This window comes from Balaenoptera borealis, assembly GCF_965194805.1.
Source record: "Balaenoptera borealis genome assembly, chromosome: 14".
Taxonomy (NCBI): Eukaryota; Metazoa; Chordata; class Mammalia; order Artiodactyla; family Balaenopteridae; genus Balaenoptera; species Balaenoptera borealis.
This window is the reverse complement of record NC_138875.1, coordinates 39585970-40723408: the sequence shown is the minus strand read 5'-3', so window position 1 is coordinate 40723408 and position 1137439 is coordinate 39585970. Positions and strand designations below refer to the sequence as shown.

The following is a 1137439-nucleotide window of genomic DNA, read 5'->3' as shown; positions in this document are numbered from 1 at the left end:
AAAAGAATGAAGGCAAAGATCGAGAAGATGCAAGAAATGTTTAACAAAGACCTAGAAGAATTAAAGAACAAAGAAACAGAGATGACCAATACAATAACTGAAATGAAAAATATACTAGAAGAAAACAGTACCAGAATAACTGAGGCAGAAGAACGGATAAGTGACCTGGAAGACAGAATGGTGGAATTCACTGCTGCAGGACAGAATAAACAAAAAAGAATGAAAAGAAAAGAAGACATCCTAAGAGACCTCTGGGACAACATCAAACGCAACAACATTCGCATTACAGGGGTCCCAGAAGGAGAAGAGAGAGAGAAAGGACACGAGAAAATATTTGAAGAGATTACAGTCGAAAACTTCCCTAACATGGGAAAGGAAAGAGCCACCCAAGTCCAGGAAGAGCAGCGAGTCCCATACAGGATAAACACAAGGAGAAACACGCTGAGACACATAGTAATCAAATTGGCAAAAACTAAACACAAAGAAAAATTATTGAAAGCAGCAAAGGAAAAACCACAAATAACATACAAGGGAACTCCCATAAGGTTAACAGCTGATTTCTCAGCAGAAACTCTACAAGCCAGAAGGGAGTGGCATGATATACTTAAAGTGATGACAGGGAAGAACCTACAACCTAGATTACTCTACCCGGCAAGGATCTCATTCAGATTTGATGGAGAAATCAAAAGCTTTACAGACAAGCAAAAGCTAAGAGAATTCAGCACCACCAAACCAGCTCTACAACAAATGCTAAAGGAACTTCTCTAAGTGGGAAACACAAGAGAAGAAAACGACCTACAAAAACAAACCCAAAACAATTAACAAAATGGTCATAGGAACATACATATCAATAATTAACTTAAACGTGAATGGATTAAATGCTCCAACCAAAAGACACAGGCTTGCTGAATGTATACAAAAAGAACCCATATATATGCTGTTGACAAGAGACCCACTTCAGACCTAGGGACACATGCAGACTGAAAGTGAGGTGATGGAAAAAGATATTCCATGCAAATGGAAATCAAAAGAAAGCTGGAGTAGCACTACTCATATCAGATAAAATAGACTTTAAAATAAAGAATGTTACAAGAGACAAGGAAGGACACTACATAATGATCAAGAGATCAATCCAAGAAGAAGATACAACAATTATAAATATATATGCAGCCAACATAGGAGCTCCTCAATACATAAGGCAACTGCTAACAACTATAAAAGAGGAAATTGACAGTAACACAATAATAGTGGGGAACTGTAACACCTCACTTACACCAATGGACAGATCATCCAAAATGAAGATAAATAAGGAAACAGAAGCTTTAAATGACACAATAGACCAGATAGATTTAACTGATATTTGTAGGACATTCCATCCAAAAACAGCACATTACACTTTCTTCTCATGTGCGCACAGAACATTCTCCAGGATAGATCACTTCTTTGGTCACAAATCAAGCCTCAGTAAATTTAAGAAAATTGAAATTATATCAAGCATCTTTTCTGACCACAACACTATGAGATTAGAAATGAATTACAGGGAAAAAAAACGTAAAAAACGCAAACACATGGAGGCTAAACAATACATTACTAAATAACCAAGAGATCACTGAAGAAATCAAAGAGGAAATCAAAAAATACCTAGAGACAAATGACAATGAAAACACGACGATCCAAAACCTATGGGATGCAGCAAAAGCAGTTCTAAGAGGGAAGTTTATAGCTATACAAGCCTACCTAAAGAAACAAGAAAAATCTCAAGTAAACAGTCTAACCTTACACCTAAAGGAACTAGAGAAAGAAGAGCAAACAAAACCCAAAGTTAGCAGAAGGAAAGAAATCATAAAGACCAGAGCAGAAATAAATGAAATAGAAACAAAGAAAACAATAACAAACATCAATAAAGCTAAAAGCTGGTTCTTTGAGAAGATAAACAAAATTGAGAAACCATTAGCTAGACTCATCAAGATAAAGAGGGAGAGGACTCAAATCAATAAAATTAGAAATGAAAAAGGAGAAGTTACACAGACACTGCAGAAATACAAAGCATCCTAAGAGACTACTGCAAGCAACTCTATGCCAATAAAATGGACAACCTGGAAGAAATGGACAAATTCTTACAAAGGTATAACCTTCCAAGACTGAACCAGGAAGAAACAGAAAATATGAACAGACCAATCACAAGTAATGATATTGAAACTGTGATTAAAAATCTTCCAACAAACAAAAGTCCAGGACCAGATGGCTTCACAGGTGAATTCTATCAAACATTTAGAGAAGAGCTAACACCCATCCTTCTCAAACTCTTCCAAAAAATTTCAGAGGAAGGAACACTCCCAAACTCATTCTATGAGGCCACCATCACCCTGATAGCAAAACCAGACAAAGATACTCCAAAAAAAGAAAATTACAGACCAATATCACGGATGAATATAGATGCAAAAATCCTCAACAAAATACTAGCAAACAGAATCCAACAACACATTAAAAGGATCATACACCACGATCAAGTGGGATTTATCCCAGGGATGCAAGGATTCTTCAATATACGCAAATCAATCAATGTGATACACCATATCAACAAATTGAAGAATAAAAACCATATGATCATCTCAATAGATGCAGAAAAACCATTTGACAAAATTCAACACCAATTTATGATAAAAACTCTCCAGAAAGTGGGCATAGGGGGAACCTATCTCAACATAATAAAAGCCATATATGACAAACCCACAGCAAACATCATTCTCAATGGTGAAAAACTGAAAGCATTTCCTCTAAGATCAGGAACGAGACAAGTATGTCCACTCTCACCACTATTATTCAACATAGTTTTGGAAGTCCTAGCCATGGCAATCAGAGAAGAAAAAGAAATAAAAGGAGGGCTTCCCTGGTGGTGCAGTGGTTGAGAATCTGCCTGCCAATGCAGGGGACACGGGTTCGAGCCCTGGTCTGGGAAGATCCCACATGCCACGGAGCAACTAGGCCCGTGCGCCACAACTACTGAGCCTGCGCATCTGGAGCCTGTGCTCCGCAACAGGAGAGGCCACCATAGTGAGAGGCCCATGCACCGCGATGAAGAGTGGCCCCCGCTTGCCGCAACTGGAGAAAGCCCTTGCACAGAAACGAAAACCCAACACAGCCAAAAATAAATAAATAAAGTTATTTAAAAAAAAAAAAAAGAAATAAAAGGAATACAAATTGGAAAAGAAGAAGTAAAACTTCACTGTTTGCAGATGACATGACACTATACATAGAGAATCCTAAAAATGCCACCAGAAAACTATTAGAGCTAATCAATGAATTTGGTAAAGTTGCAGGATACAAAATTAATGCACAGAAATATCTTGCATTCTTATACACTAATGATGAAAAACCTGAAAGAGAAATTATGGAAACACTCCCATTTACCATTGCAACAAAAAGAATAAAATACCTAGGAATAAACCTACCTAGGGAGACAAAAGACCTGTATGCAGAAAACTATAAGACACTGATGAAAGAAATTAAGGATGATACCAACAGATGGAGAGATATACAATGTTCTTGGATTGGAAGGATCAATATTGTGAATATGTCTATACTACCCAAAGCAATCTACAGATTCAATGCAATCCTGATCAAATTACCAATGGCATTTTGTACGGAACTAGAACAAAAAATCTTAAAATTTGTATGGAGACACAAACGACCCCGAATAACCAAAGCAGTCTTGACAGAAAAAAACGAAGCAGGAGGAATCAGACTCCCTGACTTCAGACTATACTATAAAGCTACAGTAATCAGGACAATATGGTACTGGCACAAAAACAGAAACATAGATCAATGGAACAAGATAGAAAGCCCAGAGATAAACCCACACACCTATGGTCAACTAATCTATGACAAAGGACACAAGGATATGCAATGGAGAAAAGACAGTCTCTTCAATAAGTGGTGCTGGGAAAACTGGACAGCTACATGTAAAAGAATGAAATTAGAACACTCTCTAACACCATACACAAAAATAAACTCAAAATGGGTTAGAGACCTAAATATAAGACTGGACACTATAAAACTCTTAGAGGAAAACTTAGGAAGAAAACTCTTTGACATAAATCACAGCAAGATCTTTTTTGATCCACCTCCTAGAGTAATGGAAATAAAACCAAAAATAAACAAATGGGACGTAATGAAACTTCAAAGCTTTTGCACAGCAAAGGAAACCATAAACAAGACGAAAAGACAACCCTCAGAATGGGAGAAAATATTTGCAAACGAATCAATGGACAAAGGATTAAGCTCCAAAATATTCAGACAGCTCATGCAGCTCAATATTAAAGAAACAAACAAACCAGTCCAAAAATGGGCAGAAGACCTAAATAGATATTTCTCCAAAGAAGACATACACATGGCCAAGAAGCACATGAAAAGCTGCTCAACATCACTAATTATTAGAGAAATGCAAATCACAACTACAATGAGGTATCACCTCACACCAGTTAGAATGGGTATCATCAGAATATGTAGAAACAATAAATGCTGGAGAGGGTGTGGAGAAAAGGGAACCCTCTTGCACTGTTGGTGGGAATGTAAATTGATACAGCCACTATGGAGAACAGTATGGAGGTTCCTTAAAAAACTAAAAATTGAATTACCATATGATCCAGCAATCCCACTACTGGGCATATACCCAGAGAAAACCATAATTCAAAAAGACACATGCACCCGAATGTTCATTGCAGCACTATTTACAATAGCCAGGTCATGGAAGCAACCTAAATGCCCATCAACAGACAAATGGATAAAGAAGAAGTGGTACATATATACAATGGAATATTACTCAGCCATAAAAAGGAATGAAATTGAGTCATTTGTTGAGATGTGGATGGATCTAGAGACTGTCATACAGAGTGAAGTAAGTCAGAAAGAGAAAAACAAATATCGTATATTAACGCATGTATGTGGAACCTAGAGAAATTGTACAGATGAACTGGTTTGCAGGGCAGAAGTTGAGACACAGATGTAGAGAACAAACGTATGGACACCAAGGGGGGAAAGCCGCAGTGGGGTGGGGATGGTGGTGCGCTGAATTGGGCAATTGGGATTGACATGTATACATTGATGTATATAAAATTGATGCCTAATAAGAACCTGCAGTATAAAAAAACAAACAAAAAACGAAACAAACAAAAAAAAAAAAAACAGGGAACTGAGCAAGTAAAAAGATAATCCTGGAAGCTGATAGCTAGTGTTGACTTAAAACTATAAAACATCCAGTTATTCTTAGTGGCAAAATGAGTTTATTTGGGAACAGCAGAGAAGTGCAATTCAGGACATGTGACTATGGCAAACCCCAGGCAAGCCCAATAAAACAAAAGAGAGAAAACTCTTTTATAGAGGAGAAGGAGAAGTTGGGAGGGGCTGTTAGAAACAAGAAGTCCATTGGAGGAAACTGAGAGTTTGAAGTATAGTGGCTTTTTCATTGGCTGGGCTGTTGCCAGGCAAGGAGAAATTATTTTTTTTTGCTGGTGGTAGTAGTGTCACTTCTGCTGGAGTGATAGGGTTTGTCTCTTCCTTTTGGGATCTGTATTGAGCTCTAGTGGTAAGTGTGTGAGAGCTCCCCCTTTTGACCTCCCGACTCCATTTTAGTGACTTTTCCCTTTATTAATTTTCATACTAAGCTGTAATGTTCCTAACAGAACACCAGCTAGGCCTCACAAGATATAAACAATAATCAGAAAAGGCTATTCTTAGACTGTCATGGAACAACACAGAGTTAAGGCCACCCTGTAACCATGAAAATGGCTAATATCTTTTTCTTATATTGTAAATACATAAATAATTACAGCTCCTTTACCAGTGATATCCCTAGCCCAATCTTAATCCTTTGGCATTTCAGATAAAAATTACCAAAGATCTACTCAGTCACCAAACTGCCCCTGCTTCCTGCAGCACCCAGTCCAGAACAGGATCCTGCTTTCCCTAAAACCTCCTTAAGATCAGCACAAGATCAAATCTTGTAATAAACCCTTCCTAATTCCTTTTTTTTTTTTTTTTTTGGCCATGCCACGAGGCTTGCAGGATCTTAGTTCCCAAACCAGGGATTGAACCCGGGCCCCACGGCAGTGAAACTGCCAGGGAATTCCCCCCAATTCCTTCTTAACGATCCATCCCCACAATTTCTCTGGTGTGTGCTCTTCCTTGCTGCAGCAAGCTAAATAAACCTAACTTTAACTTTAGGTGGTTCTTGTGGTCTTCAGCTGGTGAGTTTTGGTATGGAATATACATCAAGCTTTTAATAGTGGTTAGCTGTATGGGTAAGAAAATAGTGATTTCTTCTTTCCAATGTTTATATTTCAGTATGGTTTGAATTTTTGACCACAAGCGTGTATAAGTTGTATAATGAGAAAAAATAATAAATATATTTTGATTGGGGCAGGGGAGGGACCTCCATTGATTCTCCCTTGCCTATAAGAAAAAAGTCATAGCCTTAGTATGGCATACACGACTCATATTCACTCAGTTCTAGCATTCTCAGCAGCCCCATCAGCCACAGTTCCCCTCTCTGTGTTCTTGAGCCCCCAGCACTGACAAACTTCTCTATGTCCCCAATCCTATACAATTCCATTTTCCACTGCTTTTTAAAAAAATATTTATTTATTTTCTTTCCTTATTTACCTTAATTTTTTTTTTTGGCTGTGTCGGGTCTTAGGTGCAGCACGAGGGATCATCGTTGAGGCATGTGGGATCTTTCATTGCAGCACTCAGTCTTCTCTCTAGCTGTGGCATGTGGGTTTTCTTTCTCTAGTTGTAGTGAGTGGGCTCCAGGGCACGTGGGCTCTGTAGTTTGTGGCACATGAGCTCAGTAGTTGTGGGGCGCGGGCTTAGTTGCCCTGCGGCATGTGGGATCTTATTTCCCTGACCAGGGATCGAACCTGCGTCCCCTGCATTGGGAGGCAGATTCTTTAGCACTGGACCACCAGGGAAGTCCCTCCACTGCTTTCTATCCGTTTAAACATGCAAACAATATCCTTCCTGCAACCACCTGCCCCCACCTCCCCCAGATAAATAATTTCCTTTTAAAATTGGTTTGAATCAACAGATGAATGGACAAACAAAATGTAGTATATGCATACAATGTGATATTGTTCAGCCATAAAAGGGAATAAAATTCTGATACGTGTTACAACATGGGTAAACTTTGAAAACACGCTTAGTGAAATAAGCCTGACACAAAAGGACAAATATATGATTTCAACTATATGAAGTATCTAGAATAGGCAAATCCATAGAGACATAAAGTAGAACAGAGGTTACCGAAGTTGGGGGGGAGGAGGGAATGGGGAGTTATTGTTTAATGGGTACAGAATTTCTGTTTGGGACGGTGAGAAAGTTCTGGAAATAGATAGTGGTGATGGTTGTTCAACATTGTGAATGTATTTAGTGCCACTGAATTGTACACTAAAAAAAATGGTTCAAATGCTAAGCTAAATCTTATGCTATGTATATTTTACCACAATAAAAAAAGAAAAAATTTGATTGGAATTTTTGTTATGGAAAATTTCAAGAACATAAAAAAATGAAGAATATTATGAACCTCCACGTATCCATCAACAGTTTCAACAATTATCAACTCCTGGCCAAACTTCTACTCTTTCTCACACCACCCCTACACCCACACTAAATTATTTGCAGTGAATTCCGCTTTTTTTTTTTTTTTTTTTTTTTTTTTTTTTTGCCAAGCTGCTTGCAGGATCTTAGTTCCCCAACCAGGGATTGAACCCAGGCCCTTGGCAGTGAAAGTGTGGAGTCCTAACCACTGGACTGCCAAGGAATTCCCAGACATCATATCATTTATTGATAAATATTTCAGATTGTTTCTCTAAAATAATTAGGCACTTTTTTTTTTAACCAAGGAATTCCTATCCCATCTTCAAAACCCAGCTCAGATATGACCTCTTCTGTAAAACCTTTCCTTATGTTCCCTAGAGCTAGCATGACCCATTCCTCCCTCTATGTATCTTTCACTTTTTTCCCCTCCCTCTAGAACAGGGCTTCTCAACGCTGGCACTGTTGACATTCTGAGACGAATGACAGATCCTTTGATGTGGGGCTGACCTGTGCATTGTAGGATGCTTAGCAACGTCCATGGCGTCTACCAACTAGATGTAAGTAGTACTGCCCCACCCCCCCACCTTGGTGACAATCAGAAATGTCTCCAGACATTGCCAGATGTCCCATGGGGGGTGAAATTGCCTCCAGTGAGAACTATTCTTCAGAACTGCCCTTAAGAACTACACTGCAGATGTTTGCTTCCACGTCTGTCTCCACTTCTAGACTGTGAAATCCTAAAAGGCCCTAGACAGATTTTTCTTCATCTTAGTGGAGCCAGTGTCTGATTCTTACTGGGAACTCCATAAGAAGAATGCTGGAAGGCCAAGCAGGTTTTGGGAGATTGTCACAGAACTGCACAAAAATCTGAGGCTGTTAGTCTTAGACACATCTATAATACCCCAATCCATTAACTCTCCAGTCACCACTGAGAAGTCAAATCATTGGAATTCATCTTCCTGTTGAGGGACTCATTTTGTTAAAGCTTTTACGGTGAGTGGAAGCTTGCTCACTCTGTGACTTTCCCCATTGCCCCAACTCTACCCTCTGAATTCTTATAAAATGAGCCTATTTCATGGGACAGCCTTTCAGGTATATGAAGACCACCATTATATTCATTCATTAAATCATTAAAAAATATATACTTGAACAAGAGAAAAGCAACCACTGACTTTGGGAACTAGCCTGGTCCTATCAAGCAGGTCTAGGTGGCATTAGCCTCTGGCCTGGCATTCACAGATAGGCATGTATTTTCCCTAGTGGACATAAACAATTTCACAGAACACCTACATCAATCAAGACCACTCTATGACCTTGATAAAGTAGGATAAAACAAAGCAAAAAGAAGACCACTTCATAAATCTTATCTAAGCAGAGATAAAAAACGAGGTCACTGTGTAAACCACAAAAATACTGAACATCCCCTTCTCCCCGCTAATATAACTGCTGCTGCTTTACCAACAGTTTTTAGCCTTGCACTCTTCCCTCTATCCAGAAAATTCATTAAGATACCCAACCAGGGAATTATTACTGTTTCCTGGCAGCATCCAATCCAGAGCAAAGTCCCACTTCCTTGAAACCTCCCCCCAAATCACCTAATATTCACAAGCCTTACTGCTCTAAGTCAGTGCGAACATCTGCTGAGTCACTCCATGGTTCCCCTTGGTGTGCGTTCTCCCTCATTGCAACAAGCCAACAACCCAACTGTTCACCAGTGGGTGTGTGACTGGTGTTCTGGCTGGTGGATGTTGACATACTGAACACCTAATATGAGCCAGGCCCTAGGGATACAGTGATGAATAAAGCGGACAAAAATCCCTGCCCCTCATAGAACTTACAGAGAGGTGAAGAATGAATCATGTATGTAAATGTTATATGGTGTTAGGTTAAGTGCCATCGGGAAAAGTAAAGGGCGGGAGTGGGGGAGGTGATGTGACTTGGAAGTTTTAAATTGGTTAGCCAGGGAAAGCCTCACCGAGATGACTTTAGAATCTGAAGGAGGGGAAGCATGAGTCAAGCAGTTATTTCAGGGTGAACCGAGCAGAGGAAAGAGCAAATGCAAAGGTCCTAAGACAGGAGTGTGTCTGTTGTGGCTCAAGAAACAGCAAGGAGAACTCATGTGGCTGGAGTGGGGTGATCAGAGAGGGGAGAAATAGGAGACAGTCAGAGAGCAAGACAGGACCGGGGAGGGAAGAAGGATCATATAGAGCCTTACGGACCACTGCGAGGACTTGGGCTTGGCTTTTACTCTGAGATAGAAAGTTGTTGAGAGGTGTTGAACAGAAAAAGGACATGATCTTATTTACATTTTAATTTAAAAAGCAAACACTCTAACTGCCATGTTAAGAAAAGATTGAGGGAGCGCGGACAAAGGTGTTAGGAGGGAGACCAGGTACAGGTTTGCCCCGCTATCCGAAAGCAGAGCGATCCTATGAAACTTTTTCTAAGCCGAAATGGCAGAAGGCGAAAAAGCAATTGCCTTAGGACACATCTTGCTAACAGATGAACAAAATAAATCGAGATAAAGCGCAGATGCTCACAGACACAGTGCAAAGCTCTGGCGGCTTGATGCTGAGATGCTGAGTGTATTTCTGGGGGAAGGAGCTTGGCGGTGTCATACTCTGAGCTTCGGGTGCAGCCTCTATAACCAGCTAGCTGCAAAACAAACTTGAACACTATTTTCGCTTTTTTTGTGTGTGTGTGTGTGTGTGAAAGCGAAAATCCTCTTTGGATTTTTTTCAGTTAGCGAAAATAGGGACTAATGTAGGTTTTTCCAAGAAGTGAAGTGGCAAAACTTGAACTTTTTGAAAAGCAGAGGAAACCTGTACTTGTGATAACCCAGTAAGAGATGATGGTAATTTGAACTAGGCTGGAAATATCGAAGGTGAGAAGCTGGCAGATTCTGGATATATTTGGCAAGTACAACAGGCCAAATTTACTGGTAAGAAGGCAAGGGTGAAAGAGAAAAGTCTAGGAAGACATTAGGGTTTGCAGCCCGAGCTGAAACTGGAAGGCTGACAGTTGCCATTAACTGTGGGAGGACAGTGGGGAGGGCAGGTTTCTTAGGAGGAGAGAACAGAAATTCATATTAAATCTGCAATTACAAGTGGAGATATTGGGTAAGCAAATGAATAGCTTACAATTCAGAGGAGGGGTCTGGGCTGTAGTTATAATTTTGGAGTTTGGCAATATACAGTATTTAAATCATGGGACTGGATGAGATCACCAAGCAAGGGAGTGCAGACTGACAGAGAAGGTCTCAGGGCTACTATGTTTAGAGGTTGGGGAAATGAGAAGAAATTACCTAAAAACAGCCAAAGGATATTAGCCACTGAGATAGGAGGAAAGCAGCAGTGTGGAATCCTGGAACCCAGAATGCATTTGAAGAAGGGAATGATCAACTATGTCAAATGCTGCTAATTGACCAAGATGAGGATGAGAATTGACTAGCAATTTTATGTTATGTTGACTAGCAAGATTTAGCAACATTTTCCTTTGGCCTTTTCTTTTCAGGAGAAACATGTGATTCTGTAATCCTTTTTTTAAAATATCACTTTCCAATGCATGCCATAATTTACCTATTTATCTTATTGTCTGCCTATTCTTACTAGAATGAAAGCTCTATTAGGGCAGGGATTTTTGTCTGCTCTGATACTTAACAGAATATTACATAGAACAGTCATAGTAGGAGCTCAGTAAGTATTTGTTGACTGTATGGTTTTCCGATCCATAACTATGTTGGCCTGACATCTATGAACATGCCCATCTGGCAATGTTTCTCTAAAACTATTAGAGTATGTTCTAGCCAAGTCCTGGAATACTAGGATGGTGCCCCTTTGTTCAAAGCCTGGCATTTTATGGTGCAGCCCAGAAAGCTCAGCCTGTTTGGCAGGCAGCCACCCTGCTACATCACGCCTCCCCGTTCAACACCACATACTTTCCTGTGAACCGGGGAAAATAATCCACAACGAGCCAGCCCCGCAGAGCTCGGGATGTGAGCCACATCTCTAATGTGGAACCATGTGTTTCAAAGGAAATGGAGAAAAAGGACATCAGACAACAGATTGGGAAATCCCTTTTAAGGTGGGGTGCCCAGTGGGAACTCCCCAGTGTTTCAGCTTTGGAAACTGACAGGACTTTAAGCCCTTTCTGTGGCATGAAGTGGTGCTGAGACTTTTGTCACACCAATGAATTTTACTGAGCTTCATTTTCCTCATCTGCAATATGTAACTAATCAGGTCTATATTGCAAGGTTGTTATGAGGATTGAGAGAACTATGTTCAGGCCTACAAAAGACTTTAATAAATGCTATTATTCTTACTTCATAACTCCTTCCCATTTGCTAAATGTTTTCAGCTAAGATAGAGTGGAAGTAAAGAGCTTATTTATTTATTTTTAAAATTTTTATTTATTTATTTATTTTTGGCTGTGTTCCGTCTTCGTTGCTGCACGCGGGCTTTCTCTAGTTGCGGTGAGCGGGGGCTACTCTTCGTTGAGGTGCGCAGGCTTTTCATTGCGGTGGCTTCTCTTGTTGCGGAGCACGGGCTCTAGGCGTGTGGGCTTCAGTAGTTGTGGTTCGCGGGCTATAGAATGCAGGCTCAGTAGTTGTGGCGCACGGGATTAGTTGCTCCGCGGCATGTGGGATCCTCCCAGACCAGGGCTCGAACCCGTGTCCCCTGCATTGGCAGACGGAGTCTTAACCATTGCGCCCCCAGGGAAGCCCAAGAGCTTATTTTGTAATGGTAACTCCATACAATAACAAAGGACAAATACAATATTTGTCCTTTTGTGTCTGGCTTATTTCACTTTAGCATAATGTTTTCAAGATTCATACAAGTTGTAAACAATTTTATTTTTAAATTGCATTTTTTCTTAAGAGTGAGAAGTTTTGCAATATGCAATCTTTTACATGAGAAAAAGCGATTTGAATCTTTTTCCATGACCACTCAATGCATGTGTTTTGTGTATTCCTCCTAGACAAGAACATAAAATACCTTTACATTTATTCAAATATTTGTGTCCATTAGCAACACTTTAAGTTATCCTCATATAGATCTTGCATAGATATGTTAAATAAAACTGGTTCTTTAAAATGACGCTGGAAAAAAACCTAATGGTTGAACACAAGTGGCATCATTTCTAAATTACAGCCATCCTCTCAATTTGTAAAATTGGAAGTTGCATTAAAATTCCACAAGGTGGCAGACTGGTTCCATTAAATCAGGTTTACTGCACTGATTTAAATACAGTCTAGATATTTATACTTGGCATCCCCAAGTATAAAAAAACTTTCTAAGCCAACACAAGGAATCTATGAAGGCATTTTCTCCCAGAAACAACTTTACAAATGATGGTTAATTTTGTAAATCAGTTCACAAATCGTACTTACCATTAAATTAGTTGTAAAAGAATCACAGAATTTTAAACTTAAAAATAATTTAATTATATAATTCTTGCCCCAATGCAAATATACTTATTCTTGGCTTAAAAAAAAAACATGGCAGTTCTATTGTATAGCACAGGGAACTCCACTCAATATTCTGTAATAACCTAAATGGGAAAAGAATCTGAAAAAAGAATAGATACATGTTTATGTATAACTGAATCCCTTTGCTGTACACCTGAAACTAATGCAACATTGTAAATCAACTATACTCCAATATAAAAGTTTTAAAAAAAGGACCCTTAGATTTACCTTTCCTCTAAAAAAATAAAAAATAAAATAAAACCACACAAAGAAACATGGCATTGGAAGTTTAAAATTGTACGGTTTGCTGTGGAAAACGGTATAGCAGGTCCTCAAAATATTAAACATAATTATGATTCAGCAATTCCACTTCTGGGTATATACCCAAAAGAATGGAAGCAGAGACTCAAACAGATATCGATGTTTGTGCACCTATGTTCATAGCAGCATTGTTCACAATAGCCCAAATGTGGAAGCAATCCTACATCACTGGATGAATGGATAAATACAGTATGGTACATAGATATAGTGGATATTATTCAGCCTTAAAAAGGAAGGACATTCTGACACATGCTACAACATGGGTGAACCTTAAAACATTATACTAAGTAAAATAAGCCAGACTCAAAATGACAGATATTGTACGATTCCATTTATATGGTGTACCTAGAATAGTTAAATACATGGAAACAGAAAGTAGGACCATGGTTTCCAAGGGCTGGGGGTAGGGAGAATAGGGAATTATTCTTTAATGGATACAGAGTTCCCCAGAATAGGATGGTGAAAAGGTTCTGGAGATGGGTGGTGATGATGCTTTCACAACAATATAAATGTATTTAATGCCAGTGAACTGTCCACTTAAAAATGGTTGAACAGTACCATTTATGAGATGTATATTTCACCACAAAAAAAAGGCATGGTAAAGAAAATAAAATTCAAGTAGAGAAAATTTATAAAGAATACTAAATGGGAGTTCCCTGCGCAGGAATACTAAACTCCCCCACTTTACTGTATATACTTCCAAAATCTATAAGCACACATCCACACTCTTGCATAAATAAATAACTTGATATTATTCACTGTATAACTAAATCAACAAAAGTTTTACAGGAAAATTACTTTTTAAATTTTCAGTAGAGTTCTATAAGTTTTATTACATGTATAGATTTGTGTAATCGTCATCAGAATCAGGATACAGACTGGTTCCATCACCTCAAAAAAAAAAAACTCCGTGTGTTAACACTTTATGGTCACACCTTCCTCACAACACTAACCCTGGGAAACTACTGGTTCTCCCTCTGTTTTTTTTTTAAATTTTTATTTATTTATTTATTTTTGGCTGCATTTGGTCTTCGTTGCTGTGTGCAGGGTTTCTCTAGTTGCGGCGAGCGGGGGCTACTCCTCGTTGCAGTGCATGGGCTTCTCATTGAGGTGGCTTCTCTTGTTGCAGAGCTTGGGCTCTAGGTGCATGGGCTTCAGTAGTTGTGGCACGCGGGCTCAGTAGTTGTGGCACACGGGCTTAGTTGCTCCGCGGCATGTGGGATCTTCCCAGACCAGGGCTCTAACCCATGTTCCCTATATTGGCAGGCCGATTCTTAACCACTGCGCCACCAGGGAAGTCCCTCCCTCTCATATTATCTCCTCCAGAATGTCGTATAAATGGAAATATCTAATATGTAACCTTTTGTATCTCTTTTTCCACTTAGCACAATGCCTTTGATATTGATGGAAGTTGCTATATATATCAATTGTCCATTCCTTTTAATACTGAATAGTACTGCATTGAGCAAATACACCAGAGTATGATGTATCCATTCAACTGTTGAGGATATTTGGGTAGTTTCCAGTTTCTGGCAATTACATATAGAACTGTTATACAAGTTTTTGTGTAAATGTAAGTTTTAATTAGGGTACATACACAGAGAGGGGTTACTGGGTCATAATGTAGGTGTATGTTTACTTTTATAAGAAATTGCCAAATAGTTTTTCATAGTGGCTGTACCATTTTGCATACCTGCCAGCAGTGTATGAAAGTCCCAGTTGTTCTACATCCTTGCCATTAATTGGTATTGTCAGTGTTTTTTATTTTAGCCATTCTAGTAGGTGAGTAGTGATATCTTATCATGGTTTGAATTTGTATTTTCCTAATGGTTAATGACGTTGAACATCTTTTCATGTGCTTATTTACCACCATGTGCCCTATTTGGTGACATATCTATTCAAGTTTTTTGCCCATTTAAAAAAATTGGGTTGTTTTATTAGTGTTTGAGTTCTTTATATGTTCTAGATATAAGACCTTCGTTGAACATGTGATTTGCAAATATTTTTCTTCCAGTCTGTAGCATCTCTTGCATCCTCAAAGAACAAAATTTTTCAATTTTGATGAAGTTCAAATTATCAATTTGTTCTTTTATAGACTGTGTTTTTGGTGTCATGTCTAAAAACTCTTTGCCTAACTCCAGGTCCTGAAGATTTTCTCCTGTGTTTTTTTCCTAAAAGTTTTATGGTTTTACACTTACATTTATTATCTATTTTGGGTAAAATTTTGTACAAGTTGTAAGGTTTAGGTAGATAATGTTCAATTGTCCCTACACCATTTGCTGGAAACTACTGAGTTCTCCATTGAATTACCTTTTCACATTTGGAAAAAAATAAGTTAGCCAGGACTTCCCTGGTGGTCCAGTGGTTAAGAGTCCACACTCCCAATGCAGGGGGCGTGGGTTTGATCCCTGGTTGGGGAACTAAGATCCCACATGCAGTGCAGCCAAAAAAAAAAAAAAAAGAAAACAAAAGTTGGCCATATTTGTGTATATCTATTTCTGGACTCTCTGTTCTGCTCCATTTAATTTATATATTAATCCCTTGGCCAATACCACAGATTCTGGATTATAGTAGGTTTATAGTTAGCCTTAAAGTCAGATAGTATGATTCAATCAACTTTACTCATCTTCAAATTTGTTTTGGTTATTCTAGTTCCTTTGCCTTTCTATACAACTTTTATAATCAGTTTTTCTATCTAAAATGATCCTGCTGGGATTTTGATTGAAATGGACATATTTACTATATTGAGCTTTCCAATCCATGAACATGGTATGGCTCTCATTTAGCTTTCCTTCCTCCCTCCCTCCCTCCCTTCCTCCCTTCCTTCCTTCATTTCTATCAGCATTTTGTAACTTTCAGCATAAAAATTCTGTACATGTTTTGTTAGATTTATACCTAAAGGTTGCATTTTGGTGGGAGTTATTGTAAACAGAATTTTATTTTAAAATTTCAGTTTCCAATTGTCCACTGCCAAAAAATAGAATCACTATTGACTTGTGTTGTTGACATACACTGTAACCTTGCTAAAATCACTTATTAGTGCTAGGAGGGTTTTTTTTTGTAGATTCCTTGGGATTTTATATGTAGACAATCATGTCATATGTGATTAGGAACAATTTTATATTTTCTTTTCCAATCTTTATGCATTTTAATTAAGTTTTCTCCCCTTATTGTACTGGCTAGGATTTCCAGTAAGCTGTTGAAAATGAGTAGTAAGAGTGGAAATCCTTGCTTTATATCTGATTTTAGGGGAATGCATTTGGTCTTTCACCAGTAAGTATGATGTAAGGCATAGTCTGCTGAATTGTTTTTTCTTAATCATAAATGGCTAATATTTGTCAAATATTTTTTCTGCATCAATTGATATGATCATGTGATTTTTCTTGTACTGACCTTTTTTTTTTTTTTTTTTAACTTTGGCTGCACCACATGGTTTGTGGGATGGTAGTTCCCCAACCAGGGATTGAACCTGGGCCCACAGCACTGAAAGCACTGCGCCCTAACCACTGGACCACTAGGGAATTCCCTGACATGTCTGTTTGATATCAGTAATATTGGTCTCATAAAATGAGTTGGGAAGTGTTCCCTCCTATTTTCTAAGAGACATCATTTACTATTGGTATTATTCTTCTTTATATATTTGGTAGAATTCACCAATGAAACCATCTCAGCCTGTAAATCTCTTTTTCAGAAGGTTTTAACTACAAATTCAATTTCTTTAATCATTACAATACTATTTAGGTTGCTTATTTATCTTGGGTGAGTTTTGGTAATTTGTGGTTTTTGAGGAATTGATCCATTTGATCTAAGTTGCCAAATTTATGTCAGTATGGTATTCTTTTATCCTTTTATTTTTAATTGAAAAAAAATGAAAATGCAACATATCAAAATTTGTAGGATGCAGTTAAAGCAATATCTAGAGGGAAATTTATAGCATTAAATGCTTATATTAGAAAAGAAGAAAGATTTCAAATCAATGATCTAAGCTTGCACTTTAATAAGTTAGGAAACAAAAAACAAAATAAACTGGATACATGGAGAATGAAGGAAATAATAAAGTATAGAAATTAATGCAATTGAAAACAGATAAACAATAGAGAAAATCAATGAAACCAAAAGTTTATTTTTTGAGAAAATCACTAAGATTGACAAACGTGTAGTCTGACTGATCAAGAAAAAAGAAGACACACATTACCAATAGTAGGAATGATATCATTACAGACCTACTGTTGTTGTTAAGAGGATAAATGAATACTATAAACAACTTTATGTCTATAAATATGGCAACTTAGATAAAATGGACCAATTTCTTGAAAGACATAAATAAATTACCAAAACTCATTCAAGATGAAATAGATGACCTGAATATTCCTATATCTATTAAAGGAATTGAATAGATAGATTAAAAACCTTGAAAGAAAACTCGAGGCCCAGATTGTTTCAGTGGTGAGTTCTAACAAAAATTTAAGGAAGAAATAATACCAATTGTACACACAATCATTTCCAGAAAATAAAAAAGGAGGAAACACTTCCCTATTCATTTTATGCAGTCAGCATTATTCTGACACTAACATCAGACAAGGGCAGTGCAAAAAGCTGCAGACCAATATCCATCATGAACATAACAGAAACAAAAATACTCAACAAAATATTTGTACACTGAATCCAGCAATATACAAAAAGGATAACATATCATGTACAATGAGATTTATCCTCAGAAGGCAAGGTTAGTTCATCATTTGAAAATTAATTAATGTAGTCTACCATATTAGAACCACACAGATCATATTAATTGATACCAAGAAAGCATTTGACAAAATTCAACATTCATTCATGACAAAAATTCTCAGCAAACTATGAGTGGAAGAGAATTTCCTCAAGCTGATAAAAGGGATCTACAAAAAACTTACAGCTAACACTACCCAGTGGTGAAAAACTGACTGCCTCTCCTACTAAGATCAGAACAAAGCAAAGATGTCCACTTTCACCATTCCTATTCAACATCATACAGAAAGTCTTAGCCAGTGTAATAATAAAAGGAAAAGAAATAAAAGGCATAGAAGACAATACTACATAGAAAATCCCAAACTATCTACAAAAATCTCGTAGAATAAATGAGTTTAGGAAGGTTGTAGGATATAAGGTTAACACACAGAAATCAATTGCATTTCTACATACTAAAAAAGAAATTAGAAATTGAAACAAGAATGACTTATAATGGCACCAAAACCACGAAATACTTAAGTATAATTCCAACAAAATGTGTGCAGAATTTGCATGCTGAACACTATACACCAATGAAAGAAAATTGTAAAGAACTAAATAAATGGGCAGATATACTGTTGTTCATTGATCCGAAGAATAAATATTGCTAAGCTGTCAATTCTTCCCCAATTTATCTATATTTTTAACCTAATTCCAGTAAAAATCCAAGCACAATACTTTTGGAGATTGAAATACTGACTCTAAAATTTACATAGGAAAGGAAGGAAATAGTATAGCTTAAACATTTTTGAGGAAAAGTAAGCAAACTTGAAGAAGTCATAATTTCAAGATTTACTGATTTCAAGGATTATTATAAAGCTACAGTAATCAAGACAGAATAGAAACTTTAGTAGAATACTCAAATAAATATGGTCAGAAAGCTATAGTAATCAATAGTGTGACACTGGCCTTAGAACAGATACATAGACCAATGGAATAGAATAGAGAGCCCAGAAATAAACTCTTGCAAATATGGTTAAATGACTTTCAACAAGGGTGCCAAGACTATTCAGTGGAGGAAAGGATAACAACAAATGGTGCTGGGAAAACTGGATCCACATGCAAAAGAATGAAGTTGGACCCTTATGTAATACCATATGGAAAAATTAACTCAAAATGGATCAAAGAGCTAAAACCACAAGGCTCTTAGAAGAAAACATAGGGAAAAGTCTTCATGATATTGGATGTGGCAATGATTTCTTAGACATGACATCAAAGGTACAGGCAACTAAAGAAAAAATAGACAAACTGGACTTAAATTTTTTTGTGCACTGAAGGACAGTATGAACAGAGTAACTCACAAAAATGGGAGAAAATATTTGCAAATTACATATCTCATAAGGGATTAATATTCCAAATATGTAAAGAACTCCTACAACTCAACAACAAAAAACAACTCAGTTTAAGAATGGGCAAAGAATTTGAATAAATTCTCCAAAGAACATATACAAATGGCCAACAAGCACATGAAAATATTCTCAACATCATTAGTCACTATGGAAATGCAAATCAAAACCACAATAAGACATGACTTAACCCCCCCATAAGGATGGCTATTATCTAAAAGCAACAAACAAACAAAACAGAAAACAAATGTTGGTGAGGATGTGGAAAAATTGGAACCCTTGTGCTACTGGGAATGTGAAATTGTGCAGTCACTATGGGAAATGTTATGGCGGCTCTTCAAAAAATTAAACATAGAATTACCATATGATCCAGCAATTCCACTTCTGTGTATATACCTCCCAATGAACTGAAAGCAGGGAAACAGATATTTGTACTTATGTTCATAGTAGCGAATCTGCAACTAAAGCCAAATGCTTAGCCAGATGCTGTTCCATCTTCCCAGCATGGTTTTGTATCAAGATTACACTAACCGGGCTTCCCTGGTGGTGCAGTGGTTGAGAATCTGCCTGCCGATGCAGGGGACACGGGTTCGAGCCCTGGTCTGGGAAGATCCCACATGCCGCGGAGCAACTAGGCCCGTGAGCCACAACTACTGAGCCTGCGCGTCTGGAGCCTGTGCTCCGCAACAAGAGAGGCCACAATAGTGAGAGGCCCATGCACCGCGATGAAGAGTGGCCCCCGCTTGCCGCAACTGGAGAAAGCCCTCACACAGAAACGAAGACCCAACACAGCCAAAAATAAATAAATAAATAAATAATTAAAAAAAAAAAAAAGATTACACTAACCTCAATTAACATGATGAACATTCTTTTTTTCTTACCCCAGAATCTACTTGGATAAACGTGTTACTTGAAGTTTTGGTAAAACTCACAGCAAAAGGGTGTTATTTTGAGGGAGGTTGGAGACAACTGTGATGTGGTGAGCATTTTCTTTTAACAGTTACTGATTCTCAATTTTTCCTTGAGTGGACATTTATTTTTCCAGAAAAAATCCATAAAAATTTCAAATAGTTTGTTTTAATGATTTCTTGAATCTACCATATCTCTATTTATGTCTCCTTTTTCATTCAAGATATTATTTGTGTCTTTTCATTTTCTATCAGTCTGATAAGTTTCTTCCCCCGCAAAGGATCAGCCTTTGGTTCATATTCTACAGTTCCTGCATTTTCCTCTAATCTCCGTTCTCTCCCACAGGGAGCCATGGGAACCAACTACTTAAATCTTCTACATACTCACTAGTGAGCTCAAACTGGAGTGGGAAGTAAGGCTGCTATCATCCTGTTTTGTGGGCTGGTCCAGCACACCTTCCACCTTCAGAATCCGTGTGAAAGAAGTAGGTACAAGTCTGTGTTTCCAAAACTCCTGGAGGAACATTCCAATGATTCCAGAACTTCATCTTGCAGTGATCCAGCAGTGGCATAAGGGTAGGTCTGTGGGTTTCTGAAGCACAGTTATCATTCAGCCCAAGAAGGAGATGCCTCATCTCATCCTTTCAGGCACCCCTGAATCCAAGTAATTCTCATTGCTCATTCCTCTTTCACTTGGTTTGGGGAATAGAAATGCTGGTCCAATTGTCTTTCAGTAGGTGGGCTGTATGGTCTTGTCCAGTTGTTCTTGATTCTCCTTAGAATGTAGGGCGTTAGTGTGACTTTTCAAGCTTAGGCTCTGGCGTTTGTTTTTTGGTTTTTTTTTTTCAAGTTAGGGACAGCTTGGAACAAACTATGGACCAATATTTTCTGAAGTGCCCTTTGTGATAAACAATTTAAAAATTGAATAAGGCCACCCAATACAATAATATAAATGTGTTGATAAGTATATATAATCTGGATTATACTTAAGAAAATCAGACATCTCAAATTCATAGAAATAGAAAGTAGAATGGTGGTCACCAGGGGTTGTGGGGAGAAGGAAACAAAGAGTTGTTTAGTGGGTATAGTTTCAGTTTTGCAAGGTGAAGAAGTTTTGGAGATCAATTGCATAACAATGTGAATATATGTAAAATTATTGAGCTGTATGCTTAAAAATGGTTAAGATGGTAAAAAAAAAAGAAAATCAGATATCTGATATCAAGCTGACACAGGGAATTTATTTTGTAGAAAAGCAACATCTAGAGAATGCCATACAACCCTAGTACATCTAAAGTACTACACATAAAAATGACAATTGCTCATAACAACAACATTGAAGCACTGAAAGATACCAAAGTACTTTCTGAATCCAAGAAGTCAAATTATAACCAGTATGGTTTTAATGTCCTAATATATATCAAAATTCTAATATGCTGACATGTGGTAAACCAGATAACCAGAACATCCAGTAATGTAACTTGGGTGACACATAAGTTAACCTGGGATATCCAAGTCTTTTGACAATACATAAACTTGCTCATACTCATCTGGTGTACATCCACACAAATATTTTAAAATTCCAATTTCTTGGTCAAGTGATATATTTTGCTTGAGTTTATTAAATACATTTAGATGTCTTTATTATACAAAGTTAAATGTACAACTAAATTAGTAAAAAGTGCTGAGATTTTATGGGAACATTAATACTCTGACAAAAATGTTTATCAATGTACTCTATACTCAATATTGCTTTTTTTCATTTAAATCTAAATTTTTCCCTTCTATCTTTAAACCAGTTTTGTGATTTTTTTTAATATGAAACCTATGCCTTCTCAATTTATACAGTTTCTTCTCTTTTTTCCCTTATTTCTTAGCTTAAATTCAGTTTAAGTTTTATTGGTATCTTAGGCTTCATGTGTATTCTTACTCCTAAACACCAGCAGTTCTTCAGAGGCCTAAAATCCAGCATGGGAACTACTATATTAAATTAGTTCTAGAAAAAGTATTAAAGACATTTTTTTCTGAAATATACAGAACATGTCATGCCAAATCTCTTGTTTATACCATAAACCGGTAATATTGGTAAATTGCACATATAGCTTACATTCCCCAAATAGAATAACTTAAATATTAAACGTACCTTTATGTTACCACCATAACTGACCTTATAAGCATAACAAATGGCAATATTCAATACAAAAATCACAAAATCCACTAACCGTAAATGCTACATATCACAGCATAATAACTCATCTCCCTATGTCCTACTCAAACTATAGACAGCAAACTATAGCTTTAAGCTACTCTAGCATTTATACCCTAATTAGAAATTTATACGAAACACAATTTTATGTTCAAATATGGAAATAAGCAACATAATTCCAAATCCCAAAAGTATCCCAGCATTCTGTAAAAAGAAATATCCCCAGCGGCTACATCCATGGTCACTAGCATCATTGTGCAGCATCTCAGGTACCTTAAAAAAAAAAAGAGCAACCTTTAATAAGTTTCCAGAACCACAGATTAGTTTTTAGAAGAATTTGCAGGACAGCTTTAGCTGGATATGTAGCTGGATATATTATGAGTCAATTCTCTAAAACATGACCACATATACATACTGACTCTAGCTAATAATAATGTCACACAGCATTCTCTAACAGTTTAATTAACAATGATTATTCATGGTCTGCTCAGCAAGTCAAAAATTTTATTGGTCCAGTTTGCTCCACTGTAAAATGGAGAGCTACATTGATTATCCTGCTTACTGTCTGTATCTGTACATAACATGTGGCTCGCTTGAAATTCAGAGATATGGAAGCCTTACATCATATAAAATATAATTTTAGCAATAAGATTGGCTGAGATTGTTAGGTGGACTTTGGTGACAAAAAGATGACTCCTTTGTCCATTAATAAGAAACCTTTAAGCATTCTGAAGTATACACAGTTCGCCAACAGTATGTGGCTTGTGCTAGGTTTCCTACATGTCTATAGACAATTCAATGCCTAATTACTGAAACTCTCCTCTCAAAAAGACACATCAGAAGGGGGTAGATACTTTTGTGTATCCTGATACACATTAGGCAGGACAAAGATGTGCTTGTGAGCAACAATCCAAAAAGATAAAACCATCAAGGACTTATAGTTTATATGCTACTTTGTCGAGCATAGAATCACTTCTCACTGCAACCATATTTAACCTAAACCCTTTTAAAAATGGTTTCATTGAACATTTTCTCTACTGACTTCTTAAAAACTTACCATATCAACCAGAGCAACATACATGAATAAGCCTGCAGTAAGTGCAAATATCCACATAGAAACATTTTCAGCATAATGACCAATGAAAATTCCTGTTGCCATTCCGAGATACGCCAGCATGGCTGACAGAGCATTATAAAGAACAGCCTGCTTAACAGTCATGCCAGCCTTTAGTAACACAGCAAAGTCACCTTTAACAGAAAACAAAAAAAGGAGATAAGGTAATTAAAAAATCATTTTTAAGACACATACGCAAAATACCTTCCAGATTTAAGAAATTCTCCAGGGCTCCCCTGGTGGCGCAGTGGTTGAGAATCCGCCTCCCAACACAGGGGACATGGGTTCGATCCCTGGTCCGGGAAGATCTCACATGCTGCAGAGCAGCTAAGCCCATGTGCCACAACTACTGAGCCTGTGCTCCAGAGCCTGCAAGCCGCAACTACTGAGCCCATGTGCCACAACTACTGAGCCTGCGTGCTGCAACTACTGAAGTCTGTGTGCTTAGAGCCTGTGCTCCACAACAAGAGAAGCCACTGCAATGAGAAGCCCACGCACCACAACGAAGAGTAGCCCCCGCTCGCTGCAACTAGAGAAAGCCCGAGCACAGCAACGAATACCCAACACAGCCAAAAAAATCAATTAATTAATTAACTTAAAAAAAAAAAAAGTATTACTCAGGGCTAACAGTGTTAATCGGTGTAAATCACCCTAACAGCTTTATAAACTAAGATATCTTTTATCCAAAGTATTTCTTAAGGCTTCCACTTTGTCAATGAATGTCAATACTACAAATGTCAATAAGTACCAACTATTGTGCTCTTCCACTGTCTTCAAGGAGCTTTTAGCTGGCCACAAGGAGGAAGAGGGAGTAGAGAACACAAATGAAATGATCAGCAAATGATTAAGGAAATATATAATTAAGAGCTAAAGAGTCTAATGTTCTGGTTATAAAAGGAGAAAAAAAGGGCTTCCCTGGTGGCGCAGCGGTTGAGAATCTGCCTGCCAATGCAGGGGACATGGGTTCAAGCCCTGGTCTGGGAAGATCCCACATGCCGCGGAGCGACTAGGCCCGTGAGCCACAATTGCTGAGCCTGCGCGTCTGGAGCCTGTGCTCCGCAACAAGAGAGGCCACGATAGTGAGATGCCCGCACACTGAGATGAAGAGTGGCCCCCACTTGCCGCAACTAGAGGAAGCCCTCGCACAGAAACAAAGACCCAACACAGCCATAAATAAATAAATAAATAAAAAGGAGAAAAAAAGAAATTAAGATGAGAATAGCTGAGAGAGGCTTCATGGAGCATGAAGGATCTAGAATGTGGAACATAGGGAATTCCCTGGCAGTCCAGTGGTTAGGACTCTGCATTTCCACTGCAGGGGGCCCGGGTTCGATCCCTGGTCGGGGAACTAAGATCCCACAAGCCGCGTGGTGTGGCCAAAAATAAATAAATAAATAAATAAGTAAACAAAAATAAAAATAGAATGCATAACACAGACCAGATGTTGAGGATTACAAGTGTTGAGCATGAAGACAGGAGGCCGTCTAAATGGCAGAACACAGGCCAAGGAACAAAAGTGAAAATGGCATTACAGGTGTGTGTGAATATGCATCTATACGAAGAAAAACAAGGACACGAACTGGGAACCAGGACAACTCTGGGAAGGTTTTAAGTCCCAGTGACAGAGAAAAAGAATTCAAAACACTATTCATCAACTTCTCATTTCTTTAGCTCTAGTGAGTGAAATACTCTCTGTCAACTTCTGTCTGTTAATGGAAGATGATTTAGATTCCTGTGGTCTTATTCATATTGTGCATATGAAGAAAACGATCACTGATGTCAGCAGTATGCTGGTATAGGAAGATATCTGGTAGGGGAAGAGGAAAAGAGAGGGGACCCAGGTATCTCTTTGGCAACCCCACACAGGCAATTGTGTAATTGTAATCACAGGGTTAGAATTCTGGCTGGAAACAAACTTGTCCTCAGTAAGAAAGAAAGCTGGCTAGGTTAGTAGACTTAGGAGAAGGCATAAATGAGGAAGCTTGCTGGAATCTATCATTAGCAAAAGCCAGAGACACTAAGACACTTTACCCACCTGGAAAATACCATTTGTAGGGTTCTCTTACCTAATTCATGAGGCAACTCATGACAAAACACAGCAACAGAAGTACTTAAGCCACTCGATAAACCTTCAGTAAAAGCAGCACCTGTGTAAAAATCATTGCATTATTTTGTGGGTGTGTATTTTTAAAATCTTAACAGCATACACAATGAGGTAAAAGAAATAAAATATATTCTGGTTGTGAATAAACAGAACTTTTTCAACTGCACTCTGTACCTTCTTCATAAGTAATCTTAGATTACATTCAATTAGGTTTAAATTTCCCAAAGGAGCACAACGATTGAGAAGGGAAGGTTCCACTATGCCTTAGAGTGATTAAATGATCTTACACAAACCTGAGAAGTAAATTGCTACCACATAAAACACTTACTTAAAAATACGAAACAAACTGATTTAAAAGGTTTAGGGAAACACCCTCAGCAGTCAAGAGTACAAATATGTTTCCTGGCCTCAGAGGAACTCACTATACGATCAGACCACCATGTCCGAGCGTTTGCACATCCTCCTTTGTCGCTTATGCTGCGCACAGTGCAGAGAAGGTAGAGCACCAAGCTCCCAGGGAGCCAGGCTGGGCTACAAAACAACACTGCCTCCTTGGCAAGTGGTTCACCTTGCCAGGCCTGGGCTACCTAATCTGTACTTATTTCCACGGTTCCTCCCACCACTAAGTTACTACAATTTTTAAGTATTTCTATTACCTCTCAGTTGTAGCACAACAATTTAATAGCAAAAAAATCTATAATTCTTCTTTGGGTAGAGATTAGTAATTAAACTTATCAGATATATGAAGATTCCTTTAGCATAAAAGAAAAGATGGTGGAAGTATTTTACTTTAATAAATACTGTTTATATTGCAGATAAGGGAACTCAAATGTATTTGGGAAAGAAAAAAAAAAATCCTCACATGTGCTCCAAACACCTTAGAGCCTGAGCCTGCAAATTAAAACAACTTTTGGTAGTTACAATTTAGATAAAGGGCCAAGCACAGTTTCTAGCACTTAAACTAACATTTATCGAGTACTTCATTGTCAAAGCAGCCAAAAAATAAATAACAGTTTGATAATCTTAGAAGTCAATAGCCTTATCAAACCAACCTATTCCTTGTTAAAATAAGACTGGTACTTTCATGTGACATTTTCAGAGTCAACCAACAAGGGACAGATATGTAGATATATACCAATTGCTAGGCCATCGCTGAAATTGTGCAGGCCGTCCCCCATGATCACCATCCACGCCAGTGTGGCAATGCCGGCATCCTTCAGCTCCTCCCGAGAGTAGCGCTGACTGTGACTGTGTGGGTGGTGGTTTTGGTGGTGGTGGTGATGGAGAATATGATGGTAGTCATGATGGTGGTGAACGAGGTCATCTGACTGGCCAAGCGTATCATGGAAATGCGAATGGCATTTATTCTTGCACCCTCTGGGTACGTATTCATTGTAAACTTCCTGTGGATGAGCATGAGCTATCATGACTTCCTCTTCTTCCAAGATTGCTGGCTGTTGAGAATCAAAGTGGGAGGGCTCTTGTGAGTCAGCTCGCAAATAGCCTTCAGGCCCTAGGTGTAAACAGAAAGGACATTGGGACAAAGTCAAATGGCTTTGTTAATGTGCATGGACACATTTCAAATATCTCCACTGACAAAGTCAACAAAAGATCTTAAAGCATGGCAACTCTTTCACACAGACCTGGCAGAACTAGACATTAGAGTATTGTTGATGAAAAACATCAGTAGGTAAATGATCTCACGTACTAAGAATGGATTTTAAATGTTAACCTTCAGTAACTACCCCCAGATCCTCCCTTAATTTCTTCTGCCTCATGTTTTTAAAGATGATTTTTTTCCAATTATAAAAGAAGTACATGCTTACTTTATAAAAATATTTCATTTTTGATATTTAAAATATTTAAGAAAAATATTCCAGAAAAATACTGAAAATTGGAAATAAAAAACATGCATAATTCTGTCATCTGAGTTCCTCTCTTTCAAAATTCAAGGAAAAACAGAAGAGGGGAATTCCCTGGCAGTCCAGTAGTTAGAACTCGGTGCTTTCACTGCCGAGGGCCTGGGTTCAATACCTGGTCGGGGAACTAAGATCCCTGCAAGCCGCGTGGCATGGTCAAAAAAAAAAAAAAAAAAAAAAAGAAAACACAGAAGAATCTGAAATACCATCATCACCAAGAAACAGTTGTTACCTATCTGTGTAAGATAAATTGCAACAATAAGGTTTTGTGTTTTCTTTTTTATACACTGGTATCAACTTTCTTGGGAGCATTCCCGATACTGTGGCCCAATTCTAGAATAGCTGTTTCCTCTCATCATTATAAATTTCACTGGAGCCCATTACAAAGGTTGAAGACAGAATAGATGCAGGAAGACGAATGAGAGTATTCACCTGCTCTTTAGAGAAAAGCAATATGCTGGAAAATAAAGGGTGGACAGGAAATCTTACAAATAACTTGGTAGCAACAGTAAAGTTCTTCTTCCTCCTTAGTCAGCAACTATATATTGAGTATCTGCTCTGGGCCAGGCACCTGCCCAGATACTGGGACAAAGTAGGTCAGCACAAAGTCTCTGCCTTCGAGAAGCTTATGTTCTTGTGGGAAGATAGCCACTTAACAAAGAAATACATGTATAAATAAGGTAATCTAAGGCATTGGAACGCATGGGAAGAAAATAGAAAAGGGCAACCTGAAGGAGAGTGACTGGGAGACCTTTGTATTCAGGTGATCAGGGAAGACCTCTGAGGACGAGATGTCTGAGTTGAGATTGGAATGATAGGGGGAATTTATATGAAGACCTGGGAGAACAGTACTCCGAACTGAAGAAACACTGAGTGCCAGGCCCTGAGACAGACCTGGTGTGCTCACAGGATGAAAAGGAGGCCAGTGAAGCTGGACAGGACAAACCATCGGAGAGAGTGGAGGGCAGGGCAGGAGCTCGAAGGTCGTTGTAAAGCGTTTCGTTTAAAATTTTAATTTTAACTGAGTCTGTCCAACAAGAAATGCCAAGCTAACAAGTTACAGGAAACAGTAACTTTACAGTGGAGAAACATGGTAGACACAACGTTAGCCAAGTGATCAAAATTAACACCACCTGTGTGTGACAGAGAGGATCCTGTCGGGTGGCACACCATGTCACTGAAAAGGATGCAATACCACTTCGTGGTATTCCTGCCCAAACTGATCAGCCTAATGTGAAAACATTAGACAAACCCAAAATGAGGGGCAATGAGATGCAACATTTGATCCTGAATTGTACTCTGGGCCATTTCTTTTCCTTTTAGGGGTTGGGGGAGTATAAAGAAATTATTAAGACAATTGGAAAAACACGAAAAAGGTCTATAGACTAGAAAATGGCATTGTATCAGCTTTAATTTCCTGATTTTGATCACTGAACTGTGATTACAAGGGAATGAATGTCCTTTTTCTTAGGAAACATAAACTTAAGTATTTTGAGGTAAAGAAGCATCATGTTTGTAACTTATTCTCAAATGGTTTAGAAAAAAAATGTGTATGTATATATACAGAGAGAAAGAGAGAAAGAATGATAAATGTAGGTAAAATAACTGGGGAATATAAGAAAGGGGTACAGGAATTCTTTGTACTATTCTTGGAACATTTCTCTAAGTCTGAATTTACCTCAAAATAAAAAATTAGAGAAAAAGGAGGTGTAAATATATATAAAAATAACCAACTCACTGGCAATTAAAAGAAAGTATGAGTTTAAAAATAAAGAGCGGGTGGGGGGTGGTGGTGGTGGAGGAATTCCCTGGCGGTCCAGTGGTTAGGGCTCAGCACTTTCACTGCTGGGGCCTAGGTTCGATCCCTAGCCAGGGAACTAAGATCCCATAAGCCACGTGGTGCAGCCAAAAAAAAAAGGGGGTGGGGGTGGAATATGGTTCCCCCTCTTCCAGACAGTCCAGGTTGCCTGCAAATCACAGAGCACTGAATTCCCTCCAGCTCTCAGATTTATAAGGACTTACGATCATCTGCGTCTACTTTCTCCTCATTTGTTGACAGTTGAGATTCATACTGGGACAACTGCTTCTTAATCTCCACATCATCATCATTTTCAGGTTTTTTCTGATTCTACAATAGCAAGGAAAAGCAATACTTTAAAATAGGTGGTTTGCTTATACATACATCTTTAGGTAAACAGTTAAGCAAAAGATTTCATCGAAAAAGACAGCAGAGTAACAGACTTCTAATGGAATAAACCCCATCTAAAGGCAGGGCCTGTACTTAACTTGCATAGCACCTAGTAGTTTGTTTTAGGCATAAAAGGTTCGGAAAGGTAAAGAATTAATGCTTCAGTAATATGAAAGAAAAATTACACACTCATCTTTCTGAATGTCCCCCTAGGTCACACAGTCTAAATTTGGTCTTATGCAAACAGCACTGCATCCCCTGGGAGCTTGTTAGAAATGCACAGTCTCAGGCAACACCCCAGACCTAATGGATTAGAATGGGGATTTTAACTAGATCTCCAGGTGACTCATACACCCATTAAAGCTGAGCTCTGCCTCAGGCCATTGATTTAGAACCAGCTAGAGGCATGTCCTCCAGGAATTTAGTGATCTGCTAACCAATTGCTTAGTTTCCTCCAATGCCTCTTTTGGACACTGAAACCCCATACTTTCCATACTTTTTATAAATTAAAACTATACTGTGATATCGATATGTATTTGTTATAAAACTAAAATACTTTTCGGGTAGTAAAACACCATTAACAAGCTTTTCTCTTTTTAAACAAATCTCTATTAGTTAGCCTTGAATTTATCACTAGGTTTTTTAACCAACTGAATACTATACTTGAGATATTGTCCATATCTCAGAGCCCAAGAATAAAGGTCACTGTTTGAACAACGGTGCCTGTTTATTACTACTTACATAGAATATTGAAGATAATGAAAACTGTCACAAAAATAATAGATTTCTTATTTGCAGTATCTTTTGAATATGACTTAATAATCACCATACCTGAGATTTCATTCTAGCTCTAACAGTATATAAAATATCTGTACCTTCTTAGGTTATAAGTTTTTAAAGGGAAGCACAGACAAATCTTTATACCTACCTCTAGCAAAATGCCTCAAACACAGGGAAAGTACTTAAATATTTGTGAAAATAAGTGAATTCATGATATTTTAAATTACTTCAGTTGATGCTTTATTTGTTTGCCAATGATTATCTGTAGGACATAGACTTTTTAAGCAACTCTTTCATTCCCTAAGTATTAAGAGCCTGTAATGTTCCCTGCGCTGAATGGTGGCAATACATCAATATATCGTAAAACAAGATACACATAGTCCTTGTTCCCAAGGAAGCTTATCACCCACAGGGAGGGAGGCTTTACACAGGTAATGATTATACAATTCACTGACTGAAATTTTTGATATATTTTACAAAGGAAAAATATACAGTGTTATGAGAGCATATATATATAAGAGCATATAACAAACATTTAAACAAATCCCTCTGCCTGCTCTCCTCTGCATTAGGACAACAAACTAATGTAAACAGGCCAGTTAGGAGGCAACTACTATCACCCAGGGAAGTCTGGCATGGACCAGAATGACAGCAAGGAAGATGGAGAGAAATGAATAATTTCATTTCTGGATACATTTAATAAAACTAGGTTGGATATAAGGATGAGGGAGACAGAGATGATTCTCTGGTTTCCAGCAAGAGCAAGAAACCTGAGAATCCAGTAGAAAGAAAGTTTGACATGGAACTATTATAACCATCTAACTACACCAAGTATGCGATTTAACCCTAATCTGAATGTAGAGATTTCAGAGCGACATATATGGAAGGTAACCTAAAACTATGACATATAGAATTTTCCAGGAGTGCAGGATGGATGTCTTAAGGGAAATCTTAGGTAGAATGTTCTGTTATGGGTCTGAAGAGCTCCCAATACTTGCCATATAATGAATAGTTTTTTTCTTTTTGAGAGAACCAAATGAGATTAAAAGCTGTTATGTAAGTTCCACTAAGATCTGGATGCCCTTGAAAAAAGAGAAACTAAATATTTTCTAAAGAGGAAGAGGGGAGGAACCAAGATAGCAGAGAAGAAGGACGTGCTCTCACTCCCTCTTGTGAGAACACCAGAATAACTAGCTGCTGGACAATCATCAACAGGAAGACACTGGAACTCACCAAAATAGATAACCCACATCCAAAGACAAAGGAGATGCCACAATGAGACGGTAAGAGGGGTGCAATCACAGTAAACTCAACTCCCATAACTGCTGGGTGGGTGACTCACAGACTGGAGAACACTTGTACCATAGAAGTCCACTCACTGGAGTGAAGGTTCTGAGCCCCACATCAGGCTTCCCAACCTGGGGGTCCGGCAATGGGAGGAGGAATTCCTAGAGAATCAGACTTTGAAGCTTAGTGGGATTTGATTGCAGGACTTTGACAGGACTGGGGGAAACAGAGACTGCACTTTTGGAAGGCACACACAAAGTAGTGTGCACATCGGGACCAAGGGGAACGAGCAGTGACCTCATAGGAGACTGAACCAGACCTACCTGCTAGTGTTGGAGGGTCTCCTGCAGAGGCGGGGGGTGGCTGTGGCTCACCTTGGGGACAAGGACACTGGCAGCATAAGTTGTGGGAAATACTCCTTGGCGTGAGCCCTCCCAGAGTCTGTCATTAGCCCCACCAAAGAGCCCAGGCAGGCTACAGTGTTGGGTTGCCTCAGGCCAAACAACCAACAGGGAGGGAACCCAGCCCCACCCATCAGCAGTCAAGCTGATTAAAGTTTTACTGAGCTCTGCCCACCAGAGCAACAGTCAGCTCTACCCACCACCAGTCCCTCCCATCAGGAAACTTACACAAGCCTCTTAGATAGCCTCATCCACCAGAGGGCAGACAGCAGAAGCAAGAAGAACTACAATCCTGCAGCCTGTGGAACAAAAACCACATTCACAGAAAGATAGACAAGATGAAAACGCAGAGGGCTATGTACCAGATGAAGGAACAAGATAAAACCAAAGAAAAACAACTAAATGAAGTGGAGATAGGCAACCTTCCAGAAAAAGAATTCAGAATAATGAGAGTGAAGATGATCCAGGACCTGGGAAAAAGAATGGAGGCAAAGATCGAGAAGATGCAAGAAATGTTTAACAAAGACCTAGAAGAATTAAAGAACAAAGAAACAGAGATGAACAATACAATAACTGAAATGAAAACTACACAAGAAGGAATCAATAACAGAATAAATGAGGCAGAAGAACGGATAAGTGACCTGGAAGACAGAATGGTGGAATTCACTGCTGCAGGACAGAATAAACAAAAAAGAATGAAAAGAAATGAAGACAGCCTAAGAGACCACTGGGACAACATTAAACGCAACAACATTCACATTATAGGGGTCCCAGAAGGAGAAGAGAGAGAGAAAGGACCCGAAAAAATACTGAAGAGATTGTATTTGAAAACTTCCCTAACATGGGAAAGGAAAGAGCCACCCAAGTCCAGGAAGCGCAGCAACTCCCATACAGGATAAACCCAAGGAGAAACACGCTGAGACACACAGTAATCAAACTGGCAAAAACTAAACACAAAGAAAAATTATTGAAAGCAGCAAGGGAAAAACTACAAATAACATACAAGGGAACTCCCATAAGGTTAACAGCTGATTTCTCAGCAGAAACTCTACAAGCCAGAAGGGAGTGGCATGATATACTTAAAGTGATGACAGGGAAGAACCTACAACCAAGATTACTCTACCCGGCAAGGATCTCATTCAGATTTGATGGAGAAATCAAAAGCTTTACAGACAAGCAAAAGCTAAGAGAATTCAGCACCACCAAACCAGCTCTACAACAAATGCTAAAGGAACTTCTCTAAGTGGGAAACACAAGAGAAGAAAACGACCTACAAAAACAAACCCAAAACAATTAAGAAAATGGTCATAGGAACATACATATCGATAATTGCCTTAAACGTGAATGGATTAAATGCTCCAACCAAGCCTGTGCTTGCTGAATGGATACAAAAACAAGACCCATATATATGCTGTTGACAAGAGACCCACTTCAGACCTAGGGACACATACAGACTGAAAGTGAGAGAATGGAAAAAGATATTCCATGCAAATGGAAATCAAAAGAAAGCTGGAGTAGCAATACTCATATCAGATAAAATAAGACTTTAAAATAAAGAATGTTACAAGAGACAAGGAAGGACACTACATAATGATCAAGGGATCAATCCAAGGAGAAGATATAACAATCATAAATATATATGCACCCAACATAGGAGCACCTCAATATATAAGGCAACTTCTAACAGCTATAAAAGAGAAAATTGACAGTAACACAATAATAGTGGGGAACTGTAACACCTCACTTACACAAATGGACAGATCATCCAAAATGAAAATAAATAAGGAAACAGAAGCTTTAAATGACACAATAGACCAGATAGATTTAATTGATATTTATAGGACATTCCATCCAAAAACAGCACATTACACTTTCTTCTCAAGTGCACACAGAACATTCTCCAGGATAGATCACATCTTGGGTCACACATCAAGCCTCACTAAACTTAAGAAAACTGAAATCATATCAAGCATCTTTTCTGACCACAATGCTATGAGATTAGAAATGAATTGCAGGTAAAAAAACATAAAAAACACAAACACATGGAGGCTAAACAGTACGTTACTAAATAACCAAGAGTTCACTGAAGAAATCAAAGGGGAAATCAAAAAATACCTAGAGACAAATGACAATGAAAACACGACGATCCAAAACGTATGGGATGCAGCAAAAGTAGTTCTAAGAGGGAAGTTTATAGCTATACACGCCTACCTCAAGAAACAAGAAAAATCTCAAATAAACAATCTAACCTTACACCTAAAGGAACCACAGAAAGAAGAACAAACAAAACCCAAAGTTATCAGAAGGAAAGAATTCATAAAGATCAGAGCAGAAATAAATGAAATAGAAACAAAGAAAACAATAGCAAACATCAATAAAACTAAAAGCTGGTTCTTCGAGAAGATAAACAAAATGGATAAACCATTAGCCAGACTCATAAAGAAAAAGAGGGAGAGGACTCAAATCAATAAAATTAGAAATGAAAAAGGAGAAGTTACAACAGACACCACAGAAATACAAAGCATCCTAAGAGACTACTACAAGCAACTCTATACCAATAAAATGGACGACCTGGAAGAAATGGACAAATCCTTAGAAAGGTATAACCTTCCAAGACTGAACCAGGAAGAAACAGAAAATATGAACAGACCAATCACAAGTAATGAAATTGAAACTGTGATTAAAAATCTTCCAACAAACAAAAATCCAGGACCAGATGGCTTCACAGGTGAATTCTATCAAACATTTAGAGAAGAGCTAACACCCATCCTTCTCAAACTCTTCCAAAACATTGCAGAGGAAGGAACACTCCCAAACTCATTCTATGAGGCCACCATCACCCTGATACCAAAACCAGACAAAGATACTACAAAAAAAGAAAATTACAGACCAGTATCACGGATGAATATAGATGCAAAAATCCTCAACAAAACACTAGCAAACAGAATCCAACAACACATTAAAAGGATCATACACCGTGATCAAGTGGGATTTATCACAGGGATGCAAAGATTCTTCAATATATGCAAATCAATCAATGTGATACACCATATTAACAAACTGAAGAATAAAAACCATATGATGATCTCAATAGATGCAGAAAAAGCTTTTGACAGAATTCAACATCCATTTATGATAAAAACTCTCCAGAAAGTGGGCATAGGGGGAACCTACCTCAACATAATAAAGGCCATATATGACAAACCCACAGCAAACATCATTCTCAATGGTGAAAAACTGGAAGCATTTCCTCTAAGATCAGGAACGAGACAAGGATGTCCACTCTCACCACTATTATTCAACATAGTTTTGGAAGTCCTAGCCACAGCAATCAGAGAGGAAAAACAAATAAAAGGAATACAAATTGGAAAAGAAGAAGTAAAACTGTCACTGTTTGCAGATGACATGACACTATACATAGAGAATCCTAAAAATGCCACCAGAAAACTACTAGAGCTAATCAATGAATTTGGTAAAGTTGTAGGATACAAAATTAATGCACAGAAATCTCTTGCATTCCTATACACTAATGATGAAAAATCTGAAAGAGAAATTAAGGAAACACTCCCATTACCATTGCAACAAAAAGAATAAAATACCTAGGAATAAACCTACCTAGGGAGACAAAAGACCTGTATGCAGAAAACTATAAGACACTGATGAAAGAAATCAAAGATGATACCAACAGATGGAGAGATATACCATGTTCTTGGATTGGAAGAATCAATATTGTGAAAATGACTATACTACCCAAAGCAATCTACAGATTCAATGCAATCCCGATCAAATTACAAATGGCATTTTGTACGGAACTAGAACAAAAAATCTTAAAATTTGTATGGAGACACAAAAGACCCCGAATAGCCAAAGCAGTCTTGAGGGAAAAAAACGGAGCTGGAGGAATCAGACTCCCTGACTTCAGACTATACTACAAAGCTACAGTAATCAAGACAATATGGTACTGGCACAAAAACAGAAACATAGATCGATGGAACAAGATAGAAAGCCCAGAGATAAACCCACGACCCTATGGTCAACTAATCTATGACAAAGGAGGCAAGGATATACAATGGAGAAAAAGCAGTCTCTTCAATAAGTGGTGCTGGGAAAACTGGACAGCTATATGTAAAAGAATGAAATTAGAACACTCTCTAACACCACACACAAAAATAAACTCAAAATGGATTAGAGACCTAAATATAAGACTGGACACTATAAAACTCTTAGAGGAAAACATAGGAAGAACACTCTTTGACATTAATCACAGCAAGATCTTTTTTGATCCACCTCCTAGAGTAATGGAAATAAAACCAAAAATAAACAAATGGGACCTAATGAAACTTCAAAGCTTTTGCACAGCAAAGGAAACCATAAACAAGACGAAAAGACAACCCTCAGAATGGGAGAAAATATTTGCAAACGAATCAATGGACAAAGGATTAAGCTCCAAAATATATAGACAGCTCATGCAGCTCAATATTAAAGAAACAAACGACCCAATTGAAAAATGGGCAGAAGACCTAACTAGACATTTCTCCAAAGAAGACATACACATGGCCAAGAAGCACATGAAAAGCTGCTCAACATCACTAATTATTAGAGAAATGCAAATCACAACTACAATGAGGTATCACCCACCTTACACCAGTTAGAATGGACATCATCAGAAAATCTAGAAATAACAAATGCTGGAGAGGGTGTGGAGAAAAGGGAACCCTCTTGCACTGTTGGTGGGAATGTAAATTGATACAGCCACTATGGAGAACAGTATGGAGGTTCCTTAAAAAACTAAAAATAGAATTACCATATGACCCAGCAATCCAACCACTGGGCATATACCCAGAGAAAACCATAATTCAAAGACACATGCACCTCAGTGTTCATTGCAGCACTATTTACAATAGTCAGGTCATGGAAGCAACCTAAATGTCCATTGACAGACGAATGAAGAAAGAAGTTGTGGTACATATATACAATGGAATGTTACTAAGCCATAAAAAGGAATGAAATTGAGTCATTTGTTGAGACATGGATGGACCCAGAGACTGTCATATAGAGTGAAGTAAGTCAGAAAGAGAAAAACAAATATCGTATATTAACGCATGTATGTGGAACCTAGAAAAATGGTACAGATGAACCGGTTTGCAGGGCAGAAGTTGAGACACAGATGTAGATAACAAACGTATGGACACCAAGGGGGGAAAGCCGTGGGGGTGTGGGGGTGGTGGTGTGCTGAATTGGGCGATTGGGATTGACATGTATACACTGATGTGTATAAAATTGATGACTAATAAGAACCTGCTGTATAAAAAAATAAATAAAATTTAAAAATTAAAAAAATAAATAATTAAAAATTAAAAAAAATAAAAAGGAAGAGAACATGTAATGTTTGCAAAACTCCTGTGGGAAGTCTTTGTCTAGAAATTATGCTTATTTGCCATTTAATGTTTCTTATACATGTAACAAACATTTACCAATCATCTATTATGTGCCAGACACTATTCTAGGCACTGGAGATACAGCAGTAAAGAAGACAGAGAGGTCCTGGCTCTTAAGAACTTACATTTTAGTAGAAACTATTTTAGAACAGAGATTATCAAACTTCTTTGACTACAGTTCACAGTAATATATGTAATAAACACAGAGTAATATATGGAATATACTGTAACATCACGGTTGCATTTAAAAACATTGGTCGTGACACAAGATTTACTTCACAATTCACAAATGATTAATTTGAGTCTAAAAAATACTGTTCTGTATTAAACAACAGAGAGCCTACCTCTTAGAGTCCCATGTTAGAGTGCCAGATGAAAATAAGGCAACCTTTAGGTAAAACTTGAAAATTAAATTGAAATTAGAATGCTAAATAAATTATGGCATTTGAAATAGAAACACAATAACACAAATAAACACAAACAACCCCTCCCAAAAAAAACCCCTAAAAATGATCTTTTTTTTTTTTTTTAAGGTGAGAATAATCCCAGAGAATGCAAAGAAGTTTGGATATAGTCTCAAACCCATCCAAGTGAAGCAACAGGGACAACAGGAACACAGAAGATGACTTCCTGGATTAAGAACGAGTAAGCTATTGTTATTTCACTTCTTCCCTGTAAACTGAGGTTCAGTAAAGGTTCAAAATTTGCAATTTGAGATTTTAGTGAATGTAAAATCCATAAGGGCAAATATTCACAGGATGGAGGAGGCCACTCTTCTCTTCACACATGCACTTGATTCCCAAAGTGAGCTCTGTGCTCAGCAAGAATCAACTATGTTTGTTTTCAAGCGTCTTCATGCCAGCTATACCTGTTATTGCAATTGCACAATTTAATTACATATTACTCAAACTATGAAATGATGGTGAGAATAGTTACTTCCATGAAAACTTAAGTTGAAAGCTTCTGAAAGAGTCAAAGGCAAGTTGTTAAAAAAGAAAAAAAGGCTATTAAATTACATAAGGCACTAAAAACAGAATTACCATATGACCCAGCAATCCTATTCCTGGGCATATACCCAGAGAAAATCGTAATTCAAAAAGACATATGCACCCCAATGTTCACTGCAGCACTTCACAATAGCCAGGTCATGGAAGCAACCTAAATGCCCGTTGACAGACGAATGGATAAAGAAGATGTGGTACATATATACAATGGAATATTACTCAGCTGTAAAAAGGAACGAAACTGGGTCATCTGTAGAGGTGTGGATGGACCTAGAGACTGTCATACAGAGTGAAGAAAGTCAGAAAGAGAAAAACAAATATCATATATTAATGCCTATATGTGGAATCTAGCAAAATGGTACAGATGAACCAGTTAACAAGGCAGAAACAGAGACAGATGTAGAGAACAAACATATGGACAGTAAGGGGGGAAAGAGGGGGTGCGGGGGGGGGTGGGATGAACTGGGAGATTGGGCTTGACATATATACACTAATATGTATAAAATAGATAACTAATAAGAACGTGCTGTGTAAGAAAAATAAATAAAATTCCAAAAAAAATTACATAAGGCAATCACTGTATAAAATTTTTTATATTTCCAAAAATCTAGATTCTACACTTAAAATAGCTTTACAAGTATGTAACCTCTTGCTCAATTTTAGAGAAACCAAAATTGGAAATTTAGATGAAGCAGCATGGCGGTAGAGAAAAAAATGATCATACAGAACTCCAACTCAAAGAAAAGTTTGGTCAACATCAAATGACAAGAATATGAGTACACAAACATCCAAGATGTGTACATGTCATTTTTAAGAGTCCCCATGAGGACAGTCTTTTGACTCGTTTGCCCAGTCACATCAGATAGGAAGAGGCAGATAACCACAGGCAACTCCAAAGATATTTTTACCAGAAATAGAGAGCCTACTGTTCAGCTTCACACTGTCTTCTGGTGGCAATTTGCAAAGGGCAAGTCTGTGAAAGTCACATAGTCTTTCAAACAAAACATAATATTCAGCTACTGCATGAGTAATTTAAAAGTTAATCCATGATACTTTTTGCTTAAGCCACTTTATTGAGGTATAATTGACATATAGAAAGCTGTACATATTTAATGTATACGACTCAGTGAGTTTCGGGATAAGTATATACCCATGAAACCATCGCCACCATCAATGCCATAATCACGATGCTTCTCATCTTCAAGGCCCTGTGTGTGCCTTGTTTGGTGATTTGTATAGATATTTACCCTTGCCTTTCTTATGGTCTTGTGACTTTGAAGGGAGTACTGAAGATAGAGAACTCCAGGGTTATAAAGATACAGAACTGCTCTCCATGAGTGCTTCTGGGAACAAAAAGGTACTGAACCCCCTCACAAATGAAGATCATACACCCTGGACAAGCCCAGTTTAGTTCAAGTACTGCTCTAAATAAATGTCCAATGCATAGTAAGTATTCAGAATACTTTTACCTTTTTCTTCTTATCTTTAAATTGCTTGATCAACGTGAGGACATGTTCAACAAGAAACATGAAATACAAGCCTCCCAGAGCTGTCAGACCTTTCCATGTGGAATCAAAATAGGTACTTTCTTCTATGTTTTGAGAAGAGAGATGGCTGAAAAGCGGTCCTCTCTTCATTTCCATTGCTGGTTCTTCATGGCTGTGACTATGGTGATGACTTGCATGAGACTAAAGGCAAAATAATATGGATTTTATAAATTCAGTAGTTTCACACGTCAGAAAAATTGGCTAAGATAATTAACATCAAATTTGAAATTATTCAGAATTAGGCAATTAATGCGATACTTCGGAATGAGGGGAAGTTTAGGATATTAAAAATAAAATGACCAACAAGCAGCAGCGATCTAGAGCTTAAGGTATGTAATGTACGATGGCACTTAGTAGAGTGGATCTGTTCAATGTAAAGACAGACACATTCCCCAATGACCCTCATAACATACAGGTAGTGGGTATTTCCAGTGTTTTCCCATGGCCACAAATAAGAGGGAACTGCAAAACTTAATAGGCATATAGTGTCTATTGCTTATACTCCCAGCTGAAAAGCCCCTACCACAGTCGTCAGTGTGCTTATAAGAAGCCCAGTCTGGGTAATGGGCCCTGGCAGGTACCCGAGATCCAGGTGCACTGCCCCAGTGGCTTGCAGCTGAGTGCAATAGGAGCTTCTGCCACTGGGTGTGAGGGAACCAGGTGTGGCGCACACTAACAGAGGTGAGACGGGGCGGGGGGGGAAGCGGGGTCACAGGGTATGCCCCACGCACGTGCTCCTAGAAACCAAATTTCCAGCCTTTTATACATATCAATACAAAGCACAAACCAAAAGTACACACACACACACACACACACATATATATATACACACACATATATTTAATGTTGAATACACTAATGGGATAAATTACTGTACTTACATGTGGAAGAAGGTGTAAAAAAGCATCACCACTCAGTGTCCCCACAGCCAATGCCACAAGGAAACTCAGAAGAAACTTGAAAAACACCCGATTCATGAGAGGCACTAAGATAACACCCAGCAAAGACAGGAAACTGATGACAGAAATGGCTATAAAGCCACCAACCCAGGCTGTCAAACAAAACAGAGCAAAGGAAAAAGTAAACAATTGATAATCTTTAAAAGAGAGACTGTGGAGCGGCTTAAGGCAACTTGTAAAAGCAGGGGAGCTAAAAAAATACAAACTCAGTGGAATAGGACCGTGGTAACAGAGCAATAACCAAGAAATTCGATCAAATGAACAATGTGACTGAACCCTCCAGGTAAAGGGCATAAACCTAGTGGAAAATTCTTCAGCTAGGGGTGAAGGGAGGGGAAGACACGGTTACCAAGGATGAACTCTAGCTCACTTGGGAACTGAGCTTTCAGACTCCCATAACAGTTAAATTATGAGAGAGAAGAGGAAAAAGTTAAGAACGGAAGGAAGGAAGGAAAGAAGGAGGAAAGAAAGGAGTAAGAAAAGGAAACTGGGAATTCAATAATTTCCTCAGTGAACAAAGCAGTTAGCTCTTCATTATAGTTTCTGAGCAATGCAACTTACACTATAGCAGAGCGTATCCTGATTTCATCTATTAATAAGAATGTATGAGAATTAGGCTCCTAAACAGCAGAGATGAACTCTGAGCATCCTCCAAACAGTATGACAACATATAAAGATCCCAAATTTTGAATGACCCTGACATATCCTGTGGGAGGACCTCAGACAAGTTATGATCTAAATTTTATTTTCTCGTTTTTGTTTGTTTTGTTTGTTTTAAGGGTAAGGCTTACACACTTGCTTTCTTCACATTCAAGGCAGAGAACAGTTAAGATGATATATTTGGAATTACGCTGAAAAATGAATAGGTTGATGTAAATATAAGGAAAAGTACAACATAAATGTATCTATTGGAAATGATTTTTACACAAAAAAGGCAATTTTACCTATTTGTAAAGAATACGTCTTTGGAGGGATTTCAGCTTTCTTTTCACTCGCTGTATGAATCAGACATGATCTAGTATCAATCTGATTGATGATGGCTGGGCAGAGATAGTTGAACTCGGTGGCATTCAGTGGAACCTGGATGCCCATGCCATGAGATGTAAGCAGCTTTGATGCATTGAAACACTGAAGAAAAGGAAACAGCGAAATCACCAAAAGGTATTCCCATTAGAGAATCCAAAAAAGCTGTTTGATGACACAACACCCTTTTCTTACTGAAGGTACCTACTTCTTTATTTAAGTTAAGGTAAATCAAAATCAACTTTAGTTTTAAGTACTTTGGAACTTGCCTCAAGCTACCTGGAGATACTACGTCACAGGGGTGATTTCCCATCTCTTCCACCTATTTCTTCTTGGGAGAAGCAGTCACATCACCAATCACCTTGGGAGAAAGCCTCAAGGGGAAAAAACTTGAGGATAAATGGACATTCACAAGCCTGTTAACTCATTGTATAAACCTATTAAGGAAATGAGCTTTAATTTCGAGACAGGTTCACTAGAGATTGAGAAATATGTTGTTCTAGTACTAACGCTACCCTACCTGGTCTAAACAAGTCCAAGACATGTCACTCTTCCAACAACAGCTGTAATTGCAAAACTTAGCTCAGTTCTGTCTACATACTTGGCAAAGTAATGCTCCACAATGAGAGAATATTAAATTATGTCGATTACTCTTGCGAAGGACAAGGCTGGTTAATAAAATAAACCTGTACCGGAGGCTGTTGTTTCAAAAATTTAATTAGATGACAAGCTTAGTTTGAAGAGACTCTCCTCTGGGGAATGTAAGCTCCCCCTTCTCACCAAGAAAACTGGTGGTAGCACCTGTTTCTCATCTTCTCTAAAGGTATTTTAAACTCCCACAAATCTTGGCCAATACTACTCAGAACAAACTTTATCACTAGTGTCGCTATGGGAATGACCATTAGTAGGATTATCCCAGAATTAGTAAATCATGTGACGGTTTGAATGAAGTACTTAAGTTTTGCCTATTAATGTATACCAACTAACTCCTTGTTGTTGACATCTCTCAGCCAAAGCAAATTGTGTACAGTCTGGAAGTCTAGTCTAGGAAAAAAACACATGAACTCAGAAGGTCACTGCCCAGACTTCTCACGTGTCCAGCATATCGCTGCTATTCCAGTCACTCCACAGGTCACTGTGATCCCTCTGCCAAGGAGGCAAAGCTGCCCTTCCCGCATTCTTCAGCTCTTCCAACCACACCTTTCCCTAAAACAGGGATTCTAACTCCTGCTCTTTTGACCTTCTGGTTTCTGTGTTTTAATTAATAGGATTCTCCTTTAAGGATTTTCTCCAGATATAATTTTGATATCTGCTTTCTACACTTACTTTAAATTCTATATTAGAAAATGGTTTCAGCAGGCAGCACTATTCTTACCAAAGAACTACCCCCCCCCGCCGCCAAGTTTTGTATCAGGGATGTGTACAACATAGTAGGGACACTTTGAGCTAAGTGCCTTGCTGAGAGAGTAGAAATTCCCCTTTCAATGAACTCACCATTTTATTTTTATTTTAAACTCCTTACAACTGAGATAGAATGGCAATGACGGGACAGACAAGCAGGCATATCGATTAAAATAATGAACAGCACTCATCTTACCTCCTGAGTATTTTCATTTGTGCTTCTGGAATACATAAAGCCTTTTCTGGGCTCACTCACAGATTCATTTGTTTTCCTACTAGCCAGCCAGGTCGCCCAGCTCTTTTCTGTGACACTGGGTAGAGTGGAACTGCTCACACCTTTGGGGAGAAGTTTTCCATGTTTTGGAGTTTCTATGGTTTCTAGAAAGTGAGTTCCTTCAGAGACAGCATTATACACAGTTGAGGTCACTTCACTAGCACCAGCGCCATCCTTGATTAAAACATTCCTTCTACCATTGGCATGTTCTGATCGATGAGGTCCTTTCCCCTGGCTGTTTCTAGGCTCTTTACTTGAACTATCAGAGTCATGGTCTGGGCAAAGAGCTTTTCGATTTTTACTGGAAGCAGCATGACTATGGTGAGAGTGATGCTCGTGGTCATGGTGTATATGGATTCTCTTAATCTTATCTATGCCTATATTCTGAAGCAATTTTCTGAACCCTTCAATTGACAAGGAATTATTTTCTCCATAGCGATGGAAAAGCTGCTGTAGATGATGCTGCCGTGTGGTAACTGCCAAGTCAACATTAATGCCAGATTCCCAATTCGGAATAATTTTCTCAGTGGTCTGAGGGAAAGCAGTGGCTGGTCCTACTTCATGAAGGGGATTTGTGACTGACAGAACGAAGGTCAGGATCAAGATCACTGATAAATTCCTCGCCATTGCACCTTCCTAAAGAAGACAGAAAAAAAAAAAATCCTTGCCTTCACTTTCAAAACAATTTGAATTAAGAAATCCTGTGCTGAAAACTGATGTCTAATCAAATAATCAAGTTTTACAGAGCATCATCTAGTGTGATCAGTGTAGTAAAACAAAAGAAAAAAAGAACTGGAGTCCTAGGCTCTACCCCTGCATTGCTGAAGCATGGGAAACAACTGGAGAGCAGCTGAGTGCTAAGACTCTGTAATTAGCACTGTAAATGCAACAGTAATTCAGAGACTGGAGGGGTCCAGGTAGCCACAGCCACACTGGCAACTTCTTATTGCTTCGAACAACGATTTAAAACAAAAGAAAACCCAACTAACTACCTCCACCACCACCACCGTCATTTCATAGAACAATCTTTCATCATCAAAAAAAGCAGAAATGGCAATCTCAGAGTAAGTCGCATTTAAAATGTTTTTCTTAAACTATATGCAAATCACTTTAAGGCTTCTCTCCTGAAATCCCACTCTTCAAGGGCACCCAATTCTGCCAGTTTCTTGTGAATCCCTCATGCATACTCAGGCAGATGTGTGCCTTAACCACACAAACAGGATCTTTTTTTTCCCCCCCTCAACAAATGACATCTTTCCATGTCAGTACATATAAAGGGATCACATTCTTTTGAATGACTGCAGTTTTTAAGTAAATTAAACTTCATAAAAAACTATGTTGCTCTTATATTGCTATAAACCAGTGAAAATTTTGTCAGACTATTACTCATCCATACAACAGTGTTTGGAACCAAAGGCCTATGCTCCAAAGAGAAGTTAGGAATCCAGTTGAGCATTGAATTCAGTTAAGGAGAGGAAGGTATAGTCCAGATAAGCGGATAGGCTAATATCTCAGGACCCAGCCAGCAGATGTCCAGCACCAATGATGGGTAGTGATCATGACCAAATTCATCTGCCTCCAGTGAAAGACGCAGATGTCGGGCTCTGGAGTGAGACAGCAAGGGCGAGAGAGGCAACCTAGCTCTACCACTTTCAGCTGTTCTTCCTTGGACCCACTGGTAATACCCATTTTATAGGGTGACTGAGAAAACCACATGAATGGATGTATGTGGAAGTGCTCCAAACACTGTCAGCAGTGTTGCACAACTGCTGCTTACCATACTGTGGGAAATGGAAGTACGCACTACCACGGGGCTAGACTCCTGAAAGAACAATCCTTGGGGCCTGAAGTTTTAATAGGCAGAAGAGAACCATTAAGAAATCATTCGCCGAAGAGAGGAGAGGAGCGAGATGCGTGGGGACAACACAGACGAATGGCTCAAGGGCAGCCCCGTGCCTTTCTCCACGGAGGATGCTTAGGGCGGTCCCGGACCTGCCGGCGGATCTCCGTCCCCTCAAGTCCGCGGGTGTTGGAGAAAAGAAAGCAGAAGGAAAGGGCCTGGAGAAACGGGTGAGTGAAGAAAACGGGAAAGAGGACACAAAACTGTTTCTAAGGGCTATTTTTAAACACGACAGTACCTTTTTCGAAAATGAGATGAACAGGACAAACCGTTTCCTTACCGCGTTGGACCCCGAAGCCCATCTGTGGGATGGGAAGCCCAACTGGAAGTCCGGCCTCGTCGGCCCGCGGGGTACCCCTCTCCGCCCGCCTCTCCCGGACCTGCGGGACTCACCTCTCCGCGGCCTCGCCGTCCCACGGCCCGGTCCCGCGCGCCGCTTCAGTTCCCGCCGGCGGTCCGGAGGGCTCGGAACCGGCCCGTGCTTCTCTCCCTAAAAACCTCTACACGGCACGGAGAAGCGGCGGTCTCATCGGCCCGGCCGCCCCTCGGTCGGGGTACCGCCGCGCAGACACCGGGAAGCAGCGCCCCACGCGCCGTAGCCTCCCGGGAGCAGGAAGACAATTACTAATTACCGCCGCGCGCAGCGCGCGGCCGGGAACCACCGCCCCCGCCGGCCATGACTGCGGGGCATGCGCAGTGCGGCTCCACCCCGTCCCCGGCAGGCGAATCCGCGCGTCCGCCGGTTTGCCGGCTCCGTGGGGCTCGCAAGGGCGGGAGGGGGCGGAGACGCGGTCCGGGTGGGCTCTGAGCGCCGAGATCAGTCGGGTGCTCTTTCCTCGAGCCCCTCTGCGCCCTCGCCTCTCTGAGGCCGGAGACTCTCTCGCCAAGGCTCCCACCGAGCCAGCCTCGTCTGCTGCTGGGAGCCCGGCCGTGAGGGGCAGTGGGACGTTCCTACCGCCGCCCCGGCACACGAGCCCCGGGTCTTTCTCGAGGGTCCTGAGCTGTTCCGGTCGGGTCTTCCCTCCTGGGACGGAGGCCGTGCTCGTGCCCTGGGCCAAGACCCAGGAGACAGGCGCTGGTAGAGGCAACCGGGCACTGAGGACCACTGGCAGGGGAGGGGGTTGGGGTCGCCCCCGTCCCGCCCCCGGCCGCCTTGGAAACGCGGTGCGGATAACGCCAGCGGGAGACGCGGCGGCCGAGCAGTTCCGCTCCGAGGGCGGAAGTGCGTGCCCAGCTTTCGGCCGTTGACCAGGCAGCAACATGGTGGCACCCGTGCTGGAGACCTCTCACGTGTTTTGCTGCCCGAACCGGGTGCGGGGAGCCCTGAGCTGGAGCTCCGGGCCCGGAGGACTTCTGGCCTTCGGCACGTCCTGTTCCGTGGTGCTCTATGACCCTCAGGTAAGAGAAGTGGCCATACGCCCGACCCCGTGTGCTTCTGGGGCCAAATATGCTGGGTGCGCTTGGGGCGGACTGTAGACGCTGCTCCAGAGCGTGGAGACCGGGTGTGCTGTCCTGTCCGCTTCGGGGAGGGTGTCTGGGCGAGGAGTCTGGCTCTGGCGAGCGGGACTCGCCCCTCGCCCTCTCGTGCGCTGCGTCAGCCTGGGGTCACCATGCCCTACCAGTGGCCTGTTAGCCCCAGGTAGAGTCTCAAATGATGACAACCTTTTCCGAAGCTGCCTGTGGGAACTGTAGTACTATTAAAGAATCGGTTTGAGCTTTAAAAGATGTGCAACTTAGGTATGGGTTGAAGCCATCACACAGATGCTATCTCATTTCTATGTTTCCCTTAGTGTTATCTAATAAACTTTTGTTTTCTTGAATTTCAAAGACATATCACTTGTGTTTTAGTTTTGAGAATGGACATTTTAAAGAAAGTGCTGTTGGGGTAAAGGTCATAGGGGATGGGGACCCTAAGCACTAGGCGTAAGGCAGGACTTACCCGTTCCCTGAACTGCACCCTTGGCCCTTTCCCTGTCACACTTCTCAAGTGACTAGTTTGTGCATTCTTCCCAGAGTTCATCATGACCTCATTCCCCCTGGCTAATTTTGGACAATGCAGTTAGTGTTGCTTCTCAAAAGGAGCGTCAGTATAAAAAGTAAAGTGCTGGAAATTAAAATGCAGTGCAGGAGATATATATTTTTCTTATCTCACTGCTTTATTAATTTGATTAAAAATTCCATCATCCTAGACATACAGATGGCCACCAGGCACATGAAAAGATGCTCAACATCGCTAATTATTGGAGAAATGCAAATCAAAACTGCAATGAGGTTTCTCCTCACACAGGTCAGAATGACCATTATCAAAAAGTCTACAAACAATAAGTGCTGGAGAGGGTGTGGAGAAAAGGGAACCCTCCTCCTACAGTGTTGGGAGAAATGTAAATTGGTGTAGCCACTATGGAGAACAGTGTAGAGGTTCCTTAAAAACCTAAAAATAGAGTTACCGTATGATCCAGCAATCCCACTCCTGGGCATATATCTGGAAAAGACAAAAACTCTAATTCGAAAAGATATGTGCACCCCATTGTTCATAGCAGTGCTGTTTACAGTAGCCAGGACATGGAAGCAACGTAAGTTTCCATCAACAGATAAATGGATAAAGAAGACATGGTATATATATACAATGGAATATTACTCAGCCATAAAAAAGAACGAGGTAATGCCATTTGCAGCAACATGGATGGACCTAGAGATTATCATACTAAGTGAAGTAAATCAAAGACAAATATCGTATGGTATTGCTTATGGGTGGAATCTAAATTATGATACAAATGAACTTATTTACCAAACAGAAATAGACTCACAGACATAGAAAACAAACTTATGGTTACCAAAGGGGAAGAGGGGGAGGGATAAATTAGGAGTTTGGCATTAACAGATACACACTACTGTATATAAAATAGATAAACAACAAAGACCTACTGTATAGCACAGGGAACTATATTCAATATGTTGTAATAACCTACAATGGAAAAGAATCTGAAAAAGAAATATATATATATATATATATATATATATATATATATATATATATATATATAGATATGACTGAATCACTTTGTTGTGCACCTGAAATGTTGTAAATCAAGTATACTTCAATTAAAAAAAATTCTGTCATCCTCACATCCGTTGCAGATTTGAACTTATAAATGAAATAGTTGTATTCATTTTTCTTATCTTGCGCTTGCTCATCTCCTCCCAGTTTTTGTTTTGTTATTACCATGCACTGTTAACTGGCAAGATAAAGCACTTAGAACCAAGGGTAAACTTTACAGTGGCTATTAACCAAGGCTTTGGAAGCCTGTCTCTCTGCACCTGTTTAATGGGTTTGTGCCCCATGCCCTCTATCACATTTTTATTTTTAATGATAATCTGCTGGCCATGTTAGGGGATTTTAACATCAAAAAAAAGTGTATGGAGCCTAAAAAATACTTATTTTGTTTTGTTAAATATTTGTTGGCTGGGTATTTAATGAAATATAAGAATAAGAACACGTCAGATGCTAAAGTAAAGTTTTGGGGATGATGTTCATTCAACAAACTTTTGAAGACCCTTTATGGACTAACCTTGAACTGAGTGGTGATGACACAAAGATAATGGGTAATAACTCCTGCCCATCAAGGAATACTGATTCTAGTGAGAAAGACAATGAAATGCTTTAAATTGTTTCCTAACCTCAACCCATATGTGAAATATGTTATTTTATGCACATTTACCCCTGTAAACCTTTTTCTCAGCCATGAGAATTCCGGTTGACGTACAAGTAGGTATCAAGCCAGTGCTCTAGGCAATCAGTAGAGAAAGGGGCTATAAAGTGGAGGGTTCAGTAGGCATAGAGTCTTCAGCAGTGGGGGAAGAAAAGAAAGCCCAAGTGTGGAGTGACTTTGGTGAAAGCAGCAATCTGAGAGTCTTCAGGGAACCTGGCTGTAGGCCCTGAAGGGATCTGATGTTTGAGGACCTTAGTAGTTGTGGCCTGGTGACCTTGGGTCATTAAGGCCGAAGAACCCAACACCAGATCAGCCAAGGCATACAAAGTGAGCCACGAATTTGTATCCATTAATCACGAATTCCTCTCTTGAAGGGTTTTTTGGTCAACCAAATTCTCAAATTGGTGCGAGCTTGGTAGAAGTAGGCCCCTAAGACATGTGGGAACGCAGGTCCTTATCTGGTCTGGGATTTCAAGACAGGCTTCCCAGACAAGAAGAGGACAGAGGTGAGTGAATGTGGAGTGGGGAGAAAGGCAGGAATGAATTAAAAAGTGAATGGATGATTTAAGCCATGGTTAATAGTTCATAAGGGAAGGTGATTCTGTTTGAAGTAATACTGAACCTTTTATTAGCATCAAAAACACTGAAATCTGATTTTTATTAATTTATTAATTGCTCTGTAGGATAAATTCTAATTTACTAACAAGTGTTTTCTTCTCTAAAGAAAAGTGTTGTTATTACCAACCTGAATGGTCACACTGCTCGAGTCAACTGCATACAGTGGATTTGTAAACAGGATGGTTGTAAGTATTAATCTGACTTTTCTTAATTTAGCATTAGCTTATCTGATATTATGCAATTGGAAAATAGAAGAAAAATGGTATGCCCAGTGAACTGTCTGACCTGTACTTTTACTTTATAGCAATTGAAGCATGGATAACACAGCGGTGCTTAGGATCAAGGTAGAGGCGGCCCATTACTGAGGCAAGACCCCACCATTGCTTTTGATCCAAAGCCTGTAATCAGGGCCTGTGTTGAGGCCCAGGTTGGGATTCAAAAGATTTGGCTTGTAGGTCTTTTTCTACCACAGACAAGCTATTGTTTTTTTAGGCAGGGCATTGCATCTCTGTTGACCTCAGTTTCATCTTAGTAACATATGAAAAGTAAATGTTTGGACTGAATCAGGGGACCCTGAGTGATTCTTGACACCTGTGAGGTCAAAATTATTTTCAGAATAATAATAAGTTATTCGTAGTTTTCATTCTCATTCCGTCACAAGTATGCAGTGCCATTTTCCAGTGGCTGCATGGTGTGGGATATTACAACAGGTTAAATACAGAAGCAGATATGAAAATCCAGCTGTATTCTAATAAAGTCAGACATTAAAGAGATTTGCTGAAATATAAAACAGTGCCTTTCTTCTTATTAATTTTTTGTTTTGGAAAATACAAGGTTCCCCCCATAAAAATGTTATTTATGTTAATGGGGTTCATCGTTATTTTTTTTTTTTTAACTTTGGATTTATTTATTCATTTATTTATTTATTTATTTATTTATGGCTGTGTTGGGTCTTCGTTTCTGTGTGAGGGCTTTCTCTAGTTGTGGCAAGTGGGGGCCACTCTTCATTGCGGTGCACGGGCCTTTCATTATCGCGGCCTCTCTTGTTGCGGAGCACATGTTCCAGACGCGCAGGCTCAGTAGTTGTGGCTCACGGGCCTAGTTGCTCCGTGGCATGTGGGACCTTCCCAGACCAGGGCTCGAACCCGTGTCCCCTGCATTGGCAGGCAGATTCTCAACCACTGCGCCACCAGGGAAGCCCCGTTCATCGTTATTTTTAAGTAAACTAATAAGTATTTTTCATATTTCTCAGTTTTAATTTCTAATGTGGTTAATATTGGTACATATAGCCTATATAAACAAAAGGTCTTCGGGGTCCTGAAAAAATTTTAAGAGTGTAAAGGAATCCTGATATCAAAAAGTCTGAGAATTGCTGGACTAGATTATCTCCAGGTCTCTTCCATCTCTAAGATTCCATAGCTCCAGAATTTTTAATTAAGAATGCTTTTAGGTGGGCTTCTAAAATCCTATGGAATTTCCTCAGATGTCTTAAATATACCTCCAGTAGTATTCTTATGGATTCTCAATTAATTTTATTATTCCGTTTATTAAATATGTATTGAGAGCATTCTGAGCCAGGCACAAATGCAGCATTTCCTGAATTAGTGAGACTTGGCTATGATTTTTATCTGTGACATTAAAAACAATGTTTAATAAATTACTTACCTCAGTTGATGATGCAGTATTAGTCGCAGTAGGTCAGTAAAAACCATTAAATCTTAGAAAGAGTGGCTGTTAGCGCAGATACTAAAACACAGTTGTAATTATATTAATTGCCACCAGATGACATTAAAGACTACTTGAATCTCAGTATAGGGATTTGTTATAAAATATTAATTTGGGCTTGTATATTTTATTTTCCCTTTAAAAGTTAGGTTACATAAAATGAACTGCTTGTTGTATCACTGTAATCTCTATTATGATTGGTTTTCTCAGATTTGGCTCCACTGTCAGATAACTCATGTATTCTTTCTAACCCATGTATCAGTGACGTATAAAATTTTAATAATACCATTTCATATTTTTAAAGTGTCTGATTTTTAACACATTACCTTCATGTACCTTATAGTAATTATCAAAATCATATAGTTAAATAAATGGCTTAATTTCTGTGACACATGAAGAAATTAAAGTCCAAGATCACAGCTGGCTGGCAGCAGGGTTAGGACATGAACCTGGGACTTCTGAGTATAAATGTAATGTTCTTTAGACAATCCCCCAGCTTCTTAACCTAACTATCTAGACATAAGCCAGAAGAAACAAATGGATGCAAAATCCAAACCAAAATTGTGTTAGATTATTTCCCCCTTTTTTGGTTCTTACTCCCTTTTTTTTCTGTCTTCAACAAAAAGTTGTAAATGTTTAAAAGAGCTATTTTGAAATGTGTCTGATCTCAAAAATATGTCATGTACTACTTGATAGCAACAGCTGACTGTAATGTCTCATATATGTTATTTCTGCCAAAAGTGTTTAGCCTGAATCTTATGAGGAAACAACCAGACATATCCAGATTGAGGGACATTCTGCAAAACAACTGGCCTGGACTCTCACTGTCACAAAAAAGGAGGGAACTGGGAAACTATTCAAGAGTAAAGGAGACTAAAAAGATGTGACAACCAAACGCGCAATGTGTGGTCCTTAGATTCTAACTTAAAAAAAAAAAAGCTATAAAAGACATTACTGGGACAATTTGGGGAAATTTTAATATGGATTATGTATTACATAACAATATTGTATCAGTGTTAAAATTCTTGAATGTGATAATTGTATTGTGGTAATGCAGGAGAATGTTCCAGTTCTTGGGAAAAATGGTAAAATATTTAAGGATCAGAGGTCATCATGTCTCCAACTTATTTTTTTTTTTAATAATGTTGAACATCTTTTTTGTTTGTTTGTTTGTAAATTTATTTATTTTATCTATTTATTTTTGGCTGCATTGGGGTTTGGTTGCTGCACGCGGGCTTTCTCTAGTTGCGGCGAGCGGGGGCTACTCTTCGTTGCGGTGCGTGGGCTTCTCACTGTGGTGGCTTCTCTTGTCACGGAGCATGGGCTCCAGGCGCGTGGGCTTCAGTAGTTGTGGCATGCAGGCTTCAGTAGTTGTGGCACGTGGGCTCAGTAGTTGTGGCACGTGGGCTCAGTAGTTGTGGCTCACAGGCTCTAGAGCACAGGCTCAGTAGTTGTGGCTCGCAGGCTCTAGAGCACAAGCTCAGTAGTTGTGACGCACTGGCTTAGTTGCTCCGTGGCATGTGGGATCTTCCTGGACCAGGACTCGAACCCACGTCCCACGCATTGGCAGGCAGATTCTTAACCACTGCGCCACCAGGGAAGTCTCTCCAACTTATTTTTAAATCGTTTGTCAAAAACAAAAAAGGGTGTGTGTGTGTACATAGAGCAAGATAATTGAGCAAATATGGCAAAATCTAAACAGTTGGTGAAGCTAGGTAAAGGTATATGAGTTTTCTTTTGTCTTTTCTGTAGCTTTGAAATTTTTCAAAATAGCTGGAAAAGAATTAAAATGCTTACTGAGGTATGATTTTTTTTCAGCTCCTTCTACTGAATTAGTTTCTGGAGGATCTGATAATCAAGTGATTCACTGGGAAATAGAGAATAATCAGGTGGGTAGACATGTTTATGGTTATAAGAAATGACTGTTATATCTACATTTATTTTCAGTCTTTTCCCTCATTTCTGCTGTGTTCTTCCTTTATGAAGTTTCCTCATTCTTGCTTATCAGTAATCCAGATCCTGTATCTTCCATACTTCACAGGCCTTGTACCCTTCCCTGTAATCTGCTTCTGTATTCATATGCTGTCAGTCATTTCTGTGAATTTCTCATCATTTGGAATAATTTTCAAACTGCTCTTACAGGGGATGTTTGTCTTGTTTTCATTGGTAGCAAAAATTAATACTGCTCTGTGCATAGGACAGCAGTTATCACGTGGATATAGATTTACATAATTCTGAGTGATGTTATAATATGCAATACTGGGTGTGTATGGACCTCTACTGATAGACATTTAGGTTGTTTCTAGTCACAAGCAAAGATTAAAAATGTAAAGTTAGTGCATCAGATGTTTGAACATCTGCCATGCGGAAGGTATAGTAGATGAGGCAGAATCCTATTCATGAATCGTGTACATAGTTTTGAAGGCAAAATGTGCTTGAATAACTGAAGTACAAAGGTGGCTCTGTGGGTGCGTGATTTCACTTGCTGTACCACAACCATGCTGCTGTGGAAGTTCACTAGAGATTTAAGAGGCGGCCTTTGGGTTGCGTCTGATAGTGTGAGGTGATTTCCTTAGGAAACATTAAAGTGGTGAGGGTTCCAGGTAGGGAAAATGCATGAATCAAAGTGCAGGTAAGAAAGGAGACCATTTGCTCAGAAGTATCCAGTGTTAACCAAAGCCTAAGATGTTTTAAGGGCAGGGCTTTCCAGAGCTTGTTCAGGGAATTATTCATCTCTCAGTTATTGATTGTGGCCAGTCAAGTTTGGGAAACAATGCATATCATATACTTAGAGAATCACAGTGCCCGTGAGCATAGTGAAGACTCTGAAAAGTTCTGATATGGAAAAACCTGCTTATCTTTGTTTAACTACTATTTCCTAAACTTACTTCAAGTCTGATTTTTTTTTTTTTTTCCTTCAGATCTTTTAGTATCCCTTGTAACTTTGAGGAACACAGTTTTGGAAATGTTTCTAGACAACACTTATGTGCTGTAATACTAGAGAAGTAGAGAAGGAGAAGATCTCATGAGAATTTGAATACTTGCTTCAAGAGTTTGTTTTTTATTGGCAGGCATTTGGAAGTCATTGAGGATTTCTAACCAGTGGAGTATGAATACCAAAGAAGATGAATCTGACAGGAGCGTGCCAAATTAGGATAGGAAAAAAATACGAAGGAAGAGCTATGGGATATATTTTTGAAGGAAAATGATTTTGGTATTGACTAGATAGTTGTCAAAGGAGTAGGGAGCTATTGGGTAGAGGAGTGAGAAATCAAAAAGAGTGGGATTCTGGCTCGGGGCTCTGGAAGAAAGATACTTGTACAAAGCAAAATCGGCAAGTTAGAGGGAAGATGTGGAATTCAGTTGTTAATATGTTACTTGTATTGCCGGCCAGAGACGGGACAGGTGTGGAGGAGGGGATTGTGGAGTCACTTAGACTTGAATGAGAGTTCTAATGGTTGTGTAGCAAAGCAGCTCCTGTTTGGATTTACCTTGGCAGAGGAATCCAGAGAGAACCATTTGAGCACTCATTTTTGAGACCTTGAGTTGAGACTTGCAAGACTCTTTCCTCAGTGCTGCCCTACGCTTCTGTCAGTAGAGAGGATTGCAGGCTGAGTATCTGATGGCAGACAGCGAACTTAGAGACGGACCGGAAAGTAGAATGTGAGGCCAAACAAGGAGGAAGATGAAAGGCATAAAAGAGGGATGAAGGGAATAAGAGGACTTGGGGGAAGAAGTCACATATTATAACCATAGAGGCTTAAAGGTTCCTTCTGGTATGCATTTCCATGCACACAGGTGTTCACTACATCTTGACTTCTGATAAAAGGAAATAATTCTAAGCTGGTATAATGAGAGATTTGAGTCTCTGAACAGTGGGCATCATTTTTTTAAAAGCCGGTGAACTTAAGAGATTTGTTTTGTTTGAGGTTTTAAGGTTCTCTAATGGTTGAAATACAACCCTGCTTAAAAGATGTGAAGTGACATAGAAAACAAACTTATGGTTACTAAAGGGGAAAGGAGGTGGGAGTGGGGATAAATTAGGAGTTTGGGATTAGCAGATACAAACTACTATATATAAAACAGATAAACAACAACGTCCTACTGCGTAGCGCAGGGAACTATATTCAATATCCTGTAATAAACTATAATGAAAAAGAATACGTATGTGTGTATATACATATATATATGTATATATATTATAAAACTGTACACCAGAAACTAACACAATGCAACATTGTAAATCAACTATACTTCAATTTTTAAAAAAATAAAATAGAAAAAAAAAGGATGTAAAGTGAGTTTTTCCATAGATTTAATGTTTCAGGGGGTAATGATACAGACTCATGTAAAGTTTAAATACAGAAAAATAGGAAGGAGGAAAAAGATACAAAATTTCAACAGTTAACATTTTAATGAACATTGTGCCAGATCTCTGGTTATGTGTGTATAATTATACATGAAAGTGACTTTATTCTACTTGAGTTTTAAAAAGTGTTTTTTTCAGAGAAGCCAAAGGTTAATGATTACAGGAAGTTAGTGTACAGACCCTTATACATAACTATCAATTACCTTCTTGAGTGGCAGAATTCTGCTTAACTAAATGGGAAAATAATTGAGGAGACATTTAAGAGACACCTCTGTTTCAGCAGACAACAGTTTACAAAAGGTACCTCTCAAAGGAAGTGGTAGAATCTCACATATTTGGAACTCTAAAAAATAGATCCAAAATAGAAATGATGCCGCAGGGAATAATCTTGCGTGGCAAGCTAGAAGACTTGATAAACAGATGGGATTTCCCAGTTCTTTTTGTCATTTTTCCATTTTGTAACTCTGCTTGATACAGGTAAGTATTATGAGTGGATGCTAAAAATACTTGGTAAAAGTTTGATGGAAAATAGAGTATTTACTCCATCCCATAGTAAAATCTCACATATTACCACCAAAAAAAAAATTAATTTCACAGTGAAAAAACATGGCAGACACTACCTCTACTAAAATATCAGGGTTAATTTTACTAGAAGTGGGACAGACTGACATTGTGTGCCTCCTGATATGATGCACTTACGTAGTGGTGACTTCAAAATGTACACCCTGAGTCTGTTCGTGAGGAAATATCAGACTAATCCAAGAGGAGGGACAGTCCACAAAGCTGGCCTATATTCTTCAAAAATGTCAACGTCATGCATGTCTTTCCATGGTAATAAGCATGCATTATCCTTTTTGTTGGCTTAGAATATGTGTCTACAATTATTTAATCAGTTTCCTATTAATACTTATATGTTGATTGAAGTTTTCGTAAAGAGTGTGTGATGAATGTCCTTCTGCATTTGTCTTTTATTACTTGTTAAACTAGTACTGTTCTCTCAGAGTAGATTCTCAGATGTGAGATTGCTGTGTCAAAGGGTATGCACATTTTGTGTATAGTTAATATGATCAGGCAGAATTCTCACACGTTTACATTCTTCTCAGTTGAGAGGACTTATTTCTGGATCAGGCATTTTAACAGTACCTTTAATCCTCTGATTCTAGTTAAATGCAGGTTAAACTGATAATTCCTTTTTTATCATAATGTTTTTGTTATTCTTTGTGATTCAGCTTTTAAAAGCAGTCCACCTCCATGGCCATGAAGGACCTGTTTATGCAGTGCATGCTGTTTACCAGAGGAGGGCATCGGACGTTGCATTACATACACTGATAGTGTCCGCAGCTTCTGATTCTACTGTTCGAGTCTGGTCTAAACAGGGTTCTGAAGGTAAGTTTAGAGACATTGTGATCCAAACAAATGAAATTAAGTAATTTAATTATCAGATGAAGGACAACTTAGAAGAGCATTCATGTAATTTTTCAGTCTTTCAAGCTGTTTTAAAAATGTTAGAATTCTAATCTACATGTTTGTTTCTTTTGCACTTTTCCATAATTCCTCTTTACCAAACTGTTTGATAATGTAAATTCCTTCAAAGTCTTTTCATATAAGTCTTTTTGTTCTCTGTAACCTTGTTAGAAATTGGCCATTTAAATTCCCATCATCACTGGGGGCTCAGGACTGACTTCTCTCATCTCCCTGCTGACATCTGATGATGCTACCCAACCTCTAAGGTGGATACACTCAGAGTTAGTTGTTCATGATGTGTTTTATTATTTCTTAGTGACATGCCTTCAGACCTTGGACTTTGGAAATGGATTCACTCTGGCTCTCTGCTTGTCTTTTTTGCCTAATGCTGATGGTGAGTATCCTGCTAAGTGTATATTAAAAGAGGAATGTATTTTTATATCCCCATACAACCAGAACCTAAAAGAAACGTACTGGATCTCAATTTTGTGTCTAAATGTTTTCAGGAAACAAGTTGAGACATGGATAACATACTTTTGTTCTCAGTATTCAAATGATCTGTGTATAAAACATAAGATCAAGGGGGATTAAGGGGGATGGCTATTAGAAACTTTAGTAGCAGTTAAAAATTTAAGTGACTCAATATGTACTCAAGATTGGTACTGCTATTTATCAAATATACTGTTGATGTATATAGATGTAATTTGGGAAAATTACCTAGCTCTATAGAAGGTGAAGGTCTGGGATAAGTTGAGAAAGTACTGAACATGGATCATGTGAGTATTTCTCTCAAGGTGACAGCCCCTGCACCTGCATAATGACAGCATCCTTCATGATGACAGCACCCTGCGTGATGACAGTTTGCCTAAGACCACTTAAAATCGCCAAAGAAAAAATTCCCCTTTTGCTGTGAAACCCATCTGTACCTATCTTTGATTATCCTCCACAAAGATGATGGCCAGTGCAAGTCAGACAGTCTTGTGCCTCCTCAGTTACCTGGAGGACAGACCTGGTGGGGAGAGGCCGGGCCTGGAAGCCTCCAGGCTCTTTTGCCCTTTGCAGCAGGAGCTACGACTCTGTGGTCTCACGTGATGTTCCACTTTGTGCGAGGGCTCCCCAGGAGGAGGAACTACACACGTTCTGGTTTCATTACATAGATTTTGATTTCTTCGCATCTATGTTGAGGCCAAGTGACTGGAGTTTTTGGCTTTTTTTTTTTTTTTTTTTAAGTTGATTTAAAGAAAACTAATTTTACAGTCACACCTTTCATAACTTTTTAATCCACATAGTTAATTATATGCTCTTTTATTTTCTTTAATTACTTCATGGATTTTGTTTTACTATCAAATTCTCAAAATGTAGTGTCCTCAAAGTAACAAACATACCCTTAAATCTTTGTGCAGTAGCCCTGATGCTGGGCTCATAGTAGCTCTCCCGGAAATTTTATTATTCACTTGGGCTGACAACGTTTCCTGTTAGTCTTCTGGCTGACATAGTTAAATGCTCCCAGCTTGCTCTCGAGCGTCTCTTTTTACTGCTCCTTCTATTGTAAATGAAACAGAATAAAGGAAAGGATTCTCAGTTAATAGTCATTCTTTGCCGAGTAACCATTTAATGGAACATTTTAGAATATTCATTTTATTCCTAAAGACGTTTATTGAGTACTTTCAATTTATTTGTTCAGTGGTGTGGGAAGCAGAAGTCAGGATTCTTTACCTAGAGCTTAGGATCCAGCATAGGTGATAGTCATAACATAACGATGGAATACTTACAGCGATGCCTCTTTTCCCCCCACCAGTACCAATATTAGCATGCGGCGATGATGACTGCAAAATTCACTTATTTGTTCAACAAAACGATCAGGTAATTAATGATGTTTCTTAAGAGGCTAGAATTATGTTCTGTTTAATTACATATCTTAATACAGATTATTTCTAGATTATAGAATTTTGGGGATGTTCCAATCTAAATAATCCAATAGGAGAATCTTTTCTGGCAGTCTTCCATTAAACAGTTTTTCACTCTTTGAACACCAGGTATACTGCTGCTGCTTTGGCTATCAGGTCCAGAGTCGTTGGGGGAAACAGGTCGTTAGGTGGAGAAGAAGAGAAGGAAGATGCTGTAGTAGTGTTTTGTCCTCCCTAGCAGTGGTTATTTGTCCTTCTGGGCTTTACCTATTCTTTGAGTGGTTAAACTAGAGGGAAGTTTCAGAAAGAGGGTTGGTTAACTCTAGGCTCGTTTAGTTAATAACAGAGGTATTTGTTTCTTTGCATTTTATAAGAAAGTTAAAAATTACTGAATGTTCAACCACCCAGCTTTTTTCTATATTGTGTCCACAGCATATGTCATTTTACCTTGTGAATGTTGAGTGTATTTGAGAACTACAGATATTATCTGCTCAGGATTGCTCAGTTAAATTTGGATGATTATGAGATTTTTCATTCCCAAATGAGAGCTCTATCTGATGTCTGATCAGATAGTGTTCCCAGTAAAAAAAAAAAAGCAATGCAGTCAGACTGGCTGAGACCAAATGAAGTCACTGATATACATGAAAATATTAAATTCTTACATCAAGTCCTATGATTTTTGTTATCTTACTAGTTTCAGAAAGTGCTTTTTCTATCTGGACATGAGGATTGGATAAGAGGCGTGGAATGGGCAGCCTTTGGTCAGTATGAAATTTTGCTAAAGTACATATAATGGGGACAAGTATGTGTAATTTCAAAGCAGCCTCTTATTTTTTTTTTAATATTTATTTATTTATTTATTTGGTGGTGCTGGGTCTTAGTTGCAGCAGGCGAGCTCCTTAGTTGTGGCTTGCTGGCTCCTTAGTTGCGGCATGTGAACTCTTAGTTGTGGCATGCATGTGGGATCTAGTTCCCTGACAAGGGATTGAACCTGGGCCCCCTGCATTGGGAGCGTGGAGTCTTAACCACTGTACCACCAGGGAAGTCCCCCGTGTATGTTTTAATTTAAAATTTTCTTTGTATGTAACATTTTCCTATTGGCCCAGTTAGAAAAGAGGATACTTATCCCTTGTATTAACTATTAGTTGGGTTGGTAGAGGATGAAGCAAGTTGATATTTATAAGAGGACACTAGTTGTTACACATTCAGACATTCTTGAGAAGTTCTTTGTAGAAATTAGTAGATTGTATAGGAATACCACATATTATAACCATTTATTATCATTGTCTGTATATTTGTCAGTGTTATTGAAAATGAATATAGGTCAAATGAATGAAGGATAAGGAAGCAAAGTCTAATTTTTTCAGGAAATCGATAAATGTGTATATTGTAGAAGAAAAACTCTTATATTTAAATTTAAGAATAGGATGTTTTAAAAGTAATAAAATTTGTTTTTTTAATTAGGTAGAGATCTTTTGCTAGCAAGCTGTTCACAAGATTGCCTGATACGCATATGGAGGCTGTATATAAAATCGACATTTTTAGAAGCTCAGGAAGATGATAATATAAGACTGAAAGAAAATACTTTTAATATAGAAAGTGAAAGTGAGTAATAATGAAAATATTTGATTTAACAATACTCAGGTTTCCTAGCTGATTTACATATGTTTCACTACACACATATGTGAAGGTTAGGTTTTCAGAAGTATCAGATCCCTAGCTGAAACTGATATATGCATTTTTCCTTTTTTATTTTTATGTGAGGGTAAGTCATTTTTCATATATGAAACTTACTTTCTAAACCATGTTAGTGAGATTTTTTTAAATTGCTGGAAATAATGTTATTTTCTCAATAAATTAGTTTGTAAAATATTACTTAATTTGCAGTTTTAGCATAGGAAGATGTAAAGGGTTAATGTGAATTATTCATACCATTTTTGGAGGATATTCATCAGAGACAACTAAATCCCTACATTTGAGTAGTATATATAATTCTGATTTTCTTACTCTCTGGCATCGGAACAATAACCCTCCATGGTAGATCCTGTTGGAATGTTGTATTTGAAGGAGATATTTTTGGATGTGTATCTAAATTATAAAGTTAGTCCTCAGTAAACACTTCATCCAGGAATACTCTTCTTTGTTATTACTCTTCTTGGTTGTAAAGCCCATTGGAGTTGAGATTTGGTAACAGATTTATGAACCAAGAAATACTATAACCAGCATATTGTGAGTAGCTATTTCCAAATATGAACATTTTTGTGATATTTTCATTAATTATTTTGTTTGAAAGGTCACAGTACTGATTTGACTTCCTTTATTTCTGCATTTATCTTAGGTTTTTTTTTTTAATGGTACTTTATTACACAAAATGAGTGAGGATAGCAAGGAGGCTGGCATGTCTGTTTTTGTTTTTTTGAGTTTTTTTTTTTTTGGCCATACTGTGTGGCTTGCAGGATCTTAGCTTCCCAACCAGGAACTGAACCCGGGCCCTTGGCAGTGAAAGTGCGGAGTCCCACTGACTGGACCGCCAGGGAATTCCCTGTTTTTGTTTTTTAATTGCAGTGTAAGAGTAGCTATCCCTGAAAATTTTAAATAAAACATATTCCTTAATTTTTATTATGACTAGGTAGCGAAAATGTAAAAAAAATTTATATATCTTTAGAACTTTTTTCTCCTGTAGTTTTGAACAATGGGTAAAGTTAATGAAATTTAGAATGAACGCTTTTTGTTGAAAATAAATCATGTTCTGTTCAGTTTTTTTTTTTTTGGACATAATTGTACAACCGAGCTGGTTTTGAAAATGTTCTTTTTAGAAGAGCTTTGTGGAGAGAATCCTTTTTTTGTTGTTGCAGGTATTAAAATAGCATTTGCGGTTACTCTGGAGACTGTGCTGGCTGGTCACGAAAACTGGGTAAATGCAGTTCATTGGCAGCCTTCATTTTACAAAGGTAGGAAGAAAAACATACACAAAGCTGTCATTTCAGTACAATCTCACTTACAGAATTTTAAGCTGAACAAATGAAGTAGAGGATATTTTTTGAGTGTAATTAGAAATCTCAACTATAAGACAGTTTCAAGTTGGCAAAGTGTAATACTGCAGCCCTGTTCTGCTAGATACTCAATTCCATTGAAAATTGTATTTCTAAGAGGGGAAAAGTATGATTCCTGCCATGATGCCAAAACTGCCATATGCCTTTTAACTTTTTTTCTTTAAAGTTTTTACCTAGTCCTTATGGGATTTAAGAGAAGTTGACTTTCAAGCCAACTTCACTGGAACCTTTACCCTTGGAAATACAAAGTTGGTAATACCAAGATACATCATTTATGAAAAAGTAAAGACTTCCCACTCTTTCATTTGCCCTTAACTTCTGTTTATGGAGTGACGGCTGATGCTGGGGTGTAGAGGTGCGCACGGCGGCAGCCTCGTGTTCTTCCTCCAGCCCCTTCCCCAAGACGAGAATAGAGAATAGCAATAATTAATGCTCAGGTAACACCATCCAGCTTTTATTATATTATGCCATATTTGCTGCAGTTAAAAAAAGATAAATTAGATACTGTAGATACTGGGGATCCCTGTATAGTTTTTCCTGAACCTTTTCCCCTTCATCCTTCCCTTGAGGCTGAATTCAGTGTATATTATTCCCATGCATATTTTTATACTTTTACTGCACATTTATGTAACCATAAACAGTATTGTTTTACAGCTGTTAAAACTTGATCTCAATATGCATTTGTCCTCTTATGACCTGCCTTTTAAGCATAACATGGTTTGGATTAATGTAACTCTAATTTACTTATTTTTATTGCAATATAATATTTCATTGTCTAAATATTACCACAAGTTGTTTATCTGGTCTTCTACTGACAGACTTTTGTGTTGTTTCCAATGTTTTGCTATTGCAATGCAACAGTGAATGTTCTTATAGTACCCATGTTGTGTTTTTCTGGTAATCTACAAACAGGATGCCTGTTGATCACCTAAAGGCATTAGTTGTTTTGTTTTTCTTCTTTAGATGGTGTTCTGCAACAGCCAATGAGATTGTTGTCTGCCTCAATGGATAAAACCATGATTCTTTGGGCTCCAGATGAAGAGTCAGGAGTTTGGCTAGAACAGGTAAAATGTGAATACTTAAGGAACAGAAAACTGGGTTTATTAGACAATAAATCCCAAGTCTGTATTCCTAGAGCTGCAAATATTTGCCTTTGTGTACGTTAAATAAGTGAGAACATAATCTCTGGAATGAGTGATTTCTGTTTTGAGAAATTGGTTATGAATTGTTTTCCGTCTATTGTTGAATAGGTTCGAGTAGGAGAAGTAGGTGGCAATACCCTGGGATTTTATGATTGCCAGTTCAGTGAAGATGGCTCCATGATCATTGCTCATGCTTTCCACGGGGCACTGCACCTTTGGAAACAGAATGCCACTAACCCGGTAAGAAAAGTGCTTTTAAATCACTTCTGATTAGATAGAGTGAATTCTACATGAAACCTAGGAAAACTGTTGTTTTATGTATAACACTCTACAGAAACATAGTAGAGGCATTTAAGTTAAGATGACATCACTTCTTTATGTAGATTTATTCTGTAGTTATAATAGGTAAGACACTCATGCTTTTCTAAGAATAAAATTCAGTTGTCCAGCATTGTTGAGATATTGAAATTTGCATGTAGGTAAACTTACATAAGGGAAGTTTAAGCTGTATAAATTTTAAGCTCTCCCTTAAAGCTATATACATTTTGTGGTAGGAGTTTTTCCTAAAATGTATAATTTCTTTGTCTTTTTTTAAAATTAATTTTCTTTTTTCTTTTTTAATTAATTTATTTCTTTTTGGCTGCGTTGGGTCTTCATTGCTGCACGTGGGCTTTCTCTAGTTGTGGCGAGCGGGGGCTATTCTTCATTGCAGTGCACGGGCTTCTCATTGCGGTGGCTTCTGTTGTTGTGGAGCACGGGCTCTAGGTGCACTGGCTTCAGTAGTTGTGGCACGCGGGCTCAGTAGTTGTGGCTTACGGGCTCTAGAGTGCAGGCTCAGTAGTTGTGGCACACGTGCTTAGTTGCTCCGCGGCATGTGGGATCTTCCCGGACCAGGGCTCGAACCCTTGTCCCCTGCATTGGCAGGTAGATTCTTAACCACTGCACCACCCGGGAAGTCCCTCTTTGTCTTCTTAAAAATAACATAATTTGATATTTTCCTGTTGGATAGCTAGGTACTCCACTGATAATTATTGAATGAATGACTGATACAAGGGCATTAGAAGCACCTATTATTTTATGGCAGAATATATTAATTCTCTCAGGGGCTCTTGATATGTGTAATTCTAAATGGTCCTCCAAATATTGGGCTCTTCTAGATCTTTCTTATAGTTTTTAGTCTCTTCTCAGAGAGGGGTGATCTTCCTCTAATCATGTAGCTCCCTCTCAGCATTATTCCAATCTTTTCTTTCTAATTTGCTTCTGATCTGCTTTTTTGGGTTTGGGGAAATGAGATAGCAGGAAAAGTGCCTAGGAGCACACGGATCTTGGCCCCAGCACTTACTAGCTGTGTTTCTGAGGTCATTACTGAACTTTTGTCTCAGGTTCCTCATCAGTAAAATGTGGACAGTAATAGCACCTACTCAGAGGATTTTTATGATACTAAAATGAATTAATATTGGTGTAGTATGAGAAGTAGGGCCTGGTACATACTGGATACTATATATTTTAAATAAATAAATCAAAGAAGTCAGAACATAGAGCAAAATGTGAGTTAGCAGATTTTGAATGTGCATCTAATGGCTTCCCTTACAAAGTAAAAATTAATGGAGCCCCAGTGGTGCAATCAGTTAGTGTGTGGTACTTAAGTACAAATTCATGGATTTGCATGACCTTTAGTTTGTGGGCTTTGTAATAGTTGTGTCAGGTAGGAGGATATGAATTCTCAGTATATGGAGTGATTTACTTTTCCCTTGTATCTTCGATTTGGAGTTGATCTTTAAGATTGTTTTTACTGTTAAATGAACCAGGGAACCATTAGCTATGACACTTGTAAATAAGATATTTTTTAGGATAAATGTAATTTTGTTCTTTTCTTTTTTATTACTTTATTTTTGGCTGTGTTGGGTCTTCGTTGCTGCGTGCGGGCTTTCTCTAGTTGTGGCGAGCGGGGGCTACTCTTCATTGCAGTGTGCAGGCCTTCTCACTGCGGTGGCTTCTCTTGTTGCAGAACATGGGCCCTAGAGTGCAGGCTTCAGTAGTTGTGGCACGCGGGCTTAGTAGCTGTGGCTCGCGGGCTCTAGAGCGCAGGCTCAGTAGTTGTGGTGCACAGGCTTAGTTGCTCCGTGGCATGTGGGATCTTCCTGGACCAGGGTTCGAACCCATGTCCCCTGCATTGGGAGGCGGATTCTCAACCACTGCACCACCAGGGAAGTCCCTTAATTTTGTTCAGAGCTCCTTTGAGCCGTATTTCAGCTGGTCTTCAGAGGGCCTTCATAGAAAAAAGCATCAGTTGAGTAGGGAGAATCTCAAACCAGAGGACAGAATTTCACTGTACTTTTGCTTATAACTTGACTTCATATTTATAATAGCTATTTACCAAGTATTTAGGGTGATTTTTTTTATAGACTTTTATTTATTTTAAAGATTTTTTTTTTTTTGATGTGGACCGATTTTAAAGTCTTTTATTGAATTTGTTACAATACTGCTTCTGTTTTATGGTTTGGTTTTTTGGCTGAGAGGCATGTGGGATCTTAGCTCCCCGACCAGGGATCAAACCCGCACTCCCTGCATTGGAAGGTGAAGTCTTAACCACTGGACCTCCAGGGAAGTGCCTAGACTTTATTTTTTAGAGAAATTTTAGGTTTACAGAAAAATTGAGCAGAAAATACAGAGTTCCCATTTTCCCCTGCCCCCCCACACATGCACAGCCTCCTCCATTGTCAGCATCCCACACCAGAGTGGAAATTTATGACAATCAGGGGTGATTTCTAAAAACAAACACTGCCCTTGAGGACTGTACCCATAGTCCAAAGTGCTGCACTTTGTTCAGAACTTTCTGGAACCTCCCATTAGTGCTAACTTTAGAATCAATTTTTATGTCACAGAAGAAATTAACAGCATTTCTTTGTTCCAGCCTATTTATGTTTTTGACCAGAAAATAATATAGCTTAGCTGACCATATTCATCACACTTGGCTTTGAATGACCTTTTAGCTATTTATACAAATTTAACTTTCCTCTAAAGTTCAAGTTTTACCACCACTTGAGTTGTTGAAAAAGGTGCTCTGTGGACCAGGCATATGACGTTTTCTGCATTTCATTTCACTCTTTGTTTATGTGGTTGCTGATGCAGGTTCCCTCAGGAGGTGGACTAACTGTGTTTGATTTAACCTCTGTCCTCTACACCTGCAGCTCTTTTCACTTAATAAAGACAGTTGGTCAGGCACACAGAATCTACAGACTCACATTACACAGTGCTCTACTATTTAGTTTGACAGGTAAATACTCACATAGTATCTAGAATGGGCCAGCCTTGTACAAATATAGATTCATCTAATTCTTGTAACAAACATATGATGTAGGTAGCTCTTTTACAGAAGGGTTAATTGAGGCACAAAAAGGTTAGGCAGTGTTCTAGGAGGCAGTCATAAATGATGAATGGAGGGGACTTTCCCAAGGTTACTGCTTTAGAGGACACAACGCATGTTTGAATGTTTAAGTTCTAATATATTGATACTTGACTGGAAAACAGATCCTATTAAGTTCCCATCTTGTTTACTTAGCTCTTCACCTTCCTTGGGAGCTAAGGTCTTTCCCATATCAGACCTGAGGGATGAAGGCATTATCAGGTTTAATTTTGAGTGATGGTCTTTGATTATTTTGATGTGTCATGAGCACTTTCATTGCAGAGAGAGTGGACTCCAGAGATTGTTATTTCAGGACACTTTGATGGTGTCCAAGACCTAACATGGGATCCAGAAGGAGAATTTATCGTCACTGTTGGTACTGACCAGACAACTCGACTTTTTGCTCCATGGAAGAGAAAAGACCAATCACAGGTAAAATGTCTTCCTACTTGACTGATCACTTTACAAAGCATCCATGAGCACATGAAAAGTGGGGCAGCATCATTAGCCATTAGGGAAATGCAGATTAAAACCATGATGAGATGCCACTACACACTCTCTAGAATGGCTAAGGTATAAAATACAATAGCAAGTAGTTGTAAGGATGCCGAGTGACCAGATCTTTCTTACATTGCTAATGGGAATGCAAAATGGTATAGCCACTCTGGAAAACAGTTTCGTATTTTCTTAAAAACTGAAGCATTCTAAAGAAGACATACAGATGGCCAACAGACCCATGAAAAGATGCTCAGCATCACTAATCATCAGGGAAATGCAAATCAAAACCACAATGAGTTACCACCTCACACCTTTCAGAATGGCCATCATCAAATAGATAACAAATAATGAATGTTGGCCAGGAGGTGGAGGAGAGGAGCCCTCCTGCACTGTTGGTGGGAATGTAAGTTTGGTGCAGCCACTGTGGAAAGTGGTATTGAGGTTCCTCAGAATATTAAAAATAGAACCACCCCATGATCTAGCAGTCTCACTTCTGGGTATTTACTTGAAGAAAATAAAAACACTAATTCGAAAAGATGTATTCACCTCTATGTTTATTGAAGCATTATTTATAATAGCCAAGATACGGAAGCAGCTAAGTGTCCATTGATGAGTAGATAAAGAAGATGTGGTATATAGGCAATGGAATATTACTCAGCTGTTAAAAAAATGAAGTCTGAAATATATGCACAACTGAGTCACTTTGCTGTACAGCAGAAATTAACACAACATTGTAGATCAACTATATACTTCAATAAAGTTAAAAAAAAAATTTTTTAAAAAGGAAAAAAAATGAAGTCTTGCCATTTATCACAACATGGATCTAGAGGATTGTGTGCTGAGTGAAGTAAGTCAGAGAAAGACAAGTACCTTATGATCTCATATGTGGAATTTAAAAAACAAAACAAATGAACAAAGTGAAAACAGACTTATAGATACAAAGAAAAAAACGGGTGTTTGCCAGAGGTTTGAAGCCGGGTGAAATAGGTGAAGGGATTAAGAGGCACAAACTTCCAGTTATAAATAAGTCACAGGAGTGTGATATACAGCATAAGGAATATGGTCAATAATGCTGTAATAACTTTGTATGGGGACAGGTGGTTACTAGACTTACCATGGTGACAATTTTGTAATGTATTTAAATGTCGAGTCACTATGTTATACACCTGAAACTAACATAACATTACTTTTTTTTTTTTTTAATTTATTTTATTTATTTATTTATGGCTGTGTTGGGTCCTCGTTTCTGTGTGAGGGCTTTCTCTAGTTGTGGCAAGCGGGGCCACTCTTCATCGCGGTGTGCGGGCCTCTCACCACCGCGGCTTCACTTGTTGCGGAGCACAGGCTCCAGACGCGCAGGCTCAGTAACTGTGGCTCACGGGCCCAGCTGCTCTGCGGCACGCGGGATCTTCCCAGACCAGGGCTCGAACCCGTGTCCCCTGCATTGGCAGGCAGACTCTCAACCACGGCGCCACCAGGGAAGCCCATAACATTACATTTTATTTCAACTATATTTCAGTTAAAGGAAACTTAAGCATACACATATTCTTTATAATTCAAACAATTAAAATGTTAGTTGTCAAAATGTGTTTACTTCAGTTCCACATAAAAGTTCTCATAATACCTTGTAATTTTAGGTTTAATTCATTAGGAAACACTAACAAGGGAATTCCCTGACAGTCCAGTGGCTGAGACTCTGTGCTTTCGCTGCCGAGGGCTCGGGTTCGGTCCCTGGTCAAGGAGCTAGGATTCCACAGACAGCGTGGCGCAGCCAAAAAAAGAAAGAAACACTGTCAAGTCTGTAGTAAAAGCTAATTTCTAACATCATATAGTGTTACATAATAGTAGTCGAGGCCAGTTTTTGTTCAGGAAACTTTTCAGGCTTGGCCCTGAGCTTTAAAAAACTGCAATAAAACTTTACCACTGATAAACCATTGAACTGTATACTCAGAGAAAGTATAGTCAGCTTCAGTTTCTGATAAAAATTCATGGAACTGACTCTGGGTCAGTCCATGAAGCTAATGAAATTGGCCACTGACATTTCGGCGTCAGCAGCATGTGGTAGATTAAAATTGATAGAGTTGAGGACATTGGGAGCAACGCTATAGTCAAGTAAAAAAACAAGGCAGATAATTTTGGAGTGGTTTTCTGTGGCTCTTGGTAATTTGTTATCAGTATAACTCAGTTGTTTATTCATGATCCTTTTTAAAAAAATCAATAAATCAGAGTTAACTAAAATGTGAAATTCTACTCTTTGAAAGACATTGTCAGGAAAATGAAAAGTCACAAACTGGGAGAAAGTATTTACAAAACACATACCTGATAAAGATTTTTGTCTAGAGTATATAAAGAACTTTTTGGAACTCAGTAATAAGAAAACAATACATTTTTTTTAAAAAGGGGACAAAAGATGTTTATCCAAAGAAGATGTATGGATGGAAAATAAGAACAGGAAAAGATTCTCAACACCATTAGTCATTAGGGAAATGCAAATTAAAGCTACAATGAGATACCGTGACACCCCTATTAGAATGATTACAGTTGAAAGGCTGACTGCACAAGTGTTGATGAGGGAGGGTATGGGCAGGTGGATCTCTCATACACTGCTGGTGGAATTGTAAAATGTACAGCCACTTTGGGAAATCATTTGGCAGTTTCTTAAAAATTTAAATATACATCCACATCATCCAGTTATTATACCCATAGGTAGTATTTACCCAAGAGAAATGCATTCATGCAAAGACTTATACACAAAAATTTGTGACTGTTTTTCCAGTAAGACAAAAACTGGAAAACAACCCAAATGTCTATAAGTAGGTGAATAGATCAACAAGTTGTGGTATAGCCGTACAAGGGAATACTACTCAGCAATAAAAAGTATTGATCTGTTGATAAACAGAACAACATGGATGAATCTGCCCCATGGTCACATTTCCATGGCATAATGAATAATTTTGTGTCTGATATTTTGCTTGTTGGAAAGAATTCAGTTTTTGAAACACGTGATCATTTTTGTTTATCTTATTTTGATACCCAGGTGACCTGGCATGAAATTGCAAGGCCTCAGATACATGGATATGACCTGAAGTGTTTGGCAATGATCAGTAGGTTTCAGTTTGTATCTGGAGCGGATGAAAAAGTTCTTCGAGTATTTTCTGCACCTCGAAATTTTGTGGAAAATTTTTGTGCCATTACGGGCCAATCACTGAATCACGCGCTTTGTAATGTGAGTATTCCTCTAAATGTTTTAACTAGATCTAGCCACTTCATATAAAATTTTAGGAAGTTTCACTTAAGGCTGTAAATGGAGTATATGGGTAGAAAGAAAGTCAAATCATTTTATTATTGGCTTGACAAACTTTTGTGTGCACTGTGGCAGGCAGTAATTTAAATATTAATTTAAGAAATTTTGTAACAGTTAAGCCCAAGAGACTGTAAAGAATTAAAATGTTAAATTAAGGCACGAATACTATGCGTTTTCACTGTGCTTGGTAACTACGATAAAGCATAATAGATGGGTCATATTTTCAAGGAGATTACCATCTAGATGTAGATTAGGGGTAGTGAACAATGGAACTAATGTACCTGTAATTATTAGATGAAACCAGTTAATTGCTAAATCTTGTGGCTAAAGTAATTTTCATAGGAGGAAGTGGTAGCTGTAGTAGAGTAATGAGAAAATGGGGCTTCATTTGAGTTTTGAAAGGGTAAGTTTTTATTAATGTTTGTTTATACCTCCTTTCTACGAAAGATTTGAGCACTTACAAAAATACATAGATTGTAAACATTATAAAGTAACCAGTTTTGAAGGAAGGGAAAGTAAGTAGGAAGGTAGTTGTGTTACCCAGAAGTGCACGTCATACAGTCCGTTGCAGTACTTAGAGTTGGGTCATGAATTTGCTTCTGAGCTTGAAAAGGATGAGTACACTTTTGATAGGCAGATGGAAGGACAGAGAGCAGTGGGGTGGCCAGAGCTGCTTGAATGAAGAGTATATAGAGGGAAATGGAGGGGCTGGGGGAAAGTCAAATGGCAGAGGACCTTGGGAGGCAGGCATAGTTCAGACTCTGGTACCAGTGGAGGTCCCTAAACAAAGAAAGTGATGAAAAGCACTTTGGGGCGAAGAGTTCTGTGGGAGCAGGATACCTTTGAGCCCAGAGACTTTGAAGGCAGGGACACTAGCACCAGTCTGGGTAAGACTGGAGAAGAAAGTAAGAGTCATTTTAAAAGAAATGTCCAACTATGTTTTCTGGAGTGTATCATGGGCGCCTCAGGCCACAGGCTCTCTTGATTAGGTAAAGGAGATGAAAGATTCTGTTATGCTGTTTCTACTGCTAATGGACAGTGGAACAAGATCAAAAGGGAGGCCTTGACTGGTTATTATACCGAGCTAAGCATATGGTGGTGGAGGGCAAGTTGGTTTGAGGATCTGACAATTCTAGGGATTGAAATGTGGTTTTAGGATTCCATAAGAGGCTAATCCCAGGTGTATATTCAATTCTGTGTCCTAAGATACAGGAATCCTGTAGACCGCAAAGTCTCTTGCTGCTTTTTGGGTTTGTTCCCATACTAAATGTTGGGATATATAGGAGTGCCTCTTATTGCTCTTTTCCATGGTGTTTTATTTTTCCTGTTTTCTAAAATAAAGCATCCTGTGTCTCAGGTAGCTATTCTTGGTGATGGTTTAAATTCCCATTGCTCATGTTTGTGTTCAGTTCCAGCCCCTGTATTAAAATTTAAATTCTAAGAAATGCTCTTAGCTTATGGACATGTGCCAATTTTGATGGTTAACATTTGTTTCATATGTAATAATTTAATTGATATTGCAGGGTATAAGCAGATTATTGCCACTTCAAAGGGCACTCTGTTACAAGGTTTTAAAATATTCAAACTTTTAAATATGTTTAATGAAAATACTATGACTGTGCCTTCCTGGGAAACATGTGTGTTTGTATGAGCATCACCAGGGATGTGCCTGTGAGACTCTCTTGGAAATAAAGCTCCAGGCCTTCCGTTCTCAGCCCATTCTTTGCTAGAAGCCAGCACAGTGCTTTCCTTGTCACACCCTGAAACCCATTGAGCTGTCAGGGTTCGATGAGCTCATGGATGAGAGGATGCCCGACTTTATGGATTGGGTGGGGGCTGGGGATTAACTGGAGCCTGTCTGCTGGAGAGTGATTGCTTAGTATTGCATCTCTCGGTTCAGGAAATGGAAGTGTGGGCAGATATCTCACAAAATGGTGAAATGGTCTTTACACTGCTTCTCAGCATTTATGAGCATAACATTTTTTTTACAGTGCCTGAGGTAACAGTAACTTTTAGCATTTAAAAGTTGTATCATACTTTTTATTCCAGCAAGACAGTGATCTTCCAGAAGGAGCTACCGTCCCTGCTTTGGGATTATCAAATAAAGCTGTCTTTCAGGGTAAGGCTTTCGTCTCCAAAATTACTGAACCTATAGTGGTGCTTAAAACCTAGTTACACATTTGTATATTATGTACCTAATGTTCATTACAGGTGATTTATTATTTTTAAAAATCACAATACATGCATCTCTCTTCTATCAGCTATTTCATGGTAGCTACTCTTGTGTACACATGCAGACCCTGAAATAGGTGCTGCTTTTACAAAGTGTATTTCATGGAGCACTCACAACCACAGATGCTAATGTGGATAGCTTGAAAAATGTGTTCCACGGTTTAAAAAGTTTGGGAAACATTAGGTCAAAGGAAAAGGAAGGAATCTTTATGGAATTGACCAGTGCTCTAAGGAGCGCATTTGGAAAATACCGGAGTAGTGGAAATACCCTTGGCTTTGCCATCACACGGATGCAGCGTTCAATTACACTGCCTTCAGGTACCACTATTTTCTAACTAGTGGCCTTAATATTGGGACATGTGCAGGAGACATAAAGATAGTGACTACATTCATGCTGTTGTTGTTTGTTTTAAACTAGGAGATATAGCTTCTCAGCCTTCTGATGAAGAGGAGCTGTTGACTAGTACTGGTTTCGAATATCACCAGGTGGCCTTTCAACCCTCCATACTTACTGGTAAGAAAAGGCAAAAAGATGGTTCGCTAGAATCATTAGTACAGTACACATAGTATGGGGTCTGTCACCACTGACCTAAATAAGTGCTGCAGAATTCACTTGTTTATCTGCATGAAAGTGGAAAAATTAATTGCAATGCTATAAATTTATTGTAGAACCTCCCACTGAGGATCATCTTCTGCAAAATACTTTGTGGCCTGAAGTTCAAAAACTGTAAGTTAAATTGGACTTAGCTCTTTAGTCTGATTCGATCGTAACTTGTGATCCCCCCTTCCCAACCAATTTGATTTTCTCCTTTGCTTTCCTCTTACCTACATTTTCCCCCCTGCTGTAAACATCTCTTGATGGCCTTCATAAGGGGTCAGAATCAAACTTCACAAAGATATTTATATTGCTATGTATTATATTTACTAGATTTATTGGTCTTGATTTTTAAAGTAGAGAGGCATAACACTATTTTTTTTCCTTTTTAGAAAAGTTTTAAGTTTTGTTATTCTCTTGGTCTTTTTTTTCCTACAGTGTTTCCCTATCAGGACCTTTCTGTGGTTTGTTATTTATGGTACTGGCTGGCTGGGGGTGAAAACTTGTATTTTAATCTAGTTGTTTGAGTAAGTTTTATTACTACTAGGAAGTTGGCATTTTTCTCCAGTCTCTGCTTTTACCCCAAGTATTTGCCTAGACAAAAGTACAATGTTTCTTAAAAGAACTGTTAGCTGGAGAGATTGATTTCTTCTCTCATTTAAAAACTTTGCAGCACATTTAAAAATTTTGCAGCACAAGAATAGGTACATTTACTAATTACCTATTTACAGGGGTCATCCATTTTCTCTTTTTAAATTTTAGATACGGACATGGTTATGAAATATTTTGTGTTGCTTGTAGCAATTCAAAGACACTGCTTGCCTCAGCTTGTAAGGTAGGGCATTTTACTTTTTTATTCTACTTGGTCACAGGTTATTTGAGTCATCAGGCTCCTGCAAGCTTAGTAGTGATGGAGGCAGAATTTGACACGAAAGGCCACAGGTCCCTGATTTTTCTGAATCTTGCTTTCTCAGTCTCTTTTCCATTCTGTCCCATCAGAAGCTTGCAGTTGCCTTTTAAATCTGTTTCAGCTGCACATTTTTGTTCTTAAATACTTGGTTTGAGCTGATTTATGCCCCTACTCAGAAACTATTTAATCAGATACCTTAAAATGAGAGCTAAAAATGTGGTAACATCAATTTTTAGTAATGGGAGTCCTGGAGACACAGGGAAATGAGAAGGTGAAACCCCGCAACATGCACTCCATCTGACCATCTCTTGAGGACACTGTGGGTGCTGACCTAAGTGAGTAGAGTCCCTTGGCCCTTGCCACAGTGAATCAGGGTGGTGGCCAGCTCAGTGAGCCACCAGCACGTGACACTGCAGAATAGTGCATCTCAGACATCTGCCTGGGAGAATGATCTTGAACTTCCTATTCAGTATTTATCTATATACTGTGGAGGATTGTGTGAAAGGTCTGAGACCTACACATTCCCCTAAATTTCCTAAAATTTATTTACTTGTTTTAACCAAGAAGATTAATTTATTTATTTGTTTTAAGCATGATGAGAGTTGCCCACCTGGATGGGCACCTATGGGGTTTTTTGGTACGTTTGTTTTTTGTCCCTGCTCTTGCTGTGGTTTCTTGCTACTGGCCTGTATTGAGGGACACCCTAAGAAATAATTGTTGTGCTCCTTCTGCCCCACCCCCCTTGTTTGTTGTCCTCTTTGTGAGGGTGGTACTGAGAGGGTGGTACTTCCTTCTGTTAATGCAAGGGCCTTTGGAAAGAATAGGGTATAAATAGCAAGAATAACTGTGCTTCTACTGAGCAGCTAATTTGTGTCTTAGGGCACTGTCAATCACATAATTGATTACTTTCTCCTTTTCAAGTTGGCTCACTTGTAGCAAGTATGTGCGTTTCTTTTTTAAACTAACATTATTAGCTGCTTTATGTAGGTGTCATTAGCGTGCCGTCAACTGCATGTTGAAAGTGAACAATCTGATAAATTTTGACATATGTTTATACCTGTGAAATCATCACTACAATCAAGATAGTGAACATACCATCAGCCCCCCAGATTTCCTCTTCCCCATTCCTAGTAAACCACTAATCTGCTTTTTATCATGATAGAGTAGTTTACATTTTCTAAATTTTTGTATAAATGGAATCATATAGTATGCACTCTTTTTCATCTGGCTTTTTGCATTTAGCATAATAATTTGAGATTCATCTATGTTGTTGCATGTATCAGTTGCTCATTTTTTTTTCTGAATAGTCTTCCCTTTTACAGATATACTACAATTTGTTGATCCATTCACTTATTAATGGACATTTGGGTGATTTCCAGTTTTTGGCTTTTATTAATAAAGCAGTTATGAACATTTGTGTACAAGTCTTTGCATGGATATATGCTTTCATTTCTCTTGAGTAAATACATATGAGTGGAATTGCTGGGTATATGGTAGATGTATATTTAAATTTTTAAGAAATTGACAAACTATTTTCCAAAGTGGTTGTACCATTTTACAATCCCACTAGCAACATATGAGAGTTCCAGTTGCTCCACACCCTCACCAGTGTGTGGTATTGTCAATCTTTTTAACATTAGCCATTCTGATAGGTTTGTAATATCTCATTGTGCTTGTAATTTGCATTTCCCTAATGATTAATGATGTTGAACAACTTTTCATGTGCTAATTTTCCAACTGCATGTCTTCTTTGATGAAGTATCTGTTCAAATCTTTTGCCCAGTTCTTTATTGTATTGTTTTCTTACTACTGAATTTTGAAAAGTTCTTTATATACACTGGATACTACTTTATCAGATATATGCTATGTAGATAGTTTTCCCCAGTGACTTTTCCTTTCATTTTCCTAACAATGTTTTTCAAAGAGTATAAGTTGTATGTTTTGGTGAAGTCTAATTTATCAATTTTTTTCTGTATTGGGTTTGTGCTTCTAATGTAGTATCTAAGAAATCTTTGCCTGGGACTTCCCTGGTGGTCCAGTGGTTAAGACTCCACACTCCCACTGCAGGGAGCGCGGGTTCGATCCCTGGTCAGGGAACTAAGATCCCGCATGCTGTGCAGAGTGGCCGAAAAAGAAAAAGGAAAGAAAGAAATCTTTGCCTGACTCAAGATCTTCTGCTGCATTTTGTTCTAGGAGTTTTATAGATTTTAAGTTTTATATTTAGACCTATGATACATCTTTTATTAATTCTTCCTGTTGTATGGAGTATATATTACAGTTGATTTTTTTTGCATGTGGATATCCAGTTGTTCCATCATCATTTGTTGAAAAGACTATCCCTTCACCTCTTACCTTTTGCATCTTTGTCAAAATTAGCTGTCCATATATGTTTGGGTCTATTTCTAGACTTTATTTTGTCCTACTCATCTTTCTGTTTTCTTTCCTGTTTTGATGCCAATGCCACAGTCTCTTTAACAACTATAGCTTCTTATACTGTGTCTTGAAACCAGGAAGTAATTGTCTTTTCTCTTCTCACTTTTCAAATGTATTTTGGCTATTCTAGGTTCTTTACTTTTCCACATGAATTTTATAATCAGCTTGACAGTTTCTACAAAAGTATGTGCTGGAATTTTGATGGGGATTGCATTGAATCTATAGATTAATTGTGGAAGAATTTTAACAATATTGAGTCTTGACACATGAATGCAGTATGCCTCTCATTTATTTAGATCTTTAATTTCTCAGGGATTTTTTTTTTTTTTTAGTAAGCCTTTTATTTTGGAATAATTTTATATTTAACGAAAGTTGCAGAGATAGTACCTAGAATACCATTATACCTCCTACCCAATTTTCCCCAATGTTAACATCTTAGTATTATCCGGAATATTTTGTACTTTTCAGTGTCAGGTCTTACACATATTTTGTCAGATTTATCCTTATTTCATATATTTTATGTCTGATTGTTCATTGCTCACATAAGGAAATGCAGTTGCTTTTTGTATATCAGTCTTTTATCCTGCAACTTACTAAACTTATTACTTCTTATAGCTTTATGGTAGATACTGGATTTTCCACATAGATGCTTATGTTGCCTGTGAATAAAGAAAATTTTACTTCTTCCTTTCCCATATGGACGTCTTAATGTTGACTAGACGTTGTAACATCAGAAGTCCTCACCTTATTCCTCATCTCAGGAACAAAATATTTAGTTTTTGTCCATTAAGCATTATGTTTGCTGTGGATTTCTTTTTATGACTCTTCTTTATCAGGTTGCAAAATCTCCCTACGGTTCCGAGTTTGCAGAGAGTTTTTATCAGGAATGGATGTTAGATTTTGTCAGATGTTTTTTCTTTATCTCTTAACATGATCATATGTTTTTCCCATTTTAGTTTATTAATATGGTGAATTACATTGATTGATTTTTCAAATGATGAACCAACTTTGTATTCCTGGAACTAAACCCCAAATGCTTATATTATATGTATATATGTGTGTGTGTGTGTATATATATATATATTTTTTTCAGTTCTTTTTATTGAGGTGTAACTAACATATATAACATTATATTAGTTTCAGGTGTACAACCTAATGATTTGATATTTGTATACATTGTGAAGTGATCACCACAATAAGTCTAGCTAACATCCATCATCATACATAGTTACAAGAAATATTTTTTTCTTGTGCTGAGGACTTTTAAGATTTCAGCAACTTTCAGATATGCAGTGCAATATTAACTATAATCACCATGCTGTATGTTACATCCCCCTGACTTAGTTATTTATAGCTGGACGTTTGTACTTTTTGACTCCCTTCACCCATTTCACCTTACCCCCCAATGTTGGCTTCTGGCATCTCCCAATCCATTCTCTATATGTCTATGAGCTTGGTGGGTTTTTTTATTGTTGCTGTTTTTAGATTCTGCTTATAAGTGAGATCGTACAGTATTTGTCTTTGTCTGACTTATTTCACTTAGCATAATGCCCACAAGGTCTATCCATGTTGTCACAAATGGAAATATTTCATTCTTTTTTATGGCTGAATACTCTTCCACCATTGTGTGTGTGTCTGTCTGTTTTCTTTATCCATTGATCCATTTTCTTCATCCATTTGATGGACACTTAGGTTGTTTCCATATGTTGGCTATCATAAATAATGCTGCAGTGAACATGGGGGTACACGTATCTTTTCAAGTCAGTGTTTTTATTTTCTTTGGGTAAATACCCAGAAGTGGAATTGCTGGATCATATGTTAATTCCAGTTTTAATTTTTTGAGGAACCTCCATACTGTTTTTCATAGTGGCTGCACCAGTTTACATTTCCACCAGCAAGGCACAGGGTTCCCTTTTCCCCATATCCTCTCCAGCACTTATTCCTTGTCTTTTTGATGATAGCCATTCTAATGGGTGTAAGGTGATATCTCATTGTGGTTTTGATTTGCATTACCCTTATGATTAGTGATGTTGAGCATCTTTTCATGTTTCTGTTGGCCATGTATATATATCTTCTTTGGAAAAATGTCTATTCAGATCCTTTGCCTATTTTTTATTTATTTATTTAATTTTATTTTATATTTTGCTATTCAGATATATGTGTTCTTTATATATAGTTTTTATATTAACCCCTTATCAGATGATTTGCAAACATTTTCTCCCATTCAGTAGGTTGCCTTTTCATTTTGTTGATGATTTCTTGTATTTTTATATATTGGATTCAATTTGCTAAAATTTTGTTTAAAACTTTCATATATAGTGCGTGAGAGACATTGCTATGTAGTTTTCTTTCCTTGTAATGGCTTCATCTGGTTTTGGTATCACAGTAATACTAGCCTCATAGAAATATTTCCTCCTTTGCAATTTTCTGGAAGAGTTTGTGAAGAATTGGTATTTCCTTTTTTAAATATTTGGTAGTGTTTCCCAGTGAAGCAAACTGACCTTGATGAGTTATCTTTGTGGGAAGGTTTTTAACTGCCTATAATTTTTTAAGTAGATACAGGGCTGTTTCATTCAAGGTATCTAATTTTTCGTGGGTGTACTTTGATGGTTTGTGTCTTTCAGGAAATTTGTCCCTTTTATCTGATTTGTCATATTTATTGGCATAAAGTTGTTCATAGTATTCCCTTTTGATCCTTTTATTACCTGAAGAATCCCTAGTGATGTTACCTTTCTTATTCCTGCTATTGGCAATTTGTCTCTTCTCTCTCATACCCTCTATTTTTTTTTTTTTTTTGGTGGGAGAGAATTCTGGGAATTGACCAGGAAATTAATGAGTTTATGATTTTATTAATATTTTCAGAGAACAAACTTTTGGTTAATTTATTTTATTTATTTTGATTTACTTTTGGCTGCGTTGGGTCTTCGTTGCTGTGTGCAGGCTTTCTCTAGTTGCGACAAGCAGGAGCTACACTTCATTGTGGTGCACTGCCTTCTCACTGTGGTGGCTTCTCTTGTTGCAGGGCACAGGCTCTAGGTGCACAGGCTTCAGTAGTTGTGGCACGTGGGCTCAGTAGTTGTGGCTCACAGGCTGTAGAGCACAGGCTCAGTAGTTGTGGCACACGGTTTTAGTTGCTCCGCGGCATGTGGGATCTTCCCGGACCAGGGCTTGAACCGTGTCCCCTGCATTGGCAGGCAGACTCTTAACCACTGCACTACCAGGGAAGTCCTCATTTCTTTTTCTGTCTCTAATAAGGTTAAAACTGAGGTCATTGATTCTAGATCTTTCTTTCTAATATAGGTGTTAAGTGCTATAAGTTTTCCTCTAAGTATTGCTTCTGAGGCATTCTGCAAATTTTGGTATGTTGTGTTTTTATTTTCATTCAATTAAAAATACTTTCTAATTTCCCTTTGATTTTATTTTTTAACTTAGGTTATTTTGAAATGTATTAGTTTCCATATACTGAGTGTTTTTCAGATATCTTTCTGTTATTGATTTCTAATTTAATTTATTTTGTTCAGAAAACATAGTATGACTTCAATCCTTTGAAATTTAATCTTGGTAAATTTCCATGTTCTTTTGAGAAGAATTTGGATTCTGTTTCTTTTGGGTCGAGTGTTCTGAGAATATGAATTACATTGGTTGACAGTATTGTCTTCCTTATTCTTTTGGTTCTATCGTGAATGGCATTTTGAAATCTCTGACCATAATTGTGGACTTGTCTTTTAATCCTTATAGTTCCTTCAGTTTGTACTTTATGTATTTTGAAGTTCTGTTGTTAGATCCTAAACATTTATGATTGTTATTTTCTCTTGATTAACTGACTAGTTTATTATTATGCAATGAACCTCTTTACTTCTGATAATATTTTCTGCTCTTAAGTCTACTTTCTCTGATGTTAGTATAGCCACTCCAGCTTTCTTTTGAGTTGTGTTTGAATTGTGTCTCTTTTTCCATCATTTTACTTTAAGCTGTTTGTTTCCTTTTATTTCAAGTGGGTTTCTTGGAGACAGCATATAATTGGGTCTTGCTGATTTTCTCATCTTGATAATCTTTCATTTTAATAGGGTTGCTTATTAGATCATTTGCATTTGATGTAATAATTGATATGATAGATTAACTCCTATCGTCTTGCTATTTGTTTTCTATTTGATCTATCTGTTCTTTGATCCACTATACTTATTTTGGATTACGTGATTCCTTTTTATGATTCCATTTTATTTCTTTTGTTTTGTTTTGTTTAGTAGATATAACTCTTTGTTATTTTATTGGTTGTTTCACATTTTATACTATATATCTTTAATTTACCACAGTTTACCATCAAGTAATATTGCACTATTTGCATACGAGAACGTAAGTATACTTTCATTTCCTTCTACTTTGTGGTATTGTTTTTGTACATTTTACTTCTTCACAGAAATCCCACAATATTATTTATGCTTTAACAGTCAATTATCCCTAAAGAGATTTAAATAATAAAAAAATTTTTCCATCAGATATTATTTTCCTGCTGCCTACAGGATGTTCTTAACATTCCTCATAATGCAGTTCTGCTGGTCAGGAATTTTTTCACCTTTTGCCTGTCTGAAAAGGATCTATTTCCCTTCATTTTTTAACAGTATTACTGGTGGCTAAAGAATTGTTGGTTTTCCCTTAGGTACTTTAAAAATGTTGCTCCATTTTCCTCTGATTTGCATTGTTTTGGATGAGAGGCCCACTGTCATTTTTCTTTGTTACTTAGTAATGTTGTTTTTTCCTCCAACTGCAATTTTATATTTTTCACTGGTTTTAAACAATTTGATTACTGTTGGTATAGTTTTCTTCGTGTTTCTTGTGCTTGGGTTTTATTGAACGTCTTAGATCTGTAGGTTTATTGTTTTCATTGAATTTGGAAATTTTTTTGGCCATTATCTTTTTAAGTATTTTTTTCTTATCCTTTTGCAGACCATAGTTATACCTATATTTGGCTGCTTGACGTTGTCATAGAGTTCAGTGATTGTTTTTTTCTTTTTTCTTTTTCTTTTTTTCCTACTCTGTGATTCGTTTTGTCTTTTAGGTATCAGTGTTCTTTGTTGCCAGATATCTAATATTTTGGAGTGCCATTATTTCGTGTATTCTGTCTGATCTTTTAGTTTTTTTCACACAAGAGAGTAAATCTGGTCCCTGTTACTCCATATTGACCAGAAGTGAAAGTTTCTAAACTACTAATTACACAGTTAATACACAGATGTATTCTTCTTGTAAAATATTAAAGTAGTATGGAGGTTCCTCAAAAAATTAAAAATAGAACTATACCATATGAGCCAGCAATTCTTCTTTTGGCTATTTATCCAAAGGAAATGAAAACATTAATTTATAAAGATATATGTACCTCTATGTTCATTATAGCATTATTTACAATAGCCAAGATATGGAAGCAACCTAAGTGCCCATTGATAGAGGAATGGATAAGGAAGGGGTGGTGTGTGTGTGTGTGATGGAATATTACTCAGCCATAAAAAAAAAGAATGAAATCTTGCCATTTGTGGCAACATGGATGGACCTGGAGGGTATTATGCTAAGTGAAATGAGTAAATAAGTTAGAGAAAGACAAACACCAAATGATTTCATTTATATGTGGAATCTAAAAAACAAAACAAATGAACAAACAAAACAGAAACAGATTCATAGGTACAGGAAATAGATAGGGTGTTTTCGGTGGGGTGGAGGGATGACCGAAGTAGGGGTTTAAGAGGTATAAACTTTCAGTTATAAAATAAATAAGTCACAGGGACGTAAGGTACCCATAGGGGATATAGTCAATAATATGGTAACAACTTTGTATGATGATGGATAGTAACTAGACTTAATGTGGTGATCATTTCATAATGTATAAAAATATTGAACCTGAAATTTTGTCGTACACCTGAAACTAATATAATATTGTATGTTAAATATAACTCAATTTTTAAAATTCTGATTTCAGTGCCAGTCTCTAATTAGTCATCATTTCTAATTCCAGTCTGTCTCTTCTCAGAGGTTACACCTGGTTATAGTATTTTCTCAGAAGTTGTGTTTTTTTTTTTTTTTTTAACACGGATACATAAAAAATACCATAGAAACAATATATTATTTTGAAAAATGTTTTCAGTTTATTTCACTTTAATTGCTTTATTGTTTCATCTCTGTCCTATAGGCAGCTAAGAAAGAGCATGCAGCTATCATTCTTTGGAACACTGCATCTTGGAAACAGGTGCAGAATTTAATTTTCCACAGTTTGACTGTCACGCAGATGGCCTTCTCTCCTGATGACAAGTTCTTACTAGCTGTTTCCAGAGATCGGACCTGGTCACTGTGGAAAAGGCAGGACACAATCTCACCTGAGTTAGGTAAAACAGCTCCTGGTTGGGAAGATTATTAGTGAAACAGTTATGTCCATTTACCTACTTTGAGCAGCTATTGTGTAAAGAGAAATAGAAATGATAACAGGGTGAAGGGCAGAGTCTGGTTGTTGTGAGTCTTTCAAGTTTTGTGATAACTGAGGAAGACCTGACCTTCCTTGTAAGGATGATATGTATTCAGACATCTCAGATAAAGAAACATAAAAATCTACATGTAGAAAATTTGGATTTCGCAGATGGTTACAGAATGCCACCATAAAACCAAATGGATGATATATACTGAGGGTTTTATGGGACAGGAATAATGAATATACAGTTAAATTATGAAACTCAGAAGGACCATTGTCTTTACCGTTCACCTACCCACCTCTGTCACAGTGATAATTGGGAGGGGTGTTTTGGGCATCCATTTGTGAATAACATGACCCCTGGGCAAGATGTTAACACACCTACCTGCATTCTACTTTGGATCTGGCATAAATTGAAAAAAAAAAAAAAAGGAAAAGGAAAAAAGGCTTCGTGTGATTGCAGCAGTAGCCTATTCTTATTCTTCCAGTTTCACTGAGTAGGTAAAATCTAGAGAGCGTTTAAAGTACTTTGTGTTGTTTAATCCTGTTTTTAATTTTTCCATTGATAAAACCTACTGCAGTTTGATCTTATGATATTTTTAGTCCTTTGGGTTTTTTGTGTTTTAGAGAATACCAGGGACTATGACACATACTGAGCAGTATATGTTGTAACAGACTAATTTCATTTGCAACTACTGATTTCCTAACATGCAACTTTTCCTTTTTTAAAAAGTTAAAGTGATATTATACTAATAAATCCTTTAATTTGTTATATCTTTATGGATTGTGGATTAATAGATACATTAGTCTACCCTCTATACACAGTTATGTCTTTTAGGTTTAGTCCCTATGAGGGCTAGAAGTTAGTTACCCTACACTTAAAATATTGCAAGGGAAGAGTTTTTTTTAAGTTCATTTTTTTTTTTTTTTTACATTATTTAAGGGTTCATTAGTCTTTTTTTCCATAGCTTATTAATACACAGATCTGGCTACTTCCTGAGTAAGTTTAAATTTCATCAGACTTCTTCCATAAGCATAAATTGAACTTTTAGTTAAGTGTCCAGAAGATGTTTGTCATCAGTCACTAGAGAGTGACTAGTCAGTATAAAAGCATTTCCTACTAGAAAAATAACTGTATGCACATAGCCTTCTGGTGAGGGATCAGTTGCCTGGCCTTGGTCGGTTGCAAAAGTCTGTGTATATAAATTGATTGTTAAATTACATGTTGTATATGGCATTTAAACATAGCTTTCTACCAGGTAAAAAAACAGCTTTCTGCACTTTGTGACTAGTGCATATGTGTTTCTTTCAGACCCAGTTTTCAGTCTCTTTGCCTTCACTAACAAAATCACTGCTGTGCACAGTAGAATTATTTGGTCTTGTGATTGGAGTCCTGATGGCAAGTATTTCTTCACTGGAAGTCGGGACAAAAAGGTAATTTTTTTTAACTTAATATTTTTTCAAATGTAAAATAGTAATATTACAGGTGTGTAAAAAACACATAATCCTAATTTTCTGATACATCTTTTAAGAATCAGTTTATGTATTTCCTTCTGTGTTTTTCATATGCATACATAAAAAGGCTTTTCTTACTTGTTAAATTCTATAAATACATGTCTCTGAAATATCAAATAAGAGAGGAAGGCCCTTCAGACACATGACTATCAGATGGCCCCAGTAGGAGAAAAGTAGTAAATGAAATGGGTCAAGACTAAGAAAGTAGGAGAGCAGGAGTGGATGGAGGGACATAGGGAAAGACAGTTTCTGCTTTTCTTTTTCGTTCTTTTGTGAATTTAAAATTCTTTCTATAATGAATGATTATTACCTTTTCATTCAGCAGAGGAAGCGGGGTGTGTGCCTGTGTGTGTCACGAGCTGTGAATAAAATCAGAACAAGTTAGCTAGCAGTAGGTTCTTGACCATGACCCTCGCCCTTGTTCTCTGGGAAATGTTCCCCTGGCCTCTGGTCTTTCCTCTGTTTTCATGCTCTTTAAAGCATCCTTTCCTTTTTCTGCACTTCCTGCAGACCAGAGGTGCTGAGGCACTTGAGCGTTTCCTTTCCTCTCCTGCCCTCTCCAGTCACAGTCATGGTACAAGTTACAGAAGCAGAGGACTAACACAGCATGTTGTCACTCAGTGAAACACTGAAATGTTAGCCTCTGAAGTGCTTTCTCGCAGACCTTTACTTCTGTCATTTGCCTATTCATTTCTTCCCCGGCATTCGTCTTCCTGCTTTCTGCCAGCTGCTCAGGCAGCAGGACTGCTGCTGCCTTCCACAGTCAGGCCCGGTAGCAGATGGTCCAGCTGTGGCTGTCACAGTTCGGTCAAGGCTGAAACGGACAAAGCATCATCCACCATGCAGTCTCAGGAATGCACTCCTGCTTGCTTGGGCGGAGCCCTCTGCTCAGAATCTTGCTCTGGTCCTGCGTTTTCACTTCCCTCTCCATTTCTTTGTGACCATTCACACCCTTTTGAGGCATGAGCTTCCAGGAGAGCCTCATTTCTTATGCGGTGTATTATCAAGGTTAGGGCCTCCCGAGTGAGCTGAGCTGATTCCATGAGCAGTGGGTGGTGTGGAAGAAGAGCCAGGGACTTGGCTGGTTTCATGCATTTTGTGGTAATTTCTTGGGGTGGTGCACGAGCACCTTGAGGACGTGGTGGACAGTATCTCACTGGATCAGAGCTGGTTTCCTGAGTGTAAAGAGCAGGCTGAACACCCCTGGCCTCTGGGCGGGACAGTCATCTTTGGACCAGCGCAGTTGGATAGTTGAGGTCTCAGAGACATGTATCTGCCACATGGTGGCTTCTCTGTGATGCTTGAAATGCTCAGAAGTCCTGGAACACACATGAAAATGATGCATTGTTTTAAATGTCAGTGTCCTCTATGCCATTGAAACGCTCTAATGCATTGCTAGAAACCTTGCAAAGAGAAAGTTTTACAGAGTTTGATGTGTCTGTGTTAGGTGGTTGTCTGGGGTGAGTGCGACTCCAGCGAGGGCTCCACTGAGCACAGCATCGGCCCCTGCTCCTCCGTTCTGGACGTGGGCGGAGCTGCGACTGCCGTCAGTGTCTGCCCAGTGCTTAACCTTTCCCAACGGTCAGTCTCTGCGTGGGGCTTCATCTTATGTTTTCTTTAAGAAGACCACTTAGTTTCTCAATGTGTAGCCCTCTTATACTTTTATCTTTGGGTTCTCTTAAGTTCCAAGTTAACTATTTTTTTTTATAATGCTTATGTTTCTCATAGGATTTCTTTTTTGTTTTTAACACCATTTTATTTTATCTTATCTTTCTGATCAACCCCTATTTATTTATTTATTTGTTTGTTTGTTTGGCTGCGCCGCGTGGCTTGTGGGATCCTAGTTCCCAGACCAGGGATCGAACCCAGGCCCCCCGCAGTGGAAGCTCAGAGCCCCAAACACTGGACCACCAGGGAACTCCCCTCATAAGAATTGCTAAATTGATAGAGCTTGATGATATTCAGCGTGGTGAAATAGAGATTGGGAGTGTGGCTCAGAGGTTCTTGTTTCACCAAATTTAGGACTGTGGTGCTTTCTCTGTAACAAGTATCTTCGGTAGAACAAGGGTCTCTGCTGCCAGCCAGGGAAACACTGGCTCATAGGCCTTGCCAGCAGAGGGCAGAGGTAAAACTGTGAGCATCCTCGACGGAGAGGAGCCTCTGTGAGCGCACAGTAGAGCAGCGCACTGGATCCTGGGCCCGAATTTTAAACAGAGTCCTTTGTAAGCCAGAGACAGTGGGAGCACTGAAGAACGACTTTAGATTCGTGATGGAGATAACAGTAGTTCATGCTAAATTAATCACTGTCTTTCCCTTCCCTTAAAAACAGATATGTTGTTGCAGTAGGATTAGAGTGTGGAAAGATTTGTCTATATTCTTGGAAAAAGACTGATCAAGTTCCAGAAATAAATGACTGGATGCACTGTGTAGAAACAAGTCAAAGGTATTTCCTTCCTATTTTTGCTTCCATCAGATTAGATAGAAATCATGGAGTCTTTAGCAGCAAATCTTATGTCACATTTGCATGGAGAGAAACACAAATCTGTTCATGGTGCTTACTGCTAATTTGTACCTCTGTGTTTTGTGACAGTCTCTTGAAATTGATGTTTGTTACTATATTGCACTTGTTTTTTAAAAGTTTATTTGACCAAATTGCTTGTTTGCATGATACTGTGTTTACAGACAACGCATTGGAGATGAAAGTGATTTTCATAATGATGAGTTTCAGAATTTGACTAAGTAGAATCTTAGTAAAATTTAATTCAGAATGTTGGTGGTTTTTTGGAAATATTATAGATTGTGTTTGGTAGCCGAATCTCGTGTTTGAACACTTCAGCTCACATCCTGAAATGGAGTAAACCGTCAAGTGCCCCTCAAAGCCCTGTGACCAGCCTTCAGGCAGAGTAAGTGCTCCTGAGCCTTGTGCCCTGGGCATGGGCCTTTGCCACCTGAGCTGGCTCAGAGCACCTGCTGTTTACAGCCTCCTTCTCCTCCACCTGCTTAGACAGCAGGGAACACTTTTTAATCTGCTTCTTTACCCATTTCATTCATTAAAAATGACTAAACTTTCAAAAAGTCATTAATGTCATTCTGTGTTAGATTTTTTTAGGATTCTTCAACCTTCATATATTTAAACTATCCAAAATATAACTTCAAATACAATTCCAAACGACAGCATCATGAGGAAGGCCATTGGCTTGATGCCGAGAGATGGATTGTACAAGATATACCTTCCAGGGGAGTTTGTCTCCTTACCGGCAAAGCATGTTAATGCTCATGATAATTGTATTTATTTAAATGTATTTAAAATGAGATCTGCTTTATTACTGCTGTCCTCATGGGTTCTCTCCCACCTCTCTGATGCTGGGTTTAGCTGTTGAAACAGTTCATGCTGTTGGCTTACTGAAGAGAGAGGTATCCAATGAAATTCCATGTTTCAGGCATTTGAAATTTCCTCTCTTCCTGGCCTCCCCTCCCCTGCTTTTCCTTCCTTTCACTTTGCCCTACCCATGGTGCTTGCTCTGCCTCTGCCCAGTACCCAGACCACTTCTGTGGCCCGAATGTGGAACAGTGGCAAGAAGCCCCTCAGAAAGTATGGGCAGGGGACATGTACAGAATTTGAGTTTTTCATTTAAAATTTTTTTAGTCATTATGGTGACTTTGGATTTGCAAGAACTAATTCCTGGCTTACCTTATATTATTTGGATTGCTAATATTACACTTAACAGATTACAAATACTTTTCAAATGAAAGGTTTTGCTGATAATGAAATATAAACGAAGGTAATATAAGCAAACACTGCCTTCTAGGTTGGCTCCCCAAACTCCCTGTCTTCTAAATGTGATCTGTTAACACGCTGGATTTAAAGAACATTACCAAAAGAGAAAAGAAACGAAACATACCTTCTCAAAGCATATATAGCCAAATAAGTACTGTCCGTCAAAGTAACTTCTCTGGGATGCAAAGTACTATATATATACTAGTCTATATATATACTTGTTTCAGTGATGTCACTACTTCAAATCATTCTTTTAATGAAATGAGAGAACTTTAATATTAATCCAGAACAAATGAGATCCCAGTGATGTTGCTGTTACTTAAAATATTTTTGGAACTTCTCTTTAGGAACTGTGTTCAAAACTAGCTTACTAGTGATGCAAGAAAACCAATTATGATACCTTTTACATAAAGTTTTTCTCATTTTGACCATTCACTTTTTTTTTTTTTAGCTTAACCTTCATCTTATTTATAAGCTCCTATCCAGATGACTTTTGACTTCTTTCAGTAATCAAATTCATCCTCAAAGGAAGATGAGCTTTCATTGAGAATACTCAGGTCGTAGTCTGTGTGGAAGTATTTCCTTTAGGAGAATTTCAGGAAACACTGAGGCACAGCAGCATTGTTGGAATGTGTGGACCCTTCTAGAGTGGCCACTTGCAAGGGCTCACAGTCATTTGGTGACTTAGGTTCTGGTGTGCTGATTTTTTTAAATGTGTTTCATCACTTCGAGGCTGTGCTTCATTCTTTTGATCCTGAGAGTGCGTTGGCGACAGGGACTCTCAGAGTCTGCAAGTATGATTTGTGAGCTCAGGCATTATTTTCAGTGTTTACTGCTTTACAACTTGCTTAAGCTTTTCACCTTATTCCGTTTTGGTTTGGAGGACTAGTTTGCAGGTTAAATTTATAGAGGATATTGTATTTCATAGAGATTTATTAATAATCTATGTTTGGTGGCATCCTAGGTCAGCCATGGGGGCTGGGGGAGTGCGTTAATATGAACCTCTTGCCCAGGGTCGTGCAGTTACAGGTCACATTGGAGACCAAGGTTCTTTCACTGGGTAGTTTATTAAATCTTTCACTCTTTCCTTACCCAGCAGTAAATAATGAGAGTAAGCGTCCATTCAAGTTACAGGGATGTCAGAAGATCAAATAATGTAGAATATGTTGCAAAGTTGGAATTCTTTAGAAAAGGAACACATTTAGTAATGTTGCCTGAAAGACCGATTTTAATAGTTAAAATTGATGGTTAAAGCAAAATTTGACAGAAATGCATTGTCTATTTCTTGCTCTTTTTGGTGGGTCCTTGGTCAGTAAGTAAAATATTTTCAAGGCTAACATAAAATTGCTAAAATATTAGTGATGGTATTTTAAAACCTGTACTTTTTTTTTTTTTAAAAAGAGACAAAAACATGTTTATTTCATAAGTGCTTTAGACACATATTTTATACATATTTTGGATCATAAAGTATATCTAAACAAAATCAGTGGATGAGATTGTAAAGTATATATAGACAAAATTCAGGATATTTTCTGACTGTAGAAAAATAAATAACAAAAAGATAATTAGAAAGTCTCCAACTGTTAGAAATTAAGCAACATACTTTCAAACAACACATGGGTCAAAGAAAAAATTACAATAGAAATTAGAAGATATTTTAAACAGAAAGAAAATGAAGACACAGCATATGAACCTTTGTGGAAAATAGCGAAAACAATGCCTAGAGGGGAATTCATAGCCTTAACTAGATATATTAGAAAAGAACAAAGACTGAAAATCTATAATCTAAGCATCCATCCCAAGATGCTGGGAAATGTATAGTAAAGCATACAAAGTAAGTAGAAGAAAATAATTAAGATTAGAGAACTCAATGAAAGATAAATACACACAGAGGAATACATTAACACAAGAGGTGAAAACCTGTACATTTAGATGTTCAGGTTTTGACTTCTATTTATGTTAACAACACTAATAGGAAGAGCATACTAATTGAATTAATATGCAGGTGAGCACCAGAAAAATATTTCATAGTCATAGCATACATTCATTTCATGATTTCTCTGTCTTTGTTTTAGCCAAAGTCATACACTTGCTATCAAAAAATTATGCTGGAAGAACTGTAATGGGAAAACTGAACAGAATGAAGCAGAAGGCACTGAATGGTTACACTTTGCAAGTTGTGGTGAAGATCACACTGTGAAGATACACAGAGTTAACAGATGTGCACTGTAATGGACTTAATGACTGCAAGCATATACTTGTTGGTGTCTTAAAAATATTTATCATGTAAATAGATAACCTTTCTTTACCTCATAATTTCATTGCATTTCATGCTTAAGCTCTATGGCAGTAGTCCTTATGTGAGTCTCAGACCCTTTGAAATATGATGAAAGCTACAGACTCTTCTCTCAAAATGTTTATATACACACAGTCTCAGAACCTTGCCCATACTTTCAGGGATTCAGACCTGCATCTGTGTGTCCCAGATTGAGAGCCTCTATTCTTTCTTTCTTCATGACCAAATTTGCCTAATTTTGTGTCATTTCGGGCCTTCTCTTTTCAAATGTTTGGGACGTTTCATTATTTACTACCCTCCTCTGAGGGAGAGCCTAGAAAATAAAAAGAGATAAAACCCAGATTACTCAATTTTTATTTTAACAGTTTTTGTAAATAAGCAGACCACACAAAGTGTGGTCTTGACCCCTCCCTCCCGGTACACACCAGCCATTCTAGGAATTTGGCAGGTTGTGAGTTTGAACTGTAGTCGGTCTCTTCTCTTACTCTTTAAAAGTACATAGATGCTTCCTTCAGAGTTTGACTTAAAGTGCTTAAAGTAACTGAGAGACATAGGGGCTGGAAAGTATCATCCGAATCACCTGAATTTCTGTGAAGTTGCAAGGATGAGTCACAAGAGGAAGGATGAAGTCATGAGCGTGAAGGATGTCCCTCAGGGAGAGGGAGCGGTGGGAGCAGAGGGCAGAAGAACACACCAGAAAGAGTGCTGGGTGTGCCTGCTGAGGTTTGGGAGGCTGCCCGCCAGAGCTGAGCACTTGGGAGTTGGGTGGAGAGGGGTTAAGAGAGGGTGTGGGAGAGCCTGCGAAGACTGGTGGGAGAGCCAGGCCTCTCCTGACCCTGTGGGAACATGAGCCACCTGGCAGATTGCCACTTTGCACACTGTACGTAGTAAATAGCTGGAAGGAGGGAGGCGAGGATTTTCTTGCTGGGCGTTTATGCTATTATCTAACATGACATTTTACTTACAAAGAAGTTAAGTGATACTTAGTCCAAAGAAGTTAAGTGATACTTAGTCTAAATGAAGGTTTTTAGACCAGAACTATCCAGTATTTCTAGTCCAACAGAAATATAATGTGAGCTACCTATGTACTTTAAACTTTTCTGGTAGCCACATAAAGTAAAAAGAAAGAGGTGTAATTTATTTTAATGACACATTTGTTCAAACCCAGTATATCCCAAATAGTATCATTTTAATATAGTCAATATAAAAAATTATGGAGATATTTTACTCTTTCTTCTGTATGAAATCTTTGTACACTACAAATTGCATTTTACACTTAGAGCTCATCTCAATTCATAACTAGCCACATTTCAAATGCTCACTAGCCACCTGTGGCTAGTGGCTATATCCATATTTGGACAGTGCAGTTCTAGACCACTGAATCTGTATAAACTTGTCTTACACCCTTAGGGGTGTGTGTGTGCATGTGAGCATGCATGCACCAAGGCAGTGAGCACCTGAGCTTCTTAACCTCAGAAACCAGGATGCTCTGAAGGATGATTTCTTTGCTTATCTGCTGAAGGATCTGAATCTTCCCGTTGGCACACAGCAGTTTGTTCAGATCCTGCGCACATGGGGTTCCAGAGCAGACTCAGTGGACTAACAGTCCTTTAGAGCCTTTTCCAGCACGGAACTCAACCCCCTGAGGTCTCCTGAAAGCAGGCCTAGTCTTGGAGAGACCAAGTTCATGGTTAGTTGTTGTTTTGCCAGTTGTAAATAGACAGTTTTCCCAAGTTGTCCTGAAGCATCTTCCTCAGTAATCACCTGTGTAATTAATTCAGTTCAGTAAGTGTTTCCAGGACTTGGTGTACATTTGGGCAGTATAGTGAACTCCATACACATACATTGTACTTTTACCATGATAGTCTTCATCTGCTAAAGGAGAACACTTTGAACCATACTGTAGTAGTTCATAACATCTAAAGCAAAAAGGCAGTCTTGCAGCTTTGCTCTGGAGTTGCTGAGGAGTATTTCAGAATCCCTGACCTGCCCTTCCTTGTCTTCCCTGATAATTTCATTTTTCTGCCTGAGTCACAGCATCAAAGCTCAGACTGACGCCAAGTGCCAACCTAAGCAGTTGCTATCTTCTGACCTACATGACTTTCCTAGATGGAGGAGAGGTGATTGGGTTGTGTTCCCAGCACATGTTTACCTTGGGCAACAAGGAGCCAAATCACTATCTTCCCAGTAGCCTCAGGGGGAGCAGCCATGGTTATTGGTTCCAAAGAGAGACTGGGGGAATTTGAGGGAGACTGTGCCAATTCAGGAATAAAAGGAAAGCCAGAATCATTCCCTGTCTTAAGTTATCCTCGCCACCGTAGAAAATCTTGGGTTGTCTGTAAGAAAAATGCAAGGCCTTCTACACACTTCTGTACAAATCCTATGTACTTCTCAAGGCAATCTGGGTGAGGGTTGGAACCCCGATGTAAGGAATCAGAAGTGCGTTTGAATCCTGACTTACACTGGCTATACCTGGGTAAGCTTTCCCCCTCATCTCTGTAAATGGAGATAATATTAATGGATCAGTCTGACCTCGATTCAGCTCTGTGTGAAAGAAAATGCAAAATGTTCTTTCTGGCTTATTGCGAGAGAGAAGTTTTCTCTCTCAAAAGCAGTCAAGGTAGGCAGACCAGGTCGGGCAGGGAGCCTTCTCAACATGGTCAGGGGACCCAGGCTCTTTGCTACCATGCTCAGCGTGTGGCTTCCTCACTATCCAGGATGGCTGCTTGGCCTCCTGCCATGACCTTTGCATCCCAGCCAGGAGAAAGCAGGAAGGCATAAGAGGCTTGCCCCTAACTTTAAGAAAACTTGGAAGTCCATACCGTTGTGCTTAACCTCTGTGGCCTGAATTTTGTCTTGTAGCCGTACCTCAAGAGAGGCTGGGAAATGAAATCTTTATTGCAGGTGGTCATGTGCTTAGCTGGGAATTGAAGTGCTTTATTCTGGAAGAAAGAACAAATGTTAGTCTCATTTCATAAAAAATAACCACTTCATAGGGTTGTTCTGAGGATTAAATGAGCCAATGCATGAAAAATGCTAGCCCAAGGCCTGGATATAGTAAGACACCAATAATCGGTAACTGTTACAATTAAATAAAGCTCAGCTCATGTCACCTCCATAGAGCCTTTATTAATCCCCTTGTTTCAAGTATTCTTTCACTGAATTCATAGTATTTTCTTCTCATTTTCTTTTATGGCATTTGTTACTTCCTATGTTTTATTAATGTATGTCTTAAGCAGTATCAATTAGCTGCTTTCTATGGTGAGAAAAGTTTGTCTCAAAAAGATACAGGGAATTAATTAGCTCACATAACTGGAAACAGTCCAGTGGTAGGACAAAGCCCATGTATGGTTTGACCAGGACACTGTTTCCCTTTCTCTGATTCTCTCAGCTCTGCCCTCTCCATGTGTCAGTCGTCTTCTAAGGCTGTCCTTCCTCATGGCTATGAGATGGATGAAAGCAGCCCCTGAGGTTACAGATTCCCTTGCTCATTCATATCAAAAAGAATAAACTTTTGGGAGTTCCCTGGCGGTCCAGTGGTTAGGACTCAGCACTTTCACTGCCGTGGGCCCAGATTCGATCCCTTGTCGGGAAACTAATATCCTGCAAGCCGTGTGGTGAGGCCAAAAAAAAAAGAATTAACCTTTATACATGAAGTCCCTAGCTTTACTCTGAGTGGACCATCCTGAATTAATCACTGTGGTCAGAGGTAACCACACATTGAGTGGCTGGAGCCTGCCCATGTAGCAAGAGCATGAGATTACCTATTCTGGAGCTGGAGGCAGGGTCGGTCCCATTAAGACCGTGTGGTTGCTCTACATGGGGTGGTTTTCCAAAGCAAAATCGGAGGGGCAGTGGGTGCTGGATAGGTAACCAATGAAAGCCAAGCGTACAAGCCTACTAAAGCCTAAACATCAGGGCATCAGATTTGTTTTCTTGTTTTCCATAGCACCTAGCACAATGTAGCTGGCCCTGTGTACTGTCAAATATTTGCTGAATTCAAGAATAAGTTTGATCGCACAGATGGCTGGCTGGTGGAGGAAGCATTCTCCAGTGTAATCCACTGGTCAGTAAATAGGAAAATTAGCATCAGATCCTTTCCCTGTCTTGGTGGCATAAAGAGGTAGGGAACAAAGAGCAGGAAGGAGATGTCAACCCAGAAGGGAACAAGAAGGGCGTGGTTTGGCCCAGTCCACCCACCCTTGAATGAACAGGGAGAAGCTGGGCCCCGAGGAAAAGGGCCTCAGCTGTGGGTCCACCCACCCTCTCACTCCTGTGGTCTGCCTAGTACTCGGGGCGGAGGGCCGGGTGTTGTTTTGAACATGAGTCTGGATATAACGGAGCCTTGTTCCCAAACATGGTGATTTTGAGCTGCCCTTTTAGCTTCTGTTCACAAAAAAGTTCTCCTATCACTCCAGGGGAGGGAGCTTCCTGGGGTTTTCTGATCTTTTTTTCCACTGCTCTCAAGTTGTTTCTGCCAGAGCTTCCAACCTCCAGGCTCTAGAGAGAAACCTGCCTCCACTGCTGTCTCTCTTCCTGCTCTGCAGGCCTTCTGATTTCTCCGGTATCAGGATATCTAGGTCAGCAGGTTCTCATTGTTAGGGAGGTATGCATTTCACTTCTGGCAGGAAGCACCAATTTCATTATCCAAACTAAATTCAGCCTCCTCTGAAACACCGACCCCATCTCAACTACTTGGCAGAAAATATGATCCATCACAATTGGCAACTCCCAACTACCTCTATGATCAAGAGGCCTCGGGGGTTTTAGCCAGTGGAAAACCTCTACCCTTCCTTACCATTTAAGACTGGACCGTTATAATGGAGCTTCCATCCCCACCAGGATAACAGAAATGCTCACTTAGGTCACTGCATATCACCGAACCAAGCAAGTTGAATAATCTGATCAGTCCTTGTCCTAACTGGCTTTTCAGCCTTAGTTACCACCAAGGCGCTCTCCTCTAGCTCTCCTCCCATCTCTCTTGACTACCTTCTCATTAGTCAGTGGCATGGAGGCAGGTGATCCTTAAATGTCACTGGCCTCAGACACACCTCTTCCCGTCCCTCCTGGACCCCAGCCATGCTCCTCTGCACCATAGGGTCTGCCCCGCTCTCTTGCCTCAGTCCCCATCCCTACCCCTCATCCCCTACCACAGGCTGTGCTCCAGCCTCACTGAAGTTCCTGCTTTGGGAATTTTCTGAGCCTTTTGCACCTCCAGACCATTGTACATGGAATGCTACCGCCCCACCCAGGACCCTCTGGAGTCCTAGGTGGAGGAGGCTCAACCTTTTGAAGGAAGGCCCCTTCTTGGGCTCTGCAGCACGGAGAGGCGACCTGGCTGTAGAGCCATCTTCTTCACTGTCCTGGGGGCCTCTCAGCCCAGAGGCTGCCTCATGGACTGTTGTCTTCCCAGCGCCTACCATGTTCCTAGCAGGGAGCAGCTTCCCGATGAACATTGAATGAGTGTCCCTGCCAAAGCACGTTTTCATCTGCAGTGATTCAGCCTGGACAGTTCCAAGAGGTTGTAGCTGGTTTCCCTGCCCCCAGTTCCACCACCCCATCCAGCCTGGGCACAGTCATTAGACAGTTTGGTCGAAATCACCTCTTGGGGACACTTTCTTGCTCAAAAATCTTCAGAATGAAATTCTATTCCCTTAGACTGACTTAAACCTGCCTTTCAAAACCTGCCTCCAAACCTGCCCCACCTCCTTCCTCAATCCCCACAGACTCTAACTCTGAGAGGCACTCACTGAACTGTTGCCAAGTGAGTGAATGAATGAATAGTACATGAATGAATGTCTCCTGTATTGTGGAGATTCTCAAGAATGGAGTCCATTGCCAGGGAACACATCATCCTGAGTACAGAACCAGGCTGAGTGGGATGGCCCAGGGGCAGAGCCTCACCAAGGGGGAAAGATTTTAAGACAAAATTGGGGCTGTCTACCCAATCTGGCTATAGACATACTTTTCACAGTTCTTGGTGAGAGAGGGGTGTCCGGAGGAGCTGAAGGGCTGTTTCACTACAAAGCTATGAACTTTGGGTGCAGAGGCTGGTGGCTGCCTGGGACCTCAGCATGGACCAGCTCAGGCTATTCCAAGGTCCCAGGGCCAGCAGATGGACCAGGGGAGATGAAGCGGTGGTAGGCCTATAGCACAGGAGTTCACTGAACGATGAACACGTGTAAGACGTTCACTGATGGGGACTGGAGGTTCTGCTTCAGGCAGGGTAAGAGCGAGCGCTCCGATTTCTGACAGTCTCTTTCTGGCAGGAGAGGCCCAGGGAGTCTTGGTGAAATGCACTTGAAGGTGCCAATTAGAGACTGAGGCTCCCGACGTCCCCACCCACCCCACCCTCTCTTCTTTACTGTGGCCCAGACCACAGGCTTCCTCCTTTGGGGTGCCTTCCCTGGACTCCCTGGCGGGAAGGAGCTCCTTTCTCTCTTCTCTCCTGCCATTCCACACTTGCCTCCTGAAGCGGAGCCACAGGGCACTCAGCCCCCATTGTCTGTGTCATTTCCCTACGTGGATGTAGGCACAATATCTTCACATCCTCCTGAGCACACGGTCCCCTGGGCAGAGCCAGGGGCTTAAAGATACTTCTTGACTAAGTGGTAATTCAGTGGTTTTTAATGACCTTAAGGGTTCTGCACTGTACATCAAAGGACACAGTCAACAGAGTGAAAAGGCAACTACAGAATGGGAGAAAATATTGCAAATGATAGATCTGATGAAGGGTTAATATCCAGTCTATATAAAGAACTCCTACAACTCAACAATAAAAAAACAACCAAGTTGGGGGCAGAGCAGGGGGGAGCAAAGGACTTGAACAGACAATTCTCCAAAGATGATATATAAATGGCCAATAAGCACGTGAAAAGATACTCAACACCACTAATCATTAGGGAAATGCAAATCAACAACACAATGAGAGGCAACCTCACACCCAGTAGGATGGCTACTGTAACAATAACAAAAACCTAACCAAACAAAACAAAACCAGAAAATAACTATTGGTGAGAATATGGAGGAATTGGAGCCCTTGTGCACCATTGGTGAGAATGTAAAATGGTGTAGCCGCTATGGGCAACACTATGGCAATTCCTCAAAACTTAAAAATAGAACTACCATATGATCCAGCAATCCCACTTCTGACTATATATATCCAAAAGAATTGGAAGTAAATTCTCAAAGAGATACTCATACACCCATGTTCCTAGCATATTTGCAATAGCCAAGAGGTGGAAGTATTCCAAGTGTTCATCAATAGATGAATGGGTCAAAAAATATGGTATATACATACAGTGAAACATTATTCAGCCTTAAAAAGGAAGGAAATTCTGAACACATGCTGCCACATGGACATTATGCTGAGTGAAATAAGCTAGTCACAGAAAGACAAATACTATATGATTCCACTTATATGAGGTATCTAGAGTAACCAAATTTGTAGATACAGAAAATAGAATGGTGATTGCCAGAGGCTGGGGGAGGGGGAAAGGGGAGTTCTTATTTAATGGGTATAGAGTTTAAGTTCTGCAAGATGAAAAGAGTTCTGGAGATTGTTTGCACAACAAGGTGGATATACCTGATATTACTGAACTGTGCACTTAAAAATGGCTAAGGGGTAAATTTTATGTTATGTATATTTTAACACAATTTAAAAAAATGTTTTTTAAAGGAGTTCTGACTTGGCCCATTCAGATTGTTCCCTAGCAAGTTTGTCCTAATGTAACACCCTTGTGGATTTGTGATTTGTTACTTGGCCACATAACACCTTGAGGAGAGGTACTCCTTACATTCCCAGGGAAGTAACCTAGGCCCTCACTGCTCAGGGTGCCGTCCAAGGACTCCAGTGTCCGCATCGCCCAGGCGAATCAGAAACACAGAACCTTAACCACCATGCCCCCCAACTTAATCAGAATCTGCATTTTCATAGGCTTCCAGATGATTCTTGCAGGTTAATTCCTGAGAGGGCTGGCCTCAAGGAGATCCTCAGGGAGAAGTAGTGCATTAAAAGGAGGGGTGAGAGGAGCATCAACCCCCAGCACTCTCCCCAACTTAGAGGTGGGGAGGCGGAGGCCCTGAGGACCACCGTGGCTTACACCGGAGAGATTGTTGAACACATTTAACTGGTTGGGCTCTGGAGACTGACTTCCCAGGCGCTAGCTTGTCCACCTTCTTCTAGCTGTGTGCCCTTGAGCAAGTTACTCTACCTCTCTCTGCCACAGCCACCCAACCTGTAAGAGCCACCTCATGGATCTGTTTATTTAACTGTTGAATAATTAGTACAGATAAGAGTATACATGTGCCCAGTGCAGTGCCTGCTCCTGTTGGTACTGTTGCCAGAAGTCACATTTAGAGGTTAGAGTGCAATGGAGTGAGGCCAAGATGCCCAAGGTTCCTGCTCCAAGTATGGCCAACAGGTACGCTGCAGGGAGGTGGCTGGATGGTGACGCTAAGGAGCAAACTCGGGCATCCATCCATCGATACCATCCATTCCTTCCAGAGTAAGATCCTGGGGATAATTTTAAAAAAATATTTATTTATATATTTGGCTGCTCCGGGTCTTAGTTGCGGCATGCGGGATCGTTTTGCGTTGCAGCATGCAGAATCGGGGATCTTTAGTTGCGGCATGTGAACTCTTAGTTGCGGCATGCAGGATCTAGTTCCCTGACCAGGGATCAAACCCAGGCCCCTGCGTTGGGAGCGCGGAGTCTTAGCCACTGGACCACCAGGGAAGTCCTGGTCCTGGGAATTCTGCAGTGAGTGAGACTAGCCAGGGCGGTCTTCAGGCAGGGGCCACCTAGGCAAGGGGAAGCCTGGGCACCGGCTCTAGCACTGCAGCCCGGTACCCAATGGCTCTGGCCTGGGCCACAACCCGCCTCCCCCACCCCCAGGGTCTTTCTCAGACCTGGTATTGGGGGCTGAGCCAGGAGGGGCTGGTGGGCCACCAGGCAGCAGAACCCTTGCTTTTTATACAAGCAGAGGCTGGACCGGGGAGTCTGCTCCACGCATTGTCACGCATCCCAAGGTGCCTGCAGCGCACACACAGGGTGACTGAGGGCCTGGCTGCAGCACAGGCAGTGAACCTGTGGCCTGGGTGCCCTTCCCACCTTGTCCCACTGCAGCATGCTTTGAGAGCTGAGACAGAAAGGAAGGGGGCAGAGCGCAACCATTAAAGCAATGACACAACCATTAAGAAGAACAGGAAGTGACAAAAGCTGGTTAGAACCTACTAGGCCCAAGATGGCGGAAGATTCAACTTCCAGTAGGCCTTGAGCCTCATTATACTCTCATTGTAATACATTAGCATCTGCTAAAGGACACACCCGTGCCATGACAGTTCCATAAAAGACCAAAAGCGGGTGCTGCCCCAATTCCTGAAAATCCCTGCCCCTTCTCTAAGATAGCTAGAATATTCCTCCCACTCATTAGCCTATGAAATTACCCAGCCCATAAAAACTAAACACCCCATATTTCCCTGGCACCTCTCTCGCCTTCTGAGACCAACCACACTGTATACGGAGTGTGTATCTGTCTAAATAAACCTTTCACTTTACTATGGCTAGCGCTTGAATTCTTATCTGCACCGTCTGCCCCAGGAGTATGACTTGGGATATGACCAAGACCATCCTCTCACGCCCCATTTTTCCTACAACAGAGCCAGTGGTCCATTCCTGGGGCCCCACCTTGGGTCCCCAAGACCCGAATCTGAGTCCTCACTTAAGCCTCCAGACTTTGCCGCCCTCCGATGCGGGTTCTGCACAGCCCTCCTCTCACCTCGGGCACCTTTCCTGGGCCTCCAGTACCTTTCACTCCATCCCCGGAAGCCGGCCCCCACCTGCCCACCCGCTTCCACACTCACACTGGGCCCGGCAATTCCCGCCCGTGGGTTTGGCCCGCCTCTCCACACTTGAGGCAATTGTGTCCTGGGATGCAGGCCCCTGGCGGAGCGGAGGAGGTGCTTTTGCTTGGGTCGCACTGGAGCTACCGGGTCCCGACGGTGCCCACCTGCCGCGACCTTATTAACCAAACTCATCGGTCCCCAATCTTTTTCCTCTTCCATCTTTTGCTCAGCCACATTCTCAGAAACGCCGAGCACACGCCCCACTGGGGAACAGCACCTGGGGAAGTCTCCTTGCAAACGCCCCGCCCCGCACACTGGGGTTCCTCCACGGAGAGTGAGGCTCCCGGGCGCTGCGCTGGGCTCGGGCCAGGGAGAGTCGGCGGGGAGGATCGCCAGGTTCCAGGATGTCCAGCAGCAAAAAGCAATTCATTGCATCTTGCATCAGCCTCTCCGTGGTACCGTAAACGAGAACTTTGTGTTCCAAGGGTCTGGGGGCGTCTCCGTGGACTCCGTTGGAAAGCGGTTAAAAGAGACAACCACGGGCACTCCCTTGCCCCCAGGTGGGAAAAGGGTAGAAAGCAGTGAAACTCCGTGAGTCAGGGCGCCCGGGGCAAGCCCGGCCTGCCGGGAGAGGCGCCGCCCCTCGGCGGGGGCGCGGTGTCACTGGCTGGCCGGGAGGCGCGGCCGGGGCGCGGCGGGGCGGAGTCGCGGCGGGCGGGCCTCGGCGCTTCCCCGGCGCAGCCCGCTCGGACTGCGCGGCGCGCAGTCCTGGGTCATGGCCGGCGGCGCCGGGCAGTCGGGGGCCGAGCTGCTGGCCTTTGCGCAGTTCCTGGACTCGAGCCCGCAGCCTCTCGTCTACGGGTATGGCCGACGCAACCTGCACGAGCTCCGGGCGCGCGAGTTCGGCCGCCTGGCAGGTGAGACCGGCGGGGGTAGCTGCGCCGGGCCTGCCGGGAGGCTGTGGGGGACACGCGGTTTCTAGAACCGACGTGGAAGGAACTTTTGCTCCCGGCGGGAGCGGCGTTACCTCATTAGGGACCCATTTTGAATCGAAAGACCTGGAGGGATGTGTCCACGAGCTCTCTTCGTGGACGCGGCTCCCTGAGGTCCCATCTGCAACCCCAAGACTTCTTGCTCCTTAGACTTTCCAGGGATGTAGGACCAAAGTGGTCCTTTGCCACCTGTCTCCGCCCTCTGCGAATAGGGCTGAGGATTCTTTTTGCCTTCGCTTGCCACGAGACTCCCGGCTCTAAAGTTCCAACTGGAGCCGGGGTTGCAAAATGCAGGAATGCCCGGCGGCCGTGACTGTTCGGGTGATTGCCCGGGGACGGGAGCGGTGCACGGGCGGCCAGCGCGCGGGGTTGGGACCGCGACTCTGCGGGCGCGCGGGTTGGGGACCGAGGGGCTGCGGCCGCCGTGCAGGAGCTTCCCGAGGCTGCGCTCCAGACTCCGCTGGGATGGCTCCCAGCAGTTTGTATTTTCAAAGTCTCATTTTTCTCACTAGTGTAGGCAGAACAATGCCTCGGAAGTCCAGCTCGCTGGGGGACCTGAAGAATTAGCAAACCGTGCAATTCGAACTTTAAGTACAGGACGAGACAGTACATTGGACGTGAGGACCGGGATCTCATCGTGCCTTCGAGTTCCGCAAGGCGGAACAGGCAGGTTAAATTGGAAGACAAGCTTGATCTGTCCAGTGGTCCTCCCAGCCCACTGCTGCAGGGCGGGAGGACGTTCCGCACCGGGTCGGGACTCATCCTTTTCCAGCAACCTTCTGTGAGGGGCTTCACCAAGCCTTAGAAGGGCGTGCTGTTTGAACTGGGAGGGGTGCCGGGTAAGTGGGCAGGTCGTGGCGCCGGGCACTGGGATTTGAGGTGTATTTATTCTGTCGTGGTGAACAGTTGGTGCCACTTGCCCGCTTGTGGCAGAACAACAACCATGATTTATGTTTCAGTTATCAGGTAGCTGACTTCAGCTCTCTGGGTCATTTTCTCATGTTCCGGAACGTGATTGTTTTCCCGCCCCCCCCCCCCCCACTTTGGGAGCTTTAAGGGCTGTGCCCTCCTCCTTGAGTGGCCCCGTCTGTACTTAAGCAGGGAAGCTCAAAGGAGGAGACAGTGGCCCTCTGGCGGCCTCTCTTCACTCCCTCCCCGATCTTCCCAGTTGCCCATTCACCTGCTGGAGACAGTGCCTCTTCTCTCTCTCTCTCTCTTTCCTTTTCTCTCTGAACTTTTTTGGTTATAGAAACTTCCTACCCACAGAAATAGAGGCACCTATAGAATGAATACCCACAGGTGCAGAGGACTTGAGAAAGTCTCCCCATTCTTTTGAAGCAAATCCCAGAAGCTGTTATCGTACAGTAGGTAATTATTTCAGCATCACTCCTCCTTAATCCCCTAACCCCCTCCAGCTCTGATCCCTCACATCCATCACTGGATGACCTCTCCCCTCAACACTACCCTGGGAAAGTAGAAAGTAGATCCCTCCTTGTTTCATTCTTGTGTCTCAGAGAACAGCACCCTTTTCCTCAAATGTAAAGTTTAGATGTGATAGCCAGGATCCCAGGCTGGCCTTCAGTGCCCTTTTAACATCTACTGTAATTGTGATAGTGTTTTGTGATTATCTCTCTACCTACCTAACTATCTATCTATCTATCTAGTACAATTTCCCAGCATTTCCTCTATATTATGGTTGAAGCAGACTTTGTGGACTATAAACTCACCCTTCCCGCTGCTGGGAGTCTAGGAACATATCCCCCTCTTTTTTCACACAGAAACAAACGAACCAGAAAGAGGGCAGGGAAAAACAAGCAAACCAAACCACAATAGCGTAAGATTCACCTCCTCTTTCTATCCCTGACCCCTACCCACCCCCCCCAAAGTTTTCTTGCAGGTTTGAGAATTTGTCTGGTTAAGTGGTTGCTCTGGATAATTAAATGCTTAACCTTTAAGTGCTGAAATATTTTGCATAACCCATTGGATGGGAATGTCCTTGTTTTGGTGAAGGGAGCATATTGATTACACAGTTGTGGTTCAAGTGGTTCTTAAAGCCTCTGGGTGCTGACTGATGGTCACTCACCCTGCATGGAACCAAGAACTGAAGGTGCATGAGCCAGAAGAGACCCTGGAATTCCCTTTCTTGAAGACCTAATGCCGATTGGTTTGGGGGTCGTTTGCCTACTTCTTCTAATAATAGCGACAGGGCACTAATGCTCCCCATGAGCGTCTCCCTAATGCTGGGTGGACAAAAGCCTTTCTTTTGGTGCGGTACCTTTCTATTTCTGAATCTTTAGTAAATGAGAACATTATTTTAAAACTAATTTTTTTGGCTAGGTAATACATTTAACATGGTACCAAATTCAAAAGGTGTCAAAAGAGGATGAAGAATGGCCAGGGAGCACCCCCAACTCCAGTTGCCGCCACTGTGGCCACCCCGGAGTCAACTGCTGCCATTTGTGTCTTGTTTGCCTTTCCAGTGCTTGTCTATATTTATATGTGTGTGTACATGGGTTTTGTTTTTGTTTTTTACATAGTTGAGCCATAACATTTCTTACCACCTGACATAGTTTATATTTATTTGTTTATGGTCTTTCTCTGTCACTATCATACCAGCTTCTATTTTGTCTGCTGTTATGTCCCCAGCACTTAGAACAGTGCCTGGAACACAGTAAGTGCTCAGTAAATATTTCTTGAATATAAAAACACTCAATAAACTAGGAATAAAAGGAAATTTAATCAACCTGATAAAGGCCATCTACAAAAAAACCACAGCTAACATCATACTTAAAGGTGAAAGAATGAAAATTTTACCATTAAGATCAGGAACAAGGCAAGGACGTCTCTTCTCACCACTTCTATTCAGTATTGTGCTAGAAGTTCTAGCCAGGACAATTAGGCAAGAAAATGAAATAAAAGACATCCAGATTGGAAAGGAAGAAGTAAAACATCTCTACTTGCTGAGAGTATAATCTTGTATACAGAAGATCCTAAAAAATCCACACGCAAAGCTATTAGTACTAAAAAAACAAGTTCAGCAAAGTTGTAGGATAGACGGTCAGTATACAAACATCAATTCAATTTCTATACAGTATCAATGAACACTATGAAAGTGAAATAAAGGAAACAGTTCCCAAAGCATCAAAAAGAATAACATACACAGCAATAAATTTATCAAAAGAAGTACAAGACATACACTGAAAACTACAAAATATCATTGAAATAAAAGAAGACCTAAATAAATGGAAAGACATCCTGTATTCATGGATTGGAAGACTTAATATTGTTAAGATGGCAATACTCCCAAAACTACCTACAGATTCAATGCAATTCCTATCAAAATCCCAGGCAGTTTTTTGACAAGTTGATCCTAAAATTCATATAGAAATGCAAAGGATCCAGAATACCCAAAGCAATCTTGAAAAAGAACAAAGTTGAGGGACTTCCCTGGTGGCACAGTGGTTGGGAATCCGCCTGTCAATGCAGGGGACACGGGTTCGAGCCCTGGTCCAGGAAGATCCCACATGCCACGGAGCAACTAAGCCTGTGCGCCACAACTACTGAGCCTGTGCTCTAGAGCCTGCGAGTCACAACTATTGAGCCCGCATGCTGCAACTACTGAAGCCTGTGTGCCTAGAGCCGGTGCTCCGCAACAAGAGAAGCCACCGCAATGAGAAGCCCGTGCACCGCAACAAATAGTAGCCCCTGCTCACCGTAACTAGAGAAAGCCCGTGTGCAGCGACGAAGACCCAATGCAGCCAAAAAATAAAATTAAAAAAAAATTACTGAAAATAAAAGAGAACAAAGTGGAAGGACTTACACTGCCATAAAAGTAAAGGTAAGTAAGATTTACATAAAGTTATAGTAATCAAAACAATGAACAATGTGATATTGGCATAAGGATAGATACATAGACCAATGGAGTAGAGTTGTAAGACCAGAAATAAACCCATACATCTATGGTCAATTTATTTTCAACAGGATGCCAAGACTATTAAACAGGAGAAAGAATAGTCTCTTAAATGGTGTATCCACATGCCAAAGACTGAAGTTGGACCCCTCTTCAACACTGTATTAAAAAATTAACTCAAAATGGGCCAAAGACCTAAATATAAGAGCTAAAAGAATAAAACTCTTAGAAGAAAGCATAAGTATAAATCATCAGGACCTTGGATTAGGCAGTGGTTTCTTATGACACCAAAATTACAAGCAACAAAAATAGACAAATTGGACTTAATCAAAATTAAAAAAAAATTTTTTTTCAATGGCTATCATCAAGAAAGTGAAAGAACAACCAACCAAATGGGAGAAAACATATGTCCACACAAAAACTTGTACACAAAGATCCATAACAGCATTATTTATAATAGGCAAAATTGGAAACAACCCAAATATTCATCAGCAGATGAATAGATAAACAAAATATGTGGCATATCCGTACAATGGAATACTATTCAGTCACAAAAAAGGAATGAAGTTCTGATACATGCTACAGTATGGATGCACTTGAAATTATTATGCTAAGTGAAAGAAGCTAGACACAAAAGACCACATGTTGTATGATTCCATTTATATGCAATGTCCAGAGTAGACAGATCTATAGAGGCAGAAAATAGGTTGGTGATTGCCAGGGGCTAGGGCTGGGGGATCTGGGGAGTGAGTGGTAATGGGTATGGGGTCTCTTTTTGGGATGAATGAAGTGTTCTAAAATTAGATAGTGGCCATGGTTGCACAACTTTACGAATATACTAAAACCACTAAATCATACACTTTAAAAGGGCAAATTTTACGGTATGTGAATTAATCTCAATAAAGCTGTTATAAAATAAATGAAAAATCCATCCTGCACAAAACAAAAAATATTTGTTAAGTGCATGAAAGAATGAATGAATCTATTCACATTGTATGTTCTTGAAAACATATCTTGGAATTTGTTCCATGTCAGTACTAGATGGGTGTATTCAAATTCTTTATTTTAAATACATGTTGATAGATATTTAAGTCATTTCCAACCCTTTGCTCTTACAGACAGTTCTGCACTGAATGTCCTCACTGACAGGCCATTTCACAATTTATAAGATAGATTCCTGGAAGACAAATTGCTAGGTCAAGGGAGTTTGCATTTTTAAAGCATGAGGGATATTGCTAAATTTCTGTCCATAAAGAAGTTGCACCCATTTACCCTCCTACCAGCCATGTAACAGCGGGCCTGTTTCCCCACACCCTCACCCATACAGTGAGTTATCCTTTTGATCTGGGGCAATCTGATTGGTAACGCTTGGTATCTCACTGTCATCTAAATTTGCCTTTCTCTGTTTATGAGAGAGACTGGAAAGACCACAGCCATTCCCAGTCATCTCCGAAGCTGTCACAGCTGTTCTAGGGTTGAGGACTTTGGAACTCACTATGGGAACGTAGAATCAGGGCTTGACAGCCTGGGAAGCTGCGCGGAAACTCCAGAACAGGGTGTGTGTCATAACATGAAATAGCTTTGCCATCCTGAATCATGAACGTCCGCTGGGCTTCTCCTCTGTGTGAAATAATCCTCCTCTGTGAAATGAGTGGAATACCTCTGAAAAATAATCACAGCTTTATTTTGTATTTTCTTTCAGGAACTGTCTATCTTGACCATGCAGGAGCCACGTTGTTCCCCCAGAGCCAGCTTACAAGCTTCACTAAAGATCTCATGGAAAATGTTTATGGTAAAGAAAAACACAGCACAACTGATTTTTTACTGAACATTAGCCAACTACATTCAGCTAATATATCTATGCTTAATAAAATGTCACATTAACAGGCGGGACAGTGCTGAACACGCAAAGCTGAGTAAGCCCCGTGAGAGAGGGGGTCAGGCAAGCAAGCACCCAGTCCCTGTAGCACATGTGCTGCTGGGTGGGAGGGACTGCCTCAGGGACACACTTCCAGAAGAAGGGGTCAGTGTCAGGAAGGGCACGGGGTGCTGTGTTTGGTGGTGGGATGACCCTGCGGGACCAGCACAGTGCAGAGGGTGGGACAGCAGGAGGAACATTCATTCATTCATTCATTCATTCACTCTGTAAGTGTTGATTAAGCCACTCTGGTGTTGGGGGCATGGTGCTGTAATGGGAACAAAGTAAATACAGTCCCTGCCTTCATGGACTATGGTCTAGTAAAGACAAGACCTCAATCAAGTGATCTCCAAATAAATGTAAAAAAAAAAAAAAAAAGTAAAGTGGTGTAAAATGTAAATAAAGTAAATTATCAATTGAGCAAAGGGCTGTGACCAAAAGGCCCCGGGCGCTATGGGGGTCTGTATCTGCAGAGTGACGGTGAACTGGCAGCGTGAGTGTCACAGAAAGCTTCTACAGGAGTGGGGCGGATGCTAGAGGAGAAGGAGGAATTCACTCGGAAAAGAGGAGAGGGCATGTTAGGCAGAAGGAACAGCATGAGCCAAGACCCTGCGGTGGTTTCAGGAACCAGCCCAGAAACAGGGAGGGGAGGAGAGCGGTGGAGATGTGAAGGGAGAACTGGGTAGGGGCAGCATACAGTTAACTTCTTCCACCTGGTATGCGTTTTAGTATCTATAAAATAGCTCAAAGGATATGGCCCAGAATATTATCTATAGCCCTTGAGGAGGAACTAAATAAAGGTCCTTGACTTTGTTTAATGGCTAAACCATTATTATTTTGTCTTGCTTGACTTTTCCTTTCTTTCTGCATTTTCTCACTTCCCTGATTAAATTTACTGTTTGGAACTTGGGGAAGGCTGGGTCATATGATAACTTTTTTGCTTAAATTTTGAGAAACTGAGGGAGGGGATTTTGGAGGAACACAAAAGGAGAGACTATAAGTAGTGACCCAACGGTGTTGTCTTTGTAACCTGCCAGGTAATCCTCACAGCCAGAACATCAGCAGCAAGCTCACGCATGACACGGTGGAGCAGGTGCGCTACAGGTGAGCAGCAGGGGTGCCAACTTGTGTGGGCACCTGTGGGTGGATGGACTTCCTACCACCTACCCACATCCCACAGAGCTTCTGAGTTGGTTTCAGGAAGATCACGTTCAGCTAAATGGCCACACATGCACGCTGATAGCCATCAGGGTCAGAGGACAGGAAGGTGAGCTTGAGCAGGTGCAGAGCGGGGCCGACCAGAAGCACAGGTGGGCACCTCTGAGGTGCCCAAGCTATCATGTGCGGCTCTGGGCTGGTGCCAGAGTTCCTGGGGGCCAGAGTGACAAGGAGTGACCCAGGTTCCTAAGTCTTGTTTTCAGGGAGAAAAAAAATGCTTTCTCTGTTTTTTTTTCTTTTCGTATTTCAGATTTAGACATCTTGTTTTTTCAGTTTTCCCCCCTTTACTAATATTTGCACATAACAAATTAATTAGTTTTTGGCAAAATAATTTAGGTGGTACCTAAAGATATTTGAATCTATACAATTTCAAATTATTTCCAATTTGAAAATGATACTCTTTTGCTATAGGGTTGCCCGTATTAAAAGCAATGTTAAACAAGGTGATGATTGAAAACTTGTTATGATAGAGCCAGACAGTAGACCAAGAAGGGATGTTTTCAACTGAGTTTAAGGTAGTTGTGGATTTTGGTTTTTTTAATTAATTAATTTATTTATTTATATTTTTGGCTGTGTTGGGTCTTCGTTTCTGTGCAAGGGCTTTCTCTAGTTGCGGCAAGCAGGGGCCACTCTTCATCGCGGTGCACGGGCCTCTCACTATTGCGGCCTCTTTTGTTGCAGAGCACAGGCTCCAGACGCTCAGGCTCAGTAGTTGTGGCTCACAGGCCTAGTTGCTCCGCGGCATGTGGAATCTTCCCAGACCAGAGCTCGAACCCATGTCCCCTGCATTGGCAGGCAGATTCTCAACCACTGCGCCACCAGGGAAGCCTAGTTGTGGATTTTTGTCTTCTCCATTTGGGGGTGGGGATTTGGGAGGCTGGGTGATTTTGCCGGTTTGCACCCATTTGCCATCTCTTCCCACAACTTCCTCTGCCCCTGCCCTGACTTCACAACGTGGCAAAGCCTATCTGGCTTTTTCCTAGCTCTTAAGGTAGAGAGATGTCGTATTTAGTTGAAATACAACTAGCTCCAAACATGTAACACTGGAGGGAAACCAAGGAGTTCCCTGATGCTGTGCTTCTTCCAGGATCCTGGCACACTTCCACACCTCCCCAGAGGACTACACTGTGATTTTCACGGCCGGGAGCACAGCTGCTCTTAAACTGGTGGCAGAGGCTTTCCCGTGGGTGTCCCCAGGCCCAGAGAGCAGCGGGAGTCGCTTCTGTTACCTCACTGACAGCCACACATCTGTGGTGGGCATGAGGGAGGTCACCGCGGCCATGAACATCACTTCAATCTCAGTCAGGCCAGAGGACATGTGGCTGGCGGAAGAAGAGGATGTTGCCGCTGCCAGCGACCCCAATGGCCAGCCTCTGCATCTCTTCTGCTACCCAGCTCAGAGTAACTTTTCCGGGACCAGGTACCCCCTGTCCTGGATAGAAGAGGTCAAGTCCGGGCGGATGCGCCCCGTGAGTGGGCCTGGGAAGTGGTTCGTGCTGCTGGATGCGGCTGCCTACGTGGGCACCTCGCCTCTGGACCTATCGGTTCACCGGGCCGACTTTGTCCCCCTCTCCTTCTATAAGATCTTTGGCTTCCCCACCGGCCTGGGCGCCCTGCTGGTGAATAGCCGCTCAGCTCCTCTGCTGAGGAAAACCTACTTTGGAGGAGGCACGGCCGCTGCATACCTTGCAGAAGAAGACTTCTATATCCCCAGAGAGTCGGTGGCTGAAAGGTAACCCGGCGATGGGAGTGGCCGCTGGAGCTCAGCAAGGCTGGGGTCTGGCCTATGCCACCTGTAGGGTTGTGCAAGGGAGGTGCTGGGTGACAGGGCCCGGATCCAAGAGTCAGAGGTCAACTGGAGCTGCCACAGGGGGCTGTGAACTCTGGCCTGTGTGTGGGCTTCTCCACAGCTGTGGGAGGATGAGGGCCTGCAGGGAAGGGCTGCGAGCAGAAGAGATGAAGGCCTTCCAAGGAGTAAGGAGGATGGGCCCCAGGCCTTTGCCACAGCACTGACATGAGGGGGCAGCAATTGAAGCAGTGATTTAAAAGGATGGTGCCATTTGGAACAAGTGTGCATACATGTTGACAGCACAGCTGTATTTCAGCAGCTAGTATCAGCTCAGCTTGGTGTCTAGTCAGCAAGAAGAACCAGTTAAATCAGAGACCACCAGACTCGGGGGCACAGCTAACAGCAGCCTCTGTGAGCCTCCCGGGGGTTACCAAGGAAGTTTGAGGGCAGGCAGCTCCTTGCCTGGGTTTGCTGGTCTATGTGTCATTCTCAGGGTGCAGGGGCAGGCGGTGTGGCTCGTGCCCAGGAATCCCCCAGATGCCAATGGCTGGGGCCCATAAGGTTGAAGGTATAAGAGGGTGAAAATGGCAGCTGACCCAGTGTTCTGCTGGGTCCAACAGTGGGAGATACCATGAGGTGGGGGCCAGGAGCTGGTCACTCTGCTGTGCCTGAGAAGGCCCCGGGGCCTGGATGGGAAGGTGGCTCAGATCCCCCGCAGACCCGGGTGCAGACTCAAGGGTCCTGCAGGTGGGGTCATGGCCTCGGCAGTAGAGCCATAGTCCAGAGTGTAGGTTCTGGAGCTGGACCGCTGGGGAGTGAATCCGGGCTCCACTGCACACTGTGGGAATAGGAGCCTGTGACTTGATCTCTGCACCTCATGTTTTTCCTATAAAGTGCATCCCTAAAAGGATACAATTCTTTAGAGCTACTATAGGTGAAGCACCAAGGTTGAGTTGGCATCAGTACGCTATGAGGCTATCTGATGTCTCTTTCATTTAGGACTTCTCCATAATTGCGCGATTCTAAGACAGGAAAGCTAATGTAAAACCTTTTGAATCCAAGTGTGATAATGTAGCATATAATATAACCAAGTGAGAAAAGAATGACAGGCACAACATCATGTAAATTAAAGGCAGAACAAAATGACAACCCAAACTTTATTTAGTTAGAAGACCTAGAGGAGTGGGGCAGCTCATTACAGGCACGGCATGAGTGCGCTGGGCTGGACCAGACCTCTTGCCTTCAATTTGGGTGAATCGCCTTATAGCAGGTGCTGCACCAAGATTCCCAGAAAGCTGAATGTATTTATTTACCATTAGAAGCCTCATACTTTTCTTGTGATCCTAGGACTAGAGCTTGAGATTTAATACCCAACTCAAATGTTTCCTGAACGTGCATCTGGACCATGTTCTTAATCTTTTCTATTTTATAACCCAGTGAGAAACACCCCTGATGGAAACAAAAAAAACCTCCCTTTTCTCCTAAGAGTCTGTTAATTATTGATCAATCAATAATTATTTATTATTGATCAATTAGTAACAGAAGCCATTATTGCCTAATCATGTTTAATAAGGAGTCATTAGTTACTAACTTATTAATGGTCAATTAATTATCAATTGATTCATTATTATTTCTATATATCTATTAATTACCATTAGTTTTATAAGGATACTAACATTCTGCTAATGATATTTTGAGCAATCTTATCCCTAGAGTGTTAAAATACAAAACACGGTATTTCCATTGAAAGCTTCAACTTGCATAAGACTGCTGTTTGTCACCTCACTGTGCCCCAGGCTTCCCCCTCGGTAATGAAGCAGCCAGAGGCGTTTTATCAAAACCTAGGCCCCATCCCGTCATCACCCCTCTCTGCTCGGAGCCCTCCGGCCACTCGTCTCATCCAGGGTGAAGTCCTCTGACTTGCTCTCCTACCACCCTCCGCCTTGCTCTCTTGCACCTGGCCTCACTGACCTCCTTGCTGTTCTGGCTCCACCTGCTCAGGGCCTTTGCTGCACCCTCTCCCTGGAACTCTGTTTCCCTCCAAAACTGTTTCAAAAATGAGCAGTTTCCCTCGCTCCCTTAATTCCACTCAGTCTCTGCTCGAATGAGCTCCCTCAGAGAGGACTTCCCCTGACCATCTTGTCTAAAGCAGCCGCCAGCCCTCCTGCTTCGGCAACTTCATTGCACTCCCTGGCTTGATGCTTATTTGGCTTCCCTGCGTGTTTGCTGTTTGTTATTCCTTGTTTCTGTGCCCTGTGAAGGAAGGGATCCTACGTGTCACGTTAACTGCTGTATCCTTAGCACCTACAACGGTGCCCGGCATGCAGTACATGGATAATAAAGATTTGATGAGGATTTTGTCTAAATGAATAACTATAAAATGCAAATATAATTATAATGATGATCAGGAAGTTTATTGAGAGCCTTAGAATAGCTGTGGTCCTATAGACTTCGGAATCATAGACTCTTGTTAAGAACCTCATGGCTGCACAATTGATCTGACTGGATTGATGGCCTGTCAGTGGTGCTCTCTTGGGGTCAAGGGCAGCATTTCAAGAGCCCACAGCACTTGAGGTTTTGTCAAGTCCGAAGTCTTCCAAGGTGGTGACTGTCTTTCAGGGCCCTTTATCACCACTGCCAGCCCATCCCAAGTAAGCTGCAGACCAGGTCAGGGCCAGAGGCAGCCCGCATGTCTTGGTGTGCATGGCCCTCTGTCTTGAGGAGGAGAGGGGAGAGCAGCATTGTATAAGGCAGCAGAGGCAAGGTCTCCATAGATCACGGCTAAGGCTAGAGTCAAAGCCCCGTTGTCACATACACGAAATGCACACGGAGGAGCTAGCCACAGCTTGACCTCATCCCCCTCACCACCATTACAGGTTTGAAGATGGCACCATCTCCTTCCTTGACGTGATAGCGCTAAAACATGGATTCGATGTCTTAGAGCGCCTCACAGGTCAGTGGACCTCTTTATCTGTGTGGAATTTGCTTCCTGTTGCCCATGTCCTTGAGGGAGCCCTGGCCTGGGTGGGATTCAGATAAGGAGAGAGTCTGTGCAGGTGACCGGCACATGGCAGCTCTGCACTGATGCAGATGAAGCTGATTCTAAAGAACTTCCAGACATGACTTCTGAGGCAAGAGCAAGAAACTGGACCTTTTTTTGGTCAGTTAAAAGAACATTTTAACAAGTGAGAGACATTCCAAATCCAGAGATTAATAACCTCACAGACGCAGAGGAGCCCTCCTTGGTCCCTGCACTGGGAATGCTTACAGATCCTGAGACCTTATTTAGCTCTTACCTCGCTGGGTCTTCCCACAGGGGAGCTTTATGACGAGCCCACTTTGCCCACGAAGGAGCTTATGCTCAGAGAGGTTGGATGCCTTCCCCAGGACCAGGGAGCTTGAACCCGGGAGGGCTAGGGTTTAAACTCAGGCAATGTTTAACGCCTAACCCTGAGCTCCCAAACACTGTCTCTTCTGCTGGCCTTTGCAATGATACATGTTTTCTTTCCTGACAAGTGCTTGGGGTGTGTGAGCAGGTGGGGGACATTCCCCACAGGCTAACACACAGATGGATGCCACTTCCCATCTTATGGGGCTTGGCACAAGGCACAAGGCTGGAAGAACCTCTGTCTGGTGAGCCATGACTCCCCACTCCTGCTGCGCTCTGGGCGCTCCTTTCAGAGGCTAAGCTTCTAGAACGGGGTGACACTGCTTGTATCGTCCACATGGGTATGGGGTTATGGTGAACCAGGGACGCGGCTTAGCAGTTAGGCAGCCCTTCCTCTCTCTCTCTCTCTCTCTCTCTCTCTCGTCATAATAAGGAGACCCTTAGGTCCTCAGCCTAAGCCTAAAACTGCGGGCAGACAGAATTCATAGGAGGGCTGTCATGACAGTAATGCAGGGAGGTGAGTGGGCATCATCTAGCCAAAGAGGAGATAATCAAGATAGACATTGAGAAATGAGCACTTTCTCAAGGACAGATACTAGCAAGGTATCCAAACCACAAGTGAGAGGGTCTGACAGAGCCAGGGGCACCTCTGAAGGCAGATTGACAATATCAGCCCCACAGTAAGGCAAACCCTGATTTTTCCTACTTAATTAGGCTCTTTTTTAGAAAAAATTGTGGTGAAATCTATATAACATAAAATGTACCAGTTTAGCCATTTTTAAATATTCAATTCAGTGGCATTAAGTATATTCACATCGTTGAGCAACCATCGCCACTATCCTTCTCCAGGACTTTCATCATCCCAAACTGAAAAAACAGTAACTCCCCATTTCCCCTCCCCCAGCCCTTAGTAAACTCTATTCTCCTTTCTGTTTCTATGAATTTGCCTATTCTAGGCACCTTATGTAAGAGGAATAATACAATATTTGTCCTTTTGTGTCTGGCTTGTTTCACTTCGCATAATGTTTTCAGGGTTCATCCATGTTATAGCAAGTATCCTTAACTGCTTTGTATAATATTAAAATGATTTAGGGGACTTCCCTGGCGCTCCAGTGGTTGGGGCACCGAGCTTCCACTGCAGGGGGCGCAGGATCGATCCCTGGTCAGGGAACTAGGATCCCGCATGCTGTGCGGTGTGGCCAAGAAACTAAAAAAAAAAAAAAAAAAAAAAAAAAAAAAGATTTAAACATTAACGAAAACAAACAGCAACAGCAAAAAAGAGATACATGTAAAGACAAAATTGTACATTTTTGCAATGTTACCAAAGGGTCTAAATTATCTGAATGCTTAAGTAACATTTTTTTTTTTAAAAAGGAAGATGACTTCCCATTTATTGACTGCTATAGTCTTTCAATGATATAAGCAGTTATACGCATGGGATAAAATAATGTTGGGCCATTGTAAATTGAGATGAAGTAACCATTTCATCTCTTCTCCATGGTCTAGACATTGCTTCCATGTCTAAATGTCCTGTGTAAGCAGGATTTCATCAAGGCACTTAGAGTGAATTTCTGCATGGACTTATTAAAGCATTGATTTAAGAATTTCACTGTTTTTAAAATAGCACTAAGGCTCGTACCTCTGCGCCAGTCATCCTACGTGGGGCAAATGATTTCATGTGTGACGAGGTGGAGAGCTCTTTACATGATGCTCTTTGTGTAGTGAAGAGTTTTGGAGTCAAAATCTGTAGTTCCAGGTTGGGGTGCTGTATAAGCAGCCCTTTCTATACACCTCAAAAACTATGCACCAGCATGGGCTCCCGGGAACAGCTTGCTATTGCCAAGTTTGCAAGATCTCTTCTTGTTATTCCTAATACTCTTGCAGTTAATGCTGCCCAAGACTCCACAGATCTGGTTGCAAAATTAAGAGCTTTTCATAATGAGGTTCAAGTTAACCCAGAACGCAAAAATCTAAAATGGATTGGCCTTGACTTGGTCAATGGTAAACCCCGAGACAACAAACAAGCAGGGGTGTTTGAACCAACCATAGTTAAAGTTAAGAGTTTGAAAGTTGCAACTGAAGCTGCAATCACCATTCTTTGAACTGATGATCTTATTAAATTATACCCAGAAAGCAAAGACGATAAGCATGGAGGTTATGAAGATGCTGTTCACTCTGGAGCCCTTGATGACTGATCTGATTTCTTTGATTTATGACATTGTTAGATGCAGTTTTCTTGTACCTCGAGTATTACACATTAAAGTGCAAAAAGCTGGGAAAAAAAAAAAAAAAGAAAGATGACAACAACAATTCCTATGGAAAAATTCCACAGAGGCAGCAGTGGTAAACTGTCGTTCAGTACCAATGACCTAAACATTTATCGTGTGGGCAGTACCATGCACTATTTACAAGTATTTAAAATCATTAATATGAGGTCCAAGTTTGCCAGTTATAATGATCTCATTTTCTTAAAAATGAGATAGTGAATTTTACATTAAGTTCATGATCCCCTTTTGTTTTCGTAACTGTTTTGAGGTGGAATGGAGAACATCAGGCAGCACACCTTTACCCTGGCTCAGTACACCTACGCTGCCCTGTCCACCCTTCGGTACCCCAACGGAGCCCCTGTCGTGCAGATTTACAGCGACTCTGAGTTCAGCAGCCCAGAGGTTCAGGGTCCGGTCATCAGCTTCAACGTGCTCGATGACAATGGGAACATCATTGGTTACTCCCAGGTGGGTTTTCTTTTCATCTTGCTGACCTGTTCACAACAGAATCACTCTTGTCTGGAATTCTGAAGCCTTTCTGAGCCCTGAAATTTGCAGTCAAGGCCTCTGGGCCCTTGCAATAGCCATGATGAATCCTGTGCGCTGTTGGAGAGGCCACTGGTCCTTCCTTAGAGGCTCTTTACTCTTGTTCTAACAGGCACGGCTATTTAGTTCTTCAGGCCTCCTTATTTAGCCACAGGTGATCAATTTCAAATGGGAAGAGAGAGGTCGAGTCTCTGATGGCAGTGGGAGGGGACAGCTGAAGCTTGCCAGCAAGGGAAGACACCCTAATATAGTGTAGACAGAGCAGCCTGTCTGATGTCGTTTCATGTACAAACAGCTTGGTAGCCCCACTGATACATCAGACCATATCTAGTGTTACAGAAAATTCTGGGCCTCTTACCACCATTTGTTTGCATGTTGCTTGGAACTCATAACTCTTTTTTTTTTCAATGAAGTAGGAATGATGTCCTTAGTAGCACAAAAGCCCTTATGTCTACCATAGTTCATCCCTATTATGAGTTCAAAGGATTTGGTAGATTGGTTATAAAATAGTTTCTGTAGATATACCCTTTGTATGTATTTTCCCATGAAAACACTGCAGGTTTGGGAACTGCTTGGATCCTTACCACAGTTGAGTAAGCTGGTCACTGCCCAGTACATTAAAAAATCTAGAGTCACACTGAGCACTCAGACATGGCAGTAGGTGGTCAGCAGATGAGCTGTCACACACTGGGCATGCGGAGCCCAAGGCCCTTCTCAGAGCCCGGGTTTCTAGAACTGCTGTGAGGAGCAGATTTGATCATCACATAAGTTTGGAAGATAGTGGCTCGTCTTCCCTTGAAAGCCACTATCTCTGTACACTTTGTCAAACCCAGAATTTCTCAAACAAAATCCATTTCTCAAGGAATCCTGTCCCCCCTTCTGAATAGCCATAAACTTTCTGAGGAACCAACTTGAGAAATACTCTCTGGGGGAAATGTTGGTTCTCACTGGTGTCCAGGGGCCAACACTCTACAACCATAAGTTGTCTCTTGGGTGAGTTGACTGTGAAGACCCCAGCCCACACTGCCCCTCACTTACACAGCCCAGTGCCACTCAGAAGCAGGCAATTTTAAATGCTTCTGAGCGGTGGTGGAAAATGCATCGGGGCCAAAGGTTTGCCTTCTCAAATACGTTATTCTAGGTTATTGGTACAATAAGTTTCATTCTCGAACCTAAAATAAGTGTATTTTTTGAGGGGTGTGGAGGAGGGCAGACAAGCGACCATGAAGTGAGCTGTGGCAGGCATGTTACCGAACTCAGGTTGGGCTGCTCACCGCTCAAAAGCCAATAATCGAGGGGCAAGTGTCAGTAGAAAGGAAAGGTGCTTTATTCAGAAAAACTGGCAATCTGGGGAGAAAGTGGACTCATGTCCGGAGACCAACTCCGAAGGTTCTGCTCAGCCATGACAATTTTTAAAGGGAAAAAGGGGAAACAGTCTCAGTTAATCATTAAGGTAGGAGATCAGATTCTTCATCATTTTTCCATTGCGTGCAGGCCCACTGACTTCTGATCTTCGTTTGGTACTGTCTTGCCCTCATGGTCCACCTGCAATTGGATGTTCTCTTGCCCCTGTTGTCCACCTGCAAATTTGCTAACAGGGAAGCTGTTATTCTTTAACTACTTAATTCTTCATTCTTACTCCTTTTAATCCAGGAAAGGAATCAACCGGTTAAGCAAGGCATTGTGTACATTCAGTAGAGCAGAAGTCCGGAGTTAGGTTAAATGTTACCTAGTGATCTCATTTTTACAATTAAGGTCTGTCTGAGGAAAACAGAAATGAACAAACAGAAAAGGGGCAAAAGAGCTGCTTACAAATCCCCACTATCAGACATCATTACATTTCTATGGGAATAGGAGTGAAGGTCCATCTTCTGTAACTGCTTCATGCTGAGAGAGGGTGTCGAGATCTTAGAGTGAAAGATGTCGACATGGGTCTGTAGCTCTCTTTGCTGACAATTTTAGTTGCCTGCTCACATATATGGGCAGAGCAAGCTACAGTTATTTCTATGCTGACAAAGATATAGATTATTACGAGCAATAGCATTAATCCCATTCTTTCATCAGACACAGAGTCTGTGACTCTTGTGTCCTAATCATGAACTGCTCAAGCCTTTTCTTTTGTGACTCTGGGAGGCCTGGGAGACTTCAGCTTTTCTACAAATAAGAGGCAGCCTTTGTACTTGGCGGGGAGGTGGTTCTGCTTGGTCCAAGCAGCGGTGAAAGAACCACCCCCCCACCATTTGCCCAGAGAAGCCTCAAGAGGAAGAATCCCCCTCCCCCTCAGGGAGCGTATCTGGGTGCCTGGTTGACTTCACCAGGACCTTCATTCTCCGAGGCATCACACAGGATGAGTTTCTCCCTCTGTGCCTTTGTAGAGGAAGCTCATCCTATGAGTGGAGGCCGAGGCTGAGCCGTGGCCAGCTGTGCCGGCCCAGGAGAATCTTGGGTTTTCCTGGGCTCCTTCACATGTGGGAATTCCACAGGGATTTGGGGGGGCCTTTGGAAAGATCAGATGGCGTCATGGCTGGGTCTGGCTGTCTCTTTTTCAAGGGATGTGTGAAAGAATTGAGCCTTCTGTGAGAAGATTTTGGGTTCTTGTTTTTGACATCCGGGTCTCCGAATTTCATTCTCCCCTCTGTTGGAAGACAGTCTACCCAGTGGTTAAGAGGGTGGGTTCAGATTTGGACTGCCTCTTGCTGGCTCTGGGAGCTTGGGTGAGTTAATGTAAGCTCCCCAAGTCTCCGTGAAATGGAGATAACAATGTTCCCTGCTGATAGGTTGTCACGAGGATTAAATGAGTTACAATGCACAGCCCCTTAGCACTGAGCTGGTATGAAGCAAGTGCTCCATTGCACTGTGGTCAGGCCGCTTTCTCACCCTCCCAGGATGCAACGCTCATCCTGCCCCAGCAGCCAATTCCTTCACCAGGCTGGGCACTGGCCGAGCCTGTGTGGGATTCCAAAGGTCTCAGGGTGAGAGGAGATGAAGTTGTGATGAGAAATTAGTACAAAGGGTAAGCGTGGCCGAAACAGCCTCTTCCACCCACATGCTCTTCTAGGTGGGGTCCCTCTCTCTTCCCCTTAGAATCTTGGCAGGTCTGTGACGCACTCATAACCAACAGAATGCTACAGAAGGTGACACTGCTTGGCTTTGGAGGCTGGGTCAGAAAAGGCCACGCGACATCAGCATTGCTCCCCGGGGCATTCACTTTTGGAGCCTCGAGTTACTGTGTAAGGAGTTTTACACTGAGCGGCCATGCTGTGAGGAAGCCAAAAGCAGGCAGGATGGTGACTGTCTGCTTTGAGCCCTTCTGGCTTGGAGGCCAGACACATACATGAGAAACTGAGTCTCCAGGTGATTCCAACCCCAGACGTCGTGTCGCTCCCAGCCTTCTAGTCTTCCCAGCTCAGACACGCCATCTCCTCTGAGGCCTTTCTGAACTCCTGACAACCCTGTAGCCGTGAGCACAATAAAATGGTTATTGTTTTAGGCCGCCAAGTTTGGGTGGCTTGTTTTGTGGCTGTGGTAGCTGGAATAGTGGATACGGGGTGGGTGGGGGAGACTTCTCATTCAGCTTGGCGGGAGTTGGGGTCGGGGAGTGAGGGGCTTTCCTAGGGGCTGCCCCTTGAATGGAGACCACCTGATCCTGGCGGTGGAGTAGGCCAGACCTAGTGGTGCCGCCAGGTTCTCCAGGTCTCAGAGAGCAGGGAACTCCTGGATTTCACCAGCAGAGGTGGCTTCTTTTCACTCTGACCGTCCAGGGGAGACGGCTAAAGGGAAGACAGTGTGGTCCCCATAAGGGTGTGTGGGAGGTAACACCTCTGTGCCTGCCTAGCGGGGAGGCCAGGCTGACCACGCAGTGACCTGTGTCTGTGTCCCCCACCTGTACTTCCCAGGGAGAAAAGTTTCAAAGGCTTCTCTGACTGGGCAAGATGTGTTTGTTTCCTTGAATGCATTTAGGGCACTCCCCCAAGTTTAACCTGAGTCACCAGGGCTGAGGACCCTCACTGGGCCCCCAGGCCCTTGGGGGAATGGAGCTCTGGACCCACAAACAGAAGAGCTGGGATAAACATCCCTCGTGCCAGCTCACCTTTGAGCCTTGTGACTACGAATCACCTGTCTAGCTTCCAGGGGACAGGAAAGAGCCTGGGAACTTCTGGATTGAATAGCAGTTAGTTCTGTGATTCAACCCAAAGTCTGAGACATTATGAAAAGCAAATCGATAACACACAGTGTCAACACAGTAATGTTTGCAGCCTGGGCTGGGAGCTGAGGCAGAGCTGCTCTGACTGGTAGCTCTGCTAAGTCCTGCTCTGGGAATCTACCCGGTGGCAGAGGATGCCAAGGAGCTGCCCCACGTCCCAGCCGCCCTCAGATTTTATCTTTGTGAATCTCCCTTGAAACATGTGGGCTCTTTTTTCAAAGGTTAATTTATTTAAAAAAAATTTTAACAATTGAGATATAACTGATGTATAACATTGTATTAGTTTTAGGTGTACAGTGCAGTGATTCGATACATATGTATATTGCGAACTGATTACTACAGGTTTAGTTAACACCCATCACCACACATAGTTACAAATTCTTTTTCTTGTGATGACAACTTTCAGGACTTACTCTCTCAGCAACTGTTACATGTGCGATACAGTGTTATTACCTATAGTCACCATGCTGTACATTACATCCCCAGGACTTATTTATCTTATACCTAGAAGTTTGTATCTTTTGACCACCTTCACGACCCCCATCCCTTGCCTCTGGCAGTCACCAATCTGCTCTCAGTATCTATGAATTTTGATTTGATTCCACATGTAGGTGAGATCATACAGTATTTGTCTTTGTCTGACTTATTTCTTAGCAGTTTTCATTATGACTTAGCATATTTCATTATGACTTAGCATAATGCCCTCAAGGTCCATCCATGTTGTCACAAATGGCAGGTTTTCCTTTTTTATAGCTGAATAATAATATTTATAAATCACATATTTTTTATCCATTCATCCTTTGATGGATACTTAGGTTGTTTCCATGTCTTGGCTAGTGCAAATACTGTAATGAACATGGGGGTGCAGATATCTTTTCAAGACAGTGATTTCATTTCCTTCGGATAAATACCCAGAGGTAGAATTGCTGGATCAAAGTTCCAGCAATTAGTTCTATTTTAAATTTTTTAAGGAACCTCCATACTGTTTTCCATAGTTCCTCACCAGTTTACATTCCCACCAGCAGTGCACGAGGGTTCCCTTTTCTCCACATTCTCTCCACCTCCTGTTATTCGTTGTCTTTCTGATAATAGCTGTTCTAACAGCTGTGATATTAGATGCTAGCTATTAGATATTTGAGAGCTGATGTCATTGCGGTTTTGACTTACATTTTCCTAACAATTAGTGATGTTGAGTACCTTTTCATGTACCTGTTGGGCATTTGTATGTCTTCTTTGGAAAAATGTCTGCTCATTTAAGAAATCAGATTGCTTGTTTTACATGTGAGCTCTTAACTTGGAGTTTGGTGTGAATTTGATATCTTTCACTTTTATCAGGCATATGTTTATAACCCAACTGGATAAGATTTAATTATCAGTAACATTTTATAAAATGTGTTTAGTAAACCCACGATAGATCATGGCACTTTAGAGCAAAATTCCAAGCTCATATTTTCATTTTACTGTTAAGAAAGAGAGGTCCAAGTATGGATCTGAAACGCCTTCCCAGGCAATCAGAGTAAAACTGGACACTCCTAACACTGGTTCCATGTCATATATTAAACCCGCAGGTGGATAAAATGGCCAGTCTTCACAACATCCACGTGCGAACTGGCTGCTTCTGTAACACTGGGGCCTGCCAGAGGCACCTGGGGATAAGTGATGAGATGATCAAGAAGCATCTTCAGGTTGGTACTAGACCGTGTGGTCCAAACGCTGGCCAGCAAGCCCCAATGGCGGTGCCTCTAACTTCATTAGAGGCTGGTCGTGTGTCTGGGGTCGGGGCTGGATCTGCGAGCTCATTTCTCTGAGCCCACCCTGTGAATGTGTAAAGAAAAAGGGGTCAACAAAAATAGAAAACACTTCAAGATAGTACCTCTCTGGCAGTCATTTTTTAGTTTGAGGGCAACCATTTAGAGGCAGAAGAGGGTTTTTTTTTTTTTTTTTTTTCCCAGAAGAGGGCTTTTAACAGGGGGCAAGCAAATGTGAAAATGTGCTCGTACATGCAGAGGGCCCTTAGCTAGTTCAGTCCTGCCAGAGTGAAATCTCCAAGCAGAAGGTAGCTCATGTCTGGGTTGGGTGAGGAGAGGAACTCTTCTACGGGGCATTCTGCATTTCTCGGGTCCCCTCTCTTCCTGCCGCTCCTCTGGGCTGAGGTTTGTCACTTCAAGGTACGGCCTGTTTTGAACCATTTCATAAGAATGGTTTGAGTGGCAAAGAGCCCTTATTTATATCAGAATAGTTTCTAACTTAAGTTTCTTTTGGTTGCCACTAAATATTGAATATATTAAATCCCAACTAACTGTGAACAATGTTTTATTTAAAAAGGAGGGGGGGACTTCCCTGGTGGTCCCGTGGTAAAGAATCCACCTTACAATGCAGGGGACGCAGGTTCGATCCCTGGTCAGGAAACTAAGATCCCACGCGCTGCAGGGCAACTAAGCCCACACGCCACAACTACTGAGCTTGCGCGCCTCAACTAGAGCCCACGTGCTGCAAACTACAGAGCCCATACGCTCTGGAGCCCACACGCAACAACTAGAGAGAGAAAACCCGCACGCCACAACTAGAGAGAAGCCCACGTGCCACAATGAAAGATCCCGCATGCCTCAATGAAGATCCTGCGTGCCACAACTAAGACCTGATGCAGCCAAAAAAAAAAAAAAAGATAAATCTTTAAAAAAAAAGAGAGAGAAGGGGTAATTCCCTGGCGGTCCAGTGGTTAAGACTCGGTGCTTCCACTACACAGGGCGTGGGTTTGATGCCTGGTCGGGGAACTAAGATCCCTCACACAACATGGTGCGGTTAAAAAATAATAATAATAAAATAAAATAAATAGAAAGAGAGAGAAGGAGTCTCAGAACACAAACGAATGCAGTTCCAGATGTAATATTGATCGTGTGGAATGCCGTGGCCTCATCTCCTTGGGTGACTGACTTGGGTTCAGCTCTGGGGGAGGTAGGCAGCTGGAGCAATGCCCAACACCAGGCTGCCAGGCTTGGAGAGGCTTGGGGACGTTTTGCCTTTCTTTCACCACCTCCCGACCAGGCACTCATGCTGCCTTTGGCTTTCGTCCTGGCCTTGGGCGGGTTATTCATAGGGGCAGCACCTCTGTCTTGCCCTCTTGTCAAAGGGCAGCTGTCAGGGATGCAGACCTCCCTTTGGTTCTGAGAGAGGCTAAAAGGCATGGCCAGCAGGTGCTCCTCTCACTTAAGCCCTAGGTAGACCAAGGAGCTGACCCATCTGTGCTTCTGAAACTTTGGTCTGTCTTTTGATACCTCTGTGGGTGGGCACTGTGTGCGTGTTTCTGGTAAGTGCTTTCCATGAATGATTTCTTTTAAACTTTAAAAAAACACAATTATTTATTTATTTATTTTTATTGAAGTATAGTTGATTTACAATGTTGTGTCTTTTAAACTTTTTAGTGGCCCCCTGAGATTGCTATAGATCCCAATTCACAGTTGAGCAAAGAGTGACGTCCAGAGAGTGAGTCCCTGTGCTTCTGGAACTATGCCTCAGGCACACGACTCCTATTAGTGTTGCAGTTCTTTTTTCCTGGGTTAATTTTATCTTATAAAATTAACAAAACTTGTTTTACCAAATGGTTTCCACTTTATCCATGAGGAATGAGTCACTCTGGCTGACTTATTTCTTTATTCTAGGCTGGTCATGTCTGCGGTGATGATGTGGACCTCATAGATGGGCAGCCCACGGGATCTGTGAGGATTTCGTTTGGATACATGTCTACGCTTGAGGATGCCCAGGCCTTTCTCAGGTTCATCATAGCAACCCGACTGCGCCCGTCTCATGGCCAGCCTCTCCCTCTGGCCACTCCTGGGGAGGCTGGAGCCCTGCCAGCAGAGAGCAAGGCTCAGAACGCCGTGCCTGCCACCAGGGCCAGACGTAGTCCCTCACCTCAGGAAGATGCTTCCCCAGACTCCAGGGTTTGGGACAACTCACCCACCACTGTGGATGCTGTGAGTTTGCGCCCACCTCTGCTGGAGACCACCAGGACCCAGCAGACCCCTTCAGAGAAAGCTGCAGGCATCCCGGATGGGGGCCTTGGGTCACACATCGTCACCAACCTTTTCCTCTACCCAATCAAATCCTGTGCCGCATTTGAGGTAAGGGTTTTAGTGGCAGCTAAAGAGATTGCTTCTTTTTTGTTTACTTTATAATGTTGTTTGATAAAGCAAAGAAGAAAGTTCAGGAAGTGAAGGAAAGCATGCAGAAAATCAAAATCATAGTAGCCACTCTCATTCTGCCTTTCTTGGTTTGGGCTGACTTTTGACCACGGCTCTGCTTATGGGGACCCCTGAGAGGATCCTGTTTCTGGGTGTGACCACCTAGTTGCTGTTGATAGTTAAGGATGTAACTTTCACTGAATGCGTGTGTGCTGGCTCCCTGCTGAAGCATCGTACGTGCTTTGTTTCATTTGCTCCTCAAAACAATAATATGAGGTGCTGGGTAATATCATCCCCATTTTATAGATATGGAGCCTGGGGGCTATTGAGGTTAAGCACTTTGCCCAGGTCATGACCCCCTAAAAAATGATAGAGCAAGGATTTGAATCCAGGTCTGCTGACTCCTTGGGTCCCTGCTCTCATGCGTCTGTTCCGCTCAGCTCTCCCCGTGGAGGTGAACTACATAATGTCTGTAAACATCCTGGCCTGGTAGTCACCGGAGCTGGGAGCTGGAGACCAAGTCCCAGGGACACACATAGATCATAGAAAGACAGCCTCATAGAAAGTTCCCAGCCTCCTGAGCCTCTGAGGAGGTCCCAGCCTCCTGAGCCCCTGGGATGACAGGCTCCCTGGTTCCTGGTCGGACATACCGTGGTCAAGGCTGTTTGTCACCTGCATTTCGGGCTGATCACACAGGAGCCTGTCCTCCAATCTGAGACCATAAATAAGCAAGTTCACCTCCACTCCTGAATGGAGGCAGGTGAGGAGTGTCAGGACTCTATTTTCACAGATGAGTCATGTCCCATAGAAGAGCCGCGTTGCACAGATAGCGTAGCAGGAATTAGTGTTCCATTTTACAGACGAGGACACTGAAACTCAGTAGGTTTCCTTTTTTGCTAAAGGTCTTCTATCCATCTGCTCTTTCAGAAACTATACACTGAACACCTGCTACCTGCTGGGCCCTGGGCCTGCACTTGCTGTGCAGTGATGAGCAAAATGGAAATGGTTCCTTCTCTCAGGGTGTGCAGTATCTCAGAAGGGAAACAGACACTTTATGACACACACACACATATCTATGTATCTATCTATCTGTCATCTATCCATCCATCTCCATCATCTATCCATAGGCCATGATTTCGTACTAATACCTCCAATTCCAATCCAACACCACATAGTTTATTTAGCCGTCCCCCTTTCTGCACTTGTAAATCCTGTGAGAAACCTGGCTCCCACTGTCCTCACTGAATACTTATTTGCCCAACTCCTTCCATAACCCAAAGCCCAGCTGCACCAGCTGAAAGTTCACCCCTCACATGCCAGCACAGACACACTGGCTGAAAACTTGGCCCAGACAAAGAAGAAGAAGGAAGGAGGAAGCCAGTAAGTGATAGACATGTTCCAACAGATGGGTGTGAAGAACCGTGAAGGGTCTGAGAAACAGCCTGCCACAGTTCCATGGATGCTGACAGAAGACATGAGATTCCTGGGTCAGAGATAAAGGACTTAACTCACCACCCAGCACGCAGCATGAGCTTCATGGTGTGTTGTTCTCTTTGTCCCCCAGGTCCCAAGATAGGGTCCAGAGGGGCCCAGGTGGATGCTGTGCTCATGTTCAGGAACCTCTAACTCAGGAAACCTGACTCTTTCATAATAGGATGCCAGCCAACCTGTGTAGTCTTCGATCAGGGAGAAGCCATTACCTTTATAATATTGGACTGTGAACAAACCTGCCCTCTGCTCCAGAGGGTTGTAGAGCTGTTCACTATACAAGCATCCTTGAAAAGGTAGTCTGGAACAAAAGGGTGCTTCTGCCTGTTAAAACAAGCATGCAGAAATGAGAAATCCATGGAGAAATGCCTCCCAATAATAGACTGTCTTCTCAAAAGTTATTTGTAATTCAAAACATGTTCTCCTATAGAAATAATGATTTAATGGTGGTTTCTGGACCTAGCTACAATTATGTAGACTATAGTATTGCTGAACTTGAGTGCTGTACTAGCAGAAGCAGCCATAGTCTATGGGGAGAGGTCTGATACACAAGACAAGTGAAGGGCAGAGGTAAAGGGATTAACAGCTGTGGATCATCTGATATATTTCAGTTGCTTTACATTTTATACTTTGTTTTAGTTTTCACTTAGTCCTATGAGAAATGAGAATAATGTCCATTTTACACATGACAAAGCCAAGGTTCAGGAAGGTTAGTTGTCCAAAGCTAATAACTAGCTGAGGTGAGATTTAAGCCCAGGTTTGTCAGTCCTCAAAGTACCCTCCCCACTCCCACCCCACTGCACCACATTTCTGCGTCTTGGATACAGGGCTTACCTTGCTTGAGGTTCAGTTTGCCTTGACACTGTTTCTTCTTGAGTTCTGCACCCTCTCCCTGGGGCCCGCAGCTCCTCTCCTTCACTTTCCCTGATGCCTCAGTATTCCCTCAGGTCCCTCCCAGCAGGACCCACCCCAAAGTGCCCCTAGATTAAAAATTGCTTTCCTTTCTTCATTACCCCCAATTGAAGTTTTCAGATTCCTTTGAGAAGTTGATTTGAGTGCTCAGAGGAAAATGACGGGATGAAATTGATTCACAATTAGTGCGCGAATGTTGGTCTCTTAATCGTAATACTATTTCAAAAGCATTGCTTGACCTACACCCTTCTTTAACAGACAGCTGGCTCCAGAAGGGCCCTCATGCATGGAACTACTGCACCTGCCGCGCTGTAAGCAACTTGTGTAACTTGTGGACAAAACTCCTGCAAAGACCTGGTCCCGTGTTATTGAGATTTCATTAGTTTTCCCCTAATGTTCTTTCTCTGTTCCAGATCCCATCCAGGACACCATATGACATTTAGTTCTTGTGTCTCCTTAGGCTCCTCTGGGCTGCACCAGTCTCTCAGACTTTCCTTGTTTTTATAACCTTGATAGTTTTGAGGAGTATCCGTCAGGTATTTTTTAGAATATCCATCAGTTTGGGTTTGTCTGATGTCTTTCTGAGGATTAGACTGGAGTTATGGTTTGTTTTGGAAGTAGGACCACAGAAGTAAAGGGCTATTCTCATCATATCATATTAGGGTACTGTCAGCATGACTTACCACTATTGATGTTAACCTGGATCACCTGGTATTTGCCAGGTTTCTTTGTTGTAAAATTTCCCCTCCACTCTGTTCCCATACTGTTCTCTTTGGAAGCAAGTCACTAAGTGTAGCCCACACTTAAGGGGTAAGGAGTTTTATGCTCCACCTTCTTGAGGAGGGAACACCTACATCAATTATTTGGGATTCTTCTGTATGAGGGATTTGACTTTTTCTATTTATTTATTTATTTATTTATTTGGACTCATGGGTATTTATTTTATACTTTGGGTTATAATTCAGTACTACATTATTATTATTATTACTATTCAATATTTTCCAGTTTTGGCCATTGGGCATGCTTTCATGACTCCTGCGTCCCTTTGACATACCCCCATCAGTTTGTTTTTTGAGCACTTCCTTACTTTTCTAGCACTACAGGGTGCTCCTGGCTCATCTTGTATATTCCCTGACCCAGCCCTAGAATAGACCATTTCTCCAAGGAGTCCTGGTTCTTTTTATTGGAGAATGGTATTAAATGCAAGATCTGGGCACTGGGCATAAGTTGTATTTTAATTTTGTAGAAATATGAAGAATTGAGGAAAACTTACACACTTAAAGTGGATCAACTCAGGGACCATTCCAGTGTAGCCACAATTTGTGCAATAAGTCTGTAGTACCAGGATATGCCTGTTCAGGCATCCACCACTGTGGAAGGACGCACAGAAAGCAGGTGCAGTGGAGGCCTGTGGGGAGGGGAGTGGGACACAGGCTGGGGCGGAGACCTACTTTCAAGTACACTCTTGTGCTCCCAGAATGTTGTACTGTGCACGCGCATTACCTACTTAAAAAGCAGGTTGAAGTGGAGAAGGGTGCAAACTGGATCTGGAGGGTGAATGGAAGGTATCTCAATCCCAAAGTCTCCTTTGCATTGTCTTCTTTGTTTTACTTCCTTCTCTTCATCCCTTTTTTCCTTCAAGAGTCTGTGCTGAATTTCTGAAGTCCTCTGCTTTTGTACAGCCGCTGTGCAATAAACGCGAAGATGATTTTTGAGGAGCACTGGCTTAAAATACATTGACCTTTTTGTTCAGGTGACCAGGTGGCCTCTAGGAAATCAAGGGCTGCTGTATGACCGGAGCTGGATGGTTGTGAATCACAACGGTATTTGCCTGAGTCAGAAGCAGGAACCCCGGCTCTGCCTGATCCAGCCCTTCATTGACCTGCAGCAAAGGATCATGGTCATCAAAGCCCAAGGTCTGAAAACTGGGTTCATTTTTACAAAGCAGCTGTCAAGAGTAGCTTTTCTTCTCATAGGAAAGTAAAGTCATGTCTTTTCCTTTACCAAATATTAAAATAATCCAGAAGGAAGTGAAATGATGTCTAGAAGAGACAACGGAAAGTTTGTTCCTTTTGTGTTTTTGGGATTTCTTTGGGGGCAGATTTTTGGGAAGAGGTAAAGATCTGACAGTCCAATCAGAAAGTAAAGAGATATAGATATTGAAATTATATGTTGTCCTTTTACTTACATTCCTTTTAATTCCTTCACTCATCATATGTTCTGCAAGCTTTGATTCTTCCTTGTGGAGTTTTTTTTTTTTTTTGGCGGCGCGGCTTGCGGGGTCTTAGTTCCCAGACCAGGATCGAACCTGGGTGCTCAGCAATGAAAGCGTGGAGTCCTAACCACTGCACTGCCAGGGAATTCCCCCTTGTGGATTTTTATTAGGAACTAACACATATAAATTCATAGGCCAGCTCTGTCCAGTGGACCCTTATGTGATGATGGAAATGTTCAACATCTACATTGTCCAGTTTGGTAGCCACCAATCAGATGTGGCTACTGAGTGCATGAAATGTGACTAGCAGGACACTGGAACTACATTTTAATTTTATGTGAGTCTAATTAATTTAAATTACCATATGTGGCTAGTGGCTACAGTGTTGGACAGCACAAGTATAGAGAATACTATAATACGTACTTAGAGCATCCAGTTTTAACAAACCTTCACATTTGGCCACATTTGCTTCAATTTCTCCTCCTCCTCTCCCTACTCCTCCCCACTTCTCTTACCTCCTACTACCCCCCTCCTTTCTCCCTTCTCCGCTACCTCTTCCTCCTCCTCCTTCTTTTAAGACATAAAAACATTACAGATATAGCTGAAATTCCCTAGGTACTTCTCCTTGGTCTCATTCCTTCTCCTTCCACACTCCACCTACCATTTATAGAATATTCCAATTTCCCTCCTAACTTAGAGCTGTACTTTTGTGATATATCCCATTTCCATATATTCAATGATTATGTTTCTTGGCTGTAGGTGTTCTATTCTGTTCCAGTGGTTTATTTTTTCTTGAACCAATAAGCCAATGTTAATAACTATAGAATGAATTTTGATATCTGGTAGGGCATGTCCTTCTACCTCATGCTTCCAGATTGTCTTGGCTATTCTTGGCCTTTTGTTCCCTCTATGAATTTTAACACATGCACAGATTTGTGTAGTCACTCCCATCATCAAGGTACAAAACAGTTCCATCACCCCAGAAAACTCCCTCATGCTATCCCTTTATAGTCTCTCTTCTCCCCACCCTTAACACCTGGCAATCAGAGATCTGTTCTCTATCACTATAGTTTTATTTTTTTGAGAATGTTATATAAATAGAATATACAATATGTGACCTTCTGACATTGGCTTCTTTCACTCGGCATGATGCCTTTAAGTCCCATCTAAGTTACTGCATGAATCGGTAGTTTATTCTTTTTTTTATTGTTGAGTAGTATTCCATTGTATGGCTATACTAGGGTGTGTTCATCCATTCATCTGTTAAAGGACATTTGGATTGTTTCCAGTTTTGAGCAATTATGAATAGAGCTGCTCTAAACATTCATGTGCAGGTTTTTGGTTGATCACAAGTTTTCATTTCTCTAGAATAAATACTAGGCGTTGATTGCTGAGTCATATGGTAAGGATATGTTTACCTTTAAAAGAAACTGCCAAACCATTTTCTAGAATGACTGTATCTTTTTTCTTTCCCACCAGCAATGTATGAGAGTTCCAGTTGTTCCACATTCTGTCAGCTTTTGGTATTGTCAGTATTTTTTGTTTTATTTATTTTAATAGGTGTGTAATGTCATCTCATCATGATTTTTTTTTTTTTTTTTTGGCCATACCATGTGGCTCGCGGGATCTCAGTTCCTTAACCAGGGATTGAACCCAGGCCACAACAGTCAAAGCCTGGAATCCTAACTACTAGGCCACCAGGGAACTCCCATCTCGTCATGATTTTAATTTTCATTTCCCTACTGGCTAATGATATTAAGCATCTTTTTATGTCCTTACTTGTTCTCTTTATATTCATTTTGACCTGTGGATTACAGAAGTGTGTTAATTTCTATGTATTTGGAGATGTTTCTGTTTTCATTCTGCTATTGATTTTCAGTTTAATTCCATTAAACTCTCCAAAAGAGAGAACATACTTTATAGATTTTAAATTCATTAAAGTTTGTTAAGGTTTGGTTTATGACCAAGGATATGATTTATTGCCGTGAGTGTTCCATATACACTTGAAAAGAATGTGTATCCTGTTTTTGGGTGGAGTGTTCTATAGATGTCAGTTCTATACCAGTTGGTTGATGGTATTGCTGTTTTTCTCTATACTTGCTGAATTTTTATGTACTCGCTACCAGTTCTGTTGATTACTGAAAGAAGTGTGCTGAAGTCCCCAACTGTAATTGTGGATTTGTCTATTTTTCCCTTAGTTCTCTTAGTTTTTGCTTCACTTAGTATTATTATGTCTCCTTGGTGAATTGTTCCCTAAGTAATGCTCCTCTTTATACATGGTCATTTTCTTTGTTCCAAAGTATGAAGTGTGAAATTCTTTGTCTGATATGAGTATAGCCATTCAGCTCTCTTTTGGTTAGTGTTTGCATGGTGTATCATTTTCCACCTTTTTATTTATTTCTTCTAGCTTTATCGATATTTATGTAACATCCCATAAAATGTATTCATTTAAAGTGTACCATTCAATGATATTTTTGGTATATTCACAAGGTTGTACAACCATCACCACAATCAATTTTAGAACATTTTCATCACCCTCAAAGAGAAACCCCATACATATTAGCAGTCACTCCCCATTCCCAACCTTATCCCCGGCTTCTGGCAACCACTAATCTACTATCTGTTTCTATGGAGTTGCCTATTCTGGATGTTTCATATAAATGGAAACAATATATGACTGGCTTCTTTCACTTAGTGTAATGTTTTTAAGGGTCATCCATATTGTTGAATAATATTCCATTGTATAGATATACCATATTTTTTTTATCCAGTCATCAGTTGATGTATATTTGGATTGTTTCCATTTGTGGTTATTATGAATAACGTTGCTGTGAACATTTATGTATAAATTTTTGTGTGGACATATGTTTTCAATTCTGTTGGATATATACCTAGGAGTGGAATTGCTGGGTCATATGGTAACTCTGTGTTTAGCAATTCCAAAGTGACTCCATCACCATTTTACATTCCCACCAGCAACATATGAAGCTTCCAATTTCTCCACATCTTCCCCAACACTTGTTATTTTCTGTTGTTGTTGTTTTTTTTAATAGCCATCCTAATGGGTGTGTAGCAGTACCTCACATGGTTTTGATTTGCATTTCCCTAATGACTAATGATATTGACCATCTTTTCATGTGTTTATTGTCCATGTGTATATTTTCTTCAGAAAAATATCTATTTAAATTCTTTGCTTACTTATTTTTTAATTATTGAGTTGTAAGAATTCTTTATATATTTGAATATGTCACTTTTTAGATCAGATTTGCAAATATTTTCTCCCATTGTGTAGACTTCCTTTTCATTTTCTTTATGGCTCCATTTTACATTTAATCTGCCTATATCATATTTGAAGTGAGTTTCTTGTATCCAGCATACAGTTGGCTCATGCTTTTTATCCATTCTGACATTCTCTATTATTTTCATTGGTGTGTACTACTGGATTTTGATTGCAAAATTACATATTTTGTAAGCATATTTTGATTGCAATATCATAAATTAATTTCAGGAGAATTTATATCATATAATATTGAGTCCTCTATATATAAATAGTATCTCTCTCCATGAAGATTTCTTTACTCCAAAATTTTAATAGTATTTTCCAGAAAATTTTTGCACATTTTTTGTTATATAATTGTTTATTTGAGTATTTTGAGCACTATATTTTTTTTCTATTAAATGTTTTAATTGGTTATTTTTATAGTTTAGAAACACTATTGACTTTCATATATCAGTGTTTTACCCAGTACTTTTTCTGAATTCCTGTTAGTTTTATTAGTTGGTCTGAAGATTTTCTCGCATGTTCTATATAAATAGGCATATCATCTTCTAATAATGACAGTTTCATATCTTCCTTTTCAATTTTTATCCACTCCTTCTTTTTTCTCTTTTCTTATTGCATAGAGAAGTGATGGAAAATATCCTTTTTTTATTACTGACTTGAAAAAAATGCTTCTAAAGTTTCAAAAATAAGAGTTGTATTTACTGTACATTTTTAATAGATTTGTTTTACCAGGCTAAAGTAGTTTTTTTTAATTTAGCCAAAAGTTTTATCATGACTAATAGTTCTTACTAAATGCTCTTTCTGCATCTGTTGGTTATATTTTTTCCCTATAGTCTATTAGTGTGATGTCTTAACATTAGTAGATTGTCTAGTACGGAACTATCCTTGCATTCTTGGAGAAAAGAAAAACACTATTTGGCAATGATTTTTTGATACATTAATGGATTTAGTTTGCTAAAATTTTATTGGTATTTTTGTACCTATTCTTATTAGTGAGATTGAGAAGTTATCTTCTTTAAAAAAATTTTTTTTTATTGAAGTATAGTTGATTTACAATGTTGTTAGTTTCTGGTATAAGCAAAATGATTCAGTTATAAATATATATATATATATAGTATAGTATATATGTATAGTATATATATATATATACTTTTTCAGATTCTTTTCCATTATAGTTTGTTACAAGATACTGAATATAGTTCCCTATGCTATACAGTAGGACCTTGTTGTTTATGTATTTTATATATAATTGTTTGTATCTACTAATCTCAAACTCCTAATTTATCCCCCCCTTTAACCATAAGTTTGTTTTCTATGTCTGTGAGTCTGTTTCTGTTTTGTAAATAAGTTCATTTGTATCATTATTTAGATTCCACACATAAGTGATATTGTATGATATTTGTCTTTCTCTGTCTGACTTACTTCACTTAGTATGATAATCTCTAGGCCCATCCATGTTGCTGCAAATAGCATTATATCATTCTTTTTTTATGGCTGAGTAATATTGCATTGCATATATATACACCACATCTTCTTTATCCACTCATCTGTTGATGAACATTTAGGTTGCTTCCATGTCTTGGCTATTGTAAATAGTGCTGCAGTGAACGTTGGGGTGCATGTATCTTTTTGAATTATTGTTTTTTCTGGATATATTCCCAGGAGTGGGATTGCTGGATCATATGGTAATTCTATTTTTAGTTTTTTAAGGAACCTCCATAGTGGCTGCGCCAGTTTACATTCCCATCAACAGTGTAGGAGGTTTCCCTTTCCTCCACACCCTCTCCAGCATTTGTTATTTATAGATTTTTAAGTGATGGCCATTCTGACTGGTGTGAGGTGGTACCTCATTGTAGTTTTGATTTGCAATTCTCTAATAATTAATTGCTGTTGAGCATCTTTTCATGCACCTATTGCTGATCTGTGTGTCTTCTCTAGAGAAATGTCTATTTAGGTCTTCTGCCCATTTTTGACTGAGTTGTTTGCTTTTTTGTTATTGAGCTATATGAGCTGTTTGTATATTTTGGAAATGAAACCCTGTTGGTCACATCATTTGCAAATATTTTCTCCCAGTCTGTAGGTAGTTGTTTCATTTTGTTTATGGTTTCCTTTGCTGTGCAAAAGCTTGTAAGTTTGATTAGGTCCCATTTGTTTATTTTTGCTTTTATTTATATTGCCTTGGGAGACTGACTTATGAAAACATTGGTATGATTTATGTCAGAGAATGTTTTGCCTATGTTCTCTTCTAGGAGTTTTATGGTGTCATGTCTTATGCTTAAGTCTTTAAGCCATTTTGAGTTTATTTTTGTGTATGGTGTGAGGGTGTGTTCTAACATCATTAATTTACATGTGGCTGTCCAGCTTTCCCAACACCATTTGCTGAAGAGACTGTTTTTCTCCATTGTATATTCTTGCCTCCTTTGTTGAAGTTTAATTGACCGTAGGTGTGTGGGTTTACTTCTGGGCTCTTTATTCTGTTCCATTGATCCATATGTCTGTTTTGGTGTCAATGCCATGCTGTTTTGATTACTGTAGCTTTGTAGTATTGTCTGAAGTCTGGGAGGGTTATGTCTCCAGCTTTGTTCTTTTTTTAAAAAAATCAATTAATTAATTTATTTATTTATTTATTTATTTATTTTTGGCTGTGTTGGGTCTTTGTTGCTGTGCACAGGCTTTTCTCTAGTCGTAGCGAGCAGGGGCTACTCTTTGTTGCAGTGTGTGGGCCTCTCATTGCGGTGGCTTCTCTTGTTGTGGAGCACGGGCTCTAGGTGTGCGGGATTCAGTAGTTGTGGCACGCGGGCTCAGTAATTGTGGCTCACAGGCTCCAGAGTGCAGGCTCAGCAGCTGTGGCACATGGGCTCAGTTGCTCTGTGGCATGTGGCATCTTCCTGGACCAAGGATCAAACCCATGTCCCCTGCATTGGCAATGGGATTCCTAACCACTGCATCACAAGGGAAGTCCCTCCAGCTTTGTTCTTTTTCCTCAGAATTTCTTTGGCAATTCTGGGTCTTTTGTGGTTCCATATAAATTTTAGGATTATTTGTTCTAGTTTTGTGAAAAATGTCATGGGTAATTTGATGGGGATCGTATTACATCTTTAGATTACTTTGGGTAGTATGGCCATTTTAACAATATTAATTCTTCCAATTCAAGAGCATGGGATATCTTTCCATTTCTTTGAATTGAGATGTTACCCTCTTTTATTATACTTTTCTTGTTTAAGTTTGGATACCCAGGATATTAACATACAAAAAGAGTTGAATGGGTTACTCTTCTTTCTATTCTCTGAAGAATAAAAATGTATATCATGACTAAATAGGATTTATCCCAGAATATAAGGAATAAGAGAGAGAGAAAACAAATACCCACATATCTTCCACTCCAAATCAGCAGCACTTTGTGAGGTGGTGTGGTATATCAGATGTTCTGCTCACTTGTAGGAACTTCCAGCACTGTGGGTGGAGGAAGGGCATCCTTTGCAGGACATGTATGGTAGGACAAACTTTTGGCCCTAAATAATAAACATTAAAACAAAGCATTATAATTGTTTTATGTAAATGACTTGTCACTCCAAAAGATTTCAGGTATCTTGAGTCCAGAGGTTGGAATCTTTTATTTCTCTGTATCTCTGAGCTGTACGAGCACAGGGCTTAGTATATCCGGAATGAACTCAATCCCCATGAACTTTGTTGGGGGCGGCCCTTGAGCTCAATCCATATGGGGACCCCAGATTAGGTTGCCTGTTTAACAAGAGGCCTGCGATGACCTTTATAAGCCAGCTGAGCGCCATATTTATGATTATATATGATTTGTGCAGAGTCTTGGGTAAGGGTAGAAAGAGGCTGAGCGCAGGCCTCCTGCTGGCAGCCCGGGGGTGCATTTCCGCCGTGCACTTGTACACGTGCTGTCCCCCTGCTGTGGTTACTTCCTCATAACCAGTGTTCCAGGACTCACTTTACCGTTCTCCCCTGTGGGTGCACACCTGGTGCAATCCCATCCTCCCATGAACAGCCTTTTGACACAGCAGCATCTCTAATCACTCAGCACAGCACTCTCCAAACTTCTGGAGCTCTCTGGATGAGGCCTCTTCTGGCCTTCCCCACACAGGGACAGGAGTGTGGAACTGGTCGTGCTTGCATAAGATGGACAAGCAGGGGACAGAGCTGATGAAATACCTCTTACGCATATTGTTACTTCTCTGTCTTTGTTGTGGTGAAAGGCTTGTCGTGATTGGCGTGGGTCTGGGTAGCAGTCATGATCTGAAGCTCGTGAGTAGGAATGGATGTACCCGTTTGCTGTGCTGTGTGTGATGAAGCAGGACCAGCATGAGCAGGGATACAGGTGTGCTTGATGTGTGCTTGCTGGGGGCAGGTTGGGTCATGCCGGTGAGCAGTGTGACTGGCGGCCATGCTGAGAGGGTGCAGGGCGCGGGTGGGCCACACAGGAGGAGTCCACAGAGCAGGAGCCGCCACAAGTTCCGCTCAGGTGTCTTGGCTTCATGCAGTTCCCTATATTTTTAATGACTCATGAAGGATGAGAAGGAGTGCAGAGTGGCAGAGGCCCTCAGCCGTTCCAGCCTTTAGCAAAAAAGGTCTTTCACTCATCAGTGGCCATGGATCAGTTTCCTCTAGTTTCTTCCACATATTTTATTCTAAATCTATTGAAAGAATGAATACCACTTTAGCTGAGTGCTGGGTATATGAGTGTTTATTATTTTTTAGACCACTATGTATATATGTTAAACACTCCTTTGCATGTATGATGTATGTAACAATTTTTTAGAGAAGAATGGCTTCCCAACCCCACTGACATACTGACTTGGGTTTTTTTTTCTTGGTGATAATGGTGATTGATGCAGGAATCCAATCTGATGCTGATTCCTAGGGGCTACCGAGAATTGACACTATGCTGACATCCTTACGGAGTGAGCCTTCATGTCTGCCTGCCTATTTCTAAAGGATCTAAGGTAGCTTAGTGAGCAATGATGTCAGGATGTGGAGTCATGCAGAGGTAGAGAAAGCTTTCAGAGGAATTTGTAGTATTCCAGGGACTGTGGATGTGACTGCCCCAGTGCAGAGGCTTCCATGACAAAGCTGCTCAATGCACACGCTGTTGGTGGTACCAATAATGATGAAGAGAATCTCTGTGTTATAAAGAGCTTTCCAAGACTCAGCCACTTACTTGATTCAACCAATTTCCAGGGTCATTAAAATTCTTGTATATTTCAGGATAATGGACTTTTTTGGGACATACTTGGTTTTTTTTCCATGATGATAAATTTGTCTCTAACCTTTATTCGATAGGGATGGAGCCTATAGCGGTGCCACTTGAGGAGAACAGCAAACCGGCTCAGATTTGCCAAAGCAAGGTCTGTGCGGACAGGTGAGGCTGCAGCAGGTGAAACTCGCAGGTCTAGCTGCAGGGCGGCTCAGAGGGGGGGAGAGAGCAATGCCCTGTGCCATCAGTCCTCGGCTGCATCCTCTGTCCAGTCTGCTGCCGCTTCCCCCTCGCACACTCCACTCCCACCACGCTGGCTCCTAGCTCTTCTTCACACCTACTAAGCATGTTCCCTCCTTAGGACTTTGCACTTGCTGTTCCCTCTGCCTGGAATGCTCTTTCTCTGTTTACACCCCCGCAGGGTTCACTTCCTCACCTCCATGGGGTCTCTGCTGAAAAGCCTCCTTCTCAGAGGGGCCACCTGACCTCCCCTAGGAGCCAGCCCCTCCCTCTCCACTTGCTCTGCTGAATTCTTCTCCTTCTCATTAATCTTTTCCCCAACATATACGTGCAGTCCCTCCTGCTAGAATGCCGACCCCGAGAGAGCAGGACTGTCTGTGTTGCTTCCTGCAGACCCTGGAACAGTGTGGTGTGGAGGGAGGTGAGGTGAGGCAGGGGACAGTTTGGAGGAGGCATGGTGGAGCTCAGAGGGGTGGCCGCAGGGGAGTGGAGAGTCAAGGGACCCGATTCACAGCTTGAAAAGATTGGCTGGTGGGTGTAGAAACGTTGGAAGACGGTAAAGGTGCAAGTGGGAAGGCCAGCTGAGCATCTGTGTTAGTAACACACGTGAGATGAGATGGAGGCTTGGATCAGGGTCAGAGAGAAAATCAGGTGGGCGTCAGATATAATATATTCTGGGGGTAGAATAACCTGAACTCGCCGATGAATTGGATGTGGAAGCTGAGGGGGGTGTCAAGGTGTCCCTCAGGTTGTAGAACTTTCAGGTGATAATTCAACAATTATATTCCATATAGTTGTGGATTATTACCTACTCTGAGTTGTTGATGATAAATCATCTGCTAAATTCTAGGAAACGTAGAAAATGAGGTTGAGTGTTATAGGATTTCATTTTATTTCTTGATCGTAAATATTTACAAATCAATTTATTGAATACATCAAATTTCTGCATCCCTTTTAGCCTAAATCTAATTTCAACCTGAAAACATGTGGAATACAAATTTTCTGATTGTGGGCCTCTATCTGATGGGTTCCCAGCGCATCTAATACCCCAACTAGTTTACCCCCCCAAATACTAAAATGGTTAACTCTAACAGTTCAGTAGGGATTTATATACAGTAGAAGTCTTTTAAAATGCTAATTGCCTATTAGTTAACACAATAAAGTAGTTGGTGGGTATGTTTGTGCTCAGTAGTTGGTGATATGCATAATACTGGGTCAGAGTACATTTCCTTCTGCACTGCAAACAAGTAAGTCATGAAATGATATGTCAAATACTCAAGCTACATCCAAATTGGACTCAAGTTGTTAGTGCCCCAGGTCACGCTGGGAGGATGAAGGGCTATGTGCTCAGGAAAGGTGGGAAGGTGACAGTGTGAAGACCGTGCTCTATACAATTGAGCATCATGGGCCCTGGCCCGTCCTGGAGTCCAAGGGGTGAGCACACTCTGCATCCTCTTGCTAGTTCTTGTGCAGATTTAAACACTCATCATAGCACATTTTCAATTAGGGCAATGAATTTTGGGTAAACATTTCTGCATGTCACTATAACAAATCTTCTCACAGAGAGAAATATAGCCATCTAGGGGTACCTGCAATTATTTATCAGGCTCTTCCCTGGTTGTAGATTTCATTTAGCTGCATCTGAGAGGAATGGCGTTTTCTGGTTAATAAAGCTTTTCGATAGCTAGAGGTCAGGCTTCTTATACTCAGAACCACAAGTACTCAATATAATGAAAAATGGACTTAGGTGCATCTCTCAAATCACCAGAGAGAATGTCTACAAAGCAAGGTTTCATTCTTCCCTTTCCTTTCTAGATCCTCAAGGCAACTATTTTTCCCAGTAAAAATTAAGGATAAGTTTTCAATAATATCTATCTTGTAATCCCAATGTAAGTTATTAGCAATTTTGCATTATTAGTTCTGGTGATGTGTAGATTATAATTTTTTAAAAATTTAAAATTCTATTTAAAAATTCTAGAAGTTTGAAGAGTTTTAAAAAACCAGATCAAAAAATGTACTTATATCGGTGACTTATGGCCGTAGTGTTCTTTTCAGAAACCAAACACGTCAGTCCCTACAGCGTGGCCGTGAGAGAAGATATTCCAGTCAGGCCTATAGTAAAAAAACCAGGACACGGGTCTGGGTTCCAGAGCTTCTTAAAGCAAAATAATGCTCTGGAAGCTCTTAAATTCCAAGCTTTGTGGTTCTCAGTGGCTGTACATAATATAAACAAAGTCTTTCAAGAGAAATTTCTAAAGCTTTTAATTTGATCTGAAAGCTTTGCATAAGCTCCAGATCCCAGGCCTTCCCGTGCCTTGGAAATCTCATTGTGACTTCCTAAGCACACTTGTCACTTTAGATTTCTGTCTTGTTGGGGGCTTCATGTTTTTATATTATATATTATATTATATTATATTAATTATATAATATTATATTACATAACTTTTTGCTATTTCAATTATTTAAAGGAATACTATATAACATCTTTCCTTTTTTTTTTTTTCTGCCAGGGTAAATACTTATGATTGTGGAGAAAAAATTTCAAGCTGGTTGTCAAAGTTTTTTGGCCGTCCATGTCATTTGATCAAACAAAGTTCAGACTTTCAAAGAAATGCAAGGAAGAAACGAGGCAAAGGTATCACATTTCGGATTGCTTCTTAGGGGACAGGCACTTGGGTTTACCCTTGCAGACGCGAAAATAGGCCCACAAAATGGATTGACAGGGCAACGTGCTCACGAACAGAAAGTAGGGGTGGTCAGCCTCTGGCAGAAAGGTGCTGTGGTGGCCCCCAGGTCAGCAGGACCCATGTGTGGTCTCCAGGATGAGCCCGAGGAGGCCGAGGGGGCTTGCAGCCTCTGCTCAGGCTCTCTGCCTCAGTTTAGAAGCACAATTAAGTTTTGTTAAAGAAAAACATTGGTAGCTTGCTGTATCCTAAGAAAATCTGGATTTCTAGTCTTGGCCCTGACACCAAGTAGTTGTTGAGACCTTGGCAAATCCTTGAACCTCATGGTGTTGAACTTCTGTAGAACTCAACTACTTAGATTTAAGGGTTTTGACAGTTTTTCCTGCCATAAGCTGTTGTGAGTGTAAAATGAGACAGCAGAGAAGAAAGTACTTTGAGCTAACAGTACCATATAGGAAGATGGAGTTTTCAGGTGTCTGCTCAAATGTCGCCTTCTCGGGAGAGCCTTGCCTGGCTGCCCTCCTTAGAACCAGGGCCCCTACCTGAACCTTCAGCTCATTCCCTGTTTTATTTTTCTCTGTGGCACTTTTCACATCCTATAGGCCATGCATTTGACTCAGTTATCCTGTTTATGTTCTGTCTTCCCTCTGTTAGATCATAAGCTCTGTGAGGGAGGGATTTTTCTCTGCTTTGTTCAGGGTTTAGAACAGACCTGGCACATAGTAGTTGCTCAGTAAATACCAGATGAATAAATGAATGGACTGGAGAGTTGCCACATTACTGGTTTGTGCAGGAATGACCTGGCTTAGTCACTAGCTCCCTGGGAGACTGGCTTGTAAATCTACACCTGGAGTGAGTCATGGAGGGCTTCAGGGAAGAGATGAGTTTGAAGCTGCATCTTAACAGGAGAGTAGAAGTGTTCCAGGCAGAGAGAGGCAAGAAGATTACTGAGGAGCAGCATGGCAGAGCTTGGCATTTCATGGGTTCAGAGAAGGGTTTAGGAGGGTCAGACATGGGTAGGGGAGTGATGGGGCAGAGCTGGGGAGAAGAGATGAATGTGCTGCTGAGGAGTAAGTAAGCACTGTCTTCAGGTTGAAGAACTGACGAATTCTACCCTGGGGAGTTTCATGATGCAGCTTGCATTAGAAAGACACCCCTGGTGAGGTGTGGAGGCTGCAAGGGAGAGGGAAATGAAGGAAGCAAAGAGGCCAGGCAGGAGGCGGCAGTGACTGTCCTAGTGGGAGATGGGGCCTGGGTAGGCAAAGGTGGGAGCAGAGTGAATCTGTTGGCTGCTCGATACAGAATCAGGAGTGTCAGCTTGTGAATATTATACTTCAAGGTTGCCATTTATGGTGGAGAGGTCTCTGATGGTCTAGGTCTAGGCCTTTGAACATTTTTGTGTTGGTACACCTTAGAAGAAATTTTTTAAAGCTACACTACCTCTTTACGTTGTCACCTAAATTAAAAAAAAAAAAAAAGTTGCAAAGGATGTGATTTCCAGCATATTGCAAATATACAGGCTTACTTTGGAGATATTGAGGGTTCGGTTCCAGACCATTACAATCAAGCAAGTCACACAAATTTTTTGGTTTCCCAGTGCGTATAAAAGTTATGTTTACACTCTATTGTAATCTATTAAGTATGTAATAGCATTATGTCTAAAAATCAGTGTGCATAACTTAATTAAAAATACTTTCTTGCTAAAAAACTCTAACCATCATCTGAGCCTTTAGCAAGTCATAGTAACATCAAAGATCGCTGATCACAGATCACCATAACAAATATAATAATGAAAAAGTTTGAAATATTGTGAGAACTACCAAAATGCAACACAGAGATATGAAGTGAGCAAATGCAGTTGGAACAATGGTGCAATAGACTTGCTCAATGCAGGGTTGCCACAAACATTCAATTTGTAAAAATCTTAATACCGGTGAGGTAATACGTGCGAGGCACGATAAAGTGAAATGCAATAAAGCAACGTACACCTGTAGTCATTTAAAATTAAAACTTGTACATTGCCCTTTTAAATATAAGCCAGTGGAGTCTCGATACCATAGTGATTTGAGTCTTATGAGTATTAATTTAAAAATATGTGTATAAACAAACTGTTTTTTAATGTACAGAAATTTTCTTTCTTTCATTTTCTTTCTTCAACTTGTATTTCCATTCCACTTCCTTGAAGGAATTTTATCTTAGTGTTATATATTTTATGCTTGAAAATCTTTCCTTGATCACCCTATCATATTTATCTGAAACTAAAATTATATATAAATTGAAATGTATAAAAGTTTTTAAAGTTTCCTGTGATTGTAGAGTCTCAGTGTTAGGAAATTTTTCCTAGGTTGAGTTCTTATCATAGTTTTTAATAGTACACAGTTGATCAAAGCAACAAAAGTATATTATAAATTTCAAAAAATAGTTATTAAACATAAAGAGAAAAAAATAGTGGAAAAGGAATCTCTTAATGAGATGGCTGGCCACCTGTGATTAATTCCCATGTCCATGAATGACTGTCACCTATGATCAGAATAGCTGGTGTTCAGCACTGGTTCTCTTCTGAAGAATCTTATTTAAGTCAATAAAGAGCTGGGGATGAAGGTGTTGGTTAACGTGCTGTCACTCAAACCTTTCTTCTGAGGCACAGGGATCTAACATCAAGATGACTTTAATCATCTGTCACTTGACAACTTAATTAGTTCCGGCAGTTTTGTGGTTAGCAAAGAATTGGAACCCATCTGACCTACAGGAGGATCAGTCACCCAAGCCTGAGAGACTTTTATTTTCTCAGCACAGACCCCAGGGTTTTGAACTGGTCTTTTGTTTTCCACCCTGGAGATTTTTAGCCCCCAGGGGCAATGTGCCATAGGAGAAGTGTGGCCTTTGCCCTGTGAAGGGTGAGAAGGGCCTTTTGTGGAAGGGCCTGGGATTGCACCTCACTGCTCTGACAGAGCCATTTTAGCAAAGAAGACATGGAAGTAGAGAATCTGTAAGCGATTCTCTTGGAAGTGTTCATTCTCGGGTACTCTGGGGTCCACAGGCCTAGTTCAGAGACAGCTCACTAGGTTTAGGCCCGCCAAGCCTTTATTATCAACATCTTGTATAAAGACAGCTATGGCATGCCCAAAAAGTGGGAGCTGGAAGCTGGGTGATGGGCTGCAGTAGTTCTGGAGGCCCTTGATATTTTCTTCCACTCTTTTTTTTTTTTTTCTTTTCAGTAGTTTTAAAACTTGTATTATTTATTTCTAAAGTCAATATTACACACTTGCCCAAGGGCAGAACCCAGCTTCTCCCTGACTAGATTCACTGACCAGATTCAGAAGATCTCACCGGGCCTGTGACCCTCATCAAGGTCCTTCTTCTTGCTTGGGGAAGGGCCCCCCGCCCACTTCCCCACCTCCACCCTGCAGCCTCATCTCTCCTCCTCTAAGTGCTGCCTCCAAGTTTCCTTTGCTGGAACAATTTAACTTCAGCATTTTATTATTTTTTTCCAGATTATCAACACAATATTCTAGGAGCTTATGTTCTTTCTGTTTTTGAGAAGTTTGAGCCATGCTTAGAACATTTTTTATTTCCAGGGCACCATTTTCTTCCTTTTAGAAACAGTCCCTAATATTTAAAAATGCAAGTCTTCCATCCAAGTACTAACCAGGCCAGGAATTCTACTCAATATTCTGTAATAACCTATATGGGAAAAGAATCTGAAAGAGAATGAATATATGTATATGTATAGCTGAATCACTTTGCTTACACCTGAAACTAACACAACATTGTAAATCAACTACACTCTACTATAAGATAAAAATTAAATTAAAAAAATGCAAGTCAATGGAAGCGTGATTCATTTGCATTCCAAGAAAGCAACTCTTCTAAGTTATTTTATCTTAATTTTTAAATTTAGGTGTAATTGACATACAACATTATATTAGTTTCAGGCGTAAAACATAATAATTTGACATTTGTATATATTGCAAAATGATCATCACAATAAATCTAGTTAATATCCATCATCACACAGTTATAAATTTTTTTCTTATGATGAAAACTTTCAAATATGCAATACAGTATTATTAACTGTAGTCACCACACTAGACATTACATACCCAGGACTTATTTATTTTATAACTGGAAGTTCGTACCTTTTGACCTTCACCCATTTCGCCAATGCCTGCCCCCCGCCCCCCCCGCCCCCCACCTCCCGCGCCTCTGGCAACCACCAATCTGTTCTCTGGATCTATGAGCTTGTTTTGTTTTGTTTTAGATTCCGTATCTAAGTGAGATTATACAGTATATGTCTTTCTCCGTCTGGCTTTTCACTTAGCATAATATCCTCAAGGTCCATCCATCTTGTCGTTAAATGGCGAGATTTCATTTTTTATGGCTGAATAATATTCCACTGTGTATGTATACCACACTTCCTTACCCATTTATCTATCAGTGGACGCTTAGGTTGTTTCCCTCTCCAGCAACTCTCCTTTTAAATACTCCATCACTTTTAGATCAATCTGCTTGTACAACAGCCACCCTCTCTCTGGTGAATGAGGCACAGTATCTGCTGATAAACAGATCCAGTGTTTTGGAACTTCAGCGGCAATTAAGCACCAGGTAAGATCCCTGTACTATTTGCTATTTACCTTGGGAATAGCAGACAGGTGTAACTACTTGCCCCTGGGAGTGAGCTGGTCACCTCTTTGGAGAGAAAAGATCTGAGAATCATGAGTCCAGACCCTTCATTGAGAAACTGAGGCCCAGAGAAGTCACAAAACTTTTTAGGCCAGTTTTCCTTAATCGTTTAGAGGGTTCTCTTTTATCTTCCAATGTCCTTCTTGATGCCCTCAAGATGCTTAGTGGAGAATCCCAACTCTCATTTTTAATCATTTCAATTCTTAAACATTTAGTTGAATGTAATTGCCAGCAATTGGACCCACTTTTTTGCCCACTCTCCCACTGTCCCCTGGCCCCTAGGAGCCTTGCATTACTTCCACAGTCATTTTGAGTGAAAGGAAGAGTGGTTATGAAAGCTTTTAAAGTTGTAATTGTAGATACTATTTGTTTGTATCATCAGACAGAACTAGCACCCTTGCCTGCTCACTCCCACCCAGGGATCTCACAAGGGTCCTGGAAAGGTCAGCTCTAGAAAGGGTCTTGGTTGGTTCAAGCCCCCTCATTGTCCTTCAGAGGAAATTGAAGTCCCAAGGTAATCAGACAATTGGGGCAAAAAAGAAAAATCACCCAGCTCTTACGTAAGAGTTGGGACCGGCAGATCATTCGTGGTCCACACCTGTCAACACCATGAGCCGGGGCTCCTGTGACGCTCACATGCCCTGTGGTCCTGGGCACATGTGTGCACATGCACAAACATGTACACGTATAGCTTAATAAAAACTACAAAAATGGACTGTTTGTAGTAATTCCTGTTTATAGTCATTGGCAAAAACACACAACAGTGTTCCCTTGCCGAGGTCCAGGCTGCCCTCTTTAGGAGCTGAAGTGTGATGCCTGGTCCCTGAGGGTTCACTGAGTTTTCCCCGTACTGAGTGACCCGCTTGCTCAGGTACCCTGGGCCCTGGATGGAGCAGGTCTGCAGTTTTCTGGGATTCTTGGTGTGGAAAGAGAGGAGGTGGGGACAGGCTTGCTGCAGCCCTGGTTCCTGCAGTCCTGGTTTAGTGCAGGGCTGACAAGCAGGAGGTAGGAAGGCCAGGTGGTCAGAGGTAAGAGAAACAGCCTGTGGTTAGTACATAGTGAGCGTCCCTGGTTCTGTTTTCAAATTTGATGGATGATACTGTCTCCATGCTGGCCATGGTAGCTTTTGGACATAAAACTTTCCCTATTACAAAGCACAAAGGGAGTTTTTTTGTTTGTTTGTTTGTTTATAACCTGGAGGGTAAATCCAGAATCAAAGGATTTTAGGACTGGAAAGTGCTAACCCTCTCATTTCCCAAAAGGACCCTGCAGTCCTCATCGATTGTGGGTGTTGCACATAGTTAGCGGCAAAGCTGGACTTGGGTATCCTGGTCCCTGGCTTTTCACATGCCAGGGGCTTTGAGATACAGACATGGGACCCCTTACTCTCCCCCAGCGTCTTTCAGTTCTGTCTCCAGGGCAAATTCCAGTCATGCTCAAGGATTTCCCTCCCTCCAAACTCCAAAAATTTTTATTAAAGTACAACAAAGTGCAAAAATCATAAGTACATAGTTTAGTGAATGTCTACAGATGTATATACCCACGTAACCACCATCCAGATCAAGTAGAGAACATTTCTAGAACCCTAGACCCCTTCCTCATATCCCTTCTTAGTCAACCACACTGAAGGTTGCCACTATTATGCCTTCTTTCACCCTAGAGAGTTCACCTTTTCTTAAACTCAATTTAATGGGATCATACAGTGTGTTCCTCTGTTGAAGTTTTCAGATGCTTTTTCAGTGCTTTTTTACCTTAGGGGAGGGGGTGCATGGAGGTGCAAGGAGCTGTTTTATGGTAACTTGTGCTAATAAACAAAAATTTTAAACAAGAATTACAAAAATAACATATGCTTAGTTAAAACTGCAAACGGGATGGAAGCTAGGAAATAAAATTTTTAATCGAGGGGACTTCCCTGGTGGCGCAGTGGTTAAGAGTCCGCCTGGTGATGCAGTGGACACAGGTTTGAGCCCTGGTCCAGGAAGATCCCACATGCTGCAGAGCAACTAAGCCCGTGTGCCACAACTACTGAGCCTGCACTCTAGAGCCTGCGAGCCACAACTACTGAGCCCACGTGCTACAACTACTGAAGCCCTCGTGCCTAGAGCTCATGCTCTGCAGCAAGAGAAGCCACCACAATGAGAAGCCTGTGCACTGCAACGAAGAGTAGCCCCCGCTCACCGCAACTAGAGAAAGCCCGCGCGCAGCAATGAAGACCCAATGCAGCCAAACGTAAATAAATAAATAAATTTAAAAAAAAAAAGAATATAAGGCTTTAAAAAAAAAATTTTAATCGAGATACAATTGACATGCAACATTATATTAGTTTCAGGTGTACAACATGATTCTATATTTGTATATACTGAGAAATGATCACAGTAAGTCTAGTAAACATCTGTCATCACACATAGCTGGAAATTTTTTTTTTAAGATTGTTTATTTCTTTTTCTTTTTTTAATAAATTTATTTATTTATGTATTTATTTATTTTTGTCTGTGTTGGGTGTTCATTGCTATGCACAGGCTTTCTCTAGTTGCGGAGAGCGGGGGCTACTCTGTTATGGTGCTCAGGCTTCTCATTGCAGTGGCGTGTCTTTGTTGTGGAGCACGGGCTCTAGTCACGTGGGCTTCAGTAGTTGTGGCATGTGGGCTCAGTAGTTGTGACTCGCAGGCTCTAGAGTGCAGGCTCAGTAGTTGTGGCGCATGGGCTTAGTTGCTCCGTGGCATGTGGGATCTTCCTGGACCAGGGATTGAACCCGCGTCCCCCGCACTGGCAGGTGGATTCTTAACCACTGCACCACCAGGGAAGTCCCGCAAAATATTTTTCTTGTGATGAGTACTTAAGATTTATTCTCTTAGCACCTTTTAAATATGCAATACAGCAGTTTTTTAGACAATACAGTATTATTAACTATAGTTGCCATGCTATACATTACATCCCCATGACTTGTTTATTTTATAACTGGAAGATTGTACCTTTTGACCCCTTTCACCCATTTTGCCCACCCTTCCCCCAACCCCTGGCAACCACCAATCGGTTCTCTATAGGAAATAAATATTAAAACCTCCCATGTATACTCTATGTTGCTTTATGATGTTCTAATATCCAAAAATAGTGTGAGCTCTTGATACTTTTTAGGTCCTTGACAATTAAGCCTGTTGACGGTCTTTAAATGCCTTGTCCTGACTCTGTAGAATTGATATTTTCTCATAAGTTTATTCACTCGATCCCAGTTCACTTGGTTTCCAAAGTTCTTCATCTCTTCAGCAAAGATCTGCTCACCCATTGCACTGCCTCTTGTGGGCTTCTCCATGGAGATGGGACAATATTCCAGGGAGATCATGGAGGCCTGTCCAACAGATGTGTGTCTCTTGGCCTTGCACTCATGATAAAAGCTTGTTCTGATCATCTAGGCCTCAGGCCAGAGTACACTTGCTGAACTCAGGCATCGAGTGGTAGGAATGTTGAATTATTACAGTAGTGCAGTTATCCACCCTTCCCCACCGTTTCTCTCTTTGGTACGTCTTAAACAGTGATGAGAATGGAAAGGAAGAATTATTCCCAGTGAACAATCTCATCTCACGTTTCCGTGCCAATATTATTACCAATGGAACAAGGGCTTTTGAAGAAGAGAAATGGGATGAAATTTCAGTTGGTTCCTTGCATTTCCAGGTAAGTTCCCAGAAGTTCTATTATCCTTCCTCAAGGGTTGCCAGTGGGGATTGACCTCAGTCCTAGGCCGGGATGGTAGCAGGTAGCAGGGAATCCCATGCCCCATCACGTGCTCCCCCTCCCCCGCCAAGCGTTGACTCTTACCCACAAAATCTCAGCAGGAGGGTATGTAACATCTGCATCCTGGGGTGCCCCTTGGAATGATCCATCCCTCCTTCCTCCGAGGAGGGCAGCAGTTTCACGTGGGGAAGAGAGAACGTACAGGTGATGAAGGTACAGACCTTGTCGCCGTGTCTAGGCTTCAACTCTGTTTCTTGGAACGCTTGTGTCTATGAGAACGTCCTCCTCCTGAAACGTGCTGGATTTTCTCGCTGTCTGGAGCTTGTGGAGGAGGACCCAGATGCCTCATGGTCCCTCAGCGCCCGTGGTGGCTGTACCTTCTCCCCATGCTCTCTCGCTTCTGGCCTCACTGGCAGCTGGGGAGGAGCTTGCAGTTAGAGGCAAAGCCTCCAGGATGCCCTCCCTCCCCAGGCTTTGGGCTCCCCAAACCTGAAGTCTTCAGCTAACATCTACATTCCTCCTTAGGGCGGATAAGGCCCCTGAGACCTGACCCCCCGGCCTCTCCCATCTCCCCGAGCTCATCACCCCTCCCCCTCTGCCTGTCCTGCAGACCTTCCCTCCATTCCCTAAACAAGCCAAGCTTCCTGCCTTAGCACCTTAGCCCTGCTGTCCATTCCACCTGGAGCACTTTTCCTGCAGCTCCTACAGGGTCTCAGCTCAGATGTTACCTCCTTGGAAAGGCTGTTCCTGACCCACCACAAGGTCACACTCTGCACAGTGTCTCCTTATTTCTTCAGAGCATACGAGGGTGGGGACCAAGTCTGTTTAGTCCCTGCTGTTCCTCTGGGGTCTAGGACAGTCCTTACCCAGAATAAGTGCTCCAAACTGCTGATGGAATGAATGGGCAGGAAAGCTGTGGAATAGCTGGGGACAGAAGGATGGGTCATCTGCACAGAATGTGCCCAGTTCTTCAGTGGGGAATGAAATTATCTTAACAACAGTAATTAGCCAGTTGTATAAACTGATTGTAATAGGGCTACTGCACTCAAATGGAACATCACTCTAACTTCCAGGAAAGCAGTAAACAATAATTTAACCCTTAATGAAGGATTTCAGAGGTCTGGGGTTTGGGGTAGGGATAAACTGCGTGGCACCAAAAGAAAAAAAAAAATGTCCGAAAGATCTTTGTTATCCATTTAACTCTCCAAACTTCCTCTTATCCTGGAAGCTGCTCCCCCTTGAAAGAATTATCTCTTTTCTCTTCCACAGACCTCTCTGGCACCAGCCTTCTGTCGTTCCACTCATTCCTCCATCCCGGCTGACTCTTCATTTTCTGTTGCTGTGTCCCTGCCATGCTATAAAAGCACCTGCTCTTACACATCCTGCCTGGTACAGAGTAGGCACTAAATATATGATAGATGAAGAGAGAGAGGGAGAAATAAAGGAAGAAAAGAAGGAAAAGAGAAAGCACTACAACTAGACTAGGATCACTGTCAGAAACTTACCTTGTAACAAGTAAGTTGTAAGGTACCTGGGTACATGAATACAAGAAGGACTCTACAAAAACCTTTCTGAGATGCTTTGCTTTCTTCAGGTCATGACACTTAATAAACATCAATTAATGAAAGTTAAAATATGCATGCCCTTTGACCCAATAATTTCACTCATAGAAATCTATCCCATAAAAAATACTCTTACAAGTATGCAAAGATATATTACAAAATTACTCATTGCAATACTTTATAAATATGAAACATTGGAGAACATCCTAAATATCCATAAAAGGGAAGTTTTTTTAAATTAATTTTTATTGAAGTATAGTTGCTTTACAGTATTATGTTAGTTTCTACTGTACAGCAAAATGAATCAGCTATACATACACATATATCCCCCCTTTTTTGGATTTCCTTCCCATTTAGGTCACCACAGTGCATTAAGTCGAGTTCCCTGTGCTGTATAGTTCCCTGTGCTGTATGTTCTCATTAGTTATCTATTTTATACATAGTACCAATAGTGAATATAGGTCAATCCCAAACTCCCAATTCCTCCCACCCACCCCCTTCCCCCTTGGTATCCATATGTTTGTTTTCTACATCTGTGTCTCCATAAAAGGGAAGTTGATTAAATAAAGTACACTACATCCATACAATGTCGTCCTGTGCAGGCATTAAAAAGTATAAGCTATAGTTAATACTGTGCCTTTCAAAAAGTAAATGCTAAATTAGGAATCTGGGATTAATAGATACATGCTAATATATATAAAATAGATAAACAACAAGGACTTACTGTGTAGCACAGGGAACTATACTTGATATCTTGCAATAACCTATAATGGAAAAGAATCTGAAAAAAGAATATATTTATATTCTTATTATATTATATATAAATATATAACATAAATATTATATTTATATAAATTATAAATATATATTATATTATATAAATATAAATATTATATATATATTTATATAATTCATATTCTTTTTTCAGATCACTTTGCTGTGTACCTGAGACATTGTAAATCAACTATACTTCAATTAAAAATTTTTTTTTAAGTAAATGCTTAAGAGATGTTTGTTGGTGATAATACTCAGTGCTGAAGCAGTTGCAATGCAGAAAGATCTAACACATCTCTTTTGGAAAGCAATTTTTCACTGGATATCAAGTCATAAAAGGTTTATACCTGTTGACTTTATAATCTCCTTTTGGGAGATTTAGCCTGAAGAAAAATTCAAACAGGAAAGAGAGTTATGTGAATTAAGACCTTTATTGCAAAATTATTGATTACAGCAAAGCATTAGAAATTATGCACATGGCTTCAAAGGAGAAGAGCTAAGCGCATCAACCCATGGGAATGCCAGGCCTTGGTGAAAACTGCAGAATCCGGGGATGAGGTAGCTGTCTGTGAACGGACACCGAACAATGTCCGTTATGTATTGTGGAGTAATTAAAAAAGAGAAAGAAAGCCAGCGGCTTTCAGCTCTCAGCCAGTGTGTTTCACAGGGGCGCATGTGGTTGCGTGAGCTACTTGCTGCCGTCTCGCAGTCTCGAGCGATCTGTGGCCACGAAAGCAGCTCAGGGTGTGTGGCTGTTGATCTTCTCCCAGTATGCCCTCCAATCAGTTCTTTTCTTCCCTGGAGGAATCCCAGCATTCCCTGATAACCACCTGTGAGTCACAACCACTCTTCGTTTTCTTCAAAGCCCTGATGCAGTAGCCTTTAAGCTGATAAACGAATGTGGGTGATTCCCTAGTGGGCATTGGGAAGAGGTGGCACTTCCTGGCTCCTTGCAGTTTGAGTATTTCTCTGTGAGTCTGAAATTGGCTGTTTACAACGATTCCTCCTGGACCCAGATTCCTCCCTGCAGAGTGTGACAGTCTGGTCACTTTCATGGCAGCACTGTCTTTTCCCTTCTCACCTCCCAGGTTGTGGGACCTTGTCACAGATGCCAGATGATTTGCATCGATCAGCAAACTGGGCAGCGAAACCGAAATGTTTTCCAAAAGCTTTCTGAGAGGCGAGAGAGAAAGGTAAGCATGACTGCTAAAAATGACACCCCATTTTAAGTTCTTGATGCATTGTCTACACCAGAACTAATCCTTAATAGTGCTGAGTAATTTTTAGAAGTGGGAGAACATCGTAAGGCTGACGGGCTACCATCAAGGTTCAGACCTTATCGGCAACACTGTCTTATTTTTCCTTTCCATTCATTTCCTCACTATTTTTATTACATGTATTTTTGATGCTTTCAAATCTTGTTGAAGAGATATGGAGTATAGATAAGAAATAGTTAAAAAAAAAAGGGGGGGACGTCCCTGGGGGTCCAGTGGTTAAGACTCCATGCTTACACTGCAGGGGGCAGGGGTTCCACCCCTGGTCTACGAACTAAGATACTGCGTGCTGGGCGGTGCGGCCAAGGGAAAAAAAAAGAAATAGTAAATAAGTAAAGTAATTCTATTGTCTCAGTCATTATTTTCTTCGCCACAGAAATCTCATGAAGAATAAAAATGCCTTATGGTGAATAGGGTAGCTGCATAGAAAATAAATTTCGCTATACTAAGTTTGTAAGTCAAATTCTCGAGGGCTAAAATGACTAAGTGTTGTTGTGGATCCCAGGTTATAAAAGCTGAACTTCTAAGAGATTGATTCATTAGGAACATCCATTTATTTCCGGGCTTGCACTTTCTGTCAGGAATTTGGGTTTGCAAAGAATTCGAGGAAGCCAAATAAGCAATCAGGCTGCATGGAACAATTCTTGAAAATTAACAGAAATGATGCAAGCATTGCATCTCTTCCCAGTAATAGACCGGCAAGTTAACTCCTGGTAAAATGTTCTGCATTGTTTCCTGTGTTTCTCCGAAACCAGAGTTTTGTTTCACAGTATTTGATTGACAAAACTCTCCTTACGGATATGGATAGGTATGGTCTGCAGAGCTGTTGCGCTTGAGTATTATACCAACAAGTCTGTTTGCTCAGCTGTGGCAGGCCGTGCCAACTGGGGGAGTGGGGACCTGGATCCTGCCCCATGCAGGTTGCCAGGAGAGAGGATGTGTGGGCACAATACTATGGTACATGGAAGTGGTATTTCTCAGCATCACAATAATTCTTGTGCACAAATCTTTTTATTTTTTAAATTTGGAATAATTTTAGATTTACAGAAAAATTGCAAAGATAGTACAGAGAGTTCCTGTGTACTCTTCACCTATATGTACACAAATATTAAGGAATTAATTTATCCCCAGTCCCTAGCTTGGGGCCTGGAACGTGGTGGTGGCCAACTGATGTTATCACAGATCTGGGAGCACATCATATACTCCAAAGTGTTGTTACTGGCTCACTTGCATTGATGGCAAACATTTTTTTTTTAATTTAACTTTTATTTTATATTGGTGTAGAGTTGACTTACAATGTTGTGTTTGTTTGAGGTGGACAGCAACTTGATTCACTTATACATATCCATATATCTATTCTTTTTCTGATTCTTTCCCCATTTGGGTTATTACAGAGTGCCAAGTAGAGTTCCCTGTGCTGTAGAGCAGGTCCTTGCTGATGATCTGTTTTATACATATGTTAGTGTGTATATGTTAATCCCAACCTCCTAATTTATCCCTCCCCCCCGCTTCCCCCCACCCCAACCATAAGTTTCTTTTGTAAGTCTGCGAGTCTGTTTCTGTTTTGTCAAGTAGTTCATTTGTATCAATTTTTAGATTCCATCTATAAGTGATATCCTATGATATTTGTCTTTCCCTGTCTGACTTGGTTCAGTTAGTATGATCATCTCTAGGTCCGTCAGTGTTGCTGCAGGTGGCGTTATCTCATTCCTTTTTATGGCTGAGTAATACTCCATTGTCTATATGGACCACATCTCCTTTATCCATTCATGTGTTGATGGACATTTTGGTTGCTTCCATGTCTTGGCTATTGCAAATAGGGCTGCAATGAACCTTGGGGTGCATGTGTCCTTTTGAATCATGGCTTTCTCTGGATATACGCCCAGGAGTGGGACTGCTGGATCATACTGGTAGCTCTATTTTTAGTTTTTTAAGGAACCTCTATACTGTTCTCCACAGTGGCTATTATCAATTTCCATTCTCACCAACAGCATAGGAGGGTTCCCTTTCTCCACGCCCTCTCCAACTCTCACTGTTTGTAGGTTTTTTTTTTTTTTTGTAGGTTTTTTTTTTTTAATTAATTTCTTTTGGAGTATAGTTTCTTTACAATATTGTGTTAGTTTCTACTGTACAGCAAAATGAATCAGCTATACATATACATATATCCCCTATTTTTTGGATTTCCTTCGCATTTAGGTCACCACAGTGCATTAAGTAGAGTTCCCTGTGCTATACCGTATGTCCTCATTAGTTCTCTATTTTATACATAGTATCAATAGTATATATGTATCAATCGCAATCTCCCAATTCCTCCCACCCCACCCCCTTTCCCCCTTGGTATCCATACATTTATTTTCTACGTCTATGTCTCTCTCTCTGCTTTGCAAATAAGATCATTTATACCAGCAGTCCCCAACCTTTTTGGCACCAGGGGCCGGTTTCGTGGAAGACAGTTTTTCCATGGACGGGGATGGGAGGCGCTGAGATGGTTCAGGCAGTAATGCGAGCGGGAGCGATGGGGAGCGATGGGGAGTGGCAGATGCAGCTTTGCTCGCTCGCCCGCTGCTCACCTCCGGCTGTGCGGCCCTGTTCCTAACAGACCGCGGACTGCTAGTGGTCCGCGGCCCAGGGGTTGTGGACCTCTGATCTATACCATTTTTCTAGATTCCACATATATGTGTTCATATATGATATTTGTTTTTCTCTCTCTGATGATGGCAAACCTTGAGTAGACTTACACAACTCTTCATTTTCGACCTCCCATCCTTATTCTGGAGAATTTGGAGAACTTAGTTTACGTCACGCATTCTTATAGAAAATGCTGAGTTTTGCCCTTATTTTCACAAAATGGTTTTTACATCAGGGAACAGAGCAGAAATCGGCCTGACAGTGGTCAGAGGCCCAGAGGAGGAAGAAGCCCTCCTGTGGGAAACTCAGGGTATACAGGAAGGAGAAAATAATAGGTCCAGCAATAAAGAGGTATAGGCTGACTATTGGGAAAGAACACTTTAAAATGAGAATCTGTGTGGTCTAGGATATTAGGATTCTCCTTGTTTCTCACTACCTTCTACTAAATGGCAGATAGGACATATCAAGTCCCAGTACATGTTTTTAAAGATCTGACTTAATTTTAGTGGAACATTATTATTTACAAAATTATTTTAGCTGCTAAAATAACCTAACTTCTGTTGGTACTGTTTTGTTCACAGGTGAACTTTGGGCTGTACCTGATGCATACCTCTTTGGATTTATCTTCTCCATGTTACCTGTCTGTAGGATCTCAGGTGCTCCCTGTGTTGAAAGAAAACATAGAACACTATGATTTACCTGCTTCTGAGAAACATCAGGAAGTTATCTCCTAAAGTTTTTTTCAGGATATATTAAAATTTCTCTTTTACAACTATCTCCATTCTATTTTTTCTTCCAGTTTTGTTGAGATATAATTGACATGCAGCTCTGTGTAAGTTTAAGGTGTACAGCATAATGATTTGACTTATATACATCATGAAATGATTACCCTAGTAAGTTTAGTGAATCGTCTCAGATAGATATAAAATTAAAGAAATAGAAAACAATATATAATTTTTCCTTGTGAAGGGAACTCTTAGGATTTACTCTCCTAAATTTCATATATAACATACAGCAGTGTTCATTGTATTGATCATGTTGTACATTACATCCCTGCTACTTATTTATCTAATAACTGGAAGTTTGTACCTTTTGACTTCCTTCATCCAATCCCCCACCCACCTCCCCCCTCTGGTAACCACAAATCTGATCTCTTTTTCTATGAGTTTGTTTGTTTGTTCTGAAGTATAATTGACCTACAACATTATGTTAGCCCCTGGTACACAACATAGTGATTCAATATTTCTATACCTTTCAAAATGATCATCAGGATAAGTCTAGATATGATATGTCATCATACAAAGATATTACATAATTATTGACTATATTCCCCATGCTGTACATTTCATAACCTTGACTCATTTATTTTGCAACTGAAAGTTTGTACCTCTTAATTTCCCTCACCTGTTTCTCTCCTCCTCCCACCCCCGCCCCCACCCCCTTCTGGCAACTACCTGTTTGTTCTCTGTATCTATGACTCTGTTTCTGTTTAGTTATGTTTGCTCATTTGTTTTGTTTTTCAGATTCCACATATAAGTAAAATCATACAGTATTTGTCTTTCTCTGTCCGATTTACTTCACAATTACCATAATATCCTAAGTCCATCCATGTTGTCAAAAATGGCAAGATTTCATTCTTTTTTATGTCTGAGTAATATTCCATTGTATATATGTACCATATCTCTTTATCCATTCAACTTAGGTTGCTTCCATATCTTGGTTATTGTAAATACACTGCAATGAACATTGGGATACAAATATCTTTTTGAATTAGTGTTTTCATTTTCTTTAGATAACAACTCAGGAGTAGAATTGCTGGATCATATGGTAGTTCTATTTATAATTTTTTGAGGAACCTCTATATTGTTTTCCATTGTGGTTGCACCAATTTACATTCCCATCAACAGTGCACAAGGGTTGCCTTTTCTCCGCATCTTCATCAGCACTTGTAATTTGTTTGCGCTTTTGATGATAGCCATTCTGACAGGTATGAGGTGATATCTCATTGTGGTTTTGATTTGCATTTCCCTGATGATTAGTGATGTTGAGCATCTTTTCTTTTTTTCTCTTCTTTTTCTTTCTCTGTTTTCTTTTTTTGGCTTATAAACAACAGATATTTATTTCTCACAGTTCTGGAGACTGGGAGTCCAAGGTCAAGGTGCTTGCAGATTCAGTGTCTGGTCAGGCCCCTCTTCCTTGTTCACAGCCAGCTCCTTCTTCCTGTGTCCTCACCTAGTAGAAGGGGTGAGGGAGCTCTCTGAGGTCTCCTTTATAAGGGCACCAATTCCACTGATAGGGACAGAGCATCTTTTCATGTGCCTGTTGGCCATCTATGTCTTCTTTGGAAAAGCGTCTATTCAGGTGCTCTGCCCATTTTTTAATCAAGGGCTTTTGTTTGTTTGTTTGTTTATGTTACATTGTATGAATTCTTTGTATACTTTGGATGTTAACCCCTTATTGGATACATCATTTGCAAATATCCTCTCCCATTCAGTAGGTGTCCTATTTGTTGTTGATAGTTTCCTTTGTTGTGCAAAAGCTTTTTAGTTTGACATAGTCCCATTTGTTTATTTTTGCTTTTGCTTCCCTTGCCCTGAGGAGACATATCCAAAAAATATTGCTAAGAGTGATGTCAAAGAGACTACTGCCTATGTTTTCTTCTAGAAGTTTTATGGTTTCAGTCTTACATTTAAGTCTTTAATCCATTTTGAATTTATCTTTGTACATGATGTGAAAGAGTAGTCCATTTTGATTCTTTTGCATGTAACTATCCAGTTTTCCCAACATCATTTATTGAAGAAGTTGTCTTCTCCCCATTGTATATCTTGCTTCCTCTGTCATAGATTAATTGCCCAGGGACTTCCCTGTGGTCCAGTGGTTAAGACTCCGTGCTTCCACTGCAGGGGGCATGCGTTTGATCCCTGGTCAAGGAGCTAATATACTATATCCTGCATGCCACATAGTGTGGCCAAAATATATATATATGTATATACACACACACACATATATATACATATACATACATACATACATATATAAATTGCACATATAGGGACTTCCCTGGTGGCACAGTGGTTAAGAATCCACCTGCCAGTGCAGGGGACATGGGTTCAAGCCCTGGTCCAGGAAGATCCCACATGCCGCAGAGCAACTAAGCCCGTGCACCACAACTACTGAGCCTGTGCTCTAGAGCCCATGAACCACAACTACTGAAGCCTGCATGCCTAGAGCCCGTGCTCCACAACAAGAGAAGAGACCGCAATGAGAAGCCCGCGCACCGCAACGAAGAGTAGCCCCCGCTCGCTGCAACTAGAGAAAGCCTGTGCGCAGCAACAAAGACCCATAGGAATTCGTCCATTTCTTCTAGGTTGTTCGTTTTATTGGTGTAGAGTTGCAGTAATCTCTGATGATTTGTGTTTCATTGGTGTTGGTTGTAACTTCTCCTTTTTCTTTTCCAATTTTATTTCTTTGGGCCCTCTCAGTTTTTTTCCTTGAGGAGTCTGGCTAAAGGTTTATCAATTTTGTTCATTTTTTCAAAGATCCAGTTTAGTTTCATTGATATTTTCTATTGTTTTTTAGTCTCTATTTCATTTATTTCTGCTCTGATCTTTATTATTTCTTCCCTTCTACTAACTTTGGGTTTTGCTTGTTCAACTGTCTCTGCCCTCATTAAGATCAACAACGTGTTCAGTAGAACTTGGTCTTTTGAACACAGAGAGTTCTTTTCCTCTTGAAGGTAGAGAGTGCCTTCACTAGCTTCCTTCTTCCTCTAACTCCACACTCTCCTTGTGTGCACAGCCCCACTCAGGAGGGCAGTTCCGAGGCTTCTGTGCTTTCCATGAGGCAAATTTAGCACAAGTGCTGCATCCACACCCAGCAAGGCTCCCACATGTGTTAGAAGTATGATCATTTTTAATTAGATGAGATTTTTAGTGAATCTCACTGGAAATATTTAACCTCCTCTATTTTGCCATTTTACCATGCTCCGACTTTGCCTTTAGAAAGACACTTTAGGCTGTCTTCTTGCACTGAGGAAGGTAGTCTGTGCCCAGTGATCTTGAGGGAATGAGAATGTGCCTCCCTTCCCTCATGTACACAGAGGAGCTGGGTTTATGCTCAGGGCCTAGTGTGACTTGTGTCCACATTCCTTAGGAGAGGCTTGACCAGGACGTGTTGATCAAGGCATGGGCCAGCACCCCCCTTCCTCCTACTTCCTACTCCTGCCCATCATTCCTCTCCCCCTTTGAGTTACTGCCCTGTGGATTGCTAGCAAGCTTGAAGTCACACTCAGTGATTTGGTGTTATATGAGCAATTGTGCTCCCATCCACAAGCCCATCAGACAGTGTTGGTCCATCCACTCAGAGCCTCCAAATCCTAGTCAAGAGAGGAACTTTGGACTCGGAAATTTTTTCAAGATGGGGGAGTAGAAGGACATGCACTCACTCCCTCTTGCGAGAGCACCAGAATCACAACTAACTGCTGAACAGTCATCGACAGGAAGACACTGGAACTCACCAAAAAAGATACCCCACATCCAAAGACAAAGGAGAAACCACAATGAGATGGTAGGAGGGGCGCAATCACAATAAAATCAAATCCCATAAATGCTGGGTGGGTGACTCACAAACTGGAGAACACTTATACCACAGAAGTCCACCCACTGGAGTGAAGGTTCTGAGCCCCACGTCAGGCTTCCCAACCTGGCGGTCTGGCAACAGGAAGAGGAATTCCCAGAGAATCAGACTTTGAAGGCTAGTGGGATTTGATTGCAAGACTTTGACAGGACTGGGGGAAACAGAGACCACTCTTGGAGGGCACATGCAAAGTAGTGTGCGCATCAGGACCCAGGGGGAAGGAGAAGTGACCCCATAGGATACTGAACCAGACCTACCTGCTAGTGTTGGATGGTCTCCTGTAGAGGCGAGGGGTGGCTGTGGCTCACTGTGAGGACAAGGACACTGGCAGTAGAAGTTCTGGGAAGTACTCCTTGGCATGAGCCCTCCTGGAGTCTGCCACTAGCCCCACCAAAGAGGCTGGGTAGGCTCCAGTGCTGGGTTGCCTCAGGCCAAACAACAAACAGGGAGGGAACTCAGCCCCACCCATCAGCAGACAAGCAGATTAAGGTTTTACTGAGCTCTGCCCACCCGAGCAACACTCAGCTCTACCCACCACCAGTCCCTCCCATCAGGAAACTTGCACAAGCCTCTTAGATAGCCTCATCCACAAGAGGGCAGACAGCAGAAGCAAGAAGAACTACAATCCTGCAGCCTGTGGAATGAAAACCACATTCACAGATAGACAAAATGAAAAGGCAGAGGACTATGTACCAGTTGAAGGAACAAGATAAAACCCCAGAAAAACAACTAAATGAAGTGGAGATAGGCAACCTTCCAGAAAAAGAATTCAGAATAATGATAGTAAAGATGGTACAGGACCTCAGAAATAGAATGGAAGCAAAGATCGAGAAGATGCAAGAAATGTTTAACAAAGATCTAGAAGAATTAAAGAACAAACAAATAGAGATGAACAATACAATAACTGAAATGAAAAATACACTAGAAGGAATCAATAGCAGAATAACTGAGGCAGAAGAAGGGATAAGAGACCTGGAAGACAGAATGGTGGAATTCACTGCTGCAGAACAGAATAAAGAAAAAAGAATGAAAAGAAATGAAGACAGCCTAAGAGACCTCTGGAACAACATTAAATGCAATAACATTCGTGTTATAGGGGTCCCAGAAGGAGAAGAGAGAGAGAAAGGGCCTGAGAAAATATTTGAAGAGATTATAGTCAAAAACCTCCCTAACATGGGAAAGGAAATAGCCACCCAAGTCCAGGAAGCACAAAGAGTCCCATACAGGATAAACCCAAGGAGAAACAGGCCGAGACACACAGTAATCAAATTGGCAAAAATAAAAGACAAAGAAAAATTATTGAAAGCAGCAAGGGAAAAATGACAAATAACATACAAGAGAACTCCCAAAAGGTTAACTGCTGATTTCTCAGCAGAAACTCTACAAGCCAGAAGGGAGTGGCATGACATATTTAAAGTGCTGAAAGGGAAGAACCTACAACCAAGATTACCCGGCAAGGATCTCATTCAGATTCGATGGAGAAATCAAAAGCTTTACAGACAAGCAAAAGCTAAGAGAACTCAGCACTACCAAACCAGCTCTACAATAAATGCTAAAGGAACTTCTCTAAGTGGGAAACACAAGAGAAGAAAAGGACCTACAAAAACAAACCCAAAATAATTAAAATGGAAATAGGAACATACATATCGATAATTACCTTAAACGTGAATGGATTAAATGCTCCAAACAAAAGACACAGGCTCACTGAATGGATACAAAAAACAAGACCTACATATATGCTGTCTACAAGAGACCCATTTCAGACCTAGGGACACATACAGACTGAAAGTGAGGGGATGGAAAAAGATATTCCATGCAAATGGAAATCAAAAGAAAGCTGGAGTAGCTATACTCATATCAGATAAAATAGACTTTAAAATAAAGAATGTTACAGAAACAAGGAAGGGCACTACATAATGATCAAGGGATCAACCCAAGAAGAAGATATAACAATTATAAATATATATGTACCCAACATAGGAGCACCTCAATACATGAGGCAACTGCTAACAGCTATAAAAGAGGAAATCGACAGTAACACAATAATAGTGGGGGACTTTAACACCTTACTTACACCAATGGACAGATCATCCAGACAGAAAATTAATAAGGAAACACAAGCTTTAAATGACACAGTAGACCAGATAGATTTAATTGATATTTATAGGACATTCCATCCGAAAACAGCAGATTACACTTTCTTCTCAAGTGTTCACAGAACATTCTCCAGGATAGATCACATCTTGGGTCACAAATCAAGCCTCGGTAAATTGAAGAAAATTGAAATCATATCAAGCATCTTTTCCAACCACGACGCTATGAGACTACATATCAATTACAGGGAAAAAAACGTAAAAAACACAAACACATGAGCCCATGTGCCAAAAGTACTGAAGCCCATGCACCTAGAGCCCAAGCTCTGAAACAAGAGAAGCCACTGCAGTGAGAAACCCGTGCACTGCAACAAAGAGTAGCCCCCACTCGCAGCAACTAGAGAAAGACCGAGCGCAGCAATGAAGACCCAACAATGAAGGCCAGACACAGCCAAAAAAAAAAAACCCACTACAATCAAGTATCACCTCACACTGGTTAGAATGGGCATCATCAGAAATTCTACAAACAACAAATGCTGGAGAGGGTGTGGAGAAAAGGGAACCCTCCTGCACTGTTGGTGGGAATGTAAATTGATACAGCCACTATGGAGAACAGTATGGAGGTTCCTTAAAAAACTAAAAATAGATTTACCATATGATCCAGCAATCCCACTACTGGGCGTATACCCAGAGAAAACCATAATTCAAAAAACACATGCACCCCAATGTTCATTGCAGCACTATTTACAATAGCCGGGTCATGGAAGCAACCTTTAACAGACAAATGGATAAAGAAGTTGTGGTACATATATACAATGGAATATTACTCAGCCATAAAAAGGAACAAAACTGGGTCATTTGTAGAGATGTGGATGGACCTAGAGACTGTCATACAGAGCGAAGTAAGTCAGAAAGAGAAAAACAAATATAGTGTATTAATGCATATATGTGGAATCTCGAAAAATGGTACAGATGAACCGGTTTGCAGGGCAGAAATAGAGACACAGATGTAGAGAACAAACGTATGGACACCAAGGGGGGAAAGCGGGGGTGGTGGTGGTGGGATGAATTGGGAGATTAGTATTGACATGTATACACTAATATGTATAAAATAGATAACTAATAAGAACCTGCTGTATAAAAAAAATTTTTTTTAAAATAAAGGTTATACTCTATAGTTATTATAAAAAAAAAAAAAAAGAGAGGAACTTTGGAGGTTGAGGTATCCCATCTATACCCTCTCTGATGAGTCCTCTGGCAGCTTCCAGTTGAATATGTCCAGTGATGGAAAGCTCACTCTCTAAAGAAGTTATCCATTCCATTGAGTTGCTCAAAGGTTCCTTCCTGTACTGAGCTTATATCTGCCTCCTGTGATTTCCAGCCATGGGTCTTGCCCTGTCGTCTGCAGCACCCCAGATTATGTACCCTCTGCATCCATCCTGCCAAGTCCTTCTGAAGCATGGAGTCCACGTGGGAACCCCAGGTCATTGGCCAGACCTTCAGTACCTTCCACCTGGATTGCTCATTTGTCCAATCACTTCTTTTCCCTAAACCCCTGCCCACCACTGCCCACAGCAACTTCCTAAAGGCGGTCTTACCTACTGCTCAGTTGTTTAACACAGCAGGCTCAGGCTTCCCTGCCTGATCTAGTCAGAGGCCTTGGAAATAGGAGCCAATCTATTTCCTTACCTTATCTGTAGGACTTTGTGTTTTTCCCAGCATAATGTGGGATTTTAAAGATAAGGAATGCCTCTGTTGAGGTTGTCGAGATGGAATTTTGTGCTTGCACTTTTATTTGGTGGCAGGATTAAGTGTAAAAAGTGGCCTCTGATTCAGTAGTCTCTGAGGTGAGTGAAAGGGGAGGAAAATGAGGTAGATGGTTTATTATTTCAAACTATTTATTATAAATTCAGCCTCTTTGAAGAACCATCAATACTGTATTATGTATCTGGGCCTGTCCTCATCAGCTAACCAATGGGAGAAAAACGTACTCAGCTGATGGCCCTCATTCAGGCCAGTTCCATACATGAGGAAACTCTTCCCAGACAGCATGCTGAAGCATTTTCCAAGAATTTGCATTCCATCAAATATGACTGGAGCCAAGTAAGAAGGCATGTTCTTCAAGAATTTGGTCACCTATGTCATCAACATATTTTCAGATACAAAGGATGATTCATTTTGTTCTTATCCATACCCATGTCACTTTTTTTCAGTCAATAATTTTGGGAATGATTTCAGACATTTTAATGAACCAGTGTTTTATTAATTACTTATAATTGTTGATTTCACATCTATCTGTCTCCATCAGACTGTGAGCTCCATGAGGACAGGGCCTGTGCCTGTCTGGCTCACCGGTGTATTTCTAGTGCTGGCAGATAAGAGGTGCTCAATAAAATCTGTTGACTGACTGGCTTTATTAAAGCTGGTCCTGTTTTTAAAATTGATTGATTTCAAATGTAAATTGTCTTTTTGGCCTAATTTCAAGATTTCCCATATGCGATTTTAGCTATAAGTATATTTTGTAGACTCTGTGGAGTGGTTTCATATTCAGATTTCTTGGGCATTTATGATTCTTTGTCCCTTCCTTGGTTCCCACCTCCTGAACTTCAGCCCTATGTGCTTCTAGAAGAATATGAAAATCAAGGGCAATGTCACGTCCCTTGAATTTAATTCTAACACCAAATCTCAGAAAGTCACAGAAAGTCAAACTGTATTTTTTATATGTCCTGAGTATAGGCAACATCATGTGTTCCCTTCATGGTTCTTGTAGCCGGGGGAAAGGTTCTCTTCTACATGCTTTAGAGTGACTCCTTTGAGAAGGGAGGTGGTGCTGAATTCTTCCCACTGAGATGCATCCTCATCCCCTCCTCAACCTTATGGGACAGAAAAGGGAGCCAGTGATTCCGTCCTCTTACTGAAAGATGTCCATTCATTTGCTTTTCATTCAAAATGTGCTGAACAGGTTCTAGGGCTACAGAAATGAAAGAAACAGAATGTGCATTCAAAGATCTCACCATAGGGCTTCCCTGGTGGCGCAGTGGTTGAGAATCTGCCTGCCAATGCAGGGGACACGGGTTTGAGCCCTGGTCTGGGAAGATCCCACATGCCACGGAGCAATTAGGCCCGTGAGCCACAACTACTGAGCCTGCGCGTCTGGAGCCTGTGCTCCGCAACAAGAGAGGCCACGATAGTGAGAGGCCTGCACACCGCAATGAAGAGTGGCCCCCGCTTGCCGCAACTAGAGAAAGCCGTAGCACAGAAACGAAGACCCAACACAGACCCCCAAAATTAATTAATTAATTAATTAAAAAAAAAAAAGATCTCACCATAGAGACAACACCAAGAGAGGAAAGACAGACCAATAAATCATCAAGTATGATATGGAGTGCTTCAAAAATATGCTAAACTCCAATGCACTCATTTGTCATTTGGGATTTACTTAAAATGTCCAGATGTTCTTTGGTGAGAAAATTCTAGAGGGGTCAAAAATACAGTCAGATATTCCCGGATATTCGTCTCTGATGTTATGGTTTGACTTCTAGGCTGAGATAGATGAGCCTGCATTCCAGGTCACACAGGCAAAAAACTCATTTAAAACTTGGCCCTCCATACACATTCCATATTCTTATCTATGTGAAAACAGAATAGAGTGTTTATAACAGTATTTCTAATAGCCAGAGTTGGAAAGGACCTAAGTGTCTGTTAACAGGAGAATGGAAAAAAAGTGATAGTGAAAATGAAGGGACAAGAACACAATGTTGAGAGAAAGAAGCAAGTTTCAGAACACGTGCAGTAAGATTGCAAAAAAAAAATCAAACAAAACACTACCATGCATTGCTTTAGGGATACATACATAAGTAGTATGTAGTAAAAGAATAAAGAAATGGATGGAATGATAAGTTATACATTTTGGGGGTGGAGAACTAGAAACAGGGAGGGCACATGGGGCTTTGGCTCTATTGGGAATGTTTTATTCCTCTTAAGTTCTCTTTCTCTTGCTCAAAGAGCACAACATTGATCAAGAGAAGGTGCCCAGCCTGCTAAGGTGTCATATGTGTCCCTGAAACTAAGCCAAAGGCAGGTTCATGAAAGCAGGGACTTGCACTTAGGCTAATAGATTTGCTATGTTGGTAGCAGGTGGTAGCAGGTATATGAAACTTACGAATAGAATTTTTAAGAAAGATTTTATTTTACTGTGGTAAGAACTGTTAACATGGGATCTACCCTCTTAAATTTTTAAGTGTACATACATCATTGTTGACTATAGGTACAATGTTGTACAGCAGGTTTCTAGAGCGTATTCATCCTGTTTAACTGAAACTTTATGCCCTTTAATTAGTAACTCCTATTTCCTCCTTCCCCCAGCCCCTGGCAATCACCATTATACTCTCTGATTCTATGAATTTGACTATTTTAGATACCTCATGTAAGTGGGGTATCCTCATATAAGTGGAATCATACAGTATTTGTCTTCCTGTGACTGGCTTATATTTCATTTAGCATGAAGGTCCTCAAGGTTCATCCATGTTGTCACATGTTTTTCTTTCTCAGGATTCCTTCTTTTTTTAATTAAGGCTGAATAGTATTTCATTGCATGTATGTATCACATTTTTTAATCCATTCATTTGTCCATGGACATTTAGGTTGTTTCCACCTTTTGACTATTGCGTATAGTGCTGCAGTGAACATGAGAGTGCTACTATCTCTTCGAGGTCTTGATTTCAATTCTTTTGGATAAATACCTAGAAGTGGGATTGCTGGATCATATGGTAATTCTATCCTTAAGTTTTTGAGGAGTTTTCATACTGTTTTCCATAGTAGCTATACCATTTTGCATTCCTACCAGCAAGCATGCAAGCGTTCAATTTTCTCCACATCCTCACCAACACTTGCTGACTTTTGTCTTTTTTCATAATAGTGGATGTGAGATGATATCTCACTGTGGTTTTGATTCACATTTTCCTGATAATTAGTGACATTGAGCATTTCTTCATATACCTGTTGGCCATTTGTATGTCTTCTTTGGAGAAATGTCTATTCAATCACTAAGCCCATTTTTAAAAATTGGGTTATTTGTGCGTGTGTGTGTGTGTGTGTGTGTGTGCATGCATGCATGTGTGTGTTTTGCTATTGAGTTGTAGGAACTCCTTATATATTTTGGAGATTAACCCATGATCAAATATATGGTTTGCAACTATTTTCTCCTATTCAGTAGATTGCCTTTCACTCTGTTGATTGCTTCCTTTGCTGTTCAGAAGTTTTTTAGTTTGATGTAGTTTCACTTATTTACTTTTATTTTTGTTGCCTGCAGCTTTGATTTCATATCCATGAAATCATTGCCGGACGAGTGTCATGAGGCTTTTCCCCTATGCTTTCTTTTAGGAGTTTTACAGTTTCACGTGTTATGTTTAAGTCTTTAATCCATTTTGAGTTGATTTTTGTGTATGGTGTAAAATCAGGGTCCAATTTTATTCTTTTGCATTTGGATATCCAATTTTCTCAACATCATTTGTTGAAGAGACTATCCTTTCCCCGTTGTGTATTATTGGCACCCATGCTGAAGACCAGTTGATTGCATATGTGTGGGTTTATTTCTGTGCTCTCTGTTCTGTTGCATCAGCGCATATGTCTGTCTTTATTCCAGTGCCATATTGTTTTGATTACTATAGCTTTGTAATACATTTTGAAACAGAAAGTGTCATGCCTCCAGATTTGTTTTTCTTTCTCAGGATTGCTTTAGCTATTTGTAGTGTTTCATGATTCCATATGAATTGTAGAATTGTTTTTTTCTATTTCTATAAAAAATGCCATTGAGATTTGATAGGGTTTGCATTGACTCTGTAGATTGCTTTGGGTAGTTGGACATCTTAACAATAATTAAGTCTTCCAATCCATGAACATGGAATGTCTTTCCATTTTTTGATGTTTTCTTTAATTTCTTTCATCACACTGTACTTCCAGTACTATGTTGAATAGAAGTGGCAAGAATAGGCATCCTTGCCTTATTCCTGAACTTAGAGGAAAAGCTTTCAGTTTTTCCCCTTTGAGCATGATTTTAGGTGTGGGCTTTTCATATGTAGCCTTTATTATGTCTTCTATTCCTAGTTTGCTGAGAGAGTTTTTATCATGAAAGGGTGTTGAGTTTTGTCAAATATTTTATCTGCATCTATTTAGATGATAATGTGATTTTTATCCTTTATTCTGTTAATGTATCACATTAATTGATTTTCATATGTTGAACCATTCTTGCGTCCAAGGGATTCATCCCACCTGGTCAAGGTGTATGATTCTTTTAATGTGCTCTTGGATTTGTTTTGCTGGTATTTTGTTGAGGACTTTTGCACCTATATTCATCAGGGATATTGGCCTGTAGTTTTCTTTTCTTGTGGTGTCTTTGTCTAGCTTGGTAAGAGTAATACTGGCATCATAAAATGAGTTTGGAAGCATTCCCTCATCTTCATTTTTGGAGAATAGTTTGAGAAGGATTGGCTTTAATTCTTCTTTAAATGCTTCACCAGTGAAGCCATCTGATCCTGGGCTTTTCTTTGTTGGAAAATTTTTTGATTATTGATTTAATCTCCATACCTGTTGTAGGTCTGTTCAGACTTTCTATTTCTTCATGATTTATTCTTGATAGGTTGTAGGTTATTAGGAATTTATTTATTTATTTTTTTAAAAGATTATTCAGTTCATTGGAGTATAATTGTTTTTGTTTGTTTGTTTTGTTTTTTTGGGCTGTGCTGTGTGGCTTTCAGGATCTTAGTTCCCCAACCAGGGATTGAACCCATGCCCCCTGCAGTGGAAACGCAGAATCTTAACCACTGGACTGCCAGGCAAGTCCTTGTTCATAGTAGTCTCTTATGATCCTTTTTACTTCTGTGTCATCAGATTTGTAACATCTCTTCTTTCATTTCTGATTTTATTTATGAGTTCTCTCTTTTTTGTTCGTTTAGCTAAGGTTTGTAAATTTTATCTTTTCAAAAAACCCAACACAATTTTTGTTGATTTCTCCTATTGTTTTTCTGTTTTCTATTTTTCTTACTTCTGCTCTGATCTGTTATTTCCTTCCTTCTGCTAACTTTGGGTTTAGTTCATTCCTGTTTTTCCAGCTCCCTGTGGTGTAAAGTTAGGAAAGCCATATTGTTTATTAAACAAATTGCTTTGCTTTTGATTCAAGTAAAAACACTATGAAAATAAACATTGTTCAAAATCTGTGGTGGGTACTGTGTGCCTCCCATTGTACTGGATGGTGGTCTTGAGAAAACGAAAAGCCACAGTTTCTGTATTCGGTGAGCTTGGTGGCTCCTATCAGGCAATCACCAGACCATGGTGCTTTGATGGAGGTCCAGGGGGCAAGGGCATATCTAGGAGTGAGGAGGTTGGCCCTGGGGAGAGGAGGGGAAAGCCCTGCAAAGATGGTCAGTGCAGTGCCATCTTTTCTGCGTGACAGAAAGCTGTCCAAGCTAAAGCTGCCTGGTCCACTTCCACCCACAAATATCTCTGACCTCCAGGGTCTTCAGCGAGGGAAGAGGTGAAAATACCATTTAGGACTATGTCCCAAACTTCCAGCTGTGGTGAGAGAAGTTAAGCACTGCAAGGCCAGCTGCAGTGAGTAGCATTTGCTCTTTAGATTGACCCTGCCCTGATTAGAAGCCGCCACTGGGACCAAATGTTCCCCATCTTTCTCAGGTTCCTTTATCTAGCCAGTAAGCTGCCGAGGAGAGCACAGACTGCAGGGATCCAGTGGATCCAGAGATACACTGCTAGAACTGAATGCTGGCGGGCACTTGAGGAGTGTTCTGATTGATGCAAGTGGCCTGCCGGGGACCCTGACAGTGGATGAAAGCTTCACTGGATGGGCAGTGTTTGGAGCCCCTGATTTCTCCGAGAAAGGCTGAGGCTCATCTCACTGCAAGAAGAGTTCAGGGTGTAACTGGAAGCAGAAAGAAACCTAGGCTCCAGCTGACAGACACTTTCAGCCTGTTTTTTTCCAATTCTTTTTTTTGGGGGGCGGGGTGCTGACAGAATTAACTTCTATGTATCTCACTTTGCAGATCCCCAAATTAAAATCACGGCAAGCATAATCCCACGTGGGCAAGTTATTGAACATCTCTAAACCTCATTTGAAAAGTGAGAAAAACCACAGTACTTTCCTCATAAAATTGTTTGACAATTAAATGGGACATTTGTGTTTAGCACAGTACCGCAAAATAATTATGCCTGAGTAAGCCACGTCTGCCACCTGGTGGCAATATTAGGTAAGTGCAGATTTTGTTCCTTCAAGAAGCTGAAAAATTGTTCGGATTGCGTCAGCAAATCCTAAACAGAAGGAAGGCAAACATTACAGCACTTCTTTTTTTTTTTTTTTTCACACACACACACTGTATTTTATTTTTACAAGAGATAAATAGACTGACACCAAGCATTGTAAATGGATGATCACAACAAAAGCAACAATGATTGCAATTACCAAACACAAAACACACTCATACTATGTCATAATATTGACATTCAGTCCAGTAATCCTCCACTGTAACAGCTCCTTTACTTTGCAGTGAAAATTGATTTGTATATTCTTTGCCTCTGAGTCCTTGTGGGATTTTTTTTTTAATTCGAACAGAAAGTCACAAAAATTATAATCATCCTCATCAGTTCACTCAGTCCCATGTAATTAATTTTTTTTTAATCTGATCTTTTGTTAGCACTTTTAAGAGTTCATCAGTTTTTCGTTAGAGTTCTGAAAACGCTTTTTCATTCAGATCAGCAGTACAGTCAATTACCAGAAAGCTGTACTTGTCAGAGTCTTCACCATGAATTCCTTGAAGATGAAACCCATTTATAGGAACATATTTGCAAAAGCATCAGAGTACACCCAGAACTGTCTGTAAATGACAAAAGACTTAAAAATGACCACGGTTAAAGATTTTTTTTTTTAATATTTATTTATTTATTTATTTATGGCTGTGCTGGGTCTTCGTTTCTGTGCGAGGGCTTTCTCTAGTTGTGGCAAGAGGGGGCCACTCTTCATCGCGGTGCGCGGGCCTCTCACTATCGCGGCCTCTCTTGTTGCGGAGCACAGGCTCCAGACGCGCAGGCTCAGTAGTTGTGGCTCATGGGCCCAGCTGCTCTGTGGCATGTGGGATCTTCCCAGACCAGGGCTCGAGCCCGTGTCCCCTGCATTAGCAGGCAGATTCTCAACCACTGCGCCACCAGGGAAGCCCACGGTTAAAGATTTGATGAAAGTTCATAATAATGCAATTGACAAGGAAATTTAGTTATTTCTGAGATATACATTTTAAAGTAATAACTAGAATTATGACTAATAACATTATACCAGAACATATAAGATTTTTAGAAATTTCATGTAATGTCTGAAACATTTATATTAACATATTTCCATACAAATAACCCAATGAAAGTTTAGTATTAGTTGTTTTGTTTGTTTGTTTTTTTATACTGCAGGTTCTTATTAGGCATCAATTTTATACACATCAGTGTATACATGTCAATCCCAATCGCCCAATTCAGCACACCACCATCCCCACCCCACCGCAGTTTTCCCCCCTTGGTGTCCATATGTCTGTTCTCTACATCTGTGTCTCAACTTCTGCCCTGCAAACCGGTTCATCTGTACCATTTTTCTAGGTTCCACATACATGTGTTAATATACGATATTTGTTTTTCTCTTTCTGACTTACTTCACTCTGTATGATAGTCTCTAGGTCCATCCACGTCTCAACAAATGATTCAATTTCATTCCTTTTTTTTTTTTTTTTTAAATTAATGTATTTATTTATTTTGGCTGTGTTGGGTCTTCGTTTCTGTGCAAGGGCTTTCTCCAGTTGTGGAGAGCGGGGGCCACTCTTCATCGCGGTGCGCGGGCCTCTCACTGTTGTGGCCTCCCCGTTGCGGAGCACAGGCTCCAGACACGCAGGATCAGTAATTGTGGTTCACGGGCCTAGCCACTCCGCGGCATGTGGGATCTTCCCGGACCGGGGCACGAACCCGTGTCCCCTGCATTGGCAGGCGGATTCCTAACCACTGCGCCACCAGGGAAGCCCAATTTCGTTCCTTTTTATGGCTGAGTAATATTCCATTGTATATATGTACCACTTCTTCTTTATCCATTCGTCTGTCAATGGGCATTTAGGTTGCTTCCATGACCTGGCTATTGTAAATAGTGCTGCAATGAACATTGGGGTGCATGTGTCTTTTTCAATTATGGTTTTCTCTGGGTATATGTCCAGTAGTGGGATTGCTGGATCATATGGTAATTCTATTTTTAGTTTTTTAAGGAACCTCCATATTGTTCTCCATAGTGGCTGTATCAATTTACATTCCCACCAACAGTGCAAGAGGGTTCCCTTTTCTCCACACCCTCTCCAGCATTTGTTGTTTGGAGATTTTCTGATGATGCCCATTCTAACTGGTGTGAGGTGATACCTCATTGTAGTTGTGATTTGCATTTCTCTAATAATTAGTGATGTTGAGCATCTTTTCATGTGCTTCTTGGCCATCTGTATGTCTTCTTTGGAGAAATGTCTATTTAGGTCCTCTGCTCATTTTTGGATTGGGTTGTTTGTTTCTTTAATATTGAGCTGCATGAGCTGTTTATATATTTTGGAGATTAATCCCTTGTCCATTGATTTGTTTGCAAATATTTTCTCCCATTCTGAGGGTTGTCTTTTCGTCTTGTTTATGGTTTCCTTTGTTGTGCAAAAGCTTTGTAGTTTCATTAGGTCCCATTTGTTTATTTTTCTTTTTATTTCCATGACTCTAGGAGGTGGATCAAAAAACATCTTGCTGTGATTTATGTCAAAGAGTGTTCTTCCTATGTTTTCCTCTAAGAGTTTTATAGTGTCCGGTCTTACATTTAGGTCTCGAATCCATTTTGAGTTTATTTTTGTGTATTATGTTGGGGAGTGTTCTAATTTCATTCTTTTACATGTAGCTGTCCAGTTTTCCCAGCACCATTTATTGAAGTGACTGTCTTTTCCCCATTGTATATCTTTGCCTCCTTTGTCATAGATTAGTTGACCATAGGTGTGTGGGTTTATCTCTGGGCTTTCTATCTTGTTGAATTGATCTATGTTTCTGTTTTTGTGCCAGTACCATATTGTCTTGATTACTGTAGCTTTGTAGTATAGTCTGAAGTCAGGGAGTCTGATTCCTCCTGCTCCGTTTTTTTCCCTCAAGACTGCTTTGGCTATTCGGGGTCTTTTGTATCTCCACACAAATTTTAAGATGATTTGTTCTAGTTCTGTACAAAATGCCACTGGTAATTTGATAGGGATTGCATTGAATCTGTAGATTGCTTTGGGTAGTATAGTCATTTTCAAAATATTGATTCTTCCAATCCAAGAACATGGTATATCTCTCCATCTGTTGGTATCATCTTTAATTTCTTTCATCAGTGTCTTATAGTTTTCTGCATACAGGTCTTTTCTCTCCCTAGGTAGGTTTAATCCTAGGTATTTTATTCTTTTTGTTGCAATGGTAAATGGGAGTGTTTCCATAATTTCTCTTTCAGATTTTTCATCATTAGTTATAGGAATGCGAGAGATTTCTGTGCATTAATTTTGTATCCTGCAACTTTACCAAATTCATTGATTAACTCTAGTAGTTTTCTGGTGGCATCTTTAGGATTCTCTATGTATAATATCATGTCATCTGCAAACAGTGACAGTTTTACTTCTTCTTTTCCAATTTGTATTCCTTTTATTTCTTTTTCTTCTTTGACTGCCATGGCTAGGACTTCCAGAACTATGTTAAATAATAGTGGTGAGAGTGGACATCCTTGTCTCGTTCCTTATCTTAGAGAAAATGCTTCCAGTTTTTCACCATTGAGAATGATGTTTGCTGTGGGTTTGTCGTATATGGCCTTTATTATGTTGAGGCAGGTTCCCTCTATGCCCACTTTCTGGAGAGTTTTTATCAGAAATGGGTGTTGAATTTTGTCAAAAGCTTTTTCTGCATCTATTGAGATGATCATATGGTTTTTATTCTTCAATTTGTTAATATGGTGTATCACATTGATTGATTTGCGTATATTGAAGAATCCTTGCATCCCTGGGATAAATCCCACTTGATCGTGGTGTATGATCCTTTTAATATGTTGTTGGATTCTGTTTGCTAGTATTTTGTTGAGGATTTTTGCATCTATATTCATCTGTGATATTGGTCTGTAATTTTCTTTTTTTGTAGTATCTTTGTCTGGTTTTGGTATCAGGGTGATGTTGGCCTCATAGAATGAGTTTGGGAGTGTTCCTTCCTCTGCAATTTTTTGGAAGAGTTTGAGAAGGATGGGTGTTAGCTCTTCTCTAAATGTTTGATAGAATTCACCTGTGAAGCCATCTGGTCCTGGACTTTTCTCTGTTGGAAGATTTTTGATCACAGTTTCAATTTCATTACTTGTGATTGGTCTGTTCATATTTTCTGTTTATTCCTGGTTCAGTCTTGGAAGGTTATACCTTTGTAAGAATTTGTCCATTTCTTCCAGGTTGTCCATTTTATTGGCATAGAGTTGCTTGTAGTATTCTCTTAGGATGCTTTGTATTTCTGCGGTGTCTGTTGTAACTTCTCCTTTTTCATTTCTAATTTTATTGATTTGAGTCCTCTCCCTCTTTTTCTTGATGAGTCTGGCTAATGGCTTATCAAGTTTGTTTATCTTCTCAAAGAACCAGCTGTTAGTTTTATTGATATTTGCTATTGTTTTCTTTGTTTCTATTTCATTTATTTCTGCTCTGATCTTTATGATTTCTTTCCTTCTGCTAACTTTGGGTTTTGTTTGTTCTTCTTTCTCTAGTTCCTTTAGGTGTAAGGTTAGACTGTTTACTTGAGATTTTTCTTGTTTCTTTAGGTAGGCTTGTATAGCTATAAACTTCCCTCTTAGAATTGCTTTTGCTGCATCCCATAGGTTTTGGATCGTCATGTTTTCATTGTCATTTGTCTCTAGGTATTTTTGATTTCCCCTTTGATTTCTTCAGTGATCTTTTGGTTATTTAGTAACGTATTGTTTAGCCTCCATGTGTTTGTGTTTTTTACGTTTTTTTCCCTGTAATTCATTTCTAATCTCATAGCGTTGTGGTCAGAAAAGATGCTTGATATGATTTCAATTTTCTTAAATTTACTGAGGCTTGATGTGTGACCCAAGATGTGATCTATCCTGGAGAATGTTCTGTGCGCACTTGAGAAGAAAGTGTAATCTGCCGTTTTTGGATGTAATGTCCTATAAATATCAATTAAATCTATCTGGTCTATTGTGTCATTTAAAGCTTCTGTTTCCTTATTTATTTTCATTTTGGATGATCTGTCCATTGGTGTAAGTGAGGGGTTAAAGTCCCCCACTATTATTGTGTTACTGTCGATTTCCTCTTTTATAGCTGTTAGCAGTTGCCTTATGTATTGAGGTGCTCCTATGTTGGGTGCATATATATTTATAATTGTTTTATCTTCTTCTTGGATTGATCCCTTGATCATTATGTAGTGTCCTTCCTTGTCTCTTGTAACATTCTTTATTTTAAAGTCTATTTTATCTGATATGAGTATTGCTACTCCAGCTTTCTTTTGATTTCCATTTGCATGGAATATCTTTTTCCATCCTCTCACTTTCAGTCTGTATGTGTCCCTAGGTCTGAAGTGGGTCTCTTGTCAACAGCATATATATGGGTCTTGTTTTTGTATCCATTCAGCAAACCTGTGTCTTTTGGTTGGAGAATTTAATCCATTCACGTTTAAGATAATTATTGATATGTATGTTCCTATGACCATTTTCTTAATTGTTTTGGGTTTGGTTTTGTAGGTCCTTTTCTTCTCTTGTGTTTCCCACTTAGAGAAGTTCCTTTAGCATTTGTTGTAGAGCTGGTTTGGTGGTGCTGAGTTCTCTTAGCTTTTGCTTGTCTGTAAAGCTTTTGATTTCTCCATCGAATCTGAATGAGATCCTTGCCAGGTAGAGTAATCTCGGTTGTAGGTTCTTCCCTTTCATCACTTTAAGTATATCATGCCACTCCCTTCTGGCTTGTAGAGTTTCTGCTGAGAAATCAGCTGTTAACCTTATGGGAGTTCCCTTGTATGTTATTTGTCGTTTTTCCCTTGCTGCTTTCAATAATTTTTCTTTGTCTTTAATTTTTGCCAATTTGATTACTATGTGTCTCGGCATGTTTCTCCTTGGGTTTCTCCTGTATGGGACTCTCTGCGCTTCCTGGACTTGGGTGGCTATTTCCTTTCCCATGTTAGGGAAGTTTTCGGCTATAATCTCTTCAAATATTTTTTCGGGTCCTTTCTCTCTCTCTTCTCCTTCTGGGACCCCTATAATGTGAATGTTGTTGCGTTTAATGTTGTCCCAGAGGTCTCTTAGGCTGTCTTCATTTCTTTTCATTCTTTTTTCTTTAGTCTTTTCCGCAGCAGTGAATTCCACCATTCTGTCTTCCAGGTCACTTATCCGTTCTTCTGCCTCAGTTATTCTGGTACTGATTTCTTCTAGTATATTTTTCATTTCAGTTATTGTATTGTTCATCTCTGTTTGCTTGTTCTTTAATTCTTCTAGGTCTTTGCTAAACATTTCTTGCATCTTCCCGATCTTTGCCTCCATTCTTTTTCCGAGGTCCTGGATCACCTCCACTATAATTATTCTGAATTCTTTTTCTGGAAGGTTGCCTATCTCCAGTTCATTTAGTTGTTTTTCTTTGGTTTTATCTTGTTCCTTCATCTGATATATAGCCCTCTGCCTTTTCATCTTGTCTATCTTTCTGTGAATGTGGTTTTTGTTCCACAGGCTACAGGATTATAGTTTTTCTTGCCTCTGCTGTCTGCCCTATGGTGGTTGAGGCTATCCAAGAGGCTTGATGGGAGGTTCTGGTGGTGGGTAGAGCTGACTGTTGCTGTGGTGGTCAGAGCTCAGTCAAACTTTAATCCACTTGACTGTTGATGGGTGGGGCTGGGTTCCCTCCCTGTTGGTTGTTTTGCCTGAGGCAACCCAACACTGGAGCCTACCTGGGCTCTTTGGTGGGGCTAATGACAGAGTCTGTGAGGGCTTACGCCAAGGAGTACTTCCCAGAACTTCTTCTACCAGTGTCCTTGTCCCCACGGTGAAACAGAGCCACCCCCCACCTCTGCAGGAGACCTTCCAACACTAGCAGGTAGGTCTGGTTCAGCGTCCCTTTGGGTCACTGCTCCTTCCCCTGGGTCCCGATGTGCACACTATTTTGTGTGCACCCTCCAAGAGTGGGGTCTCTGTTTCCCACAGTCCTGTCAAAGTCCTGCAATCAATTCCCACTAGGCTTCAAAGTCTGATTCTCTATGAATTCTTCCTCCCGTTGCCGGACCCCCAGATTGGGAAGCCTGACGTGGGGCTCAGAACCTTCACTCCAGTGGGTGGACTTCTGTGGTATAAGTGTTCGCCAGTCTGTGAGTCACCCCCCCACCAGTTATGGGATTTGATTTTACTCTGATTGCACCCCTCCTACCATCTCACTGTGGCTTCTCCTTTGTCTTTGGATGTGGGGTACCTTTTTTGGTGAGTTCCAGTGTCTTCCTGTCGATGATTGTCCAGCAGCTAGTTGTGATTCTGGTGTTCTCACAAGAGGGAGTGAGAGCACGTCCTTCTACTCCGCCATCTTGGTTCCTCCTCTACCTTTCGGCACTTCTGACTCCCTGCCTGCCTTCCTTAATGGACCAGCTCTGAGAAAAATATCTATGCTGATGTTAGAGTCCTTTAAAAAGTTGGTTCTTAAAAAAAGTTGGTTCATGAATTATTTCTTGGTCAGATGAACTTTGAACCTATATTGCATAAACCATTTTTTTGAGGTTCCCTATTTTTCTTAGGATTTTAAAGGATGCTGATTTGAATTGGCAGTTCTATCCCTGTCTCTCTCTCTCCCTCCCCCTCTTTTTAATATATGGTACCTTCTGTCAGCAACAGATCCAGGTTTTGTGGTCCCGAAGTTTGTACAGTTTTAAAGTCATCTTGAAGGAAAAGGATACAAATAAAAATTGGGCACAGAAGCTAACCTTTACTTGCCTGAGAAAAGACGAGGCTTTGGAAGAGGTCTGTTCAAGTGAGCTGCCCTGAGCTTGAGCTTCATTACTTTTGCAATGACTTTACCTTTGCTTGGTTTTCTGGCTGCTCTTCTTTCCTGGTGCAACTAAGCACCACTCAACCCCTCAAGGATTACTTTGTTCTTTTGCAGTTTACAGAATAAACCACATTGTATTCACTTTCTAAGGTAAACAGCCACATGAAGACCTGTCCTGGTCTTTTCTCTCCCACCTGTGGGTGGAAAGTAATTTTTTTGTCGTCACTCTGAAATAGTGACTTATGCTGGACACTGCTTGCTCCAGTTGGGACTGAGACCTGAGATCTTGATGGGTATGTTAAATGAATGCATGGTTGTATTTACGTATTGTAAGTAATTAAAACATTCCCCTATGGACAGACATATAAGTTTCTAGTTTTAAATTTTATAAGTAAGGATGCAGTTAACCTTGCTTTTGAACATGGCTATTTATATATTTACTTATTCATTTATTTTTGCTTCTTTCAAATGATTTCCTAGGAACATGAGTGGGATTCCAGGATAATAGCTATGAGGGTATTGCTAGGTATTGTTATAATGTTTTCCAGTAGAAATGTACTGACTTATAACTGTAGTGTTTCAATAGCATGCTGGACCAGGCATTTCAGGTTCCCTGGACTGGGGGTCCTGGATGTATTGTAAGAAAAATACACTCCATTTCTTCCTTGGTTTAGCCCATTTTTTTGTGGCAGGCAACTTGTTAGTTCTAAGGGGGCAGCAGGCATAGTCTGAAGAAATGAGCCAGAGTGGCTTCAGGATTTGGAGAAGGTAGGAGTGTGCCTGGCAATGGGAGATGGGGGAGGGTAAGTGAAACTGCAGAGTGGATGGAGTGATCCCACCCCTCCCCCCGACCCAGTTCCAGTGAGGCTAATGAGGCCCCCTCCCAACATATGTGTGGCCCAAGGCAAAAGTTCAAATGGAGGCCCATATGCATACATCTAAATATATTTAAAATTCATAAATCAAACAAAATGTTAAGTGAAATGTGCTCTTCCTACGTTGACAAATATACCTTCATAACGACTTGGAAGGACAGACCTGAATTTAGAATTCTGACTCCTTGGCACTCCACACAGGGAAAGGATGGCATGAGGAGAGCTGGCCCAGCCCCTGGTTGCCGCCATAGCCTGTACCCTTTCTCCTCCCACCCCTGAGACATGAACTCCAGAAGTGTGGCCACCAGATCCTGCACGTGCAAACTCTGCCCATACCCCATTGCAAACAACCACTCCATAGCCTCTTCTTAGGCCAGGAAGCAGCAGGGGCCACCCTTAAAGGGATCACCCAGGGAAGAGACACACGTAGGCATTGGAAATATGTTCAAGGTCATTTGGGCAGAGGGTTCTGTGGTTCCAGGTACCTGGAGACCAATCTCAAGAGAGAGCAGCTTGGGTGCCAGGTGGGCATGAACACTTGGACCTATGGACTCCTTGCCCTTTAGGGAGGGGTGGGCAGAGTGAGGCTCTCTAATGCATGGAGCCTAAGGCAGGGGCCCCTCTTGCTCTGGGCTAAGAGAAGTACTGGTAAGAACTTTCCTGGATAAAGTAAATTACCCCAGAGAGAGGACCTAAAGATACTCAAGGAAAAAGCCATCTGTCCACCAGCTTGTCTGCAGTGAAGCCCACCAGGCAAAGTGCCTCTGTTATACCCCAAAGCTTCCAATCAGTTTTTAATATGAACTAACAGCCAAGGATCACAGGAATTTGAGGATAAATTCTACTATAAAAGAAAAAGGCTGAAGGAAAGAGAAGGGAAAAAACCCCTCAGAGAACATAGAAACAGTACAATGAAATGAAAACTTTAAAGAAAATGTAATCAATAATATCAGGGAAATCCTGAAAACAAGAATAACATACGGAAAATCAGAGAACAAGAAAAAAGTTCTTGAAAATTAAAAACGTGAATGCTGAAATTAAAAATTCAGGGGACTTCCCTGGTGGTCCAGTGGTTAAGACTCTGCGTTTTCAGTGCAGTGGGTGCGGGTTCCATCCCTGGTCAGGGAACTAAGATCCCACATGCCGTGTTATGCAGCCAAAAAAAAAAAAGTAAAAAAATAAAAATTCAGTAAAAGAGAAGGAACATATAGTTGAGAAAAATCTCACAAAAATTAGAACAAAATAATCAAAGAGATGAACAGGGTGGAAAAGTTAAGAAAATTAGAAGGTCTGTTTAGTGTCCGATATCCAAATAATAGGAGTTCCAGAAAGAGCAAGCAGAGAAAACTGTGGAGAGGAAATTATCAAAGACATGATACAAGTACATTCCCACAAATCAAAGAACAGGATCCCTAGGCTAGAAATAGCAATGGAGTCTCAATATGATGAATGAAAATGAACTCACTCCAGGGTAATTTATCATGCAATTTCAATATATTGGGAATAATGAAAAGGTTCAAAATATTCCAGAGAGAGGGAAAAGAAAATGTTACATATACAAAGTAGGTAATCACCAGACCACACATCTTCTCAATGGTAATAATGAAGCAATGCCTCAAAATTGAGTGAAAATCATTTTCAACCTAGAATTATGTGTTGCAAAGATGACTGCAAGAGTCACTCATATGTGGGTAGTGATGCCTTTTTGCAATGTGACTTTGTTTCTCCTCCCATCAGGGAGTGGACTCTATTTCCCTGCTCTTTGAATCTAGGCTGGCCTTGACTTACTTTGATTAAAAAAACAGTGGCAAATGTGACACAGCATAAACTCTGAGCTCAAGGTTCAAGAGACCCTGCAGGTTTTGCTGTTGAACTCTTAGCATGCTAGCCTAAGACTGCCAATGGGAAAAAGCCAGGTCTAACTTACTGGATGGAGGAGGAGAGATCTCCTTAGTCAAGTCTACAAGTTCATTAGATACATTTTCTATCTTCCAAATTACTGAGGGCAATTGTTTTCTCAATTGTTTTATTGCTACATAACACAGGTAACCATATTCCCAGTCTTCAGTAGTAATTTTCTTACCACTTTTCCTAGGACCTGGCTTATTCACATGGTAGTTTCAAGTCCATATGCCGAGACGGTGAGAGCAGATGCTGTAAGGATTCTTGCGGCCTAGTTTCAGAAGCCACACGATTCCACCTCCAACATATTCTGTCAAGGTAAGTCACACAGCCATCCCCATTCAAGCGGTGGGGAAATAGACTCCGCCTTTTGACGGGAAAAGTGGCAAAGTCATATTGCAAAATGGTGGGGGGAAAAGGGGTGGGAAGGGATGTGGCCATCTTTGCTAACAAAACAACCACACCAAGGCAAGACTGAGGATAGAGAATAAAAATACTTTCAGACATAAAATTTCTCAAAAACTTATGTTTTCTCAGGAAGTTACTGGACTATGTATTTACAAAAATTGAGAGTGTAAACCAAAAAACAATATGACATGTGACCTGGGAACCAGGGGTTCCCACAAAAGAGAGAGATGACAAGGAAATTTCGAGTAGGATAGGGCTGAGAGCCACATTCCAAATCAGAGCAGGAGGATGGAGGACTGCCAGAGGAATGCTTCTGGGAGGGATGTCTTAGGGGGAAAATATAGCATTGAGAAATTATTTGACATTATTAGAAGAGGTGTTTTCAGAGCTGTTGCAGGATATGAGATCTAACCATCTGCTCAAGAAAAAAATAAGCAACTGAAAAAAATTGAGGCAAATATTAACTTCAGATAAAAACAAAAAGTTGTACTAGAAAGGCCATGTAATCATGTGCACTACTTGACATAAAAGTGAGCAATAGTAACATAATCATGCGGAAGTGGTCTGTAATTTTAGCATGTAAGAAAGTCAGTGTATTCTCTAAAATTCCTTGATCAAAGTAGAGCAATGTCCTTATTATTTAGAAGTGAGTGCCTCTGGGAAGTGGGGTGGGATGTGGCTGGCGATTATAAAACAGGGGCTGATAGTTTTTGTTATAACTTTTTATTACTCTTGACCTTTTAAACTAAGAGAAAGTATTACATTACTAAAACAGAATGATTTCAAAAAATACGCTGAGAAAAAAATTGGCTGTTAATCAGAGGAAAAATTTATTGCTAGGAGCAGTTTCAAGGGAGTTGGCAGGGCAGAAATCCTCAAAAGAATTGAGGATGACCTATAAGATTAAATTTTTAAAAGGTTTCATTTTAGGTGCCAGTCACTATTTGAAGTTTTAAAACTAAAACTGAGTAAGACAAATTCCAATCCTAAAAGTCTTATGGTTTGGTAGAGTAGGCATATGGGTAAGCAAGTATTTTCAGTGCAACATGAAAAGAGCTACAATAGCGACATGTAGAAAGTAATCTGAGACCACAGAGGAGAGACCGTCCTTGTTTGGGGTGAAGTTGGAGATGGCTCTCTAGAAGAGCTGATCTTAGAAATGTGCATTGGAGGATAAGTGGATTCAGCTGGCCAACTAGATAGGCATCAATAAAAGCATTTCAGGTTGAGAAGCTCACCATGAAAAATCTCAGCATGTTTGGGAAAGGGTAATAAGTTCAACGTGGCCAGGATGTGAAGTGGGTACTGACCAGAGGTGAGCCTGGAGCCTAAGACTGGGGCAGATCTTAGATGGTCTTGTGGGTCACGCTAAGGGGTTTGGCATGTAAGGATTTTACCCTAAGATATGACACATCTAATGCACATTTAAGAATGATCACTGGCTCTGGGGAAACCAGTAGAAGAGCAAATGCAGGTTGCAAGACGGGGGAAGAGAGACTCATTAGAAGCCTAGCATAGGAAGTGAGGGCTAGACAGGGGGAGAGTTGAGAAATATTTCAAAAGCTGATTCAGTGACAGGTCATAGTGACCAACAGCAAGACCCAGCACGCAAGTTGACTCTGACGTTCACTCATTCATCAGACATTTACTGTGTTCCTTTTCTGTGCTACGCACTCTGCCAGGCACTGGGTGGGGGCGTTTAGGGTTGAATACCATATGGTCCCTGCCCTAGAGGAGCTTTCAGTTTAGTGGGAGCAGAGAGATGTATTAACAGTAACTGTAGCTGTGATGCTCTATTCTTAAGAGGAGAACAGAGCCCAGAGGGACTGAGAAGAAGCTGCCAAAGAGGGAGAAGGTAACCCAGAGTGGGTAGAACTAATGAAGCTGAGAGGAAGAGAGTTTGGGAAAGGAGTGGTCCATAGTGACAGATGCTGCCGAGAAGGTGGGTAGCAGGGCTGAGGTGTTCCCCAGACAAGGCAATTAGGATGGTATTGATGATCTCAGAACAGCAGGGAGGGTTGCCCTCCAGATGGTGAGATGGTGATCCTCACCAGCAAAGAGGTGGTGAGGATGCTGAGAAATGAATATAGCTCTTTCTTTCAGAAGCTGGTCAGGAAGTGAAGAAGAGATAAGCTACTGAGAGGCAAGCTTCATAAAGATGTAGCTTTTAAGATGGAAAACACTTGAGTCTTTATTCTCATCAGGACCAGTTACATGACTTGTGGATCCCAGTGCACAATGAAAATTCGGGTCCTCTTGTTAAATCATTAAGAATTTTAAGACAGCAACAGCAGAGTGTGAAACCAGTGTGGGGTTCTTCTAAGTGTGGGGATCTATGTGACTGCCCAGCTTTCATGCCAGGAAGCCAGTCCTGATTCTCAGGGGAAGGAGCCCAGGAAGGAAGGAAGAAGGAGGCTAGATCAATGACAGAGCAACTGGGAAGAGAGGGACTCAGTGTCCAGATGGAGGTAGAGCCTTGAGCAAGAGGAAAATCAGGGCTTTGGTCATCTTCTGAGATGGAGGAGGTGTAGGCTGGAGATGGAAGATGGAGAGGAGGGAGTGCTGGAAGGGCAGGACTTCACACTGGAGACATGATTTTCTTTACTGAATAATCTGTAGGTAGAGGAAAGTGGCAGAAGTTTGTGGCAGCCTGAGAGGAGTGGGAGGCCACACTGAGCAGTGCTGAGGAACCTGGGGTGTATAGGTCATTGAGAGTGGCCGCTGCCAGCAGGCACTTGGCGGATGGGGAGGGAGCAACCTAGGGACTGATAGGTGAGGCCAGGAAAGTGGTACAGTAAGGAGGCCTCTGAGCTGATGGGGTGGCATTCATGTTGGGACAGAGATGAGAAATGGGGCGGCCAGAAAGATTGGAGGGCTCCCTCACTGAGGAGGGGTGAACGTGGTGATGAAAATGGGAGGGTAGGAAGTGGGGGTCAAAGGAATGGGATTTTCAGGTTTAGTGTTCCGGCCAAGAGCCGATGGTGAAGTTGGTGTACTGGCCCGCCTAAAGGACTCATGCAGAGAGTTGATTAGCAAATGCAAGGAGAACTAGAAGGTCTGCTGGAATGAGCAGGTGTCATGGATCATTGTTATTTTAAGAACAGGCCTAAGCCTCACGAGTGACAAGTGAAGGGGAGGTTCCATAGAGAGAGAAGGTTAAAGGTGCGGGTGAAGAGGCTAAGTATGGGACGAGTGTTTCTTGCCTTGAAGCCAGAAGAAAAGGAGAGATACATGTTTTAGAGCCGCCTTGTGTGAAGACGCGGATGTGAGAGCGGTTGGGTATATTCCATAAGGCCTACTTAAGATACAGGGAGAACCGCGACCTTGGCCACAGCCTGGTAACGGAGAAAACCGGGAGTTCTTATTGGAAACGAAGGGGGTCACCCTCGAGCAGCGAGGAGTCTCGAGGCTCAGGCAGGCCAAGGCGGGCAGGCTGCAAACCTTCCCTGCAAGTCCCTCGGTTGCCAGCGGGTCCCTAGCTCTCTGCCGGCTCCGTGCAATTCGGTGACCTCGCCGGAAGCGCCCCCCGCGGCCCCACTAGCTCCGTTTAGGGCTTTCGGAGACCTAACTGGCTAAGAGGCCGCGGTCATAAAGAGGGTCAACCAGGGCGTCAGGCCTGGCGCTGGGGTGTCGGAGCGGAGCCTCGCAGTTCTCCAGGCCTCCCGCCTGGCGCCCCCGGGCTTGTCTCTTAAGAACAGCTACCAGGGTTCGCCGGTTCACCCTCCTTTGTAGCTTCCTTCTCCCCAAGGGAAACCTCCCCCGGAACCTCGCCAGGGCTCCAGGTGCCTGCCACCACCCCGCTTGCTTGCCGGGGGCCGGCTTCCTCGCCTCCTGGTGCCCAGCTGCGGTTTTCCGAGTCCAGGCAGCGGGAGCCCGGCCGCCGCCGCCTTCATCTGGAAAGAGTTAAGCCCTCTCCCAGATGGATAAGAAGCCAGGGGACGGCTATGCCCCCGCCCCGCCCCCATACCCCGGTTCCCCGAGCCCCGAGCGGTGCAGCTCGGCCGGGGCTCCCTCGGTCTCGGGGCGCACGTGCAGCCGGCGGCCCAGGCGGTGTCCGCGCTGCTGGGGTCTGCCCGCCGGGGGTCGGGGGGTTCTCCGCCCCGCCGCCGCCGCCAGCGGACTTGGCGCAGGGCAGCGGATACTGCACGAGCCGTTCTCCCTTTCCTGTTCCACGCGGCGGGTCGCGTGGGTAGCGGCGGCAGCCGGGCGGGCACAAGGGGGACGCCGGAGGGGAGGAGCCGGAGAGCTAGAGGAAGGAGGGGGCCCGCCGGCCCCGCCCCCGCCCCGCCCCCCGCGGCCGGAGCCTGTGAGCCCGCGAGCCAGCGAGCTGCGGCCGCGGCCTCCACTGCTCGCGGTGACCCCGGCGTCCCGGTCCGCGGCCCCGCAGATCCCGGGGCCCGCGCCCCCCCGGGGCAGGGATGCATCATGGCCACGCTGGCTTGCCGGGTGCAGTTCTTGGACGATACGGACCCTTTCAACAGCACCAACTTCCCCGAGCCCAGCCGGCCGCCGCTGTTCACGTTCCGCGAGGACCTCGCGCTCGGTACCCAGCTGGCCGGGGTCCACCGGCTGCTGAGGGCGCCACACAAGGTACGGCCCGGCGCGGGCGGGCTGGGCCCCCGGGACGCAGCCCCTGCTCCGGGGCGCGCCGGGGTAGGGGCGCCGCGGGCAAGCTGGGCTGGGCGCAGCCGGGAGACAAGCGCCCAAGGGCAGACCTCCCCCTTCCCCGTTAGGCAGAGGGGTCTGGGCGCCCGCCGGCTGGCTCGGGATCTCCTAGGCCAGCGAGGAGGACAGTCCCGCGTTCCGGCCCGGAGCGGGGGAGGGGGTGGGGGCGGACGGGGCCGAACAGGTGCGGCGCCGGCCGGAGGCGGGATGGAGAAGGTTCCCCGCGCCGCGCCGTTCGCTCGGCCGGGTGGGCGGGGTGGGGCTCGGAAGCCGGCAGTCGGTCCCCGCACCCGGGCGGGCGCCGAGCGGCGCGCGGAAAGAACCCGGGCCCCGGGGGGCTCTGGTCCTTCGCAGGGGAGACCCGAGCGACGTGCGGGACAAAACCTCTCAGGCCTCTGGGGCCGCTGCGGGCGGCCGCGCGACCCTCGCGACAAAGCACGCTTCCCGGGGACACTTCTCCTTCCTCCCCTGCGGGGCACCACGGAGGGCGCCGCCCGAGCGCTACGATAGTGCTCGGAGCAGCCCCTTTTCCTTAGAAGAAGCAGGTGGCCTGGGGGACCTTGGAGGAGCAGTGGCTGTGGGAGGAGGGGCGGGGGCGCGGAGGGGCGGCGCGCGCACAGAGCCCCAAATGAGTGTCCCCTGGGAAGAATGGCTTCTCAGTCCACCCCATAGTTTTTTTTTTTTTTTAACCCTTTTCAGGGCAGGCATCTTGCAAAGTGTGTGCTGCAAAGGGCTGGGCGTTGAAAGCCAAGCATTTAGTTACCCAGGAGAGCCCTTCCTCCCACTTAGTGACTGCACCTTGAAGAATTACTTCCCCGGTACATTTTTTTTTTTGGCTTAGGGTTCATATCAGAGCTTGTAGATGATTTATTCTTTGAGGATCAACACTGATAAATATTTGGAAGAGATAACCCTTGATGCCAAAAAGAACAAAATCGATTTAAAAAATTTTTTTTAGACTTCTGTATGATGTTCACCTGCCTTGGAAGTAGAGGGAGGTTGGTATGGATACTGGTGAACATTGGCAGTGGTGTCTGTTATATCATTGCTCCCCGCCCCCCCCCCCCCAAACGCCACCTCTTAATGAGTAACCTGTCTTCAGGAATGAGGAATGGGGCAGTTCTATCTCCTTTTCTCTGTGCTGGTGCAGGATGGATACAGTCACTGCTCCTGGGAACCTCTCTGGCCATAAAAGGTTGGATTGGATGTTGAAAGGTTGGAGAATGATGTTTTTATTGCGGATTCAGCTTATCAGAATCACTTTTGTCAGTTATTTGGTTCTTCTCAACCAGTGGATTCAGTTAAGAGTTTTCGAAGGGCTTCTACAGCATCATGGTTATTTCATTCATTATGGTCTCTGATTACAGTGATCTTTTGTTGAAACTACGGAAGACTCATAATTGTGGCCCTGTGACCTTGAAGTGCTTTCCTTGGATTTCAAGCCCTATGTACACCGGCTGACCTTTCAAGCTGGAAGCTGAAGTACATTTTTATGTTTCCATGGAATAGTCCCCTAGCCTTGATCCAGTGTTCCTGGTCTCATAGGAGATCCTGATGCTCCAGCACTATAGCACCCCCTCCACTCCCCCCGACCCCCTAGAAGCCACAGTACAGCAGTTGCACTGCCTCACAGGACTTTCTGAGATGACCCTTGTAGAATAAATGGAACCCGAATACGTCCCACAGAGACCCCTGACTCCTTGTCCTGGGGGGGTCCAGCCAGCCTCAGTCTGAGTCTTGCCTGCAGACCCCTGCAGTATAGTCAGATGTTTGGCATTGCTTTTCACATCTAGAGCCGACTGAGTGGCTGGTTCTATTAGCCAGGGTTCTTTAAAGCAGAATTCAGGGCATTTATGTGCCTAGGTGCACATTTATATTGTAAAATGCTAGTTAATTTCCAGCAGGGAATCTGCTGGATTGGATGATGCATCTGTGATAGAAAGAGCTGATGAGTTTTGAGCACTTGGTATGTAGGTTTGTACTCTATTAGGGATATCAATGCAGGATCTCATTTAATATTACACTCGTCTGTGAAGTGCAGACTTTTACTATACCTATTTTACAGATGAGGAAACTGAGGCAGAGAGCAATTAAATAACCTAGTTTCTCTGTTAGGAGTGGGGAGCTGAGATTCAAACCCTGTCTGTGCGGCTTGAGACTCCACTGCTGTTCTGCTCCCTGGACCAGCTGTTTGGCTGTGGGCAGAAGCCGCATCTCCTCGGGCTTCCATTCCGTTAACTTGGGGAGTTTCCTGAATCAGCTTCCTAGGCCAGGTACTTTTTGGCCTGGAGCAGGTGAATGTTACAAGCATGAGTAAGAGCCTTGAGACAGAATTCCAGCCTGGTAGAGTTCACAGTCAGAGGTGGGAACAAATAGTTACGAACCCTGCTGTGAATTAGCTAACAGTGAGGGAATGGGCAAGCCCCTGCCATGGATAAGGTTTCCACGTCCCATGGAGCCCAGCCTGGCAAGAGGAGGAGTTCCTGGGGCAGGGGGCGTTCTGGGTGGTGAGAGGGGAGAAGCGTGACTGTGAAACATGCAGACACCCTCAGCATCCTCAGCCATCCTGCCTGGGGGTGTAGACTTTTGCTTGAAGTGGATGGCACACCCAGCAAAGCGTGCAGGGCCTAAGTGAGCAGCTGGATGAATTTTCACTAAGTGAACACACCTGTGTAATAAGCCCCCTCAAAGGCCCCTGCAGAGGGTCTTAATTTGTAAAGCTCCCCTAGGGATTCTCCTGTGCTGGGAACCTTTGAACTGGTTAACCTCTTAGGTCCTTTCCAGCCCAAACTTGAGTCTATGCATCTTTTCCTAACCTAATGAAATATGTATACATTTATCTCATGTTTGCTGACTCCATTTGAAGTTAGTTGTTAATTTAAACCATTGTCTTGGACGAAAACAACATGTTGTGCTTATAATGCTTTATCTTTTTTTTCCCAAGCTTCTAGACTGAAAAATAAAAAACCACCCCAGCTTTTTATAGTAGTTTTAAGAGGATAATTAAATAAATGATTAGTCTGATAACAAAAAGGTCAGAACAGGTACCGTATTCTCACTGAGGGAGATGTTTATTTTGCTGGTTATATGTTTTATCTGGACTATGTGAGGCCTTTTGTTTTCAAATGCTGCATAAACAGGTGTTTATTTCTGGTTCAGTGTCTTAAGAAGAAAAATAATTGTAATTACAGGACTTATAATTTAGAAAAAACTGTGCAGTAGAATTAGTAGAATCCTAGACCTTTCAAAGCTTAGATGTCTTTGGATTGTTTGACACTAAAAGTGAAGGCTCCAAGGATTCTTGTTTCTTTTTGATAGGCAAAACTGGAATTGTAGAATGTTACAAAAAAGTGGTAACTAGCTTGCGTGTCAAAACAGCAATTATGACCTAGTAATTTAATTCAGGGAATGTTTCCGTGGCTGCTGCGGACCAGAGAGTAGAGTAATAACAGCTCCCAGGTCCTGGCCACGTGCCCAGGCCAAGCACGCATCATCTTGCCAAGCCCGCGGCCACCCCGTGGGTCAGCACTGGTACTGTTGCATCTCACAGCAGAAGAGCCCAAAGCATAAAAAAAAGTCAGTGGGCCATGTGAGTGGGACGTTCCAGAGTTGGCATTTGGCACCAGGTCTGAGCCCTTAGTGACTCTACTACTTTCGTGTCTTGAGTTTCTTCCCTCCAGGCAGCCTGCCCACGTTTCAGAGTTCCATGCTGTCATTGGACTAGCCTTGACCCTGCCCTGTTCATTCCTTTCTCACTACCTTTGTCTTTGTGGTTCCCTTGCTGCCTCAGCTATCCCACCTGTAAAATAGCCAGTTGCTGTGAGGATTAGAACCTTGGTCCTCTGAGTGTGGGCTGGGCATCACCTGGGCTCTTAGAAATGCACTCTCAGGCCTCCCCAGACCTGCTGAAGCAGAATGTGCATTTCCCCGAGATGCCTTGGTGATTCCTGTACACACTGCAGTCTGAGCAGCATGGATTAGAGGTCATTTAGGTCAGACTCAGTCCGGGGCTAGGAGGGTCCTCTCTCTCTCCCCTGTTCACAGATAACTTCCTTGAGGGTAAAGACCTGGGCTGTCCAGTTCTCCAGGGTTCTCCTGGAAGCTGAGCAGTGCTAAGATGGAGTGTGCACTAAGTTGATTGATGGGCGTTAGTTTTAGAACACAAATCCACTGGTATTATTGCTCTAATGAATTTCCACCTTAATCCTCTTAAGGGACACATCTGTTTGCTACATTACATTAAGATTTTTTAAAGATGAGGTCATTAGTAAAGTTGGTAAGTGTGTTGTGTCGCATAGCATCTTAGGACAAAACTGTTTAAGAATGTTGTATGAACAGCTAAGAGTGTCTCCGTGCAAGCTGCGTTGAATCCGACTCTACCGTAATTAGCTCAGTTGGTTGGAGCCGTGCTATTGAGATCAGGATCATGGGATTGAACCCTTTATGGGTCAGTTGGCTTTGCTTCATGCATGGCCACAGACCGCATCGGTAACGCAGCTAGACATCCAGCAGGTGCTGTCCTGGCTCCCTGCAAGGGTTTGGGTTGGGGTGGCCTGCTAGAAATCTTTGGGGGCAAAGGGCTAACATATAAGGAGCTTGTGCTGGGCACTGTACTGTGGGCCTCGGCGTATAACTTCATTGACCCTCACAAGAGTTCTAGCAGACAGACAGTGGTATCCCCAGTTAACAGATGAGGAAACTGAGGCACATGGAGGTTAGGCAGGTTATCTAAGGTCACACTGCTTTTAAGTGGAGGAGCTGGGATTTAAGGTCAAGTCTTTTTTTTACTCCAGGGCTTGTAGCCAACTGTGTCCCATTATTAGAAAACCAGCAGAGCACATGCTTTCTGTGCAGGGGGAGGGGTGGGGGGAGGGGGCTGACTGCCTTGCCTTTGCACGCGGCTGCCTGTCACAGTTTGTGACTTACATGGTTGTGCTCTGGTTGTCCTTCCAGTGTAGAAGCTCTGGGAGTCTGTGCCTCTTGTCCTCAGAGTCCAACCTGCTTCCCTCTGGAAAACAACAGGACTGCCTTTGCCCTCCTCTGGACTCTGAAATGTTAGTTTTGAGTGGTGGCAGATTTAAAACTGATTAACATGCTGAGGCCAACTCAGGAGCACCCCTCCCCCAGCCTCCTTTCCCCTCCATGGTTTATTTCTCTCTGAAGATGAAACTTCTGAACCTTGGAAACCTTTCTGTCCTCAGACAGAAAACAGTCACCATTCCTGCAGCCTCCACACTGTGTCACCTGCAGGTGATGCCCCTGTTGCCTGTGGCCAGCTCAGGAATGTCCCCGATTTAAACCTGGCTTTCTAATCCATGTAGCTGGTTCCGCGTCTGTGGGGCATTTTCAGTCTTGGGTTTGTCAGCATCTGGTCCTTTCCAGAGACAATCGGACTGCTTTTTGTTTTGTTTTGTTGTTTTAGCTATTTTATTGGGATGTGTTTCTGTGCCTTGTTCTGAACTAAGTAAGAAAGAATGGGGGAAATTAAGTTATAGTGAATGTTAAGCCTCACCACAGGGATGTAATCAGCAAAATTCAGATTGTGGGAAATTATAGTTTTACCAACAAATACATTGTAAAGGAAAAAAAGATGGAGATGGAAGGAAACCTTAGATTAAAAGAGATTTAAGAGATATATCAACCAATTGCAATGTGTGGCTCTAACTGGACACTGATTCAAACAAATACATTGTAGGGAATTCCCTGGTGGTCCAGTGGTTAGGACTCCGTGCTTTTGCTGCTGAGGGGGTGGGTTCAATCCCTGGTCGGGGATCCCTGTAAGCTGTGCGGCCAAAAAAAAAATTGTAAATAAATATGTGAGACCATTGGGGAAACCTGAATAGTGACTTTTTGTTGTTGTTGTTTGTTTGTTTGTTTTTTATACTGCAGGTTCTTATTAGTCATCAATTATATACACATCAGTGTATACATGTCAATCCCAATCGCCCAATTCAGCACACCACCATCCCCCCCCCACTGCGGTTTTCCCCCCTTGGTGTCCATACGTTTGTTCTCTACATCTGTGTCTGAACTTCTGCCCTGCAAACTGGTTCATCTGTACCATTTTTCTAGGTTCCACATACATGCATTAATATATGATATTTGTTTTTCTCTTTCTGACTTACTTCACTCTGTATGACAGTCTCTAGGTCCATCCACGTCTCAACAAATGACTCAATTTCGTTCCTTTTTATGGCTGAGTAATATTCCATTGTATATATGTACCACAAATTCTTTATCCATTTGTCTGTCGATGGGCATTTAGGTTGCTTCCATGACCTGGCTATTGTAAATAGTGCTGCAGTGAACATTGGGGTGCATGTGTCTTTTTCAATTATGGTTTTCTCTGGGTATATGCCCAGTAGTGGGATTGCTGGATCATATGGTAATTCAATTTTTAGTTTTTTAAGGAACCTCCATACTGTTCTCCATAGTGGCTGTATCAATTTACATTCCCACCAACAGTGCAAGAGGGTTCCCTTTTCTCCACACCCTCTCCAGCATTTGTTGTTTGTAGATTTTCTGATGATGGCCATTCTAACTGGTGTAAGGTGATACCTCATTGTAGTTTTGATTTGCATTTCTCTAATAATTAGTGATGTTGAGCAGCTTTTCATGTGCTTCTTGGCCATCTGTATGTCTTCTTTGGAGAAATGTCTATTTAGGTCTTCTGCCCATTTTTGGATTGGGTTGTTTGTTTCTTTAATATTGAGCTGCATGAGCTGTTTATATATTTTGGAGATTAATTTTTGATATTAAAATTGTTGAAGTTAAATTAATAAAAAAATAAAAAATTAAAACAAGATTAATAAAGATATTTAACATTAAAATTATTAAAGTGTGATAATACTACTGTGTTATGTTTAAGGAAAAGTCTGTATCTTTCAGAGATACATACTGAAATATTTACAGATGAAGTTATATAATGTCTAGAATTTGCTTCAAAATAATCTTGGTTGAGGGGCAAGTAAGTAGGTGGGTGAGTGTGTAGAGGGAACAAGATAGAATTTGAGTTAAAGCTGGATTATAGGTCTGTGGGGGAGTCATTATACTATTTTCTGTACTTTTGCATATGTTGAACTTTTTTTTTTTTAATAGAAGTGCTAAAAAAGTTAGGTTATGAGTTCTGATGTTCCCTTTGGGATCAACGTCCTTTCATTCAGTGTCACCGTGTGTCCTTAGTGTGTTTGCTGTGGCTGAGATGGCCAATCTGTAAATTTTTTGTAGTGCCTCCACTGTTACCTTCCTTCCCACCCTGATAGTCATGTTCTCCTTAGGATCTTTGAAAAACAAACGTAGGGCATCAGTCTTTTAGTGTTCAGAGTATCTTTCTCGGCTCAGTCAATTCCAATGATGAACTCAGTCATCAGTTACATAAACTGTTAGTTTAGTAAAGAAGTGTTAGGGTAGAGATATTATACATAGAGCACATGCATCTAAATTTTTATCACTAAACTGAGAAGTTGCTCAGGCTATAATTAACGATATCAATATAAAAGTGCTCAGTTTCCCAGTGGCTCTTGGAGGCTGTGACATGCTTGCTTGGCCACACCGGGGTCTTGCCCCATTCCTAGTGAGCCAGCTCGGCCTCCATCTTCAGTATGTCTCAAGAGAGTATCTCAGAAAGCAGTGAATGCAGTGATGCTGTAATGCATATGAAAATGTAAGTTGATTGTATACCTTGGCACTCAGCATCACGGACAACTATTGATTTCTTTTTTTTTTAATTTTTATTTATTTTATTTTATTTATTTATTTATGGCTGTGTTGGGTCTTTGTTGCTGTGCGAGGGCTTTCTCTAGTTGCGGCGAGCGGGGGCCACTCTTCATCGCGGTGCGCGGGCCTCTCACTATTGCGGCCTCTCTTCTTGCGGAGCACAGGCTCCAGACGCGCAGGCTCAGTAATTGTGGCTCACGGGCCTAGTTGCTCCGCGGCATGTGGGATCCTCCCAGACCAGGGCTCGAACCCGTGTGCCCTGCATTGGCAGGCAGATTCTCAACCACTGCGCCACCAGGGAAGCCCACAACTATTGATTTCTATGGACAGATTAACCCATTTGTGCATTAGCTTTTGGGGAGGGGGAAGATTTTAGCTCATTCAAAAAATTAAGTTACCACACATCAGCAAAATTATCTGTACACCCAGAAGTTTGTCTATTTTTAGACCCACCTAGTGACAAACAGAATCTGCACTGTATCTATATACAACTTGGAAACATACCTTCTCTTCTCCACTTAGATTTGGAACCTAGAAATTAAAAAGTTGGACTCCAAGGGAAAATGTTTAGAACTTAATGTTAGAAAAAAAGAAATCTCAAAATTGTTGATGACGTTGAGAAGAGGGAAAATGTTAAAGAACTTGCAATTCAATACAGACTAATACTCCTAGGTTTGGCAAGAATGACACAGAAAAATTAGTTTGTGGGTCACCTCATCAAATATTTTTAGCATTCTTGGAAAGAGGAAAACCCAGAAGAAGACGTTTTTGTTATTGATTAGGCTACTTGGACTCTTCATACACTGGTATTACAGCAGGGAATGAAATGCCAGGGTCTTAACCAGAGTGCACAGGACAAGCCAAAGATTACTGTGAAGTTCTCAGAATAGAAGGTAACTAACTGATGCATCCTCTGACTGGTTCGTCAGATCCCAAGAGTGGCTTGGGGTTCATAGCAAATGCAGATGGGCAAACACTCCTGAGTGGCCAGATGCTGACGTGTTTAGAGCAGGCTGGAGACAGAGCAGTGGGTCCTCAGAGAGGACATGAGAAGGAGGTCCTTCTGGCTCAACCAGGGTCACACACAGCGCTGCAGCCATTCACCGGGTTGCCTAAAACTGGCCACAGTTTTGACTAAAGAAGTTTATACCAATGACACTTTATACCACTTTAGGGGGAGTTTTGTTTTATCTGTGATTTGAAGTCACCTTCTCCGACCCTCCCCTGGTTATAATTGATTAATCCAGAGTTGATGGTAACATCCCTCACAACTCATGAAAGCATGAATGAGCGGTGATACTGGGGTTGAGACAGCTGGTTTAAGCAGTGCTTCCCCCCGCCCCCGTATCTGTAGTTTTGTTAAATGAAAACAAAATTTACTATTAATTGTGCTACAGCCTGGGAACCTAGCTTTTAACCCTTATGACCGTTGTGAGGGCACTTCCGTCTGGTCCTCTGATTTCATCATGGAGGCTGCAGGCAGCTGGGGGGGGGTGCAGGTGCCAGACCCCCGGGGAAGCAGCCGACTGAAGACTGGGTATTGAGTCACTCGGAGCACAGTCTCCACTGCCTCCCCGACTTCCGTTGCATCCACAGCCTCGAGGGGGTGTTTCTGGCCTCCCTGCTCCCCTATCTAGCAGTGTGTTCTTGGGCTAACCCCCCTCTCACTGTCTCACTGTAGTTTACAGCAAGTCTTGATGGGGCGGGGTGGAGGTTCCCTCCTTGCCTTGGAACATGGCCATTAATAGGAAAAAAGTAAAAGGTTAGAGATAGGGTGCATTCAGTGGGTTTTAATGTGAGGGAACAGCCTAGGGATCAGGCCTGTGTGATTGGCTAAAGAGGAAAGAGAGAGCATGTCACTCCTCTGCTCTAAAACCTCCCTCAGGGCCCCTGCCGTTCAGGGTTACTCTGAAGCCCTTGAGTGGCTGGCCTGGTGCTCCATGAGGGTTGGTTGCTTTGTTTGTTTTATGGTCTGATTGGTTTACTGGTGTAGCCCTAGAGCCTGGAACGGTGCTTGGTACGTCATGAGTATACAGTAAATAGGTGTTGAATGAGTGAGTTATCATACACTTTAGAGTTGGAGGGAAAAAAGAGCGATCTCCTTACCCCAGCTGTCTCCATGCAGAAGTCCCTTCTGTAAAGCCTCTGGTCAAACACATTCTAGCTGCTTCTTCATGTATGATAGAGAGCAGTTGGTCCCCTCCTTTCAAGTGTGGCGTTTCTCCATTTTTGAACTTTATTTGCTAGACCTTATTCTTTATTTGTCCCTGATTTTCACCTGGAAAGGTGAATCCTCATATCCCCACAGATGGGGATGGAAGTGGGTCTGGACCATCAGCTGGCTGACTGAGCCCAAGAGGATGGAAATAGGATGGATAAGCCAGAAGAGCCATGACCTCAGGGTTTGCTAAGTAGAGTGACCTGTGACCTGGGACCTGCAGATAGTGCCAGGAGGGAGTTGCAGGAAGTTTGTGTACTTTTCCCTGGGGTGGCAGAAGTAAAAAGCTGCTTTCTTTTCATGTTGAAGCTGAGTCATATGGATTGTTTCTATTACTCAAATCAGTGTATGTATCTTGATATGTTTATGTCTGGTACCCTAAGGCATCTTCACACTTGCAGTTCCATTTTACTGTGAACTTAAACTGTTTGTGTGGAATCAGGGAGACATTGCTGGGGAGAGATCACGGCTAACAAAACTAGGCTCAATGAGAGAAAGGCCAGGAAGCAAGGAGTCTACCCTTATAAAACAAACAAAGCATCTGTTCCCATCATAGAATGAGCATGTGTATAAATTTTGAGACTACAGAAAAGCACACTGAAGAAATAGAAATCATTTTCTTATTACCCAGAGGGAACCACTCTTAACACTTTTGTGTCTTACCAGAATTAAAATATATAATGTTTTTAAACATTTATAATGTTTTAAATGTTTGATAAAAATATAAATATCTGAATACTTTCCCGAGTCATTAAATATTCTTGGAGTGTATCATCTTTAACGGCAGCATGGTAATCCAGTCTGTGCATGTACCATGGCCCAGATGTAAGCATTGCTCCCATGCTCTGTGAGGGAAAGGGCTCTGTCTTCTTCAATGTTTATTTCTCCTGTGCTTGGTCCTTTTTTTTTTTTTTTTTAACATCTTTATTGGAGTATAATTGCTTTACAATGGTGTGTTCGTTTCTGCTTTATAACTAAGTGAATCAGCTATACGTATACATATATCTCCATATCTCTTCCCTCTTGCGTCTCCCTCCTTCCCACCCTTCCTATCTGTGGTTGGTCCTTAATAAATCTTCATTAAATGAATGTATGAATGAATGAGCCATTGGATGTTTAGGCAGTTGCCAATAAAAAAAATGCAGATAATGCTGTTTTATATATATACTTGCAGAAAAAATAATCTTTATGCTTTGATTGCTTCCTTAAGATGAATTCCTAGATGTTTAGTTGCTGAGTAGAAGGGTAAAGAATTCATCTTAGATGGGAGCAGTTTCCCCCTTTTTAAGCATTGGCGGTGGTTGGGAAGATGGTCCCTAAGTCCATATAGGGCTGTTGAAGACCTGGGCCAGGATGGGAAGCCCAGCTCCAGTCAGAACTCCTTCTTGCAGGTGCAGCTGGTGTCACAGCAGAGAGTGACATATGAATTCTGGGAAGATAACCCGGTGGTACTCAGAGAAGATTGTTAAAACCTTGAATAAATTATGTGTATGTATCCCATTGCCTCTCCCTATTTTGAGGGACAAAATCATGACCGTACTTTAATAGTCCATGCTAAAGTTAGATCGATTACATTTCATGAATTCAAGTATTCAATATTCAATGTTCAGTATAACAATATTATATTAGTAAGACAAAAATACATCTCATTAGTTGTTAATTCTTTGAGAAAACAGAGGCACTTATATCCTGTGGGTAGTGTAGTCAATGACTCTGCCTCTTTCTAGAGACTTGGCAATATACACAAGTCATAAAAATGATTGTTTTTGACCCAGTGACCCTACTTACAGGAATTATTTGAAGAGATATGTAAAAATGATGAAAGTACTATATGTATAAAGATATTTGAGGATCGTTTTAATAATGAAAAGCTAAAAAATGTCCAACAACAAGGGAGATGTTAAGTCACTATGTTTTATTATGGATAGAATATTGCGTAGCTATTAAAATAACTCATACCTTAGTCAGCTCAGGCTGCTGTAACAAAATACCATAGACTGGGGGGGCTTCAATGACAGACGTTTATTTCTCACAGTTCTGGAGGCTGGGATGTCCAAGGGTAAGCTGCTGGCAGATTTGGTTCTTGGTGAAGCCCTTCTTTCTGGCTTGCAAATGGCCACCTCCTTGCTGTGACCTCACATGGCAGAGAGGAAGCTCTGGTGTCTCTTATTTTTCTTATAAGGGCACTAATCCCGTCATGGAGGTCCTACCCTCATGATCTCATTTAAACCTAGTTACCGCTCAAAGGCCCCACCTCCTCATACCATCATATTGAGGGGTAGGGCCTCAACGTATGAATTTCGGGGAGACACATTCAATTCATAACACCCTACATGAGTCATAAAATTGTGCATGTGGACATGTAGGTAAGAAATGTTAAAGATGGGACCAGTAACTTCCTTCTCCCAGACCTGCTCACCACGCCCCTTCTGCATCTCATTCATTGGAAACACCATGAGAACGGCTTGTCAGCCTTGGTTCCTGTGCACCCATCCAGTCCCCACCCTTCCACTGCCGAGTCATCCGGGCTCACATTTGGACTCCCGGCTCCGGATAAAAGTGATCCATCCCCCAACCTTCTTTCCCTACCTCCTCCTCCTTTACTCTGGTGCTTCCCCGTTATTGACAGGGTAAAATCACAACTCATCATAAGGACACCCAGGGCTCTCTGGGACCTGGCCTCTTGTCTGCCACTCCCACGTTGCCCCGACTGTCCTTCCCCCCACCACGCCCCTCCCGAGCCCTGGCCGTGCTAAAATGCTTGCAGTTTCACTAAGAGGCTGCCCTGGATGGTAGTTTAAGGTCTTACCTCTCCCTGGACTGCCCCTCCATCCTCCAGCCTGGGGTGAGACCATGTCTGAGGCTCACCTCTGCGGGGCTTTGCCAGCCCTCCCCCTTGGTCTGTGCAGGCTGTGCTCCTAGCCCCCTCCCACTTGTGACACTCTGGTTCTTATTTCATCCCATGTCACCATCTTCCCACCAGCTGTAAACCCTCAGTAGCAGGAAGTGCATTTCAACTCACTGTTGAGTTGAGAGTTCCTAGAACAGTGCCTGATACACAATAAACCCTAATAAATGGTTTTTGACTATCTGAAAGAAGGTTAAGTGAAAAAAGTGAAGTATATATTTATATACATGATGATCGCAACACTATCAAAGGTAAAATCGATAGCTAGTGGGAAGCAGCCGCATAGCACAGGGAGATCAGCTCGTTGCTTTGTGACCACCTAGAGGGGTGGGATAGGGAGGGTGGGAGGGAGATGCAAGAGGGAGGAGATATGGGGATATATGTATATGTATAGCTGATTCACTTTGTTATAAAGCAGAAACTAACACAGCATTGTAAAGCAATTATACTCCAATAAAGATGTTAAAAAAAAAAAAAGAATAGATATCCTCAAACCTTTGTCAGATCCCTAATCCGTAAACATGATTTGCGTGTTATAATTTCCCTCACAAACTGCGGGTGAGTGAGGCATAACCAGCTCTTCAGAGTCTCAAATCCTTGTATTCTGGCCTCTTCCGTACTAGGCCCAGGCTAGGTCCTCGGACAGGAATCCTCAGGTTGGCAGAAGGAGGCCCGCCGTCCGTCAGGGTCATTTCCTGTTGCGTTTGGAGGGGCGGGCACGAGCCTGGGGCCCTCCTGGGTGGGGGCCATGAGGTCTGCTCCTTGGGGCCAGGCTTGAGGGCTGCAGTGCAAGATGGGGAGGCGCTGCCTTCTCCCACTTTCCTGGTCGTTCCTGAACCTTCCGCAGGCCTCCTCCACTGTTCCTGCCCAGGCTGAGCGTGGCAGTTACGTGGTGAAGAGAGTTGTGAGCTTGTGCGGGGGGCAGAGGTGGCCACAGCAGCTGTGAGCGGTGGGAAGTTCTGAGCAGGGGGTGGATCTGGGAGACTGGCGTGGTGCCCGCAGAGTCCAACCGCCCTTCTCTCCACTGGGGAGATTCAGCCCTTTGCCAACCTTGGAGGCTCTGGGGAGATTTTATTTCAGGTGATGGCACTCACCTAAGAGGGATCTGTTACCCCTTTGCTGTATCAGGTCCCAGCTGCAGGCCACAGGAGTGCTCGGGCTGGCTCCTGATCACAGCTTCCATAAATCACCAGCCCTCTGGCTTCTGCAGGACTTGGTAGGTCCCGAGTGGCTAGCGTCTGAAAGACCAGTGCCCGGAGGTAGAAGAGGCTGTCCAGTCTTCCTGGGGTCCTCCATTCAAGTTCAACAGTACCATGTGTCTGTCTGGGGGCAGGGAAAAGAGAGCTGTTGGTCATCCTGTCCAGAACAATAGTCAAGGATATGAGCGGTTTTTTGTTCCCAGAACTGGGTGCATTTTTGTGGACGGTGATTCATCACCGAATACGCCAGGAACAGAACCCCGGCGTGTCTGTGCAGTTCACGAGGCACTGGGACATAGGTTCGCCTGGCGGATCCTCACACAACCCTGCAGGAGAGGGAGATGGGGCATTTAGGCCCTGTCTCCAAGTTCAGAAAACGAAAATTATGTTGCTTTCAGGACTGAGGCACAAAGGTGGCAGGGCTAAAACTCAGGTACACATCTTCTGACCTCAGGCCCAACAGTCTCCCACAAGGACCCCCTGCCTCAGTCTGTCAGAGGTAAGTGTGAGGAACATATGTTGGCGCCCAGGGAAGTTTGTATTGCTAGATGAGCACAGTCGGGGAAATTTCACCTGAGTTCATACACATCACATGTAACCACCTGGTGATTATTTTTTACAAGGGAACAGGCTTGGCTAAATGGGAAGCTTTATTTCTGTCAATGCCAGTGATCCCAGGACATGATAATTAACTCTTTTATTGTCATGACTGGTTGGGGAAATAAGTCAGAAACATAACAGAAAGTAGAGTAACCTCTAAAAGCAGCATATGACTCATGTCTAAGTGTGATGTAAGCAGCCTGGGCTATGGAAATGTCAGAAGTGGAAGAAATCCACGTGGACTGCACAGTCCAGAAAGCCTCCTGGAGAGAGCGGGTGGGGTGTGAGTGGGTGAAAGGAAGGGGGACGGGTGTTCCATGCAGGTGAGAAGCAGATGGGATGGGCGTTGGGATCAGGTACGGATGACTCTGGGCGAGTGAGAGCGGCTGGCCGGAAGGCGGTGACCTACAGCTGTGGGCCACGGGGCTGGGCTGGTACAAACAGTGAGCACAAAACTGTTTCAGAAGTTACTTCCATTCCATGTAGTGGAAACAAAGGAGAAGGAAGGGAAGAGGAGATAAATAACAAATTTGGGAAGAAAATGATTACAGAGAAAAATCGAGGGAAGGAGAACCAGGGGAAAGAAGAGAGGAGAGGGATGGACAGTCAGTAACTGCAAAGCCACCTGTGACCAATGCGTGGGAGGAAGAAGAGCATCAGAAACAAGCCGCACGGGGGGGCCTGGCCTGGCCTGGGCCCGGGGGGCAGGCTGTCCCGAAGCCCAGGGCCCCGGTTGCTGCTGATTCCTGGTGGGCTGAGGTGTTAGCCAATGAGGGTTTAAGATGTGACCCTTTCTCCCTCCTTCCTCTCTTTCATGGGGTGTCTGCTCAGTGTCAGACTCTGTTAGGGCCAACACAGGAACCCAAATGAGTGAAACCGAGGGTGGGTGAAATGGGGTGGAGCCCCAGCCCCGGCCCAGCCCGCGCGCTCCGCACGCCCTCTCCTCAAAGCTTTGAACACAGCATCTCCCTTATGGGGCTGTCGGGGACGAAACCAAAAAAGGATCCTACTCTTGCATGTTGGCACCACTTGGCTTTCGCGGCCTCCAGTCCCGCTGCCCGGTGGGCACCGGCAGGCTGTGCTCCTGTTTCCCTGGACTCCCTCTCCCTGCCTTCCCCGCCACTGCAGAGACAAAGCAGAACCTTCAGACGCAGCTCCTGCCCCCACCTGCCTGTCTCTCTGCCCCCATGTGCCCGCCCTCCTTCCTAACAGGGGAGCTGTGTCCCCTCTCCTGGCCCGGCCAGGCCCCTTTCCGCTGGACCTTCAACCACGGCTTCCCTCTGGGATCCCTCGTTTAGCCTTCAGATAGGCTAATGCCTCCTTTATCCAGAAATCCCCTCCTCCCTGCATCTATCTTTCTTCTACGTTCACCCCTCTGCGCACCCCGAGTCTTAGACCTTGTCTGAGCCCTACTCTCTGCCTCACTTTCCCTCCTGCTGCATCCGGCACCCTCCCTGCCAGCACAGCGACACTGCTCTTGCTGAGGCACTTGTCATTCACGGCGTGGACACTTCCCAGTCTTTATCTTATTGAATCTCTTAACAACACTTGCCGTTTCTGGTCATCTCCTCCGAGGAATGCTCGCTGTTCTGTGTCTAATGGTGAGAGATCCACCTTCCCTCTGTTCCAGGACCAGGCCTTCTCCGCGCAGTCGAGCTCCTTTCCTGGGCGGCTTCCAGGGCTTTCTGACGACCCCCTGGTTGGCATCAGGGGCCCAGCGCTCTCTCTGGTCCTGAGGCCAACTATCCAGCTGCCCCCTGGACAGCTCCTCTTGGGGGTCCCGCAGATGCGGAAGGTGCACTGTGTCTAGATGGAAGGCATCGTGTTATCTTCCCGCAGACCCGTCCTGCCTCAGGGTGCAACGTCACCATCCAGCCAGCTGCCCAAACCAAGAATCACCCCCTGGCTTTGACCCCATCTCTCAGCCCTCACAGTCTGGTGATTCTGGCACTTCTCTCCCCATTCCATAGATAGTCCTTAGCATATAGAAAGTGCTTGGTAAATGATGAAATGAATGAAAAATAGACACGATAATATATGAGAAAGTGTCTGTCGCATGGCAGTTGCTCAAAAAATGTGCCTATATTAGTTATCCATGGCTGTGAACAAGTCACTCTAAAGCATAGTTGCTTAAAACATTTTTATTATCACTCACAGTTTCCTTGGGCCAGGAATTTGGGAGCATCTCTGAGCAGTTCTGGCTCAGAGTCTCTCTTGAGTTTGCAGCCAGATGATGGACTCAGAGGCTCTTCGGTCACAAGTCTGGTGTCTGGGCTGGGAAGTTGCAAGTAACTGGGAGCTCCTCGGGTGTCTCTCTTTATGTCTCTGTGGTCTCTACATCAGGACTCTAGCATGGTGGCTTCCGGGTAGCTAGGCTTCTTATGTGGCTGCTCAGGGCTCCAAAGAGTGAGGCCCAGGGCCGGGGGATGTCATATCACTTTTTTAAACCATCTCTCTCCTTGTATTGTACTCCTTAGAAGGGAGTCGCCAAGCCTGGCCCACATTCAAGGGCAGGGGAATTAGACACCATTGTTTCCTGGGAAAAGTGTCAAAGAATTTGTGAACTTTTAAAAAAGAAATCTAGGGACTTCCCTGGTGGTCCAGTGGTTAAGACTCTGTGCTTCCACTGCAGCAGGTGCGGGTTTGATCCGTGGTCAGGGAACTAAGGTCCCACATGCCACGCGATACAGCCAAAAAAAAAAAGTTAATAAAAAATAAATCTATATACGTAAAATTCACTTTTTTTTTTTGGTGTTCAATCCTTTGAGTTTTAACATATGTTTAGGCTTTTAAAAAATTGAAGTACAATTGACTTATAATATTATAATAGTTTCAGGAGTACAATATTGTGATTCGATATTTTGTAGATTATGTACCATTACATGCCTAGATTCTTGTAACTACCACAGGATGCAGAACAATTCCAGCAACCTGAAGAATTCTCTAGGGCTTCCCCTTTGTAGTTAGTCATCCCCTCACCCCAATCCCTGGCAACCACGAATCTGTTCTCTCTCCCTATAGCTTTGCTTTTTCCCAGAATGCCATCCATATAAATAGAACCATTTAGTTTGTAACCTTTAGAGACTTGCTTCTTTCACTCTGCGTAATGCCCCTGAGATCCATCTAAGGGTGCACCCATGGTTCATTCCTTTTTAATGCGGAGTGGTATTCCATTGTATGGATGTACCATTTTGTTTATTCATTCACTTGTTGAAGGGCATTTGTGTTGTTTCCAGTTTTCAGTGCTTACAAATAAAGCGGCTATAGACATTTGATCCGGAGGCTGATCTCTTTGCTACTAAGCCATACCACCTTTCCTGCTCTACACATTTGTGTAGAGATTTTATGGAACGTAAGTTTTCATTTTGCTAGAATAAATTCCTAGAAATGGGAAGGCTTTTTGGCAGAGGATTACGTGCCCCTCTCCTTAGCAGGACTGTCAGGAGGTTTTTACTTATTAGGCAAATTACCCTTTGTCACAAGAATTTGTTATTTGAGTCTTTGGACTTCAGAGTGTAATTACTTTTGAAAACACTGCCCACAGAAAGGACCATTCATTTAAAAGTCATTGTTTGTAGTTATTTGACTGTTCTTTATTCTCGAGCCTTCGAGGCTCTGTTGGGGAGGAATCCCGGTGTCCCCCCTCAGCCTCATCGCCCTGATGTCACCCAGCACTTGCTCCGTACTCTCATCTGGCAGCTTTACAAAGGGACGATGACCCCATGGAGCACAAATCACCAGAAATTCTACCAGTTGGCAAAATACCATAAATAAACGAAGAGCAGCCTTGGAGAATGTTAGCATATGAAAACTGCCCTTGGATAGTGGAGCATAGAGATGAAGTAAGCAGAAATCGGGGGGCGTAGAGGGCTAAGGATGTGGTTCTCTTCCTCTGCCAAGTCAGAGACCAGATCTGAAGTGAGGGAGACGGCAGGAACAATGGGAGGGGTGACATATTTAAGTTCTGGGGCTATAATATAAAAGGTCCAGTTCCTGAATAACTTCGACCTTTTTACCAAGGGAAAGCTCCATGTCCAGAAGGTTGCCAAGGCCTCAAGGTGGCCCTCAGTGGAGGACCCCATCCTTCATCTGGGCTTCCTACTCATCCCATTTGTGCTTGGCTGGATGAAACACCCTGCCTAGGGGCCTGCCTGAAATACACACACAGAGCCCCCCTTTCAGCTCCCTTTCCATTCTGCAGGGTTACCTGGGAATACCTACCTTCCTGAGGGTATTAGAGTACGTAAATTAGGTCAAGGACCTAACGAGGGGAGTTCTGTGCAATTCTCCAAGTACCTTTAGAAAGTGAAGATGTCACCACGTGCATCCTTTGGGAAAAGGAAGTTCAATATGAAATTGTGCCTGACCTGCGCGGGAGTCCTTCACTCACCCTGCGCAGATGGGAGTTCTTGTCCTTTGTCAGGTTCTCTGTGGTGCGCTTGGAAATCAAAGAAGAACAAAGCATGGGCCATGTTGCCAAGAACTCATAGGCCATGAGGGTGACCAGCTGGCCTGATATCCTAACCATAGGTATCACTTTATTCCTATGGAAAATGCGTTCAGAGCTCCGGACAGCCAAGCCATAGTGGACTTGTGAATGCCACCCTGGTGTAAGTTGGGGACCGTGCTTATGCAGGCAATTGTGATTGGCCTTTATTTAGGTGAGTTTCATTTGCCCTTTGGTTGTGCCAGGATGTTTGGGACAGCGCCTCTTAGCTGCGTCCCTGAGAAGTCAGCCCCCCTCTCTCTCCCCCTCCCTCCCGGGCTTTTCCTGGTCTCTGCCCACTTCCTTGGATACTCAAGAGCTCTGTATTCCAGATTCCGCCTCTCATGACCCAAGTCTTTCCCCTCTAACGCATCTTCCTAACCCCGAGCCTCTTGGTTCCCTCATTCACCCAGCGTGCAGAAACTTTCACCAGGTTCCCTTACAGATGAAAGTGGGGGGCTTCTTTGGAGGGGCTGTAGGGCTTAAGGTGGACCCGGGGGCCTCTGGCACATCCCGAGATTCTGAACTTTGCTTGTAACAGTAGAGTTTGTGAACAGCCTTTCGGTTAGAGGCCCGGCCTCGTGGCAGCAGTGCGGAGGTGGGGCACTGAGATGAAAACCCAAAACCTGCGGGTGCCCACACGTGCGTCTCATTAGTTCCTGCCCTGCGCCTGCCGGTGGGGAGGCCCCCCTGCTCTGCGCTCTCCCTGCGAACACCAGCAGTGCTCAGCCAGGCAAAGTCCCTGTCGCTTCTGTCATCACCGTGATTTTTGGAAGCATGATTTTGGTGTCCTGATTTGGTATGTATGTCCCCTGTCTTCCCCTTGGTGAGCTGCCCCCAGCGGCTGTGACCTGCCAGGCCAGGAAGTGGTAGCTCCCTGCCTGCCGTGGCTGTACATGCCGGATGCTGGTGAGACAGGAGTGAGATGAGAGCTAATCCCCTGGGCCGAGGAGCGGGAAGGCAGGGGAGGCTCTTTGTGTCTCGGGCTCTGGGGTGTGTAAGCTTCTTTTCTCCCCTAACCCTTTCTTGGAGAGCCGTTGCTTTCATTTCACCAAAGCTCCTCGGCCTGCCCGGTCCCTGAAGCGGAACATGCCAGCTCCATTAAGTCAATGTACCCAGTTCGGCAAAGTCTAAACAGTTTAAATTTCATTATTCTGGGCAGTGTTTTTCTGGTGACTAGAGTTCGCCAAAACAGGGGGAATCGGCGAGGGTCGAGGAGAGGTTTTATCCACCGCACACCCAGGACCCTGCTCTGCTTCTATCTTCTCGAGCGGGTGGGAGAGGATTGGGCTCTGCCACGTTTAAGTTGTTCTCGGGCAAAAATGGGATTGCTCTAATTCTACTGCCAGGGTCACTGGGGCTAAACATCCATCGGATGCGGGAGAGGCTCAGCTCTTTGACCTTATGGCGCTGTCTGTGCATATTCCACAGTGTATCTTGGTCACATGGATCAGTCATTGTTGATGGAAGGGCCTTAGGTGTCATTAGTGTCTTAATAATTTCCAATCACTTTCCAATCAGTGGATTGAGGGCTGAACCCTGACGGCAAACTGCACTGCCCGCCTGCGCCCCGCCTGCTGCAGCACCAGCCTTTTTAGGGCGTGGGCCTCACGCACGGTTTTAGGCGAGGCTACTGCTTATCCTGCCGGGATCGGTGCTAACTGGCAGCGTGTTGAGGAGCCTTGTGATGCCCTCACAGCACGGTGCTCGTGAACCCCGGTCATCACCGTGTTACTCACTTATCCCTTCACTCACCACATTTTTCTTGAACAAAAAATGTGCCAGGCTCCGTTTTAAACACTGGAGAAACAACAGTGGACAAAACAGGCATGAATCCTAATCTTCTTGGAGTTTGTATTCTAGGGGGAGAGATGCAGGGCGAGATAATAAAAAAAGCAAAATAGCAAGTTAACCAGGTGTTAGAAGGTGATCGGTGCAGGTCTGTAAAATAAGAAACGTGGGCCTCACCCCGGCGTTCCTCCCTGCCAGCCCTTCTCTAAGGTTCCTTACGTGTTTTCTGCATTGCTTCGCAAGGAGATCCAGCAGGATTTCTTACCCGCAGGTATTCTTCCTATAAACACAGAAGCGTTTCCAAAAGTGTCGTTGTTCCTTTGGGTGACACTGGGTGTGTGGCTCTCCAGGTGTCCAGTGGGGAGTGGTGAGACTCTGTCATCCCTGCAGGATGAGGCTAGAACCCACCCCTGCTACCGTGGGTTTCGCTGAGCCCCGTGCTCCCAGGTGTGGACTGTGGGAAGGCCTTCTGGTGAACAGGAATGGGCGCTCCCCTCCCTGGGGGTGTGTGGGGTGGCTGCAGAGGCCTGAGAGGATGGAGGGACCAGGTCTTCTCAGCTCAGCCTCCACAGCTGCTGGATGATGGGGCTGAGGAGTCATTTGTCTTTTCTCTCCTGGCTCAGGGCTTTCTGAGAATGGAACTGCTGCTGATCTTCATCAATAAGTATGGCACTTCTGGAATATATAGAACCGTTGCTTTCCCCTCAGTTTAAATCAAACAGTTATGGCCAGTCCCTGGGCCAGGCGCAAGGAGTGAGAAGGTGAGGAGTAGCCAGCACATCTTCGGGGGACGGCTGGGAGCCCAGGAAGGGAGTGAGTTTGCGTGGTTGGTAACCAGGACCCAGTGTGTGTGTGTGTGTCTCCTCCACTTCTTTCTTGCTGAGGAACCGGGTGCTAGGCCGTTGAGGTCGGGGGGAGGGGCAGGGCCGTCCAAGAGGGTGGCAGAAATTGGGGCGGAGGGTGCCAGGGCCCTGAGGTCAGGTATGAAAAGGGATGGTGGCACTGGGTGGCTCTGCCCTTGAAAGTGAAAGAGCAGTGGGTGACCGGAAACTGCCCACCTTCCAGTACAGTCCCAGGGTGTACTGGGCCAGGAGAATGGTCAAGGGGACACACTGCTTCCTCTTGAGAGGGTGACGGGAGGGGGGGCATCCTTGGGGAATCTCCAGGAGGGCAGATATTGTGTCTGTTCTCTTCACTGCTGAATCCCAGGTTGGCCCCCTTGCAGCTGGGTGGGGGATGGATGCAGGGGCAAGACGGGAGCAAAGGCACCCGAGGGAGCTGGGGCGGCCCTGGAGCCTGCGGAGCTGCAAGGAAGGGCAAGCTTCACGGGGCAGTTGGAAGGTTTGGTGTTGGGCACGTAGAGTTGGAACTGCGGGGTCCAGCCGGCCACCCCCTTTTGTTACGGCTCATCACTAACACCTGGAGGCCTGGGTGCTGCCTCCAGTGACCTGGCAGGGTCCCCGCTGTCCAGTCTTGTCCCTTTCCATTTTCCATCTCATGCTTTATGCTTCGGTAGCCCAACTGCCTTAGTTCCTCACCTTCCTCGCTGCTTCATGCTTACCTGCCCTTGCTTTGTGTTCCCTCGGGCTCCCGCCCCCTCCCCCTTCTCCTGGCTGGGTCATCCTCGTCTTCTTAAATAGACGGCTCTGGTACAAACTCCCTCATTCATTCCACGAACACTTATTGCTGCCTGTTAAGTGTCAGATGTGGCTGCTGGGTGCTGCCACCTGCCACCACCCCCCGCCCTCGAGGCCACGTGGGTGCCCCTTGTGAGGGCGCCTTTGGCCTTCTGTTTAGTCCAGCGTAATGGTTTAAAGCACAGGCCTTGTATCCCACAGACATGCTTCCCATCTCTCTGAGCTTCAATTTCTACATCTACAAAATGGGAACAATAGTAACTTCCTTAGAGGGTGGTTGCAAGCCTTAAATGGAATTGCACCTGGAAAGCATTTAGCACAGCGCTTGGCCCACTCAGAGAAAGGGGGGTGTCCTGAGGCTGCTTGTCTTTCTTGTATCATCACAGGGTTGGGATTCCCTGACTGGGTCCCTTCTCCTGTGGGAGTCAGACTGATGTAGTCCGGGGTGGCCTCAAGAAGGAGGTAGGATTTAGCCAAGTCTGGAGAGCAGAGGTGGCTTTAGGTGCATGGGAAAGGAGGGAGTGGGTTAGAGACTTGGAGAGCGGGGAATGTGAGGTGAGTAGAGGCCAGTTTATGAAGGGCCTGGGATGCCAGGCCCAAGTTTTGGCCTTTGTAACCAGGATTTGGTCCATCCATAGTGAGTCCTCATGACCAGCAGATCTGCGGTCAAGTTCCAAGGCTTTCAAGCAAATTGAAAAATGAAGCCAATGTATTGTGAGTGTCAGATATGGACTAAATATCCAGGGAGGTATTAGATAGTTCATATCTGCCAATTACTTATAATCTAGAAAAACAGTTAAACTGGCAATTAGGATCTTGTGTGATATTGTGATGATTGAGGGGTGAACGTATTTGGGGAGAAGTAGTTTTAGCACCCTCAGAATACTCCACCGAGAGGACCTGGGGCTGGGGTGGAGGGCAGAAGGGGTCCATCCAGGTGCCTCAGTGCTGGGAACCTGGATGCAGGTCCTCTGTTACAGGGATCAAAAGCTTCACTTTGCCTGGTCACAATGAAACTCTGGGGGTGCTAGAAGGCGCGGGTAGAGGCATTCTGATATGCCTGGGCTGTGACCCCCAAGCCAGCAAGGGCTGCATTTTATGACTAATAAAACATGCTAGTTGATGTCTCTCTTTATCTGCAATCTTGCCTCACAGACAATCCCATCCAGTGCAGTTTTTTAAAGTGTCTTCTTTGCCATAGTGTTATGTGGAAGAATTTGCTGGTGCGCCCCATTGCAGGACTTTGTGTTCTAAATTTTCCTTACCATCTGCTTTGCTTGCTCCTGCCAACTCCCCATCTTTTGTGGCCTGGGTGAATGGTGCCCAGAGAGAACTGTGTTGAGCTGAGTTGAGAGAAGAAAGATGGTTTGGTTAGAACAGTTTTGCTTTGGATCCTGTGGCCAGAAGCCAAAGTAATTTGATGTTCTTAATTTGATATTCATGGCTCACCACAACCTGAATTCAGCCTGTCTTTGTCCTACTATTCCCTGACACATTGATCACAAGCTGTTTCTTGCCCCTTTGCAGGCTGCCTCTTTCAATAACTATATTACTGCATAAGCGGAGGTCCCTGGCAGGAGAGAGGGAAGATCATTTTGGGACTTTGTGTCCTAGTGTGTTTTCCAGACTGTATACATTAGTGAAGGTAGGTTTGGGGATGCAGGAAATAACTTGGTTTCAGGCAGCTGCACCTCCCTCCTGAGTTGTTCTCTGACTGAGCCACACTCTACCCCCCCATACCAGTGATCAGCTACCCCAAAACCTTCCTATCTTTCAGGGTCTGGCTCTAACAGATGCTGTGGCCTCCATGGAGTCTGCTCTGCTGAGTCTGGCCAGAAGTAACCATCCTCCTGCTTGCCCTCCCAGTCTCCACCTTTTTCAGGTTTTCCTTACCCTTTAGATTATGATAATGTTTTTGAATTTCTTCTGCCTCGGGAGAGGAGGGATGCTCATTGGATAGGATCCTGCTCTCAATCATCTTTATATCCCCCAAAGTGATTGCCACTGCCTCCTCCAACACTTTCTCAGCCATTTATTTTCTTTCCTTCAGATTTATGGTATTAATTTTTAAATTTTTTTGGATGAGCTCTCCGTCCTGGTTCTAGGTTTCTGGTGTGTATTTTAGAAAGTGACTGAAGATGAAATCTGTAAAGATCAGTTCCATTTCAAATTTAATTCCTCATATGTTACTGGCTGGTCTCTAAGGTCTCCTATCCAAAAAAAAAAAAAAGTTGATTCTTAAGCAGCACAGGCTGAGAAGTTGAAAGGCTGAGTAGAACTACAAATAGTCTTATGATGCTTAGGAGATAAAAATGACAGGTAAGGGCTTACAAAGGTGGAGAGATCCTGGAAATACCTCATGCTTATAAATACCCTCTTGCTTCATTTAGGAGCCCTGAAAGACTGTATCCTAGAAGAACTGGCTTACTAAAAACAGGTCAACTTTATAAAGACTGAAACCCAATCTCAAATTAGCTGACCAGAATAGACCAAGTTTATAAAGAATGAAATGAAGCCTTGAATCAGCTCAACCCCTGATTGGATTAAGATAATCTGTTCCTGATCTAGTTGCCTGCCACAAACTAAAGAAAATCAGAAAATCATGTAACAACATCGAGATCCTTTGTAGTTTTAAATATATATATAAAACATCCATCATTCAGTTAAAGAAATGCCAGGCATATGAAGCGGCAGGATCAAGAGATGAAAAAGACACTCAAAACAGGCCCACAGGTGATACAGATACTGTAATTATCTGATAGACTTTAATATCAGTGATTAATAGGTTCAAGAACGGAAATGACAAGATGGAGAGTTTTACCAGAGAACTGGAATCTATTTATATACATAAAAAATAGAAATTCTAGAACTGAAATAGAATCAGTGACATTAATCGTAAGTAGGTGGATTTAACAGTGACTTAGACACAGCTGAAGAGAGATTTAGTGATCTAGAAGATAGGTGAGTAGAAATATCCTGCCTCAAACAGGGAGAGAAAAAAGATGAAAAATAAATAGTCACCAAAGATATACGATACATAATGAAAAGGTCTAATACACCTGCCATTGGAATCCCAGAAAAATAATGGAAGAAGCAATATTCCAAGAGATTCAGAGAATTTTCCAAAACCAATGAAATACACCAAGCCACAGACTAAAGAAGTACTATAAACACCAAGCAGGATAAAGAAAAACAGAGATATGTCAGTAATACTTCTGCAAACCAAAGACAAAAAGGAAATTTAAAAGCAGCCTGAGAAAAAAGACATATTACCTTCAAGGAAAGAACAGGAGGACTAATGACTGACTCCTCAACTGAAATGATGAAATCCACAAGACAATGAAATATATCTTTAAACTGTTGAAGAAAAATAATGCCAAAGTAGAATTTTATATCTAGATTTTCCTCAGAGGTAAAGATGAAATAAAATCGTTTCCAGACAAGTAAAGACTGAATTTATTGTCAGCAGACACACCCCAAAAATACTAACAGGAGTTCTTCAGAAAGAGGCATATGCTCCCAGATATAAGCATGGAAATGTAGAAGGGAATGAAGATCAATGGATAAGGTAAATATATGAGTAAATCTAAATGAACTACTGATTCTACAAATGTCTCATGGGATTAAAGTACGTGTAAAATTGAAATATACAACAAGGAACAGTACCAAAGAATAAGAGGGGTAAATAGGATTGAAGCCCTTTTATTTTCTGGAGAATGGAAAAGTGCTAGTCAATTGTAAGTCAAGGATGTTGTTTACGTGATAACCCTTAAAATAGTAGTAAAAGAATATATAATTAACAACCTAATAGAGAAGGGAATATTTTTAAATACATGATTAATCCAGAAGAAGGTGAAAATTGAGGTAATTGAGAGAAAAAGGAACATTGAACATGTAGGACAAATAGAAGACAAATAGAATGTAGATTTAAATCCAGATCTATCAGTAACTACATTAAATGAAAATGGGCTAAATATTCCAATTAAAACTCTGAAATTGTGAAATTTAATTAAAAAACCCCCTGCAAAATCCAATTAAATGCTGCTTACAAATATTTCCTAAATATAGGAACACAGGAAGACTGATAGTAAATGAATGCAAAAAAGATATACCAAGGACTTCCCTGGTGACACAGTGGTTAAGAATCCACCTGCCAATGTAGGGGACATGGGTTCGAGCCCTGGTCTGGGAAGGTCCCACATGTCACAGAGCAACTGAGTCCATGCACCACAACTACTGAGCCTGCGCTCTAGAGCCCGTGAGCCACAACTACTGAGCCCGCGCCCCTAGAACCTGTACTCCACAACAAGAGAAGCCACCGCAATGAGAAGCCCGTGCACCACAATGAAGAGTAGCCCCCGCTCGCCGCAACTAGAGAAAGCCTGCGCACAGCGACGAAGACCCAATGCAGCCAAAAAAATAAAAAATAAAAATAAATAAATAAAAATAACTTAAAAAAGAAAGATATACCAAGAAAATAAGGTGATATTGCAAATGAGACAAAGTAGACCTTAAGACAGAAAACACTGCTAGATACAAAGAGGGACAATTCGTCAGGGAGATACCAGAAACCCTAAATTTGTTTGCATCTAACAGAATGTATAAAACAAATTTTGACAGAATTGTAAGGAGAGATAAACAAATTTATAATGAAAGTGGGTTTTTAGGATACGTTTTTAGTAACTGATAGCAGAAGCGGACAGAAAATCTGTATGGCTACAGAAGATTTGAATACTAATAACCATATCCTAACTGACATATATAGACCACTATACCCAACAGTTGTGGAATACACATTCTTTACAAGTTCACATGGCACATTTACCAAAATTTAGCATATTCGGGTCTTAAAGAAATTGAATCTGTAAATAAAAACCTTCCTATAAAGAAATCTCAGGCTCACATGTCTTTACTAGTGAATTTGCCAAATATTTAGGGAAGAAATAGCACCAATCTTATACCAAATCCTCTAGAGAATGGAAGAAGAGTTGAACATTCTGCAGCTCATTTTATGAGGCTAGCATAACCTTGAACCCCAAACCTGACAAGGACATTACAAGAAAGGAAAACTGCCTAGGTCAATCTCTTTCATAAGTGAAGATATAAATCTAAACAAAATATTGGCAAAATAAGTTCAACAATGTATTCAAAGGATAGGACAGAGCACCAAGTTGGATTCATTCCAGAAATGAAAATTTGGTTTAATATTAAAAATTCAGTGTTACCCAATATACTAACAGGCTGAAAGAGAAAAATCGTATGTTCACAATACAGAAAAAGCATTTGCCAAAGTGTGTACCCATTTGTGATAAAAAAACAATCTTAGAAAACTTGGATCTCAGTGAACTGCAGATATTCTTTTAAAAAATAGAGCAAATATCATATTTCATTGTAAAATTTTGAAAGCCCTGAAACTGAGACAAGGAGGTCAGCTATAATCACTTCTTTTCAACATGTCGCAGGAAGTCCTGGCAGGTACAACAAGGCAAGGAAAAGAAATAAAAAGTCTAAGGATTTGAAAGAAAGAATGAAATTGTCATTTGTAGGCATCATGATTAAATACAGAGATTATTCAAAATGATCTATAGTTAAACAATTAGAATTAACAAACGAATTTAGCAAAGTCACTGGATACAAAGTCAGTATGCAAGAATAAAACTTTATTCTGTATCACAGTGACAAAAATTAGAAAATAAAAATGACAGGAGTCAAATCATCAGATATCTAGGAATACATTTGACCAAAGATATTCAAGACCTCTACTTAGATATGGTGGATATTTTAAAAAACTGAATTAAATGGAGAGATATAAAATGTTCATAAATTGGAACCCTCAATATTGTAAAGATGTCACTTGTCCCGAGTTGATGTATATAATCTCAGTTAAAAATCCCAGGAGATTTTTTTTGGTAGGAATTGACAAATGTGTTCTAAAATGTGTATGAAAATACAAAAAGGCCCCAAATGGCCAAGATAGTCTTGAAAAGAGCCAAGTTGGAGCACTTACACTACCAGAGATCAAGACTTCTTTTAAAGTTACAGTAAGTAAAACACTGTGGTATTGGTTCAGGGACGGATAACTAGAGTGTTGGAACAGCATAGAGTCCAGAAACATAGCCACACACTCATTGGTGATGACAGAGGTAATGCTGCAGTGTAGTGGGAAGAGTTTGTTCTTTGAGTAAACAGTGCTAGGTCAATTGGATATCCACATGGAAGCAAATGAATGTTGACCCTTACCTTGCACTGTATTCAAAATTCAATTCCAGTTGGATCACAGATCTATTGGTGAAAGGTATAACAATAAAGGCCTTAGAAAATAACAAAGAAAGATATATTCGCAACTTTGGGTAGGCAAAGATTTTTAGATAAGATAAAAAAGCACCAGCCATAAGGAATAAATGTGATAATTTGGAGTACATTAAAGTTAAGATCTTGTTCATTAAAAGACATCAATACACGTGAAAGGGCAAGTCACAAAATGGGAGGAGATAATTTTGTGCTCTCTATCTGTGTATATGTATGTATTCAACAAAGGACTCACATTCAAAACTTATAAAGAGCTTCTACTTTCACTAAATAAATAAGAAAAGACACAATCTAATAGAAGAATGGGCAGAAGTCTTAAACAGGCACTTCAAGGTGATATCCAAATGGCCCATAGACTTTGTTCATCAGGGAAATGCAAATTAAAACCAAGTTGCAGACTTCCCTGGTGGCACAGTGGTTAAGAATCCGCCTGCCAATGCAGGGGACACGGGTTCGAGCCGGGTCCGGGAAGATCCCACATGCCGCGGAGCAACTAAGCCCGTGCGCCACAACTATTGAGTCTGCGTTCTAGAGCCCGCGAGCCACAAGTACTGAGCCCTCGCACCACACTACTGAAGTCCGCACGCCTAGAGCCCGTGCTCCGCAACAAGAGAAGCCACCGCAATGAGAAGCCCGCACACCGCAACGAAGTAGCTCCCGCTCGCCGCAACTAGAGAAAACCCGTGCGCAGCAACCAAGACCCAATGCAGCCAAAATTAAATAAGTAAATAAATAAATTTACTAAAAAAAAAAAAAAACCAAGTTGCTACTGCACACCTACCAAAATGGTTAAAATTTAAAAGCATGATAATACTAATAGTTGGCAAAGATGTGGAATCAAAGGAACACTCACATACTGACTCTTCAATACTCTTTTATAGTTACAAAGCTGAATATCTGCATGCTGCATGACCCAGCAATTTCACTCCTAGAGGCCCAACAGATATGTATACATATATGTCCCAAAAGATATACAGATATATACACATGCATATGTATATATATGTATGTGTGTCTATATCTATATCTATCTAGCTAGCTATCTAGCTATCTATATATCTGAATGTCCACAGTAGCAATCTCTGTGGTAGCAAAACAGAACTGAAATAATGCAAAGTTTATCAACAGTGGAATGGATAATTATACTCATACAATAGAATACTAAACAGCACAAAAGATGTACTGTTATGTCCATGTAACAACATGGTTGAATCTCACAGACATATAGTTCAGTGAGAGAAGTAAAAGAAGACATAGGAGATTACCTACTGTAATTTATATCCAGTTCAAGTACAGGGAAACTAGTTCATGATTTTATAAGTTAAGAAAGCAGTTACCTTTGGTGATAAGGAGGTTTCAGTGGCTGGTTGGGCTCCTGGGGTACCAGTAACGTTCTGTTTTTTTTTATCCGAGTGTTGGTTACATGGGTGTGTTCACTGTGAAAATTCATTGATTTGTATCCTTTTCTAAATGTGATACTTACATAATAATTTTTAAAAACTTGCTTAAAAAAACACAGAGGATGGAAGAGGCTGGTATAGAATCTCTTGGCTTTTGCCATTTGAGGACTGGCTATCTGGAAAAGAGGGAGGCGATGATAAAGTTCCAGACTTCTGCTCATCCCTGAGCACAGTGAGTGCTTCAGCACTGTGGTCCCTGCGGAGCCTGAGGACCAGGAAGTAGTGAAGTATCCCATTTCTGTGGCCCTCTGTCTTCCTTGGAGACACTAGAGCTCCGTCATCTCCGCTTTATCCATAATAGATGGTGCTGGCAGTGTGTGGAGTGCAGTGTGCAGGAGGCAGGAAACCAGAGATGCCGGTTCCTCTCTCCTTCCCCTCCTCTCTCCCCACTCCCGCCCCCTCCTCTTCTCTTACTCTGCTGCAAAGAGTCAGGATTCTTCCCAGGGAGCCCACACCCACAGATGAAAGAGACAGAAGGACATTTATTTTGAAAAAGGACAGATGTAAATTAGTATTTTGTAGATGAGACACAAATGCTAAGACTTCAGAATGTGGTGGAACTTCGACCCAGTGGGCAGTAGAGAGAACCACTTTGAGAAGGCAAGAATTCCATTTTCAGAAGCTGAATGAAAAGATGTTAAACATTTTATTCGGAGAATGTTATGGGCTGAATGTTTTTGTCCCCTTCCCCCAATTCAGGACGAGGACCCTCACCAAGAACTGAATCTCCTAGATCATTTTTTTTTTTTTTACAAGCCAACCACAAAAAGACAAATACTATATGATCCCATTTAATTAATTAATTAATATTTATTTTTGGCTGTGTTGGGTCTTCGTTTCTGTGCGAGGGCTTTCTCCAGTTGCGGAGAGCGGGGGCCACTCTTCATCGCGGTGCGCGGGCCTCTCCCGTTGCGGAGCACAGGCTCCAGACGCGCAGGCACAGTAGTTGTGGCTCATGGGCTTTGTTGCTCCGCGGCATGTGGGATCTTCCGAGACCAGGGCTCGAACCCGTGTCCCCTGCATTGGCAGGAAGACTCTTAACCACTGCGCCACCAGGGAAGCCCTCTCCTAGATCATTAATCTTGGACTTCCTAGCCTCTGTGAGAAGTGAATTTCTGTTATTTAAGTCATGTAGTCTACGGTGTTTTGTTATAGCAGACCGAGTTGACTAAGACAGGGAAATAAAACTTAATTTGGTTTATCGGCTCTGATTCCTGCAAGCTGGGGCAGTTGCCTCTTCCCTGCGGATATTTATCTGCAGAGTAGTGTTGGCTGGGACCACTTGGCAGCCCAACCATGTCCATCTTTTGTGAGCATGGTGGTCACGTTGAAATAAAAAAATGCCCTTTGTAAGCACTAAGGTTTCCAGCCTGTCCCCATCTTGGTATTGAGAAAAGTCAAGGAAAGAAATGAGAAACAATTGAGTTTCTGGGAACAGAAAGATTCAAATATGCATGCCAGTACCATAATTAGGTTGACCTCCAAATCAGGGTTTCCCTTTAAATTTTGCTTGTTTTCAGTCTAACCAAATAAATTAAAACGTCTTATTTACTCCTAAACAAAGTGATCATAAAAGAATTTGCTCTCAGTCTTAATTAGTGCTGCTTCTCATATATCCAGTGGGAGTTGAAACTTCTTTTCTCTGATTTAACAGACAATGTGTTTCAATGGTGTAGAATTTTCTCCACAGATTTCACACTAATAATTGTAGTTTAAATTGCTCTACTTCTTCAGAAAATAATACTGAGCTTATTTGGTTTGTGAAAAAGTCAAAAGAACGTCAGTGGTTCAGGACACAGACTTAGCAGGAGCAGGTGCCTAGCTGAGTTGCCTTCACCACACCCCACCGTTTCTCTGTGCTGAGTCTGGCATTTTAATCCAGTGATTCAAGAGTCTGCAACCACCAGTTATCTGGACCAGCCAAAAATAGGCACAAAATCTGTTGCTTTGCGTGGTATCTCTGCAAAGTGCGTCACGAGGTTTCTTTGAATTGGGAGATTTTCCTGCTAATTTGGGAAGCAGCTGAGGAGACGGACAGAGGTTCCGAGTGTCCCTGGGATCCACACTGCTCCCCAAGGCAGCTCAGGTCTTTCCCTGGTTCCCCAGAGTCAGCCTTCTCCCACAACAATGCTGAAACCATGGACTTCATCACCTTTATTTACAAAAAGTTTTTAAAAAATTGTATTTGTCAAAGATAAGTAAAATCCACTGGGTGTTGGCATAGCCCAGTTAGATTTTTGTGAGGATTAGCTGTTGGTACATGTGTAGCATCTAGACTGTGCTTGGAATATAGTAAATTCTCAAAAAATCATTAGTCGTGTAGGTGTACCGTGTGCTAGCCACGGCTAGATGCTTTATCTTCAGAATCTCCACTCCTCACAATAGTTCTGCAAGATGGTTGGTAGTAGTTCTTATTTTATTGATAAGAAAGAAGAGCTTCAGAGCAGTTAAGTAATTTACATAAGGTCACACAGCTGCTGAGTGGCAGTGCTGGGGACTGAATCCAAGTCTGTCTTCTCTTCTTCCTTCACCACCACCACCACCACCACCACCACCACCACCATAGTCTCTCTAAAACTATTTCTCAATTGGGGTCTGGGCCTCCTGGAAGGTTTGTGGAAGTTTTCTTAGAAGGGTTGCCTATGAGTTTATAGTTTGAAAAACACTGCTTTGTGCAAGAGGTTGACAAGTGTTTTCTATAAAGAACCAGCTAGTATTTTATGCTTTTGAGGCCATACAGTCTGTGTTGCAACTACTTAATTCTTCTGCTGCAGCTTACAACATGGGCAATATTTAAACAAATGGGTATGTCTATGTTTGGATAAAACTTTATTTATGGACACAGGTGATGGGCTGGATTTGGCCTGCAGGCTGTTTTTTGCTGACCCCTGCTTTATCCCATGCTCCCTTCTGTTTTCTTCAAACCCTCACATCCTTGGGTGCTCCAGCTTCTCTGTCTGTCTTCTTGGAAGCTTCTACTCTATCTGCTCAGTTGTCAAAGTCCCACATTCTACAAAGTTCCTGACCTCATGGAACTGACAGTCTGGTGGGGAGACAGACAAATGTATGTCAGGTGGTGAAGGGTAAGAAGAAGAGGGCAAGGGGTTAGAGAGTGACAGGGCTACTGTTTTATATGGAACAGTGAAGGACGGACTCTGAAAAGGTGACACTGGAACAGAGGCCTACCGGAAGGGAGGCGTAAACTACGTGGCTGTCTTGGGAGGAGTGTTCCCGACAGAGAGAACAGCAAGTGCAAAGGTCCTGAAGCAGCAGTGTGCTTGGCATGTCTGAGAAACAACCGGGAATCCAGAGTAGCTGGTGTGCAGTGAATGAGGGGAAGAGTGGTGGGAGAGAGGCAGACAGATAAGGGGCAGTTCACGTAGGGCCTTGTAGGTCACAGCAGGGCTTTATAATGAGTGGCCCTTGCAGGGGGGCATTTGAGCAGCAGAGTGTCATGATCTGACTCATGGAACAGAGGATCCCTTGGAACTGCTGGGTGGAGAGAGTCTACAGGGTGAGAAGAGGTGGATCCTGGGAGCCATTTAGGAGGAGGATGGTGGGAGAAGCCCATAATTCTAAATATATTCTGAGGTCAGAGCCAATGCTCTCCCAACAGATTGAGTAGGATGTGGGAGGTACAGAGGGGTCGAGGCTGACTTGAGGTTTTGGCCAGAGCAGGTGGAAAGTCAGAGCTGCCCTTTGCTGAGATGGGAGGACTGTGGGAGCAGGTTTATGGGGAAGGTGAGGAGATCAGTTTGGATGTGTTAAGTTGGGGCTGTTAGTTCATACCCAAGTGCAGATGTCAAGTAGGCAATGGATTTGCAAGTTTGGAGTTTAAGCCGGGGCTCTGCAGAAGGGAGTCAGCAAAGGATGGGTGGTCTTCAAAGCCAGGGGTGGGCTGGAATTGCCTAGGGTGTGAGTGCAGAGAAACGGTGGACTAAGCTGGAGGCCATCGCCCCCTCCTGCCCCATCCCTGGCCCTTGCCAATTTCACACCTCAAGGCTCTTACCTAAAAGCACTTTGATAGCTTCCTTCCTAGTCTGTTATCTACGGCAGGGGTCCCCAACCCCTGGGCCACGGACCCCTACCAGTCCCTGGCCTGTTAGGAAGCGGGCCGCACAGCAGGAGGTGAGCGAGCAAAGCTTCATCTGTATTTACAGCCGCTCCCCGTCGCTCACATTACCACCTGAGCTCTGCCTCCTGTCAGCATTATGGTGAGTTGTATAATTCTTTCATTATATATTACAATGTAATAATAATAGAAATAAAGTGCACAATAAATGTAGTGTGCTTGAATCATCCTGAAAGCACCACCGCACCTTCCCCACTCCGCCCACCCTGGTCCATGGACAAATTGTCTTGCATGAAACAGGTCCCTGGTGCCAAAATGGCTGGGGACCGCTGATCTACGGAACTACCAAGGATTCCTGGAGCTCAACACCAGCCATATCCCTCCGCTCTGAAACCTTTGGTGTGTGTGTGTGTGCAGCTTGCAAGAGAGCGTGTGGGTGCCAGCCTCTCTGCTGTCCTCCCACACTATTGGCCCACAGTCTGCCTGTGGGCCAAGCAAAGTGAAGTCTGCTGCTGTCCTCACCTGTCCTCAGTCTCCATGTTTCTTCCCAGCAGGAAGTACAACACTCCCTTCCCCATCATTATTTCATAAATATATAGCCGTTGTGCTGAAGACATAAAAAGATTCTAGAGAGATGTAAATCATTGTGTGTGAAGACTGACATCTTTAAAAAATATTCCCTCGCGATGATGAAGAAGGTGTTGGAGATGTTTCCATATTAGGGAGACGTAGAAAGAGAGAGTGGATGAGTTGAGTTTTAGCCGTGAAGGAGGGGAATGGGCCTGAAGAAGGGGTGAGGCCAGCTGGCACTGTGGTCTTGTCCAAAGGTGAGCAGGTTCCCAGCAACGCTACAGATGTCTTGGGATGCCTGCAGGGACCCACGAGCCACATCCCAATCGGAGAGGGAATCCCAGGGAATAACTGAAGCAGGGAGCTCAGGGCGCTGCTGGGCCTGCCCCCAGCCGCCTGAGGCTGAGGAAGGGCAAATAGCTTTCTCTTGCTTCTGCCAAGTGACGTCAACTGATAATGCCTGCCTGGGGTGCAATCTTGAGGTCAGGTCTCAGGACGATGAATGTGGTGATTGATTAGTCATGTCTACCAGGAGTTCGTGGGGCTGCCTTTGCCTCTCTGGTCCTGAGGGTGTTTCTGAACTTGACAGAGCTGCCCTGAGTGCAGGAGTGCTGGCGCTCCCCCTCCACCTGTGGGGAATCATGCAGCGTGAACTGGGCACCCACCAAGTTAGATCTGGCTTGAAATTAACCAACTGAAGTGCAAAGTAACCAAATGTATTCGCTTTTAAAAAGTCATAGGTTTTCTCCTCATGCTTTGGAGGTGACCCTTAATGTTGTTGCGGTCTGTGTTTTACATCATGGAGTGAATTACACAGAAGCTTCTGAACAGGTGAAAACAAAGCATTTGAGAGAAAAAAAATATCTCAAGTAGCAGGAGATTTCCTTCACCAAAAGGAAATGACGTTTGTGAAGGTATTTCGAGCGCTGTAAAGTGCTCTATAAATGTAAGGATTTATTATTATGTGTTGCTGGAGGAAAACCAGCTAAGCCATGATGCTGACAATTATAGAACAGACTTCCTTATTACTCTTGCTTCCTACAATTAAGTTCCTCCTCTTGGAACTTGAAGAGAACCTCTGAGGATGGGCTTTGCCTGACTTGGATAAGGTCCTTGCTGGTGAGGGCAGGCTGAAGGTGGTGACCAGTGGCCCATTGGGGCTGGTGGTCCACCCTGTTGGTGGGCAGTTTGTCCAGTAGGGATCCAGCCTGCGAAAAGTTGGCTGTTGCCTCCAGTGCTTGTGTGAGCTGGCTTCATATGGGGAGGCAAGCTAGTCACTGAAAAATGACTGTCTGCTGGGAAGACTCTGGAGCTGGCCTGACGTTACCCCTGCTCTCAAGAGGAGATATTCCCTGCTCCCTCCTGAGCTGTTTCCCTGCCCTTTTAATACCTGTTACATCCAGATCACAAATTCTGAGTACTAATTTCTTTGTAAGACTCTGCTTCTTCTGATTTCCTCCAAAGAGGTGTATATCCAATTATTTCCCATTTTCTTTTGTAAAAGGGTGAAAAATTATAAACAATAAGGTACAAATGACTTTCCCTGCTGGTGTTTGATAGAAATAGGCTGCGAAATACCCTTTGTCAGTAAGCATCCAAGAAACTTTTGAATTGGTGGATAATTTAAGAATCTTCAAGAAGAGGGTCTGAGCCACTCTTATTGGCTTCCGTAGGTACTCAATTGACAAAGACACAGTACTGATTGTCACAAACTACACTAGCAGTTAGGCTCTCTCTAGGGGGGTCCCTTGTCCCTCTGAGTACATCGATGTCAGCAGATGAATGACGCAAGGTTTGCTGGCCTGGGTGATGCCCTCTATTACTGTATAGCTTCTGTGGGGTGTGTGTCAGGGACAGTTCTCCTGTTGTAGTGGTCTGGATCCAGTTAGGAGGTAGAAACCACACAGTGATTTAAACAGGGGAAGTTTAATACAAGGATTTGCTAAACTATGATGAAAGAGTAACTATAAGATAAATGAAAACTCTCTGTGGTACCCCAGGGCTGAGGGAGAGCATCCAAGGAAGGACAGATCTGGAAAGGGTTCAGACCTTGTTGGAGAAGGTGTAGTTGAGCACGCTGGATGGCAGACAAGTTCGCTGGTTTCACCGGTCTTCAGTCACTGGGCAAACAGGAAGCGAGCCTCCAGGGTTCAGGCAGGGTGGGCGAGCTGCTGTGGTGCTGGTGCGGGTGTGCAGTGGGAGGGGGCACTCAGTGCGGGAGGCCTGGAGCACAGGTGTCTGTCTGGAAGGCCATGTTGTCAGGAGGGCCACAGGAGATGAGACTGGGGGGACGCAACGAGTGAGCAGAGGGAATGAGGATGCTCGTGTGGGCAGGAGGCCTGGAGGGCCCGAGGCCTGTACTGGGAGGGCTGTGCAGGGGCTGTGAGGATGCTGGGAGACAGCACGTTTTGGCTAGGGGGCTGGGCAGAGCCTCACTGGCTGTCCTCATCCCCTTACCATCAACTCTCTCTCCCTGCAGCCCCTTCCTCCTGCAGCGTCCCTCCAGCGTCCCTCCAGCACCCTCTGCTGAGAAAGCTTACCATTGTGCTGCTGTAAAGGAGAAATGCTTGAAGGGAGTCCTTCCATTATTGCAGAGCAGGTATTGAAGGGTGAATCTGGAGCTGAGAGGGAAACACATGGATAACTGTCTTCCTTGGGTCCCCTTTCCTGCGGCACCTGTGGCCCCAAGACATCTGTGAGGATGTAGGGTACCCCTTCTTCTGGGCTCCCCCACTTCCTCCTCAAGACTGGCTCACACAGGGGCTGGCTCTGCTTATAAGACTGCAGCTTCTCCTCTGGCAGCTGGGGCAGCGGTAGGGGAGGATCATGACTGTCTCACAGGCCTGCGGCAGAGCTCGGGGTGAAAGGATGTGTGTGTGTCAGGAACCGAGCTGCTTCAGCCCAGCGCTCCTACCTGCTGGAGTGTGTGGTTTAGGACTTTAACTTGACCTTGTGGTTGGGGCAGTGGCGTCTCTGACAGCTCACAGAGGGCGTCTTCCTCCCCACCTCTGTCTTCAAGCCAACTGGAGGGGCAAAACACTTGAAGGATGTGTGTCTCTGCAGTCCTGGACCACCATTCCCATCATAGCTCGGGCAGTTCCTGGAAGGAATGTTCCTTTATTGGTGCAGGTCAGGCACGAGAGCATGTTCTGTGCCTGTCACCACGAGAGCTGGATCCAGCTCTTGGCCTGTGGGGTTAGGGGCCAGATTTAGGTTTGGAAGGGCTTAGGCCTTCAGTATCCCTCTGCCTGGGCCCCAGCTCCTGGAGATTCTGACTTCATTGATCTGAGGTGGGCCTCTGGCATTGTGACGCTTTAACAGCACCGCCAGCTCTGCCGTGTGGCTTGAAGGTGCAGCCAAGGAGAGGACCCTTGGTTTGAATCAGTCTCTGCCCCCTGGGCTCACGCTCTCCTCCATTTACTTGTTTGTGCGTCTCACTCAGCTGTTGCCTGGGAGCGTCTTGAAGGCAGAGGTTTGTCATCCCCTCTGTGCATCTGTCCCCCACTCTGTCCCTGGCCGGTGGCAGCCTCTGCCTGACTCACCCTGCACTGACCAGCCCTTGGTTCCCAGATGTCAGTGGAGTTGCCGATGCCCCCAGGTTTATCTCAGACTCAGCTCCAGAAGCTCACTGTCTCCACCTGTGAGATCTGACTTTTCTAGACTTTTTCAGGGTCCTATTTTTACTTGCTGAAGGAGGGACTGAGGAAATCACTCTTGGAGAGGATGGCTGTAGGGCCAAGACTGCTGCCACTGGCTGACGTGGTCTTGGAACACTTGACCTGCTGATGTGTAGGGGTGGTCATTTGTCAACCTGAATTCTTCTCCAGGAGTTCATTTACAGACAAAAGATTCCATGTAGTCCCCACTTAATTGGATGGGATGGATTAAAGCCAGTCCAGAGGAATGTACGATGTTGCCCTTTTGGGTTTATAGCCATTTTTGCCTTGGCAGCCTCTGACGTGAGCTGTCATGGTCATTCCCAGATATGAACAGTCCACCTCTTTTGGGCAATCCACTTGTCCTCCCTGGAATGTCTGGGGGTTGGGGTGGAGCATCTTTTTTTTTTTTTTAATTTTTGAATTTTATTTAATTTATTTTTTTATACAGCAGGTTCTTATTGGTCATCAATTTTATACACATCAGTGTATACATGTCAGTCCCAAAGGGCTGGAGCATCTTCTGTCTTTGTTTGACAAACCTCATCCTAGCAGTTCTCAAAGTGTGGTCCCTGGGCGGCAGCTTCAGTATCGCCTGGGTATTTGTTAGAAGTGCAAATCCCACCCCGCCATTGATCCTGGAACTTTGGGAGTGCGGCCTGCATTCTGTATTTTAAGAAGCCCCCAGATGACTGATACATGCTCATGTTTGGGAACTGCTGCCCTACCCAGTAGTCAGACTGGATGCCTTAGTGCACCACGAGTCCAGCAAGTACTTTCTCTTCTTTTCTTTCTTTTTGACTTCTGAGACTTTGTCCCTACCCATCCCTCCATTCTTCACAAGGGCCTTTTGAAATCACATCCATATTCCTGGCCAGAGTCAGGTGTCACTTTGTTCGTGAGGCCTTGCCTGACTCCCACTCTCGCAACAGGTGTGTGCTCGCTCTTCCTCCTCCCACCCCCACAGTCCCCTCCTGGCAACACCAGCGTCACTGGGCTCTCCTTAGAAATGCAGAATCCCGGCTCTGCCCCACTGACTGAGTCAGAAGCTGCATTGCACAAGATCTGCAGGCGATTCCGATCCGCTTTAAAGGCCAGGAAGCACGGATCAGACCACCCTGAGTGTACTAAAAGAAATAATTTTTTTTTTTTTTTTTTTTTTACTGATTACATTTTAATAATACTTATTCATCAAGGAAAAAAATGGGAAATATGGAAAGTCCAGAAATTGACACTTACATGAGTAGACTTTCAGGGGTCAGTATGAACGTCCCACCTTTGTTCTAGGAGGAACTATATTCAGATGACCTGTTTTAGAGACAGGAATCACGCTTTAAACAACAGCTAACACCATGTCTTGCATAAACCAGGTGTTCAATAACTCTTAAAAAACATAAAAGAGGGAATTTAAGAATTCTCTACCACTATAAAGGTATTGTCTCCTTTCTAGAAGTTGGAGTCCTCAGCCTATTAAAGAGGTAGATCAAGGCTGTTTTTGGCTGAGCGTTTGATGGCTGCTGTTAAATCCTGGTGCAGTGACCAGAATGTCTCATTCTGAAGCCTCCATGGCTGGCTTTCCTGAGGGACAGAGAAGCTTGGTGAAAGCTCTGCAGGCCGCTCTCAGTCATGGTTGGGATGCTCTGTACCAGGAAACCCACTTTCTGACTTGCCCTGAGAACTAAAACTGATAAGGCGATTGTACGTGTAACTAGAATTCTCCAGTGTGAATGGGGAGAGAGAGGGAATCGTCCTGCCTGCCACTCCGGCTCAGTCAGAGCTTCCGGGCTAATTTAATCAATCCTGTAAGGGGCCCGACAGCTGGGGAGAGGCTTTCTGAAGCATTCCAGAGTCACCTTCAGCACATTCAGCCCAGCATGCCTGGCCGTGTGCCCCTGTCTTTCAGTAGCTGTGCCTGAGGCCTGTCCCTACCGTCCTTGGCCTTGGGAGCAGCTGTGAGTCTCCAGGACCCCTTCTGGGCTCATGGGAGTCACCCAGCAGAAAAAGCTCTGAACTTGGAGTCCTCATGTCAAGGTTTCCAGCATTTCTCAGCTCTGAGCCCTTTGTCACTTTTGCTGCAGCCCTTTCCTGCCCGGGAAGAGCCAGAGTTGGCTGCCTCGGGGTGTGTGTGGTGTGCCCAGCTTGCTCCACGGGGATGTCGCTGCACACATCACTGTTCCCAGCCTCCAGGTGGGCAGAAACGTGGGTGCTCCTTGCAGGCCTCCGTTGCTAGGGAGCGGCGGCTCTGAAGGGTCAGTACAGGGCGCCTGAAGCACGAATGGCTCCCACCCGCTGGCCATTACCCTCCGTGAGGGTGCCTGAAGGTGTGTGAGAAGCAGGTGCGCCTGTGCACGTGACGGTGGTCTGGGCCTCTTGCTGCAAGAATAGCACGCGGGTTGGTGGCAAGCTTACAGGACGGAGGACGTGTTCATATACCAGACGCATCTGGTGCTGCAGTATCAGCCTGGCCAGAGTGTTCCTCTTAAACACCTGGGAACGATTACTCTCTGCCTAACCAAACCGTGTGGCGGCCACGAGCAACTCCATGTTTAGGTGAATTACAAAAACAAGCAGGCAGTCGTGTTCACGTGTGCGCCTCTGTGCAAGTGGCAGGTATGAATCGTTTTCCAGAAACACCTGCATCCTTTTACCTTGAGTGCCCAACCAGAAAGGGACCCGAGCCAAGGCCTGTCACAGACGTGCCACTGCTTCTGGCTGAAGCCGCTGCAACCACTTCTGGGACCTGAAGAAAATTTTGATTTTGACTTTTTAAAAAGCCAACGTTGGAGTATGCTTTTTAGCTGTAAAGTTTCTCTAGATCCCCAAAGATGACTGCTGAAGCCTGATTTGAATCTCACAGGCAATAGTCTATAAATTCAAAATTTCACACTGGATTTTCACTCACCGGAAAATGTGCTATGTTTAAAATTTTCATTGATTCCAAAACTTGATCATCAACAATCTTAGATTCAAAGTTATTTTTATATTGAAGGTCTGAGACTTTCAAATGAGCTCAGAACATACTGAGAGTCACAGGCAGTAGTCTATAAATTCAAAATTTCACACTGGATTTTCACTCACTGGAAAATGTGCTATGTTTAAAATTTTCATTGATTCCAAAACTTGATCATCAACAATCTTAGATTCAAAGTTATTTTTATATTGAAGGTCTGAGACTTTCAAATGAGCTCAGAACATACTGAGAGTCATGTGCTGATAATTTTGATTTTTGGTTCCAGATATGTGTATCCTGCATAATGAACGGGATCCCCGAATATTCCAGACCTGGTTATAGAGCTAGCTCTGCTCCTGCTGCTGTATAATGTGAATAACTTCAGAGGAGCTGATGACTTTTTCTCTTCAAACATTTATCGAACACTAATTAAAGATGACAATATGGAGGTTTCTCAGGGACTATTTACTTGGAGCATATGGCATCACAAATGGAAGTTTTCCACTTTTGCCGTCCCTTGCATGTGGCTGTTTGGAAGGTTGTCCATCAGTGCCTGGGAGCCCCAGGAGAGATCTGTCCAAGAGATGTGTGGTCTTCTGCTCAGGGCAGTGGGTTTTTTTTTTTTTTCAATTAAAAATGGACAAGTTGTAATGTAGAAAAACATGGATGCTTGCGGATTTTAAAATTGGATTTAAAAAATTGTGGCAAAGTGTACAGGCACCAGTCTTTAATTACAGCTCTCACCAGCCCTACACTTCATCATACCAGGTGTGGCGAGGCATCGCCGCTGAGCAAGGCCCCCCTAACCAGGGCTTCAGGCATCTTGATGGGGCTTTCTGTTTGCTATGGTGACAGGAAGGAGGAAACAGTGGGGCAATGGATGCTGACTTGGGTGCCTGGGTTGCTGAGGATCTTAAAGATGGCACAGACCTCAGTGAGCTACTAAGGAGTGGAGTGTTTGGATGAGGGGTTCCAGCTGATCGCTAAACTAGAGTTGTCTGGTCACCTCGTTAATGAATTACTAAGGGAATGAAGTAGGGTAAAATACCCTGCTGATTTCACGCTGCTGATTTTTGAAATTCTCTGGTTATTGAGAAGAACATTGGTGTTATGTATGGTTGAAACTAAATGAAGAAACTGGACATTTAATCCTAGAGTGTTTGAGGGTAAAGGCCTTTTGAGTCACCTGAGCCAGGGTTGTCCAGATGAGTAATGGAAATGAGCCAGGTGGGCAGGTGGCCCGGGGAACTGGGATGGCACTGCCCCAAATAAAGGGAGGGTGCCGCTTTAGCCCGGCTTCCCTGGGCCTGGAAGTGATGGCCCCCTGGTTTCCAGATCCTCCCATTGTTTAAGAGATGCTGGAAACCTGAATTTTATGTAAATCTCTTTTAACTATTGGCAACTAAACATATATACTTTAAAATGCCACGTGGGCCAAAATGAGCACAGCAGCGAGCTGCAGTTTGCACTCTTATGTCCCCGGTCTCCCTTGACAGATGCCATAACTGGCTGGCCCCATGTTCCACCGCTGGTTTGGTGGCAGCCCCAGGCCTGGAGACCCAGCCTTTTGTCTCTGAGGCTGATATTCTTTTCCCCCCAAGGCCGATTTCTGGGGACGCCCTGGAGTGATTAGGGCGTTCTGGCTTTCCTGGCTAGTGAGCAGCTCACCTCTAGTGTTCTTGAAATCTCTTCCTAGAAGTCCACAGTCATGGCCAGCTGGACTTCCCTGAGGTGTGGCTTCTGTTCCTGGGTGTTCATGTCACACATGCCAGATGGAGCTGGATTCTTGGCCCGTTTGTGTGTTTTCCTAGGATATTAGTCAGTGGACCTTCCCTGGGGCATTGGGTTAATACCCACACGCTTGGACCCCGAGACATACTTTTTCAGTATGAAGAACACTACACACAAATATGGCAGAGCAGGACTGGGGACTGGATGAAGAGAGAGAAGTTCCAAAGAGATCGGGACCACCCCCCGCCTCCACCCCCTTGCAGTTTCTGCTCTTGGTGCTGAACCTAATCTGAGACTTCTGCCCTCCCCCAGGGGAGCTAAAGTTAGGTGTCCTTGGCACCTGTTCTCGGAGTGGAGCCCCAGGCCCCTGCATCAGATCACCTGGGGATGGTGGGAAATGAGGAGTGTCCTGAGCCCTGTCCACCCGGACCCTCAGAATTAGAATATTGGGGCGTGACCTCGGAAGCTCCCTTACACACTGCCCCCCAGGAGGTTAGTGTGCACACAGAAGGTTAAGAACCGTTGTTCTAGGGACGGCAGAGGCACTGGGCAGTAGGGCTTGTGATTCCAAGTTATGTTCTAAGGCCCCACCACGCAGGGATCGCAGTAGATCAGAGGAGCAGGTGTTCAACTAGCCGGTTCTAGCTCACAACCTGGAACCCAGGGGGCAGTGGTAAGTGGTGACTTACTGAAACCCAGGACTGGTTTCACGGGTGTGTGACACTGTTGTCCGCACAGAGCCCTGCACTTGGGGTTTCATGCTCTACGGTCACAGTTTTGAAATTCTTAATTTTACTATTGATTTTGTGTCTTATAAGCAAAGTCTGATGGGACAAGGGAGCATGCGCTGGGGGCTTGAGGCCTCTGCTCATGCGCGGTTTTGCCTGCCTCTGCCTCCCCAGCACCTGGTCTCTGATGCGGGCTGCGCCATCTGCCCCCCACCCCCGCCCGGTGACTTCCGCTGGACTGTGCCCCAGCAGGGGCCTGGTGCAGGTGGGCACGTGCCTGCGTGCTGAGTTGTGCAGGTGGGTTGTGGGCACCGGTGAGGGTCTACACAAGCCCAGTGAATATCCCTGAGCTCAAGGAAGAACAGTAATAAATCGCAGGTTAAAATACCACCTCTACAGGTCGAAAGAGAGACTGCTGAGAAAGGAAAAAGAGTTTTTCCTGCTTTTTGAACATGGGGCCCTGCAGTTTGCATTGGGTCTTGCAAATTATATAGAGGGCATAGGTGACCCTGTGCATAAGTCCTATTCTTAGTGGGTCTATTTTATTAGTGGCTCATGTGAGTGAAGTAAGGTGCTCCTTCCCCTAGAGCTTCTCTTTCTCCCCGTTTCACCGACTCTTCGTTCTGGTCGTAATATACAAAGTCTTCATATGCTGACAACTTTATTTACATTTTCCATTGCAGTCTTTCTCTTTCAATGACTGTAAATAATGGGGATTTTTGAAGCAAGAAGCAATAATATAAATTCCCTTGTAAATTTTAGGTAAACGTTTTGAAGACTTTACAGAGCATCAGTGAGAGCTGTCACATTTGCATGGTTTCTCTAATTGTGAAGTGTTCCATTTTCAGTGAATGAATTTGCTTCTGTGGTTTAGCTCTCTAGGAGTGCTTTTGCCCAACCTCACCTTGGCAGGCCAGATGAGCAGGATACACTGGGGACACAGCATGTGATCTGTGACCATTTGCAGAAGGGTGGGATGTGAGGACTGGATATGCCAGTGTCTCTGCAAAGGGTTTAATTTTTGTTGTGTGAAGGCGTGAGCAGCTGATAACACTAGGCCCGGTTATTTTCAAATGATAATTGTAACAGTCTCAGTTTACCATGTTCTCCTTAGAATACTCTCCTCCCTCGGCTTATAGGACAGCCTTCTCTTGGTTTTCCTCTGGTCCCTCTGGCTGATCCTCTTCAGTTTCCTTTTCTTTGATGCAATCTCTAAATGTTTGAATTGCAGAGGGCTTACTTCTCTGCCTTTTCCCTCTTATTTGATATACTTTTGTAGCTAACAGCACAGTTTCAGGAGCCAGGTTGTCTGGGTTGAGTTGCTACTAATTGTGGTGATCTTTGGCAAGTTGTTTGGCCAATTACAGTTTTCTGTGAGTTTGTGCTCCACAGTTTTACATTGATTAGAAGAGGAGAATAATAGTAGTACCTTCCTTATACCTTGTGTGAGGATTAAATAATTAATGTTAATTCATGTCAAATGAATAGTAAATGTTTTTAGCTATTAAGTAGATGTTTGGGCTTCTTCTATTACCGATAGGAAGCTTGTGTGCCTGATGCACAGTGAGGCCAAACAAACTGAAATGTCGGAGTTTGGAGCAGAGAAAGGTTTATTGCTGGGCCAAGCAAGGAGAACGGCTGGCTCGTGCCCCCCAAACCTTGAAGTTCCTGAAGGGTTTCAGCAAAGCTTTTTTAAAGGCAAGGTGAGGGAGGTCGTCCCAGGATATGTGATCAGCTCATGCACAATTCTCTGTGATGCTGAGATAACAGGGCAGTGAACATTATCAATCCTTAGGTGCCAGGAGGTCTGGGGGTATGTGCTCATGATCATCAAGTAGTTAATTTCTTCCATTTTGTGGTGGTTTTTAGCATCTGAAAAACTCAGGAAATATGCATGAGATACTATTATCTGGGTACTTCAGAGAGGAGACACAGCAGAGGATATGTGGAAGGGGTCGGTCCCAGGAAGGCCCCATAGGGTCCTGCTTGGTTACACTTCTGGCTATAATGAACTAGCTTGTAGCAGACCAATACTTCTACCCAGAACACCCAGATAAGGTAGACAAAGGACCAAAAAACATCTCTTTGAAGGCACTAGAGAGCTCCCAGGCAGCCAGGACTTGGGAAGCCAAGATCCCAGAGTGGAGGGAGACTTATGGAGGTCATACTCAATGAGTCTGATATTCTTAGTTCTTTTCACCTTGATGCATATACCAGTTCATCAATGGCAGGTGCAGAGACTACGAAGGTAAGTAGAAAGTGACTGTGAGGAGGCTGAGAAGTTAAGCAAAGCTACTCTCAGTTTCATAGTGCTGGGGAGAAAAAAACAGAGATCAGAGCTCACCAAGATAGATGGATCCCAATAAACACTCCATGCATTCAGTTGGGACCCCCTAAAGCTTACACCCTAGAAGTCAGTGTTAACTGAAAACAGGCCAGGCATACAAAGACTGAAACCTAGTTTTGAATGAGCTCAGTCCTTAATTGGATAAAGGTGATCTACAGTTTGCTAGACGCTAAAGGAAAATCCTCTCTGGAAGGAAGCTATTACCCAGAGCCTTGAAAATTTTTCTTATAAGCAATGATTGTATTCAATAAAATGTGCCTGGTATATCCAGAGACATGACCAAGGATTGGGGGAAAGCATAGAAATATCTATAGGTGATCCAGATACTAGAGTTACCAGATATAATCTCTAAAACTGTTATGAGAAATACATTCAACAAAAAAGGCAAGATGGAGAATTTAAACAAAACAAAATAGGGATGGAGATATATATATAAATAAAATAAAGAAGCAAATGGAAATGTAGAAATGAAAAATACAAAAATTAAGAATGGAGTAGGTAGGTTCACTCTGAAGATTAGACACAGGAAGAGAAAATTAATGATGTGGAATGTAGGTCAGTAGAAGATATTAAGATATATAGAGAGTAAAAAAATGGAAAATGCAGAAAAGAGCATGATAGGCATATGGGTCATGGTCTAAAACATATGTATTGGAACCCTAGAATGGGAGAAAAAGGAGAATGGGGCAGAAGCAATATTTGAAGTGATAATGGCCAAGATTTTCTAAAATTAACAAATGACATCAGCCACAAGTTCAAGAAATGCTATAAACCCCAGGCAGGATAGATACAGGTAAACCACACATAAGCATTTCATAGTAAAACTGATGGAAATTAAAGACAAAATATTAAATGAAGCCTGAGAAAAATAGATTATCTTCAAAAGAACAATAATAATACTGGCAGCTGATGTTTCAGCTGAAATGATGTAGGCTAGAAGACAGTGGAGTTACAGTTCGTGAGTATAGGCATACATCATTTTTTTGCACTTCATCTTATTGTGCTTCACAGATACTGTGTTGGTTTTTTTTTTAATATTTATTTACTTTCCTCATTTTTCTTGTCTGTGTCGGGTCTTAGTTGTGGCACACGGGATCTTTGTTGAGGCATGAGGGATCTTTTCGTTATGGCGTGGTCTGCTTGGGTTTCTCTCTAATTGTGGCATGCAGGCTTCTCCAGTTGTGGCGTGTGGGTTTTCTCTCTCTAGTTGTGGCGCGCAGGCTCCAGGGCACGTGAGCTCTGTAGTTTGCGGCATGTGGGCTTTCTCGTTGAGACGTGCGAGCTCAGTAGTTGTGGCATTTGGGCTTAGTTCCCCCGTGGCATGTGGGATCTTAGTTCCCCGACCAGGGATCGAACCCGCATCCCCTACATTGGAAGGAGGATTCTTTACCACTGGACCACCGGTGAAGTCCCGATACTGTGGTTTTTTTACAAATTGAAGGTTTGTGACAACCTTGCATTGTCCCATGATCGTTAGTATTTTTTTAGCAATAAAGTATTTTTTAAATAAGGTGTGCACATTTTTTTTTCAGACGTAATGCTATTGCACACTTAATAGACTATGGTATAGTATAAACATAAGTTTTATATGCACTGAGAAACCAAAAAATTCATGTGGCTTACTTTATTGCAATATTCACTTTATTGTAGTGGTCTGGAACCTAACCTGCAATGTCTCTGAGGTATGCCTGTACTCCAAGCAAATAACTGCTAATTTAGAATTCTGTATCCTTCAAAAATATCCTTTAAAGTAAAGGGGATATGATACCGAAAGCACAAACAACAAAAGGAAAAATAGATAAATTGTACTTCATCAAAATTAAAAACTTTTGTGCTTCAAAGGACACCACTGAGAAAGTGAAAAGACAACTCATAGATTGGGAGAATATTTTTGCAAGTCATATAACCAATAAAGGGCTTGTATCTGCAATATGTAAGGGATTCTTATAACTCAACAACAAAATGACAAATCACCCAATTTAAAAACGGACACAGAATTTATGTAGCAATTTCTCCACAGAAGATACAGAAATGACCAATAAATATGTGAAAAGATGCTCACAATCATTAGCCATCAGGTAAATGCAAATTGAAACCATGAAATACCAACTCAAATTTATTAAGATGGCTATAATAAAAAAAAAAGAAACAAGCACTGGTGAAGTTTTGGAAAAATTGGAACCCTCATGCATTGCTGGTGGGAATGTAAAATGGTGTAGCCTCTTTGGAAAACAGTCTGGCAGTTTCTTAAAATATTAAATATAGAGGTCATGTGACCCAGCAGTTCTTCTCCTAGGTACACACCCAAGAGAAATGAAAATATATGTCTATGTAAAAACTTGTACACAAATGTTCATAGTAGTATTATTCATAATAGCCCCGAAGTGGAAGCAACCCAATGTCCCTCAGCTGATAAATGGATAAATCAATTGTGGTATATCCATGTAATGGAATATTATTTAGCAATAAAGGGAATGAAGTACTGGTAAATGCTATAGTATGGAAGAACCTTGACAACTTTATACTAAGTGAAAGAAGCTAGTCACAAAAGACTATTATGTGATTCCATTTATATAAAATGTTTTGAATAGGCAAATCTGTAGAGACAGAAAGTAGATTAGTGCTTTCTGGGTATAGAGGGGATGTGTTTGTGGGAATGAAGAGTTACTATCAATGGGTACATGGTTTCTTTTTGAGGTGGTGGAAAAATTCTAAAATTTATTGTGGTGATGGATGGGCAACTCTGAATATATAAGCTAGGGAATTGTACACTCTAAATGGGTGAATTATATGGTATGTGAATTATATCTCAATAAAGCTGTTACAAAAAAAAAAAAGGACGTGAAACAAACAAGTTTCTAGAAAATAGGAACTGAGGAAATTTGTTGCCAGTGGACTCTCGCTAAAGAAACACTAAAGAGAGTTCTTCAGGCAGAAGGAAATTATCACAGAAGCACAGAAACACAGGAAGGAATGAAGTACAGAGACCAAAGTAAATATGTGCGTAAATTTAAATGAATATTGACTGCCAGAACAATACTATGTCATAGGGTCCAGAATACATTTCTCAGTATGTCAAAAGGTATATAGGCCATATTAAAGTGGTCTAGTGCCCTTACCTTTTCTGGGAAGTGATAACATTCATTTGTAGTAGGTTCTGCTGAGTCAGGAAACCATGTGATTATCTCAAGGGTGAATTACTGAAAGAATTAATAAAAGAATATGTACTAGGAATAAATAGAATAACATAAAGAAATAGATAGGAAATATGGAATAATAAAGAATAGCAGATTAAACCAAAAGATGCCAAGAAAGGAGAAAAAAGGAAATTAGAATGTAGGTCAAATGTAGGTCAAATATTGAACATGTAGATTTGCACCCAAACAATAGCAATCACTTTAGAGTTAACAGACTTCGTTAAATACTTTTATTAAAAAACTAAGATTGTCAAGATTGGATAAAAAAACTAAATTCTAATTACAAGAGATACATCTTAAATATATGGGTACCAAATATTATAAGTAAAAGACTGGAAGAAGATAAGCCATGCAGCTCTAACCCAGTGGTGTGGCCATACTAGTAACAGATGACATAATCTTTAAGGCAAGAAACATTACTAGAGATAGGAAGAAATCCTGTGGTGCTAAAAGACTAGGAAATTATATTTTCAGTAAGAAGTATAAATCAATCAGTCAATCAAATATTGACAGAATTAAAAGGAAAAATAGAAAAATGTACAGTTGTAGTGGGAGATTAATATACTTCTCTATAGAATAAGCAGATTAAGAGCAATACGGATAGAGGAGATTTGAGAATCTCACTTAACAAACACTGAAGCTGTTGAGTACACATCCTTGGCATTTACTGGGCCATAAAATAAGTTTCAAGAAATTTCAAGTTCCTACTGTATAGCACAGGGAACTGTATTCAGTATCCTGTGATAAACCAAAATGGAAAAGACTATGAAAAGAATATATATATGTATAGCTGAGTCACTTTGCTGTACAGCAGAAAGTAAACACAACACTGTAAATCAATTATACTTCAAGAAAATTAAAAAAAGAAATTTTAAAGGACTGAAATCATACAGAGTATATTTTCTGACCATAGTGAAATTAAGCTAGAATTCAACATTAAAAAAGATGCTAGAAAATTCCTAAATATTTGGAAATTATGTAATACACTTGTAAATAACCCATGGGTCAAAGAAGAAATCCCAGTGGAATTTAGAAAATATTTTGGACTGAAGATAATGAAAATATGGCATATCAGATCTTGTGGTCTGTAGCTAAACCTTACTTAGAGGAAAATTATAGTCTTAAATGCACATGACTGAAAAGAAGAAAGACTAAAAATCTTAAGATTTTATACAGTAGAAGAAACCAGCATATTAAACACAAAGAATGTGGAAGGAAGGAAATAGCAAAGATAACAGAAACTAATGAGATAGAAAGCAAACTTAAAATAGTGGAAAAGCAATGCAATCAAAAGTTGGTTCTTTGAAAAGACTGATCAGTGAATAAAGGACCTCTATTAGAGAAAAAAAAAAGGGAAAGCACAAATTACCACTATTAGGAATGAAAAAGGGGGCACCACTACAGATCCTCAAGCCACAAAAAGTTAGCTGTTGTCTTTAGTTTCACCAGTGCACTTGTGGGACTTCAACCGCCATGTTTTTATTCATGCCCAAACCCCCAACTCTGTTTCTCTATTCAACACCTCCACTTGTTTTAGACATAACATCTTAAAAACAAAAATCCCAATTTTATCTTATCTCCCTGCCGCCAACAGCTTTTTGTATAATGTTTCCCATGTTGGTAAATGGTAGCACCATTTATTAATTTGCTCAAGCAAGACACTCTCAAGCAAGGATGCTTCCACATCTTATCAATCACCAAGTCATTCTGACTTTTCCTTCTTCCCTTCCCCTCTTTCCCTGTATTACCCCCTCTCTTCTTTTCTCTCCACTTCCACCGCTTCCACTATTGTCCAAGCCACCTTCAAATCGCCCCCCCCCCCCATTCTTGCAGTGGCCTCTTCATTTGTCTTCCCCCTTCTATCCTCATACTGCAAAGCTGATCCTGCATGCGTCTGTTTACAACCAATTTCACGACTTCTCGTTGCCTTAGAATCAAGTCTAAAATCTGCTGTGGCCAGGAAGACTCCCTCTCCGGAGCCCTTGCCCTGCCTTCTTTTAGTATCTCAACTACTCATACTCCTTCTGTGTCAGGGCTTTTATATCCATAATACTTCAGCTCCCCGATCCCTGCACTCCTTCCACAGTGAAAATAAGAACAGAAATAACAAAGGTGACTAACTCCTTGTCCTCCTTATTTCCCTGTTTGGTGGTTGGTCCTGTCCACAGCCCTGAAGCCTGGTCTGTCATGCTAGGACATAGCACAGTGCCTGGCACAGAGAAGGTGCACAGGAAAGCATTATTCATCTGAATGAGTGAATGATAATAGATTAATAATAACACTGAAACTTGGTGCTGACACTGTTTTTCAACTTGACTGAAAAGAAACAGAAAATGGAAAAAGGTACCTGTAAACGCAAGTAAATATAGTCCAGCCTTTTCAAGAGAGAAGTTTAATGCATTTTTGGTTATTTATTTAATGATAGAAAGGCCCTTTAAAATAATCCAAATATTTCCCAGATTATCACACCCACTCAGCTTAAGCTCTTAATGGGAGGAACCTTGCCTTTTGTCTTTCTTGTAGAATTTGGCAGAGGTCCTTGCCTTTGGTTGGTGAGCTGTGCAATTTTGTTGACTTAAATAGAAGTCTGGGGCTTGATTTGGAAACTGCCTAAATCAATTTCAGGACATTGCTTCTCTCACTGAGGTTGCTGGCCATAAACAACATAACTTGTTAAAGGTTCCTGAGGAAGTAAAATCCAACCGCTTTCAAAGTAAATACATTCATATTTTTTCATAACCCGTATATGCTAGATCTTCAAAAATATCCTTGTACTTGACCCTAAAACATTTATTAAGTACCCATGATATATTTGTTGTTCCGAAGAGGCTAAATGGGCCCCTAGAGATTTAGAAGTTTAAATATGATTTGTTGAGGTTAGCCAACAGGACCGATTTCTTCTGATATCATGTGAGTCAGTTTCATTCGGCCTTTTTCTTAAGAAAACTGACCAAGAGTTACTTTTATTTTTAAAATATGTAAAATCACACCTTTGTAAGAAACTGTTCATTTTCTATTGTGAAGTGCATTATACGTATGAAGGGGATGAATGTGGATGGTGTGTATAGTTTGAAGGATGATGAAATGAGCACCATGTCCTCACTGCCCATCTTAGGAAACGACAGAGGGCATCCCCGGCGTGTGCGCCCTCCACCTCGTCCCTTTGCAGTGGCACTTATGGGATAGGAGGCAACCGAAGCCCACAAAAGCTTGAATGGCTGAGCCAGGGTTTTGTGAAGGTTTTATTAAGAATTGTGAAAGGGACGTGCGGCCCTGCTTGTTGGAAAGCTCTCTTTCCTGACTCACTTTGCTTGTCAGCTAAGTCCAGTCTGTAGTCCTGCTGCCTTTAGAAGGAACCACCAAGTTGAGGGAAGCCATAAGCTTCATGACTGCCTGGCGACAGAGCACGATTGGAGGAGGATATGGTGTAGCTCTCTTAGAACTGACCGTCTGATGCGCCGATGGCCTGTGTGCTGCTCTGCAAGTGGGATGAGCCTGGATTGGGGGCGCTCAGGGTGCCCACAGTGAACCCGGCGCTGGAGGAAGATGGGGCCCACAGCAGGGCTTCACTTCTGAGCCAGGAGCGGGGCCAGTGCGGTCAGAAGGGCCCTGCACTTGCAGGTGCTATTTTGAAAGTCTTCATACTTTTTTAACCTGTGAATGTGCATTTTGTATGATGGGACAATGGAACATGCTCCGAGGGCTTGGAGCCACAACTCATGCGGGGTTTCGCCTCCTGCTGCCTCCTCGCCTCCCTGGGAGGGCTTTGCAGCTGACTGCTCCCCAACTCCCTGGGGCTCCAGGCCTTTCTACCCAGCAACTGCTGCTGGCCTCTGTCCCTGGTGGGGCTTGGGCTCTGGCAGGGCCAGGGCCAGGCATGTATGCTCTGTGGCGTCTGAGGGCTGGGCATGGTGCTGGCATTCCTGCCCTGAGCTGGCAGTGTCATAGTGTGTTCAGCGCCACCTTGGTGGGTGAGCCTCTCACCCACCGCTGATCCAGGCACGGAGCACTTTGAGTGTGAAATTGCAACCCCTGGGGGGCCGCCTGTCTGCTGTGGGTGGGGGAGGCAGGCTCAGGGGAAGTGGAGATTGACTTCAAGCACCAACCATGAAAAGTGGCCCACAAATCTGTGGGTCTGCTGGGCAGTTCTGCTTGGGGCCCATTTGGCCCATAACTGCTGGCTCCCTCCTGTGTCTGTCGTCAGCTGGTGGCTCATCTGGAGGCTTGGTGATCCACACTGGCCTCGCTCAGCGTGTGGCGGTTGGCAGGCTGTCGGCAGGGGCAGCGGGCGTGACCAGGTACCCCGGAGTCTGGCTAACCCAGGCTTCTTCGTGTGGTGACAGAGTTCCAAGAGCAACAGGAGAGCCCAGTCCTAGTGAGGAAGTGCCTCTCAAGTCTCTGCTGTGTCACATTTGCTACCATGTTGGCCAGAGCTAGACACAGGCCAGCCCAGATTCCAGGAGCAGAGAAAGAATCCACCTCTTGATGGAGGGAGCTGCAAAAATTACATGCAAGGGATGTGGATGGAGGGATGGAAGGAACCCATGAAATGACATAAGCAAATGGCATTTATTTTAGTTTTTTTCTTTTAAAAATCAGCATATATTTTCCCACTTCTGAACTCTTACCAAAATGAGCTTAACGGATAGACCTCATGTATATTTATAGAACAGTTCCATGCAAATCTATTTCAGAGTTCCACAGAACTTTATTGCCTAGACTAAGGATTACTTTAGACCTGCTGCCAAACCCAGATAATCATTAAACCACCCCAGTAACACGCCACTTCACTGGATTAAGGAAAGAAAAGAATGTATAAGTTGAGACGTGACATCAGCCTTGTTTTAGATATTTTTCCTCTCCAGGATGGTGAGTCTGCCATTTCCTTTTGAATGCACTGTCTTTGTAGGAACTGTCAGGAAAACGAGTGACCTTGTGCAGGCTGTCTGCAAGGAGTGGAGGGCTCTTTCCATGTCCCCAGAGATCGAGGGCCCGGTTAATGGTTTGTTTTGACCCGGAGGAGTGGCACAAAATAGCAGAGTATTTGGAAGGGTCCCTCATGTGGCTCTGTGACTGACCTCCTCCCCAGCACCCCCCCCACCTCCCCACCAGAGTCCTGGCTACAGGTTCAGAGCCTGCAACCTGGTCCTCCAGCCACACCACTCTCACTGCCCCTCACCTACCCTAACCGCTCTCCCGTGATCGCCCTGCCATGTTATCTTCCGCAGGGCTTCTGGCTTTGTCTTATGTCCTGAAGTGCCTGGCAATGTCCTGGCCACCGAACCGAGGGCCAAGAAAGGAGTGCAGGGGACATGCTCCCAGGGTATGAGGGTTGACACGAAAATCACTGGAGTCAGGAAATTCCAGGGCCCTTAAGTCATTCGGCAAGACATTTGACATGAAAGGCCCAGGGAGGGGATCAGGTTGCCTCCCTGTCCGTAGGAATTGAGGTTCCTGTCAGGAACTGGTCTGGCAGGGAGGCGTCTGAGTCCTTCACTCTGTAGGCGGAGTCTAGATAGTTCCGTCCAAACCTTTCTAATAAACAGATTGGAATGAACCGCCACTCGCTGCCTGTTCACATTGTTGTTGCGTTCTTTCATAACTGTTACTTAGTTGTCCCTGACAAGATTGAAGACTGCACTTGGCGTGTACCTATCAATTTGTTTCTAACAATGATACCTAAAGCCGAACCCCAAAGTGCTGAGGGAATTTTACGCTTTGTGTGTCAGTCCAGCCAAATAGCCCTGTATTCCTACCCTTTGGCTCATGTGATGGTTTAAATATTAATCGTGTTTGTCTGGGGTGTAACGATGGCAGGGCTCATGTTGTGGAACGGAGCGGGCAGTGTGTGTTTGTTCGTTTGGTGTCTTTACGGGCTGCCCGTGTTGCTGGGACCCCTTCGTGCCCACGTGCCCCGGCTCGCTAAGGGGGTCAGTGTCTGACCTTGCCCCCTTCCTATAGGCATACTGTGAGGATCCCCCCACACCTCCTGAGGGGTTAAAAGGCACAGAGTCATCGTTTCTCTTTTAGTTGAAGGACTTGTACAAATTGCCCAACTGTTAATTAGGGAGGTAGGGTTGTGACACCTGGCTTAGGAAGTCAGGGCAGCCTTTCTCCTGGCAGGAGAATGGGGCCGTTTTATGGAGGATGGTTGGGTCTCAGGAGGCTGTGGCTACTAATTGTAGCAGAAGGAATATAACTGAGGATGAACTTTCACACATTTTGACGGTTGGCTTAAATGACTTTTTATTCTCTTGTGTTCTATTGGTGTGTCATACTTCCCTGACAAAATGATCTTTGAGGGAAGGAAGCGTCTATGTGTTCCTTGGTGCCCAGCCCGGGCCTGACATATAATTTTGTTAAAATTGAACTATGGAAGTGGCATAGTTAATGATGCCCTGACTGTGAGGAGAGGGACGATGAGAACAGGCAGTTCTGCTAAGGTTTTGGGATTCTGTGGTCAGGAGGCTGGGGACACAGTAGGGCTTCTTGCTGTGATTTGGGGCCGCCGGTGGCATGTGGAGGCAGATGCTTGGTGCGCCAGGGTGAGCGGTGAGGCAAACCAGATATTCGCCCCAGCGGCTGGGGATCAAATCAGAAGGTATGGGTGGAGATGGTGTGGAAAATAAACACGGCTGCCAGTAAGGATGGGGCTGCATCTACTGGCCCCAGTGATCCACCTCTGCCCCAACTGAGGAGAAGAGCGTAGGGCAGGGGGGTGGCGAGGGCTGAAAGCCCGGGACAGGGTCACTCAGGCTTCCGTCTACTCCCTGCTAGTCTCCCCTTGAGGCGCCTCAAGTTCATGACCCAGGAGGGCCAGAAGCAGCGTGTGCTGGGGCTGGCCTGGGTGGCTCGAGAGGGCTGATCAATAAGTCTCAGGAATTTTGTTCAATATAGCCATTATTAAAAATTAAATTATCCTGTATAAATGTATAATGAATAAAAGTTACATTAGAAACAAAGGTAAAGGAGGTATATGTATATGTATAGCTGATTCACTTCGTTATACAGCAGAAACTAACACACCATTGTAAAGCACTTATACTCCAATAAAGATGTTAAAAAAACACAGATATTTATAAAAATAAATAATTAAAAATGAAAAAAACCCCAAAAACAGATGTTTATAAAAATAAACAGTTAAAAAAAAGAAACAAAGGTAAAAAATACTCAAATATATATACATATATATGTATAACTGAATCACTTTGCTCTACACCTGAAGCTAACACAACATTGTAAATCAGCGGTACTTCAATTAAAAAAAAATACTCAAAACATGTTACTGCCTAATTGTTTCATTACATTTTGCTGCTACCTATGCTTGGGAGGTTACTTACATCTCCTGGATCTGTATGATAAAATTTCTATATGCTGGTGAGCTGCTGTGTAACTTTTTTTAGCTCCACGCTCAGTGACTTCATGGTGGTAGCTTGAAACTGGCCATGGTGGAATATTTATACCACATACACATGCACATCCTGCCTCTCTACACCACAGCAGTACTTCCTCTCGGACTCGGTTCTCTGCCAGGCCTGAGTGTGGACCACAGCCTCAGAATGCCTTCGACCCCCTAGAGGGGAAGCAGAAACTTTTTATCCAAAAGCTTCTTTCTTTGGACTTTCTTTGGACTCACACATTTCCAGGGATGGAGACAAAAGAAATTGTCATGGCTTAAAGGGCTTTCATTATCCCCATCTGCTAGTCTGTTGATTATATGTGGGATTAAAAATGAGCAGAAGTGTTGATACTATCAACAGAACGGACCACGTAAGCTTTTTTAGTCGAAAATGTCAATAGGAGTTAAAAGCAAGAATGAACTGCAGTGATTACAGCTCTACTGACACGTGGTCCAGTGTACATGGTAACGGGTTCCGTTTCCAATGGAATTTTCCACCTAGGAATGATAAAAGTCTGATTTCAGTCCGCAGGAGACCCTTAGCCCAGGAGACGCCTTCTGCAGGAAATCCTTCCTGTCTGCTGCTTCCGCAGGCAGGGAAGCCAGCTCCCCCGTGTGTTCCCCCCAAACCCTGGGCACACCTCTGGTATCACAGCGCAGTGAGTTTGGCCAGTTTGGTCTCTGCTTTCTCAGATCGGATGATCCATCTGTAAAATGCCAGTCAAGAATGCTGACCCTCACCAGCATGCCTTTAATAGTTTATTAGAGAAATAAAACAGGTGAATCAAATAGGATTAACCCCTTCAAGTGATTTAACTATTTCTTACAAATAATAAAGAACAAATTCCTTTCATTCTGTTGAGGATAACCAGAAACACGGAACTGCGGGGTTCCTGCAAGAATTAGCAGCTTGTTATAGATGCTGATTCTGGACAAGTTGACAGTCTGCGTTTCTCTTGTTGAGGATAATAAGCAAAGCTTTTCTATCAAAGGAGACTAATTCCTTGTTTGAAATCTCACTTACACCAGGAGGATTATCAGGCCTTCACCTAGATGTTTTGAAGTAGCCACGTATTTGCCTCCACTTTTCCTCAATCTCCTGGCATTTTGGAATAAGAGCCTTAACTCACCCAAGTGGATGAATAATCAGAGCCATCCTTGCAGCCTGAGAAATGAAGCATGAAGTTATACACTTGGATTTCCTCCTAATGTTAATCTTTGGTACAATTACTTTCCTGTAGTTCTAAGTGTATTGGTTATTCTAAATGTCATGTAATGCCACAAAGGCTCGTGTCTTGCCCTTATGCCTGTCCAGGATGGGTCAGTGGAGGTGAGGCAACAGGATGCTCTCTTCCATGAGGTGATTCAGGAACCTGAGCTGTTTCTCTCCAGGGTCTGTCGGTTTCCAGACTTGAGAGTCTTCTCTGGCTCCTCTGCATCTAGCCACAGGCACGAGAAGAAAGGTGGATGGTTGTGCAGGGGTGTTATGGCCAGGCTGGTTGGGACCTTTCTTCCCTTTCACCGATATTCCAGTGGTCAGCACTCAGTTACATGGTAGTAGCCCAACTATAGGCCTGGGATATGTGGTCTCTGTTCCCAGGGGGAAAAGGGAACGGGGTTGGTAAATACGTGGCGTTACCTTGGCCACACCAGAACACTCAGATGACAGAAGTTGTGTTTTGCAATCACATTTTCAAGTCCTTAGAAGGTCTCTGGCCATAGAGAAGATGCAGAGCATAGTGGCCAAGAGCATGACCTGGACTCAAATCACCTCTATCCAGATCCCAGCTCCACCGTTTATCAGATGTGACATTGGGCAAGTAACTTAGTCTCTCTCTGTGCCTCAGTTTCCTCATTGTAAAATGGGGATAACAAAAGAAATGAATAGAGTTTGTGTGAGAATCAAACGATGTAACATACGTAAAGTGCTTAGAATTATGAATGGGATGTAATTAACAATATAAAAGTATTTGTTAAATAAGGTTTCAAAAAATGAGGCTAGTAACAAAGAGACCTAAGGTCCTCTTTGGTGTGTTGTAATTTGGATATATTGTCATTCAGATGGAGAATGTTTCTTTTTGTTCAATTGTAAAAATGTTTATTGAGCGACTATTAATTATAATGGCCCAGGTATGACCATAGGCGCTGAATAAGTAGGCTTCTCACTGAGTCAAAGGAAACAGCATGTTTTCTCCACCAGATTTGCCTTTTAAACTCTGTGTCTGTCAATCAGTGGTCCCATCGGCATCTTGGTTTCCACTCCCCAAATCCATGGCTTCCCCTGGGCCCCTCAGAGTGGAAAGTGGCATTAGCCCAGTGCCTGGTACTTCTCTTCCCTGCCCACGTATTGGGCGCCCTGTCAATATCACTCCCTTAGTAGGTGCCATTTCTGTCTACCTGTTATGCAGTTTGCTTCCAATCTATTTGTATGAACATGCTACTTCTTCCAGTTAGGATCCAAATTTCAGAATAATGCTGGATGTTAAAAAATACATGAGGGCAACCTGAAGTGATTTCCCTGTACAGATCCCCATCCCAGGAGCAGGCTGGGCATAACAGACTCTTTCTCTTGCAGCTGGATGACTGCACGCTGCAGCTCTCCCACAACGGCACCTACCTGGACTTGGAGGCCACCCTGGCCGAGCAACGGGACGAGCTAGAAGGCTTCCAGGATGACGCTGGGTAAGAGCGACAACTGTCCCTCCCAGCTGGTCCCAACTTTCCACGAAATGGGGGCTCATAGAGGCCTTAAAATATCTTGGAGAAACCACCATAGCTTTGACCTTGTCTTCACTCACAGTCACACAGAAAGAAGGGAGATGCAAGTGATTCACCAGTAGTAACTGCAGACCCTTTTGAATTTGAGTAGCTCTTCTTGATAAGGCTACTCAGGAGTAGGAAAATTTCTGGTGTAGTTTAATTAAGCACATGGTATTTAATAGTCTGGTTTTTTTTTAAACCAAATATACTTAAATTAGTACTTTCCAGATTTTAGTGGATTGACAGCTGTTTTATATATTGTTTTTAACAATAAATTACTGGATATTAAGTTTTCTTGGCAGATGCCTCTGCAGATCATTTTATACTGTATCATCTTTTGAACTCACTACTGTGGAGAAAATAATTCTTAATTATGTTAATTAACATCAAGTTACTTTTAGCTTACATATAGGATTGCTTAATATTTCTGATTGCTGTGAGTCTGAATAAAGCAGTCCACATAAAAAATCAGAGATGTGTACAGAAAGCAAAACCACTGTAGGAATATTGTCATACAATTAGCCATTCCCCTATTTATTAGATTATTTTTTCTAGTAATTGTTTTATCCTTTTCCAGATTTTTTAAACTTTTCATGTTGAAATGATTTTTAACTTCCAGAAGAGTTGAAAATAAAGCACTGATATTTCCCAAATACACTTTACCCAGCTTCCCATAATGTTAACATATTATATAACCATGGCAAACCAAGACATTAATATTTGTAAGATACTGTTATGTATTTACTAGATTATTGAAATACTGTTTGGATGGGGCCCCCCACCTCCCTTTCTATTCCTCATTCATCTAGAGCCAAGTTTATCTCTGATTTCATTGCCTTCCTCCTTAGAAACCTTCAGAGGCTCCCTGTTCTTTTCCAAATAATGCCCAGCCATCTTCATCGGTGTCCAAGGACCTCCCCAAAATTTGTTTTGAAGCTACCTTGCCTGACTTAAAAATATATTACAGTCAGATGAATATTATCTGAGAGTGCTGATTTTTCATGAATGGCTCAAAAAAATGAGGAAAAATGGGAAGCTTCTTAGTGTTTGTTTCCTACCTGACACCAGTGTGTACCGATGACTTCCTGAGTTTCCCCTGCTTTAACACCCATCACAACTTACGGTCCTTTCTCCCTTAATTGTCCCTCTTTTCCGCTGCTAAAACTCTGCTAGGTCAGAACTGTGCCTGTCTGAATATCCAGCCTAGTGTTTTCTCAGCATGTTATAGGCACTTAGTGAGCACTGGTGGCCGGGTGAATGGCAGGATCCCAGAATGTATTCCTGAATGGCATGAACTTGAGCACCAAGACCAGGGTCCTTGGTAGGAACTAGGCAGGTTCTCTGAGGATGCCCTTCCTGTCTCCTGAGTGGTTCCAAGGGCCCCAAAAGACCCTGGAAACTGCCATAGGCTGTACACACGTGAAGCGTATCATTATTAAGTCACATCAGATTCTACTCATCATCATTTAAAAAATTGACATTATAAGACTGATAGATTCGAGGAAATCCATTGCTGTAGTTTTTACAAAGTATTTGACAATGACATCCTTTTATTTAACATGTCAGCATTCAGGCTGGATGACAGTCTAATGGGATGACTTCATGTCTCATTGATCAAACAGATCCCAGGAGTGTTATGAGTAGATCACTGCCAATTTGAAAAATGTCTCTAGTGGTGTTGTGCTTGAAGACCGTGACCTGTTTGATATTTTTTCTTTCTTATCAAAACTTGACTGGTTTGGAGATGGCAGCTTGGAAAAAAGTGTTAATATATTAGATAACAATATCAAGAGTTAAGAGTGGAAGAAAATAAAGCTTTATGGAGCACCTGCTATGCCACCCACTGTGTTAGGCACCTTATTTCACAGTATGTTTGTTTAATAGTTCATTCTGTTAATATCACAAACATGGAATTGGATTTTATCGTCTCCATTTTTCATTTGAAACTACCGAGGGCCCGGAGTTAAATCGCATGTCCAGGGAGGCAGAGCCGGTAGATGGTGGAGCCGCGTTTGAACACAGATGTGACTGGTTCCCAAGTCTGTGATCCTCCTCCATCCCAAGAGCTTCTGGGAAATGGCATTTCAGGTTCTCCTGAAGATGTACAGTTGTACTGGTGGGGACATGCGGTTGGTTCCTGCAAGGACATCCTCAGTTCCGGGCTAACACACTGGCTGTAGCTGGAGCCACACCCACTGCAGGGTTGCTCCGTCACCTGGCCCTGACGCTACAGCTCGCACTGTCATCAACTCCAGTGTCCAGATGCTGGAAGTCCCTTTGCAGCCGTTCCTGAAGAGCCAGGGAGCCCGCTGCAAGCTCCCCGGAGTAGATCCTGGGGCATTCCTTCTCACTTTGTTCCCTTATGAACTGTCACCTGGCCATGGGTTCATCTGAAAGTTGCAGCCTTGACCACATTTCTGCACCACATTTCCAACAGCACAGGATGCTGGGGAAATGAATTACGGCAAAATGAGAAGGCAGGACTCACGATGTGGGAAACTGCAAACAGGGGAAGGTGACCCAAATGATGTCGGGTAGCCGCACATTTGACTGCTGTGTCCCAAACTCACCGCAGACTTTGAAATAGTCTTCATTTGTGGGACCCACCCTTTGTCGTCTGGAACGTACTCAGGGTGATATTCTTCTGTGTCCGGAAGAATGTGAAGACTCTACCTCTACTGAACTCTGGTGGGGAGATCCCCTGTCCCTGGCCTGGGTTGCAGAAGACATGCCAGGATGGTGCTGTCCCGGCATTGCCGGGTCACCCTCGCGATCCCCAGGTCATTTACCAGCACTGAGCACTGGTGGCACATGGCACGTTACTGGGAGCTGGCTGGAAGCAGCCTGCAGATGGAGGTTTCCTGCACAGGTGGCAGGTGTCTGGGCACATCTGCAGTGTCACTTGCACTGAGTGTCCCTCCTAGGTCCTCTCCTAGAAGCGTGGCACTTGGCACAGTCTGTGTGCTTGAGAACTCATGTCTCCCTCGAATGGGAGTTAAAATATAATTTCTTCCTAGTTAAGAATTGCCCTGTCAAGGAATGAAAAGGGCAAATGAAACCATTCTTTCTCTTGATGTTTTTGTGTAAATTATAGGAAAATACCTGCTCATGTTGTGGCTATCTCCTGAAGATGGGTTGCAGGCTGTATGGAGATGGTGGTGGTGTTGGTACAGTGTGTTCTGAGTCAGTTTTCCTTGTGGAGGAGTTGGTTTCTTTGTTCTTGTCCAATACACTGCTCCTTTATGCCGGACTAGAATTTAACTTACCCCTTGTTTAGCATGATCACTCAGACTATAGCTAGTTGGAGAAGAAGAGAAAGACCTTCAAAAGTAGAAGGACAAAGCAATTATTATGCTAGCAGAGTAGAGCCAGGTCTGTTTGTTGCCTTCCAACGCCAGCGAAGTTAGCAAGTGCAGCAGGGTACAGCCGAAGCCGAAGCCCCTGGGTTATTATTCCTGACCCTGCCATTGTGGGACATTGGGCAAGCCACTTCACCTCTGATGGGAGTTTATAAAATTTATTTATAAAATGAGGACAATATTAACCAATCCCATTTCCCTCCTTGTATGAGCAGGGATCCCAACAGGGTCTCTGTTGCCCAAGCAGAGCGTAGCAGAGAGCAACTGCACAGTGGTTAGGGACATGGGCTTTACAGTTAGTCTTATGGCTGTGCGACCACGGGGATGTTACTTCACCTCTCCAAACCTCAGTTTCCTTGTAAGTGGGGTAATATAATCATAATACTGCCTCCTTGGGTTGTTGCAAGGTAAAATGTGATGATTTTATCTAAATGTAAATAGGTAAAATGTATCTAAAACGTTGAGCTGGTTCCCAGCATGTAACACAAACCCCAAACTAGTAGCTCTTACTATAATTACGGTCAGAATTTGAGATGATACACTGAAATGGGAATCACCACATTTTAGACCTGGGATGGGGTCTATGCAGGTCCATCACTGGGAGATCTCATTGTTTTAGTTGAGAAAACCAAGGTTGGAGACTTACCCACAGGGCAGAACTGGGCCAGATTCCACCTCCCCAACCCCCCACCCCTGACCTTTTTGCTTAGTCCCACCCTCACTGCCTTTGAAAGGAAACCGACGCACAGGGAACTGTCACAGAGAAGTGGGGTTAGAGGTTAGCCCTGAAGGCGACATAGTGGAGCTTCGCAAAGGTAGCGAGGACAGTAGGTTGGGGCATGGTAGAGCTCAGAGTGGGCCTGAGAAGCACGGGGCTTCAGGGATGCTGTGGACCAGTGTGGTCGTTGGACGGACTGTACGCATCCCCAGGTGCCCCTGACCTGGAGTACCTCAGGGCGCTCACCTCTTCCTCGGCTTGACTCCCCTCGGGCCTGTGTGAGAGGGTCAGCGCTGAGACAGTGCTTATCTCTGATTTCCCTCATCCCGCCACCCCCATTCCTGTCCCCACTGCGTTATGTAGAGGTGGGGAAAGTCAGGTGAAAACCTGTGGAGTGGGGTGGGTGGAGCCACAGTGGGAGGCTTGTGGCTCAGGGATGAAGGATGTGAAGCCTGGACGTGGGAAGGGCTGTGAGGAAGCCCATTCGCAGGGGCAGGTGGGCCCCGACCCCGCCAGCCTTGCAGTGGATGTGCTTGGAGGGATGAAAGGGTTTCGGGAGAGCTCTGGTTTGATTCTTAGACACCTAACTTCTCAGCCTGCAGCTCATGAGCGCCAAGGATCCATGTGTGTGTGTCGGGGGGCAAGAACCCCTGAGATTTCTGCAGTTTGTGGGTATGCAGGGTTTTGGGGTGGAGAGGGGTTTCAGAGCCTTTCATCAGATTCTCAAAGAGTTCTCTACATTCCAGATGTCAAGTTTGAAGGAATAAGAAGTCGTTTTCCCTTCTTACTGTCTGATACAAAAGTTAACCTCATCCAGTCACATCTCTGTCTGGGTTTCCTCTGCATCTGGACCTGGTAGAATGGGAAATCACCTAAAATACATTTTAAACCTAAATCTAAAAACCAAGTGAACTCGAAAAACCAAACTGAACAACAAACAAAAAACCTCGACAAAAGAGAGATTCTGGTTAGGGTGTGGATGGGACGCAGGGAAGGGTTTCCCCCCACTTTTCCTCGTAAGTGATTATCTGCAGCTGAGAGCGCAGGTGTGTTGTTGTCTGAGGCTCTTTTGACAAATCATCGAAGGATTAAGGGTCTCCCATCTTCTCAGTGCAAGGCTCACACTGCCGACCACCAAGCCCTGCTCTGGTCACGGTGGATGAGAGAACTGGCCCTTTGCAGACAAAAGGTGCCCTGGGGGGCAGGGGGGTGGTTCAGTGCTGAGCTGAGCAGAGCAGCCCAGAGGCCCCTGCACACCTGCTCTGGGTCAGTGCTAGGCCACTGCCTTCAAATACCCTGGGGGAAAGCCGCTTAGGAATGCTTAGACAAGACAGATGAGCGTCCGTGCTGAGTGGACAGTGGAATTGGTGTGGCTCTAAGTTCCTTCAAATGCCAGATTGTATGACAGGACAAAGACGGAGTCAAGTAGGAGTGGTGGAGCCCACGTGGGTGCTGGGCTTTATGGTATGGGTAGGAGTCAGAAGAGGACTGGCCTGCAGAGAAGGAGCCCTCACAGAACCCCTTCAGCAACAGGGAGGGCGGGGTGAGGGGACAGAACCTTGAACAGGGAGGCTGCAGTCAGTGTGGCCCACTGTGATGGGGGAAGGGAGTGACCTAATGGGTCTGAACCTGGTGGCTGAGGAAGGTGGATGGACTGGGGCCTGGACCATTGGGGAAATTTGGAGATGTGATACTAGTTGAGCAGAGAGAAACAGGAGGATAAAATGGACACATGCCATTAGGTGGATAGTGTGTGGATGGTGGACTACTTAGAGAAGTAGTGAGGTTATGGGGGGCAGTTTGGGGAGGGGGAGAAGAGGTTTATACATGTTATTCTGAGGTTATGTCAAGCCACGCTCAAGGTGCAAGGTGGCCGGGTGAGAAATATGGGCCTGGCACTCAGGTGAGAAACATCAAGGACCAGAGAGACTGGAGGTGACCCCTTGGAGGAAGGGAGTTGAAAACCTAAAACTTCTCTGAAAAAATGAAGTCTATTTAAAAAAAGAGGTGGATAATTAGGCCGTTTTGAAGACAATATGTTGATTACAAGATGCTCTTAGGAACCCAGCCTTCTTTTACCTTTCTACTCTGCCATCCTGATGATGTAGCTTTCATCTTCCGTGCTTCATCATAGTTACAGTATGGCTGCTCTCCCTCCAGCATCTCATCAGGGCAGGAAGTCATGTGTTGGTTAGGGTATAGTTTTCTCTGATGTAAGTGATAGATTCCAAATTGTGGAGTTTAAATATAAAGGTAAAAATTTCTTTGTTGTGTAAGAGTCGAAATATAGACAGCTTTCCTTAGACTGGTAGAGCAGCCATACCGTTCTGCAAATGAGAATTCCATCTCTGTGTCCAGAGTGATTGCTTTACCTTTTCCCTTCTCATCTGCATCCCAGCTGCCAGGAAGAAGGAAGTGGACAGAGGGGGTGAATGTCCATTCTGTGTGCACATAGCTTTCAGTCACATGCCATTGCCCAGAACTTAGGTCCATGATTATACCATGAATTTTGGGCTTGTGTCCAGCCAACCCTCTACCTTTATTACTAAGGGTATGAAGTCCCTGCCTTAGACGGGAAGAGTGAAGAACAAATGTTGGTGCCAGCTGGGTCTGCCTCCTTTAGAGAGTTTTTCCAGAACCTCCACCAGCAATTTCCATCTGCTGTTCACTGAAGAGAACTGTGTCATGTGGCCACCCTTGGTAGCCGGGGAGACTGGAAAATATAGTTTTAGGTGGGTACACTGTCACCCCAAACAAAATCAGGTTCTCTTTATAAGACAAAAGGGGGAAATGCATATCGGGTGGGTAACTGGCAATGTCTGCCTCAGCAAGGAGAAAATTTCAAAGAAGGGGCAGTTAAGAACACTATGCCATGGAGAAATCAAGTTGTGACAGTACCCAGGCAAGGCCAGGGGTGTAGTAAGGAGGAGATTGTGGTGTCCTTGGGGAGAGAGGAAGCAGAAGAGTAGTGGGGTGGAGGCAGGTGGAGATAGGTCAAGGGGAGAATGTGGGGCTGAGGAGGAGAGACAGCAGGATTGCGTAGGAGCTGGGAGTTGTGAATGGGTTGAACAGAGGCTTCATTCCCACCAGGAGAGACCTGAGGGGGAAAAGCTAAAACTGTAAAACTCTTAGAAGAAAATAGGAGTAAGTCTTCGTTTCTTAGATATGACACCACAAGCATAATATTATCCTATGTTGCAGACAAGGAAGCTGAGGCTCATAGAGGCTAAGTAACTTGTCCAGGATCACATAGCTGGCTTCAGAGTTTAGCTTTTCACCACTACCATCTCCTAAGGGAGACCGGAATGCATCTGGAGACGAATATAGTGGCAACTAGCTCTCTTGGACTTTGAGCTTCTGAGCAAATTAATCTTCACTAGTACTCTCCTTTTACTAGCTGATGACTGGTCCAAATCCTCTTCATTCCTCAGGCAGAGCGTGGGCTGAGTCTCACAGTTTCAGAAGCTTACTAAGAGGAAGCTTATCCTGGGGCAGCTGCTGGGGGGGCCCTAATCTCTGCTTCTGCTGCATTGTCCAATGTATGTTTTCTACTCTTCACTGAAATCATAGTTTAGTTCTAATTTGAGTGGAGGAATATTTGGGGGCATCGATTCTGCTGTTGATTGCAAGAAAAAGTCTTCAAGCCTTTGGCTCCATGCCACTCAATAAAATAATGTAAGCACTTGGTCTTACATTACAAAGACTTTATACGTTATTTTTATAAAAAATTTTCTTGAGAGACAGGGATAGGACTGAAACACACGGGTTCAGAGCCAACAGACTTGGTTCTGTGGTATTTGGTTACACCACATCTTTTTCCCAAGGCCATAGACATTATTTCAGGAGAAGCTCAGGTATTCTGAGAAACCGGGAAGTTTCAGGAAATTCCTTCAGCGATAGTGCCATCAAGTCCCTGGCATGTGTGCCTCGGCTGGAGTCTCCTTGAATTGTGAGCATCTATTTTAGTTCTCTCATCACTTGGGTAGCATTGACCTTGGGTATGGGCAGCATTGACCTTGGGTATGGGCAGCCGGTTGGCTGTGGCTAGTCTCTGAGGCCTGTGATATTTTTCTGGCAGTGGCTGTGCTGATAAGAATGGAATGTGAATCTCCCTGGGGAGCTTTAGGTCAAACTAAACTGCCTTTGCCTCTGGGTCACCAGATTCTAGTAACTGATGCACCCCCATTTCACTCTGCTGCAAACAGGCAGACTTGGAAGGAGTGGCTGCTATGATACTGATACAGCAAGCCAATATCGGGGAGAAAAGGACCATTAAAGTGCTTATGGTGAACACACATTGACAGCCTCCCACTGGTTTCAGTTTTAGAACATGGACGCTCCATGAAGGCAAATATCAATGTTTGTATTAGGGTTCTTCAGAGAAATACAACCAATAAGATATGTCTTATCCATCTAGTCTAATCTAGTTTAATCTATCTAATCCATCTAGTCTGTCTAGAGAGACTTATTTCAAGCAACTGGCTCACACCATTTTGGGGGCTGGCAAGTCTGAAATCTGTAGACTGGACCAGCAGGCTGGAAATTCAGGTGAGAATTGATGTTGCAGTCTTCAGTCCAAAATCTGCCCGGCAGGCTAGCAGGTAGGATTTCTGGGTTGCTGTCTTGAGGCAGACGATCCTTTGTGGATCTGACATAGAGTCCAACACACACTAGTCACCAGTGAACATGTGTGGAATGAGGGAATGGATGAAGGGACACCCATCTGGGAGGCAGCTTCAGGGAGGTGCTAGGCGTACAGGCTCTGGGGTCAGACTGCCTGGCTTGGGTCCGAGCTCTGTCACTTTCTGTGTGACTTCAGCTACGTCACGTAACTCTTCTGGGCCTCAATTTCCTTACTTTAAAAATGGCAATAATATTACCTACTTCATAGGAGTTTTCTGAAGACTAAATCTGTATAAAGTACTTAGAACTTCATCTGGCACATGATAAGCATTCCATAAATGTTAACAACTATTATGATTATTATTTTCTGAACCCAGACTGACATAGTATCCCACTGGGGGCCGGGGAAAGTATATCCATGATTATTTAATTTTCCTCTGAAAGTTTTAGCCGGGAAACAGAAGACAAGGGCATATTTACTAGAAAAGTGGGGATAAAGTGATTATTTTAAAACGTATGAAATGATTATTTCCCTGAAAGAAGCCAAGAGAATCAGCCAAAAGATTTTTAGAATCCATAATAGCAGCAAGATGGCATATATAAAAGAAATACATAACAATCAGCATTACCCAATTACAAAATATTGTGGTGGAGGGAGGGAAGCTATCAAATTTAAAGGACCTTATGATGGGTGTCGTCTATACATTGATATTTGATATAGATAAATAAAACATGGACATCTTGTAATTCTTGAATTCTTAGAATAAACCTTATTTGGTCCTATTTTATTATATTCACATATTTCTTATTTTGGTTTGCTAATATTTTCTTAGATATTTTCATCTTAATTTTTTGTGTCCTTTTTTTGTTAGATTTTAGTATTGAGGTCAAATCAGTTCCTTAAAAAACCTGGGACACTTTTTATCCTTAGAAAGTGCTGGAGAAGGTGATATAGTGAGACACTTACACAGCAAAAGGCAGGATGGTGCGGGTGACAGTGGAGTCAGACACTCTGCTTTCAGCCCTGGTCTGTTTCCATCAGCTATGTGACTTTATGCAGGTTACGTCATTACTACAAGCTTTGCTTCCCTCATCTGCAAAGTGGGCACAACAGTGGTACCTGCGTCAAAGATGAGAGAAAGTAGGGGTTGCAGGGGGAGATGAAGGACAACTTCCGTGGACCTGGCAGCACTCACCACTCCCTGGTCTCTGCTTTGGAAGGCCCCCTCCTAAGCCAGGGACTCCAGGGCTCTGGACCCTCATCCCCTGTTGAGGGACTCCCACAGCCTTTGGTCCCCAATTCCACTCAGGTTTCTTTCATTGTAGGATTTTGTGTACAGGGGCAGGCAGGGAAGGAGGTGAATATATTGAAGCAGAGGAATTATAAGTGATAAAACTACTTAAAAATAGGCCTTTTTTGTTCTATGCTGTCTTAAATTCTATTAGGGTTTAACTTAACCAGTCTGATTGCCTGGTTTCTCAATGTACAAGCATTGAAAAATGCAGAAAAGATGATACCTCCAGAGTGGTGTGCTGATGGCTTCCTCAGAAACACTGTCCTAGTTCTCATGCAGGTGCCTGGATCCCTTGTGACCATGGGACTGGAGAATTCTGTGGGAAAACTGAAGCACTTCCTCAAAACGCAACTTTGCAGTTGTTTGAAGATAAAAGCGGGGGCTATCAATGGGCCCTTCTGAACTTCTCTAGAACTTCTGAGGTATTCTGAAATATTTTCTCCTGCCATCCCATGCTTCTTCCCCTCTGGGCATCTAAAGCATGTATTTTGTCTACTGTCCATTTGGTATCTATTTTTGATTCATAACTGCTGATAACATGAGTTACAAAAAAATCTTCCAGATTAAAGAACTTTGGGTTTGCTCTTTCTAATAGTTAGGGTCTGGCCATCATCAGGGGTTCACTGGTTTCTGCTCCCGGCTGAGCCCCTGGCTCAGCTCTGGGTGAGGCTGCAAGCCCCTGTTGGCTGCTGCCCCCACCCCAGAATACCTCTCCTGGGAATTCACACAAAAGGCTGTTCAGCAGCTCAGTTCAGTGCACTCATGGGAACTTTCTTCCTAGTAGGATCACAAGAATTGAAGGAATGTCAACATCAGGACCGTCTAGAGAAATTTAATCAAAATGAGATGGCAAAGGAATACGTCCCAGATGAAGGAACAAGGTAAAACCCCAGAAGAACAACCAAGTGAAGTGGAGGTAGGCAATCTACCTGAGAAAGAGTTCAGAGTAATGATCGTAAAGATGATCCAAGAACTCGGGAAGAGAATGGACGCACAGAGCGAGAAGTTACAAGAAGATTTTAACAGAGTTAGAAAATATAAAGAACAACCAAATAGAGTTGAAGAATACAATAACTGAAATGAAAAGTACACTAGAAGGAATCAATAGCAGAATAAATGAGGCCAAAAAAAAAAAAAAAAGAATAAATGAGGCAGAAGAACGAATCATTGAGCTGGAAGACAGAGTGGTGGAAGTCACTGCCACGGAACAGAATAAAGAATGAATAGAAATGAGGACAGTTTAAGAGACCTCTGGGACAACATCAAGTGCACCAACATTCACATTATAGGGGTCCCAGAAGGAGAAGAGAGAGAGACAAAGGGCCTGAGAAAATATTTGAAGAGATAATAGCTGAAAACTTCCCTAACATGGGAAAGGAAACAGTAACCCAACTTCTGGAGGCACAGAGATTCCCATACAGGGTTAACCCAAGGAGGAACATGCTGAGACACATAATAATCAAACTGACAAAAATTAAAGGTAAGGAGAAAATATTAAAGGCAACAAGGGAAAAGCAACAAATAACACACAAGGGAATCCCCATAAAGTTATCAGCTGACTTTTCAGCAGAAACTCTGCAGGCCAGAAGGGAGTGGCACAATATATTTAAAGTGATGAGAGGGAAAAACCTATAACCAAGAATACTCTACCCAGCAGGGTTCTCATTCAGATTTGATGGAGAAGTCAAAAGCTTTACAGACAAGCAAAAGCTAAAATGATTCAGCGCCACCAAACCAGCTTTACAACAAATGCTAAAGGAACTTCTCTAGACAGAAAAGAGAAGGCCACAACTAGAAACAAGAAAATTACAAAATGGGAAAGCTCACCTGTAAAGGACTGTCAAGAGAGAAAAAGATTTTTTCTGTGTGAGGAAGAAAGTTTTGAAGAAGTCTGTGTTTATAGGAATCTCAAACTTGTCTTCTGAAGATGGGTTGAGTGTTGTGTATTTGTGTAAACTTGAGGCTAGTACCTTGCACATAGCTTAACTAAGAAGGAGGGTCTTGGCGGCATTTGAAGGGACTGTGAATGCAGATTCTCTGCCCATAAGGAGCAGTCGGGTTGGAGGCTGCTGCATGTTTTTGTAGGACCATGCAAGTGGTTTTCTTTTCTCCTTTAAAAGAATCAAAAAAAATTTTTTTAAACCATACTTTCCCCTCTTATTTGGTCTCAAGAATAAAAAATATGATTGTTTCAGTACTATAATATAATTCCTGTGACTTCATATCACAATATTAAGTGTGCCCTGGTGAGATTTCTGTCCTCTTCTCCTCCAGCACAACCACAAAACCAGGAAGCGGGAAAGTACTGCGAGCCTGGTATACATGAAGCCCTGATGGGGAGGGAACTCAGCCACTGAGCTGGTTACCCGCTCCTGTGCTGGTTCCTGGCTCCATTTTACCTTTGTCCACTGGCTTCCCCCTTTCTCCAAACCTCAAAGCCTTTGCTACCCTAGGTAGCCAGGACTCACGTTCTCCCCATTTATCTTCTCTCATCTGCTCTGGGCTTCGGTCCTTCTCTGTAAAAGTGGGCTGAGCCCTTATGGGAGGAGAACTGGGGAGGGGGCCATCCTTTTCCTTTATAAGAAATGAAATGAAAGGAAGCAAAGATGAGACAAAGTGTGGTGTACCTTGACATTCTGATGACAAAGAGCCTACACGCCCCCTTTGCTGGACTCCCGTCTTCAGGGAAAAGCTATGTCTTGAATTGATAGACAGCAAAACAGCTCTTTCTGATTACCCCACTATGTGTGTCCCTTCCCGATATGCAAAAACATGTAAAAATAGCCATGGGAATGATCAAGCAGATTTGTGCTGTTACATTCCAGGGATTTCACTTCATGGGCACAGATTTTAAAAATTTCCCAACATGGTCAGGCATGAGTACACGGAACTCTGTGGAGTGGACCGGGTTTGGCAGTGAAATGTGTGTGCCAGTCCAACAGAGTCAGACTTCATTATTTTATTTCCCGTAAAGCCCTGTGACGTCACAGTGTTTCAGGACAGATTGTTGTTCTGTGTAGGTTCCTGCTTATCTAGAGCCTCTTCCAGGTGTGGGTGTCTGAAACGAACCGTCAAGTTGATTGCCAGCAGGTAGGGTCACCTTGTTGCCTCCTCTGATGCCCGTGAATGTTTTGTCTCCTGTCTCCGTTAGGCGGGGCAAGAAGCACAGCATCATCTTAAGGACACAGCTGTCCGTGAGGGTCCATGCCTGCATCGGTGAGTGACATCTGCCGAAGGGGATGCTTGCCATCTGCCCTCAGTGATTAAGCATGATGATTAATGCCACTTACGGGAATAAAATGCAATATTCACTATTATGCTATCTACGCTGGGGTTAACCCCTGTCATGTATTGTTAGAGCTTTTAGGGAAGCAATTTCTGGCAGTAGTTTTTGAAGCCCTGTTTCATTCTGGCTGCCTTTGCTGTTTGGTTCGTGAACAGAGCTCGAGGTAAGACAGACACATCGGTGCTGAGGTTCTTTCTGGCGATGCTGGGAGAGATGGGGTTCTTCCTGGGGCTGTGCCAGTGTGAACCTCCAGCCAGTTGAAGTGACCTTTTTTTTTTTTAATTTATTTTTTTATACAGCAGGTTCTTGTTAGTCATCCATTTTATACACATCAGTGTATACATGTCAATCCCAATCTGAAGTGACCTTTACGTGCCTTCTGGTGGCTCTCTGCAGCTCCCTGTGGGGAAGTGGGGCCTGAAGCTCCAGGCTGTGGTCTCAGGAGATTGAAGGGAAGTCTCAGGTCAGTGCAGGACAGGGCACACGTGGATACAGAGCAATACGGTGTTGAGCGGACGTATCTGTGGTTCAGATGGCTTGCCTGCGGTCACACAGGAAACCCCACTGACGCCCATTCCTGCAGCCATTGATTTTCCCGGACCCATTGCTTTCCCCAGTATACACGTGGGCTGAATGGCAACAAAAGCAGTAATTTATGCTAAGTAGACAGTCTCCATGGGAAGGTTTCCTCCTCGCATTCGGCCGAGTTGAGGCAAGTATGTAATATAAAAAGGAAAAAGAAAGGAACTAAGTTTCATTTTATGCATAGAAGTTTTCCATATCTGAGTCATTTTGTGTTTATTTAATATATGTTGTGGTCTTAATTCAGGTCTGTAATTAGCAGAGCATCAATCATCCTGTCGAGGCCCAGTCTGCACCTGGAGTGTGGTATGCATGGGTGGAGTGGAGAGAATCGTTTCTGGTTCCTCTTCTTTCTCCCTGCTTTCCTGTTGGAGACCCAGGGATGGGGTGAGGGAACAGCTGGATGTGGAGGGGAAGCTGTGTAATTTTACTTCATTTGGTGTGAAGTGGGTGAGGCTGCAGGTGTCCCGAGGGACAGTGTTTGTCTTGCTCTGTGGTTGGCGAGTAATTGTGTAGCCGACATGTAAACCTCGGGGGCTGGAGGGTCAGGGCGTCAGGAGGTTCGTGATCTTGTTGGAGACAAAGCGAGATCTGTAGGACCTTCATTACTGACCCTGTTCCTCAACTGCCTGTAGCACTGAGTGACCTTAAAATATGCACCAAAATAGGCTTTCTTTATTACTTGCTTTATATTTTTCAAATTATTTTATGTGTATAAATCATGTCTGCCTGAAGAAAAAGCCTGTGACCTATGACTTTAGTTAAATTCCCTTCTGACCCTCATCCTGGATCTAGGACAAATCCAGGCACATACTATGTGCTGAATACAACCAATACTGAATATTGGTTGAAATATAGCTGATAACCAGTTGAGATTTGGGACATGATATGAATTGGTATTTCCCAGGAACAGTAAGGCTGTGGAAAGCAGATTTACACGAAAACTGGCTAGATCAAAATCCTAATGAGCTAACTACCTTTTAACAAAATTCATTCTTTTGCAGTATACACTTAAAATGTTTCAAGTACAGGATTTTTCTAACCAGCTTCCACGTTATTGAATCACTGCATTAACTGGTGTATCGTTGTGTAGTCCCATGTCATACACATAAACACACATCTCGTCTCCATGGCACCTGAGCCCCAGCAGCCAGTCCAGCCCACTCTCTCTCAGGACGCCCAGGTCTTCCTATTTGAAGGGTTAAACTGGGTGCTGACAGGATCAGTGTGTTTATTCTCAAACCTGCTTATGCCAGTTGCACTTGCTATTGGAATTATGTAATTTAATGAAATGGGATGTGAACGTTTTATAAACTGATTAAATACAAGGATACAAAGTCATTGCTGTGAGTATATTGGAAAAGATTCAAAATTAGTTACTACAAAAGTATTTCTGTCAACATGAGTGGGTTGTGATAACTACAAAAGGTGGGGGAATGTTGTAAAAATCCGGAAGGATTCTAGTCTTTGTAAGTTCTTGCTTGACTTCAAAGACACTGAGATTGGGAATCATAGACTATATTATGTGAGTGGTTCATGAAAGGAGGTCCACGGGGAGTCCCATTAGACCTTTATTCAAAGAAAGGTCATGCCCCAAATGATGTGAGGGTGCATCTCCTGTGCTGTGTGCCTGGCAACCAACTGTGTCTGAGAAACAGGACGGTCAGTCACCATGGCTGCAAGTTAAAGTCTTAAGGTGTGTATGTGTCATTTTTAAAAGATTTCTGCTTTAATCAGTTTTCACCATTAATTACCTCAGGCCTGAGTGTGTTAGATGAGAGGGTTTGACTGTGTGAATTAACATCAGTGCCCAAGAAGGCAAAGTTCTTCCTTTGTATTAAAAAACCCTCTTTCCCCTTCCCTTTCCTGTTATTGGCAAGATCTGGAATAGATTTATTATACTAGCATTAAATATTATCCTTTGGTTTATGTGTAGACAAAGGAATGTATGCATCATATGTGTGATGTACCAGTCCCCGTTGTGACATATTCTTTCCCTTTCCAAATGGCAATATTAGATGAGATTTCTTTTTTTTTTTAAATTAATTAATTAATTTATTGGCTGTGTTGGGTTTCATTTTTGTGCGAGGGCTTTCTCCAGTTGCGGCGAGCAGGGGCCACTCTTCATCGCGGTGCGCGGGCCTCTCACTGTCGCGGCCTCTCTTGTTGCGGAGCACAGGCTCCAGACGCGCAGGCTCAGTAGTTGTGGCTCACGGGCCTAGCCGCTCTGCGGCATGTGGGATCTTCCCGGACCGGGGCATGAACCCGTGTCCCCTGCATTGGCAGGCGGATTCTTAACTACTGCGCCACCAGGGAAGCCCTAGATGAGATTTCTGTGGGATTTAAAAAAAAAAAAAAAACCAAACCGGGAACAATCTTCCGTTGAAATGGCAAAAGAAAGCATGACGGGGGGAGAAAACCTTTTTCACATCAGTTGGTTGGGTCCTTGTTTCCTTTCAAGATATTTCCCCTCTTCACCATCTAAGAAATGATTGAGTGATTATAGGCGTGGGACAGTGACTGCTGGCTTAGGCCTAGCACCGTACACAGCTCCCCCAAAGACCTACCTTCCCACTGCACGATTGGACCAGAAGGATCCAGGATCACCTTAGGCTCATGGGCTTAAAATGCTATCAAGTAAATTTCTCCAAAATAATGTTTTCTTCACCCTATATTCTCTTCTCCTTTGTCCCTGTTTTAATTAAGTATAGAATGTTTAGAATCCAGGACTGCGTGTTGATGAATTGGAGGAGACATGCCTTTGGAATTCTCCAGTGTTAACTTTGGAACTCTGTACCCATTGGGATGAGAGTGGAGTGGAGCCTTCATGGTTAGCAACCAAGCAAACCTCATGAGAAATGAAGGCCACGGGGCACTGCTTTGATGGTCCCAGCAAGCAGCTGAGACAGGTCTTTGCTGATAGTAGGAAGCTGGAATGATATTTTGGTACCGAGAGAGGCCCCAAGCTTTTTGTACCTCTGTGCTCCTCTCCACTGTATTACTTTGCACGTTTTTAGTATGACTACTTTTTTTTTTTAAACCTGATTTTTTTTTTTTTTAATTTTTTGGCTGTGTTGGGTCTTCATTGCTGTGTGCGGGCTTTCTCTAGTTGCGGCGAGTGGGGGCTACTCTTTGCTGCGGTGCATGGGCTTCTCATTGCGGTGGCTTCTCCTGTTGTGGAGCGTGGGCTCTAGGTATGCGGACTTCAGTAGTTGCAGCACTCGGGCTCAGTGGTTGCGGCACCTGGGCTCTAGGGTGCACGGGCTTCAGTAGTTGTGGCATACGGGCTCAGTAGTTGTGGCTCGTGGGCTCTAGAGCGCAGGCTCAGTAGTTGTGGTGCATGGGCTTAGTTGCTCTGCGGCATGTGGAATCTTCCCGGACCAGGGATCGAACCCGTGTCCCCTGCATTGGCAGGCAGATTCTTAACCGCTGCGTCACCAGGGAAGTCCCTAGTATGACCACTTGATGTAACATAAGGTAGCAAACAATGCATACCTTGCCTTCTTAATCTAGCTTCAGCCCCTCAAAAAAACAATGGTCATATTGTGGGCATGAACTTAACAGATATAAATAACAAAATCTATGCCCGGCATGTGAAGTTTGCATTTAATGAGGTTAGCTAGAGAAAATAAATTTTTTGGTGCTAGCAAGTGATCCTGTTGCCAGACACCAGAAATATGTTCAGAGGGCCAACTGGCTCTGATGACTAAGTCTCATAATGAAGAGAAAAGGAGTGGAAGAATTGTGGAGTAAGGAATGGAATTGAGAATTTAAAAAAAAATAAGGTTTGAAGTCATTAGAATCCTAAAATTAATATCTGAGTGTTTTCTACCAGCTGACTTCAAAGGCATTTCGTTCGGCTTAAAACCTCTGTGCTTCAGTTTTCTGAAGCAAACCCTGTCTTCTCATCAAGAAAATAAACCCTGTTGATTGATTCTCTGGGACTCATAACGCTGGCACTTTCAAGTATCCAGCATTGAGTTAAACAAAAGGATAAAAAATTGGCTGAAGATTCTGAAGTGTCATTGGTGCTTGTAGTCAGGAAGAACAGCCCAGGGCAAAGGGTCTTTAGACTTTTTAGAGGCATTTCCCCCAAACCTCTGAGATGACAAGGTCTGCCCGTAAGGTAGAGGTGAGCTCGGCAGAAGCTGGCAAGGTGGCCGAAGGGATTAAGCTCTCCACGAGATGAGTCTCATCTCTCGTTAAAGGTCAGATCACAGGGATAAAGACATTTTTAAAGGCAAGAAAACCACGTAGGAGAAGACTGCTTCATCCACTGATCAGAAACGTAGTCATTTTCCAGCAACAGAAACATCAACAGAGCGAGGCATCAATATATCATTTTTTTTTTTTTAAACTTTTGGGTTTATTTATTTATTTATTTATTTATTTATTTATTTATTTATTTGGCTGTGTTGGGTCTTCGTTTCTGTGCGAGGGCTTTCTCTAGTTGCGGCAAGTGGGGGCCACTCTTCATCACGGTGCGCGGGCCTCTCATTATCGCGGCCTCTCTTGTTGCGGAGCACAGGCTCCAGACGCGCAGGCTCAGTAATTGTGGCTCACGGGCCTAGTTGCTCCGCGGCATGTGGGATCCTCCCCGACCAGGGCTCGAACCCGTGTCCCCCGCACCGGCAGGCAGATTCTCAACCACTGTGCCACCAGGGAAGCCCTCAATATATCATTTGCAAAGCATTTTCCTCTCACGAGGAAAGTCATGCAGCTATGTGCTTTCCACTACTCTGTCACAGCAAAGAGCCGAATGACAAACAGTGGAGCATTTCTTCAAGAACCTTCTAGTACAAGAGTGACTGCAGGGATTCAGCTCGTGTGCCAGCCAGTGTAGAGAAGGTGGCTCCCTGGGCACAGTGTTGAGAAGGATCCTGAGGAGGCTATGTGTGGTCTAGTGGGGAAGGATCCTGTCTCAGTGCCGGCTTTCACTGGCGGTGATGGAGGTGGTGTGTGAGTGTGTGGGGTGCGGACAGCAGCTCAGGGGCTCCTGGTGAGGTACAGATTCTGTCCAGTGTCTGAACCCCCTCTAGCTATGGTGTAGAGGGCCCTGGGCTTCTGCGTGCAGAGGGTGGGGAATGGAGCCGTGATCCCTGAACCCTGCCACCGACGCCCCTTGTTCCCCAGTCCCTTTCTCAGGTTCTGCCTTTCTTCTTATGCCTGTGAATACGAGCAGGGCTTCTCCGTCCTCTCCACCTTGCTGAGCTTTCTGACTGACTGTCTTTCCCTCTCTGCTCAGTGCGAGCTGGGCCCTCCAGGCCCTGCAGGGAGGCTCCCCTCCAGCTACCTTTTCCTGTGTTACCCTCACCCCTCAGGCGGGTTGCTGAGTGTTACCTGGATTCCCATGTGGTCCTTACTGCTTCTTGATTTGGACTGTTTTGGGGCTCCCATGAAAACTAGGCCTTCTGGTAACATCAGAATGCCTTTTTGACGCTCTTGGGCCTAGTAGCACCCGGGTGGTGCTTCTGTATTAGCTAATGAAGACGAGGAGCCCCTGGTACCGTGGGTGCTGAGGCACCATGGCCTGTGCAGTGACACGCATTAGCTTGGATGACCAGCCCGTCTGGGTGCTGGGGTGGAGGCCCGCACAGGTGCTGCTGGCTCCCTGTTGTCCGAGGTGGCAGGGCCCCCACTGTCCACTGTGTATCTGCAGGAACAGAGTAGAACAGTCTGTTCTCTGACCGGGAGACACCTCTAGAGTCATTCCTTCCCCTCTTGGGCCCCCGGCCCGTCTCCCTCTGACTCTAGGTCTTGGACCTGGGCTTCTTGCCGACTCTGTCCCTCATCCCACAGGAGGCCGGTTCTGTTCTTGTCCTGCCTCTGCAGCCTTGGGTTAGGGGTGAGGTTCCCTCCTGCCCTGTTTGTGGATGTCACAGTGGCCAGACTCACAGTGTCCTGACCAAACTATTCCCTAGTGGGTTTAGGTGCAGTGGGTCACATTTCCTGTTTTCTGTCCTTTGATGTAGGAATCCAGTGATTCTCCATAAACCCTGGAGCCCATTCCCATTCCTGCTGTCTTTCTGTGGAGCCCTGAGTGGCTGTCTGTGGTCTTGGCACAAGACGGGCTTGGGTTTGAAATCCTGAGTCTGCCTTTGCAGAAGGAGACTGGTGCCTGTATTTTTTTTAAAAAATCTCCTCCCTTTTATACCCCAGCAAGTCTGTGACCCTATTTTGCCCAGAGTTCTGCACTCTAGGTAAAAACAAGCTGTCTGGATTAATCAGATTAAACACTTTTTATCATCTGTTTCCTATTAATCTGTCTCAGCTCCCAGATGACAGACCCCACAGGATGTCCATGTGTCTAGAAGGCTGTTGGGTCTGGGCTGGGGGAGGTCGGCTTCTCAGCCTCTCCCCACTCTGTGTGTGGGGTGGCTCCTCTAAGGTGCCTTACGGTCAAACAGTGATTGACAGATGTGCCCCCTCCCTGACAAAAAAGGAAGAAAGGATATGGGAAGGATGTAAAACATACCACTAGATTGTCAAACAACATATCTGTCACAAATGCTATAGAGTAGATAGATAGCTCAGGAAGGATTTGTTGCCAAAAATTAAAGAACAGCTGGAGAATGAATTTAAAGAATTGCTCTACCATCTGCAGACATGCAGGTAAACATAAATATGGGGGTGAATAAAGAAAAGGAGACACAAACGTATGAGAGAGCACGAGAATCTTCCAGGTACAGCTGGAAACTCAGGTCAGCTACGGAAATTAAGAGGCATCAATAAAAGGGAATATGGACACGAGCAAATGTGAGTTGCACAGGCAAGAAAAGCAGGTGTATCAGGGTCCCTTTCGGCAGGTTTATTTCGTGTTTGTGCTCTCCACCCCTGACCCAAGATTTTTACCTTATTTAAATGATTTATTCATTGTCCCTATAGGACTTTGTTACCTCTCCTCTCTAAGGATCTCTAGATGTTGAATGATAGAATTTGAATGTTGCCTTGGAACCATTATAATTGTGTTTGCTTTGCATTGTCCTAGTGAAATTCTAGCCAACAAAAAAATTGACACTGGAGAATGTAGTCGTATTGGTGGAGACACCTGTAGCAGATGTTATAAGACAAGTTTAAACCACGTGCTGGCAATTAGACTCCAAAGTTGCTGTCCAGCAGAACCTTAGTTCTATCTAGAAAACAACCCCTGGTAAAGAAACCACCATGCTTTCGATTTCTTCAAGAGTGTCCTGGGACTTCCCTGGTGGTACAGTGGTTAAGAATACGCCTACCAATGCAGGGGACACGGTTCGATCCCTGGTCTGGGAAGATCCCACATGTTACGGAGCAACTAAGCCGGTGAGCCACAACTACTGAACCTGTGCTCTAGAGCCCGCAAGCTACAACTACTGAGCCCGCGTGCCACAGCTACTGAAACCCACGTGCCTAGAGCCCATGCTCTGCAACAAGAGAAGCCACCACGATGAGAAGCTCACACACCACAACGAAGAATAGCCCCTGCTCGCCGCAACTAGAGAAAGCCCGCGTGCAGCAACGAAGACCCAACGTAGCCCAAAAATTAATTAATTAATTAATTATTAAAAAAAGAGTGTCTTTCCTATAATGCTTTCCACTCACAGGTCTGCCCCGCATGTGGGGTGCAGTGCAAGCTCTTGTGCCTGGCTCTCTGCGCTTGTGCCGATCCCCATGAAGAGACAGCCTCATTCTTATCACGGATCAATAAAAGTGTATGTCAGGAAACAAATGCTTTGTCTCATTACTAGAGACATTGATATCCAGAGGGCTTGGGAGCTGAAAATTAGGATGGATGGCTTGCAAACGTCCTGCTACATGGAGATTCTCCAAGGATTGGGTATACACTCATGTACTTTTCAGGTCTTTCTGAGACACTTGGAGAAAACAGATTTTTGGGGAGGCGGATTCTTTGGGCATTTTACCAATTTCTGTTGTGTTAGAAATACCTAATGGGAAGTATTTTAACTTGGAAAAAAACACATGGAAAGCATTAGTAGTTCAGCAAAACATGCAGCCAGTTGAAGATTTAATTTAAAGGAGAAAAAATGGTGTTGGAGGATTTGTTAAAGTGCTGTTGGTCTCCAGTTCACATAATAGAGTAATAGCGATGAAATGGCAAAGGAGAAAATTAAGGTTAGTATAATTGAAATCTTGTCAGCATCACTGAAAAGAACAAATTCTGTTGTTTATTATACCCAGAGGTGATATGATTTATCTGTATCCTAGTAACTGCACTGTGATGGTGTGGGCAGGAAGGGGGTCCACTTTACAAGGATGTAGGGGAATCTTTGTGGGACGAAGTATAGTGCTAGGTGTGCATTTAACACTTCAGTCATTTCCTAGTCTTTTAGAAAGGCTCCACTTTAGATTCAATGGTCAACTTAATAACAATCTTAAAATTAGATAATGTAGCTACCAGTATTTCAAAAGTTGTAAAATGCTAGAGATGATTAGTCTGAGAACTAACCCTAACCCTAAACTGTAGATTGTTTATGTCAGCCATTTAAAAAAGGTCATGTGAACCATGTTCACTGAATAACACCTTTGCAGTTTTTCCTTTCTCACCCACGTTTCACGGACCCTCACTACCCCTCCTGAGCCTCGGGAGGGGCTGAGAAAGGTGGGCATTTTCTCAAGGCCATGTGCTTGGGAGGTGCAGGGACTAAGGCTTGATGCTCTCGATTCCCTGACTGGTGGTCTTTGCCCTGGCCTGCTGCTTCTCTTTTTAGGCCATTTTATATAGTCTTTAGCCCTTTTCTAGCTATGTGATTGCAGATACCAATGCAACTTTCTGGTTTGAAAAGTCTGAGAAAGGCTGCCGAAACATCTAATATAACATTTTCCCTAAGTGAAGTTTCACCAGGCTTCAAAGGACGGTCTTCCAGTCGAGTTCCTGTGTGCTTCACAGATTGTCTTAGGGAAAAGGAAACAGCCAAGAGAAATGGATTTCACCCTTCAAGAGCTGACCACATTTAGTAATGCAGTTAAAATCCCTTCTTCTGAGCTGGGCTGCCGACTCCTGGAGATGGAGTTGGAGCTTCCGGGTCCCTTCCAGGCTACATCCTGACCCACTGGACACACGGCCTCTCGTTTTGGGCTTTGTGTTGGGAAGTCCCTGGAAATCGTTGCCTCTGGCTTTAGGAGCTGCCCAAAAGGAACAGAAGGGTTCTGGGCTGGAAGCCATGAGTCCTCCTGTTCCTGGTTTGGAGATCTGGTTCTTATCTGGGAAGATCTGTGAGGTAGGGATTCTGTGCCAGGTAGAGGCTACCTCTTGAGTATTGAAGGTGGACTGTTTTGTGTCCAGCCTACAGAAGCTGACCTCAAATTATTTGTTGAGTAAATAAAGCCTCTTGTGATATTGTGGTTTGTATTAAGAAATGTGTATTTGGTCTTCATCCTGTTTCTGGCACAGAGCTCCTAAAGCCCTTGGAATTTCCTAAGTGATGAGAGCAACAAAGGTGTTTTTTGTTATATTAACAAGGTGACTTTTGGACCCCCATCTAGGGATGGGGGCTGGTTTCCAGTGGAGCCAACCATGTGATTAGAGGGTTGGAACTTTCCGATTTACCCCCTGACCTTTGGGGAGATAAGAGAGGCTAGAGGTTGAATGAATCACCAGTGGGCAATGATCTAATCAGTCATGACCATATAATGAAGCCTCCATTAAAAACCCCAAAAGGATGGGGTTCAGAGAACTTCTGGGTTGGCGAACCCATGGAGATTCAGGGAGACTGGCAGGCGTGAAGAGGGCATGGAAGATCCTTGCCCTTTCTCTTTACTTTGCCCTGTGCATCTTTTCCATGTGGCTGTTCCTGAGTTACATCCTTCTATAATGAACTGGTGACCTAGTGAGTAAAATGTTTCTCTAAGTTCTGTGAGCCACTCTAGCAAATTAATCAAACCCAAGGAGGAGTTCATTGGAACCTCTGATCTATTGCTGGTTGATCAGAAGCATGGGTGACAACCTGGACCTGGGATTGGCCTCTGAAGCGGGGTGGGGGCAGTCTTGTGGGACCACATGTAGGACAACTACTGAGCCAGGTAGATAGTGTCAGCATTGAGGTGAATTGTAGGACACCCAGCTGGTGGGCTGAGGATTGCTTGCTTGTGTGGGGAACACACACACACACACACACACACACACATTGGAATTGGGTCCAGGAACCCAAAAGAGCCACTGAGAAGGCTGTGGAACTGACGTGTATTTAAGTTTAATTCGTTTGCTTCAGAAATGAATTTCTTTGGTATTTTCTCAGAAAGAAGAATAAAAGGCAGTAAATAGAACGTGAAAGTAAATAGAAAGTAACAAAGCTGTGAAAATGGGTAGAATGTCATTTAAAGAGTGTTTCCAGGAGGACTGTCAGTTCTGTGAGGTCTTGTGTGAAGCTGGAGAGACACAGTCCGTGGTTGCTCGTGGCCTGGGTGCCAGGCAGAGCGATGTGAGTGGGGCCTGGGGGGCCACTCGCTCCCTCTACCCTGGGTGGTCTGGGCCCCCCATGGAGCTGTGACCTTTAAATCTGGGTCCTGAGGTTGGAGGTAAGATGGTGATGATTTGGGCTAACGACCTGATATGAGACTGCTTTGCGGAACAGAACCTGCATCACTTCTTTTAAGGAATGGGGTGGGATGCTCCTGTCCCCAAATGTAACAAGTTGATGACAGACCATTGAAGAACAAATGAAGGAGACGGTGAAGCGTCATGAAGGGTGATTGTGGACGTTCCTATGACTGGTGGTCGTGCTGGTTCTGATTGTTCAGAGTGGGTGTAGCCAAGGCCTGGCGGGTGACCCGTGCAGGCGGCATATGACGACTTTTGAGAGCCCTTCTAGCCCGACTGTCCCCTGTTCTTTGGCAGTCTCCTTCCTGGGTGGGTGAGGTGTGTGCCCTAGATGTCACCTAGGGATGGATGGATGGATGGATGGATGGAAAGAGCACAGGGATTTAGGTCTGAATTTTGTCGGAAAGCAGATTCAATGTCATTATGAATCACGATGCTCTCCCTGCCACGGCGCCATTGTCCAGGGAAGGAGGACAAACGCTGGCTTCGCCTGGGGCGTTTTGGGGGGCATTGTGCTGCATCTGAGTCATCCCCAGGCCCTGTCAGCTGCCACTATTGAGCACCTGCTTTGTGCAGGGTGCTTGACATAGGTTATGCCATTTATCTTCCTGACACATTCGTTATCCTTACTTTACAGAAGAAGAAAGTGAGTTTCAGAGAGGTTTGGTAGCTTGCCCAGTGACAGAGAGCTGGACAGCAGAGCTGGATTCAAATCCACATCTGTCCACTGTTGAATGGAAAAGTACAGTTTTGTTACTTTTTACCAAGTTTTTCTTTTATAAAAGCAGAAAGGGCAATTTCCACTGCATTCCCTTCCCACCAGACACTGAGTGAAGTGCTCTGTAGAGATTATCTCCTTTAATCCTCACAACAACCTCTGAGGGGGATTACTGTTCCCATTTAACAGAGAAGGAGACTGAGGCACTCGTGGTCTGATTGCTTGGCCAAGGTCCTGAGGGGAGTGCATGGAAGAGCTGAGATACTCACCGGGTCTTCCTGACTCCAGGGGCTGCCCTCGCACTAGCTGGCCTTGACTGGGTGCTCACCATGCTCCAGGCCTCTGCTGAGCCCTTCGAGAGAACACAGGCTCTAGAGTCAGACCTGCCTCTCAGGAGCTGTGTGACCTTCAGCAAGTAACCTCACCTCTCTGAGCCTCCATGCCCTCATTTATCAAGAGGGAATGATACTATCTCCTTAAAGCATCATTATGAGGATTAAATATTTCATTGGTGCTGGATCCAGTTTTTAAAAACAAAGCTTATATCGCATGTTGATTTGTGGGCTCAGAGAACGGGTATGTGTTTTAGAATCAGACAAATTGGGGTTTGAATGCCAGCCCTGCCTCTGTGTGTCCATGAGCAAGTTACTCAACCCTTTGAGGTCTATCTGCTTATTTGTGACAGAGAGGACAAGGGGGTCCTGGTGCCTGCCCCCTGGCAGTGATGTAAATATTTATGGAGATAGTGTGTGTACAGGCCCAAGCATGGTTTCAAGCATGGTGCCTGACACATGCTACCTGGGGTAAATGGTGGTGAATATCATCATCATTTTCACAAAGTTTGTGTTTTGTTGCTTTACAGCTTGTTAGAGCAAAACTGAAATGTAATTATCCAGTGGTTCTTAAAGGAAATTACCTTTAGAGTGTCTGATTTATTCTCAGACAGAACTGACTTGTATGAAATGCATGTCTTCTCTCCAATTCTTGAATGACCCTATGTTCCTTATCCAGAACTGGATCTCAGGGTTGTATTAAATGTTAAACTGCAACAATGAATCGTAGAACTCTTAAATATGAAACGCAACTAATACCGAACTAATGTATTCAAAGTATGTTTTACCTGCTGCCCTTTGCTGATTGGCAGATTTGAGACTATAGGTCAGTAAATTTCCATTAACATTCTCTTTGATATTACACAATGGAGTTGGCCAACCCAAGAAATGAAGGGCCATTCTGAGTCTTATTTAGCTAGTGACATTGGGGTCATTTTTGTGGTTCTCTTCTCTTTAATTATCCTGGTTTTGATACATTTTAGAATGCTTCAGTCCTGGCAAACATCAAATAGCATGTTTACTGAAAAACTCTCACCTTCATTGAAATGAAGTGGGTTTTGTGTTAGTGAAGGCAGCTTTTCTCCCCCATTCTTTGTGTTCCCAGATCGTGTTCTCCAGAAGGGACTGCTGAAATGGAGGATAAAGCTTCTCAGAAACCAAACAAGACAGTCAAATGTATGAAAAGAAATAAAAACCCCATAACATAATGCCTAGTGCTAGTTACACTGTATCATAATTTTAGGGTTGAAAAATGATGCTCTAAGCACCATAAAAGTAGTAAAGAAAATTCTATATGAGTTGACATTTACAAAATGCTCAGAGACGAGCTGTTCCAATTGTATCTAAAAATACAATCAATATGTTTGTTAACAACTGTACTAGAGATGGTAAACTTTCAGTACACATATAACAGTAATATTGTCAACTGACTCAGTGTCCTGGGGATTTTTTTTTTAATTTTTTTAAAAATTAATTAATTAATTAATTAATTTATTTTTGGCTGTGTTGGGTCTTCGTTTCTGTGAAAGGGCTTTCTCTAGTTGGGGCAAGCGGGGGCCACTCTTCATCGCGGTGCACGGGCCTCTCACTATCGCGGCCTCTCTTGTTGCGGAGCACAGGCTCCAGACGCGCAGGCTCAGTAGTTGTGGCTCACGGGCCCAGCTGCTCCGCGGCATGTGGGATCTTCCCAGACCAGGGCTCGAACCCGTGTCCCCTTCGTTGGCAGGCAGATTCTCAACCGCTGCGCCACCAGGGAAGCCCGATCCTGGGGATTTTTAAAAAATGACTTGTTTGGCCAGGGTTCCTTAAACAGCTGTCCCATGATGTCATGTGCTGGCCTCTCCTGCCCCTAATTTCCCTGCAGTGAGCTGGTGGCTCAGGGCGCCTGGGTGTGGGGAATGGGTGCTGGGGTTGGTGAGGGTGATATGGGTGGCCTTTGTCCCCTTGTCCCCCTGTCCCCTTCACCAGGCGTTGGCTCCGAGGACTCCGAGGCCACCAGGAAGCAGTGCAGAGTACCACGGAGTGCTTTGCACTTCATCAGAAAGCCAGAAAAACAATTACCAGCCCATTAGGGACTCTACAGAGGAGCTCACAAAGCTGCCTGGCTAGGGGTTGCCAAGGCTGGGTGAATCACTGATGTAATTTGTGCTGTAGATTTTTTTTTTTGGATGGAAGATAGTGAAATCTTGAAGAGAAGTGTGTCTGTTGAGATGGCCTCCCAGAATGCCTGAAGCAGCTCCGGCCAGGCTTCTTGAGGGCAGAGTGCTGGTATGTGCCCACTGCAGGTATCTGGATGGTGGAACTCAGGGGCAGCTTGGCCTTGGGGTTCTAGTTGCAGCCCTGCCTCCCCTAGACTCTCCTCCAAGGTTTGGGGTTCAGTCCTATCCAGGGTCTGACTTGAGGCCTGGCCTTTGTCAGGACTCTTAGGGGGCTCCAGGCTGTGGCATCTTGCTTGGGGAGCTTAGGGAATGTGGGGTTCTCACTCATGGGCAGGGCAGTCGGGCCTTGTGGGAAGGACTTGTGATGTCACCTGCCTAGACTCCAAGATTAAATATTTAAAACATACCAGTTTTTATTTTATATAATCCTCCTTTGGCATGTCTTCATTTTTCTTAAACCAATGGCTTAGAAGACAAAATAAGAAATTAAAAAAAAAAACAAAAACAGGTGTCCTGGAGAGGTCCTGCTCAGGTCTGGGGGCCCAGACTGTAGCTGAGGGTGTTGGTCCCTCTTCAGGGGTGCCCTAGTTGAGGGGAGCTGGCAGGTAAGGGTGGAGCCCTGGGAGACACGATTCTGATTCCAGTTCCAGCATCGTCAGGCGGCCAGGCCCGGGACATGACACTGACTTCTTCAAAAATGGAGACCCTTGCGTTTCCCTTCAGAGCTGCTGAAAGGACTGCTGAGCCTGGAGGCTGTCTTAGCTCAAGAACCCGGCATCCAGCTGCCCTGCAGGATTTCCATGAACAGGAGCTTTGTTGCTGCTGCTGTCAAGATTAAACAGTAACTTATGGGTGGGATTTAAAATATCACTATCATTTATATTACTGTAATGTGAGAAATATTCAACTTTCCATCTGACTTAGAAAATAACTCATCAACATTTATGAAATGCTTCCTGGGGGCCACCACTGTGTGAAGTGCTATAAAGGAAATAAATAGGTACATAGTAAATGCAGTACAAATATGAACCAATTCCCTCTACTTTAAAAAAAATTTTTTTTAATTGAAGTATAGTTGATTTACATGTTGTGTGAGTTTCTGGTGTACAGCAAAGTGATTCAGCTATATCTATATCTATCTATCTATCTATCTATCTATACACACACACACACACACACACACACATATATATACACATGTGTGTGTGTGTATATATATATATATATATATATATTCTTTTTCAGATTCTTTTCCATTATAGTTTATTACGAGATATTGAATATAGTTCCCTGTGCTATACAGTAGGACCTTGTTGTTTATCTATTATTTATTTATTTTTTTAAAATTATTTATTTATTTATTTATTTTTGGCTGTGTTGGGTCTTTGTTTCTGTGCGAGGGCTTTCTCTAGTTGTGGCAAGCGGGGGCCACTCTTCATCGTGGTGCGTGGGCCTCTCACTATCGCGGCCTCTCTTGTTGCGGAGCACAGGCTCCAGACGCGCAGGCTCAGTAGTTGTGGCTCACGGGCCTAGTTGCTCCGTGGCATGTGGGATCTTCCCAGACCAGGGCTCGAACCCATGTCCCCTGCATTGGCAGGCAGATTCTCAACCACTGCGCCACCAGGGAAGCCCGTTTATCTATTTTATATGATAAAATAGTTTATACCTGCTCATCTCAAACTCCTAATTTATCCCTCCCACCTTTCCCCTTTGGTAACCGTAAGTTTGTTTTCTATGTCTGTGAGTCTGTTTCTGTTTTGTAAATAAGTTCATTTGTATCATTTTTAGATTCCACATATAAGTGATATATGATATTTATCTTTCTCTGTTTGACTTACTTTACTTAGTATGATAATCTCTAGTTCATATATATATACATACACCACATCTTTATCCATTCATCTATTGGTGGACATTTAGGTTGCTTCCATGTCTTGGCTGCTGTAAATAGTGCTGCTATGAACACTGGGATACATGTATCTTTTTGAATTAGTTTTCATCTTTTCTGGATATATGCCCAGGAGTGGGATTGCTGGATCATATGGTAGTTCTATTTTTAGTTTTTTAAGGAACCTCCATACTGTTCTCCATAGTGGCTGCACCAATTTACGTTCCCACCAACAGCGTTAGCAGGGTTCCCTTTTCTCTACACCCTCTCCAGCATTTATCATTTGCAGACTTTTTGATGATGGCCATTCTGACCGGCGTGAGGTGATACCTCATGGTAGTTTTGATTTGCATTTCTCTAACACTTAGCGATTTTGAGCATCTTTTCATGTGCCTATTGGCCATCTGTATGTCTTCTTTGAAGCATTGTCTATTTAGGTCTTCTGCCCAGTTTTTGACTGGGTTGTTTGTCTTTTTGTTATTGAGCTGTATGAGCTGTTTGTATATTGTAGAAATTAAGGCCTTATTTGTTGCATTGTTTGCAAATATTTTCTCCCAGTCTGTAGGTTGTCTTTTCATTTTGTTTATGGTTTCCTTTATAAGCTGTGCAAAAGCTTATAAGTTTGGTTAAGTCCCATTTGTTTATTTCTGCTTTTATTTCTATTGCCTTGGGAGACTGACCTAAGGAAACATTGGTACGATTTAGGTTAGAGAATGTTTTGGCTATGTTCTCTTCTAGGAGTTTTATGGTGTCATGTCTTATATTTAAGTCTGTAAGCCATTTTGAGTTTATTTTTGTATATGGTGTGAGGGAGTGTTCTAACTTCATTGATTTACATGCAGCTGTCCAGCTTTCCCAACATCACTTGCTTGAAGAGACTGTCTTTTATCCATTGTATATTCTTGCCTCCCTTGTCATAGATTAATTGGCCGTAGGTATGTGGGTTTATTTCTGGGCTCTCTAATCTGTTCCATTGATCCATATGTCTGTTTTTGTGCTGATACCATGTGCTGTTTTGATTACTGTACCTTAATAGTATTGTCTGAAGTCTGAGAGCAGTTCCCTCTACTCTTGATTCTACCTAGAAGCTGTGTGCTTGAAGTTTCCAACTCTTTCCTGAGTTCTGGATCTACTGTTGAGATGTGTGCTGTGTCCACTGGATACCTGAACTTCATCCCATGTCCGTCTCCCATCCCCCATTCGAAGGGCTCCAGCCCACCCACCTTCTTTCCCCGGTGCTTTCAGCACAGTACATTCACCATTCACCTCTTGCTTCTCCAGGTGTGTGATCTGTCCATGTCCTGTTTCCCCGCGATGCTGTGTGACCCTTAAGGGCAGGGATGGAGGATCTTCTTCTCTCTGGGGGCAGAGGAGTAAAGGGGCCTCGGAGGAGGAAGGAGTTTGGGGTTTCTAGAAGCCAATCATAGAACTGCCCTGAGCCTCAATTTTCCCACCTGAACTTGGGGACATGGTTCATTTAAATATTGGAAAATTCTCTGTATACATTTAAAAGGTATTTTGGGGGTTCTTTTTAATAGTTTGGTTACGTTGGGCTTTCTCTTAAATCTTTTGTCTTTTTGTTGTGTTTTTCTCCAAGGATATTTGCTCATAAAATTTTAATTATACTCTTCATTTCTCTGCTCCTGATTCTGTAGCATACCATGTCTTTCCGACTTTTCCGTGATTCTTCAACTAGACATGAGGCCCAACCTAAGCAGAGAAAACCAAATAAAACTTCTGGAGTCCCCACATGCCTTCCTTGGTCCGTTGTCTCCCAGATAGAAACAGAAAATGGACACAGTATGTTTTTGAGTCTGTAGCTCAGCTCCATGAAAGGCCCAGGACGTCAGATTGGGGCAGGCAGCCCTCTATTCCTACCTGATCCTGCAAGGTGCATTTCTTTTTTTCCTTCCTTATTCCTTAGGAGGGCAACACTCCCAGACCCAAGAATTGAAGAAATCACCTCCTTATTCCCAAGTGAACTTACCTAGTTACCGTTATTGCCCTTTCCTGGAGGATTGAATGCTAAAAATGTGCTCCCTATAAACATAGCCCCTAGGATGATGTGTTTTCATTTTCTTCTGATGTGAGTACGTCTCAGGGAAGCCTTATGTCCCACTCTTCCTACTTCTAGAGAGAGCAGGGAATTCTACTCCGCTTCCCAAGAGGACACTGTGGCCTCCCCTGGACCCCTTCACTCCTGCCCCAGGAGAGATGGGTGGGTATGGGAGAAAGCAGTGAGCGGGTGCGGCCCAGGCTCTCCCTCTTCTTCGTGTGTCCTGTTTTGAGGACCCTCAAGGTCTTTGCTCTGCCACGAGCGAGCAGCCTGCCCCTGTGGTGAGCCAGTGGTCATTCCCTGAGCTGCTAGGAAGCCCTGTGGCCCCAGGTGCAAGGCCAGTTCTCTTCTGAGCTGTGTCAGTGGTCTTCTGGCTCCGTTAGTCTGCCTGGTGTGCCTCTTTTCCCACGTGCTTCTGAATTCAGGAGGGAAAGTCCACAGTGTTAACCCTAGACCCCGTTAGCCCCACAGAGAAGGTCTCTGCAGACGGGGCTCAGGAGTTGGGGACGTGAGTACTTTTAGCTCTAGCCCTTCTCCTGATGGCATGGAGCTGCATCATCAAGCAGCTTAGAGAGATGAGCTGCGTACATGGAAGAAAGGGGTGATGTGTCCAGAGCTGGGATGACAGGCAGCTGCTCCTGCCTTTCTTTCCTCTGCAGGGATCGCGGCTTGGAGCAGGGTGTCTGTGCCAGGCTAAATTAAAACTGGAGATGCCCTGAGTTTTGTTCTTCTTAAGGCTAAAGTATTTGAGGTTAAAGGGAGGGAGTGAGTCTAAAATAAAATGTGACTCTGTCGGGGGCATGCAGCCAGATGTCCTCCTGGCGCTCGCTGCTGTACAGGAGGAGATGGAGCTTGTTCCAGGGCTGGGGTCCTGCTCTGTGTGCACCATGGCCACTGTGCCGAGTTCTGCCTGTTTTTATTTTCTGGGAGCACATCCTATACCCTTGATATTTTCAGTTAACGCTTGTCTGAATAATGTAAAAAAGCAGTTTAGCCCATCACACTCTGGCCTCTGCAGCTTGGCGTATCAAGGTATGAACAAGACGTGGTTTTGAGATTTGCAGCATACTTGCTTGAGAATAGTCCCTTTGTGAGTGACTGATGTAGCAGAGGACACACGTTCACTGGTGACAGTGGTTCTGTTACGCCTGGCATGACTCTCCACTCAGAGCATTCTGAGGCGGAAGAAGGAAGTTATTAAGCTAATAAACCCTGAGACCTGGAGTAATTGTGTAATAGAATTTATGGAGAGATTGCAAAATTTGGGGGGAAATAACCACTGGACCACATGGACCAATCATGTGTCATTCATGAATGAAACCAACGTGGAAAGATCAAGAGTCCACGTCTGTGGACAGGGAATGGCACTGCCTTAGCTTTCTTTCCTCTTGGGCATGAACGAAGGTCCGTGAATGTTCACCTGTAACTAATTGTTGCCTGTGCATTGGGAACTTAGGAATTTGAGGGCAGAGAGCCTGGAACTTGTAGTCATCAGTCAGGGCTCTGTTTCTGATGTCGGAGCATCTTTCCGTGAGCCTAAGGCCCGGTTTCACACGATGATGCCAGCACTTCCGGGAGGGGATGCTTCACTGTCTCCAGGTGTAGGCCTGCAGTGTGCCGAGGTTCAGGGCCTTTCTGTGGTGTAGGGTTTGAGGACCATAGAGGCACTGGGTACATGAGGGCAGCGTGTACCCACTTTTAAGGGGGAAGACTCATGGACAGGTGAAGAGAAGCCATTTGGCCAAAGATTGGGCCTCATCCTACACAATGGCTGCACCTGACGGAGTGCTCGTGGGTACCTGGGCATTATCCTGGAGTCCACATGGGGTTCCCTCAACCAGGTCAGGGTGGCCTTGCCCAGGAAGCTTCTTTACAACAGAAGGTTCTAAAGGAGGTGCTGTGGACACTGGCAAACTCAGGGAATTGGAGTTCAGGCAAGTTCAGGGCCTCAGCCACAGGGGAGTGCCCTGGGGTGGCCTGTCCTGGGTCTTCGGAAGTTCTGAGAGCAAGAGCTGTGGAGCAGACGTGCCCAGGTTGAGGCCTGGTTCCACCACTCAGCAGTGTGACCTTGGGCAGGTCATTTCAACTCCCCAGGCCTCAGGTGAGTGTCTTGTAGGGGGGTGGTCGTCCCTGCGTGCACCTACCTGTCAGGTGGGCTGGGGGTCTGGGCTCCGCAGGAGGACTGGCCGCGGGGCTTCCCAGGCAGGCCCTGTGGCCCACCACTCCAGGTCTGTGTCTGCCTTTGTTGATTCCTACTCAGACTTTCCGGCTCTGCTCACGTGTCCCGCCACAGGGAAGATGACGCTTGGCCCTCCGTGTCCCCGACAGGTGAGATGGGGCACGTCAGTACTGTCATGGCCCCTGACCTGTGGTGAGTGCTGATTGTCCTGCTGCGGGGATGCTGGACGCTGTGTGGGAGGGTGGACCTGCCCTAGTTCACCTGGTTCACTCCCTGGCTCCACCACTAAAAGGCTGTGTGACCTTGAACAAGTGACTTCTCTCTGCCCCTTTTCTCACCTGTTAAAAAGAGACCGTCATAGGGTTGTTGGCGGTTAGGCGAGTTGATCCACATCAGGGGTTTAGAACCCCATCTGGCACACAGTTGGCGCTTTGTCAGCACGACGGGGCAGCTGTGATCAGCTTCCCCAGCACAACGCACGCACGGCCGCAGGGCACACGGTGGTCTTCAGCTAGCCGTATGAATAATAAGGGAGTGGAGTCTGGGATCATGGTGAGAGTGCAGCTGAAATATCAGGCCATGGAGTCATCTGCCTTTTCTTTCCGAATCCCTCTGGAGTTTCCCTGAAGTGCTGATAAGATGCAGTGACCAGGCAGGATGCATCTCTTGCTTCTCTTTGTCTGGCTTTGTCTGCGTTTCATGCTCTGGCAGCTAATTTGTACCTCACTTTGAAGCCGATTCTTTCTCTTTTGGCTACTGTAATGGCAGATGGGAAGGGAGGTTTTAATGAATTACTGTTTCTTTTGGAGATTAAGCTTTCATTATAAATATAATTATGGACACATAGCTTTCTGGCACTTACGTATCATTTGCCAATTAGGATAGTGGACTAAAAAAAGTCCCTTGGAGAGTGACGGGGACAGAGTTAAGCCTGTAACTCAGCTCGGGGTGCTGGCAAATGAAGTGCTTTGCCAACTGGAAGCAGCATAGATCAAGTCTGCCCACAATATGCGTGTGCTAAGAGGTCCGAAAATATTCGTGACCTTTGAGAAAGAGAGATTAAAATTAGTAGGCGGAGATGCGGCAGGCAGCTCCTGTACTTTGTGATGTGGTCATTCTGGAGTGTCTGCCATGCCCACCACATGCTTCTGGGATGGCTGCAGGTCAGAAGACTGTGCTGCTTAATTTTAAATAATGCAAATGTCACGTTGAAAGCATTTATGATGGATCTGGATCTGGCAACTAATGTGATGTTTCCATCAGTTCTTCTAGAGGGCCTAGGTCTTTTGGCCACTTCCTCTTTCAATGTTTTGTTCCCTCTATAGCAGGATTTCTCCACCTCGGTAGTGTTGACATTTTGAGCCGGATACTTATTTGTTATGGGTCATCCTATGCGTTACAGGATGTTTACTGGTATCTCTGGCCTTTACCCAGTAGATGCCAGTAGCAACCCCCCTAGTTGTGACAGCAAAAAAATGACTGCAGACATTGCCAAATGTCCCTTGGGGGGGCAGACTTGGCTCCCATTGAGAACCACTGCTCAGGAGGCGCCCCCAGGAGAGCCACCGAGGGACTCAGCAGCCTCGGTCATGCCCACCGCAACTGGTGTTGAGAGGAGTCTGATTAGACTGATCCACGCCAGGACAATTCGTGACTCGTTCCTTCAGGAAGCTAGTAAGTCAGGAGCCCAAGTTCTGTGCCTGGTACTGTGTTAGACCCAGAGAATGCAAAGGTGAGTGAAGATGACCCTTGCTTTCTAAGAAGTTTCAGAAAAATGGGTGTGTTGATGGGGCCAGAAGGCTTCCTCTTAAATTGTACTAACTGGGCCTACTCCTCGCTCCCAACTGGGTTGATGTTATGGCCCCCACCATTGGGAAAATCTGGGTTCTGATGGTATCCCACGTGAGGGCAGAGAGCTAATCCATCCGGATTCACAGGCCTGGGGTCTACAGAGAAATTGGTCATAGGAGATTGGTCCTATGGTCCAGTTAGTCAAGTAATTGGTCTTGGGAGGTGAGTGGCTTGATCAACGCCTGGAAGGGTTTAAGTAGGTAACATGGAGGGGCTGAGGGAGCACCTGGAGAAAAGACACGCAGCTGGGCATGAGCAGGAGCAGAGTGAATTTGGCAGCAGAGAGAACCCTTACCTACCTGGACAGAAGACCAAGGCAGGAAACAACGTGGGTGTGGCTGTGGTGGGTATGAAATACCTGGGTTTTCTGAGCTGTCAACTAGGGAGGGTGCCACCTGCTTCATGGGTTCATTGTTAGTTTCAAACACGATGATAGCAATTTAAATATTGTGCTGCCCAGATAAAGATTATTAATAAAGTCTTTGTGTGGACAGTCTTTACAAAGAGACAATGAGATTTTTACTTTACTAAGTAGAAAATAAGAGAATCACTGAAATCACATTTTGAGCTGGGGAGTAATATGATGGGAATAGGATTTGAAGAAGAATATTCTGGAAATGGTACATAGGATGAATTGGATGGGGAGGAGCCAAGAGGTCAGGGTGGAGGAGAGGAGGCTGGTATCGCTGACCAGCTTCCCCCACTACCACAGCACTGGAGGGGGGCTTGGTGGTGGAGAGGGGCTCTGGGTTATAATTGTGTGTGAAGTGTGATTGGCGGAAGCAGTGGTTGGCCCTGACCCCATGATTAAGTGACTATCGTTGGACATTTTCCTGTTTCCCAAAATGATTGGAAGTGGCGTATAGTATTAAAACGACACAAAACAGTATATCAAATAAATATGGATCATGAAAGATTGTAAGGAACAAAGAAATAGATGGTCCCAGGCATCTGGGATGAGTTAGGTACTGCAGCTGGTCATTAAACCTCCTGGTGGTTTAGTTGTAAAGGGAGACCACTGCCTTAGAACCTAGATGTTTCTCTTTGTTTGGGGTATCCCTTTGAGATAGTCTGGAGGAAGAAACCAATATTTTGGCTCTGATTTCTTTAGATCGTCATACAAAGGCACAGAATATGTTTGTAGCTATAGGTTTTAAAAACCCACCCAAATTTTATTAAAATGGGTATTTCTTATGTTGAGCCTCCTTGGAAAAATGGAGGCCCCTTTTAAAATCCTGCCTCACTGATGCCTGAATGATATCATTTCTGTTTTTACCAAACCCTTTCTGAGGCTCAGCTGGTGCCCATGGAGCATGGCAGGTCTGGGTTCTGGTTTCTTCCAGGGTCCCTAAGAGCTGTAGGGGATATTATACTGGCACACGGATGTATTTCGGTGACGTTCATGTAGGCTGAATTCTGCAGAGAACCATGCTCACACTTTGGTTTGAAGAGACCCTAGCAGGGCTCAGAGAAGCAAGAGGAGGAGTGAATACATGTGACCAACTGTCCATCCGTCTCCGGCATGGGATATGGCAGGGGATTTTTATCAGGCGAGAATTACTGCCTTTCTGGGCAGGTGGCTGGCTTGGGGTTTTGATGAAGAGGAATCCATGTACTTTGTTTTTTCCAGCTACTAAAAGCTGGTTCTGTCTTTTAATTGGTTTGTATTTATAAACTGAGTTTCCCTAGAATTATCAACTAAGTCTTTATCTGTACAGGGTCATTCGCATTTAATAAATTGGCTTGATTTAGCAATTAAAGTGTAATTTTATCCTTTTGAATAGGTAATAAAACAATTTGAAAATTAAAAGGCACCAAGAGTGAACAGTCCCCTCCCAACCCTGCCTGGTCACCCTGGCTTGGCTTGTCAGTGTCATCAGTTTCTTGTATATCTTTCCAGGGATGGTCTAAGTGTGAGTGAGCAAGTATGAGCACACCTACAGAGGCACATGTAGTGCTCGACTGGTGATACAGTGATTTATTTAACTGGCCCCTCCCCAGTCCATGCACTGATAGTGAATTGTTGAGTGAGAGGACCCATAAACTTTGAATGGCTGTCTGAAGGTGGTTCAGACAATGTCTTTATGAGTATTTTTGCTGACCTGGAGAGAAAGCCAGTCAGGGGAAATCCAGCAGTTTCCAGCCCCGTACGGTGGGAGGACAACTAACCCTAAAAGAAATGTAGGAACTGGGAAGAGTGGCTGATTTGGAGAAATGGTCTGTGTATTCAGTTTTGGGCATGTTCAGACTAGAATAAGGACAAGATACCTTGCTTAGATAGAAGGTACTAGAGGCGTGTGAGATGGAAGAGTTGGGTTATGAGTGCAGGGTTGCCGCTGATGCTGCACTCAAACATAGGAGTGGATAGAATAGCCCGTTTTTACCCATTTACTTTATGTCACACTTGCATAAGTATCAGAATAACAAGACTCAGCCGTATAATTACTGAGAAGACTTAAGATTTTCTTTTTGCATTTGTTCTCTTCATTTTTTATATCAGTATCTAAAGTGTCAGAATGTTTAGCTCCCCTCTTCATTTCAGCCCTCGTTTACTCTACAGGTACCTTCATGTTTAAAGTTCACCATCAATCCTTATATTCATTTTGTGTCATTTTGTATGTTTGCAACTCATTCTCCAGTTAGGGAGTCCTTGAGGTCAAAATTGTTTTCATGATAATTCTAAGATGTTATTTCCCCCTTTTTCCACCACTCTCTGTCTCTCACGAGTGCAGAGTGGAGTTATCTAGAAGCTATGTGATTTGTGATATCATAACAGATTGAATGCATTAACAGACAGGTGAGTCAGGCCGTTTTGTATTAGGAGAGATAGTAAAGAGATTTACAAAAATGAAAACAATGCTACTCTTCTCTAAATTATTTTTATTTAGGAAGACAGTTATTTTTCCTAAAATATGTTATTTATGTTAGCATTTAGTGGGTTTGTTATTTTTGACTAATTAATAAAACCCTTAAAAATTTCTGTTTTAATTTCTAAAAGGTAAATTATGTGGCTATCACCCACATAAACAAAGCTCCTTGGGCGCCTCAATAATTTGAAGAGTGTAAGGAGTTGGAGATAAAAAATTTGAGGACTCTCATTCTAGTAGATTCTTTAGAAAAAGCTTTGGGGTTTTGCATGCTGTTAACAGTTTATTGGTTATTTATACTTAAATTTTTTGGTGTATATAATGTCCTCGGCTCACATTTTCTTTCCTTGTTACTCCATTTCCTTCTATATAAGGTGTTGCTTTTGAAAAGTCTGGTGATGATCCACTTTTCTTTCCCTTACATGTCACTTTTTTTGCTTAGACTCCCAAAGGATTTTTTTTCTTTCTTCGGTAAAGTTCAATAATTAGACTGTGTCTTGGGGTAGGTCATTCTGGGCTAGTATTCTCAGGTACATTGTGTGTTCTTTCAATATGTATTTCCAAATACATATACTTTTTTAATTTTAGGAAAGTTTTCTTGTATTATAGTTTTTAATATTAGTTCTGTTCCCTTGTTTTGCTTGTCTTCTTCAGGGACTCCTATTCTCTGTGTGTTAGAGCTTCTTTGCCTACCTTTAGTCATTTACTTTCTTTTGAATCATTTTCTTCTTTTCTTCTTGAATTAAAAAAATCTCCATTTAACTTTCCACATATCTTAAAGGATTAGCTGTTGTATTTATTTGCTCTTGTGTTTCTTCTAGTTTAATAGCCATTTCTGAATATTAGTGATTTTCTTTTCTTTCAAGTACTTGAGTTCTATAATTTCATTTCTAAGTTTTCCTAATTCTGATTTATATTGTTCTTTCTTATCTTATATCATTTCTCTACATCTTTTATCCCATTTTTTAAGAAGTAGGTTACAACTTTGATTTGTTCTTTAGTTATGTCTTTCTGGCACGCTTTCATTGTCTATAAAGATGTTATTCAGCTCCTTATTCACTTTTTCCCTATAATAACTCTGCATGTAATTTGACCGTTATACATTTATGTTGCTCATTTTTATGTGAAATTAGTTTTCCTGAACTTTTAGAAGGAGGTTTGGTTCAGACGTGTTTTTCTAATTTCACAGAGCTTCCTCATCTATTTTAATATAGTGTTCAGAAACATGGCTGGTTACATTCTGAGATTTCTGGGCTCTGTTTCTATCTCTCATTTTTAATTGGACCATCACCTTCCTTTGTATTATTGTTCCTATCTTGCTCAGTTTTGATTCCACTCCCAGCAGTTACTCCTATCCTGGAAGGATGCCCTGGGGACCAATTTTAAGTGTTCGTAGGGACTAGACTGCTGCAGTCTCTGAGTCCAACAGTGGGCTCATGACTTGCCTTGGGTTGGATTGGTCAATAGCCCTCTCAGTTTCAGCTGCTGTTCTCAAATCAGCCTGCCATACTTTCCAGTGAATACCTGTTAGCTATTTTGGGTTCTTCTGATCTCACATCTGTTAGATGCCTCATCACTTCCCTCCATTTTCTGCCGAACAGATGACAATACCACGCAGTTGGTGGTTTGTCCTCATCCACCTATGTTTTAGTGTTTGTGCAATTTTTTCTCACCTAGTTGTACTTGACATTTGTTTTATTGTAAATGCTGTTTATGAGGTTTTTGTTTTGTTATCTGGTTGATTTTTTTTTAAGATAGTACTTAGAAATTAAAAATATTTTGAGAGAACTATAGATTCGCACGCAGTTATAAGGAGTCATACAGAGAGAGCCTATATATCCATAGCTTATTAGTTTCTCTATTTTTATGTGGGATTTTTGAAGATTCAAAAAGTACACCTCTGCTACTACCTCCATCTTCAGGGAATCCTCTCTCCATTGGTGATTTTTAAAAAAAAATTCCTTAAAATTGTTACTTAAAGTTCAGTTTTACGTTGTATAACCAACCCCCCAAAACAATAGTGAATGGTTTAAAGATAGCAGATCCTTTCCTATTGTATAAAAGAAGTCTGGGGGTTGCATTCCAGGGCTAGTATGGTAGTTCCAAGGTCATCAGGGATGTGGTTCCCTGTCTCTTGTTGCTGTGTCATTCTTAGCACATCCCCTCCTGTCCAGGATGACTGCTTGAGCTCTAGTCATCACTTCTGTATTCTAGGCAGCAGAGAGGAGGGAGTCTGAGGAGGTTTTTTGGAAGTTTCTGCTTACATTGGATTGCCCTGAATTTAGTTCTGTAGCTACAATAGCTGCTAAAGAGTCATGGAAATGAATTCTTTTAGCTGGTTGCAGGGCCACCCTAAGTAAAACTGGGGTTCTTTTCCTGAGAAAGAATGGGGAAGTGAATGGTGGGGTAGGCAACTCAGAAACAAATAGAGTTTTCCTTCTATTTGCTTGAACACAGACTTACAGAAAGTGAATAAATATGTCAGAAGTTAAAAGGACATTTTGAGTGCGATTTTAATCCTCACATATTTTTTGGATTAAATTTATGCTGTTTTGCAAATTAAAACAATTCAGTGCTATGAATTGAACTTTTTGCACAAATCTCAGGGTGCTAATGGACTGTCAGTCAGTGCAGATCTTTCATCTCTTGGCAGCCGTGGTGGGAGGGGAGAGATGGCTCCCCTTTCTGCCTTTCTGGCCGTACTTCCTGAGTCACTGTCTTTTTTTTTTTAATTCCATTTTTAAAACAAATTTTCATAATTCCATCTTCCCAAAACTTTTTTATCTTTTTGAGTAAAGAACTGTTCCAGGTGCCTTTTAGAGTTCACTGTCTTTTAAATGTGGTAATAATGCTGACCCCTGAGAATATCCAAGCTGTGATGACTGTGGATTTAAAGGGTTCCTTGGCTTCCTAACTTTGTCTATTTAGACTGGTAAACATCCATATAGCCTTTAAAACATAAGTACCATGGGGAGAAGTGAGGGACGACTTTTCCATTTTCATACTGAAGCTGGGATGTCCTCATGGGAGTTTTTGAAGTTCGCTGACGTACTGGAGTCAAAGAATTTGACAGAACCCAAGTCTGATGTTGAGTTGGGAAAAGTTGTATCGGGCTCACTGTGTACGAAGTGTGACGAGCCAACATGGTCTCTGGTGACTTGGGTAATAAACAGGCTCACCTTCTCATTGCTATCATGTGTGTGTTGGCTGTTGTGAATAACGCTACTGTGAACATTGGTGAACACATATGTCTTTGAGATCCCGCTTTCGGTCGTTCTGGTTATATATTCAGAAGTGTTGTCGCTGGATCATATGGTACTTCTATTTTTAATTTCTTGAGGAAACACCATATTATTTTCCATTGTGGCTGCACCACTTTACATTCTCACCAACAGTGCATGAGGTTCCAATTTCTCTAGATCCTCACCAACAATTATTATTTTTTATTTTGGTTTGACAGCAGTAACTCCAGTGGGTACGAGGTGATATCTCTTGGAGGTTTTGATTTGAATTTCCGCCATTGTATTTTTGAATCCTTACTTTCATTATCTTTAAATGGAGAAATCCTAGGATATTCTTTATGTGTTAAACGGGTATTTGTTTTGGAGTCAGATTTCCATGTGGTCCAGGTGCTGCCACGTGGGCTGAAAGAAGCCTCCTCTGCACTTCATGGAGTTGTGTGTCCACCTCCTGTAATGGAACTGTTACCTCCTTGTAGTTGTGCTGCGGGGCCATATGCCTTTTGCACAAAGAAAGTAAAGTGAAGTCACTGAGGCTAAAGTTAATTGCCTTTTAGTAAAATCTTCAGACTCATAGGAGACATTTTTTGGTTTCTTACTTTATTTTTGAAGCAGGTCTTGTCATTGCTTGTTTCAAAATTATTTGCTGCTTTCCAAAAGGTTATAAAAATAAACGTTCTGCTTAATTGGGAGAGATGCTAAGCTCTGAATACTGTCATTACTCATATCTGATTTTCTCCCAGCTAAAGCTGCGCTGTAACTAAGGTCCTGTTAACATTTGAGCAGGGGGCCTTTATTCAGGCCCTTCAGTGGCAACACGAAGCCCTTTGGTCAGAAACACCCAGAATCTTCAAGAGAAAATTTGGCGTTTTTTTTTCTTAAGAAGACAACTTACCTCTAATAAAATAATACATCATCTTGGCTCTCAGTTTCTCCATTGTTTCTGCTGTTTTGTCATTTTCCCTTGTGCCCTGTCTTTCCTCCTCTTTCCCTTCGCTTGTTCAGAATTTCAGTATTTTGAAATACCACCCTCCACTTCAAGCCATGCTTGTTTGCAAGCTGGTTTCAAGTCGCACATGTTTGCAAGCAAGTTATTGACTCTTTCTCCCTTTAATCACTGCTTTTTAAAAAAACTGTGGCAAAATACACCCACATAAGATTTACCATCTTGACCATTTTTAAGTGTACAGTTCAGTGGTATTAGATACATTCACATTGTTGTGCACCTATCACCACCATCCATCCTTAGAACGATTCTCACCTTGCAAATCTGAAGCCGCATACAAATGAAACAATAAATCCCCATTTCTCCCTCCCCTCCCCCCAGTCCCTGGAAACCATCATTATCCTTTCTTTTTTTTTTAATAGAAGACTAATTTTTATTTTATTTTATTTTTTTAACATCTTTATTGGAGTATAATTGCTTTACCATGGTGTGTTAGTTTCTGTTTTATAACAAAGTGAATCCGTTATATATCCTTTCTGTCTCTATGAATTTGATGACTCTTAGGTTTCTCATAGAAGTGGAATTATACAAAGAAGAGATAGAAACTCAGTTCCTGCCCACTTCCCTTCTAAATGGGAGGGACAATTTTCTTTTAAATCCGGTTGGTTGCTTTCTCTCTCCTCCAGCCCCAATTCTTTAGTGGGGACCCCAGGACCTTGCTACTCAAAGTGTGGTCTCCGGGCCGGCAGCATCAGTGTCACGTGGTTAGAATGCAGCATCTCAGGCCCCACCCAGATCGCTGGGAGAAGTGTCGCTCTGGCTGATTTGAGAGGGAGGCCTCTGTGAGACTGAGGCAGCGGGCCTGCAGCCTGGGGAAGCGGCAGGCATGGGGAGGTGCTCTTCTCACCCAGTTCGTCCACAGAGATGAGAACAGCACCGGCCCTGGGACAGCGAGGGTGGCTGGGCGGCAGAGGATTCACCAGATGTGCCCAAGAAGTGGGTGCCTACAGCCATCTCTTTTGAGGTGGAGTCCTTCTTTTTTCTTCATGGACAGAGGAGGAGAGGACAGAGCCCAGAAGCAGACGGCCAGAAAAGAACAGGGATTGTGAAGACGTTTTAGGGAGGAAAGCCAGAGGGAACTGTCAGGGCCACAAGCTTCCGTCTCTGTGTCTCAGATGTGAAGGTGGCAGTTTGGCTGGCCTCTTGCTCTGGGGGGACAGCTGGGTGACTCTTCACTCCAGAGGTGAGCCACTGAGTACTAGTTATGGAAACAGGACGTTTCGGACGATGTGATGCACGGTTTTTCTCAACGTGGGAAGGAGGGGCAGGCAGGTGTCTTCAAGAGAGCGTGGGACCAGGAGCTGGATGCCATGTTCTTGCCCTGGGCACTGTTTCCTACTAGTGTGTGACTTTGGTTGGGTCACTGCATCTCTCTGATTCCCGGTTTCATAGTCTATAAAATGGACACAACAACATCCCATGCTCTCTGGGCTTTTGTGAGGATCAGATGCAATTAAGGAAGTAAAAGTACTGGAAACCTGTGAGCGCGGAGCTTTACCTGGCCTCAACTTTTATGCATGAGGCATCTGTGCAGGAAACCTCACCTGGGGTGCACCACGGGTTGGCCATAGTTGGCTAAACAAACCTGAACGCCCATTTTGCCAGTTCATTGATTTACATGTAGAAATGTGTTAGTCACCCAGGAGAGGATGGTCACAGAGATGTGGCCGGCTTCTCTCCCCTCACAGGTCTGCTGGCTGGGAGCTGGGGTGCAGATGGGTGTGAGGAGGGAGGTTCATTAGCTACACGACTCAGGTGTTTGATGGCTTTGGCTCGGGGAGCCCAGTGTGATCAGCCTGTCTCATAGGGACTGGGGGCTGTGGGACAGGGCAGGTTTCCCTCAGTGATGCTACCAGCAGACTCGTGAAGATTTTTACACGAGCATCCCACATAACTAGGTACATATGTTCGATGTTTTACAAGTTTATTGAGATATAATACACATACCATAAAACTCCCCCCTCCTGTAAAAAGCATTTAGTATTCTCCCTGTTTTTTCAGTATATTCACAGAATTGTGCAACCATCACCACTATCTAATTCCAGAACATTTTTATCAACTCCCTAAATACCCAATAGCAGTTACTCTCCATTCCCCTCTTTGGGTCCTTGGCAACCACTAACCTACTTGTTGTCTCTAGGATTTGCCGCTTCTGGAAATTTCATATAAATGGAATCATATGATATGTGGCCTTTTGTGTCTGGTTTCTTCCATTTAGCATACTGTTTTCAAGCTTCATCCACGCTATAGCATGGATCAGTACTTGATTTCTTTTTGTGGTTGAACACTATTCCGTTGTCTGGATCTAGCACATTTTGCTTATCTATCCCTCAGTTGATGGACATTTGAGTTGTTTCTACCTTTGTGGTTATTAGGACTAATGCTGCTATGAACATTCATGTACAGGTGTTTAGGTGAACATACATATGTTTTCAATTCTCTTGGATATATTCTTTTAACATTCATTAAAAAAAATCTATTGGTTTCTTTACATGGGAATCTTTTACATGGTGCTTTTGAAGTTGTGATTGTTCATTTTAGCTCTGAGAAGAGGAGAAGATGACAGGGACCAGGGGCCTCTGGGGCAGGCACAGGGTAGGAGAAAAGAACCGAGTTGGCAGGGCTTTGCCTTTTAGTTTTTCAAAGCAGAAAACCTGACAGAGCTCCAGGGGTGAAGAAGGCCAGTCATCTCTTGCTCTTCCTTTCACCATGGCGGCCAAGAGGCCTTTCTGAGTAAAGATCCATAAAATTTGATGATGGCAAAGAACCTGAGTGCTCCTCTTGATCATATATGAAAGTACCCCAGAGAGGAGGGGTGACTTGTCCAGGGTCACACAGCTAGCAACCAGCAAGACCTAGACTAGAGTCCACTTTTCTGTAACTTTGATCCATCCTCTTTCCCTGACATTCACTGCTTCTCCTTTGAGGTGACATTATGAAACGCCTTCCTTTATGTCTGAAGGGGAAATGGCTTTGTGCAGAGTGGAATTTCATATCTCTCTGAATTTTAAGGCCTTACCAAATATATTCCACTTTTCGGAGTATCTAAACTGGAACCACAGTGAGTTTTCATCAGCTGCAGAAAACCCACCATTTACACATGGCAGCGTCTTTTGTTTCACATCTGCTGAGAGGCATGTTGGCCTGGCCTGAAGCTGTGGCCAATAGTGACGCAAGTCAGAAACTCAAGCTGGCAAGGCGGTAGGAAAGTTCTCCTTGGTTAGACTTTGCTAAGTCATGACAGTGAAGTGAAAATCTGTGAGGACAGTTTTGTTGGGAAGGGGCTGTGGTGGTGCAGAGTGCAGGCTCCTGAGTTCCTCACAAACTGCTGGGTGATGCCCTCCAAGGCCAGAGCTGGAGCAGGCCAGTGGAAAGCCCTGGGCAGGTGGAGGGTGCTGGGAGCCATCTCTGCGACTGCCCTCCTCCTGTTTCCTCTGGGGGCTGGCCAGGGTTGTGTTCTGTCCTCCGCAGCCTCTCTGCAACCCACCCTTTGGAACAAGACAGGCAGAATAGAGTAAGACATCACTGAAGGTAACACTTACCCAAGAGTGTGTCAGTGTAGAAAGAAGAATCCTGATTCATTCACGAAACCCCCTGATTCTCTTCCCACCTTAAAAAAAGACATCTCAGGTCATCTACAAGATGAGTGACACATCTTCCTTTTGTGCTGCCTACTGAGATTGGAACATTAGAAGCCCTCATGTGTGCCAGGGCATTTTTACAAATTCATGCTCTCAGAGGGGGAATTATCGTTCATGGGCCTTACTATTCATCTTTATAATAAAAGATACACCCCAGAGTTTTCACACTTAGTTATATAAAACACTGGAGCGTTTAGTAAAAAACACAAAAATAATAAATCATAATAAGATATTAGCAAAATAATCACAGATTTCATTAAAATAATTCACTTCGTAAATTGTTCCAGAGTTTTCCCAGTGTCTGTCTGTCAGACACTTCAATTTAAGGTAGGGATAGTCACTGGATTGGGATACCCGAGCAATTTCTAGAAAGAACTGGTGCCTGGACCTTACTGCAGGCCAGTGGGGTCTGACTTCCTGGGGCTCAGTCTGGGCTTCGGTGTCCCTTAAAAGCTTCCCCAGGTGATTCTCAGTGCCCTCCGGGTAACTGCAGGCGAACCCTTGCCCTGTGTTCCACCTGCACTAAGTGCTTGACTTATGGGATCACATTTCTGCCTCATTAGAGGGAGGTTTCATTATCCCCTCCGTACAGAGGCAGAAACTGAGCTTCCCTGGGTTAAGTAACTTAAGGCTCCCAACCTCCAGGCTGTCTCTTGAAAGTTTGGGCAGTGCTGGACCCCAGCCCAGGCCTCCCTCACCTCCTGAGCTGTCCTGTATCCCGCTGAACCCTCTGGAGAGCCAGCTCCAAGTCAGGCAGGTGCTAAGGGGTTGTCTGCTGGGAGTGTTGGTGACATACCTCCTGGAATGGAAGCAGCAGGCTCTGGGGCTGACGTTGGTTCATGGCCCTGGCTTCTTGCTGCTCTGTGACCTCACTTAACCTCTCCAGGTCTCCACTTCCTCATCTGTAAATCAGGGATCATAGTGCCCACCTTATAGCGTGGATGGGGGGATTAAATGCGATAGAAGCGTGAAGGACTTGGCAAGGCAGCTGACACGTCAAAAGGACGAGGGTTGTGTATAATGTGGCCCTACGCCCCCAGGTCCCAAATGCCTGAGGGGCAGTTTCTCAGCCTTCAGTGTGCTTGTGCATCACCCTGGGACATGGATTTGGTAGGCCTGGGGTGGAGCCTGAGATCCAGCATCTCTGCCAAGTTTCTAGGTGATGCCAAGGCCTAAGTCATCAGCTCCTGGGATTCTCATGCACCCGTCACAATAGCCAGCAGGGTGCTGATGGCGTGACCACAGGACGAGCTGAGTCCTTGATGTCTTCACAGTGCTGTCCCTTCCATTCCCAGACCTGAGGGTGCCATCCTTGCTGTTCTAGTGTGGCTATGAGTGCTTCTAGCTTTTGTGTAGAATTTCTTTGGTCCTTCCAGTTACCAATCACTAGAAGAATTGTAAAAGCAATTATATATTAATACTGTGATGTGAAATCAATGCACTATTGAATGATAATGCATTGATACTCTTTTTCATTTTCTTGCTTTTGTGAAGTCATTGCTGTTTATTATTTATAACATATCAGCTCCCATCGAGTAGATCAAGAAGTGGACATGGGGTTGGAAGTTTAGGGTTTAATTCCTGACGCTCCCATTTAGTAGCTGTTTCTCCAGCCCTTCATTTGTGCATCTGTGAAATGGGCCGAACAGTACCCGCAGCACTGGGTTGTTAAATGGAAATGATCCAGAGGCTCAGATTCCACCATTTTGTCTAATTATATTTTAAGGAAAAAAGTTTTAATTTGCAGAGGAATTTAGTTCAAAGATCAAAACATATTTTTAAAGCTCTGGAGACGTTCCTCTCTCTTGCCCTCTCTGCTTGCTTTGGTGGTGGTGCTGGTGGGGTGTGATGCTAGGAGCAAAATTGATAAGCGTGACATTCAGGGCTCCCAGGATGCCGTTTAAATTTTAAAGTTTTAATTGTTTTGCCTACATTATTTGGATGTGTGACATCTTAATTATGTATTTTTTGAATATATAAAATGCAGGTGAAAATAGGATAGTCAAAACCCAAAGAGGAATAAAGGCCAGGACCAATATTTATAGAACTCAGGATGAGCACAGATTACATCTTCGTAAGGTTCCCAAGGAGCCAGCTGTGAGGACATTTTTATACGACTGTGAACGTGTCAAAATACGGAACAGATGTGCTTCTCCACATGGAGGAATAACTCCTGTTGTGGCTGTAAGGTTCATGGATGCTGGGAATTGCATAATAATTATTTTCCCTTTTCTCCCCCCTTTGTTGGTTAAATGAAGTGAGGCTATTTCAAACATGGTGTGTCAGATTTGCCTGTGGGTTCCTGAAGTTGAATCAGCTGTGCAGGGGTCTGTGCCCAGCATCGCTAACTAAGCGCATAGTAGGTTCTTGATAATGGCCAGATGGCAAATTCATTTCAGAAGTGGGGACTTTGATGGACTTTGATCTGCTCTAAGTTCATATTGTGGCCTCTTGTGTGGATTTTAAAGCAAGATGGCACCTGCAAACACATTTAGAGGCAATGTGAAAGGAATGCTGCCTTCCATGGAATGCTTATGGGCTGGTGCAGGGTCACACGTCCTCTGTACGTGGCATTTAGTGGGCGTCAGCACTGTAGATGGACTTGCTGGCAGGTGGCCTTCTGCGGAGATGCGGTTTTAGGCTCTCTTAGTGGGGCAGCTCACAAACCCACCAGTCCTGCTGCCTCGTTTATTATTCCCATTTTTTGGAGAGCTAAACGTTACACCTTTGTAGGGGTTTTCCTTTCAGAGAGTTCCTACATGTGCCTGAAAACACAGCCTTGGACACGTGTGAGGATGAGAGTGACGTGTCTGTGTCGGGACCCTCGGGCATAGGATTCGGAGTGGGTGGGAGGTAAGAGAAGGATACAGATACCTCTTACATGTGACGTTGAGAGGAGGTACATTCAGATTAGCAAACTCTTCTTTTTGAAAGTCTGCCCTGTCTAGTCTATCAGTCATTCTCACCGTGGAATGAATGAGTTTGATCTGATTATCTTTGACCTGAGATCGGCTGCCCACTGGGACTGGGTGCTCTTATTTTTGGAGTGATATTAAGGAATTTTGGAGTTCATGATGCGTATTCTGGCTGGGAGCTCAAAAGTCTGAATAGTCTCTAAATCACTTTCGTGGGTTCATAAAAAGGAAGGGCTGTTGGCAGGAGGCTGTATGTTAATGGTGGTCCCCCCAGAGCCCTCACTGGGTGTGCTCAGACCACCCGCGGGTTCTCATCCGGGTTTGTCACATCATCCACGCATCTACCCACCACCCACTCACCTGTAAACATTTACTAAGCACACGTGCTTCTGTCCTGCTGAGGGATGAGGTCACGTATGAGTCCAGGGCTTTGCACATAGTGGGGCCTCAAGGGGCATTGATATGAATGTAAATGCCTGGTCTGACTGCATCACACAGCAATAAGGATAGTCTGCTGTCCTCTGGTTTCCCTCCCCCTCTCTACCCATCCCTCGTCTTCCTCCTCCCAGGGCTGTTCTTGTTCCCCTTTCCCGATTGTGCAGGAGCGTGGTCCAGAGTCACCTGTGGAGGCTTTTGAAAAAGCAGATGTAGGGCAGGCCTGAGGTGCTTTTGTACGGCTTTCTGGGTGATTCCAGTGTGTAGCCAAATTAAGAATTACTGCTTTACAGATTCTCCTTTTGCTCCAAATCTCTACCAGTTCATTGATCCTCCCTAATTCTGCATTTCCCCACTACTGTTCTCTCTGTTGTCTGAGCTCATGAGCGATACTGATGCTTTAGTCACACATCTGCACTGTGTTAGGAACCTCACGCTCATTATTTCAGCCTAATTCAAGTCTATCAGGCTTGCAAAATAGGTGTTATCAGCCTCATTTTACACATAAGAAAACTGAGGCTTAAAAAGATTCATGGACTGCCAAAGACACGGGTGTAAGTGGGAGAGCAGGAATTTGAATCGAGGTCTGTTGGACTCCAAAGGCATGTTTTTTCCATCAGTTAGGCTGCTTCACTAAATTCTGCTTTGAGCTTTGCAGACACCCTACATTAATTCACATCCAATGAAGAATAGGATTCAGAGCGTGGACTCTGCAGTCAAATGGGCTGGATTTGAAACCTCGCTCTGCCACTTTTTGGCTGGGAGCTTGAACATCCTACTTACCTTCTGTCCCTCAGCGTCCTCATCTGCAAACTGGTGATAATAGTACTTATCTTGTAGGGTTGTTGCATGCTGAGTGGAAGCTGGTATATGATCAGTGATTGTCAAATATACATTTTTTTATTGAAGTATAGTTGATTTACAATGTTGTGTTAGTGTCAGGTGTACAGCAAAGTGATTCAGTTATTTTTATGTATAGGGCTGGCCAAAAAGTTCGTTTGGGTTTTCCCGTAAGTTGTGGAAAAACCCGAACGAACTTTTTGGCCAACCCAATCTATTCTTTTTCAGATTCTTTTCCATTATAGGTTATTACAAGATACTGAGTATAGTTCCCTGTGCTATATAAGTCAGCCCTTGTTGTTTATCTATTTTATATATAGTACAGAGTGTGTATCTGTTAATCCCAAACTCCTAATTTTTTCCCTTGATGTAAATTTACTCCCTTCCCCTTTGGTTTCTATGTCTATGAGTCTATTTTTGTTTTGTAAATAAGTTCCTTTGTGTCATTTTTTTAGATCCCACATTTAAGTGATATCGTATGATATTTGTCTTTCTCTGTCTGACTTCACGTAGGTCAGTATATTTTTAAGCAGCACAGTCCTGTCTCTAGATATCTTATTAGGGAACAAAGACGTAAGGCAGATGATGTTGGGACTGGAGAAGGGTGGGCAGCTTGAGGCCTTGGCTGCTGGTATTCCTGTGGAGAGGGGCCCCTGTGGCCCTGAGGACTGCCTTTTGTGGAGCCCTTGGGGCTGCACTCGATGACCCCTTCTCCAGTGTGATTCTCTGCCCTGTCCATTTACTAACCTTTAAAATCAATAACAGGGGGACTTCCCTGGCGGTCCAGTGGTTAAGACTCCGCACTCCCCATGCGGGGGACCTGGGTTCCATCCCTGGTTGGGGAACTAAGAACCCACATACCACAACTAAGCCCGCGCGCCGCAACTACTGAGCCTGCGCTCTAGAGCCCGCATGCCGCAACTAGAGAAGCCCGCATGCCACAGTGAAGACCCAGCCCAGCCAAAATAAATAAATAAGTAAAAATTAAAAAAAAAATCAATAACAGGGAATTTACTTGTTTATTATTATGGTCCTCTGTAGAGGAGAAGAAAAAGCTGAATGGTGTACAAAAATTGGGGCATGTAAATGTGGCATCTTAAAGATGGTCTTGATCACTAAGAAGAATGTCCACATCAGCCTGGTGAAACTCAGTCTCCGTTGGCAGGATGTGCAGGGCAGAACGTGCACCAGTGGGTGGTCCTGCATGCCCAAAGAAGGTTGTTTGAGAAGGTAAGAGCCTAATGCTTCTAGGTGGGAGTGCTGTGGGCAGGGCTGACAGGTGTTACAAGGCAGCTGAGAGTTGCTGAGAAAGAGGAGTGAAGGGCATAAAGGGCACCGGGCAAGGGAGCTCTGTTGACATCGAGTGGGAAGATACCTTCCAGAGACTTCTTGGCAGACAGAGGTGGCGGCATCACCAGGGAATGGAGCTCAAGACCAACACGAGTTGTCTCACCCAGGATACAGTGCCAGTGTTTACCTGGAGTGAGGGCTGGATAGCCAGGGATGGGCACCAACACAGCCAAGGAGTTGTCAGGAAGGAGCCAAGGGTAGAGATATAGTGATCTGGCCGGGGCTGGGCTTGTCCATCATGAGGAAGACCGAGGCCGTCCAGAGCCCAGGAGCCAAGCCCACAGTGTGTGGTGGATCATGTCTTTGGAAAGGACAGGCTGCCGTTAAAGGGACTCACTAATCGGCTGTCTAAGTAAAAAGGGTACAAGACATGACTGATGCAAGTGGTCACAAGGCAGGTAAGTTGACCGGTCACTGTTGTTGCTGGGAGGGGCTCCTGGGCAGCCAGGTCAGAGCTTCAGGGACGGAGCAACCTCTCCTCGAGTGTGGCTGAGGGGTAAGCTCATCTCCTTGAGCCCCTGCTTTCTAAGGCGTGGAGGACTGAAGTCTGAAGGATGCAGGCTTGATATGCTAGACAGGCAGGAGGAGTGCCGACAACACAGGTTACAAACCCTCTTCATCTGTGCCATTGGCATCACGTCTGCTCCCCTCCTTCCTCAGTGGTTCGCTGCAGTTGTCTTCCACTGTTCAGCTCAGTGCTTGCTCATCCAGCAGACCTTCTTCATTTCGTCTGTCTGGTCTGGGTGCCCCACGTGTGTGTCCCAGCTACCCTCATGTGTTATTCTGGACTTGCTTTCTCTTCTGCTGGGCTCAGTGCTCCTTGAACTTGTCTTTCACCTTTGCGCTCTTAATGCCAAGCACTGTGTCCATTTCAGGGCCCAGTATGCAGTAGGTGCTCAATAAATGTTGATTGAGTGACTGATTAAAGATGACATAGTTTGTATTCAGTCTCCAGCATTGACTGTTAAACATAGACTTTTGGCCGCTGGAAAAAGCCAAAACTTTGGTATTTGTCCCAGAGCTCTGCTGGTGTGGCCAGCTGGGGCTGCTCCAGCAGTTGTGGTGGCAGCTTGAGGAAGAGGCACCACTCACCACTTGGAAGGTGGATCATCCCATTCTTACCCAAACTTCAAAATGAAATGCCCTGTCTGCCCACAAGGCCTCTGTCAGTTCAACTCGTTGCTGTTGGAGAAAGCAGTCAGAGCAACAAAGCTCAAGAGAAAAGGCACCGTCAGAGGGAAGGGACATTACCCAGGGGGCTGCACCCCCTACCACCCCGGCCATGGTGCTGTGAACCTACCAGAAGTATGACCTCTTACATTCTTTTTTAAAAAAGGGGCTTATGAGCTATAACCCACATACTATACAATTCACTCAAAGTGTCTCAGTAGTTTTTAGTTACAGTGACAGATTGTGCAACCATTACCACAATTTAACGACATTTCATCACCAAAAGAGACTTCACACCCATTAATAGTCCCCCTCCATTTCCCCCCAACCTCCCCAGCCCTGGCAACCAATCATCTACTTTCTGTCTTGATGGATTTGCCTATTCTAGTGACTTCATTATAAATAGAATCGTACAATATGTGGCCTTTGTATCTGGTTTCTTTCACTTAGCATAATGCTTTCAAGGTTTATTCAGCACTTCGTTCCTTTTTGTGGTTGACTAATTTTCCATTGTACAGTTATACTACATTTTGTTTATCCATTCTTCAGCTGATGTACATTTGAGCTGTTTCCACTTTTTGGCTCTTATGAATAATGCTGCTATGAACATTCATGTACAGGTTTTTGTGTGGACATGTGTTTTCATTTCTCATGGGTATATATCCAGACTGGAATTGTTAGATCATATGGTAAGTCCATGTTTAACATTTTAAGAAACTGCCAGACTGTTTTCCGAAGCAGCTGTACCATTTTACATTCCCACCAGCAATGTGTGAGGGTTGCAGTTTTTCCACATTCTTGTTAACATTTGTTATTGTCTGTCTCTGATTATAGCCATTTTAGCGGTGTGAATGATACCTCGTTGTGATTTTGATTTGTATTTCCCTTGTGGTTAATAATGTTGAGCATCTGTTCATGTGCCTATTGGACATTATTGTTTTTGAAGAAAAGTTTTTCAAATCCATAGCCATTTAAAAAATTGGGTTATTTGGCTTTTTTATCCTTGTATTGTAAGAGTTCTTTATATAACCTGGATACAAGTCCCTTATCAGTTATGATTTGCAAATATTTCCCTCTCTGTGGGTTGCCTTTTCACTTTCTTGATGATCATTTAAGTACCACATTTCAAGTTTTAATGAAGACCAATTTACCTGTTTTTTTTTTTTTTCCTTGTGATTTTGGTGTCATATGTAAGGTATCATTGCCTAAACCCAAACTCATGAAGGTTTACACCTAGGTTTTCCTCTGCGAGTTTTATCATTCTACCTCTCGTATTTAGGTCTTTGATCCATTTTTGAGTTAGTCTTTGTATATGGTGTGTGGTAGGGGTTCAGCTTGATTTTTTTGTTTGTTGATATGCAGTTACAGCACCATGTCCTCATACATTTCGATGAATTAATATGTTTTAAATTTCACTTCTGTATCTTAAGTGCTTTTGATAATTTGGGATCTGTTTTAAAGGAAGTTATTAAAATAATGTAATTCATCAAAGTGCAACATTTACTTATTGTTACGTGATCCTGAGTGAGGAATCAATTGATTTCATATCTCTGTATATTTGAAACTAACCTAAACGATATTTAATCACTGAATTCTAGTTCTTAAAACACACCAAGATCTTGCCTTCTTGTTCTTATTTTTCAGTGGTTTTTCATCTTATTCCCTGTTTGTTTCCTATATTTATTTGGTTTTTTTTTTTTTTTAAATGCTTTTTTTTTTTTTTTTTTTTTTGGCTGTATTGGGTCTTTGTTTCCGTGCGAGGGCTTTCTCTAGTTGTGGCAAGTGGGGGCCACTCTTCATCGCGGTGCGCGGGCCTCTCATTATCGCGGCCTCTCTTGTTGCAGCGCACAGGCTCCAGACGCGCACGCTCAGTAGTTGTGGCTCACGGGCCTAGTTGCTCCGCGGCATGTGGGATCTTCCCAGACCAGGGCTTGAACCCGTGTCCTCTGCATTGGCAGGCAGATTCTCAACCACTGCACCACCAGGGAAGCCCCTTATTTGCTTTTTTTGCTTTTGCTTTTTATGGTATGATATAGAGTGCCTACAGTTAAAAATGTTTGGAGCATAAAATAGAGTAGTTATCCCTGTGGATTTATCTTCATAACCTGGCCTGAGTGGCCCAGTAGAATGCTGCAGTTGTTAGTTTTTAAAAGGAGAAAGGAACCAAGATTTTGGTTCCTCTTCTCAAAATGAGAGCGCGCTTATTCCAATGCTATTTGGCACTCTCCTCCCTCTGATCCTAAAAACATGGCCACCATTTTGGGCCTGGAAGTTTGGCCTGCCTGCTGACCTTCTCCCTTTGAGTAGCCCCTGCTCCAGGCAGTGGCTGCTCCTTTGTCCTCTCCTCTCTCACCCCCATCTACAAACTCCTAAAATAGAGACTTCCCTGGTGAGCCATCTGCAGGGCGACCAGTGGATCACTGGAGCTTGTGGAGTAGGAATTGAGTCCTTTGTATAAAGTGTCCTCTGTGCCTGCCTAATTATAACCAGGACAGTCCTGCCACCCCTACCTTACGTGTGTGGCAAGGGGGTATTATTAGTAGTGCTTAGAGCCACTGCCTAAGGGGGATGGTGGGGGAGGGGCAGAAAAGCTATTCCAACCCAGTGGCCTTTCTTTAGTACTTTTAGAACAACTGTGATAAGGGAATCTGTACAAGGGCAAGGGCTTTATCTTCATAACCTGGCCTGAGTGGTCCAGTAGAATGCTGCAGTTGTTAGTTTTTAAAAGGAGAAAGGAACCAAGGGCTGTACAAGGGCAAGGGCTTTCGTGTGTATGTTCACATATACATTGAAGAGCAATGTGAGATAAAGCTACTTACCAAGAAATGAAAAACTACTTTAGTTCTAGTATTTAAAATTAAACTCGAATTTATAGAAATACGGCTAAAGGGAAAGGGTGATACCATTCTTAAAACAAAAACAAAAATGTTGCTTAAATGCACATAATTTAAACTCAGGGTGATTGACAGGTGACAAGGAGTAAAATCAGACATATTCTTAAGCAGCTGGGAAAGCTATCAATATGTCTTAGGTTATCATGACATTTTCCCCATGTGAAAGTCAGTGTGATTGTGGAGAAGAGTTACCCAGGTGAATTTATTCCCCCTATAGCAAGACTTAAGGTAGAGAGAAGAATTTGCACTTAAAATAGTTTTATGAAAGTCAGAATACCTTTTGCCACAATCATTTCGGATTTTTTGTTTTGATTAGAAAAAAATCACTTGTATAACATTAGGGTTAAAAAATATTGGTGAAGTTCAGAAGTCTGTGAAGAGATCGTAGAAAGCTAATATGTAAAAAAGAAAGTGTGATATGAGCATTTTCTCATCTTCCTGGTGGCACATCGTCATGGGATGCGTGTCCCAGACGTGTCACTGGTGAGGTGTTACTGGAGCCTGGCCGGGCCGCTGCCTATCCTGGGCACGTGGTGAACCTTGTTCAGTGAGATGCACGATGGACGAGCCAGCAACGGGCAGGGCTGGAGCCAGAGGCCTGCACGTCTCCTAGAAACACAGTCACATAACTTAGACACCCTAGTTTTCAGCAGTATTCATCAGAAACTTGTCAAAAAGGCTGACTCTTCTCATGTTTTCTAACATAAGTCAAAAGTTGTCATCAAGTTGTGTTTGGAGAAGGAGACCTTAAGAAAAGGTGTCGGTGTCTTGGGGATGAGTGGCCTGCGATGTCCTACCCGCCCAGAGGGAAGGGTGCTGATTTCCCAGGACCACACATGTTCAGATCCACCGCTGGAGCACATGCTCGGAGACCCTGTGAGACGGTGGTCCCTCTAGAAGCTTCTTTAATGTCTCCCCTGACAAAACCAGTAGAAAGTGTGACTCATTCTAACTGGGAACCACAGAACCTGGCCCCAGGTGTTCTGTGGGCTGTGCTCTGAGGCCAGGCCTGCTGACCAGAGCCTCGAGCCCTTACGCTTGGCTCTGGGATGACCAGGGCTGCTTTCCTTGGGGATGGTGAGTTGATTTTGGAGTCAAGTCCTACACCAGCCCTTCATCTGTCAAGCAGAGCCACACCCATAACGTTAGGCAGCTGGATTTATATATTTTATCCATGGCCAAGATATATGCTCCCTTCTCCAGAGCTCACCACATCCTACATATAATTAAAATTTTTTACTGTGGTAAAATACATATAACATAAAATTTACCATTTTAACCATTTGAAGTGTACAATTCGGAAGCAGTAGTTACCTTCAAAATTTGGGGCAACCACCACTGCTACTTCCAAAACTTTTTCATCTTTCCAAACAGAGACTCTGAAACCATGAAGCAATGCCTTCCCATTCTCCCCTTCACCTCGAATCTTCTTTTCTGTCTCTATGAATTTGCTTATATCATTTTAAGATTTAATTTTAAAAAATTATCTTAAACTGGTCTGAGAAGCAAAGTTTAGAGAAGAGTTCGAAGTTTCAAAAGAGTGCTTCAGGTTTTATAGTTTTTTAGTGGAGCAAAACCAGCAGGTCTGCTTCACTTTGCACGTAGTTGCTGGGAGAGACAGACAGGAGATGGGAGCAGGGTGACTGAGTCCTTGAGGAGTTTTCGTAGGTCGCGCACAGGAGTAGCTGCACGGAGGTCCACGATCTCAGCAGCTGCACACGGTGGCCTAAGTGAGACAGCCATTCCTGTTTCAAGACAAAGAAAGTGCTTTTCATTGAGAAACTGACATACAAGTTGTGTTACTAGTGGAGATTGAAAACCAAATCCTTCTGATCTCAAGACGCCCATCTCTTTCTATTACTCTCCTCTGTCTTCTGGAGTGTGCAAAGGGCATTCTGTAAGGGTGGGACCATGCATTTCTAAATATTATTATATTTAGCTGAGTGAGTTTCAGAGCCAAAGGTGGAAGCAGTACCGACAAGGGGTAAAGCCACACCAGGAAAGTGCGAGGGGAGCCCCTCCTTACCTGAAGCCACCAAACACTTGTCTACCCACGTCAACTCATCCCCAGTCAGTCACTGGTGCCAGCCACATGCTGGGCTGTGGGGGGATGAGCCAGGGGCCCCAGCTGGCTGCCCGTGATGATGACAACGAGGGTGACAGTAGCCGCCCCGCCTACCCCTGATGTTTATTGAGCACATACTATAGGCTGGGCTTGGGTGGGGTGTTCTTGAGCATTCTCTTTAGCTCGCACACTCCACCAGAGAGGTGGGTTTAGCATGGGAAGAAGGAAGCTCCCAGAGGTCAAGTTGAAGCTTTCAGGAGAGCACTTGGCTGGCGGTGGCAGCACCGGGCTTGGAGGACCGTGTTGGGGGGCTGCCTGACTTCTGGGCAGTGCAGTCCTGCCTCATGCTCTGGAGGGGATGGGGCAGGGAGCCTACTCCCAGGCCGCTCCCCTGGGCAAGACAGAAGCCTGCGTAGCCAAGGGACCTGGGCATCAGGAGAGGGGAGTTGGGGGCCCGGGGAGCAGGGACTACAGGGGAGGAATGTTGAGGGTCTCCATTTCTGGGCCTCCTGGCTGGGAGATCTTCACAGTGTTTCAGGGAGGTGCGGGGCCTCTCCTGAGTGTGGCCTCTCTCATGTGAGCACAGGTGGAGGTGGGGACAGGCCCTGATGACCAGGGCAATCGGAGAATAAAAGTCAGCTGTTGAAATTCTGTGTGTTAGTGCTAATTCACTTTCACAGAGGAAAGGCCCTCACGTGGGACTTGTTTATTCTTATTTTGCCTATACAGTTGACCCTTGAACAACGTGGGGATTAAGGGGCACCAGTCCTCTGCTTAGTCGGAAATCCGAGTGTCATTTATAGTCGGCCTTCTGTGTCCTTGATTCCTCCGTTTCCAAGGTGGTTCTGCATCAGTGGATTCAACCAACGGTGAACCGTGTAGTACCGTAGGGTTTACTGTTGACAAAAATCTACGTATAAGTGGACCTTCACAGTTCAAACTTGTGAGGTTCCAGGGTCAGTTGTATTTCTGTCAGCTTTATGACCTCATTCCTTAGTTCTCAACAAATCAGCAAAGTCAAATCAGAAGGGAGCAGTGAGGCTCCTTTGATACACAGGCACGGCAGCAAGAAGTGCAGCGTAGGATGAGAACTCGTTCAGCAAGTGAAAGAGGAAGAAAAGATTAAGAAGAAAAGTTGACCTTTAACAATCTTCTTGGTGTGCTAGGATTTATTCATATACCATTAAAACTTATGATTCAGTCTGTCACTGAGGACAAGTGGTTCCTTTTAGGCTTCATTTCATTTGAACTGTTTTATCCAGGCAATAAATATTTAATTGGTTGATGTTTTAAAAGTTTACCAGGCTGCAGTATATCTATATTTAGCATAAGCCCCAGTAACATTGTAAGTCATTTCCAACAGGATTAAAATGATCAGCATGCTTCTTCAGTCCTAAAAGAAATACGAAGCTCTGGGGCACATTCAGTTGTACATTCTTAATTTCAGATGGATGTTCTTGTCTCACTAACAAGTTTTTCCAAGACTGCATAATAAGGCTGGTCTTTCTCCTTTCCGTGTCATAGCATCCCCACAAGAGAAAGAGAAAGGGATCTGGTCTCTTTGAAGTTTGATCCAACCAAACGATCATCAAGTGATCTCTTTGCTTCTATACTGTTTTACTTGGAAATAAATTTGCTTTTCAAACAGATCTCAAACACATAAATATCTGAGTGTCATATATATAGGTTGATACCATCTGTCATTACTCTGAAACATGAAAAGGTGGGTTGGATGTCACTTAGGAAGCGTGACGAGTCCTTGACCCCTGTCCTGGGCATTTTCGTCTACATCTTTGGTCACCTGACACAGGTGACTGAGTGAGCTGTAATTTACTCATTAATACACCCTCCTTGCACAACTATTTGGTCAATGGCACTTATTTTGTTTGATCTTTAATTTCTACTTATTAAGAATATATAATTTTGGGGACGTCCCTGGTGTTCCAGTGGTTAAGACTCTGTGCTTCCATTGCAGGGGGCACGGGTTCAATTCCTGGTCAGGGAACTAAGATCCCGCATGCTGCGTAGTGTGGCCAAAAGAAAAAAAAAAAAGAATATGTAATTTTGATTTGTAAAGTTGTCCCCATGAGCCCTCTCTCTCCACTCCATAGCACCATAATTTGGGGTTCTCGACACCTCTGTTTTGCATGGTTGTGGCACTCTCCCTGGGGTCCCTCTCCTCCAGTGGGATTCTCTGCCAGCCCTTCACACACTTTGCAGGGTGATCTCCCTGAAATGCAGCCCTGACCAGGACATTCTGCTGCTTAAAGCCTTTCTAAGTGAACCCCTCAGCCTTACCTTCAGGCCACCTCTGTGCCCTCAGACTGGTGTACAGTACAGGCTCATTCTCTTGCCGGCCAGGGTCCTCGCTCCACTCCCCCTGCCCTTCCCTCTGCCTGCAGTGGCCACTCCACCTCCTGTCTCCTGTGCTGCCCAGGTTTCTCACCTCTGTCAAGAAGCAGTTCAAAACGGAGAGGTCTACTTCTTTAACTCTATTTCAGTTTCTCCCCCCTTGGGTGAGAGGTACTGGAGGAACCAGAATATATATACACACGCCTTTGTTTCCTGAGATTATATACCTTAGAAACCTCTTTCCATAACCACATGCTTTGTCTTTTATTGCTGTTGTGTATATTTCTGAGCCAGCAAGGGATTGTCGAGAGAGGAAGAAGACAAATATGAAACTTCCAGTGACATTCCCTCCCCAGATATTTGGAAAAATATAAAGTCACTCAGCAAATGAACTGCCTTAGAGAAGATTATAATGTTGGCCTTAACTTCTTTTACCAACTTTCCATTTCCTTGACATGCATCCAATCAACTGCTATTAACTGTCTTGGAAAATTTTTTTGTTTGCAGAGCTTTTTAAAAAAAAATAAAAATTACCACCAAATTGAAGAAATTTAGGCTGAAAAATGTTACTTTTAACGAAAAAGGAAAAGCATTGGGCATATTGACACATATAATTATATGAATTGTAAGATGCGATCATTTTCTTTGGCTTTCCCACCAAAAATGAGACTCCTTAGTTTTCACCTCAGTGACACTTTGGAGGTGGGTGGTCATTTGGTATTTGGAAATGCCGCACCTTCAATCCATTTAGACAAATGTACCCATTTCTGATGAGGCTCAGAGTGGTGGTGGCTTTCTCAAGAGTTTAGATGTTCACAACGGCTCCACATTTTCATGTATTCTGAAGAGGAATTGCACAGAGATTAACATTCAGAATGTTTGTCTAAGTCCAAGTAAAGACTTTTGGGGTAGAAAGATTGAATAAAGTGCTTTATCCTCTGCTGCAGTTTTTTAGAAAGCATCCATGTTGCTTTTGTAAAAGCAATTTAAAGATATTCCATGTGAGTTCGGATGCTTTGTCCTCAAGAACTAGACACTTTGGGGCTTGGGAGTATTACTGCGGACCTGAATTGACAGGAGAGTTTACGTTTATGACGAAAAAAGTGTGCAGGAAAGGCATGTGACGTGTTTACTTCTGCTGCCTGGCTCTTACGGTGTGACACAAGTCAGACCCTTTTGTCAGAATCCACATACTCTTGCTAAATGGGAATTTCATTTTGATAAAGAGGCCTGAAACAGTGGTCTGGGAAGTAATTCTCAGTGTCAGAGGGAGGAGAATGGTAGAAAAAGTATAGAGCTGGAGGAAGAACTTATAATGTTAAAATTACGGTTTATCCGTTTTACAATAGGTCTGGCCATAAACATATTAAATTCTTACCAGTATCAAATTCAAGGGAAATGTTGCGTAACAGCACTGGATGCAGTAAAAGGAATTTTAAAATAATTATCCTTTGCTGTCTTCTCCGTAGTCAACAGGACTTTGGACTCTGGCTCTCTGGCTGTGCAGTCATCAGAAACTCTTACTCTTTTCTCTGTGTATTTGGCTGTGCTCTGTTGTTGACTGTCTCCCGTTCGGTTCAAGTGGAGGCCTCCTGGGCAGTTGGTGGCCAGGGCAGCTGTGGTGGCCCGAGTCAAGGGTGCCCCTCCCGTGGATGCGGCTCCCAATTTAGCTGTTGGGTTTGTGCATAAAATGCCACAGTCCGGCAATCTGAGCTCTTGCTTTCTGTTTAAATAAAAAGGCAGATGCTTCACACATGTTTTCCTGAATTGACATAAACCGTGGAAGGACAGAATGCTGATATTCCATAGTTACCCTGTAGCAGCTCGTTACTTTTAATGTTTAGGTTTCCTGTAAGAGCACAGGCTAAAGGCAAAGCAGCATCTGTGCTGCCCCCGGATTAGGAGTCATATGCTCTTTTAAGTGCCTGAGTAACGGGTGAACGGGGCGGCTGTAAATAGCCAGTTGGTGCGTTTGATGGACGTCAGCGTCGGGAGGGCTTCCTTGGGCCAGCGCTGTCCTGGGTGGCCAGGGAGGAACACAGCCGAGGGGAGGAAGGCTCATTCTGTCTTGCCTTCCTTTCCATATCAAGAAGAGCAGATGCTCGACTCACAGAATTAGCCTGCTCGGGCAGTGTTCGCTCTGGAGCACAGGCTACTGGGAAGGTCTAAAAATAGGACTGAGAAAGGGTTTGCCCCTTTTCTTGAAGAAGACATTGGCCTACGTGACTTTCGGAGGCGTCAGACGGCTCCCAGCAGACTCTCGTGTCAAGTTACACTTGGTTCACTCTTCTGTCTCTTCCGGGGCTCAGCTCTTACTGAGGCTGGTCCTGCAGAGGCTGGGAAGGGAGGATGTGGCCCTGGACATTCCTTACAGTTGTTGTGGGTTTATACTGATCTGTCCGCACCCCCTCGGTCCGCCACTGCGGTGCCAGGCTCACGTCAGAGCTGAATTAATTGACGGTGCATACTTGAAAGCAGACGGGCCGCAATTTGGGGGTGTCTGTGGCCGTCAAGTACAGTCAGGTGTCACGCAGACTGAGCCTTACGGCCTGTGAATCATGGACCAGCTGCAAACACTCAGGGAATGTCGTGCGCCCACCTGGGATCGCATCTCCCGCTGGCCACCTGGGCAGTGTTGCCCCCTCCAGCGTGACCTCACTCTTGTAAATGCCTCTCTGCCCACACGTGGCGGAGGCCAGTGCCTGTGTGTGCCGCCCCAGGACGGTGGCCCTGAGGGATCTGAGGTGGGCCTGGGAACGGGTCTGTTAAATAAAGAAGCTCAGAGACAGTTTTACCTGTGGCGGACCCTCGTGAGCGCGGGACAGCTGGTTTTATCAACGAGACTTTAGATAACCACAGAATTTGGTGTTAAATATTTCTCCCCCCCGCACACTTAGGGTTTTTTAAACGCAGTGTTGGCCTAAAGTAAGAACCAGCTTCTGGGAACGGGTCAGGCAGGAGCCCTAGTATTTGGCTAGTGTCCTTTAGCTTATCTGTGATTAGCTGAGATGCTTGATAAATTCTTTTCCCATTCCAGCAGCTTTATGACTGTCGGGGTCTGAGGTCTGGTGGCAGTTCAGGACAGTATGTAGTTGGCGTGGTATAAATAGTAAGTGGGGACATGTCTTACTAGCCTTTCATTTCAGCTGATGACGCCAGTAGTGCTGGAGTTTTGATGTTTATCACTGTCTCTTTCACCCCCATCCTTTTCTTACCCAGAAGACAAATGGTGAGGTTAAATATGGCCATGACTCAGCCACAGCTCAGCCCCAGCCCAGTAGTGGCCTTCAGGAGTGTCACCATCACAGGTTCTGCTGGAACTGGCATGCAGGCCTTTCAACCGTCTTAGTTTTCACTAAGGTTTAATAACTTATTATCAAAATGTATTCTGATAATAAGCTAATAAAGTATTCCTGAGCATGTTTCAAAAACTAAAACAGTTTTTTAAAATGAAAATATAGATTAGGTTGATTTGCCAAGTGACATTCGTGTGTGAGGAAATGCACACAATTCAACTAAATCTAACTTTTATGCTTAGATAACAAAAGAGAGATGCCTTCAAATTTTCAAATATCAATACTTATTCAACAGTACATGATGAGGAAGTTGGATAGCTTCTTTTGTGAGACTTTTCTCATTTTGATAAAGTTAGTTGGCCCTGAAAACTTAACTTCAGTTGAACCAAGAGTTTGTGGAGCTAACCTTGTAAGGATCTTAAAGCCTAAAACAAGACCGAGATTGTATATCATGAATTCTTTGTATGGGTTAAATGTTAGAACGGAGAACAGAAGTGGAGTGGTGACTGGCTTCAGTGTTTTCCCTTGAGAAGATGTTTCAGGGCAATAAAGGTGATATGTACTGTTGAGCACACGAGTGTGGGTCTGAGTCCAGTGGGAGTTGCTGGCGGATTTTCTGGAATAATTTTCCAGAATCAGTAGTCAACAAGAAGACAGTAGTGACATGCAACATTGATATCTGGCCAGGGCTGCTGTGAATGTTGATGGTGGTTTGGGGCCACGTGCCAGTTCTAGGGGACAGCCGGGCCATGCTGGTTTCTGGGTGGCAGTACCTGTGCGGATAAGCACGGAGTGGGCGGGTAACAGGAGGAGGGAGTGTGCTACCTGAAGAAGGAGAACTCTGAAGGGGTCAGCATAGGAATCGGTGGGGAGACCGTGGGCCAGGGTAGAGCCAGGAAGAGAAGAGCAGGGCTCTCATGGATCCCAGGACACCCCAAGCCTCACTCCTAGATCAGTGTACAGCTGTCAGCTTTGGAGCGGGGTGGCATTTCAACAAGGTGTGGGATTTTTATTTTAATTTTTAAAAGTTCTTTAATTAAACTCTAAATTTAACTTTTTGGGAAAAACTGGCACACGTCAACATGGCTGCACCTTTGAAAAGTATAGAATGATGTGTAATAAAATATCCTGCCCTCTTACTCCAGCCATGTCCTCTACTCCCACTCCCAAAGCTCACCAATTTGCCACCTCATGTAGTCAGTGTTATTAATTCCCTGTGTTTTTAATGCATGAATGAAAAATACATAATTTATCCCCCTTTTTAAAATAAAAAAGGTAACATGTCATATGCATTTTTTTTCACTTAGTATTTTTTGAGGGTCTTATCCTGCTAGTAAATAAAGAGCTGCCCATTTCTTTTTTGACAGCTGCATAATATTCCATTACATGTATGTAGGAACCTTTATTTAATCCATCTCCTTGGTTTGTTGCCTATTCTTGGCCATAAGAAGCAATGCTGCAGTAAATAACTGTATGTGTGCCATTTTGCACATGTACAAGTTTATCTGTCGGATAAATTCCAGGAGGTGGGATTGCTGGGTCAGATGGTTTGTGCACTTATAATTTTGATAGATTTTGCCCAGTTGCCTTCCACAGGACTTGTTCTCATTTCCCACCAACCATTTGAGGTTTTGAGGTTGGTCAATTCAAATGTGTTGGAATATGTCTTCATGCATCAAATAGTGATGCAAAAAACATATTCTGTGTGTGGGTCTGAAAGCACCATCAGAAATGTGACAGCAGTGCTTCCCAAGAGTGCAGGGGACCCGCTGAGTCCTGGTTTCCTGTAAGACAGCCCCGCCCCCTGGCAGCAGTGCTTGTAGATCCTGCCCAATGGCGTGTGATTGGCCTGGGATCCAGGTTGCCCTCCAGGCTGCCCAGAGGGGTGCATTGCTTTAATCCCCCAGCAGCAGCCCTGGCTGAAAAAGCCTTTTGAGAAACAAAGAGGATCCAATTCAAATTAGAAAACATAGAATCCCTGAGTAAGCCCTTGGTGAATTAGATCTGATTACATTAAACACTGACGGAAGCTGTCTTTATCAGACGTGTAGGAAGGATGTATCAGGGAGTTGAGCAATCAGCTTACATCTTTTAGTATTTTTAACACTGAACAGAGAAGAATGAACATTGCCCTCATTTTAACATGAGACACGAAACCACCAAGCTGGGGTTGGTAGGTTGGTAAATCAGCCCAGGGAGCCTTCCTGGGTCTCCCACTGCCCCAGCTTCCCTGCCATTCCCAGCCTCCTGGGGGTTTACAGTGCATCTCTGCCCCCCAGGCCCACCCCTCTGCCTGCTTCTTCACCTCCTGAAGCGTGGTGTCCAAATCCCCATTCTGCTATGAACTTTAAAATTTAAGTAATGAAATTTTTTTTTCTAGTAGTAAGAGCAATTCACATTGATGATAGAAAATTTGCAATATTTATGACTTAAAGCTGTGATTCCAGTTTTGGAATTTGTTAGAGATTAGATTGGGTTAGAAAGAAGGAATGAGCAGGCATGGGAAAGGAGGTTGGAAATGGGCTGAGTTCAATTTGGGTGAAGTTCTCAAAGTATGTGGAGTAGCTGAAATCATCTCACCACATTTTTGACCACTGGGAAAGTGTAAAGAAAAGGCAGCATAACAGCATTTTGCCAGGGTGAATCTGATGAGAATCCCTGAACACACAGTGAGAATTAGAATGATGATGGATGCAAAGAATGTATTCGGGGTCACTAATCACACAGAGGGGCTGATTTGGAAATACTCTGCTGTCTTTTCAATGCATTGAATCATATTGCTTTATAATAGTGAATAATAGTAGAAAGTTCTTCGAGACCCCATAGAAGGGCTTTAGGCGGTGGGCACAGTGTCTGAGGCCGTGTGACAAAAGCATGTGCTTCTGAAGGTAGAAGTAGTGCCAGAATGATCACAGGCTCACGTATAAATGCAGTGCACATGCGTTTTTTATGAACAGTTGGTATAGAATGAATACAGTGGTATTGAATAATACAGCAAAAATTTAAACAACATCCCCACTCTGAGTTTCCCTTATCCTGCTGTAGTTTTTCACAGCAATTATCTCTTTATGTTATACACTCAGTTCTGTATAACACTTGTTTTTAAAACATACATTTGTTCTAACATGATTGACATATTAGGGAATAATTTGAGTGTAATGTGAGTTTCAAATTTGCTTATGTGAAATTTTCTTTGCAAAAGCACCAGATAAGCTCAGAAAACTGCACTGAGCTGAGCCAAGCCACATGGGAATACACAAAATGCACACATGCACACGCCTCAGACATCTCCCAGCTGTCTCAGTTCATGTCCTGTTGTCTGAGGCACACTCTGCCTACATGTGGTTACAGCTTTCGTCTGATTTCTGATCTTCTTCCTTGACACCCCACAATGACTTCCGAGCTGCAGCCCCTCTGGTGCCCACTTCCACCAGCACCCTTCAGATTTTTTCCCTCAGTAAAATGCCACAGTGATTGTAGTGCTTATGTATTTCTTAGCCATTCAGCATGTATAAAATTGTGCTACAGCGTTTATTAGGTTCCTGTCTTTTTCCCCCCTTATGTCCTTTGGTTTTTGGTAAGTGATCTTTGCATAGCATGGTGATTTGCAGGAACGCCTGTGTGGTGTTATAGCAGAACTGACAGCATGAGTACCGTGACCTTACTGTGTTTGTTGTCTATTGTCTTGTGTCTCCATGCACCTCCCCCCCATATCAGTTCATGGGGGGCAGGGCCTTCTGATCATTTGCTCACTCTTGCATCCCCAGCATCTTCTCAGTGTCTGGCACAGAGCAGGAGCTCAACAAATATTTGTTGAATGAATGAATCACCAGATTTTTTTTTTTTTTACTGCAAATGGCATACTCTGTTGCAAATGAATGGTTCTGTTAAAAAAGAGATTATTAAAGTTAAGGGATAGAGTATTGCATTTGAGTTTGGCAAACACATCTGGCTCTTTGGCTGACATAGCTGATCAAGGGAGGCAGGGATGGAAATTTGGGGTAAAGGTCACAGAGCTTTTTAAAATTTGGATTCGAGAAGAAACATTCTAATAATGTATTCAAAGTCAATTAAAGTAAGAACAATCAGGATAATAGCCAAAGTGGTCAGACCTACAAAAGGGTTATGTTCATTTAGTAAAAATAGTGAAAAAGAAGAGATCCTAATGATGGTGTTTGACTCCAAAATAATTTAATAAATGAAAAAGAAACTTTTTTTTTTAATCCAGAAAGATATTTTCGATCAGTTGTTAAGAAGGACCCAAGTTTTTTTTTTTTAAACTGAAATTTCGAAGTCAGTGCATCATTGCTTCAGCACCTGTCATGTATGTTTAAAATATGTATATGGTTAGTACTCAGTAAATGAAGGCATGGATTGAGTATGCATGTAAAACTCTTAGCTAGAACTATAGATATAGACGTATGTGTGTGTACACACATATCCATATACATGGAACTTTGTGATGCAATCATGGGAAGCAGTTTATGCATATTATTTCATTTCATCCCGACAACAACCCTATAGGGTAGGAGCTATTACTCTCAACTTTCGGATGAAGAAACTAAGGCCCCGAGAGGGTAACTTCGTGACAGTTGTGCAGCTGGTGAGTGGCAGACCTCAGATTTTGGAGCCAAAGCCCATGCTTCCGTGCATTGAGAGCATTACGCTAGGTTCTGGTGATTCCAATGAAGAAAACTTGTCTCCTGCCCTTCAGGAGGGGGTGATGGAGATGTAAGGAAGAAAGAACAGTGCGGTTGGCACCCAGGTGAGGAGAGCGTGAGGAACTGTGGTGGAGCAGGTGCTTGACTGCTTCATGTAGTGGGCTCCTCAGCCATCGGCTAGGCCCTTTGGAAGGTGCCTTCTACATCTAAAGGAGACCACACACCCAAAGAAGCAGAAAGCATAGACACTGCGTGAAGGAACGAACTACCATTTATTCAATTCTTAACTTCATTCTAAGTGCTGGACCAAAAGCTTTTTATACATTGTACTGGTAACTAATGATTTTGGATCTGGGCTTTGTGGTAAGTGCTTTTACTTGTTCTGTCTCATTTAATCTTTACAGTACCCCTGAGGTTGGTTCTCATATTACCTTCCTTTTCCATAAAACTCAAAGAATGTGCACGCAAAGTCACACAGTCAGTAAGTGGCTTTGTTTAGTCCTCACCCACCAACCAATGGTGGGAATTATTTTTAGAATGAGGAGACACAGCGAGGAAGTAGCGAAGTTAGGATCTGAACTCAGATCTGTCTTCACAGTCTTTGCTTTTCCCATTATAAATAAGGCACATGTTGAGGTGTGCTTCTAGAAAAAATATGGGAGGAGATTTGAGACCGAAATATTTAAGTTCCTACAAAGCTTAATAAAAATAAATGTGTACTTAGAATCATGGAGATCTTCTACTTAGAAAAAAAAACAATTATCAAGTTGCCACAATTTACAGAGACATGATTTAAAATATAACTGTGAGACAAGGGCGATCACATCGCCAGCAGAGGGATTTTTCTCAAAACCAGATCTGATCCTGTCTCTGTTCCACCAAAAAATAATCCTTCCTGATTCCTGTTGTCTGCAGAGTATGATCCTTGGCATGTCTGCTGTTGTGGTCAGTCTCCTGCCACCTCCACAGGCAACTCAACAAGAGCTTCTCTCTCCAACACTGTATACCCCTTGTGTTTTCATATAATAATGCAGTTAATGCTCTTCTCTCTTCCCAAAGGCACCACCCCTTTCTTTCTTGCAAAATCTAGTTCAGTCTTATTACCTTGGGGAAGACTTCTCCAAATCCCTCAGGCAAAATTTAGTTGTCTCATTTTCTGTTACCCAGATCTTTGCTGATCTTACTCTCATGAATTCAGTACGCTGGTTCGCAACCATTGGCAGACTGTCCACATAGTTCAAGGATTGTCATGGGTTGAGGCTATCCTTTCTCCACATTCATGCTCCTGGTGCCTGGCCCAGAGTCTGGTACACTCAGTCAAGTGTTTGTGCAACGGGTAGGTGGATGGATGGATGAATGAATGGATAAAATGTTTGAATTATCCCATAAAAATATGATACATGGTTAATAAGTTATTCTAAATTATTGCAGCCACAGTCACTGGATGAATTGTTTATCCACAGTGAATGTAATTACTAATTTTTTCATTGTTTCTGAAAAGTAATCGTTTTCAGATATTAGGACGCAAAATAGGTGTTGAACAAGAGATGTTACAGGTATGTATCTTCCAGTGGATCACAATTAGGGAGTGTGCAATTTTGCGCATTTGCTTTCCTGCCTCTCCAAAACCTAGTCATCCGTCTTGGTCCCAGATGAACTGTCAACCTGTGAGCAACTCCCCGCTCACCTGCTCTGGACCCTCTTGACAAGCCTCTTCAGGGAGCATCCATAGCTGTGGTTGTCAGTTATTCTGAAATTCATTTCTAAGGTATATATCATGACTTTATTTTTCATTAATTCTGTCTTGGGTTACTATTGGTTGCCCAACCAGATGATAAATAGTTAGGGGGCAGGGGTCACATTTATCCTTTCCCCCCGCCCCTCAGCATGTGTAAAGGGGTAAGCATGTCTGTGTAGTGAGCATGGAGGAAATTTTTGTTGAGTCCATCACTCTCTTTCTTTGTCTTGGCAAGTTGAAAATGCCCTTCTTCTGTTCTTGGCTCACACTTGTGAGGAACAGAGCCCCACTCAGGGCTGCTTCCGTAGAGGGGGTTTGCTGTGAGGGTGCAGGGGTGTCTCATGGAACAGAAGAGCCGGGCACTCGTGGGAGAGGGTGTGGCAATGGGACATCCTCGGCTAACAGGTCTGTCTGCCTGTCTTGTCAGATGGTCTCTCGTCCCTCCTTCTCCTGGGGCCAGTGCCCCACCCTAGTTGTCTCTGTCGACTGGACCTGTTTGCTCTTTGAACATGGCATCAGAATGGCCACTCAGGGAACCATACTACACTTTCTGACTCTCAATAAGAAATCTTCACACTTTCTGACTTTCAGAATCAATTTTTAGGAGGAGGAACATGACTGGTTCCCTTAGGTCAGGTGTTCTTCCCTGGTCCTGTCAGCTGTGGCCAGATAGATGGGGTCACCAGGTGTCAACATTTTCAAGCAAGGTAGTGAGATTACATCATCAAAAGATGGTGTGGTCTGAGTAGGCATCCCAAGCTTGTCTAGTGAAATTTAAAATATGTTTCAGCAGGAGTCAGTTGAGATGAGAATGTTAAATTAATTAAGGGGCCAAGTGCCAACGTTGCTTGGAATAAAGAGAGAGACATGCCATGCTGCTGCATGAAGGTTTGGCCTAGGAAGTGGCGCCTCATGAAGGGTTTTGAGGTCCAATTAGAAATTAGAGATTGTTTTTCCCAGAAGCCCCTGCCACCAGGAACTCTGACGAAGTAGCATGGCAAGCAGTGGCTGGAGTGTCATGTAGAAGCTTATTCTGCTGTGAGAAGCAGTGCTGTGAGGCGTAGGCTTTTCAGGGTGTTATGTGCACCTGTTGTGTCTGTTTAGAGGAGGTGGGTGGGAGTGACACCTTGCACAGTACTAATTGCTACCAATCTGAAAAAATTAGCAAACTTCAGGGGGAAATAGGAGCTGAAGAACCAGATAGATGTATACCTAATGAGATTCAGAGCCCCAGCCAAAATGGGTGAAGAAAATACCCAGTTTTGTATGGCAGGTCCCAGCAGGAGCCACACAGGATGCACTTCTTACAAGCAACCAAAATACTGCGGAGGGGCCTCCATATTTATTGCCTTTGTGCTTTGAAAGCAGCATCAGTTACATCTGTTACAGATGAAGCTCATTCCTTTGCTATGGGGAAGGAGAATGGCTTTCAAGAATGTCTCTCTGCTTTTTGCCTTTTTTCCTTAACACAGATTAAGGAATTCTTAGGATTGGAGAAATAATCAGGAGTCAACGTGAAAAGGAGTCTGAGGCTCTGACAGGAGACAAACACCATGCAGGGCAAGAAGGGGGCCATGCACAATAGAACTGAGGGCGGAGCTGCAGGAAGAAATGAGGGGCTTCTTAGGGGAGAGGCCTCCCCTGTTCCCTGGAGCATCCAGAAGGTAGCATGCCATTGCCAGCACTGGAGAGGAACCTTGTTGCTTAGCAGCAAGAAAAGTAGAGAAGCAGCCATCTGAAGAGCTGACCTGCTGGCAGACCTGTGTATCTTCCTCTGGGGCTTGTTCTCATGATGGAGCAGAGCCTGACCAGACCTCAGAGCTACCAAAGAGCTTGCTGATGCCAATGGGTGCTGTTGCCTTGTGTAGGCCCTAAACCTCAGGGTCCAGAGACCTTGAGATTCTGGGTGTGAAGGTGAAAGACCTTAGGACACAGGAGAAGCTTTCGTCTCTTTTTACTACTGAAGGATCTTGATTTGAAAGAGAACAAAGATACAGCACTTTGACTGCTCATTGGTGTTGATCTAAATTACAGGTTATTTCATTGTGCATGATCTCCATTTGCCAGAAGAGTAGGGTTGGGCAAATAAGCCAGTTTCTGAAAATAGAAAATAAGCAAGTTTATTTTAATCATAGAAGCTTGACAGTAATCTCTAGTGAAGTCTATTCCACCCAGTACATGGTTGATAATCAGTAGCTTTATTTTTTTATTAAATCAGAAGTGAAAATGGGGGGCAAGTTGATAAGCATATTGTTAGAATTTCTAAATGACTGCAGAATTACAAGGAACCAATGTCATGGGTTAGCTAAGAGTGAATGGAGGTGACATTGGGCTGGTAGACCTTATTTTAGGAATACACCCGATAGGGATTCTTATAATGTCCTTGTGGGCTAGATGTTAGTAAGATGAACTCACCATTTATTTAAAAACAATCTGGTTGATGTTTTTGCTTTGAGTCATCAGAAAGGGACAGGCAGACTCGCTGGATGTCATAATGCTGTCATGTCTTCACCTAAAAAAAAAAAAGATCGGTGTCCTGTATCTGGGAGGGCTTCCTCAAAACAACTGAAAGTGACAGAAAGCTGATAGGAATACCTAACGTTACATGACAAAGTTGAGATGTTAATAGGTTGGAACCAACTAAAAAGAGGAAACATAATTGAAATAAATGTCCTACCTCTTGGGTAAAATTTTATTACATGAGTATAGGAAGATACTGGAAAAACAGCATTTTTATAAAAGATGACCTGTATGTTTTACTCGACTACATTTACAGAAAATAAAGCTATATGGATGAGATGGCCTGTAAAGCTTTATATTCTTTCAAAGGGATATAAAGGCTTTGGCTGCAGTGCTCTGTGAGCAGTATCTTAGGAGGGCCCATGACTCTTTGAAGGGTGTCCTGAACAGCGTGCAGGAGAATTTGGGGCGGCCAGAGGGCTTAGGGAGGCCTGGTGTAGAAACCTGGCAGGGTTGTGAAGAGCCTCTTCCTAATTTTCATGACTGTCTTAGGGAAGGAGCGGGCCTGTTCTGGGTGGCTCCCTGGGGTAGCACTACCTCTGTGGGTAGAGGTTACTGGTGGACAGACTGGGATCAGGTTTGAACAAGCCTAAAGGCTGAGTCAGGGTGCGTCTTCAGTGGGTGGAGAGTAGAATTTGGTGCCCTCTGAGGTCCCTTCCAAATCTTAGATTCTGCAGTACTGGACAATCTACATTTTGTTTTAATTTCAGAGTCACTAACATATGGTTTAGAGATGAGTTTATCATTATAATTTGGATTGTGTAATACTATAAAAGGAAACTGTGATAGGACTGTCCTTTAAGTGGGAAGGCCCAAGGAAGTTTCCAGAGAAGCAAGAGAAACCAGGACCGTTTTGCAGAGGGTGAGTTTTGTTGAATGTAATTGTGATAATAAAATAAGCTTGTTATTTGAAAAACATGCAGTAACTTCAGGGAGTGCCTAGGAAATGTGTGGCATGGGGAACGTGTCCCCAAAATGCGTTTTGCCTTTAGTCACTAGAGGTTGACTCCATTTGGTAAATCTGAAGATTGAAAAAAATCTTTTTTTCCTTTGGTGATTCTTTTTGAGCATTTCTGCTTTCCAGTAATCATAGCTTTGTTTTACCAAGAAAGCTGTGCCTCTCAGGGAGCTGTGATTTTCAGAGCAATTACAGCTGGCATGGGCGGCCGAAGCCCGTCAGGACCATGGTTGTCCTGGAGATTTTCTTCAGAAAGAGACCCTGATTACTCTTTATTTTTGCTCCTGTTGTTTTACTCTAATTTGTAATTTAAAATCCACTATACAAAGAGTCTACAGAGCGCCAGCTGGTTGCTAGTTTAAAGACTTTCTTTTCTTTCTCTATTTTTTAAATTTTAAATTGGACTGTCAATTTTGGTGGTTGGTGTTTTGAAATCGGTGCAATGTATCTTTCTGTTTCCTTAACTTCAGTGGATGGGGAGGTTGAAAACAAAATCACCAGTTTAAGATTTACGTTAAACGTCTTTTCCTAGAAGAGGGGGTAGGGCTGCTTCCTTCAGCTTCATCTTCTGTAGATGAGGGAAGGAACGGTGGGTCCCTGGAATTAGTTCTCTGATTACAACCTGGGAAGTTGTCATCTCGGGAGACCTTTGAGTGTGTGCTGTGTGCCCTGCTCTACTGGTCCTTTTCTGGGCAAGTCGGGATCACACGTGGAAGGGAGGAAGGCAGGCAGGTGGGACCGACCAAGACGGTACTTTCACTCGTGGGTCGTGGTCAACCGCAGAGGGCAGTAAATGGCACCTTCTTGTTGCTTTTGAAAAGCAAATGCTTAACTCCTATTTAATAATGGCTGTGTCTTGACTTTTGCTCAGTGTTCTTTATCATATGTTTAGACTGTATTTTTTGGAGGGAATGGCTTTTCTTTTTGGTACTATGATTCTCTGCCTTTGCAGTTTAGATTAAAGCCTTATCTTTGTTTTCTTTTCCCGTTAATTGTTCACATGTCTTAATGTCTTAGGCTTACACATTGACTCTTTTTTTTTTAATAAATTTATAAATTTATTTATTTATATTTGGCTGTGTTGGGTCTTCGTTTCTGTGCGAGGGCTTTCTCTAGTTGTGGCGAGCGAGGGCCACTCTTCATCGCGGTGTGCAGGCCTTTCACTGTCGCGGCCTCTCTTGTTGCAGGGCACAGGCTCCAGACGTGCAGGCTCAGTAATTGTGCCTCACGGGCCCAGTTGCTCCGCCGCATGTGGGATCTTCCCAGACCAGGGCTCGAACCCGTGTCCCAGGCATTGGCAGGCAGATTCTCAACCACTGCGCCACCAGGGAAGCCCCACATTGACTCTTGAATGAAATCACTCATATAACCCAAACTTAATAGGACACTGTGAAGTGGACGTTCTTAAACTGCTCTTGCTTTGGAAGTACAGTCCTTTGGGAAAGCAATTAAGCAACATGTATTTAGCTATTACTTTTATTATTATTAGGAAAGACCTTTACAAATTTATTCTCTTTGTCCCAGTAATTAAATTTCTAGGACTCAATCCTAAGGAAGTCTTATGAAATACAAAACATAGACATAAAACGTTATTTATAAGAATGAATTCTAATAATAAATATTGTAAACAAACTATATGTCTAATAGTAGCAAGATTGGTGTTGTTTCTTCTTTAATTATCTGCATTTTCAGCACCTTTTAAAAGTGTGTTCATTTGACTTGTTCCAGCAGCTAGTAGGTCACACCTTTTATGGGTGAGAGGCTAGACTAAATGGAATTTATTTTTCTTGCATAGCTAGTGTAAGGGAAAAAAAATGCTTGGTTTAGGATATCTCATACTTATTGACTGTACACCCTGGGACTTCTGTTCCTGGAAGTATGGTAGATGAAATATCTTGAAAACCCTGCTCTTACAGAACGCTTGGTACTGCTGGCTGTAAAACATTGATGTTTTAAATGCATGGCAGAGATGACAAGAAATCATAGGATATCCAATGTCCAAAAACCTTTTCATGAGTGAGAACTGTGTGAGCTGATGCTAGAGCAGCCTCGGGAAAGTGGGCCAGTCTTGGTGACCGCAGGGCACTTAGGGGGCTGTGGAGGTAGATGATGAGACCTTAGGTCCGAGGAGGGTGGGGATTCCTGTTTAAAGCCAGGCTGCTCAGGACCATATTCTTGGTGAAAGAATAGACCACAGAAAATATGCCCACCAGACTGGGGAGATTAGCAGGAAGTTTACCCCCTCTGGCTTGGGGCTGGGTGTGGTGGGATTTGTAATCTCAGGTGTACCCTTACTTGGGTTTGGGGTTTGAATGATATTATTTGTGTAAGAATCCTCACTCTGATTAATTAGCATAAGAGGGGTCCCAAGGTGGTGATGCTTTTCTTGAGGGACACACTATACTCAGGCTGCACAGAATTCCCACATATCAAGTATTTCTGAAGATGGGCTCACAATCCGAAATTAAAGACCCCCTGAGGGAACCATCTACCACACCCGAAGCTTAGTACACATGGCCAGCAGTGGGATTAGACTGCTATAAAGTTATATAAGAGACTGCTGGATGGAGAATATTAAATAAGTATGTTTCAAACTATTGGAGACATGAAAGAAGGTATTTAAAGCATAAGAATAAAAAGATGTTATGAAAAAAGAAAAGGCAGACTTAAATCAAAACCAAAGTAATGGGCTTCCCTGGTGGCGCGGTGGTTGAGAATCTGCCTGCCAATGCAGGGGACATGGGTTCGAGCCCTGGTCTGGGAGGATCCCACATGCCACGGAGCAACTAGGCCCGTGAGCCACAACTACTGAGCCTGCGCGTCTGGAGCCTGTGCTCCGCAACAAGAGAGGCCGCTATAGTGAGATGCCCGCGCACCGCGATGAAGAGTGGCCCCTGCTCGCTGCAACTGGAGAAAGCCCTCGCACAGAAGTGAAGACCCAGCACAGCCATAAGTAAATGGATAAATAAATAAAATAATAATAATAATAATTAAAAAAAAAAAAAAAACCAAAGTAATTAATTTAAATACTCAGTGTACAAGTTAAAATTGAAGAAAAACTTATGTATTGGAAGATGGATGAAAGAAATCTACTGAAATTGTACAGCGCTGCATATTTCATTTAGAATATATATTGGGAATTTTGGAAGAACACAGAAACCAGGGCCCAAAAGATAACCCGCAAATTATAGAAGCTAATAAGTATTGTCTAGCAGCGTATAGCTTTAATGTGTAGTTGGATTGTGTTTCCAAATATATTTTATGAGACATTGACAAATTGGGTGAGACTAGTCATTGCTGCTATTTTGAGCACTTGCCATGTGTAAAGTCTTGTTTTCATGCATTCCATTCCATGAGGAGGTGTGGGGGCGTCTGCTGTTTCCACCTGTCCAGTTCTTTTCCCACCTTCTCTGGTAGCAGCACTTGCTTCTCCTTTGGGGGACCACCCTTCCCCCAGGGCGTGCTGTTGTGGGGTGGTCCTGGTGGAGGCTTGCCTGTGAATCAAGTTACACCAGACCTCCCTGGCTCTGGGTCCCCGCTGGGCATCTCCCTCCTTGGAATCCTGATCTTGAGGGGAGTGCCGCAAGGATGGAGCCGATTCAGTGCAACAGCAGCAGCCCCTGAAAAGACTGTTTATAATTTGTTACCCACATCCCCAGGGCTGTTCTGCTTCCAGCCCTTCCCAAGGCCCAGCCATTAGCTTTTCTTTGGATTCTGAGAGCTGCTCTTATACTATTAATGCATTTTTCTTTCTTTCTTTCTTTTTTAAGCCAGTTACTTTCTGGCTTGCAGTCACAGAAACTTAACTGATTTAGTAGGTATTTAACTTTTCTGTCTTTCAGATGCTAAAAATGAGGTGTAGAAAAATTACATTATTTCCCACAGGTCATAGGGTCAATAAGGAGTAGAGGCTGAATTTGAAACCAGATCTGGTCTGTTCCAGAGACTCCTCTCACCCTGTTTCCAAAGGGGCTCTAAAGGGGCTCTTCTATCTATTGAGAAAAATTTTTCCAGGTCACATCTGCTTTCCTTTCAGGACAATATCTCCATACAGTTGCATGTCATTGGGGTGGAACCTTGTCAAAAGTTGACTGTATGTACAGATAAACTCTATTTTTGGATTCTGCCTTTATTAGTTTTCTATCATTGCACAGTAAATTACCACAGACTTAGGCCTTAAAACAATGCTTATTTTTAACAACTTATTTTTAACACTTAAATCAACAACTTATTTTCTCACAGTTTACACAGATCCCAGCTTTGCTTACATGGGTCCTCTGCTCAGGGTCTCACTAGGCTGAAATAAAAGTGTCAGCGGGGCTGTGTTCTCATCTAGGCTTAGGTTCTTCTTCTAAGCTCGCTGGTTGTTGGCAGGATTTAAGTCCTTGAGGTTGTAGGACTGAGGTCCTCAGCTTCTACAGGCTGCCTGCCCTTCCCTGTCATGTGGTCTTCTCTTCAACATGGCAGTTGCTAATTCAAGGTCAACAGAAAAGCTCCTCTGCAGCTACTTACCTCTTACCTCTAGACCCTTTTAAAGGGCTTGCCTGATTAGGTCAGGCCTCCCTAGGAAATCTCCCCTTTGATGAACTCAAACCGATATGGGACTTTAATAACATCTGCAAAATTCTGCCATCTTTGTCATATAGTGTATCTAATCATGGCAGGGATAGCCTATCATATTCACTGGTCTCACCCACATTCAAGGGAAGGGGATTATACAGACTTTGTGTAACAGGAAAGGGAATCTTGGCGCCATCTCAGAATTCTGTCCATTACACTCCTCTAAACATTTGTTCACTTAAGCCTCAAAGAATTGCACAAGATTAGTAACAATTTTTCCTTACATTCCTTTCCTCCTCAAGTTCACTCATTAGTAATTTATTATGAATTTCACCAAACTCCCTGTATGGGAATGAGCTCCAGTACTACTTTTAGCATAAGTGAAGAGGTTAGGAAATTTACTCAGCCTTAGAGTAGGTTGGAATTTTACTGAATCTAGAATATTCTGGGCATGTGATTTAGTACAAGGCCACTCAGCGTGTCATCTATAGATTACGGCTAGTTTGTGAACTGTTTGTTTGTTATCAGTTCACGGTGAGTTAAGTACAGGACCTAAGAGTAAGCATTTAGAAACATTTATAATAATTTAACATTGTTAGAGTATCCAAGCAAGTGATCAGTAGACAAACCGTGTTGACCAGAGTATAGAACAGGTTGGGTGTTGTTGGACTCACGTGGTAAGTTACGTATGGCATAGGTGGTGTGTCAGTCATGTGTTTTAGAACTATGTTGTAAGGTGTGATTTTGTTTTTAATCAACTTTATTGAGTTATACCTTACATTTCAGAAAAATGTACCCATTTAAGTGACAATCTGATAAGTTTTGACAAATGTATACATCCATGTAATGGCCACTAGCACAGTCAAGCTATAGAACATGACTATGTTCCTAAAAAGCTTTCTTGTGCCCCTTCTCAGTCATTCTATGCTTTGTCCCCTTTCCACCCTTTACCTTCAAGCCACTGGTAATCACTGATGCGCTTTTTGTCACTATGGATTAAGTTTGTCTTTTCTAGAGCTTCACAAAAATGGACTTACTTATTCACTATGTACTTTTTTTGTCTGGCTTCTTTTATTCACCATAATGATGTTGTTGTGTGTTATTGATAGTATATTACATTTTATTGCTGATGACTAATCCATTGTATGGATGTACCACAGTTTGTTTATCTATTTATCAAATGTCAAATATTGATTGACACTTGGGTTGTTTCCAATTTTGGTCATTATGAATAGAGCTGCTGTAAACATTCATGTACAAGCTTTATATATTTTTCATTTTTCTTGTGTAAATATCTAGAAGTGGAATTGATGAGTAATATGGTAAGTGTATGTTTAACTTAATGGAAAACTGACAAAGTTTTTTCCAAAATGATTATGCTATTTTACATTAATACCAGCAGTGCATGAGAGTTCCAGTTGCTCCATATCCTTGCGAACACTTGGTATTCCAGTCTTTTAAGTATTAGCCATTCTAATAGGTTTGTCATTGTATCTCATTTGGGATTTGATTTGTTTTTCTCTGATGACAAATTGTGTTGAACGTCATTTCATGTGCTTATTGGCTATCCAAATATCTTCTTTGAGAAGTATCTGTCCAAAGCCTTGCGCGTTCTTTTTTATTGAATTGTTTGTCTTTTTTGAGTTATGAGTTCTTCACGTGTTCAGTTTCTTCATAGCTTAATATTATTAGCTAAATGTTATTTGTCAGTAAATGTATATTAATTATTCTTAACCTTAATTTAATACTGGCAAAACAAATGTCACTGGACGTTTTTTCTTTTTGTCAAGAAAAGACTTCTTTTCTCAATGCACAGTAGTAGTAAACTAAAAGGTGACAATGGAAGTCACTTCAAAGCAAAAGATTTGATATTAGTTTTAGTTAACTGTATGAACCTTCATACATTCAGTTCAGTTTTGCAACCATAAGTAGCCAAATAAACTGCTAAACACAGTGTGCTATTTTCTGAGGAAGTACTGGCTGATGAAGAGATAAGACCATCAATTCTTAAAAAGCATTTACAGATAAACTAAAGAAATACAGTGAAAAACAAAAAGAATTCTTTGAAAGAAAGTATTCAATTAAAAGAGCTGACAGATGCAAGTGTTCACTGTTTCATATATCAACATGAGTATTCTGTTGCCTTCTTATTAAATAACAATTTGATTTACTAGGAATAAAAAGACAATATATATTTGTCCAGACAGTGGTGAAGGACTGCATCAAAAATGCTGATGTGGAAATGTTCAGTGACTCTATGGCCAAGAAGATGGCTCAAGTACCACTTTCTAATGATGTATTCAGAAACTGGCTATTGATATAGAAAGCCAAGGCACAGAACAAGTAGTAGAGAATTTTTCATTATAGTTTAAAGAATGCACAGATTTACTAATTGGCAATTCTAGTAAATGTATAATTTGAATATGATGTTGATATAGGAAGAATTCTTTTTAGCTTCATTGCTGATAAACACAACTAACTCTGAACTACTATATAAAACTATGAAAAATTACACTGTCAACAAGTTTAGTTTGAAATTTGAGTTTTGCATAAGGGAGTGTGTTCTGACAGCACAGGAGAATATTCTAGAACAGCCACATGGATTAAGGAGCTTGCATCAGTGTAAATCAGTCCACTCCTTCCTCCATTAAAGAAGTTGTGGTTCAGAAAAATGTCATCTGAACTAAACAGTGTGCTTAGTGATGATGTAAAATTGTAAATTATATAAAGGCAAAGGCATTAAAGATTATCCTCCCTTATATGTGATAATATGGAAGCTAATTGTTACAAACTGTTATTGCATCCTGAGGTATCGTGGTTGTCTATGGAAAATGAACTGTAAAATAAGCTGTCGTATTTCTTGAAGACAGGAAACCAGCTTGTTCTCAATTCTTTAAAGATATGAGTTAGCCAGACTTGCTTAGTTGTTTGACATCTTAGGTATTAAAACTTCCATGCAACAAAGGAATGCAACATATTTTTAAATGACAGATAAAATCAAAGGGCAAAAACAAAAGTTAGAAGTTTGGAAGAACAGAGTTTGCAGATTACTCTGTTACGTTCCATGATTTAGCTACAGCTATCAGTGAAGCGGGTAATGATCTTCACATTGAACCCCTAGGAAACATTATCACTGAATACTTTATGATTTTATAGAGCATTTTGAATTTTATTTTCTATCAAAAAAAAGCCAAGCTTGGGAAATTTATGGATCTCATTTCTACTTATTTCATTGAAAGATAATTTAATTTTAACAGTAACTGCACAGGATAGATTGGGGAATTGGCAACTACTGAAGGACTGAAGATGCGTTTTGAAAATACAGCATCATTTGCTTTCATTTTGGATAAAAGTTAAAAATTAATGTTCTGAGCTTGTCAAAATTATGCTAAAATCTCTTCCCCCATTTCCATCAACATACCTCTGCAAGACTGGTTTCTATGATGAGTGTTATTAAAACAAAATAGAGAAACAACTTAGCTATATATTATTCCCTGAGAGTAGCTTGGTAGATCTGTCCTAGAATAGATAAGTTAACAAGCAAAAACTAGAGTAGTTTTCTCATTTAAAGACTTAGAATACAGATAACACGTCGCTTTTATTCATTGTGTGTGTATTAGGTTTTAGTATGGCAAATCAATTTCACTTGCAACTTTTTTTTTTTTTTAATTTAATTTATTTATTTATTTTTATTTATGGCTGTGTTGGGTCTTCGTTTCTGTGCGAGGGCTTTCTCCAGTTGCAGCAAGCGGGGGCCACTCTTCATCGCGATGCGCGGGCCTCTCACTATCGCGGCCTCTCTTGTTGCGGAGCACAGGCTCCAGACGCGCAGGCTCAGTATTTGTGGCTCACGGGCCCATTTGCTCTGCGGCATGTGGGATCTTCCCAGACCAGGGCTCGAACCCGTGTCCCCTGCATTGGCAGGCAGATTCTCAACCACTGCGTCACCAGGGAAACCCTCACTTGCAACTTTTTGTTTGCACTACAACAAAGTTGTGAGAGTGATTGTAACTTTCTATATTAATTGCCTGTATGTTTTCTTTTATATGCTATATTGTGTAACTCTTCTCTTTTTCTGAGTTACGTTTTTTTAGATTATATTAAGACAGAATTTTGTGTATTGAGTGTAATGATAAAGTATTTGGCATGTATTTGTATGTCCTGTTTTATGTCCTTTAGTAGTTGTTCATTTTTGTTGTAATTTACCAAGGCATTGGTCAACAATGGATTGGAAATTGCAACCTGACAAACTATTCCGTCAACCTGGGTAGTTTGAGAAGCACTGAAGTTAATGTTTGGTTTCTCCTCGGGAGCATTTATTTTCGGTGGCATCTCCCCTGGGCTGCCCTCCGCCTCCCACCTCTGCAGAGGTGGCTTGGATGGCCTCTTACAAGCAGTTTCCACCACAGGGCTGTGGGGAGCCTTGGTGAAGACCTTAAGTAGCTCCACAAGGAAAATTTGACAGTAGAAGGCATTATCCGGAAATATTATTTATCTTAGGTTTATCAAGCAGACCAGCATGGCAGGTGTTGTCAGCAACTGCTGTTGCCTCAGCTCTGAGGACACGCCAGCCCCCCAGCCCTCTGTCTGCGTTTCCTCACTGATGCCATCAGCCAGGGAATGTGTTTCCAGGTCACCAGTGATTTAGGACCTTTTATCTTTGGTCCTCCCCTTCTCCCAAGCACTGGAAGCTATCTGCCATCTGTGATTTTTAAATTGTCCTCTCTCACTGGCTCCGCTGACAACAGGCTGCCCTGCTTTCTCCCTCTTTCTTTCTGGCAGCATCTCTGAGTCCTTTTCTGGCTCCTGGTATGACATCCCCCTTTGACCCTTTCCTCTGGTCTCACTCTGTCCGCTCTCCTCCAGCTGTGGCTTCAGTAGCCTTTCTGCACAAACCCCAGCTCCTCCCCTCTGACCTGCACCTCTGTCAGTTCGTGGGATGTCACGCAGCCCCTCAGACTCAGCGTATTCACCATTCAGTATTCACCATTCAGTAGATATCTTATCTGCTGACGGCCCCCAACCCTGAGGCCCAGCCAGCTCCCTCCCGCTGCCCACTCACCTGGGCTTAGAGACCTTGCCTGGCATCCACTGCCTGAAACCTTCCAGCCTCACCCTCTGCACTCCATCCTCTCTCTGCCTTGGCTCAGGCCCTCACTCTCATCTGCTCCACATTCTTGCCTCCAGGCTCTCTCCTCCAGCTTCTCCCCCACACGGGGATCTGAGTTTTCTCTTAAAAACCTTGTTCTGATCCTGATCTGACCTCTCTGTGGGCTCGGGGTGAGGCCCGGATCCTTTGCAGCCTGGCCTGAGTGTGTCTGGGCTCACCTTGGACCACTATGTTCACCTTGAACTCCAAGTCATGCTGAACACAGTCAATGCTGATGCAGGCTGTTTAGGATCAGTGTTATCTGCAACACAACAAAGTTAATCTACTAGCATCTCACAGAAATTGTGGGCAAGAGAGAATGTGAAAGCTTCTAGCCAGCAGAGGATGCAAAGTGGAAAGCAACAGTACAGCACCTTACTGATGGAAGTTGTATAAAAGGCCCTTGATGGTTTTTTATCAAGGGTGCTCTTTCATTGTATTTAATGTATAAGTTTTCTAAAGACTTTTATTGATCCATCCCAAACCTTGAACTCTCTGGCTTCTTTCTCAAAAGATCTTAAGTGGTTCAGCCATGGATTTCCTCTCCCTGGGGCTGCAGAAGGGCAGCTGCATCACCCACTCACCTGGCTCTCTCTCCTGCTGGACTTTGTGGGTGCCTTGTCAGATCTTTGGATCTGCCCAGGATTTAGCAGAGAAGTCAGTGAATGTTTGAGGAATGAGTAAATGAATCCTCCTGCGCTCTAGGACTGAATCAGTGCTTCTCAGACCTTAATGTGCATGTGACTATTTTGGGGATCTTTAGTAAAGTCGCAGGATATAAAATTAATACACAGAAATCTCTTGCATTCCTATACACTAACAACGAAAGATCAGAAAGAGAAATTAAGGAAACAGTTCCATTTACCATTGCAACAGAAAGAATAAAATATCTAGGAATAAATCTACCTAAGGAGGCAAAAGACCCATAGGCAGAAAACTATCAGATACTGTTGAAAGAAATCAAAGATGACACAAACAGAAGGAGAGATATACCATGTTCTTGGATTGGAAGAATCAGTATTGTGAAAATGACTACACTACCCAAAGCAATCTACAGATTCAGTGCAATCCCTATCAAATTACCAATGGCAGTTTTCACAGAACTAGAACAAAAAATTTTACAATTTGTATGGAAACACAAAAGACCTCGAATAGCAAAAACAATCTTGAGAAACAAAAATGGAGCTGGAGGAATCAGTCTCCCTGACTTCAGACTCTACTACAAAGCTACAGTAATCAAAACAGTATGGTACTGGCACAAAAACAGAAATACAGATCAATAGAACAGGATAGAGAGCCCAGGGATAAACCCATGCACCCATGGTCACCTAATCTATGACAAAGGAGGCCAGAATATACAATGGAACAAAGATACCCTCTTCAGTAAGTGGTGCTGGGAAAACTGCACCACTTACTGAAAACTGTTCTAATTTCATTCTTTTCCAGCTACATGTAAAAGAATGAAATTAGAACACTCCCTAACACCATACTCAAAAATAAACTCAAAATAGATTAAAGACCTAAATGTAAGGCCAGACACTATAAAACTTTTAGAGGAAAACATGGGCAGAACACTCTTTGACATGAATCGCAGCAAGATCTTTTTTGACCCACTTCCTAAAGTAATGAGAATAAAAACAGAAATAAACAAATGGGACCTAATGAAACTTAAAAGCTTTTGCACAGCAAAGGGAACCATAAACAAGACGAGAAGACAACCCTCAGAATGAGAGAAAATATTTGCAAATGAAGCAACAGACAAAGGATTCATCTCCAAAATATACAAACAGCTCATGCAACTCAATATCAAAAAAACAAACAACCCAATCCAAAAACAGGCAGAAGACCTAAATAGACATTTCTCCAAAGAAGACATACAGATGGCCAAGAAACACATGAAAAGCTGCTCAACATCACTAATTATTAGAGAAATGCAAATCAAAACTACAACGAGATATCACTTCACACCAGTAAAAATAGCCATCATCAAAAAATCTACAAACGATAAATGCTGGAGAGAGTGTGGAGAAAAGGGAACCCTCATGCATTGTTGGTGGGAATGTAAATTGATACAACCACTGTGGAGGATGGTAAGGAGATTCCTTAAAAAACTAAAAATAGAACTACCATATGGCCCAGCAATCCCACTACCAGGCATATACCCAGGGAAAACCATAATTCAAAAAGATACATGCACCCCAGTGTTTATTGCAGCACTCTTTGCTATAGCCAGGACATGGAAGCAACCTAAATGTCCATCAACAGAGGAATGGATAAGGAAGATGTGGTACATATATACAATGGAATATTACTGAGCCATAAAAAGGAACAAAATTGGGTCATTTGTAGAGACATGGATGGATCTAGAGACTGTCATACAGAGTGAAGTAAGTCAGAAAGAGAAAAATATCGTATATTAACGCATATATGTGTAATCTGAAAAAATTGGTATAGATGATCTTATTTATAAAGCACAAATAGAGACACAGATGTAGAGAACAAATGTATGGATACCAAGGGGGGGGGTGGGATGAATTGGGTGATTGGGATTGACATATATACACTATTGATACTATGTATAAAATAGATAACTACTGAGAACCTACTGTATAGCACAGGGAACTCTACTCAGTTCTCTGTGGTGATCTAAATGAGAAGGAAATCCAAAAAAGAGGGGATGTATGTATGTGTATAGCTGATTCACTTTGCCGTACAGTATAAACTAACACAATATCGTAAAGCAACTGTATGCCAATAAAATAATAAATAAATAAAAAATAGAGAAAAAATGCAGATGATGTTTCAGTAGGTCTGGGTGGGACCAAGGTTCTGTGTTTCTAACAAGCTCCCAGGTGGGACTTCCCTGGTGGTGCAGTGGTTAAGAATCCGCCTGCCAATGCAGGGGACACGGGTTCGATCCCTGGTCCGGGAAGATCCCACATGCCACGGAGCAACTAACCCCGTACGCCACAACTACTGAGCCCGCATGCCACAATTACTGAAGCCTGTGTGCCTAGAGCCCGTGCTCCACAACAAGAGAAGCCACTGCAGTGAGAAGCCTGTACACTGCAATGAGGAGTAGCCCCCGCTCTCTGCAACTAGAGAAAGCCCGTGAGCATCAACGAAGACCCAACACAGCCATGAATAAATAAATAAATAAATAAATTTATTAAAAAAGGAAAACAAAAACACAAGCTCCCGGGTGATGCTGGTGCTGCTGGTCCAGACTATGCTTTCAATAGCTAAGGATTGAACCCCTTACCTTTAAAAAATGTAGGGTTCATTCAGGTTCAGCTAGCCACCTGCTGTGAGGACTGGCCAGCTGTCATTTTCCGTAGTAAGAGCAAGCTCCAGGGTATTTCAGGAAGCCTTTCCACATCCGCCTGGGAGAAAGCCTTTTCTTCCTGACGCAGGATGTGGTTACTCGCCTGATCTCCAGCCTCCCTTCCTTATTTGAGGAGCCCCTTGAAAGCACCGCACGTGGGATGGGAGGGGAGTGAAGCACTTTCCCAGGTGGGCGCTCTGACCAGCTGACTCTGAGTCTGCATCTGGAAAATGACGGCTCCACTGGAGGACCTCCCCAGCCCTCCTGGTGCTCCTGTTCTGCCCCAAGACCTTGAGGGCCCCCAGAGTGTAGAGATTATCTTGACAGGATTGGCTGAGGCTGAGTTCCAAAATTTTTGTTAATGAACCTAAGCACCTTTACGGTTGAAAAAAATCCAATCCATAATAAACTCTATTAATATCTTCCCGCATATCAACATAGTTCACATACTTGTCATTTTTAAATGGCTCAGTAGTTGCATTCCCTCAGGTTGCCTGGGTAAGGCCGTGTGTAGCCGTTCCCTTGAGGCTGGCAGCTGGCTCATCTCCAGGATTTTTCCTCGAATTTTAAATAGTGAAGTTGTGACTGTCTGCTGAGTTTATTCCCCTCTCCCCTGCCCCCATCCTCCCCAACCTCCATTATTGCCTTGGGTAAGCTTTTAAAACTCATACCTCATGTGGTCAGGTTATCTAGTTACATGATCTTATAGCCCTGCTATACTTTTGCTTTTTGACTGTGTTTTTCCCAATTGTAATTACATAATTATTTGCATGGCTGTGTGTTTAAAGTCAGTCTCCTCCACTCGATTCTCAATTCCAGAGGCTGGCCCCTCCTCCACCTTTGCCATCCCAGTGTTCTCACCAGCTAGAACACGGCTGGCTTGCAGGGGTCCGTGAAGTAAGTTACGTGAATAACCACGTGCTGCGTGGCTGGACTGCATGTACATCAGGCGTGCCTTACACACGTGCCACCTGCCTGCCAGCACGTGTCAGGTGCCTGTATGGGCCAAGCATTGTGTCAGACGCTGGGGATGTACCGAAGGGTGTGCGTGGACCCTGCCTTCAGGTAGCTGAAATCCAGCTGGGAGAGAGGGAAGGAAAATGGCCAATTATACTTCATTGTTTGAAGTTCCAGCAAGTATGGAAGCACAGGGTTCTTTGGAGACATAGAGGAAGAGGACCAGACTGAGGCTGGGGTCTAAAGAAAGTCCACCTGGAGACAGGGAGGCCTGAATTGGGGTCCAGAAGGCTTCAACACGTGTCTGACAGCTATGCTGCAGGCTGGATGTCTGACGGCTGATGTAGTGGGTGGAGCCCTGGCTGGCAGGATCCTTCTAGGCTTTGTGTTTGGTGGTGGCTCTTTTATTTTGATTTCTAAGGTCATTGTAGAGATGTTACATTGGAGAACCACACGTTACAGGGGAAGCATGACTCAAACAGCTGGGCTGTGCAGTTGGCTTTATGTGCCTTAGTTATAGACAGCACAGTCAAGTGGCCTCTCTCCAACACATTTTAGATGAAGTGCCTGCCTGTGGAACAAAATGTACCTACTCATAGAGTCGTGGACTCACTGAATTTGTTTGGTAGCTCTAGAAGGGACCTTGATTAACTAACAGTGACACACTGCATGTTGGGAAATAAAGTGTCCCCTCCCCCCCCATCAGAAAGGCCAAGTTAGGTTCCGCTAAGTGAGGATTTTTCACTTCGGTTCGTGAAAGTCAGTGAGTAAAGCTGAGGAATAGAATAATAAATTACTGATTACAGAGTGTTTCCTCTGTGAGTCATGGTGTGTTAATGTCATTATTTTTCACAATTTAGAAATGTCATTGCCAGCAACTGGAATACTCAGAAACTTCCAGACACTGGACGTCTCATGTGTTCTTGAAACACCCCCTTCCTGATCCCATTCTCCGCCCAGCTCCCTTCCTCTTTGTGCTGTTTCATGTAATATGTTTGCATGATTGTGGTTCAAACAGTCCTCTGAGTATGTGGCATTTTTCGAGCAGAAAGTAGTCTGCGGAGGCCAACAGTTTTTTTTCTTTTCTTTTCTTTGAAGGTGTATTCATGATATTATGTTTATCATACACACAAATGTATTTCCACATATAGCTCAAAAGTAGTGAATTCTATTCCCCAGGTCTTTATAAATGGATTTCCTCTACTGGGGTTTTTTTATCATGTGACTTTCTTACATTGGCATGTGGACTTCGTACACGGATCTGCTTATTTTTCATTCCGTCTGTTTCCTTGTCTCACCTTATGTGGTTGCATAGGAAAAAGGCAACTTCCCAAGAAATGAGAATTTGATGGAAAATTTTGTTTTTTACATTTACTTTTATATTTTAACTTTTCATCTGAAATAATTGCAGACCTCCTCCCCACTCCCCAAATTACAAAAATAATACATAGCTACACAGACTTTTTGTCTGTGCTTCCCCCAGCTTCCCCAGATACTATCATCTGACAAACCATAGTACAGACATAAAAACCAGGAAATTAATATTGCTACGATACTATTAACTCTTCTAAGATGCCCTGTTCAAATTTTGTCAGTTGTCCCACTGTTGCCTTTTTTACAGTTCCAGCGTCTAATTTGGCATCCAATTTAGGATCACACATTTCATTTTAGTTGTCATGTCTCCTTAGTATCTTCTGGTTTGTGGCCATTCCTCAGTCTCTTTCTTTCACAACCTTGACACTTCTGAAGAGCACTGGCCAGTTATTTTGTAGACTGTCCCTCAAAATGGGTTTGTTTGATGCTTCCTCATGACTGAATTTAAGTTACGCATTTTTGAAAAAATACCACAGAAAGGTTGTGTCCGTCTCAGTTAATCATGTGAGGAGGTGCGTGATACTGATAGGTTTCATTGCTGCTGATGGTAACTTTGGTCACTTGGGTAGGGTGCTGTCTGTAAGCTTTCTCCACTAAAAAGTTACTGTTTCCCCCTTTGCAATTAGTAAACATCTTGTCAGGAAGTGCTTTGAGATTACATAAATATCTTGCTTCTCATCATACTTTGAAATCCCTTGATAATTCTTGCCTGTGATGATCATTACTATGATGCTTGCCAAATGGTAATTTTCTGTTTCTATCATCCCATATGCATTTGTGCATTGGAATTCTACTGTAAGAAACAGCTTCCCTTCTGTATTTATTTATTCATTTACTTGTTAATATCAGTATGGACTCAGGGATATTTGTTTTATTCCATTACTATCATCATTTATTTTGTTGCTCAAATTGTTCCAGATTTGACCATCAGGAGATCTTTCAAGTTGATTCCTGTGTTCTTTAGATAGTCCCACATCATATTTTTTTGGACTTTTTCATTTATGGTATCTCAAGATGTTTTTGCTCGTTTTGTACTTGCCCTGCCCAGTCCTGGAAGCAGTCATTTCTCTAAGGAGCTCTGTTTCCTTTAGTGGAGAATGGTGCTTAGAAACCAAGATTTTAGAGGCTAGACGTACTCATTCACACTGGGGTGTCATGAGTTTTATACCTTCTCAGAGCACATAGGTAGAAAAAGTATATATACACACACACTTCCCTCTATCTGACTATGTATCTATGTATCTGTCTATCAAAAATCTTTGAATTTCTACTGATATGACTGATTCTAAACTACCTGCACAGGGCTTATTTTAGTCGTCCTTTATACTCTAGTATCTAGTCAAGAAAGTAACTATTTTCCAAAGTTACTCCCTTTCTTTCCCCACCCCCTTCAGTGTTGTTATATTATTCATTTGTAGTACAGTTAGATTCATTTGTTTCTTTTTATACTCCATTTTGGGTTCCCGTCATATCCTGGTTGATTTTAGTTGTTTATTTTTGAATATGTCAGAAACATAAGCAAGATTTTAAAAATCAAAACAATTCAAAAAGTCTTGCTCAGAGAAGTGTTACTTCCTCCTTATCCTCCTCTCAATTTCCCATTTCCCTCTTCTTTCCACCTTGTTCCCACCCACCCCCTGTAGATAACCCATCTCCTTAGTTTCTTGTTTCTCGTACTGTATTTCTCATTGCACAAATGAGAAGATACATGAATATTTTATCTCCTCTTTCTTACGTGACAGGTAGTATGCTATAGATACTCTTTTGCATGTTGCGGTTTTTGCTTAACAGAATGTCCTGCAAGTCACTTCATATCAGTTCATAGAGATCTTCCTCAATTCTTTTTTGCAGCTGTGTTGTATTCCATTGTGTGGATGTACCATAGTTTATTCAACAATGCTCTGATGTGTAGGCATTTGGCTTGTTTTCAGTGTGTTGCAATTATGAACAATGCTGCAATAAATAGCCTCATGCATGTGTATTTTCACGTTGTGGGAGGTGTATTGTCAGGGTAAATCCCTAGAAATAAAAGATAAGTCAAAAGATAAAGTGCCTTGGGACTTCCCTGGTGATGCAGTGGTTAAGAATCCACCTGCCAGTGTAGGGGACACGGGTTCGAGCCCTGGTCCGGGAAGATCCCACATGCCATGGAGCAACTAAGCACGTGCACCACAACTACTGAAGCCCGCGCACCTAGAGCCCCTGCTCCACAACAAGAGAAGCCACTGCAATGAGAAACCCATGTACCACAACAAAAGAGTAGCCCCCGCTTGCTGCAACAAGAGAAAGCCCGTGCGCAGCAATGAAGACCCAATGCAGCCATAAGTAAATACATAAATAAATAAATAAGTAAATTAATTAATTAAAAATAAAAAGATAAAGTACCTCTACAGTTAGGATGTTTCCAAATTCCCCTTGAAAGATTGTGGTAGGATAATTTGAATAGGACAGGCTTATTAACAAACTGTATTTGCCAAAGGTGGCAGCTGTGATGGCATTTACTTGTTGTAGAGATGGGCACAAGTGGTTCCCTTGGAGGGTAGGAGCTTGACCCATTGCCCTGTTCCCTCATCCTGTCTTCTAGGGCAACAAGACAGTACAGTGGAAAGAGGGTAGAGGCCAGCTTGGGATTTAGATAATCCATGCTTTTCCAGGCTACCTGGGGGACATATGGGCTGCTGTTTATGGTGGTGAATGAAATGACCTTTATTTTAGGGAAGGAGCATGAGGTGGGGGTGGGAGGTGGGTTAAAGACTGCTGGATCTGAGTCCTGCCTTGAGTTTTAGTGGTATGACTCCTAAGCAGGCATTTTATTTAACTTCCCTGGAAAATTAGAATAATAAATACTAATGTATGGAAAGTACATTTCATGGCGTCTGGTAGGGTTGATATGGTTGGTCTGAAGAATAAATAAATCATCAATGGAGTGTCACACAGTGAACGTTACTTCCCCTCTCCACTTCCCAATCCTGTCCAATTTATTTGCAGTAAGAAGAGGGATTCTAAATTATTTCACTGACTGACAGTGAGACTGTTTAAAATCTCTATAAAAATAATCTTTGTTTTACTTCAGTATTTGACAGCCTGGCTAAGGGTGTGATTATGAAGGTTTGGGCCTCTGCCTCATCTCGGGTTTCCTCTTTCTGGTTGAGGATGCCCTGCTGGCGGGTTCCAGGAATAATGGGCGTTTCCAGACAGTACCACTGAGGCTTGATCTGGTTAGCCACAGCAATCATGATTGTAGTCTCCTGGATCTTAATACAAGTCAGGTTGAAAATGAAGTCACACATTTCTTCTAAGTCAATTAATGAAGAGTTCTTGACCCTCTTCCAGGGTTCTCCAGTGCTTTTTGTTGCATTCAAAGCAGTGAAGCCTTCCTCCAGGCTTCTGCTGATGAACTGATGCCCTGGCTCCTGTACTGGGTGAGGCTTCAAGGACTGGAACACATTGCTAGGACAACAGGTATTTTAAAGGGTTTAGAATTGCTGAAGAATCGTCAACAGTTAATTCTGCTGCAAATCCAGGACTGATCCATGTGGGGTAAGCAAAGTGTTTGAAAACCAGACTTCAGAATGTGATGTTGGACTTCCCTGGTGGCGCAGTGGTTGAGAATCTGCCTGCCAATGCAGGGGACATGGGTTCGATCCCTGGTCCGGGAAGATCCCACATGCTGCAAAGCAGCTAAGCCCATGTGCCACAACTACTGAGCCTGCGCTCTAGAGCCTGCGAGCCACAACTGCTGAGCCTGCATGCCACAACTGCTGAGACCTGTGCGCCTAGAGCCTGTGCTCCGCAGAGGGAGAGGCCACCGCGGTGAGAGGCCCACGCACTGCAACGAAGAGTAGCCCCTGCTCACCGCAACTAGAGAAAGCCCACGCGTAGCAACGAAGACCCAATGCAGCCAAAAATAAATAAATAAGAAATTAATTAATTAAAAAAAAATGTGATGTTGTCACCCAAGACTGGCACTTGGGGATCCAGAATTCTGGGGACCTAGTCTTCCTGCAGTGCAGAAGGGCCCTGGGGGTTTTCAGAATGATGGATCATTATTAGCAAAAGCCTGAAATCACCAGCAACACTAGAAGCCAGCAACAGAGTCAGGCTGTCTTTTAACAGCTTTAGACCTACGTATTGATTTCTCCTATTCAGCAGCATCAATGTCTGTGGGCATTTTCCTTTTCCAGCACGCTGTCTCATCAGCATTGGAGACTGCTCCCCCAGGGAGGTCAGGGGATAATTCCTCATTGGCAAGTTTCGTCTCACTTTAATCCACACGTCCCAGATTGAACCCTTTTGAATGGAAAGGCTTTGTAAGTCAGTAGGGATTTGCAAGTAAGTAGAGAGAATTGAGGTAGGCGCCCGGTTGGGGAGGTTATGAATTCACATCCTGTCCAAGGTCGGTCCTAAAGGAAAGCTGCCTGTGTGCCGTGGCCAGTTCATACACAAACTCAATTCACATTCCTGTTGCTCCGCCCCCCCCCCCCCCCCCCGCCTTGGTGTGAACTGGTGCTTAATAGTTGTTAATATATCTGTCTCCCTCCACAAGAGTAATTATTGAAAGGTGAACTGTTTTACTCCTCTGTTAATCTACTGTGTACCTGGCCTTAAGGCTTCCTCAATGAAAGCTTATCCAAATGAGTAAGAGAATGGCTGACGGGGTGGAGGCGTGGAGAAGAAAGCCTGCCGGGTCCTTCCCTTGCTGGGGAGATGGAGAGCGTGGCAGAAAGCCCCTGGGTCCTTGCCCTGTTCCTGCCTGATCACCTAAAAGGCCTTCCACACACCACCCATGGCAGCTCCTTTGCTTTTGGATTTGAGGTGAATTTCTATCAAAGCCCTCAGTGTCTTAAGGACCTGGAGGTCAGAGTAAGTGGTTTACACTTAGGGCAGCACTCCTCACACCAGAAGTTCAGGGTGGCCTGGGAGCAGCGCCTAAACTGCCTGCCTCTGCGAAAATGCTGTTGAGATCTTGTTATCTTAGCTTTATTTTAGAAACTCATTTAGACTGTGCCTTCCCCTTTCTAAGGATCATGATTAATATAAATGTAATAATACTTCATCTCCCAAACCTTTGGGTAAGAATGATGATGAGGATGGGGCACGTTAACCCTGTGGATTAACCCGTGTCACTGCGGATCCCGGGGTATGAGCACATGTTGGAGCAGTCCAGAGGATCTCTCAAGATACTGTCGTACACAGGCCTTTGTGCTTGGCGGTTTGGGGACACGGTGTTTGATTTGGCCGTCGTGTGTGATGCAGTGTCTGGGCGTTATCAGCTTGACCCCGCCCAGTTTGATAGGTTTAGTTTTTTCCACATGAGCTGGTCTTTTCCAGTAGGGCGGCAGGGCTGGTGTGGACTATGGACTCCAGAGCTTCATGTGGTGTGGACCACGTGCTTCTCTTTACCTTCAGTGCGACTATCAAAATGATTGGTGGAGATGGAGGGGGGGATGGACAGCTCCAGCCTCAGGAAAAAGTCCACAGTATGGCAAAAGCCAGGCAGTGTCCCCTGATGGCTACTGCAGCATTATTTATAATGAAAACCTGAGAGCAACCTTACTGTTTAATTACAACAGGTTAAGTGTAAGAACGTTATCGACGATGGAAAATCACGCAGTTATTAACATCATTTTTTGCGTAGCAACCTGGAACAGGGTTGTTAAGGTCGATAAAAGCAAGTTTCAGACTTGATTTAGAAACACATTAAATGCATATCTGAACAAGAAACTTGTTCCTTCGGCTGCCTTTGAGGAGGGGAATCAGGCAGATGGGGGGACAGGAGAGGGGAGAGGTTTTGTGCCTTTTGACTTTTATACGATGTGAATGTATTTCTTTTTCAAAAATAACAAAGAAGAGAGAAACGTGTAAAAACTGAAAGGAAATACAGCAAAAGGAGGATAGTAGCTGTGTTAGGTGGTGCCATAAAGAATATTTTCATTTCACTCCAGGCTTCTTAAAATAATAAGAAATAATGATAATATAATAATTATTATTATTATTATTATTTTGAATTAAAAGAGCAAGTGTGAAATATATGTGACAAAAAGAATCTCCCTGAAATTGCTCAGATGTTGAAGAAAGGACACAGGGTCCCCTCTAGATTTCCTGTGTTGGGGCACAAAGGATGGGGTACAAGCCATCTCATATAGTACAAAACAACAGGTATGTGACAATAATTTGATTAGAACTTTGGATTGAATTTTTAATTTGTTTCAGAGCCACACATACACTGTAATAATGAAGACCCATTTTCATCGTAATCAAGCCATCTTCTGCAGAGCCCTGGCGAGCCCTGCCAGCATCTCTTTCCTTGTGAACATGCGTCTGCCTGGGCTGGCTCGTGTTGAGGCCTGAAGGTGGACAGTGGTGAACCTTACCTTTTCCCACGTGGCTCATTGGGGCCAGGCTGACCTGCTTCCCTGCCTCTCCCTACACAAGGGAGTGTTTTCGTTAGACAGCCTCCTGCCCACCCAGCCCCAGGCCAGGGATAGGACCTAAACCACTGTCCCTCCCCCGGCTCTTGCTGGGCCCAGTCACGCTCCAGGCAGAGTGTGTGAGGTGACTCAGGATGGGGTACATGACAGAGTGACCTCTGGCTGTCCCTGGGGGCTGCCCATAGCTGGTCTTGCAGTTGGGAAATTTGGGTGCCTTTCCTTGCTGTGCTCCTGACCCCTCTGGGGTCTTATCCCCACTTACCTGCTTGCACTCTCTGTGACCAAACATGCAGTCTTTGTCTGTTCTCCTGTACTCAACCCAGGGCTCCCTCTTCTCTCCTGACTTTCCCACACCAGTTTGCCCTTTCAGGACAACCATTTCTCAGTGCTCTATTTTCTGGGAATGATGGGAAGAACTCCCTTCCTCTGAGGCCTCATGGGGGTATTCGCATTTAAAATATTCTTGAAGAGTACAGTGTTTTAATCAAAGCAATTAATCCCTAATGGTAGAATTTCAGGTTGCATTGCAAGGACATGCTGACCCTCAAATCACTTGGAAACTACCCACATTTCCTGTGTTTAAAGGCAGTTCTATCACTGGGCTTGACTGCTAGATAATTGAAAGGAAATGGTACATATATATATTTTAAATATTTATTGTGTTTATTAAGATAAAGCATACAGGGAAGGCACAAAATGTTAAGTATATAGCTTGAATACTTTTTAGTACTATTTAATTCTTTATTTTGTTTACATGTTCATTTTACATTTATACTGTATATGCCCTTGTTATCCTGATGTTACAGGTTATGGCTGATGTTATCGGGAGGAGACTCTGAGAGCTTAAGGCACCTGCCTACTGTCTCAGAGCCAGAAAGTAGGATTGGAACCCAAGTCTGTTCAACCCCAGAACTTCCGTCACTGTGTTAACTGTTTTTCTCACTTTTTTACTCCCTTCATCCCCAACTTGTTCCACAGAATTTTACTATAGGAGATAATTAAATGCATTCTAAAATAGCAACAAAATGTGAAACCTAAAAAAACTTTTAACATTTTATGCTTGGCTAGAATTCTTGGAATTTTAAAATGACATTTCTTTCCTTGTGTTCTAATATACATAATAGTTTGTTCAGTAAGTTTTTCTTGATACATGTAGCTTAAAGAACAAATTAGGGAAAAATTGCTTTCTAAGTCCAATTTCATTATTGATTCATTATTGAATAGGTGCCCAGGGTAGGTAAATAAACACTAAAGATTTTGTATGGTGATAATCATGATGAAATGACCATATTCCAGTTTGGGGGAATTTTTGGAGTCATGTTTTTATTATAGTTTGATAAAGGAAAAAAAATACACATTTGGTGAGCAGCCAGTGATAAATCTAGGAGAGAATTAATGTGAGAAGGAAGGCAACCAGTAGGGCTTCCTGGAGGGATGGAGAAGACTGAGAACTTCATGGGTCTCAGCTAAGATCATGTATGGTGTTTTGAGGTGAAGTGGTTAAAATAGGGGAGGGTTTGGACTAATATCATTCATAATTTTTTTTTTTAAAGAAAATTTCACTGTTTTAGAGAATATTTAGAAAATACACATTTATTTTCTAAAAAAATTTAATTAACTTCGGGTACGTGAAATAACTACTTAGTGGGCAGTGACCCCAGAAAAGCTGCACCTGGCTCCAGTCTCTGGGGTCTTAACAGAAGAATAACTTACCACTTTCATTCATTTACTTGCTCCTACTGCAATAGTCTTTCCATTTAGTTCCTTTTTACAAGCTAAACATACCCACATTTACATTATGAATTTTCTTAGCAAACCACTTTCATTTCTTTCGTGATTCCCAGAGGGGGAAAAATACCCAAATCACTTGAAAAACAAAGTATGTATAACCTCGTTATGACTTCCCAAATTAATCTAATGCATATCTCTTGGTCCTGTAGTGGTCATCATGAACTGAAATGTGATGGGTACAGGAAAGAGGAAACTAGTTTATACATAATGTTAAAATATGCAGCCAAGGTCACAGATCGCAGAGTTGGTGAACCAGTGTTGTGTGTCACCTCAGGAAGCCAGCACTCAGCAGATCTTGTCTTGGAGTGGAACCATGGTAAAGAGAGGATCTGGCAGCTGAAAGTCATTTCAACAGGGCTAAAATTGGTTCATGACTTTCTTCAAAGTGATTATAAGTCCCCTTTTCTCTCCTCTCCGTATGCATCAGAACTCAAAACTGCTTGGATGGAAAAGCCAAAAATCTTGTCCTTCCTCCCCACTGGCAACCATGGTGTCTCCATCTTTCCCCTCCACCCATTGGTACTGCAGAAAGTAGATCAATTTAGCCAGTCTGGTCATTCCTTAGACTTCTGCCTCCTTCCTTTCCTCCCCATGTCATGGAGGCTGCACGCCAATATTCAGAAAGCCACCCAGCAGGATCTTAGTCCTCCCCAAGGCAAAGTGCAGATTCTCTGTGGGAGTGGGGGTCAAGGGGAGGGGGGAGGAAAGCCAGAGGACTCACAGTTACCGCTAACCATTCTGTTGCATCCGCATGTAGGACCTGTTTGTCAGAGATGTCACGTGTACAGAATGAATGAGCCTGGGGCAGATTGAAATTTGCATTCTCAGGCCACCACAGTTGCTGGGCCCACCTCTGGCCTTGGTGTCAGCTCCCTTTCAGTCTCAAACCACCCTGCTCTCCCAGATCCGTACTTTCCTGCCCTTGATTCATTCTCCCAGATTTGCCCCTGTAAGTGTGTCTTCAGCCCCTCCCCAGTCAGCAGCCTCACTTGCCTGCGAGTTCCTTTGAGCCGGGCTGGGAGTGTGGATCCCACTTGCCCCGCTGAGTGACCGGCCACCTTGTGAACTGTCATTGCAGCTCGATGTCATCAGGGCTTATGAGAATTAGGAGAGGCCTGCTGGCATTTTTTGTGCCACAAATGCGGAGAACATTAAGACTTTAACCGTAAAGGCATCTCATGAGCCTTCTCAGTGCTTGTGTCCCCTTTCAGAGCTGCAGCGTCTAACAGTAGTTTTCCTTGAAGAATTAAGGAAGAGTCCACCTGCACAGCAGGCCTGTCAGGCTTGGAATCATTCACCGTTTGTTGTTCGTTGTCAGTGTGAGTCAAGAAGAGAAGCCCAAAGAATTCGAAAAGTCAGAAGAAAACCAGAGGTAGCTATTCCTGCATCTTAATGTTTACAGATTAATTTTTTAAATTTTTGTAGTAAGAACATTTATGAACTGACCCACTTCTTACTGCCCCACTTAGGCTTTGGCTTCCTCTAGTCTGCAGAGTCAGAACACATGCCCGTTTATCTCTGTTTGATCTTCAAACCCTCTAATGTGAGATCCACTTTCTGTGGAACAAAGGCCTAGACCCACAAGGACAAAGAAAACTGGAGAGGGAATGACAGCATCACAGGTGTGTCAGGAATATTTCTGAAACCAGACTGCATGTGTTCAAGCAGCTGGTTTAGCTGGAGGTCACTTCAGTTTCTTATTGATTCCCCAGTATAAGCCTTGAAGTGACTGTTCCAGAACCTTCCACCCTGTAGAGTTTCTGCCACAGTCTTCTCTCCCTGCTTCAGGCATGGAACCCACCTAAGGTGCTAGTTTACATCCAGCCTTATCAGCCTTGACCCTAGGAAGAGCCTGCTGTCAAGGATCATTTGGATTTGAGAACAAAAATTGTTAGGGAGGTATCTTGGGGTGGAGTGGGGAGAATGAGAAGGGGGAAGAATCCTCAGGGTTTCACTGTGGATCTTTTGTTTTGCTTTATCATATCTATATAGTGATAATGTATCTATCATAATTCTTTTAGGGGGAAACTTATAAGTAAAATTTTATTAAGGGAGATTTGTTTTTCATTTGGACAGGTGCTGGCAATATTTGTTAAACTTCAGTCTTTTATAACAATTGTCTAGGGATCACAGGAAAATGTATTTAATACAGAAAGAGCCAAGGAATTTAACAAAATAAAAATATAAACCATGCTGTGAGTACTGCCTTCCTCAGGCTCTGAGATGCGTCAGCAGGTATTGGAATGAACGTTTCCGTGAATACTGCGCACACTTTGATCCTGGCTTCCGCTACCATTTGGGGCAAATGTAGAAACAGACGGGGCTGCGGCCTTCAGGAGGGGATCAGACTCATCCCTTTCCGTCCGCGGTTTGGTTCTGCCCTCCCCTCCCCTCCCAGTCTCTCTCCTTGGGGTGTGTTAACAGCTGGAGCCACCTGCCAGACAAGAGTGGCTCCTGGGTGCTGCGCCCCAGTGCAGAAGCTCTGCATGTAAATGCTGCCAAGTGCTCGTGCGTCCGGGATATGCACTGGCATTTGGATCTGCCACCCCCCAGGGCCTGTACTTTTCCGATGTTTTCCAGGCCCCCCGTGGAGTTGATGGGGCTCTGTCCTGTTGAATGCCTTTTGTCCGGAGCAGTGAACAGTGAAAAGTGAGTCTGGCTCCTGGGCTCCTGGTGCAGTTAGCATTAACTATGAGCCTCAGACAGATCCTTTAGCTGTGCATGATTTTCCATCTCTGTGTGACCTTTGATGGTCTGTGATGCATCAACTTCTGACGGTGACGGGAAGTATTTAGTTTTCCGATACATGCGGAAGGCTGCCCTGAGGACTGGGGCTCAGGTGCAGACTTTATCAGCTGCACCAGCTCAGGAGGTCGTAGGTTGGATATCCTGATGGTTTTCTTTCTTGAGAGAGGGGAGAAAGGGTAGTTGATTGTAATGCATTAGAAGGTATTTTGAAAAGAGATGGTCATTTCTGGTAAAAACAAATGTGCGTTCTTAGGTCACAGGTAAGGATGGAATAGGAGGAGAAAGCAGTAGCCATCATCCAGCCTATAGTTTTCAAACTGCTTATCGAGGCTCTCAGGGTTCCTTAGGGGTGGCTGGAAGGGATAGGGAGGGGTTTCCAGCACATGGGCCCCCCAGGGGTGACAGTGTCAGTGTCAGTGATGGGGTCAGAGAGCGACCCACTTCTACCGCCTTCCTGCGTCGAGCTCTCTGGGCTGCACGACACTTCCTGAGAGAGGCCTGCTTGAAGCCCGGGCTTTGTACACACCTCGGCTCTTGCCTGTCCATGGGAAGCAGGGCCACAAAACTGTGACCACCACCCTCCCTGTGTCATGTGGTGACCTGTCACAGCCATTTAGTGCCGAGGAATATGAATGTGAGAAGGAAGACACTGGTGTGTAAATATTCTCCGGTAAGGGGATCTTCTTTTAAAGGCTCTCGTGCTTCCCTTTTTAGCACCTGCGTTTTTGCTTTTATGGCACAGAAAAGAGAAGAATTAGAAAACCTCTATGAGAGAGGTTAGATGGGGCATGGAGCTACAGGTTATATCCAGCCTGTGGGGAAGTGGGAAGTGAGACAAGGGGTCAGAATGTTTTGGGAGGAGAGAGGTTTTAAGGGAACAGCTGCCAAGATGCACGTGACTTGTGTGAGAGAGACAGGTGAAGAAAACCTTGAGGATGTTTGGCTGTGTGTTGATGCCTGTTCAAGAGATTTCACTATGGACTTACAAATCCGTTGAGGATTCATCTGATGTTGGACTTCGTTTTTTTTTTTTTTTTTTTTTAATGAATGCAGTGTCATGCTGGGCACAGCTGTGGCAGTTACTCATCTTGGTCTGGGTCTTCCTGTGATGGGTCATCATGTGGACCTCCTGGTGAAAGTTGTAGCCCTCAGCATTGTGGATTGTCCGCTGGGAAGAGCATCTTCAGATGCGGTAGAAAGCTCTGTATTAAGCATAAGCTTCTGTATAGAACATCTGGTTTTTGCAAGAATTTTGGCTTAAATTCAAATACTAATGGTGTCTGAATCCAGCAGTAAAAAGGCAGAGTATTCAAAAAGAAAAAGAAAGAGACAGGTTTTGTAATTTGCCTTTATTGGTAAAGTTCGTAGAGCTGAAACTGATTCCATAGAGGTTGACAGTCTTGTATGATAGGATGAGAATAAAGAAAACCACAGCGGCTGCTGCAGCAGGTGGAAAGTGATGTGTTTACTCTTGAACTGTTTTTTCTCTGAATCAGTTCCTGCCTTTTTTTTTGGCAGGGCAGGGGAGATTTCTTTCTTTTTTTTTTTGTAATTTTATTCATTTTTGGCAGCGTTGGGTCTTCGTTGCTGTGCGTGGGCTTTCTCTAGTTGTGGCGATCGGGGTCTACTCTTCGTTGCGGTGTGCTGGCTTCTCATTGCAGTGGCTTCTCTTGTTGTGGAGCATGGGCTCTAGGTGCACGGGCTTCAGTAGTTGTGGCACACGGGCTCAGTAGTTATGGCTCGCAGGCCCTAGAGTGCACAGGCTTCACTAGTTGCAGTGCATGGACTTAGTTGCTCCGCGGCATGTGGGATCTTCCCTGACCAGGGATTGAACCCGTGTCCCCTGCATTGGCAGGTGGATTCTTAACCACTGTGCCACCAGGGAAGTCCCTGGGGGAGATTTCTGAGTAAATTTTTTTTTAATTGAAGTATAGCTGATTTACAATGTTGTGTTAATTTCTGCTGTACAGCAAAGTGACTCAGTTATACATATATATGCATCCTTTTTTATATTCTTTTCCATTATGGTTTATCCCAGGATATTGAATATAGTTCCCTGTGCTATACAGTAGGACTTTTTTGTCCATCCACTCTATATGTAATAGTTTGCATCTATTAACCCCAAATTCCCAGTCTATCCCTCCCCCATGCCACTCCCTTGGCAACCACAAGTCTGTTCTCTATGTTATATTTTAGATTCCACATATAAGTGATATCATATGGTATTTGTCTTTCTCTTTCTGACTTATTTCACTTAGTATGATTATCTCTAGTTGCATCCATGTTGCTGCAGATGGCATTATTTCATTCTTTTTCTTGGCTCAGTACTGTTCCATTGTATGTATATACCACATCTTCTTTATCCATTCATCTGTTGATGGACATTTAGGTTGTTTCCATGTCTTGGCTACTGTGAATAGTGCTGGTTCCTGCTTTTTCTTGATTTCTTTTAGAAAGATCTCCAGAGCCTAGTACAGTTAACTTAGCTCAGGACATCACAGCCTGGAAATAATAAAATAATTTTGTTTCTGCTTAATCATAGGCCATGTAGTAAGCAAAGGTCTGAGGAGACAAATTACAGCCTCATAGTCAATCATGAGTTATTTCATTAACATCTTGACTTAATATTCAGCTAACATAGAAAGTCCTGAGCTTACTAAAGGCTAAGTTCTGGAGTCCCCAAGAAGGAGGAGAACACTTGAAAATCCTAAAAAAGAGGAAGGGAGAAACAAGAGGAGTGGATGGCCGCCTCCACCTCCTTTGATACACCTCTTCCCACACACTGTGTCAAAGGGCGCTCCATCTGCAGGAGGGGATTAAAGCAATTGTGCATGTGGCGTGCGTGATCAAATGACAGAATTCTCTCTGGGGGTATTTGGAGGTTCCAAGGAAATTTACAAACTCACAGGAATGACTCTTTGGTTGGTGGACTGAGAAAGAAAGATGGGCATGCAGACTTAGTAATTAGGTTTAGCAATGGAGGTGAGGAGGGTGGTCTTGGGAGCCCTTCTGGTTGCCTCTCAGGTGGCTGTTTCACCCTGTTGCTCCTTTATAATTCCGTGAGGACCGAAATAAAAGAGGACTGAACAGTTTTAAAAATGTTTTTTTTGGTGGCATGCAGCTTCCAGTCACCCACCTACCCCTCGTCACCTTTATGATGATATCCGCACACCAAGTGTTGCTGCAGAGAAGATGGAACAGCAGAATCAAGGCTGGGGTGTCTCTGAATTAAACTAGTGCTCGCCTCTGCTGAGGGCCTCCTTCCTGCCTCCATTGGCCTGTTGATCTTTTGCTGCCATGAGGGGAGGTGGGACAGTCCTCAAGCCTTTTAACAAAACACATTCCTTTGTCCTGGTTTGGTGGAAAATCAAACTTCCTCCCCATGAAATCCCCAGATGGCTCCATTGAACCATATGGATGACTTGACCAAACTGTTTTTCATGAGTCATTCTCGCCTCCTTTTTTTCCCCATAATCTTCAAAAGTATTTTAGTACTTTCTAACCTTAAAAAAAAAAAAAATCAGTCTCTACGGAACTTGACCTGTTCTGGAACTGCGTTATTATATCTACATGTATCTCTGATCACCTGGCCGAGGTCGTGTTTGTCAGGTTTCTCCACTGTGAGGTTACTCTTTCTCCCCTTTTCAAACTGGCCTCTTTGGAAGAAAGTCACTACATGTAGCCCCAACTCAGGGGGTGGGGAGGTACACTCCATCTATTTGTCTATTCTTCCCCTTGATTTATTTGGTCTTTTATTTATATCAGTATAGACTTGCGGAGATTTATTTTATATGTTGGATTATAATCCAGTACTACTTTTGAGCAGGGGTTTTGTAAACCACACATCATTATGCACATGTGAGACATTAATGTAATCATTGTGTTATATGCTAGCCTGGAGGTCGCTTTCCCAGGAGGCCTTGCCACGAGCCATTTCCTGAATAGGCCCAGCGGCCTGTGCAACACACAAGGTGGATGGTCAGAGCAGTAGCGCCTAAGTTGTGTGCAGCGGTGCATGGGAACGAGCGTTCAGAGGGCCAGCTGGGGGCAGTGGCACATGTCCCATATGGCCACACAGTTGTAGATTTGAGCCTCATTCCCCTTTGCTTGCTGTGTGATCTTGGGCAAGTCACTAAACCTCTCTGAACATCAATGTCTAACTTGTCGGATCAGGACATGAAGACCTGTGTCAGGATTGTTGTGGGAAGTGAACAAAGAGGTGCCTGTCCAGTGCCTGACGTGGGGAGGATGATTGTTAAATTCCCTACTCGCCCTTGCTCCACCCCCTCGCCTGCTAACCAGGGAGAGTCAAGTCTCCCCGGAGGCTGAGGTGCAGTTGGGGCCCCCTCGGTCACAGCAGAGGAGAGTCACTGGAAGTGAAGATGGGGTTGAGACCTTTGGGAGGTGCACAGGCTGGGGACGGAAGGGCTGGTGGCAGGGGCCTCCCTGTAGAGTAAAGGAGGGCAGGCTTGGGAGGTGTCTTTCTCCAAGTCCTCAGATGGTCCTCTGCTTCTGTCCCCGGCTCTGGGGCTGGCTGCCCATGTCCTTTTCCACTGGCACCATTCGTTGCTTCCAAGCAAGGCTTCTCTCCTTCCTCTGGGGCCCATAATCTTTTCACCATCCTCTCTCTTTGCTTGTTCCTGGAGGGAGAAGGGCTATTTGGATTTCTAACCCGCCAGTGTGGCAGGCACATACATGAAGAGTAAAAGGATTTCCTCATCCCATTCTCCTCTTTTTCCATTAGATTCTTACTGAGAAAATAAAGCCTATATCTCTCTGCTAAGGTTGGGTGAACCTGAACTTGAACTCAGGCTGGTCTCATTTCAAAGCCTTTGTACTTACCTACTTTGCCCTCACAGTTTGACAGTGACTGGCTTGTGAGTCATTGCTTGCCTGGCACTGGAACCTCAATTAGAGGTATTTGAGGACTTAAGGCATCTCAGAAGGCTCGAGGATTACTTGCTTCTGCTTCTCATAGCTTCTAAATTCGCTTTTGTGGACTAGCCTGGGAACTTTTCCAGCACAGGCAACGCTGCTTTCATAGGGAAATTTCTTTTTAATTTCAAGTAACTAACTTACCAATAAGTTCTTGGAACCTAGGTAGTTTGCCTTGCAGACTTGGGATTCTGCCTGTCTGTTGTGTAAGAAACAGCAGGATTCCAGCAAGGAAAGGGGGATGTAGTGGAAAGAGTGCTGCCCTGGGAGTTGGAAGACCTCTGCCTCAGTCATGGATCTGTCACAAATTACGGGGAACCTGAGCCAGTCCCTTCCAAGCTTGAGCTTTTCAATGTTTTTTCAATCAAATCAAGATGCCCTAAAAGATCTTGAAGATCCCTTTTAGATCTAAGAACTTATGTGCCACTGTAGAGTGATGTGCAAAAGTGAAAGCAGTTGTAGTAATTTTTAGATGAGTTTAGACAAACCTGTTTTTATTAAAATTACTTTATCATTATTTTTTCTTCCAGTGGAAAATGCTAGGCTGCCTTAACTATTCCTATACCCTGGCCCACATGCCCAGCGCTCACTAGTCAGATGCTATAGAAAATGGAGATGAACTTTCTTGTGGCTTTGGTGGAGTAGTTTGGGTGCAAGCAGGAAGATTTCCTTCCTTTTAGTTCTCTGGTCTTTGCTGTATTACATGGCCAAAAGTAATTTATATCAGATTACTTCAGATTATCTGTTACTGACCCTAGAAGGTTCCCAGTAGTTTAAAGACAGCAACAAATATGTGTCCATTATACAGCAACCCATTGCAACTCTGATTTGTATGTTTTTTTTTTTTTTAAAGATTGACAGGTTTGTTAATGGGAATATTTATCTCCAGAGATGAACTAATTTTTATCTCCAGAGTTAAACCATTTCAGCAAAATCCAAATTAGGCAACTGTCTTCCGTTTCCATGATCCCTGTACAGTCAGGGATCCTTTCTGATAGCCTTACAGTCTGTGACAAGTATTTAATCTAAGTGTCAACTTATCTGCAGAAAATATAAATGTTCTCAGTGCTTTCTTGGTGTGTTTAGGCTTAGGAGACACTGCAAGTTGGGGAAATTAAAATCCAGTAATTTCTTAAAAGTGCTTCATAGATGGATAGATTAACAATACAATTATGGTCTTCAAAAGAAGTTTTTTCTTTATTTGGGTCTCCGTTTACTGTAAAAATACTCAGAGACATAAAATTGACTCAGAAAAATAGGTTCTTAAGCTAAAAGGAAATCCATAACATTGATGGAAATGTTCTCACAATGATAGAGCAGGTAGTGTTTGCAATGAGATGAAACAGGAGAAGGCAACTGTCTCTAATTGTGTTTAATCAGAAGAGCCTTCTGTTTTCAGTAGCTGGCATTCGACTGGGACCATATCTGTGGCCAGGTTGATAATTCTCTTGGGAAGCATGCCACTGTACTTAAGGTTTCAGATGAGTGTGTCGATATTGACGTGTCGCAGAAATGAACTGTGTGCCTCTCTGATAAAAGATATCTGGGGAGAGGATTAGTAAAGGACAAGTCAGTTACAGAGCCATAAACATTCCTTTCATTAATAACATTCGAATGGTTCCTGAGGACATTCCGCTGCCCTTAAAATTCTTCCAGGAAAGGCTCTGAATGGCAGCAGCCTGCTTGCTGCTGTTTGAGATGTGCAGCCAGGCCAACATCTGGGTCCTTGTGCGGGCTCTGCACACGCTGTGTGTGTGATACTGTAGTGCAGCCTGGGCCCCCGCACCCAGGAGGCTCAGGCTGGGGGTGGACTGGCTCCTGCAGAGTGAGTCAGGCCCAGTCGGGGAAACTTGGGTCAGGAAGATAAAAATTCCTCAACTCACAGCTAAGAGACATTGCGTTTCTTTTCCTTTGGAGACTGCCAGTGTGATAACTTGCAGAAGTGGAAAGGATCTGTGTGCAAGTGGAGGAAGAGAATTCCAGAGATGTAGAGTCAGGGAGGGAGATGTGGATGGGTCCCCGGTTGTTGGGGGAGGAGGCCCGGGATGAGGCAGAGCAGGGGAGGGAGGCCCCAAGGAGTAGGTGGTAGTGGTTTGGCTTCAATGGAAGCAAGAACAAAGACCCTCAGCCCTCTTCTTTGTCTCTCTCTTCCCCTCCCTCTTTCTTTCTTTGGTACCATAGGTCCTGAACATACACAGGATAGCTGCCCTTCAGCATCTGCATGTGCATCTGTCTCTCTCTCTCTCATACACACACACACACACACACCCCCCCACACACACACAGAGGTAAACTATCATGGAATGTTTAAAACTTTTAAAATAAAAGTAAAGCAGAAATATATAGTAAAAAATGGTGTGACACTTGCAGGCAAAAATAGATAGACATGGATATCAGAACTTGAGAGTATCTCATGCAGTGATATTGGTGGCCACCTTCCTGAAACTGTGGGTCCAGAAGTGACCTAGGATAACCAGAGGCGTAGGCTGACTGGGGGTGAGACTGTGGCCTGGGCTTGCTTCTGCAGAGCATTGGGATGGGAACCAAGAGTTAGCACAGGAAGTGTGGCACCACCCTCCAGCTTTTGTGGAGGTCCTTCTCACTCATTATCCCAATGCTGACACTGTCATCCAGGGATACAGTGGGAGAAGGTTCGGCTGATGTCCTCCTATTATTTCTAGGTTCATCAAATATCTGTTAGAGATTGACCATCCACACATTGATTTAAACCAAGGATCCCTAAGTAGGTTTTATTTTAAGGGCAACACCTATTGATTGATACTGGACTCCCAAGATGCTGTGTTAAGAATGATTCTGAGGTTGTGTCTGGGCTTGGTGGGTTCATTTAAGTAGTACCTGCCATGAGGATAGTGGGAGAAAGAGGTTTTTTTTTCCTTCTCTAATCTAACTCCTTCTATATCACATTAAACTTAGATTTTCCTCCTTCTCTTTTCCACGCACTGGTACATTTTACCTGCTCAGACTGAGATTGACTCTGACCTCAATTCTAAAGCATAAAATTAGAGCAGGCCCTCAAAGTAGATAATACTTGTCAATTGCTTGTAGACGGTCTGGCTCTCTCACACTCTTGTATGTCCATTGTGCCTGCCTTCTCCCCGTCTCACATTAGGTACAAATCTTGTGTAATGATGACATTGCTGAGAAAACGAAGACTCTTCACCTCTCCCACAGAGAGCTGCCCTGCCCCTGGCTGAATTACTTCAGCACCTGTTCTCCCAGGGAGAGGGAGACCCTCAGGCCACCCTGCAGGGACATGGATCACTGAAAATGGGTGAATTTGCCCCTAAGCTTGGATGAGCCCTTATCTGGGGTTGGCCACCTGGTGTTCCCAGACCCCATCCCCTCCTGCTGACCAGCAAGTCCAGCTCTTTCAAGAAGGTGGAGAAGACATTGCATTCCAGGGGAGGGACTAGGAAGAGAAGAGTCCCATTTCCCATCCTCTCCTGGGCACCTCCCAACTTCACCTTTGTCTTAGGAGACAGAAGCGTCCTCCATGCTTTTTGTCTTGTTCCTCTGGTGATTGAGCAGTCCTGACAGACTGCCAACACTCCGCAGAATGGTTCTTCTTCTGGAGTGGTTGGAAGGTCATTGTGTGAAGAATGTGGTCAACATTTGAAGCTAGATAACACATATATATGAAATCTAAAAAAAAAAAAAAAAAGGGTTCTGAAGAACCTAGGGGCAGGACAGGAATAAAGACGCAGACGTAGAGAATGGACTTGAGGACACGGGGAGGGGGAAGGGTAAGCTGGGACGAAGTGAGAGAGTGGCATGGACATATATACACTCCCAAATGTAATATAGATAGCTAGTGGGAAGCAGCCGCATAGCACAGGGAGATCAGCTCGGTGCTTTGTGTCCACCTAGAGGAGTGGGATGGGGAGGGTGGGAGGGAGACGCAAGAGGGAGGGGATATGGGGATATATGTATATGTATAACTGATTCACTTTGTTATACAGCAGAAACTAACACAGCATTGTAAAGCAATTGTACTCCAATAAAGATGTTAAAAAACCCCCACAGAAAACAAAAAACATTTACAGCTAGAAATGCCCTTTCCCGTGTACCCTGAGTCCCTGAGAGCGGACCCCCCCGTGCAGGCGAGGGGGCAGTAGGCCACCCTGTGGCTGCCCCCTGGGGCTCTCCAGCCTGGGGTCCCTCTTCCTTCCCGTTCAGCGGCGTGAGGTGGTCTAGCCCGGCCCCTACGGTGCAGCTGGGAGGGAGCAAGGGGCCAAGGGCAGAGGCTTTTTCCGTTCGCTGACTTCGCATGTTGCCTGGCCAGCGCAGTGAAAGAAGCACCTTGCTCCCCGGGGATGAAACGCCACCAAGTTAGCCAGATTCCTTCTCAGCTCTGGAATGTCAGCTTATAGCTGGGGGAGGTCCCCTGACTTTCCTATTCTCAGTTTGTTCGTTTATAAAACTGAGAAAACCCTCCTCACAGGACTCAGAGCACGTGTAAAGCACTTGTTACACTGGCTTGCATCCTAGAAGTGCGCTGTGCTGGCCTTCGTGTTGCCGAATGAACAGCCTCCCTGCCCTCTTAACTTTCAACCCTCACCAGACATGGGTGCTTTCCTGCTTCGGGCAGGTGGGGAGATGACCCCAGGCATCGTCTGTAGCACAGGTGGCCGCACTGCAGACCTGGTGGAAATGGAGACACTCGTTAAAACAAATCCAAATGGCAAGAAACCTCGACAGATTTGCACAGTGTGAAGGCAGAGAGGAGGCCTGGCCCCTGACCCCGTACTCAGCTGGACAGTCAGGGGGGCCCCTGGGCTCCCGCATACCCCCCCTGCCCACTCCCCCTCTACACTGGCGTGAAGACAGATGCTCCTGTGTGAAGCTTCTGGGTGTGGGAGGAACAACAGGAGGAGAAGCAGCAAACATCAGCCTGCGAATGCTGACTCAGGAGTCGCTGTGCTCATCCCCTGCAGGGCCCCGGTCTGGCTGGATTGTCTCTGACGTGCCCTCCACCTTAAAGACCCTGCAGTACTGGAGCTGCGTGTGCGGTGGCGTCTCCACGCTCATCTGGGTAAAGCAGCAGGGAGGCCCAGGAGCAAGGAGGACGGGGCTCTAGGGGTGAATGTGGTACTAAGAATAGCCAGCGAGACATGGTGATAAGGGCCCAGATGGCCAGGGACATCAGTTGGGGACAGGGAAGGCGGAGGTGGTGGGGAAAGAACGGGGTGATAAGATAGGGGCTGCGACACAGGAATGCACAGCTGGGGCTCTGGAGACGGCTGTGGGAGCATGGTGTCAACAGGGCGCCCTGAAAACCGTGGGCGACAGAGCTGCCCAGAGGCCTGCCGGGTGTGCCTTGAGGGTGCGAGTCAGTGCAGAGGAAGGGCGAGCTGGCCATGAGTAGTCGTGCATTTGGGAGCCAGCTGGACTGTAGTGGTTTTATAGTCTCCCCACCAACCTCCATCCACGGTACTTTCTGTGCAAGAAATCTGTGGCTCAGAGACAGGAAGAGACCATTTCAAAGTTGGTGGCGGAGCTTAGTCCAACCCTAGCCCTTCTGGCTCCTCCCACCCCCAGGCCAGCCCCTCCTGTGGTTGTGACCTCTGCTCCACACGGGGAGCGCAGGGCACCCCCCCAGGTGGGGCTGGCCAGGGTGCGGGCATTACTAATCCCACCGAAGAGCCCCGGGCCCCTTCTAGGCCGCAGGTCTGGGCATTATCACTGCGGGTGTAATGGGAACTACAACAGAGAAGACCTGTGCCTTCCTGGCACTTGGGGAAGGAGAGAAGACAGACAGTAAACAAACAAATGTTGCTGCTGCTTTCGGACGATGCCAGGCAGGGAGCTGAGCCTCGTGGGGCTGCAGCTGTTCCCACCTCTGGACTTTGACGTTGTTGTGCTTGGGGGTCTTTCCTCTTAGAATGGTGACCACTAGGACACTTCCTGAGAATTGAGGTGAAATTTTCTGCTTTACATATGCCCCTGTCCCCCACCCCAGTTCAGGGCTGCACACAGTGAGTACTGACCCTCGAAGGGCTGGATAACTGCTTACTTGTCTTTGTGAAACTTGAGACATTTCCCCCAGGGTTAGGTCCTGTGGATTTGGGTGCAAATTAAGGGGCGTCACACTCAGAGATCCCTGGGTCTTGATGGCCAGACTGGCTGACCGAATTGTGGACAGCTCTCCCCCATCCCTCCCCGGTGCTACGACTGGGGGTGGGCAGCGGCTCTGGAGCATTTGATCCTCCCTGGCAGCACGCCTGCAGGCTGGCCAAGCTCCCCTCAAGGTGTCCATCACCTTGTCCTTCAGCAGCGGGAGTGCCAAGTGGCATGTTTAAGAAGACATAAAGCTCAAACTGCTTCAAAAGCTCCAAGAAATCAAACCCTGCCTACTCAGTGATCCTCCACCAGACAGGCAGCTGATGCGGCACGAAAATAACTTGGCAGGAATGTCAGGCTTCACAAGGGGTCGCGAGGCCTTGTCGCATTGGGTTGGATCATAACATGAAACCACTTGGTGCTCCCACCAGCTTTTAAGGGCATTTGAATGTTCCAGACTGTGGGCTCTAGCAGGCCCTGAGGGAGGGTGCTGGAGGTTCAGGGGGTGGTGGTGGCTCTGTGGGGACGCTCCAGGGCTCTGTGGCTAAGCTAGAAGAAGCATTATTATTTCCACAGATCAAGCCATTTTTGTGCACCGTTCCCCTGGTGTCCTGATCTGTGTAATTATGGAACGCGTATATGTGGGGAGGAGTCTTTGGAAAACGAGTCCCTGTTCTTTGTCAAGAGACTGACCTAAGACTTTAGGAAATTGTTTCATGAGGAAATTCTGGAGTGGAGAGCTGGCAGGAGTTCCAGACGGTAGGAGAAGGTGGGGCCTCCTCTGTGTTGCTTTGTCCCTCTAGACCCCGAAAAGGTCAAATGCAGAACACGATGAACAAAGAACAGATATGAACACGGGCAGCAGTTGGCATATGCTTTTATAGTCGGAAGACCCCTGGATGGGGTTTCTGTTCTGCCACTGAGCAGGAACTGCACCCTTTTGGGCCCACCACTGTTTCCTCAGTGCTTAACAGGCGCCCAACACACAGTAGATGCTCAATAAATATTAGTGATATGAACAATGATCCATAGTCTCTGCGGCCTCAGTTTCCTCAGGCATAACACGGAGGAACTGGATTAGCTCAGAGATGGCAAAGAATTTTGTCCTTCAAGTTGTGACAGTTGTCTAGTAGGACAGGAGAGCTTTATTGAGAGGTTTCTGAGGCACAGATTTGGCACGTAAGTAGGGGAGGGGGTGGCAGGGTATGTACTTCTCCCGTCCTGTGCTTTCTAAAACCTGTGTGGTTCTATAATTACATTATCATTGATATATTTAAAACTGATGAGACTTGTAACTGGGGTAGTGCTCGATGATCTGTATAGACCCTGGATACGTTCCCTGACTTCCCATGTCTCCTGGTGAGCGCAGTGAGAGAAGCACCTCTCCCCCGACCTGCACCGCCCAGCACCCCAAACCTGGATGAAATGCAACAAAGTTAGCCAGATTCCTGCTCTGCTCTGGGATGTCAGGCAGAGTGTTGAAGCCCCTGGACACTGATGTCCTCACTGGCAATAGCGATAAAAAGGCCAAGGTCACGGGGCTGGAAGTGAAGTCCCAGGTGAAGAGCTGTCAGGTGGTAAGCGTTTTGTGAGTGCTGAGTAGCTGGCAGCTTCTCCCCTGGGCTTCCTTCCCATAGAGAGGCCATGGCGTCTGGCATGGAAACCTACTTCCCCTCTCTGAGCGAGGACCGAGGGCTTTCGGTCCTGGCTCTCAATGCCCACGAGCGTTCCCCTGTGGCTCAGATACTGCAACATCCCAGAGTCAACAGTGTTCATGCATTTCTGCCATAGAAGGAGGGGCAGAGGATGTGTGCTTTTTTGAGTGGATGGACTTGAAAAGGTGAGGACGCCACCTCTGTTCCTCTGTCCTGCCCCAGGAGGTAGAGGAACACCAGTCCGTGCCGTGTGGGTGCTGCCAGGAGTGTCACGAGCTGTGAAAGCCTGGCTGCCTCCTGGGAACCCACAGTCTCACACCCAAGCCCCAGTGCTTGCTCCCACCTGACCCCAGCTGGCTTGTGTCCTGCTTCACGATGCACCCTCTCGGGGTTTCCTGTGGTTGCACCTTCTCCCCGAAGGCTACAAGGTTGTTATGGACAGAAGCCACCCCTGCTACTTCCCTTGGTCACCCTGTGTGCGTGGCGGGCGGTTGTCCTCAGCTGCCCTGCGCTAGTAGCTCCCGGTCTCCTCCTGAGCACTGGCCTCGTTCAAACAAAGAGTAGTCCGTGCATTTAGGATCTAAACGATGGTCTGTTCAGCACTTCTCCAAGTAAAGGCTCCTTTTGTCCAGACTGATGACTTTGAAAAGTTCTTCTTGAGGTTTTGCTGTAGGAAATTAGAATCACCAGGGCAAAGACAGTAAAAGAAAACCTCCTCTTGGGAAAATGTCCCTGTTTAAATGTAGCTGGTTTTCTGCTACTCTCACAATTGCTTGTCTGTGCATCCACAGTGTAAGGGATATTTTCTTTGCAGCACCTGGAAAGGTTATTTGTTTTAAGGGCTTAGCTTCCAAAGTGCAATTTTTTTTCCATCCCAGGGAGTTTTACATAAACTAGATGATATGAATAATGGTTTTCATAGCTTTTGTGGGCAGTAACACAATAGCTGTGAAAGAATCTGAACCAGGTGGAGAAACAATTGCTGTTTCCAATCATTTTAGTACCAGGGTTCTCAGGACCTCAGCAAATGTTAGTTGAGAGGATAAAATCGTCAAACTCAGGTAGTGATGTTGCTTGGGGCGGGAAAAAAGGAAGTCTCGAATGAAAATGAAGAGTGTTAAGTGCAAATCCCATTTCTCTATAGCGCATATTTTGTTACAATCTTAAACATATAAATTATATGGCCTGTGTGATTCCCATTAGAGCTGCAACCGTTATGAACTCTGAAGCCCAAATTAGTGTCTGGTAGTGTTTCTGACTAACCCGCTGAGGGCTTTGTGTGAGTGAGTTTGGGGTTTCTGGTGTTCGTATAACGACAGCCAGCTTCACAGCCATTCAGTGTGGGTTACTCTTACATCATCCCTGTTTCATGGATGAGAAAAAACTATTTAACTTGTCCAAGGTCACATATTTAGTAAGTGAACGAACCAGGATGTTTAAAAATAGCTTTATTGAGATATAATTGACACACCACAGAATACACCCTTTTAAAGTGTACCATTCAACGAGTTTGGGTATATCCACAAAGTTGTTCAACGATTACCAGTATCTAATTCCAGAACATTTCCATCACCCCAAAAGGAAACCTCATTCTGGTTAGCAGTCAATCCTCATTCTATCTTCCCCTGGTTGGCCCTAGGTAACCAGTAATCTGCTTTCTGTCTCTATGCATTTGCCTATTCTGGGCAATTCATACAAGAGAATCTCATAATATTCGGTCTTTCGTGACTGGCTGCTTTCACTTAGTATGATGTTTTTGAGTTTTATCTGTGTATCAGTACGCCATTATTTTTTATTGCTGAATAATATTCCCTTGCATGTATATACCACATTTCATTTATCCATTGATCAGTTGGTGGACATTTTGCATTATATCCACTTTTTGGCTATTCTAAACAACACTGCTGTGACCATTGTGTACGCAAAAGGAGCTAGAATTTGAACCTGTCTCTTAACAACCCTGCTATCTGCATGTGATTGTCACTAATACACTGAATCCGCTCCAAAGAAAAGTAGGATTTTACAGCAAGCGGAGTCCTTAGAGATTTGTTTTCAAATCCAACTGAGCTTCCTTCATTTGAAGGCAGGACACCAGCCCGGTGAAATGCAATGAGGTACTCTAACCTTGGCTACTCAAAGTGTGGTCCTTGGACCAGCAGCACCAGCTTCTTCTGGGAGCTTGTTAGAAATGCAGAATCTCAGATCCCACCCAGAGCTGCTAAATCAGAACCTGCGTTTCCACACGATCCCTGAATAATATGTAGGCTCATTAAAGTTTGAGAAGCACTTCTGAGTCATACAGCAGGGGCTAGAGCCGTGATTTCCTAATTTCTAGTCTAGGGGGATTTTTTTCTCTTCCATATTACGTCCAGACATTTTCTGAATGCATTGATGGTCTATAAAAGATTTAATAACTTCCTTGCTGACTCAAAGTGAGACATGGTGAAACCAATACCCTCTCTGCATTGAGTCAGTGGAATAGATAAAACTAAAAGGAAGGGCTTCCCTGGTGGCGCAGTGGTTGAGAATCTGCCTGCCAATGCAGGGGACACGGGTTCGAGCCCTGGTCTGGGAAAATCCCACATGCCGCGGAGCAACTGGGCCCGTGAGCCACAATTACTGAGCCTGCGCTTCTGGAGCCTGTGCTCTGCAACAAGAGAGGCTGCGATAGCGAGAAGCCCTCGCACCGCGATGAGGAGTGGCCCGCGCACCGCGATGAGGAGTGGCCCCCGCTTGCCGCAACTAGAGAAAGCCCTCGCACAGAAACGAAGACCCAACACAGCCATAAATAAATAAATAAATAAAATTAAAAAAAAAAAAAAAGCAGGATACAAAACTGTATATGCAATATAAACTTAAAAAAAAAAACTAAAAGGAAGATATTTTAGCATCACTCTTCATCATTTTCAGAGTGTGTTGCTAATCCCTCCTAGGCCAGCTGTGTCTAACCTCCCTCTGCAAAATTTCCATTCCCCTGGAATGTATCCATGGCTCTGAGAATACCTTGGGAAAGAGAGCTCTTTATTCCAGAATACATATTTTGAGAAGCATCCTCAGATATTAATAACACTTGTGTATTAGTCAGGGTTCTCTAGAGAAACAAAACCAATAGGATACCTATATAGAAGCTGAGACTTATTATAGGAATTGGCTCATACAATAATGGAGGCCAAGAAGTCCCACTGTCTGCCATCTGCAAACTGAAGAGCCAGGAAAGCTGGTGATGTGGTTCATTCTGAGTCTGAAGGTCCAAGAACCAGGAGTGCTGATATCTGAGGGCGGGAGAAGATGGATGTTCCAGCTTAAGCATAAAAAGAGCAAATTTGCTCCATTTCCATTTTGTTCTATCCTGAGGCCTGTGGATTGGCTGATACCACCTGAGTTGGTGAGGGTGATCTTTACTCCTTCTGCCAATTCAAATGCTAATCTCTTCCAGAAACACCCTCACAGACACACCCAGAAATAATGTTTTACCGGTTATCTGGGCATCCCTCGGCCCAAACTGACACATAAAATTGACCATCATAACTTAGAGCCCATTTTGGGAAACAAATCTGATCCCAGTGTTGTAGATCCCACATCCTACCCATATGTTATGGTCATGTGGCAGGGACATCCAAGTTCTCTATTTAATATTTGGTTCCTTTACTTCTGACTTTCTTCTTCCATTGACCCTAGCAGTTAAAGATGGAGTTTAGGAAACCACATTTTTTTTCTAATATTTATGCAACATAGCACAGTTAAAAGACCTTGGAAGGGACTTAGAGATCCCTAAAGAGGCATCTTGATTTTTGGTTGATCTTGTAAAACAAGAATGACTGTACTCCAGAAGATATACCTGTTTGTCTGTTTCACTGACTCCACCATATCTGCAGGAACATGGTTTTCCTTTGTATTGTCTCATAAGTTAGTTCAGTTCCTACAGGAGGGGTGCACCCACGAGGCACTGAGAGTGATGGGGATGTAGACTGAGAGGAGGGGAATTAGGATTGAGACATCGATATTACTTCCACAGGTTTTGGCAAATTCTCTTAAAGAGAATTCTTGTCCTGTCCCATCCATCATTTGGGCCGTGCCCTTATAATTAGGACGCTGAGCTTTAAGAGTAGGAGGCAGCCTGCAAACTGAGTGCTGGAGCTGTCTCCCTGCAGCTGGCAGCTGACAGCCTGACACTCCCTGGAAGGCGAGGAGGACTCAGAAAGGCTAAAACCCAAGAAGGCAGGTGCCTGAGGAGAGTGGGGCAGAGAATGGGGTTAGGGATGGAGGGGAGCCCTGGGAACGCCAGGGAAGAACCCTGAGCCGGCTGAGGTCTACCTAGGTTGGCTCAGTGGCCTCTGCCTCTGACTCGGCCTGAGCCCTCTCCTAGCCCAGAGTAGACCCCTGAGGCCTCTGGCAGGCTGGGCCCCTGGACTTCTGAAAGTGTGGCCAGTTTCCCTTCAAGCTGAGGCCTAAGCTGCTTGGAGCTGCAGGCCGTTCTTGGCTGGTTTGGGGCTCAGCTCTGTCTTCAGGGTCTTTTGAGGAGGTTGAATATCCTGAGGCTCTAAGGAGGATAGGGTTAGTTCTGGAATGTTCCAGGGGTCAAGGTCTTCTGGGCATTTCACATCCTCTGCATTTTGTGAAATGTCAGGGTCTTATGTGCTGTGGCCACCGATCATGAAAACACTCTGTGTTGGTAGGGAGGGGACTACTGAGATTTGCTGGAAAAAAGTCATTCATCAAAAACCAGGGTTACATAAGCATGGAGTTACCATGTGACCCAGCAGTTCTACCCCTAGGTTACAACCAGGAGAATTAAAAACGTATGCCCACACAAAAAGTTATACACCGATGTTCATAAGAGCACTATTCACAAGAGCCAAAGGTGGAAACAACTCACACCTCCATCAACTGATGAATGGATAAACAAATGTGGTATATCCATCCATACACAGGAATATCATTCAGCCATAAGAAGTACTGATATACTGGTACATGCTATAACATTGAAAACATTAGGTTAAGTGAAAGAAGCCAAACATAAAAGGCCACATATTGTATGATTCTGTTGATATGAATTTTCCAGGATAGGCAAATCCATAAGATAAAAAGTAGATGAGTGGTTGCTTACAGCTGGGGGGGGGAAGGGCGAGTGGGGAGGGACTACTAATAGGTATGGGGGTTCTTTCTGGTGTGATGAAAATGTAATTAGAAAGTGGGATGAGTGCCCAACTTTGAAAAATATACTAAAAATCATTTAATTGTACAGTTTAAAAACATGAATTTTATGATATATAAAGTAAAGTATATCTCAATAAAACAAGCCAAAAAACCAAGGTTGATGCCTTGTACTTGGAGAACAGAAAGCCTTGGGACTATTTCGTTATTCACTTATTTAATCTATAAAGGGTTTTTGCTTGCAGTGTGGGTGGGAGATTGTGCCTTTCATGGCACACCTTGGCCCCCGGGTGGTTCATCTTCTCTCTTGGCCCATGTGTGGCTGTGACCCCATTTTTTTTTTTTTTTTAATTTTTACACTTTATTTATTTATTTTTGTCTGTGTTGGGTCTTCGTTTCTGTGCGAGGGCTTTCTCTAGTTGCGGCAAGTGGGGGCCACTCTTCATTGCGGTGCGTGGGCCTCTCACTATCGCGGCCTCTCTTGTTGCGGAGCACAGGCTCCAGACACGCAGGCTCAGTAATTATGGCACACGGGCCCAGTTGCTCCGCGGCATGTGGGATCTTCCCAGACCAGGTCTCGAACCTGTGTCCCCTGCATTGGCAGGCAGATTCTCAACCACTGCGCCACCAGGGAAGCCCAACCCCATTTTTTGATGGACGTGGGTGCTCACCTGTCCTTGGAGCCTTTAGCAGCTTGGTGCTGCCCCTGGGCTAAGTCATGTGCAAGGATGGTGCCCGCGGGGCCCTGGCAGCTCAGCTGGCTGGCATTCTCAGCCACCCTGTGGTCCATGCAGAGGCCCAGCCATGGGGTGAGGAAGGCTGTGGCTGATACTCTTCATTGACTGCCATGAGGATGTTTTAAACAGTCAACTCAAGCAGTTGAAATCTCATAGAGGGGTGAAGAAACACAAAGGGAATTGAGAATTCTAATGGGAAGAACCTGCCATTGAAATAAAGACTGACAAAATGATTTCTGAGAAACTTTCCCTACCATAATTAGGTGCAGTAACTAGTAAAAACACTGCTTAGTTTAAATGTATATATGATGTTAATCTATTAATTTAACAAGTCTGGAAGACTATATACCAAAATCTATAGGGGTGGGATTATAGGAGGCTTTTACTTCATATACAGATATGTAATTATAGTGTTTTTAAATTTTTTCTGTATAATAATAGCATTTTCCCCCAGTGGGAATGTATTACTTTTATAATCAGAGAAAATAAACACATTAAAAAATAATTGTGGCCTAGATAACATTATCTAAAACCTATGAGTTAAAAAATGTGATTGTCAGAACTTCCAATTCACTAGGTATGTTAGGAAAAGCATGATCCAAAGATTGGTCTAGAGAAATTTATTTTTAAAAGCATTTCACTAATAAAGTGATTTATAGTTTACAAAGTTTGTTCTTTCATTCACTCATTTGGTCCATCCATCAACCCATCAGTCTTTCATTGAACCGTGTTACTTGTCACAGCACTGAGTGTGCCTGAGGATGCTGAGGTACCCCGGCCATGGTGCCTGACCTCCCAGACTTACATGGGTTTGCTGACTTCGACAGCGCCGTTTCCCCTGGGTCCTGCTGTAAGGAGTGTCTGCACAGGCTGATGAGGGCCTGAAAGCCATGCTCACCTCTGCCAGGGGTGGGAAAGGTGATGCCATCAGATGGGCAGGAAGGAATCTCCGTCTCTTGTCCACGGATGTCGCTGTTGGTCACAGGGTTCGGGACTGTGGGCGGAGCCTGTTACTCCACACAGGGCAAACGGCAGGCAGCACAGCAAGACTGAGAGAGAGGAGAGCACGGGCCGTGTGAATGAGGGAGCGGGTCATTCTGTAGCTATCCTCATGGTAAACTGGGCCTGGTTCTGGGGCGAGCAGAGCCCATGAAGCTGGAGTCATCCAAGGAGGGATCCAGGGAAGGGGTCGCCTTTGTAAGGGCTGGATTGGGGGACCTTGACCCCGTGGGAGGTGAGATTGGTGGGGGCTTTTGCTTTCTCTCCCGGTGCCCCTCACACTTTCTCTGTCCCCAATTCTCTTCTGTTTACATTGAATCCCCCCTTTGCTTGGCCCTGGTTGTCATAATATTGAAATAATCATGTCTTATTATTTGCCATATTTATTTGAATAATTGGAAGGCTCTTATTCTTGATTAAAAATACAGATGTGCTGTATGCTTTTTCTTTTTCCGTCTGAAAAATTCCTCATTATGGGAAAGACATCAGTTTTTCCTTTACCATTGTGTTTGTTTTTATGGGTTAATGACCTTCAGGTGAAAAAAAGACTCATAAGGACTTTTGGACCAGAATAAGTGGTCTAGTTATCAAGCGGTGATATCTAAATTCCCTGGGTGTTCAGATCAAGGTTGTGTGGCTTTTCTCCTGACTGAGCCTCTGAACTGAGGAGTTAGTGAAGCCTGGGTGTTTTATGAGCCGCGGTGAAGATGGGACACGGTGAAGACCAAGCCATTGATGGGGTGTGAAGGAGTGAGCTGGGAGGCCAGGGTAGGCGCCCCAGCGTGGACCCCTTTCCCACAGCTCTGAGATCTAGGGGCGTGTGGCAAGGGGATGTGGCCTCGGATTCTGCTCTACCTGCCTAGAGTGACGGCAGAGATGCCCAGAAACAGCAGTTTCTTAAGGATGGTCCAATAGTGTTTTGTTCCTTCCGTGCCCTCTTCTGTAAGCCATCTTCAGATGAAAGCATCACTCTTCGAGATGTTGCTGCGGGCAGGGTCTCTGCCTTTTGCCCCCTGTAGCTAGGAAAGGGCTGCAGAATACTTGGCACTTTTATGTTTAAGTCAGATCTTAAGCCAGTTTGAGTCACTGAATCCCCACGATCAAAGGCAGTAATTTCACATCTTTTAGCCACTTCAAAGCAAGTTGTGGAAAAAATTAGGAATCTGGAAGCAAATTGAATTATACATCAAAGAAAAACAATCTCTTGACCTTTTTTCCTTCCAAAACCAACTGTTCCTAAGTGTAAAGATCCAGACTGGATGCAGACTATTCAGCGTTGGGGGGATGGAGGTCCAGTTAAACCAAAGGGCTTGTTGAACACTTTCTTTACCAAGGAATGTTCTCGGAGCTGCCAGAATGTGGAAGAAGCACAGGATGAGGGTTTTGTCAGAAAAATACTCATCGTTAGTTGGGGAAGCAAGAATGGCACACAACACAACTGCCATGCAGGGTCAAAATTCAGTGGTGAATTGGGTGATACAAAGTGATGTGCGGTGAGACTTCAAAGGGGAGAAAGCAGTAGTGGAGCTGTGGGTGAGGATGGATTTCACAGCAGGTCGTAGAATCTGGTGACAGGAGAAAGATGGGCTTGAGAAGAAGGAGAGGAAGGAGGGTGGGGGGTGGAGCATGGGGTGTGCATGAGGGAAGTCAGATCCGTCCTCTCAGTTGAGGTGGAGAAGGAGGGTGGGTGGCGAGGGGGGAGTGGCCCCACGAAAGATGGTTCCTAAGGCTGGACGGAATGTCAGAGATACACAAAGCCAGACACTGGTTAAAGTGGCGAGGGCAGATTTAATCAGTAATACACTGTCGTAATAGGGAGAAGAGGCCAGCGTGAACTGAACCCAACTTTGATTTGTAGGGTGGTGACTGGGCTGTTTAAGGAGAGTAAGGGGCTAGGGAAGGGCTGAGCCAGGCTCTGTCGAGTGAGGGAGGTGAAACATTACAAAAAGCGAGAAGGGAGGTTGGTCCATGTGAAATCCATCTGGGTTTTCAAACTGGCACTTATTGGGGAATTCCCTGGCGGTCCAGTGGTTAGGACTCGACACTTTCACTGCCGAGGGCCTGGGTTCAGTCCCTGGTCGGGGAACTTAGATCCTGCAAGCTGTGCGGTGTGGCCAAGAAGACAAAACAAAACCAAAAAACAAAACCAAACTGGCACTTATTCAACTTAGGTTCCTGCCCTCCCACAGAGGCTGGAGACGGGGGCCCTATCTTCAGGTGTTGGCTGGAACAAACAGTAAATTCTTTTGGCAGCCTTGAGTTTTCTCAATTCGGCACTTTAAGGGGGGTATGAGTCATCCTCGGGATGTGGCCTTGAGCTGTTAGAAACTATGTTAGTGTTTGTTCAAGTCTTTATAGGCCAAGGTTAAGGCCTGGCCAGGAAGCGGGCTCAGAGGAGCCTGGCTCAGAGTCCGGTAAGGCGAGAATCTTCGTCAGGAGACATTTGCTTTGAGGCAGGAAGTGTAATTAATGATAGTTTTCAAAGTGGGAATAACTTGGTGAAACGGATAGTAAAGGAGATTAGATTGGCTTTGAATATTAATCACTTTTCACTGAATCTTAGGGCCACAAATGGCCAAAGAGAGCATTTAACTGTATTTACTGAGGAGGTAACTGGGATCTAAGAGATCAAGTGATTTTTATCTTGTGACATGAAAGTAGTCAGAATGTGTGCTTGTTCCCAGTCCTGTGTGTGTGTCGCCTACCAGGAAGGTCCTAGGTACTGTGCTAGGTACTGGGGGAGGTGCACACGTCTGTGCTAATCCCTGGGGGCCCCGAGATGCTCACAGTCTGGTGGAAAGTCACACACGTGTGGAGAGTCGGCAGCCCACTTAGACACGATGGGCTCACATGGCAGGAAGTGAGGGCAGAGACAGGAGAGTCCCTGGACTGTAATGGTCCAGGAAGACAAAGACCCATGGGACGCCAGAGCTGAATGGACTGCAGGGGTGCTCTGGTCCAGCAAACTCACTACATGGATCTTGACACGTGGGCAGGATTTTGACAAACGAAAGAAGGGCAGAGGCTCTGGAAAGGGAGGAGGGAGACCCCGGGATGATGTAGGAGGATGCAGAATCTGTTCCGGTGGCAGTGAGTGGGCAGGGGTTGTTGAGCAGAAGTTTCTGGAAGGTGAGTAGTAATTGGTCACCTGTAATGCTGGTGTGTTAATGAAAGATACAAAGGTTTTTATTGTGACTTTTCTTGGTCCACCTGCCCCCTGTAATGTTGGCAAACTACCTTAATCCCGGCCATTGTTACCTCGTTTTTCAATGGATGGAGTGTCTTCTTAACAGATTTCCCCCTTCCTTTGTCCACTCAACAAATATTTATCAAGTCCCTTGGATCCCTCCAAATGGTTTTTCGCAGTGAATGTAGTCAGAACGATCTCTCTGAGACGCATTGGATTGTGTCTCTCTTCTCCACCTAAAGCTGCTCGGTGGCTTTCTGTAACATTTATCTTCTCTTCTCCTTAATATCATCCGTTAGTCCCGGCTGTGATAATCCTGATAACCTCCCACCCTTAACTCTCACTCCTCCCCCAACCCCTCCACTCCTTCAAACTATTGATACTTTGCTCCTTTGATCTTCTGGACTAGGACTTGAGCTTTTATTTTGTATTTTTTTTCTTCTCCAGTAGACATATCAAAGGGAGAATTCTAATTATAACTTATATTGCATGACTTTTATCAACTTTAGATAGTCAATGAAGCTCAAATAATGATGCCAGCATCTTTTGTATCTTTTCATGTCCTGTGCACCACCCACCCCCTCCTTGGTGGCCATTCCTATATATCTTCATTGTGTTCCGTTGTTTGCACATGTTACAGATATAGTGGGTGATCTCTGTTTTACAGAGATGGGAGTGAGCTGTATACATAATATAATCTTCAAGAAAACGAAAGATTATCCCTTAAATAGCAAAATTTTAAAGAAGTTTATCTGATTTTGGTGTAAGTCTAACAGGTACTATACATTTCCTTGTTTATGCCTTTGTTTGTTAAATAAAGAACACTAAACCTACTCACAGTTTGACCCTTTCTTTGTCATTATAATGAACTTCAGGTTCTTTTTGGTCCTTTTTGTCTAGAGAATAGTTTTCCAGATATATTTGTTTCCTCAATATTTGTTAAGTTTTTACCCACTTGTGTTGGTACTGTCATAAAGTTTGTAGCTTCTGAAAATTTCTCACATTTTAGTCTGCTTTCATTTGTCCCAATAACAGCATTTTAAGGAATATTCAGTTGGTCACATCATAAAAGGTCATTTTCGAAATATGTAATTTTTGGAATGTATTTGATGAAAATGAATATTCATTTTTCTTAGACATATATTCCTAAGAACTTTTTTTACTGTGTTGAATGAATATATTAGATATTTCTTTATTTGTAGAAAGTTTAAATCAGGAGGCAATGCCTGTAATCAAAGGACTGGATGCATAAGTGTAAAATGCACTACCCCCCCACTTTCCACTCCTGCCTCCCCCTCCATCGACTGCTGCCCAGTTAGGCAGTGTCCACGCTTCCGCTTCGTTCCCCCAACTCTCCCCACAGCTCTTCCCAGCTGTACCTGCAGGGGGTTGGGTCATAAACAAATTAACCATTCCTAAAACCAGTCATCCAGAAGTAGGCAGAATTAGCTGTTAGAACCATCACATCTAACCAAATTGCTAAAATTTCATACATAATGAAGAGAAACAAGTATATTCTGCAAGTTGGGTTTAGGCAAGTGGACATTCTGCAGATTGGCCTGCTTCCATGTGGTGGCACCTTGATGGCCCCATGGAAGATGGTTTTCCTCTCAGCCTTGGGCAGTGCCAAGGTCCAGTGGCCAGGTGCCTTTTCTTCCCCCGTGCTGCTCCAGATACCCCTAGCTTCCCAAACCATACCTCACTTTATGTACTGCTTCTCACTTGCTGTGTTCAAACATCAGGTCACCCAGCACATGAGAGCCACGGACAAAATTTGATTTAATTCTGTAGAGAAATATTTGCACACATGCATGGAGATGTTCATTGTCCAGTGTCCATCAAAGGGTTTCCATAGTGGAAAACTGGGGGGGGAGCTGAAATGTCCACTCAGGACAGTGGATGCTCAAGGAACATACAGCATGAGGCTGTTGCCTATGGCTCCAAAGACATTATCACTGTTGACAAATATTTCAGTTATTCAGAGGCCTTTCCTGCTTATTTTTTCTGGAGTTTTTCAGTTTCACTCTCTAGAGTTTTCAGACTCTAGAAAAGTGGGAGAGTGACATTCATCATTTTGTGACCAGATGTTGTGTACAAATAAGTCGTAGCAGGCAAGCAGCATTTGGTCCTTAATTTATATCTTGGTAGCAACCAGGTTCAGTAGAACAGACCAACTTCAATATGAGTGAATGACTTGCATTTCATATGAGTAAGTAGACATTACTAATGATCTCATTTAAGGATCATCGCAGTGAGTGCCGTGAATTGCCCCCATTTACCTAGTCTGCTTTTTTCTCCAAGTTGAGATCCCAGCAGTTTTTCTCTCCTGTATTGAACCCTTCCTCCCTTGTGGCACTAGGAGAGCATTCAGACGTCTCTGGAAACTCAAGTCATTTCTAACTATAGTTTTCTTGTGGTGTACTGGGCTGAAGGCATTGGTAGTCTTTTTGCTTTTGAAGAGCATAATTCCTTTTTTTTTTTTAAAGCTTTTAAAGTTTTATTCAGCTGGTGTTGGAAATAAACCTTAATTTCCTTCAGCTTTTTTCTTTCACTGAAGGAGAAAAGCAACAGGACTTGAAGGAAGAGGGCAGTGGGGGAAAATCATTGTTGCTTTCCGTGTTTGTGCCCTGCATCTCTTTTCTTAGTAAATTGCCTCAGGAATTTCTGCAGTCAGCTCTAATCTGCTCTTGAAAGGCCTTCTTTTGGACCAAGCTCTTCAAGTGAGCCAAAACTCTCTCTAGGACTACAGGGTTTGGGAGGAGACAATGAAAAGAAAGGGAGTATTAACATGTGGCCTTCTATTGAGATTGTGAAATTTCCTTAAGTTGTTGTAAAGGAGGCTGGGAAAAAAGCGGAAAACTCTGCTTTTTTGGGAGGCAGAGTTTACCACCCTCCTCTCTTCCCTCTCTTTTTTCTTTTGCCCCTTCCCACCCAAGTTGGTTGCAACAGAGAGCTTTTTACATGTTTCTGAAAACAGGGGCATTTGCATTCTACTGGTACCATGGACAGATACCAAACATATTTTTATCTTGGTATTTTGAATTAGCATCTCACCTCAAAATAAACAGAAAATGTAAATGATAAAAATTTGACTTTTATCAGGTTATTATTGCTTCCAAAGTCAATTAAACGTGGGAATTTTGAAAATAGGTTGAACACAATTATTATATAAATCACCAAAGACAAAGGTATTTTTATCTGATGGCTGGCGTTTTTAAACGGCATTCCTTCCCCTCCTATCCACTAAGGAAAAAGTCCTCACGCTACCAAATCAGAGGCAGTGTTTCTGGACCTGAGACTTCTGCCATTGATTTAGTTGAAAGTGAGAACAAATTAATTCATGTTTCCTTAATTCGAAACAAGGATGTGAAGCAAGCTTGTGACTATTTTATGCCCAGACCTGGGTTGGAGTCTTAAGGAATTAGGCAGAAGGTGGGTGGGTGTGTGTGACACTTAATCTGTCTTAAAGATCCTGAAAGTTATTCCTAGCTCTTGGAAATTATGAAAAAGAATGGGGTGGAAAAGGAGTTCAAACACTCTATTCATAGGATAAGAGGAAAAGGAGGAAGGGAGGGAACCGACTTTCATTCACTTCACAGAAATGTACTCTGTACCTGTTATGTGCCAGTTACTGTTTAAGGTCCTGGGCTACAGTAATGCATAAAGCAGACAAAAATCCCTGCTCCTGTGGACCTTCCATTGCAGTGGGGGTGGGGAGAGACAGACAATAAGCAAGCTACATACATAAATATAGAGTGTGACAGTGATCAAGGCTGTGAGAAGAAAAACAGGCATGTGGTTCTGAAATGTGTGTATTTGAGTGCATGTTGGAGATTTAAAAATAGGGAGCTGGGGGGAGATCTCACCCAGAAGGGGTTGATTTCATGAGATGGGAGGCATGTAAGGGGGAAGCAGGGTGAGCAGGTAGGAGGCCACTGCACGACCCAGGTGAGGGATGACTGCTTTAGGCCAGAGGTGTAGCAGGTCAGTGGTGAGAAAGGTTGGATGTGGAATTCCTTGCCAAATGAGCTCAGGGGTATAGGAGAGAGAAACAGGAAGCCTGGCTTCAGGGTTCTAGCCCGAGCATCTGATGCAGACCCCATGGTCCCTCTGCTGTGACCTCTGAAGCTGTCACCTAAGATTTTCAGTCTGTGCTGTATTCTACTTTGTGTAATTGTTTCCACGCTAGGTTATCATCTCCCTAAGAGCCAGCCTAGTTCCTTTCTGTCTTTCTTTCACACCTCAAAGAGTCCAGTGAATGTTTGTTGACTTGAACTGAATTGACTAGTCCAAGGTCAGCACTTTAGAAACACAGAACATTGCCGAATACCTACCAGGACTAGAATGCATGGCTCATCTGAGGTCAAAATGATAGCCACGGGCCACGATGAGCTCTCCTCTGAGACAACCAGATGCGCTCATGAACTCAGAACACCAGGAGGAGGGGTGGGGCCTCCTTCATATGCAGCCCCTCAGGCTCCCCATCCTGGCTCCAGAGCCACCGGAATGGTCCTGCTTTGGGAGGGGGGCCCTGGAAGAATTTGGGATTTTGCCGGGTGGTGTGTCCTCTGGTTGGAAGGCCAGTCACTGAAAATGACCCAGGGTTTTTTAGTGTGTCCCGAACCCAGGACAAGCCAGCAGGGCAGTGCGGTTGCTGGAGGGGCAGGAGCGGCTTTGGGTGGGCACTGCCGGCCACGACCCAGCTCAGCTCGCTGCTCCACTTGACACAGCCAATCAGTGTCTCCGAGCCGAGGGGGTGAGGAGAGACGGCAGTCACGTCGCACCTGCCCTCTCCTCTTCCTCCCCTGTCATTTTGTGTGTGTTTTGCTGTGGTTCATTTGTTGAATGTGAGAATCACGTATGTGTCGGAGGAGTCCACTCCCCACTGGCCCTTTTTGTTTCATTCCCAGGTGGAAAAGGTCATAATTCATGCCAGTAAAATACCTCCCCAAGTATTTTCACAGGAGCAGGTGCGTTCTATGTTGCTCCCATTTTCCGATGAAGGGCTGGCTCAGAGGTTATCCATGGGTAAAGGGTGGAGTGACTTTCTTAGTCAGTGACATATCTTGAATACCGTTCCTTTCACCACTGAAGTCTTGTATCATCTGTGATGCTGGTTACTGCGCCCTGGGGAGCAGGTCTGGCAGGATTAGAGCCCCTTGTGGTAGCCACCCTCGGTGTGGACCCCTTCAGATTCTAACTGGTCACCCCTGGTGGTAGGGGTGGGGACTCTCCTAGCAATTCAGGTGTTAACCTGCCCCCCAGGGTCGGTGCTTCTCCCAGTGTGGTCCTGGGCCCTGTGAGTTTGGTCGAAATGCAGAATCTCAGGCCTACCCCAGATGGACTGAATCCACGTCTGCACTGTGCAAGCTCCCCAGGTGATCTCTGTGCACATTCAAGCGTGAGAAGATTAAGGGTACCACGCATCAGCTGGTCTATTTTAAAATAAATCACATCAGTCACGTGACAACCCCAACTGTGGCTAGTTCTCCATCAGGAAGGCTGCTCTCCTACGGGCAACCACGCCTCTCATTGCTTCCCTTTTGTTGCTGATTCCTTGAAACTTTTTTCTCCTCACTTGTCTCATTCCTTCAACATATGCCTCAGAAAATGTGCAGCCCGAGTTTCTGATGATTTGCTCTGCAACTGAAGGTAGGCATGGCTGTGCCCTCTCTGTGTCCCTCACGTGCCATGTATGGGCCTGGACAGGGAAGGGTTGCTTTTTAAATTCTGACTTGACTCATGGAGATGCTAAAAGTGCTTCCCCGACTTAAGGCTGACTTGGCTTCTCTATCCTCTAAATACAGGTATGAAAGGGTGGAATGAGGCTAAAATTGTCTTAGGTCCCAATGAGAATATAAAAAAACAGGCCTCATAATTTTCAGACTAGGAGAAAAATGAAACAAATCCCTGCTTCCCTGCAAGGCAAAGCAACAGTTTGGGCGCTTGGTTTTGTTCTAATGGCACCTTTATCTGCAGTCAGTGTTTGAGGGAGCCTCTAAGTGTGGTATAATGACGGGTATTCATGTCTCTTTCCTGAGTAAAGAGCTCCAGCCCCTCAGGGGGTGTGGTGAAGTCTGGGGCCCTGCTGTCCGACCACAAAGATTACTGAGGACATTTTCCATGCCTGTGGCTCTGGTCTGTGTGGAGTCGGGGCAGAGCCCAAGGGAGACCACACGGAGGGCACCGAAGAAAGCCACCCCCGCCTGCTTCCCATTCCTGGTTCTGTCGCCACCCACCCTCCCAGCCTTGCACCTGGCATTGCCACCTGGATAATGGTTCAGACAGAGGGTGTGGCTGAGCCCCGTATCCCATTATCCCATTCTTACTCCTGGAAATACTGTCCGCCCTTGGGAAGGGAAGGGGGCCGCCATCTGCGTCTAGGGGTGAGTGTGTATGGAACCTGGGCATTAGGGCCGGTGGGTGGTAGATTGCCGGGAGCCAAAGAGACTGTCACCTATTGCACAGGTACTTTAAGCCCCCCTCCCTTCCCCACTCCCACGCCCTGACTATTGTCATGTACAGTCAGAAGTTGACTCACTTTCCCTGCCTGAAATAATCCAACCCGTGTGAGGCCTGCCCTGAGTCACGGTGACTTGACGACTGCATTGTGGTGTCGGAAGGGCATGCCCTTCTGCTTGCCTTTCCCTTCGGTGGCCTGTGGTTGTGACTCTTTCTTTTAAAGGCCCCCTTGGCTCGGAGCCCAGTGTCAATGGGTGGTGGAGTCACTGAGGGTGAGCGCCCGACCATGGAGCGCATCCTGGCCCGAAGTCTCCTCTTTAGCTGCTCCCCACCCTCACTCTCCGCCGCTCCTTGAAGATCCAGGGCTCCCCAGTGCTTTCCCTTTGAATGGCACCAGGTGAATCAGGTGGGCCCCCGCTTGGAGCTGTTCCTCCGGAGGCCGAGGCTCTGGAGGGGCAAGGAGGTCAGGGTCAGAGGCAGCCAGATCCAGGAAGTGGGCCTTCTAGGCTGAGGAGCTGGGGGTCAGGAGAGAGCACAGCTGGAGCACTTTAACTGGCTGACCCACGGCACCACCATGGCAGGTCACCATGCACACTGAGTGAGCCTGAAACCATGAGCCTGGTACACACATAGTGACATAGCGTTGGTTGAATGAATGCCAGAAAAGCCTTGCTCAGCCAGCCGGTCACGAGCATGATGGTGATCGGTTCAGGACTCAGCCCGTGTCTAACCCAGAGAAATGGGATTGGTGCTGCGCATTCGTGGCTCCGCCCCTTGGCATCACAGGACTGCAAAGCTGCCCCAGTAACACCAGGCTCTGTCATTTCTTGGGGTCTCTCACACCTGGCCCCTCAGCCTGGAAAGCTGTGCCTGCCTTTGCTCACCTGACTCATTTTCCCAGAGTTTACCTGGCCTGAACGTATCTAACCGTGGGTCTCTCTCTCCCGTTAGACTCGAAGTTCCTCCCGGGATCACTGTGTAGTGTTCATCTTTGAGGCTAGGATGCAGTGCCCTCCCCCCACCCCCCGAAGTGACTCCCTGTGAGTGGCTCAGAGTCACAAGCCCCCTCTCTATATGGGTCACTGTGCGGCTCCTTTACTCCATGGGAGAAGCTGCACCTAGGCCGCTAGCTGATTTCATTAGAAAATGCCTACTGATCAAGTATCAGGTCTGGAAATACTGATTCCACTGAGGCGCCCAACCCTAGCTGTTCTGGTCCTCTTCTCTGTGATGGAGTCTGCCGGCGGCTGCGTCCACGTTGTTTCCTAAGTAAGTTCTCCGGTACGTTGGGCTCACCTAGGCGTTACCACCAAGACCACGAGCAGCCACACTTGGCTCATTTCGAGTTTTCACTACGTCTACTTGCCGCAGCTGTCGGGCACCCTCGGCTCAGCTGTCCTGGGCCCAGGACCTTGGCACGGCCTAGAAATAAACCCAGACGGAGTGTCAGGAGGTCAGGGAGGATTGGGAGGCAGCTTGTCCTTTTGATGTGTAGAAACATTCAGTTCAGACATGTGTTTGCTCCATGACATAACCAGTACTTAAGGTCTGCTGCACTTAATTGTAAAAATGCAACACGACGTTCTTTTACTGTGGTTCCTCCTCCCCCTTGGTCAGTGAATAAACTCTATTCAAAACAGTTGTTTTAAAAACCCTTTTCTCTGCTGCAGTTTGGTTTGCGTTCTGTGATGCTCGCTGTAGATTAATGGCTATTTCCATCTTGAAGAATCTTTAAAGGAAGAGCCTGGCCCCATGGGGTGGGTCAGGTGAACTACTGAGTCTTGCCATCTCTGTTTGGTGACATGATTGATGCCAGACTGTTCCCTTTTGACCCCAGCTAATGATCCTTATCTTCTCTCTGAGGATTAGACATTCACTTCTTTTTCTCAGAGTGTTTAGGGCAGGGATGGTGAACATTTTTCCTGTCAAAAGCTATCGACCCCAGGAAGGAAGAGACCATCTCTTCGCAGGAGTGATGGTGCCTTGGAGAGGCACCCCTGGGGCCCAGCCTGGGTTGTCTGAGCTCAGGCGACCTTCTCAGCACAGTAAGAAGGACCTGACAGATGACAGGAGGTGCCTTGCCAGCCCAGAGTGAAAGGGCTGACTAAGTCACTCTGTGGAGGGTCTTGGGTATGTTTTAGAAATATCATTGAAGCCTTTGGGGCTGGCGAGAGAAGGAAAAGTAATCTTTACTGAGCGCTAAAGTGTGCCAGGTGCTTTGCCAACGTTATTGTGTTCTTTATCACATTGCTTTAGAATGTTGGAATGTGTGTTTTTTAATCCTGTTTTACTGATATTGAGAACCAAGGCACAGAGAGGAATGTCTTCCGAAATGCAAACATCGATTTAGTAGTCTGGATGGCAGTAGAGTTGTGCGGAAGCCATGTGCAAACCAGAGCAGTGCATGGTGCAGCCTGGCGAGGGCCTTGCCAGCTGGGAGTGCAGGAGAGGGCAGGGGAAGTGGGCACTGTTCCCCCAATGGTGGGCACGAGAGGAAGTTGGGGGACACTGGTGGTAGGTTCTGTGAGCTGAGCCTGGGAATAACAGGGTGCTTCACTAAGGCCAAGACTGGGACAGTCCTGGCTGCAGTCGGTGCCTGGGTAAGAGGTTGAGTAGTTTTGATGTGTGTCCTCTGGGGCTGCTTGGGGTTGTGGTATGTGGTTTTGGGCCACTGTGCTGGGATGGTTCTCTTCTCTTAAATTTTTTCCCCCTGAGAGTAAAAGCCAAGTTGGGCCTCATACCCAGTTGAGAGGGATGGTCTCCTGTGGACACCGCCAAGGACTCTGGATGCTTCCAGAAGCACAGAGAGAAAATGGACTTGTTTGATCAGGAAACGTCTCTTCCCTTTGTGCCCTGCCAGTGGGGGTGAGAAGCGCCGAGCTGCAGTCAGTGACTGCCGCTGTGCTGTGGCCATCTCAGGGGCAAAACACCCCACATTCAAGCAAAACCACTTGGCAGTGCAGTTTCTCTGTGGTTGTTAGAACTAGGAAGAGAAATATATGTCATTTTGGGGAAAAAAACAAACAAAACACATACATCTAAAAGTTTCAACTTAATTCTAAAATAAAGGGAATGATAAAAGCCCATAAATAAAGTAACTGTTTTGAGGTTCTCCAGGCTCCTAATTTGAGAAGAGAGCAAAGGAAGAAGGAAATGTAGAAGGAGAGAAGGAGAGGGGAAAGGCAGGAGGGCAGGGGCCAAGCCGTGGCAGGAGAGAGAGACAGGCGTGTAGATGGAGGGAGGGGAGGAGTCCTGAAGTGAAAGGTCTCCCTCACCTGTTTTTCACACCACTCATTGCCTCAGGGTGTTTCTGCCGCTTTCAGATGCTAATGATCGGATTACTCTGGGTCAACAGCCTTTTTAGCGGGTGGTGTCAATGTGCAGACCCTCTGGGCCCCTGCACAGGGTCCTGCGGCTGGGCAAGTGATCGCAGAGCTGGATGGTCTCTGAGGACCCTTCTCTATCTACCATTCTTTGATCCTGGGGAAAAATGAAGGCGTGTTTGAAACAGAATTCCAATTCATTAAGTGACCTGCACTAGCTGACCCCGGCCTTTTTGCCTCTGAGAAGAGACACTTTTGTTCAAGCAGAGATGGGAGCAGACGGAAGTACCCTTGTGCCCTTTGCTGGGGCCCAAAGCTAGCTGGTGCCCTAAGTTCAGAGGGAAAAATCCTTTCCTACTCTTGCCAAAATCTCAGCCTCTGTGCACCGGTGCCGAATCAAATCTTGGAGACAAGAGTTTTGGATGAAGTAGAAAAGAATAGCTTTATTGCTTTGCCAGGCAAAGGGGGACACCGCGGGCTCGTGCCCCTGTAAAACTGTGTCCCCCAACCCAGGAGGATTTGGTGAGGAGTTTTATAGCAGTGGTTCAAGGGCGGGGTTGCTGATAAGGTTAGGGTGTGTGCCTGCACTTCTTTAATCTGGCCTGAGCCGGTCTCCTCCTCATGAGCTTCCCTGGTTCCTTTAATCTGGCCTCAGGTAGTCTTCTCTGGAATGAAGACTGCTAACACTTCCATTTGTTGGGGGGTTTTAGTTCTGTGAAGAGCTCAAAGATATTGTTACGTGTATCCCTTGAGGCGGAACCAGGACCTGCCTCAAAGCTGCTCTATTGTTTCTTAGCTGCTCCTCCCTTGTCTCTGCAACCCCTCCCTTCCCTAATTAGCAACTCTTCGAATCTGCCCTTTGGAACTCAGGGAAGATCATGGAGGCTGGAGTCTATTCCCTACAAACAAGAAACGGGACAGAAGGGCTTCCGTGCCCAGGAGTCCCATAGGGTCCCACTCGGTTTCACTACGAAGGGATTCAGAACCGGAGGTCCATGGCTCTGCCTGGGCTGAGTGAAGATGAGAAGGGTGGTGGTGTGGTTCCCAAGGTCACAGGCAGAAAGAACGTGGAGCTGGGTGGGGCTCGGCAGGGTGGTGATGACAGGCAAGCAACCAGGCACGTAATTGCATAATTTCAAGTCTGGTGCAGCTTTTTGGTCGACAGCTCCTTGGACACTGCTCGCCACTTGCAGGGGGGCCTCTTGTGTTCCTCTCTAGCACGGCGCCTGCGTCCCCGCTGTCTGCTGTTGACACGTCGTCTCCGCTGACTGCAAGCTTCATGAAGCCGGGTCGTGCCTTGTGCGTCTCTCTTATTCCCCCGCCTGGCACGGCCCTTGGAGCACAGTAAGTGGCCAGTGATTGTTTGAAGGAAGGAAAGCCTGCTGAGGGCTACAAAGAAGCATCCTGGGATGTCTAGGGTCCTAAAAGTTCTCTGTGCTCTGCCCTTCAGAAGTCAGGAAAGGCTACAAACCTGGGCTAAAAATGTATGCACAGATGTGCCTGAATCTCCTCTGTGGACCCTTTTTTAGGGATCCAAGGTCAACAGATTCCTGGCCTTAAGCAGTACAACATGTACATCTGTCCGTTAGCCATGTATTCTGAGCCCCGGCCCCTTGCCAGATGCTGCCAGGGCCCGGAGGGAAACTGACATGGACGCGAGTTGGTTCTGGAGTGGGGAGATCCACGTAAGTGTGAGTGGAAAGACCAGTAATGCTTTGTGGCAGAATATGTCGAGTCTCAGGCCTGTGGCCACACGTGCAGAGAGTGGTTGGAAAAAGCAGTGCCCTTCGTAACCTCCAAGCTTGTGGCCTTTCACTTCCTGTAGGCTCGCCTTTGGTTATGATTTCTTTTAATAGACACTATTTTTGGATGGAGCAGTTATAATTTTACAGACAAAATTGAGCAAGAAGTACAGAGAGTTCCCATATGCCCCTCCAGCCTCCCCCAATTTCCCCTATTATCAATATCTTGCATGAATGTGGTACATTGTTATAATTGATGAATAAATATTGCTGCATTAAAAAATTTTTTTTAATTTTGTGTTGGAGTATAGTTGATTAACAATGTTGTGTGTTAGTTTCAGCAACACAACAGCAATTAATGCATTTTTATTAACTGAAGTTCGTAGTTTACATTAAGGTTCATTCTTTGTGTTGTACATTCTATGGGTATGGACAAAAATATGTAATGACATGTAGCCACCATTATTGTGTCATGTAGAATAGTTTCACTGCCCTAAACATCCCCCGTGTTCTACCTATTCATTATTTTCTCTTTCCCTCTGAGTCCCTGGCAACCACTGATCTTTTTATTGTTGCCATGGTTTTGCCTTTCCAGACTGTCATATTGTAGGAATCATACAGTACGCAGCCTTTTCAGATTGGCTTCATTCACTTAGTAACATGCATTTAAGGTTCTGCCACGTCTTTTTGTGACTTGGTAGCTCATTTCTTTTTTCTTTTTTCTTTTTTTAAAATTAATTAATTAATTAATTTTTGGCTGTGTTGGGTCTTTGTTTCTGTGCAAGGGCTTTCTCTAGTTGCAGCAAGCGGGGGCCACTCTTCATCACGGTGCGCGGGCCTCTCACTATCGCGGCCTCTCTTACTGCGGAGCACAGGCTCCAGACGTTCAGGCTCAGTAGTTGTGGCTCACGGGCCTAGTTGCTCCGTGGCATGTGGGATCTTCCTGGACCAGGGCTCGAACCCGTGTCCCCTGCATTGGCAGGCAGATTCTCAACCACTGCGCCACTAGGGAAGCCCCAGCTCATTTCTTTTTATCAGTGAATAGTATTCCATTGCCTGATGTACCACATTTTGTTAGCCAGTCACCAACTGAAGGACCCTAAGGTTGCTTCCAAGTTTTGGCAATTATGATTGTGGATATGCTTTTCATGTCTTCGTAGGCCCTGTGGCCACAGGGACATGGCAGAGTGGGGTTGTGTCTTTGGGGGCTGGGCTCATTCACAGAAAGCAAGACTCCAGCATGTTCTTAGGTTGGTTGAACCTATAAAGCCATAACCAGGCCAGATGTTGGGGGTATTAGGAATGTGGATGGTGAGTGTTCCTCCTAGGTTCTTTTTCCAGCCCCAGAGTCAACTTGGTCAATCAATCATTTATTGAGATATTAGATCCTGGGGGTATAGAGGTAAGTTATTCATGGGCCCTGACATCAAGGTGCTCACAGTTTAGTGAGGGGGTAGAATTGCAAAAGAATCATTACATGTTGGGAATATTTAAACAAACACTGATTGTGAAAAATTAAGGACAATGGCCGATTTGTAGGGTTAAAAACCACCACCATCATCAGAACTCATTCCAGCCCGCGTGACAAGTGTGACAATGTGGGTGAATGCCAGGATTCACAGAGAGGGGCTGGGAAGGCGAAGGAGGGGTCTCCAGGAGGAGGTGACCTGGCACACAGGGAGGGGAGAGGCGGAGGAAGCAGGGAAGCCCTATTCCCTGTCGGAGCATGAAGGCTGGAGGGTGAGGCTTCTCCTGACCCTAGATCGTCTCCGAAAGAGTCAAGGATGGCATTTGGCTGTCTCGGGGTCCATTTCAAGGCAGGGGCACTGCTTGCTGGCAGTGAATGCCCAAGCTCCTCCAGTGTCCCATCTCTCAGGGAGTGTCCCCCCAAACCCCGCCACCGCCAGCTCAGTGGGCCAAGCCTGAAATCTGGGAGTCTTTCACCTGCTTGGTCCCACAGTCAGCTGTATCCCTAAAGCTCTCTCAAGTCGACCCCTCCTCTCCATCCCCGCTGTTCTCCTCCCGACCTATCGCATCTTGCTTGCATGATTCCAGAGGTCTCTTAACTGGTTTCCTGCTCCTACTCCCTTCAGTTTATCTGCCTTCGCTCACCGGACTGGCAGTGAACTTTGTACAACCCTGTCTCATTGGGTTCCTTCCTGCCTGAGAGACATGAAGCTGAAACTCCAGGGCACAGCAGCTCGGGCCCCGCCCGCGTGAACCCTCTGGGTATCGTCAGCCTGGTGCTCTCCCTGCACGACCTGCCCGTGTCCTGGCCCCACTGAAGTGTGGTCCACTTTGAACACACTTGGCAGCCGTGCAGGCTGCACAACTACTCTTCTCTTCCTCACGTTCGCCTTCTGCACAGCACTTCTCACACGGGTGGATTTTCACTCAAGCCTCCGAAGTCTGTTCCATGTCACCGCGTCTGAAGCTCCATCTCCAGCCCCAGCTTCACAGGGTTTTCTGCTCCTTCCTCTGCGGCCCTTTAGTGTCGTCGTGTCCTTCTCACGTGACAGTGGCATTATCTGGGGACATGTCTGTCCTCCCCAGTTGGCCATCAACTCTTGATGCCTGAGAGTGTCTTCATTTCCGTCCGTCGCCCGCCTGCTTAGGAGATAATCAAGAAAGGATTGTTAGAAGGATGATGTTACAACTATGTAAAGGGTGATTGCACTCTAAGGGAATTTGGGATTAAAGAAGGTCGTCTGAAGCAGCCTTGCCTCATCGGGTCTTGGGACCGTCTCATCATTCACATTTAGCCTCTCCACCCTCAGGCTGAGGAGGCTGCCCCTCGGCTAACTGGGGGGGCCCTCATGCATCCCGATTCACCATCATCACCACTGGCACTTGTCACGGTCGGTCCCCCAGAACAGAAGCCGTTGCTTTTATATGTGAGTGTTTTCTTCTGAATTTACGTGGTGACAGGAGTGTCATGGTTAGGATGTGAGCAAATGTCAGTGGCCCAGTTGTTTATTTTTATTGTACAAACAGAACATAAGGCCGTTTCCATTTCTGCTAGGCATTTTCCGTTACTCTCCTCCACTTCTGAGAACCCGTAATCCCAGCGCTGGGGCCAGCGATGATGTCGCTTCTCTGGCCTTGGTTCCTCCACCTGTGAAATGACGATGTTGGATTAGATCAAGGATTCTTACCTCTTGGTCCATAGAATCTCCTGAAGGCCCATGGGGAGCTTCTGGGTACCCATCCTCTCTGAAACTATTAACATTTTGTGTGTCTGAACATCTTTTTGTGACTTGTGTATGATTTTCAAAGAGTGTGACTCCAATCACTGGAAAAAATGGCTTCCAAAATCTGACCCAGCAGTTTTTTTTCACTGAGAAATAGTTTCTACTGTGCCACTTTTTTTTTCTTTAAAATATCAACTTACTATACTGAGTAACAGTTTCAGGTTGAAATGGGTTATACTTCCCAGTCATCAGTGTATCATGTGGCACATTTGAATTCATGGGAAGAATTTCCAGAGTTGAATTCTTTTGACTCACTCAGTGTTGACAGTAACTTGGGCTGTGGGCTCCTGGCTGGGGAGAGAAGCATAACCCAAGCTTGGCCACCGACCTTCAGGTTGTCTTTTGTCACAGTTTCCCAGTTCTAAGTGGGGAGTCTGAAGAGCAAATGTCACAGCTACATCCAGGCAAAGCAGGAGCTCATTTCTCATTGCTGCATCTGAAAAACCATGCTGGTTGCATTCTCTGTAGCTGGTGCAAACAGATTTTTAAATGCAGGCATGGTATTTAGCTGATGAATAAATCTCCTCTCTACGTGTGATGTCTTTCGTAGCAGCCCAAGGGTAGGAGGAAAGTTATTGTCTCCTCGTGCAGAAGAGGGACCCCTGTGTCTTGGTCCCAGTTCCCCATAGAGTGCTTGGTTACTGAGTTTGCCTCTTGGTGAGAAAAGGGTGTGCCGTAGTTATTAAAGTCAGTGATTTTTATGGGCCTGAAAGCATGATATTCTAGATGCATCTTTCACTAGCCCACTTCCCCAGACACACCCACAGATGCATTTGGTTCTTCCCCTCCACATTTCCACCGATGTAAGCTGGTTCTGTTTTTTTCACTGGTGCCTTCTCATGTTCTGGTCTTTCTTTCCCCTCACACTGAGATTTTCTCCATTGTGCTCTTGGCTGAGCAGGAAGCATGGGACCTCTGCGGTTGTGCTTTTCAGCACTGAGATTTTCGAGCCATGCAGGTTTCCTTCCTAAAGACAGAGCCGGAATGGTCTCTGATGGCCTTTATTTAATTTGCCCTCAACTCCTTGTTATTATAAGTTAGTTTATCATGTAATACACTAATTACATCTCTTAAAGGAACATATTTCATTTTAAATGGCAAGAACTGTGGAGAGAAAAGATGGGAGGGCTTATAAAGACTTTAACAAATGATGTTCTGATTACACCTCCTTTCCCCACCACCTGTAGGCTCCCAACTGCCCTTAATTGAAAGGCGAATGCCTGCACCCCAGGCAGATTCAGCCTGGAAGGGTGGGGAGAATGAATGTGCACATTCATTTACTGGCCAAGCACACTCTGTGTGCTTGACCTAAAAATAATGAATGTATAATTGCACGCACCTACAGCTTCTCCCCAGCTGCTGGGACCAGCACTGCCTCTTCCATGGGACCTTCTGCAGCCTGAGCTCTCCTGAGCTACAGGCCACCCTGGGCTGTGCTGGTGGGAGGGGACTTCTTTGCACACTTCCGACCTGGCAGTGTCAAAGCTTCGAGAGAATGGCAAACCTTTGAGAATCCAACCAGATCCCAGCCTTACATTTTACATATGAAGGTTCTGCTTTGAGTTTGACTGTTTGTGCTCTTTTGATGTTTGCCAAGAAGCGTCCCACATTTCACTACTTAGTCCCCCAGGCGCCTTTTTCCCTGATGCTCCGACTTGGGACTCTCAAGCCAAGTCTTGGTGGCAAGAACCATCTTTTTCCTTACACGCCCCCCCCCACCCCCGGGAGGGGCTGCACCCTCATCAGCATGCATTCACGACCGAGGTGTTCAAGGAGAAGGGAGCACCTCTGAGCTCCTGGGAGAAGTGTGAAGTTCACATACAGGTGGAGCCCCTGGAGCTGCCCTCTTGCTGACTTAGGCCGGGCTCCATGTCCCTCCCTGTGCTCAGCATTTGAGGTCTTTTTTTCTTCTGCATTGCCTGATTTTCAGGCAATGTGCACACATAGAATTCCCTCCCCTGGGACTTGGGACCCATGAGGACAGTCCACACAGTGTATGGGGTATAGTAGGAGGATCAGAGGAACTCCAAGCTCTGCTCCACCATCCACGGGCTGAAGCCAAGGGTGCATCCGCACCTATATACACAGACTCAGAGACACGCACGCGAGCCCCACCTACAGAGAAGAGAGCCTGCAGACACTGGTGGCAGACCAAGGGCGCACCAAGGTTATCAGTCCTACTCGCTGAGGAAGCCTTGGATTCACTAGGTAACCCAGGACTGAGAATCACACCCGAATAGACAGACTACTTCTAAAGGAGTGATTGATGTTCTGTTGGACATACATCCAGGAGAGACATCAAGCATACCCTTGGGAAGCTGGCAGGCCATCCTCTGTTCCTAGGTGAGCCCTTCACACTCTAGTCTAAGATGAAGAGGAAGCCAGCACAGCCATGGTGAGTCTGACTTTCTGTATGGTGAGGCCTGGATGAGATGTAAATGGAACACCCAATTCCTTGAACTCAGAAGGTCCCCCAGCAGTTAAAGCTCCAGACCACACCACCCGCAGCATGGCGAGCCCAGCAGCAAGGAAGCCAGGACCTGGGCTGTGGGAAGAAACACTTCTCCTTTGGCCTGTGTAACTCCTCTTATTGAAGGGCTGTCAGCAGTCTTTGGTTTGGGTGTGGTATCTGATGTGGTAGAACATCTGCTGGCTGCTCTTCTACCAGCAGGAATGGTACCTCTCATAAAATGACAAATTACATGTCATTTACAAACATCCTTGATCCCTAATCCTTCCTAACCTCTAGGTAAACAGTGGTGTCTCCTAAGACGTATATAAAGTATCAACAGAACAAGTCAGGTAGGGCATGGAGGCTTCTGGGTACCCTATGTTTTTAAGATGGATGGTAATTTTGAGTTTTAATTAAGCATTGTGATTTCATTTTACACCATGATGTTGGTTCTTTTTAGAGAGGTAATATCAATTGCCTTTTCCCAAAATATCAGTACTCTAGAGTAATATTTCTTTGAGTGAGTATTTGGTCATTTAAATTTCAACCAAAATGGTGAGGATTCCAGTATTGTTCTCATATAATATGGGGACCAACTCGTGATATTTATTAAAATGTTTATCGCACAGAAAATGGAAAGGTTTGCAGTACTTTGGGAGAGGGTATCTATGGCCATAAAAATGAAATTTCGCTGCCAATCACTTTTATGAAAGGTTAAAAAAAAAAGCTACAATTTAACAGATGCCAGATGGAAGGATTTCTGATTTAGACCTCACCTAATGCTTTATAGCTTATGGAATTAAAAAACAAAGTATTTTAAAGGACATTTCAGCCAAAATATGTAATATTCTTATATAGGTTAGGTGATCTTTTGAGCTTTGATATTAAAAAAACAAAACTACATTAAAACTCATAACTTGCTCTCTGAAGTGGTAGTGATAATTTTCTCACTTTAAAGAAAGAATTATTTGGAAACCATACTATTTTTTTTATTCAGCTTTGTTTGAAATATACGATTATTTAAATAGAATGTAAAACTAATTAAAAAAAATTAAAGACAATTGGGATGAAAAGTACTTACTCCTTGAATAGAAATTGTTGTTTGTTTTAATTAAGACACTTGGCAAAAAACGGAGAGGGAGAGACTTTTGGCACCACTCAAAGATATCTTTGGCATTTGTACAAGGATGTTTCTCATCAAAGGGTGAGGCCTCCCTGAGGTCTTCTATTCTCGTGCCACAGAGGAGGCATTTGTGATGTCCTAGAGGTTAAAAATACAGAGAATGCATACCAATTAAAAGATAGATTGGATGAAAACAAGTTGCAACTGTACCTACAAGAAACTCTATATAGACAGGTTAGAAATAGAAGGATGTAAAAAGATACACCATGCAAACACTAACCAAACACTGACTAACTGTATAAGTATTAGAAAAGTAGACTTTAAAAAGGAATATTGCCAGGGATGAAGAGAGACATTACAAATGATAAAAGGTCACTTAACCTAAAAGCCATAGCCATCCTAATTGTGAGTGTACCTAACAACTGACCTTCAAAGGACCTAAAGCAAAAACTCATAAAGCTGAAGGAAGGAATAGACAAATTCAGTATAATAGAGATTTCAATACTGCTCTCATAGTAAAATATAGAACAGATAAACAGAAACTTGGTAAGAGAAGAAGACCTGAACAGCACTATCATTCAACTTGACCTAGTGAATTTTTACGGAATGGTTCAGCCAATAACAGCAGAATACACATTCTTTTCATGTGTACATGAGGCAGTCATCAAGATAAACCATATTCTGGGCCATAAAATAAACCTTAATAAGTTTAAGATAATTGATATCATACAAAGTCTATGTTCTCACCATAAAGAAATTAAACTAGAAATTGGTAACAGAAAGATATCTGGAAAATCCTCAAATATTTGGAAGCTAAGCAGTGTACTTCTAAATAAACCAGAGGTTAACAACAACAACAAAAAACCCCACAGGATTAAGTTATTCCCTTTTGAAATGAAAGAAATGTTCAAGATTCATTCAATTTTGAATCGGACAAAAATAAAAACAATATATGTAAATTTGTAGAAGCAGCTGAAGTAGTGCTTAGAGATAAATTTTTAGCATCAAATACTTATATTTGATAAGAAGAAAGGTCTCACATTAGTTGTTAAGTTTTTACCGTCAGAAACTAGAAAAAAAGAGCAAATTAAGCCAAATGCAATCAATGAAATAGAAATCAGAAAAGCAATGAAAAAAGGAATGAAATCAAAGGCTGATTCTTTGAAAAGATCAATAAAATTTATACATCTTTAGCCTGACTGACCAAGCATAATGGAGAAAAGACAGATACCAATATCAAGGATAAAAGAGAGGAGGTTGCTCTAGTCAATAAAAGGATAAGGGAATATTATGAAGAACTTTATGTCCATATATTTAACAATTTAGATGCAATGGATAAATTTCTTTTTTAAAAAATAAATTTATTTATTTGTTTGTTTTTGGCTTCGTTGTGTCTTCGTTGCTGTGCGTGGGCTTTCTCTAGTTGCGGCAAGCAGAGGCTACTCTTCATTGTGGTGCACGGGCTTCTCATTGCGGTGGCTTCTCTTATTGCGGAGCACGAGCTCTAGGAGTGTGGTCTTCAGTAGTTGTGGCTCGTGGACTCTAGAGCGCAGGCTCAGTAATTGTGGTGCACGGGCTTAGTTGCTCCGTGGCATGTGGGATCTTCCTGGACCAGGGATCAAACCCGTGTCCCCTGCATTGGCAGGCAGATTCTTAACCACTGTGCCACCAGGGAAGTCCGAGAAATTTCTTGAAAGATACAAATTACCAAAGCTCATTCAAGAAGAAGTACATAATTAGAATAGCCCTATGTTAATTGAAGAAATTGAATCCATAGTTTAAAAACTTTTATTAAAGAGAACTCCAGGTGCAGGTAGCTTCACTGGAGAATTCTGCCAAACATTTAAGGAATAAGTAATACCAAGTTTACACAAACTTTTTCTTAAAGTAGAGGAGGAGGAAGTACTCTCAACTCATGAGGTCAGCATTGCCTCAATGTCAACAACATTACAAGAAACAAAAACTATAGATTAATGTTCCTCATGAATATGGATGTAAAAATCCTCAACAAAAAGTTGTCATTCTCAGCTGAATTTTTTTCTATTAATACTTAATCCCTATTTGAACCCTCCTACACTGTTGGTGGGAATGTAAATTGGTGCAGTCACTATGGAGAACCGTATGGAGGTTCCTCAAAAAACTGAAAATAGAGTTGCCATATGATCCAGCAATCCCACTCCTGGGCATGTATCTGGACAAAACTATAATTCAAAAAGATACATGCACCCCTATGTTCATAGAAGCACTGTTTGCAATAACCAATACATGGAAGCGACCTAAGTGTCCATCCACAGATGAATGGATAAAGAAGCTGTGGTACATATATACACTGAAATATTACTCAGCCCTAAAAAAGAGTGAAAAAATGCCATTTGAAGAATGCTTAATCCTTGTTTAAAAAATGATTATTTTGATTATAGCACCAAGTAGTAAAACCGTAGCAGTCAGAACACAACAAACCATAATTCTCATTCGCATGAATTGGAAGCCGTGACAAATCGCTGATAACTAAAAGAGACTCTAACTGGGATATTGTGAATCTATGTAAGACATATTTCTGCCTGTCGTCTGATAATGTATAAGCAAGAAAGTAATGCAAGCCTTATTACCTTATAAAGAAGTACCTGGAATTGACTCTGTCCTCTACTGACGCTCTTCCCGGATAAGCTAAACCTGCCCTTGTTCTTCAGGGTATATGTAACCCCATGCTTGCACCTGAGAGCTTTATTCTTATTAGAAGTGGTACTGGCTAAAACCAAAGTCTGTTCCTCTGGGATTTGAGAATTCTGAGACATTAGCTGTAGAAACTGGAGGAAGAAGTGATCTCCCCAGGGACCTGGGTTCCACTGCAGGGTGATGCAGTTCACTCTATTTATTACTCATGTCCTTTGAGGCCACGCATATACTTTAGAGGTCAGCTTGTGAGTCATCGGGCCTCAATTTTTAGGGTCTGTGATGAATTAGACGTTCAGTTTGGGGATGGTGGATTCCTTTGGAGTCTTCCCGGCTCCTTTTGTTCAGGAAGGTGACGGGTTCTCTCTTAATCGAAACTCTTCATAATTAACAAGTGACTGTGGACTGCATATTGGATTTACAGGTGGGAGATTCCATGGTGGGCAAACAACTAGGAGGCCTTGGGGACAGACACCACCCCCCAGACCCCAACCCCATAGCATCCTGCCTCTGCCCCTTAAGCTGTGTGTATAGGTTGTGAGTCTGGAGGAGGCTCGCCGCCTCAGGAGCGAGAGACCAGCGTGTCTGCAGCACAGAGAGGGAGGGGTGCCAGGGCTGTGTGACCAAGGCCTTGACAGGCCACTTAAAGGATTTTGGATTTCCTGCTCAGTGCAGCAGGCAGCCACTGAAGGGTTTAAATGGGGGCAGTGATGTCGTCAGGTGGTCATCTTCACCCAGTCTTTCTGGCCTTGGTCTGGAGGGTGGATGGGAAGAGGGGAAGCGGGCAGGATGTCCGTAGGGAGGCCTTCGAGGAAACTACTGCCATTCACATGCTGAGCCTCTCCGCTCTGTCATTTTAAGTGTCTCTCAGATGGAAGCCTGTTCACTTCTCGAGCCATAGTGCAAAGCGGGCGTGTCCTTCTCACAACCAGACTTCTGCTAAGTCATTTAGATCTGTGTGTTCCATCCCCTTCCACTCAAGTCCATGCCACTCACACAAGAGGAGAATGTGGCTCTGTCCATTACCCCATCCCCTAGTCCCCCCCCACCCCACATAGGCTGTCATTGAAGCCCAGGGTTGCTGGCCATGCATGTGACATTGTTTTGAACTCTATTATTCTCAATATTTTAAATAATTTTGCATTCTACTCCATCATATCAGTGCTTGATTGAATGCAAAACCATTTTCCTCTAAATCTATTATTGTCCGTTCCCATTTTACGGATAAGGAATCCAAGGCCAAGAGAGATGAAATACTGTGCCCAAGGTCACATAGCCATGGGTGGTGACACCAGGTTTGAAATGCAGGCTGTCTGATTGCTTAGTCTATGCTGTAAGTTCACTCTTCACTACTGTACCCTCAGTGCCTGGCAGGTGCTCAGTAAATATGTGCTGGATGATTTACCTTGGGGCGGTCTGGCGTGAAGTGTTAGGAACCCAACCCCTGGCACCTGAGCCACCTGGGTCAGGGCCAAGCTTGGGTTCTGGGAAGCTGAGTGGAATCCATGCTCCTGGGAGTATGCATACACCAGAAGAATGTGACGCTCCTTCAGGGCATTGCAGTGCCACCCCCCTGACCAGTGAGGAATTGTGCCATACTCATCTGCCTCTCCTGCTGCACTATGACCTCTGGAGGGTGGGTCCTGGATCAAGCTCCCCTCCTTATGCATGAGGCCTGGCCTAACTAGTACATGTTAAATGTGACCAATTGTAGAAGTTGGTCTGAGTGTCGAGCCCCAGGGTACTGACAGGGGCTCCTCCATCTGCCTTGCTCTGGGCCAGGACCCATCCTTGAACCCATCTCAGATGAGTGAGAGCCTGGGTGCAGGCAGAGCTAAGGCTGGGTTCCTGCTGGAAGGGCCGTCACCAAGGGAGCTGGTCAGTCCTTAGAGCCACTCTGCTGCTCTTGGATCATTGGATCACAGGGAAAAGGAGGCAACTTGAAGCTTTCTGAGCCCAACTGCAGAAAGCATGGTGGTGCAGGGGCTGTGAGGCAAGGAAGGAGGTTCTGTTTTGGCTGTGTTAACTTTCCAGATATAGTTGGCTACCAAGTATAGTAGTCTGTAAACAGCTGGAAATAGAGCTCTGGAGAGAGGGAGGTGAGGACTGAGGGTGCAGTTCAGGGCATCTTTCCCACAACTTAAAGTCTCTTCTTCCTGCGTCCTGCAACAGCTGGAGTGTCCTTTGCACCACTGGGGGTAAGGTCGATATCCTGCATGAAATGAATTTGTTTTACTCACCTTTCCAGTGGAAATTCATTAATTGTTCATATCCTCTCTGTTTTTGCCATCTGTCAAGTCAGTTTAATTAATCGTATATGTTATATTCTTTATTTCAGAAAAACTGTACAACTCCAGTGGACGAGATTTACGAAGGGCCCTTTTCTCCCTGAAGCAGATATTTCAGGTAAAAAAAAAAGAAAAAAGTACTCTCGGGTTCTGTTTTTGCATTGCTTGTGGAATTAGATGCAGACAAGTTTATACCTTTTACTGATTACAAAAAGTCTCTTTAGAGTACAATGTAAATTCTTTCAGAATATCAGTTGAGTATTTTTACCATACCAATTATTTCAAGCATAATAAGTAAAAAAAAAAGTTATCAAATCACAATATTTTTCCATATTTACTTCAGATTAAAAAAAAATTCCTACTATGGATGTAACTGAAGTCTTGTGTTCTGCTCAATACCAACCACTGTCTTCCTACCCCACCCCGGGTCCCCTCTCTACTGAATGTCACATATAGTGTTTATCATGCAAATGCACGTTTCCATACTAATGGTGAATATTCACCAATAATATGTGATATTCTTTTCTATGAACTGTACATGCATGTTATCATGCTGTGTGTATCATGCTGCGCCTTACTTAGTGAGAGCGGGATAGGTGTGGGCGTGACCAAGGTAACTCTGAGTGAGTAACCATTGTATGGAGGAAGCACAAGTTGCCCTGTTCATCTTCTATTGGCAGACAGTTGGGTTCGTTTCCAGGGTTCTGCCGTTACAAACCGTGCTGTTAGGGACAAGCCCCCTTGTGCACGTGTGCAAGCATCTTTGTTGGGTTCTGTCTTATCCTTCTCTCTTAAACCTTCCCTCTGCTTCTCCCCTGGGCAAGTCACAAGCTTAGTGAAGAGGGCTAGGACAGGAGTGCAGGCAAACTCCAAGCTGTCACCCACAGGGAAGAGGGACAGAGAGTCAGGGGAGGAGGGTGAGACCGCTGTGCCAGGCGGGGCAGGGTCAGGAGAAGCAGGATGAGGCTTCATGGAGATGATGGAGCCTGCATTGAGCTTGTGTCTCTGTAGGTTCATCGTTCTTTCTGGCATGGTTTTAGACTCTAGGGTGCGGTCAATATCTCTTCAGTTCCCGTCTCCTTCACATACTTAAAGGATTTTCTGTCTGTGATAGTTCTAGCCGAGTGGCCGTCCCCTTCATGGGTGCCTTTCTGTCTGAGGGGGATTGGCAGAAAGGCAGGCCAACAATCCATCCCACCTGCACGTTCTTCTCTCATTTTCAAACTTGTTCAACCATGCACGCCCTCATCTTTTTCCCAGAGCAGAGCCCTTCTCAGTGACAGCGTTTCTGGAGATGAGTCCTCATTTCTCATCTTCCCACAGCTACAGGCATGACTCTCAGTCACCACTGCTGCCTCATGTCGCATGTCTCAGAAGTGCCTTGGGGTTTGGGGTTGGCCTTGATACAGGCCGTTTCTTCTGGAAAATTGTAACAGCTGTCATGGGCACCACCTGCTGCTTGGTCCATCCTCTAGCTTCCCACCAGAGGGGCTGACCAAGTCCTTCTCATTGCTGGTTCTGTGTAGCCGTCTGAGTTACGTCTGAATCTCTCAGTATAACGTTGAGGCCCTTCTGGACCTGGCCTCTGCGGCCCACCTCCCTGTCCTTGGCTGCAGCTGTCTCCCCCGTGATTGTGTCCTGGGGACAAGTCTCTTCTGCACCTTTGCCCCTGGACCTATTGCTTCTATCTCAGGATGCGTTGTCACCCCACATCCACTCCCCATGTCTCTGTTTCCCATCTGGTGTCTCCTCCTGCCAGGGAGATCCTCCAGATGAACCCTCACTGCGGTCAAGGGCTCTCCTCTATGAAGTTCTCTGGGCTCACCTCTGGAATGGAATCTAAGATACCGCAGGGCGCGTGTCTGAGTCCAGTCATCTGTGAACTCCCTGGATTCCGTCACTGGGTCTTTGGGGCCTCACGCAGTGGCCAATGCCACTGAAGCAATAGATGAACGAATTGGGCGAACGGACTACTCCTCTCACAGGTGTCTGTCTTCAGTCTTTCCTGGCTCTAATTGAGTAAATGCTTCTCTAATTACTTGCCCCAAAGCTTCACTTCCCACGTGTCCATCTGTGTCTCCCTGCTTCTTAGCTGAACAAAACAGAACTTCTTCACCCTCCGTTAACCTCCTCCTCTCGAACTCAGATCCCTGACTGCACTTGGGCTGGACTCTCACTGTGCCACCGGAGGACCACACTCCTGCCACCCCTCACACTAGCTCGTGCAGCCCCTCAGCCTGCCTGCTGCTTCCGTTGTTCAGCTTTGACTTCTTTTGAAACCTGTGTTCACCTCATTGAGTTGGTGGCAGAACCACACAGAGAAGAGCCATTCCAAGTGACTTTAAAACACTGCAGTTTGTGTACCCTGGGTAGGATATACTCTAAGAAGAAACAGAACCACACACATACGAAAATCAACTGTTTATAATAATCATATTGCTGGTGGTCGTATTGGTATTGCTCTTCTGATACTTGTGTGTGTGTGTGTGTGTTCTAATTTTGTCATTCTTAGAGTTCTTAAGGATTTGGATTCTTGGTGTGTGGAAGAAAGTTGATAGAAAGATAGAAGGTTTAGGTTAAAAAACTCTGGATTCCTGAATTTAATTGGAAGTATCAAAATGAACCCAGGGTGTTTATTATCTTAACAAACTTGCAACAAAGCATATTTCTAGCACTAAGTTTATTGAAGAGGAGTAGAAGCAATGACCAACCCATTAGCAAAATGCACCACTAGCACAGAGACTGTGGTCTTAAAATACAGAAAGGAACCAGAGCTCCCTGGGGAAATAGCTGACTCCAAGTCTAGCTTAGGAAATGGGTAAAATAAACCTGGAACATATTATTATGCAGATAGCAAGGAAGCTATCAAATACTACTAGGATTATTGCCAGAGGAACTCGGGAGCACATTGAAGGGTCTCTCCCTGGCTGGCTGAAGATGGACAATTAAGCATCAATAAGGATGATAATTACAGTGGATTAAAACACATCAGGTTAATCTGCATTGATGAGTGCATAATAATACTAAAGAATAACAGTGAATTGGTCACCAGTGGAAGGAAGATGGTGGTGAACCAGCACGTTATTTTGAAAAATGGGTAAAATTTTAGAATCAGACATTTATCTTACTTTTTCCTGAATGAACTTTAGGATAATCAAAAGTTTAGTTGAGGGGAAGTTTTGCTTTTAAAAATATTCTAGCTAGCAAGTAAGAAGGAGTGATATAATTAGAGTATCAATTAGAATGTCAGAATTTTGCAACCCTGAATGAATGAATGGATCTAGGTATCAAGCATCAGGATCTGCTGACATGATGGAAGTGAGATACAATCAGATATTACATGCCTTCTCATGGAAACTTGCACTGCCGTTGAGGATGTGGTCAAGCCAAAGAAATCAGCTCTGGATCTGATCCTGCCTTTCTGTGCAGTAACCAATTTACAAATGATCTAGGACAGAGGCACATGTTAAACCACACAGCAGGCATGTAATCAACAAAATCCAGAATGTAGACTACTCTGTAGGACAAATGATCTAGTTTCTTCAACACACAAATTTCAAGGGAAAAAAAGAGATGAATTAAAAGACATTTAAAAGTTATATCAGGGCTTCCCTGGTGGCGCAGTGGTTGAGAATCTGCCTGCCAATGCAGGGGACACGAGTTCGAGCCCTGGTCTGGGAAGATCCCACATGCCGCAGAGCAACTAGGCCCGTGAGCCACAACTACTGAGCCTGCGCGTCTGGAGCCTGTGCTCCACAACAAGAGAGGCCACGATAGTGAGAGGCCCGCGCACCGCGATGAAGAGGGGCCCCTGCTTGCCGCAACTAGAGAAAGCCCTCGCACAGAAACGAAGACCCAACGCAGCCATAAAAATAAATAAATAAATAAATAAAAGTTATATCAGCTAATTGCCACATGTGGCTCCTATCTGGATCCTAGTACAAAATTTAAAACACTATTTTTGAGACAGTTGGAATTGGTCACCGACTGGACTTTTGATAATATTAAGAAAGTATTAATTTTTTATTATGAGTACATAATTTTAAAAAGACTTTCTGTCCTTTGAGGTACATATTGGAATATTTATGGATTAGATGATGTGATGTCTGGGATTTGCTTCAAATTAATATGGCAGCAGACAGGGTGGGGTGATAGATGGAACAGGATTGATATGAGTTGATTGGCACCTGGGGTTCACTAAATTGTTCTGTCTTCTTTTGTATATGTTTCAAGTTTTCCATGGTGACAAAGTTAAAAGATAAAATAAACACATGTCGGTCTTGTTTCACATCCCCTCACCATGCTTGTTCTGTAGTGTTGTCTCTCTGAATTCTCAGGGATGCTGTTTCTACCACTTATTCAGCAAACAAATATTCTTGAGCAGCCTTTGTTGGCATTATGTAGGCAAGGAAGAAGCCATTTGCTACCAAAAGTTTAATCTGTTTGGAAGACCACAGACCTGTGCACAAAGCAGCTCTAACACACAGGGGAGGGTTGCTTTGGGTATTGGGTGGATTCCACAGGCTGCAGTCTGTCTGGGGCTTAGATTACCTTCTCCCACACCCACCAGTCTGCACCTCCATCATATCTTATGTTTTCTGGATGTGGAGGTTCTTCTTGGAACTAGAGTGTAAGGGTGTAAAAACAGAACCATTGGTCATTTGGATTGAGTTGAATATTCGTTGACTAATAGGCATTTTAAAAAAATGATCACAGGTTAAAATATGGCTATTATAGAGAATTCTGAAATTCAAGGATAATCTCATATCAGTTAGTGTTAACATGTTGACTTCATTCTAGTTAGAAACCAGTGTTTTAAAAATCACTTATTAATGCCTGTGTACTTCAAGATGTGTGTTCAAAATCTTGTACATTGCCAATTTGGAAGATATTTTCTACATTAATCATCCATATACTTTTATTTTCTAAGTGCCTTATCTACATATGTGCATAAATATTAGGGTTCTGAATTATTTTTATAAACAATGTCCAGTGCTTTTTTCCAAGTGCCATTTCCAGACAGTGAGCTCTCTGCTATATTAATATTAGTGATTAGCTTGAGTGGTTTCTTGAGAGCTTGTTCTCACTTTTTCACCATGAAGTCATGTGTGAATCTAGTTTTAAAGTAATAAACATTTGTTACATGCTTGGAAAAACTTTCTGACTAGACATGAGCTCATCTAAATGTTCACTTTTCACATATGCTGGTGGAAAAGAATATGGATGGAGGGAGAATTATTTTTATTTCCTTTATACATATGAGTGTAAAGTAATTTTCCAAAAACTCATGATATTGTCCCATTTTCTCTTGCTTCCAACGCCATGATTAGCTTAAAGTCTGAGTTAACACAGCTGTCTTTCATTACCTTCGGGGCACAGCAGTGCTCCCCCCTCCCCCCAGTGCCCTCTGAATTTTGAGTGTGTTCTTGGTTCAAAGGGAGCATTTGCCTGGCCTGCCCCCTGCTTCCCTCTCCCCATCTCCCCGTTAGCTCACGTCCTCCTTCCATATAATTGGAAAATGCCATAAAATTAAAATGAGGGGCTGATTTCAATGTGGAGACGGGAGAATTATGCCAGTTTGTCTAAATTATTTTTTCTTTTTTGGAGATAAACCATGGTTGCTGACCATTCCTATAATAATAACCTTTCATTATTCCATTAAGCTTTCTACTATTTACATCACTGAGGTTTTTTATTTTTGCTCTGTTGTTATAATTGAAGATGAACGTATCCTAGCTGTGTTTGAGACAAGGCAGTGTCCAATTGAGGAAATCTCCTGAAACAGTAGTGGAAAAATCCCTCTCATAGAGCTCCATGGAACTTGGTACTCCAGGCAAAGGACTGGATTTGGGGGCTGGCTGGACCATAGTGAGGTCATCTTGGCCAAAGTTTTGCCCCTCTTAAGTCTTCATCTGTAAAGGGAAGGTAGGATTAGATCAGTGGTTCTTGAACTGGCTGCCCTTTAGGATTTCCTTGGGAATTTAATAGCAGAGCCTGGGCCCCACCCCAGAAATTCAGATCAAACCCATCTGGGCAGGGACCTGCTTCCTGTTCCTTTTTAAAGCTCTGCAGATGATCCTGATGTGAGGGAGTCAGAGGTGAGAAGGATCTGAGCACCTCTGAATCCCCTACAGGGCTTTTTAAGCACAGGTTGCTGGGCTCCACAGTGGAGTTTCCTATCCAGTAAGTCAGGGTGGGGCTGGGTATTTTGCATTTCTAACAAGTTTCCAGGTGATGCTCAGGTGCTTGTGGGTCTGGAGACCTCTCTTTGAGAACCACCAGATTAGATGACTTCTGCGATTCCTTCCAGGTCTTGCCTTCTGTGATCCGGTCTTCAGGCTGACCGCCGTGGCTCTTTTGAGCGACAGTGTAGCTGCTCCAGACACACGGCCGGTTCTGTGCTCTGCCTCCTTGCTTGTCCTGCAAGCTGCACAACTTGGGAGGTGGAGAAACTGCTCCCCTACTTTCTCAGATACCATTTGCAAGACGCTCGGAACCATCTTTAGGGACTGTCTTTTGAAACACATGAGTTGCTTTGAATCCTTTACATGATGGTCTGTGCTGCAGCCCAGTGTTTCCTGTGTTGAAACCCAGCAGGCTTCATGTGGCTGGTCCCTCGGGACCTGTGGGGATACGAGCCTGGTGATTTCTAAAGAATGAAAAACAGATCACTATAAGTATTCCTGACAGTCGGGGGATTCATTTGCTTTATCTTTATTAGATTGCCCAGAAGGCAATAATTGGTCTTTGGCAAACAACAATGTGAAGACTGGCTGTAAAATTCCTCTGGCAGCAGTTAAGATGCCTCATTTGAATAGAGCAGAACAATCTTCAGAGGTCGCGGTCTGGCGTCAAAGGCTTGTACATAGTTTTCACAGCCCAGCCTGGATGGAGGATGGACCGGGACAGTATTTGAAGTCTTTTTTTTTTTTCTTCTCTCTCTTTCCCTGTTTCCTGCCAGGATGACAAGGATTTGGTGCATGAATTTGTAGTGGCTGAAGGTCTGACGTGTTTGATCAAGGTGGGAGCTGAGGCAGATCAAAACTATCAGAACTACATTCTGAGGGGTAAGTGACGCCGGGCATGGGGCGGCCAGCCCCTGCTGCAAGGAGGGTCTGGGGTCACCTCCAGGAACTTCGATACTGAGAGCTTTTTGAAAGGTTTGGTTACGGAGTAAGGAGATGAAGACATCCTGTAGCAAAAGAAAACCCCTTCAGGTTTTACCGATTCCTCGTAACTAATCAGTGACTGAGTTCATTTTACTGCCTTTACCTGTAGTCTCTTCCTAGTTATTAAGAAAAGAACATTCTGCACACTAGGTTCTTTATAATCTCTTTTATTTGGTGAGGAAAGGTACACACCAAGTGGGCTTGGGTAAGGCCTGCATTTGAACAGAAAGCCCCTCAAAACCGAAGAGGCCATTTATTTACTGGGAAAAATATTGTCACCGACTTGGGTTATCACCGGGAGTTCCTGTAGGAAGCGCACATTCCTCACCAGGTCCTCCTATTTCTGACTTGGTAGGTCTGGGGTGGGCCCAGAATTTGCATTTTAAAGAAGGATGCTGAAAGCTACCTCCGTAATTTCATTTTTTACAAAGTGGTACGTGTGTGGTGTTTGAAGCACTGATTACCATTCCAGTTCATAAAATTAATGCTCTTTTCAGAGTTCGAGTATTTTTGTGCACCTTCATATAAATAATTTTATTTGATTCCGTAAAATCTGTGAATAGGCAGGGCAGGAATTATTAGGTTGGACCATATGACATAGCTGTTATCAACCGTTTTGACTTACCAAAGGAAAAATTTAATATAGTTCAATATTATCTTCATTTTGCAGTTGAAAAATCTGAGTCTCAAAGAGGTTGAGTGTTTGCCTAAAAAATCACTTCCTCTAGTGTGAAGTCGAGCAAGGACTGTGGCTAGGCACTGGGGCACATCACGACTGATCAAGGTTCTGCTCCCCCTTCTGCATCTATGCCTGTAACTCCGCAACTCCGTGTTCATATAAGGAAAAAAAAATACCTCCTTTTCTTTCCCTTGGATGAAGGAAAAATACACGAAACGTGTGATTTAATATTAAATGTCCTTGGTTAAAGTTGAATGAGGCAGGCAAAATGAAACAGTCGCCTGCAGTTTCCTGTTGTGTTTTACCCTGAGAAGGTTCCTTACGTTCTGAGTTGTGACCCAGCGCTTCGAACTCTCTGAATCCTTCCCCATTTTCTCTGCTCCTGGACAGCCACTGCAACAAGGGCAAAAGCAAAAGGGAAAACTGAGGGCTCATTAAAAAAAATTTTTAGGGACGTATTTTTAAGTCAGTATTAATTGTTTCTGTTCATTTTGATAAATGCCAAGTGTATGTGTGAGAGAGGGTTCCTCATCCTCAGTTTCTCAGCTCCATGGTATTTGTGAGGCTGGGGAGGCACCTCCTTTTGTCTACCTTCCATCTTTCCCTGGGTATGTGGTAGGTCCTCATTATAAGCTGTCGGCAGAGATGCTTTATGGATGAATTTTATGATTTCTAGTCTCAGTATGATTAAAACATTTATATGGAAGCTTTTATGGTATGTGTACCAAGTTAACCATAAACTTTGTCCTGCTGTGTTGCCTCCGAATGCAGCTGTCCTTCTGTGTCTGAAGAAATGCATACAAGCCTTGATTCTCATCCTTACATTTCCATCCACACTGGCCCAACACCTGGAAGAGGGGACGGCACAGGAATAAGGGTGGGAGCAATTCCTCTATTTTATTTTCCAGGTTACTTATACCATGGATGCTCATAAGTTGAACCACATGGAAGGAAATACACCTAAAATGGCCTAATTCTGAATAATGGGTCCAAACTGTCAGCGTAGTTTTTGCGAGGTTTAAAGTATGCATCATTTTAACTTACAAAAAAAAAAAGTCTTCCCCAGTGGGTGCTGGTATGAGTGCACAGACCTACACACACCTGTATGGAACTAATAACCATCTACATGTTTATCTTTATTCTTCTGACCCTTACCTAGGAGTGTATATGTGCATTTTTATAGAGCCATCATCAGTGTAAGCATCTTTGTTCATCTGCGTGCAAGGCTGTGGCGAGGAGGGTGGCTCTGCCAGCGGTGGTCAGCCCCCTCTTATCAGGAAAGCAAAATTCTCATCAGGAGCCCCCCGCAGACCTCCCATGGATTAGAACTGGGTTGCATGGCCGCCTGTACCTGCTAGGGAGGCTGGCACAGTGGGTGTTTGGCTTCCTGGACTCTAAGGGGACGTAGCAAGAGAGAAAGGCCTGCCTTTGTGCCTGCAGGTTACTCGTGCCTGCCACATTGAGGGACTTGGGAAGGAAAAACTCAGCCCAGCGGAGAAAGGCTTCCAGTAAGCAGCCCGGTGGTGGCCTGGCTGGAGGGAGAGAGGGCCTCCCTGCCACTGAGTGCATCATCGTATAGGGGCAGGGTAAGCTCAATGGTTGTGCAAGGTCCCAAATGGTGAATTGTGCCAATGGTACTTGCCAGTAATGAAAGATGGTGTTGACACAGATACTTCAGCTAGGCTCTCCGCCCCAGTGTGTGCAGTGGTTTATTAATCTGCAGTGTTCTGATCTGCCCTGGAAAGGTACCAAAAGCAGGTAACGATGCTTGAGAATCAGAATTCCCAAGCACAGCCAAGGGAGAACCCTGCCAGCCACCTGCTGCTTCTCTGTCCCTGAAGAAAATGCCACCGAGGTAAGACCCTTACTTGCCTCTGAGTTTCCATTGCCACCACCAAGGCCTTGCCTTCTGATTTTGATTTTCCAGTTATGTCTATTTATTGGAGGCCAGACGGCTACCATCTGTTACCTGGGAAACGAGCGAGCACTCCCTCCCTTTCAGGTTATTACAAGACGTCCTGCTTTCCATGCAGCCGAGGGGCCTTTGCATGCCCACCCCACTTCCGCTGAGTCTCAGGAGACTCGGGGTAACCAGGGCACTGTGTGCACACACATCAGCACATTTGGACGTATCTGACTGAAGCCCGTGCCAGGAAAGTGTACTTCTGAGGGATGTAAAGGACAGATTTCTTAGGCTGTGACTTTGGTGTTTTGATACAAGGAAACTATCGTTTTTCCCAGCCCACATGTTGAGTTACCCCTTCCTGACCTTGAAGGCATGTAGGCTTTTTTAGGTTGTGATCAGCTGCCGGCAGCCACCAGACATTTGCAATCAAGGACAACCTTTGAATTGCCTCTTTGTCCCACCTCATTTTAACCAAATTACCTTGGGTGAAGGATGGTGAGGCCTGTTGCAGATCAAGAGAGAGAAATTGGGAAGTGGTTTTTAGTTTTGTTAACTCACCGTTCCCCGGGGAGAACACATCATGCCCGCTCTGGGCCACCCGGGGGAAGCAGAGTGGAGGGCGAGGGCGGGCACCTCTGTTGTGGTTTCCACACAAGGTGGGGTGAGCAGGTTTAAGATTGGCCAGTTTGCATTATGTCAGTGGGCCCCGGGGCTCTGGCGTGTGAGAAGCCCACATGGCTGCGGGTTGGGAGTGTGGACTTGGGCTGCTGGAGAAGGGGACTGGCTGACTTCTAACCAGAGCCTCAAAACTGGGTCCAGACAGTGTTGAAAAACTCTCTTACAAGCCGTAAGGTGGGCCGGTTGTCACAGTGCTGTGGGGGAGCATATGCCCTTCATGAAGTTTCCTCGGTTTCTATGGGACCATGTGTGAGGCCCCCGGATGCAAAGGAAACAAGAGCATTTGGAGGACCCAGTCCTTTCCACATATGTTTTTAGGACTCATTTACATGATCTTTATTTTTGCACTCAGCCCTCTGTCAGCTCTTTTTTTTTAAGGCGCAGGAATCTGTTGCTCTGCGTTGAGGATGTATCTGCTGAGAGGTAAAGATAGGTTTTGAGTTATGGTGTAGCCTAGCGCTCTCCAGAAATGTGAGCCGGCTGCTGGGAAGAGGTCTTAAATGCACCACATGTAGAAATAATATTTATCCGACATTATTTTTGGATGGCTATAGCTAATGATCTAAAGGGTTTGTGTGTGTGTGATCACCAGTATTTAATATATATCTATAGTGGAATTTTATATCTCACAATTATTCTTATTGAAGTAGGACCTTGAGAGCTATATTCCTGGGAACTTAAACTTTCCGCACACATGCTGAGCCTTCACGATGGGCCCTTTCAGTCCCTGGGAATGAGCCGATAAAACCAGGATACAGCTCTGCCCTGGAGAAGCTCCCTGGGAGGTGCTGCCTCTGAACCACTGTATGCTGTATCGAAAATGTCGTACGTGTTTAGAAATTGCATATAGGTGATCCGCTTTGGGGAAGGAAAGAGAAAGAGATAAGTAGGATCAGTGAGACCAGTTGCCTTTTCTGGCTATACCTCCAGGGAAGCTGCCTTTTAAGGGCTAGTTTTACATGGAAAAATTAGATTTGATCATTTCACCTAAAGCAAAGTACCCATTAATCCTAAAGCACCTTAGTCATTATCAGAGCTGGATAAGATCTTAGAGCTCCTTTAGCTCAACCCTTGCATTTTAGGAGAAATCTGCAGATATTTTGTTTGCTCCTGTGTTTTTAAAAAACGTTTTAATGGTTGTCAACATTTAAAAATTGGGAGATTTGACATAAAAAATCCAGATTTCAGGTGTCTTTGGAAAAACCGGAACCAGAGAATTTCAGTGCCTTGCCAAATATCACTTAAACTAATAAGGGGGAAATGCCTTGTGTATTAGGGGGTCTGTTAATGAGGATCAGGACTTGTGGTCAGATAGCTTTTGTTGGCATCTACATCACCAGGAACCAGGCAGTGATACAAAATGATCAGGTGGTAATCAAATGATGATTAAACTAACATCCTCCATCCCAGGAAAACTTAAAAGTTTATCTTTTGACATTTTAGAGCAAAAGAGGAGAGCAGAGGTTGGGTTCAGACTATATATGGGGAGGGTAGGGAGGGGCCCAAACTGGCACCAAGGTGAGGAGGTGAGCACAGAAGGGGGAGAGCTGCTTACTTCCTGAATCAAGCATCCCTTGGCTGCTGTGTTTTCTACCCTCCAGCCTGGCCTGACTCTCCTCCACCCCCTTACCCTAGTCCTGAGGTGCACCGGACTGTCTCGGAGGGAACTTCCTCTTTCTTACCTCTTGCTGGGTCAAGACTTCAGGAATCAATCATGGCAGCCACATGGCCAGTTGTGTGGATGACACAACAGCACAAGTGTCCTAGCAGTGTTTGTCACCAGCCCCCCGGTGAGGGGGAAGTTGAGACCAGTGTCAAGGGCAGAATCTTCCTTCACTTGATGTTTCTCCTCATGGTCAGTCAATGTGACGGGCCGTTTTCAGTAAGGAGTCACGTTGGCTGGCACAAATTAGCAACCCATTGGGCCAAATAGAACCTGCAGAGATGAGCGTGTCAGAGCATCAAGGCCAGTGACATAAAGGTGGCCAAAGATGGGCATGGCCAACAAGAAAACTTTGTAAAAACTGAGTGATGTAGATATTTTTCTTAAAACAGAAATAGCTTTTATAACTTTTTATTGTATAATTTGTTAGCACACAATTGTCTGAAAAGCAAACAGCATAAAAAGGAAAAACATGAAAATCACCCATAATCCCACAAACCAAAGACCATATTCTACCCACCCATGTACATACTTGCTTTGCACATGCCTTTTACAAAAATGAAGCATCCTGTACATATGTTGTCAAACACGTCTCCTGGAAGGGAGCGGTGGACCTTGGCAGCTGGCTTTGTGATGGCTCCTAGACCTTGGCACAATTCTGTAACTTCTTTAAACCGCTGCTCCCTCACCTGTAAAAGGGAGATAATTAATACCTTCTTTATAGGAGTGTTGTGAAGCTTAAAGAGCTCATAGAAAGGTCTAAGTAAAAGACTGAATTGTAGGTATGACAGTTGTTATCAATAATAATCAATGATATTAATGCAGTAACTACCTGTAATGGGCTGAATTATGCACCCCTCAAATTCATATGTTGACATCAGACCCCCCAATACCTCAGAACATGACTGTATTTGAAAATAGAGCCTTTAAAGAGGTAATTAAGTTAAAATGAGATCATTGGGCCCTGATCCAGTATGACTGGTATCCTTATAAGAAGAAGAGATTGAGACACAGATCTGTCCAGGGGGAGATGATGTGAAGACACGGGGAGAAGACGGCCATCTACAAGTCAAGGAGAGAGGCCTCAGGAGAAACCAACTCTGTGGACAGTTTGAGCTTGGACATTCAGCCTCCAGAACTGTGAGAAGTAAATATCTGTTGCTTAGAGTTGTTGGGTTCAAAGGTATGTACATTTTTGTGTTGCTTTTGCTTGAATATTTGCCATCCAGGGATGTGTGAATTTATGTTTCCACCAGTGATCTCCATTTCTGCTTATTTACCCCAGGCCGGGGATGATCATTTTTTTGTAATCTTTGTCATTCCTGGTGATTAGGGTGCACTTATTCCTACGGACAATTTTATAGTCATTTTTATAAAGTGGCTTGTAAATTTTAGTTGTCATTGTGTTAATTTTGTCCATTAATTTGGGAAGAATTGACATCCTTATTTAAAAATTCAAAACTATTGCCTGCATGCTCTTTCATGGCCCGGTACAAATCCTTTGCAAGTTCTCCATCTAACTCTTGTGTGCAATGTGCATTTCCTTCTTGTTTGTTACAGAATTTTATGCATATCCCCCCAGGTGTGTTTGTATTTTTTTTTTTCTTATTTATTCATTTTTGAATTGGGTCTGGTATTTACCACATGAAAGGATGAAAGGATTCTCTTGGGTCTTTTCCTGTTTATTTTGTAAACTTGGTTTGGGAACGTCATCTAAGAAAGGTCTCTCTTGCCCTCCTCGTTTTGTTTCAATCAGGGAACACTCTGTGTCTTGGGGCCTGGGTTCCTCAGCTGTGGCAACCGCTTGGTTAAGGCAGTCAGGCTCATGGGTGAGGTCCTTCTCCCTGAGGGAGAGTTTGCTTCCTCTTCCTCTGTGTTTGCATGTCGAAACTCTTCCTTTGAGGACTTAGATGAGTAGCATGCCTGCTGGACACTTGGTCTGTCAGTTCTGGGCGTTCACCAACTGTGGCGTGTGGGCTGGGGATGGCTGGAGAAGCTGGGCCACTCATAGCTGTGGGACGTGGTCTCCACATTTTGTTTGTTTATTTGTTTTTCTTCTCCGCTGTAGATTTTGAGACCTCTGCGTTTGGTGTCTCATGTTCTTTGTGCCCTGGTGTATCTCACCTCGGCCTGACCTTTCTGCTCACACACCTGGCACGCTGTTGGGGACATGGCCTCCGGGTTGAACCAGCCACAAACCTGCTGTGAGGGGTTTGGTCAGGGCAGGAAAGCCACAGCCCGCCCTGCCTGGGGGGGGGAGGCTGAGTCACTCCTGCCGCTGCTGTTGGTGTGTGGTGACAGAAGGGTCACCCCGAGTGCTCTGAGTGTCCCATCTATGGCCCCTCTTGCCACCCTTGCCGTCCTCACCCTGTGTCAGGCCTGCACCCCTCTTAAAGAAATGGGTCAGAGAATAGTCTAGAGCTGCACTTATGTCTTTCCTCTCCCAGCCTGTTCAGGCACAGGGGCCAAAAATGGACTCATGCTGGGGTACTGTATGTCTTTCCTGTGGCCCGCATGACCATGGGATACTGTGGACTTGCCCAGCTTTTCTCCAGGACTTTCTCCCAGGAGAGGGAGCTGGTTGCTGGACATACCATTCCCCACGGCCAGCTGCATGCAGTCTCTGGTGTATCTAGATGGACCCCTCAAAGGCCATGGTGTGTGGTTGTTACCCCAGTCTCAGGGCTCGTGGAATCTCTTCTTCACTTGTGCTTCTCATCGGTCATTTGGGTAGGTTGGTAAGAAGGGGGTTTGGAGGCTTCTGGTTGTGCTGCTATTTTTCTGGAAGTGCGAACTCATCAGAATCATCATCATTTATGCTCTGGGCCCTGCCAGGCCCTCAGTCTGCAGCACTGCTTGCAGGAACGTGGGGTCAGGTGGGTGAGGGAGCGAGGGAAGACCAGAGCTGGGTCCTGAACTTCGATGGGACAAAGTGCCCTTTGTTTTTCCTCTGGGTTCTCAGGTAAGAGAGGCAGGTGCTGGGTTAGACCGCAGGTGAGGCAGGCAACATGCATGACCCTGAGCCCTTCGCCACACTGGGCAGCAAGCAGGGTATCTGCTTTTAGCATCTAACTCTAGATGAGTACCTCCAGCTTTAAACATGATTTTGGCTATCCTCTTCACTCCCTTGCAAGGTATTTTTTCCCTATAATTAGATGACACTTATATTGGTAAGTTTACCTTAGAACGAATAAGGCTTTTCTTTCAAGTTTTAATTTTTCTGAAGTAAAAATCAATGATTAATTCTGTTCAATTCTGTTAAGTAGTACAGAAGCACTTCACAGGATGGTCTTTATGAAGCAATACACGGCTAGGTCTACCTGGTCAACATTATCCCCGACCTGGAGCATCATTAGGCCAAATCATGTGAAATTGCTGATATGTGACCATTTAAAAAAAAATTTTTTTTTAAATTTATTTTTGGCTGCGTTGGGTCTTGGTTGCTTTGTGCGGGCTTTCTCTAGTTGTGGTGAGTCGGGGCTACTCTTTGTTGCGGTGCGCGGGCTCTCATTGCAGTGGCTTCTCGTTGCGGAGCACGGGCTCTAGGCACGCAGGCTCAGTAGTTGTGGCTTGCAGGCTCTAGAGCACAGGCTTCTGTAGTTGTGGCGCACGGACTTAGTTGCTCCGCGGCATGGGGGATCTTTCTGGACCAGGGCTCGAACCCGTGTCATTGGCAGGCGGATTCTCAACCACTGGACCACCAGGGAAGTCCATGACCATTTTTTTGTTACCATAGAAATGGCAAAGCTGAATGGTTTAACTTAATATTATTATCATAATTTAAGCTTGACTTGTTCCTGGATTGATAAGATGCTTCTTTAAAATTCACCTCGCGTTCTGTGTAGAGTCACAGCCCTCCAGAAATTCAGGCCGGTTTGCAGATCAAGGTAAAAAAAACCCAAAACCCAACCCCCTTGCCAAAAACCCCCTAAAAGCCCTTGCTATTTTGTGCACTCGTGCATTCGAGCACTTCACCCTGTCATAGTCTCAGCCAAAGAGATTTCTCCAGAATTTTCCTCTCCATTAGCAGCCCCCATCTTCTTCTTTTATCTGAGATGAGAAGGAAAAAAGAAAAACAGAGCTATTTGGCCATTCCTATGTGTGGAATTTTCCGCGACTGAATCTCGTTGCTCTGTGTTCATCAGGAATTTTTCCACTTTATTTACACCGAAGATGTGCCTCTGCACTCCATTCTTCTCTCCTTGTTCAGTGGACTTTTCCAGAGGAACTGCTGGCGAGGTGTACCTTGAATCACAATTGTTATTTCCTTGGCTATAACCTTATCTCACATATGGTCCTTTATACGGTTTCTACTTACAAATCCAGGCTTACGATAGAATAGAATGTCTTAAGCAAATTTTAAACCTAGCCTCAAACATGGATTAAAGTTATTTTCCTGGCTGGGATTTCCTGGGGAAATGTCAGTTTCTGTGTTCATAGATTCTTGCCTTTTGGAGTTTTGAGGGCTCTTGGTAGATTGGACCAGCCTCCTGCAGGGTACCGCTCTTTCTCTGGGCACTGTGACTCCCCCAGCCGCTGATGTGTACAAGGTCCCCAAGCCCAGGTCACTCTGCAGCACCTCAGATCTGCGGAGCTGGCGTGTCCTGGGTGTCCCCAGTGCACCATGTCCAAACCCCAACCCGACAGCTTCACCCCCCGGCCAGCACCCCATGGCTCTATCCAGCATATGGATGAAGAGTACAGTCATCCATCATATTCAAGTACTACGGGGGGCCTCCCAGACCCCTCTCTCTCACTCACTCTCTGTAATCATCAACCATCAAATTTGGGCTCTTCTACCCTTCACCCCCTTTCAAGTCCTTGCATCTCTTTTCATTCCCAGTTTTAGAGTCTGAGGTTAGACCATCATTTTTTTTCCTTCCTGATCTGCTCTCCTAGCCCGCTAACTAGTCTCTCTGCTAGAGAGAGACTAGTCCTAGTCTCTCTGCTTTCAACCCTGCCTTCCATGGTCCATTTTGCCCCCTGTTGCCTGGTTGACCTTCTACAGTGCCCAGCTTGTCTCCTCGGTCCTTGGCGTACATGGCTAGTGGCTTCTCTCATCCTCAGATGAAGTCCTGGCCCTCCCATGTGGGTAGCGCCCATCTTGGTCCTACCCTTGTGTACCTGTTCAGCCCTCTCCCTGGCCTCAGCCTCACCCCTCCTCACCTGGTTCGCGCTTTATCCCTTGCTTCCTGCTTGTCCTCAGGATGAGGCTCAGATACAGTATTCTGCAGGAGACCTTCCATTGCCCCTCTGGTATTTTGGCGCTCTCTGCATACCCTGATCTTTTTTTTTTTTTTAACATCTTTATTGGAGTATAATTGCTTTACAATGGTGTATACCCTGATCTTGACACTCACCTCACTGACAATAAATATTTGTTGAGTATAGACTATAGCCCAGAGACCCTAGGCTAATTCCCTGCACCATACTTGGCTGCCTTCATGCCAGTTCCCATCCTTGATGCCAGGCACATTTTAGGAGCTCAGTGAAAAGTGGCTGAAGGAGAGAGTAGATGAATGATAGAATGTCTGCAGGGAAGAGAACTCACAACTCTTGAGGAAGCTGCTTGTTTGTACTAAGAATTCGACAGCCTGGACTTGCTAATCTGAAGCTTTAGCTCACCAGATCTTCTTGTTTTGGAAACAATACAGCACACGTTGATTTGTTTTTGGTACTTAGAAAAAAATGCCAAATTATTGAATTTTTCTTTTTAATAAGCTTACTAGTTCAGTTCATCAATATAGTGAATATCTTGATATTTTTACCATTTTCTTTATTGAAGTATAGTTAATTTACAATGTTGTATTGGTTTCAGGTGTACAGCAAAGTGATTCAGTTATATATATGTGTGTATATATATTCTTTTTCAGATTCAGTATATATCTTGATTTTAAATTTGTCATGATTTCCTAAGGTAAAATACGCACAAAAATGGGTTATACTTCATAACTGGTTTTGGTTCTCAAGGAATTATATACCTGCCACCAAAATAGATATGTTATGAGTTCCTTGGTGTCAGGAGCTCACAAACTTTGTGGCCCCAGCTCCAGCCTGCTCTTTGGTGTCATGTAGATCTTCAACAGATATTTGATGAAAAAAGAAAGAAAGAAAGAGAGAGAGAGAGAAAGAAAGAAAGAGAGAGAGAGAGAAAGGGGAGTCCCCAGAGACATGACACAGAGCTCTATTTGATGAAAAAAGAAAGAAAGAAAGAAAGAAGAAAGAGAGAGAGAGAGAAAGAAGAGAGAGAGAGAGAAAGAAAGGGGAGTCCTCAGAGACATGACACAGAGCTCTGTCTATTTGATGAAGAAAGAAAGAAAGGAAGAAAGAAAGAAAGGAAAGAAGGAAGAAAGAAAGAAAAAGAGAGAGAGAGAAAGAAAGAAAGAAAGAGAGAGAGAGAGAGAGAGAGAGAGAGAAAGGGGAGTCCCCAGAGACATGACACAGAGCTCTGTCTTGTTTTCTGAGTGATTGTGGATAAGTGTGCAGAAGATGTAAAATGGGGGGACAGCAGTCATATGCTAAATGATGAAGTGTGATTTGGAGGGTTTTCCTCTGAGTCGGTTTTTGGTACCCTTGTTACGTCAACCGTTTTATCCCTTGCTTCCTTCCCCCTGCCTCTTCTTTCCCCAGCTCCTGAAAGCCAGGCTCTGCCAAAGCCACTCCAGTGCTAAGCTGGCCTGACTCATTTCTGGAGTCAGTTCCCGCAGGCAGAACGGTGCTCCGTGGCCCACACCGCACACACTCATCTCTGCCCCCAGGGCCTTCTTGGCTCCAGGGTTTCCTGAAACACTATGAGGGCACCTGACTGTCCCAGAATTACAGCTCGACTCCTTTCTCTCCCAGGTAACCCTGTCCTTGGAGCTGGCCTTGATCCTGCAAGGGTTTAAGTAGGGAATAAGTTTAGATGTAGTTAGATAAGTAAGGGTTGGTTTTGGAGGAAGGGACAAAATTGTTGCTTTTAAAGGCAGATTAGGAGCAATGAGTAGGAGTTACAGGAAAGTGGTTTTTGACTGAAGACGAGCTCCAAGAAGAGAGTTGGAAAATGAGTTGATTTCTCTTGCCAATGTAAACTGATCAGTGGTGACTTTCTGGAGCATTCTGTTGAGAATTCTGAAGCCACATCCAGCATCAGCAGGAAAGAGTGCCATGACTGATTAGTGATGTCTGTCAACAGCTTGAGAGGTGGGGAGTGAGAGCAGGATACCAAATATGGTATTTGCTTATTCTGGGGAACACTAGACATTTTCGGAATGTTTGTTGAGTTGATTTCAGACAGGTGTGTGGGACAATTAGTTTTCCCACCACAGAACACACTGCTTTGCATTGGAAATGTCCCACCAGAGCCCAGGTTGATGGCCTGTTAGGGCTGCTAGGGTTGGTAGGGTGCTTCTGGGTGATCTCATCGATCCCTTCCAGCTCTGAGATTTCTGTGATTCTAAGTAAAACATAAAAAGCAGAAGGGATGGAAGCAGAGCCATTTGACTCTCCCTCTTCTGCATGTTCTGTAGCAGTCGTTATAGGATTCCCTAGGCCACCACCAAGCCTATGTTGTCCTTTTTCAGAAAATTTCAAAGAAGACCATCTGGTTACATGGCATAGATTCCAGCCAAGTCATTGAATAGAAAGATAAACTGCCCTTAGTCATTTCGGGGCCAGCATTCAAATTTATCTGCAAGAGTTTGAAGAATTAGCAGGGTGAGTGTTGGTTTCTATCCAGGAATTCATCTGTACATGGTGAGGTCAGGAGCACAGGGGACAGTGGTGGGCTTGCTCTGTCTCCAGAGCCTGAGGACTGGGAGCTCAGAGAACTCACAGAAACATCGTGGGTTGGACTCACTACTTAAACATGGCTGGGCTGGAGAAGTGGGTTGGGAGCTATGAGGAGAGGCCCACAACAGGGTCACCTTCTTGGCTGCTTTCTTGACTTCCCTGGTGTCTCTCCATACCACCACCCTCGTCCAAATAGTTTCTCTCCCTGTGTGCACCTAGCTGCCTTGCACCCTTCGTTCCAGATGCTCTTCCTGTCTTTTCCACCAGGTCTTAACTGGAGGGTTGCAAGAAGATTGACCTCCTCCCAATTTTATATTTCGTTGCTTTTTGTTAGTTTGTGGCTCTAATTTGTCTCTGGTTGGAGGCCTCAGTAAATGAAGTTGGGCTGGTTCATTCATTCGTCAGTGAGTGTGACCTGATTACCTTACCTGAGTTAGTCACTTTGGGGCCTGAGTATAGACAAGCAGAGAACGATACAAACTAAATAATTACAAGTTGTGCTGTTAAGTCCAAGAATAAGGTGCTAAGGAGAGTAAGCTTAAATTTAGTTGGGAAAGTGACAGGCATACTGTGGTCAAGTCAGTGTTCTAAGATGGCCCAAAAGATTCCTTCCCCCTGGTCTATGCCCTGTATAATCCTCTCCCCTTGAGTGTGGACAAGACCTGTGATTATGATGGATGTGTGACTATCACAAAACCATGATTAGATTGCATTATATGGTAAAGGCGAAAGGGTTTTACAGGTGTAATTAAGGTCCCAAATCAGTTGAATTTGAACCCGTTAAAAGGAAGCTCATTCCGCATGGGACACGCTCTTCTGTTGACCTTGAACAAGCAAGTTGCCGTGAGTTCTACAGCTGCAAGGAGACTAATGCCGCCAACAACCACATAAGCTTGGAAGGCGAGCCCAAGCCTCAGATGGGACCACAGCCCCAGATGACACCTTGATTGCAGCCTTGAGACACCCTGAGCAGAGGACCCAGTTAAGCTGTGCCTGGACTCCTGCCCCATGGAAATTGTGAGATAATCAATATGTGTTGTTTTAGGCTGCTAAGCTTGTTATATAGCTAATCTGTTATATAGCAAAAGGAAGTGAATACAGTTACATACAAACAATTGCCATACAAAGCCATCTGGATGGACTGAAATTGGTACAAAATACCATGTGACCTCACAAGAGGCCGACATCTTGGGGAGCCATTAGGAGAAGGCTTCATGAGGACAATGACTTTGTATTTTCTTCTTGGGCCTTACAGGCAACCACATGCCTGCCGCCCATTCCAGCGGAGCCCCCCGCGGTGCCCTGCTGCTGGAGTCATCGTCTCTCACGCTTTCCTGAGACCCCTCACTAGGGTAGTGGCTGCTCCCTGGGACCTCTCAACTACTGGTGGAGTCCAGGCCCGTGCAGTTAAAGGGCTCTGTGCTGCACACCAATGGGCAACTAAAGGAGAAGGTGATCCAGAAGGAAGTTCAGTGTTTCCAGTATGCCAGCATCAGGAGAGGACATGGAGGTCTGAAAAAGATTGGGCTGAGTTTTATTTTTCTTTTTTTAAATAGTTATTTATTTGGCTGCATCACGTCTTTTATTATTATTATTATTATTTTTTAACATCTTTACATGTTAAAAAAAACATGAGTTTTTTTTCTTTAACATCTTTATTGGAGTATAATTGCTTAATGGTGTGTTAGTTTCTGCTGTATAACAAAGTGAATCAGCTATATGTATACATATATCCCCATATCCCCTCCCTCTTGCGTCTCCCTCCCACCCTCCCTATCCCACCCCTCTAGGTGGACACAAAGCACAGAGCTGATCTCCCTGTGCTATGCGGCTGCTTCCCACTAGCTGTCTATTTTACATTTGGTAGCGTACATATGTCCATGCCACTGTCTCACTTCGTCCCAGCCCACCATTCCCCCTCCCCGTGTCCTCAAGTCCATTCTCTACGTCTGCATCTTTATTCCTGTCCTGCTCCTAGGTTCTTCAGAACCATTTCTTTTTTTTTTTTTTTTTAGATTCCATATATATGTGTTAGCATACGGTATTTGTTTTTCTCTTTCTGACTTATTTCACTCTGTATGCCAGACTCTAGGTTCATCCACCTCACTACAAATAACTCAATTTCGTTTCTTTTTATGGCTAATATTCCATTGTATATATGTGCCACATCTTCTTTATCCATTCATCTGTCGATGGACACTTAGGTTGCTTCCATGTCCTGGCTATTGCAATAGTGCTGCAATGAACATTGTGGTACATGATGCACCTGGTCTTCGTTGTGGCACGCAGGATCTTCATTGCGGCACGCAGGATCTTTGTTGCGGCATGTGGGATCTTAGTTCCCTGACCAGGGATCGAACCCGGGCCGCCTGCATTGGGAGCATGAAGTCTTAGCCACTGGAGCACCGGGGAAGTCCCTGGGCTGAGTTTTAGGAAGAAAAGGGAAGTTGGTAAGCAATCACATGGGTCATCTTGCCCATGAATTAGAGATGGTTGACCGGGCACAGGGGCTCTGGGGCAAGTCTTCAGAAGTGGTTTTTGCTCATCTTCCTCCACATCCACACCGTTCACTCCTTCACATGTTCACGCATCCGGCCCTTGCCCTGTGCAGAGAGCAGCGGTGGGAGGGGGAGGGCTCCAGCTGAGGCCCCTCGCCGCAAGGAACTTGGCAGTGCTCTGAGGATAGGAGCCATCAAGTGAGGATGGATATACACAAAAACACTGTATTAAGTTGGGCTTTGGATGAAAATCCCGAAATCCTGTTTTTTCTCTCAACTTTGCTTGCATCAGCATTATGTTTCCAAAGGTGGTTGATAAATTTTAAGTACTTCAATCCTATAGAATCCATTTCAAAGACACAGAAAACTGTTTTTCGGTTATTCTTTGCTCAGTCGTTCAAGATGTTTGCTTTTCAAAATTCAGCTTTTCTTTTTTTTAAAAAGAATCAGCTCAATGTATCATGTTTCATGGGAATTTCATAAAACATGAAATGTGGTACTTGAATCAATTATTCATCTTCGTGTAGGCAAAACACAGCACAAAGGTTTCTAGGCATTATCAGGCTTGAAAATAAAGGAAATATGTAATTTTAGGGTTTGTTTCTAAATTCCATATGGATTACAAAATACCTCTGCTATCAATTGAAGTTCTAATGTGAATGGTGCTTGGAACCAAGAATGGCTGACCTTTTTGTAAATTACAGTTGAGATAGTAGGAACCTTCCAGACCTACTAAGAAGCACGATTCGTTCCCCACCTGCTTGGGCAAGCAGATATTCCGTGGAGGCTTCATCTGGACGCCTTGGCACCGAGGATGGGAACAATGGCTGATGCTCTTCGGTACCTGCAGAGGGCTCCAGGGAGCGGGATCCCATCTAAGACCTTTCCGGCTGTTCCCCTGGCGAGCTGTGCTCAGTGAGTGTTGAGCAGGGTAGTTGCTGTTGGACTGTAAGTCAAAAGGCAGAGGCATATTGTCATCTGAATCATCTGGTCTAAATTAGATTTTCTGACTAGTCATGCACTGAGAAATAAGTATAATTTCTCATAAAAAGGGATTTCTTTAGAATATACGGCAAGTACCCTGTGAGCGTTCCTCTCATCTGCTGAACCTTGGGAAATGGTAGCAGTGCCGCCTGTCTTGTAACCTGATGGACTTCTTGAACAGTGGCTAGTGCTTCTTCGCCCTTTGCCTTTGCAGGTTTGTTGGTCACAGGACACAGCAGAGGGCAGTGGTTTGGGGCCTTCTCTCCGTATGCTGCTGACAGCAAGGATTGTGGGCATACAAGAGCTTCCCAAGCCTGCTGGCTCTGTCAGCTTCTGGGTCTTCCATCATCTGAGTGCAGTGTTGTCTCTTGAAAGCCACCATTAAGAGCACCTTTGGGCCACAGTCTATGTTCCAGCCATGGGACCCGTTCACTTGCTTGGCTTATGGCCGTGGAAGTGAGAAGATAAATATTTATCTTGCCAAGGGGGTAAAACGGCCTCCACTCTGGCTCTGTGTTGGGAGGTACAGGAGGTTGAGCTGCGTGCAAGTATCTGCATCTACTGTGTACTTGACCTCTTCGTGCACGCTGACCCTTCTCCTCCTCCTCTTTGTCTTACTGCAGGGTTTCTCTTTACCCTTTGTGACACCTTTCCCCTGACACCCTTCCCATGATGCCTTCTTGGGGGACCCTCCCTAAAGCCCTCTTGGGATGTGGTCTTCCCACCTCACAGAATATTCGTAACCATTTGTCCCCTTGTCCTTCTCCCCGACTAGGTGGGGTCCTCCTTATGGACCAAACACCCCTATTTACACCTGGGTCCTCCATGTTGCACTCTGAGCAGGCAGCTCAGAAAGAGCGTAGTGCTTGCAACGCTTTTCAGTAAAGGAGTCAGCGAGTGACTGTTGTCCAGAGGATCTCAGGGAGAGAACAAATCCGTGCAACATGGATAAGGCAGAGAAGTCTTAGAATCAAAAGCTAGAAAAGCAGAGGGAAAGACCCAAAAGAGATGAACGTGATTATTGCCAAAGCCATGTCCACGCACATGTGGGCAGTTAGGTGGAACCTCGGCGTTCTTGGCTTGTCGCATTCAGGCTGCCATGTTAGACGATGGGAACCTGAGAAAATGAGCCCCGTCTTGGGCATTTGGAAGGCTTTGCTGGGAAGAGAGTGCTCTGCGTTCCCAATCTAGAGCCCTGTGTTTCTCAAGAATGAAGTCTGCCTTTTTGTTGCGTACTTCCCTTTTTCCTGTGCAAAGGGCACCGCTGAGAGAAGCAAAGGGCAATTGTGGAATGGTGCAGTGAGTGATTTCATTTGCTCAGTGTATGTGGAGCCTGGACTACATGCAAAGCTCAGCTGAATGCCACTGGCTTTCTTTGTTAGCTGGACTTCTCGTGGTATTGAAAGCGAACATGGCTGATTTGTCGGACTATGGCTGGAAGGTTTTGGGTGCCGAAAAAATTGACTTCATTGCATAGCTTCTGCCCTTTTAGAAACCTGGACTTGTGCACATTACCTCACCTATTTCCACCCCTGCTTGCATTGCCAGTGTGCTGTGCTGAATCACCATTCACCTCGCTTTGTGCACCCTCACGACCCTACTTAATGGGCTGGCGTCAGCTGGACAGAACGCTGTACGTCACAATTAGCTCCTCATACTTTCCAGAGGGGATTCTGACCCCAAGCAAACGTCACCATCATTTGCTCTAAAGAGGGTGTCTGGAGGCAGATTTCTTACTTGGAGTTTTATAAATAGACGTGGCTGTCGGTGATATTCAGGCCAGCCCTGGGTGTTGCTTCTGAATATCTTGTTGATTGGAAGTTCCTGTGGTTATTCTGGAAATGCAGCAGCATTCAAGGACAGATGGGTTTAAATTCAAATTCCTTATCACACTGATGGAATTTGACGTGTGATTTTGTCTGTTCTTTTTCTGTTCAGCTGACCGCTATGAGACAGTGAGGCAGTGGCCATGTCTTCTTCCAGTATGTTCATGGTTAAGATTTGGGAGCGGTCTACTTCAGCCACTTTATATTTCCAGGGGGAGAGGGCCTTCATTGAATAAATGTATCTTGCTTTCTGATCTTTCTTTTCAGTATTAGGGACTAAGGAGACATAGGGTTTGCGGGGAGTACTTTCATATCACATGTATTTAAAAGATGTAAGAAGGCTGAGGCAGTCTAAAGCCTGAAAAGCCGTGTAATTTGGAGTGGAAGCCTGTTGTCCGACATTGGAAGTCGGGTCTCTGACGAGGTTCCTTGCTGGGCTGGGTAGTAGCAGGCGCTATGAGGTTTGGCTGGATTCTGGGAGCATCGCTTTCGACCTTGAGAGCCTCTCCTTCTTGAGAGACACCAGCCTCCCTGGGTGGGAGGTTTGGTTCTCTGGGGGTGGAAGGCAGGAACGGTGGCCTGCCATGTCTGTGCTCACACCCACCAAAGGCAGGAAGGGAGCGGGTGGGGGAGGTGGGGGGAGAGGACAGACGGCCGGGATCAGGAGGATGGGATATATTTAAGTTTAAGGTAGAAGAATATACACTCATCTGTTCATTACTTCCCTTATCAGTCTTAATTGTAATTAAGATTATTTTGAAATACATCCAACAGATAAAGGCATAAGGAGTAATAGAAATGAACCCGTGTGCATGCATCACCCAGCTTAAGATAAGAAACATCACCAGTACGCGATGTGGCCTTTCCTGGCCACTGCATAAAATAGCACCTGCTCTTCCTTCCCTCATGCTTCTCTGCGGGACACCACGTAGTCTGTCGCACAACCTGTATTACTGGGTGGTGCTTTCTTTTCTCTGTCCACCCACTAGGGCAGGGACTTCATCCATTTTGTTCAATCAAGTGTCCTCCATGCCTAGACCAGCCTCGGCACAGAGTCTCGTGCTGTGAGTGCTTGGAAATTGAGTGAGCATAACTATGTGAGACACTTCCAAGCTGCGAATGTGCTCCTAGTCTGTCTGTTTCACTGCTGGGTGGTTTTCCACTGTGTGAATGGATTGCCACTATTTATCAGCTGTCCGATTGGTCCATGTTTAAGTGGTGTCTCGTTTTCTGGAATTGTAATCAAGGCTAGCACGCACGTTCTCGTTCTGTTTCCTTGTGCATGGGTGTGAGTTCCTGTAGGGTGTAAGTAGAGGAGTGGGATTGCTAGGTCGAGGGGTGTTCACGTTATTCTGTAACACGCTGTGTGAACTGCTGTGACTGAACCCAGGCGTCCTGCATCCACGTCCTTGCTTCTTGGCTTTTGTACTGAGTCTTGTTCTCCCCGAGGCCCCGGTGGTGAGTGACCATGTGACTGTAATGGCTGGTGAGCCTCATACTGGAGTCTTTGGTCTAGAAGAGACTTTTCCTTGGCCACTTTCCACTGGCCCCCAGGACCTTGCCCCTGTCACCATGCTGCCTAGCTCAGTGTTCCATCCAGTGGCCAGCCTGCCTGGACGAGGGATATTAGAACCAGAAGGTTCCTTAGAAGCTGCCTAGTTGGCCCTTCTCATTGCACCATAGAGAAAATGAGGTCTGGAGGGTGGAGGTGACTTGGCCATGGCCTCGGAGCTGTGGATGTCACAGACCAGGGTGCTTTCCAAAACACTAATGACAGCCCCGATGAGGACGGGCACCAAGAGCCTCTGTGTCCCTCTGTGCCTCCCTTGCACCTTCCACGTCTGTGGCCTGACCTCAGATAAGTGTGTGGCCCGGTGCACGCAGTCACCCCTCACTCCTTCCCCTTGGTGATGCTTTTCTCTTTGGTGACCTTGCTGTCACTGTCTGTCCCTTTGTTTTTCCTTTCAGCTGTGACTTGTTTCAGTGCTCACAGCCACTCTGGCTGTTCGGACCCTTCCCCCTTCCTGTATTCTCACCAGCTAGCCCCTAACCCCTTTTCGGTCTCTGAAAAGCACTTCTTGTGTCATCGGGAGGGACAGGATGTCTCCAGGATGTATTTGTAGCACCTCCGGTTACATGATCTCCTTGGTTTAAAAGGAGCCTCTTTGATATTTAAAAATTGTGCCTTCAAAAACAGACATATAGATCAATGGAATAGAATAGAGAGCCCAGAAATAAACCCATACACCTACAGTCAATTAATCTATGACAAAGGGGGCAAGAATATACGATGGAGAAAAGACAGTCTCTTCAAAAAGTGTTGCTGGGAAAACTGGACAGACTACATGTAAAAGAATAAAATTAGAACATTCTCTAACTTCATATACAAAAACTCAAAATGGATTACATTACCTAAATGTAAGACAATATACTCTAAAACTCCTAGAGGAAAACATAGGCAGAACACTTTTTGACATAATTGCAGCAATAATTTTTTGGATTCATCTTCTAGACCAATGGAAATAAAAGCAAAAATAAACAAATGCAACCTAATTAATCTTGAAAGCTTTTGTACAGCAAAGGAAATCATCAACAAAATGAAAAGACAGCCTACTTAATGGGAGAAAATATTTGCAAATGAGGTGACTGACAAGGGGTTAATATCTAAAATATACAAACAGCTCATACAATTCAATAACAAAAAAACAAACCAATCAAAAAAAGGGCAGAAGACGTAAACAGACATTTCTCCAAAGAAGACATCCAGATGGCCAGTAGGCACATGAAAAGATGCTCAACATTGCTAAATATCAGAGAAATGCAAATCAAAACCACAATGAGGTATCATCGCACACTGATCAGAATGGCTATCATTCAAAAAGTCTACAAGTAATAAATGCTAATGAGGGTGTGGAGAAAAGGGAACCCTTGTACACTATTGGTGGGAATGTAAATTGGTTCAGCCATTATGGAAAACAGTATGGAGTTTCCCTAAAAAAACTAAAAATAGAACTACCATATGATCCAAGAATTTCACTCCTGGGTATGTATCCAGAAAGAACAAAAACTCTGTTTCAAAAAGATACATGCATTCCAATGCTCATAGCAGCACTATTTACAATAGCCAAGACATGGAAACAGCCCAAGGGCCCATCAACAGATGATTGGCTTAAGAAGATGTGATATGTACATACACAATGGAATATTACTCAGCCATAAAAAAGAATGAAATAATTCCATATGCCGTAACATGGAACGACCTAGAGAATATTACACTGAATGAAATAAGTCAGAGGAAGACAAATATTATATGCTATCACTTACATGTGGAATCTAAAAAATAATACAAATGAATCTATATACAAAACAGAAACAGACTCACAGACATAGAAAACAAGCTTATAGTTACCAAAGGGGAGAGGGAGGCGGGTAGGGATAAATTTGGAGTATGGGATTAACAGATACAAACTACTACATGTAAAATAGATAAGCAACAAGGATTTACTGTATAGCACAGGGAATTATATTCAGTGTCTTATAATACTCTACAGTGGAAAATAATCTGAAAAAATATATAACTGAAAAAAAAATCCCAAAAAACAAAACAAAACAAAATTCTGCCTTGAATGTCCTGCTGATGCAACAAAACTTAGAGGAACAGGTTATAAGCTGATGTAAGTCAGGAAAATGTCTCCAAAATGAGAATCTCGGGTATGGCTCTTCATCCAGCTCCTCTCCCACCCTCAGCTGTCTACGGCCTACCATATGCTCAGTCAGATGCCCCAAATCAGAGTTGCTGCCCACGGCTCCTGGCTCCTCCCGGGTTTTCCCGTGTGTGCCCCGGGGTCCCCTGCCCTGCCTGGCTCCTCTGCGTTCCCTTTCTCCTTTCCCCACATCTCACACGTTCTTGCTGATGTAGGTCTGTCTCTGCCCCTTCCCCTCTGCTCTCACACCAACCCTTGACCTCGTTGCCTGCCTGCTTCTGTTCTCCGCCTCTGGGGAAATCTCCCTACCATGCTGCTTTTATGCATCATTGAAGGAAAATGCTGAGTTCCTCCCGTGCCCCAGATCGTGCCCCTAAATGTGTATTCTCCATAACTATAATTTGGGACATCAGCGAGCTCTGTAAATTTAATGCTTGAAGTATGCTAATGTTCGGAATGGCTCCTATTCAGCAGGCATTCCATGCACACAGAGCAGTGAGTGCCACGCTGCGGAAAATCTTTAGTCTTGGTCTGCACATTTGGGAAACTCCAGGACCCTCATTCCCCTCTTCCCCCACCCGCCCTCTCCGGTCCCAGCCTCCCTGGAAGAGAGAAGGCAGGAAGGGGAGACACTGCAGTGGCTTCTACAAGCTCCAGTGTGGGATTGACCAGCCGAGGCAATTCTGGGGATTCGTGGCTGGTGGAAGGAGCTGTTGCGCTGGGCTTGATCTCAGCTCAGTAGCGGGTGGGAGACTCGTGGTTCTCCTTCCCCGTCAGAAACACTTCTGAGAGTCTCACCTGCTCCGCTCTTAGTGGGAGACTGGAACCCAAAACTTTCCCAAGAATCTCTTCAGAGCCTCCCCCATTTCCACTTGTACGAGGAGCCAGGAGTTTCCATGTGTTATTCCACAAACCCTGGGCTCCCTTTGAGACCCCAGGGGACCCCACCCCAGCCAGGCCTTCACTCGGTCCATTTTATGTTTCAGGGTTACGCATAGAGTTCTTTTGGGAAAGATTTGGTTGTTAAAACATGTAAAGGTCAGAAGCTGTTGTTAGATGAGATGAAATGCAGTGTTTCATCCCGTCATTCAAGGCCGTCCGTAATGGGCCTCCATTACGATGCCTGCTTGGTGCCCTGTCCACCTGGGCTCCCCTTGGTGCTGGGGTCTCCCCCTGCCCACTCTGCGTGAAGCTGACCCACGTGTCCTCTGCACAGTGTTGTGTCTGCTGCCCAGGTATGTCCTTCAGGATCTAGGTCCGTGCCTGTGGGTCCAGGACAGGGTTCTGGAGCAGTCGCGATCCTCGCCCCGTTATGGATGTCTCCCACCCACTCCTTCATTTTAAGAGCCTAGACCCTGGCTCGAGGGTGGAGATGCTGTGCACATTCCCAAAGCTGCCCTCCTGGGAGTGGTCCCCCCTGCCACCATGTCACTGTAGCTGTCTGGAGCTGCCCAGGAGCCATGGGTGTTTAGTCTTATGCCCTCGTGCTCCCAGTGCGAGAGGAATAGGGAAAGACTGGGGAAAAGATGGCAAGAGAGAGAGGGAGAGAGGAAAGTAGTATTTTGAGTCCAAGTACGGGGTTCAGTTGTGTTGCTAGTTGTAGAGAAAGAAAGATACTCTTCTGTTGCCTCCTCTCAGTCAGGCTGCCATTGGTGCAAGTGTGTTGCGGCACTGTGAGCCGGGGGGGCGGGTCTCTGGACCAGGAGGCGGGCCAGGGTTCCAGGGGGGATGGGGTGGGTGGTGCAGTCGAAAAATCTCCGACCTAAGGCGACTGTGCAATGTGGAGGTTCTAGGTCAGGTGCTCCAGTGGTGAAGCCCATTCACACACCTTTATCTACAGCCTGCGGAGTGCGGGGCCTGGAAGTAAGTCAGATGAAGCCCCCGCCCGTGCTGTCCGGCTGGGGAAGCAGAGATGTCAGAAGTCCGCCACCTCATCCCCAGGTGGTCGGGGCCAGAACGGCAGAACCCCCTGGTGTCATAGGCCCCACGTGGCAGCCCTCCCAGCCGGGGATGAGGAGGGGGAGCAGGGAAGAGGGGGTAACTGAGTGAGTCTGGAGGAGCATGATTGGCAAGGGAATGAGGGGATAAAGGCACGAGGGGCAGCATGGTGCCTGCCAAAAGCTTCCGGCAGCTTCCAGCTGCTGGGTGGCCAGAGCAGGAGTGAGGAGCTCTGAGGTGGGGACGGAGCAGGCCCCGTGGGGCGGGTGTTGGGCATCCCATAGAAGAGCTTGGACTCGGATGCACAGCAGAGGGCAGGGCGGTCAGAGGGTCTGACTGGGAGGGGGCGTGGTCCGGGGTTGGTCTGGGAGGTCACCTTGGGCCTGCGGCAGCCAGAGCACAGGGAAGAGCAGGTGTGGAGGTGGTGAGGGTAGGATGGTCCTGACTGAAGGGGTGGGGTGAGGTCCGTGCAACTGCTTCCCACACGGAGGAGCTGGGAGCATGGTGTGTGCAGGGCTTGAGGGAGAGGGAGGCATCAGGTGACTAATCGGTTTCCGGCCGTAGTAATAAGGCAGCGGTGACATCACTGAGCGAGTGGAGAGGGCAGCAGGGGGAGCAGTGTGAGGGCTGTGTTTGAGCTGGAGCTGCTCGTGGACATGTAGGTGGAAATGTCAGCAGGCAGTTGGGCATCTGAGTCTAAGACTCAAGCGGGAGGTTGAAACAAGCCCTGTAGGTTTGGGTGTATCCTGAGGATTGACAGGGATAGCGGTGTGACCGATTTCACACGGGGCTGGCTGAAATCATCGTTGGGCCCGGGGGTGAGCAGGCTTCAGGAGTGGAATACTCTGGAGTGAGAAGCAGGGGCAGGGGCACAGCTGGCGACTCCAGCAGGCAGGGGGCACAAGAGGAAACCAGAGGCCATGAGGGAGCAGAAAGTAATGGTCAGAGAGGCGGGAGGAAACCCTGAGGATTGAGCTGTCCCAGCAAGCCGGGGGCCCCACGTTCTGAGCACTCAAGGTCACGGGCAAGGTGGGAATGCTGGTCCTTCATCAGTGGAAACCAATGAAAACTTCGGAGGACCTTAGAATGAGGGCTGGGTCACTCACAGAAGCTATATAGCCAGGGTTTAGCACCAGGAACTCGAAATTCTCAAGGCTTAGTTTCCTCATCTGTAAGTGGGATAAGACATGCGTCCCCTTAGAGGCTGCCGTAGGATTGAGTGAATGCGCGTGTGATGCACTTAGACTCCTCCCAGCACAGAGTAAGGGCTGTACAGACGCTCGCTCTACTCCTGGCACTTCTGGAAGAAGGGCCGGGGTGGAGGATGGGCCTCGGGCTGGGTCCTACAGGCCAGCCTGCCTCCTCGAGATTGACTGAGCATCTGCTCTCTTCAGGGCAGGCTGCTGGGTCAGCCCCGTGCAGAGTGCTGTCTTCCGAGTGGGCTGTTAGCTGTGCTCTGTGTGGGTGGCACAGGATGAGTTCAGGGGTACAAGCTGCTGGTCCACGCCCAGTGGTTCCTGTAAAGGTCTGAGGGCCTTATTGGTGGTCTCCAGGTGAGCTTCACAAGGTGAAGAAGAGGGGCTGGGTGATGGGTGGGTAGTTCTGACCACCTGATGGTGGCCGACCTCCTTGTGAAGGCCTCCTGGGAGATGGCTTAATGTCTTAGCTATTGAGGAAACCATGGCACAGCCTGGCCTGCCCTCCAGGGTTGCAGACAAATTGTGAGGTATGAAAACCTGACAGCCGAGTCTCCCTGAGGGTGTGTGTGTGTGTGTGTGTGTGTGTGTGTGTGTGTGTGTAGGACAGGAGTGGGGAAAGGGAAAACTGAACAGTGTGATCTGAGGTCTAAAATACCTGTATGTTGAGAAATACTTTCCCCATTAGTGTGAAGAATCTGAGAATGCCAGGATTACAGGGGCATCTGGACTGATTTCTCATTCATGGCTAGTGGGCCTCCTACCTCCAGTGAAAGGAGACTTCCCACCCCTGGAGTGGGGACTGTCCCCATTTTGGACCCTTCTGACTAATCAAAGTCCTTCCTTTCTGAAGTCTGCTCCGTTGTAACATCCTCCTCGTGGGCCTGGACGCACAGCAGCTCTAATCCCCACCCCAGTGACAGCGCTTCAGATGTCCAGAGACAAGGGTCACAGTCCTGCAGCCTCCTCTCCTCCGGGGCTAGGAGAAGATAGATCCACAGCTGAGTCAGGGTGTGGTCTTCCTGCCGGGCCCTCCTCAGCGCTGCACTGTTTCTCCAGTGGTGAGGAAGGAGGGCGGCCGCTCTCGGCCAGCTGTGTCTGGGGAGGGTGGGCGCATAGCACGGGCGATGTGGAGGAAGGATGCTCCTGCAGCTGGTCCTGGGAGGGGCCGTTCCCCACCAGGGTGACCGTCCGAGCTGGAATTTGATTAGTGTGGCTCATAGGTCCAGCGCCTGCCTATCTAGTTGCCCTGGGTTATTACTGTTGATTAGTACCTTCAAAAGATGTGGGGAAGCTGAGTCTAGCCTTCTCGTTTCACCTTTCCCCTGTTTTGCAAAGCTGTCCTGAAACAGTGGCTCCCAAGACAGCCCCTAGCACAAGAGAGGGCTTGTTTCCCTGGTGCTCACTTGCAAACCCCAGGTCTAGCTTTTACATGACTATATAAATTTACTGTCCTTGGAGGGCCACTCAAAATACTCAGGACCATCTGTGAAAGTTGACCCTCACCGTGGGGAGCAGAACAAGGTACAGAGACCCTGCTGGGCCACTTTGATGTCTTTATCATGTTTTTCTTCTTCTTGTGTTTCTTGCCCCATTTGTTCCTTCAAACTCCACTCCACTGCTACTGTAGGAAACCCACTTCTTCAGATTATAAAGTATCAGTGTTACAAACAAACAAACAAATTTAGCATACCAAAACAGTGTTGCCTGTGACATTGGGCTGTGAGCTAGTACGGCAAGACTCAATAGGTTGGTCAGTTGCTTAAATTAAAAGTGCAATTTTCACAATCCAGGAGTGAAAATTACATGCCCTAGACCGACGGCGTCATCCTAGATTGGAAGGTCCAGAATGGGTCCCTGCTTAGGGGTGCTCACCCTGCTTGCCTGGGGTAAGCAGCCCACTCTCCCGCTCCCTGCTGCCTGTTCCTCCCCGCATTTGCCCCTCTGCCCACCATGGTCCCTTCCTAGTTGCTTACAGGAGAAGTAAAGGGTGAATCTGAGGTCTGAACACTTGAAGTTCATGAAAAGTAAAAAGCTGGGTCACTGAGGGACACATTTATCAGGAATCCCTTTAATCAGGTCCCATGTTCCTTTCCTTTCCCTGCAAACAGAAGGCCCTTACAGGGAAAAAGTCTGAGTTAGAGAACAGTTTAAAATAAACGTGCCCGTCACTTTTAAGTTTTCCAGTTACAGAGGTAATTTGGGTGCTGCTTAATTGTGCTTTAATGAATAGGTAATTATGGAAACACATATTTTCTTCGGCAGCTTTAACAACATTTCAGAGAGAAAGTTTTTGGCCATTTTATTTATATTATTAATTTATGTCAGAGGTTAACAAACTTTTTCTGTAAAGGGCCAGAAAGTAAATATTTTAGGCATTTTGGGCCAAGAGGCAAGCCGAGGATAGTGAGTAGTTACTTCTGTGATAAGAGAGAAAGCGAATTTGCACAGACTTTTTATTAAGTTCAAAATGTAATAATAATCAAGTACTGTATTTTTATAACTCAGGTTTACTCATGATACAAATGGAATTTTGGTGGGGAGAAATAACATTTCACTTAACTGAGGCTCAAAATTAGTGTTTTCTATTGTCAAATTGACCACCAATGTTTATGTGTAAAAAACAGTTCTTAGCTGTACAAAAACAAGTGGTGAACCAGTTTTGGCCCGTGGGCTGTGGTTTGCCGACGCCTGGTTTACACAAATGGTTTGCTTAGAAAATTTGTCCTCCCTCCCCACGAATGGGGCCAAGATAACTGTCTGTCTGGTCTTACAAAATACAATTTTATCTAAACGTAATGGCCTCTGAATGTTTGTGAACTTTGTGACACTTCGATTTTAAACCATTGCTTTGTGTGTTCGTGTAGTTTTACAAATAAGTCTTGGTGACTTCCTGTCATTAACAAACATGGATTGGAGACAGGGAGTGTCCCGCTGCGCCCACTTAGGCCTTTTATAGTCTGCTGTGAACAGGGTCACTCACTGAGCTCGTCCTACTATGTGCACAGGTGGCTCCATGTGTGTTTTCCCCATCCAGGCCACCTGCCTGAGAGGCTGCCCTGGGCACAGACTCCCTGCCGGAGAGGTGATCCTCCCGGTGAGGATCAAAGCAGGGAGGAGGAGGAGGGAGGCTGTGTTCCCACACTCCTGTCCGCTTTTGCCACCAGGAGGCTCCGTCACAGCCAGTCGGGACCCACTAACTCGGCTGGCAATTCTGGCCCCGATACAAATGCTCGGGAGATATTCCCTTTCCCCCCTTAGTTCAGCTAAAATGCTATTATTTTTCAAATGGAAGCTTTTCTAGAAATAACAAGAAAAAAAGGAAAGAAAAACAACAGTAGAGAAAGGTAAAGTTACTGGATCAGAGTAGAGCTTGATTAGAACATTCTAACTTGAGTAAAATTTGACTTGGCCTTGGTTTCCCCTAAGTGGAGGCCCCCCACCCCTCCTCTCCCTGTCTTGCTTTGAAGCCAAGGCCTCTGCTTGCACTGCCTGCTGCATCAGGTCAAGCCTCCAGGCTGCAGCTCACGTGTAAGGCAGTCACACTGGCCGGTTTACACTGCAGACACATCACCCCCTCCCACAACATCACATTTGCACGTCAGGGTGGGGGCTGTGGCCTGGGAGGTCCTTGGAGATGCCCCATCATTCACACTCGCTGTGGGCGGAAGAACCCAAGCCCTCCAGCTTTCTTGGCCTCCCCATTTGTCACCATCACGTCAGGCTGCTTCTCTTGGTTCCTCCACTACCCCATCTGGTTTCCTCCTGACCTTTCTCTGTGCTGTTCTCAGATGGGGAGCTGGGACGATCATCCCTTTCTAACAGAAGGAGTCTCCCTACCCCCTCTCCTCGCCCAGGGAGTCAGTGGAGACTGCATGGGGAGTCTGGACAACCACCTCTCCCTGGGGGCAATGAGGTGCCCTTCCTCCTCCTTGCTGAGGTGGTGCCAGAGCAGGCCAAGTGGGCAGTCAGGACTTTTACTACTGCTCAGTTGAAACAAGGCAAAGAAAATTACCAGAGACTGAGAAGGACATTACATAATGATGAAAAGATCGGTCTACCAAGAAGGCATAGCAATTTAAATGTGTATGCACACAACAACGGAGCTGTAAAATATGTGAGGCAGGGCTTCCCTGGTGGCGCAGTGGTTAAGAATCCACCTGCCAATGCAGGGGACACGGGTTCAAGCCCTGGTCCGGGAGGATCCCACATGCTGCGGAGCAACTAAGCCTGTGCACCACAACTACTGAGACTGCACTCTAGAGCCCGTGAGCCACAACTGCTGAGGTCCGCGTGCCTGGAGCCCGTGCTCCGCAGCGAGGGAGGCCACCTCAGTGAGAAGCCCACGCACTGCAGCGAAGAGTAGCCCCCGCTTGCTGCAAGTAGAGAAAGCCTGAGCGCAGCAGCAAAGACCCAACACAGCCAAAAAAAAAAAAAAAAAAATATGTGAGGCAAAAACTGATAAAACTGAAGGGAGAAATAGACAAACCCATGGTTATAGCTTGAGACTTCAATACTCCTCTCTCAACAATTGATAGAACACAGTTAGACAGAAAATCAGCAAGGATATAGAACACTTTAATAACACCATCAGACATTTACAGAACAGTCCAACCAGTAAGAGTGAAATACATAATCTTTTCAAAGGCCCATGGAATATATACCAAGATGAACCAAAGGCCCATGGAATATATACCGAGACGGACCATATACTAATACATTTAAAAGGACTGATATCATATAGCATGTGTTCTCAAATCACGATGGAATTAAACTAGAAATCAATGACAGATAACAGGAAAATCTCCAAACCCCTGGAAACTAATGGTACCCTTCTAGATAATCCATGAATTGAAGTGAAAGTCTCAAGGGAAATTAAAAAAAAGTACTGAATCGAATGAAAATGAAAAACAACATATCAAAACTTGTATAATACAGTTAAAGCACTGTTGAGAGGGAAATTTTTAGAACTAAATGTTTGCATTAGAAAATAAGAATAGCCTCAAATGAATAATCTCAGTTTCTACTTCCAGAAAGTTGAGAAAGAACAAAACAAACCCAAAATAAGCAGAAGGAAGAAAATAATCAAGAACAGAAATCAGTGAAATTGAAACTAGAATGACAGTAGAGAAAATCAATAAAACAAAAAGTTGGTTATTTGAAAAGATCCATAAAAGTCATAAATCTCTAGGAGGAATGATGAAAGAAAGAGAGAAGAGACAAGTTACTAATGTCACGAATGAAAGAGGGGATAGATATCCTGACAGACTCTGCAGACATCAAGTGGATAATAAGGGAACACCACAAACAGCTTTACGCACACAAATTTGACACCTTCAGTTAAATGGAGCAATTGTCCCTCTCAGTGGGTGAAAGGTTAAACAAACTGATATGTCCTACCATGGAATACTACTCAGCAATAAAAACATAATGACTACTGGCACACACAACCTGGATGGATCTGCAGGGCATTATCCTGATTGTAAAAAGCCAGTCCCCAAAGGTCACATACTGTCTGATTCCGTTTATGTAATATTCTTGAAACAGCACTACTATAGAAATGAGAAACATGGGTTGCCGGGCTTAGAGATGGTGGTAGTGGGTTGGCGGGGTGGGGGGGTGGTGTGAGTGTGGCTATAAAGGGGTAGCACGTGGGAGATCTTTGTAGCGACAGAGTAGCTCTTGATGTTGACTATGATGGTGGTTACACAAATCTGCACATGTGATAAAACGATATGGAGCTATCCACACACCCAATACCAGGGTGAAGTTCTTGGTTTCGATATTGTACTATAGCTGTGTAGGATGTTACCATTGGGGGAAACTGGTGAAGAGTGCCTGGGACCTCTCTGCACTACCTGTATATTTGCCTGTGTATTTTTATTTCAAAATAAAAAGTTGAGAAAAGATCAGGGCATCATCTGTCACTCAGCTACTATAAAACCATGTCCGTTGTCCCCAGCAAAAAATATCCACAGTTAGCATGGGCTGTGTTAATGGATTTGTTGTATCTGATGAAGGGACCTCATGTCTTCATGTTGTCTATGCCGATTCTACACAGCTTGAGTCCATTCTGCACTTTAGACTGGGCTGACCTGGGTGGAATTCAGGACATGGGGTAGTTGAGGGAACCTGGGTAAGATTTGCCAGGGAGGGCAGGCTGTGACTTTAATTATTTGAATAGTTCAAATTATGCTGTGTCTAGGCCCCGAGGCCAAAACCAGGGCCAGTGGATGGAAGGTATCCGGAGTGAGATTGGGCCTCAGTGTAAGGAAATCCAGTCACTGTCTAGGGAGGTAAACGGGCTGCTGCTCTCTTGCTGCTGAAACCAGCTTGGAGTGGTGAGCTGAGACTCAGTGGACATCCACCAGGGATGCCGTCAGGGTGGTGACTGCAGTGGCAGAAATGGGGACTGCATGGCACCTTTCGACAGCACACCAAAGCCGCTGGTCAAGTTGTGATTACAGAAACCCCATCGCTGGGTGAATGGAATGAGGGGTGACAAAACCGTCAAATGGACCATTTATCAATCTTCACTATTTTGAGAAAATTAAAACCAAAGCATAATTTTCTGGGATTATTTTTGGTCCCATTAGAATACTAGTTCCAGAGTAGGGATGGCTCTGGGTTTGAGTAGGATTTGAGGGTGATGTGCTCGTTAAAGCCCCCCCAGAACGGAGAGCGTTCAGAGGAATTAGAACATGAGCATCTCGGGGAGAGGCCTAGTTCTGATTGTGGTGATGGGGGTACAGGTCCACACATCCCTGTGAAGCCTTGGACTCAAACAAAGAGAGGCCCTGCAGAACGTTCTCTGCTGCCTCTGGCTTCATGTAACCTGCTTTTAAGTAATAATCCCTTTCATTACGTTGCTCCAACAAGCATGCTCTCCACAGATCAGAGCAGATTCCTCGATGACACACACACAACTGCAGGCATGGAGTGGAGTTGCCGTGAAACGTTAAGCAGGTCTGTAGGGCCTTTAAGAAAGGAGGACATTCTGCATCTCAAGGATGTCCGATTGGGCCAGGTTCCAGTTATGGTGGTGAGGTTGAGTGCCAAGGCAGCGCTATCTAATTACTCACTTCATTTATACTCATCTGCATGCAGTATAGTTTCCATCAAACTTTCCTCTTCTTGGAATGACTCTCAGAACTGTCGTGGCTAAAAGTGTAGGTAATTGATAGAACAAAGAGCCCTACAGACAGAAATCATTCATAGCCATGTCAGGTACCCTCACGACCGGAATTTGGGGTCACCTGAGCTAAAACTTTAATAGACAGTTGGAAGGTGGGCTTGGGCAGAAGGGTGCTCATGGTGCCAAATGCAACTTAGAGACGTTGGGGATTTGCTGATTACATGAAGTTAATGCGTTTGAAGTAACATAATTGACAGTTGCTGCTGTATCCAGGCCATTCTTGTCTGACCAAGTTCTGTTTACTGAGTGATAGCCAATGATTTACACAGGCGTGGGGGAGAGGGTGGGATGGAAGAGTGTAGAAAGAGGAGGGAGAGTTCTCACAAAAGTGAGAACAGGAAGGGCTGGTTGCCTAGGAAGCAGTTTCCAGGGGAAGAACTGGAAGTAGCCCATCCTAATACCAGCGCTGTGGTCACTCAGTGTGGCATCCCTGCTTCCAGGCCCTGGTCAGTGGGGCAGAGGACACTTAACCCCATTCCCATTCACTTGGCCTCTCTTTTCCCTAACCCTCTTCTCTAGGCTGGCTTGCCCTCACCAAAAGGAAGTATTTGGTTCTGTTTTGTTTCTTTTCCTATTAATGTCGCTTTTCAAAGGGAGATTCTGAAAAGTAATGTTGCTATAAGTTTATTTTTTTGCTTTCAATTTTAGCAACCAGAAATCTGAAGCAAGACATAGAGGTATATGTGTGTTTACTCATTCCAAATAGAGTGGGGGGCTTCCCTGGTGGCGCAGTGGTTAAGAATCTGCCTGCCAATGCAGGGGACACGGGTTTGAGCCCTCGTCCAGGAAGATCCCACATGCCGCGGAGCAACTAAGCCCATGCGCCACAACTACTGAGCCTGTGCTCTAGAGCCCGTGAGCCACAACTACTGAGCCTGTGCTCTAGAGCCCGTGAGCCACAACTACTGAGCCTACAAGCCACAACTACTGAGCCCACACACCGCAACTGCTGAAGCTCACACGCCTAGAGCCGGTGCTCTGCAACAAGAGAAGCCACCGCAATGAGAAGCCCGTGCACCACAACGAAGAGTGGCCCTCTCTCGCCGCAACTAGAGAAAGCCCGCACGCAGCAATGAAGACCCAACGCAGCCAAAATGAATTAATTAAATTAAAATAAAAAAAAAATAAAACTAAAAAAAACAAATAGAGTGGGAAGTTAAGCAGGTAAAATGTAAAATGTAGAACTAGCTCTGGGACATTAGGATTACAGGAAAGTTGTTACATGGTTGAGAGTCTGGATCCATAGTTTCCCAAAATCTTTTTAAAGTTTAACCTTTTTCAAGTTGGCCTTTAATCTAATGTGTCTCTTTGTGGGACAGAATTGGAACTGAACCTCAAATTGAGCTGAGCTAAATCTCCAGGTCATCCCCCTTGAGAATTCTGAGAAATTAATGCCCTCTCTTTTATGTACTTAGAGATCTTCAGATAAGAATACTGAGTGCTTATAAAGTACCCTTTGCTCATATACTAGCTTGAAGGGGAGGTAGAAGATACATGCCAGCATCTACGGCTCCCAGGAACTACCCCTTGCCAGTCCAGTCCTCGCCAGCTCCACAACAAAGCTGTTTAACAAATGGGAACTTGGATCCCAGTTTTTAACACTGGAATTAAAAGGCTGACATATCAAGGATAGAGCTATTTATAATGAGGGTGATTTTAATGGGTTTCCCCACCGCTCTTTGTAGAGTTAGTACCATCCTTGTGTTTTTCTGATGACAGATGCCTTGTGAAAATTAGATCAGAACTGGAGCCCAAACAGGAAGTACAACGCATTATGATTTCCACAGTTAATGCACTTTTCATCTCATGGATCTCAAGGGGGGATAGGGTTGGAGGTGCCTTTATCTTTTTTATAGACTCAAGTCTCTTCAATTTACTTTTATATTTAAGGATTAAAAAATTAGCATCAGTTTTTGGTAAATTCTAAGAAAAATAATGGGCAACCATTTCAACTAATATTTTCTAAAACTAAAAACAAAGATGTTAAAGGAAAGGCCACTCTAGTTACATTGTGTATTCTGTATTCTTGGCTTTGGCCTTTATCCTTCCGCCTGACAGATATACATGGTGCACCTTGAATTTTCATCTTTTTCCCAGAATCAACTTGATGAAAAGGAATTATATTGGAAAAAATCCACTCTGTCTTAAAACACTTTTTCCATTTTCAAAAGTTTGATATTTTTTCTCCAAAAAATTTGACCTATTTAGAAAACAAATTTTTAAACTTGATATTTGTGTGACTTCCTTTGTAAAAGGGGTGAATTTGTAAGTTGTCAAAAAATGGTTTCTAAAGCCTCGAAGTTACTAGGGGCACCTGTATTGCTAAGGGACATGTTATTATATTTTAACAACATTTACTACATCTGGAAGCACAAAAAAAGTGAGGAGAGTGATTTGCTTCTACGGCTGGTGATTTTAATGTATTAGCTTGACAGGGCTACAGTGCCCAGATATGTGGTCCAAAATCATTCTGGATGTTTCTCTGAGGGATTTTGGATGAGATTCACATTTACGTGAGTGGATGTTGAGTAAAGCAGACTGCTTTCCATGATGATTTTGTGGCTGGGCCTCATCCGAGCAGTTGAAGGCCTGGATAGAACAAAAGACTAGCCTCCCTCAAGCAGGAGGAACTGCAGTAGACGGGCTTTGGATTTGAACTGTAACATCGGCTCTTCTTGGATCTCCAGGCTGCCAGCCCACCCTGTAGATTCTGGATTTGCCAGCTTCATTGAGCCAATTGCTTAAAATGAATCTCTGTATGTACGTATACATATATACATACATATTTGTGTGCGTGTGTATATATATATCTAATATATATGTGTGTGTGCATATGTATCTTTATATATATTTTTTATATATATTTATCTTCCACTGGTTCTGTTTCTTGGCAGAACACTGACTAAACACTCCGCCTTTGGAGACATCCACCAGCAGAGAAATCTGTAATCACAAATTTAACTGCATGGTATTTTCCTTGAGAGCCTGGTTGGACCAGGCACCATTACATAGGCACCCTTCCTGCTTGTATCCAGAGAGGAAAGTTCAGGGCACTCAGGGGAATAGCAGCCCATTGAGCCAAGAAGAAATTCTAATCATTCTGCCCAGGGTGAGCCAAAGAGAACATTTTTGAAGTTTCCAGATGCTGAAAAGCTTTTGAAGCCAAGCTGGGCTAAGGTTCTGAAGACTTAGGAGCCCTGCTGCCCACCAGGGACTCTGGTGGAAGTAAAGGAACAAGTCTGGCGTGTTGGCATTAAGGTGAGGTCCACGTGAGTGCTATGGGGAGGGGCACTAAAATGTCACAGCATGCTTATTCTCCCCAAAGCTTGCTCTCTGTCTACTTTAAATTAGTATTTGGTAATATCGCCAGCACTTAAACAGTTCTACTTCTTAAAATAAACGTGTTTATGGAAAAAGATCATGCTTCTAATCTCTTTCATTTATCTCTGTGATGGGGGGCCGGTCACTTTATGGCTACAATCCCAGAGGAATTGAATTGTCCAGGGCATGAGGAGGGGTTTGAATATAGCTTAGCTGAATCTTCATGCCAAACATAAAATAGTTTTAATGTCTTTTTATAGTCTTCTGGCACATAGTAGATGTTCATTAAATATGTCCTGTGAATGAGAAGTTCTCTGGCTGTTCCCTCGAGAGGTAGATCCATATCAATTTCGGTAGTGTGGTCTTTGACTATCAGAGCAGGCCGGGTGTTACACTTGAAGAGAGGCTCCAGACCAGACTCTTGCATAAGGTGAGAGAGGTGGGCTGTGGAATCGGTGCTGGAAGCTGGCACAGTCTCCCTGACCAGCGCCCTGACATGCCCCCCATCGCAGTGCTGCACTCAGCCCACTCAGGGCTTGTTCATGAGGAAGATCATATGCCACATGCTTATCATGTGCTGACTTTCCTTTTTACTTCTCCTTGTTTGTTCCCCATCTAATTGCATCCAGTCTGTGGGTAAATGCTCTATGAGGTGGGGCCAAAGCCCAGGCATCCTCTAAGCCTGATGAATCAGGTTCTGTCTTGAGTCAGCTCTCGCTGTCAGGTGCCTGGGCACCTGAGTCACTCAAAGGCTGGGTGGCAGCCGACGCTGCAGTGCCGGTTGTGGTCACGGCAATTGGCTACCCCAGCGCCTCTGGACTTGCAAAGGTTTTGGCAAGCTGAGAAGTTGACCAGAGACTGAAAAGAGCCAAGGAGAACCAACCAGGGTTGTGGTGCAGCAAATACGCGTCGGAGGAAACCTAAATCCAGGTGAGTGTTGGTGGACAAGTCAGGGCTTGACAGCCAAGTGCCGCTCCCCCCTTTTCCTGCTGCACCTCCTCCCGCAGTGTCTTCCCCAGGCATTTTCTTTGAACAGAGTGATGGGTACTTTTCCAGCTATCTATAAACCTCTAAACAGAGAAAATATGCAGCTGATTTTAACTTTAAAAATTAAACCAAAAACAGCCTATCTTCAGAAGTTGGGATTTCTTAAAGGGTTGGGCAAATAACTTAAACTTTCTCAATCTAGTTTTCTCATCTCGAAAATTAGGATGTTAGGGAATTCCCTGGAGGTCCAGTGGTTAGGACTCCGTGATCCCTGGTCAGGGAACTAAGATCCTGCAAGCCGTGTGGCATGGCCGAAAAATAAAATAAAATTGGGATGATAATATTATCTGCCTGTGTTGTCATGAGGATTCAAGGAAGCAATGCTTGTAGGTTATCTCAGTGTTGTAGATGCTAGCACAGTATTGGTGTTAGAAATGTCAACTCTTACTTAAGGTTTCAGAATTTAATGTTTATCCATGCTCCGCCTCTCTTCACCCCTCTCTGCCCTGCTTTGGTCAACAAAAACTCATTTTGTGACCAGTGAGCCAGGACCAGGGCATACAGTGGTGAACAAGACAGATACGGCCCTGCCTCATGGAACTTTCCATTCTGGCCAAGGCAGTGGACAGGAGTATGTAAAGGGTATATGTAATAATGGTAGGTGTGAAGAGAGAGAAAGCGAGACTTGGCGATGGAGGGTGGCGATGTGAGGTGGGCAGATTCTGTTTTATGTGGGGCGATGTTTCCTGAAACCTCAGCAACCAGTCATGCTACTGATAGCATATTAGCTCAGAGATGTTTCTCATGAAATGTTTTTAAGTTTGGGAAACAACGTCTGCGTCTCTGTGTATGTGTATGTGTGTGTACGTGTGTATGTTTGTTTTCGATGTGTGTGGCAAAGGTGCCTTTTCCTTGGCGTGGACTGTGTTTTATCTTTATGAAGACACTGTTGAAAGAAGAGAGAGAAATTCTGCATGATTTAGCAGAAGTTATGTAGAAGGTAGAGGATTTGGGTGATGCTAGTGTTTGTTACTCTTTCAAGTAGTGGTTGAAAGGAACTACTGAATTGTTGCTTCTTTAACGTGTGGAAATAGGTAAAAAATTTTCATGTCTCTGTCTTTTTTTAAAAAAAAATCTGCCACTTTGGTATAAAAAAAATGCTGTTTAAAACCAGCTTTATGCCCCTACAACTGTTAGCAAAGCAGGGTACAGAGGTGACTGCTTGTGAGGAGTTACTGAGGTCTGCCTTGGGCTCCTGTTTCCTGGAAGGACCCTTTGTGTGTACTGTAGGCTTGCCTTTTGGAACGCAACCAGTGTGATATCTGTGTGTCTCTGTCTGTGTGTGTGTGTGTGTGTGTGTGTGTGTGTGTGTGTGTGTGTCACATCAGGTTTTTCTTCCTGGAGAAATAAGAAGTGCTGGGGCTAAATGTGCTAGAAGCCCTTTTTTGTAGTTGTACAGGAAGAAGAAATCCCTCTCAGGCTGCATTTCCTTAGGCTGTCATTCCACTACGCTTCATCTCTAGATGTTTCTGGTAATCCGCTGCTTTCATTGTTGCTACAAATCAGGTTTGCTTACCCCCCACCTCCCTCCGCAGGATATACTTACTGCTAAGGGTCTTAGTGGAATTTGGGCTGTTTTTATTCCACATCGTGTATTACTCAGCAGTGTTCCGTTTCTTTGTACCAGTTCCTGTTGCTTATGCTTCTGAGTTTTGATATTTCATTGAAAAATTGACCCTGGGCAGCCTTAAAGCAACTTGGTGTGTGGTGGTTGGCGAGTTTCAGCCTTGGGGCATCAGCAGGGAATGGCGGTCCTAGGAGCCTAGTGATTTTTCAGATGTTGGTCTATCATTTTCTTCAGGGACAGTGGCATTCATGAGCAATGCTGGGAAGTTCCCTGTGTTCTGTCTCCAGCAACAGGAAGGGAGGGGGCAGACTGGAATGGTCACTACGAGACCAGTTTCTTCTCTTGCAAGATGAAGTGTGTTGTTTTTTAACGTGGACTTCAGGATCTCAAGTACATCAACAGGGATGGGTGTATTTGCTGGTGCACCGGCGTCCCCACTTCACACAGTGCATTTTGGTGTAATAATTATCAGGTGCCGTCAGGGACATCAGTTGGTATGGCATGAAGAGGTTAGCAATGACACTGGGTACTTACTTAATGCTTCCCTTTGAGTCTTAAATGCTGGCTTTCTCAAGCCTTTCCTTCTTATTTCATTTATGGGGAACTCAGTACAGAAGCTCAAAGCGAGAAATGTGCCAGGACCATAAGGTCAGTGCTGCTCAAGACGGGCAGACTCTTGACTGAAGTGTGGACTCCAGAGATGATCCTCCCTGCCCAGTCTCCTGGGGAGAGCTTTACCCCGACCCCTGGATCCTGGAGGCACACAATGACACTGAGGGGAGTGGTATCCTTGAGGGGCTGGAGGACACAGGAGAGTATGGGCGGGGAAGGGCGAAGCCCCTGGCAGCACAGGGCCGTCCATCCTGCAGGTGAAGTCCAAGGTCTGGTCCGCTGACTGGGGTGGGAGAGCCAGCTCCTTCCCTTTTCTCTCTCCAACATCATTGTTTCAAAGCACAACAGTCAAGCCTTACAGAACAACCAAAGGTAGAAAAGAATATCGTTTTGGTTGTTTTTTTTTTTTCCTTACTGTGAGGTAGATTTGTAACATGCTAAACCATCTAATTTTAAAAACCAGGACAAAGACCTTGAACACTTATCTCCACAGATACAATGAGACAAAAAAGGTGGGAGAAAGAACAAGGGATGGTGAAACCATAGAGAAATGCAGAAAAGGAAGTAACGTTTGTGGGAACTGGTCACCTGCTGATGGCTTTATACATTCTGTGACCTTTCTTCCTGTGGTGACTTGTCAGCCCCCAGCGTGAGCCCGATGTGAGGGCACCTGGTAGCCTTTTCCTTCATGAGGTAGGTAGTTTTGAACTTAGGCTTTAAAGCACACAAAAAGAGGATTAAAGCAGAAGAATGAAATTTGGGTTTGATGAGTAAAAACTAAAGTTTGTTCATTCACTGAGATGAGTGTATTTGTTATGCTGTTGTGTTCTTTCAGTTTTATAGAATATTCCTTTTTCTATTTCATTAGGTTCAACCACTGATATTTCAAAACCACTCTTGAGGTCAAATTGATATACAATAATCTGTACATGCTTAAAGTGTACAATCTGATACATTTTGACATATGTATACACAGATGAAACCATCACCACAATCAAGATAATGAAGGTATCCACCACCCCAAAAAGTTTCCTTGTGCCCCTTTATAGTTCTTCTCATCCACAACTCCACCCATCCCTTCCCCAGTCAACCACTGTTCTACTTTCTGTCACCATAGATTAGTTTGTATTTTCTCAGATTTTTATAAAGTTGAATCATATAGTATGCATTCTTTTATTGTCTGGCTTCTTTGATGCAGCATAATTATTTTGAAATTCACCCGTGTTGCATGTTATTAATACTCATTCTTTTTTATTGCTGAGTAGCGTTCTAGTGTATGGACATACCACAATTTGTTTATCTATTCACATGTTGATGGACATTTGGGTGTTTCTAGTTTTAGACTATTCAAAATAAAGCTGTTGTGAACATTTGTGTACAAGTGTTTTTGTAGACATAAGCTTTCATTTTTCTGTGGTAAATACCTAAGGGGAAATTTTTGAATCCTAAGATCACGGTATGTTTGACTTTGAAACACTGCCAAACTTATTCAAAGCGGTTATACAATTTTATATCCCCACCAGTACTGTATGAGAGTCCGGTTGATCCACATCCTTTCCAACACTTGGTATGGTTAGTCTGTTTAATTTTAGCCATTCTAATAGGTGAGTAGTGGTACCTTATCAGGGTTTTAATTTGCATTCACCCAGTGACTAATGACGAACATCTTTTTTAATGTGCTTATTTGCCATCCATCTATCTTCTTTGTGTGAAATGTTTGTTCAAATCTTCTGCCAATTTTTAAATGGGATTGTCTGTTTCTTATTATTTAATGTTTATTGTATGTGTAGTATTTATTTCTTACTATTTCTAATATTTTTTTGAGTTTTGAGTGTTCTTTATGTGTTCCAGATACAAGTCCTTAATTGGATATGTTATTTGCAGATATTTCCCCTAGTATGTGACTTGTCTTTTCATTTTCTTAATGGTGTCTTTGAAAGAGGAGACATTTTTAATTTCAAAGAAGTCTGATTTATCAGGTTTTTTTCTTTCATGGAATGTACATTTAGTGTCATATCTAAGAAATCTTTACCTAACTCAAGGTCACAAAGATTTACTCCCGTGTTTCCTTCTAGGTTTATAGTTTCAGATTCTAAATTTATACCTAAGGTCTATTTTGAGTTAATCTTTGCACATGGTGTGGAACAAGGTTCTTTTTTTTCCTCCTATGTATAAACACCTGTTCTACCACAATTTGTTGGGGAAAAAAATAGCAACTATGTTTTCTATATGGAATTATCTCTGAACCTTTGTTAAAAACCAGTTGTCCATATATATGTGGGTCTATTTCTGGACTTTCTATTCTCTTCCCTTGATTATTTGTCTGTTTTTTAGGGTTTTAAATTGAGGTATAATTGGCGTATAACATTATATTAGTTTCAGGTGTACAGCATAATTATTTGATATTTGTATATGTTGCAAAATGATCACCACAATAAGTCTAGTTAATACCTATCACCATACATAGTTACAAGATTTTTTTCTTATGACGTGAACTTTTAAGATATACTCTTCCAGAACTTTCCAATATACAATACAGTATTTATTTATCTAGATGCCAATACCACACTCTCTTGATTATTGTAGTTTTATAATAAGTCTTGAAGTCAGGTAGTGTAAGTCTTCCAATTTTGTTCTTTTCTTTCAAAGAAACTGTATTAGACCCTTTACATTTCCATATGAATTCTAGATTTGGTCTGTTAATTTCTAGAAAAAAAAATCCTGCTTAGATTTTGATTAGGAATGCATGAATCTTTAGATCAATTTTGGGGGAATTGACATCTTCAAAATATTGAGTCTTCTAATCCATGAGCATGGTATATCCCTTTATTTAGGATATTAATATCTTTCAGCAATCTTTTATAGTTTTCAGTATATAGGCATTACATATTTTTATGATGTTTATGCCTAGGCATTGCATATTTTTGATGTATTTTTAAAATTTCAATTTCTAATTTTTCCTTGGTAGTACATAGACATACAACTGAATTTTGTGTATTGATCTAGTATTCTGCAACCTTGTTAAAATCATTTATTTGTTCTCCTAGCTTTTCTGTGAATCCCATAGCATTTTCTACCTAGATGATCATGTTGTTTGTGAATAATGATAATTTAACTTTTTCCTTTCCAATCTAAATTACTTATTAATTTTTTTCTTATTGCACTGGACTTAAGGTTGAATAATGTTTTTTGTTTGTTTGTTTGTTTTCGGCCACACCGTGTGCCTTGTGGGGTCTTAGTTCCCCGACCAGGGATTGAACCCATGCCCTTGGCAGTGAAAGCGCAGAGTCCTAACCACTGGACCGCCAGGGAATTCCTTCGAATAATATTGAATGGAAGAGATAAGAGTGGACATTCTTATCTTGCTCCCCGTCTTAAGAGAAAAGTCTTTCACTATTAAGTATGATGTTATCTATAGGTTTTTTATAGATATCCTTTCTCAGGTTGAGGAAGTTCCCTTCTGTTCCTTGTTTGCTGAGAGTTTATAGCCGAAAAACACATTAGATTTTGTTAAATGATTTTTCTCCATCTGTGGTGATCATGTTTTTTGTTGTTGATATGGTGGGTTACATTGATTCATTTTTTGAATTGTTAAATTTTTTTGGCATAAACTTGTCCCTAATAGATTATTATCATTATCATTTTAATATCTGCAGAGTCAGTAGTGTTGTCATCTGTTTCCTTTCTGGTATTGTAATTTGTATCCTCTCTTTCTCTCACTTTCTGATTAGCCTGGTATATCAATTTTATTGACCTTTTCAAAAAATCAGATTGGTTTCTTTATTGTTTTCCTTTTTCATTTCATTGATTTCTCCTCTGATCTTTATTATACCTGTCTCATGCTTACTGTGGGCTTAACTAGCTCTTCTTTTTCTAGTTGCTAAAGGTGGAAGCTGAGGTCCTTGATTCAAGACCTTTCTTCTTTATAATACAGACTTTTAGTGCTGTAAATTTCCCTCTAAGTACTGCTGTTTAGCAGCATTCCATACATTTTGATATGCTGAGTTTTCATTTCATTCATTTTAGAATACTTTCTAATTTCCCTTTTGACTTCTTTAGCCCTTGAGTTACTTTAAAGTATGTTATTTATTATATAAATATTTGGGAATTTTCCAGAGATCTTTCTGTTATTGGTTAATTCTGTTGTGGTCAAAGAACATGCTTTGTATGACATGAGTCCCTTTAAATTTATTGAGACTATCTGTATAGGCTAGAATCCAGTCTGTCCTTGGGACTGAGTAGAACATGTATTCTATTGTTTGAGTAGAATATTCTATAAATGTCAATTAAGTCAAGTTGATGGATAGTTTTGTTTCAGTCATCTATATTCTTACTGATTTTCTGTGTACTTATTCTATAGAGTACTGTGAGAGTAGTATTGGAGTTTCCAACTATAATGGTGGATTTTTCTGTTTTTTCTTTCAGTTCTGTCAATTTTTGCTTCAGACACTTTGAAGCTCTGTGTTAATGTGCATAAACATTTAGGATTGTTATTTCCACTTGATAAATTGACCCCTTTGTTGTTTTGAAATGACATTCTTCATCCCTGGCAATATTCATTTATCTATCATAGATCTATCTTGTCTGATATATAGTCACTCCAGCTTTCTTTGGATTAGCATTAGCATGGTTTACCTTCTTTTTCCCATCCTTTCACTTTTAGCTTATTTTTGTCTTTATAGGAAAAGCTTGATTTTTGTAGGAAGCATTTTGGTCTTTTTTCTCTGTGTTTAATTTTGGATAGTTTCTATTGCCATGTCAGTTTCACAAATCTTTCCTTCTTCCTTGTTTAATCTGCCATTAATCACATCTGATGTAATTTTCATCTTGGAAATTGTGGTTCTCATCTAGAAGTTCAATTTACTCTTTAATATTTTCATATCCATACTTAACTTTTTGATTACGTGGAATACAGTTATAATACTCATTTTAATGTCCTTGTCTGATAATTCTACTATCTGTGTTAGTTCTGTTTCAGTTTTGAATTATTTTCTCCAAACTCAGAACATATTTTTCTGCTTCTTTGCATACCTAGTAATTTTTTAAATTGAATTCCAGACTGAATTTTACCTCATTGCATGCTGATATTTTTGTATTCCTATAAAATTTGTAATGTTTGTTCTGGGACACAGTTAAGTTATTTGGAAACAGTTTGATACTTTGGGTTTTGCTTTTAAGATTAGTTAGGTGGTATCAGAGAAGCATTTAGTATAGAGCTAATTATTCACCATGATTAAGACAAGATCCTTCTGAGCATTATGTCCCATGAATTATGAAATTCTAGTCTGGCCGGTGGGAGTAGCCCAGTATGAGCACTGGGTATTTTTCCCCCTAACCGTTTGGGTGGTTCTTTCCCTAGCCTCAGGTGCTTGCATGCACTGAGTACTCTGCTGAATACTCAAAGGGACCCTCTGTAGATTTCCAGGTACTTTCTCTGGGCCACACACTCGTGTTCGGCCCTGTGAACTCTACCTACCTTGCTCTCCCAGGTCTCCCAACTCAGGGCATCTGATGACTCCCTAGCTCTGCCTAGGATCCCTTTCCCTGTGTCATGGCCTGGGAATTTAGCAGTTAAGGCAGGGTTTTGTATGTCTTAAGCAGAAGGGGAAATGTGATGCATTTTCCTTAAACTTGGCCGAAAGCAGAAGTTTTGCAGCTATTAATATTAAAATGTGTTGATAATGTATAATGATTCACAAAAAAATGATCAGAGGTTTTGACCTAAAATCCTATCTCTGGGCACATAACTTAAGTAGCTCTAAAAAGGAAGGAGATATTATGCACACAAAAATAGTCTGTACAACATTATTTGTAATGGGAAGTTAGAAGAAATCTAAGAATAGGAGAGTGGTTAAAATTACAGCATATCTATGCACTGAAATATTAGGGGTTATTTTAAATGATAGTTTCAAAGATTTTCAATGTTAAAAATGCTTAATATTTAATATTAACTTCATTAATGATATGGTAATTAACATAGCACATTAATATCATCATTACAACCTTATAAAACATTCATATGGATAAAGACTCAAAGAGAATACACCAAATGACAGCATTTTAGGGAGACTGAATTGAGTATTTTTCTTCTACTTTAAAGAATATATTCATCATTGTATTAGAATCCATCAATTTGGAATTAATTTGAGAATTATTCTTTTAAATTTATTACAAAATATTTAAAGTATAAAAAGAGGTGTAAAGAAAAATAAGATACCTGTGGGCACACTATTAACCTTAAGAAATCAAAATTCACAGTGTTGTTGAAGCTGCCTTGCATAGCACCTGGCAGTTACATCTTTCTTCTCCCTCCAGAGGTGACCACTGTCCCAACTACTGCCCCTATTAATCTCTAATCCTTTTACAGTCCTGTGTGTATGTTTGCAAACTTTTTATAAATGTATTACATGTGTTCTGTGATTTAACAAGATGAAGACTCATCCTCGTGTATTTATTTGCATCATACAGTGGCATATTTGTGTACGGATACTCACAGTTTCATGAGCCATCTCCTGATGATGGACATTTAAGTTGCTTCAGTTATTCAATGTAACAAACACTGACGTTATAAAAATTCTTGCATGCATCTCCTTGTGCTCGTATATGAGAATTTCTCTAGGCTAGAGCATGTTGGTGTGACAGAAGTCATAGGCTTGTGAGGTTGATAATTACGTTTGATGGAGCTAGGTTTCATAACCTTTCTCGTTTTACCTGTTCTCTGGAAGAAGGGTTGCTTTATATCTCCCGGTATATATTAAAAAACATTTTAATTTGATTCTAAAAGAAAAGCACCATAAATTGCATTATTAATCAGATTTACTGAAATTTAAATGACAATCTGGAACCTTCCTGGTTAATCCATATTGCTATGCCTTAGTTATCTAGAATCAGGGGAGTCCCTTAAGAATTTCAGTATTGATTTTGGCACCATTGATAAATGATTCCTTATGCATAAACCACTCTGTAAGAGACTCCTGGGATTGTCCTGTTAGCCCACCTTTGGCGGAAGTCACCTCAGTGGCATCCCTGTGAGCTTCAGCACCTCCAGTCTGTGCCCACGTTCTCATCCAGACCCCTGTGCTCAGCTCAACCTTCAACCCTGGCTCCTCTGGCAACCTGTCCTGTGCCACCAATGTTTTCACGGGAGAGGAAGCATCACCTGTCTCCAGCCCCCTCCCTCATCTTCACCTGTTGTAAAGTACTGTCTTCTCTCTGCTGACCTTCTCTCTGGACCACAGCCAACCATCACTTCCTAATGTTCCTTGATGGTTTCAGGGAGGTGGATTCTTCTGGGGCTGGTTCAGCTTTTCAGGGCAGGATGATGTAGAACAGCCAGATTTCAAAGCCCTCCGCCTCTGATCACCTCAGTAATGCAAGACCACCTACCAGCTGATGACCCAATGGCATTGTTTCTCCTCCCAGAGCCTGTCCCTCTCCACTGAGTCTCTTGACTCAGCAGAGAGAGCAAGGAGAGAAACATGAGCAGCAGCATCTGCTGTGGCATCAATCCCCACCCCCCCGCACCCCTCAAGGAAGCTTTTAAAGTAAGACTAGCTGACTATTCTTTCCTCGTTGCTAATAGATTGCAATTTGCGTGCAATTATTATTTACTAATTGCATCCCATCCAGCTGCAGTCCCTACCAATACGCCCACCTCCTCTGTACCTGTTTAGCACTTTGCTTGGACAGAACACACTCATGTTTTAAACCGAGCCGCACAGTGAGTTTTCCTCCCTGTGTAAGGTTGGTGCTCCCTGAAGACGTGTCTGTTTTGGTCTTCATCACTGTCTTATTCTGAGCTCCTGTGTCCAACTTGCTTCCTCTATAGGCCTCTTTCTTCCTAGCAGTCCCTGACCTCCACCCCACACCCCAAAACGTCAAGGAGAGCTCTGTATGGGGGTGACTGAGGGCCACAGAAATGGTCAGGTGTCACTTCTTTATACAGTAGTAGGAGCATATGCAACGTTTGTCTGGCCTGAAGCTTATACGACTTGGGGTATAAAAGTGAATATTTTAGAATGAGAAGATGAATCACAACAAATTACAGATTATTAAAGGCTGACAGATACCATAGACATCTCAAAACCCCCCACAAAAATCTTAATATTCTTATTACTCATTACACTAACATGCCTCTATGATACAGTTTTTCCTGCATTTTTTGACTGAATGCTTTCTGTTCTCTTAATACTGCAGTGATTTTGTCGCATTTTCTATAGCAAAAGCAGGAAGATAACTCAGTCTTTGTTCTGGTATGACTGATTGAAATTTGTTTTATATTATTGATAGTTTAGAGTGAGGATCAGGAAACGTTTTCTGTAAAGGATCAGCTAATAAATGTTTTAGGGCTTGGGAGCCACATGGTCTCGGCAACAATTAATCAACTCTGTCTTTATGTGCAAAAGCAGTCCTGCGCGGTGTGTAAATGAATGGGCATGGCTGTATCTTAACAAAACTTTATTTATAAAAACAGGCAGTGGACCAGATTTGGCCATTGGGCTGTAATTTGTTGGACCATAGTTTGCCAACCCTTGCTTTAGACTGTTTCTTTCATCTTCACAGGTCATTTATGGTAATCTCTTGGAAATGTCTAGGATTTTTGCAAATGGGGGAGAACTTCTATTAGTTTTCTTTCATATAGGAGCTGTAGGAATTGGAAGTATATACCACAGACAAGCTTCCAGCTCTTTCCATCTGAAGTGCTGGTTTTCCTCCAATCACATACTTGAGGTACCTCACGCTTAGGTCACATTCATATTGCAGTCTGAGCCCTTGGCCTGCCCCTCAGGTCACACAATCCGCTGAGTTGCCACATTGGGTGGCAGGAGTATTGGGGGGAATTATTCCTTCATCAGGACAACTAACAGAAAGCTAAATGTACACCGAAGAAATGGTAAACCATGTAAATACATCCCACCAACCCCTTGCTTCACTTCCCTGAGCTAGAACCTCCAAATGCTCATGATAATTCTACCACCTGCCATGTGAGAAAGTGTGATGGAGGGAACCAGCATGGCTAGGGACCATGGTCTTAAGTGATTGTGTACCTTCCTTTTGCAAGTTACATGAAAATATAGCACCATCAGAACACATTGTTAGGGCCCCTCCCAAGGTCTGGGAAGGGGCTTGAGGGAGTGAGGGCTCTGGTGCTAATAACTTATGTCCCATAGCATGAATTCTATTAACTTCCTAGGGGATGGATGCTTGAACCTTACTTTTCTTTGTGGAAAGGAAACATGTGTCCACTGAAAAAGAAAGTTTTAGCAAGCTGGGGAGAGGCATACTTTGCAAAGGCCTCTTCCTTCTGGGGCTTCTGAACTCATACCCCATATGCAACAGACTTTTTCACCTGCTTATGAGTCTGAGCTTGTGGGAAGTGACACGTTTCAGTGTGTCCTTGGGCACCTGGAGTGAGTGTGTCTCATCTTGGCTAGATGAACTGGCGTGAAGAGGGATACACATTGCTGAAATTCTTCACTGACTTAGAAACCCAGCCTGCTGCTGCTCCTGTCTGCCCCTGCGACTTCGGGCTGGACTCTGCATGTCCCCTGCTAGAGCCCGTTCTCTTGTGAGCCGACCTTGAAGCCAGAGCTCGCCCCAAGAGGTAGTTGCAGGGCCCTAGCTGGAGTGGTGAGGGTGTTGTACACAGAATCTGCTTGTGGAAATCATGGCAGGTAGCTGTATACTTTCTTTTTTTTAAAGATGTTTTCTGGCTTTATTTATTTATTTTTGGCTGTGTTGGGTCTTCGTTTCTGTGCGAGGGCTTTCTCTAGTTGCGGCAAGCGGGGGCCACTCTTCATCGCGGTGCGCGGGCCTCTCACTATCGCGGCCTCTCTTGTTGCGGAGCACAGGCTCCAGACGCGCAAGCTCAGTAATTGTGGCTCACGGGCCCAGCTGCTCCGCGGCATGTGGGATCTTCCCAGACCAGGGCTCGAACCCATGTCCCCTGCATTGGCAGGCAGATTCTCAACCACTGTGCCACCAGGGAAGCCCAGCTGTATACTTTCTAATCGTCCTGTTATTTCACTTGGGAAGGCATTACCAGTAGTCACTCGAGCTTGCAAGAGCCAAATGTGTACTGCCATCTCTCACTTGGTTCTCACTGGATCCCCCTAAGAAACATCACGATCTCTTTTTCTCGGAGGAGGAATTTGAAGCACCAGAGGTGAAACCACTTGCACAAAGTTGCTTGTTTGGTAAGAGGCAGTGCCACCTGGCCTCAGACCCAGGTTTCTTGGCTTCAGGGCCCAGGCTAGCGACCACTTCCCTGGACTACCCCCGATTCTCTTTTTCCAAGGCTTATGTGGGGCAAGGGGTCCAAGCATTCTCCATTCCTGACAGCCGCGGGGCTCTGTCCATTTGGACGAGGTGGGTCCACCCAAATGGGCCTAGCAGGGTGCCTGGTGCTTAGCAGATGCTCGTGGTTGGCTGCTGGCATGAATGAATGCATATGGCAGTCCTGGGAAAAGCCAAGAGAGTTTGGGCCAAATGGAGGGCGGCACCCCTCACAGATCGCTGCACAATATGCTGCTAAGACTAGAGGGAGGCCTGCAATTAAAACTTTTCACAGTTCTTTTTTTTTTCAATTGTAAAGAGCAGTTGGTTTGCTTCTTTTTGGTTTAAGGAAAATCTTTAATCATAGGATATAAAGCAGTGTTTGTCAATTTTTAAAAATGATTGCCGCCCTCCCTGAGCCTTTTAATACATCTTTTCCTTAACTACCATCATTCCACCCCAGTGAAATTTTAATGCCACAGACATACTATATATCTGTTATGTGCCATGTCCTTGTAGAGGACCATAAACCATTGGAATATATATCTAAGGTATTTTTGCCCCCAAGAACCAATTTTCTTGGTTCTTGCTCCTGTTGAGAATGCATGGTCTAAAGTGTTTATTCAGTTTCAGTAGCTGGTGACATGTGAAATGCTCATATACTTATAGAAATGAAAACAAAGTACTTGCCAGTGACAGCCCCTAATGACTATTAGCATGGCAAAACAGTCAGCTCTAATGAACATGTGATCACAGCTGCCAGGAAATAGCTATTAAATAAATGTGAGTCTAATGTGTTGGCTACAGAGATGGGATGGGTGATGGTGAAGTTCACGGACGCATGGCCTTGTGGCCTCGTCAGCTCTGCAGAGGCTGCACTGGTCTTAGACCTGTTTGTGCTCAGGGAACTGCCCAGCACGGTTAGAGAACACATTTGGCCCCGGAGACATCGTCTTAGTTGCTTTGGGGATTTCTTGCTGTGGACATTAGGCCATTGGTTTTTAGTCAAGTAGTGTGTTGATATGATTTTATTTTTACTTATTTTATTGTAGTAAAATATAGACAACGTATAATTTGCCATTTTAACTGTCTTTAATTGTACAATTCAGTGACATTAATTACCTTCACAAGGTTGTACTGATATTACCACTATTTCCAAAACTTTTTCGTCATCTCAAACAAAATCTCTGTACCCGTTAAGCAATAACTCCCCACTCTGTCCTCCCGCACCCCCTTTTCTTGTCTCTATGAATTTGCCTATTCTAGATATTTCATGTAAATGCAGTCATCCAATATGTGTCCTTTTGTGACTGGCTAATCACACTCAGTATGATTTTTCTTTTCAAGGTTCACTCATGTTGTAGCATATATCTGATATGATTTTTAAATGTGTCTATATGTTAAATGTATTCACACATTTCAGTTTTTTGGATGCAGATAATAAGATAGACATGCACAACCAATGGAGAGATTTATTATTTATTTTTCTCTTATTAAAGGAAGCTTATTATTTTTTTCTCTCCTTTTCTTTGAACATCACCAACTTATAGCCAACAGGTGTGAATGAGTCACAATAGGAAGGTTTCTCATTCTTTGAGTACTATGCATATTTTGGTTTTGTTCTAGATCATAAAATACACATAAAATAATATAAAATACATTTGGCAAGCTTGTAATACTTCTAACGAATTCAGGTTTAAGTAAGTTGTAGGCAAGTGACTACTACCCAGGATCCACAGTTTAAAAAAGTCCTTGAAATCCCACTGTGGAGGTTCACAATCAAGTAACAGTCCTCTGAGAAGAAACGAAGGGATTGTCATATTTAAAAACATTTTCTTGTATTCCATGATGCTCTGATTTTAAAATAATGTTTAAAAGTGAAAATTTGAACCTGTGTCTATCAAACAGGCACCCGTGTAAAGCTTGGCAAACATGCGGAGACCCGGGAGACATTTCCAGCAATTTGGAGATTTGAGGGAAGCAGGCTGGGCTGGTGGGGACCAGCGCCACCTACCTGGTCCCTATCCGCATCACTGCCCCAGTGGAGAGCACGGAGACTGGCCATCAGGATGTGGGAAATTGGTTTTCCCTCTGTTTGCCTTTTAGTTTGATTGGAAGCAGGTGCTGATAGTAAGCTAGGAGAGAGCCCTACCTAACCAGGTACAACCCTTAGGTCGTGGTTTGGTTTAGCAATGACCAGTGGTTCCCATCTCTGGCTGTGCAGGAGAATTACCTGTGGAACTCTGATAAACACGTAGGCCAGGATCACGCCCACAACCAATTAAATCAGGTGCTGGAGGTGGGGCTGAAGAGGGGTGGGAGTTGTGGTTTAAGGCTTCCCAGGCAATGATTTTTTCCCTTAGAACACTGAGTAGGGTCAGTACCTTGGATGCTGGCAGCCAAGGTAATCGCAGGACTCAGGTCCTTTTCAGGGGGCAGCAGGACACCCTGGAAAGAGCCAGCACCCTGCAGGGGGGCCAGCAGCAAATCCTGTCTAGATGCGGATTCACTAGCAGTTGGTAGAATTTTAGTGAGCTAGGAAGTTGAGTAAGGTAGGTTATTTTAGGAAGTTAAAATTCTAAATATGTTGAAATCCTAAATAGAAAGAAATACAGAATTAATATACTGAAAAATACTCTGGTTGCTTTAAGTAGTGCCCCAAAGTGAATTTTTTTATGAAGTCCCATCTGGGATTCCAGGACTGCAGGTATAAACACCTATTAGAAGAGCGCCGCCTAGTGCCAGACACTTCATATTACATCCCCATGAAGCGCTTTAGAATAATGTTATAGAAGTATAGAACTTTGGAGCTGGGGGGCTTTGGAGGTTTTCAGGATAAACCCTATATCTCTCAGATGATGGAGTTGAGGTCTGGAGAGATTAATTAGCATAACATCATCAACAAGAACTGGCTGACCATCAGCTGTGTGTGCTAATATGTAATCTCATTTCATGCTGACAACATGGAATCCAGGTTGGATGCATCTTCCATTTTACAAATGTGTAAACTGAGGCCCAGGAAGCTACGTATCTTGCACTTTTTTAGAATTAGGAAATGGTGAAGGCAACACGAAAGCCAGCTTCTCCCTGGGTCCAAGTCCTGTGAGTTTTCCTTGATGCTGCTCTGTCCTGAAAGCAGAAATCAGCAGAACCATTGATGTACCTTTTCTCGTGCCCTGGGAGCTCATCTGTCTTCTCGAAGCTAAGTATGCGCCATCTTTTAAGGTATGGCTCTGTTGTCCTTGTCCGTGAAACCTTCTCTACTTACTCAGGCTCATACCAACCCCACCCTTCTCTGAATTTGGGTGTTTTATGAGCTCTATCCCACCCCGCTTGGGCTTAATTGCTCTCTCCAAGCTTCATACCTCTTGCCTCTGTCACAAAGGCTTATACAGGAAAGCCATTCAGGAGGCGATGCCCCATGTGTATGCCTCCTGTGTGTCCCCTCCCTAGGTTAGGGGAGGAGCTGCTTCCCCTAGGGTCCCTGTGAAGGGAGCTCTGGTTACTGACTCATGATGCCACCCCAGGTCCCTGTGGGAAAAGCAGGATTAGATTGAGTCCATGAGGTGAGCAGGACGGTCCAGTCACTGCTGAGACTGTGGAGTCCATTTCTGGTTCATTTCATCTCTGGCTCTGAGGTGCCTTGGGAAGGCTTTGTGCTTCCACTGGTATTTCATTGGATGTAAGTCCTGGAGATCATTATAGAACAGATGATTAAAATGACTGTTTTTCTTTTCATGGAGAAATTAGGAGTCTGCCAAATTTTTTAGAAGCTCAAAACCTGCTAATCTATTAAACCTTTCTTCATTCCTTTGGTTCCTCCTTACCTAAAAAAATGGGAGAATGTGGAATGAGAGAGATTGAGCATAGGTGTAATTGAGGCCACAAAGGTCCAGCAGTAATAAGGCTACTCCTGTATTGGTGGCTCATGAAGGCTTAGTTTCAAACCTTTAGTGTGGAAATCTGGAATGTAAACTTTGATGCTGGTGGAAAGGTGAAGGAATGGGGTAGAAACTTATCCGTCCTATGTGTGGCATTAGATGGGAGATGAGGATGCAGAGAGCTTGGCTACATAATGTCCTGGTGGGATGGTCCATCAGGAAGAACCACACAAAAGGTCCTGTTGTAAGGGCCCTGGGTGGAGGATCCTCCGTCCTCTGAGAGCTACTGTTTAGGCTTGCAAATGTTAAGAGAGGCCCTTAAGCCTGATTTACTTTAAAATTTATCTTAGGGACCTTTTTCACGGGTAGAGAGAGGTTAGTAATTATTCCAAGAATGGTTTTGAAAATTTGCATTGCAAATACTGCTGAATGTCAGCAGGGGACTCAAAACTTTGACACCTTGTTGGAGCTCCTTGTGCTGATTAAATTCTTGTCTCCAGTCTAGAATTGGCAGCTTATTCTCCTTAATTTTCATGCAGTAGTCACTGTTAAAAGACTATTTCTTTGACAGTTGCCCTTGGGTAAAACTAGGCCTGGGCTTGTTATTTAGGGCGGACAGTTGAGTGGAAGAGAATATTAATAAGGCAGACTCCAAGGTCTCCACTTACTTCCAAGAATGTCAACTTCATCAATCACTTTTCAATATTTACTGCGGGCTTTGGTGCATAATGGAAATTGGTGATTGGCAAATCCATTTCAGAGTTAAGAAGAGTAACTTTTAATGGTCTGATTAAAATAAGTTGAAATCCGTTTTTAAGATGAATTAGCTCTTCCCAGGAGATAAGGTTTTAGTGATAGTCATGGTTTTTTCCCTCTCGGGAGATAACTTTGATTCAAGAACTCGCACCCCAGATTGTCAGAGCCCCTGCTGTGTTCTGCTTTAAGAAAGTAGTGTCGATGATCTTGTGCTTCCATGGCCTCCAGGGGGTAGTGAATGTATCCAGCAACACAGCAAAATCCCTCTTCACTCCCAATGGGCAAGTCACAGGTCACCGTCCTCCAAAACAAAAAACAAAAAAGCAAAACCAAAAAAACCCCCAACCCGCCCCCCCCAAAAAAAACCCCAAACCCAAACCGACCCTAGTGACCACTGATAATGGTTGGTAGCAAAAAATTGCCCTTGTGGGTAAGGTAATTTTTCTTTAATTTTTCATACATCCAGTCTAGTTTTTCTGTACTTTTGGTTGAAATAAGTAGGCATTATTTGCAGTCACATTTTCAAATGGTAAAAATCTCTGATCTAATGGAATGGCTGTAGAATAGGCTTTCCTTCCTATTGCTTTTGTCAAAAGAAAACCAAGTCAAGAGTGGGAAAGTGCAGTTGAATAAGTCTAGAGATCTAATGTCCAGGCATGATGACTATAGTTAACAAAACTGTATTGAATTAGCGAAATTTGCTAAGAGAGTAGACATCACGCACACAAACTGTGACTCTGTGAGGAGCTGATATGTTAATTAGCTTGACTAAATAGTCATTTCACTGTGTATGTGTGTATCACATCATCATGACGTATACCTTAAATATACACAGTTTTTATTTAAAAAATATTTTTAAAAGTTCAGGAAGAGAGAATGATAAAATAAATGGTACATGATATAAACAATTAATGGATCTGGGTAAAATGTATATGGGTAAACAAGAGTTCCTTGCACTATTTCTGCAACTTTTTTGTAATTTTGAAATTGTATCAAAATTATCTATATCTATATATATCTATATCTATGGTGGGGAGGTGATGTACAAAGGTAAATTGAAATACTCAGACTTCAGTGGGAGAAATCTTTTGTTTCATGGTGGAACTCTAAGGTCAGATATGCAAGTGGATGCTTAGTTTGCAAGTGAAAGCCTTGTCCAGGACATAAAAAAAGGGCTAGTTTATAGTCAAATGTATGATATGCCTATAGTTATTTCAGTGCTTTTTAAAAAACCCAACAATATTGCATTAAAAACACTTCCGCCTAAACTGTGTAATTCCCTTAAGAAGGTAATGCAGCTCTGGAATCTCCGAGCCCATTTACAGAGTACATGTGACCTGTAATTTCACTGTAATATCTAGTGAAAGGAAAGAATGGATGAGGGGTTTATTAAAAGACTACTCAGGGCAGTAGTGTTTAAGAGCTCTTTGTTTAAAAAGTCAGATGACTCTGCCAGGAAGGAATTACCTTTCAACTTCTTCCATGGCATTTTTGGCATCTTTGGCCAAAGGAAAGGACATGAACAAGCAGGCAAATAACCTAAATGGGATTGTTTTCTTGGGGTGGTTGTCTCTGATGAGTAAGAACTTCTTTTTTAAAAAAATTACATCTAGCTCTGGTTTGTAGAATGAATATATATTTTATATGTAAGAACTTCTCTTTAAAAGCAAGGCACATGTAACTAAATCAAGATTGACAGTCTTAGGAAGCCCTTAATGGAAGCAGAAGGTTCAGAGACACAGGAGCCCAGATGGCGTGGATAGGGAGCTGAAAGGTGGGTGGGAGGCTGGGGATGGGAGGGAGCTGGGAGGTCTTCCAGCTTCAGCTGATACGGTTAGTGTTTTAGAAAATTCAGTGGTGACATCTTTCATGGATTAGAAAAAGAGTGGGAATCAGGCTGGGTCAGCAGTTGCTATAATCCGAGAGAGACAGTGGAAGCTGGACCTGAGGCAGTGATGGAGGGAAGAAAAGGTGAATTCGAGGCCTGTTTCAGAGGAAAATGGATGGAATTAGATGACTCACTGGAGGCGAAGGATAAGGGAAGGAAAGGAGTTTGGAATAATAGATTCCAAACTTCTGTGGCTGAAATCTATAGGAAAAGTTTTCATATTTATATAAAATAGAACACAAATAGAAACAGCCCTTACCTAAAATGGAATGCACTCTGTTTTCTATTCTGTTTTGTTGCTTGAAAAAATAAATTGCCGGTCTGGACTCACTAAATTGATTTCCTAACCCATTTGTGGTGTTTGCAAATGCAGTGTGCAGTGAGCTCCAGTGTGTAGCCTGGGTGATTGGATGCTTTTAACAGGCCCCATTGGGACTCACTGCAGTAGGCAGGGTGAGGAGTGTCAAGTGTTAATGGGGAAGCAGTTAAAACCCACCAGTCCTGCTTCTAGCAAAGCATCTGGGAATTATCTGTGGCGTATGTTATTGTTCCTTTTAGAAGATCCTTGGACTAAAAGACTTCCAGCTTCAAAAAAGAAAGGAAAATAAAAAGGAGGGAGGAAGGGAGAAGAGGAGAAAGGAAGAAGAGAAAAAGGATTGAAAAACCATGTGGTTAGACTGTTGAGGCAAAGTTCTGAGCAGACCCAGACACAGGACTTCACTCCAGGCCACCTTCCATGTTGCTGCTAGAGTTCTTATTCTAAAAGCAGAGAGGGAGGAGTTCTGCCTGAGAGGGCATAAGCACAATGGAACTATCTCTCCTATTAAATGCGACTGTAAACCTGGGAAAAAAATACGTAAAGCAACTATTTGAGGACTTTGAAGAGTAAACGGTAGTGGACAGATTGGGGAAGAAGACTAGAATTTGAAGATAGCATTGTGATGGTGCTTTTAACATTTTTCTTCTAGTATTTCCTGGTCTGGACTCAAATCAGCCACAAACCCAAAAGTGGCCATCAATGTATTTAGAGAGAGTTCCAGAAGAGGCCTTCTACTTCTGGCTTGAGTAGGAGGAAAAGGGACTCCAAACACTCAAGAGTGCAAAAGTCCCCCGGTGTTTCTTAGTCTTTTCTCTGTTATCTTGAACCCCTGCCCCCAGGTAATACCATGGTAAGAACAGCTGTGATAATAATGTGAGAACAGCAGGGGCCTGCAGGCACCTAAAACTCTGAGGGAAGGAGGCATAAACTTTTGCTTTGATTGAGAGGAGTTGTAGTCACAAGAGGGTTGGGGTGAATTCCATTTGTATTTTTCCCTCTCTGTTTTCCCACTGCTTGGCCCCAGATGTGAACACAGTCACAAAAAGTCAGTGGCAGAGCAGGATAAATAATGGCACAACTCTCTGGTTGAAAGACTAAGAAAGGGAGCCCCAGGGAATCTAAAAGTAAGTATCAGGGAGATAATGGAAAAAGAGGAGCTCAGGAAAGTGACCTGCACAGTTTTTGATGAGCCCCTGGGCTCACCACAAATTACACACATGAATCTGATGCTAATCCGTATACCAAAGACTTTGAGAACTGAACAACAAGGTAGACGACTGCCCAGGTTCCAGACTAGCCACTGGGTTGTAGACATGCAGGGCCAATCCAAATGGCACAGCAAAGGACTTTGAAAATTGAACTGGTATTGGAACCACAGCCCATAAAAGGCAGGTCAGAACTTGTGGCTTGAAGGGAACAGGTTAAATTGCCTGCTTAAACAAAAATGTCAACATTTTCTCTAATATTTAAACAAAATCCAGAGTCTTATAATTTTCAAAATGTCCAGGATATAAGCCAAAATTAGTTGACATACAATAAACTAGGAAAATTTCAACTTGCATAGGAAAAGACAAATCAGCAGACCCCAGTGTCAGGGTGACATTGACTGAATTTGTCAACTGCTTTAAAGCAGCTATGATAAAAAAAGGAAGTAAGGATGAACACTATTGAAGTGAATGGAAAGATAGAAAGTCTCAGAAAAGAAACAGAAGATATAAAGGAGAGCCAAATGAAAAATTTAGAAATGAAAAATACATTAATCAAAATAAAAATCTTACTAGATGGGCTCAGTAGCAGAATGGAAATGATAGACCTAAATTCAGATGTACCAATAATTATATTAAATGTAACTGGCCTGATCACAATGATTAAAAGACAGAGATTATCAGAATGGATACAAAAAACAAGACCCAACTAAATGCTGCCTATAAGAAACCCACCTTAATTATAATGCTATAGTTAGTTTAAAAGCAAAAGGATACAGAAATAAATATCATACAAACACTAATCAAAAGAAGGCCATATTAACATTAGAGAAAGTAGAGGCCAAAGTAAAGAAAATAGCAAGGGATAAAGAAGGACATTATAATGATAAAAGAGTTGATTCATCCAGAAATGGAAAACCTATAGAGCTTCAAAATACATGAAGCAAAAACTGAGAGAATTGAAATAAGAAATGGAAAATCCTCTGTTGTAGTTGAAGACTTCAGCATTCCTTTTTTTAGTAATCAATAGAACTGGTAGACTGAAAATCAGCAAAGCTATAGTGGAACTAAACAGCACCATCAACCAACTAGTTCTAATTGACATTTTTAGAGTACTCTACCCAACTATAGCAGAATACATATTCTTTTCAAGTACATATAAAACATTCACCAAGATAGGTAATATCCTGGGTCATAAAAATAACAAATTTAAAAGAATTGAAATCATATGACATATTTCCTGGCCATAATGGAGTTAAACTATAAATCAATTACAGAAGGGTAACAGGAATGTCTCCAAATTCTTGGAAATTAAACAACATGCTTTTAAATAATCCATATGTTGAAGAGGAATTCTCAAATGGAAATTAGAAAATATTTTGAACTAAATTAAAATGAAAAACAAATAAAAATCTGTGGGATGCAGTTGAAGCAATGCATGGAGAGAAATTTATAGTATTACACGTTTCTATTAGAAAAAAAGAAAATAATCCATAATATAAACACCTGCCTTAAGAAACTAGAATAAAAAAGGGAAAACAAACTCAATCAAGTAGAAGGAAAGAAATGATAAAGATAAGGGTAAAATCTAATGAAATTTAAAACAGAGAAATAACAGAGTCGATATTAGTGAAACAAAAGCTCATTCTTTGAAAAGGAAGATAATAAGCAACCATGACAAAGAAAAAGAAGAGACACTAATTGCCAACACCTGTAATGATAGAGGGGCTATCATGACAGACTCCACAGACATTAAATGAGTAATAAAAGAATACTATGAACAACTCTAGGTATATAAAATTGATACTTAGATGAAATGGGCAAGTTCCTTAAAAACCACAGACTACCAAAATTCACCCAAGATGAAATAGATAACCTGACTAGCCTTATTACTATAAATGTTATTAACTTTGACTATTAAAGAAATTTGATTTGTAGTTAACAACCTTCTGAAAAAGGAATCTCCAGGCTCAGATGGTTTCCTGGTAATTCTGCCAAACATTTAAACACAAAATAAAACCAATTTTACGTAATCTTTTCCAGAAAACATCAGAGGAGGGAATGCTTCCCAACTCATTTTATAGGACCAGCATTACCATGATATAAAACAAGACACAGACAGGATACTACAGACCAATATGTCTCATGGACAAAGATGCTAAAATCCTCAGCAAAATATCAACAAATCAAATTCAGCAATCTATAAAAAGAATAATGCACCATGGCCAAGAGGGAATGCAAGGCTGGTTCAGTATTTGAAATTCACTTTGTGTAACTCACCACATTATCAGTCTGAAGAAAAACCACTTGATAATATCAATTGATATAGAAAAAGCATTTGACAAAATTCAGCATACATGTATGATTAAAAAAAATTTCTTAACAAACTAGACATTGGGGGGGATCGTCTTCACCTTGATAAAGGGCAATGTGCAAAAACCTATAACTAACATCATAGTTAATGGTGAAAGACTTACATGCTTTCCCCCTAATACTGAGAAAAGGCAAAGTGGTCCACTCCTACCACCCCTATTGAAATACTTAACCAGTGCAATAAGGCAAAGAGGAGTAAAGGGTGGGTGGAGGGGGGGAATATAGGTTGGGAAGGAAGAAATAAAATTGTTCTAGGTCACAGACAACATTATTGGCTATGTAGAAAACCTCAGAGAATCTACAAAAACATAATCCCCCAAACCCCTAGAATTAATAAGTTTAACAAAGTTATAGAATATAAAGTCAAAACAAAAAAATTATTTTTATTTCTATATACTAATAATAAATAGTTGGGAATGGAGAAGTTTTAAAAATATTTCCAGTAGCTCCAAAAATATGAAATACTTATAAATTTAGCAAAAAGCCATATACAGAATCTTTAGTTAAAAACTACAAAACACTCATGAAAATAGAGAAGATCTAAATGATGACATAATAGGATCATGGGTTACAAGACTGAATGTAGTAAAGATGTCATTCTCCCAAAATTTATCTGTAGATTTAATGCATTTCTCATAATACTTCCTGAAAGATTTTTTGCAGATTTAGACAAACTGCTTCTAAAATTTACATGAAAAGGCCAAAAGACAAGAATAGCCAAAACAATTTTTAAAAGGAAGAATGAAATTGTAGGAGTCATACTACCTGATTTTAAGACTTCTTATGAAGCTACAATAATCAAGATACTGTGGTGTTGGCAAAAAGATAGATGCATAGATCAGTGGAACAGAATAGAGAATCCAGAAATAGACCCATGCAAACATAGCCAATGGATTTTTGGCAAATTTGCAAAAGCAAATAAAGATAGGATAGTCTCTTCAAACAACGGTATTAGATCCATTGGACATCTATGTGAAAAAAAAAAAGAATATCAATTTAAACCTCATAATTTATACAAAAAATATCTCAAAATGGAGCATATATCTAAATATAAAAAGTAAAACAAAAAATTTTTAGAAAAAAATAATTGTGACTGAGTTGGGCAGAGGGCTCTCCCCCACTGTGTGTCTTGGAGAGTCTTTCATTGCGTGCTTCTGTCCAGTAGATAATTGATGTGACTTCAGTGATGTACTTGATATGACTAACGTTTATTGAGCACCTACTCTGAGTCAGGCATTGCTCTAACTCAATCCCTACAACACCCGTGAAAAATAGGTACTACAGTCTTACTATCTTATTTTTGAGGTGAGGGAACTGAAGCACAGAAAATTAATAAAAATGCCTTGAGTAAATTCCATGAGCAGCATAACAACAAAGGCCCTGGTCTCTTTTTAGACCTGTGCTATTTTTACCCACCACTGTGTTCTGACATTCTGATCCTCCTCATCCTTCTTAGAAATGGAAATCACTAATTTTCGTGGTTCCTGTGACCTAGGCCATCTACTTTTCTTTTCTTTTCTTTCCTGGGTGAGTTTTATTCACAGGCCCTCATTTACATTGGTGGTATTTTGCTGTGGAAGCTTAGTGAGACATTAACCCACTTAAATCTATTTAGTGCCATCTTGTGTCTGCAGTGGGTTTTGCAGGATGGAGTGCTTTAGCTTTAGGGCTAGGGTGCAAAAGATCTAGCCTGAAAGCTTTTGATTGTCACAATATTCTGACAAATCAGTATGATCAGAAAGTTGAATTCCATTAGACATGGACTTTCTGGTGACTTTCTTCCTCCAAAGTGGGCAGTTAATAGAACCTTGAAGGGAAACATCATAGAGCGAAAACTTATAGAATTTCTTACTTTGACTCCCTTTTTGTAGTGGTGCCCTGGCTTGCTGGGCTTTCTGCAGTACCAGAGGCCCTGAGCAGTTAGGGAGGAGACATTCATTCCTGGCTTTTCAGCCTTGGGGAGAGGGTCTTCCCAAGGAATGTACCTTCCAGAGGCTGAACAGTCTACATTGACTCCCCTGTGCCATTAAGCTGATTTAGAAGATGCTAAATCTGCCTTGGATTTGCTTCCTCAACAGTGGAACTTGAATGGGAAAAGGACTGTGGTACAAAGTCCTCTTCCCTAGAGATTTGCCAGTTTGTTTTGGAAGGGAGAGGAGGAAAGAAGAAGGGAAAGGAAAAAATGGGCAGAATGTGCTGAATTCTCAGAACTCTTTCATGAAGTGGGGGCTGTATCTTTCTGAAGGAGGGAGGGGTATGCCAAGAGGGATGGGCTAGTAAAAAAATTCTAAAAACCAAGAAAAGCACCTAACACTTTATATTATACAGTCTTATTTGGTTCCTTTTTGTATATTTGTTTACTTTCCAATTATAAAATTAATAGATGCTCATAATGAAAATCAGGGAAAAGTAGAAAAAAAAATACATCCAAAGAACATATATCCGATCATAGTGCTTAATATATCATGAGTTTTCCTTTCCTTCTATGCTTGAGATTTTAGTGTTTTATTGAATTACATAATCATTATAAGTTTCTACTTTTTAATTATTTTATCAGAAACAGTTCATAGGTTAGGACATAGCTTTGATAAATTGCTGTGTATGCTGAGTTCTAGATCTGATCTATATTTAGATTTTAGTTGATATTTTGATGTTATAGATGACACTCCAGTGAGTGTCTTTGCTTCATCCTTTTTTTCCCCCTTTAACTTAGGGTTATTTCCTTAGGATAGATTCCTGAAATCACGCTGGCTTGGGAAGAGCTTAGAGAGGACTTCCAGGCTCTGAGTACAGACATGGAGGAGCCCGCCTGCCCCAGCTGGAGGTGGACTCCGCCACTTGGTAGTGATGGGATTTGGGGGCACATTCCTTTACTTTTCAGAGCTTCAGTTTTTTCCTCTGTCAGATGGGAGTTATAATACCTGCCTCACAGCAGGGCTGTTGTATTAATAACACGTACAAAGTCCCACCCTCAGACCTTGGGACATGGTAGACACTAAATGGTAACTATTTTTAAAACAATTATAGCACTAAATAGCCTTATTATAGGACTTGTACCAACTTGCCCCACCACCAGGAATGTATGAAGTTACTTGTTTAACCACTCCAGCAATTGATAACCTAATGATTTCTTTAAAAAATATCTTTCATGATTTAAGTGAAAATTCTACCTCATTATTGTTTTAATTTGCATTTTTATTATAGTAAGAATGAACAACTTTGTTACTGTAAACGAGCTTGTCATCTCTCTTATGAAATGCTTTTACTTTTTTTCTATTGGCATTTAGTATTTTCTTATCAACTTGTATGAATTGTTTATACAATAAATCATTTAAGCCTTTATCATATTTGCTGTCATATCATTTGTCTAGTATTATATTTTTATATCAAACTTTGATTTTCTTTGTATGTTACATACTTATTTCTCATTAAGATGAGAAAGTGGTTACAATTGTGATCTCTTCATTATAAATTCTGTAGATGAGTTTTTTTATTGGGTCTATAATATTTCTTGCAAATAATGACAGTATTATGTATTCATTTCTAAACATCATACCTTTAATTATTTTTCATGTCTTGTTAAATTTCCTTGAAACTCTGTAGCATGGTATTAAATAATCATGGGATTAATGGGCATCATTTTAAAATTATTTCTGATTTTAATAGGAGTATCTCCAGTGTTTCACCACTAAATAGAATATGAAACTGTTATTTTCAAAAAGGTACAGTTTATTGTGTCAAGGATATGCTCAATTAATTGTTTAAAATTTTGAGTTTTTACTTCCAAAATATAGCAGAGGGAGGAACACTCCCAAACTCATTCTACAAGGTCACCATCACCCTGATCCCCAAACCAGACAAAGATGTCACAAAAAAATGAAACTACAGACCAATATGACTGATTAACATAGATGCAAAAATCATCAACAAAATACTAGCAAATAGAATCCAACAGCACATTAAAAGGATCATACACCATGATCAAGTGGGCTTTATCCCAGGAATGCAAGGATTCTTCAGTATACACAAATCAATCAATGTGATAAACCATATTAACAAACTGAAGGAGAAGAACCATATGATCATCTCAATAGATGCAGAAAAAGCTTTTGACAAAATTCAACACCCATTTATGATAAAAACTCTCCAGAAAGTAGGCATAGAGGGAACTTACCCCAACATAGTAAAGGCCATATATGACAAACCCACAGCCAACATCATTTTCAATGGTGAAAAACTGAAACCATTTCCACTAAGATCAGGAACAAGACAAGGTTGCCCAATCTCACCACTATTATTCAACATAGTTTTGGAAGTTGTAGCCACAGTAATCAGAGAAGAAAAAGAAATAAAAGGAATCCAAATCAGAAAAGAAGAAGTAAAACTGTCACTGTTTGCAGATGACATGATACTATAAGTAGAGAATCCCAAAGATGCTACCAGAAAACTACTAGAGCTAATCAATGAATCTGGTAAAGTAGCAGGAAATAAAATTAATGCACAGAAATCTCTTGCATTCCTATACACTAATGATGGAAAATCTGAAAGAGAAATTAAGGAAACACTCCCATTTACCATTGCAACAAAAAGAATAAAATACTTAGGAATAAACCTACCTAAGGAGACAAAAGACCTGTATGCAGAAAACTATTAGACACTGATGAAAGAAATTAAAGATGATACCAACAGATGGAGAGATATACCATGTTCCTGGATTGGAAGAATCAACATTGTGAAAATGACTCTACTACCCAAAGCAATCTACAGATTCAATGCAATCCCTATCAAACTACCAATGGCATTTTCCACAGAACTAGAACAAAAAATTTCACAAATAGTATGGAAACGCAAAAGAACCCAAACAGCCAAAGCAATCTTGAGAAAGAAAAACAGAGCTGGAGGTATCAGGCTCCCTGACTTCAGACTATACTACAAAGCTACAGTAATCAAGACAGTATGGTACTGGCACAAAAACAGAAATATAGATCAATGGAACAGGATAGAAAGCCCAGAGATAAACCCACACACATATGGTCACCTTATCTTTGATAAAGGATGCAAGAATATACAGTGGAGAAAAGACAGCCTCTTCAATAAGTGGTGCTGGGAAAACTGGACAGCTACATGTAAAGAATGAAATTAGAAAACTCCCTAACACCATACACAAAAATAAACTCAAAATAGATTAAAGACCTAAATGTAAGGCCAGACACTATAAAAGTCTTAGAGGAAAACATAGGCAGAATACTCTATGACATAAGTCACAGCAAGATCCTTTTTGACCCACCTCCTAGAGAAATGGAAGTAAGAACAAAAATAAACAAATGGGACCTATTGAAACTTAAAAGCTTTGCACAGCAAAGGAAACCATAAACAAGACGAAAAGACAGCCCTCTGAATGGGAGAAAATATTTGCAAATGAAGCAACTGACAAAGGATTAATCTCCAAAATATACAGGCAGCTCATACAGCTCAATATCAAAAAAGCAACCCAATCCAAAAATGGGCAGAAGATCTAAACAGACAATTCTCCAAAGAAGATATGCAGATTGCCAACAGACAAATGAAAGGATGCTCAACATCACTAATCATTAGAGAAATGCAAATCAAAACTGTAATGAGGTATCACCTCTCACCAGTCAGAATGGCCATCATCAAAAAATCTACAAACAATACGTGCTGGAGAGGGTGTGGAGAAAAGGGAACCCTCTTGCACTGTTGGTGGGAATGTAAATTGATACAGCCGCTATGGAGAACAGTATGGAGGTTCCTTAAAAATAGAACTACCATACGACCTAGCAATCCCACTGCTGGGCATATACCCTGAGAAAACCATAATTCAAAAAGATGCATGTACCCTAATGTTCATTGCAGCACTATTTACAATAGCCAGGCCATGGAAGCAACCTAAATGTCCATCGAAACATGAATGGATAAAGAAGATGTGGCACATATATACAATGGAATATTACTCAGCCATAAAAAGAAACGAAATTGAGTTATTTGTAGTGAGGTGGATGGACCTAGAGACTGTCATACAGAGTGAAGTAAGTCAGAAAGAGAAAAACAAATACCGTATGCTAACACATATATATGGAATCTAAAAAAAAAAAAAGGTTCTGAAGAACCTAAGGGCAGGACAGGAATAAAGATGCAGTCATATCGAGAATGGACTTGAGGCCATGGGGAGGGGGAAGGGTAAGCTGGGACAAAGTGAGAGAGTGGCATGGACATATATACACTACCAAATGTAAAATAGATAGCTAGTGGGAAGCAGCCACATAGCACAGGGAGGTTGGCTCTGTGCTTTGTGTCCACCTAGAGGGGTGGGATAGGGAGGGTGGGAGGGAGACGCAAGAGAGAGGAGATACGGGGATATATGTTTATGTATAGCTGATTCACTTTGTTATACAGTAGAAACTAACACACCATTGTAAAGCAATTATACTCCAATAAAGATGTTAAAAAATAAATTAAATAAATACAAAAAAATTTTTGAGTTTTTACATATTTAGGAGCATACTTTTTCTCAGAATGATTATGTGGTTTTGTCATTTGATCTTTTGTTGGATAGTATAATAATGAGTTTTCTAACATAACACATATATTTGTATGCTTGGAATTAGTGTACACTCACTATTTTGTGCTTTGCTCTTTTCAATCATCACCATTTTATCTGGACTGTTCCTACAACCTATGTATAAAGTTGTGTGTATGTGTGTGTGTAAAGCATAAAAGAAAGAATGTAAGAAAACATATCAACATGTTAAGAATAATTCTTTAAATTATGAGATTATGATTATTTTCACTTTACACCTCTTGTTGTCAGTTTTCTAAAATAAGATATCCTAATATTACCAGAAAAAAAAGTGTTACCTAAAAATGCCAATGCCATGCCAATTAATTATGGCTGCAGTAAGATTTAGGAGGTCAGACCTGATTCAAGGAAGCCTATTTACTTAGAGTATGTAACTTCTGTTTATTCATATTCTAGAATCCAAATTATTTTGATACCAAGGGAACTGAAAAAATAGAGTTAATATTTGTTTTTTAAAAAAGTAATAACGTGGCTTGTTTTTTTTGTTTTGTTTTGTTTTGGGTTTTTTTGGTGAATAATGACAATCTGTGGTGACTATATTTTTCTTAACTAAGAATTTAGGACTTGATATCAACAATTTTTTTTATGATTTCTTTTTAAAAAAATTTTTTTTATTGCAGTAAAAGTCACATAATATAAAACATACTATTTTAACCATATTTAAATGTACTCAGTGGCACTAAGTACATTCACATTGTTGTTCAACTCTCACCATCATCCATCTCCAGAATTTTTCACCTTCCTAAGCTGAAACTCTGTCCCCATTAAACACTAATCTCCCCATTCCCCCTCCCCACCCCCACCCTCTTTTTTCATGATTTCTGACATTTTAAAACCTGAAAGTCTTTAAAAGGATTACAAATAATATTTAAATACATATTTATCCCTTATCATAAGGGTTCATATTGTATTGGCTCAAAATGGTTCCATAGCGTCTGGGACCTGCCTGACCATAGACTGGGGCACCAGACAAGTTGTCTTTAGGAACTTCACGCACCCTCTCGGCCCCAGCGGGAGGCCACGACCCAGACACCATCTCATGGATATCTCTGCCTCGTCTGGGACTACATACAGATATAGAAACGTAAAAACATGCATTTATACATCAAGGCACAGAGAAACAACAATCACTGGATTTGGTGCCTTAATTGCATCTTCCAGACTCCAAGATAACCCTTATTTCTTCTGGAGTGATCAACACTTTCTGCAACGAGATTGCGCTAATTTCAGAGCTCAGGGATTCTCTGCAGATTTGGTTCTTAACATACAGTGTACTTAAAGTGTGAAAATCTCACTTGACATTATGATCATTGGAGATTATATTTACATATAAACCATAACGTCTCCTTGCTTCTTTTTGTCTTCTCTTCTGTAGCTTTGGGCCAGATTATGTTGTATGTGGATGGGATGAATGGAGTAATAAACCACAATGAAACCATTCAGTGGCTGTACACGCTCATTGGGTCAAAGGTAAGAGAAGGTTATGATTGAACATTTTATTCAGTTTGCATATTATATGCCTATCTTTTTACCCTGTTACCCTCTCTGAGATGGTTTTGCAGAAAGAAGTCCTATTCAGCTTTGTTCCTGCCCTGTCACAGTACAAATAAGGACTACTGTTTTATAGATTAAAAAAAAAAAAAAAAACTCACTCAAATTGCAAAGAGCTTATGAATTTTTAATGTATTTTTATTTTTTCCTTTTAAGCGTTAATCAAATGCTTTTGGCACCTCTGGTTTTTAGTGTTTAATTAAAACATTATGCCATGGATAGAGTATTAATATTACCTGCTGTATTTCATGTTTAATACTTTCAGTTACTTAAGTACATACTTATAAGTTATACATATGTATATGCATATTCCTATATATAGATGAATGAATTTGAGATTGCCTTTCAACTCTGCCATCAATTATAAAAGTGACCAACATTTATTAACAATTTATCTAGGCACCAGGCACCATAGTAGGTGCTTTTCAAGCATTATTGCCTTTAATCCACATAAGACCACTCTAAGGTAAATAATGCTATCTCCATTTTGTAGTTGAGGAAATAGTGCTTGGTTATGAGAACCTATCTAATTTCCCCCCCGGATCTTGGCCCACGTCTGGCTGGCCGTGCCTTGGCTGTGAGTGCCCACACTCTGGGGGTGCTGCCTTAAGGAGGAAGATCCACCCTGGTACCCAAGGGGCGCTGGAAGCTGAGTGAAGCTCTGGTGTGGTCTTCTCTGGATTCAGGTGGGACCGGGAGGTAGCTGGCTGGGGGCGGGGCGGGGTGGATTTGGAGGAAGTAAGAAGGGATCCTGTCCTGAGCAGATGCTACTGAACCCAGGCTGAAGTATGGTCAGCTTGTGGGGTGAGGCACCATGGCAGAGACCACGGTGACTAGAGGAGGCAACGGGGTCAGGCAGGGAGGGCATCGAGGGCCTGGGTGGGGAATGTCAGCCTGGCTTAGGTCACAGAATCAACATAGCTTCCCAGGGGTCCCTGCAGAACCTGTGGTCATCCCAGGCTTCTCCATCCTTATGTTCACTACCACCCCAAGTTGGGCGAGCCTGCCAAGGCTGGCAGGCACCAGCGCCATGCTCTAAGCAATGAGTCACATCCCTTGGCTTCGCTTCTCAAAGTACCTGCTTCCTAAGGACCCTGCTGTATTTCAGGAGCACTCAGCCTTGATTTGACTTTATGACAAGAATAGGTCTAGTTGAGGTGGTATCTTCCTTCCAGACTTGGTGATGGTGCCCTTGTGTGTGTGGGAGGGCCTTTCCCCTCTGGATGGCTTTGGTGTGCAATACCCACTGGGTCCCCAGGTCCTTGGTTGCCCTTACATCTTCCTCTCAATTTTCCTTTTCCCAATATTATTGATGATAGAATCCCCCCCGTCCCATTTTATAATAGAAACAGCCATGGTTTCTCTTAGGAGACTGAAAATCTGTTCTTCTTGTTAAAAATTTGGCTCTGTTTTCTATGGAAAATGGATATGGCTCTATTTACAAACTGCTGTAGGTGACCTTACAAGCTGAGTGGAATGCTGGGCCTAATAGGCTGATTTAGCCAGGCTGAGGGAAGATGTATATCTCATATCCTGTTTCAGTGTTTTCTGATTTTTCTGTCCTTCTGCTGGGAGCCTTCCCTAACTTTCATGTTCATTTGGAAGCTGCTTCCTCCTCTGTGCTTTCTGCATGGTCTCGAGGACCCCAAAAGCTAGGGAGATGGGAGAGTTTGCAATGAAAACTGACTTTATTATGGTCATGATAAAACACCAACAAGCAGCCCTATTTCCAAAAGGGAATAAAACCTAGCAGCTATGCTTGTGATAGGAAAAGTGACAACCTTTTAGCTGATCACCAGGAAGGGAATAGAGGGAGGGCAAGGTCCCGGTGGTGGGAGTGGGAGGGGAGAGAGGATGGCAAAGGCAGGAAGAAGAGAAGAGAGAGAAGGGAAAGGGTGAGAGGAGAGACCATGGGCTGGGAAGAAAAAGAGGAGATGAGAAAAAGGAAGTGGGCCTAACAGAAGTGCCTCTGTCCGCTCAGTAGGTGGGAGGAAGGCTCAGAGCCTTCCGTGTTGCAACAGCATCCCGTCAGTTTTTCTTTGGAATCATCCTGCAAGGAGAAGGGATACACAGGGACATCCTTATTGACTTCTAAATACCACGGAGAAATCACAAAATTAAAAGTCCTCAAGAATGGGTTTGTAGGAATTATGCTTCCCCCACTTCTTTCCCTGTGTAGCACACACAGCGTTTGGGACCTTGGGCATTTCTGCTTGGGGCCTCTGTCTCCCCAGCCTCCTCCCCAGCCACTTGGGGCACCAGCCTCTTCCCCAGCCACTTGGGGAGTCAGCATCAAATCAGTGCTGGTTTCTTTCTCCATCTTTCATTTTCCAGAAGGAAGGTCCACAATAGTCTCCAGCGCTCTTGTGTTCAATACCAGGCTAGTCACCCTGAGGAAAGGAAAATAGAGTCAAGGGTCAACCTAAGCCTTGGAGCTTATGGCATTGTTAGAAAGGAGACCGTGGGTGATGCTCGCAGCCCGTGTCCACTCTGTGATGTCGGAGGAAGGTCTCGCCTGACCCTGCAGGGGGTGCTCGCGTCCAGGCTAGTGGCTGAAAGTCAGCAGGGGTAGCAGCTACCGAGTTTGTCTTCAGTGCAGTTCTAATGAGATCACTTGTCTTGACAAAACCAGTATGGTGGTCTCAACACTCCCCCTCACCCCCATGACTGGACAGTGAGGAATCTGCAAGGACGAATGGATGCACCAACATGAGACCCTTAGCTTTTGAGAAGGAAGCCTCGGGCCCCTCCTTCAACATTCAGATTGGTCAGTACAGCCACAGTGGTTTTCCTGGTTCAAATTAAATTAAGAAATCAGGAACGCCAGGAGTCCTAGGGTTTTCTTTTTTTTTTTAAATGACATTGGAGGAGGTCAGAAATGGAGTGACATCCTGCCGAAGTGTTTATTTATTTATTTTTGATTTATTTATGGCTGTGTTGGGTCTTCGTTTCTGTGTGAGGGCTTTCTCTAGTTGTGGCAAGCGGGGGCCACTCTTCATCGCGGTGCGCGGGCCTCTCACTATCGCGGCCTCTCTTGTTGCGGAGCACAGGCTCCAGACGCGCAGGCTCAGTAGTTGTGGCGCACGGGCCCAGCTGCTCCGCGGCACGTGGGATCTTCCCAGACCAGGGCTCGAACCCGTGTTCCCTGCGTTGCCAGGCAGATTCTCAACCACTGCACCACCAGGGAAGCCCCAGGGTTTTCTTTTGATGAAGATTTCTCGGAACCTAAAGAACAGGAACCATGAGGTCCTGTTGTTTTCACCTTAAACAGGCACAGAGTTGATGATGGAATCCTGGGTCAGAGAAACCTTGTCATTCTATTTTCCTAATTCTTCATTTTCCTTCCATGAAAGGCAACAAGATGTGAGTCTGCCAGAGGGCCATTATGCAATATTTGCAGATATTTGAGTCTTATAGACAGAGGAGAAAATGTTACATTTGCAGCCAAATAATTCCTTTTTAAAAGAAAGAAAAAGTGTTTTCAATAACATGTTTCATTCTATTTACAAAAATCCATCTTTAAACTTCCCAGTCAGAGGTAAGAAGCAGATGCTCACCCCATGGCTTTCCACACAGTATGGATTTTTTTTCTTTTAGTGTATCTGCAAGTCTCATTAATTGGGGTAAGGTGATTCAGCTTGTACAGCATACATAGCCTTTCGTCACCCTCACACAGAGAGTCTGCCTCTCTGTATCCGTATGGATCCCCTTCTGGCCATGGGGGAGGCCCCAGGGGTTGTCCACCTCCTTGTGGGTTTCATGACCTCCTGGTGTCATCATGATATCCACCCATTCTGTGTTGCTGTTTCTGCGTTTTTCTGTCTGCTCCACTGAAGCTCATTCTTCCAGCTGCGCCCGAGGTTGCTGGTCACAGATCTCCAGACTTTCTTTGTACTCTGTGGGGATGGCCCTGCGTCCCAACTCCCATGTAGCTTAGTTGCTAAACCTGAGACTAGGGGACCTCTGGCCACAGCCCCCTTTCACACACACACACTCTCTTACACACCTTAGAGAGCCATGCTTCCTCTTCTCCCTACCCCCCAAACACACACACACATACACACACACACACACACACACCCCACACACACTGGGAACACTGCTCAAAGTTTCGTTAGGATAGTAGAATGATGAGAAGTAATGTGCAGTGTGTAGGATGGAGGTGGGTGGGTTGGGGAGAAATTGACAGGGATGGGAAGCTGGGGGGCTTAGCACAGTATCAAATCTCTGAGGTGGTGAGGCCTGGCTAAGAATTACAACAGAAACGGAACGATGAAAATTTGGAGACATTTTGAGGAATAGCTTCCTAGGATTGGGTTTCTGCATGTAGAAAAACAAAATCAAGAATCAAAGCTAGGGTCATAGTTTTGAATCTGGGCAGCTAGAAATACATCATTGCCTCTGGCAGGAGTAGAAAAGTTGGATATTGGGGTTCATTCGCAGGAAAGCTTTGACATACTGGTTGTGAGATGAAGGCAGTGTCTCTCAGGAGAGCTAAGCAGGTGTGTCCAGGGTGCTAGGTGCTCCAGGAAGTGCTGGCTGGTTGTGGAGGAGAGGACCTTCCGTGAGCCCTTTGGTCGTGGTCATTGGCATGTTACTGCCGGTGTGTCCACTGAGATGATCTACATGTGGGTGAGATCTGAGGCGCTTTTTAATTTTTTTTTTTGGTTAAACTTTTTATTTTGAATAAAATAATTGATAATTGTAGATTCACATATAATTGTTAGAAATAATACATAGAGATCCTGTGTAATCTCCACCCAGTTTTCTCCAAAGGCCACATCATGCAATACTGTACTACAATATCGCAAACCAGGAGATTGAGATTTTGGTACAGTCAAGAGACAGAATATATCCATCACCAGCAGGAGCCCTAATATCACTTCCCTCCTATTCCCACCCCCACCTAAATCCCTGGCAACCATTAATCTGTTCTTCATTTCTACACTTTTGTGATTTCAAGAGTGTTATATAAATGGTAGTGTACACAGCATGTAACCTTTTGGAGCTGGCTTTTTTTCACTCAGCAGAATTATCTGAAGATTCACTGAAGTGCTTTTTGAGTTACATAATATAAAATAGAATCCTAGCCTTGAAGAGATGGCAAAGTCTTGTTCAAGGTGTTCCTGACATTCACCAGCCACATTCCTGATACTCTGGCAGAGAGAGTGCCATTTCCCCCCAACAGCCATTGCTAGACACTGGAATTGAGGGAAAGCCTTCCTTATTGGGAACCACCTCGGCCTCTCTGTAACTAACCAAATGCTGTGCACTGCTTTCTTGAACAGCACACACTCACTTCCCCATGGATGCTCTTTGAGTATTTAAAGGCAGTTATCATGCCACCCTGTCCAAACTAAACTCGATGGTTTCCACAGATAGTCTTTGGGCATGTAGTTTGCAATTCCTCATCATATGGGTTACTAATTTTTCTGTCTATCTAGTACAAAGAATAGTAACATGGTAGGCTCCTGGGATACAATGTCACCCTTCCACAAATCCTACCTCTGATTTCAGCAGCAGCCCTGGGTGCTGGCCCAAATCAAACTTGTAATTCAGTATACCTCCCAGATTTTTTTTGTTTTTGTTTTTTTTCCCCACTCATCCACATTTGCCAGTTTCTTCCATTCTGCATCTCTGTGATTGTTTTACACCTAAGTGCAGAACTTTGCATTTTTTCGCATTGATTTCAGGCCAGAGTTCCAGCCTCAATATACTTTTGAACTTTGCTTTGCCCATTCATCACGTTAACTCTTAATCTTAGTTTTATTTAACGTAAATTGAATAAGCAGAGTTTCTGTGTCATTGACCAAAATGTCGACAGAGGCAAGGAATGTGTAAGCCAGTGCTGCCTGCAGGTCAGCACTGATCAGTTAGGGCATTGGGGCCATTTTAGTGCAATTAGTGGGAAGGCACCTAACTCTATGATCATCCAGCCTCGTTTTTTCATTGAGTTCACAAGGTAGGCTGCATCTGGTGGTAAGGGTGGAGCTTTAGGGTCAGACAACCTGTGTGATCCTTTGCATAGATTATTTTTTTTTCTATAAAATGAAGATAATAATCTATAAAATGAGGATAATAATAATGAAGAATATGTAAAACACTGAGGATTGTACCTGCACCTAAGCACTCAGCGTTGTAAGCTAAAAACTCTTTTTCCACTTGTCCACCACCTCCTGTTTAAAAAAAAATGATGCACTCAGCTTGCCAGGACCTGTTCACCTGGAAACTGCTGGTCCCGGGTGTTTCCCTCTCTTTTCTAAGTGCTCATGATACATTCGTCCAAAATATGTCTTGCATGGGTAAAACTTCTATTCACTCTTTTTGCTTCTGTTTCATTTGGGCAATTTCTACTGACTTATCATCAAGGAAACTGATTCTGTGTTCCGCCGTGTTGAGTCTTCCTGATGAACTTCTGGACACATTCTTCATCTCCTTTAATGCTTTTAATTTCCAGCACTTCCATTTGAGTCTTTCTTATAGTTTCTCTCTGCTGAAATGTATCATCTGCTCATGCAAGTTGTGTACCTTTTCCACTAGTCTTCAACGTATTAATCATTGCGAATTTTATAGTTCCAGTGTTGAGTCAAGTCTAAGTCTGGTTCGGTTGATGGCTTCATTTCTTGACAGCAGGGGTGGGGAGTTGGGGCTTTCCTGATTTTTTGTACATCTTGTAATTTTTGGTTGAAAGCTTGGTATCATGTATAGGACAGTATAGACTGAGGTAGGTAGTATTTGTGCCTATAAATGGGCAAGTCTCTAACACTAGGCTATTAAAGAGGTTGTCAGTCTGCTCTCTAGGGGAGCAGGGTTTGGGTTTTGCTGTTGCTCTGGTATGTTCCTGCACCACCAGTTTTCAAGTTCCTTAAGGTATTATCTTGTGCTTGAGGTGAGGACTGGTTTGCCAAAGGGTTTTTCTCAAAGTTCCTTTTTCACTGTCAGCTTTAGACCTTTTTTATGCATCTGAGCCTCAGAGGGGGTCTCTCTCCATGCTCCTGTCCCTCCGCTAGCGATAAGCACCAGTGACACTTCCTGGACTGGGCTTTCTCCATCATCTTTGTTTTCGACGTTGGTCTTCAGAAGGGTCAATGTGTCTGGGTCTTGGGGGTGGGGCTATCTCAGTGATCCTGTACCTCCCTCGGTAGTAGGGGACCTCTAAAGTTCTGTGCTGAGGATGGTTTCCTGCCCCTGCCCCAGCAGCACAGAGTCTTATTCTTTTCCCTTCTCCTACGCCACCTGTGTGTCAGGGGCAACAAGATTTGCTGTCCTTCCCTGTGGCTTACGGCTTTTGTCTCACAGAGGAGAAGGCTCAGGGCGTAGTTTCCTGCCTGTCCAGGTGGTATGGTGGTTGCTCCCTCCTCCTGTGGGCTGATTGCTGCTGTTCCCGTTATCTGGTTGTGCATCCCCCAGCCTGCACCATGCGGAGACTTTCTTAGGTCTCCACCCCTGCCCTGATCTTCCTCGTGGTGCCGTGGAGGTCATTGGATAGCGGCTGTGAGTGGGTGCTGAATCCCTTTGTGTCTGTAGTTCCCAGGGGTACCCCATACTCTCATGATAGTCTATCCTTGGCCATTTGCTAAAACTATGATCTGAGTTTGACTTGCTGCTCGGTATGGTGGCTCCATCTTCCTTCTCTGCTCTACTTAGATGGGCCATTGCTGTGTCCCGCCTTTTCTTGGTGGAAGGAAAACTGTCCCTTTTTAGATTTCATGCTATGTGGTTGCCCTGAAATCCCATCTCTCTAGTGGATTCAAGAGAATTTGATTTTAATGATTATTTGGCCTTTTTTCTTGTTAGGTTTGGAGCAACACTCTTTGTAGCTTTCTGAGTAGAAGCCAGAGGTTCAATTTTGTATATTTAAAAACACGATAAATAAAATAGCATGAGATCTACTCAGGCAATGAATTCTATCAGATTTTTATGTTTAATCTTTCCAAATTACTTGAATTAATGTGTATTTTATTAATAGAAATTTGGATTAAAACTAATTTCATGATGCAGTTAATGATAACAGATTGAAGAAAAAACAGCTAAAGTTTATTGGTGTAATATGAAATCTTGATATTAAAAAATAACCTTTTAAAACTTTTACTGATTTTTTTATGATTGTAAGAGTAATATATTCTCTTTGTATAAAACTTTAGAAATACAAAAAATAAACTAAAAATCACCTGAAATGCTACTGTATAGATATAAAGATTGTTAACTTTGTATGTTTCTTTGTACTTTTTTTCTTTGAAATGTTCTAACGTAGTTAACTCTAAATATATTATAAGCATTTTCCTGTATTATTATGGCATTTCAAAAACATAACATTTAATGCCTATGTAATATTTAATCATACAAGTGTACTATAATTTATTTGATTTTTCTCATATTGTAAAATCAAATTGTTTCTAATTATGTACTATAGAGCTTCTTTGTTTCTTCATGAAGACATATTTAGTGAATGAGGTTATGTTTCAATTTTTTCCATGTTTATCAATACTTCATTAGGTAAGATTTTTTAAATTCCACAAGTTGTAATGGCAGGTTCAAGTAATATTTGTGTCAGAGATATTATGGGTGCAAAGAGCCAGCCTCTTCTTTATAGCTATTGCTCTTTTGCTGGTTATTTGGCTCCGTACACCTAGAAAACTAATTCTCACTGATTTGATCTCTTGGATGCCCCCATATGCGGATAATCTCAGTGGAAGGAAAAAAAAAGGAAGTTTTACTAGTCATTGTTTGGGAAGAGGGAGAGGCCAGAGGTTCAAGCCAGACCTTAAACGAGCCAGCAGGTTGAGGGGACCCCATGGTCCGGGATGGGTCTCCAGCCACAAAGCTGGAACAGCAGTTTCTTCAATCCACTCTGAGATGATCTAGTTCAGGGAGCTGATATGTGGAAGGAACCACAACTCTCCAGAGGCTTATCGATAAACCAGAACAGCAGCTTACTATTTTACTGGGAATAGCCCTACCAGCTCAGGTCTGCCTCTGCCAGCACCGCCAACCCGCATCCCTGCAGCCTCTCTCCACCTACCAGTACTCACCTGCCCACCCTTCTCCAGCCATCCAAGGAGATGTGAGCTGACTGCCGAACTCTTGCCAATAGCACATTCACCATTCCTGAGGCTTGCTTGTTGTCCACTGTCATGTTTCCAGAGCTGGCTATTTATATAAGAAAGTTCTTTAACTTTGGTTATTCCTTGGAGAAGGATATGTGTCACATTTCCCCAAGGCTTATGTTTTTGCACCAGAGGGAAAGATGGGGTTCCCTGTAGTATAGTAGAAAGAATCAGATAGGCCTGGTTTTTCTTTGATTTCCTCCAGAAATTAGCTACGTGACAAGTCACATAGCCTCCTAGACCAGGAGATTTTGCATCTGAAGATGGAGATATCACTCATGGGAAAAGTCCCCACCCTGGTTGATTCCCCCCTTCATTTTGCAGATACTCTCAAGGTGTTCCTTCAGGCAGTATTTCAGTGCGGGGTTTTCGGTAGTGCTTAGTTAACAACAGTGGGTTTATGTTACCTGTTATCAACTAACTCTTCATAGTTACATTGAGTATCCTAAGGGAAAGTTAGCACAGTGGATGTTTTCTGGTCTTGTCCACTTTTAGTCATTATTCTTTAAAGAAACCTCCAGCTAAATCCCAGAATTTTATCTCAATAGAACATGTTCATTTGTAGCATTATTTACCATCTTGACATTTATTTGAATTATTTTTGAATAGTCTTCTGTATTTTACATTCTGTAAGATTTCCTACCACTGACTAGTAAAAACTTAAGGGGTTACCAGCCTCACACTTGGTTACTCCGTTAATCACCAAGTTGGTTCCCTTTCTGCAAATTGCACTGGGTCATAAACAGGTCGGCCAACAGGGTTTGAGGCAGGTGACTTCCTGTCCTGGCAGATGTGCCAACCTTAGTGTGTTCACCCCTCCCCCACAGAAACCTGAAAGCTACAGCTCAGAATTCTGGACTCAGGGAATATATTTGGGCCCATACTTTATTTCTGATAAGATCCACCTCATTTTGCAGACAACATCACAGAAGGGGAAAGATTTGGAGTCCAAGGTATCTGTTTGATAACCAGTTACAAAAGCTTTCGGGCCCATTCTGAGCTTTTCGCTTAGGAATTCTGAGCTTAAGTATATGTTTAAGAGAAGTTCTTAAAGATAAGTATCTTAAGTCACTTGAATTTTTTGTTGTTGTTAAAATATTTAGTATATTCTTAGTTCTGGTAAGCTTGTAAACAATGTGGCAAAGCTTTGTGGATCCAGTTAACCTTACAATTTCTAATTCAGTTTTAATAACCAGCATCCCCTTCTATAACATATTTATTCTTTTTTAGTGGAAAATGAAACAAATAGAATGAAGCATGTCTTTCTAACCCCCTTTGTAATTTAAATCCTGAGATTTGGAAATTATTTTCTTTTTATGGTTGCTGAATTTTAGAAGAGGAGTAGGAATTTGGAGATTTTGGGGAATACTTTTATTTCTACCTAATAAGCAGCATATTTGACCTGCTAAGTGTAGTTGTTGGTTTTCTCTAAGTACAATAAAACATGAAGGGAGTTCCGGTTTGCTTTTAAGTGCAGAATTATTGAGAAGCTGCCTTTTATTCCTTTTCCATACATCTGGTGGTTACATTTTTTTTTTTTTAAAGATGTATTTATTTATTGATTGATTGATTCCTATGTTGGGTCTTCGTTTCTGTGCTAGGGCTTTCTCTAGTTGCGGCAAGCGGGGGCCACTCTTCATCACAGTGCGCGGGCCTCTCACCATCGCGGCCTCTCTTGTTGCGGAGCACAGGCTCCAGACGCGCAGGCTCAGTAATTGTGGCTCACGGGCCCAGTCGCTCCACGGCACGTGGGATCCTCCCAGACCAGGGCTCGAACCCATGTCCCCCGCATTAGCAGGCAGACTGTCAACCACTGCGCCACCAGGGAAGCCCTGGTGGTTACATTTTATCCAAAACCTAGACTCCCGGGTTCTGTACAGGCTGACTCCACGCCCTCCCTGTGGGTTGACCCGGAAAATTAAAAAAAAACCAAAGCCAAAAATCAGCCAAGTACTGTGCGGACACCATCCTCCTTCTCTCAGTCCCTGCCTCCCTGACACGGAGGTGACGCTGGAGTCCCGAGTTGTTCATGCAGTTGTTCATGGAAGCTCGGTCCCTGACTGAGGCTTGACCTGACAAGTGCTGCATCCCTGGGTCATCAGGCATCCTTGTTCCTCTGAAGCCTCATGGCCCCTATTTTACGCTGTGTAGGAGCAGAGAGTGAGAATGACAGCTGCAGCCAAGAGGAAGGCTCATACGTGTGAGAAGCACAGCTCAGTGCTGGCTGCATGTGCTTGTCCTTGTGCAAAGGGGTTGTCTCAGATTCCTGTTATATACTGTGATTTAGCTGCATGTTTTAAAGCAATATAAAGCATAATTTATTATAATGGACAGCGCTAAAATAGACTACAGTACTAGTTTTTCCTAGAATGTAATTATAGTTGACCTTTAAATTACACAGAGGTTAGGGACACAGACCCTCCCAGGAGTCAAAAATCCATATATGAATTACAGTCAGCTCTCCGTATTTGTGGTTCCTCTGTATCCTCGGTTCTGTAGCCATTGTTCTGCACCTGTGGATTCAACCAGCCGCGGATCATGTAATACTGTAGTACTTACTTTTGAAAAAAATCTGCATATAAGTGGACCTGTGCAGTTCAAAGGGTTATTCAAGGGTTGACTGTATATAAAAAGTAGGTAATGTGTAGCCCAAAGGCTGAATCTTGACCCCCAGTGTGTTTCCTCGAACCCTAAAAAAGAGGGCTTATTTGTGTTAGCAGGAACCCACAGGTTGTCACACGGCTCTTCTGCCCCATGGAAGCCCCGAAGGGCGGCTGGATCAGCCCTGAGCCTGTCCAACTGTCTCTTCTCCCCACTGCAAGGGCCCTGCTCTGGGAAGCGCTCCCTGTTCTCAGCAGCCTGGCTCCGAGGGCCCCTAACACGGTAACGCTCTCAGTTGTGTGGTATGGAGGTGTCCTGAGTCCTCTCTCCGCAGCAGGAGGACCATCTCCTTAAAGGCAGGGCTACAGCTTCCTGACTCCCTCAGGGAACTTCGCTGGGTGCTGGGCATCTGGAAGGCACTCAAGACATTGAAAGAAGAAGCAGAGCCTCTTGGGATTTGGAGGGACTTTAAATGGGCTCAGCCAGCTCACCCCCATCTGGGTTCTGACTTCCTTCTGCAATAGCCTTAGCAAGGGCCACTCAGAACCTCTGGATGTGGGGAACCTACTACCCCAGCATCTGGTTGGTCTTAGAGCCACTGCTTCTGAGGCTGACTCCGTGTTGCCATGTTTAACTGTTTTGTGACCAGTTGCTTTGTCTTCCCAAGCGATTGATGCTCCACAAGAATGAGAATCTATTCTTACTGATTTTCCCTCAGTGCTAGATGGATAGGCCGGTGTGTGAGCCTGTGAGTCATTGCAGTGAAACCCCTCATTAGAACATGAAGGAGCGCCAGGCAGAGATGAAAATGTCATGGGGGTGTCACTGCCCTTTGAGAAGCCTTCAGTGTCTGAGCCACGCAGTAGATTGTGTGCTGGCATCCGAGCCGCTTGCTCCCGCCCCCTCATTTGCGGTCCTTGCTTCTGCTGCCACAGTGGGCCTGCCTCTCCTTACCCATCACTGGCCTCTGGTTTGCCTCTTCTCAGCAGGTCGGGAAGCTCAGTGGCCACTCCTGTTAGCATGTGTCTTAGGGGAAGTGCTGTGGCACCAGGTGTGGATTATTAAGAGCTTTGAGATGAACAGCGTGTTTGGACTTGGAGGAGTGGCTGTGTGGCCTCCATTGTGGCTATTCCAAGGTTTTGGAGGGTTTTGATAGCTTTCCAGGTTCTGGAGGGCATCAAATTAAGTGAATTCTGGAAAAATAAGGGTTTGATGTAGAAATCTTTTGAAGTCAGGTACTTTTATTACTTTCAAGTCTGTGCAGTAATGTTAGTGAGGTATTTATCAGGAGGAGTCCTGCCGGATGTATTTTGATGGTTAGTTGGGACATGCTTGCAATTAGTACCATTCATTTCCATAAAATTAATGTGCTAATGCTCTTTCTCTAAAGTAGTTTAACTATCTAATATGTTTGTGATTAATTTCACATAGTAAGTCTTCCAAACATAAATAAACGTCCACTTAGACTCAGTAGAAGCCAAATTCGTAGAAACCTAAAATCATGAATCAGAAGAGTTTAGGGATTTTTAAAAAGTAAAATAACAGTGCCAAAAGATCTCTAAACAGAGCTTTCATTGCAAAGGAGAAGATGACATGAATAGGCATGTTGAGACTAATAGAGAAAGAAGGCTCCCTGAGAAAACAGTCAGTGGTTTCTTACTTAGAGAGCCTCATATGGGAGAGTGGGTCCCTGGGACCATGCCGGCCAAGGCCCCGTGACCACAGAGATGCCCAGAAGGGGGTCCTGCTGAGACCAGCTGATGGGGGAGGGGGCTGGGCAGCAACCAGCTTCTTTCCCACGAAGGCACTGAGGAGGCTGAAACCACATAATAATAGTGCACCCACTGAGGAGGGCGCCAAGCCTGGGCTTGCTGGGTTGTTTTATTTACTTGAAGAAATTTTTTTCAGCTCTCAACGTACAAAGATAGCACAGTTCATCATGCCATGCCTTCCCCTCCTGCCCCCAACCTTGTAGTTGCTGAGGAAAATACTCTGGAATTTAGTCTGTTCTCAGTCAGGGAGAGCAGAGAATGTGGGATTCAGGTTAGGAAGGTGAAAACGTTCTGAAGAGTTCAGAGCCCTCCCAAGAACTCAGGTCCCACTGCAATAAGGATGTCGCTGTGAGGACAGAAGCCCAGTAGGCTGGTTGTCCTCCGTGAAGTTGTCGGGGCGTGGAGTGGGGGGTACGAGGCTGGCTACACAAACATTAGCGGCTGGGTGTGCAGAGCAAACCGCGGTGAGAAGGGCGAGCCGGCCTGCCCTTCGTGTGCAATACCGACCCAGTAGTTCCTCGGGGCAGACGCTGTCTCCTGTGTGTCAAATAAAATAGCATCTCCGCCACCAGGTAGCTTCTGCTCTAGTCGGGGGCAACAGACGAATATCAGGTGACCAAACTTGTACGTAGCGATTTCAGGTCACGATAAAGGATGTGAAGAAAATAGAACAGGGTGATGTGAGCGACCAGGGGGCTCCTTTAGATGAAGTAGTCAGGAAGGCACTTCCCATGACGGGAAATTTCTCAGACCTGGAGGATAAGGAAAGGCCAGTCCTGTGGTGACTGGTTGGGAATAGCCAATGAGAAGACTGAGTCATGCACAAGCTTCAGTATGTGAAAAGCTCATGGTCATATGACTAAAGAAAGGTGGCTAGTGGAAGCTCCCTGGGCAGAGGGAGAGTGACAGGAGATGAGGTCAGGGAGCTTGGCAGAGACATAAAGCCCACAGGGGAGGATTCCACCCTGAATGTGACGCAGAGCGAGTAGAGGGTTGAGAGTACCCGGGTCACTCTGGCTGCAGTCTGGAGAATGGACTTCATGGCGACAAGCCCAGAAGTACTTCGGAGGCTCTCATGGTGGACAGGGAGATGGAGATGTGGATGGAGTCAGGCAAGGACAGCCGCTGACAGCCCTGGACGACGGCGTCATGGTAGGATTGGGTGGGAGAAGGGCAGGGTGACTCCCGCTTGCACTCAGTGGATGGCGGGGCCTCGTCCTGAGGTGGGGACTGTGGAAGGAACATGCTGGCAGTGGTTGGTGGGATGGAATGAGCATGAGTGCAAATCAGGAGTTCTCTTTGGGCCATATTGAATTTGAGGGCCGGTCAGCATTCGAGTGGCGATGTCAGGGGCCAGGCCTGGAGAGCACTGAGTCAGAGATGGGACTTAAAACTAAGAGCCTGGATCAACTCGCCTAGAGAGAGTGCACGGCAGGGAGCAGGGGGAGTCGTGAGCTCTGAGGCCTTCCCACACCTGGAGGTTGAGCTCTTCAGAAAGAGCCAGCAAAAGAGTAGCCATCCAGGTAGGAGACTGCGGTCGGCCATGGCGAGAGGAAATTGTTTCTGGAGGGAGCTGTTGATTGTGTCACGTGCTGCTGAGGGCTGAGCCAAAATGAGCACAGAAGAGTAACCAGTGACCAACACGGAGGTCATCGGCAACCTTGACAAGAGTAATTTAATCTGCGCGGTGGAGATCGAAATGCTGTCAGGTTGGATTGACGAGTCCATGGGAAGTGAGGAAGGGGAGCCAGGGAGGGTGGCAACTCTTTTGAAATGTTTTCCTATAAAGGGGAGCTGGGAACCACGGCACTGGCTGGAGAGAGATGTGGAATCAAGGAAAAGCCAGCTGGCTCACTAGGGAAGTATGACAGGAGAAGGGGCAAGGGGTAGAGGGAGGTGCATGTATTTGGAGAAATGACTGGGGGTGGGTGGTGGTTTTCCGCTGTTTCCTGCGGCGTGTGCAGGGCTCCAGTTCTCCCCTAATGCGTACACATGCCTCTAATAATTCGACGTGAGCTGATGCCTGCGGGGGCACTCGGCGTTTCTCCGCTGCAGAGTGAGTGGAGAGCCTGCAGCCGATTCAGGCCAGGGGGGTGGGGCGAGGGGACATGGGCTGATTGGCTGGTCCTTACCTGATCCGTTCATCCAGCGAGCAAACATGGCTGAGCCCATTCTGTGCCAGGTGTAGTTCCAGGCCCTTCAGACATGATGCAGATCGGCCCCTGTCCCCTAGAAAGCGCTTTCTGCTGGTGGGGGGCGGGGCACTGCCCAGCCACCTGCTGGGGGTGGGAGGAGCAGCCCCGAGGCAGATTTGCTGTTTCTTAGAAGCAAGATTTGAACCCATTTCCAGGAGGAAGTTGGTGTGTGAGTTCCTTGAGAAGGAGGTTGTGGAAGGAAGTGGGGTGCAGGAAAGGAGACTGTGGGTGAAGGTAGCAGCTGCAGCACCTGCGGGAACGGGCAGGGAGCTGAACTGGAACCCCTGGGCTGCCACAGTCCCCCAGCTGCTGAGCTGAGTTAGGGATCTGCGGCAGCATCAATTGGGAGGTTGAAGAATTTCTCTGGGTGAGTGACCCTCGGCCCGCGCGCGTGAAGGGGGGCCCCTGGGCTACGTGTGGCTCCTCGTGAGTGCAGTGCTCTGGGCCCAGGACTGTGGGGCGAGGCCCCAGGCAGCCCTCTCTGCAGGTTTAAGGACCAGGACTTGGTTCAGGTGACCTATTGTGACCCTGGACAAGTCATTTAACCTGCCGTGCCTGCTTCCTCACCAGAAAAATGAGAATCGATTGTTCTACTTCAGAATGATCTAGTCTGGATAAAATGAAATAACCAACCCAGCAGCTGTTACCTCATTTGTTGAGACACCATTGGTGTGAGCTCTGGGGCCAAAGACCTTGCGTTCAAATTCTGGTTCTATTTCTGGCTGTGCAATCTTGGGCAGGGGACTCTGTGCCTCAGTTTGCTGACCTGTGCAATGGAGACAATACTAACGCCTGCCTTCTGAGGCGTCCAGTGAAGGAATCTGTGTAATTGCTGAGAAGAGGGGCTGGGTGCCAGCTGCTGTTAGGACGAAGCTTTCAGACATCCCCGCCGTGTCTGCAGCTACACGATGGTTGTATCTTTTCTCTGCAGTTCCGCCTGGTGGTGAAGACAGCCCTGAAGCTGCTGCTGGTCTTTGTGGAGTACTCGGAGTCCAACGCACCTCTTCTGATTCAGGCCGTCTCTGCTGTGGACACAAAAAGGGGTGAGTGGTCCCTGCCTACTATGTCATCGAAGTACAAGTGCCTAATGTTAAGAAGGCTTCCACTTTTTACATGTTCAAAACAGAATTAAGAATGGACAGAATTCCCTTTGTGTGGACTTCCCACCGCAGGAAACATATATTTTAGGATAGTTAAGTGTACAAAGATTAGGTTAGGGAGGGAACGGTGAAAGGAAAGCACTCCTGGGCTAACCCAGGACAGGTCAGACCCCAGCTTATCTTTATGCTCTGTCTTCAGCCTCCACGACTGAACACACAGAACCAGTTCCTTATCCTCTTTTCCCATCCTGCTGGGATCACTCTCACTCCTTCCTCTCTTCCCCTCACACCTGCTTTGTTGGCTCTGACCCCTAGATGTTCCCTGAATGTTCTCCCTTCCCTGGCATGCCCACCCTCCCTTCTGCTATTGGAGGATTCTTCTGAAGCACAAATTTGGCCACATCGTTTTCCGTCTAAAGCCCGCCAGTGGCTTCCCGGTGCCCACAGGATTAGGACCTGACCCTTCGCCATCTAGCCCCTACCCACCCATCACCCCCGCCTCCTACCCGGCCTGCACCACACCCTCCCTATCTTGGATCAGACGGGCATATGCTCTCAAAGCCCTCACGCGTCCCTATTCTCTGCTGTGCTGTTGTCACTGCCCGTCTCCCATGAGTGTGTGCCCTGCTCAAGGGCAGGGTGTCTGTCTCTTCTTGGTGTCCCAGCACCTGGCTGGCCCACAGCAGGCAGGCCTGCTGTACACACTTGATGACGAACGAGCTTTGGATTTGGTTTACTGTAAAGCAGGCTGTGGCTCCTATAATACTGTGAAGCCTGAAGCTAAAATGGGGTTTTTTGTTTTGTTTTGTTCTTTTAAAAATATTTTAGTTTTGCTCCTCAGTAGGACATTTTTATTAACATTATCATCCCCACAAAGACTCTAATAAGAAGAAAAACGTGATAACGTTAACTTTTTTCTTTTTATAACAGTAACACTCTGTAGAAAATTTGGAAAAAACAATGTAAAAGAGACCGTAAAAAATCACCTCTAATCTCGCCAGAGAGAATTGTTGTTAACATATTGATGTATGGTTTTGTGTATGTGTGTGTGTGTGTCTCTGCATGTGCACACACATGTTTATGAACAAGTCAGCTGAGGGACAACTGTCAAAAAGGAATGAGAGGCCTAAATAGCCCTCTTTGATTCAAACCACTTGTGTCTCTGACTTAGCGTTGCTCAGAGACCCACATCCAGGGCTGAATCCAAAGATGAAAGAAAGCAGCTTACTAGTTACTTTGAAAGTTTGAATATAAGTTAATGAAAGCCATCCAGGACCATAAGCTGGGCTCCTGCACTTTCCCCACAAACACGCAGGCAGACCTCAGTCCCCAGCACGGTGGATTGCAGGCTGGAGGGGACTCCAGGCCCGTGTGTAGGTGTATCACAGAGGCAGTCCCTAGTGTGTGGTCGGGGGCTGTGAGTCTGGAAAGTGGATCCCAGACAGGGGCGGGTTTCTTTCTGCCACAGCCTGTTGCCATCTGAAGCACGAGCATGAAGACCCTCATGGCCTCAAGAGCAGATCAGTGGGACTCCCTGAGAATCCTAATGAGGGCTCTCAATGGCTCAGAAGCCAGGCCGGGCTTTCCCAGGGCCAGTCAATGAGGCCTAAGGCCAAAGGTGGGTATTTGGGGAGAGAGTGAGGCCAATCCTTTCATCTGTCCTTGGAAGATTCATACTCCATCCTCCAACCCTGGGGGTTGCTTTAGGACAATTAGCGGACTCTTCATTTTCCTGTCCTAAATTTCAGGTAACCCATGGGCCCTTGTCATGGGAGCCATGTTAGAAGGGACAACCTTCTTGTGACCTTGAGGTTCTCCTTTGGCTTCATTGGGTTGGGAGCTCATAGTTTCCTTCGTCGGATGGCACATTTCATGGAGGGCATGTTGTGGAGGTAGAGGAGTGATCCCGAGGGCACTCCACCCCCAGGACTCTACCTGCAGACCCAGTCAGAGGCTCTCAGCTATACTCTCTCCCCCAAGACAAAACAATGGCCATCTTCTCCCAATTTGTAAAAATATAAAATCAAAACGGCCAAGGGGTTGTTTTTTCGACGTCATGATTTTTGCCTATAAAATTTCTTAAGCTTCTGGCAAGTGCTGTCATCTGTCTGCTACTGAGCACTAGTGGCTGAGAACAGAAAGGAACCACACTGATGGAAAAACTCAGCCATAGCTTATCACGTGTGGTTCATTCCCATGTTTCTCTATGACATGTGTGGTCTTGGCCATGATTTTACAACATATACATATAACATCATCCTCTTTTACTGCTAGTAAAATTGTTCCTGAACCCTGTGCTGGAATTGGACATCTGAATATGTCATGCTCTTCTGCTGGGAGCAGCCTGACTCGCAGGTGTGTTTCCACCTGGCAAGGTTAGAAGCTGCTCTCGCTCTCCAGTCCCCTCTCAGCTGGACCAGCAAGTAGACAGACGTGCCAGAGGTGACTGAGGGCCAGCCGAGTACATCCATTTCCACACAAGTTTATAAATAAGCCATAAATTTGACTCCTCAAGGTGGCTTTAGACTCATTTTGGGGGGGATAGGGTGGAGAATGGGCATGTTATAGACTTTTTTAGTAGAAAGGAATTCATTTGGATGATGAAAACTGTTAAATTTAAAGAATCAGCAAAGAAAATCAACAAATGAGCTAAAAGGCCTCAAAAATTACTGCCACCTACAGCAAATGAAGTTGTCTGAGAACAAATTCCTCTGGTTGCTTTATAAACATCCCACATCCCACACGTGGGTTAACCAGAAGTGTTCATTTGTGAGCATGGATGGACAATTTGCTGTCAGGCCAAGAGTGGGCCCATTAGGGAGCAGCAATAAAAGCTGAGAGATCTAGGTGTTTCATAGAGACTAATAAATATGCATGAATTAATGAAAATTAAACGGGCCCTACTTGATCCCGGCTATTGCCACTTTGGTTCAGGGGCTAGAATGAAATGGTGGATTGGAGTTAGTCTCTAGGGCATGGCTCAGTGTCACACCTGTCTGCGCATACTGCAGGGGCAGACTTTTTTTTTTAAGATTTATTATTTATTTATTGATTGATTTTTGGCTGCATGGGGTCTTGGTTGTGGCATGCGGGATCTTCGTTGAGGCACGTGGGATCTTTCATTGCGGCACGCGGGCTTCTCTCTAATGGTGGCGTGCAGGTTTTTTTCTCTCTCTAGTTATGACGCTCAGGCTCCAGAGCGTGTGGGCTCTGTAGCTGTAGTGCACGGGTTCCAGAGCGTGTGGGCTCTGTAGTTTGCGGCACACGGTCTCTCTAGTTGAGGCGCGCAAGCTCAGTAGTTGTGGCGTGCGGGCTTAGTTGCCCTGCGACATGTGGGATCTTAGTTCCCTGCCCAGAGATCTAACCTGCGTCCCCTGCATTGGAAGGCGGATTCTTTACCACTGGACCAGCAGGGAAGTCCCAGGGGCAACTGTTTTGCGTGCATCTTCAAGTCAGTTTCTCTTCCTAGTGGATGGGGCCAGGCAGGAAGAGAGAAAGGCAGTAAGCACTCGTGGAAGCCCACGGGAGGGCCTTGCTTTGTCATTTTGCTATCATCTGAGACTTCCTTTCCTGGGGACCTTCGCTGTGGTGATCAACAGGAAACTGGTCGAGAACCCTCTGCTCCCCTGGGCGGGGTGTCCCTCCCTCTGACTGTATGAGTTTGCCTCTCAGACACAGGGGGCAGCACTTATTTTGTTCCCTACAGACTGGGTAACTTATTTTGAAATTTCAGTCATAAATCTTGAGTCCTGCTAATTTGGTTCAGCACTGCTTTTGAAGAAGTTCCATTTTTCATTTGAATGTGAGGTGATGAGATATGACATAATTTCTAAACATGTGTCTAACACATGATTAACAGGGGAAAAAGAATCCAGCCATCTTTTCAAGCGATCCCGTCTCTGACTTCTGCTCAAGGATACATTGCTCTGTGAAGAATGCACAGAGCATGGTGGAGGTTAGAGTGGACAGAACTCAAGCTCTGTTTCCATTGCTGCTTAGAGCAGAAGTATACCTGTTAAGGGTTCATTGGTCACGCTCAAAGGCTTGGAACATGCTGCTGGGACCTTGTATTTGAGTGTTAGACCAACTTGTGTACAAGGCATCGTGCAAAATAGCTTACTATTTTCTTTTGGGTTCAATACAGAGACTCGGGGGGAGAGTAAGAGGGAGAAGTACTGAGCGGTTTATTCTGTGCTTATTTACTCTGGGTTGAGGGAGGGGTGCTATGGTTTGGTGGGAGGAGGAGCCTGGCCTGGGAGCCTGTGTGGAAGGCCTGTGGGTCCGTGTGGGTGTCCTCCACCCACCACTGCAGTGGCAGCTACTGCTGTTCGAGTGCCTGCCATGCAACAGACACTGTTCTAAGCGTTCTTCATATACAACTCATTTGTTTGACAGATATTTAAGTGCCAACCATGTGCTTGCAAACATCAGAGAAAAACCAGGCTTTCATGGAACCTATACTCACTCCAGTGTTCGGGGTGGAGGAAGGGGAGGTGGAGTTGGAGGGAGACGGATGATAATGTTGAAGGAAATGACTGTCTCCTGATGTTCTCCATCAGTGCTCATGAGAATCGACAAAGTGCTCTACCTCCATGACACCTCACAGTGAGCCTCTAGGGTGGATCCGATCCCTCCAGGTTAGACGCGTCTCTCTGGCCTCTGTTCATTCCACTACTTTGGGGCTCGGTTTCGTTCTCTGTTATGTGAAGGGGGAAGATCGTGTGGCTTATGATTCTAACACAGGACCATCCCCTACCTACACGTACACACACGTAAACCCCAAATGGAGCAACAAAGGTGATGGTGGTGGGGGTGAACTGGACCATTTAGTTCTGACAGGTGGCAGCTCCTGGGACAGTTACGACTGCTGGTGCTTGACACAGGCCAGCTGGAGCCCTGCCAGGGCTATTTGTGTTGAACTAGAAGGTTTCTTCCCCTTCCCCTTCCCCTTCATTCTTCTAAAAATTTTCTATTTTCTGGTCCCCAGACAGTCAAAGGACAATAAACATTTATCCCAACAGTGTATGAATGCATGCAAATTTCCAGTCTTGAAATCCTTAAATGGTAAAAAGGGAATCAGATATTACAGCTGAAAAACACGGTTTTTAATTAAGCCAGTGTTTGAGTGTTTTCATTATAATGGATAAACTGGTGCACAGATATGTGTGTCTGCATGGGAAAGAGAGAGAGAGAGAGAGAGGAAGAGAGGAGATAGTCCATGAACATCCCTCTCTCTGGGATGCCTGCGGTTGCTCCTTGGCCTTTCCTTCCCCAGGCCCTGTTTGACATGTGTGGCTCCAAAGTAAGGAACCAGGAAGCAGTTCTGGGCCCCCGAGCCCCACTAAGAATCCTTCGCATTGATGCTGTCTCTCTTGCATAGGCTTTTCTTTACGCATACGTGGGGAACCCAGTAGAACTCGTGTTTTCGTGTTTTGTACTGAGGTTGGGTGTGAGTGTGAATGACGAAGTTGTCCTTGTTATGAACATGAGCAAAGGCACCTGGAATGCTTGACCTATACTTGGACAGTGAGACCCATGACCTACTGACCACACTGATTGTCTTGAGGGCAGAAACAGTTACTTTGCTGGGCTTTGAAGAACAGGTGTAGACTTCAAAATAGTTTGATGATAAAGATCAGTAAGAAGATAATTTTCAACAGTTAGCAGGCAAAGGATCATGCTTTTGTGTTCACAGTAACAAAGGGTCATAGAAGCTTAGTCCATAGGTTCATAGTTTGGACCAACTGGGCAGCTAGTCCAGAGGAAAAGGCTTTTGGTTCCCTTGCTGGGAGCACCAACACACCTGTACGTCAAACTACATCTGTGTCTTTCACATTGTATAGTAGGTGCCTATTCCTTTTTAAATTCTCCTGTCTTCTTTTCTTACTGTGTGCATTTAACCCTCTGGCTCTTTTAAAACTGCCCCAGTTTAACCCACCCATGCCCTCTCAGGGGTCTCCAGTCTCACTAGTCAGACATTTTATTGAGCACCTACTGTGTGCTGGGCACTCTGCCAAGGGCACAGAGATAAGACAGGACACATCACTGCCCTTGGGGAGCTTTTGTTCTCAAGGCCAGGAAATCAGCTCTGACATAACCCATCCATGAATCAGCATTTGGAACCCACTGGTTTTAGGTTATTTCAGACTTTACTTTTTCAGCAAAAATAAGCCATATGCCTTTGAGATCTTTATAGAGAAAGCAGGAAAGAGCTGCACGTTCCACACCGCCACGCCAAGGGCAAGGCAATACGTCACTGCAGATGTTTATCTCCAGCGTAGGAAATCACATCAGGGTGTTGTGTACCCTTTGTGGCCTTGGCCTTGGCTTGGCGATCCTGAATGTGGAGGGTTTCCCTGCCCTCCCTGGAGCCACGGGACAGCCTCCAGGAGCCTCCCCCCGGAGCCCCACTGAGGAGTCACCTCTTGCACCAAACCTTCCTCAACCATCGCACTGCAAGAGACAGACCTCCCTCGTTGAGTGACAGGCTTGGCTAAGCGCTTTGCCTTCTAAGTGCTTTTACCCTGTGCTGAGGTGTGTTCCTGTACTTATGCCTAACTGTTCCATTTGATTATAAGCCTCTTGATGACAGACTCCCAGAGACCCAGTTCCTTGGTACCTGGTTGATGCTTAAATAGTTATTTGTGCCTTGATTGAATAGAGATAATATACTTCTGTTCTTGAAATGTTTGCTAGATGGACGTTTCACAGTTATTGTTTGAAGTCCATTGCTAGAGTGACTGTAAAGCCCTCCTGCATCCCCTTTCCTTGCAGGAGATGGACATACAGAGAGTACTTACAAAGAATTTCCACACTTAGAGAGTAAAATGCATGGTCTAAAAAAGCTGCATATGAATGGATTTTTAAAAAATCACCTATTTAATATAAAGGGAACTTTTCAAACAAACTGATAGGCATCCTGACACTGAAGAGTATACATTTTCAAGTAGACAAGGATGACATGGTATATTGTCACCTAATTGGAAACATATTCAAGTGCATCCTAAGAATTGTGTCATGCTTTGAAATTTGGTGACTGAAAGGCACTGCCATCATTGGGTGATAAATCCCTGGGTAAACTGTGATGTGAATTGGACAAGGAGTGTTGAATTGCTCTTTCTAATGATTTTTTGCTTTATTCCTAGGAGTCAAACCTTGGTCAAATATCATGGAAATCCTGGAGGAAAAGGATGGGGTCGACACGGAGTTGCTGGTTTATGCAATGACTTTAGTGAACAAGGTCGGTTGATGTTTGTTATGGGTTGAACTGTGTCCCCCCACCCCAAAAGATGTTGAAGTCCTAACCCCTGGTACCTGTGAATGTGATCTTATTTGGAAATAGGATCTTTGCAGATGTAATCAGGTTAAGATGAGGTCATTAGGGTGGGCTCTAATCCAATAGGACTGGTGTCCTTATAAGAAGAGGAAGAGAGATACACATAGAGGGAAGACAAGGTAGACACGCATACATGAGGAAGACAGCCAGCGAAAGCAGGGGCAGAGATTGGAGTGATACATCTATAAGCTGAGGACCGCCAACGGATGCTAAGGATTGTCAGCAGCCAATCCCGGATGAAGCAAGGAAGGATCCTACCCTAGAGCCATCGGAGAGAGCACGGCCCTGCCGACACCTTGATATCAGACTTCTAGTCTCTTCACCTGGGAGAGAATAAATTTCTGGGTTTTTTTCTTCTTCAGAAAACCAGTTTTTTATTTTTAAAGCTCTGCCATGTTTCTAGTGGGTGCCGAGGGTCACCTGCCACACTCACACCAGGTGGTCCATGTAGCCAGCAAACAGTCTGGCCATCAGCAGACCAGGCCAGAGAGGTCCACTGGGGTGGTTCTGCCTTGCTGCTGGTCCTGATAACTTCTTGCTTCAATTCATCTACAGTAATTTTGCCCAGCAAGTCCCAGATCTTGATGCTGAGCCAGTGGCAGCACAGAGCCAGAAGCATCTGGGACTGAAGCACAGGGCGTTGATGAGGCTCCCACCATCTAGCGTGTGAAGGTGCTTGCCTTCGTTGAGGTCCCACAACTTGGCCTGGCCATCCTTGCCTCCAGAAGCACAGAGGGATCCATCTGGAGAGATGGTCACAGTGTTCAGGCAGCCTGTGTAGCAAATGTGATTGGTCTTCAGCTTACAGTTTACCAAGTTCCATACCTAATTTCTGTTGTTTTAAGCCTCTCAGTTTGTGGTACTTTGTTATGGCAGCCCTAGGGAACTAGTACATGTGAAAATCTAAAATTTGCCTTCTGAAGAAGAACCACATCGTGTGCACCCCCATGGCGGGAACACACTTCAGCATGCCTCTTTGCAAGAGAAAACCCTTTACACCCACACGTGGCATGTGTGCAATGTGTGCTGGTGCTCATACCTGTGAAGGCCTGAGAGTCTGCATGCTTTCTGTGCTTTGGTTCTTTCCAATAAAACCGGAAAGAGGGTAGCGAGAATTTTATGGCTACTCATCCTATCAAGATGTCCCCTTGAAAACATTTTTCCTTAAGAATATAGATGAGCAAGTTTTACTCTAAGGAAATCATTCACAATCAGACAGAAAAGCAAGCACTCTGTTCCACGGCTTATTGACTTCTGACTGCTGTGGGCGAGGTATGGATTCCTGAGGGCGGGTCCCGTCCTCCTCCTGTGATGGTGACCTCACCCTTGTGCTCCCTTTCCTCCCATTACGTCCTCCCTGGTCACCAGCTTGTGTCCATCCTGAGAGGTGCTCTGACAGTGGGTCCCATGCTGACCTGGGACAGCCCACTCTTAGGACTGGAGCTCCTTCATCCCGGTGCTCGGGCCCCTTCCTCATTAATAATTGAGGGAGGGTGGGGTTGTTTCTCTTCCCTGGACCCCAGACGCCACATCTGCTACCCCAAGATCCTCCCTTTTTGTGCCCCAGGCTGCCAGGTGCAAGCCTAAGGACCAACTGCAGTGATCATTAGTTCTTCAGAAAGGACCCAGAATCTCTTCCTGAAATGTAACTGGAGAATCATTTCCCCTGATGACTGAGGACAAATTAGTAGAAAGCAACATAATTATGAAAAGTAATTCTACTAGATATTAAAATGTTGTGCAAACTCTAAGGATTAAAACAATGTGGTCTTGACTCTTTCCTCAGCAGATGGCTGAAGCAGAGGGGCTCTGAAACAGACCTCAGTGCAGAGGATGACTCACCCTGTGATTGACATCCATAGGGATGGTCAGCTTTATTCATGACTGGGAGAGGTTTTGATAAATGGAAATAAACAAAAACATACTTTGACTGTACACCAAAATAAATTTCAGGTAGATTAAAGAGTTCAATGTAACATATCAAACTGTAGAAAACTGAGGAAAAACTAGAGGTGAAGATTAACTGGTCTCTAGTTGCCGAATAATAAAATAGTAAAACCAGTCAAAAAGGTTCCAAAGCAAAGGATTTAAATATTTCACTGTATAAAACTATAAACTATAAAACATCTTATTTGTAAAATGAAATCCAAAACAAAAACTAAAGGCAAGTGACAAACTGGGAAATTGTTTGCAAAAAATTGGGCAGAAAATGATACTATCCTAAATATATTAAGAACTCAGTTGGAAAATGAATGACATTAACCCTACTAAGATTAAAAGAAATATATAGTAAAACAACAAGCCATTTTCTCCGGGTCACGTGGGCAGTGATTGCTTTTTAATGAAATGCCGTTTGTTGATGAGGTCACAGGAAATTTCCTACAGTCCTGGTGGGGAATGGGCATCACTGTTCTGGAAGATAATCCTAAGAATTCGGTTTCTATCTTCAAAGCTCTTTGTGAGTTGATTTTACCATGCAATTTGAAAGCAATTTTCTGTTGGTTTTTGAAGATGAAGCTCACCTATTTCCTGTCATTTTCAGTCACTGCCATTGTTTTGGAAAACATTAAATTCAGCAAAAATGGCATTTTCACTGTTGCACAGTGTTTTCGTTGTAATGCTCTCCACCTCAGTGGTAGAGGCCATGCTCGGCTGTGTAACGATCCCAGCAGCAGCCGCATGGCGTGGGCATCCTGCTGCCATCACTGGCAAGGACCCAGCACGTGTCACACTCTCCTTGGCACCATAAGGCATCTAGCGTCCAGGAATTCCGCACTTACTCTTTCTCTTCTGGCAGTTCCGTCTCATCTTTTGTTAGTTCTGGCCCAGGGGAAGTCCAGGAAGGCCCTGAGGACATGATTCTAAGTGTCATCCTTTCCTCAAAAAGGTCAGCAGGCCGCTGGCACCCACACTGGGTTTGTTTTCTTTTGTTGAATTTTAGTCACGTTTATCGTTCCAGTGAGTAACATCTTCTGAGATCCCAAACATCATAACACATTGAAATGCTAATATGGGTCTGGAAAAAATTCAGACTCTGAAATGTGGGAAATTATATTGCTTTTCTAACTTTTCTTTCAACAAAATGGAAGCCGGCCTAATAACATGGAATTCAAAACATTAACATTTTTATGACGAAACAAGGGTATGAAATTCTAGCCTGCTCATGGTTCTGAAACTGAAGTCTGCTCCCTTTGTTAAACAGGGAGATTAATGAGGGGTTTCCAGGATCCAGACTAACCCCCCCTGAACTCTCCCCACCCCCCCAAACCATGTCTTCAGAAGATCTGAGGGGGCATCAGAAACGAGCCATTTCTCACCCTGCAAGCTGAAGTTGCATGCTGCCCTGTCCTGATCCAGCTGCAATCTCCTAGGTGGGATTCCCCGCTTTGGGGGCTCAGATATTGACCACCTTGTAGAATCAGATGAAGCAGGTGGTGGGGGAGGGGGGAATGAGTTACAAGAGACATTACCATGGGGCTGGCTTGGAGCCTTCAGGGAATGCGACCCCAGGGAGCCCTGGGGAGGGAAGCAGCTCTAGCGGAGCCAGGGGGTGAGTTACCTGATGGGATTCACACTGAGCATTTGTTTTCAGATTTGATTATATTGTTTTTTTAATTACCATATAGTAAAATTGACTTTTTTCTCTTGGTATTTAGCTGTGTAAGTTTTGACACATACATAGTTATGGATAACCTTCACAATTAGCATATAGAACGGCTCCATCTCCCCTCAAATCTCGCTCATGTTATCCTTTTATAATGACATCCTGATCACCTGTTCATGCCCCTGGCAACCACTGATTTATTCTCTATCACTATAGTCCTATTATTTCAAAAATGGGAATCATACAGGATGTGACCCTTTGAGGCTGGCTTCTCTCACCCAGCACAGTGCCTTAGAGATTCATCTATGTTACTACGCGTATTAATAGTTTGCTCCTTTCTGCTGCTGTATAGTGTGCCATTGTATAATATAAATATGCCACCATTTGCTATCTCTTCATCCACTGAAGGAGATTTGGGTGCTCACAGCTTTTGGCTTTCACAGATGCTTCTGCTTCTGCTGCTATGAACACTGTGTGTACAGGCTTTCACCACACTGGTTTTACCCCACAAGAAAGATTGGATGGGATCAGTGAAAACCCAGGGACTGGAAAATAAAATGTCCTTTAGGACAGAGATTTCTCCCTCTGAGAGAGGCTGTAAAGATTTACTTGTCACAAACCCTGGCAAGACAAGGTCTGAGAGAAACCAGGAAGGGGGTCCTGAGTGTCGTCTGAGAGTGAAGGCGTCAAGAGACATTTGCTCATAGACTTTTCTGGAGTAGCTGCCTCCTTTGCCAGAAATAGGCACCTTAGCAGTGAGTGTCAGCGTAGAAATGGGAGGACAGGGCCCAGGAGGGGTGGGAGTGTGGCAGAGTTTGCTGAACATGTCAGAGAATCAGCTGAAAAGATGTGAGTGTGTTTCTGGGCTGCACGGTCCCCTCCCCGTGCAGGCGGAGAGCGAAGCTGTCTTTGACAAGATCAAGCGCATTCAGGGTGGTATGGCCATGGACTAGAGAAGCTGTCTTTGATGGTGGTGGACGGCCAGCTCCCCTGCAGCCATCCGTGAGAGGTGGTGGGACGCGGGTGTGGCTCAAGCCCACATTTTCACCGTGGAAATGACAGATGTCCTCTCAGTCAATACCCTCAGATCTGGGCCTCTTATTGAGCAAGGGCTCTCTGATCTGTTTGGTTCTATAGACATAATTATTTAATAGAAATCTCCCCACCAACCCATCATGGTTGGGCTTGCTAAGGCAATGGGGATTAGGTCCAGGAATTTAACCTCCTGGAAACTTCTGGGAGAAGGAACCTCAGTTGACTCTCAGCAGGGAAAAAAGGGAAGAAGAAAGGAAGGGAACGGGGAGGTGAGGAGACTGCCAGAGGCCCCTCTCTGTGCCCATCCTATCCCCCCACACTGCCGTGTAGAAAGTTTTGAATCTAACCCTGAATGTCTACTCACCTGTGATTGGCAGGTCAGCAGTCAGTCAGGGCACCTCCGATCATTAGCCCTGCCCTGGCGTTTGTATCACCATTTCCCTCTCCTCATCTTTTAGCAAGTTCTGGAGTTTTCACTAAAACCAAAAGATGGACTTGTTCTGATGAGAGGGTGCTTTGGACAGGTGTGTACTTTTTCAGTTAACTCAGTGGACTGCTATCTGCTAATGCAGCAGTGACTGCCTTGCCCAGCATCTGCAGACACCTACGTGTGCTTCCACACTTGGCCACTTAAGTGTGAGCACCTGTTTATTTATTACAGCTGCTGACTGCTCACAGCCTCCTGTTCTGTGTCCTTGCTGGGGCCCCTGATGGATTAAGCTGTCGTATCCCAGTTATTTTTCTTCAGTGTCTGGTCTCAACAGCAGTGAGTTGTATCCTCTTTGTTCAGCATAGAAGGGAAACAGCTATTATTTGGGTTATGAGTAGAGACATTCTTTCCAATATTAATAGCCCCAAAATAGAAGTGTTAAAAGAAGTTGGTGCTGTGAGATGATCCTTAAGAAAGTATTGGTCTTTTTTCTTTCAAGGCAAGTCACCATGTTTAGAGTATTTTTGAAATGCAATAATAGTGAAATAAATAGGGAGTCAAGACCTTGAAATTTCAGGCCAGAGTAGTTTGTGTAGAAGGCACAGGTGTGTGAGGAAAGGAGACCAGAATAGCAGGTCTGAGCACAGGCTTTTATTAGTTATTATTTAGTAACTTCCTGTTACCTCAGGCGAATCCTTCCCTCCCCTGCCTTCATCTCCCTTGTTTATAAGATAAGGGACTTGGAGTAAATCACCTCAAGGGTCCTTCCAGTTCTCAGCAGAGGCCTGATCTGAGCTATCATCCTTCTTTTTTTTAATTTTATTTATTTGTTTATTTATTTATGGCTGTGTTGGGTCTTCGTTTCTGTGCGAGGGCTTTCTCTAGTTGCGGCAAGTGGGGGCCACTCTTCATCGCGGTGCGCGGGCCTCTCACTATCGCGGCCTCTCTTGTTGCGGAGCACAGGCTCCAGACGCGCAGGCTCAGTAATTGTGGCTCACGGGCCTAGTTGCTCCGCGGCATGTGGGATCTTCCCAGACCGGAGCTCGAACTCGTGTCCTCTGCATCGGCAGGCAGATTCTCAACCACTGCGCCACCAGGGAAGCCCAATCATCCTTCTTTTAAGAGAAGCAGAACTCAAAGAAAAGTCGGCCTTTTCTTTCTTGGGTTATCTTTTAGTCTCTTGGTTGCAGCTTCGAAATTTCTCATGTTTTCCTAAATGTCTTAGACCAAGGGGAAGGCCTGCCGAACAGAAAGAAAAGGGAATCATTCAATTGTTATGACTCCAGCTGTTGGTAGATCAATCTTAATGGGAGTTGTTCTGATCACTGAGTATGTTAGTTTTCAATTGCCATGTAACAAATTACCACAAATTTAGCAGCTTGAAACATCACAGGCTTATCATCTCACACCTCCCGTGGGGCAGGGTCCAGGCACCCCCTCACTGGGTCCTCTGCTCAGAGTCTCACAAGGCGGCAGTCAAGGTGTCAACCAGGGCTGGTGTCTCGTCTGAAGCTAGGGGTCCCCTTCCAAGCTTCTGTGGTTGTTAGCGGAGCTCATTTCCTTGCAGCTGTGGAACTCATGGCGGCTTGCTGCTTCTTCCGGGACAGCAGGATAATCTCTCTTCTACTCTCTGTGCTCAGAAAAGGCCTAAACCCACTTTTAAATGGCTCACGTGATTAGGTCAGGACCACCCGGCTACTCTCCCCTTTGATTAACTCAGGATCAACTGATTTGGGACCTTAATGACACCTGTAGAATGCTTTCACCTTTGCCATATAACGTCACCTAATCATGGGAGTGTCCTCCCTACCCTCAAGGGGAGGGAATTGTATAGCACCTGTGTCCCGGGGGGGTGGGATCTTGGGGTTCATTCTGCTTACCACACTGAAGAAGCTTTTTCTCAAATGAACTTAGCATCTGTTTGCTTTGCCCCCACATTGTTATACTCGTGGCCACTGGCTACCATGCAAAAAATGCCCTGAGAGCCTTGTCCCCTAAGACATGTCTGTGTCCTGTTCTTTCTCCATCCAGACCTTGTCAGGATTGCCAGACCAAGACACCTTCTACGATGTGGTGGACTGCCTGGAGGAGCTGGGCATTGCAGCTGTGTCCCAGCGGCACTTGACCAAGAAAGGGACTGACCTGGACTTAGTGGAGCAATTGAACATCTATGAGGTAACAGGATATGTGTATGCCTTTTGTAGGGCCTCATACAGCCTGGACAAATGTCAGAGGCTGAGGGAAACATACTCTAGACCAGTGGCTCTGAGTGTGATGTGGCAGCATCTGCAACACCTCGGTGCTGCCAAAATGCAGGTTCTCAGGCCCCGCCCCAGACCTGCTGAGTCAGAAACTCCAAGGGTGGGCCCAGATTGATTAACTGCTATTTTATTTTAAAGAACATTCATTCTGAATGAGGGGTGGTGGGGAAGGAGGCACGTAGATTGTGTTTCTTATCCTCGGACGGGGTGGAACTTCCGGCAGGGCTCTACATAATTTGTAGGGTCCACTGCAAAATGAAAATGCGGGGAAAAAGTGCTATTAAAGATACTAAACTTTTCACTTTCTTCTGCTTTCTCTCTTGCCTTGTCATGGTGTTTTTTTAAATTTGCTAAAAGTATGTACTCGTTGAAGAATATTTGGAAAATACCAAAAAGTGTAAGAGAAAGAAATCACCCATGATTTTATTACTAACCATGGTTAACATTTTGGTCTGTTTTTCTAGTCTTTTTTGTAAATGTATAGACTATTAACTCCGGAGATAATAGTCTATATACAGTGTTGTGTACTGAATCTTTATTAATAAATATTTTGGAACCATTTTCTTTTGTCATTGAATCGTCTTCAAGAATTTCGTTTTATTAGGAACATAATAGCCTGTCTGTATGCAAGTACCATAATACATATAACCAGTCCCTGTTTTCTCAGATTTAGATTGCTTCCAAGTTTTTGAAAATGATGAATGCTGTTATAATGAACAGCTTTATTCATAAATTTGTGTGCACAGCTAGAGTCCTAGGAGGGATATTTCCCAGCTAAATGGCTCCATTGTGATCTTCACTGGGTAGAAGTGGAGAAACTGACATGTAACTCATTACTTCCTTAAAGTTACTGTCATAATAAGTGACAAGCTGAGGAACAGAACAGAATTATCTTTGTATGATCTTAGGAAAAATCAGTGGAAACTGAGCCAGAGAGATCTGCTGTCAGAGCATAAAGCTTCCCACAGCTGGCCAGCTCTTTTGCCCCTGCTCTGGGCATCTTCTCCTCTAATGAAGCCTCACTTACCCAGTAATCTGCTCACATTTTCGTGTTTTATTATCAGTGGGTGGTGGAGGGTTATGTTCTCATGGCCCCTAAGAGACAGGATAAAGTAGGAATTAAGTAAGAATACTAAAGATGGAGAAGGAAGGGACTAACGACTGTTGGCTCACATCAAGGTAGAAGGACTTTTTCCAGTACATATACCTCCCTTTCTTTACCCCCTTCCCCCTGATCAGAACTCCAATCTCTGAGACTCTGCTCAACCAGGGGCTTATATTATCATAGCTTTGGATCCTATGTGGTCAGTGTGTATCAGAAGATAGCATAATGCAGGTGAATTTCCTACTAGTGAACAACTGGGAGAGCATTTTGAAAAGTAGCCTGGATACCTCCCCCAGAAGACTACTTCTGGTTTCAGGGCATAGTTTCTCTCCAGTCTACCTGACTCTCAAGCTACCTCCCCATCTTCCTCTTTCCATTCATGCCAAACGTTTTAAAAGATGTCCTGTGTTCACCGTCTTCCTTTTGTCAAATGGCATTTGCTTAATATTTTAACATTAAGTACATATCATTCACAAATGTAGATTATATGTTTCACTCAAAGAACAACAAAACAAACACCCATTGTGATAGTTAACTTTATGTGTCAGCTTGACTGGGCCACGGGGTGCCCAGATATTTGATCAAACATTATTCTGTGTCTGTGTAGGTATTTCTGGATGAGATTAACATTCACATTGGTAGACTGAGTAATGAAGATTGCCCTCCTCCACGTGGGTGGGCCTCATTCAGTCTACTGAAGCCCTGAATAGAACAAAAGGCTGAGCAAGAGAGAATTCACTGCTGATGGTAATGAGCTGGGACATAGTTTGCCTCTTACCTTTGACCTCCGGCTAGAACTAACACCATTGGCTCCCTTGGTTCCCAGGCATTTGGACCACAGATCTTGGGACTTCTCAGCTGCCATAATCATGTCAGCCAACTCCTTACACTAAATCTCCATATATATCCTATTTGTTCTGTTTCTTTGGAGAGCTCTAATACACTCATGTATTTAAGAAGTAGAATATTACCAGTAACTCGGAAGTGTCCTTGATGGCCCTTCCTGGTGTCATCCAACTAACTTCCAGCACTGTTCTCTTTTTTTTTTTTTTTTTTTTAATAATTTTATCTGAAAATAACTTATTCTGTGAGCTAACACAAAGGATCAGATTATCAAATAAGAGTTGACAGATCTGAGATCTTGCTACCTATAGCAGAGCTATACTAATCTATCTAGGGTAATAATTTCCAGAATACAGAGGTGCAGAGACCTGTGACTCCCAGGTCTTTTATTCATATATCAGACATGTGCTTTCTGACCCAGAACGATAGATGAGGTCTCCAAGTGTGGTTCATGCATCACCTCGCCCAGCAAGTAATTTGCTTCATAACTATGAAGGCTCTCTACTACATAGTCCAGAGAGTCATGGCGTGTAAATCCATAAGTTCTGTGTTTATTTAGTGTAGGTGATCCTTAGCCAATCCTAGCCTGCTAATTAAGGGCACTCCAGAAACGAGAACTCTCATTTTAGCAAATATCATCAGGCTGTTTGTTAGATAGTCTAGTTATTAGCATATTTACAAAAGATTAGATGGGGCCATTGTCTTCTTTCTTTCCCCAGAAGCATCACTACTACAAAAGGAGTGGAGGGGTCACAGGCCAGCTGTTTTAACTCCTTCCTCCCAGTCTGTATCCCTAAACAACGTATTAATTTTGTCTTTTTATAAATGGAACCATACCTTTTGTGTCCTCCTACAGTTTCTCTTTTTGCTTATTGTTTTTGAGACCTACCCATGTTGTTATGTGAAGTTCTAGTTTGTTCACTTTCACTGCTGATGAATATATCCCAATTTATTTATCTCCTCTTCTCTTGATGGATGTCAGCTGGTTACAGTTTTGTTGCCATGACAACGCTACCATGACCATTCTTTTCTGCGTGTGTGTGTGTGTGTGTGTGTGTGCGTGTGCGTGCCCAATACTCTTTATGTTTAGGTATCAATTCTATTCTTGCTTTGTAAAAATATTTAGAAGTTTTTCTTCTTTCTCTCTGCCTTTGTCTCTGGTCTTTGATTATTTAATAGAATTCCCTTGGGAAATTGTGTGGACCTGTGATGATGATGGGGCAGAGGAAGAGTGTGTATTTGTGTGTGTGTGTGTGTGTGTGTGTGTGTTGGAGGCAAGAGATCTTTGGTAACTGTTTTTTCTATGGGTATTGGTCTATTTAAGCTTCCTATCTTTATGGAGATCAGTTTTTCTGAATCATATTTTCCTAGGAAATTATCTACTTTATCTGGATTTTTAAACTGATTACTAAAGAGATATATAAATAGTCTCTTAGGAATGTTTTTAATTTCCTCTTGCTCTGAAGTTATTTTCCTTTGTTAATTTTTGTGTTTGTAATTTCTCCCTTTTTTTCCTCTGGGTTTACTAGTGGTTTGTCTATTTTGTCGTTGTTGTTAATTTTGACTTATGTATGATTTACAGTGCTCTTCTGTTTTGTAACTCAAAACGTTTTTATGTCTATAATTTCCTTCTTTAATTTTCTTTCAGTTTACTTTGTTGTTCTTTTTCTAGATTTTGAAGTTGTTTATTTACTTCATTTCCTTTTATCCTTTAACCATCCTCACATTCCTGGACTGTAGCCCACGTGGTCATGATGTGTTCTTTTTTAAAGTGTGCTGTTGGAATTCTGTTCGATACTAATTTATTTAGGATTTTTACGCAAATAGTCATAAGTAAGATTGGCCTCCCTCTCAGCCTCCCCCCTCTTCCTCTCTTCCTTTTCTGTATGCCGTCCCTAGCAGCTTGGGCACCACTGTTATGCTAGTATCATAAAAAGATGATGCTGGTGGTCATGAGACCACTTTTGTATGTTGCTCCTGTAGAATGCACTCCTGGTGACTATGTCTATGGATGTCTCCAGGGTACCTCTCTGATTGTTCCTCCTCGATGTCCTCCCGTGGATCTTTCTTCTCTGTCCCTTCCCTTTCAGTGTTGGGGTTTCCTTATCAGACCTCCTCTCTCAATACATGCAGCCTGCACTATGATTCACCCAGTGAGTTCAGCAGCTTTGGAGGCTGGTGGCTGATACCTTGACCCTGAGCTTTCTGCCAAGGCTCCTGGCTGCCTGCCCCTCTGCCTGCTTGTCTTTTTTTATTACATTCATTCATTCATTGAGGGTATGTCACATACTCTGCTGGGGCTGAAAATACAGAGCTAGAAGATCTGTCCTTTCCCCAAGCAACTTTCATTCTGTGGTCTCAGACAAGCAGGTGGCTGGTTCCCCCAGCAGCTAAATGTGATGGCACAAGAAAGGACATGGAACGTGCCAGAGGAGCTCAGATTATGTTAGTCACAGACACCTGGAGGCTGCACGTGACATGTATCCAGCCCTAACGAAACCTTTTATTTTTCTCCCATGACAAAAACTAAAACCCTGCACAATCTGTTCATTTCTTCACCTCTACAAGGAGCAGAGTCTCCCAAGTTACAAACCCGGAGCTGTCCTGGACTCCCTTCTCTCTCCTCTGTCCCCACGCTCGGAAGTCTGATTGCTGAAGACTGTGATTTCTTCTCCATTCCCCTAGGTCAGGCCCTCATCATTTCTTGCCTGGATTTTTGCAATATCTTCTCATTCATTTGTTCCTCTGTGAATCCATTCATTCAACAGAACTTTACTGAGTATGTACTATGTGCCAGGCACTATTCTAGGCCCCAGGACACAGCAGCAAACTAGGCAGACAAGGCCAGTGTCCTGAGGGGTTGCACATTCTCATGGGGTGCAGACAGTGATCAAAGTACGTGAGTAAGCTGAGGATCCAAGATTGCTGGCGTGTCTATGAAGAAAAGAGGCAGGATAAGGTAGAGGTGAGACACTGAGGCAGGGGGAGGAAGGCCCATCTGAGGTGGTGGCCTAAAGAAGGACAGTGACAGAGGGAAGAGTAGTGGAGGAGCTCAGGTTTGGCAGGTGTGAAGGGTTGAAAGGAGGTGTGATGACGGGCAGGGCCTGGAGAGGTTGGTATCTGCAGAGTGGCATCCCCCGGGGGCTTCTCTGCTTATTCCCTCTTCCTAACTTCCTGCAACTGAAAACAAAGGATCCTCCTGGAAGTCAGATCTGACTACGCCATTCCTCTATTTAAGAAAATAAACAGGAGTGAATGAATGAATGAATGAATGAAAAACCTTAAAACCTTTTTCACAGCCCGTGGGATGAAACTCAAACTCTTTGAGTTGGTACAAGAGCTAACACCGTCTGTGGCCTTCGTGCTTCTGTGGCCTGTCTCGGGTCATTCCTAAGATGTCTCTGAAGTTTCAGCCACACTCAACTTCTTCTGTTTCTTGGACGTGAAAGGCAGGTCATCAGGGAGCTTCCCTTTATCCATTCTCCTTGCTTTGCCTGGAGTGCTCTTCCTTCCCATTCTCAGGGAGTCATCTCAGACGTCGCCTCGTCCGCAAGGCCTCGTTGGCAAGGTAAAAGGAGTTCCTGCTACTTGTCGCCTGCACTTTGTTTATAACCCAGGAAGGAGCACTTGTCTGTGTCCACACCTCAGACTGAACAGTCCTCAGGTCACACTTGTCTATCAGTTTGCCTTTGTCATCTGTCTCATTCCCCTCTAACCCCTGTGCCCAGCAGCACACCTGCCCAGAGTAGAGGTTCAGTAAGCACTTGAATGAAGGTCTCTTTTAAATATCACACATTTTATTAACAGATGCTGGGTTGAAGGAAGGGCATGATTTAATCAGAAATCAGCTACCTTAAACGGGGGGAGATGCTTTGAGTAATCACTCAAGGTGATTACTGAATGCTTGGGTACTAAGTAGAGTCAGGATTTTTATTCCTTTCTGAAAATTAATGCAGTTTTAAAAATATTTAGTGCCACAGGACAACTAAGTTCATTATATGCAAGAGCAGCAAGGAAGCCTATAAGCAGTGTCAATATTTTCCTCACAATAGACTATGAATGTTTTCAAGCCATTGTAGAGACCTTGGTTGGGTTTCTAGAATTCTTCTTAATAGTGGAGGATGTCTGGTGACCATATGTCCTGGACTTTCTGGGGAATGCCCAATTCCATGTAATTTAATTCCATTTTAGAAAGGTGATTTAATCCATGTTTAATTAAATTCATTTGAATTTTTATAGCTTTGAATGATTTTTCAAATACATAAATTCACAAATCAAAATAAAAAGTCTTTTGTCAGATTGTGTTCTAACTTTTGATTCTGAAAATGTGGTCCTAGTAATGGCAGAGGCATCTTAGGGCTGAAGACTTTGGGGGTGAGGTGGTGACTGTTACTGTCAGGAATAAATAACTTATAGATCCAATCTCTTAAAATTCTTCCTTTGTCATAGGTGATTTTGAAAATGTGTATCAGTTAGCTCTTGCTGCATAACAAATATGCCAAAAAGAGCGGTCTTAAAACAGCAATTATTGCTCATGATTCTGTGGGTCAGAGATTTGGGCCTGGTTCACCTGAAATATTCTCAGGGAGCTACAGTTATCTGATGGCTTGACTGAGGCTGAATGGTCTAAGATGGTCTCATTCACCTGGTTTGGCATTTGGTGCTGCTGTTGGCTGGGCCATATGTCTTCAGCGGACTAGCCCGAACTTCTTCACATGTAGCAGCATTTCAGAAGGACAAGTCCCAAAGTGCAAACACTTTTGAGGCATCTATGTCTTCTGATGTCCCATTGGCCAAAGCAAGTCACATGGAAAATTGTTGACTCAATGTAGGAGAGGGCTACACAAGGATAAGGAAACAGAGAGGCATGATTCCCTGGGAGCCTAGTGCTATAATCATCTGCGCCACCTGTCATCAGCATAGTTTCTTCTTGAAATGGTACTAGAGCTGGCATCCACTTCACCTAAAAGCTGAATCAAGATGTATAGGTATGAATTAAAAAGAAAATGTGGGATAGCAATTTGGAAAATGATAACATCTGATGTGTAAAGATGGCTGCCTGTCATGGAGGTTAGTAGTAGTATAACAACGTAAACTCAAAGAAATGTTAATAGATTTTGACCTCCATTAAGCATGTTCAGATTGTTCAATGTTTGATAATATTAAGAAATTATTTTAAGCGGGACAGTGGTATGTGGTTATGGGTTTTAGAAATCCTTATCTTCTAGGGATATATACTGAAATATTGATGGGTGAAATTATATGATCTGGGATTTATCTCAAAAAAATCTGGCTGTGGGGTCTGTGGCAGGGAGTAAATGAGGCAAGATTGGCCAGGGTCGATAGTTGTTGAACTGTCATAGGTGATAAGCACAAAAGTCTTTGTATATGTTTGAAAATTTCCACAAAAATTTAAAAAGAATGTTTAGATCATTCAGTGGCCTCAAAGACTGGTGGAAGTTGCCGCAGATGCCACCTTAGTCCGCTCCTCACTGCTTTCTTGATAAGATGGGGTAGGATGTGCAAGCAATCAGTGCTGGATGAGGAACCTGCTTGCTCCTCATCTTGGTTTTATAGACAGTGTTCTACATTTGATTAAAAGAGTCAGAAGGTATCTGGCGAGGGGTCCAGCAAACAGAACACTCCATCATTTGGGTGAGATTAGAGATTGTTCAGGACATGGTTGATCTCACCCTTGGGTCCCATGGAGGACACTGCACTTGTAGTTAATTAGATCTGACACCACAGATTCTGAATAAGTCTCTTGATAAGTGCTGTTCTCTCCAGGTGTTTTCCAGCCGTTAGTGGTCTTGACTCTAATCCATAGTGCTCCCTAGAATCTGAAGAATTTGGAACTGCCATCGAGGCCCTGTATGTGAAAGTGCGTCTCTCTTCCTATCATCAGTGGACACTGGTGATTCTAAGATTTTTCTTGTGAAAACAAAACCAGGAGTGAAGACCAGCCCCAAATTTCATGTTACAGCATTCCTGACTGCCAAGCCCGAGACTGCCATTGGATTTCCTGGGATTCTGAGCCCCATTTACCCTCCACCCCCATGCACCCTTTTCTTTGTTTAAGGGGATGGATGTTTTGTTGAGGATCTGAACTTTAGACAGCCCTCATTGAATTCCCTTTTATGGTGTCATTTTGATAATCTTTCAGGACTTTTCATGTAAACTTTCTGATTGTCTCCATCTTCCTTGACAAAAGGCAGTTAAACTAGGTTTCACTTTGTGCACACTCTGTGTACTTCTCTGAAAGGCACTGTGAGTGGAATGCTATTTGATCCTTGCATCTCTGAGGTTAGACAAGGAATTAGAAATATCTGAACTCTACTTTATCCCCTAATCTTATCATTCCAAATGTGTGCTTAATTAGAAGCAGAATCAATACTTCAGGTCAGAGTAAGTTCAAATGGTCTAGAATTTGTACATCTAAAAATGAAGAAAAAATAATTGGCTAGTAATATTTTAAAATACTCTCCTTGGTTAGGTGTATAATCATTCTCAAACTTTCCCCAGAGAATGCCATTTAAAGTGCTAAAGTTGAGATGATAAAAGTGGTTAACCAAATACATAACTTCTTTCTTAGTTCTTGCAGTTATACCACAGATCTCCCTGTGCCCGCCCCCCCCCGCCCCCCCCGGAAACAGACTTTCCAGTGAGATTTTGTAACAATAGAGCTTTTTCTGAACTCTTATCAATTCTTACCTTAAACCTCCCCAAATTATGTCTGACTTGTAAATTCTAAGGGAACAGAATAGTCAAAATATTATTAAATTGTCTTCATCTATCTGGGAGTTTGTTATAGAATGTATCTGGCATGTAGATACAGGAGTTTTCACTAAATCAATCTCACCCAAAAGCTAGAACTGGAGGAAACTGGAGATGGAGCAGATCAAGGGAGGCTGCACCCCTGAGAAGCAGGCCGTGCATCTCAGGTGTCCATCCTTGTGAACAGGATGAGAGTGGCCAATCTGGCCTTGACTAAGCCAAGCTCACCTTGCTATGTGAACACAGTTGGCATCAACGCTTTGGACAGAGGAGACCACTGGTTTTGCAGTAGCCAGGTTTTAGGTAGACAGGTGATGTCAAAGCCAAATAGCATGGTTAGCCATCTAGGTCTTTATATTACTTCTCCATCCTCTCACTTGTCAGGACCACGTTGTGAAATGTGACCAAGAGCACACACAAGGCTGGAAAATATGCACCTTTGGGGACGGGGGACCATGTGGGTCCTTGGGTGCCAAATCAGAGAGACTGCTGGACTTGCTTTGGCCTGGCCCGTCTGTTCTGCGAGGTGGCCTGACCTGCCAGTTCTGTGTGATGGAGGAATCTGTGGGCATCCTAGGCCCTTTCATCCGAGGGCCTATGTTGGGGAAGAATGGTCATATTAATTGAGTACTAGCCACAGGGAAAGCCCTACCCTAGCCGCTTTACATATGTTAGATAAGTTTTCTTACCACAAACCTGAAAATGCAATCCTCTTAGCCTCATTTGCCGAGAGAGAGGCTCTCGGGCGAGCAATTTGCTGCAGGTCACCCTTGGTCCACTAGTGGAACAGGCAGCCACACAGAGGTCTAGTCAACGATAACTTGTGCTCGTCTGACCGTGTAGTTTTTGAGAAGGTAGGCGTAAAATTAATTAAAGAAGCTGGAGATACAGATAGGTGTAACCCATGGTTGAGAAGAGTGAGCTCCAATAAAGAGGAGTGCATGCATAGAGATGGTGGGTGTTACTGCGAGCTGAGAGGGCCAGGGAGCAGGATCCAGGATAGAGGAGATCAGGAGAGGGCCGAGCTGGGCCTTTGGACAGGGCACCACGCAACTAGGAGCAGGGCTCCTTTTAAGAGGAAATTTTTTTGAAAAACGGAATTCTAGAGGTCCAGTGTATTTCTGGTCCATATTTTTGCGACCGCAAGTGCAAGCAGGCTCCTGAGACCGGGCTGCAGAAGGTTGCCTGAGAGCCGCGGTGCGCGGGGATGATCTAAAGTCAGGCCTCTCAAAAGACCTTTAGGTGAGGCCGTTCAGCTCACCTAGTTTGTGGCTCCCGCCTTTCTCCTTGCTGTGCTCTTCTGAACAGCCTCGCTGGGACAGCGAGCTCCAAAACTATCAGGAACTCCGGGGCTTCCTGCTGCCGCTGGGCTTCAGGAGAGACTCCGCCTTCTGGTCCAGGGAAGAGCAAAGGCGGTGGGGGGCGGGGCACGAGAGATGACCTCGGAAAGGGCAGTGCTGGGCCGCAGGGTGAAGAGCCCATCTAATTACAAAATATTTCTCAGGTCTTCTCGTGACATCAGTTGACCTCTTTGTATCCGTTTGGGAAACTCACACAGTGGCGAGCATCTTTTGGTTTGCAGGCGGCGCTTTAGGATGCATGTGGTTGTGATGACCTTGTGGAGAAGCCGCAGCCACAGGGTGGGAAGAGACGGCGTAAAGTGCTCATTGGGGCGGGACTGTGAAAGGCTGTGAGGTCTGAGCTCGCGCTGGGTGCTCTCTGCTTTTCCAGGTGGCACTCAGGCTCGAGGATGGCGACGAGACGGCTGAACCACCCCCCAGCGGGTGCCGGGACCGGAGGAGGGCCAGCGTGTGTTCCGGCGCGAGCGGCGAGCACCAGGGCCTGGACCGCAGGCGGAGCCGCAGGCACTCGGTGCAGAGCATCAAGAGTCCTCTGTCGCCTCCGTCCAGCCCCTGCTCCCCGTTGGCTCCTGACTTCAAGGCCAGTCAAGTGCGAGATCTCCGTGAAAAGTAAGTATTAACCCAGTCGCGGAGAGGGGCGCAAGGATGCTGGAAAGAGGGGGAGAGGCCACAATCCCACGGGTGCCCTTGACCATCCCCACCTCTCCTCTACCATTAAACCATCACCCCCAATTCCCCCGGAACTTCCCAGGGCGAGGTGGCCCTGGTGACATGCGTAGACTTGGTCTTACTAACGCATGAACTCATCTTCACCCACTTGTGTTTTCATATTATTTAGCATCTCAGTTAATATCGGAGTAGAAATGCTGTGCTTTATCAACTAGAAAAGAATCCAAAACACAAAACTTTGGCCTAGAAATAAATGGTATGCCACCACACGAATGTGAGATCGATAGAGTCTGAGGTACTCATGACAATACATGGTTGAGGTTGAGTTAAATAGAACAAATATATGCTTTCATATAACTTCAGTAAATATTAATGCCATCATTTATTCAGTCAGTCATGCAGCATAATTTTTAAGTGTCTGTTATAGGCCAGGACTGTTTGAAACCGTGAAGACGTATAAATAGAAAAGGTATGATCTCCATTCCTGTGAACCTCCCACCTGGGCAGGGAGAAAGTAGGAATGAAGACAGGGACATAAAAAGAAATGGATTGACAATCCCATGAGAAATTATATATGTCCAAAATATAAAATTTGACAAAATCTATAGGAGCTCAGAAGTGGTTCCATAAAACAGAGGTGCAGCAAAAGGATGGCCATGCCGCTCTGGGGTCTGGGTCCAGTTATATCTTCCCAAATGGATGCTATCAGTTCACTAGGATGGTGGGATTCTGTGGGCCAGTCCATGCCAGCCAACTCCACTGAGGCTGACAGATACACTGGTTGCCAGTGCACCTCTTCCTGCTGCTGGCGGAAACCCTGCTCACATCACTTGACTGAAGCATTTTCCCCCCATCATGGAGATCCACCTGGGAGCCAAATGTAGGTCAGGAGGCTGCTTGGTGTAGAAGAATATAACTCAGAATAAGTGGTATGACCTTAAGATAGTGAGGTCTATCACTATCCACATATGTCCCTTCCTCTCTATCCCTAAGGGGACACCCACCCCATCCCCACCACTACCAAGAGGTGACTTGAGCAGTCTGGTACTCATGGGATCACTGGAACATGAACCGGTCCACGCCTTTGGGTGCCCCCTATTACAGAATGAGAAGGAGGGCATCGGTCTGCGAGTGATGTGCAAGGCATGGTCCATGTTGACACCCTTCTCCATCACCTAGCCCTCCATCTACAGGTTTTTCTGTCTCTAAGAGTCTGTGTATAGCAATCTCTCTTTTAGTGAAAAGAAGACCAAAACTTCTGAACAGACTGAGGAATGAGAACCTCTACTATGAACATTGTACTTTGTCATCTAAGACCTTCAAGAAACTCAGGCAGTGCTCAGAGGGCCCTGGAAGCTCTCTGTAGCGCTGCTTCTGGCTAATAGCTTGAGAAATTAACATGGAGAGAGTTGAGTTGAGGAAAGTGTACACAGTGGGCTGAAAAATTGGTTTAAAACCACCAAAGAGGCTGAAGGTAGGAGTTAGGAGGCCTTGTTAGCAGCATTTGGTGTTCTTTTGCTCTGTCTGACTTGTGTCATGTTTGTTTCTGTTCTGTTTCTTGTTTTTACACTTTTCAAAGGTCCCTGTGTTGTGAGTTCAGGTGACCACAGCTTGTGATATGTTGGCAAAGGTAACAGCAGTGGAGTGGACCATCCTGGGCACAGTTTTGAGGCTCTGGGCTTGGTGGGATCTGGAACGGCAGGCCACAGACGCTCCTCTGAATGTTCCTGCCTCAATGTTTTCAAATAGGACTGATTTTTCATTTTAATGAAATTATTGCTTTAATGTAAATTTCATAGCATTTGTTTAAGAAAAAGACACTTTCCAGCTTACCAAGAAAGATAAAGGTTTTCAGATTGATGATTATGAAGTGGCTTCATCCATGAAACCTGTTGGAGGGATTTTGCCCTGTGGCCCCAAAATGACACCGTAATTTTGGCAGAAGTGGGAGTAGGATAGAGGGAAAGTGTGGCGAGAAGCAAATTGGGAAGCAATCCCTGTGTGCATAGCTTAGTCACCTGCTCAGCATCTGTGCCTCAAAACATTACCTTAGAATCAAGAAGTTCATTGTGCTCTATTCCCCGTAGACCTTGAAAGACACAGACGCATGCCTGACCTAGATTACTCTTCATCTATGTGAACGTTCTGGCCCTGCTTACTGCTAACTTGTAGCAACATGCCTGCATATGTCACATATGAAGAATTTTAGGCTGAATTGTATTACTCTGTGTCCCAACTAATGCCAATACTTTTGAAAAGGAGGTAGAGCTATGGTTACAGGTTAGAGAGAGATTCATGTTGTCCTAAACTGTATATGGCACTCTCCACTCAGATGGTTCTTCTCTGTCACTTGAATTGGATTCTCATGATGATCCTCTGTAGGATCCAGGCAGGACAAGTATCATTATCCTCACATTACAGATGAGAAAACAGTCAGGGGCTTGGGCCTTGTGATGAGTCTCAGGACTAGGGAGCTAAGCCCTGGGTTAAATCTAAGTCTTTGACCTTTGCCGCTCAATGTTCGAATCGTATAGAACCACTTGCCACCCTACCATTCCTAAACATAGTCATTGAGTGAGATTTGTACTTCTGACATTTTAGACAGGGAATTTGATTTACATACCATGTATGTGTATTTTTATTCAGGTGAATATAAAAATCAAAGAGAGTCGAACAGGAGAAAATCCCCAAGTCTTCTTACAGACTTAGGCCTGCTAGGCTATGTGCTTTAATAAGGACGAATAAGCCTCAAAACTCACATTGCTCTGCTTTGGTTTCTGAAGAAATAGAAGTCCACAGTGAGCATGTACCAAATAAGGTATGAGTTTATTGGTCATCTGCCACCTAAAAGTACCTCTTGTGACTATGTGTGCCATAGTGAGTTTCACCTTTGCAATTAAATTTACAGATCTGATTGGAAGAAAAATGTTGGTGCTTTCATTTTTTTACCAAGAAAGTTATTTTTAGCATCTAATCATCAAAAGAGCCAGTGTCTCTGGTTTAAATTGTAATAGTATATAGTGTTAGGACTAAAAAGTCTTCAGGGTTGTCAAGCCCAGACCAGAAGCCCTTTCCGTGTACGCAGCCTCGGACATTCTCCTCCCTGAGGCACCCCATTCTATCCTTGAACTTTTTGGCTTGTTAGTAAAGTCACCTGGTCTAAATTTGCCCCATAATGTGGTAGCTCTGTTGCTGCTTAGCATTTCACTATATGGATAGAATTTCCCTATAATGTTTCCCTATTCATCCTGGTTCTTACCTCTGGCAACACACACTGGGTCTTCTTCCTGCTCTGTATATCCATCTTTCTGACAATGAACTTGGCATGGGACTTAATATATAAAGTTTAATTTCATCCTGTTGATTTCCACACAACATTCTAACCCGTAGAGGTAATTTTGAACTTCATTTAGTCATTCACGTTAGCAGTTGTGCCATCCAGCTTTCAGTCATGTGTATATTTTAATACACATGGAAGAGTGACCTGGCGGGTAGTGGATGGTGACAGCAGCTTGGAAGTAGATGGTACAGACGACTCCCACATTCCTCAAAGTCAAGGGTTGGAAATGTTCTCTGTCAAGGGCCAGGTAATAAATACGTTAAGCTTTGCAGCCCAGACAGTCTTTGTTGCAACTATGGCTGCTTTTATGCTTTTTTTGTAGCATAAAAGCAGCCATAGAAAACAGGTAAGAGAATGAGTGTGGCTTCCTTCCACTGAGACTTTATTTATGGACACTGAGATTTGAGTTTTACATGTCATGAAATATTCTTTAGATTTTTCCCCCCAACCATTAAAAAAACGTGAAAATCATTCTTAGCTGACAGACTGTACCAAAACAGGTGGTGGGCCACATTTGGCCCACAGGCTTGCCAACCCATATTCTAAGGGGCTGCGTTTCTTGAGGGAAGTTGCAGGGGAAGTGGTGTGGAGTTGGCAAAGAGGAGTATGCGGGTAAGAGAGAAGAACCCGTCATGCCGTAGGAGAAGTCTGTTAGGGGACAGCATCCTTAAGTCCAGGGTTAGAGCAAGGAATATTCCATGAAGGTGTGGAGGCTGTTTGCTGATGGCTGCTCATGCGTTCCCAGTGGGAGGTTGAGGGGGTTGGAGAGGGTGGAGAAGAGTCACACTAGGGGACATACAGAGCCAGTGGGGAGGAGGGCGTGCAGCAATGAGCCCAGAAAAGGATGCGCTGCTCAGGGATGTAGAGGCAGGCTGGGACCAGTCCCAGTGGCCCCGAAAGGCAGTGGTCTTCAACCGGAAGTGATTTTGTCCCTAGGGGACACGGGGCAATGCCTTGGCACTTTCTGGGTTATCATAGCTGGGGTGGGGAGTGCTGTTGGCATCCGGTGGGTGAGTCTAGGGACGCTGCTAAACATTCTACAGTGCAAGGACTGCCTCCCGCAACGAAGAATTATCTGTTCTACAATGTCAACCCTGCCTTAGGGGAAGGCACGTAATTAGTTGTGACTTTCACCTCCTTGGGACGATGCTGAGGCAGGGAGTCTTTTGACTGTTGGAAGCAGGGTAGCTTTCTTGAACTTTGTGGACCTAGCTTAAATGCTCATGTGCATGGGTCAAAATTGGCTTTTTTTTCAGAGAATATAATTCTTAAATTTGGGGGCTACTGTATAGATAGTACAGTAGAGTCCCTTTTTTGTTTTGTTTTGTTTTGGTTTTAACTCCGTTTAGCAAAGTTTTCTACTTCACATTCTCAGGGAATATGCTGAGCCCTCTTTGAGAACCAAAAGTTTGACTAAATGTCATGATTTTCTCAGTAGCTGAAATGCCCAGCATATCCAATTCTAATCAGCTGCACACCTATCACATTCCAAAAATATTGACGTGGTGGAATGTGACACCAGCATACAACAAAATGGCAAGACAGGAAAATGATGATATGACAGAAGGTGTGGTCTTCTGCAGCCAGACTCGGGAACCTGGTTGGAGGAAGAGGAACACAGGGGACAAGCTCACTAGAGCCACCTCTGTCCACGCAGTGTTCACAGGTGTTTAGGTGGAGTTGAGAACTCAGCTTGAGGAGGGGAGGTGGATGCCCTCCTCTCAACTGATGGTGTCATCAACTGAGGGTCAAGAAGTGAAAGAGTTAAATTCAAGAATTGAGATTTCATCCATGGAGGTTAGATTAGGGGTAAAAATAAGGAAAAAAAGGCTTAATATTTGTTGCACAAAACTACTCATTCTAATAAATTGAAGGTGATCAGGAAGTAGACAGACTGACCAGGAGTCAAGGGTTGTGGCTGGGCCTGGAGCTTGCAGTTGGGAAGGACTGGGTACAGCAGTTTGATCTACAGACATGCCTGACCCTCCAGCAGCACAGAGAGCTTGTGGCCTGGCCCCCTTGGTCCTGGAGAAGGGGAGACCAGGAGGGACCATGCCCACGTGGGCTACAGGCCACGGGTACTGACCGGGGGTAGCTAGCCCACCCATGCTGCAGCGAGGAGCCTGGCAGGGTGTGGTGTGGGGACAGACTATGGACACCAACACCTGCTGGTCCACACCTGCTGGTCGAGAACCGGTCCTGGATCCTAAGGAGCACAGGAGCACTCAGTCTGCACACATTCTCACCAGCATGGAATTTGGAATCACTGCTGTACAGGACATAGAATGGAGGTGCTTGGCTCTGCCACTACGAGCCCTGTATCCATTTAGACATGGCCCCTGGCACAGAGTGAGAACAGAATAAAGAACAACTCTTATATGTTTTCAAATAATGTACTGAGCGCTTAATTATCTGCCAGGCATTATGCTAAGAACTTTAGTGTACTACAGTTTTTCACTGTTACCCTATGAGGTATACGTACTGTTATTCTCTCTATGTGACAGGAGGAAAAACTGAGGCACAGAACATTGAAGTAACTTGTCCAGAGTCCCACAGCTAATCTATGTGGAGTTGCTTTTAGAGGTCAAGTGGTCTGGATCCGGAGTCTCTGCCCTTCACCATTTTATTAAACTACCCTTTTTTTCCCCCCTGTGATTCTATAGAAATAAAACAAATATACTGGGTACTTGGCAATTAGTAAGCAATTATCAAATGCATGTTGCCATTCTTCTGTATTATTAGTTCTAGTTTTTTGTCAGTACATTTAAAAAATTACTACACTACATTAAGCGTTTAGTGCTTAGTGTTTAGTGCTTAGTGTTCCATTGTAAGGATATACCATAATACTGTAATGCCTTCATTCATTTTGCTATGACTTGATTCCAGTTTTTTCCCTAATACCAAACTTTCTGTAATGAATGCACACACATGCACACACACACACACGTTTGCACATACATTAACATTCTTTCAGGAGAGATTCTTAGAAGTGAAATCCCCTAGATCCTGGGACACTTACATTTTATAATATTGTATTACATATTGGTGTCAACCATATTGCTCTCTAAAAGGCCATATCAATTTGCTGTTCTACCATAAGCATATAATTGACCATTTTCCCATACCATCACCAGCACTGGATGTTAAGAATTTTTCAGAAGTTTTATAATGCTGAAAAGTAAAATGTGGTGCTTCAGCATTTTAATTTGCATTTTTCTATTACTACTGAGGTTGTTCGTCTGTAACTGCTTCATTGGCTGTGGACATTTCCTTTTCTGAGTATTGTCTGTTTATATCCTTGGCTCATTTGTCTCCTGAATGGTTTAAGCATTTTAATTGGTGTACAGCCATTCTGTTTGTAATGGGGAAATTTTCAGATACAAAAGTAGAGAGAATGTAGTACTTTTAATACATTATAGATATTAACTTTTGGACAACTATGTCACACACATTTTCTCCCTATATTTTAACTATCTTTAAATTACTTTATGGCATCTCTTGATATATGCATAAAACATATTGTTATAGTATCCAATCTGTTAGTCTTTTCCTGTGTGGCTTTTAGGCGTCATGCTCACTCAGGGAACTGTGTCCTCTTTCTAACTGCAGCCTCTCTGTGTTGTCCTGGGAGAATGCTCTCTATTTTTCCTTCACTCCCTAGGAGGTGAGTAGTAGCAGCAGTGGTGATAGCAGGAACCACATTTATGGAGCACTTACTTTGTGCTGACTGTGGTGCTAAGCAATTTGACTTATGTTGTAAATTCCATGAAGCAGGTGGTAGTATTCTCCCCATTTTACAGATGAGGAAACTGAGGCACAGGGAGGTTAAAGAACTTGCCCCAGATCTCACAGGTGGTAAGTGGCACAGCTGGGTTTGAACCCAGACCAGACAGTCCTAGTCCAGAGTCTGCACTCAGAGCTAAACATCCCTGGAACTAGTCTCTGAATCTATAGAACGTGTTCTGTAGTAACAAGTTTTTCTCTTTTGAGGATGAGTTAGATTTGTTGAGAAAGCAAAAAATCATTCAGAGCAAATGTTTATTGGAACTTGGTCATCCCAAGAGCTGTGCTGTTTATAATCACTGTTAGATTTTGATCCTGAAATAATCATACTGGTTTGCTCGTTTTTCTCATAAATTGGCACTGAAGACAGTTCCTAACGAGGAGTTCTGAAAATGTTCAGAGCAATAACTGCAACACTGGAACAGCCTTCCCAGTTAATCATAACTAACCAGCCGTAATCTTGGTGATGGGAGCAGGAAAGAGGGTATAGAGAACAAAAGTTCATGGTTGAGAGGAAGCCACAGTTAACTATCAATTATCGGAGGCTAAAGCTGTCCTCACGTTTTGGGGGATCATACCTGATGTGCACCGGTTAGTGGCCCAGTGGGTGGTGGACAGAAGAGAGACAAGCCTTGGGGCTGAGCGTCCAGGGTGGGAGCTGGAGGGAGGCAGTTGGAGAGGGTGTGGTTTTCTATTTTCCTGCGGGAGTAGGAAAGGGTATTGGCACCTTTCTACCAGCCCCAGGAACCAGTGGGCAGATGGGAGAGCCTAACTCTGAAACTGTGCAGGGTTGGGGAGGCCATTTTCCTGCATTTTGTCAGGAAGGAGGCATATTTGGATGCTTAGTTCCAGGGCCGTGCCTTGCCCTCTGGTCTGTGTCGTGCCTTGTCCACAGGGCTTCATTGCCAGGGCTTACGGATCCCACTCCTCCTTTAGCTGCAGGATCTGCAGCAGAAATAGCAGAGTAGCCCTAGTTCTGTGTTTCTTGGAGGTAGTTGGCAGTGAACAGGTTGTTGAGGGCACAGGCATGGCCTTTCCAGCTACAGTTCCCACTTCCTCCCCAGGCTTGGCCTCGGTCTCCTCCACTGTAAACTCAGGGCGCTGATGCCGCTTTAATAGAGTGGCGGGGGAGTCAAGAGAGGCAGCACAAATGTGGGCTTAGCTCAGTGTTATTACTGTAGTCACTCCATGCCCTGGAGCTTTCCCGGATGTTGTGCTATTAAAGAAGGTCATCGTTAAATAAGTATGAACGTGAACTGGCGAGAAGATTCTGTGCACTGGCAAAACCGTGCTAGAGGATTTCACCACAACTAGATTAACAACCACTGGTACCATGAGCGGCAAGTAGCTACTCGGGAAGATTGATCTGACGGTAATGGTTCGTTACCAGTGGGATTCACCAGCAAGGGATGTGACCTCCTCAGGTAGGTATGATTAGAATACAGCCAGTGATTCAGATTCACCAGTTAATGTCCCGGAAGCCCTTCGTGGTTTCCTGAGTATTGAACAGCAAAGGGAGGATAGGAGGGGAGATGGCTGGGGGGTGGGGGGCTGGGCAGAGGACTGTGAACTTGGAACTGAGAGCACCTGCTCCAAGAGAGGACAGAAGCAAAAGGTATGAGGAAGAGGTCACTTTGCAAAGCTCCTTCTGATTTCTGGTGCAGGACTTCTGGTTTCTCAGAAGATTCACTGTGATCAGATTGCAGATTTCTTTGGGGGTTTGGACTTTGCTGAATTGAATTTGGGGGATTTTTCTAGATTCTGAAGAAAATGGCAAAACTTTAAAACTGAACAGAGGGGCTTCCCTGGTGGCGCAGTGGTTGAGAATCTGCCTGCCAATGCAGGGGACACGGGTTCGAGCCCTGGTCCGGGAAGATCCCACATGCCGCGGAGCGACTAGGCCCGTGTGCCACAGTTACTGAGCCTGCGCGTCTGGAGCCTGTGCTCCGCAACAAGAGAGGCCGCGATGGTGAGAGGCCCGCGCACCGCGATGAAGAGTGGCCCCCACTTGCTACAACTAGAGAAAGCCCTCGCACAGAAACTAAGACCCAACACAGCCATAAATAAATAAATAAATAAATAAAAATTAAAAAAAAAAAAGAATTAAAAAAAAATATATTAAAAAAAAAAAACTGAACAGAGCTACTGATGAATTTTAAGTGAAGAAGTGAGATCGGGGTGGTATTTCAGCAAGACCCCTGTGGGAACAGCACATGTGCATGGGAGGAGAGCAGACAGCAAACAGGGAGCCTGGTGAGGCCTGGGCCACAGTCTGGAGAGAGGTGGAGAGGCCCGACAGGCAGTGGCAGGGAGAATGGCAAGCAGGAGAAGGTGATGAGATACAGGATGGACGTCATTTGTGGGATGGTGACCGGACTGTATGGTGAGAAAGAGGAAGGAGTCTGGGGTGATCCCTAGGCAACCACTAACTTAGGGTCGTGAGATGGCTGTCAGGCCACTGAGTAAGCTGTGGGCATTTTCAATTTGAGGTATCTGGGTCACAGGTAGAACGTCCCATATGCAGTTGGATAGGTACCTCTGGAACTCAGGTACATTCAGGTGAGGCTTGAAGCTTGGGCTTAGATGCCATAACCCAGGGAAAACAAACCAAGTGAGCAGAGAAGTGAATGGATAAAGTGTAGAATTGTCATGAAATTCTGAAACCGAGAAGTTCACTCACTTCCCAAGTCAATGAACCTTGATATTGGTTGTCTTCAAGTGTGAATGCTTCTCAAGCTAGAGTGGCCTTACTTGGTGTGATGTTGCAGGAAGAGACAGCCCTTTACTGTGGGAGTGGTGAACACGCTTCAAAGAGAAGGAAAGGTTTTTGTTTCTAGTTACATCTTTGACTTGCTTTGGGTATTTTCGTTCAATGTCAAGCCTGCTTGCCCTTGACCTTGCAAACTCTCCATTTTCTGTAATACACCTCTTCCCATCCATGTCCTGACTGTTCACAGCCCTTTCTAGTAGAGCTGATTTTGTTGGCAGTTCATGCAGGTATGGCTGTGGGTGGTCCTTCTGGAGAGCAAGCATCTCTCTCTTTATATCCCTGGCAATTCCAGGATCCCTTTGGAGATGGAGCAGGGGCTTTCTAATGATTACTAAACTGAGTCGATTAAATCCAATCATGGAAGGAAGAATGAGATTGTCTCTTTTACAAGAGTCTGTGGAGGGAGCCTGGTAGTAACTCTTCAGTGATGAAGGTTGAACTAGCAGGGAAATAAAACCCTGAAAATGTAGGCTGAGGAGGTCAAATCTGACATGGCACAAAAGGTGTTTATAGTGGACCAAGGTGATGCTGGTGAAGCATTTTGCAAGGGACCCCTTTGGAATAGGCTTTGGAAATTGACGAGGAGAGACCCAAAGAAAGAGAGACCTGGCCTAATGTCATTCTTGTCTCACACATGTGTTCAGCGAGCTGACAGTGATCACAGAAGCATCATATTCTTGTAGAAAAAACATTGATTTCTAAGGGAGGTAATGTTGATGTTTCAGAGACTGATGAGGATTAACATGGGCTATAGTTGTGGTCCACGTTTGTCTATATCAAGGCATCACTGATGCTCCTCATGGTGGAATGGGGCCTCGGTGAGATGGGCAAAGGGTGAGAACTGGTAGACTCCCTATACACTTGAATACATGAAAAGAATCTGAAAGAAGGAACGATTCACAGCTTCTTCCAGTCCTTAAAGAGAAGAGGCATTTATTTCCAGCCACAAAGAAATGATCATAGTGGAGGCAGCAGAGCATCGTGGTCAGGAGCTTAGATGCTAGGGTTGGACTACCTGGGTTCAGATCCCGGCTTCTAGCTCTGTGACTCTGGGCAAGCTCCTTAACCTCTCTGGGCCTCAGCTCCTCAGCTGTGAATGGGGTAGTAATAGTACCACCTCAGCAGTTCCTGCGAGGAGTTCAGGGGTGAACCATGTAAAGTGCTTTGCGTGAGAGCGCCCGTCAGAGAGTTTGTTAAATAACTAGAATAAATGAGTGACTGCAGCCTCACCCCCACCCCCCCAGCCCAGTGAGAGTCTGATTTCCCTGGAGAGAAACAGGAGGCAGAGCCAAGCCAAGTAGAGGGAAGCCTACCCCTTGCCCTGGGAGAGTGGCCTGCAGAGCAGGGAAGCCTGGGCACATTTGGGACGGGTATCTGCAGCCTAAGTGCCATTTGAACATCCTGATAAAGCATGCTTCCCAAAGACACAATAACTCAGTGAGGAATCAGAGACAATTATATCACACTTCAGGAATACTCCATTACAGTAATCACGTTTGCCTCCAGAGAAATTATTTTAATTCCTGAGGTTTTTTTTTTTTTTTTTTCCCAGTCATGCAGTTCTGGTTTTATAAACATGAGTTTAAACATTGACTGGAGATGAGCCCCCGTGAAGAAGTGGCCAGTCGGGGCCTGCTGCGTGCGGGCCTTGGTCTCCTAGAGGTCTTGGGACAGAACAGGGCGAGCGGGTGTAGGGTATCAGGACTTCATGCCAGTGGCAGGCCTTCTGAAGTGAAACAAATACTTACTGGACTTGGGAAGATATTTTTCTTTGTTTATCTGTATTTTTTTCACTTATAACAAACTTTGCAAAATTGACTTTGAGTTAGAAGAGTAAATAATTTTGATCGTGGAAAGGGGAAAAAATCATGAAGCAGAGAAGAAGTGCTTTGGGACTTCCTTGGTGGTGCAGTGGTTAAGGATCCACCTGCCAATGCAGGGGACACGGGTTCGAGCCCTGGTCCGGGAAGATCCCACATGCCGCGGAGCAGCTAAGCCCGTGCACCACAACTACGGAGCCTGCGCTCTAGAGCCTGCGAGCCACAACTACTGAGCCCGCGTGCCACAACTACTGAAGTCCACGTGCCTAGAACCCGTGCTCTGCAACAAGAGAAGCCACCCAATGAGAAGCCCGCACACCGCAACGAAGAGCAGCCCCCAGCTCGCCACAACTAGAGAAAGCCCGCGCGCAGCAACGAAGACCCAACGCAACCAAAAATAAATAAAATAAAATAAATTTATAAAAAAAAAAAAGAAGTGACTTTGCGGTTGTTAAAACATTGCTGGGACTTGGGTCCACATCCATAATAGCTCACGCCCACAAGTAAACGAGCAAGCCACCAATTCTCTATAAGAGAAACCCCAACGCTGAGTATATTATTTCACAGTAACCATGCAGGGATAGACTTCTTAGTCAGTCCTGACATTTTATGAACTTTGATGTTATGATTACTGCCCTGAGTTTGTTGAGGCAGGAATAGTAGCTTATGAGCCAAAGGAGAACAAAATGATATTCTTTCATTCCTTCATTATTCACCAGCTTGTATTTTCCTGTACCTGCCAGATTTTCGGTTCTGAGGATACAGTGGTAAGCATGACCCTTATGACTCTTCCAGCCTCATAAGACAGGGTGCACATAAATATTGTAGTCAGCAAATGTGTGTAGCTTTGGAAGAGGGCTTTTGAAGGCTGCAAACAGGGCTGTGTGCAGGTAGCAGGGATGTAAGGATATGCACTTGGCAATAACATGCAGTTCACAAGGACATGTGCAGAGATTGTCATTACAGCGTCACTTGTAACAGCAACTTGGGGAGTGGCTAGATAAGGAAAACATGGCATAGCCACATGATGGGATGCAACTAGCAATTATAAGAAATGCGTCACACCAGAAGTACCAACATACTTGCCACATCAATTGCTGTATTAAAAGGACTGTAGAATAATATATGTTAAAACGTTCTTTTTTAATCTGGAAATTTACCCACCGAATTTATAACCGTGGTTACCTCTGGTCAAAGGGGACTTAATTTTTATCAGTAATATACTTTTTCAAAGGGAGTATGAATTCTTATAATTAAATATTAATTTAAAAGATTTTTTTAGAAAAGAGGATAGTGGGATGGGGCAGGGTGTGGGGGGTGGGGGTGGCCAAAAAGCCTCCTCAGGCATTTGGGCTGAGTCCTGAAGGATGATTGATCGTGGTGTGTTGAAGTCCAAAGCATGTGAAAAGGCAATTCGAGTTCTAGAATCAAACTGAGTCATGAGTTTGAAAGATGGTCCTACACACAGAACTCTGAAACGGGGTTGGCTTCCTCGTGGTGGTTACATTTGATATCTGCCTCTTAAAGACACACATATCATGTCTCTTTCTAACTTGGAGCCTTTCATTCTTTAGTATCATTGCCTTCCTGTTTGTGAAAACATGAGACAGAATGTGTGTAAGAAGTTCTGTTATTCGAAACATTTAAAAGTGAGCTTGGCTAGACAGCGCACTATTTGAGTAATAGTTGTACAACTTCTGGAGATGAGAGAACTTGTCTGATGTCCACACAATTTCATTTCGTCGGCTATCACAGACTACCAGAGATGAAGGCTCCTGTTCTGCTGTTGCACTTTATTTTACGGGTGACATAAGAGAGTCTCTGGGTCTCAGGATGGAACCAAGCCAGACGCAGGCAGGGCTGCTTTCGCCTCTGGAGGCTGCCATCTTGAAACCTCAGCCTGGGTCTGTGCTTGGCGTCCCTGCAGTTTCCAGAAGGTCACAGAGAATTCCAGTCTACCTTCATGCTAGTTTCTCGTCCGCTCTCTCAGGCCTCTAAGAGACACTTAAGGCAATTAGGTGGTCTCTCTGGCTTGGAATAAAGTCTTTTTTAAACATAAAATCAAAGTACCCACAAAAGAAAGTAGTGAGACACCTCATAGTCCGCAGTTATCACTGGATTGACTTGTTTGACTCCTAAATAAACCTGCAACCAGGCTACTAATTGTGTCTTTTTTTCCTATTGGTTTTAGGCTATGCAGACTGGAATTCCATTACATTAAACTGCTCCATGTTTTCCGCAGAAATAACGTGCTGGATCCAATAGTATTTTATTCTAAAACAAAATAGCAAAATAATGGCTCGTGCATTAAGGTTCTGGCCAGTTGTCCAGTTTCTGGGTATATTCAGTATCCGTGGCCGGTAAATAGGCTCCTTCTAAACTCTGAGTGTTACAGGGACAATAAATACTTTCCTAACTTTGGGTTCTCACCATGGAAACATCAGAGCAACAGCTGGGCTCTCTTAAACGTCTTTTCATTCTCTTAGTAGCTGGCAAAAATCTTTTAAGGGAAGCTGCTTCTTTTTTTTTTTTTTTTTGCTGAATAACAAAACTATTTTTGAATGAAATCACTGCTTCAGTTGGTCAGATATACGTCTTAACTGATTAAGATAACTAATTGGAAATTTTCAAATCCCTTCTTGGGGCCTTGGTAACCTAGAAACGGCCTTGAAGAGAGCAGAAAGTATGAGTCCCCGGGAGGCTAAGTTCAAACTCCAGTTGAAGTGTACTGTCTCACAGAGGGATGCAGTGTTTGCTCCATCTGAGGGATACAGATGGAGCCCAAGGGGGCACTTTGTCTGACAGAAATTTAACACACTATTTCTTCTGTTTGTTTTTGTGTTTGTGTTTGTTTGTTTAAATTGTATATTTTAAAAAATTTTTATTGTGGTAAAATATACATAACATAAAGTTTACCATTTTAACCATTTTTAATTGTACAATTTAGTGGCATTAATTATATTCACAGTAACACTATTTCTATGACATATTTTTTTCATCTAATTATAGTATGTCATATGCATTTTACAGAACTAAATGGGGCATTTAAAATGCCTGCATCTTATCTAAACCTTAATACAGAACTTACTAACTAGTTGCCACAAATGGGTCACACCTGTGTCAAGACACTGATTTTTTTTTTTTTTTTCCCCCCTCAGGGCAACCAGGCAGGTCCGGGGTGACTGGGGCACTGGGCGGGTCTCCTGTCCGTTACTCTGGAGGGCTGTGCAGATGTTCTTGTCTATGCCCTGTGCAGGGAGGATTGAGAAGCACCATCCAGGGTGCTATTGCTTAGAAGGAAATGTGCAGTGACGGTGGAGCAATGAAACCAGTTTAGATTCTGCTTCGGGTTCATGACGTCGCCAGTTCTTACTGGCAGGTTGTGTGATCTTGCCTTCTCTGGACCTCGTCTTTCTTATCTGCAACGTGGGGAGATCTCCAAGGTCATTTTTCCAGTTCTTGCCACTCTGTCTGTTGACCATCCATAGCGAGTATCTCCATGCTGAGCACCATGCGAGGTCCACTGGGCCAAAGATCTGCAACAGGCAGTGAGTACTTACTGGATGTCCCTGGCGGCTGGGTCCACTAGAGAAACAGAGCAGGAGTAACTCCAGGCAGGGAGAATGGCTCCTTTGAGGACCCCAAGCTGAAATGCCCTTGGTGTTGGGTGGACAGCTCAATAGACTGATTAAGACTAGGGTGGGGGAGTTGCTGAAGGGAGAGAGGGAGATGAAGTTGGCAAGATGATGGGGGTATTAGCTGAGCAAGTTGGACTTAATCCTGAGGTTAGCGTGTACGTGTTGGAGCAGGAGAGTGTCATGTGTAAAGTCCCATCTTGTCCTCTGGTCAATTCCTTCTTGGCCTCCTGAGTTTTGCCCCAACAGCACTGTGGAAATTTTTCTCACTTGAGTACTTCCTGGTACAATTAGATTAATGTCTTTCTCCCCCACAGACCTGTAAACATTAAGGGTGAGAACCTCTACTAACCACTGTACCCCTGCATCTTGCACATAATAAATGCTCAATAAATAATTGTTGGGTAAATGGAGAGAGAGCCCTTGCCCCATGGTTACACTTCTTCACTTCTAAAAAATGTTTGTATTGTTACTTATTATGGGAAATCTCTGCACCTTCTGCTCAATTTTGCTATGAAACTAAAACTGCTCTAAAAAGTAAAATCTATTAAAACAATTCTAATTGTCCAGAATTGAATTAATCATAATCCTTAGTTCATGATACACTGGCGTCATTGGTCCATGTGTGGCCCTCTCCTAGTTTATTTACTTTATATAAATATAAATATTATAAATATTAATATTATAAACATGATTAACATTATTAATATTAATTATTAATGGTATATAAATATTAATATAAAGAACATACATGAGACTACCATCTAGCTAGAAACCCAGAGCATTACCCTTAACTTACTATGAGCTTCCAACTTTCACATCTCTGAACCTGGGTAACCAGCACTCTTAAATATTGTTTAGTGTTGTCTTATGGGTTTGTTGTTATTTGATTTTAGTATTATCAGATATATATATATATTATATAACAATAGTATATTATATAATTTTGCCTTTTTGAACTTTATAAAAATATTAGAATATTGTAGTTTCTCTTTGCACTTGTCTTCACTCCACATCATGCTTCCAGGGTTCATCCATATTGTCATGTGATGCTGAAGGTCTTCCGTTTTCTCTGCTTGGAATATACCGCAATCTATTTATCCTTTTTCCCATTGGTGAGCATTTGGGTTGTTTCCATTTTTTGGTAATTACAGACAGTGCTGCTGAGGATATTCTCAGACTCATATCCCGGTGCACATGCTTTGGCATCCCTAGAGAGGGTTTCTCAACCTCAGCACTTTTAACATTTTGGACCAAAAGTATTCGGTGCAAATGTTGTTGTGGATGGCTGCTTCATGCATTGTAGGATGCAACATCTAAGACTAGATGTCTCCCGACATTGATAAATGTCCCTTAGGGGGCAGAATCACCTGGTTCAGAACCACTGCCCCAGGCTACAGCAATGCCACTTCTAGGTGATGTCAGTCATATTCACGATATGAATGCTTAACTTTATGAGATAGTGCCAATTATTTTGCCAGAGTCATTATGCTAATGCACACTCCTATCAGCAATATATGAGAGCCAGTTGATCTAAATGCTCTTCAGTGCTTAGTATTATCTTCAGACTTCTTAATTTTGCCAAGCAGATAAAAAATGGTATCTCATTGTAGTTTCAATTGAGTTCTATTAAACTCTGATTGATTTATACTTAAACTTCGGTTTTAAAATATCATTTCATATAAATGTATTGGCCATGATTGTGTATTTTGCTCACTTTTATAGCTGTGTTTTTACTGATTTTTAAAATATATTTTTTCATATTCCTGATTTGAGTTTATGTCTATTAGATGTGTTGAAATGTCTGCTCCAAATGTGTTGCTTAACTCTTCCTCATCCTGATTGCTTTGGTCCTAGAATATACTTTAATACTGTTTTAAATGTTTCTATTGTACTTTTAAAACATCTCAGCAACATCCATTTTCCTTCTTGTTTTTTGAAGCCTAAGAAATGTGACATCAGCCTGAGACCCGAATTTGAGAAAGTTAATTTGACTTTGAAGGAAACTGTGCCCTGCAGAATTTGTCAGGCGGTGGGCCTGTTGCTTTTCCAACGTGAAGAGGGTGGCCTCCAGTCTGGGACTGTTTGTGGTTAAAAGGAGACTACCTGATGGGTTCAGAACAGGCCTGTGCCCTAGAGTAACTCTTTATCAATTACAAACAAGCAGAATACCGCTAGAGGTATTTGAAAGCCAGAGGCCAAAGACCCAGAATGCCTTAGAACAAGTATAAACAAAATTAAGTTATACTTTAAGAGACAATTCAGCTAGGGAAAAAGCAAAATTGAACTAATTCTTCAATCTTAAATATGAGCAGCATAAAATATCATTCCATTTGACTAATTCTACTAGGATGAAACTAAATAAAATCAAGCATAGAAAGTCCTGTGCCCTACGAGAGGGTATTTCCTTCTTCATGCATTTGAGTTGTAGGGCAAGGCCAGTGCTTTGACCATGGGACTTCCTGGAAGTGGATTCCCTGAGTGAGTCATTGTGCTGCCTGCCCTTGGTCCTGCTCTGCCACTCATGATAGCAAAGCTATGACATACACAAGTCATCAGAAGATTTATTGCAGAGTCAGAGATGTTGAGCCCAAAGAGGAAGCAGGTTGGGATGTTGATCAGAATCACTGTCTTCATACATCTGGAGGACAGCTACATGCAAGAGAGGAGGATCAAAAATACACAGCTTACACAGGTGGAAGTTATAAAGGGGAAAGTGTTACTATCTGCCAGTGATTGGGAATGCTTTGCAGAGTACTATGTCCTCTTCCTTAGTGAATCAAGCAGAGTTCTGAGTATCCATTAGTGGGGGATGGTAGAGATTTCCTAAGAAGGCTCCAAAGCCAGTGACGATGATGGTGATGATGATGATGAGAGCTAATAGCTAAAACAAATTGATCTGCTCACTGTATGCTGCTCCTTTTCAAAGTGCTTTACATATTAACCCAGTCCTCCTAGAAGGTAGGTACTGTTGATATCCTAAATTGGGATGAGGAAGGTGGGGCCCAAGGTTACACAGCTGGTAAATTATGGAGCTGGAGTACAACCCAGGCAGTTGGCTCCGAGCCTCTCCAACTCCAGCAGACTTTGCTTCTAAATGGCTTTACCACCTGGGAGAACAAATGAAGTCAAGTCATTTTGGAGGATGGGGCTCCCTGTTTTGTGTTAAAGAGGAGAGACCCATTGGTTGGCAGGGTAGAGATCCGTGGGTTCTGGGCAGACCAGAAGTAATAACATTTGCAAATTCCTGATCAAGCTGAGGGAAGGTAGCCTCAGGCTGAAGGTTGAGGGTACAGTTTTTAAGTTGACTGCTGTTAGAGCAGAAAAGGACTGCCAAGAAAAAGGACTGTGGTGTGTGAGGGTGAGCTGTACCAGGCTCAGAAGGACAGATGGGGTGTGCTCGTTTGTGGCTTGTGGCATTACAGGAGGAATGCTGTCTTCACTGTTCCACTGGCTTCCTTGTTTCTGACAGAAGCACCCCTCAATCCAGGTATGGGGTATATAATCATGGGGTTGTACCAATACTTCTTTCTTCCTTTCCTGCCACATCTAACCAGTCACCAAATTCAGCCAAATCTGTTTTAATTTTTTTCGGATCCATCTCTTTTTCTTTAGCTCCACAGCTGTCACCTTCTCTGCCCTACCTCTTTATGAGGCTTGCATAACCTTTATTCCATAAAAGCTGATCAGCACATTTTAAGAAATAGGAATTATAGATCAATCTCTTTCCAGAAGATATACATAAAAAATTCTTAATAATATTATAATCAACTATACTTCAATTTAAAAAATTCTTAATATTAACAAATAGAACCCAGGTGTTTATAAAAAGGATAACATGGTATAACAAGGTGGGGTTTATGCTGGTATGCGAGGTTCGTTTAACCTTTTAAAAAGCAGTTTTGTAATTCATTACATTTACAGAAATAAAGGGGAAAATCATATGATTATCTTGATAAATGGAAAGAAAGCATTTGATAGATTTCAGCACTCATATATGGCAAAAACTCTTAGCAAACAAGGAAACTTCTTTGATCTGATAAAGAATAAAAAATCTGTGGCAAAGCTCATATTTCCTCTTGATATTTGGGACAATGAAAGGATGCTTACTGTCATCACTTCAGTTCAATGTAATATTGCAGTTCCTAGCCAGTGTAATAAGGCAAGAAAAAGAAAGGCATAAGAATTGGAGCAAAATAAATACAACCATCGTTACTTACAGACGGTATGAGTGTCTATATAGGAAATCTAAAGAAATCTATATAAAAAGTATTACAATTGATAAATTTGGAAAAGTTGCTGGATACAAGGTAAATTTACCCCCCAAATCAATTTTATTTCTATATATCATCAAATAAATAGAAAATTAAATTGGAAATTGATAACATGTACAGTAGCATTAAAATTTATATTCAGAAGTAAATTTAACAGAAAATATATAAGACCTCTACTGAAAATTTAAAGCTTTAAAAGAAATGAAAGAATATTGGAATAAGATTAGATCTAAATAAAGGATATACCACAGTCATGGATTGGAAGACTCAATACGTAAAATTGTCAGTTCTTTTTCTCATTTGTGTATAAATTCAATACAATCCCAACTAGTAGTCCAGCTAGATTTTGGTGAAGCTGATTGACAAGCTAATTCAAAAATTCTATGAAAGTATAAAGGGCAAAGGACTTACTTTGCAATGTCAAGGTCTATCATAAAACTGTAATAATTAAGATAGTATTCATGCAAAGATTCATGCAGAGTGTTCATGCAAGGATAGAAAAATTGACTAATGGTGAGAAAAAGTCCAGAAACCCACAGATATATACTTGATTTATGATAAAGATGATACTAACATGGGGAAAATATGGCCTTTTTACTAAATGGTTCTGGGCCAATTGTATGTCCATGTGGGGATAAAATGTATCTTAACCCCTATCTCACATGATACACTAAATAAATTATGGATGGACTGCAAATTTAAATGGGAAAGGTTATATAATAAAGCTTTTAGAGGGTCACATAAGAGAATGCCTTTAAGACCTTGGTGTAAGCAAAAAAAAAAAAAAAAAGAACAGGACAAAAAAGACACTAACCATCAAAGAAAAAAGATAAATAGGGTCCCATTAAGCTTAAGAACGTATGTTTATTAAAAGATACCATGAAGTGAATGCAAAGGCAACCCACAGGGAAAACATATTTGCAACACTAGAATATGACAAATTACTTGCGTCCAAATTATGTGAAGAATTTCTACAAATCAAAAATAAAAAGCGTTTTTTTTTTTTTTTTAGTTTATTTATTTATTTATTTATGGCTGCATTGAGTCTTCGTTGCTGCGCGTGGGCTTTCTCTAGTTGTGGCAAGTGGGCGCTACTCTTTGTTGTGATGCTCAGGCTTCTCATTGCGGTGGCTTCTCTTGTTGCGGAGCACAGGCTCTAGGCGCTCGTGCTTCAGTAGTTGTGGCTCGCGGGCTCTAGAGCGCAGGCTCAGTAGTTGTGGTGCGTGGGTTTACTTGGTCCACGGCACGTGGGAATCTTCCTGGACCAGGGATTGAATCTGTGTCCCCTGCATTGGCAGGCGGATTCTTAACCACTGCGCCACCAGGGAAGTCCGAGCCTTTTCTATTTTTTTTAAAGGCAAAGTACTTAGATACTTCAAAAAGAGGATATCTAAATAGACATTAAAAGTATGATAATGTGCCCATCTTCATTAGTCATCAGGGAAAGCAAAGTAAAAACCACAATGAGACATCATCACACACAGATTAGATGGCAAATGAAATAGACAAAAACATTAAATCTTGGCAAGGATGTGGAAGAACCAGAATGCTCATATACTATCTATGGGAATGTAAATTCATTCATTCATTTTAAAAAATTGTTTGACAGTTTCTAATAAAGATGAATTTAAGCATATCTTATGACCCAAAACACTAAAAAACATGTACTACAATATCTATAACAGCCCTATTCAAAATGACCCCAAACTGAAAAGTACCTGATTATCATCAACAGTAGAATGGATAACTAAATTATAGTATATTCATGTAAGAGAATACTATACAGCAATGAGAAAGAATGATCTTCAAGTACACATAACAGTATAGATGAATCTCACAAGTGTAATACTGAACAAAAGGAGCTGGATACAGTATGATTCCTTTTAGATGGAGAAGAAAATCAGGCAAAGCTGACCTGTGCTGTTTCAAGTAGGGGAGGGAAGCAGTTGGAAGGGAGCATTAAAGGAATGCTGATTATGTAGATGCATCTATTCTGTGAAACCTCAGTGATTCGTGTACTTTTCTGTATGTATTTTATATTTCAGTAAAAAGAAAAACTGTAACTGAAGGAGAGTGGGGCAAAAGAGTTACAGATTTTGGCAGAATGATGCCTACAGTGGGAAACGGTCGATTCATAAGGATTGAAGGCAAGAAGGAGCTGGTGGACGTTTAGGAAGTAGAGGAGGACACTGAGATTGCAGAAGAGTTATGGTGGGAGGAGAGGAATGAGAGATTTGGGGGAATGGGGGCTTGTGGTCGGGGCGCAGAAGTTTGGATGTAAGGTTTCCAAGGTGGGCTACTTAGGTGCGATGGTGAGGTCCAGCCTGTGAGGGCCTGAAGTGAACAAAGATGAAGGTCATTGGAGTTAAGGAGTTTTAATCCCTTTGGCAAGGGATTGAGAAGCTTGGGTAAGTGTTCCACATGGAACACTTACATCACATAAGTCACATGTTGATAGGATTTAGAGGCCAAAGGACGGTAATGATTCAGTTATCAAAGTCTGTACTTGTTTAGCTGCAAGGGCAAAACCCAAGTTAAACTACCTTAAGCAAAAATGAAAAGTTATTATCTTCTGTTAGTGAAAGGCCAGGGTGAAGCTTCAAAAGTATTAGGTGCAAGTGTTAAAATTGTCATGGAGACTGCTTTCCTCTCTCTCCACCTCCGTCCCTCTTTCTCCAACTCTGCTGTTCTTGGGCCGGGGTCACTCACAGGCAGCCTTCCTCCACTAGACTTAGGGTGTCCTTGTACCTTCTCATCCCTGAAGGCAGCAGGAGAAATCCCAGGGGTGGCCCAGATTGACTCCACCTGGACCATGTGTTAACCCTTGAAGTGGCGGGGGGGAGAATCAGCCCCCCACCCCCAAACACATTGACTGAGAATGAGGGAGTGACATGCAAAAACCATCCGTCCACCGTAGAGGGTGGTGCAGGAAGGAATGCAGTGAAGACATGAGGACTTCTCGCTGCAGGCGCTGGGCGGCCCTGAGAACAGCCACTGCACGACTCTGTATGCAGAAGGAGAACCACCTGGGACGCCTGCCCAAGGCCAGAAGCTCTTGTGAATCATGTGTGGTAGGGGGATGGGAGGAGCGGGGTCGGGGGATGCAGGCAGTAGCATCCAGCCAACTTGACAAAGAAATTTGGCTTGTGCTGGGTTATTGCATCTCCAGCCCACACTTAAATTTCCCCATCTCACAACTGTCTCCTCTTAAGTGTGCTCTTTTCATCTCAGCCAGCTGGAGTTTTTTTTGCTTCATCTTCCTGTTTGTCTGTAATGCTTATCTTGCTTTTCCATCTTGTCTCTGTGTGCATTTCTCTTTTCCTGGCCTTGCCTCAGGGTTGAGGAGGAGGAGGAGGAGGAAGAAGAGGAGCAGCCAGTCACGGAGCCCAATTCAGAGGAAGAGAAAGATGACGATGCCCCCTGTCCGGGCGAGGACAGGTACCGAGGGCTGGACACTCCCTGGCTCCCACCAAAAGCCTGGAGTCTCCTTCCTAAGGGATAGTTTGCAGCCAACCTTCAGTAGCCGCCTCCCTTCCTCACTAGCTCCCACTGGCAAACGTTTACACGGAGCCACAGAGTGACTAGTTTTATAGAAATAACTGAGCACGTTTTCCCTAGAGAACCGTGTTTTTTACTCAAACGCTGCCTTCCTAACCTTGCTTTATGGGAGACATGCCCAGGAGCTTTTCTCCCCACTGTCCCCTCCCTCGTTGAGTGCTTTGGCTCAGTCAGATTGACAGTACCTAACGGGATGTTCCTCTCTGCTCGGAAAACTTTAACCTTCTCTACACTGTAGGAAGAATAATTCCATGTGTCCCCTTCTTCCTACTAATTTTACCAGTACAGTGTTATCTATAATGTGTGGATGTCTGCTGTAGGAATAATGCATTTTGATTTTTATCCAAATGGACAGAAACACTTTTCACCCCATATAGCGTAGAAAAAATTCCCAGCATTTATTTGCATGCCTAGAACAACTACCATAGCTCTACAGCCCTTTGGGGGAGTTTTCTGTCCTCCACTCACCTCTCCAAGGTGCATCCTTTCTGTCTTCGGGCAATGTTAACAGACACAGGCACCTTGCAGAGATGTGTAAATTTTGTGGTATTTTCCCCAAATGATGTCTGTATGAAAAATAAAAATTGATCATGGGTAAGTTCATTTTCTGATATTCAAAAATAATTCTATAACTGAATGGTTCCTTCACTTGATTGATTACGCTGCAAACTGATATTGTTGCTGTTAGTTTTTCCACAAATAAGCAAAGTCAAAAGGATCTTGGATGAATTAGGGTAAAATCTTTCTCTTACCAAGTTCAAAGTTAATGTGATTCTTTGCTGCTGTGGCCTCATTCTCGGGGCCACCGGCACACATAAAAGTTCTCAGGCAGGCTCATTTGACGTGCTGAGATGTCCACCACTCCCAGGGGTCGTGGAATCCTCTCTGAACTGATTGCTTCCCCCCTTTGGAAATGTCCGGGAAGAAGCCAGCAGGATGTAGAGAGAGGAAAGGAATGACCTAGTGACAGAGAGTGAGGTACACATTCCAGAATGAGATGGGGAGAAAGGTCGGCATTAACCAAGGGCCCCCGCCCATGCCGAGTGCCATGCTTGGGGGTAGTGACTTTAGTTAGGGATGCTCTGGGAAGGGAGGAGGTTCAGTTGACAGTCCCACCTTAGGTCAGAAATGAGTCACAGAAAATTTTGTGGACCCTCAATAAATACATCGGTGTGGCTCCACACGTGCTTAAATGTGCATGGTATGTCCCACCCACAAACTTTTCACTCTCAGGGGCTCAAACAGTTCAGCAGCGCCTACAGACCAGATGGAAGAATCTGGCTGGAAAGAGCAGCCTCCAAAGGCGTCCCTACTGACTCGTGCTGTCTTTACATGGGATTGTTATTTACACAGGTAGATGGTGGTTTATCCTATCCTCTGCAGTGTCTTTGACTATATGACTGATTCTGGAGGGTGTCTTCATCAGAGACTATACAGTTAGACTTTTCAGTTTTAGGAAGCAAAGGTGTGCATATTAAACACCAGCGTTTGATCTTAACCACGGTGTTCATTAACATTGATCTGGATGTTGTTTCTTCCCTGATGTCAACCTACTAGACTTAAAAGTGGTGGGAAAGATTCTGCTTACTTCTGTGGGCTTGGTGTCTTCCACTGCTTCCCCTTCCTGCTGGCTGCTTCCTTGTGTTTGCCCGCCATGTGTGCCCACCACGTGTGCCCCCTGTCTGTGTGTACCACCTGTGCCAGGCCTGCCCTGGGCACTGCAGTGTGGTCTCATCCCATCTTCCCCTTGAGCCAGGGAAACCGGTATGTCCCTGCCCTTATATACAGATGGAGCTCTGGATTTGAGGTAGGAAAAAAAACAGCTCACATCCCGTTCCCAAGTGGGCATGGCTGGGGGTCAAGTTCTCTGGGAAAAGGACTATGGTTTTGAAAAATGCAGAGTTTAATGTAGATTCTCCTGTTACAAAGGTAGGCTTCAAAATGTCTAAGTGGTCTAAATCCAGTCCCCTGAAGATGGAAAGTCTTCATAACTGTATCTGTGGCAGAATGAGGCCTGCCTGCAGGAGTCTAGACATCTAGGGCTTAGTGGTAGAGGAGGCCCTGGGGGAAGTGTGAACCGGGCAAAATGTCTTCACTCTGCCGGCCCCTCATTTCCAGCTCTTTGCATTTCTTGCTGGCATCTTTTCTCCTTCTCCACACTTGCTTTCCAGAAAGGATCTGAAAGCACTGACTGTTAAGTATGGGGCTTGTGGGATACCTCGCCCTCAAGTTTGGGTGTTTCAGGAGGAGGGCAGATCCCCTGTTTGATCAAGACAAAGAAATGAAGTTCAAATTGTGGAAATTCCGGTGCCGACACAACCAGTGGGGAGAAACTTGGGGATTGAGGGGCAGGTGCAGAAGAGCCTTTGAGCTTCCACAAATCCCCACCTTGTATGCTCAGAGGCTAGGTGGGTCTTACCCCCCAGATTGGCAAGCCCAGGGCGCCAGGATTATTGGGAAAACCAGGGCTTCTGGCTTTTATGCTGCAGGTCAAGAAACACAGCTGGACTCTTAAGTGAGCGGCCCTAACAGTAGTGAGCTTTTACGTGTCTTTTTCTCTTTCCTAACTTTTGCTCCCTCTCTCCCAAATCTCTTTCCCTCCCCTTCCTTCCCCCTCCTCCTCTCCTCCCCTCCTCCCTGCTGACCCAGCGTCGAGGCCAGCCCTGCCTCGGAGCAGGTCCCCACCGGAAAGGATGCTGCGCCCGAGAGTCCGGCCCTCCCCGCGGCCTCCAGTGCCTCCTCACCGGGAAAGCAGCTCCCGGCCGGCAGTGCAGCGGGGACCGCCTTGCGCGGAGGGTCCTCAGGGCCTTTCCTGCGGGCGCCCTCCACGCCCTCCCCGGCTTCTCAGCCCTTCCGCGCCGCACCCGGCCCCGCGAAGGCGTCACCGACCGTAGAAAAGCTGCCCTATGTGCTTCACAGCCCCTTCCACCTCTTCTCCTATGACTTTGAGGATTCGCCCTTGTCCACCAAGGAAAAGGAAGCCGAATCCCAGCAGGAAAGCAGGTAGATCCGGCCCACGTGATGGCCTGTGCGAGGCTAACCCGGGGACGGTGACGCAGCGTGTTAGCTGCATCCTCTGGCTTGTCTTTCGTTCGCTGCGTTTGCGGAGATTCCAGTCAGAGCAGAGAGCAGTTGTGGTGTGAACTCCCTGAGCGCTCACTAATTACCAGTATGTAGGCAAAAGGCAGAAGAAAATTCCAGCTGCTTGAATTGAGGAGCTCTTGTGTCATAACGTAATTACTAAAAATGGATTTTTGAATTTAAGGTTTGTAAAAATATGCACAGTCTGTCAAAATCTACACATCTCATGCCCATCTCTCTGGCACGGGCTCTCTTTTGATCTGCAGAAGGCAGCCAGGTGCTTTGCCAGCTTTCCAGGCAGCGTTTTGAGTGGGGTTTTCCTTCCTTTAACAGTTCCTCTGATTCTCTCCATCCGAGCGCGTATTCTGCCTCCGAGCCTTACAACTTCCGGTCTTTCTCTTCCAATAGGTGGGTGTCTTTTCTTTATCTCCTTTCCCTTTTCTGTAGCTTTCTGTTTTTATTCTAATGTATGTGATTTTCTTTCAGACATTGCTCATAGCTTCCCATGAGATGGCAAACAATTGCAGTTTGAATCACTTCACAGGCATTAGTATAATTACATTATTTAAGTATGGACACCTCAATGATTCTTATGCAAACCGGAGATGAGGCAGAGGGAGGGAGGTGTGCAAATCAAAACGGCAGGGGGAATTTTCAGCAGGTGCTTGTCAGCTTGCCTGTGTGCCTGCCCTTCACTGATGCCTGGATCAGGACCTCTCTGCAGAGCGGGGAATGGGGAACAGAGGGTTTGCATATTTTAAACAATCAGTTGTCCAAAGTCAATAATAAAAGTCAGTATTGACTGATGGCCACTCCCATATTAAGAGTAATAATAATAATTGCTAACATTTATTGAGCATTTATTGAGAGCCAAGCCCTGTACTTTAAAGTATCACTTAACCCTGAAGAGGTAGGTTCTATTTCTAGCCCTTATATACAGTGAGGAAACTGAGGCACAGAGAGGTTGGGTACGTGGGGAATGGTGTCTACCAGAATGGCTTTGTATACCATCAGGAGTACGTGGCCTCCAGTTTGAACACCTCCAAACTACAAGTCCTCTACCAGTCTCTTTTAGGTCTAAAATTCTCAGTTATTGTGATCTTTCACACAGTTTTCATGAAATGCATCCAACATAGCTCTCACGTTCCCCAAGAACAGTATCCGTGTACAAGGTAGGAGCTGCACATTTGACCGGAAGAAAAAATATCTTGGCAACCTCATCTTCCCCAGCAGGGTGGTGTTAGCCCGGGATGGTGATGGTCTCACAGCTTCTGATGGGGCTTTCCTGGGACCCAGGTTCCTCTCACTTGGTCCCCAGGCTTCAGTACCACTGACAGTCCTGGGGGATGAGAGCAATAGAAACATGGAAATGGACAGAACAAATATACACATAAATTGAGAAAAGCAGCTGCATGCTTGTGAATGAAGATTGGCTTGGATTTCACTGAGAAAAGTTTACAATTTTTTAATCATTTGACAGGAATTTGAATATTGTATAAATATCGTGCGTACCAATTAATTTTCTGATGTTCACTCACTGTGGTTTTCAGAGGTCTGTATGGCCACAGATTTGACTGCTCAGTGGTTGACTGCAATTAAATGGGTTATAATAGAGACCAACCAGTTAGTCATTAAAAAGAATTTTTTAAAAATACAAACACTAACACACCATTGTAAAGCAATTATACTCCAATAAAGATGTTAAACAAACAAACAAACAAACAAACAAACAAACAAAACCAAAAAACGCCATGTAGTGAATTGAGTGAATTGTATGATCCAGTTAGTTTGGCTGAAATTCAGAAGCAAAATTAGACAGACCATGATGTCATTGAATTAATTGCTCAACCACTAGAAAAACCAAAAGAGGGAAAACGACATTATGCTTGTTTTATTTCCATTACATCATCGAAACATAATTTTAGTAAAGTAATGCTGTTAAAACATTCTCCGGGATGCCCACTTTTGGTTGGGAAGGGGATGGTTTTAGATGCTTGCGTAGAATAACAAGCTTAGTGTCCAGGCAGCTGGGTGACGCAGGGCTGAAGCTGGAGCCCAGGGCCTGTCTCTGAGGACTTGGAGGACCTGGGCAGCGTCCTTCCCTCCCAAGTGGGGCCCACTCTGCCTCCTGCTTCTCTCCCTCTGTTCCCTGCTGAGCTTGTGCTCCCCTCTCTGCTGCTTCCTTTCTTTTGTATATTCTCATCCTTTGCTTTTCCATCTTCCCTGTGGCCTATGGTTTTAGGGGCCCTCTTTTTAAATTTTTTTATTTAGGTGTAATTGACATAACTTTATATTGGTTTCAGGTGTACAGCATAGTGATTCAATATTTGTATAATTGGGGGCCCTCTTGAAAAATCAAGCCAATACTCACTTGGAGAAGCAGTAAACAACCTGTTGGACAGGTAGAGTGTTGGGACTTTAAGAGAGGAGAAGATGAGTGTCCAGAAACCAAGTCCCATGAAGGTGGTATGCTAACAGGGGAGGATGGTGGGGTAGTATTATGAGTCCCCATCTGCCTGCCAGAGTGCCTGGTACTTAGCACAGGCTGACACATGATACCAAATAAGCAAATTAGAAGAGCAACAGCCAACACACCAGACTTAGCAACACAGGGTAGATTTGGGATAATATAAGTATTTTATTTCCCATTATAATAATGTAATTTATTAAGGAAAACTGAAATTTCACCTCCGTATTCCACTTTTAAAAATAGATGGCCTGTTTTTTTACACTTTTTTCTACACGTGGTTTTTAACCTTTAAGAATATTTTTTACAATTGTGATCAAACTCAATGTGTAATATTATATCTTGATGTGACATGCAGTATGTGTGTGTGTGTATATTTATACACACACACACTCTCACGTACACGTACATTATAACCATTTGCCATGTTATCACTTATAAATTGGCAATCATTTTAATTGTTGTGTAATCTTCCATTGACGAATGTTACATCATACTTTCTTAGCCATTCTCACATTGTTACCTGGTTGGGTAGTTTCCAGTTTTTTGCCATGATCTCAATGAGGTTCCAGTGAGTATCTTCCTGTGTGATACTTTTAGTATATAAATAACCATAAAGTTATGTTAACGCCCCAAAAGTAGACCTACTTGGTCAAGGGTTATCCACATTTTGAGGTCAAATTGCTTCCTAGAATGGTTAGTTGGTGGGAGTTTATATTGGATTCACTGCATGGGGGAAGGTCTTTGTGCACTTATATCATAGTGACCCTTGGGGTCCCACACACTCCAGTACTGTGTCCTCACCAGTTTAGAAGAAGGAGTCGGCCCTACCTTGTAGCTGAGGACGTTGTGAGGCAAAGCTCTGATCACGATAGCTAAATACAAATAGATAGCTAAAGAACAGCTATTCTGAAAAACAAAGAAAACTCTAGAATTTTACAAATCCTGAAACTTGTTAGAGATGACTGGGAAATGATAAAAGCTCATTTAAACCTAGTGGCTATAATTTTGGTTCTAGGGAAATATTGGATGAAAACATCAAATACGTGCACCTCTAAGCATCAGGCCAGCCTAGAAGGTCTGGGGACAGTTTCTCCTTGATCGTTGGGCATGTGATGAGATTATAGCATTTAATGGATGAAATTGATTCAGAAACACCTAAAGGAGAATTTTTAATCCGATGTTTCTTTAGCTAATCATCTGGTATTTTCTGCAGACCTTTGATGCAATTAATGCTAATTGTGCCACCACGAGAGGCAAGAAAATCTTCAGATTCAATTGAAAGTAATTTGGATTCTTGATTTATGTTAGCAACTAGTTTTAATGTACACTTAAAAAGAAAGGAAATATGAGGGTTTTATTTAAACCCTTTGTCATAAATCCTGCTGCCTAATAGTTTTTGACTTTGGGAAATTTTTCTGATGAGAAATAAAACAAAGAAGTTACCAAGTTTCTTCAAGTTAGGGTAATCACTAACAGTGCTAGCATTTCCAGACCTGTTTTTCTTGCAAAAATTAACATAGTTTGCCAAGTGTTATTCATTTATTGACTTGTACTCATTTTTCTGTCCCTTCCTGCCCCACAACTTAAATCTCTGCACTCTCCAGATACAGCAACTTTGGCAACAACCCTCATCACTCCTCGAGACCTTCGTCTGGATCCAATGTGCCCATCACCCTCACGTCACCTCTTTCACCTCCACAGGAGGCCGGGCTGGAAAGGTGGGTTTTAGAAGAAGCATGGTGATGACTTCCCTGTTCTCAAGTGAAGGGAATCAGTTTGATTAAGAGGGCCCAAAGGAAAAGTATAAATGAAAAGAATAATCTGAAATATTTCCCTTTACAGAATATAGCCCAAAGGTAAGAATCTTTTCTGTCTCTTTCACACTGTGTACTAAGTAAATATTTTATTAGAGGTGATATTTTATTGGTAATACTGTCTTATCTCTCTACATACTACAGATAGGTATACCAGTTTGTTCTAAAATATTTAAATGTGAATGTTTCTATAAACCTCTTAAAAACTGTTCTAGATTTTGTGTAAACCGTGCAATTTGTCTTATACACATCAGTTTTCACCTTTGAATGATTCATTGTATGTAAATCAGGAGGTAGTGGGCCTGTTAAGGTGTTGTGTAATTAATCCAGGACCTGCCAGAAGAGAAACAAATTGTATGGGTCCATGGAAGGAATGTAACTTGGCAAGAGTATTAATTAGACCACCAGAAATGAACTGATTATTACTCCTAGAAGCGAATGATTGCACAGAATGTGTTTACAAGGGAAAGGTAAGACCTGTAATCTTAGAACAATTAAAAACAGGTACCCTTATATGGCAAGAGTGCTGAGTTAGAGAAGACAGGCTAGGGTTCCAGCTCACTCAGTGGGAAGTTATTTAATCCCTGAGGGTAGATGCCCCTTATGCCAACCCTTACCTTAGAGGGTGGTTTTGATGAGCAGATGAAAAAGTACACATGAAAGCCCTGTGTGAACCCCACCATGTGGGTCCAGTGGGAAGTGACAATGTATGATGATGAGATATAATTTCCAGCAGCTCATGATTGATCAGATATTGAGACATGAGTGATTCACAGAAGTCGGTTGCCTCAAATTCTGAATTTAAAACAAATTCTATCTGTATTCCAAATTCAAATCGTCTCCTGTGCATTCTGAAGTGTGTTTTGCTGAGCGCTGCTGGTGGTTGGGGGTTTGGTTGGGCTACAGAGCCCCAGGAGGAAGGGCTGTCCAATGGGGTTTACCTGGCCACACATCACCTGTAAGTTCTAAGATGGTGCATAAACCCCATGGTGTCAAAATCCCAGGTTCCACAGTCCAGTGTGGTCCTGCGCTGGGCATATTTGGGCTCAGTTTGGTCTTGGTAATAAGGTAACAAGTTGATTACCCTGAAGATACTCTCTGCCCTTTACCCCGGGGCACCTCTTCTGGGGATCAGCTGAGGTTGCCTGTGCTCCCAGAGAGGTCACCAGTAAAGAGAACCCTTGTCCTATTAGATGTGAGATTTGGGGCTGAAGTGAGGAATATGAGAGTCTGACTGATATTACATCACATACCTCGCACATGCTTGGCTGCCAGCTCCTCGGGAGCAGGAAACCAGGCTCCATTCATTGCCGTGTCCCCCATAGTACCTGGGGCTGCGCTGTGGCAGAGTTGAAGTATCCAGGTGAATTATCCACTCATTGGCTGGAAGACAGTTTGGAGGTCCCTGAAGTTGAGAAGTTATAAGGATAGAAGGTCTGCAGGTTTCCCAAGCCCCGGCCTTTGGGGGACATTGTTCCCGGGTCCTAACAGGGAAGCCCCAGCCTCAGCCTACTGGAAACCCAGGTCCAGTTTGGGCTGTTCCAGGAGTGCAGGCCCCTGAAGGACTCCTGTCTGTGTCTCCTTCCCTGCTTGGGCTGGCTGAGTGTCCCCTGGGGTTGCTGGGGGATTAAACGAGGGAGGAAGGGGCTGGTTTGCAGAGAGGATGGAGTGCCCTGGGGGGAGGCTGGTCTTCATCCTAAGGCCCTGGGGCTTTAGGGTTTTGAAGCAGCTGGTGATGCTCTCTAATTTGTCAACAATGCAGAAGGAGCCAGCGGGGCGAGGCTGCAGAGACAGGGACCGCCAGAAGCTGCCTCTGAGTCTGAGAGAGGTGACCATGGCCAAGAAGGGCAGAGGCCTTGGGGCTTGAGAGGAACAGCGGGTTGGGGCAGACTTGGCTGCTACCAGGAGGGTGGGAGCAGGGGAAGCAAAGTGAGGGTTCAGGCTTGCGGGAGCCTGTGGGTGTTAGAAACAAGGAACTGAGGTAGAAGATACTGGAAGAGAAGCAAATCGAGGATGGAGATGTTCATCTTGGGGCACGCAAGGCCTGAGGGGTCTGTCTGACACCCAGGGAGATGCTCCAGGCGCTGGGGAGGTGAGAACTCAGTGGTCCTCAGCTTGAAGAAGACACTGGGTTAAAATCCCTTAGAAGGAGCCTGCACGCTGAGACCCAGTCACTGGGGACAGCAGGGGCCCGTCCTGTTCTCTCTTACTGTGCACTTCCGCCATAGGAAATTCATTACATCCACTGTATCCACTAGCAAGGAAAGCTTCAAAGAGTTTCCTACTTCCTTTCCATTTGCATGATTTTTTTCAACTATCACCATCTGCGACTTTGAAAAACCATGTGATGGATCATTTGAAACATCAGATGTGCCATTTCATTAAGGCCAGGAAGCCACCAGGCCGGACTGCATCATCACTTCTTACTCTCACCTTGCTAGCTTATGTTTTGTGACTATTAAAAAAAAGAAAAAGAAAAATCAGAGGGGCCCCAACTCCAAATCATATTTGTATGCTACCGCCCAAGCATATTATGTCAGTTGTATTTATGATAATGTATATTTTCATACAGTGTATTTATTTTCTTTTTCCTATTTAATAACTGGATTCTTTGGATGTCACCCATAATCTATTTTTACATTTATAAATATTTTCTGCCTTATTAAGATACATGATTTTTTTTTTTAATTTATTTATTTATTTATTTTTGGATGTGTTGGGTCTTAGTTTCTGTGCAAGGGCTTTCTCCAGTTGCGGCGAGCGGGGGCCACTCTTCATCGCGGTGCACAGGCCTCTCACTGTCGCGGCCTCTCCCGTTGCGGAGCACAGGCTCCAGACGCGCAGGCTCAGTAGTTGTGGCTTACGGGCCTAGCCGCTCCGCGGCATGTGGGATCCTCCCGGACCGGGGCACGAACCCGTGTCCCCTGCATTGGCAGGCGGATTTCTAACCACTGTGCCACCAGGGAAGCCCCTACATGATTGTTTTTACCGAGGTATATACTTCAGTAGAGTTTGTAAGATTTATCATTGAGGTGTTTTATAATACCCATAATTATTGAAACCAAACAGAAAACTCTTAGGAAAAACATTGAGCTATTATGAACAGTTGCAAATTTGCAATGAGAACCCACGTGTTCTGTTAGAACACTCCTGACTAATAAACAGCATGACAGGGCCCCATGCAGTACCTGGCAGTTCTAGAAATCCTTTCCCTTGATTTGGAAGCAAGACTTACTTCTCTGAAGTCCTAGGAAAATCAGGCCAACTAAAACACCCCTTCAGGCAGGTCAGCCCGATTTGGGACTACAGCTGGGCATCATTGTGAGTTTGGAGTTTTCCATCTTTTTCCCAAGCATATTAGTGTGTTGGATGTTAATAAAACTCGGAATGATAAATCGACCTAGAAAGGAAGAACTGAAGAAACAATATATAAATTAAATCAAGGCAGGGGTATTAAAACGAATCCATCTCCACATCTCCTATTACAGCTTCATTTATAGGGCTCTTTTCGAAACAGAGAGTGTAGCATTGATTTTCATGAAATTGCAACTTGAGTGGTGCCCAAACAAAACAAAATAAGAAAACCAGAACTATTTGCAAAAGCCCTCAGGGATACAAGATGCAACTGTCTAATGAGAGCAGACTTTTAAAATGCTTCAATTTTGAAAATGTGCTTTTTGAGTGGAAATGTTCTAAATATTTTCTTTTTAAAAGAAAACAAAATTACAAGACTATTTGAACCATTCACGTTCAAATATTCAAATGAAACAAACAAGTAAACAATAATCACAGCACAGTCACTGCGGCTCTGGTCAGAGCTCATCCTCTCTCCATCCCTGCGGCACCATCCCCATCTGGTGGCCTTTTCAGAAGTGGCAGCTGGAGGCTTGTCTGGTGTTGTGACAGCAGTTACGGAGGCAGTTCAGGGGAATGGTGTCGGAGGTTGAAGGTGCTTTGAGGCGGGTCAGTCTTTGTGCTAGGGCTAGGAAGTAAGTGCTCTGGGAACAAGGCGCCCCCCTGCGCTGTGAGCTGGGGTGGGGGGGATGAGCAGGTGAAGATGCTGAGAGCTCAGTGGGTACACCTTGGAGATTTTAGGAGGCCAGGGAGGACTTCCCTGTAGACCTGTCAGTGTGCCATAAGCATTGACTCTGCTCTCTTTCCCCCTTAACGATAGTGCTGTTGTCTACTGTAAATGGCAATCACCTGCCTGTCTTACAGACTAATGTCAGGAGTCCTTAGAAGTTTGGGAATTGTGTACCTTGTATAGTCGTCCCAGTAGAGTTTTTCTGACTTCCTGGAAGACTATAAGCCCAGATATTAGTAGTGACACTTCCTTTGGGGATAAATGGATAATAAGGGATGAAAAAGGATGCAACTTTAAATTCTGTTGTATTACTGTTTATATGGGCTTAGCATGTATTGTATACACAGTATAACATTTGAAAGGTGTGAAGGGGTGCACAATGCAAGTGAAGCTTCCTCCTACCCAGAAGCAACCACTCCTAGCAATTTCTTATGTGTACTTCCAGAGATATTTTACATTAATATCAGCATATATGTGTTTAATATAGCTTTACACAAATAGTAACACACTACACAAACTACTCTGCATCTGGCTTTTTCACTTAAAAATATATCTAGGTTCTTTTTCCATAACAATACTTGTAGCTGTTGCATTCTTTTTAATACTTTGTTCTCTGGGTGCTTCTTCATATACCTAGTCCTGTAATGATGGGCCCTAATCTTTTGCTATTACAAATGATACTGCAGTGTAATTTTTGTCCATGTGTCTTTTTATCCATGTGTCTTTTTGTCCATGTGTCATTTTGCACATGGGTGATCATCTCTAGGATAAAAGCCCAGAAATAGATTTATTAAGTCAAGTTTTTGTATTTCTAAAATTTTGATTGCTTTTTGCCAAGTTTGCTCTTCGTGAAGATTGTACCAGTTTTGGTTCTCAACCACAGGTGTGTGAGAGAGCTTGTTTTCCCACACCTCTGCCAAAGAGGTGTCATTCAACTATTCAACCATTTTCCCCCAGTAGTGAAGAGTTGTGTGTCATTAACATTTAAATTTGCATTTCTTATTATGAATGTGATTGAGCATGATTTCATATGTCCAGGCACCTTTCCTTTTCTGTGAATTTTTGGTTCATGATCACTGTGTTCTTTTTCTTATTGAGGTATACAGGTTCTTTATAAACTGCAATAGGTGAAGCAATTATTTTCCTTAGTCGTTGGTCTTTTTACAACATTTATGGTGTTTTTACCACGCAGAACGGTTTAAATTTTGGAGTCAAGTTTATTCATCTTTTCTATCTTCTGGGTTTAGTGTTCCTCATGAGGACAGCCTTTTCTCTCATGGTTTCTTCTATTATTTCTATAGCTACAGTTTTCACATGGAAATATTTTATCTATCTGGAAGTTATTTTGGCATATGGTATGAGGCAGAGATCCAAGTTACATTTTTTCACTTGTTTGAGTACCATTTAGTGAACAATCCATCATTTCCCTATCGATTTGTCATATACCAACAGGAATATGGGCTCGTTTATGTGTCTGTGCAAGCTGTTCCCATAGGAGCATTTCCCATCTCCTCTGGTGCCCACCTTCTCGGATGGATCAACTGTTTGAGGCCATCAGGAGTCCCCCTTCCTCCCAGTTTTTGGAATATGACTATATCATATGCTACCTTGAAATAGTCCGTTATTTTTGTCATATGCTGTTGTGGGGTTTTGTATGGTGGTTGACTGTGCTGGAATAAAGAGAACGGGAACATCTGGGGAAGCTGGAACCAAGCAGCTAGGATGAGGAGAGTGGGAGCCTGCTGTACTGAGCTCAAGCCCCCCGCACTTCCTGTGACCCCCTAGGACACCTGTCCCTACCACTGATATGGTGACTCCTCCCTCTGAATGAAGGTCTCCGTTTCCATGCATTTCCTGCCTACTTTCAGTTACTTTCACTCTTGTAGTTCTTAGCTACTTGCAGGCCCAGTGACCATTGCCCCGAGTATAATTTGCTGCTACCTGTGTCTACCTCATCCCGATTTCCTCCTCCACGTGGACTGCTCTATATGGGTGTCTGGGTGCTTGTGTCTTTCTGTTCTAGTCTGCTTTGGCTTTTATTATTTCTGGCCTTTGCTAGTATCTACGTATGCCTTGAGGTTCTACTTGTCTGGTTTTCAAATCACTGCTTTTTCCAAATATATGATCCATGTATTTTTCTGGATCCCAAGCACTTGCTGGCTGTGTTCCATCTCTTGACCTACACAGTACTTTTTCAAACATTGTGTCAGTAGAGTTGAGAGCTCCATTGTCCAATGGGCTCTAGTTAAATTTTTATTTTTAATTTATTTTTTTGAATGTTTGAATTTTATTTTATTTTTTTATACAGAAGGTTCTTATTAGATTGGGATTGACATATATACACTAATATGTCTAAAATGGATAGCTAATTTAATTTTAATTTAAATTGCTCAAAGTAGATTTTAAAAAATATCAGGGTGGTGCGGTGGTTGAGAGTCTGCCTGACGATGCAGGGGACACGGGTTCGAGCCCTGGTCTGGGAGGATCCCAGGAGCAACTGAGCCCGTGAGCCACAATTAATTACTGAGCCTGCGCATCTGGAGCCTGTGCCCCTCAACAAGAGAGGCCGCGATAATGAGAGGCCCGCGCACCGCGATGAAGAGTGGCCCCCACTTGCCGCAACTAGAGAAAGCCCTCGCACAGAAACGAAGACCCAACACAGCCATAAATTAATTAATTAATTAATTAATTTTAAAAAAATATCAGAGAAAATCCTGATTAGCATGTAAAATGGGATAAAAGGCATTGCCTTTCTTTGTGATCACAGTTAACGGCATAGAGCCCACAACGGCCAACAGAAGGAAAAAGATACCAACAGGGACAGATTCCCTACGGTTCAAACCAAGAAGCTGTGTAGCTGTGTGCTCCTGGTGCAGTGCACCAAGTAAATTTCCTACTCACTGGCTGCTAGTTCCTGATAGCAATCTTGTTACAAACAATGAGTTCCTGGAAGGCACAATGTGGTCCTGATTAATCCATTGTGTTACATCCAAAGTGCACAAGAGGAGACGCACTTGTCCACTGACGGAGTGAGTTTACAGTAGGGTCTGGCTCCCTGATGGCAGCTTCATACAGTGACTGTGGGCATTAGGGGACCTGGGCTCTGCGGTAGCCCACGTGGGTTTTAGATCCGACTTCTTCTCACCGTTCCTGCTACCGTAGATTTAGTCCGAGATCTGTGTCATGCCTGGACTATGTAGTGCAGTGATGTATGTCTTCCATCCTTTCTGAAATACGGATCTGACATTTCCTGCTTAGAAAACTTGAGTGCCTCCCACTACCTGTCTGTGAACCTAACCTGATTAACATCATCTCTAGGATCTCTCGCGTTTGGGTCCTGCATGCACCTTGCAGCTTCATCAGCCATCAGCGTCCCCATCCTCACTGTACTGCAACCGCACAGAAGTGCTACCAGGCTCCCCTGAGGCCCCTTCCTTCATATTTGCTCTGTCCTCTGACCAGCTTCCTTCTCTCTTCATTCAGTCAATTCCTTCTTATCCTCCAAGATCCAAGTAGGTGACATCTGTCTGTAAAACTCCTCTGACTTCCTCAGGCAGAATGAATTGTGACATTCTTATGGGTTCATATACCTCAATTTCAGCTCTCAGCCCTTTGAATCATTATGTGTTTATCCTTCTGTTTCTAAAATAGGGGTCACAAATGTACAGTGGTCTGAGGTAGTGAACCTGGGTTCCACAAAGCCATGGGATAAAGATGGTTCACATTTCTGGACTGGCCAATTTTTAAAAGATTCAGGAATCCTTAAGACAAGCAGGACTGGAGAATCCACATGCATGTAAATTGTAAAGATAAAAGTGTTTGCTTTTGCAGGGAAGCACTTTCTGCTCGTCCCATGTTCCTTTTTTTTGTTTTTTTTTGTTTTGGAAAGTATATTTATTTTATATGTTAGCATGTAACAGGCTTATTTTTTTTAATAAATTAAGAAACAAGTTTTCTTGTTTTTTTTTTTTATGGCTGTGTTGGGTCTTCGCCTCTGTGCGAGGGCTTTCTCTAGTTGTGGCAAGCGGGGGCCACTCCCCATCGCGGTGCGCGGGCCTCTCACCATCGCGGCCTCTCCCGTTGCGGAGCACAGGCTCCAGACGCGCAGGCTCAGTAATTGTGGCTCACGGGCCCAGTCGCTCCGCGGCACGTGGGATCCTCCCAGACCAGGGCCCGAACCCGCGTCCCCCGCATCGGCAGGCAGACTCCCAACCACTGCGCCACCGGGGAAGCCCCAAGAAACAAGTTTTTTTATTGAAGTACAGTTGACTTACAATATTATATTAGTTTCAGGCATAAAACATAGTGATTCAATATTTTTATAGGTTATACTCCATTTAAAATTATTACAAAATAATGGCTATATTTCCCCGTGCTATACAATATATCCTTGTTGCTTATTTATTTTATACATAGTTTGTATCTCCTAATCCTATACCCCTATTTTGCCCCTCCCTCCTTCCTTCTCCCCACTAGTAACCAGTAGTTTGTTCTCTGTATCTGTGAGTCTGTTTCTGTTTTGTTATAAACATTCATTTGTTTTATTTTCTGGACTCCACACATCAGTGATGTAATACAGTATTTGTCTTTCTCTGTCTGACTTGTTTCACAAAGCATAATAACTTCTAGGTCCATCCATGTTGTTGCAAATGGCAGAATTTCATTCTTTTTACGGCAAAGCAGCCAAAAGGCTGACAAAAAGGAACATGGCATAAAAAGAATGAAATTCTGCCATGTTCCTTTTTGTCAGCCTTTTGGCTGCTTCGCTATTGGGCGTCTCGTCTCTACATCTCTCCAGCATGAGATTCCCTATTCCTCACTGCCCTGCCCCCTACCTCTTTGTCAAATAACCAGGCGAACAAATATATGAGCAGTTTTAACCTCTTCTAATCCTGTTTCCTTCCTTTGGAACATGGGGTTAGAATAGATTTTTTAACTTTTAATTTTATTTTTTTGGCCGCGCTGTGCAGCTCGCAAGATCTTAGTTTCCCGATCAGGGATCAAACCTGGGCCCCTGGCAGTGAAAGCTCCAGGCCCTAACCACTGGACTGCCAGGGAATTCCCAGGAATAGATTTTTTTCAATTAGACAATTCTCTCACCCTTGTTTACTTAAAGGGTATCTATAGCAACCTTAAGAGGTATATATTGTAATTCTGTTTGGAAGTGAGAACATTGTGTGTGTGTAAGAGAGGTAGGTGAGCTCTGTAACAAGGAAGTGCAAATATCACTCATCAAAATAGTGCAGATAGAACAGCTACACCACAGAGCTGGAGACACTTACAGTTGTTCCGCGCTATAAACTGAGCCCTGCGCCATCATCCCTGCTTGTGCACCTCTCCCAGTGGGACAGCCCCCGACGGCCAGGTTTCCAGTTGTCGTTGGCTACAGTGGTTTTGCACTGGCATTGTAAGAAGATCACAGAGAGAAAATGGGTAGGAAGGATGGGGAAGATTTCTCCTCCAGAAAATGTTACTGGGTCCCTGGTCCCATTTCCCTGCTCCTTCCCACAAAGCCAGGCCACGAGTGAGTAAGCTTTACTATTATAGTGGAAGAGACTGTTTTCTGGGTTGATTTTGGAAAGTGTGTGTGTACACACGCATATATAGATAGATATCTAGATAGATAAGAGATAGAAACACACACCCCTTCCTACCCTTTTTCACTCTCTAGTCTTTGTACAATGCTAGTGCAAAACCATGGTAGCCAGTGACAACTGGAAACCTGACTGTTAGGTGCTGTGAACGTGCATGCACGCACACACGCACGCACACACGCACGCACACGCACACATTACATACTCATCCATTTCATTCACTGAGTATTTATCAGGTGCTCACAGTGTGCCATGAGTGCTGGCCTGGGAATCCAACATTGATTGAATCAGACCCTGTCCCTGACTTCATCGAGCTTGCACTCTAGTGGCAGAAACAGAAGGTAAGCAAAGCATCAGCAAATAGTATTGTGAAGAAAATGAACCGTCATAGAAGAACTGGAGAAAGAGAGGCCATCAATGTGGGGAGCCTAGCACCGGTCCTCCATCCTCATGACTGACACCTCCAGTAAGAGGTCTGGGAAACTGAGTCACCAATATAAGGCAAATTGCACTTTGTCCCTAGGTTTGCCTGGTGGGAGGGCGGGGGTGGGGAGGGGAGGTAAAGAGGGAGATAAGAAAATAGAGTGATTCCACATCTTTCTTCAAGTCATGATCCTGAAGATCTGGAAGAGTTGGGAGATTGTGTTTGGAAGACATTTGGTGTTCAGAGGAGAGGCGGGCATGCAGGGGATGGGTAAGTTGGCCTGGAGTGGAGAGGAAGGGGGACGACTGGAAAGATGGGCTTCAGTTCAAGCCAACAAGGCCTGGAAACTGCAGGACATAGGAGGGGCTGGTGGCAATCAGTGCTTTTGGAAGCTGCCAGGAGAATGGGTTAATTATAAAGCCTAATCGAGGTGGACCTGTGACAGGAGAGGACCGACCTCCTGGCTGGAGGACTCACTTGGTCTTGGACAGTAGGGTGGGAAGTAAGAGGGAACCGGCAAGAACTGCTGTATGCTTGGGCTCAGGGCCTGCAGAAGGGGCAGCTGGACAGGCTGAAGCATGATGCCAGCCAGGCCTGGAGGATGGCTTCATGCTTTATGCACGAGCCAGCACAGTCCATGAGATAGCCCGTGGGACCAGTCTCTACGGCAGCTGCGGGAGCCCTGCTGTTGCCGGGAAGCTCAGACCTGCACCAAAGTGGTGTGTGACAGGCTGGAGAAGGAGAGCAGAGGAACCTTTAAATCCACATCCCCATCTTTGATGACAGCTGTCTCCAGGATTGTAGCAGTGACGATGAAGAAAAGTTGCCTGTTTCTTAAGGCTGCCTCTGGGGCTTGCTCATTTCATCCTGAAAGCTGGAATGTGACCCTGAAGGTGTGAAAAAGATTCTGCCATTTTCTTGTTTCAAGGCAAGCAAAATGCCTTTTATAACTGGGCACAACCCAGAGTTACCTCTTGTCCTGTGATCATTGGATTGGGTCACCCCAGTTTCATAGCCAGGTTGTAAAGACAGCCTCAGTTGCAGACAACCATTCTGCATCATTGAATTACCATTTTATTATTATTATTGACCTCTAAGTCTTCATATTAAATTACCTACTTGTGAATTAAGTGATACTTTCAAATATCAGTTTGTGAACTTAGTTTGGGTTTTGTTAATATTTAACCAGAGATTATAATTTTTTTAAATAAGAAATGTTGAAGATGTGCTCCTTTCACAAATAAGATTTTACTTAACTCAAACTTACCAAAGGAGCATTTATTTTTAAACAGCTTTTGCAGTATAATTGACATACAAAAAACTGCACATAAGTTTTGACATATGTTTTGCCAGTGAAACTATTACCACAATTGAGATAATGCACAAGTTCATTACTCTTAAGCATTTTCTTCATGTCCTTTTGTGATTATGGTTGCCCCTCCCTATCCCCAAGCAACCATGGGTCTGCCTTCTGTCATTATCGGTTGGTTTGCATTTATAAGAATTTCATGTAAATGTAATCGTGCAATAAGTACTCTTAGAGAGGGGTTGACTTCTTTCAATTAGTGTAATTGTTTTGAGACTCCTCTATTTTGTTGCATGTTTCAATAGTAAATGCCTTTTTATTACTGGGTAGTACTCAGTTGTATGAATATACTACAATTTATCTGTTTACCTGTTGATGGAGATTTGGGTTGCTTCCAGTTTTGGCTATGAATAGTTGTGTACAAGTCTTTGTATGGAAAGCTGCTTTCATTTCTTTTGGATAACTACCTAGAAATGAAATGGCTCAGTCATATGGTAGGTGCATGTTTAGCTTTGTAAGTAATTGTTAAGCTATCTTCCAAAATGGTTGCATACCAGAATAACGTGGGCCTCATAAAATGAGATGAAATATCTTTCCTTCCTCTTCAACTTTCTAGAAGAGTTTGCATAGCATTAGTGTTATTTATTCCTTAAATATTTCTTAGAATTCACCAGGGAAACTCTCTGGGAGTAGGGTTTTCTTCATAGGAAAGTTTTAAACTACAAATTCAGTATCTTTAATAGATGTTTATCTGATATCAATCCACATCAGGTCATCTATTTCTTCCTGAGTGACTGTTAGGAGTTTTTGTCTTTCAAGGAATTTTTCCATTTCATCTAAGTTGTCAAATTTATTGGCGTAAAATTGTTCAAAATATTCCCTTATTATTCTTTTAATATCTCTTTCAATCCTAAAGTTCATAATTTTTGTCTTCTCTCTTTTTTTCCTGATCAGTCTGGCTAGAGGTTTATCAATTTTATTGATTTTAAAGAATCAGTTTTTGGTTTCACTTAATTGTCTAATATTTTTGTTTTATGTTTCATTGATTTCTACTCTCTATATATCCTTTTTTTCTGCTTACTTTGGGTTAAATTTGCTCTTATTTTTCTAAGTTGGAAGATGATGCCATTGATTTGAGACTTATTGCCTTTTCTAATATAGGCATTTAGTGTTATAAATTTTCCTCTACATGTTGCTTTAGCTGCATCCCACAAATTTTTAACATGTTGTGTTCTTATTTTCACTTAGTTCAAAATGCTTTTTAATTTCCCTTTTGATTTCTCCTTTATCCATGGGTTATTTCAAAGTATTTATTTAGCTTATAAATATTTGTGGATTTTCCAGATCTTTCTGTTATGGATTTCTAATTTAATAAAACTGGGGACAGAGAACATATTTTGTATGGCTTGAATCCTTTTAAATTTATGGAGCTTTAATTTATAGCCCAGAATATGGTCTATTGTGGCAAATGTTCTGTGTGCATTTGAAAAGAATATGTATCCTGATATTATTGGGTAGAACATTTTATATGTTTTATATTTAAATTGGGTGGAATTAGTTGTATATTTAAAGTGGGTTTTGTTTTGTTTTTGTAGACAGCATATTGTTGAGTCTTGCTTTTTTATTGAATCTGACCATCTCTGCCTTTTAATTGGGGGTGTTTGAGCATTTATATGTAATGTGATTATCAATTTGTGATTGATATATTGTTATTATGCTTGCTTTAATCAATCTATTATCTTTTAAAGGTATTTAAATAATAATAAATATGCTTTGTATTTACCTATCTTATCTTTTCTATTGCTTTTAATTTCTTTGTGTAGATCCAGATGGCTATGTGGTATCATTTATCTTCTGCTTGAAGGATTTTCTTTAACACTTCTTGTAGTGCAGGTATACTGATGGTGAATTCTTTCCATTTTTATATGTCTGAAAAGGTCTTTATTTCACCTTCATTTTTTAAAAAAATTATTTATTTATTTATTTATTTGGCTGCACTGGGTCTTAGTTGCGGCAGGAGGGCTCCTTAGTTGTGGCATGCAAACTTTTAGTTGTGGCATGCATGTGGGATCTAGTTACCTGACCAGGGATTGAACCTGGGTCCCCTGCATTGGGAGCACAGAGTCTTATCCACTGCGCCACCAGGGAAGTCCCTCACCTTCATTTTTGAAAGATATTTTTGCTGGGTAGAGATTATAGATTGACAGGGTTTTTTTCTTTTAGTGGTTTAAAGATGTTGCTCTACTTTCTTCTATTTTACATTGTTTCCGACAGTAAACATTCTGTAATTTTTTTTGTACCTCTGCATGCAATGTGTCTTTTTTCCTCTGGTGGATAAAGAGATTCTCTCTTTATCATTGGTTTTAAAATTTTGATTTTGATATACCTCCATATAGTTTTCTTCATGTTTCTTGTGCTTGAGGCTTGTTAAGATTCTTGGGTCTATGGGTTATAGTTTTTATCAAAATGGGAAAATTTTCAGTGCTTATTTCTTCAAATTTTGGGGGTACTTTTCACCTCTCCTTTCTTTTGATGACTTCAATTGCATATATATTGAGCAACTTGAAGTTTTACCAAAGTTTATGGGTGCTCTATTGATTTTTTCCAGTCTTTTTTCGCAATATGTTTCATTTTGAATAGTTTCCATTTCTATGCCTTCAGGTTCACAATTTTTTTTTCTCAAGCGTCAGTCACCTTTACCACTGAATTCTTTTTTTAAATTGAAGTGTAACTGACATACAACATTATATTAGTTTCAGGTGTACAACATAATGATTCAACATTTGTGTACATTGCAGAAGGATCATACCATAAGTCTAGTTATGATCTGTCAACATACAAAGTTACAATTGTTTTCTCTTGTGATGAGAACTTTTAAGATTTACTCTCTTAACAACTTTCAAATATGAAGTACAGCATTATTGACTATAGTTACATTCCTGTGACTTATTTATTTTATATCTAGAAGTTTGTACCTCTTAATACCTTTCACCTATTTTGTCTAACTCCTGACACCCCCTTCTCTGACAACCACCAATATGTTTTCTGTATCTATGAGTTTGTTTTGTTTGTTCATTTGTTTTTTTTAAGATTCCACATATGAATGAAATTATGTGATATTTGTCTTTCTTTGTCTGACTTATTTCACAAGGTCCTTCTGTGTTATCACAAATGTCAAGATTTTATTCTTTTTTATGCCTGAATAATATTCCATTGTGTATATATACCACATCTTCTTTATCCATTCATCCATCAGTGGACATTTAGGTTTCCACATCTTGACTATTGTAAATAATGATGCAATTAATATAGGGATTCATATATCTTTTCAAATTAGTGTTTTTGTTTTCTTTGGACAAATACCGAGAAGTGGAATTTTTGGGTCATATGGTAGTTCTGTTTTTAATTTTTTGAGGAACCTCCATACTGTTTTCCATAATGGCTGCACCAATTTATATTCCTACCAACAGTGAACAAGGGTTCCCTTTTCTCCACATCCTTGCCAACACTTGTTATTTCTTGTCCTTTTGATAATAACCATTCTGACAGGTGTGAGGTGATATCTCACTGATGATTAGTGACATTGAGCATCTTTTCATGTGCCTCTTGGCCATCTTTATGCCTTCTTTGGAAAAATGTCTATTCAGATCATCTGAACTGGGCTCTTTTTTATACCTTTCATGTCTTAACATGTTCATAGTTTCTTTAACTTCTTGAATCTATGGACTATAGTCATAATAACTTTTAATGTTCTAGCCACCTAGTTCTATCATCTATGTCATTTCTGGATTGTTTTCAATTGATAGATTTTATTTCTTCTTTATGGGTTGTATTTTCTTCCTTGTTTGCCTGCCTGGTCATTTCTTAATGGATGCCACACCTTGTAAATTATCTTTTTTTTGGATTCCTATAAATATTCTTGAGCTTTGTTCTATGATGTGATTCATTCAGAAAGTTTGATCCTTGGACTTCCCTGGTGGTCCAGTGGTTAAGAATCCATGCTTCCAATGCAAGGGGTGCAGGTTCGATCCCTGGTCGGGGAACTAGGATCCCACATGCCATACAGTGTGGCCCCCCCAAAAAAATAAATAAATAAAATAAAATAAAAGTTTGATCCTTGCGGGCCTCATGTTTTTAGCTTTAGGCAGGACCAGAGCTATGTTTAGTCTAATAGTTTACTTCTTACAACTTTAACTGATGCCCCCTGACCCTTTGGCTTCTGCTTCTCCCAACTACATATTCTCTCCCCGCTTTCCAGTTCAAAGTCCTGGACACACGACTATGATTAGCTCGGCCTTCTACACCAGAAGCCTCACACACCGCTAGACGGCTTGCCTTTGGATGAGCTACCTTTGGGGCAGGAACCCACTCTGTGTTCACTTAGCTGTTGCCAGGGGCACAGGGTCCTATGCAAAAACATTATCTCAGCAGGTCTTCATCATGTGTCTTCCCTCAGAGAATGGGCTGGGGATGTAGACACATATAGACTAACATATACAGATTACTCTGACTTGATACATCCTCATTATTCAGTATCTAACTGATTCATCAGGTGACTAGTCATGCAGCTCTTCTAAGTGCCAGGATGCAGAGATGAATGAGAAAATAGGATCTGGCCCAGAAACTTAGACTGCAAGAGGAAATATAATAACATATATGGAAATGATGAAGGCCAAATTTAGGGTAGTGGTCATTTTTAGGAAAGAAATGAAAAAAAAATAAGTATTTAAGCTGAGACATGTACTGTGGCAAGTACTGCAGGAATGGTACTTTGCTAAGTACCCGTGGTGTGGGGACAGAAGGAATATAGGTCAATATGGGGGCTCTGGCCTGATAGGCCTGTTTAAAAGCTCAGCTCTGATACATCCTAAATTTAACTTCGCTGTGCCTCAATTTCCTCATCTATAAAGGAGATAATAATAGAACTTAGTACAAGAAGTTGTAGGGATTAAAAGAGCCATTTTGTGTAAAATAATTGGCACACTGTATTGTCTCCATAAATGTTAACTATTATTATCAACCATATTTCAGTGCAATCGAGTTCCTGTTCCAGACGTCCCAGCAAGGGAGGCTTGAACCAGATGGGATTTCTGGGGCAGTTCCTGGAGACTTTTACGGCCAAGGTTAAATACTGCAATTCCTCTCACTCAGAGTATATCATCCACTCCCTTGCAAAATCTCTCTGGCCTCTGGCCACCTGCATTCTTATGTGGCTTCATTTGGTTGCAGCTGCCTTGGGTGTAACTTAGATGACTTCAACTTTCCAGGTGCATTCCGGGTGGCACGCAGTCCTGATGATGGACCCAGCTTGTAGCCATGATGGGAAGGTTCAGATCAAACTCACAGCCCACTCTGGCCCCTGAGGCTGGGAACCTCAGGCTGGAGCTCCCCTGCATCTGTAGAGTTTAGACTCCCAACATAAAGTGATGTCTGTTCAGTGTCTACTGTGGCCCAGACGCTGTTCTAAGCAAACTCATGGGTACACTCTCATGTAAACCTAATAGTACTTCATGAGTTGGGAGTATTATTATCTCCATTTTACAAACCTGTAAGGTGAGGCTCAGAGAGGTAAAATGACTGGCCATACTCAGGTTTTCTCAATCCAAAGCCTTGTGCTTATTCCTTTACACCCTAGCTTGTCCCCAGACTGGCCAAGATTAAACAATGCAGCAACTTCCAATCACTACAGGCATTTTCCTGAAAGATTGAATATGAAAGATAAAAATCTGTTAAAGATGCCTTTATAAAGAGAAAAATTCACCATACTAGCTTGAATTTTCGTGTTTGGGTATTTTTTTTTTTTTTTTTTTTTTTTTTTTTTAGCAATGATTTGGGATATTCCCTTTGTATGGTTTGAATGCATTCCAGCATTGGTATTATAGGTAAGCTTATTTCCAGAAACAGGATTTATAGGGCCAGGGTTTATACTCTTACATGTTTGGCTTATCTAGGTAGAGGGAGATCTAGGGAAATTTAATTTATTAATATTATATGTATAACTCTTTGTTCCCAGTATGACCAAAATAGCTTATATGTTCATGAGGCCCTTTAATTGCCCTTTCCTGCTACAGGAATCTGTGTTAGGGCACCCAAGAGAATGGATCTTGAATTGTAGAAGGCATTGGCTGCATTTTAGGAAAAGAGGAACCAGTCTTCATTGCTTTGCATTAGCAGCTCACATCTCAGTTCTGAAAGGAAAGAGCCTCCACGTGTTGTTAACGCTGCCTGCCTGTGTGTTCACTGGTATACACTGGCCTCAGAGCCAACACGAGGTCTGCCTTTGCAGCGTCTCAGTGGACAAGGGATCATCTGCATTCCCCTTCCTTAGAGGCACCCAGGAAGGAATGACAGCATCCACTAGACAAGATTGAACACTTTTTACTTTCTCAAGTTCTAATACTATTCTAATTTTAAACAAGCTCCAATATTCTCATTTGAAACAAGGAAATGATATTAATGAATGATATAGAGAAGCTTCACTGTAACCTCATTAGTATAGCCACTAATGACCCATTATTAAGTTACCATGCATGAAGTTTTCTTGCAACAAGCTGATATATTTAGAAGAACAAATTAAAGTCAGAAGCGTAAGGGGAAATGGCAAGGTCCTTATTTTGCTCCTCACCCAAGAGCTTCTCTCCCCTCCCTCTGAAAAGAGAACTCAAGAGCTGAAGCTGCTGATTCTTACGAAGACCACCACACAGGGCAGGCTGGGAGCTGAGCTAGAATCAGATTCACCTAAAATAATTGTCCTCTGTAGGGTACCTTATTTTTTGTTTTGTTTTTTGTTTTTAAATTTTGTAATTGGACATAACTTTTAATGTTCAGCTAGCTTGGGGCTTCAAAGATATTTTATATTAACTATGAGCTATTTGTCTACCCAAGGACTTTTGATTATTAAAGAGAAGTGGAATGAATTTTAAAAATGTATTCCAGGCTTACAGAAAATTATAGATAATTACAGAAATTATAGAGCAATAAAGAACATTATATATAAAATTGAAGACTTCATCTCTTTTCTTCTTCCCTGGAGATGACCACTACCCTGAATTTGGTGTTTACCATTTCCATATATGTTTTTATATTTTTCTAAATATCATGTATCCTTAAATAGTGTGTGGTTTTGCTCTGCATGTATTTAAACTTCATAAAAATGATAGCATGTTGTTCATGTTCTTCAAACTACTTGTCACTATCAATATATTGTGCTTTTGAGAATCATCCAAGTTAGTCCGTATCACTCTATTTCATTCATTTTCTCAAGTATAGAGTATTCCATTTGTAGATATTTATGCTGTTTCTAATTATTAATCATTAGCAGTACAAAACGGTGTAATATATTGTATTCTTGTACATGTCTGTCATCTTTACACATGCAAAGGTTACTCTCTAGTATAAACCTGGAAGTGGAATTGCTGGGTTGCAGGATATGCACATCTTCAAATGTATTAAGTTTCTCCAAAATGATTTTATCAACTTAGACTCCCAGAAGCAATATATAGGAGTTCTTCTTGTCTTGTACTGTGGCAATGCTTAGTGTCATCAGGCACTAATATTTGTTGGTCTTCAACCTGAGAGGTGTGAAACAATATCTCACTATGGGTTTAGCTTACATTTCCTTTCCCTGATTTCTAGTGAAGATGAGTAGCATTCATATATTTATTGGTGATTTAATTTTCTTCTTCAGCGAAATGCTTTTGCTCATTATCTTTTGCTCATTTTTCCATTTCCCATTTTTCCACTGGGTAGTTTGTCTTTTTCATACTGATTTAGAGGGGTTCTCTTTGTATTGAGTTTACTAATACTTTATGGTTTATATGTGTTACAGTTAGCTTCTCCCAGGCTGTGGCTTTTCTTTATCCTTAGTCTTTCAATGTGTACAAATTTTAAATTTTAACATATGCATATGTATTAAATTTTCCCTTTTTGATTGCCCTTTTGGGTTTCTTGTCTAAAAAAATTCTTTCCTATCCTAATATCTAGAAGTTGTAAAGTTTTACTTTTTGCATTTTCACTTAAACTTCCTAGAATTTATTTTTGTGTCTGGTATGAGGAAGGGCTAACTGTATTTTGTCTTATATAGCTAATAGTTGTCTCAGCACCATTTGTTAAATAGTTCATTTCCTTCCTGCTGATAAGTAATGACACATCTATCATGAATCAAGATTCCGTATGTGTATGAGCCTGTGTCATTCCATGTTTCTGTTCTTGCACCAAGACCACATTCACATTTGATCATTGTGGTTTTAGAATGGGCTTGATATACAGTGGGACCAGTGATCCACTTTGTTCTTATTCAAAATTGTCTTGGTTATTCCTGGATCTCAGTTCCTCCATAAAAATTTTGGAGCCACCTTGTAACGTTCCATGGAAAATCCTTTTGGAATGTTGAATAAAATTGATTTGGAATTGTATTAGAATTGTATAAATTGAAAAAGAATTGGCATTGGCATCTCGACTGTATTGAATCTTTCTATATGTGAATGTGATATAGTTATCATTTATTTGGGTCTTTTAATAAAGTTTTATAAATGTCTTTCATATAATTAAGTAATTCATAGTTAACTTGTGGTTAACTTGGTAAATTGTTGCTGTTATATGAAAATACAATTGCTATTTGTACATTTTATATTGAGAAACCTTGCTAGACTCTTATTAATTCTAATAACTTGTAGGGGTTTTTTTGGATTCTCTAAAAGGATGATATTATCTGCAAATAATGACATTGTATTTCTTTCCCTTCCTTATGCTTTTATTTGCTTTACTTATCTTAGTGTACTGGCTAAGAATAACGTCAAATACAGGCAATTCTGGGGGTATCCTTGTATCACTTCTAATGTTAAACTGCTCTTAATGTTTCAGCATTAAGAATGGTGCTTACCATAGTTAAAAAAAAATTCTTTTTACTGAATACCCATTGTCAGGTTTAGAAAGCTCTCTTCTATTCCTAAGAATAATGAATTTATTACATTCTTGCTTTTCAAATTGTTGAGTTGACCACTCATTATGCTTTAGAAACATCCTAAAAATTTTGATATATAGTCTTTTCATTATAATACTCTTTGAATGTTTTCTAATTTTCTTCTTTGACCTGAGTTAATTAGAAAGGTTTTAAATTTTTCCAATTATATGGATTTTTCAGATGTATCTTCTTGTTATTTATTTTTAACTCAATTGCATTGTGGTTAGGAAGGTAGCCCACATGAAAACCAATTCTTGGTATTCATTCACAAGCTTGAACTTTGTCACAGGATTGACCGTCAGTTTTTGAATAGTTCCTGTGTATTTGAGAGGACTGCATTTTCTTTAATTTGGGGCACCAGGTTATATATGGTCATCTGCTAGGTTAAACTTATTAATCAAGTTAAACAAGTCTGTTACATTCATAACAATTTCTCTCAATCACTGTGTGAGGGGCACAGGAAACCCCTCCACTTTGACTGTGGATTAGATTTGGCTGTATAGAACAGAAAAATAAATAGGTAACAGTATCTTAAATAAGATAGAAGTTACACAAGCTAGTCTGGACTTTGTTTATATGAAAGATAAATAAAATTCTATCTATGCCTACGGGTCCAAGGTGCTATAGTAGCTGCCTAGTGAGCCCAGAATATAGGTGTTACTGAACTTAGGTCTGGCTGCGTTCTGCTCAAAAGTCAATACTCAAGATTCAAGTGCTTTAGCAAAGGAAACCATAAACAAGATGAAAAGACAACCCTCAGAATGGGAGAAAATATTTGCAAATGAAGCAACTGACAAGGGATTAATTGCCAAAATATACAAACAGCTCATGCAGCTCAATATCAAAAAAACAAACAACCCAATCAAAAACATGTGTGGAAGACCTAAATAGACATTTCTCCAAAGAAAAGATACAGATGGCCAACAAACACATGAAAAGATGCTCAACGTCACTAATCATTAGAGAAATGCAAATCACAACTACGATGAGGTATCACCTCACACCAGTCAGAATGGCCATCATCAAAAAATCTATAAACAATAAATGCTGGAGAGGGTGTGGAGAAAAGGGAACCCTCTTCCACTGTTGGTGGGAATGTAAATTGATACAGCCACTATGGAGAACAGTATGGAGGTTCCTTAAAAACCTAAAAATAGAACTACCATGTGACCCAACAATCCCACTCCTGGGCATATACCTGGAGAAAACCATAATTCAAAAATATACATGTACCCCAATGTTCATTGCAGCACTCTTTACAATAGCCAGGACATGGAAACAACCTAAATGTTCATCAATAGAAGAGTGGATAAAGAAGATGTGGTACATATATACAATGCAATAGTACTCAGCCATAAAAAGGAATGAAATTGTGCAATTTGCAGAAATGTGGATGGACCTAGAGCCTGTCATATAGAGTGAAGTAAGTCAGAAAGAGAAAAACAAATATCGTATAATATCGCTTACATGTAGAATCTAGAAAAACGATACAGATGAACTTATTTGCAAAGCAGAAACCGAGACACAAATGTAGAGAACAGATGTATGGATACTGGGTGGGGGGAGGGGGAAGGGGGAGGTGGGATGAATTGGGAGATTGGGATTGACATATGTACATTACTATGTATAAAATAGATAATTAATGAGAACTTGCTGTGTAGCACAGGGAACTCTACTAATTGCTCTGTGGTGACCTAAATGGGAAGGAAATCCAAAAAAGAGGGATATATGTATACGTATAGCTGACTCACTTTGCTGTACAGCAGAAACTAACACAGCATTGTAAAGCAACTATACTCCAATAAAAATTAATTTTAAAAAGTAAAATTAAATTAAAATTAAAAAGAAAAGATTCAAGTGCCGGTAGAAACAGAAAGGTTGCTTTAATCAAAAAACCGGCATCCTGGGGAGAAGGTGGACTCGTGTCCCAAAACCAACTCTGAAGATTTTGTTCAGCCATGAACATTTTTAAAGGGAAAAAGGGGGAGTAATCTCAATTAATCATTGAGATGGGGGTCAGCTTCATTGCCATATCCCATTGCATGCAGGCTTGTCAACTCCTTGTAATCTTTCTTTAGATGCTATCTTGTTCTCACAGTTTGTTCATAGGATTCCTGACAGGGAAGCTGGGGAAAAGATTTAGTCATCTGTTAATTACTTATTCTTCATTTTTACTTCTTTGATCTAAGGAAAGAACCAACAGGTTAAGCAAGGTATTGTGTGATCAAAAGGTTTAAAACGGAAAAAAAAAAAAAAAAAAAAAAAGGTTTAAAACGTATGCTTGGGCCGGAGATGAGTAGGGCATGGGGGCGCCTGGTTTAAGGTTAGTTACAATATAGCTTTGCTAAAGTGACAAGGCAAAAGGAGCTCTCTCCTGCAGAGAGCTCTTTCCTGCCAAAAGCTGCTTACATAGGATTTGGTTACTCCCTCCCTGTAGCTACTGGGGATGGTGGTTTCTTCCCTCTACTTCTCCTCCCACCTCTGATTGATATCCAGAGGTGACTCACCTTCTCTAGGGAGAGCAGCTGTGTGACTTATGGCAGAATGTGTGTGATGCAAGAGTCACATCTTTCTCCTGGGGGGACCTTGTGTTCCCCACCAGGCAGGTATATTTTCATCAAATTCAAGTAGGCTATTACCCAAGCTATATATTAGAAATATTTGTGTCTTAGTTTAGAAGTTTTTTTTTTTCCCCTCAATAAATGAAGGGCCAATTGTCTGTAACAGATTATGTTTATTATTCCCCAGGGGTCCAACAGACTCTTCTTCCCAGCTAACCCTCTTCTTTATTTTCCATGAATTTATCTAATTTTGCCTTCTCCTACCCATTCTCCTGACTTAACATTTCCTGTGATTCTTCACTGAGGCCGTCACACTGCTGACCTTCCCCGTCACAGTATCTTCAGTGAACAGTCCAGATATTTGTGTGGTATTACCAGAGTCAAGTGCCGTCCTCTGAATAAGCTGCATGTTCATGGATGCTTCTTGACATGGAATGAAATTTCCTTAATTGCATTCAGATTTCAGACCATTGCTGTCTCTTTCTCCTTATCTGTCACCCCAACATCTTGTTTTAAGATGACAGAACTATTTTGGGAGGTATATTGAGAAACTGGTGTATGGCAAAATATTTTTAGTACGTGTAAAATAGAAAACAGTTTTAGATTGAATGTTGATTCCAGCTCATCAAAGTCTTATCATAGACCAGTTTTAAAATGTGTGTGTGTGTGTGTGTGTGTGTGTGTGTGTGTGTGTGTGTGTGTGTGTGTATGGAGAGAGAGAATATGTATATATATTTTAAGTATATTCCTGGAATACTTGTCGATAATAATAGCACTCATTATTGATGACTGCTTGTATGCCAAGCATGTTGCTTGTTATTTTATATGCATTATCCCTTTTCTGTCCTCTGAGCACATGAAGCAGGTTATTTACCTCCATTTACAGATGAAGATCTTGAAACAGAAGACCTGAGACACTCAGTAATTTTCCCCATGTATTACCTAGGTACTAGCAGACCCTCAGTTCTAACCAAGGACGGACTGATTCCTGCATTAGTACTTTTAATCACTGGACAAGCCAATCAAACATTAACTCATTGTATCTTTAGGTCATCACTGAGTGGTCTTCTCACGTCATCCTTTAGGCAGCACCAAGAGTCCTTGGCGGCAGAGAGAGAGAGGCGGCGACAGGAGAGAGAAGAAAGGTTGCAGAGAATAGAACGGGAGGAAAGAAACAAATTCAGGTAAGACGGATTTTAAGATTTTTTAAAGAATGAACTGAAAGTTAAATCACATGCCTTCACCATTGCATATGGTTAATACTGGTGTTAAAGTGTTAGAAATTAATATGCTTGCTTCCTATGCTGTCTCTGTTTTCAGGGAAGAGCAAGACGATGCCTGAAACAGGCTCCATCTGGTTTGTTATGGCCTGTCTTCCTTGAACCTATGGCAGGAAGCACAGCCAGCCAGCCAAATACAATTAAGGACTTGTGTGTTCCTGGGTCCTTTGTTATCTAAAATGGTTTTATCCAGGCCTTCCTGAAGGCAGAGAACCTAATCGTCTTAATTAGCCATTTCCCCCTGAAGCTACTCATGTTTTATTCATATTCTATTGGATGCCTAAAAGAAAATGCTTTTCCCACTTTCTGGTTTGTTTCTTACTCCCAGTAGCAATATTTCATATTTTTTAAGCAATAATTTTTCCTTCTATGGGGGAGAAAGAGGCATTGTGCTGATTACTCCCAGCCCATTGTCCCCCTGATCTCTTTGGTCTCTATCCAGCTCCAAGGATGTGTTCTTTGGTGTGGCCTACTCCAGCTTCCATGTCTTGGCCTGTCTGCCCCGCTGAGTCCAGCGTCACTCCTTTTCTCCTTCAGCCAGATCAGCTGTCCCCATTGCCCCCATCCTCCTGGTCAACCTCCTAACACTCCCTTTGCCTGGGTTCAAGCTGGGCAGTGCTTTATAAAACGCCAGACACTTTTCTTACACATTTCATTCCTTCTACTATTCTTTTGTCCCCTTTATCTTTCCCCTACTTCCCTCTTGCTTTCCCCATCTCCTTCCTTCCCCCTCCTTCATCTTCCCATTCACCTCTCCCATAGCTTCCACACTCTTTCTTTTTTTTATTTCTCTCCCATCTCCACTTCCTTTTTCCTCAGTTCACTTTTTTGGGAAAAGTATTCCAATCGATTACTCCCAGTGAAATCTACAAAGAATGTAAAGCATTGTCAATGAGGATTTACAAGTTCAATAGTGTTTTTTTTCCAGCAGCCAGGAAGAGTATGTATAATTGTAGAAATGACCAAAACATGAGCAGAGTTGTGAACTTGCCTTGACCGTAACTCATGAAAAGAAGTATCCCAAGTCTGTGGGTGAAACACTAATCCTGACTTTTGTAAGATGGGGCTAATGGGCTGCATGAAGTAAACCAACATCATTCTCATACCATAATTGTGTGGTATACCTTGAGCTGTCAGATTTCTACCAAATGATATATGGAAAGACCAGACCTGTATGCACCATTTCTCATGAGGTAGCTCTGGAAGTTGTCACTTTTGGAAAGACCAGTTTGTAAAACCACTGGAACAGGTTAAATGCTTCCTGATTCAGTACCTTCTGAGAGATTCACATATTTCACCACCAAATAGCAGCAGAGAATCTGACTGAAACACATGGAAAATTCAGAGATTAGCTTACGCATCTAAAGATCGATTGAAAACCTCTTAAAACAGGGTACCAGTTCTGGGAAAGATGGAATCAGCACTCTCCCTCCTGTCTCTTCTACCACATCACTCAGTGCAACCATAAATCATGGACAGATTTAAAGCATGGAGCTCTGAGAACTCTGAACTGTAAAAGGGAGCAGGTGAATTGGAGACTAGCATTGAATTGGGGATGGAGACTAACATTCAAAGCTCCACCAAACCAGGGAGAGTTTACCATTTTTTCCCTCCAGTATCACATGGCATGTACTCACCAGCACTCCAAAACTCAGAATCACATACCAAGTGTGAACTGAAAGAGCTCTAAAAGAAGCCCTCTTTTTCTGGACTGGGGAGCTGCAAAAGGAATTCCTGAGGGTCAGAGAGTTGAGCAGTCTCCTGTTTTTTCTTATTTTTTTCTTCTCTCCTACCCCAGCCTCCAAGCAATATTGTTACAGAAGCACAGTGATGGCAGCAGTGTCCAGGCAGGCGCCTAAGACTCTGAGGGAGGGAACCCTTCCTGTGATCAGAAGAGCATGACTGCAAGAGCACTTTTCTTCCTCTCTGTGTCCTCCTGCTGCATTGCCCTGTATGCAGATAGAATTACTGAAAGTCTGCGGCAGAGCAGGGAAAATAAAGCCCAAGCTTTCTGGCTAGAGGACCAGGAAGGGAGACCCAGGGAATCCAGAAAATGATGGGAAAGTCACAAAGAGTAGAGAGATCAAGAGAGCAATCCTGAGATCATCTCTAGTTTTGTACACATGTGGCTCAGAACCTAAACAGCATACCACAGGCTTTGAGAACTAAGTACAGAGTGGAACACACTCAGGTCCCAGACTGGCCACTGGGTGGTGCATATAAGGGCCCTGATATGAATAGCACTAAAAATATTTGAAAACTGAGCTAATATTGGAACCAATATCAGAAGGCAGTCAGAACTTGCCAGCTGAGCTTGACTTAGTTGATTGCCTGCTAAAAGAAAACAATCAAGATTCTTCATAGAATTTAAATAAGACACAGAGTCTCATTACAAAATACTTAAAATGTACAGAATGCAATCCAAAACAACTTGTCATAGAAAAACAGGAAAAATCTTAAAGGAAAAGAGAATCAAAATATGCTAACCACAAATGGACATAGATGTTGTCATTATCAAAGACTTTAAAGCCGTTATTATAAACATATTCTAAGATATAAAGACAAATACTCTGGAAACAAATGAAAAGTCTCTGCAGAGAAATAGAAGATATAAAGAAGAACCAAATGGAAAAACTTGTAGAACTGAAAAATACAATAAGCAAAATTAAAAATTCATTGAATGCTTTCAACAGCAGAATAGAAATGAGAGAAGAAAGAGTCAGTGAATTTGATGTTAAAACAACAGAAATTCTCCAATCTGAAAGACAAAACAAAATATTGAAAAAAATGAACAGTGCCTCATGGACCTGTGAAACAATACATCTAGTATTTATATCTTTGAAGTCCCAGAAGAATAGGACAAGAGTGCATTGTAATATATATTCAGCACACATGTTGGCAGAGTGAGAATTAGACCCGGGCAACCTATCTTCAGAGATCACGTTCATAGCTATTCACTGTTTCCTCTTGGTCATAAAAGGATCTCACTCGTCATTTAAGAGCATAGAGAGACCCTGGCAAAATAATCCTTGTCCAGAAAGGAATGCTGATCATCAGTAAAGACTGCAGAGAACTATTAATTATGATGACTTCAGTTCCATTCTGAAAATCTGAGGATGTGAATGAAAAGAAATTCAAAGAAGGAAATAGGAAAAGCTTTATAGAGTAGTCCCTGGGATTACCCAAATGGCTGATCCTTTATCAGCCACTTCATTGATTTAAGTTAGTCATGATCCTTGTGCTTTTTTCTTTGCAAAGCATTCTTATCTGTTGTTATTTTTGTCGATTATGATCTTAAGTTTCCTGGGTTACAGGAAATATTATTTCTAGTGTGGTAAGTGATGAGAATGGATGTTTATAAGTGATAACAAATTTGTGTCTTTGTTGCTTTTTCTCCCCCTGCTAACCTGCTTTAGTTGCTCTGACTTACTACCCCTTTATATCCAGTTATCAGTGCACAGAGGGGTGGAGTACTTAAGCTACCTTGTGAGGTAGAAAACTGTGATGTCAGAATTCTCCAGGAAAACAAGTGGTTAACTGAGAAGTGACTGACCACACAGTCTTAAACTTAGATTCAAGTTGGAACCTCACCAGTAGGAACAGAAAAACAAACATTAAAATTAGACCAATTTGGACATCTTGTGGATAAAGACAAGAGAGAATGCACAAAGCAAGAGCTTCCAGTGATCCCTGCTTAGAAACCGAGAATGTGAGGGATGCGGAGAAAGAATCCTGGGCCCTGGAAGAAATGTGCAAACTGTAGAGTGCAACACAAAATGGCCAGAACACTTGGGCCCACTCAGATTTAATTCTTGAGATGAATGTTGGGGAGTTACCAGAGCTTGATTGTGTGTTAATCACTTCTGAAAGCTATTGCTTGCTTGTCATTGCCATATTTTATTTATGAATTGTTTTAACTTTTAAAAATGTTTTTATCTCCCCTCCCCTCATATACTTAGTCTTCTTTCTGAAGAGTAATTAGCAAAGTCTCTGAGTGAATCCAGTAATCCCATGTTTTCATCCCTGTGATTTTATAGAAAACTCATTATATTTAGTACTTTTAAAGTATAGCCTTTATATTTATTTTTTAAAAATTCAATGACAACCACTTTCCATTTCTGATATGATAGTGGGCTTTCATTATATACTCTGTTAATAATTTCTTGGCAATTTTATGAGCATCTAATTCTGTTCTTTTCCTTCCCCATTTTGTTTCTTCTGCATATTTCCATTAGCCGAGAATATTTAGACAAAAGAGAAGAGCAAAGACAAGCAAGAGAAGAAAGGTTTGTATATCTCTTCTTTCCCATTGTAACCAAATGGCACGTGACTTTGCACTCAACCAAGCATGCACAGGAGGCTGTGTTAATTCAAATATAATAGCTTCACCTAAGACACCTAAGACCTTGGGTACCTGGCATTTTGCAGAATAGAGTGTCCTGGTTGTCTCAATTTTCCAAGAAAGTACAGATTTATTACTTAGTGCCATCATGGTGTGAGATATGTGTCTGTTCCTCCAAAACTGTTCACCAAATAAGGATATTAGTTTGGCATATTGGCATATGGTATATATTTTAAATGCTTTGCACCACCACTGCTGAGCCTGGGTTAGGTGTCCCTCCTGTGTGTTTCCAAGTCACTTGTTCAGCATTTCTTCAACAAATACTTGAGCGCACACTATGCCATGCGCTGACTGGGGTACCACATCCTCCTGAGACTCTCCATGGAGGTGCATGGTCATTTGCCTGTCTTCCTACCGAACTGTACTCAGTTCCTGGATGGCAGGAACCATGCCTGATTTTCCTTGGTGTCCCAGTGCCCGCCACAGGGCTTGCACATAGCAGGCACTTAAGAAGGATGTATCGAATAAATGAGCAAAGGAGCCAACAGCTTTAAAATATTTAAGCTGTAAACCATTTCAATGTTCATTTCAATAGCAACATACTTTGAATCCCATTAAACCATGCCAAGTTAATGTATTCAGTGTCTGGTAAACTTAGATAAGCACAGGAAATTGTTTTTGGAAGTAGACCAGCAAAAGGCAAGTTTACCCCCTAGCACTGTACAGCCTGCAGTTATTCCCTCCACCACCAGATGGGGTTACTGCATGGAGAGCTGAAAGGCTGAGTTCATGCCAGAGCCAGTCAGGAACCTAACAGTCTCTGAATTATGCCAATAAAAAGTGGAATTGTGCTAATTTTTTTTTAGACACCATCAGCTAAATAGATCAGGACAGTCTGAGGCAGGGAAGAGTGGATGCTGCCTGTGTTCAATTTAAAAATTAGATGCTTACGTCAGCCTCATAAACAAAACCATGGCGTTGCTTTAATTCCGGCATTCTGTTAGATTATTGCCATCTTGGTAATCAGTTGTGGCCAGCAAGTTTAGAGTGAAAGATGCTGGCAAAGAAACAAAGAGACTTCTTTTTGTGTAATTAGTACCTGTTTTTGACATTGGGGGACATGACGTATACCCAAGTTTAAGAAATCGAATTTTATGTTTTAGATTCCCCACCAGATTCTGCACTTTTTTGAACTTTTGGACAACTTGACTGTCATGTTATGTCTGCACAGGCAAGTCCTCAAAGCTCCTGGAGAGATGACCAGGTGCTGTGTCCAGGTCTGAGCTGATTCAGACTGACCTTGAATTTTTCCCAAATCACTTAGGGCTACTACCTCTTTCCGAGTATTATTTACTGCTCTTTTCCCCAAAGTAGAGCAACACTTATACCTGGAAAATTCATGCAGAGGAGTTTTCCACTCCTCTTCTCTCCCTTCTTCTTCTGCTCTCCGTCCTCAGCCCCACACCACCCATCTACCTGGGCGTTCTTAGCTGGTGCAGGAGTGGGCTCTCCATGGCTCCACGGGGGATTCCTTCCTTACAGCCCACCTCTGTTTCCCCAGAGGTTTGGAGAAGCAGCCAAGCATTTTCCTTTGATTTGGACCAGCCACTTTTCCTGGTTAGTTGGCTGCTTGAATTACCTGGTAAAGGTGGAAGTGAGGGAGATATACTTTCATCCCTTGTTGGAAAGCAGTTGGGAGTTCCTGTTAAGCCAGGAAAAGATAAGATTTCCAAGTATAATGGAATTTGGAAATGGAAAACTAATGGAGATCAGAGGTGGAAAGAGACATGGAAGAGGACTCTTGTTTGGTCCCATGACTCTTACCCCTAATGCAAAGACTCAAAAAGACAGCAAGAGGCACAGCAGAGGGTTTTTGAGGTTCGTATCATCGAGTTTAACGAGATAAATGTCATTTTGCTATTTTGAGGGGTAATGGACTTAATTTTTAATTTTAAAATTTAATTTCATGTCATCTCATTCCATAATTTCAGGCAAAGTGTTTTACTGATAATGGTGCAGACCCAGAGTAAGTTTCTGTTAGGTCTATTTCTAATTTTTTAAAGTATTATAAGAGAGGATCTCTCTGATATTGATTGACTTGACATTCATGAATAATCCTTTTTTAGGAGTGGTAAGGAATGAGATGCAGGCTGGGAACTATTGGAGTGGGGTGGGGGTCAGGGTGGAGAGTAGTCTGAGGGAGACAGCGGGACATGGAGAGGAGGTACCTTATGGGAAACAGGTTCTGAGGACAGAGTGCAAGGGGGAAGTTGGGACTGGGCAAGGATTTGGGAAATTATGCATGAAAGTGATCATGAAGCAGTAAGAGAGGGTTCTGAGCACAGTCTGTGGACAGAGTAGAACTTAGGGGGAGCCAGGTTTTGATTTAATGTAAGGTAGAATTTCCGAGTAGTTGGGTGGCAGGACGAGTCATTAGTAAGTCGGTGTAGTTGAACGTCAAGCAGGGTTTCTATTGGACCCTGCGAAAAGAGATGATCATATGTTCCCTTGACGGCAGTACCAGCCCTGCCACCTGCAAAACCTGGTGGGTATTGAGCTCATGCCAAAGTTTGTTTCTGTACCTCCCCCTGAACTATGAGTGCCAAGAAGGTGGGGTTTTTCTTGTGTATTATTAAATCTCTAGTGCCTACCGCAGTTTTTAGCACGTGACAGGCACGCAACAGAATATTTAATAAATAACGAAAAGACAAAGCCATGGACAGAGGCAGGATAAGGAGACTGTTTCGACAAGGGTAGCAAAGGTGAAAAAGTCTTTTTGGGGGGCTGTGGTCTGTGGATAGAAAATCCAGTGCTTTGTACCTGGGAGGCTACATCAGAGTCTGTGGGTTGGGGGTGGTGTTGCTAGGTAGGCAACCAGAGATGTGACAGTCATCAAATGGGCTGGCGGGCTCCTAGATCAAGTACCACTTAGAGTCACTGTCTAAGGGAAGGTCGGGATATAGGTCCAGCTTCCTCCCCAGGTTCTGTGGGAGATAGCTCTCCACGCCGGGTAGGCTGGCTTTCCCCGTGCCCGCCCGTTTACCCTCACCACGCTGGCCCATCTCGGGGGAACACTGAAAGATTTAGTGGTTCTTGACATCTGGGCCTCCCCACCCCTGCCATTTTTTAAAGTTTTTAATTGTGGGAAAATACACATAACATAAAATTTGTTATTTTAACCATTTTTAAGTGTATAATTCAGTAGTGTTAAATACATTCACGTATTTGTGCAACCAGCCTCCAGAACTCTTTATCTGTAGAACTGAAAATTCCTACCCATTTAATAAGGCCCCGTGCCCCTTCCCCTGCCATTTTTGTTTACCATGTAGACATCCTCGGAATGATTCAGATTAAACCCCTGACTCTCCCCCTGTCTCAGGGATCCTCAAGGATGACATCTGTGAGCCGAGGGGAGCACGGGAGTAGTCTTCGAGTCATATCTACCCAGAATCGGGATGAGCCACCCCTGGGGTCCCCCGGAAAATGGGGTGAACCCTTTGGCTGCCAGTACATACCTGCTAGCTTGGCTGCCCACAGGGAGGGGAATGGAGAGGCCAGGTCCAGGGCCGGGCCAGCTGAATGGAGGTTAGTGATGGGCTGTCCTGCTGGCCTGAAGCCTTTTGTGCGAGGCTTTCTTACCTCTCTCCCTGGACCCTTCTGATTTTGTTAGGGCACTGTTTCCCTCCTCCAGGATTCCGATCTCCTGGACACGTGCAGGCCCCTTGGTTTGCACTTTTTTCCTTCCTGTCCCCCGTCCTGTCGCAGACGGCTTGGACTCCGTGTGGGGACACCTGTGCTCAGGAACTCCTCCTGGGCTCGCAGCATTCCTGGCCTTCCGTTTGCCCCCAGACCTTTTAAAATATGGGCTCTGACTCTTGCCCTCAAGACCACTTTCTTCCACGTTTCCTGTCACTTCCAGAGCCAGGTGGTTTTTTCCTTGCTGGTCTGAATCAAGTTCAGAAATATCTTCCTTTTGGTCCCTCTCGTGCTTTTCGAGAGGTGACCTTGTTGGCAAGGAAAGTCCAGAGTTTCTAAAGCTTTCTTTCTGGGTCTAGCTTCACCCGGTAAGGGTGACACAGATGTCTGTAAATGCAGATCCGTCCCACGTCTTCTATCAGAGATGGACCATGAAAGTACACTCACTCCCCAAGAAGGTGCAATCAGCTGGCTCTGCCCCCTGGTGCCCTGGGCTGCAGGGAGACGTGCAGGTGGGCTACTGCTTGGCAGGTCCCTCACTGTACACTTCGCCTGCTTCCCGTCAGCCAACGAATGCACAGTGCCGAAGGAAAGAGCAAAGGATGGTAATCTTCGTGGTCTCAAAAATCCTATTATCTGCTTGTTGAAAACAGACCTACACACGTGAAAGGATGACTACATATGCCAGGCAGTAAATGTAAAATGCCATCTGAGTTGAATGGACTACATATCCGACATGAGTTCAGAGGCAAGGCCAGGATCACTTCCAGCTGTAGTGGTCAAGGCAGGCCTGCCGGAGGGAGACGCGTGTGCGAGCCTGTCCTGAAGGGCAGACTGACTGCCTTGGGACAGGCAGAGAGAAGGGGTGATGACTACAGACGTGGGGGGCCACGCCCCCCGAAGGATGGACGAAGAAACGCGTGCTTTTTAAATGCATTCTTTTGAAAGGTTTTACATGTGCACTCTGCCTTTCTTATCAGGCTGAAGTAAAAGTGCGGTATGCAGTATCTGGGGGTGGGGGCTTGCCCATTGGAAGAAACTGAAGCAGTGAACCTGGATGGATGTGAGGGAGGGTCTGGAATAAGCTGTTTCAAAGTTTCATGGTGGGTACGATAGTCAGAAACCTGCTACAGCTGAGTTCATAAATTTATTCCTGAACAAATAATGGTGGGTAAAATTAGCAGACATCTGGAAGAGGCACATATTTCAAAGTTATTTTGGTCTGATCTATAAAGCACACTATGAGGAAGATGATTGGTAGCTGGTCTTAATAAACAGTTACTGGGTTCTGCCTGCCTGAAATGCAAAACAGATGTATCTTTGTTCTTTTAAACTGACTTTGATGAATAAACTATATGTGACGTCAGGTCCAAGCTATTGGATGTCTGAGTCCTACTCAGAAATATTTTAGAATATAAAAAACTTTCCATGGTCGACACTGAGAGAACAAAGTGAATTCCAGCCACATTGCTGTTAGCATTGAAGCAGGTTCAGAAATCCAGAGAGGGCTTCGTCCAACAACCTTTTGGTATTTTGGGGCATTGTTCCTCTCTGCCGCACCAAGGCACCCTCGCATTTCACAGCTTCGAGCTCTGAGGGAGTGCGGTTTTCAGCTGTCACTGCTGGGGCTTTTTGATGGTCATTATTGCTGTTTTGCTTGTTGGTACAAATGTTTCCTAAAAGAGCAAAATAGGATTCTGCAGCAGTGATCTAGTATCTGGAGACTGTGATGTTGCCACTTCCCCCTGTTTGTTTGGTTATGAATGATGCAGGATTTTTAATCATTAGCATCTTGGCTTTGCTGGGTGTTTTTGGCAGACGGGCCCTCCAGCCAGCCCTGCGCTGTGCTCTGTGCATCAGGAAACCAGCTCACTCTGCAGGTGTTTCATCCATAAACAAGCATCAGCCACGGGCTCCTCTTTCTTTTTACGGAAACCCTTTGGAATTTAACTTGCAGATACAAATACTTGGAGCAGTTGGCAGCTGAAGCGCATGAGAAGGAACTGAGAAGCCGGAGTGTGAGCCGGGGCAGAGCTGACCTCTCCTTGGACCTGACCTCACCAGCAGCCCCTGCCTCACCCACCCCCCTGAGCCGTTGCCCTTCATCTCTAGACTCGCAAGAGGCTCTCACGGTATCATCTTCCTCCCCAGGAACAGTTCAGCATCCCCAAGGTGAGTGCAGGGACAGTAGAGGGGAACTGATGAGTTAATTAACATCAGACAGGCTTCTTCTGGGCAGCGGTAACCATTCCTACGTGCAAACTCATACTGAGAGGCAACTAATGGGAGGCTTCGGGCGTGACTGTGACCCGAGCTGTCCCTAATAACTAGGGGCCTGCAGAGCCACTTACTAAAGCAAAAGTATTTATAGTAAAGATTGCAAAGGTATGATCATTGCAAAGGGAGAATGCCAAAAATCAGACTTACTTTGACATTTAATCCTAATTCACAGGGTAATAAGTTAGGATTAATTTATTACTCTGTAATTTGCATGTTATTTATCTATTGGATCTGCCGGATAAAGTGACCCCTTTTAAATGTTTCTCCCATAAGAATTATTGGTCTGGTGTAAGTTAAACTGATGGAGGATAAAATGAATCAAAGTGAGCAAAGAAATGTGGACCTCGTGAAAATAGAAGTTAAATATTGAAGAAGAAAAAAATAGAATATAGTAAAGATGATTGGCACATGGTGTGGGGTGGGTGTAGATGCCTGTGGGCAGTCGGACAGGCTCTCCCTGGAGAAAGTCCCTCTCGTCTTAGCTTATCTGGAGAAAAACAATGATACTGTACACTGCAGCCTTGGAGCATCAGCAGTTTTCCTGATGGCTCTGCGAATTGTGGGTCCGTTTCCTTTCACATTATCAGGGAGGATGGTTCTCGGCTACAGGCACCTAACACTGCGTGTTGACTAACCCTGCAGCCAGAACTGTTTGGTTTAATTGAGTGTTATGGCTTGCAGCCTGATGTAGACCTAGCCAACTGAAGACAACAGAGACACTAAACTTTTAACTCTATGAGGGTTGACTAAATATGGCGTGAAGTCTAATTTAAACAAGGCAGGACTCCATGACCTCAGCAGAACTGGATGTAATGGAATAGTCTTGTCTGTCCAATTCTTTGCTGGCTCGCTGAGCCTCAGGGCTCAATCTGCTTGAGCAGGCTGGTTCCACCCCAGCTTCCCATCACATCGAGTCACTCCTGGTCCCTGAGCCATGGAAGATTGTCCCGGGCAGATGGCTCAGTCGTAATGAGTAATGTCGGTCTTAAAATATTAAGACTCTGAGAATCAGGAAAACAGACTGCTCTGTAACAGCAATGTGCTTTCCCAACTCTGTCTGATATCACGGCTCTATCTAAATTGTGGTATTTCCAGAGGCAATATAAAAAATATTCCCCTGCAAAGCCGTGGTTCAGGATTTAATCTTGGGACTTTTAACTCTAAGAGTTGTATCTGCAGCACTTTACAGAATGGTTTTGTCCAAACTGTGAAGTACAGAATGGCCCCAAGCTGAGAAGGAATTGTCAGTATCTGTAAATATTGTTTGTCCTCAAGATTTTTAATCTGCTTGATGTTTGTGGCAAAAAGACAGTTCCTCAGGCATTTTGTACAGTTATAGTCAAACTTGAGGCCATCTTATCCCACTAAAAAGACAATATTTTAAACTTCAGTAAGAACACAGGAAATACTTATTTTGTGTATACATAATATGCATTTGGGGAAAATAAAGTTATTTCAGTACGCTTTCAGAGAGATAAATAGCAAATGTCATTTTCCTTTACAGAGAGGGGATTAATAGAGACTAAGAAAATGTTTGACTGAAATCACACCATAAGTGGTATCTGCATCAGAAAAAGGAATACTGGACTTCAATTTAGACATAATTACAGATTAATAAAATAGCATGGACGTTTGCTTTTTCCTTGGGGGGAAGGGGGAAGCAGTGGCTCTTGTAGAATCTAGAAGTGCTGTCCATCATATGTTAACTCATTATCATCCAAATCAGTTGGAACCAGCAAAGTATTCTAACACCTTGTCCTAACACATAACTGAATTATACAACTGGAAGTTCTAAGGGTAGAAGAAGATATGCTATAAGAGGATGCTGTCAAAGAGAACTGCTGAAGCCTCCTTCTGATTTGGAGCCTTTGCCCTTATGACAGAAGCCTTTCTGTATATATGACAGAAAGGTTTTTCTCAGCCTGGTTTGTTATCATTCTTGGAAGCATTCTGCCAGCTCCCAATTAATAGTCTAAACTTTTCACCAGGTCCCATTTTCAAAGCTCAAAGTAATTTTTTGCTGATCCCTAATATTTAGAATATATTAACAGCTGAAGGAAGAATACAGACTATAATCACACATCCAGATGTTTGTCCTGCACCAAACACCTGGCACGTGGTCCAAACGTGCCGGGCGTTGACTCGCTTTTTCACTCTTTATCCTTGTGGAGTCATATGCTAATAATTCATCTCACATTTCTGTAGTGCTCAGTGCCTTCCTTCCAAATGCTACTATTTAATACCTTGTGGTGCATCTCAGTAAGTAGGGGAAATGCTATTATCCGTGTTTTATTGAGGCTCAAATAGATGGAAGATGTGCTTCAGATCTTGTTGACGCCATGCTGAGAGTAGAACCACTGCTTTGACGTCCAACCGAGCCATTTATCAGGGCATCACGGTGCCATGACATTGGTGGTGGTGCTCCCATGCACGTCACGCCATCCCCTTGCTGACCCTCTCCCCAGTATCTGTAAAAATTGTGATCTGCATTTCAGAATTATATCTATTAAAAAAAAAAAAAAAAAAGGGAAAGCAGCTATTTGTTCCTGAATTATATATACCTCAGGGTTAAAGGTCACTTTGTGAGTGCTTACTTGGATTCTGGAGAACTTTTGATAGCAGAAGATATGGAAACATTAAAGCTTTCTTTACCTTTTCTCTTACAAAATATATTTATAAAGAGGGGAGGGCTAATGGTAAAATACCTGTAGCATTCTGTGCCATCTAGTGAGAGCTTTCAGCCAAAACCCTTCCCAGCTGTAACTTTTGTGTAAATCATGCCACTGCTCCCACCATCAAGTCAGCGTGTGCTTGAATTATTTTTCACCTGGCCCTCTTGTGGTTCACAGCAGGCGTTTGTCCCAGCGGTGCCTAAGCTTGGTGGTGATGGTCTGAATATTTTTCCTTTGTGTGAAACTATCAGGCCCAAGTGATGAACAAACATATACATGTGTTCTCATTTTCACTGTGCTCTAGTTAACCGAGACAGTTAGCCCCCATTTTAGGTAAACATGGAAGGGCCTCGCTCTTCAACCATTGCTTTAATGACCCTTTCCTTATTTTCACTGAGCCCTGGTGGTATCCGTCAGAATTTCTAGAATAAGTTTACTTCCTATTATTTTAAGAAACTTATAGATGACTCTGGAAACAAGTTATTCTCACTAGTTAGAGAAAAAGGCACAGTGTTCTTATTGGGCTAGAGTTCTTCGATGTGACTCTTGAGGAGGTTATTCTGAGGATTAAAGATAATGATAATCTCTGGACCCACATGATGTCAATACAGCAAGGTAACCTATCATGCCAGTGGGTGTCAGATCTAGGTAACCTATATTGTGGAAACAAAGTGGAGAAAACCAGTCATCTCAAAACCAGGTTGAAGGTGGTCCCTGCAGGGTGTCCCAAGGTTGAACTGCCTTCTGTGGAGGCTAGAAGTGTGTTCTTTCCAGGCTCCCTGGTTTGCATACCTGAGTCCCTCCTGAGGCTAAATGGAGAGAAATGACCATTTCCCAGTAAAAGGAAGCTGCTGCCAAGAGTTTACAAGGTGCTTTCACTCACTGATACAGCCATGAAAGCATAAATAATGGCTAGATTATTTTTAGCTCAATACTCTCTATTTTGCACACAGAAATAATATGTTAGAGATGCATTTAAACTTTTTACCATACTCTATTAATTTTATGTCAAGGATAAATATGGTCAACAGTGATTTTTTTCTACCTGTAATCAATTACTAGATATTTCCAAATATCTCATTGTTTGGCCCTGGAGATATAAAATATGGCTTATATGGCCATGGCCTACTCACCAGCACTCAGCTGGAGGCACTTACAGAAATTATGGACATGGTACACTAATATATTCTCTCACAGATCCAAACATTTAAAGTACTAGTAAATATGATAATTCCTCTAGCTTCCTGATCTTCACACCTGGAAATAAAATACAGACATATAGTTATCAGTTTATTTAAATGAATAATCATTTTTCATCATTTTCATTTATCATCACGACTGTTGTCATTGTTACCAGTCATTGACTGAGCATCTTTGTCACCTTCATTGTGTAACATGTTTTCAGTTTCCTTCAGGTATAGACACACTCTCCTAGGTTACCCAGTCCACATGGCAGAAATCAGAAACATCTGGCATCCTATTTCCAAAGGGCACGGTAGCGATGGAATATCATCAATCATCAGCCTAATGCATGCTGGTTCCCTTGCATAAAGCTTTTGGACACCTCCAGTCTAGTATTTCATGAATTGGCAGGAAACTAGATTCCTTGTGGTTCTATGACTCAGGGCTGCCCCAGCTCCCCATAACTCACCTGACTACTGCTACTTAATGCCATTTGGTCAGTGAGACAGAATCTCTTAGGAACTCAACCCAAGGCCAAGGCCGTGCCTGCGAAACCTGCTGTGGAACTCTTTTGAGAGCCTTCACGAATCATTGGGTTTTTCTGCTTGCCATTTCTCTGTCTCTAAGAAATGGAAAAAGGCAAAAACTTTCCCTTTTTTCCTCCTACAGAGAACGACAGTTGCCTGCAATGTGTTTTCTTGTACCAAATTTTAAAACATTAAATAGTCTTGAGTTTTTTTAAAGCAAAGTATAAATCGTACTGAAGTATACTTAAGTAAAGATAAGGCACAGAATGGCATTGGGAAAGTTTGTTTGTTTCTTTGTTTTAATTTTTGAATTTTATTTTATTTTATTTTTATACAGCAGGTTCTTATTAGTCATCCATTTTATACACATCAGTGTATACATGTCAGTCCCAATCACCCAATTCATCACACCACCACACCCACCCCCCTGCCACTTACCCCCCTTAGTGTCCATACGTTTGTTCTCTACATCTGTGTCTCAATTTCTGCCCTGCAAACCGGTTCATCTGTACCATTTTTCTAGGTTCCACATATATGCGTTAATATACAATATTTGTTTTTCTCTTTCTGACTTACTTCACTCTGTATGACAGTCTCTAGATCCATCCACGTCTCAACAAATGACCCAATTTCGTTCCTTTTTATGGCTGAGTAATATTCCATTATATATATGTACCACATCTTCTTGATCCATTCATCTGTCGATGGGCATTTAGGTTGCTTCCATGACCTGGCTATTGTAAATAGTGCTGCAATGAACATTGGGGTGCCTGTGTCTTTTTGAATTGTGGTTTTCTCTGGATATATGCCCAGTAGTGGGATTGCTGGATCATATGGTAATTCTATTTTTAGTTTTTTAAGGAACCTCTATACTGCTCTCCATAGTGGCTGTATCAATTTACATTCCCACCAACAGTGCAAGAGGGTTCCCTTTTCTCCACACCCTCTCCAGCATTTGTTGTTTGTAGATTTTCTGATGAAGCCCATTCTAATTGGTGTGAGGTGATACCTCATTGTAGTTTTGATTTGATTTCTCTAATAATTAGTGATATTGAGCAGCTTTTCATATGCTTCTTGGCCATCTGTATGTCTTCTTTGGAGAAATGTCTAGGTCTTCTGCCCAGTTTTGGATTGGGTTGTTTGTTTTTTTAATATTGAGCTGCATGAGCTGTTTATATATTTTAGAGATTAATCCTTTGTCCATTGATTCATTTGCAAATATTTTCTCCCATTCTGAGGGTTGTCTTTTCGTCTTGTTTATGGTTTCCTTTGCTGTGCAAAAGCTTTGAAGTTTCATTAGGTCCCATTTCTTTATTTTTGTTTTTATTTCCATTACTCTAGGAGGTGGATCAAAAAAGATCTTGCTGTGATTTATGTCAAACAGTGTTCTGCCTATGTTTTCCTCTAAGAGTTTTATAGTGTCCGGTCTTACATTTAGGTCTCTAATCCATTTTGAGTTTATTTTTGTGTATGGTGTTAGGAAGTGTTCTAATTTCATTCTTTTACATGTAGCTGTCCAGTTTTCCCAGCACCACTTATTGAAGAGACTGTCTTTTCTCCATTGTATATCCTTGCCTCCTTTGTCATAGATTAGTTGACCATAGGTGTGTGGGTTTACCTCTGGACTTTCTATCTTGTTCTGCTCATCTATGTTTCTGTTTTTGTGCCAGTACCATATTGTCTTGATTACTGTAGCTCTGTAGTATAGTCTGAAGTCAGGGAGTCTGATTTCTCCAGCTCTGTTTTTTTCCCTCAAGACTGCTTTGGCTATTCGGGGTCTTTTGTGTCTCCATACAAATTTTAAGATTTTTTGTTCTACTTCTGTGAAAAATGCCGTTGGTAATTTGATAGGGATTGCATTGAATCTGTAGATTGCTTTGGGTAGTATAGTCATTTTCACAATATTGATTCTTCCAATCCAAGAACATGGCATATCTCTCCATCTGTTGGTATCATCTTTAATTTCTTTCATCAGTGTCTTATAGTTTTCTGCATACAGGTCTTTTGTCTCCCTAGGAAGGTTTATTCCTAGGTATTTTATTCTTTTTGTTGCAATGGTAAATGGGAGTGTTTCCTTAATTTCTCTTTCAGATTTTTCATCATTAGTGTATAGGAATGAAAGAGATTTCTGTGCATTAATTTTGTATCCTGCAACTTTACCAAATTCATTGATTAACTCTAGTAGTTTTCTGGTGGCATCTTTAGGATTCTCTATGTATAGTATCATGTCATCTGCAAACAATGACAGTTTTACTTCTTCTTTTCCAATTTGTATTCCATTTATTTCTTTTTCTTCTGTGATTGCCATGGCTAGGACTTCCAAAACTATGTTAAATAATAGTGGTGAGAGTGGATATCCTCATCTTGTTCCTGATCTTAGAGGAAATGCTTTCAGTTTTTCACCATTGAGAATGATCTTTGCTGTGGGTTTGTCATATGTGGCCTTTATTATGTTGAAGTAGTTTCCCTCTCTGCCCACTTTCTGGAGAGTTTTTATCATAAATGGGTGTTGAAGTTTGTCAAAAGCTTTTTCTGCATCTATTGAGATGATTAGATGGTTTTTATTCTTCAGTTTGTTAATATGGTGTATCACATTGATTGATTTGCATATATTGAAGAATTCTTGCATACCCAGGATAAATCCTACTTGATCATGGTGTATGATCCTATTAATGTGTTGTTGGATTCTGTTTGCTAGTATTTTGTTGAGGATTTCTGCACCTATATTCATCAGTGATATTGGTCTGTAATTTTGGTTTTTTGTATTACCTTTGTCTGGTTTTGGTACCAGGGTGATGGTGGCCTCATAGAATGGGTTTGGGAGTGTTCCTTCTTCTGCAATATTTTGGAAGAGTTTGAGAAGGATGGGTGTTAGCTCTTCTCTAAATGTGTGATAGAATTCACCTGTGAAGCCATCTGGTTCTGGACTTTTGTTTGTTGGAAAATTTTTAATCACAGTTTCAATTTCATTACTTGTGATTGGTCTGTTCATATTTTCTACTTCTTCTTGGTTCAGTCTTGGAAGGTTATATCTTTCTAAGAATTTGTCCATTTCTTCCAGGTTGTCCATTTTATTGGCATAGAGTTGTTTGTAGTAGTCTCTTAGGATGCTTTGTATTTCTATGGTGTCTCTTGTAATATCTCCTTTTGCATTTCTAATTTAATTGATTTGAGTCCTCTCCCTCTTTTCTTGATGAGTCTGTCTAGTGGTTTATCAATTTTTTTAATCTTCTCAAAGAACCAGCTTTTAGTTTTATTGATCTTTGCTATTGTTTCCTTTGTGTCTATTTCATTTATTTCTGCTCTGATCTTTATGATTTCTTTCCTTCTGCTAACTTTGGGTTTTGTTTGTTCTTCTTTCTCTAGTTCCATTAGGTGTAAGGTTAGATTGTGTATTTGAGATTTTTCTTATTTCTTGAGGTAGACTTGTATTGCTGTAAACTTCCCTCTTAGAACTGCTTTTGCTGCATCCCATAGGTTTTGGATCATCGTGTTTTCATTGTCATTTGTCTCTAGGTATTTTTTGATTTCCTCTTTGATTTCTTCAGTGATCTCTTGGTTATTTAGTAATGTAGTGTTTAACCTCCATGTGTTTGTGTTTTTTACGTTTTTTCCCCTGTAATTCATTTCTAATCTCATAGAGTTGTGGGCAGAAAAGATGCTTGATATGATTTCAATTTTCTTAAATTTACTGAGGCTTGATTTGTGACCCAAGATGTGATCTATCCTGGAGAATGTTCCGTGTGCACTTGAGAAGAAAGTGTAATCTGCTGTTTTTGGATGGAATGTCCTATAAATATCAATTAACTCTATCTGGTTTATTGTGTCATTTAAAGCTTCTGTTTCCTTATTTAGTTTCATTTTGGATGATCTGTCCATTGGTGTAAGTGAGGTGTTAAAGTCCCCCACTATTATTGTGTTACTGTTGATTTCCTCTTTTATAGCTATCAGCAGTTGCCTTATGTATTGAGGTGCTCCTATGTTGGGTGCATATATATTTATAATTGTTATATCTTCTTCTTGGATTAATCCCTTGATCATTATGTAGTGTCCTTCCTTGTCTCTTGTAACATTCTTTATTTTAAAGTCTATTTTATCTGCTATGAGTATTGCTACTCCAGCTTCTTTTGATTTCCATTTGCATGGAATACCTTTTTCCATCCCCTCACTTTCAGTCTGTATGTGTCCCTAGGTCTGAAGTGGGTCTCTTGTAGACAGCATATATATGGGTCTTGTTTTTGTATCCATTCAGCAAGCCTGTGTCTTTTGGTTGGAGCATTTAATCCATTCACGTTTAAGGTAATTATCGATATGTATGTTCCTATGACCATTTTCTTAATTGTTTTGGGTTTGTTTTTGTAGGTCCTTTTCTTCTCTTGTGTTTCCCACTTAGAGAAGTTCCTTCAGCATTTGTTGTAGAGCTGGTTTGGTGGTGCTGAATTATCTTCGCTTTTGCTTGTCTGTAAAGCTTTTGATTTCTCCTTCGAATCTGAATGAGGTCCTTGCCGGGTAGAGTAATCTTGGTTGTAGGTTCTTCCCTTTCATCACTTTAAGTATATCATGCCACTCCCTTCTGGCTTGTAGAGTTTCTGCTGAGAAATCAGCTGTTAATGTTATGGGAGTTCTCTTGTATGTTATTTGTCGTTTTTCCCTTGCTGCTTTCAATAATTTTTCTTTGTCTTTCATTTTTGACAATTTGATTACGATGTGTCTCATTGTGTTTCTCCTTGGGTTTATCCTGTATGGGACTCTCTGTGCTTCCTGGACTTGGGTGGCTATTTCCTTTCTCCTGTTAGGGAAGTTTTTGACTGTAATCTCTGCAAATATTTTCTCAGGTCCTTTCTCTCTCTCTTCTCCTTCTGGGACCCCTATAATGCGAATGTTGTTGCGTTTAATGTTGTCCCAGAGGTCTCTTAGGCTGTCTTCATTTCTTTTCATTCTTTTTTCTTTATTCTGTTCCACAGCAGTGAATTCCACCATTCTGTCTTCCAGGTCACTTATCCGTTCTTCTGCCTCAGTTATTCTGCTATTGATTCCTTCTAGTGTAGTTTTCATTTCAGTTATTGTATTGTTCATGTCTGTTTGTTTGTTCTTTAATTCTTCTAGGTCTTTGTAAAACATTTCTTGCATCTTCTCAATCTTTGCCTCCATTCTTTTTCCTAGGTCCTGGATCATCTTCTGTATCATTATTCTGAATTCTTTTTCTGGAAGGTTGCCTATCTCCACTTCATTTAGTTGTTTTTCTTTGGTTTTATCTTGTTCCTTCATCTAGTACATAGCCCTCTGCCTTTTCATCTTGTCTGTCTTTCTGTGAATGTGGTTTTTGTTCCACAGGCTGCAGGACTGTAGTTCTTCTTATTGGGAAAGTTTTTAAAGAAGGAAATTATATGATCAGCATGATAATTTCATCGATGGCAAATAGGCATCAAAATCTGTGAAAGATCTGAGAGTTTACCATATTTATAAGCTAGTAAATTAGCCTGCTGTGACCTCATGGATGTTGGCAAGCGACACGAAACTCCTGGGTCAGAAACAAAGGACTTTATTACTCATAGCAGTAGTAGTAGCCAAAATATCAGCATTTGTGCCATTTCTCCAAGCCCTAGTTTCCAGAAGGTGATGTGAATAAGCCCAAGTGATACCTGCACACACACTGAGTGGAACCCTGAGTTTAAGGACCTCAAATCTTATATTGTGCAGTAAGTGTGTCTTCCCTTTGTCCCAGAGGGAAACATGATCTTGATCACAGTGCGCAATAAACCAGGCAGTACCTAGCTCCAGAGGGAGACTCTGTCTCTGTCTTGCAAGGCTATTTGCTATGCACACATCCTTAGAAAGATAGTCCAGAGCAAAGGTTTTCAGTGCGTCAGCTTGTAAGACCCCAGAAACATGAGAGACCATGGAGAATTATTTCCAAGCTTTGGGATATAATGGTTTTCAACCAACCTTTACAATCAGATTTTCATCCTAAGATCTGTTTAATGTAAACAAAAAGTTTAAGTTTTAAACAGCCATTACCTTGTTTGTTCTTATTTGACAAAAAGAAAGAGCATCAGGAGCTGTAAAACCCAGTCCGGAGCAGGCACTGTCTGCATCTGGAGGTGCTACCAGGGAATGTGGAAAGACATCAGTGCCTTTCATCCCAGGTAAAAGCCTTGGGTAAATGCTTCCAGGTATAGTCAGAAGGCCCTCCACAGGTAGGGACAGTGAACATTCTTAAGTCAGTGTGGTACTTCAAATTTCCAGAGTCAGTGACTGAGAGCTCGGAAATAGCAAAGAAGAATAACTCTCAGGTTTCTTCTAGCACCCTTATCTGTGCTCGACCTGTACTCCAGCATCTCCACCACTCCTCTTTTCCCCCCTGTACCTCTGCCTCCCCCACACCCCTGCCTTTCCCCCACCCACTCCCATAAAGCATTTGTACAGAATGATACAACGCCGGCAGTGTGGCAAGATAATCAAACATTGGTTTTCCAGTCCCTAAAAGTGTGCTTTTTCAAGAGAATTCCTGGGTTCAGTGAATCTTTAGAGCTTTCCAAAGCTGTAATGTCTTCTGAAGAAGCTGCCTCCACCAGATACTTTGGGAAGTTCCAGTAGCTTTTTGTTGACTTTCTAGATCCAGCAGCTCTGTATCCTTGTGTATCTTCTAGATAATCTCTAGACTCAACCTGTTATCGGGCTTTCATGTCTTCTACTTCTGTCATCATTCTTTTCCCATCATTTTGTCTCAACCTTTCTCAGCATTTTGTTTCAGTCTTCTCACTGACTCTTCTTCTAGCTGACCCCTAAGTGTCAGATTTTTCCAATATTCCTTCCCCAGCAACCCCCTATCTTCATGCCACACCCTCTGGCTGCACCTCCACATCCCCATCTGTGAATTTTTAACTACCTACCAAGTGCTGAAAACCGCCAGGTCTGCATCTCTAGCCGTGGCCTTCTTGAGCTCAGGACACATGTATCCAACCTCCTTAGGCATCACCATCTGAATGCTCCTTAGACAATTCAGACTTACCAAGTGCCAGTCAGGGGCTTTTTGATGGGAGATGTCACTCATCTCTCACCCATAAAACCCCTACTGCCAAACCTGCTCATACCTCCTAGTCCTCATCTGGTTAAGACCATTTCTCCTGGCCTAGTTATTTAAGTTGGAAGCAGACATGTAACTTTGCCTCCCCTCTCAATGCTCACCCCTACATCAAGTCAATCACCAAATGTTTATGTGCTCCTTTCTCTCAAATCAGCCCTCTCCCATGCCTCCCCATTGTCAATGCCTTAGTCCCGATCTTAACCATCTCTGATCCGGACCATTTCAGTAGCTTCTACTATATCTCACCTCTTCCAGGTTCTTCTTACAGCCCAGCCCAAAAAAAAAAAATCATGTCTATATCTTGTTTTTAAAATCCTCTAGTGGCTCTCCATCATCTACAATGTGAAGTTAAGATCTTGCATGGCACTCAAGACTCTTGGTTATCCAGTCCTACAGCCAGTCTCTTACCACCATAACCACCTCTACATGTTATTGTCCATCAGGACCAAACCACCCTCAGTCATGGAAAAGTGCCCTATTCTCTCAGGCGTGCCTCTGTACTTGAGTGCCTTCACCCATGGGGTGCCCACTGGACTTTTATCCATCTACTTGAAGCATCTTCTCTAAAGGCTCTTTGAGCCCTCTCTTGTGTTTTCCTTACATCTTGTGCATGCCTGGGATATAGGACTTATTTCACTGTATACACAACAAGTGGTCCTCTCTCCTTTGTGTGCTTCTCAGAGGAGGGCTAGTGCCTGTACTCACCTTTGTTATCTTCCAGTGCTTGAAGCAGAATAAGCCTTCAGGAAATGTTTTATGAGCTAATAAATGAAAAAAAGTAAGCAAGTACATTCATCTACAGAGATAGCTGTTTCCCCTGTACGCAGAAATTTATTGCACAGACCATGATGGAGGGCACATCTTCGACTATATAGACCCCTCTGTAAAGACTGAAGAAATGTTGGTGGCGTAATGTAGACAGGAAACTCGGGCAGAAAGTCAACATAATGTACATAGACCATTTCTTTCTCAGGATCTAACTTTAAAAGAGGGAGAAAATTCAGAGGATGACTCTTGACAAATTGACAGTTAAGATATTCCTTCAACTACCTTTAAAAATACTCCTTATTTTAAGTGAACTTTTCTCCATTTCTTTGTGAATAAATTTTCTAACAAGTGCAAATAAACTGAATTACTGGCTAAGTGGAAAGCCACATCCATTAGTGACTAGATGTAAGTGAGGAAGGGTCAACTTTTAGGGATGAGAATTTAGAAGTGGGATTTCTAGTCTTACCCCATTTGCAGGCCAGCTGGCTCTGCTTAGGCTTGGTCAGACTCTACTGGCAGGAAGAGCTAACATTTTCTTTAGATATTAATTGTTTTGATCTTATAATGTCTCTTGGATATTATCTAAGAGGCCACTTTAGCCTGAAAAATACTTTAGGGAAGATATTTTTTCACATCTGACTTCCTTGTGCCTAGCACAAGGGCTGACGCCTGGGAGGTCTCAGTAAGTATTTATTGGATGAATGAGTGTTGCTACTAATCACATTAGAACATCTCATTAAGAGTAGCTACATCCTGGTAAGCCTGAATTAGCCAAAAACCTCAAGTTTGATCACTCTTTTGCTAGCTGTTATTACTCAGGACCATCCATTTTAATGCTAGTGTATCTCTTCCAAAATAGCAGTTTGGGTTTTGATGTCACTGCTGTTTCTGTCTGGGACTTGACAGGAGCTAGGGGTGCTGTTGAAATGCATTGCCGGTTTGGAATTAGACAGTGTCTTCATCCTTGAGGAAGGGCTTGTCTTTCTATTTGCTCTTGTAAGGAAATGGGCATGTCATTAACCCAGGAGTTTCTCCAGCCCTACTGGGAATGGAATGATGAACGCATATTGGAGTCTATCCTTGTTTGACACTGAACCAAGACAAGACCTGTCTATCTGACTTTAGAAGAAGAATTTAAATAAGCTCAAAGGAAGTCTTTATAACCGTGGGTTGATGTTTGGGGTCATATGGTTTGAGTTCAAGGTAACGACAGAGCAATAAATGATATGGTCATCTTAAATTGCTTTTCATTTTCTGTTTCTAGTATGAAATAGAATCTATATATTAATCAATATTACAATAATTGGACCTGAAACTGGCTTCTTCTTTTTTTGTCCTGTATGATATTACAGTAGAGTTATATCATATACATGTTTAACCAAGTGAATTTAATCAGGAGCATAATCTGAGGGGCAAAAGGGGGGAGTGAACATTACAGTTTAAATAGTGCGTGTAATCCTGCTTAACATACAACTCAGGTGTGTGTCCCCAGGTGAGCACAACATGAGGGCCATGGGTCTGTTTTTTTCTTGAGCCATTCCTGACTCTCATGTGCCTCTTGTCATCTGAAAAACTTGCTACACCCAGTGTGATTTAAGAGTTTAAGGACCTGTATTTGGAGATAACATGGCCCATGACTCTAAGCCCAGGACTTCTTACACCGTCGCACTGAAGCTCAGTGAAAACCTGGATTGTCAGAACTCTGAGGGTGGGTGTGGGATCCTACAACGTGGCATCTTCCAAAAGGACTTTTGAAGGTAATTTTGACCATATATGGTTTTCATCTTAAGAGGTGGCTTAGGCCCGAACCTGTTTGGAAGGTCTAGCTCTAATTTTGAGGGCAAAGCTGGGCTTAATTTTAAAGGCATACAAATTCATTAGACCCATGAATCAGTATTTTGCAGGTAGTGTCTTTTTGGAAAGCTGAAGTAGGCTGAATTTGTGCCCATCCTAATGAAACTATTCCTGTAGAGCAATGATTCTCAACCAGGAGTGATTTTTTGCTCCCAAGGGACATTTGGTAGCATCTGAAGACATTTTCGGTTGTCACAACTGGGGAGGAAGCGGTATTGGCCTCCAGTGGGTGGAAGCCAGGAATGCTGCTAAATAGCCCATAATGCACAGGATAATAGGATACAGTGCCACCTACAACAAAGACTTATCTGACCCCAAATATCCAAAGTACTGAGTCTGAGAAATCCTGCTCTAGAGTGAATCTGAGTGAACAGCTTAGCAAGAATTAGCCCAACACCAAAAGCAAAATCTAAAGAATTTTCAAAGTTGTGAGCTTCATCTCATGGGACCTTTTTCACATTTATGTGATTAAACCACAAGTTTAAAGTCGATGGTGTTAGTTATTAGCTCTGAACGGGGGAGGTCCCTGGAATCTACACAGTTTGGAGCAACTGTTATAGAACTGGCTGGCCCAGCCCTCAGTTTCATAAGACCTGCCAGAAAGCCAAGTCCTGGCAAAGTCATCGAGACACCATCACAGACTGAAATCAATTGAAGCCACCCAAAGACTTATTAAGTTCAGATCTTTCTACCAGCAATTTATCTCTTCAAAGAAAAATTGCATGACAGGAGATTCCAGTTGGACACTCTGGACTCAGCTGTCAGGGACATTGATGAAAGCAGAGCTGGAACGTTTGTGCCCACTTTTTGTTTTGTGTTGTTTTGTTCTTTCAGGAATGATTATATACTTGTCCTTTGTGGCTTAAGTCACCCACCGCACAGTGTAACATCATGATTAACAGCCCAGGCTTTTCTATCAGGCCAATCCAAGTTCAAATCCCAGCTCTGCTCATCAGCAAGGTTCTGTTGGAAGTAGATGGCGCATGCTCAGGGGGTGCCTGCAGGCAGGCAGTGAAGGGACGGTTTGCAGAGGTGCGGAGAGGGTCGCGGGACCACCAGAGGGCAGGGAAGCACCCAGCGACTAGCAGCAGTGGGAAACTGCCAACACTGTTTCTGCCTCCAGGCCTGGAAAAACTTAGTGAACAGCTAGGACTTGGTAAGCGCTGTAGCCTTGGGAGGGAGCCCTGGGGACAGAAAAGCTGGCCTGACACCTTCTGCCAAAGTGGCCCCCCAGAAAGAGAGCAGGAACATAAATACGCCAGCCTCTCCTTCCTCCTAGCTTTGCAGGTACCTCCCAGTGCCGACCCGTCTGAAAGTGAGAGGGAATGCAAACTCTGCAGAGACCAGCCTCCCAGGGCACAAAGCAGCACAAAGAATGGGTCTAGAAGAACAGGCCGAGAGTATCCAGTATGCTGTGTAGCCCTGGACAAGTTACTTAACCTCTCTGAACATCATTCCTCATTTCTCACATGGGAACATTAATCTTCATATTGTTGGCATGAGAATTAAATAGGGTGACGGGTCTATAGTTCCTAGGACGGCACCAGTGTGTTGAAGGCACTCTGTAGACGGTAGCATTTATTTTTACTTCACTTAAGGCCAAACGGGGCTAGATGTCGAGTAAGATTTTGCGGATCAGGTGAGAAGTTGGTGCTGGGCTTTTAAAGGGACAAAGAACTAGCCAGTCGGAGTCAACGTCTGCCCCGGCTGCCTTGGAACAGGGGATGAGCTGAAATCCTCAAGGCCTGGTCTTTCCTCTTCTCACCCCAGTGTTGTGATCTGCATGAGGGACGTCCCAGTCATCAGACGGGGCACCCTTTCTTATTCTCTCAACAAACACACTTAGGTTTTCCCTCTTTCACTGTGGTTCTCACGTTGATGGGCTCCTACCCTGGCTCCCCAGCCTCTCTCTCCTGTAATGTCTATTTCCTTTGCATAAAGGATTCCCTTTAGTGGCCGTGTTCAGGTTATGGGTCCTTCCGCACAGGCTGGCAGCAACCAGGTTCCTTGTTACTTCCTTCTGAATATACCGTGGACCTCTTCCTTCCTGTTATATCTTCCACATTCCATGAGTTATCCCTTACCGTATCCTCTTATATAGTTTAATTTTGTTTTGTTGGGGTTTTTTTTTTTTTCTCCTCCCTTATACTCCCCCACCTCCAACCTTAAAATTTAGTTTAAAGTTCTCTGAATCAGGTCAGTGCAGGTTCCGGCCAAATACATTTTTCTGGCCTTTGCTAAGTATGTTCTCTCAATGCCAAGATCCCATCAGTCTGCTCTCTCAGGCTGTGGTCCAGCAAGACAGATCCCAGTTTTGGACGCCTTCTGTGTTGCCAGGCATTTCTTACCATGTCCTCATTTCACTTCCAAGCTCGCACCCACCGTGGGGAGAAGGGCTGCTGGGCACCTGGACCTGGGCCTTCGCTGTTCCCTCCCAGCCTCAGCTTTCTGAGGGCGGTAAGAGACCCCTCCCCACAGAGGGGTCTGAGGGTTTAGTAGAGAGTTGGTGCGCAGGGCTCGGGTGCGCAGCGCCCCAAAGGGGGCCACAGGCCTGCAGTACCCCTGCTCTCCTCGGATGCAAACACACTGCTTCCTCCAGGGGATCCTGGGATGGAAAACTTCTTCCCACTGTCCAGAATCTCTATCGCTTGCCCACGTGTTCTTCCACTGATGCCATTTATTCATTTTCTTCTTCTCTTGAGCCCCCCTGACTGGCATTCACCTCTTCGTCCTCAGTCTCTTTGTCTGCGGGGTCTGCTTCCCGAATGTTCACCCAACACTGACTAAGAGCCTCCTCTGAAGCTACAGGCCCACCTCAGCTGTCCCAGCCAGAAGTGTGGTTTGCCTGTGCTGTGGGTATAGTCAGGGGTCCTCTCAGACAAAGTGAAATGTGGCCTGTCTCTCCGTGAAGCCGCCATCACTGCCCTTCGTGTAAAGCCCCAGGTCCTTAACTCACCGTGTGTGGCCTGTTGCCCCAGCCACTGCCGCCAGACGGCTTTCATGCCTCCTGCTCACCCTGTGCTGCCGGCTGCATGTGCCCTTCCTTCCGCCCAGACCATTTGTGTCCAGTGTTCCCTCTTGAACTCCTTTTCATCCTTGGAGACTCTGCTTAAACGTCCTTCTGGCACAGAGACTCATGACCCGTCCTAGGCTTTGCAAAAACCCTTGCCAGACCTTCCCAGGGCAACATGAATTTGCTCTTAGAATATCCACCATGTTTATAAATATTTTTTTATTGTGTCTGGTGGGAGCTGAGGGGCTGGGATTTCCCTGTGTCCGTTGGTGTTAGGGTGTGCCCACCTTTGCCGTGCTGAGGCCACGGGTGACATGTAGGATCTCTTAGCATCCCTGTAACCTCCATGACAACAAGAGCTGGGTCTGTCTTGTGTGACCATGTGCCTCTCACCACTGGTACTGTTGTTGGGTATCAGTGAGAAGTTGTGAGCAATTTTCATCCCTCGGTATTGACAAATATCTTAGCTCCCTTGAGGACTTTTCCTGCAGACTTTCAAGGTCCCTCCTATTTCCAGGGGACTCGGCAAGGGTAGATGATACTTTTTTCCAGGTCTGCTGAGAGGGCAGCTGGTGTGGTTTAGGGCAATGACTCAGAAGGAATGGTTGTGAGTATGTGGAGGGGACTGCTGGTGACCGAGGTCCTGATGAAAGAGAATAGGAAGGCGGGCAGAAATGTTCGGGAATTCAGTGTGTAGTCTCACAGTGTTTCCTAAGTGTCCATGAGAACTTTGTGAGAAGATGCCGGCCCCAAGACCACACTGGGGGCCCTTGGACATGAGAGGAAGGCAGAGTCTTGGTCCCCAGAGAACTTGTGCCTTGTCATTCCTGTGTTTGATTAATACAGCTTGAGGAGGGCTCGGCCGTGGGTCCTTTCCAGGGACTCCCTGCTACTTGGTACCCAGGGCCCTCACTTGGGTGCCTGGCCGTATACCACCGTGACCCCCATTGATAGGATTTTATGTCCCGTGTCACTAGGCAAGTGGTGAGCCCTCTGAAAACAGGGGTGTGTGTTGTGCCCTTGACACGTGTGTCGCCTGGTGTATTCAGTGCAGAGGGTGTCAGGAATGAGCAGCCACGCGTGTTTGCTCTCTGTCAGCTCCATTCTCCATCTTTGGTGGCTTGGCTTGACTTGAATGTGTGTGAATTTTATTTAATTTGTTCATCATTAGAACAGCTTCACACACCGCAGATTTGCAGTGAGGCCTTGTGGACACTGAGCCTGCATTCTGGTCAGGAGGTAGTTTTGGAGATGATTTTCTCTCCAGCAGTGATGAAAGAGAGAAACTACCCCAGCGGTCGGATCACACATTTAAATGTCTGACTCCAGGCAGTAAGGCTCGAACGTAGGGGGATGAAATTACACTATTTATTCCCAAGAATGTGTGGCTTTCTAGAGCTTGCATGTCCATTGCCTCACTTGTCCCTGCAACCGCTGGCTGATCAGGGGCCAGAGTCTCTGCTGAAGTGGAAGGAAACACATATGTAGGCTGGATTCAAACAGCCATCAAATTGTGGACCCTTCCTGCTTTGTCTGCCAGTCTCCTGGGGATGATGAGTAGACTCAGGCTGATGGCAACCAACTGCACCCATCTCCCCGTCAGTGATAAAGCCCCACAGAGGCACCCTTGCCAGTTTTGCCATATGCTCACCAATTAAAACTTAAATGCACGCCACATGCTAGGCTGTTGGAAACACATTCTCGTTTTGATGTGGCTATTCTGAAGTAAATGTGTGCAAGAACATATGCTTTCTGTCAACCAAACGATGACACTGCTGTTGCTAAAACTATGCTTCTGCCGTGCTAGTAAAACGATGGGGTTCTGTTTCTCTTTGCTAAATGCTCTATTATCAAATGAAAAAGAAATACCATAAAAAGTCCTTCAGCACCAAAGGGAATTTTTCTCAAAGGTTTGTTCACTTTTTCCCTGTACCCAGCCTGGTTTTTGCTCTTAAGGAAGAATGCCTGGGGCTTCCCTGGTGGTGCAGTGGTTAAGAATCCACCTGCCAATGCAGGGGACACGGGTTTGAGACCTGGTCCGGGAAGATCCCACATGCCACGGAGCAACTAAGCCCGTGCGCCACAACCACTGAGCCCGTGTGCCACAACTACTAAAGGCCGCACGCCTAGAGCCCGAGCTCCGCAACAAGAGAAGCCACCGCATTGAGAAGCCCGCGCACCACAACGAAGAGTAGCTCCTGCTCGCTGCAACTAGAGGAAGCCCATGCGCAGCAACGAAGACCCAACGCAGCCTAAATAAATAAATGAAGGAAGGAAAGAAGGAAGGAAGGAAGAATGCCTGACACACCCATCTTGAGCACACGGGTTCACAGTCGTGTGCCCTTCGATTTCCTCCTGCTACTGCCAGCCAGTGCATCTCGGCCTGGAAACTTTGCTCTCTTATCATCAGTTCCAAAACCATCCCTCTTGGGGACACCCAGCAAGGGCACCCAGCAGACAGCAGAGGGCCTTTGCCACCCCATCCTCATTTCCCCCATTCTCCCCAGGAAGCAGGTGCCTGTACTAGGCTGGAGTCCCCAGCAGCCTGGGCGGGCAGAAGTCCCTCTGTCCTCTACACCCAGTTCCTACCTGAAGGGCACTGGGGCGGTTCCCACGGAGGAGGATTTCTTCCGTGTGGAGGTTGGAAGTTACCCAGGATGTAAGGAGAGGCTGGCATTTCATTCTCTACACTGCCTCCCTCTCTCCCCCCACAATTCCCATACTCATTCTCTGAGGAAGGCAGCCTGAGAGCAGGTGAGGGACGGGGGTTCTGGACCCAGTGCGTCCTGGCAGAATGACTTCTTGCTGGGATGCTGAGGGCAGCTGGGCCCCCTGCCCAGTGAAGCCTGAGCTTTGCTCTCCCATAGTAATGCCACTGCCTGGCCTGCTGGGGGACCTGCTGTGGGCGCCCCATTGCCAGCCATCCCTGCTCACCTGAGCTGGCAGGATATCTCCACAAAGAGAGAGCCCTCTGATCTGCCTGTTCTTATAGGGTCAGGGCAGGTCCCTTACATGCGCCGATCCTGCCTGAATCTCTATTGCTTCGAGCAGTATGTACGTAGGGCTGGAGCACATGCTCTTGGTGGCACTGCCAGGATTCCAGCAATGTGGCTCTGCCAAGCCATGAGGGTCAGACCCTCAGGAGTGACTCATCCTCCTCTGGCCTTCACAGATGACATTTTTTTTTTTTTAATTCCCAATCATTTTGCTACCCGTTCACAGCTCACACATGAGAGGGTTGCTCAGCAAAAACATGCATACGGCAGACTGTGCCATTTCCCTGCTTCCTAGGGGACACCCATGGAACCTGAGCAGCAAATCTCCAGCCTTGACAGGTTTACAAAGAATTCTGTGCCCGTGAGTGATTCTTCTAAGTAACTTTCAAGTGTATGGAATAACTTCACATTATGAGCAAACATAATTCAAACAAAGGGTGATGGACCTCACTGGTTTAGCCACTGATAGAACATCAGGCTGCTCTTTGCTTATCAGCTTGATTCACCATGGACTTTTTTCCTCTTTCCCTGAAGAGGCAAAAGGATCATGTATTAGTTTGCTACTGCTGTGTAACAAGTTACCACAAACATAGCTGTTCAAAACAGCATCCGTTTATATTATCTCACAGTTTCCATAGGTCAGAAGCCCAGAATGGCTAACTGGGGTCTCATCCAAGGGTATCACAAGGCCACAATCAAGGTTGTGGCTGGCTGGGCTCTTACCGGGAGGCCCTGGCAAGAGTCCACCTCCAGGTTCATTCGGGTCGTTGGCAGAATTCAGTTGCTTGTGCTTGCAGGACCGAGGTCCCTGTTCCTCGTTGGCTGTCGGCCAGGAGTCACTCTCAGCTTCTAGAGGCCACCACATTCCTCATCACATGGCCCCCTCCATCTTTAAAACCAGCACTGATAAATCAAATACTTTTTTAAAAAATAAATTTATTTATTTTAGTTATTTTTGGCTGCATTGGGTCTTCATTGCTGTGCACGGGCTTTCTCTAGTTGCAGCAGGTTGGGGCTACTCTTTGTTGCAATGAGCGTGCTTCTCATTGCGGTGGCTTCTCTTGTTGCAGAGCACACAGGCTCTAGGCACATGGGCTTTAGTAGTTGTGGTGCGAGGGCTCAGTAGTTGTGGCTCGTGGGCTCTAGAGCGCAGGCTCAGTAACTGTGGTGCACGGGCTTAGTTGCTCCACGGCATGTGGGATCTTCCCAGACCAGGGATCGAACCCGTGTCCCCTGCATTGGCAGGCAGATTCTTAACCACTACACCACCAGGGAAGTACCTCGTCCAATACTTCTTGTGCTTCTAATCTCTGACATCCTTTTCTGGTGCTAACCAGAAAACACTGTTTTTAAAAGGCTCACCAGGTTAGATCAGGCCTACCTGGATAATCTCCGTATCTTAAGGTCAAGAGACTTGAGACGTGAACACCAGCTGCACGGCCCCTTCCCTGCAGTGCCTCAGTCTGTGTTTGACTGAATAACCAGGGGATGGGAATCTCAGGGGCCAGTTTAGAATTCTGCCTGCCTCACACAGCAGGGAGAAATCAGCCTCATGTTCAGTCTCATCCTCACTCGACGCTTCCAAGAAATTCCTGTCCTGCTCATAATCTCCACTGTTATCTCCCCCAGCGAGCACCGGGGATCCTGAGCCCGAACCAGAGGCAGAAGCAGAGGCGGAGGCAGAGGTGGGACGGGTGGCCAATGAGGCCAGCCGGGAACTAGCCCCTGCGCACGCAGCAGCAGAGAGCGAGGTGGGGCGGGCCCTGGAGCCAGAGCCTGAAGAGCGAGCCTCCCTGAGCGAGAAGGAACAGCAGAACGAGGCAGTGAACGAGCGGGACAACTGCTCGGCCTCCAGCGTCTCGTCCTCCAGCAGCACGCTGGAGAGGGAAGACAAGGAGGACAAGCTCTCTCGGGACAGGGGGACCGGTAAGGAGGCCCCCTTTCCCCGTGAACACATCCCGGGGAGCCCCGGGGCAGGGGACCTGGTTTGCTGGCCTCTGAGCTGACTGGCTGGCCCGGCTCGCTCCCCAGACTGTCCCCCAGTGTCTGGAGGGGGGTGTGGCCCCACTCAGCCAGCCAGCAGCTTCCTGCCCTGCAGAAGGGCCCCGACCCTCTGCCACAAGGCTGCACCGTCACTTCTACAGCTGGGAAAAGGGCCTGATAATGAGGGCGACCAGGGGACTTTTCCGGAGGAATAAACCCCAGAAGAGAAATTCCTCTTGTCCTTCTAACTGTTTAATTGTGAGTAGTAAGTGTGGCTTTTTTCTGATTTAAATTTAGAGACATGTCATGTTGTTATCTACTCCCTTGAAAGAGTTTTTGCAAGGAAGTGTGTTAAGCCACTATGACTGAACATTTCAGACCAGAGCGGATTTGGTAAAATGAATCGTATGAGTACTTTCAAAAACTGCCAGTTCACAGCATGCAGGGATCAATTTGATGTGCTCAGCTGGAATGTATGTAATTTAAGTAATTTTCTGCAATATGCTCAGGACCACTCTTTTCTTCGATACTAAGTATGTGCTTTTTCTTACGGAATCATACCTTTTTGGTGTTATCCCTGATATTCATTCAGTTTCACCTGTTTAATAGTGACTTTATGTTTAGGGATCAAATGGAATGTTAGTCCTCACTAGGGACTTGCAGAGGGTGCCACAGAGGGTTCTAGAAATTGTAAACGATTCAAATAATCATTTGAATTATGATTCACATGCGACACCATGGAGTTGGTTTTCCTACCCGTGACCTGTGCACTGTCAGGGTGGCAGGAAGCCACCTCTTTCAACTGACGCACCTCACCAGTGAAGGCATGTCTTAAGGGCCAGGCTTCATTAAGCTACACAGTGACACAGACTCAAGGAACTTACATCGTAGGCCCAAACGGCAGCCGCAAAGGCCTGCCAATCAGTGGCATGACCCAGGCATGATATGTTAGTTCACAGATTAAGAATACATTGTCCCTGAAGCCTGGATGAGTGAACAAAGATTGAATGAATGAATGAAGCCATAATGTCTCCTAGGAGACCTGTCAATCAATGGCTTAGTCTAAATAGTTAATATTTGAGTTTTCACAGTTATATTATTAGATTTTATTCTATATATCACTGGTCACCATGATACAGTGAAAAAGGAGGACTGACTTAAAATACTTTATGTCTTAGGAATTATCACGTTGAAAATCTTGTGTCTGGTTGAAGATGTGTGTGCTAAAAGGATTACGTATTTTGATACTAAATTTCTTTCAAAGACAGATTACAGTTACACTCTCAAATTCTGATTGTTGTTATTCACATTTAATGTAATTATGGTCACAGTACAGGGTGTCGGGTAAGTCTTCTTGATCATTTGGCCTTAAATCATGTTTTATTCTATTATGAGTAGCTTTAAGTATTATTCATCATAACTAGGTTTAGCAGGCCTAAAACATAAACAAGTTGGATTAGTAAAAATAAGCCGGGAACAGAACTTTCTTGGATCAGATTGCCCAATATCCTTCCAAATAAGGACAACTTTCCAAAAATGGAGACTCTGCTCCCAGTGAAGAACCATTGACTTTCTACCAAAAGCTGGTGGTGTCCAGGAATTGGAGCTTTGCAGTGACTTTTCTGCTTCAGTCTGGTGCTGTTAGGAGATGTGACCATGTTTATTTGTTGTAGCTTATTGGTTCCTAAAAATTCCCACTGCTCATGGGCACATCAGCAGCTGTGGAGACAGAGAAGCTCTGTCACCATAGCTTTTGCTTTTCAGAATCTTCTCAATTAAATCACAAAGGCAATCAAAGTGATTCCCAGTCTTATTTCTAACGGTTGTACCTATTACTTGAGAATGAATTTGTAGGACTTGAAAGAGACCCAACTTATTGCAGATGTGTGGTTTTATTTTTCTTTGTTTTCATGTGTTCCACTCCCTGGCATTAGAGTGAGAGGCTTTACTGCAGCATTCATCACACTTTGTTGTAGTTACTGGTATAACTGTCCTTTGTCTCTATTTGAATGTAAGCTTTGTGAGGATGGGGATGTCTGTCTTATTCATTGTGAGTTCTTACTTCCTAGCTGGGTGCCCAGAACATAGTAGGGGCTCATAAAACCACTGATGAATAAATGAATGAATCTGGCTAAGATGGAGACGCCCCCATTGCTCCCAGGTCCTCCCTTTTACAACTAAAATACCAACACCCTGGATGTAACAGGACAACCAATCATAGGAGGACTCTGAAAGGTGGAAAGAAGGAAGCAGACTGCCTAGAAGCCTTTGGACTTGAATGACGTGGCAGTGAAGCTTCAAGGAAAGCTGATTCCCTTAGCCAAAGGATTAGGAAAGGCGTTGCCTAACAGAACAGAAAATCTTTTCTGCTGTTAATAAGTGCTCTATCCTAAATGAGATCTAATGGAAAATTTGCTACTGTCCCACCTCTCCCCCTAACCCAGTGGTTTCAGTGAGACTGAAGAAGAGGTGGTCTTCTATACAGCACCCCCATGGAAACAAGAGTGACAATTCTGCAGTTCCCTCCCCTCCTCAACCGTGTGGTGTCAGCGGGACTCAGAAGGGAGCCAGTCTTCTATCCCCTGCCCAGTAGAAGCAGGTAGTGCTCCAGTTCCCCTGCTGGGGTAGTGTTGGCCTAATGGGGAACTCAGTCTATCCCCTGAAGGGGAGAAGCAAGTGGATCCCAATTCCTCCAACAGGGTAGTGTCTGTGGGGTCCTGTGGGGACCTGAGCCTTCACCCCCACCCAGAAGGAACCAGACTTAATGAGGAGTGGAGAGGGGACTAATAGCATTCTCTGTCCCCACCACCACCCTCCTTGTCCCTGATGCTGATGGGGACACAGCGGAGAGCTGAGCTTCCATCCCCATCTGGTATAAACAAGGTAGAATGATGTGGTTGGAGGTGGGGCTAGTCTGCACTCTGTTCTCCCCAAGCCAGAATCAGTTGGGACTGGTGGGAAGCTGAGCCTTCACCTCACTTGGAGGCAATGAGCCAATGTGAGTTAGTGGTCCACCTCCACTGGGAAGATGCTGGTGGGGTCAAGGGGGTGCTGAACCTCCACCCTACCCATCTGCAGTGAGGGAGTGTGAGTCAGTCCTCTTCCTGGGTGGTGACAGTGGGACCCAGCAGGGAGCTGAACATCTACCTGCACCAAGCCCTGTATGCTACACCCCAAAAGGGTGACTACCTGCTAAAAGAGAAGATTAAATATTATCCAGAGTCTATCAGATGATACCGAAAATATCCAGAATACAATCGAAAATCACTCATCATATCAAGAAGTAGCGCAATCACATCTTGAATGGGAAAAGACCATCCACAGATGCCAACACTGAGATGAATCAGATGCTGGAATTATCTGTCAAAAATTTTAAAGCAGTCATCGTAATAATGCTTCAGTGGACAGTTACAAACACTCAGGGCTCAGGAAATACATGAAAAAAAATCTTAGCAAAGAAATAGGAGATATTAAAAAAGAACCCAAGGGAAATTATAGAACTGGAAAATGCAGTAACTGAAATAAAATATTTGACATGCTTTATAGTTGATTGGAGACAACAAAGAAAATAATTAGTATACTTGAAAACAGATCAGTAGATATTACCAAATCTGAATAACAGAGAAAAAAATAGACTAAAAAAAATGAACAGAGCCTCAGGGACCCATGGGATTATATCAATAAAACTAACATTCATTTCATCCGAGTCTGAGAATAAGAGGAGAGAGAGTGCAGTATGGAAAGATATTTGAGGAAATAATGGCTGAAAATTTCCCAAGTTTGGCAAAAGGTATAAATCTACAGATTTAAGAAGCTGAGCAAATCCTAACAAGGATAAATCCAAAGAAATCTGCACTGAGACAAATGACAAACTTCTGAAAACTAAAAACCAAAAAAACATTTTTTGGAAAGAAAGAAATGACGTGGTACCTATAGAGGAACAGCAATTCAAAGGATAGCAGGTTTCTCATCTGAAACATGGAGGCCAGCAGGAAGGGGCACAGCATCTATCAAGTGCTAAAAGACTAGAACTATCAACCATGAATTACATATACAGTAAAAGTAGCCTTTAACAATGCAGGGAAAATAAAGACATTCTCAGTTAAATAAAAACTAGGGGAATTTGTCACTAGCAGACCTACCCTTGAAGAATGGCTAAAGGAAGTTCTCCGAACAGAAAGGAAATGATGACAGAAGAAGGCTTGGGACTTCAGAAAGAAAAGAACAACAGAATGGGTAAAAATAAGCGTAAATTAAAAAATGCTGTCTTTTTACTCATGAGCTTCTTAAATCGTATTTGATGGTGGAAGCAAAAATTACATTTGATATATGGTGTTCAATATATGTAGAGGAAGTACTTAAGACAATTGTATTTTTATAAGTGGGAGGGTAATGGGATCGAAATGGAAGTAAGGTTTCTACACTTCAAAGTAGTAAAACATCAATACCAATAGACTAAATAATTTAGTGTATATATTGTAATACCTAGAGCAACCACTAAGAAAATTACATGAAACCATGTACTCAAAAACACTCTAAATGAATCATGTTGAAATTCTAAAAAATGTTCAAGTAATCCACCCAAGACCAAGAAAGGAGAAACAGACACTGAAACAAAGAGATCAAGCAAAACAAATGAAACAGCAGACTTAAGCCCTAACATATCAATTAAAAGGCAGAGATTTGCTGAGTGTATAAAAACACAACCCAACTACATGCTATCATATACAGCACTCATTTCAAACGTAATGACATGGGCAGATGGAAAGTTAAAAGTTGGGAAAAGATATCATGCCAACATTAATCAGAGAAAAGCTGGAGTGTCTATATAAATATCAGATAAAGTAGACTTCAGAGCAAAGGAAATTAGTAGGGACAAAGAAGCACCCTACATAATGATTTTAAAAAGACCTAAATGAATGAAGAATGTAAACGAGAAAACCAGCATTTAAAATGTTACCTGATTATGCTCTTTTCCCTGTTGCCAAAATAAGAAACTGCCAACATTTCCCAATAAATGGAGAGAGTGAGGCAGTCTGTTCAGAGAGACTCAGCCACTTTATCTGCCGCAGCCTCCTGGCATCAAAGCAGTCTCCCTATTTACTGGACTGTCTGACCAGCTGTAGAAGTTTTTCCATCGTGTCCTCAAATGCCACCTCCTCTCTCTTTGATGGTGGTTATCGCCTAAGTGTATTTTGTTTGTGAAACCAACCTACAAGAGGGCTTAAGAGCTCCTTGTTCTGGTGTTGGTCGCTTGGTGAGCTTAGGCCACTGTTGAGAAGAACATAGAGGACAAAGCTACACAGGAAAAAATGAAGCACCAGGGGGCCTCTGTGCTTCCCCAGCAAATACCTCCTCAAGATGAAGGCACAGCTATGTGGGAGAGACCAGTGTCCTCCCCCAGCCTGTTTGATCTGGCTCTTCTTTGGTAGAAAGAAAGCTCCTGATGTTCACGTCCATAACCTAGGTCTTCTGCCCCCTCCCCAAACAAGTATCCACACAGGCCCTAGATATCTGATGGAATTCACATCCTGAAATGCCCACTGCACAGCCCTGCTGGCCCTTAGGAAGCAAATTCAGAGGGATAACATTGGTGACCATTCATTCATTCATTCATCCTAGGTGCTGAGGATACAACAGGGAACAAAACAAACCCAAATCCCTGCTCTTGTAGAGTTTACATTTCAAGGAGGAACACAGCTTAGCAAGTAATGATAATCATTCCAGTGATGGGGCAAAGGCAACAGTAAAATCAAAAAGGGAAATGTGTGGAAGATTAGACAGTAAGAAGTGCTTGGGTAGAAAATAAAGCAGGAAAGGATGAAACTGTGGGGGAGAGGGAGGTTTGCACAATTTTAAATAAGGTGATCGGGGAAGATTTCACTGGGAAGATACTATTTGAGCAAAGACCTAAAGGAAGTTGAGAAGCAAATTGTGTGATTACCTGGGTTTGTCCCAGGAGGGGCAAAAATCCTGAGGCTGGATCACCTCACGCCTGGTGAGTTCTAGGAATGTCAAGGAGCTGCTGTAGCTGAAGAGGTTCATGTGTGTATATCTGGGGTGGTGGCAGTGGTAGAGGTGGTGGTAGGAGAGGAAAGAAAATTAAGGTGGGATCACACATGGCTTGGGAACATTGCCAGGTCATTGGCTTTTTGTCTCAGTGAAATGTGGCACTATTAGAAGACTTTAAGCAGAGAGATACGATCGGACATTGTAACACATCACGTGGCTGTGGTGTTGAGAACTGACTGCAGAGGGACAAGAGTGGAAGCTGAGACCAGCTAGGGGCTCCCCTGCAATACCGCCGGCAAGAAACCATGCTGGTTTGGACCGGGGTCATGGCAGGAGTGGTGACGAGAAAAGTGGTTGGATTCCGGATGTAACATGAAGATTTAGCTAACAGGATGCCCTGCTGTGTGGGGTGAAAGAACAGGATAAAAGTCAAGGATGACTCTGAGGCTTTTGGAATTGGCAGCAAGATGGGTGAAGTAGCCGTGTCTGAGGTAGGAAATGACTGCAGGAGAAGCAGTTTCAGTGAGTGGATGGGAGTGAGGGCAGAAGGTGGTATTTAAAGCCCTGAGACTGATTGAGATGATGACTAAGAAGGTGAGTGTAGATGGAGAGAAGAGGTCCAGGGACACTTAAATGTTAAAGACGAGGAGGAACCAACCCAGGAGACTGAGAAGGAGCAGCCAAAAAGAAGGAAGCAAAGCAAGTGAGTGCAATGTCTGGGAGGCCAAGTGAAGGACATAAGTCAAGGATGAGGGGGCGACAGCTGCGTCTAGTGCAACAGGAAGGTCATCGGTCACCCGGAAAGGAGCATCTTTGAAAGGGAGCAAAAACTTCACTAGACTGGGTTCAAGAGAGAATAAAGAAAGAAATTGGAGATAGCAAAACAACTCTTATAAGCAGCTTTCCTTTAAAAGAAAGGAGAAAATTTGGATTATAGGTGGAGGGATAAGTGGAATCAAGTGAGGTTTTCTGTTTTTGTTTAATGGGTAAAATTATACCATGTTTACATGCCAGTAGGAAGGCCTAGAGGGGGTAGCATGGGAGAGGCGGGATGGAGAATTGCTGGAGTGGCTTCCAAATGCACGAGTGGAGCGGTTGACCCCCGCTAAGAGGACGGTTTGTCAGTGTCACAGGACAGAGACCATGGTCAGGGTTCAGGTGCAGGTGGGTGGGTGGAGGCAGAATGGAGGCCCTGGAAGATCTCTGACTTTGTCTATTAAGTTTTTGAAACAGGAAACAGGGCCATGCTTGCAGAGGATGAGATGGGTGGGGGACGCTAGAGGAGAGTGGAGGTGTGTGAAAAGTCATCTAGGAGAGGTCATGGATGGGACCGCCAGGCAGCATCACCTGAAGACTGGTGGCCATGAACTTAAAGTGTGACCAATGGCACGGTCTGTGCATTTCTCCAGACACTTTGGCTGCCCTGGTGCAGAGGTGGAGTAGGAGGAGAAAGGGGGATAACTCTACAGCCTTTCCAACATCTGCCATGGGTGAGGGAGCATTTCCTTGCCTCCCTGTGTGTAGGGCAGAAGCCCCTTAGTGACCCTGGGTGGGTCCTGACCAGCTGTCACGGGTGGGCAGGAAAGGTGCAGAAAATTGTTCCCATGAGCCTAGGCCAGAGCCACAAGCAGTGTCATACCTACAAGAATCTTGGGTCCTAGAGTGGGTCATTGGCTCTTTGATGTAGCGTCTCTTTCTGATCAAGAGCATCTTGTCAGGCATGACCACCTTCCTCTCCAATTGCTTTATTTGTGTGCCTTCCTGAATCCCTCTGTGTGCAATGTCCACATGTTGCCTAGTTGCTTTTCTCATAGTATTGAGGCCCATGCCACGTTCTCATTTTTTTTTTTTCCTGTGAACTTTTCAGGTTTGTGGTCTGCAGGTGTTCAGGATGCCGGTGTAAATGAGCAGTGTGGCGACATCCTTACCAGCAAACGGTTCATGCTGGACATGCTGTATGCCCATAACAGAAAGCCCACGGATGATGAGGAGCAGGGGGAGGGCGAGACCACGAGGACCGCGCAGGGGGCGGAGGCCGTAGCCAGCCTGGCCAGCCGGATATCCACCCTGCAGGCCAACTCTCTGGCCCAGGATGAGAGCGTCAGGAGGGTGGACGTTGGCTGTCTGGACAATCGGGGCAGCGTGAAAGCCTTTGCTGAGAAATTCAACAGCGGGGACCTAGGGAGAGGGTCCATCTCCCCTGACGCCGAGCCCGATGACAAGGTCACGGAGAAGGTGTCGGCACAGCCCAAGACAGAATCTGACTACATCTGGGACCAGCTCATGGCCAATCCGCGGGAGCTCAGAATCCAAGACATGGATTTCACTGACCTGGGGGAGGAGGACGACATCGACGTCCTGGACGTGGACCTGGGTCACAGGGAGGCCCCGGGGCCGCCTCCCCCTCCCCCGCCCACCTTTCTAGGTTTGCCGCCCCCTCCCCCTCCGCCCCTGCTGGACGGCGTGCCTCCCCCTCCAGTCCCCGGTAATTTATTGGCTCCTCCTCCAGTATTCAGTGCTCCTCAGGGCTTAGGGTGGCCCCAGGTACCCAGGGGTCAGCCAGCATTCACCAAGAAAAAGAAGACCATCCGTCTGTTCTGGAATGAAGTGCGGCCTTTTGAGTGGCCGTGTAAGAACAACGGCCGCTGCAGAGAATTCCTGTGGTCGAAACTGGAACCTATTAAGGTGGACACTTCCAAGCTGGAGCACCTGTTTGAGTCTAAATCGAAGGAACTGGCCGTCTCCAAGGTACTGCTAGCATCCAGCATGCCTCTTGATTGGCAGAGTTACTTTCAGCTGTTGGGTAGAACGGAGAGGTTTGTTGTATATAAAATGCCCTTCACGTTGCTCTTGCTATTTGCTAAAAAAGGCAGTTGGTATAAAAATCTGATCTTTAATACAGTACTCTCAGTGCCACATGCTAGGTGTGAGCTAAATGCGTAAGGGACCCTTCGTTGCTAACATGGACAGCAGCTTACTAACACCAACAGGCGAAATAGCTTTCAAAGAACCCAGTAACCTCGAGGAAGAAACGAAAGGGTTACCCAGGGAATGTTAGTATGGCCCGACAGCAGATGTTGACATTCTCTAGAGGAAAGTAGGCTTGCTAATTAATCAAACATACCGACTTCGCCAGGGGATGTGTTTATTCACACTTAACCTTTGTTGTTTATGGTTGATAGTAGTAGTTTGAACCTCAGCTGTAACCACACAATGCTTTCACAAAGGCAGTAATCCGCGTGGCATTTCTTCAGATAATCCCCTGGCTGAGTCAGCGTGCTGCAACTATCTAGATATTTCCAAATAACTGGATAGTTAGCATCTGTAAACATTACACATGTATCTAGATTTCTTATTTTTCATAGTTGTTTGAGAACCCTGTAGGCATTGCTGCTGTGATATTTTTAACAGAGATATTCTGTCCACTTTTATAAATGGAAAGCTCTGTACATGAAGTTACTGGACATCAAAGGTAAAGTCATGGCTAATGAACACTGATGAAGAGGCTGCATGATACTGTCACAGATTTTATTTCTCATAATTCACTGCATTAATAGGGTCTCCTTTACATATCTTAAAGAACTGGTTTTTTAAAAACCTCTTGTGATTCTGGGTATATTACAGTTTTAAAACAGGTTTAAGACTATCTTCTCAGGAACTAGGGGTAAGAGAAAACACTTTGTATAGTTTAAACATGTAAGAACTTATTGTCGTGAATTAATTCCAGCTCCATGGGTTGCTTCATTTAGCATCATATTGAGTGAGTATAAAGATGCCTGAGTTGGGCTCCCTGACCTGCCAGTCGGGCACTGAGTTTGAATCAAGAAGTATATGCAGCATCCTCAGGACAGGAGTGTCCTTCAGACAAGGACCCGAGTGATGGAGTTAGCGCCTGTCACCACTGTGTGATGCTGAAAGGCTAGGGCGGGAGCTGTAAGTGGTCAACTTCCTGTTAAAACCTGTGCCTGGGGGTCTGGACCTACCTGCTGCTCTTCCTGAGTTGGCCTTTACCCTTGCAATGATTTCTGCCCAGTCCCAGCAAGCATGTGAATCTAAACCATTTCCAGCTGTACCCCACCCCACCCCCAAGTCAGAATTAAAGTTTTCTCCTGTTTACAAATCAAACTGCTAGAATCCAGTACAGAAAATCATGCCATCAGTCCTCTCCTCCAGCTGGAAGTAGACCCCCTCTTGTCCTCTCTAGAAAATGACACCAAGGGAAGTGACGTTGGGCACCTGCTCTCGGTGTCTCTGTGTCCTGACTTCCCAGGACTGATCACGTGTGGTGATGAGCCACCCTCATGCCCCCTTCAATTCTTACCGTCAGACCTGGCATCTGGGAGAAGGCTGGCCTGGCGGGGCTGAAACAGGAGACGTGGTGGCCAGGAGTTACCCAGGTTGTGCCCTCACTCCCTTCACGCTCCAACACGCTGATCTGGTTGGCCCGTCTCCATCATCCCGCGTGGCTCCTGCACCCTCTGGGCTTTCCCTGGTTACTCCTCAGCCTCGGAGGTTGCTGACGGGGAGGCTGGCTCTTGACTCAGTGTGGGAAGAATAAAAGAGTAACAGTTTGGCAGTGAAGGCACTTCTGACTTCATTTTTACAAAGGAAATGGCAAAGTTAAAAGCTTCCTTGAGAACACAGAAAATGGGTTCACCTCCCCCGCCTCCTTCTCTTGGTCCCACTGTGGTTGGTGATAAGAGCCTGGTTGGTGCCCTCTCAGTAGCCCAAAGTTCCAGTCTTGCTTGAAGTAGGTGGCAACCTCTTAAAATCCTTTATTTCCCAGCTTAAGGACAAATGTTCGCCTAGTTTTTATAAAGTGAGAGCATAAGAGGAAAGTAATATATTGAAAAATTTACCACACTGATTCCAGAATGTTCTACAATGGGACACAGGAGACCATCTTGGGAGGCTAGGAAATGTGAGTAGGGGTTAATTGATAAATGTTACAAAAGGTGAGAATGCAAACTGGAGCGTTGAACCTGTTATGTGTATGTTACCCATACAGGTACAACCAATTTTACTTCTGTTTCTAATCCTTGACTGTGATTTTCATAAAACTCAGCTGTAAACAGTCACTTCCAAATTCTGGCTCATGAGAAGTTCTTCATTAAACGCAATAGAGTGCATCAAAAATAAAACAGACTTCACAAGGCAGCACAGAGCAAAGGGAATCAGTTATAGTTTCCATCAGAAAACTTACACCAGACTAGAGTTACAGGGCATGGTTATGACCAACCGAGTTACCTCTAAAGATTGATGTGCCAGATCCAAGGCTGGGTGACCACTTAATGGAAATGATAAGGACAGAGAGATGTGCTTTTTGATTTCCTTTCCAAATAGTTTCTGGAACTGGATCTACTTTTATCTCTCAGCAGTAGATATATATATATTATATATGTATAATATATATAGTTCTTTTTTGAATCTTATTTTATTTATTTTTTTATATAGCAGGTTCTTATTAGTTATCCATTTTATACATATTAGTGTATATATGTCAATCCCAATCTCCCAATTCATCCCACCACCACCACCACCACCACCCCCTTTACCCCCTTGGAGTCCGTATGTTTGTTCTCTACATCTGTGTCTCAATTTCTGCCCTGCAAACTGGTGCATCTGTACTATTTTTCTAGGTTCCACATATATGAGTTAATATAAGGTATTTGTTTTTCTCTTTCTGACTTACTTCACTCTGTATGACAGTCTCTAGATCCATCCACGTCTCTACAAATGACCCAATTTTGCTCCTTTTTATGGCTGAGTAATATTCCATTGTATATATGTACCACATCTTCTTTATCCATTCGTCTGTCGATGGGCATTTAGGTTGCTTCCATGACCTGGCTATTGTAAATAGTGCTGCAATGAACATTGGGATGCATGTGTCTTTTTGAATTATGGTTTTCTTTGGGTATATGCCCAGTAGTGGGATTGCTGGGTCATATGGTAATTCTATTTTTAGTTTTTTAAGGAACCTCCATACTGTTCTCCATAGTGGCTGTATCAATTTACATTCCCACCAACAGTGCAAGAGGGTTCCCTTTTCTCCACACCCTCTCCAGCATTTGTTGTTTGTAGATTTTCTAATGATGCCCATTCTAACTGATGTGAGGTGATACCTCATTGTAGTTTTCATTTGCATTTCTCTAATAATTAGTGATGTTGAGCAGCTTTTCATGTGCTTCTTGGTCATCTGTATCTCTTCTTTGGAGAACTGTCTATTTAGGTCTTCTGCCCAGTTTTGGATTGGGTTGCTTTTTTAATATTGAGCTGCATGAGCTGTTTATATATTTTGGAGATTAATCCTTTAACCGTTGATTTGTTTGCAAATATTTTCTCCCATTCTGAGGGTTGCCTTTTTGTCTTGTTTGTAGCTTCCTTTGCTTTGCAAAAGCTTTTACGTTTCATTAGGTCCCATTTCTTTATTTTTGTTTTTATTTCCATTACTCGAGGAGGTGGATCAAAAAAGATCTTGCTGTGATTTATGTCAAAGAGTGTTCTGCCTATGTTTTCCTCTAAGAGTTTTATAGTGTCCAGTCTTACATTTAGGTCTCTAATCCATTTTGAGTTTATTTTTGTGTATGGTGTTAGGGAGTGTTCTAATTTCATTCTTTTACATGTAGCTGTCCAGTTTTCCCAGCACCACTTATTGAAGAGGCTGTCTTTTCTCCATTGTATATCCTTGCCTCCTTTGTCATAGATTAGTTGAGCATAGGTGAGTGGGTTTATCTCTGGGTTTTCTATCCTATTCCATTGATCTATATTTCTGTTTTTGTGCCAGTACCATATTGTCTTGATTACTGTAGCTTTGTAGTATAGTCTGAAGTCAGGGAGTCTGATTTCTCCAGCTCCATTTTTTTCCCTCAGGACTGCTTTGTCTACTTGGGGTCTTTTGTGTCTCCATACAGATTTTAAGATTTTTTGTTCTAGTTCTGTAAAAAAAATGCCATTGGTAATTTGATAGGGATTGCATTGACTCTGTAGATTGCTTTGGGTAGTATAATCATTTTCACAATATTGATTCTTCCAATCCAACAACATGGTATGTCTTTCCATCTGTTGGTATCATCTTTAATTTCTTTCATCAGTGTCTTATAGTTTTCTGCATGCAGGTCTTTTGTCTCCCTAGGTAGGTTTATTCCTAGGTATTTTATTCTTTTTGTTGCAATGGTAAATGGGAGTATTTCCTTAATTTCTCTTTCAGATATTTCATCATTAGTGTATAGGAATGCAAGAGATTTCTGTGCATTAATTTTGTATCCTGAAGCTTTACCAAATTCATTGATTAGCTCTAGTAGTTTTCTGGTGGCATCTTTAGGATTCTCTATGTAGAGTATCATGTCATCTGCAAACAGTGAGTTTTACTTCTTGTTTTCCAATTTGTATTCCTTTTATTTCTTTTTCTTCTCTGATCACCGTGGCTAGGACTTCCAAAACTATGTTGAATAATAGCAGTGAGAGTGGACATCCTTGTCTCATTCCTGATCTTAGAGGAAATGCTTTGTTTTTCACCATTGAGAATGATGTTTGCTGTGGGTTTGTCATATATGGCCTTTATTATGTTGAGGTAGGTTCCCTCTATGCCCACTTTATGGAGAGTTTTTATCATAAATGGGTGTTGAAGTTTGTCAACAGCTTTTTCTGCATCTATTGAGATGATCATACGGTTTTTATTCTTCTACTTGTTAGTATGGTGTATCACATTGATTGATTTGCATATATTGAAGAATCCTTGCATCCCTGGGATAAATCCCACTTGATCATGGTGTATGATCCTTTTAATGTGTTGTTGGATTCTGTTTGCTAGTATTTTGTTGAGGATTTTTGCATCTATATTCATCAGTGATATTGATCTGTAATTTTCTTTTTTTGTAGTATCTTTGTCTGGTTTTGGTATCAGGGAGATGGTGGCCTCATAGAATGAGTTTTGGAGTGTTCCTTCCTCTGCAATTTTTTGGAAGAGTTTGAGAAGGATGGGTGTTAACTGTTCTCTAAATGTTTCTTACAATTCATCTGTGAAGCCATCTGGTCCTGGACTTTTATTTGTTGGAAGATTTTTAATCACAGTTTCAATTTCATTACTTGTGATGGGTCTGTTCATATTTTCTATTTCTTCCTGGTTCAGTCTTGGAAGGTTATACCTCTCTAAGAATTTGTCCATTTCTTCCAGGTTGTCCATTTTATTGGCATAGAGTTGCTTGTAGTAGTCTCTTAGGATGCTTTGTATTTCTGCGGTGTCTGTTGTAACTTCTGCTTTTTCATTTCTAATTTTATTGATTTGAATCCTCTCCCTCTTTTTCTTGATGAGTGTGGCTAATGGCTTATCAATTTTGTTTATCTTCTTAAAGAACCAGCTTTTAGTTTTATTGATGTTTGCTATTGTTTTCTTTGTTTCTATTTCATTTGTTTCTGCTCTGATCTTTATGATTTCTTTCCTTCTATTAACTTTGGGCTTTGTTTGTTCTTCTTTCTCTTTGTAGTTCTTCTTGCTTTCTCCATTAGGCATAAGGTTAGATTGTTTATTTGAGATTTTTCGTCTTTCTCAAGGTAGGCTTGTATTGCTATAAACTTCCCTCTTAGAACTGCTTTTGTTGCATCCCGTAGGTTTTGGATTGTCGTGTATTCATTGTCATTTGTCTCTAGGTATTTTTTAATTTTCTCTTTGATTTCTTCAGTGATCTCTTTGTTATTTAGTAATGTATTGTTTAGCCTCCATGTGTTTGTGTTTTTTACGTTTCTTTCCCTGTAATTCATTTCTAATCTCATAGCGTTGTGGTCAGAAAAGATGCTTGATATGATTTTAATTTTCTTAAATTTACTGAGGCTTGACTTGTGACCCAAGATGTGATCTATCCTGGAGAATGTTCCCTGCGCACTTGAAAAGAAAGTGTAATCTGCTGTTTTCGGATGGAATGTCCTGTAAATATCAATTAAATATCTCTGCTCTATTGTGTCATTTAAAGCTTGTGTTTCCTTATTACTTTTCTATTGTATGATCTGTCCATTGGTGTAACTGAGGCCTTAAAGTTCCCCACTATTATTGTGTTACTGTCGATTTCCTCTTTTTTAGCTGTTAGCAGTTGCCTTATGTATTGAGGTGCTCCTATATTGGGTGCATATATATTTAAAATTGTTATACCTTCTCCTTGAATTGATCCCTTGATCATTATATAGTGTCCTTCCTTGTCTCTTGTAACATTCTTTATTTTAAAGTCTATTTTATCTGATATGAGTAGTGCTACTCCAGCTTTCTTTTGATTTCCATTTGCATGGAATATCTTTTTCCATCCCCTCACTTTCAGTCTGTATGTGTCCCTAGGTCTGAAGTGGGTCTCTTGTCAACAGCATATATATGGGTCTTGTTTTTGTATCCATTCAGCGAGCCTGTGTCTTTTGGTTGGAGCATTTAATCCATTCACGTTTAAGGTAATTATTAATATGTATGTTCCTATGACCATTTTCTTAATTGTTATTGGTTTGTTTTTGTAGGTCCTCTTCTTCTCTTGTGTTTCCCACTTAGAGAAGTTCCTTTAGCATTTGTTGTAGAGCTGGTTTGGTGGTGCTGAATTCTCTTCGCTTTTGCTTGTCTGTAAAGCTTTTGATTTCTCTGTCAAATCTGAATGAGATCCTTGCCGGGTAGAGTAATCTTGGCTGTAGGTTCTTCCCTTTCATCACTTTAAATATGTCATGCCACTCCCTTCTGGCTTGTAGAGTTTCTGCTGAGAAATCAGCTGTTAACCATATGGGAGTTCTCTTGTATGTTATTTGTCGTTTTTCCCTTGCTGCTTTCAATAATTTTTCTTTGTCTTTATAATTTTTGTCAGTTTGATTACTATGTGTCTTGGTGTGTTTCTCCTTGGGTTTAACCTGTATGGGACTCTCTGTGCTTCCTGGACTTGGCTGGCTATTTCCTTTCCCATGTTAGGGAAGTTTTCGACTATAATCTCTTCAAATATTTTCTCAGGTCGTTTCTCTCTCTCTTCTCATTCTGGAACCCCTATAATGCGAATGTTGTTGCATTTAATGTTGTCCCAGAGGTCTCTTAGACTCTCTTCGTTTCTTTGCATTATTTTTACTTTATTCTGTTCCACGGCAGTGAATTCCACCATTCTGTCTTCCAGGTCACTTATCCGTTCTTCTGCCTCAGTTATTCTGCTATTGATTCCTTCTAGTGTATTTTTCATTTCAGTTATTGTATTGTTCATCTCTGTTTGTTTATTCTTTAATTCTTCTAGGTCTTTTTTAAACATTTCTTACATATTCTTAATCTTTGCCTCCATTCTTTTTCCGGGATCCTGCATCATCTTCACTATCATTATTCTGAATTTTTTTTTGGAAGGTTGCCTATCTCCACTTCATTTAGTTGTTTTCCTGGGGTTTTATCTTGTTCCTTGATCTGGTACATAGCCTTCTGTCTTTTCATCTTGTTTATCTTTCTGTGAATGTGGTTTTTGTTCCACAGGCTGCAGGATTGTAGTTCTTCTTGCTTCTGCTGTCTGCCCTCTGGTGGGTGAGGCTATCTACAAGGCTTGTGCAAGTTTCCTGATGGGAGGGACTGGTGGTGGGTAGAGCTGGGTGTTGCTCTGGTGGGCAGAGCTCAGTAAAACTTTAATCCGCTTGTCTGCTCATGGGTGGGGCTGCCTTCCCTCCCTGTTGGTTGTTTGGCCTGAGGTGACCCAACACTGGAGCCTACCTGGGCTCTTTGGTGGGGTGGCAGACTCTGGGAGGGCTCACGCCAAGGAGTACTTCCCACAACTTCTGCTGCCAGTGTCCTTTTCCTCACAGTGAGCCACAGCGCCCCCCCACCCCCCGCCTCTGCAGGAGACCCTCCAACACTAGCAGGTAGGTCTGGTTCAGTCTCCTATGGGGTCACTGCTCCTTCCCCTGAGTCCCGTTGCACACACTGCTTTGTGTGTGCCCTCCAAGAGTGGAGTCTCTGTTTCCCCCAGTCCTGTCGAAGTCCTGTAATCAAATCCCTCTAGCCTTCAAAGTCTGATTCTCTAGGATTTCCTCCTCCTGTTGCCAGACCCCCTGGTTGGGAAGCCTGACGTGGGGCTGAGAACCTTCACTCCAGTGGGTCGACTTCTGTGGTATAAGTGTTCTCCGGTTTGTGGGTCACCCACCCAGCAGTTATGGGATTTGATTTTATTGTGATTTTGCCCCTCCTACCATCTCATTGTGACTTCTCCTTTGTCTTTGGATGTCTTTTTTTGTGCGTTCCAGTATCTTCCTGTCGATGATTGTTCAGCAATTAGTTGTGATTCTTTTGTTCTCGCAAGAGAGAGTAAGAGCACTTCCTTCTACGCCACCATCCTGAACCAATCTCTCTATATAGCTTTTTAGTAAGATGATTTTAATTATATTTTGAGGAAAAAGACATAAATCCTGCACTAAATTTCATCATGTTGTGTTTCTTCTGCTGGTCTACGATGTGGAGAATGGCATAAGAGGTGGTTAAAATGACCCTAGAGTAGGATGTCAGGGCAGAAAGCCCCTGGGGGGTGGGGAGGTACCCTCCATGGACTTGACATCACCCTGAGGAGCCCCAGGAAGTGGCCTTCCACCCCTGTGCCTAATCCAGGGCAGCCAATTCCCTCTTGCCCCCAAAGAGCAGCTGTTATACTCCCAGATCCAGAGAGACCACAAAAGGTATGGAGTGGAAGAGGGGCACAGAAGGAAGAAGGGACCTGATTTCCCCTTTGGGGACTCATTGCTGTCTTACTCACCTGGGTTCATTGCTTTATTAAGGGGAGGGGGCTCCGGAATGGATTTGGAGAAATTTGTTCAACTTTATTTACCTTGAAGTTTCAAAATATATCAGAAACTATTAGCAGTGACTCTTTAAGAAAATTCAGAGATGATGATTTATTGGTCTGAGGTAAGCCCTGGCCTGGGTTATTTTGAAAATCTCCCCCGGGTCCTCAGCCAAAGTTGGGAACCATTGATTTAAAGTGAAAAATTGAGGCACCATTGAGGGGGGCATTGTTCCCACCATCACTTTCCACATTGACTCCTTCACTGGCCCCCCACGTCCACCTCCATTTTATTCTCCTGAGAAGAGAGGAAAATCTTCCTACCTTATATTCAAGTTCAGGTCATAAGAAAGTATGTTATTTTATTGAACAGCACCCTCAGAAAACCTGAATTCTCCCTGGAAATTCCAAACCCAACTTTGGGGCTTATCTGGGGTGATCACACACCCTAGTGTATCCAGGATGATCCTGGTGTGTGTGGAGGTCCCAGCATAATTATTAAGAGTACTCCCTTCCCCTCTCAAAAGTGTCCTGGTTAGGGTACTAGATAAACTACATTAACATTGGAAATGCAACTGTTTTACAGTTGGCCTCTGCTGTAAAAGACTCTGAGAACAAATATGGGAAATTAAAATTAAACTTACCAATAAACAAGTCTATTCTGGCCAGGTCCTCAGAAACTCTATTCCTAACTAAAGGTTTTTCAGCTTTTATTTAGGTTTCTTTGGCTTTTGGATGTGGGGTATGTTTGGCTTTTGGATGTTGTTGTTGTCTTTTGCCTTAATGCTTTCCCATGTATATGGCCTTCTCCCGCGTTACAGGACTTAGGAAAATTCCATAGCAGTCACATCTTTATGACATCTGTATCGTGGCATCACTGTCATTGTCACTTTCTCAGTGGACAGTTTTGAAAATATCCTGTGGCGTCACTCTTTTGGCAGTTAGCGGGGAACGAGGAGGAATGATTTACCATTTCTAGAACTCATGCCTTGCTGAGCCAGCCCCAGGGTCTGTGACAGTGATGCTGACAAGCGTTTTGAGAGGTCAGTCGCCTTTCATGGAAATGCTCTCAAACTTAGCAGTTTTCTCCAAGACTCTGAGTTCTCTTAATAAATCATGTCCTTAGCTGAGTTTCTATTTTCAGTCACAGCACCCTCTGGGATGACAAGTTCTGTGCGCTGAATAACCACTTTTTAAAAACTGCATCCTTTGTGTCTAGTAAAATTACTCTTTAAAAATTCAAAGCAGTGATTCTCCATGTCAACATTTCAGAAAACTTTGGAAGGCAAAGCCCTATCCACTTGCCCAGACTGTGAGCCTCCACAGTCTTTGCTCGTGCTCCCCTCCCTACTCTGCTCATTTTGTCCTCTCCTCCCATGTGGAATTTTATGCCTTCACGGTGGCCCTTCTCTGGACCTTGGCCGTCTTTATCATGGTGTGCCACGGCTCATTTACTAGATCTACTTCCCACACCAGGCACTGTCCATGTGCCTGGGGGTCTGCACAGACTCTAATGAGCATCCATAAGCTCTTTTCATTCATTCAGGAAGCCCCAGGCAAGTTGCCCATGTCCCCGGGAAGCAGCTCTGCAGGCTAAATTGAGTATCAAGTCCCTGCACTGTCTCCTGCAACTATCACTATTCAGGGTGGGGACACTGGTCTGATCTGACACTCCTGTTTATGTAGGTGCCTTTGATCAGTGAGCGTGGTAGATGCATTAGTTATGAAAAATACACATTGGTAAACCATATATTTTTAAATACAATGTTATTAGGTTAAAATGATAAAAAAAAGGAGTCATTGGTAGTGAAAAAAGCTAAGAGCTAATTCTTAGAAAGCACTATTTTCCAGGTATTGTCCTGAATACATGTATCAATACCAGTAATACTCTTCTAATAGTCCCAGCAGACACTTCTGTTGTGCTTACCAGGGGCCAAGCCTTGTTCTCACTGATTTACATCCATTGTCTCCTTTCATCCTCACAACAAACCCTGTGAGATCGGGTCCCAGTGAGGACACGAGACACAGAGAGATTCAGTGACTTGGCAAGGTCTCCAGGCTGTGAATGGGTCAGACCCCAGCTGACCCACCTGGGTGACTTGATGCTCTGGATATCTGCAGTTACCCTTCAGGCCTCCTGAATCTGTTTGTGTCATCCTTGGATTCCGTTTTGTTTTGGCTACTTTCAAGCTCATGCTCTGAACACTTCCTCGTGCTCTTCCCTTGGGGATTTTTAAATCTTGTCACTTTAAAAAAAAAAAAAAAAACCTCTCTCTTTCTCCTCAATGATCTGTATGGTTTGCTACTGAAATTTTAAATTTCATTTGGTCTGGACTCTACCTCTAACTGTGTGACCTTGAGCAAGTCGGTCAACCTCTCTGAGCCTGTTTTTGATTATGGGGGGGAAAAAAGAAAGAAACCAGGCCTGATCCTGTGTGCCTGACCTCCCAGGGTTGTTCTGTAGACCCAGTGCAACAGGGGAGAATGTGCTTTTGTGCTGTGTTAACAGGTCAGTAATTTTTTGTGCTATTGATTGTCTTAGCCTTTGTCTCACGTGACTTTCCCGAGATTCCAATGTGAGATCTTAAATTAGCCTCTAAGCTTAATGACTACTATTTAGCATTAAAGTTTTCCTTTCCACTTTTTCCTAACTGCTGCCTGAATATTCACCCTTCTCTTTTCCAAAACTGAATGATTATGAGGGGGAGTAATGGTCTCGTCCTCAGGATATTGAATGCTATCAGGTTGTGGTCACTCTTACCTGGCGGTCACCCACCCCATAACCATTCAGAATCAAGTTTGTCTCTTTACTTGCAGATTCTAAAAGACTTGTTCTTGGAGGCAATACTTTGTTCCATCCAAAAACCTGACTTGCATGTCTCCTCCCTGCGAGGCCTGTGGTCATCCATCTCTGTATCAGGATTCGCGTTGCCCCACAGTCCCCCTGAGAAGACCTGAATAGGTGGTTTAACTGTTCTAAAAAATATTCCTGTCGTATGTGACTTTCTGCCCCTTGGAGTGGCTGAGTTTGCAGGGCCCAACCTCTTGGAGCTGGTTGGTTCTAGAGAGACGGCCCCCACCCAGGGAGCTGACCACCAGGTGAATCTAGGGCTACAAGGGAAAGTCACAGCCCTTACCCCTAAGCCTTGGTAGTTAGCACTCACTGCTTAAATTGAGTACCTCCTCTATGCTTCTTAGAAATTCTGTAAGTCTTGTGGTCTTGGGCACTGCCTGTTTGAAGCTTCCTCCTGGAGGGGCTCACTTCTGCCTCCTGGAACTGGACCCTCAGCCCTCTTGGACAGCTTGGGAGAGAAGAGCTGAACTGCTTTGGTGACTTCCTTCCTGCCCCTTCTCTCTAAGAGGTCTCTGCTGGCCTTGACAGCATCTCTTGCCATAGAGGGTAACCTCGGTCTCTCACCCTTTTGGCTGTTACACCATCTCCCGACTCCCTGCAATCTTCTTGGCCAAGTCAAAAACAGACAGAAGCCCTCCATTCCATGCAAGCCTGAAGCATTTCTCCAGAGACAATATTTCTGGAAAGGCAACTGTTGGCAGGTTGGAGGCTCCCTGATAGTTGTTGTTTTGAAGGAGGTTCTGGGTGTCGCTGCCTCGTTCGGTCAGAAGTTCAGCTTCACTAGGCTTTCTGGAAGCAAATCAGAGCCTGGCCTCTTCCTAGAGTGCCCCCTGCCCCTTCAAGAAGTAAGTTCCTCTTTTACCTTGAGAACTTCTGGATGTACTTGGGGAAATTACATGTTCAAAGACATCCCCACCCTGCTTCCCCCCACTCTGCTCACTTCCACTCTGTTGCTGGGGCAACTCTCTTGCCCCAGAGACAGTTGTTCCCATTTTCACTTCCAGCAGCCCCCTAGTCCAGCATCCTGTGCCTGAAGCCCCACCCACAGGAGCCTCCCTCAGCATCCTTTCCGCACTGTGAGTTCTTGAGACCTGAGGGCAGAGGTTTGACTGATTGACCTTTTATCAAAGAATTGAGGAAGAAACGCTTATTTCCTGTGGTCCCAGGACTGACCATTGCTGCCGGTGGCATCGTGGCCCCCCACGTTTTTGTTGGTCTCCGTGAAAAATGTCCCCATTCAAGACGTAGGCACCTAACAGGCACTCAGGAAATGTTCGTTTAAGGAAATGAGATCTGTATCAAAGAAAGGCAAAAAATAAATAAATGTGGGAAGATACCCTGCCAACCAGAAGGAGACAGTTGAAGGACTGAGCTTGCTTCTCAACCTCTTTTCCTGCTCAGGGTTTGCTGTCGTGGACCATCACTGATAACATCTTGAGAAACCAATCAGCAGAGGGGTCTCATGGGGTGTGGCATACTCCAACCATGATGACCCTTGGCCATTCCCACACAGCCTGTGTTCTTGCTTTCTGCTGACTTTGTTTTTAAAGAAGGAAGATGTCAGTCAATCCAGTCTGTCATGATGTTTACCTACCATGTTGAGTTTTTTGGCTTAAAGTTACTTTCTTTGGTTCCATATTAGAATTGGGCTTTCATAATGGATTGTGACTCACTGATCTTGTGCTCTTGTTGGAATGCTCTGGATCACTGTATGAGAGCTTCTTCTGTACTTTCATTCTATTCTGTTCTATCATTGTAGCTGTTTAGTGCCAGTGCTACACATTAATTATATCAGTGTTATAATAAGTTTTTAGAGCTAATTGGGTAGATATTATATATATTTCTACTTGCAGATTTTTTACACATATATTCTTTCATAGTAACTCTAGGATATTTTTTAATTCCAAAAAAATCTGGTTGGAATTTGATTAGAATCATTTAAGATATATATATATCTGACTTATATATAAATTCTATGATGAGAGATAATGAACATCCTTACAACATTGAGGCCTCCTATCCAGGAACATGATGTTTCTCATTTATGCACATCTTCTTTTGCTCTCAAGAAAATTTTGTCAGTTCCTTCAAGTAGGGCCTGTATTGATATTTCAGGAGGTTTGGGCACTTTGTTTCCTTGTTTGTGTGTTGTTTTTTGGGATGGGTCTGGGCTCAAGTAAAATGCAAAACAACTTTCTCATCTCCTGCCTAGAAGTATCACCTCCTGTCATCCTCCCAACCCTGTTCCACCTTTGCCCCATCACATCTTAGCCCTTCCTTTCCAGATGCCTTTAGAGGGTCATTTAACATTTCCTAACCTCCTCTGCAAGGAACACTCTGTCTTATCTGCTTTACCTCCTCTTTCTATCATTGACCAATTTCCTATTTTTCTCATTTCAAACAATGGACAGTCACAGACTGTCTGATCAAAGAAGTGCAATAAGCAGATGGGTGCCTGAGAAAGACTCTTAGCAAGAGTAGGATGAATGGACTGGGGGTGAGAAGAGGCTGGAAGCAGGAGGCCCGTGGTGGGCTGCCCTGGGAGGCTGGCACCGGGGTCAGGCTCAGGGTGCAGGTGGCGGGAATGAAGGACGGGGCATGAGAGGCTTTGTGGAAGAGGATGGGTGACAGTGACTCAGACACAGGACCAGGAGAAGGACGTAGTGAAGGTCACTCTTGCTGGTCTGGGCTTTGACCCTGAAAGAGGATTGAAGTGGATCAGAATTGATGACGGCTAATCCCTAGGCAGGACGCATGCTTCCGGGCACGGAGAACTTTGGCTTGTTCTTGCAGGCGCTGCTCCAGTTTGTTGTGGGAGGGGAGGGGAGGAGAGAGTTGGACAAGCCCGCGTGACCCACCCCTCGTGTCAGGCAGGACAGCCACCAAGGCACTTGAGGGGTCAGTAGCATCCAGTGGAGTCTGTTTTAATTATGAAGAAGAGCATTTAAAATACCTCTTGGATAAAATCCAGAGATTTAACAGTTCAATTTCAGATATGACTTTAATTCTTATTCCTTCCTTTGCGAAGCGGTTGGAAGTGCTCTGAAAACATGTAACGTCGTTTGTGGAGATAGCTTCCCCATTATCTCAGGATGCCCAGCGGCTTGCTTCTTCCCGACTTGTGGGGTGTGTGGGTGTGGGTGTGTCCGTTGGTGTGAACTGAATTCTACTGAGAATGGGGGCAAGGACATCTCAGGCTCAGAGCCACCCCTGAGTCTGTGTGGGTTGCTTGCTGCATGTGGACGCTGGCTGAGGGGGGAGGGCTGAAATCTGAGTGGCGCTTCCCTCTCAAGCTGTTTGCCATGGGGCTGTGTCTCCCTGGAGGTGGGCATCTTTTTCTCATTTGCACAAAGGCTGCAGTTGGGCTGGACGTGCTCAGGCATCTCTGCAGACTCCTAGAATGACGGGGACTCTATAGATGGGGGGCTAAGGGCTAATGATTTCCAGGGAACCCCTGCCTGCCCATATATGCTTCCTGCGCTGGATCCTGGCTGTGGGTAGTTGCCTCTCCAATGCCGGGTCCCAGGCTTCTTCCGTCTTCCATGCTGCCGTCCATGTGGCTTCATTCGTTATGCTCATGAGATGTCTCACGGCTGTCTCTCTGGGCCTCACGTCCACATTCTAGGCAGGAAGAAGGAGGAAAGGCAAAAGGCATGGCTCACTGGGTCTATCTCTTTTTAATCAGGAAAACAAAAACCCAAACTGCCAGCCTTACCTGCCAAGCGTCCAGGGAGGTGACTGATTTCACCGACATATTACCAGCCTGAAAAAAGTCAAGTCCCTGTTGGTGAGCAGGGAAGAGGGAACGGATGTTGGGCAGGTTCCCTGCAGCACCTGGAGGGGTGGACACCCCGCACCCCAACATGGGCATCGCAAGTCATCACATCTGTCTTCATCGCCTGTAATCAGCATTTTGTCAAACCTTTTCTCATTCCTTCTTAGTCTTCTATACACAAAATAATATTTTAAAGTAGATTTCAGCTAAATTTCAGGGGCTCCTGATAAGCTTATTTGCTTAAATATATAGAAGACAAGCTTGCCCTACAGAGTGAGGGCGCATTTATGCCGCGTGGCCCTGGGAGCTCACAGTTCCAAGCCGACGAGCACACCCACAGGAATTGTTCCTCTTGGCTACCAGGCGGCCAAACAGCTGGGATGCTTTCGCTTATTTTCTTCGTGAAGAAATTGTAATTTATTCCCAAATGCATATTTAAGGACCTAAAATAGAATGTTAGCAATTGAGTTTGGAAGGGCTCAGTAGGACTTAAGGGCCCGCAGCCGTTTTTCCTTGCCAGCTCCCAACCTCCCGTGCTACAGCGATCAGCTTCCCTGGGCGGCTCAGCTGCTCCCAGGCCCAGCCTTGTTCCCTTCCTCAGAGGAGAGGCTGAGGCCTCAGCACAGGAGGCCGATATTGAGCAGCTATGAGCTGCTCAGCTGGGGCCTGCCTGCAGGGGGGTTCTGAGCAGCTGATTCATGGAGCTCCCCCATATGGCCCCCAAACCTCCAGCTTCATCCCTGGCAGTTCCCTGGAACTAGACAAAGGCACTTCTCCTCTGCTTGTATTCTCTCCCAGCCCCAGGCTAGTCCTAGACGGTCTTGAGGGTCCAGCTCAGGTGGCAGCTTCTCCAGACCCTAACCCTCTCCACCACCAGGTGAGTTAGTTACCCCACAGCTGGGCCCCTCACACGGTGAGCACACCCCATCACTGTGCTGGACGGGTCTTACCCATCCTCGTTACCCCAGGCTTGTTTCATGAATCAAAATCATCATCCTCCCAGCCCTGTGGCCTCAGGGGAAGCGGCGCAGCACAGGGAGCTTGCTGACCGGCCCCACTCCACCTGTCCGGGTGCCACCCGCCCTTGGCTTCCCGAGAGCTTAAGGGGAAAGCTGGGGGCCTTGTCACAGCTCTGGGCAGAGGTGAGCATTGGCTCAGCACCTCACACACTTCCTGGCTTCTGGCCGTGTGCCAGCCCGGGGCTGGCCGCAGGGACTGCCCCGAGGATGTCAGGCCAGCAGGGAGGCCACATACATCAGGGCTCTGTGGGGACATGGTCCCCCCCTCGGCCTCTTGGCTAGTTTATCCCTCACTCCTCTTCACCCACCCACTGGGCAGCTGCCCAGATGGCTGAGTGTAGCAGGAGAGGCGGAAGTGCTCAGGTGTCGGGTCGGAGGATGTTGGAATGATGAGAGGAGCCCCTGAGATGCAGAAGGACTGACCGGCCAGCGTTGCAGGATTCCCCTCTGGCTCCCGTCTCCTCAGTGCGCGGACCAGCTTTCTCCATCTCTGGGCACACACCACACGCTCCAGGGCCAACCAAGGCACATTCCGACACCTTGCAGCCTGCAGGAAGGGAACTCTGAGAGGTTTGAGTTTTGTTTCCACTGCTTCTATGGAAAAAAACAGGTTTTTTTTTTTTTTTCCTTGCAAAATATCACATTTTTCCCAGTTGAAGGCAAATCAATTTTATTTTGTAACGTGTCTGGCTCGCGAAGTTCCATTGCTGCCCTGCTCTTGGCGACCTCTTGGAACTAATCCCTGATCTCTGCTGTGCTGAGAGGTAGCTAGTCCTTCCCTGAGCTAAACTGAGGGCATTTGTCTTCATGTCTAAGTAAGCTGTGAGTTTGCTTTTAATAGAGGACCAAAGATGATGCATTAATCTTGAATTCTCCTTATTTTATCACAAGAAAACTGCTGCAGATGGAAAAAAGCAGGAGATCATCGTCCTGGATTCCAAGAGGAGCAATGCTATTAATATTGGTCTGACGGTACTGCCCCCTCCAAGAACGATTAAGATAGCCATTTTGAATTTTGATGAATATGCCTTAAACAAAGAAGGGATTGAGGTAAGAGGAGCTCTCTGGAGCGTTATTTGTGTCCTGTAATACGTTGCATATGTAAACATTACTGTGTCCAATGTGACTTTCTCCACAGGGTGGCTTGCCATTTTTCTGTCTCAGCCAGATTCTGAATAATGTTAATAATTCTCACATCTTGTTCTTTAACTTCTGGGGGGAAAGAAGCCCCACTTTGCCTAGGAAATTCAGAGATCCTCGCTCTCTGGTTCATTTACTAACTTCCTTCTGACCACGTTCCGCCTACCTCGACGTGGAAGAAGAATCTGACAACCTCCACGGAGGTGGGGCTGGGATGCCTTCTTTCACATCATTTCAAACCAAATACATTTAATGAACAGTCTCAAAGGTAGGGTTTTCCATACGTGCTCACTCCGTGTTAGCGGCTTTGTTTCCCTCTTGGCACCCTTTGGGGTGTGTAGAGATGGGTTTCATTTGATCAGCTGGAAAACACAAGCCAGCTGAGTCTGCAGCACTTGTTAATCTGAGTGGCACAAGTGGAGAGAGGTTGGGTGCCTACATGGCTGGCAGGCGGCCCAGCTGGCGCCACAGCTCCCCTGCTCTGCCAGGGTCCAGTGCCCTTCCACCAGGCCCTGCTCACCCTTCGCTGTGGGCTGGTGCCTGTCTGTAGGAAGTTAAATCTCCTATTCTCATAACAGAGAAAGAGTGAGTGAAACCAATGGCTCAGCCCGCAGATTCCTACAGACGGGTGGATGGCCTGGAGGCCCACTGGGTCAGAGTGGGGATCTTAGGACACTGCTTCATGACGTTGAAGCATCAACGTCATGAAGCAGTGTCCTTCTGTTGGCAAAGAGCCCTGGATTCCTTTAAGGGCTCTCCATACTTGAGAGTCCTTCATACCCAGTCTTATTTGAAAGCCTCGAGAGTGAAGGAAGCCAATGAAGGCTGGCTGCAGTGAGGGAGAGCGGGCTTTGGCAGGAGAGTTGGAAGTGAGGAAGGCCTGGGGGGCTGTGCCGGATGCGTCTCCAGCCCTGAGTGTGGTAGGGGGCAATGGGGCCCATGGGGCAAAGTGATGCCTGAACCCAGGAGGACAGCTGTGCCTTTGTGCTTTGGAAAGCAGAGACCTCCACAGGAAAAGCCCTGTTCCAGGGGTTTGTACTGGATGGAGTACAAACTTCAAAATCCATGCCTACCCAGAACCCCAGAATGTGACCTTATTTGGAAATAGGGTCTTTGCAGACATGATCAAGTTAAGATAAAATCATCCTGGATTAAGGTGGGTCCTACTCCACTGGCTGATATCCTTCTAAGAAGAGAGAAGTTTGGACATAGACCCAGAGAGGGGAATGCCATGGGAACACAGAAGACACACAGGAAGACACACAGAACAGAACACCGTGTGATGATGGAGGCAGAAATTGGAGGGAAGCGTTTACAAGCCAAGGAACATGAAGGACTGCCTGCAACTACCAGATGCGAGGACGAGGCAAGGAAAGATCCTCCCCTCGAGTCTTCAGAAAGAGCATGGCCCTGCCGACACCTTGATATTAGACTTCTAGTCTCTCAAACGGTGAGAGAATAAATTTCCTTTGTTTGGAACCCCTGAGTTTGTGATGCTTTGTTATGGCAAACCTAGGAAACCAGTATGAGGCCTAAGCAACTCTGCCCTGAGAAACACACACACAGCCTGTGCCAGGAGCAGGTACGATGAGGGAAATGCACTTCCCTCTGGCTGGAGAGGAGGTGGAGCCCGAGCCCTGGAGTCAGGCCATGCGGGACAGCAGGTCAACAGAGCCAGGGAGTGAGGGCACGTGGCAGACCGGGGAGGGTGTAAAAAGGAGAGAGCAGGTGACAGTAGGCAAATACAGAGAGGGACACTGAGGCAGCTGCCAGACAGCGAGAAAGAACGGGGAAGGCCCAGCCTCAGTGTGAGGCACCTCCACCCTGGGACGCACGGAGCAGCAAGAGAGAAGAACATTGGGCAGGTGGGAGCCGCCAAGCGGGACGAACCAAGTGCAAAGTGTCTCTCACATAGGACAGACAGAGTAGTAGGCCCTAGCGCACGTTCTGGCCATCCTGTTTACTTCACAGGATCTTTTAAAGACTGCAAAAGCTTCAGATTCGTACATAGGCTCCAAATGCAGCCAGGGCCAGCTTGATTGAAGGAAAAAATGACAACTTCCCCTTTTAAAAATATTTCCCCTTCTTGCCATGAGAACTTGGAAGTCCATCAGGAGAGGTGGATGCCTTTGGTTTTGCCTTTGTTCTTTCCTGAAATGTCAGTCTCCCTGGGTGGGGAGAGTTTCAGATACAGTAAGTTATTTAGATTTTAGAATGAATCAAATTATTTTTTCCTTTGCTGACTGGTTTCCAGCTGAGCACCTTTTCGATCCAGGAAGGAATGATGGCAGGTACAGTAATGATGACGGATATAGGAGCAGCAGCACAGCTAAACTTGACTTTCCTAGGTTTCCTCCTGTGGCCCAGACACCAGGTAGGTGCTTCACACAGATGCTCATCAGAACCTTAGTATTATGTTCTTCATCTTAAAGATGAAGAGCGTGAGTTCCAACGTTTGTCTGTGTCCAAGCTCACAAGCCAGTAAGAGGTCGAGCTGAAATATGATTTCTAGAGCCTGAGTCTGAAGTGCAATCCACAGGCCAGCCCTGGCGGCGGCCAGCCCAGGTGGGCTCTCTGGGCCTGGGCTCACCCACCGAAAAGAATAAGAAGAAATCTGAAAGGGGAGTGAGAAGATGCATGAGGCAACGCAGTCCACATCACAGCGCTGCCTGTGGTTTTCCTCCGGGAGTAGCTGGCATGTGAAATGAGGTACAGTGAGAGGACACAGCCATAGAAAACACTGCCTAACCCTTCCTGAGAGCTTATTGTGTCATGAGTGCTCGGTAAATTCATATACAGTCACAAGGCATGGAGTTACACATTTTTACCACAGTTTTTGTTGAAAGCAAGGTTTCTCAACTGGCACTATTGCCATTCTGGGCTGGACAGTTCTTTATTGTGGGAGCTGCCCTGTGCATTGTAGGGTGTTCAGGGTCCCTGGCCTCTGCCCACAAGATGCCCGTGGCACCCATCCAGGGGTGACAACCAAAAATGTCTCTTAGCCTTCATCAATATACCCTGGGGACAGAATCACCCTGATTGAGAACCCCTCATCTGAAGCTGCCTGGGCAAATCCAGAGACTGTGTATATTTTCAACTCTTGTCAGCTGTAGCTGAGAATCCAGAAGAAACCAGTCCTTGTGGGGAAGACAGAACCCAGGCCCTCCCAGCTGTTACCTGCTGTCTCTGGCCACTGATCCCAGGGGCCCAAGGGGTAGAGATGGTCTTCATCCATGTGCAGAGCTACTCCCCCAAAACTTATTGTCTAGGCTTGTTGTTCAAGAGTTAAGTCAGGGCTGAGAAGAGATGTAAGTTGTGTCCTTACAGATCTTTACTAATATCATTTCCAGCTTATGCCCAAATGGCCTTTTGCCAAACCGTCTGCTTCTTGGATGCAGGCCCTGTAGCGTGGCACCACGGCTTAATGGGGTCATTCGAAATGAAACCTCTGTGTACCTGGACGTGATTAGGATGTATTCACTGACATCCTGTTTGTCAACCCCATGTTTTGTATCTGGTTCATCATGAAAACCCATGGGAGTAAGTAACTTCATTAAGGAAGTAGTTTTTCATAAGAGTATTAAATTTTAGAATATGATTTGGGGGCATCTCTAAGTATTATTAATGATATTTTCCCAAGTAAAACATCGCTGAGGTATCACAGATGGAAGTAGGAAGGGTTTTCGTTTTTCTCCTTGCTTTTCTCAGTTTTAGAGTCTGTGTTTACTCAGAGAGTAACACAATTGAATGGCCCCAAACGACATTTAACTTGGCCCTGCTTGGCTGCCAGGCCAGTCAGCATCCTAGAAACAGAAGTTCCCTTTGGCTGCCTGTACAAAACTACAGTATCTTCTCAAGCAGTTTGTGTTGGGGAACCCCGTCCATGGGTCCCTGAGTGAGTGCTGGACATGTGCAGATAAGCCTGAGCGCAGGAGCCCATCGGTGGGTCCACAGTGCCAGGAACCAGAATGTCCCAGTGACTGGGCACCTTAGCCACACTGGTAGTTTGTGGAATCGCCATGAGCATGGAGGTGGTGCTGGAAAGTAGGAGGAGCCCCTGGGTGGTTCTCCAGCACTGCCTTGGTTGATCCAGCCTAGCTTCAGGCACTGCATCTTCATCTGTAAATTTGGTGCATAATTTCTGCCTTACATGCCTCACTTGAGTAATCATAAGAACAAAAGAAGATACTATCAAGAAATAAACTTGAGAAGTTAACCTTTAACCTTGAGAAGTTAATTAAAAAAAAAAAAACCCCTCCCTGAGATTAAGTGCATGAAGAGAATGCCATTGTCTCATGAGACTGCAAGTTGCATCCAAACTAGCCTCAGCCATAAAGGCTCCAACTTTCTGCTGTTAGATTCTCATCCAGAGTCATAGCCAGGGTTCTGTTCAGAACTCAGGAGATATGGGGATACATGTATATGTATAGCTGATTCAATTTGTTATAAAGCAGAAACTAACACACCATTGTAAAGCAATTATACTCCAATAAAGATGTTAAAAAATAAAAAGAACTCACAAGACATGATAATTACTTAGTATGGTCTCATCTGCAGGTGAATGAGATGGCCAAACCCCAAAGCATTTGGGTCCGTAAAAAATAAGTAAGACTTACGAATTTTCATCTGAAATATGATTTTCAGATACAAAAGCAAGCATACTTAAAGCAGTGCTGGAGAAACACTATCTGGAAGAAAGCAAAAAAACACTGAGATTATTATGTCATGGGCCTGTTTGATGTTTTTCTCCCTGTGAAACCAAATGGTCATCACAGAAACATCAGTAAATCTACTGACATGGTAAAGAGCAAATTAAAGGTATGCTCATTCCCTGTCATCTGCTCATGGAAAAAAGGGGCCATCACCTCATAGGAGGTAGCGTTGACCTCCTGTCCCCGTGTCTTACGGCTATTTTTATTGTCAGTGATGTGTAAAAAAAAAAGTAAAATAAACTGGCAGATGGCAACCTCATAAATCTTCAGTAGTGAACAAATGGTTTAAATTAGAGAAAGGAAAAACAAAAGTGTTTGATTACTTTCCCAAAGGAAAAAAGCAAACAAAAATCATCCCAGGAAAATGCCTTCTGAAGAAGGGGGAAAAGTGTTGACAACTTTGTATTTCGGAATTCTTGTACATGCTTAAAACAATTTGAGCATTAAGGAAATTAAAATACAAATTCTTAGTTAAGTTTTTCTTTTGAAAACCAGTTAAGTTCAAATGCTGGGTGTTTTGGAAGAAGTGACATCTGCTTGGATTGTTTTGGTCCTTTTTAAATGCCATCTGTGTGGGTAGGTGGGGTCAATAGCATCAGCCTGTGGGAGAACAAGGAGGATTGTCACTGAATGTCTCCCCGGTGCTCCATTCCACCCACATAATCTGTGTTTGGGGCCGTGATGAAGAGGATGTTGGAAGAAGAGGTATCTAGGGCTCACCACCTGTGACCTCACTCTGACCACAGCCCAAAACAGGTCTTCAATACAGTTTGGCATCACTGACTTCTGATGAACTCCTGAGACAGTCCTCCCTGATAACACTTTCAGAAGCCTAGGTCAACTACTACCCCACGCAGATACATCCTAAGGCACAATCGTGTAGATATCTGCATGTTTGCTGATTCTGGTGTCAAGTGTCCAGTCTTTTATTTTGGCTTTTTTTTTTTTTAATTAATATAGAGTAAAGTTGACTTTTGGGGGGGGGTCCAGGTCTATTGAGTTTTAAAACATATGTAAATTCATGCAATGACTACTGTAGTCAAAATTCACAACAGTCCCATCTCCCAAAAAAGCTCTTGTGCTGTCCCTTTCTAGTCACACCCTTAACCCACCCCTAGCCCCTGTTAATGACTGATTGATTCTCATCACTATGGTTTTGTCTTTCCGAGAATGTCATATACATGGAATCATACAGCAAGTAACCTTTTGAGTTTGGCTTCTTTCACTCAGCATGATCGATGCCTCTGAGATTCATCCAAGTCGCAGTTTGTATCTACAGTTGGTCCCTTTTTATTGCTGAGTATCATCGCATTGTAGGGATGTACCACTGGCTGTTTGTAAATATAAATATTCACCCGTTGAAAAATATTTAGCTTGGTCCAGTTCATAGCAGTTATGAATAAAGCTACTACAAATACTCATGTACAAGTTTTTGTGTGAACACTGTTTTAATTTTTCTAGGGTAAATACAAACGGAATTGCTGGGTCATGTGATAACTCTATGTTAATCTTTTGAGGAACTGTAACTTGTCTCTTCATTCTCTTAACAGTGTCTTTCACAGAGAAAAAGTGTTTAATTTGGATGAAGATTAATTTATCAACCTATTCTTTTTTTGTATCATGTCTCGGAGTTCATTGCATAACCTGTGCCACAGAAATTTTCTCCTGTGTTTCCTTCTAAAAGTTTTGTAGTATTATCTCTTACTTTTAGATCTATGATCCCCTTTGAGTTAACTTATCTAGAAGGTGGAAGGTTTAAGTTGAGGTTCTCTTTTTGCATATGGATTCCAGTTGGTCCAACACCATTTGTTGAAAACACTACCATTTGTCCACTGAACTGCCTTCACCCCTTTGTCAGAATCACTGGGCCATATTTGTGTAGTCTATTTCTGGATGCCCCGTTTTGTCCCACTGGCCTCTGTATCTATCGTGCAGCCCATGCCACACTGTCTTAATACTGCAGCTTTATTGTAGGTCTTAAAGTCAAGTGGTGTGACTCCTCCAAGGGTATTCTTTTTCAAAATTATTTTGGTTTGACTGTTTTGGTCCTCTGCCTTGCCATATAATTTTTAGAATCAGCTTGTCTATATCCACAAAAGATCATGCTATTTTGTTTGGAATTGAGTTAAATTTATACATCAATTTGGGAAGACTAGCATCTTGACTATGTTGAGTCCTTCAGTCTGTGAACACTGTTCCTTCTCTCTTCATTTAAATCATCTTTAGACGATTAGATTGCTTTCATCAGCATTTTCTACTTTCCAAATGCAGATCCTACACGTGCTTTGTTAGATTCATACCTAAGTATTTCATTGTAAATAGCATTTTTTAAAAATCTCAGTTTGTAATTGCTCATTAGTAATATATAGAAATAAAATGGACTTTTTTGTATATTGACCTTATATTATGCAACATTGTTTAACTCATTGTTTCATAAGTTTTTTGTAGATTCCTCAAAATTTCCTATGTAGACAATTACACCATCTGTGATGGGAAGAGTTTTATCTTTTCCTTTCCAATCTGTATGCATTTTTAAAATTTTATATACCTGGCTAGGATTTCCACACAATGTTAAATAGGAATGGTGAGAGTGGACACCCCGTCTTGTTCCCATTCTTAGAGGGAAGGCATTCTCTCTGTCACCATTAAGTATGAAATGAGCTGTAGGTTTTTTTATAAATGTCTCTTATCAGGTGGGGGAAATGCCTTCTATTACTGGGTTGCTGAGAGTTTTTTGTCATGAATGGAAGTTGAATTTTATCAAAACTTTTTTGAGTCAATTGAAATGACTGTGAATTTTCTTGTTCACACTGTTAATCTGGTAGATTAATTGCATTGATTAATTTTTTTCATATTGAACCAACCTTGTGGCTATTTTTAAATATATTGCTATATAAAATACAGCAATAGATTTATATATCTTAATATATTGGCATTTATTTATATACTTTAAAATATTTTGTTAAGGATTTTTGCATCTGATTCATCAGGATATTGGTATGTAGTTTTCTTTTCTTGACTAGACTAACTTTGTCTGGTTTTTGTATTAGTGTCATTCTGGTTTCATAAAAAGAATTGAGAATTGTTCCATCACCTGTTGGAGTTCAAGCCACAGATTCTGACCCACCTTCTGTGGACTGTTGTTCCAGCATCAGCTCAGTTTTCAAAGTTTTCCAAGACCAGTTCAGGTCTCAAAGTCTTTAATGTGCTTTTGAAGGTCAGATTCACACATGAACAGCTCAAGGAGAACTCAGAAGTTCTTAAACAGCTTTGTGCCCTTGCTTTGCAGGCTCTTCATGTTTCATGACCTCCCCACTGCTTTCTGGTTTTCTGGGGCCTTCCTTTTTAGTCCTCCAGTGAAAGCTGGGGCTTTAGTTACCTCACTTTACCATGCACTTGCTATGGCTGTGCCCATGTCTGGGGCCAAGCAGAGAGAAGATAGAGAAGAAAAGCATAAGGGGTTTGCCCCACCTCTTGGGACCACAGCTCCACTGACTGGAGAGGAATGTTCCCTCCACCTGAGTTTTAGGAACTGCCAACCTTGCCGCCACCGCTAGGAGACCCTTTCCCACACCTTGAGTCAGAACCAGAGGGCTCCCCTGGCGTTCTCTCTGTCTGCACCTGATACCCTCTTCCAGATTTTTGGGCTACCTGAGCCCAGGCTAGGGGATGCCAGAGGAAAAATGGTCAACTCATTACCAGTTCAGTTGAACTTTCAGTTCTGGTCTTCTTCCTCAATCCACCTACCACTATTTCTTTTTTTTAAGTCTTCAAGTAGTTGCTCCATGCCTGCTGTCCAAGGTGTACAGTTGCATTTAGTGGGACAGAGAGAGTATTGCTTACTCCATCTCCCCCAGAACCGGAACTCCTTCCCACACTTTATCCAGATGGTTGCTATTGTAGAGCAGTAACCAAAGCCACTTAGAATTAATGAATTAACATAAGCTACTGAAAAGTATGGCACAATGTGTATTTCTTTGCTTTGATACTCTCATTTGATAAATGAAAGAAAAATAATGACACCTTTCCTTTCGTAATGTTGTGTGTTAAATGTCACGTGATGGGAATTTTTACCTTCTTTTAAAATGTAATCACTAAGGAATTTGAACTTATAAGAGTCATAATCCTTCTGATGCCTGTTTGCTCCCTCTGCCTTCCACAATTGACTTTTACCAGAAACAAATAAAAGCAGAAAGTGATACTCTTTCCATTAGTAGGTAAGTATTGCTCTTTATAAGTACCATCATCAATTTTTCCTCAATCAGACTTGAGCTTGATGTTAAGATGTTTTCACTTCTATATAAAATTTGAAATATACTTGAAATATTTAAAACAATTAAAGTTATAATGTGGCCCACGTACAAAATTTAGTGTGAGCTCTTGGCAAATGATTTATTTTTGTAAGCTCTTAAATTAATCTGTGAGAAGATTATATTCTTAACAGGTTTTACTCTATTTCTTAGGGAACAGGGAGCTGTTCTCTAATCTTCTATCTTATTCTTTCACCTTTCTCTCACCCCCCCATCCCTTTCTTGCCTAGAATGTCCTTCATGTACAAGACCAGGAAATTTAAGGCAAGTTGCTTATGAAACAGGAGATTTAAAGAAAGAGAAAGAATGTTAAAACAAATGAATGTAAATTTAGATGCTACGTAGGGCTTTTCTTCTCTAAAGTTTGTTTGGTATATAGCAACTGTATATGATAAGAGCACTGACAACAGAATATCTCTACTACCTGGTTGGGAAGTTACCATATGAATTTGGAAACATCGAAGGGTCCACCACTAAGAATATACTGTATCATTCCATCTTTCCAGAAAATTCTAACCATGATTCCCACCGAAGAAGAGAAGCAGAAAATCCAGGAAGCGCAGCTGGCCAACCCTGAGGTGCCCCTGGGCAGTGCAGAGCAGTTCCTCCTTACACTCTGCTCCATCAGCGAACTCTCGGCTCGGCTCCACCTCTGGGCATTCAAAATGGATTATGAAACTACAGAAAAGGTAAGCACTTAGGAAGAAAGGCAGCCAGTCCTATGCCCCCAGAGTTGAGAACGTTCATTTTTTTAACGATAAACATAGTGAAGTATCATTCCTGAGACAGGGTTTGAAGGGTGAGGGTTTGATTGTGATGGGGTCGTGTCTACACCGAGTGACGAGCAGCCTACCAGTGAGGGCTTATTCTACAGTGTCTGTCTGGCACCAGCCTCAGATACTTGACTGTTTAAAATAAAAAAAAAACAAAAAAACTATCAAATGTTTTTCTGACTCTATATGCTCATTGTAGAAAATTTAGCCAATACAGAAAGACACAGTATGGGAAGTGACTTGCAATCCTTCTATCTGATGATGGTCACCTCACTGCCATTGACTTTGGCAACCAGCAGGTCACTGGGTCCCTTTGAGAGAGTATCGCAGTAGAAAATCTGAGATGAACAGATTGCAAGAGGTTGAGAGGAGAGTAGAAGGAAAGGGACCTTGACAGTGAAGGCATGGGAACACTCATCCCGAGTAGAAAGTGGAAGAAGCAGGTGTCCTCTCTGGATGGGTGAGAGGTGAGTATTTTTTGCAGGCTGAGAAGAAGGAACCATGGAGAGGACAAGGGAGGGATGGATGGTGAGCTGGAGGTGAGCTTGACTGAGAGCAAGTGCCCGGAGGAGGTGGAGAGGCTGTGTGGTCTTCCTCTTTCCGCAAAGGAGGGAGCACGGTCCTTTCTGAGGGCCAGGCAGGTAGCAGTGGGCTAAGGCTGCTTCAGGAGGGAACTGCTATATTTGACTCCATTCGAGAATCAGGCAGGGCTGAAGAAACCTAGAACTGCTAGGGTGACATGGTTGCAGAACTAGTCAGCATGTTCAGGTGATTTTCTGGAGAAAAGTGAGGTAACTTCAGGGAGAAAACAGGTCATCGAGTCAGCCTTGGCTGGGGACTGGGAGGGCCTGCCTAGCAGAAGCGAGGCTGGAGAGAATGAAGCTGAAGCTTCTGGCTTTGGGGTCCATGCTTGGGGAGAGCCTCAGTGAGGACGCTGAGGTGGGGGGGTGGTTACAGAACAACAAGACAGAGGGAAGGGGAGACCAAGGCCATGAGGCTACAGGGCAGGCTAGACACCTGAGAGAGTGGGAGTTATGAAGAAAGCTGGAGTAATGAGGACGATGGCCTTCTAGAAAGTAACCCAGGCCAAGAGGTGGCCAGCCACAGAGTGCCTAGAGGGGAGGTTAGGAGACCTGGGTCCAGGGACAGTGAGACCACAGTTTCCAGTGTCATCTGCCTGGGAGGAGAAAGGCAAAGAGGAAGACTGGTTCAGATGCTGAAGGAACATGCAGGTGAAGAGTTTCATAGACATCAACCATGGTCAGAAGAGAGAATGGGAGGAGAGTATGACCTGAGTGTCCTGCATGAGCTTGGGAGATGGGCAGGAACAGGGGAAGACAGAGCAGATGTGACCCAACCAAGCTCCTGTGAGCCACAGGTAACCAGTTGGTCTCCACTGAGGAGACTTTGGGGCTAGACTTTTTCCTGCTGCCTTTCCGCTCTTTTCTACACCTGGGAGCATGTGCCCATCACATGGGATTGCCTTATACTGGGAGAACTCCACTGGTAATGACCTTGTACAAAAATTAAAAAGAACAAAGTAAAACCAAAATTTACGCTCTCTATCACCTTCTTCTAACTTTTTTTTAATTGAAAGGAAGTGGCAGAACCACTTTTGGACCTGAAGGAAGGAATAGACCAGTTGGAGAACAATAAAACCTTGGGCTTCATCCTGTCTACTCTCTTAGCCATTGGGAACTTTCTAAATGGAACTAATGTAAGTCTTTCCCATCCCCTTCCTCACAAAATCCCTGCCCTTCACAAAATCCCTGCCCTTCTCTTTCCAGTGGAGGTCGTACCTCTGGTCCTCCAAAGCACAATTGAACAAAAAATTTTTGTGTTTTTTGGTGAAAATCTAGAAGTTTTGTCCTTAAAATATCAGGGCCTATTTATTCAAGCCTGTATCTTGCTATAAATAAGAAAACTTAGAAAAATAAGCACTTTATTCCTTATGAAGCTTGGCTCCTCCCAAAATTGACTTTGGAGCTATTTTCTTCTACCCTGTTTTTTTCTTTTTCTCTTTTTTCCCCTGAGCTTATCACTTAAATATTTATACTCATACACATTATAAACAAACTTTTGTTTGTTTTAATGGCCTGTCTTCGGCCAGGAAGTAGAAAAGCAGCAGGGAAGGGATTAGGGAAGTTGTAGATACCTACATGGCAGAGACCCCGCCCCCTTCGCCCCATCCCAGCACCCTGATTTAGGAGCAGAGCCCTGGGATAGTCCGTGGCTGATGGGCGTGGTGGGAAAGGGCTGGAGGCTCATTTTGCTCTCAGGGTGGCTGGTCCGTGTGTGATCAACTAAGGATGATGGAGCGTGTGGCCTGAGATGCTTCAGTCACAGAGGAACTAAATATTGGGCTCCTTCAAGAGAGCATTGATTCTAACCATTTGCGCCTTTCTGAGAACCTGCATGAAACTTGTTCTTCCTGTCTTTTATTTAATGTTCCCCAAACAGGCCAAAGCGTTTGAGTTAAGCTACCTCGAGAAGGTTCCAGAAGTCAAAGACACCGTGCACAAGCAGTCACTTCTCCACCACGTGTGCACCATGGTGGTGGAAAACTTCCCGGACAGCTCTGATCTGTACTCAGAGATTGGGGCCGTCACCAGGTCAGCCAAGGTATGTCCGGGGCTCGGAAGAGCGGGCGTGCCTGTCCCCAGAGGCTGGCTCTGCATCAGTCATCTCTGCGGAGCACAGGCTCTGTTAACTAAAATGCCCAAGTAATGCTTGCACCCCCTGCTCTAGAGTTTGTGAATAAAACTCATCTCATGCCACTTCTAATGGACTTTTGAGATCATTTTCCCATCTCTGGTTCTCTGTCAGATTCTTTCCTGCTGAGGTATGTGAAGCAAGTCTGCCATCCCAGGCAGTCCTAACCCTGGCGTCCCCTGTTCAGCTGCGTTACTCACCAGGCTGGCTTCTCCAGAGCAGTGAAATCACCCAGCTGGTTTTAGGTGGGCAAAAATGTGCAAAAGTTGTAATTTGGCTCCTCCTCAAACTTCCATAGGACCCTGCAGTGAGGTGTGGAGCCAGGAAACTAAGGGCACGCCTGGCCCCCTGACCCCTACAGATTGGCCATGCCCATGATCTTACACCGAGGGAACAGTTTTATAGGGCTGTAAACAGCGTAGAGCATTGGCCCCTCAGCTGCAAGCTCTTAAACTTAGTGCAGAGTTAAAATCTTCATGAGCTTATGGTTTAGTCGTAAGAGCTGGACAGCCAGCTGCCCCCGCTGCAGGAGCATCCCTGGGGCCAAACAACCCCAGAGGGATCCCGAACACAACAGAACTGGGAGATGTAAGGGTCTTGGAAGCAACAGGGAACTCACAGGGAGGGGCTTCAGTAGGGCCAGGTCAGTGTGGAAGAAACTCCCAGAAATACAACCCGGCTGGGGAGCTGAAAGCAGAACAACGTTTAGCTCTGAGACACGTTGGAATCTAGTGTGAACATAGGAGAGACTGTGGTGGGCAGAGGGGGGAAAGGGCTTTGCTAGGTTCCCCTTCAAGGAGCTTTCCCTCTCTCTGCCTTCCCCCACAGAGCTGGCTTGGGGACCTGGGGCCTGGGACCCTCCTTCACCTGTCTCAGGCCAGCAGTTGCCAGGTCCACTGAGCTGGGCGCCCTGAGCCAGCCTGACGGTGGCCCTGCCTTGAGGCAGAAACAGGCAAGGCCAACGATCCCGCAGCTCTGAGAGTGGACAGACTTTTCTATTTCACAGGGGCTCTCTGTATTTACTCTGTGCCAGGCACTGTTCTGAAGTCTTTAGAAATATTACGTCAGTATTCCAAAGGCCCTTCTGAGCGTCCCAACGGGGGTCTTCTAGGTGCCGTATGAGCGCCTTCTCAGAAGACAGTTTATTAGTAATAATTCTTGAGATAGAGTCTGCCTATAATTCTTGAGACAGGGCTTCTGGATCCCCTTCATTTGGTCCTGTTTCCAGAACAAATCAGTTCCCTTTTTACAAATCAGTAGTGCTTTGTTCTTTCCAGGGCCTTCTGCTGGGTGGAGCCTGCTTGTGATGACAGTCGCCCTGGCCTAGGGGCCCTGACACCAGGCTGGCCCCCAGTGACTGCCCTGGGCCCCCTCAGTATCAGGCCTTTCCTTGCCTAAAGACTGGCTACACAAGCCAGAACTGCAGGTAGCTTCTCCCCATTAATCTCGGCAATTACGAAGGATGACTATTGACCCAGGTCCATGTGACTTACAACAGGATGCAAAGAGGGCATCTACCACCACTTCTTAGCCTTTACTCCCAAAGTTCTGGGGGGCTTTGAGGGGCTCTTATGTGTAGACAGGTACAAAATCAGCTTCAAGGACCCCCAGCCCCAGCTGCATTCATTCCGTCCCCTGGTGTGTCACTTTGGGTGTCATCACTGCAACCCCCGAAGAGCAGGTTACTCTGGCATCTGGAAGAAAACTGTCCCACCAGGGGCTGGTGGAAATGAGTGGAGGTGGGCATAGCTTTGGCTGCTCCTAGAGGGGCGGGGGGGGGGACTCACAGGCTTGTGCAGAGTGCTGACAAGTCACGTTAGCTTTCAGAGAGCAACAGTGAAGTGTGATCACTGACTTGACCCCATGGCTTCAGGAGTGGAGGCAGGTGACCATGTAGGCGCTTCTTCCTTACATTTTTACCTGCATGTATTAGTTATCTACAGCTGTGTGACAAATCACTCCAAAAGCTAGTGGCTCAGGATAATGTATTAGTTTCCTAGGGTTGTTGTAACAAAGCATCACAAACTAGGTAGCTTAGAAAAACAGAAATAATTTGTTCCACAGTTCTGGAGGCCAGAAGTCTGAGATCAAGGTGTTGACCAGGTCAGTTTCTCTTGAGAGAGAAATCTGTGCCATGTCTCTCTCCTGGCTCCTGGTGGTTTGCTGGAAATAACCCCAGTTTCTGCCTTCATCTTCACATGGTGTTCTCCTTGTGTGTCTATGTCCAGATTTCCCCTTCTTATACAGATACCAGTCATATTGGATTGGGATCCACCCTACTCCATTGCAACCTCATCCTAACTTAATTAATTACATCTAAAATGACCCTATTTCCCGATTCGGTCACATTCTGAGGTACTGGGAGTTGGGACTTCAACATATGAATTTTGGCAATAGGAAACATTATTTCATGAGTGGTTCTGTCTCAGGTTCTCTCCTGGGGTTTCAGTCAAGCTGAGGCTGCAGTCATTGAAGGCTCGACTGGGGCCGGGAAGTTTTTCCCATGGTGCCTCACTCATCTGTTAGTTCTTAGAGAGAGGACTCAGTTCCTTCCCATGTCGGGCTCTCCCAGGGCTCTCCCAGGGCTCCATGACTTCACAGATGGCCTTTCCCCAAATATGTGGTCTGAGACAGAGCACACAAGAGCTCCAGGCAGAAGCTCTTCCCCATTTGTGACCTAGCTTTTACATTCTATTCGTTAGAACCAGGTCACTAAAGCTGGCTCACATTCAAAGGGAAGGATTTTAGCCTTTACATTCTGAAGGGATGAGTGTCAAAGAATTTGCTGTTAACGCACCAGACTACTCATACTGTGTGTTTTCCCTACCCCATCCCTTCTGCAGCCCCGGCTCTCGTCCCTGAGTTGGCCCGCTCCACCCCAGACTAACTTGATAAGACTTGACTACCTCATAGCACAGTTCCATGTCCTCCTGCACATGGAAGGTGGCCCATGTGGAGCAGTCCTCAGGAGAGGGCTTCCTGGTGAGAACTTCCTTCTCACAACAGAAGGCCAGGCCAGCTCTCTCCCTGGGGTGGAACTTTTTAGGGACAAACCTAGGCTTAAGGCATGACGGTTGAGAACTTAGACTCTGGAGCCAGAGAGATGTGGGTTCAAATCCCAGCTCTACCACTAACCAGCTGTGTGCCTCTCACAAGTTCCTTAACCTTTCTGTGCAAGAGTTTCTCCCCCATGAAGTGGGGCCAGTTACAGAATCTGAGGCCATGAAGTAACTGTGAAGACTCGGATCATGGTGGTTTCGTCAGCCCCAGCAGGCAGCCAGCTGAGGCAGCCTTCTAGCTCTCCTCAAAAGATGCTACATTAAGCTCCACCCTCAAACACCTTTTGGTCAAAGGCTCTCCACCTGGTTTCCATTGGCAGTGAGGTCACTTTTTTCTGCCACTACCTTTAAAGGCTCACAGTGGATTCTCTTCCCTGAAAACCATCTCTAACGTGGTTTCTGCCCGACCGCTCTGTACCCACTGCAGTGCTGGACAGGCATCGCCTGGTTAGACTGTACCAAGCTGCTCAGTACATTCTGAGCTAAACTGAAGTTACTACACTTATTAAAGTTATTACAGATATTGTGGATCAAGGTTGCTGCCAGATGCAAATGAGGACAGATGGCGAAGCTATGATTAGACCTGTTACAATTGGCATCAAACCTCCTAGACCTCTTAGATATTATGTGTCAATCCCAGACCATCTGGAACCCTTTCTAGGCTTATTCTTTGAACTGTTCAGTCCTTCTTTTCGAAACCTGCGTTCCTTTTTCTTTCAGGTAGATGCCAGATTTTTTTCTAAGCTCCATTGTATCATAGGAAAATGGAGCTTTTCTAATCTGGATCCAGAATTCCTTTGTTTTCAGGCAAATTATTTTTCTCAAAGTCCCACGGTGCTCGCTGCTTACCTGAATCCCTAGCCTCTGCCTAAACTTGCCTTCTGTTTTTGGCACCATAGCACCCAAGAAATCCAGGACGTGTGAAGTCTTGCCTGGCCCCTTGGGCATCTCCTATGCTCAGCATACCTTCATCCTGTCTGGTGACAGATCTTCTCACGGATTCAACTTTTGTTGACTTGGCCTTCTCCATTGTCTTTCTCAGGGTGGGGCTGGAGGTCTGAGGTCACTCCAACCAGTCCCCTTGGGCACTCGCCTCCAAGCCTTGCTCTCGTGACCACAGTCACGGCATCTAAGTGATGGCGGCTTACCTCTCCCCACCTTCTCTTTCTCCTCCTGGCCTTTGTTTGCCAGGCTCTCGCCCTTTCCCACCATCCCTCACTCTCCATCCACCTCAGTCCCCTCCCTTCAGCTCACCAGTTTATCTATTTCTTCCTCCCCTCCTCGTCTTCTCAGTTTCTTTTCCCTATCTCACATCTCCCTCCATTAAATACCCTCAAGTGTATTATTTCACGGCTAACTCTCTGATTCCCATAATTTTTAGTCTAGAAATTCTATCAAAGCATTCTTTTAGAAAGCTTCATCTCAGTCCACTTTAGTCAATCCAAATTGGTCCCACTTCCCCGAAGAGCAAAGTGAATGTTCCGTCACATCTGTTCTTTGCACACGTGGTTTGCATCTGCTGGCAGATGGGATGGACCACACACCCCGATACTCACCCAGACACAGAGGCCTCGTGGGTTCTGTACATCCTCAGTGCTCGGTGATCACCTGTCTGTACTCTGAGCCTCCTTGGGAATAGGAAGTTGGTCTCTTTCCACATTGATCTTTGTCTTCTTCATACCTGGGAGGGGGACTGGCATGCACTAGTTTTTCCCTGAGTGTTGTTTGAATGAGGGAATGAATGGATAAATAACGTAATTTGTCACACAATGTAAAAATGATCATGGTGAAGAGAAGCTCTGGCTGCCCCTTAACTGGCCCCAGCATATCAAGGCCATCCATGTAGGACTATGGTGCATTCCTCCAACCTCAAGTGAAATATCTAAAGAAAAAGAGAGCTCTGAAAAATTTTATGAGACATCTGCTCAGTTCATCTTGTACTAGATTCCTTGATATCACGTTTTAATTTACAGTGCCCGAAGACTTTTCTTAAGATTTCTTTCCAAATACAGCAAAAAAAAAAAAAAAAAAAAAAAAAGGTGACACTTGCGTTGAGTTCATTTGGAGAAGTTTTATCACTAAATAATTTGATGTCAAGACATGTGGATAATTTTTAGGCCATAAATATATTTGTATTTCAAGATGTAAATTGGGTTTTGATGTTTGTTTCTTCCCAGAGGCAGTTCGGTTTCCTGGGTCAGGTTGATGTCCGGTTATTTCATTGCATTTGTAATGTTCTCTCTCTGATTTTCAGGTTGACTTTGATCAACTTCAGGATAATTTATGTCAGATGGAGAGACGATGCAAAGCTTCATGGGATCACCTCAAGGCAATTGCAAAACATGAAATGAAACCAGTTTTAAAACAACGAATGTCCGAGTTCCTAAAAGACTGTGCAGAGAGAATTATAATTTTAAAGATTGTCCATAGAAGAATAATTAACAGGTGAGTGGATTGAGGAGCTTATGCAAACATCAGTAAAATGGCATGTTGAAGATATTCTGCAAACCAAGATCTGAAGGTTAAATTTACTAACATCGTCCTGTAAATTCTTGGTACATAGCAAGTGCACCTTTGACGGACTTTTTTGTTTCATGAGTACTTAATTTTTCTCAGACACACATACACCCCAATAATATGATGCCGTTGAATCTTGAGATGGGAAGGAATCTCAGAGACGCTGTCGTCCAAAAATCCTACTCGATCAGGAATTGCATCTGTAAGATCTCTGGCAAGTTGGCCCCTGCATCTTTGCATCTGCCTGAACAGTTCTGCCTACAGAAAGTACACATCCTTGGAAGGCAGCTTGACTTGTTAGGAAGCTTCCTTCCTCATATCAAGCACAGCCTGCCTTCTGAGACCTTTCTCTCATCGATTCTCGGATGGCTGCTCTGTGCTGAAGCCCTCCTAGAGACAGCCTGGGTCCCACCATGGGTCCCATCCTCTGGATCAGCCTTCCTTCAAGTCCCAGGATCCATGAGGACCCTGGGAGACACAGCAGTGGTGTGTCAGGCCTTGCCTGACTACAGGGAGGCTGGCTGGGGTCTGGGACAGCTCCATGGCTGTCCAGAGCCGTCTCCCTTGTAAGTGGTGGCAGCACCAAGACTAGGTCTTCCAACTCCCCAGGTCAAGCCATTTCCTACCAGGCATCCCCCACTTTCTTCTCCTTTGTCTTGTCACAGAACATGGTTGCAGGTCCCTCACCCCGGCCTCTGGGTCTGCGTGCTGTGTGCTGGGCCTTGCACCTTGATGAACAAATGTTCAGGCCTATGGGCTGGGGTTTCCCTGGAGCAGGTGCTCTGATAACATACGCTCTGAAACAGGTCTCCTTGCAATTCTGTTAAGGGAGCCCTCCCTTGGGGTCATCTAAACCACAGGCTTTCCCCAGAGAACTGCTCTTCAAGCCCACTCCCACTCTTGTGCTTGAGTACTTCATTATTATTTTTAAACAAATGTGTGGTATTTTCATTTATCCCTGTGCATTTCACATTTTTTATTATTTTTTTGTCTTTTCCCCCCCTCCATACTCTGTCTTTCCTTCCTTCACCTTTCCTGAACCCATACAGAACTTTTAAAAAACCTCATTCTCTTGTCTGCCTGTGAGCCCTCTCTCAGCTTGTGTCACGTGCTATTTGGGTGATCATACCTCCTGGCTCTTGATCCAGACTTTTCTGGGTGGGGGGTGGTGAGGTGAGTCTTTAAGTGTTAGACTGGATAGGAATAAGGAACAGAATCTTCCCTCCAGGTTGACAACTAACCATTACTCAGTACTTTTGGAATTTAGTTGTTCAACTGTAAATCCCCCTCCCTGTACTTCATCTGGACCTCACAGCTGCCTTCTGGGTAGGAGGATCTTATCAGAGATTTTGTCAAATTTCTTACTACAAGCAAAGTGCACCCTGCTTTTAACATGATTAAAAAGGGGAGGCAGAGAGTGTAAGCTGCTTTGGCCCTCCATGCTTTGTATGATACAAGCAATTTCCAACTTAAAACTACTCAAATAAACAAATAGTTTCCATTTGGAATGGCAGGAAACTGGAGCAGTTTTATGAAAGTCTTGTAAAGCTATTATGCCTGGTCACAGTAACCATCTTATCCCAGACAGTTTAAGACTCAGTTTGGTGATATAGCTGTTCCTTAAGCTAGTGTGTGTGTGTGTGTGTGTGTGTGTGTGTGTGTGTGTGTGTGTGTGTGTATGTATGTGTATGTATGTGCATATATATGACACGTGCGGATATGTATCCTATGCATATAGTGTTTGCTCTGATTGTCCTTTTCTCCCTGGTAAGCTGGTTGCCCAGATGCTGGTTGCTCTTGTGTGACCTGGATCCCTGATGCTCATTATTGGACACCCACCTGGCCGCCCACCTTCTCTGCTCCCCTCTGTCATGGAGCTAACGGGGCAGGCGCTTCCAGCTCCCTTTCCTGTCTGATGCCAGTGGCCCCTCTTAATAAAGGAGCAGAAAAAAGAACTTAGACAATTCTCTTTAGGCAAAACCTGACTTTCAGACTGTTGCCCGGCTAAGAACATCTTGTTCTGGATGTCCAAACCTGAGATTAACCTGCCCTTCTGCATTGCTGCGGTGACAGCCAGTTCCACTCTGTGGATGTACAAACCGACTTGCCAATTCCTGTGGAGTCACAGGGCTGCAGTTACACCGTGGCAGGCACTGCAGGGGGGACCAGGTGAGAGTGGGGAGAAAGGCCTTCCTGGGAGGCACGGAGAACTACAGCAGGGACCTGGCATTCCTTGGGCAGAGACAGGTGGAAAACAAGCGAACACCCACACACTGGCTTCCCGGTGCCCCCAAATCCACCCCTCCGGGCCAGACACCCTACTCAGTGGCACCCATGAGGAAAAGGGCGGAAGGTGGAACATATCAGAGGTGTTTGGCTTGTGCCTCACGACACTGATGAGGGGAACCAGCCCCTCCATAACCATAAGACCTTCTTGTCATGTGTTATGAAAGTTACAAACTCAACTAACAAAAATCCCTTAAATGTTTTACTCCCTTAAAGGCATACCCACTTTGTTCTTCTGAAGGAATGCCACAGTTTCTTTCCTCTCAGAGGCACATCTGAATCTTTTTTCAGGTGTGCATTTTACTTGCTGCTTATTACTCCCCTGTTTACAAAATATATACAGTAAGTCCCCTACATACAAATGAGTTCCGTTCCGAGTGTGCGTTCCTAAGTCCAGTTTGTTCGTTAAGTCCAAGAGTTAGCCTAGGTACCCAACTAACACAATCGGCTGTATAGTACTGTACCGTAATAGGCTTATAATACTTTTCACACAAATAATACGTACATTAAAAACAAACACAAAAAACAAAGAAAACACTTTTAATCCTACAGTACAGTACCTTGAAAAGTACAATAGTACAGTACAACAGCTGGCATACAGGGGCTGGCACGCATGTTCGCACCTTTGAAAGCAACTTGAAGGTTTGTATGTAGGGGACTTACTGTACTTGAATCATATCTCCAACTTATATGTTAAGATTGGATCCCCTCTAGATATAAACAATGTTCTGGAAAGCAGAGGATAAGGAATCTTGAGTAGTACTTACGTATAAAAGAGGACCCAGCTGTGGGCTGATGGATCCTCCCTCGATTCCTCTTACACACAGATCTTGAGTAGTGATAAGTGGCAATACATGCGTATATTACACTATCCTATCCTAATATATATAATATCATGCCATATCTCCAGTATGTAATGTCAGGTAGTAATAAGAACCAGGAAGAAAAATTAAGAGTGTAAATGGGATAGGGAGTGATAAGGACACGCTGTTTTATGTAGGGCGGTTAGGGGAGGCTTCTCTGAGGAGGTGATATTTGGGCAGAGACTTGGGTAAGAGAGCCATCCAGGCAGCTGTCTGTGGCAAGAATGTTCTGGGCGTAGGGAAGAGCTAGCACTGGATGCCTTGTTAGGACCTGTGGTCCTCCCAGTGGAGTGGCCACCCCACCCCTCCTTAGAGTCCCTGCAGGCTCTCAGCTCAACTGTGTCCCCCGAGGGTCCCCTACACACCACACTGGGGGCCTGAGGCCCTGAGGTGGGCTTGTTCAAGGAATCACCAGGAGTCAAGTGTGACTGGCGTCCTAGGCAATGAGGTCAGAGAGGTAGCGGGGCCAGTTTTGTGTGGATACACCACATATTGTCTATTCATCTGTTGATGGACATTTGGGTCGTTTCCACTTTTTGGCTATTGTGAATAATGCTGCCATGGAATTTGTGTAGGTTTTGTGTGGACACATAGTTTCATTTCTTTTGAGTATATGTATAGGAATGAAATTGCTAGGTCATAGGTTAACTCTGTGTTTAACTCTTTAGGAACTGTGTCTTTTCAACCACAGCTGAACCATTTTGTGTTCCCACCAGTACTGTGTGAGGGTTTCAATTTCTCTACATCCTCACCAACACTTGTCTGTCTTTTTTATTACAGCCATTGTAGTGATTGTGAAGTGGTGTCTGAATGTGGTTTTGATTTGCATTCCCCTAATGACTAATGGTGTTGAGCATCTTTTCATGTACTTATTAGCTATTTGCCAATAATCTTTTTGGAAAGGTCTGTTCAAATCTTTTGTCCATTTTTATTTGTCTTTTTAGTGTTGAGTTGTAAGATTTATGTATATATTCTGGATACAAACCCCTTATCAGACATGATTTGCAAATATTTTCTCCTATTCTTTGGGTTGTCTTTTCAATCTTGAGAGTATCATTTGAAGCACAAAAGTTTTTAATTTTGATGAAGTCCAGTTTATTGTTTTTCTTTGGGTGCTTATGCTTTTGGTATCATATCTAACAAATCATTTTCTAATCCAAAGTCATGAAAAGTTATACTTTATGTTTTCTTCTGAGTTTTATAGTTTTAGCTAGCATTTTTGGTTTTAAACAGCATTTTTTTATCCCCCTTTAAATGCATGTCATATGCTTTCCTTCAGTATTCTTCACAAAAAGAATAAGCCACTGTCCTTCATTTGAAAAATAAACCAAACCCCTATTCAAGCTGTACAAATTAGAGTGATCAGAAAAGTTTTTTTATACAATTAGTGGTATCAGTTATATAATACTGTTTATTCTACATAAAAATTATCCTCTGTCTCCTACTATTTTCTTTCTCATTTCCTTAATAACTAAAAATTGGGAACTTCTTTGCTCATTTCCTTAATAACTAAAAATTGGGAACTTCTTTGCTCATTTAATTTCTTTTCCAAAAGTTTTAAGTAGATAGAATCCAGTAATTTTTAATTTATATACTAAATAGCTGAAATAAATTGATTTAGGGCTGCTTGTTTGGTGTGTCCTAATTAAATTAAGATTGCATATGATATTGCAAGAAAATATTTCAAAATATTTACTTATAAGCATCTTTTTACAAATCATGAATTAACATGTTATTCAAAATATGTTCATGTCAATTCCACGTATTCATTGAAGTGGGTTCCCAAAAAATTGCTAAGCAACATTTCTTTATCCCTTATTCAGTTTTCATATGATCTAGAAACTGTGCAATATTTTTCTTAAAATAGTACTTCATCATTTTTCTTATAAAAGTGTTACACACCAGTTTTGGGACTTCCCTGGTGGTGCAGTGGTTAAGAAAACGCCTGCCAATGCAGGGGACACGGGTTCAAGCCCTGGTCCAGGAAGATCCCTCATGTCGCAGAGCAACTAAGCCCGTGCGCCACAACCACTGAGCCTGCACTCTAGAGCCCGCGAGCCACAAATACTGAAGCCCGTGCACCTAGAGCCTGTGCTTCGCAACAAGAGAAGCCACCGCAGGGAGAAGCCTGCACACTGCAATGAAGAGTAGCCCACGCTCACTACAACTAGAGAAAGCCTGTGCGCAGTAACGAAGACCCAATGTAGCCAAAAATAAATAAATAAATAAATAAATAAATAAATAAATAAATAAATAAATTTATCAAAAAAAAAAAGTTTTACACCCCAGTTTTAAAAGACATTAAAACACAGATAAGCATGGAGAAAAAGTAATTAATCTCCTGAAATCCCACCACCTCTGTCAGTGACAAAGTGAGCTGAACTTGATTTCTGGTTGCATTTTCATTCTTCAATCTCAGAGCCCCAAGAATGAAGAGCAGTGTCTTTGGCTGATTGGTTTTTTACTGAAAGTTTGCAGGCAACTGATTTTTGTTCCTTAAACCTGAAGCCCTTGCCACCATTGTTTCTTCACTGCAGGTTCCACTCCTTTCTGCTCTTTATGGGTCACCCACCTTATGCGATTCGGGAAGTGAACATAAACAAGTTCTGCAGAATCATCAGTGAGTTTGCACTGGAGTATCGCACCACCAGGGAAAGAGTTTTGCAGCAGAAACAGAAACGGGCCAACCACAGAGAGAGAAATAAGACCCGAGGGAAGATGATCACTGATGTAAGTTTCATGAAATGAGTTTCTTTATTTCATTTATTCTGAAAGTCCGATCAACCATAAACCTCTCTACAGGGACTTCCCTGGCAGTCAAGTGGTTAAGACTCCACGCTTCCACCGCAGGGGCTGCGGGTTCAATCCCTGGTCAGGGAACTAAGATCCTGCATGCCGCGCAGCACGGCCAAAAAAAGAAAACAAAAATATAGAACTAAGACATAAATTAAGGATGCGTGGCTGGTGGAGGAACTTTAACCCACCACACAATTAATTAACTTGGTGTGTTGTATGATGCTGATGACTTTAAATGCTTGATTCCATTTTCAACCTTTGCGATGTGGATAGAATGGAAGAGGAGAAGAAAAAATACAAAAGATAACGGCACTTATAATAGGAAGACAAATGTACTGATTTGGGAATTGATTCAGTTAATAATCACAATGATACTATATAACCAATCAGCTGACACATGGACCACCCATTCTAGGCATCTGAATGGAGAAATCATTGATGTGGTTGCTCAAAGACATAATCTGATGGGCTCTTGGCAGTCCCTTGAGTTCGAGGGTATCAGGGCGGAAGGAGAGCCCAGAGGACAGTGAATTCATTCAGCAAGAGTTCCCAATATCCCCTTGGGGGGGCCCTGCACACTTGCATGCCTCCGCTGCTCCTGGGCTCCTCCCCCATCTCTTCTACTTCAGCCCTGAGCCCACCCACACCATGGGTGCAGTGGGAAAACATCAGATGGGAGATGCTTTGTAAGTGGAAGGCAAAGCAATGCGTGAGGATGCCAGAGACAGACAAAGACACAGTGCAGATGCCTCTCTAATGTGCCTTTATGAAACTTAGCCCATCTTTATATATATCTGAGCGTCACATTGCCTCTCAGTGATCCAGGGACTGGATAGGCAAAAGAGTAAGCCATAGGGAGTGGCATCATCCTGGGGTTGCAAACCTCTGCCGAACCCAAGTCAGGCAGATTTCTTCGGGGAGGAATAAAATCAGTTAAGAACTCACTGAGGCTGCCTTCTGTGCCAGACGGGTGTTCACACTGTAGGAGAAACAGAAGACATATGGTTGCTATCCACGTTCCTGAGGGTGTAACTTTCTTGGATGCATTACAATTTTTTTACCATTTTAAGGCATTTCTAAGGAGAACCAGGGACTAATCCCCTCACCATTCACCCCACCCTTGATCCCTTGTTTCCTTGGAATTTTCTGGACCCTTAGGGAGTGCTCAGATCACTTTTCTGCAGAAGGGACCCTTTCTACGGACTGTTCTGAAGGCCAGTGCCATCAGCTGAGTCTTCTGTCTCCTTTCCTGAAATCTGGGTTCTATCGGATCTTTAGCTTCCTGGAGGACAGCAACTAAGGAAGCAAACTGAATCCATTTGGGCAAACTATAGCCCACATTTCATTCCAAAGTATTATTTTTAAAAGTTTTAAAAGGGAAGTGCTTATGTTTGTGGAAATGAAACATACTGGAGGGTGAAAAATACAAGACCAATATGCATATGCTTATAGTTATGAAAACACACCAGAATTTCTTGCCAAATTCTTCAGATTTTTTACAGATCCCACTAATTTTTAAGTTCTGTCCTTCTCTGAAAATATTCAGTCTTACTATTTATAAACAGGGGTAAATGTTTCTAGAATTGGATTCAAAAATATTTAAATTCTCATTAAAATCTGGACAGTGCAGGCTTTTTTAGGGTTCATCCTCAAGGTAGTCCCTGTTTTTAGTGGTCCAAGTGGCACCATTCATGTAGAAAGATTGCCATCTGCTGGAAGATTAGGATACTGTCATTCGAAGCAAAGTACTTAGCTTCAAGTTTTTCCAACTCTCAATTAAGCGCCTATAGTGTGCCCAGCAAGCGACACAGGGCACCGAGGAAAATGTGAGTGCAATAACAGACAAGCTTGTACCCCAAAGATGTCATGATCTGGGTAGAAAACAACATATATGCACAACTTAGACCACTGAAAACAAAACCAGGCAATAGAGAATCACAGAGCCCCTGAGCATTAGAGCTGGAAGTGATTTTTAGAGAAAACTGTAGTAAGTCATTTTTAATATAGATGCTGAATAATGATGGTGGAAGTGGTTGCAGTTAAACAGAGATGACTTTAGAAAAACCATTATTTTATAAGACACAGAGAAGTCTGGGTAAAATCTGAAGACCCTACATTCGTAGCCCCACATCTGCTTTGTGTGCCTGTCTTTCCTCTTCTTTCTCTGTTTCTGAATATGCAGAAGGCTTCCTTTCTTACAATCCAGGAGTCCTGCCATGTAAGGTTCAGTGAGAAACTAAGTCATTCCTTGTTCCTTGTGGCCCAAACTAGTTCCAGGCAAAATGGTGACACAGACAAGGCAGCACAAGGTAAGTGTGGCCTTTTCTGCCGTCATCACACCCCAGACGGGTGGTGAGAATGCAGGCTGTCCATCCAGGGATTCCCACAGCCTAGCCAAGGACCATGGTCATCCTGGGTGAGACTTAATCTCTCCGAACCGCAGCTTCCTTTTCTATGGAAAGGAAACACCAGTGACTGGGAGATATCAAGAGGGCTAGAGATTTGTATGTTCAGCACCTTGCACGTGTGCTAATTGCCAAAAAAATGCCAACCATCTGGTGAAATAAAGAAGCTCTAAGGTTGAAGATGGTGGAGTAGAAGGACGTGCGCTCACTCCCTCTTGCAAGAGCACCAGAATCACAACTAACTGCTGAACAGTCATTGACAGGAAGACACTGGAACTCACCAAAAAAGATACCCCACATCCAAAGACAAAGGAGAAGCCACAATGAGACAGTAGGAGGGGCACAATCACAATAAAATCAAAGCCCATAACTGCTCGGTGGGTGACCCAAAAACTGGAGAGCACTTATACCACAGAAGTCCACTGGAATGAAGGTTCTGAGCCCCACGTCAGGCTTCCCAACCTGGGGGTCCGGCAATGGGAGGAGGAATTCCTAGAGAATCAGACTTTGAAAGCTAGAGGGATTTGATTGCAGGACTTCGACAGGAGAGGGGGAAACAGAGACTCCACCCTTGGAAGGCACACACAAAGTAGTGTGCACATCGGGACCAAGGGGAAAGAGCAGTGACCACATAGGAGACTGAACCAGACCTACCTGCTAGTGTTGGAGGGTCTCCTGCAGAGGCGGGGAGTGGCTGTGGCTCACCGTGAGGACAAGGACACTGGCAGCAAAAGTTCTGGGAAGTACTCCTTGGCATGAGCCCTCCTAGAGTCCACCATTAGCCCCACCACAGAGCCCTGGTAGGCTCCAGTGTTGGGTTGCCTCAGGCCAAACAACCAACAGGGAGGGTACGCAACCCCACCCATGAGCAGTCAAGCGGATTAAAGTTTTACTGAGCTCTGCCCACCAGAGCAAAAGCCAGCTCTACCCACCACCATTCCCTCCCATCAGGAAACTTGCACAAGCCGCTTAGACAGCCTCATCCACCAGAGGGCAGACAGCAGAAGCAAGAAGAACTACAATCCTGCAGCCTGTGGAACAAAAACCACACTCACAGAAAGATAGACAAGATGAAAAGACAAAAGGCTATATACCAGATCAAGGAACAATATAAAACCCAGAAAAACAACTAAATGAAGTGAAGATAGGCAACCTTCCAAATAAAATTTCAGAATAGTGATAGTGAAGAATATCCAGGATCTCGGAAAAAGAATGGAGGCAAAGATTGAGCATATGTAAGAAATGTTTAACAAACACCTAGAAGAATTAAAGAACAAACACCTAGAAGAATTAAAGAACAAACATACAGAGATGAACAATACAATAACTGAAATGAAAAATACACTAGAAGGAATCAATAGCAGAATAACTGAGGCAGAAGAATGGATAAGTGACCTGGAAGACAGAATGGTGGAATTCACTGCTGCAGAACAGAATAAAGAAAAAAGAATGAAAAGAAATGAAGAAAGCCTAAGAGACCACTGGGAAAATATTAAATGCAACAACATTCACATTATAGGGGTCCCAGAAGGAGAAGAGACAGAGAAAGGACCCAAGAAAATATTTGAAGAGATTATAGTCGAAAACTTCCCTAACATGGGAAAGGAAATAGCCACCCAAGTCCAGGAAGCACAGAGAGTCCCAGGCAGGATAAACCCAAGGTAAACACGCCGAGACACATAGTAATCAAATTGACAAAAATTAAAGACGAAGAAAAATTACTGAAAGCAACAAGGGAAAAACGACAAATAACATACAAGAGAACTCCCATAAGGTTAACTGCTGATTTCTCAGCAGAAACTCTACAAGCCAGAAGGGAGTGGCATGATATATTTAAAGTGGTGAAAGGGAAGAACCTACAACCAAGATTACTCTACCCGGCAAGGACCTCATTCAGATTTGATGGAGAAATCAAAAGCTTTACAGACAAGCAAAAGCGAAGAGAATTCACCACCACCAAACCAGCTCTACAACAAATGCTAAAGGAACTTCTCTAAGTGGGAAACACAAAAGAAGGAAAGGACCTACAAAAACAAACCCATAACAATTCAGAAAATGGTCATAGGAACATACATATCGATAATTACCTTAAACATGAATGGATTAAATGTTCCAACCAAAAGACACAGGCTTGCTGAATGGATACAAAAACAAGACCCATATATATGCTGTCTACAAGAGACCCACTTCAGACCTAGGGACACATACAGACTGAAAGTGAGGGGATGGAAAAAGGTATTCCATGCAAATGGAAATCAAAAGAAAGCTGGAGTAGCAATACTCATATCAGATAAAATAGACTTTAAAATAAAGAATGTTACAAGAGACAAGGAAGGACACTACATAATGACCAAGGGATTAATCCAAGAAGAAGATATAACAATTATAAATATATATGCCCCCAACATAGGAGCACCTCAATACATAAGGCAACTGCTAACAGCTATAAAAGAGGAAATCAACAGTAACACAATAATAGTTGGGGACTTTAACACCTCACTTACACCAATGGACAGATCATCCAAAATGAAAATTAATAAGGAAACACAAGCTTTAAATGACACAATAGACCAGATAGATTTAATTGATATTTATAGGACATTCCATCCAAAAACAGCAGATTACACTTTCTTCTCAAGTGAACATGGAACATTCTCCAGGATAGATCACATCTTGGGTCACAGATCAAGCCTTGGTAAATTTAAGAAAATTGAAATCATATCAAGCATCTTTTCTGACCACAACACTATGAGATCAGAAATCAATTACCGGGAAGAAAACGTAAAAAACACAAGCACATGGAAGCTAAACAATACATTACTAAATAACGAAGAGATCACTGAAGAAATCAAAGAGGAAATCAAAAAATACCTAGAGACAAATGACAATGAAAACACAATGATCCAAAACCTATGGGATGCAGCAAAAGCAGTTCTAAGAGGGAAGTTTTCAGCAATACAAGTCTACCTCAAGAAATAAGAAAAATCTCAAATACACAATCTAACCTTACACCTAATGGAACTAGAGAAAGAAGAACAAACAAAACCCAAAGTTAGTAGAAGGAAAGAAATCATAAAGATCAGAGCAGAAATAAATGAAATAGACACAAAGGAAACAATAGCAAAGATCAATAAAACTAAAAGCTGGTTCTTTGAGAAGATTAAGAAAATTGATAAACCACTAGACAGACTCATCAAGAAAAGAGGGAGAGGACTCAAATCAATTAAATTAGAAATGCAAAAGGAGACATTACAAGAGACACCATAGAAATACAAAGCATCCTAAGAGACTACTACAAACAACTCTATGCCAATAAAATGGACAATCTGGAAGAAATGGACAAATTCTTAGAAAGATATAACCTTCCAAGACTGAACCAAGAAGAAGTAGAAAATATGAACAGACCAATCACAAGTAATGAAATTGAAACTGTGATTAAAAATTTTCCAACAAACAAAAGTCCAGAACCAGATGGCTTCACAGGTGAATTCTATCACACATTTAGAGAAGAGCTAACACCCATCCTTCTCAAACTCTTCCAAAATATTGCAGAAGAAGGAACACTCCCAAACTCATTCTATGAGGCCACCATCACCCTGGTACCAAAACTAGACAAAGGTAATACAAAAAACCAAAATTACAGACCAATATCACTGATGAATATAGGTGCAGAAATCCTCAACAAAATACTAGCAAACAGAATCCAACAACACATTAATAGGATCATACACCATGATCAAGTAGGATTTATCCTGGGTATGCAAGAATTCTTCAATATACGCAAATCAATCAATGTGATACACCATATTAACAAACTGAAGAATAAAAACCATCTAATCATCTCAATAGATGCAGAAAAAGCTTTTGACAAACTTCAACACCCATTTATGATAAAAACTCTCCAGAAAGTGGGCAGAGAGGGAAACTACTTCAACATAATAAAGGCCACATATGACAAACCCACAGCAAAGATCATTCTCAATGGTGAAAAACTGAAAGCATTTCCTCTAAGATCAGGAACAAGACAAGGATATCCACTCTCACCACTATTATTTAACATAGTTTTGGAAGTCCTAGCCATGGCAATCACAGAAGAAAAAGAAATAAATGGAATACAAATTGGAAAAGAAGAAGTAAAACTGTCACTGTTTGCAGATGACATGATACTATACATAGAGAATCCTAAAGATGCTACCAGAAAACTACTAGAGCTAATCAATGAATTTAGTAAAGTTGCAGGATACAAAATTAATGCACAGAAATCTCTTCCATTCCTGTACACTAATGATGAAAAATCAGAAAGATAAATTAAGGAAACAGTCCTACTTACCATTGCAACAAAGAGAATAAAATACCTTGGAATAAACCTACCCAGGGAGACAAAAGACCTGTATGCAGAAAACTATAAGACACTGATGAAAGAAATTAAAGATGATACCAACAGATGGAGAGATATGCCATGTTCTTGGATTAGAAGAATCAATATTGTGAAAATGACTATACTACCCAAAGCAATCTACAGATTCAATGCAATCCCTATCAAACTACCACTGGCATTTATCACAGAACTAGAACAAAAAATTTCACAATTTGTATGGAGACACAAAAGATCCTGAAGAGCCAAAGCAGTCTTGAGGGAAAAAAACAGAGCTGGAGGAATCAGACTCCCTGACTTCAGACTATACTACAAAGCTACAGTAATCAAGACAATATGGTACTGGCACAAAAACAGAAATATAGATCAATGGAACAGGATAGAAAGCCCAGAGATAAACCCACACACATATGGTCAACTAATCTATGACAAAGAAGGCAAGGATATACAATGGAGAAAAGACAGCCTCTTCAATAAGTGGTGCTGGGAAAACTGGACAGCTACATGTAAAAGAATGAAATTAGAACACTTCCTAACACCATACACAAAAGTAAACTCAAAATCGATTAGAGACCTAAATGTAAGACCAGACACTATAAAACTCTTAGAGGAAAACATAGGCAGAACACTCTTTGGCATAAATCACAGCAAGATGTTTTTTGATCCACCTCCTCGAGTAATGAAAATAAAAACAAAAATAAACAAATGGGACCTAATGAAACGTAAAAGCTTTTGCAAAGCAAAGGAAACTACAACGAAGACAAAAAGACAACCCTCAGAATGGGAGAAAATATTTGCAAATGAATCAATGGACAAAGAATTAATCTCCAAAACATATAAACAGCTTATGCAGCTCAATATTAAAAAACCAACCCAATCAAAAAATGGGCAGAGGACCTAACTAGACATTTCTCCAAAGAGATACAGATGGCCAAGAAGCACATGAAAACCTGTTCAACATCACTATTAGAGAAATGCAAATGAAAACTACAATGAGGTATCACCTCACACCAGTTAGAATGGGCATCTCAGAAAATGTACAAACAACAAATGCTGGAGAGGGTGTGGAGAAAAGGGAACCCTCTTGCACTGTTGGTGGGAATGTAAATAGATACAGCCACTATGGAGAACAGTATGGAGGTTCCTTAAAAAACTAAAAATGGAACTACCATACGACCCAGCAATCCCACTACTGGGCATATACCCTGAGAATACCATAATTCAAAAAGAGTCATGTACCACAATGTTCGTTGCAGCTCTATTTACAATAGCTAGGACATGGAAGCAACCTAAGTGTCCATCAACAGATGAATGGATAAAGAAGATGTGGCACATATATACAATGGAATATTACTCAGCCATAAAAAGAAATGATATTGAGGTGTTTGTAGTGAGGTGGATGGACCTAGAGTCTGTCATACAGTGTGAAGTAAGTCAGAAAGAGAAAAACAAATACCATATGCTAACACATATATATGGAATCTAAAAAAAAAAAAAAAATTTGTCATGAAGAACCTAGAGGTAGGATGGGAATCAAGATGTAGCCCTACTGGAGAATGGACTTGAGGACACGGGGAGGGGGAAGGGTAAGCTGGGACAAAGTGAGAGAGTGGCATGGACATATATACACTACCAAATGTAAAACCGGTAGCTAGTGGGTATCAGCCACATAGCACAGGGAGATCAGCTCGGTGCTTTGTGACCACCTAGAAGGGTGGGATAGCGAGGGTGGGAGGGAGGGAGATGCAAGAGGGAGGAGATATGGGGATATATGTATATGTATAGCTGATTCACTTTGTTATAAAGCAGAAACTAACACACCATTGTAAAGCAATTATACTCCAATAAAAATAATAATATAAAAAATAAGAAATAAAAAAAAGATGTGGTACACATATACAATAGAATATTACTCAGCCATAAAAAGGAACGAAATTGGGTCATTTGTAGAGATGTGGATGGATATAGAGACTGTCATACAGAGTGAAGTAAGTCAGAAAGAGAAAAACAAATATCGTATATTATCGCATATATGTGGAACCTTGAAAAATGGTACAGATGAACTGGTTTGCAGGGCCGAAATAGAGACACAGATGTAGAGAATAAACGTATGGACTCCAAGGGGGGAAAGTGGCGGGGGTGGTGGTGGTGGTGGGATGAATTGGGAGATTGGGATCGACATGTATACACTAATATGTATAAAACGGATAACTAATAAGAACCTGCTGTATAAATAAATAAATAAAATTCAAAAATACAAAAAAAACAAGAAGAGGCTCTAAGGCTAAGAAAAAAATCATCTCTTGTCAGAAGGCCATTTGCCTAGAGGCGGTGCAGAACTGGAAGCATTTTGTCATTTCGGCTCCCAAAAGTTTAGTCAGTTCTCAAAAACCTGTGCCTGATTTGCTGGCCTGGCTTGTAACCTCGGTGGAAACACAAGTTAAATTGAGGGTGTGTTTGATTTAAAATTAAGAAATTGACATGACTTTCACCCTCAATTTATTTTTGGTAAAGGGATATTGTATTTAGTTACTTAAAGCAGTTTGTCTGGTGATAATTAAAAGAATGGCTTGTCAGTTCAGACAGCCTCCATGAAGGACAGGTAAGATTTTAAAAAGAACTGAATTTCATGTTTCTGAGGAAAGAGTAATAGGACCTGTTCTGCCCGGCAGTTGTCCTACTTGTCCTGTCTGGCCTGTCTGTAGAAGGATTCACGGGGACCCAGACCCAGCAGCCTGGGCAGGGAGAGGTCCAGCACTCGGGCTGAGAGGTGGGGACGACAGCTGATGGATGGAAACAGGCAGAGGGAAGCTGGTAAACTTGCTGAGGGCCTGATTGCTGGCAGGTGGTGGTTCCACGGAGCATGGCCAGCCGAGTGGCAGGGCACAGAGTGAGGTCTGTAATGGTCAGGGGACCAGGTAAGCCGGTTATCATCCTCCTAGGCAGCCTCAGGAGACGGGCCTGGAGCTCCAAGTCCCTCCCGACTTTGGTCAGGACCGGTCTTGGGGCTCTCGGAGAGAATGTCCAGACAGGAGGGCTTCGCAGGCAGGGCTCAGCAGCTCCCAGATCAACAGGGTGCACCCTGGTTGTGGTGGCTGAATTCTTTATTTGGAATTTGATGTGACAGTCAGATGATCTCATCTTTGCTGACTTCTGTGCCTTCTAAGAATCCCCTCTGTCTTTCCCATCCTGTCCTGTCCTGTCCTTTCCTCTCGAGTAGACTGATGAAGAGGATGAAGTTGAGGTAGGATGTTTATAAACACAAAGAATGCCACGTGTGACCTTCTCAAGCGTGCTGTAGAATCTAACCTGACATAAGCAGCATGAAGTGTCAGCCCTGTTCAGTGCTTTAAACCTTGCATGACTGTTTTCTGCTGGGTTTCCGTGTGATCACTAACCCCCTGACACAGGTTCTCATCATGATGTGTGTGCCAGGGACTGACTGGAGGGTAACTGCATTTTCCAAGCTGTCCCTGAGTTCCAGGCCCTGTCAAAAGTGGCAGGGTCAGCAGATCTCTTCCTACTGCTGGACAAATGGACAGAGGGGTGGGGTGGGCAGCAGCTCCTCCCCCTGACCCTGGTGCAGATGCCAGAACCAGAGACCAAGGCCAGGCTGCTCAGCCCTGAAGGATGAGGAAGGAGCTGTGCAGATGGTACAAGTCACGGATGTGTCCCGGGCTCTAGCACCAGGGCTGAGACACTGGATAAAAAGAGGAAGCCAGAAGTCTATGGAGCTACTCTTTGTTATTCTAACTGACTTTTTATTTTTCATCCAGATGTTTGGCATTGTGTGCGTATGGCCCGATATTCTAGCATACCTCTTGTAAAACATATATGCTGTCTTTGTTCAGCTAGAATTAGAGAACATCATCATGTGAGTGTAATGCTTGTGAAAACAACTAAATTTTTGACACAAGGAGAAGTCGTGAGTGTTGCCAAACTCAGTTTCAGCATGAATTTCTGTGCCATGTTCTGATCTGGGCCCTGAATCAAAGCCTTTTGGGGCCTTTGGCAAGTCACTTAATCTTGGACGGCCTCAGTTTCCTTCTCTTTAAAGTGAGATGGGACTAGTTCTGGAAAAATGCTTCCCAACTCCTAACATTGTATGATTCTGTAACTGAATCCCACTTTTAAACTTCTACCGTCTTAAGTGATATATGAGAAACTTCTAACTGCTTTCTGGCACTACGTTTTAAAAAATAAATCTCACTATATTTGATTAACAAGCATATTTCAATGCTCCTATCAAGGCTGTGGTGTTAGAAACAGATTTGGTTTCTGAATTTTTCCCAGAGTTGAGGTCTGTTGCCCCTTGCCGGCTCCCACTGAGGGAATCTGCAGAGAGCTGGGAGACCTACTACCTGGAGGGATGGGTGTGGTCCTTCTGGGGCCAAGGCTTCTCTTTCTGATAAGAGAACTTCCTGGATATGCAGATGCTTTGTCATTAGTTCATTGACCCCTCATTGACTGCCCAGTTGCTAACTTGTCTGCAGAATGCGTGTAAACAAAAGACAGAGAAGAGAAGGCTTTCCTCACCTAAAGGTTTTCTAAGCTTGAGTTGGCTTTAGTCACCTCACGCCCTAACCCCCCTTGCTCTTGCAGTCTGGCAAGTTCTCCAGCGGTTCCCCGGCGCCCCCGAGCCAGCCACAAGGCCTGAGCTATGCGGAGGACGCTGCCGAGCACGAGAACATGAAGGCCGTGCTGAAAACCTCGTCCCCTGCCTTGGAGGACGCCACCCCCGTGCTGGGCGTCCGCACACGCAGCCGAGCAAGCCGAGGTAACGCCCTCTTCCAGGGTGGCCACCCCGTGGTGTCGGGTCCCCGCCACAGGGTACAGATTACTGTGCCCGGGAAGTGGCCGCTCCGGGCCGTCCACTCCCCAGGGCTCTCCGTGCAAGTCTGACGTCATCCCACTTTCCTTCACTCACACCTTTGTGACCCACCTTCAGTAGCTTCATCTCAAAAGCAAGCAACCCTTCCCAAAAGCACAACTTAATTCGCACAAGAGGAATTAGTATTGTGAACGAATCCTCATGGGTTAAAGCCCCCAGGCCAAATTGAGCCAGCCATTTATTCCTGTAAATAAGGTCTTATTGGAACACAGCCACCCTTCCTTCTGTGGGTGTGTTGTCTAGGTGCTTTTGCACTGCGGTAGCAGAGTTGAGGGGTTGCAACGGAGACTACAGGGACCATAGAGCCTAATGTTTTTACTCTCAGGCGGGGTACAGAAAAAGCTTGATGACCCTTGGATTAAAACGCTATCCCTTTTTGCCTTTGAAATCCTTGGAGGCAGAGAGGAAACTAAAACTTCAAGATGGTAAAGACAGATAAGAGTTTCCAGGTCTGTTTCATAACCTGGAAGGGATTTTTTGTTTTAAATAAGAATTGAGGTACACTTTGCATCTGAGAATGTTTACCCGTATTTCCCTGGTCTAGTCTGATGCCACACGAACCTTCCTAAGTTTCCTCGCTGCCTGCAGGATCCAGCCCACGTGATTCATGCTGTTGTTTGAGGTTCCCTGGGGTCTGGTCCCCTCCTGGCTCCCACACTTGGCTTTCACTCAGCCCCACATTGTGGGCAGTGCCCTACTCTGCACATCCTGTGTCCGCCTGAGCCCCTGCCATTGCTCATCCCATCCCCTCTCCTCGGCCTGTCCCCTCTTCACCTCCAGAATCCGCCTCCTCCGCGTTCTCTGCCTTGCCACGTACTCCTGAGACCCCAGTTTAGGTCTCAGGAACTTACAAACTTTATAACTGAAGAGGATGAACTCCTGGAGGACCAGCTTTCTCCTCTTGGTGTCTGCTTAGCACACAAGCTAGAAGAAACCATGTATTTATTGTCCAAATTGGAATGCTTTAGTGTGTAAAAGGGGTTCAAGTAGTAATTACAGTGGGAAAATAAGTAAAACTGTGCAGTCTGGGTGAACTGGATCGTGGGTTACCTTACACGTCACAGAACCTCAGTAACGAATGAGTGTGTGCAGCGCCCATCAGGCCCTTGCTAGGCTCCAGCGAACATCCAGGCTCACAAGATGTTAGAAAGGCAGCCAGGATCTAGAGGGCTGTGATCTGGAGAAACTCCTGAGAAGACCCATCAGTGACTTCTATCTAGCTTTGCTGACTGCCCTTTTTTTTTTTTTTTAATTTTAATTTTGCTGTTTTCAACTATGTTAAGTATTTAAAAATGATGATAGGAATAACAACTTTAACATAAAAGAAAAAACAAAGGCAGTTCCAGGTTTTCTTTGGCAGGAAGGGGGTCACGTGGTGCATATGGTTTCTTGTAGCTTCTTGTGAACCAAGGGCCACAAGCTGCTCAAGAAGAGGAGGGTTGAAGGGGCTTCCAGGCTAAGTTCTAGATCCGTAAGGTTTACGCGGATTCCCAAGTGAAGCTGCACTTCAGGCTATTTTATAAATGACCAAATGTTTTTCTTATTTCACGTGAGTACAGTGTCACTGAATCTAGTTCCTTCTCCTCTTCTTAACGTTGGACCTTTAACAGGGCTTTTACTTTGTGATATACAGCTTAGACTATGCCGGAAGAAGGGCCGCCTCCACCTACCCTTCCCCAGTGTTATCCTGACTGAGACACAGATGATAAGTAGAAAAGTCATCCCTCCTACGACAGTCTTGATTCCCAAACTATACCCCAAATACATGCAGGTATTATTATTACATCAAAGAATCACAGATTAGGTTCTCTGGGATTTGGTCTTTCCAAACCCTCTGACTTTTAGGTAGTTTTGGATGTGGAATTAGGGAAAGAAAATAAATTACGATTTGGCAACACAAAGGCAGCCTTTTGGTGACCAACAGCAGACAGACGCAGCTGTGACAAACCACAGTCCTGAGCACGTTGTGTGGGACATTCTGATTGTCTGGTTTTCTATGTGGAAAGAAAGGTGCCCTCTTCTTGGCCAGTGCTGTCTATAAAAAGCCTCCATTTCTGAGAAAAACCAAGAAGTGACAGGAGAGAAAGAGTGTGTAAATAAGACAGAATATAAGAGGAGAGAAAAAAGTGGGGAAGGTCAGAAGGTGAAGAAAATTATAGCATTAAATGCTGAGCAGTAGTGACTGTCAGTCTAGACAAAGTGTAAAACAAAGATAAAAATAAAATAAAGCAGCTTTGCAGTGTTGGGGGGTGTGGGGATGGGAATCACTGGTCTCCCAAAAGGCCTAGGACATCCCATGCATGAGTCTGTCTGTGCCCCAGCAGCTCTTGCAGGCTTTGTCTGCTAGGCTAACTGTGGACACCAGGAGATCAAGGGCAGCATTAGCACCTGCGCCACAGTGACCCCAGCCATCAGGAGTCTTGAGCCACTGTACCTTGGTGGATGCAAGGGTAGTGCAGTGAAAGCCACCTTGGGAGATGGAGTCCAGTATCTCTAATGGAACGTAACACACTGTGCTAATTTTAAAAGAGAAAATAGAAAATCCTTCCTGACTGGAAAGTACAAAGAGAAAAAGATATTGCTGGGTTTGTACAATATGCATTCCTTTTCACTAATTGATGAAAAGGATTAGAAAGGAAAGCTGTTCAGTTTCTCTGCACATGCAGAGACTTCTGCTTCCAGGTGGCATGTCGTAGGAAGGAACAAGCCACCACTCCTGCTGCCATAACCAGAAACTTTAATAAAATAACAAAAGCTTTCTCTCAAAATCCATCAGGGAACTGTGAAAGGGAAGAGGACTAGACAAACTAGAATTCTAGGTGAGCTGAGAGCACTTCTCTAAGAGCATTTGCCAAGTCTGGGCACAGGCTGAGAACTGGACTTGCCATGTGCAGAGTGACTTTAATAGTAAAGAGAAGCCAGCAGGACTTCTAGTGGTCACATGAGCTGGCGTAAGAGTTTGGAGCTAGAGGAGCTTCAAATGCAGACAGTTTTCTCCATGAGACATTTGCTAAGTGCTGGGGCAGCGTGGGGAGGGGGAAGCTGGGCCAGAAAGGCTGCAGGAAATCTCCTACAGTCTTGAAGTTCTGAGGAAACAAAGACAAGCTAGAGTAAGCGCCTTCAACAAATGCATACAGATAGTTAAAGACAGAATATTTAAAGACAGAGGTGGACTGATACTCAATAAAAACTGCTATCTGGCCCCAACCCTGCTCAGTCCTTCACTGTGTCTGCTTAACAGGAAAGGGTAAAGACTGGGGAAAAATGACACCGACTTCAGTCTCTGCATTCTTTTCTACACAAAGTCCAGTGCGTAGTCAAAATTATGAGCCAAGAGAACATGAAAACGTGGCTGACAAGAAGAAAAGTAGAGCAGCAGATCCACAGGTGATCCAGATGTTGAAATTTGCAGTCAAATTTAACCATTTATAAGTGTTAACAAAAATAAAGGAAAATAGAGACAAATTGATAAAAAGTTTGAAATTTATAAAAAAGAATCAAATGGAAATTCTAGAACTGAAAAAAAGAAAGATCTGAAATGATTAACTGTTATCATGGGTTTAACAGCAGACTGGTCCCAGCAAAAGAGATTAGTGAATTCAAACAACACGGGTTAATAGAAAATGTACAAACTGAAGCATGGTGAGAAAAAATAGAAAGAATGGAACAAAATGTAAGAGATATGTGGGACACAGTCAAATGGTCTAATGTGTCTGTAACTGGAGTACCAGAAAGAAAAGATGGGTAAGAAGAAAAATTAAAGAAACAATGGCTGAGAATTTCCCAAAGGCTCATGATAGATATCAACCCACATGTTTAAAACCCGTAACAAATCCAAGGAGAGTAAATGCAAAGAAAACCACATCTAGGCATACCATGGGCAAACTGCCAAAAACCAAAGATATAAATAAAATCTTTAAAACAGCCAGAGAGAAAAGAATGTACTTTCTAAGGAGCAACAGTAAGAATGATGACTTACTGTTGACAGAAGCTATGGAAGTCAGAAGAAAGTGGAATGGCATCTTTAAATTGCCAAAAAGAGAACTTTCTAACCTAGAAGTCTATACTCAGGGAAATTCTTTCAGAAACAAAGGTAAGGGTTTATTACATTAATATAATATCTATTTGGATATAATTATTTTCCTTTTAGACTATTTCTTTAAGTTAGATTTTTAAGGGAAAAAATTAGTTACAGTGTTTTCTTTCAAACTACAGTTTACATGTTTTCAAAAATGAAGTTCAAATAAAGTGGTATACTCCTATCATGGTCTATAATGCTTTATCCCCTCTACCATATCTCTATCTATATATATTTATATATATTATATATAATAATTATATAGACATCTCAGTATATATAAATGCCTGGCTAACACTTGGGAGACCATGGGGAGCCAAATGGCCCCTTGGAGTCTGTAAGGTATGGGCAGTGTTCTCCTGTGGCTATATGTGAGTGCAGAGGTTCCAGAAAGAGAAACATATACACGGCCAAGAAGAATGGGCATAAATGGTAATCAGGCAGTGACGACAGTAACCAAGGGGAGAGGGAATAAGAAAGCAGAACCAAAATGAGGTCATGAGAAAATGATGGTGTCACAAAACTGAATCTGACAATCCTGGGCAGATGGCGAGATGTTCCTTGTAAGCATCTCCTGACACATCACAGTGAAAGCAGATTCCCAGGAATGTATAAGATGAAAGTATAGGTAATTCTCATGGAAAGATCAGATGATGCCTTCATTTCTGGCTCATCAGGAGCAAATTATATTATATTATGAGCAAAGACGATTGAGCTTTGTGTGTTTTGGGAAGGGTAGCTTGGCATTTCAAAATGAGGCACAGAATTATAAATCAGTAGGTAAAAGGGAAAACAGGAAACTGCTGGGCAAAAAGCAATTGCTGTATTGATGGCTCTGCTATGAATAGGGCCATGGTTCGGAGGCTCTGCAGAGCCCCAGTCTGAGGTCTGAGAGCTGTGCCGCTATGAGGCCTCTTGCCTCCAACTTGAACACCTGGACCAGCCTGAGGATGCAGAAAAATTCAGCAATTTCAAATATTTGTTTCTGAGAAGAACATATTTTTAAAGGGTTTTATGATGCTGAAAAAGTTAGTCTTCTGATGGAAGCAAGTAAATCAAATTCTCTTGGGCATAAGCAGAAAAAGTAAAATGTCCTGACTTTGTATATCCCAGTGTTGTAGGTATGCTCCCACTCCTAAAGCAAAACGATTTTTATAAATGACCACAACAAAAACGTTGTCGTCAGAAAACATTGTTGTCCTATGGCCACAGGTCTCAAATAGTGCAAGTGGTCCAACACTGGAATCCTGGTACTCCTTTTGCAAAGTGTTTATTTAATTCAGTCATGTGAACTTTACTAGCAGAAATTATGACTAAATTATAGCATATTACATATTTGCAGTGAACTTTCAACCACAAACACATGTCTATAAAATGTGCAGTCTACTGAACCGTAATCAACTATTCCCAACTATTTCTATCAATAGCCGAACACTGAAAGTTTTGAAAAATTAGTATAGAAATATAGAATTCAAAATTTAAGATATATATTTACTAACATTTTTTTCACCTGTGGTTTGAGAAAAGCTGACTGTTCTTCAGCTTTAGCTGGACCTTGGTCAAGTTCAGGGTACCTGTGTTCCATAAACATAAAAGTCTGAGAACACTCACCTGCAGGCTTTTAAAGTGTATGTCTATTACAAAGAGAAGGTAGAGGAAATTCACAATTTTGAGCACACTGTACATCTTTTTTCTTACAGAAGCATATTTCCCATCTTAGAGAAGAGATTGCACAGGGAAGTTGATCAGTCACAAAGGCACAGTTTTTGATGAATTAAAATAGCATTCATTTCTGAGTGTTTAATATGACTTGGGAACCCATGTTTTTGTGGTATTTTCTTCTTGCTCGTCTAGGGGCAGATGCTTTTATACCAGACTTGGACTGTCTTAACGTACAGCTATTTATAAACATATTTTTTTCTGGTCAGGGAGCAGATGAATGTACCAAAGAAAATGTTGTGTTAACTCCCTTTTCCTGGTAGAAGAGGGCAATCCTGTTACGATTTTTAAAGGCTAGTTAATCAAAAGATAAGCTATATGTTACAAAATCCATTGATTTTTATTTAACTGAATGAGAAGTTAGGGCTAATTGACATTTGCTAGGCACATACAACCACAGATGGGGAGCTGACTTAACAAATGGCTCTGGACATTTCTGGAAGCACTCTACTGGGTATCTGTGATGTACATAGTGGCACACGGCGTGGGAAGTCTGCCCTTCCACGACCACAGGACCTGGCAGGTGGAGGCACATCCAGGACAGTGAGAGATGACAACACAGCTGCGTGACAGGGTAGTATGACATAAGGGCCCCAGGTATGGATTCATGGGAGGTCAGAGTCTGGAGAGTGATGGTCACAGGCCACTGTGGTGCCCCTGCAGTGGGGATGGGGGAACACCCTTAGATCCATCAGGAGGCTCAACCCTGGCTCTGGCCTCTGCTGTGCTCTGTTGCTGACGAGCTTTGCTGCTGCAGGAGCAGTGCTGTGTTTTCCTCCTCTCTGAGTCTCGTGCTGTCTGGTTGTTTAATTCTTCAGGACCCGCTAGTTCGTGGACTACGGGAATGGATGACTCGCCTAATGTCACGGATGATGCTGCTGATGAGATCATGGACCGCATCGTCAAGTCGGCCACCCAAGTGCCCAGTCAGCGAGTGGTGCCGCGGGAGAGGAAGCGCTCCCGGGCCAACCGGAAGTCTCGTAAGTGCCTTGGAGTTAGGATGTGGGACTCTGCCTGCGGGACCAGCCCTCTCGTTCTGTATGACCCAGGAAGGGCAGGGACTCAGAGGTGGGCTCCGGTGAATTGTCAGTGGTGCCCGGAGGGCCCACCTGTGCCCATCGACAAAAGATTTCGTGCTGGACACTCAGCATTGGCCGCTGGGGAGGAGGGGTGCTGCAGTCACCTGTCCAGTGTATTTGCTATTTCTGGTCAGGCCTCCCCCAATTCACACTTTGTCCCCAGGAAGGTGTGAAAGGCCCTTAGATGACTATGGTGTGCAGGGGTGGGCACAGTGGGGCCCATTGCCAAGTACTGCCCTGGATGCTTTGCTTAGGCCATATTATTGCCCCTCACCCAGCATCAGGGGCTACTTTCTGGGCTGGAGACTATTCCCCCAGGGGTTCACTGCTGCCCATGAACATGCTGAAGGTGAAACCAGGGGTGGCAAGTGATTTTTGGTCCTTAGGATGCTTAAAATAGTTCATGTTAGCCTAGGTTGACCAGTTGTTTTTTTTTCCTGCCAAACAGAGGATTCAACTAAATCAAAGCGACTTATTTGCCCCCATAGTCTCAGCCTGTTACCTGCCCCTACCTGCCGAATGACAGGTGTGGAGTTGCCTCTGTGGGCACCATGCTGACTCTCACAGGGATGGCTCACTGTAGAGAAGCAGGGTTCTCTGAACCTTTGACATCTGCCTTCATGGCCGTGGCCCTAGTGTGTTTCAGAAGAGAGCTCAGCCCCCAACCTTTGGCCTGGTGCTGGTCACTCAAGGTCAATCCCTAGGACAGGGATTTATGATGTTCTGTAAAAAGGAAGTCTGGCTGCCTCCTCATTTCCTGGCTCCCGAAAGTGAAAGGAGGGAGAGTGACTGTGGGGAGGCAGGAGTTCAGTAAGAACTCAAACTCAGAGCCCCCCACGTGGTGCCACCTTTGAGATTCATACAAGAGGTGACTGAGTTTTGGGCTGCATACTTCAGACCCCTCGGTTCTGTTTGACCCGTTGGCATGCTTGTTTCCAGGGTAAAGAACACTAAACCAAATTGCTGCAGACTCTCGGACCCTGCTCCTTTTATATCATTGGCTTTAGATTCTGACAGGAATTTTTCCCCAGAAAAGAAAGTATCACTTGACACCTCCACCAGGGAGAAGCAGAGCTTCTCAAACCACGGAACTTGGGGGCTGGGGGATGTGATTCTCATTCAGTGAGATGGGTGGCTGAGAGTCTGTTTTCACCACACTCCTAGGTGAGGTCCATCCTGCTGGTACACACTTTGAGTAACTTCTTGAACTGTGGCTCTCAACCATGGCTGCACATTAGAACTTTCTGCAGAGCTTTAAAAATTCCAGGTGTCTGGGCTGTACCCAAGCTGACCACCTGAGAGCCTCTGCGGTTGGGCCCTGCCCAGGCCCCTCGGGTGTTTAGTGGCCTTAGGAGAAGGACTCTTGCTCCACTCTGTGTGCCCCCTGCCACATTCCCTCTGTTTTTTAAATGGAAAACTATCATTCAGGGGCACTGGCTTTTTACATCTTCAGGAATATGTTTGTGGGCTCCAACATCAATATCTAAGACCTTTACATTTATTTTTTCCAACATTTCACTATTTCCTGGTGCTGCTGTGAATTCTTTGCCATTCTCTTGGTGCGCCCATGTAAGAACTTGGCTAGGGACTTGCTATTTAAAGTTGTTCCTCAGACAGTATGGGCACCTCTTGGAGGCTGGTTAGAAATGCATATTCATGGGGACCTCTCCAGGGCAACTGATTCAGAATCTGCATTTAACAAGATCCCCAGGGGACCCCATGCACGATAACGTGGAGGGGGTCAATGGGGTATGAGGCCAGGACTGGAATTGCAGGGTCCCCAGGTGTGCACATCCTGGGGGGCAAACTCATCTCCAAAGGGGTGAGGCTGATGCACACTCTCTCCACACTGCATGCTCCAGGCCAGGCCAGCACTTGCCTTTTTGCCTGTCTGAAGCGTGTGAAATAGTATTCCTTATGGTTTTAACTTACTTTTCCCTGCTAGTGTACTAGGAAGGTCTAGCCTCTTGTGATTTGCATCTCTTCTTTTGTGTATGGCTTGTCCATACCATTTGCCTGTTTTTCTCTTGCTCTTTTTCATGAACAGAAATCTCTTTCTTAAATAGTTTTTTAAATGAAACTTATGAGAGGCTTTTTGAGGTGTCTTAAGTAGATTATCTTCAGTACTTGCCCTTTATTGCCCTCCTCTTATTTACTTCAATAAACCAGTAACCAAATGGCAGAAATTTTGCACCAGTTAACTCCTGGGCTTCCTGCAGTGGGCAACCTTAGTGCAAGAGTCTCCACTGGGAGGAGCTGGGAAAAGCATGTGGGGAATCAGACCATGGGAGAGGAGTTGAGAAAGGATGCCAGGTCAGGGAGTGCCCTCTAGAAGGTGGGCAGGGTTGGGTCGGGGACCTCAGAAAAGGAGATTGCCTGAGAGGGGCCTGGCCCAGGGTATGTACTCCTCCTATAGGTTACATGTCTGTGTTGGCAAAGAGTGTTGGCCCTGCCCTCTGGTCTAGAGAGAACCAGATTCTTAGAGAGACACATAATGTCACTGGGAACAATAACACAGTCATAATTAGTTTTCCTCTTCAATCTGGCCAGAGAGATATTTTGCCTACTTTTGTGGTTGACATAAAATAATTTCCTGTGGTGTCGTTTCCATTCCAATCTTATGCAAAACAGCCCTATATTCTTTTTATTTAGCCCAACACATTTTGTCCTGTGATGCAGTTACTACAACAAATACAGCACTGCATGTATGTAAATGTTTATCTGTAGCAGGTTTAATTAATTAGTAATGGCACCATCCACAGAAATTTAAGATGGGGGAAGTTACTTTGATTTCTGTTATAAAGGGATGTAAACTCTAGCTTTTCATAAGAAGTTAAAGGAATGAGAAAAAACCAATTTGCAAAATCGATGTGAAGTGTCAGGCTGGGGCCTCATCCTGAAACAATACTGCGTTTGATTTGATTGTTTAATGGTGGCCATGTGGCAAGTGGATAAATGAATAACCAGCATATTTGGGCTATACCTCATTTGGCTAAAGACAAGAATAGTCCAGCTATTGTAGGAAACCAAACAGAATCCAGCTCATAACCTAGAAATTTATGACCTGCAAGCCCCTCAAGAATCCTCTGAGATACTTAAACATCTGCTTTCATGTTTGATGCTGGTGGCTAGGCCTACATCGCCAAATGTCCTGCTTAAAACCTGAAATATGCAGCCAGTTGGGACTCAACCGAGGGCACCATAATGGATTCACAGGTTCCCAGGCTCTGCCCCTTCTGTTGTTTTCCCAGCTGGTGCCATCGGGGTCTCATTAAATAAAATGTTTCGAATTGTCCAGTTGATTTCTAGCCTGTGAAATGTCAACACAATGCACCTCATATGCTTCCCCAGATTCTAGCTACCGCTCTCGAATCGGCTGGTGGAGATGGCCGAGGAGAGCATTCTCCAAGCTCTTTGTTTTCTTCTTATTTTGGTTTCTCTTTTCATCATACTGGGGCAAGTCCTTTGTCCCGGGGCTACTTGTTCTCTTAGGCCTCCCGGATGTTGGTCTTCCCTAGAAAACCCTGAAGCTGACGGGCATCTGAGATCTCCTTCCCACTGTGATTCTGCAGGACGGGCCTGGGGCCTGGGGAAGAAAAGGGCCCCTTGTGTTCTTTTCTGTGGGACCCAACTTCGGAAGAGGGTCTCTGCCCAGCTGGCTGTCTGCGTGTAGCCTTTACCCTGGACTATCACAGAGCAGAGCGGGGATTAGGGACTCATAGTTGGCCTTTTCCTCTTTCCTGCTGAGAGAGGCTGAATGCCCCCTCTCCTGTTGAGTTTCTCTTCAAGGGGAGTCTGGGCCCCACCTGTGACGTGACCGTGGAGTTTTGGGCTCAGGGCTGTATTTCTTTAAAAATACAATCACTTCGATGTGACCTACAAATAATCTAACAGTGTCTTAGGAACATAAGGTTGGTCACCCTTACAAGAACAGTTTCTCAATGGGAAGGGCCAGAAATCTGATTCTAGGGGCTGCTAGGAAAGGAACACTGAACTCTGACTTGACTTCATGCTCTCACTCTCACCCCATCTCTTATGAGGCTTCAACATTCCTCTTGAAGGCCATGTGACATATTCACGTTGATTCGATATAATTAAAATCTTATTTTACAGAATATGAGGGGTGTTGCCTTGCTATCTGTTAAGTAGGATTCCGTGGAGAAGGAGAATGAATGAATCTGAAAAAAAATATTGGATCTGTTTTAGGGAAAATGGGAGATATGCCTCACAAAATATTAGATTGAGCCCTGGAACTGATCAGCACTCAGCTTAGTTTAGTTGTCTCTAATTTTCCAAAGTGGTATTTGGAAATGTCCAGGAATTTTCCCACTAATCCCATTAAGAAAAATTTCGCTGCATGTTATTTACATAGTTCTTCCCTACTTAACAATTTTATATTCTTTTATAGGGACAATGGAATGGGCCAGAGACTTTAAAACGGATGCTCTTAGAATACAGTAAAATAAGATGTTAGTGGAAAGGACCAAAGTTTCTCAATCAAATTTTTGTCTTCTCAACATCCTTACTATTTACTCAGCACCTAATTGTTCTTCGAGCTCATTAAAGCTGGACTGATTCCTCCTCTAAAGACAGCTAAGGACAGCCACCCATGTGTACAGGACACATGACAGGAAGATAAATAGAATAAGTCCAAGAGAGAATCAAAATCTCTTCCCCAAACCCAGGTGGAGAGTCACTGCATTTTAGAGGGCCAACGTGAGGGTTTGTGCCTCTGGGGAGAAGTGCCACCCCCATCAGCGCCCACTCCAGGCTTCGGGAGTAGAGTGACCAGAAGGGGATGGAGCTGACAGCGGCTCTAGGATTCACTGGGGCTGACTTTAAACCTATGGTGGGTGTCAAGCCCTTTTCACTAGAAAAGGAAGACGGGGAAGTGAGGAAGGCATTTGCAGCCTGGCTCTGCATTGGGAAGGTCTTGGAGGCAGAGCTGAATGGACAGAGGAAAGGGCCTGTGAAAGGGTTTGACGGTGGTGGGCTGGGAGGCATAATTAGAGTCTGTGGACTAGGGAGAGAAATGAGGCCCAAATCAGAGCAGGTGCTATCAGAACAGACTCCAAATCACCTGGAGGCAGGTCCTAAACAAGGGTGTACGGGCCTCGTAGCCAAGCCCAAGGGGGTGGAAGCAGCCCCCTGCTCTAAAGCAGGGTCAGGCTGGTAGCCAGGACTCTGATGTGGAAAGAAGCTTAGGTAGAAGCCTTGGGGTTAGAGAGGTGGTGCAGGAAGAGCTTGGAAGGGTCTCACTGCCCTGAATGGCTCTCTGGTTGTTGTATTTTCAGACAAATCACCCTTCCAAATTGGGAACTAGCACTTTGAAAAAGGAGGCTGGCTGTGTGTCCTCCACTGTGTCTGTCTGTATGCCAGGCACCCTTTTGTCCCAGAGTGGAAGTTCAAGAGGAGGGAGGATCAGTAAACAAGAGGAATCTGAGAATTTGTCTTTCCTGCGTAAGAGCAAAGTAGAGGGTTCTAGGAAGGGTGCTTTGGAAAGTGCCAAGCACCTTACTGGCAGGAGGTTACAGTAGTTCATTGCCTTTGCTGCTAAGTTCAGATGGAATACAGTTCCGTGCTTGGGAATTTGCACAGTCATACAACCGATGAGGGCGGTCGTGCCAGCCTCCCGGGATGGTTGTGAGGGTTAAGCGGGGCACCTATGACGGGTTCTCAGCACCCTCCTTCCCTTCACACTGCTGTCCAAGGGGCCCAAACATGGTAGGAATATGAAGCTGTCTGCAAGCGTTTAGGAGCTGCCAGGGAAGTCACCCACGAGCCTGTGCACAGAAACCACACCTGCCCCCTTATCACTTTGCTACCATCACCCACCTGGCTCCTTGTCCTCCACTGGCCACTTCACTTGGCCTGCTGTAATGTGTAGACCAGACCCATCTTCCCGTCTCTTTTTACCCCCGGAACACTGGTGCCATGGCTTGTCCCTGTGCACGGAAGCCTGGATTGTTAACATTGTATGTGTCTAGTACTGTTGTGACATCCCAGTAAGCACTAAAGAGCTAGACTTCATCTGGAAAGGCGGAAGGCAGTTCTGTCCCACCCAGGACTTGCAATAATGCTGAGAACTCTGAGCTCAGAAAGCAATGGAGAGAACTGTTTCATTTCTTTCTGCCCAGGCCAGATTCCATCCTCTCCCCGTCCTCCCCAACAACGTGACTCATAAGAAGCAGTCTGCTTTTGCATTCCAACTGATTGCTTTCTGTTCAGTGCTTACCTAGGAACCAAAGAGATTACTGAGGAGCACTGGATGTGAATGTAGCCACAGACGTGGGAGGGAAGTGGGGTAGGGGCACTGCACAGCCAAGACTGTGGCCAGACCAGTGGCTGTAGAAAGCGCCTGATACCATAAGTATTGCTGAAAGCCATCTCAGCGTGAGTGAACTTAGTTCCGGGTGAGGCAGAACTCGGAGACTTCAGCCCTATCACCACAAAGGCCGTTGCCTTCATGAGGGGCCCCCTTTCCCCGCATCTCACTCAGATGGCAGTGTTCTAAGTCAGGGATCTGAATCTCCTGGGGAGGTTAGAATGCACTGTCGGGGCCTCTCCCAGAGACCTTGGTTCTTTGTGCCCAGGCTGAGTCTAAGAAGTCGAGTTTAAATCAACCAGGTCTGGGAACCTTGGCTTCTTGTCATTGTTATTCCATGTTTTATTTTTTTAGCTTTTGATTTTGAAAGAATTTTAGACTTAACAAAAAAGTTACAAAAATAGCACAGAGAGCTGCCTTACATCCTTCACCCAGCTTCCCGTCATGTTAACACCCTGCACACTGTAGGACAATGCATCAAAAAATTAACTCAGATGCAGGCTTGACTCAGATTTCAGCATTTTCCCCCTAATGCCCTCTTTCTGTTCCATGATCCTACCCAGGGTCCCACGTTGCATTATCGTCATGTCTGCTTAGTCTCCTCTGATCTGTGGAGGACATTTCATGACCTTGACACTTTTGAAAAGTACCGGTCAGTTAGTTATTTTGTAGAATGCTGTCAATTTGGGAAACCTCTTCTTTTAATGGATGGGATTTTATGACGGAGGGTGGAAGTAAGAAAAATAACCCAAGTGGTTAAATAATTGACGTTGACCGAAAAAACAAAAAAACCCAAACCCATGAAAATCCCACAGAATATCTAACATCGAATCATTAAGAATGATACACCTTAAAATGATTCCCAGTATTTAAGTCCAAAGAGGCAGGACTGGACCTGCCATTTTTCTCCAGTCGCAAACAGGTCCCTCCAGGAACAAGGACTGCACAAATGGGCAAGCAGCATTTGAATACCAGTGGGGCAAGTTACCTCCCAACCCCAAGAAGCAAACACGTAAGATATCTTCAAGTTCTGATATGAGCCCCTGTCATCCTAGACACAGCGCTCTTAGTATACTCAGTAGAACAATTTTTAGGATCTTAGGGATTACAAACAAAACAAAACAAAACACACACACACCACTTATTTCCAAATTGCTTGACATTATGTGCAAAAAATGAAAAAAAAAAATCTGTCAGTGATCCAAAGGTGAAAGAGCACACATGTGGATTTCCGTCACATGGAAGTAAAACTCGGTCCATTTGCCATCAACATGAAAGACTGTCAGAACTTGTGCTGCCAGGCGCGTCAGGGCACAGTTGTTTCCAGGGTGGGCTCTGATTCAAACGTCCTGGCCCAAATCCTTCTCTTCCCCTTACTGTGTACGTAGGGGCCGGAGACTCGATCTCTCTGTGCCGCTGCTGCTCGTTCCCTGGGGGGACGATTACAGTCCCCACCTCATAGGGTTGCCACAAATATGGGGTGAAATGATCCATGGCAGTGCTCGGGAAATGGCAGCCACCACTGCCATTATTCTCAGATTCACATCAGCAAAGAATTGCCTGGGAGCACTTTGTAGGATCAAAACAGTTTTTTCAATTCAAGGGAGGGGGGGAAAGAAAGAGAAAACGGACTTATGATTTTTCCGTGAGCCCCAGACCCCCCCTGTGCTGCATGTTGACAGCAGAGGCACCTCTGTGTCAGACCCCGCTGCTGACATCGTGAGAGCCGTCCCAAGCGCCTGGGGCATCGAGTGGCCGCTGGTGCCAGCAAAGTGACCCATGCCGTCTATGGAAGGAGTGTGAGGCAGACAGGGATAAACATTTCCAGGGCCTGTTCTCTGTTAAGCAGCTGCGGGGAGGGGAGGCTGTCACATGTGACAGGCTGGCAAGCAGCTCTGCTGCAGCCGGGGCATTCAAGTGGGAGGCAGGAAGGGGGAGCAGTGGAGAGGGGCCCGGACGTTATCTTATCAGATGTCAGCCAGCCCTCCCCCCTGCACCCCTCCCCCCTGCACCCCTCCCCCCCTGCACCCCTCCCCCCCTGCACCCCTCTCCCCCTGCCCGCCAGCATTTGAGAAGTGCTAGTTGAGAATGCCCTATTTGATGGAAGGCTTGTTTCTGTTGTGCAAGTTCCATATCCTGCCAGCTCCTGTGTGTTGGTCCTCTCATTCTCATATGTCCTCAGCCCTTTTTTGCTTTCTGGAAACTTTCTGCGTGAGAGCCAACTCCTGTGCGGACAGGGTCTGCTGCCCTGCGCCCTTCCCCGCACTCCGTGTTCCTGTCAGCTCCCGGCCTCCTTGGTGGGACACTTGGCTCAAGGTGGAGGCTCACGTAGCGTCTGTTGAATGAATGAATTAACTGACGAGCAGGTAGATGGAGAGACAGACACTGTAAGAGGCCCTTTCCATGCAGGACTCGAATCAGGGTACGAAGCTGATTTCAACTGATTACCTTCATTTCACACCTTCTTTCAAGAGTCTTTAACAAAGGAAGGGTTCAAATTCTTAAGGTCCTTTTCAGGGCTAATGTATTTCTGGGAGAATTTATCTGAATTGTCATGAAGGCCCACAGAAAGTAGGACTCCATAAATGGGGCCGATTTTTCTATGAATACCTGCCTTTCAGGGACACATCTGGCAAGCAAAGGGACCTTCGCTTATACTGGCTTTTCCCCACAGCAGAGAAAAGCCCAGGCTGGAGGGGGCAGGAGGGTCCTCAGGGGTCTCGTGCATCAAAGCTGTGAGTAGACCATGAGGCTGAGGGCAGCAAGGCTTGTGCAGCACCATTAAGCTTTGTTCTGTTCTCTGAGCTGGTCCCAGACAGACTGGCTCGATGCCCATATCTATTAACAGATTATTGCCTGTTCCGTAAGGTGCCAGGGTCCTTACTCAAGTATTTACATGGACTGAACCCTATAGTTCTAGGGCTAAAGCAAACATGTGAACAGAACTGTTAGAGGCATCTTCCAATGCCACCAGTTCGTGGAGTCTTCTGTGGTCATTCGGCCAAGTGTGTATACCTGAAGGCACAAAGCTGTGGTTCCTAGCCCATGCCACCTCCTGCTGCTAAGGAAACGTAAGATGCCCTCCTAGTGCAGCATGGACTTATTCAGGCAGAATTTTGTATCTTGGATAAGAGGTCTCAGCAGTCCTTGTCAAGAATGAGAAATAGTTCATCTTGTTTTCTGGCTTTAAAATTATTATCTTTCTTTAACAAACACTTGAAGGAGTGTTTAAAGAACATAAAGGGTATTACAAACTAGTATTTTTATTGCTGCCCCATAGAACGAATGCCATTACTCAGTTAAATGCAATCTGCCTCCAGCCAAGGCTCTGGAGCCAAACATTTTGTCTGGATGAGTTAAATACTCAGTCTGGAGCCCAAGGGGTCCGGGGTTGCGGGAGGGTTAGCCAGTGTAGGGGCAGCCGCGGACGGGTGGCTCTAGGGCCCTGAGCTGGGCTTGAAAATACAGAAGCGTGCGGTGGCATGATCTGAGGGTCCCCCTCACCACAGAGCTTTGTGCGTCTATAAACCCATGCTTAATGTCTGTGAATCTTCCCTAAGTGTGTCCATTCTTTGAGTTAAAGTGCTGAGCGCACAATAGGTTCTCCATGAAGTATTTGTTGACTGATGGACTGATGGACTGGGTGTTGGCCCCTGTTCAGAGTGCTGATTCCTGGGAGAGAAGAAAGTATTTATTAGTAGATATTAGCCGCCGTTTGTTCTACCAGAGGCCTAGCTCTTTCAGATTCTTTGTCCATGGGCTAAGTGGGCTTTTGCCCAGGGGAGGCATCGATTTGGGTGTTGCTGCAGACACACAAGGTGGGACCCTCACCTCTGGGGAGGCCTCAGAGGACACAGGCCCCCTTATCATAGAGGGGGCGTGGGGAATTAGGTCTGGCAAGGAAGGTGGGAAAACACTAAGGATGAGCTTTACTTTCTCCACATTCTGATCAAGGGCCTTCCCTGAGGATCTCAGGGACTCCAGCTGACTGAGGATTTACGGTAGATGGCAGATCTGTAACACATCTCTTCTGAAAATAGAATACCCAAAACTCTGTATGACTTCCATACAGAGTAGGCCAAATACAGTTTATCAACTAAGGAAAATGTAATTAGGAACCTTTCAAATGAAAGGACCAGTCTTGGAAGGGGCAGCTGCCTCATCATGCAGCCTTATTCAGCATTTATTTTGACATCGAAATTGATCAACACTAAACAATGGAAAACCCATAATGTCAGGCTAAACATAAGCCAATTCTAAGTCAGTTAAATATGAGTGTGCCTCCAGCTGCCAGTTGTAAACCTCAGGGCGGGGAGGTCACTGGTCCTTCTTGAGCCTTGTGTGTTTCACAGAGAACATCCATCAAATCCACTCAGAAGTTTGGCAGTTTGCTCCTTGGCATCCAGTCTACAAGGAGTCACTGGTTATTCTCTGTAGAGGCCCTTTGATGAGTTGAGACTAAGACCCTGATGCTCGTGGAGAACTCATCCTGACAGCTACCCCTTGCGCCGGGTTCCGTTAATGCCTTGCTGTGGGGCCTCTACAGAGGTATGTCCCTGCAGATTTGCGGGATTATTTTACCTAATTTGCATCACTGGAGTCTGCATTTTCCTATGCTCAGTTAATTCCTTTTCCAGCTCTGATCCGCTCCTTATGCTGGGAAAGGCTGAGCTCTCAACATGCCACCTGCATTTTGTAGTTTGCACCATTTCTCAGGCACCTCATGACGGTGGGCCTCTCCTCCCCCACTCCCCTCTTACGAGGTCCCCTATCTGCCTGACTTTCCAGGTCAGTGCTTGTGTCATCTTCAGGTCAGTCCCTGGCAGCCGCTAGATTTTCCCTGCCCCGGCGGCCAGCCAGCCAGGGAACTTCAGCAGGAGTAGGACGGGGCCAAGTGTCCTTGAGCGCTGTGACTCCTCTGGGAGTCCTCGGGGGAAGGAAGCCTGTGGCCTGACTGCCACGTGCCGGGCTGCTAACACCGCCTTCTCTTCTCGTCCCTTCGCCTCTGGTCTGCCGGCGCCACTGCAGTGCGGAGGACCCTGAAGAGTGGCCTGACTCCGGAAGAAGCCAGGGCCCTGGGCCTGGTGGGCACCTCAGAGCTGCAGCTGTGACCCCCTGGTGCGCTAAGGTGGATGCCCATGCAGAGTGCAAGCTCCTGCTGGAAGGAACCCCTCCGGTGGGAGGTGAGGAGGCTCTGACACCCAAAGGTTCTGAAAGGGGTGCCCGTGCCTAGGTGTCACCGAGTGACTTGCGTAGCCCGCTGTGCACTGACATGGATCTTGGAGTCCCCTTCACAGACTTTCTTCATCATGTCAGCTGTGTTTCTCTTGTTTCCTTGACACCTGGCTTAGTAGTTCCAAAGCGTGACACCTTTTCTGTGCAAGGAACAGCCCTTTTAAGGAGCAAATCACTTCTGTCACAGTTACTATGGTCATGAGGCAGTTTGATTAGGTTCACAGACTGGGTCTCTCCGTAACACCAAAATATCCAGATGTAAACTCCAAAATTGTACACAAAAGAAAGCACAGATTGTTTACCAGTTGTGGATTTTAGATGTACTAAATGTTTATACAAATTCAGAAATGTACACCATGTTTCAAATACTAAATAAATAGAGTTTAATGCCATAACCGGAAATTTTCATTCTCCTGGTGCAGGACTTTAAACAGCTCCATAGGCTTGCCTCCTTCTGAATCAGCAAAGCCTTTTCTCAGGTTCATCAGAAGGACCCTGGCTTGGAATGGCCTCCAGGCCCTTTGGGTTTCCTTTTTTTTTTTTGTTAATTGAGTGAGAAGCACTGACATGTGCTCTTTGTAACTCCAGATTAATTAGGCATCAATCTTTGTGGCAGTACAAGTTAGCAATAACCTCATGTGTATCGCCTTACCCGTGTGCTTTGTTTTTGCTCCTTTGTGATGTAGAAACAAAAATTAGAGTAGCATTTTAAAAATCTGAACTATTCTGCAACTCATTCACTTGCTTGTTATGTAAAAATTCATTTTCTCAAAAAAATTTACTAAGTCACCAAAACAAAATGAAAATTTAAAGCTTCGTCTGCAGAGAACTTCAGAAGTGTTGTCCTTGGCACTCAAGTGCAGGTCATCAGCAGCTCAAGTGTCCAGAGGGGAAGGCGCTGTGAGGAGCTCTCAGCAGCCGCAGAGCCACGCTGAGGGGCCTCATGCCCAGGTGGTGGCCAAGCCCTCCACAGAGACCCTCAGCTCAGGGTCACATGGCTCCCTGTGAAGAAACTCTGCCTCTGAAAATAGGGAAGGGGTCAACAACTGCAGCAGGTATTCAATGGGGGCGGTGCCAAAAGATCATCAGGTCACCAATTCTATCTGTGCCTTCTTTTTTAAAATTAATTAATTAATTAATTAATTTTTTGGCTGCATTGGGTCTTCGTTGCTGCACGTGGGCTTTCTCTAGTTGCAGCGAGTGGGGGCTACTATTCGTTGCGGTGCGTGGCCTCTAGGCATGCGGACTTCAGTAGTTGTGGCACTCAGGCTCAGTAGTTGTGGCTCATGGGCTCTAGAGCGCGGGCTCAGTAGTTGTGGTGCACGGGCTTAGTTGCTCCGTGGCATGTGGGATCTTCCCGGACCAGGGCTCGAACCCGTGTGCCCTGCATTGGCAGGCAGATTCTTAACCACTGTGCCACCAGGGAAGTCCCCTGTGCCTCACTTTCAAAACATCTGTGACTGTGCATTCCTGAATCTGGGCAGATGTGATTTAGAGACAGGATGCAGTCCTGTAGACTGAAGAGCTGAAGATAATATATTCACCCCACAGGCTTCTGTGACTGTTTCCCTCCCATCTTCTGCATCTCCACTATCAGGGAGACAGGGAGCTCTTTCAAGTGGGCATTTGTCAAATAATACATGATGCATGTGAGCCCCCCAGAGAGTCTGGAACCTACAAGAGTTAGGTCTGTATATTCCAGACAATTGAGTTTATTTAATCACTTTATTGAAACGGGTGCATAGGGTATCAATGTTTATTTCCTTATGGTTCTAAATAACGTATAATATTCCACATGTGGTTTAGTGGTTTGTGAGAGCCTCGGCACTGAATATGAACATGGAATATCTGTATCACTGGGGATTGTGATGGGCAAACAGAAGGAAGACACCTTTTTTTTTTTTTCACCATTTAGTGAACAAATACTTTGATGCCCTTCTGGGGGCCCCTGGTGTTCTACTGAGAGTTACTGCTTTAGAATAAAAGGTCACATTTGGAAGGAAGTGACTGAATAAATCTAATGTTCATTTTATTTTAGGAATTAAAAAATTCTCAGAGGGAGCAAGCTAGGTCAACTAATTTCTTGGTTACCGCTAGGTAAAGCGGGTCTCTTTTTATTGGGAATTGGTTTAGTAGTTTTTAGTGAATCTGAAGGATTTTTTTCTATTGCTCACTTCCTCTCTCCTTGTCGCCACTCATTCTGGCTGCCTCTATTAGCGTTTTTAATTCAAGAAGTTAAATTTCTCTAAAAGACTTTTGAGAAGCATTAAAGTGAATGATACTTCACACTTGTGAGATGCTGTTGCTAATTGTGCTGGTCATCACCATACATATTCTTGTGTCTATTTCTTAATCTGGGTTGAAATTACAAAACTGCTGGTAAAGAAAGGCAAATACTTTAAAGATGCCTGGATTTTGGTTTCTTTGGAGTCTTAAGGTTTTTTCTTTCTATTTAAAAAATAACTTACTGAGGGATTTGGGGATGGAGGGGAGGGTGCACAAAGATATACCATGCTTATGGATTGGAAGAATACTGTTAAAACAACTATACTACTCACGGCAATCTACAGATTCATTGCAATCCCTATCAAAATACCAATGGCATTTTTCACAGCAGTAAAACAAATAATTCTAAAATTTGTATGGAAACGCAAAAGACACTGAATAGCCAAATAGCCAAAACAATCATGAGAAAGAAGAACAAAGTTGGAAGTATCACACTCCCTGATTTCAAACTATACTGCAAAGCTACAATCATCAAAACAGTGTGGTACTGGCACAAAAACAGACACATAGATCAATGGAACAGAAAAGACAGCCCAGAAATGCCACACTTATATTGTCATAATTAATCTACAACAAAGGAGGCATGAATATACAATGGGGAAAATATAGCATTTTAAATTAATAGTGTTGGGAAAATTGGACAGCTACGTGAAAAAAATCAACCTGGACTACTCTCTCATACCATGCACAAAAATAAATTCAAAATGGATTAAAGACTTAAATGTAAGACCTGAAACCATAAAACTTCTAGAAGGAAACATAGGCAGTATGCTCTTTGACATTTTTTCTTTTTTTTTTTGCTCAGGCAAGGGAAACAGAATAAACAAATGGGACTACATCAAACTGAAAAGCTTTTGCACAGGGAGAGAAACTATGAACAAAATGAAAAGGCCACCTACTGAGTGTGGGAAGACATTTGCAAACAATATACTTGATAAGGGGTTAATAGCCAAAATATCCAAAGAACTCCTGCAACTCAACATAAAAAAAAAAAACCAAAACCTGATTAAAAAATGGGCAGAGGGGACCTCCAGGGTGGTCCAGTGGTTAGGACTCCATGCTTCCAATGCAGGGGGCGCAGGTTCGATCCCTGGTTGGGAAGCTAAGATCCCACAAGCTGCATGGCACAGCCAAAAATAAATAAATAACAATTTAAAAAAATGGGCAGAGGACCTGAATAGACATTTTTCCAAAGAAGGCATACAGATGGTCAGTAGGCACCTGAAAAGATGCTCAACATCACTAATCATCAGACAAGTGCAAATCAAAACTACAATGACATATCATCTCATACCTGTCAGGATGACTATTATAAAAAAGACAACAAATAAGTGTTGGGGAGAATGTGGAAAAAAGGGAAACCTTGTTGCTGGGAATGTAAATTGATGTAGCCACTACGGAAAACAGTATATAGGGTCCTCAAAAAATTAGAAATAGAACTACCATATGATCTAGCAACTGCACTTCTGGGTATTTATCTGAAGAAAACAAAAACACTAATTAGAAAAGATATATGCACCCCTATGTTTATTGCAGCATTACTTACGATAGCCAAAAATATAGAAGCAACCTAAGTTCCCATCGATAGATGAATGAATAAAGAAGATGTGGTGTATATATATATATTCACACGCACACAATGGAATGTTACTCAGCCATAAAAAAAGAATGAAATCTTGCCAATTGTGACAACATGGATGGACCTAGAGGGTATTACGCTAAGTGAAATAAGTTAGACAGAGAATGACAAATACCATATGATTTTACTTTAATGTGAAATCTATACATGAAAACAAATGAACAAACATAACAAAACAGAAACAGACTCATAGATACAAACAGGTGTTTGCCAGAGGGGAAGGAGTTGGGGGAAGGAGAGAAATAGGTGAGGGAAATTAAGAGGTATAAACTTCCAGTTATAAAATAAATGAGTCACAGGTATGAAATATACAGTGTGGGGAATATAGTCAATAATTACATAATATTTTTGTATGGTGACAGATGGTAACTAGACTTATGGTGATCATTTTGAAATGTATAGAAATATTGAATCACTATGTTGTACACTAGGAAATAACTAACATGGTGTTATAGGCAAATTATACTTCAAAACAAACTCTTAGAAAAAGAGATCAGATTTGTGGTTACCAGAGGCAGCAGGTGTGGGGAGGAGGAATTGGATGAAGGTAGTCAAAAGGTACAAACTTCCAGATAAGGTAAATAAGTACTAGGGATGTAACGTACATGATAAATATAATTAACACTGCTGTATATTGTATATGAAGTTGTTAAGAGAGTAAATCCTATGAATTCTTATCACAAGAAAAAAATACTTTTTTTCTGTTTCTTTAATTTTGCATCTATATGAGAGGATGGATGTTCACTAAACCTACTGTGTAATCATTTCATGATGTATGTAAGTCAGATCATTAGGCTGTATACCTTAAACATATATAGGGCTATATGTCAATTATATCTAAATAAAACTGGAAGAAAATAAAGATATTCCACAGAGGATCGGCGCAGCACATTAAAGATATGGCATTAAATCCACCACAAGGTAAGTAGGACATCTTCTGTTCCTCTGTGTCAGCGGCAGGCTTTCTTGGACTGCGATAGGTCACTGCAGTACTTGGACTATCCAGTTGGCCTAGCTAAGCAGAGGCCTTGGCTCTTGCTCTTTCAGAAAATAAACCAGAAGGCTCATTTTCCTTCAGAGAGACCCCTTACCCCTTAGTAGCATCTGCCTAGAAATGCTTTTAACCCTGCATTGCTTTCTGGGAGGGGGTTCCACAGGGTGACAGCCAGATACTTCAGGGCATGGCAGTGGGCTAGGAAACAGAAGCAATCACCCCTTCCAAAAAACATTTGAGTTGAGTACCCAAGGGAAAAATTATATTTTTGTAAACCCCAAGTTTCAAATAAGAATCTAAAATGTAGCTATACAGAAAGAGATGGATACCTGGGGAAGCTTTTGTAGCTGTTCTATCCAGCCTCAGAAAAAAAGGTGTCCTTGATGGTATGCTGATTTAGGTCATTTTGACTGGAGCTCAGCACACAGCAGCTGGTGGCAGACCTGGCTACAGAATTAGAGGAATTCAATCAACATCAGAGCGCTTCTTGGCTCAGAAGATTAGGCATAAGATTGGAAGTGACAAGGGAATAAAGGAGTCCATTCCCAGTGTAAACCATCCTCAGATATGCAGTCTCAGTGGAAGAAAATGGGCTCTAATCTAGCAGCCCGTCAGTAGGTGGTATAAAAAAAAAACTTATCTATGGAAGAAGAACTTGTCCTGAAATTTGTAAAGGTTGTAGAAGTTTAAACAACTTCCTAAATCAACATCTGTAAATGGAAGTTCACCTTTGGGTTAAATTAAACTTTATAAGCTTGTGTTTATAGAAGAATGTTGTAAGACTAATTTTTATATTTGTCTTGTGCTTGATTGAATTTTTCCTATTATTGATATTATAATATTGAAGGTGATTTCCCATTTTTTTAAATGGCCAAAAACATGATGTGTGAGGATGGTAATTAAGGCCACAGCAGTCTGTGTTACAATCACATGTTTAAAGGAAAATAGTTTTTCTTATTAAGTTGTTCAATAAGCCTATATTCTAGAATCCCAACACTCTGTCTGGAACCTGTGTGGCCATGGTCTAGAGCCACCTATGGGAGCAGGTGTGCCTCGGGAACCACCAGAGATTTAAACAGAGATCCTCAAGTGCAATCTGTATCTCCATCTCTCCCAAGGGATGACCTCATTTAAAAAAAAAAAGTTTAAAAGTATAAAGTTGGGCACTGGAGCCTTGGTAAAGGTAAGCTGTTCTTCCAGAGGTTTAATCTTGTCCTTAATAGTTTGTCCCTCACCGTGCAGCTTTTGCTTGAGGGACGAGGTGTCTTCATTGGTCTTGAACTATGCTGAGGCCTGTTTGTGTCCCTGCTCTGGTTTCTCTCCGAGGTATTCTTTGCCACTCTTTATGCTGTGAAAAAAGATAAAGGTCACTGATCCGTAGAGGAAGAGAAGGTGATTTGAGAAATGTCACTTCTTGAGCAATTACTTCTGAATTTGGGAGTGTGTTCTCAGTCAGGCCCACCTGCTCCCTGGGAGGGCAGAGGAGATGAACTGCTTTAAGATGTAGAAAATTTGCACCTTCATTTCCCTCAGCTTTCCATGCTGGAGACCGTGCAGAGCCCTAGAGGCTGAGTTGCTTCGGGGCCTTTGGCTACAACGCGGGGCAAAGCCCAGAACCCACGCTGGCCACTCTGCAGCCAGAGGAATGGGCCCTTTTCCAAGGTATGCAGTGGCATGCTGACTCATCCCTGGCCTTCCCTGTGAGCCAGGGGTTGTAAAAAGAATATTTAAAGTATGAAAGGATGCTGTATCTTGCAAAAGTATATTAAATTGAGTAAATGTCCCTGTTCTTTGTTGAATATAGCATGTTATAAAAGGGCTTTGCAGCAGTTATTCTGAGATTTGTAATGTAAAAACAAGCCATGCGTGGTCTAAGACAGGGCTGCCCAATAGAAATGTGAGGATGGAAACGTTCTATATGTGCCCTATTCCAATATGGTAGCCACTAGACATGCGTGATTACGGAACACTTGAAATGTGACTAGAGAGACGAGCAGAATTTTATTTACGTTTAATGGCTACCTGTGGTTAGTCACTACTGTACAGTACTGGATATCACAGGTCTGAGAGAACGCATCTTTTTATGTACTTTGTTGCTGTTTATTCATTTTACAAAAAGGAAGTTTTTATGTGAAATTGTGTATAGAATTGCTGTGGACTGCTGTTCTATCAAGAACTTAAGTACAGTGTCTAAGAAGCTATGTCCACTGCCTGCCTACATTGTGTCCTGAGCCTTGGGAGTTCTTGTCCTCAGTGGAGAATTCTGTGATTGATGTTCACTGCCATCAAATACGCACTCTTCTCTCCCTACGTATCCCACCTAGAGGATGCGCTCTCTCCTCAGCGGAGTCCACATCAAGCCTGTATGCATGACCTGGTGATACACGCCGTGGCCAAGAACACATCTCCAACAGCTAAATCCACCCTGTAATAAAGCTTTACAAAGCACCACTTAGTTCTTGTATTGCTTTCACCATGGTCCTCACTACTGCATTTCACCCTTATCATCTGGGAGGCCTACTCTCAATAGAGTTTATCCACGTGAGATGAATTGGTTGGATATTGGCAAACATCCAGTTGGATGGCTGCGTTTATTTGAAGTGCTGCCTCTACCAAGGTGGGTATTGGGCAAGGCCTGGGTGTTGGGTGCTATAGGAAACATAAGGATGTGTGCCACAAAGATCCCACTTCTGAAACCACAAATAGAGGGACATTGTCTGATAAAAGATTTCTGAGTCACAGCCGGTGAGTGGCAAGAGGCAGTCTGGGAGAGACAGTTTGGATGCCAAAACATTGGCATACCAGTAACATATTGCATTACAGCAGGGTCTTCTGAGAGAGGTGGTCTCTGAGCTGAACCAAGATGTCCTGCCTCTAAAATAAAAGCAGTGGTTGCATTTTGAGGATTTAAATGAACATTTAAACAGAATTTTCACAGCTTTTTTTCTCATTATTTGGTAGTCTGTTCTATTGGTCTATCCTGGATTTAAGTATGTGGCAGCTCCTGATTTAGCACAAAATTATGAATTAAGTTTAATCTAATATTGCATGTGGTTTCACAATAAGCAGCATAGCTTGCAGTGGTAAATTAAGGCCCCCATCTCAACTACCATTGAGGACACAGAGGAAACAAGGCAAGATGATCAAAAGTTAACCGAGTGGTACAGGCGTGAAGTGCTCCCCCCTAGAGTGGGCTCTCCTTGTGAACTCAGCTTCTCAGAAGCTTTGAGGTGGAGGTAGACTGGAGCTGGACCTTGGAAGGAAGACGTGGCACAACTGGCCAGCACTGGCAGGTAGGAAACTATAGGTATGAAGTCGCAGAAGGAGAACCACACTGGTGTTTAGGAAGCAAAGTGAGAGGATCAGTAGGCAGAGCCAGATGGCTCATGTAGAAAGTTAACGGCTAGAAAGAAAGGTTACAGTCACATTACAAAGGGAGAAGGGACTAAACTCTGAGTTCTTACCTGTGTATTTAATCTTCACAGTAACTCCATAATGAAGGCTGATGTGTTAACCAGAGAATGCTTGGTGGGAAAAACAGAATCCAGTCTAGGTTGGTTTAAGCCAAAGAAGGAAATTAATCACAAGATCCCAATTTGGATTGGTACTCACCCAGTGTCAGTCAACTGTAGTCAAGGAGGCAGAGTTATACTACACAAATGTGGCTACCAGGGACCCTATGTATATATAAGTGGCTACTGTGTTGAACAGAAAAAAAGTTAAGAATACATATTGTAATCTCTAGAGCAACTGCTAAAATATAATGCAAAGAAGTATAACTTAAAATCAACAGGTAAGTTAAAATGGAATTATTTAAAAATTAAAATTAGAGGGATAAAGAACAGGGGTATAGATAAAATATGATTTGTCATAAGCTGATAATTGTTGAAACTGGGTGATGGATACACGGGGATTCATTATACTATTCTATCTTTGTAAATGTTTAAAATTCTCCATAATAAAAAGTTTTAAAAATGGATGTATTTCATATAGAAACTAAAAGGTCCCTTGGTTCTTCTGTTCCAGTCATTGTATATGCTTCACTAGATTAAAAACATTTTGAGTTCTTCTCCTGCAATGAAAGCAAAACCACCCAGACCCATTAAGTAGAAAGTTTCAGAGTCAGTGAACATTACTGTCATCATTGTGGTTGATTAAAAGCCCTGATGCTTGGAATCTTTCCTTGCAATTTTGATTTAGTAGGTCTGGAGTGGGATCTATGCATCTTATTTTCTACACACGATTCCACTGACACTGATGCATGTCCACATTTGGGGAGCACAGGAATAACCCATGTTTTGTGGATTATCCTGTGCAAGCTGCCCCTTGTCATGCCTATCCTTGGCTTGCGTACTTCCCTGCTGTAGGACGCAAGCAGCATGATGATGTGGCACTTCATGCACAGTCTTAGCTACATCAATGCATCGTGAAGCACCCTGCCATTTATTCTCTTTCTGTAATTCCAGCATAGAGTCTTCTTCCTGGGTGGTTGATTTATAGTAGTGCCTATTGCCATTTTAATTGCTTTAGTTTCAAAATATTAGTATCCTTGTGAGCTTTTCCCCCATGTAACCCACTCAACCTATGCATTGTCTGAAGCCTTTCGCCAGGAATGCTCCCTTCCCCCTTCACCAGGGCCAGCTTCATGGGCATGTGACCTGTGCAGTCACACAGAGCTCCACACTCAGAAGGCCTCACACTTGGTTTAATGCTCTCCTGTTACTGCCTTGAAATTCTTAGTTTTATCTTTGAACTTGTGTTTTGTAAGTCAAGCGTGATGAGACAAGCATACACATGGGCAGAGGAGATATGTGCAATATGTGTGTCCACTGTTCCTTACCACCTCTTTCATTTACAGCCATCGTGATTCTCGTGAGCACAGAATTCTAGTGGGCCCACCATACATGAGAGTCCAGGGAGGTTCAGAGTTAAGTACAAGGCAAGCATGTTATGTCTACAACTGAGAAAGTGGGGACACAAGGGCCCCAAAAGGTCATACTTTCTATTTGAACCAGACTTGATTTGAATGCAAAAAGAAGATAATGGCATTCTAAGAAGCATGAATGACCATGGCACCCAAACATTCCCTTTCTTACTCATGTTACTTTCCTGTATTAGCCAACCACTTACGCTGAAATGATGACACAGAAGAAAAGGAAAACATAGGGCAGCTCAAAATTTCTCTTTCTTTCAGTCCTTCCTTAGTCATCGGTAAGTTGAGGGTGTTGATAGAATGTGTACATATCAAGAAGAGAAATATCAGTTGAGCTAGTTTTGCATGTTGTTTCCACTGTTCTGATAAGAATGGAACATATATGCATACAAAAGGTATAAAGTAATAATTGTGTAATTTTTGGTAATGCTGTACATGAGTTAAATGCTCTGTAGCTGCACTAAAAACTGGAATAGCACAATAGAAAGAGGAATGATAAAATTAACGCTAATAATTTAAAGTTTTAATTTTTCCTAGAACAGCATCAAGTACCAAACAGATAAAACACTGTAACAAGTTGTGAGAGAAACCACAGAAGAAAGGTAAAACAAATTAGTACTTTTTTTTTAAACAGCTTTATTGGACTATAATTGCTTTACAATGGTGTGTTAGTTTCTGCTGTATAACAAAGTGAATCAGCTATACATATACATATATCCCCATATCTCCTCCCTCTTGCGTCTCCCTCCCACCCTCCCTATCCCACCCCTCTAGGTGGACACAAAGCACCAAGCTGATCTCCCTGTGCTATGTGGCTGCTTCCCACTAGCTATCTATTTTACATTTGGTAGTGTATATATGTCCATACCACTCTCTCACTTTGTCCCAGCTTACCCTTCCCCCTCCCCGTGTCCTCAAGTCCATGCTCTACGTCTGTGTCTTTATTCCTGTCCTACCCCTAGGTTCTTCAGAACCTTTTTTTTTTTTTTAGAGCCCATATATATGTGTTAGCATACGGTATTTGTTTTTCTCTTTCTGACTTACTTCACTGTGTACGACAGTCTCTAGGTCCATCCACCTCACTACAAATAACTCAATTTCATTTCTTTTTATGGCTGAGTAATATTCCATTGTATATATGTGCCCATCCTCTTTATCCATTCATCTGTCAATGGACACTTAGGTTGCTTCCATGTCCTGGCTATTGTAAACAGAGCTGCAATGAACACTGTGGTACGACTCTTTTTGAATTATGGTTTTCTCAGGGCACATGCCCAGTAGTGGGACTGGTGGGTCATATGGTAGTTCTATTTTTAGTTTTTAAAGGAACCTCCATACTGATCTCCATAGTGGCTGTATCCATTTACATTCCCACCAACAGTGCACGAGGGTTCCCATTTCTCCACACCCTCTCCAGCATTTACTGTTTGTAGATTTTTTGATGATGGCCATTCTGACTGGTGAGAGGTGATACCTTATTGTAGTTTTGATTTGCATTTCTCTAATGATTAGTGATGTTGAGCATCCTTTCATGTGTTTGTTGGCAATCAGTATATCTTCTTTGGAGAAATGTCAATTTAGGTCTTCTGCCCATTTTTGGATTGGGTTGTTTGCTTTTTGGATATTGAGCTCCATGAGCTGCTTGTATACTTTGAAGATTAATCCTTTGTCAGTTGCTTCATTAGCAAATATTTTTCTCCCATTCTGAGGGCTGTCTTTTCATCTTGTTTATGGTTTCCTTTGCTGTGCAAAAGCTTTTAAGTTTCATTAGGTCCCATTTGTTTATTTTTGTTTTTATTTCCATTTCTCTAGGAGGTGGATCCAAAAGGATCTTGCTGTGATTTATGCCATAGAGTGTTCTGCCTATGTTTTCCTCTGAGACTTTAATAGTGTCTGGCCTTACATTTAGGTCTTTAATCCATTTTGAGTTTATTTTTGTGTATGGTGCTAGGGAGTGTTCTAACTTAATTCTTTTACATGTAGCTGTCCAGTTTTCCCAGCATCACTTATTGAAGAGGCTATCTTTCCTCCATTGTATATTCTTGCCTCCTTTATCAAAGATAAGGTGACCATATGTGCATGGGTTTATCTCTGGGCTTCTATCCTGTTCCATTGATCTATATTTCTGTTTTTGTGCCAGTGCCATACTGTCTTGAATACTGTAGCTTTGTAATATAGTCTGACGTCTGGGAGCCTGATTCCTCCAGCTCCATTTTTCTTTCTCAGGATTTCTTTGGCTATTCGGGGTCTTTTGTGTTTCCATACAAATTGTGCAACTTTTTGTTCTAGTTCTGAAAATGGGAAAAATGCCATTGGTAGTTTGATAGGGATTGCATTGAATCTGTAGATTGCTTTGGGTAGTAGAGTCATTTTCACAATGTTGATTCTTCCAATCCAAGAACATGGTATATCTCTCTATTTGTATCATCTTTCTTCCATCAGTGTCTTAATAGTTTTCTGCATACAGGTCTTTTGTCTCCTTAGGTAGGCTTATTCCTAGGTATTTTATTCTTTTTGTTGCAATGGTAAATGGGAGTGTTTCCTTAATTTCTCTTTCAGATTTTTCATCATTAGTGTATAGGAATGCAAGAGATTTCTGTGCATTAATTTTGTATCCTGCAACTTTACCAAATTCATTGATTAGCTCTAGTAGTTTTCTGGTAGCATCTTTAGGATTCTCCATGTATAGTATCATGTCATCTGCAAACAGTGACAGCTTTACTTCTTCTTTTCCAAGTTGGATTCCTTTTATTTCTTTTTCTTCTCTGATTGCTGTGGCTAAAACTTCCAAGACTATGTTGGGCACCTTTGTCTTGTTCCTGATCTTAGAGGAAATGGTTTCAGTTTTTTACCATTGAGAACGATGTTGGCTTTAGGTTTGTCATATATGGCCTTTATTATGTTGAGGTAAGTTCCCTCTATGCCTACTTTCTGGAGGGTTTTTATCATAAATGGGTGTTGAATATTGTCAAAAGCTTTTCCTGCATCTATTGAGGTGATGGTTTTTCTCCTTCAGTTTGTTAATACGGTGTATCACATTGATTAATTTGTGTATACTGAAGAAGCCTTGCATTCCTGTGATAAACCCCATTTGATCATGGTGTATGATCCTTTTAATGTGCTGTTGGATTCTGTTTGCTAGTATTTTCAGGATTTTTGCATCTATGTTCATCAGTGACATTGGCCTGTAGTTTTCTTTCTTTGTGACATCTTTGGTTTTGGTACCAGGGTGATGGTGGCCTCATAGAATGAGTTTGGGAGTGTTCCTCCCTCTGCAATATTTTGGCAGAGTTTGAGAAGGATAGGTGTTAGCTCTTCTCTAAATGTTTGATAGAATTCACCTGTGAAGCCATCTGGTCCTGGGCTTTTGTTTGCTGGAAGATTTTTAATCACAGTTTCAGTTCCAGTGCTTGCGACTGGCCTCTTTATATTTTCTATTTCTTCCTGGTTCAGTCTCGGAAGGTTGTGCTTTTCTAAGAATGTTTCCATTTCTTCCAGGTTGTCCATTTTATTGGCATATAGTTGCTTGTAGTAATCTCTCATGATCCTTTGTATTTCTGCGGGGTCAGTTGTTACTTCTCCTTTTTCATTTCTAATTCTATTGATTTGAGTCTTCTCCCTTTCTTTCTTGATGAGTCTGTCTAACGGTTTATCAATTTTGTTTATCGTCTCAAAGTACCAGCTTTTAGTTTTATTGATCTTTGCTATCATTTCATTTCTTTTTCATTTATTTCTGATCTGATCTTTATGATTTCTTTCCTTCTGCTAACTTTGGGTTTTTTTTGTTCTTCTTTCTCTAACTGCTTTAAGTGTAAGGTTAGGTTGAGATTTTTCTTGTTTCTTGAGGTAGGATTGTATTGCTGTAAACTTCCCTCTTAGAACTGCTTTTGCTGCATCCCATAGGTCTTGGGTCGTTGTGTTGTCATTGTCATTTGTTTCTAGGTATTTTTTGATTTTCTCTTTGATTTCTTCAGTGATCTCTTGGTTATTTAGTAGTATATTTTTTAGCCTCCATGTATTTGTATTTTTTTACAGATTTTTTTCCCTATAATTGATATCTAGTCTCATAGCATTGTGGTCAGGAAAGATACTTGATATGATTTCAATTTTCTTAAATTTACCAAGGCGTGATTTGTGACCCAAGATATGATCTATCCTGGAGAATGTTCCATGAGCACTTGAGAAGAAAGTGTATTCTGTTGTTTTTGGATGGAACGTCCTGTAAATATCAATTAAGTCCATCTTGTTTAATGTGTCATTTAAAGCTTGTGTTTCCTTATTTATATTTTCATTTTGGATTATCTGTCCTTTGGTGAAAGTGGGGTGTTAAATTCCTCTACTGTTATCGTGTTACTGTTGATTTCCCCTTTTATGGCTGTTAGCATTTTCCTTATGATGTATTGAGGTGTTCCTATATTGGGTGCATAAATATTTACAATTGTTATATCTTCTTCTTGGATTGATCCCTTGATCATTATGTAGTGGCCTTCTTTGTCTCTTGTAATAGTCTTTATTTTAAAGTCTATTTTGTCTAATATGAAAATTGCTACTCCGTATTAGTACTTTTAATGGTACTGTTTATCTGATTTTTGGACAAAGGCCCCCATATTTTCATTCTGCACTGGGTCCTACATATTGGGTAGCCATTCGTGCTCTTGAGTGCTCTGCTCCTCCTGAGGCAGGTTTCAAACCTTTCCTTGTTGGAACCCCCTTCTGTCTACAGCCCTTCTTTGGGGATTCCACCTGATTGTCACTGATTTAAAGGGTGCCATTGTTTCGTGGCTCCTCTGCTGCTTCATTTATGAAATCCAGAGCTGGACCAGGACTTAAGAAATAATTCAGGGGCTCCATGATCTCTAGAGGAAGGACACCTGCCACAGTGGAAGATGACGCAACTTCTCAATCCCCTTCTAACCCTGACTTGGGGAGGCAGCCAAATGCTGGAATCTCTTATCTGGCACTGCTGGTTCTCCCTTTGATGAGTTTTGGCAGAAAAATGCTTCTGGAAGACTAAACCTCAGCTATTATCCTTGACAACTTGGTTCCTCTCTATCCTTTTCTGCTACCCCATGAATTGTTGAGCAGTTGTGAGTAGGCAGAGCAGGTGGAGGCTCTTGTCAACAGTGACTGATTTCATCAAAACTCTGCATGAAGAGTCCTGGCAAAGCACTGCTTGGGAGGTTTTGTTTTGTTTTGTTTTTAATGGTACAGCAGAATCACCTCTTCTTTTAAAAAAAAAGTGATAAAGATAATTTTGGCAAATGTGCAACTATCACATCACAAAACTGGAAACAAGAAACTTTATAGGAAACCGATGAAGATGAGAAACTATAGGAAACTGAAAATGAGCAAAGCAAGATCTGTTTGTGGTAAAGGATATAAAGAACATAAAAATGTATATTCAAGGTCTTTCATGGAACATTATAACCCATCAAATTAAGGTACCAATATTCTCTAACAAAAATTAACTGATCTGAGGAAGGGTAATGCAGAAGTATTCTAATGCAGTGCTGCCCAATAGAACTTTCTGTGATGATACAGAAATGTTTCATCATCTCTGTGCTAATACAGAATCCACTAGCCACATGAATACTCCCATTGTGGCTAATATAACTGAGGAACTGAATTTTTAACATGGCTTAAATTTAGCTGCTTTAAAAAGTGGCTACCAATTGAGCAGCATAGTTCTAATGCCTCATAGGTCAAAACCAGTGGTTTCTATGGGGGACTTCTCTAATTACTGTTGAGGGGTAGGGGGTTGGAGTAGAAAGAGAAGAAAGCTCTTAAGAGATCTACTTAGTCACTTACACAACACCTTACATTCGCCACAGCTTCCAGAATCAGTAGGTGGCACAACCTGCTGTAAGGGGTATGAGGGAAGGATTCTTGGGGAGACCTGAGTATGCCCTTCCAACTCCTGGCTCAAGCCAATGGCAGTAAAAGGCCTAGGATTTTGTCACTCAGATGGGGAGAGGACTATGGTTCCACACACAGAATCTGAGGCTTGGGCCACGCCTGGGGCATCTGTGCATGGAAATCGTCACTGTGGGGCTGGTAGGGAGCTGGAGGTGGGGCGCTCATTTTCGGACAGGGTTTCCAGAGCCAGAGGAGGATCTAGAGGTGGAAGGAGGACCTGCGGGCCCTTTCTGGCCACCTGCAGGCTGAACAGACCCTTTCTTTTTGGGGATTAAGGTCTTGTTCTTGCTCTTGAACACTTTGCTGGGATCCAGCTTGTTCACAAAGGAGTCGGTCTCTTCCGTGAGTAGGTTTGTGTTGTAGGTGATGGGTTTATACATGTTGAACCATTGCTGTAAGGCAGAATTAGGAGAGAGGGTCACGATTCAAAGGAGAAGAGCATGTGTTTATGTTCTTTAGGGGAGATACAGGGGTAGAGAGCTGGGGAGATGAGGCAGAGTAAAAGACTTTAGGAAAAACTGCCTCTAAAATCTATTAGCACTTCCTTTAGGTAAAACGGAAGACAGGCACACATTGCTTTATGGGGTCTCATAACCTTTCAACATGAGGCATAAGAATCTGAGTAAAGGGAAGTTGCCTGCTCTCTTCCCAACAGGCTTTCTGGGCAGCTGAGGGCAAACGGCATCTACCTTTATTTTCATTGATCACAACTACCCACTATGTTGCCTGGATGTATGTCACTGTCATGTGACATTTGAGGAAAGTGAGGTCCACTCGATGAATACACACATTCATCGAGTCCCTCATTTTTTGCCACCCAGTCAAAAGTTCTTCTAGACACACCTGGTGCTCTCAAACCAGGCAGTATATCAGCATTACCTGACATCTGTATGTTTAAAATGGTGTCTGGATCTATAATATAAATGAGGCACATCCATACTTTGAAATACTCTGTATCATTGAAAAAGACAGCTCTCTATATATTGATAGGGAATGAGCTCCAACATGGAGTTAAGTGAAAAGAAGGTGCAGAACAATGTGAATAGTATATCGCACTTGTGATTTAGAAAAAAGGAACCAAAAACTGTATGCATGCATGCTTTCTATCCAATAAAGTAACTCAGTGAGGGCACAAGAGAAACTAACAGTGCCTACCTGTGAGGAAGTGGATGGGGAAGCTGGAGAACCAGTGAATAAGAGACTGATTTTTCACTGTTGCTGTATGCATGTACTGCCTATCCAAAATGAATGATCAAACCTAATCTCCCCCCGCCACCCACCCCTTTTTATTAGAAGTAAAAACTCCCCAGGTGATTCTGAGGATCAGCCAAGTTTGGGAACCACTTAACTAGATTAGTATAAAGTGAGGTTGTCCACCTAAATTGGAAGCACCTGCCTTGCTTATTGAACATATAGGCTCCTGGGCTCAACCCCAGATCTGAATCAGATGAGGAAGCTGGGAATCTGCAATTTAAGCATTTCCTCCGAAGATTCTGATACATTTTACAGTTTGAGATGACAGGTGGTCCCCCCTTACCTTGGCCTGTGGGCTAATGCCATAGCTGGTGAAAGCATACTGCCACTGGGGCAGGCCCAGGTGGGTGATAAGCAGGCGATAATAGGCAGTAAAGGTATCTGTGAGAAAATGCCAGTATAATGCTCTGTCCAGGAACCAGATCTCAGTGTCTTGTGCTAATGCTGAAATAGCAGACAAAGGACATAAAGGAAGGGATGGCTTAACACTTTTTTCCTTGTATCTATAAAGTCAACATCTACTCATGGTTAAAACAAATTTCAATAGTAGAAGGAATGTAAACTCTAAGTAAAAATTCCCTTTTTTCCCTTCCAACCTCCCAGTTCTGTTCTCCAGTGGCCACTGTTACTGGCTTCTTTATATTCTTTTACAAATTCTTGATCAGTCAGTCGACTGATCTATCTGCTGGGCTTTGGCCATCTGTGCATTCAGGCTATCTAAGCAGCACTCCTTTCTTGTGCGGGCTCAACACTCCCCCTCCCCCAATAGGTACATACTGTGGTCTCAGCCTTCCTGATGGAGAGACACTCTGTCTGAATAGTTCTGGCTTTCTCAGGAGGTCTGTCAGGAATTAGAAGTGCTGTGAGAAACCACCATGGAGGAGCCCAGACCAGCTTCCTCTCCTGGGACTCCTGCCTGTGCGGCTGTGTGATGTGCTGGTTGAGCTGAAGCAGGCACTATTGTACCGGCTCCTGCCTCACGCTTGCTCCTGACCGTCCATTCTTAGTACTCCTAGTTCATCTCCTAGGCCTCTCCTATTTCATCTCCTGTCTAATGGCTGTAACATCTCCCTAAGTGGCCTCCATCCTCCAGTACCTTCCACTTCCATTTCTGCTTGTGGTCACATTTTCATTTGAATCCTGCCATACTTCTGCTAAATAACCTTGACTCCCCACCTACTTCCACATAACGTCCAAACTCCTTCACCTGGCTTTCAAAACTCCTCAGGAAAGGGAATAACTGGGCTTCTGGTGTCATCTCCTCCTCATCCACAAGATGAACCATGTGGCCAATGAACTGGAATTGTCATTCCCCCCAAATCAGGTGCATTCTCCCATGGCATGGCTTTTACCCATATCCCTTTGCTTGGATGCCCCCTTTTGCCCCCCACCCCACACCCCCCATATCTCATTCAGACCTATACTTCAAGATGCAGTTCATTAGTTGTGGCTCACTGGCTCCTTAGTTGCGGCACACGGGCTCTTTAGTTGTGGCCCCACGTGCTGCAACTAAGACCCAGTGCAACCAAATAGATAAATAAATAAATATTAAAAAAAAAAAAAAGATGCAGCTCAAAGGCTACTTCACAAAGACTCCTCCAGCTGAAGATGATCTCTCCTTTCCCCCAGAGGTAAACCCTGGTGTGTCTTCTCACCCTTTGCAGGCAGAAAGCTACTTGAAGAGGCCTGGACCTTGTCCAACTCTGTAGTTCCTAGGGACTGAGTTGCTGTTAGGGGGCCAGGTGACGCCCACTGCTCAAGAAGCCAGAGCCTTTTTCTCTTGATTTCCCATCTGGGATCTTAGATTGAGGTCTAGTAATTCAGGTTTTTATTGCTGTTAATTGGTCTACATAAATACGTGTAAAAGACAGACAATGTTTTTCCTGGATGCTTTTCTAATGCATGAGCCTGCTGGAGGAGTTATAAACAGAATGACTATTTCTTTTAGCTTTTATTCACTTATTATCCTAATCTTATTATTTTGCAGTAACTCACAAGTGACACAAATGACAATAGCTTAAAAAGACTCTAGTAATTGGCCTGGAGGGGGATGCTCAGAGAGGACCAGAGGGGTTTTCTGGGTCTTGGCATCTACAAGAGACCCAGCAGCACCTCAGGAGGTCGGGGAAGAGCCTGCCTTTTGTGTGATGGCTGGAGAGCAAGGTCAGCCAAGGCCATTCCCAAACTACAGGACCATGCCTGCCATGATTCTTACCTGGTTTCCCTCTTTTGTAGACAAGGCAAACCTTCCCATTCCCGTTGCAAGGATCCAGCTCAAATATTACACTGCGAGAATCAAAGTGAGGCTTCTCTGGCTGGTTCTCACTAGCTGCAAACCCAGAAGTTAATGGTAATGTTCAAACACACTCAGCTCAAACATACTTATTCATCCAGCTTTGCTTGGATGAAAAAAACAGAGGGAAAAAAAGCCTTATCTCAAACATATTCTTAACTATTATTTTCAAATGTGGACCAAATGTATTCTATACTCTAAATGCCCTGGGTCTTATTCATGGTCTAAGCCTCTGTCTGGGCTCCCCTACCACCAATAGACAGTGTCATGGAATCTGGGGAAGGGGGCATGAGGACAACAAACTGAACTTCTTGGGAGTGGGACTACATAAGTCAGAGTAATCTGAACAACTTTTTTCTTTTTCCCCAGATACATGCTTTCCCCTTGTTTATAGCACTTCATGATCTTTTGATTAGAATCCTTTTTCCTCTGTCTAAAATGTATATTTGTGGCATTTTATGTTTATTTCTATTATAATTATAACATTATAATTAATGCTAAGTCTGGCTCTGTTAGAAATACCTACCTAGAAATGAAATACCATGATGTAACAGAAAAAAAGATAAATTCTTAGAAATGCAAGCATCAGAAACCTTCTCTACTGCTTCTTTCATTACAGCAATTATGCAATAATGATTAGCATTAGTGACTGGGGTGGAAAGGGTTTAACAAACCTAGGAGAGATTGGATAAAACAGAGTATATAAAAATGATATTTTTGATTTACACATATACCCATACATATAATTTTACATAAAGGCATAAATATTTACATTTCTAAATAAGAGGGCTTTTTGTATCTTTGTTTCTTTCTTTAACATGGTTTTACCCTCCCCTGGTGGTTATACCTTCATATTCTTCATCTCATATGGTCCTAGGCAGACATATAGGTATACATTTAAATTCTGTGAGATCATTTACTATATAAAAATGGGATACCACACATGTTACCTGAATCTTACTTTCTATACAATAATACCATGTGGAAAGCCCTCTAAGGGTTGTAACTCTAATGCATTTTTTTTAATGGCTGCCTGACGTCTGTGGGAGTGGATGCACCCTAATTTATCCTGTCAGCCACCTATTGATAGGGGGCCAAAATTATTCTGCTGCAAATGCTACAGTAATCATCTCTGTACCTGTCCCTTTGTTCTGGTGCTTTTGTTATATGGCTAGACACCCTGAAGTATTATAGAATGGACATTGCCAGACTGCTTTTTGAAAAGGCCTTTGTTTTTGAAAGATATTTTCATGGGATATAGAATTCTAGGTTGACAATTTTTTTCTTTGAGTATTTTACATTTTTTTTTAATCAAATGAATTTGCTTAAAGAATATTTTATTTTTCAATTTTTAATGTATTTATTTTTTCTTCCGGTCTAACAGCATGATTTTCCTCTGATTTTTTCTTTCTTTCTTTCTTTCTTTTTATTGGAGTATAGTTGATTTACAATGTTGTGTTAGTTTCAGGTGTACAGCAAAGTGAATCAGTTATACATATATCCACTCTTTTTTAGATTCTTTCTTTTCCTATATAGGTCATTACAGAGTATTGAGTAGAGTTCCCTGTGCTATACAGTAGGTCCTTATTAGTTATCTATTTTATATATAGTAGTATGTATATGTCAATCCCAATCTCCCAATTTATCCCTCCCCTTTCCCTGAGTATTTTATCTTGATTGAATTGTTTCCAATGAGAAATATGCCATTGTCCTGATCTTTGCTCCTTTGTATGGAATTGTCTTTTCCCATTGACTGCTTTTAAGATTTTCTCTTTATCCCTGATTTTGAGCAATTCATGTTTCCTAGTATTGTTTCTTCATGTTTCTTGTTCCTGGCTTGTTAAGCTTCTTAGATAATGGTTTAAGGTTCCAAGTAGCTGGTACAGTTTTGAGCCACTATTTCTTCAAATAGTATTTCCTGGTCCATCCCCCTCTTTTCAGGGACTCCAATTATACATACATTATACCATTTGTTGTCCCTCAGTTCACTGATGCTCTTTTAAAATAATTTTTTATTTTCTTTCTGTGTTATTTTGGATTGTCTATTGTTATGTCTTTAAGTTCTCCAGTCTTTTCTTTGGCAATATCTAAACTATTGTTAGTCCCATCCAGTGTATTTTTCATCTCAGAAACTAGTTTAATCTCTAAAAGTTAAGTTTGGATTTGTTTTTTCCTACCTTCCATGTCTGTACTAAGTTTTTGGACATATAGAATATAGTAATGACTGTTGTAAAGTCTGTGTCTGCTAATTCTAAACTGTATCTCAATTCTGGATTGGTTTCAATTAATTTTTCTCCTCATTATGGTCATTTTTTCCCTGCTTTTTTGCATACCTGGTAATCTTTGATTGGATGCCAGAAATTGTTAATTTTGCATTGTTGAGTGCTTGCTATTTTTATATTTCTATAAATATTGTTGAGCTTTGTTCTGAGACACAGTTACATTACTCGAAAACAGATACTTTCCAGTCTTGTGCTTAGTATTTGACAGGCAGAACCCAAGGCAGCATTTAACCTAGGGCTAATTTTTTCCCCATTACTGAGGCAGGACCCTTCTGAGTACTCTACCTAATTCTATGTAAGCCATGAGGTGTTTCAGCCTGGCCGGTAGAAACGGACACTATTCCTGGTACAGTGTGAGTACCAGGCATTGTTCCCTCTAATCTTCTTGGGTGGTTTTGTCCCTGGCCTTGGGCAGTATCTTCACATGTGTGTGCTCATCAGTTCTTTCCTGAATACTTGAGGAGGACACTCTGCAGATCTCTGCAGTTCTCTCTCTATGCAGCTCATTCCTCTCTGTTACTCAGTCCTGTGAACTGTACCTGTCTTCATCCAGCTGGGCTCTTAGTTCTGTCTTCTCAATTAACAGGTACAACATGTTCTCCTTGGGTTCCCTTCTCTACGCTGTCGACTGGAAACTTTCAGATAATAAGCTAGGGTTCACCTCATTTGTTTCCCATCATTCAGAGCTCATCGTTCTTCTCTGTGTGATGGTCAGTATCTTGACAACATCCATTGTTTTATATATTTTGTCTGTTTTTGTTTTTTTTGTTGTTCCAGGTGGGAAGATAAATCTGGCCCCTACTATTCCATCTTGGATGAAATCAAAAGTCCAGACTGTAGGATCCCACCAAGTTTTAGCAGCCTTGACTGATGCTGACTGGGGTCTGCCCTCAGGTGAAAAGTTATAAAAATAGGAAAATCATTCAGTGTGGTTCCCTTCTGCCATTTGTAGATGCCACTCCAGTTTCTGCTTATTTTTGGTTACTCTCCAGTCCTTTTAGGTAATTATTTTAAAAGTTTCTCCAGAGTTTAGAGTATTATCTCCACAAGTCCTGATCTGGTAAAAGGTAGTATGCCACATGGCCAGAATCATAAGGTCAAATCTACAATGTCACTGTCATTAGTTCTTCACTGAATTTTTGGTTTGGTTTTATCTCCATGTGCACATTAGCACACTGTCCTACAGTCTGTGCCTAGTAATTTCACCCTCAGGAATAACAGTGGATATCTTTCTGTTACCTGTTATTTGCGCTGGTTCTTGTTCATGGTGTTGTGTTTCTTCACGTGCCTGGTTCTTTTTTAGTAGGATTATTTTTGAAAAATTATTTATAAAAACAATGAGGTCTAGGATAATATTTTCTTCCTCTAGGGAAGAATTTTATTTTTATATGAGTTTTATACTGAGATATAATTCACCTACCATACTATTCACTTAAAGTGTACAATTTAATGGTTTTTAGTATATTTAGAGCCATGCAACCATTAACACAGTCAATTTTAGTACATTTCTCTGGAGTGAATTTCTGTTTTTTTCTGCCAGGCCCCTGAGGAGATTAGTAATCTGGAATCAAATTAGTCCAATTTTGGGATTTAACATTTTCTGGGATGCACAGGTGACTTATACTTGGGCTTCGGTCCATGTGAAGAGTGGTTATTTCTGGTTCATTCTATCTTCTAGAGTATATAGCTCCTCACGGTGCTAACCAAAAGGGTAGGGTAGTTTTTATGGGTGCCATCTTTTGTAGGTTCTAGACTCCATTTTATTCTTCTAGTCTCACATATGGGTCAAATTCTCAATTTTTCAGTAGCCTCATTGCCTCTTTTGAAAAGGACAGTGTATCCTAGGCAAAAGCAACCCTAAACATTGAGCCTCTGTCCTGGATTTCTGTCTTCTTCTGGATGTTGATCTGGTGCTATCTCATCATCTTATTAGCTCTTTGATGATTTTTATATGTTCCCTGACTTTTCAGTTGTCTTCAGCAGGAAGACTGCTCTGAATTACCTATCTATCTGCCATTATCAGGAGGCCTCTTCATCAGTTTAAGTATGCTCCTGAAAATAACATATAGATGAGCTTTGCTTTTTATATCAATCTGATAGTTTCTGCTTTTCAAAAGGGAAATTCAATTCCAGTACACTTAACATAATGATTTATCTGTTTTATTTTATTCCTCTTAATGTTTTGTTGCTTATTTTATAATGTTGTTTCTTTTCCCTTTTTCTTATTTTTACTCATGTGATTCAACATTCCCTTTATTAGGTTAGAGATTCTAGAGTAATTTTTTATTCCTTTAATGGTTATCTTCCTTTTTGTTATGTATTTGCATGACTGGATCCATATGATTCTACCCTTACTTGAAAACAATATGCCATTGTTTCTCTAACCAAATGTGGTATGCAGAATTCTAAGATGGCCCCCAAGATTCATGCTTGTGTGTATACACACCTGTACAACCTCCTCCCCTGAGTGTGGTCAGGACCTATAATATGATGGAGTAGTCATTCCCTTGATTAGGTAACATTATGAAACTCTGTTGTAGCAGACTGGAGAGAAATATTCCTGCTGGCTGAGAAGCAAGTGGCCATATTGTGAGAGGGTCTTGTGGCTAGAATCTGAGGGCAGCCTAAATGAGCCAAGAGCGAGCCCTGGCCAACAGGCAACAAGAAAACAAGGACTTAGTCCCACAGCTGCAAGAAACTGAATAAGGTCAACCACCAGTGAGCTTGGAAGAGGCCCTTATGCCTCAGATGAGATCACAGCACCAGCTGACACCTTGTTTTTAGCCTGAAAAGATCCTAAGCAGAAGACTGCTAATCTGTAGCTAAATTTCTGACTCATGAAAACTGTTAGATAATAAATTTTTAGTGTTTCAAGCCATTAAATTTGTGGTAATCTGTTATACATGAATAGAAAACCAATACACCAAGACACTCTGTTTCCCCCAACAAGGCATACTATTTCTTTCCTACAGTAGGATGAGGCTTCCACTTTCTACTTCCTTTCCTCTTTGTCCTACATTTTCTATTAAAAGGACTCTCTGGAACATTCTTTGTATTAGTTGCTAGGGCTACTGTAGCAAAGTACCACAAACTGAATGGCTTGAATAGCAGAAATTTGTTATCTCACGCTTCTGGAGGCCACAGATCCAAGGTCAAGGTTGGTTCCTTTTGAGGGCTGTGGAGAAGAATCTGTTCTATGCCTCTCCCCTAGCTCCTGGTGGTTTACTTGCAACTTTTAGCTTTCCTTGGTATGTAAAAGTACCACCCCATCTCTGTCTTCATCTTCACATGGCTTTCTTTTATATCTGTATCTCCAAATTTCCCCTTTTAAAAGGTGGTCAGTCATATTGGATTAGGGCTCCACCCAACTCCAGTATGACCTCATCTTACCTACTTACATCTATAATGACCCTATTTCCAAATAAGGTCACAGTCTGAGGTAGTGAGGTTAGGACTTCAACATATGAATATTTTTTGGGGGGAGGGGACACAATTTAACCCATAAAGCTCTTATATCTTGCCTCTCTCTTTTCTGTTAGGTTTAGCTGAGAGTATACATTTAAACATATTCTGTGCACTATGTCCCCTCTTTTCCAAGAGTTCTTATGTAAAAGTTGTATACATTCCTGGATATTAAGATTTAATTTAGTCTTTCTCTTTCATAGGAGGTTCACTAATCTCTTGTTTCCCTTCCTCTTTATATATCTGCATCTTGAGATCTCCATTCCATTTCATCTGTCTTTTGGTTAGAGTATTTATGTTCTTGAAGTTTTACACATCCTTTAATATTCTTCTAATAACCTGAGACGTATGTTTGGTCTGTATATACAGGACTCTTGATTTTCACTCCTTTTATCTCAGTAACCTGTTTATGTTTTTTTACTGCCTTCTAGTTTCCACTGTTGCAGGTGAGAAGTCTGATGTCAGTCTGATTATTCTCTCTTCACAAGTAATTTGTTATTTTTGCCTAGAAGCTTGTGATTTTTTTCTGCATCATGTAATGCCTAGGTGTCTGTTTTCTCCTGAATTCAATTTGAGTCTAGGAGAGCCCTTTCAATCTGCAGATTGAATAAAAGTTTTCGTTTATTACTGTTTATTTATTATTCCCTTTCCAGCTATTCTTTTTCTCTTTTTTGAGCACCTATAATTCCAATGGAAGGTCACCTGGATGTATTTTCTATTTCTCTTACCCTCCACCTTTTCACTCATTTCTCCTTTTAAAATTTATTTATCTGTCTTTTTAGATATTTCTTGCACTTGCTTTTTCAGGCTACTAACTCAGGTCTCAATATTTATACCCGTCTTCAATTCATCTAGTCAGTTGTTTAATCAAGAATTTTTACTTTTTTTCTATAGGAGGTCTTTGTGCTGTCTTAAATGCCCTTAAGTGTTCTTGATTTTATTTAGGTTTTCATCTGTGTCCTCTAGCAGTGTTATTTCTCTGGTTGTGTATTCTGATATTGCATCCTGATTGTCCTCTTTCTAACTGCTGAGTCCCCTGAGAAAAGTCAGCATTCTTCTACTTAAGTTTAATGAAGCTTAGGTCTAATTGTTGGACTATCCTAAAAAGCATGAACTCAGAAGGTGCCAGAAGCCCACGTGGTTTTTATCCCCATCAGTATGTAGGACAGTGTGGTCTCTACCCCTAGCTCAGTCCTTTGCTGAGGTCCCTTGAAATCCTGTCATCTAGTCTATCTTTATCTACCAGCTTCAAAAGCAGGGCACACCCATTCTACTTATTTAATAACTCTTTTGCCTTTTAGGGGTTAGAGAGCCCCAGTACACACATATGAAGCAAATGTGACCTTTATCCTATCCTTGAGGATTCCACACATTTCTGAGTGACAAACTCTTCCCAGGGCCCAACACTTTCCAGGCTCAGCTCTTGGACTCCTCCTCCTATTGTCCAGCTGCTTGTCCAGTTGAAGGAGAAAGCCTTGCATCAGTTCTCTCTGTCAGAACTTCAATGCACTCCAAGGCATTAGTATTGGAGACACTAGTTGCCTACTGAATATTCATTCTCCCTTTTTAAAACTCCAGTTCTGTTTGATGAGGCAATACTACACAGCTAATCTCCTCAAATTCCCTTGCACTATAGGTAACCTTTTGACTCTATTCTGGCCAATGGTTATTGGGAGGGGCTTCTGGGAAAACTATTATTTTTCTGACAAAAAGGAAAATATTCTGCCAAGAGACAGTTATTTTGCCCTTTACTCTTCTTTTTCCTGCCTGGAACATAGACTTGAAGCTTGGAGGTAGAGCCCACATTCTTCAACCATGAGGATGAAAACCAAACACAAAGGCTGGTGTGCCAGGAATCCAGAGGGAGACTTTATCATTGAGTTTCTCAAGCAGCTACACCATCCTAGTTCCAGATTTCTTATTATGAGAAAAATAAACTCCTATTTAAACATTGTAATGGGGGTCTGTTATATGCAGCCAAACACAGTTCTGACTGAAGAAGTCCTCACTTATACATAGTTGATCATAGCTTTAGCAGCCATTTGAATTATAAGCCATTTTAATCAGAAGTGGCAAAGAGCCTGAAGGGAGGAAGGGAGCTGCATTTAGACTGTCACGGTCCCTGAAACCTCTCAATACTGAAATGTGGAGTGAAGTTTAATCTGTAACATTCATTCACTTACCAGGTATTCATTAACTGCCTACTATGTGCCAGGGACTGAAGTGGGTGCTGGAAACAAAGATCCCAACCCTGGCATTTTCTTCATGAAAATTTCCTTTTTTGATACAGGCTGGTTTTTTTTTTGTTTTTGTTTTTAACCTTACTCCCATGGTTCAGAGAAGCCATAAATGGGAAGGGTTGGGTTTAGGGGAACATGTTACAATGCCACAATGTCTTCCTATTATTTTCAACATTATAAAATGGAAACAAGCAGGCTGATTTCTAACTCAAAGCAGAAGCCCGTCCAGTTACCTTCTTGTGTATCGTCCTCCAGGTCTGCAAGAGTTGGTGCGTTAGGAAGTGAGTACAGGGAAGACTGGTTGAGTTGAGTCAGTTTTGAGATGCTGTTAATTGCCATGCTGCCCAATGGAATGGTATGTTCTATGGGAACGTTAACAAAAAGAGTTACATGGAGTAATAAGCTAGTTACCATGGTCATCAGAAGGGTTTCTGCTTGACTAACTTAAACCCAGCTATTATTTGATCCCAGGGCTGAGGAACTGAATGGAAAGTGGAAAGGAGAGAATCAATGCACTACATGCTCCAAAGCACCAGCCTTTTATGCAAAAAAAAAAGCAAACAGCTGGGGCCATGAGTGAAGAGTCCCCACTGCACGTGTTAGGGCGGATCACCAAAGGAAATTTTAAAAGGGGATTCTCAAAAAGAACTGGGAATTCTAGGGTAGGGGCCCTAGTTTGAAGATCAAAGGACTTAAAAATGTTTTTGCTCCTGCCATCCCTTGAATGAAGGGTTATACTTTCCAAAGGAGTAACAGCTTTGATTATATAACTGACCGCTTCTACCCTTCTTGTCATAAGCTTTCACTATGGAAACTATCTCCCCCTCTACCTGTCATTTTTTCTTACTCAATGGAGCAAACTGTCTTGAAAGCCTTCTTGCTTGGTTCAGTCGTCTGTGATTCAGGTGTAAACAGAAACAGGCAGACTATGTATTTTCCTTATCTATCATATAGAATCCTTATAATACAGGGTGTTGGACATGGGATGACACACAAAGACTTGGACATATGACTGCTAAAAAACTGGCATAACTGAAGGCAATAAAACAGCTGGTGTACAGATCATGGAATGTCCAAGAAAAGACCGCTAAGGAGGTAAACATTGGAAGCTGCCTTTGCTGGCTTTTCTGATAATGATTTGAGCCATCCAGTAAAGAATGGGTACAGCAATGCAGATAAGGATAAGAAGATGGGTTGGGAGGATTACATTAGAAAAAGTATTAATAATGAATAGGGACTCATTCATAAAACCTTCATGAAATGTTTCTTTTCTGATGCAGGCTTCTGAAGGGGCTAGCCTGTCTCCGTGATGTGGGCAAGGGAAAATCTGACAGTCACTCTAGCCTCTGTCCACTCTCTCTGTTGCTCCAGACTCCAAAGGCCATGGCCATGAGGGTTTCTGATGTTGGTGACAACAATGGTTTCTAGACCATCAGAGGAAATGATTCTAAGCCAAAAGTTCATGTTAAATGCTTAGTAGTAGGCTATAAAATATGCCTCTGGTCAGCTGCGAGAAAAACAGGAAGGTTTGGGGAGTCACCAGAAAAAGGGAACCTAGGAGGTAGCGGCAATGAAGGGGAGGAGTCAGTTCTGCAGGTTTGCTGTGTCACAGAAGTGACTGCATTCTTAGTGGCAGCAAGGAGACATATAGGCTGATTCCCAAGGACCAAAGTAGATCTGGGGATGTGGCTGGAGTTTGGAGATAATAAAGTCCTCTTGAGGACAGGGAAGTCTGTGTCAGGAATGAGCTGGACTCCAGTGGCTAGATCCAGATTTCCTAGTCTATGGAACGTTACTAGAGTCTTCACCTAAATGCACAGCACTGACTTTCATGCCTGCATAGTACCTGAATCTCTGACATGTACCAAGGTGTCATTTCCCACATTCACGATAGAAATGTTTATTCTGGACGTATTTAATACCAAGGATGATAGCCTGCGAACTAAGGTGGTTGATGACTCAGGCTGAGGAGATGTGAGGCAGAGAAGGAAAGGCTCTGGTCTGAGGGTCGGAGCCCTGAGGTCTCCACCGTGCTGGGAATGAAGGAAGGAGCCCCTCTTATGACCACCAGAGGCTGTCACTGCAGCTCATCCTGAGGAGGCTGCTCCAAGGTGGAATCCTCAGAGGCTTTAAGTTTGAGGTGGCTCAGGATTTTTGTGTAGTGACTAATTTTTCCCTCCACCTCAGGCCAACAGGAAGCCTCTAAATTGAGCTTCCAGTTAAGTACTGGGTAGACCCTGGCACGGGGGCTGGGGAGGCAGTGGGTGAAGCAATGATGGCACGTGTTAGCTTTGGGAGATAATCACAGCTTATGGACACTGCACTTTAGAAGAACCCACAAAAACTGTCCAGATTCAAAGACTCACAAGTTGTAAAGGCCCTCAGGGTTGTCTCCTCTAACCTCTCAGCCAGGGAAATGTTCCTCTACAGCAAGGGGGATGACTCACCATCCAGCTTCACATTCCATGTCATGTGGAAGCCATTGGTCATCAGGTAAAAGTTCTTCAGATCCTCAGGCAGCACACAGTTATTTTTCTAGAACCACAAAGCAGCAGACTGTTAGGTCAGGGCTGGGAAGGAGGGCGTAGGGCTCTGCCTCAAAGCATCTGGGGATGCTATTTACTGTGTTTCAGATCCCCAAAACAGGAAAACTCTGAATAATTACCTATAAAACTCTATTGGAGAGTTCTGGATTGAGACGGCAACAAAGCAGCCTCCTCCACTCGCCTCGTTTCACTGACACACTGAATCTACAGCTACAAATTGAACAACAATCCCTCTGAAAGAAATCCAGAAACTAGCTGAGCGACTCCTACGCATCGGGTGAACAAGAAGACACACTGAAATGGGTACGAGAGGCTGATCACAACCTTGCCATAAAACCCACTCCCGGCAGGGCGACATGCAACCAGGAGGGAACTCACAACTCTTGGATTCTCCCTGAGGAGCAAAGGGCTTGGACCCTACATCTAGCACCCCAACTTTTAAGACTTCCACCTGAGAGATGGGCCCCCATAACATCTAGCTCTGAAAGCCAGTGGGGTTTGGGTCCAAGAGACTCACAAGGCTGTAGTGAACTAAGAGATAGTTCTTAATGGGCTCTCATGGACTTACCATGGATATACCCCCAGGGCCCAGTACAGAGGCAGCAGACTAAACTGCCCAGTCTTTTCATTAAAGAAGCCTATTAGCTTATTTTAAAAGCTTTGGCCTGAGGGGGCAGGCTTCTAATTTAGTACACATCTAGATGCCAACTGTAATCCTCTCCAGAGACCAGGGAGGCTAGTGGGCACCATACCATCTTCATGCTCTCCTTCTGCCTCACTAGCAGGTATCTTCTGGAAAGGAGCTTATACACACGTCTGGCACCCCAGCTTTTGCAGCTACTGCCCAGGGGACACACCTCTTGATTGCCTGGCTCTGCTGGCCAACAACGTTTATGTTCCTGGGTCCCATAGGACTCTAATAAACAGAGTAGCAGATCTTAAGCTATGCCACCAGGGCACAGGGCAGAGGCAGCAGACTGAAATGCCCAGTCTGTAAGTGAAAGAGGCCTATTTATAGATCTTAACTGCAGCCTGAGGGTCAGGCTTATAATTTAACAACATCTAGGGGGCATCTGCAATCCTCTCCAATGACTGGGGAGGCCAGTGGGTGCCATCTCTGCACTCTCCCTTTGCCCTGCCATGGGTCACCAGTGTTTCTATGAATGGAGGTTGTGCAAACATCTGGTGCTCCAGCTTTTGTGGCTGCTGCTCAGAGGACACATCCCTTGATATCTGGCTCTGGTGAGCAGCACAGCTTGTGTTCATGGGTTCAATGGCATGGTAGCAAACAAAGAAATAGTTCTTAACCTGCTATCCCCCTAGGGCTCAGTGCAGAGGGAGCAGACAGAATGCCCATCTCTCAGTCTTCTTCTGAAAGAGGTATACGGGCATACTTTAAAAGTTACTGCCTGAGTGTCCAGCTTCCAATCAGCCTGCATCTAGGTGCTGAGATCCTTCTCTTTGGGACACTGACAGGTCTTGGTATACCCTCAACTACTGGGAGCCACACTAAGAACAAAGTAGGCTGGACATTCACAAAGGTTTGAGAGACAACCAAGAGCCACGGCAGGGTTGAATAATAAGGTTCATCTCTTACATGAGGCCACTCATTCTAGACTGGCTATTGTATCTAATGCATAGGAACCAACATAGAGAGTCAAGAAAAATGAAGAAAGAGGAATATATTCCAAGTGAAAGAATTAGATAAAACCCCAGGAAAAGACCTTAACGAAATTAAGATAAGTAATTTTTACCTGATAAAGAGCTCAAATAATGTCATAAAGATGCTCACAGAGGTCAGAGAAACAATACATGAACAAAGTGAGAATTTCAACAAAAAGAAAATATAAGAAAGTACTAAACAGAAATCACAGAGGTGAAGGATACAATAACGGAGCTGAAAAATTCAATAAAGGGGTTCAAGAGCAGACTAGATGAAGTGAAAGGATCAGTGAACTAGAAGACAGTGTATTGGAATTCATTCAATCAGACCAGCTAAAAGAAAAAAGAATAAGAGTGAATAGAGTTTAAAGGACTTATGGGACAACATCAAGCAGATCAATATTCACATTTATAGGGGTGTCAGAAGAAGACAGAGAGAAAGGGGCAGAAAGCTTATTTGAAGAAATAATGGCTGAAAACTTCCCTAACCTGGGGAAAGAAACAGACTACCTGGAAATAAATCCAGGAATCCCAGAGAATTCCAAAAAAGAAGAATCCAAAGAGACATTATAACTAAATTGTCAAAAGTTAAAGGAGAAAATCTTAAAAGGAGCAAGAGAAAAACAACTTGTTATGTACAAGGGAACCCCCATAAGACTATAAGCAAATTTTTAGGTAGAAACTTGGCAGGCCAGAAGAGGGTGGCACAATATATTCAATGTGCTGAAAGAAAAAAAAAAAAAACAACCTGACAACCAGGAATAATCTACCTGGAAAAGCTGTCCTTCAGAATTTAAGGAGAAATAAAGTTTTCCAGATAAGCAAAAGTTGAAGGAGCTCATCACCACTAGACCAGCCTTACAACAAATGTTAAAGGGACTTCTTTAAGGTGAAACAAAAGGGTGCTAATTGGTAACAGGAAAAAATATGAAAATATAAATCTCACAGGCAAAAGTAAATGTATAGTTAAATTCAGAATAATCTAATGTTGTCATGGTGGTGGGTCAATCACTTATAGATGTAGCGTGAAGATTAAAAGACAGAGTAAAGTAACTATAGTAAAAGTAGTAAAATACACTATATTTTAGTAGTAAAAATAACTATAACTACCATAATTTGTTAATGGATACACAAGATAAAAAAATGTAAATTGTGACACCTTTTAAAATGTGTGGCGGGGAGAGTAAAAATGTAAAGCTTTAAAATGCATTCAAACAAGCTGTTATCAGCTTAAAATAGACTGTTACATTTAAATAGAAGCCTCATGGTGATCACAGAGCAAAAACCCATAACATAAAAGAAGTCTAAGCACAGCATTACCAAAAATCATCAAATCACAAAGGAAGCAAGAGAAGAAGAAAGAAACAGAAGAATTACAAAATAGCTAGAAATCAATGAACAAAATGGCAGTAAGTCCATACCTATCAACAATAACTTTAAATGTAAATGAACTAAATTTTCCAATCAAAAAACAAAGAGTGACTGAATGGATAAGAAATGAGGCCAAACTATGTTGTCTACAAGAGATTCACTTCAGATGTAATAACACATAGACTAAAAGTGAAGGGATGGAAAGATATTCCATGTAAATGGAACCAAAGAAAGCTGGGAGAGTTATACAAGACAAAATAGACTTTAAGACAAGACTCTAACAAGAGACAAAGAAGGGCATTATATAATGATAAAGGGGTTAATCCAACAAGATGATATAATATTTACAAATATTTATGCATCCAACACAGATGCACCTAAATATATAAAACAAATATTAGTAGACATAAAGGGAGAAAAAGACAGTAATACAATGAAGCAATGGGCTTAAGTGACATGTTAGACCTGATGGACTTAACAGACATTTACAGAACACTCCACCGAAAATCAGCAGAATACACACTCTGCTCAGGTGTACATGGAATATTCTCCAGAATAGATCATAGGTTAGGCCACGAAATAAGTATTAACAAAATTAAGAAAACTGAAATCATATCAAGCATCTTTTCTGTGCACAATGGTATGAAACTAGAATCAATTACAGTAAGGAAACAGGAAAATTCACAAATATGTGGAAAGTAAACAACATGCTACTGAACAACCAATGGGTCAAAGAAGAACTCAAAAGAGAAATGAAAAAATATCTTGAGACAAATAAAAAATAGAAATACAATATACCAAAACTTATGGAATGCTGCAAAAGCAGTTCTGGAGGGGAATTCATAGCAATAAGTGCCTGTATCAGGAAATAGGAAAGTTCTCAAGTAAACAACCTAACTTTACACTTCAAGGAACCAGAGAAAAAAGAACAAACTAGGACCAAAATTAGTACAAGGAGGGCAATAACAAAGATCAGAGCAGAGATAAATGAAATAGAGGCTAAAAAGATAATAGAAAAGATCAATGAAACTAAGAGCTGATATTTTTAAAAAACTATAAACAGACAAACCTTTAGCAAGACTCACCAAGAAAAAAAGAACTGAAAAAATTTAGACATCAAAGAGGAGACATTACAACTGATACCACAGAAAGACAAAGGATCGTGATATTATGATGAACATCATACACCAACAAATTGGACAACCTAGAAGAAACAGATGAATTCCAAGGAATATACAACTTGTCATGGCTGAATCATGAAGAAATAGAAAATCTGGACAGACCAATTACTAGTAAGGAGATTGAATCAGTTATCAAAACCTCCCAAAAAACAAAATTATAGAAACAGATAGCTTCCCTGGTGAATTCTGCCAAATATTAAAGAAGAAATAACACTAAACACCTTTTCAAACTAGTCCAAAACACAGAAAAAAGGAACACTCCCAAACTCCTTTTATGAGGCCAGCATTACCCTGGTATAACCAGACAAGGACACTCCAAGAAAAGAAAATTACAGGCTAATATCCTTGATGAACATAGATACAAAAATTCTCAACAAAATATTACCAAACTGAATTCAACAATACATTAAAAGGATCATATACCATGTGGAAGTTATTCCAGGGATGAATGGATGGTTCAACATCTGCAAATAAATCAGTATGATATACCCGTAACAAAATGAAGGATAAAAATCATATGATCATCTCAATACATGCAGAAAAAGCATTTCACAAAATTCAACATCCATTCATGATAAAAAAAACCTCTCAACAATTAGGTATAGAGGGAACATAACTCAACATAATAAAGGCCATATAATTAGCCCATGGGTAACATCATATTGAAGGGTTAAAAGCTGAAAGCAGTTCCTCAAAGATGAGGAAGATAAGGATGCCCACTCTTGTTAATTTTATTCAACACAGTATTGGAAGTCCTAAGCAGAGCAATTAGGCAATAAAGAGAAATAAAAGGCATCCAAATCAGAAAAGAAGAAGTAAAATGATCACTATTTGCAGATGACATGGTATTACATAGAGAAAATTGTAAAGACTCCGCCAAAAATCTTTTAGAACTAATAAACGAATTCAGTAAAGTTGCAGGATACAAAATCAATATAAAAAAATCTATTGCTTTTCTAGGCAAGAATAACCAACTATCAGAAAGAGAAATTAAGAAAATGATCCCATTTACAATTGCATCAAAAAGAATAAAATACCTAGGAATAAGTTTCACCAAGGAGGTGAAAAATCTGTACACTGAAAACTATAAGATATTGATGGAAAAAAATTGAAGAAAATACAAATAAATGGAAAGATATTCCATGTTCATGTGTTGGAAGAATTAATATTGTTACGTCCATACTACCCAAAGCAAACTACAGATTTAATACAATCCCTATCAAACTTCCAATGGCATTTTTCTCAGAAATAGAACAATCATAAAATTTGTAGGGAACCACAAAAGACCTCAAATAGCCAAAACAATCTTGAGAAAGAAGAACAAAGCTGGGGGAATCACTCTCCCTGATTTCAAACTGGAGTAGAAAGGGAGAGTAATCAAAACAGTGTATTGACATAAAAACAGACACATAGATCAACAGAACAGAACAGAGACCCAGAAATAAACCCACACATACATGGTCAATTAATTTATGACAAAGGAGTCAAAAATACACAATGGGGAAAGAACAGTCTCTTCAATAAATGGTGTTGGGAAAACTGGACAACCACATGCCAAAGAATGAAACTGGACCACTATCTTACACCATATGCAAAAATCAACTCAAAATCGAGTAAAGACTTGAATGTTAGACTTGAAATCATAAAATTTCTACAAGAAAACATAGGGACAAGCTCCTTGACATTGGTCTTGACAATAATGTTTTGGATTTGACACCAAAAACAAAGGCAACAAAAGCAAAAGTAAACAAGTGGGACTATATCAAACTAAAAAGCTTCTGCACAGCAAAGTAAACCATCAACAAAATGAAAAGACAACCTAGATAACAGGAGAAAATATTCACAATGTTCACTGATTGTGAAAATTTGCTGATAAGAGGTTAATATCCAAAATATATAAAGAACTCATACAACTCAATAGGAAAAAATGAAACAACCTGATTAAAAAATGGACAGATGAAGTGAACAGACATTTCTCCAAAGAAGCCATACAAATGGCCAACTGTATGAAATTGGTAAATGAAATTGGTAAATGAAAAGATGCTCAACATCATTAATCATCAGGGAAATACAAATCAAAACCACAGTGAGATATCACAGCACACGTGTTAGAACGGCTATTATCAAAAGAGACAACAAATTAACAAGTGTCGGTGAGGATGTGGAGAAAAGGGTGCATTCGCTAGTGGAATGTAAATTCATGCAGCCACTATGGAAAACAGTATGGAGGTTCCTGAAAAATTAAAAATATAACTACTATATGATCCAGCAATTCCACTCCTAGGTATTTATATGAAGGAAATAAAATCACTATCTTGAAAAGATATCTGCACCACTATGTTCACTGCAGTGTTATTTACAATAGCCTAGATGTGGAAACAAGATAAGTGTCCATCGATGGATGAATGGATAAAATATGGTGTGTGTGTGTGTGTATATATATATATATATATATATATATATATATATATATATATATACACACACACACACACACACACACCAGAATATTATTCATCCATAAAAAAGGAAATCCTGCCATTTGTGGCAACATGTATGAACCTTGAGGGCATTATGCTAAGTGAAGTAAGTCAGAGAAAGACAAATACTATATAACCTCACTAATATGTGGAATCTAAAAGAAAACTGAACTCATAAATACAGAGACTAGATTGGTGGTTGCCAGAGGTGGGGGGTGTGGGTGAGCGAAATGGGTGAAGGGGGTCAAAAGGTACACACTTGCAGTTATAAGGTAAACTAGTCTTGGGGATGTGATGTACAACAAGGTGATGACAGTTTACAATACTGTACTGTATATTTCAATGTTGCTAAGAGAGTAAATCTTTAAAGTTATTCATCACAAGAAAAAAAATCTGTAACTCTTGCGATGGGTGTTAATTGCACCTGTCATTTCACAACATATGTGTGTGTGTGTATATATATATATATGTACACACACATATATATCACATCATTATTTTGTAGACATAAAACTAATAAAATGTTATATGTCAAGTATATTGCAATAAAAATTAAACAACAAAAAACTCTATTAGAGAGACAGAGCAGAGCCTCCAGTTTGATCTCTTTTTTGTCTCACCTGATAAGGCAGAGTAGGCATGTGTTCTGCTGTGGTAATGCCTCTCTGGAGAGCTAGCTGGAGAAAGGGGGTCAAGGGAACAAGAGGAAGAGACCTAGAGGAACGTGGTGTGAGAGGAGATCCTACACAAAGTTTTGATGATGCTGGAGCAAAGCAATCACTTCTATACATTTCAGACCCAGGCTCATAAATTATTTCCTGAAACAAATTATTAGCTCAATGAGAACATCTTAAAGGTAAAAAGTATATACTTCTAGAGCATTTAATGCAATGAACCTAACAGTTCTGAAAGTTCTTAGAAAGTAAAGAAGCACAACAGGATATAAACAAATATTTCATATGAACAGCAAATCATCCAAACTGGTGTGGAAAGAACAAAGGAACAGCTTTGATTCCTTTTAGGAGGTACTAGGAGCACGCATTAAATTCTAAGTAACTCACATCTGTGCACATGTCTGGCCAGTCTTCTCTAGCCAGTCAGACCACTGAGTACAGAAGGATGAGTTCTCCAATAACTTTTCTGACTTCTTATCATGTCTTATGTTTACACAGGCGGAGGGGCAATTTCCAGACTTTTTGATTATTGGACCCTTTTGAGATGTGCTACTGAACACTGCTTATATCAAGTTTGCTTTAGATCATAGTGTCAGTCAATTCCAGGTACCCAATTTGTGAGGAAGTTGAGTGTACCAGTACGATCTGAATTTATTTCCCATTTCTGCCACTAGCTGAGTGACCTTGAGTGTCAAACTCTGTGAATCCAGGTTCAAGAATAATCTCTTAAGATTGAGTCTACAAAACACTGGAGGTGGGAGGAGGTGGAAGCCTGGGAGGAAGAGAGATTAGATAATCAGGGTAATTATTATGGTTTTAGGGCATAGCATCTTCAAGAACTATATGTGAGAAGCAAGCTTCAAGCTTGCAGGTAATTGTAAGCAGTGTTTTTATATTGTTAAATATACAATAGTTGTCATTTTAATGAAACAGGTTTTTCATTTTCTTGATCTAAGAACTAAAATATGCATTCTGATCTTTTTTCTCTCTTCACCATCTAGTTCTCAATTTCAGAGATGAGTAACGTAAAGAACTCTCTGACTCCTTGGGCTAAACATTTATTTTCCTGCTCAGTAAGTTATTTGCAGTTTAGGGCTTTCTCCTAATGCCTCCAAGTATGGCACATTCTCTGTGCTTTCCGAGAGAAAAAGTGTGTACGCAGAATGCCTTTCTCCCATCCCTGGGACCCTAGCCCAGGAAGCCTATAGTTATCAGTGTTCTGACAAAGTTCTTGCTCCCTCTGTCATCCCCAAAGGCCAGCATCCAATGTGAGATTTTGGTCACTAGTGCCATCTAGTGGTAGAGACAAGGGAACTACTGTCTGTAAATCTTTCTTAAGCCAGATTCCATGAGATCCGAGCCGAGATGGGCTGGTAGCATTGTTCACCTTTAAGTTAGGCTGGAGAGTTTCAATAGTAGTGATTATAACATTTATTACAGTATTGATTTCACTCAAGAAAGAAATTTTGGTAATACTTTATACTGGTATTTTAAAAATTATTTGAAATTCATAAAAATAGAAAAAAAAACAGTGAAATAAAATATTTAATACAATTCAAACAATAACATAAACATGCAAAATGTCAAGTAAACCAAGTTCGTAAAAAAACATTAAACCTGCATTGTCATTTTCATATAAATCACTGTGGCCCCAGCTGTGCTGCCTCCTTGCTGTAGACCTTACCACCTGGCAGCCTGCATGGTGGGGCTTCCTTCTGAGGGAGGCTTTCAGGGCACCACTTTCAGGTGGCTCCTACACCCTGGCCAGTAACTCAGAGTTGCTGCCATTTTAATTTCTCCCCTGCCCAGTGTGGGAAGAGACTGCTCTTCTGCGGGGAGTAATCTGCCCACTTCAGAGGGCTTCTCTTGCCAGATTCAGGCTCAGTCTCTGTTTTGAGGGGATGAAAAAGAAGGGGGAGGAAGAAGACTGGCAGAAAGCAAATGGAAGTTGGGGTGTAAGGATTAGAGAGAGGATCTGGGAGAAAGTCAAGAAGGGAGAGTAACACTGCTGACCAGTGTTTGAAACAACAGTGGCATCAACATGGTACTGCAATCTCCCTGTACCCCAGTGATGATTCTGTCACATAACTCCCAACTTTTGATTTTTTCCCCTCCTCCTGAGGAGGCTATTTACAATAGTCTCTATAAGCTATGCTAGGAAGAGTCCACCACAAGCTGTGTTACTGCTTCATCAGCTGGACCGTAGAGCCACTCTGACGTTTTAGGAGTCGTCAGCTTGATTCCCAGAGAACCTTCCTGAGCATTGCCTGAGCCTTGAGGGAAGGGTTAAGGGCCGTCCACAGCCTCCTGCTCACCTGCTGTACTTCTGAGAATCCTGTGGCCCACTGTCCCCTCGCTTTCAGAGGCCACTTCACCAGGGAAGGGGGCTGGTGGGGAGATGCAGGATCAGGTTGGCGAAGAGGCCAGGGGCCAGAGCATGGGAATGAATGTTTCTATAGGTGCTTATCCACAGTGGACAGGCTCTCCATGAGTCCATTTGCAACAACAGCAGAGGAAGAGTTGCCCAGAATGCCCATCGATGAGGAGCACTAAAATCTAACCGGAAACGTGAGGCAGTGAGGACATCTGCATCTACTGAAACTCTTCTCAGGGAGGATGTCCCATGCAATGGAGGAAAACCGGGATGGGCTGTGGAGGGATGGGGTGAGATCCTCAGGAGAAGTCTCAAGTATATTCTCAAACTCTTTCCTAAGGAGAGGGGGAAGGCCTGGTTAACTGGAACCTCTGGTCTTGGTGGGTCAGGTATAAAAGTTTGGGGACAGAGCTGAGTTGCCTAAGACGCAGAGGAGAGGTCCTTTCTAAGTCCTTTCTCCACGCAACCATCAGTCTCCCTCTAAAAATGCATGATAAAAAAGAATATAAATACTGGCCTGTCTGCGGCACCGCATGTCTCGGTGAAACTCTGTATAAGGCAGACATCAGCCAAGACAACCTTCCGAACAGCAATGCCCCCAGGCGTAACTAGTCCTTAGGATCTTACAGACGGGGACATTAGTGGGGGAAGCCTTTGCACCTGCGGCCGCCTTGCTCCAGAGATGGTGGCTGTGGCGGCCTCACTCTCGGGACTCAACTAAGAACTGCTTATGGAAAAGAAGCTGGGTGACCTTGGGTAAGTTCTACACTCTTTCCCACCTTTGTGTTTTACCTAATTCACTCATTCATTCAACATTTATTCATGTCTGTTGTGGAATAAATACTGTGCTGGGCACTAGAAACAGAAAGGAATGAGGCAAGGTGCAGAGATGACTGTGGCAGACACATGGGTTGCATATTCAAATCCACCTTCTTCTACTTCCTCCTTGACAGAACCCTCATTTTGTTTGAGATGGTAATGTGCCCAGCTGAATACTTGTCTTCAGAACCTCCTCTGTAACTAGTGCTGGACATTAAAATGTAAACCCAAGTCCAATGACGGGGTTTCTAGGAAACTATCACTTCCCGATTAAAACGTGACAGGTGTAGCTGGCAACATCCCTTACCTTTTCCCTGCCTTGAGCTTGGAGGTGACAGGTGGGGCCTTAGTGGTCGTTTGGCCACCATAAAGGAAAAGACCAAAAGAATTACAGAGATAATGGCTGAACACTGTCAGGGCCAATGAACAATTTACAACTGCTTACCTCAGATCTTGCTATGTAAGAAAAGTTAACTACCATTTGTTTAAGCTATTTTTAGTTTAATATTATACCTCTTTGAGCCAAACGTATTCCTACTTGATCCAGAGACAAATGTGTAACAGAGGAGTGTTGTGGATCTGTAGAGGCAGAGATAACTAGGAAGGAACAGTCAGAAGGCAGGGCAAGAATCAGGGAGGGTGGAGCTACAGAATCCAAGGGAGGAGATAGCTAGGCATAGGAGGGTGGTTAACAGCAAGAAATGCAGGAAAGATGTCAAGCCAGAAGATGGCTTTAACAATGAAGAGGCCCCTGGTGATTTTTGACACAGCGGTGTCCATGGAATGGTGGTGGAGAAACAGAGGATGCAAAAGGGTGAAGTGACTGGGAAGTGAACGAAGGGGACAGTAATTTACACCAGGGGTCTCTGCCCTGCCACCTGGTTTTGTAAATAATGTTTAATCGGAACCCAGTCACACCCATGCATTTTAGTACTATCCATCGTTGCTTTTGGTGCTACAATGGCCGATGAGTAGTTGAGATACAGATTGTACAGCCCACAGAGCCAAAAATATTTACTATGTGGTCCTTTAAAGAAATCATCTGCTGACCCCTGATTTAGACCATTTTTCTACGTGCTTGGCTGTGCAAAGCAGCAAATGGCCAAGCAGCCAGAGGGAGACATAAGGTTGAAAGTTTTGTTTTTGTCTTTAATTTTAAAGAGATGGGGAAGACCCTCTAGGGCAGTTGCCGGTGCAGAGGGAGGAAGTGAGGCACTGGAGAGAGGGGGCTTACCTGTCACAGAAGCGCTACTGGGGCAGAGTGAGAGCACAATGTGAGGGGCTCCACAATGAAAGGATGCTGTAGGCTGCTCTTTCCCACCAGGGGTGCTTAGAATAAATTCATAGCAGGGGCATGTGAGGGACACATTTGCAAGAAGGTTCAGAACCCACTCTCTTCTCTGCAGACTGTAGAAAAAGTGAGGCTAAAAAGAGAGGGGATATTCTGCCAAATTGTTTGGTCTCTTGGGCCATAGTTTCACCACCAGTAAATTGAATTTTTATCTGGGGATTGAAAAGTCTAACCAATCAAGAATTGTATAGCACTCCGCAACTATGAAATGTCACTGAAATGTTTAATAACAGAACGCTCCTGACCCCAGGATGCTGTGAGGATTAAGAGGCAGATGCTTTCATAGTGATGAAAAGCTTTGTGTAGACATTACGTCTTACTAACTACCATCATTACAAAAGGCAGGTAGCAGGCACAGTGAACATGAATCATGTAAGGGCACAAAACCAGGCAGTTTGAAACTGCCTTTTATTAAAATAAAAAGAGGTTGTTCATTTTTTTTCTCTAACCTTAGGAGACTGCAGCAGGTATATAGTCATTTAGATTTTAGTTTCAACCTTTTCTTCTGCATTTGCAACAAAGAATCACGAAATATTGGAAGTGGATGAGTCCTTCAATAACACTAATGTCAAGGGCTCCAATCAAGATGGCAGAGTAGAAGGATGTGGAACTCACCTCCTCCCACAAATACATCAAAAATGCATCTACAAATGGAACAATTCTCACAGAACACCTACTGAACACTAACAGAAGACCTCAAACCCCTTAAAGGACATGAAAGATCCCCATGTAACCGGGTAGAACGAAAGAAAGAAAAAAAAGAAAAGACAAAAGGAAGCAGGATGGGACCTGTGCCGGGGGGCAGTGGGGAGAGAGGATAATGAGGAAAGGTTCCTGCACCCTGGGAAGCCACTTCACCAGTGGGGAGATCAGCTGGGACAGAAGGGGAGCTTCAGAGGCTCAGAGGAGAACGCAACAACCAGCTTGTAGCAGGCAGAACTGAGAGAGACTTGCACAGACAGTCCGCGCCACTGCCCTGTATGCCCCAGCCTGGGACACATCTGCTGGTATGGGTGGGGCTGGGTGCTGGAACTCAGGGTTTAGAGAACAGACCCGGGGAAAGGACTGTTGTTGGCTGCGTGGAGACAGCCTGAAGGGGGTGGAGTGTGGCATAGCTGGAACGGGGGTGTTCGTGGAAAAAGCCTGGGCCTGCCACAGAAGTGAAGCGCCATTGTTAAGTGGTGCATGTAGGGAGGGGTGGGGCTGCCATTACAGCCTCCTTCTCCATGTGCCGGCCCCGCCTCCGCGGGCTCTGTGAGAGCATGCCCTAGCTGCTGCCTGGGGGCTCCTGCCTCCGAGGGCTCTCGCGTCCCAGCTGCCGCCTCGGGGGCACTGGGGGCAGATGCCAGCGGGTTGTCCACTCACAGAGGTGGGGCTGAAACAATAGCTGAGCCCCAGGGGCCATGCAACTTAGGGTGTAGGGTTGAAATCTCACCCCGAGGTTGTGCGAGCCACAGATTTACACCTCCGCCACTGGCTCTGTAAATTTAGTGCCTGCAGGACATCCGAGTAGATAGCAGGTGTGCCTACAGCTGGGATGGCTCTGGCTTAGCAGCTGTGGGCTTTGTGGGCACGTGCATGGGGGGGCTGGGCTGGGCCAGGGTCTGAGCTGCCTCCATAGCTCCCACAGCGGGTCCAAATGTGTGACTAATGAGGTCCTAGGACCTGACTTTGGTGGATCTGCACTGGTGGCCTTGTGAAAACAATGTCTGAGGGACACCAAGGTTGAGATGGGATTCCCAGGGTTGAGACAGCATTCCCAAGGTTGAGACGGGCCGAAGGCAGTGCCAACAGCAGTGTACTTTGTGAGCCCACACAACAGGTGACAGGTGATACAACAAAGCACACTCACTGGTGAACAGCTCTGGCAGAGGAATAATTAGTGGCTCCTCTCCCAATGGGAGCGCTCCAATCCCACCTATCTCACGCTGCAGCTCAGAAACGGATCTGGGGGCTTCTACTCCAACAACTAGGGAACAGACCCAGCCCCTGACAGGGCAGTGACAACCACAGAGCAAAGAGGAGGCCCCACTCAATATCCAGTGCAGGCTCTGGTCACCATAACACCAGTCACTCCTCCTATCAAGGGGATAATGGCCAGCACATACTGAGGAAAGAGGCGGCAGACAACCACACTAAGGACAGCCCTCGCACCAAAAAATATTATGCCCACACAGGCTATACAGGGATACTCCCACATAAAAATAGCCCTCCAAGACCACAGTAGATAATTGTTTCTTCTCATAAACTCATAGAGCAAGGGAAATATAAGTAAAATGAAGCAGAAGAACCACTCCCAATTAAAAGATCAAGAGAATTCCCCTGAAAGAACAAACAATGAAACAGACCTCTTCAGTCTAATAGACACTGAGTTCAAAAAGGAGATAATAAAAATACTGAAGGAATTAAGAAGGACTATTGATAGAAATGCAGATTACTATAAAAAGGAACTACTGTAGAAACTATAAGGAGGAGCCAAGAAAAATTAGAAAATTCATTTGCCAAGATGAAAGCTGAGCTAAAGGTAATGAATAGCAGAATGAATAATGTGGAAGAATGAATAAGTGATTTGGAAGATAGAATAATGGAAATCACCCAATTAGAACAGCAGACAGAAAACTAAATGAAAAAAAATGAAAGCAATATAAGACACCTATGGGATAATATAAAGCATGCCAATCTACAAATAATAGGGATCCCAGAGGATAAGAAAGAGAAAAGGGGATTGAAAATGTATTTGAAGAATTATGGCTGAAAACTTCCCAAGCCTAAAGAAGGAAACAGATATCCAGGTAAAGGAAGCACAGACAGTCCCACAAAAGGTAAACGCAAACAGACCTACACCAAGACATATTATAATAAAAATGACAAAAGTTAAAGATAGAGAGGATTCTAAAGGCAGCAAGAGGAAAACAAAAAGTTAATTTCAAGGGAACCCCCATAAGGCTATCAGCTGATTTCTCTACAGAAAGGTTGCAGGCCAGAAGGGAGTAGCAAGATATATTCAAAGTCCTGAACAGGAAAAACCTGCAACCTAGGATGCTCTACCCAGCAAGATTATCATTTAGAATAGAAGGAGAGATAAAGACAAGCAAAAGTAAAAGAATACAGCAATGCTAAACCTACCCTAAAGGAAATATTGAAAGGTCTTCTCTAAATAGAAAATAAGTAAGAATCTACAGGAAAGAGTAAATCACTTAAATAACCCAGTACACTGATTAAAACAAAAAATCAAAAAACTTCTGTGAAAGTGATAACCACAATGAACAGCAAAAGAATTAAAATGAAGATGTAAAAGAGGATCAAAATCATAAAATGTGGGGGAGAAGAGTAATAAAATGTAGATTTTTTTTTTTTTTCCTAGAATGTGTTTGAGCCTATATGACTACAGTCTAAGGCAGGTAGAGGGACTTCCCTGGTGGTGCAGTGGTTAAGAATCCACCTGCCAATGCAGGGGACATGGTTTTGATCCCTGGTCCAGGAAGATCCCACATACCATAGAGCAACTAAGCCCACTTGCCACAACTACTGAGCCTGCGCTCTAGAGCCCATGAGCCACGACTACTGAGCCTGCGAGCCACAACTACTGAGCCCACATGCCTAGAGCTCGTGCTCTACAACAAGAGAAACCACCGCAATGAGAAGCCTGCGCACCTCGATGAAGAGTACCCCCCTTGCCACAACTAGAGAAAGCCCGTGTGCAGCAACGAAGACCCAACGCAGCCAAAATAAATGAATAAATAATTAATTTAAATAGATTAAAAAAAATAAGGCAAGTAGATATAGGAAGTGGTTAACATACTTGAAAACAGGGTAATCACAAAGCAAAAACATGCAATGGATTAAAAAAAACCAAAAAAAAAGAGAACATGAGTATAATACAAAAGAAATTCATGAAACCACACACAAAAGGAAAAACAAAAAGAAAGGGACAAAGAAGAAATATAAAAGCAAAGGGAAAATAAAGTTTAAAATGGCAATAAATACGTATCTATCAATAATTACCTTAAATGTCAATAGACTAAATGCTCCAGTCAAAAGACACAGAGTGGTATATTGGATAAAAAAAAACAAGAGCCTACATTATTCTGCCTACAAGAGACCCACTTTAGGACAAAGGACACACAAAAATTGAAGTGAGGGGGTAGAAAAAGATATTTCACGCAAACAAATGACAAGAAAGCAGGGTTGCACTACTCACATCAGACAAAATAGACTTTAGAACAAAGGCTATAAGGAAAGATAAAGTAGGACAGTATATAATTATAAAAGGATCAATACAAGGAGAGGATATTATACTTGTCAACATATATACACCCAATATAGGAACACCCAAATACATAAAAAATTACTAACAGACATAAAGCGAGAAATTGATGGGAATACACTCACATCAATGGACAGACCTTTGAGACAGAAAATCAACAAGGTAACAGAGATCTTAAATGATACAATAGCACAGTTAGACTTAATTGATATTTTCAGGACATTATATCCAAAAAAAAGCAGAATACACATTCTTTTCAAGTGCACAAGGAACATTCTCTAGGATTGACCACACACTAGGGCACAAAACAAACCTCAACAAATTTAAGAGTATAGAAACTATTTCAAGCATCTTTTCTGACCACAACAGCATGAAACTAGAAATCAACACAGAAAAAGAAATGAGAAAAAAAAAACAATTACATGGAGACTAAACAACATGCTATTTAAAAACCAATGGGTCAATGATTAATTTAAAGAAGAAATTAAAAACTACCTTGAGGCAAATGACAATGAAAACACAACTATACAAAATCTATGGGGCGCAGCAAAAGCAGTTCTTAGAGTGAATTTCATAGCAACACAGGCCTTTAAGAAACAAGAAAAGTCTCAAATAAACAACCTAACCCACACCTAAAAGAATTAGAAAAAGAAGAACAAAACAAAACCTAAACTCAGCAGAAGGAAGGAGCTAATAAAGTTCAGAGAGGAAATAAATAGAGATTAAAAAACAATAGAAAAAAAACTCAATAAAAACCAAGAGCTGGTTCTCCGAAAGGGCAAACAAAATTGACATATCTCTGGCCAGGCTCACCAAGAAGAAAAGAGAGAAGACTTAAATAAACAAAATAAGAAATGAAGGAGGAGAAATCACTACTGATACCTCAGAAATACAAAAAACTATAAGCAAACAATTATATATCAATTATATGAACAATTATACGTCAACAAATTCGACAACCTAGAAGAAATGGACAACTGTCTAGAAACATACAGCCCACCAAAACTGAATCAAGAAGAAATAGATAACTTGAACAGACTGATGATTAGAAGTGAAATAGAATCTGTAATAAAAAAAAAAACAAAACCTCCCTACAAAAGTCCAGGGCCAGATGGCTTCACAGGCAAATTCTACCAAACATACAAGGAAGAACTTATACTGATCCTTCTCAAATTCTTCCAAAAGATTGAAGAGGCAGGAACACTCCCGAAGACATTCTAGGAAGTCACCATGACCCTGATATCAAAACCAGACAAAGACACTACAAAAAAAGAAAATTACAGGCCAATATCTTTGATGAATATAGATGCAAAAATTATCAACAAAATATCAGCAAACCCAATCCAACAACACATAAAAAAGATCATACACCACAACCAAATTGGATCCATCCCAGGGTCGCAAGGATGGTTCCAGCAAACACAAATCAATCAATGTGATTTGCGTGTGTTGAACCACATGATACACCACATAACAAAAGACAAAAACCACATGATCATCTCAATAGATGAAGAAAAAGCATTTGATAAAATTCAACATCCATTTATGATAAAAACTCTTACCAAAGTGGGTAGAGAACATATTTCAACATAATACAGTAAGTCCCCGACATACAAACCTTCAAGTTGCGAACTTTCAAAGATGCAAACATGCATTTGCATGTCCAATCACATAAATTAGTTCTATTTGAGGAGGCACTGTTAGTTTTTGAGGCAAGGGACCCGAACACAGAATGGTACACGAAGGCTGCAGCAGCCATTCAGAATGCAATCCAGTGCTACTGGGCCATCTATGATGAGAAAAAAAGAGGTACTATCCAGACATCACTGGACCATTTTTTCAAGAAGGTGGATAGAATTGAATCCAGCAAAAAGCCAGAACCTATGCCATCAACATCAGGTGTGAGTGAATTTGCAGCTTGCCCTCATCTCCTATTGCTGATGATCCTTCAGTTCTACCATCTCCCACCTCCTTTTCCTCCTCCAGTCAGTAACTCTTCTTGCCTGTTCACTCGATGCCAGCCCTGTATGCCAGCTGTTGTACTGTACTACTTTACTTTTCAAGGTACTGTAAGATTAAAAATGTTTTCTTTATTTTTTGTGTTTGTTTTTTATGTATGTATTATTTGTGTGAAAAGTATTATAAACCTGTTATAGTACAGTACTATATAGCTGATTGTGTTAGTTGGGTACCTAGGCTAACTTTGTTGAACTTATGAACAAATTGGACTTATGAATTCGCTCTTGGAATGGAACTCGTTCATATGTAGGGGACTTACTGTAAAAGCTATTTACGACAAACCCACAGCCAATATAATACTCAATGGTGAAAAGCCGAAAGCTTTCCTGCTAAATTCTGGAATAAGACAAGGATGCTGACTCTCACCACTTCTCTTCAACATAGTATTGGAAGTCCTAGCCACAGCAATCAGACAAGAAAAAGAAATAAAAGGTATTCAGATTGGTAGGGAAGAGGTAAAAGTGTCATTATATGCAGATGACATGATACTATATATAGAAAACCCTAAAGACTCCACATAAAAACTACTGGAACTGATAAACAAATTCAGCAAGGTAGCAGGATACAAGATTAACATACAGGAATCAGTTGCATTTCTTTACACTAACAATGAAATATCAGAAAGGGAATGTAAACAGTCCCTTTTAAAATTGCATCCAAAAAAAAAAAAAGGAATAAACCTCACCAAGGAGGTGAAAAACTTATATGCTGAGAACTACAAAACACTAGTAAAGGAAATTGAAGATGATTCAAAGAAATGGAAAGATATCCCATGCTCTTGGATTAGAAGAATTAATATTGTTAAAATGGCCATACCACCCAAAGCAATCTACAGATTCAATGTGATCCCCATCAAATTACCCATGACATTTTTCACAGAACTGGAACAAATAATCCTAAAATTTATATAGAACCGTAAAAGACCCATAATTGCCAAAGCAATCCTAAGGAAAAAGAACAAAGCAGGAGGCATAACCCTCCCAGACTTCAGACAATACTACAAAGCTATAGCAATCAAAAAGCATGGGACTGGCACAAAAACAGACATATGGATCAATGGAACAGAATAGAGAGCCCAGAGATAAACCCACACACCTACAGACAATTAATCTTCAACAAAAGAGGCAAGAATATATAATGGAGTAAAGACAGTTTCTTCAGCAAGTGGTGTTGGAAAAGTGGGACAGCCAGCCACATGTAAATCAATGATTTTAGAACATACCCTCACACCATACATAAAAATAAACTCAAAATGGCTTAAAGACTTAAAAACATAAGACATGACACCACAAAACTCCTAGAAGAGAATATAGGCAAAACATTCTCTGACATAAATCGTACCAATGTTTTCTTAGGTCAGTCTCCCAAAACAATAGAAATAAAAGCAAAAATAAATAAATGGAACCTAATCAAACTTAAAAGCTTTTGCACAGCAAAGGAAACCATAAACAGAATGAAAAGGCAACCTATGGACTGGGAGAAAATATTTGCAAATAATGTGACTGACAGGCCTTAATTTCCAAAATATACAAACAGCTCATACAACTCAAAAACAACAAAACAAACAACCCAATCGAAAAACGGCCAGAAGACATAAATAGACATTTCTCCAAAGAAGACATACAGATGGCCAATAGGCACATGAAAAGCTGCTTAACATCACTAATTATTAGAGAAATGCAAATCAAAACTACAATGAGGTACCACCTCACACTGGTCAGAATGGCCATCATCAAAAAGTCTCCAGGGCTTCCCTGGTGGTGCAGTGGTTAAGAATCTGCCTGCCAATGCAGGGGACAGGGGTTCAAGCCCTGTTCTGGGAAGATCCCACATGCCGCGGAGCAACTAAGCCCGTGCACCACAACTACTGAGCCTGTGCTCTAGAGCCCATGAGCCACAACTACTGAGCCTGTGTGCCACAACTACTGAAGCCCACGCGCCTAGAGCCCGTGCTCCACAACAAGACAAACCATCTCAATGAGAAGCCCGCGCACCGCAATGAAGAGAAGCCCCCACTCGCCACAACTAGAGAAAGCCAGCGTGCAGCGACAAAGACCCAATGCAGCCAAAAATTAAAAAAAAAAAAAAAGTCTACAAATAATAAATGTTGGAGAGGGGGTGGAGAAAAGAGAACCCTCTTACACTGCTGGTGGGAATGTAAATTGGTGCAGCCATTATGGAAAACAGTATGGAGGTTCCTCAAAAAATTAAAAATTGAGTTGCCATATGATCCAGCAATCCCACTTCTGGGCATATACCCAGAAAAAAATATAATTCAAAAAATACATGCACTCGTATGTTTATAGCAGCACTATTTACAATAGCCAAGACATGGAAACAACCTAAATGTCCATTGACAGATGAATGGATAAAGAAGATGTGGTGTGTATGTGTGTCTCTCTCTCTCTCTATATATATATAGAGAGAGAGAGAGAGAGAGAGAGAGGGAGAGAGAGACACACACACATACATACACACAATGGAATATTACTTGGCTATAAATAATGAAATAATGCCATTTGCAGCAATGTGGATGGACCTAGAGATTATCATATCAGTCAGAAAAAGAAAGACAAATACCATACGGTATCACTTATATGTGGAATCTAAAATATGATACAAATGAACATATCTATGAAACAGAAACAGCCTCACAGACATAGAGAACAGATTGTCAAGGGGGGAGGCAAGGGGGGAGAGAAGGACTGGGAGTTTGGGATTAGCAGATGCAAACTAGTGTATCTAGGATGGATAAATAACAAGGTCCTACTGTACAGCACAGGGAGCTATATTCAATATCCTGTTATAAACCATAATGGAAAAGAATACATATGTATAACTGAGTCACTTTGCTGTAGAGCAGAAATTAACACAACATTGTAAATCAACTATACTTCAATAAAATTTAAAAAGAATAACACTAATGTCAAACCACTTATTTTATGGATGATGAACAGGGGACACAGAGAAGTTATGATATTTAGCCAAGGGCCTGAGCTGGCACAAGACTCCTACTCTAGGCTGTTTTCCTCACATCAGTGCCTCCATAGCCTTACTATTATCTTATCTCAATGGGCTTCCCAGAGGGCAGGGCAGAGGCAGTGGGCCTCTTCTTGGAAGGAAAAAATATTATCTGGCTATATAGATGCAGCTGTAGACAGCAGGTTTACCACATGATGGCTGTGCTCTGGCTGGGCCGTCTCCAAGGACACAGTTCTCAAGGGTCAGTCCCCTAGAGAAGAGACTTACCAGCTCCTTGGGACCCTCCTGCTCCTCTGGTACAGGTACTTCTGGGAGCAGGCACGAGTCAGAGGAGCCCTGCCTAGCTTGCTCCTGTGGAAATGTGCTCTTCAGTTAACCCTCGGGTGAAGAAGTGGGGTGGGTAAGTTTCAGACCAAAACTTCTGCTCTCCATTGCTTAAGCGACAAAACGGCACATAGTATATTGCCTCTAGTTTGAGTGTAAAAAAAAAAACATACAAAAACATGTTCTTAAGGTTTATGGGGTTATGAGCCCCTTTCAGAATCTGAAGATCTTTCCACAGAAAAATGTACATACTTCATAAATTAACACATATTTCAAGGAGTCCATGGACCACTTTCCATTCACGGGCTCTTAGGGGGCTTCCTGGACCACTACCCATTACCCACCATCCACCCACAGCTAAAATTACACTAACAGTGGTTACCTCCTAAGTGGTAAGATCCTAAAGGACTTTTCATTTTTAAAAATCATTTTTTGTATTTTCCAAATTTTCTATGGTCACCATTTTTTTTGTTTAGTATAATCAGAAAAAGTGTTATATAAAAACATAAAAGTACCCATCCAAAACTCCTATCGTCTGTGTTCATATGTTAGCTTTCAAGCACCTCATAGCCCTTCATAAAGCTCAGACATGCCAACTGCTCAAGTGAATTTTTACGTTACTGATCCTAATACTGTTTGTACTGATACTTCAGATATGGCATATTTTACTGTACTTAGGTCTGAGATATCCAAATCTATGTATCTTATTATTGTAGGTGCTTTCACAAAACTTCCCCCAACTGAGTATGTCTGAAGAAAATGTTCCATTGGCTATCTCGGTTAGTTAAAAATCTCTTTTTCTCGTGCGTGCCCTTTGATTCTTTCAGACTGCTGATGACTATTTACTCAGCTCTACAACTGTATTCTCCTCAATGTCAGTCTAAGCTAAATGGGAACCCAAAAAAGTTGTCTTGTCCAGGAGGCAGATTAGATCCCAATGACACCGGATGTAGACTCTAGCCCTGAAAAGCAGACATGGAAGGCATACTTCCAATGAATAAGCTACAATATCATAAGTAAAACTGGAACAAATGGGTGAAGTCATCTTAGAGAATTCTGGGGAATATCTGGTATAAGACACAGGAAGAATATGCCTCAGAAATTATCTCAATAAATAAGTGACATAATATGACACAGCCTTAATGGCGTTCCACCCCAGACAATGCATTCCTGTCCTCTCATTCTCCCATCCAGGTCTATGACTGGGTTTCTAAGCCAGGAGTCTCTTCTTCAACAGACAGAAACACCTCAGAATCTTATTCTTAAAAAGAGTCCGGAGGCTGTTCTCCCTAAAGGGCTGACTTAAGCCTGTTAAGGATCAGGAGGGATGTAATCAACAATGTCAACAGGCCAGGCTGACATAGCCACAGCTGCACCAGGACTGATCAGCCAGTAAGAGTTTAACAGATAGATGTTGCTCTGGAATTCCATTTCCTCTTATGCGCTGTGAGTGAAAATGGGAGTGGGAGTTGAGTGAGCCCATGATAAACGTTGAGGTGCTGCTGAGCTGAGGTCATGGAGAGAAACCTTGATTACCAGTTACTGAGATTCCAGTGAAGCTGCTACTGGCTCAGCCCTGGGAGAGTGAGCGCTGTTGGCAGGGACTGAACATGTCCACATACCTGTGGGCTGCTTGGCTGGCTAGGGCAAGGCTGCCACAGTGTTGCCCTCTATAGGAGGGGCAGTCTGCCAGAGCAGAAAGCGCATGTGCTTAGAGGCAGACAACTGAGTTCACATTCAGGCTCTGCCACTTGGTAGCTATGTGGCCCAGGACAAATTCTTTGACCTCTCTGACCCTCAGCTCCTTCATCTGTAACACAGAGGTTATCAATGCCTATCTTGCGGGATTATCTTGAGGGTTCCATGAAATAACTTATCTGATGTGTGTTAGCAGCACTCACTAAATGGCAAGGTAACTTCTTGCTCCCTCGTCAAATCCACTTGCTGCTACTCAGCCACAGGGATTTTCCAAGGCAGAAATCTGACTTCTCTGCTTAAAACATTTCAGTGGCTCCCCTTTTCTCCCAAGATAAAGAACAAAATCCTGATGATCTACGAAGCCCTGCATGTCCTGGTCCTGGTCAACCTCTCTCCCTTGTTCTCCTGTGCTCTAGCTACATGGACCTTCTTTATGCTCTCGAAAAAAGTAGTCCTTCCTATCTTGAAGACTTCACACAGGCTAAAAGCCCCTTCTTCCCAGATCTCACCTATCTGGTTAACAACTTCTCATAACTTCTTTGGGAAAAACGTTTCTCAACCTCCAGACTAGGTCAGGCCTCCTCACAATGCTCCCTTTACCTCTCTTTCACAGAACTTGATCTGCTTTGTAATTATACTTGGAATGACTTATACTATGCCTAAGACAGTAGGATCAAGAGGTAAGACACTGTGCTCTTTTTTGATTATCACTGAATCTCCAGGACTCAACATCAAGCACAATGCCTGGCCCATTTTAGGGGCTTAAAACGTTTACTGAATAAATGAATGAATGGAAGTTCAGAGGAGGGTTGGAAAGCATTCGCTATTAATCTGGTTAGTATTGATACTTCTCTGCAACATTTAACCACGTTCTGCCCCGCATGCTTATTAACATTTAATTCTTCCTTTCCTCGCTGGATTTTCAGCTTTGTTGTATATACAACTTCAAACGTTCCACTGCCTGCATAGGACAGGCTCAGAGGAGCTGCTCTGTGGTGGGGAGATGGCATGGAATGGAAGGGAGTGTTAAATGGCCTGAGCAGGGACAGAGAGAAAGGTGAACTCTACCTTGAAGGTGGCTGTGGTCTGAGATAAGAATAGGTTTCCTGTCCAATCTTTCCTTCTCAGGGGCATTTGAGTTGACCTCCCTTTGTTGGGAGGTGAGGATTCAACAGGGCAACACTTACTTGTTCCCATGAAGAAATCATATGACGTTCAGCAGGTGCCTTTTCTATGATGGTCACCTCTGTCACACCTGGGGATGATTCTGAAAGAGGAAATAGAGAGTCTGTAGAGCTGCAGTTGGTCCATTCTCACATATTTCTACACTAGAGGTTGACTAGCTCTTGAAGACTGCTCTAGGAATACCAGATCCCTCTGAGGAGCATTTGTTACCCCTGTGAGGAAAGCAATTGGTCCCTCAAAGGCACTTGGTCCTATAACCTAAGACCATGTAGTCTTCCTGGTAATAATTATGCCACAATCCTTTCTATGTATCATAAAGTTTCCCTCAAGTTTTCTGAAGGCTCAAATCTTGGGATGCAGCAATAGTCCAATATACCAGATAAGAATTCTGGACTCCACCTATCCTAGTCTTGCTTTATGCATTCACTAGTTGTGTAACCTTACATGAGTGCTCACTTCCCTTTGCATTTAGTAAGACAAGAATTACAATAATACTTTCCTTGATAAGCGAAGCAGAGGAAACAGAAATGAAGGTTCTTTGGAAAAGCAAAAAGTACCATATATACAATTTTTCTTCTGCCTTCTGTTCAGTGTCTTCCTAATATGTTGGGAAGCATGGTACTGTGTTAGAAAACCACTGTGAGCTTCAAGCCATTTGACCTGGGGTGAGTCCTTGCTATCCCCATGATTGGTTAGGATGGAAGACACTGTCTTGTCCCTTCAAGGGTGGTCCTATTTGGCACTGCTCCACCAAAGCCAAGATAGTGACTAATAAATGTCATTATTCAATTTTACAGCAAGGATACTGAGCCTGAGAGGTAAAGCCACAGAGCCAAGCCTCTGACTCCAAGTATGGGTCTAGTTGAGAAATGAAGATCATGTGCAGAAGTCACTACATGGCCCTTGGCACAGCCCTTTAAAGCAGTCATCCTACGCAAATGCAGAGTCTAGCTTTAATCAGTCTTAGCAACCTACCACTCCACCTGCAGTGAGACAGAAGAATATAGAATTCCTTGCCAACAAACCAGCTGGTTACACAGGGATGTCATCTGACTATACTCACAGGGCAATGTAGTGTCTAGGGTTGCAAGAGGACACACAGCTAATGTAAGTGCCTGACATTAAGTTTTGCTGAGGCATCCATTTCAAATACATCCATCTTGAATAAACAAATTGCCAGCTGTATGACACAGCTACTAACTAAGTAACTAGGTAAGGAACCAGGCCACCCCCACCCATGAAGTTCCCCTTTTAGAAAGCCCTGGGTAACTGACCACTTGAGTGGTCACCCACCTTTTCCCTTCTCATGCCTTAATTCTTGCTCTTATGTTTTAAATTCACCAATAAAGAGTGAACCCACAAAACCCTAGACACCAAGTCCTGGGACCCTAATAAAGACAAAGACCCAGCTCTGCTTGCTCACTCCCAGCTACCTGGCTGTGTGGCCCTGGGCATACCATGTATCCTCCAGGGCCTGTGCGTAATAAAAAAATTGTTTTCAAAGTTCCCTGACAGTTGTTGCTGAGGTGTATCTTCAATCATAATAAAAACCACAATGGCTGGTCCAGCCACAATATCAGCTCCAGTCAGGGAAATGTCTGTAGAGCTCATCCAAGTAGTACAGACCGAGGTGAGTGCCTCAGGTATTCCTAGCCAACAGCATCACTATCAATAAGCTGAGACAGACACAAACACACCATTCTTCAGTTTATAACAGACCTACGTGGAGGGGCTACAGGCTCAGACAGAACTGCTGTGATACAGTTCAGATGAGAACATTTCATTTTCAACCTTTGAACACCTCCGGGATAGGACAACTGGTCAACGTACTGACTTTAAAAACTTTCATATAACAAGTTGCTTAGGAAGTACCCACTGCAAAGACTCTGCTACCCAATACTTCAGCACTGATGAGGAGGAGGTGCTGGGGATGAGGAAGAGAGAGACGCACAATAAATTCCATTTGTATAATGCTCTATTTCTGGGAACTGGTATAAGTTATCTCATTTACTCTTTCAACAATCGTGTGAAGCAGGCATCATGACTTTATTAAATAATCTCACAGAACTAAATCTCTGACCACAGCCTCAGATACCAAGCCTAATGCTTTTGCTACCATGTTGCCTTAGTAGCTAATTCCAACATGAGGGGAAGTTTTCCCCTCACCACCAAGCAATTCTCAGACACCAGCTGGGTGTCCTACAATTCAACTCAATCCTGACACTATCTACCAGGAGAAGGTATCAGATCCCACAGGTTAAGAGCTCAGTCCCACAAAACTGCCCTTATTTCAGATGCTAATTGCAGGTCCAGGGTGTTACCTGTGCTTCTGACAGACTGGCTATAAATCAGGGGTTCCTGTGATCCCCTCCCTGGGTTTGATTAGTTTGCTAGAGAAGTCAGGAAACCCCTTTACTCACCAGGTTGCTGGTTTATTATAAAGGATATTACAGATCAACAGGGAGATAAGATACATAGGGCAAGGTCCTGAACAAAGGGGCTTCTGTCCTCGTTGAGTTTGGGGCCTGGCACAGTGACATGAGTAAGTGTCTGGCTAACCAGTCTGAAAGCTCTCTGCACCCTCTCCTTTTGGTTTTTTATGGAGGCTTCATTACATAGGCATGCTTGATTAAATAACTGGCCCCTTGGCAAATGACTCAACCTCCAGCCTCTCTCCCCTCCCTGGAAATCAGGTGGGGGAGTGAAAGTTCCAGCCCTCTAATCCTGGTTGGTTCCCTTGGGAACCAGCCCCATCTTTAGGTTACCCAAGGACTTTCCAAAAGTCACCTCATTAACATAACAAAAGACACTTTCTTTTCTCCTATCACTTAGGAAATTCGAGGGGTTTTAGGAACTCTGCCTGAAACAGGGATGAAGTCTAAATATATGTTTATTATAAATCATAATACCACAGATAACCAAAAACATCATGAGGATGTTTAGAAAGCAACAGCAATAACAAGTTGTGTTTGGTTTATTAATATGCCACATGAGAAGTAGTATCTGACTAGATATAGCCATCCCTACTCTCTTGCCTTTGTGACCAATGACAAGCATTTGTGAGCTGCCTGGCTGGAATAATCTGTATGGCAGAGTATGAAATGAAATACTGAATGAAGATATGAAGGTCTTCAGACACGGCACAGTCTGCTCTAGGTAACTATGACATGCCACAGATGAAAACTCTCTGTGGTAACCTACTCCAAAGTTGGGTGCTATCACTTCCTTCCTTTACTCCCTGCCCACACCAGCTCCCCAATGAAAGGTGAAGTCTATTTCTCTGCCTCTGTGATGAGACGTTAACAGGGGTTAGCCTGTGACTGCCTTGACCAATAAAATACGGCGAAGAGACACCATGCAAGTTTTGGACTTCAAGAGGACTGGCAGGTTCCCGTTTCCTCTTTTTGCTCTGGACCGTCACATACTAAATCCAAGCTACTCTTCTGGACAGAGAGGCCATGCTGAGGAGCACGGAGGGGCCAGACATGTGAGTGCAGAAGCCATCTTGGACTTCCAGCCTAGTTGAGCCATCAGATAATTCCAGCTCCATCTGCTATCTCATTGCATACACTTGAGAGACTCGAAATGAGAATAGTCCCACCTGGGCCTAGTCAACCCACAGGACTGGGAGAGACAGTAAACTGCTGTTTCAAACCACTGTTTTGTGGTGGTTTATTACCCAGGAATAAATAAGTGGAACAGACTGCCTAGGAGAAAACAGTCGCTGAGTCAATAATCTCTGAGGTACTCAGTGAGGACCTGCTGTCACAAACTATGCACAGTTGATCTGGGCCTTGAAGGACGACATGGCCATTCCTGCGGATTGGCTTAAGTAACACCTACTCCTGCTCCTTCCAGTGTGCTTTCCTGTATTTTAGAGACTGGCTGGCTAAAGACTACATTTCCCAGATTCCACTGCAGCTAGGCACCCTCTGGAGGCCAAGCTTTCTGCAGGGAAACCGGCTCCCATAAAACCTTGAAGGAGGGAATGAGCAGGTGAGGTAGAGGGGCACATGGGGAGACTGGCTCTTTTCACAGTCACAGTTGCAAAGGTATTTTGATCTCATGGGGTTGAGAGTTGTCGTGTGGCAGAAGCAGCAGCAACTTCTCAATTCTGCAGCTTCCTAACCACACTAGCTGCAGGTACGCCCCACTTAGCATCCCCTTTTCAGTTTGGTTCTCAGCTTAGAATCTGTTCCGCTTAATCTTCCAATGATTTTATGGGCTGATGCCCCTTAATCAAGCCCTTTCTGCCTTAACTAGCTAGAGTGCACTTCTAGCCTTAAACTAGCTATGTACTCTATGGTCTGCCACTAAGAACCCTGAGAGACACAGACAGTTTGCATCTGTAAGTTCACTTTCAGGACAAGTGAATGTGTGCAGGTCAGAGGAAGTGGTCATTTATATGGTTTAAAAATTGTGGCCAAGGAGCCAGACAAAAAAGTGTGAGAGGTTTTGGAATCCAAGATATGACACTGAAGGTCTTTAGAGTCAGAAAAGAAAACTTAAGACTACATACGATTATTCAAAGAGAACAAGTTAACAGTTTATTACACAAATCAAAGAACTGGGTAAGGAGAATACATGAAGCCAGGGCTTGAAGGTGAGGCATCTGGAGGGCTGGGGGTGGAGTAGGGTAGACTGCACATAGCCAACCTGAGGTTAATCTCTTTAGAAGGACCAGCTTGTGGGTTCACTTGTAGCTGGTGCCTGGCAATCTGGCCTTTGCATGTGTTCTACATTGATAAGGCTGTTTTGCCCATCTTTGGCTAAACCAATAAACATCTGCTATCCTTTTGGGAGTCTAAAATTTCCATAGTGTCATGGGCAAAGCTCATTAACAATTCCCAGGAAATAAAAATAGAATCTGGATAATAAGGTAAAGTCTAATCTTTTTTTTTCCTTTGGCCTTGGTCTAGTTTCACTTCCTTAATAGGGTACTGCGTGCAGAGGCCTTGTACCTGGCACCTCAGACCAGAGTTCCTAGTGCAAAATGGCTGCACCTGACGTTTCAGCTTGACTCCACACCAGGTTCAGGTTTTAGGAAGTTCTAAGGGAACAGAATAGTTATCCCCTGGAAGGTTGATTCAAGTTCAGGCTATGCCTTTAGACCACCCAGTGGCTACCACAAAAACCTGTCACACACTAAATCCTGCCACCCTGCTACCCACAGAAACAGGGCCCCTGGAGCATGATCGTATAGAAACCACAGACACAATCTATTCCAGTTGCCCCGACTTAGGAAGTAAGCCTCTCCCAAATTCCAAAGAGGAATGGCTCACAGACAGGAGCAGTTTTATGAGAGAGGAGAAAAGGCTGGTGGGACATGCAGTAACCTCCCACACCCAAGTAATAGAAGTGAGAAGCTACCCACCCCTGTCCCCCCACCGGGACTTCCGCCCAAAAGGTGGAGTTGATAGCCCTCACCTGAGCCCTAGAGCACGGGGCAGGGAAAATCTTAAATGTTTACACAGATTCCCGGGTATGTGTATGTCATCCTACCCACATACAGGGCTAGCTGGAAGGAACAAGGTATGTTTACTGCAGGGAATAAACAGGTGAAACGTGGCTTAAGCATACTGAAGCTCGTAGAAGGAGTACAGCTTCCAAAACGGGTGGCAGTGATTCATTGTAGGCCTCACGAAAAGGGAATACAGAGATAATAAACGGAAACAAAGTGGACGCAAGGGTGGCCCTAGAACCTGTAACTTGGCAACTACCCCTCATACCTCAAAGGCCAGATCCATCCAATTATTCCCCAATCTACACAAAGACTGTACAAAATCTACAAAATTAGACAAAGACTGAAAATTGGGCTTCAACAGAGATCTAGGAGGCCATGGGTGGCTAACTAATGAACATGGTCAATACTTCTTTTCCCAAACTGTAGCTTGTCAAGCCATCAGAGAGGCTCATCAAAAGACTCACTACAGGAGGGAAGCCCTATATAATTGGTTAGTTGAGCTCATGGTAACTCCTGGCATGAAAAGTATAATCAGTCAGATAGATGAGACATGCCCCATCTGCACAATGAACAACCCCCAAAACAAGACCCTCCAGAGGCCCCCAGACAAGGCCCATTCAGACCAGAGGGACATATCCTGGAGAAGACTAGCAGATTGATTTCACCGTCATGCCGAGAGTACTGGGCAATTTCAGGTATCTCTTGGTGCTAGTAGACACAATTTCTGAGTGGATAGAAGCATTCCCTGCTAGAACTGAAATGGCAGCTGAAGTGGCTAAGGCATTACTAAAAGATATAATCGCCAGGTTTGGGGTCCCAAGATCCCTGCAAAGCAATAATGGTACAGCATTGGTGTCTCAAGTGACGAAGGAGGTAATGAGTGCCCTGGGCATAAAATGGACCTTGCACTCAGTCTGGAGACCCCAATCATCAAGGACAGAGATCCAATCAGACCTTGAAACTCAAGGTCCAATCAGCCTTAGCCAAGCTATGTTAGGACCCTCAAGAAAACTGGATTAAGTTGCTTTCGATAGGCCTGCTCTGCATGTGGTTACCCCAAGGGATAATTAAAGTTAAGTGCATTTGAACTCATGTACGGTAGACCCATTCCCCAAGTCCAAGAGAAGCGACACCTTAGCCCCCTTGAAATGAAACAACTCAAGCATGCCCTCCAGGTAGGAGAAATAATGAAAGCTCTCACAGAAGATGGTGACCAGGTGCTGCCCACACCCACTGACCTGGCCCTCCACCCCTTCTGGCCAGGAGCCTGGGTGAACCTAAAGATCTCAAAAAACAGCAGCTGCAAGATCAGCTCATGGCTAAGTGGAAAAGAATCCACTTGGTGACCCTAACCACCCACTCTGCCCTGAAGTTGCAGGGATCACTCCATGGGGATGTTACACTCAAGGGAAGAGACCCCCGAGCCCCAACCTGTAGAGAGACAACCTGGGTCAATGGCCCCCCGACCACTCGTGTGATCCTCTCTAAGACCCTAAGCTTTTCTCCTGTAAAACAACCAAAGGATGACCAGGGAGACGCAGCCCTGGCACTGAGCCTTGACATCAGGGCAGACTTGCCCACAGGCCGAAGACCGAGATACTTTCATTTTTAGGAAAAATTTGACATGTCACCATTATTCTCTTGTCATTTGACATGTAACCACTGTTCTCTCAGGCCATGTATCTTAAATTGTCTGAAGTCCTTTGTCTCCAAAATGTTAGACAAATGGTGGTTGCTCAGGGCTACAAACAGGGCCAAGGCCTGGGGACAACCACACAGATCTAAAGGCAGCTGGGGACTTCCACTCCTCCACCTGGGGTGATGACAATGCCTCAAATCAGCAGGAAGTAGTTACAGAAGACAGACCTGCACCCCTCAGCGCCCCTCGAGAATGAGGAGCAGGACAAAAAGCAGGGGGGGTTTGTCACCCGCAAAGCCGGAATTAACAATTCCCAGGAAATAAAAAATAAAATCTGGGTAATAAAGTCTAAGCTTTTTCTTTTTCCTTTGTGCTTCATCTTGTTTCACTTGTTCATAGGGTACTGTGTGCAGAGGCCTCGCACCCAGCACCTCAGACCAGAGCTCCTGGTGCAAAATGGCTGTGCAGACACCTCAATGGACTGTGTGCACCTCTGTGCACAACACCTCAACTCAAGATGGCCTCAGCAGGCCGTGTGCACAGAGGTTGCGCCTGGCACTGCGATCTGGAGTGCAAACAGCACAGCTGTGCTGCCATGTGAGAACTCCACCCCCTTCCCTCCCCACTGACTAGAACCCTATAAAGCAGCCCCACCCACAGCCCATGAGGGAGAGCTGGACTCTAGAGTGTGAGCTGGCACCTTTCCATTCTTTGACCAAAGAATAAAACTTTCCTTTGCTTCTGAACCAAACTTGGTCTCGTTCTATTGGCTCTAAGGATACTGGGCAGAAGGACCCTTGTTGGGGCCTAACTCAAAGGGTTGGTAACAATAGCTGTGGCTGGTTGTTTTGCCTACCTGACCAGGCCCCAATAAAATCTCTGGAATTTGAGTCTTAGGCAGGCTTCCCTGGGCAGAAACACTGCACACATATTGCAGCATTTCACTGCTTAAGGAAGGAGTGTATTCTATGTGACCACTCACAGCAGGGAAAACTGCAGAAGCCTATACACAGCTTCCTCTAGATGCCACCTGATATGTCAAAGGTCAGATTCCCAGGCACCAGCTGACTGATATAATAAACTATAGCTGGGAGTCCTGTCTGCATCCTGTAAGTCCTTCTAGTGAATCACTGAACTTGTGGACAGTTGTGGGACCCCAACTGTCTCTTCATGTTTAATATTTCTGAATTAGTTTGCTTTAGTTGTTTTGGGAAACAGCAAAAAGTTGGGTTTTGTAAGCTAGGTTTAAAATCTTTTTCTATTACTAAGTGACTTAAGCCCATTCATATTTGTTGCTATGAGGGATATGTCTGGTCTCAGCTTTATCTTAATATTTTATAATTACATGTATTATATTTACACTTATATTTCTTTTTGAGATGGGTACCATTCGTTCTTTTCTTTAAAATATTTGGGGGAATGTATCATTTTCTACTGATGCATGATAAATTACCACAAATTAGCAGCTTTAAACAACACCCAGGTCACAGTTGTGTAGCTCAGAAGTCTGGCACAGCATGACTGGATTCTCTGCTGAGGCTGAAATCCGTAAGCCAGGTGCACTGACTGCTCAGGTGTCAGCTGTTCTGTTTTCATCTGGTGCTCCAGGTCATCTTCCATTCCTGTTACAGGCAGCATTCAACTCCTTGTGGTTGTAGCAATGAAGTTTCCATTCCTTGCTTGCTGTCACCTGGGGCCACTCTCAGCTGTATTCTTTACCATGTGTTCCCATCTACCGTCAAGGCAGCAACAGCATAACAAATCTTTCATGTTTCAAATCTCTTTGACTCCCCCTTCTGTTAACAGCATGTTGTAAAGGGCTCATGTGATTAGATTAGGCTCACCTGGATAATCTCCCTTTTGCCATTTAACACAACAAATCACAGGTGTTATATCTCATCAGTTTCATAGTCCTGGTGCAGGAAATCTTGGAGGGCTGTTTTTAGGATTCCTTTTTATTAAAAAAAAAAAAAGCCTTATTGAGATATAACTCACATACCATAAAGTTCACCCTTTTAAAGTATATAATTCAGTGGTTTTTAGTATATTCACAGTTATGCATCCTTTCCTGAAAAAGTAACCTTGTACCATTTCCCACTCCCAGCATCCTCTGGCAATCACTAATTTACTTTAAGTCTCTATAGATTTGCCTACTATAGATCATATAAATGAAATCACGCAACACATGGGCTTCGTAACTCTTCTTTCATTTAGTTTTCAAGGTTCATCCATATTGTAGCATGTATCAGTACTTTACTCCTTACTATTGCCAACATTTTCTATTGTATAGATATACCACGTTTTTTAGACCCATTCATCAGCTGATGGACATTTGGACTGTTTCTACTTTATTACAAATAATGCTTCTAAGAACATTTGTGTACATATTTTTGCATGTAAATGTTTTCATTTCTCTTGGGTATATAACCAGAAGTGGAATTGCTGGGTCATATGGTAACTATGTTTAACTTTTTGAGGAAGTGCCAAACTATTTTCCAAAGTGACAGTACCATTTTACATTCCCACCAGTGGTGTATGTGTGTCCCAGTTTCTCTACTTCCTTGCCAACACTTAGGTCAGTCTTTCTGATTATGCGCATCCTAGTGGGTGTGAAGTGGTATTTCACTATGGTTTTTTTAAAAAATTTTATTTATTTATTTATTTATGGCTGTGTTGGGTCTTCGTTTCTGTGCAAGGGCTTTCTCTAGTTGCGGAAAGTGGGGGCCACTCTTCATCGCGGTGCGCGGGCCTCTCACCATCGCGGCCTCTCTTGTTGCGGAGCACAGGCTCCAGATGCACAGGCTCAGTAGTTGTGGCTCACGGGCCTAGTTGCTCCGCGGCATGTGGGATCTTCCCAGACCAGGGCTCGAACCCGTGTCCCATGCATTGGCAGGCAGATTCTCAACCAGTCTGCCACCAGGGAAGCCCTTCACTATGGTTTTGATTTGAATTTCCCTAATGATCAATGATGACCATCTCTACATGTTCTTATTGGCCTTTGTATATCTTCTTTGGACAAATGTTTATCTATTCAGATCCTTTTAAATTGGGTTATTTGACTTTTTTTTTGTTGAGTTGTATGAGTTCTTTATAGATTCCACCCAAAAGTCCCTCATTGTATATGTGATTTGCAAAAAGTCTCTCCTTTTCTGTGGATGTCTTTTCACTTTCTTGATGGTCTCCTTAAAAGCACAAACATCTTTTATTTTGATGAAGTCCAATTTATCTATTTTTTTTGGTTTGTTTCTTGTACTTTTGGTGTCAGATCTAAGAATCTATTGCTTAATCCAAAGTCATTAAAAACGAATCCAAGGCCTATGTTTTAGCACTTACATTTATATCTAAGATCCATTTTGAGTTAATTTTTGTATTTGAATTGAGGTAGGAGTCCAACTTCATTCTTTTGCATGTGGCTATCCAGTTGTCACAAAACAATTTGTTGAAAAGATTGTTTTTCCCCCACAGAGTTGTACAGACATCCTTGTTGAAAATCAGTGGACCATAAATGTGTTAGTTTAATTTTGGAGTCTCAATCCTATTCCATTGATCTATATTTCTATCTTTATGCCAGTGCCACAGTGAAGACTATTGTAGCTTTGGAGTAAATTTTTTTATCATAGTAAAATATACATAAAATTTGCCATATTAACTATTTTGAAGTGTACAGTTATGTACACTCACATTGTTGTGCAACTATTACCACTATTCATCTGCAGAACATTTTCATTATCCCAAGTGTAGTAAATTTTCAAATAGTGAAGTTTAAGTCCTCTAACTTTTGTTCCTCTTTTCCAAGGTTGTTTTGGCTATTCTGGGTGTCCTTCATTTCCATATTAATTTTAGGACTGGGTTATTTGTCAATTTCTGCAAAAGAGGCAGCTGACATTTTCATAGGGATTGTAGATTTACATCAATTTGGGGAGTATGGGATTCTAACAGTGTAAAGACTTCCAAACCATAAACATGAGATGTCTTCCAATTTATTTAGGTGTTCTTTAATTTCTTTACATAATGTGTTGTAGTTTTCAGTGTACAAGTCATGCACTTCTGTTAATGTGCTCGTTTACTCCTTAATTCTGTTAATTTAACTTTTTACTAAGTATTTTACTGTTTTGACCCAATTGTAAATTGAATTGTTTCTGTAGTTTTATTTTTGGATTGTTCATTACTAATGTGTAGGGTTTCTTCCCTTTTTTTGGTGGATTTCTTAGGACTTTTTTAATATACAAGAGCATGTTATCTGCAAATAGCTCTTTATTTTTCTTTCCAAATTGTATGTCTTTCGTTTTCTTGTCTAATCGTTCTGACTAGAATCTCCAGTAAAATGCTGAATAGAAGTTGGAAGAGGGGAGTTCTTATTGTGCAAAAAAGAGTGAACACAGCATGCCTGAGACTGCAATATTTAGAAAGGCCTGCTTGGAAGGTTGGTTCTTGGCTGCCATCTGGGAACTTGGATTTCAGGAGGGTTCCCACCATTGCCTGGTAAGAATGGCTCACTTTATTTAAAAAAAAAAAAGAATGGCTCATTGTACCTACCTGTTGTTACAATATGGTTTATGCTGAACACAAGCTTTCCGCCGGGAGTCTCAAATTTGGTACATACTAGGTAGAGGATGTCTGAATGATGGATTTCCAATAAAAGGTCTGGACTTCTGGGCTCAAATAAGTTTCCCTAGTAGACAACATTCCAGATGTGTTGTCACACGTTGCTGGAACAACTGTGTCCCATGTGATTTCACTGAGAGAGGATTCTTGAAAACTTACATCTGGTTTCCTTGATTTCCCCACATGCACCTTTCCCTTTGCTTCTGTTGTAATAAATCACAACATGACTGTCTCCCAAGTCCTGTGATCCTCCTAGTGAACTGTCAAACCTGGTGTGGTGCTGGGGATCCCATGAATATTTGTCTTATTCCTGATTTTAATGGGAAATCATACAGTTTTTCACCATTGAGTATAATGTTAGCTGAGGATTTTTCATAGATGCCCTTTATCAGGTTGAGGAAGTTTGATTTCTGTTTTTATGTTTTCACTCTATCCCACAGTTTGGGTGTGTTCTATCATCAGAGAACACACTTTGTATGATATCAATCCTTTAAAATTTATTTCAGCTTGTCAAACATATGGTTTATTCTTGAGGTTACTCCATGTGTACTTGAGAAGAATTTTTATTCTACTCTTTTCGGGTAAAGTGTTCTATGGAAGTCTGTTAGGTATAGTTGTTTTACAGTATTGCTTAAGTTTACTATTTCCTTGTTGACTTTCTGCTTAGGTGTTTTATCCATTGTTATAAGTAGGGCGTTTAAGTCTCAAACTATTATTGTTGAATTGTCTACTTCTCCTTTCAAGCCTGTCAGTTTTTGCTTCATGTATTTTGGGCCTTTGTAGGTGCACATAGATTATAATTGTTTTGTCTTTCTGAGCATTGACACCTATTATCATTATGAACTGTCCTCCTTTGTTTCTAATAATGAACTTTGTTTTAAAGATTATTTTGCCTGATATTAGTATAGCCACTCAAGCTCTACTTTGGGTTCTATTTGCATGGTATATTTTTCCCCCATCTTTTCACTTTTAACCTATTTGTGTCTTTAAATACAAAATGTGTCTCTTGTAGACTGGGTATATTTGAATCATGTTTTTGTTTTTCTAAAGTCTTATGTCAATTTCTGCCTTCTCATGGGAGTGTCTAGTTTATTTACATTAAATGTAACTACTAATAAGGTAGGATTTATTTCTGCCATTATGCTATTTCCTTGAGTCCTCACCAGCAGTATTCTCCATATTGTTATAGTCCAGATTTCTATTAACAGTCTTTTCATGGTGATTTAGACTTTATCAAGTTCCTGAAAGTTCCTCCAGCCTCCACCCACTTCCCAGTTCCAAAGACACTTCCATATAGGTATATGTTACAGCAGCACCCACTTCCAGGTAATAAAATATGTACTAGTTTTCTATGCTGCATAACAAATTACCACACTTAGCAGTGGTAGGACTGAGGATCCTGTTCTCTTGATGACCATGAGCTAGGAGGTTGCTCTCAGCTCCTAGAAGCCACTCGCAGTTCCTTGCTATTGGCCCTCTCCTAGGATCTCTCACAACATGGCAGCTTAGTTTTTCAAAGCCAGGAGGAAATCTGTCTGACTTCTATACCCTCTTTTAGAATGCTCACCTGATTAGGTCAGGCCTACCTAGGATAATATCGCTTTTAAGTCAAAGTCAACTGATTAGGTACTACAATTACATACACCAAAAAATCTTTGCCTTTGTCATATAATGTAACCTAAGCCATAGAATGACATTCATCATCTTCACAGGTCCTGCCCATTTTCAAGAGTAAAGTATTATACACAGGTAGGTGGCATTGGAGGTCATCTAAGAAATCTGCCCACCAGTTACACTGTACTTATACCCTTTCAAATGCCCTTTTAATTTGTCATAATAGATAACAACTGGTACATCATTCTTCCACTCTCCTCCCACCTTTTAGTCTTATATGTATGTATTTACATATGTTCATGTGTATGTGTCTGTATGAAAATGATGCTCAGCATCAGTCTTTTTGCTGAAGGTTTCCCAAGCTATATTTGATTTGATGAAATCTATCCTCCAGCAGATTCCTCAGGAAGGGTTCATGGGTGTAGAAATCCCTAAGTTCTTTTATTTTAAAGACAGTTTGGCTAGATATTATATCCTTGGTTCACACTTTCTTTCACTGCATTTTCTATACTTGTTCATGTATTTTAATTTTGTTTGGAGTTTAGACTTACCATTTTCTTCTGCTTCACAGTTGTTTTTTGGTAAGAGTTTTCCTCAGTTGTCTGTTTGACATTTTATTTCCTGATTTCAGCATTAGTTCTCTATGGGTTTTATTTTTCTCTCCTTCATTTTGCATTAGTGTGTTGTTTAAAAAGATTTCTAGGTTAGTGACGCTAGTTTCTAGTTTCTGTTGATTGTTCCAACTAGCCTCTTCATGGGTCTGTCTGCTTGTCACAGAGCCTTCTAGCAGTGAGGAAGTGCGGCAGGAACAATTAGGGTCTGGCCCTGTGATTTGTTGCTTTTTCTCTTTTTATTCAGCCATTCTGCACAGTTGGTATTCTCTGTCTTTAAGCAATGCTGAGAGTTTGGTTTTGGATAAAAATGCAATTGTGGAGTTATTTCATATCTTTTAGGGAGGTTGTTTACCATACACCCACCACTGACTTCAGCTGCCTTGTTTTAAAAAAATCCCCTTAATATATTATCTTTTCAAACAAAAAACAAATGTGAAAAATAATATACAGGCATACTCATTTTACTGCACTTTGCTTTATTGTTTTTCTCAGGTACTGCATTTTTTACAAATTGAAGGTTTGTGGCAACCCTGCACTGTCAGATGATATTTAGCACTTTTTAGCAATAAAGTTTTTTTAAATTAAGGTATGTACATTTTTTTTAGACACAATGCTATTGCACACTTAACAGACTACAGTATAGTGTAATCATAACTTTTATGTGCACTGGGAAACCAAAAATTTGTGTGACTCGCTTTATTAGGATATTCACTTTATTGCAGTGGTCTGGAACCAAACCCCCAATATTTCTGAGGTATGTCTGCAAATGATTTTCGACTTGTGATTATTAACTTGAAATTATTAGGTTTTGATTAAGTTTATAAATAGACTGTTTACAGGAGGCTAGATTTCCTATAAGTTTAATTAACAGAGTTGGTTAATTCCTTACGTAGTTTTTGACTTGTAGCTATTACCAGTTTGCCAAACATCTGAAATGCATAATAGATAGAATATATTAAGTGCATAAATGAAATTTAAAATGTTTACAGTCACTTAATTATTTAGGTCTTTAAATTGAACTGACAGCTTAAGGGAAATTTAGTTGGCTTGACTTGAGTAGATTAAACATTTATCAAAAGAAAATAACTTCTTATTTAGAGAAAACTTCCTAGACTTATAAAGATACGAATGAAGCATGCCTGTGGAAGACCTGCCTAAGTCCAGGAGTACAAGAAGGAACAGGGCAGAAGTTTCGATAAGAATGAGGAGATAGAATATGGGTGGTCTTGATGATTAGATCTCTCCTTGCCCTACTCTATAATTTCATTTCTAAAATCTATCACTTCTCCCAAACACATCATGATGTTTCATGCCTCATTTACTGTCTTAGGCACTGGGGAATAGAGGGAAGAGCAATACGAAGTTCCTATTCTCATGAACTTCTACTACAGAAAAAAGACAGACAAAAAAACCAACCAAATAAATATATAATTTCAAGTAAAATATATAATTTCAAGTAGTGACAAAGCCGTGAGGATAAAAAAAAAAGTGGGATAAGGGAATAGAGTAATAGGGAAGGGTGTTATTAAGACTATATTCAGGAAAGGCTTCTCTGAGCTCGTGATATTTAATCAGAGATCTGAATGAAGTCAGAGAGAGACAATGACAGGAAGAGAATTCCAGATGCAAGGTCTTTAATATCGCAAAAGCCTTTAAGTGGGAATAAGCTTAGTGTCCTCATGGTACAAGGAGGCTACTGCAGCAAAGCCAGAGTGAAAATAAAGTCAGAAAGACAGATGAGGGCAAATTATAGCAGACTTGTGGGCCATGGTACAGAATTTGGATTTTATTACGAATGCGATAGGAAGGCACTGAAGTATACTCTTCGGCCTGCTTAGATTGCCTTTCTCCTTAGTTATCTGGTTAACTCCCATTTGTCTTTCAAAATTTAGCGTCATCTCCTGTGGGACGTATTTCTTAACTCTCCAGATAAGGTCAATCACCTCCTCCTGTGTGCTACTTCTGAGCGATAATAGATTACTGAACTGTGTTTGTGTTTTATTTCATTTTATTTTATTGTTGCCCAGCATGTAACATAGCGGTGGGTACTAAGTAAAGGTTAGTGCTTAGTAAAGGAAAACCACCCATTCATTCAATGGTGCCAGCCTTGATTCCTCTGGGCCACTTCAGGTGCCATACACGGGGAGGCGCATGGGAGTTGGTACCCTGGGAGGTTGGCTGCAACATTCCCCCAGCTCTCTCTGCTACCAGAGGCCAAAAAGGCCTCTCGGGACAGCCAACCTCCCAACTGTCAGGTGCCTGCTGTCTCCCCTTTGCACATCTATGCCCGACCTTCTTGGGCCCTGTAGTGGGACTTCGAGTGGGAGGACCTTAGAGCTTCACATCTCTGTATCCACACTCCCCGCAAACCCTTCCCCGGCCTAGTCAAGCACCCCTCTCCCCACTTTCCTCTTTAACAACGTAAGTTACAGCCGCGATGCCCACTGGCCTACAGGGTCCGGCTCTTGCCTTCCCTCCGTGCTTCCACTGCACACCCCTCGTCCCGCAGTGGCCCCCACGGCCCCCCGTCCCACTCACCGAGGATGCGGGTGACCCCCAAGGTCAGCTTCTCCAGGTGCGGCTTGTTGCTGCCCAGCAGCGGGGGCGGTGTCTCCTCCATGGCTCGCGTCCCAGCTCCGCGCGCGGTCGGAGGAGCGGCTGGGACAGGGCGGGGGAGCGGGGCGGCTGGGAGGGCCAGACTCCGCCCGGGAGGCGCGGCCGTCAAGTTCACGGCATGCCGGGAGTTGTAGTGCTCGGAGCCTGAGAGCACGGCGGGGCGGAGATGGGGGGCCCGGGCTGCTCTGGGAGTAGCAGTTCCGCGTAGCGCTCGTTCCCGCGGCCCCAGCGGGGGCTCCACGCCACGCCGCCGGGACACAGCGACTCCACCGCCTGGACCCTCCCGCCCCGCCGGGGCCGGCTGCGCAAGCGGGGGCGGGCCTCTGCGCAGTGCGGCCAATCGGGACCGGGCCTGGAGGTCGGGGTTGGACGGCCCCGGCGGGACGCCCCGAGTGGCGGTTGTTTCAAGATGGCGGACGTGGCGGGTCACTGCCGCCCCGGCGCGGCGGCGTTCTGGAGCCGCGACTGTATCCTTTGCCCGCCTGGCAGGGGGCGCCGGCGCTTTCCCTGGTGCGGCGAGCGGTCGCGAGGGACGCGGAGTGCAGAGGAGAAGCTCGCCGCGGACCCCGGTGGCGGGGCCGTCCCGTCCGGCCGCCGTCCGGGTGCTGGGCTATGCTCTTCCTTGGGTATTAGGTGTCAGAGAGCCTGCACTGTCTCCAGGCTGGAGTTCAGGCGTGGGGACTCGGCACAGATGTTTCCCAGCCCTCCTTGGCGGTGAGCTCTGGAAAGATGGCCTAGAGTCTTGGCCTCTCCTGGGGCTGGAAGGGTCCCTCTGCCCGAGATGACCTCCGGCCGGCCTAGTCTGTGCGGAGTGAGCTTGTGGAGGAGGGCATGGTGTTGGGTGGTCCAAGAGCTTTTTTTCTTGGTTTAGGAGTGTCCTCGGTCTGCGTTGTTAAGAGTAAGTCAGGACCTTGTCGGACTTAGAAGGCCTGTCAGTGGTGATTTATTTTCACACTGAGATCTTCGGAGAAATGTGGACTTGGTTTCACGCGGACATGATCTGGTGATGATGATTATGGAATAAGACGCGATGCAGATTTTAGGGCCTGGAAGTAGTGTTGATTTGCATGTAGATTGCGGGTCCCACTAGCAGGACTGAAGTTCTTGGGTTGTTTTATGGTAGAGAAGCTGTGGCGCTTTTATCCTTGGGGTAGTATTCCCAGATTAGTATCTATGATGAGATGTGTGACAAAACTGGTTCTTTCCCTGTGTTAGGTAGACTGTTCTAGGCTGATCTTTGGTTCTGATAATTGGCTTCATGTTAGAGGAGTGTTACCTGAAAGGAAGGCATTCAGTGTATTGGGTGCCCGCAGAGGCAAGTCTTTTTGTCTGTTTGCTAGGATTGGTGATCGCATTGTTGGAGGCATTGCTCTTAACTTTGGCAGAATCATTCTTTGCACATTCTACTTAGCTCTCAGTAAAACTTAGAAAGTTGCATTATCAGTTACCCTTGTTGAATTACTAGGATTAAAGTGTCATGCCGTGGAGAGTGAGATATTTTTGCATTTCTTGCTGCTCCGTGTTTAGTGTTATGCACTTTCTAAACATAATTACCACTTGTGTGTGATAGGTTGGTGAGAATCAAGTGAAATCGTGTCCATACACGGTGGGTAAAAGCACACTGATGCACTGTGCAAATCAAATATTTTTTTCTTTACCTATAAGGAGAATATGTACACTGGGAACAAGTGGGCTGAATTAGGAAGTCAGGAAATTGGGATGAGTCATACTTTCTCGTGAAACATTACTTCTGCATTGTTAGAATTTTGTGATAGAGATATTTGAAGATTTTTAGCTTATAATGTGCTTCTTTAGTGTAATCATTTTCATAACCATCCATGTGGCTTTGGTTATTATTCCTTAACTTTCTGTATAACCAATGCTATTGTGCTGATACAGAATATATAAGAATATTGTTCTGATGTAGAATGTGTGTGGGGCGTGGGGAGGGGAGACAGTCTGTTGCAGTGGGTCTGATTAAGTTAATAGGTATGTAAACTGAATCTATGCTCTTGGTCTTAGCAACCCTGTACTCTCAGTTATTCGTGTAGTCATATTACTCCCTATTTCATACGGAAGTCACATAGCCTTCCTTTTCTCTTACACTCTCCCTTACTCTAAAAATTTATGTAAAATACTAATCTTCCCATTCAAAGTGGGTAGTTGAAATTATATGGGGAAAATGGTGGTGATTACATTCTGTAGAAATTCAGATGCTTGAAAGGAATTGCAAGGTTACCCGTATCACCCTTCCTATTCCACATAATGACCAATTAATATCCAGCCTCAGATATTTTCATTTTAATCTCTATAGGACATAAAAGCAATGTCAACTATAAATTTGTTACTGAATCTTTGCTAAAAAGCATAACAGTAATTATGAATCATTTGATTTAGTCACGTGTCTTTTGATCTTGATCTCTTTTCTTGTCACAATGATGACTTCCCAGACCACCCCAAAGCATTTATAGTTAGAACTTTCAATAGAAAAAGACCAAAAAGTATGCACCTATAATCTGGTATTCTTTTCACACTATTGAAAGATTTTCAGTGTTTCACCTAAACAATTAGAGAAATATGGTTGAGCGATTTCCTAGTCCTGGATGTTTCCGTCATGTGAGGACAGATCATCTGTGACTGAATATCACCTTTTTCATACTGTTGTTCTTATGAGTTCTGTATCTCCTGCACAGTAAGATTCAGCAGTGCTGTTTTGCACAAGGTATGTCTTTTTACCCAATGTGTAAACAATGAGTATGCCATGTTGTCATTTATGGCTTAAATCTGCAAGTAGAATATGCCCCTTCGGCCATAAACTGCTTTCCTCCTTCATTATAGCTCCTGGTAGTATCAAAAGAAGTTAGTGTTTCTGCAGTATCTAAATTTGCTGAAGTGCACTCAAGTGTATTATCATTAACAGTATTATGAACTTGATATTAACAAATATGAACTGTAAAGGACCTGGTCGAAACATTGCAGTAGCTGTAATCTCTGCCATTGAGTTTTTAATTAAAAATGGAGACTTTACGTTGATGTTAAAATAATATACTAGTCAGGAAAATCATTGTGGTTAGTAATAATAATACACACGTTGTTGATAAGTGATTGAAACTCATAAGGTTAGGGTAGAGTGGGAAGTACTACGTTTATTTTCTTCAGATCCTGGTGATGTAGGGTAGGTATACTTATTTCTCTCTACCACTTCTGCCTTGGGTTTCTCATTACTACTTTAATTCCGGAAACTTGGGCATTAAAGATTCTTTATAATTTGCTGTACTTGTCTTATTGAGGCACTTCCAAATGAACCAGGTAGAACTAAGGTGGCACATAGAACCCAATAAGAGGTCCAATATACATTTGATATATATTGTGTCTCTTTGACTTTCCCATAAAACATATATTTGTTGGGAATCTTTGTATTTGAAGAAGGTAAATATTTGGGTTCTTAAGATAATGAGCTGAAGATAGATTACATATGATTAGAAAAGATAGGATGGAGGCAATTTCGAATATCTCTATCTTATTTATAAAAACTTTTGTTAAGGTCTGTTTATTTAGCGTTTTTATACTTGAAAAGAAATTTGGCATGGATGTAGCTAGTGGGTTTTGTGTGCATATTTTGAATAGGACAAAAAGAGGAGGATAACACTGACTTGTTGGACAGTGCCTCATAGGATTAAATAAATATCAATTTCATTCATTCATAGATGGTTTACCATGAACCAGGCATTCTTTGACCTTAGGAGATACAACATTGAACAAAACGATGTAAATCTTCACCCTCTTGGTGCTTACATTTTAGTGAAATGAGATGAGTTCATGAATAAGTAAAATAATATATGTCCAGTGATTACAGGTGCTATGGAGAAAAATAAAGCAGGAAAAGTGTAGCTATCATGGGGGTCTTTTGTGTCTTTTTTTATGCCAGTACTGTACTGTTTTGATAACTATAGCTTTGTAATATTTTGAAACCAGGAAATGTGATTCCTCCAGCTTTATTCTTCTTTCTCAAAATTGCTTTGTCTAATTGGGGTCTTTTGTGGTTCCATACAAATTTTAGGATTGTTTGTTCTATTTCTGTGAAAAATGGCATTGGAATTTTGATAGAGATTGCATTGAATCTGTAGATTGCTTTATGGACATTTTAACAATATTCTTTCAATTCATGAGCATGGAATATCTATTTATTTGTGTTTTCTTCATTTTCTTTTATCAATGTCTTATAGTTTTCAGTGGATAGGTCTTTCACCTCCTTGGTTAAATTTATTCCTAGATATTTTACTCTTTTTTTGATGCATTTGTAAATTGGATTATTTTCCTAATTTCTCTTTCTGATAGTTTTATTCTTGTATAGAAATGCAACAGATTTTTATATATTGATTTTGTATCGTACAACTTTTGTTTATAAACAAACTGAATTTATTTATTCGTTCTAACAGTTTTTTGGTGGAGTCTTTAGGGTTTTCTATATGTAGTATCATGTCATCTGCAAATAGAAGCTTGTGGAAGGCTTCTACAGTTTGTTTTTCTTAAAGAAATAGGAAGCAAAGTTATTAGCTTAGAGTAAGGATTGGGGAGGTGGCGTCAGGTTTGAGAAGAGAGGAGAAAGTGTAAAATACTTGATGAGCTTCCAAATCAAGGTGCAGCTGAGTGGGGTCCTCAGTGGCTGGTCTCTTCCAGCTGTTGAGCAGGCTCCTTTGTGAATGATCCAGAGAAGTGTAGTATGTTTTCCAGGACTCTGTTATGTCAGTCTTTCCATAGGTCATCCTTGGAGATGGAGAATATTCTGCAAATTCATCACTACTTTATACTCTAATTGAAGACACTGCCGTATGGAACATGTCCTGGGTCATCTTGAATTTTTTCCCCTGGGTAGTTTTTCCCATGTGTATATTTCCAACAGCAAATGATTAAACATTTATTGAGCACCTGCAGTGTGTGCAGTCCTAAGGGATGTAAAAAATGACTCTGCTGTTAAAGAGCGTGCACAATTTCATTTTGTAAGGATTTTTTTTGGATTGTATGTCAGTGAATTTAGAAATTCTCTCTCTGCTCCAGTGTTAGTGGCAGTCAATTTCCTTGGACTTGTGGGGTCTGATTTTTTGCTTGTTTACTTGTCTTACGTGCCTCCTAAAATTTTCTAAGTTCCATCCCTGATGTCTAAGGGAATTTAAAGTCTTTAGAGGCCCTATCAGGCAAAAGCTTGAAGCTGGGCTAGTGCTGCAGAGAGCTGGTAGAAACCACCTGGCAGCCCAGACAGTAAGCACCACCTTTGTGTCCCATAGGGCTTCTAGGCGTTTCCAATCAGCATTCCTTGAAAAGATTCCATTACTAGAATTGATTCTGAACTGAAATATATTGACTTTTTACCATGTTATTAATCCACTGTTTTATTCCAGCCTTTTCCCGGGAGGAAATAGTTAATAATTGGTTTGTCTACAAATTTTGGAAAAGAAAGTGTTGTATAAAGTAACAGAAAACTTTAGTATTTTCTAGATCATTTGGAAAAAATTGTTTAGATACTTACTTCCTGGAAGTGTAATAGAAGGTTATCAGATGGTGGACATACCTGGATTTAGATATAGTTCTGAATACAATTTTATTTCTGGACAGTAAACTTTCCTATTATATTGGTTCCCTTTCTATAGCAGTGTTCTAGCCTTTCTGAATTTCTCCTTTTGAAATTCAAAATAGTTCTTTTTGTCTTAAATTTCTTCAACTTGTTAAATAGTAGGGCTTCTTGAGACATTTCATGAATATACTGCAGAAGAATAAAAAATGTTTTTTATGTTTGCATGATTGACTTGCCCTCAAACAGTGTTTGTTCTTCAAAGCTGAAGCTCACTTTGAAATTACAAATTCTTTTTTTTTAATATATCTTTATTGGAGTATAATTGCTTTACAATGTTGTGTTAGTTTCTGTTGTACAACAAAGTGAATCAGCTATAAGTATACATATATCCCCATATCCCCTCCCTCTTGAGCCTCCTTCCCATCCTCCCTATCCCACCCCTCTAGGTCGTCACAAAGCATCAGAGCTGATCTCCCTGTGCTATGCAGCAGCTTCCCACTAGCTATCCATTTTACATTTGGTACTGTATATATGTCAATGCTAAAGCTTACTTTAAAATTAAAAGCTAAAGCTCAGTTTGAAATTACGAATTCATGCCTAAAATAACTTGTCATTCATCGATGATGAGCAAAATGGAGTATTTAACTCCTTGTTTACGAAAGGAAAGAAAATGAAAGGAAACTAATTTGTAGTGTATCTCACTTGGGAATAAGCATGGATAAAACTTTTATGGAACAAGGCCTTCCAGAATTTTTACAAAGCAGATAGTTGTGAATATATAAAGATGAACTTTAAAAGATTATTAATTTTGTTACATTTATTTTAATTATGGTGCTTTCTAGTTTTGTTTTTAAAAGCTAGTTATAAACTCCCAGGTCAAAAGAAATTACAAATTATAACAGAAGTACAGAACAACAATGTTTGGATGTTGGATAATCTTTTCTAGTATTTTCCTTTATATCTTCCTACATAGTTTCTGATGAAGAACAATCAGTAGTGTATGTTCCAGGTATGATTGTCTGCATTAATTTGGTAAACTTCCGTTGCTTCTTAAGAGTTAGGAGAAAATAAAAACATTAGGATAACTTTGTAGGTATAAGTAGATGCAAAACAGTTCATCAGAACCTAATTTTTTTTTTTTTTTTTTAATGTTTGGTATGACCCCACTAAGGTTTGAAATACTGCCTTATTTTAGGGGCTGGCTGGGCAAGTCAGCTTTTGATGAATTTATAGAATACTTCATTCATGTGTTAAAGAGCAAGAGATTCTTTTCTTGTCATATTACAAATAATAGTTTAAATTTTATATTTCAAAAAAAAAGTGAAAACTTCTTTATATAGTGTTTATGTAATAGACTTTAAAGCTTACTTACTGGTTGTTAAGAGATGAGTAGTAAAACTGAACCACTGGAGGCACCCTAATTATGTGAAAAATCAGATTTCTAATTTCCAGTAAGTTAAGGTATGTATGGTATGTTGTAGTTTATTGGTTTTAATGAGACTTACGGATGTTCACATCCCCATTTAAAAATACTTCAGTTGAATCTTTGCATGCAAAACATCGTCTTTTCATGATTCATTATTTATTAACAGAGCCTTAAAACGAAGTTTATAAAGTAAGAGATTTCCCCATCAGGTGCCATAAGTAGGGGATATCAAGGAAGAGGTTGGTGGGGGGAGGGTTTAAGAGAATGAAAAGATATAATTTTGAAATCTTGTTTGATGGAAATCCTTAGGAATTTCTACAGAAGGAAATATCAGATCAAGACACAAGATGGTGAATCCAAAAGCTGATGTTAAACTTAAGACTTCCAAGGTGACTGCTACTTCAGTCTCCATGGAGTCTTTAAAAGGTGCAGGAGATTCAGTAGATGAACAGGTCAGTAATTTCTTTTTTTCTTTTTCTGTTTTTTTTTTTTCCTTATTCTCCAGTCTTTATAAATGCTGACCAGTAAGTCATTTTTTTGTGCTGACCAGTAACTGATAGATAAGGGTAGAAGAGCCCTTGAAAGAACATTAGATGATCTACAAGCATTTTTAAAGATACAGAGGATTCTAGGATGCTTTGCTTAGTATGAATATAAAGTATGCATATTACTCATTTTGTTCCAAAATGTCCAGGCTTGCTTTAAGCCTTAGTTAAGAAACATTTATCATCTTAGTATGTCTCCAAAGACTTACATCCTGATCTGTGTGGAGTTAGTAAATCAAATTGACAATTTTTTTCTTTTATTAGGTGTCCTTTGTGATTTTTGTTCATGTGAATTTGTTAGTTGATGATGGATAAACCTTTGTATATAAGAAAATACTTTATTAAAACAAAATCAGCCTGTATTATTATTGTTATTATTATTATTTCCTTCGTTTGGCAAATAATATCATACAGACTTTATTTTTATAGCTCAGTCATTGATTTCTCCCTTGTCTTTTTTTGCCTCTGTAATAGTGTCTGTACATTCCTTTGGTATATGCTCTATCTGATTGGTTTATTTCACTTTACTTTCTGTTATATTTTGTCTCCCCAACCAGAGTTTAACTCAGGGTTTGGCAATCTATGACCTGTAGGCCAAATCTGCTTCTTCCTGTTTTGTGAGTAAAGTGTTACGGGAACACAGCCACTCTCAGTCTTTTAGTGTTATGTTATTGCCACTTTCGTATTACAATGGCAGAGGCGCTGTAAAGACGAACGCTCACAAAGCCAAAATCATTTGCTATTGAACTCTGTATAAAAAATGTTTTTCAGTACCTGGTTTATGTTCAAATATTGAAATTTTCAATGTCTAGTTTGTTACTAATTACAGTTGACCCTTGAACAACACGGGTGTTAGGGGTGTTGAACCCTGGGCAGTCGAATATTTGCATATACCTTTTGGCTCCCCAAAACTTTACTAATAGCCTACTGTTGAATGAAAGCCTTACTAATAACATAAATAGTCAGTTAACACATATTTTGAATGTTATATATATATTTACATACACTTCACGCATTCGTGACACACCTTTTTTCTTAATTTTTTTTTATATTTCTTAGGCTGTGTGGTTCATCTGCAAGCTTATTCAAACTGTTGTAAATCTCCAAAAAGTTTTCCAATATATTTATTGAAAAAAACTGCTTGTACGTAGACTTGTGCAGTTCAAACCCATGTTGTTCAAGGGTCAACTGTTTTACGTTTAGTTATCTACAGGATTTAACTGTGATTAGCTCAAAAGGCCTGCCTATGTTACTTTTATCCCCAGTGTATACACTTCACACTAGGATGTGAATAGTTGAATTTACAAGTTCTTATCAAAAATTGAAAGTACTTTTTCATATAATGGTTTGTGTGTTTTATAGTGAACAGAAGCTATTCCCCATTCATATCAGCTCCTGGCAACCACTAATCTGCTTTTAGTCTCTCTGTATTTGTTTGTTCTGGACATTTCATATAACTGGAATAATGTAATATGTGGCCTTTTGTGACTGGCTTTTTTCACTTAGTATAGTGATTTCAAGTTTCATCTATGTTGTATCATGTATCTTTACTTCATTCCTTTTTATGGCTCAATACATATTTTGTTTAACCACCAGTTGAAGGACATTTAGGTTGTTACACTTTTTGGCTATTATCAATAATATTGCTGTCAACATTCATGTACAAGTTTTTGTGTGGATGTATGTTTTCAATTTTCTTGTGTATACACCTAGAAGTAGAATTGCTGGGTCATATAGTAATTCTGTGTTTAACCTTTTGATGAACTACCAAAGTAGCTATACCATTTTACATTCCACCAGCAGTGTATGAGGATTCCAGATTCTCCACTTTCTCACCAACACATTATATCCATCTTTTTTATTTATAATTGTCGTAGTGAGTGTGAAGTGGTATCTCATTGTGGTTTTGATTTGTATTTTCCTAATGGCCAATAATGATCATCTCTTTATGTGCTTCTTGGCCATTCGTATGTGTTCTTTAGAGAAATGTCTATCCAGATCTTTTTCAGTTGGGTTGTTTGTCTTCTTATTGATGAGTTGTAAGAGTTCTTTATAGATTCCACCTCCAAGTTCCTTGTCAGATATATGATTTGTAGATATTTTCTCCCATTTTGTGAATTGTCTTTTCACTTTCTTTTTTTTTTTTTTTTAATAGAATTTATTTATTTATTTATTTTTATTTTTGGCTGCATTGGGTCTTCACTGCTGCGCGCGGGCTTTCTCTAGTTGCGGCGAATGGGGGCTACTCTTCGTTGTGTTGTGCAGACTATTGTTGTGGACAGAGCACAGGCTCTAGGCAAGCGGGCTTCAGTAGTTGTGGCTTGCTGGCTCTAGAGCGCAGGCTCTGTAGTTGTGGCACGTGGGCTTAGTTGCTCTGCGGCATATGGGATCTTCCCAGACCAGGGCTCGAATCCGTGTCCCCTGCGTTGGCAGGCAGATTCTTAACCACTGTGCCACGAGGGAAGTCCTCTTTTCACTTTCTTATTGGTGTCCTTTCTATTTTAATCCCAATACCACACTGCTTTAGTATACTGTAGCTTTGCAGTAAGTCCTGGAATCAGGAAGTGTAAATACTCCAAGTTTGTTCTTCCTTTACAAGATTGTTTTGGCTATTCTGGGTCCTTTGCATTTCCATAAGAATTATAGAATCAACTTGTCAATTTCCGCACAAAAGTCAACTTGGATTTCAGTAGCAATTGTGTTGAATCTTTTTTAAAAAATTAAAAAAAAATTTTAATTCAAATATAGTTGATTTACAATGTTATGTTAGTTTCAGGTGTATAGTACAGTGATTCAGTTTTTTATGTGTATGTTGTATATATACCTATATATTATATATGTATATATATTTTTCCTTTTTTAGATTCTTTTCCCTTATAGGTTATTACAAAATATTGAGTCTAGTTCCCTGTGCTATACAGTAGGTCCTTGATGGTTATCTATTATATATATATAGTACTGTGTATATGTTAATCTCATAAATTAGGAGATTGGGAATCTTTTTTTTCTTAATTTAAAAAAATTTTTAATACAATTTTTAAAGGTTACTTTCCATTTACAGTTATTACAAAATATTGGCTATATTCCCCGTGTTGTACTATACATCCTTGAGCCTATCTTACCCCACAGTTTGTATTTCCTACTCCCCCACCCCTATGTTGTGTTGAGTCTTTAGATCAATTTGGAGAGTACTCTCAACTTAATACTATTGTCTTCCAGTCCTTGAATATGGTGTGTAAAATGTCTTTCTATTTATTTAGGTCTTCTTTAATTTCTTTCAGTGATGTTTTATAGTTTTCAGTGTACATGCCTTATACTCCTTTTGTTAAATTTATTTTCAAGTATTAAGTGTTTTATACTTTTTGATACTACTATTAACGGAATTGTCTCCTTAATTTCATTTTTGGATTTTTCACTGCTAGTGTCCAGAAACACAGTTGATTTTTTATCCTGCAACCTTTCTAAATTCATTTATTAGTTCTAATCAAATAGTTTTTTGGTAAATTCCTTACAATTTTCTATATATGAGATCATGCCATCTGTGAATAGAGATAGTTTTACATACCCCTTTTCAGTTTGGATTCCTTTTATTTCAGCTGTCTTCTAAAGAGATTTAAAAATGCAACAAACTTTATAGCAAGTTCATTTTTCCATACTGATAGTCTGTTGGTCCAGTATCATTTATTAAGAGGACCATTCTTTTCCCCATTGAATTGCCATGATGCTATTGTAATTCAAGGAGAGACTTAAAATTTCACAAGTCTGGCAACTGTGAGAGGAGAAAGAAAGAAAGATTGACTAGGAAGAGCCTCAGACTTCCTTGCAGTCTGAGGCAGTGTCTGTCTGTAGAGATGTATCCTTCCCTTATTATAGCATAGCGTCTTTTTTGGTAATCTCTATCCTGAATTTTGTGTTTGTCATTCTTTTGTTTTTCTATATCAGGGGTTGGCAAACTTTTTCTGTAAAGGGCCAGATGGAAAATATTTAGCCTCTGTGAGACACATGGTTTCTGTCTTAATTATCTAAGTCTGCCACTATAGTGTGGAAAAAGCCATATGTATGTCAATGTATAAGAGAATGTGCATGACGGTGTTTGTTTTGTTTTTAATTAATTAATGTATTTATTTTTGGCTGTGCTGGGTCTTTGTTGCCTCACGCGGGCTTTCTCTAGTTGCGGCAAGTGGGGGCTACTCTTTGCTGTGGTGCGTGGGCTTCTTAACTGCGGTGGCTTCTCTTGTCGTGAAGCATGGGCTCTAGGCGCTCAGGCTTCGGTAGTTGTGGCACGTGGGCTCAGTAGTTGTGGTGCACGGGCTTAGTTGCTCCACAGCATGTGGGATCTTCTCGCACCAGGGCTTGAACCCACGTCCCCTGCATGGGCAGGCAGATTCTTAACCACTGCGCCACCAGGGAAGTCCCCCATGGCTGTGTTTTAATAAACCTTTTTTACAAAAACAAGCTTTGGGCCAGATTTGGCTTGCAGTCGTAGTTTACCAACCCCTGTCCTATATGGTCTAAACATGTATTTATTTTTTAAACAATGTTTAGTTTTATATATATTTCAAACTTTATATAAATGATCTCGTATTGTGTGATTTGCTTTTTTGTTCAACATTATGTTCCTGAGATTTATTTATGTTGCATATAGTTATATTTCATTTCCTTTCACTGATATTTCAGTCAGGGTTTAGTCAGTTATTTTAACTGAGAGTATTTAATTTAAAGACTTGTTAAATTGGTGCTGGAGAACTGAAAAGCAAAAAGGGCACACTAAGTTATCGTGTAGGTAGTAACTGCGAGAAACAACCACCATCTTTAGGGCTGGGAAATCAGATAGAACAAGTTGGAATTATTAAAACCTAGAAGCTTGGAGGGGGAGCCACTTAGAGCTGGAACTTTGACCTCCGATGATGGGAAACCAGCCTGACTGGTATTGCTGTCTCCAAGCAGACATGATAAAGGCTGGTTCTACGAGGGCTGGAAGAATTACCAACTGGAATCAGCTGTTCTTGCCAGGGTAAAGATCTCTGACAGGGGTGGCACTGACAGAAACAGGAAGCAAAGAGAAAGGAATGTGTCCTTTCTTCCTCTAAGAGCCTCTAGTTCTTCCTGTTGGCAGAGTTTAACAGAACGTTGTGGCAAAGAAGAAATGAAGTTTCCAGAGCCTCAGCCTCAGCATCACAAAACAGAGCATTGGGGATGGGTTTGAAGATGAATGTCAACAGCGTAACAACCAGTAGCTACAGAATTCCATTGTATAAATATACCACAGTTTAACTCTGGTTGACAAACATTTGTGTTTTCAGGTTTTTGCCTAAACACAATGCTGCCGAAGTTCTTGCCTGTGTGCAAGGGTTTCTCTTGTTTGTTTACTGAAATTTCTTTTAAAGGGTTTTCAGCAATTTTTCACATTGCCAAATCCAGTGACTTCTTTTTATATTCTGTTTAACTTTTTTGATCATCAGCACCATTAACCCCATATTCTTCTTGAAACTTTTTCTCCCACAATGTCGTATGCTTCTGATTCTCCTCTTGTCTTTTCAAAAACCAATTTTAATTTATTTTCTTGGGTTAGGAGATGACTTTTAAAAACTAATATTTTTTTCTTAACTTTAAGGAAAATTTTAAAACATAGAAAAGTATAAAGAAAATAATAAAAATCTAAACATTATCAATAATAACATATGGCTGAACTTTAAATCTTTAAAACTCTGCCTTGAGAGCCAGACCCACATTTCTAACTTCCTGACTAAACATTTCCACATGAATATCCTCCTGGCATCTTAAATTGACCATATCTAAAATCTAAAACCAAATCCATTTAATTTTTTTTTTTTTTTTACCATATCCTCTTTCCCATTTCCTTTTTCTCCCCTGTCTTTTCCATATTTGGGTAGCAGTAATTCCAGGATTCATTTTAGGGGTATTGGATTATTCCTGGCCACCTGAAGTAATTGGACTAACCGACTTTGTGGTTACTCAAATGCCAAGGATTCTTTTTTTTTTTTTTTAACATGTTCCTTTTACATGTTACCTCCAGTTCCCTTGTGAATCCCTAGGTTTCATGGCTTTAAAGCCCCCTTTTGATGTTCAAGTACTAGGAGAACTTTTTATAGCACAAGAGATAGGATAATACAGTGGGTAAGAACATAGACTCTGGAATCAATGCTTGAGTCTTGATTTTGCTACCTAACTGCTATATTCCTAGGCAAGATATGTGACCTCCTTGTAGAATAGGAATAATACCTACCTAATAACGTTGTGAAAATTAAATGGGTAAGTATAAAATACTTAGAATATTCCTAATAATACTAGGTATAATGTTATCTATTACTCTTTGGTCTAATACTCTTTGGAATGAACCTTTGGATATATTGAGAGCTTAGAACTGGTGCTTCTGCTGCCAGCCTTAGTATACCTTTAAGCAGCCATGGGGCTATGTTGTAGGAAAGGTTCTCAGTATCTTCCATTAGGTGTTTGTTTCTGTGACATTCACCAAGGGAAAGTTGTTTCCTTAATACTCCCTAACACTTAAGCAGGCACATTTCTGCCTAAGCGTTCTTTCTGTGTGCTTTTCTGTGTAAATTTCAGATGTCCCCTGGTGGACAGATAGTTCCTTAGCCTGTGTTGACTTCACAGTAGGTTTAAATGAAATGGGTAAATAGTGTTCTACCATATAAAAGAGATCCAAGAAATTTCATCTACTGTGCTTATTTTAAGAAATTTATCAAAAAGTCTTAAAAATTGTTTTTTGTGAAAGTTGATCAGAAGGATTTTTTTTTTTTTTAAAGAATTTCTGCAGGGGAGGAATAAAGAGTGCATCATTGAAGGATTTATGTCTTGAAGACAAAAGACGCATTGCAAACTTAATTAAAGAACTGGCCAGGTGAGACAAAACCTTATATGAAATGCATTACTATATGAGAGACAGTGGTTTTTTTGAAAATAGAAAATTACAAATATGTTCTGATGTCATTGTGTTATTGTGTCATTGATCTTATGGGAGCAGTGGCTTTTAGAAAAAAAGGTATTCTGTGGTGCCAAAAAGAAAAGTAGAAAAAAACGTAAAATGGAAAAGAAACACTCTCCAATTTATGTTTTCTGGTTTATTTAATTTCCCAAATTGTTTCATGGAAATATCTGCAGCAGTCATTTATCAAGAGGGAACATTTTGAAACTTAGCTCTGCTATTGATGTAGGTTAATATTGTAATCAGAGGCATAACACTTTGGTTTTGCTTTAGTATCTGAAACAGAAAAGAACATTCATTTTATTGTCATCTTTCACAAGAATACTAGTTGTCATTTTGCTAACTTCTGATACTTTCAAATAAGGGATTTTAAATTTTAAGAATGAGAGTTCTTAGCTGTTTGGATGTACTATTCCAGTTTATTAATGATGTGTATGAAGCATATTTACTTTGTATAATTTTTTTGTTAATATACATGTCAAGTTTTGGGGTCTTAAATAATAGATGAAGATGCCTATAGAGGAATGTATTAATATAAATTATAAAAGTTAAGTTTAGGGGAAGGCCATACCTAAAAATTGATAAAATTGTATTTATTTTTATCATTGAATTGCATGTTTGGAAATAGTAGGTCTTTTTCTTCTTTCTGTATTTTTAATTAAAGATAACTACATGAAGTGTTTCATTTTGAGACCTTAAAAGAATGTTTGTAGAGGCTTTTCTAGAAAGACCGAAGTTAAAAATTACCTTATTAAATCATAGAATCACAGGTATAAAAGATGACAAAAATCAGTGATGTTTTGGGGGCTTAGGTTACAAGGTATGAGATTTCAAACTACATGCCTTAGTCTGAATGTGATATGCCACCTGAGATAAGCAGTAACCTCTTTCACTAGAATTCTTTGACTGTTCTGTTCCCTGAAGTAGAATTTTCATGATCTCAAGTAGTGTTTTTTGTATTGGGAAAACATTTAATGGTTAAACATTTAATTTATGATCATCTCACAAGGCTTTTTACCACGAAGATGGATGTGGATGTCCTTAAAGCAATTACAATTAGTTTGACTTCATATATACTGGTCCTGAATTGCCATTATTGTCCTGACTGATACATTTTCAGCTACCAGGCTTAGAGAGTACTTGACATCTTAGAGTATGTTGTTTTGGTTTCAGTAAACTTCTGCTTTCTAGCAAAGTGCTCAATTCTTGGTAGAAGGTCATTGTGTTAATACAAGGTTAATATTAGTACAAATTTCACTGCTAAAAACCCCTGTTATTACTATATTAACTATTAACATGCAGGTATATGGGAATAATGTATTCTAGGTTCCTTGAATATGCTACGTTTCCTCTGCTGGATATTTCAGTCTATGTTTTTCTACTTATAGTTGCCAAACCGTTTTTTTTTTTTTTTTCTTCAAGACAGTTTTGTGCAAGTGGGAAAGTAGAGATAGAATTCCATGTACCTCAAACACTGGCAACAAAATATTTCTAGCCTTCATGTTCTTTTACCTCTGAATTTTCAACCTGATTTCAAATAACTGGTTTCCTGTTGGCATTAAATACAGTCATTTCTCTTTCACCTTGAGAAATAAAGTACATACTCCTTTGACCAGATGTTTCCCTCTAGCTACTACCTTCTTTGTACTACAACATAACCTCATTCCTAGAAAAGAGTCTGTAATATCTATAATACTGTTTTCTACTCTGTTGCATTTCATTCCCTCCTCAAACTTATTCATTTATTTTAAAATATAATGTATGGAAGTGCAATTTATATACGATAATACGTACCCGTTTTAATTGTATATTTCACTGAGTTTTGACAAATGTATGATTACTCCAAAAAGTTACATTGAGAACTTTTACAGTCAGTCCCCTCCTCTAGCCTCCATTCCAGACAGCCATTAATGTGATTTCTATTATTACTGCTTATTTTTGTATGTTCTGACACACCAGTATAAATGGCCCAATAGTATGTACTTTTTTCTGTCTGGCTTTTTTCCCTCAGCAAAATGATTTTTGATGTGTGATAAAATATACATAACATAAAATTTACCATCTTAACCATTTTTAAGTGTACAGTTCAGTGATATTAAGTACATTCGTGTTGCTATGTGACCGTTTCTGCCATCCATTCCCAGAACTTTTTCATCGCTGAAACTCTGTCCCCGTTAAACAATAACTCCTCACTCTCCCCGCTGCCTATTCCCTGGTAACCACTATTCTATGTGCTTCATGAATTTGGCTATTCTAGATACCTCATATAAGTGGAATCATATAATATTTGTCCTTTTGTATCTGATTTATTTCAGAGCGTAGTGTTTTTGAGACTTTTTTAAATTTGTTGTGTATAGGAGTAATGCATTTCTTATCATTGAGTAGTATTCCATTGTATGCCTGTACCTTAATTTGTTTATCTGTTCATCTATTAATGGACATTTGGGTTGTTCCAGTATTTACCTTTTATGAATGGTGCTACTCTATAACATTCATGTACAAGTCTTTGTGTGGCTATGATGTTTTATTTTTCTTCTGTAAATACTTAGGAGTGGAATTACTCAGTTATATGTTAAGTGTATATTTAACTTTATAAAAAAACTGCCAAACTGTTTCCCAATGTAGTTGTGCTATTTCATACTCCCACTTGGAACTTATGAGAGTTCCATCATTCTGCATATTCAATAACTCTTGGTATTGTCATTTCTTTACATTTTGACCATTCTCATGAGTATAGTGATATCTCTTTGTGGAATGAATTTGTGTTTCCCCAATGATTAATGTGATCATTGGCCAGTCTTTTGTTAAGTGTCTGTTCAAATCTTTTGCCTGTTGTTTTTTTTTTTTTTTTTCAATCACCCCCTTCCTTCTTGACATTGAAGTATTAGAGTTCTTTGTATATTCTAGATGTAAGTTTTCAAATATTTGTTTTTTCCTCCCAACCTGCAGCTTGCTTTTAATGCTCTTAATATTTTCTTTTGAAAAGCAAATTTTTTTTTATTTTGATGAACTTCACTTCATCAGTTTTTTCTTTTATGGTTCATGTTTTTAGTGTTCCATCTAAGAAATCTTGCCCATCCCACAGTAGCAAAGATTTTTTCCTATGTTAGAAAAGACTATATCTTTTCTGCAGAATTAACCTCCGCCTCCTTGTCAAAAATCAGTTGACCATATATGCATGGCCTATTTCTGGGCACTTTATTTCATTCCATTGACCTATATGTTGCCCTGATGCCAATACCATACTAACTTGATTACTGTCATTTTATAGTAAGTCTTGAAATCAGGTAAATCCTGTTGATTTTTTGTTCTTTTTGAAAATTGTTTTGTCTCTTTGAGGTCCTTTGCATTCCACTAAATTTTAGAGTCAGCTTATTAATTCCTAAAAGAACATTGCCCCCTGGAATTTTGTTTGGGGTATATTGAATTTACAGATCAAAGTGAGGAAAATTGGCATGCACTGAGTCTTCCAATCTATGAATATGTCATATCTCTCCATTATTTTTTTTAGATTTTCTTTCATTTTTCTCTGCATGATTTGTAGTTTTCAGGGGTACAGGGTGTAAAATATGCTCATATTTTGTTGTATTTATCCTTAAGTATTTTATGGTTTTTGATACTATTATAAATGGTGTAATTTTAATTTTATATTATACTGTACACTTAATTTTAAATTTTATTTCATTTCTAATTTTAAAAAAGCAGAATTGATTTTAATATTGACTTGGTATCCATCAACTTCTTAAAATTCACTTGTTATAGTAGTTTTTTTTGCCAGAGTACTTTCGATTTTCCACATACAGGGTTATGTCATCTACAGATAAAAACAGTTTTATTTCTTCTTTATAATCTATAGATTCTTTGTTTCTTTTTCTTGCCCTTTGGCATTGGCTAGAACCTGCAGGACAATGTTGAATGAAAGTGATGAGAGTGGACATCTTTGCCTTCTTTTTCTTATCTTAAATCTTTAACTATTAAGCACAATGTAAGCTATAGGTTTTTTGTAGATGTTCTTTATCAGGTTGAAGATATTTATTTTTGTCCCTAGTTTGGGGAGGTTTTTTTTTTTTTTTTTTTTTTTTTTTTAGTCATAAATAGGAGTAGAATTTTGTCAAATGATTTTTCTTCATTTACTGTGCTGATAATATGTTTTTTCTCTGTTATACTCTGGTAAAATACGTTGATTGGTTTTTGAATGCTTAGTTTACCTTGCCTTCCTGGCCTAAGCCTCATTTAGTCATGGTGGTTTTTGGTTTTGTTTTTAATCTATTACTGAGTTTGATTTGCTAATATTTTATTAGAGATTTTTGTAACATGAGAAATGCTTGTAGTTTTCATGAAATGTCATTATGTATTTTTTTTAAATTAATTAATTAATTAATTAATTTTTGGCTGTGTTGGGTCTTCGTTTCTGCGCGAGGGCTTTCTTTAGTTGTGGCGAGCGGGGGCCACTCTTCATCACGGTGCGCGGGCCTCTCACTGTCGCGGCCTCTCTTGTTGCGGAGCATAGGCTCCAGATGCGCAGGCTCAGTAGTTGTGGCTCATGGGCCCAGTTGCTCCGCGGCATGTGGGATCTTCCCAGACCAGGGCTCGAACCCGTGTCCCCTGCATTGGCAGGCAGATTCTCAACCACTGCGCCACCAGGGAAGCCCCCTATGTATTTTTTTAACTTTATGTTTTAATTATGGTAAAATACACATAACTTAAATTTTACCATTTTAACCAGTTTTTAAGTCTACAGTTCAGTTGTATTAAATGTATTCACGTTGTTGTTCAGCCAGTCTCCAGAACCCTTTTCATCTTGCAAAACTAAAACTCTGTGCCCATTAAAGCTCCCCATCCCTCCCTTTGCCAGCCCCTGACAGTCACCATTCTACTTTCTCTGTCTGCGAATTTTACTATTCTAGTACCTTATATATATATAAGTCAAATCATTGTGTTTTTTACCATAATGTGGTAAAATACATATAACATACAACTGACCCCTCGTGACATTTAGTACACTCACAGTTTTGCATAACCACCACTTTTAAGTTCCAGAACATTTTCACCCCAAAGGAAACTGTACCCATTAAGCAGTTGCTGCCCATTCTCCCTTTCCACCTAACCCCTGACAATAGCTAATCAGTTTTCTGTCTGTATTGATTTGCTGACTCTCGATATTTCGTTTAACTGGAATCATACAGTATGTGGCCTCTTGTGTTTGATTTCTTTCACTTAGCATAATGTTTTCAAGGTCGGCTTAAAAATACCCCATTGTGTGAATACATCACATTTTGTTTCTCCATTCATTCGTTTATAGACATTTGGGTTTCTACCTTTTGACTATTGCGAGTAGTGCTGCTATGAATATTCATTTGCAAGTTTTTGTTTGAACACCTGTTTCAGTTATTTTGGCTATATACCCAGGAGTGGAATTACTAGGTCTTAGGTTATTCTATGTTGAACTTTTTGGGGAGCTACCAATCGTTTCCACAGCAGCTGAACCACTTTATATTCCCCCTAACAATGTACAGGGATTCCAATGTTTCTATATCCTCACCAACACCTGTTGTATTTCATTTTTTTGATAATAGCCATCCTAGTAAGTATGAAGTGTTATCTTATTTGTGGTTTTGATTGTCATTTTCCTAGTGGCTAATGATGTCAACATTTGTAAGTCTTCTTTGGAGAAATGTCTATTCAAGTCCTTTGCCCATTTTTTAATTGGGTTGTTTGTCTTGTTGTTGTTGTTGTAATAGTTTTACATATTCTAGATTTTAGACCATTAAAAGATACATGATTTACAAATATAATCTGTCATTATGTAAGTTGTTTTTTCACTTTCTTGTGTCCTTTGAAGCATAAAAGATTTTACTATTGATGAAGTCTAAATTTTCTAATTTTTCTCCTGTTGATTGTGCTTTTGGTAACATATCTAAGAAACTACTGCCATATTAAAGATCATGAAGATTTAACCCTATGTTTTCTAGCTCTTTATTCAGGTCTTTGGTTCATTTTGGTTTAATTTTTGTGTATGGTGAGAGGTAGTGGTTCAACTTAATTCTTTTGCATGTGGAAATCCATTTGTCCCATTTGTTGAAGAGACCATTGTTTTCCCATTTAGTGGTCTTAGCACCATTGTCAAAAAATGATTGACCAGAGGTGTATGGCTTTATTTCTGGACTCTCAGTTCTTTTCCATTGATCCTCATGTCCATTCTAATGCCCATGCAACACTGTTTTTTGGTTTTTTTAAAAAAAATATTTATTTATTTATTTGGTTGCAGCTGGTGGGCTCTTTAGTTGCAGCTCACTGACTCCTTACTTGCGGCCTGCATGTGGGATCTAGTTCCCTGACCAGGGATCAAACCCAGGCCCCCTGCATTGGGAGCCCAGAGTCTTCACCACTGTGCCACCAGGGAAGTCCCCAACACTGTTTTGATTAGTGTTAACTTTGTAGAGAACATAAAATACAAATCCTACAACTTTCTTCTTCCTTTTCAAGATTGTTTCAGCTATTCTTGGTCCCTTGCGATTCTGTATGAATTTTAGGATCAGCTTTTACATTTCTGCAAAAAGGCAGTTGAGATTTTGATAGGATCACATTGAATCTATAGATTGCTTTGAGGAGTATTGCCATGTTAACAGTATTAAGTCTTCCAATCCACAGACATGAAATATCTTTCAGTATTTAGGTCTTCTTTAATTTCTTTGAGTTTTATAGTTTTCAGTGTACAAGTCTTTCACTTCCTTGGGTATTTCCAAGTGTTTTCTTCTTTTTGATACTCTTAGAACTGTTTGATTAATATTCTTGTCAGATTGTTCATTGCTGCTGTATAGAAATACGAAAGATTTTTTTAAAAATAATTTATTTATTTATTTATTTTTGGCTGCGTTGGGTCTTTGTTGCTGCTCGCGGGTTTTCTCTGGTTGCGTCCAACGGGGGCTACTCTTTGTTGTGGTGCATGGGCTTCTCATTGTGGTACCTTCTCTTGTTGCGGAACACGGGCTCTAGGCAGGTGGGCTTCAGTAGTTGCAGCACGTGGGCTCAGTAGTTGTGGCTCGCAGGCTCTAGAGCACAGGCTCAGTCTTTGTGGCGCACGGGCTTAGTTGCTCCGTGGCATGTGGGATCTTCCCGGACCAGGGCTCGAACCCGTGTCCCCTGCATTGGCAGGCGGATTCTTAACCACTTCGCCACCAGGGAAGTCCCCGAAATATTTTTGTATGTTGTATGAAACTCTGTTAAATTTGTTTATTAATTAGTTCAAATAATTTTTTTGTGCATTCTCTATGGATTGTCTATATATATAGGATTGTGTCATCTGAAAATAGAGATAGTTTTACTTCCTCCTTTCCAGTTTGGATGCCTCTTGTTTCTTTTTCCTGTTTAAGTACTCTGGCTTGAAGTTTCGAGCCTGAATGAAACTTATTGAATGGAGTGGTGGAAGCAGGCATCCTTATCTTGTGGGAAAGGTTTCAGTTTTTCATCAGTGGGATAAAATGTTAGCTGTGTTTTTTTCATAAATGCCCTTTATCATGTTAAGGAAGGTTCCTTCTGTTCCTAGTTTGAGTGTTTTAGATTTTGTCAAAAGCTTTCTCTGTATCAACTGATATGATCATAACTTTTTTGTTTGTTTGTTTCCTTTTTTGTATTAAATATGGTGTTTCAATTGATTTTCTTATGTTGAACAATTCTTGTATTACTGGGATAAATACCAATTGATCATGTTGTATAATCCTTTTAATATGTTTTTGGATTTGGTTTGCTGGCATTTTTGAGGATTTTTGAATCTATATTCATAAGGGATATTGGTCTGTAGTTTTCTCATAGTGTCTTTGTCTGGCTTAGATATCAGGTAATGCTGGCCTTATAGTATGAGTTAGGAAGTATTCTCTCTCCTTATGTTCTTCGGAAGAGTTTGAGAAGTATTGGTGTTAATTCTTCTTTAAATATTTTGTGGAATTCATCCGTGAAGTCATCTGGTCCTTGGCTTGTCTTTATTGAGTGGTTTTTGATAACTGTTTCAATCTCTTTTACTTGTTATAGATCTGTTCAGATTTTCCATTTGTTCTTGAGTCAGTTTTGGTAATTTTTGTATTTCTAGGAATATGTTCACTACATCTTGGTTATCCAATTTGTTGACATATAATTGTATGAACTATTTTCTTACAATCCTTTTTATTTCTGTATAGTTAGTAGTAATGTGCCCACTTTCATTTCTGATTTTATTTATTACATCATCTCTCATTTATCAGTCTAGCTAAAGAATTTTAAATTTTGTTAATCTTTTCAAAGAACCAGCTTTTGGTTTTGTATATTCTCTATATTGTTTTTCTATTTTCTATTTCATTCATCTTTCCTCTAATCTTTATTATTTTCTTCCTTTTGCTACTTTTGGGTTCGAGTTTCTAGTCCTTAAGGTGTAAAGTTAAGTTACCGACTTTAAATCTCTCTTCTTTATTTTAATTTCTTTTTTTTTTAAATTTTATTTTATTTGACCATGGCTCACAGCATGCAGGATCTTAGTTCCCCCACCAGGGATCGAACCTGTGTTCCCTGCATTGGGAGCGCTGAGTCTTAACCCCTGGACCACCAGAGAAGTCCTTAAATCTCTCTTCTTTTTTAATGTAGGCATTTACAGCTATAAATACCCTCTGGGCACTGCTTTTGCTGTACCCTATAGGTTTTGGTATGTTTTATTTTCATTTTCATTTCATCTCAAAGTACTTTCTAATTTTCCTTATGATTTTTTTCTTTTACCCATTTGTTGAGTGTGTTTTTAATTTCCATATATTTATGAATTTCCACTCTTCTTTCCCTTGATTTTTAGCTTTATTTTATTGTACTGGAGAAGATACATTTTTTTTTAACATCTTTATTAGAGTATAATTGCTTTACAATGGTGTGTTAGTTTCTGCTTTATAACAAAGTGAATCAGTTATACATATACATTTGTCCCCATATCTCTTCCCTCTTGCATCTCCCTCCCTCCCACTCTCCCTATCCCACCCCTCTAGGTGGTCACAAAGCACCGAGCTGATCTCCCTGTGCTATGCGGCTGCTTCCCACTAGCTATCTATTTTACGTTTGGTAGTGTATATATGTCCATTCCACTCTCTCACTTTGTCCCAGCTTACCCTTCCCCCTCCCCGTATCCTCAAGTCCATTCTCTAGTAGGTCTGCATCTTTATTCCCATCTTGCCACTAGGTTCTTCTGACCATTTTTTTTTCTTTTTTTAGATCCCATATATATGTGTTAGCATACGGTATTTGTTTTTCTCTTTCTGACTTACTTCACTCTGTATGACAGTCTCTAGGTCCATCCACCTCACTACAAATAACTCAGTTTCGTTCCTTTTTATGGCTGAGTAATATTCCATTGTATATATGTGCCACATCTTCTTTATCCATTCATCTGTTGATGGACACTTAGGTTGCTTCCATATCCTGGCTATTGTAAATAGGGCTGCAATGAACATTTTGGTACATGACTCTTTTTGAATTCTGGTTTTCTCAGGGTATATGCCCAGTAGTGGGATTGCTGGGTCGTATGGTAGTTCTATTTTCAATTTTTTAAGGAACCTCCATACTGTTCTCCATAGTGGCTGTATCAGTTTACATTCCCACCAACAGTGCAAGAGGGTTCCCTTTTCTCCACACCGTCTCCAGCATTTATTGTTTGTAGATTTTTTGATGATGGCCATTCTGACTGGTGTGAGATGATATATCATTGTAGTTTTGATTTGCATTTGGAGAAGATACTTTGTATTCGTTCACTCCTGTTTAACTGTATTGAGATTTGTTTGAGATTTGTTTGTGCTTTGTTTGTGAGATTGAGATTTGTTTGTGACCTAACATATAATTTATTCTGGAGAATGCTCCATGTGCACTTGAAACAAATGTTGCTTCAACTGTTGCTTGGTAGAGTGTTCTATATATGTCTTTTAGATCTAGTTGGTTTATAGTGTTGTTCAAATCCTCTCTGTTCGTATTGATGATATTTCATCTAGATGTTCTATTCATTGAAAGTAGATTATTGAGGTCTCCAACTATTATTGTAGAACTGTCTACGTTTCTCTTCAATTATGTTCATGTTTTCTTTATATATTTTGGGTCTCTGATGTGTAACGTGTTTACTTTTATAATTTTTACATATCCTTAGGGAATTGACCCATTTATAAATCTATGACATCTGTCTCTTTTTCTTGTAACATTTTTTGTTTTAAGGTTTATTTTGGGTGATGTTAGTAAAAAGCCAACCCAGTTCTGTTTTGGTTACTATTTGCATGGTATTTGCATGAAATATCTTTTTACCATATTTTAGCTTTCAACCTTTCTGTCTTTTAATTTAAAGTGAGTCTCTTGCAGGCAACATATAGTTGGACTGTGGGGTTTTTTTTTAATCCATTTTGCCAACCTCTTTTTTTCATTTGGTGGATGTAATCCATTTACATTTAAAGTAATTTCTGTAAGGAAGTACCATTTTGCTTTACACATATGGGTGTGTGTGTGTATACATTTATACACATATATATGTACACATGTATATGTGCATATATGTGTGTGTGTGTGTATATATATATATATATTTTATATGCAGGTATACCTCAGACATATTGCAGGTTCTAAACCATCACAGTAAAGTGAGTATCACAGTAAAGTGAGTCACACAAACCTGTTGGTTTCCCAGTACATGTAAAGGTTATATTTACACTATACTGTAGTCTGTTAAGTGTGCAGTAACATTACGTCTAAAAAAAAACCAATGTACATACCTTAATTTAAAAATACTTTATTGTTAAAAAGTACTTACCATCATCTGAGCTTTCAGCAAGTCATGATCTTTTTGCTGGTGGAGGACCATACCACAGTGTTGATGCCTGCTGACTGCAGGACGGTGGTTCTTGAAGGTTGGGGTGTATGTGACAATTCTTAAAGTAAGACAACAATGAAGTTTGCTATATCAGTTGACTTTTCCTTTTACTAGCGATTTCTCTGTAGCATGCAATGCTGTTTGACAGCATTTTACCCACAGTAGAACTTCTTTCAAAGTTGGAGCCAATCTTCTCAAACCCTCTTCTGCTTTATCAACTAAGTTTATGTAATATTCTAAGTTCTTTGTTGTTATTTCAACAATCTTCATAGTATCTTTACCAGGAGTATATTCCATCTCAAGAAACCACTTTCTTTGCTTATTCGTAAGAAGCAACTCTTTTTCCATGAAAGTTATCATGAAATTGTAGCAATTAAGTCACATCTTTGGCTACTTTTCTAATTCTAGTTCTCTTGCTGTTTCTACCACATCTGCAGTTACTTCCTTTACTGAAGTCTTGAACCCCTCAAAGTCATCCATGAGGGTTGGCATCAACTTCTTCCAAACTGCTGTTAATGTTGATATTTTAACCTCTTCCCATATATCACAAATGTTCTTAATGGCATCTAGAATAGTGAATACTTTCCAGAAGGTTTTCAGTTTACTTTGCCCAGATCCATTAGAGGAATCACTGTCTATGGCAGCTTACAAAATGTATTTTTTAAATAGTAAGACTTGGAAATTGAAATGACTCCTTGCTGCAGAATGGATGTTGTGTTAGCAGGCATGAAAACAACATTAATCTTTGTACATCTCCATCAGAGCTCCTACATGACCAGTCTCATTGTCAATGAGCAGTAATATTTTGAAAGGAATCTTTTTCTGAGCAGTAGTAGGTCTCAACAGTGGGCTTAAAGTATTCAGTAAACCATGTTGTAAACAGATGTGCTGTCATTCAGGCTTTGTTGTTCCACTTATAGAGTGCAGGCAGAGTAGATTTAGCATAATTCTTAACGGCCCTAGGATTTTCAGAATGGTAAATGAGCAGTGGCTTCAACTTCAAGTCACCAGCTGCATTAGCCTATAACAAGAGAGTCAAACTGTCCTTTGAAGCTTTGAAGCCAGGTATTGACTTCTCCTCTGTAGCTATGAAAATCCTAAGTAGCATCTTTTCCCAATAGAAGGCTGTTTCATCTCCATTGAAAATCTGTTGTTTAGTGTAGCAACCTTCATTAATTATCTTAGCTAGGTCTGGATAACTTGCTACAGCTTCTGCATCAGTACTTGCTGCTAACCTTGCACTTTTATGTTATGGAAATGGCTTTACTGGAGTGTTCACTGGAGTAACACTTTTAATTTCTTTCAAGAACCTTTTCTTTCCATTCACAACTTGGCTAACTGTTTGGTGCAAGAGCCCTACCTTTTGGCCTATCTTGGCTTTTGACATGCATTCTTCACTAAGCTTAATTACTTCTAGCTTTTGATTTGAAGTGAGAGATGTGTGACTCTTCCTTTCACATGAACCCTTAGAGGTCATTGTACAGTTATAAATTGGCCTAATTTCAATATTGTAGTGTCTCAGGGAATAGGGAGCGCCAAAGAGAGGGAGAGACAGGGGAATGGCCAGTTGATGGAACAGTCAGAACACACACAACATTTATTGATTAAGTTCACTGTTTTATATGAGTGTGGTTCATGGCACTCCATAACAATTACAATGGTAATAGCAAAGATCACTGATCACACATCACCATAAAAAATTTAATAATAGTGGAAAAGTTTGAAATATGGCAGGAAATACCAAAATGTGATGTAGAGACACAAAGTGAGCAGATGTTGTTGGAAAAGTAGTGCCTGTGGAGTTGCTCAACACAGGGTTGCACAAACCTTCAAATTTGTAAAAATGCAATATCTGCAAAGTGCAAAAAAATGAAGTGCAATAAAACAAGGTATGCCTGTATATAAAACAGCAAGAGTTTATGTAAAATATACAGATGAAAAAAGACATTTCTTGTTCCTCAGTTACTTTAACAGTACTATCTTTTCTGTTTGGTGTGTGTGTGTGTGTGTGTGTGTGTGTGTGAGAGAGAGAGAGAGAGAGAGAGAGAGAGAGAGAGAGAGAGATTTTCACTAGCTCCCTGATTCTTTTTTGGTAAAATTTTTCGTTATCTTCTTAGTGGCTAACCTGGGGATTACAGTTAACTTCCTAAATTTTATAATAATCTAATTTGATTTCATACTAACTTATCTTCAGTGGTACAAAAAAACTGTACAGCTGCATTCCCCAGTCTTTATTTTGTTTTTGTCACCAATTACATCTTTATACATTGTGTGCTTGTTATGTACTGCATTGTGACCCCCCCCCAAATTCGTATGTTGAAATGCTAACCCCCAGTACTTTAGGGTATAACTAGAATTGAAAAGAGGGCCTTTAATATGGTTATTAAGGTAAAATGAGGTCACACTGTGGTTAAAGACTTGTGCATTTTACTTCTTAGTTTTGTCAATTTTTGCCTTATATATCTGATCCTATGGTTATTAGTTGTACTCAGTTATAGTTTGCATTTTCCTGTTAAGTGAACCTCTGGTCACCCTGGATATTTGTAACATGCATCCTTGACTAATAGCAGTCTAATATTAACTGGTAGTTTTAGCCCTCCTAAGCGATTTAAGAACTCTTGATCACATGAGCTTCATTTTCCCTCCTGTGTGCCATTATATAGTATATCGTAATTTCTTCTCTATATACATTTTAATTCAATGTAATATAATCATTACTTTTTTGTATTATTTTTTAGGGTTACAGAAAAGTTGCAAAAAATAGTACATTATTGGGGGAATGAGGATTTGGGAGTAATTGTTAATGAATATAAGGTTTCCTTTTGAGAGGATAAAAATGTTTTAAAATTAGATGATGGTGATGGTTGCAGAACTCTGTAAATATACGAAAAGTCAGGGAATTGTACACTCTGAGTGAAACTTACTGTATGTAAATTATATCTCAATAAAGCTCTTATCTCAATAAAGCTCCTAAAAATTAATAGTATGGGTGACTTCCCTGGTGGCGCAATGGTTAAGAATCCGCCTGCCAATGCAGGGAACATGGGTTCGAGCCCTGGTCTGGGAAGATCCCACATGCCGTGGAGCAACTAAGCCCATGCACCACAACTACTGAGCCTGCACTCTAGAGCCCACGAGCCACAACTACTGAGCCTGTGTGCCACAACTACTGAAGCCCGCGCACGCCTAGAGCCCATGCTCCACAACAGGAGAAGCCACCACAGTGAGAAGCCCGTGCACTGCAAATAAGAGTAGTCCCCACTCGCCGCAACAAGAGAAAGCCCACACGAAGCAACAAAGACCCAACGCAGCCAAAAATAAATAATAAATTAATTAATTAATTAATTAAAAAATTAATAGTATGGAGGGTTTGGATACCTTTCATATAGCTTTCTCCAAACATAACATCCTGAATAACCATAGTTTAGTTATCAAAAATTAACATTGGTACATTAGTACTAATTAACTACAGAGTATATTCATATTTTACCAGTTTTTCCACTAATAATTTTTTTCTATTCCACTATCACCTTTGTATTCAGTTTTCATGTTTCCTTAACCTCCTCCCATTTGTGGCATTTCCTTAGTCTTTCCTTGCCTTCCATGACTTTGACACTTTGAAGAATACTGATCAGGTATTTTGTAGTATTTTTTTTTTAATTAATTACTTTATTGATGTGATTATTTTTGGCTGAGTTGGGTCTTTGTTGCAGTGTGTGGGCTACTCATTGTGGTGGCTTCTCTTGTTGCGGAGCACGGGCTCTAGGCGTGCAGGCTTCATTAGATGTGGCACGTGGGTTTAATAGTTGTGGAACGCGGGCTCAGTGGTTATGGCTCACGGGCTCTGGAGCACAGTCTCAGTAGTTGTGGCTCACAGGCTTACCTGCTCCGTGGCATGTGGGATCTTCCCGGACCAGGGCTTGAACCTGTGTCCCCGTATTGGCAGACGGAATCTCAACCACTGCGCCACCAGGGAAATCCCAGTATTTTTTTCAATATGCTTTTTTCTCATGATTGTGTTGCATTATGATATGTTGTACTGGGGGTATGTGATGTTGATATGTCATTATTGGTGGTTTTAACTGTGGTTAACTTGGTTGATGTAGAGTGTACTAAGGTTTCACTCCTCAAAAGTTAATTAACGAGCACCAGAGGGCAGACAGAAGAAGCAAGAAGAACTACAATCCTGCAGCCTGTGGAACAAAAACCACATTCATAGAAAGATAGACAAGATGAAAAGGCAGAGGGCTATGTACCAGATGAAGGAACAAGATAAAACCCCAGAAAAACAACCAAATGAAGTGGAGATAGGCAACCTTCCAGAAAAAGAATTCAGAATAATGAGAGTGAAGATGATCCAGGACCTCAGAAAAAGATTGGAGACAAAGATCGAGAAGATGCAAGAAATGTTTAACAAAGACCTACAAGAATTAAAGAACAAGCAAACAGACATGAACAATACAATAACTGAAATGAAAACTAGACTAGAAGGAGTTAATAGCAGAATAACTGAGGCAGAAGAACGCGTAAGTGACATGGAAGACAGAATGGTGGAATTCACTGCCACAGAACAGAATAAAGAAAAAAGAATAAAAAGAAATGAAGACAGCTTAAGAGACCTCTGGGACAACATTAAAAGCAACAACATTCGCATTATAGGGGTCCCAGAAGGAGAAGAGAGACAGAAAGGACAAGAGGAAATATTTGAAGAGATTATAGATGAAAACTTCCCTAACATGGGAAAGGAAATAGCCACCCAAGTCCAGGAAGCGCAGAGAGTCCCATACAGGATAAACCCAAGGAGAAACACACCGAGACACATAGTAATCAAATGGTCAAAAATTAAAGACAAAGAAAAATTATTGAAAGCAGCAAGGAAAAAAAGACAACATACAAGAGAACTCCCATAAGGTTAACAGCTGATTTCTCAGCAGAAACTCTACAAGCCAGAAGGGAGTGGCATGATATACTTAAAGTGATGAAAGGGAAGAATCTACAACCAAGATTACTCTACCTGGCAAGGATCTCATTCACATTCGATGGAGAAATCAGAAGCATTACAGACAAGCAAAAGTAAGAGAATTCAGCACCACCAAACCAGCTCTACAACGAGTGCTAAAGGAACATGTCTAAGTGGGAAACACAAGAGAAGAAAGGACCTACAAAAGCAAACCCAAAACAATTAAGAAAATGGTCATAGGAACATACATATCGATAATTACCTTAAACGTGAATGGATTAACCAAAAGACACAGGCTTGCTGAATGGATACAAAAACAAGACCCATATATATGCTGTCTACAAGAGACCCACTTCAGGCCTAGGGACACATACAGACTGAAAGTGAGGGGATGGAAAAAGATATCCCATGCAAATGGAAATCAAAAGAAAGCTGGAGTAGCAATACTCATATCAGATAAAATAGACTTTAAAATAAAGAATGTTACAAGAGACTAGGAAGGATACTACGTAATAATCAAGGGATCAATCCAAGAAGATATAACAATTATAAATATATATGCACCCAACACAGGAGCACCTCAATACATTAGGCAACTGCTAACAGCTATAAAAGAGGAAATCGACAGTAACACAATAATAGTGGGGAACTTTAACACCTCACTTACACCAATGGACAGATCATCCAAAATGAAAATTAATAAGGAAACACAAGCTTTAAATGACACAGTAGACCAGATAGATTTAATTGATATTCATAGGACATTCCATCCAAAAACAGCAGATTACACTTTATTCTCAAGTGCACGGGGAACATTCTCCAGGATAGATCACATCTTGGGTCACAAATCAAGCCTCAGTAAATTTTAGAAAATTGAAATCGTATCAGGCATCTTTTCTGACCACAACACTATGAGATTAGAAATGAATTATAGGAAAAAAAACGTAAAAACACAAACACATGGAGGCTACACAATACGTTGCTAAATAACTTAGAGATCACTGAAGAAATCAAAGAGGAAATCAAAAAATACCTAGACACAAATGACAATGAAAACACGACAATCCAAAACCTATGGGATGCAGCAAAAGCAGTTCTAAGAGGGAAGTTTACAGTGATACAAGCCTACCTCAAGAAACAAGAAAAATCTCAAATATACAATCTAACCTTACACCTAAAGGAACTAGAGAAAGAAGAACAAACAAAACCCAAAGTTAGCAGAAGGAAAGAAATCATAAAGATCACAGCAGAAAAAAATGAAATAGGAACAAAGAAAACAGTAGCAAAGATCAATAAAACTAAAAGCTGGTGCTTTGAGAAGATAAACAAATTGATAAACCATTAGCCAGACTCATCAAGAAAAAGAAGGAGAGGACTCAAATCAATAAAATTAGAAATGGAAAAGGAGAAGTTACAACAGACATTGCAGAAATACAAAGCATCCTAAGAGACTACTACAAGCAACTCTATGCCAATAAAATGGACAACCTGGAAGAAATGGACAAATTCTTAGAAAGGTATAACCTTCCAAGACTGAACCAGGAAGAAATAGAAAATATGAACAGACCAATCACAAGTAATGAAATTGAAACTGTGATTAAAAATCTTCCAACAAACCAAAGTCCAGGACCAGATGGCTTCACAGATGAATTCTAAGAAACATTTAGAGAGGAGTCAACACGCATCCTTCTCAAACTCCTCCAAAAAATTACACAGGAAGGAACACTGCAAAACTCATTCTATGAGGCCACCATCTCCCTGATACCAAAACCAGAAAAAGATACTACAAAAAAAGAAAATTACAGACCAATATCACTGATGAATATAGATGCAAAAATCCTCAACAAAATACTAGCAAACAGGATCCAAGAGCACATTAAAAGGATCATACACCATGATCAAGTGGGATTTATCCCAGAGATGCAAGGATTCTTCAATATATGCAAATTAATCAATGTGATACAGCATATTAACAAACTGAAGAATAAAAACCATATGATCATCTCAATAGATGCAGAAAAAGCTTTTGACAAAATTCAACACTCATTTATGATAAAAACTCTCCAGAAAGTGGGCATAGAGGGAAACTACCTCCACATAATAAAGGCCATATATGACAAACCCACAGCCAACGTCGTTCTCAATGCTGAAAAACTGAAACCATTTCCTCTAAGATCAGGAACAAGACAAAGATGTCCACTCTTGCCACTATTACTCAACATAGTTTTGGAAGTCCTAGCCATGGCAATCAGAGAAGAAAAAGAAATAAAAGGAATACAAATTGGAAATGAAGAAGTAAAGCTGTCACTGTTTGCAGATGACATGATACTCTACATAGAGAATCCTAAAGATGCTACCAGAAAACTACTGGAGCTAATCAATGAATTTGGTAAAGTTGCAGGATACAAAATTAATGCGCAGAAATCTCTTCCATTCCTATACACTAAAGATGAAATATCTGAAAGCGAAATTAAGGAAACACTCCCATTTACCACTGCAACAAAAAGAATAAAATACCTAGGAATTCACCCACCTAGGGAAACAAAAGACCTGTATGCAGAAAACTATAAGACACTGATGAAAGAAATTAAAGATGATAACAACAGATAGAGAGATATACCATGTTCTTGGATTGGAAGAATCAATATTGTGAAAATGACTATACTACGCAAAGCAATCTACAGATTCAATGCAATCCCTATCAAATTACCAATGGCATTTTTTATGGAAGTAGAACAAAAAATCTTAAAATTTGTATGGAGACACAAGAGACTCTGAATAGCCAAAGCGGTCTTGAAGGAAAATAACGGAACTGGGGGAATCAGACTCCCTGACCTCAGACTGTACTACAAAGCTACAGTAATCAAGACAATATGGTCCTGGCACAAAAACAGAAACATAGATCAATGGAGCAAGTTAGAAAGCCCAGAGATAATCCCACGCACCTATGGTCAACTAATCTATGACAAAGGAGGCAAGGATATACAATGGAGAAAAGACAGTCTCTTCATAAAGTGGTGCTGGGAAAACTGGACAGCTACATGTCAAAGAATGAAATTAGAACACTCCCTAACACCATACACAAAAGTAAACTCAATGTGGATTCGAGACTAAATGGAAGACCGGATACTGTAAAACTCTTAGAGGAAAACATAGACAGGACACTCTTTGACATAGATCACAGCAAGATGTTTTTTGACCCTCCTTCTCGAGTAATGGAAATAAAAACAAAAATAAACAAATGTGACCTAATGAAACGTAAAAGCTTTTACAAAGCAAAGGAAACTACAAACAAGACAAAAAAGACAACCCTCAGAATGGGAGAAAATATTTGCAAACGAATCAACAGACAAAGGATTAATCTCCAATGTATATAAAGAGCTCATGCAGCTCAATATTAGAAAAAGAAACAACCCAATCCAAAAATAGGCAGAAGACCTAAATAGACATTTCTCCAAAGAAGACATACAGATGACCAAGAAGAACATGAAAAGCTGCTCTACATCACTAATTATTAGAGAAATGCAAATCAAAACTACAATGAGGTATCACCTCACACCAGTTAGAATGGGCTTCATCAGAAAATCTACAAACAACAAGTGCTGGAGAGGGTGTGGAGAAAAGGGAATATACTGCACTGTTGGTGGGAATGTAAATTGGTACAGCCACTATGGAGAACAGTATGGAGGTTCCCTAAAAAACTAAAAATAGAATTACCATATGATCCAGGAATCCCACTACTGGGCATATACCCAGAGAAAACCATAATTCAGAAAGACACTTGCACTGCAATGTTCGTTGCGGCACTATTTACAATAGCCAGGTCATGAAAGCAACCTAAATGCCCATCGACAGGCGGATGGATAAAGAAGTGGTATATATATACAATGGAATATTCCTCAGCCATAAAAAGGAATGAAATTGGGTCATTTGTTGAGACGTGGATGGATCTAGAGATTGTCATACAGAGTGAAGTAAGTCAGAAAGAGAAAATGAAATATCGTATATTGACGCGTATATTTGGAACCTAGAAAAATGGTACAGATGAACCGGTTTTCAGGGCAGAAATTGAGACACAGATGTAGAGAACAAACGTATGGACACCAAGGGGGGTAAGCAGTGTGGGGGTGGGGGTTGTGGTGTGATGAATTGGGCGATTGGGATTGACATGTATATACTGATATGTCTAAAATTGATGACTAATGAGAACCTGCTGTATAAAAAAATAAAAATAAATTTTAAAAAAAGTTAATTAAGGAATATTTTGGAAGAGGTTCCTGGGGACTATTCAAATACACTGTTTTTTCTGAAACTTTACCCTCTACTATAAGCATCCATCAAAGGAGCTTGCCTGTAACCACTATAACTGTGATATTGTAATGGTACTTTATATTTCCCTTATTTTTTTTACATTTATTAATTGGAATTCTTGTTTAAGGATGAGCTATCCCTTTTGTCCTGTTTACTTGCTTATTTATTTCAGTATTTATTTTGTTATTTATTTTTATCACTACCAGACTCATGGACATTTTATTTTATTCTAATCCAGGACTCACAGAAATAAACATGGAGTAGCACGGTGGTACATTTTAAAAAAAGAACACTGTTTGTTTTGAGGTAATTATAGAGTCATCTGCAATGGTAAGAAATAATACAGAGAGATAGTCCATGTCCCCTTTATCCAGTTTTCACCAATGGTAGCATTTTTATTAACTGTAGTGCAATAATATCACAACCAGAAAATTGATATTGATAGAATTCATCAACCTTGTATAGATTTCACATGTACTTATTTGTGTGTATATTTAGTTCTGTGCAGTTTTATCACATGTGTAGATTTGTGTACCATCACCACAGTCAAGATACAAAGCAATTTTGTTACAAGAGTCACTCATACTGTCCTTTTATAAAGATAGCTATTTTCCTTTGTACTGCTTTCTCCTTCCCTAATCGCTAGCAACCACTGATCCACTCTCCATCTCTATAATTTTGTCATTTCAAGAATGTTACATAAATGGAATCATATAGTATGTAACCTTTTGATACTGGCTTTTTTCCCCACTCAACATAGTTCTTTTTAGATCCGTTCAAGTTGTTGAATGTATCAATAGTTTGTTCTTTTTATTGCTGAATAGTATTCCATGGTATGGGTGTACTACATTTTATTTAACCATTCACCTGTTAAAGGATTGTTTTCAGCTTTTGACTGTTAGAAATGAAACGGCTATGATTATTCAATGTATAGATTTTTGTGTGAACATAACATTTTCATTTCCTTGGAATATTGTGTCATAAATGCATGTATAGTTTTGTCAGAAACTGCTGAACTATTTTCAAGGAGGGTTTACCATTTTACATTCCCACCAACAATGCAAGAGAGATCTACATCCTCTGCATTCTTGCCAACGTTTGTTATAATTATTTTGTATTGTAGCCATTCTGATAGCTATTTAGTGTTATCTAATTGTGGTTTTAATTTGCATTTTTCTAATGGATATTGATGTTGGACATTGCTTCATGTGCTTATTTGCCATCTTCTTCAGAGAAATGTCTGTTCATCCTTTTTGCCCATTTCCTGTGTAATATTTGGGTTTTTTTATTGATGAATTTTGAGAGTTCTTCATATGTCCTATATATAGAGCCTTTGTTGGATATGTAATTTGCAAATACTTCTTCCTAGTCTGTAGGTTGTCTTTTCATCACTTTTGTAGGGTCTTTCATAGAGCAAATGTTTTTAATTTTAACTAGGTCCAGTTTATCAGTTTTTTCCTTTTACGGACCATGCTTTTATTGTCAAGTCTAAGAACTCTTTGCCTAGCCTTAGTACCTGGAAGATTTTCTCCTATTTTTTTCTAAAAGTTTTATAGTTTTATGTTTTGTATTAAGTGCATGATCCATTTTGCAATAATTTTTGTATAAGGTGTGAGGTTTAGGTTGAGGTTCCTTTTATTTTGCCTGCTGTGTTCAATTGCTCCAGCGCCATTTGTTGAAATCTTTTTTATACTTTTGTCAGAAATCAGTTGGACATATTTGCATATGTCTCTTTCTCATCAGTTGGACATACTTGCATATGTCTCTTTCTCAGTTCTCTTTTCTAATCCATTGATCTATGTCTATCCTTCTGCCAACTGTCTTAATTGCTGTAGCTATGTAGTAAGCCTTAATATTGGATAGAATGATTCCTCCCATTTTATTCTTTTTCAAAATTATTGTAGCTCTTCTAGTCCTGTGCCTTTCCATGATAACTTTAGAAGATTTTCAATGTCTATTAAAAAAACTTTGCTGGTATTTAAATAGCTATTACATTAAAGCTATAGATCAGTTTTGGGAAGAATTGACATCTTTACTCTGTTGAGTCTTCCAGTCTATGAATATAGCAAGACTCTCCATTTATTTAGCTATTTGATTTCTTTCATCAGCATTTTATAATTTTCAGGATATAAATCCTGTACGTGTTTTCTCACATTTATATCTAAGTATTTAATTTTCTTTGGAGCAATTATAAATGTATTGTGTTTTAAATTTTGGTTTTCACATTTGTCGTTTCATGTTTGTTTGCTATTTGAAATGTGATTGAAATTTGTGTGTTTATCTTGATTCCTTGGAGCCTTGCTGAACTCACTTACTAGTTCTAGAGGTTTTACTGTTGATTCTTTGGGGCAATGACAATTATGTCATTTGCAGATAGGGACGGTTTTATTACTTTCTTTTGAATGTGTATGCTTTTTATTTCTTATCTTATGGTCCTGGCTAGGACTCCCAGTGCTATGTGAATAGGAGTGTTGAGAGAGGATATGTTTACTATGTTCTTGATTTTATGTGGAAAGCATTCAGTCTATCATCAAGTATGATGTTAGCTGTAGAGTTTTTGTAGATACTCTTTTTAAATTTGAGGAACTTTCTCCCTATGCTGAGTTTTTGTTATGATTCCATGCAAGGTTTTGTAAAATACATTTTTCTACCTCGATATCATATGAGTTTTCTTTAGCTATTGATTTGGTGGGTTATGTTAATTGATTTTTAAATGTTGGACATGTCTTACATACCTGTAATAAATCTCACTTGTTATAATTGTTTTTCTACATTGCTGGACTTGCTTTTCTAGTATTTTGTTTAGAATTTTAATTTTTTTATTTTACTTTTTTATTTATTTATTTTTTGGCCACGCCACGCATCTTGCGGGATCTTAATTCCCCAACCAGGGATCAAATCTGGGCCCCAGCAGTGAAAGCAGTGAGTCCTAACCACTGGACTGCCAGGGATTCCCTGTTTGGAATTTTTACATCAAAGTTTGTGAGAGGTATTAGACAGTAGTTTTCTCTTTTTTTATTGCCTTAGTCTGGTTTTAGTACCATCCTTATAAAATGAGTTAGGAAGTATTCTCTCCTTTTCTGTTTTCCGGAAGAAATTGTATAAAATTGGTGTTAGTTCTTCTTTAAATATTTAATAGAATTTTCCAGTGAAACCATCTGGGCCTAGATATTTCTTTTTAAAGAGCTTTTTAATTACAATTTCAATTTGTTTAATGGTTACAAGATTATTTAAGTTGTCTATTTTGTCTTGGTTGAGTTTTGGGAGTTTGACTTTTGAGAATTGTTCCATTTCTTCTAATTTATGTCAACATAAAGTTGTTCATAGTAGTCTCTTATTATCTTTTTAATGACTTCAGGGTCTATAGTGCTTCATTTGTGATATTATTTGTACCTTCACTCTTTTATTTTTGTCAGTCTTACTAGGCTTGTCAATTTTAGAGATTTTTTTTCAAAGAACCAGCTTTTTCTGTCATTGATTTTTTCTCTATTTTTCCTGTTTTCAATTTCATTGATTTTTGCTTTTATCTGTTATTTTCTTCCTTTTTGTTATTTTATATTTATTTTGTTCTTTTTCTAGTTTATTAAAATAGGAACTTGAGACTATTCTTTTTTTGATATAACTATTTAGTCCCTCTCATTACAAATTTCAATGCATCTCACATGTCTTGATTTTTTGTATTTTCATTTCATTCATTTCTATGTATTTTTAAAAAAATATTTCCTTTGAGACTTCCTCTTTGACCCATGGATTATTTAGAACTGCACTGTATAATTTCCAAGCATTTGGAGGTTTTCCTCTTGTCTTTCTGTTACCGATTTCTAGTTTGGTTCTCTTATGCTAAGAGAACAATTTAAATTTTTTTTTTTTTTAAGATTTATTTATTGATTGATTGATCGATTGCTTGCTATGTTGGGTCTTCGTTTCTGTGCAAGGGCTTTCTCTAGTTGTGGCAAGTGGGGGCCACTCTTCATCACAGTGCGCGGGCCTCTCACTATCGTGGCCTCTCTTGCTGCGGAGCACAGGCTCCAGATGCGCAGGCTCAGCAGTTGTGGCTCACGGGCCCAGCTGCTCTGCGGCATGTGGGATCCTCCCAGACCAGGGCTCGAACCCGTGTCCCCTGCATTAACAGGCAGACTCCCAACCACTGCGCCACCAGGGAAGCCCCTAAAATTTTTTTTGAGGTTTGTCTCATGGCCCAAGATATGGTTGATCTTGGTGAGTGTTCATGAGTGCCTGAAGAAAATGTTTATAATTGTAATTCTCCCAGTTTACATTGAAAAACCTGTTTTATATTATCTTTAATATATTTCCTTTTTTTGTTTGATCATCCTGTATGTAACTAATCCTCCATCTCTGCCTCTACCCCCTCTCCTGCACAGAAGCCACCTCATCCTGCTGGAGCCTGGACTCCCAATTACTGTCCACCAGTTTCCCTCTCAAGGATGCCCTTTCTCTCTGCTTACATTCCAGCACACCAACCCAGGACACACTCTGCCTGAATGTCCTCTTCACTGCACTCTGGTTCTGACTCTTCATGTTGAGATGTCTCCTCTCCTTGGATGTCCTCTCCTCTTTCCTCTGATTAGGCTTTGACACCCTACACCAAGCCACCCCTTTGCAGTTATGTCCTCCTTACCTTTCTCTGGCTCTGACCTCCACATGCTGGTCCTCTCCTTTGTGTGGATGCCCTCCTTCTTCACCTTGGCTCTGACATTTCACCAGCTTGCCCCTTCTTGAGATTGACCCTTCTCACTCTGCCTGGGCTCTGATACTACTCACGGGGCTGCCCTCTGAGTGTGTGTCCTTTTCATCCTCCTTGGGCTGTGATAACCTGCTTCAGGTTAACACTGTGTGGATGCTCTCTTTACTTTTTGTAGACTACTCTACACCAGCACCCACTCCCAACCCCTGCATAGACCCCTCTTCACCATAAAGGGGCTCTGAATCTCAATGCTGGATCACTCCCATCCTCTTGCAAGGATACCCACCTCAAATACTTAGGCTCTGACACCCATGCTGGGCTACCCCTCCACATGGATGCTCTTCTCATCTCGTTGAGGCTCTGCTGCCCGTGCTGGATTACCCTCACTTGTTGATGCCCTCAGCTAGCTCGGCCAGTGACATCCCACTGGGCAAACCTTCTGTGCACCTCTTGATCTCATTCTGATTCTGACTCTGCCCTGTGTCATGGTTTTAGGACTTAATTGTTCAGGAAGAAAAAGGAAAGTCGAAAATGAAGAAGAGAAATAGAAAATGAAAGCTCAGCGTTCAGTTTAGAAGAGAAAAAATTTTCTCTTTGCGTAAAGGACATTTAGATGTATTTCCTTATTCTTGAAGAAACACATTGTTTTATATTTATATACTTTGCTTTCCAACTCGTGTCATATAAAATAAGACAAAAACTCTGATTCTTTTGTGTTCTGCCTACCTTGCCTGGTACGTTGTTTTTTTAAAACTAATATGCTTTTGAATAAATAGAGAATAATGAAAATGTATTAATAGAGCGTTATTAGGAGGCTAAAGTTTTGAAAGTTGTTTTCATTCATGTGATTTCAGTAAAAATTAGGCATAAAGAATGGAGGTTGTTTCGGTTGTGATAAAGGTCAAACCAAATGGGGAAAGTGTTGGAAGATTTAGGAAATCTTACGTATTCCTATGTCATGTTCAAGTATAGTATGCTTAAGAATTTCAGCTACTATGCAGATCTACTAACATTGTTTTAGGAGAGAAGTCACTGAGTGCTTAGCACCCAGTGTTGACCATTAACAAGTTTATTTTCAGAATTCTGTAGTATTCAGTAACTCTCAGTACAACATACAAAACAAATGGCGTGTTTGCAATTGCAGAGTGACATGCAATATAAAGGCAAAATGATAACTGTATCTTTTTTTTAATGTTGCCTTTGAGGTGAAAAGCATTCTTACCAAAGCATAGCCTTTTTAATAAAAACATGGCCTTGACTTTATCAGTATAAGAGGGAAAACCAAATAAATCCAAATTCTAAGACTGGCTTACGTATATCTTGGGGGGATCCATTGAGAATCTAGCTGTGAGGTCCTTTTTAGTCAGTATCTTTATTGGTGTTATGTATGAAAGAATAAAAAAGATGCCTGTAAGATTTATTGCTGTTTCTAAATGAAAATAAATGTTAATAGAAGATATAAATAAAATTCAGAATTGGTATAAGAGCTTGGAAAATGGTTTCATTCAAGTAGGATAGAAGACAGTAGTGACAAGTACAGGTTATTAAGTGCCTAGGATAAAAATAAATTAGAAATGCATTTTAGAGAGAGGCTAACTGGTTAGGCCCAGTGAGTGAAAGAAAAAAATGCATGGTTCCTAGTTAAATTTAACCTGAACATGAACAAGCAATATTATGCTATTTGGCAAGAAAACAAATAGATAAAATCACTTGGTGTGAGTTTTTAATCTGTAGATGCCTCCTTAATAATCTGTATATGCTCAGAGAACTTTTTCACTTGTGTTAACTACACTAATAAAATAATAGAATACAAATACAAATCAAAATTTGCAGGCTAATGGATAACGCATACCACAAAGATAAATTAGGAATATTATGCATTATTTAGTTTGTAGAAGAGAGTATAAGAGATGACTTGATATACGAGTTTCAAGTAAATAAAGGGGTTTCCCTGAGGTGTCCAGCATTGATTTACATTTGCAGAAGCATAAGTGGAATATTGATTAAACTTTGTAAGAGGTATTAGGTTAGAGAAAATTCTTTTTGTTCAAGATTGCTGAATTAAGTGACCTCAGAAAGTCTTTTACAGTAAAATTAATGAATTGTTTGCATGGATGGGAAAAGTAGTGTTATTTATGAGGACTTGAAAAATGAATGGCTCTGCAAAATATTGTAGCTTGTGCTGAAAGATGGTGACAGTTCTTTATTTACGCATTTGCATTTTTTTACTGAGACTTTTTAAGATGGGGAGGGGTACCATAGACTAATGCACAAACCGTACTATAGCTCATTCTATAAAGGGAAAAAAAAGTTTTAAAATAATCCTGGCTACAATTTCAGTTTTTGATGTATATGAGCCATATTCTAAGAAGCCTTAGAAAACCTCCACTATTTCATGTTCTGAGCCCACACTGTCAAATAATGCATGGTTCCCTAGTGAATACCTGTGCGCTAACTCATTTGAGGACAGTGTTCTTTTTTAGGCTCAGATACTCTGATTTTTCCCAGAGGACAGTTTGCTATTTCTACTTAACATTTCTCAGAAGAAAAATAGAAAGTGTAGCACCATTAGGTTCCCATTGTAAAATGAGTAGGTCATCATTATTTTATATTTATTCCGGTCTTTTATTTTTTGAAACCAATCATAATTTTGGGTCATAATTAAATGTACGTTGCAGTACAATAAGAAGGTTAGACTTTAATTTTTCAGTGACTCAGTTTTTTGTCTTCCCATTTGAAGCCTTTATGGATTTGGCGCAGGGTATAAATAGAATTTATAATGGATTATATAGTAAATTTCAAGAAAAGATAAGGAATTTTTAAATTGCTTTAGGTAGAAAGGCATTCTCTGAACTTTAGTGTATCTCGATGCTGTAGAACAGTTAATATGCCAAAATGCATTCTCAGATTGTCGATTCTGAGCTCTACAATTGAAAGAATAGTGTTTGAGTGACTAGCATACAGTCTTTCTCTTGGTTCTGGCCGGATACTTCTTCCTAAAAGAGGTTAATTTTTCTATAGCATTTTTTTTCTCCCTTCTGCATGGCCTCTGGAAACATGCACAGTGCCATTTGAATGTGGACAGGCTCCTCTGACCCTGCTGGATCTACACAGAATTATGCCTGCTTGACCTACTTAGAATTATGCTTGGGCCACAGTTTGGTTATGAAAAGTTGAAAGGCCACAATTGTAGGTACATGTGATATGTAAGTATATGCAGTAGCTTTTCATTCTTTTCTCAGGCAATTGTTATTTTTTTACCAAGAGGCTTTATATATGCTGATTATTCTCTTTTTTTTTAATATGCCTATTTTAATGGATTCAGATTTCTTACATCTGAAATCAACAGGAGAAAGGAAAACATTGAACTAAGGGAAGAGTGAAGAGCATAGATTACCAGAAATTCTTATACAACTATTTTCTTAGATTGGTGTCTCAAAATTGGAACTGTAGCTCAAATTATGACATTTGTGATTTGACTATTGTCAGGTTAGTACTTTATAATTGAAAGTGTTTATTCTTACCATATTAATTACCCAGTTTTTATTGAAAAACAATTATTGAGTATTTGCTACGTGATGATCTACTCTTTCAAAGCATTTGTGGAAGAGGTAATCAATTTTTGTCATATATTATGCTGAATATTTTCTAGTAGTTTTTATTTTTTTAACATCTTTATTGGAGTATAATTGCTTTAAAATGGTGTGTTAGTTTCTGCTGTATAACAAAGTGAATCAGCTATACATATACATGTATCCCCATAACTCCTCCCTCTTGCGTCAACCTCCCACCCTCCCTATTGCACCCCTCTAGGTGGTCACAAAGCACTGAGCTGATCTTCCTGTGCTATGTGGCTGCTTCCCACTAGCTATCTATTTTATATTTGCTAGTGTATATATGTCCATGACACTCTCTCACTTCGTCCCAACTTACCCTTTCCCCTCCCCGTGTCCTCAAGTCTATTCTCTACATCTGCGTCTTTTTTTTTTTTTCTAATTTAATTATTTTTATTTTTTTATACAGCAGGTTCTTATTAGTCATCAATTTTATACACATCAGTGTATACATGTCAGTCCCAATCGCCCAGTTCATCACACCTCCACCCCCATCCCCCCGCCGCTTTCCCCCCTTGATGTCCATACGTTTGTTCTCTACATCTGTGTCTCAATTTCTGCCCTGCAAACCGGTTCATCTGTACCATTTTTCTAGGTTCCACATATATGCGATAATATATGATATTTGTTTTTCTCTTTCTGACTTACTTCACTCTGTATGACAGTCTCTAGATCCATCCACGTCTCTACAAATGACCCAATTTTATTCCTTTTTATGGCTGAGTAATATTCCATTGTATATATGTACCACATCTTCTTTATCCATTCGTCTGTCGATGGGCATTTAGGTTACTTCCATGGTCAGGCTATTGTAAATAGTGCTGCAATGAACATTGTGGTGCGTGTGTCTTTTTGAATTATGCTTTTCTCTGGGAACATGCCCAGTACTGGGATTGCTGGATCATATGGTAATTCTATTTTTAGTTTTTTAAGGAACCTCCATACTGTTCTCCATAGTGGCTGTATCAATTTACATTCCCACCAACATTGCAAGACGGTTCCCTTTTCTCCACACCCGCTCCAACATTTGTTGTTTGTAGATTTTCTGATGATGCCCATTCTAACTGGTGTGAGGTGATACCTCATTGTAGTTTTGATTTGCATTTCTCTAATAATTAGTGATGTTGAACAGCTTTTCATGTGCTTCTTGGCCATCTGTATATCTTCTTTGGAGAAATGCCTATTTAGGTCTTCTGCCCATTTTTGGACTGGGTTGATTGTTTTTTTAATATTGAGCTGCATGAGCTGCTAATATATTTTGGAGATTAATCCTTTGTCCGTTGATTCGTTTGCAAATATTTTCTCCCATTCTGAGGGTTGTCTTTTCGTCTTGTTTATGGTTTCCTTTGCTGTCTAAAAGCTTTGAAGTTTCATTAGGTCCCGTTTGTTTATTTTTGTTTTTATTTCCATTACTCTAGGAGGTGGATCAAAAAAGATCTTGCTGTGATTTATGTCAAAGAGTGTTCTGCCTGTGTTTTCCTCTAAGAGTTTTATAGTGTCCGGTCTTACATTTAGGTCTCGAATCCATATTGAGTTTATTTTTGTGTATGGTGTTAGGGAGTGTTCTAATTTCATTCTTTTACATGTAGCTGTCCAGTTGTCCCAGCACCACTTGTTGAAGAGACTGTCTTTTCTCCATTGTATATCCTTGCCTCCTTTGTCATAGATTAGTTGACCATAGGTGCGTGGGTTTATCTCTGGGCTTTCTATCTTGTTCCATTGATCTGTGTTCCTGTTTTTGTGCCAGTACCCTATTGTCTTGATTACTGTAGCTTTGTAGTATAGTCTGAAGTCAGGGCATGTGATTCCTCCAGCTCTGTATTTTTCCCTCAAGACTGCTTTGGCTATTCAGAATCTCTTGTGTCTCCATACAAATTTTAAGATTTTTTGTTCTAGTTCTGTAAAATATGCCATTGGTAATTTGATAGGGATTGCATTGAATCTGTAGATTGCTTTGGGTAGTATAGTCATTTTCACAATAATGATTCTTCCAATCCAAGAACATGGTATATCTCTCTATCTGTTGGTATCATCTTTAATTTCTTTCATCAGTGTCTTATAGTTTTCTGCATACAGGTCTTTTGTCTCCCAGGTAGGTTTATTCCTAGGTATTTTATTCTTTTTGTTGCAATGGTAAATGGGAGTGTTTCCTTATTTTCTCTTTAAGATATTTCATCATTATTGTATAAGAATGCAGGAGATTTCTGTGCATTAATTTTGTGGCCTGCAACTTTACCAAATTCATTGATTAGCTCTAATAGTTTTCTGGTGGCATCTTTAGGATTCTCTATGTATAGTATCATGTCATCTGCAAACAGTGACAGTTTTACTTCTTCATTTCCAATTTGTATTCCTTTTATTTCTTTTTCTTCTCTGATTGCCATGGCTAGGACTTCCAACACTATGTTGAAGAACAGTGGTGAGAGTGGACATCCTTGTCTTGTTCCTGATATTAGAGAAAATGCTTTCAGTTTTTCACCATTGAGAATGTTTGCTGTGGGTTTGTCGTATATGGCCTTTATTATGTTGAGGTAGGTTCCCTCTATGCCCACTTTCTAGAGAATTTTTATCATAATTGGGTGTTGAATTTTGTCAAAAGCTTTTTCTGCATCTATTGATATGATCATATGGTTTTTATTCTTCAATTTTTTAATATGGTTTATCACATTGATTGATTTACATATATTGAAGAATCCTTGCATCCCTGGGATAAATCCCACTTGATCATGGTGTATGATCCTTTTAATGTGTTGTTGGATTCTGTTTGCTAGTATTTTGTTGAGGATTTTTTTTGCTTCTGTATTCATGAGTGATATTGGTCTGTAATTTTCTTTTTTTGTAGTATCTTTGTCTGGTTTTGGTATCAGGGTGATGGTGGCCTCATAGAATGAGTTTGGGAGTGTTCCTTCCTCTGCAATTTTTTGGAAGAGTTTGAGAAGGATGGGTGTTAGCTCTTCTCTAAATGTTTGATAGAATTCACCAGTGAAACCATCTGGTCCTGGACTTCTGTTTGTTGGAAGATTTTTAATCAGTTTCAATTTCATTACTTGTGATGGGTCTGTTCATATTTTCTACTTCTTCTTGGTTCAGTCTTGGAAGGTTATACCTTTCTAAGAATTTGTCCATTTCTTCTAGGTTGTCCATTTTATTGGCATAGAGTTGCTTGTAGTAGTCTCTTAGGATGCTTTGTATTTCTGCAGTGTCTGTTCTAACTTCTTTTTCATTTCTAATTTTATTGATTTGAGTCCTCTGCCTCTTTTCTTGATGAGTCTGGCTAATGGTTTATCAATTTTGTTTATCTTCTCAAAGCACCAACTTTTAGTTTTATTGATCTTTGCTACTGTTTTCTTTGTTCTATTTCATTTATTTCTGCTGTGATCTTTATGATTTCTTTCCCTCTGGTAACTTTGGGTTTTGTTTGTTCTTCTTTCTCTAGTTCCTTTAGGTGTAAGGTTAGATTGTATATTTGAGATTTTTCTTGTTTCTTGCAGCAGGCTTGTATCGCTATAAACTTCCCTCTTAGAACTGCTTTTGCTGCATCCCATAGATTTTGGATCATCGTGTTTTCATTGTCATTTGTGTCTAGGTATTTTTTGATTTCCTCTTTGATTTCTTCAGTGATCTCTTGGTTATTTAGTAACGTATTGTGTAGCCTCCATGTGTTTGTGTTTTTACGTTTTTTTCCATGTAATTCATTTCTAATCTCATAGTGTTGGTGGTCAGAAAAGATGCTTGATACGATTTCAATTTTCTTAAATTTACTGAGGCTTGATTTGTGACCCAAGATATGATCTCTCCTGGAGAATGTTCCGTGTGCAGTTGAGAAGAAAGTGTAATCTGCTGTTTTTGCATGGAATGTCCTATAAATATCAATTAAATCTATCTGGTCTACTGTGTCATTTAAAGCTTCTGTTTCCTTATTTATTTTCATTTTGGATGATCTGTCCATTGGTGTAAGTGAGGTGTTAAAGTCCCCCACTATTATTCTGTTACTGTTGATTTCCTCTTTTCTAGCTGTTAGCAGTTGCCTTATGTATTGAGGTGCTCCTGTGTTGGGTGCATATATATTTATAATTGTTATATCTTCCTCGATTGATCCCTTGATCATTTTGTAGTGTCCCTCCTTGTATCTTGTAACATTCTTTATTTTAAAGTCTATTTTATCTGCTATGAGTATTGCTACTCTAGCTTTCTTTTGATTTCCATTTGCATGGAATATCTTTTTCCATCCCCTCACTTTCAGTCTGTATGTGTCCCTAGGTCTGAAGTGGGTCTCTTGTAGACAGCATATATATGGGTCTTGTTTTTGTATCCATTCAGCAAGCCTGTGTCTTTTGGTTGGAGTATTTAATCCATTCACGTTTAAGGTAATTATTGATATGTATGTTCCTATGACCATTTTCTTAATTGTTTTGGGTTTGCTTTTGTAGGTCCTTTTCTCTTGTGTTTCCCACTTAGAGAAGTTCCTTTAGCATTTGTTGTAGAGCTGGTTTGGTGGTGCTGAGTTCTCTTAGCTTTTGCTTGCCTGTAAAGCTTCTGATTTCTGCATCGAATGTGAATGAGATCCTTGCCAGGTGGAGTAATCTTGGTTGTAGATTCTTCCCTTTCATCACTTTAAGTATATCATGCCACTCCCTTCTGGCTTGTAGAGTTTCTGCTGGGAAAGACAATGTATTGAAAGCAGCAAGGGAAAAATAACAAATAACATACAAGGGAACTCCTTATGGGAGTTCCCTTGTATGTTATTTGTTATTTTTCCCTTGCTGCTTTCAATACTTTCTCTTTGTCTATAATTTTTGCCAATTTGATTACTATGTGTCTCGGTGTGTTTCTCCTTGGGTTTATCCTGTATGGGACTAGCTGCGCTTCCTGGACTTGGGTGGCTATTTCCTTTCCCATGTTAAGGAAGTTTTCAACTATAATCTCTTCAAATATTTTCTTAGTCCCTTTCTTTTTCTGTTCTTCTTTGGGACCCCTATAATTCTAATGTTGGTGTGTTTTATGTTGTCCCAGAGGTCTCTAATACTGTCCTCAATTCTTTTCATTCTTTTTTCTTTATTCTGTTCTGCAGTAGTTATTTCCACTATTTTATCTTCCAGGTCACTTATCCGTTTTTCTCTTAGTTATTCTGCTACTGATTTCTTCTAAAGAGCTTTTAATTTCATCTGTTATCTTCTAGGTCCTTGTTAAATGTTTCTTGTATTTTCTCCATTCTTTTTACAAGATTTTGGATCATCTTTACTATCATTACTCTGAATTCATTTTCAGGTAGACTGCCTATTTCCTCTTCATTTGTTTGTTCTGGTTGGTTTTTACCTTGCTCCTTCATCTGCTGTGTTTTTCTCTGTTTTCTCATTTTGCTTAACTTACTGTATTTGGGGTCTCCTTTTCACAGCCTGCAGGTTCATAGTTCCTGTTGTTTTTGTTGTCTGCCCCCAGTGGCTAAGTTTCAGTGGGTTGTGTAGGCTTCCTGGTGGAGGGGACTAGTGCCTCTGTTTTGGTGGATGAGGGTGGATCTTGTCTTTCTGGTGGGCAGGACCACGTCCAATGGTGTGTTTTGGGGTGTGTGTGATCTTATTATGAATTTAGGCAGCCTCTCTGCTAATGGGTGGGGTTGTGTTCCTGTCTTGCTAGTTGTTTGGCATAGGGTGTCCAGCACTGTAGCTTACTGGTTGTTGAGTGGAGCTGGGTCTTAGCGTCAAGATGGAGATCTCTGGGAGAGCTTTCACCATTTGATATTATGTGGAGCTGGGAGGTCTCTAGTGGACCAGTGTCCTGAACTTGGCTTTCCCACTTCAGAGGCAGAGTCCTGACACCTAGCCAGAGCCCCAAGACCTTGTCAGCCACACGGCTCAGAAGAAAAGGGAGAAGAAAAGAAAGAAAGAAAAAAAGAAAATGAAATAAAGTTATTAAAACAAAAAATTTAAAAGTTATTAAAAATAAGGTAAAATATTTAAAAATTAATAAGAAAAAAAAGAAAAAAGAAAGAAGGAAAAGAAGAGAGTAACCAATCCAAAAAACAAATCCACCAATGATAACAAGCACTAAAAACTATATTTAAAAAAAAAAAAAATGGACAGGCAGAACCCAGGACAAATGGTAAAAGCAAAGCTATACACACAAAATCACACAAAGAAGCATACACATACACACTAAAAGAGAAAAAGGAAAAATACATATATATCTATATATAAAATAAAAAACAAAAAAAGGAAGAGTGCAACCAAATCAATAAACAAGTGTACCAATGATAATAAACTCTAAATACTAAAGTAAGATAAACATAAAATCAGAAACTAGTCATTCGCATACAGCAAACCCCAAGTCTACTGTTGCTTGAAAAGTCCACCACCTCAATTTTGGGATGATTTGTTCTCTGTTCAGTTATTCCACAGATGCAGGGTACATCAAGTTGATTGTGGAGATTTAATCTGCTGCTCCTGAGGCTGCTGGGAGAAATTTCCCTTTCTCTTCTTTGTTCGCACAGCTCCTGGGGTTCAGCTTTGTATTTGCCCCCGCCTCTGCGTGTAGGTCACCTGAGGGCATCTGTTCCTGCCCACACAGGGCGGGGTTAAATGAGCAGCTTATTAGGGGGCTCTGGCTCACTCAGGCTGGGGGGAGGGATGGGCACAGAATGCGGGGTGAGCCTGAGGCAGCAGAGGCCGGAGTGACGTTGCAGCAGCCTGAGGTGCACCATGTGTTCTCCCAGGCAAGTTGTCCCTGGATCATGGGACCCTGGCAGTGATGGGCTGCCCAGGCTCCTGGGAGGGGAGGTGTGGATAGTGACCTGTGCTTGCACACAGGCTTCTTGGTGGCAGCCTTAACGTTTCATGCCTGTCTCTGCTGTCTGCGCTGATAGCTGCGGCTAGCGCCCGTCTCTGGAGCTCATTTAGGCAGTGCTCTGAATCCCCTCTTCTCGCACACCCCGAAACAATGGTCTTTTGCCTCTTAGGCAGTTCCAGACTTTTTCACGGACTCCCTTCTGGCTAGCTGTGGTGCAGTAGCCCCCTTTAGGCTGTGTTCACGCAGCCAACCCCAGTCCTCTCCCTGGGGTCTGACCTCTGAAGCCTGAGCCTCAGCTCCCAGCCCCCACCTACCCAGGCATGTGAGCAAACAAGCCTCTCAAGCTGGTGAGTGCTGGTTGGCACCGATCCTCTGTGTGGAAATCTCTCTGCTTTGCCCTCTGCACCCCTGTTGCTGCACTCTCCTCTGTGGCTCCGAAGCTTCCCCCCCGCCACCCCCTGTCTCTGCCAGTGAAGGATCTTCCTAGTGTGTGGAAGCTTTTCCTCCTTCACAGCTCCCTCTCAGAGGTGCAGGTCCTGTCCCTATTCTTTTGTCTCTCTTTTTTCTGTTTTCTTTTGCCCTACCCAGGTACTTGGGGAGTTTCTTGCCTTTTGGGAAGTCTGAGGTCTTCTGCCAGCGTTCAGTAGGTGTTTTGTAGGAGTTGAACATTTACATCCACATGTAGATGTATTTCTGATGTGTTTGTGGAGAGGAAGGTGATCTCCACGTCTTACCCCTCCTCCATCTTGAAGGTCTCCCTAGTAGTTTTTAAATTAATTGATTAGGACACAACAAAGGGAGTTGGATAATATTGAGTGATATTTTATATTCACTCTTGCAGAGCCAGAAATTGCATCTTTATTCACTCTATGGTATACCTTTCCCCCTAATTTTAATGTAGTTACATGAATATTAAAACTATCATTAAAAAAAATTGCAATAAAGTAAAATCCTTCTTTGACACTCTCCCTCCTTCCCATACCCACTCTGTTTATGTTTGGGTTGAGTTTGTTTCTTTTTAACCTTTTTATTTTGAAATAATTTTAGACTTACAGAAAAGTTATGAAGATAGAATTTCCATATATTCTCTATTCAGCTTTCCATACTGTTAACATTTTGCATTATCATAGTACAGTTATCAAAACTAAGAAATTAACAGTAATGTAGTACTGTCAGCTAAACTATAGACTTTATTCACATTTCACCAATGTCATGTCACTGATAAGATTTTTCTAATCCAATATCCAGTTCAGTGTCTCGCATCATATTTAGTTGTCACATCTCCTTAGCTTTCTCTAATCTGTGATAATTCTTTGGTCTTTCATAACCTTGGCACTAATCAGATATTTTGTGCAATGTCTCTCAATATGGATTTGTCTAGTGTTTTCTCTTGATTAGATTCAGATTATGCATTTTTGGCAAGAATACCACAGAAGTGATGTGCCTTTCCAGTATGTCATAGCAGGGGCTACCTGAAATTAATATGTCTTTTTACTGATGATATTAACCTTGATCACTTGATTAAGGTGGCTTCTGCCAGGTTTTTCAACTGTGAAGTTATTTTTCTCCTTTTAAAGTAATATTAAATTAATTAAATAAGGAGGTCATTAGCCTGAGGAGGCTTTAATGCCTTAGGAGCCTAAATAAGCAAACTGAAACCTATACCTTTAATGCCTCAAGGTTAAGAAATCAAAACCTAAGGACAACCCATAACAAACAGCCACCTAGGCTTTCCTAAATAAGGCAGTTGCTTACACTGTAGCCAGGAAAATACTCTCCTTGCTTGGCTTCCACCTCTTCTCTATAAAAATCTCTTTCTTAGCTCCTGTGGGTAATGTAATAATGCCTCAGGTTATCTTTTAACATTAATAAATATCATAGTTCTATGGGTTATAATCTAATGTTATAGTTATTTTGTTGCTAAAATTGTTCCAGCTTTGAAAATTGGGAGGAAAATAAGAGTTCTGAAAAATAAATTGAGGCATATCACATTTTTAAGACTTTATTTGAGCAAAAATCAAATAGGGCAGCCTTGAACCGGAAGTCGTTGGGAGCCCTGTACGCACAAGAGTGAGAGGAGAGACTTTATTATAAAGCAGGCTCAGAAGCAAAGCAAGGAAGGTATTTGATTGGCTGTAGCTTAAGCAATTGCCTTATTTGGGAAAACCTAGGTGGCTGTTTGTGATAGGTTGTTCTTGGGTTTTTATTTCTTTTTTTTTTTTAATATTTATTTATTTATTTGGCTACGTCGGGTCTTAGTTGCAGCATGCAGGATCTTTTACTTGCGGCATGCAGGATCTTTTAGTTGCGGCACGTGGGATCTAGTTCCCTGACAAGGGATCGAACCCATGCCCCCTGCATTGGGAGCACGGAGTCTTAGCCACTGCACCACCAGGTAAGTCCTGGGTTTTGACTTCTTAATCTTGACACATTATAGGCATAGGTTTTGGTTTGCTTAAGTAAGTTTCTATGGTACTAGAAGCACCTCAGTCTAATGGCCTCCTTGTTTAATTTAACAGGAGCAAAAACAAATATATAAATATGTATAAATTATTATGTAGCTAAGTCTACATGACTGTAAAGAATGTTGCTCCCAACCTTACACTTAAAAATAAGGTGGAACAAACTGCAAGCTCTGGACATTTCTTGAAACAGAGCGCTCAGTTCAACCAGCTAATTCAAAATCTCAGGAAAGACCTGTGCCTACAGGGAAAGATGAGGTGTGAACACTAGCTTACATGGGGCAGACACCTCTGGAAATGGGTAAGAACATTTCAGCTACAATAGGCAACAAATTGGTAGAGGCCAGATGTGGGCAGGTAAGAATGGGGAGCCCCTTAGGGCAGCAAGTATAGGGGCAGCTTGAACTCTCTTGCAAACTTTTTCTCCATAGGCCCCACTTGATGAGAGCCCTGATAAAGCATCCCTCCTGGTACAGGCCTGGGAGGAGGAACAGCAGTTGTTATGGAAAGTGCACAAAATATTTCCTGGATCCTTCTCCTGTATCTTTGCTATGTAACAAAAACCGTAAGTTTAGGAAGAGGGATTCCGTAAAATGTAGCCTATATGGCACTGGTAAAAACCACTGAAGCGGGTGGTGGTGGTGGGATAAACTGGGAGATTGGGATTACATATATACACTAATATGTATAAAATAGATAACTAATAAGAACCTGCTATATAAAAATAATAAAATTTTTTAAAAAAAGGATAAAAAAAAAAACAACACTGAAGCTGGGGGTAGGCAGAAAATAACTTGGTGGGAGGTCAGGGTTACATGCTGATCACAGAACTATGGAGGAGAGACAGGAGCACTTGTAAGACTCAGGCATACAGAGTCTGATTAGCCAAAGCCTAATTAGAATAATAGAGAACACCACTCCAATCCAGATCCCCACCCCTAGACTAATAAGGGTCTAATAAAAGTAGCAGTTGAATACTAATGAGAACCTCACAAGAGACGGACCTTCTAGAGGGGAAGGCTGAAAGCTAAGGGTGGAGCAGACATTGAGGAAAACATCTGGTCCACCTGAGGGGGTGGTTATGCCTAGAGGAATTTGAAGCCTGTGGTGTACTTAGGGTAACCGTAGCAACAGTAAACCTTAAACCTGCCTAACATGTGATTAGATAAACACAACCCCTACTCTAGACACCTGGCCAAAGGAAAAGTCTGCTCATTACCAAGCATAGAAATTATTTGCCTCAGTTACTACTGTCCTACCCAAGATATCCAGATATTAATAAAACTATGAGTATGTGAAAATGCAAGAGAAAACAACATGTTGGAAAGAGATAAAGCAGCAGCAGTTGCAAGTGGAATGATCTGATGAGGAATTTAAAGTGACTGATTAATATGTTAAAATCTGTATTAGTTATCTATGGCTGCCTAACATTATCACAAAATTTTAGCCTTTTAAAATACTAGTAAGCTTCCCAGAGGCCCCATTGTTTGAGAGAATTTGTGAAACCCAACCTTAATGTCTTCAAAGTGCTTTTCATTTGACTCTATTGAGGCATCAACTTTGATGTTTCTGAGGTCTTCAACAGAAGTTGTTACCTAGGCTTTATCTCCAGAGCTTGTTTTTCCTGGCAGTGTCCTGGTTTTGAAATCTACTCAGAAGACATTTCTTAATTTTAGCAGTTTTGCTATCTGGAGAGGCTGAGAATTTTTGAAACTATGAAAATCCTGCCTCATTTTGGTTTAATAGTCTTTCCTTCAACTTATCTCTCTCTTCTCCCAATTTACTGTAAACACCAGGAAGAAACCAGGCAGCACTTTCAACACTTTACTTGGAAATCTCCTTAGATTAGTTACCCAGTTCATTAGGCACGTTTCCTCCTTTCCACATTTCTAAGGATGTTGGTAAACTTCTGCCATCACCTGTAATACTTCTCCTTCCTACAATTTCCAGTTATGTCTTCCTGAGACTGAGTTTCTCAGTTCCTTGCTGACTATTGGCTAGAGGCCTCCCTTAGTTTCTTGTTTCAAGGGCCTTTCCATATGGTAGATTACAACTTGGCAACTGGCTCCCATCAGAGTGAGCAAGAGCAATCAAGACAGAAGTCACTATATTTTGGTAACCTAATTTCAGAAGTTACATTCAGTTAATTTTGGTACTCACTAGGTCAGCCCATACTCAAGGGGGGGGGAATTAAAGAAGGACATGAATAGCAAGAGACAGGGATCACCAGGACCCATTTTAGAGGCTGGCTACCCCAATAACATTGTGATTTTCCTAAATTTACGTGTTCTGATATATTTTCTGTGATTCCTTAATATTGTCTACATAACAATCATATCATTGGCACATAAATTTTACTTCTTTCTTTCCAATCTGTATGCATTTTATTTTATTTTCTTGCATCATTGCACTGGCTAGGACCTCCAATCATTATTGAATAGAGGTAGTAAGAGTTGACACTCTTGCCTTATTCCTGAAATACAAGGAAAGGGACAAAGTGCTCTTTTTTCATCCTCATAGATATGATACTGGAGGTTTTTCATGGATGTTCTTTATTCGACGGAAGAAGTTCCTTCAGTTCCTAGATTGTAGAAGAGTTTTTATTATGAATAGGGTGAAGTTTGACAAATGCCTTTTCTGCATTTAGAGATGATCATGTAAGACTTCTCCTTTATTCTATTAATATGGTGAATTATATCAGTTAATTTTCAACTCTTAAATAAATCTTGCCTTCCTGGGCTAAACTGAACTTGGATATATTTTCTTTTTGTAACACTGGATTTGCTTTGCTAATTGGTTTTTAGGATTTTTTCAGCTATATTTATTAGATAGATTGGACTATAATTTTTGTTTTCCATAAGTCCTTGTTAGATTTTGGTATTAAGATTAATATGGCTGCTTCATAAAATGAGTATATACTTGAACTGAAAGAAATAACCAGTGAGTATTAGAATGTTAACTTTTGGGGGGTTCAAATTTAAACATGAATTTAAATTATCAGACATCTCACAGCTTTAAGTATTATATATCATGCTGCCTCTTATGCTTTGTTCCTTGGAAAATGTGTTTTATTCTTAGGGCTTTTAAAGCAACATGTTTTTTTATAGTTTTCTCTATACCTGATCTTTCTTCCTGTATTCAGATTCATTTTTGTCATTTCCATTTTTGATGTCTTAACTATTATATTAATTTTAGGGGAAATCATGCATTCCACCTTTCATCTCAGACTTCTTATTTCAGGTATAGTTGATGTACAATATTGTATAAGTTTCAGATGTACAACATGTTATTTGTGTTCTTTTTGATGGTAGCCATTCTGACAGGTGTGAGGTGATATCTTATTGTTGTTTTAACTTGCACTTCCCTGATGATTAACAATGTTGAGCATCTTTTCATGTGCCTGTAAGTCATCTGTATGTCTTCTTTGGAAAAATGTCTATTCAGATCTCCTGCCCATTTTTTAATCAGGTTGTTTGCTTTTTTGATGTTGAGTTGTATAAGCTGTTTATACATTTTGAATACTAACCCCTTATCAGTCATATCATTTGCAAATATTTTCTCCCATTCGGTAGGTTGTCTTTTCGTTTTGTAGATGGTTTCCTTTGCTGTGCAAAAGCTTTTAAGTTTAATTAGGTCCCGTTTGTTTATTTTTGCTTCTGTTTCTTTTGCTTTAGGGGATAGATCCATAAATATTGTTACGATTTATGTCAAAGAGTGTTGCGCCTGTATTTTCATCTAGGAGTTTTATGGTTTCTGGTGTTACATTTAGGTCTTGAATCCACTTTGAGTTTATTTTTCTGTATGGTGTTAGAGAATGTTCTAATTTCATTCTTTTACATGTAGTTGTCCAGTTTTCCTAGCACCATTTACTGAAGAGACTGTTTTTTCTCCATTGTATATTCTTGCCTCCTTTGTTGTAGATGAATTGACCATAAGTGCATGGGTTTATTTCTGGACTCTTTATTCTGTTCCTTTGATCTATGTGTCTTTTTTTATTCCAGCACCATACTGTTTTGATTAGTGCAGCTATGTAGTATAGTCTGAAGTAAGGGAGTGTGATTCCTCCAGCTCTGTTCTTCCTTTTCAAGATTGTTTTGGCTATTCGGGGTCTTTTGTGTTTCCATACATTTTTTAAAATTATTTGTTCTAATTCTGTGAAAATGTCCTTTGTATTTTGATAGGGATTGCATTGAATCTGTAAATTGCCTTGGGTAGTATGGTCATTTTAACAATATTAATTCTTCCAATCCACGAACACAGCATACCTTTCCATCTGTTTGTGTTGTCCTCAATTTCTTTCATCAGTGTCTTATTGTTTTCCGAGGACAGGTCTTTTACCTCTTTAGGTTGGTTTATTCCTGGGTTTTTTATTCTTTTTGATGCAATTGTAAATGGGATTTTTTCCTTATTTTCTCTTTCTGATAGTTCATTGTTTGTGTATAGAAATGTGACATATTTCTGAATATTAATTTTGTATCTTGCAACTTTACCAAACTCATTGATGAGGTTTAGTAGTTTTTTGGTGGTGTCTTTAGGATTTTCTATATATAGTATCATATCATCTGCAAACAGTGACAGTTTTACTTCTTTCTTCCCAATTTTCATTCCTTTGATTTATTTTTCAGTTTTTTTAAAGTGTATTCACAGAGTTGTGCAGTCATCACCACAGTCAATTTTAGAACATTCTCATTACATCAGAATGAAATCCTTTGCCCATTAGCAGTCACTCCTCACTTCTCACCAACCTTCCTGTCCCTAGACAACCACTCTTTAGTTTTGTCTCAATGAATTTGCCTATTTTGGATATTTCATGTACATGGAAATATATAATATGTAGTCTTTTTAAACTAGTTTCTTTAACTTAGCATGATAATTTCAAGGTTTATTTCTGTGGTAGCATGTATTAGTATCTCATTTCTATTTATTGCCAAATAATATTAAATTTTATAGGCAGTACCACATTTAACTTATCTATTCATTTATTGATGGCATTTGGGTTATTTATACTTTTTGATTATTATGGAAAATGCTGCTGTGAACATATATGTGTAAGTTTTTGTGTGGACATACATTTTCATTTCTCTTGGTACATGTCTAGGAATGCTGGGTCAAATAGTAACTCTGTTTAACTTTTTGAGGAACTGCCAGACTGTTTTCCAGAGAGGCTGCACCGTTTTATGTTTCCACCAGAAATCTATGAAGGTTCTTATCTGTCCTTTTACATAATGGCTAACGATGTTGAACATCTTTCCATGTACTTTTTGGCTATTTGTGTAACTTCTTTGAAGAAATATCTATTCACATCCTTTTAAATTGGGTTGTCTTTTTTTATTTAATATTTATTTATTTATTGGCTGCATTGGGTCTTCGTTGCTGTGTGCAGGCTTTCTTTAGTTGCGGCGAGCGGGGGCTACTCTTCGTTGCGGTGCACAGGCTTCTTGTTGCAATGGTTTCTCTTGTTGCAGAGCACAGGCTCTAGGCATGCAGGCTTCAGTAGTTGTGACACCCAGGCTCAGTAGTTGTGGCACATGGGCTCTAGAGTGCGGGCTCAGTAGTTGTGGCAACATGGGCTTAGTTGCTCCGCAGCATGTGGGGTCTTCCTGGACCAGAGTTCGAACCCATGTCCCCTGCATTGGCAGGCGGATTCTTAACCACTGTGCCACCAGGGAAGTCCGGGTTGTCTTTTTATTGTCGAGTTCTCAGTGTTCTTTACATATTCCATTTACAAGTCCTTTATCAGATATATTATTTGCAAAAATTTGATCCCATTCTGTGCATTGTTTTTTCACTTTCTTGATGGTGTCATTTGAAGCACAAATGTTTTTAAATTTTGATGAAGTCCAATTTATTTTTGTTGTTGTTGCTTGTGTTTTTGGTGTCATATCTAAGAAACCATTGCCTAATTCAAGGTTGTGAAGATTTATACCTATGTTTTCTTCCAAGAGTTTATAGTTTTAGCTGTCACATTTTGGTCTTTAATTCATTTAGAGTTAATTTTTGTAAATGCTGTGAGTTATAGGGGCCCAACTTCATTCTTTTGCATGTGGATAGCAAGTTGTCCCTGCACTGCATGTTGAAAAGACTGTGCTTTCCCTTTGATTTTCTTGTTACCCTGGTTGAAAAATCAATTTATTATAAAAATGAGTGTTTATTTATGTTTAATTCATCTGTATGTCTGTCTTTATGCCAGTACCACACTCTCTTGATTATTGTAGTTTTGTAGTAGGTTTTAAAATTGGCAAGGGTGAGATCCCCATTTTTTTCTCCTTTTTCAGGAATATTTTAGGTATTCTGAGTCCCTTTCATTTCCATATGAGTTTTAGGATTGGATCAATTTGTCAATTTCTGCAAATAAACCTGCTGAGATTTTAATGGAGATTGAGTTGAATCTGAAGATCAATGTGGGGAGTACTGCCATCTTAACAATATTAAGTCTTCAGGTCATGAACATGGAATGTCTTTCCATTAATACAGGTGTTTAATTTCTTTCAACAATGTTTTTATAGTTTTCAGTGTCTTGCTTCTTCTGTTGCAAAATTTCCAAGCAAGTCTTGCAAGTTTTCAAGTCTTGCTTCTTCTGTTGAATTTATTCCTTTGTATTTTATTTTTCTTGATGCAGACGTACATGGAATTGTTTCCTTAATTTCTTTTGGGGGTTGTTCACTGTCATTGTATAAACATACAGTTGACTTTTATATATTAATCTTTTATCCTGTAACCTTGCTGAACTCCTTTATTAGTTGTAATAGTTTTTAAGTGGATGTTTTAGAATTTCTGTATACAAAATTGTGTCATGTAAAATAGAGATGGTTTGACTTCTTTCTTTAGAATCTAGATACCTTTTATTTCTTTTCCCTACCTAATTGCCCTGACTATAATCTCGAATACAAAGTTGACTTGCAGTGGCTAGAGCAGACATCCTTGTCTTGTTTGTGATCACAGGGGGAAAGCACTTAGTCTTTCACCATTAAATATGGTATTAGATGTGGGTTTTTCATAGATGGCCTTTTTCAGGTTGAGGAAGTTTCCTTTTCTTCCTATTTACTGAGGGTTTTTTTTTTTTTTTTAATCATGAATCATTGTTGGATTTTTTTCAAACACTTTTCTGCATCTATTTGGATGATCATGTGGTTTTTGTCCTTTATTTTATTGATATGGTATATTACATTAATTGATGTTTGATTATTAAACCAACTTTTCATTCCTGGGTTAAATCCCAATTAGGCATGATGTATAATCCTTTTTTTTTTTTTTTTTTTTTAATGTTCCTGGATTGTGCTTGCTGGTATTTTGTTGAGGATTTTTGCATCTACATTCATTTGCTGTTGTTTTGTAGTTCTTAGAGCTCTTTTGACATAGATTGCTGTGTTTCTCATTTCTTAAAGCACCTGTGTTCCTTTAGACAGTACATTTTAAATTACAATCAAATGTTAAAATTTGTAAAGAGGGCATTAAGATGATTTCACTGCCATATATATATATTTATATAAATATATTTTTTTAACCATGAAAGCTCTTCTTTTTCACCATGCATTTACATTTGCTTAAAAACAATATCTCCCTTTCTGTCGGCTAGATGTCCTGTGAAATCTAGTACATCTAATCTCTCTAAATCTTATCCACTAAGTTAATATTGAGAATTTATAGAATGCTACCAGCATTCTCTGCTTCTAAATGTGAGATATCAATCAGGGAAAGAAATTTATCTGGTTGACCATTGGTGAGCTGCAATTAATTCTCTTTGGGATAGAAGCTTCGTTGCCTTGACCTTGTCTTTCACATTAGAAAGACATTTCTGGAGTACCTAGAAGAACATTGGGGGTATGTAAAGCCATAAAATAAATCTCTTCCTAGAACATCAGTTTTACTAAAAAGTTTAGAATAGATGGGTATGGGGAAACTTTTTATATTAAAAGAGAAAGGATTGCTTTACGGAGAAAAATACAGAATGTGCAGGGATGTTTAAGCTAAAACATAAGCCTTCAAGGAAACTCAGGTTTTTTGCCATGGTTTTCAGCCCAACCACCCAACTCCAAGTGTATGAATTCTCTTTCCTGGTTAGATAAGAGTACAGTTTGTGGACATTATTGAGAAATACTCTGAGATGTTAAATAAATGCTGAAATGATTATTTCTTTATGAACAGACTATTGTCCTCCTTGTAAATAATTAACAAACCAACACTGGGAATATCCTCTTGACCAGAGTTTTCAACTTTTCTATCCTATTAGTCAAATATTTCCCTTTTTTGTGTTTACATTCTCATTTTGTTAACTAGCTTATTGCTGTACCCTAAATGAGATAGAGGATTAGGTATTTTTATGTTACTTTGTGGTCTGAGAATGCTTTGATAAAAAATGTAGATCATGATACCAGATAATTTCTCATACATACACCTCATGGGAAATATTATTGAACATAAATTAAACAGGAAGACATATTTCAGAGTGGATATAAAATCTTGAGTTTGTTTTATTGGCAAGTCCTTTGCATTTAAAGGATGTATTAATATACTTGCTCCTATTAACTATGCTAATAGGCCACAGAGAAGCCATGCATATCTTTAGATAGGCCTATAGAAGTGTTGCCTTTTGTGCTTAACACAGCTTGTTAAGTTTATAGCCTTCCAGAGCATAATAATTGCTAACGGGTAGTCTAATCATAGCAGCATAACAGAAAAGATTTTCTTTTTTTAAAAAAAAACCCTGTTTAAATAGTGTAGCAACAAAATTTTCAAATATCTCTAGAAACTAAATTTAGGAAAGAGTGGTTCTTCTGGATAGAGCACTTTAAGTTTTGGGAGAAGCTCATCATAGCCACTGGCATTATTGAATATATGTACAAGCATTTTTTGCCGTCAGTGATCCCTAGAGTTTTCATGGATTTTCTTCAGGTTTGACAAAGGGAGTAAGTAAATGCTGGGGTATATGTTTTGACCTGGCAGTCTCTAGACATACTTTCTGCATTTACTTTAATGTTAGGTAAATGTGGCAGTGTACTTTGTTGTTACTGTTTTTATGACCTTGGAAGCCTTGCTTTCTTGAACAAACAAATCTTTGGGTCATTCCTCATATTTATATGGCTTTTATGAATGGAATTGAAATGACAGGGGCCATTGTGAGGTTCCTTTTGGATATCCCATAACTGGATAAACTTACTGTGATTATTTTTTCCTATAGTAGGCATTCAGTTAATATTTTTTAATAAGTAAATGAAAATAAATCTTCTCTTATCTGCTTATGGATTTTCCTCTTCAGTCTCATCTTTAAGATTTGACCAATCTAAACAGGGAGAGAATTTGCCATATATTTTCTCACCTTAACAGTGTTTATTCTCTCCTTACAATATATAGCATTACCTATTACATCTTTCTTTTATGCATAATCCTACAGATTCATCACTTCTTTTGTTTTACATTAACCTCATGCGAAATTTTGCATTGTTACACTTTTTAATATTTCTCTTGTCATCCTCTCCCACTGCCTCTTTTAGCCTATGGCTGTAGCTTTTGCATAGATTACGGTATTGTATGCCTTGTACCCTGACCAGATGTTTGTTAACTTCTTTCTTATCTCTTTACAAATGCTCTCCATATTTGTAAAGGACATATATATAGTTCCAGTATGTTTATAGTATAGTAAAGGAAATTATAGAACTTAAGCTGGAAAGAATTTTAAAATTGTCTAGTCTAGCCTTGTTTGTTTACAAGTGGGAGTAATGATGCCCAGAGAAATAAGCATGCTTTGCCACAGTCATCATATGTACGTGGTGTTCTGATTTACAGTTTGGGGGTGTACTTGATCTGGAACAGTTTCCTAGCAAAGGTGTTTCAGAAGCCGGTTGATAGATTGAAGAGGAGCGATTTGGATGATAGAATTAATTAATGGTTCAAATGTTTGACACTTTTAGAAAAAACTTAAGAGGCAGTGGGGAATTATTGTGAAAGATGTTAGTACAAATGTGGTTGAGGATAATGACAAGAAAAGTGAAGGCATTGTAAAAAGATGGCAACAAGGGAGCAGGCTAACCTGAGACCATATTACAAATCCTCTACGTATGTGTATATTTGTTCTTTGTTTAGTTGTGTTGATTCCTTGTAATTGTATCAGTATTAGAGATTATGCTTGTAGAAAGAAGGTCCTGAGTCCCAAACATGAGCCTAGTATTATGCCAAATGTAAATAATAGGAGCCGGGAAAATGATTTGAATGTCATGATAAGCAAGAAAAAATAAAGCTATTTTTTGAACATTACTATATGTCATGCACTTTCACACAAATTAATTCAAAGACAAGATGCAATCAACTCTTGAACATTCAAAATTCTAATTTTCATTCTGTTTATTTCATTGATCTTAATATCCCCACCAGAAAGCTAGCAACAAAGGAAAGGCTGTGGAGTTCGTGTTATTCAGAAATTGCTCTGGTGGAGTACAGGTGTGGGAGGAAATAAATTTAGATGCTCAAAGAAAAGATTCGGCTTCCCTGTGGATTTCACTAACACATATCCCTGTGTGATCTTATAGAATAAAATGTGTTGTACTCTCTTTGGAGAATTAATCACCAGTGACAGAAATTCAGAGCCAACATCTCTGTTCACAGAGTAACATGAAAATTAGGGTTGTCATTTTAAGGTAAGTTTTAATGTTGTTTAGGTTTTTTTCTTCCCCCCCCTCTGTGCTCTTATCAGAAACCACCCATTTTTGATAGGATTGAGTTGGAATACCTTTCAGAGTTAAGCATTAAAGATACATATTTTTGGTCAGTGTTTTTTACTTTATAATCCCTTTTTGAACTAAGAATAAATGTGCAAACCTTCTTTTATCTTAATGCCATTTAAAAATTCCTGTCCAGTTATTTATATGCTACTGAGGATTGCAGGGTATTAGTACCAGGAAAAAGTAAAATCACCTATGTATGTTTAATGCAATATATATATTTTTTTAATTAATTAATTAATTAATTAATTTAATTTTGGCTGTGTTGGGTCTTCGTTTCTGTGCGAGGGCTTTCTCTAGTTGCGGCAAGCGGGGGCCACTGTTCATCGCGGTGCGTGGGCCTCTCACTGTCGTGGCCTCTCTTGCCGTGGAGCACAAGGTCCAGATGCGCAGGCTCAGTAGTTGTGGCTCACGGGCCCAGTTGCTCCGCGGCATGTGGGATCTTCCCAGACCAGGGCTCGAACCCGTGTCCCCTGCATTAACAGGCAGATTCTCAACCACTGCGCCACCAGGGAAGCCCTTAATGCAATATTTAAGCGATATATATGTTGTTTATTTTATTGACAGGATTTAAATAGAAGTATGAAAAAGATCTAAATCAAAATAAATTGTGCCTTATTTGATAATGAAGAGATGAAACCTTTGTTTTAAAAATTGGATATTTTTCTGTCCTGGATCATAATTGGGAACCCATAAAGTATAGGACTTTCCATATTTAAGACAATTCTGATTATTGCAAAAATTTTTGATGTAAAAACCACATGCATATTTTATTACAAAGGTATGGAATATTGCCTTGTGAAAGATTAATTTTAAAAAATTCAAAAAACATGAAGTATCCCTGAAGAAACCAGCATACCTCTGGAATAAATCTAGTTTTGGTAAACCACAGCTGTAGGCACATATTTTACTTTATTCTCATGGGCATTTTCTTTTCACTTGTATTTTTTTCAGAGTAAGTGAGGAAAAGGAAGTAACAGAAGAAAGACTCAAAGCTGAGCAGGAATCATTTGAGAAGAAGATCAGGCAGTTGGAAGAACAGAATGAACTGATCATAAAAGAAAGGGAAGATATCCTTTTTGAAAGTCCTCTTTTTTAACGTGCAGAAAGTTTGACTCTTTCATGAAGAAAATGTAAACTCCAGAGAAATAATTGTTCTAATTTATAACAGAGAGTAAATCTGCATGGGCTGCCATTTTTAGGCAGTCAGAACGACACTTAACAGCATGTGTTGTTGCTTCCTTTGTGCTTGATACAGTCGTCCAGCTGTTCCACTGCTGCTATTATACTGTGGAGCACACATTTGTCAATTCAAAGAGACAATAAGAAATTTGGGCATTAAAATGTAGTGTTGGAACTTTATTAAATTCCGTTCCACTACTGTAATTGAGCCTGAACCCTCTTTGTCTTTGGTATTCTTTCTAGCTAAAGCTTTGACAGTTCTAAGGAATTCTATTCTGAAATCATAAAAATAAAAAAAATCAGTTGTAACTTATAGATGTTGTAATTGATAAATGTTTCTACTGCAACATAATACCACCAAACTATTCTCATGAAAGAGAAAACTGTTGGGTTTAGAATTAGAGAGAGGGTTATGTGTGTGTGAGTGTAAATATGTATAATTTCATTATTTGTAAGAAAGTAAAATTAAAAATGGTGTTTTAACTTAAGAATTGTACTTTAGGGGATATGTGAGTTGAAATAAGCATATTTCTGAAGTTTGTTTTGACTGGGTAGATACTTATCTTTGGGTGTTTTTTGCAGTGACATTGAGAAGTGACTGTGCCTAAAGTTAGGATGCTGGATCTGCCAGCTAAAGGAGTACGTGAATGCTTAAAGGAACGATTGTCCTTATTGTCAGTAGCATCATTTACTTGATTTTTTTTTTTTAGATTTTTTTTTTTGATGTGGACCATTTTTTAAGTCTTTATTGAATTTGTTACAATATTGCTTCTGTTTTATGTTTTGGTTTCTTGGCCCCAAGGCATGTGGGATCTTAGCTCCCCGACCAGGGATTGAACCCACACCCCCTGCAGTGGAAGGTAAAATCTTAACCACTGGACCACCAGGGAAGTCCCCCATTTACTTGATTTTAATAATTTTTTTGAAGATTCTTTGAGTGTCAAAAATGATCATATATTGACAGTAACTATACCTTTGTGAAAACCAGGGAAATAGAAGCATAAAGATAAATGAATTCACTGGAAAAAAAAGCACAAAAAATAACAATAAAAATTGAGTTCTGAACTTGTGTTTTTCAAACAGTGGGAGTGCGTGATTGCAAATTAATAGAATCAGAATTCTCCGATTTGATTTGTGGAGTAGAACATTTGTTAGTTTTATGGGCCCCACAGTTCGAAAGGAGTACTTTTTCAATTTTTTTTTTCTATATTTCTTTAGCATTTGAATAATCATCTTGGGCCTTCTCTTTTCTTTGCTTTCATTGACTTTATTGCGCTGGGTTGTCAACTCTCAGGCTACGCCCCCCACCTCTGTGATTTTCTTCTTGCTACTTTTCTCTCTTGGTTAAAATAGCACTGTTTAGTCAGAATTCACAACTGTGCTCAGCCAGTGTTAGTCTTTCACTTTGCAAAAGGAATAGTGACTCAGGACCCTAGCACTTTCAAGAAAAGGTGGACTAGGAATGCTTTTATTTGTAACAGAAGTTCACTTTACAGGGTCTATTTCTTTGCACATAACAATTCTGGAGATAAGTGGCCTCTGGCATTGGTTCAGTGGCTTAAAGTTTTCAGTGCTGGGTCCGTACAGTTCTCTTAGCTTCTTCTAAGGGTTGCAGGATTCCAGGTTTCAAGATGGTTGCTCCAATTCCAGGTATTAACATTTGCATTAAGGCAGAAAGGGGAAGGAAGACGTTCTGGTAGTTGTGACTCCCTGTCCTTTTTTTTTTTTTTTTGTCCTTTTTCATAAATACATAAAATCTTTCCCAGGGCATTTCCCTCGACTCTGCCCCCCAGCAGTCTTTCATGAGATATTTATTGTCCTGAACTTTATCACATGGGCATGCTAATCTGCAAGGGAGGCTGAGGAAGTGAGCGTTTAGCTTATCCAATTTAGACAGTGGGAGGCAGCAGGGAAGGGGATTGGAAATGAAGTCAGCCTCCAACTCTGGTAACAGAAGTAGGGGAGATTGAAATCACTTTTAAAAAAAATTTTTTATAATTTTTATTTTTTTGCCTGCTCCATGTGGCATGTGGGATCTTAGTTCCCCGACCAGGGATCGAACCCATGCCCCCTGCATTGGGAGCATGGAGTCTTAACCACTGGACCGCCAGGGAAGTCCCTGAAATCACTTTTTAAATACAGAGGAGGTGGTGATACCTTGATCTTCCCGGAACAAGATAAATAAATAAATATTATGTCAAGTGGAATTGGGGTGAGTTGGAGAAATAAGGTGAGAGAGGGAGGAGGTAGCAGACAATTTAGAAATCCTGGCCACGGTTAGAGTGCGGCCTTGTTTATCTGTATGCTTAACAAAAACGTGTGGCTGTCTGATAAAGCAGAATTTAACTTTGGTGGACTGTTACATTTAGCACTCTTCTGGATCAAGATTAATTGTATTTAGTGTCGAAGCAGTCTGAACTCAGCATGGTTATGGACAGAATAGTTTCTTCTATCAGGGTGAATGTTAAGATACCCCCAGGTGATTGTAGTGACACAGTTTTTCCTGTTTTCGTAGAACATAGGTCAGCAAACTACTGCCATGGGCCAGATCTATCAGGGTGCCAGCTAAGTGCCGCCACACACATTCATTTATGTATCTTCTGTGGCTGTTCTTGCGCTACAGCTGCAAGTGGTGCAGTTGCAACAAAGACCCTGTGGCCTACATAGCCCTAAGTATTTACTATCTGGCCCTCAGCAGAAAAGTTTTCTCGCCCCCATCTACCTTTTAAGATTAAAGTAAAGGAAAAGGCATGTAAATAAGTCAAAGACTTAGACATGTGTTGTAGTTAGACCTATTTTGCATTTGGTATAAAAGGATTTGGTTTGAGCATTTATTATTATTATTGTGAGTGAAGATTGGAGTAAATGTTAGACCATGTTCAAAAATTAAAATGGTTTAGTTAGTATAATTGGTTTAAGATTTTTTGAATCACCTAAAGATAAGTGGTATTCGTAGAACGTGTCAAAGAAAAGAGAACGGAAGATATGATTAAAAAACAGTGACATCCATGGTTTGTATTCCAAGTAGATTGCTCAAGTACAAATCTCCTTTACCAGTATAAACTTGTCAAAGGTTAATATAGATGATTTTATAGTACATAAAACTCTGTAAAACTTAGAAACATAAAACAAGGATATGATTTAAAACAATACAGTTTTAACTACAGATACATTAACCTCTCGTACATGAATGATTCAGACTCATATACATGAAATCAGATAATTTCAAATTATTTTAAAGCCTGTTTCTGTGTGAGGAACTATATGGATTCTGATTTTTGGCATTTTAAAGGTGTGTTATCCTAATTTATGGGTGTTTTGTTTTTAAAATTCTAATAACGGGATTTATTGATCAACTGTACGAACCCAGACCAGTCCAGTCCCTTAGTAGAAAAGAGTAAAGATATTTTACATATTTGCATTTGGATCAGGCTTCTGAAGGATTTGTTCTTACACTAAGTAGAGAATTTATTACTAAAACATAAAAATCCTTGGTAGTTTTCGGTCTTCGAACAAAGAAAGCGTATTTCTTGAGAAATTAACTACATAAATGAATATGCCATTTACAAAGTCAAGCAATCTGATGAGCCTAGTAGATTTTTGCCTAGCTAAATGAGTATGAACAGAGAGAGAAATCTGAACTGTAGAGAGAAATATGCCCAATAGGAATAATTCTAAAACATGTTAGCATGTAATAGTATAAGACACAGGATGTAGCCATTACAAAAGTTGATTAATGTTTGAGCTGATTGTATTTCCAGAACATAGGTCTCAGGTCAGGATGGCATCAAAAGCTTACAGAAGGAAAGTAAAGTTTGATGTTTTCTGATTTCACTGTTTTAACTGACAGAGCAAGGGAAGTGACAGAGAAGAAAGCACAATGGGCTTTAGAGTCAAAATTGTTTCAGCACTGCCTAGCTGTCTGACCTTGGGAATGCTACTGAACTTTTCTAAGTCTCTTTTTTTCATCTATAATATATGGATAGCTAATAATGCCTTTTTTGCAGGCTTGTTGAAATTTGGCAGACTCTTTACATTGTGTGTGTAAAGAATCTAGCAGTGTTTCTTACTTTGGGACACTGAAAAAAACGATAGCAATTCTCGTTATTACTACTAGATGGATGAAAGATGAGTTGACTAGCTTCTCTGTTTCTCACTTCTGTGCCTTTCTTCAGTGGGGTTTTGATGGTTTTCATTAGGTTAAGCAGGTGCTTAGGCTGCTTAGAGGCCCAGTAGGAGAGTGAAATTGATCTGTTCTCTGCTTTATCTTCTATTTCTATGAAAGAGGAAACCTTTCTGCATCATATATACCAGTTAGGTGCTCATTGAGAACAAACCAGGTCTTACTTTCCTCTCCCAGAAACCAGACTGACAGAAATGTTTGTTTTTTTCTCCTTCTGGTCTGTTTCCATTGTCTCTCTGATTGAGACTTAGTAAATTGAAGAGGTTTAGAGGTACTTAGAGCTTAGATCCTCAAGCGCATTGCATCAGAGGTTGTTTTAGAAACCTTGCTCTAGGAAGAAAGAATTTTAAAGGAACCAACCTTAACCTTTTTGAGGAATGTTTTAGAATGAGCCAAAGGTCTCAGTATGTCTATGCTGAAATTAGACTAGAAAAAATTCACAAGAATTTAATCTAATTATGTAAAAAGAAATCATCTGTTCAAATACCAATAATACTTCAGAGGTATTCAAAGCTTTCTATTTAACTATATACATCTCTGCTACATGAGCCGAAGTACCACCATCTGATAGACTTTTACCAAGAATAGGAACCATACTGTAGGAAGCTCTATCATAGATCTGGATGCAGTGGTCTTGGGTGGGTAGGCAGGGTGGGAAAAGATAGTAAATAGAAATAAGTTTCATGAGAAAGGAAATGAATTTCAGAAGAAAGGGTACGTCTTCCCTTTTATTTATTTATTTATTTATTTATTTATTTATTTATTTATTTATTTATTTATTTATTATTTTTGGCTGTGTTGGGTCTTCGTTTCTCTGTGAGGGCTTTCCCCAGTTGCGGCGAGCGGGGGCCTCTCTTCATCGCGGTGCGCGGGCCTCTCACTGTCACGGCCTCTCCCGTTGCGGAGCACAGGCTCCAGGCGCTCAGGCTCAGTAGTTGTGGCTCACGGGCTTAGTTGCTCCGCGGCATGTGGGATCTTCCCAGACCAGGGCTCGAACCCATGTCCCCTGCATTGGCAGGCAGATTCTTAACCACTGCGCCACCAGGGAAGCCCCACGTCTTCCCTTTCTAATTAATCTTTCTGATCCTTCATAAGAAAAGGCAGGAGATTCTCCAGTCTTGGAAATAGTTTGGGGAGAATTAAAAATCTAAACTTAGTGAAGAAGCCTGTAGGCAGAGGAGATGGTATTGTGGTGTCTGGCAATGTGGTATACGAATATAGCAAAGTATGTTGCCCAACACCTTATCAGCCTTTTTGTTTTGAATAAATATTGGGGTTTTGTTTTTTTATGTTTACAAATTGAATTTTATGGTGGTAGGATATATTCTGTGCACATGGATAGTCAGTTTATTCCATTTAACAAGTGCTAGACAATGTTGTTTTACTAATCTAATAACTATCTCTAGTACTGTAGAAGTTGTGCTTTTGGGGGCCATTTTATTTGCTCTGTGATGCTGTATAGCTTTAGCAGGTTTTGGACCATTATTATTGTATATTATCCTGGAATGTCATTATAAATCATAATAACAGATTAAATAACCCTTCACATTTGTATTACAAAGAAATAAGCATGCTTAAGGAAAGAACTAGTTATTACTAGTATTATTGTTGCCTAAGCTGTTCTTTTTTTTTTAAATTAATTAATTAATTAATTAATTAATTTTTGGCTGTGTTGGGTCTTCGTTGCTGCGTGCAGGCTTTCTCTAGTTGCGGTGAGCGGGGGCTACTCTTTGTTGCGGTGCGTGGGCTTCTCGTTGGTTGTGGTGGCTTCTTTTGTTGCGGTGCACAGGCTCTAGAGCGCGGGCTTCAGGAGTTGTGGTGCACGGGCTTAGTTGCTCCGTGGCATGTGGGACCTTCCCGGACCAGGGCTTGAACCCGTGTCCCCTGCATTGGCAGGCGGACTCCCAACCACTGCGCCACCAGGGAAGTCCTCTTAAGCTCTTCTTAAAGATTATGTTGTTCTCTTAAAAATACTTAGATATTAATGCTAACTGAAGGGAGAAATTGATGATAAATGCTTGTAGAAAGTAAAAAAATATATTAAAATTTTATCCATATACAACTTCATTTCAATAAGCCTTTAGGGTTTAAGTTACTCTGTGGTAGTGAGTTATATTTACACTTTACTTTTCTGGAACTCATCCAAGAATAAGAATAAAAAGAAGTACTCCTCACCTGCTCTGGTCCCCTATATACGCACTTTTCTTATATGAAAATTCCTGGGGCTGTCAAATGTATAATAATAAACTCATTATCTGGTATCTAGTTTGTAAGTCCATTGCAGATTAGAAGTAGAAAATTGGAAGTAGGGAAAGGAGCTACAGTGAGAATATTGAAGCTGATAGGAGAGTCAGCTATTAAAACTATTAAAAATGACATAAAAACTGAAAATGCACAGCAGTCTAGAGCTTCTCCCCACCTAGATATATCTCAAGGCCATCATATATTAAATGAAGTACGGTACTTAACATTCGTAATGATGATTCTGAGGCATCAAAATAATGCTAAATTGTTTTTATCCCATTCTCTTTTCTTGGTACTTCTAGTACTTCTGTTAGTAAGACATCTTACATTTGTGTGTTCGTTTTCTACTTACAGAGCACCTTCACTTACACTTTTTAATCTTCACAATAACCTGATTAAGTTAGGTGAGACAGATACTCATATCGTTATTTTACAGATAAAGATACAGGTCTGGAGAGGTAACTGAAACAGCCCATTGCAGAGTTAAGAGTGAAATCTTTTGATACCAACTGTCTTTACACCAGATTATTTCTGCAGTAGTGAATGATACAAATATCAATAAGCCTTACTTTTCTAACCTGCTTTATAGTTAAAGCACAATTTTATCAAAAAATTATATTTTACAGTGCTTTTTATCCAAAGTTGGTCAAAAAAAATGGGAGGGGGGGCGTTACTTAATAGAGTGTAACCTAATTATCCAGAAATCCAGGTATGTAGAATGTTCCTGAGATTCACTTGTATTTTGGCTTTTCTATTCAGTCACCAAGTCTTTATCATTTTTCCCTCTGAAATGTTATTCTGAACCCATTGTCTTTTTTTTTTTTAATTTTTATTGGGGTATAATTGATTTACAATGTTGTGTTAGTTTCAGGTGTACAGCAAAGTGAATCTGTTGGACATATACCCACTCTTTTTTAGCTTCTTTTCCCATATAGGCCATTACAGAGTATTGAGTAGAGTTCCCTGTGCTATACAGTAGGTCCTTATTAGTTATCTATTCATAAGTTTATTTTTCACATCTATCACTCTGTTTCTGTTCTGTAGATAAGTTCATTTGTAGCCTTTTTGTAGATTTCACATGTAAGTGATATCATATGATAGTTGTCTCTCTCTGTCTGACTTACTTCACTCAGCATGAGAATCTGTAGGTTCATCCATTTTGCTGCAAATGGCATTATTTTGTTCTTTTTTTATGGCTGAGTAATATACCATTGTATATATGGATAAAGAAGTTGTGAACCCATTGTCTTTTGCTGTTTTCACTGACACTTCACTGCATTCCTGTGTAGTATCCTTTTGCCCGTCTCCATTATCTACAGCCGCCCTTTGATTGACTTCATTTCATCACTGTTGCCAGATTAATCTTTCTTGAGGACTATTTTTATCACATCACTTGTCTTTTTAATAACTTGCCTTAGCTTCTTATGGCCTAAAATATCGAATGCGTGTTCTTAATTTTGACGTTTAAGCCCTCCGTTACTGATATCACATAACACATATGACCTTCAGTTTTATGACTCCCTTGTGTGGTACCTACATACTAGGTAGGAAAAATTCATTAGTTTTTCCTACTTATTACAGTTTATTTCTATTTCTTTGTCATTGTTCCTTTTGCTAGTTTTCTTTGAGACTTCAGGACATTTTTCTGAATTTTTTTAAATAGTATTTGACTCTTAGAACTCTTCAAGCATTCATACCTATACCAACTGCCCTAACTTGTGCATCTTGTGCTTCCTTGGGCAACTGTAGTGCTCTTTCAGTAGTACTGGATTTTGAGTAAGAAAATTTACGTCAGTCTTGGATCAGCTAATTTATACCTTTATGACTTTACACAGTCATTGAACGCAAGACCATTTCAATTTCATTTTAGAAGAATAAGCCAATTCAGTTGCTTTAGACTTGAGTAGTAGAGAAAGTGAAGGCTGTGAAGAAAAGGAGATATTATCTAGCCAAAGGGTATCTATATTTGAAGAAATGTTTTCTGTTTTGTTTTAAGGCTGGAAAAGAATGTTGAGTATATTTATATGTTGAAACAAATGTGCTAGGAAATGATTAAGATCTGCTTTCCATCTCATAGTACCTTTTCTGATTTTTAGTTTTTCTTCTGTGAAAATGAAACAAGTCTTAAAGAAATCTTGATAAATATATCTAACTGTTAAACTTAGATGCTTTGGAATATTAAGATATAAGATTGTGCTTTTCAACCACTTTGCCCTCTATTCTGGGCTTAGCAAGGTTCATTTGTTTACGTATGTATGTGTTTGTTATTTTAGTGTTTGCTATGGACTGAATTTTGTCCCTCCAAAATTCGTGTGTTGAAGCCCTAACACCTCCCTCCCTCCCCCAATGTAACTATCTGGAGAAGGGTTTTTAGGAGGTAATTAAGGTTAAATGAGGTCATATGGATGAGGCCCTAATCCAATAGGACTGTGGCCTTATAAGAAGAGATAGAGGGAGCTCTCTCTCTCTCCCTCCGTTCTCTGCATCCCCCACATGTGAGGACACAGTGGCCATCTGAAAGCCAGGAAGAGAGCTCTCACCAGAAACCAAATCCTTTGAGACCTTGATTGGACTTTCCAGCCTCTAGAACCATGAGAAAATAAATTTCTGTTTTAAGCCACCCAGTCTATGGTATTTTGTCAGCCTGAGCAGATTTAGACAGTATTTAATATGTACTTAGTTCTTTGGTATTTTTATTCTGTGTATATGTTGAAAAAGCCTTTCAGTGTATCCGTAGAAGGGTAATGTTTCCAAATTTCTAAATAATTAGTGTGGTTTCAGATATCATTCTCTGATAGTTTTCCTTTATTTTTAGTCTCCTGGTTGGGTATTATTGAACTTTGAACACTAATTTTTAAGATATTATTTTGTATTTTTTAATGAGATTTGCTTTTAAGGATTTTTCCGCCTTATTGTTTGAGATCCTTTTAATATCTGTGGTGTACCATTTTATAATAAAACAAATAACTTTACTTTCCAGGTTTGGTTTTGAAAGTGTTTTGATTTCTTTGACTTGCTAAAGGCTCTAGATGTGGAGCCTGAGCACCCCCAGAGAGCAATTTCTGTGTTGCTTTATAGTAAGTGACACTGGAATTCAAATAGATGTGGATTGGGGCTTCTAAACTAGCCCTAGTAGCTAAAGTATTCACTTGTTTTTGATGCCCACATGTAAATAAGCTTAAGCAGACTGAAATTCAAAAAATTTATTTTCTACATTTCTGTTTAATTAAGTTTGTTTTTAGTAATAGTTCTGCACTGGATAAACGGTAGTTAATCTGTTTAGCATAATTTAAAATTACTTTGGGAAGTTTCAACAGTTCTTGCATGAAGAAATAGACTTTTGATAAATCAATTCCATAATAATTATTGTTGAGGAGAGTTTATTATTTCATTTAGCCTTTTACATTACTGATCTTCTTTAAAGGGCTGTTCTGACGTAATCTCTTCAGCTAAATCCATTTGCCATACCACAGCTTGTAATTGCTTTAGATTTGAAGAATATGATGAATGACTTTATTATTGACCAGTAGCAAATTTGTCTTAAGTGTTCTTAACCTCGGTATGGCCTTCACTTTTGAATAGTTAAATGATTCAGATGGTAATATTCTCACCTCGGTTGTAGACTTATACAATAACATTTCCTGTTCAAATTTTTATACTTATGCCCAAGATTTTACATTTCCAACTCTAATTTTTCAGATGTAGTAAGTCTAATTATGGTATAGTCATGTAATGAACAAAAATTAACTGAATATCTGAAATGGATCTCCCTATAGATAAGATGGTAAGGATTGTCACCTTCTCCCAATTTCATTACCTTTTGTTAATACAGAAATCCCAGGCTGTTCAACTCTTTTCCTGAATGCTCAGCCTGGTGAAAAATGGAGAAAGAACCCTTCCTAACAAAAATCTTACACGTTCCTTGAATTTCTGAATAAATATGACCTAGAAAACTCAAATATCTAAAGATGATACTTGTTTATCTTCCAATTGGTGTTCCAGTTGGTCAGTTTTTCTAATAGTAGTTATAATGTGTGTCTTATTTTTTGGCCATACCTTTAGAAGACCTTTATCTACACAAAGACTGATAAATACAGGAAAAATGGCAACAGGCAAAGGAGGAAATAAGAAAGAGATGAAACCAATAGAAAAGAAGGTTAGAAATAATAGAAATAACCCTAATGAGAAATTTGTACTAGAGAAAGTTTGACAATTGAGAAGAGAGCCTAGGATATGGTGATAGAAGAGAATAGTTATTAGCTGAGTGCCGGGAAAAGTTGCCAGATAGCTACCTCTGTCTCACATAATAACCCCAAGGCATCCGTGTGCCAGGCTAAAGTATAAGGACTAGTTTAACAGTCTAGAGGCAAAGGGAGTGAGAGGAGGTTTTAGTGTGATGGTAAGTGTAATCATTTAGAGATATCACAGCCTTTATAAGTATATTCTTCATATAGTGTTATACAGTAATTTGAGATGGCAGAGAAGTGCTTTATGCTGCTAAGACAGCTTTTTTATCTTTATTAAGTAAAAAATCTATATGAACAGTTCTTTTGTAAACTTTTAGTTAATTAGCAATTGGGTGTCTTAAATATGACTTATATCAATATGTGACATAATAAAAACACTGTAGTATTTTGGAAAGAACACGAAAATCATAAACTTGAAATCTTGACTTCGTTTTACCTTTAAACTAGCTATATGACCTTGGATAAACTAACCTCTGCAAGTCTGAATTTTATCGTATTTAACATGTTAATAATATCTGAACTGTTTACCACTAAAGGTGATCAAAACTGTAAAAGTTCTATAAAAATTTGAAGTCTACAAAAATATTTTCTCTCCCTGAAAAAGTTTACAACATACAAATGGATATGAAGATATATTTGATAAATCATTTTATTTTTATTCTTTATTATATTCTCTCACACATTTAAAATGTTATCATTTCAAGCATGCTGTGAATTTAAATAAGCCTCTTTTTGTACCAAAGCAAATGCTATTATAATTCTTTTTCAAGTAATCATATATTTTATTTTGTTTTTTATTAAAGTAATGTTGATTTATAACATTATATGTTTCATCTGTACAACATTATATTTCTACTTCTGTATACCCTACAATGTGCTCATCACCAAAATTTATTTACCATTCATCACCGTACAGTTGATCCCCTTTACCCATTTTGCCCTTCCCCCTACCCCCATTCCTCTCTGGTAACCACTACTCTGTTCTCTGTATCTACATGTCTGTTTTTGTTTGGTTTCGTTTGTTCATTTATTTTATTCTTTGTTTATTATTTTTTTATGTTCCACATATAAGCAACATCCCATGGTATTTTCCTTTCTCTGTCTGACTTATTTCACTTAGCATAATACCCTCAGGGTCCATCGATGTTATTGCAGATGGCAAGATTTCATCTTTTTTTATGGCTGAGTAGTATTCCTATATATATATATATATATATATATATATATATATATATATATATATATCTCACTCATATCTTCTTTATTCATCTCTTCATGGGTACTTAGGTGGTTTCCATATCTTGGCAATTGTAAATAATGCTGAAATGAACATGGGGGTGCAGATATCTTTTTGGATTAGTGTTTTCATATTCTTTGGATAAATACCCAGAAGTAGACTAGTGAATCATATGGTAGTTCTAGTCTTAATTTTTTTTTGAGGAATCTCCATACTGTCTTCCATAGTGCCTACACCAATTTACATTCCCACTAACAGTTTATGAAGGTCCCCTTTTCTCCACATCCTCTCCAACACTTGTTATTTGATAGGGATTACATTGAACCTGTAGACTGCTTTAGGTAATGAGGACATTTGACAATGTTAATTCTTCCAAGCTAGGAGCATGGAATATCTTTCCATTTATATGTGTCTTCTTCAGTTTCTTTCAATAATGTCATATAGTTTTCAGTGTACAAGTCTTTCACCTCTTGGTTAAATTATTCCTAGGTATTTTATTGTATTTGTTGCAATTATAAATGGGATTGTTTTCTTAATTTCTGTCTCTGCTAGCTCATTGTTGGCCTGTAGAAATGCAATGGATTTATGTTCCATTCTTTTCCTCTTCACCTTTTACGTTTTTGTTGTCTTAAATTATCCCTTTTTATGTTGTGGGTTTGTTACCAAATGGAGATAGCTGTAGTTATTCTTTTACTTTCTTTTTTTCCCCTTTAACCTTTATACTATAATAAAGTGTTTAAAATCTGTTCTGATAGATGCAATTTTCCAGTTCTGTCTATTTATCACCTCGCTCAAAGTTTTGTATACTTTTTCCATTTTGTTTCTGGTAGAAGTGTTTTTGTTTTGTTCCTGTCAACATCTCTTGTAAGACAGGTTGAGTGTTGATGACCTCCCTCAGCTTTTGTTTGTCTGGGAAAGTCTTTATTTGTCCTTCATATCTGAATGATAATTTTGCTGAGTAGAGTATTCTTGGGTGACAGGTTTTATCTTTCAGTATTTTGAGAGTGTCATTTTACTCCCTCCTGGCCTGTAGGGTTTCTGCTAAGAAATCTGCTGATAGCCTAATAGGGGTTTCTTTGTAGGTTATCATCCTTTTTTCCCTGGCTGCCTTGAAAATTCTTTGTCATTGACTTTTGACAATTTTTTTATATTTCTGGTAGAAGGTCTTTTTGCATTGAGGTAATTAGATGTTCTCTTAGCTTCATGGACTTGTATATCCAGTTTCTTTCCCAAGTCTGGGAGGTTCTCAGCTATAATTTCTTTAAATAAACTGTACTCCCTTCTCCCTCTCTTCTCCTTCTGGGATACCCATTATCCTAATGTTGCCCTTTCTTAAAGAGATGAACAGCTCTCATAGGATTTCCTTTTTTTTTTTTTTTTTTTACATCTTATTTCTCTTTCCTTTTCTATTTGTATCATTTCTATATTTCATCTTCCAGCTCACTAACTCTCTCTTTCATATAGTCTGCTCTATTTCCAGTTCTTTCTAATGCATTATTAATGTTATTTATTGTGTTCTTCAGCTTAAGAATTTGATTGATTCTTGTTTAATTCTTTTTTAGAGTTTCAATCTCTTTGGTAAAGTATTCCACTTGTTAATTAATTGTATTCCTGAGCTCATTAAACTGCCTTTCTGGGTTTTCTAGTATCTTGTTGAATTTATTCATGACAACTATTTTGAATTCTCTATCAGTTAGATTGCAATATTCCATGACTTGAAGTTTAGTTTCTGGAGAATTGTCATTTTCTTTTTGTGGTATGGTGTTACTGTGGTTCTTCATGTTGCTTGAATTGTTCCTCTGCCTGCTCATTTGAAGTTAAATGACAGGTTAAGAGTTAGTTTCCTTTCTTTTGTTTTCTGGTAGGTGGCACTATCACACAAGTTTTTGGCTTCTCTTACCTGCACTGCCTCTATACTTGAGAGTGGCACTTTCCAGCCTCTACCATCTCTGTAAGAGGTGTGGCTTCTTGCCTCCATTATTGCTTCTTGTGCCACCAGGGTTGTTGCTGCCTTGCTTCTTCCAGAACCACTGTCATCCATCAGGATGGTGGTCTCTTTCCTTGTGTCTGGGATCCCCTGAGACACAGACTACACTGTGGGGTGAGTGGTACATTGGTGGGGGAACTGGGGTTGCACAGGCACCTCCACCATGTTTGTTTTTGTAAGGTTTGTGGGTTCCACCACTGTGGATGGTGGGGCAGAGGCTGGGGTCATGGGCACCTCAGCATTGGAGGGGTAGGGTCCCAGGCCCCACTGCCGATGCTGCCCAGTTAGCTGCAGTCATGGTCACTGGTGCCGTTGGTGGCCGGAGTTGTGTGCACCGCCTTCCCTGCTGCTACTAGGTTCTCTGTAGCTGTGGGCTCTGCTGCCATGGTCAGAGGGCCAGGATTGCAAGCACCATCTCTGCTGTTCCCTTGGTTCTGCCTCCTCTATGTGTTTCAGCCCACCCACCGTTAGACGTACAGATGTGTGGAATTCTCTGGTGTCCTGTTGTGTTGGGCAGAGGCACCTTTGTTGAGTTGTGGATGTATTACTGGTTGTAGATTAAAGTGGGGAGACAAAAGTAGTTTTTCATCCTGCCATGTTTCTGAAATCACTCTGTATAATAAATCTTTCAAAAATTATCTTTTATTTCAGATGCTGTCTTCTATTTGAAGTTTTTTTGCTGTTGTTGTTGTTTGCCTTTAGAGTTCTCGTTCAGATTTCTGTTGCCCAAAGGGTGTCTAGGTTTCTAGTTTTTGAAGAGACAACATAGTTTTTGAAGTAAAATGTTTTTTGATTATATGAGTGCGCATGCTTTTAAATTTTTAAAGCAGTTTTAAGGAAGTTTGTTGCTAAGAGAAATCAGGTAGGAACTGCTAAGGAATCTCATGCTGTTCTGACAAGGTGTAGAAGAGATCACAAGGAAAGTAATATAGAAACAAAGCTGAAAAGACTAGGATTAAATGGAACCTACTTAAGGACATTTTGTGAATCTGTGTCAAAATTAAGCTTCCTTATAGATAACAAGAAATGCCAAAGTTAGCAGTAATCAAAACAGGATATATGTTTATTTAGTTTTCATGTAAAAGACATCTGAGTTTTGGCAATTTGAGGCAGATATGATGACTCTGTAGATTTTGGGGGAGCCACAACTTTTTTATCTTGGCATTCTAAGCTTCAGCCATCATGTGCACATTCTAATCAGCAGGAAGGAGTCTGTTAATTTTGAAGTTTGTTCTCAATTTAGTTTTCATTTCAATTTTCAGTGTTGGATTTGGAAATACAGTCAATTTCTGTATATTGGTTTTATATCTTTTGACCTTGCTAAGTTCTCACTTGTTAATCATAGTAGTTGTTTTACAGATTCCTTCGGGTTTTATATGCAAACAATTATGTCATCTGCAAATGAAAACAATTAGTTCTTTTTGTCTACTCTGTCTGCCTTTTATTTCTTTTTCTTGCCTTATTGTAGTACCTCCAGTTAGGTACTGAACAGAAGTGATGAGTGAGAACATCCTTATCTTGTTCCACATGTTAGTGGGAAATACATATTTCATCCTTAAGATTGATTTAGCTCTATAGTATTTTGATGGTTGCCATTTATCATACTGAGGAATTTCTATTTTATATCTAGTTTTCTAAAAGGTTTTTTTTTCATTCTTAAGTTGTCAATGAACATTGATTATTCATAGTACTTGGCATTTGATTACATATTTATTTATTGTCTATTTCCCTCATGGGACATCATTTCTGTCTTGTGCACTACTGTACATTGAGAATCTAGCATAGTACCTGGTACTCTGTATGTATTCAAAAAATACTTGTTACATGAACGAATTTTAAACATCCGTGAGTTGCTTGATCAGACTCTGAAGAGAGAGAGAGAACTTGTACTTTACTGCTGGAACTGCATGATCATAGCACTTTATCGCCACATGGTGATATATATATAAATTGCAGTAAAAGCTTCTTGGGAGGTGAATAAACTTATGAGAACTAAAACTGCAAATGATTGGGCTGATGTGACAGGTATAATTTCAAATAAACATATACTCATTATATATAACAAGACTGTGTCTGAGATTTAGCAAATATTTTTCACATTTGGTAGGTGCTGAAGTGTTTTCTCTTTTCCTGGATGCTAGAAAAGGATGAAGGATCAGCTTAACTACACATGTTAAAGAAACAGAATAAATTGTGAAAGTTGACACAAGTAGAGTGAGAGCAAAGGCATTTCTATATTTGCATTCCTGCTCTGTCAGCATTTCCTTGCTATTAGGTGTTAGCCAAATTTGAATTTTAAACAACAGGGATTTTCCAGCTTCTTAATTTCTTGTGCTAAATATTTAATATATTTCAAGAAAGTCCATCTTACGGCCGAGAAGGAAACTTTAGGTTTGTTCTTAAATATCCAATCCAACTAATTCTGTAGAATTAGTTCTATGGAATTCACTGAGACATAAATGTAGAACAGAGTGGGATTTATCTGTTTTATCAGGCAGCATCTTCGAATGAAACCGTCTATCCTATATACTGGTATGATTACCAATGTGTATTTTCACTTCTTAGCCTCCCTTAAAAAAAAAGAACCATATGCCACATATATGTTAATAAATTTTTTTAAATGCAGTTCAAATATTAAAACTTTCTTATTTATGTTAAATGGTCAATCTTGTAAAATATATTTTTACATGAAGGTTAGCCCTTCTTATGATCAAAATACCCTAGGGCGATAGTATTGGGAGTACTGTTTTAGTAATAAAGATTATAGTATGAATAAGTTCCTTACAAGGCCCCATGATGGTAATACCCCTAGATTTTGTCATTAAAGAAAACTGCTGAGAGGCAATAATTTTTTTTTTGTATGTGTCCCATTTTCATTAATGCATGGTAATTGATGGAGTTGCAGTGACTTGTAGCAGTAATGAGTTCTAAACATAATAATGCACTCTTTTCTAATAAGTGAGCACTGCTGGGTTTTAAAAGCATACTAAATCAGTTGCTTTAGTATGAATTTATTAGTTTTTTTCAGCATTAGCTTTAATAGTAGTTATTTACATAAGCGTACATCCCATTAACTGCCATCAGGGCTGGAAAACATGCTGAACTGTTCATATTTTCATATAATTATTGAACATAATGGTTTCATTTGCATTTCTAAACAGTGATGTTTCTGTCAGCCTTGGAAATAGTGTCTTTACGCAGTCCCTATTTCACATCCACTTATTTGACATCGTTAAATTTTATGCTAATGTGCTTCCCTAGAATATCATCAGTAGGACAGATGCTTGTGCTTTAATATACAAATCAGGGATGCTTTTCCATCCCCCCAATGGCAAAGGAAATTTTTAAAATCTGCACTTTTAGATATAGAGTCTGTCTCCGTATAAATAGGTTTATGAAATAAAACTTTTAGGGTTAAATGTTATAATCTGGTTTTCTCTTCAAAATACTTCATTATGAATAGCTATTTACCTGACTAAGGTTAGTTTTGTTGTCTTGAATGAGGCGATGAGTCTTAGTAAAGATCTTGTTGCTTATGAATATTTAGAATTCTGCTTCTGAAATGTTGATATTGAGATGCACGCTTTTCAGTGCCTTTGCATATATCAGGCCACAGCGTTAGTTTTGGAAGTATTCCCTGTATTTTTGTTCCTTTAGTTTCAGAACCTAGATTGTAATACCTCATGGTGGAAGCTGTTATGTTAATGCTCTTGGGCATCTAAGCTTTTTGTACGCACTTAGAAAATGCTCAATGTAAAAAATAAGTCACTTGGTGGGGGAGGGGTACAGGATGGGATGCCAAGAGCATGTCAGTGAGGTAGCAGAACTAATATGAAAGGACAGGTTTTCTGGAAAAACTCAGTGCCTTTTGGACATCTATGTGTACTATCAGCTTTTATTTCTCCAACATTGTGGATGCTTTTGTGAATGCTGTCAATTGGACAGCTGGCTGGAAAAGTTTAAACAGGAACAACCAATTAAAGAATTGTTTTCGGAGTTAATTCAGGTCTTTTGGGGATTACCACTTTTTTTTTTTTCCAGCCCTTTCTTTTCTTGTGTTCTTACAGCTCAAGGTGGCATTTTATTGTTGACTCTTAGTGGACCTGCAGCGCCAGAGCTGACTCTGCAAAGTTCACAATGCAAGGTTGGCATTCTGGCAAGATAGGCTAAAGAAAAATCTTCAAGAGCTCTTGCCCCAAATTACTTGCTAAAAATATTTTAGAACTGATAGAGCATAAAACTGATGCAGCATAAAAGGATTATTTGCATAGAAATGTTATTTGGCTTAAACAGGTCAGGAGGCAACTGAAATTTGGGGGAATTTCCAGGGAAGGAGTATGATAAGGGCTGTGAAGAAACTACTATGGAGGTGGAGCTTCATAGCTATTCAGTTTTACCCCAACTTTTTAATGAATTTTGTCTGAGATTAGTACTTCTCACAGCAATGGGATCCTCTGAACTATGGTATTGAAAACATTGCTCGTGCCCTTCTGCCTAGGGAAAATGTAGCCTTCATAGTTGCCAGGTAGACATTGTATGTGAAAAATTTTAGAAGGTTCTTAATATCTAGCCTTATTATAAGCAAGGTGATATTTTCAGCTATTTATAAAACTATTTGTGATTGCATTCTTTAGCAATGAAACTCTTTTTGGTGGGGTGCAGTTTTTCACAAAACTAAAGAAATACATTCCCTGTCACCAAAAAATACCATTTATCTTTTTCCTCCCTGTGCACATTTCTCTCTTTTCTGGAAAGATTTAATGATGAAATGAAAATTTCATCCGCCTATTGAGTTTTAAAGTGTCATGATATTTAATTTGACAATTTGCCCCTGAATGTCTCTGTTGCTCTAGAACTTTACTACCTTCAAGGTTGCAAAGGGGGTGTGTTTTAAGTGCTATGTGACTGGTTTCCAAGCCCTGACTTGAGAGTATAAAAGAATTCTAAATTTTGTTTTACGACAGTCTCTTTGTAGGTTTCTTATAAAGTTAAAAATTTGAGACCAGTCAGGTATTTTCCATAATGTGCCAGCCAGTAGGAGGACATTACCTGTTTGGTTATACTTATTTTCTCTTTTATGGCTGGGGGAACACAATTACCACCACCCTTAAAGAGATGGTGCAAGTGCTTTGAAATAAACATCAAGCACTGTGAGATGCCTGAGTGCCACATGTTGTGCAAAACTGCAGGGACTCTTCGGCATCCACTGTGTTGCACCTGTTTAAGGAAACTTTAATTTACGGTATTTGATTTTTCAGTTCATATATTTTATTTATTTTTTCATTGCTGGGTATGACAGTAATTACTCTTAAAATTGTCTAGCCTGAGATATTTACAAATATATATCTGTTAATCTTTCCTCAGCTATATGATTAGTGCTAGTATTTGAGGACATGGGGGAGCTTTGGAATACTTGAAAATTAATGCCTTACTTAATTAAAAACTTTTAACCTATTTTCCTGATTTCAAAAACAGTACATGTACATTATGGGATATTTTGGAATAATGCAGAATATTGCTTTATTCTTGAAATCATCAGTGTGGTATATTCATGTTTTCCTAGTTCATCATTTAATCATCACTTGAGTAGCTAAATGGATGCAAGTAAGTTTATATAATTTGACATTACAATGAAAGAATTTTTTAGCTCTCTTACCTTTAATATTGTATGAATTAATTCTATTTTATTTAAGTAAAATATTAAACATCTGTTTTAAACACAACAGAAAAGTCAGCCAAAAGATGTTTAATGGTATATATTTACAGTAATACTTGCCAGTTCAATTGTATAATGGTATTTGTGAAAGTTCTCTGCTCAGTTTTGTGGTTATGCTTAGGTCTTTCAAGTGAGGAGGGTGGGGGAGAACCCAAAAGAAAGAGAAATCTGAAATTGATGTGATTTTAAGGGAAATGTTGGGAAAAGAAAATTTCCATGGAGCTCATATAGTGCTCAGAACACCTGTGCTTTACTAAGCCAGGTGGTTAGATGGCTCCGTGATGTGTGTAAATAACTCTTTAAACTTCAGGTTCCTTCTCTGAAAAGTGAGGGTCATAATAGTATTTATTTCGAGGAGTTGTTTTGAAGGTTAAATGAAATAATTCATATGACTAAACACATTAGAATCACTCAGAAAACTTCCTGGAAGCAGGCAATGCTAAAGTGATCCTGGCTTGCTTTATTCACTTTCATCTTCTAGTCCCTTGCTACTCCAAGCACACTCCATGGACTTGTAACGTCAGCATCCCCAGCAATACCTGGAATCTTGTTAGAAATGCAGAATCTGGGACTTCCCTGGTGGTCCAGTGGTTAAGATTTCGCCTTCCAATGCAGGGGGTGCAGGTTTGATCCCTGGTTGGGGAACCAAAAAACCAAAACATAAAACAGAAGCAATATTGTAACAAATTCTGTGAAGACTTTAAAAATGGCCCACATCAAAAAAAATCTTTAAAAAAAATGCAGAGTCTTAGACCTCATGCCAATTTTACTTTTTCAGAATCTGCATTTTAACAAGACCCCTGTATAGTAAAGTAGTGTTTGTACTGATTTCTTTCAATAAGGAATGTTTAGTGTAAGAGATATGAGCAGTGGATAAATAAAAGCTTTTGCTTTCTTTTCTCAGTTCTCACTTTCCAATTAATAGCTTTGGAAAATGAAGGGATGTGTATATGAGAGGAGTGTATTGTATTAACTTGTATTCTGCTGCTGTTAGGTGGGTTATTCTACAAGTGTCAGGTGTGTGCTGTAAAGCTTCTCTATGCCTATTGATTTTTCATCTACTTGTTTTATCAATTATTGAGAAAGAGGAATTGAAATCTCTGAGTATAATTGTGGATTTATCTATTTCTCCTTGAAGTTCTGTCAGTTTTTGCTTCACGTATTTGGAAGATCTGCTTTTAGTTGCACAAAAGTTAAAGATTATCTCTTCCTGATGAATTGACCCCTTTATCATTATGAAATGACCTTCTTTATTCCTGGTAATATTCTTTGCTCTGAAATCTACATTGACTAATATTTCTTGAGCTACTCCAGCTTCTTTTGATTAGTGTGATCATGGTATATTTTTTGTATCCTTTACGTTTTAACCTAATTGTGTCTTTATATTTAAAGCACATTTCTTGTAGCCAGCACATAGGTGAGTCTTGCTTTTTAATCCAATCTGACATCTGTACCTTTTAATTAAGGTATTTAGACCATTTACATTTTATGATTCTTGATATGTTGGTTTTGAGTTTATCATTTTGCAATTCGTCTTATTTGATCTTTGTTCTTCTTTTCCTTTTTTTCTGCCTTTGGATTAATTGAATAATAAAAATTTTATCTCCTTTGTTGGCTTATTAGTTATCACTTTGTTCTTTTTGGTATTTAATGGTTGCTCTAAGGTGTATATATTCACCTAACTATTAACAGTCATCCTTCCAATGATGGATTATACCATTTTAACTACCTTACAATAGTGTAATACCATTTCTCACTCCCTGATCTTTGTACAGTTGTCAAGATACATTTTAATTTTATACCCATACCTTATTTTTTGTGTTAGAAATCAGTTATCTTTAAGGAGGTTTAAATAATAAGACAACATATATTTACCCTTGTAACTACTGCCAGTGCTCTTCATGTAGTCCATATTTCTGTTACCACTTCCTTCTGCCTGACAGACTTCCATTAACAATTATTGTTGGTATGAATTCTTTGTTTTTGAATATATGAAAAAGTCTTTATTTTTCCTTCATTTTTGAAGTTTTTTCCCTTAAGTTCATTAAAAATGTTGCTCCGCTATCATTACACAGTCATTTCTACCAATGAGCAGTGGTTGCCCTTTGTCTTACTGACCACCTTCCTTTTTGCCTCTAAGCACAGCTCATTCACTGTCTCCCATATCTGCAAATTATTGCATAACATCTCATCATTGCTGATAAGTACTTATTGATGTTTTTGCAGGGCCTAAAACTTCATTACTTTTTATCACTTAATAGTACTACATTGTATGGATGTACCACAGTTAGTTAATCTACTCATTTATTAAAGGATATCTTGGTTGCTTCTGTTTTTTGGTGATTATGAATAAAGCTATTATAAACATTTACAGACAAGTTTTGTGTGGACATAAGTTTTCAAAACAATGAGGTAAATATCTAGGAGAATGATTCCTGGATTGAATGGTAAAAACTATGTTTAGATTTGTAAGATACTGCCAAATTCTCTTGCAAAATGGCTGCAACATTTTACATTATGACCAGCAGTGAATTAGAGTTACTCTTGCTCTGCATTCTCACCAACTGTTGTAATTTTCAGTGTTTTTGGACTTTAGCCATTCTAATAGGTATGCAGTGATAGCTCATTGCCCTTCCTTAATGACATTAGATTTTAATCATGTCTTGATATGCTAATTTGCCACCTGTCTATATTCTTTGGTGAGGTGTCTGTTAATATCTGTTGCCTATTTTTTTTTAACATCTTTATTGGAGTATAATTGCTTTACAATGTTGTGTTAGTTTCTGCTGTATAACAAAGTGAATCAGCTATATGTATACATATATCCCCATATCCTCTCCCTCTTGGATCTCCCTGCTGCCCTCCCTATCCCACCCCTCTAGGTGGTCACAAAGCACTGAGCTGGTCTCCCTGTGCAATGCAGCTACTTCCCACTAGCTGTCTATTTGACATTTGATAGTGTGTGTATGTCAGTGCTACTCTCTGACTTTATCCCAGCTTCCCTTCCCCGTGCCTGTGTTCTCAAGTCCAATCTCTACGTCTGCGTCTTTATTCCCGTCCTGCCCCTAGGTTCATCAGAAACATTTTTTTTTTTTTTTAGATTCCATAATATGTGTTAGCATATGGTATTTGTTTTTCTCTTTCTGACTTACTTCACTCTGTATGACAGACTCTAGGTCCATCCACCTCATTACAAATAACTCAATTTCGTTTCCTTTTATGGCTGAGTAATATTTCATTGTATATATGTGCTACATCTTCTTTATCCATTCATCTGTCGATGGACACTTAGGTTGCTTCCATGACCTGGCTATTGTAAATAGTGCTGCAATGAATATTGGGGTGCATGTGTCTTTTTGAATTGTGGTTTTCTCTGGGAACATGCCCAGTAATGGGATTGCTGGGTCATATGGTAATTCTATTTTTAGTTTTTTAAGGAACCTCCATACTATTCTCCATAGTGGCTGTATCAGTTTACATTCCCACCAACAGTGCAAGAGGGTTCCCTTTTTTCCACACCCTCTCCAGCAGTTGTTTATAGATTTTCTGATGATGCCCTTTCTAAGTCGTGTGAGGTGATACCTCATGGTAGTTTTGATTTGCATTTCTCTAATAATTAATGATGTTGAGCAGCCTTTCATGTTCCTCTTAGCCATCTATATGTCTTCTTTGGAGAAATGTCTATTTAGGTCTTCTGCCCATTTTTGATTGGGTTGTTTGTTTTTTTAATATTGAGCTGCATGAGCTGTTTATATATTTTGGAGATTAATCCTTTGTCCATTGATTCGTTTGTAAATATTTTCTCTCATTCTAAAGGTTGTCTTTTCATCTTGTTTATAGTTTCCTTTGCTGTGCAAAAGCTTTTAAGTTTCATTAGGTCCCATTTGTTTATTTTTGTTTTTATTTCCATTACTCTAGGAGGTGGGTCAAAAAAGATCTTGCTGTGATTTATGTCAAAGAGTGTTCTTCCTATGTTTTCCTCTAAGAGTTTTAGAGTGCCCGGTCTTACGTTTAGGTCTTTAACCCATTTTGAGTTTATTTTTGTGTATGGTGTTAGGAAGTGTTCTAATTTTAGAGCTTTAAATTGTTATCTGTAGGAGGGTTGGTTCAAATCAAACTACTTCACAGTTACAGGAAATGTGATTCTCCTTATTTTCCTTTTGATTTATGTAACATCTATAGTGATACCTCTTCTCTTATTCCTTATATTGGTAATTAGTGTTTTTCCTTTTTTTCTGTTAGTCTTGCAAAGGTCTTACCAATTTTATTAATATTCAGAAAGCCGGTGTTTGGCATTCTTAATTTTCTTTCATGTCTGTTTTCTATTTTCTTGATTTCTGTTCTTATATTTATTCTTTCCTTCCACTGACTTTGGGCTTAATTTGCTAATCATTTTCTAGCATCTGAAGATAGAAACTGAGATCATTGTTTTTAAGCCTTCATTCATTTTTAACATAAGCATTTAAATACATAGATACCCATCTAAGCTCTGATTTAGCTGCATTCCACAAATTATGAAATACTGTATTTGCATTATCATTCAGTTTGAAATACTCTTGAATTTAAAAAAATATTTTTTTTGACATGTGAGTTATTTAGAAGTATATTGTATTGATTTCTAATTTAATTCCTTTATGCTTACAGCACATACTCTGTATAATTTTACCCTTTAAAATGTAATGAGACTTGTACAGGCATACCTCATTTTATTGTACTTTGCTTTATTGCGCTTCAAAAATATTGCATTTTTTACAAGTTGAAGTTTTGTGGCAAACCTGCATTGAGCAAGTCTATCAGTGCCATTTTTCCAACATCATTTGCTCACTTAATGTCTCTGTGTCACATTCGATAGTTCTCACAATATTTCAAACTTTTTTTATTATTGTTGTATTTGTTATGGTGACCTGTGATCTTTGACGTTACTATTATGACTTGTTGGAGGCTCAGATGATGGTTAGCATTTTTTAGCAATAAAGTATTTTTTAATTAAGGTATGTACTTTGTTTTTTTAGACATAATGCTATTGCACACTTAATAAGTTACAGTATAGTGTTAATATAACTTTCAAATGCACTGGGAAACTGAAAAGTTTGTTGGACTCGCTTTATTACAATGTTTGTTTTATTGCAGTGGTCTGGAACCAAATCCCAAGTATCTCTGAGGTATGCCTGTATTACAGCCCAGTATGTAGTATATGTTGAAGAACATTCTATGTGCATTTGTTAAGCATATATAGTTTACAGTTGTTGGGGTAGTGTTTTTTTCAATTTTATTGTCAGTTGTATCAAGGTGCTTGATGGTATCATTTGAAGCAGTGTTACTAGGGATATATATATACCTTTATTATTGTTATATGTGCATGATGGATTTATCCTTTTATTATTATGAAATTTTCTTCTATATCTGTGGTAATACTTCTTCTCTTGAAATCTATTTTATTTGACATTGATATGGTCGCAACTCTCTTAAGCTTACTGTTTGCATAATATATCTTATTCATTCTTCATACTTATAATCTATAATATCTGTTACTTTTATTTCCAGTGCCTCTCTTATATATAGCATATAGTTGGGTATTTTTTTATCCAGTCTGACAATCTCTGTATTTAATCATGAGTGCTTAGTCGATTATATTTATTTAGTTACTGGTATGGTTGAATTTAGGTCTTCCATTGTGCTGTTGGCTTACCCTTTGTTATATTTGTGTTTTGTCTCTGAGGCAGCTTTCTTGCCTTATTTTGAGTTAGTTGAATATTCAGTATATTGTATTGATTCCTCTATTGGAATTTTAGCTTTACCACTTTACATTATTGTTTAAGTTGCTCTAGGGATTACAGTATGAACATTAAATTATCAAAATCTACATAGAGTTAATATTGTACTATTTCTTGTTAAAGGAACCTTGCAAAAGTAGAATAACATTTACGCTCTACCTTGTGAACCTTAATTTGTTTCAGTTTTTGTAGATCATAAAAAGTTTTGGTCTTTGTTCAGACACTAAAATAAGTTATTTGGAAATAGTTTACATCTTTCAAATCTTGCTTTTAACTTTTATTAGAGTATATCTATGTCAACCTTTATTCTAGGGTTAAGTCACCATTATTAAGGTGTGACCTCTCTGAGGAGCCTATCAAATACCTTTTGTATTACATAGTTTCTCTACTGTGGCTGATGGGAATGCTGCCTGTTTTCATCCCTGTGTGACCTCTGGGATTGTCTAGCCTTCTGTTTTCCCAGTGGTTCCTTCACTGACTTCATGGTGTTTCACTTCATCAGTATGCAGATTAGTACTCAGCCAAAGATTACATCCCTCTGCAGCTCTCCAGAACACTCTCTCTGTGCAGCTTCTTCTTCCCTGGTACTAACCATGTGAATACTAGCATCCACGGCCTGCCTGTATGTCAGTCTCTTACTTAACTCAGCAAGCCTACCATGTTCAATAGAGATTTCCTCTCACTGTGCTGTGGCCTGGCAACTTCCTTTAAGCAGAAAGCTTAGGTAAGTATAGGGCTTACCTAACTTAAAATCTTTTCCCTGGCACTGTAATCCTGCTCTGTTCATTGTCCATCATCTGAACACAGTTATTTCATATATATTGTCCTCTTTTCTAATTACTCATGACAGGAGGGCAATTTTTGTCCCAACTCTTCCTTCATGGGTAGAAGCAGAAACTCCTGAAAACACAGGTTTTGTTTGTTTGTTGGTTTTTTGTTTATTTATTTTTGGCTGTGTTGGGTCTTCATTGCTGTGTGCAGGCTTTCTCTAGTTGCAGCAATTGGGGGCTACTCTTCGTGTGGTGTGCAGACTTCTCATTGAGGTGGCTTCTCTTGTTGCAGAGCATGGGCTCTAGGTGCGCGGGTTTCAGTAGTTGTGGCACGCAGGCTCAGTAGTTGTGGCTTGCAGGCTCTAGAGCGCAGGCTCAGTAGTTGTGGTGCACGGGTTTAGTTGCTCTGCGGCACGTGGGATCTTCCCGGACCAGGGCTTGAACCTGTGTCCCCTACACTGGCAGGTGGATTCTTAACCACTGCGCTACCAGGGAAGTCCTTGAAAAGACAGTTTTTATGGTCATGATTACCAGAGAGTTTTTTCGTAGTTCAGGTTGAATGAAATTTTAGATATAGTTTTCCCTTAGGTCATCTAAGGTCTTAAATTTAACAGATATCCAGCTTACAAGTTTAGTATGACTTGTCTGGTCCATTCTTTTCACTATCAGAATCTTCCAAGATTCATATAAATTCTTGGATTTTGACAAGCTACCTACTTATGGTTGCATTTTTATTCTAGGAACCCACTCCTAGTACTCATTTTCCCTTATTCATGTTTTTATCAAAGTACTTACACTTAGTTTATTTCAGATGTGTGGTTTGGAAATTTTTGAAAATACTTTTTAATAGAGACAACCTGTATTATTTAGTCAAGTCATAGAATTTCATTTTATTTTATATTTTAGAAGATTACATAGATCTCAGCAGGATAGGGATAGCATTTAACACCATTCTTAGGTTTTTTTCAGGCATTGATGCCATGTCTTTTTTTGCTGTGTTTTGAATGTTAATTGTCTACACTTACCTCCTGATCATAGACTTCTTGAGTAGGCAGGGTCTGCTTTCTCTTCCTTTCATCCTCTGTATGGTACCATACTTTGATTTAGTCCAAACATGTTTGCCTACCTCTCCTAACCCCATCTTTCAGTTGGCAATTTCGTTGCCTCTTTAAGTGAAGGGTGGAGTTGATGAGCTATTTTTCAGTAATTGAAGATTTTATATTTGGGGTCTGCATCATCCTGGAAAAACAGTCATGAAGAATCCATCATGTTACAGATTCCTTCTGATTCAGGTATTGAGAAGTTTCTTGGTATTTTGCCACAGGGGTTAAATGTGGTTCTCTGTTAAGACTTAATAGGCTGCTTTTTCATTAGTTCAAATTTAGTAGGCTGGCCTGTGAATGCCCTTCTGAATTGGTTACATTTAAAAATGTTTACATTTGGACTTGTTGAGGTAATATTTCTTCCTTTTATGCATGCCTTTGTAAAAGGGAAACACTTTTTAGTTCAATAGAAGTCTAAAAAAGGTAGACTGTTTCATATTTAATAGAGAACACAAGTGTTGAGTTAATGAGCATATGACTATACTCAGGTTTCATCCTTTAAGTCAGTTAGGTTGGAAATGTATTTCTCATAATAGAGATTATTTGGGGGACATTTTACACACTTCCCTGAGAGGAGTCTTGTTGCCTTTTGGTTTGTTATCGTAATTCTACTCTTATTGTTTGCGTAGTATTGCAATATATGATATATGTTAATATATTTACAAATCGATTGCTGGACATTTATCGTACTCCCATTTTTATTCTCATATATGTAAATTATTTTGAAAGAATATCCTTTTGTCATCCCCCTCCCCTGCACCCCATCGGATGAACTCATCTGATATTTTTGCACTCTTCTTTGATCTCTTTCTTTCAGTCTGCAGTATTACCTGCTTCATTCATTTGTCCCCTATTAAAATCTTTTACTATTTAAGTGGTATTTAGCACAAATGCCTTTGATATCTCTTGGTTTAAAGTGTATGTATAACATTTAGATATAGAACTTTGTTACAGTGAAAGAAACTGTATCAACCCTTGGAATATAATTCTTAACCTTGTTTTTTAGAAGAGATGGTGCTTCCTCTATGTCAAAAAGTAATGAAGACATTTATGACTGAGTTATTTTTCCCCTTTATCTTGCTCTTCATTTCTAAATACCCATGAGCCAGAGAAGAAATTCAAGTGGAAAACGGAAAGTATTTTTAACTTAACAAAAACCAAAACATAACATGTTAAAATTACTTGGATGCAGTTAAAGCAGTACTTAGAGGGAAATTTTTAGCACTGAACCCCTACCTTAGAAAAGAAGAAAAGTCTCAAGTCAGTACCTTCAACTTTCACCTTAAGAAAGTAGAAAAAGAAAAACAAATAAAACCAGGACTTTGCAGGGGAAATAATATAATAAAGACCAGGAAGGAAATCAATGAAACAGAAAACAGAAAAACAACAGAGAAAAATTAGTGAAGCCAACATGTTTCTTTGAGAAGATAATAAAATTGATAAAACATTAGTCATACTGGTGATCAGGCAGAAAAAGAGGAGATAAATTGCCAGATCAGGAATGAGATAGGTCTCATTTCTACATTCTACAGTTATTAAAAGAATAATAAGGGATTACTGTGAACAACTTTATGCATATAAATTTGACAGCTTACAAGAAACATCTCAAATAAACAACCTAACCTTATACTTAAAGCAGCTAGAGAAAGAAGAACAAACAAAACCCAAAGCTAGTAGAAGGAAAGAAATCATAAAGATCAGAGCAGAGATAAATGAAATAGAGAAAACAATAGAAAAGATCAATGAAACTAAAAGCTGGTTCTTTGAAAAGATAAAAAAAATTGATAAACCTTTAGCCAGACTCATCAAGAATAAAAGGGAAAGGGTCCAAATCAATAAAATTAGAAATGAAAAAGGAGAAGTTACAACCGACACCACAGCAATACAAAGGAACACAAGAGACTACTACAAGCAACTATACGCCATAAATAAAAAGCAACTAAATGCCATAAAATGGACAACCTAAAAGAAATGGACAAATTCTTAGAAAGGTACAATCTCCCAAGACTGAACCAGGAAGAAATAGAAAATATGAACAGACCAATTATAAGTACTGAAATTGAATCCATGGTTAAAAAATTCCCAACAAACAAAAGTCCAGGAACAGATGGCTTCACAGGTGACTTCTACCAAGCTCTATATCTATTTTTAAAAATGAACTTGTAGTTTAAAACTCTTACAGAATGTCCTACTAAAAGTCTTACTAATTCAATAAGACAAGAAAAGAAAGGGTATACATATTGGGAAAGAAGAAATAAAAAGCTGCCTTTCTTCACAGGTGACATGATTGTCTCTGTAGAAAATTCTTAAGAATCTACTCCCAAACTCCTGGAACCTAATAAGCAATTATAGCAAGGTTGCAGGATACAAGGTTAATATGCAAAAGTCAATTGCTTTCGTATATACCAGCAATGAGCAATTGAATTTGAAATTAATGACATAACATCATTTACATTCACAGCCAGCGAGAAAGAGAAAGAAATACATTCCTAGGTTTAAGTCTAACGAAATATATACAAGATCTAAATGAGGAAAACTTCAAAACTCTGATGAGCAAAAGCAAAGGGGAACTAAATAACTCGAGAGAGATTCTGTGTTCAGATATGAAGACAACATTTTGAAGATGTCAGTTCTTCCCAGCTTGATCTATAGATTCAATGCAATCTCAGTCAAAACCCCAGCAGGTTATTTTGTGGATATTTACAAACTGATTATAAGGTTTATACAAAAAGGTAAAAGACCCAGAATAGCAAACACATTATTGAAGAAGAATGAAGTCGGAAGACTGATGCTACCCAACTTCAAGACTTACTATAAAATTATGGTAATGAAGAGAGTGTGGTATTGGCAATAGACAAATAGATCAATGAAACTAAATAGAAAGCCTAGAAATAGACCCACACAAATATAGTGAGCTGATCTTTGACAAAGGAGCAAAAACAGTTCAATGGAGAAAAGACAGTCTTTTCAACAAATGGTGCTGAAACTACTGGACAACCATATGCAAAGAAATGAATCTAGACACAGACTTTACATCTTTCATAAAAATTAACTGCAAATGGGTCATAGACCTAAATATAAAATGCAAAACAACAAAACTTCTAGAAGATGGGAAAAAATCTATGTAACCTTGGGTTGGGTGATAAGTTTTAAGATAAAACACCAAAAGCACAGTTCATGAAAGGAAAATTAACAAATGGGACTTTATTGAAGTTTAAGACTTCTCTGTAAAAGACACTGTTAAGAGAATGAAAAGACAGGCCATAGACTGTGAGAAAATCTTTGCAAACACATTATCTGATAAAAGACTTATACCCAGAATATATCAAGAACTCTTAAAACTCAACAGTAAGAAAACTAACAGCTCAATTTTAAATATCGGCAAAAGATATGAACAGACACCTCACCAAAGAAGATATACTCTTGGCAAATAAGCATATGGAAAGATGCTCAATATTATATGTCATTAGGTAATTGCAAGTTTATGCAACAATGAGATACTACTACACACCTATTAGAATGGATAAAATCTAAAACACTGCCAACACCAAATGCTGATGAGGATATGGAGCAACAGGAACTGTTACTGGTGGCAATGCAAAATGGTACAGCCACTTTGGAAGACAGTTTGGCAGTTTCTTACAAAGCTAAACATAGTCTTAAAATGTGGTTCAACGATCATGCTCCTTGCTCTTCAAATGAATTGAAATCTTACATCCACACAAAAACCTGCGCAGAGATGTTTATAGCAGCTTTATTCATAATTGCTAACACTTAAAAGCAACCAAGATGTTCTTCAATAGGTGAATGGATAAACAAATTGTGGTGTATTTATACAATGGAATATTATTCATTGATAAAAGAAATGAGCTTTCAGGCCTCAAAAAGACATGGAGGAACTTTAAATACATATTATTCAGTGATAGAAGTCAGTCTGAAAAGGCTACATACTGAATGATTGTAAATATATGAGTTCTGGAAAGGACAAAAGTATAGAGACAGTAAAAAGATCAGAGTTGCCAGAGACTCAGGGTCGGGAAGGAGGGAAGGATGAATAGGGGGGATTTTTTAGGGCCGTGAAGCTATTGTGTATCATATGGTAATGGTGGATACATGGCATTATTCATTTGTTAAATCCCATAGAGCTGTACAACATGAAGAGTGAACCCTGATGTAAACTATTAAGCTTAGTTAGAAATAATCAAGATTTGTTCATCAAATGTAACAAATGCACCACACTAATGCAACCTGTTAATACTAGGGGAAACTGGGGGTGGGGGGCACTGTATAAGAGCTCTCTGTACTTTCTGCTCAATTTTCCTATAAACTTAAAATTGCTCTGAAAGATAAAGTCTATTAAGGGAGGAAAAAAATTTCCTATAAAGAAAATATCAAGCTCTGATGGCTTCACTGGTAAATGATGCCAAGTATTTAAGGAGAAAATACTACTAGTGTCTTTCAGTGGTCCCCAGTATCACACTGTGTTGGGTGTCCCCAAGATCACCTCTAAGGTTAGTGATTTGCTACAAGGATCCCTAGGACCCAGAAGTCATCATATTCATAGGTACATTTTTTTAAAAAAGCAAAAGGATACAAAGCAAAAGTTATATGTATTAGTGTTGTCTACCAGGGAATCTTGCTTGATCCTAATAATCTAGGGTTTTTACTGGAGATCAGTCACGCAGTGCCTGTGTGACCACTGTAGTTACTGAAAGCCAGGTATTCACTATAAACCACATTGTTTGCATAAACTATCTAGACAAATTGACATACTGGTGCAGTGCCATTCAAGACTCCAAACGTGCAAAACAATTTTTTTAGAACATTCTAAGAGTTCAGTTCCCAAGAGTCAGCTAAGAGCCAGTCACAAAATCAGGCACTTCTGGAAATGTGCAATATTTGAGCAAATCAAGCCTGCAGATAGTCCTACACAAACTTGTTCTGAAAATTTTTCTGAAAATTTCTAACTCATTACCTACAATTTCCTGTTAGGAGAACCTGACAAAGATACTACAAGAAATAGTAATATTGCAAATGAATATCCCTTGTTTGTTTGTTTATGGCTGCGTTGGGTCTTCATTGTGGTGCGCGGGCTTCTCATTGTGGTGCGCGGGCTTCTCATTGTGGTGGCTTCTCTTGTTGCAGAGCACAGGCTCTAGGCACACTGGCTTCAGTAGTTGTGGCACACGGGCTCAGTAGTTGTGGCTCGCGGGCTCTAGAGTGCAGGCTCAGTAGTTGTGGCGCACAGGCTTGGTTTCTCCGCAGCATGTGGAATCCTCCCGGACCAGGGCTCAAACCTGCGTCCCCTGCATTGGCAGGCGGATTCTTAACCACTGCACCACCAGGGGAGTCCCCAGTATTCCTTGTTATTAATATAGATGCAATAATTCTCAATAGAATATATGCAAATCAAATCCAACAATATAGAAAATGCATAATATATCATAACCAAACTTTTTCTAGAATGAAAGACTGGTTTAACATTCAAAAATCAATCAGTGTAATTCACCATATTAACCAAAACCAAAAAAAAACTATATGATTATCTCAATAGATGGAGAAAAAAATATGACAGAATTCAACATCCCTTTCTTATAAATGTCTGTGCCAACTAGAAATAGAATTTCTTCAACCTGTTCTAGGGTATTTATGAACAATTTACACTCATACTTAAATGTGAAGATTTTATACTTTTCCACTTACGATTAGAAGCAAGGCTGGTAGTTGGAAGTAGAACTCCAAATCATCATTTTAAATTGATTTATGATTCTTTACTTTCACGTATGTATGGAACATTAATAGTTAAGTGCAACAAATACATTTTTCTTTTTCTTGGTGGGACACTTTTTTCCCTATGGTTTTTTTTCCCTGCTGTTTTATTATCGTTTATTTTATTTTATTTCATATTTAAATAGGAATTGTGGATAACGGGATAAGAAAGAATAAAAGTAATATATATTCTTTTGAGTAATTTTGGTTTTGCTCTGTGAAACTCTCTGGAAGATATTAATGTCATTTTGATTTAAGACTCTTCTGAGCATATATAACCAAAATTATAAAATGGCCATTTTGTGATCCTTAAGTTGTTTAGTTTGATTTAAGAGGAGACGTGGTGCAAGATTAAAATAGTGATAGGTGATTGTAGTGTTTTGAGTAAAGGTGAACCATGTTTAACATATATTGTACGTGGTTTCAAAATGCTTAAAACCCTTTTTTCCCCCTGTAGGTATTGGTCCCCTGAAGAGACAGGGACCCAGGAGAAGGCTCAGGTAGTTTGGGATAAGTTAAATAAATTTTGGATGTGTTCACTTTGACTAGTGTGTAGGTCTTTCGGAATATGTCCATTTACCAAAGTAGTAAATGGAAATTTGCCTGTAAGGCTCAGGTGAAAAGTCAGGGTTGTATATATATATTATTGGCAGAAGTGAAAGTAAGAATATTATTAGTTGATAATATCTTATTTAGTATGTAGACATATATTTTGCAAACAGTTTTTGAGTGCCAGCTATGTACTAGGCACTGTCTGACATGTTGTATGGGGGAAACAAACAAGATATTTGTAATGCAGTGTGCTAAGTCTATGATAGAGGTATTTGCAGGGTGAGATTTCAGAGAGCAGAGGAGAGGCTAACTAGGGTTTAAGGAAGACTTCCCAGAGAATTGACTCTTGATCTGAATCTTAAAGCACAAAGGAATTTATCAAATAGAGAAGGCAAAGGAGGGAATGTCACACAAAAGGAAAAGCATGTGAAAAAGCATCAAGATGTAAATAAGCATGGCATTGTTCAGAGAACAGTATTGGCAGATAATTCCAGTAGAGCACCTCTTAATCAGCTTGCAGTTGTTTGTCCTAGTGAACAATGAATTTCTTATTACAAAATGTTTACTTATTCTTTGTGACGTCAGTGTCTTGCACAGCATTTAACACATAACAGATCCTGAGTAAATAATTCTTGAAAGAATGACCACAATATACACAATATGATAAATGGTACTTTGTTTTGGCATAAGGGATTGTGGGAGTTGATGGGGCAAAGAAGACTTTGAATAAAATAATCATTGAGTTGAGGCTTGAAAGGTGAATAGAAAATTACCATGCCTGCAAGTAAGGGATAAAGAAAGGAACATTGTGGACATCCCAAGATATAGAGTTATAGAGAGCATTCAGCTGCCCTCTTTAGTATGGAAGCCACTAGCTACGTGTGACAATTTAAATTTAAATTAATTATAATTGAATAAAATAAAAAACTCGGTACCTTAGTCACCACACCGTATTTTAAGTTCCCAAATGCCCACATGTGACTGGTACTGTATAGAATGGATGTAGAACATTTATATCATCACAGAAAGTTCTGTTGGACAGCACTGTCATAATGTGACATTTCAGGAGTTCGATTTACTGAAAGTACAGGTTGCAATGGTGAGGTTGAAGTTGCAAAGGCAAGGTGGAAGGAAATGATGCTGGAAGGGTAAGCTTAGTCCAAATCACTGAGGGTCTTGAATGGCCAGGGTATTTGGGCTTACCCTGTGGGATATCAGCTTGGGGTGGGGGGAGAGGTTTGGTATTTACTTTTGATAATTGAAGGTAGGGCCTGGTGAATTGATCTGATTGGTGTTGTAAAAGAATCTTTTCGGCAGCAAGACCAAAGATCGATTGAAAGGGTAAAATTAGTGTTCAGAAGTTTACTGTGTAGTAGAGCAGTAGTCCAGGTGGGAGAGATGCTAAAATCTGAGCTAAATCAGAGATGATGAGGATAGAAAGGGGGAGACAGACTTGACAGCTATTTAGAGGTAGAGTAGGTGTGATGATTGTGGAGCTAAAAGAATCTGGGTGGCTCTGATTTCTGGGTTGGGCATGTAGGGAGATGGGATAGGACATATATGGGGAAAAGCAGGTTTTAAAAAGAGATAAAGGTTATGACTTTAATTTTGGCCACATTAACTTTGAAGATAGGCCCAATCTAATTCAGATAAGAGTCTGGAGTTGAGAATAAAATTTGGGACTAGATATGTACTTCTGGGAGTCAGAATATAATTGGCTTTTGAAGCTTAGACGTTGGGTGAGATTGCCCAGGAAGAACATACAACATGAAGAGAGATAAAAGCCGAAGACAGACCCTAACATTTATTAGGTGTAAAGAGATAGGGCCTTAGAATGAGAATGAGAAAGAATAGAGACAAGGGAATAGTGTTAATAAAAAGTTGGGTCAGAAGGAGCTGAAGGAAGATAGCATTTCAAGAGAGTTGTACAGATAAGTCATATAAGGAGAACCATAAAGTATATATTGGATTCGTTGAACAAGAAGTCACTAGGGACCTTTAGGAATTACAGTACGCTGAACTACCAAGTGAATTCAGATCTTCATTTGAGGTGAATTTGTAAAGGGTCATTGGGAGTAACAGAACTGATATGGGTAACTTCAACCATGTAAGTTACCCTTGCTTCATTTGTAAGATGATAATATACCATGGTGTTTTTATTATTATAAAGATCAAGTGAGGGAATAAGAGAAAAAGTATTTTGTAAACTCTAAAGTTTATTTTTTTAAGTTTACAGAATTGTGATTACTTTTAGGTGAAATCTATGTTTAATTGAAGGTTAAGAAGATGGGAGGGAGGATTTTAGGTAAAGCCAGAAGACACCAAGACATATCTTGGTAGAATATTAGAGACTCTGGAGGACCAATTAGAATCGTATGAACAGTGAAGTTATAAGACAAAAGAGTAAGGCTGAACTGAGTGAGGAAGAGAGAATATTGTGATTAGCAGACCATTTGGCTGAATACCTTCTTCCTGGGCAGATCTAGAATACACTAAACAAGTTTGAAGCCTTTTTTGTACTGCGCAAACAGGTTACTCTTCCTTAGATGTATTCATGCTAGTTACATTAGTTACAATTTAGCCTGCTTGAAAAAAAATTTGACTCTTATGTATTTCTTACAAATGATTTAGTTTCGAGGGTTATATTCATTTCATCTAGTTTTTCTTCTTCTCTCTCTTCTCCCCTTTGATTTCTTCTTCTTTTGAAAGTTCTCTGAACCCTTATTTTTCTCTTATTGCTGTTTTAGTTGTTGTTGTCTGAAACCCTCAGCTTTTGTAGCTTTTGAGTGTAGGTCTTCTGGGTATGGGGTTTTCTAAGCATTTTCACGTTCATTTTACCGTGAGGTGAGCTCCTTGCTCAAGGAGTTCTGTTTCCTGGGGTCTAACTGATCGAATGAAGGATAGATTATCTGAGAAATTATCGTCTAACCAAGAATAATTGAAAATTTTATTTTAATATATCTGGTTATCATGCCTTGTTTGGCCTCTAGAGATATAAATTCTAGCAGCATCTAGCAGATGCCAGCACGAGGCATCTTTGTGTTATTATTAGGAAAGAGGAACACCTCTACTCTGAAGGGGGAGAAAGGAGAGGGAGGGAAGGAGGGAGGAAGGGAGACAGACTTTGGTTGCATGGTGATGAGAATACCAAGTCCTGTTCCATATTCCTCCATTCAAAGCATACCTTGAATGAACTCTGCTTCTTTCCTAAGGTTATACAGATGCTGGGCAAAATTGTTAACTCAACTGTGACACTTCAAATTTGTTTCTTTTCAGTTGGGCTGAAAAGTGGGCTAGGGGCTTGTTCCTTGGCTTTAAGAGAGTGAAATCTCAGCTAAAAACATGTACTTTATATGATCATTTTACCCCATGTTAAACAATAGCTTAAATATAAATTAGTCAAATGAGGGAGGAGAGACAACTCTTTCTTATAGAAGAATTTCAAATAATAAATGTAGATACTCCCCCTTTCAAAAGGTGGAGCTTAATTTCCATCCTCTGCTCCTGAGATACTCTCACTTACTTGCATTCAAAGAATAGAGAATGAAAGGAAAAATAATAACTTCACAATGGAGAAGCCCAGCAAACACTACCTTAACCAGGTAATGAAGGTTAACATCACCAGAATCTTGTGGCTCTCAGATACCCCTGCTATGATGGGATGAGAATGGCACTTCGCCTCTGTGGTATTCTTTCCCAAAGTCCATAACCCCATTCCAGCCATGAGAAAAACATTCGACAAACTCAGATTGGAGATTGGCCCGTATTCCTCAAAATTATCAAGGTCATGGAAATCAAGGGAAGACTGAGAAACTGTCACAGACTACAGGAAACTGAGGAGACATGATAAACTCAATGTACCCTGAATAGGACTGTGGAATAGAAAAAGGACATTAATGGAAAAATTAGTGAAATCTGAATAAAGTCTGGAGTTTAGTTAATAGTAATGTAACAGTGTTGGATTCTTAGGTGTGACAAATACACTACAGTGATATAAGATATTAACAATAGGGAAAACTGGAGGAGAGGTATATAGGAACTCTCTGCAGTATCTTTTCAACTTTTCTATAAATCTAAAATTATTCTAAAATAAAGCCTATTGAAAATAAATTAATCATAATGCTATGACAAAATTGCTGCCTGAAGACTGCCTGCTGTGAGCAGAGACAATTTAGAAATAGTAATAACTTTTTCCTTGATGTTATGTTCACTGTTCTTTAAAGGAGAGAAGTGGTTTCAAATGGGAGTGCCATTGTAAGGACAAGTAGGTGCAACTCAGCACCAAAATATATTCATGCGGTGCATGCATTTAAAGTCCAGATTTCTTGTTGCCCAGAAGTATTTACCTAACTTAGAAGGAACTGTGTAAACTATACTAACATTCACTGCCAACCACAGTAGTGATAGAAGTTTCTGTTCTTCCATACATCAGTGTTGCTTTCTCTTTTAGGAACACAGACAGGGCAAGATGTGTATGGTGGTGGTAGTCGTGGTGTATTAATTATTGTTGTTTATGGTACCCTAATGGGGTGGAGATAAAGATCTTGACCAAAACAGAATGGTATAGTGATTAAGAGCATGGGCCTGGTGCTAGACTGCTGGGACTTGAACCCTGATTCCACAGATTCTAACTGGGTGATCCTCAGCAATTTATTTAACCTCTTGGGATCTCAGTTTCTTCAACTGTAAAATAAGATATTAAATGTACCTCATAGGGGTTTTGTGCCACTTAGAACAGTTTCTGACATGTAATAAGTGCTCAGTAAGTGTTAGATATTCCTGTTTTATTATTTGTAACTATCAAGTCACAAATGTGGAATATGGTTGCTATTGTGATATGCTTTTTAAAATACTTTAAAATGCTTTTTTCCTGCTGTCTTCAAAATTTAGTCTTTGGCTCTGGTTTTCGGCAATTTGACTATGATATGTCTAGGGAGGGATGTGCGTGTATGTATGTATGTGTGTGTGTTTATCCTGCTTGGAGTTCCTTGAGCTTCTTTTGTCTGTGGTTTGTTGTGTTTCATTAATTTTGCAAATTTCTTGACCATTCATTATCTCTTCAGACATTCTTTCCATCCCCTTCTCTCTCTTTTCTCTTTCTGGGATTCTGGTTATACATATTTGCTATGGTACCACAGATCTGGGATGCTCTGTTCTTTTTATCTTCTTTGTGTTTCATTTTGGCTAATTTCTGCTGCCTTACTTTGAAGTTGACTGTTCCCTGTGCTGTATCAAGTCTGCTGATAAAGCCATCGGAGGAATTCTTTATTTATTATTTAATACCTGACATTGTGTGCTAAAGAACAGCAGAGATTGAGGTAAATAGTATTTATGCTCAGAAAAGGCACCTCTCTCCTCTATCAGGCAGGCAGTTAGTATGCACTTTGAGTCATTCTAGTCAATTGTTGAATTGGATTCGTGTCTTATTATTACTGTAGTTATCCTCAGTGCACCAGACTTGAAATTTCTGTAGTGGAGGGCTTCTGCTACCTGTGCTTATTGTGGGTTCTGGAGTACTGGCAGGGTTTTCCTAATGTTCCTGGTCTCTCTGGGTATAGGTAGGGCAGCAGTGTTTCCTGACCTCATAGAAACTTCTAACTTTTGCCTTCTGTAAGAGAGTGGTCCAAGAAGTGGGCAGAGTTTTGTACATAGGCATCACTGATGGGAATTCTCTTAGGCCTCTTGCTTCATTATTATGTCCTATAAGCCCCTGGTAGGAGCCTGTGAGAAAAATCTAGTGAGGGAATGCATACTCTTCTATGTCTTCTATGTCTGGTGCTCCCAGGAATGTGTAAGCTGTCATATTAGCCCACACTCAGCCTTTATTAAAATTTTGTTATAATTTTTCAGCTGTTTTTTCTTATCTGCCTTTTATGATGACCACCTCTTCTCTGAGTTCTGTGTCCTGTCTCTCCTTAGAGAGGCTTGTCACCTTTGGAGTTCAGTTCTTGTGACATGAACTCTGATGGGCACAAAAAAGTTCTACAGATTCTCTGTCTGTTTCTCATCATTAGTGTGGGAGTAACCTTCTCTTGAGACTTTCTACATTCTAAGCAGAGTGGACCTCCCTTATAATCATAATATATCTTTTATATACGAGTTAAAGAGCTCTAAGAAGAAATACTTCACGTATAGAACTGCCTTTTCTAACTTTGAAGCTAATAGTAGTACGTTTTAAAATAGTAGTAGCAGTGCTGAAATAAATGGATAGGAGCATATTTTTAATAGGCATCTTGAGTCCCACAGAGAGATGTTATAAAGTGTGCTGTGTAATGAGGTGAGTTGTGCATCAAGATGCTTTGAGTCTGAGGTGTTAGAAGAATGGTCCTCCTATTGTACTCTGCATGTAGTTATGGAATCCACTTTATAATTAGTGTTATACACATTAAATCAGATCACAGCAATGGCCAATCAATTTTTCCTTAATTCTTCTATTTTAAATCTAGGATGCATAAAAAGGATCCCATTCAAAATGAATCTGAATATTATAGTATAGCTTCAATGCTGTAACAGTTCCATAGCAACTCACAATAATTGCAAGGATTAAAGTAAAAAAATTTTTCTTTGCAAAGTCAAGACCCTACACTTTGCCATAATTACCAGTTTTGGTTACCTCATAATGTCTTTATGGCATTCAGTGTATTTCCCCATTGGTTGCACATATTCCAAAATTAGGGCAGTTGCCAAGATTGTCACATGGATTTTTCTTCCCAGCATGAACCCAACATGAATCCAGTGAAAAAGAAAAAAAAAGAAAAAACAAATAGGCAAAAACCTCAAATGACAAAGAAGTCTTTTGGCTAGGACTTGGATTCATAAAGACAGTTCAAGACACCCTGACCTTTTTCTCTGCACGTAGTAAGAGGGCTTCTGGTTCTAGTTGGCCTCACTCTTGAGGTAGCTTAGCCCAATCAGATATTTGAAGATTTGTTTTTATCTGATTTTCAGAATTGTGAAATATTCATTTATTCTCTAGGCTTTATTTTAAACCAGAGATAAATAAAGTAGTAAATAATTTGCTATTTTGCAATGTTTTTGCTGTTCTTCACTTTAGGGAATCTATGCTGTAATATAAATTTTTGAAGATTACCAAGCCTAGCTACTTTATTTTTTTTAATTTTAGTTTTATGTGTTTTAACATGTGACAGTGTATTCATACTTTTATATATTCTATAAGAATGGTTTTGCTCCTTAGAATTCCACCTTGCATATTATATTACACAGAAAGTATGATGTATAATTTAGGAAAATCAGTTATAAAAGATTTAAACCATATGCACTTAAATGTAATGTGCTTTTCCCTACTTTGTATCCATGATATAACCTATTCTATCAGTTTATTTTACCAAGGGAGCATAGGGGAAAATATATATAATATGAACAAAAGAAGTAAGTTTTATCGAAAGTAAGCTTATGATTATGCTCTTATTATCTTTATGACATGGACCATACTAGACACCTTAGTGACCATAAACATTTGCAATAATCAGTCTTTTGATTTGCATTAAAAAAATGTTTGCGATTTTATTTAGGTTTTTCTGTAACTGACATTTACTGTAATTACTAAAGCCCTGAAAGAGAAATTAAATTCAACAGTAAATGTGGGAAAGTAGCTCCATAGCATATTCTGAGGAATTTTCTCTGAGGTCAGAAACAAAGCAACAAAGCTGAGGTGCTCTGTCTTGTGTGTGTGTTGCTTGTAGAATTAGTAGAAGATGAAAACTGTTAATGATATTGGAACTGGTTTCAAATTCTCCTTTTTAATCAGTATATAAAAATGATGAAAGTATGTTCACCCTTGGATTTTCAGCACTCTAGTATATATGTTTTATGTATGCATTAGGTGTTTTTAATGTCCTTTTCATATGTCTTTTAACTCAGGACAGACATCTAGACTTCAATATAGAGCATCAGGAACTCAGTCGGAAATTGAGGGTACAAGAATAAGAAAGAAAAACAAAGCAGGGTTTCTTTAATTTGGCCAATTTTGTTTATTTTCTAGAGTGGACATGAAGTAAAGGATAAACTGGGTCTCTTCTTTGTATTTTCAGTCTTTGCAAGATTTTCCTGTGTTTCAGTCTTTTCATTTGATATAGCTTTTGCTTAGAGTCCCATAATTCCATTCTCTGTCACTGATAGTCATGTTTCTGCCCACAAATAAGGGATCATTCCTTTGCCATGATGATTAGTGATGTTGAGCACCTCTTTATGTACCTGTTGGCCATTTGTATGTCTTCTTTGGGAAAAGGTCTATATAGGTTCTTTGCCCATTTTTTAAATTGAGTTATTTGTTTTTTGCTATTGAGTTATATGTGTTCTTGTGTATTTTGGTTATTAACCCGTTATTGACTATGTGGTTTGCAGATATTTTCTCCCATCCCATAGGCTGCCTTTTCATATTGTTGATGGTTTCCTTTGCTGTGCAGAAGCTTTTTAGTTTGTTGTAGTCTCACCTATTTGTCTGCGTTTGGTGTCAAATCCAAAACATCATTGCCAAGACCAGCGTCAAGGAGCTTATCCCTATATTTTCTTCCAGGAGTTTTATAGTTTCAGGTCTTACATTCAAGCCTTTAATCCACTTAGAGTTGATTTTTGTGTATGGTGTAAGATAGTGGTTCAGTTTGATTCTTTTGCTTGTGGCTTTCCAGTTTTCCCAACACAATTTATTGAAGAGACTATCCTCTTCCCATTGTATATTCTTGGCTCCTTTGTCATAAATTAATTGACCATATATCCGTGGGTTTATTTCTGGACTCCCTATTCTGTTCCATTGATCTGTGTATCTGTTTTTATGCCAGTACCATACTGTTTTGATTACTGTACCTTTGTAATATAGTTTGGAATCAGGGAGCATGATGCCTTCAGCTTTGTTCATCTTTCTCAAGATTGTTTTGGCTATTTGGGGACTTTTGTGGTTCCCTACATATTTTATGATTGTTTTATTTCTGTGAAAAATGCCATTGGAAGTTTGATAGGGATTGCACTGAATCTATAGATCGCTTTGGGTAGTATGGACATTTTAACAATATTAATTCTTCCAATCCATGAAATGGAATAATTTCCATTTATTTGTGTCTTCTTCACTTTCTTTCATCAATGTCTTACAGTTTTCAGTGTACAGATCTTTCACCTTTTTGGTTAAAATTATTCCTAAGTATTTTATTCTTAACTGATGCTATGGTAAATGCAATTATTTTTCTTAATTTCTCCTTCTGATAGTTTGTTGGTGGTGTGCAGAAATATAACAGATTTTTTTATATTGATTTTTTATCCTGTAACTTTGTTGAATTTATTAGTTCTTACATTTTTTTTGGTGGAGCCTTTAGGCTTTTCTGTATGTAATATCACATCATCCTCAAATAGAGATAATTTTAATTCTTCTTTTCTGATTTGGATGCCTTTTACAGTTGGCTCTCATTATCCATTGGGGATTGGTTCCAGAACCCCTGTAGATACCATGGATTCTCAAGTCCCTTATATAAAATGGGTGTTGTACAGTTGTACAGTTGACCCTCTATTCTCAGATACAGAACCGTGGATATGGACAGCCAACTGTATTTCTTTTTCTTTCCTAATTGCTCTGGCTAGCACTTCCAGTGGAAAATTGTTTTTTTATTATTATGAAAATAACAAGAAGGAAGCTTAGGGAAAGGAAAAGCATATGTCACTGCAATATGATAAAACAAGGTCTGTAATAACTATATAAATACTAGCCCAAGTTAGTTTTCAAAGGGCTAATCACTCTCAAAATCAGTGACAGAGATCTTAGAGACCACTTCCTGCTGGAGGCCAAGTGATTCTCATTCATCATTTCTGTTTCTCATAAAACCCCAGGAAAGTTACAGCCATAGTTGTTCTAGTTCTAAGCTAGGCTATAGCAGTACTTGAAAACTACAGCCTACAGGTCAAATCCAGGCTACTGCCTACTTTTGTAAATTAAGCTTTTTTGGAACACAGCCATGCTTACTTGGTTCTGTATTGTCTATGTTTACACGGCAATCACAGAGTTGTTCAATTGTGGGATACAGTATGGCCCGCAAAACGTGAAATACTATCTGGACCTTTAGAAAAAGTTTGCCAAAGTTTGGGTGGAAAGCATCCACCCTAATAAATGAAATCTCTAGATCCAAACAGGTCTCCCTTTTTTGTCTTAATCTCTATTGTTGTGCTTTTATTAGCTAGCATAGTTTATTTTGTCTTTCTTCTCTTGCTGAATCTGATTTTTAATACTACTTATATCTGGAATTCCAACATTTCAGTTCAAGAATTTGTACCCTTATCTTTCTGAGGAAAGCAAGACATTATAGTTCTCCCAGTGAATTAGGAAGAAATTTTTTTTGTTTTATTTTTGCATTTTTGTTTGTTTTTAACCTTTATTGGTTAGTCTGTTTGCCTGAGCATACATATTTTCTTCCTTGCTGCATTTTCCTTTATTCTATTCTCCTATTCCCTTTTCCCTTTCCCCACTTACCCAGACCTGAAGTCTCTTACTAAAAACAGCAAATTTGGAGCTCCTTTGGTATAAGCCTTTCAGTTTATATTTTAAGGAAAAGGGCATCTCCCCTGCTCGTGAATAGCTGCCCAGATAATGCCATCTTTGCCATCCCAGATAGCATATGACTATCTGATTCATTATGTTATCTGGAACCATATATTTGCTTAGTTGGGATTTTGGTTTTAGTTTGGTTTGGTTTTGTCATGCACCTGTAAGAAACAGATCAAGGAGAGAGGAAAACTTGCAATTAGGAGATAAGTCCTGGAGCTCTAATGCACAGTATGGTGAATATAGATAACAATATTGTATTATAATTATTAACTTGCCAAGAGAATAGGTCTTAAATATTCTCACCACAAAAAAGAAATGATAATTATGTGACATGATAGAGGTGCTAACTCTCGCTGTAATGCAATCATATTGGTGCAGTATATATAAATGTATCAAATTAACATGTTTTTTGTACACCTTAAATTTACACAGTGTAATATGTCAAATACATTTCAATTAAAAAATAAAAGCGTACACACACACACAAAAAAAATAGGGAAAGTGGAGGCTGTATCCCTCAGCACTTTGCAGCTCTTTGTCCTAATGAAGCAGCCAGGCTAGTCTGTGTCAAGTGTATACTGTGTGTGTGCCTATTTAGAGATCAAAGGAGATAGCTTGAGATAACAGGGGACATTTTACCAGAGAATTTCTGGGTGCTTGGCACTTAAAATTATGTGGCAATATGCATGTATTAATGAGCTGTATACTGGTTTTCAGTAAAAATCTGTGATAAATTGTCCTATCATACCAAATTGTATAAAGGTACCATTATTAAACCATTTCTTCTGTAGGTTTTAATTCATTGTAACCAGCTCACTCAATTTAGTGCTTTTATATACAATTGGGGAAGAAACATTAACTCTCTGTAGTTTTTTAAATGTTTGTCTAATTAATGAAATATGTCCTAGGCATATGACATAAGCATGAGTTGCTAGGGTTTTTATTGCACACATATCTGCTGTTTGGCATGTATAAATGAAAAAAAACCCCATGTTTTATATTTTATATATACTTATATATAAAATTCTGCCTTTTTAGGAATTAATATTTAGTCATATTTAATCAGTTTTATCTCACATATCTTTTGTGGCCATACTCTCCATTCTTATCCATTGTGATCCAAACAGATTGTGTTCTAACAAGGTTAGAAAGACTAACAAAATGGCAGCATATTTTTTGTAAATTAGCATTCCAGTTAATTCACTGTAAAAGACTTATACTTTGGTGGCAGGAAAGCTGTTAACTTCATAGAAGTGCAAAACAGGCAGAAATGGGAGCCTGGGAGTTTGTCATATAGTACTTTAGACCTGTGCTTCTCAGACTTTAATGTGTACATCAGTCACCTATGCAGCTTGATAAAATGCAGACTAACCCATATCTGGAGAGAGGCCCAGGGTTTTGCATTTCTTAAAAGCTCCCAAGTGATACCCCTGCTGCTGTCCATGGCCCACACTTAGACTTTCCTGCCTGACAGTAAGTTTTTCTTTATTTACAATAGGTTGACAATGTGAAAAGGTTAAACCCGATGTAGACAAACTGCTAATGTTGAAGTATATACTCTGATAAGGAAGGTATGCAGTTGACAAACCTTGCTGTGATTGAGAAGCATTGGATGTAAGCAAGAGTATTTAACTAAGAGAAGGCTTATGAATTCCTAAAGGTTATAGTGACTTCCCTTTTATCTGAATACAATGCGGGTATTTTTCAGAAAAATGGAAAACCTATTATAGGAAACTGCATTTATCATTGGTGAGAACAGCTGTTTGGGCTGTTTGTGTTGCCTTGAACCCCAGTCTCTCTCCTTAATGGATTGCTTATTTTTCTTATGCAACTTTTTGGTTAATTCTGGTTTTAAGTGACATATGAACACAAAACAAGGAATCATCCTGTCTGTTTATTGAGTCATTTGGACCTTTTCTCACCTCAGACTTCTGGAAAGAATTTGGTTGTCAAGTCATAGCAGGGGCACAAATTATTTGGCATGATTAATAGCTTGAATGGGAAAAATGGCAGTGTGTGTGTGTGTATATATATATTTATATATATATATACACACACACACAGATAATAAATTTTGTATTATGTATATATGTAAAACTTTTTCCTTCCTGAATTCTTATAAAGGTCTATAACTGAGAAAAGAGCCTTTCCAAAAGGAGATAGAAAAAGTCAGTAATACTCTCATGAAAATAAACACATAAAACACATTTTTAAGGTATAAAATTTAAATAATTATTTATAATTACTCTTGTCCTATACACAAATATAGTAGAGGCGTACATTTTACTATTTATTATACAATTAGTTCTGCTAAAAGGAGACATACATGTTCCTAAAAATCACACTGCAAAATCATGCCCCCAAAACCCCACTTACGGGAAAAATGTGTTTAGGGGCACAGCACTCAAAAACTTCATCAGTGCAACACTTTTTTAAAGGAAACTAATAAAAATGGTAGCACAGTTTTACAAATATTAAATAATTAAATGCATAAATACTGCAATAAACATGGTGCTTTACCTTGAAAATACCTGAAGTATGCTGGTGGAAATGGACACTGAAAGGGGTTGCAGTTTGTGACTTATTGTAAAGTGGTAGAAGAAGAGTTACTGAGATTGTATAGAAAGTTTTAACACTAGGTGTGTGTGGGTGTGGCCATAACACAGGGTGAACTACCTTAGCTGGTAGATGTTTGAGGTGTGAGGTGTGTGGGTGTGTTTTTGTGTATTCCTACTGGGCTTGAGTCAGCTGGCTGCCATTTTCTGCCTGCACCTAGCGTTTCTTATGGGTGAGAGTCACATTGTGCTCAGATTGTTTTCAGATACATCAAATGCACTGAAACAAATGTGTGTTTTCAAAACAAGCGTTATGGCAGAACTGACAGTATATAAAATTTCCCACTTGGAGAAATGAAACTTTTTATTTTATTGCAATTCAGTTGCACAGGCACCAGGGGGAGTAGTAGGTTCACATTTCTCAGCAGCACTGACCAGTGCTTTTCTTAGTTTTGCAGCTGCACATATGGTAGAGTATTATCATTTTATGGTTACAGTTATAAGCAATTTGGTAGAAAATGACAGCTAAATTATGCAGTGTTACTTTTATTTGTTTTAATTTGATAATCTAAATATATATATATTTTAATGAGGAAACAAAAGGCAGAATAATTTTTAGTAGTAGGAGTAACCCTTCCTATGTCTTAGTCATGTGCCACCCAGTGGAGCTAGCATTTCATTTTTAACGGATCTCTTGTGTATGATAAAAAGTGAAGCACATATCTGAGAGGTTATGTCTGTATTCTGGGGAGTGTTGTTTTCAGCTACATTATCATAATTCTTACTGCTTACTAAAAGGGAGATTTTGCTGGCAATTGGATTGAAAAATATTTTAAAATCCTCTACCATTTCCTAGAGACAGAACATTCCCAAATTTTATTCCAGAAGGCATCTCTAGAAATGATGGCAAAGCAAATTTACTTCCCTGAGCGCTCTCAGGATTTGGCACAGTGCTACTTAGAGTGCTTGCTGGTTATAGGCATCATGGCCCATTGGCACCTATACATACAACCCTTTTTTTAATTGCAGGAATATGCCAGGGAAAAGATGTTCAGAGTGCCTGCCTTGGTTGTTTGGGACTTGTATATTCAAAGGGAGTGTCAGAAAATCAGTACCTAACACTCGTGTGAAATTCCACAGGTATCCAACTTGGAATACATCTCTATTATAAAACAATGGATTTGCCTTGAGTAAAGGCAAATTTTGTTTGTAGTATTTATTTAAGTACACAACTTCATTTGTTATTAAGTCTTCCTTACATATTTTCTTGGCTTGCTTAGCATTAATACCTGTTGATACCCATATGGTGATCTCTGTATCTTAAAACACAGCCTATCATTTTTACGTGGTCTGTATATTCAGAGCCATTCCCGGAACTGGGGAGAAGATACACACAAACTGCTTGATCATTGAAAATGTTAAATTCAGTGAAATAATGTAGTGCTTGTGATCTTTATTCCATTAGTATAAATAAGTCGTATCAGTGATTTTACCAGAGTGGGGAGTTAGTTAGCATTTTTCATTGCTTTTAAGTCATTTTAAAACAATTGTTGCACAAGTGGTATAGATGGAATTAGAAAACAATTCCTTTTGGGGGTTAGAAACCTGAATATTACAGTAATCTTATTGACACCAGTTGGAGAAAAAGAAAAAATTTTATATTGATGGATAACATAGTCCTTAATTTTATTCAGTGTGATTTCTTTTTTGTTGTATATGGTACCCTAACTTAATTCACTTGTATTATAGCATATGTCATTTTGGATTCATTTCAAAGGGTAATCAAGTCAGGAACTGATTGTGCCATATTATTCTCTAGTAAAGTAAACTTCATGTTTCCTTCAAATGAAACTGGTATGTATTAGCACTTTATAATAAAGTGACATCCCTCAACAACATAATGATGATGCTCTAAATGATAGTAGGATGTTAAAACTTTTTTGGAGCACTAACTTTGGTTATTTAAATGTAAAAACTCAGCATTATGATTTGAAAATACTGAAAGTGATTTGAGAAATTAGAAGTTTAGCAATTATCTTACCTATATTTTATAAAACATATAGTGCCAAATATGTGCATGTACTCTACTGGATAATAATCATGTTTGTAACATGGGACTGCTATAGAACCGTAGTCACTTCTCTTGAATAGCTAAAAAATAGAAATTTGGGGATCACCAGCATATATATTGAATTTGAAGCTATGGTATTATATAAGGTCATGGGAAAAGGTAGTGAATAAGTTCTAGGACATTATCTTAGGAAATATCTGCATTTAAGGGTAAGCAAGGGAAAGTCAGTGAAAGAGATTTAAAAAGGAGCAATCAGTAAGGAAAAAGCAGAATGGGCCAGTAGCTCAGAAACCAGAAGAGGAGATCCTTTGAAGAGAGAAAAAGTGGCCAGCAAGGAAGATAAAATCAGGGTGTTATATTTAGCAATTAATAAATTAGAGGATATTTGTCAAGAATACTGTATAAATAAACTGACAAGACAGGGAAACATTGTTTTGGGCCAAAATTAAATTGGACATGAGAAATAGAGATAGTGAATATGGATTAATTTTTTAGAGTTTTGGTAATGGGGAGGAGAGAGAGATGTTGGCTGCTCAAGAAGAAGGTATTATTTGAGGAGGGAGTTTCTTAAGATGCACTTAGTTGAAGACTTATGGGAAGGAGCCAAAATCTGTTGAGACCATGAGAAAGATAGTATAATTTATAGGACAGTGTCTGAATGATATAGAAGAAGGTGAAGTCAGAAATACAGATGGAGAAGTTTGTCTTAGAAAGCATTCATCCATTCACTCATTCTTTCAACATTTATTGAATGCCAAGACCTGAGGGAATGATGTGTTGAGATGGAAGTTGGGGATATTTAACAAGGTCATGTTGGCCATCTGCCTTTTCAGTGAAATAGGATGTACTTAAAAATGAGTAAGTTTTTTGCTTCCAGATACAGTTGCTTAAAGCATCACCATTCCATTGTAAGTCTTTTTAAATTCACATCAGACAGTGTTATGTTTCAACTGTCAAACATAATTCAGAAAATTTAAGAGGGAAAGGAAAGTCTGTTTATCCATATTTGTATTCTTTCCATTCTTCCTTCTTGATGTTCCAAAATTCCTTCCTTTGTCATTTCCTTCCTATTTAGAGAATCTTTATCTACTCTTTTAGAATAGATATAAATTCTCTTAGCTGTCTTTCATCTAAGAATTTCTTGATTTCTCCTGCATTTCTGAAGGATATTTTTGTTGGATATAGAATTCTGGGGGTCGATAGTTCTTTTCTTTCAGCATTTGAAGAATGTGTCACTTCCTCTGCCCTTCATGTTTTATGATGAAAATCCAGTGTCATTCATTTAAAAAAAATTTTTTTAAGTTAATTAATTCATTTATTTTTGGCTGGGTTGGGTGTTTGTTGCTTCATGCGGGCTTTCTCTAGTTGCAGCGAGCGGGGGCTACTCTTCGTTGCGGTGCACAGGCTTCTCACTGCGGTGGCTTCTCTTGTTGCGGAGCACGGGCTCTAGGCACGCAGGCTTCAGTAGTTGTGTCTTGCAGGCTCTAGAGCACAGGCTCAGTAGTTGTGGAGCACGAACTTAGTTGCTTCACGGCATGTGGGATCCTCCTGGACCAGGGCTCAAACCCGTGTCCCCTGCATTGGCAGGTGGATTCTTAACCACTGTACCACCGGGGAAGTCCTATAATTCAGTTTTTTCCTTCTTTAAATGAGGTGTTGCTTCTCTCTTGCTTTCAAGAGTTTTCTTTGTCTTTAGTTTCCAGAAGTTTGATTATAATGTGTCTTGGCGTGGATTTTTTGGGGTTTATTCTGTTTGGGGTTTGCTTGACTTCTTTTTTTTTTGTTTTTGTCCACATTGGGTCTTCATTGCTGCACACGGGCTTTCTCTAGTTGTGGTGAGCAGGGGCTACTCTTCATTGCAGTGCATGGGCTTCTCATTGTGGTGGCTTCTCTTGTTGCAGAGCATGGGCTCTAGGCACGCGGGCTTTCGTAGTTGCAGCATGCAGGTGCAGTAGTTGTGGCACAGGGGCCCTAGAGCACGCAGGCTTCAGTATTTGTGGCATGTGGGCTTAGAAGTTGTGGCTCGCGGGCTTTAGAGCACAGGCTCAGTAGTTGTGGTACACAAGCTTAGTTGCTCCACGGTGTGTGGGATCTTCCCAGACCAGGGATCAAACCCGTGTCCCCTGCATTGGGAGGTGGATTCTTAACCGCTGCGCCACCGGGGAAGTCCCTCACTTGACTTCTGGACTGTAGGTTTATGGTTCTTGCCAAATTTGGGGAATTTTCAGGTGTTGGTTCTTTGTATATTTTTCCAGCCCCACCCTCTTTCTGCTCTCTTTCTGGGACTCCAGTGACTGGAACGCTGGATCTTTTACTATATTCCCTCAGGTTCCTGAGGCTCTGCTCATTTTCTTTGTCTGTTTGTTTTCTCTCTGATATTCAGATTGGATAAGGTGTATTGTTCTATCTTCAACTTCACTAGTTCTTTCCTGTGTACCCTCCATTCTGTTGTTGAGCCCATCCAGTAAGCTTTTTATTTTGGTTATTATTTTTTTCAGTTCTAAAGTTTCCATTTGATTGTTCTTTATATTTTCTATTTCTTTGCTGAGACTTTTTTCATTTGTCTTAAGCGTGTTTGTAATTGCTTATTGAAGCATTTCATGTTGGCGCCTTTAAAATTCTTGTCAGATAATTCCAACAACTGTGTCATTTCAGTATTGGCATCTGTTGATTGTCTTTTCTAATTCAAGTTTATCCTGGTTCTTGGTATGACAAGTGATTTTTAATTGTATTCTAGACATTTTGAGTATTATGTTATGGTCTTATTTAAATCATCTCTTTTAGCAGACTTTTTCTGACATCACACTAGTGGGGAAAGAGGAGTCTCCACCTCATTACTTTTAGGTGAAGGTGGAAGTTCAGGGTCCCTACTCAGCCTCTTTTGACACCCAGGGTGAGGTGGGCACTTAATTATTGCTGGGTGGGGGATAGAAGTTCAGCGCTGTACTAGACCTCTGCTGATACCACCTGGCTTGGATGGGGGCTTCCCAAATGGCCTCCACTGTTACTGCTGATATGTCATGAAATTCTTGGCTTTCCACTCAGCTTCCTCTGACACCACCCCAGTAGGGAGGGATACCTCATTAAAGGTAGTTGGGAGTGGAATTCCAAGCTAAGAGACGTCTGCTGATAATCATGAGGGTGAAAGAGGTAGGGGAGGGAGTCATTACCATCAGTCTTCCCCATTCAGTCTTCTCTGATACCACCCCAGCAGAGAGGGGTGGGGGAATAGAGGGACACCTAGAAGTCTAAGCTCCTCACTGAGCCTTTGCTGATGGAGGTGGGGTAGTGTTGCAATCTTTTCTGTGGTGTTTGGCTCGATTAAGGCAAAAGGTTCTTGTCTAAAAGGTTTTCATTTTGCTAGGTTCCCCCCCTCCCCCCATTTTTTCTTTTGGCTGGTGAAAGCAGGCCTCTCTTGGATTTTTCTTTTTGTCTGTGTCCATTGCCATTTCTGGGTTGTTGTTTTCTCCAGCACTCAGTCCTGGATATATGAGGTAAAAACAAAACTAGGCAGCTCTCCTCTGTGTTGTTCCCCAGGTTCTGAGACTCCTTGCCATTCTACCACCTCTCCATCTTTTAGAGTCTTCTTATGTTTGTATTGTATATCATGACCAGGACTTTTAACTATCATTAGTGAGAGAGATAGGGAAAATTATGTTTATGCCATCTTGTCTGGAACCAGAAATCCCATTATATTTATTTTACTTTTTTCTTTAAAAATTTTTTTCTGGCTAGTTAAATTGACTCAATTTTCTGAACATATCCTATTGTATTTAGACACTTTACCTTAGTCCATAAGATGATATTTTCCCTCCCAGTGCAGACATGGGTGAATTGATTTAGCTAAGACTGATTTTTCAAAAAAAAATATCACTACTAGACAGAAACTAAATATATAAAGTTTCTGCCTCCTAGTAGAATTTCTTAAACTAGTCAAAAAATAGAATATAAATCATTGGCTATTCAGTTCATTACTTTGAATTTTATGGTAGATTTCAATTCTCTGTTAAGCATATGTAGATAAAAACGTAGGTCTCAGGGATTGTTCTTTCAAATGTGGCCTCTTGGATTAATTTATTTAGTAGTCAATATTGTTAAAATATAGTAAGTCAAAAACCTAACTTCTTGATTTTAATGACACTGTAAAACTTTTCTCCTTGAATATTTTGGGCTGTTTCTCTATAATTTTTCTTAAGTGGAGGGTCAAGTAAATAATCTGGTTCTTTACCAGTTTTTAAAATATCATTCTGCTAAACAGTTCATGTAAGCTCAATTATATTAGGAACCAGTGAAGTGAAGTTGTTCATAAAATGCTTTATTACCTTTGGTTTTTGCAGCATTTGCTGGGTTTAGATAATAAACCTGCACATAGATGTTACTTAATTTTTCTCTGTGCAGTAATTTACATTTGTGAGCAGTAGCCCTAGTCATTTTCAAAGAGGGAAGAAATGAGATATTCCTACTGCTTTTTCCAATTTAACCTTAAAATGTTAGATGTGATTCCATTCTATAAGAACTCTCCTTTTTTACTCTAGTTATGAATACTATTTTATGGAAATTGTTTGATTTTTACTTAGAATTATCATATTGGTCATACTTTCATACTGCATTAAAAAGTACATGCAACTTTGGTGAGAGTGCTATTCCCCAAGGCTAATGGTCCGCAATGTTAAACTGAATTCAGAAGTCATACTATAAAGTTAGGCTTAAAAGTGTGCTTGGAAAAAAAAAAAAAAAAGTGTGCTTGGGCAAGGTAGGGGATGAATATCTATTTGAAAGTAGAAGAGACAAAATGTGGTTGTTTATTTTTTCCTGTGGACTCTTCCCCAATATAGATTGTCAAGCCTTACAGTTAATACTTGCTAATTGTTATGACTTCAGTAGTCAGCCACAATAGAAATGTATTTCTGTATGCTTCTTTCCAAAACAAAACAGTTGACCAAAAAAGAGAAAAAGCATCATCATTTGTAAGGATAGATTAAAGGGAGGAAGCAAAGGAGTCCAATAATGTATTACACTTCAACGTAAGGAAGGAGGATGGGCCTCCTCCCACTGATATGGAGTAGGGAGGGTTCTAGGAGATGGTATGCACACTGAAAGTGTGGTCCCTGGACCAGCAATCAGCATCCCTCAGAAGCTTGTTAGAAATGTAGAACCTTAGGCCCTACCTCAGATCTACTGAATCAGTGTCTGCTTTCTGACGAGATTCACAGGTGATACCTGTGTATAATACTATACTCCAAATCCCAGCTCACTGGCAGAGTAACTAACCTTGCATAAGTGTTTAGCCATTCTGTGCTGCAAACTTATTTGTAAAATTAGAGTAATAATAGTACTTTATGTTATTTTCTGTTGATGAGCGTTAAATATGATAATTTCTTTAAAGTACTTAGAAGTACCCCACCCTTAAGTAGAGGTTATACTGAGCTGTCTTCAGATATTCTAATTCAGGTACCTATTCCTGGTGATAAGCATTTAATTGTGCAGTAGGCGATGGTGGTCTGACTCTTATAAAAGAACTCTAATGAGGAACTGAAGAAGGGAGAGATGACAAGCACAAAACTGATAAGAGTTGGAAGATGAACTATATGAGGGAAGCATAATGCCCCTGGATTACTTAGCTTGGAAAAGAGAAGATTAAGGGACCTCTTACACTCATTTTACATTTCCACTCAGAAATGGATGATCTTACACAGCAGCATAAATAGTTCAAGGAGACAAATAGAGGTGTATGAAGAGAGAGAGGTGTTGTATGTATTGATATTGATAGTTCATGAAGGGTTTTAATTTAATGACAAGAACAAAACTCTTTTTCTTGAAGGTAGGGAGCAGAATGAGATGACTTCTTTCTAAGGTGCTTTTAGCCTGTTCCTCATGGCTGGAGATAGTAGGCCCTGGCTTGGTATGTTTAGCCCTGCTTCACAAAGCATTATACACATAACTTCACTTATTGGCCTTTCAGAGTCTAGAGAGCTTAGTGTGCAGACCATTTTCAGTGGTCTGTGTTGTCAGGAATTTACCCCTATTGAAATTTGAAATTTTCAAGTGTTAATCGTTGTTACTGCAGTTTGCCTTATAAAGTAGCTTCTGATGAGGGGAGGGGTGTGATAACAGCCTTTTCTTCTACATTTCTAGGCTAGCTCCTGTAACTCAAAAAAGGTTGTATTAAACATTAGCCAGACTCATCAAGAAAAAAAGGGAGAAGACTCAAATCAATAGAATTAGAAATGAAAAAGAAGTAGCAACTGACACTGCAGAAATACAAAAGATCATGAAAGATTATTACAAGCAACCATATGCCAATAAAATGGACAACCTGGAAGAAACAGACAAATTCTTAGAAAAGCACAACCTTCCGAGACTGACCAGGAAGAAACAGAAATATAAACAGACCAATCACAAGCACTGAACTTGAAACTCTGATTAAAGATCTTCCAACAAACAAAAGCCCAGGACCAGATGGCTTCTCAGGCGAATTCTATCAAACATTTACAGAAGAGCTAACACCTATCCTTCTCAAACTCTTCCAAAATACAGCAGAGGGATGAACACTCCCAAACTCATTCTACGAGGCCACTATCACCCTGATACCAAAACCAGACAAAGACGTCATGAAAAAAGAAAACTACAGGCCGATATCACTGATGAATATAGATGCAAAAATCCTCAACAAAATACTAGCAAATGGAATCCAACAGCACATTAAAAGGATCATACACCATGATCAAGTGGTGTTTATCCCAGGAATGCAAGGATTCTTCAATATATGCAAATCAATCCATGTGATACACCATATTAACAAATTGAAGAATAAAAACCATATGATCATCTCAATAGATGCAGAAAAAGCTTTTGACAAAATTCAACACCCATTTCTGATAAAAACCCTCCAGAAAGTAGACATAGAGGGAACTTACCTCAACATAATAAAGGCCATATATGACAAACCCAGAGCCAACATCATTCTCAGTGGTGAAAAACTGAAACCATTTCCACTAAGATCAGGAACAAGACACAGTTGCCCCCTCTCACCACTATTATTCAACATAGTCTTGGAAGTTTTAGTCACAGAAATCAGAGAAGAAAAAGAAATAAAAGGAATCCAAATTGAAAAAGAAGAAGTAAAGCTGACACTGTTTGTAGATGACATGGTACTATACATAGAGAATCCTAAAGACTGTACGAGAAAACTACTAGAGCTAATCAATGAATTTGGTAAATTTGCAGGATACAAAATTAACGCACAGAAATCTCTCTCTTGCATTCCTATACACTAATGATGAAAAATCTGAAGGAGAAATTAAGGAAACATTCCCATTTACCATTGCAACAAAAAGAATAAAATACCTAGGAATAAACCTACCAAAGGAGACAAAAGGCCTGTATGCAGAAAACTATAAGACACTGATGAAAGAAATTAAAGGTGATACAAACAGATGGAGAGATATACCATGTTTTTGGACTGGAAGAATCAACATTGTGAAAATGACTATACTACCCAAAGCAATCTACAGATTCAATGCAATCCCTGTCAAACTACCAATGGCATTTGTCACAGAACTAGAACAAAAAATTTCACAATTTGTATGGAAACACCAAAGACTGAATAGCCAAAGCAATCTTGAGAAAGAAAAACAGAGCTGGAGGAATCAGGCTCCCTGACTTCAGACTATACTACAAAGCTACAGTAATCAAGACAGTATTGTACTGGCACAAAAACAGAAATACTGATCAATGGAAGAGGACGAAAGCCCAGAGATAAACCCATGCGCATATGGTCACCTTATCTTTGATAAAGGAGGGAAGAATATACAATGGAGAAAAGACACCCTCTTCAGTAAGTGGTGCTGAGAAAACTGCACAGCTACATGTAAAAGAATGAAATTAGAAAACCTCCTAACACCATACACAAAAATAAACTCAAAATGGATTAAAGAGCTAAATGGAAGGCCAGACACTATAAAACACTTAGAGGGAAACATAGACAGAACACTATGACATAAATCACAGTAAGATCCTTTTTGACCCACCTCCTAGAGAAATGGAAATAAAAACAAAAATAAACAAATGGCACCTAATGAAACTTAAAAGCTTTTGCACAGCAAACAGAACCATAAAGAAGACGAAAAGACAGCCCTCAGAATGGGAGACAATATTTGCAAATGAAGCAATTGACAAAGGATTAATCTCCAAAATATACAAGCAGCTCTTGCAGCTCAATATCCAAAAAACAAACAACCCAATCCAAAAATGGGCAGAAGACGTAAGTAGACATTTCTCCAAAGAAGATATACAGATGGCCAACAAACACATGAAAGGATTCTCAACATCACTAATTATCAGAGAAATGCAAATCAAAACTACAGTGAGGTATCACCTCACACCGGTCAGAATGGCCGTCATCAAAAACTCTACAAAAAATAAATGCTGGAGAGGGTGCGGAGAAAAGGGAACCCTCTTGCACTCTTGGTGGGAATGCAAATTGATAGAGCCACTATGGAGAACAGTATGGAGGTCCCTTAAAAAACTAAAAATAGAATTACTATATGACCCAGCAATCCCACTACTGGGCATATACCCTGAGAAAACCATAATTCAAAAAGAGTCATGTACCAAAATGTTCATTGCAGCTCTATTTACAATAGCCAGGACATGGAAGCAACCTAAGTGTCCGTCATCGGATTAATGGATAAAGAAGATGTGGCACATATATACAATGGAGTATTACTCAGCCATAAAAAGAAATGAAATGGAGGTATTTGTAGTGAGGTGGATGGAGTTAGAGTCTGTCATACAGAGTGAAGTAAGTCAGAAAGAGAAAAACAAATACAGTATGCTAACACATATATATGGAATCTAAGGGAAAAAAAAAAAAAGGTCATGAAGAACCTAGTGGCAAGATGGGAATAAAGACACAGACCTACTAGAGAATGGACTTGAGGATATGGGGAGGGGGAGGGGTAAGATGTGACAAAGTGAGAGAGTGGAATGGACATATATACACTACCAAACGTAAAATAGATAGCTAGTGGGAAGCAGCCACATAGCACAGGGAGATCAGCTCGGTGCTTTGTGACCACCTAGAGGGGTGGGATAGGGAGGGTGGGAAGGAGGGAGATGCAAGAGGGAAGAGATATGGGAACATATGTATATGTATAACTGATTCACTTTGTTATAAAGCAGAAACTAACACACCATTGTAAAGCAATTATACTCCAATAAAGATGTTCAAAAAAAAAAAAATGAATCATGTATCTTGATGTTCATTGCAGCTCTATTTACAATAGCCAAGACATGGAAGCAACCTAAGTGCCCACTGACAGATGAATGGATAAAGAAGATGTGGCACATGTATACAATGGAATATTACTCAGCCATAAAAAGAAACGAAATTGAGTTATTTGTAATGAGGTGGATGGACCTAGAGTCTGTCATACAGAGTGAAGTAAGTCAGAAAGAGAAAAACAAGTACCGTATGCTAACACATATATATGGAATCTAAAAAAAAGAAAAAATGGTTCTGAAGAACCTAGGGGCAGGACAAGAAAAAAGATGTAGATGTAGAGCATGGACTTGAGGACACAGGGAGGGGGTAGGGTAAGTTGGGACTAAGTGAGAGAGTGGCATAGACATACATACACTACCAAATGTAAAATAGATAGCTAGTGGAAAGCAGCCGCATAGCACAGGGAGATCAGCTCTGTCCTTTGTCTCCACCTAGAGGAGTGCGATAGGGAGGGTGGGAGGGAGACGCAAGAGGAAGGAGATATGGGGATATATGTATATGCATATCTGATTCACTTTGTTATGCATCAGAAACTAACACACCATTGTAAAGCAATTATATTCCAATAAAGATGTTAAAAAAAAAAAAGGTTGTATTGATTTAAAGCAGCCTTCCAAATGGAGAAAATACTTCTTCAGGTCTAGCTGAAACAGGGAACCTTACACAAAAGATACATTTTTAGGCAGGTTAGAAGCAAGATAAAATGCATGACTTTCATTAGAAATGTTTTTGTAACCTTGTCTTTAACATCTACCATGAATGCTTGAAAACATGTATATCCTTAGAGTGTTATGTGGAAAGGAAACTAGTATAACGAATTCAAAATTCTAATCAACCTGGTACATTGATAGCCTGCTTTTTAAGGTATCTGCATACGAACTTTTAAATAAGCGTCCTTGCCTTTAAAGTTGGAGAAATAAATATTGTGTCTCCATTGTATAGCTGGTTTCCTGGAAAACCTCAGGGTTCAATGATCTGAGCAAAATACACGATGTAAAGCATCTTAGATCCAAGTCTGTTTCTGCCCCATATTGTTCTGTGACTCTGCAAGAAACAAGGTAAAGACAGTAAGGCTTAGAAAACTCTTATAAAGCTAGTTATATATTCTAATTAGGTATCTTTCCATGGCTTCTTGTTTTGTTGCTATTATTCAAACAGAATGAGTAGAGTCCAGAAGAAAATGGGTGAGGCATTTGCCTCTTCTTCCCTTTGTAAGTGTCCAGAACATTGAGTTTTCCTCTGTTTGATTTGGAGATTTGTTTCCCTTCCTAACAGGTTACTGTTGTCAGGAAATTGAACAACACTGTGGCCTTGCACTGAATTTGCCATAAATTTCTCTTTTAATTAAATGGAAAATTTCAGACTTGTATCAGTGGTTTGTACCCCAGTACAGATCACAACTTAATAAAAGAGTATAAACATTCATATGAAATTCTTGTCTAGCTCTGCTAGTCAATGCATCTTGGTATCAGTTTTTCTTTTACCAATAATCTGTTTTCAATTGCACATATTGTCATTGAGTGCCAAACTAGATATATAATTTGGACCTGAGTGTTTGTCTCAGAAAATGTGTTCTTTTTTTGAAAAGGGAAAAAAGGAAATGATTGTGCAGTAAGAAATATAACATGATCAGAAACTTTATTTGCTTCAAGAGAGGAAAATCTGTGAGGTTAGAACAATTTAAAATTTTTAATGCATTGGTATTTTTAGGTGTCTTCTTGGCTAAAGACCACATAGCCTATCTTTGGGTTGCTTTGATTCCAAATCCAAACCTCACATGAAATTCAGTGGGCGCTCCTTTACTTTTATTCCTTTATTCATTTCTCTAACATTTTTAAAGTGCCTGCTGTGATAGAGAGAGATCAAGATTAATAAACTATGATTTCAGGAACTCACAGGCCACTTCAGGTGATAGTAATATAATCAAATAATTTTAGCTATATGCTATTTACTATAATGAAATGCTTAACTCTGCATGGAGGTCAAAGTTAGGAGGAAGAGGTGACATAAAGCTCAATTTGAAAGGATAAGTAAGAATTGTGTAGGACTGGGGGCAGGCAAAACATTTGAAGCAGAATATTGAGTATGTGCTGTCTGTATATATTAAGTAGTATGTAGGTGTTCAGAGTAAGGGGAGGACCTGCCCTAGTGAAGCTCTTTGAGTTCTAGATCCCCTGAGAGCCTCGTGACTAATGGACCGTGTGAGAGTGGGAGGCACATGGTCAGCTGTCTTTACCTCGAGGGACCCTGAGTAAAACAGCTCTTTCTGTCCAGGAGCTTCTCTCTGATGGGAAAACAGGATCTAGCCAAACAGTGGGGGAAATGGTGAACAAACTTGTGTTCTGGCAAGGGTCACTGTAGCCTCCTCAATGTCATCTTTAACTGGCGTGGCCTCTGCAGCACTGGGCACAGTTGACTACATCTTTCTATTGATTCCTCCTCTCTGCCTGCCCTTTACATGTTGTTACATTGGCCCTCTTTTCTCTCATTTTGAACATTTTTTTCTCCAAGAGGCTTTCCCTGGCTCCATCATCTGGGTCCCCTTAGGAAGTGCTTGCATAGAACTACATTAATGTTCTTGCTATTGCTTTCATCATTTGTTATCTTAAGTATGCACTTGATTACCCACCCTCCTTGCTGGATGGTAAGCTCCCTGCAGGAGACAGTGTTGGTCTTGTTCATCATTGTATGTCTAGCACCTGGCACAGTCTCTGGTGTTAATGTACTCAGTAAATATTATTTAGTGTTTATTGAGCTCCTATTATGTAAGCTAAGGAATTCAGCGGTAAACAAAACAGACAAATATTCCTGGCCTAACGGTGCTTATTTGTTGAATGAATGAAAGAATGAACAAACAAACAAAACTGAATACTTTCCTAGACAATGTTCAACACTCTTATGTCTTCAGCCACCACTTACAAAGTGATTAACTCCCAAATCTCTCTTTCTAATGAGACCTCTTCTTTGAATTCCAGGCCCAGGGATTCAAATGTCCCAATTGGCCATCTCAATTAAATGCTCCCCAAGCATCTCCAACTCAGTGTGTCTAAAGCTGCACCCCTTCCCCCATACCTTTTTTTTGTTCTGCATTCCCTGTCTTGGTAAATGGAACTGTGCATCATACAACTGGTCATACATCTTGCTACCCAATTTATAACTTGACATTGTCTTAAATTTCCCTCTTCAACTCAGTCACCTCCTAATTCCTACCATTATTACTTCAATTCAGACCCCTCTCATCTCTAGCATTAGACTGTTATAGCCATTTTCTAATTGGTTGCTTTCATTCTCTCTTCAAGCTCTCCACTCCACCCTTCACATTCCAACAAAAGGTATCTTTACAGCATACAAATTGGTTGTAAGACATCAATGGGTTATATAGAAATAAAATCCAAACAACTTAGTGTAACATTCAAGATCTGGCCCCTGTTTGTCTCTGCAGCCTCTTCACTCATTCTCCCTACTCACCACCAGTTGACCATCCATACTGTCCTATTTGCAGTTCCCTTAATGTGCAAATCTGTTTCATTTCTCCATGCCTTTGCTCCTGATGACCTTTCAGCCAAGGGTACTCCCTTTCCTTCCTACCCAGTGCATCTGAAAACTCCTCTTCCAGAATTCATTTCTAGGGTCACATCTTCTCTGAAGCATTTTCTGACTTCCCCTCAATGTTGTCAAAGTGACCACTTACCCCCATTTAAAAAAATCCATTGTACCCTTTGTTTAAATGTCTCTCCCAGAACATGTTATCCTTATTTATTTAAATCTTTAAACCCTTTGATGTCTTTTTTATCTCAGCTTTATTTAGATGTGTTCGGCATATAACATTATGTAAGTTTAAGGTGTAATATGTAATATGTATATATTGTGAAATGATTACCGCAATAAGATTAGTTAACACACCTATTACCTCATATAGTTACCTGTGTGTGTGTGTTGAGAACATTTAAGATGTACTTTCTTAGCAACTTTCAAGTATACAATACAGTGTTGTTAACTGTAGTCACCATGTTGTACATTACATTCCGTAGAGCTTATTCATTCTAAAACTGTACATTTGTATACTTTGACCATGCTCACCCATTTCCCCCACCCTCCTGAGCCATTGGCAACCACCAGTCTCCTCTCCGTTTCTATGAGTTCAGTTTCTTTAGATTCTACATATAAGTGAGATTATGCAGTATTTTTCTTTCCCTGTCTGATTTATTTCACTTAGCATAATGCCCTCAAGTTTTTATCCATGTTGTTACAAATGGGAAGACTTCCTTCTTTTTTAAGACTGAATAATATTGCATTGTATATACGTGTGTGTGTGTGTGTTTGTGCATATATGTGTGTGTGTGTGTATAACATTTTAATCCATTCATCTGTTGACAGACACTTAGGTTGTTTACATGTCTTGGCTGTTGTAAATAATGCTGCAATGAACATGAGGGTGTAGATATCTCTTCAAGATAGTGATTTCATTTCCTTCGGGTATATACCCAGAAGTGGAATTGCTGGATCATATTTTTAATTTTTGGGGGAACCTCTGTATTGTTTTTCATAGTGGCTGCCCCAATTTACATTCCCATCAATGGTTTTCAAGGGTTCCCTTTTCTCCACATCCTCACCAGCACTTGTTATCTCTTGTTCCCTTGATGTAAAAAGTCTATTGAATGTATGCTTGTGCTCTGCCCTATGCTAAATTATTTTCTTTTATTAGCTCATTCATATTCATAGCTGCCCTGTGAGGTGAGGTAGGTATTATTATTCCCAGGTGAGGGTGTCAGAGAAGTTTCTTGTCAAAGTTATATCATTACTAAGTACCAGAATTAAGATTTGAGCTAAGAGTGTTGGATGACACCTAAGTCTGCACTTTTACTCATTCTACATTACTGCCTTTGTTAAATAACTGGAAGAAACCTTAATGGGCCTTTTTTATATGGCCTTTTGCTGCCATGGATGTGCCTATTCTTCGCTCAAATGACAGGTTCCAGTTAGTGTATCATCAGACCATACTAAGGGTTAGTCACTTGACTTAATGACCACGGATAAATGGAGTTGTAGAGCTCTTAGGAGTCTGACCTGATGTTTAGGTTTCTGCTTCTTTCATGATAACTTATGATGGGAGTAGGAAGACAAGAAGTGACTGAATAATAGTAGAAAGAAGAAAACACAAAAAACACAAACAAAAACAAAAAAAGGTTTTTTACAACTTTTTATTATGACAGTTTCCAAATATATAGAAAAGTTGACAGAATAGTGCAATGAACCACCATATACCTGCCACCTAGATTCCACAGTTGTTGACATTTTGCTCTATCTGCTTTGCCTCCTCATATATATATGTATATATATACAAATCTATATACATATTTATGTTTACTTATATAAATTTATAATATAAATTAAATAAATTTACATATATAAAATTTATTTTGCTTATTTTTTTTACTACTTGAAAGTGGCAGGTGTCATATGTCACCCCTAAGTACTTCACACTCATCTCATAAGAATAAGAACATTTCTCTTTATAAGCCACATTATGATACCTAAGACAATAAGCAGTAATTCTATAATATCAACTGGTATTGAGTCCCTATTCCAACTCCCCTAGTTGTCCCAAGAATGTCTTTTATAGCTATTTCTCTTCCTGAGCCAGGATTCAGTCTGATTCATGGTTTATGGTTTACATTTGGTTGTGTCATGGTTTACATTCGGTTGTGTCTTTGCTCTCTTAATCTAAAATAGGCCTACCCACTTTTTCCCCCCATGACTTGACTTTTTTGAAGAGTTCAGGTCAAGTGCTTTGCAAAATCTCCCACATTATGGATTTGTCTGATTGTTTCCTTGTGGTATAATTGTTTCCTTGTGGTATAATATAATTTGTTCCTTTATTTCTTTTAATTCCTGTGCAGTGGGAGTGGGAGTTAGATTTACATATTTGGTTTGATTCAGGTAAAACATTCTTGGCAAGAATATTTCTTAGGTAATTGTTGCCTGGCTCAGACATTAAGAGGTACATAATGTCTGGTTTTTTCACTATTAGTAATCCTACATTAATTTACTTTGTTTAGGTGATGACTACCAGATTTTACCATTTAAAGGTACATTTTCTTCTTTGCTATAAATAACTAATCTTGACACCTTATGAATATCTTATTTATTAACCTTTTATGTACTGGTTTTAATATCAATTAGTGATCCTCACCTGAATTAGTTATTACATTGGGGATTGCAAAATGGTGATTTTTAAAATTTGACCATTCCTTCTAAGTAATTAGCATTTTTCTATAAAGAAGAACTTCAATTTTTTCCACTTTCACTCTTCCCTTCTTTTGAAGTATCACTATGAACTGGTAGATTTTTATTTATTTAATTTGCTATTAATTAGAGTTATTCCTTTTGATGCTCAAATTGTCCAAAATTTGGCTGAGTCCCCTTCAGGGTTGCTGCTATTCCTTTTGATAAGCCCTCATCTATTCGTCTTTAAACACTTTCTTACATTAAAATAACAAGAGTTTCAAGCTCACTTTGTACTTTCCCTACCCCAGAATGGGAATCAGCCATTTTTCTGAGGAATCGGTTCCCAAAAAGGAGTTGTTTGAAAAAAATTGATTATTCTCCCTTTTCTCCTCTCATGGAAACCTTTCTTCATTTCATTCTGTATTAGATGAGGATTTACGTAGTAAACTACCAGATTCAAGTATCCTAGATACCCGAGGCAGGGGTGGGATGGGGTGATGGGAGTGGTCTCTGCTCCACCAGAGGAATTCTTCCAGTTTAAGACAATCACTTGGGCAGCATGCTACTAGTATATTCTGTCTTCTGGTCCTTCTACTTCCACCCCTGATTTTTCTGTCACACAGTTTTTATTCTTTCATCTCCCTATTCATTCTGCTTCAATCTTTAGTTTTATTTTTCTATATAATGCATTTTGGAGTTAAGGCTTTAAGCTTTGCAAAATGACCATTTCCAACATCCATTTCAGCTAATTAATTTGATATGTTTAGGTTTTGATGTGATGTTGCTCAATATTAGTTTATATTTATTTCTGTTATCTTATGAAGCTTGCTTTCTCTGATGAGGCTGTGATGACTGCTGTTTCTCTCAGTTCTTGAATGGTGGTTGGGCAGACCAGCAGTATGCTAGGTTCACATCATGGTTGGTGCACACCTTCCCTTAGGTTCAATTTCCTACATCTGTTGCATTCTTTTCTGTCAGTTGACCAGGCTTGAGTTAAATATGTCTTCTTTCTCACTGTATTCCCTCCCCCAAATCAGTTAAGAAGGCATTTTACTTACATTTTCCTAACATAAATCTGTCTCTCCAGATGGAGGGTTGAAGTCTCATTGTGCTAAGGAGGAAGGAAAATTACTGTTTTGCGTGTACATATATTTTGGATTTTACAGGAAAGGGGAGGGCATTTCAAAATCTGGTGAATCAATACAGATATAAAAAATTGATAAAGATAGGACTGCTTATTTTTATATTCTGTCACATAGCATGTGTTTAAATGAATTTGCCTATAATTTGTCTTCAAATGTTGACATTTAACTCTTAGACTGTATAATTGTGCTGGCTTTTTCGAGAATAAAATTGATATTCTGTGTCCAAGATAATATGTTCACCTATTACAAACATTATTGCCTATGGTAACAGCTAGAATAAAAAATTCTTTTTATATACATCATAGCTGGCAGAGGCTCTTGGGACCGCCACAAATCATTCCTGTCTTTTTGAGCTTGCTGAGGAAAAGCATGGAAATGTAAAACCAACCTGGTCTGATATAGATTGGCCTTGAAAACATACTAGCTTATCTAGACCACTGTTTATTGTATTGTTGGGGTTGTTTTTAAGATGCTGAGTATTAAACATGCTCTTCTACGTAATGTATTGTTTAGCTTAGTAACCTATCCTTTCCTTATGAACCAGCTCCTCTTCTACAAGCCGTCTCTGGTTTTTGTTAAAGGTTAACAATGAGAATAATGAAGCAGTTGGGTATTTATTCAGTCAAGATTGGCACAAGTTATTAGAATAGGAATCTGCCCAGAAGCAGTGATTAGGTTATGAAAATGTTAAGAAGAACACTGAAGCCAGTCACCATTTTTGACATTTAAGAAATACTGTTCCCACCCTTAATCATGATGGCCTGTTATAAGAGTATTTATACAGAATAATCTTATTGGACAGTAATTTTTATACCAACAGCATATATAATTAGGTGTTGGGGAGATTCAGAAATGATCTGAGAGAAGAATGGGCCTGGGGAAGAAATTACCACAGTGAGAAATAAGGAACAGAGAACTCTCCCTTGGATAGAGCTCCCTGTCTTCCAGACACCTGATCTGTGCAGTTCAGTATCTTCTTCCTGAGCACTTTGCAAGTTTGAGGAGCTGTGGGAGAGGGTACCCCAAGTTAGGTTGCTGTGTTCTTCATACTAGACTGTAAAACATGTAGGGAGGTATATGGGCAGAAAATTTCCTGATGATGCTTTTATTAATGAAATATTGACATTATACAAAACCAAACAAATAGGACAAAAATCTAATCAGAATCCTGTTGCGTTTAATATAGTTATAGCCTCCTATGTAAATTAGGCAGTAATTACTTTGACCAAAACAGTATCATCACTTCCACCCTGAATTTTTTAGTAACAGCTTTATTGGGATATAATTCACATACAATAAAAATCACCCTTTGAAAGTATAGAATTCAGTGATTTTGAGTATATTCCCAAAGGTGTGCAAAGACAACCTTCCAATTCCAGATCATGTTCATTGCCTCCCCCATAAAACTCATACCCATCAGCAATTGTACCCTATTTCCCTCCTCCGTCTTTTGGCAACCACTAATATACTTTCTGTCTATATGGATTTGCCTATTCTGGACATTTCTTTTTTTTTCCCCATTTAGCTTTTCTCACATAATGGGTACTTTGGAAAATTGGAGAAGAGGACAGAAAGTGAACATGGATGAATATAACTCTTACTTGTGATCTGGTATACTTAGAACTAAGTATTCTTTTCCCTGGCTCATTGGAAGAGGTATTTTAAACAACAACATACACAGAATTTGTAGCCTTTTGTGTCTGGCTTCTTTAGCATATAATATATTCAAGTTTCACTCATATAGTAGAATATAGTGATACTTTGTTTCTTTTTATGGCTGAATAATATTCCATTTTATAGGTATACCACATTTTGTTTATCCATTTGTCACTTGATAGACATTTGGATTGTTTTCACTTTTTCACTGTTATGGATAATGCTGCTCTGAATATGCATGCATAAGTTTTTAATGTGAACCTATATTTTCAATTCTCTTGGGGAATTGGAGTAGAATTGTGGGTCATATGGTAACTCTGTGTCTAACTTTTTGAGGCACTGCTAAATTATTTTCCAAAGCAGCAGCATTTTACATTCCCATCAGCTATGTGGGAGGGTTCTAATTTCACCGTATTCTTGCCAGTGCTTGTTATTGTCAGTCTTTTTGATTATAGCCATCCTAGTAAAGGCAAAGTGGTATCTCATTGTGATTTTGATTTGCATTTCCTAGTAGCTAATGGCTAACGATGTAAAGCATCTTTCTTGTGCTGCTTAGCCATTTGTATATTTTCTTTTGGGAAATGTCTATTAAAGTCCTTTGCCCATTTTTAATTAGATAATCGTTTTTTATTGTTGAGTCATATAACATCTTTACATATATATGGATACCAGACCTTTATCATTTGTATGATTTGCAAATATTTTCTCTCATTCTGGAGGTTATCTTTTCAATTTCTTAATAGTGTCCTTTGAAGCACAAAGTTTTAAAATTTGAAATCCAATTTATTTATTTATTTATTCTTCATTGCTGTGCTTCTAGGTGACCATTGCCTAATCCAAGGTCACAAAGATTTGCTTTTATAAAGTTTATAGTTTTAGCTATTACATTTAGGTCAGTGATCCATTTTCAGTTAGTTTTATATATGGTGTGAGATGGGGGTCCACCTTCATTCTTTTGCATGTGTTTGTTTTTATCAAATTTAAAGACTTGAGAAAGAAAAATTTTAATGGGATAAACATTGTTACTCCCTGTGAATTATTGTTTCATGATTTGAGGGGGATACATATGCTGTGTTCATCTGAAGACTACAGCTTACCTGCACTCTCACCAAGTATGGTTACATTTCTGTCTCTATTTTGTTTGTTGAAATCTGAAAAACAATACAGATGTATGCAGTTTAAATCCATTTATTAGCTTTTTCCCTTAATTTGCAATCTCACCTCTTCAGCTACAGTATAAAGAATGCCAAGAACTTCTAAGCCTCTATCAGAAATATCTATCAGAACAGCAGGAGAAGCTCACTGTGTCTCTCTCAGAACTTGGTGCTGCTAAAATTCAGGAACAACAGGTAAGCATCTTTTTTCTTACCTTTTCTTGTCTTTAATGGATCAGCAAGATGTCAGAAGAGTCATTTGCCTTTTACTTTGTCTCACTGTATTCAACATTGTCTTTAGACCTACAGTTACAGCATCTGATTGAGTTGGTTTCATTTACTTCCCTGTTTCCCTTTCCTCTTCTGTTCCTGGGGCCCAGAGGTCAGGAATGATTACTTGAAGCAGGCTGTGGGTCAGGAGGGAAGCTTCTGGTTGTATGAAAGCACAGCAGGAGTGATAAAGAAAACCCACTGCTCTGTTACTTAATGAAGATCAGGTGGGCTCTTTTTTTTTTACTCATAAGCCTCTTGTAACTCATGTTTAGAGTTTTAGAGTAATGAAAGTGTCTTGGCAACTTGTAAAAGCTTTAATTGGAGAAAACTGGAACATTTAGCGTGATTCTGTGTTTGTATATATGTATTAATCACATAAGTATATATGAGAGTGTTTGCATATTAACATTTATATACATATCATCAAATAGTATATATTATATAGTTAAATGAAAGTTCAGAACCCTGCCAGTTGTGATGTGAAACAAGTTCTGAAGACTTACTTCTTGCCCTCTAGCAAGTGACATTGGTTGTCTTTTTCATATCCAAATGAATTTAAATGGATGAGGATAGCTTTTGTATTAAAACGTTGTAGAAAAAACTATATAGTGTCAAAGTCATTCATATTATTATTAAAACATGGATAATGTACTAACTAAAGGGTTATCCTCTCCCTTTGAATAGTAACAGGTCTTGAATGGTTTTCTGTAACCCTTCTAAAGAACACTGTTCTGTTCAACCTAGAGACACCTGTCTCAGATGGGTTAAGAGTTTTGGCTAAGAAAACTCCAGTTTTAAACCTCAAGTTTGGACATATGGAAAAGTAAAAAGAAAAGAAAGAAAGAATAATAATTTTGCTGGAATGTGGCATAGCTTAGACTTTTAACATACCCTCCTTTTTTTTTTTTTGAAGTCACAGTATTTATAAGAAAGAACCAAAGTATGAATGGTTTATTTGTATTCTAACTTGAAATATTTTCTTTTGTTCTGTTTTCTGAAAACCTAGGCTATAAAATGAGGCAGAGGAAGGTGGAAGCTAATCTTTTTATCTGGATTTGTTTTGTCACTTTGAAAAAGGGCAGGCAGTTTTTAAGGTGGCACTTGCCTAATGCTCTCATGGGTGGGCTAGAGAAAATTATAGCATGAAGATCAGATTTCTGACTTTTGTCTTTGCGTTTCCACTCCCTCTTTCTCTATGACAGGTGTTAAAGGGCACAAAAACGTTGGCCAAGGGTAGTGGAGGAGAGGCTGAGGGACTTTTCAATTGCCAGTAGTTAAGGATATAGACTGAGAGTCAAGAAATAGTCATTAGGGAGTTCTAAAGACATCTAGATAAGGAGGCCTAGCCCTTTTTCTATCTACTGCTGAAATGAGGGGAAAATAAAACTTTCTTAAAGGGTAGTGTTTTATGTTTAAAAGAGTGATTCTTGGAGGTTTCCCTAGAGACCAATCATAGTTAACACTGCCTCTCTTAACCTCAACCTTGAGGAGCAAAACCAAAAAAATTACAAATACTAGGAAGAAACTGCTGGTCAAGGGTATGGAGAAAGTATACTCTCAAAAGGAGATACTTTTGAATTTTCATTTTGACTTAATCATGAGAAAATTTTAAAACCATGTTTTCAGGAAGTGCCCGGTGATCAGACTTCAGATTATGTCCTATATACAATGAAAATGAAATTGAGACCACTTGTAGACTCTGTTATTTGAACCGAGAGAGGGAAAATAAGTTTCTTTTTGAATACCAAGTGAAGACTGTCACCTGTTTCCTTTGTTATCTGATTTGTTCTTTGTGACAGGCTTCTCTTAGCTAAGCAAAGGTAAGCACCTTCTCACTCACCCTTACGGGAATTGGGTGAATTTGGTGGACAAGTCTACTTCCTGTCAGGAAGGGCATCATTGTGAACACTCTGAATGAGGATGTGGTAAAGTTAGAGGTCCTCTTTATGTGCTCACAAATAGACTACTCATCTGTATCATAGCACTGTTCTTGTTCTTTTGTAATCATTGTTTATTCATCCATCTCTCTCACCAAGCTTTTTTAAAAACAGCATCCTGTTGGTTTTTTTATACTCAGAGCCTAACACAGGTTGGCCTAATAAAGTTTTAATTTTTATTTAACAAAATTTAATATGGTAAATACTGTGTGCGCCAGGTACTGTTCTAAGCTCTTAACACACACTAAATCGTTTAGTCCCTCAGTAGCCCAATGAAGTTATTATCCCCATTTTACAGAGGAGGAATCCCAGGCAGAACAAGAGACTTGCCTTGTCATCCAGGTAGCAAGTTAGGAAATCAAGATATGAACCTAAACAGTCTGACTCCATATTTTCTTGAAGAGAGAAAGACAAGAAAATCTTGAGATAGCTAAAAAATATTGAAAATTTGCTTTGCAAGCCCTTGTTTCTATGACCAACCCTCTTTTGGATCTTAACCTGAAATCCAGTTTTTTGAATGCCAGAGCACAAATGCACTAGAGATGGTGGGAAACTATTTGATTTTCCTGTGAGTAGCCATAATGTCAGGTAAACATAAAATTTTATTTGTTCTCAAAATAAGGTTTTTTCATAGGCAGAACACTCTATGACATAAATCACAGCAAGATCCTTTTTGACCCACCTCCTAGAGAAATGGAAATAAAAACAAAAATAAACAAATGGGACCTAATGAAACTTAAAAGCTTTTGCACAGCAAAGGAAACCATAAACAAGACCAAAAGACAACCCTCACAATGGGAGAAAATATTTGCAAATGAAGCAACTGACAAAGGATTAATCTCCAAAATTTACAAGCAGCTCATGCAGCTCAATATCAAAAAAACAAACAACCCAATCCAAAAATGGGCAGAAGACCTAAACAGACATTTCTCCAAAGAAGATATACAGATTGCCAACAAACACATGAAAGAACGTTCAACATCATTAATCATTCGAGAAATGCAAATCAAAACTACACTGAGATATACACCGGTCAGAATGGCCATCATCAAAAAATCTGGAAACGATAAATGCTGGAGAGGGTGTGGAGAAATGGGAACCCTCGTGCACTGTTGGTGGGAATGTAAATGGATACAGCCACTATGGAGAACAGTATGGAGGTTCCTTAAAAAACTAAAAATAGAACTACCATTTGACCCAGCAATCCCACTACTGGGCATATACCCTGAGAAAACCATAATTCAAAAAGAGTCATGTACCAAAATGTTCATTGCAGCTCTATTTACAATAGCCAGGACATGGAAGCAACCTAAGTGTCCATCAACAGATGAATGGATAAAGAAGATGTGGCACGTATATACAATGGAATATTACTCAGCCATAAAAAGAAACGAAATTGAGTTATTTGTAGTGAGGTGGCTGGACCTAGAGTCTGTCATACAGAGTGAAGTAAGTCAGAAAGAGAAAAACAAATGCAGTATGCTAACACATATATATGGAATCTAAGAAGAAGAAAAAAAAAAAGTCCATGAAGAACCTAGGGGCAAGAAGGTAATAAAGACACAGACCTACTAGAGAATGGACTTGAGGATATGGGGAGGGGGAAGGGTAAGCTGTGACAAAGAGAGAGAGAGTGGCATGGACATATATACACTACCAAACGTAAAATAGATAGCTAGTGGGAAGCAGCCACATAGCACAGGGAGATCAGCTCGGTGCTTTGTGACCACCTAGAGGGGTGGGATAGGGAGGGTGGGAGGGAGGGAGATGCAAGAGGGAAGAGATATGGGAACATATGTATATGTATAACTGATTCACTTTGTTATAAAGCAGAAACTAACACACCATTGTAAAGCAATTATACTCCAATAAAGATGTTAAAAGAAATAAATAAATAAACAGCAAAAAAAAAACAAAATAAGGTTTTTTTAAACTCACCTTCAGATTTTGTGATATAGATACAGCAGTTCATTTTTCATGAGGCATTCATTTGACTTTAAGAGACTTCTTTTGTTTCTTCTTTGTGTTGGTTGCCATGTGGCTCAAATTGCTCATTATAGCTTTTGTGTATAGTTTTATTAAATTTGCAGTTCTTCAGAAGAATGCCCTAGCTTATGATTTTCTTTTTACTTCTGCCATTTGGTTGAAAAGAAGTTGCTCCATTTACAGGGCGAATTTTTTCCTTGCTTCTCCCCCCATCCTCTTTCTTGCTTTGCCTCAAAGATGAATGCATTCTCCATTCATCTTGTAATTTGTTCAGCATTACAAGTTCTTCATTGTGGAATCTAGAAAGATTTTTCACTTGTTCTATTTAGACTGAGATACCTCACTGATGTGTGTCTGTTACTCCATTTCTTTATCTTAAGAAACAGTACTTACCCACAGTATAACCTTGTTCTTGGAAATGGGAGGATCTAGTAACCATAGTTTTAACCAGAGTACATTTTAGAAGATAGCTCTTCTTGTCACAGTTGAGTGTTATTATTTTGTGTGTGTGTGAATCTGAACTTAAATAATGTCACCTTAAACTCTGATGCTTATAACTTCTATTTTAATCTCATTTGATAGGCTGTATCATTTCAGGAGAGGTATGGTATTTCCACAGTATTCTTTATATTAAGAGAAAGCCTAGACAGCACTTTGAGTAGCTTTTCCTGCTGCAGTTTGAAAATGTCTCTATGCAAGATTGCCTTAATGTTTTTCTTAACTCTTCCATTTTTTTGCCAAGTAGATGTTAAAAGGTAGCTTTGGGTTCATCTTGAGATTTCCCCCTTTTCTATAAAATGGATAAAATCATCATTACTTTTCAGCCATGGGCAATGGATATTAATGAGTCCATGCTTTTCTCATCTGGTAAAAGGCCTTTTATAGAAACTTTTCCATTTTTCCTATGATTACTTGTTCTGTGTTTCTTTATTTAGGTCTAGGTCATGGACTGGACAGAATCTGAACTATAATAGGTAAATCATTGCTGAGTGCATGTTTAATTGTTTCTGGGTGGTTTCCATTACTATTGTCTCTATAGTTTGTTAAAAGAGTTTTTGTAGTACTTAGGGCCAGAGTGTCTTGGGACTATTTCCTATTCTGTGATTATTTTCATGTATTCTTTTGGTTAAACATTTTTTAACTGCCTCCTATAGGCATGTGGTAATAGAGCTCCTTACCATTTTATTTCTATCTAACTTACTTATGCATTTTAATGTGTATTTAATGTGTAATATTTATTTTAATTCTATCTATACTAAGCTATCTTTGAGTCTGTTATAAGAAGCCCAGATTTGCTTGGTAGTCCAGAAGTGTCACCACACTTCTGACAAAGAAGCCAAATCAAAAATGTTATGCTCTTTGGATATCCATTATATGTCTGACTCAAATGTACTACTAAACTCCTTGCGGAATAAAAGATTTGTGCATAGAACAAAGATATGATTAACAGCTGACTTCTCATCAGAAACAGTGGAGGAAAGAGACAGTGGGATGGCATATTCAAAGAGCTGAAGGAAAAAAAAAACTGGCAATCAAATAAAACTATCCTTCAAAAATGAAAGTGACATAAAGACATTCCTAAATAAATAAAGACTGAGAGAATTCATTGCTAGCTTACCTGCCTTACAATAAATACTAATAGAAGTCTGCTCAGATGAAAGAAAATGACATAAGCCAGTAACTCAAATTCACATAAAGAAATAGAGCACTGGTAAAAGTAATTACATATCTCTCTTTTCTTAAATAGAAAACTTGAAAGACACCTGAATAAAACAATAATTATAAAACTGTATTGTTGAGCTTATAAGATATAAAGACGTTGTATGTGTGTGTGTATGTGTACTTGCACAAAGGGAGGAGGATGGAAGGCAGAACTGTTGGAGAAAATTTTCTCTATATTACTGGAATAAGACTGTCTTCATTCATTGACAGCATGGTCCTATATGCAGAAAATCTTAAGAAATCCACAAACACACGCACACACAAAAACATGATAGAACTAATAAATAAGTTCAGCAAGTTTGCAGGATACAAGATCAGTATGCAAGTCAATGTTATTTCTATTTACTTCCAATGAACAATTCAAAAATGGATATATTTAATAAAAGCAGTGCAATAAAAACACTGAAAATAACAAAACATTGCTGAGAGAAATAAAGATCTAAGATATTATTCCATGTTCATGGACTGCAAGACTCAATGTTATTAAAATGGCAGTTTTCCCCAAATTAGTCTATAGGTTTGTTGCAATCTCCATCAGATGCCAGCAAATTTTGATAATTTCATTTTTACAGAAATTGCTAAGATGATCCTAAAGTTTATATGGAAATGCAAAGTAATACTAATAGCCAATAAAATTTGAGAAAGAACAGTAAAGTATAAGATCACTCTTTCTAATTTTAATGTTTACTCTAAAGGTACAGTATAGTAGATAGAGTTTTAACCTGACTTGCATGACTTTTGACCCCTGCCGAAATGGTTTTACTCCCATGATATGTTATGTTATATAATAAAAAGGGGATTATTTAGGTGGGCCTAACCTAATTACATGATAAAAGCAGAGAGTTTTCCCCAGCTGGGAGCAAAAGAGAAAGTCAGAGAGATTTAAAGCATAAGAATGGTATTCAACATACGATTGCAGGCTTTGAAGATGGAAGGGGTTAGGAGCTGAGAGCTGTCTCTGACCAGTAGCAAGAAAAGAGTGATTTAAGTCTTGCCACCACAAGGAACTATATTCTGTCACCAACCTGAGCTTGGAAGCAGGTTCTTCCTCAGGTATTTCCAATTAGAGCCTGGCCTAGCTGATAGCTTGATTTCAGTCTTGTGAGAAACTAAGCAGAGAACCTAGCCAAGCCTGCCTGAACTTCTGACCTACAGAACTGTGAGGTGATAAATTTGCGTTATTGTAAATTGCTGTGTTTGTGGTAATTTGTTATACAGAAATAGAAAACTAATACATACAGTTTCCAAGAATATAGTACTGCCATAATGATGGACATTTAGATCAGTGGAACAGAATTGTGAATTCAGAAATAAACTCTAGCAATTATGGTCAACTGATCATCAACAAAGGTGCTAATGCAATTCAATGCGGAAAAAATAATCTTTTCAACAAGCATTGATAGGACAGTTGGACACATGCAGAAAAGATAAATTTAGACCCTTTGCACCATGCACAAAAATTAACTTCAACATTATTCCAACCTTGAAGACACCTTTTTTGAAGCCTAACTTCATATATTGACTTTTCTCAGTACCAGTTTTTGTTCTTCTTTAGGTACAGTGTTTTTTATGCATTTTACAGTGACCACCTGAACTTGAACATTGATCACAGTATTTCATTTAGTCTTATGTAATTAATAGTAACCGGAAGTACTGCCTTTAATTAAGAAGAATAGAGTATTACTTTATTATGTACCTGTTCCAAACATAGGTCTCAGGTCTCTTTACCCTCTCAGAGAGTGGTTCTCAAAGGCTGGTGGTCTCTGGACCAGTAGTATCAGCATCACCTTGAACTTGGGAGAAAGGAAAAAAAGAGGAGGGGGCGGTACCTGACACTTGAAAACTGGCCTAGCACTCACTGTGGGCCATGTTATTCCCCTACTGAACAGAAACAATCTCACAGAATACTAACCTCATGCAAGGTTACTCTGAGACCATGATAAAATAAGACAAAACAAGGCCACTTCATAATTATATCTAAATACAGACAAAACCAAGGTCACTGTGCAGCCCACAAGTTACCAAACATCCCCTCTCTTGGCCAAAATGAGTGGCTGCTATTTCTCTACCAATTATAGCTTATCCTCTTGTGAGTCTCCCCTCCCTAAAGATAAAACTTATTGAGATATCCACTCATAGAATCATCCCTGTTTTCTGACAGCATCCAATCTAGAGCAAACTCCCACCTGCTTCCCTCAGATTACTCAACCAAAGCCCAAATCCTATATAGTAGGATCTTCCTAACACATCCATGTTTCCCCAAGGTGTGTGTTTCCCCTCGCTGCAGCAAATAATAAATCCAACTTATTTAACTACAAAAAAAAAAAAAAAAGAATAGAGTATTACTTTTATGGTACATGAAATCCTTAATAAGAAAAAAAGACCAGTGAATGTTCTGGTATTCAAGTAACTACAAATTTCAAGAGATCCTAGAATAGTGCCTGAAGCTTTGCTTTTTTGGAGTTGTAATATTAAGACCATTTCCAAATGTCTGGGTATCTTGCTGATAAATTCAGTGTGCTTGTAGGCTCGATTGCCAGATCACTTTAACAGCTGTACCCTTAAGTCAATAAACAATCCTAGTCAATAAAATATATACTTTTAATAGCCAAGGAAATGCTACCCTTGACAGATGGGTGAACCTAATAAATCTGGTATTATATCAGTTATGTTGCAAAGATTCTCAGTTTAATAGGAATTAATATTAAAAGTGTTTGTAGGATTCATTTTGACATAGATTTATTTAAAATGTGGTCCAGTGGTATGAATCATAATGATAATGAAGGTCTTGGGTGCAGGCAAGGTTCTGTTGTCTGTATATAGCATACTGTGCCATATGAATTTTGAATCCTAAGATGATTATGCATATTGAATTTCTGTGTCACTGTGAACTGTGAGGATTGGGCTAAGCAAACAGTTAGAAAGGCAGTTCTGTGTCTCCCTCCACCACCGATCAAATACATTCTTAAGCTCAGTGCATAGAATGGTGGTTTGTCTGCTACTGTAATGTCCTTTACCCAGAAAGTAAACTTAAAATGTGACAATTTAAACTATTTATTGTAAGAAAATAGTTAAGGCTCTCTCTCCGAGAGAGAGAGACTGACCAAAGAAGGTAATGCTTTATCAAAATGCAGAAGAATTAGCTGAAATGTAAATGAGGATAACTCTAATAAAGAACATGAGAATAACTCTAATAGGGAACATGAGAAGCATGAATACTTAGTCACATTTACTGGCTCTGACTCATTGCATATTATCTGGTCTGGAAAGAGTAAGCTGTATTACTGTAGGAGATCACAACCCAAAGTGTAGGGTAAAGGCAAAACTATACAGACAGTAAAATGATCCGTAGTTGCCTGCAGTCAAGGAGAGGGAATGAGGGATGAATAGCTAGAACATTTGTCAAAATCCATACAACTGTATAACACAAAGACATAAAGAGTGAACCCTAATTAAACTATGGTTTTTATGGACTAATAATAACGCATCAATACTGGTTAATTAGTTGTAACAAATGCACTATGCTAATGGAGGATGTTAAAAATCAGGGAAACCAGGAGGGGGAGAGAGGGAATATATGGGAACTATCTGCTCAATTTTTAAATCTAAAACTGCTCTTAAAAAGTCTGTTAGGGCTTCCCTGGTGGCGCAGTGGTTGAGAATCTGCCTGCTAATGCAGGGGACACGGGTTCGAGCCCTGGTCTGGGAAGATCCCACATGCCGCGGACCAACTAGGCCCATGAGCCACAGCTACTGAGCCTGCGCGTCTGGAGCCTATGCTCCGCAACAAGAGAGGCCACGATAGTGAGAGGCCTGCGCACCGCGATGAAGAGTGGCCCCCGCTTGCCACAACTAGAGGAAGCCCCCGCACAGAAATGAAGACCCAACACAGCCAAAAAAATAAATAAATAAATAAATAATAATTAAAGATGCTAATAATTAAAAAAAAAAAAGTCTGTTAATTTTAAAAATACAATGAAAATAAAGTACAGGGTTTAAGTTACTATAAAGTTGTTTGCTACCAAAATTTGTTTTCTATTCTAAACAAACTATATTCTTCCAGCAGTTGGTTGGAGTGCCACAAGTTAATTAACTAGACAGTGAGTAGAACTAACCATCTAATATCTGTATTTTAGGCAATTTAGTTTTACTTATTTAATGCCATTTTTTAATGTTTATTTATTTTCTTATTAGTCATCCATTTTATACACATCAGTGTATACATGTCAATCCCAATCTCCCAATTCATCCCACCACCACCACCTCCACTGCTTTCCCCCCTTGGTGTCCATATGTTTGTTCTCTGCATCTGTGTCTCAATTTCTGCCCTGCAAACCAGTTCATCTGTACCATTTTTCTAGGTTCCACATATATGTGTTAATATACGATATTTGTTTTTCTCTTTCTGACTTACTTCACTCTGTATGGCAACCTCTAGATTCATCCACGTCTCTACAAAAGACCCAGTTTCGTTCCTTTTTCTGGCTGAGTAGTATTCCATTTTATATATGTACCACATCTTCTTAATCCATTCGTCTGTCGATGGGCATTTAGTTTGCTTCCATGACCTAGCTATTGAAAAGTGCTGCAATGAACATTGGGGTGCATGTGTCTTTTTCAATTATGGTTTTCTCTGGGTATATGTCCAGTAGTGGGATTGCTGGAACATATGGTAATTCTATTTTTAGTTTTTTAAGGAACCTCCATATTGTTCTCCATAGTGGCTGTATCAATTTACATTCCCACCAACAGTGCAAGAGGGTTCCCTTTTCTCCACATCCTCTCCAGCATTTGTTGTTTGTAGATTTTCTGATGATGCCCATTCTAACTGGTGTGAGGTGATACCTCATTGTAGTTTTGATTTGCATTTCTCTAATAATTAGTGATGTTGAGGAGCTTTTCATGTGCTTCTTGGCCATCTGTATGTCTTCTTTGGAGAAATGTCTATTTAGGTCTTCTGCCCATTTTTTGACTGGGTTGTTTGTTTTTTTAATATTGAGCTGCATGAGCTGTTAATATATTTTAGAGATTAATCCTTTGTCTGATGATTCATTTGCAAATATTTTCGCCCATTCTGAGGGTTCTCTTTTCATCTTTAGGGTTTCCTGTGCTGTACAAAAGCTTTTAAGTTTCATTAGGTCCCATTTGTTTATTTTTGTTTTTATTTCCATTGCTCTAGGAGGTGGATCAAAAAATATCTTGCTGCGATTTATGTCAAAGAGTGTTCTTCCTATGTTTTCCTCTAAGAGTTTTATAGTGCACGGTCTTACATTTAGGTCTCTAGTCCATTTTGAGTTTATTTTTCTGTATGGTGTTAGGGAGCGTTCTAATTTCATTCTTTTACATGTAGCTGTCCAGTTGTCCCAGCACCACTTTATGAAGAGACTGTCTTTTCTCCATTGTATATCCTTGCCTCCTTTGTCATAGATTAGTTGACCATAGGTGTGTGAGTTTATCTCTGGGCTTTCTATCCTGTTCCATTGATCTGTATTTCTGTTTTTGTGCCACTACCATACTGTCTTGATTACTGTAGCTCTGTAGTATACTCTGAGGTCAGGGAGTCTGATTCCTCCAGCTACGTTTTTTTCCCTCAAGACTGCTTTGGCTATTCGGGGTCTTTTGTGTCTCCATGCAAATTTTAAGACTTTTTGTTCTAGTTTTGTAAAAAATGCCATTGGTAATTTGATAGGGATTGCATTGAATCTGTAGATTGCTTTGGGTAGTATAGTCATTGTCACAATATTGATTCTTCCAATCCAGGAACATGGTATATCTCTCCATCTGTTGGTATCATCTTTAATTTCTTTCATCAGTGTCTTATAGTTATCTGCATACAGGTCTTTTGTCTCCCTAGGTAGGTTTATTCCTAGGTATTTTATTCTTTTTGTTGCAGTGGTAAATGGGAGTGTTTCCTTAATTTCTCTTTCAGATTTTTCATCAGTGTACAGGAATGCAAGAGATTTCTGTGCGTTAATTTTGTATCCTGCACCTTTACCAGATTCATTGATTAGCTCTAGTAGTTTTCTGGTGGCATCTTTAGGATTCTCTATATATAGTATCATGTCATCTGCAAACAGTGACAGTTTTACTTCTTCTTTTCCAATTTGTATTTCTTTTATTTCTTTTTCTTCTCTGATTGCTGTGGCTAGGACTTCCAAAACTATGTTGAATAATAACAGTGAGAGTGGACATCCTTGTCTTGTTCCTGATCTTAGAGGAAATGGTTTCAGTTTTTCACCATTGCAAATGATGTTTGCTGTGGATTTGTCATATATGGCCTTTATTATGTTGAAGTAGGTTCCCTCTATGCCCACTTACTAGAGGGTTTTTATCATAAATCGGTCTTGAATTTTGTCAAAAGTTTTTTCTGCATCTGTTGAGATGATCATATGGTTTTTATTCTTCAGTTTAATATGGTGTGTCACATTGATTGATTTGCATATATTGAAGAATCCTTGCATCTCTGGGATAAATCCAACTTGATCATGGTGTATGATCCTTTTAATGTGTTGTTGGATTCTGTTTGCTAGTATTTTTTTGAGGATTTTTGCATCTATATTCATCAGTGATATTGGTCTGTAGTTTTCTTTTTTTGTAGTATCTTTGTCTAGTTTTGGTATCAGGGTGATGGTGGCCTCATAGAATGAGTTTGGGAGTGTTACTTCCTCCACAATTTTTTGGAAGAGTTTGAGAAAGATGGGTGTTAGCTCTTCTCTAAATGTGTGATAGAATTCACCTGTGAAGCTATCTGGTCCTGGACTTTTGTTTGTTGGAAGATTTTTAATCACAGTTTCAATCATTACTTGTGACTGGTCTGTTCATATTTTCTATTTCTTCCTTGGTCGGTCTTGGAAGGTTATACCTTTCTAAGAATTTGTCCATTACTTCCAGGTTGTCCATTTTATTGGCATAGAGTTGCTTGTAGTAGTCTCTTAGGATGCTTTGTATTTCTGCAGTGTCTGTTGTAGCTTCTCCTTTTTCATTTCTCATTTTACTGGAGTCCTCTCTCACTTTTTCTTGATGACTCTGGCTAAAGGTTTATCAATTTTGTTTATCTTCTCAAGGAACCAGCTTTTAGTTTTATTAATCTTTGCTATTATTTTCTTTGTTTCTATTTCATTTATTTCTGATCTGATCTTTATGATTTCTTTCCTTCTGCTCACTTTGGGTTTTTTTTGCTTTTCCTTCTCTACCTGGTGTATTGTGTCATTTAAAGCTTCTGTTTCCTTATTTATTTTCATTTTGGATGATCTGTCCATTGGTGTAAGTGAGGTGTTAAAGTCCCCCACTATTACTGTGTTACTGTTGATTTCCTCTTTTATAGCTGTTAGCAGTTGCCTTATGTATTGAGGTGCTACTATGTTAGGTGCATATATATTTATAATTGTTATATCTTCTTCTTGGATTGATCCCTTGGTCATTATGTAGTATCCTTGTCTCTTGTAACATTCTTTATTTTGACGTCTATTTTATCTGCTATGAATATTGCTACTCCAGCTTTCTTTTGATTTCCATTTGCGTGGAATATCTTTTTCCATCGCCTCACTTTCAGTCTGTATGTGTCCCTAGGTCTGAAGTGGGTCTCTTGTAGACAGCATATATATGGGTCTTGTTTTTGTATCCATTCAGCAAGCCTGTGTCTTTTGGTTGGAGCATTTAATCCATTCACGTTTAAGTTAATTATTGATATGTATGTTCCTATGACCATTTTCTTAATTGTTTTGGGTTTGTTTTTGTAGGTCCTTTTCTTCTCTTGCGTTTCCCACTTAGAGAAATTCCTTTAGCATTTGTTGTAGAGCTGGTTTGGTGGTGCTGAATTCTCCTAGCTTTTGCTTATCTGTAAAGCTTTTGATTTCTCCATCGAATCTGAATGAGATCCTTGCTGGGTAGAGTAATCTTGGTTGTAGGTTCTTCCCTTTCATCACTTTAAATATGTCATACCACTCCCTTCTGGCTTGTAGACTTTCTGCTGAGAAATAAGCTGTTAACCTTATTGGAGTTCCCTTGTATGTTATTAGTCGTTTTTCCCTTGCTGCTTTCAGTAATTTTTCTTTGTCTTTAATTTTTGCCAGTTTGATTACTGTGTGTCTCAGCGTTTTCTCCTTGGGTTTATCCTGTATGGGACTCTCTGCACTTCCTGGACTTGGGTGGCTCTTTCCTTTCCCGTGTTAGGGAAGTTTTCGACTATAATCTCTTCAAATATTTTCTCGGGTCCTTTCTCTCTCTCTTCTCCTTCTGGGACCCCAATAATGCGAATGTTGTTGCATTTAATGTTGTCCCAGAGGTCTCTTATGCTGTCTTCATTTCTTTTCATTCTTTTTTCTTTATTCTGTTCTGTGGCAGTGAATTCCACCATTCTGTCTTCCAGGTCACTTATCTGTTCTTCTGTCTCAGTTATTCTGCTATTGATTCCTTCTAGTGTATTTTTCATTTCAGTTATTGTATTGTTCATCTCTGTTTGTTTGTTCTTTAATTCTTCTAGGTCTTTGTTAAACATTTCTTGCATCTTCTCAGTCTTTGCCTCCATTCTTTTTCCGAGATCCTGGATCATCTTCACTATCATTATTCTGAATTCTTTTTCTGGAAGATTGCCTATCTCCATTTCATTTAGTTGTTTTTCTGGGGTTTTATCTTGTTCCTTTATCTGGTACATAGCCCTCTGCCTTTTCATCTTGTTTATCTTTCTGTGAATGTGGTTTTTGTCCCACAGGCTGCAGGATTGTAGTTCTTCTTGCTTCTGTTGTCTGCCCTCTGGCAGACTGTGGGAGGGCTCACGCTAAGGAGTACTTCCCAGAACTTCTGCTGCCAGTGTCCTTGTCTCTTGGTGAGCCACAGCTGCCCTCTGCTTCTGCAGGAGACCCTCCAACACTAGCAGGTAGGTCTGGTTCAATCTCCAATGGGGTCACTGCTCCTTCCCCTGGGTCCCGATGCACACACTACTTTGTGTGTACCCTCCAGGAGTAGAATCTCTGTTTCCCCCAGTCCTGCCAAAGTCCTGCAGTCAAATCCCACTAGCCTTCAAAGTCTGATTCTCTAGGAATTCCTCCTCCCGTTGCCAGGCCCCCAGGTTGGGAAGCCTGACGTTTGGCTCAGAACCTTCACTCCAGTGGGTGGACTTCTGTGGTATAAGTGTTCTCCAGTTTGTGAGTCACCCACCCAGCAGTTATGGGATTTGATTTTATTGTGATAGCACCCCTCCTACCGTCTCATTGTGGCTTTTCCTTTGTCTTTGCATGTGGGGTAACTTTTTTGGTGAGTTCCTGTCGATGATTGTTCAGCAGTTAGTTGTGATTCTGGTGTTCTCGAAAGAGGGAGTGAGAGCATGTCCTTCTACTTCGCCATCTTCAATAAGTCGTTTAATTAATGTCATAAGACTATGAGATATCTCTACTTTAAATATGGTGTATTAGTTATCTATTCTCTGTTACAAATTACTACAAAAGTAGCAGCTTAAAACACACTTAACACACAGTTTCTGTGGGTCAGAAATCCAGTCAAGTCTTGGCTGGTTCCTATGCTTTGGGGTCTTCCACAGGCTACAACAAAGGTGTTGACAGTCTCGGGGAGGATCCATTTCCACTCTTACGTGTAATTGGAAAGAATCAGTTCCTTGTGGGCTTTTGCACTGCAGGCCTCAGTTCCTACCTGCTTCTTGGCTGGAGGCCAACCTCAGTTCCTTGTCATATAGACCTCTCCAGTGTGGCTGTTTGTTTCATCAAAACAGGTGAGTCAAGAAGGCACTAGAGTCTACTAGCAAGATAGAAGTTGCTGTTTTATATAACCTAATTGTGGGAGTGACATTTCATCACCTTTGCTGTATTTGAAGCAAGTCACAGGTCCTGCCTACATGCTGGGGCAGATGTTCACACACAAGGGCATGAGTACCAGGAGACAGGCTGTGATCATTGGGGCCATCTGAGAAGCTGCCTGCCTGCCACAGGAGGGGATGTTAAGTAAATTGTATGCCATAGTGGTATTTGAAAATTAGTTCTTAGGACATATTTCTCTAGTTAGATTCTGCTTTGTTTTATGGAAATTTACATCTTTATTTTCTGTTTTCTAAATACTTGATTTCTCTGACATCTGAATACGGTTGACCCTTGAACAATGTGGGGATTGGATTTTTTTTTTTTTTATTCTTTAATTAGCATCATTGGGGGAAGAAAGTTACATCAGGACTTAAAGGCAAAAGCAGAGACCCCAAACCAGCCAATTTTTCCTTGTTAGGCTGGAACAGAGTTTAAACCAGGGCAGACCCACTCTAACTCTGTCCACAGTCTTCTCTCTATATCCTGTTCCCAAGTTTGTTTGGTTAGAAACTGTGCTTAAACCTACACACAGTTGAAAATCTGCATATAACTTTTGACTCCCCTGGAACTTAACTGCTAATAATAGCCCACTGTTGACCCTTACTGATAACATAAACAGTTGAATAGCACATATTTTGTATGTTATATTTATTATATACCATATTCTTATAACGAAGCAAGCTATAAAAAAGAAAATATTATTAACAAAATCATAAGAAGAGAAAATACATTTACAGTACTGTACTGTATTTATCAATACCATAAGTTTATGTCATCTGTTTACAAGATGAATTGGCTGTCTCTCAGTACCTATATAAGCATTGTCTTATATGATACAAAACCCTGTAGATGTTATAACACTAGCACTGGAATCAAAATGAAAAGATAATGTGTAAAAGAAATTCATCTTTATTTACAGGTATAACGACTTATCCATTGTTAATGAAGAAGCAACAATACGATTGTTTATGGTAGCCTAGTATAATCGATAACGATTTGCTTCATGGTAGCCTAGCCTATACACTAATGAATGAATCATTGTCAAATAAAATTTTTATGGCATACAGTATTATAGTCATATTCATAATATAGTATTGGAAACATTGTTACTTTTTTTTAAAAAACCACTTACCTGTGATGATAGACTGATACACAGTTACTCGAAGTATGGAAGAGAGAGTCATACTGTATGGTTATGTAATTCTTTGAAAGCAAAGTTATAAGATAGTAAGAAAACTAACACATTATTAATTTTATATTAAATATCACTCACCTTATGCCTGTGTAAGGAAAGGCTATCCACTTCAATACAAGTCTTGCACATGATGTTCTATATCATGAAAATTTAGGTGATTATGATGGTGACACGAAAAGGTCTCACACAGTTCTTACTGTACATTTATTTGATTTTCACATGAACACATGTGAACACACATATACAACAGATTAGTTTGTTTATTAACTCAGATGATTATTTACTATTCATTAAGTGGAAGTGGATCATCATAAAGGTCTTCATACTTGTCTTCATGTTGAGTAGGCTGCAGAGGAGGAGGGAGAGGAGGGGTTGGTCTTGCTGTCTCAGGTGGCAGAAGTGGAAGAGTTGGAGGTTGTGGAAGGGGAGGCAGGCACACCCAGTGTAACTTTATGGAAATACATCCTAATTTCTGTCTGACTTTTTTGCTTTTTCATTTCTCTAAAAATGTTTCTATACGGTACTAATCCTTCTTCAGCTGTTTGCATTAGTTTCAGTGCCTGTATCACAGAGTGATCCATGTCATAAAATAACTTAAAAGCAGTCTTGAATAATTTGAACCCTTCTGCCAGATTGTCTAATGCAATTTGTTTTCTGGCACTGTTTCTTCTATGTCTTCTTCCTCATCATCTGGCACTGGTTCAGAAGCACTCATCTTCATCCAATTGTCTTCTGTTAATTCCTCTGGTGTGGTGTCTGTTATCTCTTGAATTTTTCCAAGATCTTTGTCTTAAAACCCTTCACCCCCGCACCTTTCCCCCCCCAGATCCATAATCTCTTTCATGATTTCCTTGATATCCTGTCATAAAACCATCCTTTGCTGTCATTAAATTCTCCAGCTTTAGACCTTTTATCTTCCTTTTGCTTTAAGTTGTCATATAATGACTTCACTTTTTAAAAAATCATGTTAGAGTCTATTGGTATGCCTTTCTTATAACAATCCTGCACCCACATAAAAGCTGCATTTTCAGTATGAGATAAAAAGATATTTCACAAAAAGTGTGAGGTTTTTGTGTCTGCTGGAGTAGCTGTAGCAACAGCTTCACGAATTTCCTTTTCTTTTTTTTACAATGGTCCTTATGCTGGATTCCTTTATCTTGAAATGGTGGGCAGCCACAGCTGCAGACCTCAATCTACAGTACATATTAAGCAATTCAACTTTTTCTGGTAGTGTCATGACTTTTCTCTGCCTCTGGGGACCACTTCCAGCATCGTTAGTGGCACTTTGTATAGGTCCCATGGTGTTATTCAAGGTTTATGGTATTGCACTAAACACGATGAAAAATACACGAGAACCACAAGAGATCACTTTTTTACTGAGTCACACAGTTTACTGGAGAGGCAAACTGCTCATGCAGAGATGATGAGTGTCACATGATGTTTTAAGCGGATACTCATACTTGCAACACGAGCTCATCGCAATAGCATCAGGAGGTGGCTGAGAAGTTATTACAGTACTACAGCATGTACAGTTCATTTATGCAGTTATGATTTAAAACTGAACCTTTATGGTTGTTTACATTTCCCTCAACTGTGAATGGCGCCATGTACAGTATGTTTGTCTGTGTAAATTTTGATAAATTTTCATGTTTTGTGATAGATTTATGTATATTTCATGGTAGTAAATGATAAAATAGACTAGTATCTACATATATTTTATGCATTCATGACATGCCTTTTCCTTAATTTTTTTTTTATATTTCTAGGCTATGTGGTTCCTCTGTGAGTTTTTTCAAATTGTCACAAATTTCAAAAATTTTTTCCAATATATTTATTGAAAAAAATCCACAAAGAAGTGGACCCGTGCAGTTCAAATCCATGTTCAAAGGTCAACTGTATGTGAATTTTATGTTGAAGATGCTGCCATGGTAGCTGACCAGTCTGCAGAATGAATTATTCTTACTAGGTTTTAAATATTTTACTTTGCTGTATGTTTTACCAGTTATTTATCACCACCTTTTTATTATTTATTTGGACACTTACACAAATTATTATAGACCAGTTGCTACCAGTGTGAGAGAAGGGATAAGCCTCTGTACACTCCAATGAAAGTCATGCGTACCTACTCCAGATCTTCAAATCAGGCTAAATTTAATAATAATAAATAATTATTTGGTGACATACTACAAATATAATAGCTGAAAACCAAATCAACATTTTAGACATGTATTTACTATTGTCTTAATGTTAATTGTTTCAAATCAAATTGATAATTGATACTGGGTGCACAGTTTTATATATACTTGCATATTCCACAAATATTTTTTCAAACCAGAAAATCTACTGAAAAATGCAGTCTAGACATTAATACCTGGTTACTGACTTGAAGAAATATGTTTTATACTAGTAGTTTATAGATTCAAAATGAAATCTGAAAGGTGTTTAAACTGATAATATGATACTAATAACATTAAACTTTGTATGTTCTCTACACTAGGTATGATTGGGATACAATGGTTAAAATGTGTAGGACAAATTCAGATTCATGATCACTCTTTTTGGAGTCAAGAATGTTTGTCCTTATATTTGACTGTTCATTTGATATTGATTCTCAACCCTAGATCACAGAAAGCTAATTATGTTGTTCATTTATTTCAAATGAACTTTGGCTCTAAGACTGCACCATCTGTCATAGAGCATCATGGGATAGGAAAGGGAACCTAGTACTCAACAGATTGTCTCAATACTCCATGATTCTACTTATATGAGGTTTCTAAAATAGTGAAATTCTTAGAAACAGAAAGTAGAATGGTGGATGACAGAGGCTGGGGAAGGGGGAAAAGGGGAGTTACTTTTCAATGAATATACAGTTTTACTTTTGCAGGATGAAAAAGTTTAGAGTTCTGTTATACAGCAATGTATATGGTTAACACTACTGTACTGCAGACCAGAAATTGTTAAGATGGTAAATTTTATGTTTGTGGTTTTGACCACAATTAAAAATAAATAGATTGTCTCAGCCAAAGTATGAATGAATATTTACTCATGCAACAGAAAGGCTTGATGTGGAACCAGTTCTGTTGTGGTATATAAGCAGCCACATTAGTAGTACTTGATTTTGCAGGGTTAACATCAGCATGCTGAGATAAGAAATCAGAGAGTGAGATCTAGCCCACTCTTCAGTATTACATTGACATCGCCTGGTATCCATCTGGACTCTTTCAAAGCTAAGCTGTTGATCCAAGAGCCTCTCTAAACTGGAAGAAGTCCTAAATACTCTTCCCCCCATTTTGTATGGGAATACTGACATTCATATATCAGGCCTTACTGACAAAGCAATTTGACAGGCACCGTGCAGGTGAACACAAAAGTGTAATATTTGACTGTGCTTCTGTTTATGGAGTCAAACCTTCTTATAACTTATCTTCCTTCAAGTGCCTGTTAGCTGAATTAAATTTCAAATACTTTTGCCACCTGATTTTTATTGTCTTTATTATTCAATGAACATTAAATTATTTCTTCCCTTAATTATTAACTTTGTTTGAACCTTTGCTAGCCTGTTTGTTGCTTTTTTCAAATGAATGTGATTTTGAGCCTTGGTACATTATTTGATTAATTCTGTCATTACAGTAATAATGCTCATTATCTGATTCGAGATTTTAATGTTCATGTCAATATGTAAAGATTAATTTTCTAATATGGGAGAAAGATAAGTGGAACAAATAGGTAAAGATGGAATTATTTGGCAAATGTTTATAGTGCACCTACTATGTGCTCATTATTCTGAGTTCTGTGGGTACAGATCCTGCCCTCATGAACCTTATAATCTCAAAAAAGAAAAGAAATTAAATTTTTGAAATTTCAGATAATGACAAGTGCTTTATGATAAATAATTGGGCAGGGCATACATGAATGTGCCTTTTGAGAACAATGTAAAAAGCAGAGCAGAGATACAAGATGGCTGTGTGAAGAAAGAAAAGCCAGTAAGAATAAAGGCACATAAACATAAATATAAAATACTATTCTTCATATTATTTATGTCTGTTTAAGAGTAAAAGACAATTTACACATTTAAGAAAAGTAATATAATGTGGAGTTTTTAAGGTATGTAGAAGCAAAATGTATAACAGTAGTACAAAGACTGGGTGAGGATAAATAAGTTATACTGTTGTAAGGTTACTTACGTGATGTCTGAAGTGGCATAATATCTCCTGAAGGTAGACTATGATAAGTTAAAGATATATGCTAGCAACTCTAAATCTGTCCCCCAAATAATAAGACAAACATTATAGCTAATAAGTCAACAAAGTAGATCAATTGGAATCATGAGAAATAATCCTAAAGAAGGCAGAAGAAGAGAGAAAAGGGAACAAAGAACAGAAAGGAAACAAAAAACAATATTAAAAGTAAAAGGATGGGGAAAAAAAAGATATACCATGCTAACATTAATAAAAAGAAAACTGGAGTAGCTGTGTTAATATTAGACAATGTATATTTCAGAGCAAAGAATATTTGCAGAAAAAGAAGACCATTTCATAATGATAAAGTGTTCAGTTCATCAAGAGAACATAATAATGCTAAATGTTTATGTACTTAATACAGAGCTTCAAAATATGTAAAGCAAAAGATGATAGAACTACAAGGAGAAATAGACACATTGACAATTTTAGTCAGATATTGTAATATCTTCTTTCAACAATTGACAGAACAATTAATCAGAAAATTAGTAAGGATGTAAAAAAGTAGAATTACATCAGCCAATTTGAGGTGACATTTAAAACTCTGCCCAACAATAATCTAATACAATTCTTTCAAGTGTACACAGAGCATTTAATAAGATAATTTATATTGTGCACCATAAAACAAGTCACAACATGTTTAAAATAATTCAAGTTATACAAAGTACTTCTCTGGCCACAGTGGGATTAATTTAGAAATCTATAACAGAAAGTTATCTCTGAAATCACCAAATATTTGGAAGCAAATTACAAAAGTCTAGATAACCCATGGGTCATAGAAAAAATCAAAGGAAATTAGATAGTATATTGAACTGAATGAAAATGAAAACATATCAAAATTTGTGGAATACAGATAAAGCCGTACTTAGAAGCATATAGGCCTAACCATCTGTATCAGAAAAGAAAGGTCTCAAGTAGGTGACCTGAGCTTCTGCCTTAAGAAACTACAATAAGAAAATTAAGTTCAAAGTAAGCAGAAGATAAGAAATAATAAAGATTAGAGCAGAAATCAATGAAATAGAAAACTAAAAAAAAAGTGAAATCAAAACCTGGTTCTTTGAGAAGATCAATAAAATTGATAAACCTCTAGGCAAACTGCTCAAGAAAAAAAGAGAGAAGTGGGACTTCCCTAGTGGTCCAGTGGTTGAGAATCTGCCTTCCAATGCAGGGGACGCAGATTCAATCCCAGGTCGGGGAACTAAGATCCCACATGCTGCGGGGCAACTAAGCCCATGCACCACAACTACTGAGCTCATGCGCCACAACTAGGAGCCCGTGTACCACAACTACAGAGCCCATGTGCTCTAGAGCCCACGTGCCGCAACTACAGAGCCCACATGCTCCGGAGCCCGCGTGCTGCAACTACTGAGCCTGCGCACCCTGGAGCCCATGCACCACAACTAAAGAGAAGCCTGCGTGCCGCAGTGAAGAGCCCGTGTGCCGCAACGAAAGATCCCACGTGCTGCAACTAAGACCCAACGCAGCCAAAAATAAATAAATAAATAAATAAATATTTAAAAGAGAAAAGAGAGGATGCTAATTACCAACAGGAAGAATGAGATATGTAACATTACTACAGTTTCTACAGATATTAAAAGGAAAATAAGGATGTATAATGAACAACTTTGTGTTGATAAATTTAACAACTTATAAATTCCTTGAAAGACACAAACTACCAAAGCTTACTTAAGAAGAAATAGATAACTGGATAGCCCTATAATAGTCATTGAACTTGTAGCTAAAAGCCTTCTCACAAAGAAAACATTAGGCTCAGATGGCTTCACTGGTGAATTCTACCAAACATTATTATTTATTTAAGAAATAAATAGTATTAATTCTACACACATTTTCCAGAAAATTCAAGAGGTAATTCTTCTCAACTCCTTATATGAGTCCAACACTATGATAAAAAACCAGACAAGGGGATTACAAGGAAAGAACACTGCAAACCAATATTCCTCAGATATAATAGATGCAAAAACCCCCACAGTTTTAGCAATTTCATTCAAAAAATATAACTAATAATACATTATGACTAAGTGTTTACCTCAGGAATGTGAGGTTGATTTAACATTTGAAAATCAGTCAGTGTAATTTACCATATTAGCAGTCTAAAAATGAAAAAACATATGTTCATCTCAGTAGATGCAAAAAAGATATTTGAGAAAACCCACTTCCATTCATGATAAAAGCTTCAAAAAGTAAGAATAGAAGAGAATGTCCTTATCCTGATTAAGTACATCTCAGAAAAACATGTAGTTAGCATTATACTTTTAATGGTGACAGATCAGGAATAAGGCAGGGTTTTTCTTTCACTTCTATTCACCATTGTATTGGAGGGTCTAGCCAGTGCAATAAGTCATGAAAAAGACATACAGATTGTAAAAGAACTAAAACTATCTTTATTTGAAGATGACATGATCAAAATGTAAGTCTGCATAAACCATAAGTGTACAAACAGACTTTCCATGTAATTTCAAAAAAGGCTACTAGAAGTTCTGAGTTTAGGAAGGTTGCAAGGTACAAGATCAATTTATAGAAACTAATTGTATAACACGTATATGAGGTACTGAGAGTAGTCAAAATCATAGAGACAAAAAGTAGAATTGTTGTTGCCAGGGGCTGTAGGGTGGGAATGGACGGCTGTTGTTTAGTTCATACAGAGTTTCTGTTTTACAAGGTGAAAACAGCTATGAAGATGGATGGTGGTGATGGTTATGCAACATTATGAATGTATTTAATACCACTGAACTGTACCCTTAAAAACGGTTAAGATGGAAAATTATATGTGTATTTACCCCAAAAAGTTTAAAAAATCAATTGTATATCTACATGTTAACAACAAAGTAGGATGTTAAAGCTTAAAAACATTTTAAACGGTTAAATTTTTAAAATATCATTTTATAATAGCATCAGAATATATGAAATACTTAGGGATAAATGTGACCCATACTCTGATAACTGCTCTGCAAAAGATTAACAGCCCATATTGGAAAGATATACTGTGTTTGTGGATCAGAAAACCAATATTGTTAATATGTCAATTCTCCCAAAATTGACCTAATGATTCAGCTGATACCAGCTGAAATTCCAGCATGCTTTTTTTGTAGAAATAGACAGCTGAATTGGAAATTCATTTTAAAATCCAAAGAGTCAAATAAGACTTATTTTTAAATTACAGTAATTAAGACAATATGGTAAAGAGAAACAGATCAATGCATCAGAATACAGCGTCCAGAGTTAGACCTACTTATATATAATATATTGTACCTAAACTTAAATGTGAACCTAAAGCTATGAAACTTCTAGAAGAAAACATTAAAAAAAAAAAAAAAACCCAAAAAAAACAATAAACCTTTTTGCTTTGGGTAAAGGGAAAATGTCTTAGAATCAATACCAGAAGCATGATTTATAAAAGAAAAATTGATAAATTGCACTTCATCAAAATTAAGAACTAGTCTTCTAAAGGTACTGTGGTGAGGATGAAAATTCAAATCACAGACTCTAGGAAAATATTTATAAATCACACATCTGATAAAATTGTATCCCATTACGCACTAATGTGTATAAAATAGATAACTAATAAGAACCTGCTGTAAAAAAATAAATAAATAAAATAAAATTCAAAAATTCAAAAAAAAGTGTATCCAAAATATATGAAGAACTCTCAAAACTCAATATTAGGGAGAGAAACTAAGAGTCTAGCCCTTTACTACTTCTAGAACTTTGTTGTTGGGTTTCAAAGGCGGAGAGAACAGAGAAGAAAATGCAAATGTATTTTTTCCAAATTCACCCTGTTTAAAATATTCTCAGTACTATTTGGAATTTTATCTCTTGTGTACACTGAGGTAATAGGTTCTCTCTGGTTTCTATAGGTCTCACCACTTACATTTCAGAGTTCAGTGTTGGGGACCTCTTAACATTGACTTAACAGCTAGCTGCTAATGCTACCCTAGTCTCTACTCACAGAAATCTCTGTTAACTCACTTTTCTTAGACTGCCAATGAGTTTCTTCAAAGTGTTCATGAAATGCCATGACTTTGCCTAGGCACATAGAATGAGCCAGTGGTAGTAAAGATTCAAACCCAGACTTTGTAATCTGAAGGTCAGTGCTCTTTCTGTTGTGCCTCAGCTGCTTGGTTGAAAATGAGTTTGGGGTTCTAATTTTTGCTCTTCTTACTCTTCAGTTGTGTGGACTTGGTTCAGTCATTTAATTTCTCTCATCTTCCATTTTCTCAGATAGAAAATGAGAAAGTAGAAGGAAAGAGAAGAAAGACCCTAGCCCTTTTCATTCTAACTTTCTATTATTTTTTATCCTTCAGTTCTCCTTCACTCTTCCTGCCCCTTGCTCAACCTTTTTCTCCCTCTTTTTCTCTTTTTAACATCAATGAACTCTCCTTATGAGTCAAGTTGTTGTATGAAAGTTGTCTCTTGAGTGACATACGTACCTCACAAACTCTCAGAAGATTGCCTAGTAAGCTTTCCTTGCTGGCTGCAGCCCTGTTTTCCTGTCTTCCCACCAGTGGGATTGTCACTCCAGTTCTACTTTTTCTGTCTCTAAAGTACACCATACTCTAAAACTGAAAATCAATTGTTATGATTGTCATCTTGAACATACCTAGCTGGAAAACTTATTTCTAAATTTTCACATGCAGAAACAGTTGTCTTCTCATTTTTTTACTTCCTGAGATTTCTGTTATTCAAGGGTAGTTATTTAATGACAAGTCTGCCCTTTTCTACAGCTCCAAGTTAACCACTGGAAAAAATCACATTTCTTTAGGATCTCTGAGCACTGATTGAATTGGATAGTGGAGAGGAGGATGCAAGACAGCACTGCATGCTTTTTAGTCCTAGTGAGGAAAAAACTAATTGTGGAGATGCTGAATTACAAGAGTAGCTATAACCATATTTTTATATTTAATTGTAGCCCTGATTCTATTCATGTTCAACTAGTACTGCCACTTTTGTCCTTCTTTTACATTTATTTTAGCCCCATTTTGTTGTGCATCACAATTTCTCAGGAACTTTCTTGCACAGAAGCTTAACTCATTAACCATATGTTTTCCCTTAAATGGAAGCCAATTTTCAAAATGTAAAATAGGACATTTCCATTTGCGGCTAACAGGTATAGTTGGAAAGCCTGTGGCTGCTTTAATTCTAGGTACCCTTCTTTCATGAGTCTGATGTCCATGTGGGAACAGTTCCACACCATCCAGCCTTCTCCATTTCCCTTACCCTCCTCTCCTCCTCCCCCACTTTCTTATGGTCAGGCATCAGGCCTGACATTTCCAGCCAGTTTGGCATTGTGTTAATAACCCAGTCATTGCTTCATTTTAAAATAATATCACCAAATATAGGAACTATCTTACTTAATAAGAACTTACTGAAATAAACTAAATAATTAAGAACAGTAATGAATTAATTAATTATATACTTTTGGGGGAAAATAGACATTCATGAGTCTATATCAGTGATAGAGACATAGATGGATAGATAGATATCAGTGATAGAGACAGATAGATAGGCAGATACATATATACATATATATGTGGGTGGATGGGGAGGAAGGAGGGTTGTTATTTACGGTAAAATGTTGCAAGGTCAGCTAGTAAATGTGGAAGGAGTGCTAAAGTAGGAAAATCATTATTTTGAAACCATCATAGAAAAGGTTGAATCAAGCAAGAATCGTCAGTGGCTGCTAAATCTAGGGAGAAATGAGGAGGAGAAGCAGGATATTTTCACGGTCTTTAAGTGTTTCCCCTAAGACTGTTTATTAATTGTAAGGAAGAAAAAGAAAACAGTAATTATATAGCATGGAGAGATCGTGTCTCCAGGCATTAAACTCTGAGAACACATCACCTATTCAGTGTTCCCAGTGAGAGTACACGACCTGAATCTAAATCTCAAGGAAACATCAAACACAAAATGACAGACTTTCTTCTAAATAAAGGAGGAAGGGAACTGTATACTTCAAAAATGGAAATGTCATAAAAGACAAAGGCTATGGCAATATTTCAGATTAAAAGGGAATTAAAAGATATGAAAACTAAATGCAGTGTCTAACCATGTTGAGAGGAATATAGTATAAAAATATTATTAGGTCAACTGATAAAATCATAATGTGGATGATAGGTGAGATAAAGTTTATGAAATTGATAACTGTACTGTAGTTATATATGTAAGAAAATTCCTGTTCATAAGCAATGCTCAGTGAAGTATTTAGGGATAAATGGTCATGGTATATGTAAGTTACTCTCAAATACTTCAGAAAAATATTACATATGTATGTGTGCAAATATCTGAATGTGCAAATGATAAAATGGGGTATGATACAAACAGTATGTAAATCTGGGTAAAGGGCATATGAGTGTTAATGTACCTTATTTTTACACTTTTTTGTTGTTTGCTATTGTTTCCCTTTTTTCTCTTACTCTCTTTTTTCCAGTTTTATTGAGATATAAATAACATAAAAATACTATAAATTTAAGATGTACATCATAATGATTTGATATATGTATATATTACAAAGTGATTACCACAGTAAGCTTAGTTAGCGTTCATCACCTCACGTAGTTACATTTTTTTTTCTTGCGATGAGAAATTTTAGCACCTACTCTCTTATCAACTTTTGAATATACAGTATGGTCTCATTAACCATATTATGTTGTACATTACATCTTCAGAACTTATCTCGTAAGTGAAAGTTTGTCCTTTTTGACCACCTTCACCCAAATGATAGTTTCTAAATAACTTTTCCAATTAAAAAAAATGTTTAAGACCAATTAAAGCATTTGTCCATCTCAGTTCGAATCACTGGCCAATCCTGTATCTTTTAGAGAAATAATAGTTTTAAAGTTCTATGATATGGCTACTTTAAATACTCTATTTTTATAACTATGATTTTTTATATGTAAAGATACATATATGCTTACTGTTTTTCATGATAGAAAGCCTCTGGATTAGGCACATCATGGAATATAAGTAAAACAGACAGAGAGACTGAGAAATCTGTTGTAAATCCAAGTACCCTATTAATAGAACAAGTAGAACGACTCCTAGAGCAGTTCTGTCCCATAAAACTGTCCCATCAGTTCTGTGCTGATGGAACTGTTCTTAGTGTGCATTCTCCAACATGGTAACACATCATCAGTGTGGCTATTGAGCACTTGAAATGCGGGTAATGAGACTGGACTTTTCATTTTAATTAGTGTAATTTCAGTAGGCACACATGGCTAGTAAATAGTGCAGTTCGGGAGTGGTGATTAATGCCTGGATATGAGAAGTTTATAAGTTCCCATAATCAATAAGCTGATTATTTAAAGAGATGAATATGGCTGGACTTGTTAGCTTAAGTAAGATCTGTCCTTTTCAGAAAGATTCTCTGATATGTTATTGCATATGTTATAACTTTATACTAGTAGAAAAATTTATTATTGGATAATAATGAATCAAACACAATGAAAATTTCAATGTCAAAATTAAGTATAATTACTGCAAGTCTTCATTTTACAGTTTACAGCATTTGCCACCAAAAACCCAAAGTAGATGCAAGACTTCCCTTTTAATGACTTACTCTGATTAAAGAGACTTAACGGATGATACATAGGGAGGAAAAGGAGGAAAGAAGAGAAGGAAAGATGGATAGTTTGATGGACAAGAAAACAATGCAAAATATTCTATTCTAAATGCCACAGGAGGGTTACATTAAGTCTGTTTTATCAAATGTGAACAGACCTGATGTTATGTAAGGATGTTCTTTCCCTGCTCTAACTTTTGTGATGCTAAATCTTAAGAATATTGAGCAGGAGGAAATCTCTGAGACTGGAGCAGTCAGATTAGTTTAGGATTTGGAGTTCAGTGTTTTACTGGTGGTGTTATATGATCGTAATCTCCCATACTATATGAATGATTTCTGTATTGCTAAGTAAATTTATTTCATTTCAACCAGTGTACTGATTAACAGAAAGCTCTGATAGATACTCTCTAGACTATGGTATCTTCCTGGTTATTTTAATAGCTTTTTAAACAGTGATAGGCATGCTTTTTAATCAGTCAGATATAAATATGCTACTTATGGAGGCAACATGTTAAGAGAATAGGCTAGAAGGAGGTATGAACATAAGTGGTAACTTGTGTGTCTTCCCCAATACAGCACTATTTAAGCACTGAACCTCTCAGTCCATTGTTCCTGTCTTTCACTGTGTATCAGTAAGGCCTTACATTGGCATTGGGAGGTAATACTGTTCTAGGTGGTTAGCTAACCATGTTGGTAACTTCATTTCTCCTTCCAGACTGAGTCAAAGTATTAATTTTTTAAGTTTAATGCTTTGTTGATTTGTAAATCTATGGCTCTGTGTGGCTTAAATCTTTGCACAGTGCTCAAAGTTCTCAAAAGATGTGTAGGCTTAAACGTTTTGCTCTGCCTTGGGCATGAAGTAAATGTTTGATGAAAGCCACCTGCTTAGCAGGCTGAGTGACTGCTGTTTTTCCATCTATCCTCACTCTGCTACATGAATGATTCTTGCTCGGCACCTCTTCTCTCAGCATTTGCCTGAGTTCTCACAGCACTCACACCCAGCTGGAACTATGTGCCTCCTTCATATCACTCTTTTTTATTTTTAAAGCAAGGGACCATATTAATCTATTAAACTCAGAAACTGAGTGTATCAGGGTTCCCATGACCACCCCCACTAGGTGATTTGGTGATTTAGTAGGAGGGCCTACTAGACTCTGCATATAGTCATATTCACAGCTAAGATTTATTACAGTGAAAGGATACAAAGCAGAATCAACAACGGGAAAAGTTACATGGGGTGAAGTCTGGAGAAAATCATGTACAACCTTATAAAAATTTTGTCGAAGTGGAGTCACACCAGATTCACTTGTTACCCGAAAACTGGGTTCACCTCTTGGTGGGTGTTGAGCCAGTAGACACAATCAAGCCAAAGATCAAGAGAAGGAAGGGTTTATTATTACTTGCAGCAAGGAAGGAGAACACCAGAGGTCTTGACCAAAGCAGTGTCTCACTGAACAGCAAAATTGGGCAAGTTTTAAGCTAAGGGTACATGCATATTCATGAAGGGGCTTGAGCACAGGAGAATTGGAGCAAAGGTCGACAGAGTCCAAGCTTTAGTCGACTGAAGTCAGGAAGGTCCACATCATCATTCCATCCTCCACCTGGGTGGGGACCTTAGTTCCTGCAGAACTCAAAGATATATAATTATGTATATCCCTTGAGGAGGAACTGGGACACTGCTTCATCACTGCACTATTGTTTGACTGCCTTTTCTCTGTTCCTGCATTCCTTTGTTCCCTTAAGATCATTAATTACTGAGACCTGTTCAAGGGCAGGCATTATGGCTGGGCTTAGATAACAAAATGACTTAGGCCGAAATGGCTTCTCTTATGTCAAGAAAGCCATTCCTGGTTCTCTTTCTCAGGGGACCTGCTAACTTATCTTACACCCTTAATTCCTCCAGCATCTAATTATGAAACATGTAAAGTGCTCTATACCAAGGAAGCTCATTAGAGACTCAGTGCCCAAGGTCTTCATTGGAAGCTGGTCATGTTGACACCCTCTGTCTAGCATGTACCAGTTTTGTTCAGCATAAACCATATTGCTTGTATAAACAATTTAGGCACAATAAAATACCCTTATCACTTAGGCGATGGTGGGCATACTCCCCAAATCCAATTTCCCAAAATGCCATCCAAGGGCCAGCCTTGTAAGTAGGCTGTTCTAAGGAGAGCAGTCTCAAGCCTGCTACGTTAACTCTCTTCTGCATCTGGGTATGCGTCAGTCACCATTCAGACTTGGAATTTTTAATCTGTTTTTAATTTTTCTTATGTCTAGTCTCTTTACTGGCTTTTTTTTGATCATTAGATCACTTAGAGATTAATGGAAATGTGGTGTACTACACACCTATTCTTTTGCCAAATGGAACCATTTCAATTTCTTGTAGGCTAGAGCACCTAATCTTCTTTCCTCTTGATCCTTGCCACTGTTTTTTTCTTTTTGGATTTGCTTTGCACATTTCTTCAAGAGTATGGTCTCAAAGTTGCATCTGAGCCTTTAACCACAGATTTCTTTCTCCCCCAAAGCTCCAGGCTAGTATTGCCCTGAAAGAAGATTGCATGAATGCCTATCAATATGCTTCTTGAGACTTAGAAACCTTAGAATTGAACTGAAGCATCTTAGAGGAGCCCTTGTGTCTATCATAGTTATAAACTGTAGCCATTATATGAGCAGACTGAGAAATATAAATTGGGCCTTTAAATCAGGTCTAAATCAATGCCAGCTCATACTTCCAAGTGATTTAAGAATTTAAGAATAAAGAAACCTTTCTATTCTTCAGGTGGAATCACAGTTAAAAGCATTTGGGTAAAGACAATAGGAAAGAAATACGGAAGTGATATAATTGTGGGAGTCCACAGAACAGGAAGTAGATGATGCTGCCCTAAAAAAAAAGTAAAGGTTGGCATAGAAATAAGATAGCAATAGGGGCTCCAAATATATAATATTGGGTATATGCTAGAACACTCACTGTTGTCAATTTGGAATATGTAATGATGTTTGACTGGTCTAAATGAAGGGAAGGAGGTAGTGAGAAGTACTATTATTTTGAGTTAATTCCAACTAACAAGGAAAACCTAATTGGTGAGGAACAGGTGATAGGAACTTTTCAGAGAAAGTGACCATTCCATTTTAGAATTCATATTAGTAAAATAACAACTGGGAATAGTAACTGTTCCTGTCAACCAGAGGGATAAAATTCATAATTCTTGGGGCATTAGGTAGAGTATTCCCATTAAATCATGTCTTATGGATCATAGACCTAAATGTTGTTAAAAAACAAAATTCAACCAAGTAAATTTTTTTTTTTTCAACCAAGTAAATTTTAAGAATCTTATTGGCTTTATTCAACAATTCATGAATTGGGCAGCATCTCTTCTAGTAAATAGAAAGGAGCTCTGAGGAGCTATACAAAATAGAAGACTCTTATAGGCAGAAGGGAGAAGGACAAGAAAGTTACTAGTAAAGAGTGCATTGTTTCAGGCAAGGTCACCATCCTTTGGGTGAGGGCAGGGATCTATCAGGTGCATTACCTCACAGATAATTTTTTTAAATAAATTATTTATTTATTTATTTATTTATTTATTTATTTATTTATTTAGGCTGTGTTCAGTCTTCACTGCTGCACGCAGGCTTTCTCTAGTTGCGGTGAGCGGGAGCTACTCTTCGTTGCAGCGCTCAGGCTTCTCGTTGTGGTGGCTTCTCTTGTTGAGCACGGTCTCTAGGCACATGGGCTTCAGTAGTTGTGGCTCTCAGGCTCAGTAGTTGTGGCGCACGGGCTTAGTTGCTCTGCAGCATGTGGGATCTTCCCAGACCAGGACTCAAACCCGTGTCCCCTGCATTGGCAGGTGGATTCTTAACCACCGTGCCACCAGGGAAGTCCCCTCACAGGTAATTTTGGATTGACTGGATTAAGAGTCCTCTCCTGGGAAAGGTTGAAACTGTAAAAGTTAGGTATTAAGTCTCAGTTTGGTGACCTGGGTTTTGGACAAGTGACTTCATTTTGAGCCAGTTGTCTCCTTTTTAACAATGAAAACCTAAAACTATAAAACTCCCCCCCCAATAAAAGCAGGAGAAAATCTTTGCAATCAGTTATAAATTTATTAGCTGCAACACCAGAAGCTTAATCCATAAAAGAACCAATTGAGATTGGACTTCATCAAAATGTAAAACTTCTGTTTTTCAAAAGACCCTGTTAAAAGAATGAAAAGACAAGCCACAGGTTGAGAGAAAACATCTGGAATACAAATATTTGATAGGGACTTCCCTGGTGGTCCAGTGGGTAAGACTCTGTGCTCCCAATGCAGGGTGCCGGGGTTCGATCCCTGGTCAGGGAACTGGATCCCGCATGCGTGCCACAACTAAGAAGTCCACATGCACAACTAAGGAGTCTGCATGCTGGCTGCCCCGCAGCCCCAGGGCAGGGCGGCCTCACGACGCTGCCGGCTCTGGAGGGGCCCCACCGGTCGAAGCCACAACCCTCCTGGGGACCGCGGGTCAGTTCCCTGAAATCTGGACCTCCAAGGCCACCTTTATTCACAAAAAGAAAGGATTTTTCCATGTGGAGGTCAAAGTGTCACGAGTTCCCAGGCTGCTATCTGCTAAGGAAGAGGATGTGTCACCCATACCTGCTATTGGAATTTCTCCCTGGGCAGAGGTAATCCACAGGACCCAAGACATGGCAGTTACTAATATGCTCTTCCCACAGTGCCTCTTAATACCATGTGGAATCCTACAAGGGAAATAAGTATCACAACTTTGGTTGAACTTGGTCTGGTCTCAGATTTACCTGATGGTTACCACTCACAGTTTCCGCAGAACCCAGAGATCTCTCCTTGAAGGAAAGGTTCCAGAAAAATCAGAGGGATAAATAAAGAATGCAGCTGATTCCCACCTTGTGCTAATGCCCAAGAGGGTGATGAGAACAATTATTGTTTTACTCTGATGCTCTTGTAAAATAAAGATCTTCAAGAAGATTCATAAAAAGAACTTTTTGACAAATACAAGTTTTGGATAACTGGGGCGATGCTGGCTTCGTGGGATGAGTTCGGAAGTGCTCCTTCCTCTGAAACTTTTGGAGTAGTTTGACAGGGGTGGGTGTTGGCTCTTCTCAGAGTGTTTGGTGGATTTCGCCTGTGGGGCCATCTGTTCCTGGACCTCTGGTTGTTGGGAGTTTTTAAATTACTGATTTAATTTCATTACTGGTGATTGGTCTGTTCATATATTCTGTTTCTTCTTGGTTCACTCTGGGAGATTGTGCCTTTCTGGGAGTTTGTCCGTTTCTTCTACATTGTTCATTTTGTTGGCACATATGTAGTTGTTTGTAGTAGTCTCTATATCATCTCACATCTGTCAGAATACCTATAATCAAAAAGAACGCAAATAACGAATGTTGGTGAGGTTGTGGAGAAAAGGGAACCCTCCTACACTGTTGGTGGGAATGTAAATTGGTGCAGCCACTGTGGAATATATGAAAGTCTCTCAAAAATCTAAAAATAGAACTGGTATATGGCCCAGCGACTCTGTTCCTTGGTATATACAAATAAACAATAAAACAATAAACAAATAAATAAAACAATAAACAATAAACAGAAACACTAATTCAAAAAGATACATGCACCCAAATGTTCATAGCAGCATTATTTACAATTGCCAAGACATGGAAGCAACCCAAGTGTCCATCAACAGATGCATGGATAAAGAAGTTCTGGTATATATGCACAATAGAATATTACTCAGCCATAAAAAAGAATGAAACTTTACCATTTGCAGCAACATGGATGGACTTGGAGGGCATTATGCTAAGTGAAATAAGTCAAACAGAGTAAGACAAATACTGTATGATATCACTTATATGTGGAATCTAAAATATACAGTGAAGTAGTGAATAAAACAAATAGAAGTAGACTCACAGATATTGACAAGAACTTTGAGAAATAAATGTTGTTTAAGCCAAAAGAGAAATAAAAAGAATATTATAAGTGAAGTAAGGTAGGCATAAACAAAAAGATGATCCTACTTACATGTGCAATTTTTAAAAGTCGAATACATAGAAGCAGAGAGTAGAGCAGTGGTTACCATGGGCGGGGAGGTAGGGAAACAGGGAGATGCTGGACAAAGGGCACAGAGTTGCAGTTATGTAAGATGAATGTCTAGAGAGCTAATGTACAGCACAATGACTGTGGTTAATAATGCTGTGTTGAATACCAGAAATTTGCTATGAGAGTAGATTTCAGGTTGTCTCATCACACACACACACACACACACACAGATACACACACGCACACACAAATGGTAGCTGTGTGAGAAGATATGAAAATTAGCTTGACTGTGTCAATCATTAAGCTATACATATAAAATAATCATGCTTTACACCTTAAATATATGTATGTTTAATTAAAAAAAAAACGCTTTTACATGAAAAAAAAGGTGTATAGAGTTTAGGCCCACTGCAAAGTTAGAACAGTCCCCAAGATTGCCCTCATTCTGACACCAATTGCAAGTTCAGTGGATTCCCCAAATCATTCTCAGGTTTGACAATTCACTGGAAAGACTCCAAAAATAACTGAAAGCTGTTAAAAATCATGGTTATAATTTTATTACATGGTTTATGACAAGGAAAGGATACAGATACAAATCAGCCAAGAGAGTAAGCACCTAGGACAGAATCCAGAAGATTTACCAAATATGGGGCTCCCATTGCCTTCACTCCATAGAATCATAGATGTGTTACTCTCCCAGCAGTGATGAATGACAATTTCCAACTCATTCTATGAGGCCGGCACTACTCTAATACTAAAACCAAGCAACAACTTTATAAGAAAAGAAAAATACAGACCAGTATCTCATAAACATATGCAAAAATATTCAACAAAATATTAGTGAATCAAATCCAACAATGAATAAAAAATTATACATTATGGCCAAGTGGGATTTATTTCAAGTAGGCAAGGTTGGTTCAACATTCAAACATCAATTAATGTAATACATCTTGTCAACAGGATGCAGAATAAAAATCATGATTCTATCAATTGATGTAGAAAAAGCATTTGACAAAATGCAACATCACTGTATTATAAAAATGTTAGCAAACTAGTAATAGAGGGTAACTTTCTCAATTTGCTAAAGAATATCTACAAACATTGACAACACCAAATACTGGTGAGGAAGTGAAGCTATAAGAACTCTCATTCGTTGGTGGTGGGAATGCAAAACGGCACAGCCACCTTGAAAGACAGGTTGGTAGTTTTTTAAAAAATGAAATATACTCTCAACCATATGATCCAGCAATCATGCCCCAAAATATTTACTCAAATGAGCTGAAAACATGTCCACACAAAAACCCTCACATAAATGTTCATAAATGTTTTACTCAGAATTCGAAAAAATTAAAATTAACTAAGATGTTCTTCAAAGGGTGAAAGGATAAGTAAATTGTGGTGCTTCCAGAGCATGTTAATAGGCAATAAAAAGAAATAAGCTATCAAGACACAAAAGGCATGGAGGAACATAAAAAGCATATTGCTTAGTGAAAGAAGTCAGTCAGTAAATGCTACATGGTATATAATCCCACCTATATGACATTCTGGAAAAGACAAAACTTAGAGATAGTAAAAAGATTACTAGTAAAGAGATCACTCTTTGTTAGGAGTTCAGGGAAGGAATTAATAGGTAGCAGAGGTGATTTTTACCACGGTGAACTATTCTTTATGATGCTGTGATGGTGGATAACTGTCATTATATATTTGTCAAAACCATAGAACTTTCAATATAACAGTGAACCGTAACGTAAACTATGCAGTTTAATTAGTAACAGTGTATTAACATTAGTTCAGCTACGGTAACAAATGCACCATAGTAATGTAAGATGTTAATAACAGTAGAAACTGAGGTTGGGAGAAAGGAGGTATATGGTAACTCTGTACTATCTGCTCAATTTTCTGTGAACTTAAACTTCTCTAAAAAATAAAGTATATCAATTTTTGTAAAAAAAAAAAAAAAAGTCCGCATGCCGCAGCTAAAATCCTGCATGTCGCAACGAAGATCCCACATGCCACAACTAAGACCTGGAGCAGCCTAAATAAATAAATATTTTTAAAAGTGTGTTTGATAAAGAATTCATCCAGAATACATAAAGAACTCATAAAACACAGTAACAAGGAAACAAACTACTGAATTAAAACAATGGGAAAAATATTTGGACAGATACCTCATGAAAGAAGATGTACAGATGGCAAATAAGCACCTTGAAAAGATGCTCAATATCATTAGTAATTAGGGAAATGAACATGAAAATCATAATAACATACCACTACACACCTATTCAACATTTGGCTGTTGGTCAAAATGTTAAAAGCTTGCCCTGTCAAACAAAGATGTGGAGGAACTGTAACTCTCATGCACCGCTGATAGGAATGTAAAATTGTACAACTTTACAAAAGTTTATTTAAGAAAGTGCCAAACATACACTTACTATATGCTCCATCCATTTTACTAGGTATTAATCCAGAAGAAGTAAAAGCATATATCCACTCACTAATTTTCACAGCTTTATTTTTTATAGCCCCAAACTTGAAACATCCTAGATGTCATTAGCAGGTGCACTGATAAATTATGGTATACTTATGTAATGGAATACTACTTGGCAATGAGAGGGAACCACTGATACATGCAACAAGGATAGATGTTAAAATAATTAAGCTAAGTTAGAGAATCCAGACTTAAAAGATTACGTACTATAATTCCATTAATATAAAACACTAGGAAAATCAAAATAATCTCTAATGGCAGGAAGTAGATTAGTGCTTGTCTGGTTGGGCAGATGCAGGAGTAGGGGAGTAAGTGGAAAGGATTACAAAGGGGCATAGGAAACAGGAACCTACTGTACAGCACAGGGAACTCTACTCAATATTCTGTAATAACCTATATGGGAAAAGAATCTGAAAAAGAATGGATATATGTATATGGTATAGATGAATCACTTTGCTATACACCTGAAGCTAACACAATTGTAAATAAATTGTACTCCAATATAAAATAAAAATTAAATTTAAAAAAAGGGACACAAGGAGACTTTTGGAGGTGATGGATATGTTCGTTATCTTGATTATGATGATGGTTCCTGGGTATATACATATACCAAAACTTATTAGTTTGTGCAATTTAGATATGTACAAGTTATTACATGTCAATTATACCTCAATAAAGCAGCTTTTTGGAAAACTGCATGGTTTTCCTTTAACATTCTAGTTGCCTGGCCTCATTGGGATCAGAACAAATTCTCCGGCCCTGGTTCAGCTTTATCTTTTCCCTTGTAATATACTTAACAGTTCATGATATATTTAGTACTCAAAATAAACTTGTAAGCAGTTAGTATAGCCACTATCCTAACAAACTATATATTCCTGACAAAGTAGAAATGTTCCCATTTGAATTTTTTTTTAATTAATTAATTAATTTATTTATTTTTGGCTGTGTTGGGTCTTCGTTTCTGTACGAGGGCTTTCTCTAGTTGCGGCAAGCGGGGGCCACTCTTCATCGCGGTGCGCGGGCCTCTCACTATCGCGGCCTCTCTTGTTGCGGAGCACAGGCTCCAGACACGCAGGCTCAGTAGTTGTGGCTCACGGGCCTAGTTGCTCCGCGGCATGTGGGATCTTCCCAGACCAGGGCTCGAACCCGTTTCCCCTGCATTGGCAGGCAGATTCTCAACCACTGCACCACCAGGGAAGCCCCCCATTTGAATTTCTTTTTAATGACACATTACACAGGCTTTAAATGTCAGTCTTTGTATTTTCAAACGTGCAAAAACTAAAATGAAGTTTACATATAAGAGCAATCAACTCTGATAGCAAAAGGCTGAATATCAGTTTCTGAAAATAAATTTTATATGAATCTTTTCTCCAGATAATTTGAGTTTTAAATGTCTTTAACTGTGACATCTTTTTAAAAAATTTTTTTTAATTTTTTATTTTTTTATTGGAGTACAATTGCTTTACAATGTTGTGTGTTAGTTTCTGCTGTACAATGAAGTGAATCAGCTATATGTATATCTATATCCCCTCCCTCTTGGACCTCCCTCCCACCCCGCCGCCATCACACCCATCTAGATCATCACAGAGCACCGAGCTGAGCTCCCTGTGCTATATACAGCAGGTTCCCATTAGCTATCTGTTTTAGACACGGTAGTGTATTTATGTCAAACCTAATCTCCCAGTTTGTCCCACCCTCCCCACCCCCCCGTGTCCACATGTCCAGTCTCTATGTCTGAGTCTCTATTCCTGCCCTGCAAATAGGTTCATCTGTACCATTTTTCTAGATTCCACAAATAAGCGTTAATATACGATATTTGTTTTTCTCTTTCTGGCTTATGTCACTGTATGCCAGTCTGTATGACAGACTCTAGGTCCATCCACATCTCTACAAATGACCCAATTTCGTTCCTTTTTATGACTGAGTAATATACCATTGTATATATTTACAACATCTTCTTTATCCATTCATCTGTCATTGGACATTTAGGTTGTTTCCATGTCCTGGCTATTGTAAATAGCGCTGCAATGAACATTGGGGTACATGTGTCCTTTTGAATTATGGTTTCCTCTGGGTATATGCCCAGTAGTGGGATTGCTGGGTCATATGGTAGTTCTATTTTTAGTTTTTTAAGGAACCTCCATACTGTTCTCCATAGTGGCTGTATCAATTTACATTCCCACCAACAGTGCAAGAGGGTTCCCTTTTCCCCACAGCCTCTCCAGCATGTATTGTTTGTAGATTTTTTGATGATGGTCATTCTGACCATCTGACCAGTGTGAGGTGACACCTCATTGTAGTTTTGATTTGCATTTCTCTAATAATTAGTGATGTTAAGCAGCTTTTCATGTGCCTCTTAGCCATCTGTATGTCTTCTTTGGTGGAATGTCTATTTAGGTCTTCCGCCGATTTTTTAATTGGGTTGTTTGTTTTTTTGATATTGAGCTCTATGAGCTGTTTGTATATTTTGGAGATTAATCCTTTGTCCGTTGCTTCATGTGCAAATATTTTCTCCCATTCTGAGGGTTGTCTTTTCATTTTGTTTATGGTTTCCTTTGCTGTGCAAAAGCTTTTAAGTTTAATTAGGTCCCATTTGTTTATTTTTGTTTTTATTTTCATTACTCGAGGAGGTGGGTCAAAAAAGATCTTGCTCTGGTTTATGTCAAAGAGTGTATTTCCTGTGTTTTCCTCTTAAGAGTTTTAGAGTGTCCAGTCTTACATTTAGGTCTTTAATCCATTTTGAGTTTATTTTTGTGATTGGTGTTAGGTGGTGTTCTAATTTTCATTCTTTTACATGTAGCTGTCCAGTTTTCCCAGCACCACTTATTGAAGAGTCTGTCTTTTCTCTATTGTATGTTCTTGCCTCCTTTTTCATAAATTAGGTCACCATATGTGTGTGGGTTTATCTCTGGGCTTTCTATCCTGTACCATTCATCTATGTTTGTTTTTGTGCCATACCATACTGTCTTGATTACAGTAGCTTTGTAGTATAGTTTGAAGCTGGGGAGCCTGAGTCCTCCAGCTCCGTTTTTCTTTTTCAGTATTGCTTTGGATATTCGGGGTCTTTTGTGTTTCCATACAAATTGTAAAATTTTTTGTTCTAATTCTCTGAGGAATGCCATTGGTAATTTGATGGAGATTGCATTGAATCTGTAGATTGCTCTGGGTAGTATAGTCATTTTCACAATATTGATTCTTCCAATCCAAGAACATGGTATATTTCTCCATTTGTTTATGTCATCTTTGATTTCTTTCATCAGTGTTTTATAGTTTTCTGAGTACAAGCCTTTTGCCTCCTTCAGTAGGTTTATTCCTAGGTATTTTATTCTTTTTGTTGCAGTGGTAAGTGGGATTGTTTCCTTAATTTCTCGTTCTGATTTTTCATTGTTAGTGTATAGGAATGCAAGAGATTTCTGTGCATTAATTTTGTATCCTGCAACCTTACCAAATTCATTGATTAGTTCTAGTAGTTTTCTGTGGCATCTTTAGGATTTTCTATGTATAGTATCATGTCATCTGCAAACAGTGACAGTTTTACTTCTTCTTTTCCAATTTCTATTCCTTTTGTTTCTTTTTTTTCTCTGATTGCCATGGCTAGGACTTCCAAAACTATGTTGAATAAGAGTGGTGAGAGTGGGCATCCTTGTCTTGTTCCTGGTCTTAGAGGAAATGCTTTCAGCTTTTCACTGTTGAATATGATGTTAGTTGTAGGTTTGTCTTATATGGGCTTTATTATGTTGAGGTATGTTCCCTCTATGCCCACTTTCTGGAGGCCCTCCGCACCTCCCCTGATCCTCCGATCCCGGAGAGCCCCTCCCTGTCCGCCCTTCCTCTTCCCCCCCCGCCTCCCTCCTACACCCCTAGGAACCACGTGGCCCGGCAGGGGCCCCCAGAGAACAGAGGACCAGGCCCGGACTGTGACATCTTTATATAAGTGAATATAGATTGAAGAAGTAGCTATAAAACCTGAAATTTCCATGTTTCAATTCTTTTTTACCATGACTGTTAACATGATATAGCTAGGTATTGTGCACACTTCATTGTTTACTCTGCAATAAATTACTTCCCTCCTGACCAATAAATAGACAACCATCACCATGAGTTAGAAATGTTAGGCATTTGGCTATACCCTAGAATATAGTTCGTGGCTTTTAAATATTGTGTGGGTGTGAAAGATTTTGAGTGACCATTGGATAAGCTACAGCATTCTATCCTTAAGCCATATCTGGGGATGTTTACTTTATAATTATAGTCTTGCTCTAGGGCTTGCTATTTGGTGGACAAGATATTTTTCTGCTCATTCCTCAAGGATTCATTCTGAATGCCAGTTAAGAGCATGAACTTTGGATCCAGAATGCTTGGGTTTCTATATATTAAACTCTAACACCTTGGCAAGTTACTTAACATCAGTAAGCCTCAATTCCCTCATCTGCAAGATGGGGAAAATGTAATGAATATAGCTCATAGATTATCTTTCAGGACTGAAAAGTTAACAAATGCAAGTAGAACTGTACCTTGCATGCAGTAAGTAATATATAACAGTTAGCTTCCCAGTTGTTATCATCGTTTATTGTTATAATTGATTTTATTGTGATTGTGGAATAGGTTCTGGTGGAAACCAAAAATATCATGTGTTTGGGAATGACCTTATGTTTAGTTATTCATCTTTTGTACTTATGACATTCAGTCAGAATTATTATGTCAATTTAGTGATTATCACACCTGGTTTTCATTTTGTTGGTCCTGAGGTACTGTATTCATCAGAATTGAGTGCTTTGAGAATAAAATTGAGATTGATGAATAAAGGGTTTTTTTTTTTAATCTTCTAGGAATAAAATTTTTGTAACCACCAGTATTCATTTGGTTTAAAGCACAAGGAAAAACTGTGCTTTATAAAATGGATTACTATGTTCAACTGTTATTTGAGTTCCTCAGAATTACTGCCTAAGCTTAGATCTGTGGTCCATCTAGACTAGCATTTGCTCTTGGATAGGTTCTCAAGGAGACAACATGGGTAAATCTAGAAGAACTAACAGAAGCCCCACCCAAATTTTTTAAAAATTTTTTTCTGCTTTTCTTTTCATTCCAGCATGGCTCTTTAGTTTCTTTAAATCATTTAGGAGAGAGGTTCTGTCCCAGGAACTCCAGAAATAGCTGGGGAGATTAGTATTTAGTCATTGTGAACATGAGCCAGGAAAAACAGAAAATGTTTAAAGATAGTTTATTGTTAGTATATTACTTTTTAAGGTTTTTTATTGTTTCTTTGTTATTGTTAAGCTAATATATTCTGGCCTTAGAATATTCAAGCAATTCAAAAATGTACGGTATATTAATTCCAAGTCCTCTGTATTCTCCTTCCTCAGCAATAACTAGTTAACTTTGTATATTACTCTAGTTTTTTTTTTCTATGCAGATCTAATACTTTAATTTTTAGGAAAGTAGGTTAATACTATACATATAATTTTTACAACTTTATTTTCTTACTTAATAATATGTATCCTATATTTTCCAGGGGATTACATGTATGTATTAATGGCATCCTTTTTAATGCTCATTCATCATTTTAGTGTGTGGATACATCAATTTATTTATTCAATCCCTTATTGATACATGTTTGGGTTATTTGTAATTTTCTATTACGAAGTGTACTGCAGTGAATATCCTTATACACATAATTTTGAATGCGTTTGCAAGTTCTATTCCCTAAAGTGGAAATGTGTGCTCAAAGAATATAAAAATTTTTAAATGGTAGATATTGACAAATTAGAGGTACTTGTTGAGAGAAAAAATAACTCATAACATTAATAGTAGATACTGACAGTGGGAATGGCAGGCTTTGCTTTGCCCTCACTTGAGGTAGCTCCTTGTGTAAACAGTTAATAGTGATTTCTAGAACTTAAAAAAATTAAGTTTCCCTGACTCCTCATTCATATTTGTTCTTTCCATTCATTCATTGGTCCTTAGAATTAGATAGGGAAGGGGATGCATGGAGGTGGAAGGAAGTATGGATACTGACTTTCTCATTTTACAGAGATACAATCTAAAGTAACGGATCAAGTAGAGATTGTAATTATTATTCAGCGTTAGAAAGGTAATGTACAGAAGAACTAAAGGTAAAAACACAGCTAAGAAAAACTTTAAAGGATGTAGTGTAAATGAGCTAAATTGTATATCTTTCATAGGGAGGAAAATACTGGATTTTCCTTAACAAATCTGTAACTGTAATTACAGAAGAAATAGAGGTCTAAACAGATAATTTAAAGTTTTGGAGGTAACACTGAATAACTGAAGTCAGAAACAGAGAAGAAAGTTTACCTCTGAGGAGTGAGAATGGTAGTAGTGAACGGAGATGTTTTTATTTTTCATTTTATTTCCTCCTTTAACTGTTGGTATTTCTAGTTCTGTGTTTATTGATTACTTTCCAAATAATATAAAAAATAGATTAAAAAAGAAAAGCTGAAGCTATAACTCTATGATGGGATAATTAAGACAATTGTGGGAAACAGCAATATCAACGTCAAATCAGTTAGTGGGACAAAAATAGACTTAGGCATGTTAGTTATATAGTTTATGAGTCCATTTATAAACTTTCCATATCAAGAAAGTTTATACCATATAGTAGTTTATTAGAAATAAACCTACTTAATTTGAGTTATAGAATTCAACTCATGACAATACATGGATACATTCATTCATTTGACAGACATTCATGAGTGGAGTAAATTCATACTGTTATTTTTCTATGCCTGTCCCTGATGTGCTTTAAGATGTTGTATAGGAAAGCTCACAGTGGGTTTCTGTTGAGTGAACTCTTAAAAACTCCTCTCCTCCTAAAACTTAATGTCTCCTTAAAGAGATTTTCAATCAGTCCTTCTCTTTTCAGCCTCACTTCTACTCTCATTTTTGGTAATACCCAGTGTTTCCCATTCCTGAGCTACTACCAGTCAGCCTGCTTCTGAGTGAGGTTTCTGCTTTGTTCATGCTAAATCAGTTACCGATTCATCCACCTGCTTTCTGACATCCAAAGTTTTGTTGGTATCTTTTCCAATTTTTTTCTCAGTATGTCTATACCTTTTTATATTCCTTTCCTGCCATTCCTCTAATATTCAATCCACCAACTTTAATCTAAGGTCTAGTTTTATTTTTGCAAGTGTCAAATAAAAAACCATTCCAGTACAGAAGAATCACTGATCCATTAGTAAAGCAACAACATGAAGTGACTGCTCTTAAAATGAAAAGTGCATAATGATGAAACTGCTTTGTTGATATGTTCTGACCTAGACCTCTAACAAGAGAATCATTCTTTTGTCAGAGGATTGGATTTGGCAAAAACTTTAGTTAAATACACCTTTCTCCTACTTCTCCTTTTTTGGAATGAAGGAAAGTTCTCCCTTGTCTAGTGGTTTTCAATGCAAGAAAATTTGCATCTTTCTGGTTTCTCTTGAAGAACTCAAAGTAAAATGTGTGATTTCTACAGAGGGCAGAAGAATTCCTTATTGTTTGGGGAGAAGCTGGGTGACGGTGATAATAATAATTACTATTATTTATTGATTGCTTCTGTGTGCAATTTGTTTTACAAACACTGTCTTTTATTAATCCTCAAACTGCCATAAGTAGTTATTATTTACTCCTTTTCACAAAGGATGAAATAACTTTTCTAAGGTTAAGTAACTTGCCCAAGGTTACACAGTGAGTGTTGGGCACATTATCAAATGACTCTAAAATCCATTCTTTTTTCACTTTTCCACCTTGTTAGACTCATACTATTTTAATAACAGCAACAATGATAGCCGATAGTTATATAGCACATACTCTCTACTAGATACTACTTTATACTCTTTATATATATTGACATATTTAGTTCTCATCCCTTAACCTCATGAGGTAAGCACCATCATTATCCTCTTCTATGGAGGTCAGGGAGAGTAAGTAACTTGCTGAAGGTCAGTTAGTTATGGCTATAGTGATGTGGACCAGGATTCTAAGACAGTTGTTTGGTTGTTATTGGAGTAGATGAGAATGTTTATATTTGTTCTCATTGATTGCTGAGTCTGTTAAAAGGGCTCTAAACTTTAAAAACGAAAGTAAATAAATATTTCGGTTCTTTTTTCTTTAAAGCTATGAGAAGGTAACATGAAGCAATAAACGTCTTGCCACAGCTTAAGGTTTCTAGTTAGTATACCAACCCTTACCAAGAAAAAGTAATTAAATAGTGGGGGAGCGGGAGAAAGGGGAGGTGTTTCTGTATTAGAGTTCTGGCATTAACATTTGCATATTGAGAAAAGCTCAAGAATTTTCTTTGAAGTACCCTCTTTATTTTGCTGTAGTCTTTAAAGTTGTTTCTAATTCCAAGAGAGACTATAATATGTATTTCATCCATCCTTAACTATACCAAGAGGCTGAAGATAGCATGCATTATCTCGGCAAGGTTTTAGGAGAAGATTCCTATGTCTAGAGTTAGACATTTCGATCTGTTCGAGCACTGCCTGTGTCTAACCTGGACATACAAATTGGCTTTGCTTTCCTGTTATGTCTGTGACACTGTAAGACATTCAAATAGGAGGAAGCCACTCTAGGGTTCCTGGATGATGCTTTCATTTTCCAATATTAAATGCCTTGCTTCTTATTAAGCTTGTCCCCTTCTCCCCTCACTCCCTCTCCCAAAAAGTTGCTTTAAAAGGAAGAATAATAGAAGTATTTTGGTCTCTTTTTCCATAACCAGATTGACCCATTGACAGTCTGACTTTATTAGTTCAGACACTTAGCTATGAAAAATTCCTTTTTCATCCTGATTATTGTTTTACTTTAACACTTTTGATTTAAGAATGAATTTAATTTCTGTTTATTTTTTGTTATTTACTTATTAAGGTTTTGTGATTTGTGCAGCTAGTTCCTATGACTTTCATAGAAGCTTATACTTCTATGACTCATAAAAGACATTTTAGAAAGTTTATACTCCTGCCTCGTTGAGGTAAGCCCCCTATAGCCTACCTTTCCTGCTGATTAAAACTAAAAACTCTGGACAAAATACAAAAGCAACTACATAAATAATCAAAAACAGACAGTTGGTGCTGGGAAATTAAAACCTGGAGGGGCAACTAGTTTGGGGTGAGTTTCCTAGTGTTTTATTTTGTTTTGTTTCTTTTTTCCCATGGCTTTGCCCCCAGTTATGGAGCTGGGGAACAGTGGCTCTGGCAATTAAAACTCTGATAGAAACCTCATTTTTCTATCCAGAGAAATCAAGAAAATGGGTCCTGCATTTAATAGTATGGGGGGGGGGAATCTTTATGTTTTTTCTACCTTTCCCAGCTTTGCTCCTAAGACAGACCCAGTTGCAAGGCTGCAGCTATAGTAGAAGTGCTACAAAAGAAACCCTGTCTTTCCTGCCAGATAACCCAGAAAGGGGCATCTGTGATGAAGACTAAGGAGGACATCTTAGGAAAAAAGAGAGCTGGGGAGGGTGTCCCCTCATTTTGTGTATAACCAGCACAAGTACTAGTTTGTGCATGTGTCAGACAAACCCACAGCAGCATACCACAGTCTTTGAGAACTGGCCTTCAGTTAGAACCACTCCTCAGAGGAGGTGAGGAAGAACTTGTGGTCTGAACCTAACTGACCTGATTGCCTGTTAAAACAGACAAACAAATTCTCTAGCAGATTATAAAAGATCAAAGGACTGACAGTCAATACAGCATAACATTAAAATGTCCAGGGTATGATTCAAAATTATGCTACCTACAAAAAAAACAGGAAATTATAAACAATTCTCAAAGGAAAAGACAGATGGCAACCCCAGGGTCACCCAGATTTTGAAATTATCAGGGAAAGACTTTGAAGAAGCTTTTATAGCAATTCTCTGTGGCATAAATGTAAACACTTTAAATTAATTTCTCAGTAGAGAAATAGAAACTATTAAAAACAACCAAATGGAAATTTTGGAACCAAAAAAATACAGTATCCGAGATAAAAAATTCACTGGGTGGGCTCATCAACATAGTGGAGTGACAGAAAAAAGAAGTCAGTAAACTTAAAGATAGATCAATAGATATTTTTCAACTTTTAAAACAGAGAGAAAAAAGAAAGATTGGGGAAAAAAATGAACAGAGCCTTAACACCTAACTTTTGTCCAGAAGGAAGAAAAAGATTACGTACAAAAAGCCGGAAAGAATAACCAATTCTTAAGGGAGAAGGCAGCCTCTGCCAAAAAGGAGTAAGTCTTTTATATAAGACACAAATCAAGGTAAACTTTCTTTTTAAAATCTTGGGAGCCTTTGCAAGGATATGCTCAAGAATGTCAGTTTGCACAAAATTGTCTTGCAAATAAAGTACTGAAACATTTTCTGTCACAGAGAATGCTAGTTGCCTACCTATTATCTATTCTTCCCTTATTCCTTCTTAAATGAATGCCAGTCTTATTGAGAGTAACAGTGTCGCAGGATAAAACCCGCATTACCCAGCCTCTTTTGCAGATGGGGTGGCACTGGGATCCAGTTCTGGCCAGTGAGATGTAAGTAGAGTTTGTGCTATGGGGTTTCTAAGAAACTCCCTTAAGAGGGCCCGGGGGTGGGGGTGGGGTGGGAGTGCAGCAGGCTCCACTGTCTGCTACACTCGATTTTATGCCTCTTTTCATCCTTTGTCCAGTATCTTTTTCCCCTATGGCAGCGGTTCTCAACCAGGGATGATTTTGACCCCCAGGGGAAATTTGGCAATGTCTGGAGACATCTTTGGTTTTTACAACTGACAGTTGCTAGCAGCATCTAGCAGGTAGAGGCCATGGGTATTGCTAAACATCCTACAGCGTACAGGACAGTCTCCCACAACAAAGAATCATCTTGTCCAAATGTCAAGAGGCCAGATTGAGAAGCTTTGCTCTATGGAATGCTGACCTGATGTTGGAGATTGAATAACCATTTTGTGAGTAGAAGGTGGCAAGTCCATGTCTGAACAAAAATATAGAAGGAACTGAAGTCCTGATGACATTGCGACACTGCTGTAACAGCTGCAGACTGTGTTCTTCCAGAGGCCTCATTACAAGAAAAAGAAAACACCTAATTTATTTAAGCTAATGGATTTCTCTTTCCTTACTCATTTACTAACTGATAGAGTATTTATTTAGAAATTGTTAGTCATAAAGATTAGGGCAGCTAAAATATAAATAGTAATGAAGAGGTCTTAGGTATTGAAAAGAATAAGGAAAAGCTTATCATGTTTATCTGGGCAAAGAGGCATTTGAAGAAAGTACACTTGGTGAATAGAGTACAAAATCTGGGAAAACATCAGAAATACTGGGCTACTGTCATAATTTTGCCTGTTGTTGAAAGACTAACGCTATCTTGAAAGGAGTTGTACCATTTTGTGGGTTTTTTTAATGAGGAACTTTTCTGTTGTTACTATAACATATTTCGTTCTAGTGCCAGAATTTGGTCACCTCAACTTCCACTAGATCTGTAGTTAGCTTGGATCACATCGGGACTTAACTACTTGAGTCTCCATTGCCTGGGGTTGCAGATCCACTAAAGGGAAAGTGATGGAGGTTAAGCGTTGTATATACTATGGAAGGATAAGAGGTAATGTTGGTTGAGCTTTTGGGGATAGCTTTCTGATTATGGGGGCAACATCAAAGCTAAAACACCATGTCTAGCCTTGGAACTCAGTTAAAATGATGCTGTCATTTGAAATCATGCCACACTAAGATCTAAGGAACTAAAGCTGTTTGTTCTGACCAAAAAGAGGATAGAGGTATAGCAATAATTGATGGAAACAAAAAATGGAAAATACAACATAAAAAATTCCCTAACCATGAAATTGCCTCATGTTCTCCAGAAAATGGTATTTCTTTGCTTTAAAAATGCTGGTTTGAAGCTGTCGCAGAGCGATGCCATATTTACCTAAATTATAGGGACCCTTTAAGTAGCCATTTGTGGAATACAAGAAACTTAGTGTACTTGTAAATTTATACCTGTGACAGCCTGATTCTCACTGCAGAATTCTAGGGGTGAAAAACACCCCCAAACCTTCTAATCCATTCCCTTACTATTGTGGGAAATTGTATATCAGTAAAAGATACAGATTTTACCCTAAAGGGTTTCAATCTAATGAAGCTAACAGTAAACATATGCTGGGTCTGTCCACTAACATCTCAAAATTAGTGTGACTAAAAATGAACTCTTGATTTCCCTTCCAAAACTGTAACTCTCTCATCTGCCTAGCTCAGTAGATGGCATTCCTATTCTTTCTGTTTCTCAGGAAAAAAAATCTTTGAAGTCATGATTGACATTTTTCTTTCTCTCTCACCCCCAGAGCCAGTCCATCACCAAATCCAACCCATTCTAAACATATCCCAACTACTACCCTTGCTTACCACCTTCACTGCTCCCACCCTAGTTCAGGTCTACTTTTTACCAGGATTACCTCCTAGATTTTTACCCAAGTGAAATGAAGACCTATATTCACATGAAAACCTATATGTGAGTATTTACAGTGGCTTTATTCATATTCCTTAAAAACTGGAAACAATCCACATGGCCCTACTCAGCAAAAAAAGGAACAGACTGTTAGCATACACACTACATACCTGAATCTCCAATGCATTATGCTAAGTGAAAGAAGCGAGACTCAAAGTGTGAGTCCATTTATATGACATTCCTGAAGAGGAAAACTACAGAGACAGAAGCAAATCAAGAATTTTTAGGGCTGATTACAAAGCATGAGGAGTTTTTTTGGTATGATGGAACTTTCTTGATTATTATGGTGATTACCCGACTGTACTCATTTCTTAAAACTTGAAAAACTGTAGACTTAACGATGAATCTTATGGTACATAAATTGTATCTTAATTCAGAAAAAAAAAAGAATTCATCGTTAGTAATAGCAAAAGACTTGTCAGTCAGAGTTCAGTGTGGGAAACAGAAACCATTCAAGATATTTTAAACAAGAAGGAATTTTATATTAGGAAAAAAGCTTTGGAAGGGCCTAAGAAGCGATTTTATGTTGGACTTCGGTTGGTGACTTCAGAACAATATAGAACTAATATACTCAGGGCATAATGCTCTGAGACCATCACTGGAGCTATGCTGGAATCCGGAACAAAGCATCTACTGCTGCTGCACTGGTCTCTGGACATCCAGGAAACCACAGAATAGATTCCCACCAGTGAGACCAAAGGGTTAGGAAGCCAGGTCAACAAGCCATTGGTGCTTCTGCTGCTGCCACACTGCTGCTTCTTACCCAAAAAACTGAAAAATGTCCCCTATTTTGTTAATGCTGGAGAGAATTCTCATGTTTTCACCATTGTCCTTGCCAGCAGAGACAAACAAAGAAGACCCCCAAAATCATGTGAAATAAGCAGAACCTAATTGACATCCAGAGCGCTGGCTAATAGAAGAGAGTCTGTAGTTTCCCACATTTTATAATTAAATGGAGGGTGGAGTAAGCCATGCGTCAGTGGTCAGCACAATATCTAAGCTTCCATCAATAAGGGACTGTTTAATGAATTATGATATGTTATACAGTAGATGAAGGATTTACCCAGGTGGTGGGTATTCTGTAAGCTGGAGTATATAATTGCACTGTTGAGTCTTGGTTAATAAATTCTGGTGCTTTAAATATAGAACTCTTACATCTAACTGTACTGAAGTCAATATATTGCAGTTTCTATAATCCTACTTTTAAATTTGTGTAGCAAACATTGCTATTTCTTTAAGATAGTTAAATAACTTCTCTTTTTCAAAATTAATTTGAAAGATTACAGGACAAGTTACGCTTCCTAATATCGAGAATGCCATACATAAATTTAGAAAACAAGAATTTTTCAGAATGGTAAACAATATAGAAGAGATCTTTAACAACTTTCTACGTGAGGCAGATCAGCTACAGATAAAGGACTAAGTTTATATAGAATATGTAGTAGAACACAGCCTTATCTCTTGGCTGTGAAATGCAAATGTTGCCTTCCAAGTGACATGTTCTCAGAGAAATGCCCTGATGGCATCCTCTCACATATCACCTGCGACATAGCTGGTGTACATGCACACTCCTGTGTGTACGTACACCACCAGAATGGGTCTGAGTAGACTCACTGCAAACTTAAAGCTCCAGGGAGAAGTATTTTAGTTCGTGAACACAAGCCTGTTAAGTTCGGCCCTCTCTCACCCCCACAAAATAAAGTTCAAGTTAAAAAGTATCTTTAAATAAAAAATAAGCTATTTTATCTTAAAGTGTACCAGCAATGCGATTAGAGTGAATTGCCTCAGAAACTAAATGGCCAGACTTCCTCTAACAGATTTTAATTATTTTTATAGTTTTTCCCAAATGAAGACTCACAATAGCCATTTTAAGTAAACTAGAGCAACTCTTTCATCTTCATTGCAAGCTTCAGACCCTAAACAAAGCATGAAGCTGGGCAGTGCACTGTTTAATTTTCAGATTGGATTTTTCATTATGTTTTATGATAACTTTTTATTTTTATCAAGTTGCATCTCAGCCTTCTGCTTAGACTCAAGAAGATTCATGGCAAATGATCTGGGTGTTTATTTGGACAAGCATGCAATAAATCAGTCTACTGTTTCAATAAAATGTTATTAATAGAACACATTATTCTGTTCAGTATTATGTTATCTTTAAAATTAAGCAGAACATTAGTGGTAGTGAAACTAGTTTCAATCAATACACTCCTGTAATGAAACCTATTGTATAAGAAACTTCTTTTTAAGGAGGAAAAATGTCCTTAACACAACTACCAACTACCAACTTCTGACTCTAGAGATGGCATTTCACAGTTTCTAAAAATTATTTGGTAGGATTTCTTTGTGTTTGTTTTGGTGTTAAGATAGTTTCCTGAAAGTTACCTTGCAGCAGTTAGTGCATAAATGTTCCTTAAATGATTTTTTTCTTTAATTGAAGAATTTAGTTGGCACTTGACCTGGCAGAGACCCACCCAGGTGTGTGCTTCAGTGAAATTGAGGTCAGAGCTGCTGTTGACACTCAGGAGTATAAGAATTGCCAATTTCTCTTCTGATCATATAGAGGATATAGATTTCAATTTTTCAAAACTCATATAATAATGAGAATTTACTAGGAGTGAGCCCCGATTTAGATCCTCTATCACCCACTCTACTCCCTATTAAAATTTTAGAATGATGGCTTTAAAATTAAAGGTGGCTAAAGTCTCAGGGTGGCACTGCAGTCTTAGGAGAACTTCACTGCACAGGGACTGGCGGGTTGATTCTGCTGCTGTCTTCTGTTTAGATAGCAAAGTGCCTTGAGAAAAGGCTGCTATTTAATAATGCAGTGGGAAATTAAAGACCTTTGAATGTTAAATTGCGTATATTTTCCAGTGGAATATCTCTTAAAACATACTTTATGCTTTTGCTTGGTACACAGTATTGTCATCACACGGCAGTTTAAGGAATCTGGAGACTTGTTGGAATTCCAAGTTTACTCCTTTACTTCTGTCGTTTTATATTTTTAATCTGAATGTAAGAAATAGAGATTATCTTACTGTGGTTTTATTCTCATTAAATTGTTAAGAAGTTGTTGTTTTGGGAGATGAGAGTTATGTTAAGATGAAAAAATAATTATGAAAATCTAAGCCATCATACATATTCTACTGGCTTAGGATAAAGTTTCCATAGTCCATCAGGCAAATAATTTGATCATGTTGCTGTACGACTTTAATAGTAAACAAGTGAGTTCTAATACATTCTTTGAATACCACTGCTAACATTTAAATGCAGATGGTTATCATATTTTTTCATACCAGTAGGAGACTACTTAAAATCTGCGTTGGAGTGAAGCATAAGGTAGCAAGCAGTACACTTGATTCTGGTTTTTATCTTTCTTAGTTCCACCTCAGAACTTTTAAATGCTACATTTCTGAAGGAAGGTTCATTTTTGTGTTATGACTGTGAACACCTGTGAACCACTGGGCTTAATTTGTTTACAGCTGACAGTGATTATGTGTGGAGACTGTGGCAGCAGTTGGCAAGGAGCAACTGACCATTTGGTTATCTCTGCATTGTCTTATTTTTCTTGTTTTCCCCAACATTTTAACATCATCTATGTTTTGTGAGGTTATTTGTAGGTTTTTTTTTTTCCTAGTAGTTTTATCTGGTTTGGTATTAAGGTAATTCTGGCTTCACTAAATGAATTGGAAATTGTTTCTTCCTTTTTCTGTTTTCTATCTTTGTGATATTATAATTTCTTTAATTGACATGGAGGTATTAAGATGTTCTCTTTTGTCTTCAGTCAGTTTTGGTAATTTCTGTCTTTTAAGGGATTTGTACATTTCATAAGTTGTCATATAAGTAGCATGAAGTTGTTCATAATATTCCTTTTTCAACTTGATAATGTCTGTGGCATTGCATCTGTGTGCCCCTTTTTCATTTTTTATTTTGATGATTTGTATCTTTTTTTTTTTAAACATCTTTATTGAAGTATAATTGCCTTACAATGGTGTGTTAGCTTCTGCTTTATAACAAAGTGAATCAGTTATACATATACAATATGTTCCCATTTCTCTTCCCTCTTGCATCTCCCTCCCTCCCACCCTCCCCATCCCACCCCTCTAGGTGGTCACAAAGCACCGAGCTGATCTCCCTGTGCTATGCGGCTGCTTCCCACTAGTTATCTATTTTACATTTGGTAGTGTATATATGTCCATGACACTCTCTTACCCTGTCACATCTCACCCCACCCCCTCCCCATATCCTCAAGTCCATTCTCTAGTAGGTCTGTGTCTTTATTCCCGTCTTGCCACTAGGTTCTTCATGGCCTTTTTTTTTTTTTTCCCTTAGATTCCGTATATATGTGTTAGCATACTGTATTTGTTTTTCTCTTTCTGACTTACTTCACTCTGTATGACAGACTCTAACTCCATCCACCTCATTACAAATACCTCCATTTCATTTCTTTTTATGGCTGAGTAATATTCCATTGTATATATGTGCCACATCTTCTTTATCCATTCATCTGTCGATGGACATTTAGGTTGCTTCCATGTCCTGGCTATTGTAAATAGAGCTGCAATGAACATTTTGGTACATGACTCTTTTTGACCTATGGTTTTCTCAGGGTATATGCCCAGTATTGGGATTGCTGGGTCGTATGGTAGTTCTATTTGTAGTTTTTTAAGGAACCTCCATACTGTTCTCCATAGTGGCTGTATCAATTTACATTCCCACCAACAGTGCAAGAGTGTTCCCTTTCCTCCACACCCTCTCCAGCATTTATTGTTTCTAGATTTTTTGATGATGGCCATTCTGACCGGTGTGAGATGATATCTCATTGTAGTTTTGATTTGCATTTCTCTAATGATTAATGATGTTGAGCATTCTTTCATGTGTCTGTAGGCCATCTGTATATCTTCTTTGGAGAAATGTCTATTTAGGTCTTCTGCCCATTTTTGGATTGTGTTGTTCGTTTTTTTGTTATTGAGCTGCATGAGCTGCTTGTAAATCTTGGAGATTAATCCTTTGTCAGTTGCTTCATTTGCAAATATTTTCTCCCATTCTGATGGTTGTCTTTTGGTCTTGTTTATGGTTTCCTTTGCTGTGCAAAAGCTTTTAAGTTTCATTAGGTCCCATTTGTTTATTTGTGTTCTTATTTCCATTTCTCTGGGAGCTGGGTCAAAAAGAATCTTGCTGTGATGTATGTCATAGAGTGTTCTGCCTATGTTTTCCTCTAAGAGTTTGATAGTGTCTGGCCTTACACTTAGGTCTTTAATCCATTTGGAGTTTATTTTTGTGCATGGTGTCAGGGAGTGTTCTAATTTCATACTTTTACATGTACCTGTCCAATTTTCCCAGCACCACTTATTGAAGAGGCTGTCTTTTCTCCACTGTATATGCTTGCCTCCTTTATCAAAGATAAGGTGACCATATGTGTGTGGGTTTATCTCTGGGCTTTCTATCCTGTTCCATTGATCTATATTTCTGTTTTTGTGCCAGTACCAAACTGTCTTGATTACTGAAGCTTTGTAATATAGTCTGAAGTCAGGGAGCCTGATTCCCCCAGCTCCATTTTTCGTTCTCAAGTTTGCTTTGGCTATTCGGGGTCTTTTGTGTTTCCATACAAATTGTGAAATTTTTTGTTCTAGTTCTGTGAAAAATGCCAGTGGTAGTTTGATAGGGATTGCATTGAATCTGTAGATTGCTTTGGGTAGTAGAGTCATTTTCACAATGTTGATTCTTCCAATCCAGGAACATGGTATATCTCTCCATCTATTTGTATCATCTTTAATTTCTTTCATCAGTGTCTTATAATTTTCTGCACACAGGTCTTTTGTCTCCTTAGGTAGGTTTATTCCTAGATATTTTATTCTTTTTGTTGCAATGGTAAACGGGAGTGTTTTCTTAATTTCACTTTCAGATTTTTCATCATTAGTGTATAGATATGCAAGAGATTTCTGGGCATTAATTTTGTATCCTGCTACTTTACCAAATTCATTGATTAGCTCTAGGAGTTTTCTGGTAGCATCTTTAGGATTCTCTATGTATAGTATCATGTCATCTGCAAATAGTGACAGCTTTACTTCTTCTTTTCCGATTTGGATTCCTTTTATTTCTTTGTCTTCTCTGATTGCTGTGGCTAACACTTCCAAAACTATGTTGAATAATAGTGGTGAGAGTGGGCAACCTTGTCTTGTTCCTGATCTTAGTGGAAATGGTTTCAGTTTTTCACCATTGAGGACAATGTTGGCTGTGGGTTTGTCATATATGGCCTTTATTATGTTGAGGAAAGTTCCCTCTATGCCTACTTTCTGCAGGGCTTTTATCATAAATGGGTGTTGAATTTTGTCGAAAGCTTTCTCTGCAGCTATTGAGATGATCATATGGTTTTTCTCCTTCAATTTGTTAATATGGTGTATCACATTGATTGATTTGCGTATATTGAAGAATCCTTGCATTCCTGGGATAAACCCCACTTGATCATGGTGTATGATCCTTTTAATGTGCTATTGGATTCTGTTTGCTAGTATTTTGTTGAGGATTTTTGCATCTATGTTCATCAGTGATATTGGCCTGTAGTTTTCTTTCTTTGTGACATCTTTGTCTGGTTTTGGTATCAGGGCGATGGTGGCCTCATAGAATGAGTTTGGGAGTGTTCCTCCCTCTGCAATATTTTGGAAGAGTTTGAGAAGGATAGGTGTTAGCTCTTCTCTAAATGTTTGATAGAATTCACCTGTGAAGCCATCTGGTCCTGGGCTTTTGTTTGTTGGAAGGTTTTTAATCACAGTTTCAATTTCAGTGCTTGTGATTGGTCTGTTCATATTTTCTATTTCTTCCTGGTTCAGTCTCGGCAGTTTGTGCATTTCTAAGAATCTGTCCATTTCTTCCAGGTTATCCATTTTATTGGCATAGAGTTGCTTGTAGTAATCTCTCATGATCTTTTGTATTTCTGCAGTGTCAGTGGTTACTTCTCCTTTTTCATTTCTAATTCTATTGATCTGAGTCTTCTCCCTTTTTCTCTTGATGAGTCTGACTAATGGTTTATCAATTTTGTTTATCTTCTCAAAGAACCAGCTTTTAGTTTCATTGATTTTTGCTATTGTTTCCTTCATTTCTTTTTCATTTATTTCTGACCTGATCTTTATAATTTCTTTCCTTCTGCTGGCTTTGGGGTTTTTTTGTTCTTCTTTCTCTAATTGCTTTAGGTGCAAGGTTAGGTTGTTTATTCGAGATATTTCCTGTTTCTTGAGGTAGGCTTGTATTGCTATAAACTTCCCTCTTAGCACTGCTTTTGCTGCGTCCCATAGGTTTTGGGTCGTCGTATCTCCATTGTCATTTGTTTCTAGGTATTTTTTGATTTCCCCTTTGATTTCTTCAGTAATCACTTCGTTATTAAGTAATATATTGTGTAGCCTCCATGTGTTTGTATTTTTTACAGATCTTTTCCTGTAATTGATATCTAGTCTCATAGCGTTGTGGTCGGAAAAGATACTTGATACTATTTCAATTTTCTTAAATTTACCAAGGCTTGATTTGTGACCCAAGATATGATCTATCCTGGAGAACGTTCCATGAGCACTTGAGAAAAATGTGTATTCTGTTGTTTTTGGGTGGAATGTCCTATAAATATCAATTAAGTCCATCTTGTTTAATGTATCATTCAAAGCTTGTGTTTCCTTATTTATTTTCATTTTGGATGATCTGTCCATTGATGAAAGCGGGGTGTTAAAGTCCCCTACTATGATTGTGTTGCTGTCGATTTCCCCTTTTATGGTGTATCTTTTTTTTCTTGATCAATCTTACTGATTTTTTAACAAAACAGCTTTTATTAGATTTTCTCTATTGTTTGTTTTCTATATCATTTATTTCTGGCCTTATGTTAATTTTTCCTTCTATTTATTTCAGTTTTTTTTTTTTATTTCAGTTTTAATTTGCATTTCTTTTTTCTAACTTCCAAGATTGACATTTAGATCATTTGTTTGGGACTTTATTCTTTTCATTTAAAGTTACAAATTTACACATTTAAACATTTAAAGTTCTAAACATTTAATGTTATAAATTTCCCTCTGAGAACTCCTTTACCTGCATCCCACACTTTCTTATGTTGTGCTTTTTTTTTTTTCAAAATATTTTCTAATTCCCTTTGTGGTTTCCTCTTTGAATAGTTTATAATCATGTATAAATTTTTCTTAATTTCAAATTTTTGCAGATTTCTCAGATAGCTTTCTGACATTTATTTCTAATTTAATTCCTCTGTGTCAGAAAATGGAGTCTCCACAATTTCAATATGTTGAAATTATTGAGACTTGTTTTATATCCTGTGATACGACCTATCTTGCTGAATATTTCATCCACATGTAAAACTAACCTAATCTACAATTATTGGATGGAGTAGTCAGTATACAGCAATAGGGTCAATGTTTTTATAGTATTTGTTCAGGTCTTCTATATACTTACTGATTTGGGATCTGTTTTTTCCGCCATTAACTGAGAGCTTTGAAAGCTCCAAATATGATTATGGATTTATTTTTCTTTTTATTTCTATCTTTCCTTCACATATTTTGAATTTCAGTTATCAGATGCCTTTGCATTTAGGATTATAATGTCTTCTTGGTGCATTAAGTTCTTTCATTTTGTAACATGCTTCTTTATCCCTGATAATATTACTTGTTCTGAAATACCTTGTATGATATTAATATAGCCACTCCAGCTTTCTTATAATTAGAATTTGTAGAGTATATTCTTTTCCATCCTTCTAGTTTTCCCTATCTTTGTCTTTATAATTAAAGTAGGGTTCTCATAGTTGGATTTGGCATGTAGTTGGCTTTGGTTTATAATCCTATCTGACATCCCTGGCTTTTTATTGGAGTGTTAGTATCTTTTACACTTGACTAATTATCCAATATAGTTGGGTTTAAATCTACCATCTTGTAATTTATTTTCTATTTTTCACCAATTTTTCAGTTTTTCTTTAGTTTTTCCTGCCTTTTTTTTTTATTAATTTTTATTGGAGTATGGTTGCTTTATAATGTTGTATTAGTTTCTTCTGTACACCAAAGTGAATCAGCTGTATATATACATATGTCCCCCCTTCTTTCCCATTTAGGTCACCACAGAGCGCTGAGTAGAGTTCCCTGTGCTATACAGTAGGTTCTCATTAGTTATCTATTTCATAATAGTAATGTATATATGTCAACAGTTTTAGCATTATCTCTACTTGCGGCTCATTTTTTTGTTTTTGTTTTCTTTTCTTTTCTTTTTTGCCTCTTTGATCAGGTCTTTATTCAGAATTAGCTGTCTGAAATGATCTGACCTTTATGGAATGCACAAATTTAAGTTTATGCAGCAGGCTTCTTTTCTTCTGTGGTGGGTTTCTTTTCTGTGGGCTTCTTTTCAGCTGGTGTTTTTTTGGTCACTGCAGCCTTTTTCCCCACAAAAGGCTTCTTCTTAACACCAGCAGCCTTCTTTCCTTTCTTCTCCACCACAGGCTTCTTGCCTGGAACCACTTCCTCATCTGATTTGGCTGCTAATGCTGCTGCTGCCTTATCCATCCAGAGTTTGTGACTCTTCTCCTAGAGAAGAATTATGTCCATCCAGTGCATGGTCTTTGCATATGGGTTTAGCTTCAGCGTGATTCTCAGATTTTTCAGTGGATTCTTCTTCTGGACTCACAGATGAATCTGTGTGGTGTTCTGAGGGCTCTTTGGATCTCTGGGCTTTTCAAGTTTCTGCAAAGGTCTGTTTTGAGCATCTTGCACATGGGAAGGTTGTAGTTGCTCTTGAAGGAAGCAGCTTCATGCCAAATGCCATACAGATCATCTTACTTGTGGAAAGTACTTTCAGTACAAATGCGGAAATGTCCCATGTGCTCATCAGGAGTAAGTTGCAAGATGTTCAGTTTGCTTACACTAAGCAGAGTAATTCCAGGGATGTTTCTGAAGGCCTCAATGATACCATTGTCCTCATTATAGATGATGCAGGGTTCCCTACCCTGGATATGACACAGTTTCTCATTTTGCCTTTGCCAGCTCTCATTTGCTGTGAGCCATAGACCTTTTTGAAATCATTCCAGGCCTTAAATTTCTTAAGAAGCAAAACAGCCTCCTTGTTCTTCTTGTAGCATTCAGCTTTATCTTCAGCCACCAAAGGAAGTTCAGGAACTTCCTCAATACAATGACTTTTAGACATAACCAGTGCTGATAAGACCGAGGCATCCAGGGCAGAGCAGATGGCATATCACTTCTGTGTTGTGTTCACTCTGCGGTGCCAATGTTGCTAGGTTCTGGTTGGCCCAAACATGTGGCCCCCATGATACATATTTCCAAAGGCACCCTGGCCAGAACAGTCAGTCCAACTGCCTCGAACCCTGGAAACTTGAGCCAGAGCCTAGCCAGCACCCAAAGACTCAGCACTGGTTTGATGACCTGCTAATTCATTGACAGCATAGGACTGTCTGCTGTGTTTGTGCAAGTTGGTGTGAACAGAGTTCACAATATCTGGTTGAGCAGGAGCCTTGAACACAGCAGGTAAAGTGACATTTATGCCAGATGACTCCTCCTTTTAAGAGAACACTGATATCAGTGATTGAGCACACGCCATGGCAGCGAGAGGAGAAGACTACGCTCCTCTCAACCTGGCGGCTCCCATGGGAAAAGCTTGGGCTCATTATGTTTGTTTTAGGTAAATTTTAAATAAGAAAAAATATCGCTTATATTTCCATTTTCTGGAAGTCTTTATTCGTTTGTTTCCAAGTTTCCATTTAGTATTTTATTTATACCTGAAGATATATGTTTGTTTGTTTGTTTATGGCCATACAGATTATCTGGTAATAAATTCTTTTATCTTTTGTTTGTGTGAAAATATCTATTTCACTTTCAATTTTAAAGGAAATTTTTATACAGTTCTGGCTTAGCAGTGTGTTTTTGTTTTCTATTCACCACTTTCAAAATATTCTATAATTTCTTCTGGTTGGTATGTTTTTTTCTAATGAGCTTTTTAAATAAGATTTATTCTTATTCTGTTCCTTTGTATGTCATGTGTTTTTTAATCTTCCTGCTCAAGAAATTTCTATCACTAGTTTTTAGCAAGTTGATAACGGTGTCCCTTGGTGTTCTTTGTGTTTCTCTGCTTGAGTTTCATTGAGCTTCTTGGGTCTGTGGGTTTATAGATTTTATTAAATTTAATATTTTAAATCATTATTTCTTCAAATATTTTTTCTATCTTCACCTCTGCTGTCACTGCAATTACATGTATCACTTGTATCATTCCACAAGTTACTAAGGCTTTGTTCCCCAATCTTAATTTTTTTCTCTATGTGTTTCATTTTGGATAGTGTCTATTTCTGTGTCTTCAAGTTCCTTAAACAACATCTAATCTCCTGAAACTTTTACTTCATGGGGTGAACATTTTAGATTTGTCATTTTTCATCTATTGACTATCATTTTGTTATTTTTTATATCTTATTATTATGTTCATGTTTTTCTTTAAATCTTTAATTATGTTGGGCTTATTTATAATAGATTTTTTTAAATCCTCATATGCTAATTTCATCATTTGTCACTTCTGGTTTTTTTCCTCTTGATTGACAAGTCAAATTTCATCATATGTCTTGTAATTTTTCTTGGCTGTTCGTTAGTGTGTATGTTACATTAATGAGTATCTAGATTTTGTTGTCTTCCTTTATAGAGTGTCCTAGTGGGCATTTAAGTTATTGGTAGATCTTGACTTCTTAGAGGCTTATGTTTAGGCTTTATTAGGACTAGTCTGTAGGCTAGATTTTTCTCTAACAACCATTTAGTTAGCTCTTTCTGGGTTCTCAATAGGACTGAGTATCCTGGGATCAGCTATGACGCTCTCATTCTGACTGGTCAAAACTTGTACACCTCCCTGTTCTGTGTGACTTCTGGGAATTGTTTTACTTCCAACTCCCTGGTTGTTTTCTTCCCAGGCTATCGCAGTTTAACTCTACACATGTGCAGTCTTGGCATTTAGCAAAAACTCAAACGGGCCTATGTGCCGATTACTCAACTATTTTTCTGAATAGCTCTCTCTTCTCTGGGACTCTGTTCTGTAACTTCTGGCCACCTCAGCCTCCCTGAACTCCGATCTCTGTCTCCGTAATTCACCAAGACTTTTGTGTTCTGCTTAGGACTACCCTCCCTCTAGCATAGTCTGGAATGTTTGTCCAAACAGAAATGCAGGGCCATTGTATGGCTTAGCTCATTTGTTTGCCTTCTTCCAGGGATCATATACCTTTACTACCTGTTGTCCAATGTCTGAAAACAGTTGTTTTATATATTTTTTCTAGTTTGTAGTGGGCAGGTAAGTGTATCCCCCTCTGTAATACCCCAAAATGGAAATTTTCATTGAAACTATCTTTTAAATGTAGTTTTTAAATTTTAGCATACAAATTTAATGGTATTCTTAAGAAAACAAAGAGGCTTTATGGGAGGGAGAAAGTGTATTGTGAGCATAACAAATGCACAGTAACAAAAACTTATAGGAGATATAGTATTGAATTTTTTTGCTCTTTTAAAGAAGGTAAAAATATAACCTTATGGACCAAAAAAATACTTAAATGAGAAAATTTAAGGGAAGAGAAGATACATTGTTTTCAGATTTATTGTAACTTGTAATTAAAGCCCAAATTGATGTGTAATAGGAATCTTGTAAAGAATACTTATTTTGAGGGTCCAAAGTAATAAAAGAGAAATAGAGATTTAAATAAGAACTACAGAAATATAAATATCTGGCTATCACGCTGGAAACCAAACTTCATGGTTTTGGCTCTAGATTCAGTTACTTTGGGCATGTCTTTGAGCTTTATTAACATCTCCTTATATGAATCAGATTTAACTCTTAATAAAAATGAACTTTGGGGACTTCCCTGGTGGCGCAGTGGTTAAGAATCCGCCTGCCAATGCAGGACACTCGAACCCGTGTCCTGGTCTGGGAAGATCCCACATACCACAGAGCAACTAAGCCCGTGCACCACAACTACTGAGCCTGCGCTCTAGAACCCGCGAGCCACAGCTACTGAGCCCGTGCGCCACAGCTACTAAAACCCGTGCGCCTAGAGCCCATGCTCTGCAATAAGAGAAGCCAACGCAATGAGAAGCCCACACACCGCAACCAAGAGTAGACCCCGCTTGCCACAACTAGAGAAAGCCCGCGCGCAGCAGCAAAGATTCAACACAGCCAAAAAGAAAATAAAATAAATAAATAATTCTCTTTAAAAAAATAAAATAAAATAAACTGTGACTTCACCCACTAAAAGGTGCTCTATCAGATATATCCCATGTGCCTTCTGTATGATGCAGTACTTTGTGAAAATCTGTTAATACCCTGAAAGGACAGAGAAATGAAATGTAGTTACGGATAGGTTAATAATCCTCTGCATCCCAAAGGTTTATGTGTGTTCTTGTCATAAGTAGATTTGGTCTTAAAATAAAAGCAAATTCAGATAAGGTAGGAAGTAGAAAATTTAATCAACATTGTTGAACAAAAGAGCTGAATGAGGTTCATCTGGTACTGTGCAGGACTAAAAGATGCTGAAAAGTAATGGATATAAAATAAGCATAAAGGGGAGAGCAAAAGGAGTGAAAAGAACTCCAAATATATTTTTCTTCTATTAGTTACATATAGACCACACAGAGACTTTTGAGAAAAAGATACTTCATGGACAGAAGGTACCTACTTTAATGGGAAAGAATTATTTGTTCCAGTATTCACAAAAAGAGGATAAATAATAAATGTTTAGGTATAAACCAGTCATAGAGGAGGAGACCAGAGCAGGAAAGGAAATTGTGTTTGGCCCATTGTATGAGGTAAGGGAATGAAAAATATCTGAACACTGACTTCCCACAGCCAGATGGAACACAGTCATCAAGTCAGGAGGCATTTGGTAGCACAGTGGTTCTCAAAATGTGTCTCCTAGACCAGCAGCATCAGCATCACTGGGGAAATTTTCTAAAAATGCAGATCCTCAGGACCCAACTCACACCTACTGAATTAGAAACTCTGGCAGTGGGACCCAGAAATCTGCATTTTTAACAAGCCCTCCAGGTGATTCTTATGAACACGAAAGTTGGAGAATTTTTGTGCTAGTGTGATGGAAATAAATGTCTTCTGTTAATCAAACTGCTGGTGAGTCCTATCACATGCAGCGTTTTATAAATACATCTTCCTGAATTATCTTCTTGGTACAGATAGGTTAGAAATATTTTCTGTCTGAAGAAATGATCAGTGTGCTTAATCACACAAGTATTAGAAAACAGGAAAAGTCTATAAGATGGAAACTGACAAGTCTTTTTCTTTGTCATCACTTTTATCCATTCTTTATGTCCTTTTTCTATGATTTTTCTGTGTAGATAGAAGGATTTAAACTAATTTTGGTTTGGAGTGAGGTAATCAAATATGCAACTTTTAGCACAAAAATGAGTCCTTTGAGCTTAAAATAGTTTTTAAAAACCTGTATGAACTGTACTAAAGTGTTATTTTTTCAATGTTGCTCTTCCTTTCCTCTCTACTCTTCTCTGCTCCCCTCTGTTCCTCTCTACTTCTCCATGTTGCCTCAGCTTTCTCCCCTCTGCCTTTCCCTCAAAGTATGCCTTCTGAGGAGAAGAGAGATTCTGTGTCAGGTTTGGGTTTACGAATATTAGGATGGTCTTATGTTAATGGCTGTTTCTGTTTTCTTAATGGTGCCAAAAAAATTCTCACTCTGTTTTGTAAGCACTTGATTGCAGGTGTGTTTGGTGCTGCCTAGCAACTTTGGCTGCCCTGTGGAAGAAATCACACTTGGTCAGAGTGATTTCCAGAAAGCATTGAAAGGCAACATTGTAACAACTAAGGAAAATGCCTTTCTTGCAGACTAAAGTAGGCTGATTTAGCAGTCTTTCATAGCCAAGTTAACAAACATGTACAGTTGTTTATTTGTATTTCCAAGAAATATATTAAATATCTTATGGATTAGCAGCCACTTTATGCTGGACACCCATTGCACCAACCTGAAAAATATTAACTGGGAGAGGAACTATAACTATGACTAATATTATACTAATGAGCAAGACTTCCAGGTTTGAATACTTCTTGGGAAGAAGCCGATTGTCCTGTCCTCGCTAAGAGATTAATCAAAATCACGTTGACTGTGGTGCCATTTAAATCACTAGGTGTTTAGGACTTGGCTAATAAGCCTGATAGACTGGAGATGCTGTCTGTGCCTACCCAAGTTGTGCCAGGCTTCCTAGGTGAGACTTATTGGTGGAAGCCCTTTACATACAGGTCATTTAGACACATCAGCTGTGTTGAACAGATGATGGCATGCACAGATATTCCATACAATTTGACTTGTTTAGTTCTTGTTGAGATGTGTAGAAACATGAAGACTGTTGCGAGTAGGCCAGTCTGTGCTCACAGGTACCTGCTTTTTGTATTGGGTTGGCCAAAAAGTTCTTTCAGGTTTTCCTGTAAGATGTTATGGGAGACCCGAACGAACTTTTTGGCCAATCCAATATTTGGACTCATTGCCAAGAGTAACGACCTGGTTTAAATGCCTGGGTCCACTCCCTTCCATCCCACGTGAAAAGTGCTGTGAGAATTCAGGTTTGTGTTGTTGCTACCCATACCCCTTCCCTCTTCTCCACAGCAGCATCTTAGGACAGTTTTCTGTGAGCAGGGCTTCTCCTACTTGCTAGACTTAGTCTAAAGAACTAATTTAAGTTTTTGTGCTCTTTAGACTGTTTCAAGCTTAAATAATCATCCTAATCATGACCTCAGCCAAAATATGTCCAAAAGTTATCAGTATACAGTCTATCATAATGATTTTCAGGCCCTAAAGAAACTGTGTATTATAAATTGTGCAGTGATTAATTTTTGATTTGAGTATTCATCATCACTCCCTCTCAGCAGTGAAGTAAGCAACATCTGCCCCACTTGTATTTTTTGTTGTCATTATAGTTAACTTTACCTCTTTCCACCTATTTTCTACAAATTGTATTGTTCTCTAATTGTATATTGCCATAAGTATTTAGGGCATTGTGTAATAAATCTCTCCCAAAGCAAATTACTTTTCAGCCAATAGGCTCTAAAGGCCCATCTGAAACAAGATGAAGTGTGGATCTCCTGTATTAATGACATGTTGTCTATCATAGCAGAAGGGACCTTGTAAAGAAATCTTGAGGCAAGTAAAAGAAGTGGAAAGGGTTCATTGAGCCTCTATCATTCACCCCAATTATTCTTCATCAAAAAGCCTGATTTTTATTGTCTTTCTACTACTTAAAAAATGACAAATGACCTTGTAATTAGTTTGTTTACTAATTTGTCTCTTTCCACTAAAATGTGGATTTTCATTACAGCAGGCTCATTATGTTTGATGGTTCCACAGTACCTAGATCAGTATTTAGTACAAGGTATGCATTAAGTAAATGTTAGTGAATGAATGAATGTTGTCTTTTTATTATAAAATTCACCCATTTTAAAGGTGAATGATGCTGATAAATTTATAGAATATACAACCATCACACAATCCAGTTTTATAACATTCAACCAGCATTGGTCCATTAAGGACCATGCCTGCTGAAGGATCCCTCATGCCCTGTTGCAGTCATTCCTATTACTACCCTCAGCCCTAGGCAACCACTAATCTGCTTTCTGTCTCTATGCATTTGCCTTTTCTGGACATTTCATATAAATAGGGTTGTACAATAGAGAGCCATTTGCATTTGGTTTCTTTCCCTTAGCATCATTTTTTGAGGTTCATCCATGTTGGAGCGTGTATCAGTAGTTTGCTTCTTTTTATTGCTGAATACTGTTCCATTTTATAGATATACCACATTTGGTTTCACAGTTCACCAGTTAATAGAGATTTGGAATGTTCCCAGTTTTTGGCTATTATGAACAGTGTCGTCGTGCACATTTGTGTTACAAGTGTTTATGTGGACATATGTTTTCATTTCTCTTGGATAGGTACCTAGGAGAGAAATTGCTGGGTAGTATGGTAATTTTATGCTTAATTTTTGAAGAAATTACTAAACTGTTTCCCAAATGGCCATAGCATTTTACATTCTCACCAACAGTATATATGAATTCCATTTTCTCCAACTCCTCATTTTCTATATTTTTGATTATCACCATTAGAGTAGATGTGAAGTACTTTCTCTCTTTGGTTTTAACAGGCTATTCACTTTATTTATTTTTATTTTTATTTTTTTAATTAATTATTTTTGGCTGTGTTGGGTCTTCATTGCTGCGTGCGGGCTTTCTCTAGTTGCAGCGAGCAGGGGCTACTCTTCGTTGTGGTGCGCGGGCTTCTCAATGCAGTGGCTTCTCTTGTTGCAGAGCACGGGCTCTAGGCGCGCAGACTTCAGTAGTTGTGGCACGCGGGCTCAGTAGTTGTAGCTCACGAGCTCAAGAGCACAGGCTCAGTAGTTGTGGCACACGGGCTTAGTGGCTCTGTGGCATGTGGGATCTTCCCAGACCAGGGCTCGAACCCATGTCTGCCTGTATTGGCAGGTGGATTCTTAATCACTGCGCCACCAGGGAAGTCCCAGGCTACTCACTTTAGCTTTCCTAATGTTTAATAATGATGAGCATCTTTTCATATGGTTATTATCCATTTGTATGTCTTCATTGGTTAAAGGCCTATATCTTTTGCCCATTTATTTACCCATTTTTAAATTGAGTTATTTTTCTCATGGAAAAAAAATCCTTGTGTAAGTGGAGCCACACAGTTCAAACCCTGTGTTGTTCAAGGGTAAAACTGATGTTTGTATATGGATCTTGTATTTTGTGACCTTGCTGAACTAACTATTCTAGTAGTTTTTCTGTTTTGTTTGTAGATTCCTCAGTATTTTCCACATAAAGGATCATGACGTCTACAAATAAGTTTTCCTTTCTTTCCATAATGTCTTTTTTTTTTTTTTTACTTTATTGCACTGACTAGAACTTTTAGTATACTGTTGACTTGAAGAGATGACAGTGGACATGCTTATTTTGTTTCTGATCTTTTACCATTAAGTACTCTTAAATAAAACCTATAGCTATAGATTTTTTTATAGATACTGTTTATCAAGTTAAGAAAGTTCTCTTCCTAGTTTGCTGAGAGTCTTTATTGTGAATGGTTGTTGAATTTTGTCAAACGTTTTTTCTGCTTCTGTTGAGATAATTGTATGGTTTTTTGTTTTTGTTTTTCATTCTATGAATACACTGTATTACTTGAATTGATTTTTTTTTATGTTAAGCCAACCTTACATTCCTGAAATAAATCTCACTTGATCATTGTCTATAAGTTCTTTTATCTTATGTGAGATTTGGTTTACTAATATTTTGTTGATGATATTTAGGTCTACATTCTTAAAGAGATTGATCCTTGTTTTTCTTAAGATATCTTTGGCTTGATATTATCGTAATACTAGTCTCATAGAATGTGTTGAGAAGTGTTTCCTCCTCTATTTCCTAAAAGTTTGTGAATGGGTGTTATTATTTCTTTATATATTTGAGAGAATTAATCAGTGAAGCCATCTGGGCCTGAACTTTCCTTTGTGGAAAGATTTTTTTATTACTAGTTCAGTTTCCTTATTAGTTATGAGTTCTATTAGTTTTCTATTTATGTGTCACAAATTATAATAAACTTAGCACTTTAAAACAACATTCATTGATTATTTCACAGTTCTGTAGGTCACAGGCCTGGTTGATCTTGATGGGGTTCTCTGCTGAGTGTCCCACAAGGCTGAAATGAAGGGGTCCCCTGGCCTGGGCTCTCCTGTGGACACTCTGAAGAAGAATCCACTTCCTAACTCATTCAGGTTTTGGTATAATTCAGGTACTTGCAATGTAGGACTAAGGTCCCCTTTTCCTTGCTTACTGTCATCTGGGGGCCACTCTCAGCTTTGACAGGCTGCCCACATTTCTAATCACCTGGGCCTGTTCATCTTCAAGCCAACAACAGCATGTTGATTTCTTCTTGTTTTTTCAAATCTCTTTGACTTCCCCTTCTTCTACCAGCTGAAGAAAACTTTCCTTTTAAAGCACTTCTATGATTAGATTAGACCCATCCAGATGATCTTTCTTTTGCCATATAACATGACATAATCATAGTAGTAACACCTTTTGACTTCTTGGATCCATGATTTATTTAGACATGCATTAATTTTTAAACATTTGAATTCCCAAATTATTTTCTGTTGTTGGTTTCTGATTTAAATTCATTATGTACAGGAAATATATTTCACATAATTTCAATCCTTTGAAATTTGTTAAGATTTGTTTTAAGCTCTAGCAAAAAAAATTGTTTTCCCGAAGAATGTTTCATATGATTTCTACTGTTGTTAGATAGAATGTTCTATAGATATCAGGTCAGATTGGTTGACTTATCGTTCTTTTATGTTTTTGCTGATTTTCTGTTTAGTTATTCCTCCTTGTGTTGAAAATGGAGTATTGAAGTCTCCCATTTCTTATTATTAAATTGTTTATTTCTCCCTCAGTTTTTTTCAAGTTTTGATTCATGTGCCTTGAGAATTCAGCTGTTAGGTTCATATACATTTATAATCATTGTTTTTCTTATAAATTTATCATTTTATCAATAGGAAATGTCCTTCATCGCTAGTAATGTATTTTACTTAAAGATATTAGCATAGCTACTTTAGTTCTCTTATGTTACTATGTGCATGGTATATCTTTTTCCATCCTTTTACTTTCAAGCTATTTATGTGTGAATCTAAAGTGTGGCTATTATAGATAGCATACATTTGGATCTTGTTGTTTTATCTAGTTTGACAATTCCTGCCTTTTGCTTGGAAAGTTTAATCCATTTGCATTTAATGTAATTGTGATATGGTGGGATTTATGTCCTCCATTTTGCTCCTTTTTTTCTTTATGTCTCATGTGGTTTTGTTCCTCTGCTGCTTCTTTACTGCCTTCTTTTGTGTTAAATAAATGTTTTGTAGTGTAACATTTTAATTCCTTGGCTATTTTTTAAATCATTGCTCTTGTGATTACAGTATGCATTTTAGTTTACCATAATCTCCTTAAGATGAATTCTAACAGTATTCCAGTAAAATATAAGCTTGGCTCCAATATAACATTTCCTCCCTACTCTGCTATGCTATTGTTGTCATACATATAATCTTTTCATGTTAAAAGCCCAATAATATTGTTTTATAACTGTGATTTTTATGTAATTGTCTTATAAAGCAATTAAGAATTCACACATATACAAATTCTTTTACGTTTACCTACAAGATTATCTTTTCTGGTGTCCTTTATGTCTGTACATTCAAGTAACTGGTGTAAATTTCTGTTTAGCCTAAAGGATTTCATTTAACATTTCTTATAGGGCAGGTCTACCAGCAACTATTCTCTAAGTCTTTTTGTTTTGCTTTGCTTTGTTTTTAAACATGGAAATATCTTTATTCTGCCTTCATTTTGAAGGATAGTTTAGATGGATATAAAATTCTTGCTTGACAGTTTACTTCTTTTAGGACTTTGTACCATCCCACTGCCTTTTTGTTCAACTGTTTTTGATGAGCTGTTAGTTGTTAAATATATATTTTTTTGCAGTATCTTTCCATTTATTTGTGTCTTCCTTCATTTCTTTGTGTGTGTGTGTGTGTGTGTGTGTGTGTGTAATGTGTTCTTGTTCCCTATATGTAATAACTCATTTCCCTTACTCCTTTGAAGATTTTCTTTTTGCTTGGCTTTAAACAGCTTGACCATAACTTGTCTAAATGTGGATCTTTTATGTTTATCCTTCTTGGAATTTGTTGAGCTTCCTGGATCTGTGGATTAATATTTTTCATCAAAATTAAAATATTTTGACTGTCATTTTTTTTTCAGATATTTTTCTCCCCCATTTCTCTTTCCTCTCTTTCTGGGACTCCCATTTCATGTATGTAGGTATTCCTGGTTACCCACAGGTTTCTGAGACTAATTATTCTTCATCCCTTTTTTTTCTTTTTCTGCTCTTCAGATTAGATAATCTCTGTTGACCTACTTTTAAGTTTACTGTTCTTTCTTCTACTATTTCACATCTGCTGAGGAGCCCCTCTACTAAATTTTTCATTTTACTCATTATACTTTTCAATTCCAGTATTTCCATTTGGTTCTTTCATATGTATTTTTTCCCTCTATCTCTTTGCTGAGATTCTCCATTTGTTGTCAATATCGTGCTTTCCTTTAATTCTTTAAACGTGTTTTTCTTTAGGTCTTTCAACATATTTATAATAGCTCTTTTGAAACCTTGGTAAGTCCAGTATTTGGGCCCCTTCAGAGACAGTTGACTTTTTTTTTTTCTTAACATGGGTAACCTTTTCCTATTCCTTTGAAATTCTTGTAATTTTTTCATTGAAAACTGGACATTTTATGTAATATATTGTAGCAACTCTGGCTTCTTATTGAAGGTTATTTTTGTTGCTGTCCTTTTCTTTGTTTGTTTGTTTTGTGACTTGCCTGTGTTAATTCTGTAGAATGTATCTCCCCTCAATGTGTGTCCACTGATGTCTCTGCTCAACCTTTTCTTGTTTTCTTTTTAAATCTAGCTTCATAGGGGACAGTGCTGAGTCAACATAACTTAATTAGCAAATAGTTAATGATTGTTGATAGGTTGTGCTCAAATACCTTGAGTCAATATGGCTTCCACCCTTTGCCAATGGATGTTTGTGAGTTGGGGAATGCTTTCACTGTCTGCCATGCCTTTTCATGTTGCTATTTTCTAAGCTAGTAGTAATGTAAAAAACTTTAAAATTAAGCTACCAATGGCAGGCAAAATGGCACCTTTGTTGGTTCCATATGCTTGATTGCATAAGGTGAAACCCTCAAAATAGGAAGCAAGTACCATATTTCAAGACATCTCAAACAAAATGGGTAGTAGTTTTGACCTTTAACTTCATAATTCATGCACTATAACATCTCACACATTTTGCTTTCTAACTTTATTTAAAACTCTGTTTAGCATTTACTTTTTTGAGGAAAGGAGGAATTCTCAGACATATCATTATTCAGTTGCAAAGTATCCCTTTTCAATTTCTTTAAAATATATAGCAATAGTCCCTGGATTTATGAGCTTTGTGAGACAGATAAAGTGATAGTTGAAAGCATTAAGCCAGCCATAACTAGCATGAAAAGGAGCCACTTCTACAGGATTTGGTGATTCACATTGAAGGTCATTGTATATTGATACTGCTTTCTCTTGTTGTTCTTGGTTATTTTGCTGTTTGGCCTTCAATCTAAATGTTCACCAGTCTTTCCATTGTTTTTTTTCTTTAGGCCATGTTCTTAATGACTTTGCAGCACTTGAAGTTATATCAGCCATAGACTTTTTTGCAGATTGTCTCTGATGGTCCTCAATGTGGATTCCTTTATGCTCGTTGCTCAGGGAATAGCACATTCCCATGTTGCTTTCCAAATACTTTATTATATCAAGCTTCTCCTCAATACTTGAAACTTGGCTTTTGTGTGTACTGCTTGATGTTTCTGAACCAGGATGCTTAGACATTTAGGAGCTTGTTTTCTTATATTGAAAAGTTCACAATGTAAAAGGATAGCAAAGCACAACCTTGTAGTGTTACATTCCTGGGGAACTGAGATAACTGATGGTTGTTTAAGGTGTGTGAGTGTGTGCATTGTGTAAATTCCTACATGGCCCAGTTCGACTGGGTGCAGTTTTCTGTGTTCGCATAGTGTGTTTCACAAAAAGAACTGTTAAGGAGCAAACATGAAGTTTGCATTGTTTTCAGATTATTCCCTAATATATAAATTATGTTGGAACAAATCCATCTTTTCAAAGTAGTGTTCTAATAGACTGACTGTATTCTAGATGATTTGGGTCAGGGCTTCCTAAATAAACTATCTATGGTGAAGAACCAGGTTTGATTATTTTTGTCCATCTCCATGGACTAAAACTTTTTAAAAATTTATTAAAAATTAAATACTATAAAATGAAACGTGACAAAATTTTTATTAAAAGTTTCAATAGACAGATTATATTTTAGTAAACATAATCTGAACAGACACAACATAGGAAAAAATGATAAAAATCTTCATTGAAAGTATGCATACAGGTGATTAAGACAGAGAATGACTATTACATCACTTTTTCTTGTTTGCAATCATAACTAAAAAAAAAAAAAAAGTATGTGTGAAATCACAATTCCCCCAGAATAAGTGCCTGTACACACTTTGAATGAGCGCCAGCTATATCAGTAGTACTATGTATGTTAACATTGAAAGTTTTTAATGTGATACACAAGCTTGCTCCTTCATTTATAACCTGTGCAGTCTTGTTTGGAGAGGTGATATGATACTCACAGGTGATAACATATATATTTAAACTCTTTCTGTTTTGTTTTATTAACACTCACATTAGAGAAATATCACAATAGTATATTGCTAAGAATGGAAGAAAAGATTTTAAAGCAGTTTCAATAGGCTTTGATTATTCATTCTAAACTTTTAACTTTTTGTCCAAAATGAAGGAAGTGGTGGTATGTTTTCAAATTTTGTCTCTAGTCCTTTATCACTAACCAGTTTCAACAATTCTTTAACATTATAGTTAAATTTAAAATTCTTTCAATGAAAGAAATGGATTTTCTATGCATGGATCTTCTTTTGATGGAAAATAAAATTTGAAACATCTAATTTGAGAGGAGTTCAATGATAATTTTTCACAGATGTTCAGTATCAAGATCATCATAAATAGGGAATTCCCTGGTGGTCCAGGGGTTAGGACTCTGTGCTTTCACTGCTGGGGCCTAGGATTGATCCCTGGTCAGGGAACTAAGATCCCACATGACACACAGTGGGGCCAAAAAGAAAAAAAAATCACAAATAAATTTTATTGAAATTATGGAATATGACATAACAATACATAGTGACGCTGCTCTTTCAAAGTACTGCCATTCATTTTTGCTCTTCAATCTGATCTGCCTTTGAAGACCATGTTGGATTTCAACCTTACAAGGAAGTATTAAAAATCAGTAAAAAATACCAACAATATCAGTCAAATAAGGTAGGTTGGCTCTCCGGTTCCTATCTTATAAAAATTGTGACCAAATTAGTTTCTTACGTTGCAGAAACACTTAAGATTTGTTCCAAATTCCCAAAAAAACTTTTCCCTTCTATAACCATCATGCCTCAGCATGTAAGTTGTTAGCGGTTGGCTTCTGTATTATAAATAAATAGAATAAACTCAAATTTTATGCATTTGCCTTTATAAAATCCACATTTTTAACATGTTGCTAAGCACACTGTTTAATTCACCTGATTTTTTAAATAGTAAAACATTCTAGATGAAGGAATTAATATGTTTATTTATAATTTGATTCATGGTCCAGAATATTTTCCTATTGCTACTGTGCTGTCAAACGACATTTATGGATAATGTAAGCCTTCATAGTTTTATACTGTTCAAAATTGGTTATGTTTGTTGGCAATGAAGCCAAAAAATGCTATTCTTTCTTCATATTATGATGTTTAAAATACATGTGTACTAGAAAAACTGCCATGTTAGTGGAATATTTGCATTCTTCAGCTTCCAAAGACAAACACTTTGCTAGTTTTATTCTATGGAGTTGTTTTCGATATTACTAGCTAGTTCCTGCATAGCCACATCAAGCTATGGTGTCATGAAAAAAGAGTACTTGAGCTACTCTCTTTTCTACAGATTTACCCAACATCATGCATACACCTTTGATACAGTCTTTCACTAATGTTTCAACAGTTGTACATGGTCTTTGTGTTCTTAGCAAACCAAATTGCTACCTTATAAGCCTACAAAATACTAATGATTATATGTGAATATTGTACACTGCTTCTGTTGGATCAATACTCTTTATTTCAAAATCCCTTATTTCTTCATGTATGTATGTAAATGTTTCTTAAGTTTTGATAATTTCATTGCTTCTTTAGCCAGAATATATCGGTGGGTAACACACTGTGGTTTTAGCACTTTACTGTCATTTATGGCCACAAAACTGAACTCAGTATATGAGGGATCACACTTCTAAGTAAAACTAGTATGAAGTAAAGCTAGTATGACCCCTTGGCCTTTATATCTTTAGAATCATTTCCATCATCATCATTTGGTTTATAATAATAAACTACTTCTGTATTCAGAAAAAGGATGTCTTGGCGGGGGGAGGGATAAATTAGGAGTATAGGTTTAACAGATACATTCCACTGTATATAAAATAAACAACAAGGATTTTTTGTATCGCACAGGGAACTACATTCATCATCTTGTAATAACCTATAATGGAAAAGAATCTGAAAAAGAATACATACGTGACCATACTTTGCTATATACCTGAAACTAACACAATATTGTAAATCAATCAACTATAGTTCAATTTAAAAAAAAAAAAGGGATGTCTTTTCTTGACCAAAAAGTCCAGTGAAGCTTGTTTCACTACATATAAAATAAAATTGTAAATAAATAAGTAAAATATCACTTCCCTAATTTAGCTAATAATATAAAAATCACAATTTAAAAACAGGATTGATTAAGAATTAAAACAGTATTGTGACTTCCCTGGTGGCGCAGTGGTTAAGAATCCGCCTGCCAGTGCAGGGGACACAGGTTCGAGCCCTTGTCCAGGAAGATCCCACATGCCGCAGAACAACTAAGCCTGTGTGCCACAACTATTGAGCTTGCACTCTAGAGCCCGCGAGCCACAACTACTGAGCCCACGTGCCACAAATCCTGAAGCCCGTGCGCTCTAGGACCTGTGCTCCGCAACAAGAGAAGCCACCGCAATGAGGAGCACACACACTGCAACGAAGAGTAGCCCCCGCTGTCCACAACTAGAGAAAGCCTCACACAGCAATGAAGACCTAACGCACCCAAAAATAAATAAATGAAATAAATTTATTTAAAAAAAGGATTAAAACAGTATTACTACAGTAACTCAGTTATTATAGGTAAAAATCATGTAATTAAAAAATTTTCTCAGATTTTAATACAATTTTGGGGTAAAAATGACAAACTATTCTTGAAATATCACACATTATACCACGGTTTTAGTACAGAACTAGTCTGCAGCTCATGACTCAGTCATGATTTCAAAATCACCTGGAATAGTCTGTGTCCGATTTAACTACCCGAGCCCACCGATAACCCATGTGTGGATTTTTTAAAATATTGGTATGCCCTATGTAATGTAACATATGTATGCTAAAAAGTTATTTGTTGTTTATCTAAATTTCAAATTTAACTGGGAGTCCTGTATTTTTATTTGCTAAATCTGGAAACCATATTTTGCCTACTATATAGTTGCATAGATTATCTCATATTTTCTTCAGAATTTTAGTTTTTGTTTTTATATTTAGGTCTATAATTCCTTTTGAGTTATTTTTTAAGTTTATTTTTTATTGAAGTATAGTTGATTTACAATATTGTACCAATCTCTGCTGTACAGCAGAGTGACTCAATTATACACATATGGACATTCTTCTTTTTATATTCTCCTTTTGAGTTAATTTTTGTGTATGGAGTGATGTAAGGATTGAAGTTTTATTTTTTCCTTATGGCTGTGCAGTTGTCCAGGATCATTTGTTGAATACGCTATCTTTTCCCCCATTGAGTTACCTTCCTACCTGTGACAGACACACACTAAGGTGACCACTAATGTGTCATGTCCTTGTACAATTCCTTCCTTTTGAATGGGAGTGGAACTTGTAACTTGCATCTAGCCAACAGAAGGTGACAAAGGTAGAGGAATTTTGCAGATAGAATTAAGGTCCCACATTTGTTGGTTTTGAGTTAATCAAAAAGGAGAGCCTGGGTAACCTGATTTAATCAAGCAGAAGCCTTTAAAAGAGAGAGTAGGGCCCTCTCTGTAAAGAGCTCTCCTGCTGGACTTAAAGAAGCAAGGCACCATGGATTCCACAACTGCAGGGATATTCTTCCAACAACTACATGAGTTTGAAAGAAGGACTTCAAGCCTCATATTTGACCATGGCCAACACTTTAATTGCAGCCTTTTAGGATTCTGAGCAGAGAACCCAGTTAACAAAAGCTGTGGGATAATAAATGTATGTTGTTTTAAGCTTCTAACTTTGTGGTAATTTGTTGCACAACATTAGAAAGCTAATACAGTACCTTTGTCAAGAGACGATTGATCACCTATATGTGAGGCCATTTCTGGACTCATTACCCTTTTCCAGTTATCTCTCTAATCCTAATACCAGTGCTGCAATGTCTTTATTACATAGCTTTATAAGAAATTCTGAAATTAGGCAGTGTAAGTTCTTCAACTTTGTTCTTTGTCTTCAAAATTGTTTTTGCTATTCTAGTTGCATTGAATTTCCATATAGATTTCAGATTTAGCTTGTCAACTTCTACAAAAGAATATACTGGGATTTCATTGAAACTATAAATCAATTTGGGGAAGACTGACATCTTAACCATATTGAGTCTTTTGATCCATGGACACAATCTCTCTCTCCATATATTCAGGTCTTTTTCAAATTTTCTCAGTAGTACTTTTTAATTTTCATTGTATAATAGTGTACATATTTTGTTAAATTTATCTCTAAGTTATTTCATGTCGGGGATGTTACTATAAATATTATTTTTGTTTCAATTTCTAATTGCTATTTACTAATATAGAAATATACCTTATTTGTTTATGTTGTCCTTATACCCTGCGAGCTTGCTAAAATTAATAAGCAATTTTGATATTCTGAATTCCTTATGATTTTCTACATATATGATCATGCTGTCTATACATAATGGCAGTTTTATTTTCTAATTTCCGAACTCTATGCCATTCATTCATTCATTCATTCATTTATTCATTCATTTTCCTTATTGCACTGGCTAAGATCTCCAATACGATACTGAGGAGATGCAAAGAGATGTGCTGAGAGTGGGCATTTTGGGGATTTTTTTCCCAATCTCATATGGCATGCATTATTTCCTTCATCATTAAGTCTAATTGTAGCTATGGTTTTTGCGTAAGTACCCTTTATCTAATTGAGGAAATTTCTTTTTATAACTTGCTGGATGGTTGTTGAGTTTTCTCAAATGCTTTTTTTGCTTCTATCAATGTGATCATATAATTATCTTTTTTTCTGTCAAGATAGTGGATTGATTTTCAATTGTTAGGCCAATCTACCTTTTCAGTGATAAATCCCATTTGGTCATTTTATATTATTCTTTTTACATATTGCTATATTTAATTTGGTAACATTTTATTAAGAATGTTTGCATTCATGTCCATAAAGGATTTTGGTTTATACTTTTCTTGTAATGTCTTTGGTTTTTTTTTTTAATCAGCCACATAAAATTTTCCTCTTTCCTCTACCTCATGAAAGAATTTGTGTAGACTGGTATTACTTTTTACTTAAATTTTAAGAGAATTCATCAGTGAAGCCATCTGAGCCTGAAGCTATCTTTATGAGAAGTTTTTAATCACAAATTCAATTTGTTTAAATGATTTAGAGCTAATAAGTGTTGTATTATGTCTTGATCTGTCTTGGTAATTTGTGTCCTTAAAGCAATTTGTTTATCTAGGTTGTCAAATTTATTGGCATAAAGTTATTCATATTTCTTTGTTATCTTTTTAATGACTAGGATGTGTAGTGGTGTCTGTCTTTGATTCCTGATACTGTAGTTTGTCTTCTCTCTTGATCTGTCTAAAGTTTTACCTTTTCAAAGAATTTGTTTTCATTGTTTCTCTGTTTGTCCATGTTATACTTCATTCATTTCTGCCCTAATCTTTATTAGTTCTGCCCTGATGGCTGTGAGGGTTTAGTGTATTCTTCTTTTTCTGGTTTCTTAATATGGAAACACTGTATTGATTTGAGATCTTTCTTATTTTCTAAAATAGGTGTTTAGAGCTATAAATTTCCCTCTATACACTGTTTTAACTGCATCCCCTAAGTTTTGATGTGTTATGTGTTCATTTTCATTCAGTTCAAAATATTTTCTAATTTCCCTCATGAATTCCTTGACCCATAGTATATTTAGAAGTGTACTGCTGAATATTAAAATAATTGGTGATTTTCCAGATAGCTTTCTGTTATTGATTTCTTGTTTAATTTCTTTGTCTCAATGTCAGTTCTTTTTGATTTGTTGAAACTTGTTTTATGGCTCAGCATATAGCTTATATTGGTAGCTTTTTCATGCGCACTTAAAATGAATGTGAATTAGATTGAATTGGTTGATAGTCTCGTTTGTGTTCTATAACCCTATTGATTTTTCTTCTTCCTCTATTGCTTACTGACAGAAGAGTGTTGAAATCTCTAACTTTTATTGTTTGTTATTCTATTTTTCATTTCCATTCTGTCATTTTTCCTTCATATATTTTTAAACTCTGTTTTTAGGTGCATACTCAGTTGGATTACTTTGATGCTTTGATGAACTGAACTCTTTATCATTATGAAATGTCTGCATTTTCCCTGGCAGTTTTATTGTTTTTTTTTTTTTTTTTTTTTTAATTTATTTATTTATGGCTGTGTTGAGTCTTCGTTTCTGTGTGAGGGCTTTCTCTAGTTGTGGCAAGTGGGGGCCACTCTTCATCGCGGTGCGCGGGCCTCTCACTATCGCGGCCTCTCTTCTTGCGGAGCACAGGCTCCAGACGCGCAGGCTCAGTAATTGTGACTCACGGGCCCAGTTGCTCCGCGGCATGTGGGATCTTCCCAGACCAGGGCTCGAACCCGTGTCCCCTGCATTGGCAGGCAGATTCTCAACCACTGCGCCACCAGGGAAGCCCAGTTTTATTGTTTTGATGTCTACTTTGTCTGAAATTAACACAACCATTCCAACTTTCTTTTGACTAATGTTTGAATGGTACATTCTTTTCTATTCAGTTTACTTTTAATCTGTCCTAACCTTTATATTTTGTGTGAGTTTCTTGTAGATAGCATATAATTCAGTCTTGCTTTTTTATGCAGTCTGAGAATCTTGTCCTTTGATTTGGAGCATTAAGTTCATTTACATTTGTTGTAATCATTGATATGTTTGTATTTCAATCTACCATGTTGCTTTTTAATTTCTCTCTGTCCCATCTGTACTTTTTCTTTTTGTTCTCTTCTTTTAGGTTAATTGATTATGTTTTAGGATTTCCTATTGACGTATTAGCTATGCTTCTATGTTTTGTTTTTTAGTGGTTCTAAGTTTTATAAAGTTAACCCTTAATTTACTACATTCTACTTTCAAATACTATCATTCCATGTTATATAGAATATATGAACCTTATATCAATATGCTTTTGTCCTTGGTGCTATTGTTGTGAAACATTTTGCTTCTACATATATTTAAAACATTGCTACATTGTTATTATTACTGCATTAAACAATCAATTATCTTTTAAAGAGATTAATTAATGAGAAAGAAAAGCCTTTTATATTATCTGCTTAGTGATCACTTGTAACTAACTTACTATTTGTAACATTTTAATTTTCTTTTACCAGGTCCAGGTTTCTATCTGGTGTCATTTCCCTGTGCCTGAAAAACTTCTTTGACATTTCACGCAGTGCAGATTTGCTGTCAATGAATTATCATAGCTTTTGTTTTTCTGAGGGAAAAAAATCATTTCTTCTTTATTTCTGAAGGATATTTTCATTGCATATAGAATTCTAGGTTGACAGTTCTGTTAGCTCTTTAAAGATACCATGTCTTTGTCTTTTGGCATGCATAATTTCTAGTAAGAAGTCTGCCATAGTTCTTTATGTTCTATATGTAATGTTTCCTTTTTCTGTGGTTACTATTGAGATTTTTTTTCTTATCACTAGTTTTCAGTTATTTTATTTGGATGTGCATTTCTTTATATTTTTCCCACACAGGCTTTATTGAGCTTCTTCAACAAATTTGAAAAATTTTAGACTTTTTCCTTTCAAGTATTTTTTCTGTTGCTGCCCCCCGTTGTTTTCTTCTGGCACTCTAGTATGTGTGAGTGTGTACACATGTATGTATACATATATGCATGTATATATATAGAAACACAAATATTCATACATAAAAACATTAGATTGTTTCATATTTTACAAATGTTACCAATATTGTTTCTTTCTCCCCTCCCCTCTGTCTTTCACTGACTCACTCATCTTTTTTTGCCTCTCTGCTTCATTTTGGATAATTTGTCATTCTGTATCTTCATGATCACTGATCGTTTCTTCTGCAGGTATCTAATGTACTGTTCATCTCATAAAGTGAAATTTTCATTTAACACGTTATATTTCTCTTTCCCAGAAATTCCATGCTTAAAAAAATGTTTCTTACCTTTCTCTCCTTATCATGTTTTCCATGATATCTTTGAATATATTTGTAGTAGCTCATTTTAGGTCTTTTTAAAATAATTCAATCATTTCTGTTATTTTTCAACCTCTGTTGATTGATTTTCTTCTGGTTATGGGTCACATTTTTGTTTCTTCATTTGTCTAGTAATTGATTGTCATACATTATTAATTTTCTGTTGTTCAGTGCTGAATTTGGTTGTGTTCCTCTACAAAGTGTTGAGGCTTGTACTAGACAGCAGTAAGTTTGCTTTAAGATTAGTTTGATCAATTCAAGGCCTTTATTTAAGCTGTTTCAGAGTAATTCTAGTTTAGCCTTTACTCCAGGGTTAATTTTGCCACACACCTAAGGTGTGGCCCTTTTGTGTTCTGTCTTGAATGCTGTTGTATTCATTGAGACCTCTCCACTCTGACTGGTATGAATTCCCCCTCTCTTGAGTTTTGTGAATTGTTCTTTTTTCAGCTTCCCCATAATTGTTCTTTCCCTGGAGTTCCTCATGAGTTTTCATCCTGCACATGCACAGATTGGTATTCAGCCAAAGACTCAAGGAGACCCTTATGCTCCCTTCCCTTGGATACTTAGTCCCTCAAATACTAGCCATTTCTGCTTCCCCCAACTCTAATCTCTGATTCCTCAACTCAGTGAGATTGCTGGGCTCCATTTGTCTTCCTCCTTCTCTGTGCTGCAATTTAGAAGTTCCCTTCAGGCAGAAAACATAGGCTGTTGTTGAATTCACTGAATTTTATTCTTTTCTCTCAGACAACACAATCTCTGCTACCTGTTTCCTACTCTTGAGATAGGTTTTTCATAGGTTTTTCTTCTTTTCTTGAGATCAGTTTTTCTTGTTTAAGTTTGGAGGTTCATTTCTGACCTACTCAGGACTGGAAGCAAAAATCTGTCACTTTCATTTTTAGTGAATATTTTTGCTAGGTAATAGAATTATTTTAACCTTAAAAGTCATTTGTAAGTTTTATTATTGTCTCCTTGAAGTTTGTAAAGTGCCTGCTTTTCTGCTGCTTTTTTATGTGTCCTTGATTTTTAGCAATTTTACTATGATGTGCTCTGTGGTGGATTTTGGCTTTCTCTGTATTTATCCTCCTTTAGATTCACACTACTTCTTAAATTTGTGGCTTGATAACAGTTTTGAAAACTTCTCTGCATTATCTCTTCAAATATTTACTTCTTCCTCATTCTGTCTTTTTCCCTTCTTCTAGTATTATAATTACATTTATTTTAGGCTCTTATCATCGTGTTTCACACATTCTTTTATATCTCTCCATCCTTTTATGTCCATCTCTTCATGTTAGTCTAGATATTATCTTTGGACTTTTATTACAGTTTACTAATTGTCTCCTCAGATATATCTAATCTGCTGATCAGTTTTTAATTGTATTTTAAGTCCTAAAATTTTCATTTGATTTTTTCTAGTTTCCAGTTCTCTGCAATATCTTCATCATATCATTTAATTTCTTCATCACATAAATCACAATTATTTTACAGTCCATGTTTGATAATGTCAATATGTAAACCTCTTGTGGTTCTATTCCTATTGACTTTTTTTTTCTCTTGTAAGTCTGTTATTTTTATCTTTTTGTATGCTTGATTATTTTTTATTGAATGTTAGACATTGTCTGTGGAAAAATTAGATATAATATGAGTTTCTGTTTGATGTTATCTTTCTCCAGAGAGAATTTGCTGCTGCTTCTTGCAGGCAGTTATCATGGTTCAAATAACCTTAACCCAGTCTTAGACTGAGTGTATTTGAAGTCCAATTGTAGTATGGGCTTTTCTATTACATTCTTATTACTAGCTTTTTAGGGGTCTCAATTGAGAGTCTGGGGTTTTTGACAGGACCTCTTTCTTGGAAGTCTCTGAAATCTAAATTTTGTTTCCACCCCTGTGACACTGCTTAAAGCTCTTCTCAGCTTCTCAGCCAGCACTTCCTTCTGTCTTGAACAGAAGAGTGGCAACTAATGTAAAGCTAACTTTTCTTGTTTACCTTTTTTTTGGGTGGGAGGGGTTATCTTGCTGAGCGCTTGTCTTTTTTTTTTTTTTTTCTTTCCTTCTTGTTTACCTTTGATCTGGGATCTTGGCCCTTCATGTCCTCACTACCTTGGTAACACTTCAATGCCTTCAAACAGATTTTTAAATATATAATATATTTTGTTCTCATAGTTATTCATGAAGGGAGGTTTAAAACAAACTAATCTACAATGTATTCTGTCCAACCCTTTTGAGAATTTGGAGGTACTGGATCCTGATGGAATTCCATAGGGTACTTAATCAACAAATTGTAGAAAGGTTGTTGGTACCTTCCTCCTGCCATAGTTCCTTTTTGTGCCTTGGCTAGGCACCTACTCTCTACTGAGTCCCCTTACTCTCTAAAGATCACTCAATATAATGTGTAGATCTAAACACTTTAATTTTAATTATACTAATTCGTTTAGTTAGTGTTTTGGTCTATGATAGGTCTTCCTTTCCTTTTTTGTCTTTTACTATCTCCCATTTATATTTCATGTCTCGATTCCTTTAAGTACTGAGTAGTTTATCTTGCCTTTTGTTATTTCATTTGCTTTCAACTGCCCACCACAGATGGCTTATTGGCCATCTTCTGTATTAGGTGGGCATAAACAATTTAAAGAGAAACTTCTTTAACATGGCAGTTACACCATTTGTACTCTGCCACCTCTCTGACACTTTGGCTCCATTCATTCTGCCTCACCCTGTCCACCATGCCCTGGACTACTTAGAGTTCACCATACATATTTATTTTCATAATCTCTGGTTTTCTACTCATATTCTCCCCACTGCCTGAAATGTCCTACCCTACATACACTATACACCTTCACATATACCTTTATCATTAATAAACTCCAATCTGTCTTCCATAATTTAGTCTAAATGTCCCCTCTATTATGAAAATGCCCCAACTTCCCCTCCCCCCACTAAAGACAAAGGTAGCATCACTAATGGTCCTCATCTCTTTGCAATAACATTCTTATCACATAAAATGTTTTCCTCCTTAGCCAAAATTTGAGAGCCATGAATGTTGGGATTCTCATCAAACTTTGTATTCCTGGCAGCTAGGACAGTATCTCACGGACACTTCCAGATGCCCATCCTCCTCACTCACCCCAAGGTGGCAGCCTATACCTTTGGGTAAAATTATAGAGCAGGAGGAGGATAGTAATACCAAATGTGTTTATCCATAATATTTTGTTTATATATACTCTTCCCTTCTATTGTTAAACAAATATGCAAGATTTGACTTTTAGCTGCAAAAGTTTTGCTTATTTATGTATTATTGCTTATTATGTATATTGCTTAATAATGTATTATTTTAAGTATTTTTTAAAACAGTTCTAGGACTGTATTTGTTTGGGAGTATCTTTTACAAATTGGAGGACACCCTTAACTGAAAAAGGATTGGGGGAAAACGCAATTAACTTTACAGTTTTGAAAGCCCTGCTTGTCCAAAATTTTCATAAATCTTCCTTCTGAACTTAATGTTGTCTCTCTCAAAATATGTCCGCCTTGTTTGTGATATGAAAGTCAATTATGTCATGACTGATATTTTTTTAATAACTCAAAGTAGGAATCCTGAGGCAGTTAGTTGCCTTTTATTCAGGTGTGTCTTACAACCAGTCTGTTTGCCTATCCCTAATCTAGGTTGATATAGCACACATTTTGTGGTCTTTCAATATAGTTTCTTGTTTTAAAACCATTTCATCGAACATTTTAGAAAGTAATATAATGATCTGCTTTAAGTTTAGATTCTCATCTCAAAAGCAAAAAGTGCTCTTGTAATTTACTGTTTCATAGATCCAAACCAAATAAGGCATTGAGATCCCTATGTTTATTGACCCTGTGTAATGAGAGATATAGTTGGAATTTTTCCTGCATTTATAGAATTTTTATTAACTTTTAAAGACTTATTGGAAATAAGTACTTATAGAAGAAGTAAGTGGCTCCTGCAAAAAGTACAATATATTTTATAATAAGTAAAACTAAGTTATCGAACTCCTTAGGATACAAATTAGGTCATTTAGCTGTTGCTGCTCCCGCTTCCTGCTTACTGGTTGATTCCACAGATATTTATTACTTTAAGTATCTTTTATTTATAAAGACCAGTGTCATTGAAATATGAAGTTGAGAGTAACATTGCCCCTCTCCTCAAGTTCTGTACAATGTGTACTGGAGAGGGGCCAAACTGTATGCCAAAAAAAAATTATTGAGCACCTATTATCTCGAGATACAGCAATGAATGAAAGTGATGGTATCTTTTGAGGTCACTGCCCTCAAAGATTTCACTATTTCCACAAGGAGAAATGTACATTCTTACACATCACAAAGAAAGTTAAAGATGTGAAAACAGCTAACTGTGATAGAGCAGGATGAAATAAATACGGCAATAAAGGGCTGAACAGAGTTGTCCTGGGGTGCCTCCTGGGGAAGGCACAGCTTATCTGAGCTTGGGAAGTGAGGGAACTACAGTGGGAGGCAGTGGTACTAAGCCAGCCTTAAAACAAGAGTAGAATTTTAAAGCATAGAAAAAGGAGTTAGGGCATTTGAGTACTAGGAAATTTCATCACTCATTTTATCTTTTACTGGTTTATAAATGAAATCTTTTCTCTTGGTTTTTTACAGTAAACTAAAATAGCTAGTAAAAAATGTTCTAAATTTTTAAAAGTCGGGATTTGGTACTATATAATTAAAGGACTAAGAATCCTAAAAAATCTTGAGCTCCAAGAGCTTGCCCTTTAAGGGTGACCACCTCTTTGGTTTGGTAGTTTTTTGTTCATTCAGAAATGCTTCTCATTAGGCTTCTTCAACATTTCCAGTCTGCAGCCATTTATATGGGGAAAAAATGAATATGGAAGACACTAATCTTTAGTAAAAGGACTGTGATTCACTTTGGGAAACCTTGATATAATAAAGAGCCTGGTTTTACCTTCCTCCTATTTCCTGCAAGTAGGGTATAGGTTATATTTCTTGGTATTTCATAAATGCTCTTTTTCAAGAGAGTTTATTTTTATTTTCTAGTCTCAAAAATATAACGCCAATACTTTTTCCCCTCAACCAACAACATAAATGCATTCTGATTTCCCCTTCAGGGACAGTTGGTCACATTCAAATAGTGTTGACTTTATGTTTTCTAGAAGGTGTATTAAGAATTCTTTGTTAAAGCTTTCCTTCATTTGACACAAACTAATCTTGTTTGCTTCCTTTAAGAAGAAAAACTGCATTGAAACATCTTGCCTACATGCAGCTTTTGTTTCCATCCTTGAGCCTGACTGTTACTAGAGGGATATATGAGAGGGCAGTGAGCCCCGGGATACTCTGTCCAAACGTAACGCCAAGGGAGTGGCAGGGGAAAACTGATGTAAGCTCTTTTGGATCATTTTCTTGTGCTGCATCCCTAACTGAATCCAAGTACCCTTGGCTTTATTATTCAATATGTCTTGTTTTCATTTTGTACCTGTGAAGATTGTCCTCACCACTTCTAATTTGTCTTTGTCTCGTTTTCTCTATAAAAATTATTTTAGCTTCTTTCTGATCTTCATTAAATAATTAAAACTAGCCTTGGGTATCTGTTTCCTTTTGTAGATTTAGAAAACCATGTATAAAGCTCCTTTTTTTTTTCTTTTAGCAATTATGATCATATACGTGGAAGTGATTTGAATCAGTATCACTGTTATGTATTTCTATGGTGAATGATTGTCCCATCCCATCAAAATATTTAAATCCCATCAAATATTTAGGACTCTCCTCACAACTGTATTTTTGTCTTACTCAATCTTCATTTGTGTCTCTCTCAGATTTAGTGACCAGATAGATAAATTAAGATGCTGATTTAAGTTCTTGAGCATGTGAGTCATATAAGGCAGTAATGTTAAAACACAAAATTTGCTAGGGGAAGTAGAACCAAGGGGCATTCAGTAATTTTGTAGTATGTCTGTTAGTTGATAGGTGAACATTTACTGATTGGTAAATTTCTCATCTATCCTTTTCTTTTCTCTCATTTCCTTGGGGTACAACAACCCAATCCCTGGGTTTTTCAGCACTTAAGGATAGCATAAACTATAGAGCTCATCAAACCCAACCATTTTACTAACATCTAAATTGCCTAAGAGATGTAAAATGACTTGCCAAAAATAATAGAATTCCTAAGTAGCTGTACTGGAATTCTAATCAAGGTATTTTGACCTTAAGTATACTGTCAATTATTCTGTGCTCTATATTCATTTTTATAGCAAATCAACACATTCCAGCTTTCAGGAAGTGCAGTAATGATTAAAGAATATGAGGTTTAGCCTTTTCTGAGTCTGGTAATTGCTGTTAAAAATTTTGGCAGGCCTATGGTGTATGTATCTTAAGAGTTGGTACCGCATTTGGTATCTGTTGCTAGTATTCTGTCTTTTGTACAATCTTGTGTGCCTGTACTTTTTAAATCTCATAATTATTGACTTCAGTGCCTTTTAGATTCAATAATCCTAGGTTGTGCCACAGTCCCTATGGGAAATAGAAAAAGTTATTAGAGCCTTGCAAATGTGTTTGACTGCTGCATTCTGTTACTTCCATTGATGACCTACAGCTTTAGCGATTGTGCAGTGGAGAAGCTTAAACCTCGAGGGCCCATTAGATTTAACTTGTTTGCTGCGTTGATATCTATATGTTAAATGACAAGAGAGTTCAGGTTATTGAATAATTTAAAATTCAGCTCTAATTGGTGTCATATGACCTGGAAAAGGCCATGGATGATGCCAGGAGCATGCTGTGAATTTCTTATAAATAATTCATAAATTAGATGATTCATTTGCCTGGATGTCTTGCTAAATGCCAAAGTTTGTAAGTTATAACTGATGATATAACACCTGTAAGTATTTAGTTCATAACACTAGAAGGTAATCTATCTTGATCTTCTAGCAAAATCCGCCAGTATAGGAGAGTTAATTGCACTGGGGAGGATGAACATTTATTTGGGATGAGACTTTGGCAAACCATACAGCGCAGCTGTTGCATTACGTAGCTTCTGTCAGCTTGACAACTGGTTCATGTACGCTTGACTAAAAATGCAGCTTGTCATTCTGTGCCTTATTTTATATTAACTCCAAATGTTCTGGGTAATACAATGACCTGCCCCACACACAGTAGTTTAGGTTTAGAAATATTTATCTAGCTCTTGAATTTCTGACTTCATCATAAAATAAAGAGGATAGGGGGAAATTCTGAAGTTACAAAATTGAGATTTTTATTCTTATAAGGCTATCAGTGGGAATATGAGGATTGTTAATAGGGTGCTTGCCAGGATCGTAAATTATTATTTACCATTAGAGAAATGAATACCAATAAGATCTGTTGGTACTATTGACTAATCCTGTAGTTAACAACTCATAAATGCATTGTAAGTAATCTCTTCCTAATTATGTAAATAACAACCTGTTGCAGGAAATAATTACTGCAGTTTAGTTTGGCTCTCTCCTTACGGCTCATAGCAGAGATTGGCCAGGCCTGCAAAAATGATTTGCCTAAATTTATAAAACATCTTTGTTTACTTGTTGATGGTATTTCACGAAGCAATACTGCGGTTATTTTTTATTATGTGAGAACACCGGAAAGCCCTAGATTACCATAGGAATGTGTATGTTCCTATATGTACCTACACACCTGTGTGTGCTTCCATGCATGCATACAAGATCATATCATAAATGTTTATAAAATAGACATCCTTTATTTTCTATGAAGTCTTTTAAAAATATCTGTCATATTTTAAAAGGGTATCTTAAAGATTCTGAAAACCTTCCAACTCAGAAATTTACTAACCTTCACTATCAGAAAATTCTTCTTTGTGTCCAAGATAAGTCTCTCACACTTTTTTTTAAACCTTATACTTTTCTCATTGGTGTTTTTTTATCTAGTTATTGGTCTGTGTCTACCCAAATTAAGAGAGATTATGCTTCTACTCTGTCATAAGCCAAGTATTGCCTGCATTTTCTCCTCATCTTTCTTTTGTACAGTAAATCCCACAGCATACCCTGTCAAAGATTTTATGGCTTCATTTCTACCACATCTAGAGTCTAAAGATGTAGCCAAGATTATGGTACCTTTTATATAAGACAAATCCTAATATGTCACCATTTTGAACTTAACTTTTTTATCTGTTGTTTTCCATAGATCATTTTCTGTCTAAACATTTTTTTTTTTTTAATTTATACAATGTGTTTGTCCTGCCCAGGTATATTCTTCTACATGCTTTATGTTTATTTCTAATTAAGCACTCCAACTCATTTTCATCACACAGAAAACATGTAAATAGATAGCACATCCCAACTCATATTGTTCAATTTGCTTATTGAGTTTTGACCATATCTTAGGATATTCATAGACTCCTTTAAATGGAAGAGCATGCAACGTAATTATCAAGTTCACTTGGCAAACTGTGGGATGCTAAATCTAGCTAACTGTATCGTTTTGTACAACTCACAAGCTAAGAATGGTTTTAGCTTTTTAGATGGTTGGGAAAAAAAGAATATTTCATGAAATGGGAAAATTACATAAAATTTAAATTTCAGTGTGTCTACCAATAAGGTTTTCCTAGAACAGTTATTCATTTATGTATTATCTCTTGCTTTCACACTACAAAAGCATAACTGAGTAGTTATGACAAAGTCTGTATGGACTGCAAAGTTTAAAATGTTTATTGTCAGACCCTTTACAGAATAAATTTGCTGACCCCTGCTATATAGCTATGAAAATACAGCCACATACAGCACCATGTATGAACTTCACAAATATAACTTTGGGTGAAAGAAGTTAAACACAAAAGAATGTATATCATATGATTTCATTTATACTTTAAAAATAAGCAGGTAAAACTGAACTCTACTATGGATATTTAAGCAGAGAAGTATTAAAGCAAAGAAGTGATTCCCATTAAAGTCAAGGTAGTCATTCCCTTTGGCAAGAGAGGTAGAGAGTGGTGATTGCTCAGGGCCATCAGGGTCTTCTGAGTACAGAAGACAAGGGTCGTCTTCTGTATCTTGGATGGTAGTTACACTGGGCATTGCCTTGCTCATAATTGTTTCGTGTACTTTTCTATGTTTAATGTATTTCATATTAAAGAATTTTTTTTAGAAAGATCTACAGCAGGAAGCAATGGAAGACTACGGATTTGGCGTGAGGCATAGTCCCATGTCTCACATATTGTATTGATGTGACCTTGGGAAAGTTGTGTTGATTCCTTGAACTTCATTTTCTCATCTGTAAAATGCTAATTATAATAACTACCTTACAGAATTGTTGTTAAGAATAATAGGTTGAATATGTAAAACATTTAGCACAGTATATGGTAAACTCTGAGTTGAGAACAGCCAAAGTGACAGGGTGTTCTGGGAGCATGTTCTGCATTCAGGGGTCAATGAAGGTGACCATTTAGAGCCAAGTTATCTCATCAGAAACAATTTGCATGAAATTGTCTTCCCTGACCTTCATTTTTCATTTCTCATCTTCACTCCTTTAAAAATTATTTTGAATTATTTAAATATATTAGTTTCAACAAGAACTTCATAAAAGAAGATATCCAAATGACCAACAAGCACATGTTCATTAATATCATTACATATCAGGGAAATGGAAAATAAAACCACAGTGTTATTTAACTATACAGGCACCAGATTGTCTAAAAATGAAACACACTAGCAAGTGTTGCTGTGAATGTGAAGCAACTGGGACTCTCTTAATTTGCTGATGGGGATATGAAACAGAATAACCACTTTGGAAAGCTTATTGGCTGTTTCTAATAAAGTCAAATATGCCTACCCTGTGCCCAAGAGAAACAAATGCATATGTCTAAAAAAAAGGCTTGTATGAGAATATTCATAGCAGCTTTATATATAATAACCCTAAACTGGAAACAACCTAATCCAATAAAAGAATAAACAAATTTTTCTTATTCATACAATGAAGTACTATGCAGTAGTAAAAAAGAATAAACTATTGATATACACAACAACATAGAAGATACTCAAAAATTATGTTGAGCTTAAGAAACCAGGTACAAAAGGGTAGCATACTGTATGATTCCATTTATATGAAGTTCAACATAGGCAAAACTAATCTATGATCATAAGAATCAGAGTAATGGTTACTCCTGGGAGTGTGAGGATGTGATATTGACTAGAAAGGACGCAAAGGAGCTTTCTGGGGTAATGGAATTGTTCTATAACTTGATATGGGTGATGATTACATGGGTAAATGCAAGTATAAAAATTCATCAAGCTATACACTTAAGATATGTGCATTTTATTATGTATATGCCTCCATTTAAAAAAATTTAATTTTGCCTCCATTTAAAATTTATTATGCCTCCATTTAAAAAAATATCTAATGGTTTCTAAGTTAGTGTTATATATCTGAAAAATTCATGTCAAACCCATATACCAGAGACAACAGTTTGGGATTTGTTGTTAGTTTAAGCCTTAGTTAAGAGAAGTTATATTTGTAAATATCATATAGAAAGCATGGAGCAGCCCCAGAAAGAAAAATACATCTGTTTCATTTAGGCCCACTGTGACTTCCGTGTGTCCCAAAGGCAAATTAAGCCCCATCCAAAGCACTTTATATGAATTATCCCATCTAATCATCACAACAACCTTAAGAGGCAGTGCAAGATGTTAGTGTTAAGACTGACATCCTTTATATGAAGGAGAAAGATGAAGAACCTCTCTATTATCTCAAGCAATTCAACCCTGACCCAACTACAAACCTCACTGTAGCAAAATAAAGATAGATAACTGAATTCATTCTCCTTGAAGACAGTTCAGAGATAATCTGTCGTAACTGAAACATGCCCCTTGGTGATCTCACCCGACTCCACTCCCCCCACACACATACACAATGTTCTCATTGAAAGAAGTTGGGTAAATATAAGGTTTGTGTTTCCTTTTTGTAAATTAGTACCCTTATAAATTAGCACCCTTGATAACTGCTCATCTGTCTCACCACCACGTTCAGTTTTGATGTAGCTGCTATTTTTAATCCCTGTTTTTCTGTTGAGGAACCTGAGGCTCAGGCAAGTTGAATAATATGCTATATTAGTTTTTTATTGCTGTGTAACAAATTACTACAAATTTAGCAGCTTGAAACAACACACATTTACTATCTCACAGTGTCTGTGGGTCAAGAGTCTGGCACAGCTTAGTTGGGTCCTATGCTCAGGGTGTTAGAAGGCTGCAATCAAGATGCCAACTGGGCTACATTCAGTGGGTTGTTGGAAGGATTTATTTCCTTGCGTATGTATGGTAGGTGCCTCATTTTCTTGCTCACTGTTGTCTGGAAACTGCCTTCTGCTCCAGAGGTCATTGCCACATGAGCCCCTCCATAACCTATCCCACCCTATGTATAATAGTTTGCCTCTGCTAATCCCAAACTCCCATTCCTTCCCTCCCCTCCTCCCCCCCCCCCGCCCCCCACCCCTTGGCAACCACAAGACTTTTCTCTATATCTGGGTCTGGGGTTAGCAGATGCAAACTATTATGTATAGGATGGATAAACAACAAGGTCCTACTGTATAGCACAGGCAACTATATTCAATATCCTGTGACAAACTGTAATGAGTATGAAAAAGAATATATTGGGTTGGCCAAAAAGTTCATTCGGTTTTAAGTAAAAATAGAAGACACATTTTTTCATTTTCACCAAGAATTTTATTGAACAGTGTATTCACTAACTGAACGAACTTTTTGGTCAACCCAATATATATGTGTAACTGAGTCGCTTTGCTGTACAGCAGAAATTAACACAACATGTAAATCAACTCTACTTCAATAAAATCTTTAAAAAAAAGCCCTCCCACAACACAGTAGCTTATTTCTTCAAGGCCAGCAGGAGAATCTCTGATCTTGGAGAGGGCACCAGACCCTCTGTTAAAGGGCTTACCTGACTAGGTCTGGCCCGCATGAGATAATCTCCCTTTTTATTAATTCAAAGTCAGCTGGAGCCTCAGTTACATCTGCAAAGTTCTTTTTGCCATATAAGGTAGCATAACCACAGGATTGATCTGATCATATTCACAAGTTCTACCCTCACTTAAGGAGAGGAGATAATACAGGGAGGGGACACTAAAAGGATGGGAATCTTGAGGACCATCCTAGAATTCGGTCTGCCAAGTTGCACAGTCACCCAGCAGGTAATTGGCAAAGCAGTATTCTCTTTGAGCAAAGCATGCATGGAAATCATTAAGTTGTAGTGCCTCTCAAAAACATAAAAGCTAACTACAAAAAAATTTTTGAAATATTCCAAATACCTGACATATGTGAATAATGTAACACTCAGCACCGTTAAAGTAAGTGTAAGCTATGTAAATACCTAAAAATGCACATATGTAAATAATGTTAAGGAACAAAAATGAGAATATAAAATAATATATACATGCTATCTACTGTTATATTAATGATACATGGATTAGAAACTATATGATGATATAAAATAGTTGATTTAAGTTTCTGGACTTTTAAAAAATTTATTTCTCATTTTAAAAGTATAGTCTATAAAAAGATGGTTTATCATACAAAATAGCAGGTGATAAATGTTAAATATTTCTGTTGACAATAAGTGCTACAGAAGTTCAGAGTAGGGGATATTAATGTGGACTAGAGTTTTCCTTTGGGTGTAAAATAAGGTTAATTTTTTTAATGAGGTAGTTTATCATAAATTTTGCCCTAGGACTAGTTCCTTTTATGTAGCTTGTCATCTGCTCAGTGTCATCTGCTCAGCATATAAGATTGCGTGGCTTCTTTGAAGAGGCCCAAGTCATCGCCCCAGATGTGGCTCATTCTCATTTAAATAGAACTCCTTTAACATTGCTTTAGAAACTCAAAATCTTAAAAGGGTCATTGTAATAGCCCTCTTTTATCATAGGAGAGGAAAAATTGTATTGCTATATATATGTTAGGTGACACTTTTTACCAGTCAGTTCATCATTTTCAACTATTGCAAAGTAAATTGTTGGGATTTGTTTTCCCCCTCTGCTAGGGAATCTCAATTATTCATTCATTCTAGAGTACATGTCTCTGGAATACATAACCATCTCAACTGTTTATGAATTAGTTCTTACTTTAAAAGAAGTTGGGGCAAACTGAATAATAGCCTCCCAAACATGTCCATGTCCTAATTCCTGGAACCTGTAAATGTCATTTTATATGGCACAAGCGACTTTGTATGACAAGAGGCTTTACAGACGTGATTAAGGATCTTGAGATGAGGAAATTAGCCGGGATTACATGGGTAAGCCCGATGTAATCAAAATGGTCCTTAAAAGAGGGACAAAGGAGCAGTCCAATGGCCCATGGTACAGACCAGTGGTTCTCAAAGTGTGGTTCCAGATTGGAACTTGTTAAAAATGCAGATTCTCTGACTCTGCTCTGGAGTTACTGAATTGGAAACTCTGGGGAGTAAGCCAAGCAATTCACATTTAACAAGCCCTCCAGGTGATTCTGATACATCCTAAAGTTTGAGAGTCATTGATATAAACTAAGTTTTGCTCTCCTTGATAAAACAGGCTTGAGGCCAAAATGCTGGGAAAGCTCACTCTATTGGCCTGTCAAAGGTTGTTTGCAACTGCTTCCTTTCTGCCTGAGTTCTATCAGACTATAATCACTTGAACAGCTTAATTGAAAAATCACTTATGTTTACAGCTGAAATTAAATATGTTTTGTATTTAAATAACTGCTTTTGATTAGAATCATATTTTGTGGAAAGTGGTTGGTTTTATGTGTGTGCTGTAAAGATATTTATAAGAACTCATCAAATTTCTAGCAGTAACTAACATCCTGTTCAGTATAAGGTGAAATGTTCTACATCAAATCTCATGCTGTGTAATGGCCAATCAAAGGATATTTAAGGTGGCTGAATGGATTTCTTTCTTGGCTTAGTATTCAAAATTAAACACTTTAAGGCATTAACATTCAATGTTTTTCTTCTTCTCAAAGTTGATGCTATATACCCCTCATTATTTGCAATTCCTGAAATCTTGCTTAAGCAGCGAGTGGCAACACTTTCTTTTTCTCATCCTTGTGGATTTACTGAAATGTAGATTGTTTGAAAATGAGATTAGCTTTATGGCACATGTCTGTTTAGCTATGTGAATACTATCATTTATTAATTAAGAAGACAAAAACACAGCTTTGTCTTGGTAAACATATATCACTGATTTCTGAAAAGTCAAAAGAACTCCTGTTGTGCTCTTATTTGACAACTGATCTTGCGGTTCCTTTTAGGTATCCAATAGGAAGAGCACTCTCTGGTCTTCATCTGTGGAACTGGATGGTTCCTACTTGAGTGCAGCCATACCACAAACCCACACTCAAACCAAGCAAAGGCCTAAGTCTGCAAATCAGGACTCAGCTTCAGAATTCCTTGCGGAATTTAGGAATAATTCTTTGAAACCATCAGCCCTTCATTATCCCAAAGAGGATGTGGACAAGGTGCCATCAGAGACCAGAACATGTAATTATGGATCCCCAGGGAAAAAACTAGTAGATGCAGTCGTTACAGAGAAAGTTCCACCAGAGGAACTGAAGATGAAGGAATGCCAACACCTTAAGGCTACTCCATCTAGTCAGTGCTGTGGTCATAGACTTTCTGAAAATGCAGATCATGTTCGTGAGAGCCATCCGACAAACATGGTCCCTCAGTATTCCAAGACACATCTGGAATCATGCAGGTATTGTGGGCTTTCCTGGGCATCTCTGATGCATGGCCAAGGGGCACTGCAGCCTAGTGAAACTGATGTCAAAAAGCAGCTCTCAGAAGATAGAAGGCAGCAACTCATGCTTCAGAAAATGGAGCTGGAAATTGAAAAGGAACGCCTCCAGCATCTACTGGCCCAGCAGGAGACAAAACTACTCCTAAAACAGCAGCAGCTGCAGCAGTCTCGACTGGACTATAACTGGTGAGTCCTCCCTGTTCTTTCAGCAGCGTCTGTAGCTTGGAGAACCCAGTATCTGTAGCTTGGAGAGCACAGTATCTGTAGCTTGGAGAACACAGCATGTGTAGCTTGGAGAACATAGCATGTGTAGCTTGGAGAACACAGTATCTGTAGCTTGGAGAACACAGTATCTGTAGCTTGGAGAACACAGCATCTGTAGCTTGGAGAACACAGTATCTGTAGCTTGGAGAACACAGTATCTGTAGCTTGGAGAGCACAGTATCTGTAGCTTGGAGAGCACAGTATCTGTAGCTTGGAGAACACAGTATCTGTAGCTTGGAGAGCACAGCATCTGTAGCTTGGAGAACACAGCATCTGTAGCTTGGAGAACACAGTATCTGTAGTTTGGAGAACACAGTATCTGTAGCTTGGAGAACACAGTATCTGTAGCTTGGAGAGCACAGTATCTGTAGCTTGGAGAGCACAGTATCTGTAGCTTGGAGAACACAGTATCTGTAGCTTGGAGAGCACAGTATCTGTAGCTTGGAGAACACAGTATCTGTAGCTTGGAGAACACAGTATCTGTAGCTTGGAGAACACAGTATAAAATGGCAGCTGTGTTACTGTAACAGATGTGTAGGAACAGAAGTTCCTCGGGACCTTGGTTTGCTCAAGATGCACACCAGCTGTGACTTCCAAGTAAATTGCACTGTCTTTCAGGGAAGACTTGAAAGATTACCTTGTCTTCCAAAATGTTAGCTTAGAATATCTACTTCTCAGCAGTCCAGTCTAATTTTTGCTGGATTCGAAAGACAGTATTTTAAAATATTACCATTACACAAAATCCTCTGCTGTTTGATGTCATTGTAGAGAATATTACCATTAAGTAAAAGCTTGAGATTTCAGGATGTGAAGTCAGACCGAAGTGTGGCTGGCTGTCATCATTCCATGCAACAAATGATGGGAACCTTCTAAATTCAGTCTTTTCTGGTCATGAAGCATAGCCTGTTCAATAACCAGTTCTTATACACTTACCCACATTTAAACTGTTCTTCCTCTGACAATTTTTCCCTAAGAACAATGTTTCAAAAGCTAAAGTCCTGTTTTATATCATGTAGTGTTCGGCCTAGTTTTACATGCAGAGTCATAAAGTTTGTTACCTTAGTTTAAAAATAGTAATAAATCAGACACAATTGTATTTTAAACACAAGAAAATATGGCCTTTATGTCTTTTTTAAAAAGTAAGTTTCAAGTTTTCATAGGGAATTGTGTGTGTGTGTGTGTGTGTCTTTCCCTGCCGTTTCCTCCTTGGTCAAATATACCATTTCCCCTTTGTATGCATTCTTAGACACATAGATCCTATGTGACAGACTTAATACTAGTGTTATTTTGTTTTACTTCTTGGAGTTAATTTTCTTTCATTTTCAGATCTTGCCTAACATTTTTTAAATTCTAATTTCTTTGAAAGTTCCATCTTGACATTTTTCCTTCAGTGTAATACTGACTCTTCTAGGAAGCAAAGGTGGTCTTCCTCTTTCTCTTCCTTCATAATCAGTTTTATTCTTCATTGTTGAAACCTGGAGGCTTTTAAAGGAAGTAAAAATGAAGCCTCTTGTAATATGATTGTAACTAAAGGCTGAAATGTTGCTTCAATTTTATGACCCCAATCTCTAATCCTCCAGTTAATGTGTAGTCTCTCCTGAGAACTTCATTCAACAAACATTTATCGAATGCCTATGTTATGTGAGGAATGGTTCTAGGTACTTGGGATAGGTAAAAGAATTTTCAAATGCGGTCTTTGAAGAGGTCACAGTCTAGCAGGGGAGAATGGATAATTTTAGATTAGGCATCATGTTCATTTGAACAGCATTTTGTGTTCAAGTAGTGCTGCATAAATGATAATAAAGTCTTTCTTGTTCTCTTGATCACCCTAGCTTAGATGAAAGAGCTATGAAACACAGATTTTGAACAAGTTTTGTGTGTATATAAATTGTAAACGTTTATGCATATGTATAGAGATTTTTTAAAACCTTTTATTTTGAAATAATTATATTTAGATTGATAGAAGTTGCAAAAATAGTATGGAGAGGTTCCATGTACCCTTCACCCAGCTTCTCGCAATGACTACATTTTATACAACTGTAATATATTATCAAAACTAGTACATTAACATTGGTACAGTGTGTGTGTGTATTTCTATGCCATTTTATCACATGTGTGGATTTGTGTAACCACCACCACAGTCAAAATACAGGACTATTTCAGCACCACCAAGATTTCCTTTGTACTCTTCTGTTAGAGTCACTCTCTGCCCCCCCCATCCCTAACCCCTGGAGACTCCTAATCTGTTGTCTATTTCTATAATTTTGTTATTTTGAAAATGTTATATAAATGGAATTATACAGTATGTGAAATTTTGATATTGGCTTTTCTCATTGAGCATAATGTTCTTGACATCCATCTAGGTTGTTGCATATATTGTACCTTTTGATTTCTGAGTACTATTCCACGATATGGATATACCATGATTTGTTTAACCATTTATCTGTTAACGGACAATTGGTTGTTTTCAGTTTTTTTCTGCTACAAATAGAGCTGCTATGTATTCTAATACAAGTTTTTGTGTGGCCTAAGGTTTTTGTTTCTACAAATGAAAACTAGGAGTAAGATTGCTAAATCTTATGATAAGATCATACTTAGCTTATACCACGTTTAGTTTAAAATACTTTTCTACCAGTAACGTATGAAAGATCATTTCTCCACATCCTTGCTGGCATTTGATAGTGTCACAGGTTTTAATTTGACATGTTCTAATCTGTGTGTAGTGATATTTCATTGTCGTCTTAGTTTGCATTTTCCTGATGGCTAGTGATATTGAATATCTTTTCATTTGCTAGTTTGCCCTCCTTCCATCCTTTTGGGTAAATTGTCCCTTTAATATCTCTTGCCATATTCCAACTGGATTGTTTGAATTGTTTTCCTGTTGAGTTTTGAGAGTTCCTTATATATTCAAAGGATATAAGTCCTTTGTCAGATAGGTAGATTGCAAATATTTTCTCCTGGTCTGTAGCCTGTCTTTTCAGTCTCAAAAAGGATCTTTCACAAAGCAAAAGTCTTCAATTTTGATAAAGTTTGATTTTTTATTTTTATTGTAGATTATATAAAGTTTTCATGATGACTGTTGAATTCTGTCAAATACCTTTTATGTGTTAATTGACGTGATTGTGTGATTTTTCTTTCTTAGCCTGCCAATATGGTGGGTTGCATTGACTGTTTTTTTTAGTATTGACCTAGCATTGTATCCCTGGAATAAATCTCCTTGGTCATAGTGTGTAATACTTTTTATATACTACAAACTTCTATTTACTAATATTTTGTTAAGGATATTTACATCAATATGTATGAGGGATATTGGTCTGTAGTTTTCTTTTTTTATACTGTCTTTGGTTTTGGCATCATGATAATACGGATCTCATTTATTTATTTCATTCATTTCTTTATTATTTCCTTATTTCTGCTTGCTTTGGATTTATCTTGTTCTTTTTTTCTGTCTTAAGGTGGGAGCTTAGATTATTGATTTGATACTTTTCTTTTTTACTGGAAGCATTTAGTGCCATAAATTTCCCTTTCAGCACTGTTTGTTAGTCTCACATATTTTGGTATGTTGGTATGTTCACTGAACACAATGTCCTCTAGGTTCATGCATTCTGTTGCAAATGGCAGGATTTCCTTCTTTTTTCTGGCTGAATAATATTTATAAATAAATATATAAAGAATATATAAAGAACTTATATAATTCAATAGCAAATAAACAAACAATCCAATTAAAAAATGAGCAGGGGATGTGAATAGACATTTTCCCAAAGAAGGCATACACGGATGGCTAACAGGTACATGAAAAGATGCTCAGTATCACTAATCATCAGGGAAATGCAAATCAAAACTACAATGAGATATCACCTCATACCTGTTAGAATGGCTATTATCAAAAAGACAAGAAACAACAGTTGTTGGTGAGGATATGGAGAAATGGGAATCCCTATATATTCTTGGTGAGAATGTAAAGTGGTACAGTCATTATGGAAAACAGTATGGAAGATCCTCAAAAATTTAAAAATAGAACTACCATATGATCTAGCAACTGGGTATTTATCTTAAGGAAATGAAATTTGTATCTTAAAGAGATGTCTGCACTTCCATGTTCATTGCTGCATTAATCACAATAGCCAAGATATGGAAACAACCTAAGTGTCTATTGACAGATGAATGGATAAAGAAGATGTGAGATACACACACACACACACACAAAAACATACACACACATATTTATTGTGTGACAACTATTACTCAATATTTTTCAATAAGCCTGTTATTGGATAATATAAGGTTTTACTATTATACAATAAATTATGCTTTGAGGAACATTTCTGTACATACATTTTTAACTTTACCTATTTCCTAGGAATAGATTCCTATAAGCAGAATTACTAGCTTAAAGTACATATAAATCCTTTCAAAATTCTTGATTCACATTGCGAAATTGCTTTTCATAAAAAGTTAAATCAGTTTACACCCCAAAAATCAATGTTTGAGAATGCTGTTTTCATGAAATATAAAGAATTTTTGGCCAGTATTTTTTCAAATATATTTTTTCCCTATTCTCTTTATCCTCTCCTTTTGGAACTCTGTTTACATGTATATTAGAGCTTTAGTTTTTGTCCCACAGGTCCCTGGCTCTTTGCTAATTTTTTAAAATCTATTTTTCTTTATTCTTCATATAGAATAACTTCTATTGATCTATCAGATTCATCAACTCTCTTCTGTTATTTCTAATCTGCTGTTAAGCCCATACAATGATTTTTTTAAATTTCAGATATTGGCTTTTTTTGTTTTTAGAATTTCCATTTGGATCTTTGTTATAATTTCTATTTCTCTGTTAAAATTTTCTATTTTATTCGTTACAGGTGTGTTTTTTCCTTTAAAATCCTTGTCTGCTAATTCTAACACCTGGTTCATCTCGGGGTTTGTCTCCAGTAATTGACTTTCCTTTTGAGTGTTGGTCACGTTCTTCTTTTTCTTTGTGTGTTTAGTAATTTTGGACTGTTTCCTGATCATTGTGAGTAACTCTAGAATTCAGTTATATAGGTATATCTCATTTTATTATGCTTCACTTTATCATGCTTCACAAATAATTGTGGTTTTTACAAATTGAAGGCTTGTGGCAACCTTGTGTCGAGCAAGTCTATCGGCACCATTTTTCCAACAGCATTTGCTCACTTTGTATCTCCGTGCTACATTTTCCTAATCCTTACAATATTTCTAACATTATTATTATTGTTGTTACTATCATTATTATTATATTTGTTATAGTGATCAGTGATCTTTGATTTTACTGTTGCAAAAAGATTATGACTTGCTGAAAGCTCAGATGATGGTTAGCATCTTTTAGCAATAAAGTATTTTTTAATTAAGGTTTTTTTTTAGACATAATGTTATTACACATTCAATAGACTACAATATAGTGTAAACATAACTTTTATATGCACTGGGAAACCAAACAATTTGTGTGACTCCTTTTATCGCAATATTCACTTCATTGTGGTGGTCTGGAACCAAAACTACAGCGTCTTCAAGGTATGCCTGTATTTCTCTGAACAATGTTAATTTTCTGTGTGCTAGTGGGCAGTTAAGTTAACTGAACTCAGATTCCAAGCTCTATCTTCCTGGAGTAAGTGGCAGTGATAATCACTATTGAGTTATTTTAACTTTAATTAGGTTGCTTGAGTCTGCCCTGTTCATGTGTAGTTCAGGGGTCAGCCCAAACTGGCAGGGTTGTTGTACAGAATTTGAGGCTTTCCTCTTTCTCTCTCTCCACTCCAAGATTTTTCCCTTTTTAGCTACTTTGGTCAGCCTAGACTCTATCCTCTGGTTCTTTAAGCCTACTTTCAGCTAAAAGCCATTAAAAAAAAATTGGGAACTCTTCCAGTGCCACTGTTTTCTTTTAAGTGCTAATCCTCTTACAGTTTCTGCTTGCTTTTGGCCACTTTTCAGTGTGTTCAAGTTATTTTTTTCCTCCCAGAGTTTATAGTTGTTACATGTAGGAGATTTGATTCTATAGGAGCTACTCAGCCATTATCAGGAGCAGAACCCAAGAATTCTTATTTTAGCACAATTCTGCCATAATTAATTTTTTAAATTGTGGTAAAATACACATAACATAAAATTTACCATCTCAACCGTTTTTTAGTATACTATTCAATAATAGTAAACATATTTACAGTGTTGTGAAACCAATGTCCAGAACTCTTTTATCCTACAAAACTGAAACTCTGTGCCCATTAATAACTACTCTTCATTTCCTCTTACCTCCAGCCCCTGGCAACCACCATTTTATTTTGTCTCTATGCTTTGATATTCTAGATACCTCATATAACTGGAATCATACAGTATTTGTCTTTTTAATAAATAAAACTAATTTATTTTTATTGAAGTATAGTTGATTTACAATGTTATGTTAGTTTCAGGTGTACAGCAAAGTGATTCAGATATATATATATATATATATATTCTTTTAAAGATTCTTTTCCCATGTAGATTATTACAAGATATTGAGTATAGTCCCTGTGCTATACAGTAGGTCCTTGTTGTTTATCTATTTTATATATAGTACTATGTATATGTTACTCCCAAATTCCTAATTTATCCATCCCTATCACCTTTCCCCTTTGATAATCATAAGTTTCTATTCTATGTCTGTTAGTCTATTTCTGTTTTGTAAATAAGTTCATTTGTATCATTTTTTAGATTCCACATACAAGTGATATCATAGGACATTTGTATTTCTCTGTCTGACTTACTTCACTCAGAATGATAATCTCCAGGTCCATTCACATTGCTGTAAATAAAAAGAATTTTATTCTTTTTTATGGCTAAGTAATATTCCATTATATACATATATGTATATATGTATATGTATGTGTGTGTGTATATATATGTATATATATATATATATATATATATATATATATACATATATATACACACACACATACACACACCACATTTTCTTTATCCATTCATCTGTCGATGGGCATTTAGGTTGCTTCCATGTCTTGGCTATTGTAAATAGTGCTGCAATGAATATTGGAGTACACGTATCTTTTCTTTCTTTCTTTCTTTCTTTCTTTTTTTTCTGTTAATATTATTTTTATTTTATTTCTTAAATTTTTATTGGAGTCTAGTTGATTTACAATGTTGTGTTAGTTTCAGGTGTACAGCAAAGTGAATCAGTTATACATATATATATATATCCAGTCTTTTTTAAGCTCTTTCCCCATATAGGCCATTACAGACTATTGAGTAGAGTTCCCTGCGCTATACAGCAGGTCCTTATTAGTTATCTATTTTATATATACTAATCTAGTATAAATCTGACTTATAGTATATGTCAGTCCCAGTCTCCCAATTTATCCCTTCCCCTAACCACTGCTAACCATAAGTTTGTTTTCTACATCTGTCACTCTATTTCTCTTTTGTAGATAAGTTAATTTGTACCCTTTTTTTTAGATTCCACATATAAGCGATATCCTATGATATTTGTCTTTCTCTGTCTGACTTACTTCACTCAGTATGACAGTCTCTAGGTTCATCCACGTCTCTACAAATGACCCAGTTTCGTTTCTTTTTATGGCTGAGTAGTATTCCATTGTATATATGTACCACATCTTCTTTATCCATTCGTCTGTCGATGGACATTTAGGTTGCTGCCATGACCTGGCTATTGTAAATAGTGCTGCAAAGAACATTGAGGTGCATGTGTCTTTTTGAATTCTGGTTTTCTCTGGGTATATATGCCCAGTAGTGGGTCATATGGTAATCCTATTTTAGGTTTTTAAGAAACCTCCATACTGTTCTCCATAGTGGCTGTATCAATTTACATTCCTACCAACAGTGCAAGAGGATTCCCTTTTCTCCACACCCTCTCCAGCATTTGTTGTTTGTAGATATTCTGATGATGCCTATTCTAACCGGTGTGAGGTGATACCTCATTGTAGTTTTGATTTGCATTTCTCTAATAATTAGTGATGTTGAGCATCTTTTCATGTGCCTCTTAGCCATCTGTATGTCTTCTTTGGAGAAATGTCTATTTAGGTCTGCTGCCCATTTTTTGACTGGGTTGTTTGTTTTTTTAATGTTGAACTGCATGAGCTGTTTATATATTTTGGAGATTAATCCCTTGTCCATTGATTGATTTTCAGATATTTCCTCCCATTCTGAGCATTGTCTTTTCATCTTATTTATAGTTTCCTTTGCTGTGAAAAAGCTTTTAAGTTTCATTAGGTGCCATTCATTTATTTTTGTTTTTATTTCCACTACCCTAGGAGGTGGGTCACAAAAGATCTTGCTGTGACTTATGTCAAAGAGTGTTCTTCCTATGTTTCCCTCTAAGAGTTTTATAGTGTCCAGTCTTACACTTATGCCTTTAATCCATTTTCAGTTTATTTTTGTGTATGGTGTTAGGAAGTGTTCTAATTTCATTCTTTTACATGTAACTGCCCAGTTTTCCCAGCACCACTTATTGAAGAGACTGTCTTTTCTCCATTGTATATCCTTGCCTCCTTTGTCATAGATTAGTTGACCATAGGTGTGTGGGTTTATCTCTGGGCTTTCTATCCTGTTCCATTGATCTATATTCCTGTTTTTGTGCCAGTACCATATTGTCTTGATTACTGAAGTTAGGGAGTCTGATTCCTCCAGCTCTGTTTTTTTTTTACCTCAAGATTGCTTTGGCTATTCAGGGTCTTTTGTGTCTCCATACAAATTTTAAGATTTTTTTGTTCTAGTTCTGTAAAAAATGCCATTGGTAATTTGATAGGGATTGCATTGAATCTGTAGATTGCTTTGGGTAGTGTAGTCATTTTCACAATATTGATTCTTCCAATCCAAGAACATGGTATATCTCTCCATCTGTTTGTGTCATCTTTGATTTCTTTCATCAGTGTCTTATCGTTTTCTGAGTACAGGTATTTTACCTTCTTAGTTAGGTTAATTCCTAGGTATTTTATTCTTTTTGTTGCAGTGGTGAATGGGATTGTTTCCTTAATTTCTCCTTCTGATCTTTCGTTGTTAGTGTACAGGAATGCAAGAGATTTTGTATCCTGCAACTTTACCAAATTCATTGATTAGCTCTAGTAGTTTTCTGGTGGCCTCTTTAGGATTATCTATGTATGGTATCATGTCATCTGCAAACAGTGACAGTTTTACTTCTTGTTTTTCAATTTCTATTCCTTTTATTTCTTTTCTTCTCTGATAACCATGGCTAGGACTTCCAAAACTATGTTGAGTAATAGTGGCAAGAGTGGACATCTTTGTCTTGTTCCTGATCTTAGAGGAAAGTCTTTCAGTTTTCGCCATTGAGAATGATGTTTGCTGTGGGTTTGTCATATGTTGAGGTAGTTTCCCTCTGTGCCCACTTTCTGGAGAGTTTTTATCATAAATCAGTGTTCAATTGTGTCAAAAGTTTTTTCTGCATCTATTGAGATGATTATATGGTTTTTATTCTTCAGTTTGTTAATATGGTATATCATATTGATTGATTTGCATGTATTGAAGAATTCTTGCATCCCTGGGATAAATCCCACTTGATCATGGTGTATGATCCTTTTAATGTGTTGTTGGATTCTGTTTGCTAGTATTTTGCTGAGGATTTTTGCATCTATATTCATCAGTGATATTGGTCTATAGTTTTCTTTTTCTGTAGTAACTTTGTCTGGTTTTGGTATCAGGGTGATGGTGGCCTCGTAGAATGAGTTTGGGAGTGTTCATCCCTCTGCAATTTTTTGGAAGAGTTTGAGAAGGATGGGTGTTAGCTCTTCTCTAAATGTTTGATAGAATTCGCCTGTGAAGCCATCTGGTCCTGGACTTTTGTTTGTCGGGAGATTTTTAATCACAGTCTCAATTTCATTACTTGTGATTGGTCTGTTCATATTTTCTATTTCTCCCTGGTTCAGCCTTGCAATGTTATACCTTTCTAAGAATTTGTCCATTTCTTCCAGGTTGTCCATTTTATTGGCATAGAGTTGCTTGTAGTAGTCTCTTAGGATGCTTTGTATTTCTGCAGTGTCCATTGTAACTTCTCCTTTCTCATTTCTAATTTTATTGATTTGAGTCCTCTCCCTCTTTTTCTTGATGAGTCTGGCTAAAGGTGTATCAATTTTGTTTATCTTCTCAGAGAACCAGCTTTTAGTTTTATTAATCTTTGCTATTATTTTCTTTGTTTCTATTTAATTTATTTCTGCTCTGATCTTTATGATTTCTTTCCTTCTACTAACTTTGGGTTTTGTTTGTTCTTCTTTCTCTAGTTCCTTTAGGTGTAAGATTAGATTGTTTATTTGAGATTTTTCTTGTTTCTTGAGGTAGGATTGTATTGCTATAAACTTCCCTCTTAGAACTACTTTTACTGCATCCCATAGGTTTTGGATCGTCATGTTTTCGTTGTCATTTGTCTCTAGGTATTTTTTGATTTCCTCTTTGATTTCTTCAGTGATCTCTTGGTTATTGTTTAGCCTCCATGTGTTTGTGTTTTTCATGTTTTTTTCACGTAATTTATTTCTAATCTCACAGCATTGTGGTCAGAAAAGACACTTGATATGATTTTATTTTTCTTAAATTTACCAAGGCTTGATTTATGAGGCAAGATGTGATCTATCCTGGAGAATGTTCCGTGTGCACTTGAGAAGAAAGTGTAATCTGCTGTTTTCAGATGGAATGTCCTATAAATATCAATTAAATCTCTCTGGTCTATTGTGTCATTTAAAGCTTGTGTTTCCTTATTATTAATTTTATGTCTGGATGATCTGTCCATTGGTATATGTGAGGTGTTAAAGTGCCCCACTATTATTGTGTTACTGTCGATTTCCTCTTTTATAGCTGTTAGCATTTGCCTTATTGGGGTGCTCCTATGTTGGGTCCATATATATTTAGAATTGTTATATCTTCTTCTTGGATTGATCCCTTGATCATTATGTAGTGTCCTTCCTTGTCTCTTGTAACTTTCTTTATTTTAAAGTCTATTTTATCTGATATGAGTATTGCTGCTCCAGCTTTCTTTTGATTTCCATTTGCATGGAATATCTTTTTCCATCCCCTCACTGTCAGTCTGTATGTGTCCCTAGGTCTGAAGTGGGTCTCTTGTAGATAGCATATATGTGGGTCTTGTTTTTGTATCCATTCAGGCAACCTGTGTCTTTTGCTTGGAGCATTTAATCCATTCATGTTTAAGGTAATTATTGATATGTATGTTCCTGTGAACATTATCTTAACTGTTTTTGGTTTAGTTTTGTAGGCCCTTTTCTTCTCTTGTGTTTCCCGCTTAGAGAAGTTCCTTTAGCATTTGTCGTAAAGCTGGTTTGGTGGTGCTGAATTCTCTTAACTTTTGCTTGTCTGTATAGCTCTTGATTTCTCCGTTGAATCTGAATGAGATCCTTCCTGGGTAGAGTAATCTTGATTGTAGGTTATTCCCTTTCATCACTTTAAATGTATTGTGGCACTCCCTTCTAGCTTGTAGAGTTTCTGCTGAAAAAATCAGCTATTAACCTTATGGGAGTTCCCTTGTATGTTATTTGTCGTTTTTCCCTTGTTGCTTTTAATAATTTTTCTTTGTCTTTAATTTTTTTCAGTTTGATTACTGTGTGTCTTGCCGTGTTTCTCCTTGGGTTTATCCTGTATGAGACTCTCTGCGTTTCCTGGACTTGGGTGGCTATTTCCTTTCCCATGTTAGGGAAGTTTTCGACTGTAATCTCTTCAAATATTTTCTCAGGTCCTTTCTCTCTCTCTTCTCCTTCTGGGACCTCTATAATGCGAATGTTGGTGCATTTAATGTTGTCCCAGAGGCCTCTTAAGGTGTCTTCATTTCTTTCCATTCTTTTTTCTTTATTCTCTTCTGCAGCAGTGAATTCCACCATTCTGTCTTCCGGGTCACTTATCCGTTCTTCTGCCTCAGTTATTCTGCTATTGATTCCTTCTAGTGTATTTTTCATTTCAGTTATTGTATTGTTCATCCGTGTTTGTTTGCTCTTTTATTCTTCTAGCTGTTTGTTCTTTAATTCTTCTAGATCTTTGTTAAACATTTCTTACATCTTCTCGATCTTTTCCCCCATTCCTTTTCCGAGGTCCTGGATCGTCTTCCCTATCATTATTCTGAATTCTTTTTCTAGACAGTTGCCTATCTCCACTTCATTTAGTTGTTTTTCTGGGGTTTTATCTTGTTCCTTCATCTGGTACATAGCCCTCTGTCTTTTCATCTTGTCTGTCTTTCTGTGAATGTGGTTTTCGTTCCACAGGCTTCAGGATTGTAGTTCTTGTCGCCCTCTGGTGGATGAGGCTATCTAAGAGGCTTGTGCAATCTTCCAGATGGGAGGGACTAGTGGTGCATAGAGCTGACTGTTTCTCTGGTGGGCAGAGCTCAGTAAAACTTTAATCCGCTTGTCTGGTGATGGGTGGGTCTGAGTTCCCTCCCTGTTGGTTGTTTGAGCTAAGGGGACCCAGCACTGCAGGCTACAGGCTCTTTGGTGGGGCTAATGTTGGACTCCGGGAGGGCTCATGCCAACGAGTAGTTCCCAGAACTTCTGCTGCCAGTGTCCTTGTCCCCGCAGTGAGCCACAGCCACCCCCCACCTCTGTAGGCAACCCTCCAACACTAGCAGCTAGGTCTGGTTCAGTCTCCTATGGCATGACTGCTCCTTCCCCTGGGTCCTGATTGGCGCACTACTTTGTGTGTGCCCTCCAAGAGTGGAGTCTCTGTTTCCCCAGTCCTGTTGAAGTCCTGCAATCAAATCCCTCTAGCCTTCAAAGTCTGATTCTCTGGGAATTCCCCCTTCCGTTGCCGGAGCCCCAGGTTGGGAAGCCTGACGTGGGGCTCAGAACCTTCACTCCAGTGGGTGGGCTTCTGTGGTATAATTGTTCTCCAGTTTGTGAGTCACCCACCCAGCGGTTATGGGATTTGATTTTATTGTGATTGTGCCCCTCCTACCTTTGTCTTTGGATGTGGAGTATCTTTTTTGGTGAGTTCCAGTGTCTTCCTGTCGATGATTGTTCAGCAGTTAGTTGTGATTCCGGTGCTCTCACAAGAGGGAGTTTTTTATCTTTTTTATGTGACCCATTTTCCATGGACACTATAAGAATCTTATCTTTCTCTGCATTGTTGTAAAAATTATTGCCGACGTGCATCAGTTGGGCCTTTTTTCATTCATTACGCTATTAGCCAGATGTTGAATCTCTTGGAATCTCTCATTTTCTTATTTTTTCTCTTATCTTTCTTATCTGTCTTTTTTTCCTACTTTCTAGATGACTTCCTGAACTTTATTTTTTTAACCCTTCTGTTAAATTTTTTACTGCTATAATTTCCAAGAAAATTTTATTCTGTAAATTAAAAAATATGAGAACCCATGCTTATTGCAATATTTTTTCTTATCTCTGAGGGTATTAATAACAGTTTTTAAAGTTTCTATTTTTTTACAGTCGTTGTCTATTTTCACCAAGTTCAAGTTTCCTTTTTCCACAAATGTCTGATGATCTACTTATATTTGCAAACAAAATGGTGAAAAGCTATTGAAAGTTCTCAGTATATATAAGCAGGGCTTGTCAACTGATAGACTTCACTGTGGGGTGATTATGTAGGGACCCTGGGACTCCCCTCCTGTTAGTATTGGTGGGTCTTTTCTGTTAGATGATCAATTTTCCTAGGCATAAACCTTCTGTCTGGTTGGGAAGAGAGAATGGGAGCATTATATAAGCTTGGCTGCTAATGTGGGGAGCTCAGTGGAGGAAGAGGAATGAGACCCATCGCTCATTAGGTAGGCTTTTACTTAATACCCCTTTTAACTCTATGGTATTTCTGCCCTCAACTGTATTTTAGACCCCTAAGACCAGAGTCAGTCTGATTCAACCACCCTAGGGAAATAAGCCTCCAATCTTACAAGATGGAAAGAGATAGTTGACTGGCTCTGGAGATAGAGGAGGGTATCTTGGATTTTTACTGCTATACATACTTCCAGCCAGCCATACTTTCATTCCCATGTGCAGCCCTACTTGGTTCCTTCAATCTCTGAGCCTGTCAGGAGTTCTCTGGCATGTTTCAGCTTAACACCCTCCTCCATTTCAGCCAGCCAATATTTCAGTTTTGATTTTTCGGGTTGGTTAATTGAGTTTGAACTTATATGTCTTATTTCCAGGCTTTTTAAATTTTGCAACATCTCTTGTTTGTTGTTCTTTCCTCTTTATTTTTCTGCAACCACATTGTTTTATGTCTTTTTTTATCCTTTTACAATTAGTTGAGAGGTGTCATAAAAGAATAGTGGTTTGTTTTCAATCAACCATGTAAATTGGCTCTCCAATGTTGATTTGTATAATTAAGCAATATTTGGGAGTTTAATAGGTACAAAAATGGAATCTTATTGTAATTTGCAATTATTCAATATTCAGTTAAGCTGAATATTTTTCTTTATATTTATTAACCCTTTATGTTTCTTTGTAGAATTTTTATTTCCTGACTATATCCACATTTTCTATGTATGGGTATTATATTCCTTCTTTAGTTGATGTGTAAGAACTTTTTATTATATATGTTTTTAACTTAAAATAATTTCTTACTTAGTGCTACTCATAGTTACCTATATCTTCATATATTTACTTGCTTGCTTATGGTAGGAAAAATATATAAAATGCTGGTAAGCCAAAAGAAAATAAAACATACCCATAATATCATCTAGAGGTAATCTTAGGTTGTAACTTCTAGGTCTTATTTTTTTATGAACATGTGATATATGTTTATATTATATATCTTGTCTTATAAGTCACCTTATTTTTAATTAAACTTTTTCTAAATTTCAAAAGAAAAGCACTTGTAAAAAGTAAGACATTCAAAGACACATTAAGAAAAGATCAGTCATCTTTCATTCACTGTCCTGTTCCCTATCCTGTTTTGGTGGAATTAGTGTTAGCACCCTGATGTTTATCTTTCTATACTTTTTTTATGCTTACATGTATATAAACATGTACATACATTTGAGATCAAACTGAACACATTACTTGTGAATCTTTTTTTATTCCACTTAATGGTGCTTTAATGGTCATTTGTCAGGTTCTTAGATGTAGAACTGTGGTAAGCAGAATAATTGTCCCTCAGAGACATAGATGTTCTAATCCCTGGAACTTCTGAATATGTTACCTTATGTGGCTAAGGGACTTTGCAGTTATGATCAAGGGAACAGACCTTGAGAGAGGGAGATTATCCTGGGTTATCTGTATGGGCTCAGTCTAATCACATGAGTTCTGAAAAATGAAGAACCTTCCCTTGCTGTGTCAGAGAGATAAGACAAAGGAGGAGGAGAGATTTGAAGCATGAGAATGCCTCAACCTGCCTTTTCTGGCTCTGAAGATGGAGGAAGGATGTATGACCCGCCAAGGGATATAAGTAGCTTCTAGAAGTTTGGAACAGTCCTCATCTGCTGGCCTGCAAGGAAATGGGAATCTCAGTCCTCAAACTGCAAGGAACGGAATTCTGCCAACAGCCTGAATGAGCAAGGAAACAGATCCTCCCCTACAGCCTCCAGAAGGGAACATAGCCCTGCCGACACCTCAGTGTTCACCCGGTGAGACCTGTGTCAGACTTCTGACCTACAGAACTATAGGATAATAAATTTGTGTTGTTTAAGTCGCTAAATTTGTGATAGTTTGTTATACTGGCAATACAAAGTTAATACAAATACTAACTTATTTCCTATAAATGGATAATCATTCCTGGTTTCTATAGAAACATGAAATAATATACACTGTAAGTATTTCAGCACTTCTATTGTCAGACACTGATATTGTTTCAAGTTCTTTACCACTGCACAGAATGCTATAATAAGCATGACTGTACTTACATTCTTGTGTTCTGGTACTTTTATTTTTTTAGGATAAATTTCCAAAAATGAAATTGCTAGGTCAAAGGCTATTTTTACATAAGGCTATTTTATGTAATTTACAATTATAATAATCCATGCTAACTTTCTTTTTCAAAAGGTTATAGCAATTCATACTCACACTTGCAATTTATGAAAGTTTTCATCACTGTTAGTCAGGTAGATGTATTAAATGCTTTAGAAACTAGTGCTCCAATCTAAGAGATGGACATGCTTTAAACTTTAGTGCATCTGGGCATGCATGTCCTACATTCAAATAATTATGACAAAAATAAGGTAAGACTATGCACTGCTTCCAAAAAAAATCTTCCCGAATATGCCTTCGATAAGATCATAGATCTTTTAAAATCTTAATATATAGTATAAGGGTTTGAAGAAACTCTGGCAACTGTTTCCGAAGCCTGACAGTCATTGGGAAGCCAAGAATTGTCACTCAGCAGCCCTTAAGTTATTTAATCTAATGTGAGATTAAAAGAAGTATAGACAATGAGTTCATTTGTCTTCTTGATTCATTTGGCTATGGAAATGATAGCCAAACCCAAGAAAGAGGTAGAGATGAGTCCAGGGAGAATAGTGTACAGCCTTGAGCAGGCTTTGTAGAATTATTTAAATGAAAATGTCTGCTGACTTTAAAAAATGTAATCAAGAATTGTTACGGGAAATGACCTTTTTTCTACCTTGCAGGTTCTTTGATTTTGCCAGTAGAACTCCCTAGATAAAATTTAATTTTAAGCTGAATTTTCTTTATTTGGAAATTTAAATTATCTCAGTATTAAAAATACTCTGTGTATTTAAAATATTAAATTACTCAAGTGAGGCATTAAGAATTTGGAACTAAAATAAATGAGATAATGAGGAAGTGAAAAACATATTTTTTATAATTAACAGCTCATTTTGAGTTAATTATATACAATTACCAAAATCTAATTGCAATTTATTTTCTATTATCTGTGGGAAGAATCACAGTCAAGGGAGCTTACATTGCTGCTTTCCTGCATTAATGCTATAGAATGAGAATAAATAATATGTGAGGCCTTAATGACAAATATGAGCAAATAGTAGAGCACAGCTGAGCCAAACCATTGGAAGGTAACTATCACATGAAATATGGTAATGACTTTAAAAGTCACGAGCAATTCTGATTGCTTATAGGTTCTCTGGTTTGTTTTTTAGTTTGCTTGATGTTTGTCAGCTATGCAAAGATGACCCTTATAAACTAACATTAGTTTTGTAAATCTGCAGATTTCTAAAAATATGACCATTTTTGTATTTTCATATAATAATGAGCAATTCAACAAAAAGTTTATTAAACACCTATTATTTTTTAAAATCTGACTTGCTAAATACTGTAGGAAATGCAAGAAGCCCCTAACAGTAGAGTAAGGCAAATATACAAATATTTATCATCTATAAAGAACAGAAGAGCTATGAAAGAAATACAAAGCAATTAAGAAAAAGGTTTTTCAAAGAGGTAATATTTAAGATAAGTCCTAAAATATAGGGTAGAATTTTGATAGGCTATGGGATATATATAGGTGTGTGTGTGTGTGTGTGTGTGTGTGTGTGTGTGTGTTTCTGATGGGAGAAGACATGGAAACAGTCTGAGTAAAGGAAGGAAATCACACAATGAGGCACAGCAGTAAGTATGCTTTAGTATGACCAGAAGAGTTAGGGAAAATGAAACCAAAGATTACATTAGTAAATTAGATTAGATTATGAAAGGGTTTAACTCTCAGGCCAAAGATTATGGACCTGTGTGACTGGAATAATAAAAAACTAAGGAGGCTTTCCTGTTGGCGCAGTGGTTGAGAGTCTGCCTGCCAATGCAGGGAACATGGGTTCGAGCCCTGGTGTGGGAAGATCCCACATGCCGTGGAGCAACTAGGCCCGTGAGCCACAAGTACTGAGCCTGTGCGTCTGGAGCCTGTGCTCCGCAACAAGAGAGGCCGCGATAGTGAGAGGCCCGCGCACCGCGATGAAGAGTGGCCCCCGCTTGCCACAACTAGAGAAAGCCCTCGCACAGAAACGAAGACCCAACACAGCCAAAAATAAATAAATAAATAAGTAAATTTAAAAAAAAAAAAAAACTAAGAAAAAAGAACTGATTTTGTGATGAAGATGATTAAGTTGATTTTAAAGACTATTGGAATAAGAATCAAGAATTCCAGGTTTTAGTCTTTCTAATAATTAGCCATGTGGCTTTAAAAATAATGCTATATGCCTCAATCTTCTTGCCTTGTAAATAAGAGTTAAACTGGATTTTACTAAGAGTTTCTTCCATCTCTAACAGTTCATGATTATTAAACAGGTTGGATTTCCAGCAAAGCTATCTTTGCCTGGGGGAGGAGGAAGGGCAGGAGGGGGGGAGGATATAAGTAGAAGTTTGGATCTAAATTTCCTAAGAGAAATTGAATTTAAAGATTTAAATTTGGGAGTCATCTGCATTGATGTTGCACCTGTGAGAAAAGATGCTAATTTCTGAGAAAAAGTTTAGAGAAATGTAAACAGAACCTTATAAAATGCCTACATGTGGGAATCTGAAAGACGAAGAGTGACAATGTGAAAAGTTGACAAAGAAGCAGCCTGGGGCAGTGTCATGGAAACAAAGGAGAAAAGGCAGAAATGGTACTTTGGAAAGAAATTTGGTTGAGGGAGTATAATTTTAAGGATAGGAATGACCTAAACATTTTTATAATCTTGGGGAAGTGGCTAGTTAAGGAAGAGATTACAGAAATTCTGTAATTAATGGAGTGTAGTCCTAGAAAAGGTAGGGGGATCAATTCAAATCACTTGTCAATTTCTCAGTTATTTGTGCTGGCTTCTCTTTCTCTGCTTGTACCTGGACCCATACCTTCTTTCTTCTTTCTACACATTCTCCCTATGTGACCTTATGTAGGCCCTTGACTTTAAATATCATCCATATGCTGATAATTCCCAAATTTGTCTCTACAGGCCTGACCTTTCCTCAAGGCATTAAACCCACAGATCTTGTCCACACAACTTCCACTAGACTGTCTCACAGATAGCCATCTCACAGATCACAAAGCTAAAACAAATCTTGTGGCCTTTTTCCACCACCCACTCCACATTCACCCCATCCCAGACTTTGCCGTCTCAAGAATTAATATTAGTTGCTCAAGTCAAAAAATGTTCTTGATTTCTCTCCTTCCTTCCTTCTCCCCTCCAAACAATCTATAAGCACATTCTTTTGTTTCTATTCTACCTCCAAAATATATGCACTCCTCCCACCACAGTCCAAGCCTGGACTTCTGCAGAGGTTTCCTCAGTAGTCCATTTTATTTATTTCTGTTCTTACCGCCCCTACAATCCATTTTCCACAGCAGCTGGAAAAATCATTCAAAAACAGCAATCTACTTTCTTGCCTTAAACTCTTCAAAGCCCTCAGTGCACATAGAATAAAATCTGAACTCCTTGGCTGGCTTAGAGTGTTCTACATGATCTGGCTTCTACTTATCTCATTTCATACCACTCTCTGTCTTCAACACTTAGTCATTCCTACACCCATTTTACTTAAAATTCAAACTTCCTACCATGGCCTTTAGGGCCCGTTATGCTCTACTATCTTGACTTTGCACTTTCTTCCTTACATCCTATGTTCCAACCATTGGCCTTGGTCTTCTTTCAGTTTCTAGTGCATGCTGCATCATATGTATAGCTGCCTTTAACACTCTTAACCCTGTTCTTCCTTTTATTAACCTATTTAGATGAGAGCTTAAATATCATCTCCTGAGAGGCTGTTTTCCTGATCACCCTATGTAAAAAGCATGTCTCCCATTGCTCCCTGTTTAAGTACCCAGAAGTCCCACACACCAACACCCAACTTTAAGCTTCATGAGTGCATAGATCACAATATGTGTTACAGATGATATATCTTCTACATGTTATGCAGATTGTATCTTCAGCATATAGTAGGTGCTTGTAAAATATTTGTGGAATGGGTTTTTTTAAAGATCCCAATCTTCTCAGTAAAGTATGAAGGGAGATCATCTACTAAAAATGGTGACAGTAAGGATAGCATCTGGTAGGAGGATGCTTGGAATAGCCTCAAAAGAAGGTATAGGAAGAAGTCATCAAAAGATGATGAATAAGAAGTATTACATCTGTAATGTAGAAATTCCCTCGAATTTCTGATTTATCTGATAAGATAAACTACCCCCAAATAGGCAACTCTCAGAAGAGTAAACCTCAAATAGCCAATACATATATAAAATCTTCTCACAACTAATCTTGGAAAAATGAAAATTAAAAACAACAAAAATAAAATTTTAAGATCAATTTAAACTGATTTTAATCAATAAATTGGCAAAACTGAAAAGTTTAATAATATCAAGTGTTAACAAGGCTGTGGGGAAACAGGTCCTTTGATACACTGCTGGTAGGAATGCAAATTGCTAGAGCCACTTTGGTGGTCAATTTGGCAATATCATTTTACAATTATTTTTGGCATAGCAACTCCCGTTCTGATTATCTTCCCCTACCTTCTAACTTCTCTTCATTTCTTTGCTCTTTGTAACTCATAGATAACCTTTTGGCCTAAAGAATTGCTCATGCAAAAAGAGAACATTTCTCTCTCTCAAAATTCTTTAACAACATGTCTGACTAACATGGGTGGGAATCACTGCTGTCTACCTTAGACACATTAGACATCATCAGTAAGACTGTAAAATAGGGCTCAGAGACATTGCAGCATAAAGCATAACTAAAGTAAAATGAGAAAAAATTGTCCTATTAGTTGAATATTACATAGCTTCGATAATAGAGAAATTTTCAGGGATTAGACTGTGATCTTCCTGTCTTCTCTCAATTCTTTTTTGAGCTATAATATAAAAATCTGTTTCCTCTTCAGTACTTTCTTCTAGACCCACACTTTAATCTTTTTAAATCCTTCACCTTTTTGATAAATATAAAAATCATCACTTAAAATTACCATATGACCCAACAATTCCACTCCTAGGTAACATACATCCACACAAAGACTTCTGTGTGACTGCTCATGGCATCATTATTCAGTATAGCCGAAAAGAAAAAACAAGCCAAATGTCCAGTAGCTGGTGAATAGGTAAACAAATGCATATATCCATACAATGTAATATTTGGCAATAAAAAGGAACAAAATATTAATACATTCTACAGCAAGGATGAACCTTGAAAACATGCTAAGTGAAAGAAGGTCATCACAAAGACCACAAATTGTGTCTTTCCATTTATATGAAATGTCCAGAAAAGGCAAATCTATAAATAAAGAATGTAAATTAGTGATTGCCTAATGTGGGTGGTGGGAATGGGGAGGAACTGCAAAAAGCATGAAGCATGAGGTTTCTTTTTGAGGTGTTGGAACTGTTATAAAATTAGATTGTGGTGATGGTTGCATTTACTAAGTGCACCTACTAAACTTACTAAGAATTGCTTTAAATGGGTGAATTTTATAGTATATATTTAAATTTATCTCAGTAAAACTTTAAAAAATCGTCTTCTGTTTTTACTATTTTTCAATATTCAAAATAAAGATAGCTAAGATCAAAAGAGATAGTACAAAGCTTTGCTTGCTTTCAGACTGCATCAGCCTTTCTGTCTTGCTCCTCAAGATTTTTCTTACCCCTTCCTGTACTTGGGAATGGCTTTTTAAAACTTGGTTCTCCAAGATGGCATCCCATTCTGTGTTTATGACAGATACAATGATATGACAAGCAGGAGCAAATACTATTCAAATTCTATTTATGAGACCTATTTCCTGGTGAATGATAATTTTATTTTTTAAAACTGTATATAACCAAAAATTTTTAAAAGATAAACTGGTGATAAATATATAATTTATTAAACCAAGTTTTCCTTTTTCTTAATTTTAAGCATTATGGGGATGGAAGCACATCCCTCAATCTGGTGCCTGTTCTATCGGTGCCTTACCATGACCTTACATAGCCTTCAAGAGCAAAGCTTCCTTCTTACATTTCATACTAGTGTACCTCCCTTCTCTACCCTTAGCACAAACACAGGTTTTCAAATAATTGCTATAGATTGAAACATAAGGCTACTTAGAGTTCTCGCAAGCTATTGTCTGCACATGCTTTGTTACTTTGCAGATTGGTAGCACTCAAATAGGAAAAGACAAACCTTTGCCCCTTGTATAGCATATCCTTAGAATTAGCTTCTTCATGTGTGATATCTACATGTTCTTGGCTCTGGATAATTTAAATCACATTTGTCATCTTAGTACATAATGAATTTGTGGGATAAGTACTTTCTGAACTGGCAAGTCATAGATTTTTCAGGGTGTTAGATTATTTGGCTGCATAGCATTTTCCCAGGGTCTGGTTTATATGTACATGGGGGTAGAGGATAGAGAGCATCATCTATAGAAATTAGAAAAATCTCCTGAAGAATATTACCTCTACCACTGGTTAAATACAAGGAGCTGGATAATAAATTGTATAAATATTTACACTTTATCAGCTGCACACAAATGAATAACATGGTGGTTTTCCACCTTTTGCTCTAACGTACTTACACAAATCTTTGTGAAAGTAATTTTCTCGCAGCCAACAATATTAGCGGGATTGGGGAATTGGAAGTTTCAGTGCAGCTTGCTTTGATAACCTCATTCCCAGATTTATTTAGAATAAAAGCTATTTGATTTCTTTTTAGACAGTAACTGCCTGTCCTGTTCCAATCTGAAACATATGGGTTCTTGTCACAATATGGAACAGAGGTGGCATCTTGGATAGTGAACATTGTTTCCCAGGAGAGAGAGAAAAACAGTTGTGCTAGAGGTGTCAGTTGGTTTAAAAATACTATTTATTTTTTAGCATTTTTTGCAAGCCCCAATAAATAGAGATTAGTATGAAGCCTACAAATGTAGATTTAATTATCATATCAAATCTTTGGTAGAATACAAAGGACTGTTTCTGGATATTATGACCCAGTTGATAAAATATGTCCATTCTTGAGTCCTTCTTTCTCTCTACAAGTACATAATATTTTTCTATGAAAGGAATCTGTGAACATATTGCTGTGTTTCACTTGTACAGTTGAAGTATTTTCACATAAGATATTTTGCAGAGGGAAGAGGGAGTAAGAGCTAAGACAAAATGAATGGAGGCCAAAAGCATTTTACCAAAAGCGTCACATTGGCATATAAGACTTTTTTTTTTTTTGACTTAAAAGATACATTAAATGTCCTTTTTTTAATTTTATACATTGAATTTTACACAATCAATTGGAAAAAAGCTTCTAAGAAAACAAACACAGAGAATAAATAACTATAAAAGACTGATTCTGATTTATTTTCTTTGTGTCCTTAGTACACCATCATGCTACTTTTTTTTTTTTTAATTTATTTATTTTTGGCTGCACTGGGTCTTCATTGCTGCGAGAGGGCTTTCCCTAGTTGCTGCAAGCGGGGGCCACTCTTCGTTGCGGTGCGAGGGCTTCTCATTGCGGTGGCTTCTCCTTGCGGAGCACAGGCTCTAGACGCACGGGCTTCAGTAGCTGTGGCGCGTGGGTTTAGTTGCTCCGCGGCACGTGGAATCTTCCCGGACCACGGATCAAACCCGTGTCCCCTGCATTGGCAGGTGGATTCTTAACCACTGCGCCACCAGGGAAGGCCCCACCATGGCATATAAGACTTTTATATGCCTATAAAAGAGTGGAGGCAGCAAGATTAAGACTAGTGATTATTAGGTCAATTTATTTATTCTTGTTTTCAGAAGTCCCAACAGTTCTCTCTGAAAGGATGTAAAGTTTTTAGGTGCCGTAAAAGTTTTTTTATTTTTAATTAACAGTAGCTTCGGGTGGCTTTTCTAACTGCCTGGATATAGTTTAAAAATGGATTTTTGGATTCAGGACAATTGAATATGCAGAGGACAAACACATATAAATGCAAAAGTTTAAAAATCACGGCATTCTTTTATTTGTAGAAGTGTGTATGCAGGAACTCCTGGGTAGATCGGGTAACTGGGGGGTTATTTGAAGGTAAGATGAAAAGAAATAATGACTGTGTATCTGAGTATACCTTTTGATCAGAAAGTGTCTGCGGATATGGTTATGATCTTGATTATCCTGTGGTGGTTTGCTGTAGGTGGATGTCTGTCTCAGAAGAACTGGCTATTACATATGAAACGGTGCTAATTTTTGATACTCCTACAGAAAAAAATTTTTATATTGAACTCAACTCATTTGTTTTTCTCTTTCTCCAGTGGTGAAAAGGATTGATTTCTGTGTTGCTTTTGCTATTTGGCATTTTCTCTTTTGGTAAATAGGGTGTGCAAGCTTTAATCCTTTAACCTTGAATCTGAACTCTCAGCTATTTGATGGAAAGAGAATCTTTCTTTACTATATCATGTGGCATGGTGAAGGATTGTATAGGTCAGGGACAACCAGAGAAACAGAACCAGTAGGAGGTATGTATTATGAGATGTATTGCAAGGAACTGGCTAAGGCAAGTCTGAAGTCCATAAGGCAGGCTGTCAGGAATGGCAGGCTGGAAATCTCAGGTAAGGGCTGAAGCTACTGTCCACAGCGGGGATTTTTTTCTTTTTCAGAGAAGCCCCAGCTCTGCTTTGAAGGCTTCTCAAGAAATTGAATCAGGCCCATCTAGATTACCTAAGATTTTATGGATTTTAATCACATCTGTAAAATACCTTCACACACCTAGTTTAGTGTTTGATTTATGAACTGTAGCCTAGCCAAGTTGACATATAAATAAGACCATCATAGTCCACCCCTTGTCAACTTGGCACCCATACGCATCTCCTTAAACTGTATTAAATCTCTAAATAGAGATAATAAAAAAGGAGTACTCCCACCTAACATTATACAACTATCCCAAATACAACTCAAAACATCCTTTCCCCAGAAGAGGATGTGAAGTCCTTGGATGATGGTCACTCTTCTCCTTGATATCCTTTCATTTCAGTGTTGTGATGTAAAGTTAATTATTATTAGCGCATCTTAGGTGATAAAGAGATAAGATAGGAGAGAAAACAAAAATATTTGGGTAATATACGTATACAAACATATTTATAACAAAATAAGGAAGAAATATTCTTAACTATTACAGTCCTTATTTCTGCAACTGACCACATGGCTGTAGCTGGTATTTATAACTACTTTGTTCCACTACCCATTCCATATTCCCTTTGCTGTCAGCGAACACTTCAGCTAGTCGTGGTTCTTTTCTGGTGGGGTGACCCAAAACTTCACTCCTGGTTGGGTGGGCCATTAACAGTCGTGCCTGAATTGGATTTCTGTAACCTCCCATTGACTTGTAATCATAGGACACCCTAAGGGAGCTCCTGTATTCCAAACATATTTCTCCTTATCTACATTGTGTAATAGCAACTCATTTCCCTCTCAGTAGTTATGATCAGTTACCCTAGCCTGTACAGTAACCCTTTTATTTGTCTGATAATTCAGAGGCATGAGGAACCCAAAGTGGTTGGGTGGCAGTGTCATCTTCCAGTTCAGTGGAATCACTGTGGTGTCTCCTAGTAGAAACATTCCTCCCTTTGGAACTAAGACCTCTAGACCAATAGACCCTAAGTTCATGGGGAAGGAAAGCAAAAAATTTGCTAACGGATCACTCTGGTCAGTGGTGAGTGGAGTACTTCCATTTCCATCTTCTTTCTTGGACTTGTGAATCATAGCTATGGGAGAAACAGCACCACATATTGGATACTGATTTAAAGCATATTTAGAGCATCCTGGAAGACCTTTCTCCAGCCCCACAAGGTATTGCCTCCTAGCTGGCATTGTTGCAAGTCATTAAAGGCCACTTCATTGTTCTTCAAGATAGCTGCTTCAGGATAACGGGGGATATGCTAAGACAAGTGAATTCCATAAGCATGAGCATGTTGTACTATTTAACTTGCTGTGAAGTAAGTTCTTTTATCAGAGGCAATGCTGTGTAAAATACCATGAGGATAAATAAACCATTCTGTAGATCCATGGATGGTAATTTTGGTATAAGCAATGTGGGCACAGAAGACAAATCCATATCCAGAGTAAATGTCTATTCCAGTAAGATATATCTCCAGCCCCCTGACAGCTACTAATAATACTAGATACCTACAATCTATAAATTAAAAAACTACAGAGGGAAAAATTAAACATAAACAAAAGCATAAGGCTAGAATGAATACTGTGGTACTAGATTAGAGTGGAAGTGTGAAATCAGAGTACCAGCATGTTCATGTTGTGGTGAGGGCTCTCTTCTTGGCTTGCAGATGGCTGCCTTTTCACTATGTCCTCACATGGTGTAGAGAGAGTGAGCAAGATCTCTGGTATCTCCTCTTACGATGGCACTACTCCCATCGTAGAGCATCACTCTCATAACCTAAACCTAGTTACTTCCCCAGAGGCCCCCATCTCCAAATACCAATACCATCACATTGGGGGTTAGGACTTCAACATATGAATTTTAGGGGGACATAATTCAATCCATTTTGTGTGTGTGCACACAGAGATGGATATATATATATATATATACACACACACATATATATATAAATAAATAAATAAATAAATATACATATAGGTTACTATACATAATATATATTTCCTATGTTTACTGAGAGGTCCTGGCTGGAAGCAGTGATACGCAGTAGCAATGAGCACACCCAGCATATAGGTCTTGGTTTCTAAATACCATTCTCCAGTAAAAATAAACCAGGACTCCTAAGAAAAATGGCTAATTAGAAGGATGGGGCAAAGAAAATAAAAGATGAGCCTGAAGCCAGAAAGAAAGAAAGTACTCAAAAATCAAAAGGATGATGGAATGTCAAGGGGACAGAGGAGCTAACCTAAAAGAGCTTCCAATGGCCCAAACTGGAACAATTTGATCAACAAAACAAATAGTGTGGTACTGGATTACAACCCAAAGTATAAAATAACCGTAGATGAGTCCATACTGATATAAATAGATGATCAATGAATAAATAAATGAAGGAAAAGGGACAAATCTTTCTTCAGAAGAATTCCAAATAATTTAAGTAAATACTTCCCTCTCTGGGAGGTAGAGCTTGAACTTCACTCTGCTTGAGTGTGATTTAGTGACTCACACTCAAGGAATAGGAAGGATTTGGAAAGGAGGAAAGCCATACTTTACAGTGGAGAAATATGGTGAATACTACCTTAATCAAATTATCAAGGCTAACATCACCAATGAATAGTCATGTAGATATCTTGTAACCCCTCATATGTTGTGATAAGGAACGAACTTCACCTCTGTAGTTTTCTTCCCAAACACTAATAGCATTGTACTTATGATGGTGAAAACAAAGACAAGTCCAAATTGAGGAACATTGTACAAAATACCTGACCATTTCTCCCCAAAACTGGTCAAGTAAAGTCATGAAAGACTGAGCAACTGTCACAGGACAAAGGAAACTAAGAAGACATGTTGACCAAATACAGTGTGGAATATCCTGGAACAACAACAGTAAGTGTAAAACCTGGTGAAATCCAAATAGTCTAGGGTGCAGTTAATAGTTATGCACCAATGTTGTTTTCTTAGTTTTGACAAATGTACCATACTATTGTAAGATGTTAACTTTTTTTTTTTTTAACATCTTTATTGGAGTATAATTGCTTTACAATGGTGTGTTAGTTTCTGCTGTATAACGAAGTGAGTCAGCTATACATATACATATATCCCCATATCTCCTCCCTCTTGCGTCTCCCTCCCACCCTCCCTATCCCACCCGTCTAGGTGGTCACAAAGCACCGAGCTGATCTCCCTGTGCTGAAGTGAGAGAGTAGCATGGACATATATATACTACCAAAAGATGTTAACTTTTATAAACCTTTTATTTGTTTGTTTGTTTATGTTCCCCCGAACTGTATTCTGTTAAATTAGATCAATTTCTTAATACCATTAACATACTATCTTGATTAATATAGCTTTGTTGTTGTTGCTGCTGTTTTCTTCCAGTTTTATTGAGATATAATTGACATACAGCACTGTATAAGTTGAAGTTGTACATCATAATGATTTGACGTACATACATCATGAAATTATCACAAAAATTTGGTGAACATCCATCCTCTCATATTAAAGAAATAGAAAAAAATTTTTCTTATGATGAGAACTCTGAGGATTTGCTCTCTTTAACAACTTTCATGTATAACATATGGTGTTATGTATGAAGCAGCATTAATTATATTTATCATATTGTACATTACATCCCTAGTACTTATTTATCTTACCTGGGAGTTTGTACCTTTTGACTACCTCCATCCAGTTCCCCCACACACACACCTCCCTCCTCTGGGAACCACAAATCTGATCTAAGAGTTTGTTTACTTTTGAAGTATGATAGACCTACAACACTATGTTAGTTCCTGTTACACACCATAGTGATTTCGTAGTGCTATACATTTCAAAATGAGCACCACAACAAGTGTAGTTACAATGTCACCATACATAGTTATTCACTAGATTCCCCACATTGTATATTTCATACCTGTGACTCATTTATTTTGGAACTGGAAGTTTGTACCTATTAATCTCCCTCACGCATTTCTTCCCCCAGCCCCCCTCCTTTGACAACCACCTGTTTGTTCTCTGTATCTATAACTCTGTTTCTGTTTTGCTATGTTTGTTCATTTGTTTTGTTTTTTAGATTGCACATATAAGTGAAATCGTACAGTATTTGTCTTTCTGTGTCTGACTTATTTCACTAAGCACAATACTCTCTAGGTCCATCCATGTTGTTGTAAATGACAAGATTTCATTCTTTTTAATTGCTGTGTAACATTCCATCATATATATATCTTATTTATTCAGTCATCTATTGATGGGCACTTGGGTTTTCCATATCTTGGCTATTGTAAATAATCCTGCAATGAACGTAAGGGTGCATGTATCTCTTCAAATAGTGTTTTTGTTTTCTTCAGATATATACCCAAGACTGTAATTGGCTTGATCATATAATAGTTCTATTTTCAATTTATTGAGGAGTCTCCATACTGTTTTTCATAGTGGCTGCACCAGTTTGTATTCCCAGCAATACTGCATCAGTGTTCCCTTTTCTGCACATCCTTGCCAATGCTTGTTATTTGGCATCTTTTGTTAATAGCCATTCTGACAGGTGTGAGGTGATATTTCACGATGGTTTTGATTTGCATTTCTCTGATGATTAGTAACGTTGAGCATCTTTTCATTTGTCTATTGGCCATCTGTATGTCTTCTTTGGAGTAATATCTATTCATGTCTTCTGCCCATTTTTTAATTGGGTTGTTTTTTTGATGTTGAGTTGTATGAGTTCTTTGTATATTTTGGATATTAACTCATCAGATACATCATTTGCAAATATCTTCTCCCATTCAGTAGGTGGCCTTTTCATTTTATTGATAGTTTCCTTCACTGTCCAAAAGCTTTTTAGTTTGATAAAATCCCATTTGTTTATTTTTGCTTTTGTTTCCCTTGCCTGAGGAGACATATCCAAAAAAAAAAAATATTGCTAAGACTGATGTCAAAGAGCATACTGTTTATGTTTTCTTCTAGAAGTTTTATTATTTCAGGTCTTACATTTAAGTCTTTAATCCTTTTCAAATTTATTTTTGTGCATGGTATGAAAGAGTAGTCCAGTTTGATTCTTCGGCATGTAGCTGTCCAGTTTTCCCAACATTATTCATTGAATAGGCTGTCTTTTCACCATTCTATGTTCTTGCCTCCTTTGTCATAGATTAATTGCCTATGTAAGTGTGGGTTCATTTCTGGGCTCTCTATTGTATCCCATTGATCTGTGTGTCTTTGAAACTCTCCTGGAAATCTAAAATTATTCCAAGCTAAAAACTTTATTTTTAAAAACAGGAAAGTATAAAGCCGTAATAATATGCAAATGAATCAGAGAAAGCATAGGGTTTTTTTTTTGTTTTTTTGGTTTTTTGTTTTTTTTATTTTAATGTGGTCAAATTTATCCATTTTCCCCCCCCCAATGAGTAACAATATTTATTTATTTATTATTTTTTCCACTTTTACCAATGGACAGATCATCCAAAATGAAAATAAATAAGGAAAAACAAGCTTTAAATGATACATTAAACAAGATGGACTTAATTGATAGTTATAAGACATTCCATCCAAAAACAACAGAATACACTTTCTTCTCAAGTGCTCATGGAACATTCTCCAGGGTAGATCATATCTTGGGTCGCAAATCAAGCCTTGGTAAATTTAAGAAAATTGAAATCATATCGAGTATCTTTTCCGACCAAAATGCTATGAGACTAGGTATCAATTACAGGAAAAAAAATCTGTAAAAAATACAAACACATGGAGGCTAAACAATACACTACTTAATAACCAAGAGATCACTGAAGAAATCAAAGAGGAAATCAAAAAATACCTAGAAGCAAATGACAATGAAAACACAATGACCCAAAACCTATGGGATGCAACAAAAGCAGTTCTAAGAGGGAAGTTTATAGCAATACAATCCTACCTCAAGAAACAAGAAACACCTCAAATAAACAATCTAACCTTACACCTAAAGCAATTAGAGAAAGAAGAACAAAAAAACCCTAAACTTAGCAGAAGGAAAAAATCATAAAGATCAGATCAGAAATAAATGAAAAAGAAATGGAGGAAATGATAACAAAGATCAATAAAACTAAAAGCTGGTTCTTTGATAAGATAAACAAAATTGATAAACCATTAGACAGACTCATCAAGAAAGAAAGGGAGAAGACTCAAATCAATAGAATTAGAAATGAAAAAGGAGAAGTAACAACTGACCCTGCAGAAATACAAAGGATCATGAGAGATTACTACAAGTAACTATATGCCAATAAAATGGACAACCTGGAAGAAATGGACAAATTCTTAGAAAAGCACAACCTTCCGAGACTGAACCAGGAAGAAATAGAAAATATAAACAGACCAATCACAAGCACTGAAATTGGAACTGTGATTAAAAATCTTCCAACAAACAAAAGCCCAGGACCAGATGGCTTCACAGACAAATTCTATCAAACATTTAGAGAAGAGCTAGCACCTATCCTTCTCAAACTCTTCCAAAATATAGCAGAGGGAGGAACACTCCCAAACTCATTCTATGAGGCCACCATCACCCTGATACCAAAACCAGACAAAGAGGTCACAAAGAAAGAAAACTACAGGCCAGTATCACTGATGAACATAGATGCAAAAATCCTCAACAAAATACTAGCAAACAGAATCCAACAGCACATTAAAAGGATCATACACCATGATCAAGTGGGGTTTATCCCAGGAATGCAAGGATTCTGCAATATACGCAAATCAATCAATGTGATACACCATATTAACAAATTGAAGGAGGAAAACCATATGATCATCTCAATAGATGCAGAAAAAGCTTTTGACAAAATTCAACACCCATTTATGATGAAAACCCTCCAGAAAGCATAGGTTTTAAAAAAAAAAAAAATTCATCTTGGTTTTACAATGTATTAATTAGTCCTTGACTTCTTAGTGTTATCTAATGGTAGCTGCACTACTTTAGCAATAAGAAAAGGTGGGATTGTAAACAGAACTTCAATGCACTGAATCTCAGTGACACTTACTAAAATGCCCTCCATAGAATATTAATGTCAAGTGTTTTGGTTTTATTTGCTTATTTGTTTCCTTGTAAAACGATACACAGAAATTACTTTGGCTGAGCTGGAAGGGTAAAAAAAAAGCACAACTTGAGCTTACTGCTCATGGAGAATGAGAAAGATGAGTAATTATTTCTAATTCCTTGTGGTTTGGTAAAGGGATTATATAATCGTTGTTCTTTGTTAGTAAAGTGAAGGGCAAAAATTCTGGATGGTGTAAGAAAGGAATGGTTTTATTAGAGAAATCAAAAGGTCTTGCAGTTCATCCAGAGAGACAGCCCAGGAACTCATAAAGAGAACCAGAAAAGGCTCTAGTTCTGCTTGAAAGTGAAATTTTTAGCCTTGAGGTAGTTTACTATCCTGATAAACTGTAGAAATTTTGCTCTATTTGTCTTTCAGTCATAAGTGTTTTATGTGAAAGCAAGTGTCTTTGAGGCAAAAGTAGAAAAGGATACCATTTTAAGCTCTACCTCATTAGAAAGTTTGATGAGCTTCTAGAAAAAAAAAACGAAGAAACTAATATAAAAGGAATCTGGAAGTATAAGATTCCAAGCAAGGATGTAGATTTTAGAAATTTCCTCCTTTCTTAACAGGAAAAGCACCATCAGGTAGGTGGCAAGTAGAAAAATAGGTCAATATAAAGAGGAAAAACAATCTCTGTTCTACCATACTTATACAGTAGAAATTGTACATTTGTTTAAGGTTAAAATGTATATTTTAGAATTGGAAGCAATCAATATGTTTATACACCTTTTTTTTTTTTTTTTTTTTTTTTTATGTGAGTCAGATAGTCAGCATTTCTTACCTTGGCTTTCTTATGGGGATTTTTTAAAAATTTATTATTTTTATTGAAGTATACTTGATGTACAATATTATATAAGCTACTGGTAACCACTAATTTGTTCTATATGTCTGTGAGTCTGTTTCTTTTTTGTTATATTCACTATTTTGTTGTATTTTTTAGATTCTACATATAAGTAATATCATACAGTATTTCTCTTTGTCTGACTTATTTCTCTTAGCATAATACACTCCAAGTCCATCCATGTTGTTGCAGATGGTAAAATTTCATTCTTTTTATTGGCTGAGTAGTGTTCCATTGTATATATATGTCTATATGTGTATATGTGTGAGTATATATATATATATATATATATATATATATATATATATATACACATACATACACACCACATCTTCTTTATCCATTCATCTGTTGATGGACACTTAGGTTGCTTCCATATATTGGCAATTGTAAATAATGCTGCTATGAACATTGGATGCATCTATCTTTTTGAGTTAGTGTTTTTGTTTCTTTCAGATATATACTCAGGAGTGGAATTGCTGGGTCATATAGTAGTTCTATTTTTAGTTTTTTGAGAGAGAAATTGTGCTTCTTGAAAAGTTATAAGTAAATATAAAAACCAGAGTATAAAGATGGAATTTTACAGTTTTAGAGCTTAAAGAACCTGTAGAAGCATAATCCAAATCTCGTTTTATCAGTGTGTAAACTAAATACTTTGAAAAAGAATAAATTCAGTTACCATTAGGTATATGTCCAACAATTTTAACTCACAAAAACAGTAAAGAAAATGTTTAAGTTCTAGCAGAATCAAGACAATCTACTGTTGTCTTCAATGAGAATGGAGTTCATCAGGTTAGTTGATGATTCCCTTATACTCATTTGGAGGTATATAGACTTGACATAGTTCATAAGAAAGTAAGCTATCATTAGAACCTCTGTCTATACTGTTATTAAAAAAAAACCTGTTGAGACTCTTCGAATCTAATTATTCATCTAAGTGTGAAAATATGACTATAGGTCAGATTTAAGAGAAAAGGCAGTCTTACTTGTTGACGTTATACTGGAGAGCATTTGGGCAAAATCAAAGAGAAGGAACCCTGGAAATTTTATTTCACTCTAAGACGTCTTGACTGCCTCATGTTAGCATTTCATATCCTAGAAGGAGATGAAGACAACCAGTAGAGTTGACATATTCATCCTACTTCTGACAAATGAAAAATTCATAATAGTTAGACATGTAACCAAAACTTAAGAAAGGCAGGGAAAAGAGAAGTATGCTCTTCTGATCTGAAATTCAAAAGTATAAGAGTTGAAAGAGCTGGGAAACTATCAAAAGTATAATTCTAACCATTCAAACGTAATTAATTGAGGAATTAAGAGAGGATTCTTTAGATCATGGCTGCAAAAATAGGAAGATATGTCTAAGGGTAAGGTTTAAGAGGATTTCAAAGAACAGTAAGAATACTGTAAAATATACTAAAGTCCAAAATAGGTTTAGGATTTTAAAACATGTCATGAATGACTGGAGTAGCTTATTTGATTTTGTTTAAAGGATTAAGGGCAAATCAAGAACAGCCTTATTATTTAGGACCTATGATGTGTTAACACATGGCAAAGAGTGTTCCAGTTGCTATTATTTTTTATAATAATAATTATTATTATTATGTATTATTATTACACTACCCAGTTATTATTTTTCTTCTCAAGATGAATGATCTTTGGTCTAGAAAGAGCAGAACAATGGTTCATACATGAAAACTGAAGCAAAAGATAGGTGAGGAGTTTACATACATACTTGGATATAGATGTATAAATTCAACTCTTCCGGCTTAGTTTATATACATCTCAGGGTAGTAAAAGTTCCTGTAAATAAGGCTGCTAAACGTTAGTTGGTAACCTTGAAGATTTACGGAAAACTATGGAGGTACCAGGAGGCTAGACGGTTAAAGTTCAGTAAAAAATTTTTTAAAACAATGGATTCTGCATATCATATGCCAGTGAACTAGACATTGATTCTGAACATGATTCTTAATTATAAAATTATTTATGATCTAAGAAATTAGATTGAATACATGGTTACCACTCTCTCCTACAGAATACCACTAAGGTGACCAAAAAAGATGTTTGGAAAACCCACATTTATACCTTTCTTCTTACCCATTTCAAGTAGATTTGTGTCCTGTTGCTCAAGTCAAAAACTACATAAACCACCTTGACTTTATTTCCCTTCTTCCTTCACCCTTCATATCTGGTTCATTAGTAAGTCCTATTGACCCTACTTCTAAAATTATCCACTTTCTGTTAAATTCCCTCCATTTCCATTTTCTACTCTAATCCACACTACCACCATTTCCATTTCTACCCAGATTATTGCAGTTGCCTGCTGACTGATGTTCCTATTTCTACTTGAAACTCCTACAACCCATCCTTCTTAGAGCATATGTCAGAATCATGTCAGTCCTCTACTGAAAACCCTCTAATGGCTTCCAATTATACTTGAAATACAAATCCAAACGCTGCAAGGCCCTACATGAAGTGGTCCTTGCATACCTCTCTGAGCTCATTGTGTACAGCTGTCACTCTGCTCAGGATATTCCAGCCACAGTGGCCTTTCAGTTTCTCAAATATGCTAAGCTTATTTTCACCCCAGTCCCTTTGTACTGGCAGTTTCCTCTGCCTGGAATGGTCTGTCCCTACATTCTTACATGAATGGCTTCTTATTCATCAAGGAAAAAGCAGTCAACTGTCACTTCTCATTTTGTATACTGATAAAAATTAAAGAATGATAACACCCATGCTTGTAGGGCTGCAGGGAAAATTATAAAGTACATACCTGGTGAAAATATAAATTATTTTGTAAAGCAAGCTGACTTCACAGTTAAAATTGAAAATATAAAACTGAATGAAGGTAAAAGCACAACAAATTAAAACTTGTGGGATGCAGATAAAACAGTGTTTAGAGGTAATCTTATAGATAGATGTTATTTAGTCCTTTCATGGAGGTATGGGAACTAAAATCCATGTTACAGGAGAAATAATGGAGGAAACTAAGGATATTCAACCCCAACCTATTAAATCACAATATCCGTCGATGGGGCCCAGGAATCTGTATTTTCAGAAAGCTCCCAGGAGATTCTGCTGTCTAGTGTGGGAACCAACTAGAGAAAAATCCTTTCTATGCTCAGGTTGTGCTTGTTGTATGAATTACTGTATAATTCTTACATGTCCTACTATAATGTAACTGATGAACAGTAAACATTTTATTATAGTGCTATTGTCATTATCTTTAGCAAATAGTATTTACATATTTTTATGGCCACTAGAGTTTCAAAGTTGTATCAAAATTGCCTTTTCTTTCCAGAACAGGTATGTGCCAAAGGTGGCTGAGTAGTGCTATCTGAAGTCAACCTTTTGAACCATGGCTTCTCATCCGTTGATTTTGTGCTTGCACAGCCTTTGAGCAATGTAAAAGGAAGTTGCATCTCTAAATGAATGAACTAATAGACATAATAAGCTGTCATGATTTGTTTTTCATGGCCAAGTGGTTATTATATATTCATACTTAGCAACTTCCTGCTCCTACCTCTCGCTTATCTCCAACAAGAAATTCAGCATGACACCTAGCAATAAGGTTTTTGATGAAACACACTGCACAGAAGCCTTTGCAAAACAGCACAACTCAACAGAGACCAATTTTAAATTTCAGCAGAATTTTAAAACTATGGTTCATCTGGTAACTATATAGTAACACCAATAGCAACAAACGTTATATGAGAAAAACATGCAAAAAGGACTGTCTTTGTGTAAATTATATATAACTATTAACATTAAGGTAGCATGATTGATTTCCTTTAAGTGAGTCATTCTGAGGTAATTAAAGGCTTTCATTTTATCCTTATACTCTGGGGCTTTTCATACTGTTGGAGGGTTCTGGGTCAAATGGGTGCCAGGCCATGGCCCATACAAACTATAATAAAACCACAATTTTATAGCTCAAAGCTGGCTGCTCTAATTATGGGTCCTTTTAAGTGTTTTCTTTAAACCGCTCTAAAATGCTATCTTTTTTATTTGCCAGCTTTCTATTTATTACATCCTTATTTACTTCAGTGGGTGATGGTTCTATGAATAGGACCCACTGGCAAAAAAAAAAAAAAAAAAAATGGGAGGGATTTCAAAATTGCTATTCATTTACCCAAAGCTTCCTGCTATCAGTGGCTGTGAGCCAGTTCTAAGACCCCAGTGGTAGAGAATGGTGTGTGTATATATTTATGGTCATATTGAGTGTATGAAAACATAAAAGATCTTGTAGCATGCTGATGTGCCCAGGATTTTTATAGAAAGTTTATTGATTCTGTCTCACATTGCCGGTTTGGTTGTCCCCTTATATAATAATCAAAGCTCTAGAGGGAGATTCTTCGTTCTGTTTGGTCCAAGGAGATGAGAAAGCCTGTTGACCTCTTGCTAATTGGTATTACTCAGCAGTCAGACCCCAAAACACATGATTCTGTAAATGTCAGAAAATGGGTTATTTTCGTGATGATTGTTGATCAGGCAAGGTTAATGTGAGTTTCTTAAATGGGCAAAAGGGAAGGGCAAATTGGAATAGGAACTCGTGATAAATTCTCAAGGTGTTGATTGGAAGGCAAGTTTACTTTCCTTCAGTAAATGGAGAATAGGAATTCCCTTTAATGTAAACGATGTAGTCTGATCTCGGAAACTTTGGATGGTATTTTTGAAGTTTGTCACAAAACTTTTATTGAGAATGGAGGAACAGGGCTCCTTTTTATACATACTATTATCAGTGGTAAGAGCCAGAAGACTTCCTACTTTATCCTCTGACTGAAATTTAGGAGCTACCTTTAGTTAGTTGAATGTTCATAGTAACTTTATTTACTATAGTCCAAACCTGGAGACCACACAAAGGACCTTCAGTGGGTGAATGGGTAAATAAACTGCGGTAAGTTCATGCAATGGAATACTACTTAGAAATAAAAAGGAATGAAATATTGATATACACAAAGACTTAGATGAATCTCAAAGATGTGCTGAATGAAAGAAGCCAATCTTAAAAACAAAACAGAACCAAATCCTGTTTGATTTTATTTACATGGTATTCTGGAAAAGACAAAGCCGTAGTGATAGAGAACATATCAGTGGTTGCCAGAGTTAGGTTAAGGATGGGAAGAGTATGTGACTACATAGGACTAGTAGAGGAAGTTTTTTAGGGTGATGGAACGATTTTGTATCTTCGTTGTGGTGATACTTTAAATAATCTACGTATGTGTTAAGGTTCACAGAACAATATACCTTATCCCCAAAGTCAATTTTACTATATACTAACTTTTTAAATTAAAACTTTTTGCAGGAAAATTTATTCCTGCCATTGATTCTCTAGAATCTTCCATATTGATGCCAAATTCAACTTCTGAAAGAACATGTTGGTAATTATTTCCATGGACTCATCATTTATCATGCTACATAGAGTAGCAGTTCTCAAATATTCTGATCTCAGGACCCCTTTACACTCTTAAACTTTATGGAGTTCCCCCAGGAGCTTTTATGTACATTATTTAATGTGGATTATATCTATTACTGTATTAGAAATAAAAACAGAAAAATTAAATATTTATTCATTTAAAAATAATAATAGTAAACCCATTGCATATTGTTATAAATAATATGCTTTTATGAAAACTGTATTTTCCAAAACAAAAAAATTTAGTGAAAAGAGTATCATTGCTTTACATTTTTGCAAATCTCATACCAGATTTTTGAAGTTTTGTAAGTGCATGTTTTGATGAAATTAAAATATGGATTATAGATCTAGGAATGACTATGAATGGTCCACAATGCAAGGAAGAGGTAATAGTTAATTAACTCAGAGTTCTGTTGTTTTCATTCCACAAATGCCTTCCAAATTGTAACCATTTCTTCAGTAGATGTATGTTGGGCCTCTTCTCTGTGTGCATCCCCATAGAAGGCATTGCTGGGGTTACAAAGAAGAGGAAGGCACGGAATCTGCCCTTAGGAAATTGATTGTGTAGTAGGCAATCTTTGTTTATACCTGTGTTTCTTAGTTTATATTGAACTGACATTTTCATCTTCCCAACTGTCAATCTTCAGAAGAAGACTGTAGAAGTATGTAAAAACATACTTTTAAAAAGTTAAAAAGTGCACATTCTACATTAAAATCTGCATTAATTAGCTTAAAGAGCTATTTTCCTTATTGAAGGCCATAGAGAAATTCTGAAGGCATTTCTAGGATCAGAGCAACAGGACTCTAAATTAGTGGTTTGGTGATGGATACAGCAGTGTTTTATTTATCACAGCTTCATCACCATTCTCTTTTTCCTGATTCTCCCTCAGTTGCTGCTGCTTCTGAGAAGAATTAAAATAAAGATATTATAATTAATGAAAATCGAGCTACATTCCCTTTGGTGAGGGAGCAAATTACAATCTAGTGACATCTTCAAGTACAAAGTGTGCCTTCACTAAAAATGAGGTCTGCCCTAGTTTCTAATTATATGGTGAGGGTCCCATCTTTGTGTGAAACACTGACGTCTCTCCAGAGTTCATAGTTTAAAGTGCCCATCAGCATTACTGCTTAGTGGTCCCATAGTGCATCTCAAATCCGCATATCTCCTGCATCAGTGCCTCGTTCACATCCCCTTCCTATTTTCTCAACGATTTCACTGCAGCAATACTTCTCATACGTCTTCGGGTTCTTCTTCTATATGCTCAAAGATCCTTCTTAAAAAAACAACAAAAACCCCTCACCTTTGCCTTGCCATTGAACCACTGCTCTATCTTTCTTTTCTTTGTTCCAAACTTCTTGATAGCATAATCTACATTGTGTCTGCTTCCACTTCCTCATCTTCCATTTATTCCTCTTCTACTGTATCATGCAGCTAAAACCCTGCTCCCATGGTCACAAGTATCCTCCTAATTCCCAAATCTTTTTACTACTTTTCAATCCTCATCTTACTTGACTTCTCAATAGCTAGCAACACAGCTAACCTTTCTGATATACCTTTCATTCACTTGTTTTCTTGATACTATTCTTTCTTTCTCTGCTTATTTCCCTGTTGGAGAGTCTCTCTCCCTGTTGGCATTTGCTTCCCCTCCACCCAGAGTATTTTACGGTTTCCTTTGCCTCTACCTACTGTTTAAGTAGTGACAATTCCATTCTCTTCCCTCTTCTCAATAGATGTCTCTCTGTGGGAAATTTAATTCATTCCCATGATTTTAGATCATATCTCTATGCTGATAACTCTAAAATCTTTATCTCAGGTCTCAGCTTTTCCCTCCTGAGGTCCAAACCTGTCCTTATAACTGCATGATAATATTAATATTATCTAGCCCAAATGACTTAGGGTCCCTCAAATTCAAGGTTTTCAAATCTAATCTAGTTATCTCTCCCACTGCCCCAGTGACCTACTCTTTCTCCATAATTCTGAACAATTATACCATCCATTTATTTAGCTAGTCTCTAATAACTTATTAAGCACCTACAAAGTACTAGATATTGCTCTAAGACTTTTAAATGTTGCCTCATTTAATAGTAATAGAAATAATGATAAGAATAGAAGCTAACATTTAGATAGTGTTTATGTGTTGGGCACTCTTTTGTGTATCTTACATATGTTAATTCATTTAATCCTCACAACAATCCTACACACTATTATTTATCTCATTTTATAAATGAGGAAATGAGGCTCAGTAACTTTAAGTAACTTGCTTAAGAAATCACATCTATAAGAACTTATAAATAGCTCTAGAGTACCCAGTTCTGTCTGACCAAAACTAATATGCTAAACTATTACACGGGGCCAACTAGGGTCAGACTCTCTCTTTCCTGTGCCATGCACATCTAAGTTAGGTGTTTTCTGCTCACCTATTGTCCTCTGGACGCCATTATTCTACCCAGCATACCTGAGAGATCTGGCATCCTTTCGTAAGTAAACTCTTTACTAGGATGGCTACATCTTTTGGAACCAGGGACCAGGCCAGTGCCTTTTCTATATTATACGCTGATACGTTATCTTTTCTTTTAACTGACTTTTCTTACCTCATCCCCTTCATGACCCCTCATTCCCTTCTTGCAAGCTTCCTGTTACATTTTTCAGCTCCATGTAGCACTTTGCTTATACTGCCATCATCACATTGTCGAGCTAGCTATCTCTTCTTGTTTACCTGTAAATATTCAAAGGTGTAGTCACTTATTCCCTTGTGTACTCCCATACCCAAACACAGAACTGACACACAGTGGGCTCTCAGATAATATTTATTGGATATATGGAAATAAAATTTGTATTAGTAATTTTGGAGTGGGAAAATATAAAGATCTGCCAATATATGGAATATCTCATTTTTGAAGATTTATTCTTTAAACTCTTTGATCTCAGAATATTTTGTTCATTGACAGGTCCATCTCTGGGGAGTGTAAAGATTTAGTTGAGACATTTAGAAAAATTATTTTTAAGAGTTCTAAGCATTAGGGTTATGTGCCATCTGGCTTCACATTCGTTGGTAGCCAAGTATGCAGAGAAATGATAACTAGAAACTCACAACACAATAAATCATGAATTCTTTCTTTGGAAGTAGCAGGTGGAATTAAATACTAGCTTATTGGACCTCCTTTTGCTACTTAGCACATCAGTGGATCCATAATAGTCCATTTACAGACCAAGCAGACCATTTTTGCTGGATTGATTCATTGAGATGAACAGCTAAAACAAGTTAAAGTCCGTCATCACATGCCTGCATAATTTTAAAATGAATTTAGTTGGTATTAAATGGACATTTGTTTTTATTGTCTCAAAGATTGGACTTTTCCTCCAGTAAAGCAGAATAATGTATCTATCTGGTGTTCTATCTTGAACAGTACATAAAGATTAGTAAACAAGGCCCCATTAAAAATACTTATAATGTAAGTAACATGAGTCCCAATAGCATTTCTAATGTCCATTAATGCTTATTCTGAGGATCAGAGCTCATTTTACTGAGCCACTTAGTCAAACCGTGTGATTATTTAGAAAGTTAATTCATGCATACTAAAATCTAGCTTAAGTAATTCAGAGGGTAGGAGGTAAAACTCTATGGAGATGATAGTCCTTTTTGTTATTTAATGATCAGCCATAATTAACTTGCAAATTTGAAATAATTAGAACAAGTTAAAGGTATTTAACTTTGCCTCCCTAAAGAAAAATTCAAATTGCACCAAATGCAGCTTTAAATTATTCAAATCTCAGAGGTCTGGGCTAGATTTTTTTTTTATAATGCCTTTTCTATGATGAGAATACCAATCTGCTTTTTGTCAGAAGGCATCCTATCAAGTAATTGTTCTTTGTGTTTAATAAATGACAGCTATTCTTCTTTGTAAAAGTATTCCAGTCTCTCAAGACTACATCAGCATTTCCGTGGCATTTTAATTCAATAAAACAAAAGGTTAATGTTTTTCTACTTTTTAAGGAATGCAAATACAAGTGTTATTCAATTGGTCCTGAATGACATCTAAAATTTACTATTCAAGTTCAGACAGACTATCGCAATATTATATTTGGGCAAAATAGAAAAGTTCAACGAGTTTTAGATTATTAGAATTTTAATGAACTTGAAGAACTGAAAATGTTTTTTATTTCCCCATCCTAAATCAGGGCTACCAAAGTTTCCCATCTAGTATTTTATAATGTTAAAATATGGAGATATAATTCAATAAAATCTTAGTAACTTAAGGGTGACTTATACAGTGTGGCAGTCCTAAATGCCATGAGTTTAACCTCTTCTGCTATCTTGATTTTGACCATTTTACTATCACTTTAACAGCTCCAACAGATACTAGATAAGAATAGCAGAAAATTATTTCTAATAATTTCAGCGTATCAGTAAATGACGTTTTATATTAGAGCCCCTCAATGAATTTTATACACATTTCATCTGGACTGTATGAAGTGATGAGTAACACTGATCATCTGACAATTAGATTTTGACTTTATGGTGCCTCGCATAGAGAATGAATGGTACAAAGTATGTGGACAGTGAATGCTTCTTCAGCTTAGTACCTGATTCTGTGTAAGTTTGGAAATAAAATATAGCTATTAATTTTGATTTTATCTCAGCATATCAAAAAGTTTCCTCAGTAAATTTTTTTTGCTGTTTTAACTTTATTTTTTGATCCACTTTATTGAAATATACATTTAATAAATTATACAAGAAGTTTGATGTGTTTTTACCTGTGTAACTAACATTCCAATTAATATAAAAAGTATCCATCATCCCAGAGAGTACTTTGCTCCATTTTCCAGTAAATCCCCTCACAAACCCCTGGCCCAGGCAACGAGTGATCTGATTTCTATCACTTAAGATAGCTTTGCCTATTCTAAATCTTCATATAAATGAAATCATACAGTATGCGTGTAACTGGCATCTTTTGCTCACCATATGTTTTGGAAATTTATGCATGTTGCTGCATGTTTCATTACTCCATTGCTTTTTTATTCCTGAGTAGCAGTGCATTGTATAAGTACACCACAACAAGTTTATATATTCATTTGTTGATGGACATTTAAATTGTTTCCAGATTTGGGCAGAAAACAAAAAAACTGAGCTGCTATAAACATTTGTATACGAATCTTCTGTAGACATGTTTTCTTTCTCTTAAGTAACCAGACAGGGGTAGAATCACTGTATCATATTCTAACTTTATTCTTAACTACACATGAAATCACCAAACTGTTTTACAGAGTTGTATAACTTTACAATCTTACCACCAAAGTATCAGAATTCTATTTGCATCGTGTCATTGCCAAGGCTTGGTATAGTCAGACTTTTTCATTTTAACCATTTTGGTGGATGTGAAATGGTACCTTATTGTGGCTTTAATATGCAGTTCTCTGATGACTAATGATGAAGAGCATATTTTAATGTTGTTACTGGCCATTCATAGATCTTCTTTTGCAAAGTATCCATTAAGATCTTTTAATCAGTATTTTTAAATTTAATTTTATTTATTTTTTTATACAGCAGGTTCTTATTAGTTATCCATTTTATACATATTAGTGTATATATGTCAATCCCAATCTCCCAATTCATCCCACCACCACCCCCACCCCCACCGCCCCCGCCGCTTTCTCGCCTTGGTATCCATACATTTGTTCTCTACATCTGTGTCTCAATTTCTGCCCAGCAAAGCAATTCATCTGTACCATTTTTCTAGGTTCCACATATATGCGTTAATATTCGATATTTGTTTTTCTCTTTCTGACTTACTGCACTCTGTATGACAGTCTCTAGATTCATCCACATCTCTACAAATGACCCAGTTTTGTTCCTTTTTATGGCTGAGTAGTATTCCATTGTATATATGTACCACATCTTCTTTATCCATTCTTCTGTCGATGGGTATTTAGGTTGCTTCCATGACCTGGCTATTGTAAATAGTGCTGCAATGAACATTGGGGTGCATGTGTCGTTTTGAATTATGGTTTTCTCTGGGTATATGCCCAGTAGTGGGATTGCTGGGTCATATGGTAATTCTATTTTTAGTTTTTTAAGGAACCTCCATACTGTTCTCCATAGTGGCTGTATCAATTTGCATTCCCACCAACAGTGCAAGAGGGTTCCCTTTTCTCCACACACTCTCCAGCATATGTTGTTTGTAGATTTTCTGATGATGCCCATTCTAACTGGTGTGAGGTGATACCTCATTGTAGTTTTGATTTGCATTTCTCTAATAATTAGTGATGTTGAGCAGCTTTTCATGTGCTTCTTGGCCTTCTGTGTGTCTTCTTTAGAGAAATGTTTATTTAGTTCTTCTGCCCATTTTTGGATTGGCTTGTTTGTTTTCTTAATATTGAACTGCATGGGCTGTTTATATGTTTTGGAGATTAATCCTTTGTCTGTTCATTCGTTTGCAAATATTTTCTGCCATTCTGAAGGCTGTCTTTTCGTCTTGTTTGTAGTTTCCTTTGCTTTGAAAAAGCTTTTACGTTTCATTAGGTCCCATTTGTTTATTTTTGTTTTTAGTTCCATTACTCTAGGAGGTGGATCAAAAAAAGATCTTGCTGTGATTTATGTCGAAGAGTGTTCTTCCTGTGTTTTCCTCTGAGAGTTTTATAGTGTCCGGTCTTACATTTAGGTCTCTAATCCATTTTGAGTTTATTTTTGTGTATGGTGTTAGGGAGTGTTCTAATTTCATTCTTTTACATGTAGCTGTCCAGTTTTCCCAGCACCACTTATTGAAGAGACTGTCTTTTCTCCATCGTATATCCTTGCCTCCTTTGTTGTAGATTAGTTGACCATAGGTGCATGGGTTTATCTGTGGGCATTCTGTCCTGTTCCATTGATCTATGTTTCTGTTTTTGTGCCAGTACCATATTGTCTTGATTACTGTAGCTTTATAGTATAGTCTGAAGTCAGCGAGTCTGATTCCTCCAGCTCCGTTTTTTTCCCTCAAGACTGCTTTGGCTATTCGGGGTCTTTTGTGCCTCCATACAAATTTTAAGATATTTGTACTAGTTCTGTATAAAATGCCATTGGTAATTTGATAGGGATTGCATTGACTCTGTAGATTGCTTTGGGTAGTATAGTCATTTTCACAATATTGATTCTTCCAACCCAAGAACATGGTATACCTCTCCATCTGTTTGTATCATCTTCAATTTCTTTCATCAGTGTCTTATAGTTTTCTGCATACAGATCTTTTGTCTCCCTAGGTAGGTTTATTCCTAGGTATTTTATCCTTTTTGTTGCGATGGTAAATGGGATTGTTTCCTTAATTTCTCATTCTGATTTTTCATTGTTAGTGTATAGGAATGCAAGAGATTTCTGTGCATTAATTTTGTATCCTGCAACTCTACTAAATTTATTGATTAGCTGTAGTTTTCTGGTGGCATCTTTAGGATTCTCTATGTATAGTATCATGTCATCCGCAAACAGTGACAGTATTACTTCTTCTTTTCCAATTTGTATTCCTTTTATTTCTTTTTCTTCTCTGATTGCTGTGGCTAGGACTTCCAAAACTATGTTGAATACTAGTGGTGAGAGTGGACATCCTTGTCTTGTTCCTGATCTTAAGGAAATGCTTTCAGTTTTTCACCATTGAGAATGATGTTTGCTGTGGGTTTGTCATATATGGCCTTTATTATGTTGAGGTAGGTTCCCTCTATGCCCATTTTCTGGAGAGTTTGTATCATACATGGGTGTTGAATTGTGTCAAAAGCTTTTTCTGCATCTATTGAGATGATCATATGGTTTTTCTTCTTCAATTTGTTAATATGGTGTATCACATTGATTTATTTGCGTATATTGAAGAATCCTTGCATCCCTGGCATAAATACCGCTTGATCATGGTGTATGATCCTTTTAATGTGTTGTTGGATTCTGTTTGCTAGTATTTTGTTGAGGATTTTTGCATCCATATTCATCAGTGATATTGGTCTGTAATTTTCTTTTTTTCGAGTATCTTTGTCTAGTTTTGGTATCAGGGAAATGGTGGCCTCATAGAATGAGTTTGGGAGTGTTCCTTCCTCTGAAATTTTTTGGAAGAGTTTGAGAAGGATGGGTGTTAGTTCTTCTCTAAATGTTTGATAGAATTCACCTGTGAAGCCATCTGGTCCTGGACTTTTGTTTGTTGGAAGATTTTTAATCACAGTTTCAATTTCATTACTTGTGATTGGTCTGTTCCTATTTTCTATTTCTTCCTGGTTCAGCCTTGGAAGGTTATACCTATGTAAGAATTTGTCCATTTCTTCCAGGTTGTCCATTTTACTGGCATAGAGTTGCTTGTAGTAGTCTCTTAGGATGCTTTGTATTTCTGCAGTGTCTGTTGTAGCTTCTCTTTTTTCATTTCTAATTTTATTGATTTGAGTCCTCTCCCTCTTTTTCTTGATGGTTCTGGCTAATGGTTTATCAATTTTGTTTATCTTCTCAAAGAACCAGCTTTCAGTTTTATTGGTCTTTGATATGTTTTTCTTTGTTTCTATTTCATTTATTTCTGCTCTGATCTTTATGATTTCTTTCCTTCTGCTAACTTTGGGTTTTGTTTGTTCTTCTTTCTCTAGTTCCTTTAGGTGTAAGGTCAGGTTGTTTATTTGAGATTTTCTTGTTTCTTGAGGTAGGCTTGTATTGTTATAAACTTCCCTCTTAGAACTGCTTTTGCTGCATCCCATAGGTTTTGGATCATCGTGTTTTCATTGTCATTTGTCTCTAGGTATTTTTTGATTTCCTCTTTGATTTCTTCAGTGATCTCTTGGTTATTTAGTAATGTATTGTTTAGCTTCCATGTGTTTGTGTTTTTTACGTTTTTGTCCCTGTAATTGATTTCTAATCTCATAGCATTATGGTCAGAAAAGACGCTTGATATGATTTTAATTTTCTTAAATTTACTGAGGCTTGATCTGTGACCCAAGATGTGATCTATCCTGGAGAATGTTTTGTGCTCACTTGAGAAGAAAGTGTAATCTGCTGTTTGGGGATGGACTGTCCTATAAATATCAATTAAATCTATCTGGTCTACTGTGTCATTTAAAGCTTGTGTTTCCTTATTAATTTTCTGTGTGGATGATCTGTCCATTGGGTGAGGTGTTAAAGTCCTCCATTATTATTGTGTTACTGTCAGTTTCCTCTTTTCTAGCTGTTAGCAGTTGCCTTATGTATTGAGGTGCTCCTGGGTTGGGTGCATATATATTTATAATTGTTATATCTTCTTCTTGGATTGATCCCTTGATCATTATGTAGTGTCCTTCCTTGTCTCTTGTAATGTTCTTTATTTTAACGTCTATTTTATCTGATATGAGTGTTGCTATTCCAGCCTTCTTTTGATTTCCATTTGCATGGAATATCTTTTTCCATCTCCTCACTTTCAGTATGTATGTGTCCCTAGTTCTGAAGTGGGTCTCTTGTAGACAGCATATATATGGATCTTGTTTTTGTATCCATTCAGCAAGCCTGTGTCTTTTGGTTGGAGCATTTAATCCATTCACGTTTAAGGTAATTATCGATATGTATGTTCCTATGACCATTTTCTTAATTGTTTTGTGTTTGTTTTTGTAGGTCCTTTTCTTCTCTTGTGTTTCCCACTTAGAGAAGTTCCTTTAGCATTTGTTGTAGAGCTGGTTTGGTGTTGCTGAATTCTCTTAGCTTTTGCTTGTCTGTAAAGCTTCTGATTTCTCAATCGAATCTGAATGAGACCCTTGCCGGGTAGAGTAATCTTGGTTGTAGGTTCTTCCCTTTCATCACTTTAAGTATATCATGCCACTCCCTTCTGGCTTGTAGAGTTTCTGCTGAGAAATCAGTTGTTAATCTTACGGGAGTTCCCTTGTATGTTATTTATCATTTTTCCCTTGCTGGTTTCAATACTTTTTCTTTGTCTTTAATTTTTGCCAGTTTGCTTACTATGTGTCTTGGCATGTTTCTCCTTGGGTTTATCCTGTATGGGACTCTCTGTGCTTCCTGGACTTGGGTGGCTATTTCCTTTCCCATATTAGGGAAGTTTTCAACTATCATCTCTTCAAATATTTTCTCGCATACTTTCTCACTCTCTTCTCCTTCTGGGACCCCTATAATGCAGATGTTGGTGTGTTTAATGTTGTCCCAGCGGTCTCTTAGGCTGTCTTCATTTCTTTTCATTCTTTTTCTTTATTCTGTTCCACAGCAGTGAATTTCACCATTCTGTCTTCCAGGTCACTTATCTGTTCTTCTGCCTCAGTTGTTCTGCTATTGGTTCCTTCTAGTGTATTTTTCATTTCAGTTGTTGTATTGTTCATCTCTGTTTGTTTGTTCTTTAATTTTTCTAGGTCTTTGTTAAACATTTCTTGTATCTTCGCAATCTTTGCCTCCATTCTTTTTCTGAGGTCCTGGATCATCTTCAGTATCATTATTCTGAATTCTTTTCCTGGAAGGTTGCCTATCTCCACTTCATTTAGTTGTTTTTCTGGGGTTTTTTCTTGTTCCTTCATCTGGTATATAGCCCTCTGCCTTTTCATCTTGTCTATCTTTCTGTGAATGTGGTTTGTGTTCCACAGGCTGCAGGATTGTAATTCTTCTTGCTTCTGCTGTCTGCCCTCTGGTGGCTGAGACTATCTAAGAGGCTTGTGCAAGTTTCCTGATGGGAGGGACTGGTGGTGGGTAGAGCTGGGTGTTGCTCTGGTGGACAGAGCTCAGTAAAACTTTAATCTGGTTGTCTGCTGATGGGTGGGGCTGGGTTCCCTCCCTGTTGGTTATTTGGCCTGAGTCAACCCAACACTGTAGCCTACCCGGGCTCTTTGTTTGTGCTAATGGCGGACTCTGGGAGGGCTCACACCAAGGAGTACTTCCCAGAACTTCTGCTGCCAGTGTCCTTGTCCTCACAGTGAGACACAGCCACTCCCCGCCTCTGCAGGAGACCCTCCAACACTAGCAGTTAGGTCTGGTTCAGTCTCCTATGGGGTCACTGCTCCTTCCCCTGGGTCCCCATGCGCACACTACTTTGTGTGTGCCCTCCAAGAGTGGAATCTCTGTTTCCCCCAGTCCTGTCGAAGTCCTGCAATCAAATCTCACTAGCCTTCAACGTCTGATTCTCTACGAATTCCTCCTCCCATTGCCGGACCCCCAGGTTGGGAAGCCTGATGTGGGGCTCAGAACCTTCACTCCAGTGGGTGGACTTCTGTGGTATAAGTGTTCTCCCGTTTGTGAGTCACCCACCCAGCAGTTATGGGATTTGATGTTATTGTGATTGCGCCCCTCCTCCCATCTCACTGTGGCTTCTTCTTTGTCTTTGGATGTGGGGTATCTCTTTTGGTGAGTTCCAGTATCTTCCTGTCAATGATTGTTCAGCAGTTAGTTGTGATTCTGGTGCTCTCGCAAGAAGGAGTGAGAGCACGTCCTTCTACTCTGCCATCTTGCACCAGTCTTTTTTAATCAGTTTTAATTGGGTAAACAACTCAATTATTGAACATAGAATTCTTTGCATATTTGGATATAAAACCTTCATCAGGTATATGTTTTGTGAATATTTTCTCCCATGGTGTGACTTGCTCTTTTATTTCCTTAATGGTGATTTTGAAGAGCAAGACTTTTTATTGATGAAGGTTAAAATAATATTTTCCTATATTTTCTTATAGAAGTTATATAGCTTTATATTTTAAATTTAAGTCTATGATCCATTTCAAATTCATATCTCTGTGTGGTGTGAGGTAGGGCTCAGGGTTCATTCATTATCTGAACAGATATCCCATTATTCTAGCACCGTTTGTTGAAAAACACTTTTTTCTTCATTCATTGCCTGATGCCTTTTCAAATGTCAGTTGGATATGTACACACATGGACACACATTTATGGATTTCTATTCTCTTCATTTACATACCCATTTTTCTGTCAATGTCACACAGTCTGGATTACTTTAACATTATAGAAAAATCTTGAAATTAGATTGTCTTCCAAATATTTTTCTTATTAAAAATTCTTTTAGCTATTCCAACTTCTTTTCTTTACATTTTAGATTCAGTTTATTGATTTCTATTAAGGCAGTGGAATTATGATTAGATCGATTTGGGGAGAATTGACATCCTAAAAATATTATTTTCCAATCCATGAACATAGTATATCTCTAAATTTATTTAGATCTTTAAAAATTTAACTCGGTTATATTATATAGTTTTTAGTGTAATAATCTTGCACTTTTTTCATTGAATTTATTAGTAGTATATAGAAAGAATATTGATTTTTTTAATATTTACATTGTATACTACAGTCTTGCTAAATGCCTGTATTCTAGCAGGGTGTTTGTTTGTTTTGGGTTTTTTTTTTTCTTTTGGTAGATTCCTTAGGATTTCCAAGTTCATAATCACATGAACAGCCACAATAATAGCTTTAATGCTTTCCAAGCTTCATGCCTTGTGTTTCTTATTTTTAACTTGTTGCATTGGCTAGAACATTCAATACAATATTGAAGAGAAATGATTAAAGAAGACACCCTTGCTTTGTTCTCAAGGAACAGGCATCCAGTAATTCACCAATTAATATAATGTTAAATACAGATTTTTCATAGATGCCCTTTATCAGCTTAAAGTAAGTTCCCCCCCTTTTTTTTATGTGAACGTTTTTATAGTTCTTGACACATACATATTGCCAAATACATTCCAGAAGGGTAGTACCCATTAACTTTAGGACTAGTAATGTATGACAGAATTTTCATGGTGAAATAAGTTCCCTAGTTTGCTGAGTTTTTATTTTGTCAAATGCTTTTCCTACATTTATTGATATAATCATATGGTTTTGCACCTTTATTCTTTTAATGTGACAATTTATGTGGATTTACTTTTTTTAATGTTAACCCAACATTACAGTTTGGAAAAATACTCATTTGGCCATGATGTAGTACCTTTTATATATTGCTGGCTTTGATATGCTAGTATTTTGTTGAGGATTTTTGTGTCTGTGTTCATGAGCAATACTAGTTTGTAATATTACTTTATCGTAATAGCTTAATCAGGTTTTGGTATCACATGGTAACATAAAATGAGTTGAGAAGAGGTCACTCCACTTCTATTTACTGAAAGTTTGTATAAAATTAGTAATATTGCTTCCTTAAATATGATAAAATATACCAGTGAAGCTATCTGATCAGTTTTCTTTGTGGGAATGTTTTGATTAGATATGAGGTTATTCATATACTTCCTGTTTCTTCTTCAGTCAGTTTTAACCAGTTATATTTTCCAAGCAATGTGTGCATTTCATTTCATCTTAGTTATTGAATATGGTGGCATAAAGTTGTTTATGAGATAGCCTTAATATTCTTTTACTATCTGTAGCATCTACAGTGATATCCCCTCTCTGATTCCTGATATTCATAAATTTTCTCTTTTTCTTAGTTTGTCTTAGATTAGGAGTTTATCAATTTTATTAATATTTTCAAAGGGCTGACTTTTATGTTTCTTTTGTGTTTTTATTGTTATCTATTTCATGGATTTCTACTCTTTATTGTTTCCTTCTTTCTACTTGCTTTATATCTAGCTTGTTCTTATTTTTCTAGCTTCATAGAATGGAATATTATGTCATTGACTTTTTTTTTTTTTTGGCCATGCTGTGCGGCATGTGGGATCTTAGTTCCTCGACGAGGGATTGAACCCGTGCCGCCTGCATTGGGAGCATGGAATCTTAACCATTGGACCACCAGGGAAGTCCCATTATTACTTAAACTTTTCTTCTTTTCTAGTAAAAGCATTTAAGCACTTGCCTCCTGTATCCCTCAAATCTTAATATGTTGTATTTTCATTATCATTCATTTCAAAATGCTTATTAATTTCTCTTGTGATTTTTTTGGCCCATGAGTTACTTAGAAGTATGTTATAAAACTTCAAATACTTTAGATTTTTCTAGATATCTTGTTTTTTATTTTTAATTTAACTCCATTGTGGTTACATACTCTATAAGTGTTTATTCTTTTGAAATGTATTAAAATTTATTTTATGACTCAACATATGATTTATCTTGGTCAATATTCCATGTATACTTTTAAATATTTATATTCTGCTATTGAGTATAATGTTCTGTACATGTCAATTAAATCAAATTGACGAGTAGTGTTGTTCAGATCTTATGTAGCCTACTAAATTTTTTTTTTTTTAACAGTTTGACAGTTTCTTTCTTTTTTTTTAATTAATTAATTTATTTATTTATGGCTGTGTTGGGTCTTCGTTTCTGTGCGAGGGCTTTCTCTAGTTGTGGCAAGCGGGGGCCACTCTTCATCGCGGTGCACGGGCCTCTCCCTATTGCGGCCTCTCTTGTTGCGGAGCACAGGCTCCAGACGCGCAGGCTCAGTAATTGTGGCTCATGGGCCTAGTTGCTCTGCGGCATGTGGGATCTTCCCAGACCAGGGCTCGAACCCGTGTCCCCTGCATTGGCAGGCAGATTCTCAACCACTGCGCCACCAGGGAAGCCCGAGCCTACTAAATTTTTTGTCATTTTTTTCCTATCAATTGATAACGAGATGTTAAAATCTCCAAATACGATTGTGCGTTACTCTACTTCTTCCTTTACCCTTATGAGTTTTGCTATGTGTATTTTGAAACTGTTTTAGATGCAAATATATTTGGGGCTGTTATGTATGTTTGATGATTTGCCCCTTTAATCATGATAAAATATTTTAATCATGATGAAATATATCTTTTTATCTCTGGTTCTACTCCTTTTCTTAACATCTACTTTATTTGACATTATATAATCACTCTAGCCTTCCATGTGTACTGTTTGCTTGGCTTATCGCCTTCCATCCTCTATGTCAACCGATTTATTCTTTTACATTTAAAGTATGACTCCTTAGCATTGACATATATACACTCAAATGTAAAATAGATAGCTAGTGGGAAGCAGCTGCATAACACAGGGAGATCAGTTCAGTGCTTTGTGACCATCTAGAGGGGTGGGATAGGGAAGGTGAGAGGGAGATGCAAGAGGGAGGGGATATGGGGATATGTGTATACATATAGCTGATTCACTTTGTTATACAACAGAAACTAACACAACACTGTAAAGCAATTATACTCCAATAAACATGTTAAAAAAAATAAAAATAAAGTATGACTCTTGTAAACAACATATGGCTTGGGTTTTGCATTTTTCTCTAGCCTGACAATCTCCCTTCCATTTGATTTGAGTGTTTAATTCACTTTAATTTATTATTGATACTGTTGGATTTAGGTCTAACATTTTGCTTTTCTTTTTTCCTTCCTGCTAATCATATCTATTCTTTGTTCCTGTTTCTCCTTTTCTATTTTTATTGGGAGGGGAAAGGGAGAATAATAATTTTTTTTCAATTTTTTAAAAATTCCTCTAATATTTTATTAGCTATACCTCTTTGCATTTCCCTTAGTGATTTCTGTAGGGATTATAATATGCTTTCCTAACTTATTAAAGTCTATATAATACTAACATTGTGTCATTTTATGTAGACTGTAAGAACTTTTATACTGTATAGGTATATTCTCCATTCTTTGTGATATTTATTGTCATATACATTACAGCTAAGTGCATTATAAATCCCATGCTTTAAACATTCATATATCTTTTAGTGACATTAAGAGAAGAATAAGAACATACAGAGTTTTATATTTATTCACATATGTACTATTTCTGATGCTCTTCATTTCTTAGATCCAGGTTTCCATCTAATATCATTTTCTTTCAACCCAAAAAACATACTATTTCTTGTAGTGCAGGTCTGCTAACAACAAATTTTCCCTGTTTTTGTTTATCTGAAAATGTCGTTTCTCCTTCCTTTTTTTGAAGGATATTTTCATGCGATGCAGAATTCTAGGATGACACTTTGGGTTTGTTTTGTTTTGTTTTTTTCCTTTTAGCACTTTAAGAATATTGTTCTATCTTCTAGCTTTCATTGTTCTTATGAGACGTTAACTGTTAAAATCATTATTTTTTATGTAATTGACATTTCATCTGGTTGTTTGCGAGGTTGTCTTTATCTTTGGTTTTCAACAGTTTGTGATCTGTGGGTCAAGGTTTTTCATCAAATTTGGAAATATTCTGCCATTATTTCTTTAACATATATTTTTTCAAATATTTTTTCTACCCCATTCTCAGTCTTTTCTCCTTCTGCAACTTCAGTTATGTTTGTTAGGCAGCTTAATATTGTCTCTAAAATCTCTGGGACTCATCATTTTTCTTCAATCTTTTTTTCCCTATGTTCTTTAAATTGGGTGATTTCTGTTGATTCTTCCATAAAATTCACTTACTCTTTAACCTCTCATCTCCATTTTCTAATTTTTATTTCAGTCACTGTAATTTCCAGCCAGAGAGTTTCTATCTCTTTCTGCTGAGGCTGCCTGTCTTTTCACTCATTAAAACCATGTTCTCCTTTATGTCCATCAATATATTTATAATAGCTGGTTTAAATAAAGTCTTTATCTGCTAGGTCCAACATTTGGGGCATCTTTTGGTTGATTTTAATTGACTGATATTTTTCTTAACTATGGATCACATATTTTTTCTTTTTGTATCTGACAATTTATATTGTACTCTGGGTATTATGGATGATACATTTAGAGATGCGGATTTTATTATCATTCTCTAAAGAATGTTGATTTTTCCTCTTCTCAGCAATTCACTCACCTCCTAGTCACCTTGAACTTGGATAGGTTTGGTTATATACTTTGTAAGGACAGATGTCTGGAAAGCCTGAGGTGTTTCCCAAGCCCCTCTAAATTGGTAAGAATCAATCTCCAAACTTTTTTGTCCCTGTGCATTTTGTTATAGCTTGATTTTAGGCTTTGTTAGAGCTTTACAGTAAGCCTTTATCCAGGATATGGACTTTCTAGTGTCTCAGTGGACATTAACAATATCTTCCATTCTGGGCCAGAACTCCAGTTTCTCCCAGCATTGCCCAATTTGTATTATTTCTGTATTTATATTCTGCTTTCATCATTGTAGCAACCAATGTTTGTTAAGTCTTGCAATGAAAAAGAAAGCAAGCAATAGAGAAAATCTGTAAAGCTAAAAGTTGACTTTTTGAAAATGTAAATAAAATCAATAAGCCTTTTCAAGATGATCAACCTATTATTGAGAGGAAAACAAATTATCAGTATCAGGAATGAAAAAGAAGATATCACCATAGACTCTAGCAATATTTTTAAAGTAATTAAAGAATATTATGAATAATTTTTGTAAGCACATTTGATAACTTAAATGGTATAAATTCCTTGAACTTGATGATATACCAAAATTGATACCAAAAAAGTAGAAAATCTGAATAGCCCTCTGTTAAACAAATTTAATTTCTAATTAAGAAATGTCCCATAAATAAAACTACAATCACAATCCCATAAGACTTCACTTATGAATTCTACCAAACATCTAAAGAAGAAATATCAATCTTACACAAATTCTTTCAAAGACTAGAGCAGGGTTTTTCAGCCTTGGTACTCTTGACATTTTGGACCAGATAATAGTTTGGGGTGAGTTTGTGGGGTGGTGGTGGTCTGTCCTGTACATTGCAGGATGTTTATCAACATCCCTGTCTTTTACCCATTAGCACCCCCCACAACTGTGACAATCAAAAACCCTCCAGACATTGCTAAATGTCCCCTGTGTGGCAAAATCCTCTTCTTCTACCCCACTTGAGAACCACTGGACTAGAGGAAGAAAGAACTTTTCCCAACTCCTTTTATGACACCTAAACCAGGTAAAAGCGTGAGAAGAAAAGAAATGACAGACTAATCTTCCTCATGAACATAAAGGCAAAACAAAAAAGTTCCTTAACAAAATATTAGCAAATTAAGTCCTGGAATATATAAAAATATATATAATCCAGCTTGACTAAATAGAGTTTATCCCAGGAATTCAGAGTTGGCTTAACATTTGAAGATCAATCAGTGTGATTTGCCATATTAACATAGTAAGGAAGAAAAACACCATTTCAAACAGATGCAAAAAACTTCCAATGCTCATTTTTTAAAAATGACTTCTTATCAAACTAGAAATCAGATAGAGCGTATAGATAAAGATACATCTCTTTAATGATGAACACTCTTAGGAACAAGGTAAGGATGTTCACTCTTACCACTTCTGTTCATCATTGTACTAGAAGTCCTAGCTGATGTGACTGGGCATAAAGAATATTAGAAATAAATCAGTGAAACTGTCTTTATTGTTAAATAACATGACTGTCTACATAGAAAAATCCTAAGGAAACTACCCCAAAACTGCTAGAATTATTGAGTGAATTTAACGCAATCACAGAATTCAAGTTCAATGTATAAAAATCAAATTTATTTTCATATGATAACTATATATTAGCTATTGATCAATGGAACAGAATAGAGTCCAGAAATAGACCCACACAGTCATATGTTTGACTGCTTTTTGACAAAGGTATGAAGCATTCTGTGGAAAAAGGAAAGTCTTTTAAATAAATAATGCCGGATATACTGGATATAGATATGAAAAAAATTACCCTTGAACGCAGCCTCACATCATACCCCAAATTTATTTGATCATGGGGTTAGAGCTTGATCCACAGAGGAGGGCAGCTTGGCACTGAATGTCAGAGCTTGTGCAGGGTGGGGAGTGCTTTCATCCTGGTGATTGTATTGGCGTAGGGTGTTGGAGCTTGAACAGAATGAGGATGTTATCCATGTAGAGGTAAGCCATACATGGGGTCTTGAGTGCCTGAGATATGAGGAGGGCTTTCTCACAGCAGAGGTAGCCCACTCAGAGCTTAGTGGGGAGAGTGCCTATACAGAGGTGTGTTGGCAGAAACACCCGGAGCAATGTGGTGGTGACTGACGGGAGAGAGGGGAAGGGATCATGGCAGTGGTGATGGAATACTGTTTTCATACAAAATGACTAAGTAAGTAATTGTATTAAGGAAAATGGTAGCCAAGTTTTTTCACTGTTACAGAATGGAGTTACATATATGGAAAGGTAGAAAACTAAAATGAACCCTGTTGGTTTGGAATTGAAGATATTAGTGTAAACTCATGATTTTCAATATATTTACCTAGATATATAAATAAACATATGTGTATATACATACATACATGCATATAGTCTCTTGCTCTGTGAGAACTTAGGAACAGTGATAATCCAATTCCGTTAGCTCTTTTTTCTTTTTTTTTTTTAATTAAAAGATACTAGATCTCCTTGAAGAAATGGCTGATTCCATGACTGAGCCAGAAACTGGATGATATAGCAATTGTTTAGACATGGCATGACTAGCACCCAAATTTGGCCACTGGAAAAAGGAAGGAAAGATTTAATACATGTTTCCCCATCCTAGATTTTATAGTCTTCTAAATCGAGGATGTGTTCCCCTTCATTTTTTGTTAAGTGACTCATGCCAAAATTTGAGTAATTTGTATTGATTTTTCTCTCTTGTACTTTCATTCTCTTAAAAGTCTACCTTTCCTTCCCTAACACCCCTTTCCCTCCTACTGCCCCCAGGATTTCCTAAAGGTGCCTTACCAAACACCTGTTTTATAGAAAATAAACTCTTTTCATCCTCAACCTTTTCACACACACAAAATATTTTCATTCTTGGCCATAAGTTAGTGATTTTCAGCACTGACTGGACATTGGGATTACCTGTGGAGCTTTAAAAAAAAGGACAAGAGAGGGTGAGAGAGGGAGGCACATAATGCGGCTCACTCCAGGTGGATTCATTCCATTTCTAAGAATGGGTAGGACAGCCCATCGCTCTTTTAAAATTTTTCCCACATAATTTTAATGTATAGCAGGCTGTGAATCACTGCCTTAATTTGGCACCTTTTCTGAGAATGCTACTATCCAGGCCATTCTTTCTGTCACATTTGGCAAACAACAGAGACAGTAGTGCCAGCATTTCCTGTTCTTCTCATTCCAACATCTCAAACTTTTAAGTAGTTTACTCTCTAGTGAACCTCCTTGTTTATGTGAATCTCAGGATATCTGATCTTACAGTCCATCCTTCCTTTTCTTTGTTTTCCATTGTGATCTCACTAGGAATTTGATATCCACTCAGTCACTTCCTCCCCCACGTCTCCTAACCCCATTCTGTGAGATTCCAGTATTCACGTTGTTGATCTCTCTGTTGCCGTAGTAAAGAGATTTGTCTTCCGTGGTTCACTCATTTTCTTTAGCTGTATTGTCCCTGGCCACATCCGGAGCTTGCTTTCCCCTGCTGTGGTTCCATCACAGAAATCGCTGACTGGTACCCCCTTTATAGTTCACCTCTTTCACTTGAGTCTGTTCATGTTCTCATTTCTCATATAGACTATACCAAGTGTTTTGTTTGTTTTTCTTGTTTTGTTTTATCTTTGTTTTACCTTAAAGAGACATCTAAATCCTTCATTTCTCCCCTTTTTTTGCCATTCTTTCAGGCCCCTCTTTGTCTCACTTTCTTCCCCATGTACATTCTGGACCAAATGGTCGACCTAAACTATTCCCTTATTAGTATACAAATTTCCCTTGACCTCTAGTCTGCTGCACCCTACACAAAAAATCCTAACCCTGGATCAAGCTCTCAGGCTGCTTTCTCTGCTTTTACATCTGTGCACCTGAGCCCAGATACAAATTTATGATTTCTAATTCTGTTATAGCCCTAAACGTTGCAGGACAGTCTTGTTTTTGTTCTTGGTCATTTTTACCTTGAATTCCCTAAATACCTTCTCTAAATCATCACTTTTCTCAATACCCATTTCTTTCACCTACAGGAATGAATTTACCTCCTCCTTCACCAACGAAATTGAAAGTAAAGCACATGCTTTCTCAAGTCAGTCAGCCAACGAGCAAAAAGCTGCAGGGTTATTGATCCAATTGCTCTCTTGAAATATCTTTCCAGATGTTTCATAGGCACCTCAAGCTACATTTAATCCCCACCCCCCCGCCACCTTCTCTATATTGCTTATCCACCCAAATTCTGCCACTCATTCTCAACTCACTCCTCTCCCTCACTTTTCACATTCAAACACGTATCAAATTCTGCCAATTTTAAATCCTAAGTATATTTAAAAAGTTGTCTCCTTCCCATTCCTACCACTGCTTCTCTATTTAGGCCCTCATCATCTCTCATCACAGCTATTTCAGCAGCCTTCCCACTCATCCAATCCATTCTCTAAATTGTGCCAGGGCAATTTTTCATAAATTCAAGTTGTATCATGTCATTTTTCTCCTTAGTGCCCTTCAATGACTTTGCTTTGCGGACAAAATAAAGTTCAAGCCCCTTGACATGGAAAACCAGAGCTTTCATGTTCTGACCCAGCCCATCTGTCTTGCTTCACCTTCCACTTCTCCGCATCCAATACCCCAAACTTAATACTATAACAGTTAACAGTGTACCAAACTATTTAACTTGCCCAAAATATATGCTGAAGTTTTACTAGTTAGTATATTTGTGAATACTCTTCTCTTCAGCCTTCCATCCTACTATCCTTCCTTATCCCCTGCTTATCCACTAAGACTTAGTTTGAAAGCTTCAGGAATTTCCCTTCAGTTATTCAAATAGAGTTAGATGCCCTGCCTTTGTGCTCCCTTAAACACCACGCATATTCCTGAATCATAACTTGTATCATATCATATTAAAAAAAATCTGTTTCCATGTCTGTCTCTGCCATTAAAATCACTTGGAGAGCAGGAACCAGGTCTCGCTGGTTTGTATACCTAGCACCTAGCACGTAACAAGTCCTCAGTAAATATTTGTTTTCCCTATTTGCCCGCCCCAGCCCCTTCATACATATGAGTATGTCCTCAATAAATATCTAATGAAAATATAAATGAATGATTGATTTGGCAATTTATTGAACAGGAATAAGGAAAGCAGAATTTGAGACAGCTGAAGTTTTTCATCTGAGTAACAGGGAGGATGGTGATACATTAAATGAGAATGGAAACAGGTAAAGGAACAGGTTTCAAGGTAAAGATTATTCATTGCTTTAGCGTGAGTTGGTTTTGGGAGGTAGGACAAGGCATCTCTTCACAGCTTTTCAACAGATACTTGAAGAGGTCAGCAGTTTTGGAGAACATTGTGGGCTAGATGAATCTATTTAGAAATCATAATTGAAGATACAGTGGTGTGACAGGGATCACTAAGAAAGTGCTAAGGGAGGAAGAGAAGAAGGACAAGGGCAGAATCATCAGGAATGTCTGCATTTAGGGGGAGGGAAGTACAAGAGCTCCCAATAAAAGAATATGAGCAGCAGCCTCCTAAAACTAGAAAACCAATCAAGATATATGTCATGAACTCCAAGGGAAATAAGTTTTAAGGAAGGAGTCAGTTGCTGTGAATTAGTCTTATAACAAGCAGGATGGTTGAAAGAGAAAACGCCACTAGATTTGTTCTTTAAAAAATAGTTTTAGTAGGCATGTCTGTTAAAATTATTGTTTTCTAGAAGTTTGGCAAAGAAGGGAAGGAGAGAAGATGGTAACATAAAGGAGATGGTGAAATTTTTTTGTTTTATAATTACAAAAGTACATGCCTATTGGAAGAAATTTAAACATTCAGAAGTATATAAATTAAATTATAAAAATGTTTCCCTCAGTAACCGTTCTACTTTTTTGATTTGTTATTTATCCATCCAGAACTTAAAAAATATTTTTTGTATATTTTTGTTTTTACAAAAATGAGGTATTATATATTCTATTATTGCAAATTGCCCTTTTTTTACTTAATAGTATGTCATGAAGTTTACTCACAGTAGTATAGAGAACTACCTCATTCTTTTTTTCTGTTTTCATTTATTTTATTTATTTATTTTATAAATGATGATAGTATGATTTTATTTATTTATTTATTTTTAATATATTTATTTATTTATTTTTGGCTGCATTGGGTCTTCGTTGCTCTGCACCAGCTTTCTCTAGTTGCAGCAAGTGGGGGCTCCTCTTCGTTGCGGTGCGCGGGCTTTTCATTGCGGTGGCTTCTCTTGTTGCGGAGCACAGGCTCTAGGCACCCGGGCTTCAGTAGCTGTGGCACACGGGCTTAGTAGTTGTGGCTCATGGGCTCTAGAGTGCACGCTCAGTAGTTGTGGTGCATGGGCTTAGTTGCTCCACGGCATGTGGGATCTTCCCGGACCAGGGTTCAAACCCATGTCCCCTACATTGGCAGGTGGATTCTTAACCACTACACCACCAGGGAAGTCCCTATTTATTTTTTTAAATTAAGGTATAGTTTATTTACAATATTGTATTAGTTTCAGGTGTATGAGACAGTGATTCAGAATTTTTATAGATTATGTTCCATTTATAGTTATTATAAAACAGACTATATTCCCTGTACTGTACAATATATACTTGTAGCTTACTTATTTTATACATAGTAATTTGTACCTCTTAATCCCGTACCCCTATCCTGCCCCTGTCCTCTTTCCTCTCCCCACTGGTAACCACTAGTTGTTCTCTCTATCTGTGAATCTGTTTCTATTTTGTTATAGTCATTCATTTATTTTATTTTTTAGGTTCCACATATAAGTGATAGCATATAGTATTTGTCTTTCCCTGTCTGACTTATTTCACTAAGCATAATACCCTCCAGGTCCATCCATGTTGTTGTAAATGGCAAAATTTCATTCTTTTTTTATGACTGAGTAGTGTTCCATTGTATATATATACCACATCTTCTTTATCCATCATCTGTTAATGGACACTTAGGTTGCTTCTATAGCTTGGCTACTGTAAATTATGCTGTTATGACCAATGGGGAGCATGCATCTTTTCAAGTTAGTGTTTTTGTTTTCTTCAGATGTATACCCAAGAGTGAAATTGCTAGATCATATGTTGGTTCTATTTTTAGCTTTTTGAGGAGTCTCTATATTGTTTTTCGTAGAGGCTGCACCAATTTACATTCCCACCAACAGTATACAAGGGTTTCCTTTTCTTCACATCCTTATCAACATTTGTTGTTTGTTGTCTTTTTCGTGGTAGCCATTCTGACAGGTATGAGGTGATATCTCATCATAGTTTTGACTTGCATTCCTCTGATGATTAGCGATGTCTTTTCATGTGCCTGTTGACCATCTGTATATCTTCTTTGGAAAAATGTCTATTCAGATCTTCTGCCCATTTTTTTTAATTGGGTTTTCTGATGTTAAGTTGTATGAGCTGTTTATATATTTTGACTGTTAACCCCTTATTAGTCATGTCATTTGCAAATATTTTCTCCCATTCAGTGAGTTGTCTTTTCATTTTTTCAGTGGTTTCCTTTGCTGTGCAAAAGCTTTTAAGTTTAATTAGGTCCCATTCATTTATTCTTGCTTTTATTTCCTTTGCCTTAAGAAACGGATCCAAAACAAATATTGCTATGATTTATGTCAAAGAGTGTTCTGCCTATGTTTTCTTCTAGGAGTTTTATTGCTTCCAGTCTTATATTTAGGTCTTTAATCCATTTTGGATTTATTTTTGTATGTAGTATGAGAAAATTTTCTAATTCCACTGTTGTTTATGTAATTCTGTAGGGTAACTTCTTAAAAGTGAAATTGTAGGAGGTTAGGTGCACTTTTATTTTGTAGTGACAAATCACTCACAGAAGGGTTATCCCAATTTGCAGTTTCCCTAGTACTATATTAAAATCCTCCTGTCCCCACACTCTCACTGACACTGAGTATTATTATACTTTTCCACTTAAGGGATAGTTTTGGGATTTAGATTTAGGTTTTGATTTTTGATGGAAAGTCTGGTCTTATTTGTAATCCTAGGAGAGAATTCATTTGAGAGGAGGAGCTTGTAAGCTATAAGAAAAGGAGATGATTGGCAGGCCATTGTCACAGAGGGAAGGGGCCAAAATGGTATCAAGAGTATGAGTAAAAGTTGTGATTTTCTTCTGAGATGTTAATAGAAGAATAGTAGATGGGTAAAGTTGGAAATAAATGCAAATGAAAGAAGAAAATTTTTTATATAGTCATCTTTATTTCAGGGAAATTAGAACCCAGGTTCCCAGGATGGGATTTGGAATAAAGGTACAGACAATCTTCTGTGTAAAATGGAAGGAACTATTCAGTATTGGGAGTGATCAACATTGGCTAGTATTGGGAGCTTGGCTGACCTGAGAATGTATGATTTTGGGGAACCCAGTAGTCTTGGTCACATTAACTTTTCTGTAAGAACAAGTAGAGATGTAGTTGTTGGATTTGCCAGGGTTTGGGACTTCTGGGTTGAGGTAAACTTATCTTTCATTAACAGTAATATAGTTTTATTCTCCGTATTTTCCTGTCCCATGAGTAGAAGTTACATTAGCTAAGATATGCATCCACTGGTAGGTCCACAAGGGAAAGTGATCCTTGGGTTCTGGTAAAAAAAATTTTAAGTGTATAAATTTAATACACTGCTTTATGCCCCTGTAAAGCCATACTGCTAATAGTTTGTTTCTTTTTACCACTCTGAACCTAAAACCATTTAATGTATTGGTTTTTATTAATAAATTATGATGTGAGCAAACATTACTAAAAATTCTGATCCACACTAAAGAAGCCCAGTGACTTTGATGGGTTTATGTGATTTGAATCCTGGTCAAGGGCCACCTAGTATTCATAATGGATCCAGTAATACTCCATCAACTTATTCTTGTCTAGAGATTGCCTCTGCTGCTGGGGAGTTTAAATATCCTAGTTTTTAGAATATTACTTTTTGAATAAATTATTTTTCTTCATTTTAATTTTCACCTTGTTTATGGTCATGGGGAAGACAAAACTAAAGTATCACGAGTCTATGGTGAACTTAAATTAGAAGGAAGGGGCTGGTAGAATAGTAAGGGATACACATCATCATAACATTTCTCTCTAAAAAATAAAATGTTATAAGTGGGATTGTGCTAATGGTGGGAACATAGTTCATTGGAGAGAAAAACATATGCACGTGTGTTTATTTTCATTAAAATTTCTTTTACTCCATATTTGCCTTGTTGACTTTATATGAAATTATGTGAGGACAGAGACCAATTCTCCCACAAGCACTATAGTATCGTTCCTCACATACCCTGACTACATAATAAATACTATAACAATTGAAAATGAGAAACACAAATGCATTTTGAAGCGAATTGGTGATATTTTAATCTTATGTTCATTTTTAGTACTCGGAAACATTTTAGTTATGCAAGTCTTGTTTTAACATACTTTTTATTTTTACAGATACTCTGGTTCTTAGTCATACTCTATGGCTTTATTAGCAGTTTTACGGTCTGAGTCTCATTTCCCCAACCCCAAATATAAACTTTTTGAGGATAAAAACCATTTCTTCTCCAAAATTGTTTTGGCAGAACACAAAATAGACCTTCAGTAAATTATTTAAACTATACATCAATAAAAGATAAGAAAAAGAAAGTTTCTATTGCCATGAATTGCATTTCAACTCATACTGAATGTATATGCCTTTGTGTGATCTATACCCCCTGCTGTGCTCTTTACAGCTCATAAATGTTTATTCTTTTCAGTTTATTGAAGTCAAAATATGATGGCTGGGCGCTTGGAACATCATCATCCAGCAAAAATTACCAAGACTCCACTAACAATGGAGAGAATAGAAGGGAGAAGAAGACAGTTGGGTTTCAGTCACATATGGAAGATGATGCCCTGTGGACAGGTCAAAAGAAAGATGCATATCAACCCCAAAGAGGTAGGCTCAGCATCTGTAGTAGCAAAACGGGAAGCTCTTGGGGGCAGGTGGTTGCTGATGGCTGCTAGCCATGAGCTCCAGATGATTTCCTATAACCCTGAACAAGAGTCAAATGTGTTACAAACTGACATGGGCCCACAAGGCCAAAGGTAGCACGTCACCTAGATCAGTGAATTGCATCAACATTTCTCTTAGAACACTCATATGAGAAACTGTCTAATGTGTCCCTCTTTTTGCAAACAGCAAACTGCAAGAATTATTAAGCAGTAAATATGGTCATAGACATAAAATAATGCTTAAAGCAAGTAAAGAGGACAAGAAATTGAACATAAATCTTTGCTGGGAAAGTAAACTCTAACAACTACAGTTAATCCTCGATTAACTGGAAATACAAGGAGGGTGGAGGAGAGGTCATTGCAGCTAAAACAGAACCTCATACGTCTTAAGCCTGTATTGCCTAGCAGTCTTTGAAGTGCCAATAATCCTTCCTATTTTATATGTCGTAGATATTTTAAAAGAAATCAATTATAAATAACTATGTGAAAGGTTGAGTGAGGCAGTCAAATTTAATTGCATTTTCCAGTTGTTTCTGGAGTGACTTTTGGCTTAAATCTCTCCTGGAATCATTAAAGGAGGGACTCTGGGATAGAATGGAACAAGTCTGAGCTTCATCGGTCAGAAATGATGTACAGAAAACAAAGGGCCCAAAAAGTCTCAGAGCCCCCTTCTGCTCATGCCTCTTTCCCAGACATCTTTTGTTCCTGCTCACAACCATTAACCCTGATTTCCTCCTTGTTTACTTCTTTTTTTACTGGGCTAGCTAGCCAGCACTGCCCACTGCTAGTGTTAATCAACCAACTTTTCATAATCTCTCTAACCACTCTCACATTTATTTATTTGAGAATTGAGCAGTGCTCTATGAGATCTTACAGGTATACTACTCTCTGCCTTTCCTCATCAGCTGCCAACTTTGTCATGTTTTTTGGTTTTAATTATGATTAATCTAGAAATCGCTTAGTCCTCTCCCAGATAACTGAGAGATGATAATTAGTCCAAGCTTCAGAAGGGAGACTATCCACAATTTGAAACAAAAGCGAAGGTACATTTTGTTTGACATAGGGCAAAAGTTCTGCAGACCTCTATTGTTTTAGGACAACTTAGAACAAATTTTGTCTTTTTAGACTTTGCTACCAGAAACAAAAATGAAATTGAGGAGACTTAGTACGTGAGATGGAATCCTCTCTACTTTCTCTATTAGTAGTCCTTCAGAGATGGGAAACTCTTACTTTTGGCTCCCTCTATTCTTAGTCATTGCACTTTGGAGAGTGGAGAACCAGTCAGAATTGGTGTGGTAGTTACACTGCAAGGCTCAACATAGTCTTCTATTAACTTGACAATAAATTTGTGTTGTGTGTCAGCACTAAAATAAAATAGCAAAATGAGAAAAATACAGTGTGATAGCAAAGGGACAAATAACTTGTGTTATTGGTTGAGACCACAGCAACATTAGAAAGCTGCAATTGAAAAGGCACTTTGAGAAAGGTATCATCAGGCCAGCCCTGGCCATGGTGGAGGTTAATCCCTCCCAAGCCCAGCTACAGAAGCCGGAAGTCTAGAAAGGGCTTTTTTCCCAAAAAAAAAAAAAAAAAAAAATCAATTTCTAATTTGAAACAAAATCATTTTTGACTAACAGGGGTTCAGAACCCATTACTTTTTGCTGTGTAGTCTGCTGACATTTCAGCACTTTCTGTTGTGCACAATGAATCCTAATAGTCATTTTATAATGTTACTATACCAATCAATTTAACCAAGAGAAAGCTGTTATAATTCTGCAGTTTTCAAGAACAGTTTTCACTCATGGTTTTATTTTTTTCATTAGTTTTTTTTTTTCCTTCTCTTTTTTTTTGTAGGGGGGAGGGTTGTAGCATTATAGTGAGAAAAATGGAAAATTTTTCATCTTTTTAAAAGAGTTTTGTTTCAAGGTATTCACAGCAACTATTAACTTTTTCTTCTACTCATAAGAAATGCTGTCTTGTATTTTTCTCTTCTTTTATTCTAGTATGGAGCCATTAGCAAAATTATGGTATACCTGATCACTGAGGAGCTAAAACTGCCCCTTTGAGCCATTCTGCCCGTTGCAGAGCTGGTGGTATACACAGATCACCGTACAGGGCAAAGTTATTGCATTGGCATTTGCTGTGGGAGACCAACTTTCCAAGGTGTGCTGTAGCGGGATTGGACCCCCTGTTTAGCATAAGGCAATGACCTGACACCAATTACCTAAGTTACACTGCTTGGTTTAGCATCTCCTTAATTGCTTTCCTCTCTTTAGCATGTCTGAGTTTTTAAATATATTATTCTTCTGTTTTATATCCTTTGTTACTTTTGTTGTCCTTTAATCATTAAGTACTACATAGGACATTTACTGCAGGACCATTAATCTTTATTATCAGTCTCTTTCTCCTTTACCTCTCCTATCTTCCTCACCCTTCTGTCAACTTTATTAATACTAAACATGTAAAAAAAACAAAACAGACCTGATTCTTGTCTCAAGAAATAACCTTGTGATTGCAAAAATATCAGTACAGTACAGTATTGTCAGAATTATACTTAAAATATAAATTGTTTTTCAGTCATAGATGCTTGGAATGTTCTGTCTTAGTTGCTTTTATTGAGCTCTGTGGAACAAGGAGACATTACTTAGGAAAATCCAAACTTGAGTCAAGAACTTTTAAGCCAAAGGCATAAATCTAAAAATACCCAATCTTCATTCTTCTTTTTTCCTCCCTACACAGCAGTATTTTTATTCTCTCCTAGCTTGCCTAGAACCTCCCCTTCCTGAACAATCACTGACTTTCTTTTATAAGAGCCCTCGAATCTGGGAGAATATTTTTTCCTGTTATGCTGATGGGCTGGCAGAGGTTGTGAGGCCACTGAGCACTCATGTTCCAGAATTAATTAGGAAAATACTAACCCAATACTACGAAGCCCAATACTACATTTAGAGCTACCTCCTGTTTATTTCTCTGACATCGATCTCTGACTCCCCTTAACACTTTGAGAGGGTATGAGAGAGGCTGAACCTAGAATAAATTGGATTTACCTGATGGTATTGACCATGCCCTTCATTTTGTCTTTCAGGTTTTTTTAGGTTATATAATATACAGCAGCTGTCACTGGTTGAGACTCCCTGAGAGACTCCCAAACACATTTTTCTTTTACTGGAAATGAAGGAATAATCTGAAGTGAGAAATAATCTCTGAAGTTCCTAGTTGTTCCTCTAAGTGAGCCTGTGCTTGCAATGATGTGAGAATCTTTGTAGCCCATGTTGGATTAATATTACAGTCCTGATTAAAGAAATAAGCAAGTAGGAGTATCTAAAGTACAGAAACCATTTCCATCTTGCCTCTAAGGAACATTTATTCATGTTTCTTTTATTATTAGCATTATCATTATTATTATATGTTTAATCATTAGAAAGGATACCACAATATATTACTTCCGGTTCCCAGTAGTCTGAGCTAAAAGATTTGTTAAAAATTGATACCTTTATCATTAGAACACAGAAGACAAGCATAGTATAGAGCTATGAATAAACCTAAACATGTAGGTTAAATCGTCCTGCCCAGCCCCCTCAAAAAAAAAAATTCAAACGCAAGAGACTAACATTCAGAGTTGAAGTTGCTATATATCGAATAGTAACTTGAACCAGAGGCTCTACATTTCCTATCCTCTGCAATAGAAGTATCTCAAAATACTATATAATTTACTTACTTATTATGTAAGTTTTGTGTCTTCTCCCATGAGAATATAAGCACTCCTTATGTTCACTGTTGTTTCCCCATTTCCTTGAATGTTGCTTAACATGTGGTAGATTCTCATAATGTATTTGTTTAATGAATTAATATATTACAGTTGACCCTTGAACAACTCAGGGTTGAACTGCCGAGTCCACTGACATGCGGAGTTTTTTCAGTAGTAAATACTGCAGTTCTAAACAGTCGTGATTGATTGAATCCACAGATGTGGAGGAACCGCCTATATGGAGGGCCAACTCTAAGTTATGCTCACATTAACCCCCACGTTGTTCAAAGGTTGACTGTATATATATTAATTTTTCTTTTTGTGTCCTTGCCCCATTTTCCCACAACAAGGATCTAATCAATTAGACCTTTTGACCTCAGTCCCTGCAATGATTTAGTGGCTTAAGAAATGTGTGCTGGTCCCTTCAAAGTCCTAATAGTGATTGATTGGTAATGTCAAAGAAAGTCAGTAGAATGGGGTCTTAAAAACAGCACTCCTTAAAAGCCAAGAAAACTGTGGGGTTTTTTTCATTTTCTTTTATTCTAATTGAGGTTTAATTTATATACAATAAAATTGCACAGGACTTAATAGTACAGTTTGATAAGCCTCGACAATTGGATATACCTACATAATTAAGAAATAGTACATTTCCATTATTCATGAAAACTTCCTCACGTTCCTTTCCAGTCATTCCCCGTGAGGCCTCTCTCCTTGGTTTGCAGATGGCTGCCTTCCCAGTGTGTCCTCACATGCCCTTTTTGCTGTGAACGTGCATCCTTGGTGTGTCTCCCTTTTCTTATAAGGACAAAGAGTCATGTTGGATTAGGGGCCACCATATGACTTAATTTGACCTTAATTACCTCTTTAAAGGCCCTGTCTCCAAATACAGTCCCATTCTGAGCTGTACTGGGGGTTAGGACTTCTGCATATGAATTGCGGGGGGTGGAGGGGGACACCACAATTCAGTCCATAACAGTTACTCTCTTTCCAATCTTTTTATGCCTTTTATTTCTTCTTATTTCACTGTACTCTCTAGGACTTCTATTACAATGTAGAATAAAATGGTAGAAGTGGACTTCATGCCTTGTTCCCATTGTCATAGGGAAGGCAGACAGTCTTTCACCATTAAGTATGATTTTAGCTGTAGGCTTTTTGTAAATGCCCTTTATCAGGTTAAGAAAGTTCCCTCCTCATTTGCTGAGAGCCTTTGTCATAATGAGTGTTAAATTTCATCAAATCTTTTTATTCTGCACCTATTGAGATGATCATGTGTTTTCTTCCTTATTCTGTTAATTTGATGAATTACACTGATTGGGAGATATTAGTGTGTAATATCCTTTTTTTTGTAATGACCTTGTCAGGTTTTGGTATCAGAGTTATACTAGTGTCATAAATGAGTCAGGAGCATGTTAGCAAAAATGGCAGAGTAGGGACTTCCAGGGGCTTGTCCCTTGCCAGAAACACTGAAAAACCTGGCGCATACTGTCAGAACCAACATTATCAGAGCTCTGAAAGATGGTGAATGATTTATGGAAACCAAGCAAATGCTTAACCGGGAAAAAAGGCCACTGAAACATGGTAGGAGAACTTAATGAGGTTTTAATTTATCCTTGCCCTGCCCCCTTCCACAGTGTGGCAGCAGTCTTGTAGATGGCAGCCAAGTTCCAGGTGTGAGTACCTGGTCCCAGAGGAAGCAGACCTTATTCTCAAGGAGTTTTGTTTGTCTGTTTCAACCTGTCTGTGGATTTCCCAAAAGACTGATACAAGGAGACTGCCTTTGTTTTTCCTACCTCTGAACTTTTTCAGGACAGAGAAGCAGTTACATGTAAGACATTCCTTGAAAACACTGAAAGCCAAATGAACACTGCCGCCTGGGGTAAAAAATAACAGTTGAGACAAACAATAGACAACCAAAAGGCAACAAACCTAGATGAAATGGACACATTCCTAAAAATACACAAACTACCAAAACTGACTCAAGAAAAGTAGAACATCTGAATAGACCTATAACAAGTAAAGAGATTAAATCAGTAATCAAAAAACTCCCAACAAGGCAAGCCGAGGACCAGATGGCTTCACTGGTGAATTCTACCAAATATTAAAGAAGAATTAACACAATTTTTTTTCAAACTCTTCCCAAAAAATAGAAGAGGAAGGAACACTTACTCAATCATTAAAATGAGGCCAGCATTAGTCTGATACCAGAGCCAAAGACATCACAAGAAAAGAAAACTACAGACCAAAATCCCTTGTGAATATAGATGAAAATATCCTCAACAAAATAATAACAAACTGAATGCAGCAACATATTAAAAGGATTCTATATCATGACCAAATAGGATTTAGCCCAGGAATTCAAAGGTACTTCAACATAGGAAAATCAATCAATACAATATACCATATTATAAAAAGAAAAAATATGATCATCTTAACACAGAAAAAGCATTTGACAAAATTCAACACTCCATGATAGAAACAATAATAAAATAGGAGTAGCAGGGACTTCTTCAACAAGATGAAGGGCATCTATGAAAAACCCACAGCTAATGTCATTTTCAATTGTGAAAGACTGCAAGTTTTTCCTCTAAGATCAGGAACAAGCCAAGTATTCCCACTTTTGCCAATTCTATTCAACATTTTACTGGAAGTTCTAGACAGAAAAATTAGGCAAGAAAAAGAAATAAAACATATTCAAGTTGGAAAGGAAGAAGTTAAACTGCATTTGCAGATGACATGATTTTATATATAGAAAATCCTAGAGAATGCAAAAAAAACCCAAAAACTACTATAGCTAATTGCGCAAAAACTTTTAGAGCTAATAAATGAATTTAGCAAAGTTTCAGGAAAGAATTTAACACAAAAATCCATTGTATTTCTATACACTAGTAATGAACTACTGAAAAGGAACAGGAAAACAATTCCATTTATAACAGCATCAAAACAATAAAATACCTCGCAATAAATTTAACTGAGTGCAAGACTTGTACACTGAACAGTACAAAACATTGCTGCATCAAATTAAAGAAGATGTAAATGGAAAGACATCCCACATTCATGGATTTGAAGACTTAATATTCTTAAGATGGCAGTACTCTGCAAATTGGCCTACAGATTCAGTGCAATTCCTATCAAAATCCCAACAACACTTTTTTGCAAAAATGGAAAAGCTGATCCTAAAACTCATAAAGAATTGCAGGGGTTCCCAATAGCTAACACAGTCTTGAAAAAGAAGAACAAAGTTGGAGGGTTCAAACTTCCTAACTTCAAAACTTACTACAAACGTACAGTAATCAAAACAGTGTGGTACTGATATAAGGAGATAGCTGGAGATGGATAGATAGGTAGGTAGGTAGATAGATAGATAGATAGATAGTTGATACAATTGATTTTTGACAGGAGTGCCATGACAATTCAATAGGGAAGGAATAGTCTTTTCAACAAATGATGCTGGGACAACTGGCTATCCACATGTGAAAAAAATGAAGCTGGATCCTTCATTTGTATACCTCATGCCATATATAAAAATTAACTCAAAATGAATCAAAGACCTAAATATAAGAGCTAAAACTATAAAGCTCTTCAGAGAACACATAGGTATAGATCTTCGTGACCTTGGATTAGGCAGTGGTTTCTTAGATTTGACACCAAAAATACAAGCAACCAAAAGAAAAAATAGATTAATTTAATTTCATGAAAATTAAAAATTTTTGTGCCAAAGAACACCATCAAGAGAATGTAAAGATAGTCCACAGAGTGGGTTAAAAATTTGAAAATCTTGTATCTTATATGGGTCTGGTATCCAGAATATATAAAGAACTATTACAACTCAAAAACAAAAAGACAACCCATTTAAAAACTGGGCAAAGTACATGAAAAGACATTTCTCTGAAGAAGATGTACAAATGCCCAACAAGCATGAAAAGATGTTCAACATCCCTAATCGTTAGGGAAATCCAAATCAAATAAGATACCCACTTTAACACCCACTATGATTGTTATAATTTTTAAAATGTAAAATAAGTTAGAGAGGATGCAGAGAAATCAGAACCCTCCTACATTGCTGCTAGAACTTTAAAATTATGGAGCCATTGTGGAAAACACTTTGGTGATTCCTCAATACATTAAACATAGAATTAGCATATAACTCATCAATTCCACTCATAAGTTTATACCCAAAGTAATTGACAAAATGCTTTCAAGCAAATCTTGTACACAAATGATCATAACAATTCTATTCATAATATCCAAAAGGTGGGAACAACGCAAATGTCCATGGACAGATGAATGTATAAATAAAATGCAATATATACATACAGTGGAATATAATTTAACCATAAGAAGGAATAAACTTCTGATATATGCTACAATGTGTATGAACCTTGAAAACATTTTGCTAAGTGAAAGTAGCCAGATACAAAAGGCCATGTTGATGGAATCATGTTGTATGATTTTACTTATATGAAATATCCAGAATAGACAAAGGAGATTAGTGGTTCACAGGGGCTCAGGGGGAGGGGGAAAAGGAGAATGGCTACTTAAATGGTACAGGGTTTCCATTTAGAGTGATGAAAAAGTTATAGAACTAGAGCGTGGCAATGGTTGTACAACATTCATTATAATGCACCTAATGCCAGTGAATTGTACACATTAAAATGGTTAAAATGGTAAATGTGTATTTCACCACAGTTTTCTTTTTTAATGAGTCAGGAAGTCTTTTTTTTCTCCTTTGTTTTCTAAAAGAGTTTGTGTAAGAAACTGTTGGCCCTGCCATAGCAGGTCAACAAAGAGTAGGAAGGGAATGGAAGAGTACACGTGAAAGGCTTCAAGGTTTTCATAGGACAGGCCTGAAATGGCACACGTCGTGTCCACTAGTTTTCCACCTGACCATACATAATTACAGGGAAGACTGGGGAATATAATCTAGCTGTGTACCCCGGAAGAAGGGAAGAGTGTGTTTTGGTGGATAACTAGTGGCCTCTGTCACAGCAGCATTATTCACATTAGCCCCAAACCAGAAATATTCCAAATGTCCATCAATCACAGAGTGGATAAAAAGTCATAAATGCATACAGTGGAATACTGTATAGCAAAGAACACAAACTGCAGCTACATAAATCATCAACACAGATCAATTTCACAGACATAATACTGAGCAAAAAAGGTCTCAAAAAGAATATATACAGTATATTTCTATTTGTATAAAGTTCAAAAGTGGCAAAAAATCACATTTTGGGATGCACACATAAGTGGTAAAACTATAGAGAAGAGAAAGGGAGTACTTATGAGAATAGTGGCTGGCTCTTGGATGTGAGAAGAGATTGTAATCGGGAATGGGTATTGGTGATGCTTCCAGGTTGTATGCTGCCAGTATTTTATTTCTTGATCTAGAGAGGGCTCACCCTGGTATTTTCTTTATCATTTATTCTATAAACTAAACTGAATATTATAATATAGCTCAGCTATTTTAAAAATGCAAAATGAAACAAAGGGTCAAGAAACAGAGTTTTCTTAAATGTTAACTCTAAGAAGTTCTCTTATCGTGAGATGTCGATTGATGGATGAGCAGACATACCCCCAGCTCTGTATAAATAGGACATGATCCATTATGTTCAATACCATCTGTGTATGCAAAAATATATGTGTGTGTTTATTTACATAAATATATTCACATATATTTACATATATATAAACATATGCATTTATACATGAGATCTGCTTAGTGGATGATAGTCTTACCAGCACTTTTGTTTTTAAAATGTGTACATTGTCTTTGTGTGGGTGTGGTTGTGTGTGTGTGTGTGTGTGTGTGTGTGTGTATAAATATAGAGAGATATGTCATTCTATGAGTATGCATTAACTGTATGTAATTGTTGGTATACTTAATATTAAATCAAATTTTATAGAAGGAACAAATATAATTAAAAGCTGATATATAGCTTTTTGGAAACTTAATAAGGAATAGAGCTTATAGAATTAGAAAAAGGAATAAACTTGCCCTATGCCTTAGAGCAATCATTCTGAACTTTTTGGGGTCCCTTTCAGAATATAATGAAAACTATGGTCTCTTTACCCAGAAAAATGAATGAGCATGTATACATACATTATTGTGCCTCATGAGGGATTCCTCATGATTCTACGTACTCTTGAAGTCCCTGCACTCTCTGTTAAAATTTCTTTTTAAAATTTTCCCCATCAAATATCAATTGTCTCAACCAAGTTTTTGACAGAAGTATCAAAATGGAAAAAAAAAAAAAAAAAAAGACTAATGTTCAGGTTTTCCGTGATAGTGACTAAAAAGATATTTATCTTCTTATCACTACCAGGCATTTCTTCTCCCCTCTCACCTCAGCCACAAATCCCTTCCAGTTGTTTCTCCTCCTATTACCTATTTTAATTTCCCCTTCTATCACCCAAGATGCCACCCAGGAGTTGTAGTCGTAGTGAACTGCTTTGCCTGCCTCCATTCTCTCTGTTCCACTCTATTCTAAGTTCTGCCACAAGAATAATCTCTCCAAAGATCAGTTTGGGTTTTTTAAATTTATTCATTTATTTGTTTGTTTATTTAATTTTTATTTATTTATTTTTATGCCACACCATGTGGCATGCAGGATCTTAGTTCCCTGACCAGGGATCGAACCCGTGCCCCCTGCATTAGGGAGCACAGAGTCTTAACCACTGGACCACCAGGGAAGTCCCAGATTGGGTTTTTAAATTGTTGTTGCTGCTTCATTTTATTTTAGAGCTCAACTAACACAATGTTTAAGAGTTTGCAATTCAGAGTCAAATAGACCTTGACTGCATTCAAAGCCCAGCCTTGTTCCGACCAGCCCCTATGTGATATTGGACACGCTGCTTGACCTTTTCACAGTTTCCACTACCTTATCTGTAAATTGAGGACAATAATATAATTTATGGACTTCTATAAGGATTAATGAGATAATGCAGGTAAAGTGATTAGCAAGCTAAAAGGACATAGTGATGCTCAATAAATATTTCCTGAATACATTAAATATTTAGGCTTAAGGTTTTTTAATTTAATGCTTTTGCTAATTCCATGCTCCTTATTCCTTTCTTTCAAAAGTTCACCTCCTGCATCAGATCTTCCCTAATCTTAAAACCAGATGTGATCTCTCCCACTTCTGAATTCCTCAGACTTTTCATATTGTTTTTTACAGCAGTATAGCATAATGGTGAAAACCCTGGGATCAGATTGGCTGGATATGAATGCTGGTCACTTATTAGCTTTGTGATCTTGGGCACGTCATTTAAGTCCCCTACAGCTTATTTTCCTTATCTGTAAATTATATATTAAGAAATAGTATCTATTTCTGGAAATGGCAAAACTATAAAGATAGAGCTGGAGAGTAATGGGAGCAGACCAAACAGGGAGAAGAGATTGACTACAAATGGGCATGAGGGAACTTTTTGAAGTGATGAAATATTCTAAAACTGGATTACAAAAATGAATAAGTAAAATCATGACAAAAATATTAAAAACTGGGTTGTGGCCATGCTTTCATAGCTGTATAAATTTACTACTATTTATCAAACTGTACACTTAAGATGGGTAAATTTTATGGTATTCAAATTATACTTCAATAAAGATATTTATTTTAAAAAGAATACATTGTATATGGAAAAGGCTTAGAACAGTACCAGGCACATACTAAGCATACTATATCTGTTAGCTGTTATTATTACCTTATACTGCCTTGAGTTATTTATGATTCTTTACCAGATTGTTCAGAGTATCTCATTTCTTACTCTCACATATTCCTTCCCCTCTCTATAAACTAAGCCTGAGCTTAATCCTAGCACCAGCCCCTGTGAATCATTAGGTACTTGGTAAACATTTACTGACTGAATGCATTGTATGAACTAATGGAGTTTGTGTCCAGTATGAGAAAGTACTGGTTTAGGTTGAAGGTCCCACAGGTTTGTATATAAGAAGTCTGAATTGTACATTTGGATGACTGGTCTTTTATATCTCTACATGAAAGAGAACAGTCAATATTGAGTATGGCTTTTGAATACCAAGGATCTTGGTGATTGTTTTGATGCTAATCTCTACAGATATAAGACTCTTTCCTTCTCCAGGCCGGATTTTCCTGGTCACACTTAAACTGTGCCATTCCCGGAGTTAGCACATGGTATTCTTGGTCTGGTATTCCAGAGCCAAAGCTGATTTCAGGTCATTTGAATATTCACCCTTTTCTCAAAGAAATAGTGACTCTTCCCAAATAACTTCTTTCAGCAGCCTGGGCAACAGTTTCCTAGGAACCAGAAGAAAATTGTGAATGAGATTTTTATAGTCTTCCAAGAAAAAGACAGGAATGTTTTGTATTATGTAGAAAATAATATTAAGAAGAAGCGGGGAGAAGATGGCGGAGAAGGAGGACATGGAGTTAACCTCTTCCCACAGGGGCATCAAGAATACATCTACAAATGGAGCAATTCTTACAGAGCACCGGCTGAACACTAGCAGAGGACCTCGGACACCTAAAAGGATAAGAAAAGATCCCCGCATAACCGGGTAGGACAAAAAAGAGAAAAGGAAAAAAAGAAAAGAGGAAGCAGGACAGGACCTGCACCCTGTGGGGGCTTCGGGAGGACCTGAAGGAGAGGAGAGGTTCCTGCATCCAGGGAACCCCCATTGCCAGTGGGGAGATCAACTGAGACAGAAGGGGAGCATCAGGGGCCTGAAGGAGAGCACAGCAGCCAGTCTGTGGCAGGCAGGACAGAGTGAGACCTACACTGGTGGTCCATGACACAGCCCTGCATGCCCCAGCCTGAGTTGTGTGTCTGCTGGTGTGGACGGGGGCTGGATGCTGGAACGTAGGGTTTGGAGAGCAGACCTGGGGAGAGGACTGCTGTGGGCTGTGTGGAGACAGCCTGAGGGGATGGGAGTGAGGAACTCCACAACTGGGAATGCTCCTGGAGGAAGCCCAGACCACCATGGAAGTGAAGCGCCATTGTTGAGTGACATGTGAAGGGCAGGGCCACCATGACAGCCTCTCTCCCCGCCCTCTGGCCCCCGCCCCCAGAGGCACTAGGAGGGGTTCCTGCTGGAGTGGGTTCGCACATCCCCGTCAGTCGCCACCTCTGCCCCCTCCCACCAAAGCATGCCAGTGCATCCCCGGTCACCGCCTCCACCCCCTCGACTGGGCAGGGAGCAGATGCCTATGGATGGCCCACATGCAAAGGTGGGGCTGAAACCAAAGCTGAGCCCCAGGGGCTGTGTGACTAAGGAAGAAGAGCTGAAATCTCTCCTTTTACCTGCACAAACCACAGATTAAACCCCTGCAACTGGCTTGGTAAACTCAGCGCCTGCGGAACGTCTGAACAGACAACAAGTGCTTCTGCAACTGAGATGGGTCTGGCTTTAGCAGGTGTGGACTTTGTGGGCATGTACATGCGGGGGTTGGTCCAGGTCAGAGTCAGAGCTACCCCCATAGCGCCCACAGTGGGTCCAGATCCAGGATTACCGCAATCTTGGGACATGACTTCAGTGTATCTATGTTGGTGGCCTGGTAAAAACAACGCCTGAGAGACACCAGGGCCAACTGCCAGCATACCCACAGTTAAGATGGGGCTGAGAGCAGTGCCAATAACAGAGTAACTTGTGAGCTCACACAACAGGTGAAAGGTGACACAACATAGCATGCTCACAGGTGAACAGCTCCAGAGGAGGAATACTCAGTGCCTTCTCTCCCAGTGGGACTGCTCCAATCCCACCTACCTCGCATCACAGATCAGAAACACAGCTAAGAAACAAATCTGGGGTCTCTACTCCAACTAGGGAGCAGACCCCACCCCGACAACCACAGAACAAAGGGGAGGCCCTACTCAATACCCAGGGCAGGCTCTAGTCACCACAACACCAGTCAAACCCCTATCAAGGGGATAACGTCCAGCATACACTGAGGAAAGAGGGAGCAGACATCCATACTAAAAACAGCCCTTGCACCAAAACAAACAAAGAAACAAAAAATACATATATATATATATATATATATATATATATATATATATATATATATATATATCTTAAACCCACGCAGGCTACACAGGGACGTTCCCATATAAAAATAGCCCTCCAAGAGAGTCTAAGGGTCTGGGATTGGGAGGAAGAACCCCCAGAGCATTTAGCCTTGAAGGCCATTGGGGCTTGAGTGTAGGAGCTCCACAGGGCTGGGGGAAATGGAGACTCTACTCTTGGAGGGCACACACGAGGTGTCAAATGCACTGGGACCCAGCACAAAGCAGTACCTCCATAGGAGCCTGGCTAGACCTACCTAGGGGTCTTGGAGGGTCTTGTGAGGAGGCAGGGGTTGGCTGTAGCTCACATGGGGTCGAGGACACTAGTAGCAGGGGGCCCAGAGCATGAGCTCTCCCAGAGGTCCCCATTTCAGCACCAAGGCCTAGCCCCACCCAACAGCCTACAGGTTCCAGTGCTGGAATGCCTCAGGCCGAACAACCAGCAAGACAGGAACACAGCCCCACCCATCAGCAGACAGGCTGCCTAAAGTCGTACTAAGCCTGCAGCCATCCCAAAACACACCCCCCAACATGGCCTTGCCCACCAGAGGGACAAGACCCAACTTGACCCACAAAAGGGCAGGCACCATTCCCTCCCACCAGGAAGCCTTCACAAGCCCCTGGACCAACCTTACCCACCAGGGGGCAGACACTAGAAGCAAGAGGAATTACAGTCCTGCAGCCTGCAGAAAGGAGACCACAAACACAGTAAGTTAGACAAAATGAGATGACAAAGAAATATGTTGCAGACAAAGAAGCAAGATAAAGAACCTACAACAACAACTAAATGAAGAGGAGGTAGGCAATCTACCTGAAAAAGAATTCAGAGTAATGGTAGTAAAGATGATCCGAAATCTCGGAAAAAGAATGGAGACACAGACTGAGAAGATACAAGAAATGTTTAACAAAGAGATAGAAGATCTAAAGAACAAACAAACAGAGATGAACAACACAACAACTGAAATGAAAAATATACTAGAAGGAATCAATAGCAGAATGACTGAGGCAGAAGAACGAATAAGTGAGCTGGAAGACAGAGTGGTGGAAATCACTTCTGCAAAACAGAATAAAGAAAAGCAAATGAAAAGAAATGAAGACAGTCTAAGAGACCTCTGGGACAACATTAAACTCGCCAATATTCACATTATAGGGGTCCCAGAAGAAGAAGAGAAAGAGAAAGGGCCTGAGATTATATATTAATTATAATATTATATTGTATTATATTAATCAAACTGACAAAAATTAAATACAAAGGAAAAATATTAAAAGCAACAAGGAAAAAGCAACAAATAACATACAAGGGAATCCCCATAAGGTTATCAGCTGACTTTTCAGCAGAAACTCTGCAGGCCAGAAGGGAGTGGCACAATATATTTAAAGTGATGAAAGGGAAAAACCTGCAACCAAGAATACTCTACCCAGCAAGGCTCTCATTCAGATTCAACAGAGAAATCAAAAGCTTCACAGGCAAGCAACAGCTAAGAGAATTCAGCACCACCAAACCAGCTTTACAACAAATGCTAAAGGAACTTCTCTAGGCAGGGAGGAAATAAAGAGGCCACATCTAGAAATAAGAAAATCACAAATGGGAAAGCTCACTGGTAGAGGCAAAAATACAGTAAAAGTAGGAAATCATCCACACACAAATATGATATCTAAACCAGCAACCATGAGAAGAGGAGAGTACAAATGCAGGAAATGGGAATTGCATTTGAAATGAAGAGACCAGCAACTTAAAACAACCTTGTATATATATAGACTGCTATTTCAAAAGCTCATGGGAAGTGCAAACCAGAAAACTACAATAGGTAACACACACACAAAAGAAAAAGCAACCCAAACACAATACTAAAGATGGTCATCAAACCACAAGAGAAGAGAACAAAAGAGGAAGGGAAGAAAAAAGACCTACAAAAACAAACCCAAGACAATTAAGAAAATGGCAATAGGAACATACATATCAATAATTACCTTAAATGTAAATGGATTAAATGCTCCAACCAAAGACAGACTGGCTGAGTGGATACAAAAACAAGACCCATATATATGCTGTCTACAAGAGATCCACTTCAGACCTAGAGGCACATACAGACTGAAAGTGAAGGGATAGAAAAAGATATTCCACGCAAATGGAAATCAAAATAAAGCTGGAGTAGCAATACTCATATGTGACAAAATAGAATTTTAAATTAGAGACGACAATGAAGGACACTACATAATGATCAAGGGATCAATCCATGAAGAAGATATAACAACTTTAAATATATATGAACCCACATAGGAGAACTTCAATATATAAGGCAAATGCTAACAGCCATAAAAAGGGAAATTGACAATAACACAGTAATATTGGGGGACTTTAACACCCCAATTACACCAATGGACAGATCATCCAAACAGAAAATAAGTAAGGAAACACAAGCCTTAAATGATACATTAGACCAGAGACTTAATTGATATTTATAGGACATTCCATCCAAAAACAACAGAATACACTTTCTTCTCAAGTGTACATGGAACATTCTCCAGAATAGACCACATCATGGGTCACAAATCAAGGCTTGGTAAATTTAAGAAAATTGAAATCATTTCAAGCATCTTTTCTAACCACAATGCTATGAGATTAGAAATCAATTACAGGAAAAAAAAACTGTAAAAAACACAAACACATGGAGGCTAAACAATGTGTTACTAAACAACCAATGGATCACTGAAGAAATCAAAGAGGAAATCAAAAAATACCTAGAGACAAATGACAACAAAAACATGATGATCCAAAACCTGTGGGATGCAGCAAAAGCAGTTCTAAGAGGGAAGTTTATAGCAATACAATCTTACCTCAGGAAACAAGAAAAATCTCAAATAAACCACCTAACCTTACACCTAAAGCAACTAGAGGAAGAAGAACAAACAAAACCCAAAGTTAGTAGAAGGAAAGAAATCATAAAGATCAGAGCAGAAATAAATGAAATAGAGGTGAAGAAAGCAATAGCAAAGATCAATGAAACTAAAAGCTGGTTCTTTGAGAAGACAAAGAAAATTGATAAACCTTTAGCCAGACTCATCAAGAAAAAAGGCAGAGGAGGAGTCAAATCAATAAAATTAGAAATGAGAAAGGAGAAGTTACAACTGACATCACAGAAATACAAAGGATCATAAGAAACTACTACAAGCAACTATATGCCAGTAAAATGGACAACCTAGAAGAAATGGACAAATTTTTAGAAAGGTACAGCCTTCCAAGACTGAACCAGGAAGAAATAAAAAATAAGAACAGACCAATCACAACTACTGAAATTGACACTGTGATTTAAAAACTTTCAACAAACAAAAGTCCAGGACCAGATGGCTTCACAGGTAAATTCTGTCAAACATTTAGAGAAGAGTTAACACCTATCCTTCTGAAACTCTTCCCAAAAATTGCAGAGGAAGGAACACTCCCAAGCTCATTCTGTGAGGCCACCATCACCCTGATACTAAAACCAGACAAAGATATCACAAAAAAGGAAAATTACATACCAATATCACTGATGAAAATAGACGCAAAAATCCTCAACAAAATACTAGCAAACCAAATCCAACAACACCTTAAAAGGGTCATACACCATGATCAAGTGAGATTTATCCCAAGGATGCAAGGTTTCTTCAATATACATAAATCAATCAATGTGATACACCACATTAACAAACTGAAGAATAAAAACCATATGATCATCTCAATAGATGCAGAAAAAGCTTTTGACAAAATTCAACACCCACTTATGATAAAAAATCTCCAGAAAGCAAGCATAGAGGGAACCTACCTCAACATAATAAAGGTCATATACAACAAACCCACAGCAAACATCATTCTCAATGGTGAAAAACTGAAAGCATTTCCTCTAAGATCAGGAAAAAGACAAGGATGTCCACTCTCGGCACATTTATTCAACATAGTTCTGAATGTCCTAGCCACAGCAATCAGAGAAGAAAAAGAAATAAAAGGGACACAAATTGGAAAAGAAGAAGTGAAACTGTCACTGTTTGCATATAGCATGATACTATACATAGAAAATCCTAAAGATGGCACCAGAAAACTACTAGAGCTCGTCAGTGAATTTGGTAAAATTGCAGGATACAAAATTAATACAAGAAATCTCTTGCATTCCTATACACTAACAATGAAAGATCAGAAAGAGAAATTAAGGAAACAATCTCATTTACCATTGCATCCAAAAGAATAAAATACCTAGGAATAAACCTCCCTAAAGAGGCAAAAGACCTGTACTCAGAAAATTATAAGGTACTGATGAAAAAAAAATTAAAGGTGACACTAACAGATGGAGAGATATACCATGTTCTTGGATTGGAAGAATCAATATTGTGAAAATGACTAGACTACCCAAAGCAATCTCCAGATTCAATGTAATCCCTATCAAATTACCAATGGCATTTTTCACAGAATTAGAATAAAAAATTTTACATTTGTGTGGAAACAGAAAAGACCCTGAATAGTCAAAGCAATCTTGAGAAAGAAAAACGGAGGTGGAGGAATCAGGCTCCCTGACTTCAGACTACACTACAAAGCTACAGTAATCAAAACAGTATGGTACTGGCACAAAAGCAGAAATATAGATCAATGGAACAGGGTAGAAAGTCCAGAGATAAACCCATGCACCTACAGTCACCTAATCTATGACAAAGGAGGCAAGGACATACAATGGAGAAAAGATAGTCTCTTCAGTAAGTGGTGCTGGGAAAACTGGACAGCTACATGTAAAAGAATGAAGTTAGAACACTCCGTAACAGCATACACAAAAATAAAATGGATTAAAGACCTAAATGTAAGGCCAGATACTATAAAACTCTTAGAGGAAAACATAGGCAGAACACTCTCTGACATAAATCGCAGCAATATCTTTTTTGATCCACCTCCTAGAGTAATGAAAATAAAAACAAAAATAAATGAATGGGACCTGATTAAACTTAAAAGCTTTTGCACGCCAAAGGAAACCATCAACAGAACGAAAAGACAACCCACAACATGTGAGAAAATATTTGCAAATGAAGCAACTGACCAGGGATTAATCTCCAAAATACACAAACTGCTCATGCAGCTTGTTATCAAAATACAAACAAGCCAATCATAAAATGGGCAGAAGACCTAAATAGACATTTCTCCAAAGAAGACATATAGATGGCCAAAAAGCACATGAAAATCTGCTCACCACTGCTAATTATTAGAGAAATGCAAATCAAAACTACAATGATACATCACCTCACACCAGTCAGAATGGCCATCATCAAAATGTCTGCAAATAACCAATGCTGGAGAGGGTGTGGAGAAAAGGGAACCCTCTTGCGCTATTGGTGGGAATGTAACTTGATACACCCACTGTGGAGAACAGTATGGATGTTCCTTAAAAAGCTAAAAATAGAACTACCATACGACCCAGCAATCCCACTACTGGGCATATACCCTGAGAAAACCATAATTCAAAAGGATACATGCACCCCAGTGTTCATTGCAGCACTGTTTACAATAGCCAGGTCATGGAAGCAACCTAAATGTCCATTGACAGAGGAATGGATAAAGAAGAAGTGGTACATATATACAATGGAATATTACTCAGCCATAAAAAAGAATGAAACAATGCCATTTGCCACAACACGGATGCACCCAGAGACTGTCATACTGAGTGAAGCAAGTCAGAAAGAGAAAGACAAATATCATATATCGCTTATATGTGGAATCTAAAAAAATGGTACAAATGAACTTACTTACAAAACAGAAACAGAGTCACAGATGTAGAAAACAAACTTATGGTTACCAGGGGGAAAGTGGGGAGGCAGGGGAGAGGGATAAATTGGGAGATTGGGATTGACATAGACACACTACTATATATAAAATAGATAACTAATAAGGACATACTGTGTAACACAGGGAACTCTTCTCAGTACTCGGTAATGACCTGTATGGGAAAATAATCTAAAAAAGAGTCGATATATGTATATGTATAACTGATTCACTTTGCTGTACAGCAGAAACTAACACAACATTGTAAATCAACTATACTCCAATAAAAATTTTTTTAAAAATAAAAAATAAAACATTACTGAGAGCTCGTCCTACAAAAAGCATCTATCAAATAAGAAGTAGGATGAGATGATGTCCAAGGTCTCTTCCAGCTGTAACATGAGAATTTGATAAGTGAAAAAGCCTTATTGTATTTTTAATAAATAAAAGGTTGGCAATTTTGTTAATTTTTTTTTAAAAAAGGAGGAGGAGAAATTTATTATTATTAGAAATAATAATAATTATAAAACAAAAACAAAAGGTCTTTCTGTCCATGCCATCTTAGTCTTGAGCACTCTAGAAGAGGAAAGTAATTATCAACTAAACATTTCTTGCTAGAAAGGAACAAAGGCCAAATCAGCCCTAGAATGGTTAGTTGAGCATCTTACTTGTTTTTGCATCTTACTTGTTTAACATCTTACATGTTGAGTTCTTTAAAAGAAATAGTCAAGATTTATGTCTACCTTGAAAGTTCTGGGGTTAGGATCAATTTAATTTGGAGGGTGTAGAAGTACAAAGTGCTGGAATTATCAATTTTGTCAAAGAGAGGAAAGAACTTTTCTTATGATATTGATAGTTAAAAGGAACAAAATAAAGCAATCTACCTCCTTGGGCATTTTTACAATAAACCCAAATCAGCAGGACTTTGATAGGCCATCAGGTTTAAAAACAAAATCTCTAGTTAGTCTGTTATTGCACAAATGCACTTTTTTTTTTTAGAAATTCACGTTCTTTTATTTATTTATTTATTTATTTATGACTGTGTTGAGTCTTCGTTTCTGTGCGAGAGCTTTCTCTAGTTGCGGCAAGTGGGGACCACTCTTCATCGCGGTGCGCGGGCCTCTCACCGTCGCGGCCTCTCTTGTTGCGGAGCACAGGCTCCAGACGCGCAGGCTCAGTAATTGTGGCTCACGGGCCCAGTTGCTCCGTGGCATGTGGGATCTTCCCAGACCAGGGCTCGAACCCGTGTGCCCTGCATTGGCAGGCAGATTCTCAACCACTGCGCCACCAGGGAAGCCCACAAATGCACTTTTTAAAAAATAAGATATTATGGATCACTGATGTTTACAAAACCAAAACAACTCACCGAGTTTTCCATCTGCCATTGTTTCATTTCATGGGGGAAAATGGCTTGCTTCTAAAGCTTGGGGATTCCTATACGAATATATTACTCAGAATAGACTTTTCCTTTTATTAAATGCCCAAATTATTTCCTTTACTGTTCATGCAGGGACAATGGCAGAAGTTAGAAAAGATGCGTCCACATCTCCTATGACAGCAGGAAGCCAAAAGGAGCTTATAATCGCAACCACAGCATCATTGCAACATGACACCCCCCGGTAAGTTTCAGGGAATCTTTGTTTTAATATTCTGCAGATAAGAACCTTTTTTCAGTTATTTAATAAGTATTGAAAAATCTTGACAATTGTTAATGCCTCCTACTCAAGAGAGAGGCCCTTATTCGGAAGCATCTAGATATGACCAGGTTGAACTCATGGAGCCCTTTCCTTTATGCATGCTTTTCCTTAATTGGTAATGACAATTGACAAGGATTTCCACAGAAACACAAAGCTAATCCTGCCTTTCATCGAAAAATCTGTTTAGCAGCAGGTCCTTCCCAACTTATTATGGAATGGTTATACACTTGGACTATAAGCTTAACTAACTGAATTCATTGATATTGAAAACTGTAGTGGGTTTTGTACTACAGTTAAATGACTGTCAACATTTACTTATACCAGAGACATTTGAGGAGTTAATACTTTGATCAGCCTTTTCTGGAGTCAGGAAAAGAAATACGTTACTAAAATTTATCATATCTAATAAGCCAACTCCCATATTATGCATTTAAGGCTGAATATATAAACATCAACAACAAAAGGGCTTGGTTTATGTTTCCTTGGGGATATGATTGTTTGAGCACTTAAATTCCTAGCATCTTATCAGATAAATGTATATTTTAAGACTTAATTTTAAAGAACTTTTGGGAAATGACTCAACACAGAGGCTAATAATAATGGCTATCATCTATTAAGCATCTACTATGTGCCCAGCCCTTTGTACACATTATCTGATTTAATATTCATCACAGCCTTATGAGGTGGTACTACTATCATCCTCATTTTAAAAATCAGGAAACTAAGGTTCAGAGAGATTGAGTGACTTGCCTAAGGTCACATAGCTAGTAAGAGGTAGAGCCAGCATTTCGGACTCCAAAGCCCATGATCTTAAATATTATAATAGTTGACAATGACAACGTCCCTATTTTGGAAGCCACCCACAGTCAAAAGAAAATTTAACTAGTTTACCACATTCTTTGTCCATTATTCCTTTCTTTTATTTTTAATGCTACCATGCATGGCATTTTGCCAAAGACCTACAGTGAGTTGTGGTTCTGAAAGGTTGATGGGGCTTCCACCTTGGACCACTTAACATTGTGGATGAATGCTTGTGCTCAGAGAGGATCCATCCTAGCTCACCTTGAGGGATTTCTTTGGAGGAGTTATAGGTAAAGAGGAAAGACAATCTGGATTTTCAAACTTAATGAATTTTCCTATCTTTGACACTAAGATCTTCAATGAGATCTTTAACACTACTCTAATGTGTTTTTTTTTTTTTAATTTTTATTTATTTATTTATTTATTTTTGGCTGTGTTGGGTCTTCGTTTCTGTGCGAGGGCTTTCTCTAGTTGCGGCGAGCTGGGGCCACTCTTCATCGCGGTGCACGGGCCTCTCACTGTCGCGGCCTCTCTTGTCGCGGAGCACAGGCTCCAGACGCGCAGGCTCAGTAGTTGTGGTTCACAGGCCCAGTTGCTCCGCGGCATGTGGGATCTTCCCAGACCAGGGCTCGAACCCGTGTCCCCTGCATTGGCAGGCAGACTCTCAACCACTGCGCCACCAGGGAAGCCCTCTAATGTGTTTTTGATGATTGCACTTCAGTTTAGAGAAAAGCATGAAAAAGAAGAATAAAATGTTTCCCCAGTAAGGGTTTTATAGTACATCCTCAGCACACATTTTCTGAAATGACCATATCAACTTTGTAGAGTTTTACAAGCCCAGGTTAAAATCGCTGTGAAGACTCGTATCTACAGACCTTAAAAAAAGGATTCTCTATCTATTAGTTCTTAATGCTGCAGCTCAGCTAAATACAGATTCTCAGAAGCTTCTTAAATAATGAGCATTTGGCTAAACAAAACAATGTGTAACACACCAGATTTTATCCTTAGAAGTGCTTGATGGCATATTATAGGTCTATTATACAAAGTGCAGAGTTGAAAAAAAAGATTCAGTACTATGAAAATCAGTTACCAGGAAGGCACAGTGGTTGCTTTCCACACTTCAGAATCAAGATTATTTGAATTATTTTTATTTCAAAGTGTAGAAAAGGCATTTTTTATAGACTGCTTTTACATATAAACTCTTAATGCAAGAGGAAAGCCTGTTGTTCTTCATCCCAAGAAACCTTTGAAATTACTGAGGAGAACAAGAATAAAAGTTCTTTCCCTGTCTACCCTAAATTCCAAGAATTTTCAAGACCTGCAGAAAAGGATGGGGATGGGACAGATGCTGGTGGGCAACAGGTTTTCCTTTGTTCTCTGAAAAGTGCTAGCATCTAGAAGAGTCCCATATGGGTCCATGTGCAGGTGATAAAACCTAGCTTGGCAAAGTCATCTTTCTCATTCACAGTGTACGTTGTTAATTGTTCTCTCTGCTGCGTGTCAATGTAATGTGAAATTTTCATTCCCCATTCAAGATGGGAGAAGTTGTGGCTGAAAATGTTAACATTTGCATTTTTATTTGTTGATTTATTTAAAGGACAACCTCTCCTACAGCAATCCATCACTTGATGACACCCCAAATGTGAATAATGTATTGTAGACTTGCGGTTACAATGTGTAATAAGTGCTAGAGACAGTAAAGGAATGTTAATTATGTTGCAAATGTAATATTTATTGATGCATAAAGTTTATTGCTTTCGAGGTTCAATAATACTGACCAGAGGACATTAATATCACTTATCCTGATTTTAGCAGGGCACCTTTGTATGTGGAAATATTCATCTATCTCATGCTAACAAAATAAATATGTAATTTACAGCACAAGCAAAGAGGGCTTTATAATAGTTTTCTGTGCTGAGAGCTGCAGTGCTTCTCTCTTTCCATCTTACTTCTGGCCTCCAATACTGATCACCCACCCCTGAGTTGTCCAAGAAAGTAAGCACAGTGGGCATCTCAGTACAGGAGGGTGGCACCACTGAACTAAACAATGCCTTGCATTCCTGCTTGCCTGGAACAGGCAACACCCACAGACCATTCCGCCAGGAGAGAGAACTGGAGGGGCTTTTCTCCGTCATTCTGAACACCTGGTGGGTAGGTGTGCCTTTGCCCAGAAGGTTGAACAAATACCTTTCCTGCCATGACACTGAGTCAGAGTTTACCAATTCTACTTGATCCTCAGGTCTCCAATGTGGAGGCAGAGCTGGGCAAGTTACCAATGAATTTGTTATGAGCACAAATGTTGCTGAGAATTAACCCTTTTGTACCTTGCAGAATTAGTTGTGTCCGTTGCCAGCATACAGACCATATAAGAAATATCTGAGACCCAGAGCAAAAGAAGTTAACGTTAATTAACAACCATCAGCTGTAATTGGCATCCCCATTAAGATGCAGAATTATGTATTTCTTTATTATAAATAACCTTTCTAATTGTGCTTGATGTATGCCAATTTAATCAAAAAGTATACTTGCAACAGGCAGTTATTTGCATTAATGTAGCTTTGGATCTTCAAATCTTTTATTTCAAATTTGACCAAGGAGAAAAGTCTATTGCATGCAGTGTATTTTTTATATGTTGGTGTCTTTTTTCTATTCAGGTATGTAAATCTGAAACATTTTATATTAAAATGAAGACTATCTTCTGGGATTGTTCAGTGAAACAGATATCTTGTCACTTTTTAAAATACTGGTGGAGTTTCTATCTCGCAGTCTTATGACAACGCAGTAATGATTCCTTCCAAACTGATAGACAGAGGCAAATACCAGGCCTACAGCAGCAGGCTTGCACGCTCGGTCCCTGAAGTAAAAGGTTACTAAGGCTCCTTCTCTCTGTTCTTTCCTGACTCGTAAGAGTTAAGACTGGTACTCTTGACCTCTTTTTTTATTTTTCCCTGTGAGATGTGAAGAGAGAAAGACTGATCTCACCAAATCATGCCCAATTAGTGAATTTTTGGAACTGGAACTGTAGTTAGCCTATTTCTAGGAAGTACTGTTCACCTCACTACTCTAGGTTTTTTCAGGAAGATTAGTTTTTATTACAACACCAAGTTGAAGGTTTTTGTTTTACTTTGTTTGGTTTGTTTTTTGAGCTATGTCAAGAGGGATGATTTTGTAGAGCTTGTTTTTTGTTGAGGGAGGTTGGAAAATATTTGTGTATGTGCTTTGAAGGACTTAATAGCTTATTTGGGGAACTTTTAAAAAATAATAGCTTAATTTGTTCTTTTTTTTTTAAGACCTTGTTCCTTTGCTGTCAGACCATATGCTTAATGTGTTCTGAAAATTTTGCTGTAAGTTTCCACCTTGCCGAGCTTTCTATAGAGCAATTCCCAATGCACAGTCATGCTCACAGGCAACTGTTCACACACGGCTGACTTGAAGGTGGCTTGTGGAGACTCCTTGCCCACTGAGTTTGAGATTGAGGGACCCAGGCTCAGAATATTGGAAACCTGAGACCACACTCTGCCAACCCAGGCTGGAAGGATCCAAGTGCCCTGCAATCTAAAACTTAAACTTCTCTCTGTCTTGAAGACAGTGTTTTTCTATGTCTTCTTTGGGAAAATGTCTATTCAGGTCCTTTGCCCATTTTTTCATCAGACTGTTTGCTTTTTGCTGTTGAGTTGTAAGAGTTCCTTATATATTTTGGATATTAACCCCTTATCAGATGTATAGCTTGCAGATATTTTAATCCCAATCTGTAGGTTGCTATTTCACTTTGTTGAATGTTTCCTTTGCGGTGCAGAAGCTTTTTTATTTGATGTAGTCCCACTGGTTTATTTTTGCTTTTGTTGCTTGAGCTTTTGGTGTCACATCCAAAAAATCATTTTGAAGGCTAATGTCAGGAGCTTTTTCCCTGTGTTTTCTTCTAGGAGTTTTATAGTCTCTGGTCTTACATTTCAGTCTTTAATCCATCTTGAGTTGCTTTTTGTGTATAGTGTAAGATGAGGGTCCAGTTTCATTCTTTTGCATGTGGATATTCAGTTTTCCCACATGCTGTCCTATTTATTGAAGAGGTTATCCTTTCCCGATTACATATCTTGACACCCTTGTTGAAAATCAACTGACCATTTATGCTTGGGTTTATTTCTGGGCACTTGACTCTCTCCAATGAGTCTATGTGTCTTTTTTTTATGCCAGTACCATACTGTTTGTAATATAATTTGAAATCAAGAAGTGTGATTCCTCCAACTTTGTTCTTCTTTCTCAAGATTGCTTTGGCTATTCGGAGTCTTTTGTGGTTCCATATGAATTTTAAGGTTGTTTTTTCTATTTCTACAAAAAATTTCATTGGAATTTTGTCAGAGATTACATTGAATCTGTATATCACTTTGGGTAGTATGGCTATTTTAACAATTTTAATTATTTTAATCGATGAACACAGGATATCTTTCTATTAACTTGTGTCTTTTTCAGTTCTTTTCTTCAATGTTTTATAGTTTTCAGTGTACAAATCTTTCACCTCCTTGATTAAATTTATTCCCAAGTATTTTATTCTTTCTTATGCTATCATAAATGAGATTTTTTTCTTGATTTCCTTTTCTGGTAGATCATTGTTGGTGTAAAGAGACACAACTGATTTTTGTATCTTGATTTTGTATCCTGCAGCTTCACCAAATTCATTTATTAGTTCTAACAGGTTTTTTGTGTGTGTGGAGTCTTTAGGGTTTCCTACATATAAAACCATGTCATTCGAAGAGATAATTTTACTTCTTAACTATTTGGATGTCTTTTACTTCTTTCTTTCTTTCTTCTGATCCCAAATTTCAGTGTTTTTTCATTTTCTCACACTGTGTGAAACTTGAATTTTGTTCTGAGGTGTAGGCACTAAGCCTATAAAATTCTGATTTAGAGTAGGAATCTGACAAACTTACTTTAAGAGTTAGAATTTGTTTTTATAACTTGATAGGAAGAAACTTAGTCTTACACAGAAGAGGAAGTGCTGTGTTTCTATTACACACAACAGCCAAATTGCAATGCTTTCTTGCACTTGTGCCCAGAATCCTAACTGTAACAAAATCCTTTTTTAAGAAATCAGACTTTTTTCTCACCTGTACATTCACACAAATATTTTTAGAACTTAACCAGATCCCCTCATGTGCCTAGCACATAATGTGTTATCCTTCCAAGGTGGAGAAAGAGGAACTAAACTAAAATCCCAAACCTCAAACTAGAGCCTGTTTACAGGCACTACTTGGGTTTATGTGGTAGGTTTGAACAGCAGAACTCACTGCTGCTATACAATAGAGCACATGAGTGGTGACCACATGTGGCAATACTGGCTACTATTCACTGAATGCCTATTATGTATCAGATCTTGTGTTGGGCAAGTTCAGCTATGTCCTTTCACAATATATGTTCATACAAATCACGTATCATTGTAAAGCTCTTTTTAATGACTATTAAAATTCATTTTCAAAGTATTAGATAGATTTTCTTCTTAGGTTTTTTTCAAAATGATTTCCAAAAGTGTGGGCTTCTAGGCCAAGAACTATCATTTTAGCTTTATATGCCCTCCGAATAATAGTTTACACACTACACACAATCAAAGTGCCATTTACTATAACTTTTCCATTTTGTGTATATTGCAAATAACAAAATAAAAACAAAATTGAATGATATATTGCACATAAATGATGACAATAAAAAGGGATAATCCAAAAACTTCAGAAAAGAATTGGTTGAATATGTAAAAGAAAATATGAAGTTATAAATACACCTGTCTTCCATATCAGGAGGATGAAAAGTCCAGCCATTCAAAAGGATTTTTATTGAAGCTAGGTTGATAAATTGAAATTCCCTGCTGGCAGGTGCATTACTACCAAGAACAGTTGAATGCATGGAAATTTTTAGGTGTTTGATGAAAAGACGTTCCTTTTAATTAAGCCATGATTTTGGGGTGTTACTGTAATAATTCCCACTGTTAAAAACCATTAATATAATCATCCATTCCTCTTGCACACACTGTTTATAGAGTGTGTAAATTAAGAAAACAGAAACAAATAGGCTAAGTAGGAATAATAAAGACACAGCATAATTCCAAGAAATGAATTCAGTTTGAGGAATCTTGTCAAGACACTCTTGACATAGGACGAACATACAGTAGGGAAAGTGTACATTACAACAGCTTATACTTACTAGCCACTTAGAGTTCCTTGGCTTCAGGAAATCTCTCTCAATTCTAGGGGAAGGGATTATAAGAGCTATTTTATTGCTCACACTTTTCTATATCTTCCAAATATTCTACAACAACAATGTATTATGTAGTTTTAAAAACAATATTTAAAAAGAAAACAAAGGGCACACATTTATAGGAGGTAAACCCATTTCAAAATTTTACACTCTGTAGTTCCAAGTAGTTGCAAAAAACCTAAGGTTACCCTTGGAACATAAGACATAATTATGTTATTTCTTTGTTGAGCCAGCAATAGGTGAGGATTATGCTTCCTGGTGGGTCTTCTCCAGGGCACTGAACTCTGGAAAATGCTGCGATTAGTGACATCTGTTCAGTATTGCCAGTTCCTGCTATCATTTCAGTTTTTGGCCTCGTCAGCTGCTGTTTTAGACTTGTGCCTTTGGTCCAAGATCATCAAATTCCCTTCACTTCAATGTTAAGAAACATTTGTTGAGTGCCACTTGCTGTCCTAGGCACTTAAATGCTTTTATAAAAATTCTTTTATGTATGTTACCTAATGTAATCCTCACAATCATGAGAAAACAAAGCTCAGAGAGTCAATAGAACATTTAAGAGCCCAGGGGTAATAATTATAACACCTAGGTTTATAGGCCTAGGTTTGAATGCTAGCCTATGTGGTTTTGAACAAATCACGTAGTTTAATCTATAAAATGGGGGTAATAATATCTCCCTCATAGTCTGGTCATGATGATTAAGCAAGATAGTTTATATAAAGTACTTAGCAGAGTCTTGATACATGTCTAATAGTAGTTGTCATTGTAGAACTTCCCAGGACCGCACAAGCAATAAGAAACAGAGCTCAGATTTGGACCTTGCTATTGTAATTCTAAATTCTATGTGAGTTCCCTGACAAAAGGCTAGGAATAGGGGCTTTCCTGGTGGCGCAGTGGTTGAGAATCTGCCTGCCAATGCAGGGCACACGGGTTCGAGCCTTGGTCTGGGAAGATCCCACATGCCGCGGAGCAACTAAGCCCGTGAGCCACAATTACTGAGCCTGCGCGTCTGGAGCCTGTGCTCCGCAACAAGAGAGGCCGCGATAGTGAGAGGCCCGCGCACCGCGATGAAGAGTGGCCCCCACTTGCCGCAACTAGAGAAAGCCCTCGCACAGAAACGAAGACCCAACACAACCATAAATAAAAAAATAAATAAATAAAAATTAAAAAAAGGCTAGGAATAGGGTTAGACTCATCTCAGAGGTGGGCGATAGGGTTGTATTTTTTAATATTCACCATGCAAACATGCCTGAGCCTGATTCCTCATGTGAAAATAAGAGTATTAATAACTACCTTGCAAATTTGCTCAGAGGATTAAACGTGACTAGGTACGCAAAGCCTTAACTTGGTTCTGGGCCACAGTGTGCCCTCAGTGTTAGCTTCTTTCTCTGTGCTCTGGGCAACAAGATTTTGGGGGGCACCTGGAGCACAGTACATGTGAATGACACAGGCTCCCGCTTGCCAAATGCACTGAGTGACAGTGTTGTGCAGAAATGTGGCTTAGAAGCAAACTGAATAACCCTGCATTCAAAGTTATTGATAATGGATTTTTTCTCGTAATTAGCTCTTTTTAAAAATTCTGAAAGGGCTTAATTCCCTTCAGAGCAGTGGTTCTAAAATCTATCTGCACATTGAAATCACTTAGGAACCTTTGACAAAGTATCTATTTCTAGGCCTCACCTGGATTAATTGAACCAGATTAGTTGAACCAGGCGTATTCTCAACCACTGCGCCACCAGGGAAGTCCCTGCATTGGGATTTGATTGCTTAGATAACGTCTCACAATTGTTTTCACTTAGTATAGAATATATACCACTCCATTATCTTGTGTTCAGCCATATCATAGAGCTTCTTCTACTTAGGACTATGGCCAGTTCTTTGTTTTGGTTTTCTCAAATTAAAAATCCTTGCATGTAGACAGGCAGCATGGTTTACAGGAGAGGCCTTGAGAATTAAAGTCCCAAGACCTGTATTCATCCTGCCTCACAGCTTAGCAGTAGCAAAGCCTTGACAAAGTCCCTTGACTATGTGGAACCTCAGTTTTCCAGCTGTCCATCCTATGTCTGAACCGTACCCTTTGTTTAGAGATGAAATCAAAATGAAAACGTGTACATCTATCTCTCAATTTCAGAGTAATTTACACATTTTGAGGAGAAAATAATAAAGAGATGAGTATTTTCAAAAATAATTAAATATGGACTTCCCTGGTGGCACAGTGGTTAAGAATCACCTGTCAATGCAGGGGACACGGGTTAGAGCCCGTGCTCCTCAACAAGAGAAGCCACCGCAATAAGAAGCCCGCGCACTGCATCGAAGAGTAGCCCCCGCTCGCCGCAACTAGAGAAAAGCTCGCGCGCAGCAACAAAGACCCAATGCAGCGCCCCCCCAAAGTTAATTAATTAATTAATTTTTTAAAATTAAGTAATTGATTTCAGAATAACATGGTTTAAACTTCTCTTCAAAATCTTCGGGTTTTCTGCTGGCCGGTAGTTTAGAAATGCTAAATAGAGAAGCAAACTTGGCACCACGTCATTCACAGCACAGGGAAGAGCCATTCCTCGGATATCTTTGGCCTTCCCAGTTGACAGGGGGCCAGGTGTAATTTACGTTTCCTGAGATTATGCTCTGTGAACATGTGTTTACTGAAGGTTTTTTCATTTTTAGGTTTAAACGAAACTGTGTCTGGAAAACATCAGATTTTACTTTAGGAAGGACATTAGGAGAAAAACAGAAAGAAGTTAGTCCCCTTGAAGTCCAAATTGAGGTCATTAGTCGTATTGAAAAAGGTTATTGTATATTAGTGTAGGCTACATGCTTTGCCTTTGGAAAAGAATGGTCAGGATTGTGCATGATAGTACCAAGTATGCCACTGAGTAAATCAAAGACGTTATCAACGAGAATACTTACAATGAAGAGAACAGAATAATGTAGTAGTTAATGGTCATTGACTAATGCATTTTCAGCTCAGCTGGACACTTCTGTACACTGTTTATATATTCAAATATATGTATTGATATGTGGTATACCACTTTTAACATATTTAACACTTTTCATATTTTCCCCGTAAATTATTTGCTTTTGATATTAAGAAGCTCCCCCCCCAAAAAAGATATGACAGTCCTTTATTTCCTTTCAACCTACCTTCTCTTTATTTCTTGTGGAGAAATTCATTTTAACATTTTGTATTACCTGTAAACTTTTGTGAGTTTAACCACAAAACTTAAGAGACAGGTACATATGAAAGTTCTTTGTAAATAATAAAGGGAAACACATGAATATTGTTATTTTCATTAGCCTTAAGACTTCTGGAATATGTCTTCTATACCTTTATAGGGAATATAAATGAGCCACTTGCTGTATAAATCCTAACATTACCCATGAAAGAAAGAGTCCAAGTTGGTCTTGAAGCTCAAGTGTAATTGGCCAATGCATTACCTGTTTACTTACCAAGCATTTCATTGATTTTCTTTCTGTCGTGGGTGCATACTAAAGTAAGACTATTACTGAGATTGAAAGTGCATCATCTTGTTGCTTTGTACTTGTCCTTAAATGCTTGTAAAATGCTGAACTTGTCTGGAATGTGAGCCTCTTGGCCAGCAAGGGGAGAGTGATTACTATTATACATGAGAGGCTGTTTCTTCCTTTGAGAAAGCTGGAAAATTCTGAGGTGGATTGTGACTTGTATTAGAATAGGGACGCTGCTTCAGGCTTTCCCTGTCACAGGACATGGGCTACTTGAAAACCAGAGCCAATCGTTAGAGCCGAGAAGGCTCCAGCCTAATACCAGGATGGCAAGTTATTTAGAAAGCAGCCCAACATTGTATACAATTGCATGTCTTGTAAAAGCCGTGCGTGCAGTTGTGTTTCTTAGCATACATGGAGAATTCATCCTTTCTACATTTTGACAGTTTAAAAATCACCTGGATTAATGTTCATATTAAATCATAATAATAACAATATATAAGGAAGATAAGATAAAAGGTATACTTACCCATGGGATTGTTTTTCAGTGGGATTGTTTGTTAAATGTTATTCAGTAAATAAATAAAAGGATGCTAGAAGTTGTACCCTAGGGATTTTCTTCTTTCAGGGGCTCTGAGTAACCCCACTGAGGCATTTTTAAGAGCCAGGATGAAAAGCCAGAGCTGGGGCACCATGCCAGTTCACAATGAAGAAAAGGATGTTCTTTATTTCTTGTTGAGGGCTGTCTCTTCTCCTCACCCTGGAAGAAGTCTGTACAACAGAAGTCAGCACGGCCATGCACTTGACACTTGGTATCTTGCCTTGGGACACCTGTCCTACCAGGTGCAGACTGGACCATTCACCACAAATGGCATTCCGTGTGGACTTTCATTAGGATGCTTCTAAATGTTCTTCATTAATGAAGTGGTGCCTTCCTGCATGGGTAGTTGGCAGGATGGCTCCAGCTAGCTCGAAGGCGACTTTTCAGTCAGTGTCTCTTCATCCCATGCAGCCCCATGTCTGCTGTCCTCACAATCTCAGCTCATGACTGAGAAATGTGCTGCTCCTAAAACTTCTCTGTGAACCAGTTGATACACCTTACAGCCAACCCCTGTCTTCTGGGCTTTGGAAAGAAGCAGACTGGTGGTGGAAGAGCCAGCTTCTGGTAAAAGCTGAGGTGTTGCTTCATCTCAAGGGCAGATCATAATTGTAACTCAAGCCGTTGGTTTGCAAAGAAACAAGCTAATTAGTGGCAGAACTAAAACTGGAACTGGCCCTGGAACCACTGGGAGCCATGACACTCTGGACAAGAGGTGAGGTAGGAGTCGGTGGCATTGCTGTGATGCTGTAGATGAGCCACCCTCCACCAGGGTTGCAGTTTCCCTTCACTCATCCAGGTGCTGCTGGAGCTCAGTAACTTTTCCAGAACTGTCCCCTTCAGTAAGTTGATGCTTCACCGAAGCTTGCCCCAATTCTTTTATCTTCTCCCTTTGGATATAAATATTTTTGTGAACAGCAAAATGTTTCTACTGATGTACAACTGTAGGTCACATGGCACTAGCTTTTATTCAAACCGGAAGGTTTCATGCTAGGACTGTAGCATTGTGTCATTACCTCAGTGGAGTCTTTTGTATCAATGTGAGAATTTTAATTTCACGCCCTGCAGACTTCATAGTCTTTTGTTCTCTCTCTGCCCCTGTTGTTGCATAAAGGGTAAACCCCTGTGTCACATTCATCTTAGGTTGAAAAAAGGTAGAGTTGATCCATTTGAGATCTCCAAACAAAGACAGATAAAAATCTGTTGGCAAAAAGCTTTTACTAAGACGAAAAAAAATGAATTATTTTCAGCTAATATGGCTTTCCATACAGATGAATACGGCCTGAAGGGACGAAAGAGGAAAAAGTCTCTTAGTTAACGTTGGCCACTGGTACTATTTCATTAGTACAGATTATCATGAATGTACTGACTGAAACACAAAGTACCCTCAAGTGTTTGGGTATCAAAAATAATCAGACTGGGGCCAAGATCTTTCTTTAGCTAGTCATTGCTGGCAAAGAAATCAAAATTTCTCCTTCACACAACTATTTATTTGAAAGAGAAAAGGAAACATTGTAGTAGAGGAAGCTGTCAGTATAAGGAAACGTCTGGAATAAGTTAATAGCAAACCAGGTGGAAACAAATCGGAACTTATTATTTAAATTGGATATTTGATTAAAACGAATTTTTTAGATGAAATAAAAAGCTTACCTCTGGAAGTTTTCCATATCAGAGGTTTAAGATCAAAGATATCACAGAATTAGAATTGTAGCTTAGTATCATAGATTATTTAACATTAACTTCTAAGAGATATATTCATTTAGCCTTTAAAAAAATTATGAAATACTGTGTGGCCTACAGTGAACTGTTTCAAATTTACTTTCTTGCCACCACCTGCAGCCTATAGTCCAGTCAAGTTTAACTACTGAATGAGATCAATTGGCTATGACACAGGCACCCAGCTCTCACTCCCTCATCATGCCAACTCTAATCCTTTTTATTTATTTATTTATTTATTTATTTATTCATTTATTTATTTTTGTAACCTTTTAGAGGGCTGTTGGATAGGGGCGAGGGGAGAGCCATTCAAGGATCTGTTTGCTGTTTTGTTTTGTTTTTTTGGTTTTTTTTAAATTTATTTATTTAATTTATTTATTTTTGGCTGCATTGGGTCATCTTTGTTGCTGTGTGCGGGCTTTCTCTAGTTGTGGCGAGCAGGGGCAGTGCAACGGGCTTCTCATTGCGGTGGCTTCTCTTGTTGCAGAGCACGGTCTCTAGGCATGCGGGCTCAGTAGTTGTGGCTCACGGGCTCAGTAGTTGTGGCGCACGGGCTTAGTTGCTCTGTGGCATGTGGTATCTTCCTGGACCAGGGCTCGAACCCATGTCCCCTGCATTGGCAGGTGGATTCTTAACCACTGCGCCACCAGGGAAGCCCTTGTTTCGTTTTTTAAAAGCAGCTTTATTGAGATATAATTCACAGATGATAAAATTTACTCCAGAGTGTATTTTTTTTTTAATTTTTGAATTTTATTTTATTTTTTTATACAGAAGGTTCTTATTAGTCATCAATTTTTTTTCTTTTTTTTATTTATGGTTGTGTTGGGTCTTTGTTTCTGTGCGAGGGCTTTCTCTAGTTGTGGCAAGCGGGGGGGCCACTCTTCATCGCGGTGCGCGGGCCTCTCACTATCGCGGCCTCTCTTGTTGCGGAGCACAGGCTCCAGACGCGCAGGCTCAGTAATTGTGGCTCACGGGCCCAGCTGCTCGGCGGCATGTGGGACCTTCCCAGACCAGGGCTCGAACCCGTGTGCCCTGCATTGGCAGGCAGATTCTCAACCACTGCGCCACCAGGTAAGCCCAGTCATCAGTTTTATCCACATCAGTGTATACATGTCAACCCCAATCGCCCAATTCATCCCACCACCACCACCACCCCCCTGCCACTTTCCCCCCTTGGTGTCCATACGTTTGTTCTCTATATCTGTGTCTCAATTTCTGCCCTGCAAACCGGTTCATCTGTACCATTTTTCTAAGTACCACATATATGCGTTAATATATCATATTTGTTTTTCTCTTTCTGGCTTACATCACTCTGTATGACAGTCTCTAGATCCATCCACATCTCAACAAATGACCCAATTTCGTTCCTTTTTATGGCTCAACAAATGACCCAATTTCGTTCCATTGTATATATGTACCACATCTTCTTTATCCATTCGTCTGTCGATGGGCATTTAGGTTGCTTCCAGGACCTGGCTATTATAAATAGTGCTGCAATGAACATTGGGGTACATGTGTCTTTTTGAATAATGGTTTTCTCAGGGTATATGCCCAGTAGTGGGATTGCTGGATCATATGGTAATTCTATTTTTAGTTTTTTAAGGAACCTCCATACTATTCTCCATAGTGGCTGTATCAATTTACATTCCCACCAACAGTGCAAGAGGGTTCCCTTTTCTCCACAGCCTCTCCAGCACTTGTTGTTTGTAGACTTTCTGATGATGCCCATTCTAACTGGTGTGAGGTGATACCTCATTGTAGTTTTGATTTGCATTTCTCTAATAATTAGTGATGTTGAGCAGCTTTTCATGTGCTTCTTGGCCATCTGTATGTCTGCTTTGGAGAAATTTCTATTTAGGTCTTCTGCCCATTTTTGTATTGGGTTGTTTGTTTTTTAATATTGAGCTGCATAAGCTGTTTATATATTTTGGAGATTAATCCTTTAACCGTTGATTTGTTTGCAAATATTTTCTCCCATTCTGAGGGTTGTCTTTTGGTCTTGTTTATGGTTTCCTTTGCTGTGCAAAAGCTTTTAAGTTTCATTAGGTCCCATTTGTTTATTTTTTTTAATTTCCATTACTCTATGAGGTGGATCAAAAAAGATCTTGCTGCAATTTGTGTCAAAGAGTGTTCTTCCTATGTTTTCCTCTAAGAGTTTTATACTGTCCAGACTTACATTTAGGTCTCTAAACCATTTTGAGTTTATTTTTGTGTATGCTGTTAGGGAGTGTTCTAATTTCATTCTTTTACATGTAGCTGTCCAGTTTTCCCAGCACCACTTATTGAAGAGACTGTCTTTTCTCCATTGTATACCCTTGCCTCCTTTGTCATAGATTAGTTGACCATAGGTGTGTGGGTTTATCTCTGGGCTTTCTATCCTGTTCCATTGATTTGTATTTCTGTTTTTGTGCCACTACCATACTGTCTTGATTACTGTAGCTTTGTAGTATAGTCTGAAGTCAGGTAGTCTGATTCCTCCAGCCCCGTTTTTTTCCCTCAAGACTGCTTTGGCTATTCGGGGTCTTTTGTGTCTCCATACAAATTTTAAGATTTTTTGTTCTAGTTCTGTGAAAAATGCCATTGGTTATTTGATAGGGATTGTATTGAATCTGTAGATTGCTTTGGGTAGTATAGTCATTTTCACAATATTGATTCTTCCAATCCAAGAACATGGTATATCTCTCCATCTGTTGGTATCATCTTTAATTTCTTTCATCAGTGTCTTATAGTTATCTGCATACAGGTCTTTGGTCTCCCTAGGTAGGTTTATTCCTAGGTATTTTATTCTTTTTGTTGCAGTGGTAAATGGGAGTGTTTCCTTAATTTCTCTTTCAGATTTTTCATCATTACTGTATAGGAATGCAAGAGATTTCTGTGCATTAATTTTGTATCCTGCAGCTTTACCAAACTCATTGATTAGCTTTAATAGTTTTCTGGTGGCATCTTTAGGATTCTCTATGTATAGTATCATGTCATCTGCAAACAGTGACAGTTTTACTTCTTCTTTTCCAATTTGTATTCCTTTTATTTCTTTTTCTTCTCTGATTGTCATGGCTAGGACTTCCAAAACTGTGTTGAATAATAGTGGCGAGAGTGGACATCCTTATCTTGTTCCTGATCTTAGAGGAAATGTTTTCAGTTTTTCACCATTGAGAATGATGTTTGCTGTGGGTTTGTCATATATGGCCTTTATTATGCTGAGGTAGGTTCCCTCTATGCCCACTTTCTGGAGAGTTTTTTGTCATAAATGGGTGTTGAATTTTGTCAAAAGCTTTTTCTGCATCTGTTGAGATGATCATGTGGTTTTTATTCTTCAGTGGTGTATCACATTGATTGATTTGCATATATTGAAGAATCCTTGCATCCCTGGGATATATCCTACTTGATCATGGTGTATGATCCTTTTAATGTGTTGCTGTATTCTGTTTGCTAGTACTTTGTTGAGGATTTTTGCACCTATATTCATCAGTGATACTGGTCTGTAATTTTGGTTTTTTGTAGTACCTTTGTCTGGTTTTGTTATCAGGGTAATGGTGACCTCATAGAATGAGTTTGGGAGTGTTCCTTCCTCTGCAATATTTTGGAAGAGTTTGAGAAGGATGGGTGTTAGCTCCTCTCTAAATGTGTGATAAAATTCACCTGTGAAGCCATCTGGTCCTGGACTTTTGTTTGTTGGAAGACTTTTAATCACGGTTTCAATTTCATTACTTGTGATTGGTCTGTTCATATTTTCTATTTCCTCCTGGTTCAGTCTTGGAAAGTTATACCTTTGTAAGAATTTGTCCATTTCTTCCAGGTTGTCCATTTTATTGGCGTAGAGTTGCTTGTAGTAGTCTCTTAGGATGCTTTGTATTTCTGCAGTGTCTGTTGTAGCCTCTCCTTTTTCATTTCTAATATTATTGATTTGAGTCCTCTCCCTCTTTTTCTTGATGAGTCTGGCTAATGGTTTATCAATTTTGTTTATCTTCTCAAAGAACCAGCTTTTAGTTTTATTGATCTTTGCTAATTTTTTCTTTGTTTCTATTTCATTTATTTCTGCTGTGATCTTTATGATTTCTTTCCTTCTGCTAACTTTGGGGTTTGTTTGTTCTTCTTTCTCTAGTTTCTTTAGGTGTAAGGTTAGGTTGTTTATTTGAGATTTTCTTGTTTCTTGAGGTAGGCTTGTATTGCTATAAACTTCCCACTTAGAACTGCTTTTGCTGCATCCCATAGGTTTTGGATTGTCATGTTTTCATTGTCATTTGTGTCTAGGTATTTTTTGATTTCCTCTTTGATTTCTTCAGTGATCTCTTGGTTATTTAGTAATGTATTGTTTAGCTTCCATGTGTTGGTGTTTTTTACGTTTTTTTCCCTGTAATTGATTTCTAATCTCATAGCGTTATGGTCAGAAAAGATGCTTGATATGATTTTAATTTTCTTAAATTTACTGAGGCTTGATCTGTGACCCAAGATGTGATCTATCCTGGAGAATGTTTTGTACGCACTTGAGAAGAAAGTATAATCTGCTGTTTTGGATGGAATGTCCTATAAATATCAATTAAATCTATCTGGTCTATTGTGTCATTTAAAGCTTGTGTTTCCTTATTAATTTTCTGTGTGGATGATCTGTCCATTGAGTGAGGTGTTAAAGTCCCCCACTATTATTGTGTTACTGTCGATGTCCTCTTTTCTAGCTGTTAGCAGTTGCCTTATGTATTGAGGTGCTCCTATGTTTGGTGCATTTATATTTATAATTGTTATATCTCCTTGGATTGATCCCTTGATCATTATATAGTGTCCTTCCTTGTCTCTTGTTACATTCTTTATTTTAATGTCTATTTTATCTGATATGAGTATTGCTACTCCAGCTTTCTTTTGATTTCCATTTGCATGGAATATCTTTTTCCATCCCCTCACTTTCAGTCTGTATGTGTCCCTAGGTCTGAAGTGGGTCTCTTGTAGACAGCATATATATGGGTCTTGTTTTTGTATCCATTCAGCAAGCCTGTGTCTTTTGGTTGGAACATTTAATCCATTCACCTTTAAAGTAATTATTGATATGTATGTTCCTATGACCATTTTCTTAATTGTTTTGGGTTTGTTTTTGTAGGTCCTTTTCTTCTCTTGTGTTTCCCACTTAGAGAAGTGCCTTTAGCATTTGTTGTAGAGCTGCTTTGGTGGTGCTGTATTCTCTTAGCTTTTGCTTGTGTGTAAAGCTTTTGATTTCTCCATCGATTCTGAATGAGATCCTTCCGGGTAGGGTAATCTTGGTTGTAGGTTCTTCCCTTTCATCATTTTAAGTATATCATGCCACTCCCTTCTGGCTTGTAGAGTTTCTGCTGAGAAATCAGCTGTTAACCTTATGGGAGTTCCCTTGTATGTTTTTTGTCATTTTTCCCTTGCTGCTCTCAGTAATTTTTCTTTGTCTGTAACTTTTCCCTATTTGATTACTATGTGTCTCAGCATGTTTCTCCTTGGGATTATCCTGTATGGGACTCTCTGTGCTTCCTGGACTTGGGTGGCTATTTCCTTTCCCATGTTGGGGAAGTTTTTGACTATAATCTCTTCAAATATTTTCTTGGGTCCTTTCTCTGTCTCTTCTCCTTCTGGGACCCCTATAATGCGAATGTTGTTGCGTTTAATGTTGTCCCAGAGGTCTCTTATGCTGTCTTCATTTCTTTTCATTCTTTTTTCTTTATTCTGTTCCACAGCAGTGAATTCCACAGTTCTGTCTTCCAGGTCACTTATCCATTCCTCTGCCTCAGTTATTCTGCTATTGATTCCTTCTAGTGTAGTTTTCATTTCAGTTATTGTATTGTTCATCTCTGCTTGTTTGTTCTTTAATTCTTCTAGGTCTTTGTTAAACATTTCTTGCATCTTCTCGATCTTTGCCTCCATTCTTTTTCCTAGGTCCTGGATCATCTTCACTATCATTATTCTGAATTGTTTTTCTGGAAGGTTGCCTATCTCCACTTCATTTGTTTGTTTTTCTGGGGTTTTATCTTGTTCCTTCATCTGGTATATAGCCCTCTGCCTTTTCATCTTGTCTATCTTTCTGTGAATGTGGTTTTTGTTCCACAGGCAGGATTGCAGTTCTTCTTGCTTCTGCTGTCTGCCCTCTGGTGGATGAGGCTATCTAAGAGGCTTCTGCAAGTTTCCTGATGGGAGGGACTGGTGGTGGGTAGAGCTGGCTGTTGCTCTCTGCTGATTCGTTTTTAAAGAAACTGACACCAGTGAATTGGCTATAATTGCTTAAGCACCTGTGCTTACTTGGGACAATTGTGGTGGAATATATATCTTTAAAAGTGATATTTTAAACCACCTATAATCCATCTACCCACTGTTAATAGTTTAGTATTTGGTATTTTTCCTTCCAATCCTTTTTTTTTCTTTCACTTCTTATATACTTCTCTTTTTTTTAGACTAACTCTTTCTAAATTGTGAAATATCTGGAAGTTTAAAAAGCAAAACTCTTCTTTGTGTTAACCATTCCATGAATAAATAAGAAAGAGGTAGGCGAGAATTAGCAGTGCTAAATAAAAGTGCGTAGAAAGACCTGTTAGCAAGGTTGATTGTTGGAATGAGAATGTACATGTTTCTCTCATAAGTTATCTTAGGGATGCTACAATGTGATTGTGTTTCCAATAAAACTTCTCTCCTTTTTTCTTCTTTATTGGATCTATACACAAATTTAATCAGTATAAATCACTGCTATAAAACGTATGGTATATTCTAAACATGACTCCCATGTCTACCTTTTAGATGAGAAAAATGTGTATTAAAGTTAAATCACACAATTAGAATGAATTTCTTTGTAGAGGAAAAAAAAGTGATTAAATGTAATCTTCCTGGTTAGGAGTAATGTGAGACAAAGGTGTTTGCTGGAGGATACCATTCCTATTTGCCAGTCGCCATTCTGTTTTGTCAGTTTTCAGAAGCAGAGGCAGCTTTGGCAAGCCATATTGCTTTACCTTCCAGGCATCTGGAGTTTGAGCTAAGAAAGAATATTATTGTCTTGCTCTGAGCCTCTCTTAAGACACCAAAGTAAGGTTGGATTTCACCTTAGCATACCCCATTTATGTATTCTTTTACTTCCTTCCTTCCATTTTATCATTAACTTTGACCCAAACAACGGACGTCAGGTTCAGTTAGTATGCTGGCTCCATGCCAGCTCTAATGAGCCAGGAGATCCTGGCCTTCCCATCAGTCTTCATCAGTTTCAGTCTTTCTTACTGACACCTTTTGTATTTCAATATCAAATTTATTGTGCTTTTCCTTGTCATCCAATTTTCTAAATTCTTCCAGACTGGGGTAGATAGTTGATTTGTCTGGGTCTTGTTACTGCCGGAGCCAGTGGCTTCCCCAGTCTTGGTAATGCTCTGTCAAAACTCTGGTTTCTTCCTCATCAATTTCTGCTTTTTCCATTCTATGTTTTTACAACAACTGAAATATTTTCACCCTATTTTGTTTTCTCCTCTGTTGACTCCCCTTCCTTGCCTCTCTTTCTACTGAATCATTCTAATTTTCCTAGCATCAGTAAAGCCCATTGAAAGAAGTTAGAACAGTAAATCAGACATAGTTTCTTGCACTATTTCTTATCCATACCTGCCTCCCCACCACCCCCCAGTAACAAAGCAATATGGGAAGAACATTAGATGTACTCTAATCACATCTCTTATGGTGGTCTGGGTCACAGGCATCTTCATTAGGAGAACATCCTGCTTACAGTAACGCCAGTCCAACACGACTTGCATTCACAGCATATCAGCTGCTGCACCAGTGGTGTTCCATTTAGTAGGGGAGTTGGGCAATTGCCTTTTTCAGGATACACGCTGTGTACTGTTGTTGCCTTTAGTCACCCCAAAAAGCTGGATGTTCCCCCATCTCTAATTTTCATCCAAGCCGTAACAGACTGTGACTAATTGGGGGTCATATATTAACCAATATATGCCTCTTTATGCAGCTGTGTCCAGAATTAGGGAAACAGTCTGAGTCCACAATCCTGAAAAACTATTTAAGTAGTGACTCTTCTGGGAGCTACCTATACTTATCAACAAAGTAGGTGAGCTCTTTAACTGTATGTCCTCCAGTTTCTGTTGTTTCATGACTTTGCCCTCTGCCAACCTGTATCACCTTCTTTGTGACCAGAGGATGGAAGGGTATAATCTGCTATATTAAACTGGAAGAATTTGAGGTCCCTTCCTTCCAAAGAACTTCCATTCCAGCTTGCTTCCAGTCAGTTCAAGTCTCCCAGCTTCAGCTGTGGCACAGAGAGCAAGCAGAACACCTTAATCTCCAGCTCATGCTCTCCCCACTAACACAGCCCTGAACACCTGGTTTTACCTAAACTAAAGGTAACAGCCTGTGGCACACACATAGGGAAACTCTGTGTGTGTAGGGGATGGTGGTTGTTTCTTTTCTGTTGTGTTGTTCTCCCTAATAGGTGCATATAAAAGTTATAAAGTCCATCTATCCATATTGTCTTTCTTTTTGAAAGTACAGACAGTCATAAAACAAAAACACTACCATTTAGTTTTGTAATCTAAAATTTCAAACAATGCATGGATGAATTATTTATGTTATATTGTAGAATGTGTTTTCAATAATGTGTAGCATACAGTGGAATAAGTACATATCCATACATGCCCTGAACTTTCTAAAGTGCAGGCTAATAAACAGGGTAACCTGGCATCACTTCGGCCTGGTAGAGTTCACAAGCAGGTATTTCTCCTGTTGGTTTTGGTTTCTGCATCGTGTTCTCTGGAAGTCAGCTTACTGCTTTTGCAACTGGAGCCTAGCAGGTAACATTCTCTGACTCCAAACTATCTAACAGTGCTTTTCTCTCAAGATAACCAAGGTTGAGGTCTCTAAATTTCACTTGTCATTCTGTCTTCCAGCCATATTAAATTAGGCTTTAATTCATAATTAGTAAGAAGCTACAATTCCATAGAAAAGAGAACATTTTATATTAAATGACCATTATCCAACTTCATAATTTCACAAAATGATTAAGACACTAGAATATAATTAAGATATCTTAAGTTTCCCAATACTGAAAAATACAGGCATGGGGAGCGGGGTGGTAATTTTATTTTTAACCTGTGTGTAGCTCTTCCTACAATGGCAGAAAGAAAATAAATTCTTCTTAAAGAATTTCATTTTTATAGTTGCATAAATTATCAGATTTGCCCAAATTTTCTTTCCATATCAAAATCTCTGAGATCAGGTACATTGCTTCCATAGTGATAGTCTTTAACCAAAACTCCCAAAGAATAAGAACAAAAAGCCAAGAGTAGGCATCTCATAAACCTTGAGTGGTGGGTATTGTTGAAGAGGATTGGATAACTAACTGTCAGAAGGCTCTTTCTGGTAATGATAATATTTTTGTGTAAAGACTTAACTCAGGACTGACGCCAGGAGAGAAAATTGTACAGGTCCACAGTCCTTCATCCAAAATTCTTAGAGCCAAACGTATTTCAGAATTAACAAAATTTTAAGATAACATGGTTTACATACCATATGGGATACACTATGATGTATGATTATTCACATTAAATGTAATAAACAATAAGTATAAATAGCCTCATATCAGTTCAGGTCAGATTTTACAACCAAATAGATTTGGGTTAGGTCAGATATTGCTACCAAAAAGGTTATGAAAAAACTTTCACTTTTCATTACTCTTAAGATTTCACGGGACTTCCCTATGGTTAAGACTCTGTGCTCCCAATGCAGGGGGCCCGGGTTTGATGCCTGCTCAGGGAACTAGATCCTAGATCCCATGTGCCGTAACTAAGAGCCTGCATGCCACAACTAAAGATCCAGTATGCTGCAACTAAAGATCCTGAATGCTGCAACTAAAGATCTCGCATGCCACAATGAAGATCCCACATGCCACAACTAAGACCTGGTGCAGCCAAATAAGTTAAAAAAAAAAAAGATTTCACAATTACAGATAAGGATTCTGGGCCCACATCACCATTTTATTTTATTTATTCCTACTACAGGAATCTCCATAAAAGGCATTGTCTCTGCTTTTCTCTAAATTATATCTTCATATTGTTCTCCTAGATAAAGGCTATACAGATTTCAGGAGGAACCCATTAAGGAATTTCAAATCCAGTTGGGTTAAATATTCACTTTCAGAGACAGAGAACTGAACTAAATTGTTTTTATAATTATTGTCGTATTCAAGAAATAAAAATACATAGGCATATTTAGTGAAAATAGGCTTTCTCACACCCCAGTTTCCCAGCCAGCCAAGCGCCCTCCTTGGATGTAACCTCTCTCAGTTTCCTGTGTGTCTTTTCAGGGATAGTTATACATATACAATCTTGACTATGTATATGAATCTGTTCACTGTAAAACTACCCCATTTTTAAAAATCCATACGATGTCCCATTGTATGAATGTACCACAGTGCATTTAGCCAGCCCACTAGTGAATGAATATTTGAGTTATTTTCAGTCTTTCATGATTGCAGATTATAATGCTGCAATGAATATTCCTATACATGTCATTTATAAATGTGTGAGGATATCTGTAAGATAAATTCCTAGAAATGTAATTGTGGGTCAGAGATAAATTCACTATAAATTTTGATAGATACTGCTAAATTGCTTTAATAGAGGTTGTACAACTTATGTTCCCACTTGCAATATTTGAAAGTGCCTGTTTTATTATACTTTAAAGAGTATAATCAAAAAGTTTAGTACTTTGCCAATCTGAGAGGTGAAAATGGTATCTTTTAGTTATAATTTACATTTTTCTTGTTATGCGTGAAGTTTTATATTTGAGTCATTTGTATTTTCTACAAACTGTTGTTCTATTTTTTGTCTATTTTTCCACTAATATGTTAGTCATTTTCTTTATATGTGAAAAAAAGTAGTCCTTTTTGTAATGTTACAGACATTTTTCCCAACTTCTCTTTCATCTTTTAACTTGGGTTCTATGGCATTTTTTCCCATGCAGAAAACTCTCCCATACAAATTACTTTTCAGGGCCCCTTCAGTTGGTTCTACCTTTGATTTGTCTTCAGTCATTTCACTCTGCATACATTCATGTAATAGTTTGTTATGATAGTTTTATTTTTTTTTTTATTTTTTATTTTTTTGTTATGATAGTTTTAATGGCACATTTATCCAGAGTTCTTTTCTGATCTTTCTAGCTAGTCTCCCTTTCTCTGCCTATATCCTGCTTCCTAACAATACTTTAAGAAAAAATAATAATAGTAATAGCTTTCATTTATTGAGCACTTATTATATGCCAGGCATAGAGCTAAACACTTTACATACATTATCATAATTCCAAAGATAAACATTGTCTTCATCCCCAATTTAAAGGTAAGGCACCTGAAGCTTGGAAAAACTAAGCAACTTGCCCCAAATCACTTAGTTAGAAATTGGTAGAACCAGGATTCAAATATAGCATCTTTACTTTGGAGACTGAGCTCTTACCACCACCGTGAATGAAATGTTTTAATAAAGAGTATAAATTTGGAGCTATTACTATAAATACTATAGTAGAGTTATGATCAGCCCTATAAGGATGACTAAGATATTATTCTCCTTGAATAGCAAAGTCTTGGGCATGAAGATTTCCAAATTCTTCCATATTTATTCACTTTGTTATTGCCTGTTTCCCACTGGTGTCTGAAAAGCCATGCCATTTAAAATAGATAAAATAGAATGGTCATCTATTAGAAGTTTATATACTCATGAATTTATTAGCCCATTGAACTTTTCTACTTTGCTGAAAGTCTCTAACTACAACTTTATTTAAGTGGTAATGACTTATCAGAATAACAATTTCATCAACTGGATTCACTTTTAAAAGCCCTAACACAATAGATAATATTGACTTTGTAGATCTAGAGGTTGAGATCATGAAATTGGTATAGAAATAGGAGTTAAACTTTTCAGCCAACATAATTTCAGTTTAACTGGTACTATAGAACTAATAGCATTAAGAAGGCAGAAGAGAACCTGTAGGAACTCTTAATTTCTCCAGTGCCTGTACCAGAATGATGCCTGGGCTCCCCACGCCTTGCTTATAGACTGTGGGGACTGGTTGGCATGAATGTGAGAAAAAAGTACTTATCTCATGCGGATTACTGATACCTATCTGAATTCACTATCTCAGAAAGGAAGATAGATGCTAGATCTTTATGAACCTGGCTAGATTATGGCATGGTAAAGCAAACCTAATTTGAGCTATTTTATCTGAGATTTTCTGAACCCTTCACTGTGTCTTGCCATCTTATTTCTGCTCATTAAAGCAAGTTATGTTGACATTATTTTGTATGAAGGTAGTAGAAAGGAAGTTTAAGGAAAGCATACTTTAAAGGAAATATTTTCAAGCAAACTGTCCTTAAATCAACACTAATGACCAAATACTGATTTTTTTTCCTTAAGATAACAGAATTAATACAAAATATAGCTAGAGTAAGATAATAAAAGCTATGGGGACTCTTTAATAAAATTAGAGCAATGGCATCTCCATAAAATATAATACTGCTGTAGTTTACAAGAATTAGGTAGATCTATATGCATTATTGTGAAATGATCTCCAAAACATTCTGTTAAGTGAAAAAGCAGGTCATAGATCAGTACATAAGCATGGCTCAATTTAAGTTTTTAAATATCAATACATGTGTGTCAGTGTATGTTTATTTGTATATGCATGTATAAGCATGTAATTGTATAAAATGATTTGGAAGGATATATACTAAACTATTTACAGTGATTTCTGGGAAACAGAATGGGATTTGTATTTGGGTAGGAGATAACGTGTTGAAGGGAATTTTATTTTTCTCTGTATAATTCTATATATTTGAATTTTTATAATGAAAACATACTCATATTACTTGAGCAATTATAATTGTTTAAGAAAACAATTGTGACAAGGTAGTTTCATTTGTTATTTATTGCATACTTTACATTAAGAATACAATGTTTCTTGCCCTCGTTTCCAGTGTAATGAGGGAGACAGACATTAAACAAATAAACCCATATAAATAAATAATTACAAATTGTGATAAATGCTAGGAAGAAAAAAAAACAGATTATTATGAGAAAAAAATAACTAGGGCAATCTAATTTAGATAGTGGAGTTAAGGAACGCTTTTCTGAAGCAGTGATATTTCAATTGATATCTAGTAGGATGAATTACAGTTTTACAGGAGAAAAATAGGTAGATAGTTGATATTCAAGTGTTTATCTTGTTATTCTTAACGATACATAAATACTATATGCACTCTTCTGTATTAAAAAGTAAAAAAGGGAGAGAAAGGAAAGAGAATGAGAGAGAGAAAACATTCCTAACAGATGAAAGAGCAAATATGCAGGTCTTAAAGCAGGAAATAACTTGTCCATTCCAGAAACAGAAAGAAGGCCATTGTAGCTGGATTGTAATGAGTGAAGCAGAAAGTCATATGTGAAATGAGAAAGGAGAAGCAGGCAGGAGACAGGACATTCGGGGTCTTGTTCCCAAGAAATGGAACCAATTAGGAGAGAGAGATATAGAGAGTGTTATTGTAAGGAATTCATGAGTTGTGAGGAAATTCAGTAAGAGTTGATGTTTGCGGTCTTGACACTGAAATCCTTAAGGCAGGTCAGCAGGCTGGAAATTCAGGCAGAATATCTATGTTGCAGTCTTAAGACAATTCCTTCTCCTGCAGAATATCTATGCTGCAGTCTGAAAACAGAATTCCTTCTCCATTAGGAAACCTCAGTCCTTGCTCTTAAGGCCGCCCTTAAGAACACACACACATTATAGAAGATAATTTGCTTTAAAGTCAACTGGTAAATGTTAATTATATCTAAAAAATATTTTCTGGACTGCTGTTTGACCAAACAACTGAGTACCACATCCTAGCCAAGATGACACATAACTTACCCATCACACTGCCCTTGTTAGCTGTTTTATACTTAAGTGCAAGGGGCTGTCCTTGAACGGGATTGACAGGATCCATTTTGACTTTGTAAAAGTTCACTCTGGTTGCTCTGTGGAAGAGAACAGGAGTAAAATGGGAAACCATTGAGGCTGTTGCAGTAATACAGATGAGAGACGATAGGAACTGGGACCCAAAGGTTGAAATGGAATAAGAACAATCAAGACATAATATATTTAGGAAGCAGAACCAACAGGACCTTACAGGGGAGAGGGCAGTAAATAGAGGGAGGTGTCGAGGATGATTCTTAGGTTTTGGCTTTAGTAATGGAGCAGATGAAAGAGCTTTTGTTGAAATGAGAAAAGTGGGAGCGGAGGAAGCAAATTTAGCCATGGGGAGAAGGTAGGTACGAGGCAAAGATGAAGACTTTGGTTTAGGGAAAGTTAAGTTGGAGATGCTTCGAGATGTCCAGTGGAGAAATCATGTAAATGATTGGATTTTGGATCTTGGACTGAAGATAATAAATTCGAGAATTGGCACGGAGATGTTATATAATACTGAGGTCGGCGCAAAAGGAAAAGTAAAAGGAGAAAAGCAGAAAAGAGACCTCTGACCTAAGCCCTGAGGAATGTCAGTATTTTTAAGTTGGATGCAAGAAAAAGAGCTAGCAAATTATTTTGAGAAGTGGCCCAAAAAGCCAGAAGAAATTCAGGAGTTTGTAATGTCATGGAAACCAAGAACAGAGAGAAAAGTGTTTCAAGGAGGCGGATATGGTCAATTCTGTAGAATGAGTCTAAGAGGTCAAAATATTATAATTGAAAGGTCCACTGGATTTGCCAAAATGGAGGTTTTTTGGTGACCTTGGGAAGAATGGTTTCAAGAAAGTGGTCAAGAGAAAGCCAAGTTGAAGTGATTGCTGACCAAATGAGAGGTGAGAAAGAAGTGACAGTGCATGCTACTGTTTCAAAAAGCTTGTTATAGAAAGAAGCAGAAGGGAATATGAGTTAAGGGAGGATTTCTTTTTAATTTTGTACTATGGAAGTTTTCAAATGCACACAAAAATAGAATATAATGGACCCATATGTTTTACTGAGTTTCAGCAACCTTCAGTGTTCACTATTCCCTCTTAATCCCAGACATCATATCATTTTACCAATGTATTGAAGTATTTATTTATACTTATTTATTTTATTTATTTACATTTATATTTATTTATAAATATTTATAAATATAAATATAAATATATATAAATATTTATAAATATAAATAAATATATATTTATATATATAAATATAAATAAATATATATTTATTTATATTATTATAATATATATAAATATATATAATTATATATATAAATATAAATATAAATATTTATAAATATAAATAAATATATATTTATATATATAAATATAAATATATATTTATTTATTTTATTATTTATTATTTATTATAATAAATAATAATTTATTATTATTTACCAATAAATACTTCAATATGTATTTCTAACAGATAATGATTTTTTAAAACATAACCACAATACCACTAACACGCCCCCAACAAAATAAAAGTTCTTTAATATCATCTAGTACTCTGTCCATATTCAGTTTTTCCTCATTTGTTTCAAACATACATACTTATCATTGATTTTTTAAATCACTATTCAATTAAAGTCTACATACTGCTTTTGGCTGATGGATCTCTTAAATCTCTTTTAATCTATAACAGGTTTCCCTTCTTTTGTAATGACATTTATTTGTTGAAGTAGCTGAGTCATTTGTTTTGTAGAATTTCACATATTCTGGGACTTAGATAATTATATCCTTATATCATTTAGCCTCTTCCTCTGTATTTTGCATTTCATGCAAATTGACAAAGTAGATCGAGAGGTTTGATTAAAGTCTAATTGTTCTATAGTAAGAATACTTCATAGGTGATGCTGTGTACTTCCTGTTGTAATATATTAGGAAGAAAATAATTACTGGTTGTCCTATTTTCATGATTTTAAGATGTATCTGTGCTTAGATGATGTCATCCTGATCCATCTATTATAAAGGTCACTATTGACCTTTCACTTAGGAATTTAGCAGCCATTGATGACTGCTAACTAGATTAGAGGCTGCAAAATGACGATTTTTCTATTGTTATTCCCTCTTCATTTATAAGCTACGATTTTTCTTAAAAAAGGACTTTAAGGATGTTTTTTAATTTTGGAAGGTACCAGGTAATGCTGATGGCAATGATTTAGTAGAGAGAGACAAACTGATACTGAAGAAGAGAGACGAGATGATCAAATGATGATGATCCCCAAGAAGGTGACAGGGGATGGGATTCAGAGCAGATAAGGAAGGGTCAGCTTTTGTTAGGAGATGGTACACTTCTCCATTGTAAGGGAGGGAAGAAACAAGACAGATGCAGATGCAAGGAAGTTGGTAATTGGGTGATCAGAAGAGTAATTTAGTTTCCTTAGTTCCCTGTGGTTATATTTTTTCAATGAAGTACACAGCAAAGTCATTGACTAGGAGGTGGAGAAATTGGGGGAAGGAAGTAGGGGAGCAAAAGTTTTAATTTTGCTTTTATGTTTAGTGACAACTTTAAAAAAAACTGTGAAAATTTCTGTAATGCCAATGGCTTTATTGGAGCCCTCAGACGAAAATTACTTTTTCTTAGAAATCTTATCTTTCAAAGGGATTCCTGAAAGCTGTCTAATCTCTTTGATGGAAGAAGAAATCAAGAATTTGTTCCAATATACTATTCTGTCTGTGTTTTCTCTATTCCTTCCTGAGATCTTAACCTGATTCTTCTTGTTAGTAAATTCTTGATGTTGATTTGGATCACACTGATATACATTTTTGAAAACGTGATTGTTTGCCTCTGAGATCCGTTTCATCCTGTGAATGTCTTACTTGTCCTTTTGGTCCCTGAGAAACTGGAAGTGTGGATTGCCATTACATGAATTCATGCAGCTTTTTTCTTGTAACTTTAATCTGGGTATTTTGGGAAATAAATGCGTTATGTTCTGACACCTCTAGAATGCAAATGGTAGGTATATTTCCAAAAGTGTTACTTTTGGAAATAGTAAAATTATAGTAAATAGTAAAATAGTAATTATTTTAAGCAAAATAATTAACATTTGCAGGCAAGGTTAAATACCTCAAGTGGCAAAACCTAAATACCATAAGGAAGCAGGATACCCTCTTAAAGCATATTATTTTTTTAATTGAAATATAGTTGATGTATAATATCATGTTAGTTTCAGGTGTAGGACATAGTGATTTGGCATTATGAAATGATCACCACAGTGAGTCTAATAACCATTTGTCCCCATGCAAAGTTATTGCAATATTATTGACCATATCCCTTATGCTGTATGTTACATCCCCGTGGCTTATTTTTATAACTGAAGGTTTGTACGTCTTAATCCCCTTTACCTACTTCATCCATCCTCCCACCTTCCTCCCCTCAGGCACACACCCATTTGTGCTCTGTATCTATGAGTCTGTTTTCATTTTGTTTTCTTTGTTTTGTTTTTTGGTTTCCAAATATAAGTGAGATCATACAGAATTTGTCTTTCTCTGTCTGACTTATTTCACTTAGCATGATACCCTCTAGAATCATCCATGTTGTCGCTAGAGGCAGATTTCTTTCTTTTTTTAATGGCTAAGAAACATTCCATTGTATATGTATACCACATCTTCTTTATGCATTTATCTATCAGTGGACACTTAGGTCACTTCCACATCTTGGCTATTGTAAATAATGCTGCAGTGAACACTAGGGTGCATATGTCTTTTCAGATCAATATTTTTGTTTTCTTTGGGTAAATACCCAGGGGTGGAATTGTTGGATCATATGATTTGAGGGACCTTCATACTGTTTTCCATAGTGGCTGCACCAATTTACAATCCCATCAACAGCATTCTACACATCCTTGCCAACAGTTATTATTTGTTGTCTTTTTGGTAATAGTCGTTCTGACAGGTGTGAGGTGGTATCTCATTGAGGTTTTGATTTGCATTTCTCTGACGATTAGTGATGTTGAGCATATTTTCACGTTGTCTGTTGGCCATCCACTTGTCTTCTTTGGAAAAATGTCTATTCATATCCTCTGCCCATTTTTATTTGGGTTGTTTGGGGTTTTTTTTATAATGAAATTCATAATTCATTCTTTATTTTTTAAATTTTTAAAATTTATTTATTTATGGCTGTGTTGGGTCTTCGTTTCTGTGCGAGGGCTTTCTCTAGTTGTGGCAAGCGGGGGCCACTCTTCATCGTGGTGCGTGGGCCTCTCACTATCGTGGCCTCTCTTATTGCGGAGCACAGGCTCCAGACGCGCAGGCTCAGTAGTTGTGGCTCACGGGCCTAGTTGCTCCGTGGCATGTGGGATCTTCCCAGACCAGGGCTCGAACCCATGTCCCCTGCATTGGCAGGCAGATTCTCAACCACTGTGCCACCAGGGAAGCCCCTGTTTGTTTTTTTTAATGTTGAGTTACATGAGTTCTTTGTATATTTTGGATATTAAATCCTTATTGCATATATTGTTTGCAGATATCTTCTCCCATTAAGGAGGCTGCCTTTTCCTTTTTTTTTTTTATTGGAGTATAATTGCTTTACAATGTTGTGTTAGTTTCTGCTGTATAACAAAGTGAATCAGCTATATGTATACATATATCCCCATATCCCCTCCCTCTTGCATCTCCCTCCCACCCTCCCTATCCCACCCCTCTAGATGGTCACAAAGCACCGAGCTGATCTCCCTGTGCCATGTGGCTGCTTCCCACTAGCTATCTATTTTACATTTGGTAGTGTATATATGTCCACGCCACTCTCTCACTTCGTCCCAGCTTACCCTCCCCCCTCCCAGTGTCCTCAAGTCCATTCTCTACGTCTGCATCTTTATTCCTGTCCTGCACCTAGGTTCTTCAGAACCTTTTTTTTTTTAGATTCCATATATATGTGTTAGCATACTGTATTTGTTTTTCTCTTTCTGACTTACTTCACTCTGTATAACAGACTTTAACTCCATCCACCTCACTACAAATAACTCCATTTCGTTTCTCTTTATGGCTGAGTAATATTCCATTGTATCTATGTGCCACATCTTCTTTATCCATTCATCTGCTGATGGACACTTAGGTTGCTTCCATGTCCTGGCTATTGTAAATAGAGCTGCAATGAACATTGTGGTACATGACTCTTTTTGAATTATGGCTTCTCATGCTGTCAAAACCTAAAAGAAGTGAGACCTTCATTCTCATAAAAATTTGTCATGGATATGATTTCTGAGCTCACCCTACACTTGTAGGAACGTTTTTCTGACTTGGATGCAAATGCAGAGAAAGGATATTTCTACATTGCAAAATTCGTTTAACTGTGCCATTCTGCCTAACCATCAATTGGAGTGATTAGTCTTCAATGTAATGACATGCTAAAAGGCAAATATTAAGAGAAGAAACTAATAGAATTCTATATATATTAAATTAAAGTCATATGCTTGTGGATTAATATCACTATTTGACAATACCTGTCTTCATTACCACATATGAGATATATTTAAAATATATTAAATATATTTCATATATTTTAAATATATATTGTATATTAAATATAACATATATAAATATAATTTTATATATTACATTAAATATCAATATTTAAATTGTATAATATATTGATATATTGCTAATAATTATTAATTATTATATAATTAATAATATAATAATTAATTGTAATTATATAATTGTTCATATATTATGTATTATATTATATATTATTATTAATAATTATATATGATATATTACATTATATATTTTCAAGTTTATATATTATATAATATAATACATAATATATATTAATATACTAATATATATTATACATTTTAATATATGTTAATATAATATAAGAATATATATCATATATAACATTAATATTATAAATATATGTTATATATTATTTTATATATAATATATATAAATATATTACTATAAATATATAATAATTATGTTATTTCATATAAATATATTATTTATATATAATACTATATAACATATATTAATAATAATATTAATACTATATATTATATACATTATATTAATATATACTGTAATATTATATATAATGTATTATATAATGTATATATAACAATATATTATATATTATAATATAGTAAATATAATGTATATAATATATTCTATGCATCATATTAATAATATATGTATTGTAGTATATAATATATATAATATAATATATGTAATTTTAAATGTTATAATGTATTATAATATATGTAATGCACAATATATAATATATAATAATATATGTTATATATTATTATATATCATATTATTATGTTATGTATTATATCTTATATATTATATTTTATATGTTTTATATATTATACTTTATATATAATTATAATAATTATATATTATGATATTATATATTATATGTATTATATTTTATATTTATACATTTTATATGTATTATATATTATAATTATAACCATAGTATAATTATGTTATAATTATATTATACTTATATAATTAAATATATTAATGTTAATATTATATTTAATGTTTTATATATTTATTTTATAACATATTTAATAAAATATATTACATATATTAAATATATTTCATATATATTTATATGTATATTAAAATGTTAAAAATCTCATTACAGATCAGCATTAACAGATGAACATTTTCAATTTGGATGATAGGGAACATTAACTTTGAACCCTAATTAACTGAAATTATTTCCCCTCCCCCTCCAAGAAAAAAGAATTCTAGTCTTCTCATTAGTGGACCTGAATGAAAAATGTTAAAAGTATACTCAATTATTCTATTTTTAATTTTGCCAATATAAACTTTGTGGAATTTGTTTTCTCCCTTGTTATATAAGAAAACCTTCTCATGGATTTTGCTTCTTGGCAACAAAGCCTAAAATTTTTACTATTTGGTAAAGGTACAGAAAAACATTTCTGACCCCTCCCATGGACAGCCAATCACAGGCATTGAACTAGAGGACTGACCACTGCCCAGATCCCACACTGTCTGCTGGGTAGGATGCATATAGGACTTATCCAAATAACACTGCAAATACTTTGAAAACTTAACTGACATTATAGCAACACTAAGAAAACCATTTAGAACTGTGTCCTGAACCAATCCTAGTTTAATGCCTGCTACAATAGAACAAAACAAAACAAAATCAGCAATCTCCTTAGGATTTAAACAATACCCAGGTGACATAAATATTCAAAATGTCCAGGATACCGTCTAAAATTACTTAGCATATGAAGAACCTTGAAAATCTCATCTCCCAAGAGTTTGATTGTCTTTTAATCAATAGATGCCAAACCTGGGATGACACAGATGTAGCATTTATCAGACAACTTTAAAGCAACTATTATAACCATGCTTCATGAAGTAAGGGTCAACACACTTCAAACGTATGGAAACACAGAAAATATCAGCATAGAAATAGAAAATATAAAGAGCCAAATGCATATTTTAGAACTAAAAGAGTAAAGTAACCGAAAATTTATAATCCACTGGATGAGCTTAATAGCAGAATAGAAATGACAGAGGAAAGAGTCAGTAAGCTTGTGGATAAATCACTGGAGATTATCCAGTCTGGACAACAGAGAGAAAAAAAAAGATTGAAAAAGATATAGAAACAGAGCCTCATCAAATTGTGTGAGAATACTAGAAAGAGAAAAAACATAAAGTACAAAAATATTAGAAGAAAATATATTCAGTAAAAGACACAAGATTCAAGAAGCTCTGCAAACCCAAGCAAGATCAATTCAAAGAAATCTCTCCTAGACCCACCATAATTAGACTTGTAAAAACTATATAGAAAGAATACTGGAAATTGCCAGAGAAAATGGACATATATCATATAGGGGAACAACAATTCGAATGACTATATATTTCTCATCAGAAATCAAGGACAATAGAAGTTATAAAATACTGAGGGAAAAGACCTCTCAACTCAGAATTCTATCTCCAGTGAAAATATCTTTGACGATTAAAGGTGAAATGAAGAAGCTCTCAGATGAAGGGAACAGAATTCATCAGCAGCAGACCTGCTCTAAAAGAAATGCTAAAAGTACTTCAGATGAAGTATTGGGAAAGATAAATAAAACTGTCCCTGTTCAAAGATGAAATGATGTCTACATAGAAAATCCCATGAACTCTACAGAGAAGTTCCTAGAACTAAATGAGTTTATTAAGGGTTGCAGGATAAAAGGCCAACACACAAAATTCAATAGTACTTCTATTTACTAACAAAGAGCAATTGGAAACTGAAATTAATACAACCATGCCATTCGCGATAGTTCCAAATAATTGCAGCAGTCTACCTTTAAGTAATATCATGCATTTCATGTATGGTATAAGACCCATACAACAGTATACTCTTACTTTCCCCCCTCCCAGCTTTTGTGCTATTTTTATTATACATTTAATTTATACAGATGTATACACCAGTTTGTGTCCATCCAAATTTCTATCCAGTATCATTTTGAGACTTCTTTATATATTCTGGATAGAAGTCTTTTGTTTGATATGTGATTTCCAAGTATTTTCTTCCAGTATAGAACTTGTCTTTTCATTCTCTTAATGTATCTTTCACAGATAAAATGTTTTTAATTTTGATAAAATCTAATTAATTTTTTATTTTATACATTGTGCTCTTGATGTCGTATTTAAAATTTCTTTGACTAACTCCAGGTCACAGATGTTTTTTCCTATATTTTCTTTTAAAAGTTTTACAATTTATGTTTCACTCTTAAACCTATGATCCATTTAGATTAACTTTTTAAAAAGACTATTTTTTTAGAGCAGTTTTGGGTTCACAGAAAAATTAAGAGGAAGATAAAGAAATTTCTCATATATACCCTGTCCCCACACCTGCATAACTTCCCTTATTATCAACAAACCCCACCTGAGAGGTACATTTGTTACAACTGATGCATGAACCTACATTGACCTATCATAATCAGTTAAAGTCCATAGTTTACATTATGGTACACTCTGGGTGTTGTACATTCTATGAGTTATGGCAAATTTATAATGACATGTATCCATGGTTATAGTATCATACAGTGTGTTCTCACTGCCGTAAAACCCCTCTGTGCTCTGCCTATTCATCCCACTTCCCCAACCCCTGGCAACCAATGATCTTTTTACTGTCTCTGTCGTTTTGCCTTTTCCAGAATGTCATATAGATGGAATCATTAGGTATGTAGCCTTTCCAGATTGGCTACTTAGTAATATGCATGTAAAGCCCCTCCATGTTTTTTCATGACTTAACAGCTCATTTCTTTTTAGTGCTGAATAATATTCCATTGTCTTTATGTCCCACATTCATTCACATCATTATTTGTCCATTCACCTTCTAAAGGACATCTCGGTTGCTTCCAAGTTTTGGCTATTATGAGTAAAGCTGCTATAAACATCTATGCGCGGGTTTTTGTGTGGACATAAGTTTTCAGCTTTTTGGGGTAAATGTCAAGGAGCATGATTACTGGATCATAGGGTAAGAATATGTATAGTCTGGTAAGAAACTGCCAAATTGTGTTCTAAAGTGGCTGTGCCATTTTGCATTTCCACCAGCAATGAATGAGAGTTCCTGCTGCTCCACATCCTCACCAGTATTTAGTATTGTCAGTGTTCCAGATTTAGGCCATTCTAATAGGTGTGTAGTAGTATCTCATTGTTGTTTTAATTTGCATTTCCCTGATGACATAGGTGTGGGCATCTTTTCATATGCTTATTTGCCATCTATGTATCTTCTTCGGAAAGGTGTCTGTTAAGATCTTTGGTCCATTTTTTAATCAGGTCATTTGTTTTCTTATTGTTGAGTTGTAAGTGTTCTTTGTATGTTTTGGATAATAGTATTTTATCAGATGTGGGTTTTGCAAATATTTTCTCCCTGTCTGTGGCTTCTCTTCTCATTCTCTTGAGATTGTCTTTTGCAGAGCAGAAGTTTTAAATTTTAATGAAGTCCATTTTATCAATTATTTCTTTCATGGGTAGTGCCTTTGGTGTGGTATTTATGTAGTAATCATTATACCCAAGGTCTTCTAGGTTTCCTCCTATTTATCTTCTAGGAGTTTTATAGTTTTGCATTTTATATTTTGAGTTAATTGTTGTGGAAGGTGTAGGGTCTGTGTCCAGATTCATCTTTTTGCATATGGATATCTAGTTGTTCCAGGCCATCTTTGAGCATTTGTTGAAAAGGTTATCTTTGCTCCATTGCCTTTGCTCCTTTTTCAGAGATCAATTGATTATATCAATACTTATGTGGGCTCTCTATTCTGTTTCATTGATCTATTTGTCTTTTTTTTTTTTTTTTTTTTTTTGCCGGTACACACTGTCTTGATTACTGTAGCTTTATAGTAAGTTTTGAAGTCAGGTAAAGTCACTCCTCAACTTTTTTCTCCTCCTTCATTTTTGTGATGTCTATTCTGGATCTTTTGCCTCTCCACATTAACTTTAGAATCAGCTTGTCAATATCCACAAAATAACATGCTGGGATTTTGATTGGGATTGATTATGTTGAATCTGTAGGTCAACTTGTGAAGAACTGATTTCTTAACAATATTGTCTTCCTATCCATGAATGTGGAATACCTCTTCATTTATTTAGTTCTTCTTTGGTTTTGTTCATCAGAGTTTTGTAGTTTTCCTCATATAAATCTTATACATATTTTGTTAGATTTATACCTAAGCATTTCATTGGGGGGGGGGTGCTAATTTTATTTCAAATTCTATCTGTTCATTTCTACTATAGAGGAAAGCAGTTGACTTTTGTATGTCAACCTTGTATACTGCAACATTGGTTATAATTGCTTATTAGTTCCAGGAGGGTTTTGTTGATTCTTTTGAATCTCTACATAGAAAATCATGTCATCTGTGAACAAAGACAGTTTTATTTCTTCCTTTCCAATCTGTATACCTTTTATTTCCTTTTCTGATCTTAATCATTAGCTAGCATTTCCAGTATGATGTTGGAAAGGAGTGGTGAAAGGATATTCTTGCCTTGTATCTGAACTTAGTGGGAAAGCTACAAGTTTCTCAACATTAAGTATGATGTTACCTGTAGGTTTTTTGTAGATGTTCATATCAAGTTGAGGAATTTCCCTGTATTCCTAGTTTACTGAGAGTTTTTACCATGAATGGGTGTTGGATTTATCAAATACTTTTTCTACATTTATTGATATGATAATGTGTTTTTTTTAACCTGTTGATGTGATGAATTACATTAATGGATTTTTTAAATGTTGAATCAGACTTGCATTACTGAGATAAATCCCACTTGGTTGAGAATTTTTCCATCTGTGCTCATAAAAGATATTGGTCTGTAGTTTTCTTTTCTTGTAATCTCTTTGTCTGGTTTTGGTATTACAGTAATCTGGCCTCATAGAATGTGTTAGGAAGAATTCCCTCTGTTTCTGTCCTCTGAAAAAGGCTGTAGAGAATTCTTATAATTTCTTCCTTAAATGTTTGCTAGAGTTCACCAGTAAACCAATGTGGACCTTGTGCTTTCTATTTTGGAAGGTTACTAATTATTGATTCAATTTATTTAATAGATAAAGGCCTATTCAGTTGTCTATTTCTTCTTGTGTGAGATTTGGCAAATTGTGTCTTAAGGAATTGTTCCTTTTCATCTAGATTATTACATTTATGAGCATAGAGTTATTCATAGTATTCTTTGATTATCCTTTTAATGTCCATAGGCTCTGTAGTGATATACTTTCATTTCTAATGTTAGTTATTTGTGCCATCTGTTTTGCTTTGTTTTGCTTTTAATTAGCCTGGCTAAAGACTTATTGATTTTATTGATCTTTTCAAAAAACTAGCTTTTGGTTTCATTGATTTTTCTCTGTTGATTTCCTGTTTTCAGTTACACTGATTTCTGCTCTACTTCCTATTATTTCTTCTCTTCTGCTTACTTTAGATTGTTTTTGTTAATTTTTATTGGAGTATAGTGGCTTTACAATGTTGTGTTAGTTTCTGCTGTACAGCAAAGTGAATCAGATGTACGTATACATACATCCCCTCTTTTTGGATTTAATTTGCTCTTCTTTTTCTGGTTTCCTAAAGTAGACATGTAGATGATTGATTTTAGATTTCTTTTTTTCTAATGTATGCATTCAATGCTGTAAATTTCCCTCTAAGCACTGCTTTCACTGTATCCCATAAACTGTGACAAGTTATGTTTTCATTTCTATTTAATTCAAAATATATTTAAGTTTATCTTAAGATTTCTTCTTTGACCATTTGTTATTTAGAAGTGTGCTGTTTATTCTCCATGTATTTTGGATTTTCCAGTTATCTTTCTGTTATTGATTTCTAATTTAATTCCATTGTGGTCTAATAGCAGACATTATATATATGATTATTGACATGACATTATATATATGATTATGATATGACATTATATATATGATTTCTATTTTTTTCAGTTTGTTAAGATGTGTTTTATGGCCCAGAATGTGTTCTGTCTTGGTGAATGTACAGTTAATTTTTGTATAAGTTATGAGGTTTATGCTAAAGTTTGTTTGTTTTTGCATATGATGTCTAGTTGTTGAAACTAGACACTAACACTATTTGTTGAAAAGGTTATCCTTTCTCCACTGAATTTACTTTGTACATCTGTAAAAACCTCAGTTGATCATATTTGTGTTGGTATATTTCTGGACTCTCTCTGTTTTTCTATTGATCTGTCTATCCATTCTTCACTAATACCACATTGTCTTGATTAATGTAGCTTTACAGTAAGTCTTAAAATCATGTTATATGAGCCCTCCGGCTTTGTTTTTTTCTTCAAAATTATTGTGGCTACTTTAGTTCCTTCTTCTTCCCTGTAAGAAACGTAGTCTTAGATAAAATGTAAATATTATAGGAAAATATAAATGTAATAACATGACTAAAAGATTTTACTCTGTTATTTGTGCCTTTTAATATGTTATATTAAAATTGTTCTTGATTAGAGGATCTCCCATATACCCATCGACTTTCTGGTAAATTCTTTAGCCTCCCTCCAAGGTGCACTGACTTTGCATAGTATTCACTCTGTGGCTTATACACACTTCAAGAAGAAATATATTAAATTAGGATTAACAGAGTCCTTTTGTGACAGCGCCTCTGCTGAATGGAGAACAAGAGATAGAAAGGTACGTTTCTGAGTATTACCCTCAATTCTGTGTCTGCACATATCTGACTTTCTCTCCATCTATATGAGTAGTTCTTCTATGAGGTCTGCAGCCTCATAGGCAGGCTCAGACCACCCTTTTTTCTTAACTAACCTTTTTGCTGATGTTTGACAGATGATTGGGAAGCACTTATAAAATATGCGATATCTTCTATTTTTCAGAAACCTGAATGCCAGCCTAGGTTTGCTTTAGCAATTAAAAAGTAGGAAACTTTTGAGAGGAACTGTTTTAGGATTCCTGAGAAGACCTATTTTAGGTCTTCTAGTCCAGTGTGGTAATTGGTTATCCTTCTACCTTCTTTATAAATTCATTCTGTCTTAAATTGGTACTATTCCTTTTCTCCCACTGAGGTAAGACTAATATATAGGGATATAAAGAACCATAAGAAGGATTATGAACAAATATTTCCTATAAATATAGATGTTTTAAACCCTAAAATAATCATAAAAATCTGAGTAAATATAAAGAATAATACTATATAACCAGGAAGAATGTATTCTTTTTTTTTTTTTTTTAACATCTTTATTGAAGTATAATTGCCTTACAATGGTGTGTTAGCTTCTGCTTTATAACAAAGTGAATCAGTTACACATATACAATATGTTCCCATTTCTCTTCCCTCTTGCATCTCCCTCCCTCCCACCCTCCCCATCCCACCCCTCTAGGTGGTCACAAAGCACCGAGCTGATCTTCCTGTGCTATGCGGCTGCTTCCCACTAGCTATCTATTTTACATTTGGTAGTGTATATATGTCCATGACACTCTCTTACCCTGTCACATCTCACCCCACCCGCTCCCCATATCCTCAAGTCCATTCTCTAGTAGGTCTGTGTCTTTATTCCCGTCTTGCCACTAGGTTCTTCATGGCCTTTTTTTTTTTTTTTCCTTAGATTCCGTATATATGTGTTAGCATACTGTATTTGTTTTTCTCTTTCTGACTTACTTCACTCTGTATGACAGACTCTAACTCCATCCACCTCATTACAAATACCTCCATTTCATTTCTTTTTATGGCTGAGTAATATTCCATTGTATATATGTGCCACATCTTCTTTATCCATTCATCTGTCGATGGACATTTAGGTTGCTTCCATGTCCTGGCTATTGTAAATAGAGCTGTAATGAACATTGTGGTACATGACACTTTTTGACCTATGGTTTTCTCAGGGTATATGCCCAGTAGTGGGATTGCTGGGTCATATGGTAGTTCTATTTGTAGTTTTTTAAGGAACCTCCATACTGTTCTCCATAGTGGCTGTATCAATTTACATTCCCACCAACAGTGCAAGAGTGTTCCCTTTCCTCCACACCCTCTCCAGCATTTATTGTTTCTAGATTTTTTGATGATGGCCATTCTGACCGGTGTGAGATGATATCTCATTGTAGTTTTGATTTGCATTTCTCTAATGATTAATGATGTTGAGCATTCTTTCATGTGTCTGTAGGCCATCTGTATATCTTCTTTGGAGAAATGTCTATTTAGGTCTTCTGCCCATTTTTGGATTGTGTTGTTCGTTTTTTTGTTATTGAGCTGCATGAGCTGCTTGTAAATCTTGGAGATTAATCCTTTGTCAGTTGCTTCATTTGCAAATATTTTCTCCCATTCTGATGGTTGTCTTTTGGTCTTGTTTATGGTTTCCTTTGCTGTGCAAAAGCTTTTAAGTTTCATTAGGTCCCATTTGTTTATTTGTGTTCTTATTTCCATTTCTCTGGGAGCTGGGTCAAAAAGAATCTTGCTGTGATGTATGTCATAGAGTGTTCTGCCTATGTTTTCCTCTAAGAGTTTGATAGTGTCTGCCCTTACACTTAGGTCTTTAATCCATTTTGAGTTTATTTTTGTGCATGGTGTCAGGGAGTGTTCTAATTTCATACTTTTACATGTACCTGTCCAATTTTCCCAGCACCACTTATTGAAGAGGCTGTCTTTTCTCCACTGTATATGCTTGCCTCCTTTATCAAAGATAAGGTGACCATATGTGTGTGGGTTTATCTCTGGGCTTTGTATCCTGTTCCATTGATCTATATTTCTGTTTTTGTGCCAGTACCAAACTGTCTTGATTACTGAAGCTTTGTAATATAGTCTGAAGTCAGGGAGCCTGATTCCCCCAGCTCCATTTTTCGTTCTCAAGATTGCTTTGGCTATTCGGGGTCTTTTGTGTTTCCATACAAATTGTGAAATTTTTTGTTCTAGTTCTGTGAAAAATGCCAGTGGTAGTTTGATAGGGATTGCATTGAATCTGTAGATTGCTTTGGGTAGTAGAGTCATTTTCACAATGTTGATTCTTCCAATCCAGGAACATGGTATATCTCTCCATCTATTTGTATCATCTTTAATTTCTTTCATCAGTGACTTATAATTTTCTGCATACAGGTCTTTTGTCTCCTTAGGTAGGTTTATTCCTAGATATTTTATTCTTTTTGTTGCAATGGTAAACGGGAGTGTTTTCTTAATTTCACTTTCAGATTTTTCGTCATTAGTGTATAGAAATGCAAGAGATTTCTGTGCATTAATTTTGTATCCTGCTACTTTACCCAATTCATTGATTAGCTCTAGGAGTTTTCTGGTAGCATCTTTAGGATTCTCTATGTATAGTATCATGTCATCTGCAAATAGTGACAGCTTTACTTCTTCTTTTCCGATTTGGATTCCTTTTCTTTCTTTTTCTTCTCTGATTGCTGTGGCTAACACTTCCAAAACTATGTTGAATAATAGTGGTGAGAGTGGGCAACCTTGTCTTGTTCCTGATCTTAGTGGAAATGGTTTCAGTTTTTCACCATTGAGGACAATGTTGGCTGTGGGTTTGTCATATATGGCCTTTATTATGTTGAGGAAAGTTCCCTCTATGCCTACTTTCTGCAGGGCTTTTATCATAAATGGGTGTTGAATTTTGTCGAAATCTTTCTCTGCATCTATTGAGATGATCATATGGTTTTTCTCCTTCAATTTGTTAATATGGTGTATCACATTGATTGATTTGCGTATATTGAAGAATCCTTGCATTCCTGGGATAAACCCCACTTGATCATGGTGTATGATCCTTTTAATGTGCTGTTGGATTCTGTTTGCTAGTATTTTGTTGAGGATTTTTGCATCTATGTTCATCAGTGATATTGGCCTGTAGTTTTCTTTCTTTGTGACATCTTTGTCTGGTTTTGGTATCAGGGTGATGGTGGCCTCGTAGAATGAGTTTGGGAGTGTTCCTCCCTCTGCAATATTTTGGAAGAGTTTGAGAAGGATAGGTGTTAGCTCTTCTCTAAATGTTTGATAGAATTCACCTGTGAAGCCATCTGGTCCTGGGCTTTTGTTTGTTGGAAGGTTTTTAATCACAGTTTCAATTTCAGTGCTTGTGATTGGTCTGTTCATATTTTCTATTTCTTCCTGGTTCAGTCTCGGCAGTTTGTGCATTTCTAAGAATCTGTCCATTTCTTCCAGGTTGTCCATTTTATTGGCATAGAGTTGCTTGTAGTAATCTCTCATGATCTTTTGTATTTCTGCAGTGTCAGTGGTTACTTCTCCTTTTTCATTTCTAATTCTATTGATCTGAGTCTTCTCCCTTTTTCTCTTGATGAGTCCGGCTAATGGTTTATCAATTTTGTTTATCTTCTCAAAGAACCAGCTTTTAGTTTCATTGATTTTTGCTATTGTTTCCTTCATTTCTTTTTCATTTATTTCTGACCTGATCTTTATAATTTCTTTCCTTCTGCTAGCTTTGGGGTTTTTTTGTTCTTCTTTCTCTAATTGCTTTAGGTGCAAGGTTAGGTTGTTTATTCGAGATGTTTCCTGTTTCTTGAGGTAGGCTTGTATTGCTATAAACTTCCCTCTTAGCACTGCTTTTGCTGCGTCCCATAGGTTTTGGGTCGTCGTATGTCCATTGTCATTTGTTTCTAGGTATTTTTTGATTTCCCCTTTGATTTCTTCAGTGATCACTTCGTTATTAAGTAGTGTATTGTGTAGCCTCCATGTGTTTGTATTTTTTACAGATCTTTTCCTGTAATTGATATCTAGTCTCATAGCGTTGTGGTCGGAAAAGATACTTGATACTATTTCAATTTTCTTAAATTTACCAAGGCTTGATTTGTGACCCAAGATATGATCTATCCTGGAGAATGTTCCATGAGCACTTGAGAAAAATGTGTATTCTGTTGTTTTTGGGTGGAATGTCCTATAAATATCAATTAAATCCATCTTGTTTAATGTATCATTTAAAGCTTGTGTTTCCTTATTTATTTTCATTTTGGATGATCTGTCCATTGGTGAAAGTGGGGTGTTAAAGTCCCCTACTATGATTGTGTTGCTGTCGATTTCCCCTTTTATGGCTGTTAGTATTTGCCTTATGTATTGAGGTGCTCCTATGTTGGGTGCATAAATATTTACAATTGTTATACCTTCCTCTTGGATCGATCCCTTGATCATTATATAGTGTCCTTCTTTGTCTCTTGTAATAGTCTTTATTTTAAAGTCTATTTTGTCTGATATGAGAATTGCTACTCCAGCTTTCTTTTGATTTCCATTTGCATGGAATATCTTTTTCCATCCCCTCACTTTCAGTCTGTATGTGTCTCTAGGTCTGAAGTGGGTCTCTTGTAGACAGCATATATATGGGTCTTGTTTTTGTATCCATTCAGCCAGCCTGTGTCTTTTGGTGGGAGCATTTAATCCATTTACATTCAAGGTAATTATCGATATGTATGTTCCTATTCCCATTTTCTTAAATGTTTTGGGTTTGTTATTGTAGGTGTTTTCCTTCTCTTGTGTTTCTTGCCTAGAGAAGTTCCTTTAGCATTTGTTGTAAAGCTGGTTTGGTGGTGCTGAACTCTCTCAGCTTTTGCTTGTCTGTAAAGGTTTTAATTTCTCCATCACATATGAATGAGATCCCTGCTGGGTAGAGTAATCTTGGTTGTAGGTTCTTCTCCTTCATCACTTTAAGTATATCCTGCCACTCCCTTCTGGCTTGCAGAGTTTCTGCTGAAAGATCAGATGTTAACCTTATGGGGATTCCCTTGTGTGTTATTTGTTTTTTTTCCCTTGCTGCCTTTAATATGTTTTCCTTATATTTAATTTTTGACAGTTTGATTAATATGTGTCTTGGCGTGTTTCTCCTTGGGTTTATCCTGTATGGGACTCTCTGTGCTTCCAGGACTTGATTAACTATTTCCTTTCCCATATTAGGGAAGTTTTCAACTATAATCTCTTCAAATATTTTCTCAGTCCCTTTCTTTTTCTCTTCTTCTTCTGGGACCCCTATAATTCGAATGTTGGTGCGTTTAATGTTGTCCCAGAGGTCTCTGAGACTGTCCTCAGTTCTTTTCATTCTTTTTTCTTTATCCTGCTCTGCAGTAGTTATTTCCACCATTTTATCTTCCAGATCACTTATCCTTTCTTCTGCCTCAGTTATTCTGCTATTGATCCCATCTAGAGTATTTTTAATCTCATTTATTGTGTTTTTCATCATTGCTTGGTTCCTCTTTAGTTCTTCTACGTCCTTGTTAAATGTTTCTTGCATTTTGTCTATTCTATTTCCAAGATTTTGGATCATCCTTACTATCATTATTCTGAATTCTTTTTCAGGTAGACTACCTATTTCCTCTTCATTTGTTAAGTCTAGTGTATTTTGACCTTGCTCCTTCATCTGCTGTGTGTTTTTCTGTTGTCTCATTTTGCTTATCTTACTGTGTTTGGGGTCTCCTTATCACAGGTTGCAGGTTCGTAGTTCCAGTTGTTTTTGGTATCTGTCCCCAGTGGCTAAGGTTGGTTCAGTGGGTTGTGTAGGCTTCCTGGTGGAGGGAACTAGTGCCTGAGCTCTGGTGGATGAGGCTGGATCTTGTCTTTCTGGTGGGCACGTCCACGTCTGGTGGTGTATTTTGGGGTGTCTGTGGCCTTATTATGATTTTAGGCAGCCTCTCTGCTAATGGATGGGGCTGTGTTCCTGTCTTGCTAGTTGTTTGGCATAGGGTGTTCAGCACTGTAGCTTGCTGGTCATTGAGTGATGCTGGGTCTTGATGTTGAGATGGAGATCTCTGAGAGATTTTTGCCGTTTGGTATTACGTGGAGCTGGGAGGTCTCTTGTGGACCAGTGTCCTGAAGTTGGCTCTCCCACCTCCGAGGTACGGCCCTGATGCCTGGCTGAAGCACCAAGAGCCTTTCGTCCACACGGCTCAGAGTAAAAGGGAGAAAAAATAGAAAGAAAGAAAGAAAGAAAGAGGCTATAATATAGTGAAGTAAAATAAAGCTATTATAAAGCAAAGCTATACAGACAAAATCTCCCCCAGAAGCATATACATATACACTCACAAAAAAAAAGGAAAAGGGGAAAAATTAATATATCCTGCTCCCAAAGTCCACCTCCTGAATTTGGGATGATTCGTTGTCTATTCAGGTATTCAACAGATGCAGGCACATCAAGTTGTTTGTGGAGTTTTAATCCGCTGCTTCTGAGGCTGCTGGGACAGATTTCCCCTCCTCGTCTCTGTTCGCACAGCTCCTGGGGATCAGCTTTGGATTTGGACCCGCCTCTGCGTGTAGGTCGCCTGAGGGCGTCTGTTCCCCGCCCAGACAGGACGGGGTTAAAGGAGCAGCTGCTTCGGGGACTCTGGCTCACCCAGGCCGCGGGGAGGGAGGGGTACAGAGGAGGCGGGGCGAGCCTGCGGCGTCAGAGGCCGGCGTGTCGTTGCAGCAGCCTGAGGCGCGCAGTGAGTTCTCCCGGGGAAGTTGTCCCTGGATCACGGGACGCTGGCAGTGGCGGGCTGCACGGGCTCCCGGGAGGGGCGGTGTGGAGAGTGACCTGTGCTCGCACACAGGCTTTTTGGAGGCGGCAGCAGCAGCCCCAGCGTCTCACGCCCGTCTCTGGGGTCCGCGCTGATAGCCGCGGCTCGCGCCAGTCTCTGGAGTTCGTTTAGGCGGCGCTCTGAATCCCCTCTCCTTGCGCGCCGCGAAACAAAGAGGCAAGAAAGAGTCTCTTGCCTCTTCGGCAGCTGCAGAATTTTTCCCGGACTCCCTCCCGGCTAGCTGTGGTGCACTAACCCCTTCAGGCTGTGTTCACGCCGCCAACCCCAGTCCTCTCCCTGCGATCCGACCGAAGCCCGAGCCTCAGCTCCCAGCCCCGCCCGCCCCGGCGGCTGAGCAGACAAGCCTCTCGGGCTGGTGAGTGCTGGTCAGCGCCGAGCCTCCGTGCGGGAAGTGCGGGAATCTCTCCGCTTTGCCCTCCACACCCCTGTGGCTGCGCTCTCCTCCGTGGCTCCGAAGCTTCCCCCCTCTGCCACCCGCAGTCTCTGCCCGCGAAGGGGCTCCTAGTGCGTGGAAATCTTTCCTCCTTCACAGCTCCCTCCCACTGGTGCAGGTGCCGTCCCTATTCTTTTGTCTCTGTTATTTCTTTTTTCTTTTGCCCTACCCAAGTACGGGGGGAGTTTCTTGCCTTTTGGGAGGTCTGACGTTTTCTGCCAGCGTTCAGTGGGTGTTCTGTAGGAGCAGTTCCACGTGTAGATGTATTTCTACTGTATCTGTGGGAAGGAAGGTGATCTCCGCGTCTTACTCTTCCGCCATCTTCTCTCCTCTCCAAGAATGTATTCTAATAATTAAAATATGGCTACTATTTTGGAAGCCAAAAATAGAATATTTCTTAACAATATGCCAAAGAAGAAAAAGTGTATTATCGTCTCAGTATATACTTAAAAGTTACTTGGTAAAATTAATTTTTTATTCCTGCTTTTAGTAAGCCAAAAGAGAAAATACTTCTTAATAGAATAAAGAACATCTAGATGAGAAATACTTAATAGTGATAAAATAGAATAATTTCTGTTTAGATCAGAATTATACAGAGGTGGCTATAAAACTTGTATTGCCCTGGAAGTTCTAGCCAATACAATAACATAAGAAAAAATGGTACAAATATGGGAGAACACATAAACCTTATGATTATATTCATTGTAATTGTTCACCCATAAAACCCATAAAAATCAATTGAAAAAATAAAGAATTGAGAGTTCAATAATGTACAAAACTCAATCACTATAGGGACTTCCTTGGCGGTCCAGTGGTTAAGACTCCGCTTTTCCAATGCAGAGGACGTGGGAACTAAGATCCCACATGCCGTGTGGTGTGGCCCCCCCCCAAAAAAACCAAAAAACTCAATTACTATAAATCTTGATACCAACATTACCTATTTGAAAGATAAAGTGGGGAGGGGGAAACTCATTTGTAATAGCGATGAAAAAACTCAGAAATTTCTAATAATAAACATAGAAATTTATGAACCTTTCTGCAAATGTTTCCTAGCTAAGATGATTAATTGAGAACTTGTATTTATCTCTTCTATTTCCTGAGACACCAGTAAGATGAGAGTAAATTAATGTTTTTAAAGGTGTAAATCCACAAGAATAAATGGGAGAAGAGTCATCAATATACCTGAGATTTATATACATTTTTGGAAAATGGAAAATGAATGGAGGGTTAGTAGCTTACTAGACAGGACAGAGGAAGCTACCACATAGAAAGCACTGAGAAGGGTATTCAAATGAAAAGAGATTGATGTCACAGAACTTTGTAAAAGTTTGGGAATTGGAAGCAACATGAACAATAAAGAATGGTGATATGAGGTAGAACTAAAAATAGTATGAGGTGGACATTTGAAGTAAGAATCAAAAAACCCAGTACTCCTGCCACAGTGCCATATATGGAATATTAGTCCCAGACAAAAGACTGGAGATGAATTCTCTGGAGAAATTCAACAGAGAAGAGAAGACTCAGGAATGTCATGTACTTTGGAAGATTAGATGAGCGCTGAAAATGGGATGAATTCAAAGTATACAAATGGAAAAGGTCGACCTCCTTCCCTGTCCCAGAAGTAGACCACATCTCCCTCCCAGAATACTGAAAGATTCTTCTCTGAAGAAGCTTAATAGTCCCAGAAAAAAGGCCTCCAAATACTGACATGAAGTGACACATCCACTTTAGAGAACAGTCTGGCAGTTCCTTAAAAGGTTAAACATAGAATTTGCAATCCCACCCTTAGGTATCGACCCAAGAGAAATGAAAACATGTTTACTAAAAACACATACATGACTGTTGATAGCAGCACTGTTCACAATAGCCAAAAGATAGAAACAATCCAGTGTCTATCATGTGATGAAAGATAAATTAAATGTGGTATATCCATACTGTGGCATATTATTTGGCAACAAAAAGGAATGTAATAGGGAGTGACTGCTAATGGGTAGTTTCACGGGAGGGGGAGGGGGGAGATGAAATGTTCTCAAATTAAATTATGATAGTTGCACAACTCTGTTAAACTAAAAACCACTGAGCTGAATGCTTTAAATAGGTGTACTTTTCTGTTTGTATATTTTACCTCAATAAAACAGTTTAAAGTTTATAAAGAAGCAATCAGCCACATCGAATGCTGGCGAGACATTATGTAAAACAAGGACTACAAAATGTCCATTGGATTTAGCAGCATGGAAGTCACTGGTGAAATTTGATGAGTTCAATTTTAGTTTAGAAGATGAAAGCCAGGTTGGAAAAAATTGAGAAATGGTGTGGTTATGGAAATGAAAGAATGTCTTAAGTGCTCTTAGTTATCTAGTAAACAGGAAAAGATTGAAGGTTCTAGAGTGGATAGTCAATACTAAAAGGTTCCTAAGAAGCACAAATGGAGTGATTAGCCTTGTCTAAGAGAAAGATCACTTCCTTCAGTGTAAAAGGAGGAAATGATAGGTGCTGAAAGACTTGTGACAAAGTGACAACAACTTCTCATTAATGATCTCCTTTCTCTGATGTGGGAAGCAAGGCCATCTGTTTAGCATAAATTGAGAGAAGGGGAAATGAAGAGAGCAGAACAGCTGATTAGAGAAATACAGTAGCTCTGTCAGAAAATGTTTAGCACCCATTTAAGGTTAGTGACTAGGAATCTATATTGGATCTGCTCTTTGTTTCTTTCTTGTTTCTTTGATTTTGTTTTATTTACACTAAGTTTCCCAACTATAATTCACAGAAAAGGCAGACATTTGAATTCATGCAGTATTATGATTTTGCCAGATTTAGGGGAGGGGACAAATATACAGGGGACATGTTTTTAAGAGCTTTGTTAAACGAGTGTTTGGAATGCTGGACCATGAAATTCAAGTTCAATAACAAGTAAAGGGTTGAGAAGAAAGTAAGCTATTAATGGTCCCACCAGGACAGAGATTTGAGCTATCTTGTTCACCACTTTACTCCCAGTTCTTAGAGCAATGATTGTTTGAATTAATGGTTCGTTGAGACCAATGGGCAGAGATAGTGGGAATAGTTGAAAAAACAAGCTTGAGGGTAATATGGGGGCATCAGGAAGTAGTGGGTGTTTGAGTTACTGAATTCAGAAGAGATGCTGTTTTAATTGGTCACAGGTTCCTGGATATAAAAAGAAAGCCTTACTGAGAAAGTATTTGACCTGAGAGGTCAAAGAACTAAGTCAGAGTGTTGGTTGAGTGTCATTCATGTAATGTTGACATTAGCAGGGATGATGGTAACAGTTGAAGGAGACGACTGAATCAAGTGTTATCATCAGTGATTGAGAGTGAATGGGTAAATAGATGTTACAGATGAAGAGAGGTTGAAGGTGGTAGAGCAGATGACAGAATCCTCAGAGCACTGGGAGTTTAATGAGAGACAGGGAGAATAATGATCAAAAAGCAAAAATAGAAGCAATGATGATCCAAATACTACCTCTTGGCCCTGAAATATATAGGGTATATTGAGTATTAACAATTCTCACTGAGAAGGATGTAAGGGAAACATTGACCTCAGGAAAGAGCGAAGTTTCAGTTAAAATGGGAGATAGAGGTAGTACTCTAAGAAGAGCACAAAATACAGCTGAACACTGGGGGCATGGGAAGGGTTGGGGAAAAAAGAGAGTAAAACTATAGAACGTAATAGGGATAGCAGTACTTTGCTAATTTATGATGAATTGGGGTAGAGAATACCCTTTGGACATTGACTGATTGAAAAAAGGAAAGAGAGACATAGCTGATTTAGTCTCAAAAGACCTTGGACCTAACCTAAGTGCTCTTCAATAGCGGATTGGTTAACTAAATTAAGAGTGCTTCCAGGAGACAAAGTAATCTGAAATCATTAAAAATAATGTTATAAAAAATTGATATGGAAAAAATATCCCCAATATATTAAGTGAAAAAGTAGTTTACACAATCCATATGTATATTATCCTTTTTTATAAAAGGAGAACAAGAAGAATAATTGGATGAGTAATACTTTCATACTGTTTGAAATATATTGTAATTTTTAAAAAGACTAGCTGTCCAAAGGTCTAAAAAGCTGCCTATGGAGGAAGGTGCTAAAACTTGAACCATAGAACCATTCATTTTTTCAACAAATATTTAGCTCCTACCTTGGGTCAGATACCATTCTTGGCACTGGAGATAATAACATAAACAAAATAATGACCCTACTCTTGTAACTGTTGAAAGAGAAAAGCAAATAAGCAAGATCTGAGAGAAGAGCGTCCTAAGCAGAGGATTCAACACACGCACAGGCCCAGAGGTAGGAATCAAGCATACCAGCAGGTTTTTGGCAACCCTGAGCAGCTGCGTTGATGGAGAGGAGTGGGATTTAGAGAAAAAAAAAAATAATAGTTCTGTTTTAGATAGTTTGAGATGCCTATCACACATCCAAGTGGAGATATCAGGCAACAGTTGGGTGTATGAGTCTGGAGCTCAAGAGCGAGGTTGATGTTAGAGCTATACGTTTAGGAGTCATTAACATATTGCTGTTATTAAAAGTCATGAGAATGAATGGAATTACCTAAGACGCGAGAACTAAAGATTAAGCCCTGGGACATTCCATCATTTAAAAGGTAAGAGAAGAGGAGGGTAATCGGGAGAGGTCTACTGAAATCACCAAAGATGAAAAAAGAGAGTGGGAAGGGAAAGCTCCTGCATCATGTTTAGCTTTTCATCCAGTGCAGCTTATGCACTGGACCTTGAAATTGTTTCATTTCAAGGTCTTGCCTGGGACTTAAGGGCAGGGTCAGCTACATAACTTACAAGACCAGTGCAAAATGAAAATCCCTTGTTCAAAAGGTAGGATGAAAAATGCAGTTAAAGGAACTAAACTACAAAGCATTTTCCTTTAAGAAGAAATTCATAAAATAACAGGTGATACATGAGTAATATAAACCCACAGATAGCAAAAAAATATTTTTGATGTTATAATTTTATATAATATAATAAATAATAGTACTTTATTAATGTGATAACTTGGTTGAGCATAAGATTTTTCTGGTTCATGTTTTTTCAAATTCATTTATTAGATCATCAAAGTTTATACTTTTAGCAACTTTATTTTAAGTGATATACTTAAAAGCAGATTAACTGCTCTTGGCAAATGAAAGATCACACATAAATTTTGGTAATTTTTAATTTTGAGAAAGATCTTTCTGCTGATGCAACTGACACTGGAACTGTTAAGGATATTTTATAAGCTGTGACATTCGGATAGATTTCTGATAAATTATTTCAAAATATAAATAGTATATTTTGTATATTATACAAATATAAATAGTATATTTTAGTATATCTAGAACTGATGGTTCTTATGGAACAATTTTTTTAAAAGATTTAACTCTTCATACACATAGTTTCGTGTATGTATATAAATTTAAAGTTGTACAATGCCATTTTAATGTTTTCTCTGGCATTTTCTGTAACTTGTAGAGGTCATGTGAGAAACCGAAAGTCACCTAATGGTTTGTAGGTAATTCAAAATGCCTATTATGCTTTCTATTACTGCATCTTAAATTACAAAGAAAAAACTAATTTTAAAACTGTATTCCTCATTAATTGGTTCATTTGAAGCTGCATATAAAAACAATGTTCTTTTCCATCAAATGCAATAATCTTTATATTTAATTTCTGTTTCTCAGCCTGTGGATATTTGCTTTGCAATGTTGCAGCAGTTTTTAAAACCAGAGATTCTAAACTCTTTGAAGATTTCTGATATCTCTTTGATATGCTATATTACAATGTCCATGCGTATGCTTTTATTTTGTAATAATTTTCCTGACTTTTATTGCCTAAACACTAGCAGTTCTTATCCCAGTGCTCAGGCCAGAGAGCTAATATTTTTGCCTCGGGGATGAGCTCTGGGAAGATAGGCAAGCCAGCCTCCCACGACTGCCACCACCACTGCTGCTTCTGCCACCATCACCATCACTAATCTGGAGCCCTGCACCACCCCAGACTGCTTCTGGCATGAATGTGCATACCAAGCAGGCAGCCAACTGTTTGGCATACACACTGTGCTGTGGGCCAGAACCCACATATACATGCCTGGCATATCTCCTCTGTTCACACACATGCTCCCTTGTCCCATCAGATTTTATTGGGTTGGCCAAAAAGTGCCTTTGGTTTTTAAGTAAAGATAAAAGACACATTTTTCATTTTCACCAAGACCTTTATTGAACAACGTATTCACCCTTTTGTTCCATTACCTTCTGCCATTTTTCAGGCAGCTTCATAATTCCATCTTCCCAAAACTTTTTATCTTTTTGAGCATAGAACTCTTCCAGATGCCTCTTACAGTCTTCCAGGGAATTGAAATTTTTTCCATTACGACAGATGAATCAGAACTTCCCAGCCAAGCTGTAACAGTTTTTGCCTGGTCTTCAAAGAAACATGCAGTCTTGCGTTATCCTGATGGAAGATTATGCATCTTCTGTTGACTAATTCCGGACACTTTTTGTCGAGTGCTGCTTTCAGTTGGTCTAAGTGGGAGCAGTACTTGTTGGAATCAATTGTTTGGATTTCCTGAAGGAGCTCGTAATAGAGGACTCCCTTCCAATCCCACCATGTACACAACATCACCTTCTTTGGGTGAAAACCAGTCTTTGGTGTGCTTGGTGGTGGTTCATTTCGCTTGAGTACTTATCACATGTTAATTTATACCAACTCATTAATTTAATCCTAACAGGATTTCTGTTGGTCCCTTATGCATGACAAACTGAACTGAGAGACTGAATAACTTTCCCTAAGTCACAGAGCTTGCACATGGTAGAGCAGAGATTTCAGCCAAGTCTGTCTGGCTGCAAAGAATTTGAGAGGCAGCATAGTGCCCTGTGTACAAGGGCTGGAAGCAAATGACCTGAGTTCAAATCCTGACCCTGCCGTGTAGTGTCTTCTTGCTAGACGAGTTACTTCTGAGCCTTGCTTTCTTCGTGTATATAATGGGGATCAGAGTACTACAGGACCTACCTCATAGGGTTATGTAGAGGGTTAAATGAAAGTGAGATACGTGTAAAGCATTGAGAACAGTGCCTGATGCTTTAGTAAGCCTGCGGTAAATGTTGCTACTAATATTGTTATTGTTATCATGATTACTTTGCCCACTCCACGGTCTGTCTTCACAGGTTAGAAAAGAAGGTTAATAGTCAGCAGAAAAGAAGAGCTTAGAGACAGACAGACAGCAGAGCCTCTCTGGTGTTTACCTTCCCTAAAGTTCCCCTGGAAGGCCCTCCTGCGTATGATGTGATCTGTGATCTGATTCTTGCTCTGGGCAGCCCATCTCTGTGGGCTTTTTGGATTTTAATGGTTTACTGATCTGATCATTTTCTGTCTGGGTTGTATGTGTTACAGGTATGAGACATCTCTATTGGATTTGGTTCAATCTCTGAGCCCCAAGACTGCTTCCAAACCGCGGCCCCATCGCTCCAGAGAAGCTGGGTCATGGCATCACAGTACTTGCCTACTCAGTCGTCTAAAATCAACCCGGAACAAGACCGGGGCAGGCAGGACCCCGGAAGACCTGGAGGAGGATCAGATTCTGGAAGATATCTTTTTCATTTGACACTGAAGCACATGCTGCAAGATTTCCGTCAGAAATGAGTGGGTGTTTTTATATATTGATCCAGGATTTTAAATTATTTGACTGCAACGTAATTGTGTCTCTCCTTTCACAGGGAGGGACCTATCTCACTAGCATCCTGTTACGTGTTGAATATAGAAATCATTCTAACAACCCAGGGTGTTTCTGATCAGACCAATCAGTAGATAACACATTAAGGACGGATGGGGGTGGAGGGCAGTAGCTTTTCTATGCCAAGCAGAGATTAGAACATTAACATAGGACACTTTCTGCGTGGCAGAGGCCTTTGCATACTCAGCCTCATTCAAGAGTGTTTCCTTCTCAATATTTTGCTGGAAAAGGTTGGCTCTCTTTTGTACACAAGGAAAACCTTTCCATTGAGAGATCCCTCTAGTTTAAACGTAGCCCCTTTGTAACATAAGCAATTTCAGAAAGATAGAACCTTTTACCTCTCCACCCTGTTTTCTTACCACCTACCTCTTTCTAAGTCAGTCAGTTAATTCTGAGGTTGGAGTTGGTGCCCCTCCTATCACGAGCAACACTGAGGGCCAATTGTGAGTCAGTCTCGGCAGTCATCAGCCTGGCCGCTGCCCATCCTATAACTAAAAGGGCTGAATAAGCTAGAGGGAGCCCCCCCCCCCCAACCCTTAGAAACCAGCATTAGATTACACAAGCGAGTACTGCCCTAGGGGAGGCACTGGCCTGAAATGCTTGTCCTACGGTCGGCCATTTCCCAGGATAAATAAGAGTACTCTCTCAGTATTGTTCCTTGCCCCAAGTGTCTGTTTTATTCACCCTGGTGAACTTCCCATCAGCTGCTACAGGCTGACAGACTTCCCCTGGCCTCCTCTCTCTCCCCATGTGGAGTCAAGGCCCCGATTGACCAGGCCTTGCACATGCTCTGCTCAAGGCCACTGTCTCATGGCCCCAAAGAACCACCTCCACTTGCCAGACAATGTTCCACCAGCCCACGCAGAGTCTCCCCCTTTCTCCCGCTGGGCCTCACAGAGAAAGTCTGTGGAGGAAGTACACTCGAAACGTACTCTCTCTGCTCTCCTGTTCGGCAGAGCTCTTGAGATGGGTCCCTCAGCTTACAGTGGGCTCTAGTGGCCTCTCAGGCTTATGGGCAGTATGATGAGCCTGGTAGAGCCAGTGAGTTTAAAGCTTTGTAGTCATTGGAAGCCAGGGGAAGATATGCATTACTGGATGACTTTATTTGGTGTGGAGCGTGTTGCTTTTTTCTCTCTCCCTTTCACCAGCCCCTGGCCTGAACTGAGACTAAGCCTGTCGGCCATTATTGGTAGCTAACGCCAGACCTGCAGGGCAGCTTGCACTTAGTGAGACTGCATGGCTTCCCTGAGGTCTTTATCTAAACGAGATTATTTCAGCCCACAAAAGCCTCCTGGAGCAACTTCCTTGTCTGGGTAAATCCAAACCTCATTGTCTCTTCAGACTGAGGCCCTGTCACCTCCGCCCAGCCTTCCTTCACTTGGGTCTTTTTGTTCTTTGGAGGAGAGAAGAATATAGCCTACCAATACCATATTCTTAATCTGAGGTTAAGAATATCAGGTCAGGACAAACCAGTTGTAGTCATTCAGTTGAAAGGTTGAAAATTATTGCAGGTTACAATTTCCTCTTAAAGTTCACCCCTAAGAAAGTAACTGAATCAGTTTCATCCCATTCCAGAAGCCTTTGGAAAATAGAGCTTTCTTTGGTGTGGCCAAAAACAGGGTGAAAACAAACGGAGAGCCCTTGACCATTTTCTCAGTTAAAGTTAGGTTTCTAGAGCTATCTTTTCCTTGCCCCGTGTGTCATGACCAGCTTAAGTACACCCAGCTCCCTCGGATCATCCCTAACCACACTTTCCTATTCTGGACAGCAGGGTCCTTACTGCTCTCTGGAGTAAGAGGATGCCAGAAAGACCAAGAAAAGGATTGTGATTTCTTCAAGAAGCTTGTTTGCCTTTAGAACAATCATAAACAGGACCTAAACTAAAGGCTTTGGGGGGTCACAAGCCACAAAATGGAGATTAATTGCTTCTTTACCTCTCCTGAATGAGCAATTTGGAAGAGCAAAGATGGATTTTCAACAGAGCATCAATCAACCTATTTTTCATATGCCACATTCCCCACCCCCGCCAGTTGCCTTTCTCTATCCTGTAGGCATTTCCTGGTCGTCAGGGCAATAGGATGTGAATTTGTGTCTCGTCTAACATCTTCATTATGAATTGAACAATATATGTTAACATTTTAATCTGTGTCTCACTTTGAGATCTATATACATGTATGAAAAGGTTGTTGTAGAGCCTCGAGGCTTTTGTAGAGCCTAGAGGCTTGACCTAATTGCAGACTAACCTACCAAGGGAGAGGGCCTGGCACTCAGGAATCTGCCTTTCCTCCCTGTTAAGCGCTCCCAACAGTGACTGCCTGTCATGCGCTTGCCCAGCCTCCAGCCATTTCCCCAAAGCAAGACTGGACACGTGTTGGCGATGCTGCAGGTAGTGTTACCACATTGCCCACCCTGCTTCCCACTGTTCTGGGAGAGAAAGACCAATCAGTGTTTACAAAACGGGGCAGGACAAACGCCCATGGAAGCTCCTTAAGTAGGGCCCAAAGTGCTTGATTCAGAAGACCAAAGTCAGTCAAGGAGAAGCTTTCTCTGACAGCCACCCTTCCAGGAGGCACATTTGTGTTTACAAACCTGACCTCCATGGGGGGACTTGTCCAGAGCACCCCGAATGTCACGGGGAGGGAGGGGCTCTCTCCTCCCCCAGAGCCGTTCCTTACACTTGGCACTGTTTTCAGCACCATTGTTCACATGAGAGATTCGCTGGTCAGAAACTCTGGGGAGGGGACAGGCCTAAAGGAGCAGAGCTGGACGAAGTCTGCCGTCATAGCCAATATCTCAGTGGCTATTTTCCCCATGTGGTTTTGATATTGAATTGTTCCTTGAACATCCCCCATCGGATAAGTGGAGTATAGCTTGAAAGCAAGAGAAGAGCCTCAGGTTATCAAAATGTTATTTCTCTTAGTATTTGTTAAAACAACAGGAACCTATGGTCAGTTGAAAGAAAGGAAGTAGTTTGCCACATCCTACAGGTTTTCCTGGCTGAGTCCGGTTCACTCCCATCACATGAACACCAAGCCTCCTCTAGGTTGTGTGGTCACTAGAATGGGAGGTTCCATCTGTGCACACCTCTGAGTCCCTTCTTTGTGCTTTTCCCCAAAACTGCTTAGCAAAGAAATGTCTCGGCACTTTGACACAGGAAAAATAGTTCTGCTTAGTTGGCTTTCGGTGCTGGGAGAACATAGGCGAGGGCTTGGATACCTGAAATGCCCAGTTCTGAGATCACCAAGACAGCCAGTTCTGTGGATTCAACCAAGACAGCCAGAGACCCTATCCTGCCCCTGCTCCCCCAGTCAGCCTGACACCTTCCCCTGAACCAGGAGGCTTTGCAGCTCCCCTCAGAGACAGAGGTGGCAAGGACAAAATCATCACTCAACTGGCTCCCAAGCTGAAAATGAGCTAAGTAATCATTGCCCCGATTGTAATAAGATAACCCTTGAATCTAGGAGCAAAGCTAGAGATGAGTAGGGTGAGGGTGACATCCTGGTCCTCAGAGGAAGAATAACCTGGCAGCTAGAGAGCCAGTTTCATAAATGAGTAAACAGCTACACAGTTCCTCAGAGTTTCTCAGAGCTGCTATTTGAAGTGGATTGTTCCTGAGCCCCTTGGGCTCCATTGTTCCATTTAGAACTGGGATTTCTACCCTCTCAGGCTTCAGCTCCATAGCTATTCTCCCTCCCATCCACCTCCACCACATGCACACTCAGAATTGAGTGAGCACCTAGAAAATGCTCAGGGCCTTTTCTACCTCCACTCCTCCCCCCCCCCCCCCCCATAATCCCATCACCTTCCAGAGTCACAGAATTCTGTGGCTGGATTAGACCTTAGAGCCCATAGAATCCATCACTTTCATTTTACAGATGAAGAAATTTCAGAGAAAGGTGAGCTCTCGCATCCTGTCAGTGGCCAGTCTGGCTGCCAAGCTGGTACCCTCCCCACTGCAGGGCATCACTACCTTGATCTGGTATTCCAAGATGAACATTTTTAAGAATCTCAACTAGGACTGAACATTCTACCACCATCTGTTAGAAGTGAGCTCTCACAAACCACTCGGGCCAAGGGGGGCAAAAAATGCAGCATGTCCATTCCTCAGGGGGGTTTTAGGTCAGTAACCCTCAAGTGCTACTGTCTGGAACTTCTTTCTGTTTGTGGAGGTGGAGGCCATGGGAAGGCTATCTCAAGAAATATCCCTGGGAAAAAGATAAATCTCTCCAGGTGGCATAATGGACATCACTGTCTTCTCTAAATAATAAAGGCTGTAGCCCTAGTTAAGACTTCTTCTGAAAAGACAGTGGCCAAAATGAGGGTGGGGCCCACCTTCAATTGGTAGGGGAGGTGGCTAGTAAAACCAGTAGGAATGACCTGTATCATATGTTGCCAATGGGGCGACCACTTTGACCATGACTTGCCAGAACCCAAGGCTTGTCTTCATCAGTTCTGTTGGCCAGTTGAGTGGCTCCCCTGGGCCCAGCATTGTGCTAGATGTTGTTGATCCCACTAAGGAAGAGGTTAACGGCACAAGCTGTGGAACTCAGTAGACCTTATACAAATCTCAGTTACACTGCTTCCTAGCTGAATAATCTTAGGCAATATATTAACCACACTAAACCTAAATTTCTTAATCTGTAAAATTGGGATGCTAATGCATACATCATAGGATGGTTGTAAGGGTGAAATTTAGTGAAATAATGTATGTGAAGGGCCTAGGAATAGTACCTGGCACATACAAAGTGTTCCACTAATGGTAGCTATCATTATTATCATTTATGTCTCAGTTAACTTACAGACTAGATAGAAGACAAAGCTTCGTACTTTAAATTTTTAACAATAATAAAACAAAAGCCATCACAGTATGTCTTCCAGCAACTGGTAGGAAGCTGTAAACACTATGGTTTCAGAGAGCAAATTGCTGGGCCGAGTTTACTTAGGATTTGTGGGAGAAGGAGGAATAAAAGGAGGGAGATTTGACCTAGGCTTTGGAAGAGTATCTAAGATGGATGGAGAGTGGGGAGGGACTTGGGGGGTGGGAAAGTGCAGAAGTTGAGTGTTCATTGGCAAAAAGCTCAAGATGTGTTTTGAAAGAATGGTGAGGAGATCACAGCTAGTAGGTGAGGTTCCAGAAGAGAAGTCATCGACCTACACTGAGAGAAATATGCTGGGCCCAAATTGTGAAGAATGTTAAATGTCAGGCAGTGGAGTTCCATCCTTCAAGCAACAAAATCCATAAACTATTTTGGAATTACTTGTTTAGAAATATCTACCTTGCAGTAGTGTCAGGCTCCATCAGCGGGGATGGGATAATGTTGGGAAGGAAACATCTACTGTATGCCTACTAAGTGTTGAGCAAGGTCCATAGATACCTTATTTCATTTAATCCACACAGCAACCCCAAAACATAGGTGGCAGTATCCCGCTGTTAGAGATAAGGAAACTGATCTTGGAGAGGTTAGGTGTTGGGCCTCAGCTGCTAAATGGCAGAGCTAGTAAGTGGCCTGGAGACTGGAGCTGTCTAGTTCCACAGCTGTGCTCTTTCTACTGTACAAGCCTTCCTCTAGCCTAAGCGGGTGGCACTTTAGGCAGAGACACCAATTGTTACGAAGCTATTGCCACAGGTCAGGTGAGGTGTTGAGAGATTGTCACCGCCATCCATAGGACTGGATAGAAGGGTGTAGAGTTGATACGCCGCTGCCATCAGGCTTGCTAATACCTCCTCCCAAGTGTGGACCTTGTGACGACCCACCCAAAGGAGAGTTAGGGGCTGCAGATCAGACAACCTAGGATCCACGTCACATGCCCGGGACTGAGTTGGAAAGAAAGACCTCGAATGCAGCACTTAGATCCGCCTTGCTTCAGTTGAGAATGTGCACCAAAAGTCAGATTGCCACTGGCTGAAAAGATAAATAATAGAGCATCGAGGAGGGAGTGATGAGCAGGGGATGCGGAAAGAAGTCAGAAGTTGCTCCAGTGGAGCTCCCTTCACGGACGCACTAGACAAGAGGGTTGATAAGGTGCTAAACCCCAGTAGTGTCGGAGATGCAAAAATCAGGGACTACTTTTAACAAACCAAGGGGAGAACAAAGCCATGGATAGGAAGAAATAGAGATGGGGAAAAAAATAACGTCACTGTAGGGTGATGACTTGGGAGAGACAGAATGAGCCAGGAAAGAAGGATGGAAACCCAGACCCTGTACCAGAAAGGGAGGAATAAATACAGAATATCAGGCATGTGAGTAGAGGCCGATGGGGGCCAGGAAAACATCAGAAACTCACAAAGCACTTACTGTGCACAAGACCCTGGGCTGGCCCTGTGTGTCTTATTCAATCCTTATGAGATGGGGCCTCTTTGCATACTTTAAAAAAAAAAATCATTTCATTATATGGGGTTTTTCTTGTGAACCTCAAATCCTTTATGGAATGAGGCTAGGCATACATCGATGCACACCTAAAATTTGAAGGTGATATCTTTGGCACCAATAATGAAAGACTTAACCAAGACTTAACCAAGGTCGTCTGCTAGACCATTCCAAATGAATGGAATTCAGACTCAGAAACGGGGATTTGGGAGGGTCATTTCTCACTTCCGCTCTCCTACCCTCAGCCTCCAAGTAGCACCAAGTCCTCCTACTTCTCAACCTGCCCACTGCTCTCTCGCTCTCTCTGCTGACGCTTCTCTAGTACAATAGTCTGTTCACTGGCCTTCCTGTCAGGTGGCCTGGATTCATCCTTCAGTATGTGGCTTCACCTCTCTCTGCCTCACTCTTATCTTTAAATGGAGATCATAGCAGAACCTACCTCACAGGGTTACCGTGAAGGTTAAATGAACTAATGTGTGACGAGTGCTCAGCAGAGAATAAATCAGCACTCAATATGGGTTACCTGTTATTACCATTCTCCAGAAAACGACCAGGGTCATCATTAGGTCACACCCCGGCTTAACGTGTTAGATCGTTTCCCATTGCCCGTAAGAGAGAGCTTGGACTTCTAAGCGCACTGCACAAGGCTCCACTGCAGTCTGGAGACCTCCAGCCCCTTTTTCCTGCTCTTTCTTTCTCTTGACTTCTGTCCTCCAACCACCATGAACTTCTCTTAGTTCCTGAAACCACTGTAATGTTCGTTTCCTGACTGTCTTATGAGCTCTTTTAGCCCTTTGTGCATCCTTTATCCCTTTGCGCATCCTTTATCCCTTTGCATACGGTAACATTTACTGTGCTAGGTTACCTATATATCTGATTCCTCCTTTAGACTATACAGTCAGACTAAGTTGTCAGTCTCATTTATCACTAACTCCCCAGAGCTTAGCATGGTTCCTGGCACATTGCAGGCTCTCAGTCATTGTTTATCAGACAGATGGATAGGTAAGGTGCATGGGAGGAAGGGAGGGAGGGAGGGAAGAAATGAAACAGAGCTGTGTTTCCAAAGTCCAGCACTCTTGACGCTATTGCAGGCTGCTTGCAGCTCCCTCACGAGGGAGAGAGGACCGTGCCGAGAGGCCTGGGGGAGAGTGGGGCTTGGGACGCCTCCCCTGCATCCCCACACTGACTAGGCTTTTCTTTCCGAAACAAATCTGAGATTTGTAACTTCCCTGCCTAAAATCCAAGGACTCGGCCGTGCTTTCGGGCAAGGAGCACACCCCTGAGAGGGACGTCCCAGGCTCTCGGCGCCTGGCCCACATTCCCGTCCTCCTCACCTCCCTCCCTTCGTTCTGCTCCCCTTGCACCTCACAGCCTTCGGGCATCTCCCGAAGGCGCACTGCTCTTTCCCGCGTGCGTGGCTTTTGCAGGCCCTTCCTTTGGGGTGAATCTTCCCAGAGCCGGCTCCGATGTCACAGCTGCCATGTTTTCCTCACCGCTCCCCTCCCCCCAGGCATCAGTATCAACTCTTCTCTCGGCCCCAACAATACCCTGTAGAGCCTTCTGTTACAGCCCACCTCAAACTGTGCTGTGCTGTTTTGTGCACTGTTTGTCCTCCCTATTAGAATGTTAATTGTCTAAATACAGCATATATTGACCTTGGAATCAACCCAGCCTTACCACTTGTGAGCTGTGTACATTTAAGCAAGTTACTCATACCCACTAAGCCTCAGATATAATAACTTAGAAAATTATTTGCAAAAATGGAGATGATATCCCTACCTTAGAAGTTTGGGGCCTGGCATGCTGACCTAGCCCTGGAAACTAGCCCAGAGGAAAGCCAGAATGATGAGGCCAAAGTGTCCATGAAGGTAGGGCAGGCAGGGTGACCAGTGGAGCCAGAGGAGGCTCTGAGAGGGGGCTCCTTGGAACAGGAGGGGCCCAGGAGGGAAGCGCAGGGCTGCGTTTGTGAGAAGTTGGAGAGGCGGCTGGCCAGAAGACCAGGCCCCTCTGAGGTCTGGACAGGGTGTGGCGCTGGCCTCTCCCGCCCCCTCCTGCGCAGCTGACGGCTGGCGGCCTTGGCGGGCGCCTCACTGGCACCAGCATGCAGACCACGGCCTGACGGCTGCGGGGATGCCCAAGGCCCACTGTCCTTCACCTGTGCAGCAGTTATAAACTCTGGTTTTCCCTCTCTTTGTCCCTCTTTTCCCCATACTTAAGCCACTTTAAGTTCTGCCGTGGGCTTGTCTGGTGCTGAGAGGAGGGGCTGCAAGAAGGGGAGTTTGCTCTCCTGCCTCTAGTGGCTGCCGGTTGAGACAGGATGAGCTTCAGCCCCAGTGGGTGGTGTGAAGTGATTTAAGCTTGCTGGATTTATATAACACTGAGGAATGGTAAACTGTGTAAATTTGTTATGTTTTCCAGGGACAGTTATTTATGGAGGGGCATTTTTAACTCAAGTGCAGGAGTGTTAAATCATTATAATAAATTCATGCTATTCAGACTTTCTTACATTGTAATAAATTTTTTCTAAGCATGAATGAGGAGATCCATGATTCCTCTAATATACCATTGTGTATTTCTTCTCAAAATGACACAGCTTACTATAGCAACTTGGAGAATAATAGAAGATTTACTGAGTTGGAGAAAAAAAGAAAGTTGAGTAGCAATGAGTCTGAGAAGGGACTTGAGAGCGTGACCCCCCAAGCAGAACTTCTCCCCGCCTCTCTGCTTGCTTCTCACCCGACAAGAAGGACAGCACATGCGGCCGCAGCCCGGGAGGGCCTGGCTAGGGGCACCTCCCCGAAATCTGCCGGCTGAGCCTTTGAACGGAGAAATGCAGCCAGGGACTCCAGCAGCCTTCTGTTCTGTTCTGTTCTGTCCTGTCCTGTCCAGGGGGAGGTGTTAGAGTGGGGCTCTATTAGAAATGAAAACTCTCTCTCCCCATGATGTGAAATCCCTTCCAAAAGCATCAGTCTGGCTAGAGAGCTGCCCTGCGTACAGCCCTCTCTCATCACCTGTCTCGCCTCCCTCCTCACCTGGATGCTTAGCTGGACCAGAGGATTCATAGTTTTCATCAGATTCTCAAAGGAATATGCAATCCAAAGAATTCAAGAATCACTGGTCTTCAGGAAACTCTGAAGCATCTTTGGACTGTCCACTAGGTACAAGGCAAAGTCCAGTGATGTGGTTCCTGGCCTCCAGCAGCACCCAGGAACTGTGTCGAGCTGCAATTAAAGTGCCCAGAAGTCGGTGCAGCCCCAGAGGCCTGAACGGCAGCCCCTAGGAGGGGGACTTCAATCAGAATTTCCTGGAAGATAAGATATTGTTGCTGGGCCAGGGCAGGAAGGAAGGAAGGAAGGTGCCCTAGACAGAGCAACACTGTGTCAAAGGCATGGAGACAGGGACCCCAAGATGAGTGAGCTCATTGCTAGGCCTAGAGTTTAAACTTGGAGAGCAGCAGGGCCCAGTGGAAAGAGAACTGTAGATTCCGTTACTCAGCAACAGTTTCCAGTTTACCTAGTGCTCCGTCAGAGGCTGAGGTTCAAGTCCTTGCTGTGCCACCGTAGCTGTGTGACATGTGCAGGTCCCTTCAGCAGTGCAAACTCAGTGCCTCTACCTGCAAAATGTAGGACAGCACACTTGTGCACAGCCGGCTCACAGACTACATGGGGATGCCGCGAAAGGATGCTCAGGCATCTGCTGAGTAAACAACTGCGAAGCACTTTATGCATATCGGGTGCTTTTGTCATTTATCTGAAGGCTGGCAAGGGGCAGCGCGGAGAACTGCGGATTCCATGACAGCCAGGCAAACCTAGGCCGGCCAGCCCCCCAACCCCATCTCGCTTACCCGCCACAGGTCACCACCTCATTGATGCTCCCAGCCCCCTCCTTGGTCTCCAGCAGGGCAGCCCACTGCACACCTGCCTGTTTCAGAATACTGTTTACCTCCGTCTCTCCCCTCAGCCTGGGCTGCCTTCCTGGGAGTCGGGACTGTGCTCTCATCACCTCATACCCTATGCAGCGTCCTGGCCACCTCTGCTTCAACAGCCCTGACTCTCCTCAGCCTTGAGGACCGTCTGGAGCAGGCAGAGTCAAGAGCTGTTCCAGAGCGGGGACCCTGGAGCTGTGGTCCGCCCGCCTCCATAAGGGTTGCCTGTGAGCGGCTCACAGCCCTTCCTTCTCCACCCCAGTCTCCACTCTCCACCTCTAGTATTTTCACATCTGTCCCATCTCTCTTCAGAACCGAAGATGATGTTGTTTTCTTGTTTTGCTAGTCAGGCTGCTCCTGGGGATGAGGGTGGGAATAGGCACCCCCAGGAGCCAGGACTGGCTAGTGTTTTCTCAGTGGTCTACAGGCAGGAACCACGGTGGGCCCATCAGGCAGCCCATGACACCTGCTGCTCATGTCCATGTCGGAGGATTTTTCCTTTCAGATCCCCAGGACGTTTCCAGGGGAAGAAGGGGCGGGAAGGGTGCTGGTCCCTGGAGCACCCAGTCCAAACGGCTGACAGCTCTCCCCAGGCTGACCCAGCTAATGCTCAAACTGGCCACATTTTTTTTTTCAAACATTTAATTTTGAAGTCAGACCTACAGAAAAGTTTTAGAAATAATACAAAGAACTCCTGTACACCCTTCACTCGTATTCCCCAGTGTTAACATTTTAACTCATTTGCTTTATCATTCACTCTTTCTCACACATATATAAACAAACACACATATTATTACTTTTCTTCTGAAATATTTGAGAGTAAATTGCAGACATAATACTCTTCTTTTTCCTAATAATTCGGCATGTATTTCCTAAAAACAAGGACATTCTCTTGCATACCCACAGTACCATGATTGAAATCAGGAAATGAACATTAATAAAGCACTAGTATCTAATCTACAGACCATATTTAAATTTTTCCAACTTTCCTTTTTAACTTTTTAATTTCCTTCCCTCAAATATCCTTTTCGACGAAAGAAGAATAAAATTTAGCCAGGATCTAATCTACGATCATAAATTGCATTAGTCGTCAAAATGGCTATTGTCAAAAAATCCACAAACGATAAATGCTGGAAAGGGTGTGGTGAGAAGGGAACCCTCCTACACTGTTGGTGGGAGTGTAAGTTGATACAGCCACTATGGAGAACTAAAAATAGAGCTACCATACGACCCTGTAATCCCACTCCTGGGCATATATCCAGAGAAAACCATAATTCAAGAGGGTACATGCACCCCAATGTTCATTGCAGCACTGTTTACAATAGCCAAGACATGGAAGCAACCTAAACGTCCATTGACAGAGGAATGAATAAAGAAGATGTGGTACATATATACAATGGAATATTACTCAGCCATAAAAAAAGAATGAAATAATGCCATTTGTAGCAACATGGATGGACCTAGAGATTGTCATACTGAGCGAAGTAAGTCAGAAAGAGAAAGAGAAATATCGTTATGATATCACTCATGCGGAATCTAAAACGAAATGACACAAATGAACATATTTACAAAACAGAAACGGACTCACAGACTTAGAGAATGAACTTACGGTTACCGGGGGGGAAGGGTGAAGGGAAGGGATAGTTGTAGGGAGTTTGGGATTGACATGTACACACTGCTATATTTAAAAAGAATAACCAACAAGGACCTACTGTATAGCACAAGGAACTCTGCTCAATGTTATGTGGCAGCTTGGATGGGAGGGGAGTCTGGGGGAGAATGGATACATGTATATGTATGGCTGAGTGGCTTTGCTATACACCTGAAACTATCACATTGTTAATCAACTATACTCCAATATAAAATAAAAACTTAAAAAAAAAAAGTTGTATTTAGTCATCATGTCTCTTTAGATGAGTACAAACCACTTATTTTGTAGGATGTTCCCCAATTTGGGTTTGTTTGTTTTCTTATGACCAAATTCAGCTATGCATTTTCAGCAAGAATAGGTAATGTTGTGTCCTTCTCAGTAATTATACCAGGAGGCCCATGATAGCTATTTCCTTCATTCCAGGTGATATTAACTTTGATCACCAGGTTAAAGTGATGTCTGCCCAGTTACTCCACTGTAAAATCACTACCTTTCCCTGTGTCATTTGTAAGTATCTTGTGTGTGTGTGTCAGGAGGGGGTTACTTGAGACTATGTAAATACCATGTCTCATCTACCTTTGAGCCGCGAGTTTCAGCAAGCATTGAGGACGTCTGGGCACATTCCATTTAAATCCTTAGTCCTCTGCTGTGTTCCCACTGCCCTCTGTGACCATCCCAGAGCTAGGAGACAGGTTGGAAAAGGAGACAATGCTTATCCTCAGGGCCTTCAGCTAGGAGGGAGCTACACACTCAGAGCAATGGAGAACAGTGTGAACAAGGGCCCAGTGAAGTGGTCCCTACTCTGAGGGCAACAGGAAGTCAGAAAATAGGTGCTCAGTTTGAGTTGGAGCCCCCCTGGAGCAGATGGGCCCTGAACTAAGGGCAGGAGAATTTGAATGGTCAGAAACTTGGAAAAACAGGAGAATCTGTGTCCTAAGCCATCTTTGAGGGCCCCAATAGGACCCTCATCCCAGGAGGACCCTTGTCATCCCAGGAGCTCCCCGGGTACTGAGAAGACCAGGCTTTCTTCTGATTTCTGGTCAGAGTTTGGGCAAGATAGGGCAGAGGGGCCTTGCCAAGAGGGTGCAGGCGCTGGGTGCTTCAGAAGGGGCTCGCGAGAGGCAGTCTCCCCACTCTGCACCTCTTCTCGTTCATTCAGCAAACATCATCGGGCATCGACTCTGTGCCGGGCACTGAGTTCGGTGCTAAAAGTACAAAATGCTCTCAGGTAGTTCTTGATTAAAGAGGATGCCTCAAAGCCCAGAGGCCTCTTCAGCTCACCCTGCACTAGGGACAAGGTAGCAAGTGTCACCTGCCCAGTCGAGAGTGGAATAGAGTGGTGGGTAAAACACTGCTCATCCAGGTGCTGAGTTCCCTCATCCAGGTGACTCTCATCTCGAGAGCTTGACTGAGGGCATTCGGGGCACCCCTCCTCTGCCCTCCCTCTTCTCCCTCCTGGCACTTAGCAGAGAGCTCTGGGCACATGGGAGCTGCGCCGAATCCTTGAGACCCAGGACACCTCACTTTGCAGAGGGGGAAACTGAGGCACAGAGGTCTGAGGCTTTCCAGGCCAGTCCCGACTCCACTCTCCTGTCCTGTAGTTAGGCTGTGCGTCTTTGAGGCTTGGAAATACAGTCAGTAAGAGGCTTCCAAGTGAAGAGTCCTTACACTTGTGCCTTGGAAAGGTAGCCCACTCCAAAGTAATACAGTGATTACAAGCATGGAACCTCCTATCGGGGACCAGGGCTCAAACCCCCGCTCTGCCAAACCACGTGACTTCCAGTACATCACTAAGCCCGCCTGTAAAACAGGGTCAAGGCTTCTCTTTTTTTTTTCTTTTTTAAACATCTTTATTGGAGTATAATTGCTTTACAATGGTGTGTTAGTTTCTGCTTTATAACAAAGTGAATCAGCTATACATATACATATATCCCCATATCTCCTCCCTCTTGCGTCTCCCTCCCTCCCACCCTCCCTATCTCACCCCTCTAGGTGGTCACAAAGCACCGAATTGATCTCCCTGTGATATGCAGCTGCTTCCCACTAGCTATCTATTTTACATTGGGTAGTATATATATGTTCATGCCACTCTCTCACTTTGTCCCAGCTTACCCGTCCCCCTCATCGTGTCCTCAAGTCGATTCTCTAGTAGGTCTGTGTCTTTATTCCCGTCCTGCCCCTAGGTTCTTCATGACCTTTTTTTTTTTTTTAGATTCCATGTATATGTGTTAGCATACGGTATTTTTTTTCTCTTTCTGACTTACTTCACTATGTATAACAGGCTCTAGGTCCATCCACCTCACTACAAATAACTCAATTTCGTTTCTTTTTATGGCTGAGTAATATTCCATTGTATATATGTGCTACATCTTCTTTATCCATTCATCTGTCGATGGACACATAGGTTGCTTCCATGTCCTGGCTATTGCAAATAGAGCTGCAATGAACATTATGGTACATGGCTCTTTTTGAATTATGATTTTCTCAGGGTATATGCCCAGTAGTGGGATTGCTGGGTCCTATGGTAGTTCTATTTTTAGTTTTGGGTCAAGGCTTCTTGGGAGGGTTAAGTGGGATGGTGTCGGTGAAGTAGTCAGGACACTGCCTGGGCAGTCAGTGATGGAGTCTTTTTAGACAAGGCCCTGTGTCTTCCCCAGCATATTCCCCACCTACCTGAGACATCTTGCAGTTCTTCAGGTCTGGAGTCCTTTGTTCCTCCATGTCCCCCTCCCTTGGGGTCTGTTTAACCCCTGCGCACCCTCCAACACTCGGCCCAAGGGTCTCCTCCTCCCCAGTCTGGGCTACTGGGTTTCCCTCCTCGGGGCTGGGGCCCCTGCACAATTTACCACGTCGTCCTGCAGCTGTCTTCTACCTGTCAGGGAACCCCATGGGAGGGGTGAGCACAGCTGATTTTGCAGTGTGACTTTGGGCAAGTTACTTACCTTCCCCAAGCCTCTGATTGGCCATCTGACAGCACCCTGCAGGATGGCTCCCGGGAGTAGAGAGCTCACCCACAACACACCCGGCCTTGTGCCCAGAAGGCAGCTGCATGTGTACATCTTCATTACCCCACCCCCCGATCCTCACCACCCAGCTGGCACTTGGTATGTGCACTTGGCTGAGCAGGGGCGGAAACAAATACACTCCCGTCCCAAGGTGATTTTCATTAAAAAAGCAGAACTAATTGAGGCCCAAGCCTCACCCAAAGAAAAAGGCCTAACCATGGGATCCCAGGCCCTGAGCAGGGCTGGAGTGCAGTGGGGCAGGGGTGTGGGTCTGTCTGGTGGCCCTCATGTTAGTTCCCAGGAGCTGCCTGTGCAGAGTGAAAATGCCCCATAGTAGCCTTGCTTCCGAAGCCCCTCTTCAGGGAGCGGAAGGGAGACAGGTTGACAGCACCTGGCTGCCCTGGATTTCCTGCCACCCGCATGCCCACGGCTCCCAGAGCCAGGCCCCAGGAGGAGGTAGGGAGAGAAGGGCAACAGCAAAGATGATTCATGTGGAGATTCTGGAGACGAGAGGACTCTTCATGCCTCAGTTAGTGGAGTGTGGGGCATTCAGGATTGGGAACAATTTCCCCTTGAGTTTTAGTGATGGAGAACGAGTTTGCACTGATCTTAACAATGTGCTTGTAGTTTTTTCCAGAGTTTACCGTGCTGGGGAAAATCGAGCTGACACAGCTCAAAAGGGTTTTGAACTTCAGGTAGCTGCATAAAATGTTAACAAATTCTCCATCTATTTCAATTTAATTTCCTCTCCTTGTTCATAATAAAATCTTAACCGGGTCTTTTCTTCTCTCTCCCTCCATGCACGCTCCCTCTGTCCCCACCAACAGGTGGGGAGGGTCACGTTCAGTAACCTGCACTCCCTCACCTTTAAGAGCGCCGGGCCAGCCTAGATAATCAAGGAGAGGGGGGAAGAAAAGGACAGGTACCTAAGTCAGTAGAGGCGATGCCATTCCCTAAAGGTAGAATTGATATTATTGAGGAAAAAAAGTGAGAAGGAGGGAAAGGAGATGGGAGACACAAGAGAAGGGCTGGAGGGGAGCGACTGTGCAGAGAATTTACAACCGAGGGAGACAAGATGCTGACATTAAGAGCACAGCTCTGCAGACAGACCTGGGCTGGAACCCTGATGCTGGGTCATCTTGGCCAGGACTTAACCTCTCTGAGCCTGTTTCCTCATTTGTCAAATAGGGATGATAACACCGACCTCAGAGAATTAGATGCGATTATAATTAAGCAGCTCATAGTGTCTAGCTCAGGGCAGGCAGCCCGGCAAGGACAGCTCCACCGGGCCTCAAAGGGAAGCAGCCAGCTGATTAGTGTGGACTGGAAAGGCCCCAGTTCCTCTACTCAGCCAGGGGGTCCTCAGCAGCCCCAGGCCTGGGCTCATCTCCTAGGAATCCCACGGGCCAGCTTCGGGCCTGGGCATGGCACTGCCTGGCTCTGGGTCTCCCCCCCCGAAAGTGAGGGTGATAGCTGAGTTCCTTACACCAAGGCACGCACATCTACACACTAAAGACCAGGGTAAACAAGAGCAGCTAGTAACACTGGCTGCCTCTGGAGACAGGAATGGGTGGCTGGATTCAGGGGTGGGAAGAAGACTTTTCATTATATGCTTTTTCATATTTTTTTGAATTTTGAAATATATCAATATGTTACCTATTCCAAAAAATAGATAACACTTTTTAATTTATTTATTTATTTATTTTTGTCTGCGTTGGGTCTTCGTTGCTGCACGCGGGCTTTCTCTAGCTGTGGCGAGCCGGGGCTACTCTTCGTTGCGGTGCACAGGCTTCTCATTGCGGTGGCTTCTCTTGTTACAGAGCACAGGCTCGGTAGTTGTGGCGCACGGGCTTAGTTGCTCTGCAGCATGTGGGATCTTCCCGGACCAGGGCTCGAACCTGTGTCCCCTGCATTGGTAGGCGGTTTCTTAACCACTGCGCCACCAGGGAAGCCCCCCCCCCAAATAGATAACACTTTTTAAATGCAAAGACCAAACTAATTTGCAGCCTGAGGCCATATGAACCGGCAGAGGATGGCTGCAGACAACGACAGCCACAGTGGTGTGGGGAAAAGAAAGGGAAGGGGCAGAGGAGCATCCGCGAATCGGGGTCCCTGGGAAGGAGAGTGAGCAGCGAGAGACAGAGGTGTGTGCACCCCAACATGACAGCCATTCTCTGGGAGTGTCACGGGCTGACTGAACTCGAGAGAAAACAACTGAAAGTGGTCTGGTGTCAAGTTCAAGCTCGTTTCGGTTGGGACGTGAATTGTCAGGGGAATGGAACTAAGGAAAGGGAAGGAGGAAGGGATCAGAGTCTGACCTACTCATTCTGAGTATCTGCACTATTAAGGAGTTTACAACTCAGAGGATCCTTGGGATGTGGTCTGGCTGTGTCTGTCTCTGTTTCCTCCTCACAACTCTTGGGGGCAGGGTGTATTATTATCCCCTTTTTAGAGATAAGGAAATTGAGGCTCAGAGAGGTTAGGTCATTTTCCAAAGTGACACAGAAGGTATATGCATCCCTGACGTCAAAGCCCATGCCTTTTCCACTATGATACACAGTCTCCAACCCTCCTCCTGGTCTGGGCAAATCCTGGTTAGATGTCCACAGAGGGTGCAAGCAGGGATGGAGACATGCAGAGTCCCCTGAAGAGATGAGGGGATAGGCTAGCATGAGGAAAGAGAAGTTGGGGTGATAAGGAGGGGCCTGGGGTGATGGCTGTCCACTAACCAGGCCCCGGGGCATCTGGGAGAGTTGAAGACCAGAGACCGATGGGGGAAGGGGAGATCTGCAGCAGAGAAAGGAAACCAGAAAGTAAAAAACTTACACTTGCAAATAGTTATCTGAGGGGAAGGGAGTGTTGGCTATCCACTTATTCCAAATGTGCTATTACTTTAAAAGCATTTCCCGAACCCCTACCTCTTCGGAACATGCTTTCAGTTGTCTGCCGTTTGTTATTCCCTTCCTTCCTTAACTCATTCATTCCTGCAGGCAATGAATCAACATGGACTGAATGCCCGACTGCCTGGCGTGAATAGTCTATTGAAGGTGGGATGTCAGTGGTGGCTAATAATTCTTGTTTGGGGGCGGATTCCATTTTGGGAGAGAGACAAGTGGCACTCACAACCAAGTCTGATGCTGTCACCTCGGGTGGGGCTGGGCCCCTGAGCTCACTGCCCAGATGTTGCTTACCCACCTCACCCAGGGGGGGAATGTCCATTTGGCTTTAACCAGGTGTAATTCAAACACTGACCCTGCAGACCCCGTGCCAGGAGGAGCTGCGTATTTGCCCAGCCCAGGGGCAGCAGAACTTGGAAGGTGGATATTCGACTTGGAGGCACTCGTGTGGGTGGGAGAGCTCTGGGACATTCTGTGTCACTGTACTGGTGCTCTGTGTCCAGGAGAGGGTGGGATCCAGCTCAGAAACACTTTTCTCACATTAACATCAAACAGAAAGGAAGGAGAAAGGGAGAGAAAGAAAGAGAAAAGCAAGAGAGAAGATATGAGTACAAAGGGGTGGATGAAGAGCTGAAAGTCTTTTGAAAGCGCTGCCGGAACAGAGGCTGGAGGGAGGGCTGGGCTCACACCAGGCGCCAGGATGAGGCTGGGAGAGGCCACAAAGCCCCGCAATTGCCACAGCAAGGGTGCAGCTGCCCGACAGGCCAGAGCGAGCCTGAACACGTCAATGCAGCATTGAAACTGTTGCGGGGAAACTGAGGTATCTACCAATGAAATGACTTGATAACTTCAAAATAATTCATGAGTTGATGTATGTTAAAGTTAAGTGGTGTGTGCACAGGGGTTTGTTTTGCAAGTACCTCTACTTTCCATTATGCTTGAAATAAAAGGTTTATAATAATAAATAAAAAGTCTTTTAAAAATAGGGGAGGGACTTCCCTGGTGGTCCAGTGGTTACGACTCCGCGCTTCCAATGCAGGGGGAATGGGTTTGATCCCTGCTCAGGGAACAAAGATCCCACATGCCACGCGGCGTGAGCAAAAGATTTAAAAAAAAAAAAATTTTTTTTTAATTTTAAAAAATGAAAAAGAAATAAAAATAGGGGAGCTATGAAGGAATCAAACACTGCAGGTAGAACATATCCGGCCCTCCATATCCACGGATGAAGAACCCACGGTTACGGAGGCCCGACTGCACTGCGCCATTTTGAGCATCTACAGATTTCGGTATCTGCGGGGGTCCTGGAACGAATCCCCTGCAGATTCCAAGGGATGGCTGTACTAGCAGAGAACTAGAAGCCATAGAATATAAGCAGAAATTAATGAGAACTGTGTCTCGGGTTTTCTTAAATAACACTGCAAACCAGGGGTTCTTAACTAGGGGATGATGGATGAGCTGCGGGATCCCTGCACTCCCTGTAATCGTGTGCAAAGTGACCTGAGAGTTTTCAGCAACTTTTCAAGGAACCTATGACTTTCCCCCCAGAGGCTAATAAATTACATTCTCTCTTAAACGCGCTGTGCATACATTAGTCACTTGGTGCGTGGTTTTAAATAGAAGGTTTCTTTTATAGAACTGGCGGATTCACATCTGGGCATTGTGTTTTCATCTCTCTTCTCAGTCAACCGTGCCTGGAACAGAGCAAAAGTGGCCAACCCCCTGCACAGCCCAGCTCCCTGGGGGCAGCTCCCTGGGCCCCTACCGCCCCTGAGCCGGAGTGGTGGAGGTGGCAGGAGGGCTGTGCCAGAGAGAAGCACAGTGGGGAAGCGGTGACAAAGGCACAGGGGAGGTCTGGGGAGGGCCGTGAGGCTCCCTGGGGTCTGAGAGAGCGACAGGACGCAGTATGGTTGAGGCTGTCATCCTCTGACAGACTCAGTGCCTTTCGGCGGCAAATGTCCAAAAGAAACCACGGTTTTGAATAGTCTGAGGCTCAAAACCCAGAGAACTCCTTAGAAAACACCTTTCTGTTCCTCACAGTGTAGCACAACCCCCAGTGTGACAACCACCCCTTGCAGTGAATTCCTCCGAGAAGTCCAGCTCCTCACAAGCTCCCCAGAACTGGCAGGTTAAGTGTGGGTTATTTTCACAGACTTATGAGGGAAGATGTCATCTTGGAACTGTCTCCAAGTTTGAAGCCAAGGCTTGAAGGCCTGCCCCGGGTCCTGATGCATAAAGGCCTTTTCTCCCCAGGCTAACAATTCCACGGGCTAGTGGGGGAAGCATGGGATTGGGCCTTGGCCCTGGGAAGCGAGACGGGAGGAGAGGACAGAAGCAGGGTCTGGGTGCTGTCCTGTAGCTGGGGCTCTGCGCGCTGCTCACCACCACTCTTCCCGCAGAGAGGACAGCTGGGGCTGAGCCATTCCCCACTTTCTCACGGGAGGGCACAGACAGACAGACAAACACCCGGGTGTCCTAGGACTCTCGTCTTCTCCCCGCCCCACCACAAGGGTTTTCCAAGATGGAAACCCTTGGTGGAACCTGCCCATTCCTAGACCGAGCTGCAAGGCTGAAGGCTGGGGCAGGGGGGACGAGATGGAATCGAGAAAAAGGGCTGTCCCAGGACGGAGTCTGACGAAGGCTTGAGGCTGGTGTGCGTGTCTGGGTTCTCACCTCAGGAGGACCTGTTCCCTCCTCTCCACCTCCCCTCCCCCAAGCCCTATTTCACATTCTTCCTCCTTTGGAACCCTCCCCCTGACCCCCACCCCATA

The 1137439-nt window shown here is 40.9% G+C and overlaps 6 protein-coding genes, 2 long non-coding RNA genes and 1 pseudogene across 44 annotated transcripts; 4 read left to right on the top strand and 5 right to left on the bottom strand.

The window, feature by feature from the left end:
• Window positions 1-21617: 21617 nt before the first annotated feature.
• Window positions 21618-46474, bottom strand: SLC39A6 (solute carrier family 39 member 6). The gene is made up of 10 exons (XM_082354282.1): window positions 46335-46474; window positions 43964-44677; window positions 42288-42471; window positions 41266-41435; window positions 40307-40525; window positions 29762-29867; window positions 26956-27333; window positions 25783-25863; window positions 23660-23850; window positions 21618-22875 (listed from the first exon to the last, which is right to left on the bottom strand). Exons 2-10 carry the CDS (start codon window positions 44666-44668, stop codon window positions 22723-22725), a joined length of 2187 nt encoding a protein of 728 aa, XP_082210408.1. The 5' UTR covers window positions 44669-44677; window positions 46335-46474; the 3' UTR covers window positions 21618-22722.
• A 726-nt stretch (window positions 46475-47200) lies between these two features.
• Window positions 47201-91689, top strand: ELP2 (elongator acetyltransferase complex subunit 2; the record flags this gene model as incomplete). 3 transcript variants are annotated; one of them, XM_082354280.1, is made up of 22 exons in its annotated part: window positions 47202-47339; window positions 50376-50454; window positions 53813-53883; window positions 57593-57749; window positions 58144-58221; window positions 59626-59690; window positions 60429-60495; window positions 61199-61339; window positions 62590-62685; window positions 63751-63851; window positions 64038-64169; window positions 67618-67767; window positions 70871-71059; window positions 73187-73256; window positions 73788-73883; window positions 74039-74096; window positions 74727-74799; window positions 83483-83675; window positions 85068-85189; window positions 86718-86851; window positions 87600-87713; window positions 91124-91689. In XM_082354280.1, the coding sequence occupies 22 exons, from the start codon at window positions 47202-47204 to the stop codon at window positions 91278-91280; spliced, it is 2481 nt and encodes an 826-aa protein (XP_082210406.1). In that variant the 3' UTR covers window positions 91281-91689. The 3 variants fall into 3 exon arrangements, 2 of the variants coding, with proteins under 2 accessions (XP_082210407.1, XP_082210406.1); XM_082354281.1 differs by lacking the exon at window positions 53813-53883 and having other exon boundaries at window positions 47201-47339; XR_014234184.1 differs by lacking the exon at window positions 86718-86851 and having other exon boundaries at window positions 91124-91364.
• A 10185-nt stretch (window positions 91690-101874) lies between these two features.
• On the top strand, window positions 101875-164171 carry MOCOS (molybdenum cofactor sulfurase). Of its 6 annotated transcripts, XM_082354230.1 has the most exons (16): window positions 101993-102108; window positions 103433-103551; window positions 107796-107885; window positions 109049-109115; window positions 110317-110961; window positions 113895-113971; window positions 116942-117141; window positions 122992-123108; window positions 125083-125544; window positions 129758-129920; window positions 138807-138885; window positions 141471-141595; window positions 146144-146249; window positions 149858-149996; window positions 153481-153585; window positions 156876-164171. In XM_082354230.1, the coding sequence occupies exons 3-16, from the start codon at window positions 107870-107872 to the stop codon at window positions 157026-157028; spliced, it is 2454 nt and encodes an 817-aa protein (XP_082210356.1). In that variant the 5' UTR covers window positions 101993-102108; window positions 103433-103551; window positions 107796-107869; the 3' UTR covers window positions 157029-164171. The 6 variants fall into 6 exon arrangements, 4 of the variants coding, with proteins under 4 accessions (XP_082210358.1, XP_082210355.1, XP_082210356.1 ...); XR_014234182.1 differs by lacking the exons at window positions 103433-103551; window positions 153481-153585; window positions 156876-164171 and adding exons at window positions 151326-151571; window positions 152847-153360 and having other exon boundaries at window positions 101876-102108; XR_014234183.1 differs by lacking the exons at window positions 103433-103551; window positions 153481-153585; window positions 156876-164171 and adding exons at window positions 151326-151571; window positions 153258-153358 and having other exon boundaries at window positions 101876-102108.
• Window positions 164172-186573: 22402 nt separating this feature from the next.
• On the top strand, window positions 186574-677640 carry FHOD3 (formin homology 2 domain containing 3). Of its 12 annotated transcripts, none has more exons than XM_082354167.1 (29): window positions 186574-186870; window positions 246495-246601; window positions 259826-259890; window positions 392654-392721; window positions 399565-399670; window positions 467027-467121; window positions 483809-483920; window positions 491123-491217; window positions 498414-498557; window positions 509097-509335; window positions 532354-532455; window positions 535225-535578; window positions 535990-536064; window positions 539731-539844; window positions 563957-564055; window positions 568387-568437; window positions 574147-574361; window positions 596198-596494; window positions 604431-605311; window positions 622862-623020; window positions 632639-632821; window positions 634503-634622; window positions 635366-635527; window positions 640931-641121; window positions 646880-647072; window positions 657139-657162; window positions 658521-658695; window positions 665425-665586; window positions 677039-677640. In XM_082354167.1, the coding sequence occupies exons 1-29, from the start codon at window positions 186706-186708 to the stop codon at window positions 677119-677121; spliced, it is 4836 nt and encodes a 1611-aa protein (XP_082210293.1). In that variant the 5' UTR covers window positions 186574-186705; the 3' UTR covers window positions 677122-677640. The 12 variants fall into 12 exon arrangements, with proteins under 12 accessions (XP_082210293.1, XP_082210288.1, XP_082210295.1 ...); XM_082354162.1 differs by having other exon boundaries at window positions 563921-564055; XM_082354169.1 differs by lacking the exon at window positions 532354-532455 and having other exon boundaries at window positions 563921-564055.
• On the bottom strand, window positions 310419-336885 carry LOC309610887. Its single transcript, XR_014234206.1, has 3 exons — window positions 333178-336885; window positions 319144-319240; window positions 310419-318825 (listed from the first exon to the last, which is right to left on the bottom strand). It is a non-coding gene; the product is annotated as an uncharacterized lncRNA (long non-coding RNA).
• Window positions 523626-533802, bottom strand: LOC309610891. Its single transcript, XR_014234210.1, has 2 exons — window positions 533044-533802; window positions 523626-530407 (listed from the first exon to the last, which is right to left on the bottom strand). It is a non-coding gene; the product is annotated as an uncharacterized lncRNA (long non-coding RNA).
• Window positions 677641-681282: 3642 nt separating the features above from the next.
• On the bottom strand, window positions 681283-748238 carry TPGS2 (tubulin polyglutamylase complex subunit 2). Of its 2 annotated transcripts, XM_082354400.1 has the most exons (9): window positions 747952-748238; window positions 731480-731559; window positions 714405-714461; window positions 706992-707079; window positions 704778-704906; window positions 696483-696596; window positions 694551-694711; window positions 685777-693405; window positions 681283-683512 (listed from the first exon to the last, which is right to left on the bottom strand). In XM_082354400.1, exons 1-8 carry the CDS (start codon window positions 748031-748033, stop codon window positions 693175-693177), a joined length of 942 nt encoding a protein of 313 aa, XP_082210526.1. In that variant the 5' UTR covers window positions 748034-748238; the 3' UTR covers window positions 681283-683512; window positions 685777-693174. The 2 variants fall into 2 exon arrangements, with proteins under 2 accessions (XP_082210526.1, XP_082210527.1); XM_082354401.1 differs by lacking the exon at window positions 714405-714461.
• Window positions 748239-748387: 149 nt separating this feature from the next.
• KIAA1328 lies at window positions 748388-1130741 on the top strand. 17 transcript variants are annotated; one of them, XM_082354295.1, is made up of 11 exons: window positions 748388-748496; window positions 754575-754610; window positions 755337-755479; window positions 762361-762455; window positions 811899-812014; window positions 880417-880544; window positions 975562-976235; window positions 1040463-1040644; window positions 1061773-1061881; window positions 1116486-1116734; window positions 1125787-1130741. In XM_082354295.1, the coding sequence occupies exons 1-10, from the start codon at window positions 748439-748441 to the stop codon at window positions 1116694-1116696; spliced, it is 1752 nt and encodes a 583-aa protein (XP_082210421.1). In that variant the 5' UTR covers window positions 748388-748438; the 3' UTR covers window positions 1116697-1116734; window positions 1125787-1130741. The 17 variants fall into 17 exon arrangements, with proteins under 17 accessions (XP_082210421.1, XP_082210420.1, XP_082210412.1 ...); XM_082354294.1 differs by lacking the exon at window positions 1125787-1130741 and adding an exon at window positions 1081612-1081707 and having other exon boundaries at window positions 1116486-1121659; XM_082354300.1 differs by lacking the exon at window positions 1125787-1130741 and adding an exon at window positions 753195-753288 and having other exon boundaries at window positions 748396-748496; window positions 1116486-1121659.
• LOC309610858 (large ribosomal subunit protein uL4 pseudogene) lies at window positions 939169-941036 on the bottom strand (annotated as a pseudogene). The gene has a single exon. The product of its transcript is annotated as a large ribosomal subunit protein uL4 pseudogene (transcript).
• Window positions 1130742-1137439: the final 6698 nt, after the last annotated feature.

Coding starts and splice junctions, on each gene's coding strand:
- KIAA1328 (XM_082354294.1), top strand. CDS start 748,439: ATGGCGGACGTGGCGGGTCACTGCCGCCCCGGCGCGGCGGCGTTCTGG. Junction 748,497..754,574: donor GGCGTTCTGGAGCCGCGACT/GTATCCTTTGCC, acceptor CTTCCTACATAG/TTTCTGATGAAGAACAATCA. Junction 755,480..762,360: donor GAGATTCAGTAGATGAACAG/GTCAGTAATTTC, acceptor TTTTTTTTAAAG/AATTTCTGCAGGGGAGGAAT.
- TPGS2 (XM_082354400.1), bottom strand. CDS start 748,033: ATGGAGGAGACACCGCCCCCGCTGCTGGGCAGCAACAAGCCGCACCTG. Junction 714,462..731,479: donor TGATTTCTTCATGGGAACAA/GTAAGTGTTGCC, acceptor CCCTTTCTCCAG/CTAGCTCTCCAGAGAGGCAT. Junction 696,597..704,777: donor GGAGGACGATACACAAGAAG/GTAACTGGACGG, acceptor CTGGGTTTGCAG/CTAGTGAGAACCAGCCAGAG.
- FHOD3 (XM_082354162.1), top strand. CDS start 186,706: ATGGCCACGCTGGCTTGCCGGGTGCAGTTCTTGGACGATACGGACCCT. Junction 536,065..539,730: donor CGGTCTTTCTCTTCCAATAG/GTGGGTGTCTTT, acceptor TGCACTCTCCAG/ATACAGCAACTTTGGCAACA. Junction 596,495..604,430: donor CTCTCGGGACAGGGGGACCG/GTAAGGAGGCCC, acceptor TGAACTTTTCAG/GTTTGTGGTCTGCAGGTGTT.
- SLC39A6 (XM_082354282.1), bottom strand. CDS start 44,668: ATGGCGAGGAATTTATCAGTGATCTTGATCCTGACCTTCGTTCTGTCA. Junction 42,472..43,963: donor CAAATGAAAATACTCAGGAG/GTAAGATGAGTG, acceptor CCTTTTCTTCAG/TGTTTCAATGCATCAAAGCT. Junction 27,334..29,761: donor GAAAGTAGACGCAGATGATC/GTAAGTCCTTAT, acceptor GTTTACACCTAG/GGCCTGAAGGCTATTTGCGA.
- MOCOS (XM_082354229.1), top strand. CDS start 101,967: ATGGCCGGCGGCGCCGGGCAGTCGGGGGCCGAGCTGCTGGCCTTTGCG. Junction 117,142..122,991: donor ACATCATTGGTTACTCCCAG/GTGGGTTTTCTT, acceptor TTAAACCCGCAG/GTGGATAAAATGGCCAGTCT. Junction 153,586..156,875: donor CTGAGAGGCGAGAGAGAAAG/GTAAGCATGACT, acceptor TTTTGTTCACAG/GTGAACTTTGGGCTGTACCT.